Source organism: Prionailurus viverrinus, chromosome A2 (assembly GCF_022837055.1).
Source record: "Prionailurus viverrinus isolate Anna chromosome A2, UM_Priviv_1.0, whole genome shotgun sequence".
Lineage (NCBI taxonomy): Eukaryota > Metazoa > Chordata > Mammalia > Carnivora > Felidae > Prionailurus > Prionailurus viverrinus.
Window position 1 is genome coordinate 88,183,480 of NC_062562.1, and position 1,153,433 is coordinate 89,336,912.

A 1,153,433-nucleotide genomic window follows, 5' to 3' on the forward strand; every position below is an offset into this window, starting at 1 on the left:
TTCTGTGTCTCCCTCTCTCTCTGCCCCTCCCCCGTTCATGCTCTGTCTCTCTCTGTCCCAAAAATAAATAAACGTTGAAAAAAAAAATTTAAAAGGAACTTACCTTTAATAAGTTGATAATGACCTAGGTAGACTATTAGAGGATAAAGTCAAGGCAGTTGGTGCTTCAGTTGACACCAGCCTCTGTGACCGAACTCACCGGATGAAACTCTCCCCCTGAGGTTGTCGCAGATGGCACAGCGCACTCTGTTCCTTCTGCTTCCAGTGTCCAGCTGCACAAATGTATTCAGTTTTTAGTTGTCTAGATCTAACTCTTGTAGGCTTTTAGCTTTGTCTTCTTACCTTGGTAATTAGGCACACCCTGGAGCTAAATAATATAGCGGGCAGAATTATTGAAGACTAAATCTGCAAGGGAACTAAGCAAATAGCTTTTATTCCTAATAATATTCTTTATTCTATATTGAAAAGTATAATAATTGTGTAATAGGTATTTAAAAAAAATTGTCAGGTAATAATAGTTATTCTTATTTCTGGAAATATGTATGCATGTATGTGCACACACACATATTTTTAGTTACAATTCCAGGAGAACAACATTTCCAACAAGGTATTTAAGGGTAATAAATCACTTACAAATAGTTACTGATGTTTATATGATTTCGCCCAAAAGAGTCCAACATTTTCAAACGACATTACCACTAATGTACCTAAAACAAAGGCAATGCTTTATACTCAGTCCTGTTAAGAAATGGACTCAGCATGAAACCAATAATAAGTGTCATAAACTACAGTAAAGAAGTTAACCCTCCACTGGCATCTGTAATCTCATTCTAGAATTTAAGACCATTTTATATTTTTAAGACCATTTATTTGTCTTCCAGGCAAGAAGTGATCTAATTTTTTCAAGGTCAGTTCCTGGATTATTTACTTTTTTTAAAAAAGGAGGGAAGGAAAGAAAGAAGGGAAGAAAGTGATAATAACAGTAATTCAATGGAATTGAATTGATAATTCAGTATAATTTTAAAACATATTTTCTTAGTTTCAATTCTTAAGTCCTCTTTCGTTTTCTCTGTGCTCTGCATTGTTTTTTAACTACCACTGCTAAAGCCAGATCCAAACCAGTTGGCATGAAGTAATTTACTCAATAAATATTTAAATGGGTGAAATAAATGATAAAAGGCATGTTATATGGCTTAATATGGAGACCCAAAATCAGTTTCTTTCTGTTAATTATTTGAATAATTTCTTTAATTGTCCACTTTCTCTTGACTGAATGACTGATATATAAGCGTGAGTGAAGAAAACAGTTGGGTCCCATTATGAAAGAAGAAGAGGAAGGAATTAGATAAAGCCAGTGCAATTATGCCTTAGTCAGCTGGCAAGAACCTGAACAAAAAGGCCAAATGTTTTATAATATTTTATAGTATCTTCAATTGTCATACAGTTGGCAAGTGGATAAAAAACTTTATGCCATCAACTCAATGTATATACCTGTTTCACATTAAAATAAATGGAAACAAAACACTAACTTTAAAGTTGTGAAGAATCTGACAGAAAATCAAAATATTCAAAATAAATCAGATTTTGGCTATGAAAGTGACTTTTAGAGTTCAAAGGAATCACAATGACGAAAGAACAAACCTGGCAGAAATCCTACAAAATCTCTTTTCCAAGGATCTCCTTTCCTTAACACCATTCCAAGTAGCCATCTACGGAAGAGAGAAAACAATACATAGATAAAAAGAAAAAGTGATGTTGAGCCCATTCGTGAGATCCCCGAAGATGAAACAAGAATCTCTAAACTTATCATTTCATGTCATTTTTATTTAGCTTCACTATAATTTCCACAAGTGACTTGGCAAAATTATTATTGTGCACAAGCCAGCTTTTACATAAGGCAAAATTTCAGGTATAGCGCCTTTTTATTTGAATCAGTTGTTTCATTACTGTGATTAGTTTTGATGGGCAGTAGGAGTGGTTATTTTGCATTACCAGGTAGTTTGGGCCGAGATCTCCCAGGACATAACACCAGCACCATGTGGAGGCCAAGACTGGTACTACATGTTTTCATTTGTAAATGAAACTACTTTACAAACCTGCTCCTGCTCGCAGTTGGTTCCCTCTAACAAAATAAAAGAATGTGCTTTATCCAGTGATAATGTGACACTTTATATTCTGAGCATAGCCACTTTCCATGACTGATAAAAATGGGTCTTGCCAGTTAAGGGAAAATAATCTAAGTTTTCTTGGAGAACATTTAAGAAATATTAAGACTTCTGTTCAGAAAATATTTACGAAAAGGCTTTGAATTTTGAAGAGATGACCATAAATGTGTCAGAAAAAAGGTAATAAATAGGAAAATATGTCTTGTGAAGACATATCGGTTAGAATTTAGCAAACTCAGTAGAAAATTTCATAGTTTGTAGAACTCTAAATTTAATCATTTCTATTTTACGACTATGGTGCCTCATACCTAAAGCATCTCTAACATTACAATTACTATGGGATAATATTATAATTGCATATAACTATCTTTTCTTTATATACTCTCATGTGTGTAATAGGTAATAAATTATGCAAAAATATGAACAGGAAAATATCAATGGCTCTACACTCCAACCTCACTCTGCTTGCTGACCAAAACAAGCAAACCCTCCTTCCCCCAGAGATCTGAACAGAAAGAATATTTCAAGCTAGGATTTCACTTTGTATTAGATAAGACTAAGAAATTAGCACTTTTCCAAGGATAAATTAGAGTATGTGCATAGAGCTATGCCTAAAATCAATTACAGGGGAATTTTAATAAGTTGCCTAATGACAATGGATCACTTACCATTATAAGGAAAAGTATAAAAGTGGAATTTTAATAAAAACTGTACACTTTGAATAAAATTTTATTTATTTTACTTTCTTAATGTTTATTTTTGAGAGAAAGAGGGGCAGAGAGAGAGACGGACAGAAGATCCAAAGCGGGCACTCCGCTGACAGCAGCAAGCCTAACAAGGGGCTCAAACTCACGAACTGCGAGATGACAACCTGAGCCGAAGTCAGATGCTTAACCAATTGAGCCACCCAGGCATCCTTGAATGAAATTTTAATAGCTAAACATTAAAGCTAATTGGTGCAACGTATTCTTACAGTAAGTCTGATAAACTGTATCTTGGACTAAAATAAAAGAAACAACAATGTGTGTTAAAAATAAAGGTGAAAATTGAATTAGAGATTCACTGAGTGATGTAAGTTTTCAAATCAAAAGTCCGCCTTACCAATTATTTTCAATGAAGTAATTTTTACAGCATTAAGAACATGACATACCAACTATTTCTTTCTGATTACCTGATTAGGGTGCCTGGGTGCCTCAGTTGGTTGTGTCCAACTTCGGCTCAGGTCATGATCTCATGGTTCATGAGTTGTGAGCCCCGCATTGGGCTCTGTGCTGACAGCTCAGAGCCTGAAACCTGCTTTGGATTCTGTGTCTCCTTCTCTCTCTGCCCCTCCCTCGCTCGTGCTCAGTCTCTCTCTCTTTCTCTCTCTCTCAAAAATAAAAACATTAAAAAAAATTTTTTAAATTATGCGAATTTGCTTCAATTCCCAGAATATTGTTTTTAACTACAGCAATATTAGTATCTGTATGAGAATAATGCAAATATAATTTCCCTAGTTTTGATAAGCAATCAAGTAAACTAAATGTTTTTCCTAGAATTTTCTGTTATTTCTATTATTCAGTTCATAATTCCTTGCATCAATTTAATTATTTTCTATAGGACAAAATAATTTCTCTCTATTGCATAATCCCCAATCTCATAAAAAATGTAGTAACATTTCCCACCATAAAAATAAATCTGCCCCTACCCTTACATATCCTCCAGCTGGAGATCCATTGCTGAGTTTGAAGTTACAGTTAAATTCTGTCAAAATAGTATCTATACTTTGTCTTTATTTGTTCACCTCTCATTTTCTCTTGAATGTATCCTATGAGTTTGAATTAGGTTTTGTTGCAGGCAGCAGAAAAAAACCCAAATGACAGTGGTTTAAATATGACAAATCTGACTTCTCTTTTAAACACGGTCCAGGGGTATGTCTAGGGCTGGTGTTTCAGAACAATGAACATGATCTTATTGTTTATCCATCCTCAATAGGTGGTCTCCATCTTAGAGTTTAAGATCTGGAACTCACACCTCTTTGCAGCCAAAACTAAGTAGGAATTAATGAAGGACATGCCCTTTGCATTTAAGGATACTTCCTGGAAACCCTTATATTCCTGACCTCTAAATTTTTAAGTCCTATAGGATTTAGACCTACTACCTCATCTCTTCTGTACCTATATTCACCTTGTGTGGTGCATTTGCCACATGTGGATTTGGCTAAGCTGAACTACCTCTCCCAGAATTCCCTTTTTGTCTATTTCCAGTTAGGCTGGGCCATGCAGGAAACTCTTAGGAAATTTGCAGGGTGGAAAAAACAAACAAAAAAAACCAAAACAACAACAAAAAACAACTAACCAACCAAATAAAAAAACCAGCAATCATTTTGTAACACACATATTGCCTTTTACTTGCAACTACTCCACCTTCCCAAGAAACTCCTTCAGGTTTTCTGTCTCCAAGGTCAAGGGTGTATTTTTATCACCATAACTAAGAGGCTTGGCTTCTTCCGGACACCCACATCATGAAGGTCAGAAGCAACAAGTGTGGACACTGAGTTCAGCCCATCTTCGCTGGATTCAAGTTCTTATTTGGTTCCAGCTTGTTATTTGCCTCTACTTCTCTTCGGCCTGCCCACTGTACTTCAAATTCTAGCCTCAGCTATGAAGACACCAGCCTTACAAAGACCTATTAACAAGCTTCGGCAAACATGTAGGGTTAAATCCCTGTAACAAATCCATACATACCTCCTAAAAGGTCCTACTTTTTCCACTGAACACTTACTGGTACATCCTCTAGTAATCTCATCCAAGACCATGGCTTTTCACAAAATCTGTTCACTGAGGATGCTAAATTCACATAAAAACAGAAACAAAAACAAAACAAAAACCCTGAACCCCTTCAGTACACTCAAATAGATGTGTATATCTAATTACCTTCTAGATATTTCCACTTGGATGTTTAATAAACATGCTCAAAGCAGAATTTTTGGTTTCTGACTTGCTCTTTGCCCCTTCAGTCTGCAAACCTACTACCCCCATCTCAGTAATTGGAAAGGTCTAGGTATCCTCCCACCAATGTTTTTCCAATCCATATCAACAAGAATAAGGAACCTCTGTGAGGTTCTTCCGGGTCTGGCCCCTGCTACGTCTTCTACCTTATCTATCATTCCTCTCTCTCACCCCCCTGCAATCACACTGACTTTTTATTTGACAGTTCTCAGCCTGGCTAAGCACACTCCATCTCATAGCCTTTGTACTTGCAATTTCCTCTGTGTATAAAGCTTTTCCCTCAAAAATCCAAGTCATTTACCATACTAACTCTACATTTGTATTACAAGCCAAAAAGTTAAAAAGTTGTAATTACTAAGAAATAAATGTTAAGCATAATTAAGATTTATAATGTTAAACAACTAATTTCTTATATTTCAACCGTCTATAAATATCTAGCGTGATATGACAGAAGAATTTTTTTCAGACCAGTATTTAGGGTAAAAAGGCATATTTTGAACCCTGCTTTAATCCTGTGTGGCTGGCTGCCCTTATTACTTTTTACTGAGCATTATTTTCTAGGATCTGTAATAGAGACAAAATGAATAAGTGTTTGAAACCGATATAATTATATTTAAAGCTTTAACACAAAAAATGCTATAATTTTCGATATTGTTTTTGTATTAACATTAGCACTTAAAATATTTAAATAAGTTCCATTTCAATTTTGGGGGTATGAAAAGATCTGCATAAAGGTCTATAAATACGTTTTTTTTTTTTCAACGTTTATTTATTTTTGGGACAGAGAGAGACAGAGCATGAACAGGGGAGGGTCAGAGAAAGAGGGAGACACAGAATCTGAAACAGGCTCCAGGCTCTGAGCCAACAGCCCAGCGGGGTTCGAACAGCGGGGCTCGAACTCACGGACCGCGGGATCGTGACCTGGCTGAAGACGGACGCTTAACCGACTGCGCCACCCAGGCGCCCCAATATGTTTTGTTTTAATTATTGCTAGCATTTGAACAGTGGGTTAAAATATTTTTTTTTTATTAAGAACTATCTCTTATTAGGTACTTCTGGAAATAACATTACAAAAAGGATGATTGATTTTTCAAGATTTAAATAACTTGGCTCTTGTGTCATTTCTAATGTTCTATATATTCAGAGACACTACTGTAGATATGGAATGCCTCCTGTGTATTGTTGAAGAGATGTAGGTATGAGGCAACCCAATACCTCTCCATTCCCATTAATGAAATGAATGACCTTTGCAGAAAGACAATCTAGTCTCTCAGAATAAAAAGGAGCTCAAATCCTACAATCAATATTGGAATAGTCGTCTTTAACACATTTTCAACAAGGTCAGAATCTAAAGGAGTATAAAATGCTTTTGAAAACTATGCTGAATAATTAAATCTTCAGAGCAAAATATTGTATAAAATCTACACCATAGAGTAATTTCATTTATTTGAGGGATTTGTTTCTTTATAAAAAATACACTAATCAGGAGATTTTTTATTTAAAAATTTTTTTAAAAAATGTTTATTTAATTTTGAAAGAGATAGGGGCAGAGGGTAAGCAGGGGAGGGGCAGAGAGAGGGAGACACAGATCCAAAGCAGGCTCCAGGCTCTGAGTTGTCAGCACACAGCCCAACGTGGGTCTGGAACTCACAAACCATGAGATCATGACCTGAGTCAAAGTCAGACACTTAACTGACTGAGCCACCCAGGCACCCACGGAGATTTTTTAAAAAATATATATTACTTACACTTTGGAAAAATGGAATATTTGTTTTTGATATATGTATATTCTTAGATTATCTGGCATTATATAAGCCATTATGTATACACCATATTATATATACCATTAGAAGCCTGGGCATAAAAACTCATCTCAATGTATTCATGTCAATTTACTCATTACTGAAGAGTGAAAGAACAAATGAATGAAATATACCATATACTTTAAAATTGGGTAAAGTGTTTTTTTAAAATTTTTTTAACATTTATTTATTTTTGAAGAGGAGGGCAGAAAGAGGAATACAGAGGATTGGGAACAAGCTCCTCACTGTGAGCACAGAACCCCATGCGGGGCTCGAACTCACAAACCAACCGTGAGATCATGACCTGAGCTGAAATCAAGAGTCGGCCACTTAACCAACTGAGCCACCCAGGCCCAGGCACATCATAGGGAAAGTTTTATTATTCGCAGAAATAGATGATTAGACACAAAGACTTTTGGGGGCAATGGATATCACTATTTTGATTTATAGTGATGGTTTCATGACTATATGTGTCCATGTGTCAAAACTTATCAAACTGGACATATTAAATATGTGTATTTTATTGCCTGTCAATTATACCTTAATATAACAGTTTAACCATTGATAATTAAAACGTTTGTATAAATTTTTGACTTATAATTTTTTTAGAATATACTCATTGAAGATAACCCTAATAATACAGAAGAAATTTTGAAAAGACAAACATCTTAAATCATCATGCTGTATTCTGGATATAAAGTGAAACGGTCATTTAAAACTATTTTTGCCACGAACATGCACTCCTCATATAAAGAATATTTTGTCCAAAAATAAACTTTTGTACCTTTCAGCACTGAGTGACCAAGACCTTGCTGTGTTGAGAACAGAGCTTTAAAGTTCACCTCTGCCTCCCTACAACAGGACAATGAGGGTTTCCCACCGCTCTGGTCTACAGTCTCAGAGTACATCATGTTCAATACCCATCCTTCTCAAAGGCAAGTACTCACTCACCTATGAAAGAACTCTGTAATTTTGGAGCTTATTCTTTTTTTGAACTAACCACTCTCTGCCTGCCACCTCCTAATACCTCCAATCTTTCAACAATGACTATGACACCTAGCTCATGCATCCTAAATGATTTCAGTACTTAAATAATAGACTTGTCCAAAAACACTTTAAATCCCTTGACCTTCTAATCACCAATGATTAGCCTCTCTCTAGGTTTCAATCTCATGGTTACAATCTGGACATTTGTACTATAAAATTGCTCTGTTTCCAAAAGCATTAATTCTATAACCATCCCCTGGACAAAACTCTGCCACAATTTTAGTTTCTCAGTCCTTTGATTTCTAATCCTTCTAATCCTGCATTTTCTATCTCAGGAACCAGACAGCAAGTATTTCAGGTTTTGTATGCACAGGCTCTTTGTCACAACCACTCAACCCTGCCATTGTAAGTGCAAAATCAGCCACAGACAATATGTAAACAAATGGGTAATGGCAGTGTTCACAACAAAAAGCTTTTTTTATAGACACTGCAGCTTGAGTTTCTTACAATTTTTACATGTCTTAAAATATTACACACCTTTGATATCTTTTCAACTATTTAAAAATGGAAACATTTTTTAGCTGCAGGCTGTACAAAGACAGGAGGTCTACATCCCCTGCTATCTATCTCAAGAGGACTTTTAGATTACACCTCTTTTTTATTCTTCAGCCATTTGGCAAAACCCCAACTTTAGGTTAACCCGATTACCTGTTTTCTCCATGACTAAACTCAAAGTAGCTAGGCACTACCACAGAAAGTTATGGCAGGGAGGAAAGATGTTACATTGAAGATGCAAACACTGGGGACCTGGGTGACTCAGTCAGTTAAGCGTCCAACTCTTGATATCAGCGCAGGTCATGATCTCACGGTTTGTGAGTTCGAGCGTCCTGTAGGGCTCTGCACTGACCGTGTGAGGTCTGCTTGGGATTCTCTGTATCCCTCTCTCTCTGCCCCTCCCCTGCTCTCTCGCTCTCTCTCTTTCAAAGTATATAAACAAAAAAAGATGCAAACACTAACTCAGCTGGACTTTTCATACTCCCTGGCGATCTCAGCAAGTTTTACTAGTAAACTCATGGTTCCACTCTTCTCAGCACTTTTTTGGAAAGAATTTCTTCTCAAATGTGTAATCCATCCCACCCTCCTCCAATCTCCCTCAGTCATAGCAGATATCTGGATGACTATTTCATAGAAAAAACTAGAAACTTGCCTCATATACTTTATCTTTCTTCTGTCTGGTTAAATTACATGTGGTGTCCTTCAGCTGCCATTAGCATCTCCAACTGTACATTGGACTCTCTTTCCTTCAGCCTTTTATGAGCTTTACCTGTCAATCATTTCTCTTTCTCTTTCAATTGCTCTGAAAGTAAATGTTTAAATATCCTCAATTCTCTCCATCTTAAAACAGCAACAACAACAACAACAACCATCTTCCTTCTAAAACCACATCCCCAGTACTATCTCCACATTATCCTCTTTCCTATGGTAACACTTTTCTTTAATCCCCTTTAATCTTTTTTATTCTTCATCTTTCTTTTCAATTTGCCTATAGTCAGGCCACCCCTCCTACCATATCACCAAAATAGGTGAGTAATGTTCTCCATGTCACTAAATCCCTACTCCTTTTGCAGTTCTCATTTAATAAATAAATAAATAAATAAATAAATAAATAAATAAGAAAGAACAAAAATGAAGAAACCAAGAACATATAACTCTTACATCAAGATTCAACATGTTCTATAACCATTTCCTTCTGTCCATTTAAAGACCTACTTTTTGGGGGTGCCTGGGTGGCTCAGTTGGTTAGGCCTTTGACTCTTGCTTTCAGCTCAGGCCATGATCTAATGGTTTGTGGGGTTGAGTCCCGCATAGGGCTCTGGGCCAACAGCACAGAGTCTGCTTGGGGTTCTCTCTCTCTCCCACTCTCTCTCTTTGCCCCTCCCCATCTCAAAATAAATACATAAACTTAAAAAAGAGACTGACTTCTTTTCAACTGCCTACTTTACAAACATTTAATTCTCAATAAAAGAATGCTTTGAGCATATATTTAAAAAAATCATTATCAATATTCTTTTCACAACAACCTTAGAAATAATGATACATTAACCATTTTTTTTCCAGATAAGTATATTATCTATTGCTGAGGAATAATATCACAAACTCAAGGTTCGAGAACACATTTGTTATCTCATAGTTTCTGTGGGAGGAGTCAGGCATGGCTTACCTGTTTTCTCCACTTAAATTCTGCCAAGGTTGCCATCCTAGTTTCTGTCAGAGCTGAGGTCTCATCCTAGACTAAGGGAAGGATTGACTTCCAAATTAACTCAGGTTGTTGGTAGAATTCAGCTTCTTTTGACATTGGAATAAGGGCTTCAGTCTCTTACAGGTTGTCCCTGAAGGCTGTCCTCAAGTCCTATAAATTGTCATCATGTGGGATTCTTCAACATCATCACTAGCATCCTCAAAGTGAGTGAAGGAGAAAGACACTCCAACAAAATGGCCAGTACAATCTCATATAAGATAGTCACACAATCAATACGTATAGACATGTACGTCCCTTCACCTTCGCCACACTCTATTGCCATATTCCACAGTAACATCACGTATAAGATAGAAATGCACCCTGAGTCAAGAGAGGCACATTGTACTTAAAGGGAAATTATAAATGTCCATTTCAAATTATGTGAGTTATCTCTTATTTGACATTCATCCTATTCTTCAAGCAGCTGTTTTGCAATAATTTATCATTTGAGAGGCACTTTCCATTTTAAAGGGCTTCCAATCAGTTATCATTAATCTTTTGGAAAAAAGAGGTATAATAAAAAGGTAATTTTAAGATCTATACATGCAAAAAAAATAGTTTGGTCATATTCACTTTGGCTATTTTTATAATTTTTTTGAGACTGCCTCTATTCAAGACTGTCTGTATTTCAGGGAGGGTGGTTTGCTGTTGTCTTCTGTTAGCAGACTCCAATCAAGTTGTGACCAAAGTTACATCTGACATAACAATGTACTGTTTTCATAAATACAATGACACTTTGAGGCCACTTTTTTATAAAAGTATTCATAATTGTACCTTAAGCATGATTGTAGAGTGTCAGCTTACCCAGTGTTTACATAAGGCAATTCTCACAGAATACCAAGAATAGCTTTACGTTAAGTAGCAAACGGTATTACACATATGTATGCACACAAACATGCTCTCTCAATAAATTTGGGAAATTTAAAACAAGCTTTGGAGAAATGCTTATGCCTAGTTAGATGAAAACAAATGTTTACAATTTGTTAATTCTATAAAAAATTACATTTTTGGAATTTAAAATTTTTAAATGATTACATTTTAACTAAGATTCCATTCTGATCTTTTTCATCTCTATATTGGAAGACAATAAGTTACTTTTCTAATAATAAGAAATGTTGGTGTGATATGTTTTTACTCCTAACAATAAGTAGGGGACAGTCGCAAATTGTAGATAGTACGATTTTCCTGCAAGAGGTCAACACAACTACAGAATTCATTTCAGTGTTTTTGTATTTGACATACGATCTTTGTTATAACATGGCTATAAAGTTTTTTGTTATTTTCAAGCAGGAGGAACCATCGTATTCACTTTATCTATCTATCTATCATCTATCCATCCATCCATCCATCCATCCATCCATCCATCCATGTAGGCAATGTACAACGAGTATATTAACCACAGTTCAGGAACTCCTCGTCATCTTAAATTATAATTACAGCAGTTTTGAACATGCTCTCTTTTGTCTAGGTATGTAGAACCTCCATTTCTTTTTCAGGAATGTATCCAGAAGAATTAACACTTTTCAAACACCTTATGGCTATTTTTTAAAAAATACTTTTCTAAATAATCATTAAGTTTACGATGCAAAATACACCCAGGTGTCTCCCCTTCGTATGTAAAAGTACCCGCCCTCTCCCTTGAGGTGCTTCTTCAGATGATGCCCTTAGTCATCTTCTGAAATCTATAATTAGGTATGCCTGCAGCCACTCTTTTTTTAGGTTTAACGTGTTAAACTGAGTAATCATTACTCATTCTCTGAACTTTCACTTATCCTTTCTTTTTTTTCCCCACTGTTCTGTCAAGGTAACGAGGTCTAATAAAATGTGACACAGCTTTATGTTAGAATTTTACGTAGATGTTTAAAATCCTGTTTTTGGAAGCCCGTTTAATAACACGTACCAACAAATAACACAAAGGAAAGTTTATGAAATAACACTGGGTGAGAAAATTAGAATGTAACATTGTATATAAAGTAATATTTGTACACGTGCAAAAATATCCTGCTAAATAGAGTTTAACAGTGTCTCTCTCTGAAAGAAATCATCTCCATAATTTTAAATTTCTCCTTTTCAATTTTCAATATATTCTACTAGTATGTCTTACATCATAATAAAGGACATTTCCTTCTCTTTTCATGATGGTCTTATTTTATTGTCTTCTATTATTGTCTTCACTGTGATTTCCAGGTGTTTGAGACCAGATCCATTCTGTTAGCAATTCTACATTTCACTTCTGAAATCTTCTATTACTCCTGCATTAAAACACACACAGACACACACACACACACACACACACACACACACACACACACCTTATAGAAGATTACTGTGCTGTAGAATAGAGGTCATGAAATTATAGCCCACAGGCTAAAGCAGCCTGTGATTTTTAAAATAGTTTAAAATAGCTCTAGAGAATTATTGTAAGTATCGGCCATACACCATAGGAGTAGCTCTAAGCCTCTCTTTCTCAGTATTGATAGAGGGACAAAGTGGACCATTGTGCTGGAAGAGCATTTCCAGGGAAGAACTAAGGGGTTACAAGCTCTGTGGTGTGGAGTGCTCTCTGTTTGGATTCTCCTCTCTTTCTAAATTGCTTCCTTTTCCCTTAGGCTGGTATGGGGAGGATGAGTTTGCGATTACTTCTTCTTGGGAGGTCCCTTTGTCCTTTTAGGTTTAACAAAACCAGAGAAAGGTTGCCTGGGGTGGCCGCTTTACAGCAGCTCTTCTATAAACCTTAGGGAGAAAAATTCTTTAACTCAGGTCAATATTCCTCACCTCCTAACAGGGAAGGAGGCTCTAAGGAACAAAATTAGGAAGAAGGCCACTAGGACTAATTCCAGTCTAGACCTTGACTAAAAAGATAGTGAAATTCCCAGCATATTTTGGTATTACAGCCCTGGTAATAAATGCAAATAAATAAACAAACAAACAAACTGAAACTTCCATTTACACTGCAGTTGTATTCCTAGAAAATCTAGTATATTTAAAAACATGCCCCCGATACTTTTGTCTTTACTTATAAACAACAGTGGGATTCTAGGTTCCGATAATTATAAATAGGCATTTCAATTCTATGAATGTGAAGTAGCTATTTCAAAGTTATGAGAAATTCGTCTTTGTGCCAAATGGTTCTTGTATTGCAGTATGGCTATCACCCTTGGCTGTCAGCTGCCAAATGCTGGTAGTGTCCCTCAATCACTGTGAAAATCACTGTCCGTGTCCCCTGGTGGTACAAAATTTAAGAACCTACGCTATAGAGCAAAGAAACAGTAATAGTAATAGCAGCAACAAAACACGTTTCCAGGGTACATCACCTTAATTCTTCTAGCAATGAGTTCATCTCTATGTATCTTTCACAGAAAACTTCAAAGCACAAGAACGTAAATTCCTGTACATCCAAGCGCCTCCAGATGGCTTTTGGCGCGATGGTGGCAGACAGCGACCCCGCACTCCCTCAGACTATTCTGGAAATATCCGAAGCCGCAGAAGCCGACAAGGAGATGTCACAGGAGCCGAAAAGCCCTGAGCGAACCCCACTTTCAGAGGAAACACTAGGCCCAGGCCGAACGCCTCGAAACCGAAGGAAGAAATGAGCAGATGAAAACAGAAAACTTGAAGCTGCTGGCACCTCTGTGAGCGCGGCGCTGTGCTCTGCAGACAAGCACAACACGGCCCCTGCTTACTGCAAGAGGGCCCGTGAGCTGGATCCTGACATCAGTCGTGCAAGAAAGTCGAAGACAGCGAAGGAGGCTGAGACAGGTGCCGAACCCCCGGGAGGTGTCGGCAGCTTGGATTTCGCAGCGTGCTACGCAACCCGAGCTCAATGAGCAAGGCGTCAAACCTCATGAGCAATCTCCACGTTCAACAGTTGGTGTCCGAGATGGCTTCCGGTGGCCCTAACCCCTCGCAGACTCGCAGAAGGACCTGGCCAGTCTCATCCAGACCAGCCAGCAGTTACTTCCCTCACTGGATGAAGCAGCAGGATCCGGAGCTGAAAGAATAGCGCCAAAGACGGGTACACAGTGGTGCCCTATGCCTGTCACAAGTGGCAGGAATGACTGCCACCTATTCCAGCTCCGTCGCGCCCTACCCCAGCTGGAGGCCTTCCTGCCTCTTGTGGTTTTCTCCCATTGGACTCCCAAAGAGAGAAAAAGGAAAATAAATTGGACCTGGATGTCAAGAAAGAAAGAAAGGAAAAGAAAGGAAGGAAGAGAAAGAAAGAAAGAAAGAAAGAAAGAAAGAAAGAAAGAAAGAAAGAAAGAAAGAATTTAAATGTATAAATCATTTGACTATCCTTAACATGGGCCTAACTGCACGTTCGATTCCTTTCAGGCATTTTTCTTAGTTCTCAATCTTCTTTGCCTACCTCATTATCAGCTTGGTTTACAGCCGAGGTTCTTCATTCATTCCTTTAACATCTACCAAGCACAAGTCAGCGCCTAGCACAGTGATTAGCATTTTCTTAATCTGGTGTAGCCTTTAAATCAGAACAGGATTATCTAATTATGTTATCTATGAAAGTGAAATTGAAACTTTTTTTCCTTTAATAAGTATGTACTAATTTTGTAAATTTATCAATATTGTGTTACTGTATACAATATTTCTACTAATTCTTTGCAAGTTATAAATTTCATGCATCTAAAGTTCTTATACATACAGAGAAAAACCATTCACCTACTATTGGTATCTGGTCTTATTCCTTTACATTTTAAGTAGGTTTCTCTTTGAAGATCTGGTTTAAATTTCAGTTCAACGGGAGACACCTGAATGAGTAGCATAAGAAACTGATTATGATGCTTTCCTTTATAGAATATTGTATTTTCTGGGAAATAAGCCAGAATCTGATCTAACTCATCTCTAGCACTTTTAACTTTAAATACTTTACCACATACTACCTTGCAAAGTCTTCTGCAAACAGTAATAAAATGTCTTTCCAAAATAAATTTATTTCCATGTATTTACTAACAATCTTAAACAACTCGTTAGACGAGTTTTAGCTCCTTTTCCCCCTAAAGTCGTAAATTGTAACCAATGACTTTTGAAGTTGCCATTCTTATAATGTTTAATATTTTTCCTCTTTTCTTTTCCTCCATGTTAAAATGTGCTGTTAAATCAAAAGAGTCCATTGCAAGAGTGGTTTCTAAATGAAGAGTTGGAGTAACTTTTTCCTTTTTATAATTTAGGATTGGGCTCCCAGGTTGGTGCACAGTCTAACAATAGGGCGGAATTTATTTTTTGCCTTCTAAAGCAGAAGTCACTTCAATAGTTTTAAAAGCACTGCAAATGACTGCCTTTGACAACCTGGAGGCCAAGGAAGGTCTCTCAGCTCTGAAAATGGAAACAGCTGGACTAGTTATGTGGTAGTGATTCAGCCTGAGCCACAGGCCCACACCCAGGTGGAAAGGGCAAACCCTGGGGGCTTTAGGGATCCCTAGAGCCTGGAACGTCCTATAGGACTTGTCCTTGTATCTGGATTGACGGGAGTTTCAGAGACTATTTCTTGTTCTTTTTCATTTTTCTTATGGTTCCCCCTATCTTTTCATCATTACGTATAAGATTCTTTATTTACATTTCTGATAAGTACTGGTGAGTATGAGTCATTGCAGAATTAAGGTATGCCTAGTATATATACACCTGACATGAGGCAACTCCAGAGAAAACACTAACAACCCCATAGCTTCCTTTAGTCTGAAGTCTGGAGGAGTCCAAATATTTCTGGAATTCCCAGAGGCAATAGCGCTTCAAGTCTAACACAATAGCAAACAGATTTAATGAGATACAGCATACAGGATATAGAGTAGTACTTAACCTGCCCACCTAACCCATTTTAATAAAAGCATTGGATAACAGTGACCAGTATTTATTCCGGGCAGGAACTCTGCAAAAACACTGATCTCCATTAATATATTCCAACTACTCTGTGAAGTGGATATTGATATTATCTCTGTGGTCATGCAGCTGGTAATAAGTGAAGCCAAAAAGGAGACACAAGATTCCAGAGCCTAAACCCTTTACTAAATTATGATGGTTAAAAACTATTTTTTTCTGAATAAATAACTTAAATTTTAAGAAGAAGCATAATCACTATAGAAGAGTAATCATCTACGTTACAGGCGTATGTTAAGCAAAACCTACATTTAAGCACTGTTCTAGTTACCAAAAAAATCAACAGTGAATAAAATGGACAAATGACCTAAAGGAGCTTTCCGAGAGGAAAAAGATAATCAATAGAATAAATAAATAAACAGATTGCATTGTGGTAGACAGTAAATGCAATAGAGGGAAAAAAATTTAAAAAGGACAGTAGGTTATGGAGATGTTAAAATGTAAATCCTGTGGTCACTAGTGATCTCCAGAGAAGGTGATAATTAAAGATAATTAAAGACCTGAAGGAGGCGAAGAAACAAGCCCTTCTCCATCCTCAGTTCAATCCAATCTCCACGGCAAATAGCATTCTAGCCCAAAAGGACGGAGTTCAAAGGCCCTGAGGCACTGGGGAACATTGCTAGGACGATCTGGGAACAGCAAGGAAGGAGACCGGATCAGGAAGAGGTTGGCTCTGGTGGAGCATGGGAGCACACAGAAGGGGAGATGGGACCTGAGAGATAATGAGGCAAGGAAGGGAAAGCTACTCCAAGAATAAGAAGAGAAGCTATAGTGTGTGAAGCAGGAGAGGGACATAATCCACATTATGTTTTTAAAAGGATTACTCTGGCTTTTGTATAGAGAATTGACTTGGGGCATGAGATGGAGGAGTGATCAACTAGAAATTGCTGTTAGGAGATCCCAGGAATAAGACGAAATTGTCTTGGCCCAGAGAAACAGTATTGAAGGTGTGGGGAAATGATTTGCATTCTGGACATATTTTGTAGGTGGAACTGACAGGATTTGCTTATTAACTGAATATGGTATTGTAAGTAAATAAGCTGCGTCAGACTTGAACATCTGGAAGAGTTGAGATTTATCAGCCAAGATATAGAAAGTGGTGGATATTGCAGGGTTAGGTGTATTTCTAAGCAAATATGATGAAGAAAGACAATCAAGTTGAAAGAACAGGCAGAATGCCAGGATGATTGACCACAGGATATGATTAGGCTAAGGAAGATAAAACAAAGGTGGGCTGGGAGGGACAGTGTGGAGATGACAGGGTCAAGGACTGGAGACCCTTCCGAGGCTGTAGGGTGTGGCATCCATATTGGAGACTAATGTATTCATTCAACATAAACTATGACTCGCTCGAGTCGAAAATTGGTTAGAACATGCCCTAGCCAGAGTCCCAACTGGAGGCCAGTTCCTCGGACTCCCATATATTCTATTCCCATATTAGCCTAAATTCCTTGGAATGATTTAGGACTGAATGGTTTTCCAAATATCTAAAAATTAAAGTTTCTAACAATTAACACTTGAGTGCTTGTAAGATAAGATTTGGCTATTTGAGGTGTACTTGAGAATTCCTGGACTAAAATAGATTGTCCCACGTTAGCAGTCAAAGCACGTATTACAGAACAGAAGTTAATGCCTGATAAAAGAATTAAAAATGAAATAAAATGTGTTAGTACAGAGACTTAAAGTCTCATTATTAATTCCTCTCACTACTTTTGAAATGGATGGAACACACCTTCAAATTTTAAAATCTTAATGTTAATCTAATTATTGGCAAACTCTTATGAAACCATTTTACAAATTCCTAAACCATAGATTATGATAAAAGTTACATTTTCTTAATGAATTTTATTAAAATAGAAGGATATCATTGGTTACATTTTTGGTCATACAAATAATTATATTATGTTTAAGAAAATGGGGCATTGCTAATGCACATAAAAACTCTGTATGATAGATTACCCACATTTTGAGATTTTCCATGATTGCTTGGAAAGTTGAGAAAATACATGGTCCTGCCATCCTCCAGGAAAATGACTTCATTTTCTGTAAACATCTGCTTGTTCCATTCCCAAGCTCTTTAAAAAATATAAGTAGGCTTTCATTACAAAAAGTGTGGGTGACCCCAAAAACGTTTTTTTTTTACAATGTTAATTAATCATAAAACAACTTGTATGACCAGGAGGCATTTTTTAAAATCCTCATTTATATTTGAGAGAGAGACAGAGAGAGAGAGAGAGAGAGAGACAGAGAGAGAGAACGGAGGAGGGGCAGAGAAAGACACACACACACACAGAATTCAAAGCAGACTCCAGGCTCCAAGCTGTCAGCACAGAGCCCGAAGGGAGGCTCAAACTCAACAAACGGTGAGATCTTGACCTGAGCAGAAGTCAGACGCTTAACTGAGTCACCCAGGCGCCCGACCAGGAGGCATTTAAAGACAATCACTGATATTTATTATTGGCTAATATTTTACTCCTTTATTATTCTTTTACTTTCCAAATTATTTCATTTCTCATTACCCTACCACGTTAACAATGATGGAAGCATGCTTGGATAATAGTATGTATTCTCTATGTTGTGGCCATCCATCTGATTACATAGTTTCTAGAAATATTTCTCTATAAAATTAGAGGTTACTCATAAATTAGTTGTAGTACTTTAATTTTTTTTTACTAAGATGTGGAAGAATTTAAATCTTTTTTTTTATTATTATAAAGAAAAACACAGCATTTTGTGTTAACAAAAGTAATGTCATATGGGGGAATGAGGGAGTTGGATTGCTACCTCTAGATATATTCACATTTGAAATGCCTTTCCAAATATGACCTTCCAACCCATTGGAATACTTGCCATTATGTCGTTTCTGTGTTCAAAAACCTGCACCTTAAAACCTATATGTTACTTTTGAGGTTTAATATACTGATTCAGAAGTTATTTGACATTGTCATCATCTAATCAAAATGAGCAAAGTCATGGAGAGAATAAGCATTGATCAAGTATGCCTGCTGAACAATATGGGAAGGAAAAGATCTTGAGGAAAGGGATTGGCCTAAGGGAGACAGGTCCAGGTTAGGTGACAAAGGGACAAAGGGACAACGTCCTGGCACTTTGTCTCTATTAGTTGAAATACTCATTTAGAGAAAGAAAAGCAAGACACTTTTTCCACTTTAACAATCATCCATGCACTGACACTTGGTAGTATGCTTTTGATGAAAATGCAGCAGATATCCTTTTCATTATGTAATTAAGATTTTGTTTTTGATTTTTGATTTTTTGAGAAAAGCTGAATAATTATATAAAAGCTACAACTGGAAAAATGTAAGTAGAGATCCAATGATTTGTATTTCTGGGACAACATAAATCCTTTTTTTTCTTTAAGGAAAAATAATACTTTTCTTAGCAGGAAGAACAACATACAGGTTTAATTTTATGAATCAGGAATGCAGTGTAAAGGCCAAGAAACTTGATATTAAGTATCAAAATGTTATTTCAGAGTTGTTATTATATTATCTTCAAAAACAAAGTGATTTAAGATGGGCAAGAAAATACATATTTTAAATGGGAGGATTTCCTTGTGCCTAAATAAGATATTGGGAAAATATAATATATTTATCTGTATTATTGTATTATTTTCCAAAACTATTATACTGCCATTCTTTAGAAGACATCCTAACTTAATAAGTGAAAAATTTATATCTGGATTTCAAACAAATGCACTATGTCTCCGTTAGGGTCAACTGTTCAGGCAAAGACTTATTTATTGCGTACAGGCAAACTTGCATAGTTACACAGACACATTTACTATGTACATCAACTCTTAATAATAACAGTAATAATGATGACAGACTACCAAATGTTCTAAGCAGTTTCCACGTGTTTACACATTACACAAACGTTGAGATAGATTACATTATTATACTCACTTTACAGATAAGAAATATAAGACAGAAAGATCCCAAATAACTTGCTGAAGATTGCATCATGAGTGAGAAACTAAACTGGTGTTCACGTGCAACATTGATACACTGGGAAGGTGACAACACGGTCAGAGCCTCAGAGAGTCCATTTTCAAAAAGTCTCAAAATTACTGACTGTCTTTTCCTACTAGCTTCAGAGGAATGGAGTAGTCACAGTGAGATCTCAGTAGGCATGAACTGAAAGTGAAGGCATTTATTTTAATGAGGAAGTAGTAAATGGTCAATTTTATTGATTGCTAAGCCTATCAATCCCTGCTGGGAAAGAAGTGGGCAATGCATCAAAAGTTGCCAAAAGTAAGTATGACCTTTCTTGAACTTAAAAGACAAGTAGGAGCTTTCTAAAAGATGAAAGGCTGGGGGCAGGGATGAGGAAATGGGATGAGCAAAGAAGGCAGGCAAGGGGTTCAGAGTCAAAGGGGATGTGGGGAGGGATGGGTCCAGGGATCTAGGAAAAGGTAAGATTAGGGAAGCCTTGGACGAACTGCCAAAAAGCTTTAACTTTATCCATTATGTAATAGGAGGCTTTTCATGAGTTGAAGCAGAGATACAACATGTTTGTATTTACGTTTTGTATCAATTTTTAAAAATTTTTTTAATGTTTATTTATTTTTGAGACAGAGAGAGCATGAACTGGGGAGAGGCAGAGAGAGAGGGAGACACAGAATCTGAAGCAGGCTCCAAGCTCTGAGCTATCGGCACAGAACCAGACGTGGGGCTCGAACTCAGACTATGAGATCATGACCTGAGCTGAGTCGGACGCTCAACCGACTGAGCCACCCAGGCGCCCCTAAATTTTTTTAATCTTTATTTATTTCTGAGAGAGAGAAATAGAGCATGAGCAGAGTAGGGGCAGAGGGAGAGGGAGACACAGAATCCGAAGCAGGCTCCAGGTTCTGAGCTGTCAGCACAGAGCCCGAAGCTGGGCTCAAACTCACAAAGGGTGAGATCATGACCTGAGCCAAAGTTGGATGCTTAACTGACTGAGCCACTCAACCACCCCTATTTACGTTTTATATAAATCACTTTGACGGCTTTGAGGAGGATGTACTTGAGAGGGGAAATTTAGTACTAGAAATGTTGCTGCAATGATCCAGGGAAAAGAATATATGATTTTAAGGAGAGTGGCTAGAGTGATTGGGAAAAGGAAGCGTGTGTATAAACATGTAAGAGGTAAAATGAGCAGGTATTGTCATTATTTGGAGATTACTAAACAAGGAGGAGTCATCTCCTGGTTTTCTTGCCTTGGTGGCGGGCTGCTTGTTGTAGCCAAAACATAAGATAGAAATCACAACAGTAAATACAAAATGTTGCATTAAATTCTGGACAAGTTGAATATGAAGTTCCTATAGAAGATACCATGGGGACATAAGGCAGAAAATGGGAAGAAAGGTCAGGAAGTTATGGTCTAACAGGTGTCATTTGGCAGTAACCAGACTATGGATTCCAGTTAAAACCTCAGATTGGAGCTGTGAGAATGGATGTGAATATTCGGCAAGAGAACATTCAAGAACAGAAGTTGGCTGAGGAAAAAACTCAAGAGAACAGTAACATTTAACTGTCTGACGGTGGGAAAAAGCAACCAGAAGGAATCAAGAAACTATAAACTAAAGGTAAAGCACGCAAGATCCAAGGGAGGAGAGAGAATTTCAAGAAGGGAGTCCTGTCTCCCTTTAAATACAAACTGTAAGTACAACTAGACCCTTTGGTTTGGCAATCAGGGGAGTCATTGGTTTGCTTCCTGGCGCAGTCACTCTCAGTGGACACAGAGCCAGATCATGGCTGCTGTGATGAGGGAGTAAAGAGCTGAGCCTCCCATGAACTCCAGATTTCCCCTAATGAGTCTCACCTTGATCTTGCTCTGTTGTAGAAGGCTCTCTGGTTTCTGCGCTGGGAGGCTCATGACCCCTCTCCTCTCACTGTTCTTCTTCTTCTTCTTCTTTTTAATGTTTATTTATTTTTGAGAGAGAGGCACTGTGTGAGCAGGGGAGGGGCAGAGACAGAGAATCTGAAGTGGGATCTGCATTGACATCAGAGAGCCCCGATGTGGGGCTCGAACTTACAAACTGTGAGATCATATTCTCAACAGTTTCACAGCCAAAGCTCTTGAACTTAATATGCAAACTAATTTCTTTCTCTTTCTTTCTTTCTTTATTTCTTTCTTTCTTTCTTTCTTCTTTCTTTCTCTTTTTCCTTCTCTCTCCCTCTCTCCTTCTGTCCCTCCCTTCTTCCTCCCTTCCTCCTCTCCTCCCTTACTCTCTTTTGCTTTCTTTCTAGAGAGGACATGAGAGAAAGAGCCTGCTGAGAGTCTGCTGAGCACAGAGCCTGATGTAAGGCTTGATCCCACGACCCTGGAGCCAAACTCCAGAGTCAGACCCTCAACCAACTGAGCCACCCAGGGGCACTTGTAAACTAACTTTAGGTTGTATATGTAATATGGTGATTCCTTATCACTTTGAAGTAAACTACAACATTCTCAGGAGTAGCATTTAATAGAACGTTATGGGGGCACCTGGGTGGCTCACTCAGTTAAGCACCAGACTTCGGCTCAGGTCATGATCTCATGGTTAGTGGGTTCGGGCCCCGTGACGGGCTCAGTGCTGACAGCTCAGAGCCTGGAGCCTGCTTTGGATTCTGTGTCTCCCGCTCTCTCTGCCCCTTCTTCACTGTCTCTCTCTCTCTCTCTCTCTCTCTCTCTCTCTGAAAAATAAACATTAAAAAAAAATTAAACAAAAAGAAAGTTATGTATAGAACCACCCTCTGTAATTTCCACCACTAGGAAAGAAAAATATTAGTGTATGTTCTTAATTGTTAGTTTGGTTGTTAATATGCAATATATATATATATATATATATATATATGTGTGTGTGTGTATATATATGTATATATATATATACATATATATATACACACACACACATATATATATATACACATACACACACGGAGATTACAAAATAATCTCCACATTTATTTATGACAGGCAGGCTTGTGACTTTGTTTCTACTCCTTTAAAATGATGATTATGTCAGGTTCTACAATTTTTATTATCTTAGAAATATCAAGTCTGTGCAGTTCCCATTACTTCACTCAATAATTGTACAACTTTATTTTATAATCTGAGGATGTGATTATTATTTACACACTGACTAACACCTAAAACACAGAAACCAAAATCTTTCAAACATGATTAATCTTTATGGTTCCTATTAGGAAAACATCCATCTTTAAACTCAGCCTTCTTGGGTCCTTAAACCAGCAGTGGAGACTGAGAGAAGGCCCAAGAGTATGCAAGTCTTGGAACTTGTTAGTTAGTAAGAACTATGCATTATGTATCATTAATTTCCTCTTTAAGGCTCTCAAGAACATACAGCTCCTATCATCATTTTTAATAATTTGCAAACCCAAGACAAGTACATATATCTTCAAGGAAAAATATAACACCAAGGTGGTTATTTTAGCCCAGATTTCTTTAAAAACTTTTTTTTTTAATGTTTATTCATTTTGAGAGGGGAAGGTGCAGAGAGAGAAGACACAGAATCTGAAGCAGGCTCTAGGTTCTGAGCTATCCGCACAGAGCCCAATGCTGGGCTTGAACCCACAAACTGGGAGATCATGACCTGAGCCAAAGTCAGACACCTAACCAAATGAGCCGCCCAGGTGCCCCTAACCCAGATTTCGTCATAGTGGGTAGAAGATTTAGAAACTATACATAATTATTTCACAGCTATTTTATACTTTTACAAACATCTTTGGGTCATCGTTAAGAACAGGGGCCTACTTACTTACACTATCCATCTCTGTGTGCCCAAACCCTATTCTGTTAATGTAAAATTATTTAATATTACAATAACATAAGTCATTGAACTAAAGAAACATATTTCTTCAAAAAAGGTTTCTATTTTTTTTCATAGAAAGTGGAATGTTGTGATGTACTCATCTGTGCATTTTTTTTTAATTTTTTTTCAATGTTTTTATTTATTTTTGGGACAGAGAGAGACAGAGCATGAACGGGGGGAGGGGCAGAGAGAGAGGGAGACACAGAATCGGAAACAGGCTCCAGGCTCTGAGCCATCAGCCTAGAGCCCGACGCGGGGCTCGAACTCACGGATCCCTAGATCGTGACCTGGCCAACGTCGGACGCTTAACCGACTGCGCCACCCAGGCGCCCCTCATCTGTGCATTTTAAATAGATTTGGTGGGAATATTTCCCTGTTTGTATACCTTCTCAAGGAAAAATTAAATTGACCTTAGCTACCAGGTTATTTACAATTCTATCTGTTTCCATCATAGTGTGTGTCAGGGGCTATATTTATCAAATCTCAAGGAATTCTTTAAGAGTTACAGGAAATCACTTTTTTTTTTTTTTTTTTTTGCACAATACTGACTCTTTTGCTATTTGCTGGATTTCAAGTTTCTGGAAGTTGGACACAACTGAAATAATGAGAAATGGGGTGGAGAGTAATGGTTTGCTTAAGTAACTGTGAGAGATAAGGTCACAAAGTACCCAGAGTTTCCATCTGATTCACAGAAGGGAAGGAAGCTGGGAGGAGCCGGTGTGGAGGTGGGATCCTGGGGTGGAATCCTGGTGGAGGTTTCTGGACTGATAAGGTCCAGGACTGTGGGAACCTTCTCCCTGGTTTCAGCAGCTGTGCTCTGTAAAGAAGGCTTGACAAGCTCCCTCCTTGGGAGGAATGGATGGAATGTGGATGCTCCACTTTACCTTGGGCTCTGAAACCACAGGGAGCTCTAGACCATTCTGAAGCCACAGCCAGCAGAAGGCATTCAGGCTCCGGAGTGAGGGTCCAGGGTTTCCCCATAAATCAAAGACTGCCCTATTGCAACCTCAGTGATCACATGATCTTGGCATTATTTCAACGTAGTTTTAAAAATAAAACCAAATAAACGACAAATTAAGGAGTAGGGGAGGAGGTAAACGAACGCACTATCTAAAAGCCTATTACAGTTTTGGCCAGATCTTTGACTCAGAACATGGTGTTGCACAAAATTGTGGTGTAATCTTAAATGCCATAAACAGTTAAGCATGTGTAACGTCTACCTAATTGTTTGGAATGAAGAAAACAAACAAAAGCATTACAGAAACACAGGATTGGCACACACAGGGTACTTGACAATAATATGCTGCGTAACTTGGGAGGTAATTTTACCTCCCTGGGTTTCAGTTTCTTTAGCTAAAAAATAAAGAATTTGGACTAGGTATTTAAAATCCTATTATCTCAAGTTTTTGATTTTTTTTTTAAATTATAACTGTTGGTCTCTTTTAAATATTATAAGCATCGTATGATTTACAAGTAGTCATTTTATATTGGCTTTTATTTACCAAGTATAAAGTCATGTATGCTCAATGAAAAAAACAAAAACAAAAACAAAACAAAACAAAAAACAGAGAACTATTGAAAACTTAAGAAAGCCTATAAACTCATTATCCTGAGAAATCTACAATAAACTTGTTTGTGTTAGTAAGTACAAACTTCATATATATAAATGGTATAGATATATAGCAAGTTAGGATTATACTACTTATGCTGTTTCATTATCCACTTTTTATCTTAAAATACAGTGTGTATATTTTTAATGGCTGTATTTATTAGCTTTCCTTATTTTTAACGGCTGTGAATTTTACTGCAGGTATACTGGGTGTATTTGTATCGTCATTTAAGAAATCATCTTGATGCTTATCAGCTTTATATATTAACAATTTCAACAACATATTCTGTCGAACATTTAAATTGCTTCTTTCCACTATTGTTTACAATGTTTCAGTAGACATATCTGTACACTTCTCTGAATATTCCCCAAAGATAAATTCCAGGAAGTAGAATTGTTAGATCAGAGGCAATGTGAGTGAATGTTTTAATCTGACAGATATTTTTTAATCAAAAATACTGTAAACATTTTGTTAAATGTATAAAAATCATGATTCATCCTAATTTCAGCAAACATTTTATTGAACTTTCATTGAGTGATATTTTTTCTATGAATATTGCCTTTAACAGTGCTGAGATTAAATACATTTTCAAGAATATATTCTGAAAGTAACAATGTTTCCCACTCTATAGATGGGTTTTGAGAATGAAGTAAGTGCTAAAACCTAAATGGTAATTCCTGGGCCCTGGGCTTGCTTCTCACAGGACAATTAGCCGGGAGGCAGGCACTGAGCAGGCCCCATACTCTGGAAACAGGCAGGGTGACAGTGAAGGGTCATGGGTTACTGTCCTTCTGAGCCCATATGAATTTGGTTCTCCCTCTTTTTCACATGGTGTGAGTGAATGACCCTGGCGAATTTTAATACTCTAAAGCTATATGGGGCACTTGGGTGGCTCAGTCTGTTAAGCATCTGACTCTTGGTTTTGGCTCAGGTCATGATCTCACGGTTCATGAGTTCAAAACCACACTGGGCTCTGAGCTGGCGGCACAGAGCCTGCTTGGGATCCTCTCTCTCCCTCTCTCTCTCTGCCCCTTCCCTGCTCATTCACTCTCTGTCTCTCTCAAAATAGATAAATAAACTTAAAAAAAAATAAAGCTATAGAATCAATCTAATTATTTTACAATTTTAACTGGCATCAACTTGAAAATGTCTACTTAGCTACAAATGAGTACAAACTACTACAGTTGATCCTTGACACTCGGTGAGTCAGGGTGCCTACCCACCTTGCAGTCGAAAATCTGCGTATAACTTTTGACTACTAGAAACTTAACTACTTAAGAGCCTACTGTTGACTGTTACTGATCACGTAAACAGTCATTTAACACATATTTTGTATATGTATCGTATGATGGATTATATACTATATTCTTTACCATATACTCTATTGACTGGAAAAAATCCATATGGAAGTGGGCCCACACAGTTCAAACCGATGTTGTTCAAGAGTCAACCACATTTTAAAGTGACCTCATATGAGACACCATGCTTTGTGCCTTAAATGCATTTCCATTCATCCACAAGAAGAAAGAAAACGCGACATAGCAACTTAGGTTCTATGATGCCTATGTAAAGATGAAGAAAATGAAGGGACGATGAAGGCACCCACGGTAAAAAAGCTAGCAAATCGAGGACAAAAATCAGGTCTGAGGGAGTTCTGTTCATTTGTACACTAGTTCTCTTAAATCACTGTGCGTTAGCAAGTTTACAGAGCATGGTAAATTCATCACAATACAAAGATCAGGGAAGCTCCCCACTGCATAGAGCATGAGTGAAGATGGTTACATTCTCATACTTCTCCTAATACTTGTCCATCCTCAAAACAGAAGGTTTGGGGTAAATTCTGTTCCTTACCTTTTCTCCTACAAAACCTGGGATGGGGGAGTTGCTCTAACTTGCTACTTTTTTCTCCCATTCCAGCTCACTGGTTTTTAAAATAAAGTAACACTTCGTATCCCACTCATTTATTCTCATAAGTGGGAGGGTCGGTTTGTTTGTTTGTGTTAATAATTGTTTAACAGATGAGCCGTTTCCCCTAAGAGCCCAAAGCATATATCAGGATTACGGACGATCGGTAAGATACAGTTTTGTTTTTTGTTTTTTCTTAAATTTGATGGGAGATTTAAGGGATTGCTAAATAAGTATCCTGTGCTTTTTGAAAGTCTGCATTACACCATTTTATTTTCAGGAAATACCTACATTAGTACCTGTTTTCATTAGCTGAAAGAAATGTGAAGAGGATTTGCAGTTTTACGAAAAAAGAAGAAAAGCAAAAATAGTGTTGTGTTTGTTTTGCGGCCACATTGGAGAGGTAGCTCGCTCCCCAAACAGTGAGAGTGGCGCCGCCAAGCGCCTTTCTCGGGAACTACAGTCAGCGTCTCAGCGTCAAGCTACTATGGCTGTGAACAGGGTTTGTGAGCGTTTGAACTTTATTTCTATATATTCTGTGCATCTATTAGCAAGATGTGTCCTGAGGTATCAGAAAAGCCTAAGAGAGGTTATTTTTGGGGTCTAGGAATACTAAAAGAAATCCTATTTAAATTAAAGGTAATAGCTTCTTTGCTCTGTGCCATTTCAGCTTACAAAAGATTTCATAGAAGCCCTCTACTTTTGGATAGCGAGGGAAACCTGTACTTTTGTTTTATAAAAGATGCACATATATTAAATTTCTTCTATCATGTAAATCTTAACATTTTATAGAGCCAGTATATTCTCTCTGAGACACATAGGTTATTTTTCCCTCTTTAAATAGTTGAAAGAAATGGAATCACAGAAGTATATTACGTGACCTCCCCAAGGTTATTTAGCAGACCAACTGCAGAAATGCAGAGTTTAGTTAAAACCAGCTAAAAGTAAAACAAGGGAGTACTTTTCAAATATAAAACTATAGAGGCTTTAGGATAATCAGCAGAGTAGACTAAAACTACTTGGTATATGCTAAACAATCAAAGAGGTTGTTTTATTTTTAATCAAAGGCAGATATTCTAAAAGCATGTAGAGTTTTTAATCAGAAAATATCCTCAGATAAATAAGATTCACACAGGGATTAAATCTATTCAGTCCGGTTCAAAGTTATAGAGCAAGCATAATAGAGAAAGGCTTTTAGAAATCTACTTGAGTAAGCCATTTTGATCTTTTTATCTTGATTGCTCTTTATCTCCTGATAGTTTACTTCTCAGCTTTAGTGTTGAGTTAAAAAAAAAAAAAAAAAAAAAAAGTTGGTCAGCCTTTACTTTGTGCTTGCCTGCTTATTGTATTAAGGATTCTATGTCTATAATATTCATTCCAAAGTGGATTGTGCATACTCTTTGTTTAAATGGTTAGTTCCAGAAATATTTAAGAAGCTTTCTCTACCTAAAATAAACATTTTGAAGAACCATTCAGGAGTGTGAGAGATGATGAGTGGAATGTTTTATGTTACGCGTAACTGTGGCTCAAAGGATGAAATCTTTGCTGTGTTGTAAAAATAGTCTCAATTCCTCTTCATTAAAGCAAATAATTTGGTTGCCTGAAAGTCTAAGTTACCCATATCATCCAAACAGAAATCCAAGGACTGAAATATGTGTGGCATTTGTTATTTGAATTCCTCCACCTTTCCATGCTACAGTGCTAACTAGATGGTAAATTGTGAAATGCAATCAAATGCAAAGCTTACAATAAAATCAGGTCATCAGCTGAGATATTTACAAGTTCATATGATATTAACAAAATCTTACTGAAATTTTTATGACATTTATTTAGTGTAGAAGAAAAATCAATCTTACTATGAATACCTAACTCATGGAATGGATTCTTCTGTAAGAACCTGATCCCTTAATATGATACCTTAATATTGGAAGTATTTGAGAAAAGAAAAAAAGAAATAAATAGAAATATGCTTTATATTAAAATACTTGAGATCAAGAATGAATTAATCTAAATCATGCTTAAAAAAAGAAAACACCTCTCTCTCTCTCTCTCTCTCTCAGTTGATATAATTGCCTTAAATAAGTACTAATTCATTTCAGAGCAATCTAGCCTAAAACTCAAATTTTCTTTACTCTTACTCTGTGGCATTTTTACTATGGAATTTTGGAAACATAACTAACTTATTGAAAGCCTGTAAATGGACTTTCTCAAGAAAACTGGTAAATTCTATGCCTCTAGAGATATCCAAATTTATATAATATATATTTACATGTGTGTATATAGTGTGTTCTAAAGAGAACTCAGTTGTACATTTAGTTTATTTATGAATACTTCCAGAGTTCATGATTGGATTTGGTAACTTTAGGGTCCATTTAATCTAAAAGAAAATCTGCTTAGAAAAAAAAAAAAAAAAGAAAAAGTCCATAGTATGTAGAATGGATATGGCACTGACATTAAATAAAATTGTAAATATGGGGGAGCCTCGGTGGCTTAGTTGGTTAATACCCGACTTCGGCTCAGGTCATGATCTCAGGATTCATGGGTTCAAGCCCCACAACAGGCTTTCTGCTCTCAGAGCCCTCTGCAGTCAGCACGGAGCCTGCTTTGGATTCTCTGTCTCCCTCTCTCTCTGCCCCTCCCCTCTTGTGCATGCTCTTTCTCTCAAATAAGTAAGCATTAAAAACTTTTTAAAGTTCGGGTGCCTGGGTGGCTTAGTCAGTTGAGCGGCCGACTTTGCTCAGGTCATGATCTCGCGGTCCGTGAGTTCGAGCCCCGCGTCGGGCTCCGTGCTGACAGCTCAGAGCCTGGAGCCTGTTGCAGATTCTGTGTCTCCCTCTCTCTGACCCTCCCCCGTTCATGCTCTGTCTCTCTCTGTCTCAAAAATAAATAAACATTAAAAAAAAAGTGTTTAAAAAAACTTTTTAAAATTATAAATATGTAGTTAGGATCATAACACATTAAATTGAAAATCAATGTTATGCTTTATTAAAGTCAGGTAAAAGGAGGTTGTGCTTTACATTACTATTATTTACTAAAGCAACAACCTTTAACATATTCTTTTCCAAAGGAAATAAAGACAAATATCTGATTACTATGAAAAAGTAACTGTAGGTAGTATAAAAAGAATAATTCTATTATACTACAAAAATTCCTAAACTCATTAACTGTAAGCTAAAATTACATATGGCAAAAAATCACATAGCTGGCAATAACAGCATAATTTCCAACTACCGCATAAAATTACCAATTTCCAGGGAGCTGCAAAATTTCACACCATCACAGGTTATAGACATACATTTTTTTCAAGTGAGCATAATGATTTGGGTACTTATTGTCACACTTCTGACAGCATTAAGGTAGAAACGTATACGAAATTCTTAAAGCCCAGATTCTTGACTCAGAAAATAAATGTAAATAAAAATTACTCCTCAAATTATCTTCATGTCAAAGAAAGATAAATTATGTATCAGGTCTGATTTTTTTCTTAGGAGATCAAATCGTTTCTTGAAAATTTATATTATCCTGATTATAGAAAGAAAGTCAATTTAATTCTCTCATGAGTTTAGTAATATAGTCATCAAACATTTTTAGACATCTATTAATTGTAATCCTCTACAGAAATGAATGCTACTAAGCATCACAAGGTATGGGACTCAGTCTCAGTTCTGCCACTAAGTTACTGTGCTGTTTTTTTTTCCTACTTCACTGACCTCATTTGTGAAAACCATGGTTCAGAGTAAATAATCTCTGAAGTCCCTACCATCTTTTAACCTCTCAATGTGTAACTGAGATGTGGTTCCTGCTCTCAGAGAGTTTACAGTGTTTTAGGAGAGAATAGTAGAGAATGTTACAAGAGTTGTAATTGTAAGGGAGGAAAAATAATTTTTCTGCTACCCTTTCTGGTTCTTGGCTGAGACACCCCAGCCCTGCAGTAAAAAGACAGATTAACCAGAGAAAAATAAACAAGTTAAATAGCATGTATCCCTCCTGCATATGGAGACACCCAGGAAAATTGAGTAACTCCCTGAGATGGCCAAAGTCACCACTTTAAAGACCTTTTCCACCTAAAGACAAAAGAGAAATGTTGGGGGTCAGGGGAGGCCAGTTATAGGACACTGCTAGAAAAAGCACAGTAAACAAACGTAAGGTTGTTGTGCAGATTTAAGACTGTACCTTCTCCACTGATAAGAGTTTCTACAGATTTAGTCATTTTCCTCTCCTGGTACAGAGAGGAAGACAAGGGCACAAATGATGTTTCTTTTATAAATGTAAGTGTCTGTTACAAAAGGGTAACCTACTTACTTTTCAGAGCTTCTCCTGTGTCCTGTTTCCTAAAAATAGGCAGCCTAAAATAATTTTATGTCAAAGAGGAACATTCTGGGGTGGCACATTCTGCTCCCCTTCAAAATAGACCAAAAACGTTCAGACGATGGTGGCAGGGAGGTCAGTAGGTATAAAGGAAGTCCTCCTAGAGGAGGTAGCCTTTGAAATTGAATATGAAAATTAATACAGAATAATTTTTCAAATAAAAGTGGGGGGATAAATTATTTTAGATGAAATGAAAGCAGTGAGAGAAGGCGTGGAATTTGGAAAGCTTATAGAACTTTCCGGTTCATGACACTTAGTATCTCAGTATTTTTTTCACATTGACAAAAACAAAAACACAAAAGCAAAAACAAAAAAACTTGACAGTGTGAAAATAAAGGAAACCTCATTTAAAATGGAGTCGGGGGGGGCTCCTGGGTGGCTCAGTTGGTTAAGCGTCCGACTTTGGCTCAAGTTGTGATCTCACAGTTTGTGAATTCCAGCCCCGTGTTGGGGTCTGTGCTGATGGCTCAGAGGCTGGAGCCTGCTTCGGATTCTGTGTCTCCTTTTCTCTCTGCCCCTCCCCCACTTGTGCTCTGTCTCTCTCTGTCTCTCAAAAATAAATAAATGTAAATAAATAAATAAAATAAAATAAAATAAAATAAAATAAAATAAAATAAAATGGAGTCAGAAATCCCTGAAGGGCAAGGTCTGATGAACCACTCAATGCAGCCTGCACAACCAGCAGAAAGAAAGAAGGTAAGAATTACCTTGAAAATGGAAGACATTTTTCACACAGGAATTTCATTCCCTGCTTTTAAGAAAAAGAAGGAAGATCCTTCCCTGGCCCAGCAACAACACACCAAGCACCGCTCACAGTCAATGAGAAACCATCACAACCTCAAACACTTGTTCCTCTCCAATAAACTTTTGTTCAAAACAACCCTCCCGAATTTCCTCTTTTCCTGTATAAAAGAAGACCCTCTCCTTTGTTATTCATGTTTGCCTAGTGTTCACTCAGAGTTTGCTTGCCCCAAATTGCAATTCCTCTGCCATTTGGTAGTAAAATAACTGGCTATTTTGTTTTTAATACTGACAACAGATACATTTATTAAGTAGTTTAAATCCAAACAAATTATAGTAGTAGTTCATATGTACGGTATGCAACAAATACCAATGTATTTTCCTTGCATATTTAAAAGACCTGACAGTGCCTCTAAGTGTTTATTGCTGTGCCTCATGGTTCAAAGTTTGGGAACCAAGATTATAGTATATTTGGTTATAGTGTATTCCAGAAATGGCAAAGAAGTTTTCTTACATTGTGAGCTACATGCAAGACTAAAATTTTAATAAAAGCAGAGCTTACATCGTCCAGCCTGTCTATGGGCTAGCGTGGGAATGTGGGAATAAATCCAGAAATAAGAGGAAATAAAAAATTTTTGGATATCTAATTCAAAATCCTAAACAAAGATGAAGAGATTCAGTTCATTACATAGAGCTTCTGTACTCCCCATCCCCTCTTTTTTCTCTTAATCTTTCATGGTAAATCTTCCCCACTCTCTCTGAACTCCAGTCTGCCTCCAACACTCTCCACATTCTGAACTGCAGAAAATCCTGGAATTGGTTGGCAAAGCCATAGAAGAGAGAAGAGGTATAGCAGAATAATTATAAATAAAAATTATAGTCTTTTACTGCAGAAGTGGATAAAATAGGATTATTGTGTACATGTTAATAAATTTTGTCTCAGTCACACAGCCCCCATCTCATGAGTTCCATTTTTAATGACCCCATCTGGACATTCTATATATGGTCTAATCCCATCCCTTTTTCCATACTTAATGGGGTGCTTCTGGAGGTTCTTACTTGCTCTAAAATATTTCCTTATTACAAATCTAATTGCAGAGGAATGTGGGAGGAAGGGGAGCAGAATTTAACACCCCAAAATATGACTCTTTGGTATAAGGATTATTTTAGGTTCACTGTTTCTTTCTTAAATTAAAAAATATATATATATTTGAGAGAGAGAGAGAGAGCATGCATGTAAGTGGGGGGAGGGGGCACAGGGACAAAGAGAGAGAGAGGGGGCAGGGGGAGAAAGAGAATCCAAAACAAGCTCCACAGTCAGTGTGGAGCCTGAGATGGGGCTCAATTCCATGGCTGTGAGATCATGACCTGAGCAAAAATCAAGAGTCAGAGGATCAACCAACCGAGCCATCCAGGTGCACCTTAGGCTTGTTATTATTATTTTTTTTAAAGTTTATTTATTTATTTTGAGGGAGGGTGGGGGGGGCATGGAGGAGGAGAAGAGAGAGATGAAGAGAGATTTCCAAGCAGACTCTGTCCTATGAGTGGCGAGCCTGACTTGGGCCTCAAACTCATGACCCATGAGAACAACCTGAGCTGAAACCAAGACTCAGCCACTTAACCAACTGGGGCTGCCCTAGAACCCCTAGGCTCATTATTTTTACAAAACCATAGACAGGAGAAGCTCTGAAAATCCTGAAATACCAATTAAGAAGAGTAAAAGTTACCCTTTTGCTAAAGACATTTACATTTATAAGGGAAATTTCCATTTCTAAGAGTGTCTCCCACACTGTATACAGAAGAGGAGGATGATCAAATCTGTAGAAACTCTTATCAATGCAGAAGGCACAGTCTTAATTCTACATAAGAACCATACCCGTATTTATTGTGCTTTTCCTAGTAATCTCCTTTAACTGGCCTTTGCCTACTCCCAATGCCTTTCTTCTATCTTTAGCTAGAGATGGTATTTAAGATCATGGCTTGGACCATTTTAGGGAGTTACTTAATTGTGTATACAGGAATATACATGTTATTAAACTTGTTTGTTTTTCTCTGGTTAATCTGTGTTTTACTATGGCTGGTGGGTGGGGGGGTGGATCTCAGCCAAGAACCTAGAAGGGTAGAGGTAAAATTATTCTTCTTCCCTCTAGGGGCATTCTGAAAGACATATTCCTCAATGTTAGAGTTCAAAAGCATTTTCTCTACTGTCTATCTTCTTAGCTGAGTGAGAAGAATTGTGTATATTCTGAGTTCTTTTCCTCATAAGGGCAGATTTCCATAAGATACTCCTTGAGGTCACAAGTAAGGAAATGCTAAGTCCTCTTAAAGTTTTCAGCTATCTAGGGAAACACATTGGATTTGGCCAACACTAGCAATTGTTTTTTAAGGACCAGAACACAAGAGCACAATGGTTAAGAGGAGCCCATTACCCCTCTTTGTCACACTGGAACCAAATGAGTGAGAAAAGCCTCTTACTTTAGCTCTTGATTTGCTTGGGAAGGGTGGGAAAAGGGAGGAGGGGAGTTCTCTTGAACGGTAAGGGAAAATATACTTAATCCTAGTCACCAGGACTTTTCTTGTTGGACTATAATTGAAACATATATTGTCACTTTCAACTACCCAAACTATCAGTGAGGTGAACCTCAGCTCCAATATTTACCTTGTTCGTGGAGCAGCATCATGATAGTCATTCTCTATTCTTTTGTCCTTTTTAACTTCAACAATGGCAGGAATTCAGAGTTGACTGAGGGTATATAGTAATGCCAAGGCTGACACTAAGTGACTCATGAACTAGTCTGGTTCAGTTATTTTTATTAGCTAAACCATGCTTCTTTATCTCTGGGAGGGAAATATACTGCTGTAGAGGTCATTTTTCATTTTTTATCACAGATATGTCAATTACATGGTTATTATTTAAACATAATAACTTCATCTCCTGACCAATTGTCATATGCTTTTGGTAGGGCAGTGAAACACTCCTCCAAAAAAAGGATTATCTTACTGGAGTTACAGCAGATTTTCTCACATGCCTAGTCTCTGTAACTCTCTTACAAAAACCTATTCATTGTCTCCTCACCCTATAAAAGCGACCTCTGGCCCACCAGTGGTAAGAATCTCCCACTATTTTTCTAGTACAATTCTTCAAAATTTGAATCACGAAAGATCCCAAAAGCCAATGGCAAAGATGAACCCCCCAGAAGGCAATGGGAAGTTTAAAAACAGGGAGTTCAAATTCTTTTTAGGTGTGAAGGTGAGGAAGGAGAATGGGAATGTTCTGTAACTCACAATGGGAAGTAAAGCTCATATGCTACTCAGGCTGGTGGCTGGAAGGAAGACCTTGGATACTAGGCCCAAGAGCTTTCTGCAAATAATAACACATTAATTATCATTACTCTTTTTGAGTTTGAGAAAACAAATGAATCAGATGGAGATTTGCTTCAGGATGAAATGTCGAAGATGGAACAAAACATTTGTCAGGCTTGAGTTAAAGTCAACAACTAGGCTAATAACACACCGCCAGGCCTAGAGTGATAAAGGCTTGAACTTGGCTGGTGGCAGTGAGAATTAAAACAAAGGGGGAAAATAAAAATAATAAAAGTCTGTACAGAGATAAACTCAAGAGAACATGGTGACTTGGATATAGCAACTGGAAAGTCGGAGAAAGGAGTTAATTCAGTTTTAAGATTTTATGTATCCGTGGCCAACAATATATATCTTACTAAAATATAGAGGGGAATCTGGAAGATAGACTAGTCCTCGCCTGAAGACATTGCTTCCCCTAATGCTCACAAGTACTACTCATATTGCTGGGCCCTTAATGATTGATCCTAATTGATCTTTATTGTCACTTCCAGACCATATCACCTCCCCCCCTTCCTACAGTCCTCAGTTTTGAATCTCAGGTCAGCACACCGTGTCACCTACGTCTTCTCCTTGTTACGGAGAAGAAATTTATGAAGATGTTATCTTTTGGTTTACCAGGGCTCTCTCTAACATTCCTCATGCCATAATTCCAGATGACTTTCATAGATTTAATGGTATTTAACACTGATACAAAGTTTATTACTACATGCCAGGCAATGTTTTATGTGCTCTACGTATATTAACTCATTTAAATCTTAACAACAATCCCATAAAGTAGATAACTACAATCATCACCTCGATTATACAGACAGGAAACTGAGGCACAGGAAAATTAAGTAAATTATACAGGTAGAAGTCTAGTTGATTTGAGTTCTGGCATTAAAGCTCTGAAGCTCATGCTCTTTTTTACTCTGATGTATTAGCGGGTAGATGATTTGTCAGATCTTGACCTTCTCTCCTCCAACAATCTACTTTTGACCCAACTACAGCTGTTCACTACTCTGGTCACAACTTAGACACTCTCCATAATTTTAAATATCCTTAATTTCATTTTCAAATATTTCACTCCAATTGTCACCTCCCAACATGCTAGCTCCAAATTAGAACCAAATAAAACAATTCTTTGACCCTGCTCTGACATAGCATTCATTAATCCTACCAGCTTTTTATTATTCCTTACTCCACCATGCCTTACTTTTCTCATTTTACAACTTAAGATTTAGACTCAATCCTTAATCCCTCTTTCGCATGCATACTCAATTCTTTTGACCCTTATATTTGTTCAGCCAAACTATAGTTCTGGTTTAATTCAACCCTCAATCTAAACATCTAAGTTTATTTTATTTATTTTGAGGGATAGAGAGAGCACAGGCAGGGTTGAAGCAGAGAGAGGGAAGGAGACAGAATCCCAAGCAGGCTCTGCACTGTCAGCGCAGAGCCCAATGCAGGGCTCGAACATGCAAACCGTGAGATCGTGACCTGAGCTGAAATCGAGAGTAGTATGCTTAACCTACTGAGCCACTCAGGTGCTCCAACCGCTAATCTAATCCTAGCCAACATCCACATGGTTGGAACAAGGCTAAGAAAAGAACATACAACCAGACTCCCAGTTTTCATGTTAAACTCATGCCAAGAACCTGAATGTTATTTGACGGCCATGTTATATCTTCCCAGAACATTTGCTCTGCTAGCCTCCCAAACCAGTGGCTTGCAAAGTTTGGTCCGCAGTCTCCTATAAATCCCCATGATCCTTTCAGGGGGCGTCTGTGAAATCAAAGCTATTTTCATAATAGCACTTACATGTCATTTGCCTATTTCACTGTGTTGACATTAGCTCCAAAGGTGCAAAAGCAACAGAGGGTAAAATTTGTTGGTGTCTTAGCACAGTCAAGGTACTGGCACAGACCTACAGTAGAAGCCACAAGCTAGCACTTGAGGTTAAAAAAATGTCAGTTCCATTTAAGAATGTCCTAGAGGAAGCAGTAAAAATATTAATATCAAATTTCAACCCCTCCATGTATGTCTTTTGAATGACACATAAGGAATTTCTGCTGCCTACTAATGTACAAAAGTTGCTTCTAGAAAAACTACTTGTGCTTTTTTTCTTGAAATACCATTTTTATTTGAAAGAAAAACTGACAGACAGATTATTGCAATGCCTAACTGGGTATCTGGCAGACAGTTTCCTACAAATGAAGAAAGTGAGTCATTTCAAGGAAAACAACTAACCCAATTTGTTGCCAGTGATCAATTTTGAGCTTTCAAATGAAAATTTTGATTATGGACACTTTGTGTTTGCCACTTTGTGCTTTCTAATACTTAAGTATTATTGTTGTTTTTTAATTAAACGAGCATGATATAAATGAAAATATTTTAAAATATTGTATAATAAAATATGTGAACATGTGGAATATTTACATAACTCAGTGAGCCAATATTTTCCAAATGACCAAAACATGATGCTATAAAATCATGCATGAATAAAAAACCCAAACAAAGCTCAAGACAGACCAATGAATTTCACTGCAACAGTGCAGAATGTTTATTGATATGGCTTATTGCAGCTAACCTTTAAAAGACTGCAGTTCATTGAGCTATATAGTGACAAAGCTATATACAGTTTGTTGTGGTAGAGTGACAAAGAAGATCTATTATCATCTAAAAAGTGATTTCTCCCTTTCCCAATCACATATCTGTGGGAGGCCAAACAAATACAACTGCTTATGACCCCTTCATCTCTGTGACATACAGAGCAAAACATACAGTTCAGCAAATCGTACTCTACCATTGTTTTTTGCAGGGAGTTCTCTCCCCCCTCCCCAATCTATTTTATGTTCCCACTGGGTTGTTTGTTTGTTTGTTTGTTTGTTTTTTAAAGTTTGTACTTGCTGGTGCAGATGTCTCTTCTCCCTTTACATAGCCATAGTCTCCCTGCTTTCTCTTCTTAGTCTCAACAGAGGGACTAGAGTGATCTTGTAAAATACACAAATCAGATTATGTCATGCTTCCACTTTAATCTTTCAGTGTTTCCCAACTCATTTGTTCTAAAAGTTCTAGTCTTTAGCATGACTTAGATGTCACAAACACAGAGTCTGATTCCCTGTTAACTTTCTGACTTCTGATTTCCCCTTTGTTCGCCAGACAGCCGGTGCACTGACGTCCTTATTTATTTATTTATTTATTTATTTATTTATTAACACATTAGGCAGGCTTCAGGATTTTGCATTTGCTCGACCCTCTGCCTTCAGTGCTCCTCCTCCATATTTCCACATGGCTGCTTATCTCACACTTTCAGGACTTTACTCAGATACAACCTCAGCAAGGAAGGACATGACTACCCCTTCTGAAATTGTAACTCCATCTATCCTATTGTTTACTATTCTCATTCACAGATCTATTTCTTTCCTATAACATTTACTAACATCTAGTGTACTATAGAGCCTCTATTTTTACTTTCTATTATAACTTTCACTATTCTAGGATGCAAACCCTGTGAAGGTAGAGATTTTTCATTATTTTGTACACTGCTCTAACCCATTACCTAGAACAGAGCCTGGCAAGGAATGGGACTCAATAACTTTGTATTAATTGGATGAACTGAATAAATGAGTGTCTATAGTATAAAGGCACTGTGCCAGACTCTAGAGACCAAAGGATGAACAAGACATAAGTTCTAACTAAAGAGTTTAAACAGAGTGAGGAAAGAGAGCGTATGGAGCATGTAGTAGGGAAATAATCAGATAATATTGGTTTCCTCCATGTAACTTTATTTGTTGGTGTTTCCCTTTAACACTTCAAATGGTTAACGCCCTCCTAAATAAAATCCAGTTCAACATCATATTGGGTTTTTTTTGTTTTGTTTTCATTTTTGTTTTTTGTTTTGTTTTGTTTTGTTTTAGGGGGCAGTGAATTTTAAGCAGGCTCCACGCTCAGTGTGGAACCCAGTATGGGTTCAATCCCATGACCCTGGGATCGTGACCTGAGCCGAAATCAAGAACTGGACACTCAACCATCTAAGCCACCCAAGTGTTCCTCAGCATAACGTTTTTTATGGTAAAGAACTCCATAACTATATTACCAAGAACACTTTAATCATGTCTGATATATAGAATCATGTTGCTATAGAGAATATGGAAATTATTTTCAATAGAGTTATTTAAAGGGGAGTGAACTGACATTAGCATTATTTCAAGTAGACCTATAATGATATAAAGCAGCTATTTGAGGCAGAAAATGAAGAACAAAACCTTCAGTATCCACCAGCCTGGCCCAAATCAATGAAATGTTCCTATTTGGAAACATAACTTGGTTGACACATTTAATCTTTCTAACACATTACTCAAAATTATGTGTGAATTATATATGTAAAGCATAAATGATTTGGCTTAAGAATTTAAAATGCCATCCTCCTTTTTTTAAATGCAAAATGCTAACTGTGGGAACTAAACTAGTTATAATGGCATAGTACATGCTAAAGTGAGGCTGCCTTATATATAATAAGGGTCTGGGGGAACTATGTCTGCATGTCATAGTGAAAAAAAATCATGTATTTTACTAAACTCTTCTGTACGATAATAAAAGAGATTGCTAAATACCGAAATGCATACGGATCAATCCAGGCAAATAGATGCTAGAGAAAGTGTCAGAGGAACAAAATAAACTGGCATATTTTCATTCTTGGCTAAATGTCTGCAGAGAATGATAAACAAATTGTAAGAAAGTTATTAGTGATTTAGGGGCACCTGGGTGGCTCAGTTGTTTGAGCATCTCACTGTTGATTTCTGCCAAGGTCATGATCCCAGGGTCATGGGATTGAGCCCCACATAGGGAGCCACGCTGAGCATGGAGCCTGCTTAAGATTCTCTCTCTCTCTCTCTCTCTCTCTCTCTCTCTCTTTCACTCTGTCCCTCCCCGACTCTCACACGCTCTCTCTCTCTCTCAAATAAAAAAATAATAATAATAAAAAAGAAAGCTATTAGTGACTTTTTATTTCCTTTTATTCACATTACCTAATTCAGGATGGGAAAATTCTTATAACTTTTATATTTTTAATCCTTGTTTTACTTCAATATTTTAATTGGACTGTTTCTTTATCAGTTCTCACTTCTGAATCCTTTTAAATTTAAATTTCTAATATATGTAAGTGAGTTAAGTATTAAGTTTATTATTTGGTTTCGCCTTTGGAAAAACCATTCTGAGTCTTAAATTTAGATGTGTTTGACGTGTTTTGGTTTACATTTCTAATCAAGAAGGTTGAAGTTCTGCTGTTCATAATCTTTTACTTCTTTCCAATTACAAAAATATCTCCTGTGACAGAACTATTCCAGGAAAAAAAAAAAAAGAGAAGAAAGTATCTCCTATTCCATGAAATAGTTTGATTTTTAGGGAAGGGATAGAAATAAGAATTACCAGGGGGACCGGACATCTCTTCCAATTGACAGTTCCCATCGTGCCCATTGATATTTGGAGGTTGCTGTATTGTTATTATGAATGGAGTGATTTTGACAGATTTTCTCTCATAAGAATATATGTTTGATAGTTATATATGACTTCAGTGCTATAGTAAATAAATATTGTAATATAAAAAGCACACATTTATATTCAAATAAATCGACTACTGCCCAAATCTCACATTTTGGTGTCCTTGTACATGCCAGCAGCTCTGATAGGACCTCTACTCCTACTTCCCTCACACCCTGTCTATCCCTTGTTTTTATTTTTTTTTTCCCATTGAAGCCACAAGGGTGGCTTTGTTAGTAAAGTACTGGAGTCCCTTACAGAATGTAGGGCTGCTAGGCCTGGAAGCAAGAATGAGAAAGTCTTCAGTAAGCCAGTCGTACTTCCTCTTTATTTCTTATCTCTGCTTCTCTCTGGGTCTTTTATCGACCTTCCCAGCCTGGCTTTTTTGGCTTCCACATATAGATAACGGACTACAGCAGACCTGAATTTACATCCCTCGGTTCAAGTTACACCCTTATAGACTGATGAAGTCCAAATTCCTAATTCCTAGGAGAGAACATCTGGAGCAGTTTGGGTCAGGGGGTTATTTATGGTCTAGTCAATTGTGGCCAGCAGAGAGGATCTAATAATAACAATATGCCTGTCAAGGGCAAATCCCTGGTGGAAGGTGTGGTGAAGGGAAGGGCAATTCTCAGAATATATGGTAACCTTTTACTTGGCTAACATCCTATGAAACCATCAAGGCCTAATTTTGGTGTCATCTTTTCTGGTTAAATCTTTCCATCCTTATCACTATTCCCATATCTGGGGATAAATTCCCAGAATTTAGTGCCACTAATCCAGCACCCATCTTGTCTCCTTCACCCACCGTACAGATACTTTGCCTTTTGACTTTATTATCTCTAATCCTGTTTTGTATGGTTCTATGGCAAGCCCTTTGGAAATGTTTGTTGAATAAATATACCAACGAATGAAAAAAGATTCATACCTGACCAGCAGTTATTTCCTTGTTTCCCCAGTACCCACAGCAGGCTTTCCTAACAACAACAAAATAAATGACTTGGAAATATATAGATTGTAAGATTTTTAAAAACAGTGGAATCTATCCTCTTTCTTTAAAAAAAATATTGAGATACAACTCATATACGATACAATCTGCCCACTTACAGTGTACAGTTCAATGTGCAGAGCTGTGTCAGTTACCACAAATTTAGAACACTGTCATCAGTCCCTGAAGAAACCCTCTCCTCACCAGCAGTAACTCTCCATTTGCCCTCCTTCTCTCAGCCCTACATAATCACCAATCTACTTTCAGCCTCTACTGACTTGTTTATTTTTGAACTTTCCTACAAGCAGAATCATACCTCACATAATCTTTTGTGACCGCTTTTCATGTTATGCAATGTTTTCAAAGTTCATCCATGTCTGTATCATGTATCAGAAATTCATTCCTTTTTATGACTTAACACTTTACTATTATATGGATATACCATCTTTTATTTATCCATGCATCATTTGATGGACCTTTGGGTGGTCTCCACCTTCGGCTATTGTGAATAATGCTGTTATGAATGTCCTTGTGTTTTATTTCTCTTTGGTACTGACATAGCTAGAGGTGGAATTGCTGGATCATATGGAAACTTCATGCTTAACATTTTGAAAACTACCAGCCTGCCTAAAGGCTACCCCAGTTTATGAAAAGAGCTGAAGAGACATACGTCCAAAGAAGGAAGATAAATCTCCAATAAGCACATGAAAAATACTCAGTGTCATCCTTAGAGAAATACAAATAAAAACCACAATGAAATATCCCTTCATGTGCACTAGGGTGGTAGCATAATATTCAGTCTATACTGTACCATGCTTTTTAGTTTTTACACACACACATACAAATATTTATTTTCAAGTGTGGAGAACACACTTGCTATACTTAAAAAGTAACTGCAAGCAAGATAGCAGATTTGACTACATTAAAAATTATATATGACGGGAAACGGTGCAGACATTTTAGAAATCAACAAAACATTTGTGGCAAATATGTTTTGCTTTTATCATTTAATAATTTATCTTGAGAATTATTCTTTATTATTTTTGCTCTATTCTTTGTAATGGCTATAGGATATTCTCTTTTAAGGGCGCCCCATAAAATAGTTCACTGGAATTTCAATACCATTTTATGACTCGTTTAGTTGGTCCAGATGTTCTACAAATATTTTAAGATGGTTTCTATACATTCATCTTCTATTCAGTCCTGTCGAGATATTTTGTTTTTTTACCTTGCATTTTTTTAATTAAATTAGTTATTATCCGAAAGCACTAGTATTCAATAATGCAAACACAAAATGTTAATTGAGGTATTACCACAGGTTGTTTCTACTTTGGCTCAATGAGAACAGACTGACATATCCCTTACAATAGTAGGGGGAAAAAAAATTTTTTTCTTTGATTTTCCAAAACCAAAGAATATAGGTCACTTTTTTGGGGGAGGGGGAGATTTTTTAAAAAGTTCCTGAAAATAATAAGTTCACATATATAATTTAGAAGTTTGGACTCTGTGTGTGTGCGTGTTTGAAAATTTGTTCTTTTCCATTTATTTAGAAATGCATTCACTTATTTATTTAGGAAATACATATTCTAACTCAAGTTATTGATTTATGAAACACCTTCCCAGTCACCTATGGACTCATCGACTCATTAGGTGGATCTTACTGAACAGGCAACATTTTTGACTTAATCAGTATCTAGGACTCATAGCCTATCTTCATGACCATAGAGATTTGCGCTTTTAAAAGGTTAAGATATACCGACCGTTTGCTTGTTTCTATATCCTTCTATAAACTCAACACACAAGAACAATTGGCCATCTATCACAAACAGAACACTATAGACATTACTCAAAGAGATTACTTAAGAGGGAGAACTGGAGAAGACGGTGGGTAGAATCCTAAGAAACAATGAATGACTATGAATGATTGTGTTTATGAAAAGCTGTGTAAGAGATTGAAAAGCACAGGAAACTCAGAGAGGATTGTTTCAAGCAATTCCATCTGGCCCAGTCTCCAGGTCATTGGAAATCACTGCCTTTCCCCCTAAATACCTGCCACATTGCCTCTCACATGCCTAATCCTTCCAGTCAATACGCACCTCTCCACATTCTTTCCAGTCCCCCAGTAATGTAAAATCAACCCATCTTGAGTTTCATTACCTCTGTGCACTGCTGGGAGACTGGATAATTAATGTTTTCAAGAAATTTGAACTACTGGGTTAACGATATGCCAGATAATACTTTTATTGTAACAACTGCACACTCTCAAAGGAGCATTAGTGTCAGAATTCAGGTCCCTCAGCAGGATCCCTTGGCAGGGGGGCATATCTTGACCTCTTTCAAATTGGACTGAGTGATAAGTTACTTTGCCATAGTCTGCTCAAATTTTACATAATCTCTAGCTGTCTTCACATTGAAGATCTTTCTCATAAATTTATGTTGAGTTAAGGTCTCTGCTAATACAAAGATGTTACAATCTGACATTTATAGTTTGCAGATTTCCCCATGTTTACTATCTCAATGCAGTGATTCGTAGTTGCAAATCCCTTTTTTATTCTTTAAATGGGATCTCAAATACATGAAAGAGCTTTTTAATTTACGGTTAGGGCAGAAGAATTGTTGCATTCTTCAGACGAGGCCGTGTTGCCTTGACGTTTACATTATTTTTTCATTTCTTAACGCTAAAATATAATTATATCAATGTTATAGTTCATGTATCTCATATTAAATGACTAATTTCTCTTGTAGATTTTCTGTTTTAAGAAAAAATTAAAAATTATTCATCATTAAGATGAGATTATCAAGTATAATTCTAAGATATGACCAGGGAATTATTCAGTCTTCTCTTAATCTGATTATCTCTTCAGAGTCCTCCCAAATTACTTGCAGGTTCTGGCAAATTTTGTCACTTTATATATATTTCCCGTTTCAGAGATTTCTTCTTGAAAATTATATTTAATCTCAAATAGCTTTAATCTCAAATAAGCAGCATAAAAATAGACTGTGAATCTCGTAGAATATATTCATCTAATAGGCAGTGGTGAAACATTCTCATGAGCTAATGTAAATATTTTGTCTCTTTAGAGCTACCCCTCAAGCTGAAGTTGGAGACGGATAAGGCTGTTTCATGAAATTTTGTCTTGGCTTTTAGTCAAATCTGATTGACTTTTTCCCTAACATCATATTTTTCCACTAATTTCCATAGCCTTGAAAATTCACTGGTCAAAGTATAAATATATTACAACAAGTATTTTGGTACTACACAGATAGTTTCAGAATGCTACAAAGATGTTAATATAAATTTCTAAGAGTAGAGTGGAAAGTAAATCTCTCTCTCTCACTCCCTTTCTGAATTTGCCTTTAGAATGGTTACAATGATTTTTTCTATGAGAAATTGAGTACATACTTTTTTTTTTATTTTCACAACAATCCTATTTATCACTAAATCACAGATATTTTTATTATAGTTAAAATTTCTTAGTATTTTAAATGACATAATAATGTACTTTGTGATATAAGCAAAATAATACACTAAAAGAATGCATGTATGTGTCATTTGTAAATATATTCTCCCATTCCATCTGATGCCTTTTAGTTTTGCTGATGGCTTCCTTCACTGTGCAGAAGATTTTATCTTGATGAAGTCCCAAAAGTTCATTTTTGGTTTTGTTTCCCTGGCCTCTGGAGACATGTCAAGTAAGAAGTTACTGTGACCGAGGTCAAAGAGGTTGTTGCTGGTTTTCTCCTCTAGGATTTTGATGGCTTCCTGTCTTACATTTAGGTATTTCATCCATTTTGAGTTTATTTTTGTGTATGGTGTAAGAAAGTGGTCCAGGCTCATTCTTCTGCATGTTGCTGTCCAGTTTTCCCAACACCGCTTGCTGAAAAGACCGTCTTTATTCCACTGGATATTCTTTCCTGTTTTGTCAAAGATTAGTTGGTGATACCTTTGAGGGTCCATTTCTGGGTTCTCTGTTCTGTTCCATTGATCTATGTGCCTGTTTTTGTGCCAGTACCTTACTGTCTTGATGATTACAGCTTTGTAATACAGCTTAAAGTCCAGAGTTGTGATGTGTCCAGATAGAGGGTTAGTATCCAAAATCTATAAAGACTTCTCAAAATCAACATCCAAAAAAACAAATATTCCAGTGAAGAATTGGGCAAAATAAGGGATAGACATTTTTCCATAGAAGACATCTAGATGGCTAATAGGCACATGAAAAATGCTCAACATCACTCATTATCAGGGAAATACAAATCAAACCTATAATGAGATACCACCTCACACCTGTCAGAATGGCTAAAACGAACAACTCAGGCAACAACAGATGTTGGTGAAGATGCAGAGAAAGAGGAACCCTTTTGCACTGCTGGTAGGAATGCAAACTGGTGCAGCCACACTGGAAATCAGTATGGAGGTTCCTCAAAAAAATAAAAAAATAGAACTACCCTATGACCCAGCAATTGCGCTAGTAGATATTTACCCAAAGGATAAAGGATATAGGAGTGCTGTTTCAAAGGAGCACGTGCATCCCAATGTTTAGAGCACCACTATCAACAATAGCCAATGTATGGAAAGAACCCAAGTGTCCACTGATGGATGAATGCATAAAGAATATGTAATATATATATATATAATACATTATATATTATACAATATATATAATGTATAATTATAATGATGTATAATGTAATAATGTATATATAATATATAATGTATACATTATATATATTGTATAATATATAATGTATACATTATATACATATATATTATATACATATACATATATACATATATACATGTATACCTATATATACATGTATACATGTATACATATACATATATGTATACATGTATACATGTATATATATTATATACAAATACATACATACATATACATATATACATATATACATATATACATATATACATATACATATATACATATACATATATACATGTATACTAGTATACATATACATATATACATATATACATGTATACATATACATATATACATATACATATATATGTACATACATATATATACATATATATACATTATATATATTGTATATTATACATTATATATTATACAATATATATAATGTATAATTATAATGATGTATAATGTAATAATGTATATATGATATTTATAATGTATAATATATATACATTATATATTATACATTATATATACATTATATATTGTATATATATTATACATTATATATTATACAATATATATAATGTATAATTATAATGATGTATAATGTAATAACGTATATATAATATTTGTAATGTATAATATATATACATTATATATTATACAACATATATACATTATATATAGTATAATATATTATACAATATATATACATTATATATTGTATAATATATTATACATTATATATTATACAATATATATAATGTATATATATTACACGTATATATGTATATATATTATATACTATAAGAAGATGTATATATATATATATATATATACATAAAATGGAGTATTACTCAGTGATCGAAAAGAATGTAATCTTGTCATTTGCAACAACGTGGATGGAACTAGAGTGTATTACGCTAAGCAAAATAAGTCAGTCAGAGAAAGACAAATATCATATGATTCCACTCATATGTGGAATTTAAGATACAAAACAGATGAACATATGGGAAGGGAAGCACAAATAAGATAAAAACAGAGAGGGAGACAAACCATAAGAGACCCCTAAATACAGAGAACAAATTGAGGGTTGCTGGCAGGGTGTTGGGTGGGGGATGGGCTAAAGGGGCCAGGGGCATTAAGTAAGACACTTGCTGGGATGAGCACTGGGTGTTATAAGTAAGGGATGAATCAGTAAATTCTAATCCTGAAATCATTATTACACCATGTGTTAACTGACTTGGATTTAAATTTAAAACAAAAAAAGAATGCATGTATGTGCAATGAACATCCCTCCCACATCCCCATCTCCTCTCATACCCAGGTGTAACGCATGTGGAAAACCCACTGTGACAGTCTTCCAACACCTTTCTCCTTATTGACTAAATGTAGGTAGGCATAAATACATATCTAGACAGGTATTTTATTACCTGGGTTTTAAAACTAATACATAATTATACTACATATTTTACTCTGCACTTGCTTAGTTTTAATTAACAATATGTCATGGATATTCCTACAGTTCCATATAAGCATCTACTATATTACACAAAGGCTCAAGGAACTCAGAAGGATAAGGGGCAAAGACTATGAATAGAAAATACAAAGAAAAAAAACAAGTGAATATCTGAAGTGCTGATTAACATGAAAAATTTCAAACTTGCTGGTAATAAGGGAAATGAGAAAATATCGGCAAATTAAGTTAGGACGCTTGTCACAGATGAAGATGTAGAAAAAAAGAGTAAAGAGTTACATTCCTTTAAAGATGATGTGGCGATATCCATTGAATAAATCTACTTGCAAAATAATCTATTAGTTATCTACCTATCAATCTACCTATCATCTATCTATCATCTATTCATCTTTTTTTTTTTTTTTTTTACCTTTTAACCCAGCAATCCTACTCATTGCCTAACTTCTATACGGAATAGAATAGTCTATTTTATGGAATAGTCCATAAAAATGAAAGCACTAGTATTCAAAAGATAGGCACAAGATATTCGTGGGAGGTGTTACCATAGGTCATAGGAGTCATGTTGGTTGAGAGGGATGGAGAAGGGAAAAGATACAGTCAACTGACAGAAAAATAAAAGACTACTACAAAGAGGAAATGTGTTATGATCCTATTTATGTCAGGTTATTTTATATGTACATGTTCATCTTCATTAGTACCCTAGGACAAAAGTTAAGTTCCATATCAACCTGTTATTTCATATTATCCAGGATAACACTATCTTAGATATTTTGGTAAAATGTCATATTTTAACTATTTGAAAACAATTACAGTAAAAATGATTCCCTGACTGTGTCTCTTTGCACATAACACCAGGTACGCAAGTTTTCCAAGGTTCACAATCGGTGTATTTCCAGAGTATTTTCATTTGAGGTAATGAGGCCTATCTTTTAGAGCTATTAAATGAGGAATTGAAATAAGTCCATAGTTTACAGGCATATCTAGTGTTATTGCACTTTGCACATACTATGTTTTTTATATATTGAAAGTTCGCAGTAACCCCGTGTAGAGCAAGTCTATCTGCACCTTTCTCCAACAGCATTTGCTTCCTTTGTGTCTCTGTGTCACATTTGGGTATTTCTCACAATATGTCAAAATTTTTCATTTTTATTATGTTTGTTATGGTGATCTGGGATCAGTGATCTTTGATGTTATTACTGTGATTGTTTGAGGGCGCCATGAACCGTACCCATATGATGGCGTACCTAATCAATAAACATTGTGCATATTCTGACTACTCCACCGACTGGCCATTCCCCCATCTCTCTCGCTCGCCTTGGGCCTCCCTCTTCCCTGAGATACAACAATATTGAAATTAGGCCAGTTAACAACCTTAAATGGCCTCTGAGTATTCAAGCGAAAGGAAGAGTCGCATGTCCCTCACTGTAAATCAAAAGCTAGAAATGATTAAGCTCAACGAGGAAGCCATGTCAAAAAACACAGGCTAAAAGCTAGGCCTCTTGCACCAGACAGTGAACTGCTTTGTGAATGCAAACGTAAGGTTCTTGAAAGAAATTCAAAGTGCACCTCTGGTGAACACACAAATAATAAGAAAGTGAAACAGACTTAGTGCTGATATAGAGGCAATCTTAGTGGTATGGGAAGATCAAACCAGCCACCACATTCCCTTAGGCCAAAGCCTAATCCAGAGGAAGTCTCTAACTCTCTGGAACTCTATGAAGGCTGAGGGAGGTAAGGAAGCCATGGAGCAAAAGTTTGAAGCTGGCAGAGGTTCATGAGGTTTAAGGAAAGAAGTCGTCTCCACAACATAAAAGTGTACGGGGAAGCAGCATGTGTTAATGTAGAAGCTGCGGCAAAGTCACCCAGGAGATCTAGCTAAGATCATTAATGAAGGTGGCTATGCTAAACAAGAGGTTTTTAATGTAGAAGAAACGATCTTCCATCGGAAGCAGATGCCATCTAGTTCTTTCCTAGCTGGAGAGAAGTCACTTGTTTTCAAAACTTCAAAGGACAGGTTCACTTTCTTTTTTTTTAGGAGCTAACATAGCTGGTGACTTTAAGTTAAAGGCACCGCTCATTTAGCATTCAAAAAATCCTAGAGCCCTTAAGAATTAGGTGAAATCTATTTTGCCTGTGCTCTATAAATGGGAAAGCAAAGCCCAGATGACAGCACATCTTTTACAACATAGTTTACTATCTATTTGAAGCTCACTGTTGGGATCTACTGCTAAGAAAAAAAGATTCCTTTCAAAATGTTACTTCTCATGCATGTGAAGCATGCATGTCACCCAAAAGCTCTGATGAGATGTACAAGATTAATGTTTTCATGCCTGCTAACACAACAACCATTTTGAAGCCCATGGATCAAGGAGTCATTCTGACATTTGAGTAGTATCATTGAAGAAATACATTTCATAAGGTTATAGCTACCATAGGTAGTGGTTCCTCTGATGGACCCAGGCAAAATCCATTGAAAACCTTCTGGAAGGGATTTACCATTCTAGATGCCATTAAGAACACACGTGATTCATGGGGAAGATGTCAAAATATCAACATAAACAGGAGTTTGGAAGAAGGTGATTCCCATCCATACAGATGACTTGAGGGATTCAAGACTTCAGTGGAGGAAGTAACTTCAGATGGGGTAGAAATAGCAAGAGAACTAGAATTAGAAGTGGAGCCTGAAGATGGGACTGAATTGTTGCAACCTCATGATAAAACCTGAGCAGATGATGAGTTGCTTCTGTGAATGAGGAAAGGAAGTAGTTTCTTGAGATGGAATCTATTCCTGGTGAAGATACCTTGAAGAATGTTGAAATGACAACAAAGGAGTTAGAAGATTACAGACATTTAGCGGATAAAGTAACAGCAGGATTTGTCAATTAATATGGCAAACCTCATTGTTGCCTTATTTTAAGAAATTGCCACAGTCACCCCAACTTTTAGCCACCACAACCCTGATCAGTCAGAAGCCATCAACATCAAGGCAAGAGCCTCCACCAGCAAAACAGATTATGACTCCCTGAAAAGTCAGATGATGAATAGCATTTTTTAGCAAGAGTATTTTTTAAGGTATGTACATTGCTTTTTTAGACACAATGCTATTACAGACTTAATAAACTATAGTATAATGTAAACATAACTTTTATATTCACTGGGAAACCAAAAAATCATTTAACTTGCTTAATTGCAGTATTCACTATATTGTGGTGGTCTGGAACTGAAACTTTGGTATCTCTGAGATATGCCTTACATTGTGTTGTTGCATACCATAAGTAACAAACACATTTTCTCCATATTTCTACCCTGTCCATTTCCAGAAACCTCTGGTCCCTTAAGATTTCTTCCATTCTTTTTCTAATGTCCTTGCGGGGTATTTTATGCATCCGCATTTAGTGTTGGCCTTTTAGCCTGGGTGGCTCAGTCAGTTAAGTATCCAACTTTGGATCAGGTCATGATCTCACTGCTCCTGAGTTCAAGCCCCGCAATGGGCTCTATGCTGACAGCTCAGAGCCTGGAACCTGCTTCAGATTCTGTCTCCACCTCTCTGCTAAATCAATAAATCAATAAATCAATAAATCAATAAATCAAGTTGGCCTTTTATAGGGCACCTGGGTGGCTCAGTCGGCTCAGGTCATGACCTCACGGTTCATGGGTTCAAGCCCCACATCAGGCTTGCTGCCTTCAGCGTGTCAGTGCAGAGTCTAGTTCAAATCCTCTGTCCCCCTCTGTCTGACCCCTGCACTCTCCCAAAACTAAGTATCAAAAAAAATGGATAAACACTCAAGAAAATTTTAAAGTTGGCCTTTATCAACTGTGCCACGAACACCCACTCATTGCGGATGAGGGGCTAGTGTTTGTGCTTGTGGTTACCACTGCATTTCCAGCCTCCCACTGCTTTGGATTCAGCTGCCTAACCGCCACGCCTCTGCTATCATTTCAGATTGGGTGTGAATTAAGAGACAAGTTACCCAAGAGAGGCTGAGGAAACACGCTGCTGTGTTCGCTCTAATAATGCTGTGCTGTGATACACGTATGCCAAAGCCACACTGCGTTATTCATCACATCAGGATGCTAATACTCTCACTGCCTTTATGTTAAGCTTTGTAAGAGTGGAAACATTTTTCCCTTTCTAGGTTTTTTGGGTAGTCTGATGATTGAATTTACATAAAACAAGATTCACAGAAAACAAACCAATTTCTTACATACAGGGCCTCATACAAATATGAAACCCAAAGAGCAGCCGTGTAACTGAGGCTTATATAACATCCTGAGCTAAAGAAAGGGTTGGGGATCTGGGGATCTAAATGGGAAGAAGGCCATCCACGGGAAGGCAGAGGAGAAGTTTGGAAAACAAAGGTTGCCCTGTTAAGCAGATAAGTTTTTCAGGTAAAAAGGTATCTCTGGTAATGGCTCCTTTCCCGGTATGGATCCCTTTCCAAAGTAAACTTAGGCAGTTAAGGGGGAAGGAAAGAACTTTCTCTGAATCTCCTGGGTTTTGATTGCCTTTAGCTCAAAATAATTTTTTTAAGTTTATTTATTTATTTTGAGAGAGAGAGAGAGAGAGAGAGAGAGAGAGAGAGAGAGAGAGGCAGGGAGGGGCAGAGGGAGAGACAGAATCCCAAGCAGGCTCTGCACCCTCAGCACAGAGTCCAACATGGGGCTTGAACTCACAAACTGTGAGATCATGACCTGAGCTGAAAGCAAGAGTCAGAAGTTTGACTGAGCCATGCAGGCGCCCCTCAGCTCAAAATAATTCTTACGCTAAAGAAATATTGTGCAGTAGCAAAATCTGCTCCCTTTCGGTTTCCAGATATCTCACATTGATTTTTATTTGAAAATAATTCTTGACACTTTTATTTGTACCTCTGCCCTTAAGATGCATAGGCAAATCTATAAGGGGCTTGAAATAAGACCCAAATTCTCGTGAATATTAGTGTGGTTTATTTACAATTTCCGTTGTTTCCTGGGATGAAGACTCCCTCACCCAAAGGCTCTATCTCTGGTAAAAGTTAAAGTCACGAAGCCAACTTGCATAGTTAAGTTTATGCCCCAACTAATAGGAAAAGGTAGCAATGTTTCTCTAGAAGAAGCTGCCACCTGTAAAATACACTAAGCTACACAGGAGGGTTTATAGCTCTAAACAGAGACATTCTTATTACCTTGGAGTAACTCTGGGATTTATTGCCATCGTGATTGCCTAATATTTTGCAAAAAGTAGATCCTGATTAAATTGTTCTAAGTTATATGTGCATTTTAATAGATGTTTTCACTGATGTCATAAATTTTAATATGATTTGGCTTTATTTCTAGGGCAAGAAAATAGTTAATTTCCGACTGAAATGAGTTTTTAAATTGGTTATTACTGAACGTTAAGTGAAATATTAAACTTTTTCTGAATATCTTATAATTTACAAATTTTGATATGGGAGTTGGAAATGGGTCATTTAAGAAACAAATGATATACAGATTAGGTTACAGAACATCTTGAGGTAATACAAGTCTTTCACTTTTCCTATCAGGATTTTTAAAAATTCTGTTTTTCAGCCTTTTGGTTTATAGCATTACAGATACTTTCAATGAAATTAGAGCCTTGTAATTCTACACAGGGTGCAGTTTTTCACAGCACAATAAATATAAAACTGTACCTGTATCTTGGGTCTTCTTGTAGCTCCTTGGGAGGAATAATTGTCCAAACAAAAACTTTTAACTGCTTCAAGTTATTGAACTGTTTAGATTACTTTCTTTTTGTAGAAGTAATAAAACTAATCGCGAAACTAAGCCAGTGAAACTTGTCACATACTCAGAGTTACAAATAATTTTGTTTAAGGCTGATGTAAAGCTAAGCATTTGTTACCATGAAAAGCGTATTTGTTGAACAGCCAATAAAGTTCAAAGACCTGGAGTTTTGCAGCCGGGCACTTTCTCGATGGAGAGAGGTGTTTACTGCAAACTGCCTTCTCTTTTGCCAATTAGCACCTGCCCATGATTTGGTCAGAAGACCCCTGCCAAGCAAAGTGTTTGCAGAGAATTTCTCTTTCACTGATAAAATGGAAAAGGTTATATAAATTTTGTATTGTGTTTTTATTGAAAATGATCCAGGGTAGCATTTTTAGTAATAACATTTACTATGGAATACATAATGGTTAAAAAGAAAGGAATTTCTCTAACTTTTTCCATTCATTTTTTAAAAATACTGATAAACTAAAAGGTCAGTGAGCACTTAGAAACACTTGTGATTTTTTTTACACGACATTTTTATGAATGCATTGATTTTCTATGTTGGTATCCGTAAAAATGTTAGAGCAGTGTGTTAAAGTGTACCTAATTATCATATTAAAGTCAAGCAATTCATTTTCCAAGTGACGGGGAAGCAGTTGTTTACTTACATGAGTCTTTTAAAATATTACAGTTGATCTCTAACAAAATAAATTTTTCTTTCATTACATTGTGACTCTTTTGAGGGCCCGAGTGCTTCGACAGGATCATAATATAATAGGCAATGTGTAAAATTCTATAGTTAGAGAAGGGTAATGGTATATGACAGTGAATCAAAAATCATTATCATGGAAGAATAGATTTTAGTGCATATAACCATACTTGTACCAATTTTGAATTATGGAGTAATAGAAACTGCTTAATAGTGAGTTATTATATAACTGGTTTCCACTCCTTTGCAACTACTTTGCACTTGGTTTCAGTTCCCACTACTTATTTAAGGGGTGGTTAGATTTTAACTGGAAGAGAGTGGCATTTCAGTGACTTTCCGAAAAAAGATATATAAATCTACCAGATGAAATCAATAAGTTTTGGAAATTTCTGACATTGCAGTAGTCCAAAGCAATGATTTTCCAAAAGGACTAAATTGAAAATTCAATGCATCTTCTTTCAAAAGCACTTTTTAAGTTTACCAATTACACTGGTATGTTTCAGTGAAACCTATTGTCATGAACATAACTTTTTGACAGCATATCAAATATCCCATAATATACAGAACATTTTGCATATTAAATATTTAATATGTCACATTATAAAGGGAGTTTTTATTTAACTGTTATTCTATTAACAAGATAGTTGCCCAATAATATTACTTTATAGCTTCACTTTTTTTACTTTGATTTGGACTTTTAGGTATGTTACTGCTTGTCTAACAATTCTGCAAAAATTTGAGTGATGATACTGGGAAATTACTGATATCATCATGAAGAGTTTTGCATAAAAGAAACCAAAAGTAAGTTAACAGGGCCCTGAATGTAACATTAATTGCTATAATTTTTTTCCAGATTTTCCTCCCAGCAAGAACAGGCATTCCACAGAAAACTGATCTGGCATATTTTAGAGTAAGGCTGGGGAGAGAAGTATGTTAAAATTTTGAATCATGTTTCTCTAGAATTTGTAGGTTTATATCCATGTAACTTGAAGCCTACCCATATATTCAACATTTGGTATCTTTTTGATAGTATACGTAATAACTTTGTATTTCCATTTTTAGAGTTATCAAATAAAAATTTCTATTTTCTGCTCTTATTACCCCACTAAGAGTTAATTTGTTCAACATTTATTTTTATGTATTATTTACCATGTTAAGCATAAAGAAATAAAAATAAACCACAAGTTCTACTGCCAAATGATCACATACACGTTTAGTAAGGAAAATAAATGTTAAACAGTTGTTTATACAAAATCTATACGGCCATTCAAACAGAGATATGTACAAAGCGGGGTCCCTAAGTGAGAGAGAATCAACAAAGCCATAGCTATGAGAAATAACAAGGAGGAGAAACACAATTTGTTATGAAAGGTCAGATATAAAAAAATGTTTAGATAATTTTTTTGAGATGTAATTCACACACCTTATAACTTACCCATTTAAATTATCAAACTGAATGGTTTTCAGTATATAGACAGAGTTTATGAACATCACCTGAATCTAATTTTGTAACACTGAAAGATGTATTTATTGAAAGACATTACAACACATATTACAAATATTTGAAGTTCAAATAATTTGCAATTTAGAAGAAATATTGAAACACATTTTGGGCTGATTGCCTAAAAACTGTTATGAATTACTTGGCATATTTCAAAAACAGTTGCAAATGACACATAACTTGAAATTCATTCTCCCTTGAATTAATGCTGACTACTAGATGGATGGACTTAGAAGAAATAGTTTTCCAACCTTAGTAACATTCAATGTCCCTTTTGATAAGAATGGAATAGAGCAAGGTAAGAATAATTCAAATATAATACATTTCATTCAGGCCTACATTTTGTGTGTTCACTTTTAGAAGAAATGAATTATTTATTATGAGATATACAAAACAATACTAACTTCACTTGAGAACTAAGAGCATGGCTTACTACTTAATGATCAGGGTTACCTATTGATTCATTAAAATATTCACAACATACTCATATTCAAATTCAAAATTCCGGAGTTTCAGGCTGTTCTGACTCAATGTAGATGTTTCCATGTTTAAATAAGTGGTAACTTTACATTTCACTGGCCTAAAACACAAGTTTCATACACACATATACACACAATATTCCATGGATTTATTTTGATTAACCAGGACCCATTTGATGTAAAAAGTAAGTAATTTAAGTGCACTGTAGATACATTTTATTTCTATAGTCCAATGCAAACTTGGAGCATTATACCTAGGTTACTTTAAACCCAACACGTTAACATAAATCTTTTATGATCTCCCCCCTCCTTTTTGTTTGAGAAGTGAAGCAGAGGATACAAGTCTGGAGGAAGACAGAAACTGAACTGTGCTTTAGTTAAAAGTGGTACATTGGCAAAATTCAAAACTAATGTGGATTTGATAATGAAAATTTGAAATGTGAAGTTTTTGAGATTTGAATTCTTTTAGTGTTTCATTCTCATACATCGCACGCCATTCAAATCACATTTTCTTGAATGAGAAAATTCAGATATAACTTGTACAGGTGTCCAGTGACTCATCTAATGATTCATAAAAATTCCACTGCTGGACTCTCAAAATGATTTTATAAGGCTTTTGTTGTCGAACACCTGGCTTTTCAGAAAGAATGGATTAACTAAAAAAGTATGTAGTGTTAATAAATGTGTTGATCTAATGCACTTTACTCGAAAATTTATATTTAGAATATGAAAAAGAAACCCAAACATTTATATATAGTTGATGCTTGAACAACACGGATTTGAACTGTACAGGTCTACCTATACGGGTTTTTTTTTAAACAAATATGTTGGAAAGTATTTTGGACGTTTGCAACAATTCGGAACAACTTGCAGTTGCAATAGCCTAACGTATTGAAAACATTAAGAAAAATTTAGGTATGTCATTAGTGCATAAAATACATGTAGATGTGAGTCTATCTTGTCATTGACATAAAGTATGTACAAATTTATTATAAAATGGTAAGATTTATCAAAACTTTCACACACAAACACTCGTAGACCATACACAGTGCCATTTGCAGTGGAGAGAAATATAAACAAATGTGACGATGCACTATTAAATCATAACTGCATAAATTAATTGTAGTACATACTGTACTACTATAATAATTTGGTAGCCCCCTCCTATTGCTATTACGGTGAGCTGAAGTGCTTTTTGATTATCTGCTTAAAACGCAGTGTGATGCTAATGATCTTTGTGTGAGTAGTCTCTCCAGTAAATTGCACATCACGGTAAAAAGTGATCTTTCCTGGTTCTTGCAGATTTTTCTTTGTGTTTAGTGCAATACCCTAAACTTTGAGTAACACAATAGGACCCATATGAAAGGCCACTAATGATGCTTGGGAGTGCTCTAAAGAAGTAGAAAAAAGTCATGACATTACTAGAAAAAGTTGAATTGGTTGAGATGTACTGTAGACTGACATCGGCAGCTGTAGTTGTCTGCCATTTTAATTTCAAGTTAACGATTCCAGCATAAAGACCGTTGTAAAAAAAGAAAAAGAAATTCATGAAGCCATAGTTGCAACTATCCTACCAGAGGCAAAAACCTTGAACTTTTTGCAAAATTCCTTTTTTATCTCATATTGAAAATGCAGCTTTTATGTGGGTGGCTGGTTGCTATAAGAAAGATATATGCACAAGACTCTAATAAGATTCAAGACGTCATTTATGATAACTCAAAACAAACGCAAGGTAAAAGATCTAAAGCTGGAGAATTTAATGCCAGCAAAGGATGGTTTGATAATTTTAGACAGAAATTTGGCTTAAAAAATGTCAAGATAAAAGGAGAAGCATCTTCTGTCAAACAAGAGGCAATTTTATTAAGAAAATAATTGAAAAGAAAGGCTATCTTCCTGAACAGATTTTTAATGGAGATGAAAATACCCTATTCTGGAAAAAAAAAAGCCACAGAGGACATTTGTTAGTAGGGAATGGAAATGAGCACCAGAATTTAAGACAGGCAAGGCTAGACTAACTCTACTGTTTTGTGCAAATGCAGTCCAGTTTATGATCACGACTACCCTTAACTTTAAAGCCACTCACCCCTGAGCCTTCAAAGGGATAAGATGAATACCACCTGCTAGTTTTTTGGTTGTATAACAACAATGCCTAGATAACGAAAACCCTTTTTCTGGATTAGTTCCATCAATGTTTTTTTGTCCCTGATGTCAGGAAGTACTTTGTCAGTATGGCACTGCCTTTTAAACATCTTTTGATATTGGACAGCATCCCTGGCCACCCAACATCCCATGAGCTCAACATCAAGGGTGTCAAAGTGGTCTACTTGCACCCAAACATAATGTCTGTAATTCAGCCATTAGATCACGGGGTCTTAAGGTTCTTTAAGGTTCATTACACATGGTACTGTATGGGAAGGATTGTCAACATTATGGAAGAAAACCCCGACAGATAGAACATCATGAAAATCTGGAAGGATTACATCATTGAAGATGCCATCATTGTTGTAGAAAAATCCATGAAAGCCATCAAGCCCAAAATAATAAATTCCCGCTGGAGAAAACTATATCCAGATGTTGCGCATGACTTCACAGGATTTATGACAAAGCCAGTCAAAGAAATCATGAAAGAGATTGTAGATACGGCAAAAAAAAAAAAAAAAAAGGAAAAGGGATGAAGAATTTCAGTCTATGGCTCATGGAGAAATTCAAGAGCTCACAGACACTACACCAAAAAATTAACAGAAGACGATTTGTTGGAGATGTGTGACCACACACGGTGCCAGATGATGAGGAAGATGACACAGAAGAAACAGTGTAAGAAAACAAATTGACATTACACACCAGCAGAAAGAGTTCCAGTTGGTCAAGACTACTTTCGATTTCTTTTATGACATGGACCCTTTTATGATATTGGCACTGATAGTGAAGCAGATGGTAGAAGGATTGGTACCATATAGAAGCATTTTCAGGGAAGTGAAAAAGCAAAAAGACAGAAGTTATGTCTTTCTGTGAAGTTACACCCAGTGTGCCTGCCTCTCCCCATCTCTTCCATCTCCTCCACCTCTTCTGCCTCTGCCACCTTGAGACAGCAAGACCAACACCCCCTACCTCCTCCCCCTCAGCTACTAAATGTAAGGATGATGAGGATAAAGACCTTTATTATAATCCACTTCTACTTAAGGAAGAGTAAATAACCATCATGGCGTACGGTAAAATGTATCTGTTGTGTGTGTATATGAGTGTCTTTCTGTGAATATCTAATAACTGTACAGCAAGAACTGTTTGAGACGTTTTTGTGTCATCGCCATTATTGTCGCCTAAGTGTTCGCCATGTAGAACATCGTGCGCAAGACTTGGATGGAAGTGGATAGCCTATCCTTACATAGGCACGAGGTAAGTGATATTTCATTAAAAATTAACAATGGGTTCATTTTCTTACTGTTTTATAACTTTGCATTCAAAAACTTACATTACCATATGTATTAGATTCATTCATTAGTACGCAGGCTAGGCTACTGTGAAGTAATCATTGTCAATTATACTAGGCTACCATAAAGCAATCCTATTACAGCTTCTTCATTACCAATGCATGAATCATTATACCTGTAAATAAATATGAATTTCTTTTTCACATTATCTTTTCATTTTTGATGTCTCGTGTTCTTAATATATACAACATCGACAGTGTTTTGTGTCATATAAGACACTATTAATGTAGGGACCAATACACAAATGATTCCTCTTGTAAGCAGATGACATAAGTTGATGATATTGGTAAGTACAGTATAGTGTTATAAATGTATTTTTATTTTTTATGATTTTAACATCATTTTCTTTTCTCTAGTTTACCTTATTGTAAGGGCCCAGTATATAAGAAGGGGTCAACTGTCTTTGAAAATTATACTTTAGGAAATTATTATAATTATGTTATTATTAAATTCATAAGGAAGAACCACAATAAATTCCTGGAATTTCTTTACTATGATATATATCAAACAATGGCTTTTAATTATGACTATAATAAAAATCACAGATAGATAAAGGACTAAAGCAATAGGATTATAAAGAATATAAATCTTACAAGGGATCCTAGAACTTACATACCAGGGCTTGGAGCCCATGCACAACTCTTTGTCAACTATTCATTCCACCCTCATTTGAGTACCTTTAGTTTTGGGAAAATATATGGCCCTGAACTGGTCTAAATTTTCTTATTTTGATTAGAAACATTCTCCAGTTTATCTATGATGCTTTAAAAATATGCTGCTAAGAACAAAACTAACTACTCCACATTCCCTCCATTACCATGAATTTGTCATAAATATCCACTATTATTAGAACAATTTTTCTTGCAAAGTACCACCAGAGAAAGGAAAATAGTTACTCTTGATCTTAATTCCCAACAACCGTGAAAATTTCAATGAGTGTTTTTTTCAAAACACAACATAATGTCTACTAAAGGTGTTATTTAATGTGATCTTAATTTATAGAATAACTACTTTCTGTTAGTGGTCATGTTTATTAGAAAACAATAATGGATGCTGCTTATTTGTGATTTCATAAACATTACTGTTTAGGAGAAGATCAATGTGGGATTTGATGTTAAGACAGGAGTCAACTTATAAAAAAAATACTGTGTTTAGTACGGTTGATCCTCATAAGATGGTATTATGACTAAGTGAAATTTGGCACGATGGTTCTCTGCTTTTAATGGTAATGTATACGTGAGGTTGAAATATGTTATCCTTCTTTCAAAGCAGTGAAAAATTGGAGCAGAAAATTTTTTAATTTCCTAAAGAGGAACATCGTTTTAGGTTTATTGAACTTTTTACACAGATCTCTTTCCAATAAGTTTTGCTGCTTCGGAAATCACAACACATCATGAAAGCAAATTCTTTAGCATGGAACAAATCTGGACTAATGAGAAATCCTTTCTCTATGGCCAAATCACAGTAGAACCTCTCTGTAAAACACAAATTGGCAGTAAGCACCGCAGAAGAAGGCATTTGTGGAAAAGTTTTACAGGATAGAGGAAAGTATTCTCAAAGAAGCAACACTCTCTTCATTTGTTTAATGATTCTTAAGGCAGCAATTTACTTTATCTTATTTCTGTTTAATATAGTTTCTTATCGGCAGCAAAAAGTGGGGGTTTCAGACTGTACATGATTCACTGGTGAGTATTTCTCCTTCATTAACAAGGTGGTGTTTTGAATGGATTATTATGTTTATCCAAAAAAATTATCTCAACTCATCAACTCACATTAACTATGAAGACTTCTTTGCCTTCTCCCTTCCACCAAGTGGAGAGAATTTGAAAGCTGTTAAAATGGAAAGGAATTAGGCATTTGGTAAAGTATCAGTTTTATATAAAACATGTAATTCTCCTGGCATGCATGTCTGAGAAACCAGCCCAGACCAGAAGAACTGCACAGCTCAGGCAATCCAAAATACCCAACTGCAGAATCATGAGTTAAATAAAAGGTTGTTGTTTTAAACTACTAATTGGTAGAGTGGTTTGGTACTCAATAAAAGCTAATTGCTACAAGATTTAACCTTACCTGGCTGATTTCAGACTCTGAAAGCCCAAATATGCATCTGATCAGCTCAGTTCATGGAAACAAGTAAAAGCTCTTAAAATATCTTCAATTATACAAATAAGAAACAAATGAGAGAAAATATATAACATCAAAAGAATAGTGATACAGCATCTGGATTTTTGGTTTACAACTCATTGGAGTTAGAAATAAGGGTTGACTATTTATAAAACTAAAGGACTATGACAGTGAATCTGTATAGAAACAGAACTAAGCCAAGTCTTATTTTTACATTGCATCTAATTTAGGAAAATAGAACTATAATCATGGAAACCAGCAGTCATTAAAAAAGGTTAGAAACATTGTAAAGCAATAACCCAATGGAGAAAGAATAAGTTAGAATGGAACAGAAGAGAATAAGTTAATGGAAATTATAATGAGGGAGCGTACACAATTTTCTTAAGGAAGAACTTTGACAGTTAATAAAGACAAACTTGTTTTTAGTAAGAAAAAGAATAGCGCATATTCTTGCATTCTGCATTCTGATTTCAAGTAGTACCGCTGTTCTAATAATGTGTCCCAGAAATGGAGAAATAGCATTCCCAAAAGCAGAGCAATTATTAATAGTAATACCATAAAGAAAACTATAATTTTTCCACTGTTGGAAAATAATATGTCAGCATCTACCTCCAATATGTTTTCAATATTACATTGAATTTATTTGAGGCTATATGGCAATACTGTTAAGCACCAAGAGAAAACAGTCTGAATATTTCATGTTCACATACATTGTGAATGCTAATTTTATCATATACTATCTATTCGCATGCTGTGTAACAATCTCAAACAGTGGCTTGAAAGAATAACAACGATTTATTTAGTTTGCAAGTCTGGGTTCAGGTAGGCAGTTCTGGCCTAAGGTCTGTTACCAGATTGCAGTCAGCGAGTGAGGGGGGTCATCTCAAGGGTTCTTCATGCACTTATCTGTTACCTGATCTGGGAAGATGCAAAGAGCTGGACTTCTGTGGGCATCTCTCTCCCTGCCTTGATGGGATCTGCCTATGTTGTCTTTCCATATGGTGGAACCCAGAATAAGCTACCTGACCTTTTTTAACCAGCTTCAGAAGTCAAGGCATTACCATGTCACTTGTGTTACATTCTATTGGTCAAGGCAGTTATAAAGCTGTACAGGTTTGAGGGGAGGGAACTGAAGCCCCACTTCATGATGGAAGGACTGTCAAAGAATTTGGGGGAAATGTTTTCAAACCACTATACATTTATATTTGTGTTTACCTTTATAAATACTTTTCCTTTCTGTCTCCAATATGCACACCACGGGTACACTCTAGGAACAGCCCATCTGGTTGTGTAGATCAAAGGTGAATAGGTTCATTTAAATTTGTTGCTTTAATTGTATACAAAAGTTTTTGGTTTTGTTCTTCTGTGACGACTTTCAAAAGTTACTTAACACAGGGGTGCCTGGGTGACTCAGTGGGTTAAGCGAGCATCTGACTCTTGATTTCAGCTCAGGTTGTGATCTCACAGGTAGGGCTCTGTGTTGACAGCGTGGAGCCTGCTTGGGATTCTGTCTCCCTCCTTCTTTGCCTCTCCCACATCTCAAAATAAATAAATATATAAACTTAAAAAAATGTTACTTAACACACCTTCGTAGAATGGCTCCTTGGATATATATGTCTACATTTTCAGCAACATTTGTACAAGTAATTTTCTGCTTTTGTCTACCAACTGTGTAAAATCTAAGGAAAGCTACCTAGAAAAAGTTTAAGATGGAATATTTCCTCTTATAAATGTAGGGACGACTACAAGAGGCAAAGGAAAATTAACAGGTTCTGTCTTGGTAAAAAAGCCAGACATGCAATATGTGTCATTCATAGGACAAAATCCATACCTTTGTATTGAATAAAGTTTGTCTGGTATGAAAATAAAAATGCAGCTATTGCCTTAAGTACAGGATTATGTTGACTAATTAGATCACCAATTTCAAAGCTTTTTGAAGTGCTGTTTTAATGTTTTGGTATATTTATGTAGTCGCTGACATAACTAAAATTTTGGAGATCCCAAGTAAATATTTTAGAAAATGAGCATTTTTCTTTGGTTAATTGCCATCCCTGTGTTTCTTAATATAACGGCTATAAATGCAAAGGCTACAAATTATTAATAACAAGAATGAAGGAGGAAAAAGGTGGATGAGGACATTTTTTACACTTTCCCCATCCAGTCTACAACAATGTGAGCAATTAATTATCAATATGTGAGTAAGGTATTTTTAATGAGAAAAAGAGCCTGTAAATTTAAAGAATTGAGCTAAGAAATGACCTAGTACAAATGGAATATTTAGGCTGCTGAGGAAGAGGAAGTCACACCACACCTGTGAATGAAGCCCTTGAACAGTGAAGTCCTGGGAACTTGAGTTTACTCTACTTGGAGCTTCCTGAGAGAACATTACTTACCTAGCTTTTGGGCCAGGAGCTTCTGGGTGAAAACAGAAAACTAAAACTAAACTGTTCCATGTCTAGCAATGTTTTTCACTCTCTGTGTTTCTGCAGAGAGCATCTTCTTTATTACCAACCTGTGTTCTTTATAAGTAGTATACATGGCGAGCATCACTGGGGTTTCATGTGGGGTTTTTTTTGTCTTGCTTTTAATCTTTATAAGGGACAGATTTATAGTCCACCATTTCTTTGATGGAAAGATCTGTGCTAACTTCAAGATTTCCTGTTTTGTAGGTAATAGAAAGTGATGATCTATGTGGTGTTATCATCCCTTACCTAACCTTCTTCCAAATTCTGCCCAGCATTCAATTCAACTTTTCCTACAAAAGGAAATCCTAGAGAAAGTCCACCTTGATGAGGTAACTTGTGGTAAAAATATCTAAAGCAAAGAATATTCATGCTTAGGCATGCCCTGATAAAATTTCCTTATAATATTCCTGCTCATGTCAGAGAGGCCCAATATGGAAAGAGACTAGAGACTCTTTCAATACACACATGCGTGTGCACACACACACACATGCACACACACACATATGCATACACATAAAGGCCTGAAGGACTGTTGACTTGCCTGGCTTCCTCACTTTGCACCTCAGTCTTGCAAACAACTACTACTATGCCTCAGCAACTTGCTGACCTGCATACACACACAGGAAAGCCAACACAAATACCCAACTACAATATCCCCTTAGTAAAATGCAGGCTGGTGGGGGTAACCTTTATTGATAAGCACCAAGACCCGAACAGATGAAGACATGTAGGCCATATTCTTGATGGGATATTCAGTGTAATAAATATATAAATTCTCTGAATATTGATCTATGAAAATATGGAATTCCTATCAAAACCTAATGATATTTTTTAGAGAAATTAATGTCATTCTTAAATCCATGTGAAATATTAAAGGTCCAAATTTAACTAAGCTGTATTTAATAAAAGGAATAATTGTAGAAGACACCATCCCAGATAACAAGTTTATTATAGTATTATAATAATCAAAAGCCATAGATCAATGAAAAATAATAGAAAATTCGAAATAGAACCAAGATGAAGAAAAATTGCATGTGGCAAAGATGGCTTCCCAAATCAGCAGAGAAGCATGGATCGGTGTTTCACTCTCATATGAAAAAAAATTTAGATCATTACCTCAAACTATCCATTTAAATATGTGAAAGTAAAATTATATCAAATGCAGAGCTTTATAATTTTCAGACAAAATATGGAAAAAAAATGTTTTATGATAATAAGTTAGGGGAGAATTTCTTAAAGAATATTCACAAATAAAAAAAAGAATATTCACAATACAAACCACTAGAAAATGCATTAAATGTGTAAAAACAACCTTGTTAATGTAATATTTGATTTCTTGAACTTGATGGTGGATAGTTGGGTGTGTTCACTTTAAGATAATTTATTTATACTTAAGATTTGCACATTTTTTTCTGTACATATAGCTAGTTAAAAAGTTTAAAAATACATGTAACAAAATATACTTTTTAAAAAATTCAAAGGAAAGCCATACCTCTCAAGAAACTATTCAATACATGCAATTAAAAACCTAATGGGGGGGATAAAAGTCGTATCCAGTAACTATGAAAAATAAAAAAAAATTACCTCTGGCAAATTACTGAATAGCCAATAAATCTATGAAAAGATACTCATCTTCTATAATAATTGGGATAATACAAAATAGCAAAATAATATTATTTCACATTCATCATATCGGGGCAAAATTTGAGTTGTTTACTATTAGTTATTAGTGAGAATAAGGAAAAATATAAAGACATAAAACTGCTATTAAGAGCAACAACCATATGGCTCAGTCAGTTCAGTGTCTGACTTTGGCTTGGGTCATGATCTCACAGTTCATGGGTTTGAACCCCGCATTGGGCCCCAGGCTGACAGCTAGGAACCTGGAGCCTGCTTTGGATTCTGTGTCTCCGTCTCTCTCTGCCCCCACCCCCCTGCTTGCGCTCTGTCTCTCTCTCTCTCTCTCCAAAAATAAATAAACATTTAAAAAAACTAAACAACAACAACAACAAAAAACGAACAACAACCATAGAGGATTTAGCACTGTGTTGCTGGACTGTTGGAATGAAGAATTTCTGTTTGAATAAGTCTCAGAGGAGCTCAATAATGTACATTTCTAACAAGTTCCTTGATATTGATACTGCTGATTTGGCATCACACTCAGAATCACTGGTGTAGGTTATAGGTGACATTGCTAAGAGCCTTTTCAAGAATAAGTTTAAGAGAGAATATATGAGTATTGCTTTGTAATTTAATAAGCACTTTTTTTTAAAAGTAATCTCTATGTCCAAAGTGGGGCTTGAACTCACGAGCCTGAGATCAAGAGCCGCACGCTCCACCAACTGAGCCAGCCAGGCTCCCCTGAACACTTTTTTTTTATGGTACCACTGTCAAAAACTAACTTAAATGAGAGTAAAAATCTATGTAGCCATTGCCTTAAATATTGTATATTTTGAATATTAGAAACAGAATTCACTTATTAAACAGTATTGATACCTACAAATTATAATAATTGCTTACTTTTTTTAATTAAAAAAATTTTAATGTTTACTATTTGTGAGAGAGACAGAGAGACAGAGAGACAGAGAGTGAGTGGGGAAGGAACGTGGGTGGGGGGGCACAGAATCTGAAGCAGGCTCCAGGCTCTGAGCTGTCAGCACAGAGCCCAATGTGAGACTTGAATCCACAAACTGTGAGATCATGACCTGAGCCGAAGTCGGATGCTTAACTGACAGAGTCACACACACAGGCACTGCTTACTTCTTGACTTGAAATATCACTAAACTAGATTTTATGCATTTAATGTCCTGATAGTTTATCCAAAAGGCGTTTTGAAATACAGGGTAGCATATATGTATATACTAATATATGCATACATTTATACACACATACACATTAATATTTAGAAATATGTATTGGCCTTCATTGGTATCTGACATTTAGGAAACGAACAGCAAATGGATATTTGATAAGCAATTTAAACAAGTCCTTTAAATTAAGATCCAAATTTCAATATCACATCAGTTTCAAGTACTAAAAGTATTTCAGGATTACTTGCATTTAACTTGATAACTCTCTGGGCTATCTGTGTCTTTGGGAATTAAATATGAATTAGAATTGCTCTATGGCTTTGCACTAAAATCCATTAAGGGAAATGTAGCCCAGAGAGATTCTGTTACATCTGACATTGCTTAATGTGCTTATAGTATTAAAAGGATACTCTACAACTAAAGAATAATAATGTTATAAAGAAGTCACTTATGTTGATTTTTCTTTTCTTGATATTATTTTCATGCCTAAAACTCTTTCTAATGAGGTTATATATGTATTGATTCATTTTAATTGGAAGAGTTTTAATTGGGACTTCAAAGTAAATTTTTAAAGTGATTTTTAATTTAACCTTTTTTTTCCCTCTAAAATTTTAGGTTAATTAATTACTGTCACTTTCTGGCTGTCCTTCACATTTATATCTTTTTAGTGTATCAGGGAGGCAGTAATGGACTACAGAGTATGAATTTGGAACTATGGCTACATTTGGCAACACATCAAAATTACCTGTGAGAACTTTAAAAAAACAAACAGATTTCCAGATCACATACCTATTTCCTAACAGTTCTTATTCACTACGTCTAAGGAAGGACTCAAAGTGTGATTTGTATTCCAATGTTGCCTGGAATTGATCTGGCTGCAGAGGAACCATGGAGAGTGTAGGGGACCTTGGGGAACATGACAAATGTTTCACGGAGGCCCTCACCTACACCAAGCGCTCACCTCATCATTTCCAATTGCTGAGGCCATGTAAAATTCTCAGTTTTCCTGACTCTGGGCCACAATAAATGCCCGGCCACTTCAGCACAAGAAATGCCTGAGAAGCAAGTCGGGCCTGAAAATCCATAACCTGAAGGAAAACACCATCTACCTTCAAAAAAAGTAATCTTGCTTCTCTATGTTCCTGCTGTTACTCTTGCAGTAAAAGAGCTAAATACGCCTCCTCCTTTGCCAACAGCAATACACCTGCATGAGTTTTCGTTACCAAAGCCTTGTACTTCTCATGCTTGTAATCTCTTGACAGTTTCACAACCACCATTACCTCTTCATGTTTCTTAGGACACAGCTAATACCGTGCTTCCCACATGAACTCTAGCTGCTTTACCAGTGTGGGCTTTTCAGGACACAAATGCAGAAAGATGTAAGACTGATCATGTAGTTCAATGAATGGACTCTTCACTGACTTCTTTTCTTAAACAAGTAAGTCCAGAGCAAGCCAAATGTACAATTACATTTGTTTGGGGCTTTTCTAATGCCCTGTGCACATCTCAGTTCCTTGTATTGTGTCACGGTTTTAAAATGATCTGTGGGTTGTGTTTGTATTCTACGCTAGACAAAGACTCCTTAAAAGTCTGCTATCATTGTTATGTCATCCTTGTATTATGTCACCATTTTTAAATGACCTGGGTATTGTGTCTGTACTCTATGCTATACAAAGACTCCTTAAAAGTATGTCATCAGCATTAGGAACAACATCAGTGGTTGTAGCATCATAAGATTATTAGGCAACATTTGTTGACTGCTGACTGTTATTTTATTTATTAAAAATGTACATAGCACACATTACAGGCACTTTACAAATAGTCTGTCATTTCAGTCCTCAAAAGAGTCCTTCTTATGAGATAGATACCATGCTGCTTTATGTAGGCCCAGTTATTTCTCTCAGCAACTAAGTTGAATATAGGTTCATATTCTTCCCATTTTGCAGATGTAGAAAAGGAAGCCTGTATTACTGATTTTAAAATACCTTCGCTTCTGACCTGTGCTAATTTTATATCCATATAAATGCTGGAGATCCCAACATAAATGAGTAACTGAGCTTCATTGGTCCTCGCACTGTACTAGACGCTGACGATAAATATAAAGTCAAGATGTTTGTTGGGAGAATATTTAGTGTGTTAGGGGTGAAGTAATGACTTGGACTGTTGAGCAACAATTTGGCAGGTCTACACCAGTGCTACCCTTTACTCTGCCTTGAAAATAATTCTGTCCCTCTTTTAACCATGACGTTGCCCTTTGATCTAGGGAGGAAGCCTGAGGGAGGAAGGGTGGAATTTAGAACCTTCCGTGGCTGTGTTTAGGTAAACAAACATGAGAAAGATACACCACCAACCAAGAAAACAGCCCCAGAGAAATACGTACTCTAAGGAATATTTGATCTGTTTTGGATTGATTAATATGTTTGTTCTGCCTCCACAGATCTGAGATATGACAAAGCCCAGAGCTCTTCATCTGTTCACCCCCAACGGTGTTGCTATTGTTCTCTGATGTCGCTGATATTTCTAAGTGAGTTTTAGGCGGATTACTTGTCTTCATACTTTGAGATCTTACTGTTAAGTTCTGAGGGCCTTTGTCCAAAGCTTAAAAATAAATTAACAAATAACGATTCTGCAATAACCGTGCTAGAAATGAGGAACTATCCTAAGGAAACAGTAAGATAACCTTTGTTCTTGAACTGTTTGCTCTCTTTCTCTCCCCCATCCCCCTTTTTAAATTGTTCCCCACTGTTTTTAGAACATTATACTATTTTTTCTAAAGCAGGATTATAGAACAACATTGTAGCCATTCTCATGTGGCATTTTCCACTCAACTTTCAAGATAAATGATGGAAATAACCATATGCCTGTATATTAATGCAGTATTCTACAGTTTAGTAGAGTATAAAAGTAAATAGCTAAACTTCCCTTTAGTAACTGTATTTTCAGTATCCTTTCCTATGGGCACAATTTTAAAAGTGACTACTCATTCTCTCTACTATCCATAACACCCATGAGCAGAGCACTAGGACATGTAAACTATAGGAATCACTCATCCCCAGCTTCCAGTGTTTTATTCATAACTTCTTGAGTCATCTTATTCAATTTAAGCTCTACAGTCAAGGGATCAGGAGAAAAAAATTGGAAAAAAACGAAGTTATTCAGATTGCCAAGGACTATGGAAATATACATTTAGTAATGATTTTCAAGCACACAGAGATGGTGATCCCTATCTGCCTTGAGGCTGAAAAACAAAGGAGCCTTATGCCACAGATTAAGAAGACTGTGTTATATATATTATTATTAGCATATAATATATAACTGACATTACATATTATATATGGTTATAGGAGGTCAGAGTGAAAAAGACATAAAATCATCTGGTACAATCTATACTCTTTCAGACAGGAGAAAACTCAAGCCCATTGTAGGAGCCCCTGTGTGGAAGGTTGTATCATAGGTGGTGGACTGGAGCCTGTGGCTTTTGTTCCAAGGTCTCCACTTCTGAAGGCAGCTAGATATGGGACTAGATTTCCAGAAGATGATGGACTTGCCTTCTCAGAGTGACAAGATTTCATGAAAACTCTAAAGGATAAGCTATCGTTTCATTTTTTGCACTAATCACTACAGAGAACTTTAAATTATTTTCACATGATGCAAGTAAAGAAAAAGAGATAACATGTTTTCTATTTATTATTTTTCTCTGTGGTTGTGAAAACTTGTTTGGATGAGTCCAGTAAATATACCCTGAGCACAGTGTCAGATGCTGTGCTTGGGAGAATTGAGTGGGCTTTCCCAAAGAAACTACAGCTTGGTGCAATGATTTCCCAAAACTGATATGCGGATGGGTGCATGCTTATTTATGAAACAGTTTTAAGCAGTCTGGGAAGACAATGTTGCAAATGTTTATAAATCCAAATTCACCTTTCTTTCTTTCTTTCTTTTTTAAATATCATCATTCCTACCTGTTTGGTGCTAAAGTACCTTTCATTTCATTTATGAAATGATACTTTGATTTGGTATTAGGATTTTTAATTATCTAATTTGTTAAAGAAAACAATAGTTCTCCATGAAATTAAATAATCTGATATAGGGACGCCTGGGTGGATCAGTCAGTTAAGTGTCCAACTTTGGCTCAGGTCATGATCTCGTGGTCCATAAATTCGAGCCCCGGGAATTCGAGCCCCGTGTTGAGCTCAGTGCTGACAGCTCAGAGCCCAGAGCCTCCTTCAGATTCTGTGTCTCCCTCTCTCTCTGCCCCTCCCCCATCCACGCGCTCTCTCCCTCTCTCTCTCTCTCTCTCAAAAATAAATACACAGAAAAAAAGTCTTATCTAGTGACATTAATTGGCAATTTTTCTACTGAAAAATATGCAGTGATAAACGTACAGGAATCGTGGAAGAGCCCAGGAACACTGTATTAGCATCAGATTTAGCCACATTTTATAGCAAACAACATACTATTATATAAAATATATGTCTTACATAAAAAAGTCTAGAATTAGGCAGTACAGGGCTAAGGCTGACTTCTTCGCTCCTTCCAGCTCACTGCTCTATTTCCTTAGAGTATGGTTCAAAAGAGCTGTTGGACGCTATCCAGTTCATTCAAAGGGACAGAGAGGAAAAAAAAACAACAAAAACAAACAAGCAGACTTTTAAACTTTTTGCCATAAACTTACAGAAGAGACTTCTCCCAGAACTCCCTCCTGGGGCACGTGGGTCGTTCAGCTGGTCAAGCGGCCAATTCTTGATTTTGGTTCAGGTTGTGATCCTTTCATTGTGGGACTGAGAGCCACGTCAGGCTCTGCACTGAGCATGGAGCCTACCTGAGATTCTCTCTCTCCCTCTGCCCCTCTCCCACTCATGCATGTGTGCTCGCACATTCTTTCTCTCTCAAAATGAATAAACTTGCAAAAAAAGTCCCCCTCCAAAGATTTCTTATAAAACTTAACAGAAGACCATGGGGGAGGGAAAGAGAAAAAAAAAGTTAGAAGAGAGCCAAAGCATAAGAGACTCTTAAAAACTGAGAACAACCTGAGGGTTGATGGGGTGTGCGAGGGAGGGGAGGGTGGGTGATGGGCATTGAGGAGGGCACCTGTTGGGATGAGCACCGGGTGTTGTATGGAAACCAATGTGATGATAAATTTCATATTAAAAAAAAAAGATTTCGTATCTCTCAAGGGCCAGACTAGGTCATACGCTGACTGCTGGATACAAGAGAGTTTAGGGAACTGGCCATTTTAACATGGGCTCAGGGTTGCCACGAATAAGACTGGGGTCTGCTGAATTGCAGCAACAAGCAGTTAAGAGGGTCTTTTCAGTTATTCAGTGTTTAAGTACAGTAGTGTGAACAGAGAAAGGAGAAAGAAAGGATTGGGGGATGACAGCAGTTAGCAAAGAACACATACGTTATTATTTTCAAAAACTATGAAGTAACTTCTTTTTCTTCAGGAATGATTTTCTTTGTGTTTTTCCAGAAAAAAAAATCTGATTTTTCCAAGTAAGGACACTTGATATTCTACACACAGAAGGAGCTTAGAAATGCAGTTCTATGTGCTCTTGACTGAAGTAAATGTTAGCTTTGGTAGAATTAATAGGTTCTTCTTCCTGCTGATGCCTCTTAAAAACAAATAAACTGTTAGAATGACATCAGTTAATGGTAACTTGTCCAAAGATTATTCTATTTTTGCATATACTTAAGCAGAGTTCAATCTTTGCCTTTGTAATTAAAGAGCAAAGTTTTAGTAAACCCCTTTATTGTTAATAATTAAATTTGGTATTTTAGTTAAAAAGAATGAACTCTCCTTCTTTTATTAAGTATGTAGTATATAGAGATCTATTAGAATTATTTTATCTCACCAACGTATGTTCTATTTTGAAGTAATACTTTAAACTTGAAATTTCATTAATTTCCTTCCATTTTTGTTTTGCTTTGTTTTGTTTTTGTTTTATTTTTAAAAAAATGTTTATTCATTTGTTTTGAGAGAGAAAGAGAGAATGTGCATGAGAGGGAGAGGGGCAGAAAAAGAGAGAAAGAGAGAACCTTAAGTAGGGTCCATGTTCAGTGCAGAGCCCAATCTGGGGCTAGATCTCACAACCCTGAGATCATAACCATGCCATCATGACCTGAGCCCAAATCAACAGTCAGATGCTTAACCAACTGAGCCACCCAGGTGTCCCTGTTTAATTGTTTTTAAATCACAATCCCATATAATCAATGTCAGGTTATCTAAACTCATTCTTGTGGGATCTCCATATCAAAGTGGCTTAATATAGATGTTTATGTTCCATTATAGCAATAACTGTAAATATTGTATTTCGTTCCAATTCAAGGTAAGTGTGTATAAGATCAGTATCATCACTGTATGGTGTGTGTTTGTGTGTGTGTGTGTGTGTGTGTGTGTGTGTGTGTGTGTGTGAGTCAGGGATGGACTTCCCCACTTATTTTTTGATTCATAGTCCCAGTATAGTAAATTGACAATACTGTGTGGTAAGCCTCCAAAATCCAACTGTGATCTCATTTGGTGAGCCATCCAAATTACTCAAAAGGACAAAAACAACAGAAAAGAATGAGTCATTTTATTTAAAGTAAACTCTGCCTTTCTGTTTTTAGAAAGTGGTACACCTTGCCTTTCCTGCTTAGAAAACAACTTGGAGCTTGTAATTCAGATCTGTGTTCTGGTTTTCCTATTCAACCTAAAATTTCAGAAATTAATGTCACATGGAAAAATCCATCTTACAGTAAAGTTACAGGCAGTGCATTAATCATGCAGTGAATAAAATGAGTTTCTTCCTAGGGTATTTGGGGTAGAAGAAAAAAGATCAAAATATAAAGTTTATGACAAGTGCCCTGTATAATTAAATATTCTCTTTAAGGATGAGGTTTCTATAATTGTGATATCTGGCAAAATGTTTGCCTTTGAAAATGTAGGCTTTTTACAAATTTTTTTAAATTTTATTTTAGAGAGAGAGAGAGCAAGCGGGGGAGAGAAAGAGCGAGCGGGGGAGGGGGGAGAGTGAGAGAAAATCCACGCTCAGTGTGGGGCTTGATGATGTCGGGCTCAATCCCAAGACCCTGGGATCATCACCTGAGCTGAAATCAAGAGTTGGACGTTCAACCGACTGAGCCACCCAGGCGCCCCCAAAAAGAAAAAACAATTTTGACTAGGTAATATACTCCCAGGGTTCCAAAACAAAAACAAAAACAAAAACAAAAACAAAAACAGACTTCTAGACATTATCCACTCCACTCCTACCCTTAAGTGCTCTTAATTAATTTCTTAGGTAAAATTCTGAAGTCTTCTGCCTTCCTGAGTTTTTTTAAGCATACATGAAGAACCATAAACATATATCTTATCTCTCTTTTTTATACAAAATGTAGTCTGCATATTGCTTTAAACACTGATTTTGTTGTTGTTAAGGGACAACATATCTTGGAGTTTTTCAGTATTAGTGTATTTGTGGGCTTTTTAAAAAAAATTGAGGTATAATGAGAAAATGGTTGCTAAAGTAAATACTTTGCTTTAAAAAAGTCAGCGTTAATTTTTAGCAACTTCTTAAAATTTTTTTTATAATTTATTTACTCAATTCGTGTAGCTTCCTAACTATATAATGGCAAGGTTTTGTGTGTATTAGATCAGTGGGTAGGGGCACCTGAGTGGCTCAGTCAGTTAAGCATCCGACTTTGGCTCAGATCATGATCTCATGGTCCATGAGTTCAAGCCCCACGTCGGGCTCTGTGCTGACAGCTCAGAGCCTGGAACTTGTGTCAGATTCTGTTTCTCCCTCTCTCTGACCCTCCCCCGTTCATGCTGTCTCTCCCTGTCTCAAAAACAAATAAACATTAAAAAAAAAAGATCAGTGGGCATATTGTTCTAATTTATATACTATGCATGATTTTTATATACACCTACCTGATCATCTTATGAATTCTTATGAAAACAGTACACATTGTAGAAGTCATTTTATTAAAATAAGACTATTAGTTTCTCTTAGAATACCAGAAAATTCTGTTTCCAACAAAAAATCCCTATTATTTACTCATCAATGCTTAAATATTGACTAGCTTTTATTGGCTACAAAATGCCATTCTAAAATTTGTTAATCAACATTGATTAACTCCTTTTAAGGAGCTCAATTTTATTTCAAGATAAAATTCTAGTAATACTTAGATAATGACTTCTACAGGTTATTATCTCTTAAGTGCAAATGAAAAAGAGAGTGGGGTGGGGGAGGGAGGGAGGAAGAAAAAGTTGTAAGTATAATCAGCACACACTTCCCCCACCTTTGTATGCTTTCTACTCCCATATTACAGTGTTGATTTTCCAGCAGACGCTTATAACCACCACACTGAAACCAAGTTTTCATGTGTATAATTAAGTCCTGCCTTCTTTAAATGACTCTTGTTTTGTGGGACTTGACCTGGTCAATGGGGTTAGGCCTTCATTCCAGAAGTAAATCTATTTTCCAAAACCATCCAGCAGTCTGGCCAAGTCATGGAAGTCACCTTGCTCTTTTTGAGGAAAACAAAACAAAAGAAACCCCAAAACCTGACAAATAAGAACAACCCAATATAGGCTGCCCTCCTAAAGCAATTAGTGGGAGGAACTAGAGGACTTATGTTCAGGGGAGGAAATCCTGAACACCGTCATCTAATATTGAATATGAAAGTAAAGTGAAGACTTTGACAAAAAGTCTCTATCTACTCTTGTATTCAGTTTTCACAAAGATGTAATGAAAATTGTGAACAGAACATTTCATTTCATTGTGCTACGTAATCGGCATATGTAATTCATATCTATTTAAAATATGTTTTGTTCTTTGCTATGAGCTAATTGCAATCTCCTACTATAGACCAATATATTGCTCATGTGTTCCTTGTACATTTTTACTTATTACCACCTATTGTTGCTAAAACTAGAAGTAAACTAGCATTGCAGATCCCCAATTCCTATTCAACTTCTTACGTAGGAACTTTCTTTGATATCTTTCCTAGATGTCCTTAAAAATTAGCACATTATTGGAAAAGATTTTATAATTTTTACTTCTTTTAAACTTACGTTAAATGTTTTGTTCACTCAACACTCTTTTTGAGATATGTTTGAGGTTGTCGAGTATTTTGTTGCTTACTTTTATTATAGTGTTGTATTGCATAGTACGCATCTCTTATATTTTACTTTTCCATTTCCCCAGCGATGCCTCCTAGGTACTTCTGACAACCACAAACATTGCCAGAATGAACTTCTTATAAAGTGCCCATGTGAAACCATGTGAGACTTTCGCTATCATTTTGAGAAGAGTACATTGGCTCCTCCTGTGTTTACCATGTATATTCCAGAATTGCAATGCACTAATGACTGCTACTTATGTTTCATTCCTCCATCTTTGTGATACCAACACTTGGTATAGCTGTCCTCGTTCCATCAGGCATATTGTCAGGGTTGGGGGATGGTCTTTCATGTGTCTCAATCCAGAAGAGACCCATCTGAACCTGAGGTTGAGACTATCAGCACCCAGAGATACTAGACTTGGACCATGGTGCCTATAACCTTATGAGATTTCTCAACAGAGTATAGTTTTCTGGTGCAAGAGAGGGTGAGCCAAATGACCTGAAGGGCAAACCATGGTTACCATTAATACTGCTCATGAAGTATTTCTGGCTCTCTGCCTTTTGGGTAAATGATAGTGTGGGACAATGTGATAGAGGTGACATCTGTCAATTCTAATCCAAACATTGAAATTTTGATGTAAGACCTCCTCCGAAACATTCTTCTTATCTATCACACTGACCAGCAATATTACAGATGATATTTTTCTGTCAGTCTGTGCTCAGACATGAAGACAATGCCTAGAAAACTCTCTGCAAGATCCATGATGGACATGTGATGTAAGAATAAATCTGTGTTGGTTTAAGAAACTCATATTTGGAGAACGTTTGTTAGCAGAGGATGATCTAGTCGATAACTGACAGAGGCATATATACTGAAAGAGTAGGAGCCTTGGATCATTGGGTATCCACACATAATTTTGCTAAATACTTCCAAGTGTCCTTCATAAATCCTTGCTAACACTTGGTATTATCACTTCTCTAAAAAGTTTGCCCTTCTTTAATGTGTAGGGCATAATGATTTTCTGCATTTTCTATTAGCGGATTCCTAAATACTTAAAAGCTTTGCATTGTCATTGTGAATGTACCTTTGCTATTATTATACTATCATGTATGTTGTTGCTATTATAGAAGTTATGAATTTTTTTTAATTTTTTTTTCAATGTTTATTTATTTTTGGGACAGAGAGAGACAGAGCATGAACGGGGGAGGGGCAGAGAGAGAGGGAGACACAGAATTGGAACCAGGCTCCAGGCTCTGAGCCATCAGCCCAGAGCCTGACGCAGGGAAGTTATGAATTTTTATAAGTTGGTCTGGTACTGGTCATAATTTCTGGATATGCTTATTAATTATTTACGGTAAGGTATTTCTGTGTATGTGAATATACAATAATAATGACAGTATTATCCCTCCCTTCCAATCCATAAACCTGCCATTCTCTTGTCTTGTAATATTAATGAGAAATTCTAGTATCATACTAAGTGCTAACATAGTTGTTCAATTCCTCAATATAATGAGAATGACTCTAAAGTTTCATTTAATGCAATGTTTTGTAGAAGTTAAGGCAGTTGCCTTATATTCAAATCCTCCTAATGTTTTTTAACATAAATAGGAATTGAAGCTTACCAACTGTTCTTTGTCCTTCATTTAGTCTATTAACATGATAGATTAGGTCGAAGCTTTAAAAAATAGTGTTAAAAATATTTTTGTTTACGGGAAAACCTATACTTGGATATAATGCATTGTTTTAACCTATTATTGGATTCAGCCATTAAATGTTTTATTTAGGATTTCCATACTCATATTCACAAATAAAAATATTTTAAATCTTAAAAAAGTCTTTTTATAGTGTAATCAGAATCAAATTAGATGCATAAAAGGTGCTAATGAACTTCCTTTTAACTTTCTATTTTTATTAATATCATGAACATGCTATTATTAACATTATTATGTTAACATCTTTATTATCTTTATTATTAGATTATCTTTCCATTAAGTGTTTGGTACTATTCAACTATAAAACTATTTAGAGGGCTTGGGAGGCTTTTTAGATAGATCTTTGATTTAAATTTCAATTTCTTTAAAGGATATAATTCTACTCAGTTTTCCTATTTTTTTGGTGCCAATACTGGCATTTTATATTTCCTAAGATTTTGTCTTTGCCATCTAGATGATTGAACTTATAAGTTTATATTGCTTTTATATTCTTTGAGCATTTTAATCTCCACTATTTAAAGTAATACACATGACCATTATAAAGTTTGTAGCTTTGATCATTATTGCCATATGTTTATATATTTTATATATATATATTTTTTAATTTTTTTTCAACGTTTATTTATTTTTTGGGGGGGGACAGAGAGAGACAGAGCATGAACGGGGGAGGGGCAGAGAGAGAGGGAGACACAGAATCGGAAACAGGCTCCAGGCTCTGAGCCATCAGCCCAGAGCCCGACGCGGGGCTCGAACTCCTGGCTGAAGTCGGACGCTTAACCGACTGCGCCACCCAGGCGCCCCAATATATTTTATATTTTTTAAAGACTTTTGTAATCTTGTGTGGTCTCCTTATTTCATATTTTTGCTCTCTTTCTTTCTTTTTTTTTTTTTTTTTACCATTTCCTGCTTTCTTCTTCTGTGACTCTATTCTGTTACTTCCTCCCAACCCCAGCTTCTTGATTTGAATGCATAAGAGGTTTAATGTGTTTATTTTGAATTTTCTGTTTTCTCATATAATTTTATAAAATTAAAAATTTTACTTTGAGTATCAATTTAGTGTGTTTCACAGATGGGGTATAGTGTTTTCTTGGCCATTGTTTAATGAGTATTTTGAAATTTATAATTTCCTTTTTATAGCTTCTTCTTTAAGTAAAAGTTAAATTTCTTGGAAGTACTTTATTTCTACACGGAACCTTAAAAACAACATTTTTACCTATTTAACAAATACGTTTTGAGTATTTATTATGTTGTAATACTGGAATACTTGCTGCACAAAGCAAACAAATAAACCCCAGTCTTTGTGACACATCCACATGGGGAAGACAGAGAAGGAAAATAAATATCACAATTAAGTAAATAAGTGTGTTATGAGGTGAGGAGTACTATGGAGAAATATAGAGTTCAGGAAGAGAGATTGAAAATCAAAGATGGGGAACTTGCCGTTTTAGGGAAAGTAGTAAAAGTTTAGCTTCATTGAGGAAATAAGATCTGAGTGGATTCAGTTTCAAGGGGTGAAACAGAAAGGAGGCTAGTGGGATGGGAGGGCAGTAAGGAATAGAGAGAGCCTCTTTTACTCTGATGGTAGTTGAAATCAACTGACAAGATGAAATAAGGGAAGTACTGAGGGGGGCATGGCTTTAGGAAAACTATGAAGGTTCAAGATAGTTACTGCAGGCAATGGAAGAAGGAGCTAATTCCTGTTGTATGTCAACACAAGGTCAAAGACTCACCTTGTGTCGGAGTCCATGGACTTCTACAAAATCACTCCACATATGTGCTGTTTTCTCCAAACATTCAGTAGCTCAAAAAGCCTACAATTGGATGGATCTAAAATTGGAAATTTTCCAGATGTCTGAGGCTAAGGGATAAAGAAGCAATGGTGTTAAGAGTTGGCAAGAGATTGAGTGAGGTGTTCTAATTTAGTTTCACAGAGACAAGGAGTCTTGGGTAGGGAAGCAGGGACTTAGATAATGAAGAGTACCCCCCACCCTCTGCCAAGAAATCAAAATATGATGCAAATACATGCATGTAGGCACACACATGGCTTTTTCCTGCTAGAGTAGGCCTTTTTGCCTATACTTGTGATGGAGGAGGACTGTAGAGCAAGGGTGACATAGCAAATACGTTGCTTAAAAGGGATAAAGTCTCTCTTCTCCAGGGAAGAGAGGCTGACCATTTTCTTATTAACGAATGGTATTCCTGATCTTCAAGGGAGGGCAAACAGTTCTTTTTGGTTGTTGTTAAGAATAGGATCTAATATAGCTTTTCTAATGAATCATCCAATCTCATTTTAGAGCAGAATCAGAAGGAGCCCTTAACTCTTCATAACCTAAGTAAGTAGAGAGAGAGAAATCAGAAAAGTTACAGGTTAAGGTGAGGAAAAGAAGAAACGATACTGGATCTTAGATGAAGGACTACTGAGCCTCTTTCCTGAGAGTAGCGTTGTAGGTGGAGGCAGAGACTAAACCCCAGGAATTGTGTTGGATCAGAAGACTGACCTCAGGTGTGCTGACAGGTCTCAGGTGTTTATCATGTAAGCGGGAATACTGGCCTATCTCTGATTTGCCTGCCTGCTTAAATGTCCAGTCATCATAGGAGTGTTTCAACATCTTGTTTTCACTTTGAGATTTCACATGCCACGTTGTAACCACAATAGAGCACCGACCTGAAATCTTTCAGGACACTAATTCTCTCTACAAGATGATTAGATACTATTAATTTCCACTCCTGTATAGTATGTTGATTGAAAAGATCACATAAAAATCATTTAAGGATTGTATTCAGATTTTAGAACAGCAGAATAAAACATCTTAAAGTTTAAAATGATAAAGCAACTAACTCGGGGGAATATTAATTATTAACTTTTCATATCTAATGCGAAGAAATGTACCTCTCTTCAAATGTGCATGCAGGATTCTTCTGCTATATTGTACTAAAATGTACTAAGTATTAGACTGTGGGAAATGTATGTACAGTCTTAATTTAAAGGCATTAGACACAACTGTCTCAGAAAAAAAAATTAATATACACATTTTCTTATATAATTTACTAGTAATTGAACTACAGATAAGTTAGTTATTTATAGCTGTTACAGGTATTAATTCCACTTCTAATTCAATGGATATTATATTTAAGTTCAACATACAGACTCATAACTTGAGGAGTATTCTTAGAGCTTATGATACAAATCAGGCATACACTCCAACCCTTTGGTGAATTCATTAGTCCATATTCACAATTTATTAATGTTATGATATTCAAAGTAGCGTCTTAGAGGTATGGTTTTTCACCCTTGCAAGGAGAATATAATAGTTCTTTAATGAAGTCTGTATTTCTTTCACAAAGTCTATTTGTGTGTGTGTCTCTAGAATCATCCAAGACAACTTACATCTTATTCTCTTAGGTGTTCAAAAGGACCTCTTAATGAGTTGTGCTCCTTTGGTAAATGATCCATGATTTCTAGTTTATCTGTTTAATTGGAACTTTCTACATTGTGATGGCTCATGCATGCAAATGATTCAATCTAGAATTAGATGATAAAAGATCACTATTTATTTAAGCCAGGTTTTATTTTCATTTCATTTATTTTCCTTAAAGTTTTGATAGGGCACTATTTTATGTTTTAGGGCTTATTTATGACACTGTTTGTTTAATTAGCAGAAGACGGTTTCTCACATAGTTCATTTCACTGTTAGTCACCTATATTTAGGAATGATTTGTATATAAACAAATGTTCTGAAATACAGTGGTGATGATGAGTCAGAGTCTCATGCCAGTTATTGATGACAGTTACTAGCGTTATAATTTCAAGTATTTTTATTTTATACTGTTACTGAAGAATATTGCAGAATGCACCCAATTTGTTTTGTCAAATTAGCAACAAATGTAATCTTTGATCAGATATAATGTAAACAAAGACATCAAATGAACTCTAAAAGAAACCCAAATTCCTATTATTAAGATACAGCTGTCATCAAATGATTTTTGAATTTCTTTCTCTAGCCATGCTATAATTGGGATGAAAACTAATTGATATAATTTTAACATGCCCCAATTCTACAACACTAATTTCCCATTAAATGTACTAACCACTCAGAAATCTAGGCAATTAATTCTGCCTACTTTAAGATGGAGTTTCAGACTTTTTATTCTTGCAAAGTCTGATGTAGTATTTAGAATATAATGTGTGTTAAAAATGTAATCGTAAAAGCATTTGTGAATTCCTCAGCTTTTAACTGGCAAAATATTTAAAGTAATACAAGATTGCATATCCGGCTTGTGTGTCCAAAATCACTTTTAGAGTTTAATTTATAAATGGGATGCTCAGCCTGCTCCTGGATGTTGATTTAAGTGAAGATCTTTCTACCCTCTAAGGGACATGTAAAAATACCTTTGATGTGCTAGTCTCAAGCACAAAATACTATTGTACAGAGTCAGCGTACTGATTACTTTCTTATTTGATGCTTATCACATGTGCTTTGAGAAAATGTCTTATTAAAATGTTCCGCTTACTTACAATCTTGTGAAAAGCTCAGTTGGTTGGGCACTGACTTGTGTTCAGGTCATGATCTCACAGCTTGCTGGTTCGAGACCCACATTGAACTCTGTGCTGACAGCTCAGAGCCTGGGACCTGCTTCAGATTCTGTGTCTCCCTGTCCCTCCCCTGCTTGTGCTCTCTCTCTCTCAACAATACATAAACATTTAAAAAAGAAAAAAAAAAAAGAATCCATCCCATGCCTCTCTCCTAGCTTCTGGCAGTTGCCAGTATTGCTTGACTGGTGGCTGTGTCACTCCAGTTCCTAGATCTATGTTCTTATCACCAGCTCTTTATTTCTGTGTATCCCTTTGTGTCTTTTATAAGGACCCTTTCATTGGCTTTAGGGTGCACCCAAATCCAGTATGATCTCATCTTGATCCTTAATTTAAGAATATCAGCAAAGAACCTATTTCCAAATCATATCACATTCTGAGGTTCTGAGTAGACATGAATTTGCAGGGGGGCGGGGGAGAGACCCTCTTCAAACTACTACAGGTATGGAAAAATACTAACACTAGTAAACGTGAATAGAAAATCACAACACCCGTTTCTAGGTATTAAGACTACCTAAAAATTTGGAATCATTACTATGGAACAGGCATTACTTCAGGTATTAAAACTTTTTTAATAGTCAGGAAAACTCTATGAAGAAAATGCTGATGATAGCATCCCCAATTTACAGATGAAGAACCTGAAGCAAAGAGAGGTTGAGTATCGTTCTGCAGTTATTATAGTTGATAAATGACAGGGCTATGGTTACGTCCAAATATTCTAAGACAGAGATTATACTCTTAATCACCATATATTACCAAGCCTCCTTGGTTAAAATGAGAGGAAAAAAATGGGAAAAAAAAGCAAATAAACCAACAATTTTGAAGGACTAATATGCCCAGGTGCATGTGTTAGGTGGTTTAACCTTAATAAACCTTACTCTGCTAAGTTTTATCGTTATCCTCCATTTTCTTGGTAAAAGAATGACAGTTAAGAGACAGGAAATTGTCCAAGCTTCTGTAGCTGCTTTCAAAGCTCACTATTTTTCTTGTATGTTGCCTTTCATGTTCTAGGGGTAATGGATTTCAACAACCTTCTTAGTATGTATAGTATAGTATAGTAAATAGTATATATATTCCTAGATGAATTCATTTCCAAATCCTGAAAGTAATGTGTTGTGCAATTATGAAAGTAATAGACTTCATTTCTTCTCAATTCATAAATGTTTAACTATATTTCTCAAATGTGTTTATCATGAAATATTTTACAGAAAATATTATGGTTGTAATAGCAATACTCATAAGTGAGAAACAATAGCTAATATTTTATAAATAGTGAATAAATAGAAAATTAATAGAATAAATGCGTTTGGAAAAAATATATAAATAAAATTTGAATACATTACTGTATATACCATATATAGACACACACATATGTATGTATATATATATATATGTATAATATTCCTAAGGCATTAACATATATATGCCTAAATTATAAATTTTTAAAGTAATTTAAAATGATTTAATTTTGCAGCAGTACAAAAGCGAATACACTTTTGGGCCAATTTTTAGTTACATTTCCAAAAACTTAAAATAGGAATAAGTGCTCACTGATATTTCCAGATTGAGTATTTTAGAAACCAAATGGAAATCGTGAAAAGTAATTTTCTGACCTTTATAATGACATTTTTTTCAGGCAACACTAGCAAATAAATATTCAGCAATATTTTTCTTTTAAATTGTCTTATAAACAAAATTTTATAAATAAAAGCCCTATTTTTTAGATCACTCTGACAGTTTTTTGTCCTCCATATATCTATATCCAACTGGCATTTTTACCATATAGCATATTATCTTATCTTTGCATTCTTGGCATTGAAATGCTTGCATACATTTTGTGGAGAACAGTATGTTAATAGAAGCCATCAATTAATTTGAAAAAAAAATAGCCATTAATTTTGGTTGGCAAATTCCTAAAGAATCATGCCAATCACTATAAAAAAGAATAAATGAAAATAATTCTATGGGAGTTGAAAGAAAGCAAAGTCAAATTGCATATTTATAGTATCTACATTAATTTCAACATTTGTTAAAGACAGCAAGTTATGTCATATTCACCCAAACAAAAAATATACTTTATCATATATTTGCTTTGGGAGTCCAGCGAAATGCTAACGGTACATTCAATATCATGGTCACTTACAGAAATAATAAAACCACTTACTGGCTTCAGGAGAAATTTCTATATACACAAGAGGTTGTTCACTAAGAAGACTTAATATAATTATAAGTCTTCCTTGTCATGTGTCATTTAAACCTGTCATTCACCATCTCTGAAGTATTGCATTAGCAACCTTTCCCAATAGGGTCTATCAGCAAATATGTAGTGGGGAATAGACATGGAAAATTTTCTCAGTTACATCAAATGATCATTTATGAGTTAATTCAGTAAATATTTACCAAGCACTGACTCGTGATAGCTATTTTTGCTGCGCAATAGAGACTCATTGTTTAGGGGGTTAAAAAACACAGGCTATGCTTCTCAGTGGGCACATGCTCACACAAGGTTGAAAACATGTGGGAGTGATACTCAAAACTTTTGTGTTGAATAAGGAGAGCACAAACAAAAAGTCAGATTAATAATTCATGAATATGCCAACGATACTACTTTGGCATTTGACTAGACACATTCCAGCCACGCAGGGTTGTTTTGTGGGGAACGTTTTTATTTTTCCCCCCTTAGAGAAAGGCAGAATGAGTATGTGCACATCAAGGCACAGGTACTGAATACAGCGTTTTCCTTTCCTTAGTGAACACGATTAGTGATGATTATAGAAGGAACAGATGTCCTTCCAATGAATATTTAAATATAGATGTGCATCCTTATACCAGGCTTTAATCCAAATGTATTTATGATAACCTAAAAAGGAAAATCAGAGGTGGGATGAGTAAGTATATGACACTTTCCATACCTATTCAAGAGGGGAAAGGGGACAAGTAAAGTGTTCAACTCTAAAAGGCAAGTAAATGTTGCTTTTGGTTGCCAAATTTGTGATATATTAATATTGATACTGTTTTTGTTCATGTATTTTTCAGGAAGGATTATATGTTTTTAATTAATTATGGATGTTAAAATAAATCAATAATTTAGGGGACATTGTTTGCTTTCCATTATTTCATCTCCATGGCCTTGTTCACTCTTCTACTGTCTGCAAACATACAATTTACAAACACACACACAGAAACACGCAAACATGCACATGCACGCACATAGAGCTTTGTGGGTTTTTTTTAAGTTTATTTATTTTGAGAGAGAGGCAAACATGCAAGGGAGGTGCAGAAAGAGAGGGAGAGAGAGAATCCTAAGCATGCTCTGTGATGTCAGTGAGGAGCCTGACATAGGGCTCCATTCCACAAACCATAAAACCATGACCTGAGCCAAAATCAAGAGTTGGACGCTTAACCAACTGAGCAAGCCACACATAGAGTTTTGAATACTCTCCATGACATCCCCCCTTATTTCAAATTCATATCAGTACTTTAAAGACAGGTCAAATCCTTAATCCATCCTGCTATCTTCCCCATATCATCTCATGCCTGAATTTCCATAACAATTATTTTCTGTATAAACTATTTAGTTTAAAGGTGGGGTTATATGTACTGTGCAGTGATGACCATAGTGGACCCTTCAGATTTAGACTGCTTGGGCTCAAAGCTTAGTCTTATTTTGCAACCTTGAGCAAATGAATTAAATCGTGGTATCTTGGAAGAACTAGATGAGGTAAGTATACAGACCAATGCCTAGAACATTCAGACATTTTCTATTTTTATCTAATGATTTCATACAATGATTTTAAAAAATCAATAGTGCTAAAAGATATAAAACAACACCAGAACAAAACTAGTTCTCCCTCGCCCTCTTTCCAACTCACCCACCTCATTCCTCTCCCCAGATGCAATCACTTGACCATATATATAATATTGTGATCAATGGCACAGATTTGGGAGATCTGGCCAATACTACAATGAAGTATTTGCCCACAGAACAATTCAGGGATCACACATTAATGGCAAACTTAGTCACAAAATACAGGCACTATACAAGGATAAGTAATATATTGTAATTAAGTGAAATACGTAATACATATATGAAAAATACAATCAAGGTAATCAATAGACAAGGTTAAAAGTATTTATTCTACCATAGTACTTTAAGATTGTTTCTTTCTCTTTCATTCTCTTAAAAAATGTTTTAATTTTTAAATCTGATTAGAATTTTTATTGTGTGAATGTTGAATTCTAGATATTTGAAATTTCTGGGTTTTCTTTTCTCCCTACCTCATGTGCTATGACAACAAAGGAATAAAAGGATATTCCAAGACTGACTCAGGTTGGGTTCTCTTTATGGCAGACTCTGAAATGAAGTTTAGTCGCTTGAAAGCTTATCAGGGAGTTTCTTTGTGATCAATTATGTTGGAAGGAAGAAGGGTGAGGGAAGGAGTTGAACTGAAGGGAGGGAGATGTACATCTATCCATGTGCCATGGCTCATCCCACAAAGAGCTCTGGAGCTAACACATAAGAGTTGTTTCAAGTTGCGTCAAGACTGCGAGTTTATTATATCCCTACATCTAGGCTGAATGGTGTATCTCCAGATCAATCAGCCATTGGATATAGGCAGCTAGCTATGCAGAGTATAACCATGGGCAAATTGGTCTACTGCAGCTGAGGCAATCCTGAAGGTGCTGTCAGCTGAATGTAGTCCACTGATAGCACTCCCTGAAGCTTTGACAAGAAGTTTTTCTTTGAAAAGGGATATAAGTGGGCCATCTCTTTCCCATCATAGTGGCTTCTGTAATCTTTGAAATAACTGTGTTGGTTCAAGAACCATTTACAGACAATGAAAAATACCTTGAGGGGCGCCTGGGTGGCGCAGTCGGTTAAGCGTCCGACTTCAGCCAGGTCACGATCTCGCGGTCCGTGAGTTCGAGCCCCGCGTCGGGCTCTGGGCTGATGGCTCAGAGCCTGGAGCCTGTTTCCGATTCTGTGTCTCCCTCTCTCTCTGCCCCTCCCCCGTTCATGTTCTGTCTCTCTCTGTCCCAAAAATAAATAAACATTGGAAAAAAAAATTTAAAAAAAAAAAAAGAAAAATACCTTGATAAGTTATAATGAAGAACAAGAAATGCTGAGTGACAGGTGATAAATTAATAAAATTTATTTCATTGAAATGGGCTTATTTTTGAAGGCCATTATTTGATTAGGAAAAAGTATTTGAAAATTAGCATATCTGGTCTACCTAACAATTAGAAAAAAATACACTATAGAAGCCTAGTTACTTGACATTTTAAATAAGTTTAGGAAATTTGTAGGGTAAAAAATGATACCGTGTGTTTGTCTTCACTTTCAGGAAAGAATTTTAATTCTAGTTTTTGTAAATAATTACTCAATATTGATGGTTCAAATATTCTTCCAGAGGGTACCAAAGGCTATTGTGGAGTTCTGACTCTTCTGTTTTCCAAGGGATATCGGAAGATTTATGGCTTCAATTCACTGAATCAACTGCATTTTTTGGTTCAGTGAATTGGAGACTATCCATCCTATGGTTTTAGAGCTAGGAATTTAGAACTAAGGAGTATGAAATAAAGTTTGCAGGATGGTGGCCCACAAGCGAAACCTGGCCTGCTGACAAGGATTGTCTGTCCTACTTTGTATTCATATATATTATGAATTAGTTGCTATAGACTGAATTAGTTGCTATTCTCTGCCCCATTTTGGGGAATTAGACTTCCCATCCTCCTGGCCATTAGTTTTGGCCATTTGACTGTTTTGGCATGTGGAAGTTTATTGACTAATTTTAGCTTTAAGAACTACGGAATGACTAAGCACCTTCCTTCCACCCTCCACACGAACTCAGCCATTCTGGCATGAATATGATCTGTAGCAGACAAGAGGCACAGCTGGGGCCAACCTGGGGTTCCATTTAGAATGGACAGGAAGTAAATTTTGTTGCCGTAAGCCATTGGGATTCTAAAATTGTTCATTACTACAGTATAATCTTGCCTACATTTAAAGATTTGTCAATCAGTATATTTATATCATAAAAACCTGTTTTGAAAATTTAATCAGAAAATCAACAGTTTCAGTACTGAATCGTGGCAGCTTCTTTAGGTAAATAGCGCATGACCCAGTTTATCAAGGTGCCCACATGATTTTTGTCTAGAGATCTGTCCCCTGTAGAAATTATGTTTACAACTCCACCCTGAGACCTTCCCTGTCAACCCAAGCATCTTATGGACCATGTGAATTGAAGCTGTTTGTGAATATTGTCAGAGTAATAAGGAAGCCATTAGATCGAGGAGTTTCATGCCTTGGTGGGCCATGTAAGTGAACTGAAATCTAAGCCAGAGTCAATTCCTGCAAATACCTCAAGGTGAAGAAGAACAGCCAATTACAAATAGCCAACCAGACTTTCCCAAACAATGCAAGTGTTTAAGCAATAGCCAATCAAATAATTTCCTTGCTTTGCTTCCATGTCATCCCTAGGCATAAACACCTTGCCTTTAGCTCCTATTCATAGTGTTCCTAACAACCTCCTATTTGACACTGCTGAATTAAAATCAATGTGTGCTCAAATAAACTCTTAAAAGTTGTAATATGCCTCAATTTATCCTTTGAAAATATATACAAACACATGCATACACACACATTCACACTCATCATGTTACTAGAAACTTTTGAAGTATTTTCATTAATGTCAGAAATAAAATAATATGCCCACTACCAGTAATATGTAACATACTATTAGAAATATGAGGCAATTCACAAATTCACAAAGGGGAGCAAAGTTAGGAATACTGGAAAGGATGAGAAAAGATTGTTAAGCTTTACAAAAATGCAACTCTACCAATTAATACCAAAAGATTTAAATAATTATCAAAACTAATATGAGATGACTATTATTATGTCTTATAAGAAGATATTCCATAAGTCATAGTTTCTAGTATATTCACAAGACACAGTAATACAATATAATGGAAAAAATAACTTTACAATAGGAAAAACTATACAGTTGCTTGGGGAAAAAAACACTAAAAGAAAATGTTCAGGACCTTTTTGTTAAATGCTGGAAAATATCACTGAGGATATTTCAATAACAGATGAGATATGCTATATTTTTTAATGGTGAAGTTTAGCACTGTAAAAGTAGAAATCATCATTGATTAAGTTATATATTAGCATAACTGTAATCAAAAATCCAAATATTAGGGAGCATGGTAAGATGATTCTAATATTCTACCAGGCAATAAAAATGCAAGAGCAGCAAGGAAAATTGTGCAGGGATATAAAATGACATTACAATGTGTCAAAAAATAAAATAATCAAAATTAGTGTGGTAACATCTTTAAAGACAGAGAAAGCAATGAAACATCAACAAAAAGAGACTCCTAAAAATGAGAATTTAGTATATATTGCAGATGAGAATTTTTTTTTTAAATGGGTGAAATTTGGGGCATGTGGGTGGCTCAGTGGGTTAAGCATCTGACTTTGGCTCAGGTCATGATCCCACGGTTCATGGGTTCGAGCCCTGCATCAGTCTCTGTGCTGACAGCTCAGAGCCTGGAGTCTGCTTCAGATTCTGTGTGTCCCTTCTCTCTCTGCCCCTCCTACACTTGCACTCTGTCTCTCTCTCTTTCAAAAATAAATAGACATTAAAAAAATTTTTTAAGGGGTGAAATGACTATATATAGTATGATTTTATAAGCATGTTGTTACCTGAGGAAGAAACTGCAAAGGTTTTACTCAATTGCATAAAAATGTGAAAAATGTAAAATCATCAAAACTCTATGACAAAAATGTCATACACACAATTAAAAGTAAAGAGAATTAAAAAAAAAGTAAAGAGCATTATTATAAATCAATGAAAAAATGTATACTCCAAAGAAAAAAGGGACAGAAAACATGAATTTTTGTAGCAGTCAAGAATCTTTCAGTATTGATAAAAAAAAAAAAAAAAAGGACAAACCAGCTTGACTATAAAAGGATATATCTGGGGTGCCTGGGTGGCTCAGCCCCTTAAGCGTCCAACTTCAGCTGGGGTCATGATCTCTCAGTTTGTGAGTTCGAGCCCTGTGTCAGGTTCTGTGCCCACAATTCAGAGCCTGAAGCTGCTTCGGATTCTGTGTCTCCCCTCTCTCTCTGCCCCTCCCCTTCTCACACTTTATCTCTCTCTCTCTCAAAAATACATAAACATTAATTAAAAAAAGGATGTATTCATTCACTGAGCTGGAAAACCGAGGCACACAGGCACCCCGTTTTAATTTTCATTCTGAGTATTTCACATTTTGATCACTGATATTTAAAGTTCATTTTGAAGAATGAGTATTTACCCCCAATTATATTTAGATTTTTTTTCCAAAAACATGTTCTAAAAGAACCTTGATTTTCTTAGACTCAAAAATGTGCATGTCATTAGTTGATTACTCTCAATATACTTTGAGAAAGTCCACATCATCAATATTTAAAAGATATATACTAAAATAAGTGTATTGTTAGTGGGTTTCTACATTCTGAAAAGGAGAGCATCTGGGTAATAAAACATGTTCTAGTTTATAAATTTATGAGGTGATATCAAAAATATAATTCATGTTCTGGATTTGGCCCATGAAATAGTTTAACCACATATATTTTAATGAAACACATTTATTATGTAATGTAGTCCATATATATTATTTGGTTACCTGCATAGGAAGCCCAAATCACCAAATAGTTTTTCAGTATATGAAAAGGTAAATATAAATTACATTAATAGCTGTTGTGGAAATAATAAAACTCATAAGCTCATCAAATTATATAAATACTACTGTTACAGCTCATTTTGCGTTAAAAAAATTGACAATTAAATACAAATGACAGTGTAACCACAAGGTAATCAATTAAATGAGACAAATAAAAAACTGAAAAACTGGGGCACCTGGGTGGGTCAGTCAGTTAGGTGTCATTCTTGGTTTCAGCTCAGTTCATGACCTCATGGTTCCTGGGATCGAGCCCCCCATCAGGCTCTAGATGGACAGTACAAGGCCTGCTTGGGATTCTCTCCTTCTCTTTCTGCCCCTACCCTGTTCATGCTCTCTCTGTCTCTCAAAATAAATATACATTTAAAAAATAAAGTAAAATAAATTACAAATCTGAGATCCACAATTTTCTTTAAGTTGTCTGTCAAATATTTCCTTCTATTCATCTTTCTATGAAAATGAATGACTAAGAATCCTGTGACATAAATTTTTCCTGAACCAGAAAAAAATTTCCTTTCATTTCTAGGAGTTTGAGTCATTTTCACATCAATTTTAGGCTAAAGTGAAATAAACCACTAAAAAAAAAAAATCAATTTCTAAAGCCTTTGTTTTGGAGATCAGGTTATCATTAACCTGGAACAAAAAGTAGTTTTGAGATTTTTTTTCTCTTCTGCACAATTACTGAAATGACAGTCTTTAGACTGAGGTGTGATTGTAGGGCATACTATTACTTTTTGAACAGCCAGGAGGAAATAGTTAGGTTGAGTTATTTTTCTAGACATGACTTCTAAATAGCAGTCTGGTTGATCTGGTTAATGACCCAGACATTACCGTGAATGTTTCCAAACACTACCACCCATGCAGAGCAAATATGCTGCTCCAAATATTGCTCTCCATGTTTGAAAGCCCACATTCCATTCATTGTTCATTATACCCTTACACAGTGATGTCATTATTTCATTGCCAACTGAAACCATTTCCTTATTAGCCAAATAGTTTCTTTCTCAACAAACAAGCAACAACAACAAAAGAATGGAAGAAACGATTAAAACTAGCATATAATCTAGTTTTGAATGAGACACTGGGGTGATATCTAACTTCAGACTTTCAATTCAAGTCTACAAAATAGTTTGAGAAATACAAAATATTTTTGCTTTATGCAAAAATTTATAGTCACTAATGAAGGTACAATAAGTCATCTAGTATTTGTAGCATTTGTCAAACGCTTATAATTCCCTGGTATTTTGTTAAGCATTTTATTAAAAAATGTGTCAATACATAAGTATAACACACACAACATAATCTCTGAATTTAGGTACTAATGTGAAACTGGCTTCCCAGCCAACTGAATCTTAACAAAGTTAATAAATCTCCCAAATTCAAAGTTAGTACATGGTTGGGTTATGATTTATACTTGCGTCTGCCTGTCTCCAGAGCCACCATTTTTACCCACTATATTATACTTCTCTTTGATAATAACAATATTCTGTGTTCCTCATATATCCAGTGCTATGGAAGAATAGGGGAATCCTTAATATTTTCTGAAGCAAGGTCAAATTATATATTAAAAAAGAAAATACTCTTCGTTGTGTCATTCATACACCAATTGTTTCATAACAGCAGTGACATTGAAATAGAATCTTAGAAATTGAATGTATGGGAAACAAGTCAGAGCATTTCAAATAAACGTGTATCATGCAGAAAGATGCAGGACTGTTTGGTGAAGAGCAGTCACTGAAGGTAGAAAATTAATTGTGTTTTGCAGTGAGCCATTGCTGCTCACGGTTTTTGCTTGCTTTGACTTTAAGAACTTCAGCAATTAATGGGGTAGAAGTATTCACCAAATTTCTTCAATGCAATTAGATAACGATAGAATAAGTGTGCCTAAATGACAAACACGTTTATTGAGGAAAGAGACATCATGAACTCTTCCTGTTAGAACAAGGTGGAAATTTGTAGATGTGAACACACTGGAATTTTTCCACTCAGGAAAGAGGGAAAAGGTCATTCCAAGTAGTGGAAACATGAGCAAAGGTTTAATGGTTTAGAGTAACATTTTGAATTGTGAGAATACTTGAAATGTTTGTTGTGTGTTTAGACTATCCTGGGAAGCACAGGATGATGAGAGATAAGGGTTGTCAGGTAGAAAGAATTTTAAGCTAAGGATCCTGGAAATAACATCAAATTTTTGTCTTGGGAAGTGTGGCAATGTGGAATTGTGAAGTAGAAGAGTTGTGGGGCAGAGATACAAATTAACGGATGGTTAATACAGCCTACAGATTTGAGACAGTGAATCCTAGCATTAAGGAAGTGGGATTGGAAATAAGAGATGCAAAGCTGAGCTGGGAAACATGGACAGGAGTGGGTCATAGGGAGCGGTAGGCACAATCTAGGATGAGGCAAAGGACCAGGTACACAGGAACAGAGTAATCATCTAAGGTCCACTTGAGAGGACATGCCCGTAGCTGGCACTAGGGAGTCTAATCAGGGCTGTGGTAGCACGAGTGAGCACTCTGTCTCCCTCATGCCAGAGCCCCCACCATTGCTCTTCCCTCAGGTGTTGAGAGAGCGCGTCCCATCACCTGTACCCGGCATGTTACCTGGAGACTATTCAGCATACATGACTCCAGTTACATTTCCCAGTATTTTGCTCAGTCCTCCTAAACTCACCCTCATTTAGACAATCCTTCTCTAATTTCCTGACAGTCATAAGCCCCAGAGAATCAGAAAGCGGATCTTGGAACCCCAAGCATATGAAAAGAAAAGCCTATCTTCAACCTCCCCACTCAAGTATTTCTGAATAAGTCAGTTTGTTATTTCTTCAGAGCCAAGGAGATCTAAAAGCATTCACTCTTGTATTGAACTCAAAGAGAAATGGATTGGTAAAAAGGGAGGAAGGTGTAATAACTCTTCCTACCTTGTATAGTTTTAATAAAAATTAAATGATATATATGAAAACAGAGATACTTTAAGTTCCAGAATGGTAGTTGGTTTATGAATTATGCCGCATTATAGCATGACTTTTTGGGAGCCTTTAGCATAGTGCCTTATGTTGTAGATTCACAGTTTGTATTTGTTGACTAAGGAAACCCTTACAAGCTTTTAGAGGCAAAATATCCTAGAAGGTAAATAAATTAGGAGAAATGTGAAGGAAAATTTTGACTTCAGCTGTCACTATGAATACTAAGTCATATTATAAAATGTTCAAGGCAAGTCTCTTTGACATTGCCAAGGAAATAAATACAGCATTAGCATAAAATAATTTCTTGTTTATGTAGAATGACACCTCATTATAAAATCCAGTTCTAAGTTAGAAAGTGACCTTGTTTTGAGTTTCTTTCCTAATAGGGTCTAAGAGGCATCACTTGCTGGCAAAGCAGGAATTTATAAATGAGTTTATCTCCTTTAAATGCATTAATGACAAGGAGACAGAAATTAATTTTTATAGTTTAATCCAAAACATTTAAAAAATTAATCAGAAGTCAGTTTTCAATTTTCAGCAATTGTAAGACAGAAATTGACACGGGCTTATAACTTCAAGCCCAGTGTCTTCTATAAAATTAGGGATGTGGTTTTATTTTGAATGCAGATTGGACTACCAAGAGTTTTACACTAACAATTAGTCTACATTAAAAACACATTTTAGTTGCATCTGGGAGGAGAAGATGATATAACTATTTTTCTCTCTCATAGTGAGGACCTCTCAGACTGTAATAAACGTATCTAAAAAAACTATCATGAATGAAGTATAAGAACATAATAAAATATCGTACAGAAGCCTTATGCTAAATATGTTTTTAGGTGTAAAAGGCAACAATAATGAATAAAGAGATAATAAAAATATAAGATACGAAAATATATGATAAAAGGAATTTCTAAGTACGTCCTTCAACCAAAATCTATTTGTGTCAATTAACTGGCTACATAGATTGGCCTATATGAGTGACATTTCTATTGGCACTTTTTTACTTGGTATATTTATTATGTAAGATGGGGTCAATATGTACTATAAACTATGCCAGAAAATGGCAATATAAAGATAAATTAGACTTTTTCAAAGGGAGTACCTATAAATATAGGCATAAGGAAATATTTATAACAAAATAACAGAAATATGTAATATCTGCTATGAGAGAATGGAGAAAAAACTAAGCAAGCACATCTCCTTGTCACCTTACTCCCACCCTGTCCCTGAAGAGGACTGGAAAACCACACACAAGAAGGCTTGGGAAATGAACAGGAAATTTATAAGCAGAGAAATAAGAATAAGGAGTGATTCAAAGACACTAGAAAAATATTAAGGACAATAAAAGGCAGCTTGAATCTTTGCATTCTATATTAATAATCTCAAGATGACACCACGGTCAGTGAACATTTGTGGAATATTTATAGACAAGCAACAAGATCACACCTGTGACGTTACTCTGATCTGTGTAGAGAAAGTTTTAGAATAAAGAGAGAGTGTGGACTGAATGGAAATAGTGGCAGGGGAGGAAATAAACCAGTTATCTATTTCATAGAATACTGTTGTCCTAACACACACCTTCAATGATGTTTTCCCCCTGTGGCCCTTCCTAGTAGTGGGGATCTGGAGATAGAGGATGCTTCCATATTGTGCTACCACTATCTTGAATGCACAATCTTGGATCACAGCCAAAAGGTAAGAGAGAGAGCTACCTAATATTCCCAGAAGAGACCTTAACAGCCAGGTGGAAGTGGTTTTCATCATTTTCTCCCACTTTCCATTAGATAGAACTGTTCATGTGATCCCAAGTTAACTGCAAAGGCTTTCAAATATAATCTTTCTGTGTGCCAAGGAAAAGGAAACAGGTTTGATGAATATCTAACCATTTTCTAATACAGTCTACCCTTTGATCATTAAATATCATTTTGACTTACCCTTTATTACATATAATATACTCATTTCCTCCCCAAAGAGGAAAAATCGAAGTTCTTTGCAGAGACTGCATCAAGTTCAATGTACTATACATTTTGGTAAGGTGCAGTCCTCTCTGACAGTTGAGCTATGATTTCTTTTATAATAGCAACCTATCAACTAAATGAATAAGATCTTTAACTACCTCCCCCCACCAACCCCCTGAAGACTATGCCCAATGATAGAACATAGAAAGAATAAAATTTCCCATTCAAAAATGGAAAGAAAAGAAGACATACAGTGGACACTGTCTCATTACAATTCTGAAATCTCACTGGGAAGACTTTTGAAGGTCCATTACCTTGATCATGGGGTTGGAGAGAGGATGTTACCTTGATTACACACTAATTCATCCCCCTAGAAGGAAATGTGTTTTGTTTTGTTTTTCTCTTTTCTCTATGGCTCTTGATTTACTCATCTGGATACTCCTTTTAGTACAACATTCTCCAGGACTACATCTGAAGTGAGTGTTAGAGAGAATACCTTCACTGGGGCTGTAATGCCTCCAAAGTCTCACCCATCCTGGTGGAAAATTGGGAGCTCAAGGTTTTACTATTACTATTCATTTTTGTTTGTTTGTTTTAAGTATGAAACAAAGGCTTTCATTCAAATCTGTGATTTCTTTCAATAAAATTGTATTAAACCAATAGACTGCTGATTTGTTTTACTCCTGACTTGTACAGTTGTTCCCTTATCCGTGGGTGTGCGAGCCAGACTAACACCATCTTGGATATATCCTCCCTCCATGATGACCACTCTGTAACCTAAAGTCTTCTTGAATACAGTTCCCCACCCTTACACACACATTCTTTCTTTTTGTCTAATCACTCCCTTAAGTACATTGCTGGGACATAATGTCTTTGATCTGCTCTAGAGATATGACTATAGCACACAACTATTCTCAAATATTTCCTCCCAGGGCATCTACAAGCACTGTCTTCTCAGCCTCTAGTACTATAAAAGCAGGCCTTACCCATAGGAATATTTGTGGACAACTACTCATCCTGTGGCCACCCAAGATATGCTTCTGTCTGTGAGTCCCTTTAACAAACTATTTCCTGTCAGGCTGGACTTGACAGCCTTTTTGCTCTGTCTTACGGCTCCTTCAACCTCTGGAGGTCATTGTGCAGATACTTGCCTTTCACAGAACACTGCGGGGGGGATATATTTTAAGACCCCCAATGGATGCCTGAAACTACAGATAGTACCAAACCCTATATATACACTATGTTTTTTCCTATACCTACATACCTATGGTAAAGTTTAATGTATAAATTAGGCACAGTAAGAGGTTAACAATAATAATAGTAAAAAGAACAAGTATAACAATCTACTGTATAAAAGTTATGTAAATGTGGTCTTTCTCATTCTCTCTCAAAATATCCTATTGTACTGTATTTACCCTTCTTGTGTTGGTAGGAGATGATAAAATGCCTGCAGGAAGAGACGTACTGAGGTGACTGATGCAGGCTTTGCGACACAGTATTAGGCTGCTATTGATCTCCTGACAATAGGTCGGAAGGAGGAACATCCATTTTTTGAATGAGGTTGACCCCAGGTAACTGAAATCTCAGAAAGCACAACTACAGCCAAGGGGGGCCTACTGTACCGGTAATCACAACACCAAATTTCTTTTCCAGCTGTAATTCTTAAATATCTTTATTTCACTGCTTTTTACTGACTTGTTTCTTTCTTAATAGTGACCACCTATCTAGGACAATGGGTGGGAAGATTATACATATACTTACGGATTTTAGCTTTGATTTATTCACCTAAGGCAGCTTAGTAGATCTTTGCTGTTCAAACCTTTTAAAATACTGTCACCAACTGCTTGGAGTCTGTAAGCAGTTAATTTTCTTTTTCAACTTTCCAAAGGCACAGAATTTCAGGACTCTATTCTCTTTGATTTTTGCTTGCAAAATGGCCAAATTATTCCCAAGTTCCTCTCTTGAAAACATACTAATTCTTTTATTTTTTTTCTCAGCTATATCCCCTACATTTTCTAGTTGAATAGACTCAGAGTGTGTCTTTCAAGTTATGACATGCATCAGTTTTACCAAATGTTTGCCTCTTCACAATATGGATCATCATTTTTCTAAATTTTTTTTTCATTTAAAAAAACTGTTTTAATGTTTATTCATTTTTGAGAGAGAGAAAGAGAGAGAGACAGAGCACGAGTGGGGGAGGGGCAGAGAAAGAGAGACACAGAACACGAAGCAGGCTCCAGGCTCTGAGCTGTCAGCCCAGAGCCTGCCGCGGAGCTCAAACTAACAAACCATGAGATCACGACCTGAGCTAAAGTTGGAGGGTCAACCAACAGAGCCACCCAGGCACCCCTTTTCTAAATTTTTAAAAAAAAATTTTTTTTTAACATTTATTTATTTTTGAGACAGAGAGACAGAGCATGAACGGGGGAGGGGCAGAGAGAGAGGGAGACACAGAATCGGAAGCAGGCTCCAGGCTCCCAGCCATCAGCCCAGAGCCCGATGCAGGGCTCGAACTCACGGACTGCGAGTTTGTGACCTGAGCCGAAGTCAGACGCTCAACCGACTGAGCCACCCAGGCGCCCCCCCTTTTCTAAATTTCAATGTCAGTTTTCTTGCTGTCCATCCCCTGATCTCCAAACCTAAACCACATATTTTAGGTCTTTATTATGGAGTTGTGTTCACATAATACCAATTTATGAATTAGAGTAGAGTAAGGTATGCTCTGGTTAAAATTAAAGCATGAAATCTTAGTAGCTTCGTAACAACAAAGGATTTATTTCTTCCTTTTGTCACAGTTCAATGTTCATTGGGATTGATTCTCTTTGGCAGTTTACCTTCAAGCAAGTACCCAGGGATTCAGGCTCTTTTCATCTTGTGACGCAGATAATTTAAATTCATGATCCCTAAAGAACATCCAAAAGAGGTCCTGGAAATAGCTCAGGAAGTACATATATTATTTCCACCCACTACCATTGGCCAGAAGTAATAGACCTGGACTCAACCCAGACACAAGAATATGAAGTCATACTGTGTTTTCAGGAAGAATAACTTGATGAGCATCTAGACAGTATGTGCAACATATCTCCTACTGTTATTTTTTCAAAAATTATAGAAAGGACCAAAGTATGTAGTCTGGAAAATGCTTATTAAAAATAATTTAAAAGACAAGATATCTTTCCCCCTAATACATCGTCATTAAAATAATGTCATTCTGTTCCATTTTCCTTAAAATGAAACTTCTTTCTTATTTTTCCCAGTGACATCAATTGTCATTTCTTTCTACTTTTCTCTTTCAGAATATCACTTGGCCTTATTGTTTAATTCATTCACTTTCATTTGGCAAAAGAGGATTCCACTTTTCTCCCATCTGTAAAACTTCACAGTTTACCAGTGGGAAGCTTCCTAAGGAGAAAACACACTTGTCTAACAGTTGATTCGTTAACCTCCTTGGTCTTTTTTCTTCATAACAGGGAACACATGATTTTATGATAGCAGTAATCGCTGGTCCTATCTGCCAAAACCAAAGAAATGCTGGGCCATATTCAGGCCCCAGGATTTTGTGGAATATGAGAGGACTACCCTTTGGGGATGGTTGTTGGGTTTATCTCATCCACACTAAACTTTGATAACGGGGAAACGCCAGGGGGAGGAGTTGCCAAATCAATCATAATTAAGATTTTGAGACCTGAATCCCTGCCATTCCATAAGATAACAACAGTGACTGTAAAGAGTGTGATTTTTCAAAATTGCAAGTCTATAAATAACTTTTAGTGCAAGGTCTTAGCGATGTTCACAGAAATGGAGGCATCATGGGGCACCTGGGTGGCTCAGTCAATTAAGCATCTGACTTTGGCTCAGGTCACGATCTCGGGGTTGGTGAGTTCGAGCCCCGTGTCAGGCTCTGTGCTGACGGCTCAGAGCCTGGAGCCTGCTTCGGACTCTGTCTCCCTCTCTCTCTGCCCCTCCACCACTTATGGTATGTCTCTCTCAAAAATAAATGAAGGTTAAAAAAATTAAGAAAAAAAAAAGAAATGGCGCATCATTCTGGCTTTAAATCTGCTCAGCTTTTCTGGTTTCTACTGTATATCCTAACCACCTTTCAAAGTTCTAGAATTGGCTCCTGGACTCAAGTCCCATGCATTTTTGCATTCTGAAGTTCTCAATTTTCTGGTAATGATTACACTAGCAGTCCCAAATCTTGCTCACTTGCAAGATGGTAGATACCCCAGGACCAGGTCTCCACCAGTGACAAAGGGCAGAGAATCTGAATTTAGGCCAATGGCAGTTGTACTGAGCTCTTCTCTTGGCCCCAAATTACTCTGATTTTATTTATTTATTTATTTATTTATTTATTTATTTATTTATTTATTTATTTATTTATTTTTGGGACAGAGAGAGACAGAGCATGAACGGGTGAGGGGCAAAGAGAGAGGGAGACACAGAATCGGAAACAGGCTCCAGGCTCTGAGCCATCAGCCCAGAGCCTGACGCGGGGCTCGAACTCACGGACCATGAGATCGTGACCTGGCTGAAGTCGGATGCTTAACCGACTGCGCCACCCAGGCGCCCCTACTCTGATTTTATAAAGAAGTGAATTTCTGGAGATTGGTTTAAAAAATAATTTAGTTCGATTTTACAAGGGCATTTTTAGATGCCTTCAGTCTAATAGACTCACAGTTTTGAAGTGCTTTGGTATAATCTGTTCTGAAACATTACATTTTCACCTTAGCGACTTCAATTTATATGTTATCAATGCAATTTCTCTTTGGCTTTCTATTGTTGTTCCAAGAGTCATGATGACTTCTTACTATTTGTTAATGGCATTTACATTTTTCCAACATTTTCTCCCCCAACAGTTTGGAAATCATAGAAGTGTACTTTCATCTGAGGTCTAAAATTATGATTTTAATCTTAGGACCCCTAAAACCCAGAAAATGGTTCCCAAAATATAACAGTTATAAACCAAAAAAGCACTGAGATTGAATTTTTAATTTGACAAAGAAACATTCTAACAAATAATTTCATGTTTTTTAAAGTTTATTTATTTATCTTGAGAGAGAGCATGCGTGTGTGTCCACGCACATGTGTGAATGGGGGAGGGGCAGAGAGAAGGAGAGAGAGAATCCCAAGCATGTTCAGCACTGTCATTGTGGAGCCCAACATGGGGCTCGAACTCATGAACCACAAGATCATGACCTGAACCAAAATCAAGAGTCAGACACTTACCGACTAAGCCATCCAGGCGCCCCTAAATAATTTCAAATAATACAATTCTTTACCAATTTTAAAAATAAATAAAGGAATAAAGGAAAAGGCCATACTAACCTGGGTCTAAGAGAACACACTGATTTTTTGGATGCATGATTAGATGTCCATCAAAGATGAAAAGTCTTAGGGTTTTTATTTTTCTATTTCAAAGTAGGTTTTATTTTTTTTAATGTTTCTACTTCTAACTTTTATAACTCAACTCGTGACATATTTCATTACATCATTTTATAGTGTAAGTAACTGAGAAGTGTATTCTGAGACTATGAAAACTTTTAAACAAAGTTTTATTGTAATAGAGATCATAATTTACTTAATGCTCTACAATTTCTCAGAATGATCTGTATTCTTTTATACTAGCCAAGTGAAGAGTAATTTTGCAAATTCAATTGCATGTATCAATGTGTCTGCTAAGAATGGATTGAAAAGGATAGTAAGAAATCCCTTCCCTTTTTAATACCTACTTTGCCAGATTAAAAACAATAGTGCTGGAATAGCACCTTAGTTACATACTTGGGAAGCTTAGGCGTCCATGAATTGAATGACCGATATCAACAGCACTGGGGTAAACAAGACCTTCTTCTGTAGAAATGAACTTAACACTGGCTTCTTTTTATTACTATTAAATCAAAAGATTTAATCAAGTGAATTTATTCACTTTGAATAAAGTGGTTTTTAATGGTCACATCTGCTGCATATTTAGAAGAATACTGATGTCGAAAGTAGCATATTTCCTAGAGAAATACCTTTCACTGGGCAAGTGGAGGCATGGCCCAAAAGTCAATGTTAATATTATTCTTTCAAGTGTTTTTAACGTATATAAACATGACCTTTTATTGACTCATTTAAGACTCTTAGTGGAAATCTTACAGTTCATGCTACAATAACTGATCTTTAGGGATTCAAGTGGGCAATTTCTCAACTAAATAAAGGGATTGCTTTTCTAATCTGCTCTTGTAATATTTAGTTAACTTGTTCAAAACCAAGCACAGGGAGACATTATTTCTTGTTTCCTTTTTCTTAGGAGTCATATGGGACCATCGATGAGCTCCTGAGCAGCACCATTATAAACTGGATTTTAGAAATGCATTATAAGTTTTGTGCACATCTCGGAAATGTGAAGCAGAGAAACGCTTTCTTAATATTCCAGTTGGCAGAGCAAATTTTTCAAGACTGTGAGAAGGAACATATTTCCCCCATTATTTTAAGTTTATAATTAAAAAAAGCTAGGCTTCCTCTGTTCAACCAAGGAAGCATAAAATACTCAATTTGAGAACAAAACTATTACAGATATTCTTGATGCGTATCTAAGAGACACATTCTTGAGATTTCAGGTGTACTGAACATGAATATTTCTAACAAATATCTGGAAATATATCATCACTGTCACTGAAGATCCAGTATCAAATTAGACATGTGAGTTGGGTGAGAGGTTACAAAGTTTTGGATTATACAGCTACAGTATAACCCAATGCAGGGCTTCATGAACACTTTCTAACACCTGTTAAAAGGCACATACAATAAAATAAAGTTCCCTCTGGTAAACTCCACACAGATGGTGACTGAGATGAAACAATAACATAGTAAGGGCACATGTTTATAAACAACTTGATTCCTGAGACAGGGATATTTCACTCAGGGTAACTCTGGCAAATCTGTAAGGTGACTATGAGTATATTATCTCTCAGTAGTACAGGCTCAGGAAACCTACCTCTCATGGAGTTTTCTCTGGAAGTCTCTACACAGTCACTTAAGTGGAGATCCTAGAAATAATTCAATGGGGAAAAAAGTCCATGGACTGGACAATTTTCTTAAAGTGATTTTTTTTGGTAAATAATCAGGATATATTACAGTTATGCAAGGTGTTCAAAACATGTGGACAGAGCAAAGATTCTATGATAATATACAGATTGACAAATATTAAATGAATGCACTTTAATCCCCATGCAAAACCTGCTCTTGCAAATCTTCACCCTTTTTCCAACTCTGATGTTTGCCTCCCCAGGGCAAGGGCTGATGGGCACTTGACCTTTCTGATTTACAAAAAGCCTTTAAGCCAGACTTCTGTCTTCAGAGAGGATTTTCTAAATCCTTTTCTTTTTTTTTAGCATTTCAAGAACCAAGCCTAAGGGCTCAGCTGAAAACATTCTTCCATATTATAGAAAAGAAACAATGGAGTCTAAGGCTTTCTGTTCTAGGTTAGAAAATGGTCACAGGGATTGGGAAGAAAACAGAACATAGAGAGAGATAGGGCCTTCCATATACAGTGTTCAGAGCTCAATATTCAGAGACTCAACGTCCACACCTATGCAGACAAATTTTCTTCTCTGGGGTTTCATGAGCATGTACTATAAGGCCCAAGATTAAGCCTCACTATTATGTGTGCCTTGATTTATGGGAAAATGGAGAGGGACTTGAATGGCCTAACGGCATCTTCCCCTCACCACTCTGCTCCTGTGGATAAAGTCCTGCAGCCAAACAATTGGTGCATCACAAGGACCTGGTGCATGTCCTACTTATTATCTCTGACTATTGGGCTTCAGTTTCCAAATCACCTCCTGGCATTATTCAAACAAGCCAATCCTGGAATATGCAGAGTACTTCAGTCTCCTGATAACGCAAAGCCTGCTTCCCGGAGGTTCCCGTGCAGCCCCCATGTGGCCCTGTGTGATAGGTGGTATTCTCGTTTCCCAAACTATGAGGATATGGGATTAATAAACTATTGTCAATTGCATCTGCCCAGAATTCAGCCACCCCCATAACCCTAGGAAGAGAATCCCTCCTTCCTCAACAGGATAAAGAGCTGGCAATTAAAACAGGGAGGCTTATTATTCCTATACCAGGCTCTCCCAATGCTTCCAAAACTATTTGTTATACATGCATATCTGATCATATTTCTCCCCAGCTTAAAACACTGGGATGGTTGCTTGCTGACTGATGCCTTTCAGATGGGTTCTTAGCAAAGCTTACAATGTCTTCCATTTCCTGCTTCCATCTCTCTCTTTACTTATTTCACGATATCATTTTGCTTCCTCTCTTTCCTTCAGCCACTCTGAGTTGTTGTTTAATTTGTTGAGCAGACTATTTATCTCCCCTTCCAAGCCTTTGGCTACAACCTTCCCTCTGCTTCCCCAACATGAGTAAATTAAAATGTACTTCTCATTCAGAAATCAGATTAATTATTAATGGCTTAGGAAAGTCTTACTCTGAAGCATCAAACTGCTCTGTTAAGTATTACCAAAACTTCTAAACATTCTTTGTAAGGCATTTATCACATTTGATGCTGTTTGTTTGAGGGACATTGTTCTCCTCTCCAGTCTCCAATTGTAAGAGCACAAAACCCAGGGCAGAGACTATGTCTGTCTTGTTCACTGTTACGTGGTCAATGTTTTGTCTACAGTAAGTTTTTAATATTTAATATGCATTGAATGGTAACTGCAAGAATGTAAGATAAGCTCTAACTAGGAGGGAAATGAAATAACTCAGGCTGTAAATTTAAGAGCTTAGAGAAATAACCATCATGGACTATTTGATGACCAATGCAAAAAAACACTAGGAAGCTGGCATCACAGGATTCAGAGCCGGGGCCAGACTGAAAAGTACTTCTCTACCCGTCTTGGCAAACCCAAATAGTTTTACCTAATACTTTTTCTGCAATCTCAGTTTCTTTTGTCTTCTTGGTATTTTCATTGGGAACATACGTTTTGTAGGAGGAAAGGATGCCAGATACACCCGTTAACACGTCTCTGTGGTTTTCTTTACCTTCAAGCTCTCCCCTTTCCACTTTCCATTTGCTTCCCCCTCCAGCCATGTGAAGCCATACAGTTAAGTATCTCTGTAGCCTCTGTTTATGTAGTCACTCAGTCTTTATTGCAAACTTCCTCTTTTGGGGGGGGGGATGCCAATTATAGGTTATCATGTATAAGTTATTATTTGTTAACCACTTGAAATGCAATTAGCTAAAATATATGTATTCACACTGAAAAGCAGAGATTTAAAAACTTCAACCCCTCCTCCCCACTGCCTTTGGTGACTTTTTAATGTACTATCAGTTTTAGAGTAGCATTGCTATATAAGATAACTAATAACATACTGTGGTTGTTTATCAAAATTTTGAGCATTATAATTTACATGTGTAGTTCTTTTGTTTTCACATACATTAAAAATCAACTCTTCATAAACATTGGGAGGGATAAATAGGGCAAGAACTTTATAGAAATATTTTCACAACCCAGGCTATATAACTTTCCAAACTGCACATGTTAGTGAAAAGGTGTTTGTATTTCTAATTTTGATATAGAGGAAAAACCCTGAAAGTGCAATACAAACCCACACATACACAAACACACCACAGCATAAAACACACAAAAACACCAAGGCTCTCCTGCTTATTAAATAGATACTAATTCTCTATCTTATACCAAATTCCCAAATTGAGATCAATATTATATATCCAAATCTTGCTAAAGAATCTTATGCTTAATGGAAATCTGGAGTGATACTCATATTTTTGCATGTATTATGAGGGAATTTAACTGATATCATCTGTTTTTTCATCAAGAACTGCCAAAATTATCTTTTTTCTTTGAGTAAAGTGAAAAACGATTAGAACTCTCATGCTATAACCACGCAAGACTCTTTTTTTTGTGCATGTTGTGTTTATCCCTTAGGATTCATAAGTTTCTACAAACTGTGTCCCTCATGCATAAATGCTTTTTGAAAGGAAGGGGCATTTTTAAAATCCGTAGAGTATCTACATGCATTCCATGCTGAACAATCACTGTTAGTATAGCTTGTGTGTGTGTGTGTGTGTGTGTGTGTGTGTGTGTGTGTGTGTGTATTAAAGCACAAGAACACTTAAAAAAGTGTTAGCTTTTAAGATAATTACTGTATGTGGAGCCATTTCCATCTAGGGTTGAAAGTGTGAAACAATCACCATTGTCTTTTTAACTTGTTAATAACACATTATTCAGAAAATAAAGAACACAATGTATCATACATACCACAATAATAGATCCAAGTTCCAATTCTTCTTTATAGCCCTTTAAAGACCTTGCCAAACCTTTTTATCAGTTGAAATGACAACAAGACATTGTATTTTTAAATTATTTGAAAAAAAGAATGAGAACAAAATGGAAGTAAAGAGGGAAAAGGAACACATTCAACTGAGGAGTCAAAATTTTTTTTTTTCTTTTTGGACACAAAGGTCTTTTAATTGGGAACTTTGAATATAAAGACTTTTTTTTTTAATCATAAGTGTACTCTTTGATCTCCATCCCGTTTCCCCCATCCTCCCACCCACCTCCCCTCTGTTAACTATCAGTTTGTCCTCTGTAGTTAAGAGTCTGTTTCTTGGTTTGTCCCTCTCACTCTGTTTCTTGAAATCCACATATGAGTGAGGTACCTGTCTTTCTCTGGCTGAGTTATTTTGCTTAGCATTACACAGTGTTGCAAATGGCAAGATTTCATTCTTTTTTATGGCTGAATAATATTCCATTATATATAAACACACACACATAGTAAAATCTTGAATTGTGAGTAACTTGTTCTGTGAGTGTTCCACAAGATGAGCAAATATTTCTAATAAATTTTAACCTGATAAATGAACAATGCCTTGTAATATGAGTAGTACATGATGCAGAATGTCACATGATCACAACTAAGCCAATGGTTTTCTCTCTCTCTCTCTCTCTCTCTCTCTCTCTCTCTTTTGCATGATTGTGGGTGATCATCAATGCAATGGCACATTTCTGTGAAGTCCCCAAAAGGGGGAAAAAGCAAGTGTCATTGGATAGGTTCCTCATTAAAGTTGCATGAAAAGAAAAAGATTCCATTGAACCAATAGATAGCAGTGATTCTGTTAGTGATAGTGAAGGTCATCCTATACAATAGCCCTCTCTAATCTCCCACACATCAGCCATGAAGGTTTTCTAAGGTAAGTGCAGGTTAATTTATTTTTCTTTATATTTTGTATTTTCTTTATTATTTTATATTATATTACAGTATTGTAATCATTTGTCTATGAATGTTTTGGGGTTGTGGAACAAATCATCTGAGTTTCCATTATTTCTTATGGGGAAGTTTGCTTTGATAAACAAATGCTTTGGAATACTAGCACTAGCATGTTTCCAGAACGAATTATGCTCACAAACCAAGGTTTTATTGCATATATTATATATGGGTGTGTATATATATATATATATATATATATATATATATACACACACATACACACCACATCTTCTTCATCCATTCATCTATTTATGGACATTTGGCCTGCAAAAAACTCATTAATGAAAGAGGAGAAATAACAACCAATACCACAGAAATACAAATAATTATACAGAATATTATGAAAACCTATATGCCAACAAATTGAACAGCTCAGAAGAAATGGATAGATTCCTAGACACATATAACCTATGAAAAATAAAGCAGGAAGGAACACAAAATTTGAACCAGGAATGAAATTGAATCAGTAATCAAAAAATTGCCAAGAAACAAAAGTCCAGGACCAGACTGCTTCACAGGTGAATTTTACTGAACGTTTAAAGAAAAGCTAATTCCCATTCCTCTCAAGCTATTCCAAAAAAAATACAAGAAGAAAAACTTCCAAATTCATTCTATGAGGCTAATATCACCTGATACCCAAACCAGATAAGGACACCACACAAAAAAGAGAACTATAGGCCAATATCTCTCATGAATACAGATTCAAAACTCCTCAAGAGAATATTAGCAAACTGAATCCAACAATATATTAAAAAAAAAATCATACACCACAAACAAGTGGGATTTATTCCCAGGGTTGAAGGGTGGTTTAATATTCACAAAACAATCACTATGATAGATAACAAAAATAAGAAACAAGATGAGAACCATATGATCATTGCAATAGATGCAGAAAAGCATTTGAGAAAGTACAAAATGCATTCATGAAAAAAGCCCTCTGAAAAGTAGGTCTAGAGGGAACATATCTCAACATAGTAGAGGCTTTCTATCAAAAAAACTCCCAGCCAATATCATACTCAATGGCAGAAAACAGAGAGCTTTTCCCCTAAGGTCAGGAACAAGGCAAGGATATCCACTCTCACCACTTATATTCACATAGTACTAGAAGTCCTAGCCATAGCAATTAGATGATATAAAGAAACAAAAGGCATCCAAATTGGTAAGGAAGAAGTAAAACTTGCTATTTGCAGATGATACGATACTACATACAGAAAATCCTAAAGATTCCAGCAAAAAACTACTAGAACTGATAAATGAATTCACTAAAGTTGCAGGATACAAAAATCAATGTACAGAAATCTTTTGCATTCCTATATACTAATAATTAAGTAGCATAAAGTGAAATTAATAAAACAATCCCATTTACAGTTGCATCAAAAACAATAAAATTTCTAGGAATAAACTTGAATAAAGAGGTGAAAGATCTGTATTCTGAAAAGCATAAAATACCAATGAAAGAAATTCAAGACAATGCAAAGACTGGAAAGGCATTCCATGTTTATGGCTTGAAAGAAAAAAATGTTCTTAAAAATGTCTCTACTACCCAAAGCAATGTACAGATTTAATGCAATCCCTATCAAAATAACAGCATTTTTCAAAGACCTAGAATAAATACTCCTAAAATTCATAGGGAACCACAAAAGACCTCAAATATCCAAAGTAATCTTGTAAAAGAAGAGCAAAACAAAAATAAAACAAAAATCACAATCCCAGAGTTCAAACTATATCACAAAGTAGTAGAAATTAAAACAGTATGGTACTGGTATAAAAACAGATCAATGGAGTAGAGTCGAAAAATCCAGAAATGAACTCACAATTACATAATCAATTAATCTTTGACAAGGGAGGAATGAATATAAAATGGGAAAAAGACAGTCTCTTGAACAAATGGTGTTGGGAAAACTGGACAGCCACATGCAAAGGAATGACACCAGACACTTTATTTCACCATACACAAAAATAAGTTCAAAATGAATTAAAGACCTAAATGTGAGACCCGAAACCATAGATATCCTAGAAGAGAACACAGGTAGTAATCTCTCTGACATTGGCTGTAGCAACATTTTTCTAGATATGTCTCCCGAGGCAAGGAAAATAAAAGCAAAAATAAGATACTGGGACTACCTCAAAATGAAAAACTTCTGCAAAGAGAAGGAAACAATCAACCAAACTAAAAGGCAACCTATGGAATGGGAGAATAAATTTGCAAATGACAGATCCAATAAAGAGTTAGTATTCAAAATATAGAGAGAATTAATAAAGCCAATATCCAAAAAGCAAATAATCCAATTAAAAATGGGTAGAAGACATGAACAGCCATTTTTCCAAAGAAGGCATTTAGATGGCCAACATCACTCATCACTAGGGAAATGCAAATCAGAACTACAATGAGATATCACTTCATACCTGTCAGAATGACTAAAATCAAATACACAAGAAACAACAGGGGTTGGTGAGGATGTGGAGATAAAGGAACCCTCTTGCACTTTGGGTGGGAATACAGCAAACTGGTACAGCCACTGTGGAAAAGAGCATGGAAGTTCCTCAAAAAATTAAAAATAGAACTACCCTATGATCTAGGAATCTCACTTCTGGGTATTTACCCCCCAAATTAAAAAAAACACTCATTCAAAGGCACCCCTTTGTTTATCGTGGCATTATTTACTATAGCCAAATTATGAAGAGTCAAATTCAAAATGAACGGAAATGTACTTATACTCAGAGCTCTTGCCCTGACTTTGGTAGTTCTGTTATGACCTTTGTCCAGTTATTCCTAGTATGTAGTTATTTTAGTACCTGTCTGAATCTTTTTAGCAAGCAGGGTGTTTATTATAGTCACATTTATATTTCTATATTATATAATACTGTCCTCAGCACACAGAAGCTTCTCTGTAATTATTTGTATTGAACTTGGTGTATGGATGTTCCAAGTTTGAGGTTGTGGAATTCCTAATTTTCTGGAACTTCTCGTATTGTGAAATAGAAAGAGACTCTCCCATTTGTCCCTTTATTTAAGGGAATAATCAGCTCTTATTGCCAAAAGAGAATACCTGCTCCACAAAGTGGTAATCTGGGGTTAACTTAAAAATGGGAACCAAATATTTTTGAGGATTTTACCTTATTTTTAACAAAGAGACATAAGTAAAAGGCTGTTCACTAGCATACTGCCTAGACAGTATATATGGTACAATGTCCTCTTTGGATGATTAATATTAAAATATATTATGAACTATGTCATTTTATAAATTGAAATGACAGGTTAGTCAGACTCTTGAAATTATTTTATGTGGTGCATTTTAATATTATTAGAAAAAATAGAGTTTTAATGAAGACTACACATTTGTATTTAAAGAGCTTTCATTTATTGCTAAAAGTTTAACTTATCCATTTTATACATGTTTTTAACTTGTTATAAAAAATTTTAAACTTTTTTTTAAATCTGAAAGCTCACACTGTTATCATTTACAGGAAACCAGTTTTTAGCCTTTAAATTTTATATCTAGTGCTTTTAAAAAATAAATTATTCTTACTACTACTCCTAAGTTCTAATTTTTACCAAATACAATATATTTAATTGTCTTCAAATTGAGCCATTAAGTACATCAAGATGTCAATGGATGAAACCATTAGATTTTAGGATACTAAATCAGTGGCATATTTAGTTGTGACAACAAATATTTGTAATATTATTGCTAAGGCATAAAGAATGTCATGAGAGCCCTCCTTCAAAGTAGGCAAGAATGATTCATGACTCTCATAGGAAAATGCTCCTGAAAATAGTAATTCACTTCTGGAAAGGAAAAAAAAAGGTTTTTTTCCTGTGTTTTTTTCATTTCTTTCTTTTTTCCCTTTTTAAGAAGTAGTTATAAAATAGTAAGCTTAAGAGAACAAGCTAATTCAGGGGAAAAACACACACATTTAGGCTGAAATATTTTAAATTGCCATTGAAAGTTTTCTAATTTACATTCTTTCTCCTTATTTGGTGACCCTCAGATTTAACTTTTAGAGCAAGATCTTGCAACGATGGAAAAGTAGTAATAGGAAATTACTACTAAAATCCTTTAAAAGTTACCAGAATTTATCTCTTTTTATAAGTAGCAATATTGTTTGATCCTCACATAGCATTTTCTGTTGGTTCTATGGAGTGCTTTCTTTTTTTCTTCTTCCTTTCTATCCTGTCTCCCTCTCTTTCTCTTTCTCCTATGTAACTAAGCAATCTAACATATGACAATTTCCACGCCACCTGTCTGGCGGCCTGTGGCGACACCGGCCCGGGAGGCTGCAGTTGTCCCCACCAACCGTGCAGAAACTGTGGAGACTCCACTTAGAGCTGTCAGGGCCACATTCCATCACTCTTGAAAACACCAGAGATTTATTCTACCATCTTGTGCCATAAGATGCATTCAGAGAGTTAAGTGAAACAAACAAACAAAAGTTTGAAGTGTGTTTTTTTTCCCCTTTTATTTCACTTATGTGTAGCCATCAATCAAGAATACACCAGGAAGACTGGACCAGACGAAATTCTGAGCAGCAGATACGATTCTACCCACACCAGTCCATGCCTGTGGCTTTTTGTTGGGGGGTGTGGGCAGAAGCTTCTTTCCTGTACTTCATGGGAAGTCCCACATTCCTTTATGCAAACTGAATCCCAGTGGACCCGAAGATAATCCTTTTGAGGAAGGCTGTGGTCTCAGACACCTGTGATGGTTAGTTTTGTCTGCCAAGCTGAGACCCCCCGCCTGCTACAAGTAATTGACCCTCCGTAGCTGCAGGAACAGGGTGTTTGAATCTGATGTGAATTACCAGAGATTGAACGAGAGTCAGCCTCAATTTTGATTCAATTTGCCTACCACTGTCTCCTTACAAGATGATATCCTCATCTTACCTCTAGCTCATATTTCAGCAAATACACAAACAGAACAAACCTTCAGAAAGAGAAAATGCAAGATAGCTTCATACAGCTTCACATGGAAACATGTTGGTCCTAGGAATTGCTAACTAGCACAGGCATCTTTCATATTGTATTGGAAGCAGAAAACCTCAGATCTGTACAAGTAAATGCAAAGATTACTAGATCAATAAAAATCCAGGTGATGGGAGCCCACAAATTGTGAACTGAGAATGCGTGTGTAGCTGCTTGGGAGGGTGTGGGGAGTGGAGGGGTGTGGGTGGCAGGGAATAACTGAGGAGATTTTACAGTTGGTTTTAAATGCCCCAGTAGGAAACAAGTGGCCATTCCATTCAAACCAAAAAAAAAAAAAAAAGAGTGAAAGGAACAATGAAAAAATCCATACTGAAGACAACTATTTGCTTTACATTCATCTAGCTGAGTATACTGAATTTTCACTATTTCCTCAATGGGAAAGCATTGAAAGATTACAAGAGAATGACTATATGCTTTTTTTCTATTTTGCCTTACCTATCCCTCTCCATGCAAATACTACCAATGCTACTCCATAAGCAAATTTATACTAATATATATACACATATAATCTTTACTATTTGTAAGTCCTGATTAGAGAACACCTGTTCATATATTTTTTACCTATTGATAGGCTTTAATCATGATTCTTATGCATTTAGTAGCCTGAACAGGTAAATAGGACCATTTCCATGTTCTACATTAAATTACTACACTGGGGCACCTGGATGGCTCAGTTGGTTAAATGGCTGACTCTTGATTCCAGCTCACATCAGACTCTCACAGTTCATGGGTTTGAGCCCAGGGTAGGGATCTGTGTTGACTGTGCAGAGCCTGCTTGGGATTCTCTATCTCTCCCTCTCTCTCTCTGCCCCTCTCCCACTCATGGGTGCGTGCTCCGGCATGCTCCCGCTCTCTCTCAAAAAAAAAAAAAAAAAAAACCTAAAAAAATTACTACACTAAACAAGATTCATTTTATTCATATATACTCATATGGTGTATGATTTTTTTTCTTTTAATGGTGCCAAGTTACTAGATGGTATAGGATACTTATGAAAATAAAGCGTACGTCACACTTATGGTAATAAGTGTTACCTCTATTACAAAAAAAAAACCCAAAAAACAAACAAACAAAACAAACGTTATTTATAATTCCCTACCCACTACTGTAGAATGCTAGATACTGGTTCAGAGAAGATCTTCTGTCTGCTAAGAGGAAACAAATTCAGTATCTATGCTAAATATATTTTCCTGTGTATCAGATTAAGGGTGAGAGGATTCAAGTTTGAAGAAGCTGAAACAGAAGTTGTTCTGTGTGAGAAAGGGAGTGATACACAGAGGTGATCAGTGAGGGATGCGATTCTGGACCCCGAAGGCTAGTGCCAGGAGTCTGGGGAGGACGGAGGGCAAAAGATTGGTGGAGGCATTCAGAGAATGGCTGCAAGTGAAGAACCCAGAAAGAGAGGTAAAAGGAGATGTTTGAAGGCCATGAAATAACACGCATGTGTGTACATGACTCGACGATGTGCATGGTGGACATTTTTCTGTCAAGTCAGATACACTGAGAATAACAGTAGCTGATGCTTATGCAGCACTAAGATTTCACATACATTTAGCCATTTTAGACATTAGTCATTAATCACATTAAGCCTATGAAACGAGTAAATGATTTTCATTCTACAAATGACAAAACTGAGGACTAAGAGGTGAAATGATTTGTCCAATGTCACTCAACAAGTAAGTTGCACAGCCAGGATCCCAACCCAGGCTCTGGAATGGGTGGTTCTGACCTCAATGGCATAATGCGTAAAAGAAGAAAACTGCTCTGGCCTGCTACGAGGTTGGCACATGATGGAATTAGAGGCCGTTCTCCTCGCCCAAGCATATCTTGGCCCTAAGCACGTAATAATACAGTGGAAAGATTTATAGATGAGCTCTTGTGTTTTACTTAAGAAGTTTCATTCTGTGCCAAATGGCTTGATGTAACCTTAAAAACAATCAGAGCATTGTTTCTTCTTAACATCTCTAAACTTGCTTTTGGTTTCATTATGCTGTCTTTGAAAAACTCATGGGATTTCTACAACATGCATGTTTCTAGGCAGACACAATTTTTAGAGACAATTATCTTTAAAGTAAAGTTAGTGACTGGTCTTTCTTATTGTGTTCCTTTTTGTTATTTAATAAGTTCAAAGTCGATCATAAATGTATTAGGAACTAACCGCTTTTATTACAGAATAGTTGCTACAATTCTTATTTATAATCTGTGGCTTTATTAACTTTAATACTCATGATAGGTAGAAATCTGAGTTTTTTTCTTTTATTGAACCATAATTAACTCACTGAGTTTAGCCCACAAATGTATGCTGACATATACTTTCTTACATTTCCTGGAGGTAATAAAAATTATTTTTTTTCAGATCCCTGTAATCATCTCTGTCACAAATAAATGTCAAGGACTTTAAGGTTAAGCTCACAGATACTTATGCTGGAAGAGTGCTCTCTTAAAAAATTAAAAGTCCACTGTAGGATTTTCTAAGTTGATATGAAATCCTAAGGGTTGAGATTCCTGCAACTCTTTTTTGTAGGGTTTTGTTTCTTTTTATCACCCTTTCTTCAACTCCCCCTTTTTCTATTAACTACCTGGCTAAATGTGATCTGATTCATAAATGTGAACTTATTCATTATAATTCTCTTGGGAGAGAGACTCTTTCAGGACCAGTCTGAGGGTCAGTGTCAATCAATACTGACCTGCACAAGAGATGGAAATCAGGGGGAACATCATTTTACAAGAAGCTGACCTCTGAATGGAGCCTATGTAGTCAGAGGCAGATGTTGTGAGTAAATCACTGGGATGTCTACCCTCAGCCACCTGAGTATTTTTCAGTTCCCACGGAATAGCCATAAATTAGTAGGAGTGCTGAAAAGTCTGTCGACAATGTCGCATGCCTGGAGTGACCAGGCTTTCATCTTTTCTTAGATAAACAGAGTAAGGATCAATCTTAATATGATTAATAGGTTAAAGGGACCACTTTATTTCTTAACTTGGAAGATAAATGGAGACTACCTTTATTAAAACTTTATAACCAAAAGCTCCTATGTCCCATAACAATTTGCTAAGTATCCATCGCTTTATTCAAAGTAGTAGTTAAATAACTAAGATCTCAAGAATGAAATATTTCTTTAAAAGTTGAACTAATTGCTCAAAGGAAATACATGTGATTTAGACAACAATAAATATCCACAAAATTGAAGCTCTACTTATAAATAAAATGACAGACCAACTTACTGATGTCATCTAATTCCTATTCAACACTCTAAGGGTTTCCAGACTTTAGGTGAATTTCCATTATTTCATAAGAAAAAAAAATGGCATTCCTCCCACCTTCTTCTGACTATGAGGAAGTTATTTTCAATTTTTATAGTTCAAAACACACCTGTGCTGCTACCCATATAAATAAATTTAATATATTGCAGTTGTAAAATACCGCTGATGGTTGGAATGTGGTTCCCAAGAGATTACCTAAATGCTAAGTTTCAGAATTTGTTTACCAGAAGTTGTTGCTGCTGCTTCAACCCCACTGTACGTGTCCTCTTCCCACAGCCCCTAAGACTTGTTCTACTGGGATTAGCCTCAAAGGCCCAATAACGACTTTAAATTATAGGCCCAGGAGCAGAAAACTGTTTCAGCCATCAAATTCACTTAATATTGGCCTTGCTTCTGTTCAACGTTATGCTGCTCTCGAAGGCTGCCCTACCACTGAGCAATTCCCCCAGAGCCAAAAAGAAATGTTTGCTCTTAGGTTAACAAAATTCTATATAATTTTGTCATTCTAGTTTCTGCGCTGTGATTTGCTTGGCAATGACCTTCCTTTCAACTCCCCATAGCACTTTACATGTGTCTCTCTTACAGTACTTTTCTTATTTCACCTTGTACTGTAGTTACATTTTTACTTATTTTATTGAATAATTAAGTGTTATAATCATAGAGGGAGAGCAGTATCCTTCTATCTTTCTCTATACCAATTCCATAACATGAATTAAATATTTGTGACTATCAATTAGCTTTTGCTTTGGTGGTGAGCCCAATTTTAGGGATTTCAGTTTTGGTAATTCTTTTTTTTTTTTTTTGAGGGGATATTCTAAATAGATAGTTTTTCTTTCTTTTTTTTTTTTCTTACTGCATATAATTATCTGATTCTCGGATTTTGAGTCTAACATTTTGAAAAAACAGCCTGATTCAAATCCATCCCAAGGTTTATACTCTATTACATTCTGTTCCTAAACACAGTGGTGTTCTCATATCACATTGTTCCTATTTTAAGGTTGTTCTAATGTTCATCCCAACAGTTTTGCAATAACCATGGTTATGTGTCACTGCACAAAGCAAGGAAAATACTGTAGGCTCAAGAGGGCAGCAGAATCCTGACGCCTCACAGATCAGGAATGAGTAGCTCCTCAGTCATGAAAGAGAAGAACAGGTGCAGAATTAGCCCCAGAGAGAGAGGCATCTTGGTCTTACAGAAAGTGTAGAGAGTTCTTGGGGTCTAATTTGTCTTCCACTTACTAAATAAAGTACAGCACGATTAAACATGCCCTCTTTACCATCTACAAAAATGCAGACAGTAATACATACCTCACAAAGTTGCTGTGAAGGATTAAATCAGGAAACATTCATTCAACCCATTTACTAAGTTTCTACCATATGGCATTCTCTGGTCAGAACACGTCTGGACCACTGTGATAAGCTATGGGTTAAATCTGGAGCCAACGGGCACAGGTCCAGAGGGGATAGTGGAGGAAGGTAACCATTATAGAGGTGGTATAAATTAGACAACTGGAAATGTTAATCTTATTAAACTAAATTACTTAAAGAGGATGCAATAGCTATCATTTAGCTAGCTTCCAATTATGGTTGAGATGTGCTCATCCTGAAAAATAACTTTATAATAGTGGGGATTTCCAAATAAAGCTTTAGGAGTAGGACTGGATACCTATCTATTGTCGATAGAGCAGAAAGAGGATGCTGAAAGATGAGTTCTAAAATGTCCCACAAGATTTCCTGTGATAGTACTTTACTACTCTGCAGTGCTTTCTAACACTGAACTCCCAATTCTCCAGACCACAACTGAGTATCTAACAATTCAATTCAATTCTGACACTAACTACCCGGACTTAGTGCAGAGCCCAAGGTTAAGGGCTCAGTCCCACACAACTGCCTCCACGTCACACAAAGGAAGCAAGTCCAGGGCCTCTTGTACTACTACTACTACTTCTTCTTCTTCTTCTTCTTCTTCTTCTTCTTCTTCTTCTTCTTCTTTCTTTTTAAATTACTTTTTAATGTTTATTTTTATTTTTGAGAGAGAGAGAGAGAGAGAGAGAGAGAGCAGGGGAGGGGCAGAGAGAGAGGGAGACACAGAATCCGAAGCAGGCTCCAGGCTCTGAGCTGTCAGCACAGAGATTGACATGTGTGTGAATCATGTGTGATTCATGTGTGATCATGACCTGAGCCAAAGTTGGATGCCCAACCAACTGAGCCACCCTGGCACCCCAAGGGCTCCTGTACGTCTGATCAACTAGCTATAAATTGACACTTCCATGACCCCTCATCAGGATCAATAATTTGCTAGACAGGCCACAAAACCCGGGAAGTCACTTTGTAATAACTCAGGAAGAGCCAAGTGGAGGGGATGCGTAGAACTTCCATGCTCTCTGTCAGCACCTCTATGTGTTCACCAACCCAGAAGCTTGCCAAGTCCTTTTGTTGAGGGATTTTAATGGATGTTTCCTCATGTAGGCATGATTGATTATTAACTCAGTCTTCAGCTCTCTTCCCTTCCCAGAAGTTGGGAGAATGGGGCTGAAAGTTCCAGGCTTCTAATCCAAATTGTATCTTTATGAAGATTAGTCCCCATCCTGAAGCAGTCTAGGGGCCTGCCAAGAGCCATCCCATTAGAATAAAACATGTTTCTATCACTCAGGAAATTTCATGGTATTAAGGAGCTCTGTGTCAGGAAGTGCCATATTTGGGCATACACATCCGCGTGTGCGCACACACACACAATACACACACATACATACATACATACTGTTATATAGTATACGTGTTCTTAGAACAGGCCTAATGTTACAAGTGTGACTGACTCTCACTCTGAATTATAGAAATAAGAATGCTTATTTGGACAGATCAGCAAAAAGGCAAAGAGCCAGGAAATTCTTGACCATATCTACAAAGTCAAATGTGGATGACTGCATTTTTTTAAATGACTCCAACAGTGTTTTTCATCTCATCTGATCATCTGATCTTCTTAAAGCTCTGATACTCCTTGGGGCGCCTGGGTGGCTCAGTCGGTTAAGCAGCCAGCTTCGGCTCAGGTCATGATCTCGCGGTCCGTGAGTTCGAGCCCCGTGTCGGGCTCTGTGCTGACAGCTCAGAGCCAGGAGCCTGTTTTGGATTCTGTGTCTCCCTCTCTCTGACCCTCCTCCATTCATGCTCTGTGTCTCTCTGTCTCAAAAATAAATAAACGTTAAAAAAAAAAAGCTATGACACTCCTTCCTTGAAGAGGTGGGTCCATGTTCCCATCTTTTAAACTGGTGGGAGTTTTATGATTGTTGTAACCAATAGTTATTGGCAGTGATACTATGTGACTTTTGAGGGTAGGTCATAAAAAGAATCCAGCTTCTATCTGATAGGCTCTTTTTTGTATGCTTACTGTTGACAAGCTAGCCACCACACTGTAAGGAAGCTCAAACTAGCTATTGTGGGGAGATCAAAATAGAGAGGACCTGAGGCTCTCAGTCGACAGCTAGCATCTACAAATTTGCAGATAATTCTAGTTCCTAGACTCCAGGATTTCCATTTTAGGTTTTACACATTTCTGAGTATAGATAATTCATCCCTTTTGTGCCTTGTCTGAATCCTGGATCCAAAAAAGTCAGTGGGTATAATAAATGGCTATTCGAAACCACTAAGTTTTGGAACAATTTGTTATGTAACCATATGTATTAGGGGTCTCAAGAGAAACAGACCAATAGAACTAAGATATATAGATGATAGATAGATAGATAGGTAGGTAGATAGATAGATAGATAGATAGATAGATAGACAGATGATAGAGGTAGAGATATGAGCAGATTTACTGCAGGAATTAACTCACGTGCTTATGGAGGCTAAAAAGTCCCACAATCTACCATATGCAAGCTAGAGACATGCTAGTGATCAAATTCAGTCTAAGTCTGAAGACCTAACTGATGATTTCTAATTTCCTTGAGCAATTAGAAGTACGGAAAGGCTACTAATAAGATGAGGAAGACACAGGAGAAACGGGTTTTTGAAGAAAAATATTAAGAGTTTATTTCTATACAAATTCAGGATACTAATTAGACATTCAAATGGGGAGTTGAACAGACAGTTGGGTGTAAGAATTTGGGATCAAGGGAAAGGTCTAAGGTGAAGATAAAATTTGAGACCCCAGAATATGTAGATGGCATTTAAAACTATGAGGCTTTTTGAGACCAGAAAAAATAAATAAATACAGAGAATTCAAGATTCACGGACTGAGGCTTGAGGCATTCCAAGCTCTAAAGAGGAACAGGAACAGTGAAGCTGAAAGATGAAACAACACAGTTTGTCACAAGGGATTTGAAGAAATTGGTTCAAGCAAAAGGAGTAATCAAGTTTGTAATCAAACAAAACAAAAGAAACACTGCTTCTCTGATAGGAGAAGTAAACTGAAATGGGTCGTAGGATTTACTAACATAGAATTTGTTGGTGACTTCCACAAAACCAGCTTGGTTCTGTCGTGGGGGCTCCAAACAAATGGGCATGTGTTATTGAGAGAACATAATAAGTGATATTAGAGACAGTGACTCTAGAAGATCTGCCCTGAAAGAGGGATAAAAAATTAGTCTGTGGTCGGTGGTTAAACCAGGATAAACAGAAAGATTTGTTTGCTTTTTGAGAAGGGGGAAATAATAGCTTGTCTGTATATTGAAATATTTATGATGATCTAGTAGATTCAGCATAAAGGGAAATATTGAACATGTTGCAAATAGAGAACTGTATAGCCATGTCCTTGTAGATGGAAGGAAAAAGGTTTAGTGTACAATGAAGGGACTTTGTCCTCAGGTAGGGACATAGACATTTCATCTATGGTGATGGTAGAAAGTCAGAATATAAGGAAACAAATATAGAAAGGGGGTAAATTTAGGGGTAAAAATCTATGGAACTTATCTCCTGACAGTTCAACTATCTTACTGACAGAAGCAAGATAAATCAGTTGAAAATGGAAATGGAAAGGAAGCATAACAAGTTATAATAATAAGTGGATGGTGTAATGAAGTTTTAAAAAAAAAGTAGAATTACCAGGCAGGAAAAGGGCCCTCTCCAGGTTAATGGTCACAAATTTAAAGTAAGATGATTCAGCACTGATTGTGTGTTTTTCTACAGCCATATTCACCTGTGTGGGTATAGGCATGGAGAAAGAAAAGAGTTACATTTCCAGGCTTGTGATTGATTGATTGATTGATTCATTCATTCATTCATTGTACCAAATAAGGATGGTAGAACATCAGATGTGAGGGAGTTAGGATTTTTGCAAGAGAAGGATTAAAATGAGTGTCATAGAATATAAGATGGATTAGAACATTAGAAATGTATGAAGGATCCTGAGGGAAACCAAAATGGTAGTAGTATCATGAGTTGAAGATTTCATTATTTTTCCAGTCAGGATTTTAGGAGAGAAATGGAAAGAGGTGGTGGTCAGAAACTGGAAATGCTTGGACTTAAAACTACAGAAAGGTTACAGCTACTGGTAGTAACAGGTCTAGTTTATGACAACTGAAGTAAGTGGCTGGGGTTGAATGAAGGAAGGTAACTGGGAAAGAAGATATGCAAGGGGCTCATAAACCAGAGAAATGAGCAGCATAATCTCTATTAATACTGAACTCACTAGGAAATGTAACAGGAGTCATATTGGTCAACATTTTCCAGAGAAATGGAACCGAGAGGATATATATGGAGAGAGAGACAGAAAGAGATTTATCATAGGCTATTGGCTGATGGGATCGTGGAAGGAAAGAAGTCCCAGAATTTTCTCTTTGCAAGCTGGTGACTCAGGAAAGCTGGTGGTATAGTTCCAGTCCAAACTACAATGTCTGAGAACCAGAAGAACTAAGAGTATAAATACCAGTCTGAGCCCAAAAGCCTGAGAAACAGGAGCACTGATGTCCATGGGTAGGAGAAGATGGATGTCTTCAGATGCTAATATCTTCCTGAAATACCCTTATAGACCCATCCAGAAATAATGTTTTACCAAGTATCTGGGCATCCCTTAGTTCAGCAAATTTGACACAGAGAACGAACCATCACAGATGATAAGCCAGGAGTTAAAATCTTCAAAGAATTAGGGATGTAGCCAAGAGATCGTTTGTTTCTAATCTTCCAGAGAACAGGTCTGAGTGTTTTTATGTGAAAGGAAGGTGTGTGTGTGTGTGTGTGTGTGTGTGTGTGTGTGTGTGTGTGTGGCAGGGGAGAAGGTGGGAGGTAGGGTTCAGCATGTAAGAGATAAAAGGAGAAAAAAGTGAAGAGACTACAGATTTAGTGCTGTGTGATGGAAAGGCCAGAGAGGAACTAGGTTGGCAATGGGTTGGCCAATAGGGATTTTGAGGAACATAAATGTCTTATTTGTACTGTAATGTGGCTTGTTGTCTATTGAACCCTACAGCCTATCTCTTACACCCAGCTCCACAGTAAAATCTACCAGACTCACACATGCTCTGTGTATACAGTAAAAGTTTGGAATGCAAGTAACTTCTTCTACAAGTGTTCTGCAAGAAGAGCAAACATTTCTAATAAATTTTAACTTGAACAATGATGTCTTGCAATATTAGTATGTGATGCCAAATGTCACATGATCACAACTAAGCCAAAGGTTCTTCTCTCTCTCTCTCTCTCTCTCTGTCTCGCTCTCATTGTGGGATTGTGGGCAATCATCTCTCATGCTCAAATGCTCCGTCTCAGGCCACGGTGTTTGGCAGAAGTCAGTGATTTTTCAGAACATTGGAAGGTGCCCCAACTGACAGTAATCTATTATTTGTCCTTTCAAAGCACCTATAGACAGTCCTTTGCTTCTCCATACAAGAATAAGCTTAGGAATGTTTTGCTTCATTCTAGGTCAGACTGCCTGCAGATATAGACCTTTTCCTCTGCTGTCTTATTGCCAGTTACAGTAAATACAGTATATGACAAGAGTTTATTAATACTATATTGTAGTCAACTTCTATGCAAGCATATACAATGGCCCCCATGCAGAAAAAGATTCCATGGAGCCAATAGATAGCAGTGATTGTGTTAGTGATAGTGAAAGTTGTCCTACATGATAACCCTCCTCTCTCTTGTCCCCTTCCCACCAGCCATGAAGGTTTGCAAAGGTAAGCACAAGTTAATTTATTTTTCTTTATATTTTGTATTTTATTGTTTGGTATTATGTTACAGTATTGTAATCATTTTTATATGAATATTTTGGGGTTGTGGAACGATTCGTCTGAGTTTCCATTATTTCTTATGGGGAAATTCGCTTTGATATACAAATGCTTGGGATTATAAGCACGGTTGTGGAACAAATTATGCTCCCAAACCAAAATTTTACTGTATATAGTTTTAACGTTAATATTACTTTGTAAACTTATAAAGTGGCTCTGTTCTGCATTTTGGTTGATAGAAGCTTGAAAAGAGACTAACAGAGAGAAGAAATCAAAATGTGGAGAAGACCAAGAGAATATCAATTCAGAACAAATTTGAGGAGTATTTGGAGATCCCTATATTGGGAATTTGGAGGACTCTGAGTGTATGGTGTTTTAGCCAAGTTCCTTATCAGGAGACTGGGAGCAGATACGTCCAGCTATCTTTTGGTCTATATCTTTTATCTACCCATGTTGCAGTTTACCTTCAGCAGTGTTTCTTAACTTTTTTTTTTTTTTAATAATCAGTTCCCTAAGGAACCTTTGTACACAATTTTTTTCCTAAATGTCCCTCCCACCTTCATCCCATAAAATTGTAACAACACAAATATATTGAATATCTGTTTATGTACTGTGGTCCTTTGGAGGTCCACAAACCACTTGTAGTGTCTAATTTTTTTTCATTGTCCCCAAGAACCAATTTTTACCCCCTTGGGGGTGATATCAGCCTTATTGAGCTTCTATGTTCTAGAGATACACAGTTCCATATGCTGAATTTCTTAATCTAGTTTCTTCTTTTTACTGTAATCGTGTTCTCCTGCTCAAGGCAAACTTACTGCTTTCTAGAAAGATTTCTTTAGGAAAAATAATTTGTCATGTATCCCTATTACAAAATCTATCCTGCCATGTGTTTTTTCTTCATAACTATCTCCAATGAGGATTTCCCAGTAGATTTTCCGAAGCAATTTAATTCCTTATTAGTGTGGTTGATTCATGAACACTTAAGCAAGTTTCCACTTTCCTTAGGGGCCCAGGGACATGTTAAATGGTTTTGTATCATCATAGTCTAATCCTAAGTAATAAAATATGATCCAGGAACAGCTGGTTAAATGACTTGGCCCCCCAGTACACATTTCAATTTTTCTAGGGCCATAAATCTTCAATCATTTGTAGCAAACATTCTCTCCATTCACACCAGATGTGGATAGAAGAATAGGAGGAGGATGAAGGAAGGTAAGGAAAATAATTGTATATTAGCCTCATTCAAAACTTGAATTTCCAAATTCTATGTAAATGTATCTTACCTAAATTCCTTTGGTGTCACAGTTAGGATAAGAATTTCCACCTAGTGTATTTTTTATTTTAACAAATATAGTGAGATTATTTCACCTTGTCTTACATATTTCTAAGTTTTTGTCACATATATAACATATATTACCGTGATCTTGGACTTGCCAGTCTTCAGAACTGCAAGAAAAAGATTTTCCCTTATGTAAGCCAACCAATCTGTTGTATTTTATTATGGCAACTCTAGTGTGCATGCACACCCACACACACATGCATATATGTTGTATATATTGTGTAACAATTGTGTATCCTATGAGATATATATAACATGTATATATATATTTATGTATAAAAACACTATATATAAATTTTATATATTCTATAATAAGTGTATATTGTATAACAGTATATGTAATACGCCACATAACTAGACTAGTCAACTTGGGCTGTCATAACCAAATACCACATACTAAATGGCTTAAACTACAGAAATTTATTTTCTCACCGTTCTGGAGGCTAAAAGTCCAAGTCCAAGATCAAGGTACTGGCACGTTTGGTTTCTCGAGAGGCCTGATGAGGGCCATCTGAACAGTGTGTCTGGCCTTTCATTTTGGGCACACATCCCAGATGTAGCTCTCTCTTCTTATAAGGATAACAGTCACACTGTGTTAGGGACATACCCTTATGATCTCATTTAGCTTTAATTGCTGCTTTAAAAGTCCTATCTCCGAATACAGTTACATCAGGGGTTAGGACTTTAAAATATGAATTTTAAGGAGGACACAATTCAGTCTAAGCCATTTTAAAATTAATTAATTAATGAAAAAGAATAGCAAGTACAGTTACTATGAGTTCGGCTACAGATGTATCATATTTAGTGACTCTAAAAATGGTAAAATAATAACTTTATATACAAGAGTCATAGTATCATTTTGTATCTAGAATGTACATCAAATACACATTAGAATATATCTTATATTAGGACTATTAGAAAAATGCAGTGGTACATACTTACTAGTTGTCACATAATTATTCTTTCTACGATGAAGGATGGTTTTTCCTAAGGTGAGCAGGAATCAGGAATGTAAGAGAAAATCAAGAATTTGTGATACAAGTTGAACAGTTTTGCATCTTCCCTCTTACTCCACTGTTGACCTCCTGGTCAGAGACATTGCTGAAGAGAAGTATACAGCTTTTGTGGATATTGGCAGGAGAATTGAGTTTTAGGAAGTACTTGTATCACCTATTACCTATTTTAGCACTTGAACTTTCCTTTTGAAAATCAGTGTACCCAAAGTGAATAATTTACTTCTGTTTCTCCTGCCTAAAACAGTAAGTACTTAAACAAAATATCTGCGTGACAGCAATATAGAGTGTTAAACCAATCCAGATGTTTAGATCTTTTTACATTTGATTTGACTTAAAATAAAACTTAGGTAGCATAAACCCGGCCTTAAGTATAGCTCTACATTCCATCACATACTGCTCTCCCAACTTACTTTCTTTTTTATTTAAACTTTTCCTTTTAAATTTATTTATTTATTTTGAGAGGGAGAGAGTGAGAGAGAGAGAGCGCGCACATGCACAAGCAGGAGAGGGGTGGAGAGAGCAAGAGTGAGAGAAAGAGAGAGAGAAGGGGAATCCTAAGCATCGACAGTGCAGAGCCCAACGTGGGGCTTGAACTCATGAACCATAAGATCATGACCTGAGCCAAAACCAAGCAGTCGGATGCTCAACCAACTGAGCTACCCACGGGCCCCCTCATCCCCCATGTACTTCTTACAGAATGGTATCATACTACATACTTTTAACAGTATTTTTTTTCCTATCTAAACAACATCTTGTAGCTACTGGCTTTTGGGCCAATATCTAAAGGTCTAAATAATTAATATAATTAATTATATCAATTATAATATGGATGTTCAATTATTTGTTCAGTTTTTCAAATAGCAGTCACTATTGTTTCCAGTTTTTGTCACTCCAAATAATGATGCAATGAATATTAGTGTAATATATTCTTATTTACTGCTTCGTTAATTTCAGAAGGGCAAAGTCTTAGAGGTGAGACAGCATGTTAAAGTATATGCATATTTTACATTTTCTTAGAGCTGCCAAATGCCCTTCGACAAACATGTCAGCAAACTATACCAGTAGCTTTTAAGATTATCAGTCTCTTCTACCAACATTTGATATTATTGTTTTATTTTATATTTTTAATGTAACTTTAAAAAAATTTATTGTGAAACATATCATACATAAAATATATGATAAAAGTACATTTTATTTATTTATTTATTTTTTTAATTTTTTTTTCAACGTTTATTTATTTTTGGGACAGAGAGAGACAGAGCATGAATGGGGGAGGGGCAGAGAGAGAGGGAGACACAGAATCGGAAACAGGCTCCAGGCTCCGAGCCATCAGCCCAGAGCCCGACGCGGGGCTCGAACTCACGGACCGTGAGATCGTGACCTGGCTGAAGTCGGACGCTTAACCGACTGCGCCACCCAGGCACCCTAAAAGTACATTTTAAAGGCTAATAATATGGTGAACATCATGTTCACCAAAACAAAGCAATAGAGCATTGTCATGGACTTAATCTCCTGTGTTTCCCCTCCTCTCTGTCTCTAACAGATGAGAACTTTACTTTAAATTTTTAGTTAATCATTCTTGTTTTATTTTTTTTTAATGGTTGTTTTGGTCAGTGTTCTCTAGAAAAACACAAATAATAGAGCATACATAAATACAGAAAAAGGTTTATTATAAAGCATTGGCTCATGTGATTATGGATGATGGCAAGCTCCCTAATCTGAAGGGTGTTTCCAAGTTGCTGACCCAGGAAAGTCAATGGTATAGTTCAAAGGTAGGAAAAAAGCTAAAGTCCCAGCTCATAGGTCATCAGACGGGAAGAATTCCCTCTTGAGGATGGTCAGCCTTTTTGTTCTATTTAGGTCTTCATCTGATCTGATGAGCTCTTCCCATATTAAGGAGGACAATCTGTTGTATGCATTGTTACCTCATTTTTTTTCATCTTTATTGAGATACAATGGACATAAATCATTGTGTAAGTTTAAGGCATACAACATATTAATTTGACACACTTATATATTGCAAAATGATTACCACCATAGTGTTAGCTAATACCTCCATCATGTCACTTAATTATCATTTCTTTTTCCGTGGTGAGAACATTTAAGATATACTCTTTCAGCAACTTTCAAGTATGCAATAGAGTCCCGTAAACTATAGTTACTGCACTATATGTTAGATCCCCAGAACTCATTTGTCTTATAATTGGAATTTGTGTCTTTTGACCAACACCACCCAATTTGGCCGGCCCTCTTGTCCATTCTACACTCTGTATATATGATTTCAGCTTTCTTAGATTTCACATATAAGTGATATTATAAAGTATTTGTTTTTCTCTGACTTATTTCATTTAGCATAATGCCCTCAAGGTCATCCATGTTGTCATAAATGGCAGAAATTCCTTCTTTCTCTGGGCTGCATAATATTCCATTATCTATCTATCTATCTATCTATCTATCTATCTATCTATCTATCTCTATGTATCTATATATGTATATGGAATATTATATATCTATATATCTATACCTATAAAGATATATAGGTATATATGTATCTCACATCTTCTTTATCCATTCATCTGTGGGCAGACACTTAGGTTGTTTCCATATGTTGACTACTGTGAATAATGCTGCAACAATCAATTGTCCGTATAATGGGTAAAATAGCATCTGGTCATATTGGCATTTTCATGTCCAAGTTGCATATTATTTCATGGACTTATTATCCCTTTTATTTTCATCTTCTCCTAAAATCATTAGTTATAAACCTATTTTCCCTTTGAAATAAATGTAGCATTTTATTATGTGGGAAATGCATAAATATATACATATTGCGATATGTTTATTATATACAGATTTAGATACGTTTACGTCCTTCACTTTATTCTACCAATTTATTTGTGGTGCTGTAGATATGTATGTACACATGTCTGTCCAACATTGCTTAATTACTATCTCTATAGCAAGTTTTAATGTTTATGATTTAATGCCTTATAATAAAATAGGTTTCCACTACCAAAATGAAGTGAAAAAAGTAATTATCTAACTGCATTATTTATTAAAAATATGCTCATTTTCTATGTAATGAATTAGACATTCTAGATCTTCAATGGTAGTGATATATTCAGGATAAATGGGGAACTTCTTTCCTTCAACATGTAATAAGATGGCATTGTGCAAACTACTACAATTAGTTTTGCAAATATAGGCTTATACAATGCAACTTGAAATAGGTTCATTTAGGCTTAAAAAATCCTTCTGTCATGACACAGTACAAATTTCTATTTTAAAATTGAACTAAATTTGTGTAATACAAATATGTGCATGACAAAATAAACTTTGAAAACCCAAGATCCATTTCAGCACGACACAAAAAGGAACTCTTTTCCTTTTCTATAACAAGCAGCTGTCATGTTAGAGGCACCTTGTTTTGGTGGGAAATTTGATGATGGCTTAAAAAACCTTGAAGTTTCCAAAGCAATTTAAATATGATCTTTAATGACTTCGGAGTGGATTAGCCCTTGACCTTTCTGTTCCCATGGTATTTTTCCCATCTAGCTTTGACATATGTAACAGAAAATTGTGCTCTTCAGATCACTTTGAAACTTCCAATTATGTCAAGAGGCTTAACTTGATTTTTGATTGAGTTATAATGGCAAGCACTGATCTCTGGAGGGGGTAACAAATGCAAATCAGTGCTGTTTGGGATCCTATGTTATTAGCTGTCATTTTGCTAATACTAAAAGGAGATATTTAAAAATAATCAAGTTGTGATAGGATTTATGTGTACATCATTTTGAAAAGAAATTTCCAAAAATGTCTAAATTAGATTATTTTATATGACTGCTACTCCTTTAATATCACTTCTCATCATGGTCCATTTACTTTTCAAATCCATACAAAAAGTCTGAAAAGTAGAATACCATAACATCCAGAGATAAAAAAAATTTCATACAACTTAGTTTGAGAAAAAATAATTATAAAATTAAAAAGAATTCCAAAATGAGTAACAGGAAAAATCATATTAAACTTGAGTGACTAACAAATGAAGCTCTTATAAATCAGTTTCAAATGCAAATAAAAAGAAAGGAAGCAAATGTAGAAAGTAAGCTGAGACAAGGAAGAAGAAATATTGAAAATCTCCAGATGGTAAATAGAAACAACAAAATGATCACTAAAGTACTCTGTGCTTTAAAGAGGATATTAGCTTTACGTGAATAATGCTGAAGGGGGGAAAGAAATATATTTTGTAATTGAATTATTTATGTAGGAATACATAGAGAGTATAGACTATGAAAAATGGATAATTAATATTTTGAAAGTGGAATTTGAAGATATTGATGATGAAAAGAAATTTTCATTTGTTTATAACTCTTAAATGCAATTTTAATGTTTATTTTTGAGAGAAAGAGAGACAAATTGAGAGCAGGGGAGGTGCACAGAGAGAGGGAGGCACAGAATCCGAAGCAGGCTCCAGGCTCTGAGCTGTCAACACAGAGCCTAAGTGAGATCATGACCTGAGCCAAAGTCGGATGCTTAACTGACTGAGCCACCCAGGTGCTCCTTAAAGGCAATTTTAAAGGAAGCACAAGTCAGAAGGAAGATTTGTTGTCTTTCCTGTGAATGAGGAAATTAGATTTTAAAAATCTGCTTTTCACTAAGTTAAGTCATGATATTATTTTGATTTTAATTCTTGTGTCCTAGTAACATAGGCCTTATACCACTTACAGGATATACAATGAAGGTGTTAGATTAATGCATGAGAATTTCTTCTAGTTAAATTTATGTTTGTTTAATTTCTATATAAATTCTTCTATTCAAAGATACAAAGTGACATGGGTTGAATTCTATCCTGCAAAAATTCATACCCTGAAGTCCTAACACTAGCACCTCACTTAGTACTTGACCTTATTTGGAAATAGGGTTTTTGCAGATGTAATTATTTACGCTAAAGTGAGGTATATTGGAGTAGGGTGGGTCCCTATTCCAGTATGACTGGTGTGCTTATAAAAGTATACCCTGTGGAGAGACAACTATACACAGGGAGAATGTCAGGGGAGGATGAAAGCAGATGTTACGATGATGTTTCTAAAAGCCAAGTAACACCAAAGATGACCAGGAAACCACCAAAAGCTAGAGAGAGAGAGGCTTGGAACGTACTCTTTCTCACAGCCTTCCAAAGGAACCAACCCAGTTGACAGCTTGATCCTGGACTTCTAGCTTCCAAAACTGCGAGACAATACATTTCTCTTGTTTAAGCTATTCTATTTGTGGTACTTATTTGCAGCCGCCCTAGCAACAAATACAATAAGCATCCATTAATCCTTCTATTTTTTCTATGATGCAGTTAAAACCAATGAAATAGAGATAAATAAAGACTATACTGGGGGTACCTGAGTAACTCAGTCAGTTAAGTGTCTGACTTTTGATTTCAGCTCAGGTCACGATCTCACTGTTTGATTCCTGAGATCCAACCCTGCCCTCAGCGTGGAACCCACTTGGGATTCTCTCCCTATCTCTCTCTGCCCCTCCCCCCTCCTCAAAATAAACATTTTAAAAAAGAGAGTATACTAGTAAGCTTGTAACAAAGAAAGCATGAGTTATAGTGCCAGCATCAGATAAAAAGGCAAGCACAATTTAAGCAATTCAAGTGAATCCTTACCAAGAGATTTACAAACAAAAGGAAAATTAGCTAACTGCTTATAATAACTAAGAGTAAATGTTGTGATCACAATTCCTTTGTCCCCGGGCTAATAATTAAAATTTAAATGATTCAATAACAAATATGTACCATTTCTTATTCTACTAATATATAGTTTTTCTGTACATTCATTATCATCTATCTATCTATCTATCTATCATCTATTGTCTATCTATCCATCTCTCTAAACTTAGATACATCATTCATTTATGTAGCTGTCCATAATAAATTCTGCTAAAAATTAGTGCATTGAATATGTCAGAGATATATTACTCTAGTTTAAGAGTTTAGGCCTACAAATAACTCAAGCACTTTAGATGCAGGGTCTTTCACCCTGTTCCTTCTTTCTGCTGTACCTCATTACTGGAAGTGCTTTTAAGTAAGAGGAAAATAGAGGAGACTAATGACATCATGACCTATTAAAATTTCAATGAAAGCCACTATAATTTACCTCACCTAAACCATTCACAAAATTGATTGACATACTCTACAAAGTCCATTTATTCATTGAGATCTACAATATGCAGATTTATCTAGGATACTAAGCTGTTCATTAAAATACATGAACATTCCTGCTTACCCACAGAACTGTATTCTAATTAAGAGTCAGGTGTTTGTTCCCTAAGCCAGTTTATTCAAATTTTAATTAGAGATTTCAGTCATTATTCTATAAACCAATGAAATATGAGTCCAAAAAGAAAAAAAATAAAAGATGTGTTGTCCACTAATAGAATGCTTTGGGGCGCCTAGGTGGCTTTTCCGGTTAAGTGTCAGACTTCAGCTCAGGTCATGATCTCACAGTTCATGAGTTCAAGCCCTGCATCAGGCTCTCGGCTGTCAGTGCAGAGCTCATTTCATATCCTCTGTCCCCCTCTTTCTGCCCCTCTCTCACTTGCATGTGTGCTCTCTCTCTCCCTCTCAAAATAAACAATAAAAAACATTAAATAGGGGTGCCTGGGTGGCTCAGTCAGTTGAGCGTCAGACTTCTGATTTTGGCTAAGGTCATGATCTCATGGTTTGTGAGTTTGAGCCCAGGGGCAGACTGCTCACAGTACTCTCACTGCCAAGCCTGCTTGGGATCTTCTCTCTCTGCCCTTCCCCTGCTTGCACATGCATTCTGCCTCTCTCATTCTCTCTCTCAAAATAAATAAATAAACTTTAAAAAAACACATTAAATTAAAAAAAAGAACGCTTTGGAAAATCTTGGTAAGGACAAGCCAAGCAAAAAAGTGCTGTCAAACTTAGTCTGGTTGAAACAGCTATTAAAAATTGGAAGAAAAACTTCTAGAATTACTATTCACTCAGAGAGCTTTGTAAGTATCTTTAAGTTCTTTTTAACATGTTTCAAAGTGAAAATCATAGCTCATCATAGGCATGCTGTATGCAAAATGCCATGATAAACCTCAGTTAATGGACCCTTACACAAGGAAGAGGTCAGACTCTCCATCACAGAAGTGGAAAGTTCACACATATGTTAATACTTTGCATTAAAACAAGATGTATAGGGGCGCCTAGGTGGCACAGTCGGTTAAGCGTCCGACTTCAGCCAGGTCACGATCTCGCGGTTCATGAGTTCGAGCCCCGCGTCGGGCTCTGGGCTGATGGCTCAGAGCCTGGAGCCTGTTTCCGATTCTGTGTCTCCCTCTCTCTCTGCCCCTCCCCCGTTCATGCTCTGTCTCTCTCTGTCCCAAAAATAAATAAACGTTGAAAAAAAAATTTATAAAACAAGACGTATAAATTTTATATGAATTTGTCTAAAAATTCCCCACCTAAAGAAAATATTTTAATTAACCAACTAGCCTACTAATTCTGATCTATTCAGCTGGGAGGACGTCAAAAATTTGGTCTTCACTCTAAAATGATCTGCACTGACAGAAAAGTGAGTAAGGTCAAATGGCTGAGACTCTGGATCTTGCTGCAAAGGTTGAGATAAAAAATACGGCAATAAACATGAGTATAGGAATAAGAGGGAGGGAATCATGCAAAAGAAAATCCCTGCATTATTTCTTATTGACTAAAACTATCCACTTAAAGTTAAAGGTTAGGGCATAATTAAGCTGTTACAAAGTAAAATTAATCATATTTGACAGGGACCAAAACGGAGAGACTTCTGAGATGAAATACAGAACAACAGTATGGTTCTGAATAAGGACAGGATCTGGTTCAGACCTCACACTCAACCATTCTGCCATGCTGCCTCGTTAACAAATATCATTAGGAAGATGACACAATATTTATATCAGCAAAGAGGTTGCATAGGTATTCATAAAATGTTTGTTTGTTTTATGTCCTATCCACTGTGTTGTGTCAATTCTTTGCTTTCCTTTCAGGGGCTACAAAAGGAATGAATTAGAGTACTCCATTCTTAATAAGGAAGGGAGAGAGGATCAAAAAAGAATCAAGATCTTCTGAAAAAGAGCTACACTTTGATTTGAAACCTTTTGAGAAAAGAATTAAAAAAAACACATTCCCCAAACACCCTTAATTTTAAACAGAGCTGGATTTTAAAGACCTTATTGGATTTTGCTAGGTATGCTTGGATATCAAAGAATAGATCTAAACATTTACCTCAAGTTTTCTAGAGTAGAGGAGACAGAAATACAAGTCTGGAGAGATGAAGGTTGATGCAATTTAAGTTCATTTAGTTTACATTTTTACATCATTAATAATACCAGAAAAATGGGATTTCTCCTATAGGACACATAATGCAATTTAGGATTTTCACAGATCAGCTAATATTCTGGAATATTAAACTTGTATCTTGTTGAAACATGACCTATCCTTGAAGCTTCCTAGATACTCAGGAAGATATGTTACTATATAACAAATAAGTATGTCACTGAAAATTACTATAATTATATTTTTAACAATACATTTTCAAAATTTCCCAGAATAAGGACAAAGGACCATACAAATAGGATAAGAATATTGTGGCATAATTATACCTAAATAGGAATAGGCTATACTACATTGACCTTGAAACTTTGATTCCATCAGGCATATGAATTGAAGGCAAAGCTCCATTTATGTGGCAATAATTTTTACTTTTTAAGAGAGATTGTGTTGGATTTATATTGGTTGCTCAGTGAGGAAGCTAACCAATGATGGTGTTACAGTAATCCAGGGGAGAGAAAATGGTGATCTGGAACTGAGTTTGTTTGGATATTAGATATACTTTGAAAGATTTCTTAAGTAATTACCTGTGGAATATGAGACAAATAGAATCAAGAAAACTATGATTTTTGAGTAACCAGATGTATAAAGATGTATATTAGATATATTAGATATACTTTGAAAGATTTTTTAAGTAATTACTTGTGGAATATGAGACAAATAGAATCAAGAAAACTGTGATTTTTGAGCAACCAGATGTATAAAGATGTATAAAGAAATATAATGTATTTGGTTTTGGACATGATCTTTAACAATGAAATTAAATATCCAAATAAAGATGTCAAATAGACACCTGAATATATGAATCTGGAGTGAGAGCGAGAGCGAGAGAGAGAGAGGTGGTTGGGAATATATATTAGAAAATTATTGGCATAAATATTTGCTAATATCACCAAAGGAATGACTATACATTGAAAAGAAAAGAGGATCGAGACTGAGACTACACACCCCAACATTAAGAGGTTCAGAATGAGAAGGGGAAGTGACAAGTTGTTCAGGGAGATAGAAAAGAAAATCCAGAGGGTTGTGCAGCTAGCCAAATGAAGAAAGTGTTTAAAAAGGAGACACTGAGACACTGTATCAACTACTTTTCATAGGTCAAGTATGAGGAGTAGTAAGAATTGACTATTGAACTGTGTAAAATGGAGGTCTTTGGTGATTTTGACTAGTTTCCGTGAACCGGTGAGGGCAAAGCCCACACTGGAGTGCATTTAACAGAGAATGGGAGGAAGTAACTGGACTACTCTCTGTAAGACCAAAGAAATTGAGTGGTAAGTGGTCAAAAAAGTGGAATCATAAGAAGATCTTTTATTTTGTTTTGGTTTGGTTTTATATGGTAGCAATCATAGTAAATTTGAATGGTGATGGAAAGTATCGAGTAGGTTCGAAAGCATGGATGATTTAGGAAATCCTGGATTGCTGCTCTTAAGCAGATAAGAGGTGATGAGACCTAAGGTACACATGGAAGGATTAGCTTTAGAAAGGAGCAAGAGTAATTAATTTATGGTCATATACACTAATCTCAACATCTTTGATTTCTGAAGTACAAATTAATGCAAATCCATTGGCTCCTTACAGGCTTCTTCTGTGCATATTTGAGTTTCTTTTCTGGTAGGTTGAGGATTTTCACTTCATGATTTGTTTTTCACCTTACAAATTTTTGTTTATATCTTTTATCTCTCATCATCACTCTATTCAATTTTCCTTTTCCTCATCATTTTTTTAATTTACTACCATTTTTTGAGATTTACAGAGAGATTAGACATATAAAACATTCATATCAGTGGATCTTTTTATTTACCCTTTTGGACTGCCATTAGATTGTTTTCATTTTAAATGATAGAAGGTAAAAGATTTCATATTCCATTTTTTAAAGGTTGTGATATTTTAGGCACTGCATGGATAGATATTTTCAATTTTAATACTTATAATAGTCATTACCTTATTTTAGTGGATATTAATCTTTACTACTTATGGCAAGTGACACTGGTTTCCATTTACCATTGTGATGCACAATTTATTTTCTAAATAAATTTATTAGAGTCAAATAGTGAGTTGATTTAAAATTTTAAAATTAACTATGTAATAGTATATGAGGCATGCTAATATGGCAAAACTCATAAAGGTAGACTGCAAATGATGCTAGTTTCAGAGACTCATGTATGTGCTGGTTAATTTTATGTGTCAACTTGACTGGGCAAAGGGATGCCCAGGTAGCTGGTAAAACATTATTTCTGGGTATATCTGTGAGGGTATTTCTGGGAGAGTTTAACATTGAATCAGTAGACCTGAGGAGACTAAAGGAGAACTGCCCTCACCAATGTGGGAAGTTATCATCCAATCTGTTGAGGGTCCCAAAAGAACAAAAAGATGGAGGAAGCATTAACTCACTCTTCCTAAACTGGATGGCCACTGTCTCCTGTCCTCAGACGTCAGAGCCCCTGGCTTTTGGATTTGTTATGAATTACACCACTAGCTTTCCTGGTTGTCCAGCTTGCAGAGAGCAGATAATTGGACTTTTTGGCCCCCAAAGCCTCATAAACCAATTCCTATAATAAACATCTCTCCCTCTCTCTCTCCTTCTCCTGCTCTCCACCACCCCCTCCCCACCCCATCACTCCCTCTCCCTTTCTTTCTTCCCCTCTCTCATTATATATATACTTTTGCTTAGGGTTCACTGGCAATGCTGACTAAAACAAGCTCACTTAGGCTACAAAGAATGTCCCTTCTCTGAAAGTAGTAACTATTCCACAGACATAACTCTGTTCCCTAGATACGAATAATAAGGTATATACAAAATGAAAGACACTAGCATTTGCTTCTCATATTTATAGCATGATCATCTATCCACATGCTACAATATAGAGTGGTGAAAACTGATGTTAGCTATTAAGAAATAATCACCAAGCTACAAACACCTTGATGTAAATAAGATTATCAATCTTTTTCAATATGATTATCAACTAAAGGGCGCATGCTAAAAAAATCCAACAGACTACTGGACATTTTCCAGTAGTAGACTACTGGGCATTTTCCATGGAGGGATGTGCAACAGATCCACAGGAATATTCAGAACAGATGAGCTGGAAGGAATGTAGAAGGACTTTGTGGTAGCAGCAAGGATTGGAAGTAGGAAAAGGCTGATGAACAGGGAGTAAATGTGACAAGAACAATTGAAAAAGGCATGAACAATCTTGGTTTAGTTCACCGTTTGTGCCAAGACCCGTATTGCCAGTAAATAATAATGATAAGTCATAAATCTTTCAAATATGGCTCCTGTGTGCTATTTTCTAATCTAATTCTCTTGCATAGGTGAATGAAAATGGCAATCAGTAGATGTTATTTGTGCTGGTTTAGCAACTCTGTGTAGCTCTGAGAATTTTTTTTTAAGATACACATATTTCTTCATCTGAAAATCTTTCGTTTAATGCAAGTATTTAAAGGATTCTTTTCAATCAATTGTATGACTTCCTTGTAGACTCCCCTGTAATATTTCACTACTTGCTTGGCAGTGAATGAATTGCCCAACTGCCTTTAAACCCAATTGATAACATAACTTAACCAATACACATTGTAATGGCTTGAAGACATAAATTATTTAAGTAAAAGTAACAAAATCAAAGAGCTACAACAAATACTCATCAGGGAAAATGGATGCCTGCAATTAAAGATGAGCTTTCTATCTCCATCATCTAAATTAATTACAATGCCTAAAATTTATGGAAGATACTTCTCTGGCCCTTAGAAACACCTTCTTTAGTTATCATGTATCACTTAGATTATATAGCACACCAAAATTACCTTATACATTTAAATATTTATAACAAATAACCTCCCAAATTAAAATGCTGTCTTTTCAATTCAAATGTACCAGCCTTGCAATGCTATCATTGAGATGTTAACTGATTAAATATTCATACTTAGTATTAAACATTTATTGTACAAAATTTGAAAAGTATTAGGTGAACAGAATGCTGCAGTTTGTTTTTCATTGAAACATTTGATCAAACAACATTTGAACAAAGCAAATGTTAGATTTAAAACATGGCTGTGAAGTCATGTATCTTTACTCCCAAATGGCTTATTCAACACTCGTGTTTCTCTTCAGATCATACAAATCTTTTGCCTTTCAGAAAATGGCTTATTTATTACCGCTTTTCTCTGCTCAGTTCCCAGATTTTTTCCCTGTATTTCTTGACAACTTGTATTATCTCAAAACTGTAAATTCAGTAGCAAAAGCTGTAATTTTAAAATTATAAAATTAATATAAATTATAATAAAACAATATATAAAGTACTTATGTTTTAGCTGGACTAGAAAAGGGTGGTTTGTGTCTTTATTTTTTTTGTTTTTGTTTTTGGGATTTTTTGTTTGTTTGTTTTTTTAATTTTACTCCTCAAAGTCTGGTTTGAGCCAGATGATGCTGAGGATGTGAAAGAATACACAAAGTCTATGATTAAAGTGTGAAAATGTTTTTGCTATTTCATTATTGTAGGATATAGTTCCAGCATTTCCACTTCAATGATAAAGCTAAAAGGGACTGAAAAACACTAAATGCTTAAAGAAACATATTTGGATTCCAAGATCAATATTTACTATTCTGAAAGACCTAATTTTCTTGCATTAGAAAAGTATTAAGAGTGATTTAAGCTGCGATATTATTTTGAGAATTGCTCAATTTTATCATCAAGGGTCAAAGGAGAACATATCTAAGGTGTCTTTCTCTCTTATTCTGTTTTAAAGCCACTCTAATCAAGCTTTCATCACCAGCATGACATGGAAACTTCTCTTATAAAGGATACCAATGACTTTCATGTCATTAAATCCAATTGTCAATTCCCAATCCTCATGTTTGGCTGTTGGTCATAATTGATATTTAGTCTTCCTACAGTAGATTAAAAATGAACATGGATATTTTTATACTTCTCTCAGCTAGAGTTGAGGTCTATGTTCCTTCCCTCTCCTATATGGTGCAGGTCACACTGTCCCATTTTCTGGACTCGGACCTTAAGGCATAGGCAGCTTCAATCTTTTGTCTAAAAGAACATATTCCTGAGGTGCCTGGGTGGCTCAGTTGGTTAAGAGTCCAACTTAGGCTCAGGTCATGATCATGCGGTTCATGAGTTCAAGTCCCACATTGGGCTCTGTGCTGACAGCTCAGAGCTTGAAGCCTGTTCTGGATTGTATTTCTTCCTCTCTCTTTGCCCCTCCCCTGCTCATGCTCTCTCTCTCTCTTTCTCTTCCTCTCTCTCTCTCTCTCTCTCTTTCTCTCTTTCAAAAATAAATGAACATTGAAAAAATTTAAAAGAACACATTCCATCCATCACATCATCATGAAGTAGGTCTGACTATACTGAGACGGTCATGGTGTAAATGCCATTTGTAGGTGCTCTGATAGACCATCCCAGCTGAACTCAGCCTTCAAGACATCCCTGGGAAGAAGCTACAATGTGACGGGAAAATGTACTGGACCCTTCAGATCAGCTCTCCACCGACTGATACCACTGGGGACCTTAGGTAATACTATGAAGAGCAAAATAATCAGCCACGTGAGCCCAGCCCAAATTCCTGACCCACAAACTGTGATTTAGAATAAAATAGCTGCTGTTTTAACTAGCTAAGTATCAAAGTGGCTTCTTTTTATTATAATTTATCGATTTTTCTTCCAAGACAGAAACACTTTCCTGGTTTTCCTCTCACCTCATGACAGCTTATTCTTTTTTTATTGGTCATTCCTTGGCTGGTTCATTCACTCTTCATTGTTTGTGTCCCTGACTTAGTCCTTGGCCTCCTTCCTTTTCTATTTGTATTTCACCTTTTTTGATAATTTAATAGAGTCTCATAGCTTTAAGTCAACCATGTATTAATGAGCCCAAAATGAGATGACATGAGATATAAGACTCATATCTGGGGCACCTGGGTGGCTCAGCTGGTTGAAAGTCTGACTCATGATTTCTGCTCAGGTCCTGATCCCAGGCTTGTGGGACTGAGCTTCGTGTCAGGCTCCACACTTAGACGATTCTCTCCTTCTGCCCCTCTCTCCCTCTCATGTTCTCTCTCTTTCTCTGTCCCCTCCTCCCCCCAAAAAGACTCTTATCTAACTGCCTGCTTGAACTTCCACCTACATTTTCTACAGACAAATCAAACGAAACACGTCAACTAAACACTACTTCCCCCTGACCTCCTGACTGTATCTCTCAGTGACCATAGGAAAACCATATAACTTATCTTTCCAACTAGGGACTTTCAAAGTAAAAGATGGAGTATACTGGATTACAGGCATAAGTTGAGATATATAACTGGGATATAGCATCACCCTAGAAATCCATCTTTCAATGCTAAGATTAAAAGAAACACACACACACATACACACAAAACCTTGTAGTCACCTATGTCTGATTCCTTTCTTTCCCTTTATAATCACCACCTAATCCTTCTCCAACTATCTATTCTCTTCTTGGTGCAAAAGGTCTCCCAATTTCCTTCAGAGTCAAAACAAAAGTTCTTAACAAGTTGTAATGAGTTGTGATGGTTCCCAGCCCATCCCTACTATGTTACCTATACTGTCCTCCTTGTCTTAGAATCTTTGTAGTGTTTCTTCTTTTGTGTAGCATACCTTTTAGACAGCACCTTGGTTTGCTCTTTCAACTTCCTTCTTGCTTTTCCACTGTCACTTTCTCAATCATCTTTTTAAAATTGTATGTGGTCCCCCGACATCCTTCCTGGCATTTCTGATCACCTTTTAACATGCTAAATAATTTACTCATGTTAGTTTTATTGTATATATTCAGTTACCCATTGATAAATACAAGCTCTATATGTTCACCAACACATCTCAAGTGCTTAATGTAATGTTTCACACAGAATAGATGCAAAATACTTATAAATAAGAGAATAAAATGTATAGTATTTACAGACTGTAGAAAAGGCTATAGGAAATGCATTGATCAAATCTAAGTATAGTGATAAAGAACATTTAAATTGTGTTATGATTCTTTCATTTTTGAGTCCATATTTGGGTGTTTTTGTCATGTAGGTAATGTTTTGGTATGTGTAAATGTTATTTACATTTTAAGCAACATTTGTATTTTCTTTCAGATAGCTATTTTATGTTTGTTTTTGTCACGTACTTGTTCTCTGTGCCTGAAATTATTAGTAATGCTTAGGAGAAGTGAGAGATATATGCAATCTGTCACATTATGCTTCCAGCTAACAATTTTGTCAGCTCTGTGATTTGCAGTCCTGTATATGTTTTGATTTGTATAAATCACACATTCAACCATTTTGCCTTTACCATGTGATACAAAAATGTAAAAATAGTTGTTTCAAATATGTTATTTTTAAAAACATAAAATGATTATATCTTAAAAACAAAACCATATCTCTCATTTTGATGTGAGTGTGAATAAGTATTGTCCCGATTTCACCCAACCTCATGAGGCTGTGATATGCTCTTATCAGAGCAACTGCTATCACTTACTAACAGATTGACTACCATGTAAACTGATTAATTTCTTAGTCATCATTTTAAATATAATCTTTTCCGAAGATATTTTTTGGCTCTGATTAAAATGTGCTTGAGTCAGGTGAAAGGAGTCAGGTAAAATGTGAAATGAGTCAGTCACACATTTATTGTGTGGAAGGAAAACTGGTTATTGGTTTTATAAAAGAGGTTTATGAAGGCTTCATAATTGCTTCCTTTTAATCCTTTTTTTAGGGGCGCCTGGGTGGTGCAGTCGGTTAAGCGTCTGACTTCAGCCAGGTCACGATCTCGCGGTCCGTGAGTTCGAGCCCCGCGTCGGGCTCTGGGCTGATGGCTCAGAGCCTGAAGCCTGTTTCCGATTCTGTGTCTCCCTCTCTCTGCCCCTCCCCCATTCATGCTCTGTCTCTCTCTGTCCCAAAAATAAATACACATTGAAAAAAAAAATTTTTTTTTAAATCCTTTTTGGGGCACCTGGGTGGCGCAGTCGGTTAAGCGTCCGACTTCAGCCAGGTCACGATCTCGCGGTCCATGAGTTCGAGCCCTGCGTCAGGCTCTGGGCTGATGGCTCAGAGCCTGGAGCCTGTTTCCGATTCTGTGTCTCCCTCTCTCTCTGCCCCTCCCCCATTCATGCTCTGTCTCTCTCTGTCCCCAAAATAAATAAACGTTGAAAAAAAAAATTAAAAAAAAAATCCTTTTTTTATTTAAAAATAATATTCATAAAAAACTTTAGTAAGTTGTGGTTTTAATAGATTAGTGAGGAAGTTGTTAAAATATTAAATATTAAGAATGAAAAAACAATGCGTTTATTTCACTTTTTATGTGTATATTTTTTCTTGTTATGCTACAATTGGTTATTTATTGTACATATTTTGTTAAAAAATAAAGCAACTCATTATTCTTATTTTACAATATGGGTGGCCAACTATGATCCTTTAATTTAGGTTAATTTTATATTTTGTGACTCTGATAGTAGTTTTTAAAAAAACTATTAGTCATTTTATGTCTTTTTATAAAAACCAGTCTATGTTTATCCACTAAGTGAAAAGACTCACTATACTTACTATCATCTGAATCCTGACTTGGATATAAGTCAGGATTCATTTTAAGAGTGAACCAAGGATATACCCATAATAGTAAAACAACAACCAAAAATCCTCCCAAGTAACATAATATATAATAAACATACACAAGCATTATTAATAGAATCTAAAATATGTGATACTGTAAATTCCATATTAGCTTTGGTTATTTATTTCTTTGTGTCATAATTCCTATTTTTTTTAAGTATAATTAACATACAGTGTTAGAGTGGTTGCAAGTATACAATATGATTCCATTCTATATGTTATTTAGTGTTTGTATTTAAGAGTCTATTTTTTGTTTGTCTTTTTTACTCTGTCCATTTGTTTTGTTTCTTAAATTCTACATATGAGTGAAATCATATGGTTTTCGTCTTTGATATATTTCACTTAGCGTTACACCCTCTAGGTCCATCCATACTGTTGCAAATGGCAAGATCTCATTATTTTTTATGGCAGAGTCATATTTCATTATATGTATTATATACATAAAATATATACACTAAATACACACACACACACACACACACACACACACACACACACATTTTCTTTACCCATTCATCTATGGGTAGACATTTGAATTGTTTCCATACCTTGGCTACTGTAAATAATGCTGCAGTAAATGTACAGGTACATACAGGAATCAGTGTTTTCATTTTCTTTGGGTAAACATCCAGTAGTGGAATTACTGAATTATATGGAAATTTTATTCTTAGTTTTTTGAGGAAGCTCCATACTATTTTCCACAGTGGCTGCACCAATTTGCATTCCAATTAACACAGCACAAGAGTTCCTTTATCTCCATATCATTGCCAACACCTGTTATTTCTCATCTTTTTTTTTTTTTTTTTTTTTTTTTTTTTAGCCATTTTGGCAGCTGTAAGGTAATATCTCATTGAGGGTTTTACTTGCATTTCCTTCATGATTACTGATGTTGAGTACCTTTTCATGTGTTTGTTGGCCAGCAGTATGTCTTCTTTGGAAATACATCTATTCAGGTCCCCTGCCCATTTTTAAATCAGATCATTTGGTTTTTGTTTTTGTTTGCTTTTTTCTTTTGACACTGAATTGCATAAGTTCTTTATATTTTGGATATTAACCCCTTATTGGCTATATCATTTGCAAATATTTACTCTCACTTAGTAGTATGCTTTGTTTCCTTCAATGTGCAAAAAAGCTTTTTATTCTGGTGTAGTCCAATACTTTATTTTTGCTTGTGTTTCCTTTCTCTGAGGAGACATATCCAGAAAAATGTTTCTATGACCAATCTCAAGGAAATCACTGCCTACGTTTTCTTTAGGAGTTTATGGTTTCAGATCTTAATTTATGTCTTTTTTAAAAATGTTCATTTATTTATTTTGAGAGAGAGAGAGCACAGGGGAGGGGCAGAAAGAGAATCCCAGCAGGCTCTGAGCTGTCAGCGCAGAGCCCAACACAGGGCTCAGTTTCACGAACCAGGAGATCACAACTTGAGCAGAAATCAAGAGTTGGACACTTAACTGACTGAGTCACCAGGTTTTCATTCTTTTGACCCCTACTTTCATTCTTTTACGTAGCTGTCTGTGGCTTTGATAGTCGTTTGTGCCTAACTTTAACAAATAGAATGGTATTTCTGACTTACTCATGTTTCTCCAATTAAACTGTAAATTCCCAAATATACAGCCATTGAATAAATTTAAAAAGGAAATACATTGGCCTATCTACTATAGGTGCTCACAAGTATTAGATAAATTATATGTAGTATTTTTCTAATGCGTGTGTTAATGAATCATGAAAATAAATTTGCCAAAATGCCAAAACCTAGTATTAGATACATTATATGTAGTATTTCTCTAATGGGTGTGTTCTGAATCATGAAAATACACTTGCCAAAATGCCAAAACTTAAAAGAAAGCACATACATACACATTAATATATTTATAGTCACAAATTTGTCAAGATATGCTGAATGACAGAAGTCTTACACAAAGAACACACGAACTGTATGATTCTAATTATGTATAATTCTATAATAGGCAAAAGGAGTCTATGGTAAAGAAAAAGTCAGAACAGTGATTAACTACTAAAGGCTGGGAGTGAAGACTGAGTGGCAAGGAGCAAGAGGGAACTTTTGGATGAATGGCAATGTTTAATAGCTATTTGTATACACACTCCTATGCATTTGTCAAAATTTATAGGATTGTATGGTTAATATTTGTGCATTTAATTGTGTATAAATTTTACATGAAAAGGAAATGTAAACAAATATTGAAAATTTTAATGATACATGCTAAAATGTTTATGATTGTTTTCAACTTATATAAATGTTTATAAATTTTCATAATAAAAAATTCCTCAAATTTGTATATTAGCTTTTCAAATTCTCTTTTTAAATTTAGTTATTTTGAGAGAGAGAGTGAGCATGAGCAGAGAGTGGCAGGGAGAGAGGGAGAGAGAATCCTAAGCAGGCTCCACAATGTCAACATAGTCAACACAGGGTTCAAACTCAGGAACTGTGAGAAAATGACCTGAGCTGAAATCAAGGGTTGGATGCTGAACTGACTGAGCCACTCAGATCCCCTCAAATTCTGTTCTTAAAGATTTTTTTGGTGAAAATAAACTTTCCTTCTTTTACATATGTGCATAATCATGAGATATCAATATTATCAAAGACTTGATAAAATTCTATGCAGAACAGAATCTAATTATATAATTTCAGGTTAGTTACATTTTACATTAAGCTTTCTTGATCTCTATTTGTTAAGAAAATTTATTTGGGTCCTCAAATAGAATAAAAGCAAATTATAATTTTTTTGCCATGAATTAGTACATAAGAAAAAGAAATCTATTTCCTGTTAAAAAATGGTATTTTTAGCTTCTCTATCAAAGAAAACTACTGTTGTATACATTCCTAAAATTATAATATCCTGACAAAGTGTTTTATATAATCAATGATTCTCATGGCTTAGAAATAGAATTCTCTTGCATCTCAGATAAATATTGGCATAACATTTATGTAAATAGAAAATACTAAGTATAAATTGGTTCTGATGGGTCTCACTTGATGCACTAGCCTCTAATCAGAAAGAATGTAGTGTACTAAGTTAATCACTTTTTTACTGACATATTAAAAACGCATAGGAAGCATAAAATGATGTATAAGTAACTAATTATTTGCCTTCAGAGTGAAAGGCACATCAATGTCAGGAAACAAATGGGTGGGCCCAGAAGAATGACGAGACAGTTAATTTTAAGTGTCAACTTGGCTAGACTATGCTGCCCTCTTGTCTGCTCAAATACCAGTGTAAATGTTGTAAAGGTTCTTTTTACATGTTATTAACATTTAAATTAGTAGACATTGAGTAAAGTAGATTATATTCCATAACATGGTGGGCTTCATCCACTCAGTTGAAGGCTTTAAGAAAAAATACTGAAACCCTGAAAAGAAAGAAATTCTGTCTCTAGACTACCTTTACACTTAAGACTGCAGCATCAACTCTTATTGGAATTTTGAACTTCTAGTTTCTACAATCATAAGAGTTCCTGAAGTACATCTCTTTCCATATATATATATATATATATATATATATATATATATATATATGGATATATATATATATCCATCCTATTGATTCTATTTCTCTGGAGAACTCTAGTACAAATTATTAGAGTTATAAAGATCTAAAGAAAATCTTTAGAAGATCTAAAGAAAATGTGGCATAGGTAGCAGGCAATAAACTTTCTCAATCTCTACTTTTTTCACAAACCTTAACTATCTCTGTAATGATTCAAATGTGTAAATACTCACCATAGGAAAAGGCTCTCAAAAATGTATATTTAATGCAAGAAGTAATAGAGACTAGTCTTTCAAAACTTCCCCTGAAATGGAAATGTGCTCACTGATCACAGGGAGTTTAAAAGGAATACTTTTCACATGCAACATTGAGTGTGTCGGCAATGTAAAAAAAAGAAGACTCTTAGTTATTTTGGACTGCTATAACCATAAACAGGGTGGCTTAAAATAGTGCCAACCAGAATGGTCAGGTACTGGTGAGAACACTGTTCTGGGGTGTAGACTGGCTACTTCTTGTTTCCTCACCTGGTGAAGAGTAGAGAGAGAAAGCAAGCTCTCTGTGACCCTTATAAGGGCACTAATTCCATTTATGAGGGCTTCACCCTCATTTTCTCATCTATCCCTAATTACTTCCCAAAGACCTCACCTCCTCCTACCATAATACTGGGAAGCAGGATCTCAACATGAATTGTGGGGACTTAAATATTTAGTCCATAACACAGATTCAACGGTAATAAGATGAGAAGCTTTAAGAAAGCATTGGATCTTTTTGTAGGTACATAAACTTCCCTCCCTATGGGATTTACATGAAAATTCTATTTCAGGGTGTTTACATGGGTAAGGATGGTTAGATTTAAGTAAAAGTTTCAATAAATCAAAATAATATGAGACTTACTGTCAAACCCTGCCTCATCCAATATCCAAATTTGTTCCATACAAAGTTCCACAAATTTTATCTCCTAAATATTTCTTGAATACTTTCCCTCATCACTTTTTCTATCATCACATCTCTGCTTTCAAATCCCATCATTCTTCACTTTGGTTATTTCAATAGTCATTCTTTTTCTGCCTTTATTCCAGGCTTATGTCTAGCTTCACAGAGCAGTGTTGTTTCCTTCTCATTATTCTGATCTTGGCCTCTTTTCTTTCCTCAAAAGTATTCAATTTCTTTTTCCTAAGAAGTAGACATTTTTAGGATGTAATTTCCAATTGAATGAGAACATAATTTTACCAAATGTATTTGAAGGGGCAGCCTGGCACAGAACCGAAGCCCGTGGGCTCCAGAATAAGCAATGTATCTCACTGCTGACTCTTTCACTTCATTGCTGATCTGAATGAACTGTCCCACTAAGTTCCAGTTTCCGCAACTCTGAAATACAAATAACTAAGGTGCCTACTTTATGCTACTGAGAGGAAGACAAAAGGTAATGAGATAATGAATAAAAGATGCTGGTTTGCTACAGTTCCTGACACAAATAAGCACTCAATAAATGCCAGTTATTGTTATTTGATTGAGAATATAAAGGTTTGTTCTTACCTTATTTTAATTTTTAAAATTTTAGTTTGACCAACTTAAATTGATGCTATAAGAAAATACTTCTTTAAGCAGGACATTCACCTTAACTAATTTACTAAAATGTAACATATTCATTTTTGCAAATGTTTGATCATGGCTCTGTGTTCTTCCAATACTTGTTTTCTTCTAGTTATTTCTTTGTATCATATTTAGATAAACATATCTCTAAAAACTTTTCCCTAGAAATTGATTTTTAAATGGCTTTATCTCACTTCTAAAATTCTTACTAGTAACAGTAAAACTTAAAAAGTGAAAATATGTAGTGAACAACTCTACCCTACTTCTAGTTGAATTATCCAGCAAAATACCAGGTAATTTCATTTCATTGTGATAACTTAATAATCATAAAATATGCCTTCAGACTTCTGGTTATTGTTATATTTATTGAGTATGAACTTGTAAGTAGTTGTTTGAGTATACCATTTATATTTATAAAAGGTGATCTGGGGCATTTTTCTCATGTGAAGTTCATCTGGCTGTACAATATGTATATAGTTATATGGTTAAAAAGAGCTCTAAAGAACAATTTTGAAAGCAATAATGACAAAATTTCCTTCTGCTTTATTTATTCAGTGACATCAAAATTAAATGTAACACCAGGTATTATTTTTGGTTAAGAAAAAGAGTTATGTTAAAAATAGGGGTGGTGACTCAAAATGGTAGTATAAGAAGACCCTGAACTCACTTTCCTTCATGGACACACCAAATCAATAGCTATACATAAAACAATTCTGTTGGAAAAATTCCTGAAAACGAGCTGAACAAATCCTCTCCAACAAAGGAGAAAAACGACACACCAAAACAGGTAGAAAAGGTAGTGATGCCTTCTCACAAAAAAACTCACCCCTGGCACAACAAATTATAACAACTCACAAATAAGATATGCGGAGCATATCTCCGAGGAGTTAGAAACTTGAGCCCCACAACAGGCACCCCAGCTCTTGGGACCTGTACTAGAGAAATAAGCCCCCCAAACATCTAACCAATGGAACTTATTTTCAGGAGAAACAAAGGGATATAAAAAAACCCTGAGAATTACCCTTTGAGTTCTCATGCACAGACTTATCTACTCTAGGGCATAATACAGAAAGAGCAGGTTGAAAAGTGCCTACACAATATGTGAAAAAGATTCACTGGTTAATCTTAAAGCATTTGCTGGAGGGGGAGGGGTCTGTTGGAACTATCTAAGGACAGAGGCACTGGCAGGCACCAATTTTGTACTCTTCTCCTATCTTGCTAGCACTGCTTGCCCAGACCTGTTGCTTTCCTGTGGCTCCACCCTGATACACCTGGTGAACCCATGATGAAGCAGGCCTCCCCTGTCTCCCCTGATATGCTAAACCCAATGGGAAGGTGCACTCCAGCCTGGTGTTCCCATGGCCCTGTCCCACTAAATTTAGTTGGCATGCATGCTCCACACAGGGGATATCCTTTGAATGCCTGGCTCTGGTGACCAGGGACGCTTTCATTTCTTTGCCACATACGACCAATTGGAAACAACCGAAGAGACTGTTCTTGGCAGGCTACCACCCCAGGGCACTGCACACACTGAACGGAATAACACACACTCCACATTCTTGGGACCATTCCTTCAAGAATGGGAATGAGTCCTTTCACCTAATATATAAAAACAGTCAAGTGAAATGAGGAAATAGAAGAATGTGTTCGAAAAAAAAGAACAAGATAAACACTCCTCTCAAAAAAAAACTTAATGAAATGGAGGGAAGCAATTTGCTTGATAAAAAGTTCAAATTAATGGCCATTAAATATGCTCACTGATTTCAGGAGAAGAATAGGTAAACATAGTAAGAACTTCAACAAAAGATGTAAACTGTAAGAAAGTACCAAACGGAAGTCACAAAGTTGAAGAATACAATAACTGAACTGAAAAATACACTAAAAGAATTCAAAGGCAGACCAGATGAAGTGGAAGAATGGATCAGTGACCTGGAAGACAGGGTACTGGAATTCACCCAAACAGAGCAAGAGAAAGAAAAGAGAGAGAGAGAAAAAAAAAAAAAGAAAAGAAAAGTGAATACAGCTTAAGTGAATTATGGAACAATATCAAGCAGAACAGCATTTGCATAATAGGGTTCCCAGAAGGAGAAGAGAAAGAGAAAGGTACAGAAAGAAATTATTTGAAGAAATAATTGCTGAAAAGTTCTCTAACCTGGGAAAGGAAATAGACATCCAGATACAGGAAGCCTAGAGATTATTAAAAGAGATGAACTTAAAGAGAATCATACCAAAGCACATTATAATTAAAAATTGAAAAGTTAGAGATAAAGAGAGAATCTTAAAAGTAGCAAGAATGACATATCTGATAAAGGATTGGTATCTAAAATCTATAAAGAACTTATCAACTCAACACCCAGAAAACAAATAATCCAGTGAAGAAATGGGCAGAAGACATGGACACACAGTTTTCCAAAGAAGACATCCAGATGGCCAACTGACACATGAAAGATGCTCAACATCACTCATTATCAGGGAAATATGAATCAAAACCACAATGAGATACCCCCTCACACCTGTCAGAGTAGCTAAAATGAACAACACAGAAAACAACAGATGTTGGTGAGGATGCAGAGAAATGGGAATCCTCTTACAATGTTGGTGGGAATGCAAACTAGTGTGGAGGTTCCTCAAAATGTTAAAAACAGAACTACCCTATGATCCAGCAACTGCACTACTAGGTATTTACCCAAAGGTTACAAAAATATAGATTTGAAGGGGTACATGCACCTCAATGTTTACAGCAGCATTATCAACAAGAGCCAAACTAAATGAAAGAATCTAAGTATCCATTGACCAGTGAATGGAGATATATATATATATATATATATATATATATATATATATATATATAATATTACTCAGCCATCAAAAAGAATGAAATCTTGCCATTTGCATCTGCAATGATGTGCATGGGGCTAGAGTATATCATGTTAAGTGAAATAAATCAGTCAGAGAAAGACAAATACCATATGATTTCACTCATATGTGGAATAAAAAAAAACAGATGAACATATGAGAAGGGGAAAAAAGAAGAGAGACAGAAGCAAAGCATAAGAGATTCTTAATGATAAAGAACAAACAGGGTTGATGCAGGGGAGGAGGTGGGAGCTGGATATTAAGGAGGGCACTTGTGATGAGCACTGGGTGTTAATATAAATAACTAAATGTAATATAACTTAAATATAATATAAATATAATAAAATAACTAAATTATACTCCTGAAACCAATGTTATACTGTATGTTAACTGACTATAATTTAAATAAAAACCTGGAGAAAGAGAGAGAGAAAGAGAGAGAGAGAGAGAGAGAAAGAAAGAAAGAAAGAAAGAAAGAAAGAAAGAAAAACAGCAAGAGATACACAGCTTGTTATGTACAGGGGAACGAACCCCTGTAATACTGAAAGCAGATTTTTCCACATAAACTGCAAGCCAGATGGGAGCGGCATGATATATGCAAAGTGCTAAAAGCCAAACAAAAACAAACAAACAAAAAACTTCTAACCAAATTACCCAGCAAAGTTATTCAGAATTGAAGCAGAGATAAAGACTTCTCCAGGTAAGCAAAAACTAAAGGAATTCACCACCACTGAAACATTTATGTAAGAAAATAAAGAAACTTTTTTTTAATGTTTATTTATTTATTGAGAGAGATAGGGAGACAGAGAGAGAGAGAGGGAGAGAGAGAATCCCAAGCAGACTCTATGTGGTCAGCGCAGAGCCTGATGTGAGGCTTGAACTCACGAACTGTGAGATCATGACCTGAGCCAAAATCAAGAGTCAGAGGCTTAAGTGACTGAGCCGCCAGACTCCCCACTAAAGAAACATCTTAAGCAGATAAGTAAAGGTACTAATTAGTAATGAGAAAGCACATGAAAGTGAAGAAATCACTGATAAATACACAGTAAAGGTCATGGACTAATCACTTACAAAGTTAACAGGAAGGTTAAAGAAAAAAGTGGTAAAAGTAAGTCTAACTACAAGAATTAGTTAAGGGATACACAAAATAAAAATGTGAAATGTGGTGTGAAAAATTAAATGTGGGAAGAAAGGAGTAAAAATGTAGAGTTGTAGAATGTGTTCAAACTTAACTTGCTACTAACTTGAAATAGGCTGGTATATATACAGCCTGATATACATAAAGATAATGGTAAACACAAAACAAAAACCTATAGTAGATACACAAAAGAAAATGAAACTAGAATCTAAACATAAAGCTAAAGAAAGTCATCAAATCACAAAGAAAGAGAGCAAGAGAAGAAGAAAAAAAGAGAAAAGAACTACAAAACAGCAAGAAACAATTAACAAAATGGCAATAAGTACATACCTATCTATAATTACTTCAAACATAAATGGAGTATTTTCTCCAATGAAAAGACACAGAGTGACTGAATGAATAAAACAAGATCCTCTATATGCTGTATATAAGAGATTCACTTCAGATTTCAGACATAAGCAAATGCACAGAATGAAAGTGAAGGGATTAAAAAAGATATTTCATGCAAACAGAAACAAAAATAAAAATGGTGGGGTAGCTATACTTATAGAAAAAACTGACTTTAAAACAAAGACTGGAATAAAAGACAAAAATGCACATTACATAATGATAAAGCGTTCAAGCCAGCAAGAAGAGAAGCCTTTGTAAATATTGATGTACCTAACATAGGAGAATCTAATTATATAAAGCAAATATTAACAGACCTAAATGGAGAAACTGACAGCAATACATTAATACTAGGAGACTTTAATACCTCTCTTGGGTCGATGGATAGATAATCCAGACAGAAAATCAGTAACGAAACATCACCCTTAAAGGACACGTTAGAGTAGATGGACTTAATAAAGACATACAGAACATTCCATCTAAAAGCAGAAGAATACACATTTTTCTCAAGTGCACATGGAACATTCTCCAGGATAGATCATATATTAGGAGACAAAACAAGTCTCAATAAATTTAAGATTAAAATCATATCAAGCATCGTTCAGACCACAGTCGTAGAAAACTAGAAGTCAATCACAAAAAATAAAACTGAAAAAGTCAGAAATATGTTAAGATTAAACAACATGCTATTCAACAACCGAAGGGTCAATGAAGAAATCAAAAGAGAAATAAAAATATAAAATATTGTATGAAAATATAATATCCCAAACTCTACAGGGTGCAGCAAAAGCAGTTCCAAGAGAGAAGCTCATAGGAATACAGGCCTACCTCAAAAAACAAAAAAATATGGAGGACCTGGGTGGCTCAGTTGGTTGAGCATTTGACTCCTGATTTTGGCTCAGGTCATGACCTCATGGTTCATGACTTCAAGTCCCTCATCAGGCTCTGCACTGACAGAGAGGAGCCTGCTTAGGATTCTCTGTCTTTCTCTTTCTCCTCTCCCACGCATGCCAGCACACAGACACACACACACACACACACACACACACACACACACACACACACTCTCTCTCTCTCTCTCTCTCTCTCTTTCTCTCTCAAAATAAATAGTTTTAAAACAATCTTTAAAAAAAAAAACAAGAAAAATTTCAAATAAACAACCTAACTTTACACCTAAAGGAGCTAGTAAAAGAGGAACAAGTGAAGCCCAAAGTTGGTAGAAGAAAGGAAATAATAAAAATCAGAGCATAAATAAATAATATAGATTCTAAAAAGACAGTAAAGATCAGTGAAGCTAAGAGCTTGTTCTTTCAAAAGGTAAACAAAATTGATAAAACTTTGGCTATACTCAGTAAGAAAATACAGAGGACACAGATACATAAAATCAGAAAGGAAAGGGGGGAAGTCGCCACAGATAGCTAAAGAAATACAAAGGACCATAAGAAACTACTATGAATAATGATACACCGCAAACTGGACAACCTAGAAGAAGTGGATACATTTTTAGAAATATACACAATTTTCTAAGATTGAATCATGGAAAAGTAAAAACCTGATGAGACCCATTTCTAGCAAGGAAATTGAGTCAATAATTAAAAATCTCTAACAAACAAAAGTCCAGGGCCAGACAGCTTCACCTGGGAATTCTACAAAACAAAGAAAATTTAACAGCTATTCTTTTCAAAAGCTTTCAAAAAATTGAAAAGGAGAGAATTCTGCTTCCAAACTCATTCTACAAGCCAAGTATTACCCCTTATATCAAAACCAGACAAAAACAGCACAATAAAAGAAAATTATAGGCCAATATCCCTGATAAACATAGATGTAAAAATCCTCAACAAGAATTTAGTAATGCATTAAAAAGATCATACACCATGATCAAGTGGCATAATTTCCAGTGGTGCAAGGACGATTCAACCCCTGACAAACAAGGGCCATGTTATACCACATTAATAAAATGAAAGATAAAAATCAAATGATCATCTCAATAGAGGCAGAAAAAGCATTTGACAAAATTCACTACCCATTTGTGATAAAACATCTCAATAAAGTGGGTTTAGAGGAAATGAGCTTCAACATAATAAAAGCCATACATGACAAGCCCATACCTAATATCATAAGTGATGTCAAAAAACTGAAAATTTCTCCTCCATGATAAGGAACAAAACAAGGATGCCCACTCTCACCATTTTCATTTAACATAGTATTGGAAGTCCAAACTGGAGCAAATAGGCAGGGAAAAAAAAATAAATAAAGTCATCCATATTGGAAAAAAAAAGAAGTAAAACTGATACTCTTTGTAGACAACAAGATTTTATACACAGAATAGCCTTTCAAAGACTCCACCAAAAAACCCTTTTAGAATTAATAGATAAATTGAGTAAAGATGTAGGCTACAAAATCAATATATAACAATGTGTTGCATTTTTACACATTAACAATGAACTATGAGAAAGAGACAACTGCAGCAAAAATAATAAAATACCTAGGAATAAACTAAAGCAAAGAGGTGAAAGACCTGTACCTGTACTAAAAACTATAAGACACTAATAGAAGAAATTGAAGACACAGAAAAGAAAAGCTATTCCTTGCTTATGGGTTGGAAGAATTAATATTGTTGAAATGTCCAATATTACCCAAAGCAATATATGGATTCAATGTAATCACTATAAAGCTCACAATAGTATTTTTCACAGAATTAGACCAAACAGTTATAAAATTTATAGAGAACCTCAGAAGATCCTGAAAAGCCAAGGAAATTTTAAGAAAAAAGAACAAAGCTGGAGGCATCATGCTCCTTGTTTTCAAACTACATGACGAAGCTCTATTAATAATACAATGTAGTACTGGAAAACACACACACACACACACACACACACACACACACACACACACACACATCAATGGATCAGGAAAAAGAGCACAGAAATAACCCACATATATATGGTCAATTAATTTATGACAAAAGAGGGGATAATATACAATGGAAAAAGAGCAATCTCTTCAATAAATGGTGATGGGAAAAATGGACAGGCACATACAAAGGAATAAAAATGGACCACTCTGTTACACCATATACAAAAGTTAACTCAAAATGGGTTAAAGACTTGAATATAAGACCAGAAACCACAAAATTCCTAGTAGAAAACACAGGCAGTGAGTTCCTCAACATTACCTTTGGAGATATTTTTTTGGCTTTCACTCCAAAAGCAATGGTAACAAAAGCAAAAATAAACAAATGGGACTACATCAAAATAAAGAACTTCTGAACAGCAAAAGAAATAATCAACGAAACAAAAAAGTGACCTACTGAATGGGAGAAGATATTTGCAAATCATATATCCAGTAAGGGGTTAATATCCAAAACATATAAAGAACCCCTACAACTCAATGATAAACAATCTGATTCACAAATGAGCAGAAGAGGTGAATAGATATTTTTCCAAAGAAAACAAACTGATGGGCAACAGGTACACAAAAGACGTTCATCACTAATCATCAGAAAAATGCAAACCAGAACTACAGTGAGATATCATCTCATACCTGCCAGAATAGCTATTACCACACAGATAAGAAATAACAAGTATTGACAAAGGTATGGAGAAAAAGGAACTCTTACACTGTTGGTAGGAATGTAAATTGGCGCAGTCACTATGGAAAATAGAATGCAGGTTTCTCAAAAGACTAAAAATAGAATTCTCATATGATCCAACAATTCCACTTGTGGGTATTTATGTGAAGAAAATGGAATCATTAATTTGGAAAGATATATGTACCCCTATGTTCACCTCAACATTATTCACAATAGCCAAGATTGGAAACAACCAAAGTGTTCACTGATTGATGAATGCATAAAGAAGATGTGGTATGCACACACACACACACACACACACACACACACACACACACACAATGGAGTACTACTCAGGCATAAAAAAATATCCTGCCATTTGTGACAAATGGATGGACCTTGTGGGTATTATGCTAAGTGAAATAAGTCAGAGAAAAACAAATACTGTATGATTTAAATTATATGTGAAATCTAAAAACAAAACAAACAAAACAAAACAAGACCCATAGGTACAGAAAACAGACTGGTGGTTGCCAGAGGGGAGGGGCCTGGGGGTTAGGTAAAATGGGAGAAGGGTGTCAAGAGGTACAAACTCCAGTCATGTAATAAATGAGTCATGGGGATGTAATGTACATTATGGTGACCATAGTTAATAATGTTGTATTGTATATTATGTAATTTAGCATGATGAAAGAGAAATAAGACTTATTGTGGTCATTTTTCAGTGTATACAAATGTCAAGTCACTATGTTATACACCTGAAACTAATATATATGTCAAGCAGACATCAGTAAAAGAAAAAAAAAAGGGTTAAAATCTGTATAATTAAGTCTGGGACACTTTCATTTGGCAGGTGAAAATGCATGTATATTTTGAATTTTGCTACTTGGTTTTAATATCTTTTTAATTTGATAATGGTGTGAAAAATAGTGTATTTGATGAAGTTTTAATAAAGTGATATATGCCTTATTCTATAATTAATAATTTGGATTTTATAATTTGTATATTTAAGAAAATTATATTTTCAAGTGTCTTCAAGTATGGTTGTTAAAAGCAATGTGTGACTAATTTTTTAAGCTATACAATATTTTCAGTTGTATATAAAGAAAATCAATTCTAATTCATGAGCAAACTTTAATTTCTAACTATTTATAATAAAATACATTTTAACATATAGGTAATATAGTTCTATAATTCATGCAAATGAAGTTGTTAATACATGTGATCTACATCTGATCTCTCAATTATCCCAGGTAATTTCATCCAGTTACCAATTTTGACCTTATATAAGCTTTTCAACTGTAAATTTACTGGATGACTTATTCTATTACTTGGCTGTCAGTATGGTCTTTCAGAAGTAATGATTCTGTGTCTCTAGAGTATCTAAATTTCAACAAGTTAATTATATACACCCCAGGAGAATAGATTCCACAATTTGATGAAGAATATCTTTCACTTGGGAAAAATATCAATGAGCAGTGTATATACCAATGTTAGTCCAGAACCAGATGGTAAGAGGATTTTTTGTTAAATTTTATATTTAGAATAGAGAAGGACCTCTCCCTCTATTTCACAGTGATCTGTCAAAGCTCACAGCGGCCAACCTATTTCTAATGTTTATTATATTTATACAACACCAGATGTTTTACTAGAAGAAAGATCATTTGGTTGATTAATCATTTTTATTTCCTTGAAGAATAGGAACACTCCACCTCTGCATATAAATCTTTATTGTGGAAAACTGCCAAGCTTATGAGTAATGAATTTCTATGCCATGAAAATCTGTGACCTTAAAAAAAATATTCAAATATATTCTTTAGTTTTCCATAGTGATAAAGTTATGAATAACTATTGTTATTTTAAAAGATATTTAATTCTTTTGCAATGTTTTACAGAACACCATAAAATGATATATTTTAAATTCATTTTCTTAATGATAAATACTCAGACACTGAGGTGGCTTCTTTTGATGATCACCAACATATTTTCAAACAGTCAGGAATGCAGAAGGGTGAGTGGATTAAAAACATAGGATTTGGAGTCAGACCAATCTGGCTTCCTTGTTACTTTGTAACCTCAGGCAAATTTCTTAATATCTCAGAGCCTAATCTTCCTTATTTGTAATAAAAAGGCATAGCTCATCATAATATTTGCATCATAATATTTGAACAAGATATGTCAAAAGCCAGACACAGAAAATTAACTCATTAAAATTGAGTTTCTTCTCCCCATCATTTGATTAGAAAGAAAAGGGGAGGGGTAGTAATAGAAAAACAGATCTCTGAGATTAAACATTTTTAGATTATTTTATCATCCAGCAATACTCCAAACTGGGCCTTTTTTTCCCCTCTCATACACTCAAATTTTAATTGTGTGCTCTTCCTGGAACAAGAAAATTGCATTCACTTTGAACAATGCATTTGTTCAAAACCAATTCAAACAAGTGCTTAAGCTAATTATTTTGCATCCAGGCTCAGACCTCCAGGGTATGACTGGCATCTCTCATTATGCAGTTTGTGTTTATAGTTCTCCCTTTCTAGAAACCATAACCTCACCAAACTTGGATGTGGGGTTCGTATTCACTACATTCAATACATTGATTGGTGTATTCTCTGCAATTTCTGTAACACTTATCATACAAAATGGGAAGAAGAGCTCATATCTACCATTATCAATTAGCATTTATATCCGTGGTGTTTGGGAAATAAAAGTACCATTGAGCACTGGGATTCTATTACATACAAAATTCCTTTGTTTATACTGTTCTGATTTGTGTTGTTGAGCAATTTTAACAATACCTTTTTAAGTTAAAATACGGCTTCACAAAGGCCCAACTGCAGGCTCACTGCTCCATAAATCAGAAGCTTAACTACATACAATTCTGATAGTCACAAAAGCATGCAGACTACTAGTAATCCCACCTCTACATCGAGTGGAGGTTGAAACCAGTCCTTTGTCCTAAATAATGAAACGCCTAGAGTAAATCCTTCATTTACTTGATCACTTGCTTTGGAGCCAAGTGAAAGAAAAGCCCTACTATGGTAGGGTCCCCGCCCTAAGGGAAAAACAAACAAACAAAACAAAACAAAACAAAAAACCTCAAGGCAACCTGGTTACACTCACGTGACAACATCCCTCACAACCTTGTAACAGGAGATCACTTAATCAGACTACATGTTTGTGTGTTACCATATATGAGAGACAAAAAAGTAAAAATGTATAAAAAACTATGCCACGTGGTGTTCGGGGCTCAGTTCTTTGAGTATGAACCCCAATGAGCAGTGCCAGCAGGAAATAAAGTTGCTTCCTGGAAAGAAAAGCGTCAGTGTCAAGACTGTGGGAGAATCCCGCTACACTACAACATATTGGAGCTTTTGTTTGTCCAGTTGATAGGAGTGTTGACATGATATCTAGCAAAATACAAAATGCCCTCACAAGTTGGACGTGGCTTTAAAAAAAAAAAACTTTAAAATAGGGGCACCTGGGTGGGTCAGTCTGTTAAGCATCCAACTTCTGCTCAGGTCATGATCTCACAATTCGTAAGTTCAAGCCCTGCATTGGCTCTGTGCTGACAGCTCAGAGCCTGGAGCCTGCTTCCAATTCTGTGTCTCCTTCCCTCTCTGCCCCTCCCCTGCTCACACTCTGTCTCTGTCTCTCTCTAGTTTCTCTCTCAAAAATAAATAAGAATATTAAAAAGTCCTTAAAATAAATCATTGGGTGATAATGCAAAATTAGATAATGCAAAAATTAGAATAAGAACATGTCCAATATTGGCTTATAGAAAGGCTATTATGAAATAATTGCAACAATTCAATATTTTTGTTCTTATTTTCACTTCACAATAGCAAAATAAAGAAGCTTATGTAACTACAAACTTTTCTAAAGAGCTGAATTTCTTATTTAATATTATATAACTCAAAAGTGAAGGAAATTATTATTTATTGAATACCAATAATGGCAGATACTGTGATAAGCATTTTAACATATTACTTCAGCATACACGTTGGATTCCCAAATATGAAGATAACTTTTTCTACTTGAGCATTCTCAGTACTTTTTTGAGGATGCACCAAAAACTATCCAGCCTCCCACACAGTCTCCAATAACTTTGCCCCCTGGAATGCATACCCTATGTAATACCATTTCACATTGAACCAGAGTTGGTCTCATGATCAGTATGCTATGGAGAAGTAATGGTATGTCACTTCATAGTTTAGGTTATAAAAGATTATGGTTTCTATCTTGGACATTCTCTCTCTTGCTCTCTTTTTCTTGCTCGCTCTCATATCACTTGCTCTGGGAGAAGCCACTTTCTACATAATGAGCTGCCCTATGGAGAGGTCCATTGGCAAGGAACTGAGGAAGGTCTGTAGACAACAGCTAGAAACTGAGACCGTTGGTCCAACAGCCCATAAAAACCAGGCCTTCCCACACCCATGTGAATGAGCTTGGATGCTGATTCTTCAGCCACTGGTGAGCCTTGAGATGATTGTGCCACTCAAGATGCTAGGAAGCTTGACTGCCACCTCTTGAGGGACTCTGAGGTATGCATTAACATAGTTCCTTGTTTTTATCTTTTCAAGAAATAAAGTGAAAATGTATCATTCATTTCCTCAAAGAACAGCTTTGTATCTCTCAATCTGTCTCTCCTTTTGTTTAACAAAATTGGATGTGAGATGATTCGGGACTTACTTCCTTGGGCAATCACCTTATTTAATATTCCTTCTTCCTCATTTTAAAAATGGGACTTATCATGATTGCCATTTACTGAGTACCAACTATTTATTAACCACTTACCATCTCCTTTATCCACAAAACAATCCTGTTGGATAGCTATTATTATTCCACTTTTCAATGAAAGATCTGAGGTTTGGTGATTATTCATGGTATGTGGTTAGTAAATTGAGATTTAAACTCATTCAAGTCTAGCTCCAAATTTCTGTTACAACTTTCTTTGTTATGCATTTTATTACTGAGATCCAGGAGTTTGATTAAACAAACTGATATATCAAACCAAATCTCACATTTTTCAAAAACAGAATGTATACCCTCCAGAAGAGCAGAGTGCATAATCGGAAAAGCAGATGTCAGATTTCTCAGGGTTCGAATCCAAAGCTGACTACGGTCAAAAAACATCCTGTGCTTTTTCACAATTACAAAATTTATACAAATCTAACACCTTTTTTCCCCCCTAATAATTTCTAAATGTGGGAAGAGGTTTAAATGTTTTCTTCCTTCAGCTTGAAAAAATGTCTTTTCCATCCACATTATTCCTTCACTTTGCTTTTCTGATGTAGGACAGCTTAGCAGAAAGATAATATGGCTGAGTCAGTCAAATGGGGCTTTGAATCCACAAATCTGTTCCACTTTCTCGAATTTCAATGTCCTTATCTACAAAGTGGAATAAGTGGCATTCAGGACTGTTTTGAGGATTAAACAGGGAATAAACAAACGGTGTATAAAATGATAAATATTACTGATCCATAATTCTGAGATTCAAAATACTTTGAAAATAATAGACTTTCTGCAATTCACATAGTGACAATATCTAACCTGAATTGATATCAAGACTACTCATAGGGGGAGTAATATATTTTTCACTGCAGGCATTCTGAGGAGTTTCATTAGGAATTGTAGTTCTAGATTGTAGAGAAAATATGACATAACATATGGCAAATACACCATTTAACATTTTCAAATCTGCAAATCCTGAATTCTCCCCCCCCCCCCGCAAAAAAAAACATCTGGCCCCAAAGTCTTAGAGTATATGGCAATATTATTAAAAATATTAAATATAGTTAAATTCTAGATTAAAACTTCTATGTAAAAAAAGAAACTGTTATAGGTAGTGATACTATTCATTAAGTTTTGTACTGAATTCTTAAGATTTATATGAACACACTTCTGACTTGAAGTGATAACGTTATTTTTGTAAGTGGCAATTGGTAAAATTAATATGACCTTTTCAAAGCTGAAGAAATTAAATTATAGAAAGATATATTTAATTTAAGGAAAATTAAGTTAAAAATTAAGATCACAGTTGGGATTAAGAATCCTTAATTTACTTCCTTTGTGTTTAGCTCCTTGATTAGGTATCTCACATTTTCAGCTCAAGTACTTTTGTAAATGAGCAATTTTGCAAAGGGATCTCATTTTCTCAACAAGAAATTAGCAGCTCATCTTTTCTTTTTTGCCTTTTTAACTTCAAATTAAGGCATATAAACTAAAACTGTGGAGGGGGATGTCTATACATGAACCTTCTATTTGCCATTGGTTTATACAAATTTGCTCTAATAGTTCAAAAAATGCATCATAAGAATACATACGACATCTAACAAAATACACATATGCAAATCTACATAACTGCTTGTTAATCTAGTGTTTTGTTGTTGTTGCTGTTGCTGTTGTTTTGAAAATATTTATTTATTTTGAGAGAGAGTGTGTGAGCAGGGGAGGGGCAGAAAGAGAGAGAGAGAGAGAGAGAGAGAGAGAGAGAGAGAGAGAGAGGATCCCAAGCAGGCTCCACACTGTCAGAGCAGAGTTCTACATGGGAGTTGATATCACGAACCACGAGATAAAGATGTAAGCTGTAATGAAGAGTCAGATGCTTAACTGCCTGAGCCACACAGGTGCCTCAGTCATCTAGTGGTTTTGAAATAAAATTCACGGCCAAAGTAGAAATTACTATGTAACCACAACTATGGAATCTTTACTGTTTAAATTACCTAGCATGTTTTCAATACTTGAACATTATAATTTAGCCACATAATGAGGTCATGTTTTGCTTAGCAAATCCTGATTTCAATTTTTTAGGAATCTTGTCCACTCACTTCTCCCTCTTAATATACAAAAAAAAAAAAATCTGAACTACTTGCTATTTCGTTGTTGTTTTAATGTTATTTTTGAGAGAGAGCAAGTGTGCACACACACATGCAAGCAGGGGAGGGGCAGAAAGAGGGAAAGAAAGAATCTGAAGCGGGCTTCTCACTGTCAGTGCGGAGCCTGATGAGAAGACTGAACTCGGGAACCATGAGATCATGATCTGAGCTGTAATCAAGAGTCGGATGCTTAACCGAATGAGCCCCATGGGGCATTCGTGAACTACTCACTATTTTAACTTAGTTTGACTCCATACTGAAATCCATCAGTGGTACACAAAAGTTTTGCAGCTTTTCCTTATGTTAGAAGATTGACCTTTCCTAACACATGATTGCTTTAGAGTAAAAGGAGAATGAAAGGGCTGTGTTTTCTAATAGTAGAGACAACAGTAAAAAGGAATCATAACCTCGTATTTACATACTCTCCCATTATCAGACTTCTTATCTTTGTGTAGAGTATACTATACGCAGTTTCACATATTTTATAACATCAATCAGCCAAAGATATATTAAAATATCAAATATAAAGGGGATTTGGATTATTTTATGTTTTAGAGCCCTTACTCTATTTGTGAGTCCTTGGCCTTACCTAACGAAGATCTGTTTAGTCTTGTTTATCCCTTAAGGTTTGCCATTCTTTTTTAAAAAAAAATTTGGGGGGCACCTGGGTGGCTCAATCGTTTGAGCGACCGACTTCGGCTCAGGTCATGACCTCATGGTTTGTGAGTTCAAGCCCCGCGTCGGGCTCTGTGCTGCCAGCTCAGAGCCTGGAGCCTGCTTCGGATTCTGGGTCTCCCTCTCTGTCTCTGCCCCTCCCCCACTTGTGCTCTGTCTCTCTGCCTCAGAAATAAATAAACATTAAAAAAATTTTTTTTTAATTTTTTTAACGTTTACTCATTTTTGAGAGACAGAGAGAAACAGAGCATGAGCAGGGGAAGGGGAAGAGAGAGAGGGAGACACAGAACCTGAAGCAGGCTCCAGTCTCCGAGCTGTCAGCACGGAGCCTGACGCAGGGCTCAGCTCACGAACTGCAAGATCATGACGTTAGCCGAAGTTGGACGCTCAACCAACTGAGCCACCCAAGTGCCCCAAGGTTTGCCATTCTTTACTCTTATGGAGTAGCTATATTAACACATCTATGAAAATTATGTGTATGGATATTGACTCCTGATTAACTGATGAAACCAATTCACCTGTAAAGTTAAATTTAAAATCTCTTGTCAAATCTTTATGCTTACTAACAAAAGCCAACGTAACAAAAGTTGTTTTATTCTTCACTAACTTTATAAGCCATAACTACAAAAGTGTTGATTTTTAAGCTTTTATTTCCCAGCCATTTTCTTTGCAGATTCCTAAGGACTATATGCATGTCCAAAGTGGAGATTGAAAACAGTTGTCTCATCTCATGGAGGCCTTTGGGTCATATATCTTTAGGGCCATGCTGGTGTGACCAACTCTGTTTGGTCAATGTCACTGAAATCCTTTATCTTAAAAAGGTAACACAGGATAGTGCCCATTGCAGAAATTTGGACTCTAGATAAAAAGAAACCAAAGAATTCCCTACCTTTTGTTCTACCAATTACTGTACTTAAAGTGAATGGCTATTTTATTAGTAATCTTATACATTACTATCTTTAACCACTGACACTTGAGCCTGCCTCAGATGGAAAGTCTTATTAAATAAGATTATAAACAGAACTATATATTTGCTATAGCAACTTTAAAGTTTTCAGGTGAACTGATAAGTGCTATATTCTTACAAGTTTTTTAAAATTTGAATTAATCTATGTAAAGGTTTTCTTTATGCTTTAGGAATTTTGAGTTAAAATACATCCATTTTCTTGGGTGACAACTTATCATAAAAGGATATTCATTGATGATTCTTTTCAGAATGGAAAGATATTATGTCTGACATCTTGGTGGTTTTTTTCCTTCCTATTGTTCTGGGATGTCATTAAATTATAAATACTAATTGAAAAACAGATGTTTCATTATTACAAGTTAAATGAACAGGTGTCTTTCAACAGTAAAATAAAAGTCTTTAGTGTCCTTACAGATATGATTCTTACTGGTTTTTTTTAATGCATAATGGGGATTTTAATCTTCATATCTCAGTTTAAATTCAATTTAAATACACAATACTTTTAAAAGTTGGAAAGTCTTAACTATCTATTTTAGAGTTTTTACACTTAAATTACTTAATCCTTTTCACAAAGAACTGACATGTCATTTCTTGAAAGAATATTGCCTGGGAGATAATTACTTGAATTAGATATTTATACTCCTGGTTTCTTGGCATTCAATGGAATATTTGGCTGGAATTATTCTGAGGTTTTAGAAAAAAGGTACACAGGAAATAAATTTAAAATATAATGCTTCTATTCAGATAGAGCAGAACATGGCAAGCCTCTACTTTTGGAGATGAACAAAAGGATTTAGGGAACCAGAACCCTATCTAGGAAAAATAGACACACATTTAGGAAAAGATCATCTTGGAAGGTTTCCCCTGTTTCGTGTCAAAAAGTAACGCTCTTCATCTAATTACAGGAATGGAAAAGAACAAAGGGAGACAGTGCTACACATCCAGAACACTGTAGCAAAATAAGCATGCACACACACACACACACACACACACACACACACACACAATTCCTGTCCCTTCGAAAAGCACTGAAATAATTTGGGACATAATTTACTAATTGCAGCCAGTTAATATTACTGGTGACATACTGATTGGCAGAAGGCACAGTTACAAGGTGTTCAGTGATGTGTACTCCCACTGAGCTAATTAGTGCACCTCCAAGCTTTAGCTATGGGCCCCCTTATGAACAGAAGACTGTATCCAGGCCTCTGTCCCCTTTGATGTCCCAGGGCTCAAACATCAGAGTGCAAAGCCGAGCAGGTAGCTTTAAGACTGGACAGAGTTGGCAATACCTGTTACACATTTCCCACACCCTCTTCCATTAAATATAATAGTTTCAGAAACTCCCAGTGTTAGAATGACATTTGGTAACAGACCGTCAGTGCTGTCATTTGGGCATTAAAATAATCGAATGATTTTTCTACTTTAATTAGCTTGCTTTTCCTACTCTAATATCAACTGAAATTTGGAATTTAAGAAAAATGATGATGATGAGCCATATTAGCATCCGTCTGTTTTTCTCCTTGGTGAAGGGAGCTGTTGGAAGCAGTTTCGCTATTCCAAATATAGCGTAACATATAATGTATAAAAAGTATTCACGTGTCATCTAAAATAATTATAATTATTCTGGTGATGCTGTGAGATAAGAGCTTTTGTGTGTTAGGTGACGCACTGGGTGATTTCACTTGGGAGTCTAAATACACTCTTTTAAAAATGCAGATTTGTGCACTGGTGTTTCTTAGAAGGACGAAATGTATGAGTTGGTAAGACAGAGATGTGTCCACTGAAGTCATTTTAAAATTAAACATACTTTGATTTGAATTCCAGCTCTTCCACTCATTGAGCAAACAATTTAATCTGACTCAATTTCCTTCTCTGTAAAATGGGAATAATACATCAGAAGTTCTTTTGAGGATTATATTAGGAACTATATACTGCTTAACCCAGTAGCTACCACATAATGAGTACTCAACACAGCTTTTATTATGTATTTTTTAAAACAGTATATTTTTAGGTATTTTCTACACCCAATGTGGGGCTTGAATTTACAATCCCAAGATCAAATGTCACATGCTCTATTGACTGAGCTAGCCAGGCACCCTTCAATTGAGCTTTTAAAGCGGTAATATTAATGTGATATTACATATAGGCTCAATAAATAATTCACTCACAATTAATTATACTTAATACAATTATAAAACAAAATAATATATTTTATTAGTCAATGTTTTATAATGGATGGTATATAACATTCTTCTAAAATATATTAGCTATAACATACACTTTATAGTACATCATAATATACTATCAACATACTATAATCACAAAATAAAAATTATATAAAGTATATTTCATATTATATTAAAATTGGATTATTAAAATTTAATAGTATATCCCCTATTATTATTGAAATTAAATAAATAAGGGAAGAATGGAAAATAATGTCATTTATTTGATTTGTTTTTTCTCAATAAAGTATATAAGCTTGTTACATACCAAACATTTCATTAGTACTTGAGTGAAATGTCAATTGCATAACTGCTAATCTCTGACCTTCATGAAACTACAGGGGAATTAGAATATCTAAATTATAAAGGAACAAAATAACTCATCTTTTGGAACATCCCATTCTTTCTTCAACCTGAAAGTCTCTTAAGCCCCAAAAGAGAATCAGTCTTCAATGGACTCTGTGAGCACAGACCAAAATGTAGAATCACAGCTTGCTCTGAGAATTCTAACGATAATTGTGAATTTAGCTACTCAGGAGAACTGGGACACAAAAATACAACCACAGTATGAACAAATATTGCTTGAAGTGGCTTCCGTGAAGTCAGGAATTTCCCTCTTATAAGTTATTCTTGGGGCGCCTGCGTGGCTCAGTCAGTTGGGCATCCAACTCTTGATTTCAGCTCAGGTCATGATCTCACGGTAGTAAGATTGAGCCTTGCATTGGGCTCTGGGCTGGGCATGGAGTCTACTTGGGATTCTCTCTCCTTTTCCCTCTGCCCCTCCCCAACTTGCACTTGCTCTTGCTCTTAAAAACAAAAGCAAAAACAAAAACAAAAACAAAAACCAGTAGAAAGTTATTCTCTCCATTTACATGAACTTTCCGAAAGAGAACTTTGTATTCTGAGTTTATTGATTTCTTTGACTTTCTTCTGAACTCACAAACTACACTTAAATTGCTTCCAAAGAGTCTAATATTAAGCAGTCTGAAATAAGATGCTTTGGCATTAATACACCAAAGTTCTTGTTGATCTGACTTGGCACTGTCCTGGGTTTGTGGTAGCTCATTAGGTGACATCACCACAGATCTCGGCATTTTGGCACAATCATTTGACCTATACTGAGAACACTTATATTAGACAAAGAAAAAATGGAATACTTTATCCAGAATTTCTTTTAGTAAACTATGTAATTTCTTTGTAGATTTTACTATAAAGATAACTTTCTTAGAAGTCTTTTTTAAAAAAGAAGAAAGAGTGATCAAATATGTATCTAATGTTTTGGTCTGTTATCTGGTTAACAACTCTTCTACGCTGCTACTTGGTATCTAAGACATAGTTTATTATATGATTACAGTTTCTTACCCACAGGAAAATAATAAAATATTAAAAGCCTATTCCCAGAACACTATCCTATTTGGCAGGTACAAGTACCCTCCAAATTCAGGGTCGGTCTGCGAACTGTATACAGGTAGTTGAAACCACGTGGCTAGCTGAGATCTCTTGATGGATTAGGCTTGGAAAGACAAAATTTGATTCAGGAAAGGGTAGTATGAAATCACTGAAGATGAAGAATCTCTGCATATGAGAGTCATTTCTGGGAGAAATTCCCTTGGATGCTCAGCTCAGCTCTGATCTGGTCAGGAATAAGCCTCTGGCACTTTAGCCAGTCCACTGTGTCGTGCCACTCTCAGCCAAAGGGAAGTTGATCAGCATAAGGAATCAATAAAGAAGTCACACCTGGGTGGCTCAGTCGGTTGGGCATCCGACTTCAGCTCAGGTCGTGATCTCACAATTCGTAAGTTCAAGCCCTGAATCAGGATTTGTGCTGACAGCTCAGGGCCTGGAGCCTGCTTCGGATTCTGTGTCTCCCTCTGCCTCTGCCCCACCCCCACTAACACTCTGTCTTTCTCTCTCTCAAAAATGAATAAATGTTAAAAAAAAAAGAATCAATAAAGAAGGTAAATAAACCTCATAATCCCCCAAAAAGATGTAATAAGAGTAATGTCAACCACTGTATGTGCCAAGAGCTGTCCTAAACAGTCCATGATTTTTGTCATTCGATAAGAAAAAGTTTCTCTAATTTGGTTACTGTTAAAATTTATAATCTATAGGCTCTGTCTTATAAAAGTCCCAATCTCCCTCTATCCTCAAATTCCTCAAAAGTGTGAGTTGCTCATCAAAGAATAAAACTCTTCAAAGTAATGGCAGCAGTAATATGAGTATAACACAACAATACAAATTATCAGTGTAAGGTTAAAAGGCACTAAATGGTTAAATCTCTGTTTCTGTGCGTGCACGTGCACATGTGTGTTTCAAGTTTATTTATTTTGAGAGAGAGAGCGTGAGCAGGGGAGGGGCGGGGAAAGAATGAGAGAGAGAGAGAGAGAGAGAGAGAGAGAGAGAGAGAGAGAGAGAGGGAGGGAGGGAGAGGGAGAATCCCAAGCAGACTCTGCATTGTCAGTGCAGAGCCTGACTCAGGCTTGATCTCACAAACTGTGAGATCACGACTTGACCTGAGATAAAGAGTCATATGCTCAACCCAGTGAGCCACCTAGGCACCCCATGTGTGTGTTTTGAATGTTGCGTGTTTGCGAAGTGTTAAAAGTTAAGTGTATATACACCTTGTCTATAAAAATAATAATAAATTGTCTAATACAAGTATACAGAAATTTAGAGACTCAGTATATGCTGCATATGGAAAATCCCCAAATATATAGGAAATAAGCTATCTTACTATTGCAGAGAAATGCTTTGAGATGAAGATAATGTTTTTCTTTTACTGCTAGGGAATAAAGAGCTCAATAAACCAAATCCTACAAGAGACAAAATATACAAAAGCTTAACACACAAAAGGATAGACTTAGCTCATGTTTTTTTTTCTTTTAAAAATAACTCACCTTACTTATGATTTTAAAGAGATCATTAATTTGTAGTTCTCCTTTATTTTATTTTTTGAATGTTTGTTTATTTTTTCTAGAGACAGTGAGCAGGGTGGGTGCAGAGACAGGAGGGGACAGAGGATCTGAAGCTGGCTCTTTGCTGACAGCACAGAACCTAATTCAGGGCTCAAACTCACCAACCAGGAGATCATGACTTGAACTGAAGTCAGACACTCAACTGACTGAGTCACCCAAGTGCCCCTTAGCTCTCTTTTAATAATAGGATTCAATTGTCATAAAATAAAACTAAGGTAAAATATACTGTAACTTTAAAAATTCTAGGGGTGCCTGGGTGGCTCAGTCGGTTAAGCGGCTGACTTCGGCTCAGGTCATGATCTCACGGTCCATGAGTTCGAGCCCTGCGTCGGGCTCTGTGCTGACAGCTCAGAGCCTGGAGCCTGCTTCGGATTCTGTGTCTCTCTCTCTCTCTGACCCTCTGCTGTTAATGCTCTGTCTCTCTCTGTCTCAAAAATAAGTAAAACATTAAAAAAAATTTAAAAATTCTAACACATTCATGAAAATACTAAAAGGTGAGAATCTTCTTGTATTTTAGGTCATGCGGAAATGTTGCTCACCCAGAATCTTTACTTTCTGTTCTTGAATGTGATATGATGCTGAGTTTGCCAATACAAACATTTAGATCAGTTAGGAAGTTGTATTCTTAAATGGAAAAGGGGGAATGGCATCATAACTTAAAAATATTATGTCTAAGGCCATTTTATTTTGACCTACTATTACAAAATAGTTTGTTACTGTCCCACATAAGCTTTCTTATAGAGAACAATTCAGGTGATCAGACAACATGAAGATTTTAGGCTGAACGGCAATCTAAATTAAAAAATAAATACTATCACAACAAAACTCTCTCTTCAGAGTTTGACTATCACAAGCACTGATTACCCATACAATAAACAAGGGCACACAGACACATTATGCAGAAACTTCCAAATAGGAAGGCAAAAAGTAGATAACCAAAGGAAACCATTCTAATTTTCATAATGGAGTTCTACAACAATAATGAACTAAAGCAAAGAATAAGCTAAGTATGTATCAAGAAATATCCACAACAAAATGCACTTAAAGAGAATATAATTGATAGATCTAAGACTTAGAACAAACAAAACAGCCAGTCATCTAACTATAAAAATCAATAATAAAGTATATTTTATTTTATGATGTTCATTAATTTTATTGCAATTGTATTTATCACACTACATGATATGACTATGTTATACACTTTGCTTCATTTTTCTTGCTTCTTCAATTAAATGTTTAAGTGCTGTGTCACAAAAATCATTTGTATATGCCCATATACACTCCACATCAATTTAATTTTAGCTGTACATGCCACTACCAAATGTGTTTGTTGAGTGCAACATGGACATAATGGTTCATCAACCTACACATTATGAAAGAAATTCAACAAGCATATTGCCCTGATAAAGAAGCAAAATAATCTATCATTTGTTTGGGTAACCAGAGGAGTTTCATATGAACTAGTCAGACAACGTAAATAACTCGAGATGTTTATATAACAACTGGTTAGAATGTTTATTTGTAAATAAATACCACGGCTAGAAATAGCTGCTTGAATAACAGATAATGATATCTGTTCTGTATGTTGATATTCATATTAAATGTGCTATAGCAATAAAATTTTGCCTAACTTGTAGCAGCATCAGACTGTGATGGTAATAACAGTAGTAAAGTTTATTTCCAAAACTCTTTGAAGTGTGAGCATGGTTCATGATGCTTTTGAGAGTTGTTAACTGCTATCACTCATTGTGATAACCTGACAGATGGAAAAATAAAAGGCACAAAGGGGTATAATAACTCCCGACATCATATTAGAGTCACTGAATAGACAGAGAAAAATATCAGGGCTTTAAAGATTGTTTGCCAGTGTATACAAATCTCACATTTCCTTTGACAAATTTCTCCTAGAAACTACTCTCATTTTTTTTCAAGTGACATCTGTAAGATTTTTATTTATATTCGTAACTATTCTTCACTATCAAATATTTCAGTCTGCCTAGAAGGTTGAATATTTCGGGTTCTCTTTAACTTTCTAACACTATGCCTTTTAACTTGAAAGCAGAGACAATGTCTTTGTTGTTCACCTGTAGATCTCCATTGAGTAGGACGGTGTCCAAGGTACTACATTCAACCAGCAGTTATGGAATTCCTGTATGTTAGTCCCGGTTACTGACTTTATAGTATGCTACTTTCCAATTATAGTACCACTTTTTGCAGTAATAATTCCTATCTACATGGTTGTTAAATTGTTTATAGCTTGAATCCATTAGGACAGCCCCTGTTTTAAGTGCTGGCACTCTCCAAGTCTTCTTCCTCTCTGATTTAGTAACTACTTTAGATGTTAAATACTTGACAAAACATAGGAATAAAAATTAAGGAAATGAAATACTTCCTTCAAAGCAATTAATATTTCTAATGTTTTCTTAGTTTAACACTTTAATAAAAAGGAGTTTAAGTCCTCTTTGTACTATGTTATCATTTTATTCTGTTTTCGGGATTCTTTAAAGATTGTCTATAATTTACCATTAATCCAAATGTGTTCATAGCAAAATGTAAATCTATCATCTGGTATTGATAAGGACTTGGTAAAATTAATGTTGCATTGTCTCATGGCCTGACAAAGGAACACCACTCCTGCCTGGAGACATTTAAATGTACCCTGAGAAAGAGTCTATGCAGTGTTTCCATGTTATCATCACAAATACCTACCAGTGTTTATAGTTATCAGCACTACTAAAATAGCCAGGAGGGCTAATTAGCTCAATTGGAAAATGTGACTTCAGTGAGGTCGATACCCTCCCTTGGAAATGGAATTTAAGCCACCAATACACCTCAGGGTGAGGTTCAAAAATGCACTGAGCATTTTCCAGGCCACACCTGTAAATTGTTTGTATGGTATATTTTCTTTTGGTGAAGTCTTGCCTGAAGTGCTTCTTAAGTGCTTCCCCTTAAGTAGGATTCTGCCTTAATGACTAGCAAAGACAACCTCAAATAAGAAAGGCAGTTTAATGTACAGTCTAAAAGAATGGATTCTAACATCAGAGTAGCTGGGTTTAAATCTGCCTCAACTTCCCTGTATGTCACCGTGCATGCATGATACATTACCTAACAGGCACATGTCTGTTTCCTCATCTGTAAAACAGACATAGGGTACTTAAATCTCAGAACTACTGTAATGAGTAAATGAATAAATACGTGTGAAGGTATCAGCTGGGTACATACTAAGTGCTCTGTGAAAATTAGTCTTTGATTATTAATATATTAATGCTTGATGATTCCAATGTACAAAATACATTCAGAGCTGATCCTTCCAACCCTCTGGCCTCTGTTTGCTGGATTCTTCTCCAACAGTTTTGTCCTCTAACCTATTTCAGCCATTCAGTCTCATACTGCACTGCCCAATATGGTAGATATATGTGACTATATTTAAATTTATTACATTAAATTTTCATTTTTCAGTTTCATGATCTACATTTCAAGTGCTCAATAGCCACATGTGGTTAGTGACCATTATATACACAGCCCAGAAATAGAGCATTTCTATCATCACAGAAAATTTTATTGGATACTATTGCTATAGACCTTGCATTGAATAACTTTAATCTTTTCCAAACCTTAGTATCATGCATTCTACTCTTTTATCAATACCTCTTATCTTTCCAGACCACTCCATATTTTACTATGATTTCAACCATATTTTTAACTTACCAGTTATTCTAATTTAGCAATTCAAAAGATTTTTAGTCTTAGGAACACTTTACAGTCTTAAAAATTACTGAAGATGCCAAAAAGCTATCATTATGTGGGTGATATTTATTGTTTTTTTTTTTTTTTGGTTGCTGTTGTTGCATTATAAATTAAAATGAAAAACTACAAAATAATTTAAAAGTTTATTAAAATAGCAATAAAAAACTGATCACACATAAACATAAATACCCATTTTAGTAACAATTCCCGCATTTGGGAAATGACTACATTTTTCAAACAAAAAATGGAGAAAAGTGGACTGTTTGTTTGCATTTTGAAAATCTCTCATGTCTAGCTAAAAGAAGGCAGATGGATTCTCATATCTGTTTCTGTATTAAATCTGTTTGGTATCACACATAATGAGTTCTGCAAAACTCCACTGTAGATTCATGAGAGAATGAAAGTGAAAAAGGCAAGTAACCTCTTACTAGTGTTATGAAAATAGTTTGGATTTCTGGCAAGAATGTCAGAGAATCTTCAGAAATGCCCAGACCACACACAGAGAACCAGTGCTCTAGATGCTACCATCTTATCATTTGTTGTTCCTCACTCCATGCTTTACACAGCTTAAGTAACTCCCTTGTCTATGAGATTAATTTCCTTGCCTATACGTCTCTATCATACCAGTTTGGCAAAGCCACAACCATGTTAAATGCTTTTCTGCCCTATTTCACACCTGTATCTGCACAAATGAAAGCTGGGGTAAACTCACACAATCCTGTGGACTTATCTTACTTTGTATCTTGGACCTCAAAAGGACTCTCGGTATTGCCAAGCAATGCCGCTATGTATCATAAACTCTTAGTGTTTATAGTCCACTTTCTTCTTTAACCCCTAATCCCCCAAATCTCTTCCCTTATGCCCACTCTCAGTGATCTACCTTACTGAAGAAAGCAAGCATTCAGAAGAGAAATTCCACAAATTTCTACCACCTCATGTACACCCTCTAGCATCTATTTGTTCATGTATGATCTCTGTTACTATCCACTGCTAATGGAAGAGTGCCCCATTCCAACAATTCAATTCTCTTTTCCCTTTATGTCACCAGTATTCCTTCCCTGTTGGATCATTCCCTTCACCATACAAACAAGCTGTTTCCTGAGTGAAAAAGTTCTTTCTCTTGACTCCATTTACTCTGCTAGCTACCATCTGATTTGTAGCAAAAATCTTCAAAAAGTCACCTATAAACCCTGTTTCTAAACTCCCTCTCCAATACATTCCTAAACACCCTCTAATCAAGCTTTCACTCTTATTTTCCTCAGAAATTGCTCTGTCAGTTGCATCTAGGTTGCTAAATCCAATGCTTAATTTCCAGTTCTCATCATAGATGACTTATCAAAGTACTCGACAAAATTGATTACTTTTGCCCCTTTGTTACATACCCTTCACTTGGCTTCTAGGACATCGCTCTCCTACCTACACCCTTTCCTCAGGTTCTTACCTGATATTTCTTTTTGGTGTGTCTCAGTTTATCTTCTCTTCTCTGTCTACACTTGCAGTTTCAGTCATCTCATCCGGGCTTTACTATCCTCTGTATGCTGTTAACTTCCAAATTAAAAATTTCAAACAAACCTCCCTCTTGAATACCTGACTTGTATAGCCAAATGCCCACTTCTTCTCACTCCCTGCCCCCAATTTCTCCACCTAGAGGTCAAATAGATATCCTTAGTTTAACATGTACAAATATAATTACTAATCTCCGTGCACAGTCTTTTTCATCTCAGTTGTTAGAAAATCCATCCATCCATCCAATCCATCATAAAATTCTGTTGGCTCTGCTAAAATGTGGCTAGTGAAACTGAGGAACTGAATTTTAAACTAAATTTTAAGTTAAATTTAACAGTCGCCTATGCCTAGTGGTCACCCTATTAGATACAGCACAGGTCTAGATTAATGACTCAAACAATAAAAACTGTACAACCACTGGTAAAAAGAAGCTGAGAATAAAAGTAAATATATGCAAAAGAAAGTAAGATAGAAAAGAAGAAAGAATATAAACCAGGCAGGACAAAAAGAAGGCAAACGGGATCTATAAGTTTTAGGTTCAGTTACATATTACAAGTGCCTAAAGTAGTACGTACCACAGAGTAATGCTAAGTAAATAGTGAATGGATGTTAGCACTAATGATTTTACATGTTATGCATCCAATGAGTAAACCAAAGGACAGATTAATATTTTGTGGGTTTTTCTTTCATTTCGTGATTTCTCTTTTATTTCTAATATTTCCAAATTCCAACCATTAATGTTTGTGTCGCAACTCAGAAAAATACCATCATCTTTAGCTCTTGTCCATAAAATGTTAGTTTTAAATGGCTTAAGGTCCCACATAAGTGGTTTCTTAACATACAGTCCTTTGCATAGAAATTAAAATGCTGCCGATCAAGTTTTTTGCTGCTGACTTTTAAGGATTGGAATTATCTATAATCAGACACAGAATATAATCTCAAAAGTTAGAGAAAGACTAAGTTTCTTCATATTCTGTTTGGAAGACTTTAGACTCTGGATAGATTATAGATAAAAATGTTTTCTCCAATAACAATATTTTTGTCAATCGGACTTCTACTTCCTATAGTTTTGTCAATAAACTTGTTTCTACTAATTAGAAGGACCGATATTTCCTAAAGTTTGCCATGGGTTGAACATGATGAAGTTTACTTTATTTTAAGGGGTTCATGCAAAGAAAAAAAAATATATCAAAAAGTACATGTGTTACCTTTAAAACTTTACATTGTCTGACCATCTAAAAGAATAATAAATACTTAAGGAAGATTCTGTTATTTCATTCATTGATAAAATAAAGTCAGAGAAACACTTTTTCTTTGTGCGGTAGCATTAAAAACAAACTTATATAGTTACATTTACAAATGTCAGGACTATTGGGTGGCAAAACGTGTGTTTTTTACCAAGATAAAAATTCTTCAATAATGATCCATAATGATCCATTCTATAAAGTAATATATTTTAGTTATTATAGTGTAGTTCTTCTTCCTTATCACTTTACATCAAGTTTAGTCTCCCCCTACATTCCCTGCTTAAATTTGAGTATTTTTTTTTTTAATTTTTTTCTACGTTTATTTATTTTTGGGACAGAGAGAGACAGAGCATGAACGGGGGAGGGGCAGAGAGAGAGGGAGACACAGAATCGGAAACAGGCTCCAGGCTCTGAGCCACCAGCCAGAGCCTGACGCGGGGCTCGAACTCACGGACCTCGAGATCATGACCTGGCTGAAGTCGGACGCTTAACCGACTGCGCCACCCAGGCGCCCCAAATTTGAGTATTTTAAATTCAGCATTGCCAAACCATAAGACTCTCAAATACAGAAAAAAAACTGAGGGTTGCTAGAGGGTATAGGGTGGGGATAATGGGCTAAATGGGTGATGGGCCTTAAGGAAGGCACTTGGGGTGAGCACTGGGTGTTATTTGTAAGTGATGAGTCACTTACTCCTGAAACTATTATTACACTATATGTTAACTAAATTGTATTTAATTAAAATTAAAAAAATTAAGGGGCGTCTGGGTGGCTGAGTTAAGTGTCTGACTTTGTCTGAGATCATGATCTCATGGTCCATGGGTTCAAGCCCCACATCAGGCTCTGTAGTAACAGCTCACAGCCTGGAGCCTGCTTTAGATTCTGTCTGTCTCTCTCTCTGCCCCTCTCCCGCTCACACTCTGTCTCTCTCTCTCTCTCTCAAAAAAAAAATAAACTTAAAAATAAATTAAAAATAAATAACTAAATAATAAAATTACTAGACCCCCCCAAAATAATTAAAATAAATAATAAAGTAAATAAATAATAAAAATTAAATAAAATTTAGCATTGTCTTGGTAATAATCTTAAATATAATTTTAAAATTCAGCAAATTCTTGGAAAAATTCAGTCTATATTTTCATTTTGTATTATCCTTAGTCAGACTTTCCCTCTTGGTCTCTGGAAGAATGAGCATTTTGCCTTTTACATTAATGATTAGACACAAAAACATAATCTCCTAAATGTCTGTCTTTCTATCTATCTACTTACCTATCTCCTGCAAAATGCACTTACCAAAGTTAAAAAAAATCAATCCACATCTACTCTTTAACTATATTCAATATCATATCCATAACAATGGAAATAAAATGTGGATTATTCTCCATTGCAATATAAACAGAAACCACTTTTCTTAACATAAATATATTTAAAATATTTTAAAAGTCTCAATGTGGGATATAAATTTTACTTTTAAGAGTTTATTTTTAAGTAATCTCTATACCTGCTCGAACCCAGAGTCCACCCCAAGATCAAGAGTTGCACACTCCATTGACTGAGCCAGCCAGGTGCCTCAAATTACCCTGAATAAAATAAAGTTAACTGATATAGAGATCAAACCATATTTTACTTTACAACATGCTTTATCATATCTCCCATGAGACAGTAATGTATTCTCTCTTCCTCCTTGCTCCTTTATGCCTTTTTAAAAATTACTTTTAAAGTTCTGATATGTTCAGGCTCACAGGTAAATTTCACCTTTTCATTCCTATCATGTTTAATTTTGAAAGTTTTTTGATGCTAGTCTATAACCCACAATAAATTACTTAACTATGTCTCTAGAAAAAAATTGTAACAAAAATAATAGATCCTTTAATCATAATTAGTATTAATTTCTCTAATTTAAATTGATATGATGGTGTTGCTAGGCTGACATAACATTTACAAAGCTAAGAGCTCTTTTGTGCCTTGGAGTATTATCTATGCAAGTATAACACAGCTCACACCCATATGTATTCATCTACTCATTCTTGGAAAATATAGTCACTTTGGCCCTGTTTAGATTTATTTGCCTAAGATTTTAAATAAATTGAAGAGCCTGTCGATAAATCTATTGATTATAGAAACAATAAACATGGTGTTGCAATAGGTTTTAATTTTTAAAAATGTGCTTATACACAAAATGAGGAGACAGAGGAATGAAACCCAAATGAAAGAACAGAACAAAACTACAGCAAAAGGGCTAAATAAATGGAGATAATGAATATTCCTGATAGTGAATTTAAAGTAATAGTCTTAAAGATACTCACTGGACTTAAGAGTGGAGGGTATCATTGAGACTCCCAACAAACAGATATAAAATATAAAAAAAAAACAATCAAAGATGAAGAACTCAATAAATGAAATAAAAAATACATTAGAAGAAGTTAATAGTAGATTAGAGGAGACAGAAGAACAGATCAGTGAGCTGGAAGACAAAGTGATAGAAAGCAACCAAGCTGAACAGCAAAAAGAAAAAAGAATAAAAAAAAATGAGAATAGGTTAAGAGAACTCAGTGACATCATCAAGTGTAATAACATTCACATTATAGGGCTCTCAGAAGGAGAACAGAGAGAGAAAGAGGCAGAAATTTATTTGAAAAAAACTTCCCTGAGGAGGAAACATATGTTCAGATCAAGGAGGAACAGAGAGCACTCCCAACAAATGCAACAAAGGAGGTACACAAGACACACAATAATTAAGGTAAAAAGTAGTAATAAAGAGAATTTTTAAAGCGGCAAGAGACAAGAAAACAGTTACATACAAGGGAAACCCCATAAGGGTATAAGCTGATTTTTCAGTAGAAACTTTGGAGGCCAGAAGAGAATGACGTGATAAATTCGAAGTACTACAAGGAAAATAACCTACAACCAAGAATACTCTCTTAAGAGTATCATTCAGAAAAGAAGGGTAGATAAAGACTTTCTGAGACAAAGTTAAAAGAATTCATCACCATTAAACCATCCCAACAAGAAATGTTAAAGGAAGTTCTTTGAGTGGAAAGAAAAGGCCATAATAAGGAGTAAGAAAATTATGAAAGGAAAAAATTTCACAGGTAAATACAAACATAATGAAAGCAGTATATCAATCACTTATAAAACCAATATGGAAGTTAAAGCACAAAAGCAATAAAATCAATTATATCTATAAAAATCAGTCAGTATATTTACAGAATAAAAGAATGTGAACTATGACATCACATACATAAAACATGGGATGGGAAATAAAACTTTAGTGCTTTTAGAATGGGTTCAAACTTAAGTGATTATCAAGTTAATATAGATTGCTATATGCAGAAGATGTTATACATGAACCTAATGGTCACCAAAAATCAAACACTTGTAAGAGATACACAAAAAAATAAAGAGAAAGGAATCCAAGCATGTCACTAAAGAAAGCCATCAAACCACAAAGGTAGAGAGTTAGAGAAGAATTATTTAAAAATAAAAAAAACACTCTTAAATACAGAGAACAAACTTGTGGTTGCCAGAGGGGAGGTTGGGTGGGCGATGGGTGAAACAGATAAAGGGGATTAAGAGTACACTTATGATGAACACTGAAAAATGTACAGAATTGCTGAACTGTTATACTGTACCCCTGAAACTAATATAACAGATGTTAATTATACTTCCATAAAAAATAAATAATAAAACAAAAAGCAAAACAATAAAATGCTTATCTAAACAGGAATTTACTAAATATATCCTTATAATTTTTATAAAATACTCGAATCTCATAAAAAATGAGCTAAGAGAGGGGCGCCTGGGTGGCGCAGTCGGTTAAGCCTCCGACTTCAGCCAGGTCACGATCTCGCGGTCCGTGAGTTCGAGCCCCGCGTCAGGCTCTGGGCTGATGGCTCAGAGCCTGGAGCCTGTTTCCGATTCTGTGTCTCCCTCTCTCTCTGCCCCTCCCCCGTTCATGCTCTGTCTCTCTCTGTCCCAAAAATAAATAAACGTTGAAAAAAAAATGAGCTAAGAGAACTTAGACACAAACGACATGATATCTTCTTACCAAAGTAGATCAAAGCAAATGGGAATAAGGCTAAGAGTGTGGTTAGAGTACATGTGGAATTTCACAGTTAGTTCTGGATACTACTTTTCAAATTGTGTTCACATGCTATAATGCATTAGAAGACAGTAACAGAAAGGGGCGCCTGGGTGGCTCCGTTGGCTAAGCATCTGACTCTTGATATCCGCTCAAGTCATGATCTCACACTTCATGAATTCAAACCCCACATCAGGCTCTGTGCTGACAGTGAGGAGCCTGCTTGGGATTCTCTGTCTCCCTCTCTCTCTGCCCCTCCCCTGCTCATACTTTCTCTCTCACTCTCTCTCTCTAAAATAAATAAATTAAAAGTTTTTTTTTAACAAAAAGACTGTGACAGGGAAAATGAGGTAACTCCAAATCAAAATAATTTATGGGTTGATTGACTGATTGATTGATTGATCTTCCCTGTTTCATCCCACAACTGTTTTCAGGTAGCTTATATAAATATATATAAGAGATTGAAATTTAGTAGAATAAAATGTCAAGAGCAAGTAGAGTATTAAAGGAGCTAATGGTTATAGAGAAATGCAACTTTTAATGACTGTGTGGGTTGTTGTGGATACATGGTCTTTACAATTCTAGAGTTTCCTGGCATCCATTTAGAAAATTTGGTTATTAATCTGAGTCATATCCTAAAAAAAAAAAAAAAACAAAAAACAAAACAGTACATGCAAATTACTTAGGCTCTTCATGGCAGTAGTCCTGAGAACAATGACTCATATGGCTCTTCATGTGGCAAATATGGAGTAGTAATGAAAACAACGTCCTCAAAAACACCTCTCCAAAAAATAGAGTAACAGATTCCATATGCCACCTACATTGTCGCACAGTGAAAGCCCAGGACAAATAGTGTGAAAAGAATTCCTCCAATGATCCAAGATCATATTATATAGCACAGAATTTTCTGCACTTTAACTTGATTCAGAGGTAAAACCTATCAAATCATGGATTACTTGAGACCAAGCCACTGGGCATGTTCAGGACATTTTGGCAGCAGGGAAAGTGGGGGCAGTTACTGTGTGAGCTGTACCGCACAGTGGTTAACTGGACAAGCCTGGGGCCAGGCAGCCTGCATTTAATTCCATCTATGCCACTTACTGACTGTGTAACTTGACCAAATACTGGAACTTCTCTGTTTTTGTTGGCTTCTTTTAAAAATAGAGATGATGTGGGCACTTAGGTGGCTCGGTCGGTTAAGCATCTGACTTCAGCTCAGGTCACAATCTCACAGCTTCTGGGTTCGAGCCCCAGGCTCTGTGCTGACAGCCTAGAGCCTGGAGCCTGCTTTGGATTCTGTGTCTCCCTCTCTCTCTGACTCTCCCTGGCTCACACTCTGTTTCTCTCTCTCAAAAATAAATAAACATTAAAAAAACAAAAATAAAAATAAAAATAGAGATGATCTTGATATTTCTACTTCATACAACTGTTATAAGGAAACAATGGGTAAATATAAGTCCTGTGAAAAGGGGGTTGACACCTGTCAAATGCTAAACAAATATTAACTATTACTTTATCTTCACACATGGGGTGGGCTAATATGCAAGGAGGATTTAGGTTTGTACTGTTTGACTCCAAGAATGGAATTAGAATAAATACAATCATCAGTATTCAAGGACACCAGTTTGCAAATTTACCTACTTATCACAATTTATTTATATATCACCCCACATTAATACTAGGGGTGTGCCTTTGCAGTCATTTGCAGACTTCAAATGTGAGTAGCCCAATGTGCATTTTCCCCACTGGGGTGGAAATAGGCCACGCTCTTTTTCGGTTCACATTCTTTAAACAAGTATCCTTTTCATGGTCTAGTTATTTCCACTCCCCCACCCCTGCATTTTTGTGCTTTTTGTTGGTGGTTTAGCTGTTTAAAGTGGCCCCCAGACATAATTCGGAAGTCCTATCTGGTGTTCTTAATGCAAGAAGTTGTTGTTGTTGCTGTTGTTGTTTTTCTTTGGCTAGAGGACTTTAATGTGCCTTTGGGAAGAAGGGGAAAAAAAGGAAAAAAAGGAGGTGGCAAGAGTCTGTAGTCTAACCTGCTGTAACAGTTAGTGTGTCCTTAGTTGTGATGCTGAAACATACACTGAATGCCACTTACCCTTGATCATACAGAGAGGAAGCAAATGACATTCACATTTCAGACATGAATCTAATAGCTGTGTGAAATATTAAGACAATAGAGAAAATACATTTCTTTGGGAATCAGATTATATTTCAGAATTCTGCATCTTTTTTTTTCATTTTAGTTTGGACAAAATTATTACCGATTTGTTTTTTGTTTCATTTTTAGTGCTTAACTGATTTTTCAAATGTTGCACTTATAACTGTGTCAGGACAAGATGAGTTTGCCTGATTTTATACACAATGTTTCTGATGTGCCAAGCTCTAAACTGACGAGATTTTAACCCTTGAGTTTGTATTTTACTCACTAAACCTGTTGTATTTGGTGTGGTCTTATTAACACTTCTTTGTATACCTAACACTTGCCCTGTTGAGAAGGAAGAATTGCCTGAACATGCACACTCAGTTATTTGCCTATTTCCAGGTCTACTGCTTATATGATGTGTACTGACACGCCCACAGATGAGGAGGGAGGGTAGCTCAATCTATTTTAATGACATTTTCTACACTCCCGTCAGGTGGCTTTTGCAGAAAACGCTTAAGTATTTTTATAACTCACAGTTCTTGTGCAGTTGCAAGATTGCTTCACACTGGCCAGCAAGGCCTTCTGCTGGAATGAAATGTTATAAAAGGAGTACCTTACGGTCAGGGTAAGAGAGACACCTTTTGCCTCGGTATGCGAGGAGGACATTTCCCTATAAATCAGAGGAAGTATAGGCTTCTTATTTTCAGCTATTTCTCAAATTTCATTGATTCATTGATTCATTCATTGATTCATTCATTCTGCTGGTTTGTAAACATAAATATTACAGATACTCTGGTGGAACACAGATCAGCTCAGCTCTAAATCAAGTTCAACTACTTTTTAATGATGGTAAAAGAATACTCCAGTGTCTTGGCAAAATGTCCTGGAGTAGTGATATACTAATATACATATAATGTATTTACGAAAGCCCATACTTCAGTTAACTTAGCTCACGTTGTCTTTGTTTTAATTCCTAGCACACTGAAGAGCCTCCTATTAGCCTAGCTCTTTTCTAATCTATAGTATTCTCCTGGAAGAGCTAGCCAGGGTAGAGATGACCTGGGAATAACTACTGTTTTATAAAGTCTATTTTTCCCATTAGGTATGTAAACTGTAGTTTAATCCTCCAGCTTTTAGCATACCTGGGCCAAGGGAAGTAAGACACTGCAAGGTCATCCACCCACAAAAGAGGAGACAAGAGTCTGTGATAAGATGAACTGGAATGACATGTGGTACCCAATTTAGCACGGACTCTCACCACTGGAGTAAAATGGTTCAAAGTTCAAATTTAGGCCTTGAATGCTTTGTTGTAGTTCTGAACAAAAGTTTCTCCTGATCACTATTATATTTTTTCCTAGAAAGTCTAAAGTTGAGAGAAGAAAATGTACTGATTCTTTTATTCCTATATTGATATGCAGGATGTTTTAGGGTTGAATGCTACTTAGCTTGGATTTAATATTTTGATAAATAAATTCCTTGATTAGTCAACTGATTATAAGCCTCTGTTATCTAGAGGAGGTAAAACCGCAAAGCAACTAGCATGTTCTATGAACCTGCCATCCCCCCACATTTTATAAATATTGGTATGTTTTACTGATAATTGATTGCTGCAAAGAATGGATGCTGTAAAATGCTTCCATACTAAACAGAGTTCCTTAAGAAAGAGAAAATACGTATAGTCACAGAAGCTAGGAAACTGATAATAAAGTGTATCTTTTGATCTAGAACATTCCCAGTCCCTTACATTCACCTGTGTGAACTTCCTCGCTCCATTTAATTGCTTCACCTTCAGATTCCACCACTATTCTGAATTTTGGGCTAATCATTTCTTTCCTTTTTGTTTGTTGAAATGATCTTATCACTCTATTTATGTAGGGACAACCTGCATATTGTTAGATTTTGTTTACTTTTGAGATCAAGAAAAAGGTTATCTGACTGCTAGTATTCATATCTTTTGTCAAGTGTTGTTAATATTACTCTATGTTGTTCCATATAGTTGTATTTCATTTATTTCCATTTAATAATTTCAAAAATGTCTGCATAATATTCCATTGTTTATATACCACAGTTTGCTTATAAATTGCCTTTTCCAAGAACATGTGAGTTGTTTTAACTATTATAAATAGCATCTAAGTAACTGTATCCTGGCACATCTGTAAAAGAGTAAAATACTGGAAAATACACATGTTCATTTTTACAAGGCCATGCCCAATTATCCTTCAAAGTGTTTTACAATAAACATACTTACCAGCTGTGTAAAACAGTTCTATTGACTCACATGCACGCCAGCACTTGGCATCATCAGCTATAATTTTTGCCAATCTACTGGGTATAAATGGAAATGGTGGCTAATTGCAGTCTGAATTTATACATTTATAATCATTATCAAAAGTAAGCAATTTTCCTACATTGAAGGTCCTTGTTGTTTCCTCCTCAGTGAAATGCTTGTTCATGATTTTTTTAATAGCCTTTATTTTTTAGAGCATATTTAGGTTCACGGCAAAATTGAGAATACACCAAGATTTTCCATGTACTCTTTGCCTCTGTACAATGTCCCCCAGTATCAACATTCTGCCTATTCATGAATTTTGTACCCCTGTCTAGTGATTGGTATGAATTCTTTAAGGACAGTCATCCATTTGCTAGTCTGGCTTGCCATTACAGTTTTAGGGTGCCTTTTGAGAAATGGAAATTCTTTTTATTTTATTTTATTTTATTTTATTATTTATTTTTATTAATATGAAATATATTGTCAAATTGGTTTCCATACAACACCCAGTGCTCATCCCAACAGGTGCCTTACTCAATACCCATCACCCCCTCCCTCTCGCCCCCCATCAACCCTCAGATTGTTCTCAGTTTTTAAGAATCTTTTATGGTTTGGCTCCCTCCCTCTCTAACTTTTTTTTTTCTTTCCCCTCCCCCATGGTCTTAAATTTCTCAGGATCCACATAAGAGTGGAAACATATGGTAACTGTCTTTCTCTGTATGACTTATTTCACTTAGCATCACACTCTCCAGTACCATCCATGTTGCCACAAAAGGCCATATTTCATTCTTTCTCATTGCCATGTAGTACTCCATTGTGTATATAAACCACAATTTCTTTATCCATTCATCAGTTGATGGACATTTAGGCTCTTTCCATAATTTGGCTATTGTTGAAAGTGCTGCTATAAACATTGGGGTACAAGTGCCCCTATGCATCAGCACTTCTGTATCCCTTGGGTAAATTCCTAGAAATGCTAATGCTGGGTCATAGGGTAGATCTATTTTTAATTTTTGAGGAGCCTCCACACTGTTTTCCAGAGTGGGTGCACCAGTTTGCATTCCCACCAAGAGTGCAAGAGGGTTCCCATTTCTCTACATCCTCGCCAGCATCTATAGTCTCCTGATTTGTTCATTTTAGCCACTCTGACTAGCGCGAGGTGATATCTGAGTGTGGTTTTGATTTGTATTTCCCTGATGAGGAGCGACATTGAGCATCTTTTCATGTGCCTGTTGGTCATCCGGATGTCTTCTTTAGAGAAGTGTCTATTCATGTTTTCTGCCCATTTCTTCACTGCATTATTTGTTTTTTGGGTGTGGAGTTTGGTGAGCTCTTTATAGATTTTGGATACTAGCTCTTTGTCGGATATGTCATTTGCAAATATCTTTTCCCAATCCATTGGTTGCCTTTTAGTTTTGTTGATTGTTTCCTTTGTAGTGACAAAGCTTTTTATCTTCATGAGGCTCCAACAGTTCATTTTTGCTTTTAATTCCCTTGGAGAATTAATCTGCCTTTGGAGATGTGTCAAGTAAGAAATTGCTGCAGCTGAGGTCAGAGAGGTTTTTTTCCTGCTTCTCCACTAGGGTTTTGATGGTTTCCTGTCTCACATTCAGGTCCTTTATCCATTTTGAGTTTATTTGTGTGAATGGTGTAATAAAGTGGTCTAGTTTCATTCTTCTGCATGTTGCTGTCCAATTCTCCCAGCACCATTTGTTAAAGAGACTGTCTTTTTTCCATTGGATATTCTTTCCTGCTTTGTCAAAGATTAGTTGGCCATACTTTTATGGGTCCAATTCTGGAGTCTCTATCCTATTCCATTGGTCTATGTGCCTGTTTTTGTGCCAATAACATGCTTGATGATTACAGCTTTGTAGTAGAGGCTAAAGTCTGGGATTCTGATGCCTCCCGCTTTGGTCGTTTTCTTCAAAATTACTTTGGTTATTCGGAGTCTTTTGTGGTTCCATATAAATTTTAGGATTGCTTGTTTTAGCTATGAGAAGAATGCTGGTGCAATTTTGATTGGGATTGCATTGAATGTGTAGATAGCTTTGGGTAATATTGACATTTTAACAATATTTATCCTTCCAATCCATGAGCACATAATGTTTTTCCATTTCTTTATATCTTCTTCAATTTCCTTCATAAGCTTTCTATAGTTTTCAGCATACAGATCTTTTACATCTTTGGTTAGGTTTATCCCTAGGTATTTTATGATTCTTGGTGCAATTGTGAATGGAATCAGTTTCTTTATTTGTCTTTCTGTTGCTTCATTATTAGTGTAAAAGAATGCAACTGATTTCTGTACATTGATTTTGTATCCTGCGACTTTGCTGAATTCATTTATCAGTTCTAGTAGACTTTTGGTGGAGTCTATCGGATTTTCCATGTATAGTATCATGTCATCTGCAAAAAGTGAAAGCTTGACTTCATCTTTGCCAATTTTGATGCCTTTGATTTCCTTTTGTTGTCTGATTGCTAATGCTAGAACTTCCAACACTATGTTAAACAACAGTGGTGAGAGTGGACATCTCTGTCGTGTTCCTGATTTCAGGGGGAAAGCTCTCAGTTTTTCCCCATTGAGGATTATATTAACTGTGGGCTTTTCATACATGGCTTTTATGATGTTTAAGTATGTTCCTTCTATCCCGACTTTCTTGAGGGTTTTTATTAAGAAAGATGCTGAATTTTGTTAAATGCTTTTTCTGCATCAATTGACAGGATCATATGGTTCTTTTCTTTTATTAATGTGATGTATCACATTGATTGATTTGTGAATGTTGAAGCAGTCCTGCAGCCCAGGATCATGGTGAATAATTGATCATGGTGAATAATTCTTTTTATATGCTGTTGAATTCGATTTGCTAGTATCTTATTGAGAATTTTTGCAACCATATTCATCAGGGATATTGGCTTGTAGTTCTTTTTTTTTTTTTTTTTTTTTTTTTCTGGGTCTCTCTTTGGTTAAGGAATCAAAGTAATGCTGGCTTCATAGGATGAGTCTGGAAGTTTTCCTTCCCTTTCTATTTTTTGGAACAGCTTGAGAAGGATAGGTATTATCTCTGCTTTAAATGTCTGGTAGAATTCCCCTGGGAAGCCATCTGGTCCTGGACTCTTATTTGTTGGGAGATTTTTGATAACTGATACAGTTTCTTTGCTGGTTATGGATCTGTTCAAGTTTTCCAGCTCTTCCTGTTTGAGTTTTGTAAGTGTGTGGGTGCTTAGGAATTTGTCCAGTTTTTCCAGGTTGTCCAGTTTGTTCGCATATTATTTTTCATAGTATTCCCTGAGAGCTGCTTGTATTTGTGAGCGATTGGTTGTAATAATTCCATTTTCATTCATGAGTTTCTCTTTGGGTCCTCTCCCTTTTTTTTTTTTTTGAGAAGCCTGGCTAGGGGTATCATATTTGTTTATTTTTTCAAAAAAAAAAACTCTTGGTTTCATTGATCTACTCTACAGTTTTTTTAGATTCTATATTGTATATTTCTGCTCTGATCTTTATTATTTCTCTTCTTCTGCTGGGTTTGGGGTGTCTTTGCTGTTCTGCTTCTATTTCCTTTAGGTGTGCTGTTAGATTTTGTATTTGGGATTTTTCTTGTTTCTTGAGATAGGCCTGGATTGCAATGTATTTTCCTCTCAGGATTGCCTTCCCTGCATCCCAAAGCGTTTGGATTGTTGTATTTTCATATTCATTTAGTAGGGTGTTCTTTAACCTTCATGCTTTTGGAGGTTTTCCAGACTTTTTCCTGTGGTTGATTTCAAGCTTCATAGCATTGTGGTCTGAAAGTGTGCATGGTATGATCTCAATTCTTTTATACTTATGAAGGGCTGTTTTGTGACCCAGTATGTGATCTATCTTGGAGAATGTTCCATGTGCACTTGAGAAGAAAATATATTCTGTTGCTTGGGATGCAAAGTTCTAAATATATCTGTCAAGTCCATCTGATCCAATGTATCATTCAGGGCCCTTGTTTCTTTATTCATCCTGTGTCTAGATGATCTATTCATTGTTGTAAGTGGAGTATTAAAGTCCCCTGCAATTACCACATTCTTATCAATAAGGTTGCTTATGTTTGTGATTGTTTTATATATTTGAGGGATCCTGTATTTGGCACATAGACATTTATAATTGTTAGCTCTTCCTGATTTATAGACCCTGTGATTATTATGTGATGCCCTTCTTCATCTCTTGTTACAGCCTTTAATTTAAAGTCTAGTTTGTCTGATATAAGTATGGCTACTCCAGCTTTCTTTTGACTTCCAGTAACATGACAGATAGTTCTCCATCCACTCACTTTCAATCTGAAGGTGTCCTCAGGTCTAAAATAAGTCTCTTGTAGACAGCAAATAGATGGGTCTTGTTTTTTTAATTCATTCTGATACCCTATGCCTTTTGGTTGGCGCATTTAGTCCATTTACATTCAGTGTTATTATAGAAAGATATGGGTTTAGAGTCATTGTGATGTCTGTAGGTTTCATGCTTGTACTGATGTCTCTGGTACTTTCTGGTGCTTGCAACATTTCACTCACAGAATTCCCCCTAGGATCTCTTGTAGGGCTGGTTTAGTGGTGATGAATTCCTTCAGTTTTTGTTTGGGAAGACCTTTATCTCTCCTTTTATTCTGAATGACAGACTTGCTGGATAAAGGATTCTCAGCTGCATATTTTTTCTGTTCATCACATTGAAGATTTCCTGACATTCCTTTCTGGCCTGCCAAGTTTCAGTAGATAGGTCTGCCACTAGTTTTATAGGTCTCCCTTTATAAGTTAAAGCCTGTTTATCCCTAGCTGCTTTCAGAATTTTCTCTTTATCCTTGTATTTTGCCAGTTTCACTATGATATGTTGTGCAGAAGATCGATTCAAGTTACGTCTGAAGGGAGTTCTCTGTGCCTCTTAGATTTCAATGCCTTTTTCCTTCCCCAGATCAGGGAAGTTCTCAGCTATGATTTGTTCAAGTACATCGTCAGCCCCCTTCTCTCTTCCTCTTCTGGAATTCCTATTATACGGATATTGTTCCATTTGATAGCATCACTTAGTTCTCTAATTCTCCCCTCATACTCCTGGATTTTTTTCTATTTTTCTCAGCTTCCTCTTTTTCCATAATTTTATCTTCTAATTCACCTATTCTCTCCTCTGCCTCTTCAATCCGTGCTATGGCCACCTCCATTTTATTTTGCACCTCCTTTATAGCATTTTTTGCTCTTTATTACTATTTCCTAGTCCCTTTATTTCTGTAGCAAACGATTCTCTGCTGTCCTCCATGCTTTTTTCAAGCCCAGTGATTAGTTTTATGACTACTATTCTAAATTCTTGTTCCATTATATTTCTTAAATCATTTTTGATCAATTCGTTAGCTGTCGCTACTTCCTGGAGTTTCTTTTGAGGAGAGTTCTTTCGTTTCATCATTTTGTGTAGTCCCTAGGATGACTCCAAACCTTAGTCCCTGTGCTGTCTGGAGTAACTAGTGTTGGTGGGTGGGGCCGCATTCAGACCCGATGTCTGTCCCCAGCCCACCCCTGGGGCCATAGTCAGACTGGTGTGTACCTTCTCTTCCTCCCCCCCAGGGGCAGGACTCACTGTGGAGTGTGTGGCCCCTGTCTGGGCTACTTGCACACTGCCAGGCTTGTGGTGCTGCTTCGACGGGATCTGGCGTATTAGCCGGGTGGATCCACAAGGTGCACAGGGGCGGGAAGGGCAGGCTCAGCTCACTTTGCTGTCGGTGGTCCCCTGCAGGAGTGGCCCTGCAGCGACTGGGAGGGAGGCAGACCCCTTGGAGGGATGGATCCACAGAAGCAGTGTTGGGTGTTTGGGTGGTGCAAGCAAGTTCGGTGAGGTGGGAACTGGTTCCCTTTGGGATTTTGGCTGGGGGATGGGAGAGGGAGATGGTGATTTCCAGGTTCTTTGTTCCGAGCTGAGCTCTGTCCCCTGGGGCTCAACAACTCTCCCTCCCTGTGTCCTCTCACCTTCCCTGCTCTTTGAGAGCCGAGCTGTTGACTTTTAACATTCCAGATATTAAGTTCCCTTGGCTGTCAGAACTCACGCAGTCTGGCCCCTCCCCTTTTGCAAGCCAGACTCCGGGGCTTTGCCTTGCCAGGCGGGCTGCCCCTCCACTGACCGGCTCCCTCCCACCAGTCCGTGTAGTGCACACTGCCTCTCCACCGTTCCCACCCTCTTCCTCTTCTTGTCTATGCTTGGCTCTGGAGAGTCCATTCTACTAGTCTTCTGGCAGTTTTATGGGTTATTTACGCAGATGTGGGTGGAATCTAAGTGATCAGCAGGACATGGAGAGCCCATCCTCCTCCTATGCCGCCATCTGCTCCCCAAGAAATGGAAATTCTTAATTTAAATGGATATTTCACCCATATTTTCTTTTTTGGTTATTATTTTTCTGTTTTGTTTGCAGAACCTTATTCTAGCCCAAACCCTGAAAATATCTTCCTATAGGTTCTTATAAACATTTTTTGCCTTTTATATGTGAGGTTTTAATCCACCTGAATGAATTATTATAGACAACAATAACAGTGTAGCATAATTATTATTATTATAAACTTAATATAAAGTTCTATTGTAACGCTGTTTGACAGCAATAACATAGTCCAGGTTTGATCTGTATCCTAACTCCTCCCACCCAAAATAGAAGGGCTTTAATAGACTATAATTCTGATCATTCCTTCCTCAACATTCTATCGTGTCCATTATTTGAGTTATGTTCTAGTTTTAAACTCTAATAAATCAGGCATTATTGTTTTATATAGTTAATGTTTATATATAATGTTTCATTAGGCATTACACTTTTATATACATAATTAATATAATTTTTATATCAACATTATATATATATATATGTAATGTTTTATATAGATAATGTTTCATTGATTTACACACAGGCTTTTTAATTTCTTTGTTTTCCATTCTTGCATCTCAAAGCACCCTTTTATAATTATTTTCCTTTTTCTGGAAGATCATATAGGATATTGTAGGTCATTCCAAAGTATTTGTTCTCACTCAGTGAAATGGGGAGCTCTTGGTGGTTGCCAGGAGAGAAATGCATGATCTGACCTATGTTTAATAGGATCGTGCTGGCTGCTCAGTCATAACAGGGGTGCAGACAGAGCTAAGTAGGCAATCGGGTAGGAGGCCACTGCATCATCCATGAGGGAGATGATGGGGGATTAAATAAGGGCAGTAAGAGCTGAGGTAAGAAGGAGTGGACTTATTTGAAGGTGAAAGCTATAGTATTAAAATATAATTATGCTACTTTTCTCAAACACCTTTACCTAATAAGATATAAAAAATAATGCTTGAAATTTGAGAAAAATGTAATATTCAAGAAACACATAATAGGCTTTCTTTTGACAGAAACTAAGTAGTCAAAGTGACAGAAATCTTTTCTCTTTTGTCTCAGCCGCTGGAAACAGCAATAATTGCATCATACCATATGCCCAACCTAGTATGTTGGCTTTCCAGTAATACTTGTTTCATTTAAACATATGTCCAATTTTGTGTTATGCTTAATCACAACATCTCCCTTGAATCATTTGGCCATGTCTCATTTGTTACACAGGTTTGCATGCTCTGTGTCCTGAATATTTTATATTTTAAGGTGCGACTCCTATTTTCACCAAGACTTAGGGTTTCATCAGTAACTTTAGTTACTGGGGAAAACCATCAGCTTTCTTGAATAGGGACAGAGACAACAAGTGTGTTTCTGGAATTAATGTGTAAAAATCCAGTTCTGGAAAATAGGGAGTTTCCAGAGGCAGGTGATCGGAAGAGTACATGGAAAGAACAAAGAAAAGCCTAAGACTAGATCAGCAGGAAGGAGAACAACGTTATGACCCAAGTTAAGGTATTTAAACAAAGACATTCCAGTTCTTAAGCTAAGAGAGATGAAAAAAAAATACTCCACTTCTGCTGCACATGAGAATGTGCTGGGAGACATGTGACTGTGTTCACAAGGGAAGATTGAATTAAAAGAAGAAATTGGAATACAGCATTAACTTTTCCACTCGTTGTCTAGGATTCTTGATGGTTGGGTTATTTTCATTAATACTAAGGTAGCACATTGTGAACTTTGTGAGCTCAGTTTTCAAATGGGGGGATCTCACACCTTCAAAATGAATGTGATACTGGAGAAGCCTCAGTCACTTCCTGATTAAAAACTAGATAAAACCATTTGCCAAGATTGTGTGGGATGGATAACCAGCCAGCAATTCATAAATAGCTGCTGAGTGAGGACCCATAATGGCACAAACAGTGTCCTGGGGTAAAAACCACAGGCTTAATCAAGAACGAATGAACACAAGTGTAAGGTGAATCTGGTAGTTAATACCAGAAAAAGCAGTAGTAGGATCTGAAAAGATAAATGCCACATCATAAATGGGGTTTATAGTGAGAATCAAGCAATCAAAAGAAGGAAGATTTGGAAACATAAACATGTTCACAGAAATATTAAAAATAAGGGCCCACATTACTGAACCAAGTGGATACAATGGAAAGAATGAGGGTCTGTACATACAAGGCCCACATCAACTTCTGCCTAACAGATAAATAGTGTGCCTTGGCTGCCTTTTATCCTTAATTTAAGACATTTGAAACGCTGGCCTTCAAAATTCTAAGACTTTTGGCCTTTCCAAGAGGTTATCTTAAAAGTGGTACATTTCCAGACGCCTGCCTGGCTCAGTCAGTAGTACACGAGTCTTGATCTCGGGATCATGAGTTCAAGCCCCATGCTGGGCCTAGAGCTAACTTTTTAAAAAGTGGCAAATTCCCTATACATAATAAGTACTCAATAAATGTCTATTTAATTCAACTGAATTGCATGTTATAACAAAATGTCGGATAGATATTATAGGTCAATGGATGATTGACAGGAAGGAAGGGGAAAAAAGTGAGAAAAGAAGGAAGAAAAGAAGGAATTAAGAAAGTTTTATTTTCAAAGTCATATTATTCAAAAAAACTTTTGATTTTTCTTCTACATTTGAGGAAGAAGGCTTTTGTGGAAGAGTAGATAGAAGAATCACATGTTAAGAATTATTTGCAAACTCCAACTAGAATGCATTTGTAGAATGAAGGGTCACTGGGGTGCCTGGGTAGCTCAGTTGGCTAAGCGACTGACTCTTGATTTCGGCTCAGATCATGATCTCAGGGATTGTGAGATCAAGCCCCACACAGGGCTCTGTACTGACAATCTCTGTCCCTCCCCCTGCTCTCTCTTGCTCTCAAAAATAAATAAACATAAAAAAAAATGGTTAGGGTATAGCAGAGGCAGTGGAACCTAAACACAAGAGAGGTAAGGGCATATCTCATGAGACATTGTAGACTATACTTTTTTTTCTCCCCCTCCCCCCCCCCCCCCCCCAGGAAAGCAGTCTTAACTCCTAATAGCTTTGGTGCTCTTTCCCTCTGGTGCTCCTACAGGTTGTGAGATATCATGCTCTGGTGACTTGTCTACGATTACACGTAATGGCTTTTTAAAGGCCTTTTTCTACTTCCAGGAAATGGGAATGGCCTGACAATGAATATTCCATGACTACTAATGAGTTCCTTCCCTCTTAGTACTGAAAGAAAATTACTCGGAAAAGGAAACGCACTTATCCTAAGCAATTTTGTCATAAAATGATACTCATTTGAACTACTTACCCATACAAAGATGCATGTACCACTCAAATGCATTAGGTAGGGCTAGTGATGGAAAAGACCTAAAAATAATTATAATCATTAGCAATATTATAGAATCTTTGTGACACAAACACCATAATTAGATGTGTCTCTTCACAAATTCACTGACAAAATTTTTAGTCAAGTAGTTTCACTGGTGTGTAAATAAAAGACATTTCTTTCTGGTTCTTCCATGCACTAATACAAGCTTTAAAAATCATTCAGAAATTTAGAGCTCAAGGACAGTGAATATCATACTTTCCTGATGTTTCTAGTTGGAGTAGATGAGTGATATTTTAAAAAAGGACAACACCTGTTGAAATTGAGGAACCTATTGTTCCTGTTGGTTAAAGGAAACAAAGCTTTATTCTATTGAGGTTTCTCTGCCAGACACTACTGCTTTGTATATGGAAGTGAAAAAACATCCCATGAAGATCCACTCCTTAGAGATTTCTGAAGGTATTTCAGAAAGAATGAAAACTTTCGTTAAGTGTCCATGAATACAAATAATGTTTTAAATTAAAAACAGGGAATAGGGCACCTGGGTGGCTCAGTTGGTAGGGTGTCCAACTTCTGCTCAGGTCATGATCTTGCAGTCTGAGTTTCAGCCCTGGGTCAGGTTCTTTGCTGACATCTCAGATTCTGCTTCAGATTCTGTGTCTCCCTCTCTCTCTGCCCTCCCCTACTCATGCTTTTTCTCTCCGTCTCTCTCTCAAAAATAAATAAACATTATTATTATTTTTTAAATACAGGGGTATCTGGGTGGCTCAGTCAGTTAAGTGTCTGACTTTGGCTCAGGTCATGATCTCAGGGTTCTTGAGTTAGAGTCCCACGTTAGGCTGTGCTGACAGCTCAGAGCCTGGAACCTGCTCCGGATTTTGTGTGTGTCTTTCTCTCTCTTCCTCTCCCCTACTCCATTCTATCTCTCAAAAATAAACATTACTTTTTTTACATATATTAAATACATTTGGGAAAGTTCTATGTTGATTCTTATTTTTAAAATACAGATAAAATAAAATAAAATAAAATAAAATAAAATAAAATACAGATAAAATTGAAAGCAAAGGCAATACATCACAATGCAGTAATACACTGAAGAATAATTAGTTATTTCTTAGCTGTGGTATGCTTTTAAAATGACAAGGAGGGTTTGGGATAAAATCAAGTAGAATGGAGAAAATGAATCTATGATGTCCTTCAGATAAAGGAAAAATTATGGAAATATGACCAATTATTCTTTATTCTTACTAAGAACAGGACAAGGAGGAATGTTACATTCCAGTGGGGGCAGTGGCATGGGGGATAATTGAAACAGAATGGGAAGAATCTAGGGCAACTAAGCTTAACTGTTTCCTCCACTGGGACTTGTCTCCATAAATGAAGGTTGAACTGTTCAGGCAAGTCAACTAAAATGACAGCAAAGATGTGCAGCCTGGAGCTCTTGTCAAGCAGAACAGATATGACACTGTGCTCATCATGAAACATGAACAAAGAACTTAATAAAATGGTGAGTAGCTGACAATGAGGCTGGGGGCTTACTTGTTTTGTATATTATTGAAATACATTCCTCTGGAATTATATACCTTTCCATACAAATCTTTTTGTGAGGTTTATCATGAGGTGACCATTGTGGGGTCCAGAAAATGGAAACAAAACCAGAGAAAGCAAAGAGTAACCGTGAGTGTGTCAGGTGTAAGATCAATGAAATTACTAAAAATCTTACCAAATGTTCGTTAGAGGGAAGTGAAACCACATAAGAAAATCTGGGTTGGAGTAAGAGCCTTAATGTAAAAAAAAAAAGTTGTACTATATTATATGAAACAGGAAATTATGTAATATATATTTTATATATATATATAGTGTGTATTTTTGTGTGTAGATGTGTACATTTATGTATATACATATATGTGTATGTTTTAGTGAATCCCCATTGGTGAGCACTAGGTACATAGGACAGAAGGAACAAATTTATTGTCACGGACCTTTATATGATATAAAGCAGGAAGAAGTGAGACTCTACCCCACACCCCAACAAATGCATACTCCTCCAAGAGCCATGGTAAAGGAAAATCACTATCTAAACACAGGGCTCATGGCTGAGACACTTTTTGCTTGGCAGGACAGAAAAGTAGAAGGAAAAACTGGAGGTGGGGGAAATAAACGGGAGTATGACAGGAGGGGTGTGTGAAGAAAGAAGTGTGGGCAGAAGGAAAGAATGATCACAAGATGGGTATCATTTGCTTTAGGGAATAAAACTTGTATCAAGCAAGATATGCTCAAGGTGGGTTTTGAGGAAGTTCTGGCTATAATATGTAATGATAACTCCCTCCCCAAACCCCATATGCCCAGGAATCATTCAGAGAAATCTCCATCACTCATTAATGCTTTTGGTGTTAAACCTGTGGTATTTTTTCCTCAGTCACAGCCACGGCTTGTTGAAAAGATCACTCTTTGTTGCTCTCACTTTGCCCTCTCTCCCTGTCAGCAGTTCTTTCATCCTTGGGTGCCCCCTTGAAACAACACACAATTTAAGTGTCCTTACAGCACAGGGAATCAACCAAATTTGTACACTACTCCATTCCTCCTGAAGACACAATAAAGATTTCACACTAATCAATATATCGTTTTGCTTATACTTGGATATTTATCATTATAAACAACAAATAAAGTATTTTAAATGTCCCACATACAATTTGATGCTTAATAAAGAATTTACTTGTGGGGCGCCTGGGTGGCTCAGTTGGTTAAGTGTCCAACTCTTGATTTCAGCTCAGGTCACGATCTCATGGTTTCTGAGTTTGAGCCCCATGTCAGGCTCTGCACTGGCATGGAGCCTGCTTGGGATTCTCTCTCTCCCTCTCTCTCTCTGCTCCTCCCCTGCTTGCACGTTCTCTTTCTCTCAAAAATAAATCAATAAACATTAAAAAAAATAAGGAATTCAATTATTTAATTAAATTCTATGTTAAATATTGCATGTTAATTCTGGAAATGAAACACTGAATATTTGTGAAACTGCATAATTTCTGAGATGCCATTTCTTTGGCAAATAAAGCAGCTACAATTTAATCTAGATTTTACAAGGTTTTAAAAAGTTACCTCAAACTTCATAAATAGTAAGTATGATGGTAAATGTATACAAGAAGTATGATTTAGCCATAGATGTAATTACAAAATAAAGAAGTAACTACTCTCTATTGCTCATAAATTTTAAAAATTACATATTTTTGATACTAGTTTACATAGAATTTCCCACATTCAGAACCAACCTATTGATTTCATTGAAATGAATATTAACTGTGCAGAAAATTAGAACTAGAAAAATGATTCATAGTTCAGTAAATTAATCATTTTAACCAGATTTTTGTTTGGGTATTAGATTAGAACAGATTTAGTCAATTCTAACAGAAACCTTCACTTATATCCCCCTTTGTAAAGTATACAATTAATTTATGTTACATACAAATACCTTAACAACTTATCAGTTGGTTATATGACCTAATTTAGAGAAAAAAAATTAAATTGTTTGAATTATTTCAGACTACAGAATTTAAAGTCTAAAAATGAATGTTGCCTGGAAGATAAGCATATTGAGTTTATAAGACAGTAGGAATTCTACAGGGGTTCCGTACAATCATAGGTGACTTGGATTTTTACAAGTCAAGTGCTGGTTACTGGATAGTTTAGGAGAGACCGATACTGTGTCTGTTCTGCATGATCACTATGTTTAGGGGTCCAAATAACAAAGAGGTGTTGACATCTGAAATAGGTAAAATCAACAAAGATGTAAAAGACCCTAAAACTCAGTGTTATCATTGTTCATTGAGAAGCTATTTTCTTGAATTCCACATTCATTCAGCAAATTATATTAGCATTTGTTATGCAAAGAAAGTGTATTTGATTGTATGATTAAAGCCATATGTTCTTAAACCACACAAGTAAGGAACTCTGTTGCTCAAGCACGGCAACACACACCTATAGAAAATGACAATGTTCCCTTCCTTCGGCTCTCTCCTTCCCTTATGCCCCTCGACACTTCCACTTTTCATCTGTAAGAAGCACTTACAAGCTTAACTGGAAGTTGCTTTGTTTCTAATATTTGATCCATTTTCTGATAAACTTTATGAATCAGAATGCTTCCAAGCCGCAAATAAGACAACCCAACTAAAAGTTGCTGAAAACATTGACATATCCTCTTCACAGAACACAAGATCTGAATGCCAAGTCATTTTTAGCTTGTCCCCTATGGTCTAAGATGGCATCACAGTCAAAAACATCATATGGAAGTGGAGAATATTCTTCTTCTGTGTGTTCCTTTCTACTAGAAAGGAAAAAAAAACCCCAAATACCAGACATCTTCTCAGGTTCTGTCTGTACTAGGCCCATGTCCTCACTACGAGTTGCTAAGAAAACAAGTAGCTGATATGTTCAGCTATTAGAGTGGGAGACCAGCTTTGGCAGGAAAAAAAGAAATAGGTGGGGATAATGCTGCAGAATTAGTAGACAACTCACACCTCTACTGGCTATGTCCAACACTGCGTATATTCTGAGAGCCAGTATATGTAGAGTAAAATAAATACATACAATCAATGGATTTCTCTATGTGAAATCAAATTTTATTATTGTATATAACAGGTTTTCCATTGGTATAACCATTTTTATGCATCAAAAAAGATAAACATATTGAGTTGTATTTGATGCATACTGAAGTCACAGAAGCATAGACTTCATGGAAAATTCTTGTACAACACAAAAGAAACACCAGTTTAGATGAGTTTAATATTATATGAATGTTATTTCATGGATATTTTGTATCATTGAGCAATTCTGTTTGATGTTACTCTTGCAATTTACATAATTACTTCCCCCTGCTTTCAAATTAACTGAGTCAATTTGTTAATATTTTATATCAAGACATAGCTTTTTCTAAAGATCAATATTGAATCTAAAGATTAATATATCCTACAGGTAATATAATAAATGTCACATGTATCAATAGATTATTAGTGCAGTCAACTTTTATTGAATATGTTTTTATGTGTCAGGTACTATAAGCACTTTGTATTTCTTAACTCTTACAACAATGGTCTGGAACAGGAAATATTATTATCTCTACTTCACAGCTGAAGAAATAAGACACAGGGAGAGATTCTATATCTCACAAGTACACTGCAAGCAAATGAAGGAACTGGGACTTGAACTCATGCAGGCCTGGTTCTAGATTCCAAGCTTTTAACCACTACAAAATTCTATACCAATTTGAGAGTACTTTTCTGATTTCTGGTAACTTTCCAGCAGGCATTTCTTATCCTAGGACGGGCCCAGCTGTGCATTTTTCCTTTGGGTTTCAAGAGATATCCCTGTGAACTTACAGTCAATAGTTACTTGCTATCAAAAATGCTCCGATAAAGATGGTAAGAAAGACTGTACCAAAGTCTGCTTGTATCCTTTGCTGTGCCCTTTTTAAACCTTAGTGCAATAAATAGGTATTCATACTGAGTTGGGGGTTTCCTCCAGGAAGAATATATTTAACTCAGAACTAGAGAGAACAAATAACTCTTCCATTTCCAGAAACCAGCGTAGAGTCAATCAAGAGTGATGCCTTCTGGGAAACAATATAAATCAACTGAGATTTCTTTTCTCAAAACTTCACGTTGTTTAGTTGCTGAGAACTGTGAGAGACCCATAGGGTTTGACAACAAAACACTGCCACTGCTGTTTAGAATAGAAGCTTTGTGCAAGGGTCTAAATTGGACATGTCAGTCCTTTTTCAATGAGAGATCAGAATCTGGGTAAAGTTTCAAACCTTAGAGATCAGTCAGGTTTTGGCCCTGGCAACAAGTTTGTTTGATGTGCTTGAAAAAAGAACTGTAATTGTTTGCCTATACTTTTCTCAGAAAAAAAAAAAAAGACAAAGTTGATGGATGCCAGTTATCTCTGGGCTCCTAGAAGACAGATTCGGGGAACCCAATGCATTCATGATTGTAACTATGGACTCATTATATTTAAATGCCTAATCCTGGGTATAGTATCGCTTTTAGATAAATGATAGAGGAGAAATGGGAACCTGGTTGTATTCAGACTGACAATGTAAAGCATAAATATGATTTCTCAATTTAATTGATAGCGGGTTGCACCTATAGCTATAGTAAAAAATTCCATCTGATACCTACAAAAACTTAGAGATTATATTTTGAATTAAGGCATTAAATGCCAATCAGAGAAGTTCTAAAGAATTAATAAAGTAGCTATAAAAATGCCTCCCATAGAAGGCACTATGGCATCACAACTTAGAATACATTTGTGAACAGGATTCCTAATGAGAGAAAAAGTAGAGTCAATAGGAACAGTCCTAGAAACCTGCATCAGTAACGCAGAGGAAAACAGTGACTGGGAAATATGGCCAAACATGAACATAATAAATGCAGATGACCACATTTACATTGGAGCCTGCCAGAACGTGGTTCCTGCCATTTTAGAAACTTCTTCATATTTTCTGTCTCCCATCTCAATTTGGAGGACATAAAGTTATTTGAGTCAAAAAAGAATACAACTGATTCTCCATTTCTTTCCAAGATTCAGTGCTCCATGAAGATGCCTCTTGAAAACAGAGTTCCCAGCAATTATCACCATCCATCATTGGAAATGTTTACTAATAGCATAACACAACAGCCAGGACTTAATAAACGTGTCCTCACTTGGTCGGATTAGCAGCAACAGTTACAAAGTCTCTTCAAACTGTAGCTTGACAAGCTACACAATCATCATTGAAAAATAAATTTCACATAAGATTTTATTTCTTTCCCAGATGTGAGAGAGAGTAAGAGCTCTAAACTCCCCCATCATATCTTTCTCTCTCAGACTTCGACTTGGCCAAGTCTATAGTTCCTCAGTCACATACACAGTCTTGAAAAGTACTTTGATGCATTTTGTAAATTATCCTGTAAATACTTTATTATTAATTTTCTTTTGTGGGGTGAATAAATTAACTCATCTCACAATGTCTGTGAATTACTGTAAGCTCTCAGAGAGCAGAGACTGGGTCTAACTTAGTAGCATTTTATAGCACACTGTCGTGTATGGTCAGAAGATTACTAGCAAATTCTGGGTGACATTTAGGATTTGTATCATGGTTTATAAAGCTTTTTTTTTATTCTAATCTAGTGATTAAGCATTTTTCTCCTTCACAGTTTTTAATTTTTAAGCTCATTATAGACATGACCACCCAATGTAGAGTCTAATGAAAACTGAGAATTTACTTTTTGTGTCTATTTTTCCTTAATTTTTAAGTGCATGTAAAATTTAAAGGAAAGGCAAGCCACATGGTTTCATTCATTTGTATTTAACTCATGAAATATTCCTTTCCAGGGCTCTTTGAAGTTCAAGGAGATTTTTAATAGCCCATTTAAGCCTTTTTATCTCTGAACTAGGATTGCATTTTGCCAAGAATAAACAAAGACAAACGCCTAAAGGTTAGGGTTCAGCTAGAAATTTCAAACCCTCATATTTTCCTCCATGTATTTAAAAATTCAAAGCAAAACTTTTCTTTAGGACCAACTGGACAATGAGCAATTGGAGTGTCCTCTTTCCTAGATGCTATTCCCTTACATCTGTAGGTGTGATTTTCTTTTTATCAACAGTATTTTATAGGTGATATTGCTTCACAATATACTACTGGAAAAAGAAGAAAGCTGTTTTGTTTTGGATACTCCATTAACTGAAGAGAATATATAATTTTATTTAGTACATAGTTTAAAACTATTATTTCTACAGGGCACCAGGGTGGCTCAGTCGGTTGAGCATCACACTCTTGATTTTGGCTCAGGTCCTGATCTTACAGTTTCTTGAGGCCAAGCCTTGCAGTGGGCAGTGCACTGACTGAGCTGAACCTGCATGGGATTCTCCCTCTCTCTCTGCCCCTCCCCAGTTTGTGCTCTCTCCGTCTCTCTCAAAATAAATAAATAAACATTAAAAAATACTATTATTGTTATACTGTAAATGTGTTATTTCCATAAATAGGTGCTAAGGATAAAGAGAAAACAATCCACATCAGCAGGGAAGATGGTCAATAAACAAAACAGTAAAGATCTAACAGAGGTAAAGCACCTTGTGCAGGACATGTTAAATTCAAAGATCCTTGACTAATTGCAAAGTATTAATCAAGATTTGCTGTAAGATATTCATTCAACTTTCCTTTGCTCTTGCTTAATCTATCACTTATATTTCCATCCTTATACCTCACCAAGTTATCATTTTTCTATCTATATTAGTCCAAAAAAGATTAATGGCAGCACCAAACTTTGCATGAGTGTGGCTCTTCATTAGTAGAAATAACACCACATGTTTATACGCATTGGTGGATAGGAGGAGTTATGGCCTCCATGTGTCAAAATGTCAGTGGTATGAATGGCTACCTCAGCCATACAGTATGAAGTCTTATTGGAAATAAAATGATCTGGTTAAGTTGCATTGTCTTATTGATGTACACGGTCATGACAAGTAATTAAATGATAAAAACATACTCAAAGTAAGTGCATCTGATACAAAAAAGAAATGAGAAATGAATTGGAAAAATCATTACTTTGTAAGTAATAGTAGGTTTGCAACATTCCATAATAACCATGCAATTATGTAATGGATGGAAAATATCAATCACCTGTATATACCATATCTAAAATTGAGTCAGCAATAAATTTTTATTCTTATCAATACAGTATCTCTGAGGCTTATAAGGAAATTTAGCATAATTAAACTATGAGTATTGTTGAGAAATGTAAGTAGATATGGAAGAACTCTTCTGTGACATGTTATAATCTGCATTTTTTTAATGATTTAGAGACACTATACAAACATTGAAGTTCTGTAACTTTTGGAATGATACTATAGCAGCACTGCCTCTAGTTTTTCTCCCTTATAAGAGTATCAAAAATGGTGTGTTCTCAAATATAAGACTGATTTTCCAACATGTAAAATACTTTCACACATAAAATATAAATTATTATATAATTCCATATATATGTTCATTTCTATTATCAGATAAATGGTAAATTATAATGCAATGTATATTGGACTCTGCTACTAAGAAAAAACAGTTGAAAAATCCTTGAGTGTATAAGCTCTCTTTCCTTCCTGATTATAAAATATAATATCCATATTTTTATTCATTATTTTATCTTTATTTTCCTCTTCAATATTTTCAGTTTTTTATAGTTTACTTTTCAGGATATCTTTTTCTCTAGTATAACATACCAAGTCCTGGCTCTCCCAGAGAAAGCAGGTGTGCACATACTTTAGGAAGTACAGTCTTTTATAGGCTTAACCACGTGACCAAAGTGGTTCTGTCAGGTGCAGAACAGTCATCTTTTTTTTTCTTTCTTATTTTTTCATCTTTATGTTTTATTGTACTTGCATGAAGAGACTTGGAGTAAAGCAAACATGCTGTTGTCTGTGTACCTATATTTGAGCTCTTCTGTTAAGAAGAGAAAATGTGGCCGCACTTTCTCAACTACTAACTTCCTAGCAATTTCATGACACAGAATAAATTTTGAACTCAGAGTCCCCAAAGTGGACCGATTTTCTGTTCTAAATGAAAAAATGTGATTCATCTCAAGATACATAGGTATATAAAAGTGATATCAAAATGATTTCTCATCTCAGTTTATGTGAGCCATTAACATCAGAGAGTGTACATTCCAAAGGCAGACAACTAGGCAGAAATGTCAAATATAGGGGGCTAAAAACCTGTCAGACAACTCTGGAACCTGTACTCCTCTCTAGAGCATCAAAGCTTCAGGAGTTGAAGAGTAAAGGAGGGGCATTAAAAAGGATTCAAGAAAATTGTTGGTATGTTCTGAGCACCAACAATCTCTTCATCTCACTACAAGACTTGTGACAATGGCTTCAGTGAAACCACTTAGAGATTTTTGTATGTATTCAATAAAGTTAGGAATATACAGGTGGACTCGTGTCTGAGATCTGACTGAGAAATTTAAAGAGATGCAGAGTTATTAAATGCTACTGCATCAGCTGCAACATGCCTGATGAAGGTCCCGGATCACTTTGCCAAAGCGGGTTTAGTGTAGCATGGGGGAAAAATCCTGATAGAATTATGTTAAGATGTATCTGTTAAAATAGATTGGCACGGAAGTATAGACTGTGAGTATAGACAAATTCTGGGATGAGATACTCTGTACAGGGTGCAGAAAAATGGGGCAGGGAAGATGGGCTGGTGAAAAATGGCCTTTTAGTTTGTAAGGAGTGTTTTATAGGAATAATCCAGTATGAAAAAATGACTTAGGAGAGAGAGCACATATGTGATTGTAGGAACAAAGTCTTTGGTATGCTAAAAGAGATGGGATACAGTGCATAAGAAGAGTGAATGACTTTTGATAGATTCAGGGAGAATCCATCCTTTGTAGGAGGAAGGAAAATAAAACTTTAGGAACAAGTCCAAAATGCTGATGTCAGCTATAAGACTTAAGATTATTTTGAACTTATCTCCAGCCTTATGTATTTCTTTGTTTTCTCTGCAAAAATGCTGACTTCTTTTATTTGCTTCTACAGTCCCTCATTGTTTTGTCATCACAAAGTCTGCACACGCATTCCCGCTACCTGGACATGTGTGCTCCACATAGGCAATGACTGTGACGTCCTTCCTTCTTCCTTTCTCTCCTTTACTTTTTTTTTTTTTTAACCGGAACATTTATTGTGCAATTCATCAACTAATCATCGAAATCCTTAAGATGAACTGGATGCTGCAACAAGGTTCTCTTGCGTTTAGGTGTTGTTCCTTCATGAAATCCACGCCTGAATCTGCGGTATACAATTTTCAGGTGCCTCATTTGACCAGTCGAGCAGCATTTTGTCTTTTAGCCTTGGCACTCCGGTTATATTTTCTCTCCAGTTGGCAGTATAGTCACATTTGCCACAGATGGACTTATGCAGGTGGTATGCCTTAGAGCCACGGCAGTGGCACAATGTGTGATTCTTACTTCTCTGCTTTCCAAGTGATGATGCCCCCTTCTCCAACTAGTTTCTATGGATGAGACCAAGTTATGCCTTTCTTATGACAATGCTGCATCCTATAGTGGTTGACATATATTCTATACTTAATGAATTTGCTGACTGATCAACCTGTTGCATGGTGAGTCTAAGGGAAATTCAACCCTTAGTTTATCTTTAATCAAGTCTCTAAATCTATAAAGCTCTTCAAAATACACATTTAATACAAGGAGAGCAATTACACTGGTGTTCATTAACACAAAATTTAAGGTGAGTGAGCAACCACTTAGGGGCAGAGAAAGGCAGGCACAAAACAGAGGATAAATAAACTCAATGAGAGAAGAGGTACCAATAAAGATCTGAGTCATTGGCTCATGTTTGGCACAAAACTGGCTTAATGGAAGGAATAAAGTCACCCTGCTCTCTAAGGAAAAAATACAAGTTTCCCCACACTCTGTTTTCAATTGAGGCAAAATAACACTGGTCTTTTCTTTTTTGTTAACCTGATCATGCTTCAGACTTATGCTCAATTTAGAGAACTTGATTACTCTTAAATATGGTTTGGCAATAACATTTTCCATCTTGCTCCCATTAACTGAGTATCTGCTTTATATTATTTTCCAAATTTGTTTTTAGAAGTTGAATGCCAACCAATTTCCAATGTAAATATTAATTTTTTGTTTTCCTTCTGTATTTCTGACATAGCTACCTTTTTCAAATTGTTCCTGAAGAATCATTAAGTGTTCAATCCATATTTTTTGCGTATGTTATTTTTTGAGAACTTACAACATAACAGGCATTTCTTTTCTGGTGTAGACAAGGACACAGGGCATTTACTTCCTGCATAGTGACACAAATAGATATATAACTAATTATTATAAAATACAGTGGAGGGTGATCAGAACTACTGGAAGACTATAAGTGGTGTACCTTTCGAGCACAGTTAAAAGAATAATAAATTGTCTCCAACGAACTGAATAGCGCCATAGAGAACTTCTGGTGGGGCCTGTGCTCAACACGGTATTCAAGTAGAAAGAAAGGCATGAGTACCAGCACCGAGGTACAAAACTGTGCTTGGATAAGTGACTTCTCTGGTGTGACAGCAACACAGTGCATATAAACGAGGAAGATTAAGAACACGAAGCAGGAAAAAGAAGCTAGAGTCAAAGTGCACGAGACACTGAATGGCTTTCTAAAATTTAAAATTTTACTCTGTATGTGATAGAGTGTAATCCAAATTTGGATTTTGAAATAAGACTAATTTGCAAAAATGGGTTGAAAATTTGGGAGCGAAAGAGCCCAGTTAGATAGCCATGGTCAAGGAAAGAGACATAGAAAGATCTGAACTTGGGAGAATAGAAACACATTCGTCGCTGAGCTCCTACTAGGCACCTGGCAATGAGGGAGATGCTTTTAAGAACTATAGAAGGTTTGAATTAAAACTTGCAACACTCTTCTGACTTAAGTACTTCTAATGAGAGAAATAATAAAAAGAGCAATATTGACCTGCTCATTATGTAAGTGCTCTTCATTTAATTCGTTTAATCCTCCCAGCAATTCAAATAGAGGCCCAGAAAGGTTAAATAACTTGCAAAGTGACATGGTTTCTAAGTGGCAGAACCAGGATGCAAACTCAAAGAGCACAGTTCCAAGACTCTTTCTTTTAAATCTTTGCTGCCTGATAAAGAGAAAGTCAATATACTAGGCCTAAGACTGTACGATATTATGGGTTGGCAGTGAACATGCTGGAATCACTGAGGATAATGTAGGATAGGGAGTGGAGACAGAAATTGCAAATGAGATACAGAGTTCCTTTAAACTGATTTTTATTCTTGCTATTTTGTTATAAATTTGAAAAATAAAACTATTTAATAAGTTTTAGCTTTATAATTTATCTTTCTACTATCCAGCATAGTGTAATGGTTAGGAGTATGAACTCAAGAGACTTGAATGCCTAGGTTGAGTTCTGTCTTTGCCAGTTACCAGCTGTGTGACCTTCAGGAAATTATTAACTGCTCTGTGCCTGTTTCATGTCTGTAAAATAGGGATATCAAAGATTGTCCATCTCAGTGTGCAAAAGATTCAATGAGTTAATATTAATAAAGCACTTATAACAGTGCTTTGATTACACTATAATTAGCACTACAAGTGTTTTTCTAAATAAAATTAAAATACCAACTAAAATCTCAACTATAGCATTCACTACCATTAAATAAAATTTTCATTTAGTGCAAGAGAATAAAAATTCTCTATATGTATTGACTTCATTAATATATAATCTCAGGGGAGGGGGGTTATATCTTAGTTAAAAACAAAAAAAAACAAAAAAAACAAAAAAACAAAAAAGGAAAATCCAAACAGATAATTTCTGTTTTTTGATTCTGTACTGACTTTTTCTATTCCTGGGAGGACCTAGGAATATCTTACTGGTGCCTAAGAAGTTTAACAAAAGTAAACCTTGTATACAAATACCTAATATGCTAAACATTAACAGGGATCTGATGAATTTCTCCAAATATCCTTCAGAGAATAAGCTTGAATTATTCATTGCTACTGGATTGAACTTTGACATTTTATGATACATAAGTAAGCACATTATTTTTCTTCAACTATTAACTGCACAGAGTCATATTTTGCTTTGCTAAAAATGAAAAATTGAATAATTTTCATCTTAAGAAATTCTTAAGCATATCCCAATCTCAGCATGTTTGGGGAAATAACCATATACATAAAATAACCTGACAGAATTTGAGTGGAATTTTTGTTCCAGAATGTTTATCCTTAGACTTTGATTCAAACCAATAGGCATCATAATCTCTAAGGTTTTTAGAGTGAAACAATCAGGTTTTGTGGTGAATTCTTGCCTGTTTAAGAGGTATATTTTTAGAATCTATTGTCAAATTTAGGACAAATGCAGTAGATCAAGGGTGAAACAATCGTTGTGTGGAGAATGATGGTGTAAGTCAAAAAAGCAAAGTCCTCATTCTTTTCAAATTATTTAGAATGGTCCTAGATATTATAGATTTATTTTTTTTCCCTCCTCAATGCATTTCCCTTGCAAAAAGAAGCTGGCTTTGAATTGGTAAGTAATTCAGAAAAGAAAACCTTGGATGAGTTCAATGAAGTGCTAACGTAGCTTACCTGTGGCCCTGAAAGGATGAAAAAAGGGGTATTAAAAATCAGCTGAGACCACTGACAAGGTGCCTATGCTTATGCTACAAAGAACTGCTTACCTACCCAGTTGATTATTTTCTCCCATAAGTTTCCAGTAACATGAGTCCATCCAGCACTTTCCAATTTTCTCTCCTAGCATAAAAAAATAATCTACTTGAGCTCACCTACAGGTTAATAAATATTCCTACCAGTTTTCTTTAGTAAACAGATAGGCAGAAATCTGATGATAGTTTCAACATCCAAAAGATGAGATAGCACTCTCACGTGCAATCACCTTTTAAACCAAGTCTCAGTGTGTGTCATTGCATCATCCACCATTTGATTGAAATGTATATATTTGCAGTGAAGTCACTAGTTTTTTCTAAACAAAGTTTTGCTAGAAATATTCATTTTTGAAACACATTTGTTTAAAATATTCTACTGTGAGAAATGCAGCATCTTCCAAGGGATAGATTCTGAACTTGTCCTGCCCAGTCTAGTTTTAAAAGTTGCAGCCTTCGGTTAAGCTGATACTGGTGTATGCTGATTTTTAGTCTTTAAACAATAGAGGCTATTGGTCATCTTGAGTTAAAGATTAAAAGATTTTATTTTCACTGATAGGGAATGCTTGAGGGCTATAATTAACATATAGGTAGACATGAGAGGAGAAAATATTAAATACAAAGAATTATAATCTCCAATCTTTAGCCTTCAAAGGTGGATGGATCCCAAAGAAGATCCCTGACTAGTAAGGTAGATCACTGAATGGATATTTTGCTGCAAACAGCAAAAGCTTAGAGAGTCAAATTATCCCATGTGAAAAAGAAATAGGGAAACTAGGGATGTAGATAGAAACCCCAGAGGATGTTCTTAGCCAAGAAGGGCTAAGTCTGCAACCAGAATAAGAGGATACAAAAGATGTACCAAGGGCTTTTAAAGAATCAGATGTTGGGCAAAAAGAGAGTTTTAAAAGGGTTTTTAAGTTTGTTTGTTTTTTTTTTCTATATGTCCTCTAACCCTCTCCTCCATTCTCTTGCATATTCAGAAAAATCTTGACTCCCTGTAATAATGTTATTTTAAAATTTTATTTTGTTACAAGGGTGTAATGTTTTTTCTCCTCTTATTGACTAAGTTATTATTTATAGACAATAAAACTAATTTTAAGTGTTGGGGAAGTGGTGGTGAATAAATGCTTTACACTTCTTTGCTTCCACCTGGGATGAGTCCAAAGAGCCACATTGGCTCTGGAGCTCCCCATGGATCAACCCAAGCACTGTGACTGAATTGCAGTTCAACTTTTTTTCCCTGCCTAATCCCGCTTCCTTTATAGCCATGCAGGTGTGGCCCAGTGTGTGCTCTCAATAAACTTCCCGTACAGAAATCTCTACTGCATTTTGTTCCCAGGAATCCTGGCCTGAGGAGTTGGCATTAGCAAAGGTTCTAGGGAGCCGACTCTAAAGTGAGAATTAGAGGCTTGCCTCACCTGCCAGCCAGATAATAATGAAGATCCCATCTCTGATGGTGAACAGAACACCGGTAGCCCTTGATATTCTCTAGTAAGGTGAGTGTGAAACCCTCTGGTGGTAAACGGGCATGGATGCCTGCAGGAGGAATGTAATGGATATCCCAAGCATTTGGAAGATGCAGCAGAAAGTAGTATTTTTAAGAATGATGGAATTAGATGGTTGTTGTTAGGAGCTATCAGATGCACTAGGGGAAGAAATGGAAGGCTGAAGGTGAATAATCACCAACTTAAGATGAAAGATGAAAGTCAGAGAGTTGTTTCTTTGGCTGCCTATAAAGAGATCCCCATCACCTACAACTAAAGGGCAGGAAAAAAAGGAAGATCAGGCCCAGAACTTAATCATAAGGCCAGAAACCTCTAGAGAGGTTTGCCTTCTCAACTCTGGCAAGCTTGCTCCACCACGATTAGGCACTGGTAGGTAAATAATGGAGTCTTGAGATCTAAGATAGGGACATCTTAGTTTATGACTTTGAAATCTCTAAAACTTCAGATCTCCCTGAGCTCTCTGAACCTACAGGAAGCATCTCAGTCTCTTGCTTAAATGTTAGTATGCCCTCTTGACCCTTGCTTGTAGGACATGCAGAGGTCTCTGCCTTGAAAGACATGATGCTCTGCCCTATAGAATGCACCCTTATTTCCCTACCTGGCCACTGGACCCACAGTTTGAGTCAAATATCAGCATAACCCAGTTGAGGCAATGTTGGGCTTGCTAAAGAAGGAAAAGGAACACACTCCAAAGAAGCTTTGGCATCTAGGCAACATATACCAGAGAAAGAGGAGAGAACATTTTGGGTGGGGGATTAAGGAGACAGGCATAAAGTCGGATAACAAAGAGTTCTCCCATAATAGGAGACTGAATATTTTGGCAGAGACCTCATGACACAGTGTTAATAAGCTACCAGGATGGTCTTGGATGTCGGGAGAAAGTGATCACCTAAGCTACATGCTGGAGGAAGAGCTAAGTCTTAGTTTTCTCAGGCTACACAGACTGCTGGAACAAAAGAAATTTATCTCTCACAGTTCTGGAAGCTGGAAAGTCTAAAATTAAGGTGTGTACAGATTCATTTCTTGGTGAGGACCCTCTTCCTGGCTTGTGGACAGCTATCTTCTTGCCTTACCCTCACATGGCCCCAAATCCTAATAACATCACATTGAGAGTTAAAGGCATCAACATATGAATTTGGGGGGGGGCATGCATTCAATTCATAACAGTAACCAAATGCTCAAATGGGGTGGAGGGAATGCTGTAACTTCTATTACTAGGAAAGGCTGAAAAACCCACAAACCAACTATGTTCAGTGGGAGTGCCCAAAGGACACTCCATTTATCAAAGCAAAAAGGAACATGTTAGTGAGAGTTAGCAGGTGTCACTGAGAAGCTCTGTGGCGGTTGTCCACCATTGGCTAGGATCATTGTAGAAAACGCTGATTTGGAACAGAGGTCCCTGAAAGGAATAAGGATCGTGAGGTAATAGAGTCCAGCTGGTAGACCTTAACCATCAGAACTCAGGTGGGAACAATTACCATAATGCATAGCAAGGTCTGAGGAGCAGCCTGTGATCCTGACCCATAGAGAACTATTGAAAAAATAGAACACAATGTTCTGAAACACACAAAAAAGTGTAGAAGCCAATAGGAATGTTGCTTAATATATACAATAAAAAAAGTTGGAAGATGGACAATGAAGAGGTTAACCACAGCCTCCCCAGTAAAATGTCACATTCTCAGATCCAGTTTCCAGACATGATCAAACTCTATGACTGAAATCCACTGACTGAAGAAGAGGCATGGAGTCCCCATGAGGAAGGATTCTACAACATGAACAGAGGTGTAGATGTTAGTGATACCCCCAGTGCTTTTCTAAAGAATCTCACGACTGTCTGCCTGTCAACTATGTGTTGGGAGAGAAGAATAGGGATTTTAGCTCTAGAATAAAGGGACTGAATCAAATACCAATAATCCAGGTCTCCAAATGTCATCATGGTGCCTCTGTTAAACAGGAGTAATTGGACTTGGTAATAAATTAAGTCCTGGCCAACGTCTAGCTCACATTGTGCCTACTAGGTCCACAGACTCACTAAGTATTTTTTCCCCCTGTCCTCCACCCCCACCATGTCCCTGAGGCTCTGGACAAATAGAGTTAAGGGTGGTCTTTTGAAAGGGCAACTACAGGTCAGCTTAGACAAGATACCCTGTGCCATTCTCCATGAGGACACGGTACATACCCCACACCAGTGAAAACTATTCTGTTCCCAAATGGTAGGATGCATGGGTAATGGAACCAAAGGATAGTGGCACTGTCACTCCCAGTGAGACAGTTGGGGAATATGTGCTTCTCATTCCCTAAAATTTCATCTCTGTGGGCCTAGGCCAATTGGAGATGATTTTGCCTTTCCTCCTGGGAGGAATGAGGGGCAGTTGACAATGTCTACAGACATTTTTAGTTGTCACAACTGGAAGACACTACTGGTAAGTAGTGATTAGAGGCCAGGGATGCTGCTAAACCTCCTGCAATGTACCAAAAGTTTCTTAAAACAAAGAATAATCTGGCTCAAAATGTCAGTGGAGGCAAGGTTGAGGAACTCTGATCTGCACATCCTGGTTCCCAAAGAAGAAATTGCTCCCACCATGGGAGAGAGTTAGAGTTCCACTGAACTTCAAGCTATGGTTGCCACACAATCACATCAGGATCCCATGCCCAAAGTACAACATGCAAAGGAAAAAATGTCGTCTGGTGTAACTGACCCTGATCAGCTGGAAAAGTCTACTGTTCTGTCTCAGGACAAAGAGGTCTATGTTTGGTCTAGGTTTATCTTTGATCTCTTGGTGGTATCTTTGGTACTACCCTGACCAATTTTGATGACAAATGAAAAAATGCAGTAGCCATGGCCTGATAAGGACGTGGTGACCAGGGCCTTAGAGGTCTGGATCACTTCACCAGGTATGCCACACGGAACAGCAGAGGTACCATCCATTGGCATGGGGAATCTAAAGGAAGGAGATGATGAGTTTCTAAATCAGCTGGAGCAGCAGGGAATTGAATCTCTTCCACTAACCTTCAACTTTTAAGCTTCCCCAGAAGATGAGACAAACCAGAATCCTGAGAAAGTTGTTTCCAGACAGCTTGAAATTACCAGAAGTATTAAATGGATCTGAGAGGAGAGTAGTGACCCTTTGATGTGCTATCCATAAAGATACCATAAAGGTATCTAATCTCCCAACTGATAGCACATCAGCTACTGAGGTCTCAACGCTGCATCCACCCCAGAACTGTCTTTTCACATTAATGTAGGGATGGGTATACGACACCTGGAATGCTTACCTCCTTAGCAGACTGCTCTCAGGGTAAACTATGGTGCAGCTGAGGTCGTTTTCAACTGCTTTGCAATTCAACTTCTCTGCTTGATCCCGCTTTCCTTACATCTTAGAAATGGTATTCCAAAGGGCACTCCTTAGTAAACCTCTGCTGAAAATTTCCAACTCAGTCCATCTGTATGTACACAATCTAAAATCTAAGTCAGAACTAATGACATGATTCTGCAAATTAGGATGAGGAAACATTGCCCTGAAAATGTACATGAAGGAGGTACATCTAGAAATAATGTACTAGATGAAATGAAAGAGTTTTAAAATCATTTTCATTGTCAATAAAAGAAAACAGAGACTCAACATCACATGTCACAATACACTGGACAAAGGATGACTGAAATAAAAAAATGAAAATAGCAACAGCAAAATCAGCACTACCATTCACAGTATAAATTCAAATACTTCATACTTACTTGGTGATAGCAATAAAGTCAAAAGCGTTGGAAGAAAACAAAGGTAAAAGAAGAGATAAAAGTTGTATGAGACAAGGTTAAAGATTCATGGACAAAATATGGACGCTGAACTCCAAAAAAGAGAAACCATAAGTTAAAAAATATATATTTCTGAAAAACTGGGATTAGAGGTTAACGAAAGAAGTTTCAAAAGAGGAGAAAATGTGACCCCAGAGATGAAAAGCATGTCACAGGAGGTCCAAGTAAATTAACTTAGAAAACCTTAGAGAATAAAGGAGGACCTAGTTCAAGGTGAAGCTGAATAAGCACATGAAAGCTGCAATCTATGTGGTCGTAGGAGTTCAGTTAACTTTTTTGAAGTTTGAGAACAATGGAAGCTACCAGGGTTTATGAGGAAGGGACAGATAGGAGCAGATTTTCCTTTAGGAAGATCTGTCTGGCTTTACAGTTACAGTGTGATCTGACTTTTTTTCTTTTTAGATTTTATGGAGGAAAATTTTAAACATGTACAAAAATAAGTACAATAGAATAATGAGACCTCACATATCCTTCATTCAGCTTCATTAGTTATCAATGCATGGCCAATCTTGTCTCCCTTCTACTTTTACTGCTCAAACTCCCATATTATTTTTAGGTAAGTTCCACCCAACATTTGCAAAGATGAAGTAAAAGATACATTTCTATAGGTTCTTGTTAAAATGAAATTCATAACATTTCTTTAATTGTTTCACTACGCAATGATAGCCTTAAAAGAATTATGTTTAAATATTTCATCTGTTAGGGGCGCCTGGGTGGCTCAGTTGGTGAAGTGTCCGACTTCGGGTCAGGTCATGATCTTGCAGTTCATGAGTTCCATCCCCGAGTCCAGCTCGATATGGACAGCTCAGAGCCTGGAGCCTGCTTAGGATTCTGGGACTCCCTCTCCACGTCCCTCCCCCGCACGCGCTCTCTCTCCCTCTCTCAAAACTAAATAAACATTAAATAAAATTGAAATATTTATCTGTTAGATTTTAAGGAAGTATAAAATTTGAAAATGATGCATAAAGGTGTTCCTATGGTATGGATATTCTAGGATACTTGAAAAATATCATCACTTAAAATGTCAACATTAGGGATACCAATAAGCAAACTGGAGGCCTGTCATATGATAGACTATTAAAAGTTTCCCTTTACATTAAGCAACATTGGGCACGGTGGGATCAGCTGCCCTGGGAACACTGCCTCAGACCCGAGCCTGCTCTCAAACACTCTGAGAACAAAGCAATGCTTAGGGAGTGATAACGTGGTTTTCAGTCTTCAGGCCTCACAGCTGCCATGCATCAGAAACCTTGCCCTGAGGGGACAGGTGAGAGAAAGGTGTTTCCTAATGGAGCACTGAAATTCCAAGCAGGCTTCTACTTTAAAAACCTAATCTTGAGGAGTGCTGAATTTGATGAACTTCCTCCAAGATTTAAGAGTCACGAGATGAATTCATTTGAAATCAGACACTGACTTACCCTGTTGAGTTCTTCATATTGTGTCTCCGAGTTTGTGGTTTTTATAACTTTGCTTTTCATCGGAATTCATAGAGAAATTAAAAAATAATCATATTTCTGTGGCGATTCCAATTTCGTCCAGTTTAGCAAGTGAGGTACAGAGCCTAAGAATCTACATTTTAAGCCGTTTCCCTAGTTCTTTTGTATTCAAGGAGTGGTCCTTGGACAAACAGCCTGTTATCACTGGGCACCTTTGGTAACCGAGAATCTCAGGTTCCACCCTGAACTTTCTGAATGAGAATCTGCATTTTGGTAAAATCCCCAGGTATTTTGTACACACATTAAAACTGACAGGTGCTGATCTATGGAGTCCACTAGATACCCAAGTTTGTTCACCAGATGATGGAAGTTCAAGGAATGATGGGCAATAAGACAACACTTTCTGTTATGATTTGGTTACATGTGCCTCCAACGTATTTGGTCTGTTAACCGATACATAATTAACCCATTTGGTCTGATAACCCATGCATAATTAAATTTTGGGAATTGTTTATCAATAAAAAAGAAGTCTTAGCCCTAGAATGAACCCATGTCTTAACCACAGAAGCAGCAACTATTGTGTGAAGTTCTTCTCTATAGGATATTTATCACCATGTACAGTATGGAACGCATCAAGATTTCCACAGAACCACTCAAGTGAACTGAAGTGGAGAAGCTCAGTCAGAGAACTGACAAAACCTACCAGGACATAACTCAAAGCAACATGTCTTAGCTTTGCTGTATCTGGCAGTAGTAGCAGCAACAAAATAAAACTAGTCACAGGCTCTTTATTCCACGCAAATGTAAAAAAGATCAAGAAGCCAAGAGCAACAGACTTTGAATTTTCAGCAATAAACCCTTGTATGGTCTATTCATGTTTATACACTGTTAAAAGGACTATTTGTCATGCATCCCAAAAACAATAGCAATACAATAAGCCCCATTGTTTATTACCAAAAAAACCCACAAAGAACAAAAACACACAATAAAAACCAAGAAGCGATACAGAGAGTGTGATGGAATCAACTTTTTGACATTAAAAGAGGAACAAAGTATTCTAAGAGGCGCAAAATACTGTAACTGCATGATGAAATCCTGGCATCTTTTGAAAGAATAGTGAGCACACTCAGTCTAGATCTGATTGTAATATCATAGCATTTGACAAATCACAGCTGGGACCATACTAGAAGGATGACGAGAGAGGCTGAGAATCAAACTGCTTAAAGGTTTTGGTGGTACCATGAAAGGATTTGAAGATGCATGTCAGTTGATCTGGAAGTAAATCTTAATCTTTTCATATACGAGGCCATGTTTTTATGTCCACATCTCTTAATTACTGATGTCACATAATTTATTCATGCAGAGGTGATTTAATGTTGGTTTGGTGTCTACCCCACACTAAGGAATATGTATTCCCTAAAGGCAGAGGCCATCAGCAGTCCATTCCCTTGCTGTTTTAGGAGACCAAATTCACTTTAAGCTGGTGAATAAGATGCTTTCCTCTGTGTGGCTGGGTTTATAGCAGTTACTGAGAGAGACCGGAGAGACTAGAAGGACAGATAGAGGTACAGCAGGGCTGGTCGGGGGATCGTGAGTGCCATCCCCAGTGTGCATCACCTATTTTCACACATCTATTAATCATGAGCAAGAAGAGGCTTTCGATAAGTCAGTACTGCAGGAAACATGTTTGCTCGATGACAAATGGAACATCAACATCTAATAGTAGAATGAGAGTTATAATACCAAAAGTTTCATGTTATTTAAAGACAAAGTCTGGGGCACCTGGGTGTCTGACTCTTGGTTTCAGCTCAGGTCATGATCTCTTGGTTTGTGAGTTTGAGCCCCGTGACAGGCTCCACGCTGACAGTGCAGAGCCTGCTTGGGATTCTCTCACTCTTCCTCTCTCTCTCTGCCCCTCCTCTACTCACACTCTCTCTTTCAAAAGAAATAAACTGTAGGGGCGCCTGGGTGGCTGAGTCGGTTAAGCGCCCGACTTCAGCTCAGGTCATGATCTCACAGTCTGTGAGTTCAAGCCCCGCATGGGGTTCTGTGCTGACAGCTCAGAGCCCAGAGCCTGCTTCGGATTCTGTGTCTCCCTCTCTCTCTCTGCCCCTCCCCTGCTCATGCTCTGTCTCTATCTCAAAAATAAATAAAAACATTAAAAAAAATTTTAAAAAAGAAATAGACTGTAAAAAAAAGATAAAGTTTAACTTGTGACAAGTTTGCTGTTTCTTTTTAATAGGAAAATAAATTAGAGCAGTACACACGATCATGGATTTAATGCAGTTTTCAGTCAGAAACTAATGCTGGATTTATTATTATTAGTTATTATTATTATTACAGTATTAATAATAGCTTCAGGTAGATTACTGTCTGCAGTGCTATCAGACATGATGTGTTATGATACCAAATTGCCACAGCTTATAGAAGAGCTTGGATGTATTTAGTAAAACAAAGTCCCCCAAATACATTTCTTGTCAGCTAATCCTGCTTCACATAATAACTGCACCATATAAAGAGAAATACACACACACAGGGACATGCATGCATACAAATATGCATGCATACATATGTTCTGGAGTATATATTTGCCCAAGAAAATACCCAGGAGGACAAAAGTCAAACGTGAAGCTACCACAGTGGTTTTCCAATCTGGATGCACATCCAAATCACCCAGGGAGCTTTAAAAATTACTGATGCCTGGCCCCACTGCCATCCTAGAGAGCTGATTTCATTGGTCTAGAGTACAATCTAGGCTTTGGGATTTTTTTTCAAAGCTTCCCAGGGATTGAAAAATACACCTAAAACTTAGCAGCTATGGAGCTAATATCACAAAGTGTTTTGATTTTTCTTCCTTTGAGCAAATACAGCTGCCAGCCTTCTGTTTCTCAGAAATTATATCCCTTTTTTCATGAAAGCTTTTTCCCCTTTAGGATTGATTTGAGTGGATAAGGGGGGATGAAAATCACCATACAATGCAGGTGCATGAGTGATAGTGACTCTGTCCAGGTCATCACTGCACCCACAGTATCTCCAGATGCCTATACATATTAGCCACTTAATAAATATTTAATGAATGAATCAATGTTGCTGTTACAGTTACTTTGGCTAAAATCTCGTCTCCCAAGATTCTCTATTTTTCACTGATTCTCCGCTTTCTATTCTTACTGTGTCTCTTGCTATGTGTCCCAGGCTCTGTCATTGTAACTGGAAAAGAGATTTTTGATGTGAGTATCTTCCTGCAAATTTTCTCCCACATCACTGGGATAAGGTCCTAATGCAGAGGACTGGACCTTGTTCCATGGCTCCCTGTGTGAGAATGAAACAAATGGTCCAGAGGAGTCAATTTCAGTCCTCTAGTTTTGTATTTATATTTATATGGTAGTGGAAATTGCATTTGGCAGTAATGTCTCTTCAACAGGGAGAGTGCCTGGTTTTCAGTTTTTAAATCCCTATGAGAGACTGAAGAAAGTTGCCTGTGAAAATGTCACTGCATTATGCCATGTGAATGATTCAGATAGAGCTGCCAAATTGCTAAGAGCCTAAGCAGTCGCTACTAACCAACGTCTTGGCTATGAGGTCACCAAACCCTTCTGAATTCCACAATACTCAGATCCAGAGTCACCAGCATTTAAAAACAGACAATAACAATTAACAAACTGTCTTTGTATGTTGAGGCTAATCATTAAGATTCAAAGTCCTAGTATATGATTTAATGACATATATGACTTTTTGAAAAAGAGCCCATATCCTTAATGTTTTAAACACCTAATGACGTAAAATCATGTTTTATCATTGCAGTGATTCTGATAGTCTATTTTAACCATTATGTGCATTGCATAAGTCAGATCATAATCTCAAATGGCTCCAACCTTTCATTGGTGTATCATAATCAGAATATAATTTACAATGCTTTATGTGTCTTGCAAGATCCTATAATCAGACACCTGACCACCTCGGCCACACTTCTCCTTGCTCAGATACTGTTAACTCTATCGGGTCCTCATAGAGGGCACAACACTCATTGTGCCAACCAAGATCTGTTCTTAAGGTTTTTGTCCTTGTTGCTTACACTCCTAGAAGTCTGTTCTCTTGAATAGCCAAATTGTTTACTTCATTTAAGTCTCTTCTCAAATGTAACCTCATCATAGAGTCCTTCTCTACCCATGTGTGTAAATTAGTACCCATATCTGTTACTCTCTACCCCTACTTACCCTTTTCTTTGTTTATTTATAAACAACTTGATATCTGACATATTCACTATCAACTCTCACTCCAACACATATGCACGCACACTCACAAAAATGTCAACTCTAATTTTTTTTTTCCACTGTGGAATCCTGTGTACTTATAAAATTACTTACTGCGTGTACTCAATAAATATTGGTTAAATGCACGCGCAAAATGACAGATCACTAGAGATGATTTTTTAAGATGTGAAGTTGAGGAGCTGTTGGTATCCATGTTTCTTGACATTCGAAATTCATTAGATTTACAGTTTAAGAACTTGACAATTAGATCAATGAATATACAGCAGGCAGACTGAATGTCAAGTTGGTTTCCAGATAGTTTTTTATCCAGGTGATAAATCATTTTTGATGTAAATGCAATGAACTTATTTGGAAAAATCTACATACAGATGCATAAATAAGTGACTTTCATCTCTAGTGTTTGTAGTATCTGATTTAGAATTATGGTTTAAGGTCATAAAATATGGGAATTTTCAATTGCATTCAGTATTTTACTTGCATTATCAGAATGTGTCACAAGTTAAAATACAGAGTGAGATATTTATTTCAGAAAAATCATGTTATGTCCTGAGGAAATTCATGCTGTAAAATTTTAGCAAGAGTTAATGAATGGTGATCATTTCATAACATATATAAAGATTGAATCACTACAGTGTATATCCAAAACTAATACAATATTCTATGTCAACTATCATTCAATACTAAAAATAAAAAGTAAATGAATGAAAGACTTGAAGAATTGGGGGATAGAAAGAGATTTCAGATAAATGCCTTTCAGGTAGGTTAAAATCTGTTTGTGGATGTAATACATGCATAGGCACAAGATATTACAATTCAAGGTAGAAAGTGACAAGTCAATGGTAGAGAAAGCAAGTTAAACTTTGAGCAGAGAAGACATTCTGCAGTCATAAAAAACTTTATGGAGGAGTTAGGGTAGTGTCTACACTAGCAATGAAATATCAACACTGTTCTAAATTACCCAAAATGAATGCTGAGAAATTAACAGCATGATAACTGCCCAAAGCTAAAATAGTTAGAAAAAAAAGAATGAATAATATGAATAAAGCTTTCTAACCCAGCCAGGATCATATGTAAAACTCCAGGTGATTAATTGACTACCACAAAAGACAATAATTCCTATTTACTCTAGACATAAAAAGTTACTGCTCACACAGCTTCTTCCCTTTTGAAGGGGAACACATTCCTTTAATGTTTTAAATGCCTGCTGAGTTGACTATAACTCACAGGTATCAACCATGTTTCCCTTTCTAATGAACCTGGAAAAGTGATGACATATCAGAATAATGTGAACAAACTGCCCTTTTAATGCTTACAATAGTGAATGGCCCTGAGTAAATTTGCATTCCGGATCAAACTGAAAAGAAAACTATTTAAAAATTGCTTGGGTCAGTGACAGGACTCGAACTTCAGATTCCATCCTTGTTATTCAAAGAATCTGAAAGTCTGTTAGTCTCAGGCTGTGTTACGTTGCTATCGTTTTATTAAAACCCCTAATGATTATATTAATAGGACAGTTTTCTTTAGGCAATGATTTAATATCTATATACACACCCCAATCTATCTGATGCACTATTTCTACACGATTTTGTTGTTTTCACCTAATTTAGAAGTATTTCTTTCCTTGTGGCCACTCCAACCCTTCAGCTCCAATCACTGCCTCACACATGCACCTGTACATCACAGCAACAGATGAGCAAATACAAGTGTTTTATTTTCTTTATAAAGGGAATTAGCATGAGGTTAAGTCTCAGGTACTCATTACCAGAGGGACAATTATGTTAGACACTCAACGTAACGCTTCTCATGGAAATGGGAAAAAACATGAAATTGTTAGAAGTGGTCTATGTGTACTTCCCTTCAAGCTGCAAAAAGTATTTGTCTACAATAAACTCCAAATCAATGATTTTTACCTTAAAGCCATGTAATCGTATTCTCTTGTCTTCCGCTTACTGTCTCACACAGAACTTTGTAACAATCCTGATATTCCAAGCCACAGAAAATTAGAGACAATAAACAAAACAATCAAGAGAAGGTAAAAGTCTACCAAAGAAACATTAAATCAAATGGAAAAATTCTCAATTAAAAGAGAAAGGGGGGTTCTGGTTCAAGATTGGCGAAGTAGGAAGATCTTTTCCCACAGACATGCTGAGTCTACAGCTATGTATGAAACAGTGGAAAAAAACAAAAACAAACAAAAAAACAAAGCAAAAACATAAAACAAAAAACAAAACAAAACAAAAAAAAAACAAAACAACTAAAGGCCAGCTGAGCATAGACTACAAATTGAGCAAAGAAGAAAAAAATAACAACAAACACATCCACTGAGTAGGAAAGGCTGGGACATAATCTTGCCATAAACCCAGCCTCTGGTGACCCACAATCAGGAGGGATCTCAGAACTCAGAGCTTCTCCTTGAGTGAAGTGTTTGAACCCCACAACGGGAGCCCACAATTTTAAGACTGGCGTGTGACACACGATCTCCCCAAATACCTAGCTTTGAAAACCAACTTCAAGAGTCCCCCAAGGTTGCGAGGAGCTGAGAAACACCTCTCAAAAAGCTCACACCTGTGGACTTACCTGGACCGGGGCCCAGCGCAGAGGCAGCTGATTGTGAGGGAAGGAGGCTCTTTTGCTTATATTATATTGTTGGCCTGATGGGCATAATTAAACACTCACATCCAGGAACCCGCACAGCCAGGCGGGGATATAGCCTGGTAAACCACAGTCTCCTGGAAGGGAGCGCTTACCTGCTCTGGTGCCGCCTGGGGGGATACCTCTTGATGGCTTCGCTCTGAAGGCCTGGGGAGCTTGTGTCTGGGGTCCCATTGCACTGAAACAATTGGAGAAAAAGTTCTGATAGGCTACAGCCCCCTGGGGCATTGCACCACAGCTGACTGAAATACTCCCCAGTCTTTCTGTGAAAGAGGCCTATTTGCTTATCCAGAGGCCTCGGCCTGAGGGCCAGGCTTCTGGCTCAGTATCCATCTAGAAGCTGCTTTGAGGGAACAGAGGCTGGTGGATGACATCTTTGTTCTCTCCCTCTGCCTAGCTCCAGGTTGCCCGTGGCTCCTAAAGACGAGTTTAAACCTTGCCTGGTGCCCCAAGTTTTGTGGCTGCTGCTAGGGACACTTCTACTGTGGCTTGGCTGTAGGGGTAACATTTCAAGTGCAAACTTGGCAATGGTTGCCAGGGCACAGCAGATGGAGCCCTTGATCAATTATTCTCCCAGCTGTTGGAGGTCTGGGAAGTACATTCTCATGGCGGCCACATGGGTGCACTTCAGACCATGTTGTTGTTCTGATACCAGTGAAGAAAGAGGGGGAAGGGGAAAGGATCAGGTGGTAACAGCCTCAAACTACCGTGCAACTCTGAGAAACTCCCACTAACCTGATTGAGACATTCTGAGGAAAGATCACCTGATGGAGGAACGAAATGACCCTCATGAGGCACAAATGACACAGTTCTTGTCCTCCCACTGTTCTTAGTCATTGAAAGTAGCCCAGGAAGAAAGCAGCTTTGGCATAAACACCATATCAGATTCTAAAGGTGCAGCACCTGGGGGCCATCAGCTACTTACATTCTTTGGAAAAAGTTCTCTCGAAGAAAATCTGAGTGGTGCACTTTCATGGTTGCCTCAAAATTTCATGGGCAAAAATCATGTGAAAATAATGTGTCTAGCAAATCTTTGATTTTACAAATTACACAATATAATAACGAAATGAAATGACTTTGCAAGGTCACATCGTTAGTTGTGTCACAGTCAAGGCTAAAACCAAAATGCGTTTATCCTCTACACAGGATTATTCAGTTCCATGACGTAGCAAATTACGTTTCTTTCTTTACTCCCACCACTAAAGTCTCCAAATGATTACAGGATGGAGAAAAATCCAAATATGACAATATGACTTGCATCCTAACTTAATCTTTCTTTCCTTTCTTTATAAATTTTGAAACTGTTAAATTCTCAGGACCTAAAGATCAATACGTGAAGATGTTTTTTTTTCCACTAATTTATTTTGATCTGAAAATGAACAGATAAAGCCAGAGGTGGAATTAACTTTTCTGACCTGGTCTGAATAGTGAGTGATTATACAGGATAGCCCAACTCGTCTATCAAGAGAGCATCAAAAGAAGCCACTTACTTCTTTGGATGCACTTCTTTTCATAACAGAAGATGCTTCTGTTGACAAGATTACTTGTTATCTGTTAACAAAAGAGAGTAATAAAAATCACTCATGTATAGGCCATTAACCAGTACATAATCTTCAGGCCCCACTTATGGAATGTGAAATCGCGATTTTGTGAAAATACTTTGCAGCATTTTATTATTTTTTCTTTTTAACATGGAAGACAACTAACTACAAAGAATGTTGAACCTTGCATAAAGAAAATTCGAGAATACAATTAAAAAAGGTGGATGTGGGTGCTGTTATTTCTGATATTAGGTGTTCTTAAGAAGTTATAAAACTAGGCTCTTTGTCCATATTTTCATCTTTTCCCTCTATTTGTTCAGTTGCTAACAGTGTGAATGCTGTTTATGAAATTGGCTTTATAATGTGTATTCTAGGGTAGTGTTTATAACTTATCACCAAAACATGAAATATCCTACCTCTTCTATGAAGTCTTTTATGACTGCATGCTCAGTCATGTCTTCTCCTTATTGCTTTAAGAAGAAAACAAGTCGGCATTGTAAACTAAAACTGAGTATCTATATTAGGGCACGTGGGTGGCTCAGTCGGTTAGGCGTCCGACTTTGGCTCAGGTCATGATCTCATGGTTTGTGAGTTCAAGCCCCACATAGGGCTCTCTGCTGTCAGCACAGAGCCTGCTTGGGATCTTCTGTCTCCCTCTCTCTCTGCTCCTCCCCAGCTCCTGTGTGTGTGTGTGTGCACTCTCTTTCAAAACTAAATAAATTTGTTTTTAATTTTTTTCAACGTTTTTTATTTATTTTTGGGACAGAGAGAGACAGAGCATGAACAGGGGAGGGGCAGAGAGAGAGGGAGACACAGAATCGGAAACAGGCTCCAGGCTCCGAGCCATCAGCCCAGAGCCCGACGCGGGGCTCGAACTCACGGACCGCGAGATCGTGACCTGGCTGAAGTCGGACGCTTAACCGACTGCGCCACCCAGGCACCCCGTATAATCTATATCATTAGACAGTAAGTATTAATTAAATTATTGGGACCTGTGCTACATATAATGGTTTTACTGAAGAAATTTAAGACTTTCTTTGGATTTACTAAGGGCTTTATCACCAGAATCTCAGATGTAAAGTGGGCCTGGAGACTATCCAATCCAACTTCTTCCCTGTGCATCCTGCTAGAAAATAGCCAATAAATTAGCAATGACTTGAGTCAGGAACAACTCTAACTGTTAGAGAGTGTCTTCCTTGTATAGGCTATGCTCATCTCCTCTGATGCCTCTTGTCCCCATGCCCTAGCCACCTATGCTACTGTGGCTTTAAATTCTGGATTTCATTAAAGAGCCTTGTCTAAAGGAAGCACATTTGGGACAGTAGGTAGAAGTTTTTATTTCCTTGACTGCTTTAAAAAACAAGTTTCTTGATGAGCATCAAAGGACAGGAAGAAATTTAGCATCTTCAAATCCTGTGGACTCCAGAATTAAATCTCTGGGGAAATTATGGGAGAAAGGATAGAAAGGGATGAGTTTTAAAAAGAATAGAATCTGATAATTAGATTTAATTGGGTCACCTCCTTACTATCATAATAATCTCATCTCTCACTTAGTGTTATTACACATAGCAGGTGAAATCATGAGAACACTTTTGTAGTGAACAAACTGAAAGTAAAAAAAAGTGATAAATTTTAAAGAAAGTAAAAGATCATTGTAGCCAGTTTGAAAATTACTTTATATTTTTGCATATATGCATCCTAGCTTCCATTATGTAAAAATTAGAATTATATAGATCCTTGATGAATGTGAATGGGACTTTGCAATTCTAAGCAGAAGATAAAACTAAAACTGTGATTTACCCTTTTAAATATGAATGTTTAAATTATTTTAAATAAGAGTCATGTCCAAGTTCTACAGAAATTAAATTTACACTAGCATACAGGTAATCTAAGATTCACTGTCAGCCATGGTCTAATAATATCCCTTTAAAATTTGACCATTTAAAATTCTATGAAGTTGAATATATGTGGTTCCAATTACATAGAAACCTATGGTGAAGTTAGAAACATCATCTGCAGATGTCTTTATGCACAAAGGGACAATACAGTAATTTACCAAGGGTATGCTATACATGCAGTTCTAGATTTTTATTTTTTTATTGTATTACCTTTTGGTAATGGTATTTTAAACCAGTTTTTGTGATTTTATTATTATTTAGCACTTAAACTTAATTAACTCTTAAAATTCATTAAGGTCCACAACAAAAGGGAAAGATGTTCTTCTAGAGGTATTATGATTGTATATAAGTTTCTCAAATCTCACCAGAACAGCAAAAAAAAAAAAAAGAATAAATACTCAGATGAAGCAAAAATTATTGCCTATATTATTATTCTAGCTTTCTACTCCATATATGCTAGGTTATTCCATTAAAATAGTATAATTTGTGCAAAATAAAGTAAAAAGCTTATTAGGCTGGAGATTGAAAATTTCTAATACATTCAGTCCTATAGTTGTGTATAACATTTCCTATTTTTATTTTGCTAGATTTCTCCTTCATTTGTTTTGGAAGTAATATCCAGATTTATTTTAGGAATCTGGCTTCCTCATTCATGTGGCTTTAACAGGGGTCCCAATTACCGAACTCTGTTCTCAATTTTAAGAGTGAGAATTTAATTCAGGCTTGGCCAATAAAGTACCTTATCCTTCAAGTACATTATTGGCAGAGATCTGATAAAATCTTGAGCTTTTATATGCAAACACTGGGAAAGAGAAAATATTTCTCTTCTCTAGGATAGCTGCCTGGACTGAAGTAAGCTTGGATTTGTCAGAGGTCATGACTCCCAGGTAAGTTCCAAGTAAGTTCATCTGGAGAAGCAAGATCAAGAGGCCAACTTACAAGAAGAAGTCCAGGAGAGAGAGAGAGAGAGAGAGAGAGAGAGAGAGAGAGACCAACGAGTACCTGAGGACACTGCCTAAGAATGAGATTCCTTGATAAAAGCACCAATAAATCCCCTTTGTCTTGATTTCTCTATTTAGCAACTACAGAATCCTCACAAATACAAAGTGCAATAAAGTAATAGCCTGCAAAAGAAGAACAAAGAACAGTAACTTATTCTACAGGAAAATATATATGGTAAGATTACAATGAATAAAACAGTGAAATGTAAAACTTTGTTAAAGAATCCACAAGTTAAACCAATGAGAAAATACTGTGTGGGAAGGATGTGTGTGTGTGTGTGTGTGTGTGTGTGTGTTTGTGTATGTGTCAGGTGCATGAGACTGGGAGAGAGAAGGAGAGAGAGGGAGAGAGAGAGGGAGAGGTGAGTGGGAATTGATACATACCAACAGACAATCAGTTGAATATTCACCAAATAGAGCTAAAGTGTCTGTCCACTTGGGGGATAAATCAAGCTCCACACTCCACAATATACTGTGTGTGTGTGTGTGTGTGTGTGTGTGTGTGTGTGTGGTGTAGTTACATGTCATATGTACTCACATGCTAAAATTTCAGGCTAAAAAGTTACAATAAAAAGTGAAAATGGATAAAATATATAGGTGAATGTTTAATGGCTGTAGAGATGGCAAGGACATATTATTCTAAAAAGCAATGGAATTTTTTTAAAAAGCCAAAGCATTTCTACACACAAATATTGGAATATCCTATAAATCAGAAATCTGAAATCAAAAATAATAAATGCTGGGGCACTGGGGTGGCTTAGGTGGTTAAGCGTCCCAACCCTTGATTTTGGCTTAGGTCATGATCTCGCTGTTTGAGAGTTCAAGCCCCATGTCGGAATCCGTTTGACAGTGCGGAGCTTGCTTGGGATTCTCTCTTTCCGTCTCTTTCTTCTTCTCCTGCATTCTCTCCCTCTCTCTCAAAAGTAAATAAACTTTAAAACAACAACATGAACAATAATGATAAATGTTACAAAGCAAGAGATAAGACAATTAACTAAAGAAACACAAATCACCAATAACTGTACATGAATGTTCATTATCACCAATACTCAAAGAATGCCAATAAAATTACAAAAAAATTAAAGATAGAAATAGATATCATGATGAGAGTATGGCAAGTTGGGAATTGTAATACATTTCTAGTAGAAATTTAATCTGATGCATCTTTTCTGGAAGAAAATCTGCCTGTTTCAGTAAAACTTCTTAGCCTTCATGGTCTTTTAATGACCTTTATAGGAAGCCTCTCAAAGCAGACTTTTCAGTTGTGTTTCTGCATATTTAAAAAAATAAAGCACGGTAACAATATTAATTCTAAGATAGTCATTCAATTATGGTACATTCACAGAAAGGAAGATATGGAAGCTAATTAATTTTTAAAGCATAGATAAATGTAATAGGCAAAATAAAGAAAACACAGGACAGGGAAGAGAACGATATGTTATTACTTTTATTTCATATTAGAAAGAAAAAAAAAGAAAGGAAAAGGGGGAAAAAAGGAGTCAGAGAAGGAAGGGAGGGTGGGAGGGCTTTCCGGAAGAAAAAAAATGAAAAATCACCAATTTTGGATATGTGAGATCATTATAAGAGATTCACTATACAGTTAGAACGCCTTGGAAAAATTTCCTCAGGAAAGTTATACTAATTTTATTATAACCTTTTTTTAAATATCAGGGATATAAATATAACTTCTGATTTGTCTAAGGATCTGTAGCATACTCAAGTATTCTCAGGCATTATTGGGAACGTAGATTTTAAAACGTTTATAATCATTATTTTCATTTCAATTTCAGTTTTCCTTACATAAAAATGTCATTGAAATTAGGACTTTAAAATGGTGACTAACAGCGGTTGTGAGTTGCCTGGTTATGTTAGAGTCTATTTATAAAAGAGAAAAGGATGAAAGAAAGTTCTCCAACCCAAACCACCAAGAAGGCAAGTTTTCAAGGCTTTCAAGAAATAGTGAAGAGGAACAAATGTCTGAACAATTTAGTCATATTCTTCCATACTTTAAAATGAATTCATTTAATGTCCATTACATTTCCAGAGAGTATGGTTTGGCAAAAAAATAAGAAAGGGGCTTTCTTGCCTTCCAGATTTCTTGGATGTGAGTAGAAGCTACAAGCAGCTTTCTTGCTGCTGTTTTCACAGGATACTTTTCCTTCCTAAATATATAGTTTTTTTCTCCCAACCTTTATATTGTGAAACAGCTTGAATTAAACCAATATGAGCATCCAGATGAAATTTAAAATCACAAAACAAGTTATCTGCTAAAAGTATTTAAAATCTTTTTGCTGAGCACAAAATAAAGCCTGGCAAATTAAAGACAAATTCAACAAACTGTATTGTACTAGGCAGCCTTGAAGATAGCCCTTAATGATCCAGATCTCCTGGTATTCACAGCTTTGTGTAATACTTTCCCCTTGAGTAACTTGCTTCCAACCAATAAACTATGGTGATGTTGAGAGGAGGATATGGCTTCTGTGATTAGGTTACTTACAAAAGGTTGTGACCTCCATCTTGATAGATGACTGTTGCTTTTGTGGCTTGTATACTATAACGATGCAAGTTGCTGTGTTGGAGAAATGAGGACAGAATCCAGCCAGTGGACACGGAGGAAAGGAGGTCCTCAGTCCAGCACCCTGAGAGGACTTGAATGTTCCTGGCATCCACAGAGGAGCCTAAAAATTGTGGCTTCAGATAAGACAGCATACTCTGAGTCCTTGATGTCAGTCTTGTGATAAACAATGAAATAGAGGACCCAGCTGAACCATCTCCAGATTACTGACCCACAGAAATTGTGAAATAATGTGTGTTGTTTTAGTGTGCTAATTTGGGGCGTGTTTTGTTAAGCAATAATAAATAATACACAAAATTCAACTTCATCATGATGAGTTTAAATACACAATTAGTGTAGTTAATACATTTATAGGGTTACCAAAGATGACAAGTTCCAGAAATACTGAATTCGATTGCTTCTATATACTTTATAAACACAGATTCTTTATTTTGTAAAAGTAAATTTTTTTAGCTTCATCTGTTACTGGTGAATTTGAAGAGGTAGAGAAAAGAAATTAAAGTTGAGTTTGAAGTTAGATTAGAAGTATTTCCTCCAGAATAAACATACTGCACTGTACATATCTAATGGAAATACTGTATTTGTCTAACCATAGTTAAGATGATAACCAAAATGTCCCACGGCCATACAGAACACCCTCATGCATAGAGTACATTGATTGATTGATTGATTCATTCATTCATTCATTCATTTTTCCCATAAATATTTATTAAGTAAATTTTTTTATCAGAAATTCGTATAGATACATGAATCACAGTGGTAAGCAATATGCATTATTCTACTTCCCCCCAATTACAACCATTGAGGTTGACGGTCATTGCCAAAGTTGAACACTGGTTCCTGAAGTTGACATTCACTTCCATGCCACTGACGATTTGGACTGTGAGATTTGGTACTTAATGGTCTAGATTTTTACTTCTTAATAAAACTGAAGTTAGACATTCTTACATAATCCATTTTTCACATTGTTTTTTTAAAATAATATATCTATCATGAAAGATTTAGAAGTTAAGATATATCATTCTTTAATTGCGGGGAACATATATGCACATTTTTTATCACAGTAAGTTATACATAAAAATGTTGTGTTTTTTCATGCAAAGTAAAATTCAAATATGTTATCAAGTGTAAATAATCAGAGAAAGACTATAAGGTTTGCATGTTTAAGTAAAGTCTAGACTGTGAATTTTGAGTGAGTTCTAGAATTAATTTTGTGGATAAAACACAAAGTTTAGTCTTTTTCTAGATTTCCTCTAGATAATAATCATTCCAAGTTTTCTGACTATTGTCAATACTTATAGAAACTCCTTCTTTCTCCATTTAGTACATGGAATAAGTATACATATGCAAAAAGACAGATTTTGCATTTAGCCATCACTTTTTGGTAGGTATCCGGGCTACTAGAGGTAATATAAGTTAATCTAACTCCTATTTTTCTATATCATGCTACACGTAGGTGAGTTTCTTCAATATATCAACCTTATCCAATCCCCACAAGGAAATTATCCGAAGAAAGTATGTTTTTTTTATTATTGATTCTAACATCACACTCTTGGTTTCATTATGCAATTATTGGTAGGGCCATTTGGTAAGGCACACTTATGCAGACATCAAATTCTTCCATTTGTTTCTTAAAGGGAATGTTGTTCTACATGCAAAACATTCCAAGGGTAAAACATTGTTTCTTTTTTACACAGGAGGTAATATTTTATTATAATTCCATGCAAACTGAGGAATTTTATATCAAATTCTTCATTTGCCTTAAAAATGTCTCACTAATAAATATACCAGAGGTAGTACTATATAACTCTTAAGTCTCCGTTTTAAAGCTTTCCTCAATTAATATTGTTTCAGTAAGGAATCATTTCAACATGTGCTATGTTCACAACTGGTGGTTCGGAGAGTGTTTTGTGGTATTACTGTGATGCACTGACAGAGCATGTGGTAATTTCAGAGAGCCTTTCCTCAATATTACTAACTCAATAGAAACTATTTCAGGGTAGGAAGGAGACAACAAGCCAGACCTAGACTACTGAACTCTATGGTTCCCTGGAGAGTGCATTGCTTTTAAAATTTGAATATGGCTTTGAAAAATGAGATCATGGGTGATCATTTCTAACAACACAGTTAAAACCAAATATGTTGGACATGATTTCCCATGTAAACATACAGGCTCTCTCTCCCTTTTCTAAAATTTCTTGTTTAAAATTTCTTGTTGCTTCCTTTTTATTATCTCCAGAATCTGTATCACTATTGCTGCTGTTATTACTATTTCTACCAACAGCTAATATTTATTGGATGTTTGTGCATTCTAAATCTTGTATGTACTAAGTCTTTGATTTCTTAGAACAATCCCACCAAGGTAGTACAATCATTATCACCCCCATTTTCCAGTTAAGGAAACAGGGATAAATAACTTATTCCATGTGACACACATCAGCTAAATATTGGAGCTAAGATTTAGTGAAGCTAGTCATGCTGTTAATAAATAACCACTACTTTATCCGAGGAAGCACTAAAAGCACCTAAACCTTCAGGTGAGTTTCAGGAGCAGTGATTCAGGAGTTTCACATTGTGGTTGTTGCCAAACATACCAACACTTTCAGAGTGATCACTTGCCTCTTTTTACAATGTACATGCATCATACAGTTTCTCTTCTGGTAAAATGTCTGTAATTTCTTGATTATTGCTTCTCAATTGTGTTAACCTTTATGAGCACAAGGAGCATTTAATACAATAATTCATTCCAAGGCTAAGCATTTTATAAGGCTTATACAACCAAATGTATATGTATGAATATACTTCAATTTGGCATAGACAAGTACTCTACTAAATAAGTGTGTGTTAAGGCAAAAGAAAGATTTAAGTATGTGGCCAGCTCCCATATATTTTATTCAAATATGACAAATTGGTAATGAGTGCCATTGTCTTCGTCATGACTATTAGTTTTGGCGACTCGTGTTTCTGTAGCTAGAGCCGACCATGCCATCTGCTGTACAGAATGGTTTGCTGCCATCAACAGTGAGACAACAAATTCAGGAACCCAGAAACCCACAGTCTCTGAATTCAATGGATTTTACTCCTTAGATTTACTTGATGAGACTGGAAATCATAAAAGGATATTAAGAACTTCTTTCAGATAAAGAACGGAGGGTTACAGCCGTCCTTAACAATAAAACTACAGGCAACTACCTGTTGCCATGATCTTAGGCATTAATTCCCCTTCTCCTTCTTCCCTCGTCCCTACCTCACACGGATCAAACACCTCTATGGTATCATCTCAAAACCATGCCCACTGCTGAAGCACTGCAAGTATTTGCTCAGGGTGTCTTTCAGAAACACACCAAATGAAATGCTAAAAACAGTAGGAGTAAACTGAACAAAAAGAACATTTGGTCTTTCTAAGAGGAAAATCACAAAGGTAACTAAGCGCTAAGGAAAACTCTTGTAAGCAGGTTGAGGAAACACAAATACAAATACTTAGTGACACTGTCATTAGTATGTGTAAAAAATAAAACATTAAGGAATATTAAAAGCATATTCAACAAAATTACATGAACAGCCTCAGCTTGGATTCAAATCCATGTGTCTCCCCTAGCTACCCTCCTCAAAGCTGAATTTCACTCTGTTGTTCACATGGAGGTAATTGTGGTGCTCATCTCGGAGGATCATTGTGGGGGTTAAACTAGAAAGTACACATAAAACAAAAAGGACAATTCTTAACACATAGTAAAGACTCACATGTTTGGCAATGAAAAAGCTATCTACCAGAAGGGAATACGATGGGTTGGAATGACAGCTCCACCAAGTTCTGTCTGACACAGTCCTCCACCATTGTAGGGTCTAATTCATTAGCTACAATTTAGTCCCGTAGCCACACCAAGCTTCAAGGAAAGCTGTGCTTTGTGATCAAGGTTTTGTTAGAAAAAGAAGAGAGGAACATATATTGGGATATAAAACTATTAGTCTCTGACTTAAAAGTGTTGCTATTTCGGTCTAAATTTGAACTGAGCCTGTTGCTCATTCATAATGACATACTGAATATTCACCTGTATTTGGGCTCTTGATAATGACCAACTGCTGTACCATGAAATATACTCCTAAACTTTGCAACTCCTAATTCGTCTCTTCTACATAAATTACATATATAGCATGATTCAATTTTTTTATCATGTAGACACAGTGTGTGTGTATGCACTAAAGTTACCCATATAAATGTAACAAGTATTTACAACAGTCTATTCGGATATGCAAGGGATATCACTTTGTACATTCTAAATTTCCCATATTCTCTATATTGTGGTGTTAAAACAGAGTTCATTTATTAGAGTGAATGGTTTCTATAATGCACGACGAAACCTGAAATTTGTCGCTCTGAACTGTGGGGTTTATTTTAAACCACACACATTTAAGAAAAATACACATTAATCCTAATGAATAAATCAAATGCAGATGCCTATAGCTAGATGGTGAAATAGTTTGATTGCTAAGAATGGAGGGCTTTTTTCTTGTTATTTGTTTTATACATTGTTGCACATATCAGTGGCTTGCAAAGTGTACTTTTTGGTATCCTATGTTCACTTACCTACCACAAGGTCATGAAGTTGTTCTATGTTTCTTGCAAAAAAATTACTTTTTATAAAAAATAAATGTATTTTTATAAAAAAAATACTTTTATTTACATTTTTAACTTTCACATTTGGAACATGGTATGAGGTAGAGATCCAAGGGTCTTTTTATTTTTTTTAATAGGTATCCGATTGTTTTAGGACCACTTATGGAAAAGACCATCCTTTCCCCTCTAAACTACAATAGTGCTGTTGTCATACATCAAGAGCCTCGTCTGGACTAGTGCCCAACTATCTTTATTATTGTAGCTTCAGTATAAGTATGAAATCTCGTTATGTATGCTTTTCAAATTTGCTTTTCTTTTTAAAATTTTCTATTGCCTAATCTAAGTCACTTGTATTTCCACATGGTTTTTAGAGGTTTCTGTACTACCACAAAAAGAAAGCATTCTGAAATATAAATCATTATTGCATTGAAGCTATCGATCAATTTGGGAGAAGAACACTGAGTTTCCCAATCCATGAGCAAGAAAATCTCATTCTTTAGTTAGGCCTTTTAAAAGAGTTTTAGCAAAAACCTAACACATTTCTCCGAGAAAAGATCTAACACACTTGATCTTAATAAGATTGTAAATGGTACTTAATAATTGTTTCCAGTTGTTTGTTCCTAGTACATAGAAACATTGATGATGCACTGAATGACTTTTCTAAATTCATTTATTAACACTTTTATACATTCTTTTAAATTTCTAGACATACTTATATCACCTGTGATAAATATAATGTTACTTCTTTCTGTCTAGTGTATTTATAAGCTTAATTACCTTCTCTTGTACTGCACTCACTAGGATCTTCCATACAAAATTGAAAAGTGATGAGAGTGGATAGCCTTATCTTTTCTCTAATCTTAAAGATAAAGCATTACATATTTCGCCTTTTAGTATGATAGCTGTAGACTTTTTGGTAGATAATCCTTTATGACATCAAGGGAGATCACTCTAATTCCTAGTTTTTTTTAGCATGTCTATCATAAATGGTTGCTGAACTTAATCAAATGCAGTTAGTGACTCTCGAGATGGTTATATGGTACTTGTCCCTTATTTAATGTGATAAATTACATTGGTTGCCTGGGGAACAATAATTAATTTCAAATTCCTGGAATAACTCCAACTTGGACATGGTGATATAGATATAGATATAGATATAGATATAGATATATAGATATAGATATAGATATAGATATAGATATAGATATAGATATAGAGATAATATAGATATAGCTATAGCTATAGATATAGCTATAGCTATATCTATAGCTATAGATATAGATATAGATATACAGATGATATAGATATAGATATGTGTATGTGGTGTGTATTTATATACATACATATATATGACACTGATATAATTATGAATATTTTGTTCATAGTTTTTATATCTAGGTATATGAGACATGTAATAATTTTCCATTCTTGTAATGCTCATAGCATATATTCATATGATGATTATGCTGGTTTCAACAAAAGACTTAAGAAGTATTTCTTCCTTTTCTATTCTCTAGAATAATTTGTATAAATGTTGTATCATTTATTCCTTTAATATTTGGAGAAATATATCATAAAGACAATCTTTAACTGCAATTTTCTTTTTGGGGATGTTTTCAAGTATGATTTCTATTTCTTTCATTTTCTAGATTGCAATTTTTATATTTAATCCTCAAGTCTAACTAAGGTAAAGAACAAGAGTATACAGTGAGTGTTGACAAGTGAAACTCAGGTAAATATAAGAACTCAGAACATGTAGAAGGGTATCACTTCATACAGAAGTTCAAGTTACTGATGTTAGAAAATATGGAAGGTTGATAAAGGGGATATCATGTCCCGTTTGTAATAAACAGGAATTATATGTATAATTTTAAAACCTATATTATTGTTAAGAAACAGAAAACTTTATGAAATGTCAATGGATTTCAGAAGTTTGAAGAAATTGTTGATTTATTCTATCAGATTATTTTTGTATCTAAATATAATTATCTGAATTCACTTGTACTCAAAACTGTCAGTTATCTGGCTCCTTTCACCCCAAACATAAACAACCTACAACCTTTAGGAAGGCTGAATGAATTTCTTTGCATTTGGTTTTAATTATGTCCTCTGATCAGCTCATCCATGTTTAAACAGCAAGAATTTCTCTTTTGAGGGGCACCTGGGTTGCTCAGTTGGTTAAGCGTCCGTCTTCAGCTGTTAGTGAGATTGAGCCTCACATCAGGCTCTGCACGCTGACAGCATGGAGCCTGTTTGGGATTCTCTCTGTGCCCCTGCCCAGCTCATGCTTATGCTCTCTCTCAAAATAAGTAAATAAACATTAAAAAAATTCTCTTTTTAAACAATTCTAACTTGATATAAGGAATTTTTACTTGATATAAGGAATATTTACCACAAGTATACTTTATTTTTCTTTCAAAGTACTAATGCCTTTCTAATTTGAACTGACCTCAGAGAGGGAAAAAAGCATATGCATTCTCTGTTTGAGTCCATAATTTTTACCAGAGTCATCCATGAAATAGTTCCTCATGCCACTGCACAAAATGATACATTTATATTAAATAACACAGTTTCCTTGTAGTTGGTGATATTATTTTAACTATGACTTTCCTAAAGCAAAGTGAGAAAGCAAACAGTAAAAAAAAATAGAGTATTTATATTGGTATCACTTTCCTAAATATATAATTAGCCCTTAGGAAAGTTATTTTTTTCACTTTGAGAATTGCTTCGCATAGAAAATAGATTCTAAAATGTCTACGCTTGAGTTACTCATTTTTTCAACAATTTTTATTAAGCACCTACTATATATTATCACTGAGTTTAGTAGTGATGAGGTGAGGATTGGTAAATGTCTAAGGAATTACTCTCTCATGCTAAAGTAACAATTTACACAATATGATTTAACATGCAATTCATCAGTTTCTAGAAAGAGTTTTAAATTATGTACTTGACAAGCCAACCCATAAGAAGCCATAGGAGAATAATGTGTTAAAAATTACTTTTGCCTGATAGAATTTCTATGACATAATTGAAACATAATTATTTCATTAAGCATTTGATTAAATCATTAGGCAGACTTGTTTTTAATCTAATGTTCATCAGTAGTGTATTTCACAGATAAGTTTTAATAAAGATAAATTCATCATCAGTTAAGCAAATAACATATTGCACTTAAATTAGAACTCTTAATTTTTGGAAAATGTTAATAAGTCATTATTAGCTTTTAAAACATCGTTTAAAAGTTTAATATGTTTTTTTGTACTTCAAAATCAGTATTCTGTCCTCTAAATTGGAACCTATTTTATAGTAGGGATCTATCTTATTTCCTTTGAAACTCTGGCACCAGGCCAGAGGTTAGACACTTCAATAAATGTTAGTTGAATGAATCAAAAAATTTAATATAATTTCTTTTCTTTGTGGAACTGAATAACAAAAGTATCATTATTTTTGTGATGTCACCAATTTAACCCTAATGGTGAAAAAAACCCCATGTTCATGGAATATATTTATTTTTTTAACGTTTATTTATTATTGAAAGACAGAGAGAGACAGAGTGTGAGCAGGGGAGGGGTAGAGGGAGAGGGAGAGGGAGGCACAGAATCCGAAGCAGGCCCCAGGCTCTCAGCTGTCAGCACAGAGCCCAACGTGGGGCTCAAACTCACGAACCACGGGATCATGACATGAGCCAAAGTTGGGAAGTTGGACGCTTAACCAACTGAGCCATCCAGGCGCTGCAGAATATATTTTAAATAAACCAAATAACTTGGATACATTTGCACTGAATTTCAATGTAACTTTTTCCTATTGTGAAACCTGGAATTTCTCAATTCCTTCATCTTCTCCTTTCTGGTTATTCTTTTGATCAGAAGCTGAGGTTCCTTCCCGTTTTAGCTACTGAACAAGGGGGCCTGGTTTAGGAAATATCTCATTGGAGTTAGCTCCAGGAAGCCAATTCTCTTCTGTTTGTCCAGTCATAAAACAAACAAGAAACAAAAACAAAAAACAAACAGTTTCACATAAAGCCAGACTTTACCATTTCTCACATGCCCTTCATTCATTCGAAACCAAGTTAATATCTTCAAATAAGAAAGTGGGAATGGGTATACTACTCTTATTTTGTTCCAGTCAAGGTCATTTTAATTTCAAGGATTCATGAGTCACTTAAACAAAGATCATGTAAGGAAGTGTTGTGAAATAAACCCAGACTCAGAGACTTTGAGAAATGAACATAAGGAGAGTCTGCTCTCACAGAACCTGGAAAGCTGGAAGTAACTGAACTTTATCTCTGTCTCTCAGAGCTTACACGTCTCCTGTTTCTGCCTCTCTGCTTATGTGCTATCTACTTGCCCATTTTGGTCAGTAAAATGGCTTCCTCTGCTTACTTGTTACCCTTAAATAACTCAAAGCTTGTAGCTTTAACTGCAAAATATGTCATTTGGCTAGCATCCAATGTTGGTTGACTATAATCTATGTTCTTGAAGTTCTTAAAGGAAAACATCTGATTGGTTCAGTTCACCATATGAATCCCTCCTCTACCTATGGGTTGTGTGCCTATCCCAATGCAAGCAGCAATGTTCAGGGCTCTGGACTCATGTCACACCAGGGCAGCCAATTCCAGAAAGTCTGCATGGGGTAAATGCTCTGTAACAGGCCCTGAGTGAGGCAGGCATGTGCACTAACATGACTGGTACAACACTGCCATCAATTTAAAGAGAGCATTTGCCCTTGTTCACTGCATAATGGAATACGAGTCTATTTTCTTTCTTTTCTGGTTTTCTTTTATTGCTCTCCTTTTGGAAGCTTTTCAGGTTAGGCTAATTTAGTGCAACATTTAAATGGTTTTAAAATTGCTATCTTTGTTTCTATTGCTTGCCTAGACCACTTATTTTTCCTTAACTCATCTTTTTCTCCACTTGAAAATATCAATAACCTACATAATGGTAACTTAAAAGTAGTTAAAAATAATTATAAAGCATAATTTTAAATGTATTATTTCTAAAGACTTAGTTTATACCTTCTCTGTGCTTTCATCCCCCATGTGGTGATATGGTGATACAGATGGAGGCGCAGAGCATACTAGGCAATAACGCAGGCTCAGGAGTTAGCTCCGTTAGTTTCTCAGTCTAGCTCCACCTCATCTGAGCATTAAGGTCTTGGGTCATGTGCTTAGTTCACGCAAATTTCTTAACACATATAGGTTGCTGTATATATTAGGCATAATAGGTGCTTAGTAAAGATCAACTATTACTATTATTACTATAGTACAATTACCATGATAGCTATCATTAAAACTACTATTACTACGAATCAATTATCTTGAAAGTATATTAGTTCCTTGGAGTTTGAAAATTAATTAAACATATTCAATCACATTTTTTGGCTTTTCTACAAAGAAGAATATATAACATCTAACATGAGCCTCATCAATAAACTTCTGTCACCTTTACTGAATATCGGTCCATTGGAAAAATTCTATCTGCTAAATCAAGATTCATCCAAAACCTTTGCTCTGTTTATCCTATGAAATGTGTCACTCGCAGGGCTACGTCACTGCATTTACCATCTACATCTTTGCTCCTAACGTTCTATTCTCATCTTGATTGGCAGTTCAGAACACATCTAGGTTTTTAAGGGATGGGATTAAATTATCTAGCATTTACTTTTTTATAAATTTATTTTCAATTAAATTATATTATTTTCAACTATCTTACATAAGAAGAATAAGAAATAATTGAATATATGACACTCCATTTAAATGAAAATTGTATGTTTTTATCAGTTAAATATTTTACTGTAGTCAGGGAAATGAAGCTTTTTGATGAGCCGATTTTCAGTATGAATTTTGCTATCATAGATCCGCATGTATCATAGGTTTTACATTTCTGCGTGTACCTAACATATTCTTAGGTGGAAAGAAAATACAGATGAAGGGAGGACACTGGACAATATTTAAAAAGAAAGCGCACCTCATTTTCTTTATAAAACCTTAGCTGTCTATTTTACAAAAACAGTATACATGAGTAAAATATGTGTCAAATATGCATATAAATTATGAATGCAGAATAATCTTTTCCATTGGGATAATTCACATCATGGCAACCCTTGATTTCCTTCAAATCTTGGTTTTATATAAATGTTTATATCACAAGTACAAATCAAGAGGAAGGTCTTTTTTGGATTAGTGTTGAATTTGAGGATACACGACAGCTAAATTGCTGGAAAAAAACACTCTTTGGTGCCTCCAATCTTATTTCCAAGAAGGGCATTCTTCATGCCTGTTCACTAAACTCTTTCCAGGAAGGGCTCTTTAAGCATGGCAGCTGGTTTGGAGCCATCATGACATTTAAATTCTTTAGCTAGTCATCCTTGGGAGGAGGATCATGAAACAGATGTACGGGAAACCTTATATTTACAAGTGATGATAGTAACTCAAGTAGAGATAATAGAGATGAGACTTCTCTTTCACTTTTGTAAAAGCCTAATCTTATTAAGTGAAACATCATATTTTGCTCTACATAGATAAAATAAAATCACATCAACTATAAATATTTGAAACCAAACAGATGGTTTCTAAACTCCAGCTAAATTATCTTGTCATATGAGGATTTTGTTTGTTTTTTGGTTTTTGGTTGTTTTTTGTTTTTGTTGTTTTGTTTGTTTTGTTTTGTTTTTATTGGCTTCTTTTTTGGCTTCTCCAGTCAATGATAAATTGCATTCTGATAAACAGTAGTAGGTTTATATAATGCTGTTCCAAGGTCACTGAATTAAGTGTTTTTGACCAAAACTGCCCCCTCAAAATCCAGTTGTGTTGTTTTTGTTGCTGTTTCTAATTTCATAGTAGAAATAATGTTTTTTTTTGTAGTAAGTGAGTTATTTTAGGAACTAATTAATTGTCTTGATGTCTCTAGGTTACTGTACATTTTATACTTCTGGAAGGAGTGTGATCTTTAGAATTTAAAGAGAGTAATAGTTACATCTATTATACTTTATGAAAGTAGAATTCAACAAAATGCAATGCATCTGCATTTACATTGCACTCAACTTATTTACAAAGAGAAGAACATTATATTTGTATTTGCAAACATACTGCCATACCCAATAGCTAGCACATTTCAGACACTAAGCTTTCAGTAGGTAAGTGCTAGAGCCTATGCTGTCACTTAAAGTGTAACTCAGAGGACAAGAAACAGAGCTAAAAGAAAGGGGTAGATGGGGTATTTCCAGAGAGGAGGAATCAAGTTATTAATTGGCTAATTCATTCAGTGTGCCTTTGCAAAACACCCTGCTCAATCCTATTGGATACTGAAGTGACACAGGCAAGTAAAATGATGTACCTTCCTTTAAGTCATTTGAATGATAGGAGAGAGACTACTCATTTGCATGATTGGTATAAAGGAGTCTATAGAGATGAGTTATGAGGAACATTTTGAGTAATGAGCTATGCCGAAAATTGGCAGCCTCAGAGTCCCATGTTGTTGTTACAGTATGAGCTTCTCTGAAACCTCATCTCAGGAACAAGGTTAAAAAGAATGCCAGATGGTGGGGTGACTTTTAAATTCCATCCTTGGGTCAAAGTTGATGACCAGATGTAATGGATCTGGAATAAGGAGTCTAAACCAGATGGAAAAGGATTTTTTTTACTGTTTCTTTATTTATTTTGAGATGAGTATGTGAATGTGCGGGCTGGAGGCACAGAGAAAGGGAGAGAGGGAGAATCCCAAGCAGGTTCTGGGGCTGTCAGCACAGAGTCCAATGCAGGACTAGATCTCACATCCCTAACATCATGAGCTAAGCCGAAATCCAGAGTTGGCCACTTAACCAACTGAGCCATCCAGGTGCCCTGGAAAGGGACTTTTAAACACATACATACAAACATATTTTTATTCTACATATTACAGGAAGGCTACAGTCCTGTTTTATCTTTAATAAGTTACTATTTTGTGTCTATTTTCCAAATAGAGAATTTATAAGTTAAAGGTATTAACAGTGAGAGAGCTACCAGTTGTAGACTTATGTTGACAAAAAATATGGAACTCCATTTGTTTTTAAAACATTATATTAGCGGGATTATTAATCAAGTGGTAATAATAGTAACTCTTAATGTGTCAATATCAGTGACCTTGATTCAAAATCCTTATTATAGTATAAAAACATTCATACGGTTTTTCTTCCAAGTCCCCACCCCCTTTTGAGACACTTAGTCCTTGAATTGCTCTCAGTCTCCTATGTAGATTTCCCTTCCTTAGGTCTTACTTATTTTTCTCCCATTTCCTGTACAGTCTTCCAAATCAAAACCCTCTGTGATATCTATTGCTCTGAAGCACGTGGTCTGGATATCTGAATAGACCTCTGGAAATAAAATAATGAGATACTGAATCATTGAAAATACAAATACTTTTAATTCATTACCAGGATAATAAAAAAAGAAATTTGGGGGATGAATAAGAATAAGAAATAACAACAACAATAAAAACATTGAGGCAAAATGCAAATAAAAACCAAAATGAATAAATGTTAAAATTAGAATTTACATTATCAGATCTGCAATAAAAGAATTTCTACCAGATATACGTAAGGAAGAGGAAAAGAGACATAACACGCAGAAAGGAATAATGAGCAAAGAAATAAGTAAATATGTGAGTAAATTGCAATATGTGTTCTCTCTATATAGTAAAATATATAGGCTAACTGTATATTTAACAAAAACATAAGTAAAATTTTATATAATAATGGCATATAAATCAGGAAAGAGGAGATCAGAATTTATATGTTCTAAGTGCCTTGTATCATTTGGGAGAGGATTGAGATACAGAATAATTTTATAAATTGTTAATTATATCTAATAAAATTTCAAAATACTTCTATCCAGTGGGGAAAAATTAAAAGGAAAAGGCAATCTTCATGTCAAAAAAGTAAAATATAAGAAAAACAGAAACAGAAAAGTGACACATTAAAAGTATAAAATAAAAATGGTAGAAATGAGTCCAAATGTGTCAGCTATCACAATAGATGTGATAGGCCAAGTTTGTCAGAAGGCAGGTTGTCCAATAAGAGAATGAAATAAAATCCACTGAAGTGTTTACTACTTGTATAAGAATAATATGGAAGTGCAGAAACGTCTTCACTGGCAAAACTAGGAAGTGGTTAGTCAACATTCTGAGGACAAGTGTCCACAAGTCAATGCCATGAAAATAATAGAAGATGGAGTGGAAGAGATCAGTATGAATGAGTAAAATCAGTGTGTGTATGCACTGTGAAACAAAAAACCAAATTCAATGACTATATCTTGTTCCAATACTGATTTAGATAAGCCAATTATAGATAAGCCAATTCTAAAAAGGCATATTTTAGTCAATAAGGGGAAATCTGAACAGGAGAATAGTGATGAAGTCAGTTTGAATTGGACAAGGTAAATTTGGAGGCCTGTTACCAACGGTTCAGGGCTTGGTTCAGAAATGAAGATTACACATGTAGGGTGCCAGTCCTGCAAAATCACGGTCTGTATCTTCAGCGATAACCCAAGAAGTCAACTATTTCACGTAAACGGTGTGTACCTCTGGAACATTTTGTACATTTCTTTGGCTATGCTGGTTTGCCATATCTCAATGAGATTATAAGCAGGTTATATATTTTTTTCTAAACTATATTATGAGCCTCCCTATAGTAGGAGCTCTAAAGCTACACCTGACAACTTTTATTGACCTTGAATACCAATAATTCATTTAAATTATGAAGGTTTAATTCTATATGGGTTCTCAATTGATATCATAAAGTTAATTCTACTAATATGAAAATGAGAGAGTATTATATAATTTACTGCTACATAAAAATTGAGTATCCCAATGTGTTTCCTCCAGGATAGACCTATGCTAATGTCACACAGAATGGCTTGATTTTTCTTTTTTTTCTTTTTTCTTTTTAACGTTTATTTATTTTTGGGACAGAGAGAGACAGAGAATGAACGGGCGAGGGGCAGAGAGAGAGGGAGACACAGAATCGGAAACAGGCTCCAGGCTCTGAGCCATCAGCCCAGAGCCCGACGCGGGGCTCGAACTCACGGACCGCGAGATCGCGACCTGGCTGAAGTCGGACGCTTAACCGACTGCACCACCCAGGCGCCCCTGGCTTGATTTTTCTAAGTGAACACTCCACCATTCACACATTGAGTCCTGAAGTGCTCCCTCCTTACCCACAGATTAAGTCAACAAGGTTCACGACATCTTTCCTCCCCAGTCCTTGTTCAGGGTGTATTTCTAGGCTGCATTCCAGGAGTTAACCTACTCACCCTAAGTGTCACTAAACCTTGAATTTGGTCCCTGACTTTTCCTTGGGTTTAACATTTAACATTTTGAGAACTCATTTATGTCTCTGCCTAAGGCTACAACTTCATCTTACCCCTTGCCTTTGCTTCACTCCTGTCATGCAAAGCTCCATCCCAGTTATAGCCACTGTAAAGCTCAGGTCTAAGGGGAGGGTCCAAATGTCCAGTTGTCCAAGAGAAGAGTATGCATTCATTTCAAAAGAATGGGATTCTAAGCCTATTCCTTATTATGATAAGTCCTTCTGGCCATGTAATCATCACGCTTATATATCATGTCCAGACAGTCAAATATGTGCAATTGGGATTCAACAGCACTGATGTTGACCTGCAAGGGAAAATACAAATGAATACTAAGTGTGGAAGGTATGCTAGGCTGTTTGCTAATATCTTGCTTCTGTGTCTTTTTTCATAATGCATCCTATGTCTGCAAGCTTTCTGTGAGCGTCTGGACTGTGAAAGTGACACCTACATTCGTGTTCCAACAGTACCTTCTGTTATGACTCTCCTACATTTTTGACATTATCGTTGTTTTGTCTGTCACTGAACTAGATAGAAGCCTCTTATTCCCCTTTCTTTTCTCAGTGTCTATCATGGGATCAACACATAATGTGTGTTCATTAAATATATATCACAAATATAAATACTAAATTGCTGAATAAATTATAAATAATATTTTATAGTCTGGATCCGTATCATTATGTAATACAGTTTTCTTTTTTACTTGTGCTGTGTTGACCCGGTTTTGAGTCCCTGACTAGAGTTCAATAAGTTCCTTTTCTTGAGAAGCTAATTAAGTACATACCCGACTACTTCCCTTGGTGAGCCCTCCCACTCTAAGCCCCTATGAATCAGCCCTAATCATCCCAGCTCCAGGAAGACACAACTGAGACAGCCCCTGCGCCTTAGAGCCCGCCCAAGGATTCAGTTTAACCAATCTGCAGGAAACTTGAAAAACCTTGCTGTTCCCACCCTGCTTGCCGTACAAAAACTGCCTTTTAGAGTTCCAGCTTGCTGTTGCTCTTTCCCTGGGGGCAACTCCCTTTCAGCCTTGCCTGGCAGCCTTCTCTAGTTTGGCGCTGTAAGTAACAAATGGTCCTGCTTTTCATCTATCTGGATGTTAGGGTGTTATGTTCTACCATCAAAAGAGTCTTCGAATCTTTTGCAACGCATGACAACCCCTACCTAAAGCTCTGTGCATCATATAAAACTAATTTAACATTTGTATTCAGGACTCAAAATAAGGGTTCCTTGGAATTTGGGAACAAAAAAATATTTGTAATCAAAAACCTTGAAATAACTGTCCTGGTGTGGACAAAGAAAATGTTGCCAGCCATCATTTGTAACTAGCTTTTAAACTCCTAAAAAAGAAGCAATTATGCCTTCTTCCCCACCTATGTGACTCATATAAATCTAGGTGCATAAGTGGAACTTAAAGACAATTGTCAACTGACTGTGTTCAGGATTTACAGTAGTTCCCCTTATCCACAGTTTCAGTTACCCATTCAACCATGATCTGGAAACAGATGCTTCTCAATAGGAGCCTAACACAAAACCGACACCATTCACCTCACTTCATCTCATCACGTAAGCTTTTCACATCATCTCACATCATTACAAGGAGAGGAAGAGTAAGTATTGTACAATAAGATATTTGAGAGAGACACACACACACATTCACATAACTTTTATTAGAGTTTATTGTTATAAGTGTTCTATTTTATCGTTGTCATTAATCTCTTATTGTGTTTAATTTATAAATTAAACATGATCATAAGTATGTACTTATAAGAAAAAATACTATATATACATACACTATAAAAATACTATATATATACTATAAAATGCTATATATATACTATAAAAATACCATATATATACTATAAAATACTATATATGTACTATAAAAATACTATATATAATAAAAATACTATATATATACTATAAAATACTATATATACTATAAAATACTATATACTATATAAAAATACTATATATATACTACAAAAATACTATATATGTACTATATAAAAATACTATATATACATACTATATAAAAATACTATATATATATATATATATATATATATACAGGGCTTATCACTATCCATAGATTGAGATATCCATTAGGGGGCTTGGGACATATCTCCTATGGAAAAGGGAGATTACTGTATTATAGATCTTTTAAAAAAATTTTAATGTTTATTTTTTTTTTTTAATTTTTTTTTCAACGTTTATTTATTTTTGGGACAGAGAGAGACAGAGCATGAACGGGGGAGGGGCAGAGAGAGAGGGAGACACAGAATCGGAAACAGGCTCCAGGCTCTGAGCCATCAGCCCAGAGCCCGACGCGGGGCTCGAACTCACGGACCGCGAGATCGTGACCTGGCTGAAGTCGGACGCTTAACCGACTGCGCCACCCAGGCGCCCCTTAATGTTTATTTTTGAGAGAGAGAGAGACAGAGAGACAGAATGTGAGCAGGGGAAGGGCAGAGAGAGAGGGGGACACAGAATCTGAAGCAGGCTCCAGGGTCTGAGCTGTCAGCACAGAGCCCTATGCAGAGCTCGAACCCACGAAACGCGAGATCATGACCAGAGCCGAAGTTGGACGCTTAACAGCTAAGCCACCCAGGTGCCCCTCAGATTGGCCTTTCTCAGGAAATAATTCTCAGTGTTTCATTTTTTCTGTGTGAACAATTTGGTGCAAGCTAATTATATTAATTTAAGGTGGACTTAAGACACCAAATAAGTAAAATAGATCAATTAGCATCAAATATAATTGCATTAGAATACGACATAAATAGTATGTTATTTTAAACAAAGCTAGCTGCAGCTAGTGTTCCTTTTTGCAATTTCCAGCATCTGCTGAATTTATTCTATAGGTTGTATTGTCCTCACATTTTGGCAGAAACATAAGAGAGAACATATTTTCCTTACTGCCCCTCACACCCTTTGATTGGAAGGTTCCACTACTTTATTTGGACATTTTCCATTATACCTCTTATAGTATCCATATGCTAGCTTTTTATGCCTATTAATGTTTTCTTTACTCTGGGCACCCTTCCAAACATACTACTTTGAAATATGGAACTCCTTATTCAGTTATATAGCCAATATCTAAAAACCTCAACTAAGAAAAGATTTCCACCAGAATTTTCGAAGGTGCTGTTAAGATCAATCAAGGCAGCCACTCAATGAGTGTGGAAAAGACTCTTATAACAGCTCAGGAAACCACCTCATAAAGCCTCCACCAAGGGGAACATATCAGAAGACAGAGACTACAAACCACCATAAGGGGAAACCAGCCAAACTCAGCAGCAACAGATGGAGAAGAAAGCACTTATTGACTAACTTCCTTGTAATGCTGTATTTATGTTTCTACTTATTGGGTGCAGATTATATTTTCCTTCCAACAGTAAATGGTATTGATTTAATACATGTGACAGCTCTACACCACTGAAATGGAGGCATGGAATACAAATTTAAACCTCTTTTTCTAAGATACCAAAGACAACCCCTGGACTATTCAGACACTTTTTCTCAAGAAAGGCTCATGGCTAAGAGGAACTTGTATATTGTCTTTTGAAAAAAGTATAGACATGAAGCAAAAATACAGCTTGGACGGCAATAAGCAATGCTGCTTCTTTTCCAGATGTCTGCCTAATTTCCTTGCCAGAAATTTCAAAGGTTTGTATAAAATTTTTCTTAAAAAATGCTTACCAATACTCTGAAAGAAAAAAGCAAGGCACATAATGACTTCATCATCTCAGAGTGAATCATAATGAACAAGATACTACACCATTACTGAGAAAATACGAGTCCGGGGAAACCAGAGATCCAGGGCTCTCTGGCCATTGGCAAAACCATGCTGGCTAACATGAGCACAAGCTTTTGATACCATTGTGAATATGCTCTGTTGTGATGATGACATTCCATGTCTAGCATTCAAGAGGTAAACATTTTAAAGTAACTAGTTATGCCACTTGAAAATCAAATCCCAGCGATACTGGCTCCAAGCCAAGGAGTTACTCCCAGATGCATAAGAAAGTGGTTGCAGCATATAATTAGGTTAATGCTGGACTAGACCCTCTTTTGATGAGTTGGCAACTCCCATGACTGCTTTGCTGTAAGTGGGCTGGTGCCTGAGAGGGAAATATACCTATGGGACTTAACAGGAGACAAGCACCAGAAAGCAATCTAAGGGCTGGGATTTCAACAAACCTTTCAAATAATGGAATCATAGAACAGAAAGGTCGTCTGTTCGGTTCCTGACACTACACGCGTTTTAAGTCTGAAAGATAAATTCTGGTCTACTTTTTCATTTAGAATTCCACAAAGGAGACTCCATCTTCCTTCGGGAAGGCTTTAAGGTCTAATATATCAAAAACTTCTTCCATATGACTCTTCAAAATCTCTTTGTTGTAGTTAAGTTCCAGTAAATTTCTTTCTCATATATCCTTTTGTATACATGTGTGATTCCTTTGTATTAATGCTTATAATGTCTGTACTTTTTTTCATTAGAGCCACTTTTTACGCTCTGAAATGTTCACTTTTTGGTGGTTCAAAATTGATCATAATTCCATCAATTCCTAATTCTGATAACATAGGAAGTATTACACTCTGGTTCTTGGATTTCCTGCTAAAGTTCTTGTCTTTTTCAATAAAAAGCATATTCTGGCTTATTTGACACTTCGGCTAATTGAAAGTATCATGAGGGGAACTAAATACACATGTTACTCAATAGTAAAGGGTTAGGTTACTAAAATCAAATATGGCTAGAAGTGTGAATTATAAAAAAAAATCAACATATAGAATGAGTTTCTGGTATTCAAGAAGAAATGCTGATTTTTATGTAAAATAATACAACATTATTATTCAATTATTAAACAGAAATGTATTTCCTAAAGACTTAATTTTTCATTGAAAACTATAAATTTTTCAAAAATTTTAACTGCTATAATATGCCTGAGTTATACACTAATACTAAAATATGAAATATGAAGTTACTTTCAGGTGCCTGAATGGCTCAGTGGTTTAAGCGTCTGACTCTTGATCTTGGCTCAGGTCATGATGTCACAGTTTGTGAGTTCGAGCTCTGCATCCTGCTCTGTGCTGATGGCGACCAGCCTGCTTGGGATTCTGTCTCTCCTCCTGTCTGCCCCTGTCTCTCCTCCTCTCTGCCCCTCCCCTGCTTGTTCTCTCTCTCTCTCTCAAAATAAAAATAAATAAAAAATATGCAGTTACTTTGAAACAGCACATTTAATAACATCCTTAAGATTTTTTTGTGCACTGTGGTATATAATTCAGGGAAATGTTTTTCAACAGCATGTTTTCCAGAAGGAATTTTAAACCAAGGAGTCATACGTGAGAAAATCTCAAGACTATATTGACTTGTAATGTTTAAAATGGTTGGCAGACTATAGCAATCATTTTGACCAGCTTTTTATTTAAAATGCTAGCCTTCACAGACAGAAAATTATGAGGAACTGTCCTCTTGAATCATCCTGTAACTTTATTATTCTGAACTTTTGATGAGAAAAACAAAATGTGCTATAGGTGCATACTTTTCTCTTGTACTTTCTTTGTTTCTTCAAACATTGTGTTCTTTATCATGTCAGTATCAAAACTGATTTATCAAAGATTAAATGTATATGACCTTGGGTTTTTTTCATCCTACTGAATATTTATGTTTATGTTGACACTATGTTTTTAATTTATCATTATGAGAAGAATAACCAAATAGGTTTAGCGTTTTTTCTTGAAATCACACGACCTAAATTACATGAAATAACTAAAAATTAAATACTATCATTAAAGAATTAAACCCTGCTTGTTAATGTTAAAATGTTAAAATACACACAATTCTATAAAGATTAAAACTATTATACAACTCTTATAATTACATTACAAAACTATCATACAATTACTTTTTACAATTTTGTCTTTTATATTGTCATGAAAATGTATTACCTTAAAAAGGATAGAATATTGTTCCTAAAATGACCTAGTTAATGCATTAGGTCTTATAATATTTCTTTTTTTTTTAAGTTTATTTATTTATTATTGAGAGAGAGTGAGCAAGCCAGGGAGGGGCAGAGAGAGGGGGGAGAGAGAGAATACCAAGTAGGCTCTTTTCTGACAACACAGAGCCCCATGTGGGGCTCAAATTCAAATGGTGAGATGATGACCTAAGCCAAAATCAAGAGTTGGACACTTAACCAACTGAGTCACCCAGGGGTCCTTGGCCTTTTAATATTTCTAGGATTTCTTATCTATTAAAAACCTACTATTTCGGTTTATATATGTCAATATCTTTCACAATCATGATTAATTATTGTAGCATTTCACTCTTGACAAAAATAATGAATGCTTATGTGTGTGTGTTCAGAAAAATATTGGTATCCTGAAAAGATATTCTCAAATTCTAGCTACATTTTAATAGGCCAATCAGGGGGCACCTGGGTGGCTCAGTTCATTAAATGTTTGACTCCTGATCTCAGTTCAGATCTTCATCTCTGGGTTGGGAGTTCAAGCCTTGTGTTGGGCTCCACACCTAGAGGGGAGCCTTTTTTTTTTTTTAAGTGAAAACACACACACACACACACACACACACACACACAAATAGGCCAATCAGAGGCTACATGTTTGGTCTGTACCAGATTTAATTTGTTTAATACAGTGGTCTAAGCCCTTCCTTCCTTCCTTCCTTCCTTTCCTTTTCTTTCTTTCTTTCTTTTCTCATTCTTCTCTTTCCTTTTCTTATTTTCTTCTCTTTCCTTTTCTTTCTCTTTCTTTCTTCTTTCCTTTCTCCCATTCCTTTCCTTCCTTTTCTTTCCTTCCTTTTCTTTTCTTCCTTCCTTCCTTCTTTTCTTCCTTCCTTTCTTCCTTCCTCCCTTCCATATCTCTCCTGCCTCCCTCCCTCCATTCTTTCCTTCTTTCCTTCTCTACATCCCTGTCCCAGAAGAGAGGAAAGAAGAGTTAAAAATTCTCAAGCAATTCTAAGATTTGAGCCAGTTTTCAGACCCAAAATACCTTGAATGAATGGGAGACTAGGTCCTCTTGAATAAGGATTTGGCTATACTGCCAAAAAATATATGTTGTTATTTTTCACTCATTCTTCCAAGAAGGGAGCTTTGGAATTTTCAAGAGTGACTGGCATTGGTGAAAAGGAAATAATCAAATTTGGGGGGGATTTCTGGACACTGGCTCTGAACTAACACTAATTTGAGGAAACCCAAAATGTCACAATATTCCACAAATAAATAGGAGTAGGGGCTTATGGATGTCAGGTGATCAGTGGAGTTTTAGCTCAGGTCTGTCTCAAAGTAGTTTCAGTGGGTCTGCAAACCCATCTTCTGGTCATTTCTCCAGTTCTGGAATGCATCATTAGAAAAGGCATACTCAGCAACTAGCAGAATCCCTATATTGGTTTCCTGACCTGGAGAACCAATATGGAGTAAGAGCTATTATAATAGGAAAGGCAAAGTGGAAGCCACTAGAATTGTCCTACCTATGAAAATTGTAAACTAAAAGCCATATCACATTCATGGAGGGATTGCACAATTTAGGGTCATCATCATGGGCTTGGTGGGTGCAAGGATTGTGATTTCTACCACATCCCCGTTCAACTCACCTAGTTGGCCAATGAAGAAAACAGATCTTGGAGAATGACAGTAGATTATCAAAAGCTTAACCACATGTTGACTTCTAATGCAGTTCTGTACCAAACATTACCATTGCTTGAGCAAATTAACACATCCTCTGGTGTCTGCTATGTAGCCATGATTGAACAAATGCTTTTTTTTTCTCAGTATCTGCTGGTATAGACCACTATAACAGTTTGCTTTCAGCTGACTAGGCTAGCAAAACACCTTCACGTCCTACTTCAGGGGTGTATCAACTCTCCAGCTCTTGTTTATAATTTAGTTCGCAGGGGATCTTGATTGCCTCTCCCTTCCACAAGATGTCACACTAATTACATAGATGTTATATTGATTGGACTTAGCAAGAAGTAGCAACTACTCTGGACTTATTGGCTGAACATTTGCATGTCAAAGAGTGGGAAATAAATTAAAATTTCATTGACTTCTACCTAAGTGAAATTCCTAAGGTTCAGTGGTATAGGGCATATCAAGATATCCCTCGTAAAATAAAAGGTAAATTATTGTAACTGGCTTCTCCTATAAACAAAAAAGAGGCACAATGCCTAGTGGGCCTCTTTGCATTTGGGGTAACATATTACTCAGTTAGATGTGCTACTCTGGCTCATTGACTGAGTAACCCAAAAGCTGCTAGTTTGTAGTAGAGCAGAGTACAAGACAAGGCTCTGCAGCAGGTCCAGGCTGTTGTGCAAGCTGATGTGCCATTTGGACCAGATCCAGTGATACTTGAAGTGTTAGTGGCAGACAGAGATAATGTCTGGAATCCTTAACAGGGCCCATAGATGAATAATAGCATAGATCCTCCAGATTTTGGAACAATGCCCTGCCATTCCTGGGGATAACTAATCTTTTCAGAAACAACTTTTGGCTTTCTATTGAGTTTTAGAAGAGATCAGGTTGCCATGTAGCCTGAGCTGCCCATCATAAACTGGGTGTTGTCTGATCCACCAAGTGACAAAGTTGGGTGTGCACAGCAGCAACACTCCATCATCAAATGGAGGTGACATGTATGAGACTGGTCTCAAGCACGTCATGATGGCGCAACTAAGTTACATGATAAAGCAGTTTAAGTGCCCATGGTTCCCACTCTTGTTATATTATTTTTCTCTCCCGGCCTGCATCCATGGCATCATGGAGAGTCTCCCACAATCATTTGACTAAGGAAGAAAAGCCTCAGTCCTACTTTGTGTAGGACTACTTTGTGTATCGTTCTATGAAATATATAGACATCTCCCAAGAGTGGACATTTGTAGCACTACAGTCCCTTCTGAGACATCCTTGAAGGACAACAATGAAGGGAAATTCATTCAGTGAGTAGAACTTTAAACAGTGTACTTGGTTATTTTTTTTTATTAGATGGAGAAAGGGCCAGATGTGTGATTTTATACCAATTCAGGGACTATGGCCAATGATTAGCCTGAATGGTCAGGGACTTGGAAAATTGGTGATAAGGAAGTCCAGGAAAAAAGGCCTATGGACAGATTCTCTGAATAGACAGAAAATGTATAGTTATTTGAGTCTCACGTGAGTATGATTTTAATAATAAAGTGGATATGATGTCCCATTTTGTTGCTATGATCCTCTTTCCCCAGGCACTCCTGTCACTTCCCAATGGATTCATGAACAAAGTGATCATGGTAGCAATGACAGAGGTTATGCATGGATCCAATAACATGGGCTTCTATTCACTGAGTCCAATATGGCTATAGTCACTGCTAAGTGTGCAGTCTTCCAGCAACAGAGGCCAATACTGAGCCCCTCTAGCACCATACTGCAGGGTCATCAGACTGCTATTTGGTGATAAGTTGGTAACATTTGACTGCTAATCATCATTTCTTATTAGAAAAGACACTTCTTTGGATATAGATTTGACATGCTTGCATGCAATGCTTCTAAAACTACCACCCATGGGCTTACAGAATTCCTTATCCACTGTTACAGTATTTCCACACAGTGTTGCTTCTGACCAAGGAACACACTTCACAACAACAAAGTGCATCAGAGGATCCATCTCATGGGATCCATTGATCATGTTCCCCATCATCCTGCTCTAAATCAGCTACCAATATATTGTACCGTTTTTCCCATAGCCAGGATCCACGGGTCCAAAATTCAAGGGGTAGAAATGGAGGCGACACCACCCATCATTACATCTGACGTTTCAGTAGCAAAAAAAAAAATGTTTTATTTCTGAAATCTTTTTTAAGTTTATTTATTTACTTTGAGAAAGAGGGAGAGAGCAATCTGGGGAGGGCAAGAAGGGTGAGAGAGAGAGAACACGAACTAGGCTCCACCCTACCAGTTTGGAGCCCAATGTGGGGCTTGAACTCATGAACCATGAGATCATGACCCAAGCTGAAATCTAGAGTCTGACATGAAACCGACTGAGCCACACAGACGCCCCTCTGTTTCTGAAATCTTATGTTCTGCTGTTGTAGCAGACTTAGAACCAAAGGAAGGAATGCTTCCACTAGGAGAGGCAACAATGATTCTACTGGACTGGAAGTTAAGACTGCCTCCCAGTCCCTAGACTCCTCATGCCTCTGAAACTACAGTCAAAGAAGAGAGTTAGTGTACTTATTGAGGTTATTGATTCTAAGGGGAAATTGGACCGCTGCTCCACAGTGGCAATAAAGAAGACCATGGCTGATACACAGATCCCTTAGGTGTTTCTTAGCAGTACCATGCTCATTAAAAATCCATGCACAGCTACAAGTATCCAATTCATGAAGGACTACTAATGGCTCTGAATCTTCAGGGATGAAGGTTTGGATCACCTTATGAGGCAAAGAAACATAACCAGTTTAGGTGTTTGCTTGGAGTAAAGAGAATAAAGAATGGGTAGTGAAAGAATGTAGTTATAAATACCAGCTACAACTATGTGATTAGTTGCAGCAATGAGTTGTAAATGTTCTGAGTATTTATTCCTGATTGTGTTGTGAATGTTTGCATATATATTATATATATTTGGAGACCCCTGACTCATACAAAAGTATAGACAAGAAAGATGATAACAAAAAGTTATGAGAGTTAGGACACACACAAAATAATAAATGAAAAAAAAAAGAAAGATGAAATTAATCATTTGAAACCCCTTCAATGAGTACAATGAGCCAAATGAGTCAATCATCTGAAACCCCTTCAATGAGCATTCAAAAAGGTGAATGAAGCAGCATCTTCATACTGATAAAGACACTGACTGACAAATATCATCATCTTTATGTAGATTCTTATGCTGATAAAAACCTTAATCAAAACTACATAATTAAATAGGGCTTTTTATTATTATGATCCAATTAATGATTTTAGAGAATCATTTAAAACATAGAATTCACAAAAATATCACATCTCACACAAAATACTTTGAAATGACATTTTAAAATTATCACACTTTTATGAGATCTTAGTCTTACTGAGAACCAAAGGTTGCCTATTTGTTTTCTGTAAACAACTCTTTACAAAAAGACTGTGTGTGTGTGTGTGTGTGTGTGTGTGTGTGTGACTTATACCAAAACATTCGATTGTGAAGCCTCTGTTGATCTCATGTTTGCTTCATTAGCATGTAACTTAAATAAAAATGCAGTGTACCAACTACCTGAAGAAAAGGCAAGAAAGAGCATTCAACTTTATTTTATTTATTTTTTATTGACACTTTATCTTTTCAGAGCAGTTTTTGATGCACAGCAAAACTGAGGGAATCAGACAGAACTTTCCCATATACCTCCTCGCTCCACACAAGTAAAACCTCCCCCATTATCAACATTCCCCATCAAAGTGGTACATTTGTTATAGCTGATGAGTCTACATAGACATATGACAATCACCCCAAATCCATAGTTCACATTAGGGTTCATCTGATGTTGTATATTCTATGGTTTAGACAAATATATAATGACATGTATCCATTATTATGGTATCATACAGAATATTTTCACTGACCTAAAAATCCTCTGTGCCCTGCTTATTCATAACCTCTTCTCCCCCCACCACCAACCCTGACAACCACGGTTCTTTTTACTGCCTCCATGGTTTTGCCTTTTTCAGAATGTCATGCAGTTGGAATCATGCCATATATAGCCTTTTTAAATTGGCTTCTTTCAACTTAGGAATATGTATTTATCATTCCTCCATGTCTTTCCATGGCTTGGTAGTTCACTTCTTATCATGAATAATATTCCATTGTCTGGATGCACCACAATTTGTTTATTTATCTGTCACCTTCTGAAGGACATCTTGGTTGCTTCCAAGTTTTGGGAAGTGTGAATAAAGCTGCTATAAACATTCATGAGTAGGGCTTCGTGTGAATATAAGTTTTTAATTCCTTTCGATAAATACCAAGGAACATGACTGCTGGACTTACAGTATACGAGACCTAACTCCAGGTAAATATTGTGGGGGCTCCCCTATGACTGGGCCCCTCTGGAGATTTTTAACTCTCAGACTTGTCCACACTTGAGTCTCCAGCAATCCATCACTTACAGTTCAGGTTTTCCTACCGCAGAGCTGGTTTCTACTTCACTGGTTTCCACTTGTGAGTCTCTGCTCCAGGAAAAAACAGTTCCCCGTATTTGCCTGTTTTTCTCTCTCCTCTTGGAAGCAGCATTTTGCCCTGTGTCCTCCCCTCTTCTGGATGCAAGAAGAGTTGTTGATGTTTTAATCTATTCAGATTGTTACTTTCTGTTAGGATGGAGTGGCAACTTCCAAGCTCCTTACAAGCAGAAGAGAACTTCAACTTTATTTTGAAATATAGACAAAGAGAGTTTTAGTTACACATTTTTGGGCAAAATCTGCTTGCCTTCAGCATTCAAGGTGAAAAGTAACGTTCTTCAAAAAAATGTAAACTGCATATGAAATATTAAATTAATCGCTAAAATAATCCGTTTTGCATCAGCATTTGAAAAACCTAAAAATGAAAAAAAATGCCTAACCTTAAACATTTCACTTTAACATCTGCTTTTGTTGCATCCCATAGGTTTTGGAATACTGTGTTTTCTTTTTCTTTTGTTTGGAGACATATTTTGATTTGCTGTTTGATTTCTTGTTTGGCCCAGTGCTTTTGCAGTAGTATGTTGTTTAATATTTACATATTAAATATTCAATATTTACATTGTAGGTTTCTCCAGCTTTATTGTTGATCTTCAGTTTTCTACCACTGTGGTTGGAAAATATACTTGGTATGTTTTCAGTCTTCTTAAGTTTGTAATATTTGTTACGTCCCTTTTTATGTGATTTAACCAGGGGATTCTTCTCTTCTGTATGTACTGGAAGAAAATGTGCATTCTATTTTTCTTGGATGGAATGTTTTACATATATCTTTTAGAACAATGTATTCTGAAGTATGCTTCCAGTAAAAAATGTTCTTGTTGAAAAACAAATAACTTTAACCTGAGGGTACTTGTTTAATGTTTATTTATTTTTTGAGAGAGAGACAAAGACAGAGCATGAGTGGGGGAAGGGCAGAGAGAGAGGGAGATACAGAATCTGGAGCAGGCTCCAGGTTCCAAGTTGTCAGCACAGAGCTGGACACAAGTCTCAAGCCCAGGAACCAAGAGATTATGACCTAGGCAGAAGTCAGATGCTTAACCAGTTGAGCCACCCAGGCACCCCTGATGGTACTTGTTTAAAAAAAGCATATCAGAGTGGAGGTGAATGGGGGGATGGGTGAAACGGGTGAAGGGGATTAAGAGTACACTTATCATGATGAGCACTGACTAATACAGAATTGTTGGATCACCATATTGAACACCTGAAACTAATATAACACTATGTCAACTATACTGAAATTAAAATTAAAAATCTTTATAAAAAGGGGGGAGAATTAACTAAAAACATATTCTCATATGAAAAAAATACAAATTCTTAGGATTAATTTAAATTATGAGATCGTGTGTATAAGATAATGACCTAAATAAATAAACGAGAAATTTATTGTTACTCATAGCTGTAAATTTTATGTCATTTGATAAATGTCAACCATTGTCAATTACTGTGCCTTACTATTATGAAGGAAAACCCCCCAAGTTATTTTTTTGACTGTTCGATCACTGGAAAATCAGTAATTGTAATATACCTTTGAATAACATTCATAGGCTGCTATATGACAATGTAACTTTTAAGAGCTGCAAGCATTCCATAAAAACATGAGTAAATATATCGATTATGTGCCATGGGCACCTCCTAACCTTGATGTCATTTAAAAAAAAAAGCTACTGCCATGGTTCCAGAAATACTGCTTTCGTATTTTGCTACAATTACCAGTTTTCTCTTTGGTTTATCTTAAATATAGTTGACAACTTGGGTTTTTCTCTAAAGAGAAAGTCTGCTCCTTATTATAAACTTGTGAATATATTTTTGAAGCTTGAAAGTAAAACCAGAACATGAGCAAAATGTGAAAATGTATTTAAAAGTTGATAAAGGTTAAGTGTGCTATTTTGATTACAATTTGGAATGCTTAGCAAAACAAAAGAGAAATGACAGATTCTTGACTTAGGCATATTTGAAGGTATCTTCTTTTATCAGTTTAAAATGTATTTATTAAAAATGAGAGAAAATTCAAATAAAAATGAAAGCCAGTAGCAGTCATGCTTATAATCTAGAAGTGAATTGTGACAAATATTTTTAGATCAATATTAAAAGTAGCAAATGAAAAGGAAGAGTGTAAATAGTTGATAGGTCTTTGATTAGATGATGATCAGTTACTGAAGAGAAATGAATCATATGAATTCATTTGAGAAACTGATAATAAAAATAATGTAAAACTTATAGTGTGCTACTATAATCAGAGTATGGAATATTTAAGAAACAACCATATGACTTACAAGATTATGCCTTATATAGGAAGAAACTTGATAGATGTTTTCCCAATTTGACAGTGATCATAAAAACTTACATAACATTAACTAACAACAAGTTGTGAGATTGAAATATTTCTAACAGAAGTATTTTTCTATTATCTTTATAATAAATGCTATTAAAATTATTGCTCTTTAAACTTTTTTTTTAATGTTTTATTTATTTTTGTGAGAGAGAGAGACAGAGAATGAGTGGGGGAAGACACAGAATCTGAAACAGGCTCCAGGCTCTGAGCTGTCACCACAAAGCCTGACGTGGACCTTGAACTCGGGAACAATGAGATCGTGACCTAGGCTGACATTGGACGCATAACCAGCTAAGCCACTCAGGTGCCCTTAAAAACTATTGTTACATTAAGAGGCAATCAAAGTATACGCAACCAAAAATGTAAGAAAAAAAAGTGTTATTAAAAGACTGTCAGAACACTAAGTCTTGCACAACATAAGTTCCTAGACACTCTTGGTAAAGTGGATTTAGATAATAGAGTTGCTTTAGATTACTCATTGGCTAAACAAAGAAGAGTCTGTGCCATGGCAAATACCTCTTACTCTACCATGACGGATGTGTCTGGTATTAAAGCAAACATAAGAAATTTACAAATAAGCCACTGGGCTAAAATACATTAATGCTCCTTCAGGTACATCCTTTGATTTATTTGATACCAACTGGCTTGGTTCATGGGAGCCTTGGCCAAAGAGTATACTTCGATCTCTCAGTCTTATCACCCTAATGGTCATAGCTGTAGTCTCCGGGTGCACTATTTTCTCTCAAAGGTCTTTGGGGAATTCTATTGTGAGTAAACAGGAATTTACTATAAACGATACTCCTAGTTTATATTTAGCCTTTGCACAAGATGGATTCCATGTCATCTTTTCCTTCATTAAAAAAGAAAATGATCCTTTTTAAACCTTACTTTTTAAAATATTTTGTCTCTATGTTCAATATTTAGTTGTTCTCATATGGAACTTGTGTTTATTTATAAAGGAATATTTTTCTAATTTATCGATATAAGCAGGAATCCTTTTCTGCTTTTCATGATGTTACCTCTATGTAATATTAAAATACGCAAAATCTTTTTAACCAAAGATTCTAGAATAATGTTGGTTTTCTTCAGTCAGTGTTTTCCAATCTGTTCAGCAATGTTACTGGGATACTGATCAGAATATTTATTAAATCAGTAAACACATGCCTCATATGACCCTTTAAAACTGATTTTATCCTACCATAGGCAAAGAGCATTACTTTTACATTTCCTATGCCATAAAATGTATTTACACAACACTAATCTATATAATTGCACATATTATATAAAAAAATATATGCTTTCTCTACCTAGGTACTAAAAAAAGTTTACTTCCAAATGTTTCACTACTAGTCTTTTATGAACATTTGTTGACTATATATTTTTTATAGAGAAAGATACAGGAATAGTTATCTTCTGTAGTAGTTTCCTGTTGACACAACAACAAATTACCAAAAATTTGGTGAAATCTTTAAAATTGCATCCACATATTATCTTTAAGTTTCAATGGTTTGAAAGTCCAGGGAACGTGTGGCTCAGCTGGTTCTTTGTACTGGGTTTCACAAGGCAATATCAACGGTTGGAAGACTGTGTTCCTTCATGGAAGGTTAAGTAATGAATGCACTTCCAAACTCACTCAGGTTTGGCAGATTCTGTTCCACTGGCGATGTTTTACTTTTCGTCAAAATTCCATAATGTCTGACATTAGAAAATGGCTGGATTCTCCTACCTGCTTGTGAAAAACTCTACTATACACTTATGAACTAACTAGCAAGAAAAGGCAAATAACACATTGAAATTATTATTAATATACTTTTGATCTTATGGATCCCCTGAATGGGGCTCCGGGTTCCCTAAGAGTCTGAATAAAATACTTTGAAAAGCATTATTCTAGAGGACCAATAGAAAAAAAAAGATTATTTAATAGAGTGACAAGTAAGGAGGAGGATCATACAAAGTGTACATTTTTAACTAAGTAACCAGATTATCATGTTATGGAGGGCGTCATTCTCAACATAAAATGGTCCTTCCCAATTCTGGGCAAGAGAAGAAAGGACAATAATAAACTGAAGCATGTATTTTAATTTATGTTAGAGTAAACCTAGTGAATTCTAATTTCATAACAAGTATTTGTGTGTGGAAATGTATCGAGGTCTTATTTCCTTGATTTTTACCAACCTATTCTTAGGTGTCTGACCTGTAGTTTGGAGATGGTGATGATCTTAGGCTTTCAAACTTGTTTAAAACTACTCTCTCTGACTAAAATTCATTATGGCAGGAGTCAGATTTTCCATTAGTGGCTGGTGTAAGCTGCCACCTACCTTCTATTTGAAATAAGTTGTCCATGATTTTCTTTGATGAAGCTTAAGAACATTTCTTTGCAAAAACAGAGGAAAATTATTGAGCGTCTGGACATGATATTTTTAGTGGATGTGTCCTTCAAATAATTTTCTTCATGATTACTGATAAACTGTTCTCTGCCTTCAGCTCAATTAGTTAAAGTTCTGTTAGAGTATTTAGTTCCTAAATATGATTACCTAAATCCTAAGCGAGGGAAAAGGAATAAAGAATACAATGCCTATATACATTTCATTTCAATGTTTTTCCACTCAGATCACTAGTGTTTCACAATTTATTTTATTTTTACCTATAATAGAGTGTCTTGTGAATTTTTTATTTACCTAACCTCAGAATTCTGTGCTTTCCTGAATGCTTTATAAACTAGAAAATTAGGAATTGCCTAGCATCTTTTGTGAATTATTAAAAAAAATTGTTGCTCTCATTCAGAGCAGATGGGAAAAGAGCAACTCATTAGGAAATGTGCACAGAAATAGCACATGATGTTGGACAAAATATGTTCCAGAAAGTAAAGACAATCAATTACTCTTTTGATGTTACATTTAACTCTTTCTCCATTCATTTTCATTGATTCGTCAGTCATTTACTTATTTTTAATAGCTCTTATATACTAACAGCTCCAGGTCAGGCACTAGTCTGGGCACTGAGATTATATCTGTGAGGAGACATACCATTAGGTCTTGCTAACTTTACTCTGAAGAGAGAATTCCAAGCTGGTTGTGTGCAACTTAAATCTAGTCTAAAGACATTCTAAAACAGAGTATTTTATTTTTATTACCTTTTTGAAAGCTTTTTTAAGAGCAGTTTTAGTTTTAGTTTTATAGCAATATTGAGAGAAAGGTAGAGATTTCCCCTGCCACAGAACATGCATGGCCTCCACCATTATTACATTTCCCACCACAGTGACACATTTGTTACAGATGATGAATCTACACTGACACATCATTGTACCCAAAGTCCATAGTTTACATTACCATTAAATCTTAAAGTGGTACATTCTATGGGTTTGGACAACTGTATAATTTCATATATCCACTCTTATAGTATCATAGGGAGTAGTTTCACTACCCTAAAGATCCTCTGTGCTCTGCCTATTCATCCCTCCCCCTCTCCCCACCCTAATCCCTGGTGAGCACTGTTCTTTTTACTGTCTTTTCCAGAATATCATACAGTCGGAATCACATAGTATGTAGTCTTTTCAGATTGGCTTCTTTACTTACTAACATACACTGAGACTTCTTCCATGTTCTTTCAGGGCTTGATTGCTCATTTCTATTTAGCACTGAATAATACTTCATTGTTTAAATATACCATAGTTTATTTATTTATTCACCTACTGAGAGACATCTTGGTTGCTCCAAGTTTTAGCAGTGATGAATAAAGTTACTATCAACATCTATGTACAGGCTTTTGTGTGGACATAAGTCTTCAACTCCTTTAAATAAATATCAAGTAACACGACTGCTGAATTGTATGGTATGAGTATCTTAAAAAACCACCAAACTGTCTTCCAAAGTGGTTGTGCCATTTTACACTCCCACCAACAGTGAATAAGAGTTCCTGTTATTCCACATCCATGCCATCATTTGGTGTTGTCAATATTCTAGATTTTCGCCATTTTAATAGGAGTGTAGTGATTTTTCATTATACTTTGAATTTGCATTTTCCTGATGATACATGATGTAGAGCATCTTTTGATATTTATATGCATATGAATATCTCCTTTGCTGAGGTGTCTGTTAAGGTCTTTGGCATATTATTTAATTAGGTTTCTGTTTTCTGATTGTTGACATTTAAGAGTTCTTTGTATATTTTGGAGAACAGTCCTCTATCAGATAGATGTCTTTTGCAAATACATTCTTCCAGTAGGTGGCTTGTCTTTTTGTTCTCTTGACATTGTCTTTCAAAAAGCAGAAGTCTTTAATTTTAAGGAATTCTAGCTTACCAATTTTTCTTTCAAGGATTGTACTTTTGCCATTGTATCAAAAGTCATCATGAAGCCCAAAGTCAAGCAGATATTCTCTTACAGTTTTGCATTTTACATTTAGGTCTGTGATCCATTTTAAGTTACTTTTTGTGAAGGGTGTAAGGTTTATATCCAGACAGATTTTTTCTTTCTTTTCTTTCTTTTGTTTTTAAATGTGAATTCCATTTGTGTCAGAACCATTTATCAAAAATACTTACCTTTGCTCCATTATACTGCATTTGCTTCTTTGTCAAAGATAAGCTGATTATATTTAGATAGGACTACTTTGGGGTCTCACTCAATTCCATTGATCCATTTGTCTATTTTTTTCACCAAAACCACACAGTCTTGATTACTATAACTTCATAGTAATCTTGAAGTAGGGTAGTTTCAGTCTTACAACTTCATTCTTCTTCAAACTTATGTTGGCTGTTCTGGGTCTTTTGCCTCTCCATATAAAATTTAGAATCAGTTTGTTGGTATCCAAAAAAGTTGCTTGCTAGGATTTTGGATTTTGATTGGGAATGCATTGAATCTATAGATCGAATAGGTCAAAGAAAGAACTAACATCTTGACAATACTGAGAATTCACTACGCAGAGTTTTTTTGTTTGTTTTGAATAAGTATTTGTCGATGGGCATACACATTTCCTTTCACTTAAAGTGTCTTCTCTGGGGTCACCTGGGTGGTTCAGTTGGTTAAGTCTCCAACTCTTGATTTCAGCTCAGGTCATGATCTCACAGTTCGTGAGTTTGAGCCCCACATCGGACTCCGTACTGACAACATGGAGCCTGCTTGGGATTCTCTCTCTCTCTCTCTCTCTCTCTCTCTCTCTCTCTCTGCCTCTCTTATAAATAAATAAATAAATAAATAAATAAATAAAGTGTGTTCTCTGGATCAGCAGCATTGGCATCATCCAGGAGCTTGTTAGAAATGCATAATCTCCTACCCCACAACAGATCTATTGAATTAGAATCTGAATTTCAAAAAATTCCCCCAAATCATTTGTATGTTAAATTTGAGAAGCACTAGGTTAGGTCAGCATGAGTTTATGACCCTTTTGTCACTGGCCCAGACATGTATCTGACCCCCAATTCACACAGTACTTTAGTTGGTGAAGTAAATACATTATAGAAAGGTGTCTTTAGCTGTTTGCATTGTACGGGGGCAGGTGTGCAAACAAAAAATGCAAAGGGAAAGACACAAATTTTGTGGGGGCATTGTCTAGGGAGACACACATTCTTCGGTGAGAGAAACAGTTGGAAAAGATTTCATAGATGTGGCATTTGAGCTAGAACTATAAGAATAGAAAGAAGCATGAAAGCATTTCCTGGGCAAGGGCAGAGAAACATGACAGATCATGGAGTATTTGGAGAATACCAATCATTATAATAAAAGTGGGTCTTAGCCTGAACAGCAGGCTGAATAGGATGAAGTAGCCAGAAATAAAAGTGAGAGATACAGCTTAGGATCCTATCAGTGTATGCTAGGCTAACAAGAAAGTTATAGGAAAAAGTTTGTAAACAGACCAGTGGCATCATATTGGAACTCTGAATCAAATGAATAGAAGGAGGAATGTTAACTTCGTGGATAATTAATATTATGCAGTGTATAAAGCAATATACTGAATACTTTGACAACACTGAAAACTCTTTTACATAGAGAAGATACACAGCAAGGTTTAGAGCTTAGTTTAGATTATACGATGTGTTAGTTTACAGCTTCAACTCCCCAGTTGCCAACTCCCTGTTGCCAAGCATGAAATATTAGGAAGGACCTAGGACTGTCCACATCCAGTTTCAATACTATAACATAATTGATCATTTCACTTCATGTTCCCTTCTTCTTGAGAAAGCCACACTCCTATTTATTTATTTATTTTATTTTTTTTTTTCAACATTTATTTATTTTTTGGGACAGAGAGAGAGACAAAGCATGAGCGGGGGAGGGGCAGAGAGAGAGGGAGACACAGAATCGGAAGCAGGTTCCAGGCTCTGAGCCATCAGCCCAGAGCCCGACGCGGGGCTCGAACTCACAGACCGCGAGATCGTGACCTGGCTGAAGTCGGACGCTTAACCGACTGCGCCACCCAGGCGCCCCCACACTCCTATTTAGATGCAGTATTTAAAATACTATCCCATTTTGGCTTGACCTTACTTGTGGAATTCTCAAATTCAGAGTCAGTACTCTGCATTACGCTATGTGTGTAAAATCTACTAATAATAGAAATATGATATGACAGAGGGATGATGCATTGATCTTATTAGATAATATTCCCAAGAATCAGTTATATAGTCATTTAGGAAGGTTTTCAGGGTTTATGATATTCTGGGAATACATACATTTTTAAAAACTCAAAACTTAGGGCACCTGGGTGGCTCAGTCATTTGAGCGTCCGACTTTGGCTCAGTTCATGATTTCATGGTTCGTGAGTTCGCACCCCATACCGGGCTTGAGGCTGTCAGCCAGTCACAGCAAAGCCTGCTTTGGATCCTCTGTCCTCCTCTGCTTGCCCCTCCTCCACTTGTGCCCTTCCCGCCCCCAAAAATATTCCAAGTGCGCATCTATTGGAGGCCTGACACTGAGTTAGTCCTTTTTACATAAATCGTTTTTATGAACCTTAAGATTCTACTGCACAAAGCAAAACTAAAGTGAGGCATCACATTATACCTGTCAGAATGGCAAAAGTAAAAACGATAAGAAATAACAGTGTTGATGAGGACATAAAGAAAAGGGAATCTTCATGCACTGCTGGTATGAACGTAAATTGGTCCAGACACTGTGAAAAACAGTATGAAGGTCCATCAAAAAGGTAAAAATAGAAATATCATATGACTTAATAATTTCACTATTGTATATTTACACCCTCTCCCCAAGAAGAACACTATTTTAAAAAGATATGTGCACTCCTATGTTTATTGCAGCATTATTTACAATAGCCAAGATATGGAAACAATATGTGTCCAAGGATGGATGAATGGAAGATATGGTATGGACACACACACACACACACACACACACGCAAAGGAATATTATGCAGTCATAAAAAAGGATGAGACTGTGTCACTTGTGACAACATGGATGGACCTAGAGGGTATTACGCTAAAGGAAATATGTCTGACTGAGAAAGACAAATATCGTATGATTTCACTCATACGTTGAATCTAAGACCAAAACAAACAAATGAATACACAAACAAAAAGCAGAATCAGACCTATAGTATTAACACAGAAACTGATCGTTGCCAGAGGGGTGGGAAATAAAGGGATGGGCAAAATGAGTAAACAGGAGTAGAAGTTACAGGCTTCCAATTATGGAATGAATAAACCATGAGGATAAAAGGCACAGCACAGGGAAACGTAGTCAATGAGATTGGAATGGCACTGTGTGTTGACAGACAGTAGCTACACCTGTGGGGAACATGGCATAATTATTGAGGAGTTGAGTCACTATGTTGTACCCCTGCAACTAGTGTAACATTGTGTGTCGACTATATTCCAATAAAAGTTTGGAAGGAAAAAAAGACTTTGCTGTAAAGAAGATTTTGTCAAATCCATTTTCATGTTTCAGGAAAACAAGACTCAAAGATATCTCGATTCTGCTCAAAAAAAAATAAAGTTCACGGCTGATATGTCTGAAATGTTATGACAATGATGTATAGCTAACCTTCAGTCCTATTTCTCTCTCCCACTGGAAATAATATCGAACTCCATTGCTTAGACTCTATTGCAGTAAGGGGTGGCATATGAATGGCTTCTCATCGCTGAATGCCAGTGGAAATGACACACAGAACCTCTAAAGGCAGCTTGTAAATTCTGGAATCTCCATTCATATTTCCCTTCCACTAGGTGATTTTTGACTCCCAAGCTGACTTTAGAAGGCATTAGTTGAAGGTGATAACACCTTCCATAACCTGCAACCTTATAGGACTTGCATGGAAATACACTCTCTCACCCCTTTCTTGGTCAGCAACATCAGATTGGATTTTATAGCAACAAAAGTAAACAAACACACTTTCATAATAGAAAGTCACTGAGATTCCAAGAGTTCTGCCTTATGTCAACAATCATCACCCTGCCTTGAACTGCTCATAAGAAGGCCTGAACCGTGGAGGTGTGGTTGGGAGACTGAAGTTGTCAGGGAACAATCTGTGAGCAACATGTTGGGTCTAATGCTGGAGCAAAATTTGAAAGAGGCCAATGAACATCAATGATGAAGGCAACGAGATCTTGTAGGATCCTGAAATTGGTTTTCCTTTTGCCCAGGGCTCATCTAATTGATAGGGTTATGAGGATTTACACAAGTTATTGTATCTTTATACCAATAAGATTATGTTCTTAGAGTGAGAAGAAGGTTCTGAATTACTACAAATTAGTGAATCCCTCCTACTGGTAATATAATGAGTTTCTGTGTACTTTGTTATTTTGCAAAACGTGCAAAATCGCTCTATGAAATTTTAGATGCTGTGTATGTGAATTAGTATTCCAAGACGTCTCAAGACAGTTGATTCAGCTCTGAATCCTCTGCCAGATTTAAGATTCTAGTTTCATACACTCATGTGCCTAAAATGTTTAAAGCAAAGCAACAGCAAAATGAAAGAAAGCAGCCATCTTTAGTCTACAAAATATAAATGAGGAGATTGAAGTTTCCTTGAAAGAAAGATGTGAGTAACATTCAATAATAAAGCAAGATCCTCTTTGCCTGTTCTCATTCTCAGAATCCTGTTTGTTCCCCCTCACCTTCTTCACTACATATATGCTCTTGTATTAAGTTTAAGGCTTCAAAAAACCCTGCTTATTTTAATAATATTTACCACTAGAGGGCATTTTCCTCCCATCTTAAACTCTTCGTCCCTGTATTTTTTTTTTTTAAACTGGAGGTACTGAGTATACTTTATTAACTTGCAAAGATAAAATATTTCAGATCAATAAATTAACTCAAATTATTAAGAACATATATTCTTTATGGCACATAGTTTAAGCATCCAGATTCTATAGTTAAACTAGCTGGAATTTAAAACATTGATCCAACAAACTGTTTTCCAGTTTAGATTATGTATCAATATATCAATACACTCACATACATACATATATAGGGCTTTGTAAACCATTTAAATGATACAAAATAAACATAGTGGCCACAAACCATGCCTCTTATTGTATTTTAGTTATCTAAATGTGTATTTGAAAAGATTTGTTAAAAGAAAGATGATTTTTAGTTAGGTTAAAAAATGAAGTCTTTTTCCATCGAAGAGGACAAAGTAAATGGTCACAGCAAAGCTGTCTCATGGCTTGAGTTGCTGTTTGCATTCTCCTGGAAGCCCACTCCACGGTGGAGTCACCCTGCAAGATGTTCACGAGGGAACACCATTGTGTTCGTCACCCGCGGAAGGTAAGGTGAGGAAGCAGGATTGGGCAAAGACTCAATTCAAATCCTTCACAGGATGGCAGAAGTCAGTCCTGTCCGATGCTGTGGAGCTAAGAATGGTCCATTAGATTTGTCCAGAGTTAGGCTGAAATGGCCCGTCTTTGTATTCCTTATCCACCAATTGTTGGATGTGGACCATGGAGGGGACTAGAGCAGTTAGAGTCAGTATGTGCAGCTGAGGAATTCCTAAAGAGGTTAAAGGTCAAATACGGGCTAAGTCCTTCCGGGAAGGGAGATCTGGGAAGTGCTTGGCTATGTCTATCACAGCTTAGTTCTATGGAAAATTTATACGAACTTCTGATTAAGTGGGGGCTCTGGAATCGGTAAGTGTAGCCGGGAACAAAAATGCATTTTGTAGACCAAGTAGTATTTTTTCAATGTAGTGATTAAAAAAATAGTAATAACATATCAGTGTTTAGCGCATACTGTTAAAATTACAGGTCAGAAATTGAGAGAAAAATGTGAAGTTCCTTTGCATACGTGAGTGGTGTTTTACTTGGAACAAAGAATTTATTTAAGTAATTCAACATGAGGAACGTCTGGGTGGCTCAGTTGGTTAGGCGTCTGACTTCGGCTCAGGTCGTGATCTCATGGGTTTGTGTGTTCGAGCCTATGAGCCCACGTTGGGGCTTGGGATTCTCTCTCTCCTTCCATCTCTGCCCCTCCCCCGCTTGCACTCTCTTTCTCAAAATAAGTAAGCTTAAAAAAACGAAAAAAATTCAACACTAATAAAGCTATTACACTTGTTCTAATTGAAAATATTGATATTAATGTCCTTGAGTAGAGAAAATTATGTTTGACTTGCCAAGAATTTCCAGATTATTGAATAGATAACTTACCAGAAGGCATTTACAAGAACATATAAATAACAAGTTAGGAAAAGAAAACTTAACTGTAAAATTAGAACTTTTCTGTCAAAAGACATCTCTTTGTCCTTTTTCCCCCTTATACACACTTTACTTTTTAGAGTGCATTTTTCCTTTATTTTATGAAATTGAGAGTGGAATGAAATACTGAGAAATAAATGATATTTTCAACAATTTCTGTAAGTCAGCTTCAAATAACTGAATTCTCTTTGTTGACTTTGTTCACCAGGAAAGCCTTCTGTACGTTCGTGATCTCAGCTACCAGAAGATGGCACTCTTGTTCCTCAGCAGTGAACCTGGAGGCTTTGAAGCTGTCAGGAGTATCAGTCACCTATCTCTCCATGAAAGAAATATAATAAAGAAGGCGCCTTCACCCTGTTTATCTGAACCGATTGAGATTCTTTATGTGCAGGTGCAACTAATCCTTTCAAGATGTAATGAAGCTCAATAAATCCTCCTTCTGCAATATCTTCACTAGTCTTTGGAACTGATTTTGCTTTTTGTGAGAGGCCAAGTGCAGAATGGCTTCGCACAATGCCGTGTGTTTAAGCAATAAGGAGACTGCCCCATTGTCTTGTGTCAAGCTGCCTGGGATGCAATTTCCTTTTTCCTGTTCTCAAAATTAGCTGATGAGAGCAAGTTCCCCAGGTGAGCATAAGTTCTCCAGGTTTCTTTTTTTTTCCCCCTGAAAAGTAGGTGACCAAAGAATCATGCCTTCACTAGCTGTTATTCTCAACTTTATGTGCTAGCAAATTCACATGGTCACAATATATGATCCTATATCTCCATCACTGCCTCTTATTAGTAGAACAAAGTACTTCCCTCCTATTCATTTTCCTTTTAGTGATTTGTAAATAATGAAGTTATACATTGGAAATGTTCAGAATTATCATAAACATTAAGATCACTAGCATGCAAATGTATATATATGTGTATGTATATGTATACTTACATTTTATATATATGCCTCTGTGTGTGTGTGTGTGTGTAATTAATTTCTTTGTTTACTTATGTAATACACAACACCTTGCCTTTTGGACTTGATAGCCAGTAACCATCGTTTCAAGCTAGCATTTTTTTTGTCATTTTGTAAGAAATTTCAAATAAGGTGTGGTTAATAAGAAATACTACTGCTATTTAGCTATGTGCTTCTGTGAGAAGTTGTGTAGATAACAAACAGGACTTTTCTGACTTATTCATAGCTTGGGAGAATTACAGTAATATCGACGGAAAAGCTATGGGTCTCACCCCTTCACTCTCGGTTTTGAAAACCAGTAGCTGGCAATGAGAGTGAATAAAAAGCCAATGCAGAGGAGGCCTGCTACTCAGGACAATTATTTCGTGCTGATATTTCCTTCTTTCTGTATTCTTCAGCTTTTCCACTGCCGTTTCATTGGTACTAAAACACGCTACTGTGACCCAGCTGAGTGAGACGTCAGAATGACATGGTGTTCCTACCCCAAGTTTTCCCCTCTGTGACCATATGCCAGTTGTTGAAGGACTAAGCAAACAAAATACATTTCTCCAAAAAAACAAACAGGTCTTTTAAAATCCTCAGTCAGATTGAGTCCATTTCCAGCTTCTTTTAAGATCTTTCAACATTTTCAAGTTGCGTATAAAATTAAAATCCACATAAATCCTTATGTCAAATGCATTTTGATTTTCTCTTTAATAGGTCTCCTACCCTTCTACCCACAGCCCATTGAACTCCAGGGGCACCAGCCTAACTTTGTTTCCTGGAATACAGCATGCTTGTTACAGCCTTAGTATCTTTACTGCAGCCATTTCTTCTATCTGAGCATTCTTAGTGCTCATTTTTTGTTTTGTTTGTTTTGTGGCTAGCTCTTTATTTTCATTCAGATCCCAGAATCAATGTCATTCATTGACTTTCTATCATTCCATTTTCTTTTTAATTCTTGATCACTGCTGTATTAGTTTCCTAGGACCACCATTTTAAACAAATTATCGCAAACTAGATATTCTGTTCTGGAGACCAGAAGTCCGAAGCCGAGCTGCTACAGGGGCTGTTTTCTACAGATGTTCCGGTGGGAGCCTCCTGCCTTTCGTCTTCTAGCGTCTAGTGCCTTCTCACATTCTTTGTCTTGTGGAAGCACCACTCAATCTTGGCCTCTTTCCATCTTCATAGAGAGACTTTGTGTCTCTGTGTATCTCCTCCTCTTCTTATAGGGATGATAGTCATTTGATTCAGGGCCACTGCAATCCAGTATGACCTCTGCAAAAGTCCAATCCAAACAAGTTCTCATTTCTGAGGTTCTGGTTATACATGGATTTGGAGGGACATTGTTAAACCCACTGTACTCACTATTTGATATTTTTCTTGATTATGTATTGATTTCTTTATTGTTCTCTTCATCCCATCCACCAGTAGAATGCCAGCTCCCTGACACAAGAAACATTGTCTATCTATCTATATATACAATGGGAATTTACTAAATTTTTAACAAGTAAATGAAGAAGCGATGATTGCAATCTTTGTAGCTGAGGCTCTCAAACACATGCCATTTGAGGCATATCACTAATTCCTCTTGTTCTGATTCCAGGCAAAATGAAAATCTCCCTCTGCATGCTTTCTCTGTCATTCACAGTTTCTGATTGTAAATTAATAAGTTGTCCATCTGCTTTCCATATTGTATTTTGCAGTCTGGAGTCAGTATCCCCGAGTATATCGGTTCTTGAAATGTGGCAGATCACGTTTCTGAGTATGTAAGGACCAGACATTGGAACTTGCTGAATACAAGAAGGGAATTCTATTTTATGTGGCCTTTGTTTGGTTAATTTTTAGGATATCCCTGGAGATCCTCTAACACAACACAGCCTGTCTTTATTCAAACCTCTCTCTCTCTCAATAAAAGTCAGTGGTAATAGAGGAAAACTGGCAGAAGATAAAGATAATATCGGAAATTCTATAAAAACCTTTGAATATCAAAATAGGCACCAAAGATGCAATCCTTCCTTTGGCTGTATGAGAGTATATAGGTGTTTTAAATTCCTATCACAGAAGATTTCATGTTTAGCTGCACATTAATAACACGTGGGAGCTTTTAAAAATTCTGATCCCCAGGTAGGACCCTGGACCAAATACATGATAATATCTGACACTCAAATACTGAGGTCTCAACATTCTTTGAAGAGATTCCAGTGCAACAGTGGTTGAGAATCACTGCTCTCTTTGATCTGGTTTCTTTGATTGCTGTTTCTCTTTCATGGGGGTGATTCTCCAAAGATGCCCTGTGGTCTATCAAAGAGTTCTTATCTGTAGTTCAGCTTCTCTTTCAGGTGTTTAGCTCTTTTAGATTCTGAAGTCTATCTGAGGGCAGAATGCTCAAACTACAACTGGCCTTTCTACTACTCACAGTTTTCAATGATTCTGGCAGAGAGGCAAGACTAACCTCAGAAAGAAATGTTTCTGCTCTTCTGTTCTGGACTTTCTGCCTCCCCACCCCCACCTCCCGCTGCTTTTCTCCAGCATTGCCAGCCACCTAGAACATCATCTTTTTTTCCAACCCCGGAAGACAAACACCAATACTATAACTTGTCTTGGTGAAGAGAGATGTGTCATGTGGGATGGGGCAGAGGGGTGGCAAATGGGCTTATTAGGCTAGCAGATAGACTATTCCTTTTGTGGGACCTCAATTAATCCTACTAATGTTACTTTAGCTCCCTCTCACTCCAGGAACCCCTCATGGAATTTCTCAGGCTTCAGTCCTAACATGTTTTAAAAACCCTACTCCGCCAAAGTTTGATAAGCTGACATTCTTCTACTTGATCAAAGTTTGTCTCTTTGCAGTCTATCAGAAATAGCTGATCTTGGGGTACCTGGGTGGCTCAGTCAGCTATGTGTCCAACTCCTAATTTGGCTCAGGTCATGATCTCACGTTTCGTGAGTTCAAGCCCCGTATCCAACTCTGTGCTGACGTTGTGCTGTCTGCTTGGGATTCTCTCTCTCTCTCTCTCTCTCTGCCCCTCTGCTACTCTATTTCTCTCAAAATAAAAAAAATAACTTGGGGCACCTGGGTGGCTCAGTCAGTTGAGCATCTGATTCTAGATTTCAGCTCCAGTCATGATCTCACAGTTTGTGAGTTTGAGCACCACATTGGGCTCTACACTGACAGCATGGAGCCTGCCTAGGATTCTCTATATTTCTCTCTCTCCCTCTCTCTCTGCCCCTCTCCCATGCTCTCTCACTCCATCAAAAATAAATGAACATTTAAAAAAAATAACTGACCTTCTGGAACTTTGCTTCCCATTTCTGCACATGCTCTTCATTTATTCAATTAAAAAAAAATGTGTGTGTGTGTGTGTGTGTGTGTGTGTGTGTGTGTGTGTGTGTTTGCAGTTCTAGGGTATAATGTTAGGGAAGAAAAATATAACTGTGTTCAATATGCCTTTCTGTCCAATGCTATAGTATAATATCAAGTTATTTACACTTGCTACTATGCCATATATATACAAACACATACATACACACACATTTTTCATTCATACTCAAAGATGGCGCTATTGATTCTAATATACTTGTTAAGAAAATTTAACATGTGTCTGGTAGTACTTTAACTTTAAATAAATCAATTAAACATGTGTTGAGTACTTACTACTATGTGTCTAGAACCAAACTAGGAGCTACAGATATAAAGATAAATAGGACACGCTTGTTTTCCTCTCAAAAAGCTCACCATCTGGTTAAGATGCCAGTCTGATAAAAATATAGAGTATATCTCTGTATAGATATATAATATAACGAGTACTAGAATAGGAGCATATTTGGGAAGTTTGTCTGAGGATAAGCAAAGATAAAATAAATAAAATGACCTATGCCTTTGAAGGATCAAGATTTTATATCTGTCATTGTTTTTTTGGTTTTCACTCATTGTCAGTTTTCCTCGGTGTTCTTCACTGGAGATCAGGGCCTTACTGGGAGGACAGTGGTGCTTTGGTTAAGGCTTCACAGTTTGAGTCACGTGGCTTCTTATGGTCATGGCTTTCTGAGCACACAATCCTTTCTGTTGGTTTTTAATTTTTTATACAACCTGACATTGACTCTGCCTCTTTGTCTTTTGAGCTGTATGAAATCGTTCCTTCAAATATGTCACTGTATCTTAACCAAGTGTCAGACTGAACTAGTTGTTGCCATTGTTTTGCTGGAGACAAATCTAGGTGGCAGGTGCATTTCCTCAACACCTTTATTGTATTATTTTCTGCCTGGGGTCACAATATTTGATTTTAGAAATCATCTTGTTACTGCTTTTCTTCATATACACCTGGCCCAAAATGGCTTGAATAGAGTCCCAATTATATAGAACTAGAATGGGTTTTCCTCAGCCAGATCTTAGAGGCTCATACTTGCGTTTTCTCATGTGTGGCATAGACATTTCATGCTTCTGTTTTTTAAGAAGAGAAATACATGTTAAAAGATGATTAAAATTTAATTATATGGAAGTATTAAGTTGCAGTTTCCTTTTTTACCTATTAGAGAATTTGGGATATTAACTAGCTGGTAGCTTTCAGAAAAGTGGAAATCATTCTGTATAAAATTGTTTTAGGTTGATATGTTTTCCTGACATTTCACATATCTTTATAAAAGTTTTATTTGATATTCTACAATACTTCTGAGATTATTTTCTGCATATTTTTGCATAAATATTTAATATAACTCTCTTTTCCTATTATCTCACTGCATTTAATTTGTTATAAATGTGATCAAGGTAATAAAACTATTTAATTAATATAAGGTAGTAATAAAAATTGAGAGGTGGTTGAAATAGTGTGATTTGAAATATTTATCCAGATAGTTTATTCCAGATCAAGCCTTTGCCCCAGTATACCAGAGAGTATATTTTTCATTATATAGCTAACTGAAATGTGTACCTGGTTAATTATCAGAGTTGGTTTAGTTAGCAATGAATAAGAAGCACAGAATCTTTAAAGGAAACAAGTGTTAAATGCTTTGGAGAAAAAAAATTCACCACATTTAAAACAGAATTTTGTTATATCCTAATGGGAAAGTCTTTTTTTTTTAAGTTTGATTTTACTTTTAAAATATTAGGTGCTCTAATAATATATAATTAAGATTAATAGTCTTCTCATTTCAAAAGTAGAGGAATTAAAGTTCTTTTATAAATGTACCTCTCATTTGAAACCACAGTCATTTGGAGAATTTATATAATATCAGTTTTCTCAATTAACGAAGAATTTGGGAAATCAATTCAAATAAGAAAATATAAATATCCAACTCTACTGGGTTTTCAGAGTTAAGAGATAGTGGCAGAAAAGAGTTGCTGTTAAGAAAACATTCCTGAGTAAGTAGATTGTCCACATTTTCCCATGTTAAGCTATCCCATTTATTCATTGGATTTTATATGACTTCCTTTCCCCTATCCAACCAGGTTTTATTCTCTAATAGCTCATAAGGAAAGTTAGAAAAAAAAGCATACTTTTTCATACTATGTATTCTAACAAGTAAGACCTTAAAGGCTAAAGAAATAAACGTTGGGCACTGGTTTAATTAATCAGTATTTGCAAGTATACTTATTCACCTGCTTATTTTGGTTCTCCAACAGTTTATTTGGTTCTCCTCTACAGTGAAGGATTTTAATTTTGTGATTTATGACACCTACTATCTTTTAATAAAACAGGCAAATTTAGTAAATGAACTAAATTCATGTATGGAATCTACACATGTCAAACACTTTGACTCCATGTAATTACAACTTCAAATAGCATTAGTTAAGTTCTACCAACTGACACTGATTGAAACTATCACAGATTTACAATGCGTCATTTTCCCCCCTGGAGGTTCTTAATTCAGAGAAGGACACATGTTGAGATTCAAACTGAATGGGGCCAGTTCTCCATTAAATGGTTTCCACTTGATTCTGTGGTCATGGAACAAAATTTGTGAGTGAAAGCTCTCATATGGTTGGACAACAGGAATCAATTTAAACAGAAGGATGTGAAGGGTCGGTTAGCTGAGAATTTATATTATGATAGCATATGGTAGAGTTTGTCCCATATTAAAGGATTTCTGTGTGATATTTCAGTTTTAAGTAAACACACATTAGAGGTGCTCAAAAGTTGCTGAATTAATGACTTAAGGTGTATATTGTAATCAAAGCTTAATTGTTAATGATAATAGAAGGGAAGGGATATAGTACAAGAGTGGAGCTATCAAGTAACGTAACTACCAGTTTTCATATGTGTAATGCATTTTATTCCCCCACTTGGTACATCTGCCATTCCCAGTACTTTCACCACCTTAGTTTGTATATTAAAGCCACATGGAAGAGACTAATTTTCATCCACAGCTGGTGAAGTGCCTGGTTAGCCATTATGGCCTTCATACCAGTACTGACCCATGTTCTATTTTATGAAGTTATCACTGTCTCTTGTCAGGCTGATCCAAAGCATTAGCTGAAATCGCTCTTGCTCCTCTGTATATCTTTGTTTTAAGTTATAAATTGTCTTGTACCATCCTTGAAGATGAAGAATGAGTAACAAGTTTTTATTTCATTCTTCACGTGCACTTAGGGCCACCCAATCCCACTTAGCTGTATCTAACCACTAACTTCTTGCCTTCAATTTCCATAACATTTACAATGTGTAACACGTAATTTTGTGCTGACATAAATGAGCATTTTTCATCATTTACTATAGGCAAGGCACTGTGACTTACATATGAAGTACATAACATTTGTAAATCTTTATAAAAACCCACTAGACACCTCCTGTTATTTTCAGTTATCAAAGATGACAAGTAGTTTGCTAGTAAATAGCAAAGCCAGGCTTTATCTTTCATTCAGCAAATAGTTAATAAACACTATGTACAAAACACTGCTTGGTACTAAAGAAAATTGTGGGCTACTCGATACTAGTTATGTACTTATTTAATGTTTTATTGTCTGTTTCACACATTGAAATGGAAAAACGCTTACTGTAGGAATTGTGTCTTCTTTTTTTTATCCACTAAATATTCAGCAGCTAGAACCATGCTTGGTTTGATGAGTAGTGCCCATCAAACATTTACTGAATGAACGAATGAGTAAATGAAACATGGTCTCTTGGAGTGATGATATATGGATCAGAGGTACAGAAAGAGATATCATCTGCAGAAAGAATTCCTTGTCCAGCAATACAAGCCCAATCTAAAAAGGGGAACTAATAATTACTTCACAATCTCCTTTTATGCTCATTATATAATTTCACCACAGTTTTTTTTAAAATATTAGATTAAATTAAAATTCCTTCAAAATTTTCCAAAATGCTAGAGGCGGAGAACAAAAATCAAACAACGAAAGGGTTTCACAACTCCCTAACAGTTGGGAATTACTGTAGGATGATCTGTAAAAAGATTTTACTTCATGTAAAGAAATCACACAGGAGTGGGTCTCCAGGGAAGAAGGCAGGTGCAGGTTGGCTAAAATTATGGAGTTTTTGTTACTCATGTGGATTCATGTAATGTTACATTCTTCAAGATAATGACACATTGAGATGTCTTTGATTTGAAAAATAAAATGTCAAAAACAAAAGTTGCCAAGAAATTCAGACTGAGACATTTTATGATGTGAAAATAGCCTTTGCAAAATCCCTGGATACTCATATCCTGAGAGGTCTTTACTTGCAAAGTTGACAGACTGTTGATGCTTTCCACCAGTACAAACCCATTCTCAAGATTGAACTCTTCCTGAAATACAGTTTTAAAAGCTGAACACATGTAGCTAAATATAAATTGTGCATAGCATCAGTTATGTGAAGGATGTGAGTAATCTAAACTGCTAGGATCTTTCCACATAAAAACAAAACAAGTATTAAGGAGGGATTAATAGGTATGAAATCATAAAAGTTACTAGTAGGCACACTGAAAAACAGAAAGTTACCAAGCTGAAATGTTTATGCCTGAAATTTCAAAAATATTTACACAAAGCATTCTATATGAGTGAATTTGTATAAATATTTCAGTTACCATGGAGAAATATTTATGTTAACTTACACATTATAGAGACAGTGATAATTGATATGAAAAGCACCCTATAATCAATGCCTTCCACTACTTGTCCATTTTTTTGTGTAATGGGGCTAAGAATACTGAATCTCCCTGAGAGAAGGGAGTTTTTCCAGAATTACTTCTGAGATTCTTTCTAGACAATGTGATCTATCAATTGCTATAGTACGTACACCTCATGTTCTCTGAAAATGTTCATCACTTTCTATCACATGTTTCAGTTTCAACTCCTATCTCTACTTAAAGGTTTTAATCTCCTAGAAGTCAGATTTAACCTCTTGTGTGCAGAACAAAGTAAGGACTTAATAAATAATTTCTGAATGAATTAATGAGATGTATCGATCTCTACTGGTCTTCCTGAACCTAGGGTCAATTCCACAACACGTGTTTCATTGTTAATTTTTACATATTCTAAGATAGATGATTGTCTGTCATAATGCATTTGTTTCTGATTGATAAAGCCTAAGTTAACAAAGAGTATGGTGATGGTATGAATGCGTTATAGTATATAGGATGATTTTTTTTAAGTGGGTTCAGATTGTAACCATAGTACAAGAGCCTAAGTATCCACAATTGTAGGCAGAGATGAAAAGGTTTCTCAGGGAGAGAGTGAAGGTAAAATGAGGTTCATAGGCAGGCATAAGAGGCAGTAATCTGGATGATACAATTTGAGGCAGACACTTTCAGCCTCCCAGATACTTCTCATTTAATATTTGATGATACTATCACTTAGATTTTTAAAATTCTCTCAGTTATAGCAATTATTTTCTTTATGTTCATATGTACAAACTGGGAGGTCATTAGAGACACATTTTTTAATCTTTTTGGAACAGTCCTATAATATTTGTAGTAGATCCTAAGGGACTTACTTGGTTTACTTTCTTTCCTTTGGCATGCATGGGACGAGTTTGAAGAAAGACTCAGAGGCCTATTTTCATCTCCTCCTTTAAAAATGCACTCTAAGAAGTAAATGAGAATAATGCATTTGAATACTCTCACATTAGACAGAAGAAATACTCTGGCACAAACCTTCCCCTTGTCTGAAGTCTGTCAGGGTTTATATTAACTCTTAAAAGGGATTAAGGGAATCTAAAAAAGCAGTGTAGACATATTGCTTCTGTTGTTCAATTATAATGGGACATGCCAGGAACTAGACTGTGTCAGGAATAGAAAGGCAGGGGCACTGGAGGAATTGGGAGGGCACCAACAGTGGTACCAGGGACACTGTGATTTCCTAGAGCACATATCTAGTGTTGGGGATGTAAGTGTCGGCAGAGATGGACTCAAAAGAGTACACACAACAGTGTCACAGTCAGCTTGAGATGGGTACAGGTCTGTAGTCATAGAGGCTTGGAGTTGGGTTGGATGTAGAAGAGCAGCAGGACCTGAAAATTGGTTGCAGCAGGGTCTCTGGACAGAACTTGGAGGGCCAGGCTTTCCAGGAAGAATCGACAACCGTGAGGTGCCATATTGCATTTTATTTTTCCAAATGAGTTGCCTGTGACTTTTGTGACAAAGGTAGAGTTATTGGGTTTCTTCCCACTGGACTGTATATTCCTAGTGAAAGAAGAAGGGCTATATTCCATTCTATTGGCAAACGATGTATGAAATGCAAAGATGAGGAAGGTGGGTAGGTGCTTGAGACGTAAAGACTGTAGATTCTCCACAAGTAATTTTAGCTTTGAATTTAAGGTTTCTAAATGGTAGCTGCTTTCAAATTTGAATAAATGGAGAGAGGGCCCTCATGTTTGAATTAGTTAAAAGACACACACACACATACACACACACACACACAAGCACATGCACACAGCTCTTTAAGAACACAGATAAAACAAACCAAGATTTGAAAACCTGTATTTCCAGCTAAATAAGAAGCTTCCTGAACCAATCCCCTCATTTTTGAGATTAAGCCCAACAAAAATTCTCTTCCTTCTAGCATCAGTGTAACTCTCCTTTTGAAAATTCAGACTTCCTAAGGGAAGGAAGGAAAAGTTGGTTACCCTTCCACTTTCTTTCCTACTTCTCTCCCTACTTCCACTTTCTGGTATGTCCTCTGACCTCTCAAGCACACACAGCTGTTTTGCTTTGCCCTGGAGAGACACCCTTCCTCTCTGAAAGTGGTCAGAGTTCTCCTGCCCCTGTCCTCTGCCCTTGTCCTACATGGTCATCTCTTCAGCCGCAGAATGGAAAGTGTCATTCTTCCACCATGATGAACAATTTTTTTTTTCATGATGAACAATTTTCTAACACTTCTGACGACTTAAAGCCTTGGCCATTTTACATAACGAATATAAGTTATAAGCCACTGGCCACTACTCTGGGGGTCAGCACAGGAACTGATCAGGAAAGGAATATGGATTCTCCAGTGTACCCGGTCACCAAAATAGCTCTCAAAGGCTAACTGGTCCTTAAAGAAACTGTCACAAATATACGTCAAGACAACACATTGGTACTGGAGACCCAAGAATGGAGTGGATTACCTACTATCAATAGAGTTTGGGATTTTTAATATCTCTAGCATTGGGTTTGGGTTAATGACATAGCTGTTAATGCTATATGAGATTTTATCCTAGGGTTGCCCTTTTACGTTAAAAATATAAAAATATAACTTGATATTAAGTCATATGAAGAAACTGATACTCAATGGTACAAAAGTAATTATTTCGTGACTCAAGGACAGTAAACTAGCACCTCTTTGGTAGTGACTCTACTCTGTCCTTACAACTTCTCAATTAGTGTAGTCTGTCTGCTAAGGAAACATTCTCGTACCTCAAACTGCCCCAGACTCTCATTCCCAGTGCTCCCAATTTATCCTTTTTCCCCAAGAAAAATTTAGGAGTCTGTGTTACACATTAGCAAATCAGCAGTATTTTAAAATGATTTACAGAGAGCTTAAGAGAAAACTCACTTTTCAAATTCCATGGCTGGAAACTCCCTTGAGCTTTAATTTAAAGTCCTCACTTCCTGAAATCTCATTGACAGAAAACATCCAGTACTTCAGTTATAAATGTTTTTTTTGGAAGTGACTTTTAATAGGCCCACATTTTGCTGCTAATCAATCAACTATTTGCATAGAGACAATAGCATAGACACTTTTTCTTTTCTCAAGGACACATATTCTGGTTGATAACAACGTACAGATCTGTGACAATGGTGAGTCTAACAAGAAGTTCATGTGCTGCTTCACACAGATAGTATCTGTTGCTTTGACATGCAACAGTGAGCGCAACATAAATAACTCCTCTACAGTCATACTTGAATTTGCCAGGAAAGATTCTTGGGGTGAATTTAACATTATAAAAACATTTGTATTGTACAACTAATGGTAGACACTGGTAATTTTTGCTGGCAGTGAACTGGTAAAGCTGCTGAAACCTTTGTAAATATCATCTGCTACTTAAACAATGCACACATGGATTTTATTTATGATGCTTTTCAATAACCCTGAACTTAGGGATCAGTTGGTTGTAGTGTAAAAAGCAGTAGTAGACCACCCAGGATGAAGTAAAAAATAAATCTTAGAAATATATGGCATGTACACATGAATGCATTGTTAATGGTGGTCGTGCTTTTAAGCGTTGGCTCTACACATTATTAGGATTTAATGGCACCGAAATATTGCAAGGAAATAGCATTTGATGACTGTTTTTGCTAAATTGCAGGTTTAATTTAAAAAAGTCTTTCTGTTGGTAATCTGAGTTGTTCTACTTATACGACATATTTAAATGACCACATTCTCTTCATAGAATTGAAATACTATAAAATTACTGGAAAACAAATGGCTGAGAAACTTAAGCAGTCAATCTCATACTCCTGCCACACTTCAGGAAGCCTACTATTGGAATATTCCAGGAAAATTAGTATTTTCGTTGTCCTAGGAAACTTAGAGGAAACGGGATGATGATGATAATACCTAAAAAGTATACTCTGTCATTGCACTGCACTCCCTCTATTAAGAATGTTATTTAAAAACTAGATAAGGGGCGCCTGGGTGGCGCAGTCGGTTAAGCGTCCGACTTCAGCCAGGTCACGATCTCGCGGTCTGTGAGTTCGAGCCCCGCGTCGGGCTCTGGGCTGATGGCTCAGAGCCTGGAGCCTGTTTCCGATTCTGTGTCTCCCTCTCTCTCTGCCCCTCCCCCGTTCATGCTCTGTCTCTCTCTGTCCCAAAAATAAATAAACGTTGAAAAAAAAAATTAAAAAAAAAAAAAAAAACTAGATAAAACTACTTATACAGCTGATATTTTCCATATTATTTTTTATCCAAGAACAAACACAGGAAGCACCACTTTTTAAAAATCTGAATAATAGAAGTATCTTCTAAGTGAAATTCTCCCTCCTTCAATCCAGCCAGTATCACTTTGGGTAAGTTACTTAAAACTCTACTTTCTTTTTTTTTTTTTTTTTTTTTAATTTTTTTTCCAACGTTTTTTATTTATTTTTGGGACAGAGAGAGACAGAGCATGAACGGGGGGGAGGGGCAGAGAGAGAGGGAGACACAGAATTGGAAACAGGCTCCAGGCTCCGAGCCATCAGCCCAGAGCCTGACGCGGGGCTCGAACTCACGGACCGCAAGATCGTGACCTGGCTGAAGTCGGACGCTTAACCGACTGCGCCACCCAGGCACCCCTAAAACTCTACTTTCAATCAAATATGTAATAGTTGGTCTTCATCAATGGGCTAAGTAATTTTTATCTGATATTCCAGGGCCCACGTGTCTTAGTGTCTCATCTCCACCCCTTGTGCCAACAGACCCTGGAAATAAGTAAGCCTTCTTAGGATTTGGACAGGAGAAAGCATATGGGGGTGAGTGAAGTCTTGAGAAATTAGCTATGAAATACAGTAAGGCTGATCTAAAGTTGTGCCCTTAATGAAAATGAGATGCAATTCTATAGGAATGAGTCACTTAGAGCACTGCTGTGCAGACATTAATGTAGGCCCGAATCATCTGGAGACTGTTCCAATTCCATAAGTCTGTGATAGGTCCTAGGGATCTGTAGTTCTGTTAAGCTCCCAGGTGCTGCTGCTGTCAGCAGTCTATACTTCAACCACATGTTTTGAGTAGCATGGACTTAGTGCACGGTTGACCAAAATAGAGAAGACAAACAGAGATCAATAGCACACAAAGTTGGGATCTCCAGAAGCATAAAAAGAGGAAGAAGACAGGAACACAAGCATTTGCACTGTTAATAAAAGATGATCACTGTGTTCTTTTACACCTTGCCTTCCTTTGAAGATCAAAGCACTTTCTTCCCTTGCCCATCCCAGCCACTATTGTCTCTTTCTTCATATTCTCATAGCATTTGAGGTTCTTCTGCTCCTGTGTTCTCAAAATGTCTAATTTTTAAGCACTCTCTTCCAATCCCTTAATATTATGTTCAATATGTTATGTCATCAGGTGGCCAATAAATGAAAGTTGTGTACAAGTTGAGTTGTGTTGTATTCGGTGAAAGATATTTAAACATAGCAGGACTGATCAGGAGCACTGAGAAATCTAGAGCCTAGAAGACACCCAGAGAGCTGACTTAGACTTAAGCCATAAAAGAAAGTCCAGTTCAATTTTCTCTGAAAGTTCTTCTCAGGGCTCCCATGAATACGTATACTGCCCATTGGCTTTGACCTTCCTGCTCTTTTCAGTTTATGGACAGTATAAAATACTTTTGCATAGTTCTTATTCTTTTTCTTCCTTCCAGCTTGTCTGATATTTACAGTAGTCTTTCCTGGGGACCCAGCCCAAATGGTCTCTTAAAATTCCTATGAACAGAATAATTCAACTTCAAAGCTGCATTGTTATTTCATCTCTTTATGCTGCTTTTTATCAATTTCCAAGATAGTTAAAGCTGAAAGACAATACTTCAAACAAAAAGCAATTATTTAAGAAGAATTACCAAATAATTGAAGCCAATCAGTGTTCACACTTTTGGAACTTTTATTCTTTCCTACTAGACCTTGAAGCCCGTCAGATTCTGCTGAGACCTTCGTATTAGTGAACATCTGGATCATGTCATAGTTTGGTCTAATTTTTGCCTAACAGTTTCTTTGTGGATTTGCCTCCCACAACACATATGGTTTATTTCTTATGTTTATCCTTAGCTTGGCAGGGTTTTGAGGTGGCATGTCTCTTTTCATCTCTACTTTTTAAAGGGAGTGATTTTGCATAAATTATTATCTTTCTAGGTGTGAATTATGGTAGTGCTCTTTTTCATGTGTTCTTTACAGACTATGAATACATTCCTGTTCTTACAGTTTCTTCCTCTAAGTTATATCTTATTTCAAGAAATGCACTGTCTTTCTACACTATTTTTAATTTTGATCCTATTTTGGAAAGTTCTTCATCAACACTTGCAATTGCTTAGACTATGTCTTGAGATTTTGCATATATAGAAGCACACTTAATGTAATATACTTTATTTGAGACTATATGAAAAGAAATATTTTGTTTTCTAGAAGACTGTTTATGAAATAACATAGAAATGTCTCATTTTCTTTTTTTACATTTTTTAATGTTTATTTATTTTAAGAGAGGGAGACAGAGCGCAAGTGGGGCAGGGGCAGAGAGAGAGAGGGAGACATAGAATCTGAAGCAGGCTCTAGGCTCTGAGCTGCCAGCACAGAGCCTGACACCGGGCTTGAACTCACAAGCTGTGAGATCATGACCTAAGCTGAAATCGGATGCTTAACTGACTGAGCCACCCAGGTGCCCCAAGAAATGTCTTATTTTCAAGCTTGGAAAAGCTAACTTTGAAAACTGTATCTCACACACACACACACACACACACACACACACACACACACACGATTGTACAGAACAGTTGGCTAATTCACCTTTAGGATATATCCTGTGGGGTGTTGATGGCAAATAGTAGTTCTAAAAAAGTAGAAAGTAAAAGTTGACCTAGTTGGAAATTAAGATAAATGTGTTGACATCTTAATTTAATGACTTTTTATGAGAGGATAAAATTCAAGCACATAAGTTCTTTATCTTTAATTGGGAGTCCCTTAGCATTTCTTTTGAGACTTTTTAGGGGAAAAGCCAAGTAGAAAAGTCCTCAAGTTAATGATGTGACTGAGGGAAATTACTGTTATGGTTACAATTGTTATTGTAGAATGTAAAAAGGGAGGAATTATAGATATAAGAAACCAAGACAACAAGTGGAGGGATAAATGTCTTGAGAGGGTGGCAGTACATATACTCAAGAGCATTTTTTAAACATGAAAGAACATCTTTTTTCTCATTATCAAGACAGAACTGAATAAAAGTGAATATATATATCAGTAGTGTTGTATATCAATGTTAATTATTACCCCACCTCTATGAAAAAGTTTTCTATCATCTCTCCTACACAGATGAAAGAACCAAGGTAGTATCTATTCTACAGATGGGACTGAAGCCCGGTGGTTAGGGGCATAAGCTCACCAAGTAAAGGAATAGAAATGACAGGTTTGCTTGTCTCTAAGGCCATTGATTATTTATTTTGCCTTATGAAAGAGGTGTTCTCTGCCTCTGAATCAACCCATATTCCATTTGCTCCTTCATCTTCTGAGACTTAAATCATATTTATAATAACGACTTATCTTTATTCCTTGAAACTGTGTTCTATTTTATCTTTCCAGAGCTGATGTCACTTACCCTTGAACTTTTATTTCTATGTGCCATTAAAATCTCCCTGGTCTCGGGTTGATGACTGAAGATGAATTGGAGAAATAGGTCAATTAACTGTGGAATCAAGGTGCTAGCTGGGTCACAGGAGAGGCCATTTAATTTTGCAAGATGGACCGTTAACTGGAAGGAGAGATGTGCCAGATACTGTAGAAGGTGGAAGAGAATTGTGGAAATTATTTGTAACAGTAATTAATTTTAAATTATATCATCTTGATATATGCACCAAGTAAAAACATAATTTAGAAGATTATATATATTTAAGTTGAATACATATATACATGGGATGATTATAATTACTACTGTTGAAAACTGAGAATCTATATAGGATTTCTTCTGGCACTTATTGACATAGGTATTGATAAATGTTATATACCAAGAAGTAGCAAGTCAATGAAAAAGTATTTATAAAGTTGATCTAGGTATATATTTTTATTAAAATGCCCCAAATTTTTAAAGTTTGTTTGTGGGATATTATCCTTGACATGTTAAATTATTGTGTAAGGGTACTGTTTCTCACAAAAGTATTTAAAATCGTTATTTAAAAATTGAAGTATTTGCTAACAAATATTTTTCATTTATAAAAGCAGACTTTATAAATGCCTATGCGATTCCAAAATTATTTTTTTCTTCTTTTGGTCACATAGTTAAATATGTGAAGAAAGCTCATCTTGTATCAATTAGAATATTCTCCTTTTTTTGCCTCATTTCAAATATTTAAGAAAGATGCATGAAGAAATCAGTATTTTTTCTTTGAAGTCTTTTTGTTAGAGAAAGTGAATTACAGACATCTATTCCATTGTTTTATAACTGAACATTTGACCAACTTTTCATTGGTACTTTCATTTTCCCTGTTTATATCTTACATTACCAAGTACCCAAGTCAATACATTTTTTTCTTGGATGTACCTTGTTTTTGGATGATCTAAACTAATGCTTATTGTAGGGGCAATTCATTAAAAGTTTAAGAGATTATTTTCACTATGTGATTCAATAAATCATAAAAAGGTGATAAAAAGGTTCTGTTCCAATTGGATCAAATAACAAGATTGTAATCAGGGGTTTACAGTTGGCTGAGAGTTAGATCTAAGACAAGCCACTCGTGATTCTTCTCTCCTACAAAGTTGGGATAATAAAGTTGCCCTACTTCATATAAGGAGAATTGAATGAGAACACAACAATACCTTGAACGTTATACAGTGATATAAAAAATGTAATATTACTATCACTAAGCAGTAAGTAGCTTTAGTAAGGCTTTATAATGCTCTATACTTCTGCTTACATACATTTCATTAAATATTACAATATTAAATTATAAAACAATTCAATATTTTATAGTTTGTACTTAGATTTAATATGTACTGCTACAAATCAGTTAACTTCATGAAAATGTATAAACATTTCCTTTACACAAGTTCAAGAATGTTACTTCTTAGTAATGAATACAGAGCTACCTGATATGACATAATTTTAACAAATTTTGTCTGGTGACAAAGGGGAGCTTAGGAAGAAACCAGTATGGAAACAATTACAAATTATATTCCATTCTCCAATGAGGGGAGTAGGGTATGTTACATTTTGAATAATTAGAGATTTTGTAATCTAGGGAATTTGTTGTTGTTTGTTTTGTAAATTCTAGAGAGGCTAACAATAACATAAAAGAGAAACCTTAATCAATCATGGCACGTATCTCAAGTAAGTGACTAGACTATTATCTTGGTCAAAATATAATAATCTTGGATATTTACTCAAACTCTTCTGAATAAATATTATTTTATAACTTTAAGAATTCAATATACTCTTTGACAGTACACTTTTTCATATGGATGCCAGTTTTTATTTCTGATACTGTATTAATATTCACTAAGTAATAATTTAACCTATTTCCTCGGCCAAATAAAATACAACTAATTTCAATAACCAACCATTAGGGTCAAAAGTAACGTAAAAAGAAAATGAGCAATATTTCTGAAATTGGTAGATGACAATATGCACATTTGATAAGTTAAGATTTTTTTTTACCACTTTTATCCGGTGTATAAATTCAAGTAAAATTTATGGAATGGTACAGAGAGACCCATATTAATTTGTTGAAATTTATCAGCAATTTAAAAACACTGAAAGAAAAAAAATATTTCAGGACTAATGAAAGTGTCATTCTTTTACTGAAATTCAAGGATGGAAACCTCCTAAAAATTGAGGTGTAATAAAAAATACCCTAAAATGGAAATGATGCTTGATTTTAGACACACAACTTAGTCTAAAAGAGTGCAAGCCTTTCTGGAATTAGTCATCAACAAAACGATTGAAACATTAAGAACCGAGATACACAAATGACAGGGACTTTTTTTTTTTTTTAATGTATTTACTTGAGGCCTAATGCTTTAGTGAGATTTACAAAGTGAAGATGAAGTTGAGACTTCAAATTACCCAAATTGGAAGGACTTAAAAACATTTATGAAAACTTGTGCTTAGGTACTGTATAAAATACAGTGTGTCTGTAAGTATAATGTTTAGATTAAGAGAAATAAAATACCTTCTTGTGTTATGTGAGAAAAGACTTGACAGTTTAATATAATGGTGGTGTTCTGTTGACAATTTCAAGAGGCAGCTAAGCCTCCTCATTTTCTTGACTTTTTCTTTTTTGTTTTCTATTATTATTATTATTATTGTTGTTGTTATTATTATTATTTTTACACAGGAGTCTCTGCCTGTCAACTATGTGCACTAACCTCACCTGTATCATTGTTTATCCCTGAAGCCCTCCATCTAGGGTATCCATTGAATAAACGAAGGCTTCATATTTTAATGCCATCTTTGATGATGTCTTGTTTGTGGGCCACCTTGTTAATTAGCAATGTTGGAACCTGCGTCCGAGTGGACTAACGCTAGATAAGTTGGGCGATGCTGAAAGCAGGTGACGTATAAGGGAAGATTTCATTTGAACTGTGTTAGACCAGCATGAGGAAGCTGTCTTCTCCCAGCCACTCACGTGTGGAATTCCGAATTCTGCAAAAGCAAGATTGGTTGAACTAGAAAGGAGATTATGGCATAAAGATTAGTTCAAAAATACTGTGGGAATACTGCCCATTGCTATGACTCCAGCTAAGTAAAGACAAAAGAGGTCAACATCAAGAGGGAAGATAGGGAGGGTGAACAAAATGGGGAGGGGGTAGAGAGAAGCGGAGTGAATGACACCATGTGCCAGTGATGAGAATGTAGGGTGCAAACAGAGGGCAATAAACCAAAATCAGGGAAAAAATAAACAAACCCAACAATTTCTTGGTAGTGGGACATTTTATTTTTGCTTATGAACTCTATAATTTATTTGGAATACCTGTTCCCATAATAAAAGCATTTATTTTCACACCTCTCTTTCATTCTTTTTTCTGCTCTTCTTTTGCTTTATCTGGGCACATTTCTCATGTATGTCAATTCCCAGACTGCATGTCACTTATCTATCTTCTGAAGCTCTCCGTGCTCTCTTGAAATTCATCCTTTCCCCTGTGATCTCACAGCACTTTTATCCTCTGTTTGCATTTGGCACTCATCACATTGTGACCTGGTTCTTTCCAACAGTGATTTATTGAGCTTCTTCCCCATGCCAGCCATCATGATAGGAACTGGGGGTAGAGATAAATTAGATACAGACCCTGTGCTCAAGTAGCTTACAGTCTAGAAAGGGATGGGGGTGTAAACAAAGAAACTACACCTTTGTGATAACTGTGGCAACAAAAAGTATAGACAAGGCACAGATTTAGTGCAGAGAAGGTGGTTCATTTCATCTAGAGATGGAAGGATCAAGAAAGACTTGCCAAATAGCATCAATGAGTATGTGTGGTAAGGTGTAAAATATCCTCATCGCCTACCAGTGCCTAGCACACAGTAGGCAGAAAAGATCTACCAACATAAATTAATTGCACAGGTAGGAGTCTGGGTCTAAAGTTCAAAGGGTCTAGAAGCCTAATTTCTTTATATTCGAAATCATCTTTTTGTTTGGTTGGGTCCCATTTGGTGCCTCTCCTTTTGCTTGTGTGTGCTTGCATGTTTGAAATTAAAACCAAGCTGTTTTCTTTGGGCTGGCTGACTGTGAAAATGGCCATACCATTCCTGTGGCTTCAAAGATTCATCATAGGTCCTCTTAGTATATTAACTTTATTTTTTTATGTTTGTTTCTTTTTGAGAAAGAGAGAGAGAGAGAGACATAGTGCAAGTGGGGCGGGGGCAGGGGCAGAGAGAGAGGGAGACGCAGACTACGAGGCAGGCTCCAGGCTCTGAGCTGTCCTTACAGAGCCCGATGCAGGGCTCAAACTCATGAACCGCAGAATCATGATCTGATCTGAAGTCAGACCTTTAAACCGACTGAGCCACGCAGACGCCCCAGTATATTAACTTTAAAAAAGTATGTGTCTTTAATTAACTAGTGCAAGAAAATTGTTAGAAAGCAGATAAACTAATAGGCTTTTGCAGACTTTGTGAAAAACAATGTTTTCCTTTTTATGGAAACACGTATTTTGCAAACATTAACAATGAATTTGGATAATTATTACAGCTTTAAAATAAAAAGCATGGATGCCTTTGGCATTAGGCCAGTTTATATCTAACACATGATAACACAATAAGATGATGTTGAATCTTGTTAAGTTTGTCTTTGAAGACACCACAATGGATAATTTCCATTAAAGTTTGAATGCAAATTGTGTTTTAAAAATGAACTCATAAAACAAAGCTTTTAAAATGTTATACTAATCACTTCATATTGATGAAATGCTTGCTTATGACCTTAAGGATAGGCAATTTCAGTAACAACTGTTGGCCATCCTTGTCGATCCTGAATGAAACCAAACTGAGCATGATAATGACACATTATAGAATTTCATCCCTATATTTCCTCTTTTAGGCATGACATAAAAAATAACAATATTTAACTTAAAGGGCATAAAAATGAACATCATCACCATAAATATAGAACTCAGTTTACAGATGACTAGAACGGAGAAATCTGCTAGCTGATTATGTAGCAACCTGACTCTGGTTCTCAGCATTTTCTAAACTTATGTTCCTTGACACCATATGCTACAGGGAACAGTAAAGACATCTGAATTCAAATATTTTGAAGAAATGTGTATTTAGCAACTGAATACATGCTAAAAGGAATAATTTACAGCAGCAGTTTCATTACATTTTTCTCTCCAGTTTTCTAGTTCCCATCTGAAATGCAGTGATAAATACAGATATGGAACATATTTACTACCTGGCAAAAAACATGCTTATTGAATGGGCACACACCCTCCGTCCTTAAATAGCACATAAACCACCTTGTCACCTGTGTGGGGAAATCTTGCATTTTAGGGTGATATTGAACACACTGAAATGGAGTCCCTATAAAAAGTTGAAGTTTACTGTCCTTCCTCTTCTTTTCAAAATTATTTACATCTCTTCTGCCTAATGTGTAGGTAGCAAAAATATTAAACACATACCATTGAAAATCACTAAATAATACATAAAGTAGCATTAAGTGTGCATTTACATGCATTTACATTATACATTTGATTTCAACTGGGCCATCATTTCTCTGCTGCGATGTACCTTTTTCCAATCTTAAGAGTGCTGTCATAACTTGCTTATGTTCACATGAGTGTCTTAACAAAGTTTCAACTCTGATGATACATGCATATGCCAAAGTCTATTAAAATTAAATTAAGTGGGACGTTGATTATTTTTCGTGCAAACTGTCCCCTCTTAATACACACTGGCAGATTATGACTGTAATAAGAGCTATCCACCTGCAAGTTATATCAATAATTTTCTTCGAAAACTTAGACCTGATAGTTTATAAAGACATGCAAGTAGATTTCCTTGTTTTGTTTCTTTTCTTTGAAGTCTAGACTTACTTTCTCTGGGTATTTCATAATGCTTAACAAAATGCGTTCGGATATTGGAAGGCATCCCCTCCATCCCTTCAAGTCCATTATTTTTGAGGACTACTATGAAATAAGATACTTCTGTTATTGCAAATCTGTTTCAGTTGAAAATTTAGAAGGAAATGCAACACCAAATTTTAGCACAGTTAAGATACTCCATGAAAATAGAAAAAAAATACCTATTTTTGGAGCCCTCTTTGTTCTTTGATTTGTATTTCAAACGTTGCTTTTTCTCTACAGAAATATGTCCTTCAAATAATTTAAAATTCAAATACCGTTTAAGGATGTACTTCTGTAAGTAACACCGGATTAATCAATGGAGCCTAAAATTGAATGTAGAATATTTTTAGACTTTCATTTGAAATAGGCATTAACAAATTGTTTATTCAGACAACTAAATTGAAACATGAGCTCCCATCTGTGAAATATTTCAGCTGAGAATTTTTTTAAAAAAATTCACTGTAGTCTGAGGTGAGAAATTAATGCTGAGTTAATTAGAATCCCAAGACAGCTAGAGTTAGAATTTCAATGCCGCTTTCATTAATTAGCAAGAAGATGTTTCCTTTGCAGTTTTGTGCATGATGAAGAATCTAGGGAGGGATTCCTGGAAAGGTGAGTGCAGTGCAAAAGAAACTATCATAATGCAGAAGGCCTTATAAACCTTGAAGTCAATGATTCTCAAGGAATCATGTTCGGACAAGGGACAAGGCAAGTCCTTTATTGAACATCTTTTACCTTATTTTATAAGTTGTTGGAGGAAACAAAAAGCTTTACATGACTTAAGTGTGAGTTGTGTCCCAGAAAACAGTTTGTATAAAAGTCACTCCCATCAACATGAAATGAATCAAGATGATCTGTTTTAAAACAGATCATTGCTTTAAACAAGGTGAGGTAAGAGACAGCTGATACAGATGTAAACAGAGTTGGAAAATTTGCTTTTAAGATGTTGTTCTGAATATTACTGATCTCTTTCAAGAAAATTAAGTGACACAAATGTAATTCCTAAAGGAATAGTGAGAGTTTTTTATGTTTCAAATATCATGCAGGTTTTCAAGCACAAAATTAAGAGATTTTCTGTTAATGCTATATTAAAACAATGCTTATTATTTTCATGAAATACGCAGTTCCTTTTCTCCTTATTGAACGATTAGGTGCAACACAATGCATTGAACAAATCAAAATTGTTTCTCCTTTTTCTTCTGGTTAAATGTTCTGTTTTTTCTAAGAACATTATGCAAGTTAAAATTAATTTTGATCATGCTTAAAGAAGGGGGGTGTTATCTGTTTGAATTCCTCAGAGAAATAAAGCATAATTTATGTCCAGGTTTTAGGAATCAACTGTTAATGATGTTTATGTGTTTCTTGAACAATATTGGCTATCCCTCTTGCAGAACTAAAAACACAATGTCAGGGGGAAAAAAGCAGCACACAATTGGAATTTGTAAAACAAAAACTATAGAGCACAATAACTATAAGACAAAAACCTACTCTAGCTTAGAAAAGAGCTAATTTTTACTGCATATTTGTCATGGTACATTTAAATTATAGTTTTAATAAAATACATCTTTAGATCAAAGCTGAAAGAAGACATCAGTAGTAGATCAGTGTATTCCATTTTTCCTCTGGATGATGGATGGTTTATGTTTTTTTATATTTCCACAGACCATTTCATTCAGTCTCATTTTACTCCTCCAGTACATATAAACACAAGTGCTGGTAGACAAAAAATATCCTTGAATCCAACTATATTTTGGAATATTCATCAGCTTCATAAATCCATGCAGTTTATTTTAGACTTTTAGTTCAATAAAATGGCTTTGCTGATGCAGTTTTTCTTCTTTAGATGGCAATATGGCAAATGACATTTTTATTTCTCAGGCAAAGAAGAAAGGGAAACCTGTACAATGAAATCTCATAGGAAACATTAAGTCTGCTAAAGTGAACCTCTGCGTTCACCTGACCTCTATTAAGTGTTGGTATTAGGAGGAAAGCCTGTTAGGAAAGTTACTCATGGACTTAATTTATAATTGGTAGAACTCAGTTGCATTTCCCACCATTGTAAACATCCACATAATGCCATGAAAAAAGTTCATGTATATTGCATTTTTTCCAGTTATTGTCTAGGCAAGTTTCTACTTGTTTGAGGTTTCTAGAGGTAATGCAGCTCAGACACTCCTGGGTGCCCTCTCAAATTCGTGGGTCCGCCTGTTTCTACCTTTCTTGTTTTCCTGCAAGTGCTTCCATTTGTTATTGTTCCCCTGGGCATGTCCTGGCCTTTGCCGACGTTGTTTTCGGTCCCTTTTCCACACTTGTTCACAGAACTCATCCATTGTGTTCAGATTGGGGTGGTTGATGAGCTGCATGAAGTCTCTGTACCAGACCTTCTGGCTAGGTGTCATGCTGTTGGACATTTCTTTGGTCTTAGAGCCATCTGCATCATCATCTTTATGAAGAAGCTCTTCCAAATGCTCTGTGTCGATGACTTCCAGGGTCACTTTCAGAAGAGTTTGCATGAAACCATGTTCCACAGCATGGCAGAGGTAATTGCCTGAATCCTTCCGCTGTAGGCTACGCAGTAGAAGGCCTTGTTCTGTCCTGATGATGTGATCATCCACTCTGATCTGGCAGAAGAAAACGGTAGTAAAAATATACATATTTAAAAGAAACAGAAGTTCTAACATGTGGTCTCAGTAAAAACTTAGATTATGTGTTGAGGCACATTTTAAAGTTGATAAAATTTCTAGCTGAAGAGAGATGATACCATTTCCCCATCAGAAAAAGAGTTAGAAATTTCTGTAAATTGTTTTTAAGATACAATGGAAAATATTGGTTATCTACTATCTTAATAGAAGTTTTCATTATAATAATTTAAGATATTCAAGATAATGAAAGGACACAGATATACTTTATTTTATAAACTTGAAAGAAGGTATATAAATATAGGAGAAAGTTAACATTAAATCTTGGAAATACAGAGCCATGATATTAGAAAACAGGACAGCATTAGAATGAACTCAGAAGATTTGAAAAAATTTAAGAATCAGCAGTTGAGCAAGAAGAAAAAATGCATAGGAGTACATGCTTAATAATTATTTATTCAGTTTTCTAAGTCTTAGGTGTGTCATAAATATAAAGATATGCTCTTGAATGTACCTAACCTTACTTTTATTTTGAATACGGTTTACAACAGACATCTCGGAAAGGCCTAAGCTGATAGTGTATAAAATTGTATAAAATCAACTTCGACGTTTGTAGGGTGTGATTACATATTCAACGATGCTTCAAATGTCAAAAAAGGGAGGGTTTTATATTCAGATTATGTTTGTAAAATTATCTGCACAGAATACATTCACAAATACCTACACAGTCCGATTAGTTACCCTTATTTAATATTTTTTAAAAGCTTAAAAGGCTCAGAGTATGGAGATTTTCTCTGTACGATTCTTTAATTTCACACAGGAATAAATGAATCAATCCATTGATGAGGAAGATCTCTCTGATGCTTCACGTATAGTTCATACTTCATGTATAGTTCATACTCTTTATCCTAAAACTCCTAGCCCCGTTCCAAAACCTCTCCTCCTCATTTGAGAAGAAAGTCAGTAGAGAAAATAAAACATGTTTGGATAACAGAATTAATTGAACAAAAGTTAAAATTAGTAGAGGATTTCTTTCTTTCTTTTCTTTTTTTTTTTTTGGTACAAAAATATAGATAACATACTTTCTTTGTAGATAACTACAAGGAAAAAGAAGACTCTCAAATATATCTCCAAATGGATTCTGGGACAAATTCTTATCAGCTCACCTTTGTTTCTCCGGTTCCTAGCACAAAGCCTGTCATATGATCAGCCTTCAGTGAATGCTTGTTTAATGAATGGACTATTGATGGGTTAAGAAAAGGATAAAGATTCACAGTATTTTTTTCACCCTCAAGTCAACCATGTTGGGGTCACTTAACAGTATATGTTAGATAGAAATAATCCAGTCAATTTCATTCCTATACCTCTTCTTTTCGCTCTTCATTTCTCCTCTGGAATTGCCAATAGACCAGAGCTCGCTGTGATTTTGGACTGCATTCCAGGAACGTGCTACTATTTTCTACTCCATAGATGATTCTTTCTTCAAGGCTGTGGCCATGGTGATTATCTGGCCAGTGATGAGGAAATGAAATGAGGAAATGTTAGAGAAGTAAACTCAACCTTCCAAAGTATTTATTTGGAAATTCAGAAGATAAATTTGTTGCCAAGTTGGAAGTCTTTTCCAAATTGATTTAGGAGGCAGAAATGTCATGGACGTAAGGTTTCAGAACCCAAGTGGCTGCTTAAACAGACTCATTATTTTGGTATAGCTTATACAAAGCACATGCAGAGATTTGCCTACCAGAAAGTAGCATTACGTTAACAAAACCAGTCATGTGTGCAGTATAACCATACATCTTTATATGCCATGGTAATACTTTCCAAGAAATTATTTTAACTATAAAACTCTATGCTCTGACTAATGGGGCCAGTTCATAGTGTACTATTCTCTAGCAGAAGTTATTTGACTGAGATTTTGGAAACAAGAATCTGTTGCTGAGAAATTATTTTGCCTCTTTGTGTTTGTTTTTCATCTGTAAAATTAACTTCACCAGCCATTGATATTTACCTAGTATTTTACAGAAGGTAGAGTTCAGGAAGTTTATACTCCCTACCACTAACCCTTAAGTAATCAACATGGTTTTTCTGAAGATCAATGGGTGTGAAATGTTTGGGATGGCTCAGAAGAAAGATGCACAATTATAAAGCAATGTGGTTTCAATTGTCCTTATTTTAAAATGATACATCTTTTATTATTTTCAAGAATTAGGCTAAAGAATATGGCAAGAGTATATAATAAAATGTAGCAGTAAGAAAACCTGTTTCCTGACTAAGTTTCTATTATTTTACCCTTTATGTAACCTCCTTCAATGTGGTAAATGAAACACAGTTAAGATCAAAAGTGGGACACAGGGAGTCTAGGTAAAACTCATTTAGAGAGAGAAAAAAAAACCCTCCTTATTATCTTATATAATCCTGTTTCCATTATGACATCCTGTACAATCTGGAACTCATTAAATTAATACAGAAAATAATAAATATATTTTCACATGCATGGAGGGTTGACAGCATAGACAGATGAAAAATTTTTGCTCTTTACTTCAAACTCAACTAGGTTTTTAATTAAAAAAAATGTTTCCCCCTTTTTCTGGCATCACTTTGTTCTAATTAACTGAGTACTTTGGTCTGTCACAGACAATATGATTTGCTCTCACTAGGTTTAGAGCTTTCCAAAATCCTGCTTCCACCCGATCCCTGTACACAGCTTGTGTCCTCCACCCCCTATTCTCACCCTGCCACAGTTGACATTCTACCTCCGTTTGCTCTCTCCAGGGAGGTCAATATTAGCGCTTGCTTTTCTATCACTCTGAATTGTGAAATGAGGCTCTTCTAAACTTGGGAAGTATCTGTCCCTTCTTATTTAACAGATCAATACCCTGGAAAAAGGAAATGAAAAGGAACAACAATATTTAACTGATTCTAAGTCACAGTATTTTTTATATTGGAGCTATATCTTTGTATGTCAATATCTATATGGAATCTGGTCGTGTTTTTATTCCCCCCCTCGGAATTATTAGTACATTGTTGAATGAATAGATATGTCACATGTTGCTATGCTAATCTGCAGGGTATGTGCTTCCCTGGACAGAGGTGAATTGAATCTCTCTGCCTAACAGGGGCTGGACAATCTCCTGTGATACCATATTTAGAAAACCTTGTCACAGAGGTCAATACAGTTTACAATGGACACATTTTTTTTTTCCTGATAACTGCCATGCAGTTTAACCTTTGATTTAGAAATCCTTTTATTTGGAATATTACTCAGCCTTTAAAAAAAGAAGGTCTGCAATCAGTAACAACATGGATGAACCTTAGGGAATGCTAAGTGAAATAAGCTAGTCACAGAAGAACAAGTACTATGTGATGATCCCACCTATACCAAAGATCTAAAAGAGTCAAACTCCTAAAAGCAGATGGTAGAGTGGTGGGGGCCAGGGGCCAGGGCCAAAGGGAAATGGGTAGGTGTCAATCAATGGGTATAAAGTTTCAGTTATGCAAGAGGAGTACGATCTTGAGATCTGCTGTACAACAGTGTGCCTATAGTGAAAAATATTGTACTGCGCACTTAAAAACTTCAAAGGGTGGGTCGCATGTTTAGCATTCTTACTCCAATAAAATAAAATTTAAAAAGCCTTAATTAAAAAAAATCCATTTAGGCAGAGACTTTTTATTTAATCTCTACATATTAATGAATCATAAAATATATGCCAGCTTGATAACAGTAAAAAGTCCACTGTATTGGGGTGCACAGGTGGCTCAGTCAATTAAGCATCCTACTCTTGGTTTTGGGTCAGGTCATGATCTCACAGTCCGTGGGTTCAAACTCCTTGTCGGGCTGTGAGTTGGCTGCATGGAGTCTACGTGGCATTTTCTCTCCCGCTCTCTCTGTCTCTCTCTCTTTGAACCTCCCCCACTCATGCTGTCTCTGTTTATCTCAAAATAAATAAAGTTGATTTTTTTTAATCCACTAAATTTAGAAACAAACAACATAGTGATCCACTAGTATCTCTTGCCTTACCCAGGCCCACTTTACTTGTAGAACTTTATGAAATAACTGACTTGTCTCTCACCTAATCTAAGTTACCATCAAGAGCTGTAGAAGTCTTATGGTGTACATAAGTTCTTGCTTACAAACATAAAACTCCCTTTAAATCTTTAACACATTAGTTGACACACAGTTAAGAGAATGTAACTTGTATAATAAGAAATGAGAGCTTACTATAAATGTAACATCAATTAGGTATATTTTCAAAAATTCACAAAGTTGTCTTCTTCCCAATTAACTTAATCATTCTATCTGTTCCATACAGAATAACATTTCTTCTAATCTTGGGAAACCTACTCAGTTTTTAGTTTCTCTTCAAGGTCTTCTCTGGTGACAGCAAAAGTTTCCCAATGAATAAAAATGAAATGGAATGAAATGAAATGAAATGAAATGAAATGTTCTCTTAAGAGTATATGTTTCCTTCTATTGAAAAAAAAAACATTTCATTTCACCTGCTACTTACATATAGTAGCATCTAATATAAGATGACATTTGATTTAATCAAGAACTTATACCAAGTTGTTTTGAGTTTAACATAGCAGTAGTTCCTGGCCTTCTCTTCAAGAAACACGGAACTTTTCCATCTGAATAACTGACAGACCACAACTGGTAAATCTGGTTCACTGACTAGGTATCTTTAGTTTGCCCTGATAACCACTTGTGCCAATACCTGTAGGACTCATTCCTCCTTTAAATTGGCCTTTCTTTCTTTCCTTTGCCCAAATAAAAAAGCAGAAGGAAGTATTCTAGTTAGTAAGCACTGAGGTTACAAGTTCTGCCACATCAACCACCCATCATCGTCAGTATGTAGAGGTACCACCATGTTTCTTTGGGTTGACATTCTCGTAGGTTTTGTTAGGTTCTACTGCCATTAGGAACAGTTGGAAAAACTCAATTTCCACTGAGTACAGTTGTTTCTATTAATTCCTCTGCAGCAGAATATTTCTATCATCAGCAGCTTTGAACTTAGGGCCAGAACTTTTAGCTAAAGTGGCCTCAGGGGGTTCCTGGGTGGCTCAGTCAGCTGACGAGCTCTTGATTTTGGTACAGCTGACGAGCTCATGATCTCACTGTTTGTGGGATCAAGTCCCACATGGGGCTCTGCACTGACAACACGGAGACTGCTTAGGCTTGCTTTCTCGCTTTCTTCCTCCTCACCCACCCCATGAATAAACTTTAAATAAATAAATAAATAAATAAATAAATAAATAAATAAATAAATAAAGTGGTCATAGGCAAGCATTCATATATTTGGGTGCTCAGATATAACAACCTGTAAACATCTTTTTCTGTTCATTTCCTCACACCTGATACCTTATAAACAGATACCCAAAAAGTATTTAAAAATGATTAGAAGGCACCCAATAACTGTCCATTCCCTTTCCTGATCCTTCTACCCCAACTGCTTGAGTCAATGTTGTACAACATAGAAAACATTAGAATTCCAATAATAATGTGATTCTCTCTTTCCTTTCTCCTTCCCTCTGCCCCTAATCTCTCTTTGTTTCTGTCTCTTTCTATTAAAAAATATAAACAGGAACAGTATTTTGATTCTTGTTTTTAGCAGATCTGCAACAATTTTCTTAGGATGTCAAGTATACTATCATTTTGGCTTTATTAAAGTAAAGAGCTCTGCACTGAAATGGTAGCATAGTATAGCTATACTCTTAAGTATTTTTCATAGCATATACTATTGACCTTAAAATTCCCCAATACAAATCAAAAGCTCAGCTGAGAAAACATTGTGGATTAAAGATTTCCTTAAGGATACGAAATCTTGCATATTCAGGGTTAAGCATCATCTGAAATCTCCCTCTGCATGAAACTAGTTGATCTGAGAGCAGTTTACATGGAACACATATAATAATATAATTGATTTTATTGAATTGTGTTGGGTGAGGTCCTTCTGACCTATGTTGAGGAAGCCCATAAGCAATACTCTATGGATTTGTTCACTGTGCTTAGGTCACAATGTTGTCCAGTATGGTGTCCACTGCCTTGTACTATTTTTTTGAGGTTCATCTTGGGAGAAATTTTTTTTTCTGGTGTTAATTTTCAGGAATTATTGAGATTCTCTTGAAAAAGTGATTTTTTTAAAGTAGGCTCCACACCTAACATGGTGCTTGAATGCACAACCCTGAAATCAAGAGTCACATGCTCTAGTGACTTAGCCAGCCAGGCACCCCCCAAAACTGATTTTTTTCTTCAGAGAATTAACTTTGTGACTCATCTGTTGATTACATTTCTCCCTCACCACTGAAAAAATGTGTTAGACAAATTTGTTTTATCCTTACAATGTCATGGTAAATATGTTCTTCCTACATGCCTGGTTTTGTTGTCAGTATACATGGTTTGTCCGTGTGACGTTATTGCCATCTTTATCTATCTTTGTTTTCAATAAAAAATGACAAATTGTCTGAAATATATTAGGTCATCTAACAATTTTGGACAATGTGAAATTTTTATAACCCTTCTTAGTACCTTTTTTGTTGTTTACATGTATCTACATAAAATTAATCGTGTAACGCCCCGACACAGAAATAGTCTTAAATATGTGAGCTTCATTATTGTTACTGCTATTCTTGTGATAGTTTCAACTGTTAATTCAAAACTTAAATTCCTTTATTGAGAATCCATAGTCAGCAAATTATGAACTGCTTCCCAACATCAATCCTACTTCCTGACCACCATCAAAAAAAGTATTCTCTCTTCTAGACTTCCTAAAATCTTTTTACATATATTTTCAGGGCACAAGTAGTCTTATTTGTTATGATTATTTATTAATCTTTTTTGTTGTGATTATGTATTAATCTAGTTGTCTTCTTTCATACCATATGTTTTATAATCCTGGCACTAGGCAGTCATAAACCCTTAGCTAATGTTTGTGAGAGGAAAATCCAGATAACTATTTAGTCTACATTTAAAAGCTGAAACCTCATGTAACTTTGATATCCTTATATCAAGGGGATATCATAATTACATAAAAGAAATGATTAAGGGACACCTGGGTGACTCAATTGGTTAGGCTTCCAGCTTCAGCTCATGTCATGATCTAATGGTTTGTGGGTTCCAGCCCTGTGGCGAGCTCTGTGCTAACAGTGCCGAGCCTGCTTGGGATGCTCTCTCACTCTCCCTCTCTGCCCTTCCCCCGCTCTGCCCCCCTACTTTCTCTCTCAAAATAAATAAATACATAAATACATAAAAACTGAAAAAAATAGAAGTGATAAAAGTTTAATCAGTTAAGAAGGGCACAGGGTTTAACCCTGAGTTTGACAGAATATGCTACTGGGTCATGGCAAATGAAAACATTTTAAATCTTCTCAATTTTGTTACATTTTATAATGTTAACAAGAGTTGATTTGAGATCTGGTAGGAGAAGATGACCATGAACGAAGTATACTCCAAAATAAACAATTCCCAATATGCAATAAGAAGAAGAGAAAGAGATCTGAGAAATCCTATGAATATATGCTTGCACCTCAAGGGGCAGCTATAAGTCTAAAGGATGTCTGTGCCGATAGGAATCCTATGGATCTCCAGAAAGAAAGCAATCTCATTTAATCTATTTTAAAATACAATTTGCCCTTAGAAAGCAACTGTTTTGAACATAAACTTTTGTCATGAAAATTACCAGTAGACAAGAGGGTAGAGCTAGTTGTTGAATTGGCATAATGAATTCTCATGAGTTGAACTGAATAGTTAGAGCAAAATAATTGAGAGCCACAAACATTAAAATTATTTTAAAAGCATCACGAAGTGTTTGAATAATACAATGTTACAATATGTCGCATTTGTTAATGACAAGAAATAATGTTTTTAAGGAAGCAATCTTCAATTAATCATTTCCTCCTTTAGTAGGATAATTTATGGAAATGAAATGAGGCTAATAAACCAGAAAGAATGGGAGGAAAGAAAGAAGTTAAATAAATTGCTTCCTTTTGTAACAACAAAAAGTCATGATATCCATCATTTGGCCAGAAATATCACATTGCTAAAGGCCTTATTTAGTATTTGATTCTCTTCCAATATAGCAGAAACAGAAGGCATCGCATTTCAGCTTTCCATTTATTTCACTCTCCATTTTAACCCCATAAATGTCTCCCAGGATTGAAATGTTAATAATGTAAGAATCTTAGAAAATCTGATGTCATGTAGAAAAGAAAGAGATGAGTGGGGTAGTAAACCATATATTTATCAGCTAATTAATCTCTGTTATCATTTTTGATGTTCTCCCCCTTAAGGTTATTTAAAAGTTGAATTTCATAGATAATGAATATAAAAGTAAAAGTTAATTTAGGGGAGGGGTAATGGTTACAAGTTATTTTAAATATTTAACAAAATAGTGTTAGTAGGTGAACTATATAAAAAGAGACCTAACTCTAGTTGTTTTCATCACATTTCATCACATCACATCACATTGTTTTCATCACAATTTTAATATTTTACATCATAATTTTTTTCTCAATAATATTCAGTGGTAAAGGCCAAACGAAGGAAGAAAGGAAATACTGACTACAAGCTCTCAATGTCTTAAGAAACTGCAAATTCACATTTCTTAACTAAAAACATCATTTCTTAGATTTTCCTTAGTGGATTCTAGAGGATTTTCTCCAGAAATATGAAAGGTAATTCATCAATAGAAAAGAATCTAAATTTACTTCAAATGGAGGAATAATCTCTCCTTAAGTAGCAATAGCTAAAAAGGCATTTTATGAGTGAATCACTAAGCCTTGGGAAGACATAAAATACCTAAATAAAACAAAAAAAAATCATTCATCCCTAACATTCATGTATATTTTCACACCTATTAAGACGCCTAACAATGGATTTAATAATTTCAATTTCATATGGGGTACCTGGGAAGCTCAAGTGGTTAAGTGTCCGACTTGGGCTCAGGTCAGGATTTCACAGTTTGTGGGTTTAAGTCCTGCATCAGGGTCTGTGCTCACAGCTAGGGGCCTGGAGCCTGCTTCTGATCCCGTGTCTCCCTCTCTCGCTGCCCCTCCCCCACTTGTGCTCTGTCTCTCTGCCTCTCAAAAATGAATAAATGTTAATTTTTTTAATTAAAAAAATCTCATGTATTATAGTAAAATGGAAACAAATTCTACAGTATATACTAAGCTACAGAATAGGGGTCCTGTTTATCGATGTAATGCTTACCACAATATTTCTCTAATGATTTGTATGATGCTTATACAAACTAGTTACCAACTAGTTGAATGTGTGTTTGCATGCATGCACCTACAAATACATGCATATGTATGTATTAAAATCATGTGCTTAATGCATTTGTCAAAAGTACAAAAAAGACCCAAATCACGAAACCTTAGAGAAAATTTAAACTTACAGTTTATCAACTTGTTAAAATATTAGATTTTAAACTACTTTGTTTTATTTCTTAAAATAAGATCTGCGTCTGGTGCTAGGAAATAACTACCAACCAGAATATAGGATTTAAAAGTTTACAATTCAGGTAGTTTTGTATCTTTCTTGAAACCACAGATTCCTGTGGATGTGTCTTTAAAATGTTCTTTTGGTATATAGATAGGTAGAGGGATAAACAAATAAATAGCTATGACCAGGGTATTTTCATGTTACTGTTCATAGGTGATTATCACATTATAGGTGGTCACTGGTATTTTAATTTTTATAGGTTTATTAACTTAAAATATGAAAGTGAAACTGATGTTATGAAAGTAACAATGAAGCCATTTGAATAGCTGTATTTAACACTATTCTTGGTATCTTTGTGTGTGGGAAGCTACAATACTTCTCAGTACAAGGCAGACTGAAATTCAATTACATACAAAGCAACACCAATATGAAGATATCTACTACAATATTTATTTAGTTTATGTTGAACATGATATGTTTCATTTTCATGATTTTATGGCAAATGTTTTACCAAGAAAGCACATATAATCTATATGCCAGAGAAAAATTACCATAGGACTTTTTACATTTAAATATCAGGAAACATGGACTTCAATATTTACTTTACTTCTTCCCAAGAGATATGATACGGAGATGATGGAAAACACCCATTTACTGAAGCAGAAACCTTCCATAAACAATAATGAATATACCATCTTGTATTTTAATATGTTTCCCTTATTTTTGGACTTTAAAAAATACAGCATGCCTTAAAAACTTCACATTTACAATGGTTAAATTATGGGTGCACAAGTCGGGTGATCTCTCAATGCCATATTTGAAAACTTTAATAAGGAACAATAATAGCGCAAAGTATCTCAAACCTCTTCTTATTCAGGTGCGTGTGTTTGTGCGTGCATTGTACACATGTACTATGAATAACTGGATTTGCACAATCATAGAGAATAACACTGCAATAATGTCATTCTAGAATGCATACTTGGTATATTTTAATATCTCTGATAATAGAATATGTCTTACAGTTGTTCTTGACCGGAGTTGAAGCTGCTTTCTTCTAGAAAGAGTTTATTTTTACTTTTTGCCAGACACATGCAACTCTCCTAACCTGACACCTCTTTAAATTAAAGTCTTGTCTGAGGTTTTTCTTCCACACTGCTGGTGGGACTCAGAAAGTAAACCTTCATGAGTACCGTAGTGGGGTTCAAGAAGTGGTTTTGCCCCTTTTCCACTACCCGTGATTACAGCTGAAACAGGCAAATGTCCTTGCGTCTTCTGCATGGGAGTTTATTTCTCTTTCACTAATACTGAAACACTGCCAACTGGCTTGATGCTGGCAACACTATCACATTCTCCATTTTGGGCAGTTTTTCTTTCTTAGCAGTCCTCAAAAAATGGTGCCTCAACATTCACTGACATCGTAGACTTGATATAATTTGGTAATTCATTAAAGTTTTTTTTTGTTTTGTTTTTTGTTTTGTTTAGGGCTGACGTCATACTCATCTATCAAAATCTGAGGCCTCTCTTGGGCCTAAATGCTCAGATTCAGTTGGACTTTCTATGTGTATAAAAGAAGCTACAACACAGACCAGATTAGCTTTGGTACAAAACACTAAATTTACAGCATTGTGGACCATAAAGATGACACTGCCAAAGGTATTTTATGAAATTTTAGAACAATGCTGATGCCAACCAAGACACAAGCTGACTTGAACCAGTTGCAAATATAATGAAGAAGACTGAATTCTGTGGATGTTTTACCACGGGAAGCTAGAAGGGAAATGCACATATGTAGAACAGCCAAGAGAACTATCACAAAGTGAAATTCAACAGTGGCACTGGACTAAAGTTAGGGCGTAAAGTATTTCAAAGATTCAAAAATCTAAGATGATGTTAATTTTTAATTTTTAAAAATGTTACTTATGGTTTGTTCCTTTCTGGCCATGTAGATCACAATATGGCTTATTCTTGTTTAGTAAAGAAGGTAGAATGGTAAATTGACTCAGCCACTCATGCTCTTGGATGGCAAAGTCAGGCAAGCTCCAATTTTGTGCACAAGTTATTTTAGGGAAGGGGGCATACTGGTAACAACCTGAAGTTTTTCTTCAGCATTCTGTACGAGGTATGAGTGAGAAGGCAAGAAGATCTGCCAGCACATATACATTTAGGGTTTTATACTAAAAGTTCCCTAGATGAACAGCCACCAGCGATGGAATAGAGTATGCTAGGTTAAGGGGAAATGGAGCTGGATTTTTCTATGTTACACCTAGGCCAGCTCACCACTGGTGCTGACTTTACACAAGAGAGAGCAAAGAGCTAAGTGAGTGTTAAAGGTTTCATTGAGAGTGAAGTTTCTTCCACCTTAATGCTGAGTTATTTTATATAGTTTCTCTATTAAAACCTCAGGATATGTAAAATATAGAGTGTTACAGAATGTTTACCATTACAGCTGGAACTGATTGTTCTGAAGTGTGTAATTCGGCTTCAAGTTGCTTAGCAGCTTTCCGGGAAAACATCTCGTATCTTTATATATTTCCATATGAGCATATATATTTTATTCAATGTGAGATGTGACACTAGCAAGACAATATACATGATTTAATAGGGCTGGGCTATGGGTTTTTCCCCATTTTACTTTCAAATATTGACATCACCTATTCTAAGATAATGCACTGGTTCCGAATGGCCAGACTCAGCTTGGCCATGTAAGAATGCCTGACTTAGTCTTCAAACATTTGAAATTTACTGTAATCTATGGTGTATAATTTTTATGTTTGGTTAATGAGAAATACTAGCAGACAAGAAATAAAGAGGCCTTCAAAAAGGGAATGTTTTATTTCTGCAGGGCTGCTTGAGCTTCTTGGACTATTTTACCATATATCACAAACATCTACATAGCATTGCTTTTACACACACACACACCCACACCCACACACACACCCACTCACCCACCCACACACACACACACACACACACACACACCCAGTGACACTGAACCACAGCAATTCCCTTTCTTCCCTATGGTACCTATTTTGAATGAAGTATCAAAAGCAAAAATGATTCACATTAACTTTACTTTCTATAGCTAAGCAATTCTATATTCCCAATTTTTATAAGCTCATCACTCTCTCTCTCTATATATATATATATGTATATATATACACATACATAAGCTCGTGACTCCAACATATATGTTATTTTGAAGAAATATCAACTGGGTCTATGAAGGAATTAGATTATTAAACAAGTGGATTTATCAGTAATTCTCCAGCAAACTTCAAAACATATTATCCTACATGTAGTAGTGTATAATGATTATTTATTAATTGACTGGTTGATAATGGTTTCTTAAGAGAGGTCTATTTTTAAATATGATGGTGTTAACATTAACGTATGTTAATAGCAATGTATTGTTAAATCATATTAATGATAAATAATAGATGCTATTTAGTTAAAATCTCCACTGAAAACCAAAAACAGTAAGGTAAGTAGCTTTGCTATAGCTTCAAATATTTAGTTTATTCATTCAACAAAAGTTTATTAAACATCTACAATATTCATGATATTGCATTTTGTTATAACCCCAGAAATATGAGTGAGCAAAATAACAAAGTCCATATTGATGTGGAGATTAAAGTCTGATTAGAAATAAGCTCTAGTTACATCGTCTTGTTTCCTTTACTTGTAGTTATCATTAGCTTTTCCATATCTAAGCAAAAAGATTCTTTAATGTAATGCATACTTTATAATACCTCATTGCTTGAATGGTGATGATTATAATACAATATTTTTACATGAAATAGATTAATGGAAAACTAGTGAATGTTTTGTTGCCCAACTGAAAAATGCTGTTTGAAAAATTTAAGAAGAGTATGTCAGTAATGTACTCTAGCTGTATAAAGACATATAAAAAATCACATTTTGTCCAATGTAGTGGTGACTTTTTTTTCTTTATAATGAGAAAAATAACAGATAGTAATGCCCTTGGCAAGAAATTGTGCAAGCAAAATGGACCTTAAATATAGGCTCATTTTGTGGCTACCTGTCTCCTGGTATTGGCATCCCCACAAAACCCTGTGAGCATTCCCGAATAAGATACAAGCACATACAGGGTACACAAAAGGGGGATCTGACTTTCAGAAGGTAGCTAGGTCTTAGAATGCCTGCTGGGGTTATTTGTGCAGTGTGTTTTCTTTCTTAACATTCATGAAACATGAATCTTGTATACACAGAATTAGTGGATCAAATCTAAGTTAATTGATAAAAATATGAGACCTTCCTTTAAGATTAATGTAAAAAGGCACCAAAAATGTGAATAGGGTAATTATATTCAATTCCATGCAAAATATTTACATTTTACATTTCGGCTATTTTTAACTATTTTTGCTAGTAGTGATGTTATTGATAAATTTTCCCAGCAGAGGGAAGCACAGCCTCATTATTGTTTTTGTAAAGGGTTGAAGTGGGGGGAATGAGATATACTACAATTTTGTTGCATTTTAAAGGAAGTTTGGTTCATATCCCAGCATTAAATAAGCTACTTAACATTAAATGGGACTTGACATCTTTTAGGAAGCATAAAATGAAACAATCCAAAATCCCCAGTTCAAAGAAATATCCTACTGGTAAATGAGTGGGAAGGTAGCTGAATTACCTTCTACTCAGCTAGGGTACCCAGTAACAATATAGTGGGTCTATGTCATCACCATATTAATGAATGATTTCCATGGCTTATTTTAAGACTGTACTTTCTTCTTCAATATACTTAAATGAATATTTCTGTTGCCTATTGCTCTCGTGTTGCTATTATTATCAAAGCATGTACTTAACTTGGCTTCTTTTTGTTAATATGAGAAAATTGATATTTAAGTCTTGTAAGGGTCTCAAACTTGAATCTGTCATAACTGCAATAATAAAATATAATTCACTACTTAGCATTCTTTAGAATTTTCTTTCTTCTAGATTTCCTTTCTCTTCAGTTGCATTTCCTTAAGTATGCTGGCACAGGTGTGTGCCCTGCATGCCCACGTGTGGGTATGCACTATTGCTTACAATTTTAGCCTAAAGTTAGCAGGTTGAAAAATGAAAGTGTTGTAACTTACCATGGTGTTGTAAGTCTGAACAATGAGTCAATGGGTCTCCATTTCTTATATCTTGTCGTCTTGTGCGTCTAAAACAATTACATTTAAAAGGTATTATGGCATCCTCATTCCTTCTTGGGAATTTGTCACAGGGATTAAGAAGAATAAAAAATCAAAGAACTTCCGGAGCTTAATGGAAGAGACAAATCTACATCTGACTAAAGAATTTTTTAAAAGCAGCTCATTACACCTGTGGGAGCATGTCTCCAGGTGATCAAAATGTGAAACAGTACACAAATGTACTAACAAAGGAGTGAAGTCTTTCAAAGTAATAACAGAAGATTCATGGTTTTGTGCTACTGTGTGTCAGTCAATAAGATACTAACATCTGGAAACTCTAAAATTCTTAGCACCTTAAATTCTGAGGAAAAAGCACAAAATATAGAATAGTAACCCATTTCTTCAATAACCTGGATTAAACTTCTTGTTTCTAATCACTAGAGAGTAAGCCTAAAAATTCAAATTTCCATGATTATGTTCTTTCTCTTAATACTTACACATAATTCCTTAAACAGACTTTTGTTAAATTTGAAAGCATCAACTCTACGAATTCTACTTTTAAGTTAGTTTTTAACTTTCCTTTTTGGTCGCTGTATCGATCATTTTTTTATAAAACATTTCTTTTATGATCATAGGGCTATGATTTCAAGCCAATTTACCCGTGAGATGAATAAAAGGAGGAGTGCAATAACAAATATTGTGGAGGAAGGTGAGAGAGAAGATGGCCTCCCTCTAAAATAAAAGCCAAATTTGTTATATAAGTAAATTTCTCCTAAATGCTGCTGCTCAGATCACATTAGTTGCTACACATTCTGGGGGTCCTCTTTATCGTTTGCTAGTGGTTGATGACTGTGAAAAAGGAGGTTGTCTCCAGCCATCATGGTGCAAGCAGTATGTGTAGTTTGGGAAAGAGGCTAAACGTGGAGATGGGCTACGCATAGCAGAATGAGAAAGACCGGGGACACTTGCTCAACTGTTTTCTGTGTCGATTTTAATGATTATTGTCCTGTTGCAAAGTTAGTTACCATCACTGAAGAGAGTTCTCACAAAGGCCAATGAGAACTGCAAACATGGAAATTGTTACTGTATTCATAAATTTAGAAGACTAAAGTATTTATAGATTTCTATTTGTAGAATTGGTGAGACTATCAAACAGATGTTGCACATTTCAAAATTGAGCCAACAAGGGAACTTGTGAAACACGAACCACAAAGCATTTGGAAAGGCATTTTTTACTGCCATTTAAGCTTTTGAAAAATGCCATCACAAAGAATATATAAATTGTAAGGCCTCTAAACATCCTTTTCAAAGACACATGAAATTGGATTAAGTAAAATCTTCAAGGCACAACAAAAAACGTGTTAATGATAATTCCTTCAATCTGGATTTGTAGGTATGCAGTAAACATATTTCAAATATATAATAATATACAGATTTGTAACTTATTATAGATGTAGTTTTCTTATTTTTCTTCTTTCTTATTAAAAAAGCTTAAAATTTGAATGAATTATTACTAAATTAGGTAATGTTATATACACTTCCACATGGAAAGGAAATGACACTCATTTTTAACTGAAATCTGAATTTTTATGTTTTTCAACACTAAAAGCACTAGATCTTACTGATTTTAAGAACCACAAAAGTTCAACCTTAAGCAATTTAATTTTAGTGCTATAAAAACTGCAAATTGCTACTTATTAAACTATCGATGGTTTCTTCATTCTATAACACATTACCTCCACACTACACGTTTGTTTTAGATTTAAACTTCTAACAAAATCAGTTGGTATATGAAAGAATACAAACACGTTCTCTTAATTCTGAATGTTGAAGGCTTGAGAAAATTCTATTTATTAAATGGAATAAGCTAATACGATATTTACATATAATATTAACAACTTTTAATCTATATGGACTGATTATAGGATAGATTTAAGTTATAGATGATTTAATACTAAAGCCAATGTTATCTGAAGTATGTAATCAAAACATTTAAGTAGGGGCACCTGGGTGGCTCAGTCAGTTAAATGTCCAACTCTTGATTTTAGCTCACGTCATGATGTCACAGTTTGTGAGTTCAAGCCCTGGGATGGTCTCCACTCTGACAGCGTGGAGCCTGTCTGGGATTCTGTCTCTGCCTCTCCCCTGTTTTCACTCTCTCTCTCTCAAAATAAATCAATAAATTTAAAAAAAAAAGATTTAGGTAGGCAGTAGGCATTAGGGCTATTCCTTTCCCCTAAAATTTTTTCAAAACACTATAAATGATGCATATGTTGAAGAACACAGCTGACTAGCAGTGAAAAAAATCCACATCACAGCTTCTTGTAAAACATTAACTATAGCAAAAAAATAAAATAAAATAAAATAAAATAAAATAAAATAAAATAAAACAAATTGTATTGCTCCTAAAATGCAGTGGCTTGATAACTCTGATTTCTATTTTATGTTTCAATAGGTTGATGTACATACTGCTAAGCTTTGGGCTTATATTAGCAAGATATGGTATACGACTCTCACCTTTCATTGCTTGTTTCTTAAATACTGGTAAATAATTAACAGAGAAAGGGATCCCTATGTGAGTAGTAGAGAATATGTTGAGATAAATATTTTGTCAAATTAAGGAAGTGTTCTTATTTTTTCAAACAGAAGTAAACTAACTTTGCGTACAACGTTTAGGATGTGTCTAAGAGTTCCCTGAAGGTTAACAGTGCTCCTGTAATAGTACTCCTACATCACATACCCTTAATGTCCCAGACAACAACTTACAGCTATTTTTTTTCTAGGCATATTGTTTTAGGTAACTTCTAGGCATATCTTAGCAACTTTGAATTAAGCAAAAATAATGCTTTTAAGTATTAAGAGCGTGTTTAAAATATTTGTGTAATACAAACACAAATATTAATAAATAGCCATTTTATTATATGGTTTTATATTTCAACAAATACAAATACAAGATGATACTAGGATAATACAGTGGCCTTTAAATTTGGGGGGAGTCAAATAAATATACATTTGGGGCTAAAGAAAGATATAATTTGATGCTAATTAATCATTATACAAAAATGTGTTATCTTTAAAACTAGGAAAATTTTTTGACTTTAAAGTTGAGTCCCTGTGTACTAGGAGGCTAAAAGTAAATAAATTATTTTTGTTGCAAATTTTCCATTCATCCAAACAGAAACTGCCTTATTAAAATCTAAAACCAGGATAGAATGTTGCTAGATAGAAAAAGAAGAGCATTTTTGGAGCAGAGCATTTTGGCCAAAGGGCACAAGGTCCAGTGTAGATTCTGATTGACTTCCTCTGTGGTTTTGGCCCTCCCTTTTCCGCCTGTATAAAATGAAGTTGCAAAACTTTCTAATTTCCAAGTGTCAACATTCAAGGATAGTATTGTAATGTTTTAGATTTCCCTCAGTAATTTATTAAAACCATACGTTCCCTTATATTTAGAACCCAGCTATAATTATACACATTCTTCTGACTGTTTTAACTATGTAAGGGGAAGAAACCCCAAAACTCCTCTAATTCATCAGAATTATGTGACACTCTTCATTCATCAGAAAACTGTGATGTACTTATACGCAGAAAGCTGTTAAAAATGGAATCAGGTAAGAAAAGTGTATTTATCTCTAATACTTCTCCTACCTCTTTGCAGTGGGAAAATAGCGAGAGCATGAAGAGCCATCCCAGGCACAGTAAGGGTCTCGGGCAAGGCAGCACTCCGCGCACGCTTTCCCATAAATATCACATCGGTGTAGAGGGAGCTGGGCAACCCCCGTGGTGGAACCAATATAGAGTTGTTGCTGTGGAGAGAGTTTACTGTGATGACAAAACGATCCTGTTTTTTAAAATCTTTTTTCTTAAAAAAAAAAAAAGTTTACCCATATACATCAAGAAGACATTTTTACTAGTGGGTTTAAAAAAAAAATCCCATTATTGGCAATTTTGTCATTATTGGCCTGGCAGATAATATGACCATTTAAAAAAATTTTTTTTTCAACGTTTATTTATTTTTGGGACAGAGAGAGACAGAGCATGAACGGGGGAGGGCAGAGAGAGAGGGAAACACAGAATCGGAAACAAATATGACCATTTTAAAAAGATCAAGATCAAAATCTCCATACTTGACTCAAACAGGTGTATTTTAAAGTATAAAACCAAGGGAAGACAGTAATGGTTATATATCAATTATATTTCAATAAAAATAAAAATTTAAATAAGACACTGAATACTATAAGTTTCAAACGTCCAGGGTTTTGTCCTTAGAAAGTTTGTTTTTACTTTTACTGTTTCTAATTTTGATTAATCAGTATATCTACAATGCCATGTATTCTGGTTGGTGTTGATCCAGGGATCATTTGACTCTTCTGACTCTTGGGTGCTGCTATTACATTGCTTGTGATGTAGTCTGCCCTTCTATAAGAAGGGGTATGGCAAGGTTTGTGTGCTTGCATTTGTGAGAATTTTCATTGGTCAGCTGTCTTGCCCTTGCACAATCTCCAGGACGATTACTTTAAACAAAACCACTAAATTGCTTCTCATTGGAAAGATCATCAAATGGGCAATATCAAGTGCACTCTGGCTGGTGCAGTGAACTTCAACAGAAAGCTCAGGGGCTACGGCAAAAGTGCCATACTGGGCATCAAGGTGGCTGGATTCTAGATCTTGCTTATAATAATTCTCTGGGTAATCCTGAGCCATTCCTCTCATTTTTCTAAGACTTAACTTCCTTACTCACAAAATTGGCATATTTAACTAGATCTTTAAAGTATACGTCCAGATCAGACATTCTACAATGTCATTGTGCTCAGTGAATTTACAATTACCAAATGAAGTAAAATACACAGAAAAACTTTCTGGTAGCAACTAATTCAGGATTTCAGCACAACTTTTAAAGTGCCTTTAACAAAGTTTACCCAATGTAGCATTTAAAAAATGTTGCAAATGTATGTACATACAAAATAAAATACAAATAAGATTGTTTTGTGATTTCTCCACATTTTACTGTAATCAGTATTATAGCTCACTTTTATTGCACTAAAGGACTGAATGATTATCGTAAGCCTTAAATAAAAGTTGTATAAATACTGATTCATGTAACAGTATACATGGAAAAGACCTCAAAAGTGTATTTTAATTTCCCCACTACATAAAGGAAAAAAGATGTTATAGAAAAGCTGGTCTCTGAAACATGGTGAGCTCTTTTAATATTACACATTTCCTGGGGCGCCTGGGTGGCTCAGTCGGTTGAGCGACTGACTTCGGCTCAGGTCATGATTTCACAGTTTGTGAGTTCGAGCCCCATGTCAGTCTCTGTGCTGACAGTTGGGACCCTGGAGCCTGCTTCAGATTCTGTGTCTCCCTCTCTCTCTGCTCCTCCCCCACTCATGCTCTGTCTCTGTTTCAGAAATAAACATTACAAAATTTTTTAAATATTACAATTTTCCTGATAGCAATGGATATAATTAAAATTGCATTTACAAAAGACATTCAAAGATGAACCACACATATAAATAAACATAAACTGAATGAAGATTGATATATCTACTAGAATCTATGAAGTGACTAGGGTTATAAAAAGTGCTTACATAGAAAATAATTCTGTGCTTAAAGCTAACCAACTAACTTATATCTTAACAAAAGATAGGGGAGTAAGAGGGAGAATATAATACAATAAAAACTAAACCATTATTAAAACCGTTATGCTGATGCATATTGCTTCTTCCCTTCCAGTAGTGAAGACAATTTGTATCAATATTCTAGTACAGGATAGCATATAGAATACAGTATATACTGTGGATGCTCAACTTTTTTTTTTTAATGTTTGTTTTATTTCTGACAGAAAGAGAGACAGAGCATGAGCAAGGGAGGGGCAGAGACAGAGGGAGACACATGTCTGAAGCAGGCTCCAGGCTCTGAGCTGTCAGCACAGAGCTGGACGCAGGGCTCAAACCCACAGACGGGATGAGATCATGACCTGAGCCAAAGTAGAATGCTCAACCGACTGAGCCACCCAGGTGTCCCTGGATGCTCAACTTCTTATTATATTCATCTTTTATTATTACACTGAAAGATCCTACAAACCATGGCTAATTAAGAAGCAGTAGTTGAAGTCCTTGGGAGGAAAAGATGAAGTATTGTTAAGTTTTTTGTTGAGAAAATTAGATTGATTTGTACTTCTCTTAAAGCATCTACAGAGACAGCATGTGACAACAGTTGACCATGATTTGAAAAATATGAACAAAGAACTTAACTAACGGAAGGAACTTCTTTTCCCTTCCTGTCCTTTATATCTCTCTTCCAAAATCATTGAAAAACAAAACAAAAAACCAAACAGACTTAGATTGTATTGAAGGCAAGCAATCTCAAATCAATTAAAAAAATGAATAAACCTGTAACATTTCAGCAATTAAATTAGTTAAAATGGAGCAGCAATATCCACAAGCATGATTGGCACTGGTGAATGTGGACTTGCTGACCCCTGTACTGTGGTCGGAACTATTTAAAAAGCTACTGATTAAGTTGGGCATATCAAATCAAAAGGTCTCTATGTTTGGTCAATAGCTCTTAAGGAGCATAAGCAAATTCATACTTGCAAAATTTTAAGATTATGACATTTGATTTGGAAAGGAGTTATTATGTAAATAACAGTATCTAAATCTGTCATATCCCTTTAGGAGAAAACCAGAGAAAGAACACATGGGAAGAAGAGAAAACCAAAAATGACTGTAATGAAAACTTCAAGTGTGGTAAAATGCCCAAAATTAAATACAACTTGAGTCTCATTTTCATTTTACAAGTATTCTGCTGTACTATTAAAGAACTGCAAAATTAATCACGCTATCTAAGCGAAATATAGAGGAGGCCTGCAGGCCCCAGTGAGCATAATCCAGTCACTAGCAAGTACCCTGATGTGCTTTTTCTGCCCAATTTAACATCACCACAGGCTTCCTCACTGTCCTCCTTAACAAGTTTCGGATCATAAGCAGGCGATGAATCTATTTATCCAGAAAATTGGTTGCAACACTGCTTGCCCCTCTTGAAACTACTGGCTCACTTTTAAAGTTTCTGTGAGCATGAGTAAAACTGATTCACATCTGAATGCAATCAAGCTTCCAATAATCGAAGCTTCCAATAATCGAGTAGGAATACTCTTCTTGTATCATGGTATTTTAAACACAGTATTTTTGGTGTTTTAGGTGTGTGTGTGTGTGTGTGTGTGTGTGTGTGTGTGTGAAATGTGTTGCATTTAATAGGCAATTCTTAAAGTACTTAAAAAATACTTAAATAAAAAGAAATATTTTATAAAATTATAGGCAGTGTAATTAAGATCAGCTATGAAGCCAAGTAGAGAACAAATAAATAATTGAAAAAATCATTAAATTAAGAATATCCCAATCTAGCTGCCATTCTGGAAATCCCCGGATTTCCTTGCCAACATTTGACAGTTTTGAGATTGCAAGAACAGGTGAACACATACTTGTGAAGTGTAAGATAACAGTATCAGGTCAATAATATCTGCACTCTGAGTTTCTCTAAATATCTCAGAGATTATCAATCTATTTTGATATGTAAGTGTGGAAAGGATATACGCTGAGTTTTAATGGCACAGTATTTTAGTGTCTTGTAAAAGGGATAATGCACAGTCAGAGATAAAACATGTAAATGATTCAGGACTAAGATTAGCTGAATGATTCTCATATTTAACAATTTTGTATACAGGTTTTCAGAACAGCCAGTGAAGGACTTCCTACTCCATTCTAGCTTTTTCTGCTAGGTTATTTAATAATTAATTTCAACCCAGTATCCAAGTCTTTTTTGTTTTTCTGTTTGTGTGTGTATGTGTGTGTTTTGTTTGTTTTTGTTTTTTTGAAGTTACCAATGATACACTGAATAGAAAGGCTATGCGACATCTATGGGGGAAAGATAATTTATTAGAAGTTAAAATTATATTTGTTTTTGTACATATAATTTAGCATTAGAAGCCATTTGTGTTTCTTAAGTGTCTTGCCAAAGCATTCATTCAATGTGAATGCAAAGACTATTAACATGCTACCCTTAACTTCTGAATTCATGGAGTTTAATAACATCATTTGGCAGTGACTGTTTTGGTGTTTTCCTTTTATATGTAGCCAAACTAAATGTTTTTTCTAGCACACAATACTGCTGAAAAAATAAAATGAACTTTTGAGTTAAGATCCTGCAAACATATACAGTCCAGTGCATCAACTTATTAGTTTGTAAAATGTATTTGTTTATACATGCAGATTAAATTAAATTATAAACTTATTTATAGCCTGAAATATCCACCAATGCCATTTTTAAGGATATTAAAATAATTATTAAGCAAACTATATTATAATCCCCCAAAAGTAAATGCTATAAATGAAAATTTACGACAAATAATGATCTAAAGAAATATATTTATAGGAATGTGAGAAGGGTCAAAATCATGGGACAGTGAAAATTATCTTTCATTTTCATTCTACTAGCTTATTGTAAGCTTTCTTTCTTTTCTCTTTTTTGCAACTATTGTTAATAAATCTGTAAAATGTGCTGAATCATAAATGTTTATCTATTTGAAACACAAAAATAACAAAATATAGAATATTGACTGTAATACATAACAATAGTACCTGCTTAGTGGAAAGCTCCATTGCTGAAATAGTAGTTGGCTCCTGAAGAAGAGAAAGAAAATGTGAACTGCTTGGTCAGTTGGAAAAGTCATTTATTAATATTAATTAACACAGAACACCAACATTAGCTCTCAGAGAGTTCACTCCAGTGCCTACAAGAAGCAATATAATTGGGAAATAAGATACATGAAGGAAACGGCAAAGATGAACATTAAATGTGTGGAGCAGACAACATGGGCATGTTACTATCCTCCAGTCTAAGATTATCAGTAACATACTCGTAGTTGATCCAGTTGGGTTACTGCTCACTGCAGTAAGGGAAACTACAGGACTGCCCAGCAAGAGAGTATTAGAAAGGACGCCTATGTCTTGGGCACTTGTTAGTTGATTTGAGGGACAACTCAAGGAAGTGGGGTTTGCTCTGCATGGGATGCTGCAGAGAGCACAGGTAACAGTATGATTAGGTCTCTTTGTACATCTTATTTAGGAGGAAGGAAAAACAGAATGAAGCTAGAGCAGTACTTCAAGCAGTACTTGAAGAAGTAGCAATTACTCACATAAGCAGGATAGGGGGATATTTGATCATTTTTTGTGGTTTGGGAAATGGTTATACTCTGATCTATTTTCAGACGTGATTACAGAATAGTCTTGCTTTTTTCTTGATTCATCACGGTTTCAGAGTAGCCCTGTAGGATGCTGGTGTTCTGTGAGAATGTATATGCTCACATGGAGAACACTGGCCTGTGAGTGCCAGGCCAGCTGATAGTATTAGGCATTTCCAGCTGTCAACGACTGTGAGAGCTCAGGTAGAATAAGATTATTTTATTATTATCAAAATGACTGCTTATTTCAAAAAAAACTTTTTTTAACATTTATTTTTTCAAACTGACTGCTTATTGTATGAAGGCCTACACTGTACATTTTTGTCAGAGCACAAGATCTCTTCAATTTCTATCAACAGGCTAATCTAGAAAAATGATAACTAGGGAAGTATTGACCACCAATATATTTGTTAAGTGTTCTACTGAAGCCTATCATGAACACAGATAATTGCTATAAAAAATAACTTTCTTTGGTTAACTTAGACCACCAACAACCTATTCACCTGAACATAATTGCTTATATTCTCTCTGATTTACTTTCATTGAACTGTACTCCATCGTATCTTTCATCAATGACAAACTAAACACTAAGAACGCTATTGCTTAGGGGTTTCAGAGGTGGCTGATGAGAAAGAAAAAAGAGGCACAGGTGGGAGAATAATCTTAAAAGGCCTCACTAAGTAGGACCCTGAACAAAGTGTAAAGAGTTGGATTCTGCAACTGCATATGCAAACCTGGCCTAAAGTTTGATGGCAGGGGATGCATGTAACCTCTTTGTAATTCAGTTTTCGCCTCTGAAAAATGAGTATGAGGGTATCTTCCTTGTAGGATTGAAGAAAAGGTTAAATGAGTTAATAAATATAAAGTACTTTACAAATGTGCTTGGCGCACAGTGTTTATTCAAATTTCTCCCTCATTCCTTCTGTCTCTCTTTTATACACACACACAGGCACACACACGCTGCTCATATTCTTTATTTGCTTTGGTTTTTTCCCTTGTGCTTATCACAATCTGGAAATATATATATACATACAACATTTATGTGTATATAAATATATGTATATAACATATACACGATATAAATATAACATTTATCTTGTGTCTTATGAATTTCCTGTCACACCTGAAAGTAGTGTTGAGGTAAATTCTTATCTGTAGGTAGGGGGTAGGAGTGAAGAGTTAAGGTTTAAGAAGAAGGAGAAAAAGTCAAAAAAAGATGTGTTATGGAAGTCACCACTGAGAGAAAATCTGAGGACAATAGACAATTACTCTCAAGATTGTCCACTGAGATTTATACCAAGAAAACAACGGATTCATTCCATTACTCATTAGATGCCCACGGGGGTGTTAAATCTCCCATACTTCCAGTTGTGACTCCTGTCCTTTTGCCTGGTGTCAGAGAAGTCCTGGGGCACACAGTGAGGCTGTGTTGGAGGTAGGGATAGCAGGATAGAAGGAGGGACAGAGGAGGCATCTCTTATTTCTCTTTCCAGTTTGTCTCCACAACTCACCCCTCACTACCCCCTGCCCCTCACTGGAATTTAGGACAGGGGTTTTGGTTGTTTCATTCACTGCCACATTCCTAGCACCTGGGATTGTTTCTGGTATTTGTAGGTTCTCAATAAAATCTGTTAAATGAATGAATTAATGAGTTAGTGAATGAATAAATGAATTAATGCTCTACTAAATTCTCTAGTTCCTTTCTATCTCTTCCACTTTCCCCAGTACATTCTGTTCCTTCCACTTAATTTGTCTGAAATAAAGACAGGCATCTTTTAAAAAGGTCTTTCCTTAATCTTTTAAGTTAAGCGGAAAAATCTTTCAAAATATGTATTGTGTTGTTCATGTCCCATTCAGTGTTACTGATTTCTCAGCACACTGAGGCTATCCCCTCCCCTGGGGAGGTGGCCTATGATTCTTAGAAGCAGAAATCACTAATGAGCTGTATTAGTGAATGAACACTTTCAGTCTATATTATTATTACTGGACTTTTTTTGTTTGACATGGCACTATTGACTGCTCATTTCTTTTTGACTGCTTCCTCTATTAAATTTCATTATGCCTTGGAACTCTCTCTCTCTTTTTTTTTTTTTTAAGAGCGAGAGAGCATGAGCAAAGTGGCAGCAAAGTGGGAAGACGGGCAGAGGGAACGGAGGGAAAGAGAGAGAATCTTAAGCAGATTCCAGGCTCAGCTCAGAGCTGGATGGATGTGGGGCTTGATCCCACAAACCTGGGATCATGGCCTGAGATGAAATGCAGAGTTGACACCCAACCCACTGAGCCACCCAGGAGCCCAATGCGTTACAGCTCCACTATTTATTCTTAGCCTTTTTCACAGTCTTCTCATCCTTCAGCCATTCCTCATCTGTTTGCCTTCCTTTGCCTGCTCCTTTCCACTCTCCTTTGGATGCTACATTCTTTTCCTGGTAGCTCATCCACTCTTGTGGTTTTAATTACCCCCTCTATGCTACAGAATTGCAGATTTTCACTTCAAACTCAGATATCTAAACTGATCACAGGATATTCCTACCAAATTTAAGACAACTTGCCAGAGACACAAATGAAACAAATGACTTAGAATGTAAATTAACAATTTAGAGATTTCCCATTATTTCCCATTTCCATAGCATAAATTAGTGAAATTAAAAATAAGACCTTTCTATAGGATTATCAGTCAGAAAGACAGCTATGATGTCTTGGCATACCCACCAATTTTTTCTCTGTGGAGATATCTTTAAAATTTGGTACCATCAAATCACAAAAATCAAGGGGACAATTCATCACAGATTTTCAGCTTTAAAAGACAAAATTGCCTACTGTATTTAGGTCTGTATAGTATTGGAATCAATGAACCCAAACAGACAATTTGAAGGAGTTAGGAAAATTTTCCACAGCAATTTCTTCCATTCCAACAGTTTCACATGATAAATAGTTATGTACTTATGTAAGCAGCTAACTTCACGTAGACTTTCATGAAATAAATTTTACAGCCAAAGTGCAAGGAAAGTGCTTTTGGGATAGAGAATTAATGCTAGTATAATTGAAGTGAAAGTTAGCTATGTCTAGTTTCTTGTAAAAACCTAAGTGCAACTATGTAATGGTGAACCTGATTAATATTTAGGCATTTCATGATCACTGACAAAAAAAAAATTAAACATCTATAAGTAGATGAAAATAAATTATTTGATACACAAATTGTAAAACAAAACAAACCCTAATACACAACCAAACTCTATTGTACCATATTATGATTTCAAAATTCTTAAATTAAGATGCTAGGATCTCTTAATTAAAATAATTTTATTTATTTTTTAGGCCAGGAAATTAATAACAGTTTGGAATAGAATGTGCTATTTGCTGTACGCTGTTGAATTTTAATAGACAATATATTAAGATGACATCCATTTAAATAAGCTATATTTCTTTTTCTGAGAAAGAACTGGTGGTGAATATGACTTCCATTTAAAACAGATGTAGCTTCATAAGCATTTTTTCATGAAACTGGTTTCGATTGCAAAGTTAATTAGTGTTCAAGTAAAAATGAAATTAAAAACTTAGCATCTTTTCAAGATTTTCTATGACTCTAATTTACTCTATTTTATTTTTTTTTATTTTTTATTTTGCAGATATTTTAATCCAGTCCTTATTAAACTTTCTCACTTGCAGAGCTTTTCAACCTGCTGATCCCAGGAGAATCTGACATGACTCCCTGGATGCTAAAGCATGCGGATGCTCCTTCAGAATGAGTTAACAGACTAGGTTTTGGAAAGCATCAATTATGTTTTACATTTGAATGAAAATTAAACTCTTTCATTTGTTAGCTCAGCTGTTCATGGAACATTGCATAAATTGAGTTTAAAATGCATGCGTTATCAGTGTAACTACCTTGCAATCCTTTGCAGTCAATAGGACTATAAATAAAACCCGTGGTGCTAAATGCACTGCCTCTTGATGTAACACTCCTCTGTCAAAAAGTAAAACCTTCCTTGCAGGAAAGAAGATTCCATACTGAGTAAAGTGAAAATCAGCAAATGTCTAGGTTTACAACTTTTGAATATTTTTAAGTAAGTTATAGACGTGAGCTTTTTCAAGAATTTTATTTATTTATTTTTTTAATTTTTTTTAACATTTTATTTATTTTTGAGACAGGGAGAGACAGAGCATGAACGGGGGAGGGGCAGAGAGAGAGGGAGACACAGACTGAAACAGGCTCCAGGCTCTGAGCTGTCAGCACAGAGCCTGTCACGGGGCTTGAACCCACGAAGTGTGACATCATGGCCTGAGCCGAAGTCGGACGCTTAACTGACTGAGCCACCCAGGCGCCCCTTTCAAGAATTTTAAAGAGATTTTCATTTGTATAATTAGTTAACAATAGCTATTGTTAATACCTTACTAGTAATATTAATTTACTAGTAAAATTAATTTTTAAAAAACTTTAAAAATTTGAGATTGAGGCTTGCTTGACTTTAATCAAGTTGTTCAGAATCACATAGTAAATATGGTCCAAATACACATTTATGATTCCAAGTAATATTTGGAATTAAGTTTGCATCTTAGTACTTCTATACCATTTTGAATATGTAACGGCAATTTAAAATCATTTCTCGAGTCTTATACCAATGCCAATTTTATTTCACCTCTTATTACCTATTAAAATTTTATTCCAAAATGGAAATTTTTATTACTGAGGGATATTTTTCTTTCTATACTTTGATTGGGATTTTATTTCACCCAGAATAAAAAAAAAAGTATCTTGGATATCACTGAAACCACTGAAATGTTCTGTGATTAGCCAGGGTGTTTTCCTAAAACCAATCTCAAGATGGCAAAGGATACAGTACTGGCTTTAATTCAGGCTTTTATATGAAGTTTGGTTATTCAGCATAGCAAGGACACATAATGAATATGGTCTCCTAGGGATGATATTTTGGTAAAATTAACTTGTTGGTTGACATTAAAATCCAAGAGTATCAGATACTAACATGAGTCTAAATTTGTTCCTTGTCTATTTACTTTGCCAAAATACTGTTATGCTCAGCTTAACACTTTTTAATTTTATTTTATATTAAATGGAATGACATGTAAGGCTTAAATAGAAATATAGAAACTGTAACATATCTCTGCTTGTTTCACTGTATATAGCAATTGCTTTAATGTGTTGTGTTTTTTTTCCTCCCACTACAAAATTAAACAAAGTTTGACAGTGAAATATTCCAATTGCTAGACCATAATATATGTATGAACTCTGCCTGATAGAATAGAATGTTAAAAGTAAACATTTCTCTAAACTCTGCCCAAATATGTTTTGTCTACTTGAGTGCCAAAGAAATAATAATGACAATAATGCATAGCATAGAATATGGGAGAGAACTGGGACATTTATCTATGGAAGGAGATGTGTCCCAGGTTGCAATCTTTTTACAAAATCGTAAACTCACAAAAAAATCACTTCCATACCAGCATATTACCTACTTATATCTGTTACAGAATGATTAGTAACCTTTCTGATGATATCTTAAAAACCACAAAAATGTCACTCAGTAGTGATCATAGGTTTAATTCAGTTACATATTTCCCTGGAAACTGCAAGATATTAAAATCTAATAGATATTAAATATTTGTGAGTGTAAGACTGTTGGCTTTCAACCTTTTAAGATTTTGTTACATCATTTAACAGATTAGCTTACATGAACACCTTTTTAAACTAGAATTTTAGTAACGTACTAAAGAACATAGCTGAGATGTGAAATGCAGACTTAAAATCCTAGAGGCACAGGTAATAAAATATACAACAACTAAAGGAAAACTCACAAAGGAACCATGGCAAATACAAAAGTAAGAGTTTCTGGAATTAATAAAGATATTTTTAAGCTAACATAGTATTTCAGTATCTCCTATAACTTCATTTGTGATATAAATTTCTAAATAGAGAGAGTTGGTAAAAATTTTTTCTTTCCGCTAGAGATTCTATGGGATATAATCAATGGGATAACTTGCTGCTATTTCCGGTCTGTTTTCCACATATTCTGGCACCTCACTTTAAGTATGGGCTCCCTGAGGAATACCACAAATCTTTAATTTCTCATAGTTCATTTTCTCACCCATACTGATTAATGGAGTATTACTCAGTGATCAAAAAGAATGAAATTTTGTCATTTGCAACAACATGGATGGAACTAGAGGGTATTATGCTAAGCACAATAAGTCAGTCAGAGAAAGATAAGTATTGTATGATTTCGTTTACATGTGGAATTTAAGCAACAAGACAGAGGAACATAGGGGAAGGGAAGGAAAAATAAGATAAAAACAGCGAGGGAGGCAAACCATAAGAGACTCTTAAATACAGAGAACAAACTCAGGGTTGCTGGTGGGGTGTCGGGGGGGATGGGCTAAATGGGTGATGGGCTTTAAGGAGGACACTTGTTGGGGTGAGCACTGGGTGTTATATGTAAGTGATGAGTCATTCAATTCTACTCTTGAAACCATTATTACACTATATGTTAACTAACTTGGATTTTAATAAAAAAAAATACTGATTCCTTCATTCATTTAATAGATACTGGTCGAAAACATATTTTAGGCTCCAGAGACACAACAATTGTGTGCTATTGAACACAAGACAGCACGCTGCTTATTCACCTCTTAGTGCTTGTAATTTGGTAAACATAGATGGACTCTATATTGTTAATACAGTCCATTTGGATAAATGTATTTTTGAATTCATAGGCTAGTGTATCAATGTATAAATACTGAAACTGAAACAGGAACAAGTTTGTGATTAGTGAACAAGAGTGATTAGTTATTACTCTATAATAGACATAAAATAAGGCCAAAATATATGATTTTAAAAGTCAGAATAGGATTGTGATGATATTTATTATTTTCAAGACTTAACCCAAAAATTAATAGAAAAGTCTACTGGAAATGTGGCTTACTTTCAATGTAAAACAATAAGCATGAATAATACTCTAAAACAATAAACATGTATTAATAAAATTTTGAGCATGGTACCTGGCACTACCCTGGATGCTTTATGTAAGGGTCTCTAATTCTTCTAGCTTCTTTGTTTTATTTTGTTTTTTGACAAAGAGAGAGGGCACAAGTGAGTGAGGGGTGGGGGGGGGCAGAGAGAGAGAGAGAGAGAGAGAGAGACAATCCCACAAGGGACAGAGAGAGAGAGAAGTGGGCTCACCCAAAGCGGGCATGAGCTCACCTGAAAGAGGGCATGACCTCACCCGAAGCGGGGCTCATGTGCAGATGAAGCGAGGCTCGAGCTCACCCTATGCAGGTCTCAAACTTACAAACTGTGACATCATGACCTGAGCCAAAATCAGATTCCTAGCTTCCTTGTGAAGTAGGTATTAAATCAGCCATTTCACTGATGGGGAAGCTCAAAGAGACCATACATGTGTTTCCAAAAAATGCTATGTAGATGTGACTGAAGAGCCTAAAGTCCTTCCACCAGAACACTGTTTTGTTATTATAGGATACCTATGTCTTGATTCACCAGTGATTTGTTTCAATGCTAATCATAATTTTAATTATGTGAATATATATTAAGAACTTGCCATATTCTACTTTCTCTTCAAAATGTTACTGAATAGTGAGCAAGAGCCCTACCGGGTTAAACAAAATGGTCTAGAAATACGGGGCTACGAAAAGTCTTAGGAAGTCTTTGCTCGCAATTAAAATATTTAAGACAAGTGACAAATTTAAAGTATCTGGAACACCTGGAGACTAAATGAGATAATTTTAAGTTGTGAGACTAGATCCAATGTTTTCTCATTTTTTGTCATCTAATTCCACTTTATTTTGCCATTATAAATGTCTCAATGTTTGCATTATTCTTTTATAAAAAATTGAAATAACACTTCTTATAGGCATCTATTTCCCTGTCAAAATTCATAAATAATTCATATCAAGGTGTGCTTAGATTTACACTCTCCCCTATTAGCACGTTATCTAAAAGAAACAACAGGCATTATGGTGTATGTTATATTACTTCAGTTCTCTGTTCTCACTTCAACCCATATTCTGCTGCCTCTACCCCCAGTCCTATATAAATTTACCCGGGCCGTCCATGATCCTGGACAAAGGAACAGGTATCTATACATTCCTTAAGTGCGTAGACTAGGAACCCATAACAAATTTGTCACCGGTGATCTAAACACCTCAAACTTTTTTTGCTAACAAATTATTTCTTTAAGAAAATATGATAAAACAATTCATGAATAAGCAAAAAAAAATGACTGCAATGTCTTCATTCCCCTATCATTCTGAGTGTATTTTTCTCTTAATACACTCATGGAAGTTACCTATCATTCCAGTTATATCCTAAAGCATGAAAGAGGAGATTGGGGGGTGGGGGGCAGGGAGCAACATGAGTTTATTCAGTGAGGTAACCTACATAAATAGTGTAAAATGTAAATCACATATTTTATTATTGAGAAAACAAAATATGAGCCAAGAATATATTTCTTTACATTTTTAGATTTAATTAGCATTGAAAGTTTCAAGGTTTATTTTGACTAGTGTCTGGCTTTCTAATTGACAAGCTAATTAGAAGGGTATGCTAGACTACTTGTCCATACCAAGTTCAGTGTGCAGCTGTCCTGGGGGAAAGACATACAAGTGAACTTGTTGACACTTGAAATTAAGCAGCACTCACCCGAAAAACTGTCATTTCTTCCAGCAGAACTTCTTCTAAATCATGCCAAGTCTCCTTAGGAATTGAAACTACTTTAAGAACGGTCCCAACATCTTTGAAAGAAAGTGGAGGAGGAGAACACAGTTTAAATAGATCTGAACAAAGGTTAATGTTCATGAATGGAAATAGTATTTGACCAGGAAGTACATTTTGACCTCAGTCTTTCCTTTTTTTTTTTTTTTTTGTTACAGCACTGGTAAAATATATATTCAAATGCATTACATGCAACTAGATAAAGTGTGAACATAGCTGTGCAATGAAAATAGCTGAATTTTCAGAAATATATGAAGCTTTGAAGATGGTTTTATCCTGAAATTGCAAAATTAAATGTATATATATATACACACATATATATACACACATACACACATACTAATCACTAGGTTGAATTATATTTTTTAAAATTTTTAATCTCTATTGTCAGGTGTCTCAGGAAAAAAAAAACTAAAAAAAAATAATGCCAGTTGATATAGCAAGTTTTTCCACTTTTGTTGTGAAATCTGGGACTACCTGTGAAGATTTAATATAGATGCAAAATGCAAGGAATGTTGTCCAGCAACAGAAGTAGTGAAGCCTCAGAACCTGCTGCTCATTCCCCAGGCACCTGGAAGCCTGTAGTACTTATAGGCCCCTAAAGACAGCTCAATGACCATTAAGTGATGAATGACAATAACTTGATTTCACAAAATAAACACCTTGGATTACTTGTTCTGGTAGTTGCTCAATATTGATTAATCAACTTTGGTTAACAAACTGGTCTGATTAATGTCTTGAATAATCAGTTTTAGAGTATTAAAGAAATTTAAATTCCAGAGCATATATCATAAAAACTATTAAACTGAATACATTGTATAGAGATTTAAAGGATTGTTTATTCTAATTTTCATTGTGAAAAGACAAGTTGTTTCAAGGAAAAGAGCTGTCGCTTTTACCCTAAATTGTGTTTAGAAGATATTATTTTTCCGGTATGGACTCTTCAACATTCCAGTTCTGATCAGCTGATCAATTATTTTTAGCTTCAACTGGCTCATTTTAATCAAGTTCAACTGACTCATTATTTGAAAAGAAGAATCATACCAGTAAAGAATAAGCCACACCAGAAAAATCATTTACTGTATTCAGTGAATAACCATTGATAGCCATTTTCGGGGCATCAATATGATGTGCTATGTGAGATAAGAAAAGTTGCTAGTGAGGCAAAAAAAAGAAGAAGAAAGAAAGAAAAATTGCTGTGTATCCCTTGTAAAGTGAAAAAAGTGCCCTCTGTTAAGAGGTTACTTTTATGTTTATAGGACTTTAGACTACTCATAACACCAAAGATTAAAGGTAAATTAGGTTAATCTACTCAGTGCCTCTGATGGGTTTCCAGTATCCAAACATAACTTTATCTGTGTTCCAGATCTAGTTTTACTGAGTAGTATTTCAAACAATTTCACACAAATTGAATCAGATTACTCAACTAGGATCAATACACTGTGATGTGCAACCCAGTTAAAAGATAAAATTACTATAATCAATTTACTTTGTTGACAGATGACCCTGGTCTGTACTGACCAATAGCCATCCGCATCTTCAGACATTCAATATTCTCATGAAATTGGTCCCTTTAAAGATAGCCTGTGTCCAAAAGGAATTAAAAACTCATGATTGGATTTCTTTGGTCAAATAGCCAGAAGCAAGCTTTTGCTTCATTGACAGTGAGTGAGGGACTTCTCAACATGTTTAGGCCAGAGGTGAAAAAAAAGGTAAGTGTGACATTATTGAATAAACTTAATTACTCTGTAGATAGATCTGATTATACTTTGACATTAAATGGTAAACTAATATTTACTGAAGACAAATCCTACCAACTTACAGTTTCTAAAGATTTATATAACCAGAAGTTGATACTTGGAATTCACTGCCTTTTATCAAACTTGGAGTCTCTTTGGGATTCTACAATTTGGTAAATGTTCTCACTCATAAAAGTAGACTGCACTCTATTGCTCAGAACCTGACACTGTTACACCTGAAAATATAAGTATTTCACAATTTCATTATAAGACTTTAAGTCTTTAAGGCACTTACCACACAGTTGCCATTCCCCTGTAGTTAATTAATTTTTTTTTCTGTTTCTCACCAAGGGAATATACATGCTATTATACAAGGTTTCAGTGGAGCAGTCACTCTGCTTCCCACTGATTTATGTCAGTTAACAATGCTAATGGAGACTAGGAATTTATTGCCTTGGAATCTGACCCTAAATAGCAAGTTTCAGGTTTGTAACTGGTGCTTTCAAAATAGTATTAATAAAGAGAGTAGGGGGAAAATATGTCATAATACAATGGGATTCATTCTGAAAATATATATGCAAAAAGTTTGTTTCTAATCATGGAGTTAGTAAAAATGTATTGTTAAATTTCTGTAGAAATGAACCTAAAATTTATCTGATGATTCTTATGGTCCATTTTGTTCTTCAACTGATGAAATTTTTATTTTGTTTTGTTTTCTCCCATTGTATGGCAAAAACACTAAACAAATTTTATTGCCAAAATTTATTTTGTACAAGATTTCCATCCTATACTTTTTTTTCTAATGTTTGTTTATTTTTGAGACAGAGAGAGAGCATGAATGGGGGAGGGTCAGAGAGAGAGAGACACACAAAATCCGAAGCAGGCTCCAGGCTCTGATCTGTCAGCACAGAGCCCGATGCAGGGCTCGAACTCACGGACCGTGAGATCATGACCTGAGCCGAAGTCAGACGCTTAATGGACTGAGCCACCCAGGCGTCCCATGATAATTTTAAAGTTAGGTAATTTTGCATCAATATAGCCCAGAAACATTATCGAATGTCTTGGGAGTTTTATGCATGGTTTGAAAATACATCATTGTTCTAAAAAGTCAATGGACAGAAAAGAGTTATGATTCACTTCTAGACATTGTTTACCTAATCATTAGCCTTACTTGATTGCATTAATCAACTTTTGATTGAAAAGGAGATTTTGTTTAAATTAATATACCTCAAATTATTACTTTTTAATAACGCATTGTCATGGTGGATGTTCAGGTTTTTTAGTCATTTATTAGAGATTAACTCTATCTTGACAGCAACTCTAAAAACTTCCCTCAGTTCCTAGTTTACTCAGTAAGTTAACGGTCTACAAGGAAATTCGGGGCTAAAATTAAAAACATTTACCTGTTCCAATAAACATAACATCATACTGGCCATCTTCTGCATCCACTCGATCTACCACAATTTGTGTAAACTGATAACTGACATCTGTTTTGATCATTATTGGGCGGTTATTAATAGGAAACACTGGATTGTACATAGCTGGATGACTTCTTGCAAATGTTATAACATCATCAGGAAGGTCTTTTGTAGAGTCAAATCCACCAAATGTTTTACTGGGACACTATTAAGATAAAGAGAAGAATAGTTTTTGATTAAAATATAGTGAATATAATTACAAATTATATAATAATTTGTAACCTCAATAGTCATAAACTAAATCTAACCTGTCATTATTTCTTTAAAATTAAGTAACTGATAAACTAAAAAACAATATTACTTAAATTAATAGATGTAATATAGAGTATTTTTTTCCTAAATGTAATTTAAGTCTCAATGGGATTTAGTTGTGTCACCATTTTTTACCTAAAACTACAAATGCATCTAATGAATTCAGTGTATGGGAGTCTGATGCTCTTTTAGTGGCAACTAATATATTCTACTGATAGGATAAAGTATTTGGAATAAGAAATGGAATATGTTACAACTAAATCCAATTAATAATCAGATTAGAGAATCTCAGAAAAATTTTCTTGGATAAATTTTCCCCCCAGGGCATCATGCTAAAATGCAAAGGCTCTTGTTAAGCTAAGAGACAACATAAACTATTCTTTTCTTCTGTAAGTTTATTTATTTTGAGAAAGAGAGAGGGGGAGCACATGCGTGCGTTGGGGAGGAGCAGAGAGAAAGGGAGAGAGAGAATCCCAAACAGGCTTCACACTGTCAGCACAGAGCCCAAGGCGGGACTCAAACCCATGAGTCGTGAGATCATGACCTGAGCTGAAATCAAGAGTTTGACGCTTAACCGACTGACCCACCCAGTCACCCCTCTAACATAACCCTGAAAAAGCAACACAAAAAGTACCAACAGTACTCTCTCATTAAAAATTAATTATAGGGGTAAGGAAAGGTGTTATTCAAAGCGTTTGATAATCTGGGGGTGCCTGGGTGGCTCAGACGGTTAAGTGTCCAACTCTTGGTTTCGGCTCCAATCGTGCTTTCATGTTTCTTGAGTTCGAGCCCCACACTGGGCTCTGTGCTGACAGTGTGGAGCCTGCTTGGGTTCCTCCCTCTTGTCCTTTCTCTCTGCCTCCCATGTTCATGCTCAATCTCTCACAAAATAAATAAATAAACTTAAAAACGAAAAGTGTTTAATGATCTGCATGGCAATGAAACTGACCAATTCAAGTGGACAAGTTGAACAGATGATGGCTACAGAGAGTCAGAAATGAAGCACTGTGGTACACTGGCATAATATCGCCTCTGAATTATAAACACGCCATATAAGGCAATAAAACAAAAATGAGAAAATTCAGATTCCATTGTGTCTCTTTTCACTGCATTTAATTATGTGATAAAAGCATTCAAAGTAAAACATCTCCAGCCTCTTGCTTTTTGTCTTATGCCTAAGTAATTTTTGTCATTTAATGTAAAAGCTTGGGAGCTGAACTATAATTAATAGAAGTTCTTGATCTTATAAGAGGCTTAGGAGAAATCAATGGTCTTTGCCATTACCTTGATACAGATCATAAATAATTCATGAGAAATGAAATAAATAAATTTGCTATGAAACGGGAAGAGCATCTATCTTGGAATATATATGCATGTATATATATGTGTGTGTGTATATACAGACACACACAATTATACACTAATACAACAAAGGATTTAAAGGATTACTTTTTAAGTAAATTATAAAGCTACTTATGTAACATAATATGTTTCACTTAGTATGTTTTTCTCCAGTAGTGTTGACAAAATGGCCATTCTCAGCCGCCACTTGATAGAATTAATGAACTCATTCAAATGAATTTTAGTCATGGAGTTAGGTGTTTTGCCCTTCTGCTGGCCACTCCCTGATTCCTAGATTAGGCAATGCTTTCTGCTTCTGTCTTTAACAGTTGGTGCATACTGCTGACTTTTTATGCCATGTTTTAACAATTCTGAATAATGAGTGAGAACACCAGCTCTTGAACCAAACTGCCTCAACTGAGTCCTGCTTCCTCTCTTTGCCTCAGAGTCCTCATCTGTGAAATGGGAGCAATAGCTGTGCTACTGAATACAATATATAAATATAAATTTCTTAGAACAGGGTGTGGCACACAATAATTTCCAATGGCTATCCTTAATTGCAAATATACTGAGTACAAATTCAGATCAAAACCTTTGTATCTCCAAATGGCAGTACACCATCTAGCATGTTGAAGGAACTGCACCAAAGCTGTCGAAGTGAAACCTAGAGGCAGGTCCTACTTAGAATACACTGGCCTTAACGAGCCATAGGGTTAGAAAACTCATCACCAACAAAGTAGAAGCAGTCTGCCATTAAGAGATGGAGTAAATATCTTGCGCTTTTTCATAAAACCCATTTTACTTCATATAATCAATATTTCGTCTTATTGGTTCATTCTTCTGGAAGCCTACACAGGTTTTGTATCCACAAGAACCACCGGCTAGAATTAATATTTATAAAATGCAAAATTTTCAATTTTCCCATAAAGAGCTTCATAAGAGAAAAGTAAGATTAAAATCCCCATATTGAATAAAATGTATAAAACATAACTTACTTGAATTTAACAGAATAAACCAAACTGAAGTAAAATTACAGCAATGGCTAAACTTCAAACCCAAGTTTTTGCATCCCGGGAAATTATTTCCTTAAAGATTCTTAGGATTAGAGCAGTTGCACTTGGGTGCAGGTATTGTACAACCTCTGCCATCACTGCTAACTTCACTCGCTTCCTACCATATTTTTTTTTTCACCCTACTTTAAATTGCAGATTCAAAGCTGGTTTTATTTTGAGTTCTCTCCAATTTTTTTTCAAGCCTGAATGTGCCCCAGGGTTGCTGGAGGGAAAAAGGAGCGGTCAGCGAGAGTAGACAGTGTCTGTTAAAATATCTAGGCCCTGTTCTATGAGATTTTCCTGCACATCTCCCTTACCTACTTGAGGGGTGTGTCCCATTCCCATGGGAAAATAGTATTGATTTAAAACTTTTCGTCCTCCTATTTAATGGGCAATCCTTGAAGCCTTCATTCTAGCTAGGGAGAACAAGTTCAGATGAATCCTAATTGTTTCAATTCTCTATGAAAGCCACTTTTGGAAAAGAAAACAAATAAGTCTACCCATTTAGTTTCTATTTCTCAAAAATTATGGTTATTAATAACTGGTAAGCACTGAGCTTAACCGCTTAACCACTAATGTCTCTAAAGAACATGCTTTTAAATGCAGAATTCCACGATATCACAGAAAATCCCTGCTTTGTTTTGTTTATAGTCAAGGTACCTTTGTTTTACATTATCTATAGTTAACACCTGCTTGTAGCAGCTTTTTATAAACCTTCAGGAGAAATTTATTCATCTGGTATTTTAAAAACCTAGACCACTTACAGTTCCTGGTCGTGGGTAGGGGACTCTTCCTTGGTAAGGCACCCACTGATAGTTGGGACCATCCCTGTGAGCGTATGGACCAAGGAACACCCTTCTCACATCACTCATGCTATACATGCACACAGCTGACCCCTTGAAGATGTTACTAAAAAAGAGAGACAGAAAAAAAAAAAAAGATTTTCATCTTCATACAGTGGAAAGACAACTGTTCTTAAGTTGTTCCAGGTTATTAATGTTATTAGATGTCAATTATCAAAACTTGAACATAAATTCAACCTCAAATAGTGCTTGTGATATTTTTTAGTCATGTGTATATATTTTGGCAATACACAAGAGAACATATTATGATTGCTCAAAATAGAAGCATAGCTGAAACCATCATTAATACTCATAGTATATATATTTATATCACATATACACAACATATGATATGAAGTACACACATTAATATACATAAACTTCAGTGGGAAAACATCTACGTGATCTTCTAAAAAGCAATATTTAATTTTGATATCAATAGAAATAAAAACATAAACTTTGGTACTATGTTAAGCCTCCATCATGAATACTGAAACCAGAGAACTTTTAAGCAAGCAAAAATGTTTAAGAAGTCATTTTAGGAGCTGAAACTGGTGCAGAAAATGAATAGTTAATGTCAAATGATATGTCACATTATATTATTTTTAACTCCCAAATGACCAAAAGCATTAGAGCAAGTAACTGAGTGTGATTTGTGTGAAGGCATTTAAAATAATCTCTTCCTAACTCAGAAAATTGTTTTAAGTTAGTAGCTGTTACATCCTACTCAAAGTGTAATATTATAGCAATTATCCCCATCATTTTGCTTGACAAAAATCAGGTCCTTGAAATAAACTGGAAGTTTGCCATGAGTTGCCACAATTTTCCATTTTATTGTACTTATATAAATACGGCTTGAGAGATGAATTTATACAAAGATATAAAACAGTCATGCACACTTAAAATATGGAATGCTTATCTTTTAACCAATCTTTCACCATAGAAAATTACATATACAACATATCAAATGAAAAACATGTGTTTATAAGAGTCTATTACTAGAACCTGCTCCACATAGACAATGTCTGGTAGAATGCAAGCTTCGTGAGGGAAGAAAGAGGCCCAGTTGCTTTTCTGTAACATCAGTTGCGTATTTCATGGTACCTAACACATAATAAGTCTCAGTAAATATTTACAGAATTTAATAATGGTATTTTCATAATAGAAGAAAAAGTAGTCTCCATCCTAATCTTACTGATTCGGAAACTCTGGAGGCGGGGCATGGTGGTTCACGTGGATGCTCAGATGGATGTCTGAGAACCACTGCCCTAAGTAATGAGGAAGTCAGAAGAAATGGATTAATGTCTGTTTAATTTTAACAACTCCAGGTAATATAAATTTTATACCGAATGTGATAGTCAAGAGATAATTGCTGCTTGATTGACAGCAAGTGTCTTGGGAAGATGGGGAATGGAGGGTGAGGAGAAGAGGAAGAAGGACACAAAGAGGGGAGGGAGAGAATGAAGGAGGAAGAAGGAAAAGAGAAAGGAAAGAGTGTTGCCACTGTAGTTTATAGCACTACAAAGTCTGATCAAAGCTCAGATTTCAGCTTTTCAGAATATTCTACATTTCATTTAAATTTTAAGTCAGAGCTATACTGAGGTTATGATACATTTTTCATCATTCAATTTACAGTGATGACATTTCTGCTAAAATTTATTTTTAACTATTTACGTCATAACATCAGCCACCCAAGAATCTACAACAGCTCAAAGGTTAAGCCAAGCCAATGTTCTTTCAAAAATGTATTTTCCAAATTATGGATTCCTGAAAAGCACCTAAAGGACATGAAGTTTCTTTGATAGTAAGTTAGTAAAAAGTTGTTTACCTGGAAGTTGTAAACACTCCATAGACAATTGGATTTTTAGGATCTTTAGAACTCATAAGGAATACATCCTCTGTTTGAAAACAAAATTAGGAAAAGTTGCATTTTGGTGGTTATGACAAATTCTGAACAAATATTCTCTATCCAGTATCATGAGTTACTTACGCAATTCATCAAAATGAGTGTCAATGCCATTTGGACCTGGCACAGAGCAAATGAGTCGAGCTTTCAGGAATGTTGTCCACTTATTCACCAGACTTCTGTGACCCCCGAAGTCATTCTGAAAGGAGAGAACATTGATTTTAGGAAATGTGCATGTGAATGATAATTTCAAATATTTCTCTTGAAACAGAGAAACAATTTCCTCATTTTTCAAAATGCAAGTAATTATACCACAGATACAAGTAACTATGCTTTTTTTTTATTGTTGGTCAAATCTATTCACTCAAACTTTATTCACAGAATGACTTACAACATACAAAGAACACACTGGCACATAATAGGCACTTAACGAATATTTATTGAAGGAAGAATAAATGCACAGCTTATAACACATACTGAAAATAGATCCTAGAGAAAAGCAAACCAGCATCAAATATTTTATAAGCTTAAACAGTTGAAACAATTTCAATTTTACAAACAGTATATTGAAAAAAATATTTGCACCAGCCTTAATAAAGAAAATCATTCTAGAGAAAACATTTTGAAAACGTATCTCCTCACTGAAAATGAAACTAAATTTTAACTTAAGCATAAGTTCTGTTATGATTGTATGTATTTGCTGGTAATTTAGGCTCTTTTAAAATAATATTTAGGTGTATGTGTTTGAAGGAACATCCGTGTTCCTTCAAACACATAACAATGATTTATATTTTGTTGATATAATTCTACATGCTATAAAGATTTTTCTAAACCTGTAAGTAGTGCTTTTAAATATGATTTATATTTTTTGGAGAACAGATTCTCACATATTTCACATATTTTTGTATGTTTCCAGATTGTTAAAACCTTTAATTTTCCAGTAACTTAATATACTAGCAATAAATAATTACATCATGATTGAGGTAGAAAAGATGCTAACCAATCCCCCCAGGAGAGATTTTCAAAAATTTCATATCTTCTTTGAAAAAGACAATTCCATTGAAGATAATTACTGGATCTAGCTTTGTGATTTTTCTTGAGATGAAAGGTGCTTGAATACATAATAGCAGTTAGCTTGATTCATACTGCATATACACTGCACTATATACAGTGTAGTGGGAAAGAATGGTACTGTTATCATATCTTTACACTGATACTAATTAATCCACAAACATTTATTGGGTAATTTTTAATCTATGTATCTGACACTATAATGCAATATCATATCCAGTTTTGTGTTACACTGTAAATGAATTACCTCAAAGTTCAGATGCTCAAAACTATATGTATGTGTTCATATATATGTACATAGGATGTTATAATCAATTTATAAAATCAAGCTTGAACGATTTTCTCTTTTATATCAATAATTTAGCTATCCCAACAACAAATATCCATTCACTCTTACATATTTTAGGAAACTGTTGTGTGAAAATACAAAAAAAAATGTGTTCTCCCAGGTAACATGAAAAAACTGTATTTCTTGGGGCACCTGGGTGGCTCAGTCAGTTAAGCATCTGACTTCTGCTCCAGTCATGATCTCTTGGTTCACGAGTTCAAGCCCTGTGTCAGGCTATGTGCTGACAGCTCAAAGCCTGGAGCCTGTTTGAGATTCTGTGTCTTCTTCTATCTTTCTGCCCCTCCCCCACTTGAGCTCTGTCTTTCTCTTTCTCTCTCTCAAAGATAAATATTTTAAAAAAATGTATTTCTTTAAAATTTCAAAGGAAGATCATTTAATGTAAACATGAAATAGTGTCACAATTTCTACCCGCATGTTTACCTACGAAGAGCTACCAATAAACAAGTATGTTTTCAAATCATTCTTTACCATTTAAATATTTATAATGATCAGTCAAGATTTTTAGCCATAGTTTTCATTATACTTGCATATAGGTGAAGAAGAAAAAGAAAACCGTCATTGGACAATAATATCCTCCTCAATTGTTTTTTTCTTTACCTCACCTTGCATATCTGACCTATTCTAGCATGAGTGGCTTTTCCGGTGTGTTCTCCATCAATCGCATTTTCGCGGAAGAAAAAATATACTTTGTCATCTTCAGGGTTGTCACTTTCTGGGATGAGGTGGGCACTAATGAACCTTGGATCTGAGAGACAAATTACAGCACATATATTAATTCACAGTTAGATAGATAATACCATTCATTACAGTCCACTTTCACTTTCTCCTCACTTGCACTTGATATATTTCAAGAACTAATCTTTCCTTAGTTCACAGTTTTCAGAATATGTGAACTGTTCTTTATGTATTTTAAAGTAAGTTACAAATCACCTTATACCTCAAAACAATTCTTTATTTTTCTCTTTTTTTGGAAAGCTAGGAGTAGGTGCAGAAATCCTCAGTGTGACCACATAGTGCAAATGCATTACAGGATATTAAAATACTTTGCAAACTGGAAATGCTTTCAAATATTGCTTATTGCCATCATCACTATCATTCTTCCTTCCAAGCATAAGATAGTTTTAAGTCAAAGTACCAAATGGTCTGTTCTAGTTTCCAGCAAAGACTGGATGGGAGGGGAGAAATGAGATCCAGATTCAACAACAACAAAACAGCAAATCCTCTCATGTTCTTATCCATGTCAGTAAATAACAACATTATTTACTGGGTACTCAAGTCACCTCGGTATTCTGGAGCCACCCTTGAGTCATCTCTTTCTCTCCAGCCCACATTCTATCAGCACATCCATCACCTTTTCTTACCACATCCTCCACGACCGGCCTCTCCCAGATCACCATGACCAGCGATGAATTGCTAACAGTCTCCCTGTTTCTACCTTACCACCACCAGTTGTGTTCTGTTTCTCCACACTAGTCGGAGTGATCCTATGGCAGGTCACTTCCCTCTCTAACCCCTCATCCATCTTTCCAAATTATTCACAATAAAATATAAAATCTTTCCCGTGACCAGATACTATTTATGATCTGGTCCCTGCTACCTCACAAGCCTTTTCTTCTACCTACTCTCCTGACCTAACTTACTCCTAGCCCGCCATACCATCCCCATAGTAGCCCCTTCCTGGTTTTCAAACAAGTAACTCTCATTCCTGCCTCAGATCTTCCTCTCTGTGTACTTTCTCACCTCATATATTATAATGAATGACTGGATTCCTACTTTTACTCAGGTCTTTGTTCAAATATTGCATTATCAGAAAGATCTTTGTTGACTACCCTATTTAAAGCACTTGAAATCCTTTTAGTTCTTAATTTTCATGTGTTATTTTTCTTCCTAACATTATTAAACACCTGTGATCTCTCAGTCTTTCTTTCTCTGTTTCTAATATTCATTTGTTTATTGTCTGTTTCTCTCCCCACCCCAAAGGAATATGAGTTCCCAGGACCTGGCATGTTTTGTTTGGTGCTGTGATCCTAAAGGTTAAAACACAGTTGACATTCAATGAGTATTTGTGCAAGAAGGGAAAGAGAGAAGAAAGAAAAAACAAAAAGAGAGAGAGACTGCCTAGATTATGCAGAATGTATATTAGCAATGATTAGAACCTCATTTAAAAAAAATAATTTTTGTAAATGCCTGGGTTGACGCAGTTGTGACTCATACAGACATATAAAAGTATGTAGTAGCTTCATTGATTTTAAGATGTAATATACTAAGAAGCTGAGTTTATCTTACTGAAAGCATTTAGGACATTGCAGGTATTTAAATTCTCACAATAAGCTACCTTTACTCCCATGACATATCGTGTTATCAAGTCAGCAATGAAATACGTGCACATAGATCAGTACCAAACCTGAGATATCAGGGAAGAGGTCAGAACCCTGAAACTAGCTTTATCCATGTTATTTAGTCCTAATCTTTATACCTGTGCATAATCACCATTATCATGTGTTCTATGCTTGTAACCTTCTTTTAACATTTGCTCTCAGACCATGCACAACTCAGGGCTACACTCCACTATCCTTCTCAGGCAAATTATACAGACTCTGTCAGTAATGTTAAAAGTGCAATTCATTACCTATTCATATTTCAAGTCCAGTGTGCCAGTGGAATAAGAGTAGGGAAATAACTTTTAAAAGTTGGACTCACTCAGTACCAGAGCTTTATAAGATACATAAAATAATACATTACTTTCCTATAATTGTTACAAAGCTGGTTTTTCTTCATCAATTTCTACCTGTTCATATACATAGATATGTTTGTATATTTCTGTTTGCGTCTCATGAGTATCAGTGAGCAGAATAAATAATGTGACATGTTAGGAATTGGTATGTTACAAATCAAACAATTACTATCCCAATGATGAATTCCTGGAACTGCAGTGTTCCTGGATATGCAGTGTTGTAAGCGTGTTTGTGTGTGCACACACAGTTATATATAGTTTCTATGTACACACAAACCTACATGTCAATGTCAAACCTACATGTCAAACCTACATGTATGTTACAAATCAAACAATTACTATCCCAATGATGAATTCCTGGAATTGCAGATTCCTGGAAATGCAGTGTTGTAAGCGTGTTTCTGTGTGCGCACACAGTTATAATATATATAGTTTGTGTGTGCACACAAACCTACATGTCTAAGAGTTCAGTTCAGTCACTTGCAATTTTTGTGACTTTTTGGTAAGTCTCAGATCTCAGATGACTAATTTTCACACTGGGTTTATTTCAAATTGGATTCTATTCACCTTTTCCATCATAAATAGTTCATATAAAAACAAATATTTTCAACTTGAATAATGCATTGAAACAACTTAGCAAAATGTTAGTAAATGCATTATATTATTATCATTAAGACAGTGAATGGAAGCCTCAATCACATACTAAATTTGGAGATCTCATTATAACCCAGCTACAGAATTAGAATAAAAAAAAACACACATTCTTTTGCTTTAAAACTAGAGCAATGGAGGAGAAGTTGGTCTAGTATTACCTTCCCAATTAGAGTAATTGTTCACAGAAACACTTGCATAACTTAAAGAATTTCAGGTAATTAAATCTAGCTACTGTATTTGCTCACAAATACATGTAAGACATGACGTAGAAAACAAAATGAGTAATATTATGTCTCTTGTTCTCAGAAAGCTATAATTAGGCAAAAGTCACGTTAGAAGCACAAAAATGACAATAAAGCAAACGGTATTTTACATGTACAGATATTCTCTTAGCTTGGTGTTTGGGCATGACAGAAGGCTCTATCAAGCACGTGTTTCCCTCTCTAAAATATGTCAAGAAAATTATCATTTTATCAATGTGGACTCTAGTGGGAAATCATTCAAACAAGTTATCATGCACATTGTTGAAAGAGCCTTCGATCCTAGTCTCTCTTTCAATATCTGGTATTACAGCATGGAGGACTTTGTAGGTGAATAACAGTCTGACACAGCTTCAGAAACAGACAAAAAATAAACTACGCATGGGAAAAAAAGTACACATTTATTAAACTAAAAAGGAATATCAAAGAAAAACAATGTCAGTCAAATGTAACTTGTCTTTAAGACATTTAGGATACAATCAACTTGGAAAAACATTCTTTCCTATCTCAAAATAAAATAGGTCTCTAGTTAAACTCTTTCAAAAAATTAAAAGGAGGGGCGCCTGGGTGGCGCAGTCGGTTAAGCGTCCAACTTCAGCCAGGTCACGATCTCGCGGTCCGTGAGTTCGAGCCCCGCGTCGGGCTCTGGGCTGATGGCTCAGAGCCTGTAGCCTGTTTCCGATTCTGTGTCTCCCTCTCTCTCTGCCCCTCCCCCGTTCATGCTCTGTCTCTCTCTGTCCCAAAAATAAATAAACGTTGAAAAAAAAAATTAAAAGGAGTTCTACTTCTTCTACTATTTTAAATTTAGCAAATCTTGTCTGCGGTCAAAACCTTTTCTCACTATGCATTTTCTACTTCTTCAATCCTTCAAATGTTGCTTTCCCCTTCCTTACTACATTTGGTCCTCTTACTCCTCCTCTTCTTTTCTCAATCTATTCCTCTCTTCCCTGGTGAATTCTCCTCTTCTTCCAAACCAAACATTCTAATCAATCATTCTAATTGTCTGCCCTGCTACCCTACAACCTCTTGGCCTCCCGAACCTCCATTGCACCTGCCTTATATAATCCCAGAACTTTTTTTCCTATGCCCCTGTATCTAAGCAAGGATGATGAAAACTATATAATTTAGTAAATGGATGTGCTACTTGTTAACTCAGGCTATGTATCCTAAAAAAGAATCACTGTTGTTACAGATTTATTAACAGAAACTCTTTAAAATCATTCTGATTGTCTTCAAATCAACTAATGTAGCATCTCATTTTATTCTTCAAAGATGGAATTATTTGCTATACTGATACAACCAAAACCATTTAAAGAGAAGGTCCTCCTTTTTCTCCTCTCAATTTTTCTTTTCTTTCTTTCTGTGGAAAAATGATCTCTCTTTATTTGTAAGTCTAAAGCCTCTATTTGCTCTCAATCCAATAATCTACAAAATATTTCTCCAGTAAAAATCTCTATTCTTCATGCAATCACTCACCATCTATCTATATTTCATTCATCATATTTTTCCTAGACATGTACTCTGTGCTCTAGATGGTGGAAAACAAGGGGATGTTATGATGAAATGTATTCTGTCTGTGAGGGAATACCAACAATTAAACAGAACAATTACTACACCACACAAAAAAAGGACAAGAGTAAGAGTCTGGAAAAAAATGCAGTTGGAAATAGAAGAGAAAATTCAGTTTTCCTTAAAGAAATTAGGGAAAGCTTTTCTCAGAAGATATGACCTATAACTCAAGGCCTAAAGAATAACCAGGAATGTCCCAGGTGGAAGTAACACGTGCAAGTTAAGAGAAATGACAATACTATGCACTCAGAGAGTAGTCAATGAAGAGATGGGTGGTCAAAGATGATGACAAGAAAGTTAAGCAGAGGCCAGAATAAGAAGGAAGTGTTGTCCAGGAGCATATTGTCCTAATGGCGATGAGGGAAACCAATGAAGTATTTTAAACCTAGTAATGACATTATCAGATTACTACGTTAAGATCACTATAATTGCTACAGGAAAAAAAAAAATTATAATGAGGCAAGAATGAAGGCAGGAAGACCACTCTAGAGGCTAGTGAGAAGGGTTGGTGATTTGGACCAGTATGATAGAGAAGGTGGCATATGCAAGGATTATGTGAAAACAGAACTGCTGGATTATGTTCACTGATGAGATGTTGAAGGTAGGGAGTAGTAAGAAAAATCATGGAAATACTAAGGAAATGTCTGATTTAAATATTGGTTGGATAGGAATCATTTACTGAAATAGGAACACTTGAGGAAACATAGATATGGAAGTCGGGGGAGGAAGATAAGCTCAGTTTCCTGCAGCTTTACAGTGAGATGCTTGGGAATTTGTCCCACAGGTCAGGGAATACAGAAGCTCAGGAAAGAAATGGGGACTAGAGCTGAAGTTATTTGAGATTGACAGCAGGGTATAGAGTACGAAGAGAAAAGAAGACAGAATCTAATACAAGGAGAAAAGTGATGAAAAACAGGAAGAAATCCAGCAACTGGGGAGTTGCAAAAATGAAGAAAGAAGTCAATTCTTCTTTGGGTTCTCAATCTTTCCCTTATAATGACTCCGTGTCAAATATTTATTTTTTAAATATTTTTTTAAATTTTTTTTTATTTTTAATTTTTTTTTTCAACGTTTATTTATTTTTGGGACAGCGAGAGACAGAGCATGAACGGGGGAGGGGCAGAGAGAGAGGGAGACACAGAATCCGAAACAGGCTCCAGGCTCTGAGCCATCAGCCCAGAGCCTGACGCGGGGCTCGAACTCACGGACCGCGAGATCGTGACCTGGCTGAAGTCGGACGCTTAACCGACTGCGCCACCCAGGTGCCCCTATTTTTTAAATATTTTTATTCTACCAAAGAAAACAAAAAGAATTCCACTTACACTCTATACTCTAGAATCCACTGTTTCTTGCACCCATTTAGCCATAGGACTTTTTGAAAGAGTGGGAGGGGACTCAGACTCAGACTCAGACTTCCTGCCCTATTTACCAGTCGCTTTCCAACTCCATTACTAGGTAGCTTTTGGTGTTTCACCTTTGAGAGTGTAATCAACAGAAACCATCAAATCTACACACAGATTTTGATGCTCACGCTTTTTCGGTTGTCTGCTTGTCTGCTGCCATTGGCACAATAAAATCTTCATGTCCTTCATATAATTTTCATTGTTTCTCTGGCATGTGCCTTCTGTGACTCTGAACCTGAATTGTTAAGTATAGAGCCTTCACTATTTCCTTTACCACTTTCTTTTCCTACATCTGTAAATATAGATGCTTCCTAAATTATTTTCTTTTTGAGCACTTTTATTCCCCCCACTCCTATAAATGAAGGCATCTCCTAACATTTCTTCTACTATTTCAATATTCTAAATTTTGTTATATTTTTAGAATTTCTTTCTTTTGGAATTGATTCACTTTTAGACCCTCAGGTATCTCCAAACTACATCACCTTTATTTTCCTCCTAGATCCAACCTTGCATTTCAAACTTTTGGCTCAAATTTTCTACCTAAGTATCTCATTGCAGTTTTAATTCATCATGACTAGCAAGGAACTCATCCACTTTTCTTTTAAAACTGCTTCTGCTCCTATCTTTCCGCTTTGGCTAATGCCAATATCCACACCTACGTATAAAATGGTATTTTACCTTAAACTGCTTCCATTTCCTGCAGGACTGCCATCATTTCACTTCTTTCCCTGTTTTCTAGTCTTAATGTTGCTTGTACAATTCATGTTTTGCTTGTTTTTTTTTTCTTTTTTACTTTAGAGTTATATTTTCAAGTCATCTAATTAGTCTTCTGTATATATATTATCTATTTCTTCCAAGCTATCCATACAGTGCTACGGAAAGAAGCACTAATGCATTTATACCATATAATTTCCAGACCAGATTTCAGGTGTCATAAGATATGATAAAGTAGCATAAACTAAGATTGGCATGCAGAAAGGACAGGAAGGCTGATGTTACTCTGAGCCAGTAACAACTCTAAAAGTAGATACTGCATTCATCAACACATATAGTTGAGATGAGCTATAGTTTTGACTCAAAGCTCTCTAGCACTAGAGGAAAATGGGAAGTGTTGTCAGTTACACTATTTACAGTGTCCCTAATACCAAAAATAAATTAAGAGCAGTAAGTGTCGTCCACAAACTTTGACTTACATTTCCGGCAGAACTGACCACTGTTCCTCTTCTTTAATCCCTTAGTAAATCAAGAAAACACCCCATTCTACTATCTTCAAACACATTTAGTTCACATAACACGAAAGAAAGTTTGCTTTTATCGCTTTTGTGACATTTAATCCTTTTCCTATTATCTTCATTTTCCTATTTGTTATGACAGGCATTTGTCCTGTATCTCTCCCTCTCTTGCCTTCAGCTTCTACATATAACAAAGTATTTCCCTAAGCATATTTTGAATCTGTCTCACTGCAACTACGCAAATGTAGACCCTTATCTCTTCTCTCTTGGCAGCCACATTCAATCTGTTTTCCCTGCCTCTGGCCTCACCTTTTCCAAACCATCTTGTACTGTCTATCGCCTTTTTAACACACAAACCATTCCCTGGCACCTAGTGCATATTTCTCAATTAGAATCCAGAAAACTCTACTTTTAATCACTTGTTTTCTTTCCCCTCTCTTCTGGTAAGCTGATTTCCCTATTTTTTCCCAATTATTTCTTCTGGGCTAAGCACAATTTCTGAAACAGAGCATGGTTCCTAAATGAGTGAATAGATTAATAAATGAATGAATTTCCTAAACTAAAATATGTAAGTTTGTGGGTTTCTTTTTTTTTTTTTTAGAATAAAGAGTCACATTTTCCTGCTTTTTGGCAGTTCATTAGAGTTATTGGGATGAACAGAACTCATCATAGCCCTAACAGTGTTTACGTTCCCAGTTAAAGAAATGCTTAGACATGCTCCTTTAAATTGCAACTATTTCTAAGAGTTATTACAAAATAATAGGTTCTCAAAATGTTCTCCTGAAATTTCATGAATATTATTTTAATATGGAAAACTTTTCTGCTTTTGATCACATCCTTTTGTGCTAGATAATTAATACAGTAAAATTAATGATCTGTTTATAATTTTTCAAAATTAGATTCTATCAATACGATTAAAATAACAGAAAACATGTCTCTCTACTTTATGAAGCTAAAAACAATGCATATGTTGGAGGTCAGAGATTACCACTGTCCTGAAAAACTACAAGCAATTCAATAACTTGCCTTGTCATCAGAAACTCCCCGTGGAAAACCTTTACCCAAATTCATTCATATTGACCTATTTTATTAGGTCTCCTGGAGAACCAAAGAAAGATCATGGTTTTCACAAAGGAAGGCTTTCTACTTCCAGTTACTACCATCAAATGAGAAGCAGAAATGAAAAACTGAAACCCACTAGTTACTTTTGCTCCTCCAACTTGTGTTCTGTAACCCATTAAAGTAGAGAATGTCTATTTCCAGTCTCCAGATATAAGTTCCTGATTTCAATGTGGCCAAGTCCATTGAACTAATAGACACACATATACAGATCTTTTACTAATGTCAACAGTTACAATGTCCCTAGATACCTTTCCACATTGCAATGTTCTCTACTCTGTAAAGTTCACAAAATCCCAACTGACCGTGATCTAACAAAATCTTTGAGCTTGTACTATTGAAAATATTTCATACAATATGAAGCAGGAAATGGATGTGAATGTGTATTAAAAGCTGAACATCAAAAGAAAGTGGCAAGATCCATTTAAGCAGGATCAAAGTGCGTTAGTCTTGCCAGCACAGAACTGCAATGTAAACACTATGAAAGGTAAATACACTTGGAAAGGATTCTCTCATCTGGATGGTTTAAATGGTATGCCTCTGGGAAAGAAACTTTGTCTTTACAGGTACTGTGGCACTTTTGCAATGCCCTGTGCACATGGTAGAAGCTGAACAAATAATCATATTTAATAATCTTGGGCCAATGCTATCATGTGAAGCATGGCATCTTTAGTCATGATAACAGCAATAAACACTGAGTAAATACACCTCTTTTCTTCCCCCCTTTATCTCCTTTACCACCCCCTTGACATTCTTCCACACCTCATCCCACAGATGGCATTTCTTGCAAAATTCACGTTTGGGCACCACCTGCCACTTGTAACAGTATCACTCTGTCGAAATATTTTTAGCAGCTGCAAATTAAACTGTCCTTCAGGTGCAATCTCACACTTAATGAAAATGACACCTTGGCACAGGACACCCAGCTGCCTTTATGATTCATTTGGCAGCCTGAGCTTATTTAAATAATGAACACATTTTGCCGCTCTCAGCATTAGGATCCATCTAAATCTCTAGTACAGAAACATTTTGACCAGCCTTTGGCTGGACCTATCCTCTCTACCAATAAGCTCTCAAGGAATGAGAACATACAACTAAAATTGTAGAAATACATGTTTTTTGAAAAGGAATTAAATTAACAGGATGATAAATTAAGATTCTGGGTTTTCTATAAATCTAAAAGTTATAACACATATCGGCTTTTTAGGACATAAATTTTACGTAGTTCATTTGGACAGAGGGCGGAATGAAAGACTACAAGCTTTCACACCATGAAACAGTCAGTCCTCTTGTAAAGCATGATAGAAAGTTCCAGAGCAGAACAGGAGCATAAACCCACTGGAGGCAAACAACCCATATTACTGCTCTCTCTCTCTCTCTCTCTGAATCTACTGTGACACCATCTATGAGAGGAAAAGGAAGTCTTAAAAATTTACATATCTCACAAAATGTACATACACAGTCTTATTTTCTTCATGCTTGGAAGATAGTTCCACTGACATTCTGACTATTAATGAAGGAAAATCCTGGCTAATTACCAACATAAGAAGAAACAAAATCTCCCTTTACTGCACATATAAAAATTATTCTGTGATAGGGGTGAAAAAAGAAAACTGGGTAGATGCCTGACTTCTCCCACTCACTAGATTTGTAATTTCAAAATATTAATTAATGTCAACTAGCCTCAGTTTCCTTATCTGTTAAAAAGCACCAATCTCTGAGGTGCTACCGACCTACCTACCTACATTAGCATATCATAGGCCTTGAAAACTGGTAGCTGTTATTGTTTTATAACACCATTTATAAAACTTTGTGAAATATCCTATAAAAATATATGTTTAAAAGGTAATGGTGGGGCGCCTGCGTGGCTCAGTCAGCCAAGCGTCCAACTTCAGCTCAGGTCACGTTCAAGCCCCGCGTCGGGCTCTGTGCTGATGGCTCAGAGCCTGGAGTCTGCTTCGGATTCTGTGTCTCCTTCTCTCTGTCCCTCCCCTGCTTGTGCTCTGTCTCAAAAGTAAATAAACATTAAAAAAATAAAAAAATAAAAAGCTAATGGTAGCATAAACTTAGAGTGCTAATGAAAGCAAGTTCAATCAGAAGTCAGCTGATAAACAACCTATAAACCTGTTAAAGACCCCTGAGAAGAACAAAGACAAACTGGAAATTATGTAAACTTTAAAACCGTATTTTTACAATTTAAAAAATATTTCCAATGTCATAGCCTCAGGCTTCAAAATACTTACAAGCTAACTAGCAGGGCAATTGGTGATAGGGGAAAATCATCACCAGATGATAGCCAACACACCTGGGTGACAGTCACAGTGACTGGTTTCTTCCCATCTCAGCTTTGCTGCAACATAAAGGGGAAAAACAGCCCCAAAGAATCAAAAGACTGTGAATGGGAACTTCCAGCACATTGGGAATGCAGGGAATGCGGCCTCAGGTCATCTCACATTCTTCGCTAACAACCTAAACAGAATGGATGTATCATTTTTGGCCATGGAAGAGAAAAACCTCTAGCTGCCAAGGAATAGGCCTGGAAAAACTTTGATGCTTAGCTGGCTGGGAAACTATGAACAACCCTGGGGAGAGTCTACCCCGAAGAAAGGTTCAAGAGGAGTCACGTGAAAATGGAGAGAAGGGCTGATGAGGAGAGGGAAGATGAGCGCGGGTGAGGGAAAATATGAATACTAATCACTGTGCCTTTTCTTGTGCTTTTTATGTATTATTCTGAGCCACACCCATCCCAGAAAGAAACCCTGACATTAAGACCCAGCAACTGCCCAAAGTGCATACTAGTAACTGGGAAAGCCAGGGCAGGAACAAGAACTGAGTTCTTCCTAGTGCATCATGTGGCCACAAATATTTACACCTATGTATTTTGTAGTGTGTGTCTAGGTTGAATATGCCTATACACTACTTATTTTGTTTACTATTTTAATAAAGAGATCAGCATTTAACTGATAAAAAAAAAAAAAAAACCACACACAAAACTCGTGGAAAAGCATCCTGTTCTTTACCACTGTAAAAGAAGGCTAGTTAAAACTAAATGGTCATAACCAAACAAACTACACAATTTTTTTTTTAACTGAAACCAAATTAATGAAAAGGAAGTAGAAAGAATTTGGAATACTGGACTTAGAAGAAACCCACAAGGGAACACAATCATCACTGTGGAGTGTGGTGCCTCTACTCTGTGTATCAATAACCAAGTTAATTACTTTACAGTTTCCCTTATTCAGTCCTGCAAAGAGAAAATATTTTTCCTTTCATCTTTTCAGCTTCATCTCCTGTGTTTACTATGGTGGCATTTCTTTGCTTTTTTTTTCTTTTTTTTCTTTTTAATTTTAGGGAGGAGGGAGGGAGGGAGAAAGGGTAGAGGGGCAGAGGGAGAAAGAATCTTAAGCAGACTCCACGCTTAGTACAGAGACTGGCACGGGGCTTAATCCCACACTGATGGGATCATGACCTGAGCTGAAATCAAGAATCAGTCATTCAACCGACTGAGCCACCACGGTGCCCCATAAATTGGCATTTCTGATCAGTTCTATCCCCAATCCATTTTTGAGTGTATATTTTCCCTTACTTCTTTTGTCCTAATTCAAGCTCTCTCATCTCTCCCCTAAAGTATTTCTCTGTCTTCTTAAAAGATCCTCCCGCTTCAAATCATTCTTCACAATCAACAGTTCAGCTGCTCAATTTTATTGATGGTTTTCCATTAGCTAAACAATTAAATTCAGAATCCTTTAAAAGGCATTCAAGGTCTTTGCTACCTATCCCCCATATATAATTCTAGGCTCCCCACCCCCATCCCAATGCATTTCCCCTTGTACCTTTCTCTCTCACTACTCTGGATTTCCAGAACTTACATTCGTTTTTTTTTTGTTTTTTTTTTTGTTTTTGTTTACTTTTGAGAGAGAAAGAGAGAGAGAGAGCACAAGCAGGGGAGGGGCAGAAAGGGGGGAGGGCACCTGGGTGGTTCAGTCGATGCGTGTCTGACTTCAGCTCAGGCCATGATCCCATGGTTTGTGAGTTTGAGCCCCACATTGAGCTCTGTGCTGACAGCTCAGAGCCTGGAGTCTACTTCGGAATCTCTGCCTCCTTTTCTCTCTTTGCCCCTCCCCCACTTGTGCTCTTTCTCTCTCTCTCTCTCTCTCAAAAATAAATCAATAAACTTAAAAAAAAAAAAAAAAGGAAAAGACAGAGGGACAGAGAGAATCCCAAGCTGTCAGCACAGAGCCTGACATGGGGCTCAAACCCATGAACCTGGACATCACAACCTGAGCAAAAATCAAGAGTCAGACACTTAACCTACTGAGCCACCCAGGCACCCCAATCCAGAACTTTCATTATTAAATGACTTCACCTATGTGAGTTCTCTATGATGAATTATGCTAATTTTTCAAGACTGTTTTCAAATACCTTCTAAAGGTACTTTAATGTTTCAGGGGGATATTTGTCTTCTGGGTTTCCATAATTTTTTGTTTAAATTTCAGTTAGAGTAGTTACACCATCCCACCTGCTCTGGGTCACTCCTCAGAGTGATACACCATGTTTCTCCAATAAGTTATTTTTAGACAGGATTTTGTCATTCATCTTCAAATCCCCTCATAGGGTAGTCTATTACACTTTAAGATAGTTGATAACTTGAATTCAACTGAACACTATTCTATTTCTATAACTGTTTTACAGTTTGTAAACTGCCTTCAAGTGGAAGATGGCTGTGAAACTGCAGAGGAGTCAAAGGGGTGTCACAGTATTCAACTTAGCTCTCCTACTTACTAACTATATGACTGTAAGCAAATTCTTTGGCATATCTGTGTCTCAAGTTCTCATCATAAGGAAAGAATACAGAGATGTTACAAAGACCAATGACCTCACAGAGTTAAGACACACATAGGTAGAACAAAATGCTATTGTGGACTATGAACTATCCTTATTGTTATCTCAAGGTTGGTTGCCTTTGCTTCACTGGTTAGCCATGTGCTGTTCCCCAGGAAGCATATCACTGAAGTCAACAAAGAACAAGTAGCTTTTTTAATATTTTTTAATGTTTGTTTATTTTTGACAGAGAGAGAGAGAGAGAGAGACACAGACAGACAGAGCACCAGCAGGGGAGGGGCAGAGAGAGAGGGAGACACAGAATCCGTAGCAGGCTCCAAGCTCTGAGCTGTGAGGACAGAGCCTGACGCGGGGCTCAATCCCACGAGCTGTGAGATCATGACCTGAAGTCAGACGCTCAACCGACTGAGCCACCCAGGTGTCCCAGAACAAGTAGCTTAAAAAAAAAAAATGGAAGCTGCAGGGCAGAAACAAGGAGTAAATCAAGAGTTCCCTTTTTTCACATTATAGCCATAATGAAAGAGAAGATCAAAATGAGTCAAAAACTAAAAAGAGCAGCAGTAACATTCTTGTCTAAATTGACGTAAAGACATATGGTTTAAAAGATTCAAAAGGAAGCTTTACTCTCAATGCTGGGATTTGAAGAGCTACACTTGAAACTACACAAAGTTTGGTGTGCTATGGTATTTACAGGTATCAGTGTACTCTGTGTCACAAATCAGTTTATACCATGAAGTATACTCACCATCTCTGCAATAGTTAAATGATGACTGGTTTTAATTACATTAAGTATAAGTAAGGATAAATGGCTGTGTATAACCATTATGGGAACATTAAACATGATTTTGGCTGTCAAATGAAATAATATAAAAAGGTAAAAAAAAATAAATATTCAAAAATATACCACTCAATGGTTATTGTCGCTTACCCTTTCCCATAATTTTTTTGGTTATCTTAATCGATTTGACTCCCCAAATCACAGATATTCTTTTGTGCCTGAGCAACATTTTTTAGCTGACTTTTGATCAACCTTATATAGCATTGCATACTTAGCTCTTCAAAATAACTCACTCTCTCCAACACTTCCACATTTGGTCCTCCTAGAAACTAACCTTCCTCAATGCTACCTTATTTGTTAGAGTCACTCAACACAGAAGCTTGGGATCAGTCTTGACTTCTCCTACATTGACATTTATCAGTCATCAAATTTTATTTCCATCTCTCTTTCAAATTTCTTTAATATCTATCTTTATCCTTCATGTCTTCATTGACATCTTTAATTTATTTGCACCCTTTAAATAGTTTTTTTTTGAGTTTCTTGTTATTAGTCTTTCTTTCCTATAATTGTTTCTTTCACATAATGCCAAGAATGCCTTCACCAATATTCAACTTGTTTACACCAATCCACTGGTTAACATCCTCATTTATACAGTTTTTGGTGGGAGTGTAAAATGATCTGTAAAATGGCTACGTACCATTTAGCCATTTCATCGCATTCCTAGTTATTTAACTGAGAGAAATGAAAGCATATGTTCACAACAAAATTTGAACAAGAATGTTTACAGCAGCCGCATTAAGTCCAAGTGTCTACCACTAGGAAAACAAATAACACAATGTGGTACATCCATACAATTAAATACTACTCAGAAACAAAAAAGAACAAATTACTGATACATGTAGCGATGTGAATGGATTTCAAAAACATTACAATAAAAGAATGCATATTGTATACTTTCATTTATAGGAGTTTATATTCTACTTTTTTCTGGGCTGTGCTGTGGAAAATTCACAACGGTAGTACCTCTTGGGGAAAAGGTATGGGACTCACTGGAAAAGTACATCAGAAAACCTTCTGGAGTGTTCCATACTTTGATAGGCCTTTGAGTTACAGACATTTATCATTTCTCAAATTGTCACTGAATAGTATACTTAAGATTATAAATTTGTGTGTATATTTATACATTGTGTGTAAATTTATCATGTATATCTTATAATTATTTCTCAATCTGGTGAATTTCTCAAATTATAGGAACATAGTGCTGAGTATAAAGTAGGTTTAAAAAGTGATTAATATGAATCTAAATTTCCTTATGGATAAATATCCATTCATAATGGATATATCACAAGGCCATATGACTATTTTCTTATTATTTAACCAAAATATGGTCTATGTTTCCACCCTCCTATTTTGTAAGTATGTGGTCTTTTTATTGATTGGTTATAAAATAAGTAATTGTTTAATATTTCAATGTGGGATTAATATAATCATGCACCTTACTCACTATATATTATAGTTACTTTGTCCTATTATTTACAAATACACTATATACAATGATTTAGCGGTTTGTGTTTTATCATGGTAAATATGGATTCGAAATATTTTGATGACTCTAAGATATAATCTAGTTATTTACCGCAACCATAATGTTTTTAGGTATTTCTATAATTTTTGACTACTTAGTCCCTTTTAACTGCAGGAAGATACAATATTTAGAGATGCTTTCTTCTATCAGATCCTAAGTAAATACATTCATACTATGAATATACTCATCTATCATCATAAAATGTCCTTTGAACATTTACATTTATTATGTTTTTGAATTATGTTAACTATAAACTATCATATGATTAGATCACTTGTTATTTGAGAAGATCAGATGGAATTTCATGAAGGAAATAATCTTCAGAAATTTTTTTTATTACCTCATAATGGCTATACACACACATATACACACACACAAACACACACACAATACATGTTCTTGCATATACACTGTACATGTTCCTGCAGGTAAATAGTCGGATATTAATTTTCACTACATTTAAAGACAGCAGACTTAATACAGATTTTTTCCTAATACATTTCTATAAAAATGAAAAGGTTTGGAAAAAAGACAATTATCCTTAAATATTTTTTCATTACAGGAGATATCAGCATGAAGTGAAATGAAACGGAATATGCATTATATAAACTCTGCTGTCTAAAAACAAAAAAGTTATCAAAGAAGTCCATGTTCATAAAGTAATTACAATATTTTGCATACACTACAAATTAAAAATAAGCTTTGAACTCTGTTGAGAAAAACCAAGGCAGCAAACTTTCATTTTTCTACATCCAAAGAAAATATAACTTTCTATTTAGAGAAGTCATTGCTCCACGATAACAAGTAATTTATATGATCTTACTTAATAATGACTTCACACTAAAACTCTCTCTTAAAGAGAAAATTGGGAGCTGTTCAGGAAACGGTATTCCTGACTCACCTCATTCTAAATTAGAACACGTTTCTCTTCTCTTTGCCAGAAAGTTCATCAAATTTTTCAGACAGTGTGCTTACTCTGCTTTATTAAATGAGATGAGACAAGTGCATTTATGTGTGTATGATTTATTTTTTTAAAGTTTCAGTGCTTAAGCAAGAAACTAAAAAATATCACCACACCAAAGTGATATAGTACAGGCATTATTTAAATCTCTCTGAGAAAGAGAGAATAAATACATAACAGCATCTCCTTTCAACTCCTTCTCCAATCCAGTCATATCTCACTCACTGGTAACATTAAAATAAGATAAACCATATACATTTAAGATGCATTTTATAGAAATAAATAACATCTTTTGAAAAACAATTCTAGACAGGATGAGAACACAGTCTCAGCCTATGAAAAAAATATTTGCGGAAGATATATCTCATAAAGGACTGCTACCCAGAATACATAAAACACTCTTAATACTAAGCAAACCAACAACTCAATTTAAACTCCACATCATGTCACTAGGAAAGTATAAATTAAAACAACAAGATACCAGTATATCCCTATTAGAATGTCCAAAATACAGAATGCTGACAACACTAAATTCTGGCAAGGATATGAAGCAACAGAACTCTCATTCCTCAGTGGTAGGAATTCCAAATGGTACAGCCACCTTGGAAGATACTTTGGTATTTTTTACTTCATTTTTTTTTTTTTATAAAACCAAACATACTATTACCATATGGCCTAGCAATCTTGCTCTTTCATATTTACTCAAAGGAGCTGAAAAGTTACATCTACACTGAAGCCTCCATACAGATGTTTATAGCAGCTTTATTCAAAATTGCCATACTCGGTAGCCACCAAGATATACTTCAGTAGATGAGTGGATAAATAAACTGTGTTGCCTTCAGACAATGTACTATTATTCAAAGTTGTAGAGAAATAAGCTGTGAAACTATTTCAAGACATTTGAAGACAACTATTTCGTGTATCAGTAAGCCAAAGAAGCAAACCTGAAATGCTTACATGGTATATGATTCCAACTACTTGACATGTTGGAAAGGACAAACATAGGAGGACAGTAAGATCAGTGGCTGCCAGGAGGTAAGGAGTAGGGAGGACACACAGGTTGAGGACAGAGGATTTTCACGTCAGTGAAACTGCTCTGTAGGACACTACAAGGATGGATGCGTGTCATTATATATTTCTCCAAATGCAGATAGTGTACAACACCAAGAGTGAACCCTAATGTAAACTGTGGGCTTTGGGTGATAATGATGTGTCAGTGTAGGCTTACCAAGTGTAACAAATGTACCACTCTGGTAGGGGGATGTAGGCAACAAGGGAGGCTATGCATGTATGGGAGTAGGGTTGTATGGAAATCTCTGTACCTCCCACTCAATTTTGCTGGGAACCTAACTAAAACTGCTCCGAAAAATAAAATCTATTATAAAAAATTATTATGATAACATATTATCTAAATTCACAGTGTTTCTGTGCACTAAGAACTTTAACTGGGGTCCAACTCTTTCTTATTTATTATGTTCTTTATTAATTTAAAGCAATTTTTTTAATGTTGATTTATTTTTGAAAGAGAGAGACAGAGCATGAGCAGGGGAGGGGCAGAGAGAGAGGGAGACACAGAATCCGAAACAGGCTCCAGGCTCCGAGATGTCAGCACAGAGCCCGACACAGGGCCCGAACTCATGAATCACAAGATCATGACCTGAGCCAAAGTCCAATGCCCAACCGACTGAGCCACCCAGGCACCCCTCTTATTTATTATGTTAAGAACATTTTCTTTTATTCCTACCTTTTACTCCTACCAATGTATTTTAATTAATCAGAAAATATTTGATTTACCTTATTTTTCAACATTAAACAAGATAAGGCATATATTTTATTATTAAAATATTAAGGTGGGGGCACCTGGGTGGGTCACTTGGCTAAGTGTCCAACTCCTGATTTCGGCTCAGGTCATGATCTCACAGTCACGGGATTGAGTCCCGGGTCAGGATCCACACTGACAGCCTGAAGTCTGCTTGAGATTCTCTCTCCCTGACCCTTCCGGCTTGTTCTCTCTTTTCAAAATAAATAAATAAACTTCAAAAAAAATTAAGGTAATGAATTAAGAGAGGTTCCTATTAATAAATCATCCTGGTAATACTAGAATACTAGAATAAATGGAAGAATTGATTTCTTCCATTTATTTGGGATATTTGGATACTCATAAATGTATTTATTCCTAGTTCTCCTTTTTGTTCAATATTGCTATTAGCAATACTATAGGCACCATATGACTTAAATGCCTTGAATATCTTTGTCTACATTCTGAGAGATCTTAAAGGTTTCATACTTTTCCACCCACATATTTTATACATGATTCAAAAGACATATTGAAATTTAGGTCCGAAACAAATACACAAAACCACTAAGCAATATAAAAAAAACCCACAAATATATAATACCAATTTAATTTTTTCTAGTAAATTATCTTAAATATGAGTATACTCAAATTCTGCCTTTTTCCCCTGAAAAGTACCTCAAAAGCTACCGATGATAAAACTGGAATTTGTGAATTCTAGTAATATTTCATTCAGAAAAAAGCCAATTTTCATATAATCATAAAATTTACTTTGTCAAAAAGTTTCTCAGTGTGTGATCTCACAAAAACATTTTTTTACTCTTTGAAATAAAAAATCCATTTTATCAGTGAAATGTAAAAATGTCTTTTGATAACTGCCCTTTTCTTGGGACATGGTAATAATTCAAGCTCTCATTCAAGGATTGCATTGACAAGGGACTTTTCCTGGGAGTTGCCTCTGATTAGACCCATGGGGTCTAGGGGAAAAAAAAAATTCTATAAGAATGTGGCCTGATTCTTAAAATAAAATAATGATTTAGGGACCAGGGAAGATTTAGGTCAATTTTTATTTGACACAGACCTTGGCAACTTTTTAATAACATGAATATTATTATAGATAGAAAGTAATTATCCTGATTCCAACACTAGCAGACCTTCACATTTCTATCATCCTCTGGTCAGAAAGTGTTCTCAAAAATGCCAGAAATTCAGGGTCTCTTCAAAGAAGAAAAACATGTTCAAGTGTGATATAATTAGCAGTTTCTATGGCTTTTGTTCTTAAGAGACAATAATAGTTTTGATTCTTGAAAATGTCTAATTATATGGGAAAGGAAATTCAAGGCAGAAAAGAAGATAATTTATAGCATAATTTCAAAGTAATTAGAATTGGGAGAGAACAATTCTTACTTCACACCCTGTTTAATCTGCAAGATCTTATCCCTTAAGAAATAACAATTCAAATTTTACATTAGCTATTATTTTTTTGTACTTTCCTAATCACACTCTACTGAAAACAAACAAATATTGTTATTTTAACAAAACAACTTCCCTTATTTTTAGTTTTACTTTTGCTTTTAGGATTGCATGTAGGTGAACTAGAACAGTGAGAGAGTTGTTAGTTATATTTACGTGAAATTTAGAAAGTTGTTTTTTAATCAGAAACGTCCTAGATGTTTAAAATAATATATTTTATGATAAAATCATACATCATATAATAATATCACAACCCTATAATTTAAAATTTAAGATTATAATACAAAATTTAAAGTTGTAATTTTTAAAATATGTAATTTTTGGTTTTACATTTGGGTTTTATTCTGTTTCTTTGTATAAAAATCTACCTAGTGTGGTTTTTTTTTTTTTAATCAGCTGGATGCTTTTGACAAAAAGATATTTAGAAGAAAATTGCAGATCATGTATTTTAAATTCGATGTTGCTATTTTGCATCAAATTTATTATTTAAAATATTGTCAGTACTAGCCTAGCTGTAGTGAAAGACAGTTAATTTATAATAATGTGCTTTGAAAACTTTTTTTTAAGTGCTTGAAGCTTCTTTGAACCCCAGAAGTCACTGCCTGCACCACAGGTTTTTTTTTGTAATTCTTAACCTTTAGCAAGAATGTAGTGGTGGGAGATTTTATGGGCTATCATAAATGTGCTAGTAATTGTATTAATTTGACACTGTCTCAGCAGAATGGATTCAATCAAGCAGGGTAAGGTAGGTTCTACGAGCTTGACACAGAGGTCTTATCAATGACCATTGCTTGAAATTCCAACCAAGCTGTTCACGGGACACACCTGGCTAGTGCTTATATCTCCCCAGCTTAAATGGAAGCAAAAGCCACTAATTTAAAAAGGCTGATTAGAAGAATTGGAGAGTTTGGATTAGACCACATCAGGAGCAGTAATTTAACGTAACTAATGAACACGCACACATTCACTCACACACACACACACACACACACACACACACACACACACACACACATTCTTGTGTGCTATAAATTTCAGCTGAGACGTAAGATAATCTACTCAGGGAGACTGGCACAAAACTATTATGTCTCTATGTCTCTTTAACAATCAAAGATATAATATATTTTGTAACATATTTCAGTCTAGTCCTCAAATTTTAATGTAGGATCTCAAGAGAGTGCAGATTCTGGTTTAGTAGGTCTGGGTAGCCTCTGAGATTTTACATTTCTAACAAGTTCCCAGAGATGCACATGCTGTTCATCCAAAGGCCAAACTCTTAGCAGGAAAAGTTTATACCAACTAAGTTTTCAGTTATTTAAACTATGCATACACAGCACAATTCATTCTGTGAACCATTACAGGATAAAATCCTTTAACTCTGGCAAATCTTTGTTGTTGTTGTTGTTGTTGTTGTTTTTAAACAAATGTACCTGTATTTTCCAAGTCTCTATCTAACTTGATAAACATTTCCTATGTGTGAAATCTTTAGCAAAGTACAGAAATACACAAATCTAAAAAATGGTAAATACTATAATGAATATGTTAGAGAACAAAACTGAAGAGTTTGGAAGACATGGGTTTACTCTGTTTTCACTCAACAACAGGTAGCGACTATCCTCTTGTAAGTTGCTCAAATGTTATTACTGCAGTTTTCTATTTTACAGTGGTTTTGCAAGGATGAAGTGGTCTTACAGGAAGCACTCTGAACAGTATAAAATCCTATACGAGTACAGGATTTCAATTGTTCATGATAATTTCAATTATTTCCTTAGGTAAGGACATCAATTTTCCAAATCATTGCTTTAATTATTATTAAACCTTCCAATATTCAGTATAATAACAATGTCACAGCATTTACAGTACGGTGGATCCAATTTAAAATGACTTCTGATGTTTAAATCAATTTTCAATATTTGTTCAGTGCAGGCAGTCCACTGAAACCGTTATCTTGTTTTTCTTTGTCAACTCTGTCCAATTGTCTCTGCTTTAAGAATGATTACGTATTTTGAATGCTAATATAAAGTTGTTTCCAGAGATACCTAATCAAGACTATTAAAGGTATTTTCTAAACCAATTTGATACTCCCAACCTAGTTTTTAAAAGTACAGGGTTGGGGCGCCTGGGTGGCGCAGTTGGTTGAGCGTCCGACTTCAGCCAGGTCACAATCTCGCGGTCCGTGAGTTCAAGCCCCACATCAGGCTCTGGGCTGATGGCTCAGAGCCTGGAGCCTGTTTCCAATTCTGTGTCTCCCTCTCTCTCTGCCCCTCCCCCGTTCATGCTCTGTGTCTCTCTGTTCCAAAAATAAATAAACGTTGAAAAAAAAAATAAAAAATAAAAGTACAGGGTTTGTTATTTGATTTTAATAACACTAAGAAATGGTTTCAATGTCTTTAATATGGATTAAATTTAAGTTAGTTCTACTTTCTAGTAGGTCTACTATTTCCACATTCTACATTTCTACATGAAATAACTATTAAAATATACATAGAACCACACTCAGCATGGAGCCTGATGCTGGCTTGATCCCATGACCCTGGGATCACGACCTGAGCCCAAATCAAGAGTCAGACGCTTGACCCACTGAGCCACCCAGGCACACCCCTATTTTTAACCTTTTGAGGAACCTCCATACTGTTTTCCAGAGAAGCTGCACCAGTTTGCATTCCCATTAGCAGTGCAAGAGGGTTCCCGTTTCTCCACATCCTCACCAATACCTATTGTTTTTTGTGTTGTTGATTTTAGCCATTCTGACAGGTGTAGATGATATCTCATTGTAGTCTTGATTTGTATTTCCCAAATGATCAGTGACGTTGAGCATCTTTTCATGTATCTTTGGGCCATCTGGATGTCTTTATAATTAGAAATATGACATTATGAATTTCTATTAGCACTCAAAATACATAATCATTCTTAATGAAGAAACAACTTCACAAGAAATAGTTCACAAGAAAAAAAACCAGTAATAGTGTTAATGGACTGTCTGCATTATATATGTCATTATAATAACAGGTTATAAAAACCTATGTTGTACTATCTACTTTTCTGATTCCAACAGATTTGCATTTTTTTTCCCTTAAAACTTAAAAGGGTTTCCGATTTCTCATTTTTTTTTAACTCTCTCACACACACATTCTCTAAGAAAAGACTGTAGATGTAGAGACAAAAGATAGTCTCCTTCATAATTGTTCCACCTTGCTGTCATTTCATAGTAAAAGCCTCAGTCAGTGGTTCTGATACTGAATCAAAGTGTGAAAATCAACTGAATAAAAAAATTTCATGTTTCATTAAAAGAAAAATAGAGAGTATGTCCTCCGCTTAAACAATGGTTTTACGATATTAGGACATCTTGTAAATACATGCATATGATCCTGTAGATATGCTACAACTTTTAGGGTTTTCATTTATAAAAAGTTCTGTAAGTATTAGCCTGAGGGCAGGGATTGCTCTTACTCAGCTATTTCTTATAATAGTTCTTGGTACCCAGAGAGTGCTTAATGCGTGTAGAAAATGGAAGTTGCCCAGAGAAATATGTTGGTAGCTAGCAATTCACTGTAATCTAGGAGGACTTACAATAGAACTGCAGGGGAAAAGGAGAGAATGGCATTCTATGTTAGTAACTGGGGTGAGTGATAAACTTATGTACAGAGAAAGAGAAATATTGTTGAATGAGATGAAAAAGGGCTAGACTTGGGGAAACTAAACATACTCTTTAAAAAACAAAATAAATACACTGAGAAACAGCAATGAAATCAGTTTAATCTCTGCCTAAACATGATCTATTTTTAATTTCCCATTAAAATGTAGCTATTTTAACCCTATCATATCATATTACATAGATCTTAATTGTTTTGCTAACAATCATATATTAATATATAAAATGGTAATCTGAGTATTTTCACGAATATATGTTCCGATAACATTATGTACTTCTTTAAACTGTAAAAAAATTCCTTAATATGGATCACATCTAATTTACCCTAAAAACTTCAGGGTTAGACCTTGGTTAGATAGAAGACTTTATGGTGTCATTTGGAGATTTTTATTTTGGTGTGTGCATTACAAAATTTATTATGATAGACGTGTTTATTATGGTTGAGGGATGAAAACACAATCTAATTAGGAAGTTATTATTTACCATAGGAATTACTCTTTTCTTTTCTCCCTTTATTCCCCCTTCCGTTTTAGCTTTCTTTGCAGACTCTAACCAATGGACAGATCTCTGTTTAAAAAATGTATTTTTCTTCTTTATTATGAACTGTTTTCTTACCCAAGAAAACATGCAATAGTTCTAAGTAAGCAATTATAACAGCAATTGCTGGCTCAGCTTCCTCAGTTATATTAAAGTATATTAGAGGGGCGCCTGGATGGCTCAGTGGGTTAAGCCTCCGACATCGGCTCAGGTCATGATCTCACAGTTCGTGAGTTCGAGCCCTGCATGGAGCTCTGTGCTGACAGCTTAGAGCCTGGAGCCTGCTTCGAATTCTGTGCCTCCCTCTCTGCTCCTCCCCGGCTCATGTTCTGTCTCTCTCTCTCTCTCTCCTTCAAAAATAAATAAAACCATTTAAAAAAAAAGTATGTTAGAGGAAGTTTTACTTTGCTATTATCCCTGGAACATTCTATACTAAAATACTAGTAACATCTATTGATAACCATGATCCTTGTGAGAATGAAGAGTTTGGGAATTTGTGAGTGGATTAAGGCAGTATTGCTAAGTGGGGCTACAGTACATTTTTACAAAATCAAAATGGCAAAATTAATCAAAATGATAATAATTTTAGTAAAGATTCTACAAATCTTCATGACATGGCTACATTCTTCTTACATTCTACAGTCTCTGCTGTATCACTACGAAATGACTGCTGCATTGCACAACAACAAGTTGGACCTGTTAACTGTTTGCCATTGTTTTTCTACATCATGCTACCATGTTCCTAGCTCCAGCCAGTCTTTTCAATTGCTTTCTACAAGTTGCTCTCATTCAGGAATTAGAAATGAAGAAGGAAGCAAGTAAAAATAGTTTCAGCTTGGAAAAAACATGGAAAATAAGTTCACAGTTTAAGATTCATTAGCACACAATTATCTCAAGGTCTTTCAAAGGCAATTTCACTAGAATTTGGGCACTGATTGGCTGATCAGAGTTATAACTATAAAGGGATGTGATTTTTCTCCCTGTTTTTATTTATAGGAAATCGATAGCAATAACATCACAGGAAGGGCAGTCATCAGTTTTCTTATGGCAAGCGGCATTATCCCACTACTTTAATAATTTCTCTTCAATCAAAATATTTAATATGACTACTATAAACACAAGAAGGCGATTGATCAAAGGTATCCTACGCCTTGTTGGTTCCACTGAGCCCTACAAGCCCAAATTCTCTAATGTGAATTGTTAGTATAACTAGATTTCTTTCCCTTTAATTCACCCCGAAATGTAATGTTTTATGGTAATCCATGTGTCGTTATTCTTTCCTGCCTTCAGAACTCATTATTTTCATTTGACTTACAAGATTGCTTTCTCATCTTGCAAAACATTGGTATAATTTTTTCATTTATTCTTGAATGTGTTTAGAAAACATATTTTATAAAACAGCCATTCTAGGATACTAAGCAATTTAAGTGGCAGTCAGCCCTTTGATATCAGCCTTGGCATTGACTAGCTTTTACAGTCACTAGGCATATTAAAGTTCACTAAATTATAAGTGGGTCATAAGACAACGTATAAACTGAAAACACAATTCTGTACTGGCTAGAACTTAAATTCCATTGTATGCTAACAGAAAAAGCAGTGTGGATGCCAAAGGGACAGTTCTATCTGCTGTCACCTATTTCCATACATATTCATGTTAGGATTTTATAAATGTATAAATGGGTTAGCTCTCTTTGATACTGAAACCCTGGCATCTTATTTATTAGCAATTAAATGAGCAAAAGAGATTATTTGGACTTACAGGAATTTAGACACATTCATAAACATATTGAAGAGACACATTTTTGATGGGTCTCTTATGCTCTCAGCTTATATTAAATCCAAAACCAGTTTTAATTTAGTAAATCATCAAGCAAATTACTAAAAACTACACTTCTAATAAATAAACATTTATATTATACTTACATCAATATATAAATTAGTATTACTAATGAATTGCAATTAGTTTTAAACTATGTATCTTTATTTTAATTTTAATTAATTAACTTGTTTATTTTTTTTTTACTGTTTATTTATTTTTGAGAGAGAGAGAGAGCACGCAAGCGGGGCAGGGGCAGAGAAAGGGGGGGTGGAAGATCCAAAGTGCGCTCTGCGCTGACAGCAGTAAGCCCGATGTGGGGCTTGAACTCTTGAACTGCGAAATGATGACCTGAGCCCAAGTCAGGTGCTCAACTGCCTGAGACACCCAGGTGCCCCTGCATGTTTATTTTTGAATCAAAATTTATACAGTACCACATGTAGAGTGGTATACAGTTAAAAGTGCATAACTTATGTGATGACCCAAAGTGCTACAGGAAATTGAAAGATTGGGGGCGCCTGGGTGGCTCAGCTGGTTGAGCATCCAACTTCTGCTCAAGTCATGATCTCACGGTTCGTGGGTTCGAGCCCCGCATTGGGCTCTGTGCTGACAGCTCGGAGCCTGGAGCCTGTTTCAAATTCTGTGTCTCCCTCTCTCTCTCTGCCCCTCCCCCACTCGCGCTCTGTCTCCCTCTGTTTCAAAACTAAACAAACATTTTAAAAAAATTAAAAAAAAAAGGAAACTGAAAGATTGATTAGAGCAGGGTGTGGGAGGTAGAGGCGGGAGCAAGGTGAAGGAGCTTTGATTTTCACTTGCCTCATTTCTTAAATCATATAGTGACATAAACAATTCTAACCCGAAAATGGTCTCTTAAAGGGTAAAAAACATACTTAAATCTTCTTACTAATATTATTGGGAAAACATTTTAAAGACCCTCTTCCTAGATAACATTTTGTAATTTATATTTAGTTGATATGTGAAATATAGAACATTTTAATGACTCTTCGTCATATGTAAGCAACTTAGTGTGATGAAGCTTAAAAACTGCTTTTTTTTTTCATGGAAGCAAAGGAGTGGTAGATGTAATTTCATCAAAATGTACAGACATCACTAGGTAAGAAATCGTGCACGTACAGACTCCGGCTAAGGAAAGGGCATATGTCATCCTCACTTTACCTCATCAGTTCATTCTCGTCTTTCAGCCACTTTCACTGCTTTCCTAGAAAAATATTGGCTGCTCACTTAAGTGAGATTGTGCATTCTACTACATTATTAGTGATGTGGCATATCTAGGTATTTTATGGTTCCATTCCTTAAAATTCTCGCATAACATTATAAAGCCAGCTAACATCAACTAAACTGTTTTGTTTTGGTAAGAGCCATCACTTTTGCAAATGCTTTATATGAATTCACTCATACATAATCCTCATAACTATCTGACAAGGGAGGAAATATCATTATTTACATTAGAAAAAGGGGACATGAAGCACAGAAATCTTTTTATCTGCCATCTACAGTTGCTCAGCTCTTGACCAACTCAAGGAGTCAGGCTCCACAGACTCTGCCCTTTTAACCACTATCCCAAAGGTCACCAATGATATTCACACGTGAAAAAAAAAAAAAAAAACAAAGCTGAGCTGTGATAGAGCAGGATAAACGATTTTCCTAGCATTCTCAAAAGCAATCAATGTCTTCTTAATTAATTCTGGAAAAATTGTTAATAAAGAATTAACCTAATGATTTCTTTCCATAAATGACGAATATTGCACTTACTAGAGCTAAGTTAACACTTGGAAAAACTTGGTTCATCATTTCATTACTTCTTCTGCTAATTTCGTTAAGCTTAATTTGATTAAAATGTTATTTGCTATTTTAATACTAAAGCTAAATTTTATTTATTCTTGATGTACTAAATGCTCCATGACAATAATCAACTAAAACAAAATAACCTGAGAACAGATTAAAAAAAGGCAAACATCACCTTCAGACAGGTTCACTGTATTAATCTGCTAAATGTGCATTATGTGCTATGTTGGGAGCCTGTAAGCAAATGACAGCAGAAGCAACCAAAGCTGTCATGAGCATTTACTGTATTATCAGATACTATTCTTATTAACCTACATGGACTGTCTCATTCATTCTCGGTACAACGGTATAGTAATATTAACCATGTTTTACAAATCGTAACTGGGTGATGAAAATAAGTAAATTGCCTCCTATGTCATACAGGTAGCAGATGGAGTACCTGGGATACAAACACAGTCAGTTTAACTCCAGAGCCTGCAAAGCAGATTGTTCAAGAATTTCTTACTCGGTATTTCCCAGAGTGTAAGGCAAAGTGGTAGTTCCCATGATAAATACAAGTGAGTACCTATGTGCTCTTGAGATTCAAAGCTGAAAAGATTAAAATCAATCAGTAGAGTGGTATGGTTAAATGAAAAAGAGAGTAAATCTGAGGACAACCAACTATTCGATTAGAGTATGCTAGTGTTTAACACTGGAGAAGTCATTTAGGATCAGAAGATAAAGGACTTGACAGGCAGCAAAATCTGGATTCAATTCACTTGTAAATTGAGAGATATAAATGATTTTTGAACAGGAAACTATTGTGATACCCGTAGAGCTGTTATTAGGGAGCCATCTGACAATGGTATCTAACAAGGAAGAGTATATATGGCTTAATGTTGTTAGGTAATCTAACAAAATTAAGTGTAAACAATAATTTATTGAGTGAAACAATTTTTAATCATCAAAAACTACATGCAGATTTTTTTTTGTCCTAAGTTTAAGGATTTCCATTCTTGGCATGTTTATGTGATTTGGTATTTGTAAAAATAAACAGCACACCTATTCTCATGAGTCAACATTTCTCCTTAATTCAGGATTCATTTTATTGGGCATGTGAAGATGACACCTCACGAGACCGAGTATATAAATGAGCAAACACTTCACCTACATGAAAAGACAGTTACTTTATAACTTTTTACTGTTTTGATATTTTTTGAGACATTATAAATTAAAACCTTCCAGTCTGAAAGCTCCTGAAATCTACCACTATGGAAGTATTTGTGTCAAGCAGACATCTAATAATATGGCAACTTACTCTTCCCACTAAGAGTGATTAGAAGGTAACAAGTGTTTTGTGTTTTTTTTTTCCCCAAAACTATCCATGCCATTAAAATTCAATGGCATCACTTGCTGTCATTCGGCTTTATCTGGCTAAAATCCTTTAATTCGCTAGCCCCTGCTGTTGGGGAGCTCTAGGCTCATCACACTTAACCTCTGCCTAGGCTTCTCAGAAAAGAATTTGTTTCAGTCCATTCATAGTTTCAATAGTTGAGCAAGCCACACGCAACTGCACACTGGTCTTTTACCCTGAGCACACTAATCTGATTGTTTTTCCACTCTACAAACTCTGGGTCAACAATCAAGCTGCCGCCAGAAACTAATTAATTTGCAAACAGGCTTCTGTTTTCACAGAGGGAAAGCTTTTGAGAGCCATGTCAGAGAGGCCGGTCACACCATGGTTACACGCATTGTCATGGCATCCACTTCTTTGGGTAAATCTCTTGCTTGATGTCACTGCACACATGAACCCAGATTACCCAGTCAGCAGTAAATCCCTATTGAGGCCCACTGAGCTCTGAATGTAGTGAGGCTAGAAGAGGAAATTGGTATAGACAGGCTCTGTATTCATTAAACTGATGGTAAGACTAGAGAGAATAATGTTAAAAACCAAGAAGGAAAAAGGGGGCGGCTTCAATTTAAAGAATTTTCCAAGATATTGTCTCATTTTTCTACATTTCCATCGATTTTAATTTAAAAAGTGGGATTCCCTTAAATAAATGTAATGATATTTTGAAATGTTACTTTTCTACTCTCATAATTCACTGACAAATTTTGAAATAAGTGGTTCAAAGTGTGTGTCTAATACGCCATACTGGAGAGTTGTACCAGTTAAAAGTGATTATGTTCTTTACACAAAATGTGAAATAGAAAATAGGTCCTCAGAAAGGGAGACCAAGTAAAATTATATTTTGGTAACTTTTTGCTCTTTATGAAAAGAGAAATCATATTTAGTGAGTTTCTTAAATTTATCATCATTTGCACAGTAGAACAATTTCATGCTGTGTATGTATTTTTTAAAAAGATTATACTTCTGGGGGGGAATGCATTATTTATCAGGCTTAACATTTTTCTAGGTAATAGATTCAGGAGACAAAACCTCAGGTGACCACTATGTTGTGTTTAGGTACAGACTGTTTTTAAATATTATGTACCTTTGCTTCAGCATAATTTCAGCAGAAATAATAAAAAATACTATAATTTTTATTTGTGACTCTTTACATTGATACCTCAGAATGTTTAATGAATAAGAATATAATTCGTGGGAGATGTAATTCAAAAGTTAAAAAAAGACCGTATCCCTGTTGCTTTTTTATAGGCTATGAAAACAAAGAGGACATTTGTGGTTGCTGTTGTTGTTTTAACTGAACGGTCACTCAACTTCTATGATACTCATCTGTCCATATAACCATTAAATAAGGCATCCAGAGGGCTTTTTCCTCCAAGGTCAGCAAAATAATACTGACTTATGTAAGCCAGGAAATAATTCAGAATGGCATCGTTAAGAAGTCTGACATTATACAGAGCCAGATAATTCATTTTATTATTAAAAAAAATCCAGTTGGATACTCTGACAGTTTATGCCTTTGAAGATGGCAGAATTAAAACAGAGCATGGAAAGAGTTGTACAAGCGATTTGAGATTAGGTATCTGGTAATATGTAATATTAATTTGTGCTCTCATGGTTTATTTGCGGTCACATTTCTTGGTTCTATTTTCAGAAAAACGTCTAGTGGAGAAACTTGAATGTTCAGAGAACATGGAAACTCCTAGTGCACAACCGCAGAGGACAGCCACCCCGGTAGCAGTGGCACAAGTGAAAGGAGGTGGAACGATGACCTGCACACCGTTTCAATCACAGAAAAGAGCAAGGGGGCTGGTCTAGCCACGGGCACGATCCTGTGAAGAAATTCCACTACAAGAAAACAGGTCTTCCTGACATGAGTGGGAAGGCCTCACACTCCGGGCACTGTAAATAGGCCAGTTTGTGCTCACCGGGCCTTCGCTCTCTCAGGGAGGCATGTGGTTTCGTATATTAAACCTGACTTGGACTGCCCTTTCACCCTGACTCAAATATAATCACTCATAGAATGGGTCTGAGGAAGCTTTCTAAGCGTGCTCCAGCCAATGGAAGTGAAGTACAGGATACTGAGAAAAATCACATTTATTAAGTGCTTACTATATGTCGATTGTTTGCCTAGAACTTTTTTACACATTATCACGTTGCCAGTTTTTCACTACTGTAAGAGGTAATCCCATTAAAAGTAAAGGCAAGGCGAAGCTTACTGTAAAGACTGTAGTCTTTCCCCCATTTCATATTACGTCCCACCATCAGTCCTAGACATAAACAATACTGGAAACAATGTCCATCAAAAAGAAAAATAAGAGTGGGTTAGCGACTATCTGCTCTAATGAATGGTTAACACATATAAGTAGGTAGCAGTATTTACATACCGAATGGTTAAGAAATCATGACTGCAACAGCACCATAGACTTAGTTTTCTGACTATGAATATATAGAGAACTGTCTCTAATTTTCACACTCATTAGTAAGTTGAAATTGGAAGTGAAGTTTAAATGAAGTTAAAATGACATAAGATGGGGAGAATTTATAATGTACAAGAAACAAAACGGTGAATTTGGGCACATCGTGTCAAACTCAAACCAGTACATTTTTTGAAATCACAAGTTGTTCTAATACCTAGTAACCTTAAACTAGGGGCTAATTAAAAAAATCATATTTAAAGCACAGTTATGTAAAAATCAACAGATTCCTCCTCTTATGTTTCTTCATCAAAAATTGTTACTCATTCCGGGGCACCTGAGTGGCTCAGTCGGTTAAGCGTCTGGCTTTGGCTCAGGTCACCGTCTCACGGTTCGTGAGTTCGAGCCCGATGTCAGGCTCTGTGCTGACAGCTCCGAACCTGGAGCTTGCTTCAGATTCTGTGTCTCCTCTGTCTGCCCCTCGGCCGCTTGCACTCTATCTCTTGCAGGTCTCAAATATAAACATTAATAAAAATTTTTTTAAATAAAATTGTTACTCATTCCTAATTTTTCCTATTAAAAGGAAACTAAATTTAAACCTTGATTGATACTATAAAAAAAGGTAAATTTTAGTTGTTATCAAAATACTGGAATTCTATTTAAAAAATATCAAGATATTTTAAGATCTAATTCTAGGCAACCATTTTCGTTTATTATTTGACTTCAGCAGGAATAAAAATTAAAAGTCACCTAAAATAGGGCAACTGGTGCATCCGAAATAACTGAATAGGTCTGAATTGATTTGAGAAAAGAAAAGTAAATCTTTTTCTTTGAGTAAAAGAAAAACAAAATTAATTTTAATAGGCCCAAAGACATTCCAAAAAGTACCTTGCTAGTATTTTTTACTTCTGTCAGCACAAATGATTGTGTAGTCTATGCTGATGCCTTAGACTCATTTATTTTATGCATGAATATGTAAACATTATGTTTCCAATTTTATTCTGGAATGGCATTTAATTTCATGAGGCCTGTGATTCACACAATCCCTTGGTTCTATCTCAAATGTGTCCGTACCCTCCATCTTGCAGCAGTTCTGGTTTCTGCACCCTGTCAAATGTAACCTTTGTGCTAATTTGGTAAAATCAGTTCTCACGTTTAGTGCTGAGAGACTGATAACCGAATTCTCAAATGAACTACACATTTGCAAGATGAAGTACAGAGCTGTGGACAATGACTGCTTTCCCACAGTGTAAATTCTTCAGACTCAGCTGTCAACATGTAAGTGTGCAACACAAAAGCAGCTTTAACTTGATGACTTTTTTCCTCCAAGGCCATAAAAATGAAATGGATACTATAGTCTCCCTTATGTTATTCCATCTTCTTGGATTTTCTTTCGCATTGACAGTGAAAGCCTGTATGCCCTTTAGAGTTCTTAGAAGATCAAAGTCTCCTTGCTGAACAAAAAAACAAACATTTTTCCCTCCTACGTAACTATTTCGGTTTGAGAAAAGAGCAGATAGCAATGTTGAAAGAGGTTTTTTTCCCACCATTTTGCCTCCATACAAAGACTAGGCTTAATAATTGACAGTGGATATTTCAAAATTACTCCTGAGATTTTTAGAGTTTGGTTCTTTTATAGTTTTATACAGATAGTATTATGGTGATTTCAGCATCTTTTCCTTTCCTTGGTGAGGCCGCTAATTTCTCATAAGGTCACCCACTATTCCTCCTATGACCCCCCCCCCGAATGGATATTTGACTATATGTCCAAACCCTTTTGAACACCACAGTGTCTGCGCTCAATTATGAATGATTTGAGGCATCATCTGCATTGAAGAGAACAAACAACGGGGAAGTGCTGTCAAACTTACTAAAAACTTGAGAGAGCAGGGAACAAGGGAAACTAAGAGAAGTGACTCTTTAAAGAGAAAGGGCTACTTAACAATAAGAAATGCTGCAAGAGATATTGTCCATATGGAGAGATTGATTTAAATAAAGTGTACAGAAAGTTACCAGTTATCACCAACTGCTTTTGGAGAAGCAGTTTCATGGACTCAAACTCAGGTTTAAAGTTGGCTAAAGGCAGCATAAACTTCCCTAAATGGACTTAGATGCATAGGGACTTCATATCACACCATGATTAAAGGAAGGGTTTGGAAAGAACAGACAAACAAGTCTTCCATTGAGGGGAGAAAATCACGGAAGGAGAGATAAAGACCGCAAAAGAAATGTACATTGGGTAAAACTATGAAAACAATATCAATACAATTAAGTGGAAAGGCAGCGTGGTCAAACATGGAAGAGGCACACCACTCATTAATACATAAAAAAAAAAATAGGATGATCAGAAATGTTGTTGCAGGAGGGCAGAGATGCTGAGCTAATGGGAGGTGTGTTTTATGTTTTCAGTAGTCACTTTAAAATAAGAGACATTTCAGGACAAAGATTATTATACACAACTCACAGTCTCTGGAAGTTTCAATGAAGCTCAACAGCAGAACTGTGATCTTTCTCTAACAAACCAATGAAAGAGAGAGGTGATGAAAGGAATTTTGGGTTCCAGGAAGGGCAGGAAAAACAAGTGTGGTAGAAGTTTGAAGAATGAGAATATTCAAGCATCTTAATGAGAACTTAGACGGTAACCCATGAGCTCCATTCTTGTTAATGAGGCAAAATAAAACGAGGAAAATTGTATTTATTTATTTTAGGCATATAAATTTCTTACATTTTCTCCTACACTAAATTTATTTACATACTAAAAAGAGAAAGAGAGTAAAAAAAAGTATCTACTTGATCAAGTTGAAGCCAGTGCCTGAAGTTCAGGAAACTGGGTTCTTGTTACAAATCTTCTACTACTAGATTAGATAGAATCTTAGATAAAATATTAGTCTTAATTTCTTCACCTATAAAAACTGAGAGAGAATTTAAGGAAGATGAAAAGAGAATAAAATGAAATAATATAAAGTCCTGGGGTGCCTGGGTGGTTAAGTTGGTTGGGTGGCTGACTTCAGCTCAGGTCACGATCTTGCAGTCTGTGAGTTCAAGCCCCGCATCGGGCTCCATGCTGACAGCTTGGAGCCTGGAGCCTGCTTCAAATTCTGTGTCTCCCTCTCTCTCTGCCCCTTCCCCATTTGTACTCTGTCTCTCTCTTTCAAAAATGAATAAATATTACAAAAAAATTTTTACAAACAATAAAGTCCTTTGAAATTTTGAAAATATTAATGGAATACTACTTGGCAATGAGAAAGAATGAAATATGGCCTTTTGTAGCAACGTGGATGGAACTGGAGAGTGTTATGCTAAGTGAAATAAGTCATACAGAGAAAGACAGATACCATATGTTTTCATTCCTATGTGGATCCTGAGAAATTTAACAGAAGACCATGGGGGAGGGGAAGGGAAAAAAAAAAGAAAGAGGGAAGGAGGCAAACCATAAAAGATTCTTAAAAACTGAGAATAAACTGACGGTTGATGGCAGGGAGGGAGGGAAAAGTGGGTGATGGGCATTGACGAGGGCACCTGTTGGGACAAGCACTGGGTGTTGTATGGAAACCAATTTGACAAGAAATTTCATATTAAAAAAAAGAAAATATTTTCAACATAATGTTATTAGAATTACAATTTTTTTTAAATGTTCAGTAACGTATGATGCTCTCAGGGCACTATGAGAGACGTGGAGAAAAAATGTACTACACGTTGACATCTGTCGTGTTGTCCATGTAAGACTGGTAAGCCCTCTTATCTTTTTCCATTGCCTCCCTTCCGCAGCTCCAACCCAGATCTATTTCTTTCCACAGTTAACTGCTGAGAAACTTCAGTTTTGGCATGAAGCAAATATTTTCCTCAATTTTTAATCTCATCTTGCTCTGTTTTCCCTATTTTCTCACACCCACAGTCATGAAGTCACTAGCGCGAGTTTAAGCGCATACTAAATCTCAAGTCACACTGTTGGTACCATACAGGGAAAGTTCTCCACTGACTACGCCAGTTAAACGTGTTACGTAACATGCTTGTGCTCTTGCACACACCACCTACCGTTGAGCCACCTGGAATCATGCTGCTCTGTTCTGATTGGGTGATGGTGCCCGAGAGTTCTGAAGATCGCAAAATCTCGTCCCATAAAATCAGCTGCGGTCCCGGAGTATAATTCTCCATCTACGTTGTGACAGAATAAAACCACATACATATACTTTAATTCAATTAAGGAAAGAAAAACAAAATGAATCAAAAGAAGGAAAGTCTCAAGTTATGACCCCGCTAGAAAGAACACAGATATGCTATCTGCATCATTCTGCAATTACTCATTTTTATTCTATGTCTTTGTTGAAGAGTATTTTATTATGAGATCACTCACTGATTAAGCATCTACTCCGTAAGTCCTGACTTCAAATAACTGAGTAAAATATGGTTCAGTAGACATTACTAAGACCTAACATTTATTCTTTTCTACTATGATGCGAGACAAAGTGCAGAATACAGAGGTGTAAAGCTACTGCTGTTCTAATATCCTTATTTATTAGGGTAGGATATCACTGTAAAATCTTCTATGGCTTTTAATTTAATGGAAATTAAATTGTCAATGTATTTCCTTTTCAGTGGTACCTGAGTTAGTAAGATTTTACAATACTTTAGAAAGAACTAGTATTTTCCTCAACAATAATTTTTTCTTGCTTTTATTTTTGAATGTATCAGGTGGGAGAAGGGTTCTTAGTAAAAGTTATCACATAGTCTAAAAACATGTCCATCACGTAGTTTCATATATTAAAGAAATGTATCTGAAGAGGAGGAAATTTTGATAAATATAGGTCATAATCTCCATAGTTCAAGATTCTACTATGTTTTTTACTCATTTTTACTGAAATTAAATCAACTCTAGGTCAGAGTTTAATAAATGAGGACTCATAATCACAAGATTAAAAAAAAGGAAAAGAAAAAAGGGAGGAGAAAAAGAAGTTAATATTTACTGAACACCATTCTGTGTTTGCTGGGGAGTCATGCACTGGCTGGACACTTTCCAATTATCTCATTTAGTTCTGTCAACCACCGTGTGATGTAAATGGTATCCCTACTTAACAGTTCAAGAAACCCAAGGTTGCTCAACTGATGACTAGGATAGTAAGGGTAAAAGTTCAAACTCAGGCTTGTTTAATCTCAAGCCTCTTACACTAAACCATACCAGCTTTTAATAAACTGAAGGTTGTATAAAAATTATATTTTCTTTCCTTTAAACAGAAAATACCTCATATTATTTCATCTAGGAAACACAGTATTGCCTACTTACTTATAATGAATTATCAGCAAAATGAAACAAAAAAATATGAAATCATCTTTAAATAAAATTACCAGTAAATTTAATACTATCTTGCTGATCATTTGGATAAGTTAATGTTTCTGAATTCAGTGCCTTGAAAATTAATCAGAAAATAAAATAGGCATAGATAAATTATAACTTAAACATTTGTATAACACTATTATTTCCAAAGATTTTCATATTTATAATGAATTTCATATGTATATTGAATATATGAATCAGATTTCTCATGTGATATTCTTTGTTCACACCCTCAATTCTCACTTCCACATGAAGGTTTTATAATGAAAACAGGCATTCTCAGTGGTCCAACTCAAATCAGTTCCTTTGGTACAGCTTGTGGTTCTCTGAAGTGTCTCGATGCACCAACCTTTGGACGACGTCCAAGGCAGTGGAGAAGAGTGACGCAGAGAGAATCAGTGCATAACCCCAGGTTATAACTTGAAATATTACTAAATGACACCTTATCTTATGCACTTTTAGGATAGTGATCATTTACTTTGGGTTGTTGTGAATCAAGACAAATAAAAAATGATGATGTGACAATATATTAATGAATGGTACTCATATAACATTCTAAGCTGTCATAATATGGTATCTTTGGGATTTAAAGGCATCTTGTATTCTCTTCACTTAATTAAAATATCAAGTTCAAATCTGACCTCTTCTCCCCATAATAGTTGCAATAATATTTTATCTGCCCACAAGGTAAAAAATAAAGCTTTTTTTTCTTTCTTGTTTGTTTATTTATCTTTACTTATTTATTTTGAGAGAGAGAGAGAGAAAGAGAGAGAGAGAGAGAGAGAGAGAGAGAGAGAGAGAGCGCACAGGGGAGGGAGAGAGGGAGAAGGAGATGCCCAAGCAGGCTCCATGCTGTCAGCACAGAGCCCGAAATGGGGCTCAATCCCATAAACTGTGCGATCATGACCTGAGCCAAAATCAAGAGTTGGATGCTTAACTGACTGAGTCACCCATGTGCCCCCCAAACAAACCTTCTCAAGCAAACATTCTATGAATGAGCTACCTATGAGTTTCAAAGGTAAATGTTTATTGTCTCCTTAACTTTTACTTATATTTAATCACTATAATACTTTTATTAAGGTTACTTTTTTATCTTTTTACAAATAATTAATAGATGTAACAGAGTTTTAAACTTCAGGTAAATTATTTTTCTTGAGATGTGTGAAGAAGGTGGTACTAATTAAAAATGTGTTGTAATAGCAGCCTAAAATGTTCATGTTAATTTCAAATATTTTCATGTTGTAACAGCTCTAATAGGATGCCTTGTGTCTTTACCTTGAAAAATCAAAAGTATTAAATTATTCATTGAACCTCACTGCCCTCTCAAACATGTGTTAGGTGATAAAAATCAGGAAAGGTGAAAAGAGAATCACCAAAAGTGAAAACTGAACAATTTCATATCAGAGTGTAGTCAGACAGAACATGTCCAATAGCAGGTTTAATCAGAAATGGAAGAGTAAAGAATGTCATTAATGATTCTTTTCTGGGGGGTATGCCTGGGTGGTTCAGGTCATGATCTCATGGCTCATTAGTTCGAGCCCTGCATCGGGCTCTGTGCTGACAGCTCAGAGCCTGGAGCCTGCTTCGGATTCTGTGTCTCCCTCTCTCTCTTCCCTTCCCCCATTCACATTCTCTCTCTCTCTCTCTCAAAAATAATATATTAACATTAAAAAAAATTTAATATATTTTTATGTCTCTTTGACTTATTTTATTACATAATTGGAAATTAGGAGATTTAAACCCTTTCCCTCAATCTTTTTTTTTTTTTTTTGCTTGTTCAGTGTGACTAAAATCCATAATTATGGTTGCTATTATGTGTAAACTCTATTCACAGGAGAGCTGAAATAACAAAAACACCACCAAAAGAAAGTGTTACTTAGATATATAGAGGTATTTGCTTCTCTTACTAATATATGTACTTGTTTTATAACTTACACTTTTTATCCACTCCCACATAAGGAAAGCAAAAATCAATACAAATGAAGGCAAAGGCAGAAAGACTGATTTTGTTTCCTTTTTTGACAATAGATAAGTAGGCCATTTAGAGAAAGCAGAGAATTCTTCAGCAGGAGAGCTACTGATCAATTTAGTACTAAAAACAGAATTAAAGAACGGACTCAGAAACCAAAGGAAGTTTGCAGTTTAGGCACCAGTTGCCTCCAGTCATAGGAAATTCCCTCCCACCTGAATATTATTTTTAGCAAGAGTCATCTGTGAGCTGTAGGGCACCAGACGATTAAGAGGCCGTGAAGGATACATTCTCATATTACCAATGTTCAATATCAGTAACTTTTTAAAGTAATATATATTTTAATAACTTTTTTTTTTATTTTTAGAGAGAGAGAGAGAGAGAGAGAGTGCATGAGTGGGGAAGAGGGACAGAGGGAAAGAGAGAGAGAGAAAATTCTACGGACCCCAATGCAGGGCTCGATCCTATGACCCTGGGATAACAACCTGAGCCAGTATCAAGAGTCAGATGCTTAACCAACTCAACAACCCAGGCACCACAATATCAGTAACTGTTTTTTATACCAGGCCTTAAATCAGAATTTCTGCTTAGATGTCAACTCTTAGCAGGGATGAATGCTCCACAGAAATTGTATCACACATTTATTAAGCTGGCCCAAATGTACAGGTGTTAAAATACTCTACTCTTGCATTTTTATAAGCAAATAAATAATAATCAACTTAGAATATATACTATTTAATAAACTTGTGTATTTCCACTATGGATTAAAGACCTAGTACCTTTTGTGGCTATATAAAATGATCTAATGAAAACTGAGTATAAGAAATTTACTATACCTCAGTTGGCTTATTTTTGAACAAGCATGTTTAACAAAAAAAAGTCACCTCGCCAACTTCTTTTGCAGTTTCTAGGTCATTAATGAAGTTATCAAATTGTATGTTGATTCTTGGGCATAGTGCTAATTTTCCAGTTTTCTGACCCTTAATATAAGTCTTCTTGAAAATCTGAAGTAGTAGATAGGTAAATGTTATCCTACAATGATTCAAATAGCATTATGGTTAGGATACATATTTTTTCCGTATATACTAAGCTACTAGTGAAATAAAACATGAAATTTATCCAATTTTATTAAATTGCTGGTACAACAGTGTACTCAATGAGTTGTTATATATATCAAAGTGGTTGTAGATGCTCTAATAGTTTTTAGTCTCTACAAAAAACACCCTATAGCAAGTCTGATGTCTCAAAAAGAACACATCAGACTAAGAAAAACTAGTGCTGACAGATGTAACTAAGAACCTAAAAACTGTCAACTATGAAAGTTGCTAGTTGAGTATACTGCCATTCTTCCTTAACTGTAAGCCTTCTAAACTGTCTCTAAGGAAAGCATTCTTTACTGAGATGAACAAAAAGTTGAGTGAACTGCATTTCCACCATGGCAGAGTTACCTGAGAAGCATGTGTTGAAAACAAAAGTTCATATGTACTCTGGACTTTATGTTCACAGCTCAATATGAAGTAAAAATGTGGCTTAGATCAGTTAATGTATTGGATTACAATTCCTAAGAAGGGTGTGGTGAGAAGTAGAAGGTAAAAAAAAAAACATTTCCTGATGAAACTGCAGCATTACTAACGCAGGTGTAATGTGGGACATGGATGTTGAACAAAAATCAAACAAACCTAAAGACAAGCCATTATGTTGTTAACACCTTAAGTAAATTCCACTCACAGAACAGCACAGTAATTAGAAACAGAGGAAAAATAAATTTATGTGTCTCTCTCTATTACATGGATACACACACACAGACACAGATACACACACACACGCACACACATACACACAGTGCATGGATGTAATCCATTTCTTCAGAGTAAAAAGGTGTGGGAATAATTTTACATTTTTACATTTACTGAACATCTTCTCTGTATGAATAAGTATAATGTGCTGGCTTTGTTACTTATATCGTACTTTTAAAACTAACATTTTTAAGTAGTTAATATGTGCATATGGCACAAAATGAAAAATATAAAATTTATAAGGTATCAAATCTGTCTCTCAGACTCTCAGACTCCTTTACAGCAACCACTATTACTTTTTTTTTTTCTTGGTTTCCACTTCTACATATATTCCAGAAATATGTAGGCATTCAAATGTGATATGCTATTATATTGTCTTATTTAGTTCTCACAACTAGCGGAATTAGAATGTCCATGCCATTTTACATATAAAGAAATTGAGGCTCAGAGAGGTTCAAATAATATTTTCAATTACAGTTAATTAACTTAGGGAGTACCTCTTTGATCTAATACCAAGTGAGAGCATATTCTAATGTCAAATTACATTCTTTCCTGGGGCAAGGCAGAATTCTAGCTTGGGGAAACAGATCATAACTAAAAGTCCTAGACCCTTGCCATAGATTTCAATAATATGATTTAGTGATGGATTATTTCTAAATTATTAGGACTATAATGCCTGGAGAAGACTTCAATAAGGAAATAAAACTGCTTTTCAAATTGACTATTGCTTTTATGTCATGAAAACGTGAGATGACACTTAATTAGTGAGGAACATACAAGATTTTATTCTTGCAGCCACACCTGGCATTTCTTCTGAGCAGGGGAGAAACTGCTATTCTTAATAAAAAATAAATAAAGTCATTAAAATATTTACAGGTAGATGAAATAAAAAATACTTAAAAATAAATACTGGAACTATTTCATATTGACAAAATGATTTTTATTAAAGGAGATTTGAAAAATTAACTTTACTAAGGTCATTTAAAAACTTAGGACCTGTTACAGGATTTGGAGACTTAATTTAGTAGCTATGCATGGCTAAGGAAAGAATCCATATGTTTTGTGGTCATCGGCTTAAAAACCATTTTGAAAAGAAGTTATACTAAACCTTGAAAAATTTCATGAACTAATTTTTTAAGCTGTCATCTGGCTTTAAAGCTTATTACTGGTTGAAACTGCTTACTAGGGGGACTAGTGACATAAAAAGTATCTGCTGTCAGGATTCAGCTAACCAGTTTATAGGTGGTTTGAGCCAAACATGAAACTTTATTTCCTAGTATTGGGAACAGAAACAGCCCGGGACAACCTTGAAAATTTCTCTTATGTGCTGAAATAAGGAGAATATATTCAGTCTTTCGGGCAGACAGGCTTTCCCAACAGGCAATCTCTGACACACAATGTACTACCTGTATATTTCAGAGACAGTTCTTACTGTTATACGTAAAAGTTTGGGAAAATATTCATGTTGAAAAACTCCATTAAATCATCAAGCACTCTTTTTAAAAAATCACAAGAGAAAATGCCAAAAAAACCCACCAAGGGGAATTAAGTGTACTATGAGAAGAAGAATTTATAGTACAGTTATAAGGAAAGCAAGTAACAAAGTCACAGCTCTTGAATGAAAATGATGTTCCAGAGATTTTGAGGGATTTTCATTTTTCTGTACCTTGCTATTCAGCTGATTCAGAAATTAATTTATGTGGGCTTGAATAGTTTTCCTTGTCAATAAGCACTAAATACCTCTAAATGTTACTCAACTATTTGACCATATCAGAGAGGTGAGGTCTGGATTTCCATTTGAAACCTGCTTCTTTTTTAGCCACACATCCTTTCCTTGATTCATGAAACTTCCATCATTCTCTTTTCCTTTTCACAACCCTAAACAGCTTTTTCAAAGAAATTCTAATATAAAACCAAAACTATGGAGTTTCATATTCTTTGTGGACTTGTGTGGTTGCATACCATATGAACTATGTAATACTTACTTGTCATCATCCTTTCTCGATGGAATATTAAAATAAATAATCAAGCAAATCCCCACTGAGAAACATACCACAAATTAAAGCTGCTTTAGGCACGAGTTAACATACTGCTTTTTGAACAATATCTATCTTTTTTTCTTCAGTATGCAATTTAAATAAGTACAGGCTGCAAGTTTGCCCAAGGTAGAACTCCTCCCCTTTGTTTAAGACAACTTTCAAATTTCTGTGTGTGCACTTAAGGAAGTTATCTACATGTAATCACTAGGCCAGCTGTGAAGAGGAAAATTATAAGTGTGCTACGTTTGCTGCATTCCTCCAGGTCTTAAACTTTTGTTAAAATGCTTCATGAATGTATCAAATGGACTGCAATTGTCTACATTTGAAAAGCAATAGAGGAGATAATTCATGTTGAACTGTTCTCACTCTTAATAGAAAAGAGATCAGAGATCAGCGGAACATACTAGTAAACACTAGAGAATAGTGGTAAAAATAGATCTCCATAGTTAATGCTGTAGTCAATATGACTAGAGTTTATTTTGTTAAGTAGAAAAAAAAGTTATTTTTTAGAAGCAAAAGACTGGCAAAATTGAACCTTATGACATATCAAATAATAACCTAAATTTACTTTTTAAAAATCTAGATTTATTATGCAAAATTCAATTAGAAATGTTATGCTTGATAAGTTTCACTACCATTTTTGTTATGTTATGAAATAATTACCTCCTACATTTTCTAGAAAAGGAAACAAAAAAAGGAAAGAAAATGAAAGTTATATAATTTCTACATGATCATATAGAAAAATGTATTCAGGGGGCGCCTGGGTGGCGCAGTCGGTTAAGTGTCCGACTTCAGCCAGGTCACGATCTCGCGGTCCGTGAGTTCGAGCCCCGCGTCGGGCTCTGGGCTGATGGCTCGGAGCCTGGAGCCTGTTTCCGATTCTGTGTCTCCCTCTCTCTCTGCCCCTCCCCCGTTCGTGCTCTGTCTCTCTCTGTCCCAAAAATAAATAAACGTTGAAAAAAAAAATTAAAAAAAAAAAAAGAAAAGAGAAAAATGTATTCAGGAACAGACTAATGACCCAGAATCTTTTGTGTTTTTGTTTGTTAGCACGCCTAAAAGTCCAAAAAAAGAAAAAGAGAAAAAAAGAAAAATTGTTTAATGATGTATCACCTTTTTTTCACGTGTTTATTTAGTGGTAGTCTAAAGGTGATTAAAAGTATGTGGAAAGAATTCTTTATTTTTCAACACAGACTAAAGTTTTCTCCCTCTTTAGCTTATTCCAATCTTTCTATCTCCATCCTTTGAAGTATGACTAAGGATTCCCCACCCATCTGCACTGCTGAAGGAAAAGAAGAAAGAAGACAACCAGAAAATGATGGTTAGAGGCAAGTGTAGAGGAAATACATTAAATGTTTTGTTAGATTAAAAAAATGGCGTAAAGCAAAAAACAAAAAAAAAGATGAATAGTGAAGTCCTTCCTTCATTTATTCGACGTGACACAATAGGTTCTCTGAGAATTGTATGACCATTAAAACTGTACTGATTAAGTTATCCAAATGTTGAGAGTGTGACAAATCTTGTAATTACAATGAACAAAGATAGACAATCTCATTCTTTCCTTCTGACTTGTCAAAATTCTCCCTTGAAACTCCTCTCTTATAAAAAGAAAACCAAAACGACTTACTCACAGATAAGAATTTTAAAGTCTTAGTGGAAATGTATGGTGACAGCGCAGGCAATTTTAAGGACACGTATTAAACCATTTTGATTAAAAAGAATCACAGACCAAACAGTACAATAATCAAAGCAGCATTTAGTATTTTTTTCTTCATTTTCAAAATATTTTAAAATATCTCAACTGGCATCCTCCTAAAATAGTTTGTGATTAGTAATGGAAAATGTTGGTATATAAAAAGGAACAATCTGGTTATTATCTATAGAAAATTCACTGTTTAACTGTTGACCACGCACCTATTAAAAGAGATGCCGTCAGCAGTTTAGGGTCATATGGACTCTTCCCACGGCCATTTTCAAAATGGGAGTCCTCCAGCTTAAAAATGTTATCCTGTAGAAAAGAGAAAGAAGGGGTGAATTTATTTAAAACAAGAACTATGTTAACATACCTGTTAATCAGAGAGAGGTTGAGCATTTGTGTCTACCATCAAGAAGTATTATTTGTGTAAACTTTAGAGATGGCAAAATAATTTAAGTGGATTAAAACCAACTATTAGTGGCCAAGCATTTACTTGCTCAGTGATTATTAGTACCAATTAGCATGTTTCAGGTAATAATGTACAAATGAATTCTAAAGAATGAGACCAGTCGTGATAAGAATAGAGTGATCATTTTATCACATAGGTATGCCAACCATGACCCTAATGGCTCTTGAAGGAAAGAATTTTAAATTTAAATGATTCTTTTTCTTCCTTCACATAGAGGAAAATATAGCAATTCACTACATCAGATATCTAGAATAAGACAGATTATCTTACTTTTCTGTATGTACTTTCCAGAAGGAAATGCTAATTAGCCATAGCAGTCACTTGACCCACTCCATCGTTCCCTCAACTTTTCTGTTTATGTTTCTCGAGCATTTTTAAATTACTCACACTAGAAGGTGGAAGATACCTGAAACTATCTTTCTCAATTTCTGTAAGTGTGAAATATCACACTGTATGTTATGGAAGGTGTTGCCTGAAGGTAGTGTCATCAGAACAATAGCACAGAGGTGACATATGTTTATCACAGGAAAATCTGCTCAGCTGAGGCTCAGGTACCCAGAAACTGGAACATTTGACTACATACAGAAATAATCACAAGTACCACGGTAGAAAATATCCAGAAAGCACTGCAACAAAAGCCTTAATAAGGAAGTAAGTAACTCATGACTGAGACCCCATCTCAGCTACAAGTGTCTAGCTACTGAAATGTCTATGTGACCATGCAGTAAACCGGGGAGAGGGGTCATTTCTAAACCCTCTTTTTAGAACCAAATGCTCTGGGAATTAATTAGGTCAGAATATACATGCTTTTGCCAGTAGCACATTAACTTGTCCACAGGCTGAAATAAAATAGCTTTTTTGGCAATTTCTCTACAATTCACATAAAGTATTTTCTATCTCCTTAGAATAATAAAGGGTATTCATTTTATGGCCAATAAAGATCACTTTATTTAACATTTAATATTTCTGATGGAGCTAATGGCAGGGTTTCAAATCATGACTCTTAAAATTCATTTGAGCTAGAAAAGAAGAGAGAAAAAGGAAGCCAACCAACAGTGTTTTCCATCTTTATTACTGTGAGTGAGAATTACTGATTTTAGCCTTTTTTGCAGTGATTCTGTATTTTGTAATCAGCTATTCCCTAGTTATGATGGTTGTTTAGCTGAGTTCTGAAATACACAGAGCACAAAAATTTATGGGGTTTCTCAGAATTGTGCTAAGGTGCAGTGGGAAGGGCAGTGAGTCAGAAGTCAGGCCCACCTGGCTCAATGATTAGCTCTGTTATTGTTTTGTCACCTATTAATGTCTCTGAGCCCTAGGTCTCTAAAAGTCAATGGCAATAGGATATGTAACCTCATGTTTAAGGATTGAAGAACTGAAACAAAGCATTTTTGAGGCAGCAAAATAAAAAAAAAAACACAAATTATTTTTACTTTAATACTGTTCATATAACCACTATAACCAAAGATTATTCAAATTTAGCACATATCATTATCATTATTATAAACTTTCCTAGTATAATTTGAAAGAAATATTACTTTAAGACAGTTATGTGAGTTAGAAAATTATAAACCTATTTACAGATACAAATTTATCATAGGCACATATGAAAATTATAATATGAAACTTGACATACGCCAAGAAAAAGTACAGAAGAATCTCTTGAGTATTACTTAGATTATTTTGATAAAAATTAGGTAATAAACCAAAATTTTCTCAGGAAAAGATACACACTCTGTTGCCACAAATCACAGAAAATGTTATTAAAATTTGTATGATTATTTCTTACAATAAGGAAGCAGTAAGGAGAAGTGATGGTGTGGCTGAAAATACTGTTATAAATATTATTATAAATTTCTTGTCCTCATAAGACATTTTATGACACTGACAAAGATAGAGGAGCCATCCATCAAAGTAGGAGTCACTGAATGTCTGGGATCATGTGTCCAAGTTAATAAGACAATGCCAAGGTAGATAAGAAGTACTTCCAACCTCATGTTTAATATTTGATTTACAAGGTAAAGGATTAAACTTCATAGAAGAGAGTTTAAGCATGTCAGTTATGGTTCGAGAGAAGATGAAAAATTACCTTTTGCCACGGTGTCCGATAATGTGCTCAAAGCTGGCCTTCTCCTTTCCCCTTTTTCCTTTAAATGTAACTCTTACCCAAATTTCTGGGTATCCATCATGTAATTCTATATTCTTACACAGCTTTACTAAAGAGTAAAACATTGAATTTCCTTTCCAGCCTACAGACAAGGGAGCCTGGAATAAGTATAATTCAATTTCTGAATAGGAAGGTAAAAGACTTTTCTTACACACAACTGTTTATAGTGTAAAATTCATACCCATTACATATAATAATGGGGTGCAAAGGTATTGGTATCAGACAGAACCAAGTATTATCCCGGATCTTTCTTTTATTAATTCTGGGCCTCAGGCAACTCCTACACCCTTCTGAAATTCCAATTAGTATGCACTCAAAAAATATTCATTAACTTAATTTTTCCATTGTCTATAGTTGCCACAATAAAAACATTCTTTCCTATATTGATTGATATCTCTTGCGCCACATTGGGAATGCATGCCTATATTTTCACTCGTAGAAATTAGGATAGCTATTGAAAATATATGTAAATGCCTTGGACTCCCAAGATGCACTGAAAATCTTTCTTATGTACAACTAGATCACAGTCTAGTTCAAAAGCTTACTTGAAAAAAATATCATGAATTATAGTATGTATAACATTTCTCAACTAAAATACACTATCCTTTTAATATGTCTGATGTGATTCATAAGAAACAACTATAATGCTGTTTTTTGTCTTGTAAGCAAGACCTATTAGATGTGTGAAGATATTAACCCGTTGTAAAAGAAAGAAAGAGAGAGAGAGAGAGAGAGAGAGAGAAAGAAAGAAAGAAAGAAAGAAAAAGAAAAAGGCTCTGTGTGTTAATATAACTGAAGAATAACACCCTATGTTGTCATATGTAACATATCACATAGACAACCGTCTGGCTGGGCTTAGAAGGGCTTTTGAAATCTGATTGCTATTCAATGATTTTCTGTTTTAAAAGTATTATATAGATCACACATGTAAGTAATAAGACCAGAAATCCTAAGACCAAGGTATACAATTAAACTTCATAGCTTCTATGTCTTATTTGGGCTGAAGTGATTTTCATTTTTAGAAATCCATGAACAAAAATCTAGCTGCATGGATTCTAATTGCTTTAGCAGATACTATGAGCATATCATATAAGTTATTGGGCTATATTTTATTACATGATTGCATCAGTTTTCAGCAACTATTTTTAGCTTTCAAGACCACTCATTCCCCTTTGTCTTTTGGATTTCCTGAATGTTATTAGACTGTGGTGAGGTAAGGCATTAGAGGAAATAATAACTGTGCTAATGTCTAATCCAAAGTCTTATAAATTATAAACCATTGGTGACATCATGGCAATAAATTTCCGAAATCTCAATCTTCCCCAAGTAATAAATTTGGGGCACAAAGTTGTAATTTTAGTTGTTTTATTTAATGATTAAAACATAAATGATGTTTGTAAAAAAGAAAAAAAAAGGAAAAGAAAATCCTACATATATGTGACAGAATGACCATTTTGGGTGGGAAACTAAATAAAATTAAGTCAAACCAATACTTGGAAAGTATTTAAAAACATATACTATTCTATTTTCTTTCAAATTGCTCTTTCTCCCCTCTTGCTCCTTGTAAAGGACACCTTGTTTGCCAGTTATACTGAATTATCAAAATTTCCCTGGTCACACTATTCTTTTTCTTATCCCTGCCTGAGACCTCTTTCTTCTCTACTCACTTACTCTCAGCCCTCAACCCCAGGGTGAACTTCCTTTCCTTTAAGAGTAAATTAAAAAGTCTCTTCCTAGGAGAAGTCTTCAGAGATTCTTGCAGATATAATTTATTAGCTTCCTTTGTGCATATCCTAATTAACAATACTACGCAGGCAATGACTATATTGGCTTCAGCAAAGACGGGATGTAATAGGATCTCACAGGAAATATTGTGGCATGGTGTATTTTGCCCAAAGGAGATGCTTTTGTGGATCAAATTCATCTGGAATTTACTTTTCCTAAAAAGGTGACTAGATCTATGTTGTGCAATATTATAGCCATAAGCCACATGCGGCTGTTTAATTAATTAAAATTAAAAAGTCAATTCCTCAGTTATACTAGCTACATTTCAAGTGCTGAATAGTCACATGAGGTCTGTGAATACAGTACTGAATAGATGCAAACATTTCCACTGTCAGAGAAGTTCTATTGGACAAGGTAGCTGTGGATCCAGAATTCCATTCCCTTAAAAATCCATGAAATCTACAAGGAGGAATCATACTGGAAAGACAGTATAGTTTTTGCTAACCAGGGTCATACTAAGTAACATTTAATGGCAGTAGAGATGAATATCAGTCCTGAATATTCTTGTGTGTCATTCTTCCATTTGAATCGCTTTTGTCTAATCTATGCAGTTACACATTTTACCCATTATTTAAAGTTTAGGTCATGATACACAATCCATTAAATGTTTATTGATTTTACACAGCAGAAAAAATATTTTCTCCCTGAAACTTGTATAGCAATCTAGTCATACCCTCTCAGTGTCATTTGTTACTTTCAGCGTTGATATTCCATGGTGCACATTTTTTTTTCCTATTAAATTGTTTTGAGTAGAGGAAAAGATATCATTTGCCAAATACTAAAATAGAACTTTGCACTGAGTTAAAGCTCAGTGAAAAAATGAGTGAATAAATGAGTAACTGACTTGAGTTAAAGAGGCTCTGTAGAAAGATTATATCCCAGGGATAGAAAGGACATAAGCCCTGGCTCTAGGGGCTGATAATTTAAGGATATGACCAGACAAACACAAATGTGTGGTAGAGGAAGACTACAAAATTCAAATATTAAGGCAAGTTTCAGAGTGAGTTTTAGGGGAAATATGATACAAGTTAACTTTTTCATGTTATGTTACTGTTAATATATTATTGACACTTATCATACACTTCCAATATGAGTTTACTCTTACTATAAATGATAAAAATAAAACCTAGTGACAAAGAGTATAACCTTAGAGTCCTTTTTGTTTTTACATCCCTATTCCTCTTTAATTTTCATTGGGCCTTATTAATAAATATTACCCCTCTTAATAGAGAAATCTTCATCGAGGGTAAAATGACCAGAATGTTCCTCTGCAAAACTTTAAAAAATTTTTTTAAACATTTATTCATTTTTGAAAGACAGAGACAGAGTGCAAGCCAGAAAGGGATAGAGAGAAAGGGAGACAGAACTTGAAGCAGACTCCAGGCTCTGAGCTGTCAGCACAGAGCCTAACATCGGCTGGAACTCACCAGCTGTGAGATCATGACCTGAGCTGAAGTCGGACACTTAACCAAATGAGCCACCCAGGCGCCCCCTACTCTGAAAAACTTTAAAAACCTTTTCGCCAATGTTCTATTTCTCCTGTGTATCCTATCATTCTGGTATAACCTCACCATTTTGTACTCAACAGAAATTACTTCAAGTAATCTCTTAGATATATGCAAGGGGAATAAATAGCATATGAGAGGAGTTGTGTGCACTTGCTAAATGTAATTTTCTATTTATAAAAATACATAATTTCTTACTGGCATATTCATCTTTGGATCTATTTTGGAAACTTCCTAATTCATATAAATTTTATGAAACACTAATATAAATAATAATTAATATGCTAAATACATATTGAGCTGTGACTAAGAATTATGTTTGAAATGTGAAAGTAAAATGTCTATTTAATTCAATGGGGCATACGAGAAATTACAACAAAAATTATATAGCAATAGCATATTATACACACACACACACACACACACACACACACTATTACAATGCTTATAAAGCTATTTGGTGGCTATTTCACTTAACAATAAACATAGCAAATGTTAATGGTGCCCTAGTATTTCAAGTATATTATTTCGGTTTAATCTTCGAATAAGCCAATTATTGTTATACCAGCTTTATAGCTGAGAAGCTGAGACATTTTACATATAATAATCAAAACCACAAAGCTAATAAGTGACCAAATAAGAATTTGATAACAGAACTCCTTCAAATCCATGTTTTTAACCACTACATTAAAAATGGATTTACCATATATATTATTTGAGACATACCCGAAAATAGTAGCAAGTGGAAACCACAGGAGTTCAAAATGGAGCTAATTTTCTGAAGAAAGGCTTTACTTGATTTCATCCTTAAAAGATGTATTTTGGGGAGAGATGAGTGTATCTGTGAGCATGCATGTGTGTGTATATGTGTGCATTAGCTGTGGGTGCAGAGGGTCAGAGGAGCTCATAGAGGGAGGGCAGACGAAGCAGATTATTCTATCTAGGGGAAACAGCATGAATAAAATTCCCTCAAAAATAAGTTCCTATTAGATAAATAACAAAGCCGAGTTTAGACAATGAGGAATATATACATACATTAAGAGATAAGGCTGAAAAATACATTTGGAGTCCAACTGTGGAAAGTTTTCTGTGCCAAAATAAGCACATTAGTGTGTATTCAGAAGGTGTCAGTGACACAGCGATAATTTTAGCTGGAGAACAATAGCATCAAAGAGGTGTAATATTATGATGAATCTGACAGTGATGTGCAGGATGATTTAGAGACATACGTGCCTGGTGGCAGGAAAAGAACCACCGCCATAGTCTGGGGAGAGGAGAATTAGGTCTTGTTACACATTGCAGCAATCTAAAGGGATTTTGTATGCTGTAGGTTGTGTCTTGGTCAAGTGGTTTGGTCTAGCTCCTATGTAGCTCAATGTTTGTTTTTGTTTTTTGTTTTTTGTTTTTTAACTTGTTACATCAGAATCATCTTTCCCCAAGAAAAATGAAGCTAAGCATATACATGTTTTATAAGTAGTCTTTAGGGTTTATTGACTTTATGTAAAGAGTTTCCAAATTAGTTATTCTATAAAGACTTTTCTGTTTCTAACATGGTGTGATTCTTTATCCTATCACTCTGAACTTGGACATTAGCTTCTAGTTCTTTGTCCCCTCTCTCCTTGAGCATAAGGCAGAGCATTATCTAGATTTTTAAAACCCATTTCCTTTGCATTCTCTATACACTGTTACTTAGAATTCATTTATTTTTATGAATTCAGCTTCTGAACTTCAATCTCAATCCTTCTGCTATTCTAATAATTCAAACTTAGTTTCCTGGCCTGTTTGAATCACCTTATTCTCCATAGTTATTTCAAAGCTGAGAACTTTTATTTTTTTTTTTAAATGTTTTTTTTTTAATTTTTTTTCAACGTTTATTTATTTTTGGGACAGAGAGAGACAGAGCATGAACGGGGGAGAGGCAGAGAGAGAGGGAGACACAGAATCAGAAACAGGCTCCAGGCTCCGAGCCATCAGCCCAGAGCCTGACGCAGGGCTCGAACTCACGGACCGCGAGATCGTGACCTGGCTGAAGTTGGACGCTTAACCGACTGCGCCACCCAGGCGCCCCCAAAGCTGAGAACTTTTAAAAGTCCTTGGCTCTTCAAGAAAATATAAGACCAATTACAAATAATAAACTTCATAAAAACTAGTCTGTCAGAAAGTTATTGGATTTAAACATTGTAGGAAGATACAAAAGAAATGTAACTGTGGTCTCTGTTACTGTATGCTATATAAATAAAGCAAACATAATGTGCTGCACCGATTATAATGTATGAATCTGCCTTATATTTAACTATGACTTTAGCCATTTCATATCATATTAGAATTTTATCTTTCTCTGCAATAAAAGAAACAAAACATCGCTGCAATTACATGACTGCCAATTATAAATAAAAAACCCAGACAAACCTCAGTGAAAGACTGAAAGAGAGATTAAAAAAAGGATTAATACCTGTAAGGATTTTTAGGTCTGAATATACTAACAATACCTTCTTTTCATGTTGATAGTTTCGAGTAGTTTTAGATATATAATAACTATACTATTTGGTTTTAAATCCAAAATGTAGTACTTTGACGCTAAAATACCATTATTAATCTTATTCAATAATTGCCAATATGTTTTTAAATACAAATGCCTTGGAAAGGGAATTTTCCTAAGTACAGCTACAAAACCAGCTATATAACTGTTGTAAAAAAAATGAATTTTATCTATTAAAAATAAAAATGTGCCAGTTATATAAAATATAGTCTAGTTTAATATTCATGATCTATGATCACTCACTAGATACATTCAGGCAGACTTTATTGAATATAATTTCTGTTTCCAATAAGTTCCTAGGATCCAAAATAGAGGAAGGATAACATCATCAGGGTAGACAACATTCTCATTAAGTTCATCTGCAGGTTAAACCTAAGCAGGGATCGTTGGCCCCTGGCCTCACTGATTTTAATGTCTATCATTTGTCCAAGCACTGTTTTAGTATGGCAGAAATCAATCTTACCTCTGAAATTGGTCTCCAGAGGTTCTATGGCTTTTCAGTGGTCCAGAATATACCTGTTGTTTGTAGTTTGGTAGATGTGACACAATATTACTGTTCATGGATTATGAAATACAGATTTTATGACTCATTGTGCTAATTACTGATTATTTTGGAAGTGCCAATATTTGTATCTATGAAATTGGAAATAATCCACAGATTTACCTCAAGGATTAAATGAAATATATTGTATATTAGTATAGAGAAGCATATTTAAACCATATAGATATCTAGTTAATTATTATTCTGATGATTATAAATAGACAACAAATGCTACATCTTTGCTATGACAGCATGTCGATAACCCATTTTCAATGATAATAATAGCTAATACCTGTTAAGCAACTCTTGGCAAACACAGTCTCCTAAGTGCTTTGTAGGTATTACATTTCAACCTCACTATACCCCTTAAAACACATAGTGTGATTATCCTAGTTTTGTAGATTAAGTAACAAAGACACAAAATGACTTGTCTAAGGTCACACACATAGCTAGTAGGTAACACAGCCAGGTAACCAATTTCTAAAATCAGTAATAACTGGAGAAATTAAAAAAACCTATTTTTTTTGTGCTTGCTTTGCACAACCATGTTATTTAATCAAACATAAATGCTGAATACACATCAAACATAAAATTCTGTTATAATATTATCTCTTAACTGCATCTTACTTCATGAATACACATCACACATTAAAACATTTGTTATAATATCTCTTAACTCAATTTTGCATTCCCTGTAGTTCAAGCATATGTTAGGCCTTGAATGAATCTTAACTAAATTGATCATGACAGATAACACTATATTTAATATAGTTCTTGCATTATACTATTAATATAGCAAAAACAAGTAAAATCAATTAACATAGTTCTAACCTTGTTTGAAGAAAAAATACATGAAACTACTTTGTTTCCAAGTCTGTGAAAAATTAGTCTGTGAAAAATTATTCATTGTCTTCCTAGTAACAATATACAGTCCTTACAGCTGGATTAAATAGGATTTGCCCTCTAAATTTAAGGAACCTGAATTTATCTGGGTTCCTCAAACAAACAGTGACATAATTCATCTGCTTTTTGTCATCATTAAAATTAATGGTATAAACCAAGGAAAACGGAAAGCATATGTGTTCATACTTCACGTAGATTATGCTTTTAATAGGAGCTTAATTTGAGTTTATGCAGATATCACATACCTGTCATAATTATTCAGCTATGAATGCCTGTTAACTCCCAAGGTATATAACAATGAAAGGAAAAATTCTATATTAGCTAGAATGAAAAATTACAGAACATGAACAATTTACTCTACAGTGTTTTGCCCTAGTGAGACATGGTAAAGTTAAGTTCAACCACAGAGCAAATCAATGGCTCACCAAAAATAAAATAGTGGAACAATTCACTTGATCGTTCTTTCCATGTGCTTTTTAAGTCTTCTATGTTGAAAGCACAGTTACTTTTTCACTAGCCATCTTATCATTTCATAAAGCATCAGAGATTTTTTTTATCCTAAACTGTGAAACTACAGCGCTTTTTGCTAGTTCTTTTTATAAATGTGTTTATCACATCCATGATTAGACACCACTGGGAATTTTTATCAACTTAAATGTAGATATGTCAATAGAAATAAGCATATGTACTGTAGGAAGTATTAAAATCTACTCATATGGATTCTTTACATTTCAAGATTTTTTAATAGATACTATCTGGGAAATGATGAGGCCAATAGAATTAACATTTTATTTATACCAAGGTATGCTTAAGTGAAGCCTGGTCACTCAAGTACTATCATAATCATCTGTAAATATATGATTTTCTTTTAGCAAATTAGAAAATATTGAAATACTAATTGTTTTGGCAGAGGTATTGTAGGAGAGAATCCTATAAATTCTTTGTGAGAATATAAATTTTAGAGAATTATTTGGGAAATATTTTAGTTTTGGAAATAGATACAAATGGAAAAAAAGGAAAAAAAATTAAAACAAGATAGAATTCACCATGAAATTTAGAATACTGAAAAAAAATAAATACCAATAACAAGAGGGTGATAAATTATGTCATATCTACATAATTGATTATAATGCAGGCATAGAATAGATACATCTATTAAATATTTTATTTACATATTAAATATGTTATTAATACCTATTAACATATAGCCAAAGCACTAATGCCACAACTGTGTTAAGATGCATGAAAAAAAATGGAAGGAAATTCATTATGATATTAAGTCTCTAGCTTACATTATTTGGGTATTTTTTTCTGTTTGTATCATTTTGATTTCTCTTAATATTTTATACAATAATCATGCAGCTCATACATTAAAAAACAACAGGGTCTCTATATCCTACTATCTAAGTAAATCTTCAAACTGGCAGTGCATGGACTGAATCTGACCTGGCGACATGCTTTATTTGTTGGGCTCAGATTTTGAAATCTTGAAACTGAATATCTTTTCATGAGACTTAGGACTTTTCATGGGGTAACCCATTTCCACTGTTCCCCACTGTTTTGAGTTTCTTTCTCCATCTTTTTATGTCACCTGCATGATCACCATAGGCATTTGAGTTTGCAACCCCTATAAAGCATTGTAGCTTAACTTAATCACCAACAAATACACTGCATTTATATCTAATAGTCTCCATTTTTTAGATTTACTTCATATAACAAAGTCCTCACAAGGAATGTGGTCATGCTCATATATCTCATGTTAGAAGTACTATAAGGTTTAGCAATTAATCATGGTTAAACACAGAAGTTAATGGGGACTTCAAAGGGATTCGAAACTCTAATTGTCACAGTATCATAAATCTCCATAGCTTTTTGCTCATTCTTTCCATATAATTAAGTTGATCTATATACATACTGTTAACAATATCTATTTTATTAAAAAATGGGTGGTTCCAAATATGTACATCTAAATTAATTACTCAGAATCTTTAAGAGTTGAGCTTTAAATGTGTATAGTTAACTATTGAAAAATACAGGCAAAGCAGTCCTTATGGAAGTACCCAGATGTTGACTGGCTTCTTTTGCTTTCAAATTAATGACCATGGAGACATTCTATATCATACAGTGAGTTGACTTTTGGGTCATTATTTCTAATCTATTACAGTAAAAACATGAATTATTTATAAATGAATCTCTCTCACTGGAATTAGTTTCTGGCTATAAAGCAAGATTTCTTTGTTATCAAATAAACATTTATAAATAAATAATCTAGGATAAATCAAGTATTTTTATTTGGTTTATTAAGAGGAATGTCTGATGCTGAAAATTAAACTGTACATCTAAAATTACCATTCACGTGGTTTGGAAATTTATAGAATTTTTTTTTTTAATTTTTTTTTTTTCAACGTTTATTTATTTTTGGGACAGAGAGAGACAAAGCATGAACGGGGGAGGGGCAGAGAGAGAGGGAGACACAGAATCGGAAGCAGGCTCCAGGCTCTGAGCCATCAGCCCAGAGCCCGAAGCGGGGCTCGAACTCACAGACCGCGAGATCGTGACCTGGCTGAAGTTGGACGCTTAACCGACTGCGCCACCCAGGCGCCCCGGAAATTTATAGAATTTTAAGAGACATTTTCGATTAGAGAAAACAGTGAAACTTTATTATAGATTATTTTAATAGTAGTTGAAAGCTCAATTAGTATCTTTCTCAGCTTATTCATGGCCATTTACTCTTCTTAAAAATATACTTTAATCCCTGTCTTTAAGAAATTTAAAGTTTTAGATGTAGGGAGAATGTTACATAAAAATTGAGTGTAGTAAAAATTACTGTGAGTAATAACATATATTCTACCTACTTTGTGTTATACAAATTCAAAGTGAAGAGATAGTTTAAATGAGTTGAATCAAGAATGCACATGATGTATTTGTGGTACACTTAAAAGAATGCTTCAACTTGAACAATAGACAATGTAGGAATAAAAGAGAAGAAAAATTTAGCAAAATTATGTTCTGTCTAGGCACTGTTAAGTAAAAAAAAAAAAAAAAGAAAAAACTGTCAATATTTGCCCAAGTCTATGTTTGATCAGTGTTGATGGGTAATACACATAATTACAATCAGAAAGCCCATAAATAAAAATTATGCTAATGGAAAATCTGGAAGAAAATATGCAAATATTTAAAAAGTTATGTTTGACTACTGATTATGTCTATGTATGCATTATAGTTATGAGTATGCATATACACATGTACGTATACACACATATGCATGTATTCTATATGTTTGACCTAATATGTTACATATAAACATATAAACAACTTGAACATAACATAACTTAATATTATATATTTTAAAATCTTAAGTATGATAGTGGATTTACAAGTATTTTAACATACACATACGAACAGACTATAATGTATAAAGTTTAAGAAAACAGACTCTTTTCAAAAATTATATTGACTAAACATTCCCTATTTTCTTCTGCCCTTTTCCTTGTTTTTTTTTTTTCTTTTTATTTGTCTCAAACAAGATTGAGGATGGCTTGCCTCATGGTGGAAGAAGAAAAAAATACTTGAAGACTCTACCTTTGGGGTAGCTTTTTGGTTTGGCTTGTAGTTTTGCTTTAATTCTGTTCCCTTTACTACTATGTTACATCAGCTTCCTTATCCATGATACTGGTGTGTGCTAGCACAAACGAGGAAGAAGTACACGTTCTGGAAAGGGTAGAATATATTATATATGTTTCATTCATTTTCAAATAGTGAATTATTTCTTTGAGCGGCATTCTAGCTACAAAGCTAAATAACAGTGAAAAGAGACAGGAAGTGGGAAGTGCAAGAGTCCAAGACGATAACAAAAGAATGGGAATAATAATAAAAAGGCAGTGAGTATATTGTGGAGTAGTAATTCCTGAGGAATTTAGGTAATTTCTAATGTTGTTATCGTTACTGATGAATCCTATAACGCTAAATAAAGCAAAGACTATTTACAAAAGAAATATGTCTTCTTTTAGTCATTTAATTTATGATCTTGGATAAAAATGGTATTCTTTAATTTAAGAGGAAAAGGTAATATGACATTACCTTGAAAAAATTTAGGCCTGATGTCCTTTTCAAAGGATGGCCAAAGAAAACCTAAAAGGCATCTTGAACATAGAAAATCTAGGCAAGTATTTATAATGCTCAGTTTTTGAGCTCAAGGAATCCCTGTATGAATCAGTTACTAATTCTAACTCACAAAAAATTCAAGCCATCTAAAATCTGCACTAGGATAGAAAAACTAAATTTTGATTTTGTGGCATTATTAAAACACTGCAGGGGTCATACTGTGAGAGGAGTATTCTGTATCTACAAAGTACACAGTTAAATCTTACCCAAATTTTACAGAATCATTTAGACAACATATAATGCCAATTACTAGTATTATTCATTACTGTGCCATCATAGTTATAATAAAAAATTCAGTTTTCATGATCAAAATTTAATATTAGAATTGAACAGGTGGATATTTATCTTCAAAGAAATACAAAAAAAAACATTTTAAAGCATAGATTATCAGAATGTAAAGGAGGCCCAAATTTGATTGAAAACTGATCACTTATATTATTTTGGCAAATAAACCAATTTCTGATACATAATATTTTCTATCTTTAAATTTATATTAAAGGGCATTAAATTATGAGTAACTTACAAGAAATTATTTACAATATATATTTACTAATATAATTAAATACAAATACAATTAACTAAAGAATAATGTGAAATCATCTTTAAAAATGTGAATTTTTTAAATTGCATATAATAAATGTAAATAAAACCAACACAATAACTGATTCAAATAAAGGATAACCATGGCTTCCAGGAAGTTTAGATTTATTAATATTACCATTTCACAGAGTCCATCAAAATCTATAAAAACAGTAAAATTCAGAGAGGATAAGTAACTATTCGGTATCTCAGCTTTAGAATCTTTTCCAGCAAAAAATCCTGCCTCCTTCCACAGTAACCTTTGTGGATTATGGTTACAACATTTATTCCTAAATGCACAGTTAATTCGGTAAAGGCATTATTCTATAAACAATATAAGCTACATCTCAAGTACCATTATAACTATGTTTAGTTTTGCTGACCTGCTTCAAGTCCAGATTTCTGCTTGGCTGAACATCAGTGATCATACAAGTGGTGACTGTGTGGTAGCTTTGGAAGCACCAACCATTTCAGTGAAATTGCAGCTGTTGTATGTTCAATATCTTGGTTTTTTGAGTCCAGTTTAATTTTATAAAAGCACTTACAGTTTTGTTATAGTTCTCTATTTCTTTATCTCTTTCAAGTCTCTAAGTGTTATTTATTTATTTATTTATTTATTTATTTATTTATTTATTTATTTATTTTCATAATAATACTTTAAAAAACCTGATTGTGAAAACCAGAAAAATGACTACCTGACTACTGCTTCCAGATAGACTTTGAAATGACTGCTCATTTTGAATAAATGACCAAGGAGTTATCAGCTGAAATGATACATGTATACACTTGATTTGAAAGCAATTTTAAATTAAGATAATAAAATGACAGAGCAGGAAAATCAGGTCTAACTAATGAGCTGTAGTTCTGTACGTGTTGCTTTATAAATTTTCACGCAGAAGCATTTGAAAACCAGATCAATCAGCTCTATGGATAGCTGGTTTTAGGGAGTTGAGAACAAACGTATAAAGATGACATGACATGATCCGGTCATTCCAATTTTCCATAAATCATAAAATAATGCCCAAACCCATTTTGTTTAGAATGCCTCAAAACTACTTTCAAAGAGTAAGGACTGGGGGGCAAAATTCATTTAGATTATTAAATGGTTAGCAATAAAAACACTGCTTCTCTATGTGGTATTATAAAAAGTCCTCCCAAAAGAGGCATAATACTTTCTTTGGTGAGCTACTTAATGCTGTGGTCTTTACAAATTAAAAAAAAAAAAAAATCAGGAATTCAAGCTTAGTCTCCTATACTTTAAATTTATGCTCCCAGATATGGTATGTATTAGAAATCTAGCTCTCTTTACTTGGAAACACATAGTTTTGCTAAAGTCAAGGTAGTACACATAAGGAAAAATGAAAAATCAAGCAGCTCTCCAGTTGATTAACAAAAAGCTATAATATCCATTTACCTCAAATATCCTTTTTATTTATTTTGAGATAGAGAAAGAGAAAGACAGCACAGGTGGGAGAGGGAGGGAGGGAGAGGGGGAGACAGACACAGAGAGAGAGAGAGAGAGAGAGAGAGAGAGAGAGAGAGAGAGAGAGAATGAATATCCCAAGCCGGCTCCATACTGTCAGAGCCTGATGCAGAGCTCGAACTCACTAACTGCGAGATGATGACCTGCGTCGAAATCAAGAGTCGGATGCTTAACTGACTGAGCTACCCAGGCAGCCTTACTTCAAATATCCTAATGTTTAAATCCAAATTTCTGAACATGAACAAAATAAGGCAGGGATCTGTTCTCAACAGTAAGTGAATGACTTTTGTCTTTATGATATTCTGTCCAATATTCTGCAAAGCTACCTGTAAGCTGTTACTCACAACCATCAAACTGTCAAAGATAATTCCATCAGGAAAAGTAAAGTTACAGTATGATGAAACCTGAAAATTCCTATGTAATGTGATACCTAAGAATGTGGGTTTCTCAAGGCATATTAAGAATAGAGGATAAGGATATGCTTATATTAGTAGGGGAGGATGCGACATTTGGAATGAGATAATTTTTGGCTAACTGAATCAATGGACTGTATTTGAAGTTTAGGAGGAGCAAAGGGAGGATGAGAGGGGGTGTTGTAGGAAATGAGAACATGGATGTAGGAGGAGATCATATTACATGGAGCTTTGAACCTGACCATAAAATCTTAGATGCTGTTCTGAGGGGAAAGAGTAACTGGTGGGCTGGGGTGAGGACATTGAGCAAACACAGATGGAGATTAAAAATGGTCGCAAAATCAAGAAAGGAGAAAATACGGTGGGAAGGAAGTTGAGGGATATCCTGAATTATGTGGTAAAGTTTTGACGTTTTGTAATTCTGAAATCTTCCTACAGATAATGTTAAGGAATATTTAACAAAGGACAATTATGAAACATGGAACATATTTGTTGAACTATTCATTTCATCTTAAGCACCCTGCTCTATTACTAATTTTCTTACATCTTTTTACCCTATGAAAATGAATGAAATTATCATTCTCCTCCAGTATTTTGTATCCCCTCACCCCTTGCAGTCTGGAAAACAAATGGGACAAAATGGAAAATAACGCGTATGAATGGGTTACCAGGAAGGCATGGCTGGTCATTAGAAGGTTTGACAAGTCCAGTGTTTTGGAATAGAGAAGTGTAACTAAACCTCAAATGTATGGTTAACCTAGACTGCTTGTCTTCTACATAATTTTTGCTTTTGTCTGGCAGTTGTAAGCACTTGAATTTCCAAAGACAGGTGCCAGGCAAGATCAGGGAAGAGGACAGAGCAATGCTGTCTTTCCTGTTTTCCTACCCCTACGGCTAAATTCCCCATAGGTGACCTGTGTGATCACTTCACAGGACCAGAGGGTCAGCAGCGATGGCATAAAGGCTGCAGCTGTTGCTGTGGTGCTAGGGCCACACTCTTCTCTTTTCCAGCCCTCTCTCTGGTCCTAGCATTAATCACAGCAGCACCAGCTGAGAAGAGAAGAAGATGCTAGGTCTTGTGCTGGGCACTTCTGCAGTCTGTGGAATTTGAACACCTGGGTTTGAGTCCAGGCTCTCCTGCTTCAGAGTTGTGTGACTCTGACTTTCACCTCCCTAAGGCTGTTTTCTCCTATGTGACAGTAACATAGAAACTGTGCTATTATTTTTATTGTCATTTTCATATTGTATTTATATTCCTCACAACCGTGCTATGTGGTAGATATCATTTTATTCACTTGAAGGTCAAGGACATTGCTTATGCTCCAAGGGGTACAAATGATAATTAACAGAACTGGAATTTACAGTAATTATATCCATGGCCAAGGTATTACAGTGGAAGATAGTAGGTTTAGCTGTTCAAGCTGTTGTTACATGAAATGTTATGATTTTAAAAATCCACAGCACAAAAGATGTGGTTTGTGTACTGAGAAAATACTCTGGAAACAAGGAACCATTACTTCTAATCATGCCCTACCACAGGCTGTCTTAACTTGTTTCTTCATATGCTCAAAATGATTACCAGGGCCCTGTGCAGCAAATGACAGACCTGAGAAACAAAGATAAGTCTTGGGTTTTTTTCAAAGGATTAATTGGGAAATATATTTTAAACACATCAAGATAAATTTAGCCAGTTGCATAACTCTCTTTTCCTGCTGACCTACACTCCCTTGAATTGGATTCCTTTCACAGCCAAATTTCACATATAACTTGTTTTATTATCCCTTTTCCTCAATTATTTCTTCTACATAAACACTTTTCCTGAATTCCATTTCCCACTCTTCCACTGGAAGGGTCATATTAGAAGACATCAATGACTTTCTTGTTCTAACTTCCCTGGAGTTAGAACAAAGCTTTTTTCAATTTTTTTTTCATTTTATTATTTTTTTAATCTTTGCGGCCTATCTGGTGTTCCTTGGTATTTTCATTGAACATGGAGATCCTGAGTGCCTATTTCAAGGTATGATTTTTTGTTTTGACTTGATTCTGTGTTTGTGCTACCCCTATCTGTTTCCTGGTCTTTCATTACTTCTCCCCAGATTTCACCACAAGTGCCTTTGCTAAGGCTAAGAAGCTAAGGCTTTCTTATATCTCATTTCACCTTAATTATTACTCAAAACTTCTAAGTCATGATCTCCTTGTCTACACTTCTTTCTTCCTTCAGCTCAGTACTTGCCTCAGTGACACACTGCTTGGATGACTCTTCCAAACCCTAACCTCGACACAGTGGAAACCAAGCACTGCACTTTCTTTAACACCACGATCTTATGATCAAGTCAATTCTAAATGATGCTTCAAATCTTATGAATGAACTCAACGGGATTTGTCACACATGTTCAAAGCCCAGAACATACCCTTGGCTTATTAGTCTCATTTATTCTTTATTATCTGTCAGTTAGTAAACCTTTTTTAACCTTCTACCAAAGAACCTCTTCTATATTTTTTTTCTTCTGCCTTCGTTGTTTAAGTACTGGCTGTGATTACATCAATACCAGACTTCTGCTTAGCTTCCAAGACTCCTTTGATGCTCTATACTGTTTTACCAGTCACTTCAGCATATACTTCACTAGCTGTTTAAAATTCTGTAAAAGCTGCTTTCATTATATTAACTTTCAATGCAACAATCCTCAGTAGCTTTATATATATATATATATATATATATATATATATATATATATATACACACACACATATATATATGTATATATGTATATATATGTATATGTATATATATATGTATATGTGTATATATATATATATATAAAATAGAACTTTCTCTCAAGATTCCTCATAATTTGGCCTAATGCTAATGCGCAACCTCATTGTTATTCTACTTTCTAATTTATGCAAAATGGTCTATTGAGCATATTCTCTTCACTATCCAATGAAAATAGTAACTTTGGCATTAATTTCATGTCTTTGTTTTTCTTTGTTTTTTTTTTCTTTAGTGAAAATATTTACTTCGTTCCATTGATTTATCAAAACGCTTTCAGATCATTATCAGAATTTACTTTCAAGTAGCTTAATATAATTACTGTATTAAGACGTTAGTAGTTATAGAGATCTGAGTTCAAATTGTGACTCTGGGATTCCCTAGGTGTGTGATTTTGCATTGGTTATTTAACCTAATTCCAAGTTTTCTCATCTGGGATACACACACACACAAACAAAGAAAACAATCTGCCTATTTAGACTACTGTAGCAATGAAATAAGATAACTACTTGGCATAGTGTTTGAAAATGTAGTCATTAATTTTTACAATATTCTTAGTGATCCTACCTCATGCTAGGGGTGGAAGCTGCAGAACTGAGTAAGATACAGACACTATCAGTCCTCTGTCACTTAGAGTTTTGTAGGGAAGACAGACATTAAACAAATACATATACAATGTTCATGTAATTTTCATGTATATTGCTGAAGAATACAATTGTACAAGAAAAATGATGGTGATTTAGCTTGAGTGGGTAGTGGGAATGAGGTGGACAGACAAGGTTTTCCTGAGAGGACATCTAAGTGGAGTTCTGAAGTATAAACAGAAGTTATACAGAAAAGTGTTCAGAAATAACTCAAAAATAGCTTATTGTTGTCACTGTATTGTTAACTGCTTTTACTACTATCTTCTTGAAACCTTTCCCAAACAGTTCATTCCCACTGATTTCTGTTCTCTGAAAACCTATGGCATTATTACATTATTTGACTGTCGTTGGACTTTATGTTTTTGCATCATGTTTCACTTATATTACTCTGTGTTTCTCCCATTTGTGGAAATGATCCTATACTTGTCTTGACCTGCTTTGGAACCAGCTTAAATACTCTTAGGAAAACTGGATATTCCAAAATTGAGACTTCTGTGGTACTTTCTACATAACTATGATAACTGACCATTGCTTTATGTCAAGTATGATTTTTTTTTCTCCAAAAAATGCCCATGTAGGGTTTGAGAGCAGAAAACAGGTCAAATTTATCTTTCAAATATAAATCCATAATGTTGATATCATAAAGTGAACACAAAAACAAGTATTTGTTGAAAATATGTTTGCTGACTTTGGCAGATTTGTGTCTCTAAGTAATTTCTACATTACTCAAGGTAAGACTCCTTAGTTCAGTTTTATTAACCACTAACATGATATAGCACAAATGATACTCTGTGTGTACTATATGTTGACTGATCACAGAGACACATTTCATATTTTAAAGATAATATAATATTTTATTATTCTTTGACTATAAAATTTGACATATTTTTAAAAATGGTATGAGATGCATGATCCTATTTATTTTTCTCAACTTCCTGTCCAACAAGATGAAAACAACTTTAATATGAAACAGTAGTTTGCGAATTCAAAAATAAATAAGACATAATCATCCCTTTGTTAGTGAGAAGTCTCTGAATGTTGTTCTGAGTGCTCTTTCATGGTATATTTTTCTGAATTTGAAACAATGGAACAGGGGTTTTAAAGTTATCTGCTTAACTCTTTTGAGCTTATACTAAGAGTACAATTGTCATTGAAGTAATAGTTCTCCTAAGACCCAATGATGAGTCAATTTAGAGCTATTAGGGAAAAAAGGCCATTTGGTGAAAAATTATATGTAAACACTCATCTCAAGCACTACTTTGCAGCATATTTGGAGAATAGTGTTAAACACTTCCCCTTAAATAGCAACAAAATGTCAAGATCTCAGTACAGCTCAGTTGGGTGCTCCTCTTGTGGAAGAAAATGTGTTACATATACTGCTATTGGTATAACTGGTACAAATTTTGCCATTTTAAAGTAAATAAATCTTCATGGATAGTAAATTCTTCAATAAGAGTATTTTTAACTTTTTAGGTACAAATCTACAAAAACTTGTCAACTATTAATATTGGAACAAATACCATACTGCAAATATTGTTTCAGAGATAAAAAGAACATGTTAAAAAGTTACTGATTTTAGTTCAAGTGCAGTTATGAAGACAGGCATTTAACAGTCTGTTTCCTTCAGTTACTTGACTGAAATGATGTGTATTTAAATCACGTATGGTGATGCTATAATTTCAAATTACCAAAACATCTAATGAAAACATAGCCATGCTTTCAAAGTAATTATTGGCATTTTTTTAGGGTAAATTCACTGCAAGGCTCATTTTAGAAATGACATGCTTCTTTTATAATTATGCAGCTCTAAAGATGGTATGTATATAATATATATATTTATATATAAATTATATATATTTCATATATATGTAAAACTATCATATATATATTTATATAGAGAAACAATTAATGGTTTAAGTATACTGTATATTGCTTTAAGCAGCTACATTTATTACCTAGAAAGGAAGCCTTTCGTGCTCTGAAACTCAGTTTTAAAAGTTATGAAATACATAATTCAAAAATGATTTTTAAATTTAAAATATCTAACATGTAGACACTAAATACGTAAGACAGTTAAAACATTCGAAGGACAATATATTTGAAAATCTCAATATTATTATTATATTATAAAAGATGTGAAGTTAGGTCTGTCCTATTATAGAAAATAAACTAAAGAAACTGTGTTTGTGAATATTTGAAAGATTTGAAGTTTGATTCCATACTATCTGAATAATAAAATAATACAAATATTATAAAAGATCCTTTTTATTTTTTAAGTTCCAATGGAGGTGTAGGTGCCTATAGTTCTTGCTAAGAACTTTGTAAATAAAACTATGGAAGTTCAGAGTATCGCAGGGAAAAATCAACACGCGTGTTTAATAAAAATCTAGGAATTTGACAGAGTGCTAATGGCTGCTGTATCATGAGATGTCCTCCTTTTCATTTCTGAAAATATATTATTTAATGTTTGCTCCTTAAACAACAGGCAGGTAACACAATGTCTGTAGATAATATGCCTAAATACGTGCATGAAGAGCTTACCACACAGCAACAGCATCTTTTCTCTGCAAGGAGAAAAGATTCAACCCAAATGCAATGAAAAGGAAGCATATGACAGAATTGAACCAACAAATGTAAAATGGCATTTACATTTTTTGGAAGCAAGGAAAATGAAGCAAAGTGGGACAAAATGATGATTAACTGTTTTTTTTTCTATTAAAAACAAGAATATTTAAAATTGGTACTTTTAAAGTCATAATAACTATGATGACACTGGTGGTTATTCATTTACTCAAATTAACAAATATTATTAAGTGTCCAACGCGTCAGAAGGCTTGCGGTAGAAAACTGTGTAGACTGATAAAAAGAATATACTCTTACACAAAAGTGTAGGTTTCACATCTCATAAGAGAAAATCTCCAAACTAAAAGCATTTACATTATCATCCAGAGCACTAGAATCAGAATGAGAAGTACTTGGCATCACAATTCAGCATCTATTCAGCAGAGTGTTTTACTAGGTTAAACATATTTGATCACAATATCTCTCTGTGGTAAAGTGAGAGAATTAAATCCTTTTCTAGCTAACATTGTGGTTAATACAAAATGGTTTCTAAACACCAGGTGAGACTGAAGGAAAACTGCTTTACTTTGACTCCATGTTTCAGGCAATATTTATACTTTCCTCACAATGAATAGCTAGAAATTTATTAACTTATTAATTAGTCATAAGTAAAGAGCTAACTTCAGTCATTTTCAGTCAAAAACATGCAGTGATTTTGATTATGATGCTCTTTTCCTAACCTGCCAACCATTACAGAAAATGAGATGCTTTATCTAGAATCAAAATCAGTATGTTATGAACAAAATTAAATGCCATATTACAATGTCTTTTTTTTTTCAATCACAGACATGAAGGTTGTATTTTTACACAACTCTGTATATTCTGCCAAATTCCAAAGTCTGAATTCTAGTTAATCCATGGTCTACTCTCTGAGAGTATTACTGAATTAATGTTTTATGCATGCCAAATTCATGGTGTTCACAGAGAGGGGGGGAAAAAGGCATTTAAGGAGAGCTGAGGGAAACCTGCTCCCTGTCAAACTGCTCAACCCCTGAAATACCTGATTGTTAAGCAAGCTGTGTCATCTCCTGCCAATTAAATCCTGATGGGGGAAGATGAAAGGCAATTCTTTTACCAAAATAAAATTTGCCTTTATCCTCAGAGAGCTTTAATTCGAAACTCAAACAATGGCGCATAGTTTTCTTGTAATGCTACCTTCAGTTATTATCTTTTGAATGTTAGTGTGTACATATTTCTGCCTTTGCCTTCTACTTGTCTCCTTGCCCTCTCACCTTAAAACTCCCACTTTCTTACACTGTCAGGAAAAAAAGCTGCTGTTGAACATCACATTGCTTATTATATTTATTGCTTCCTGTGTGTTAGTCTCCAGGAGTGAAAGGTAGACTTTAACACGGACATCATGTTACAAGTGAGAGCACCCAAAGAATTTCTGTCATACTCAGAGTACTGAAGAACATAGAATTTCTATTCTATTTTGAACAAAGGGCCCAAAATATACATTAATATGGTAGTTGTTGCTGTTATTATTATTGTGCAATAAATTCCATTGTTAGCCCTACCTGTTATATCAAAGTGGATTTTGAGGTATATTTATTCCTTCCTTCCTTCTTTTCTTCCTGCCTTGTTTCCCTTTTTGACTCCTCCTTCCTTCCTTCTTTTCATCTTTCCTTTAAGTTTGGACATGTATATTCTCCAACTACTTCTTTCCTGACTTGCTGCATAAAGGCTCTAACGGCCAAATAAGTTTCAATTGCAGATCTGTGTAAATGTTACTGTGAAAATTTTATTTACTCTGTTCTCTATTAAGGCCTTATGCCTTAATAGGCATAAAACAATTATACCAACAAAAAATCAAAAGTGTAAAATTTCAGCATAGTTGTATGTTAATGACTATGGGTTATTCCTGACATAAAGGTGGCAATATATGTCAAATGTATATAATGACTCATAATGAAATATGGAGTACCCAAGATTTTTTTTTTTTTAAGAGACTATTTGGTGCTATTCAAAGGTTCAAACTAGCTGAGGATTTGTATTTCTCATTCTAATATGTATGCTGTGACTTTTTATCCAGGAAAAATATGAGAAAAATTAACCCTTAAAAGACAAAGAAATGATCCCTAACAGTTCAGAGTTTATGATGTGAATCCTACCTGCAATATATATATCCTATTTCAAACAAATTTCCTAATCCCTTTTACAGAACTTATCACAAGTTGCTTGTGCTGCTATGAGAGTATATATTAGTCTAACTATAATACAAGAGAAATGAGGGAAACTAAGGAAGTAATGCATCAGTTGGTATCAGGAAGATCAGACGGATTTATTCAAGTAAGTATCAGGGGGAAGATCCATCCAGGAAATAGAAAAAAAAATAAAAACAAAGACTCAAAGGAAGAGAGACTGGGAATGTAAAAGAACTGAAAGAAGAAAAAAAAACTCCAGAGTTTCAGGAGAGGATAAGGGAAGAGTACCCAAAAAAGGATGCAGAGGTTGGAAGGACTAAGACCAAAAAGCAGATTTCCCTAACTGCTAGGATTAAAAGAAAGCAAGAGAATGTCCTTAAACCAAGATAATAGGCCACCAACTGCTTTCTAAGAAGCGTGCTCTGGCTTCAGTGTAGAAACCTGACCGGACAGGCCAACTGGTAGAAGAGAAGAGGCAGCGAGGGAAGAGTCTTACTTTATCAAATGGAACCATACGTCAATGGTGACTTTTACATCTCTGGTCTACAGTCTGGCAGAAAAGTTGACCTAGTCTATTACATACGGCATAATCTGTAAGAGGCAGTTATCTTTTTGTATTTCCTAAATCCTTTCTCATTACATTTAAGATCACGGTTTCTTGCCATTTTTTTTTTTTATGCTCTTGATCCACTTTCTCTGACCTCAAATATGGCTTGCTTCTATGAACTTAAATTATGTACATTTTCAATAGTTTCTATTTTGTTACTATATTTTAAGAATTTATGTCCAATTAAGGCTAAGGTTCTTTTTTTTTTTTTCCAACGTTTATTTATTTATTTGGGACAGAGAGAGACAGAGCATGAACGGGGGAGGGGCAGAGAGAGAGGGAGACACAGAATCCGAAACAGGCTCCAGGCTCTGAGCCATCAGCCCAGAGCCTGACGCGGGGCTCGAACTCACGGACCGCGAGATCGTGACCTGGCTGAAGTCAGACGCTTAACCGACTGCGCCACCCAGGCGCCCCAAGGCTAAGGTTCTAATGTCATTATTTATCCACTTGTATTCCAGAATATTCTTATGCATATATGAGAAAATATCACATATGTGCATGACATCCACCAGATAGAAGACTGGGAACAGCTGTTGTAACAGCCAGAATCCCTGAAAATACCAAATAACAGGACAGTGGAATCTATACTTATAACAGCATAATATGATACCAATTCTAACAAGAAAAACCACCAGGAACAACACCCTTTGGGATACAAAAATTCATAAACCTGAAAAGTCCCACAACCTCATAAAGCACTGACAAAATGCCTTTGCTGTGGATATTTGCAATGATAGTTGAATGACAATGCCCAGGCAAATTTCACCTGTATATAAAATTGATCTGTTTTAAAACAATCACTTTTCCCACAACAGACATTTATTTCCTTAAGTTAAATGGAAAATAAACTAAAGCCTATATTTATAAATACATGTTCAGGCAGTCTAAGTTGACTTATATTCCTCATACTACACTTTCACAATTTTGTCTAAGACACTGCCATCACTATGGATATAAATATACACATACATACAATATATATTATATATAGGTTTATGTACAAACGTTATATAGATATACAACATTACACATATATTTCCTATTGATAACAACTGTAGAAAAAAACAATTATATATAGAGAACTCACAATAGGAATTATGCTTGTTTTAAATATAAATCAAACTGCATTTACTTTAATACTTTTTTCTAAATCTGACTTATCTCTTTGGGCCTATTGAGGTCTGTGACCATAAATAATTTTGTTTCTGAATTTTTCTTTTCTCATGTTTTATGTCAACACTCAACTAGTCTCCACCCTGTTCATTAAACTTTTTTTTTTTCTAACAGATGTTGCTTTTTCCCTTTTTCTCTTTCATGTTATCCAGGAAAGATCAAAGCGTTTAGTCATTCTTGTCCACTGTATGCAGAGGTGTGTGGGTGAAATTTTGCATGATTCTTGTGCTCTGGTTGCTTTCCTAATGTTTTCAATTATTTCCTTTGATAATATTTGATATGTGTTGACTGCTTCAACTAACAGAAATCATCTTAAATCTAGCTACTTTTTGAGAATAAAGGGCAATAGCGTAAAGTACTGAAACAATGTTCAAATTTTATCTGTTTTAAAAGGCAAATGACTCATTTTCAATAAAGAAATAGTACTTTTGTGAAAGAAACCATACAATTCTTCTCTGAAATTACTTGCTAATGTTTATAATCAGACCATGAGCCCCTAGAGAAAGTAAAAGGTAACTGTATTTTTAAAAATAAATATCTAAGGTTATTCAATTTATTTTAATTTTGGAAACAAAAACTTGATACAAAGCTTGGAATCCATGGAAAATTTTTTCATGGCTTTTTTTTTTTTTTTACATGTTTGGCAATGAAAGTGAAGACAACATAGTAAACTAGAAAAGAATCTGAATTAGCTGTCAGGAGAACTGAGTTTAAGTTCAGCTTTTGCCGCTAAGTAGCCATCATATTTTAGAAGCAATCTGAGCTTCAATTTCCTATATTAAATATGAAGGATAGAAATTAGATGAGCTACATGCTAATGGTAAGCTTTGGTATTTCATAAACATGTATTTTTGAATAAGAATTTCACGGAAATGTGGTCACAGTTTAACTCGATATAATTTTTTTTCATAAAATTTTTTTAAGTGAGACATCAGATAGTGTTCAGCTCTGTGTTCAGCATAGTACTAGCCTGAAGTAGTTACGTAGACATCAAATTTTCCAACTTAATTTCTGGTACTAAAATCTTCCGAGATCATATCTTTTTCTCAGCAGCATAGTTGAAATATACTTCTTATTTCTGTCTTAGGAAATTAATAAAGTTTTGGACTTGTTAAGTGCAAAGTAGAAAAGTAAATGTGACTAATTTTTTTTTTATTCATGCATTCATACAGCAAACACTTCATTTCATTTTTTTTTTATCTGAAGTTGATTTTAATCAAGACATTGGAAACTACTGATTGCCTCTGATGTACTTTATAAACAAGGGTATGTCAGTTCACTTCTAGTTTTCTAGATGTTCGCATTGTAAAAATGGTTATATTTTGCTTACCATTTACATCATCTTTTCCTATTCATCTGTCAGGTGAGTTATTACACCTCATTCTAGGGGAAAAAAAGATTTTTACTTACGTCTAAGAGACTATGGAATTTTAGCATGAATTTTAAAAAATTCCATAATGCTGTTGGCAAAAATTTGATGTAGTGTCAAGGTATTAGCTAGAATTGCTATCTAGCATAAGATAATACAAAGAAAAGGTATTCCTTATGGCAAATCTTACATTTGCCTCCAAGATTTAGGCCAGCAAAGGGCAAGAAATGTGGGGCACTAAATATTCATCCTTTCCAGGTTAAGTAATTTAAATATGAGGTAAGACAGCTATTAAATGCCAACAAAATGTAAATCAAAAGAAAAAAAAGTTTGCCAGGACAGAAGCACTTAAAAGGAGCTTGAACCCTGGCATGTATACAGAACCCCATTTGCAACATTAGAAAGATTCAGACTTTTAGCCTCTGTGTAAAGCTTTGTGATCATCACAAGTGAGGTAACTTGCTGAAATAGAAGCTAGTCCTGTATTTAATCACTAACCTATTTTCTTAAGTGAATATGTATAATGCATTCAAGGTAACTATTTTTTTTATCACGTGAGAAATCTTGAGGTGTGAAAATTTTGAAGAGACCAATTTAATGTCATTTCGGTGGCAGCAAAAGTCACACAATGAATCAGTGACAGACCTGTGAATTGATTTTAGATCCCATTAGACTCCCTTTTTAACCACTCAGCAATTCTTGAGATTGCTTTCAGTGACCAAAGATGCAAAATTGAATTAAAATGTCAGACTGGAAAATAAAAATAAAATAAAAATGGAAAGTAGTCATTCTATACAGTTTGATTTCTGACAATTTGAAACTATATTGCCTGCATGTAAATGTACAAATCTCAAAACTGTGCACAGACCCTGATACCAAATTTTCTATCACTTATAAAGGAATATATTTAAATTACTAAAGTGTAAGGGCGAAATATGCAAAGACAGAAGCAATTGTGTTAAATAAAATTTCAAGGCTTATGCTGGCCAAGTTTTTAGACAGTGATTAAAGGATGTCCTTTCATGTAAATTTACATTTCTCTAAATGCATTTGTTTTGGCCAGAATTTCTAAAGACTCTTAAGTACAAAATTAAATTTGAGTAAAAAAGATAGTTTTTTCAAATACATTAATATTCAATATCTTCATAGGCATAAGTAGATTGAAAAGAGCCATTTATATTAAGAAACAGAATAGTAACTGCCAATTTTCTGTTTTTTGATAACTTTCCATATAAATTACATATTTTTGGTTTATTAGAGAATTTAGAATTTTATATAGATCAGCATCGAGATTTCTCTATATTGAGACAGTATATAATCAAAATATTAAGAAAAAGAGGACATGTTTCACTGCTAACTTTAAATGAGAGAAAACCAATTTTTATATTTTTATATTTTAAGTATTCTATTTAAAATATATTGCTATTAATGCTACAGATTCTGCATTTCCCTTTGGGATGAAAAAGAACTACAATTCTCCTTGATTATAAAACATACTACCACTCTCCTGTGTGTTTGAGTAGAAGCACAAGCAGGTATGCTTTGTTTATCTTGGCTCAATATTAAGATTACACAGAGACAGAATTAGTAGAATCAGAAAGTATGTTTCTGTGAGGTATCCTAGCACTTCTTTTACTGAAACATGACTCCCTGATTATTACCATATCTTTTAAAAGATTCCATGAATTTATCACTGCCATGAAATTTCACCAAGATGACAGGCACTGTCACATTTTTAAAACAAAGAACTTAATGTTTCTTTCAAGAGGCTTCCAATAATGCAAGCTGTAATTCATTTCACTTGCAATTCATTGTTTTGAGAGGTTTTAGACCTGAGTATTAATGAACACACAGTATATGTTGTTGAATAGCAGGCTTTCTTTCTTTTTTAAGACTTAATAATATTCCATTTTATGTATCTACCACATTTTATTTATCCATCCATCTGTTTTTTTTTTTTTAATTTTTTTTTCAACGTTTATTTATTTTTCGGACCGAGAGAGACAGAGCATGAACAGGGGAGGGGCAGAGAGAGAGGGAGACACAGAATCGGAAACAGGCTCCAGGCTCCGAGCCATCAGCCCAGAGCCTGATGCGGGGCTCGAACTCACGGACCGCAAGATCGTGACCTGGCTGAAGTCGGACGCTTAACCGACTGCGCCACCCAGGCGCCCCTTATCCATCCATCTGTTGATGGATATTTGGGTTGTTTCTATATCTTAGCTACTGCAAATAATACTGGAATGAATCTGAAGGGTATTATGCTAAATAAAATAAGCCATCACAGAAGGACAAATGCTCTATGATTCCACTTAAAGGAGGAACCTAAAATAGCCAAAGCCTCAGAAATAGAGAGTAGAATGGTGGTTGTCAGGGACTGTGGGTAGGGGACATGGGGATTTGCTGCTCAACAAGTATAAAGTTTCAGTTATGCAAAATGACTAAATTCTAGAGGTCGTCTGTACAGCGTTACGCCTATAGTTAATAATAATGAACCATGCACTTAAAAGGTATTAAGACAGTAGATCTTGTGTTAATTATTCTTACCACAATTTAAAAAAAACCATTAAAGAAAACATGATGTATAGCATCATTCCAATAAAGTATAAGTGGTACAATATCAGACATAAGATTTACGTTACCGAAAAGCAATATGCTAGGATGGTTATGGCAACAGACTAACTAGTTGTGTGATAGAAGTATGATGAACCGCGCTAAAATTCAGTTTCCCAAACTAAAAAATGGAGACAACACTTTCATCACGGAGTTGTGAAAATAAACTGCTATAAAATACTGATAAAGCCATCAAGTATCCCAACAATGACAGGCATTAATATTAATAAACATAATGAAAAAATCATGGGGAATAGCTGTAGCAGGAGAGAAACTGAACAGAATAACAAAGAATAAATCAGATGTATCATTTTAATAAAAATTTCACAGAATAAGTTATAACGTAAAAATGTAATTAAAAATAAAGCTCAGATTTTTCAATAAAATCACTGTTTCTAAGTACTGTATATTTTATTTCTTTCTATTTAGTTGTTTTTTGTTTGTTTTTTATTTTTATTTTTTAAACAATGTGTCTGAATTGCTTTCACATATGCATTACACAAAATAGCATTCTTTGGATTTACAAGCTTGGAGAAATCATGCTTTTGTGAGATACACTATGGGTGAGAAATTCACATAACTTTGCATATGATAGCTTAATGTTTTATGCACAACATAAATTCAGCTTATTTGTAGACTCAGAAGTGAAAATTGAGTGTGCATGAACCACAATATGCTACAAAACGTGTTTCTCTAATTATCCCAAAGGAATTGGGAAAGCATTTTTTATTGGAGAATTTAAACAGTGTCCTCTTCTCAACTGTATTTCACCTAGTAGCTTAGGAGATTTGGATATTATTTTTATTTTTACTTTCCTGTAAGGATTTTAAATATATTTAATATCTTTCACTCAATATTAGTTTAGGCTCTCATCATGTCACCATTCAAATGTTTGCCACACTCCCAAAATGGACACAGCTATATGTCCATTCATCACTCCGTACCCCCTCCCAATTACATTTATGGCAAAAATGTGTTTACATGAAAATATGTTTTAAAGCCAATCATGGGGCGCCTGGGTGGCGCAGTCGGTTAAGCGTCCGACTTCAGCCAGGTCACGATCTCACGGTCTGTGAGTTCGAGCCCCGCGTCGGGCTCTGGGCTGATGGCTCAGAGCCTGGAGCCTGTTTCCGACTCTGTGTCTCCCTCTCTCTCTGCCCCTCCCCCATTCATGCTCTGTCTCTCTCTGTCCCAAAAATAAATAAACGTTGAAAAAAAAAATTAAAAAAAAAAATAAAGCCAATCATAGCGATAATAGTAGTCTCTTCAAAAAATTTATATTGCTCTTGACTGGCTTCCCCAAATTCAAGTTGATCCTAATTTTCCAGCCTTCTTTTTTGAAATCACTATACTCTCTGCACACTGGGATATTTGCCATTTCCTCATTTATGACTCTGTCCTTTTATTCTGCCCTTCTAGTCTCGACTATCTTTCACAACTATCAATACTTCACTCATTTTTCTAAATCCAACTGAAATGTGAATGCCTTTGTTCACTTCATGAATTCCCCTTATTTACAGTCATCACCTGTTCAAACTAGGCAATGAATCTGAAGTATTGTTGAGTATTTTCAAAATATAAAATAAATACAACACAAGAATCCTTAACTTAGTCCTCTAAATTAGAATGAATGACTTCATCACTCCTCTTCCACTACATGCTGTTAGTAACTTCCTTTGAAAGGAGCATGTTGTGGTCTCAGACACAAACCACTGAACAGGATGCTTGCCTCAGGTACATTTACAAAATAGCCATGAAAACCTTACCTTTCTCAAGCGTACAATGAGAATATAAGGGTACCTAGCTCATCAGATTTTGTGAAGAATGAATGAGGTAACAAATTCAAAGCACTTATTCCTCAATAAGTGTTAGTTGTTGGGAATATAACTGTTATTATTACTGATGTTTCACCTATGTTTAAGTTAGAGATTCACATGTATGTTAGCTCTTTGGGGCAGACATTTTTATTTATATTCCTCACTATTATTATGAGGACGTGGCTTAGGAAAAATGTTTCCTATATTTTTAGTAAAGTCAGTTTTATCTCTATTGAATTAGTCATCTGAATACAAATTGCTTCCAAGGTCATTTGGGCATTGATTGTAGCAAGTGAGCAGAAATGTAGCTACAAATCTAAAGAACTTAAGATATAAATGTTATGCTTCTATTATGCCTAGTATCTACTCAAATCTATTTAATAAATAAAACTTCTATTGCAAAAGTACTGGTTTTCTCATTATGTCTTTCCTTTTCACCTCAGTGCTGTTCTCATCACCTCACGCTGATTCTCATCACCAGCCTTTGTTATTTCTACTTCCCCAGCTCTCATCCTGTCCAAATTAACCACATGTGTTAAGTCTGGAGCAGCTGAGTGCCATGAGGAGCCCATGACCAGGGGACATCACACTAGGGCAAGGAGAGCGTCCTCAGATGTGAACACAGAGAAGAGGGGACACTATCTGCTTAAAAACTACCACAAGGTATCTTCTTACTGTACTGTCAGGTTTACCTTCTATCATATATTTCCTAAAATTAAGTAAATTTGTGGAATTATATGTTCTTCATGATTAAAATTAAGTACCAACAAAACTAGGGAACAAAATTAAAATTTGCAATAGTAATGCAAAGTGATAATGATACCCCTGTGTATTCTAAAAAGTAAATACCTTCTTACAATATGAACATGGTTCTAGTGTCCAGAAGCTACAGTCTTTGGGTCTGGTAGACCAACCCTCCTCTGTGCTCTGGAGTGACTGCACTTTCTAACCACTTTTCTCTCTTTCAACCACAGCAAAACCTTCCTTCACACAGTCCACTCTGACCTTACTTTGGCTTATTCTTGGCAGGAATACATCATTTGCATATCAAGTCAACCTTTGTTTCTTTCTCATTAGCCCAAGAAAATTAAAGGAGTATTCTTGACACTCACATGATCATAATCCCCAAGCAAAGAAACAAATATCTTAAATGATTATGAGGTAGTTATCCAAATAATTTAGTATGCAATTATATTATTTTTTCAGATTATCATCAAAGTGAACCATATGCAACAAATCTGCAAGATAACTTGCTGATACCTATTTGAAACACTGCAAGAGAAGGCAAATATATTCTGATCTGTGGAAATTCAGTCTAAGCCTACTCTGCTATTTTCCTTAAGGCAACAGGGTTTAGTACTACTCTTCATGTTTACTGTAAAATGTAATATTGGTAACAAATTAAAAGTTTTTATGGGTACATAATTTTCTTAAAATAGATCATATGAGGAATGAGTGCAGAAGAATCAATCAAAAAGACATAGATAGGAGAAAGAGCAATTTGGGTAGTCTATACCTCCAGTGACTGGCTATATCGAATAAATGGAAGGTCTTCGATCCATACTAGCTCTTGAGGGTTCAGGAGAAGAAAAAATATTTTGATTAACATGCTGTATATGAGTCAGTCCTTATACCTATGTTGATTATGAATGAAGATGTGATTCAAAAACTGAGTACATTAAAGACTTTTAAGAAGTAATTGACAATGACGTCATTGAACCAATATGGATGGCCTTTAGAAAACTATTTAATTTGGTCCAAATTATTTTTCTTGCAGTAGGTAAACCAGATATGATAAAACATGAGACTAAATACCCTAAGAATTGAATGCTAACATTTCCATTTTTATCTGACATTGTTCTTAGGAATAAAACACAGTGAAATACTTTGAGGAAAAAAATCTTTTTTTCAAATGAACCAAATATGTGGTAGAAGGTAAAATATTAATGTCATTACTATGGTGTTTTCATATCACATATTTAGAGCAAACAAGTCAAAAAACAAAACGGTGATTTGTAACATTTTAAACAGGGTGAGGGGGATTTCTGGTTCTCTCTCACTTTTTTTTTTTTAATCATTTGTGAACTTTTTTCTTTTCTAACCTTGTTTCTAATCATGACTTAGGTCCCCCTACTACCTCATTTAACTACTGGTTCTATTAATTTTGAGAAACTGTCTTATTGATAATATTTAGAAATTAGAATGTTAATAGCTCATGAAAAATATATTGCTGAGCTGTTAAGTTTACTCAGAATTTATGAACTATGATTCTGTTCCTCAAATACAAATATAAGAGTGTTTTAAAATTTAAGTTCCAAGAGGTCACCTGGGTGGCCTAGTTGGTTAAGTGTCTGACTTCAGCTTAGGTCATGATCTCATGGCAAGTGAGTTCTAGCTCTACATCAGGCTCTGTGCTGACAGCGCAGAGCCAGGAGCCTGCCTCAGATTCTGGGTCTCCCTCTCTCTCTGTGCCTCTCCAGCTCCCACTCTGTCTTTCTCTCTCTCTCAAAAATAAACATTAAAAAAATTATTAAATAAAAAAATAATAAATTTAATTTGCAATATAAATGGTGGTACTATTTATTCAGCATGGTAACTTATAAAGGTCCACCTTCCAACATGATTCAAGTATTGAAATATTAGGAAAGAGAGACCTAGAAATCATAATGGACTTGCTCTAACAACATGTTACTCAGTCAGTGGTGCAAATGAGGAACACACTGCCTCTGGTGGAAATAATGAGTAGCCAAGAAGAAATCTCCAAGGAATCCTGACTTTTCCCACCTAAGTTAGTCCACTAAAAAGTAAATTCAGACTCCACTGTATAATCTAAGAAAGACAGAAAGAGTTACCCAAAAGTAACTCCTCACTGTTTTACCAAGACATCTAAATTTCTCAGCTTTAGTACATTTCCTCCTAGAAATAAACCTGTGCTCTACTGGGATAAACAGCATCATGCATTGAGAGAGAGAACACAATAAGAAGAGGTTAGATAGATGTATAAATTAGTCACCAGAGCACTAACTACCACTTAAATAGCATTTTGGCCTTGAAGACTCTTACTAAGAGCATTTGATTCAAAGTTTTGCATAAAAGCAAAGTCTTATTCTTCATGGAAGGGAAGAACCAGACAAAACATTTTATTTTATATCTAGATATATGGGTTGTCATTACAGAAATGACCTTGGAGATAGCCATTAAGCTTCACTGCATTTCTTAATGTCCCCTTGGTTCAATCATAAATTGAGATCATGACATTATGAGAGTATTTATAGAGTTAATATTTTCCAGCTCTCATCTGGGTCCATCTTTCTTCAGATTTCCTGCCCGGTATATAGAAAAGGCCCATTTGGAATTTGAGAAAGCATCCAGAGACTTTTTTGAAAAGCTATACTCGTCCGAAACTCATACATTTTTGTTATTAGCAGATGTAAATTTGAAGGGGAAATACCATATACTAAGAGCCATTTGGGAATATTCTGTCTTGTAAGGATGACTTACATTTTTCGTTTGAATGGCATGGATACTGAGAGTTTAAACTCAAAACTCATCTGTACTCTAGCTCTGAATCACTTTCTGTGAACTGTGCATTTTTATGATAAACACACACATGTGCATAAAGTATGTGACCTCATTGGCAGTTATCTGCAGTGTCAAAAACCACTGGCAGATACCCAAGAATTGATTGACATATATCTTATAGAACTGGAGTTAATTAGTAGGTCTACCAATTCCCAACTGTACTACAGGAAACAGAAAATCTGTTTAATACAGTAATCAATGACATTCTGTGTGTGGTCAGAAGACATTCACTATAGGGCAAGAGTAGATTTTGGAATACAGTATTCAGGAGTGTAAATATTGCTATTAAAATGCTAGGAGTGTAAAATAAGGCCTATTTTTCTAACTGGAAGACTAAGCAAGGCTTTTCTCTTTTTTTTCCCTCAAACTATTTGTCATTACTTAAAGCAACTGCTAATTTCCTCCTGCAAGATCTGAGGCTGTTAAATCACAAAGGGAGTCTTGATTTGCTTCCAAAGTGATGTCTTTACTTCTGTGACATCAGTTATCTGAAAAGCTAAGTCCACTGTATCATTTCCTAACAGTGAGTTTCAACAATTTGGGGAACTCAGTGTAAGATAATGAGTTATTTTAAAGAAAGAACACAGCAAAGAAAAAAACTGAATGTTAAAATGTCCACAAAGGCCACAATAAAAGCGAAAAGCAAAATGTTTCTTTTTTTTTTTTTTTTGTATGATGAAATAATCTTCATTATGTAAAGGCAGAACAGAGGTTTAAAGAGGATACTAGTTCATTATTTTATGTAGTATGGGACAGGTAATAGCAAAGCATTCATTCTATTTATAAACTAAAATATAAGACAACGATATGTCCTGGTTCTATATGAAAAGCCATCCTTGCAAACAAAAGTTACTAAATTCAAACTTCACGAGAGCTAATCCAACAATTGTAGCCTCAGTTCTGATCACTGTACCTTCTTCTTCCAATCTTTCCATCATTGTTATTCTTTTCCTAAGGGCATGAAGCACACATTGTCTCTTCAACTTCACAAACGGCATAACTGTCTAAATTCAAGGGTAGGATTTTAAGTACCAGTATAGATCAACTTAAAGCAGATTCTCTCTTAAGGCAGTTTAAGCATTTGAAAATTAAATCTTATACTGTCTAGACAAGCTATCTTGATAATATCTTTTCCAGAATTTCCTAGATTGTCTGTCTAGACCGCCCCAAATTCCCCCAGATGACTGCATAATCATCTTTCCTCTGACCACTTAAAAGACTCTGGAACAATACTTCCCAATATATTTGCCATGTAAATCAAGGTCATTGAGCTTCTGAAGGAGGACCTCTCTCCAAAGCTCTGAGATTCAGAATCTCAGGAAAATACCTGCATCCCAATATTCTACCTCAAAGGAGATTAGAAGGGAAGCTTTATTTATTTCGGTGGTGGAAATGGCTTCCTCCACTTTCCTGGATAAGTGGCTTGGCTCCAGAACCTGTCCCTTTCATTTCCCCTGCCCACCCATAAGAGAACAATGAATAGTTAATGAGTTATAAAGGAAATATGTTGTGAACTCTCCTAAATAGCAATTTCAAGGAAAAAAATCAGTATTTTTGGGAAAATGATAAAAACATGGGAACAATAAATGGTATTTTAATTTAAATGGCCATCAAGATCATCTAAGTTTAAAATTTTTAAATGGAAGAATTTAAGATAAAGTGCAGAATCACCTAGTAACAATGGGAGCTCAGTGCGGTAATTTACAGTATCTGATCAAGTGAGGTACAAGATGACAATTACTTACACGAAAGACGGTAACAGCGAGATGCAGATTTTTATTTTAAAAATGATAACATTCTTTCAGTACCTACTACCCATTGGACAATGTTAAACCCTCACAACAGCCATACATAAAACAGACACACAAAGAAAATAAGTAGCTTATTCCGGATCAAGCATCTAGTACCAAGTGAGGTCAGACAAAAGTCCTCCACTCTAGGACAGGGGACACTTGTTTAACAATGATGGGATTAGAACTCATTGAGTTTCTATAACAAAAAAAGTCAGTGGGTCATGCCCTTACTAGGAGGGTTGGAAGGCAGTTGGAGATAACAAGTCAACCTCTCATTTACAATATATGGACACTGAGGATAACAGGGGTTTTGTTCAGTTTTGTTTTACATAGTATGAGACAGAGTCTGAGATGTTAAATAATTTTCCCAGGGCTCCAAAGCTAGTGAGTTGTAGAACAAGATCAGAAGCCAGATGTGACTTCACAGCCCATGTCTTTTCTATTAATCTGTGCTAGGAGCTCAGCTCTCCTGATTCCATTGCTCTGTCTGGACAGCATGATCCCTGACAGACCGAAAAAGTGTAATACGATGTGGAAGGAGTTCTCTAGAGCTTTCTCCAGAGTACAGAATAGTGGGGCAATTACCCCAGGCCTAACTGATGGGGTGCCTGACTACAGGAACAGATGAGAAGAAAGCAAAGAGGGAGAGATTTCTCCAGGAGGTGCTGGAAGTCAAGCATACAAAGTCTCCTAGATCACGTGCAAGGAATTATTCCTAATTTCATCAACACAAAACAAGTAATTTAAGTAGAACGGCCTTTCCTTAAAGTTAGTTTTTACTTAAAACTCTTGGGTACGTCAGCAAGTATACTATACGTGCTTGTACGGGAAAGAAGGAGGAAGGATGGACCGGGGGGGAACCGGCTGATGAGGAGCAAATACTTACACTGGTGAGGCCTTGGGAAAGTGTTTTCATCTTTCCAGGATCATCAGTTAAGTAATAATAATTGTGTTTGGTCTAGAAACCACATAGTCTCTAAGGTGTCTACAAAGATGTTATAGCACAGACTGTTTTGATTTCTAAACCTTTGGGTTGAAAGAACGTTTTTGTATCACTTTAGGACACCTTAAGAAAAGTTAGGGAGAGAATCTATAGCTACAGAGAAGTGGCTCACGTGTGAATTATATTTTATCTTCGGGATTTCAAAAATATTGGAGAAATAAATCCTTTATTTGTTGAGTATCTCTGAATTCCAATTTGGAAGAAAATTCTGTCACAAATGATGCTCTCACCATTTGTTCTTTTTGGCATTTAGTGCCAAAAAATTATAAAAGGGCTTATAGTTGAAGGCTTACTGGTAAGCCCAATTCATGGAACCACTTTCAATATCCGTAACTTTTCCTTTCAGTATTTCCCTAATCTCTAGTGTTACTTAAGCTTACCTAACTTTAATTACCTAACTAAAACATCTCTTATATTAAACCAATTAAAGAAACATTTCTTTTTCTTTTCCATACTGCCAACATTATAGCTCAAAATAGAGAAAGAAAGCTTAGTTGAGTAAGAACACAAATGTGAATAATTTAGGTCAAACATGAGATCAGACCATTGTGCACATGTATGGCATCCTTCCTTAATCCCTAGGCAGAAGAAAACAACTGGGGTGGCAGACACTTCTGGCGGAGGATGGAAATGGAGGGGAAAGCTGGCAATATACAAATGAAGGAGAAAACAGTACACATTCAGCCTGCTGACATCTGCTGCACATGCAAAATGGATTGGACTCTGTAATCCAGGGCGAAAGCAAATGCTTTCTTCCTTCCTTCCTCCTGTTCCATAGTTATCGTTGAGTGATGGTCTCATTCTTTTTGCATTCACAGATTAAAATTAATAACAGCATTTGAATTTGAAGTAGATCCCACTGAATAGCAAACCAGAAGCTAAATGAGCTGAAGAAATTAGTAATGAAGCATTTGAATAGGAAGGGGTCATGGACAAATACCAGTTTTTAAAAGCCAGCTTTAGTTTACCTCAGGATGATGTCCAATTTCAATGTAGGTGCAAATTGGATGAAAAGCCCCCGTTCCACAGGCGTACAAGTGAGTCTGATTATAAGCCTTAAGCACCTTGATGAAATTAGCACATTCTTTCTGTAAAACAAAAGGAAAACCAGTGAGTTCTAGCAGTCAGCATGGCTGAGGTATCCTCTAGGGTGCTAGGCATGCTTGAACAGATTTCTTTTCTTTTGTGTCTTTTTCACAACATTTTTAGGGCTTATTATCCTATTATTTGTTCATATTATCTAATGAAATAAACTATAAAAGCTCTTATCATTTGGGGGGTAATAAAAGATTGTCTTCCATGACAGTTCATTAAAACTATTTGTAATTTATTTATATAAAAGTGGAATAAAGGTATAGATAATTGTTAATCACAAGTGACTTTTCTAGAGATGAGGGGAACAGGAAATGATATGATTAATTAAAGATTACTTAAAGCACACACTGATGAAATTTCTTTGCAAAAATAAGCTTTAAGTTTAGAATAAAACAAAAATAAAAGATAATAAAGCTTTTTATTAAACATGAATTTTAAACATTAGTAGTAGCCAATAATGATGGGTGCCTGCCTTTAAACTTCAGTTCTGCTCATTAGTAACCTCTATAGAGTCTAAGAAAGTAAAGCTGCCTCCTCTCCAAAACATCATTTCAGCCTCAAAGACAATGCAGAGTATATTTCTACTAAATAGGGAAGATTAGTTAGAGTACTGAATGTCTGTAGGTGGAAAGATCTTTTATGGAGTGGCTATAATTAACAAATATTTTCAGGAGGTTCATGGACATCCTGAACCCATGAACCCATACATGCATTCCCTGCGCAATGAGCCACAAATCCCACAGGTAAGAATGTTTAGTTCTTAGGAGATATTCTAGTCATATCTTATTATTTATAGTTTAGATATACTTGCCATTGTATCTTCTGAAATAAAAGATCACTTGAAAAATAAAATGGAGAAAGGGGCACCTGGGTGGCTCAGTCAGTTGAGCATCCGACTTCAGCTCAGGTCATGATCTCACAAACAGTTCGTTGGTTCCCGCTACACATCAGGCTCTGTGCTGACAGCTCAGAGCCTGGAGCCTGCTTCAGATTCTGTGTCTCCCTCTTTCTCTGCCCTTCTCCTGCTCATGCTCTGTGTCTGTCTCTCTCTCTCTCTCTCAAAAATAAATGAACATTAAAAAAAAATTTTAATAACAAATAAAATGGACAGAGCCATTTATATCCTTTCTATATATTCTACCTGCAGGTGCTGTGAAAGAAACTGTTTTTCTATAAACAAATAGGAATCTCAGACTTTGTCCCTGTTGATGAAAGATTTGGGAGAAAAATCAGATAATCAGAATATAAACTGATAATTTTATTACCCAAAAAATCCAGAGCAGAAAAGACTTAGTTTTTGCAAAATATTTCATTATTTTTTTAATGTTTATTTATTTATTTGAGAGCATGTGTGCACACACAAATGGGGGAGGGGCAGAGAGAGAGGGAGAGGGAGAATACCCAGCAGGTTCCACACTGTCACCGCAGAGCCCAGTGCAGGGCTTATCTCAGGAACCAAGAAATCATGACCTGAGCCAAAATCAAGAGCTGGGCCCTTACCTGACTGAGCCAGCCAGGCACCTCACAAAATTATTTTTAAATAGGTGAATCTATATCAATATTAAAAAGAAAAAAAAAAAAGAAAAGAAAACCCAAACTGTCAAAATAGTTTCAAATAAAATGTTATGGTCTGTTAACCATATAAGGAATCTTAAAAATTACATACATATAAGTAGAAAGTATGAGTTCATCATGGAATACATAATATCCACTTTGAAAGTAGCCAAATGAATATTCATATGCTAAATAATAAAAACTTCATCGAAAACTATTTTATGATTGATCATAGATTATCCTAAGTTTGTGTTTTACCTATAAACATTTGGAAATAAGAACCAAATACGTAACTAGAAATGCAGATAAAGATGAAAAGCAGACTCTAATGTGAGCAAGGCTGGCAAATATAATAGAAGATAGTGTTGATCCCAGCACCTCAAAGCATGGAACACTTCCAAATTCACTCTGTGTAACATGTGACTTTTCAAGTGAAAGCTCAGAATGCATTTGGACTTATGTGGTCAGTTGGCGTTTATAACTGAGGTGTTACAATGATGTAAGTAAATTTCCACATGATGTTTGTATTCTGTGTTTGCAGCTGATAATTTTGGTCTTAATTGTATTGCCCCCATAATAAGGAGCAGACAACCAAACTTAAGCAGAATAATTGTTATTTAAATTCAAATAACTGCTTTCCATTACCACTGATTTTTCTGGGATGAAACCTAAGGGTGTCCTGTTAATATACTGCCCCAAAGATGAATGAGACCTATTTAAGGTAAAATATGTAACTTTCAAGTTATGACTCCTCATACTTTCTTAACATATGCTGAGTAGTTTAGGGAAGTAACTAAAATAAACATCTAATTTCTCCTACTGTTTTGCCACTTAAATCCTGACTCTGTCTGGTAAAGCAGTACAGCATATAAAATTAAGCTCTCAAATCAATTAATTTTAGAAGTTGCAATGAAGAAAAATTTCCTAACTTAAAGAGTATATGGATCTTACCCACATTTAATGGTACATCTTAGACAAAACAGATAGAGCCTAACTTCCAAGACTCTCAGCAACAAACTGCCCATTCTGCAACAGTTTCTCTCCTCCCAAGAGGCTAGGGCATGAATGTCTAGGCAGGGGAAAGAGGTTGTGCAGAGGGAAACATCTGATAAACTCATTTACAAATGAGGCCATTCATAAGTCTTACCCAAAGGATTTATTTGTACTTTAAAGAATATTCAGTCATTTGCAAAGAAGGCATTTTCAGGAAAATGTTTCACAGCACCCCATTTTTTGAAACATGTAGGTGGCCACATACTCTTCTTTTACATAAAGACAGCCATCCCTAATTGTGGACTCAGTATTACAGCATTCATGATTATAAATAACCAGTTCCGGCACCGTATGTTGAAACCAAGTAAATGGCTAGGTATATATTGGTAAGCAAACGAATATTCTAATAAATAATAGTGGCAGAACCAGATGGACATCTTGTTCATTTTAGAAAAGAACAGGCTTCCAGTTTGCCTGCCATGCCTTAAAAGACACACATGCAATTCTGAATACAAATCCAAATTCTCTAATCCCATTAGTAACACCTAAGTGCATCCTAGAAATCTGAGAAGAGACCCTAGTTCTCTGGGACAACAATAAAAGGAAACATTTTATGAGCATGGATACTTGTAAAGACAAATGGAGACTCATGCCATCTCTGTAACTGTTTTCAGTCCTAAAATCAATAGGCTGGTGAGTTTATATCTTTTATAGACTGGGTAATTGATTAGCAATAATTAGTGGTTGAAAAACTCAGGGTTCTTAAAACTACAGAAGTGAGCCACACTGAATATCATAATTTTAGTTTGTTGTCTATTAACTATCAAATAAGTATTACTATAGTACGACAGCTAGCCCTCTACAGAGCTGCTGGAAAAAAATCAGTCACAAGACTATAGCTGTGAAACCTGGCAAAGGGTTCTACTGAGAATGCTGATAACAGACTCTATCTGTGCTACAAAGGGACTAGACCCACCCAATTGGCCTAAGGCCTGGAATGATCCCCTTCATTTCCCCAGTGAACTCTCCTAGTTGGCAGCAGGCTGTAATGTTGCCATGCCCCAGGGCTAGCTCAGCATTATTTTCAAAGGAAGGTTGATGCAAATAGAATGGAGAGAAATTTCTTAGGTTTACAGAATAGGTTAAGACATTTGAAATGAAACAAAGACAGTGAATGAAGTACTTTCAAAATTGGCTAAAAATAGCTGCATGGAAGCAGTGAATTAAAAGTACTGGACAGAGAAGAACCAAAAATTTGAAGAAGACATTGTTAGCAAGGATTGTTCTTTAAACAGAAAACCTACATAAAAGAGTATCAATTCTGTCATTCATTTGCCTTCACTCTCTAGCTTGTTGCTGCCAAGGTTTTTTTTGTTTTTGTTTTTGTTTTTTGAATGTTCCAAAACAGGATACTCATTTTATTTGGAAGCAGCCTGGACATTCCTCTAAAAAAGAAGGAAGCGTGGCAGAAAAAGGAAACACACTTCACACATTTCTGGTCTAGGGAGACAGAAGAAGAGTGATTCTGACCTTTTTTTGAACCATGACGATTCTTAAAACTTCGAATGTAATGTACTTTTTGGCATTAAACTACTGCACTGCTTTGCTCAGCACCGGCGGATTTACAACGTAATAAAGAAAATGTAATCAGTTCAAAATGAATTCATTTTTCAAACCTTGATCCTTTTTGGAATTTAAGTTGATATACACAGACAAGTTTAGCAACAAGTTGCCTTCCCAAGAGTCAGGTAACCATACTGACCTCTTATTTTACTGAAATGTACTCCAGACCAACAGCATTATGAATTGTTAACTTTCCTAGAAGTAAAAGTAAGGGCAATAATAAACCAGTAAACCCCAAGGCTGCACCTGAAGAACAATGATTCATCATCCTAGTGACAAACCGTTCACACTTATTTTTTCAATGTTTCTAGTGCTTTCAGATTAAATTGAAAGAGGAATTAAACAAAAGAGATATTAGCCTGGAAAAATAAATTAGAAAGAAAATGTCTACCCCCAGAAAAAAGATATAGGAGCCAAATGCACTGTGATTCAAAAACAAACATTACAAATATGTAGCACTGATTAGACTATGTTACGCAGACTTTTCCCGGACGGTTACAAAAATAAAGTCCATCCATCTGTCAAAACAACTGCTCCATGCATGAAAATTAAAACAGAATTGAGGTGTTTTTAACTAACTTCCGATAATTATACTTTCTACAAAAGAATGTAATTTACCTCCAATTCCAATTACCTCCTTGCATGTTCTTAAATTATGGATGGAGCAGTGAAATGTTACTCTAAATAAGAGAAAAAAGGAGAGAAGGCTGTGAAGATGAACAATTTCTATTCAAATATATTCAGTTCATGATTAAATCTAACAACTTGTTCTGGTTCAAATAAAAATCCGCCCAAAATGAATGGGTATAGTGTAGTATTGCCTCAGGTCAGCGAACATTCATTTAGAAGAGAAAGTCTCTATGTAGTTTATGTAGAAATATTTTAATGTTTAATCTACCATCTGGGAAAGCAAAGGAATCCTTTTCCTATCATGATGGGTGGATACATTTCTGCATGAAAATCCATTAATAAGCTTAATTCCTGAAGTTAATCTGTTGACTTTCTTTTTCTCTGGTCAATTTATTTGGCAAGCTGGCTGAATACTAGAATCTTCGTGCCAAAGCAGTAATCCGTGAGATTGTTCCTGTCACTCACTTCATCCCTCTATGTAAGCTGTTTCATACTTATCTAGCAATAATATTTTCTCTTTTTTTTTTCTTTTAACACTATGCTATTACAGCTGTGACCTAATCATCCATAATCATGTCTTTCTAATACCTCGGCATTCATTAAAGGATGTTATATATCTCTTCTTCAAAGAGGCATAGGTAATAAAACTAAGACTTAACTGTGTTCTAATTATAATATTAACCATCTAATGTTGAATTTGTGACCTGGAATTGCTAAACATGCACCTTGTGATATGGTGAGTAGGCTGTTCTATCCATTTTGGGAGACATTTTCACCTTCATTATCAAGAAAAATGATGGACTAATAAAACCAACTGACCTGTTCACCTCAAAGCTTTGTTTTGTTGTGTTTTGATTTCAGAAATTTTTTCAAAACAATGATTCAACTAGGACAACAAAATTGGTGTCATTTCATGGCTAGTTATTTAAGAATGTAAGCCTATTCACATTAACTGACCTATAACATCTTTAAACCTGTAACAGATGAAAATTAAATTTTAAAGTGGCTCGAGTTATGTGACAGACTAAATGAAGACTCCTACACAAAGCTACCAAATCATTTTATGTAAATACTCATTTCTGTTAAGATGCCCCATTTGACTGACTTTTCACCTCAGGATTGACTGCTGTGAAGCTCTAGAAGTTATTTATGGACCAGAGAAACTGATAATATCTACAGTTTAGCTTATATTTTCTTTCATATTGTGCTATCAATCTAATTATCACATTTGTATCATTCACTTGAGTTGTTTGATTGTAGGTGGTCCATAAAAAAATAAACCTTCTTTATCTTATATTCAAATGAAAGCATACAATTATAAAGTATTATGTGAAACCAACTTAAAAATTTTCCTGCCAAGCCAGAAGAACTATTTAAGTAGTCAAAAATCCCTACTCTGATTTCAACCATACTATGTGGTTTCCAATTTTATGCAACATGTTGAATACTTGGTGCTCATGCCTTACAGCAACTAAGTCCATAATTTACACCAAGTAGGTAGAGTTACAATCTAAAAAGGCTTCCTGTGGCACCAGGTTGGCTCTGTTGGTTAAGCTTCTGGCTTTGGCTCAGGTCATGATCTCGCAGTTCACAAGTTCGAGCCCTGCATCGCATCGGGCTCTGTGCTGACAGCTCAGAGCCTAGAGCCTGCTTCGGATTCTGTGTCTCCCACTCTCTCTGCCCTTTGCCCACTCATGCTCTGTCTCTCTCCCTCTCTTTCTCAAAAATAAAAAAATTTTAAAGAGGCTTACTGTGGATAGAATTAGTTGGCATATTTATTCCTAACATATATGCTTTCTCATAACAGAATCTAATACTCAAATAAGGGAGAAAAACTGCATCTTTAATTATGTATGATATATAGCCATGAGGAAGGAGAAATAAAAATGAAATCCACATTTTAAAGGAATGCTTGATTTCATTCACATATACCTCTCTTTTACCTTCTACCTTGTCTAACATGAAAAGTGAAAACATTTTTGGTTGGAGTCTTAATATCAAAAGTATTAAATGCTGTTAATTAATTAATAATATAAAATGTTCTCTTAATATATTTTCTAATATATGGAGACTCCTTAGCCATTTATAATACTACATACATACTATATAATCTGTATATACTATAATGTACATACACACATATACAGATATATGTGTGCATATATATTACATACATTAATTTTAGAAATAATTTCTGAATACAATGAAAATTTGGACCTTTAGAATTTTAAATTTTGATTATATGAATATTTAATAAAGATGTCAGTTTTTTTAAAATAGATATTCAAGCTTGAAAAGGTATTCTCAGAGAATTTAAGGAAAACATATAGGGGCATCTGGCTGGCTCAGTAAGAAGAGTATGTGACTCTTGATCTTGGGGTCATAAGCTTGAGCCCCATGTTGGGCACAGACAACATTTAAAAAAATAAATAAATTTAAAAAAAACATACAGAGCAAAAGTAATGAATTAATAATAACAAAACAGAAATGGCATGGGGGTTTTAACATGATATTTTAAAAGTCAGTCAGACATGGGTTAGAATTATTCAGGCAACATTTTTCATTTGTTGTGTGGCTATCAGAAAGTTACTTAGGATCTCTGAGTCACAGTCTCCTCAACTAAAAATTAGAATAGTGATATAGTAAAGTACTTACCATGATAACTTAGTACTTACTAAATAATCAGCTGGTTATAGTATTCTTTTTTTAAAAAAAAAAATTAATGTTTATTTTTGAGAGAAAGAGAAAAACAGTGTGAGTGGAGGAGGGGCAGAGAGAGAGGGAGGGTGACAAAGAATCCAAAGCAGGCTCCAGGCTCCTAGCTGTTAGCACCAGACACAGGGCTTGAACCCATGAGTGGTGAGATCATGATCTGAGCCAAAGTCAGACGCTTAATTGACTGAGCCACCCAGGTGCCCCTAACTTATTCTTAATATAGGGAATCATCTGTTTATTTGATTTGAATATTTCCACCTATGCTCACCTCTCACGCCATTCACTGTAGTGTGCAATACCTTGGGCAAGAACTCCATTATGAACTGTTCCTTCCTTTTAAGGACAGATAAGGGAGTTTAAGCCCATACTTGATGATAAGGTGAGATGGATTTAGTAAAATTGGTATTGAATATTAAAAATATGTGCCCATTTTTGTTACAAAGGGAAATTACATGTTGTTCATTAGAATTTTCATAAAATTCCAGTCTTCCACGAGTGGAGGACTATAAGTTATAGTCACTCTTTTCATCAAAGTGGTAGATGGCATGAATTACTGTCAGTCAAACAGCAAATGCAGCAATTATTAAAAAGTTGTGGCAGAATTGTACTACGTCACTTGAGATAAGCTGGAACTACAGTGTAGAATTCCCTTTTCCATAAACTGGTTAAGATTGGCCATAAAGTATTTTGCATGAGATGTGCAAGGCAGAAGTTGAACTGCAACCATGAAAGTCCCAAAGTTGTTCTGATCTGCTGGCCACCATGTTAGCATTGGGCCTGCCCCTCCTGCACCCTCTACCAGATCTTATTTGCTAGCTTCTATAAGACCTGGTCCTGGTACTTGTGCAGCTCCATAGCAAAAAGCATCAGCTTCTTCTGTAGGTCACCCAAGTCATCAAAGTTGGAAGTGGTGAAAGAGACACCAACTCTAGTTTGTCCTTGTGGGTCACAGTTTATCCTTGCGAGTTTCAGCTGGTCCTTGCTCTTCCCCACTAAATGTCAGCTTTTCTTCCCTAGTGCCAATCCTGGTGACCCACAACAATGTCAGGCCCATTACCTGACTCAGAGGCAATTGATTCCAGAAATCCATGGATTTCTCCACCATCTTCCACAACTGTATAAGGTCAAGTCCCTGTTACAAAATCCTTTTTAACATCGCTCATACAAGTTCTGGCCTCTGATCAAACCCTAACGTATAAAAGGCTATATATATAACTTACTACCATAAAACAGCTCATTGTGATACATTATAAGGGGAACATGGATCTGATCCATTTAAAAAGAAAAACACAACTTATTGGTTGATCATTCTGTTTCCAAATGCAAATGGTTATTCTTTTTAAAACGCATATTAAGACTTAGAATCAATAAGTTATACTAATTTTGGTATCTCTTTAAACACAATACCAAAAAAATATTTTGATTCACACACATGTACACACGTACATATATACACACAGGCAGTCTATATTTAATATGTTGTATAGCATATAGGATAGAGAGTATAATATATTTAGTGTGCTTAGCACTCAATTTGAATGTGATTATGACAATCTCCAAGAGTGTTCTGTTCTAAATGCATAAAAGCTAAAAACAAAGTTTAAGATTCTCAGTTTCCTGAAATAGTGTCAATTTTTTAGATACTATAATTTTGCATCCTGTTTTCCTTACCACCCTTAAAAATGTGGTAAAGAAAACTATATAAAAATTAAATGATATAAAAAGAACTTTAGGAAAGTTTTGTGATGTTCGATAGACATAATGGCAATTTTTATTGCAACATGAACGAATCAAAGAAAAACAGTCAAAAGTTGACCATAACCTATTTGCCTTGAGACAGAACATATCCAAGAAAAATATTTCCAGAGTTCATGTTAGATCTATGACACGATGGTCAGCATACGCATTGAAAATGAACAGAAATCTAAACCTTAAGATTAAGTGCATAGAGAAACAATGCCAAAGATGACCATGAGAAGCTACGTGTCAGTATGACCTGGAACACCTGCTAACTATGTAGTTAGAAAACCCCAGAGGAACTGTCCAAATCATTCTAATAAACCTTAGAAAGCATAAAATGCTAACTACACTCTAAAAGTATGTATACTGATACCTGCATGAAATACAGTGTCCAATCAAATCTAGATAACAGTTTGTCAACCAATGCCAAATATATGAATTTCACTTCAACCACTGAGGGAGGGATCCAATTTAAAAAATATAATCTAAAATCTGTAAACTCTCTTCAAGTTTTATATACTGTTCCTATTTTAAGTGCTAGCCTTACTTTGTAAGTGCATTTAAAATTTAATCCCGAACTCAAAAGATTACCAGAAAAACAAACCAAGAAACAAACCCTAAGTTTATATATATGAGACTCGGTCCATAGCAATTCAAACACAATAATTACTGTCTTATTTTGCCATATTATAAAACACATTAATTCAAAATATGAATAAAATCTAGTTTCTAAAATATCTTTAATGCCAAAGCTTCATTTTTGAAGCATCTTCTACCTAAGATACAAAACTGATTCTTCCAGTTGCTTTGAAAGGAAATGTGTATCTTTTTTTAAGCCTATTTATTTATTTTGGGAGAGAAAATGTGTGTGCATGTGCACACAAGCAAGGGAGGAAGAGAGAGAGAGAGGGTAAGAAAGTTCCAAGCAGGCTCCATGCTGTCAGTACAGAGCCTGACAAGGGCTCAAACCCATGAACCATGAGATCACGACCTGAGCCGGTATCAAGGCGCTTAACCAACTGAGCTACCCAGGTGCACCAGGAAAATATGTATCCTATAACCAAATACGAGTTACAAAAATTAGTTAATAAAAGCAGTGCATTTAGAGCAGGGGGTATATACACTAAGCTCCCATTAAGTGTTAGTTTAGTCCACTTGTGTGGATATTTTTTTTCTTTTTTTATTGAAGCATAGAAGACACACAATGTTACATTAGTTTCAGGTATGTAACATGGTAATTCCAGAATTCTATATGTTATACTAAGCTCACCTCAAGTGATCATTATTATTATTATTACTTCTGAATGCTAAATTTAAACTGTAATCACTTTGCTCAGTTTACCTGATATTGACCCCCAAGCAGAAGAACACACACATATGTGCATGTGCATAAAAATCTATGTTCATTTCTGTGGCTTTTATAAGACAAGATTTTCACTGTCTTTCACGAAAAATGAGTGGTCTGGGGATGCCTGGGTGCCTCAGTCGGTCGAGCACCCGACTTTGGCTCAGGTCATGATCTCGCTGTCCGTGAGTTCGAGCCCCAGGTCGGGCTCTGTGCTGACAGCTCAGAGCCTGGAGACTGTTTCAGATACTGTGTCTCCCTCTCTCTCTGCCCCTCCTCCACTCACGCTCTGTCTCTCTCTCTCTCTCCGCAAAAATACATAAACTTAAAAAAAATGAATACAGTGAACATAATCTTTCATCATCTAAAATGCCTGCAGAAAATTATAACCAATATTGTCAAGAATTGTAAAGGGTCTATGATTTTTTTCTAACTTAGAAGATAACAAGTTATTCAAATACAGTTTCATTCATACTGGCAGAATATACGTGGCTCTTGAATCAGAGACAAAGGACATTATTACCCACAAAAATATTAGTCATTGTACCAGCATTCTCATGCTGGTTCCCCAAGCTCCAATTCCTAGTGCACAGTATGAAGAGGATCTGGTGACAACCTGTACGTGCAGTGAGTTGCATTACAGCAGAGAAGCCTTGGGTTAAGGGAACCTGAATATTTTATTATAGTCACAAGCATGCTTGCCATTATATATTGAGGGAGATGTTAGTTTATTGTACTGGATGGTAAGCATACCTGCCCTGTGCCCTGAGGGAGACACTACCTCCAACTGCTCAAGGCTTGCAAACCAGCCTTTTGTTTAAGAGGGAGACACTATGTTCCAAGTCTCTTCCCTATACAAATATCCTTCAAATATCCTTTAAATTCTGTAAAATGGCAGTTAGGGCCTCTATTCATCAGATATGCAGAATTATATGAAAGACCCATGAAAAAATATCTCCCAATGATTATACATCAAGGTTTTGAGATTTAATGAAGCCTTATGATTTCTGTAGAATTAGGAGGTAATTCAACCATCCATTTAAAAAAAAATAAAATGCCTTGAATTCCTTAGAAGAAAATGTTTAAAAAATTAAAGTTGATGCCAACTTTGACCTTTAAAAAAAGGTCATATGTATCCTTAAAAAATGAAATTCACTCTGGAAAAGCAAATGAATTTCAATGACTAATGTGCATTTTGGACTGTACTGAAACTTAAGATTCATGTGTGGCTTCAAATTCTCCATTGCATTCACTTGGCAAAAAATAGTGTTGCTAAAGCCCTGTAATTTGAGCCATGATAAATTTGATAGACATGTTATAATACATCATAGCATTAAAAATGAATAACAACTAAGGACAAAAATATAAAAATAAATCCCTCAAGAATTGCAAAAATGTCCCAAAATTCAGGTGCATGACAATACGCTTTGAAATGTTTCCAACAATAGCGATGTTATGAGAATCTGCTTTTTTTTGTTCATCTCAGATGGTTGAAATTTTGATTTCCAATGATGTTCAAAATATTTCTAACAGTCATACGGTTGCCATTTGGTTTTATTGAAACTTAGTGCAAAGAGAGATGGTTTAGTAGGATAAACAAAGAAGATACAGAGAGCTATTGATTCGAAACAGATTCTTTTACCAGCTTAGCATGTATTCAGTTTTCATTTGCAAAACAGGGTCAAGGAAGTTAATCCCTCAATAGAAATGTTATTGTGAATAACAAAGTGGATTTTAAGCACCAGGAAAAATATCAAAAATGAAAGTAAAGGTGAATAATAGCAGTCAGAATAGAGATATCTGGATTGCATTTATCTTCTTATTCAGGGACTCTGTCCAATAATATTCTATGTATTTTTTTTTTCAAATTACAACTCTCAAGTTACAACAATGGAAAAGTTCATGAGCATTTCACTCCCCTAATATAGAAATGCCCCAACAACATAAAAGTGTAGATAGAGCCTGCTACACTAAGAAAGCATATTAGGAATATAGCCGGTATATTCACTTCCACAAAAGGAAAACAAAAATAAATTTAGAGTAATGTTGTTGTCAGAAATGTCATTACCAGCAGTCTAAGACCCATTCATATTCTCTTTCTCCCTTGATCTACATATATATGTAGAAAGAAAGGAAATATAAATGTCTCTCAGGATGCAGATTCCTTCTTTACCACAAAGTCCATCTTTGTGGATAGCTGGCTTGAATTCCAGCTGCTGATTTAACATATGTGTTTGATACAAAACTGAACCATGAGAAACGATGGTGTGTATCTTTTCAGCTGCCTGGCAGGATGGGAAAGGGTTCAATTTTCTGTATGATGCTACACTCAGTGAACTATGTAGGTTCAGGAACTATGGATGTACAGGAACTATGAATGTTCAATCTAGTGGCATATCCTGACTACCCAGGTGGCTGTGTTGTCTTAACCATCTTAACCAGAATTAAGAATGACCCACTTTCAAGGTATATATATATCTGAAATATATATTATATATCATAACATGATATATAATATGCATCAGTCAGTGTCTTTGCCTTACTTTTCCTAACGTACTCTTACATCTAAATCCACTACTGAGAAGACAGCACTTCCTCCAGGAAGGTTTGTTTAAAGGAGCTTTATTTCTAGAGGACTTCTTAAGAAAACACTAAAACCAGAGGGAAACAGTAAACTCAGATCCTAGAAACCATGGAGAGCATTCAAGCAGGTCATTAGTTTACTTTTCTATAAATGTTCAGGTCAGTTCCTATTTTGGTTACAATTCTATCTTGGAGTCCCAATGGCTGCAAAAACTACTAAGCCTCATTCCTGTGGCTTTCAGCATCACAAGAATTCTTTGAAAGGAATTATTGTCCATATGTCACAGCTGACTATTATTTACTCAAGATACAGTGCAGAATTTCTATCAAACCATCCATGTCACTTCAAAAATCAGGTACTGGATGTAAATTCTTAAAAACTCTTTACTCTTAGTATTTCTTGCTAAGTGATTAAGAAATTATTGGTAAAAATACCAAAGCTATTTTTTTATGTTTATCAGGGAAAAATGTTAAAAATCCAGGAAGCCTACTAATTGCTATTTTTCTAAAATCATGTATTAGGGAAGAAATGGAAAAATGCATTTATATATTAAAGTTCAAAAATAATGAATAAATGGCACATATTTTATTTAAATGAAATATATATGTAAATTAAGTTACATAAATGAGGTTATCTGAAAAGAAATTTTAATAAAATGCATTTGAAATGCACAAAATATATTTTGAATAATAGGTCAATGAAAAGCATTATTAAAGGAATAAGATGGGTTACCAGAAAAATAGTAAGAAATCTATTTTTCTATTGAATATATTGTTGACAACTAGAGGAAAAATACATTTTTAACCAAAATATATGAAAACTGTTACATTTTTATTTTATCAAATAAGTGCTAAGAAAGAGAAAACAAAATATGCTGGAATTGAACTGCTATAATTTAACAGAAGATAAAGGAATAACCAAAACACAAACACTTTATCATGTTACATTAATTAGTTGACTTTGAAAAAAGATTAGTATGGGTAATATTACCATATCACTAAACCTTCAAAAATTTAAATATCTCGATGCACACATAATTACCTATCTCTACCATAATTTATGGAGTATGACTTATAAGTCTTCAGAATGTTTATTACAAAGTGCTATGAAATGATCACGTGCAATTAATACCTTGTATCCGACTTAGCAAACTCTATATGTCTTAGTTCCTTTCAATTTAGTTCTATGAAAACCACAGCATTTTCAATAAGCCTGGAAAATAAAATAAAGTTGCCTTTCTTAGAGAGGAAACCTCTGAGGTCATAATTAGGGTTACCCTTATTGGCACTATGCAGATCACGACTTTATTGCACCTGCTGAACTAACTGCATCTGTGTTAACACCAGAATCCCTTGGTGTTTAGTACTTATGCCAAAGTGGGAGGGGAGGGAAGGAAGAAGAGGAGGGAAGGGCAGATGAGAGGAGAGCCATAAAAGATAAGGGAAATACAGTGAGGTGAATTTTGGAAACCACAAACACTAAAGATTATGTGCTATCTTAGTAAATGAGTAAGCTGATTCAATCACTATATCAAATACACTCAGTACTTGCCTATAGTGCTTATTATAAATGCTTATTATAAAATCCAGATAATTTGCCAGATAAGTATCATATTATCTTCAATTTCAAAATTGAATTGAATTCAGAATAGTGCAACACTACAGTGATCATGATCTTTAAAGAGGATCAAATTAATTTCATGAATGATGTTTTTGCTAAGAAATTGCCTAAGCAACTCTATTACATGTACCACAAACACTAATAATAGTTAATATAAATTTTGTACAATGCATTATACCCTATGCAATAATTTCACTTGTGATTGAGTCTTACAGGAATGCTGTGAGCTGGTTGTTATTACGTCCACACCCTTGATGCGACCAGAATAGGTAAAGTATTTATTAGTCCTTTACTGTTTCTGTGTGTTAACAGGCAAATTCAAATCCATATATGCCACAGGACACCAAAAACTTCATCAGAAGCACAGACATTCTGATCTCAACTTCTAGCATAGTACTCAAAATGTTCTAAAATTATGGATGAAAAGGCTTTGAATGAATATTCTGAATCACTGTATTTTCTGATCAAGAAAATGGAAGTAGTGATATCCACCTCATAAAGTTGTCATTAAAATTACATTTACAAAATAGCATTTAAATCATCATAGTACTTGACACAGGAAAGATTCTCAATAATTATACGTATTCATGTCTTCACTTGTTAAACTTCAACAGAAATGGAAAGAGTCTGTTTTTAAAAGTCACAGGTGCATACTGGTAAAATCTCTACTTCTATCCATCCTTAGTTAATATCACATTGAAATCTTTCAAAATAATCTGTTAACATTAAGCATGGCATTTTAACATTAATAATTTTTTGTGTATTCAGTTATGGGTTTTTTGCCTTAGACTTACGAAGTATTTTCTTCTTTTAAATAATTTTCACAAAAACTCTTAAACTTGTTTCTCCCAATTGTAAAATATGTAATGTCTCATTTAATGGATAAAATAATAAAGCACTCCAGAAATCAGAATACTTGCATAAGTACAGTCAATGAGTCATTGGGGGTTTCAACATAACATTCCTGACTTCTCTGGACTCCTATACCATTGTTTTTTCCTCTTTACTCCTTTCCAATAGTCCTAACATAAGTATCAACTTGGGACAGTTTAATATTTGACAGAACACACTTTTTTTTTTAATGTTCATTTATTTTTGAGAAAGAGAGACAGAGCATGAGCAGGGGAGGGGCAGAGAGAGAGGGAGACACAGAATGTGAAGCAGATTCCAGGCTCTGAGCTGTCAGCAAAGAGACCGACGTGGGGCTCAAATTCACAAATGATGAGATCATAACCTGAGCCAAAGTCAGGCATTTAACCTACTGAGCCACCCAGGCATCCCTTGACAGAACGTTTTTGTGGTCCACTTTTACATAGCCAAAAAAAATGTTTACTATGAAGGTGCAATGTAACTTATCATCACTATATTTAAAGTGAAATTTTCAAGGATGAAATTTGCCATGTTTGGTAATATGTAATTAATCAAAGCCTGTGCTTTGTCCTCTTTTATCTATCTTCCTTCACCAGTAGCCAACACTGTTACCAGATTGAGATATTCTTTCCCCATGAATTCAGACTCCACCTCTACATCATTCTAAACATATGCGTCATCTTGTGGGCAGCTGCTACCAATCAATCAGGTTGTCTCCTGAAAATATCTACATATCTATCCATCTACAAATATATATATATACATACACACACACACACACACACACACACACACACACACACACAAGCAGGTTAATGTGTGTCTTTAAGCACCTAAGATAAATTTCTTTTAAATGCCAATATGTATACAAAATACATAGGATTTTTCTTGTGTTTTTAGACATCCAAAAATAAGACACAAAATAAAATACATTATATCTGTTTTTTTTAATTCAAAAAAATTTAATGGTTTATTTTTTAGAGAGAGACAGAGTGTGAGCAGGGGAGGGGCAAAGAGAGAGGGAGACACAGAATCTGAGCTGTCAGCACACAGCCTGACGCGGGGCTCGAACTCATAAACAGTGAGATCATGACCTGAGCCGAAGTAGCACACTTAACCAACAGAGCCACCCAGGCACCCCTAAATTATATATGTTTTAAATCCTGAAATTCATTTTACTTTATTGATTTAAATGACTATAACTGCCTTTTATGATCTGTGCAAATACTTGGCTATACCTCAAAACAGTGACCCACTTAATTTTACTAACAAAGTTTGCCTCAGAAAAAAATGAATGTACCTTTTGATAAAGGTAAAACCATTGTTGGATTGCTTACCATTCTTCTTTTGTTCAATGCCTATTACCTAGTCAAGACAATGCCTATTACCTAGTCATTACTCAATCCATATTTAAGAAATCAGAGGAAGGATGGATGGATGGATGGATGGAAGGAAGGAAGGAAGGAAGGTGAAAGGAAAGGAAAACAGAAAAAGAACAGAATGCAAAGAAGGAAGAAGGGATAATTTAATCATGACTCTGAGGCAGAAAAATTTCATATCACCCAAAAGGAATTCAAGAAGAATTAACATATGAAAACAAATTTGTACAAAGAAGTTGACTTGCTGAATATAAGTATATATGCTACAAAATTGCATTTTGTTAATTATCTTTTGTATACATGTAAATCTTTAGGCATGTTTTACCTTTACCCACTTCTTTATATAAAAATACCACTATCCAAAATTAAATACTTTTTTGTTTCTAAAAAGTGATTAGGTTCACAAGTATAGTGTTTACTTAATACAACACTAAACAAAAATGATGACAGAATAATAAATTATGTAATTACTAAGATAATTTAGTTGATTGATACTTACCAGGATATCTTTTCCAGCCCATTTGCATTCATCCCTTCTGGTAAAAGATACTGGCCATACAATCTAAGGGCAGAGAAAAAACATAATTTTACGCCAATTAAGTTCTCTAAGTGATCCAACATTATAGTCTGTTAGACTAAGGTGGGGCAACTTAAAGAAAGTTCCACAAAGCATTATGTGGTAGGATGGTTTCAGCTTAAACTCTGCAGTAGCATCTATTAATTGGTATGAATGTAAATCCTTCAATCTCTGCCTACCCATTAGACTTTGCTGTTTATGAAAGTTGAGCAACACAGAATTTATGTAGTCAGTAGATTTAAGCAGCGTGCAGAGAAGAGAACTGTCAGGTTGGGAGAGGAAGATCATTTTGAGAAGATGTGAAAATCTCGTGAAGGGAGATAGAAATAAACATAAAAAAGTGTCTAACATTTTTCTAAAAGAATCTGTCTTTATTATAAAATAGTCATATTGAATTTAAACATGAGGTGCTCTGGGTCCTTTTCCCTAATTCAAATTTCAGCATGACACTCTAGAATGAGCAATTGATAGGGTTAAGAAAACCTCATTTTAGAAAGGAATTTTTTTTTTTTTTTTTTTTTTTTGGTGGGGGGAAGCACAGTAAGTAGGTAAGAGTAACATTATATACTTTCTGGAGATAAAGAAGGAAATGAATTTCCAAATAGATAGCTCTAAAAACTTTGCCACTGTGGGAAAAACTTAAACTAATTGAAAAACAATTGTTTTCATCCCTAATATTTCCCCTTCATTCTTTGACAACATTTATGCTAAATTCCAAAGGTTTCTATACTGTATAATTACAATGACAGTGGTAAGCAGGCCAAGATATTATTGGTGGTTTAGGGGATGGTGGATGTATTTTTCTTTATAATATTAATACAAACATCCTCATCTAAATTTTAATATAAAATTGTTCAGTTCCTCAGGGCAATTCGAATGAGTCCTATCTGTATTGGGGCAACACAATTGAATTTTTTTCTTTAATTCATCTTTCTCATCTGGTAACAGTTAATTTCAGGAAAAAAAAATGTCATATGTAAAAAAAAAAAAAAAATCCAGACATGGTGCAGTCACTCATTCATGTCTGTGTTAGTCTCAAAATGACTGATCATCTTTTTTGGGATCCTCAAGATAATTCAGTATAAATGGTCATAAACAAGCCTCAAGATAATTCAGTATAAATGGTTATAAACAAGCCTCAAGATAATTCAGTATAAACGGTCATAAACAAGCCCCTAGATAATTCAGTATGAATGGTCATAAACTTGTGCAAGGGCTATGATATTCAATCTAGGGAATCAAAACAAAATATAACACATTCATAAGCAAGAACTTAGGACATATTGAAATAACCTATGATGGCATAACAAATGCATTTCAGCTCTGTGTCACAATTATAAAAGCCCTAAAAATTTTTGGTTATACATTCATTTTTACCATCTAAAGCTTTTAATTTATGTATTCTTTTTCATGTGCTTTTCTTTTCATGTTTATCTGTATATGTAAATTAGAACTGTCATTTGATTTGTTCCACAAGGATCTTACAAAGTAATCTCATAATAAAAAAAAAATCTAAGCACAATAAATGCACGTCCTTAAAATTCACATTACCCTGACTTCTGAATTACTAGAGCGGGTGCTGGGTAGTCTGTTCCATACATTCCACAGCTCTGTCTTCACTGTGGCTATGGAAAGCCCAAGCGATCTATTCTTATTTAAAGTTTATACCGGTAGATAAAATATAAATTTCATTTAAAACACGACAATAATATAGAGTATAGGGCTAAGATTTACTGACTTTCACATTAAGCTTGCCAGTTACATTTCACAAAACTCACAGATTATTAAAACATGATTTTTAACTGAAAAAGGCAAGTCATTTTCTCATACTTTCCTAGCTCTTGACTGCTGGTGGTGAGATAGCATGGGTCTCATTTTGTCATTTTTCTCTTATGTCAAATGTTGATAAAAAATAATGTTGATAACATTTATGCTCAATTCTCTCATACTTAGAGTGTGTACTCTCAACTTTCTAGAGTTCCCAGAGTTAAATAAATAAGTATAGCTTAAAAATCTGGCATGAATAAAATAAATTTTGGTATATAATATGCTATTCTGGAAAGCAACTTGTGGGCATAACTATAAGTCAGTGAAATAAATATATATATTTACTTTATATAAAAAATATAAACAGGGGCGCCTGGGTGGCGCAGTCAGTTAAGCATCCGACTTCAGCTCAGGTCACGATCTCTCAGTCCATGAGTTCGAGCCCCGCGTCGGGCTCTGGGCTGATGGCTCAGAGCCTGGAGCCTGCTTCCGATTCTGTGTCTCCCTCTCTCTCTGCCCCTCCCCCGTTCATGCTCTGTCTCTCTCTGTCTCAAAAGTAAATAAACGTGAAAAAAAAATTAAAAAAAAAAATAAACATATTTAATTGTCATTTCCAACAGTATCCTCTTCCATAAAGAAAAATTCCTGACTATTTGGTTATATTTGTTTACCTGTAGATATTTTTGTCTTCTTTGTTCAAAAAGTCTCAATTAACAATGCCTAAATTTCTTATGCTCATATTCAAAGTGTTTCATGATGTGTATTACACTTTCCTTTCTTCATGCGTCTATAGTTCTATTCATGACAGCCCCTCTCACTCATAATTTTATAAATAAGCATTTGTGCCTTAAAGAAACAGCATGCTTTTATGAAGGTCTAGAATCTTTTCATGGTTCTTCCAAATCTGAGGATGTGTTATCTCTAATAAGGATTGGCCTAATATATACCTTTATGCTCATAATCTTATCTTTAATATTATGTTGTAAGTCCCTCAAGAATTATTTATGATATCCTATAGTGATCTTTATAAAGTTTATTACAAGAGTAGATGCTTCAGAAAATGCTAAATAACATCATACAGAGATTATAAAGAACATTAATAGACAAATGCATGTGAATTCTTAAGTAAACTAGATTTACTCCTATGGACAGTGTGGTATAATTAAATAATATGTTTGGAATGAATGTTTTAGACTTAGAAATATGTCTCCCATTAGAATAATGATTTTAAATGCAAGAGCAGGAGCTATAACAACACTATGAAACTGGGCAAGTCACCTAACTTGAATTAATTCATTACTTCAGTATCTATTTATTGTAAGTCTAGTTGGTAGAAGATACTGTGATTATATCAAGGGCATACAAATGGCTCTGGGATTTTCCTCATCTATAAAACAGCAGGTTGTCTCATACAATAATTAAGCCTTTTCAATTTTAGAACAAACTGAGTATATAAACTAAGAATCTTTATTATTTCATTATTCAGAGAAAAATGCCAAATACATTAAATACATATTCTGAGGTGTGATGTTACTCATATATTGTTTATGGGTAAAAAATATATGTATATGTATTTATGTTATATATATGAGTTTTACAAAATGATAAAACTATTATGAACACTGAAAACTTGAACTTATATAATTTCCTACTATTAAAATACCAAATATTTCTTAAACTTAGATTTTTCACTCATTATATAAAAAGGATGACTTATTTTCACTAAACAAAACAAAGCTGCTTATTTTATGACCTTTAGAAAAGACTCCAAGGTAAATATTTTTGTTATTTCAGAAAAACAAACGGATAACTAGTTTTCTTAGACAACAGTTAACCTTAGGAATACTGCAATCATCTGAGAAGTCTTAGAAATCAAATAGATTGAAAAAATCAGAAAAAGAAATATCAAAGGTGACATTTAAATGCCGTATATTAATCTCTAAGTATATCGCTGCTGTTTTGTATGATATACATAATGAATCAAATCTTTATGTACAGTCAGAATTTCAGAGTTTGGGTAGTAGGAAAGTAAAAGTCTTAGGTCCAGTGGTATACTCTATTAGAGATATGAATTAGCTTTGAATTTAATCTTCATTTGATCTTCAAAGCAATATTCTCCAACCAGGACAAAAGCTTTTAATACAATTCATTACTTTTCAAAACTTATTGTCCAATGTGTTAAAGTTTATCAGAAGTTTAGGAAACACCACTCTCTAAAGTCCTATAAGAAGCAAAATTAACATACATAAAAACTGATGTATATGTACTCTAAAAAAATATGTTATACTAGTACTCCTACAAAAGCCGCTACATAAAAGATTTTTGTTCCTCAGAGAATTATGACTGGAAATACTGACTATGAAAAAATAATTGACTTTGAGTGCAGCATATGGACTCAGTAGCATAATTTGCACTGATTTTTCAATCCATGTTTATTTTCCAAACTGTATAGCTTATTAATTAAAGAAGCCAAAAACATGGTAAAGAGTAAGGACAAAACTGATAGACTGCAAGTGTCTAAATGACCACATTTGTAAAGATCTGACACTGAAAACTGATCTTCTAGATGAGGGTTTGGCAAACTTTTTGTTTGAAAGGCCAGATAGTAAATATTTTAGGCTCTGTGAGCCAGATGATCTCTATCACAACTATTCAATTCTGCCATTGTTGAATGAAAGCAAGCATAGGCAATATGTAAATGTATGAGTGTCTGTGTTCCAATAACCATTATTTACAAAAACAGGTGACACACCAGATTAGGCATGTGTAAAATGATTGATGAACTCTGCATTTGCTGACAATATAGCGATATATACATACACATACATATACACACACACGGTAAATGACATCAATTATGTTATAAATATAATGGTTCAGATGTTTAGTTTTACACAGGAAAAATGATATAACTATGGAAGGATAAGCTTAAGTCAGTATTTCTTAAAATGATCATTTAGCATACTAGGGTTTTGTCCTTGATGATTTTTATGGTTTACTGCATCCATTGATTTGTGATAATCAAATCAATGCATTATTTTTATTTGCATCTGAAAAAATAAAATTATTAATTTAAACAGTTTTTTTTTCAGTTGTAACACTATCAAATAGCTAGAGAATTCACTGTTAAATAGCTTGAGATGTTTTAAAGAAACTACAGTGTATACATTAGAATAAAGATACCTTTTGAAAATCCTTGATATTAACCAGGTTGAATGAAAATATGTGATCCTTCGCTCCAACATACAGCCTACTCCGTTCCTCATCCAAAAGGAAGGTATGATAACTGGAGCTGTTGGCCAAGCCATTGAAAGTGATCACATTGTTGGATTCCAACATTTCTGTAAGGTAACAAAGCAAGACATTGGGTGTTAATGTGAGGTCCTACATGAGCATGGACTATTGGTACATGGCAACCTACGGCCTGCTGTAGCTACAAATCAGTGGTTGTTCTTAATGGTACTAAGAAATATACAGGAGCCATTTTTGTTTGTTTACATTTCATGGAAATGGAAGTCACATTCATTAGCTTGCTGATTTCATACTCAATACCATATACTTCTTCAGAAGAAAGGAACAGAAATACCTCCTCTGCACAACTGATCCAATGAAATCTCTGTGCATGTAATGATAAAATGAAATGCTCAGTATTGTATATAAAATGTCTTTAATTTTACAAAGGTTTTTTTAAATGGTTTCATTTGTTCCAAATCATTATCTAAAAGGAAAAGCGAAGCAGGCCAACAGAGGAGAGGCAGTATGAGGGAAACACTGTTGAACCTCCTAGGTTGTTTGAGGCTTCTTTTTACTAAGGAATTTTTACATGTCTTTTTGACCATTAAATCATTAACTCCACCATCTAAATCTTTTGTAATATTTTGTGACTGACATATACACAGAAGCCAAGTTACGCTTTCATAGAAACATAAGTTATATGAATTTTACTATCTGACTTCAATTTTTCAGTTTATTATCATTCTTCTTTTTGCTTTTGCTAAGGGGCAAATCCTGACTTTTAGACCTATACCTAAGTGAAGAAATATTTTCAAATAAAAACATTAATTGTAAGTCCACCTTTGCATTACAAAGGCAATTGTTGATAATCAACAAAGAGGGGTTTTTTTGTTTTTTTTTTACATATCAGCCTCAGTCAAAATTATGTACATATACCACCACAACCCCCTCCCAGGGGATGGAAACGTTGAAGATTCTCCAAAATTGTGTGCTGAATCGATGATTCAGATTTGTCCAGGGCACACATAGTTGAACCCTTTCATCAACACCCACAAAATGCAGAATGTGTTTTCCAAGGAGAGAAAGCAGCAATATAGACCCTTCCTCTATCCCAGTCCTGTCCCCCATACATTAGCTTTACGGTAAGTTTCCTTGCTGTATCTATTTCTCCTACCGCCTTCTCCATATAACCAAAAATATTATTTCAGTGGGGGATAAAGTTCAAACTCCTTAATTTAGCATTAAAGACCTTCTGAGTTTACACCCCAACCCAGTACTCCTCCCTCATGTCCTCTATCCTGCAGGAAAAGGTATCTGCAGTTGTCCACTTTTTAGCCTTTGCTGCCGTTGTTCTTGACATCTACATCTATATACCACCTTGACAAGGGTATCCATTCTTTTTTTTTAATGTTTATCTATTTTTGATAGAGCACAAGCAGGGGAGGGGCAGAGAGAGAGGGAGACACAGCGAAGCAGACACCACTCTCTGAGCCGTCAGCGCAGAGGCCAACGTGGGGCTTGAACCCACAATCTGTGAGATCATGACTTGAGCCGAAAGCAGACACTTAACCAACTGAGTCACCCAGGCACCACAAAGAGCATCCATCCGTAAGAGCTAGTTCAAGTGCAAGCCCCAAGAAATTCTTATAATTTCTTTGTAAATTACTCCTATAACTTGTATCACACTGTCAATCATTCATGTAAATGACTTATCTACCAGAATTAACATCCCCTCAAGTCAGGAAATCTATAATTAATAGCTCACTACCCACAACTCACATGGTTTCTTTTCCACATTACCAGGTCATTAAATATTAAATCAAATGTATATTTTTTCTATGGATTTATCTATCCATCCATCTACCACACAAAATTATAAGAATTGTTAAAATTATTAAAATGTGATTTTCTAATTAATTCATGAAAAAACAGTATAATACTGGGCTAGCCTTTTCCCACCCTCCACACCCATTAAAAAAAAAATAAAGGAAGAAAGGAAAGAAAAGGAAGGCAGGAAGGGAGGAAGGAAGGAGGGAGGGAAGGAAGGAATCAATTTGAAAATTTCATTCACATGAGTGACGTCTAAAATAAATGAGAGCTATTAGTTTCCAGAGAGAAAAAAACCATAATTCACTACATGGTATCTGAATTTAAATGTCATCCTGTCACCACTTTCCGAATTATTGCAAATACTCAATGCTACAGAGAATGAATATAAGACTGAAATTTCCGGCATCCTGAGCTGTGTGAGGACGGCTACTGTAAAAGGCAAGGGTACATTACTGGACATGTTCAATGACTGACTTAATGGTTGTTCAAAGAGATAATAATTATCAAATAGAGAACGTGCCCTTCAGTATTCCTTCCAATTATAAAATCTATAATAATCCCCCCCCCCAATACAAGAGAAACAAAACTACAGGGAGCTAGACAAACTGAAAAGTCAGGTAAGTCTAAGCCAAGACAATTACATAAATATTAACCAATAGGAGGGTCCTTCAAGAGACACAAAGGTGAATTTTAATTGGAAACACACAGAACTATGTAAGGGAGGTCTAAGCATCAAGTGGAAAAAGTTATGGGAAGACAACTACTATACCTAGAGAACGCAGAGTCATCCAGTTACAGGTAAGAACACAAGTATCATCATAGTACTTACTAGCTGTGCAAACTAGGATGAATTCTTTATGCTACCCCGGACCTCAGATTTTGGAAGATGGGGTTAATAATATATCTTCTAAGAGCTATTGTGAAGGTGAAATTAGGTAATTCATGTTAAATACTTAGAACAATAATTTGCATAGTAAAGAACACAATCACCTATGTGTATAAGTAGAGGTGAAATAGTAGTATGTTCAATCTTTTTGACCAGAAGTAGGAAATTAAGGTCCAGATGTAGCAGACTGAAAAAAAATATTTTTCTACCTATCTTACCAAATATGCTAACTCATTAGCATTATAATTTTGTAAAGGGATAAAGAAAACCAATATACTTTTGATTTACATTAGTATGAAATATAAAGGTCCTTTTAAAAACAGTGAAATATGTTTTTGGTTTGCCAATTTCTATAACCTAAATTTTAAATAATAAATGTAGTGCCTATCTATATTATATTCCAAACAATGAAAATATTCACCCAATTAAAAAATACATTACAGGTTGAATTTTGTAAATTCGTTCAGGGAGAATCATTGGTTACCCAGTACAGACAACTTAGAGAAAAGTCTTTAGTGGTTTATGTATGACATCACTACGGAAACAAACTACACTTTAAAAATATGTTAGTGCTAGATCATTTCATTAAACAAAGAGACAATATTTTCCTGGAGTATGGGTTAGCAGCTGTGTTTTCCATCACTTTCAAATATACTTGATTTTGCCTAATCATTCCTTTTTGCTCCAATTTCTTTAGATGTTCCTCTCTATCAAGGACTTTTTATATTTCATTACAACCAAGAAAAGAGTCTTTTTGAGACTCTCATGACACTGAGTCACAGCAAATTCTAGATTGCTTAGATTATCTCAACACTTTCCAGGGAAAAAAATGCCTAGGTTAAAATCAGAGACGTTTTCTCTAAATCTAGATAGATCTCATATTCTTTAATATTCTGTTTTCCTTTTTTAAATTTGTTATTTTTTTTCCTATATGTAGATACATTCAGCTATACCTGATATTAAATAACTTCAACTTTGACTCTACTCCTTCAGAATTTTAGGACTTTCTTTTCAGCTTCTATTTTATAATTCTTAGTGTGACATAAATTAGAATCGGAACTAAAATAAGTATTCAGAAATGTGAAATGTTTAATATTCCACTACCTTTTCATATCTTGCCTATGTTCACTCCAGGAAAATAGCAACAAACATTAGAGAACAATCTAAATTTCTACAGAATCAATTTGACTATAACGAATTTGGTAGACCAAAGCATGTAAAGACACTAATTCTTTCTGGTGTAATTCAGCTTTTTCCAGGTTGAGACATTGCTTCAACCTCTACACGTTGTGGCAACCATAAAGAGAAGTCAATGTACAATTGTAATCAAAAGTGCCATTTCAAACAAGCACTCTTTAATGAACTTTTTATTCTGAAATACGAAAGGTGATTAAATAAGCATTCTATTTATTTCAGCTTCCAAAAATGATTTAGCGTCCACAATTTGTTTAATGACAAAATGGAAGTTACACCAATCAAAGAGTAAATAGTTTTTGCTCAATAGTGCTAACTATTATCACCATTATAAGATAATGGAGACGGTAAGCATTTAGTGTATATAGATGTTCTGGATGGGAATCATTTCATACGATTTCAAGCAGCAGAGTGTTCAATTACATAGATTACATTCTCTTGTGATATAATTCCAAAAAACAGTCTTATGAAATTCAGGACACATATATATAAAGTCCATATATCTATTTTTAATGTAATAACATGAGCAAAAGAAGAAATGAAACTATATTTGATGTATTTTAATTAGAGGATCCCACCAACTAATTATGGGAGAAGAACCATGATCTTTTCTAACGCATCTTTATTTCTTTGAAAGTTTATTTATTTTTGAGAGAGAGCACACAAGTGACTGGGGAGGGGCAGAGAGAGGGAGGCAGGTAATCCTAGGCAGGCTTGGGGCTGTCAGTGCAGAGCCCAACACAGGGCTCCATCTCACAAACTGTGAGATCATGGCCTGAAACCAAGAGTCAGTCAGTCAACTTACTAAGCCACACACAGGCAGCCCTCATGTCAATTCTAATTTTCATTCTACTTATTTATTTATAAATTTTGAGATCTGCCTTTTTTCCTGAATTCATCATAATCTATGTAGCTTTATTTGAATAAAGAAAAAAGACATTGTTAGTAATTATTATCAGTAGATTAAGATACTGAAAAATTATTTTACGAGCTGATGTTCTTCTCATGTTTATTTTAATGTATGAAACGAAAAAAAAATGATGGGAAAATTTATATCAAAATCATACATGACTACTGACCTCTACATAGTAAAGCTGGATAGTTCCTGTGGTGTTCTGATTATCGTTAGGACAAAAATAGATTTCTACAGATTATTGTATTGCAATAACCAGGTCAGATTCTCAAAAGGCAATGAAATGAATACAAATTTCTAGAATGTAAGACCGCCCAGAACTAGGCATTTTTATAATAGGATGAAGAACTGTCTGACCTTCAAAATCAAACAATAGCCACTCTGTTCTTTATATTTCTGACTTTCATTATTGTTTCTCATTCTCTTGCTCTTCCTTCCTCTTTTTCTCTCTTCTTTCCTTACCCCTTCCTCTAAGTTTTATAGCATGAAAGGTAATAGGATGCCATCAGTTACTGGATTCAAATTAATTGCCTGTATTCATTCATGGCTTTAGCCTCATGTCCTTTTTCTATGACTTGAACTTTGTCCTTTCACAGAACAAAGATCCCATTTAAAGTAGTCAAAGGCTGGATCTATAGGAAGCCAAATATTTTGACTAAATGATGACTATATCCAGATATTTGTAAATACTGGAAGGTTCACTGAGGTCCAAAGTTTTAGATGCTGTATTTCAGTGCTTCCTAGATTATTTTTTAAATTTCAAAAACTAAATTATTTCTAAAGCAAAATAGGAGCTAAAATAAAAGTTGGCAACTTTTTGTTGCATTATAAAAATAACAGAAACAAGTACTATTGACAGTCATATCATTTCATACAAAAAAGAAGCATTTTATAATAAAAAGAGCAAGAAGCAGCACACAGAAAGGATAATCCTTGGATACGGATAAATTTATATTGTAGAAAAATTCACCTTATTTTTACTACTTTATTTCACCAAGGACTTATTTTTAAAGACTATTACACAGAAGGGAAGTACCTTTCCACAGACATGTTTGGCAACTGCTTCTCTAAGATAAATTGTGTGAATGGTGAACTCTACTCAAAGCATTTCTAGCCAGTGTATTTTGTCATTACATAGATACAGCTAATGTTAGTGGGTATCTACATGCTTTTATTTATTTGGTGATGCTGAGTATATGCTCTCAGTTCACAAACTTTGGTATGTATTGTTCAAATATACTTAGAAAAATCTATCTTCTAATTTCATTACTAGTAAATACTTGAAATGTGCATCCAATTTTTACATCCTGGTCCGATGGTAACTTTTACATTAACTAATTTCTCCAGTCTATGCCAGACGCCACAACACTCTGTAAAACACAATCCCCCCACCTCTGCCTAGAACATTTCTCCAAGTTCTTCCAACTTATTTATTTATATTTGCCAAGGGTCTGATCTCTAACGTCTCCTAACACATTGAATTTATGGCAGGACGCTCCCTTCTCTTCTCAGGTGCTTCTTATTTGTAGTTGACTTGGAGAGACTCCCTAATCAAAGTACAAGGTGCCCACATTTGAGTTTTAGACAAGCAAAGGTCCGTTACCAGCGCAAACCCAGTTTCTAAGCTTCTAGATGCCACACAATGAACTATATTGTCAGTGAGAGACAATGTATTTTTCCTCAAATATGCTTGTAAAACTCAAGAGCAGGCCTATCTGTGATATTAATCTGTTTTTCACTTTTTACAATGTAAAACATATGTATGGAGAGTTACTTCCTACAGACTAAATAATCTAATTCAACAAGCACATACCCAGTCTTTACTGTGTATAATACACAGGCATTGGCTAAGAAGTATGTGGAATATAAAGAGTAATAAAATCTTGATGGAAAGACAAATGCCCTCAAAGAAGCAAAAACTAAATGAACAGCATGAAGAATAATAAGAGCTAAGAAAGTTAACAGGAGGGAGAAATTAATGCCTCATGGAAAAGTGGATACTCATTGGAGAAAGAGCTTGGCGATTAATCCTGGCCTTAAAAAAATGTGTAATGTATGACTTTGACCAGCAGGATGAGGTGTGGCAGAGCATTCCATGCACAGGACATGATAATGATCAGGAGACAGAAATAAGGTAAAATATAAGGTACAGTTTTAATTGCCTACTATTGCCAAAAACTGCTAAATGACTTATAGGTATATTCATTAAAAGTTTCATAACAAGATTATGAGGTGACAGTTCTCAGTCTCATTTTTTTCTCAGACAGATATTGGAAATATCCTAGGTCACAGAGACTATGTGGTAGAAAGTCAAGATATCCACCCCCATCTGACACCTGGGGCCGGTTCTTTTGGTCTATTCTATCTCTAAGAAGGTAGAATCTTTGAGAATGCTAAGAACACATTATTGAGAAAAAAAATGTAAGAAGTTCGGTTATTTCTTACTATTACATAACTCACCTTAGTTGGGAGTCTCTTAAATCATTATCTTATTTTCTCTGTACTTCATCTTTTTTTACACAGTAATAACTCCATGGGTAATCTTTTCTACAGGTATTTCTCGGTCACTAGCAGGATTCTGACATGTCTTAAATGTCTATCTTCCAAGACAGATTTCCCTCTGAAGACCAAAGAAGGGCTTACCAAATACTTCTATGTAGATACTGTACAAACATGTCAGAGTTTGCAGGACTTGAACAGAACTCACTCCCTTTTCTTCATTCCATTACTGACATCATCACCTTTCTGTATGTTTAAAACTAGATGCAGGTATCACTCAATCATGTAACCCAGAGCCTCTTCATCATCCATCGGTCCAATCCATCACTCCACTTTGTTAAACGCTACAATAATTTCTTGTGTATTTTCCTTTGCTTACATCCTCATTGTCAGTGTCATAATTCATTTCCTCATAATTTCTTCCTTTGATTCTTATAATTATATTCTAACAGAACTTCCTCCGTAGGTTTACACTAACAAACCATACTAGTGCTACCTCCAGAATAATTTTCTACAAAACAAGCTGAGAAAAGGGCACTTTTACTCTATCACTTTCCTTTGAATCTCACATGGAAAAAAAGAAAAGAATAAGAAAACAGAGAAGAATATCGGTCTTAAATGAAGAGAGGAAGTAACCCCAAAGAAATATCAAACCACAAATTACTAAGAAAACATGTCCAATATAGCAAAAGCATGAAATGTTTCGAGACGGAATGCTGAAATCTGGCACATACCTTCATATACTCCAGGTAGGATCGAATTAGTAATCAAAAGGTTAACAAATCATAAAAGTTGTTTCCTCAAAAGCTTAATTACAGAAACAAACTCTAGGAATCCATATGGCTATTATAGGAAAATGTCCATAAAAACTGAAATTACACCTAAAGTACAAAGGTGGCATTACCACCACCACCACCACCACCACCACCACCACCACCACCACCACCATCATCACAAGTAACACTTGAATGCAAGGTACTGTTCTAACCACATACATACAGAGGATTATTATATATAAAGTGATCACAGTGCTATATGAGTCTAATTATCTGTAGAAGAAAGGCTAACCATCTACTTAATTATTGAATTTGAGATCTAAAAAAACCTTTAGACTATAAAGTCTGATTACTTTCATTTACAAAAAAGCATAAATGACTTTACAATGAATAGTTGCAGAGGCCAGGTTTATATTAAATTCTCCTGGCTCTTAGTTTAATTTTCTTTCTAAATAAGTCTCTAGAAAACTCAAGACGTTAATTTTCTCCTAATTTTTTTCTGCCTGATCTTTGATAAGTTTTTGTACAAGTATCTGCTCAAAAAATAAAAGCTGCTAACAATTTAGAGGGAAAATAAAACCTAATATAAGATACTAATTTTTACTTCTTGGAAAAAAATGAATTTAAATATCATTATTACATAAAGCAACTAAATGTTTTAATGTGACTAAAAGTGATTAATACCACCCTGTATTACAATTGATCACTTATTTCTGTGCAAGATGATTAGTCAGTAAAAGTCTCCAATTAAAGTATAGATCTTTCTTTTATAATAATTCACACTGGTTTAATTTAGTGCATTGAGTGATAGGCTAGTAATCCAGAGATCGAAACTCTGTTTTTGATTCTGTCTTTATGTCTTAATTATTTATGAGGCTCCTCTACAGGCAGGTTTCTATTACCAGTAAATGTTCATTAAATGCCTACGAGGAGCAAGAATTGTATTATCAATAGCAAAGTTAAAGAAAACAAAAAAGAAGCCTATCTAAAGAATACACCTGAAAGTCTGATTTGTCAGGCAGTTCTGGTCAATCATTTACACATACCATAGCATATATTTCAGTGTGTTCTTGAAATAGCTGTCATATTCCAAATGGCTATAAGAAAGCAAATGTTTTCTAATATTTATACACTATATACTTTAATTTTCCAGTAACAAAACTGTGGACAATATTCACATATGGAGAATTAAATAGCTATAAACCACTTATTACATGTTATCTTTTATATATACCCACTGTAAGAATTTTTTAAAAACTGCTTAAGAATTTCTCTGAATTTTTCTAATGTTGAGAAAATGAGCTTTTACTTAAGAAAGAAAATGAGTATTTCATCCGTATTTTTCCATCATTTCCACTCCATGATATGCTTATGGGAGGAAAGAAACCTTCCTTATTCACTGACAAGAACTGATACATTGAAGTGAACATATTTACTTTAGTGTTCCAGAGAACATATTTACTTTAGTGTTCATGAGTGTCCCTTTTTGACTGAGGTAAGAATCTATTTCTTAGAGTTGGAAGAGAGAGAAGGTCACAAGAAAGTCCAGGAGATCATATGGACACTCTCAAGGATCAATCCAGTAACCAAATCAGAGGAGCATGTCTGTGTGGATGGGGATAGGAATTACCTAAAACTTAGATTCTGTGGACAAAAGATATTTACTACATGTTTATCAAATGAATGAGTAGATGAATTTCTGATTAGGTGGATAAAATGAACGTGTTTATGAGTGTACAACAGGGTATGTGGGTTAGATTACCCATATCTTATCCTGCTCCCCTTATTCCTCTAGTCTTTTCATTCTCTAAATTGCATGGTGTCTGGGTGTCACAAACAAACGCAATTCGAGTTTGTCAGTTAAAGTAGAAGTTGGTTCACCTGAGAGCTTATTTTATTGTCTTTTGAGGGGGATATGGGGAATAGGGAGAGCATTCATATGGCATAGCTAGGCATGTCCCACTGCTTTAACCAGAATAGATACATTTTGATTATGAAGGCTTCTGGCTTGCCCATAAAAGGATTCTGTTTGAATCAGATTTCCTGCAGAGGGGTGGAAGAGAGATGGAAGAGGAGGGTGTTTGTTGAAAACCAATGAACTCAAAAGAGCTCTAGATGAAACCACACAGTATGTTCTGAGTCTATTCTGATCTTAGTGACAATAATAATCCTATTAATGATGACACACTATGTTTCCCCTAATAATGTGTTCAATTTTGGAGTGGGCACATTTCAGAAATTATTAATCAAAAGAAGTCAGATGCTTTAATGAAGTAGGTTTATAAGATTTCACTGACATTCTATAATTTTTCTATATACATAAATAAAAGGGGGGATTGATTATTACATAGATAATTTGGGCAAATTAAGTTTTCCTATATTCTACACTGCCCAAATATTTTCTTTTTTTTACAAAAATTATCTCACGGTATTAGTTCTAAAATTTACTTTGTACAGAAAGAAATAATAATTTAAAATTTTTATCTTGGGGCGCCTGGGTGGCGCAGTCGGTTAAGCATCCGACTTCAGCCAGGTCACGATCTCGCGGTCCGTGAGTTCGAGCCCCGCATCGGGCTCTGGGCTGATGGCTCAGAGCCTGGAGCCTGTTTCCGATTGTGTGTCTCCCTCTCTCTCTGCCCTTCCCCGTTCATGCTCTGTCTCTCTCTGTCCCAAAAATAAATAAACATTGAAAAAAAAATTGAAAAAAAAATTTTATCTTATATAGAAAATGAGACAAGTTAAAATTGTTCAATTTTATTGTCTAAACACATTCTGCTATAAGTGTATTCTAAGACTGGGACATGTTTTGGAATATTTGGAGATTACAATTAAAGATAATGTGAGCCAGGATTGATTTAAGAGCCCTGAGGACAAATCAGTGATTCCCTAGAATGAAACTAAGAATGCAGCATGTTTATTGAAAATCCTTGCTTTCCCAGGGCTCATTAAAATCAAGCATATCTCTGGGCTGAACAGGAGGACAACATTCAACATTCCCGGGACCAATGCAGGGCACACAGACATTTATCCCCCCAAGAACAAAAGTCTAATTCAGAACCCGATTTATCTCTTTTAGAATGGGCAAAAAAAAGCAGCATAAGTCAATTTCTTATTAAACTTGCTTCTACACTTCATCAAAAACATTACCATTTCCCTTTCATAAAACAACAAAAACCAAACCAAAACACTAATAAAAATTTTAAAATGAATGATAAATAACAAACGTTGTTTAAAGTGACATATGATCTCCTTTTAATCCCTGCCTTAACACACATTCAAAATGAGACTCCTCCATTAGTTTGAATACAGAGAATAATGGGAAAATTTGCCTCAAGACAGAGGGAGAGAAAGTGTTATTAGTGCTATTAAGTTCTAATGAAACCCTCACAGCAGTTCTATGTGAGCATGAAAGAGTCATATAACATTATCTAAGGTCCCCAATTTCTGAATTCTTACCTTTTCCTGTTACTTGTTTCTTTTGCATGTAAATAGTTAAAAGATTATCTCTGCCAATCATTTCTTTATAATATTACTATTACTAAGTTTTGGATTAAATAATTGAGAATTATTTTCTATCTTTAAAATTAGAATATTTCTTCAAATACAGGTATTTATTTTTTTAATTTCTCTTCAAATCAATAAATTGTTATAAAAATAGGAACCTATGTACTCCCACCTCAGAAAACTTGCTTTAGAAGCTAAGGTCTTATTTTTTGCTGTGTTCCAAAGTGGCAAAACATTTTTCATAACATTTCCAAGATTTTAAATATTTCTTTTAATTTTTATTTCCTTGTAAGGCAATTATCTAAAACAGGCATTTGTTTCTTGTTAGGCTAAATGCCACTCCTGGTAAGACTCAAAAAGTGGTAAAAACCAGAATTACAGAATCAAGGAAAAAATTTCTAGTTTTCTCAATTATAACTGTTGTTTTATCATTTCTAAGTACTCAAAGGGAAGAAATTCTACTTTAAAAACTCAAGAAAGTAGTTTAAAAGTTCATAGCTGAGTTTGTTTGATGAACTTAATGACTTCCACCTCATTTAGGAAATCAGAATCTAAAAAATGTTACACTCAACTCTCTTGATAGGCTCTGGAGTTTATCAGCCCTGCTTTGCCACTTCATTAGCTGTCAAGAACCAGTAAGTGATATTGCTATGAAAGTCTTGATTCAGGTAGTTGAGAATGCTCTTATTGCAAAAGTACCAATTATCAACAGAAGCAAAATCAAAAGACGGTCTATCAGGAAAGACACATCATCCACATACATACAGTTGGTTATCATCTTTGTAGACATCAAAGAAAAGGAGAGCTTTTGAACTATCAGTAGTTGATTTGTAACATTCAGAAAAAATACACACATTGATTTAATATACACTGCAGCAGAGTTATCACTGACCTTGGAACTCTTACCTTATAATCATGTGAGGGCAACAAAATAGGAATACAAATGCATATTTTCTTACCGAAGGATAAATGCATAAAAGATAAAAATATGCACTTTTTAATTTCTATGCTTAAATGGATGCTTATACTTGGTTTTACACTATTTTTGTGGCCAATCTTTTAATAAATATATTTGTGTTTTGTTAAGTAAGCAATTCCACAATGAGCTTTCCCTTTAATGCACATATACTATTTGGGGTTCAAAATACTACCTTAGTGAAATTTAATTTTAATTATAGAGAATTTTATTTCCTCCCTACCTTCTACAGTTGACAAACTGGAAAAGCATAAACAATCTTGAATATTCCAAACAAAAGTTAGAACATATTTTCTGTGGCATTTACATGCCATTAGTTATACATCAAGAACTGTTGAAGCTATCTCTTTGCCCAATGAAAGCAAACATACATATTAATGAATGAAGGATCCTATACTGGTGTGTTCCATAAAACACTAATTTCCTCTGATGCTCCATGGAATAAAGTATTCCATGAGAAGCTGGAATGTGGGAGAATACTGCATATATTATATTATACTTCAAATTAAGACCTTAAAAGACTTTTGGAGGTCTACCTGTAGGTAAATTTACATAAGGAAACTACTAAACCTGTTTCCCAACCTTGTATGATATATTTTTTTAATGTAAAAGCACTCCTACTTTCAAGAAATATTCAGGGAGATACTACCATATTAACAGAAGACTCTGATTACTAAAAATGCTACTTATTGATAAATACTAGGATATTAAACAGAGAAAATAGTTTGGTTGGAATTATTTTTAAATGATAGACATTTTCCAGGCTAATTGTTCTGAAAAGTGAATGCAGACCAATTCCTTTCTTTGTGCTGTCATCTTGCCTTCAATTCCTGTATATTTTTGGAGGGTAACAGTATTGTAATAATAACATCCCATGTTTTTGGTAGACTCCTTAATCTGACTTTAACTTATTTTTAATATAAGGTAAACAGAAACCAAAAAAGGTTAGGAAATTGGTGTAACAAATATTTAATATCTAATTCAGCTAATGATTATTAGGCATTGTCTGAATAAAAAAATAGGACAGTTTCCTAGAACTGCAATCATATGTCTAGAAATGAAAAGTAAAACAAAAGTCACTTTATGTTTTGTATGAGTTTCAAAAGAGTGCTTGGTTTTTGTTTTTTTCTCTTTTTGGTTTTAAAATGTATCTGTATCTGTACAGTTTTGACCAAGACTTTCTTGTAAAATGGCATATAGTTTAACTATTGTATATACTGTAACATATATCAGATATATGCACATAGCTATATCATTACTCTGATATATATATACAGGCCTGAGGACTGACAGGTGTCCGTCTGTCCTGGTGAGAGTGGGGGGCCTTCCAAGAGCTGGCCCAGCGAAGGAGGGCACCCGGTCCTGTGTGTTGAGCCTGGCTGGGGCTTTATGGCAGTTGACAACACTGTAGCACAGTCCTGTGTGCTGGCCATCAGCTTGTGTCCCTGTCACATGATGTTTTGCTAAGCAAGCAGAACCAGTCTTGACTAAGCATTCAGATGGGAGAGGACAACTTCTTAGCACACTTGCGGCCATTCCTCCCTCCTGCACCCTTGGCTAACGTGGCTAATTAATCACTGCATTCAGAATCCTCCCGCCAGCCAAGCTGGCAGGCCCTTCTCAAGGATGAGGAGCCTTGCTGCCAGCCTAGTGGGGAAAGTAAGCCTTGTGAACAATGATCAGAAAGACAGGCCCCAATACTAAGAGAACACCTAGGTCTCAAAGTCAAGCAGTGGCCCAGTGAGGCCTAGAACTCACATCTAGGGCGCTATTCACTGCCCCGCTCTTGGTACCGCCCCTTTCACACCTGCACCAAATTCTGGAACTCCTCTACTCCCTAATCATGCATCTGGGAGTGCTGGCTGGCTACCTTGAAATACTCCTTAAACACAGCGTTGTCCCTGGCACGGGAAGGAGTTGGTGTAGAAAAACCTCCAGCAAAGCCTGCTCAGGGAGCAGCTTCCAAATCCCAAGCGGCTTTTTGAGCACCTGCTGTATGTCCCATGCTGGTTTATCTACAGCTGGGCCTACGGGCAACCTGATTCCCTCTGCTGTGCAATAGCTTTCTTGTTCCTGTGACTCCTGAGTCCACCAGGCCAGCTCCCAGAACGGCGGGTGCAGGGAAACCGGGCACGAGCACCCGCACCCCTCCCCCCACGGGCCCCGGGCGGGGAGCATGAATTACCTACCCGCGTGTACAGCCTGGCTCTCTCTGGCGCTGTAGGAAACATCCATTACGGAGCTAATACTGGGGGATGGGCGGTATTTTGGGTTTTAAAAAGTATCCCTTTTTAAAATGATAAATAATATACCCTTGTAAACATATTAAAATAATATGACAGACCAGCATTTAACGGAAGCGCTGGAGGGCAGGGCGAGCCAGGCGAGATGTAAGCGGACTCACAAAAGTCTCCGGGAACAACTCCGCCAGGGAGTCGGAAAATTCTGCCCAGAAAAAGCCAGATCTCGCGAGATCTCTGCAGTTCTACGCGGGCTGACAGGGGCAAAAAAAACCTGAATGTTTACTTTTTTTTAAGTGAACATAACGGTCGGAAATGTTTAGTCGCCTAAGGAAAAGGCCTCAAAGTACATAAGTAAAAATCGATGGAACTACACAGAGAGGCAAATCTACCGTTATATTCAGAGATCTCAACAATCGTCTTCAAATAATTGGCAGACCACCCTTCCAAGTATATATGTATATAGTAAAGGTACAGAAAGGATACAGATTATCAACGTTCTTGACTTCGTTGACATTTGTAAAATACCTGCAATAAACAAGAATACAATATACAGCCATTTCAAGTAAACATGAAACGCAGATAGCTCATATTCTAGGCCAGAAAGTAAGTCTCAATAAATGTAAATAATTCAAGTCATAAAGTATGTACTCCGACTGCAATGTATTTTTTTTCCGTTATTGATTTATGTCAAGGAAAATTATATTTTCATGCTGAAATAGCATGTCTGAAATGCTTGAGTCCAAATGTCCACCTCTCTTTGAGACTTGTGGAATCCTTAAAAATGACAGTAGCTAGTTTAATTCCATTTGTGTGCAAGACATTACATTTTACTAAAGCAGCTGTTTTTCATGGACTATGTCCAGGTTTCTCCTCAGGATATAAACTAGTGACCTCATACTTCCAACTCAAGACCTATCTATCAACACTCTTTCCCATGCAAGATTTTCATTATGCAGGATTCCTCCTATAGTTGGATCAGCATATCCAGGACTACATAAAATAGTGTCTCTTTTAATTAGACTCAAATGTGCTCAAGTCCCATTAGGTTTTCATAGATTTTTTTTAAGTTACTCCAAAGTTTCTGGGAGAATTTGAATGTATTTTAGCTTTCATCAACTCTATACCTTCCTAGTCTATAGCTTCTATATTTTAAGAAGTTGATGTGCTTTGGGCAGGTGTGCCTCGTTCTTTCCAAATAACTTGACAAAAACACTTGACCTCAAATAGGCCATCTTTTCCACTTGGGGAATTTCTCTTGGGTAGATGAGAAATTGTGTCAACTTGTATCAAATATGCCCTTAAGAAGTTACCAAATGCAGTTCTCAGCTTTAACACTTCCTTCTTCTGTATGCTCATTAGCTTATTTTAATTATGTAGGGGAGAATGAAAATGATTGAAGTCAAAATGTTTTAAATATATTTCTACTCTAAAATACCCAAGAAAAGTTTTAAAAGTGTGCATTCTATTTGATGATGAGATCTGAGATTTAAAGTTACATTGGTAACATTTGCCTTACATTTAAACAGCAAAATATAATTACTTTCAAATATATCCAGTTTAACTGTAGGGTTAAGGAAGATTCTGAAAGCTCAGTGTTTGTTCTGCATATCATATTAAATCTACATCTGATTTATGATGGAGCTACTGGCAAGAGTCTATGACTTTTTTTTGCCTCTGTAACTCTACATGTAAAATACCTGCTCCTAAATATTTCTTAGGCTAACTTAAAAAGAAAAAGAATGATGTAACGTCTAAATATCTTTAACGTCTTTTCTTTCTGAAGATGTTATAATGATTCCAACTTTTTAAGGCTTCTAGACAATTTCTTTCCAACTGGAATTTTATAAATTACAACAAGACCTTTTATTGTGGGTTTTTTTTTTTCACTTTTTTCATATCATCCTCTGGAATCAATGGTTACCAGTATTTATAGGATACATCAGGGGGAAAAGAAAAGAAATAATGGGGTTTATACTTCTTTACGTGACCAAAGTATCATGACTCTTGAATTATTTGGATTCAATTTAGTTTTAAAGTCTCCATCTGTAAGCCTTATAGCAGAAAAGTGCTCTTTCCAAACGTTCTCTCCTACAGGTAATCACAAACGCCGTAAAGTGTGACCTTTAAATGCTATTGTTAAAAAAATAATAAAAATACAAGAAATGCTATTGTTAGAGCTATGATAGCATCCTTGGGTCATTCTATGCCTTAAAAGTATTTACAAAATAATTTCTTAAAAAAACACTATTTAGATCAATGTTGCATAACTGAGCGAGCCACAGGAAAGGATAGTTTTATTACTTCTCTTAGTATTTATTGCCTGAATTGTCTGTGAAGGGATTATTTGTAAAATACACATTCCAATTCTACGTATGTGGCATGTTTCTGTGGGAAAGTTTGTGTGCATGTAAGTCTGTATACAGTGAAGATACACATGTCAAAAAGACATGAAATGTATGTGGGAATATTATGTTTTTCACCAGCTGTGTGTTACAGCCATAGGATTTCTTCCTTATATATTTATTTGAATGAAAGTCATAGTCCTCCATCCTGACCCATAAAATGTTAATCCTTTCAAGAACGTCTCAATTTCTTTTGTTAAAGGACTCTGTATAACAATATCAAGACCAAATCCTTACTTGGAGCTAACCTTTTCACCTAAAGGTGGATAACCAGACTTGAAATGTTCAATCTGTATGCCAGCACTGACTTAAAGTACACGTATAGAATCCTTTGTTTAAATTCTCCCCAAATTAGCAATCAGCATTGTAATTTTCAAGCTTGGTATATACTGAGTAAGTGAGTGAATGTTCTATGCAATTTTAACATTATCTGGAATATTTGCATAGGCAAAAATGCACTCTTTTGAATGGCATGAGAAGGGCTGCTAATCAAAATTCCTTTGAGTATGAAAATCTATTTTTCCTCCAGACTGGTATTGCTACTTCTCCAAAATCCTTATAATGAAATTTTATAATTTGTATGTTTACTTTCAAAAATGAAGGTAAAACCAATAGCTATTAACTTTTTTTCCATACTGGAAAATGTCTACATCCCATGAAATATCATACTTTATCATTGAAAGATGAATAACATCTGTAGGGATCTCAAAAGGTCTTGAGTTCAGAACCTGTTGAATGCTAAGTTGAGACTTTGTGTACAAAGTTTGCTGATGACCACACACTGACTAATACCCAGCAAGGTTAAGGGGACTCTGTAGAGTGGATCTGCTAGCAAAAAGTCAAAAGGTACATTTTGCATGCTGACTTACTTTAATGGAGTTTGTGCGTGTGTGTGTGTGTGTGTGTGTGTGTGTGTAAAAGTAGCATTAGCCGTCTTTTCTGAAGAACCAGAGCACATAGTTAGTTCAAGCAAGTTTAATATTCTGCCTGAGGGAATCTTTGAGACTTTAACTATAGAAAAATTGAGAGAAAAGTGCACAGTTGTTGCAATTACCCAAATTTAGTAAGTCACAGTCAATGCTACCCTTAAAGTTCATCTCAAACTCACAGACACCTTTCAATTGCTACCACTAACAATCCAGTTCAAGACACTATCCTCTTACTTGGACTCATGCAACATAACTAAATAAATTCAACTACACCATTCGATGCCCTGGACACAGAATAATCAGGGGGATCTTCTTAAAATATTACCATATGATGGAACTCCTCTTCTTGAGTCCAGATGATAGGGCCAGTATCTTATTAATTCTCATCATCTTCAGCCTACTTAGATCTATAGTTCTGTTATGTCTAAGGTCACTCAAAAATTTTATGGTCTAATTCTTAAAGCTGGCCTCTGTAAGAGTTTGTAATTTCATAAGCAAGCCTCATTTGACTTGCTGGATCTGGTAAGCAATGATTTTTTGCATTATTATTAACTCAAAATATTTTGCTTTTTTATTTTTTTCCCCAAAGGACAGGAAGTTTTGCCCAATTTCCCCTTTTTACAAAAACTCACTGAAACAATCTGCCACTGAGCATAGTGAATAGCCACTTGAAATTGTTTACCGAGGTTTTAAAGGTCCAAGAGTCAGAGAATTCTAACTGATCTTTTCGTGCTTGATACAGTTGTGGTGATGTTAAAGAATTGTTTCTACACCCATGGAAGTACCCAGTCCTTTCAAAATTGCTAAACCTTACAAGGACAACAACAACCACAAATGATAATAATAATAAATAACAAATAAAAAACAAAGAACTCACCTCTTTCAGACTACTTTTTTTCATTTTATGGTAATTTAAAAGAAATAGGGTGGGGTTTTTTTTGAGGGGGGGAAGCACTCATCTTTACAAATGTATTTTTCCCTAGGAAATATTACACATAAATCCTATTAAATAGTGAAACATTTTGGATGCACAACTCCTACATAAAGCTCTATCAGTCTCTCCTTGCTGTATTTCCAAGGGAGCTGACATAGTAATTGTGGGGGAAATAAAATTAGAACACCACCTCCTCACACCAGTTAGAGAAAAGCATTCAACATTAAGGCAATTTGCAGTTGGAGAAGTGTGTTACTTAGTGATACTATAATTCAATGACAGAATAAACTGTCAAAAAATACAGTTAGGCTTTTTTAGCTCTTGATGCACTCTAAGCATTAATGGTTCTAGTAACGTGAGGACTGAAAATACCCAGGTTTAACCACTAGCTTCAGGTAATTACTTATATACAAGCTGGGTGTGGACAACTGTGTTCCAATGGGCTCAGTATTTTGAGTTTCATAGTTTGGACATTTTGCGGTTAGAAAGCCAGAAAAGAAACATTGAAACGGAGGGAACAAAAGTCCCACAGTAGAAAGCATCAATTTTCACACTAGAAGGAATAAAAAGAGGAATAAAGATCCTAAGTTGATCCTCAAGATATGACTGATTCTTGACCTATATTTATTTCTGAAATAATTTATGGCTTTTGAAACCACAAAAGATAGGTGCGAGATCTTAATAAAATCTGAGGTACTGTAACCTTACAGTAAAAGTATATTCTTAAGGATTATAGTGATGCCACATTTATTCCCGCTAACAAAACTGCACCAAATATTGGTATTGAAGTATTTTTACCGTAGACCATTTTGTGGAGTAAAAGAAAAATGAGTATTTATTTAGTTCTACCTTACACCAGGTGCCCTCACACCTTTTATATATGTTATCCTTATAAGGACTTTATGAGGTAGGTAGAGTTATTCCAATTTACAGATCAGAGGAACAGCAGTCAAAGAGGTAAAGAAACATGAGTAGGACCTCAGAGCTAGCAAGTGTCAAAGCTATCTGAGTTTAAAGTCAGCACAGGCCCCATTCTGCTTGCTCCAACAGAACTATTCACCAGAATTGAGACAAAGGGTTGTCCTTTGGCATGAGTAGAAGAGAATGCTTTTTATAGATGTACTTTCAAAATCAATTCAGAGATTAACATGTGAACACACAACCTTTACACTACAAACACTGCCTATAGCACAAATCACCCCAAGCACACTCATGGGACACCAGGAGTTCTGGCTCCTCTACGTTAGGAAAACCAATGTGAGAAGGTTTTTACTCTGCTAAACTATAAAAGTAGCTGGCAAGTGCAGGAAATAGGTGGTTTGAAGCGATGAATGAAATGATTTCATTGTATACTGTGTATTTTTTTTCTGCTTTGGAGGGCGTAGAAATATCTTGATTTATGGGAAGAACGGCTAGATCTCTATGCTTTGACTTTGGAACTAGTACAGAAAAACTGGAGGACAAGTGTGCTCATTCATATGTAAAATACTTTTGCATATTGACTTCAGATCAAAAGCAAATAGATATTTAAAATTCCGACAAACCAATTGTCAGGGGAGAGGATATGAATGTATTCTGTTTCTTAAATATCCGGGAAGAATTAATATTTAAATTTACTTGATGCTGTTGATACTTCATTTTCGAGCACATTGATAGAAGCTTATCATTAAAAATAGCAACAATATATTCAAAAACGGCTTGGCTCTGTAGTAATTTTCATCCTGACCCCAATTCCATCTGAAGAGTGTAGCCTGCTTAAGTATACAGTATTTAACATAGGGTCTTATTGGATTTACTCGGAATAAAATATTTATATTTTGAGTTTCAGGTTACTGAAAGAGCAAGAATATTCAGCTTCATGTAATTCCTACTAAATACTATACACATAATATTTTAGTGACTTTTGTCTATGTTATGGTGCAGAAGCTCCTGTGTATACAAAGTTTGCTCTAAAATGTCATTTATTAAGTCCATTTTTTCTAGTAAAAAGAGTCAACATAGAAACAATTAGATGCTTACTATACATGAGTGACCAGTAGAGTTAATTTCACATGTACACATTAGTACAGTTCTCCAAATGTAGATGTGGGGAGGAAAATAAAGCTGAGTACCCAGCTGGAGCCAAATAGGAGATCCAGACTTGGCTCAATTTCAGGAACTGGGGACTCCTCATTTGTTTTAGGAACTGAGAAGAGGGGGACAAGAAAGAAATTTCTTAACAAATTCAGGGATAAAAATTGGGGGATAGCAAGTTGTCATTCTCTTTGTCTTTTGGCCAAAATTACAGGTAGAAGCTTTACTCCTTCCATAGCAGACTGTTAGACTGGGAGGGAACCATTACTTGCAATTCACCAACAAACAACCAAAGCGCTTGGTACACCTCAAGATCTTAGAGGTAATGCCCTGCTGAAGACTTCCAGAAAAGGTCTCACTACTTGGTGGCTTAGCAAAGCTGTGGCTGTGTTACCTAGTGCTCTAAGGCCCAAGGAGAATGGAGGTGTAGAGCTAAGTAATAGCATCATTTGGTTGATAGCTCCTGCTAGCTGAATTAGATTTGCTATTGAAAACGCAATGAGACAGCCTCTGGGAACTCCCATAAATACTTAGGAAGATAGTTGCTACACGGAGTCTGAGACCTTGCATTAGGACTTGTATACCAAAGAAAATACAAGTATACCAAGAAAAATACAAGTGATTCATTCATGTAATTGCTGGTAATTCCTTTAGGAACTCAAGTTCCAAGTACTCTGCAAGGACCATTAAAATTTATTTTCTAGGTAAGAAAAGAAGGAATATTAGTGACAAAGTAACTCGTCAAAGACCACACAAGTTATTGGAGCTGTATTTTAATCCCAAATTGTTGATTCCAAAATCCAAGCTTTTTTTCCAGGATTCATATGCTTTGTACATAATTATCTTCATCCTATAAATTATACTTACTTACAGGAATAAAGTTAAAGTTTCAAGTTTTATATGTACGTGTGTGTTCTATATGTTATATATATATATATATATATATATGTAATATATACATATTATATATATGTATTTATGTTATATATATGTTACTTATATTTGTTATATATGTATACCTTTTTTGTAAGGCTCCGTTAAAGAACCAATACAGGGAGTAGATGGTGAGAGCAAATATATAACAAAGCCCCAAAAATCTAACTGTCCTTATTCTATATAAGTGAGTATTTGGGGAAATTTTTTCAGAAATGGCAAAGTTAAAATGATAAACATTGGTGACACCAACTTCAGTTTAATAATGTTGAACATTCGAGTATCAAAGATGCTCGAATTTGAAGAAAATATTTTCATATTTTCATATTTTCATAAAGACGGGAAAACATCATCATCCCTCAATTAACGTATTATTTTAGATGTAATTTTAAATAAGCAATTCATTAAATTAATAATATAAATAGATATTTTTCTACATCCTAAATTTTATGAATTCATGTTGGTCGATGTTTGGGAGAAATCTTATTTGTAAATTATTGATCACTTTCTAAAGAATCATCTTTTTCTGGGGGCCTATATTTATGCTTTTGAGGGAATTACATTTCTATAGGAAAAATGACAATTAATTTCATATAGTACTATTTGAATAGAGATGTAAATCATAAAACCAAAGGTAAATACTTGTAAAAGATACTTGAATGAAGTTTAGGAACCATTTCTTGTAATTCTGTTTATGCCCTAACTCACTGATAAATTCATTTCCATGATTTATTCCGAATTATTAGTAAAATAGAAAGATTTTTTTGTGACAAAATTCCTGGAATAAATCTGATAATTTTACCTCCAGAACTTCTTATACAATTATGAAAATTAGGATTGTATTTAGATAACACTCTTATGGATGAATAAACATTTCTCTTTTGTGTTTGGGCTTCTACCTATACCTAAGAAAGGATGCTCTTGTCGATTTGCTGATAACAAATCTAAATTACTTTTGCGGTATTTGTTTATTCAGAAAATGGTTATTGACTGTGCACTATATGATAAGCATTGTTCTCTGCATTGGGGAGAATGCATATGAATCCTGGAAAAAAGCTTGGATTTTGGAATCAGTAGTTTAGGATTAAAATGCAGCTCTAACAACTTGTGTGGTCTTTGAAAAGTTACTTTATCACTAATGAAATACAGAATGCCTGATAACTATGACTGCTTCAACCTATGTCATTTTTATCTTAGACCAAACACTTTTATATCAGCACAGCTGGTCCTAGTAATAACCCTAAGAGGTATATTCTATTATTACTATTCCTAATTTATGGTGAGAAAATTTATTAAGAAACCTATACATGGTAAATAGCTCAAGAACATAATATGGGCAGCTTGGCTTAACAATCTTTGCTCATGGTTATTATGCAGCACTTCCCTTCATGCTTTGAAACAATAAATCCAGTAAACAGCTCTTAATATTTAAAACATTTCTTATGCCCATGATATTAGGCCCAGGTGGACACAGAATCTTCATTTTAATATATGTTCAACACATAATTGTATCAAGTCTCCGATTTAGACTTTACTTATTTATTTAAGACTATATAGTAAACATGAGCATATGTGATACTGGATTGTATAAAATATGGAAAGTAAAAAGGGGTAAGACAAGATACATAAGTAACAGCAAAGTTGAGTTAATCATGGACAATGTATTGTGTGATCTTTTTCCTCTCTATTTTGTTTATTGCTGCTTCCCCAATGCAGAGAACAATGCTTATCACATAGTGCATACTCAATAACTATTTGCCGAATAAACAAATACTGCAACAGTAATTTAGAGTTTCTGGATTGTGGCTGTGACTGGCAGAGCAGAATGATGGGATAATCAAAGACAGGCAGAGTTAAAAATGTAAGACATCTTCTAAGATGTGGTAGGAAGATGAAGGGAAATTACTGACTAGGGGAAAAAAATAGAAGGGGAGGAAACCTCTTCAGGATTCTGCCCCAACAAGGACATATATGGTCCTCAAGATACCTATGGGCCATGTGGCCAGGGTCTCCAGGTGGCAGCTGAATATGGATTGAAGCCATCAAAACTCTGAGTGTGCACCACATCCATGGCATCCCTCTGAATAAAAGATAGTAGTTTGCTTCCATGCTTTATATCATGCAACCACAATTCAATGGATGAGAGATGTCTGCCTGAGCCAAAGTCTACGCTCTGTATGTCTCTGACATGGTCTGGCATAATAACTCTTTCCAGTAGAAATATTTTGTTGTTGAATCCTAACTGAAAAGATTAAATTTACTCTCACAGGGATTTTTAATTCCAGAGACATGGAGAATTGAATATGGCAAGCAACCAGACACAGAGGGAAGGTTGTAAGAAGAACCCAAGACAATAAAAGTCATTAAAAGGCAGAAACATTAAAAGGTGGAGAGTAGAATACATACAATTTGTAGGCGGTGTTAATAGAATAAGACAGGGAGAAATGATAATCTTCTGGCACAAATTTTTCTACATCATTTAGATGCCGAATGTTTGAGAATTCCCAGTGTCTCCATTTCCTAGTTCAAGCTTCACCTCACTCCAAGAGATTAAAAGAAAAGTTACTATAATATCCATTTCTAAATGCACACGCAAGAAACAAACCAAATAGAACTATCAATACTGAGACTATTTGTTGAAATGGCTTCCTTTTGAAAAACATTTCAACAATGATTGTAATTTTGAAGCAGAAAATGAAATAGAAAAGTGGGCCGCAAGATAAGTCAACAAATGATTGCTATAAATTACTAGAAAAAATAGGTGACAGGGTCCAGCTGTTTTTGTTTGACCATATTTACTGTCTTAATACCCATAGATGATACAGCCATATCTCATTCAATAAGTGAAATACTACCTAATAGAAATAAAGGCAACATGGTTTAAAGTCAAGGATAATTCTATGTAAGCTTAAAAAAAATTCTGGAATTCTATGTTCCAGGCTGATGTTTAATTAGAAAACATTGCTTCTGAAAAAGAAAAGGAAAGATAAACAAAGAAGTAGTAAGTCAAAATAATGTGTCTCCTGGATTGTTTTTCCTTACATTCAAATGACTCTTACAAAAATTCAAACTAAATTAATGTGCATATCCCCTCTCTTTTGACTAATTTAGTGCATGGTGTATTTACAAACTCACTTGTTCTGTTTGCAGCCCCCATGCTGGCACAGAGATCTATGTTCTATTGCTTTGATTTCTAACGCTTAAAACAGCAAAGCTTTTGTGGTGTCAGCTGCTTTCATTAATAAAGACAATGACAATATTACAAATACACCAAAGATTAAAAGGAAGAAACTTTCTACAAATGTATCTGGCAGAAGAAATAAATGTATGCTTCAAAGAAGAGCATCACATTTTTCCAAACTTGGAAGAAAATGAATGATGGCTATCTAATTATGGAAATGATGTCAATTTATATCATTTCATATACAAGTTAGATGGTTAATAAAATAGAATCTTATTTCATAATTTGGTGGAGCCGATGCTAACATAATACCTACAAGTTCACAACACATGAGTCTTTCTGCCATTTGAGTTAATCTTTTAATATACATTTTCACGATTACTTCATTATCTAACTTTATCAGATAATGATTTAAACTTATTTTCTATTTGGTTATAATATATAACTTTATTTTCCTGAGGGTTCAAGCTTGTATCGAACTATGTACTACCTGAACAGTGATCTCAAACCTGACAAGCTTTAAAAAAAGTTGATGCTAATATAATTAATCCTGAGTAGAAAACAGGTGTCACTATTTTATTTTTTCCTCCATCTCACCAGCTGATTTTAATATATACTCAGTGTTGAGAACTCTACATTGTCCCCCAATTCATTAAGTATTATGATAAAAATAATGTCTATTATAAATTGTAAGGAACATTCCTAATATATAAAAACACTTCTCAGTGTAGAGAAGAAAATAGGGGCATTAAGTTTCTTCATCACTTACGTTATCTGTAAAAACGACGGAGCATTGTAAAATATTCAAACAACTTTATGTGGATGCAAGCCCTGGGCCCTATCTCTGCCACAAATCCTCAAGAATAAAAACAACAAATTATCTAGGGCCTCAATTTTATAATGAATAAAATTAGTGAGTGGGCCTACAGGACCTGTAATATCACTGGTTGATCATTTTAAAATTTGGGCATCATAGGGGCACCTGGGTGGCTCAGTTAAGCATCCAACTCTTGATTTCGGCTCAGGTCATGATCTCACGGTTCGTGGGTTTGAGACCTGCATTGGACTCCGCGCGGACAGTGTGGGACTTGTTTAGGATTCCCTCTCTCTCCCTCTCTCGGCCCCTCTCCCACTTGTTCTCTATCTCTCCAACACAAATAAACATGAAAAGCATTTTTAAGTTTGGGCATTAGAGATAATCATTATATTTATGTATCTATATAAATGCTCTTTATTATAAACCTTGCTTACTGAATAAAAAGTAAGTGGTAGTGAAGAATTTTAAAATTAATTTTAATGAGTTTATTATTTTCTTTAAATAGAAATTATTATAATTGTATTCTTTAGATATTAGAACTAAAATTCATAAATAAAAAGATACTTTTTTCAGATTTTTCTTCTTTGCTCTAAAAAAAAACAAAATTCTGCCTTTTTACTGTTAGGTCACAATGAACAGCCTATAATTAATCAGTCACAGAAAAAATGACACTTTCTTGGGTAGAATATAAAATAATGTGATCACAGAGTGCAATGTTGTTATTAATGCATGTAATAAAGATGAAATCGATTTTAAAAATAGGATGCTATTTGTTAAAACTGACCATAACTGGTAACAATTCCTTTGTATGAATCTTCAAAGCTTTTTAGTAGAGAAGATATCACTTGTCTTATTAAAGAGCTTCATAGTTAACAGATATTAAGACCTAAAGGTGTTTATTTTTCAGGCTATTTTTATTTAAAAATGAAACGCCTTCTCGTAATGAGAGTTCCAGCCAGAAAAGTAAACAACTGTTTTAAAAAGAAAAAATGAAAAGAAAGAAAATGACAAATATAAGTGTCAGCAAGCACATTGCAATTTCAGTCTTCAAGTTGCAAAGATGAATGAGACATCAGGTGCAAACAGCTTTGTTAGCGTAGCCCGGACATAAGTTATGGAAGGCGAACACGTCTTGGTACTCTAAGTTACAATGACTCACTCCCTTGTGATGATAAAGCATGTTTTATATGCGTTGTTTTACATTTTGCCCATCCTCCCAATTATAAAAGCCGAACATTTCATTTAAAAAATGAAAGTGACATTCTGTAACATAGGAAGTACACAAAATTAAAGTGCAACTACTATTATTTCTTAAGGTGCCTAACACTGCAGTGAATTTTTAAATGGAAGTTACAGGGTTTTGCAGTGGGGATTTTTATGCTAATAAGGCTGCACAATAGCAAACACTGTGACAATTTTGGGTTATAAGAAAATGCCATTACACTTTTTTTTTTGCCATTTGCTGTGTTTATACTTGTGACAGTCATATGAGATACATTTGATATGTGTGCAAAAAACTTTATACGGAGTTTTCAAGTGGAACAGAGCAACTGAAAATTATTCTAAGATTTTGTGAATATTGTGATAGACTTGTCTTTAGAACATACATATATGTAAAATCTCTGATAATATTTTCAGACTTCCTTGCATTTAAAAATTTAATTATTGAATCTCCTTGGATGTGTACAATCGATTCTCATGAAAAGCTCTTGATGCATAAAGAGATTTCCAAGCTGAAAACAGACAGTGTGTGGCTTAATGTTTGCCAAGTGTTGCCATCTTAAAATCTTGACTGTTGAAACAATAACATTTTGGCTGCTTTTATAACACTCATTTAATGTTTACAGTTTAGTAAATGCATTTTTACCAACAGAGGGCTTACCTAATTAAACTGGACCAGTGTAAGAACTAGGTCAATGTATTGTGAACAAAATAATCCCAATATGGTTGGGTTACAGAACAGCTCAATTTTGCTCATTGAGTTCTATCGATTTTTGGCAGAGAGGAAAGAAAGTAAGAACAGATGGTAGGAGAAAGAAATTGAGCTGTCGGGTGATGGAATACACTATCACACTGAATTATAAAGAATGGTGCTCCAATCTCCTGAATACTTATTTCAATTAGGGTACAAAATCAACACATACCACTTATTCTGAAACAACACAAATTTTTCAACAAAAATGAGCAGAGAGTTCAGTTTCACGTTGTGACCATCCAGTATTAACATAAGACATTGCATGAAAGGGAAAGGTTGTTTTTTGCTGTTGGTTTAGTGAAACATAAACTGTATTTCTCGTTTGGGTTGGAGACTAGAAAGAGTTTGGCACTTACTCCTTGACAATGTGAGTGTTCAGACCTGAGGGTTTTATACTACCTTGAAGCTTTAAGTTTTAAGCTTTTACTTTAAGCTTTTATATATATATAAGCTGAATGTAAATATATAAATTAACACTTTTGCCCTGACAAAGAGGAGAGTGTTCTACATTCAAAGAGGCAAAAATGACTAGAAAACTTCATTCTTCTCAAAAGATTAACAGATCTATCAATCTACCATAATACGGCAAATTAATTTCATGTTGATATCGGCATTTCTTTCAAATGCCTTTTATTCTTTTATAATGTATGTCTAGATAAGTAACATCTTGACCAGCAAAATAGTAGTTACATGTAAGATTTGTAACAAATAAAATGGAACAAAAATAAGTAAAACTATTAATGATGAACACAGAATTCTTATAGTTTAAATGAACTATTATGATACAAAAAAATATCCTATTAAGAGAGGACAAAATTATATTAATGCTAAATATTTTAAAAGATTTTTTTACTAAACATTATATTATGTTCTGCTTATATGGGAACATAATCATCTTGAGTTTTTTGCATTTGCTATACTTCAGGGTGCTTCAAACAGTCAAAGAGACAAAGAGCAGCTGTTACCTTATAAGTTCAGTCATAGAGGAAGGAAGCTCGAGGATCAAAAGCAAGATTTTGCTATGCTTTTAAATTTCAAATCTCAAATATACTCTTTTTAAGTTTTGTATCAGGGGCACCTGGGTGGGTTGGTTAAGCATTGGATTTTGGCTCAGTTCGTGATCTCACAGTTCATGGGTTTGTCAGGCTCTGTGCTGATTGATAGCACAGAGCCTGGAGCCTGCTTCACATTCTCCCTCTCTCTCAACCTCTCCATTGCTCTGTGTCTCCTTCTCTCTCTCTTGGCCCCTCCCCTGCTCACACTCTGTGTGTGTGTGTATGTGTGTGTGTGTGTCTCAAAAATAAACATTTAAAAAATTTAACTTTTGCATCAAAATGTGTCTGTATTTTATGAGTTAACCAACAAACATATTAATTTTGTACATTTCCATACCGTCAGTTATTGGGATCAAATTGACTTTGGACCTCTACAAGGCAAAAATAAATAGCTTGGACAGGGTCATACAGCAAATATCTTTGGCATTGCAGACCAAGAAGCAACACTGAGGATGCTGTGTAGGTACTTCTGGAACAAGAGAGAACAACAAGTTTCCACCAATTTTTCATCGATAAAAACTCCAAACTCGATTTATGGAATTGAACTTTGAACTTTATATAATTTTCACATTACAAATATAATCTTGTTTTGACTTTGCTTCCAACCATTTAAATATACAAACTCTTCCTACAAGATACACAGAAACCAGCAGCTGGCTGGATTTAGCCCACAGATGGTAATTTCCTGACCTCGGATTCAACCTATCGTTTTATTTGTGTTTTGGAAAATATCTAAATTAGAGAAAGAAACATAAGTTTATTTACCTGAAACAGTATGTCTCTTAACCTGAGATACACGTTTCTGATGTGTGTACCTAGAAGGCTTTGAGGAAAATATTAATTTAATGACTAAATTCTGAATTCTGATCCCTATCACAAAGGAAAGAATAAGGCTTTGTTTTTCCCAACACTATTTATGGCTATAGTTCAGCGACAAAGTATGGTGACAATTATTCTTTGAAGTATAGTTATTATTTAATATCTTAGTTATAATTCACATCCTGAGTTTCGCTCTGTTTCATGCATTTTACTATTTTTGTCATATAATCTTTTAAGGTATCAATGCTAACTACAAAAAAAGTAAGAGTCTTCCATTGAACCATCTGAATTATTTTTTTTAATCTTTTTTAAACGTTTATTTATTTTTTGAGACAGAGAGAGACAGAGCATGAATGGGGGAGGGGCAGAGATAGAGGGAGACACAGAATCTGAAGCAGGCTCCAGGCTCTGAGCCATCAGCCCAGAGCCCGACGTGGGACTCGAACTCACGGGACCGCGAGATCGTGACCTGAGCTGAAGTTGGACACTTAACGACTGACCCACCCAGGCGCCCCCCATCTGAATTATTTTTAAAAACACTTATAGGGGCGCCTGGGTGGCGCAGTCGGTTAAGCGTCCGACTTCAGCCAGGTCACGATCTTGCGGTCCGGGAGTTCGAGCCCCGCGTCGGGCTCTGGGCTGATGGCTCAGAGCCTGGAGCCTGTTTCCGATTCTGTGTCTCCCTCTCTCTCTGCCCCTCCCCCGTTCATGCTCTGTCTCTCTCTGTCCCAAAAATAAATAAACATTGAAAAAAAAAAAAACACTTATAAAAATGCTATTTATTTGCCAGGAAGATGGGATCAAATACATTTAATACAAAGGAGAAACCGAGAATGGACAAGTTCTCTACTAAGCTGCATAGATGATGGTACCATACACTGAATGGTAGAGGTCAAGAGAAGTCTGAGAGGAGAAGCTGATGAACTCAGGCTGACATGAATTCAAGTTACATATGAATTGAAATTGGTACATCCAATGGGAGAGACCTGGCCTGCAAAGAAAAACATGAATCTAAAATTCACAAGCAGAAATATAAACCGTAAATCAAATCCTAGGGTCTAGAAATACGAGATAATGCACAGTTTGTGACTATCAAGGCAAGTGCTTTACTGTTTATAATTGAGTATTCCAATTGTTCATCTGGGTACTTCTCAAAACATGTTTTAAGTGAATGAGCTGAATTAAAAACTAAAATATAACCTGTGATGTCCATAGTTGCCAAATTGTTCTTATCCCTGAACAGAATAACTCATCACTTACTGTAAAACTAGAGCAGCCACATTATCTAAACACAGTTTTTCTCTTTCTTCTTGAAAGATTGATGAGCCTCTTAACATTTCATAAAGACTGCCCATTTCATTTATGCTGAGAAGTAATGCCTCCAATAAAGCATCTGCAATAGAATGTGACAATCGGCTCTAGTCTCTGATTTCATTCATTTGTCAAAAAGTTTGCCAGAACTTAGAAACCTTTATATGAACCAGGACCAATTTGCCACTGATGCTGGGGTAGTATTTGGATGTTAGGAAGGGATTTATGGTTTAGAGAGTAAATCCTGTGGAACACAGAGGTTTTGCATTATTTCAGCCTCAACCAGCCATATTATAGAAGTTTCACTTGAGTGTTGCATAAAATTTTCTTCAAGTCTATAATAATGGTTTGTATGCTAAAATATCTTAAGCATCAACTAAAAAACAGGCTAAAATAGTTTGCTTTTGTAAAATTACTTTGATACATTAGTTTTTTTTTACTTCAGTAAACTTAATTATGTAATGGCATATGATTAGCTATGCATTGCTGGGAAACCACACATAATGATTCACTTCAAAAAAACAGTGAAAGATTTTATGAAAAGCTGTACCATTTTCTAAATAAAAATATAGAATAAATAAAAATCTAAAATTAGAATTAACGCTATAATCCTAATTGTTCATTTTCTTATGTGGCCCATCTACTTAAACAGAATTTTTTTCCCCAAAGATTTTAGATATTACTATGGGTCTTGAGTTAGGAAAAGATCAACAATTTGTGTTTCACTTCTTGGAAACGCAATAGGCTCTGAATTTTTGCATCTCAAACCCCATTGTAAGACTTACATCAGGAATTTTAGAACTCTGGGATTTTGTAATTAATTTTTAAAGCCATCTTTTTCTCCTGTAATGAGTGTGTAGAATTGCACAGTTGCAGCCTTTAAACAGTGATTTCTTCCAATCACTTGGAATTGGATCTTTTTCAATGGAGAGGAGTGATTACAAGTGACGATTTCACTTGTATGAGGTATCTAAAATACATAAGCTCATAGAATCAAGCGTGTGGAATGGTGGTTACTGGGGGCGAGGGGTGGGGGTAGGGAATTCGGAGCTTACTAATCATCAGGCATAATGTTTCAGTTAAGCAAGATGAATAAGCTGTAGACATCTAATGTACAACAATGCATCTATAGCCAATAGTAATGTATTGTACATTTAAAAATCAAGAGGATAGATATCATGTTAAGTGTTCTTACAATTAAAAAATCATAAATGTTTAGTGTTAAGCAGACATGAAAATTCTAAAACCTCTTTTTCCTTACAACTTGTTCGACTTGTTCTACTTTGGCCTTTAGCTTCTTCATCCATAAAAGGATGGGAAATGTCTACTGCCTAGAATGGTCGTAATGATTACGCGAGACAGCGTACACAGAAATCTTAGCACTATTTCTATTCACATTATTGTCTATCATCCCCATTATTAACTGTAACAGAAATATGGGAGTTTTTTCGTGTAACTTTAAAAACAATTGTTTTACTGCTAACCTTATTCAAACATCAGCATGCATCAACATCGGGGAATATCAACCATTCTCATAAAAAGGAAATAGCAAGCTAGCACCTCCCTGTTTAACCTATGTCAGATGATTATCCCGAGTGACCTCTTTCCCTGGCTTTTGAGTCTTGAGGGCTCACCACTCAGAGGAGGTATATAGGCAAGGTTAGTAATCAGCATTCGGTGTTATTTGGGATGCTGGATCTAGGGTTGAAAACAGGAATTTTCTAGAGAACAAATTCTATTCCCTTCCTTTGGGGCCATCTGGATGACTTAAGGACAGAGCAGAAAATAAAGAGATAAATGATTTGGGTTATTTAAATGATACCAGCAAATGTTTTGATTGGAAATCTACAGCAGTCTTTTTACTTTTCTTCTATTACTATTGTTTTGAATGAACCTATCAGATAAACATTTTATCAGGTGGATGCATGTACTATTGAAAGCTTGATATATGAATCTTACATGTCTGGAAGTAGGCAAAGGAACAGACTCTATGTGAACCTTGCTTGCCCCACTAAAGAATGCTCTGAAGTTTTATAGGAGTTTTTATTTATGGTCACAGTGATTCACCAACACTAACAAGCATTAAATTTTCACAGCACTCCTATCACTTTATTTGGCATGGGAAATGGTAAATCTGTGACAGCCTAAATATGGGATTCTGATTAAAACTCCCAGTATTTTTTTTTCCTAAGGATAATTCTTTCTATTTAGTTGCTCCATTTTAATATATGCAATATCTTATTTCCTGTAATTTATAAATTATTTAGGATGCAGTTCTTAAATTTCAGCAGATACAAATCTTACTACAAAGTGCAGATTTAGAGGTTATTCTGTGGTATGTTGTAAATTGCTGAAGCAATTTAAATAAAGGTCCCAATTAGTGTGACTGGTAAGAACTTTGAAAAAAGGAGCAGCCAAGTCAAAAAATTATTATCCAGACTGGCATAGAGATCAGAGGGGTGTAAATATGTTTTCTATTGGGATTTCTACCACAAATGGTTCTCTCTTCCTGTATTTAATGGAAACCATGCCATGAGTTTGATGTATACCTATCAAAAAGAAAAAAAAACCAATTCTATTATCTTCTAAGATGTATAAGGTTATTTATTTATGAAAGATGGCATGGCAAACCACTAGGGTGCCAGATTCATGCCCGTAAGAGTCTGGAACAGTGGCTTAAAAATGAGCACATTTCCCCAAGGACAATAGTAGAAAAATCAGGATTTGTAAACCAACTGAAGAGCTGATCTTCCTATGCTTAATCTCTAAAACTCAAGAGTAGTGTTTCAGAATGTTAAAGTATTTCTTTATGTGTTTAACAGAATTTTCAAATCTTACAGAGAGCATTCTAGTGTGCCACAATCACTCCCATTTCCTAGCCACTATGACAACTTTAATTTGTGAACTGAAAGTGATGCCTGATTGACTTTAGTAAAGAATTCAGACAATTCAGTCTGGAACCATCTTTCCAAGTACATCACATCAATTTTAGAGTATGTAACGCTCAATTACAATGGTGAAGATAAGTAACTCGGGAATTTTTTTTTTTAAATGACACCATCTAAGCCTTCTTTCACTGTTGCATAATAATGTCTAGGCTTGAGGCATAAAATTGGACCACTTCAGGGGTGCTATCAAGTTTCTTGAAAATATTCTTGGAATAGTTTTCTATGATTAGGAATACCCAGGGAAGAAGTTAGGAAAATGCTACTTCAAAAAGTTTAAAGGACATGATAAAGCATGTTCATTCAAATAAAGCTTATTGTTCTGTATGAGTCATTCAAGAAAAAAGAGTTAAAAGAATATAGCTATAATCCAGTGGAATGCCTTTAGAATTGTGATATAAGATGAGAGAACTATAGGGCATACAAAACAGGGACTTTATTGTATGTAGCTGTTATGCTTCACAAAGCATATTTTGACCCATGATGTATCAGAAGGCAGGTTATAATAAACAACCTACATATAGATTACCTGTGTTTGGGTATCCTTGAGAGACCATGTATTTTTACTTCTAAATGACGATGATATCATATTGTAGGCCTTTCCTTATAGGATCTGCCCATAATTGCCACATAAGGTAAAAATCTCTTTCCGTTCTTTTCCTGAGCTAAAATGAACTACATATTGGTAGGTACAATTTCAATTTAATAACAAGTGAAATATAATGAGATTATGGAAACATGTCATTACTTGGCAATAACAATTTTTATGCACTCCGTGCATGATTTCTATTATGTTCACTTTTTATAAAGGGCATTCAGAAAATACCCCCATTTAGTTACTATTGTTATACAACTCAGTATCATTTTTAAGCTTAAATATTTTATAAGTTTGAGTTGTTTCCTATCTCAAATGAATGAGAGATATAATAAAAAGTGTGAACCAGTATATTTTAACGTTGTTACTCTCCCCCAATCCTGCCTTACAGCATTTGTATCCTCTGCTAGATTCTAATTTTCTGAACTGATTCACTCCTATACCTTTAATTGTCTTGAAAAACTTTTTGGTAGATCATATCAACAACTCTATTGTTAGCTATACCTACTGGAATATCTAATGATCTTGGCTCTTTTAATTCTCTCTCGCTTTATACATCTTGGCCTAATCACTGCTTATCAACTTTCTCAGAAGAGAGGGAGAATACTAGAAAGTCAAACACAATAATTACTATATCTACACCACCAAGTGGAGCCACCTTGACTGAAATGATTTATTCAACCTCATGGGTAACACAACAGAGGGAAAGGCAGTCAAACAAACTTGTCTTTTTTCCTCAAAATATAGCTTATGTACTTACTTAATTGATCCCACCATTATCTCAACTCTTGACTTATCTCACTTGTACCCTTCCTTCAATCCTCATTTCTTATCTTATTCCTTTGTGAAGAATACCTCTTTTCTTTCCATTACACTAATTACCTAGTCTAAACTTTTACCACTTGGTAAACTTTTACCACTGATACCTAAGTGTGAGCCATTCTTATATTTTCTATTAATGTCTAATACTTACTAGACATTCACCATGCCAACCACTTTGCTTAGTGTTCCAGATGTATCATGCAAGATACATTTTTTTTTTAATTTTAGAGAGGGAGAGAGAGTGTGAGTGAGGGAGAGGGGCAGAAGGAGAGGGAGAAAATCTTCAGGAGTCTCCATGCCCAGTGCAAAGCCTGATGCGGGGCTCGATTCCACGATGCTGCTGGAATCATGACCTGAGCTGATATCAAGAATTGGAAGCTCAACTGACTGAGCCACCCTGGTGCTGCGCCCTCCCCCCCACCACCACAGTACATTTTAGAATGGTAACTTCCAAGCCTCTGGTAATCTTCACAACCATCTAAAGGGGCAGATTTTTTATTATCTCCATCTTACAAATAATCACTGAGTTTTAGTGAGGTATATTTCCAAGATCACAAACAATATGTCAGATGTGAGCTCAAATCTGATTTTTAAAACCATGCTCTTAAGTACAATGGTCTACTGATTCCTCTTGCCAATTTAATTGTCCATAGTCATTCAGTTAGTACCTGAACATATCTTATATGATTTTCTCAAATGTTTTTTCTCACATAAAGATTCTTCTCATCCCTTGCATCTCTGTGATATTTTAAATTTCTGAATTCTTCTTTGTTGGGATACACTCTTTGCACACTTGCCCCATATGTGTTTTGACATACTTGCTTACCTTCTTCACTAAATACGAGAGCTCCTTGGGGGCAGTATGCATACCATCTTTATGTGTACATATCCCATAAATTACAGTGTATATCATTGCGCATTATGTTAGTAGTTATTATAGTAAGGATCAAATAGTATAGAGAGTCATTGATCACTGACAGATTTTCTGAATTGGCTCTCATTGCCTCATGATCTGCCATTCCTTTCCATATAAGATTAATTAATTACTTTTGCTGTTTCATAAATAAGCTTTACACATTAATGTCTCATGTCTCCAGACTGTGTTTCTACTAGAAAGGCCTTCTCTGTTCTTCCTTGCAAAATTTCACATACTCTTATCATCCAGTTTAATTCTTACTCCTTGTAAAACGTAGCTTCCTCATTCTCAATAGCATACCATAGCATAATTAACAAACCATTGTGCCCTCTAAACGTCATAGCATTTGTTTTATATCTAAATGATGGACCAAGCTCCCTTATCATTGGGTAGTATAATTTCTCAAACACTGTGTTGTGATGTACTTAAGAGAGTAATCCTACGTGTTTTTCTATTCTTAGTAACCATTACAGTGGTTAATGTATAGTTACCCTTTTTAACTGTCTGTTCATCTGAAGTGAATTTAAAAGTTTTAAAAGAATAATTCCTGGATGAGAAAGAGAATAATATTTAAAGAAGCAGGAACATAATAATATGGAAGTGTTTACCAAGAGAAATCAGAGTTGTAGTTGAACCCTGACCCAAACCACAGCAACAACAACACACACACACACACACACACACACACACACATAATGGAAAGATTTTTTCCCAATGCTTTTCACATTCAACACACTTAGGGCTTCTCTGCTTAGTTTCCCCATTTGGGGTCATTCTTTCTCTCCTAAGACTCCCCTACTATTGCTGTATGCAATTAATTCCAAATGGCAACTGGCATTTGTGTAGCACCATGTAGAATTAATTCTATTTGTGAAATTTTTATTAAAAAGAAAATAGCCCAATGGCATGCTATACCCTAATTAGCCTGGATTGATAAGGGAGGGTAAGATCTTTCTGCACAGGGATTGTCTTTATCTCTGCCCTAGTTTCTCATAGGGCTTGGCCCAGAACATGACAATCGAATGAAGGATAGCATGTTGAGCCAAGGTGGGGAGACTTTCTTTGTTCTGAAGATGGCTGTATTTTACTCAGATACTTAGTGTAATGATGTAATGATTTGCTTCTTGGTGTCCTCAAGTAAATATCTTAAAATGAGTGGAATTTTGTTTGTTTATTTCTTTGTTTAATTATGAACAAATTGGGAGTATAAAAGAGGTGATTTCAGTCTAACAAAATATGATGCTGTACTTTTTTTTCTATTACAAAGATAAGAAGATGCTTCAGTATGGTTTGTTTCATATTGCCTCATTTTCTTTCCCACCACCAGTTTGTGTGTGTGCGTATGTGTATCTAGTAACATGACTTTGAGTTTGTGTTGTTTTAATATGTGGCTTTATAGACAGCAAATGATAGAAAGATTTTAAAAGAGGCACAGCACTATCATATTGAGACTAAGAGTCTTGTTTTTAATTTACAGAAAAGTAAATATTTATTTTATTATATCTATTTCTTTGTCAAAGACATTTGATTCAGGTTTAATGTTCAAAATATATGAAATGTTTTGAAGCACATATATATGTATATACATAGACATATATATGTATAAAGAATAATTACAGGCAAAGACCAAATCGGTATCACACTCATTGAATAAAATGGGGGAGACATTTATTTTAATAAACAATAACTATAGTCAACTGTAATGGACTCATGGCAACTACAGTTAATAAACCCATGTTGTACATCTGAAAGTTGCTGAGAGTAGATCTTAAAAGTTCTCCTCACAAGAAAAAAAGGTTCTGTACTTATGCACGGTGGCAAATGCTTACTAGACTTATTGGTGATCATCTTGCAATCTGTACTGAATCATTATTTTGTACACCTAAAACTAATATAATGTTGTAGGTGGATTACACCTCAATAAAAAAGTAAAAAATGAATAAATGAAATGCAAGCCTTGGCAAAAGTTTCTCAGAGACAGACTGACATAATTATGTCTTACTACAGCTACTTACATACTAACAATTACTTAAGGTAAAAAATATTTGCCTTTGAATACTGTGTTCCTAGAAATAATGTAACAGCACAAAGTAGTGCTGTATTTTACATTTACCATACTTTACTAAAAGAACACTGGCAGTTTTAAGAATTCATCACGGATTATTTTTACATTTAAGTTACTATTAAAAGGCAAGCTACTCTTTGTGATGTGGTTATAATTTATAACCACAGACAGTCTAAGTTTTTAAGCTAAGACTATACCTCACCTTCACATATCATTTACATATACTGATTGCTTCCACATGTCTGGCATAAGGTAAAATAGTTTATGAGCATTGTAATATGGTTAAAGCCACAATGAAATAAAATTCATCTTTGTCTAGAGTACCACAGAAATTTATTCATGCTGGTGTATAAAGTGTTTTCCAAAGGAATTCTGCCTTCCAGAAAAATCCTTTAAAAGCTGACTATGGTGAGTGTCACCTCCCTTCTTAAGGACGTCTAGCTTTCCTAGTCTGGCTTCCAAGTGTCTTCTGTTAGACAAAAGCTCCTTTAAGTTACCTTCGACATGTTCTTCATTCTATTTACTAGCTTCAGACTGCAAGTTTATTTTCTTGATGACCAAATATCCTCTTTCCTGCAAATGGGTTATTTGCAATCACAGGTGGTTCATAGAACTGGTCAGAAAGCCCCAGACTTTATATCTACAGTGTTTCATTCAGACTCAGGGACATATTAAATACAAATATTGTGTTAATTCCTATGTGAATTCAATACTCTTTAAGTTGTCATGAAGAATGTTGTGTCTTCATGGACTAAGTCATAACAAAATCATATTCAAGGCAACCATTACACTTAAGAGGATATGCTGTAAGTACAGGAGCAAATAAAACTAGTCATTTCCTGGTTATTTTTACTGAATATTAAATGACTGACTTTGGTTCATGCTGAAAACACAAATTGGAACTTATAGTCTGTGAGATGCAGGCAACCCTTTCCTCAAGAAACAGGTGCTTCCTGGGGTGCCTGGGTGGTTCAGTCGGTTGAGCATCCGACTTCAGCTCAGGTCATGATCTCACAGTTTGTGAGTTCGAGCCCCGCGTCGGGCTCTGTGCTGACAGCTCCGAGCCTGGAGACTGCTTTGGATTCTGTCTCTCTCTCCTTCTCTCTCTCTGCCCCTAACCCACTCACATTCTGTCTCTGTCTCTCTCAAAAATAAAAATTAAGAAAGAAAGAAAGAAAGAAAGAAAGAAAGAAAGAAACAGGTGTTACCTTTCTCAGGCTGGCTCAGCAAGTATTCATGGCCAAGGACCTAAAAATCAGGCCTGCCTTCATCCCTACCTTGCTTTATGGATATATTCATACAGATTCCATTGAAATTACACTTAAAACTTCGTCAAGCAGGTTCAAATCAAGACGTTCAGCTTACCTATGCAGGACTGAAAGGTCTGTTAGGTATTTGTTCATCAATTGTTTACTTTCAACACCAGCTTTTTACCAAGCCTCCTCATAGGTTCACTGACTAGCTGATATTGACAAACTTCATGTTTTTTTTAGCATTCCCACTATCATTTTATGAGTCTTTGAAATAAGTGCACTACAAATATAACAAGTGTGATTTTCTTTGTATTATTATTATTAATCTAATTCACAAAGTAAGTAACAGAGAATATGTGCATTCATACCCACACCAAATAAACAAAACAGGGATCTAGGACCTTCTATGTACCAAGCAGTGATTGGGCTTCTTACAATGTATTGTTATTATCCTGATAAGACCTACCAGCTACCATGAAGTAGCTATCCTCCCACATTGGAGAAGAGCACCTGAGGCTAGTAAAGTTAATAACACATCCACATCCTAACACACACACAAAAAATGCCAAAGTCAATTCAATGCTTTCTTTACTAGCTAAGATTCCTCTTGTCCTTGTGAAATTTTTGTTCTAGCAGCTAAATTAGAAAAAGACACTAATTTTCAATAGGCCAACAAGCAAAGGACTGAACACTATAAGCACAGCAAGACTTCCTATTCAATAAACTAAATAAAGATTGTATATAGTATTGGATATATTTATTTTGCACATTCCAAGAATGGAATGTAGGAATTCATTTTGCATATTCCAAGAATGTGTCATTTTATTCTTTTGAAAATATGAAAAAGCAATAAATCTGGCTGTTTGGTGGAGGGGGCACACTAGAGACATTTACCTATTATCTCTATCTTTAGTTTCTCTAAGTAAACTGAGTTGTATGAAAAAGATGGTATAATACGTACAATAGAGAAACCATTTGGGAGAATGAAGTCCATAGTTCATAGTCACATCTGGTACAACTCAGTATTAGAGACTGAGATCTGTACTAAAGAAACAAATCACTATAGCATCACTAATTTCACTTCCTTATATGGCATCTGCTTAAAATAGTCTAAACATATTCTTTCAAAACGAATGTGCTAATGTTTATAAAGCTGTGGACAGAAGTACTGTCACAGAGTAGACAGTTTTCTCTAATTTGACAGCTAAAGAGCAATGCCAATGAGACAAGTATTAATCTTATTTCTGATGATACATTAGACAAAACAGACACTGACTCTATTCTACCTTGCTAAGTGATTTGAGGCATGCAAGAAAAACTTTTTTCTAGTCACTTGGTCCCACCTTGCTATTATGCTAGAAATCTTTCTCAAGACGCTGTCTGGATTAGGAGGTTGAATGATGGAGATAGGATGTGTGTTCTGCTAGTATGTGCCAAGGGAACCTTAATTCTGTTCTGAATAGGCACCTTGGGAAGCAAAAGAAGGCTGAGAGCCTATTGAACACGAAGAACACACAGTGAAAGTAGGAAACTCCATGGCTCTGGGCCAGTGTGTAAGAGCCTAACAGGGAATTGGAGTCTTAGGAGTAGTTGCTTTGTTTGAGTATCGCTTCCAATTCTATCTAGTTAGAATCAAGTGCAAAGGACTGAATCCCTGCACACCAGCCCAGGAGAAAAGAAAAAACCTACTAAAGAAGGAAGATCTCACATAATGCAGTAACTTGAAAACAAAAAAGGTTACACTTGACATCTTGCTGTTGGCCAAATAGTGACATTGTGACAGACTGAGATATGTGTCTGATACCTCATCAGAAGTCCTAAAGGTGTGTCCTGCCATAAATCTAAGAACATTTAAAGGAATTAATATGTAATTGAATATTTTAGATGGACAGCTATGCCCTAAATATGCTAGATTGTTGGATTTTAATAAATAGCTGCAGTTTTTCTTAGGTATAACTTGCATTTTTCTGGATGTGTGAAATCGGATTGCTCTATGTAGCTAAAGAAGAGCTACGCGTCTCCATCTGGAGTCTCTGTAACCCAAGAGAACAGGGTTGAACTGTGAGGCCCAATCTGAACTACAGCCTATAACCTGTTTCAAAATTTTCTACCACTTATCCTGATTTAAACTGCTTCTGCAGCCATCGATGATTTTTCTCCCAGAGATTTCACTTCCCAGAATGGACTGTGTTTTGTACTCAGATCTGTTTTATATAAGGTCTCATCTCTGCTCCTTAGGGCTCTCACGGGGAGTGATTATCTGTCACCTCCTCACTTATTCCTTCAACCACTTCTTCAATTTAATGAGGCACTATCATGTGTAAGACTCTACTTGACTGAGAATAGAAAATGGATAGGTGCACCTGGCTCGCTCAGTAGGTAGAATTTGCAACTCCTGCTCTCGGGGATGTTAAGTTTGAGCCCCTCGTTGGGTATAAAGATTATTTAAAAAAATAAAGTCTTAAAAAATAATAAAATGGATAAGGAACAGCATAATATTAAAAAGAAAAAAACCTAAAAATGTGGGTCTTCTCCCCTTCCGAGTCATACGTTTCTTTAGGATAGATGCCGCATGATGTTTTATACTCCTCTGTCTTTTCAAAAGCCTTATCAAAGGACATACTCAAGTCAATGTTGGAGAGAACAGCATCAGTAAACCACTAAGGCTGGGCAGATGTGGATCCAGGAAGGAAAGCTCACAAGTGTGACATGGAAAGGGAGGTACTGGGTGAGGGTGTGGTTGGGGCTGCAAGGTGAAGAGAGTTTCACTTTCTAGTTACTACCAATTGTTGTATCATACTCCTAGTTGCAGAAATTTAAAAACTTACTGTTCTTGAATTCTCCAGATTCTCCCATACGTACACAAGCATTTACTGAATCTAACGTTTCTATACATATGTCTCATCTTCAGCCTTCCTCTCTCATTTCCATTATCATGACCCTTATTCAGGGATTAATTTCTTCATATCTTAACAACTCCAAGACCTCCAATTAGTTCCCTCTATGCCCTAGACTCCTTTAAGTTAATCATTCTTTTAGGTCAAGCTAAGGAGTTTGGACTTTAATCAGTAAAACTTTAAAATGAAGGAAAGGCATAATTAGATTTGGATTTCACAAAGAATTGTAGCCACTAATGAAGCAAAAAAAGAGACCGTAATTAAAGATGGCTGTTGCCATAGCAGGGCAAGTAATGATACGGATCTCACTTAGCCTGGAAGAGAGAACAGGACAGATTTGAGTGACTCAAGAGATAGAATCCACAGGACATGTAGGTAGATATGGGGTGGGTCAGCGAGGGAAGAGGCAAAGACTCTACTGGGACTCTACTGGCCTGGACCACTGGGACAAAAAGATAATATCCTCCACAACTGGAAATAAGGAGGACAAATATGCTTGCAGAGAGGTCAGTGGGCATAGTTTTGAACAAAACTGGAGTTCTGTGTGAGAGACCAAGTGTAGATATTCTGTAGCCTTTCACATGTGGAAGAGACAAATAAAAAAGACCCTAGCTGGCTCAGCGACTCCCCAGAATTTGTAATGTCTGGGAAGTAGTCAGGGGTATGGGTAGATGGGGAAGAGATCCCTGGGTGACACTGGCACAAAATTTCAGGTTGTATGAGCTTTCTGCTTCTGAGTCATCACTTGGGCAACATGTCCACATCTCAAGGGTCAAGGAGGCTACTTTGTCCTTTAATCACGGTATTTTATGTGTGTAAAGATGACCCAACTGAACTAAAATTATGGGAACCACACTCTCTGTACTAGGCACAATGTCTAGTTGAGATCATCAGGTTTATGCAGGTAGAACGGGGAAATTTAAAGTGGCAAGATGACCTAATTAAGAAATTGCCATTTTGTTTGTTTTTCTGTAGATCTGGCTGATAAAAATGCAGTTCTACACTTCTTTTTGAGAGAGACATAAGGGCTTTTAATTTCTGAGGATTTTGTTTTCAAAGGAGGGTCTTGAATTAGATTTATTTGGATAGGACAAGAAGGTACAAGATGAAGACTATTTCTAGGTCAAAGAGGGTGGAGGATGGGGGAGGAGGGTGGCCAGTATCAGTATAATATATATATATATATATATATATATATATTATTAAAATGTCAAGTCTGGAAAGATGGAGGGCTCTTGTATTGAGGGGGGTCAGGGGAATCTGTGTCCTGCTCACACCCTTCACTCTGGAGGTGGAAGGACTTGAGAGTGGAAACACTGTGTGCATTCCAGTGGAAGCAAGACACTAAACACTATGTCCTGGAGCCAACATGCTGAGAAGGCTCAATGGAAGGGCCGCTGAAAGAGGCAGGTTAGCAACTTGCTAGAGTAGTGATGCCTTAGGGAGAACAGAGAACTCCTCCAGACGACAACATTGTACTGTAGAAGATGCTCTGGGAAGGTCAAACATTAAAGGACTGAAGATGACAGCCAATCCTGAAGGGCCCAAGACCTGACCTCAAGCAAAGGGTGATATCCTCTCCCTACTATTTCTCAGCATTCCACTTTCCACAATTACCAATTAAATGTGAGATGATTTGGAAAAATAATGACTGGAATGTAACTTTTCTTATATTTGCTATAAGCACATTGATTTATGTAGTCCTTCATCTCCATATAATTCTGCAAGTATGATTACACTGCCCTTTTTTGAGAGGGGGGGTAGGAGGGGCAGAGGGACAGGGAGAGAATCTTTGAGCATGGAGCCCAATGCAGAGCTCAGTCTCACAACTGTGAGATCATGACCTGAGCCAAAATCAAGAGTTGGATACTTAACTGACTGAGCCACCCACTCATCCCTAAACTAATTCTAAAGGATTATCACAGTAGAGCAGAGTTTATTCTCTTGAAACTTCAAATTTGAATATAAAAAATTAAAATTTCTAACACATCTGATGAAGAGTCACAAGTCCTTGTCTCCTTTGGAATTGACCTCAGGTATATACAACTTTGTTCTGGCTTTCCCCAAATATATTCCTTAAGGGCTGGGATTAGACCTTAATTAGTTTTTTAATGTCACTTAATAGCTATGATTTGGCACTCTTGGTAGTTGTCCACCTGTCCTTTCCTGTTAATACTTCTACTTTGTCACAAGACTAAAATATTTTATAAGAGTTTAACATCAAGCACTGTAAACGAATTTATATTCTAAACATCAATGCCATATTTATATTCTAAGCATCAAGTCCACCTCTAAGTGGACTAAGAAAATTAGTGGAGTCAAATATAAGAGGAAACAAGAAAGCCTGCTCAATAATAATCTTAGCAAGTTGTCCGATAGCAAAGCCAGCATTCTCTCAAAAGTATGGACAATAGAATACAGTCAAATTTAAATTTTTAAGTGGTTGTGCTTTCAGCTTTGTTTGGTAGAACTGATTTGTTCTACAAAGAGCTCAGATACAATAAGACTGATGATGAGATCTTTTATCTTTAGCCATTATGTGGTTTTAGAGTAGCCTCACTTACTTTCTTTTCTGGCTATGTGTAATGCGACACAGTTATGAGAAAAATCAGGGTGTTCCTCCAAAGGAATGACACAAGTCTTCAACCTGGTTCCTAGGATCTTATAAGATGTGTGTATTATTATTATCCATTCTTCATGTCTTACTTGCAGGCGAGTTAAGTTGACCAGAAACTTTGTGATTCAGTCCTGAAATATGCTTGGTTCAGAGAAGATACTGTCTGTGGAGGCAACAATGTTGACATACGCTTAGTGCTTTTATTTTATTTTACTATTTTATTTTATTTTATTTTATTTTACTGAGAGTGAGTATAAGTATGGAGGGACAGAGAGAAAGAGAGAGAGAGGAAGAAGAGAACCCCAAGCAGGCTCTATGCTCAGTGAGGAGCCCCACACATGGGGCTCTATCTCACGACCCTGGGACCATGACCTGAGGCGAAATCAAGAGTTGGATGCTCACCTGACTGAGCCACCCAGGCAACCCTCTTGGTGCATTTCTAAGTCCCTCAACTGATATCCTCCTTCCCTAGTGTCCAGCACTAAGCTTACTTTCTCTACATTACAATGCACGGTTCACTTATAATGAATTGATAATTACACCTGTGCATTCTTTTTGTACTCATTAATAAATAGGCATATTGCTTTTAAAAACCAGTGTTTCAAAGGGAGCACAGAATCGCTCAACAAGTGACTGTGCCAGCTGTTGAGCATCTAAGGATGAAAAAGAAGAGATCTGGCCTTGAGGACCTCACAGTCTGGCACAACAGAGAGGATCCACTTAAGTAATTTTACAGACTAGAGAAGCCATTCAACATATTCAACAGCACTAAGCCCCATTTACTTTGCTGATCAAGACTCAAGCGGGTGAAGCTATGTTTTATCAAAAGACACATTTACGATTTCGGCAACAAAATACGTTACTGTGAGATTTGGTCAACACTGTTTCTCCCACATCATATCTTTCCAAGCAAAGGAAACCTGGAAATGCAGGTTTAATGACTCGTTTAGGAGCCGACAAGATTCCCTAAAGTTGTGGTCTCTTTAAGTTTTACCCTAAGCTTCTAGAAAATACTAAGATTGAATTATTCTTCCTATTTATCAACAGAATTTTATTTTTGCTTATCTTCATTCCCTAATTTAAGTGTAAATTGTATATTTTCTTATCCTGGGTTTGACAGAGTCCAGCTTTGTTACTGTTTGGAAATAGTGTGTGAATTCCCTATTTATACTGATGTTTATGTCTTGGCAATAGAAGAAGATAGTAACTGGAGACATTCAGACTTACTTGTGTCAGATAAAATTTATTGATTCTTCCATATGTTTAATTATGATAATAATTTAAAACAACCTACAAATCACAAGGAGTCACTTTTAAAAATATTCCGAATGTGATTTATTAAACTTTATTTTACCGCCTCAATTAGCTACTCTCCAATTATGAACGATGGCAGTAATGTGCCAGAGGAAGTCTGCATCATTTCCATTACGAACTTTTTATGATTCAGACTGAAAAAATATATATGGATGCATCTATATGAATGTATATAAAATACTTGATATGCATGGAGACACATGAAGCTATCCTTTCCTCATTCTGATTGTTTGGTACTTCTGTGTAGCACAGGCCATCTTCATATGTTAAGTCGTAAGTTAAAAATATATATACTTACTTATAACCATTTACTTTTCAAGGGTCAAAATACACCCATAAATGCATGCAAAGAGCACCTCAAAATCTTTAGCAAAACGCATTTCAACTAACGCTTCTGTTTTGTGCATGTTACATCTCCTGACTCTAATGCCAGTTTTTCCAAGCTTGGCCTCCACACATCACTCTGTGTATATTTATCCTAGCAGCCTGCCCATTTCCAAACTAATGAAAGAGCTGTCACAAATTGCTAGTGCCACCTATTAGTGGAAGCACAGAACTGCAAATCATGATAATTCCTTTAAATAGCACCTTAGAAGTCATGAGGGGTAAAATCCATCCCAAGACTCACACTTGTTCTAATTTATGTTTACAGCTGCTGGTCTTTTTAAAATAAGCTATCACTGCATGCACTAAACTTAGATACTGTCACGAGTTCTAGAGATTTTACCTACAGTTTTGTACTGATACATCATTTTATCAGAGATTGTTTTCATAAAGGTTTGATAAGTGCAATGTCTTAATCAATTAATATGTAACTCTCCATGATATAATATCATGACTTTGTAAATGAATGCTGTTACATAATGATTGATTAAAAATGTATTTGAGTACTGGTTTCTCTGGATGGTTTTAGGACAATGGAAATATAAATTCTATTTAGCATAGTCCTGACTTTAGATTTAAAATACTCCAAGCATGTGAAGGTACGATATTTTGACCTTTGACTAGTGACATGTAGGTGTGCCACTGACGTTTAAATGAGAAAAATTAGGATAAGAAGTTAAACCACACAATTTCTTACTGTTGATAACACTGTAAGTTATTTAAAGTACATATCTCAACTACAATTAGATATTCACACTAAACATAAGTAGATTATGCTCTGCAAGCAACAGTTTTATTTCCTTACTAGGAACATATGAGATCATATTAATTAATTTTAATTCAATTTATTCTTGAAAGATCTTTCATTTGCATGGATGTTTGAATGTAAATTTAAATATAACTGGCCAAAAATTCCAGCATATTTGTTAATTAAGTTGTTTGATTTATAGATGAATGAAAAGTAAGAAAACAAGGAAATTCGTTATGACAGATTTATACATCTATTTGGTTGCCTAAATATCCTGGCAATTGACATCACTGTCTGCAGTGGAGTCTTGTAAATAATGTATATGAAGAGAAATAACAACATAAAAAAGTTAGAATTGGAAACATTATCTCTTCAGTATTCAACTTTATTTGAGCTAATAATGATTGAATATTATTATCAAAATTTGGTGGGCTAGAATTTTACATGGCATGGTTTTGGGGGTCTCAGTTATTTTTTCTACTAGCTGAGCTCTACACTGTATAACTTATTACTTCCAAGGCCAATCTGGTTGGCAGCTTTAAACAGAGAACCCCTGAACTGGAGACTTTCACTAGCCCTCATGTGATCTGACCAGCACTGGATCACAAGATGTGTGACTGAGCATCTTGTTTTATTTTATTTTTCATTATTTTGCCAGAATACATTTTTTCGAGTAGGTGAATAAAAATTTCTAGTTTTCAGCAGGCTGAAATTGAAGATTCCTGAATCAAAATATGATTTTTAAAGTGAATAGAAATTTGAGCAGAAAAGGCCATGTTAAATAAGAATCAGCAAGTCAGAGACCTGATGTTAAATATGCAGTGACTATAGGAGAAAAGATACTGCAAAGAATTTATAACTTCTTTGCACCGTGTGTGTGTGTGTGGGGGGGGGTGTAAGAATATATCTCTTAAACATATAATATATAAATATATAATATTATATAATACATATACTATATGTATACTTATATATAATACATAAATATACTATATATATATATATATATATATATACACTTCTCTACCTTTCATAGATACTTATCTTTTAGCTGTGAGGAAATTATCAGTATAAGACATATTACATCCTATACCAACATGTGAGTACTTGACATATCCATGGGGACTTTTCATGCCCATTCTAAAATAAATAAATAAATACATAACATAAAATACGAATGTCATTGTATAGCAGTAACAATTTTATTATAGGTTGCCAAGATCACCTTTCTCAGCTATAAGATACTAATGTAAAGTTTTGTCATTCATAGATATACATATATTTATACGTATACACATACGTATATATATATATAGATGTGTATCTGTACTCTGGTAAAAGTGAAGAAAAATCTCTGAAAAGTCAACAAGTTTAATTAGTAAATCATCATTCATATTAACTAAATCTGAAGCGATCATAGTGCATTGAGCAATGGCAAATAAAAAGTCTTTTGCAAATTGTATTTCATAAAGTTTTAATTAAATATTACTTCCAATATCAGAAAGATGTGTGTGAGGATTTTGATTTACCTGATAATCTCATTGTTGCAATAATTAAACTACTCTGGGGGCAAAACTCTTTACAAAGTATGAAAAGAAAGTCTTTCAAACATTTATTTAAGTGCTATTTACTAAGTCCTCCCTATGAAAGTAAAGTTAAAGGCATTGATTTAACCTTTGGATTCACATGATAACCATCACATTCAGACTTGCATGTGCCTTTCATTTTTACTAAAACTGGAGCACACAATGTCCTGGAAATGCTCATTACATTGAGTGATGGAACATTTGTCATTTGTTTAAAACCCCAAACCTAACTTATTTCCTCGTCATTTCCATAGGTTTTTCTGAAGTCTTCATTGTACCACACATTCCAAAAGGAAGATTATATGATAGTCTGGTATTTCATGAGAAAAGTGAAATTTGACTAGTTTTGTAGGAGAAATAAACAGTTCCACATCAATTTGAAAAAGAAGCATTTCAACATTTAGCTATATTACATACATTTCAGGAAAGCAAAAGTATCTCTGAGTGAATGTTTCTTGAGGATAATTTGTATGTGACTGCTGAGATTTACAGAGTTCTCACATTTGCTTCCCCCACAAGGATTCTAAATCAGATTGGTTCAGAGGAAAAGCCAGCATACCCCATTTTTCTAATATTATCACTTCTCCAGATGGTCCTGAACACATCCATTCAATCCCTTTTTCCTAGAAAGTAAAGAGGTACCTTATTAGATATATATATATGTGCATCCACTACCAAGGCTGCCTTCTTGCTTTTCTTTTTCTTTCTCATTTAACACATCAAATCTCTTTCATTTCCTACTAGGCAAGATGACAAGTAGGAAGTGAGCACAGTGATTGCCTGAAACTTTGTCTTGGCAACCTGAGCAATGAGAGAGTTAATGGTGGATCTTTGAAAACAAGTGACCATGGGAAATTAGGGTTGGCAGGGATTTAACTCTTCATGAATCATGCTGGAATATTTTTAAGGGCAAAGCAGTGGATGTTTTAACTGTGTTTGACATCTAATTAAGGAGGAAAAAGAAGGAGCTAAAAAAAAATCTCTATTATAGTTTAGAAACAAAGTACTGACAATTGGCTACTAGGCATTTGCTTTGGCAAAACAAGTGTACATGTAGGGACAAAAAGGTAATGACAGACCAATAAAATGACAGAAGAAAAATTGCTTGGGCCATTCCTTTTATTCTTCTTCTTGTTGTTCATTTCACAGTTTATACTACCAAATTGCCAAGCCCTAGGCATATCAATAGAATTGTTATGTAGGTGTAGAGCAGTTTTTTTGATGAAAAGAAAAGCAGAATAATTCTAATGGATGCCATGATAAAAAGAGTTTATAAAGACTGTGTCAAATAGATTCATACTGTCAATATATACAACTTACTTCATCAGACAAGTTTAAAGCCTGCACACATATCAAAGGACTATTCTAATTAAGTGCTATCTGTTTGTATATAGAAAGAATAGGTACCTGTTCTATAATGGAGAGTAAACAATCACCATGGAAATAAAATTCTTGCAAAATATATGTAATTCCCAATCTTTATTTATTTTACAACTTATTTAGCATTTAGACCAGTATCTCCAAATATAGTAGATTTTTAAAGTGTGTTTCATGTTTCATTTGTTACTCTACAATTATAGCATACAGCCATTCACATCTTCAAGAAGTAAAGTTGCATGCGAAACTGACTCATAGGCACATAAACTTGGATAAAATCAGCCACCAATCTAAGAATTATTTGATGTTATCCTCCCAAAGAATGAAAACAGAAAGCAAAAACTGAGGAAAATACACATGCCATAATACCATATTCTATAAAAACAATTTAAAGACAGATGCTAGAGATGTAATAGAGATTTAATTAAATCTTTAATGGCTATATGATAATGTTTTAAAATCTTGCACGATAAGTACAATTGCAATTCTGTTTGCTAATGTTTTAAATCCATTCACATTTTAGTAACTAAGAAATTGTTATGCCAAAAATAAATGTATCTTTCAATCCAATGTATTTTACCTAGCAAGTATTAATTCCAAATAAACACATTTAATAGGTGTTGAATTTTCTAATCCAAAGTGTGAAAATTACATCTCTCTTTCCTATTTGTGATCCTCATTCACACTAGAGCATTCAGAAAGAGACGTTCCCCATCATGTGAAAATTAAAGAATATGTTTCTGGCATAAGAACAATGTGCAGCAGACAGACATCTCTACAGATAGATTCAATGATTTTCTTTCACATTATAGGCTAAAAACAGAGTATAATTGAAGCTTCCTACTGCCCCACCCCCAATTCCCGAAATCTGAGAATCATAAGAAAGCAACACCTTAGGGAGTAAAAGTACTTGAGTTAAAACATTTTAATCACCAACTCCATTTTACTAATACCTCAGTTAGAGAAACATTCTTTTTCATTAAAAGTTTTTCAAAAATACTCTTTTCAACCATGTTAGCATTATTTTATACAACTATCTACAAAATCTATCTAAACAAATGGAGAACAAATATTTCCTTAAAATCCTCATTAAAAGCCAGGCATATGCATTAAGCTGTAACCAAATAAAGTACTAGCAATCATGTACTGAAGCTTTTTTTCTTTCTTAAATTTAAACTCTTTTTGAAAGTAAGTTCACACAACTAGCTGTACAACCAGAAAGTAATGTTCCTTCAGTTCTCACTGAAGTACATATGGAATTAAATAACATTATATTTCAAAGGCTTTCGCTTTACACCAATTAGCCAAATACACAGTCTTTGGTACAATCATAACACACTGTGGAAAAACTAGTCTGTTCCCTCCAGTTTATATTCTCTTGGCAAACCATGATCTACTGCTTATGTTAAGCATCTGATTGTCAGATTTGAACAAACTGAATATTCATGATGACGATTAACCATTTAGTGCCTCAAACTAAGAAAACACAATTTATCACAACAATTGCTATAGGTGAGGCGTTCTACAAAGAGACTATTTTTGCCACGGCGCTTTTTAAAGATATTTTAATAGAAGTAGAGTCAGAAAAATTAACAGCACATATGATCACACACACAGATCAGCATTTACCCAGGCATTCAGCTCTTCTCTGCAAATGTGATTAAATGTTCTTTGTTTGCATTTAAATTGTCATATATCAAACAGGAGACATGCTTTTATAAAAAAGTGTTTAAATCATCTCAGAAAGACACACAGGATCACATAGGTTTCCCAGGTTAAACTAAAGGTTTCATGGTTTGGCTTGGGAGGGAGTTCAAGGAATGAAAAGGCAGAGGTGGTGGGGTGGGGGGGGGGGGGCAGGGACATTACAGAGCTAGCCGAAAAAGAAGAAAAATAAAGATTTACCTTTGTAGGATAATTTCAGTCTTGGCACATTGTTCTTCCCATTTTGATAGTTTGCTGTGGCTGTGAGTAATACTCCCCAGAAAAGACAGACAATCCTAGTGAACCAGCCCATGCTGCAGACGCTGGAGGTGCCTGTGCTGCTCTGCCTTCCCTCCTGTATTGTGCGGCCAGAGAAGTTCAAACAATCTGGAAACTGGAGGTAACAGGTGATTTAGGTCAGTTTCATTCATAAATGCAGACAATCAAGACCTCACGGCAACACTAACACCTCTTCTTCTGTAACAGTCACTGGAGCACAGAAACTTCAAACCCTCCAAAAAAAAAAAAAAAAAAAAATCGAGCCAGGCACCGGATAATGAGGCACAACTGTTGTGTAGAAAGAAAAAAAAAAAAATGAACAAGGGCTGCTGCAGTGGTGCTTAAGAAGCAGTTCCTTTTATCTAGGCTCTTCTGATAGCCAGTGGCGGACTCTAATCCTGCTCTCTGCTTCATTCGGCTCCGGGGAAGCAGAATGAAAGGGAAACAGAGAAAGAGAGAGAGAGAAAGAGAGAGAGAGAGAAAGAGGAGCCCTGAGCAGCGCGGACTTTTCCTGTACACATGTAGGGAGAGATGACACAAGATCCCACAGACAGGTTTTCCCAACACTCACTAGACTGGCTGACAATGGGAGAACAGGCGAGCTCAACCCACTCCCCTTCCCTCCTGTCACACAACACATGCAAAAAACATCTCCTAGAGATTAGAGCTGGGAGCAGAACCCTCCAGCGTGCCTGTGAAAGGCATGTAGCTATAAATTTACTTCCCAAGGCACGCGTTGTTTTATAGCCATTTTTAGGTGCAATTTTGATTAAAAAAAATCTGAATTCTGCTACCTACATAATTTATAACTCATTATATAATTCCTTTGAACTTGTGCATTATATGTGTATGTATGCGTGTGTGTGTATTTACATATATATACACACACACGCATACATACACATATGCATATGTACATATATGTATATCTTTTCACCATTATAACTTTAACCACTGAAGCTTTTAAAGCCTTGTTAGAGATCATTCCCTCTCCCCAACAAACCCCCTTGGCTCAACTACCCCCTTCCCCCGACCCGCAGCAATTTCACTGAAGAAATTCCTAGTAAAGCCCATTTCAGCAATCAGTTCAAGACAAATATAGGTCCACTGAGAATTATAAATTACAACTCAAAAGGATACTCAGAATTTAAAAACATCTATGGTTTTCCAGCTTCTGGAATGCTCTGGCTAACATTGTTAATGCATCACACATCTCATTAATTAAAACCACTTCCCTAGTTTTGGTTTAAAGGGCAGAGGAAGATGACAAAGTTCACAAAAGTCCCTGCTGAGTGTCATGGACCAACATAAAGAGGATATCTCTGTGTCTTCATGAGCTGGTGAAGGGTTACTAAACGTTCTGTGCACACGAATGCATATGTTTAGGCAGCCACACAGACACAACCAGTTCTTTCCTAAATAGACATTTTGTCTGAGGTGTTTCAATTTCCTCTTCTATTTTTCTTTCAATTTTCCCCAAAGCTGATATCCTTATAGGATATTGGGGGTTGGTGTATATAAAAGTTAGTAGGACTGAACTTTCCCTTCTCTACTCAACTCTCTCTGCTCTACCCGTGTCCCCCCCCACCCCCTACAACACTCACAATTGAAATACAGAATAGAGAACCTACTTCAAGTATGGAAATTTTTCCACTGAAAGAAGAGGGTGAGTCTCACAATTACAAACATAAACACTTAAAGTGGCTTAGTATTCTTGCGAAAAATGATCCAAGCATTGCCGCTACAGCTTTCATGACTTAATGTCTACAGGCCAATAGGGGAAAAGCATCTCTCTCTTTCCCTCTTTCCTTCTGTCTGTCTCTCTGCCTCAACAACTATGTGTGTGTTCGTGGTGGGCGGAGTAGGGGTGGGTGGGTGGCTGGGTGGAGGAGCAGGAAGAGGATGAAGAGGATTTAAAGGAGGGAGAATGGGGGAAGGGGTGGATGGATTCTCTCTACTTCACTAGATTGATTCATCAAACAGACCTTATTGTATTTGTCAGTTTCCTCAGGCCTATTGATCAGTCAGTATTGTTAAGAAAATAAAATCTAAAAATAATGTTGATTTTACTGATTCCCGCACTTGTTATCCTGAGCACTTTTCACGCCCTAGGCAATGGATTAAGGCTACAAACGACGAGAGGCTTGTCTGTCTTCCATGGATTACTCTCTATAGACATTTATTCTACAGAGGAATTCATGTTACTTTGGGATTATTTAGAAGATTGGATCAATGAATTATCCTTTTGAAATATCACATACAATTAGTTTAAATACTTTAAATAGTTGTGCCATTTTCATTAATATATTTTAAATGTCTTTAAATATTTATTTTTCCTCTAGCTCTTGTTACCTAGAGTAGGGGAACAAGTTTATATTTGTCAAAACTAAACAGGATAAGCAAATTTAGAAATGTATCCATTTCACTTTCGTAATGTCTAATTCTGAAACATTTTGATGTGTTCCAGGAAAAATGAAAGGTTGTAGGTAAAATTCAGATAAAAGAGGATCAGAATTGACTCCATGGGGAAGAAAGACATTCAATCTGGATTTTGAACCACAAAATCAGGACAGAGTTATTTAATTTTGTAAAACAAGTAATTTAAATTAATGTTGAAGTCTGGAATTTGGTAGCACAGATACCCATGTTTAGATACACACACATAATTTTAAAAAACACTTTCTTACCCTCTAAATTTTGTATGATCTTTGTGTGTCTTCAAATGTTTGAAAGCTTAATAAATTCACATTTACATTTGCTTATCTCTAGATTTTTTAAATTTAAAATGTGTGAACACAGTAAATTCTGTGGGTAAGCATAACTGTGCTAGACTGACTATAAAAGAATAGAAAAGTGTAGCCATGCATAGATATTTTAACTGTAATTTTGTAAACAAGAAAAGAGAAAGAAACTACATGCCTGAAAAATACAAAAGCATTTGGAGTTTTCTATTTCTACCTCTTTCAAAGTCTTTGACTTAAGTCAGGGTGAAAGTTGTTTTCAACTTTTTTCTTTTACTCCCAAACACGTGAAGGATAATCAAAGTTAAATGTATTTCTCAGATGACGTAGAAAGAAGGTAAAGGGTCGACCTAGATGGGTGTTTTTCAGAAATTTTCAAAATCTGACCGTACGTATGAAACATAGATTTTGATTCACCCCACACCCCCAAAGAACATGACTCCCTACTCTTACATTCAGTGGCCTAAGCCCTGCATGATTAAGCCTGCTGCATTTGTCTCCGTGGCCATTGATGTTAGTTCATCACTTACTACTCTTTAAAAGTCAGAAATATTACACTGATCTTTTAACATCAAATTTTATTTAAAGCTTCAGTGAAAAACCTTATTTTGCTATTTTCTCAAAGTTGTCTTTATGATGATTTTCTAACCTGCAATCTATATCATGCACCATAATTCACTTCACTTGCAACTGAATCTCTACTACCTTTTTAAATTTCAAGTGTTCAGAAGTGATGAACTCCTACTACAGAGTCAGATTTGAGCAGGGGCTTAATATGATGATCATGCTCTTGTATAGATTTGTCAAATCAATCAGTAGTTTTTTAACCCCACTCCATATTGAGATGGATCACAAAGACTTTCCAGGAAGAGCGATAGGTTCATGGGTGGTGTGCTTGATTTTCTAGAGAAACAATACTTCCAACTTTACAACAGGTCGGTTAAGTTTTGTTTTTCACTAAAGACCTGTATAGTCATAGAAGATCCAAATGAAAGCATTTCTCCATTGAAAAAAATATTTTTGATCTTGTCACGTATTAGATAAAACCAATGCAGTATTTTTTAAATGCCCACTCTCTGTATTTTATTTATGATGAAATAAATTGGAATAACAACAAACATTGTAATTCAAGGGCAGAAATGATTGTCCTTATTTGTGAGATGGCATTCCAGTACTTCCCCAGGTTATAGATACCCTGGGTCTTTTTGTGAGTGGTAGGTGAAAACTCTTCCTGTATTTGTGCATAAAAGAAGAGAAGGAGAAATATAATTCTGATGTATTTAAAAATTTAGTGGATTAAATGTACTTGAAGTTATGGTACACTCTAGTAAACACACTTGCCTCTCCCTGTAATCCCACTCTACCCCTGTTTTATTGTGGTGTGATAGAGTACTGCCCCCAAGTTGGCACTAATGACAAAATAGAAGACCTCTTTAAGAGAAATAACTGAGTTAAGAATTTTAGAATGAGTTGGTTAACCAGTTCCCCAAAGAAACAACACCAAGAAGGAGACCAATACTAAAAACAAATTTTCAGTACTCTTACCAAGGTGTTATTCAACTGAGTCATGTAAAAAAAAAATGATACTAGTTTCCATCTAACATCTGCTATTTCTCATTTTTTTTTCTTCAAGGGATGCTTCTTCGCTATATGAGAAAGGCCTGTGATCAACAGAATTATAGCAAATGTCAGAGTCGAACATTTGTCCTTGCTCTGACATCTCATGTTGGAAATTCATTTTTAATGAGGGTTTTTCTGGTACAGGGAATTTGAAACCTTTTCTTTTTCTAAAAAAGAATTGTGTGGGTGAAAACATTCTTTAGAAGATCAGAAGACATCTTATTAATTGGGCAAACTAGATAGCTGATGCATTATTTGTTCTAGCCAAAAATGATAGTTCTTTAGAACTACTGCAGTAGTCACTGGGAGCTGGGGGTGGCAGGTTGAAAGCAATATTTAAGAAATCAAGTTAAACTTTTCATAATCTGACCCTTGTGAACGCTCTTAGTATAAGCAAAATGTGAAAGGAGGAGTTGAGTGGAGGAATTGGTAAAAGGCAAAGGGAATCCACTCTCTAGGGAAGCATTAACTCTTCCCTTGCTTTCTAGCCCCCTTTCCCCCTCCCACCCGCCATGAATGGAGATTTCAGGAAAATAAGCTCATCCCTCTTCTGGAATGATTTTGTAACAATTTGAGGGGAAAAAAAATCAGTTTTGTGTTTTCTCTTGTGACATCAATGGTCATGATACTTGGAGGTAAATAGGGACTCAAAACAAAAAACTCCTTGTTTTTCAAATGAATTGAAGCGATAAATGTTAGATCAATGCAGGAGACCAGAAACCGGCCAGTCACGTTATTTGTGGCTGCAGATTTCAGGAAAAGTTCAGGCAATGAAGGGTATCAGAAATTACAGAGGAAATTCTTTAATGGTAAGGTGAGGTGGTGGTTTCCCTTTCTTGGAGAATCTGATTTTGTGCGGCTGGCAGGTGAGTTTTATTGGGTTATCAAGTTTGAGTGGGGGATGGAAAAGAGTGTCAAAAAAAGGGATGCATAAAATTTCATTTATGGTTATCATCAGAGTTGCCAAAAGTGGCTAAACTCCAGTTATTAGGAACAGGAAGTATCATTTTTCCAATCCCTTTCCTTTTGATTTCTTAAATCCATCATGTTTGTCAACATTTTAAAATATTTTAAACAGGGGAGTTTTCCTTTTCCATCTATTTGAGAAGCTTGTCATCACTTACAGCTTCTTTATCAGATTATCTGAGAGGCAAATGCAGTGTCCCTGAATATTAACGTATTGAAATAACAAAACAATGACAATATCAAAATACCTGCTTTTTTTTCTTTCTTTCTTTCCTTTTTTTTTTTTTTTAAAGTGAGAGTGTCTCCACCTCAACTCAAATGAAACAAGAAAGTTTTCAAGTGAGACAAAAATCCCATTGTTAATACTGATCAGTACAGGCTAGGCAGTGAGGAGGAAAAAATGAGGCATCCATGGAATACAAATGAAATGAGCAGGTTGGCTGTTGAGTGTTTCAGAACATGAAGTTATTAGTTATTTGCTTTCAGTAAAGGCATATCACACACCTTCCCGCCAAATAAATAAATAAGCAGATCTATATTCAATAAACAAGATGAAGAAACTAGGCCATAGCGTTTCAAAGATTACTTTACATCTGACTCAGACAAAGCTGATGCATATGGTCTCCCTTTGTTACCCACTGAAAAGACTGTTTCACCTCAGATGTTAAGTTTCCTAAAATCTCTCTATTCTAGGAACAGGCCTTTTCCTTCAAAAAAAATGTTTTTAAAGAGTTTGTAACTGATAACAATAGAGAACAGAAATGTTGTAACCTGGAATTAAAGTTCTTTAAAAGGGTTTATTATAATGGCAAACCCAACTGTTTGGCGGATGGTGACTCAAAATCTACAGCACATGCTGGTTTTTCAAGGGCACAGATTTGTCTAAATTGCAAACGTTAAGAAAAGAAGACTTCGATGATTTTCTTCCCTATTCTGCATTATTTCCAGAGTTAAATGCCATTTGTCCAGTCTATGCACCCCCATTTTCTCTTTTGTGGCATGGGGGTGGGGTTAGGATGATATGCCAGGTTTCATTTCACTGTGTTGGCTATAGGAGCAGCTGTCACCTTAAGGAAGAGATTAGGAAATTTCTTGTTTATTAGCTAACGATTTATTATTATTATTATTATTATTATTAATACATGATTTATGAAGAAAATTCAAATCTCCCCCCATTTTTCCTCAGGGCACATCCATACGATATATCTCACATAAACCAATCAACATAGATTCATTTTCTCATGCCTGCTATATCAATGAGAAGAGAAACAGCATCCAATATGCCCAGCCTTGACTCTTCTTAAATTACAGATCCAAGTTGAAAATGGTTTGACTGGAGGACTTAAATGACAATGTGATTATTCCCTTACTTGTTTTTCAAAAGTGCTTTCTTTGAAGCACTTTAAAGACCCCTAAACATCTAACAGAGTCAATTTTATACAACTCCTTTTGAAGCATAAAAATAATGTCCACTGTATAAAATTGTGTTCTCACACAGTTTTTAACTATTATCTCAACTAAAGCTTTAGCAACTCACTGTAATAATGTGCTGATTATACAGAAGAAAAAAACACTCACTTTTCGAACTTAATAATCAAGTGAGTGTATTTCTCATTATGTCACGTTGTAGAGATGGCATTTGATTTTTCTTTTTTTGATAGAATCAGTCTGGTGATCTCATTTTGACATATTAAATAATTACTACAGATTTAATTATGTTGTGAAACCTACTTCAATTCTGGTAAGCCAAAATAAAAATGCTTCGAGACATAAGAAAACTGAATTTGCGTGAATCAGTGTAAACGTCTCTATTTCTCTATTTCTCAGGCCGTCAGCCTGAGTTGATGCGTGACTGCCCCTGTGTAACCTGGCCAACTAACTCCGCCCCGGAAATGCGATCTGAAATACACTCCTCCTCCACACTCAACTCCAGTCACCTTTGAAAACATTTTACTTATCGTATTTCTTGCACTCTTTTATTTTGTATCTATCCATCCATTCACCAAAATTTTGAGAAACACACAGGCGTCCATCCTTGTGACTTAAAAACAAATTACAAGCTTTTTGAGACTAGTGATATATGTTCCAAGGAACTGACGACAATTTTTCTTTTATTTTTTTGGTAACTTTCTACCACCAAGCTTAAAAACTGTCTGCAAAGCTTTCTGTACCTTTTTGGCGTAGAGTGTTTTTATTTATTTATTTATTTATTTATTTATTTATTTATTATTTAAAATGCAGTTCTACTGCTATTTTCTTTTTGTCAAATCCTGTATCTGGTTTTAGTCCTTGTACACTATCTTCCTTGTTATTGTGGAAGACTCTGGCTGATGACAGACTGTCTACATATTTTGTTGGATTACTTATGATTATAGGCTATTGTATTCCCCTAAAGTTAATCTGCCTATATCAGGGTTTTGCATTTGGGACTCAGGATATAAGATTGCTTAAAAAGAAGAAACAAAGGAAAGGCCTTGCATGATTTTTCACAATGTTTTATGAGTATTCTGGGAGCTCTCTCTCCTACGAATGTGTGGTGTGTACGTATATCTATTATAGCTCTTCCTGTCTTATATTCTAATAAGTTTCTTCAGTACACTCTCATCTCAAAAAGAACAGAAACTTTAAACTTATATTTTCAGTGCTCAGCATAACATTTGGCACAAAGTGTAACCTATTTATTAATGGATTAATTCATTAATTAAAACGCCAGGGGAAATATATTCTAGATAGTTAAAATATCATGGCCCAGAAATCTCACAACTTTAATAGTTGGGTAGAAATAACTTATTTGACTAGTTTTCCATGCTTTGATATTAAGAATGTATCAGAGTGTAGACAGTAGCATTACAGAGAGTTCTAATTTGCTCATTTAAAATACTGCTAATGTAACTAATATTGCATTATATGTTAACTAACTGAAATTTAAATAAACATTTGAAAGAAAAAAATAAAAATAAAATGCTGCTAAAGTAATATTATAGTTCATGAAATAGAGTATCTTTGGCTTTTCTTTCAAAGCGTAGAAAATATCAGTTTTGTTGTTATTATTACTATTATTTTTATACAAGTATGTGTTTCTTTTCAGATTAAAGACCTCTCTTCAGATTCCCTTAGCCTGCAAGCCATTACAGTATGTTGCTAATTGAAATGAGCATTCTAATAGGGTTTCCAAATGTATAGTGTTTCCAAATGGCAGGCAGTAAGTACTCATTTTTTTTTTTAATTAAGAATGGTGATTATAAAACTCTCAGAAAGTCACTACAGTTGTGAAAATGTGTGTATTACACAAGACACGATAGGTGGGTTTAAAGCCCAAGACCACAGTTGGTAGCAATAAAATTGAAATTTTAGTTTCTTTGTCTGGAAGTGAAGTTGATCATCCCCCCCTTCCCAATGCCTGTTAGGATCGAATCAGATATCACATCTGGCTTTGCCCCAGATAAGAACATCCAGGAAGCCAGGGTTCCTAGGCCAAGTTTCTGCATCGGCATCCCACGGAGTCAGACTCTGCACTCACAAGAGTTTGGCCAAACGTCTGGGCGTCAGAATTGAAAATGGGGAGCAGCCCGACCACCAGGTCAATATTGTTGAGAAAAATACCAGGGATTCTAAAATGCCATCTTGAAGAAAGAAAAGACAACCCCTTGAGAATCTCTGCAGCAGACACTACAAATGTCAGATGATAAAGAAGAAAGGAGGATCTAGGCTGCTATTAATTTTATGGGTTGAAAAGTTGTCCTTTAAGAATCATAGGTTAGATTTTAAATTCACCAAATTTACATATCAAGAGCCCAGGTTAGATGGGAGGGAAAAAGATATCTAAATGACAATAGGAAGCACAGAAAAGATGCTAGGAAGAAACCTTGACTTAGAGTAACAGGCATGAGGTTGCCTTTCCTAATCAGCCCTGCAACTGTGGGCAGCTGCAGACTGAAGGAGAACAGCATTTCACTTCTTAACAAGTTGCTGCTACCTCACTTGGCCAGATGCTTATTTGAGATCCTGCACCTTTCACAGTTTGCACAACACAGAAAGAATTGTATCTTTTATAGTAAATTGAGCCTTAAATTAAAAAAAGGACCCTTTACCAGCAATAATCCTCAATATGCAAGTGAGTTTTAATAACCTAAGTTGCAAGCTTCAAGCATTAGGGAGTAACGCTTATGTTTCAGAGCAAATTATTTTCCCAGATAAGTGTCATACTTAACTTTGGGAAGCAGAGAAGTTTAGGTCAACAGGTGAAACACCTGTATAACTATTATGGGAATATCTCCTGCTACTATTTATATTTTAAGTCATTATGTCTCATAGGTCAACAGTGGGTCTTTGGTATTTTAACTGTTCAAGAGTTTCTTTCACACTGTTTTTGGAACACAAGGGAATCTTGATTGGCTGGTAAATAAATTAATTTTCCACTCTAATGGAATGTTCTACTATAATAGTTTCAACAGGAACATTTCCCCTTTACCTTTATTATCACTGTTAAAATACATTGACAAAGACATGACAATGATTCATATTACACAGCTATCTTTGAATGGTTTCTCAAATCTACAAATGGATACCCACCACATATCATTTAGATTCAGAGATAAATTATGGGCATCTTAATTTACAAAATAAGTACATTTTCATATTTAGTTTTTCACAATAATTGCCAGAAGTTAAAACATAACGAAATATAAAAATTTAATCATCACAATCTGAATAGAATTACATTTTCTATTTTTGCATAAGTTTCAATCCAAGGCAAACCTTTCTAGATGTATTTAGTCATCAGCAGTGGGATAGGTTAAGCAGATTTTAAAGACAGAATCATGTTTTATAAACCTATGCTGAAATCTAAAAGTCCATCCTGTGGTGCTCCCTCAAAAATACTGTGTTTCAAATGTTTTAAGCAACATTTTCAAATGTGAATTCAATAAATGTGGAAAGCCGCTTAGTCTCCCGCTAAATTGAGTCTATCAGAAAGTGGTTCAAATGTCACTAATTATTTTATAGGAATAATCATGTTGTAGCTTTAAACAAACTTAAGCTTTAGTCTACTTTAAGACTGGAGTGCCAGGATGAAAATAAAGACCCTTCTGCTGAAATAGACTGGATTGAGTTACATTTAACAAGATCCAGGATGTGGCACTTGAGCTATCTAACAGCGGCGGGCTGTTTGCCACCCCAGCAGCTAGATCACGTTTCCTTTGCCTCAGACAATTTCAGAATAATTTCATAAAAATTACATGATTGACACGATAGCTTTCTTCCCATTCTGATTCACTGAAACGTGTATATCTCCACAATGCATTTCTGCTTCTAAAGTATTAGAAAAGGAAAATAAGCCAGCAATTTTGCATTGTGAATTTTAAAAACTTACTTTATTGTGCAAACTAAGATGACTTCTTATTTAATCTTTGGTTTTCCTCGATTGCTATTGTTCTTCTGTTTTTGTTTTTGTTTTGTATTCACCAAATGGGCTTTGCGATACTTTCTACAGTCCTTTCTCTCCACCGTGAAAATGAGTGACTGAATACTGTAAAAAATGGGTAAGATGTCTTTTTCCATGTATACTATTAGAGTAAACATAGTATTATAGTAAGTACTCCCTTCCTTAGTTTATTCTATCTGTAATTTGGTTAGTGCCCTCTTTATAGCGAATTCTTTTACAAAGTCTTGCAAAATAATTTAACTGTAGTCACCACAACATCCATTGCGCCACATTCATTATAAACTAAATCTTTAGATGCACGTGTTGTGTTTGGGGGCATATTTATATGTATTATTCTGTCGGTAAAGTTACATGTATCACATATATCATGAATATATTTGTCTTTAATACCACTTTAATTACAGGACATTTCAATGGCGAGGCTCATCTAGATCGTTTCCTGTTAAGTTCTTAGTGCAATTCCTTTCACACAATGGGTCCTCCATAAATGTAAGTGAATGACTTCCTGACTATTGTCATGGAGATGCAGGATGGGGTTGGTAGCAGAGACAAAGCTGGCTGTCAAAACCGTTATTTTCAGATGAACAGCAAAAATAGGCATTGAAAGAAATCTGAAGGTCTTCAGAACAACTCTGCCCATTCTGTAAAAAAGGATCCAAAGAATTTCATGTACTCCTGAGCCCACAAAGATTGACTTAAAAACAAATCCCAGAATTAAGGAAAAAAAAAACTGGTCAATGACCATTTGCTTATTTAAAAAAGAAAAAAAAAAGCAAAAGTTACTATGTTTCAAAACTATATTTAACTGAAGAAATTACTGTGTTCTCATTTGGGATATACAGAAAAGTATTTTGTAGGAAGGTGATGAAATATCCTTAAATAATAGAATTTCATTAGGTTTAGGTTTGACAGAAATGGCTTTCGTTTTGCCCAGTTCTCTGACCTATAAGCTAAATATCAGGTGTTATAACATTTAAGAGGTAAGTCTTCTTCCTGTGTAAGGAGGTGTGGGAAAAATGTGTCACCCTTTTCCCAGGAGGGTGGTGGGGCTGTTGGTGAGGGAGGGAGATTTCCCTTCAAATGCTCTACGATGAAGGAATGTTGCTACGAGAGAGTAAGACTGTGTAAGCAACAAGGACTTGAAAACAGTGAGATAGTGTGGGGTTTGAATGAAGGGAATATCTTTTCTCTGCAGATTACAAAACATTTTAGTCTTATGTATTTTTTATATGTATGCATGTATAGATGTACCTCTGTATATATGTATCTACATATATACATATAGATTCATGTGTACATGGACACAGATACGTGTGTGTGTGTGTGTGTGTGTGTGTGTGTGTGTGTATACACACACGGAATGTAATTCAGTGAACATTTACTGAACTTCTGTGCCAGGCACTGTGCAAAGACTGTAGGAATTCAAACCAAATGAACACAGTTCCTACCACAAAGATCTGCAGTTGAGTTGAAACAGCAGTGTTAAGGCTAGCCTTATAGAAATATACACCAACATTCTCCTAGATGCCATTTAATCATAAACTTTAAAACATAGGTAAAAGATAGTTACTCTTGCTATTTAAAAGTATTTAGCTAGTCTGAGGTAGTTTTCAAAGGTAAGTAATAAAATATTTTTCTTCTTTCTTGAATAATACAAACTCATGTGTGATTTCTGGCATCTAAAAACAAGGGGAACAGTTGGCTTTGACCCACTTCCTTATTCGGAAGAATTACTCTCAGATTTCAGCCTTGGAAAAAGTGATAAAGGCTATTTTCAGAAATCAGACTCTTAGGATACAGAAAACTGTAGGTTTCTGATAAGTGCATTGTAAATGGATCTAAAGGTAAATACTATCACCTGAGTCTCATTGCAAGAAATGGATACTGTATACAGTCAACTCTCTAAAAATAATGTTCAACATCTAAATAGTATGTTGTTTTACAAAAGATGGGCTAGTGACCTACATACCTTGATTAAATTTTAAATATCAAGAAAATTATTTTCTTTGTTACTAATATTTGCACTTTAAATTTCTTTCTCTTCTGAGTGTTTTATTTCATGTTTCCTGGAAATGAAATGCCACATTTTAGACTCCATTTTGTTACATATAGCTGGGGAAAAAAATCTGTAATACAATGGTGAAGCAGAGATGAACGTTCTGTGACAACTCATTAATTCTATTAATTTCAGAGATAAGCCTTTCACGTTCCTCACTGGTCCAAGTAAGAGTGAAAACAACAAAAATATTCCAATATTTAGGGGCACCTAGGTAGCTCATTCGGTTAAGCGACAACTTGGGCTCAGGTCATGATCTTACCATCAGTGAATTTGAGCCCTGGGTGGGGCTCTGTGAGCCTGGAGCCTGCTTCGGATTCTGGGTCTCCCTCTCTCTCTCTGCCTCTTCCCTGCTTCTGCTCTCTCTCTCAAAAATAAATAAAGAAACATTAAGAAAAAAAGATTCCATTATTTAACCACTCCACATATAAGGTGTATATGTTGGAAGCATGGGGTCGGTGCAGGCTCAGGTATGATCCAAATACATGGACTATATTTCTAAATAGCAACTAAGGAGGCGGGCAGTACATTGGTGAGAGAAACTCAACATGAGTCCTATATCCAGCTTGGGCACTAACCAGTAATGTGTTATTAGATAATGAATTTCTTGGGGTTTCAATACCCTTCTCCATATATGAGTTAGCTGGACTAGAAATACTCCATCTTTGGTTCCCTCTAATGGTTCCCTTTGGTTCCTTGCCTAAAATACTACGTTCTAAGGGTATTTCCAAACCATCGTATAAAATTTATCAGTTCAAATACTAACAACATTTAATTATTTTAGTTAGAAGTAAGGATTTAATGATTCATATTGCTCCATTTAAAACTGTGATTTCATTTGGGGATTAGAATGTAAAATCTATTATATACTACTGTTGTTAAAATATTTGAAATATTTATAATAGCCCCAATATCAAAATATTAATTTATTAAATAAAACATGTTTATAATATACCCCCCATACTAGTCTCTGAAGTAGAAATTTGGGGTGAAGGTCAATTACATGGTGCTGATGTTAAATATAGTTAGCATGATGCAGAAAAATTTGGCTTAAGTTAAAGTTTCGAGAGAGTGTTTATTATTCCTATCATTTTGGGGGGGAGAAAGTTAAATTTCATCCTCTGCAAGGGTTAATAGAGACCAAAATACACATGTTCAATTTACCTTCCTCTCATTTGGTTACACTGAGATATGCATTTGATATGAAGGAACAACAACACTATTGATGATCATTTTTATTCACCGTGGTTCAATTCACATTTATCAACCATTTCCGGATCCTGAACTCGTTGCTACGGGAAAGACAAAAATTGTGATTTCTGCCCTCAAAGAGGTCTCATTCTAGTAAAGGAAAATGACAGGAAAAGAAAATACACGCTAATTGTTCATATAGCACAGATGACAGGCATTTAGCCCAACTGGGATTTTCCAGAGGCTTTCTCTGGGAGATGGTGCCTGAGCTGGGACTTAAATGATGAGTGAGAGCAGGTGAAGAAAGATGAGGAGGTCGTGCCAGGGCTTCCACTAAAGTACAAAGTCACATAATAGGAGAGAGCATGTGTGAGTACAGGAAATGGGAGCAATTTTGCCATTAACCGGGTGTAAATTGCAAAGAGGAGAGGAAGGAGACATCAGCAGGCGCCAAATCAAAGGTGTCCATATAGTCATGCTTACAATTCTAATAAAGGTGATGAAAAGACATAGAAGGACTTTAAAGAGGAGAAAGCCATAGATGGATTTGCTGGTTAGATGAATGAGTGACGTTGCAGTATGAGGATGCAATTACTAGCAACAAGCAGTAGGGTAGAAAGGCCAGGTAGTTTCTATTTTAAGAGTCTAGACCAGAGGTGACAAGGCCCCAAATCCTGGTAGTAGATTATGAATAGAAGAGAGAAGTCAGTCAGGTAAATATAACGGAGGCATTCTAGTCCTGGGGGAAGGTTTGATAAAGAGAAGAATTGAGACGTGGGTTTCATGGCATTCTCTATGCTGTTATTACAATATTATAAATAATATACCTATCACAATAGTTGCCATGACCATGGCATAGATGGACAGAGCCATTAACTGTGCATACAAAAAGAGAAGAGGAACAGATATGCCTGAGGAAAGACAAGGGAGCTCAACAGGGAACTTGTCGGTTTTAAGATTGTTTTAGGTACACACACGTAGTGGGGTAAATTAGTATAAAACTCAAATGTGAGACAAGATAGGAATATATGTGGCAGTCGGAATCAAGGTAGAGAGAAAAAGGAGTCTGAGGACAAAACTTGCATAGCAGTAAGGAACAGGCAAAAAAGGGGAACCCCAAATAGGAGGATGAGACAAAGAACCAGGGAAGGACATCCAGGTATAAACCTTTAAGAAGGTCCACTAGATGTGGCAGAAGGATGTGGAAAGTGGGTAATGAAAGTCGTATGTGAAGTGGTGGGATGAAAATCGGCCCTACCCCGTGCAAGAACCGAGCTGATGGTAGGAACAGAATCCAAAGTGCAGCGGGTTTGGGGAAGACCAAGTACAAGAGAAATAATTAACTAGCAATAGCTGATTTGGGCTAACCAGCTCTCTCCCTTTCTCAAAGATGAAATGAGATTTAAAAATTCTTTACCATCCTAGAATTTTGAATTCACAACAAAAATTGAAACATCTACTATGAGGAGGAAAACAATTTAGAACACACAATTTTCATTTACCGTCATCACATTAGGGGCATTAAATCTCTTTTCTTCAGAAATGATGGAATTTATTTCTGCATTTTTTCCCCCAAGTGCAAAAACAGGCTTCAAAGGCAGATTTCTCCTAGAAATTGACTCACTGGTCCACCATGTAATATTATGCCTATAGCTTTTAGGTAGGCAGATAAAACAAATGATCTTATAAACAATGCTCTTCCAGCATCTGCAAAGCCACTATTCATTATACTAGTCAACATCTCAAATAATAATACACGTGATAAATACCTCCCAGAATTCAGTGCCAGAAAAAGATTTTGCCTAATAAGGAAGTGATACACCTTTTTTTTTTTTTTTGGTCAGTAGAAACATATTTCCCTTTAACCTTTGCTGTTGGGAAGTTTAACATGACATTTAAAGCTTACAGGAAGAAATTAGCTTTTTCTACTTTCTAGTTTCTAGTTTCTAGAGAGTACCTTTGCCTTTCTTTTTTGCATATTCTCATTCTGTACTATCATCAACATGCATGTATGTCCATGGGTAAATGTTTGTGAAAGTCCTCTTTAAATGCTTTTAAATTAAAAGTGCAATCGACTATGTAAATAGTAGGAATAAAGTATGTGGTCAGCATTTTATTTCACTTTTTCTTCACATACTCATAAATTTGGTGTGGTATTATTTTAGTCAAAGATATATTCTCTATGAGTTTTTCTGTTATTAATTATTATTTCCTTTTTCCCCATGCACTTAATTCTAAGGAAAGAGATATAATGAAATTTAATTCTGGTTGGAAAAGCATTATTATTATGCTTAACTTTATTTTTTCATTATATAATCCTGAGCCTGCTACAATTAATACAAATATCAGTGGTGATTTTCTTACAGGACATTTAGCTGCACTTAGAACCACTTGAGATTATGTAACCTAATTCGAACTGATTTTATGGCATTCTCTTCTCATATTCCAATAGCATACTTTTTGTGTGTGCTGTCCTTATGCCTGCTTTTCCCTATACAGAATATCCTAAGAATAGTGTTAAGAGTGGCAGGTGCAATTAAAAAAATACAAATTATATCCAAAGTTATGGAAAGCTTACGGTTTGAGTACAGGCATGAGAATTGTAGGGGGAGGGGGTTGATTTAACAACTAGCAAAACCTGCTTCTTTTTGTAAGAAATCCTAAGACATTCTAGTGATTAAATCCCTTCCCACCATTCACAGCCCATCTCAAATGTCATCTTGTTTTTGAACCCTTCTCTAAAACTTTACACAGTTGTGTGTGCCCATTTCTGGATTTCTGACACTCTCTGCTCTTAGTGATCATCGTGGAATCTCAAAAGCTATTATGATTTATGTAAGGGTCCTCTTCTTTCCTTTCTTTTAGGGAAAAATTATACCTACTGTGCCTTATAAACTAAGCAGGAAGCATACGGTAGGTACTCAACAAAGCCTTTTTTTGAAAGCTGAAACGTATGAATGAAGGATGGGATGAGTCAGACATTTTGGCGAAAACTGCAGAATAATCGGGATAATGAGGAATCACTCTGATTTTAAATATTTCACTTTCTGGATATTCAGGGTACTTATGAAATTGGTGCTAATAATTTTTACTGATGGCAGGTGACAGGAGTAAGGATTCCAGCAGGAACTTTGAAAAGTTGGGAAATGAAATGGAGTCTTAGGAAGCCAACATTAAATTAACACAGTGCTCTGGAGTCGTGATGCAAAATCCCCTATAAGTATCACATAATTCCCAGAACACAAGAAGATTGAACTGAATTTTCCTGAATGTATTAGCATGAGCAGAAAAATGTGCAAATCACCAGGAGCTAGAACACCCACGGAGGCACGACGAAGAAAGATCCAAAGCCCACTTGTGGCAGTGCACAGGACGTAAATCTCCCCTGCAGTCTAATCTTCTGAAAAGGGAAGGTGTTCCCAAAACATAAAAATCATGAAAATAGATGCATTAGGCTATGCCCCGAACACGATGCCCTTCAAGGTTGAAGTATGCTACTATCTGTTCCTCTTTTGGCTCCTAGCATTCTATTTATAAGGAATGTGACTGTCATGAAAATATGAACAATACATGTTTTGTGACAGTTAAGCTTTTTTAATAATATTTTTAATATTTATTTTTTAAAGAGAGAGACACACAGAGCAGAGAGAGAGGGAGACACAGAATCTAAAGCAGGCTCCAGGCTCCCAGCTGTCAGCACAGAGCCCGATTCAGGGCTCCAACCCACGAACTTTGAGATCATGACCTGAGCCGAGTCGGTGCTTAACCGACTGAGCCACCCAGGAGCCCCAGTGACAGTTAAGTATCTTATTGTACTTTAGTAATAAATATTCTGCTTTATTCCACAGTAAAACAAGCATCAATTTTTGACTGCCGGCAAAAAGGGAGAGACTAAACTAGACATACTTGCTTATGATAACTTGAATCCTCTGTGAGACAAAAGTTTCTCCCATTTTGCTGATGAGCCCTGGGCAAATTAAATAATTTGCTATGTGGCAAAGAACTCACATTGCACTTTATGTAGCTACATTTCAACTGGACTTTATATTGGTATATCCAGTCAGATAACAAAATAGTGACATTAGATATACAAAAGACTTAAAAAAAATGCAACGGCATTGTGAAACTGGACAAACTTGCTACCAGGACTGACGTTCCTTCAAATACATTTATTAAAATGATAGAATCTTACACTCACAAAACTGGAATGGTAATGAGAGAATATTTTGCTCCAGCATTATGCACACAAGGGAACTGCTGAGTTATACAGAATGCAGCTTCGCATTTCATAGGAGTTCCTCTAAGCTCTGCATCCTTGAACGTCGATAACCAAAAGCCAAGAGTTGCTCTTTCACCGGATAGTTCACTGCTTCTCTCAGCTTCTTCAGGGATCCATTGCCAGGTTACGTTCTCATTGAGGTAACATTTGTCCTGAGCACCCTATTTATTTATTTATTTATTTATTTATTTATTTTAATTAATTAATTTATCTATTTAAAGTTCATTTATTTTTTTTGAAAGAGAGAAAGAGCATGAGCAGGGGAGGGGCAGAGAGAGCAAGAGACAGAGAATTCCAAACCAAGGCTCCATGCTGTCAGCACTGGGACCTGCTTTGGATTCTGTGTCTCCTTCTCTCTCTGCCGCTCCCCTGCTCATGCTCTGTCCCTGTCTCTTAAAAAACGAAATAAAATGTTTAAAAAAATTAATATATACCAAAAAGATCTGTAGCCCTTATTTCTGTTCCTTAACTCTGATCTATGTAAATTTACAGCCCTTAGTTCCGTCTGATAAATTATACTTCTATAGATTCTGTCTGTCTGTCCCCTTGAGACAGCATTCCCCATGACCAGTCTGTTTTGTTCTCTATCCTCAGCACCTGAGATAGTACGTGGTACACGGTAGGTACAACTAAATATGTCCTGAATGAATACATTCTTAACACATCCAGGAGTATAGCTGTGGAAAACAAATGATTTATTTTTCATTCATTCTGAAACAAATATGCTTTTCTATGCCATATAGAAAACATGCAGTCCTTTACAAAAGGGCTGAGAGAAGACTGTAGTGCCAGTTGTTAAAATATGTGATTACTGCTACCTTAAACCTGCAGATGAAGTACCCAATACTAATACACGTTCCGCCAACAAGTACTGATGACGATCTTTTATTCTTTATTTAAAAGAGACTCCTCTGGTAGTAGAAAACAATCTTCCTTTCAGATTTTCTTATAAGATAAAAAAGGAGTTTGGGAAAGTAGCTGTGTGTACTCAGATATTAAGAATCTATGGTAAATATATTTTTAAAATATTTTTTCCAAACCTGGACCCTTCTCAAGTTTAAATCACACTGACTTTTTTGGTCCGATTCAAACAGCACAACAGAAGGCTAAATTCAAGTTATGCCACTGAGAATAAGAAAGAAATTGTGTAACAGTCATTGCCTCTGAGTCATGTTAGGCAGAATGACAAATGGACGATAATATACATAATGACATGGCAGTCTGTGGCTTTGCGCAGAGGTCCATAAATATTTTGCACATGCTTGGAATACATGGACGTCCAGTTGACAGGCTCTCCAAGAAAACTCTAAAATTAGATACCACATCTAATTTGGTATCAGGAATTTAATAAAAAGGGATGTCCTCAGTGGCTTTTCGGTCATCACACAAGTGGTCCTCATTGTGTTTTGTTTAGCATTGTCTTGCAAGCCATTTTTAGAAAAACAGAATACAAAGAAATGAACATTAAGGCAGTGATTCTCTCTCCCCCCATACTGCAATCAGTTTGAATAGCAGCGGATATGCGACTCACGTTAATTGTGCCAAAACAGCAGCAGCATGAATGCTAAATTATTCACCATGTTCACAAACTGTCAAATGGGGCAAATAGCCAACTATTCAAAATAATTGCAAAAAGATTGGCACAGCTGTAATGTGTTTTCGGTGTCTATTCCATATTCTCCTGAAACCAATATTCAATTCAATAAAACGAATGTCTCTATTTGATACACGAGAATTTAGATCTCATTCATAAGTATTTCAAGCAAAAATTAATTAACTCATTTGTACTATAATTTCCTCCTCTCTAATGATTTAAAAATACCAAAATATTTCCAGATTAGGAGAAATTAGCAATAAAAACTGAATTCTCCAATATATGTTGTTGATGCATTGAGATGTGCTTTGTCTCCTATCATTAAAAGGGAACAAAGTTATTATTTCTAAATTGCAGGCCTGTCAATTTTTATGGTAATGAACATTCTTGTAAAAATTCAAGTGTGTTAAAAATTCAGCTTCCATTCTAAATTTTATAAATATTGCTTGCTAGCTGTACCATGTGCTATGGTGTTTAAACGGGATACATTTTAAAAAGAAGAGGGAGAGAGGGAGAAGACGAAGAGGGAGGCAGAGAAAGGGAGGGTGGAGGGAATAAGGAAGAAGTCAAACAACCCAAGGTTTAAAAATCTCTTTTTAAAAATATCTTCCTCTCCTGCCCCGACCCAGCCACCCCAAGAGCTTAGATTCATCCTTTATCCTTTTTAGGAACTCATTCCTCTTGCAAGAAAGAATAAAGATATGAATAAATTCACACCCAGCTTTGCAATTTTGAATGGAGCTTCCAACTTCCATATCTACCAAAAAACCAGTTCCTCCTACAGAAATGACTTCAGGGGCGCCTGGGTGGCTCAGTTGGTTGAGCGTCCCACTTCACCTCAAGTCATGATCTCACGGTTCGTGGGTTCCGGCCCTGTATCGGGCTCTGTGCTGACAGCTCAAAGCCTGGAGCCTGCTTTGGATTCTCTGTCTCCCTCTCTCTCTGCCTCTCCCCTGTTCGTGCTCTGTCTCTCTCGCTCTTGAAAATGAAATAAAAATGTAAAAAACTGACTTTGAAATATGTCCCATTAATATGTGCTGTACAAATAACTTAAAATTAAAAACAATAACGATATTTTAAAAGGTATTTTCATAAAGGACTTTTGAAATTTCCTGAGGATTTTACAAAGAACCCTGTAGTGGTTAATACTAAAGGAATATTTAAATGATGATAAATACGTTTTTTTTCTTTAAAATTTTTTAAATGTTTATTTATTTTTGACCCAGAGAGAGACAGCATGAGCAGGGGAGGAACAGAGAGATAGGAGGACACAGAATCTGAAGCAGGCTCCAGGCTCTGAGCTGTCAGCACAGAGCCCGACACAGGGCTCAAACTCAGACTGCCAGATCGTGACCTGAGCCAAAGTCGCTCAACAGACTGAGCCACCCAGACGCCCCTATGAAAATGAATATGTTATTTAATGATGATGGAAATGAAGTAAATATGATTTTGATATAGTAAATTTTCTTGCTGGAAAGATCTCAAAAAGGAATTTAAATTTAGTCTTAGAGAAATGTGAATGATGAAAAATACAATGCTTTTCTATAAAGTGATATGATACAATTTTGGTTTTATCTATAAAACAGGAAAATGATGTTTATATGCATATTTATGCTAATCCCAAATCTTAACTATTTATATATTTTTAATTGAAATTATTTCCTCCATTTATGTATGTTGCCATTATTGTTGTTGTTAAGGATATTTGTGCCATGCTATAATCATAAGCACACATTTTAGAAGAGCAATATGTCAGATTTCTGCTTTCATTCTAGAGTGTTAATAAATTGAGATAAAAGTGGGTCATCATTAAAATCAGTTCAGATAGGTGTCTGAAATATATATATATATATAATATATATATAATATATATATGTATATAATATATACATATTTGTGAAGTTGTGAAATACAACAAAGCTTTTTTTTCCTGCATCTGATTAGGCAAAAAAACACATTTTTCTCACACAATGTTAATTAAGTGATATATATATATATATGTTTTTATTTATTTATTTTGAGAGAGAGAGGGAGGGGCAGAGAGAGAGGGAGAGAGAGAACACCAAGCAGGCTCCACACTAGTAGGGTAGAGTCTGATGTGGAGCTCAATCTCACAAACTGTGATATCATGACCTGAGCCAAAATCAAGAGTCAGACGCTTAACAGACTGGGCCACCCAGGCATCCCAGGGACCTTTATATTTATATAAAAATGTCCAGGTGTCATTTTATGTACAATTTAATATGATTTTTATTTGGAAATACTTTTTCCTTAAATGTTGCCTTTTTATGACAGACTTTTAGATAAACTATGTATTTCATTCAGGACACCATCCGGAAAAAAATATTTTCAGAAAGTCAACTGAAGTCTGGTTCCTCACAATTTGCTACTTTTTCCTATGGGAAGATCATAATTCACTACCCATTGAAATTTGGCTTAGTTCTGTGATTTGTTTTGGCCAATGAAGAATGAGCAAAACTACTGCAACGTCTGAAGAGAAGCTGTGCCTCTGGTTCCACCACCTTCCCCCAACCATGTCTCAGATGAAGTTACTCCTTCAAGTTGCAATCCCAGTGAAGAAGACTTGGAACAGAGAGACACAGTATGAAGAGGTATGAAGTGAACAAGAAAGAAATCTTTTGAGATTTTGCATTTTTTATCACAGCATCATTCGTAAGCCTAAAATGAGTGATATACTATTACTGGCCCATCTTAGCCTACATGTGGACCATTTTATAGTTCTTTTTTTTTTTTTTTTTTTTTTTTTTTAGTTAGGGCACTTAACTCTAAGTTTATTTCTTTATTTGGAGAGAGAGAGAGAAAGTGCGAGCAGGGGAGGGGCAGAGAGAGAGAGAGAGGGAGAGAGAGAATCCCAAGCAGACTCCATGCTGTCAGCTTAGAGTCCGACATAGGGATCCATCCCAGGAACTGTGAGATCATGATCTGAGTGGAAATTAAGAGTCGATCGCTTAACTGACTGAGCTACCCAGGTGCCCCTCATTGTATAGTTCTTAAGTAAAACCTATTTTTAAATAATTTTTACCCAAAACCCACATAATCTGGAACATTCCTAGATGTGCATTTGAAGAAATGAGTAGAAAATTAAAGCAAAAGAGTTGTGTCCCAACAACTAAGTTGTGTCGACTATTTCAATCTAGAGAGCTAAGTAAAGACAATTAGAATTCTTACACCTGGCAAAATCCATGACAGGATATATGATCATGGCTTCTGCATTCAGATAGGTTCAGGGTCATTAGCAAGTAATCACTAGTTCTCTTGTTTTCACATACAAGATGATGTATACCAGAGATAAAATAGTCTAGGAAAAACTGCTTAGCTTCAAGGAGAAAGTCATTGAACAATTTGAGACAATACTTTTTAGCTTCTAGATATTTTTAGAAGTATCAAATTGAGTAGTAAAAACTCCAAAACTGCTAATTATTTTGTGGCCTCCACGAAGTCACTGAATTTGAGTTTACACTGTTTGGTTGGCTTCGTGTCTTCGGATCCCAACAACAAATTGGTGACGCATGCAAGATAATATATTTTGAATAGGGTTTACTTACAAAGGAACTATTTGTAAAAATATTGGTATAGAGGATGCAGAAAGCACTCAATATTCTGCTCAAAGATGCTGAATGTACATAATTCTTTCCCCGTGGGTTCTAATAATGGCTCCACATCACTAAAAGAAGGCTGATAAACCAGTGAGGGTGATACCTGATTAAGATTATCCTCAATGAAAAGTAAAAGCACTTTCGGTAAATATATTAAGATATTTTTTGTTGCCTCTAAGAATTCTATATTTGCACCTCACTTCCTAATAAAATTAATTGATTATGTAGGGCCTAGCAAGGGAATAGGAAGTAAAGATATCTAGCAGAAAGTCCTGAAAACTAGTCCTCGGTACAGTACAGAGTATGAACTTTCCTGAATGGATGTTGAAACGTATAGAGATTCTATGAAAGTTCTCAGCATGACAACCATAGTTCTCCCAAAAGTACTTGTGGAACTAGCCATGGCCCTTCCTCAGGAAGTTTCACGTATATCAATACCATTAGGCTCTGCCATGATGACATGAGTCTCTATAGTATTATTTACTATACAATCCAGTCATCCCTGTCAAAATTCAAGATAACAAGATTTATATTTTAAACAACCTAAGTTGTCATTGATTCTGATATTTAGGTTCCATACTCTTCAATGATAAGATGATCAAACAGAAATTAAACAGAGATATGTAAAGGGAGTTTGATTTTAAGTTTTATACCTGAGACACTAGCCACAGCCTCTAAACTATCAGTATCACATAATATTTCTACCATCTTACACTTATAGATAAAGTAGAAGAGCATATCACCAATGACAAATGCTTAGGTACAAACCAGGTCACCAAGGCTTTTCTTACACACAACACAATAAAATATAGAGGACTGGACACATACGACTAGATCCAAGCAAGACAATCCATCAGTTGTAATATAATGAGCAGATAAGATAGGATGGCAGAACAAAAACAAAAACAATTTAAAATCTCATATTGCCTGTAGCGATTTGGCACAACGGAGATGCTTGGAAATGACAGCTGCTGACAAAACAATCTATAAGGAATTAGTTTTTATTTTTGTTTCAAAACTTAATATTAACTGCGAGCATAGATTTTCCCAAAGAAAATATGTACACAAATTTCACATAGTCATCAGTTATTTTTTACAAATGCATTATATTTAGTTTCAGTATAGAAAGGTTTATTGGTTCTAAATTAATATTTTTCGGCCTTATTCATTTACCCATTAAATCATTCTTTAAGCACCTAATACCTACCATGTATGACACCTGTGGTAGGGCTGTGGTTCTCACAACTGGCTGTGCATTGGCGTGTCTGGGGAAGCTGTTCAACATACGAATATATACAAGTCACTCACTCCACACTTTCTGATCCAGGGTCCAGAGGTGTGAGGCATAATCATCCTTTTTCCCCAATAAATTTCTCAGGTGGCTCTTATGCCAGAGACACACATTAAATTAGTTGAAAATGGTTCTGAATATAACGTCTTATCCTAACAGAATCTTGACACATCTTGCAACAAATATTTCATAGTAGACTCCCTCAGCCTGACAACCTAGGAAGCAGGTGCAGACTAATTAGAGATTTGCACCTTCATTGAAAGGTGGAAAACTGAGGATGGGGAAGAGGAGAAGGAATACAGACAGTAAGAAAACTGCCATGATCACAGCAAGCTTCACTGAATGTTTTCAGAAGTGGGATAGGAAGGAAAACCAAGATTATTAACACTGATTTGTCACCTTTCTATGTTTAGAAATATGTGTGTCTGGGTGTGTACATGTCCGACGTGGTCCATAAACTGTCCTTTTGTGATTAATACAGAGGTTAACCCTGATGGAGCTCAAATCTTACCAGTTATGTTTCCAAATATCATGACTCCTATTTTAGAGGAAAGTGAACTTAGTTGATGGTATTACGTAGAATTGCATCACCAACACGATAAAATTTAAGTTACTTGGGTTTCAAAATTCAACACAAAATACAGTGTGCTTCGATACGCAAGGGTTAGCCAGTAGAATGGGGACTTTAAAAAGCACAGTACATGGGCGCTGACAGGGAATACTTTATATCTATGTGAAAAGCTAAGGCTTCAACATATGAAACCAATATGGGGAATAAAGATAATAAAATTAACATGACATCTAGAGAATTTCAGATATCATGAACTTTGGGAAAGATAAGATGATATCATAGTTTAGAAATAAAATAGAAATCTTAGCTTAACTGAACCCAGTTGCTGGGTTCACCAGTAAGAAACCTTGAGACTTGTATTACATACTCCTATTGAAATAAATATCCAGGTATATATAAGGTTAATTACAGAATGAAGTCTTGCCAAAAATGAGAACCAACATGTGAATAAAAGTGCATGGCCAAGCAATATCTTAAAAGGCTTCTATAGATACATGTCAAAAATTAAAAGGGGGGTAATAGAATAGTTTACCACAACTAAATTTTTCAAATGTTAAACATAAACAAAATACATTATAATTTTCTCTTGCATTTCCCCCCATCTTTAACCCAATCATTCATTTGAAGACAAATTTCACTTTTGTTCTTCATGTTCTATTCAACATTAATTTGAAGGTGACTAATTTAGACTAAGGGATGGACCTATGTGGTAGGTGATTCCCCTAAATCAGTTATTCATGTTTTTTTTTCTAGCTGGAGGTTTAACTCAAAAGACATGAGTTCTATATACAATCAAAGATTGCCACTTTGTAAATTACAGAAAAATTAAGAAAAAAAATTCAAGTATTGCCAAACTAATTGTGTGTTCTGTCTGACACAAAGGAATTTTAGGTGTTTTTTACAACTCCTCAAATTCTCCAGATTTAATTATTTATAAGAAATCATATGGTAAATATCCTAGAGAGTAAAAGGTCACTTAATCTTTTTCTCTATTTAGGTTTTAAAAAACAAACAACATCATGATGAATGAGCATTGACACAAAGCTAAAACATTCCCATGAAAATATATGTTATGAACCATACACAATCCATTAAATAAGACAGAGTCCATTCCATTCTAGTTTTTTTTTAGCCTGTGTGAGTACTGAGAAAGGGAGAAAGAGAAAGAGATTTAGGACACCTTGAGCACTCTTTCAAGTACCACTAATGAAATAAATAATATTTGTTGTCACATCACTCACTGGGAGGTGGATGTGACTTCATGCTTATTCATTTGTCACTCTCCAATTGAATGATGCCTCCCTTAGTACACAAACCTTTTCCCAACAGCTGGTAACTACTCAAGTAGAAGTTAATTGAGTCATTGGTTTCCCCTTGAATCTGTGAATGTTTGGGGATTATGAGCCATCAATACTGCATGTAATAAGGTAATAGTCCAATTCCTATTATGAAAATAAGTTGAGCCTGCTTTATATTCTACTCAGGTATATGTACTGAAGTATAAGTCATTAGAAGGAAGAAAACTGGAGAGGAAAAGAATCAGGAAGTATAGAATGAGAACAAAATTCCTGTAGGACAGATAGGAAATATTTAAAAGTAGTATTTATTTTGCCTAAAAATTCTAATTTATTTTCCTGATTTAATCAACAACTCATACATCTTGTCATTCTCAGTTTCAGACTGAATATAATTCTAGAAAAGCATCATGCATACTCTGAAGAGATATGAACTATGATCAGGAGATCTGGTTGTGGTCACAGCTCTGTACAATTAAGAACAGCACGTAATTAAACATTTTAGCATATTTCACACATTATGCTTCATCTTGATACGCCACAGAGTTTTCTTCTGGGAAACAAGAATAACACATCAGAGTTGTGGTAAGAAATTAAAAATTCTTTTTTTTTAATGTTTATTTTTGAGAGAGAGAGAGAGAGACTGAGGTGGGGGTGGGGGCTGGCAGAGAGGGAGACAGAGGATTCCAAGCAGGCTCGGTGCTGACAGGAGAGAGCCAGATGCGGGGCTCAAACTCATGACCCATGAGATCGTGACCTAAGCCGAAGTCAGACGCTTATCGGACTGTGTCACCCAGGAGCCTCAAGAAATGAAAAATTCTTAAACAAACTTATCTATTTGGAAATGCAAGTTTATTCTTTTTGAGCCCCGTAAGTCAGTAACGAAGCAGATTCTAGAGGTCTGTTCTACCATTAGTGGAATATCCCCTTTACAATCAGCAAAGAATGAATACAGAAGAGGTGCCAGGGCTTCCATTAGGAGAAGTGAGGCCCTGTTTATAAACCAGAGAGACCAGTTTCAATGACTCAGCTCATGCAAATACTCAGTGCCTTTGCCTGCACCAATCACGTGTTTCACCATTGAAACAGAATTCTGAGGGTTGGTATGAACTCCCTGAGTCCTCTCACGAAAGGGAGCACAGAGACACTCAAGCCCTGTGTGTTATACTCTTCAGAGAAACACATGAGAAACCTGCCTATCAGGACATGGGCATAAGAGTCCAGAATTCTAAGCCAATGGATAGAAGAGAGTGGGAAGAATAAGATAACTTACTGTCTTCTTTATAAGCAGCCGCATGAAGATTAATGAGCTAATTTCTGAGAAGCACTTAAACAGTCGTGGATGCCAAGTTTAAACATTATTATTTATTAGTTGGCTATGTGGTAAATTTCCCCTGAGAGCATGACTGAAAGCCATACAGAAATGTATCTTCTTATTCAATTTCAATATACATACTGTGTATAAGGTAGATTTTAATTGCGCGAGAGCATTTAGAAAGATAGTAAATCACCATGAAGTGAGTCTAAGGGTGAAATGATAGTTCTCCAAATATGTGAGAGTGTTCAGTATTCAAGGGGTGGCAAATCAGAAATTAACCATTAAATGAGACAGTCTGTTGTCTCTATCCCTAGAGAACAGGATTTAGGACAGGGAACATAAATTCAGAATGGTGCTGTTGGGAACAGGAAAGGTGTCAGAAATCACACATTTTGCCATGGACTTCCCTATAAGAAAGTCTTTAAAGGAAATGTCTTTAAATGTACAAGCTGAGCCCATAAAGCTTTACAAAAAAACAGGGGCTGGGAGGACCCAGACTTACAAATCTTCTATAGAATTTTCAAAGCACGTCAAAAATTTGTGTGTAATAAAGTTACAGGGCATATCTCACAAGGATAAGTATTTGTGCAGTAAAAACCACATCAATAACTTTTTCAGGGGAACTTGTTGCCTACCAGAGTAACCCAGATTTTTTGAAATATTATTATTATTTAAAATAAGTATAAGTTTTAAAATGCCACCCAATCTGGCAAAGATTTACAGCCAGTATCATGGTGGTAATATCATATTCCAATTAGAAAGTAAAGAGCAAAACATTTGAAATAATTCTGCATAGTATTTCATAGCTCTATTCTATAATAGACAACTGATTCCCACTCCACCAAAACCAATATTTCAGCTAAAAGAAAGCAAGATGATTTTGGCATAAGGTTCAGAAAAACATCCAGTACAAATTCTCATTCTATTCCTAATAACTGTGGCATTTGGGAAAGGAAGATTTAGAGCCAGGTTTTAATACCTATAATTATAGAGATGCCATTAAAAATCCTCTTTGCATTAAATATGCCTCCCAGATTCAACTCTTGGTATTTGTCTAATGCTTGAGTTTTATTCTTCATAGGACAGAAAGGCAATGGAAATGAGAGAAGCTCTCCTGTACAAGGTTAATTCATGGATGATAAATGAGTGCTTTAAAATGAACTGCATAGGTTACAATTTGGACAAGTTTTGGCAGAAAACCAGTTTTCTCTGTTTAGTTGGGGGACATATAGAAGATTTGACAGAACAGGCAAATAGACAAGTGGTTACTCTATGAAGTCCTTCTCAAGCTAGTTGGAAGAGTTCATTAGAATATTTTCAAATGTAAAGCAGGCAAGAGTTGTGATCCTAACTTGGATACAACAAGCATTTTTTGGTATCTTCTTTCTTGAGGCAACAGCAAAACGTAAGAAATATATGTATTCTTAAATAAGTGTGTCTGTGGGAAAGTTGAAACAATAAAATGAATGTAAATGAAATAGCCGACTGGGAAAGTCATTCAATCCATCTTCTCAATTTATGTGATTGAACTCTGTTAAATCAAAGCCACTTTATTATTAGATTAATCTTACTCTTGAAAACAGGACTCCTATAGTCATGAATGTTTTTCCAATAACTCTTGAGTAAGCATCCTCATATGCATTCTATTTAAAAGTATTAGTCCTGATGCCTAGGGGAGTGGATTATTTCTTTACTGACTAGGACCACCTGTGTGATATGAAATGCATGGAATCAAAAAAACCCTGCTTAGGCAAAGTAATTCCACTACCAGACTGTAGGAATTTGCTCTTCTGCCCAGCTTATCATTGAGTAATTTCCTCTTTCTTAGCTACTGGAGGCTGACAGGTGATGTGTATGTGTTTGCGTGTGGGGGTGGGGTGGGGTAGGTGAAAGCTTGCACGAGATTGGTATGAAAAGCGAACAATGAAACAGAGAAAAACTCAATTAAAACATAAAAATGCCACTATAATTGTAATGCATTGGTTAGAACTGCTCTACTTGGGGGCATCAGGTGGCTCGGTCCGTTAAGCATCTGACTTCAGCTTTGGTCATGATCTTGCGGTTTGTGAGGTAGAGCCCTGCATTGGGCTTGCTGCTGTCAGTGCAGGGCCTTCTTCAGATACTATGTACCCCTCTCTCTCTGCCCTCCCCGGCTTGCTCTCTCAAAAATAAATGAACATTTAAAAAAAAAAAGAAGTGCTCTACTTGTATGGAAAGCAAGATACAGCTGGCATTGGTGGAATGCAGATACATGGCAGCATAGACATACCCTAAAACAAGGTGATGGAGAAGCCAGGGTACAATGGGTTAGTATGAGTTAGTTAAGCAAAGAGTATGGAGGTCTGAGTCATGTGGTTTGGGAACTGTGAAATACAGTGAACGTCTCACTAAGAGAAAACAAATAATTTTAACCAATGCTAGACTGATATTTGGGGACCTTAGAAAGGCTGCAAGGATACCCCATTGACCTGATATTCTTTCTTTATTTATTTAGCATTAATCAAGGTTAATAAGAAAGTTTCTTTTAATAAAATGCTACCATCGGGGGTGCCTGGGAGGCTCAGTAGGTTGAGCATCTGACCTCGGCTCGGGTCATGATCTCATGGTTTGTGGGTTTGAGCCCCGCGTCAGGTTCTGTGCCACCAGCTCAGAGCCTGGAGCATGTTTCGGACTCTGTGTCTCCCTCTCTCTCTGCCCCTTCCTCACTTGTGCTCTGTCTCTCTCTGTCCCAAAAAGTAAATAAACATTAAAAAAAATTTTTTTAAATAAAATGCTACCATCATTGTTCATGTTAAAAATAAACTATATATGTGCTAGATATTTTCTATTTGCCCCTCTGAATCCTCTATCTTATCCTCTAGTTTTTTTTTGTGTGCCCAGGGACTTTAACAGTCCAGGTACAAACTCAGCTTTTGTATCTTCCGGTTCTTATTTGGGATTTGCCAACAGAGATTGTCAGCATGAGAACAGAATGAATGAAGAAAGGGTTAGAGAGGAAGGTCCCGTGTTTATTTCCCTTGCTTTCTCCTTCAAGGATTTCATGAGCTGGCCACATGTTTACTATCTCTTTTTCCATGTTCTACAAACACTTTCTCCTCTCCCACCCTTAGTCCTTTGGTTGGTAATACCATGTTCTGTACACGCACTATCTTTTGTGATTTCCCTATACCACCCCACCACACCTTTGTAAGTTGTCCCTTTATTAAGCTTTTCTCAAGTTACTCATTTTGAGCATGCCGCTGTGCCTTCCAGACTCTGACTTTTACAATATACTACATGTATTCTATGTAACTTACTTTTGTACTCAGCATTGTGTTTCATGAAAATAACTTTTTTGGGGGGTTGTTTTTAATCAGCAGCATAGGGACTCATACTAAAACATGGCTAGGTGAAACATGGAGATTGTTATAAATTTGCTTTAAAATTGTGTATTAAATTTGGCCAAAAAAGTTTTATATTTCTCAAGTTTCCTTGGGAGCGGTAGCATTTTCTTTTTCTCTCTCTTTGTTGTAGAGTTCATTTATTTATTTTAAGAGAGGCAGAAAGAGAGCAGGGGAGGGTCAGAGAGAGAAAGAGTAAGAGAGAATCCCAAGCAGGGTCTGCATGGACAGTGCATGGACAGTGCAGAGTCCAACATGAGGCTCAAACTCACAAACTGTGAGATCATGACCTGAGCCGAAATCAAGAGTAGGATGCTTAACTGACTGAGCCACCCAGGCACTCTGTAAGCAGTAGCATTTTCAGTGGATAACAAAGCCAAATAATTCAGATATTTCTTGGTCGTGGAAATTGTAAAGGATTTTTTAAATATTACTCATTACAAGTTGAACTCATTAAAGTACTCCCCATGAATAGTTCTCCTTTTGTACAATGAGTTAGTGAAATTGCAGTTACTAGAATCACATAATCATACTATTTTCTTCTTCCAATTTCTTTATCAATCCAATTTAATCTTGGTTTGCTGATTAAATACAGTATGTCAATCAGCAGAATTTGGTTTCCCAGATGAATTTTCTTTAAAATATTTCTCACTTTCTGCTGACTATCATAATGGAGACTTGTGGCTTCTATAATTTTTTGATGTTTTCAAGTTCTACATTTCTAGGATTGTATCAATGATAGTACTTCATTAAAGGTTTCCCATACCATGGAGACAAAATAATAAAATTTTACCTTGAGTTTCGCAATATAAAACTCTTGGTCTCTGGCCCCTAAAGTATACCCATAAAATGAATTCACACCACCTGTGTATTATACATACACACACACACACACACACACACACATTATCATCATCATCATCATCATCATCATCTTTTCTTTAACCCTGACACTCTTAATCAATTGGAATTCCTACGTGAAATTTCCCCTCCTTTGTTTTCCACCTTAGAGCTCTCATTGAACCCTTATTTCAGAGGTGTGTGACCTGCCCTCCCCTCCCCCATCATCTGCTGACTAAATCACCTCTTTGTATCCTCACTTCTCACCAAAGTTCTATCCCTGGGTCTCTTCTCTTTTCAGGGTGACCATTTATTAAAAAATAATATTTCACCTCATTATCATAGCTTCAACTATTATGTATATTCTTTTATTTTCCAAATAAGTATCTCTGACCAATAACTCTCTTCTAAGCTGCAAAATTCATATTTCTATCTGCTTTGGAGAAACATTCACATAGATATCCTCTATGGAACTAAACTTCAACAGGGGCAAATATAAATTTATTATTATCTCAAATAAAGCACTTCTCTTTCATTTATACTTTTCTCCAATACACATAATAATCTTGAAATGCCAAAGTCAATCGTATCCCTTCACTTGTCTTAGCTCTTGCCTCTCCCAGTATTTTTACCTAATCAGTCACCATTTTTTTTCTGGTTTTACTGTCTAACCATGTCTTGTCTGGTTCTGCTCCTATCCCTACTGTCATTGGCTTGGTTTGGTGTCTCAACTTCTCTTAATTACATTTTTACAGTAACCTCAAAGTTATTGTAATCATGATTACACTAATTTAAAAGCAAACTATTAATATTATTATCTTACATAAAGTCTTTCATTGCTTTCTCTATTCCTACTGTTTTATAGAAGACTTTTAATAATTTGGCTCTTGTCAGTATTTCTAATTTTATCTTCTGATGTCTCTGCAGCAGCCTGTTGCAGTTATTCCAATGTACTCACAATTTATCCATAATCTTAGCAAATCTCAGTGAAGTATATATGCATAATCAAATCATTGTGGCCAGACTGTTTTGCTGCTCTAACTGGAAAGCCCTAACTGTACTTTAAAAATCTCTTCACTTGGGGTGCCTGGGTGGCTCACTTGGTTAAGTGTCCGACTCATGATTTCAGCTCAGGTCATGAACTCTTCTTGGTTCATGAGTTTGAGCCCCACATTGGGCTCTGCACTATCCATGAAGAGCCTGCCTGGGAGTTACTCTCCTTCTCTCTCTGCCCCTCCCCGACTCAAGTTCTATCTCTCTGTCAAATAAATAAATAAAAATTAAAAAATACATTATCTTCACCTGATACTTCTTCCCTTCCTGAGTCTCAAAGACAGTGAATCACACCAACCTGGGTGCATCCGCATATATTTACTGGCATCTATCTTACTGTACTGGAATGGTTCATTTTTCACATATTATTCCCCCAAAATATCCTTTTGCCTTGGCTACAGGAAATATGTCTTAGTTACCTTAGTACCTCAATTCTAAGCACAGTGCCTGCATCATAGTAAATAGCTAATAACTATGTGTCTACCTATTGAGTATGAATACAGGAAAGAGAAGGAAGGGGATGGCAACCTCGTAAGAGTACATAGCACAGACAAGGAATAAGAATCCAGGAGATCACATAGACAGGGACTGTGAGTTGCCATCAAATGGAGGATAAGCAAAAAGAAGAGAAACTCTTAGATGAGAACTTTTCTGGGAGTAGAAATAAGGTGGTAATAGCATCCTAAAACTCTAAAATAGGATGAGATTGTATATTCACCATTTAATTTTTAAAAAAATGTTTGAAATTTATTTATTGAGAGAGAGAGCGAGCAAGCACATAAGCGGGGGAAGGGGCACAGAGGAGAAACAGAGTCCCAAGCAGGCTCTGTACCATCAATGCAGAGCCTGACGGAGGGCTCCAACTCAGGAACTGCGAGATCATGACCTGAGCTGAGATGAAGAGTTACTTAACTGACTGTGCCACCCTGACACCCCTTCCCCATTTAATTTTTAAGGAGATCCTTATTTTACTATTTAAATGCTAATTAAAATGGCATACTAGATATCTGTAGGAAAGCTTCCAATGTGGCACAGCTACGCAAAAAAACAAAAACAAAAACAAAAACAAAAACAAAAAACCCCAAAAAACAAAAAAGCAAACAAACAAACAAAAAACACCAGACAAACAAAAACAAAAACAAAAACAAAAAAACCTGTCGTGGGAAAAATGACAAACTTTTGAGGCCAGAAAGGACTGGAAAGTTAGAGTCCTGTGAAATGAATTAGCACCCTAGGGATATCAGCCTATCCTTGCTAAGCAGAAACATATATTTTAAATGGGCTGGGTGTAGGGGACAAGAGATAAAGCCAAGGCTAAGGTGGGTAGGAAAATACTCCCCTACAGTGGGTATAATGAAATTCTTCACCTTGGTTTTTAGCCTTGGTTCTTAGTAGAGAAGAAAAACAGTAACAGTGGGAGGGAGACAGACAGAAGAGTGTTGAAAACAAAAGGATGTAAAGATATACATATATATATATATACACATATATATACATATATATATGTGCATGTGTGTGTATAATAAGAGGATCATTAAGTTAAATACTAAATTAAAAGAAAGCTGATATGCTTTTATTAATATCTGACAAAAAATCAAAAGCATCACTTAAATAAAGAGGTTCACCAAATATGAGAAAATATTCAGTTCAATAGAGAGAATATTTTAAAATTCACCTGCAACTACCATAGTTTCAAAATATGGATAGCAAAATATCCCATTTTCCAGTGAGAAATGTAAAAGTCCATGTCCAGAGGAACAGATTTGAACACATCTCTCAGTGACCTACTGTTCATTCAGACACACAAACCCACCAGTCAGGAAGGGTACAGAAGATGGGAACAACAAAAGTAGCAGCTTGTGCCCAACAACCATCCCCTGTTAAGTATGGGCAATGCTAGCCCTTTCTTAACTGGACTTCTCTGATGTATTATTTTCTTCATTTTAATCCCAGCATCTAAGACAACACTGTATTCAATCTCCCAGAGCTTGTCTGAGACAAGTTTTCCTTCCAGTTTCTTTCTTTTAAATTTCTCACAAAACTCACTTGTTTGTATTTTCATTCATTTTCTTGAAATGCCTCCAAGTTTTGTTTAAATGCAAAAGAATGCTTTCTGCAAACACAGACATTTAATCGTCTTTGCTGTTCTAGGTGCTTTCCCGTCTCAGCACCACCTCAGATTATTTCCAGGAGTCTGAGCCAAGGGTCAACTCTTTCCTTAGAACTGCTTCTGTGGCTTTTGATTTTATCAAGTCCCTTCTCAGTTTGTACTGAGTAGCCAAGAATTAATTAAATGAAGAAAATTGTTTTAGACAGGAAAATGACAAGTGATTCAGATGGAACTGCTTTTGGAGATATTCTACTCTTTTTTCAAGTGATTTCAGTAACTTCGTGGAAATTCCATATCCTGTTTGCTGACGTATAGACTTGGTCTGACCAAAAGATAAAATTCAGGTTAACATGGGATTTCTAAAACATACAATATTTTTTTCAGTTTAATCTATTCTCTTTCAGGTTAATACATTTAATGGTCAAGAATAGAACTTTTCTTGCAAACACGTACTCTCTTGGGTAAAAATTAGGTTGCTGGTGAATACTGCAGCCAAGCAGAAATGCTTTTAAACATGTTTTAAACCTCAAACCTATGTCTGTGATGGGTATGACATTTTTGCTACTTATTTGAAACCTCTTTTTTTCCCCTTCATTAAAAAAAAAAACCTCAAGGAAGATAGTATTTATTTCATCAAGTTTGTTGTGGGGGTGAACTGTGTATAGACTACCTAATACAGGTTATTCTGTGTGGTAAAATTTCAAAGACAAATTCACAAGTATGAAATTATTGCACATATCAAAAATGAAAACTTTTTTGTCAATGAATGTGATTTAAATTAATGGGGAAATATGCATCTAAATGATAAGGAAACAGTGAGCCCAAAACATCTACAAACCTTGAGAAGACTTCAAGCCCACAGTGATATACTCAGTAATATCATAATGCTGTCTCATCCTCTAAACCCTGGTCATAAGTAGATTCTTCTTTCTATTTTCTTTTAGAATTACTTATACTGAATCAAGAAGTTACATATTTTACAAATATGCTGTATTTAAAAATCTGCTGTATTTTCCACATGACCTGATATTTTGTCTGGCAAATTCTGCCATGCAAAGACACAATAGTGCAATTAATGAAGTTCAGAGCCTTGGTAGGAACTCTGCATTTAGTGTCTGTTCAATAAGACATATTTAATTCATAATACATTTTAAATATTATGGGTATCATGTGAATCTGTTAGATGCTCTGTACTAAAATTAAACAACTATCTCATTTTTATAAAGTATTACAGACCCATAGTTATTAGTCTTCCTTGTTCATTTGTTTATTTTAATGGTGACCTCATAGCCATAACGCAGCACAGTAAATCAATAAAAAGCCAGACAAAAGTAAATACATTGATTTGGGGGGGAGGGTTGTTGCGGTGGCAATCAGACCACAGTGTTTTCATTCTCTGGACATTTCCAAATCGTATTTGCTTCTGCCCACATTCTAGATCACTTAGAAAACTAAAAAAATAAAAATAAATACAAAAAAAAATCCTACTACCTCTTTTTTTTTTCTAAAATACTGTCTCCATTTCCTCACTCTAACCAAAACCTGACCTAAATTTCATAATTCTCCCTATCCTGAGATCCTACCCCCACTCATACTCATGAATGAAGAAAGAGATGCCAGTGTTTTCTTTACTCCTTTCTGTACTGAAACCATCGCCCTGTTATTTACCAATAAGCATCCCACTTTTGATGTGCATGCCATTCAACTGTGATGTTTTCTTTCCATTTGTCTTTATGTCTCCAACTTCATTGGCTCTTTTCTTTTCTCTGTTGACTAAGGCTACTTGGATCACAACATTCTTTGAAAACCCTTCTCTAGTCGGGTTCTTGATATTCAAATTAATATGCCTTTAAGCATCCCCTCCTAGGACCTACACCTTTTCAATTCCAAAGACCTCCATTTTTATCATACACAGGCATTTCCTTATGCAAACATTTCCTATTCTTATGAGCTGTGTCCCCTCCAGCTCCCCTCTGCTCTCACCGCATTCCTACCCCTTTTAGATTGGATAGCTGGCAGTTTCATCATTATTTCACATACCTATAGATGTACTTCTTACTCTGACGTTCTGCCTGCCATGCGTGCCATTTCACTTTTCAAATCTAGGATAATCTTTTGCATTTTTGTTCTTTATTTTTTAAATTTTATTTATCTTTGAGAGAGGTAAGAGAGAAAGAGAAGCAGAGAAAGACAGAATCCAAAAGCAGGCTCTGTGGCCATCAGCATGGAGCCTGACGTGGGGCTTGAACTCACAGAAGTCAAGAGGTGAACACTCAACCGACTGAGCCACCCAGGCACCCTGAGTTTTGCATTTTTGTTCTTAAGTGCTAAGCACTTAAGAAAAGGGCAAGTAACCAGGGTAATTGTATCTATTAGGAGCAAATGCTAATTAATATCAGTTAATATCCTAATGTTGTTTTGCTCTCCTTTTAGTCTATACTTGGGATAAGGAAATTTTTTTATTCAATTTGCCTAGATTGCAACTTGATGGAAACATTTTGGAGGGGCATTTGGTAATATATATGAAAGTGATTTAAAAATTATATTCATAAAACATTATTAGCATTTATCCAAAGACAATTATCAGATGAGTGAACAAATATATATATTTTATTTGCATATAATGGATTTAATAAATTATTTTATATAACTATAGTAGAATACATGCAGCCATGAAATACATTTATATTAATTAATATAGCAAGATCTTTACAATATTACTGAGTGAAATGGAATATTATGAACTGGAATATTACATGCAATTACATATATGTGAGTATATGGCTAATACTGTATGCAATCATACATATGTGTGTCTTGTGTTGAATGTAGGAAAATGTTTGCTAAATAATTAATGATTCATTTGTTGAAATTTTGCATGATTTTGATACTTTTTTATCTTTATGAATTTCCTTCTTTATGCTTTACAGTATTACTTAAAATTCCTGCATGAATATATATTATTGTAATTAGAAAAATAACACAATTAAACTACAATTTGAGAAAAATAGATGTAACTTTTAATTCCTCATTTCCCTTTTGTTTCTAAACAAAATGGAATTTTATTTGCTGACTCCAACTATTCTACTACAAGGGTTCTTGTAAAGCTCAATTACCGATGAATCATCAAACCCACCGATGCTTTATTCTTGGACATCTCTCAGGGGAGTCTGACAAGGCTGAGTATGTTGCCCTTTTATAAGCATCCGACTTCGGCTCAGGTCATGATCTCCTGGTTCATTAGTACAAGCCCCAAGTTGGGCTCTGTGCCCACAGCTCAGAGCCTAGAGTCTGCCCGGGATTCTGCGTCTCTCTCCCTGCCCCTCCCCCACTCACACACTCTTTCTTTCTCTCTCTTTCTTTTTCTCTCAAAGATAAAAAACAATAAAATTTTTTTTTGAAAAGAAGAGTTGAACGCTTAACCGACTGAGCAACCCAGGCTCAGTATGCTCAATCCCAAATACACTGCCTTTATTAACAGCATGGCCACTTTTTCCTTCTTTTCTTCTTTCTTTCTTTTTTTTTTAATTTTTTTTAACGTTTATTTATTTTTGAGACAGAGAGAGACAGAGAATGAACGGGGGAGGGGCAGAGAGAGAGGGAGACACAGAATCAGAAGCAGGCTCCAGGCTCTGAGCCATCAGCCCAGAGCCCGACGCGGGGCTCGAACTCATGGACGGCGAGATCGTGACCTGAGCTGAAGTCGGACGCTCAACCAACTGAGCCACGCAGGTGCCCCTCTTCTTTTTTTTTTTTTTAAGATTTTATTTTTATGTAATCTCTACACCTAACATGTAATCTCTACACCTGTGAGTTCAGGGCTTGAACTCACAACCCTGAGATCAAGAGGTCACATGCTCTTCCTACTGAGCCAGCTGGGTTCAGATAACTATGAGTATTTGTTTGCTTGTTTGTTTGTTTTGCAGCATGGCTACTTTAAACCTCAGGGGATATCACTGCATCTATAGACTCTTTTACCAGCTTATTTTATGTGTTCCCTAAGTAAAACATTTTCTAGTGCCCATGTTCAAAGCGCATTTCTTTCAGCGTACATACTCTTTGCTAATCTACTTTCCTCCCACAACAAATATCATCCTTATTCAAATGATTATCCCAAATTGATGATTCTCAAATTGGTGATTCTCAAATTATTACCTAAATATCAAAGTTACACACCTAACAGCCTGCTGTTCACTCCGTAAAATAAGGCTGAAGTTATCTCCAACTCCTCAGGGGTAGATGAGAACTCATTAATTTCCCTTCCAAAATTTTATTCTTCCATGCCTTTGATTTTAAATGTATTACACCTTCTCCTTTGCTTGGATTTAAAACTCTAGACTTGAACTTCCTTTCCCTGGTGCCTCATAGCCAGTCACCGTATCGCATTGATTACATGCCTATCACATATTTGTTAATGGGTGAATGAAGTAAGGTTTTAGATGAGGTGCTATTTCCTTTGCACTCCCAGTTATACTGGCCCATTTTGGACATTAATCACTTCTCTCCTAGATATCCAAAATAGCCTCCAAGAGAGATTGCTAATTCTCTTTTCCTTTAGTCATACAGACATCAGTGTTAAGTTGCTAACATTCTGATTACGATGGTCTCCCTTTGGAAGAGAGAAAGGATATTACCATTATATTAGTTTGACATTCCAGGCCCTTCCTCCAGGATATCATTTCAAACTTCCCTTGAAACTTCACTTCTCATTCACAGTTACATCCATCTTTCCAATACTCTATTAGCCATAAATGAATAGCCACATTCTAAAATGCCTGTATTTTTTGTTGTTGTTGTTTGTTCGTTTTTTTTTCCTCTAAAATTAATTTAACTAAGACAAGGAGTTTGGCATTCACCTAGAACACAGGTGGTTATTAGTTTTGCACTATTCCCTGGATTGTCATGCTGTGAAGTCTATGCCTTTAGTCACTATGGTGTGTTATAGCTAAACTGCAAGGAGACCCACATACAATCAATTTATAGGAACATGCTTCAAGAATGCTTTTTTAAAAAGTTCTTTGACAATGCATAGGAGAGTGGGAATCACTGTTAACTGAAGAGCTATCAGAAAACACATCCATAAAAAGAAGACAGTAGTCACGGGTCTCTAGATGGACAAATAGCAAGATTGTATGGGGAGTACTGAGGAAGCCAGATTTTCTGGAGCATGGGTTACTTTTCAGGTATAGTAGATGAGAATCCCTCAGAGGGATGTTGACTGCATTTTCAATTGAACTTCAGTTAGGACAGTGGTTAACCTATAGTATCCACAGTAAAGGTCTAAACCATTGGTGACAGATAACAGTGTGAACTAGACCTCTTGAAGAAATGAGAAGGAAATGAACCACCAGATATCCATTTCTCTGAAAGCCGATTATAGAGAAAAGGGATACCATTTTACGGACAACTACATTATCTAAATTATTTTAATTATTACTCATAAGTATTAAGTTATCAATTTATATGCTGTTTATATGACTATGGTGTGGTTAAAGAAAATGAAATACTGACTAAAAAAAAATACAGGCCAAATTGGGGTCTTGTGTCAAAATTTGCGTATTTGAATGTGTTTCAACTAACTTTAAAAATACCCCTCTGGATTAAGGAGACCTGGAAGCTCTCTGCCTTCTGGCAACCAAAGTTCCAACAAATTCTAATAAAAAGAATGTATCAGAGACAAAACTGATTTTCAAGCCAAGTATTATGAGTTTTAAAACTGGCCTACTACTTGCTAATTGTGTGACCCATAAGGCAAGAAATGAGGGCTGCAGCTTTCTATCACCTGTAAATGGCGATATGATAAAAGACAAGTCAATTATTATCATTCCATCTTGGTTTTCTCATCAGTTTAACAGGTATAAACTGAACAACTCAACTCTGGGGAAGAATAAGCATCATTTTCCTCTTTAGTGACATTACACTGGAGAAACTTAACAAATGTAAAACAAATTATTCTTGGTTAAAAATACCCTATTGGATTAGATAATAGCAGTAAGTGTACTTTCTATTTTGGCTTATAAATCAGCAGTTATTGATATACATCAGTGTATCGGTTTCTAGATATATAGATCTATATCTTTCTATGTACCATTTATCTATTTGCCGACCTATAAATGTACATCAGTACTTGTTAATATTCCAATTAATCTTAACATCTTGTGATTTTTAGACTGGTTGGCTCTGTAATAATTCCTCCATTTGTTAAATTGTCAATTTCAGTATACTATTTGAAGCAAACAACTGTGGAACCAAATACATATTACTAACCACTTCAATCTTAAATATTTTTATCCCTCTCTCCATTTAATTTATATTATGTATTTTAATCAGCTGCCTCAAATCCTTTGGCTTAAAGAAAAAGGGGAATTGTAGCTTATGAATAGATTACTTGTAAACACTCATACATAATATTAAATAATTTACTTAATTTTTTTTATGAGTAAAAATAGAGATGTGAAGTTTTTCTATGTTGGTTCTGTTTTCCAAAAGAATGTTAAATATTTCCCTCCATATATAAACTTATTTGGAAAAGTGCATTTATGAACATCTTAACTCTTTAACTGTATCTGTGAAAACTACAGTGATTTAAAGCCATGTTTCAAATCCAAAAAATTTAAGAATATAGACCAAGAAAACTACATTATAATGGTAACACTAAAATAAGACTTTTCATTTTAAAGATAGTTTAAATTTGAGAGTGGTCTGCAAGATTCCACGATTGTGCAACTATGCATATTTTCTTCAGGTAAAACAACAACAAAATGTTAATGGCTTATAAGGCATCTACTTTATCAATAATTTAATTCTCAGAAAATTCATTTCAAATTAAGAAACTTAAGATATTTATCTTGAAAAACGGAGTAAAGGTTCTTTTTATTTTTTTTATTTAAAAAAATTTTTTTTTCAACATTTATTTATTTTTGGGACAGAGAGAGACAGAGCATGAACGGGGGAGGGGCAGAGAGGGAGGGAGACACAGAATCGGAAACAGGCTCCAGGCTCTGAGCCATCAGCCCAGAGCCCGACGCGGGGCTCGAACTCACGGAGCGCGAGATCGTGACCTGGCTGAAGTCGGACGCTCAACCGACTGCGCCACCCAGGCGCCCCAATGATACACTTTTTAAGTAACCCATTTTGTGTGGCCATTTGTGTACTCATTTTACACTCAAATATCAAAGAAAAATGAAAGACATGGGTAATAAATTATATTTTAAAAATATTAGCATTGTTGTTTGATGAAATAAGTTTCTAGAATCTTGTTTAATGAATTCATGTTGTTAAAGCATCTGGTTATCTTTCTGACCAAAAATGCAATACCAATTATATTTTATAGGTAGCAATTTCTTTTTATAGTTTAAGAATTGGATCATAAAAGAAAATAAATGTGGTTAGAATTTTTTTTTTTATGTATTTTGGGAAATATAATGCAAACTGAGGTACTAAATCTGAGGAGTCAGAATTAAAGACAATGTCACGTTACTGACTTCAATCATCTTTGGAAGCCATCTTTCGATAAAGTTGCTTCTATGCATGATAGAGGTTCTCACATAATCACTACTTCTATCATTGGGAGTCTAGGTAAAGATAATTCTGAATAAAAAAAAGGGGGGCTCTAAAAAATGTACCATCTCCAAGTAAATACTTTTTTCAAATTTTTAAAAATTTATTTATTTTTTTTTAAACTTTTTTTTTTCAACGTTTATTTATTTTTGGGACAGAGAGAGACAGAGCATGAACGGGCGAGGGGCAGAGAGAGAGGGAGACACAGATTCGGAAACAGGCTCCAGGCTCTGAGCCATCTGCCCAGAGCCGGACGCGGGGCTCGAACTCACGGACCGCGAGATCGTGACCTGGCTGAAGTCGGACGCTTAACCGACTGCGCCATCCAGGCGCCCCAAAAATGTATTTATTTTTTAAAGAGAGACAGAGTGAGCAGGGGAGGGGCAGAGAGGGAGGGACAGAGAGAGACTCCTAAGCAGGCTCTGCACTGTCAGCACAGAGCCCAATGCAGGGCTTGAACTCAGCTGTGAGATTATGAGCTGAGCTGAAACAAAGAGCTGGATGCTTAACCGACTGAGCCACCCAGACACCCCTTCAAGTAAATGTTAAGGTTTGAAACAATATGGGTAGAAAAGTTAATTTTCTATAACTTACAAGAGAGAAGCAGAAGGAAATTAGATACACACTCAGAAGGTAGAAGGTCCTGTGAAGATGGAAACAGAGAAATTTGACAATGCTACACCATTGCCTTTGAAGAAGGCCATGGGCCAAAGAAGATAGCTCCAAAATTGGAAGAGGAAAGGAATGGATCCTCTCCAAGAGCCTCTAGAAGGACAGTTGGCCTGTTGATCTCGATTTTGACCCAGTGATACAGATGTGGTACTTCTGGCTTCCAGAACTGTGACAGAATAAATTGTTATTATTTTAAGATACCAAGTCTGGGGTACTTAATGGATTACTCCAATCCTAGGAAACTATTAGGACTTTCAAAAAAGTCAAAAAGTCAGTCAGAGAAAGACAGATATCATATGTTTTCACTTATGTGTGGAACTTGAAAAACTTAACAGAAGACCATGGAGGAAAGGAAGGGAAAAATAATAGCTACAAACAGAGAGGGAGGGAGGAAAACCATAAGAGACTCTTAAATACAGAGAACAAACTGAGAGTTGGTGGGGGGTGGCGAAGAGGGGAAAATGGGTGATGGGCATGAGGAGGGCACTTGTTGGGATGAGCACTGGGTGTTGTATGTAAGCAATGAATCACAGGAATCCACCCCAAAATCCAGGAGCACACTGTAAGCACTGTATGTCAGCCAACTTGACAGTAAATTATATCAAATAAATAAATAAATAAAATAAAATAAAATAAAATAAAATAAAAATGTTTACAGTTGATAAAAAAATGCAATGGAAAATGGCAAAAAAACACAAGCAAACAAAACACTTGACTACATAAAATCTTAAACTTATTTATGCCAAACATAAAATACAAACTAGTAACATTATTTCATTCCAAATATAACACATGATTGATAATTCCAATATATATGTATAAAAAATCAAATTACTAAACCTGATTATAACAAGTCCATTTCTAAAATAAGCAGTTCAGGGAACCATATAATACACACATATATTTAATGTTCAACCTAAAAAGCAATCAAGTAAATGCAAATAAAAGTGAACTAATATTTTCTTGCCCCTGAATGACAAAAATCCCAAACCCTATTTTTTTTCTCACTTTAGAGGAGGGTGTCAAAACTTAAGTGCTAATCTCATCTCGGAAGAGAAATTACACCTTCCTAGAAAACAGCTTGATGTGTATATATGTGTAAGTGCTATAAGTGTGTTTTATATTTGATCCTGTAATTTAACTTCTTTTTTTAATTTTTTTAATGTTTATTTATTTTGCAAGAAAGAGAGAGAGAGATTGAGCAGGGAAGGGGCAAAGAGAGAGGGAGACACAGAATCCAAAGCAGGCTTAGGCTCTGAGTTGTCAGCACAGAGCCTGATACGGGGCTCAAACTCGTGAACTGGGAGATCATGCCCTGAGCCAAAGTTGGATGCTCAACCGCCTGAGCCACCCAGGCACTGCTGTAATTTAAGTTTTAAAAATTAGTCTTAAGGAAGTCATCAAAATGATTTACACAAGGTTTTTTAATCACAGTGCTATTTTCAGCAGAAAATGATTAAAAACAATAAAAATATCTACTGATAGAAGAACAGCTCTAAAATTATTGCAGAATGACCCAATGCAATATGATATGATTATAAATCATGGTTTTAAATATAATTAATGATATCAGAAATTCTGTGGGTGGAAAATTTGGTAAATATGAATGCTTAAGAAACCTAAAATGTCAAACTGCACACTGTTTGAAAAAAACTTGTAGAAGGTAAAATAAACAAGGGGTGCCTGGGCGCCTTAGTTGTTGAGTGCCGACTTCAGCTCGGGTCATGATCTCACAGTTTGTGAGATCGAGCCCTGCATCAGGCTCTGTGCTGACAGCTTGGAACCTGGAACCTGTTTAGGATTCTGTATCTCCCTCTCTCTCTCTCTTTGCTCCTTCCCCATCTGCCCTCTCTCTCTCTCTCTGAAAAATAAAATAAACATTAAAAATTTTTTAAAAAGTAAAATGAACCAAAATTTATGAGAATGTATATTAAAAAAAAGTAAGCCTAAAAAGACTTATTCCCAAATTTTTAAAGTAAGTAATTCTGAGTAACAGCTATGCAGTTGAATTAGCTTTCTTATTTTTAATCTCTGGTGGTTCCACAGAGAAGTATTTTAGCTTTTAAAAAAAAATTTAGTTATCTTAACTACAGAATAAAATATACATAACATGCACTCAGATGTCACTATCAAGATTAAACCAACATTGACATCTTGACATATTTGTTTCTGAGCTATCATTTCAAATTTTAGAAAAGTGGGAAAAAATAATAATATAAAAAAGTAGCAATCCTTTGTCTCTCTTTCTGATTCCAGAATTTATGGGTATCTCAAGGTTGGTATGTAACATTTGCAATTGGGAAAGAAGTTATCCAATTATAAACAAAGTAAGTGTCAAAAACAAGAATTTTTTGCTTAAGAAGATCTAAGTCAATAAAGAATGCTATAAATTACTAATCTATAACAAACATTTTTACTAGCCAGTTAACAGAGGCATAGGACAAGGGAAATACCTGCAAGACATCAAATAAATGGCTGTTTTGCCTCAAAAATTCTTTGGGGGTTGCCTGGGTGGCTCAGTTTGTTAGGCATCCAACTTGGGCTCAGGTCATAGTCTCATGGTTTGTGGGTTCAAGCTCCACGTCGGGCTCTGTGCTGACAGCTCAGAGCCTGAAACCTGCTTTGGATTCTGTGTCCCCCCCCTTCTCTTTGCCCCTCCCCTGCTCATGCTCTGTCTCTGTCTCAAAAATAAATAAAACATTAAAAAAAATTTTTTTTTAATTCTTTGAATAAACTCGATGAGCTACCAAATTGAGGACCCCAGCATCAACCAACTCCACTACTACCACGAGGGAGCTGTCTAGAGGAAAATATGGCTGCTCAGAAAGTGTGAATCTTAGAAGAACTTAAAAACGCCAGATACTGATCCACTCAGTGTTTAGAAGTCAAGTATGTGTTGAGTTTCAATTATTTCTTCACAATCCTTTAGGCCCGATTTAACTTCTGTATGACATCTACACAAATTGGCTAAGTCAGCATTTTGTATCTAGAAAAAGAGATTCATTAAACTACTATATTCTTTGTGTTGGATAGTATAAAGTAGGCATTCTCTTCTCACGGTCCTGTAAGCAAATAAATAACCATACATTCTATCCACGTTATCACCTGAAAGTGGAAACTGGAATTTGTAGCCCCATTTCCAGTGAAAGCAGACATAACTAGCACTGAATAAATACAATTAATCCTAGTTTTCTCCTGTCCATTTAAAAAAAAATTCTAATACTTTGTTTTCTCTTCAAATAATTGCTAGCCTATTCTTCAAGAGAGTGGTTAGTAATTTCCGAGGGAAAATTATTGATATGGAATTCAAAACTACTTCACATTGTTGACCACACCATGCTGGCAAATTAAGTATCTGTATCCCTCGTGTTTCTGGGTTGCATGCTCCAGCGAGCAAATACTTCACAACAACAAAAGGGATCCATGAGATGTGTCACCTTTTGCTGGCAGATTGTGGCATGTGGTTAAACAACCATTTTACCATAAACTGAGTACTCATGTGTCTTTTCTTCAGAGTCAGCAGATACACATTTAGGTTCCTCTAGAATTTGTCTCTCCATATTCTGCTTGAAGATAAAAACTGTATTCTTTAGCCCAGTTATCTGTGAAGTTAACATTTTTTCAGACACATGTTTCAATAAACAGCATGTCAAGGAAGTTCATAAGGCTAAAAGGTTTTCTTGAAGTATACTACCTAAAAAAAAACCCACTGTTTGATGTCTTTCTTTTTTTTTTTTTTAAATAACACAGTGTATGCTGGGACAATCTCTACCTAGAAGACACTAAAAAAGGGTTCCTTAAGACCTTTAATAGTCCAGTGTCCCCCTATGAGGGACTGTAGGGCTTCAAAGAACAAAAAAAGAACTGCTCCTTAGAGTTTCTTCCCTCGTGACATGATCCGGGTCAGAGCAAGGCCACCTTTGGCTGGACATCTGTGATCCAAGTTCTAACCTCATGTGGAATAGGAAACCCGGGTGTGTCTATACTTGGCAAGTGATGTGTGATATTTTATGCCACTCAGTTTTTCCCTTCCCTGTTTCAGAGGAATAAAGTGCTTCTCTCTATCTGGTTGGATGTCAGTCCTCTGTTTCCTCAAGGGAGCCCCGTCCCCTTCAGCTACTGGATCTGCAGCTTGTGCAGTATCTAGAGGATCTCTGAAGGGCCATTCTTCACATCTACCCTTCCACTTTTATTAACCCCTTCAGCTGAAACTCTTTCAGATTAATTTAAGGTAGGGGAGTAATTGTTCTTAGACTAGCAATTAAGACCAAGCTGGAAAAGGAATTTAGTAAGAACACTTACATTGGTCACAGTCCAATTTTTTTTAACTTCTTTTTGCCAACATATGCAGATACAATCGACACATCTAGGTCTCCCATTCTTCATTGTCGTGAGTTAAGATATTTTTGCAGACACACAAGATTCAGTGAATAATATGTTAACTATTGCTTATAGTGCTAAAAACTTATTCTTTAACAATACCATCAAACAACATTTAAAATTTTTTTAACATTTATTTTTGAGAGACAGAGCGAGACAGCGAGACAGAGCATGAGTGGGGGAAAGCGCACAGAGGGGCGGAGGGGAGACACAGAATCTGAAGCAGCCTCCAGGCTCTGAACTGTCAGCACAGAGCCCGATGTGGGGCTTGAACTCACGGACTGTGAGATAATGACTTGAGTCAAAGCTGGACGTCCAATCGACTGGGACACCCAGGCCCCCCCCAAAATATAATTTTTTAAATTAGAGATAACACCAAATACTCCATGATACTTGAAGAGAAGTGATACTTAAGAGGTCTGATGTAGTGTAATGCATTAAATCAGCAGTGAACTAGAGTCTGGCTCCAACTCTTACTAATATGTGGTTTTGTGCAAATCATGTAATTTTTTTTTTTCATTTGTCAACTGCTCCTCTACCTTAAAAAGTTATGTTTGAAGTCAGGTGAGATAATGAATGTGAAGATGTTTTGTATAAAATAAAAATAAGGTAGATTATACTTGCATAATATTCTAAGGGCAAATAGCAACATCCACATCTCTTGCCTCTATGAACAGTTTTCTTTCTAAACGACCAATTTCAAACAAATAAAAGTAATGTTAATATCCCATTTCAATACAGCTGATTTTTTTTTCCTGCCTAATTGAAAATTAGACTTCAAAAGACCTTAGACATCCTGTTGTGAAGAGGGAAATCTTATTATCAGTTCCTGGTTGGAGATATATATATATATCTCCCTATCTACACATATATGTATATATATGTATGTATGTGTGTATGTATGTATATATATGTATATGTGTATGGATATATATATACACACACATATATATACACACACATATATGTATATAAACACATATATATATATATATCCACATATATATCTGATATATATATATATTCTTCTGGTATTACTTTTAGTGAAAGAAAATAGTGTGAAAAACATAATTAAGCACAAAGGGCATGTCTTATGTATCACTTAAGTCTACAAAAATTTACATTTTGATTGTATTAATATTTTTTTTGGACTCTGGATTGAAAACAAACAAAAATAAAGTAACATTATTTAACTGTTTAATTGCTTCCATTTTGTCTGGGAAATTTAACCTCAATTTAACCTTTGTGGCTACTGTGCAGGTCAAAATCAAATGACTTTGACGATCGCAGGCCCAGAATAATAAACTCTTTAGGGCCTTTAAGCCTCTTTACCTTTAACAGGGGAAACTGAGCAGTCTTCAATTTGTTTGTGTTCGTTGATTGATAATGAGCAGTTTCTCTGTCTACATCTGTGTGGGACTCTGTGAGTCTGCTTTAGCCTGCTGGGAGTTGAGAGGAGGAGTAGACAATCACAGAGGGTTTCAAACATTTTCTAAAGATGACATTTGGGAGGCAAATATTTTGGCCACAGGCCAATGTGATTTTTTTAACTCTAAAACAAGCTTGGCACTTCCCATTTTCATTTTAATCTGTTTTCACAATTCAATATAAGTTGACAGTTCACGATTTTCTAAGTAATGGAAACTTTCTCCAAATGGCTACCTGCAACAATAGGTTTTTAAAAAAGTAAGTAATAAAGGAAAAACTTCAGAGTTATAGTACTTTATTCTGATTTCATCACTTCCTACAAAATTTATTAGGAATCAACTCTGAATTGTCAATTAGGGAATATTTGATTCTTACTTATGTTTCTGTTCAATTTGACAAAATACACGCATGTCCAGAATGGAGATAATCCCCTGAAGAGTTAAATATTTCTTGTTAAATGTATATGAGATTGTAGTTATAACTTCATAGAGCTTACACTTTCTATAGGGTTTTCCTTATAAGAATTTCACAATATAAATAAAGTTCAAATATGATCATGGCTTTTAAGCCACTTATACAACAAGGGCAATGTTGGTCAAATTGCAACATATTATATGTTTAATAACACTCTTCCTTCCTTTATACTATGCAACTGGCTATCTTGAATTCTAGCAATGTCATGGTGCCTCGGGTTTTCAGGAGCATTGGTTAAAATGAAAACGATCATTTCCTGATCCAAGGTGCTATGTTTTGGTAAGTCATCAGGAGAGCAGCTGGGTTGGAATTTCTGACTGAGAAACAGCAGGTTAGAAGCCAGGAGGACTGATTTACATGATCCAAAGCCAAGAGTCTGCTTCCAAGTGGACAGGAGGACTTGAAGCTGATACACATGGTCAGAAGAACTGACTCCAGGATAAGCATTGTGCTCTCATTTATCCTAAAGTGAGGACATCTATGCCTAAGTGAAGACAGGGAGACTGTTTTTGAGCCAGAAGGCTGACTCAAGAAAACTATATTTCTTTGTATCTTGAAAGGCTATCCATGGAGCAGAGGTCCCGCAGAAACCATGCTACACATCGAGTGACCGCCCCAGTGCTCTTTACACAAAACTTATTATTACATGACTCATCTAGCCTCACCACATACTGAGCTCCCTCGAGCAGCAAAAGCAGTTTGTTTTATCCTGAGACCAACTAGTATGAACCCTGGGGTGACTGAATCTACAGAATTTACAAGGATTAGGAGCTCTCCTCTGATTAACCTGGAACAAGAGAACCTAGACTTTCTTGTCTTGCTCTGAGCTGCTACTTAGACAATGAAGGTTAATATAGTCAAGAATGTGATTCAAGGCCCACACAATAAAATAAATCAATTGCAGAGAGTATACCATGTATTTATTCCTGGTACTGAGACGGAGAAATTAATTCTTAGGGTCCTGAGAAATTTGATGCCACGAATTCTTATAAAATAATATGGCTTTTAAAAATAATATGCTATAATTCAAGAGTAATTCTTTTAGGAGTCACAGTGATATACAACTGTTTGAATATTCAAATCAATCCAAGAATAAACTCTTCTTGAGTGCCTGTTAGAGTGGATGAAAAGCAAAAGCTCCATCCCTGAATGTCATTGCTCTTTGGAGAAATTTTGGTATGTATTGAGCAGGAGTAAGATCGACATTAGAACACTTGACTGTTACCTGGTAGACGATGATTCTTTGGTGCTGCTAAAATAGAGTATCACATAATTTAATAGTCAGCCATGGGGAGTTAGGACTGGTAATCAGTTATGAAAGATAAAAGATGGGAGAACCATTCACACACGAATAGGAAAATACTGCCCTCTATATGGAGGCAAACACAGAATTATCATGGGAGGAATGAGGGCATTTTTCTCCCAGATGTAATATTGAGTCTGTGGTAGCATATACAACAAAATGGCCTTCACACATAAGACTCATTGTTGAAAAGTCTCATCATAAGTGATGAACCCTCAGAAAACTATTGCTTACCTATGATATTTCCTTTTCTTAAGAATATTTATCTTTTGGGGCACCTGGGTGGCTCAGTTGGTTAAGCAACTGACTTTCGCTTAGGTCATGATCTCACAGCTTGTGGGTTTGAGCCCCACGTCAGGCTCTGTACTGACAGCTCAGAGCCTGGAGCCTGCTTTGGATTCTGTATTTCCCTCTCTCTCTGCTCCTCCCCTGCTAGGACTCTCTCTCTATTTCAAAAGTAAGTAAACATTAAATAATTTAAAAAAAAAGAATATCTTTTATGAAAACAAATTTCCCATACATATAAATTAGTAAAACAAATTTGCACCTATAGAGTAATTCAGGATGATATAGAAACACTAAAACTCTCTGTTATACAATGAAGAATCAAGTTATATTGGAAGATTATTTTACTCTCCTACCCATGTAGACAAATTGCATCATATAAATGCACCAATTTATTTTAAAATACTGAAAGTATGAATTTAAATAAAGTTGAATGAGCTTGGCTCTGAAAGCTTTAGTAAATATTTCCTTCATGCTTAAGTAATAGATGCTTTCTACAAAGGCTAATAATTTTCTAAATGCAAGGTCTGGTAAAGAGTATTATATGACTCTTAATATCATTAATTAAACTATGCAGTAAATATTTACTGAACATCTACTATGTGGGATTTGGAGACTCAAAAGTAGCAAGATAAATCTAGCTCCAGCCCTCACAGAATTTCTAGTTTAGCAGAGAGAAAGTTCAAAAAAGCCCAAATCTATGATAAGCGTTGCAAAATGTCTCGTAGATTAAGTGACCTAGATATATCACTTACTGCAACTTTGATGAGGTCAGTTTTGTAGAGACAAAAAGTATGCAAAGTAAGTATAGGTATACAATCTATGTATTATATATGTGTGTATGTATATTACACATTATAGTTAGATATAGATATATAATGCATGTATTGCACACATAGGTATCATACGTGTTTTATATAAACCCGCATATATAGATATCTACATACAGGAACATATTTAGTTGTGAAAGGAAGAAGAGAGTGGTAACTAGTGGGAAGTGTGGAGCAGAAGGAAGCTTTAGATGGAAGACCAATTGTAAAATCATGGTAAGACTTGTCTGGTATAGAATTAAGGGTCAAGGCTAAAGGACTGAAGGGATAGAAGGTAGAATGAGAGCTCCAAGAAGGAAACAGAGAATGAGGTCCAGGTCACAAGTAGAAAGAGGAGAAAGAACCCATTTGCTGCTGTGCCGAGAGGGAATTAAAAAAAAAATTACAAGTGATGAGATTCTTACATTTACCCATCAAGTGGCAGAAAGTTGGGTAGTTCTGATTTGATGGCTATCACTTTCTCCACTGCAGTAAGTAGTTAAATGATCTCTGAGAGGCAGGGATGAGGAAAGGGAAAGGCTGCAAGTAAGAAAGGTAGATACGTTGATATGACTGCTGAGGAGAAGTGGAGAAAGACTTGATGAGGGAAATGAAGAACCACAGGGCAGAATCAGGGCTGACTGGGTGCTGGTCATCTCGAGAGTGTACTGTTGCCATCTTACACTGATTGTTTTGTGGTTTTCTCCAGCAGTTCTGGTGGAAGCGTGGAGATGACAGGAGGTTCAAACGTTCCAAGACTGGGTTTTGGCAGAAAGATGCAGGGGAGTTCAATTGGCCTGGAGAAATGAGGTGTTATCCTGATAGTGGATTGTAAGCTAAACAAGGAAGATTGTAAAGAAATGAAAAAAAAATATGGCTGTGTCTCAACTATTGAGAAAATAGAACCATAAGGTTATTCAGATGTGTGAATGAGACAAAGAACTGAACTGCTCAACTGGGAATCGCTGAAGGAGAGTGCCCAAAGGAAGGAGGCTGTGATAGATTTAGTTGTCTCAATCTTTTATTCCAAGCCCCTCATGGTGATGACAAGGCCCATATGTGGCTATCGGACTTAGTCACTGAGGTCGAGACAAATGGAGATGAGCCCAAGGAACTGAGAGGGCAGGTTGTCAGCTGAGCAAAAACAAAGACATTGAATTTGCATAAGATAGCAGTAGGATTTGGATGGGGAAAAAAACAACTTGAGTCGGGTGCTAAAATTTTCAGTAAATAACAGGAAATGATTTAAAAGTCATTGAAACTAACTAGGAAAAAGAATGAAGGGAGATGGAACTGAATGCATGTCCTAAAATGATAAGGACTTGCTCCTACGAGTTAAGGTACGCTGGCTTAGGGACTTTCCTAAAGCAGAGGACAAGGACCCTTAATATTCCAATGAGATTTTTAAACAGTATGTATTTCATGAAAATCCTTACTTTTTTCTAGATACCTTTTCTTTAAACATTTTGTAATAATTCTATTTTAGTTTAACAATTGTAAAGTGTACCTATTTTAAGTGCCAGTCGACAAATCATTATAAAATGGACATAACAAGTAATCATTACCCGATCAAGATATAAAAGATTACCAGTACCCCAGCAGCTTGCCTTGTGCTGTCTGCCAGACATTACCCACCCATCTAGAGAGGTAAAAATTACTAAATCTGGCTTTTATCATCATGTGTTAGTTTTGCCTATTTTTGCATGCCACCATGACTACGTGTTTGACCTACACACATGCACCAAAAGACATTGATAAAAGGTTCATGACAGCATTATTTCTAATGGCCTTCTTCACATTTTAATGAAGTAAAATTTGACAAGTACTTCTTCTATGAAGCATGTGTGTCTTGCTGAGTGCTATTTTTGTCTGCCAGAGATAAAGTCAAGGTGAAAAGTAGATAGAATTAAGATGAGGCTCCAAAGCTTTCACTTGAAAGTAGATCATCATGGAAAGTAGACCTAGGAATTTTAAGGACCTAGAGTGAGCAGGCCATGGCTCAAAGGTGAATAATAATATAGCAAATAGAAATAACAATTAATATTTCTGAATATTTATCATAATATAGCCATTCCTTTAAATCTGCATATATACTACCTCCACCACCTTCACAACCAGTCTTTAAGGCTACTATTCTTTTACTTCCACACTATACCTGACTAAACTGAGGCATAAAGAAGAGAGATTTTGGGGGTGTGTCTGGGCATCTCAGTTGGTTATGTGTCTGACTCTTGGTTTTGGCTCAGGTCATGATCCCATGGTTCATGAGTTTGAGCCCCAAATAGGGCTCTGTGCTGACAGCATGGAGCCTGCTTGGGATTCTCTCTCCTGCTCTCTCTCAGCCCTTTCCCTGCTCACTCTCTCTCTCTCAAAATAAATAAATAAACTTTTTTTTAAAAAGTGAGATTTTGGAAAGCTTAGTCCTGTGTCCACCTAAGGTTTCCATGGCTACCTTCATTCAAAGGCAATACTCATTCATGGCCAGGTTCCACTTCAACGGTGAACCTTGACCCTCTCAAAAGATTGTGGAATTTTAGCCAGAAATGCACAGAAACACATCTGCTACATCACAAGAACCCTGTTGAAACTTGAAACCTAAAGAAGTATTCAAATTTACAGTCTTTGGTGAATAACTCTGGTGTCTATTCTGTCCCTTCTCTCTGGTGTAACCTAGAAAACTTCAGATATCCCATGAAGAAAGATCTCCCTTATGTCCTTGTTGTATTATTTCCGTTGATTGTAAAACTCCCATAATTTTATTCTGAGGTCGCAGTCATCATCAGTCTTATAATGAGAACCGATAATAATGCATAGAGTTTGTACCAAATAACTTCCAGAAATAAAACCAGAAACATTCTGCAATGTTCTGATGTCTTCTGATCCTTTAAACAATTGTCAACTGGTAAAATAGGCAAGACTTCTAAAACTGACGTCCTTCTTGCTGTGATGGCAGATGAAACAATCTTGCTTCTATCACTCTTTATTCAGCTTTACTGAGTATGTAGAGATTTAGAATCCTTTCCCAAAGCACAGGAATAAAGTACAACATGCATTTAGCATATGGAGCTCTGAGAACATGGTGTGGGTGACAGAGGTGACAATGGTGATGTGATGTCACCAGCATCACGTCCCAACTTAATTCTTTGTATGGTTGGTTGGTTTTGCACATTTGCAGTCCCTTTTTTTCTTAAGTACATGCAAAGTGTAGAGAAAAATCTATGAATGTGACTCTCTTCCTTTTACAAGAAATGACATGTTAAGGTAGCTTGAAGAATGTTGTTTTACCATATTTAGAACTCTATAAATGGTACGTGAATTTATGAAATGAAGGCAGTAAATGTTGCTACTTTATATGTCTTGTAATACTAAAAACTATCTTCTTACCTGAAAGTAATGATTTATCTTTAACTTGTCTATTTTTACTGATGAAATATATTCTTAAAACCCCATTAAAATTCTTTATAATCGATCACTGCTCTGAGACCTAAGGATCCTTTTGCACATTTTTTAACCTCTGATTTTTCAATCATGATTTTATCTAAAAGATTTTTTTTTAAGGGCAAATAAGGAAAACAAAAGCCTGGTGAATATAAGCATCTGTTTGAAGTATTCTGACTAGCTACAGAAATAAAAATGATGTGTTACAGTGAGTTTGCTGGACAAAGGGAGCCTACCACCCACTCTAGAATAGCAATGAAGGGGTTACTGTTTATCATATTGTACAATGGAATGGAAAATGCACACTGGCTCTCAAGTTCAAAGGGCTTGAGGGAACTTTGGTAACTTTATCCCCTTTAGTCACAAACTGTGAGATGGCATATGGTTAACATCCTTTTTTGGTGTTATTTTTAAACTTGTTTATGAGACATAAATAAAAAGTATTCTGAACCCTATAATGACTTTTTTCCCTGGATAAAAGCTCAGTTGTGCTGGGCCAGGCAGGACCTCTCCCAGTTTGACTATTTGACAACTTTTCTCATTGCTGGTGAAGAAGTAGATGCTGGAAAAAAAAATGAAATCTAATGGTAATAGATTATATTTTTGCTTTTCTTTTTTCCCCTCTGAGTTTTCCCATGGCATAGGTATTCCAGACCTAGACGGCTCAGATAGTTGAAAGGGGGATTTAGAAAACTGTCAAAAATCATTTGGGGAAAGACAGTGTCTCCATGATTTTCCATGAATCAAATGGTGACAAGGGAATATCATTTTCTAACTTAATTTCTGACTCCATAGCAAGCAAGGGTTTGGTCCTTCTAAATCACACAACATTTTTTAAAGGAAAAATAAGCCAAAGGAAGTAATAAATGTCAAACACTCATCAAAAACAGGCTGGGCACTTTAATTTTTTTTATTTTATTTTAGTCTCTACTGGAGTTCTTTGAACTTGTAACAAGTAACCCATCTGCAGTTCAAATCTACTGTAAAGCTAGTTTACCATGCTACCTGTTTTAAAACTTACATATTTCCCCCAGGACATTAGGGAACTGGGGCCATAATGCATTCTGAAACATAGACTTCTATTACCTTTAATTTTCCTTGGTATATAATTAGGATTTCATACAATGTAATCAGGTAACATTTAAAGTATTAAGATGCATAAACATACAGGCATTGGCATAATGCTCAGGTCCCTTGTTTTGGAACAAGAATGTGTACCTGCTCTGTAACAGTAATCCTAAACAATGCCTGCTGTGATTTTCCCTAATCTGATTCATCAGTGCTGCGTGCATTGGCTCTCCATAAATGAAACTGAAAAGCAACAAAGACCCAGAACAAAATTTTATAAAAGACACTAATTTTTGCTAGTGGTTAAATGGAGCAAAAATTGGTGTGTTTATATTCATAAAAGTAAAGAAAATGGTTTAAACAGGCTGAATGTCATGACCCAAATAACTTAATAAACCTATGAAAGAAAAACATGTGGATAAAAATCAGATAAAATACGATAAAGATTTCTGGTCCAATTTAAAAAAAATTTTTTTTTTCAACATTTATTTATTTTGGGACAGAGAGAGACAGAGCATGAAGCAGGGAGGGGCAGAGAGAGAGGGAGACACAGAATCGGAAACAGGCTCCAGGCTCCGAGCCATCAGCCCAGAGCCTGACGCGGGGCTCAAACTCACCGGCCGCGAGATCGTGACCTGGCTGAAGTCGGACGCTTAACCGACTGCGCCACCCAGGCGCCCCTCTGGTCCGATTTTAAATGTATTAATAGAATGGCATTTCAGTTCTCACGTTTGTACCTTTTCTGTGATAACTCCAAAGCAAGCGCAGATATTCAGGATTTATCTGATAGGAGAGAGAACAACCTCTCCCTTTAAGCTCTGAGGTCAAGTCTTTGTCTTCCAAGACAAATCTTTCTCTCCCCTTCTTCTGCCAGCACTTTCTTACACAGCATCAGATGGTGACTGGTTCCCCCTCTTTCACCTTCTAGATTCACATCCAGCACTTCATTTACTTAGGTTGTTCCTTCTTGGGGGTCAGTGGGCTCATGAGAACTTCAGGTTCTCAAACTAGTGTTCTGATTTCCAAAAACTTCTATTTCCACAGGTCAGAGGCTGCCCTTGCTTAGTTGTGACTATTTTATCAAACTCACCTCACTTCCTGTGGACAACGGGTATTCATAGATGGGTGTTTTGCAAAGTGATGTTTCTGCTGAACTCCTGAGGAATTCTTCCCCACCATGTAAAAGTTGAAGGGAAAGAGAAACTGTGACATACTAATCCAAAGAAAGATTTATATACTGTATTTTGAGAAGATAATTCTACCCTTTTCAATACCGTTCTCTCAACCTTGTGGAAAAAAAACAATCTGAGACAATCACTCTTAGTTTCTGCATGATTTTCCATATATTCAGACTGGTAGAAAGAAGTCTCTCCTATGTTTCATTTATTTTGCCATCTGATATTGGAATTCTAATATGTTAAATATTTCTGGTGACAATGAATATTTGCTTCGTGTGCTTTTCACAGAGTCCTAGAAACAGTCTGCCAATATTTATTTATTAATCAGTGCTACTTTACCACTGTAAGAGACAATGAATAAATGATGTAACCAAAATTACAACCTAGTATTCCTCACTTCTAGTCATAAATTCCAACCACAAAACCTCACTCTTCTTTTTAAGGTATTGCTGTAGGAAACTAGTCTTATTCTAAAAGCAAAACTCCAGGGATTATCTAAACCAGAAGGGATGATTTTTTTTTTCTTTTCTGAGCTGTGGCTTTGCCATCTGTTATATTTCCCTTGTTGCACAAAACTGGTTTCTGTGACCAAGAAACTAAAGTTTTGGCAAAGAAAAGGAATAACTTAGGATGATTTTGTATTTTAGAGACCAGGATGTTTGAACAACTTCAATACTGAGATACCTGTATGTTACTCATTTTCATATGAATTAGTTTTCCCAAGCACACTAAAATAAAGCATCTATACATTCAAAAGCCACATTGTATTCTTAACCAATCAATGATGATTAACAACTTTTTCACTCAGTTTATACTACAGATGAGAGGTTATGTAGAATACTGCCTTTGCATAGATCCTGTGTAAATGTGTAGTTTTTAAATGGAGTTTGTTTCTTATGGCCTCAATTTGGCTATCACCTTTAGGACAAATTGCCACCAAAGATATGAGAACAATTCTCCAAATTTTATACCCCACCCCATCATTCTGGAAACAGAAACCGGTTCTCTAAAGCTGTGCAAGACTGACCTCTCAAAAGTATGTAAGATATATATATATATATACATTTGTACATGCGTGTGTTAGTGCGAGGGGTGGGAAAGATCTGCTGAGGGGATTGGGGAAAGTGTGATGTGGATATGCTACTGAAAAAAAAAAGAAGAGCATAAAAATAATCACGTATTATTTAATTTTTCTGCAATAAACCCTAGGTATTTATTTTAGAAAAGAAAACAGGAATATTTACAGTGCTGGGAAAGAAGTGCTATCTTTCCCTGGTCAAATGTTGCTCAGGAGGAGATACAGATGTCATAAAGGAGGACGTTTAGTTAGGAGAAGGCATTAAAGTAAGGTGTAAGTGAAGAAGTGGGAGATGAGCCCAGTCAAAAGGAAGCGGAGCACTTGGAAGTATAACAAACCATAAAAGCACAGCAAGGCACCCCGCTATTTCTGGGGTGAGGAAGGGGTCTAGAGCAAAGCCCACTGAGGATACAACACATAGCAAGAGTTCTTGATGCTCTACGTGATCATCTGCCTAAATTCTTTTCAGACATTTCCTATACTTCATTACACCTACAACAGATAGAATGGTGACTAACATTTAGTTGGTAGTCAATAAATACATATTTGGTGAACAAATGAATGGATAAATGAATAGAATGCAATATGAGAATGACTGAAACTTTTAAGCCTTGCATAGTTTTTTTTTTAAATCTTTTACGTTTTGTTTTATATTTGAGAGAGAGAGAGAGAGAGAGAGAGCGAGCATGAGCAGGGGATGGGGGAGGGGTGGGGTGTGTGCACAGAGATGCGGAGACAGAATCTGAAGCAGGCACCAGGCTCTGAGCTGTCAGCAGAGAGCTCACTCAAAGTCGCTAGCAGTGAGATCATGACCTGAGTCGAAGCTGGACGCTTAACCAACTGAGCCACCCAGGTGCCCGTAGCCTAGCGTACCTTTAAGAGTTTCATGGATAAACAAGATAAATAAAATATAACTTTCTCAATAATAATAGTAACCCAATATTATTTATAATTATAATCCTCACATTCATTAAAGTCAATAATGTTATCTTCTTTTGACAGAGAAGATCTTCTTTTAACAGATATGCAAGATCCTTTGAACCAAGAGCATCTATGAAAGCAAAGTTATGTATGTTTGACCCTCCTTGGAGAATTTTGTACACTTTCACTAGAGTAATTTTAATGCTACTAAATTGAATGCTACTTGATCACATTATTGTTTTATGTCAATTGAGAAATCATATCAAGTATAGCTTTAACATAATTACACTTTTCAGGATTACTATATTTTCAATATATAATCATACTACTGTATATATTCAGTGAAACATATGCAACTTTTAAAATGATGGTAGTGTGGATTTTTTTTTCATTAAATTACTTTTCATTACAGGAAGAGCTAGGGAAATCTATATCCATATCCATAACTATAGCTGTATCTATAAATTTAACTATCTATATGGGTGATAAGACAACTTTTTTACAAATACAATCAGGAGAAACATTTCAACCTAAATCAATTTTTAATTCACCAATCCTGGGTAGATGGCAAACATCTAAATAATTTTTTTTCTACTCATGTTCCATCAGCACTACAGGTCAGATGACTATTTCACAAAGTACAGACTAAGAGCTTATAGAAACTGCTGGGGCTTATTCAGATTCAAACTTACAGGCAGAATAGACATTTCATAGATGATCTGTGGAAAGGATAAAATGCAGTTTATTTGTGGAGAAAACTGAAGGAGTTGCCTTTAAGAAGCTTTAATATTGAGGGGCGCCTGGGTGGCACAGTCGGTTAAGCGTCTGACTTCAGCCAGGTCACGATCTCACGGTCCGTGAGTTTGAGCCCCGCGTCAGGCTCTGGGCTGATGGCTCAGAGCCTGGAGCCTGTTTCCGATTCTGTGTCTCCCTCTCTCTCTGCCCCTCCCCCGTTCATGCTCTGTCTCTCTCTGTCCCAAAAATAAATAAACATTGAAAAAAAAAAATTTAAAAAAAAAAAAAAAAAAAAAAAAAAAGAAGCTTTAATATTGGGTATAAATCGTATATTTATAGGTCTTTTAAAATTTGGCATAATTAGGGCCACCTGGGTGGCTTAGTCGGTTAAGCATCTGACTTTGGCTCAGGTCATGATCTCATGGCTCATGAGCCGGAGCCCCACCTGGGGCTCTGCGCTGACAGCTCAGAGCCTGTAGCCTGCTTCGGATTCTTTGTCTCCCTCTCTCTCTGCCCCTCCCCGACTTGCACTCTGTCTCTCTTTCTCTCAAAAATAAACATTAAAAATGTTTTTTTTTAATTTTGCATAGTTAAAAATAAATAATGGCAATCACATACTTTAGCAAATGGAACTTTTTCATTTACGTACAGTATCTTCCCTTTTTATTAGCTGTTGTATAATATATTTTTTCACTGACTCAATTGCTTTAGGATATCCCCCAATTCTAAAATATATTTCATTATATGGATATGTGATAGACTCTGTATTCTTATGTAATCTTGTGGACCTCAACCGTGTACATGCAGGCAGGAGAATTCACAGTCTGGCTGTCCCAATCACTCCCACTTGGTAATATGGTAGGTAGCACAGAACACAAGGTCAGGAGTGCTTGCCTCAGAACTACAACAAATCAGTCTTGTAGGGCCTATAATTTTAATGTTGGCAATAGGACATGCAGTGTCTTTTTCTTAGCCAGACTTTGCATTTCCTTTATTGGAACATCTTATATTATATGTCCCTGTGTGTCTATGAAATGCGTTCAATAAAAGTATCTAACACATAGCTTGTAAGCTTAAATTAGTTTATATGTTTAAAGCATTTATAACATCTGGCACATTGTCAATGCTGTATAAGCATTTGCTATTAATGCTTGCTCTTTACACACACACACACACACACACACACACACACACACACTGCCTTTAATACTTATCTCTACAAATGATGGTCAAACTCATTATTTCCTGCATCAGGTTTTACAGTATTTGAAAGCAGGATATTTATCCTACATCCTTCCAGTACTCATTAAAAAGAGAGTGCATATTAGATACATATGATAGTCATAATAATGACTCTTGCCCTAAAAGGAAAAATGCATCCCAATATAAATTGTTCCAACCATTAGCGAACTTCTTCTTTAGAGTGTTAGTGCTGACATTTGAAAATGGAAATAAAAATCTATTCTGGCATACCTGAAACTGTCAAAAGTAAAACATAGCATGAGTTAATTTCCCTTTCAATTAAAGTTGTAAACAAATTATAAATGAGTCAGCATCACAAAATGAGTCTTTCCACAAAAGATAGACATGGATGATGGATTCTCCACTACTGTTTATGACATTATGTTATTCTTCCTTTTTCTTGTATTAATTCAGTCTGTATTTTTATTTTAACCAGATAATGAATATTTTACATCTTCATTAGTCTGTATTCCTGCCAATACAAGTTTATAAATATCTTCTCAGCTCTTCACAAAGATGAAACATTTTATACAATATAACATGATGATTCCAGAATGTGTTATGAGAGAATGTAAATATTTGAGAAAAAATAAATAGTAACCTGAAGCAAACTACTTGGGGGGCCTACAACAATGTAGATAACTTTTTCCCCTGTTCTTTTTAATTCTCCTGAATACTCAGGCATTGTGCTTCTGGCTAAGGATAGCAGTAGAAGAGCCAAAATTCTATAAGAAAAATTACTCCTGTGGTTTTGTTCTGGCTCCTGTAACAGCAATAAATTCAGGGATACCAGATATATTAAGATAACCTATTTTCATTAGGTTTCTACCCCAATTGTGGATCCATGTGGTTCAGATAAAATGCATTCATGTACACAGATCTGAGATGCTCCTCATAACCATGCAGGATTCTAGTACCCCAGAGCACTATTCATCATGAGAATGAGCCACAATCATGCCTAAAAAACCAAAATCCAGTTTTTAATTTGGAGGGGAGAGGGTTTGGGAGCTCCCCTTTAGACTGCTTGAGGCTGCCTTGGGCCAGGGCACACTCAGTCTTCTGGATCAATGTCTTGATCTTCAGTGGAAATTTAGATACCAAGTCACTGTCTCTGGTAAGTTGTCCTGGGTCATACTATGGTAATGTTGGCTAGTTTGCTTCTAGATTCTTATGAGTTGAAATTGTCCAATCATCTGTCTCAATTTTCATGTGGCCTCTATTTTGAGTTCCTACCCTAGTCATCAGCCTACTTGCCCATTTTCGTAGCAACTGAAGGTTCTGCTGATGCCTGAACCCATTTCCAAGCCCAGAGAACTCTATGTTGTAGTTCAAGATTTCTACTTGAGTTTTGTCTTGAAGTTTTCAAAAGTTATTTATTTATTTATTTATTTATTTATTTATTTATTTATACATGTATTTATTTATTAATTTTTAAAAAGTATTTATTTTAAAGTAGGCTCCACACCCAATGTGGGGTTTGAACTCACAAGCCTGAGAGCAAGAGTCACATTTTCTACCCACTGAGGCAGCCAGGTGCCCCTGAAATTTTCAAAACTTTAGGGCTTAAAAAATTAAAGAACTACCCCAGGTGTCAAGGCTAGCAAACAACAAAGCTAAGTTTATAATCACATCTAATAATTTTTATTTGTTTCCGAAGGTCCTGTACGTATTCTCTGAGCTACTGCTTTTACTCTAGCTTATGGATTCTTGTACTGTGAATACAAGAGAAAGATCTCTGAACCAAATCTCAGAATTCTAACTATGTTCTGCTCTTTTCTTTGGGTATTCAGAGGGCTATACTATTTTGTTAATAAATATTTTGAATGAACCAGAACTAAATATTTATGTTCCACCATGTCACCACACCTGCCCAACTATCTGAAAATCTCCCTTCACATAGCTCTGTCTGCACTACTCAGCGTACCATAGTAGACTAAGCCAGTGACAATCTCATCCCTGCCATCTCTCTGATTTCCTCTCTGCCCCAAACTCCAGCCATTTTGCTTCCTTGTGAGCAAGCAATCTTGCCTGGATGAAGCTCAGGGTACATTTTAATGCTCAGGAGATATAACTGGCTATATACAGGCTATATATAAACAATAAAAATATTGCTAGAAAATTATTAGGATCTCAGCAGGAATGCTTGTTCTTGAATGTTAGAACAGGAATTATAACATAATTTGGTAAGAAATGAGGGCCCCCACTGAACATTTTTGAATTGGTCAAAGTCATGTTTTTAGAAAACTTTCTAGTAGTACTGCAGTAACAGGGAAAGCAAGAGACCATTTCGGCATTACACAGTGTAGGTGAAAATGTATACGAGAAAGTGACTTTAAAATTAACTTTGGTGTGAGCGTGTAACTATGGAATATGAAATCATTATCCTTTGGCAAATTTGGGGAATTCACATTTTTGAGTTAAGAAGAAAGAAATGAAAAAAAAATGACTTATGAGTCACGGAGTGAGAAAGAGGTACTACCTAAAATTGGAATGATATGGGAAGCCAAACACAACTCAGAAAAATTAAAAACATAATTGAAAAGAAACTTGAAGGGCCAACTGGCACACAAATGGAAGGAAATTGCTTTAGCTGGTGAGTGAGAAAATAGGAATGATGAATTAGCTGAAGTTTGGTCACCACAGGACTTGCTAGAATGGTTCAGAAAGGATGTGAATATTCTATATAAGAGCTTATTGAGAATATTTACAACCTTAAATATAAGCATTACCTAATCACTGATGTGTCTATCAAATCACAGTTGCAGGTTGTTTATCATACACATAGAAATAACAAAGATTATAAGTGAAATATAGTCAAATCTATGAAAGTCATTTCATACTCCTTAATTTAATTTTCAGTATATTGGGTAAAAATGCCTGTCAAGTGAATTTCACCAATTTTGGCAAAGGTATGATGGCAAGTTTTAAAATACTTACACATTATTGCATATAATATTTTAAAATATCTTTTCACACTCTGTAGTCTTTATTCAACTTTCCTACATATGCGCACACGCACACACAACTGTGAGAGTATCAACTTCTTAAGGGTAAGGATCACTATACAGATTTTTAAAATTCTCAGGACCTAGTATTTTATCTAACACTGAGTAAATTTGTCAGAAGATGGCAATAAACAATCCTGTACCTATGCCAAAAAATTGTATATATTATTATTTTAATTTTTAATGTTTATTTATTTTTGAGAGAGAGAGAGCGTGAGCGAGCGCGAGTGGGTGTGGTGCAGAGAGAGAGGGAGACACAAAATCTGAAGCAGGCTCCAGGCTCCGAGCTATCAGCACAGAGCCTGATGTGGGGCTGGAACCCATGGACCGCGAGATCATGACCTGAGCCGAAGTTGGATGCTTTAACCATCTAAGCTATCCAGATGCCCCTTGTATATATTATTTTAAGCAATAGTTCCTGAGTCTTTAAAAATGGAATTTTCTTCTAGGTCTTTCCACATAGGTAGACCTATGTTTAAAAACACATATACTGTTATTTGTTATTCCTAATAAAAATAAAGACATTATAATGTCACCATTAACAAGATGATCTTTAGCTTCAGGACTAGGTCTGTACAAAACAGCATGGAAGTAAAAGCTAAAATAAAAGTGACTCAGTGGTCATTTAAATGTCTAAAATATTTAATAAAATCACCAAATATTCCTTAACACACAGTCAATTACACGAAGACTAATTAACCAAATTAAATCAGTCTTGTTTTTTAGTCACAGCTATGAAATGCCAAGTTGTAATTTTAGGACAGAAAACCCTTTTCCACTTTTAAATCATATTAAGTGCTTGTTTATATGTCTCACAGTTAACAGCCTGATTGATGTATTAATTTCTATTTTTTGTTTATAACCTGTTTGATTCTTTTACAGCAATAAATAAGCAAACTGTATGTAAATTGAACGAGGCCAACACCTTTAAAAATGGAAATGGTGGCTCTGTAACTCTATTCCTCTGTTTCTGTTTTCCAAATATTTTTGAAGGGAATAATCAAGTTAATTAGCTGTAAAAACTTTTATTCCTGCAACTCAGCAGAGAACCACTGCTTTTACACACTCCTTCCATATTAACATCCAGTGTATTCTGGAGAAGCTGTATGTCATTGTACTTTAGTCCTCTGGATATGGCATCAGTTCCTGATGGCCGTGATGATTTATCGTTAAGGTGGAAGTACCAAAATACCATACTATCTGAGTGAAACACAGTCCTTCCCCAGGAGTACATATATATATATATATATATATATATATATATACACACACACACACACACACACACACACACATAAATACATATGCATACACATATATGTAAATATGTATACATATATAAATACATAAACGCATATGCACACATATTAATACAACATATAATACATTTTAATATGTATATGGCACATACTCTATGTAATATATGTAAAGAAAAGACTCAGCACATGTACACATATACATATATAGCATGCATGTGTACGTGTACGTGTATTGTGACATTTGCCCTCTCATCTCCAGTTTGAAATGGAATGGTCCTGTGACACAAGGTCTGCAGTAAGTAAATGAAGCACGGAAAGGTTTCAGGTACAAATGAGAGAGGAAGGCTCAGTGGAATAACTGAGTACCTGCTTCAGTAAAATTTGAAAGCAAGGGGCGCCTGGGTGGCTCAGTCGGTTGAGTGGCCGACTTCGGCTCAGGTCACGATCTCGCAGTCCGTGAGTTCGAGCCCCGCGTCGGGCTCTGTGCTGACAGCTCAGAGCCTGGAGCCTGTTTTGGATTCTGTGTCTCCCTCTCTCTGACCCTCCCCTGTTTATGCTCTGTCTCTCTCTGTCTCAAAAATAAATAAGCATTAAAAAAAAATTAAAAAATTTGAAAGCAAACCTTTATCCTTGCCCTGCCCAGTATTTTACCTTTTTCCTTAGGCTAACTTGAGTTCAGTTTATGCAATTTTCATCCAAAGGGTTTCCTTGACTTTCTCAGCTAGACAGGCACGCACTATCAGAGTTGTGAACAATTTACAGCCCTCTATTACTCTACTTTTTCTTTCTGCTCAAGACAGAATGTCAGAATAGAAGCAAAAGGGTTATTATTATAGGCTTAACCTAAATGTGTTCTGATTTACTTTAAAGAAAATCATTTGCAAAGTTTGCTCCTTTAACAAATATCAAATTACTTGAAATTCACCTCCAACTAATTATGACCCATCAGTGTATCCACACTACTCCCGAGAATTGCAGTGCCACCTCAAGGAAAACGAATGGTTCTAATTTGCTACTCACACATATGGCTGATCATTGAGCGACCTCAGAGTGACTCCTCCTGTGAATGAAATGAACCTTTCTGCACAACTAGTAGAAGGCTTTTCTTACTCTCACTGTTCTTTGCTCCTTCCCTTCCCTTCCCTTCCCTTCCCTTCCCTTCCCTTCCTTTCCTTTCCTTTCCTTTTTCCTTTCCTTTCCTTTCCTTTCCCTTTCTTTCCCTTCCCTTCCCTTCCCTTCCCTTCCCTCCCTTTCCCTTCCCCTTACTCTTCCTCTTCCTCTTCCCCTTCCCTCTCCTCTCCTCCCCTCCCCTTTCCTCCCTCCCCCTCCCCTTCCCTTCTCTTTCCTCCCCTCCACACCCATTCTCTCTCTCTTTGGAAATTCTCCCTCCTTCTGGCATCCTGGATCAATAAATAGCCTAAAATTGTCAACTGGCAAAAAAAAAAAATATATATATATATATACACACACACACACACACACAAACACACAAATATACATACATACATATATGTCTATACACACACACACACACACACACACATGCCAGATTATTTAGCAATCTTTATTATCCCATAGAACTAGAACCACTCTGTTCCTAGTATATCTGATTTGGTTTAATTGTTGGAGTTAAAATACTAATTATTTGATACATAACTTTAAAAATGTATGTTAATAAAAACCTAAGAAATGAAATATAGATTTGAAGTAGTTTATCATGGACACGATATTCATGTCATTAGTTCATATAAACCCTGATCAAAACTGGGCCAGATAGAAACATCTGTACTGATGGAGATGGGAATTATGTGAGGTTGGCCTTTTAGCATCAAAGAGATTTTACAGCTTCTAGGGACCTAGGAGATAATATAGTCAAACTCTCCAATTTTAAGGATAATTGAATTTAAATCAAGAGAGGTTAAGGGAATTACATTAAAAAAAACCCAGCTAATTGATGGCAGAGCACAGATTAAAATCGGGGTCACCTATCTTGCAAGTCAAACATTTGCCTCAGTAACATGTTCCATGTTAGCCTAAAATAAAGGTAATGAAATAAACATTATATTATTATTATTATTTACTATGATTATTTAAGTTTGCATAAGCAACTATCCATGTAGTATATTACTTCCTTTCAAAAAAGTTGGTCGTTTGATATTTCATTGCGGTTTGACTCTGTGGCAGAAATTACTTTTGGCTAAAATACTGACGTTAGTGTCTTTAGAAATATGCACGATTCTGTGCATATTCCACAGAATATATGAACAGATTATAGTAATTATTTTATAATAGAAAGTAACTTTTTGAAAGAAGCTTCATTTAACTGCTGAAAATAAGGATAAAGCATTTTCTTTACGATGAGTTCACATTGGTTCAAGGCAAAAAATATTTTTCTCTCCTACAAAACTTGTTGAGCAAGCATAGCTTAAAGCGGGGACATTTAGATGGAGAATATGATTTGGTATCCCCCTGAGGTTAAGATCAATTTTCAAAGGATTAAGCTTGGAAATCTTCTCAAATGATTTACCTGCTTGTCTGGTCGGTCACAACAGTTGAGGTGGCACTGAGCCTTGTTTTCCTTTTCAACCTGGGTGGGCTTAATTCTGTGAACCAGGTACAGAAAATTTTGTGAATTATTTTCCATTCAAAATCTGCTCTTGGCAGGATGGAAAATAAAGACTGAAACACCTGTGTACCAAATACAAACAGCTGTGTGCCTTACAGACCCTCTGCGGGGTATACCACATCCAGACCTTTATTTGACCTGCTTTAAGAGTGGAAGCAAGGGGAGAGTGAACTAAGGGAAGATGACAAAACTGAGAACTAAATCCCGCACCCCCACCCCCCTCCAGTTAGTCCCAGCAAGTTTGAAGGGCTCTGTTCTTTAGGATCTAGTTTGCTATTCATTGGCTCAGGTCACAATCCTTTTTAAAACTTTTAAATTTAAATTTTTATTTTTTTATTCTTATGTACCTCCATCTTTTATTGATTTGATTTGCTTTCCTGATTGGTAAATCTCAGGGACACATGAGGATTGCGGTTTTTGTTTGTTTGTTTGTTTGTTTGGCTTTTTTTTTTTTTTTGAGAAGAAAGGAATAAAAGGAAAACAGCTACAAATTTTAAAGTTTTTAAACAATTAATTAAAAAGAAGCACAATTTAGTCCCACCTGGGTGGCTCATTTGGTTAAGCGTATAACTCGATTTTGGCTCAGGTCATGATCTCACGGTTCATGGGATTGAGCCCCAAGTCAAGCTCTGCACTGACAGCATGGAGCTTGCTTGGGATTCTCTCTCTCTCTCTCTCTCTCTCTCTCTCTCTCTCTCTCTCTTTCTCTTTCTCTCTCTGCTCCTCCCCCACTTGTGTGCACTCTCTCTCTCAAAATAAACAAATATTAAAACATTTTTAAAACATAAGCACAATCTATAGACAGAAATTGTGTGTCATGAGCTCTAGCAACACACCCATTTCTACAAAATGGAACTTTCAGGTACGTTAGTTCTCTTAATCCCTGAGGTAGGCTGCTTCACTTGGTGAATAGGCTGCTTTTGTCATATTACTAGGACCGAATTTCTCTGATTCTATCACTCACACTTCTGAGGCAATTTGCTATAATGGGATAAACTGAAGAATCATTAAGACATAATCTTTTATAAGACACACATACGGACTACATGTTGTAGACAATACCATCTTTCTTCCTAATCTCATTCTGGTTTCTTCTCTCCTTTTTCTCTTTCTCTCTCTGTTTACTTTTTAGTTACCTCCTTTGAAGTGCAGTGATTTCAAAGACACAGATGCACACCCATTTGAAGCCACTAAAATAATGGACCCACAAAGCAAAAGTGGTTCAGCAGTTTCAACCCTGGTCAGAATTAAAACTTGTGGATGATCACATTCAGTAAAGAAACATTAATGTGAATAAAGGAAAAAGCAGATCGTCCACCTCCTAAAGGCATTTTATCCGGTTTTTGAGTATTATTAGAAACTCATTTTGCCAAATGACCAGGTAATTCTGGTACTTGGGCAAATACTTCCAACATAATCATAAACAAACTTACACAAGCCACTGACTGTCCTTTATTTTACAAACATGACCCTCACCTTTAACCTTAATCATGGAAGATACAGGAGGGCCTGGTGGAGTGGGCTTAAAACTGTCAACACTCTTCAAAGGTTATGTCACACTGAAATCCAGCCAGAAAGATCATCCTTAGAAATTCAGGAACATACACCACCAAAGATGCAAATATTATGATTATAATAACATGCTTCTCATAGTGCAACCTTTGTCCTCGATGTGAGGTAATAATATGTTATACCTCAGTACTCCCTTTAATTACTAAATGTGATTACTTTGTTTGTTTGTCATTGTCTTTCTCACCAATTTATAACCTTCTTTAAGGCAGGTACTACGTCTGTCCTGTTGAAAGATAAACCCAGAGTTCTCGGCACCTTGGCTGTCACAGCGTGGATAATTGATGGAATTTATGGATAAAATAACTAAAACAAAAGAAAATTTAATTAGCTTGGTGAAGCGATAGCATAGTTTATGTCGATAGGGCCATTGCAACTGGTCACACAAAAAACCAACAGCCAAAGAAAAATTAGAACTTATGAAAAGAAACAAGACATAGGCATGATAATTTCACACGCACCTGTTGTTGATTTTATGGAATCCAAAATATTTTTGGGGGAGACAATTAAAGACATAATTCTTTTAGATGTTTGTCACTTTACTAGTTTGTTAACCCAACTATTTGTAATCACTTATTATTATCACATATAATGGGCTCTTTGTATCCATCATTATCAGTAATTAATACTAGAGTCACCTGAGAAATAAAAGTAATGGATTAACTATATTTATTATTCAATTCAAATAGGTTAAGTGACTTTGGCTAAAATCACTTGGTTTGAGGAAGTAGGCAAGACAATAAAATCGTATTGGTAATAACATCTTGGGACATTTTTAAATATCATTTTCCTTCACCAATACTACTTACTGGCTTTATTTTATTCTTCAAGCTGTATCACTCATATTGATTGTAAATGAGACTAGATTACAAAGTCCAGTGCTGAAAGATATTTTCCCACACTTCCACCAAGTTAACCATAGTACAGGCAGGTCAGATTACACCATTATCTCTGAGCATCTGGAAAACTTACACTATTTGGTCCCTAGGCACCAACAAGAAATTCTTTAGGGAATTTTCTGTTTTTCTAGCTCAGCTTTTTTTTTTCACCTTAAGAAATAAATAATAATCCTGAGCTGAGATGTAAATGCAGTTATTTTCCAACAGTGTATTATATCATCCAAATGGCAACAATGTTGGTTTTCAACACTATACTTCTGAGGGTATGTCTGTCTATTTCATAAATACTCACTATGGCTAAAATTCATATATATATGTAGATATATATGCATATATAGAGAGAAAGATAGATAGATAGATAGATAGATAGATAGATATGTATCTATATCCATGTATCCATCCTAGCCTTGATAAAATCACAGGTTTCATATCTGAGAATATCACAATATTATTTGTCAGGTTTTTTGTTAACCAGGCTTTTGCCAATGCATTGATATAGGAATGAAAACAACACTGCTATTTTAGACAGAGGAAGGCTCAATTAACTGAGCAAGGGAAATTGGAATTCAACTAAAATTAAAGAAAATGCTTTTCTAATACTACCTAATATGTATCTTTTCTTTAAACTTAGGTATTCATATCAAGGCCAACAGCATCCTAAAAATAGTGGTATGCCAGCAATATTCCTCCATCCTGGTAATTTCCAAATATTTTCTGTGGTATACTAGTTTCCTGGAATACTAATCAGATGTTACTCACAGTAAAGTTTCTGAAATTTAATCTGCTTCAGTAATGATGAAATAAAGAAAGTTAAGCAACCAATTTGGCTACTGCAAGAAGTTCTAAGACCATTAAGTATGTGAATGTGCAGTGTGAATTTTAGGACAGTAATAAAGCGTGAAGGTTTTCTTCCATTTACTTGAAAGTGGTATCTTTTCTCCCCAGCATATTGGAAAAATGAGTATTCCAAAGAACACACTTTGAGAAAACTTGCCCCATAATTATGTGAAAAATACCAAGATCTGGTGCTAAGGGAGCAATTGCATAGGACTGGACTTCCCTAAGTAGAAAAGACACACCTGCAATTTAAAGTTTCGATGGCATTCCCTGCCAAACGCCTGCTATATTTGATAGGCAATGTGTCCTGCCTCACACCTTTTTCTCTGCCATGGAGAGTCATGTGTGACAGAGAAGCTTCCGTTTCTTTGGTTTCCACATATGAGGGGCATTCAATTGCTGGTTCAGTTGACCCCTCCCAAGTGCCTTACCTGTCTCATTCTATGGGTCACACCCATTTCATCACTCATTCCCCAAAGTCTGTTAATCCTAGTTCTCTTTCATTTAAGTAAAAAGTAACAGTATATATGTATACATGAAATGGAAAAGTACAACTGTATAAGTTTTATTTCCTTAATACAGACGCTTAGAACTCAAAAAGGATTTCAGAGATTCTATGAACATCTCTTAATTTAGAGGGGGGGGGCCCATTTTTAACCATTTCAATGTTAATTTTTCGCCTTAATTTTAATTTTTCGGCTTACAACCTAAGTATTTCCATTTCCAGAGTACCTTTAACTTCTCCCAGGTGAACGGAAGTGGATGATCTACTTTACAGTTGGCAAATTTGCCTTCAAGGCTTTACAGGACACTCTTACTCAGCTCGGTTAAGTGGCTTCCTCTCGTTGATTCTGCTTTTACTTCGGTCAGTAAACAACGTGCTGTGCAGGAAAGGCCTCAGAAATTCCTAACAATTATTTCCCCCTCTTCCCACAATTAGGGAGCAGAGAGAGGAGAGAGAGGAGAGAAAAATACACAGTTCTGCTTAGACTGTCACTTTGCATCAGTCTGAGAGGGAACACATATTCCTGGCCTGAAAGGGGCTGCCGGGAATAATTAAGCACGGGGCTAAGAGTGAACCTGGGAAACATTCCAGTTTTTCACAAGTCAGGTCTTCACTGTGCAATCTCTAACATAACAAAAAAAAACTTTTTTACAAGAATATATGGTCATTCATTTTAAAATCATGTACATGTACTGTACTTATACATTACATATACTATAAAACACCCAAAAGACAAATGTTAAGTTCACATGATAAACAGGGTGACCAAATGATTTCTTTTCCAAACAGTGTCTCTTTTTAGAAGAAAAGGGGCTGCTATCAATAATTATGTTGAGACAACTGTTGCAAATTGGAACTCCCCAAGGCAAAGCTGAATGGAGGAAATGTCTAACAAGGAAGATTAAATTAAAAATATTTCAAAAGTCTTACTAATCATACAGGCTTTATACTATTATCAGGTAATATCTCAAAGCACAATATACACTAGGGGCTAAATTCACCATTAACTATAAGAATATTAATCTATATTTCAAGTAGATATTTTGATCTTACAGGTTTCACCTTACTGTTTAGTAAGTCTGATTATATCATCATCATTTTTCTTTTGCTTATAATTGAGACTAAAGAAGATTTTCTGTAAGAATTAAAATGGTTATCTCTGCTACTTTTTATTTTGCTTTGTGTTCTTGTATTTGCAAAAAAAATATTTTATAGTCTCCACTTTGTTAGTTTAATTATTGCTAGGAAACATAATAAATAATAAAATCCATAAACCTACTTACCAGGGACATTTACTGTATGTTTGTTCCCCTTTGTGGAACTTTAATTCTTACCTCAAGGTACCAGATATTAATAACATGAGACAATCTGACATTTGGACAAAATAAAAATGCCAGTGTGAACATAATTTAACATATATGTAAAGTTTTATTTACTTTATAGGGGTTTTTTGTTTATTTATTTATTTTTGAGACACAGAGAGACAGAGACAGAGAGAGAGAGAGTGAGAGGGAGAGGGAACACCTGAGCAGGCATAAGTGGGGGGAGGGAGAGAGAAAGGAAGAGAGAATCCCAAGCAGGCTCCACACTGTCAGTGCAGAGCCCAATGCAGTGATCAGTCTCATGACAGTGAGATCATGACCTGAGCTGAAATCATGAGTCAGATGCTTAACTGACCGAGCCATCCAGGTGCTCCTACTTTGTAGTTTTAGGAGAAAACTACTATGAATAACAGTTCCAATCTTTCTGAATTCCAATAGCATGTACCTTCTGTACTGCTTGGGATGCACATACCTACATTAAAGCTGGTAATCTAGAACAGTGCTTCATCAACTGTCATGTGCATACAAGTATCTGAAGTTCTTGGGAAAATACAGATTTTGATTTAGTTAATCTGGACTGTGGCCGAGGATTCTATATTTCTACCAACTTCCCAAGTGTTGCTGGTCTAAGGACCACACTTTAAGTAGCAAGACCCCTAGACCTAGACTCTGTTTAATACAGTATCCACTAGGCACATGTGACTATTGAGCATTTGAAATGGAGCTACTCTAAGTTGAGAATGACTATGTAATTCTGAAATGTAAAATAAATACCAGATTTCAAAGGCAGTATAAAAAAGAATGTAAAATAATTAACAGTGTTTTTAATGTTTATTTATTTTCTGAGAGAGAGAGAGAGAGAGAGAGAAAGAGAGAGAGAACAGAGTGTGAGTCAGAGAGAGGCAGGGAGAGAGGGAGACACAGAATTTCAAGCAGGCTCCAGGCTCTGACCTGTCAGCATACAGCCCGACATGGGGCTGGAACTCACAAACCATGAGATCATGACCTGAACTGAAGTCAGATGCTTAACCAACTGAGCCACCCAGGTGCCCAAGTTCATTAATAATTTTAACACTGATGATAAGAAATAACAATTTTGGCCCTAATTGTGTATCAGTGGGTTTTTAAAAAATTTTTTTAATGTTTATTTATTTTTGAGACAGAGAGTGACAGAGCATGAACGGGGGAGGGGCAGAGAGAGAGGGAGACACAGAATCCGAAGCAGGCTCCAGGCTCTGCGTTGTCCTCAAATAGCCCGACGTGGGGCTCGAACCCACGAACCAAGAGACCATGACCTGAGCTGAAGTCGGACGCTCAACTGACTGAGCCACCCAGACGCCCCATGTATCAGTGGTTTTTAATGTAGAGTATACATATATTCATGATTTTTAATATGAACACTAGAAAATTTTAAATTATTTGTGTAGTTCACATCATATTTCCATTGGATACTGTAGCTCAAGAGCACAAAACTAAGTCCTGATCATGTAAAGTAATAATGAAAACCTTCAAAGCTTCATTAATATTTCCAGATTTGTCTTTTGCCACTCCCCATTACATGCCCAAAGTCTCAGCTATATGATGTGATTTAGCATTCACTCACAACCTCTTCTTTCATTTACTTGTTTATTCAGTATTGGATGTCTGCAGTGAACCGGGCAACACTAGTAAGTAATGAGAGAAAATAATAGATATGGCCTGGCTTCACTGAACATATTATCTCTAACTTTTCTTATTTCAAAGAATAAAATTCCCCTAATCTCTTACATCACTCTCTCTCTCTCTTTTTAAAAAAAATTTTTTTAACATTTATTTATTTTTGAGACAGAGAGAGAGAATGAGAGAGAGCACATGAACAGGGGAGGGTCAGAGGAAGAGGGAGACATAGAATCTGAAATAGGCTCCAGGCTCTGAGCTGTCAGCACTGAGCCTGACACGGGGCTCAAACCCACAGACCGCGAGATCATGACCCGAGCCGAAGTTGTACGCCTAACTGACTGAGCCACCCAGGCGCCCTGACTTTCTCTCTCTCTCTCTCTTTATTTTCTGAAAGTACTTGCTGGCTCATTAAAGCTATATTTCTATAGTGTTTTCCATGTATTTCACATAAAGCATTCCCTAATGTTATGTTTAATATATACTGTATTAACTGTATTTTTTTCCAAATACAGATTATTAATTGTTTGATGGTATGATTTAATAATCTTATTTTCCGTTGAAAGCACAATTTCCAGTATACAATAGGTAATTAGGAAACAAATTTTTGAGTGGATTCATTATTTCACAAGTAAGATGGTAAACATCAGTCACTTCCACAATCTAATGTAATTTAATTTTTTTAGATTTATTTATTTTTGATAGAGACAGACCACAAGTGGGGGAGGCGCAGAGAGAGAAGGAGGCACAGAATCAGAAGCAGACTCCAGGCTCTGAGCTGTCAGCCCAGAGCCTGACAGGGGGTGGGGGGGGGACGTGCTTGAACTCACAAACTGCGAGATCATGACCTGAGCCGAAGTCAGATGCTTAACCGACTGAGCCACCCAGGTGCCCCAATCTAATTTTAAAAATCAATGATTATTTTAATTTCACTGCCGTTTGGCATGGTTCACTCTAGCCCTCCTTCTGTTATAAATATCTTATGTAGCAATGTACTGTCAAGCTCAGCAGATTTAAAATCAATTCAGCAAAATTTGAGCCGTACTTGATGATCGTATTAGACTTTCAGCCATTAATTTAATCTTCTTGAAAACTGATCTTCTCATTAGTGACATGGTTTTTAATTACTACTGCATGTTTTTGTTGAAAAGATTGAAAGATTCAAATCATGAAATAGTGCCCAGTTTGTAGTAATGCTTCAATAAATATGAAATCTAACTGGTTAAGTCTTAGTCATTTTATTTCCTTTTTAGTAACTAAATGTAAAATAATGTTTGGTAGGCGAAGCCTTAGACTGCCTTCACGTTGTGGGTAAAATGTATAGATTTACCTTCACATAAGCATGCTGCTTTTTCAGGTAGTATCATTGCCTTCTACCTCAATTATTTCATGTGTAAAATGAGGGGATTGGAAAAATCACGTCTTTCTACAGTTAAAAGTCAATGAATGTTTGGAGATGATGATCAAGTCTTGAAAGAAATTAGCAAAACAAAACTCTTTAATTATTTTATTTCTTTTTTTTCCTTCCCCTTTTCTCATTTCAGTCCAAAAGTCATTGCACAGCCACAACTAATAATAGACTAAAATCGAATCTATTCTATAGATCTTACGGACAGAGAGAGACAGAGCATGAATGGGGGAGGGGCAGAGAGAGAGGGAGACACAGAATCGGAAACAGGCTCCAGGCTCCGAGCCATCAGCCCAGAGCCCGACGCGGGGCTCGAACTCACGGACCGCGAGATCGTGACCTGGCTGAAGTCGGACGCTTAACCGACTGCGCCACCCAGGCACCCCAGCAAAAAGCTTTCAGTAAATTAGGAAGAGTGGGGAACTTCTTCAATGTAATAAAGAATTTGTAGAAAAAAATTACAGTGAACATCATACTTAGTGGTGAGAAATTCAAAGTTTTACCTATATAGCAAATCCAAAAAAATCAACAAGAAAACTCCTGGAACTAAAAAGTTATAGCAAAGTTGCAGGATACAAGATTAAGAAACAAAAGTCAATCTTTTTCCTTTATACCAATGAGCAAGTGGAATTTCAAATTAAACACAATATCATTTAGCACCAAGTGAAATGAAATACTTAGATATAAATCTAATGAAGTTCGTACAATATCTGAGAAAAACTACAAAACTCTGATGAATGAAATCAAAGAAGAACTAAATAAGTGAAGAGATATTCTATATTCATGGAGAGGTAGACTCAATATTGTCAGGATGTCAGTGGATCTACAAATTCAATGGAATCCCAATCAAAATCCCAGCAACTTATTTTGCAGATATAAAACTGATTCTAAAGTTTATATAGGGAGGCAAAAGACCCAGAAAAGCTAACACAATATTGAAGGAGAAGAACTAAGATGGAGGCCTGACACTACCTGATTTTAAGTCTTACTATAAAACTATAGTAACCAAGGGGCTCCTGGGTGACTCAGTTGGTTAAGTGTTCAACTCTTGACTTTGGCTCAGGTCATGATCTCACAGTTCATGAGATCGAGGTCCTTGTTTGGCTCTGTGCTGACAGAACAGAGCCTGCTTGGGATTCTTCCTATCACTCTCTCTTTCTCTCTGCTCCTCCCCAGCTTGCGCGCTCTCTCTCTCTCTCTCTCTCTCTCTCTCTCTCTCTCAAAGTAAACAAAAATAAACTTGAAAAAAAAGCTACAATAATCAAGACAGTGTGATATTGGTAAAATAATAGACAAACAGATGGATGAAATAGAACAGATAGCCCTCCTTACATATGGTCCACTGACTTTTGACAAAGGACGCAAAGCAATACAATGAAGAAAAGATTATCTTTTCAATAAGCGGGGCTGGATCAACCTGACTTTCACATGCACAAAGATGAATTCAGACCAGAATTTACCTGCTTTACAAAAATTAACTGAAAATGGGTCAGAGCCTTAAGTGTAAAAGGCAATGTATAATCCCCTAGAAAATAACACAGGAGCAAACCTAGATGACCTTGGGTATGGCGATTACTTTTTAGACAAAACACCAAAGGTATGATCTTGGTGACTCAGTTATGAACTTTGTAACTTATGTTCCACTATGGTGGGGGATGCTGATAATGGGAGAGGCTTTCAATGTATGTGGGGGGTGGGAGGTACATGAGAGATCTCTGTACCTTCCCTTCAGTTTCACTGTGAATCTAAAACTTTCCCGAAAAAACAAATTCTTAAAATATTTGACTCTATCAGTATGAAGTCATGTAATACAGAGACATAAATCTAGTTATAGTATGGATCTAAAGCTGTGTATGTGCATGCATGTGTGTGAATATATCTATTTCTTAGTTCTTTCTGTCCACATAGAGGGACTATGAGTAGCAAAACTCCAATAACAGGAATTACACCTATCACTCAGATCTTGATTTCTACAGGGAAAGGAACCAGGGCTCCTTGAAGAAAGAGCTAATTTCTGGGCTGCAGCAGAGAAAGTCCTAGAACATTGTGTTGTTCCATTAAGTAACAAAATACTTAAAGAGTGATTTGGACATGTCAAAATGATAAAGGATCTAGCTAAAAGAACTCTCACTGGCCAATTCCAGACAATTATAGAAATTATAATAATGCACTGAATAAAATTGAATCCATTAGTTCACACTGATATAAACAAATGAATAAATGAATTGGGAGAAGATAACTAATCTTTTGTACAGTAGAATGTCAAGTAATAGATTCATTGGTATAAATAAAATTAGGAAATAGTCATCAATTATCAAAGTAACAATATAGGCAAGAAATAACAATGGTTTCTAAAATTAACAAGCAAAGTGGGATAAGAAAAAGAATATTCATTTAGTCTCAAAGTATCTTTCTGCAAAATACTATTGACCACAAAGAACAAAAGAAATGTAACTTTTTAAAAATATTTCTTTAAAGTTTTTATTTATTTTTGAGACAGAGAGAGACAGAGCATGAGCAGGGGAGGGGAAGAGAGAGAGGGAGACACAGAATCTGAAGCAAGCTCCAGGCTCTGAGCTGTCAGCACAGAGCCTGACACAGGGCTTGAACTCACAGACTGTGAGATCATGATCTGAGCTGAAGTCAGATGCTTAACTGACTGAGCCACCCAGGTGCCCCAAGAAATGTAACTTTGTAGTGGAGAAACCTGGCAGAGACCACCCTAATCAAGTATTTACCTATAATGGGACATGTCAATAGCATATACTAAGTGATAAGATGAAAAAAGGGAGGCATCATGCCTGTGGATTCCCATCCAAAATACATAACTTAGGGATTGTCTTGAATAAACACTGGACAATCTTGCATTAAGGGACATTCTACAAAATGAATGCCTTGCATATCTTCAAAAATGTCAAGGTTGTGAACGTAAAGGAAAGACTGAGGAACTGCTCGCATTGGAGGAGTTAAGAGTGATGTGACCACTGAGTGCAAGGGATCATGCTGGACAGACTCGGGTGTGATAAGTGCCTTCACTATTGGCAAAAGTGAATAGTGGGTGAAGGGCACATGGCTATTCTTTGTAATATTTTTGCCATTTTTGGTAAGTTTGCATTTATTTTCAAATAAAAGTAATTTTAATAAAAAGAGGGAAAGCAGGGGCACCTGGGTGGCTCATTCAGTTAGGTGTCTGACTCTTGGTTTTGATTTTGGCCCAGTTATGAGCTCACGGTTCTGGGATTAAGCCCTGTGTTGGGCTCCTCATGGAGCATACAGCTGGTTGGGATTCTCTCTCTCTCTCTCTCTCTCTCTCTCTCTCTCTCTCTCTCTGACACACACACACACACACACACACACACACACACACACACACTAAACTTAAAAAAAAGATGAAAGCAAAACAAAGCAAAGTGGGTTTTTTGGACACAGTAAATGTTAATAAACATTTTTTGCACATAGTCAAATGTATCAGAATTTGAAGCCAGTGTGCTCACAGTGAATGTGTGATACTGACCTGCTGCATAACACTCTTAATGCTCATATTTTTCTCTTTCTTGTGCTGACGAGTAACCTTAAATTTATGTAGCTTATTCCTAATAAAGATCATGTCAGTATTGTCTGACCTTCTAATCTATGTAGATAATCTTTGCTACATATATTCGAGAACATTGTGTGTATAGTCCATCAGCACAAATCACACTGTCTTGAGCTCAGATACAAGCTCCTTGGGGGAAGGAAGCTTATTGTAAAAGATCACTATATCACTGCAATGAATATTGGAGATAAAGTTAGAGTACGTCCAGATTATGAGCTATGTATTTTTATCAATGTAAAAGTAACACTTGTCCTACTTGATCTTTTTCATTAAAATGTGTATACAGAAATACTAAAATTGTACTCATTTTCTTCTCATTTTAATGACCAGGTAGAGTTTCACCCATAATTTGGCTTCTAATTTTTCTGTTAAAATTTACAAATTTCCATAATATCATGTTTTAGGCATTTCCTCTTTCAAGCAGCCTATCACTGAGTTTAGTTTTTTTTTTTTACCCCAAATAAGAGAATGTATCTTTAAGATGGATTTTTCCCATTTTAAAACTATAACTGATATACTTCTTTCTCCTTTTCTTTAACCCGATGACTCCTTGACATCCCTTTTATTCCTGTATGTGGATTATGTTGAATTTGATCTTAAATTCATTGCAATGTAAGAAAACACGTTATGTTTAAAATTTGCCAGTGAATGTTCCTAAATGTTTCAAAAGCACTTTTTAACCACTGTCATTGTCTCTAATTGTTTAAAGTTTTGTTTCTTGGATAATTCAATTCTTATACAAGGACTATATTCTATTTCCCTCCTGACTTCTCCATTAATATAAGATTCCGACTGGAAGGGTGAGATGGGTATAATGATCATCCATAGAAGTCTGTGGTGCTAAATGGGAAGGCTAGCCCTTGGGTGACCACATAGAGAAAATGGGGAAGTCTGGAGACAATGCTAAGCATGGTGCATTGCTACTCCCGGAGAGTCACAGGGCAGTTGTGTGGAAGTCAGTTAAGATCTGGAGTTAGTGTGTGACTAACTAATTGGGCATCACACATGAGCTATTCTTGGGTAGGACTGGATAAGAACAGCCTATTCCTTGCTCCAAGAAAACAGGGGAAGACAATTTAGTTCATGAACAAAAGCCTGGGTTTCTCACATTAAAAAGACATTTTTATCCACTTGTTCCAACTTGCCATAGACTTTATTATTAAACAATATAATGTAGGTTTTAATTTTTTTTTTCAACGTTTATTTATTTTTGGGACAGAGAGAGACAGAGCATGAACGGGGGAGGGGCAGAGAGGGAGACACAGAATCGGAAACAGGCTCCAGGCTCTGAGCCATCATCAGCCCAGAGCCCGACGCGGGGCTCGAACTCCCAGACCGCGAGATCGTGACCTGGCTGAAGTCGGACGCCAAACCAACTGCGCCACCCAGGCGCCCCTATAATGTAGGTTTTAAAAGAACAGACTTAGTTGCCACATTTAGTAGGTTTGAATCCCAAGTCTAGTTGACTAGCTATAAAACCTTCAGTACTTTACATAACTTCCGACCTCAATTTCTTCAGATGAAAATGAGGATAATTTATGGATCACAATAAAATATTTTCAAACATCAACTGAGTCACTACATATGACTATGTTTGACTGACATAATAAGAACTAAGAAATGTTCACTGTTGTTATTACAGTTCTCTTTGATATTATTGTGACATTTTCTTTTGTATCTCCATGGATTATTAAAAGAACAGAGAGGTTGCCATTAGGCTGCTCCCCAGGAGACATATTAAGGTGTAATTTCTTGACTATTCATTTCTTTTTTTTTTTTTTAGTTTTTTTTTTTTATTTTGAGGGAGGAAGGGGGAAGAGAGAGAGAGAGAGAGAGAGAGAGAGAGAGAGAGAGAGAGAGAATGAGCAGGGAATAGGCAGAGAGAGAGGAAGAGAAAGAATACCAAGCAGGCTCTGTGCTGACAGCACAGAGCCCAATGCAAGACTTGATCTCTTGAATCATGAGATCATGACCTGAGCCGAAATCAAGAGTTGGACACTTAACCAACTGAGCCACCCAGGTGCTGCTTAACCATCCATTTCAAATGATCTCTTCCATAACGTTCAAAATCATCTGGGTTCTTGACTGCCCCAACTCTGCATTACCAAAGGTGACAAGTATCAACACCCCCATACATATCTACTCATAATCTTTTTCTGGAATAAATTCACCATTTTCACTTGGCTTCAAAGTAAATTCACATTTTAAAACCACTGCTGGACTCTTCAAAGCTGGTTTACAATCCTCTAATTTACCCTTCATCTTCTAGAAGACTCCTTGTTGCACTTCTTTCTGTGGCTGTAGTAAAGCAATTCCACTCTCCTTAAAATTGCCACATTATTTCTCAAACCTCAAGAAAAGCTCACTTCCCCAAAATTTTTAAGCAAACTCTTTTTATGTTAGTGATTACACTGATATTATTTATCATAATCATCTCTATGATCTTTCTTCTCATCCTCATAATTTCTTGACATCTCATGCTATCTCTATTGACTTTTCTTCATGTATTAATAAGCACAATTAAGACTTTCTAATTCTAAAATATCTTCTGTCATCTTCCCTCCTTAAATCTGGAAATCTCTTCTCTCATCATTTTGTGCTGTCTTCTTTACTCATGAGATAACAGTGACCGAGGGTTTCCTAAAGGAAAAATATTTGTCTTTTATATAGTAGCAGTTCGTGTTCTCTCTCTTTTGAAAAATAAAGTATTATAATCAAATAAATTTTGGAAAAAAGTGAATAACATTATGTAAACCAAATAGTAAAATTATATAAATTATTCAAAAGTTTAATATGGATTGCTAACCTTCAAAAATTATGTGTGTGTGCACATGCGCATGAGTTTGTATGTGTTTGAGACTGTACAGGTCATGGATTGTATTGGGTAGTTTGGATTCCAAACCTACTTGAACACTGAAATATTTATACTCAGAATATCCAAGACAATACCATTCTAGAATCAGTATGACAATGAACACATGCTGACCTTTGACATAATACATGCAAACATAGATACCTGCATGTGTTAAACTGTATGTTGGCATTTCAAATGAGTATCAGGTTGAATCTGGTCAGTACTACACTCATCTTTCTCATTAATTTTTCTGTTGTAACTATTAACTTTTAAAATCATATATCATCTTTCCAGGGTTAAAATTCCAGGAAATTCTCAAAATAATTCTTAATTTCTTTCTAGTGCTCCAATTTACTAAGCAAAAGATAAAGAGGGCCCAAAGAAAGGTGATATCAATAAAAATATAATTACAGGCAAAAGATAACATTTTAAAGAATGTAGAAAATTCGTCAACTGATCGTATGTGGCAGAAAACTAGTGCTATTACAGTTTTGGAGAGAAAATGCATGCTAAAGTACATACAAAATATGTTTGTGAAACTGCGATGATTCACATCACTTCTGAAAATGAGCATCATTTTCCTTTCTAAAACCCAAATAGTTACATTATATAAAGAAATCAGATAATTGATTTATAGTAAAGTCTAAATTGAAGTGAAATTTCAGCACCTACTTCTCTTGTAAAGTAAATGCTATGTGTATCTGTCTTTGAGTGTTTGCTTTAACTCCTGACTGGTTAGTAGGAACAGCAAAGGGACCACGCATAAACACATATTTAACCCGATTCTCCTGATTGCTAAAGACTGACTTCTCTTACCATTCCCTAAGTACCACATTTTCCTTTTTTCCCAAGTATTAGGATTCAGGAACAATCTGAAAAGTAGGCTTTTAAATACTGAAACACAGACAAAAAAAATCAGATACAGCCCTAAATGTATCCTAGTTGACAATATCAGCAATTAAGATCATTGGACTTGACATACAAAATTTTGGGGTGAGAGCAGACAAGGCGAGGTAGATGGTCATCCTTATGATGGTAAAATGCTTCATTTCCTCACACTCATCAAAACTTAAAAACACTCTTGGCCTTCAACTTGATTGTCCTATTTTGTAGAGTATTAAGCAATTCAAACGGAATGCTGTTTAATCCCCTTTAATTATTGTGTCCTATGAAGGGAATGACTTTTTCAAAGTTATAAATAACAAAGGTCATGAGGTAAGAGAATGTGCTTATTGTTTAATCTCATTATCAAAACTTTTTCCAATTGTCTAGATGATGTTTCTTTTCTGATTGATGGAACTATCAAGTTTCTGGGAATAAAAGCCAAACAAACATATATAAAAGTTTTCTTTAGGCACTCACATTCAAGTCCTATTTAACACAGCGGGGTCACCAAACATCCAGTAAAGTTTTGCCAATGTTTGTGTTTTCTTGAAATTAGATGAAAATCAAAGCCATGTGACACCAACAGGAAAAACAGCAGGTCTCAATGTGTGCTTGGTGGGGCATATTCCGCTATTCTCTTGTACTCTTTTTAGTTTTGACAACGTAACCAAAACTTCATTATGTGTGTGGTTGTGGTGTTCTAAAATGTTTTTCCCATTTTATTTATACTGTTCATCTACACTTCCCAGGTGGTTTCAGAGAAGAAAATCAAACTTCCTTTACTGTTTAAAGAGCAAAGACAAAATAGCAGGTGTGAAAAACTATGGGAAGACCTTAAAGAAAAGGCATCAATAATTCTGACTTTATGCTCTACTAAGGGCTTTTCCAGGAACTGAGGGCAATACAAGTATAACAAAGGTATATAAGAGAAAAAAAAATATGTGTATACACACACACACACTAACATTCACACCCACGGTTGAATTCCTAAAATATGCAGTTATGGCAAAAAGAAGTAATAAATGCAATTCATTTAACAGGAAAGTTACTCTATTTCTTTTCAACTAAATATTAAGATGTAAAGGCTGGTGATGCCAACAAAAATAAACCACTAATAGAAATGTTAGCATAAAAATATTTTTTCTCATGATTTTATTGAATATTTTATTATTATTATTATTATTATTATTATTATTATTATTTTTCTTTTAACTGACAATATGGTCCTCACAAAAGAAGTTGCATACAAAAGAATGTTTTTCTTTGGGAACAGACAACTTCTTGGAAGAGAGAAAAGATAGCTGTTCACATTAGCAAAAGCATAGCCTTCAATAAATATGCATACATTATAATGATTTGAATGCTGTTGAAGTTTTGGAATGTTAAATTTAGTTAAAAACATTTAATTCACTTCCTCCCCCCCACCCACCTCAGCTAAAAAGATGAAGAATGGTGGATTTTTTACTCGAAGGGAGGAAGGAGGAAATAAATATGGGGCACGTCAATGTAGCAGGGGTGGCTTTGGTTTGACATGCATCCCAAACAACTCTTTCATTCACATCTTGAAGCCTCATTGAATTCAGTGCCAGACAGAGAAGGAATGTAAAACAGATAGAAAGTGGTGCAGATAAAGAATGGAGCAGGCTTAACATTCCATCTTGATATACAATACCTTCTGTTTAAAAAAAGTATTCAAGAATTGCTGAGTTTTATCTAAAATAATAGACCCTGATTAAACAATAAATAACAAGTATGAGTTCCTAGGAAAGAAAAAAAGACAACAGTGTTCAAAGCACTCCAATTCACCACTGTTAGTTTGATAGGATCCTTATTATTAGATAATGATAACTAACATTTCTCGAAAAAAAAACCTGTTAATAATTTATTTCATTTATCCTTAGAATAGCTCTGTGATATAGGAACTATTGTTTCTTCCCATTGTATAGAAATAGTCCTTAGAGAATTTGAGCAATTTTATCAAAATAAAAGGCAGAATTCAAGGAAATTGCCAGAATTCAGAGAGAGGCAACGTTTGAAATCCTCTTCCACCCTCCCCTGCCCCAGAACCCACATTCTTTAATGCTGTGCTCCACTGTCTTAGGATCCTGTTTTGTATACAACTTTTTAAATTTTTTTTTATTATTTTTTTAATGCTTGTTTTTGAGAGAAAGTGTGCAAGTGGCAGGGGCACAGAGAGAGGGAGACACAGAATCCAAAGCAGGCTCCAGGCTCTGAGTTGTCAGCCCAGAGTCCTATGGACGCTTGAACCCATGATCCATGAGATCATGACCTGAGCTGAAGTCAGCCGCTTAACCGACTGAGCTACCCAGGAGCCCCAGTATACAACTTTTTAAATGCAAGGAACTACATTTGCACCATTTCAGAATGCACTAATAATGTATTTCCAAGGATATTAGTATATGATGCCATTCATACAATCAGTAATATATATCCAATGTCTAAACAAATATATGACATTTTGTATGTATATATATAAGGTTTTTAGAAAATATATTTATTTTCTATAACACAGTCATTCACAGAGCAAAGAAGTTCCTTAAGTGCTTAACTCAGTACATACTGCAATTAATGGGATAATTCAGCTTAAAAAATGAGTGGCCTTGATTACATACCAGGTACCATCCTAGGTGCTACTCCATCTCAGTTCTCACGATTCATTATTTTTTAATCTTTCAGTGAAAAGAAAAACTCAGTAAAGTTTTTACTACTCTACTTTATTTATTTATTTATGTATTTATTTTTTCAACGTTTATTTATTTTTGGGACAGAGAGAGACAGAGCATGAACGGGGGAGGGGCAGAGAGAGAGGGAGACACAGAATCGGCAACAGGCTCCAGGCTCCGAGCCATCAGCCCAGAGCCCGACGCGGGGCTCGAACTCCGGGACCGCGAGATCGTGACCTGGCTGAAGTCGGACGCTTAACCGACTGTGCCACCCAGGCGCCCCAACTCTACTTTAGTATACATAACTACACTTTCCATGGTCTCTTAATATTTCATTCCAAATCATCTAGAGCCCTAGAATCATAATGTCCTTAAAGCTTAAAAAATCATCTATTTTGGTTTCCCAATATACCATTATATCTCTTTTCCTTAACTGTTCTCTTATCATTCTAAAATTCATTCTACCAAAGAGATCACTGCAAAAGTGCTCCTCTTCCATCAGGCCTGAGTTCTTAATGCCCTTCACTGCTTTTTCCCAGCCTATCTGGTTTCTGAAAATCCATCACCTACTCTATATGCTGTTGTTATTGACGACATAGGGAAGCTGTGTGGTGTCATTTTAGATGGGCTTCGTTTCTGCTGTTTTTCTGCTAGGCTTTACTTACCTGTGTTCTATATTTTACCTTGCATCTGAGTAAAAACCAAAAAAGTTATGTTTCCACCCCAAAGTGGAAGCATGGAAGTTCAAAGTTCATCATTCTCTGCGTTTTGTCCTAGGACCTCAAACCCCTGACAACATTTAAGAAGAGCCAGATTCCAAATATGTTCTAGGATATTGGTTTCAAACAAACCCCTGCTGATTCGGGCATCAATACCCCTACCTTCCGTGGCTTATAAAATAACATCTACTGGGGTGCCTGGGTGGCTCAGTCGGTTGGGCGTCCAACTTCGGCTCAGGTCAGGATCTCACCGTCCACGAGTTGGAGTCCCATGTTGGGCTCTGTGCTGACAGCTCGGAGCCTGGAGCCTGCTTCAGATTCTGTTTCTCCCTCTCTTTCTCTGTCCCTCCCCCGTTCATGCTCTGTCTCTGTCTCAAAATAAATAAACATTTAAAAAAACTAAAAGAAATAAATAAATAACATCTACTACTCACCTACCACTCACCTTTGATTGGACCCTACCCTGGATTCCTGAAGGAAGATGTATACTGGACCCTTTTCCAATATAAAACCTGAATCCCAAGAGATGGTGAGACTCATTTTCCTTTCCTTTGTGAGTCTCCCAGAAACTCCATCTGCTACACTCTGTCACTCATGCTATTCAATAAACTTTGCTTTCACGTTCTCTGGCTAGCTTTTGATTTCTGCCCTGCTTCAAATTTCTTGGCTGGTGCTGTGGGACCCCCCTCTGGGTCCTTGGACCTGGCATGTCTGTATTACTAAGGTCATTTTTTTAGGAACAGTCCATTTGATTCAAATGTGAATTTTTTCTTTTTCATTTTTCGATAATTTCAAAACAGCCTATTTTTGAGAAGGCTTTCTGATTAGAAGATTATGAGAAACCGTCATCCCAGTTACCTTTCCAACAGAAGCTTTTGTCAAATAATGCAAATCTTAACCTTACTTAATTTTTACAATTTCTTCAGTTTGTTTATTTTAGTCCTCATTTATGCATCCATATACCTTTAAAAGCAGGCCCAACACAATTGTTTTTCAGATTTATGGTTATGCATATTAAGTGGAAGCAAGTTTAGAAAAACTTGCACCTTCAGTATTCTGTCCAATGTGACATTGTGTAAACTCCTAGACTGAGTACTTCAGATGTTCTTCTTTTGGAACAGATTTGCCATAATACCTGCAGTCAGCTTGTGCCTTTCGGTTTGTTATGCATGGAGAGTTCTTATAAGACGGTGACGGTGAGGATTGAACTTGATTATTTCGATTAATCTTATTACTCATGACAATACACGGAAATGATAATGATGATCAGTGTGGGGTTTAGAAAAATTGGAATGGAAGAAAAACTTCCCTTCCATATTCCAGTATCTTCTTTGAGAATCATCACTTCCTCCATACAAAAACACAATGTAAAGTTTTAGTTTCCTATACTTCAGGCAACAGATGCTTCCATCTTTATCATTTTTAAAATTTACTGTCAAAATTTGTATTTTGATATACATTAGAGTGTATATGTCAAATGTATATGTAATGCATTATAAATTAATACATAATAGTATATATTAATATGCATATAGAATAATAAAATAATATTAATATACAAGCTCAAGTAACCTCAGAGAAGAGTTATCCTTTGTAATAACTTCAAGAGAGCTCACTCTATTGTTGGAGGTTTCTATAAGCTAAAAAGTTATTCTTTATCTTTCTTTAGATTGTTTCTAAGGAACATAGAGCCTTCTGATTACTCTCTGGTGGATTCACTCAGCCAACTTAGTCTTCCTTTATATGATAGCCTCGAATTGCCTCTTTTTCCCAATTCTCTCAGTGACTTTTTTTTTCCAAAAGGCATGACGAGTCCCCTCACCATGGAAACAGTTCTCTTCTGAATTAAGTCCTTTTTAAAAACGTAATTATTCATATGAAGACTGAACATAATTCTCTGCAAGTATTAAATGGAACTTATACATGAACTAAACTTCTTCAAGGTAATAGGCTTCCTCCACTAGTAATATTTCATTTGGAGATTAACACTCAAATGCAGTTGAGGTAAAATGTCCTTTCTTGAAAGGATATTGCATGAGCAAATTGAAGAATAATTTAGAAAAAGAAGCCCCTTACTTTGCCCCTAAAATCTTAAAACAGTTTGTTTTTCCAATCATTTTATTGTATTCTTTTTCTCCAGAATAGATCAAGCAGCTGACTGAAATGCAATGCTGCTGATAAATTTGTTATTAACTATAAACACATCATCTGTCTTAGATAAAAACAAAAGACTTCAAAGGTTTTAGACCAGATACCAGGTACTGTTCAGACTAGTGCCAAAGAATTAATCATAAATTATTCTTGATAAATTCCTTTCCTTGTGTTGCATTACCCTGGAGTATTGTTCCTACCACCACATTACATACCGTGTATTTAAAAAAAACACACAATAAATATATTCAGATAAATAAAATTATTTACATATTAAATATTATTTGTTTAAAGTATAAAGTGTTATTTATTTGTTTATACTATGCAGATTTGCAATTCGAATTATTTTACCTTCCCTTAATAATATACTTATTGCTCCTATACATAATATTTGCAAACAACCAGTGAAGAAATCCAGAGAGGATAAGAATCTAAGGATTATTGGCAGAGTCCCTAAAATTCAAATTTTGTTGTAAATTCATTTGACTGAATTTCTTTTCATTCTTCTTTGCCAACTAATTTGCATGGCCTATGACAAAAGCTAAAAGACGTAAACAAATAGTTAACGCTAGCTCGCACATTTTAAGGTGAAATACTTAATCTTTAAAACATCGAACATGTCCAACTTAGAATTTGTATAACCATATCCTTTCAAGCTACGAAGGCAGGTAGCCTTATGCTATAAAATTTTAAATGTAAGAATGTGCCATCCAGACATATAATAGAGGATCGTTTCCTTCTCATAAGTTGTTTAGTCTTTATTTGTTACTGGGCTGGCATTAGTGACTTGTGACACTGGTCATTCCTTCCTTTGAAAAGTGCAAAGCTTCTTAGAGAGAAAAGCCTCTCGTCCATTCTAATTCCCTAAAGAGTTTAGTCCTGGGCAAAATAATCGTGTGGAGCACCTGTGGTGTGAGTGCTAAAGAAATATCAGGCAGAATCCAGCCACAGCTGTGCTGTAATCACTGAAGTGTGCCCAGTGCATAATGGCACATTAGGTAGGCATTGATCTCTGCCAGTTTATGAGGTCTCTTACAGAATTAGGCAGACTTTTTCACTAAAACCCATGGAGCAGAAATTGCTACTTCTAAGCTAATCCATTTTCAAATTACTATCCAATTGTGACTGATGACCTCACTACAAATCCGCTTATCTACCTCTAACCACTCAACGAGCAAAGGAAAATCAATCGTTATTTCCCTTTATTTTAAACTCATTGCAAAAAACTCTTCTTGCCATTCTTAGTCACCTTTCGTGCCACTGCAGCTGTGAAGATAAGCATGATAAATGTTAAATGCTGCCTAATTGTCAGTGCTTATTTGGAAGGTAAAATGGGAAAGGAAAATATGCTTGGTATGATACACAGCTTAAAATATGATTTAAAAATTGCTGCAATAAATTATGGCTAATTTCATGAATTTATTTAAGATAATTTAGTCAGATGGTGACATACTGATGCCTTATTAAAAAAAATCCATCACTACAACATGCAACTATTTCTTATTGAAAACCCTGGGTCTAGTTTAATCACCGAGTAGATAAAATTTCAAACATTTATGAGAAGACCTGCTATTCTGAAAATGAAAGCAATGCTCAATAGTTTACTTAATTGAAGGCATTATAATGTAAAAATATGTAGGAGGCAGAAAACACACAAATTAGAATCAACCAAATCTATTCCTAATTTCTCGTCAGCAAACTTTATCACAGAAGGTAACATTAGTGACTTTATGATCCACAAAATGAGATAGTTACAAGAACGTGTAAATGAAAAACAGTACAAAAGTGATAATGACTTGTATCTCTTTATATTAGAAAACTAGAATTAGCCATAACATTCAAAGTCCTTTAGACGTATTTTGAAAGTCAGTGTTTAGTGTATATTTTGTGTTATTTATACTGTGAAAAATATCCTGCCTAGTTCTCTGAAAGTATTTCATGTGGACCAACCAGTAGAGCCCTAATTGGTGACTACACTAATGTATGTACGGGAATGTTGATTTACATATTTCTTGAAGCAAATTATATACAAGTAGTAATTTGAAAACAGTTCTAGCGAAATTGTGGAACTGTCTGTTTACGAATGCTTTGGACAAAGCAGTCGTTACAAAAATCTTAGCCTTGGCGGGGTGATGGATGAGGCAGAGAAATAATTATTTCCATGTCTATAATTAAAGCACATATTTTTGAATGTTTCCATCTCAAACATAATCAGAATTCAAACATCTGGACCAGTCACTGCTGTGAAGCCTCATCCTAGCCGTATTATCCGTAGTGTCGCATGCCATGGGTTGACATGATTCAGAGCTAAGTTAGCAGCACTTGGGCTTCTTCAAAGAATATCTTCTCAAAGGGGCTGGAGCTGCTTTCTCACAGTTGCATGTTGATTTAGGTAAGCATGTCAGGGCTCCGTTCTGAACATCGATCAATGGTGTTTCTTATATTTGGCATATGGACCAGGGTAAGTCATTTGTAAAATAAGAAAATACTACCTATTCCAATCTACCAACTAGTAGGAGAGATAAAATATAGTAAATTAATTCACAAATTAAGGGAAAAAGAAAACTAACAATTCTATTTTGGCTTAAAATACCTTTTTTTAAAGTATATTTATTTATTATGAGAGAGAAAGAAAGAGTGTGAGTGGGGGAGGGGCAAAGAGAGTGGGAGAAAGAGAATATGAAGCAAGCTCTGCACTGTCATCACAGAACCCATCGCGGGGGCTCAATACCACAAAATGTTAGGTCATGATCTGAGCTGACATCCAGGCTTAACCGAATAAGCCATTAGGCGCCTATGGCTTAAAATATCTTAATTTCAAGAGTAAGTAATATTATCAGTTTTACTTGTATAAATGCATGAGGAAAAGCTACAGGTCTACAACCTACAAACAACCAATAACCCAAAAAACATTTCAAGTGCATTCATCTCATTATTTTCCAGAATATCTCTATTTTTATGATAATTAATATTTGTAAAACAAAATGGATGTGTGTTCACTTCAACTAGTAGAAATATAAGAAGCTATGTAAGGGGAAAAATTAAAATCGAATTCCTTGTATTAACTCTCTTCCTCATGCCCCAGGTTTCTGAGGTCAAGAGTAGCTTCTTCCGTATCTGTATTCACATTGACGAAAACATATATACCTAAATATCATACACACTGAGTTTTATGCTATGTTTTTAAAACAAAACAAAACAAAACAAACACTATCACAATATAAGCATTGCCTCGCAAAACAAAGTGTCTTTTCATGAAACAAACATTATGAATAGCCTCCAGCCAAATGCAAAGATCTAACCCGTGCTGTTAAATGTGTAATATTTAATAGTAAGGATTAGAGCCACATTATGTTTCCCCAATGGTGAACATTTAGATATTCCTGGAAGGGTTTTTACTCTTGTCCTTTTTAATTTGTCTTATTTTTTTAGTTAGTTGTTATTTTATTAAAATACAGTTGACCCTTAAACAACACAGATTTGAAGTATGTGGGCCCACTCATACACAAATTTTATTTCAATAAATATAGGATGACAAATGTATTTTCTTCTCCTTATGATTTTCTTAACATTTTCCTTTCTCTGGTCTATTTTACTGTAAAAGTACATTATACAATATATAAAACATACAAAATATTTGTTAACTGACTATGTTATTGGCTTGTAGGTTAACAGTAGGCTATTAAAAGTTATTTTGGAGAGAGTCAAAAATTATATGTGAATATTTAACTTCTGCATTGTTCAAAGGTCAACTGTATATGTGTGTATCTTTTAGTAGATATTTTTTGATTAGTTTTCATAAACTCATGGCCATTTGGATTCCCTCCAGCAATGAGTGTGTGTTCCTGGCACCCTAGCAAACATTGATTAGGTTTCCTCTTTTTGATTTTCACCAACCTGATGGAAGAAAACTGTTATCTCATTACTGATGTGGTTGGCAGTTCCCTAATAGTAAGCTTCGCCATCCTTTCATATGTTTGCTCTCTGTTATAGCTTGGTCTGTTGTAATTTCCTACTTATGTGTTTTGGCCAGTTTTATATTAGGTTATTTGTCTATATTTATCACCATAATTAAATAAATTAAATTCCTATATTCTTCTCGTGGGAATTATGGGAAGGCTAAGTGAAGACTGAGAAGTGGGCCCTATGCCATCTTAGCACTTACCATACTTTATTGAACATTTTACTATATTGCTCCCATGATGACATTCCTGTGATTGCAGGGCATTTATTTTTATTCCTTTTTTCCAATAATTTATCATAATACCTGGAATACTCTAAATATTCAGGAAATGAATGTCAAACCGGTAAAATAGTGACAAAAGTACAACTTCAATTAAACTGGATACTTTAGGGAAGGAATCACATCTTTTATTCATGTGTTTCTAACACAAAGCTGTTTAGAGAATTCCTCTGAATTAATTGGCTGCACAATCTGTTTTTTCCTAGCTTTTGTGAGATATAATTGACATATGACATTGTGTAAGTTTAAGGTGTATACCGTGATGGTTTGATACGTGTGTGTATTACTAAACGATTACCACAATAAGGTGAGTTAACACATCTATCACCATATATAATTAACATTTGTGTGTGTGTGTGTGTGTGTGTGTGTGTGTGTTGAACATTTGAGATCTACTTTCTTAGCAACTTTTAAGTATAGAATACAGTACTGTTAACTCTGGTCACCCTGCTATACATTAGATCCCTAGAACTTATTTATCTTATAACTAGAACTTCGTATTCTTTAACCAAAATCTCCCCATTTCCCCACCCTCAAGGTCATTCTACTGTGTTTCAGCTTTTTTTGATTCCACATATAAGTGAGATCATACAGTACTTGTCTTTCCCTGACTTATCTCACTTTTGGTTGCTCACTCTTGTAACCCTTTTCCCTACCTTCACAATTCCTCCCTGGGGCTAAGAACACTTCATCTTCAAAGTTTACGTCTGTGAGTGAAGAATGCTAGAGGCCCTTCTCTTCTCACTGCTGCCTGTAGGACCTATGTATAATATACATTTTGTGATGTTAAGTTTTCTTAGCTTCCTTACTTTTAGTATTATGTTCATTCTATCCAAACTTGGCAACTGAGGATTGTGTGGAATTTCAACTAACACATCTCAGATGTGCATGATCTCAGCCTGTGGGATATGAAAGGATTTAATTTACAAGGCACCTCCATCTAGCTTCAGAGTCTAGACTAGCAATTGGTCTAGAATACTTCTACAAGACAATGGTCTCTTGATCCAAAATAGACATTAATAAAAATGCTGACAGTATCATTTTGTTGTTAAATGAGTGACATTAGGTTTGTTGTTTTAGTTGGATATTCTTGTACTAAGTCGCCAGGCTATAGAGGTAAAGATATACTTCATTCACAAAACATGGAAGCTATAATTTATTTTTTGCTTAAGGCAAAACTTTAAAATAAAATACAAACTTTAAGGCGGGAAATAACTGAAATGAAGCCCATATGTATGCAGTAGAAAAAGTGTCTCTATAGCTTTCAAAAGTTTGATTTCTATACCTATGCTTTCTATTGACTCTGTTTACTTAGGACAAATCATTTTGCCTTTTCTCATTTCTTTCATTCTTATACCTAAATGAATTGTGCAGAATGATCTTTAAAATATCTTCCTGATCTAACTTTGCTCCCTTTGGTAAAACAAAACAACTAGTAAGTAAGTAAATTTTAATTATGTCCTCTGATATGCAATCCAAAGTTGTAAACTATACATATAATTATATAACTATATAACTATAAATACATATAGCTTACATATACATACATATGTGTATATACACACATACGTATATATATTGTTTACAACATCTTGGTTGTACTTAACTCTCAGTTATATTCAAGGATTTTCATTATGATTTTGACAATAAGTCAAACAACACATTGAGGATAATTTTGCAAAAGGTTGTGATATGATAACCATTACCCATGGTTAGATTTGATAACTCAAACTTGTCCATAAATGCACAACTCAAAGTTACTTTGATAGTTAATATTCTCATATCTCATTGGAAGTGGCAAGAAGTAATGAAAACAATTAAACAAAATATGTATTATTTAAATGTAAGCTCAACTAATCAAATGAACAGTAATGATAACTGTGACAAGTACTATAAAATATGAAAGCTTTTTTTGTGAAAGTAATACTGAGCTGAGACATGAAGGTTTATACAGACTTAGCGAGATGAACAATGAGAGTGAATTTAGGCATTTTGGCAGACCAACTGATACAACCATTTTATGTAGTTTCTTCAAAATGGCCACCTCAACATGTGTACCCTCTTTTTAGATTATGAATTCAAGCAACACACTGATCTCCTAGTTTGGAAATTGGTTAAGATTCATAATTGAGGATGGATATGTTTTGCGTATTATCTAGTAATAAAAAATCTCTGTCCATTTGGTCTCATTGTTTCCTTACCAGCCGAATCTATGGCAGACTAGCAGTCAATATAGTGAGTTATAGTAGCCATTGTTCAGAAAGACTTCCTGATTGCTTAATGGAAATTTGGGGTAGTTTCAAACAACTATAGAACTGTAATAGATTTTTCTACTGATGTGAGCAAGTACATTCTACGTATCCCTGGAATCCTTAATTATTATATATCCTTTCATTTTATTCATCTTTGAATCTCCACACCTCTCTTGATAGCTTTTTAATCAATATCCAAGGAGAATGTAGCATTGTGAGAAGAACTCTGTAAGATGTTAGGTGAAAAGTTGTTTAAATGCTATTTTTTTACATACTTACACTAAATCCCCCATCCCCTGCAAATAAATCAAATCATGGCAATATGACAACACACTGACAGCATTAACATAACTTTAAGTCATATCAGTTTTGATGCACTATTCAATAAGATGGCTCTCTGAATACCATTTGGTACTCTTTCTTGTGATTTTTAAAAAATACATTGGAAAGTACTTCTTAAAATGTAGACTGTTAGGAAATTTTATCAGAATTCATGCTCTTCTTATTAAAAAATAATTCTATGATTTGGTCTCATTTTTTTTTAACTTCACCTTTTTAGAAACAAAAGAAAATTGTGTTTATCAAAGAAAGCCCCAACAAACTTGTAACCACATATTTAGAATGATATGGGATAAATTTTTGTAGTGTAGATTACAATATCTTGTTCCAGAAATTCCATTTATAATCAGTAATCTACATGGATCTATGTACAACAGTCTACAAGTGCAGTTAAACTCTGCTTCTTTTTGCTTATTTCTTCACCTTTTGTTATTTTCAGTCCTGGTTAATTGCTATTGGTTATAGTTTCACTGAAGAAGAGTGGAATGAGACGGATTCCACAGCAACTGTCTCAGACCTCAGGCAAATCCCTGATGACTATGGGTAGCACTTCCAGACATAAGTTATTTCAAAGTCCAGTTGTGGCCCAATAGGGATATAATTTTGATGAAACCCAGATGAGCTGCAACTATATTTCAGTCTATACTGCCACTTAAATTATAGTCAATTATCTATGGTAATAGGAGAACAAAAATAACATGAGTAATGAAATCCACATATAATCTCAAAGCATCATTTTAGCCAATAATTTCCAATTCTTCCTTTATAAGACCACTTAGTAAAAATTGTTACCATGTATTTGAATGGATAGATGTGTGTTTTCTTCTCTTCCTATGGTAAAGGTGCCAATAAGTCATAAACTGATCCACAAAATATGGCCACAAAGGAGGGAAGACTGATTAATCACTAGTCTAGAAATCTGTTCCTGAGAAACTCAGGAGATTTTTTTTTTTTTGCTTATCAAACCTCTGAAAACACATGACCATCATCCATAATAATATTTAAGTTAAGTAAATCTATTTTTAAATATCTGATTATTTGTTAAAAATGTAATGTGAATTCCAATTAAATGAGAAAGATTAAATATACAAATTCACCTCTTCTCTGTACCTTAACCGCAGTAAAGATAAAACAAACAAATTGTAACAACCAAACAAAAATATATTAATCCACTAGGGCCATAAGAATGATAAAAGACTTCAAGAATTTTGGAGATAAGGAATCCACATAAGCTTATTTAACATGGCAGAGGAGAGTCAGAGAACCTCTCAGGACAAGCAAGCCCACTGATCCTGAGGAAACTGAGAGATCAGCACTGAATAGAAAGCACCTTACTAGAAATAAAGTGGGAAGCCAGCTTTCCCCCATCCTGCACCCAAATATCAGCAATCATCAGGCACTTCCTCTCTGTCAACGATTGCAGAAACTACACAGAACTCAAGAAAGTACCCATGTCTTCCATATGTTGTTTGGTGGCCCACTGTAAAAAGACTGATTTGCTTACTGGTCAATACAAAGTGCAGTCTAATGGTCCACAAAACGTCCTCTAATCCTTTCCACTCTAATATGAGCTCATCAAGTGCTTCCAAAAATGGTTAGATACCTCACACATACACCAAGTTTCAGTCAGAATTATCTGCCTCATGAAGAAAGCTGTAAGCACGAAGAACAACCACCACCACCATCACTACAACTACAAAACCCTAAAATCACCAATGAAAGAACTTGGAGAAAACAAGGACAATGAAGGATATGAACAACATGCCAAAGCTATAATGAATATTCTTCACAAATAAGAAAAGAGGTTTATTCTGTTAAAAAACAACAACAACAAGCAAACAGAAAATCAACAAGTAAAAGGTGGCTCTGAATGGTACATTAGACCAGATGAATCTAACACATATATTCACAATAAGCCATCCCCAAACAGCGGAATACACATTATTTCAAGTATACCTGGAAGATTCTACAAAAGAAATCACATTTTAGGCCACAAAACAAGTCTCAACAAATTAAAAAAGACTGAAATCATAGCATGGTATCTTTTCTGGCCACAATGGTATAAAACTAGAACTCAATCACAAAAAAAAAAAAAAAATCTGGAGAGAACACAAATACATGGAGGTTAAATAACATGCTACTAAACAGTAAATGGGCTAACCAAAAAATCAAAGAGGAAATAACAAATACATAGGGACAAATTAAAAGAAAACACAATGCTACAAAATCTTTGGGATGCTGCAAAAGCTGTTTTAAGAGTAAACACTGTAGCAATACAGGCCTACCTCAAGAAGCAAGAACAATGTCAAACAAACAACTTAACCTTATACCTAAAGGAGCTAGAAGAAAAAGAATAACAAAGCCCAAAGTCAGCAGAATGAAGGAAATAATGAATATTAGAGGAGAAATAAGTGAAATAGAGACTAAAAAATAAAACCAAACAAACAATAGAAGAGATCAATGAAATCAGTAGCTGGTTCTTTCAAAAGATATGAGAGAGAGAGAGAGCTCAAAAAATAAAATCAGAAAATAAAGAGGAGAAGTAATCACTGACACCACAGAAATACAAAAGATTTTAAGAGAATTTTATGAAAAAAACGTATGCCAACAAATTGGAAACCTAGAAGAAATGAATAAATTCCTAGAGACATATAGCCTTCCAAAGTTGAATCAGGAAAGAACAGAAAATTTGAACAGACTGATTAGTAGCAATGAAATGGAGTCAGTAATTTTAAAACTCCCAAAAAACAAAAATCCAAAACCAGATGGCTTCACAGATGAATTCTACCAAACTTTTGAAGAACAGTTAATACTTACTCTTCTCCAACTATTCCAAAAAACAGAAGAGAAGGGAAAGCTTCAAAATTATATGAAGCCACCATTACCCTGATACCAAAACCAGATAAAAACATAACAAAAAGAAGAAGAAGAAGAAGAAGAAGAAGAAGAAGAAGAAGAAGAAAGGAAAGGAAAGAAAAAACTATAGGCCAGTGTCTCTGATGAATAAAATGCAAAAATTCTCAACAAAATATTACCAAACCAAATCCAATAATATGTTAAAACAATCATTTGCCATGAGATCAAGTGGGATTAATCCAGGGTTGCAAGGGTGACTCAACATTTGCAAACCCATCAACGTGATACATCTTATCAACAAGAGAAAGGACAAAAAATAATCACTTCAATAGATGCAGAAAAACATTTGAGAAAATACAAAATCCATTCATGATAAAAACCCTCAACAAAGTAGGTTTAGAGAGAACATACCTTATCATAATAAAGGTTACATATGAAAAACCCACAGCTCAATGGTGAAAACCTGAGCACTTTACCTTTAAGATAAGGAACAAAAAACAAGGCTATGCACTCTCATCACTTTTATTCAACATAGTACTGGAAGTCCTAGTCATGGCAACCAGGCAAAAACAAAGCAAAACAAAACAAAAACAAAACAAAACACAACAAAACAAAAAAAATGAAATAAAAGGCATCCAAATTGGTGACAAAGTAAAACTTAACACTATTTGCAGATGACATAATACTATATACAGAAAACCCTAAACACTACCAAAAAAACTACAAGAACTGATGAGTGAATTCAGTCAAGTCTCAAGCTAGCAAACTAATTACGAAACCTAGCGTATTTATATACTCTAATAATGAAGTAGCAAGAGGGGAAATTCAGAAAACAATCCCATTTACAGTTACACCAAAACAATAAAATGCTTAGGAATAAACTTAACCAAGAAGGTAAAAGAGCTGTATTCCAAAAACTATAAAGCACTGATGAAAGAAGTAAAGATGACACACACAAATAGAAAAATTCTCCATGCTCATGGACTGGGAGAATCAATATTGTTAAAATGTCCACTACCCAAAGCAATCTACAGATTTAATGTAATCTCTATCACAATACATTTTGTGCATTTTTCACAGAACTGGAATAAATAATCCTAAAATTTGTATGGAACCACAAATAACCCTGAATAACCAAAACAATCTTGAGAAAGAACAAATCTGTAGCTATCACAATCCCAGATTTCAAGGTATACTACAAATCTGTAGTAATCAAAACAGTATGGTACTGGCACAAAAAATAGACACATAGTTCAATAGAAGAGAACAGAGAATCCAGAAATAAAACCATGCTATTATGGTTAATGAATCTACAACAAAGGAGGCAAGAATATACAATGGTGAAAGACAGTCTCTTCAACAAATGATACTGGGGAGAACTGCAGAGCTGCAAGCAAAAGAATGTGACCGGACCCCTTTCTCATACTATACACAAAAATAAACTCAAAATGGATTAAAGACCTAAATGTTAGATTTGAAACCATAAAGTTCCTAGAAGAAAAAAGGAAGTAATCTCTTTGACATCAGCTGCAGAAACATTTTTCTAGATATGTCTCCTTTGACAAAGGAAACAAAAGCAAAATTTAACCATTGGGACTACGCCAAAACAAAAAAGCTTTTGGACACTGAAGAAAACCATCAACAAAACAAAAAGATAACCTACTGAATGGGAGTAGATACTTGCAAATGATGCATCCATTAAGGGGTTAATATCCAAAATTCATAGAGAACTTATACAAGTCAACACGGAAAATCAAATATTTCAATTAAAAAATGGGCAGAGGACATATATAGACATTTTTCCAAAGAAGATGTGCAGGTGGCCAACAGACAGATGAAAAGATGATCAACATCAATCATCACCAAGGGAATGCAAGTCAAAACAACAATGATATATCACTTCATACCTCACAGAATGGCTAAAATAAAAACACAAGAAATAGCAAGCTTTGGTGAAGACGTGGAGAAATCAGAACACTGGTGCAATGCTGGTGGGAATATATATTGGTACAGCCATTGTGGAAAATGGCATTGTGGAAAATAAATATTGACATAAATTTCATATGTATAGATATATCTTCATCTAACTACATTTAGATCAAACATGTAGATATATCTATATCTTTATCTATATCAAGAATATTTCCCGTAAGTGAAACGGCAAACGTCTTCAGATTAAAAGGGTCTGTTTAGTGTCTATTGCAATGATGACAAAATAAAACAAGTCATAAAAGGCATAACATAACACTATTTCAGAGTATCAGGGATAAAAGTAGGATCCTAAAAGCTTTTCTTTTCTTGGTGGGATCGGGGCAGGGGATACGTATTACAAAGGAACAGAAATCAGAATGCATTAAGCGCTCAACTGCAGCTTTAACAGATGACTTGAGAATGAATAGATACAAACATTAACCATAAAATTGCTGCAGTGACTATTTTGATATCAGCTAAAATAGACATTAAGGCAATAGCACTATCAAAGATAAAAAGAAATGGTACCTAATGGTAAGAAGTCCAATTCATTATGAAAACATACTAGGCATAAATGTCTATGCACCTACCAAAAAACCACAAAGTCCAAGAACCAATCCGTGACAGCATTAAAGAAGAACACTAAAATTATATAACCATAACAACTAGACAAAAATAAATCAGTAAACACATAATGGATCTAAAGAACACAGTGAAGCACATATGGTGGACCTTAAAATAACACTCATGAGATTTTAAATGATTGATATCAGAGAATGTTCTCTGAACAAAGTAGGATAAAATTAAAAATCAATAATAATAAGATAGCTAAAGAAACATGTACTGATTTACAGAGTCAACAAAATTCCAATACAACTTTAGGAGGCTTTTTGTATGTGTGAGGGGGAGGGCAGAGGAATGATATAGTAGAGAAAACAATCTAGCAATACCAAATAAATTTTAAAATACAGCTGAATTGATCATCTTATACAAGTCATTGATTTTAAGACTTAGTGTAAATCTACAAAAATCAAGGCAATGTGTTATTGGCAAATGTAGTCATAGTCCAATGGAGACAATTAGCCCAGAGTAGTCCATTGATCTCTGAAAAAGCTTCTAACATAAGACAATGAAAAAAATGACTTTTCAACAAATAATGCTAGAACAATTAGACAACGGCATAGAAAAAAAAGGTTTAATCTCGACATATCTTATACTATGTATAAAAAGTGATCATAGTCAAAGTAGATCATAGTCTTTCAAAAACTAAAATAATAAAACTCTTAGAAGAAAATATTGGAGGAGTGCCTAGGTGGCTCAGTTGGTTAATCATCTAACTCAATTTTGGCTCAGGTCATGATCTCATGGTTTCATGAGTTTGAGCCCCACGTTGGGCTCTGCACTGACAATGCAGAGACTGCTTGGGATTCTCTCCTGCTCTCTCTCTATCTCTGCCCTTCCCCTGCTCACATTCCCTCTCTCCTTCTCTTTTTTAAAATAAATAAATAAACATTAAAAAAGAAAATATTGGAAAAATATTGGAGAAAAACCTTACATTGGGTTAAGCAAAGGTTTCTTAGTATCCAATAGTACAAATGATTTAAAAAAAAGATATATAGCACTTCATCAATATTAACATGTTTGCTATTCAAAAGAAACTTAAGTGTATGAAAATGAAAGGCATTTTGGGGCGCCTGGGTGGCTCAGTCGGTTGAGCGTCCGACTTCGGCTCAGGTCATGATCTCATGGTTCGTGAGTTCGAGCCCTGAGTCCAGCTCTGTGCTGACAGCTCAGAGCCTGGAGCCTGCATCGGATTCTGTGTCTCGCTCTCTCTCTGTCCCTCCCCTGCTCATGCTCTGTGTCTCTCTGTCTCAAAAATAAGTAAAACATTAAAAAATTTTAAAAAAAATGAAAGCCATTGAATGGGAGAAAATATTCATGAAACATATATATCTACCAAAGGATTTGTATCCAGAATATATAAAGTGCTCTTACAACTGAAAAAAATAGTAAGAGAATAAGCCAGTTAAAAAAATAGAGCAAAATAGTTCAATGCATAATTCAGAGAAGAAGATATATAGATGGCAAAAACGGAAATTAAAAGATTCTCAATATCATTGGTCATCAGGGAAATGCAAATTAAATCCCACTGAAATACCATCCCATATACATTAAAATGGCTAAAATTAAGAATGACTGACAATAAGAAATTTTGCAAGAATGCAGAGCAGGGATCAGCAAACTTCTTGTTTAAAGGGACAGAAAGTAAATATTTTAAGCTTTGAAGGCCATATGGTTTCTGTTCAAATTACCTAATTCTGCTTTTGTAGCATAAAAGCATCTCATTTGTAACAAATGAGTGCGGCTGTGTTCCAATACAACTTTATTTACAAATAAAGCTGATTTGGCTCAAGAACTATGGTTTGAAGACCTTTGATGCTGAGCAACAGGAAATTTCATATAATACTCAGGTGAATGCCAAATGGTAAAAACACTTGAAAAACTGTTTATCATTTCTTAAAAAGTTAAGTATACACTTACCAAAGACCCTGATATTCCAATTCTACATGTGTATCCGAGAGAAATGAAAACACATGTTGACACAATGACTTATACAAATGCTCATAGAAAATTAAGTCACAATAGTCACAAGAAACAACTAACTATCCATCAACAAGTAAATGAATAAGCAAATGTAGTATACCCTCAATGGAATACTATTCAACAATAAAAAGAATTACTGATACGAACAAACATATAAATGTCTAAGTCATTATATAAAGTGAAAAAAATACACAAAAATACATACTTATATGATTCCATTTATATAAAATGCAAACTAATGCATGCTATGAAAAAAGTAAAAGGTGGTAAAGAATCTTTTCAGGGTGATAGAAATATTCTGTATATTTCTTCTGGTGGTGGTTTCATGGGTATACACCACTGTCAAAACTCACAGAATTGAGCCTTTAAAAAAGATGAGGTTTATAATCCCTAAATTATCCATCAATAAAGTTAGTAAGGAAAAATAAATATATAGAGAATTTTTACCCAAAGAAACTACACATCGTACAGAGTTTAATAAAGACAAGAGTCCTGCGCAGTGTTTTTGCATTTCATATATATATCAACATATATGTAGCCAGCCATAAAATGTCATTCCCTAAATAGGTCTGTTCCCTGAGGTAGAACACTATATATGCTTTTCTCTTATTACCCAATCTTTCTTGCTCAATTATTTTTACGCACTGACAAGCTTTTCTTTGTGGAAGAAGAGGATGTCACCTCTTTATTTTGTCTGTACGAGTATAAATTTCAGTTGAAGACAATGCTGATAAATAATGGAAACTGTCAACAGATAATCCTAAAATGAGTAAGAAAGAATGTCCAGCAAAAAGAATATCTTGCTCCCAAGATATTATGATATAAAAGAAAGAACTCTAAAATTAGAGTTTGGAGCTTGGGTTCCTGGTGTCTGTAACTTGTATTAGGTTTATCTTGGCCTTAGTTTCCTTATGTAAACAATGAAATGTTCTCTTAAATCCCTTCTGGCTCAGAAATTCTGTGGGCCTAAAACCATTTAGCATAAATTATCAAAGATGCAGAAGGAGAAGGAGAAGAAGGAAGAGAAGGAAGCGGAGAAAGAGGGGAGAGGGAGGGAGGAAGAACAGTATGATGAAGGAATTATTAGCCAGAAAAATAAATAAATGATTCAGTCTGAATCTGAGATAAAATTTGTACAAACATACAGACAATGAAATTTTTCAAAGAGGTAAGTAACATTTCCTTGCTACCCATGGCCATGCTAATTCCACTCTCACTAGATGCAGAGGAGGCTAAGCATGTGCTGGATTTTCTCAGGAGTATAGCCACACCTCAAAGCACTCCTTCTGACCCTGTGCACACTAACATCTGAGCCAAAGTGAGGAAGTGAGGGCTTGCTATGTATACAGATCACGATGGTTTCTTGTTATTAGAATTGAATGGGAGATCAGTTCTAGCATGATTCTTATATACCTGAACAACCTAATTTTTTCTCTTTGTTTTAAAAATGGCTAGGGAGTGGCACCTGGGTGGCTCAGTCAGTGACTCTTGCTATCAGCTTAGCTCCTGATCCCAGGGTCCTGGGATTGAACCTCACATGTGGCTTTACAATGAGTGTGGAGCTTGCTCAAGACTCTCTCTCTCTCTCTCTCTCTCTCTCTCTCTCTCTCTCTCTGCTCCTCTCCCCAGCTTGTGCACTCTCTTTCTTTCTCTCTCTAAAAAATAAAAGAATAAATGGCTAGGGAATTCTATGATAAGGAAAATATATTCTAATGCCTTAGAGACTGTTAGTGGTTAAAACAGAATGAAACATCAGTATGTTGTAAGCTAAGAGACACTACTTAGAAATCAAAATTAAACAAGTTTAATTAATAGATGGATATATAAGTCAAAACTGTCTTTCATTTGAAAAAAATGTCTATCTCTTAAATAGTGACATTTTTTAGACAACTTAAATGTTTTAAAGGGCTTCAGCTTAATTCAATTCAGCAGCAACATGCCTATATAAAAGGGTTCTTTTCTTTCTTTCAGTCACTCACTAAATAAATATTATCTATCCCTTAAACTGCTGGGAAGGGGCAGGCACACTAAGAAAAAATATTTTTAATCCTGAAAAGCTCATAATCTAGAATATAAAAATAAGACTTAAACAACAAAGCAGAACACTTTTGAAAAATAAAATAAAAATAGTTTGAAAAGTATTCAAAGGGAAAACTATACTGTACACATCAACATATAATTAAAAACTATAAAATATTGCAAAATATATGAAAACTATAAGCAAGTAAAATTAGATATTGCTAGTCCCAATATATAAATGAGACAATTAAATAAGGCAAAGCAATTTTCTCAAGGTCACAAAGTGATTCAGCTTGGAAATCCAGAACTACATGAGTCTGGAGTCTAATTTCATTCTATTGTCTGCGACACCTCCTTAAAAACATATCAAAGTTAGTCAATAGCCATAAAGAATGAATCTCAAGTAGAATAATAAATTATATATAATACTCTTGACATTTTTATCATTTTTTACTTCCTTTTCATCCACACATTTTCAATTTTCCTTTTTAGTTAATGTGGAATTTTATCTCATTTTCCCTTGTCCAAATTAGTACATCCTTTTCTTAACTACAGTTTCCTGTAATTGCCTCCTATTTTTTTTAAATACTTGAAATCTTTGTTATGAGCTTTAAATTAAATATTTCACAATACATTTGACATGCCAATAATTCTCATTAAGTGTACTTCTGTTAAATAAAGGGAGAAGGGTGCCTGAGTGGCTCAGTGGACTGAGCATCGCACTCCTAATTTACACTCAGGTCATGATCCCAGGGTCCTGAAATCGAGCCCCATGTGGCACTCCGTGCTGAGCATGGAGCCTTCTTAACTACTCTCTCCCTCTGCACCTCTCCTGCTTGCATTCTCTTTAAAAAATAATAATAATAAAATTAAAATTAAATTTAAAAAGGGAGAAACTAAGGGATAGAATGACCTTGTCACTGAAATGGACATCAATTAAAAAAAAAAAAAGGAAAAGGTATCAAGTTTTCCAATTTGGGATAGGCTGATCACATTTTTCAACAAACTAATAGTTAACAGCCACTGTTTACATTTGTATTACTCAAAGCCTACAATTATAAGTTCAATTCTTCAAATATTTCCCTTACCTGCAGTATCTGGAAGTAAATTTCATCAGATTTCAGTCCAATTTGCTACTTTGACTTTAATAAATACTCATTAGTTGAGTATTAGTACAATTAGTACATCATTGATTGTATTCAGTCATTTAAGACTCATCCATGTAGATTGTTCACGTGTTTATAAATTAATTTCAAAAAACTGGCTTGATCTTCAAGTATACATTAAAAGGCAATAACAGGGGCACCTGGGTGGCGCAGTCGGTTAAGCGTCCGACTTCAGCCAGGTCACGATCTCACGGTCCATGAGTTCAAGCCCCGCGTCAGGCTCAGGGCTGATGGCTCAGAGCCTGGAGCCTGTTTCGGAATCTGTGTCTCCCTCTCTCTCTGCCCCTCCCCCGTTCATGCTCTGTCTCTCTCTGTCCCAAAAATAAATAAACGTTGAAAAAAAAATTTTTTTTAAAATAAAAAAATAAAAGGCAATAACAACAATCACATTGATGCTGTGTCTATGTATGACTTTGGCCTTCATAAATTTGGAACAGATTTTAATTAGTATCCAAGAAATTTATCTTGTGAACTTTCCCTCCTTTATTGGTGCCCTATAAGGCAATTGTAATTGGCAAAGTAGAAGGTTCTTATTTACTGAAAAATAATGTTTGATGTTTGTGCACAGGATGCACTAATAAAAAATAGCACCCAGGAAATTAGTACTGTGGAAGGCTAAAAATTAATCTAGCCCAATAATGGATATTTTTATATATGTATAGATATGTTTATATGTATGTATATATGTATATATGTGTAGAGAATTGGGAATACAAAAGTCATATTTTGGAATCTTTACTGACCTACCAGATCTAAAGATATACAATGTGTCATTTATAAAACATTAAAAATCCATATGGACTTGATACTAACTTTATCAGCTTCAACGTACATCTCAAATCACCAAATTTTTATCTTATGTAATTAAAGGTTTGCATATGTAAGTGATGCTTCCATATAGCAATTATAATTTCCTTAAAATTCTTAAAAATCTTACTTTTCTTGATACTAATGACAAAGCAAGGAAAAAAGCATTTTTGTACATTAAGTAGAAATGATCATCTAATTAAATCCCAAGGGACCAAATAAAATTGTGAGCTCCTTAGTTTTACTGAAATAAAAATAAAATTAATAAATGAATGTTATTCTGCTCAAAAACCTATAAAGGAATTAATATATAGATTCTGGGTTTTTTTATTACCATTCCTATACAGTAGTCACAGATCTTAAAGTATATGTTTTAATTCCTTTATTATTACTTGTAATGGCAATTCCTGCCAGTAGCAATATATAAAATACAATGGGATGGTTAACCTCATGCTGCTAAATTTTCCTTGTACTTACAATGAAATGAAGCTTGAGGAACATTTATAGTTAGAGGGTTAAAAAAAAAAGTAGTATGTATACATTCATATTTCTAAGTGTATTTTATTTTAAGGGTAATATTTCAGTCTCACATCTTAGGTCAAAATTAAGATAGTGTAACACATTAAAAACTGACTCCTCCCTCTGTGCTTGGCATTCAAGCCTTTGAATGGATTCTAGTTGATAGTAACCATATGTGGTCCAGGAAATATAGAAGGGCTAGGCTAGCCAAAGGATCTTTCTGGATGGCAATCTGCCCACATGTCAACTATCTCTGTGCTGTGGCTCTTGTGGAACATGGCAAACGCAGTCTAATTCCTGCATTATAAAGATAAAAAAAATAGTAGCGACCCATATCTTGACATTTTGAAGCAGTAATGTGGCTTCCCTACAAACCTTTTTAGTTTTTGAAATGTTAGAGCAATCTCATGTATTCACATCATTTCACAGCATAAAAAATTACTTAAGTAAAAACAGAAAGTACCCTTAATTTTTAAAAATTATCCTCTAAATTATATGTCAAATAAATGTACTACTATACCTATATTTTCACTAGAACTTATTAGCATGCAATTATGTGCATATTTTAAAATCTCTTACCTCCTTCTGGAAAAATTCTTAAGTCCTGAGGTACATCTGCTCAGTCCAATTGATTATTTTAAGTACCCGGACACTTCAAGTACCCTATAAAAATAAACAAATTCATTCTTAGAATTTCAATATAATTCAAATAATTCGTAATCAATCAATAGGTGCTCCACTAAATTAAAAGTCAGTATCTTCAAAGATAGTCAGTCTTCAAACAACCTCAATACGTTGCATAGGAAAATATAACGTAGGAAGGAAAAAGGCATGATGGGAGGCAGACATTGAATTTGACAAACATTTCACTCAGGCTCCTCCAACCAAATTAAAATTTGTAAATGCTAATTGGATTTGAGGTACCTTGAAATTATTCATTATTTAGGCTCTGACTCTGATAAAGAACAACTGATATATTTTGAGAATTCGTTGAAATTCTAACACGCTGTATTGATTTATCCATAATGTTATGATGTCATTAACATTGTTCACTACTGACGATGAAAGGCTTACAGTGACAACCCAGCTAAGCAGTAATTTCATGGCACTGCTAGCAAGTAACTGGATTTTACTTTAACAAAAGCTTTTTTTCCCCCTGAATAAAGAAAACATACCATACATGAAAAGTAAATAGAAATATTAAATAACTGAATCTTTTAAAATCTGAAATAAAAACATGCTTTGAATGATTTTATGTTACTAAAACAAATTCTTTGTCAGTATTCATACACTATTTAACATTTGAATAAATTATGAAAATAATTTAGAAAACAAAATAAAGACAATTCATATCTGGGCCAGAGACTTAAAAATATCCCAACGGAGAAAAAATATACAATTTGGTGAAAACAAGACAGAATATGTAGTAGAGATTCATTGGTGAAGTACTAATGTTATTAAACAATTTGAATCTTATTTAAGTCAACAGAAACTACAGTAATACTCTGAAGTAGCATTTCTCTCATTATGTCCAATCCTGTTTTTTTTTACTGTGCCTTTTTTGAGAAATATAGAATATTTCTAGATTGCTATATTTATGAGAAACATTAGACTACATTATCCTATATGTATTCATACATGTTTTTATTGGATCCCTTACAACCTGATAAAATTAGAGAAAACTTCTAGAGTTGATTTAAGCAAAGAATTTATGCTAGGTATACAAGTAAATAAACAGATAATCTATTACCCCAAGTGTATATGCAAAAACTGAAACTCAAGTGTCAATGCCATGTTCCACATTCCTTGGATACATGTATCACATGATAGTGAAAGTATTTCAAGACAGTGATAGAGTGGAAAACAAGATCTTTGGGGGAGAGAAGTCAAGTAACTGAGAGACTAGTGTTTTTGAAGTCTACAAGCATATTGAAATTGCCATATTGTAAGACAAGAAAGGCGTTGGAAAGAGAGACAGTAAATTAAAGCTAAAATCTTAACAGAAGAGAGGAAGTGATCAGAGATTGGTAAAAGACTTCTTAAAGAGGAGTAGCAGCTAGTATCTGTTAATGTCATGACATCACAGGCAGTTTTAGGGAGGAGGGAAGAGACAGTTTTGGAAGTGACACTGAAGAGCAAGAGAACATTACTTCACCTCCAATCTCAGTGATTTAAGTGGTGTGGTAGGGAAATAGCCATCTCTTGGAGGCTGGCACGAGAAGCAGGGTCATCAAAGAAGAACCAGGTTTCATTTAGAAAGAAGATAAGGGGAAATTACATAAAAGTAGTGAAGATAAAGGGGCTTGTTGGTGAGTTCCAGAGAGCATGGTGAAAGGGTATCAGGAGACAGAGAGGAAACGTGATGAAGATTAGTGACTTGAGAACCAGGAATGCCTGGCAAGTTCTGGGTTCCTTTTAGCCACGGACATAAAATGAGAGAGCAGGCATGAGAAATCAAATCCTGATTTTTCCCGAGAGAGCATAGAGATGAGGCTGCGAGTGTCAAAAGGGGCAGGGGGATGATTGTGAGGTCTTGTCAGGAGTGTTCTGGGCTTCAGGGTAACTATTTGACACTTGAGGAGAGTGCTCTCTGACCCAGCTAAGGATGTGTGAATTCTTCTTGACTTCTGATGGACATCTTTAGACCAGCACAGGGACTTTGTCCCTTGACTCGCAACAGTGATGGCCTGTAGAGGAGGAACATACACCACGTGTGGGCTTCCTTTTGACTTACATAGGAGGCATCCTATGGCTAGTCTAGATGTCAACTTACTCTAAACATATTGACAATCTCTCATGCCCTTCTGGTGATGGCCTCATTTCTATCATGTGGTTGAATCTCCTGTATATGAAGACCTAAAGACCTACGGAGGGACAAGCAGAATACTTCAGCATTCTGATCTCCTTCTGACTTCTGCTGTTGGAAGCCTAAAGAAAGAGAAGTTTTATTCCAAATATAAGGGCTTCCATTTTTTTACATTTGAATTTTCTTTAACTTGATGTTATGAATGTTCTATTTCGTGAACAGCTTCATAGACTTTAACTGATCTAATTGTTCATAACCCACATAGATATGTAAGATTAATTCATTAAATGTTTTATTATTTACTAGATGTCAGGCACAATTTTCGGCAGCATTAACTACTAACTGATGTGCCTGGCCTCAAGACACTTAAATTTTATACAATCCATAAATCATATAATATACAAATTCATTATATAATGTAAGGCAATGGTAGGTGCTATAAAATAAGAGGATTGAAGGTGGCTGAGTATTAATTCACTTGGGAAAGTCAGGGAAGTCCTCTCTGAGTTGGTGACATTCTACCTTAAGTCTGAGGGAAGAAAGTATGTGGATATCTCAGGAAAGCATATTCGAGACCAAAGGAACAATAGACACAAAGGCTTAGGCAAGCAATACTGCACATAGATGGTTCCAGAAATAGCAATAAGGTCAGTGAGTAATAAGTAAGGAAGAAATGATAAGAGGAAGGTGGAGAAGCAAAATATAATATGGTTATAACTTTAAACAAATTTGAACTGATAAGAAAATATACTACAAACATCGATAAAATGTAGGCCATGAATATAGTTCTCTAGTTAACAATAAAACTGATCGAAACAAAATACTGCAAAAAAAAAAAATGCTGTGGATAATTGAATTAAAAAAGCTTACTTACACAATGGAAGTTTTACTACTTCATTTATCTTTAACAAAAATTGATCAAATGGAACCATCAAGTTGGAAAAACAAATTAACACTTGGAATACTGGTTAATTCAATAATTATAACTATGATTAAAATATACTTGTTGGACAGAATGAGAATATGCACCTTCTTTGATAATGTAGAGAACATTCTGGCACAGATGAGTTTTTCCATCTATCGTTGGGAACACTATATGAGCCAAGTAGCCACCTGCAGATACAAAATGTCTGATCCAACCTGACAGTTCTTTTCTCCAATTTACACCACATAATTTTCAACAGAAAAATCTGTCAAAAGAGGTTCCATTAGTGTCAGGTAAAGATTCCTAACCGGCATACTTTTAACTTGTTCTAAAATGATAGTAACAAGTGAATCTTAAATGGGAAACTCCTATTGCAAATAAAATGTAAGTATTTATCTTATCTATTTAATTTCTTTGATCCTGGTGTTCTCCTGGAAACTCTTAAGGAGTTGTGACTTTGACAAATGTGATGTCTGCCAGTTCCTACAGGGATATGCTAAGAACAAATGCAACATTCTACTTTCTGCTCTACTTGTTTTCATTAAACAATGATTTACTAGGAGTTAGCTGAATTGAAACTTACATTGGTCATTTTCTTTATAAATAACATTGCAAATTTATTGGAAAGACTTAAATTGTCATTAATATTTCTAGAAAAGTTCATTCCAAATTTAATCTCATTCTCTTTTCTTGCTCTTTCTCCGTCCTCCTCCTTTCCTCCCTTCATCTCTCCTCTTTGTCTCTCATGAAAAGATGGGTCTATGAGTTCCTTTGGGAGAAAGATTATGAATAAATGAAAAACTAATCAACTGAGGTTTAATTTCATTTACAATTCCAATTGATTTTGATTAGAATTAGTAGTTGTATTATGTTTCAAATAACGTGAAGATATGTGTTGTCCTGCATATTTAAATTGTACTAAAGTATCTAAATTTAAGTAACTCCAAACATTCTTATGTTTCATTATACAATTTTTTTATTTGTGCACTTAAAAATACTTGTTAACTATATTCAGTATGTCCAGGCAATGTTTTAGGTGCAAAATTAATTAGGTGTGCAACTAAAATATAACCTTTGGGGAGTCGGGACTTGCTTTTTATTTGCCCCTATATCACTAGTGCATAGAACGATGCGGTATAGAGCATCATTTAAATATATGTAATGAATATGAAGATATATATTTGAATGGCTGTATATATTTGAGTTAATGAATGAATATATTCTCATTTCCTTTCTTTTATGTTACTGAGAATCAGACAACTAAATTATTGATTGCAGTTCAATGTGATGAATATAATGATGGTGATAAGTACTGAATGCTTAGGATTCACAGAGGTAAGAATCCAAATCAGTCTATAGGGGTGTTTCAGGCTCCAAGTCTGGAAACAGAGGATTAAAGATGTATAGTCAAGATTGCAAGTACATACATCTGGGGCTGATATCTCATTAAGCACTACAGAAAATTGCTCAGGGATAAAATATACACTTTTCAAGGTCCTGGAAAAATATTTAAATTGTAAAAAATTAAATGGCTTCTAGAATATAAAAAAAAAGATGCAAATCAGATATTAAGGGATACTTAACTAAATGCCTGTTGAATGTAACCTCTCAACCTTATTATGCTAAGTTGAAATTTCTTATAATTAAGATTATCTTACCCTGCACTTATCCCTCAAGATGCATAATAATTATTGAAGAAAAAAGCCAGAAGATAATAATGAAAGGGCAAATTTATAAAATCCTTTCAAATTTTTTACCATAAACAAACAAAAGTGTTTACTGTGGGACAAAGGTAGATTTAATATATTTGAAACACTATGGAGTAAGCCCTCTGAAACAAAGAAATGATACCTAAAATAGGTGAGTGTCATCCAGTCTTAGACTGGTTCTGACATAGGCTGAAAATAAATGTAAATTAATTAAAATATTGCATCATATATATCCTTTAAGTAATTTCTAAACCCTAAATTGTCACTATTGCTCCAAATTCATAATAGATACATAAAACTAAAAACATCATTTTCATTTTTCAAGGAAATCACAAAGTACATACAAATAAAAAATTTAGCTTAAGACCCTTAAGGACAATTGTTGTCTTAAATAAACTTTCAGTGTCTTTCTCAAACTTAAATCATCCTGGACAAATTTCTTGGGACAGTTTTTGGTCATTAAAACATCATGAAGAGAACTCCAACAGTAAAAGTTAATTTCAAAAGGCTTGAAAAAAATTAAACTGAAAATAATTTCCCCTTTAAAAATAAACAAAGGGGCGCCTGGGTGGCGCAGTCGGTTGAGCGTCCCACTTCAGCCAGGTCACGATCTCGCGGTCTGTGAGTTTGAGCCCCCTGTCGGGCTCTGGGCTGATGGCTCAGAGCCTGGAGCCTGCTTCCGATTCTGTGTCTCCCTCTCTCTCTCTGCCCCTCCCCCGTTCATGCTCTCTCTCTCTCTGTCCCAAAAATAAATAAAAGTTGAAAAAAAAAATTAAAAAAAAATAAAATAAACAAAAACTTTATGAACTATTCGCCTCTAGCTTAAATGTTTGAAAGTACACACTAGTTACCAATGCCATCCTATATCTCATAATATATACACATTATTTACATTTATATGAAACCTATAAAATATGTGCTATTATATATTACATACACACAACACATATGCACACACATAAAAACACATACATATATACACACATACACACATCTTGGAGAATCCTTAACTGATTTGTACATACTTTGTTATGTCTTAATTAAACTTGAAGCTTAAATCACCCAAGTGATTAGTACCTTCACATATTTTGGAATCTCTATTTCCTTCTGAATATATGTGATTGCTTATTCTCAATATATAGAACCTCTTATCCTGAATATCTATGATTTGTTAGAAGACTTTGAATCTACTATTTCTTAATTATAGTTATAAACATTATTGGTACAAGCATGTTTTGAAGCTTCCTGATGTCTGTAACATTTCTTACTCTAAAGTTATCTGGAATGTAGATTTAGCAATGCTTCTTTTTGAAACACTGCAAACAAAATATCAGATTTTTTTTAACCACAGTGGCTACGTGACTCTAATGAAATCATGCACTGTTATTTATAATTGGGTTTTTTTGAGTATCACCTGTGATATACTGCTAAATCCTTATTTTTCCCCCTGAAATTCCTTTGTCCTCAATATCAAAAGAATCTAATTTTGAGAATAAAACCATAGTCATTATAAGAAGAATGAAACCATACATTACAAATCTTACTTAAGCTATTTATTATCCAAGCCTATAAAAACAAAAATATAGATCCATAGTTATTTGAGAATAAATCAAATTAATTCATTATTGTCCTTTTCTGTTGTCTCAAACATTTTTCAATAGGCTTTCTTCCCTTAAATTACCTGTCAAGAAACTGTTTTGTTTTCTTTCCTCTTAAGTTGAATGGTCTCATATTTAGTTTTACAATTATTAGGTAAAACTGTACTTGCTGAGTAGGTAGAAAGGTCTAGAAGAGTATGCTGTGTTCATAGATGAATGGTTATGATGAATGAAGAGACATAATTTTTTTTTACAAATATAACATCCATCTTTTCTTTTTTTTCAGTTTATTTATGTATTTATTTATTTTTAATATGAAATTTATTGTTAAATTGGTTTCCATACAACACCCAGTGCTCATCCCAACAAGTGCCCTCCTCAATACCCGACACCCACCCCCCTCCCTCCCACCGCCATCAACCCTCAGTTTGTTCTCAGTTTTTTTTGTATTATATGAAACTTATTGTCAAATTAATTTCCATACAACACCCAGTGCTCATCTCAAAAGATGCCCTCTTCAATACCCATCACCTACCCTCCCCTCCCTTCCACCCCCCATCAACCCTCAGTTTGTTCTCAGTTTTTAAGAGTCTCTTACGCTTTGGCTCTCTCTCCCACTCTAACCTCTTTTTTTTTTCTTTTTTTTTCCTTCCCCTCCCCCATGGGTTTCTGTTAAGTTTCTCAGGATCCACATAAAAGTGAAAACATATGGTAACTGTCTTTCTCTGTATGACTTATTTCACTTAGCATAACACTCTCCAGTTCCATCCACGTTGCTACAAAAGGCCGTGTTTCATTCTTTCTCATTGCCACATAGTATTCCATTGTGCATATAAACCACAATTTCTTTATCCATTCATCAGTTGATGGACATTTAGGCTCTTTCCATAATTTGGCTATTGTTGAAAGTGCTGCTATAAACATTGGGCTACAAGTGCCCCTATGCATCAGTACTCCTGTATCCCTTGGGTAAATTCCTAGCAGTGCTATTGCTGGGCCATAGGGTAGATCTATTTTTAATTTATTTTAATGTTTTCCAGAGTGGCTGCACCAGTTTGTATTCCCACCAACAGTGCAAGAGGGTTCCCATTTCTCCACATCCTCGCCACCATCTATAGTCTCCTGATTTGTTCATTTTGGCCACTCTGAATGGCGTGAGGTGATATCTGAGTGTGGTTTTGATTTGTATTTCCCTGATGAGGAGCAATGTTGAGCATCTTTTCATGTGCCTGTTGGCCATCTGGATGTCTTCTTTAGAGAAGTGTCTATTCAACATCCATCTTTTCTACCCTTCAAGTGTCTGTCCCATAGCTTCTATGTTCATTCTAGACCTGGTCCATGTCATATTTTTATAGTCTAATGTCTATAAAAACCCCTCAGGTCTCACTCAGGGAATATATCTAGTTTTGTAATTAGATGAAGGGGTGAAATTCTATTTAACACAGAGATTGATGTAAATCTATGGTTTAATTTCTTGGAAAAATTAGGGAAATAAAAATCATAGACATTTATTTATATACTATATATATGTATATATATAGCAAATATATATATATATATATATTATTTATATATAAACTCTGTTACAAAGCATCTATTTTTCCCCAATGACTATCTACTATTATATGAGTGAAGCAAATTTCTATATTATACTAATCTTAGTAATATCAACAAGTCAAGTATTTATAAGCAGCATCAGAATAATCAGCCCCATTGGAAAATAACAACACTTACCAAAAATGTCAAGCAACTGGCATGTTAGTATACCCATTAATTAGCAAGTGTTAGTCAAGTAACTCCAGATACTATGTACTTTGAAGCTACGTCTCTTCTAAGACAAATGTATAAGATTGCATTATTGTGAAAATATTTACATGCTTGCCCTACTCCGTCCTTCCATATCTGAAAGATTATACTTCCCACTCCTTTTACTTAAGAGTAAGCAACATAACTTGCTTTGACAAATATAGTGTCAGTAAAAGTGACATGGTCTATTTCTGAGCAGAAGCTATAGGGGCCACAACATGGTTCTGTCATCACCTTTCTTCCTGGGGACATAACTAATTCTTAAGCCTGAGTACAAAATAATGAAACAGAACTGAAACCATCACACAAATAACTATCAGTGAGTGATACAGAAAAATCTTTATTCTTCTTGTGAAGTCATTAATTACCTCAGCATAAACTAATACTATGCTATACTAATTAATATACTATTAGTTTTGTACTATTTTGTACTATTTTTGTATTATTTTGTACTATTAGTATATGCTAATAGATATACTATTGGCAGCCCATACTAATTGATACGAAATTTGGTGCTTAGAAGTAAAGAATTACAATAATAATCAATTATATATCAGACCTGGGGCCAAGCAGTAAGTAATAAGAACATTTTTATTGGAGATTGGAAAGATGGTGGCCCATGTAATGCATTGGAGAAACATTCAGTAAAACTGGAAACTTTTATAGATTGGGAAGCAAATAATGCTCTAAATTAGCTGTGGCTTCAAGTTATGGCCAATTTGTAAACAGAATCAACAGGAAGAGAGAGAATCTAGAAATTACAGGCCTTGCAGCATTGAAAGATGAAACTGTTTCTTATCTCCAATTAGTAAAAGAGAAAAATGTGGAATGCTTTAAGTTACAAAAGCTAATTACAACTCGGCTTCTTAGCAAAGAGCAATCAAGGGTATCTCTGCACTGATTAAGGGAGAAGCCAGTAAACACGTTCCTTTGGATGAAATGGCTCAGAGAAAATAGAATAAAAAAGGGTACAAGTCTTCTAGAAGCCAAATAATTTCAAGATACCTGAGTTTAGAGAAAAAAAAATCATGGGTGAGGCGACTGGTGCATGGTTGTGAATAACCTAAAATAGTATAAATAAGAAGCCTACAATGTTTTGAGAAACTTGTGCGGCCAAGGGAACTGTCAGCCTGGAATAAAAGAGAATATGAGTGTTCAAGATTTAAAGCAAACTTTAGAATTCCCAAATTTCCACTGGCAGCAAAATCAGGCTTAGAAAGCTCCTTAGCCTCTTGGGTGGGGATTTTCTACAATTCCCCCTTCAGATAATGTCAAGGAGGATGAATAATGTATAAGATCTGCCAGAGGAAAGAGCTAAGAACCATAGAGAATAATAGGCTAGGCAGTTGTTGGCAGGCATTAGAACAGGGGACCAATCAGGGAACATTCCTCATAACCAGGAAAGGATCATGCTCACTATCATTTCAGATTTGCTCTGATCTACTTGCTGACTGTATTTAACTTCTACTCCTTTCTGATTAAAAGTATGTCACTGTTCTACCATAATGTATTACAAATGTGCGTGTGTGTGTGTATGTGTGTGTGTGTGTATGTGCGTGGTTGGGTGGGGCGATAAAGTAGATAAATGATTTACTTACTTCCTAGTTCTCCAGATGAAGACCTTCATTTGGTTCTAGATTTTGAGTCTGACACTGTAATAGATGGGATTTTATATAACAGAGGGAAGTGAATATTTATGATCAGACTTTGGTAAACTGTATCATTGTTAAGATAAGTGCTATTGGGTCAGACCCTGCAGGAACATTAGACTTCCAGCACCACTGACTTTATTATATGTAGTCATGTGACTTGCTTTGGGCAGTGACATGTGACTGCAAGTAAATGTGCCACATCTGAAGAGAGGCTTCAAAATAGAGCCCTTGGTTCTTTCCTTGCTCTTTTCCTTCTTCACCGAGATTCGCAAGTTTCAGATAGGTAGGCTTCTTCATTTAAGAATGATGGAGCACAGCCTGAACTGTCCCGTGATGGACATACAACATATGAAATATATAAACTTGAGTATTATAAAGACACTGAGATGTTGAGGTCATCCGTTACCATGGCACAACTTAGTGTAGCCTCAATGATTGAACAATACAATAGAAAGTGCACAGAAGCAAAAGGTGCAGAGAAAACAGCATGTCAGAGACGATAGTCACTTTGGCTCAGATGAGTAATGCTTGCTTTAGAAAGGACTCATTTTATGCCACCTTAGTATAGCAGGAATTCCAGGGAAATGGCATGCAAGATATAATCAGAATGCCATTTTTCTGACTAAATTCTGGTTTTCTCTGAATATAAAAAGGAGAAAGGAATAGTGCCACACTAATGGAAAGTAGTTTGTTTTGTTTTAATCTCATAATAAATCTTTCAAAGCACTGTAGAATTGTGAGGAATAAATAAATACCTGAACAAATTATTATCCAGAGAAGTTCTCTGTTGTGAATAATTTTCTACTAACTGTTCTGGCTGGGAAGGATTGTCTCAGCACGCCATCCATTTCCAAATGGTAATTAACCTTACCAAAATCATTCCGCAAAAGATTCTACAGCATCGTATCAAGTTGAGATTTAAAGATATATAATGTCATTGGTAAATGTGTCAGCGCACTGCACAGGTAAAATATGCAAATGTAAACCTTTAGGCTGGAGAGAACACGAACTACTCTCCTTCAGAGAACAGCTGTTAACTTTTGAAGACCTTGGTTTCATTGATGGCATTACTGCTAGAGATGCAAGCACTGGGGAGGAAAGACTCTAAGATATGGAAAGGAATACTTTCTATTCTTCTTGGATGACTGGCACAAAAATAATAGATACAATTATCTAAAAAAACTCTGTTTTTTAAAGTATCAGCTATAGTTATGAAGTCACAAAATCATAGGATATAAACAAAAAAATAGAAATTATCTAAATTGTCTCTGTTAAAACCAGTCTTGTAGTAGTTCATTGCCTTCCTCAACAATTAGTGAGCGATTTTTAGCAAAGTTTCTCTCCATTGTATCATTAATGTGATGCAATAATACAAAATGCAGCCCCAAAACGCTGATAAAAGCAATCAACTACATATTCCTGTCGTAAATAACTAAATGTAGCAAATGTTTCAGGTTTATGGTTAAGAATTTTTCAAAAATGTTACACAAAAACTTACTGTTTTAAATTATATTCAAATAGCTTCTTCTGATACCTATACCTTGATGTGAGATATTTTGATGCTATTATTTTTCATTATAAATTTGACCAATAATCTAACTATTTAATTTAAATACATGCATTAAAATTAATATATGCATTGGCTAAAATCATAGAGATTACTTCCTCTTAGTTATTTTCGTATTACTAATTACTTTTTTTTCTTTTCATTTTTGTAAGCATGGGTCCTTTTCCTCTAACTTCAATTCCTTTTGGCTTTTCTTGTTTATGTTAAAAAGCACTCCCTGTTTTCAAACTAATCATTCATTTTACCATGTTCTCATGTTTTTCTTTCATTTCCATTTGAGAGAAATTATCTGAGATAAAATTGTTTTAGTGAGAAAGACCACTGCCTTAGGTTATATGTACCATTTTTAACTTTCAGTGTCATCGTAACCAAATTAAAACCAAAATAAGTGCTGATATGAAGGACTATTTGGAGGCAAATCAGTTAATATTTTCAAATAATAATAATTTAAAATTCTTATGCTGAGAAAATGACCTTTCACAACACACAGAACGCAGATGCACAAACTAAAAATCCACTACGTTACTAACATAACCGAAACTTCTTTGCTTTGGCATCGTAGAGAATACACCGCCACTGTATCCTATCAGTCATTACAGATAAAAGAGGTGTTCTAAGTCTGTATATTAAAAGTACACTACGTGGAAACATCGAGAAACAGAGAGAGAGCATGAGTTACCATTTCAGAGCTCCTGTGAGTCTTCTTTTCTATGACTTGCTGATAATTTTGTATGAAGCAGATTTTTAATCTTCCCCAACCACATTCTTTTACTTTCTTTGAAAACTATAATCCAATAGCAGAATTCCACCCCCTCCCCAAACTGCTAGTGGTCAAATAAAATAAGAGACAAGGAGAGCGGCGGGGTGCCCACCATCAAGCTGATTAAACTCAGCAGGATCTCTGCAGTTTGTCAAAACCCTTTTTGCTGCCTCACATTTTCTAAAAATGGAAAAGGTGAAGCTTTCACAAGTAGCAGGCTCCAAATAAACCAGTACACCCAGGACAAAGCTCATGATACCAGCAAAAAAAAAAAAAAAAAAAAAAAAAAAAAAATTGCACACACTAGGAAGTTCTACTATTAGCTCATAGCCATCATGCTAATAGGACACTTCTCCATATTAATGTAAGATTCAGCTTTTGGACTCTACAAAACTCTTTCCATCCCTCGGGCTACATTTGTCCCAAAGAAGCATTAGTTGCATGTAGCCTTGAGGGACTTTTATATAAAACTTGTGGAAATGATGTATAGATTCTTTCCTTGGAAGGAAAAAAGACAAAACAAAACTGGGTCACTGATAGTGACTGTGAAAACAGTAAACCGAAGAATGCACTTTGACTTCTTCCATTTCATTTAATTTCCTAAGTTTTACCCTGATTTTGCAGAGATTAAGTGTGCTGTGTATAGAGAATTAGATACGGGCTATATGATAGTTACCCATGATATTATGGGCTCAGTGGCATCTCTTCCTAGGTAGGTGTTAAAGGTAATAGGCTATTTTTTTTTTTTTTGGCATAGAACTTTGTCATAGCATAGTGTAACTCTTAGTTTTAATTTATATTTTAACACAATTGTTCTTTCTCTAAATATCACTATTTTTTCAGCTCAAAAATAGGAATAACGAATATAATCATTGCTTTGTAGGCATTATTCTTCATGTTTCCTGGTATATGCTCTTCCTATTCTAAAATTCACAGTACATTTCACACTCACTATACTTGACTACTCCTTGTCTCAACATATTTCATCAGTTATTATGGTTGCTGAGTTGCCAATAAATTATTTAACTGAAATAACTGTTCTCTGGTGGACAGCATTTCTTAGGACAAACTCCATGAAAATTCAACTACTTCAGCAAGTCCTGGAACTGCAAAGTTGTATTAAAAATGCCCCCTTTCTAAATAAGCTTTGAAATAAATATCATTTGAAAAGATACATTTGTTTCTGAAAAACCAATTGGTCTAGAGATAGGGGCTATGTTTTTATTTTTAAAAGAAACAAAATATGAATTATCAGATAAGCAAAATGAATTGTTCATCAAATGACTTTTTAGGTCAGATCTGAGCCTCCTTTGCCTCATCCATTAAAATGAGTGATACAAAATTCTTAGGCATTTAATATGAATAAATATGGTTTTTAAATATTGGTAGCATTTAAAAAATAGAAATATGGCTTTTTCATATTTAGTCCCATGCTTTCTTTAGCTTTTAAATGTTAATACCAAATTGGTAAGCATGAATAAATTGTGAATAAAAATTATATGTTACCAGAATTTTGGAACATAGTTTAAGTAAGGAAATCATTAAAAGCTCTATCTTTATCACTTATTGTGTGAATCAATTATTTCTTTTTGTGTCCAGTAACATGTACAGATTAGAACAAATGGGTCAGTTGGCATAAAACGACATTCATGTACCTCTACATTGCTCAATAACATTTGTTTATATAGCCACCTTTATCACACCTGGATGTGAGGTACATGGTAGGATACAATACCACGAGACCCAGGTATCAACTTAACCAACTTGCCTGAAATCTAACTACTCAGAAATCCTCCCTATTATACATAGGTATGGTCTTGAGAATGTTTTGCTTAACTATATTCATGTAAAAGATTATTATGAATGTTACACGCTCACAAGATAATACAAACACATAAGGCTGCACAAAACATTAATTCTTATTTTGGGGCATCTGGGTGGCTCAGCTGGTTAGGCACCCGACTCTTGAGGTCATGATCTCAAGTTCATGAGATTTGAGCCCTGCATACGGCTCTGCACTGAAGGCGTGAAGCCAGCTTGGGATTCTCTCTTTCTCACTCTCTTTCTCTCTGCCCCCGCTCATGCTTTCTCTTGTCTCTCAAAATAAACAAACAAACAAACAAACAAACAACAGATTAACTCTCATTTCAAGGGATTTCAAGTCTCCTTATCTACCACATGATGCTGGTTAATATAGCAATTTATCACGCATCAGCCACCAAATCCCAGAAGTCAAGATAGCAATAACTGCTATTACTGGGCATTTATTATAATTCAAAACCTGTTTAAAACACTCTATACCATTAAACTTTTTTTTTTAATTCTGACAACATTTCAGGGAGTTAGGTATGTTTAATTCACTTTATAGGTAAGAAAGTTGAGAGAGAGAAAAGTCAATGAACATGGATAATCAGTGACAGAATTGGTGTTAGAAGATTATTCATCCTGATACTAAGACTTAGTTCTCAGGCTCTGTGACCTCTTAGCATCAATATTTTGACTGGGGACATTTAGGGGGAGAAGGGAAACTGGAAGGGTAGATAAGCCACAGAGTGCTTAGCTTACTCACGCCAAACCCTGATGAAGTGCTCAATCATTTTTGTAAAAAATACAAACATAATTGGCTTTTCTGAGGTACAGTAATTAGAAGGGCAACTAGCTGGAAGGGAGCAGCAGGTGAAGAAGCAGATGATGTCAAAGACACTGACACTGACATAACCACTTTCTTAATTTCATGAAAAGATTCCTAAGGTCCTGAAAATTCTTAACCAGGTTAAACAGTATGCCAAGAATATGGTATAAAGTTCAGGTGATCAATGAACTTGGGTTAGAAATAAAATTTATTTTCACTAAATTTCAAGTGACATGTAGAAAATCCTTCATAAGTGAAGTAAAAAATACAGTCATTATAGAAATACCTGTAACTGTATCACCAAAAGAAATCAGATATTTTCACATCACATTATGATTCTTTCAGAAATCTCAGAATGCCATTTATAACTGACCATTTCTTTAAAGTTATGATATTACTAGATCTTCCACTGGATCCCCTTATCTAATGCTTTAATTTTAAAAGGCTTACATTACTAAATCACAAATGTGTTCTTTTTAGGGTTCTTATAACTTTAATATAACTGTTCTCCTTGAAATACTATATTTTTAATTTCTGCATTTAAAAACATCATCCTAAGAAGCAGTTCATAGACTCCACCAGATTATCAAATACATGAAAATACTAAAACTCCCTAGTAGGTCAACCCACATCCAGAGCGGAGCTGGCAGGAAGGGACCCACCTCTCTGTTGCCACATTTGACATCATGCCCACCTCTGTTCTCTTTGTTGTTTCCCAGACCCACACTATTACTATGATTATGGAATATTTATGTTGACCACATACCAAGGCCACATGATAATGGGTATTTTACCTTTAATCCCGATGATACTTAACAGGAGCTATACATATAAATCTTCTTGCTCTCATAAGAAAACGATTTCTTGTCTTTGGGTATTATAACATATTACTACTTGTATCTCCTACCTATAGATTTTGGCCTTATTCTGCCTCTACACAGTAAAAATGACAGGCTCCTTCTAGTACATTAAAAAAGTTGCTAAGTTTTAGTAGGGATTTGTCCTAAGTCCAATTTCTAAAAGTATATTAATGAAAGAAATTGTTTCTCATTGCTAGCAAAATTGTAAATTTCATTCATATTGCTAGCATCAACTACTTATATTACTAAATGCATGTGGTTGGTCATATAGCATTATGTATAAAAAGTAAAAAGGGAATACATCTCCATTTGCAAACATGAACAGTATTGGAATCTTTATTCATTAATTTTCTTCATGAAAAGGAAGTCTATTTTAGAAGCATGTTAGTCATTATTATCATTATATTTTATTTATTGTATTATATTTATTTATATATAATAGATTTAATGTATATTAAATTTATATTTATACTGAGTATATATTTAATTTTCTATATCTTATGATGTTTTGGCATCTCTTGGGGACCTTACTGTCCTGGGGAAAGGCTGACCTTCTTAGGGTAGCTAATTCTTAGGGGTAATATAGAACTTATCAGGAGCATTTTTTTAAGTTTATTTATTTATTTCCAGAGAGAGAGAGAGAGAGAGAGAGAGAGAGAAGCAGAGAGAGAAAGGGAGAGAGAGAGAATCCAAAGCAGGCCCTGCAACATCAGTGTGGAGCCCCATGCAGGGCTCAAACTCATGAAATCATGAGATTATGACCTGAGCCAAAACCATGAGTTGGATGCTTAACTGACTGATCCAACCAGGCATCCCTGGAACATAATCTTTATGCGCAGAACTATAGATCTCAAACTGCACCACCACTTATCTTCCTATCTAAGTCACGGATAAAACCATTATTTCTCCTATCCTAAATGAACCCAGGGCCCGGTACCAGATAACTAGGGTCTACTCCTGTAGCACAAAGCCTACTGAAATTGTATAAACTAGCTAATCCTAAATTGCATCTCTGCCTTATGCTGCCTTTCCTGAAGAAACCCCATTAAAGGCTCTGTGCTAAGATTCTCCCCTTGGACTTGCTTCTCTTCCTGACCAAAACATGGTTTCTCACATGGCACTGCATGGTGTATCATGCCTCTCATTCTATGGGAGCTGTTTTTTCTTTAATGGCATTGAGTGTTCCTTTTGTCACTCAGTTACCTGTATAAATTATGACCTTGGCACAGAGCAGTTATAGTTCAAAGTAAAAAAGATAAATTATGTATAATTATTTAATTATGTTATACAGGATGAAATATTGTAATGTAGTAAGAAGGTAGAGATCTGAAATCACATGGAGTTTTCCAATTTACTTGCTGTGTTACGCCAGTGCAGGTTATGTACCCTCCCTGTGTCTCTGTTTTTTCTTCTACAAATTGATTAGAATTATGATTGCCATTCAGTATTTATTATAAAGACTAAGTGATAAGACATATGAAAAGGTCTGTATCAGAGGTATACTAAATACATAGTGGCCGTTAATACTGGTGAATTACCTAACATTAGCCAAATATGGAATTAGCTGAATTCAATTCTTCATTATTGACTTTAGGAACTAGGGTTCTTATTTGACAATAACAATTTGATTACAATTACATTTTCCTAAATTTCAGTTTACCTAGATAAAACCAAGATGTTTGGATGCAATCTATGGAAGAGAACAGATAGTTTATAAGTCCGGTTCTAATTTGGTAATTCCAATGTTATCTCACAATCTTTATTTTTATATTATGGTTATATTAGGGTTACATATTTAATTTAACATATATTTATTTATAAATAAAAGTACCTTTTCTTGTATGGTTTTCCTAAGTTTTTTTTCTCCTAAGTTACATCTACATGTTTTCTGACACACTATGGGAGATAACTCGGTAAAATTAAAATGTTAGGGTCCTACTTTATAAAAGTAGTAAAGCACCATCTTCCTCCACTGTACAATCCAGCAATAAGATAAAACAATAACTTTTAAGACGCATTATCTGGGATCTGACAGTCTGAGTTCCAATCATTGCTCTGTAATTAATTAGTTGTGTGACTTTGGTTTAATCACATGTAAAATGTGAATAGTAATAGCACCTCCTTCATAGTGATATTATGACACTAAGTGAGCCCATACTTGTGACACAAATAATTCTCAAAAGTAAACCCTCAGTAAAAGATTGTTGTTCTCACATCACTATCATCATCATCATCATCGTATTTTAACTGTATTCAAGGAAAATATGCATACTTTAAGAAAGATATAAAATAAAGTCTTTGAGGATTTAAAGACATGGGAAATCATATCAGTCACCTTTAAACTCATTATGGGCTTCCTGAAGAAGGCTGCATTTGAGAAGAGAGGCTCCACCACCCATAGGCAAGAGGCTCCGCAGTTATGAGCATAGTCACACTGCCTAGATTGGAAATTTGATCCTACCACCTTACTTGCTGGGCAACCTTCGGCAAATGACTACAACTCTAGCCTGTTCCCTAACTTGTAAGTGAAGGAAATAATAATACACTGCTTGCCAGCTTGTAGTACAGATTAAACAAATCTTTACATGAATGTCATCCACTGCTGAATGTAATTTAATGCATAACAAGTGCTTAACAAGTAACTACAAGGAGAAGATTCTTTTTTAAATGATCTCCGAAGATTAGCTACCAATACACTGACTTTAAACTAATTGTGCATTTTCTCTATACTGTAATGTTTATGCCAATCAAAGATATCAAATACTCAAGAGAGTTTCATTCCCTCCTCTGAAGATACAATTCACTGTGGTATGGTTGCTAAAGTTTACTAATATTCATTTTAGCAAGGCTTTGAATCTACATGTTCTTTTGGCATTAATCATTACATAATCAAGCATGCCAAGTATCACAGACCACCTTCAGCTAAAGCAGAATATAAGTGCTTTTCACCTCTTAAAAAGAAAACATTTCTCTGATGAGAAGAAATCATGTCATTTCCTGAGTGGAAGTTCACAAGGGGTATGTGTAGCATGCAATGAGTAAAAAAGAGTAAATTTGGAGAGAAAAGTGGAAAGAGCTCCACAGAAAGAGTATAAATGAAAAATATTTCCATGCTTCTACATAAACATGACTGCTTCTTACAATGAACTATAGTTCTTTAAAAAATGGAGAGCTTATTCTCTGATTATATTCTGTCATAAATCATATGGACAGATGTGTGCCTTAGTCACGCATCATGGTTGATTACCATCATTCAGGGTTTATGCAACACAGACTAAGGATTTTACTTTTTAATTTAACATTTAATTTCTTTGGTATTATAACAAACAAAAAGTAATATCCTATGAATTTTTCTTTGTTATAGCACATCTGCACAATAAAAATATTTATGTCAAATATTTTTATTTTAAATATGACTTTAAAATCATGCATGCCTGTTTATTCTCTTCAAGAGAGTAGTGCATTTTAGCTTTTAAGTATAATTTAAAATAAATGTTTTAAAAAGTTTTTAATTATGTATTACCTTTCCTAACTATTTTGAAAAATGGTAAATCAAGGGAATGTCAAAGTGTGTAAATAAATAAAAATGATTTGGAGAACTAGTATTCACCAGCATAAAAGTGGAACCCATTTACATTCCTGGCACCATGAGTCAAGGATTTCTTTAATTACAGGGTGTATGAAAGACTTTTCAAATATTGTTGAGCCACAGCAGCCTGACTTAGGTGGGTGGGATAAATCCATGGAGGGGTTTCTTACAAAATCAAATTCCATTGGACGATAGTAATCTACTGGGGTTTCCAATCAAACCTTGTTCATTAGTGCTAGTCAGAGCTAGTACACGGAGCAGATTAACATGGGATTACTCAATAGTTCTTAGACAGAGTTCAGATTTGACATTGGTCATGGATATAAAGTTAATGCTGAATTGGCTTCGGAATTCAAACCCTTATAGTTATTTGCCAGGTCCAATGAATGAACAAAAACAAGATTGTTATAGAGCAAAAAGAAAAGAACATATGGTTGAAACAAAACAAATGTTGTTTTTGGCTGATAGATGAATAGCAAAATGATGATCATTTATACACTGACAATCATATTTTACCAAATCAGAATTCCAGATAACAAAAATAGGTAACTTTTAAAAATATCTAACAGGAAATTTCAAAACTTATCTTGAATTTCTTTTTGTCAAAAAAGAATGAAATCTATCATAAAGTGTGAGGTCTTAAAACCATTCTCTATTCTTATGAAAAATGAAGTACATATCAAAATATGTCTAGTATTATAGACTACAACTATCAGTGAAGATGGTAAGAAGATTCACAATATCATATCCCTGCCTACATTATAACTACCAATGGCAAAGGTAATGTCAAAAATAATGTACTTTCAACATTCAATATGCACTTATTGTTTGATATAATGTATAAGGCATGTACTCGATATTGTAGCAATGACTAAAATTAAGCAGATATAACCAATCCCTTCCCTCAAAGACCTTATATTTGAGCAGAAAGAAAAAAGACATTCACTGCATATTAAAAAGTATGAACAGGAATGGCAAGGCTAATATGATAAATGCTTTCTATGTAATAATTTATACTTATCTTTATTTTTTATAATAGGCCTATAGACCATAACTAAGAAGAATATGTGTGTATATACATATATATAAACGTGTGTGTGTGTGTGTGTATATATATATATATATATATATATATATATATATAGTGTACATATAACAGGAAATATATATCTATATCTATATCTATATATAGATATATATATATACACCTCACATATATATATATATATATAACAGTTGTAGACTTTGGAGTTGAGGTCATGGACAATCAAAGTGCTTGCCCTTATGAAACTTCTATTCTAGGGAGAGGTGACAGACAATAAGTAAATGAAGAAGTAAATTATAATATGATATTAAAAACACAAGCTATCAAAGTGGGGCAAAGGAGAGAAAGAGTAGTGAGAGGTGTTATTGGAAATTAGAAGGCAATGGAGAGCCATGGTCTCCTTTGCAGAGATCTGAATTAAGGGAGGAAGCCAGCCAGAGGACATCTGTGAGGAAAGTCTGAGGCAGCAGAGACTCAAAGTATACAAGTGGAAGTATTTTAGGAACAGTAAGGAGGCACGTGTGACTCTGGTGGCCTGAGCAAGGGGTGTGGTGAGAGATGAAATCAGAGGGAGGAGGGAAACTTAGCTTAAAGAGCCTTGTGAGCTTCGAAGGGCTTGACAGGCATGGGCAGCCTTGTAACTGGAAAGTTTGGAATGGAAGAGTGATATGGTCCAGAGTATTCTAAAAGAACATTCTGCAACCTGGCAGAGCAGGGCCTGTTGAAGGGGCCTGTGTTAGCATGGAGGTTATTCAAACAGCTTGTACAGTTGTTCAGAGGAAAAACATGGGTTGTCTCTGCAGGACCTTTCATAGCAGTAATGGCTAAATGAAGGTTGGCAGCCCAATTCTAAATTGGCCATTTCTATAATTAAAGGAAAAATCTTATAAACTAAATGTGTTTCATGAACCACAAACATATATTCTTGAATTATTTGCTTTTGACTTATTTTAGCTTGGGATTTATAAGTAAAGCCCGTGGGCAAATCCTAGTCACTCTATAGCTAGTGAAAAAACATAGAGTAATTCATTTTATTCTGTAAAAATTTCCCTGTGAAAATGGGATATATGAATGGTATGTGTCTATTAAATGTTTTCACGTATCCTTACTTGATTCTTTGTCATTTCATTTTGGAAAAATGTCTGTGACATAAACTTTTAATCTTTGTTTTAAAAAAGGTTTTAGAGGCTGTTATAGGCACAGTATTATAGACCCATTTTAAAAGTGATAGCCAGTCTAATGTGCAAAATCTGCTTATGACTTGATCTCTACCCTCAACAGATATGCATTATTTCCAAGAAGGTAAATATTTTACATACGAGAAAATGCCACAGGATTTTTCAAAATAAAATTCATAACATAAACTTAATTTAAGACCATTAGGTGTGTTCAGTGGCAAGTGATCAGTTTTGGCTGGAATAATTACACAAGACAGCACTTAATTGTAGTAGTCCTTATGCGAAGAGGGAGAAAAGGAAAGAGAAAAATAATGAGGGAGAAAGAAAAAAAGCAAAGGAAGTGAGGAAATACTATGACAGAGAAATATAGGATAAAATAGGCAGAGAGGGAAAGATTAGGAACTAAGGTCCCTGGTTGGGGGAAAACACATATTTTGGAACAATGCTGGGAGCCTCTGACCATAGCAAAGCCCATCGGGGTAAGGTTCCTCTTTAATTAATTATTTATTGGTTGATTTAATTTTTAAAAAATGTTTATTTACTTTTGAGAGAGGGAGGGAGGGAGGGGCAGAGAGAGAAGGAGACAGATCTGAAGCAAGCTCCAGGCTCTGAGCTGTCAGCACAGAGCCCAATGTGGAGCTCGAACTCACGAACCAAGAGATCATCACCTGAGCTGAAGTTGGATACTTAACCAACTGAACCACCCAGGCACGCACGCCTAGGTTCCTCTTAAGAATGTAACAGAAACCACCTACTCCTCTTCAGGTTCCCCTTGGGAATTTGACAAAAGACCTTACTAAAAATAAGAAGTAGACCATAAAATGTATGACCCATAAGGAACGGTATGGTCATAGATCACCCGTCATAGAATGGAAATGAGCCAATGAAAAAGGAATGACTACGCACTTAGAGTTACCTAGCCAGCAAGGATAGAATCTAAGAAGCAATGAGGGAGAAGGAAGGGGCGGAGGTGGGGGAGTGATCAAAACCTTATAAAACAGGGACCCTTGCCTATAGTTGCAAGCATTCACTTTCAAATGCCCCCTCTCTGTAAAGAGAGTTTTCATACTATTCTCATTTTCTGATCTTACACTCTAATAAACTTTGCCTGCTGCTCATTTTATTTTGTGCCTAGCTCTTCATTCTTCAAAGCAGCAAGACATGAATCCTGGGTATTGAGGCAAAAAAAAAAAAAAAAAAAAAGGCCTGCAACAATACTGAGCCTTCAATGTGTGCCAAGAATTATACCAGGATCATTCACAGATAGTCAAGGTAGCACCAAAGAGCATGCATAATTGCTAACAGAGAAAGTGTGAGTGTGTAAAATATTCTTGAATCCTATAAGATCTATTAGAATAATTCTATGTAGGAGATCTTTATAAAATCTGTATAATAACCATTTATATATTATAACTGCCACTTAGGAGTTTACTTTGTCAAAGTAGCATTGTTCTGAACTAGACCCAGTTTCCTGACTTTCACCATCACTAGCTAAGGTAAAGAATGTAGCATTTAATCACAGATTTCAAGCTTAAATACATGCAAATGGAGCAAACTTCAATACAGAAAAGCAGCTTGGTATGAGGTCTTTTTGATGAATGGACAACCCTCAAAGTTGTTTTCCTTTTTGCGAGGCCTTTTTGCCTGTGATGAAATTCAAAATTGGGTTAATGGCAAAAACATAATTTTTGCTTGCATTTACAACAAAATAAAGAGAACGCAAAGATAATTTGTAGCATGTTCTAATTTGTTGGGATGATGGTGATGGAGTATGGTTTTGAGTTTTATGAATTAAATCTTTAATGTATGGGTGGCCCCGTATTTTTTCTATAGTCTGTTTTTATTGGATTTCAAATAATTCCCTTTTCACAAATAAGTGTTTTTGTAAATTATAAAGAAATAAAAGAGCCAGTATAATCTTTAGGAACATTACTCAGAGAACCAGAAATGAGTCAAGTGATCAAGGACTGGAAATAATAGAGGCCAGTTACTTTTTATGGCAGTCCATGTGGAAGAAAATATTTTAGTGTCCCCATCTTTACACTTCAAAAACTCATTTGCACTGTCACAAGAGAGTTGGGTAACCATAAATAAACATTAATGACCCCTTTAACACCATGTCCTGGAGAAGTTTCTGGCATATAGTAAATGTGTAGTTCTTAGAAGGAAGAGAGAAAAGAGAAAGCAAAGGGGGGAAAGAGGGAGAAAGAGAGAGGAAATCAATGGTAATTTTCAGGATAAGAAGCTTTAACATGTGATAAACACAACATTACTTGCTACACATAATATTTGCCGGTTTCTTTTCTGATGAGACAGACCCTCATACACAGTGAATTAATTGATTATACCTCATTTATTTTAACAACATTTGACAAGTTTATAGAAAATAAAAATATTCTTTATCGTACTTTTATTCATTTTGGTCCACTCACTTCTTTCCTTTGTTCATTCAACAAGTATTTGCTAAGCGTGTATGCACTCTGCTAGACACAGAAAATGCATGTGTAAATAACATGATGTGGGTCCAGCCTTGAAGAAATTCAAAAGCCCAAATGAGGGATCTTCATTTCGGAGAAAAGACCAAAAATGTAACTAAACTGAAGACACAGAGGTAGTACAGGGTGAGTAACTCTAACTCAGATTCACAAAAGATTTCCCTACGGAAATAATTTTAACCTGGGATTTTGATCCGATTGCGCCAAGCTCATGGGGATATAGCAAAGCAAGTTTAGATAAAATAATAAAGGCATTCCAGGCAGAGTGAACAGTATTATAAAGTCATGGAGACAGTAAAACATTGAATGTTCAAAGATTATGTGCAGTTTTGTGTTTCCAAACATACGTTTTAATGAAACAAGCAGGCAAAAGATGAGGTTTGAGAGGTTGTCATGGCAAAAGATTTCAGGAAGATTTTAATCAGAGGAGGAAACATTGCAGGAAAGAGCACGTTCCCAGAAACCTGCAAGAGGGGCTGAAATCAGATCAGGTGACTATTTTAATAATCCAAGTGAACAACAATGAGAACCTGAAATAAGATGAGGGCAATGGTTTTTCTACCAAAACCCTATAAAATACACCATTTCCCTATATTTCTCTAAACAAGTTATTAAAATCTATAGTATATAGCATGTTTTCATGAAAAAGAAGAGATAATATAGTGAACGATGCCAGAAGTTATGTTATTTTATAGTACATGTTCGCACTTCTCTGTGTTTTCACAGGGGGCCTTTGGAGTCTTTAATCAGTTATGTCCTAGCCTATAAGTAATTTATGATATTATTTTTCTGGCAAATTTAAGGCTTGCACTTGCTGGTTTAATTGATGTATCCCCAATATGTGATGTATTCAATTACAGGGATTTGGGGCCAAACATAATGATTAATATCAGATGCCCCGCATTTTTACCAAATGGACAAGAATAAAGGTATGGTATAGAAAACACAAATTCTTGTAAGAAGTTAATTCAGTTAAAAGTAACACAAAACTGGCGTGCCTGGGTGGCTCAGCTCATTGAGCGTTCGACTTTGGCCCAGGTCATGATTTCACTATTTGTGAGTTTGAGTCACGCTTCGGGCTCTGTGTTGGCAGCTCTGAGCCTGGAGCCTGCTTCGGATTCTGTGTCTCCCCCTCTCTCTGTTCCTCCCCTTCTTGAGCTCTGTCTCCCTCTCTCTCAAAAATAACTTTGAAACAAAAAAAAAAACTAGTGAACAAAATATTTAACAACACACTGTACACATTTAAGTAAGATCTTCTAATTTTTAAACATTCGTAATGAAGATTTTCTGTTTAGGTGAACATCGTAAGTGCACATTATACAGACAGTGATAGTTTGTGAGCAGGTGAATGCAAAAACATATGTACCCTTTCACGTGTTTTACCACCAAAGGGATATTACCTAATTTCTTTTTCCTTAACTACCCAAAATAGTTATCTGCCATAGATTGAACCACCACTTTCTACTCCCCCTCCCCCATGGCATATGGGGGCATGAAAGGTAATTAGATTTTCTTTTGCACACTTAAATGGTTATTTTTGAATTCGACAAGGACAGTTTTCTACCCAAATCTTCCATGAACTCATATTAGCAATTACAGTGGTCCTTCCTTTATACTTTGACATAATAATATTTTGTATTGTACTAAATCAAAGAGAATCACAAGTATATGGATGGATTTTGTCCTATCTCTCTCTTTGATATTCATATCTGAAGGTAGTTAACCATGGCATTTAAACACAAACTGAGGAGTCCAGGTCACGAAAAGAAGGACCAGAATCATATGCTCTTAGGTTTTGTAGATCAGACTCTATTGTGGGTTTTATATTTGAACACCATGACCTATGTAGAATGGAGTTTCAAGCAGTCAATACCTGCGACAGACATGGTTTTCTTTTTGTAACTATTGGTTGCTTTTCTGAGTAATCTCTAAATCCCACTTTGCAGTCATTCAGTTAGGAGTTCAAAAAGACATCAAGACTTTGAGATATCAGAAAAACCAAAAGTATCTAAGATGATTAAGAAATTTGCCAAGGGTATTTGGAAGAAGTTTTTGGCTTTCCTCCAAAACTCTTTTACCTTAAAACGAAGGTTTAATATTTTATGACAAGAGCCCTCCCCTTTAGACAAAAGGGCTATTTCAGCTTTTAATACAGCCCACAATTTTATAATAAAGTTTGAAACTAAAAGATTCAGGTGAGTCTAGTTTTCATTAACTGTTTTAAATTCACTTAATTTTTAAGTTTTCATTGCCTCTTATCTACAATGCATGGAACTTGTTCTTTATTACTCCTAGTTTGTGGTTTTATATGCTTCTAACTAATCATTGTTCATTATACCAAAAGAATCAGATTTCCAACTATGGTTTGATGTCATTGTGTATGTGCAGGACGTCCACAGGTGCCTGGAAGGCCAAAAAGGAAAGAAGGAAACCAGCCAAGATTAAAGTTGCATAGATCCAGATGTTACTGCTGCTGCTGTTTGGGAATACACACACACACACACACACACACACACACACACACATTTTAGAGCTTGGCATTTTAGCCTTACAGCTGGCAAGTAATAAGAGAGAATGAAGTCTGTGTGCGTGCATGCATGCTCCTTTAGTGGCAGAAAAAGGAGAATGGAAGGAAGGGAGGTTCAATCCGCTGAAATAAAATAGGAATGTGGATGAGAGCCTGTTCAACCCCACTGGCAATGAGGTATTTCCTTGTTATTAATGAAACATTCTGGCATACCGGGAACATTATAATTTGCATGAATGAACATATAGAAACCCCCAAAAAGTAAATAAATTAAAACTCTGACTTCTAGTATTATCTTTTAGTTTATTCACAAAATTATCACAAGCAGGATTTTGTTGTGTTCCCTTTTCATTGAGCAGCTTGTTTCTACCATTACTCATTACTCCTTCCCCAGTACTCCATCAGAGTTCCAGCAAAGGATTCAAACACTCCATAGGTCAGTGAGTTGTGCAATTTGCTAATATGAGGATTGGTGTCGCCTTATGAGTTTTACTAGTGGCTCACAGCAGATGTTTTATCAGGATATTACAAATAAGCTCCAAATTCTAAGACCTCATGACTCATTTCCAGAAAAAAAATAACACTGTCGCTGCACGTTAAAATGTAATCAATATGATTGTAAAAAATGACGAATACTTATTCAGGGCAATGTAATCTACATCTTTTTTTTTTTTCATAAAACCTGTATTAGATGCATTTCCAATGACAAGACATGTTCTTAATTCTAGCCCAGGTTGTCCTAGACAGTCTTTAGATATGTAAATGTCTAGATAAGTTAAAGTCTTACTGATTCCTAAATTAAGCGTATTAGATCCTAGGCGAAACTGGAACCCAACATGAAACTAAAGGCTAAAATTAAAAAGAGATCAAGTAAAATTGTCAACATGAAGAAATTAATCTTTTGTGCCTGGGTGGCTCAGTCCATTGAGTCTCAGACTTTTGATTTCTGCTTAGGTCATGATCCCGGGGTTGTAGGATCAAGCCCCACATCAGGCTCCCCACTGATCTTGGAGCCAGCTTAAGATTCTCTTTCCCTCTCCTCTCTTCCCCGCTTGTTCTTTCTCTCTTGTTCATTATCTCTCTAAAATTAAAAACAAAGAAAAATAAACTAATCTTCATTTGGTTTTCAGCAGAAATTCAGGATAGTTAAAAGAACATAACATTAACACCTGGCTGTGACAATCAAAGGCACTGATAAGTTGAAATATATGTCTATTTTCATACATCTAATGAAATAGGTGTCAGTATGCCTTGAGATATAGAGATAGACAGATCCATGTTTCATAGAAAGTAATTGCAGAAGAAAAAATACATAAAATGATCACTGCATATTAGCTCTTAATCCAGAGTAAACATTTATACTTCTTTAGTATACTTAAAGATCGAGTAAAATTATTAAGTTTGATACACCCAAATAGGTTACATTTAAATGTATTTACTCACTGCAGGCATGTTATCAATGCAATGACTTAACATAATAGGATTATGAATCATTGTATCATTTCAGATAAGAAAGAAATAATACAATCTCACTTTTTAAAAAAGTCATGATTCGATCTAAGACTGCTTCTTTGAATACTGTTTGGGGCCTTGATTTAGAGAGTTAGTTCCTTAGTCCTTTAGTTACCTTCATTAATGCTGTTTCTGAGAAAAAATATAGTTTTGATGGAGCGTTTCTTATATGAAATTAGAAAAACAACAAGCGTTCCATCTTACTGCACATGTCAATTTGAGAAATATGTCACAAAATTAAAATCCTCCAAAATTTTCCTTTGAAGCTACAGTTAAGGTCTTCATCATAAACATGTTTATAACCTTCCTTGATTACCACTAATTTGGTGTTCACACTTGCATCAGATTGTAAAAATGCAACATAAGGACACAACTCTCTATTGGCCAATATTCAACTCCAGTAACACTCCTACTTTACAATGATGCTGTTCAACATTTTCCACAACACTGACTCTATACACCCTATACTCCTCATTTGCCTCTTTATAAAAATCCTCAGCACTCATAGAAGAAATTAAAACAAAACAAAACAAATAAAACAATGAAGATAGTTGCCTGTAATGAATAGAAAGTTACAAAAGAATGTTCATTACTATTTCAAAATTTCAAACTCTTCCTGCCTGCCATGATATATATTTTTCTGAAGAAAAATCCAGATGAAGAAAGCATAGCTCCGAGGCCAGAGAGTCAGAGGAAAGTTTGGTAAGTGTGCTTATTTGAAATGTTTCAGACAGAGGAAATTTTCAAAGTCATAATGCCTGTGAGCAGTGACGCTTTTCTCTTTTGTTTTCAGTTTGCAACTTTTATCCAAAACATATGCTTATATACACAGAGACTAAGTATCTGTTATAATTTAAATGAACTCTAAGCCTTGGGGCATCAAGGAAGTTATTTTTAAACCTTAAAGTGAAATAACTTTCAAATTTCCCACATTACACTAGGTCCCATGTCCAGAAATTTAAACTTAATATACTGAAAAGATGTAATTTTTAGGTTCTGGACTGTGTTATCTCCTCTATTTAACAGATTGAGTATATACCTAAAGTCTACCAAGTGTACTTTAAAAAAAAAAAAAAGCAACTACCCATGCCTATCTTTTCTTATTTTTCACTAAATGCCAAAAGCAACAGTTTCCTCTTAAAAGTTAATTAACTACAAGGCAGCAATCAAAAACTAAACTTAAATCACTGCTACTTTAATTCCTTTCTACATGATCCCAAATGTCTGGATCAATTTTCCTGAAGAGTGAATATTTTGGAACTGCAAATTTGTTTGCTATTTATACATATATTTACTATTCTATAAGTTTTATTTTATAAATGGAGTAATATATTTTATGTGATATAAATTTCAGGGTAATATTGGAAATACTTGATTTTATTTTTTGAAATCATTCCTTTTATTTCTTTTCTCTTTTCTCTTCATGATGAGTGTACTCTTTAATCCCCACCCTGTATTCCCCAACCCTCCACCCAGCTCCCCTCCTGTAACTGTCAGTTTGTTCTCTATACTTAAGAACCTGTTTCTTGTTGTTTCTCTCTCTTTTTCCTTGGCTTGTTTGTTTCTTAGATTCCACATATGAATAAAATCATATGGTATTTTTTTGTCTCTAACTGACTTCTTTTGCTCAGAATTATACTCGTTAGCTCTCCATCCATGTAGTTGCAAATGGCAAGATTTCATTCTTTTTTGTGGTTGAATAATATTCCATTATCTATATCTAGCTATCTATCATCTATTTATGCTATATGCATATATATATGCATCTATCATCTATCATCTATCTATGCTATATGCATATATATATGCATATATATATATAGCATATATGCTATATATATATATAGCATATATACTATATATATATATATATATATATGTAGTGTGTGTGTGTGTGTGTGTGTGTGTGTGTGTGTGTATCACACCTCCTGTAACCACTCAACTATCAATGGACACTGGGGCTATTTTAGTTTGGCTATTGTAAATAATGCTGCAATAAATGTAGGGGTGTGTATATCCCTTTGAATTAGTATTTTTGCATTCTTTGTGTAAATACCCAGTAGTATGATTCCTGGATCATAGGGTAGTTCTATTTTTGACTTTTGAGGAAACTTCATACTATTTTCCACAATGGCTGCACCAATTTGCATTCCCACCAATGGTGCAAGAGAGTTCCTTTTTCTCCACATCCTCACCAGCATTTGTTGTCTCTTGTGTTTTTGACTTTAGCCATTCTGACAGGTAGGAGGTGATATCGCATTATAGTTTTGATTTGCATTTTCCTGGTGATGAGTGATGTTGAGCATCTTTTCATGTATGTGTTCGTCATCTGTAGGTTTTCTTTGGAGAAATGTCTGTTCATGTCTTCTGCCCATTTTTTTTTTTTTTTAAATTTTTTTTTCAACGTTTATTTATTTTTGGGACAGAGAGAGACAGAGCATGAACGGGGGAGGGGCAGAGAGAGAGGGAGACACAGAATCGGAAACAGGCTCCAGGCTCCGAGCCATCAGCCCAGAGCCCGACGCGGGGCTCAAACTCGCCGACCGCGAGATCGTGACCTGGCTGAAGCCGGACGCTTAACCGACTGCGCCACCCAGGCGCCCCTCTTCTGCCCATTTTTAATTGGATTTTTAATTTGCTTTTTGGGTGGTGAGTTGTATCAGTTCTTTATATATTCTGGATACTAATCTTTTCTCAGATATGTCATTTGCAAACATCTTTTCCTGTTCAAGTAGGTACAGTAGGTTGCCTTTTAGTTTTGCTGACTGTTTCCTTTACTGAACAGAATTTTTTTTATTTTAATGTAGTCCCAATAGTTTATTTTTGCTTTAATTTCCCTTGCCTCAGGAGACACATCTAGAAAAAAAAAAATGTTGCTACAGCTGATGTCAGAGAGATTACTGCCTGTGCCTTCTTCAAGGATTTACATGGTTTCAGGTCTCACATTTAGGTCTGTTGTTAATTTTGAGTTTACTCTTGTGTATGGTGAAACAAAGTGGTCCAGTTTTATTCTTTTGTACATGGCTCTCCAGTCTTGCCAACACCATTTGTTGGAGAGACTGTCTTTTTCTCATTGTATATCCACTCGTCCTTTGTCAAAGATTAATTGACAATAAAATTGTTGGTTTATTTCTGGGTTTTCTGTTCTATTCTATTGATATATGTGTCTATTTTAAAGCTAGTACCAGGCTGTTTTAATTACAGCTTTGTAATATAACTTGAAATCTGAAATTGTGAAACCTCCAGTTTTCTTTTTTTTCTTTTTTTCTTTTTCAAGGTTGCTTTGGCTTTTCGAGGTCTTTTGTTGTTCCATACAAATTTTAGGATTGTTCTAGTCCTGGAAATATTTTAATGTAGAGGAAATGCAATATATTTTTCATCTGAAATGATGTTTTGTGGGTAAGAAAAATTTCGAGAAAACTAATGTGTATTTATAACTTATAATAATACAATTAAAATTAAATAAGATAAAAATTAAAATAAATGGTTTGTAATCAAGATGATACTTTGAATATTTTTGATGAAAATTTTTCTAAAATGTGTTACCAATTTCTGATATTGGGTATATAATTTCTGATATAAATACTTTGTAATGTGCTCACTCATTCAAACATACCCTTAGAAACTTCAATTATCTGGAATGTTTTGGGTCTGTTCCACAGATATATAATTAATATGTGGAGAAGAAATTCCGTAAAGTCTTAGGATTCCTAGTAATATTTTCTTCTCCCAGTGTAAACTTGTTATTAATATTGAGTGCATGTAGAATCTAGGGTAACAGGCTTATAAAATAGATACACTTACATTTGAATATAATTGTTTTCATATGATGATGACCCACTAACCTTTCATAAAAAAACGCATGAGCTTTATGTCTTTATTTGTCAGATCTTTTGCATGTATATTTTGACAGTGAAGGTTGATGTCCTGCTAAAAACAAAGTTTTTACATTAGCAAATATGGGTTACAGTTGAGAAGGATAATAATTTATTAGCTCAACCAAAAAACTACATGAATATATAATTCTACCAGATTATTTATATAGTATATATAATGTATCTATATTAACTGTAACTTAGCACACACACACTGTTTAGTCCTTGCTGGAAGGTAAAGATTATGTGATTTACATTTCTTAGGTAATTCAAACATATTAACTTTAAATGACAGGCATTTATGGACTATGGAGACATGCATTTAACCAAGAAATTATTATGGCTGACAATAAGAATACAAATATGGCCCAAATAGTGAATATACTAATTACTATTTTTTGTTTATTTATTGATATTATCTCAACTTTCATAAATGGCCTAAGCAGAAAAATCTAATTAAAATACAATGTGAGCCACTTATTTTATTTAAATTTCCTAGCACTCACACTTTAAAAAGTTATAAAAAAGTAGATTATTTTAATAATATATGTCATTTTACTTATAACAAAATATTACATGTAATCAATAAAATTTGTTAAGATATTTTAAATTCCCTTTTTTTTTTTACTACATCTTCAAAATCTGCAAAACTCAACTCAGAGTAGCACAGTTCAGTAACTCAATTGCCACATAAGGCTATTGGCTATCTATCCTGTTGGACAGCATGGGTCTACAGTGTGGTTAAAATCTACTAACAGCATGATCTTCCTCAAGAAATATCAGAGCTTTTACTTCTTAGATACCATATTTAGAAGAATATAAGCAAGCAACTGTCACAGTTAAATATCACAATAACTATAGAAACAAACCCTATATGAGTGCAATTAAGGGGAAACTTTTCAAAACAGAGGGAGTAATTAAGTAGAAAATGTGTAGTTAAATCCACACAAAAAAGTTGGATGGAAAGATCCTTGCCAAACAGAAGAACACCAAACATAAAAGGAAAGGGGAGGGAAGGAAACTTAGCATAGGCAGAAATTACCATATTTACTGAATAGAAGGCCAGTTTGGCTCTGGAAAACTTTTTCTTTTCTCTTCCCAAAGAGAATGGCCACACGCCAATAGATACAGGCCTAAAATAGAGTATATACCATGGTAACCATAGTAATGAGTAGATGGAACTAAAAAAAGCTGGTCTTGGGTGAGCAGATGTTCAGTCAAAGCAAGAATGAAAACATGAACTGCATTTCACAACCTCCATTTTATCTACATACAGTAGGACAGTGTTCTATGAGTCTGTGGGAGAAATGTGCCTGAGGAGGAACCAGAATGCCAAGGAGGCCTTGTCATCTATACAGGCACACAAACCAGGGGTCCACTAGGAGAATGCATTAGACAGAAACATCCCCAAGTAGGCCTATGCAAGGATGATAAATGTTACCATTATATATGTACACATACACACACACACACACACACACACACACACACAAATTTACTAAGTAGTGTGTCTTACAGCCTTGTAAAATAGTCTGCCCACATTAAAATATGAAAAAATTATATAGTATCACAGTTTCCTTCTTTACCTTCTAAATCTAACTTAGGTCAGGAAAGCCTAACCTAAATACAACAGCACATTCTACAAATAACACATTTGTTACCTATATCATGCTAACACTTTCTCTAGGCATAAAGTTATCTTTGTTATAGAGGTGGCTCAGTGCTGTGATTAGAAACAAGGAAGGTGATGCAGATTTTCTGAGTTTTAATTCTGCTCACTAGGTAACTTAGAACAAGTAACTTAACAACTTCTGAAGTCAGTTAACCCATCTGCAAAATCATGCCACTTCCAAGCAATGACTTGCAGGTTAACCTAAAGGAAGTGAAGGTGACTAGTACATAGTTAGCATTAAAAAATTTTAGTTATTTTTATTGGTATCCAATTCAATGCCTTATTTTTATGCCATATGTAATTAAATTCCAAAATGGCTGTTGAGAAAAATACTGAAATTAAGTTTTATTGTACACAGCACATTTTTACTAATACATGTGTGCACAAACACACAAAAAATGCACAGACCCATGCCCACATCTATATTTCCCCTTAAAACACGCATTTTAAGAGAAAACAAAGAGGTCATACTCAAAGAACACAGGTAGCTTTCATCTTCTCTCCCATAATACTATTTGGGCAATGCTGCATTGTGTACCATAATGTGCTGCACTCAGCTGGCATTGTTTCAAAACCATATCCTAAGCCACAGAAGACTAGTGAGGCTGAGGAACATTGAGTCATAATTAACTCAAGATGAAAGTTCACTGAGGAATGGATTCAAATTCAATTTAATATAAAAAGGCTTTGGAGGGAGGGATCATTGTGTTGAGATCTGAATGAAGAGAACTTACAATCTCAATCACTGGAAACTCCTTGATAAACAATCTCCCTAGATCTTTAAATGCCTTGTGCAGCTGGGGGTTGAGGTCATACTTCTCACTACATTTAGTGCGGGAAAGGAGCACTGGCACACGTTCATCCTGATCTACATGTAGCACCCAAAGCACTTTCAAAGGAAAAACAAAAAGAAAAGCATACAAAACTGCCAAGCAATTGATGTTCCCCATCAAAGAATTTCAGGAAGCAGTGACACCTCTGGAGAATGTTGAATGATGAGCCCCACTCTTCAGGGATATGGAATCTTACCCGAGGTCTAACAAAAGCTTTATTTACAAAGATGCTCATTACAAGGATATATATATATATATATATATAGGCACACACACACACATATATATATACATATATATGTATATATATATATACATACAGTGGAAAATATTCTACATATCTCAATGTTGGGTAAGTGATAAAGTAAAGATGATATAAATGAAAATTAAGTGTCGCATAGAGTAGGACAGAGTAAAAGACATCCATAAAGAAAACTACAGTGACACAATTCTGCTCATTTTAATTATAAGTAAAGATTAGTTGGATGAGGAAGTTAAACCATAAATTAAATAATTATTTAGAATTATGTTGCCCTCCAAAATTTAACATTGTGCCTCTTTTGTACTAGAACAGGTAGTAAGAGCTGATCGTTAAAATGCTAATTCTCTTTATATTTTATACACTGACACTTATGATGCCCAAGAGTTTAAATACAATATAACCTCACCTCACATTGAAGTTACTCTTAGGCTTCACTTATTTCTAACTCCAGGATTATTCCTTTGCTTCTAATGATGGATGTTTGAAGAAGGAGGAAGTTTCAGCACAGATTGGGCATAAATGAATAGAATGGCACTAAAATGGCAGAGATGGGAATTCACTTGCCCACATCCACACTAAAAGATCTTCAAATGCCAGTTTCTGTCTTCACATGGTCCTTCCTGATAGTGTTCCTACAACTAAAAAAAATTAGTTAGAAGCTAAAAGCTTGTGAGAGCAATCCAAAAATGTCCAATTTTCTAACAGTCTTAAAAAGAAAAGGAAAAAAAGATTAAAGTATTACACATACTTATTTTAATATTTAAGAATAAGAAAAAAGACTGCAGGGTAAATCTAGTTTTTAAAAATTGGGAGAAAATATGTTTTAAGTTATTTCTATCAGATGAATTCGCTCTTTGTTTTTTATACGGTATACCTCAGATTTCTGTGGTAGGCTCCATTTTCCATGTTAGTATATATAGCACATATATTGGGTCTCTAGGAGTAATCTGGTGCCAGGGATTGCCTTAGACTTTTCAGGAATTATCTCTTCAAATGGCATTCCCTCGGAAAATTACAAATCAGAGGGCAGGCATGAACCGAACCAATGTCAATGCACTCTATTTGTGTGGGTTCGTGTGTTGAAAGAATACATAATCCTAACAAAAGTAGATGATTTGGCCACTGATGGAAGCACAATCAGGGAGATCAGACTCTCTCTGCAAGGTCAATTAGAGAGTGCTGGTGTAATTTCCCTCCTGTCTAATGTTCTTAATATAACCACATATACTTACTATTGCTCTAAAGTTATTGAACATATGTAATCTGTGTATCTGCCTTTGTGGGTCCTTTCAATAGTTCTACTTAGGGCAGCTGCACTTGAAGCTTAAGGGTTTGCAGCTGTTAGAGGCTATATGCGGAACGTGAGGGTTTGGCACGCGTTTTCATAGTTCCTACTGTGTAGAATTTTGGCAAGAACTGTGGAAAGGGTATGGCGACTTAGAGAAGGTATGAAAAACTTTTCTCCATAGTTGTGGCTCTGAGCACATGAGGTATGGAGTTGAAGATTATTAGGGTGGTTATTTTGATTGGAGCATTTGGGTCCATTCATACAGCTAACATGGCTTAATATTCTGTGACTCTGCTTTAATTTTGGTCTTTCTTTGATAAGTACAACAAAGAGAAGAACGTTGTGAAGTAGGTCTGAAGAGTGTTTTGTTTTCTCAATTTAAACACCAGTTTTAAAATTTTAACAAGACTATTTTCACTGACAGCATCTTTTAAGAGCCTATTAACGTTAGTATTCCTGAACAGTTTCAATTTCCATAGAAGAACCCTTTTGCCCACATGCATTAAATTGAGGAAACAAGTAATTCTAATACTCAAATAATTACTTAGGATACTTAAATTATTTCTGAGAGGGGGAAAAATACCAGGGAGGATTAAAAAAAATCATTTCATCTTGGGGCACCTGAGTGGCTCAGTCGGTTAAGTGTCAGACTTTGGCTCAGGTCATGATCTCACAGTTTGTGAATTTGAGCCTCGCGTAGGGCTCGGTGCTGACAGCTCAGAGCCTGGAGCCTGCTTCAGATTCTGGGTCTCCTCTCTCTCTGCCCCTGTCCTGCTCACATTTTGTCTCTCTCTTTCTCAAAAATAAAGAAATATTAAAAAATTTAAAAAAATAATTTCATCTATCTATGTATCTACCTACCTATCTTAGATTTTATTTTTAAGTAATCTCTACACACAATGTGGGGCTCGAACCCACAATCCCGAGATCAGGAGTTGCATGCTCCACCAACTGAGCCAGTCAGGTGCCCGCCACCAAATCATGTTAGAAAGACAATTCAGATCATTCGGCAAGATGGCGGCTTAGGAGGATGCTGGGCTCACCGCACGTCCTGCTGATCACTTAGATTCCATCTACACCTGCCTAAATAACCCAGAAAACCGCCAGAGGATTAGCAGAACGGAGTCGCCGGAGCCAAACGCAGACGAGAGGCCCACGGAAGAGGGTAGGAAGGGCGGCGAGGCGGTGCGCGCTCCGCGGACTGGCGGGAGGGAGCCGGGGCGGAGGGGCGGCTCGCCAGCCAAGCAGAGCCCCCGAGTCTGGCTTGCAAAAGCGGAGGGGCCTGACTGTGTTCCCACAACAAGCGCGTCTTAGCGTCTGGGAGGTCATAAGTTAACAGCTCTGCTCGGAAAGCGGGAAGGCTGGAGGACAAAGGGAGGGAGAGCTGCTGAGCCCCCTGACAACAGAGCTCAGTTTGGTGGGGAACAAAGGCGCTTGCCAGCGCCATCTCCCCCGCCCATCCCCCAGCCAAAATCCCAAAGAGAACCAGTTCCTGCCAGGGAACTTGCTCGCTCCGCACAAACACCCAACTCTGCGCTTCTGCGGAGCCAAACCTCCGGCAGCGGATCTGACTCCCTCCCGCTGCCTCAGGGCCCCTCCTGAAGTGGATCACCTAAGGAGAAGCTATCTAAGCCTGCCCCTCCTGCCCCCGTGCACCTTGCCTACCCACCCCAGCTAATACGCCAGATCCCCAGCATCACAAGCCTGGCAGGGTGCAAGTAGCCCAGACAAGCCACACCACCCCACAGTGAATCCCGCCCCTAGGAGAGGGGAAGAGAAGGCACACACCAGTCTGACTGTGGCCCCAGCGGTGGGCTGGGGGCAGATATCAGGTCCGACTGCAGCCCCGCCCACCAACTCCAGTTATACACCACAGCACAGGGGAAGTGCCCTGCAGGTCCTCACCATGCCAGGGATTATCCAAAATGACCAAGCGGAAGAATTCCCCTCAGAAGAATCTCCAGGAAATAACAACAGCTAATGAGCTGATCAAAAAGGATTTAAATAATATAACAGAAAGTGAATTTAGAATAATAGTCATAAAATTAATCGCTGGGCTTGAAAACAGTATAGAGGACAGCAGAGAATCTCTTGCTACAGAGATCAAGGGACTAAGGAACAGTCACAAGGAGCTGAAAAACGCTTTAAACGAAATGCATAACAAAATGGAAACAACCACAGCTCGGCTTGAAGAGGCAGAGGAGAGAATAGGTGAACTAGAAGATAAAGTTATAGAAAAAGAGGAAGCTGAGAAAAAGAGAGATAAAAAAATCCAGGAGTATGAGGGGAAAATTAGAGAACTAAGTGATACACTAAAAAGAAATAATATACGCATAATTGGTATCCCAGAGGAGGAAGAGAGAGGGAAAGGTGCTGAAGGGGTACTTGAAGAAATAATAGCTGAGAACTTCCCTGAACTGAGGAAGGAAAAAGGCATTGAAATCCAAGAGGCACAGAGAACTCCCTTCAGACGTAACTTGAATCGATCTTCTGCACGACATATCATAGTGAAACTGGCAAAATACAAGGATAAAGAGAAAATTCTGAAAGCAGCAAGGGGTAAACGTGCCCTCACATATAAAGGGAGACCTATAAGACTCGTGACTGATCTCTCTTTTGAAACTTGGCAGGCCAGAAAGAATTGGCACGAGATTTTCAGGGTGCTAGACAGAAAAAATATGCAGCCGAGAATCCTTTATCCAGCAAGTCTGTCATTTAGAATAGAAGGAGAGATAAAGGTCTTCCCAAACAAACAAAAACTGAAGGAATTTGTCACCACTAAACCAGCCCTACAAGAGATCCTAAGGGGGACCTTGTGAGACAAAGTCCCAGAGACGTCACTACAAGCATAAAACATACAGACATCACAATGACTCTAAACCCGTATCTTTCTATAATCACACTGAATGTAAATGGATTAAATGCGCCAACCAAAAGACATAGGGTATCAGAATGGATAAAAAAACAAGACCCATCTATTTGCTGTCTACAAGAGACTCATTTTAGACCTGAGGACACCTTTAGATTGAGAGTGAGGGGATGGAGAACTATTTATCATGCGACTGGAAGCCAAAAGAAAGCTGGAGTAGCCATACTTATATCAGACAAACTAGACTTTAAATTAAAGGCTGTAACAAGAGATGAAGAAGGACATTATATAATAGTTACAGGGTCTATCCATCAGGAAGAGCTAACAATTATAAATGTCTATGCGCCGAACACCGGAGGCCCCAAATATATAAAACAATTACTCATAAACATATGCAACCTTATTGATAAGAATGTGGTAATTGCAGGGGACTTTAACACCCCACTTGCAGAAATGGATAGATCATCTAGACACACGGTCAATAAAGAAACAAGGGCCCTGAATGAGACATTGGATCAGATGGACTTGACAGATATATTTAGAACTCTGCATCCCAAAGCAACAGAATATACTTTCTTCTCAAGTGCACATGGAACATTCTCCAAGATAGATCATATACTGGGTCACAAAACAGCCCTTCATAAGTTTACAAGAATTGAAATTATACCATGCTTACTTTCAGACCACAATGCTATGAAGCTTGAAATCAACCACAGAAAAAAGTCTGGAAAACCTCCAAAAGCATGGAGGTTAAAGAACACCCTAATAACGAATGAGTGGGTCAACCAGGCAATTAGGAAGAAATTAAAAAATATATGGAAACAAACGAAAATGAAAATACAACAATGCAAACGCTTTGGGACGCAGCAAAGGCAGTCCTGAGAGGAAAATACATTGCAATCCAGGCCTATCTCAAGAAACAAGAAAAATCCCAAATACAAACTCTAACAGCACACCTAAAGGAACTAGAAGCAGAACAGCAAAGGCAGCCTAAACCCAGCAGAAGAGAAATAATAAAGATCAGAGCAGAAATAAACAATATAGAATCTAAAAAAACTGTAGAGCAGATCAACGAAACCAAGAGTTGGTTTTTTGAAAAAATAAACAAAATTGACAAACCTCTAGCCAGGCTTCTCAAAAAGAAAAGGGAGATGACCCAAATAGATAAAATCATGAATTAAAATGGAATTATTACAACCAATCCCTCAGAGATACAAACAATTATCAGGGAATACTATGAAAAATTATATGCCAACAAATTGGACAACCTGGAAGAAATGGACAAATTCCTGAACACCCACACTCTTCCAAAACTCAATCAGGAGGAAATAGAAAGCTTGAACAGACCCATAACCAGCGAAGAAATTGAATCGGTTATCAAAAATCTCCCAACAAATAAGAGTCCAGGACCAGATGGCTTCCCAGGGGAGTTCTACCAGACGTTTAAAGCAGAGATAATACCTATCCTTCTCAAGCTATTCCAAGAAATAGAAAGGGAAGGAAAACTTCCAGACTCATTCTATGAAGCCAGTATTACTTTGATTCCTAAACCAGACAGAGACCCAGTAAAAAAAGAGAACTACAGGCCAATATCCCTGATGAATATGGATGCAAAAATTCTCAATAAGATACTAGCAAATCGAATTCAACGGCATATAAAAAGAATTATTCACCATGATCAAGTGGGATTCATTCCTGGGATGCAGGGCTGGTTCAACATTCGCAAATCAATCAACGTGATACATCACATTAACAAAAAAAAAGAGAAGAACCATCTGATCCTGTCAATCGATGCAGAAAAGGCCTTCGACAAAATCCAGCACCCTTTCTTAATAAAAACCCTTGAGAAAGTTGGGATAGAAGGAACATACTTAAGGATCATAAAAGCCATTTATGAAAAGCCCACAGCTAACATCATCCTCAACGGGGAAAAACTGAGAGCTTTTTCCCTGAGATCAGGAACACGACAAGGATGCCCACTCTCACCGCTGCTGTTTAACATAGTGCTGGAAGTTCTAGCATCAGCAATCAGACAACAAAAGGAAATCAAAGGCATCAAAATTGGCAAAGATGAAGTCAAGCTTTCGCTTTTTGCAGATGACATGATATTATACATGGAAAATCCGACAGACTCCACCAAAAGTCTGCTAGAACTGATACATGAATTCAGCAAAGTTGCAGGATACAAAATCAATGTACAGAAATCAGTTGCATTCTTATACACTAACAATGAAGCAACAGAAAGACAAATAAAGAAACTGATCCCATTCACAATTGCACCAAGAAGCATGAAATACCTAGGAATAAATCTAACCAAAGATGTAAAGGATCTGTATGCTGAAAACTATAGAAAGCTTATGAAGGAAATTGAAGAAGAATTAAAGAAATGGAAAGACATTTCCTGCTCATGGATTGGAAAAATAAATATTGTCAAAATGTCAATACTACCCAAAGCTATCTACACATTCAATGCAATCCCAATCAAAATTGCACCAGCATTCTTCTCGAAACTAGAACAAGCAATCCTAAAATTCATATGGAACCACAAAAGGCCCCGAATAGCCAAAGGAATTTTGAAGAAGAAGACCAAAGCAGGAGGCATCACAATCCCAGACTTTAGCCTCTACTACAAAGCTGTCATCATCAAGACAGCATGGTATTGGCACAAAAACAGACACATAGACCAATGGAATAGAATAGAAACCCCAGAACTAGACCCACAAACGTATGGCCAACTCATCTTTGACAAAGCAGGAAAGAACATCCAATGGAAAAAAGACAGCCTCTTTAACAAATGGTGCTGGGAGAACTGGACAGCAACATGCAGAAGGTTGAAACTAGACCACTTTGTCACACCATTCACAAAAATAAACTCAAAATGGATAAAGGACCTAAATGTGAGACAGGAAACCATCAAAACCTTAGAGGAGAAAGCAGGAAAAGACCTCTCTGACCTCAGCCGTAGCAATCTTTTACTCGACACATCCCCAAAGGCAAGGGAATTAAAAGCAAAAGTGAATTACTGGGACCTTATGAAGATAAAAAGCTTCTGCACAGCAAAGGAAACAACCAACAAAACTAAAAGGCAACCAATGGAATGGGAAAAGATATTCGCAAATGACCTATCGGACAAAGGGCTAGTATCCAAAATCTATAAAGAGCTCACCAAACTCCACACCCGAAAAACAAATAACCCCGTGAAGAAATGGGCAGAAAACATGAATAGACACTTCTCTAAAGAAGACATCCGGATGGCCAACAGGCACATGAAAAGATGTTCAGCGTCGCTCCTTATCAGGGAAATACAAATCAAAACCACACTCAGGTATCACCTCATGCCAGTCAGAGTGGCCAAAATGAACAAATCAGGAGACTATAGATGCTGGAGAGGATGTGGAGAAACGGGAACCCTCTTGCACTGTTGGTGGGAATGCAAATTGGTGCAGCCGCTCTGGAAAGCAGTGTGGAGGTTCCTCAGAAAATTAAAAATAGACCTACCCAATGACCCAGCAATAGCACTGCTAGGAATTTATCCAAGGGATACAGGGGTACTGATGCATAGGGCCACTTGTACCCCAATGTTCATAGCAGCACTCTCAACAATAGCCAAATTATGGAAAGAGCCTAAATGTCCATCAACTGATGAATGGATAAGGAAATTGTGGTTTATATACACAATGGAATATTACGTGGCAATGAGAAAAAATGAAATATGGCCTTTTGTAGCAACGTGGATGGAACTGGAGAGTGTGATGCTAAGTGAAATAAGCCATACAGAGAAAGACAGATACCATATGGTTTCACTCTTATGTGGATCCTGAAAAACTTAACAGGAACCCATGGGGGAGGGGAAGGAAAAAAAAAAAGAGGTTAGAATGGGAGAGAGCCAAAGCATAAGAGACTGTTAAAAACTGAGAACAAACTGAGGGTTGATGGGGGGTGGGAGGGAGGAGAGGGTGGGTGATGGGTATTGAGGAGGGCACCTTTTGGGATGAGCACTGGGTGTTGTATGGAAACCAATTTGTCAATAAATTTCATAAAAAAAAAAGAAAAAAAAAGGAAGACAATTCAACAGCTATGAATTCACAGTGCACTTAAGAGAAAATTTTAGAAAGTGACATTTTCCTTGGTAAAGTCCTAAAAGAAAAAAAAGATGTTAAAATATATTAACAATCCAGTGAGATCTCTATTCCTTGACTGAGAATAACATTTGTCATTGAAGATTTTTTTTTTGACTTTAGAAGGGACATTTCACTCTAGCAAGGATTTTTGTTAGACATTCCATTTGTAAACCATAAAATTATATTAAATGCAATATGGACTTATCTAGATGGATTTAGAAGGACACACATAACATATATTAAGAATATTTGCATCAAGTCAACCAGATATCAATAAATTTATACTTGTCTCAGTATTTCTGATGAAAATGTATCAGAATCATTAGTATATATTGATTATATATACATATATAGTAAAGATTTCAATCTTGTATCAGAATCATTAGTATATTGATTATATATATACATATATAGTAAAGATTTCAATCTTGTATCAGAATCATTAATATATATTGATTATATATATATATATACATATATAGTAAAGATTTCAATCTTTTACATACAGCTGAATGATGTATAAAAACTAGTCAAATTTGTTTTCAAAATATCTTCTATAAAATATTTTGTAATACAAGAGGGAAATTAGAACACTTGTGAGAGTGTAAATTTCTTCACTTAACCTTTGTGATGGTTACAGCTCCATGTACAAAGGAAAACAGAGGAGTGAAGCAATTTCAAAAGAATAAAAGGATACTGAACAAACAGGCCTTTGCACCTAATTTTGGATAATCTGGTAAGTAAAGCCTCCATTTCACTCCATGCAGACATGAACTACCACAATATTAACCATGTGATAAGCACATACATTCCATGCTCCCTGCCATTAATATGATCTTGTGTCTAACTAATATATTCTTCTAGCATCCATTTATCAAGCAATTCCGAAGTATGCAATATTAGAGATTTAAATATTGCTTTCAAATATGTTTATCAATTTCATAAACTACTTCAAGGCAAAATTAGGTATTTTGCTTTCTTCTGAATCAAAAAGTATAAATCATGAGCAAGTTAAGTTGCCAACATTATGGTGTAAATTTTCCACATCTCTTAAATGAACACACAATCTAGTAGATTGGTAAATATGGTAATAAATAATGAGTTTCTAACAAAATTCTTACAGTTGAGGAATGAGCACTTTATGAGGATGCAAAAGTTTCCTCCAGACAATGAGAAACACTGGAAAGTCTGAAGGCAGGGGGATTACATGATCCACTGTAATTTTTTAGGAAGACTTCTATGGCAGACAATATGGAAAATTAACGAAGTTAGATTGATTAAATTGCCTATGATGCATAAAATTGCCTATAAATGAGCTAGGCCACTAGGATACTTAAAAGTAATTTAATTCAGCCTTATTCAAACTAAATACTCTAGAGTGATTATTGAACACTACCTCATCCTCTGCCAAATACTGATTCTCTAAGGAAACACTTGTCTGGTAAGGATAATCTGGCATTGAGAGGTAGTTGATGTGCTTATAAGAACAGCCAAGTGGAGACGTCAGTAAAAAATAACAATATGAATCATGAGAGGAGGAGTGACTTGAGATATAAATAGGAAATTTAGGATCTTCACACTGAAATTATTTATAGAAGGAAGCAATCTATAAATTCATTAATAGCAAAGGATTCCTTAGAATATATTAGAATATGGATATTCTTGACATTACATTTTCTTAAATGGAAATATTTGTCAATCCACTCGACATGGATTTTTTTAAACAATGTTTCCAATATTATGTAAGATAAAGATCAATGTTTTTGGCTAATGTGGAATAACAGGGAATAGATTTACTCTTCTGCCTTAAACAATTAGAATACACACACACACACACACACACACACAAATACATAGAATACTGATTTGAAGGAACTGGACAACAGACAGTATAGGACTGTGGTCCCTCAGAGAAAGGAAATTATCAAGGTAAGCCCTGCATTTACATCAACTTATTGCTTAGCAGTATATGGACTCTAGTGTGGAGACAGGGAAAAGACCCATGCACAGAACTAGATTCTTACTGATTTGAAACAGAGAGCCAAGTTCTGAAATGCCAAGGCAGTTACAGTTTGCTGGCCAGAGTCCTGAAGAGGGGAGATCTATAGAAAGAAAAAGACCTAGGTATATCTGCAGAGGACTCTCCAAGCCTTTGGCTGACTACTGACCTACTCATGTGTGAGAGTAGACTACCCCAGGAAAGGGAAAGAACCACTTTAAAAAGTGATAGGAAGACAAATATCTGGAGCTAAAAGATCATAGTTCATGCTTCCATCACACAGAGTGGAAAGCCCTACTAGGACATGAAGCATCAAGTAGAGTCATTAGACTGACTCAAAATTAAAAAGTTCTGCTATTTGAAAGATACTATTAAGAAAACTACAAGGCAAAGATTACAAGAGAGAATATATTTTCAAAATATTTATCTCAAAAAGAACTTGCAACCAGAATACATAAAGAACTGCAAGTTAATAAGACAAACAACTCTAAGTAACATGGGCAATATGTGCATATAGATTTTACCAAAGAATAAATACCAATGGCAAATAAGCACAAGAAAAGAAACTCGGTGTCATAAGTCATTAAGGAAAAGCATCACATGTGCGCGCGCACACACACACACACACACACACACACACACACACACACAGACACACACACTCATCTCAATACAATGAGCTACCAGTACATACTCTACTTAATGGCTACCATTAAAAAGACTGATAACATCAACTGTAGATGAGGATGCAGAATTCACATAAGTCATTTATAAGAATGCAGAATTGTATGGCTACTTTAGAAAATATGTTGGTAGTTTCTCATAAAGCTAAACATCACTTACCAGACAACCTAGCAGTCTAAGTGCTAGGTATTTACCCCAAAGAAACCCCAAAGAAACTGACAACACACAATTACTTTCTTTTGGAATACATAACTTACTTAAAATCTACACTGTGAATGCCTTGAGCATAAGGACCTTGTCTGTTTGAATAAGTTCAATGGAAAATTAAGAAAATTTTTATAAAATAAGAAAAGATACAAGCCTTCAAATTCTATTTTTCAACTAGATAAATATTTCAGGGAAAATAAGATACATTCAAATATTTTATATATATATATATATTTACTTATATATATATCCAAGAGACTATATATATATATATAGTCCAAGACTATATATATATATACATATATATATATGTATATATATATGTATATATATATATAGTCCAAGAGACTCTTGGACACCTATATGTATGTATATATCATGTGTGTGTGTATACACACACAATTTAAGGCAATTTATGGTCATTCTTACACCATTTCTTGAATCTAGCTGTCTTAAAACCTGGGAGTCATTATTTCTGCTTCCTCATCCCACATTCATTACATTAGCAGGTCCTGCAAATTACACTTTGTGATTCGTTTCTAATTGTATCTCCTTCTCTCCCTCTCTACTGACAACATCCATCCACATGCCTAACATCTCAAACTTGGATGACTGGAATAGCTTCCTTATTCTCCCATTAGCTCTAGCTCCCCTTTATTGTGGTCTCCATAAGGCTTGCCACTGAAGTGATGTTTAAAATTACAATTCTGATCATGTTACCTACACACTTCAGCTCACCTATCCCTTTAAGTATTTTAATATAGAAATATAACTACAGAATTTTATGACCCTCACACCTTAGGATCTTAGGATCTTTGGTAATGCATTTCCTGCCTTCCACAAATAAACATTAACATGGCTTTGCTAAAGTCTGAGCACTTTAGTGTTAGGAAAGAAGTAAATAAAATGTGCAGAATTTTTAAATAAGAGGATGTGTTTCATGGGACTATTATACATGAGAGAAAACAGTATTTGTCAACATGTATTCAAAGTTAAGATTAGTTTTTCCACATAGAACAAAAGGTATAATCACTCAACAACAGCTGGGATTTCTGTTTTCCTCTTTGGCTAAAAAAGGCATTTCTGATGGTATATTTTGATTATTTTCTTCATAAAATAAATAATTATCAAAACATCAAAGCACAGTTATAATGCTAAGTAAAAGCCAGACTCCAAAAATACATATTGTATATTTCCATTTTCAAGAAAAGAGGAAAAATTGTCTCTAGTGATAAAAAAAAATAGTGGTTTTCCCTGGTAGATCATTGTCTGTAAACTGGTATGAAGGAACCCTATATACTTATCTTAGTGGTGATTCTGTGTGTGTGTGTATGTTTGTGTGTGTGTGTATCACATTGTAGATATAATTCATCAAGTTATATAGTTAAGAGTTGTTCATTTAGTCCATGTGTTTTGAACTTAAATTTTGAGGCAATTTTTTCCATTTCAGATTTATATACTTCATATTTTTCTGGAAGCCTATTCATTCCCCCTGGATTCTTCATTTATTCCCCTATCACTTCCACTCTTCCTTTTTTCCTTTCCCTACCACTTTCATCTTTCCTTCATATTTACCCTCTTTTTCCCAACAAATATGCTAGGTACTGTGGATCCAAATGAACTGCAAAAATATGTATGGTCCTACTTTCAAGAAGATTAAATTTGAAGAAAGGCAACCAATATTAGTTTAAAAAAAACCACTCAAATAAATTGAAGAATGATAAATACCTCTACATGCATACAATGCAGAGATCTTAAACATCCAGTAAGGTCAAAAAGGTTTTCCTGAAGAAGTGAACAGATGAGATGAAAAGGGAGGAAGACATGGCTGCAGAGTGTACTTCATCTGGACAGACATTGTGGCTAGAGGGAAATTGTTTCTCTGTCCCTCTTCTGGATCCACCAGAGCAATAGCTTCTATGTGTGCCCATAGTTCCTGTATTATAATCTCAATAATATATTTCCATAACTTACCTTACCTGGTTTCATAATAGCATTAGGCTTCATTGATTTTTTTTCCCTAGAATTTGTCCCAGGTCCTTTTTTTTTTTCACTGTAATCTCTAGGCATTCTCAGATGTATCTATGACTTGAATGAATAACTGTTCAAAGATTTCTTAACCATGCTAACTCCAGTCCAGATTGTTCCTCTGAGCTCCAGACTTATATCTCTGTCTGCCTTCTTGACATCTCCAGGGTGTATCAATATATCCTAATTGGAAATAACACTCTTGTTGCCCGGAGTCTTCCCAAATTGACCTAACTCTTAACGTTCCCTATTTCAGGGTTACATCTGTTCTGTCACACAAGCCAGAAATTTAGAAGTTAACCTTGACATCTTTTTGTTCTTTATCTTCCACATCAGTTTAATCCCATGACCTTTCAGTGAATCTATCTCAATCTCTACTGCATTGACCACTAAACTGTTCCTCATATCAATCCCTATTTTCCCTTTTCATCCACATGGTCCTTGTTCATACCACATCATCTCCCTATGCCCAATAGTACTTGCAATATCCTCTTATAGTACCTGATATATAATAGGGTCCAATCAAGAATTTTGCAGGGAGTAGGGAATGAGGTAGTATTTTCCTTTTGAAAATTCGTAGGGCAGTAAATTTCCACTGAAAGCAATCAATACACTTATAATGCACTTTTAATCCAACAAAAGTTTTATGTGTTTGGTAACTTCATTTTTTTGAAACTGGGAAAAATATGCTATTTGTGATTGGACACGCACACTGTGAAAATCATAAACTAATGACCCCAATACACTTGCCCAGCCCCAGTTACTGGGGTCTTTGCATTCTGTATTTCCCCCATATTAAAGATGTAACTATGGATATATTCACCTTTATTTTTCATTTATCTTGTTTTAAAATACAGGGTCTGCTATATCATATTAAAGTCTAAATTTAGAGTTCTTAGAAAGCATCAATAATAATGCTGCTTGGTAACCAAAGAGGGATTCAGAGCACAACTGTGCCATCAAGCACCTAAATCCATAATTACCATGGTTATTTTATTTTTATAACTTGAATTTTCCAGTTGTCTTTATCTCTCATTTATTGTTTCCAAATACACTCCAGTAACTTGAAATTTAGTCAACTTCATCTGTCATGACACTTGGTGTCCTTAAAGAATTGTTAGTGATTGAAAAGAGACTGAAGATAAGGTGGGTTGTGTATGTGTTGTGATCCTCCTTGGAAGACAGATTATTTTCAAGAGAGAAGATTAGTCGTATAAAGGCAAAGTTATATAAACTTAGGAAAGCGTGTATGCAATCATATGTGTACACACAAACTCTCTGTCACACACATGTACCTTAAAGAAACACATTAGAAAGTATTTTTTTAGATAGCCAGGATTAGAAGCCTGTATAAGGCGAGCATTTATTCACAGCACTTGTATAAAGACGAGTCAACATTTCTAATATTTAGATGGCCTTTCAAAACTCTTTCCTATCCTTCCCACAGATAATGCTTATTTCTCCATTCACACAGGGACCACCTGTTTGGCTTCCTGTGGTAATACCGCATCTTGGATAGGCCTCTAAAAATAGCTCTCCAAATTCTCAATTGATTTTCTCAAATACTACATTAGAAATTGAGAGTTTTCTGATCTTTAATATACCTTTGCCTCCCATTCCAGAAGTTATAAATAGAACTTCAAAAATTCAACTACATTCTTAAAGTAAACCCCTTTCTATAATAAGGCAAGAAGCTGCTTGCTCATGCTGACAGCATTCTAAGAGCCAAGACTAAACAAATGTGGCTATCTCAAGGACATGGTTATGTAATACGACTATAGTTTCAGGGCAGGGGAGGATGATACATTTCTGTAACAGTATGCTGTTGCATACCGAAAAACATCTGAGACTACCAGAAAATAAACAGGTTAGGGTCAGAGTGTGACATCATTCATTTATATTCATTATATCCACAAATATTCATTGAGATCAAATAAGCGAGACTGATGGGTCACTTACGGGAAGATAGTGGGTAAGAATATTTGGGTTGGTAAGGACAAGTATCAAATTAATCTGTACCAAATACGTACTACACACACACACACACACACACACACACACACACACACACGCACACACACATCTTTCTTTCTCTTCTAACATAATAGATGTGTTGTAGAAGTTTGGTCATCAATTGTACCAGTTCTCAGAGTCTCCTGAAATAAAGTAGAGTGACCTAGAAACAACAACTTTTAACATAAGAAACTCTTCTCTATGAGATAAATTATTTCTTCATATACTTTCCAGATACCTAATATATTTCTGTGATCCTGCATAACATATATTATATAGTGGATATAAAGATTCAGATGGGTAAAACATAGTTCAACATAGATGAGTGAATTAATATAAAATATGGGGAGAAAGTGTTTCATTTTCTTTGTCCTATTAGAATAGAAACTGACATGATATGCTATTCATAGAATGGACATCAAATTCTGAAAGGTTGCTTTTTTCCATAGCATACTTTTGGGAGAGAATAAGAAAGCTTCACTGATCACAACATTAAAATGTCATAAAACATGGAATCTAACCTAAGAAGTAGTTCTGTCTGTGAGCTTTCAGGTCCACATTGTTTATTGATTTTATCCTCTTCTCAAACCATATGTTAAGTTACAAATTCTGAAATTGCTTCATTAAATCACATTTTTCTTCTTTTATGTGTCAGTTACCTATTGAGAACATATGTTATCTCAACACACTAACACTTACTCGCAAGTCATATACTATAAGTTTAATGCTCTGAAAAAATAGAGAAATAAAAATGTCACCATGTTCTAGCTGAAAATAAAATTTCAACAAAATGATATTATAAATATTTAAAATTTAAAGCAAAACTTATAATGACGTAACAAATCCAGAGAGTTCTTGGACATAAAAGGTTATACAAAACGCACTGGCAACATATTTCCCTCTGTATGAAGTAATTGCTTACTCTCTATATGATCTACACAGCTAAGAAAAGTTAGGCCAACGATTTGTGTTCAACTCAATTAATGGTAGTTCCTTAAGTGGTGAGATAGTTCTGAACTTACTCTTCTATTAAACAAACAATTCCTTATTGCCTCTTTTATATGAGAGATACAGCATTTTAAAATAGATTTTACTATTAACTATAAGAAGCCAAGTATTTGTACCATTATCCCACCCATTGATTTTCCACTTTCCTCCCCTTTCTATTCCTTTTCTTATATACTACCCAAATACCACCCCCCCGCCATTAAATTGCCAGAATTTTGAATAGAGTTTCTTTTCTTTTTTTTTTTTTTTTTAACATTTATTTATTTTTGAGATAGAGAGAGACAGAGCATGAACAGGGGAGGGGCAGAGAGAGAGGGAGACACAGAATCTGAAACAAGCTCCAGGCTCTGAGCGGTCAGCACAGAGCCCGACGCGGGGCTAGAACTCACAGACCGAGAGATCATGACCTGAGCCAAAGTCGGACGTTCAACCGACCGAGCCACCCAGGCGCCCCGAATAGAGTTTCTTTTAATAAATTTTCCTATACAACAACAAAATGTACAGTGAAGAAACAGTATTTGATGCTGGCCCTTTTAGATGTGATTTTTTACAAATGGCGTATTTTCTGAGTCTCTATGTTATGTATGCACCACCACAAGAAACACATAGATGCATAGTTGATACTTGCTAAGGAAACAGAGGAGATAAAAATAACTTAGAATCACTAATAAATTCAGGTCATTCTTCTAAAAATGATATGAAAATTATTATTCTTTTTATCATTTATCTTTTCATTCAAGTCATGAAATCAATTTATCTACCACTGTAACCTCATCAGAATAAAATACAGCATCTGCATACCAGACCTTCATGACTGGCTGAGGACAACACAGACCATTTCCAGTTAAGATTCTCAGGGAAATTAAGTATACAGAATGGAATTCCCTAAATTAGAATGTCTATAATGTGAGAGCAGAAACAACTGTTTTGACCAGAAAACAAGTCTCCAGTGTTTCACAACTCTGGAATAACAAAAAGAAAGCTTCTTTTGAAGTCTTGGACTCTGTTCAATTTCTCATCTATTTTGTAGGATGAAATGATTTCATTCACTCAATTAACTAGAAGTTTAACCTATATTCAGGTAGAGATACATACCATATTTATATAGGTTGATTTTATAATATTTAGATAAGCAGAAGCTACATAAATGTCTTCTAGAAAGCCTTAATTTACCAAGTCAATGACTAACTTTTAAATTATTCTCACCACAATTTCACAGGGTCATCAAGCTATCATATATATATATATATATACATATATATATATATGTATATTTTTTTAATTAAAAAAATCTGATCAAAGGCTCGTTACATGGTTTCCACTTGGAAAAATTTCTGTCTGCTAAATCTAGACAAAACTGAGGAGGAAATTCAAGAAAGTTCAAAAAATATGTAAGTCCAAGTTAAAATGTTTTAAACAAAAAGACTAAGAATATAAGACCAATTTGTAAGTGCTTGAGAATGTAACTTCTTAATGTATATTCCTTGGTCAATAAAATGTGAATGAAAAATCTGGTTGGTCTGAAGTATTCATGGCCTGTGTAATGAGTGCTATAAATGGAAGTAAATGGAAATATCCTGGAATGAAAGGAAATAGCTTAAAATCTCCAGAAATGGTTTTAACAAGAAATGACAATGCTACACAAATCTTTGCAACATTTCTGATCCATGCCTTGTGTTTTACAGATCTTCTTTATCCATTATACACAATAAATAACATAGATATTTAATATTAAAAATGTATATATTTTTTGCAATTTATTTTAGTGTTTTAAATTGGGTAGTGATTTGGGTCATATTGATGGTGCAGTTCATGCAATATAATGAGTTGAACTTGCCATTTAAAAAGATAATTTAGTGGTAAGAGACCTATTTATTGTACCTCAATGCTAACTCATTTTACTTTTTCCAATGTATATGTTATAACTTATTTCAAAAGCAGACCTTATTTGTTTGAGTTTACTGTAATTCCAAGAGAATAGACAGAACTCTATTTTTAACCTAGTCCATTTATAAGAAAATAGCCTGGACTCTACAGGTTAATCATAAATACATGTTTAAACATAAAAGTTTCTGAAATGTGTTATTTAATTATAACTGGTGATTTAGTAGAAGCCTATTAAATGCATGTAAATTGAATTCCATAAAGTAAAACTAAATCATTGTGAAATCAAGACCTTTAAATATGCATTTTAATGAGAAAAATATGCAGTTTGAAAAGTCTGTGATTTTTTTCATATAAAATAACTTTTGCACCTGCGAAAAAGTCTAACTATAAGAGGATTTCATTTGGGTCATTGAGTCTAATTGCTTTACTTATTTTGGTTTTTGAAATATCCTCAGTTTAAGTGTATACAAATAATAGAATTATTTCATTATGAAATACAGTTTTAAAACAATAAAACATTTATTTCTGATAAAAGCTGCACAATGATATTTAAGTTTTTTATGATGTTGCAAAACTGATAGGTTCTGAAATTCCAAGTTTTTAAAAAAAATTCATTTTGCAATCTTTAAAGATCATACAAAGCAGGTCAGCTTTGATTACGACTATCTGAGAACCACAGAGGGTAAATTATATGACACCTTTTTCCTATTTCATCTTGACAAATTAGTTCCTAAATAGACTAACGACTTAAGAATCCTTGCTAAGCTAGATTTGGGAAGTGTTACAATGAAAGAGACTGTAACTGCAAAAGTATTAACATATTTCACCCTTACCCAAATTTACTTGGAGTATATCAGGATGAGTCTAGAATATATACTTTATTATGCAGGTTCCCCTTCAATTTCAAAGGGGAATGGAATAAGCCACACTTTTTGGTTGACTATCCTTACCTATAGCAATTTTTAAACAATCTACAAGTTTAAATAATCCTTTAAAGATTCTGAGATCAAGGACAAAAATGGACTTTGAATTTTAAAAATGTACAGCTATAAATATCCTTTGAAAATTTTGTTATCAGGAACTAGAAGTTTAATATATGTTTTTTTCCATATTTTGTCTTTTAACTTGAATACTTGAAAATGCTTTATAACTTCATATACTTAGTACAAATTTTACTGTGAGAGATGTTTTCAACAGGCCTTCGTAGCATATACAAGTATACTTAACTTTTGCCATAAAACTATAATAAGTCAGAAAGGAACAATACAGGAATGAGACAAAACAGGGTATTCTAGTTTGGTTGTCATATACTCAACAGTAATGGAATGAAATTCAGTTGTTCAAAACAAAATCAGGACTGGGTTACCTTCATTCTTTCCCACTTCAAATACAATTGACAGTAAATTTTGTGACAGGAGGACAGGAGGTAAACAAACGTACCATCTATCAAAGGACTGAAGGAAAGAAGTAAGAAAGGGAGGGTAAACAAAAGAGGTATCACTGTACATAATAATGTCAAGAAAGGCAAAAGGGATTTTTGTGATACTATTTCAGTGCATATACTGTTGGCCAGAAACAAAGATGTAAGGACATGTAACTTTAGGAAACTTTTCCACAACCGGTATAAGAAATTAACCAGGAAGTTAATTAGTAAGAAATGTATTTAATCATCACAGAGAGCAAGGGTTGGTTTTACAAAGAGAAAAACAATGTAATTTCCTGTCTTGGCAGGGTGGTCAAACCACAGAGGCAGAAAGAAAATGTAATATCTTAAATCTCCTACAAAAAACTTACTAGATTTGGCCAATTTCTTTTTTCCATAGAAGGTGGGCTTAATTAATTTTGTACAATTCTTAGAGACCTTGTGCTCTAAATTTTGGGTGGTATAAAACTAATTGACTTTCAAAGGCTAGTGTTAATTAGTGTTAATTGGTTCCTGGTGGATATCAGAAACTAGTTAAAAATAAACACCCTAAAATATAAGCTGGGGCTTTTGGAGTTTGGAATGACTAGATCTTGGAAAGAAATACACTGTTTTTCACAATTTCTGAAGTAGCCACCGAAGAGAGAACCACAGGGGCCATGAGTTCTACTGGAGATCATGATCCAAAGGAGAGATGACTAATTAGGAGCATGCTCTCATGATGTGCCGAGTTTGTCTCACAAGAGTTGAGCTCAATGGACTTGAGAAACTTTAACAACTTGGAAGAAAAAATATCTATAGTGATTGGGAGAAATGATGTAACATAGAAATCGGTGATTATAACATTCCTCTATGATACACAGGAACCAATAAAAATAACAAAACAGAAAAAAATTTAAAAATATGAAGAGCTAGGACACAGTGGAGGAAATTCTACTACTGGGGCAAGGGAGATAGCCATGTATGCAAATAAATACATCTATCTTTACTAAGCATGGGGATTAGGGCTTGTAAATATGAAGCAATCGTCCATATTCAAAGAAAAAGAATAAACAGGCATCGTTAGGGAGAAGGGTTCATATAAAGGAGGAGAGTCACTAAATAACAAAGCCCCCCAAATGATGAATCTCATGACATAGAGTAGGAAACAAAGCCTTCCAGAAAAGTGCATTGAGCAAGGAGAATCCCCAGAAAAATTCCTATTGCTAAATCATGTGGATACAAATGAAATCATCAAAAGAGTCAAAGAAGCATCTTCAGGGTTAGGCCTGGGACATTAACCCAAGGACTTGGGGGAGGAGGCTGTATTTTTCAATCTTCCTATGCAAAAAAATTCACAGGAGAGAAATGGAAGACAAGCGTGGTTCTAGGTTCTCCCTTCTTTTTTTACATTTTTATTTATTTTTGAGAGACAGAGTACAAGTGGGGGAGGGGTAGAGAGAGAAGAGACACAGAATCCGGAGCAGGCAGGCCGCAGGCTCCGGGCTGCGAGCTGTCAGCACGGAGACCAACGCGGGACTCAAACTCACAAACCGTGAGATCATGACCTGAGCTGAAATCAGATGCTTAACTGACTGAGCCACCCAGGAGCACCTTCCTTCTTTCACTACTGTGCTAGTTTTATACAGTCTTGAAAATCATTTAACTCTTATTTGTTTAGGTTTGCTTTGTTTGTTTTTTTGTTGTTTTAGTAATGCCTGTGTAGTTTTATATGGTATATTTAATGGTTAAGGTGGGTGTTCTGAAGATAAGCTCTGAGATATTCTTCCTTCACCAATAAAGACCTGAATGGCCTTGAACAAGTTATTTAATTCCTCCAAGACTCAGTTATCATATTCATAAAATGGCAATAATAAATCCCTATCTCACAGTGATGTTGAGAGAATTAGAGAGTTCTCAATTCCAAGCACATAATAAACACTCAACAAATGCTTTCTTATTATTTCAGGCTTTTGTAGGTGCTTCAGTAATATTGGGAAGCATATTTGAACACTTGTTATGAATATATCAGGAAGATCCAGGATGTTATTTGACAGAGTTGCAGAACAATGAATATCATGGTGACCAAGAGCAAATCCATCACTGTGAGATCATCCTTCCCGCACTTCCTAATCTCACCTTTCAGTTGTAGCTTCTCATAAAAATGCACACTCTTGAGGTTTCACGTGCCCAGCATATATGGAATCCCCTTTTAAATTTATAATAGAATTCTATTAATGATTAGTATTTATACGCTTCCATGGAACTGTAGTGTTTTCATAGGTAATTTTACATTTCCATCAACTGTATTTGATATGCTTAGCCATTTTTTTGATATTAGGGATGCACATAAAAATGTGAGACAAGAGAGACAAAAATGCAGTTCACAAAGCAAACATAAATTGTCCAAATACATGAAAATGGGTTAATGGAAACAAGCTGTAGCATAAACGAACGCTAGCTGAGACAAGCAAACCAACTCATTAGTACTTGAATACACTTTAGGAATATAACAATTAAGAATATGAGACTTCTGTGAGAAATCAAATTAATTCTTATATTCAAACTTCATATATATGCGCAAATTTGCTGCATGTGTGTTTCTTCAGAGGCAATCAGTTTGTTTGCAGACCCTGCTATGGAAACCTACCAAATGTCAGAGAATCACTCTTCGAAACCCCAGTCCTGGACCATGGTCTGCTGGAGGGACTGAGCAGGCAGAGAGAGCCCTGCACTGTGCTTGCTCCAAAGAAATGTTCATTCATTAATCTAGGTAGGGAAACATGCTGTACTCAAGTAGATGAGGAAGAAATGGAAACATTACAAACCAAACAGCAGTGTGGGAGTGAGCAACAGCCGGAGGAAGGAAATGGATGACGTGACCTGACACAGATCACTGAGCTGCCTCAGAAGCCAAACAAAGTAGCAATGGGAGAGTCAGTCTATAGACATCTGCTGAAATTCTCTTTCAGCAAAGTCACATCATCTGACAAGTTCCTGACACACCTTATTGAAAATTCCATCCATCAAAAGATAAAGGAAATGAATTATTTGGGAAATGACTACTCTGGACCTAATTCTAACCAACAAAGAATTGATTCATTAAGTGAGAGAAACAGGAACCCTGAGAGAAAACAGTTCAGTGCCCTAAAATTCCATTATAGCCCAGGAGATGGAGACTGGATTCTCACTCTTTGCATTATTAGACATTTGGAAACACACATCCATGTCCCAAAGGCAATCACTGATAATTCTGAGGAGGATTTTTTTCTAGATTTTACCCAGTTAAAAATAAAAAAAAGTATTAACAGCATTATTTAGATCAAACTTCCAGTAATTCTTTAAAAAGTGTCTATAAATATAGTTTTGTATCTTTTTATACTTAATTTTAAAAAGTAAGTATGCTTCCATATGATTGATGGGATTAACCTAATTTGAATGGCTACATAACAGTTCATTTTTAGTTTGGAGAACTCTGCGACTGTTACTTTCATACCCATTCCAGTTCTACTTAAGCATACAGCCACCATGCTGCTTTTGTGACATTGTTATGACTCCCAACTCCTGGTCTGGCCCTGATTGGTTGAGGACAATGGTTCTCAGTGTGTGATCTACAGACTACAGATCCACAGAGTATGATCCTATAAAACTTTTAAGAGGTTCTGCAAGGTCAAAACTACTTTGAAAATAATAAGATGGTATAATCTGCCTCTTTCACCCTCATCTTCTGGTGAGCATACAATGTTGGCTTCAAGAGACCACAGATGGGTGCTTTCACACAGACTGCATAAAGACGCACAATGAGGGGCACCTGGGTGGCTCAGTCGGTTAAGGGTCCGACCTCGCTCAGGTCATGATCTTGCCGTTTGTGAGTCTGAGCCCCCCCTTCGGGCTCTGTGCTGACAGCTCAGAGCCTGGAGCCTGCTTTGGATTCTGTGTCTCGCTCTCTCTCTGTCCCTCCCCTGCTCACGCTCTGTCTCTCTCTGTCTCAAAAATAAATAAAACATTAAAAAAAAAGACACAGAATGAGAACCCGAATACAAAGCCAGATATTAAGGGAATGTATAAAAATACAAAACAATGCTACATTCTCACTAATTTGTTTTAGAAATATTTTTTTCATTAAAGTAAGTATTTGTGTTATGTGATTAATTTGTTACAATTTTAAATGAGGTAAGGGATATATATTTTTCAGTGTCTGTGTTTTATTTTCTATTATAGTACATACTGATAGGTAAAAACAAAACCTTTTAAGGTCCTCAATAACTTTTGAAAAATATAATGAGGTTCTGAAATCAGTAAGTTTTATATGTTAACATAATCCTTTGTCAGATTCCCCCAAAACACTGCTAAATTTATGGTTTGCACATAAATGTTGGCTAAGTAGAGAGAATATACAAATATATTAAATAATATATTTATAATATATTAAATGATGTATTAAATATACAAATATATTAATATATTAATAATATATTAAAACAATTCTTTTTCAAATGAAAATGTTTAAGTTTGTTTTTTTCAAGTATTAATTCTTTCTTTACAATATATTCTTGTCATTTTAGCTTAGAAATCTGATACATTTTAGATTTTAGCTACATTTACTTATTCATTTTCAAATATTTTACTCATTTGACTTTTTATTTACACTTAAGTGTTTCAGCCACCGATTGTAAAAGTGTATTGTTTTATGGCACAAAAAATCCTAAGTGTCTTATCACCCAAGATGTGTTCTGTTATATGACATAAGAACCTAAATATTTATTATCTTTCCAAATAACAAAAACCAATTTTCTATTAACTTTACTATGTCATTGTTTTTTGTTTTGTTTTTGACTAACATTTATGGATCAGAGGCAAAATTTATTACATAATAAAAAGGAAAAATGAATCAAAAGTAATTTCTGGAACTGAAAGAAGTAAATTCCAAATAAAATATTGAGGTCAAACAGGCCCTGAGGACACAGAGGACACTTTGGAGGGAGGGGAAAAAAAAAACACATCAGAACAAGGAGAAAAAAAGAGTTGGAATTGTGGAATTGTTTGCATTCTTTTAACCACAAGAATGAGGGCAGTTAAAAACACAGAAGGCCTTGGACCAAGTAGAGTTACAATTCTTGATCAAAGCTGTGCTATGCTCTAACTCTACACCCACTGGCCAGCTGTAGAATCAATCCTGCCTTACCATTATCTCCTGGTTATGACATTACATAGGGAATTATACACACATACACACATATAATTATGGCAATTATATAATAACAATCAGGAGGAAAAACAGAGGTGAAAGAGTGGGTTCGACCCATCAGGAAGAACTGAGGGGCGTTCGGGTGGAGTTTGTGCCACAGGAAAATAAATGATGTGACAAAGAAGAATAATACTATGTGCCAGAGTCCCCTTTAGCCCACGTGCTGGAGACATGATTGTTTTACCCAGTGTCTTGAAACACTTGTGCTTGGAAGGGAATCCCACACATACTTAGAGTCTGGAACCAGGAAAGATTATTCTCGTGATGACTTCACGGCTCAGAATAGTCCAAGTTTGAGAACACTGGGTTTGTGCTCTCTGCACTTACTACAGTTATGCCAGTTTTATACTTGGGAAAGAGAGGGGAAGAATTTAAATAATTTGTCCAAGTCCCAGAACTCTTAAGTGGGCTTCAAAGCTTTATCTCTTAATCTCCAAAAAGTATTTCCTACACAAGTCCCTTACTTTTGGAAAGACTCTTCTTTCCGACCTAGATTTGACTACGCCTCATGCATAGTTATTGTGGTTTGTTCCACTGATATGCTTATTCATATTGGTAACCACAGTTACAGGTGACTTCTAGCTACCGCTTATAAATGATGTATTCACACTTTGTATATTTTTCCCTTTGGGAACAACTTCAGAATCATTCTGAAGTTTTTCCAAATGAATTATATATTTAACATTTTTTTTGATAATCAGAACCAGATACTACTCTGACAGTGGGATCCATATACACATAGTACGATAATACTTCTCTAAGTGTATAATAAGTGATTCTAAGAGATTGTGAATAGATAACACATCTCTGATCAGTATCATTAATTTAGCTCATACTTGAAATGTTTTATCTTGGATAAGATAAAATTATAACATTTAAATTATAATTTACATTTGATAATCATAACATGGTTATAAAAAATTAAGCTAGCAATTAGGGATGCCAATGTTCAACTAATTTATTTGAATATTATATTTACTAGGGAAAAAACTAAAGGCTTTTCCACTGCTTTTTTGAAAGCTTTCATTGAAACCATCACAAATCTTTGTTTCAAAAAATCAATTCTTTTTTCCCTTATTATGTATCAGAGATCTACTTGTCCCTTAATTATTGATTTCACTGCACCCTATGAGCAAATCTAACAATCAGCGAGAGTAGTACATTGTAGTGCTCCAATAATGAAAATTTGCTTCATCATATAATTACTAAGAACCTCACAGATACCACAGACCTGAAGTAGGCCTGTGGAACACAGGTTTGAACAAAGCAAAAATATATATCATCCTTTTATAAATCTGACAGTCTAGTGGAGAAAAACAGGTTCTAAACAAACAATTACAGGAATAATAAGTGGTATAAAAGTGTGATATGAAAACAGTAAATTATGTGAAAACTACCATAGTGGAAAATGTATCCTTCCATACAATTCTCACTTCACCTTGCATGACTTTGTAGGTTACATCCCTGCTTTACGCCCAATCAAGCAAGAACAGAGAACACACATCCTTTCTGCCTCGATGGATGAGCACTCCAAGGCAGAATTACTTCAGGCTCCCTCAAGAGATTCACTCAGTTCATCCATAAACAGCAAGTGAGGAAGGGCCTTTCTGTTCAGTGAAAAAGGTACTTCATTTTCTAGATATTTAGATAACAGGCATACCAGCAGATAAATTGATATTATTACAAAACAAGCCATATGAAAATAATGATTAAAAATCATTTATTTGGTTATGTATGATTTTTCATTACAAACTCATTTAATGATGATAGAAACTTACATTTCTTAAGCAGACTGATACTCTAAACAATTTATGTGTAAATCATTTAACCTTCAAAAAAAAAAGCAAAAAAAGTCACAAAACTTATAAAATAGGCTTATCTCATTGTGACTTTAGTTTCTGAGCAAATTGAGGTCTTGAGAGCTAAAGTAGTGTGTCCAAATCTTGACGATAACTCTATGAAATACTTCCATTAACCCTGGTCCCAATACTTCCTACTAACCCTGGTCCCAGTAATTCATATCCTCTCTACACAGGACAGATAAGCAATTGACAGGAAAACCTTTCTAGGAATGAGAAGGGGACTGTGGGTAATAGGTGTTTTCTAATAATAAGTCAATATATAGGTTATGTGTGGAATTATCAGTTATGGTTATATCTCTATAATTCAGTCTAATTATTGAATTTTCCATTTAAGAAAACAGGCCAATAAATGCTTGATGTTTTATTTTAGGTTATGTAGAGTGGTCTTTAAAAAGAAGTGTTCTTAAACTAAACCTGTAAACTTTCCAAAATAATGTACACAATATGTGTTTGTGTTTTTGAGAATTCTAAAATACATCTAAAGAGCTAAGTTATGTGCATAAATCAAACACACCTTCTTATAATATAACTGTGAAACAATAGTTTTGCTAAAAATTTCTGTGGGCATCCAAGAGACAGATTTGCTACAGATGTTCCAAAAAGATGGCGATCTTGTCTAGCTATCTTCAGCTATTCCAGTTATTTCAGAGAGAGAAGGATGGATGTGAATCAAGGTTTCATAAGAGTCTAAGCTTTTTGATACAACTTGTGGATGAGAGGGGTGCCTAGTTGGCTGGGTCAGAAAAGCAATGCAACTGTTGATCTTGGGGTCGTGAGTTTGTGTTCTGCATAGGGTGTAGAGATTATTTAAATTAAAAAAAAATAAGACAAAACACCTGTGAAGATAAATAGCATCCCAGACAGGAAAAGTGGAATGGAAACAGACAGGTGGGACAGCAAGAGAGACATTTGGAATAACGGGCAGTCAACCTACATGTAAAGAGGTAGATGAAGTCAATGTTGGAAATGCAGGCTGAAATCCAAGTATGAAAGAAAAGATTAGGCTGAAGAGATTGGATTTAATTCTTTGGGAGCCATTCAATTTCCCATAGTTGAATCTACAATCTTGTTTATTTAAAGTGACCTCCAAGAAATCTTAGGTTTATAAAATGATGGACCTTCATAGTAACATATTTAGTAAATATGTAGTAATTTCCCATAGAGTATGGAAAGTACTGAAAATAAAAACATAACTAAGGCAGAATTAATGCTCTCACAGACATTATGGTTTAGTAGAGTAAATAAGGAAGCATGATGTAATGCCAAAGGTGCTATGAAAAATTAAACACATAACAAAATATTTAAGCTTACTTATAGATAATAATCCAAAATATTTTTAAATGGGGTATAAACCTCAAAAAGTCTATTTTTCTTTACAGCTTCTTTACAACTTGCATTTTTAGTGAATCTTGCTCACCAAAAGAGTGAGGTTCTGACTAGAACCCAGTATTTTTTCATTATATGTAATCTTTTTTTTTCCACCCAATAGAAGGTGACTTATATGTCAAATTTACTTATGGAATTAAATCATTGTCCCTGTAGTTGAATTGTGATAAAAAAGCATGTTTATTTATCTTTGTGATAGGGTTAGTTGGAGAGGACAAAAATCATTTTAAAACCAAGTCATTTATTTTATAGATCACTTAAATATCACATCCATAGTAGGTCAGAATTTGTATTTGGATCGATGACTTATGGGCTTTTTTGTTTGCTTTGAAAGCATCTCAAAGCTACATAATACTTTCACAATCTTGTAAAAAATAGGAATCTACAGATTTTATATTGGGAGATTTTTTTTATTCCTCAAAACATTGAATCCAATCTTTTCGCAGAGATATGGCCAAATGATTATGACAAAAGTACTTGCTACTGAATATATGTGTTAAGGTCAGCTGGGTGGCTCGGTTAAGTGTCTGACTTCAGTTCAGGTCATGATCTTGTGGTTCATGAGTTGAAGCCCTGTGTCGGGCTCTCTGCTGACAGCTAGGAGCCTGGAGCCTGCTTTGGATTCTGTGTCTCCCTCTTTTCCTGCCCCTCCCTGACGTGAACTCTGTCTTTCTTTCAACAATAAACATTAAATAAAATTAAAAAAGAAAATATATGTTAATTATGGTATTTTTTCGACATCATTAAATATCTAGGTAAAGTGTTCTTTTTTTTGGTTTACTTTTTTGTTGTTGTTGTATTCTGATCTGACCTCAGTTATTATATAGTCAGTGTGTGTGTGTGTGTGTGTGTGTGTGTGTGTACTTACTCTTTTTCTTTCTGTATTTGTGTCTACACAGTGACTGGATTTTATCTCAATGATCTTTAGATTTTCCTTCAAGCATGTGTCCAGTCCTGAAACTGAGGTTATCATCAGAACACACTGTTAATTTGTCAAATTTAGAATTATAGTATTGTTGTTCTCACTGAAAACAATAAATTCACTTTGCCAAAATTGCATCCCAATGGAAATCAATAATTACAGAGATGGACATATAAAATACACAAGCCTATATCTGGAGTCCGAGCAAAACCTCAAACCAGCTCAGAGCCAGACATTTTACAAGTTTAGTATGTCTGGGAACTTTTTTAAGAAGAATGCAATTTTAATATCCTGTGTTCCATATAGACTTATTTTGAGGGGATTTTTACCAAATGTACATTATTATCTTTCTTTGGAATCAAATAGAAGAATCACTTTTAGTCAGGCCCAGAAATTAATAATGTGCTGTTGAAAATGACTTTTGATATTTAAAGTACTTTGTTCATCAGCTTCATGATACCAAATGGTAAGGACAAAGGCAAGTAATATTTGTCACTGTTGCATGAAGACACACTGAGATGCACAGTGTTTCTGAGAGTTACCAAGAAGTTACAGACCCGGGACAAAAGAAAAGCCACATCTCTGGAAGCTTAGAACAGTCAGTCTCTTCAAGAAATATCATATTTAACACCCTAATTCTGCAAACTAAGAAGGACATGTGTGTATTTCTAATCTAGGTATTTGAAAATATTAATTCATTTATTCAAAATAGATTAATTGAACATATAGTATATGGCAGATGGTAATTTAGATGGTGTGAATCAAATGGCAAATAAAACAAAGACTCTACATGCACAAATATGCCATTCTTTTAAGTGGTAACAGATGATAAACAAATGACCAAATAAATACAATGTTAGGTACTGATAAGTTCATAATGGCAAAGAAGTGTGAGTAGATATTGAATGATGGAGATTATTTCCTTTAGGCTGATCAGGGAAGGCTTCTCTGAGGATGTGGTGACGTGAGATGAGAGCAAGGAATGAGAAATGCTGATATCTGTGATGGAACCTTCCTCAACATGTTCAAGGAGAGTGAGAGGCTATCTTGCTCATTCAGGTGGAATGAACAGCAGGAGGGCTAAGCAGTAGTCTGAGGCAACATGAAGGTCATAATAAGTAAGGAGTGGAGATCTCACTTTAAATTCTCTTTTTAAATATTTATTTTTGAGAGAGAGGGTGAGAAAGACAGTGTGCAAGCTGGGGAGGGGCAGAGAGAAAGGGAGACACAGATTCCGAATCAGGCTCCAGTCTCCGAGGTGTCAGCACAGAGCCCAGTGTGGGTCTTGAACTCATAAACGACAAGATCATGACTTGAGCCTAAGTTCGACGCTTAACCGACTGAGCCAAACAGGCATCCTGAGATCTCATTTTTTTAAAATTTTTTAACGTTTATTTATTTTTGAGACAGAGGGAGACGGAGCATGAACAGAAGAGGGTCAGACAGAGGGAGACACAGAATCCGAAACAGGCTCCAGGCTCTGAGCTGTCAGCACAGAGCCCGATGCGGGGCTCGAACTCACAGACCGCGAAATCATGACCTGAGCCGAAGTCGGCTGCTTAACCGACTGAGCCACCCAGGCGCCCCCTGAGATCTCATTTTAAACGATGCAAGAGGTCCCCTGGTGTGTCTGGACAACAAAATTAAATTTCATACTGAGTGGAGGTAAGAGATGGAAGATACTAGATAGAAGAATGAGAGGTAGCCATATTGAACAATGGTACATTACAGAAAAGCTATAGGTCAGTACCAAGTGTAAGTCATTCAATAGAAAAAAGCTTTTTTTTTTTTTTTTTTTGAGTTCCTGCTATTCAGAGGATGAAATGTGGCACTTGTGGTTGTAAAAAATTATAATACTACATTCCTTAAGTAATAATATGGTATTTTACTAGTCGCCTGACATTGTTTTTCATTTTCCATAAGCTGTGAATACATACATATGTGGAAAAAGAGTTAACAATATAACACAGAAAATACTTCATTCCTTTATAAAAATGTATCATTTACCAACCTAATAGTACTTTATTACAACAATCATTATATTAGCCAATTCATTCTATCTTTACTAACAAAACAACATAAAATTTTATTACTAATTAGTAAATTAGTAATTGTCTACTAGCAAAAATTATTAATACAGATTTTACTCTTTCAGATGATGGTTAGACAATCATGGGCTAGAATGATCCCGAAATGCCACCAGGGAGACCTGTTATTTAAAGGATGTAGGATGTATAATTTTTGCTCAAGGTGTAGGAAGTCATCCCAGGTGGGGGGAAAAAACCTGCAAAAATAAAAGGGAAGATGCTGACTATCTGCGGAATTGTGGGTGGCATGAATAGGCCAGTGGCACTGACGCACAGAATCTTATTGGACAGAAGTGGGAGATGACATCAGAAAGGGTGGGTTGTGGACAGACTCTCGAGGACTTGTAATGGCAATCTAAGGAACTGGGCAAAGGAAGACACTGCAGGATTTGAATATAAGCATGAAATGTAGACAGTTGTGTTTAGGAACATATGAAGATTAAGTGTGGTAACATATGTGAACTACAATCCATATACTTCATCCCCACACTGTGGTATGCATGCCCCACAGCTCCAGAGGCTCATTGGAGAATTGGGAATGTGCTTACACATATTCTACTACCTTATGTTATTAATACATAGGCTTCCTTCCATATTTCCACAGTTAACAGTTATCTCCTTGAGTAAAATATGAAATATTTACAGAAATCGTAGATGAGTTATAATTTCCAGCAAATTTAGAATAGCTAGGCTTTAAATAAATTAAAAAAAAATTAAAACCTAGCAATAAATTTAGTTGCTCTGTTCAACTCCTATTTTAGCCATAGCTCAACCTTAGTTCCTTTATTTTCTCTCTTTTCCATTTCAATTTGTAATTTTAAACACTGGCATCTGCATCTGACTTTTGGTTTTGGCTCAGGTCATGATCCACGGTTCATGGGTTTGAGACCAGCATTGGACTCTGCCCTGACAGCGGGAACCTGCCTCTTTCTTTCTCTCTCTCTCTCTCTGCTCCACCCCCACTTGGGCACTTTCTCTCTCTCTCAAAAAAAAAAAAAACTTTTAAAGTTATATTAATAATATCCAAAATTTGTAATTATCTTTAGCTTCTACCCTTCAAAAAAAAAACTTTTAAAGTTATATTAATAATATCCAAAATTTGTAATTATCTTTAGCTTCTACCCTGATGCAGAATAATTTGATTTTTTTTAAAGTAATTCTATGAAACAAAAGTTTACATGTTCACATGAAACTGGATAAGTTATTTAGGTCTCAATTGTTGAGATCATAGTGTAAAAATTATAATACATAAAAAAATAAATATTAAAACATACACCCATTAATTATAGATACTGAATTACTTATTTCAAAAACAGCCCTATTTCTCAAAGAAATCAAGAAACGACATTCTGTATATTTCTATTTGGAAAAATGAGTAGACAGTTGATTGTATTTTTTTACTTAGCTTTGAGACGTTATTATTTTGAAGACTTTGGCTATGAGGATGTAAAGATGTTAATAATTTCCTTAAAACTATTTTAGGTTCTACTTAGACTGAAACACAACGCAGAGTCAAAGCCCTTGTAGAAACAGTGTTTCCTCCCATTTATTTACATGCTACCTCTTCTTGATGAATAGTCTCTTTGTTACTTCAATTATTGTCCCATTGATTGTTTATTTATTTATTTATTTTTAAACATATGCTGTTTTTATTTTTTATGTATTAATTTTTTTTAATAATCTCTATGCCCAGCATGGGGCTTGAACTCATGACCCTAAGATCAAGAGCCACACAGTCTACTGACTGAGCCAGCCAGGCACCCCAATTCTGTTTTAAAATAGTCTAAAAAAAGCAAAACAAGCAAGCAAGCAAGCAAGCAAAAATATTTTATGTTTCAACCTTGACCCAAACCGGAACGTTCTTGGCAAACTGGTATTAAAAAAACCCAAAAAGAACACTTCTGTCCTATGGCCAAGGAATTCTTCTAAGACACCTTAGAAGCATTACTGATCTCTCTCTGAGGAATCACGTGCCTCTTTGTTCTCTCATCACGAGCCACTCTTAGCACTATTAACTCCCTCACTTTTTCCCAAATTGGATACTCAGAGATTATTTCCACTATTGGTGTGTGTAAATTTGGCTCATGTCTTCTCGCACTGTTCAGCTGACTTATCTTTTTAGACAAACTATGTTCACCTCCTCAGCTGCTTTAGACATTTCCGGCTTTCTATCTTCAGTCATACTCCTGGGCTATGATTCCCTCCTCCAATTTCCGCTTAACTCACTGTGAGTGAGTAATAGTCACCTTCGGATCAGGTTCCCCAGCAATCAAGCTATTTTTCTTACAGACAATTACTCTCAAATGTTCCTCTTAAATTTTAAGTCTTGATTTTTTGGCACCAGTTGAATAAGAATTCTGGATTCTACTGTTTTCATGCTTACGTGACACAGCAGCCGCAGATTTGGAGGCTGTGGCATGAGGTTGAGTGGGTGGATATGGTGGTGACTAGTTGAATGAGTCACTCACGGAGAGGTTTTAGTGCTGAAAACTGAACCCAGAGAGATGCACAAGAGATTCTTAAAGAACATGAGCAGTATCACTGCATGGGAAGAAAACACCTGACCAAAACCAAGAAGTCTAGCATCTGCTCCCTCTTTCAGGAAATTGGAAAGTCATTCTATCCCATGATCAAATGATTACAAATATAGGTTATTATTTCAGTTTGGAACCAGACTACATTTGCAAATTAAGTGCAACTGTTTTGGTGGCAGTTTGCATTACTGCCCCCCCACCCCCGCCGCCCCATGCCTGCTCCCTTCTTATCTTCATGCCTTTTTCCCCCATATGACTTTTCAGTCATTCCCACAAAGGGGACTAATTTATTTCTAGCCTTTGGCTATGAGTTTGGTCATAAGATTGGCTCTGGCCAATAGACTGAGGCAGAGGTAAGTAACAGTGCACCAATTTCAAGCACAGGAAATGTTACGTGTTTTCATCTTCTCTCTGGTGCTTCTGACATTGCCGTAAGAAGGACATGCTGGGGCTGATGCTCTAGTCTCAGAAGGATAATGAGAAGAATGTGGAACAGCGATGCCCTGGATAAGCTGCCCAAACTGAGTCCAGACTCAGTTAATAACCCCAACCAACCTGCAAAAGAAGCTTACTTCAGATAAACCCCAGCTGACTAAGTTGATGGTTGTTTTAAGACACTGAATGTATAATACTTTATTATGCCATAATAGCTATTTAATGCTCACTGAATAGAAGAGTCTGTCAAATAAGTACAGAAATTAGTTTTTTACAAGCGTGACTAAATTCTGATTTTATCATAATTATGTGAATATATTTTACACTAGTATCTCTCAGAGAATGTCTGCAATCTTCTTAAGGAAAGAATGTGAACAATAACCTTTTATTATGGAATTCAGTAACAGATATTTGCTCAAAAATAATATAAGATCAAAATGCAGACAGTATATCATGGTGGTTAAGAGAGTAGAACTGCTCATAAAATCAAATGCAGGAATGGTGGTTACCAGGGGTGAGGGGAGGGGGAAATGGGGAGTTATTAATCAATAGGTATACAGTTTCCATTAAGTAAGATAAATATCTCTATAGATCTGCTTTACAACATTGCACATGTAGTCAACAATAACGTATTATATACTTAAAATTTGCTAGGAGGATAGATATCATGGTAAGTGCTCTTACCACAATAAAAAAAAAAAAGAAAGAAAAAGGAGAGAGCAGAATTGTAATCATACAATTGTGGATATAAGTTCAAATGTGCTATCCATTGGTTATTTATCCTTGGAAAGTAGTTAAGGTTTTCTGAGCTTCGTTTTTTTATTGCAAAGTAAAATATTAATAATAGTGTTTAATAGTTTATGTAATACATATACAGCACTTACTCTACTATGTGGCAAGTAAAAATGAGCATTATTTGCAAAGAAAGTTTAAATGACATTCATTGATGTTGTGATGTTCATCCTTATTTTCTATACTATCTCTTAAAAAGAAATTATTATAAATATACCATAAGATGAGACTGGCTTAAGCAATCAAGAAGTTCAGCAAAGTGGTCCTGTAACTTGGAAGAAATTGCCCAGCTAAGAGTTACTAAGAAAGCATGGTCAAGACAGCATGGTGTGACATCACCAGGAGTAATGGATCTCAGGCATCATCTCATGAGCAGAATCCAGGAGGAGGAAAAAAGTGGGAACAGAGAATGAAACTCATACAAACTGTAAAATTTGACATTGCTAGTGGTGACAAAAATCAGTAACAGATTTGTGAAAGGCAATATGTACCCCAAATCCTAATGTGTATGTTCTTTGCCCAACCATTCCATTTCAAGAATTTATCCAAAGAGGAATAAATATGTGTACAAAGACATTTACATGAGAATGTGCATTGCAGCACTGCTAATAACTATGGAAACGGAAAGCACACATTTATCAAAAAAGGAATATTAAGTAAATTATAGAATATGAACACTATACACCTATTAAGATGCATATATATTAACCACTTACATATTTAATGCATATATATTTATGAATGATGTATATATATATGTTTGTCCATATATACATAGTATATGTGTGTGTGTGTGTGTGTGTATGTTCATATTAATTGCCAACATGTGTATTTCCATTGATACATTGTTCAAGGAAAGTTACAAAATAGCATTTAATAAGGTCCTAACTGTGGAACATGGTGTGTGTGTGTGTGTGTGTGTGTGTGTGTGTGTGTGTGTATGTGCATATACACCCATACAAGAGAATGTTTAAAACTGTCTCTGATTTATAGGCATTTAGCTTATTTTTAGCTTATTTTATCATTTTATATTTATCTGATTTTATTTATAATTAGGCTAAAATAATCTTCAGAATTGTCATTATCAGAAAAAAATCACAATAAACCATTTTAAATATATTTAGGAGTATTAGACTTTAAAATAAAAATTGCAACAAAAGCAAGCCCCAAATAACATCATTCATCTATGAATCGGTAACAGGTATTTTTCCAGCCATGTGACACTAGGTATATTTGGTGGGAGCAGTTGTTTTCAGAGTACATGACTGCCAGGGTACGGAGGGTCAGAGAGGTTAACTTGTGTTTGTGAGGTAGATGCAGCACAGAACCATGTGCACTATGGCTTATTGTCTGCAATCCTGAGGAGAGAGGTAAAGTTTGAAACACGGACTGGTACTTTAAAAAGGCAGTTTCACGGGGTGCTTGGGTGGCTCAGTCGGTTGAGCGTCTGACTTTGGCTCAGGTCATGATCTCATGGTTTGTGAGTTCGAGCCCCACATCGGGCTCTGTGCTGACAGCTGAGAGCCTGGAGCCTGCTTCAGATTCTGTGTCTCCCTCTCTCTCTGCCCCATCCCCACTCATGCCCTGTCTCTCTCTGTCTTAAACAAACAAACAAAAAACATTAAAAAAATTTAAAAAGAAATAAAAAGGTAGTTTCAGGGGTGCCTGGGTGGCCGAGTTGGCTGAGCATCCAACTTTGGCTCAGGGCATGATCTCATGGTTCGTGGGGTAGAGCCCTGTGTTGAGTTTTGTGTTGGCCGCGTAGAGCCTGCTTTGGATTCTCTGTCTCCCACTCTCTGCCCCTCCCCCACTCATGTGTGCTCTCTCTCAAAAGTAAATAAACATTAATAAAATAAAATAGGCGATTTCAGAAGAAAAGTAACAGTATTAGGAATATTAAGTATGACAATTGTTACATTTTTTACTATGCCAACCTGCTCATCCTTCTAATAATCATATGCAATGAAAACTTCCTCATTATCAGGGCTACTATACAGAGCACTTTGGGGCACGACTTCACTTAATCCACCTCCCAGCCCAGTATGGTATTTTTAGCCCTGGTTTCTGCTATTCATCCACAGAGACAGAACTTTGTGACATGTGAAGACATCTCAGGGCAATAGGAAAAGTTTCCATCCAAAGTGAGGAACTAATTGAACTTCAGCTGTGACTTGCCAAATGTTCTTGTCCCATTTGGAGGAGCCTTGCGTTTTTAGTGATGAATCTCTTCCAGGTACCACTTCTCAAAAGGCATTTACCTGAACACAACCAAGTTGTCAGTAATAAGGAATGACTGCTTAGGGAATCACCCACCCCAAAGTCCTCCATGATCAAAAGAGGGTTCCTCTCCTTAGGAACTTCCCACTGATGATAATTTCAATCTGATACAGTGATGAGAGCGGATGATATACTTCATCATAGGCAATGCCAAATAAAATCTATATTTCCAATATTTCTGGGTAAATGGAGTTGTTTATAATATCTTCAATCTAACTTTATTGATATTCAAAAACAATCCACGGGCGCCTGGGTGGCTCAGTCAGTTAAGCATCCGATGTCAGATCAGGTCATGATCTCACAACACATGGGTTCAAGCCCCACGTTGACTCTGTGCTGACAGCTCAGAGCCAGAAGTGTGTATCTCCCTCTCTCTCTGTTCCTTCTCCACTCAAAATAAATAAAAGCTCAAAAATAAATCTCTCTAAAAAATAAATAAACATTATTATTTTTCAAAAGCAATCTTAAGTTTCTTTATTTTGTAAAGAAACTAAAAATGTATATGCAGTTAATTTAGACATAAATACATTTTATATGACTTACAGTATACTTATTTTAAAACTCAAAATGTATGGGGCATCTGGATGCCTTTGGCTCAGTTCACAATCTCACAGTTCATGAGTTCAAGCCCCGCATTAGGCTCTGCTCTGACAGTGTGTAGCCTGCTTGCCTCTTTCTCTCTATCTCTCTCTCAAATAAATAAAACTAAGCTAAAAAATAAATAAATAAACCCTCAAAATTTAAATTGCAAAGATTATATATGGACCTATATTTGTTTAATTTCTTAATCCTTATGAATATGAAAATTAAATCCATTACTATGTTTTCAAGCATTTGTATTAAATCCTGATAAATTGGAAAAAACCTAAATTTTTATAATAGTTAAGAGTTCAGTTATAATTCATGGAGGTAATTTATCACTCTATGGTGAACATCTCCAAAGCTCATCTAACACAATTAAGTAGGTGCATGCAAATGAAGTGTGTTTATGGGAAAATAATTGTCATCATGAAAAATTATTTTTCAGATTGAATTGTCTCCATTGATCAAATTCAAGAGTGGAATTCCACAGAATTAAGGAAACTACTCACGAGAGATTCCGTTCAACATGCACACCGCTGGATTCATCTACCAAACATATGAATATAATTTTATCTATTTATAAGAACAAAGCTTCCACTTGAGGAAGTGGTCTGGTTTTGAAAAAATCCCCCAAATCACCAACTTCTTCCATAACTAGAATGAGGTGATGAAACTGAAGCAGAGGGGGAAAAAAAGCAACTAAGCTTCATGCTCACCAAAATTAATATGAGAAAACCCATCCAATATTCGTAACCAATAAACTTCAAAGTACGGGTGGCTTTTCTCTTCATATTTTACTGCTGACAGTACTTTCCAATTAGAAACAATTTGTAACAAGTAAGGCAAAAACACTGGCTACATGACTCACACACAATTGCTAAAAACATAAATTAGATTTGTTTGGCAACTAATCTGTGGTTATTTTGATTCAAATGTTAAAAATGTAAATAAAATTTATGGTTTCAGAAGGAGAGTAAGTTTAGCATATTAGACTTTGGAAAAATTGTTTCAATGAACTATAAGGCAATTTGAGAAATTCCATGACAGGTTTGAGGGAATTTGGAATATTGAGGCCAGCATATATTCCCAAAGAAATGGACTGACCTTCTGCAATGTATTTCAATTGTTTGCTTTATCACAAAAAAGCATAAAAATGGCAGAGTAAACATAAATGAAAGGATTGAAAAAAAGTAATTTTATTGTCTCACATGACTCTCAGCAATGAAAATGAACACGGATCCAGGTGCACTGGAAAACACTAAAGAAGGGTAAGTTTAAACCATATCTGTGGTATGTTTACAGTCGAGGCTGGTGGCAAAAGTGAAAGGGACAAAATCTTCAGATGGCAATGCAGGGTTCTATTGGACGGTAATGGGCTACAGATACTGCAGCTCAGTAGTGGAAGTTAGAAAGAGTAACAGGCTGTTCAGAGAAGGTGAACATTTTCCCAGGCTCTGAATTTATGATTGCACTTTGGATGGGCAGTGGAAGGCTGAGACTACTTTGAAGGCTGAGACCACTAGGAACAAACTCAAGAAAATGGGACCGATTTGACATGGGTATTAGTTTCCTACGTGCTGCCATGATGAATTAACAAAAATTTAGTAGCTGAAAACAACACAAATTTATTATCTTACAGTTCTATAGGTCAGAAGCCTGATACCCTGGGTCAACAGGGTTGAGTTCCTTACTGGATGCCCTCACAGAGAGTCGGTTACCTTGACTTTTCAGGTTTCTAAAGGCCTCTCTCTAGTTCTTGCGTAAAGAACTCACATTTCAGAATGATTAACAGGGAAATGAATCCTTCTCTTGTGGCCATCTCTCTCTGACTATAGGAAAGGTCCTCTGCTTTTAAGAACTCAGGTAATTAGACTGGTTTAGATCCAGAATGATCTCCCCATCTCAAGACCCTTAACCTTAGTAAAATCAGGAAAATCTCTTTTGCCAAGTAAGATAACGTATTCACAGGTTCTAGGGATTAGGATGTGGACATTTTGGGAACCATTATTTTCCTGCCATTTCATAGACATATGATGGGATAATCTCTTTCACTTTGTTAAAGTTTTCTAATGTTAAAGTATTGCTCCTAAGCTTTACATTGAAGTAAGCTCTTGTCAAGAAACAGAGACTGATTCTAATTTTAGTGTAAAAGTTGGCTGAATGGAAAGAAAAAAATCTTAATTTTAATCATTCTCTGGTTTTCTTCAAGTCAGTCATGATACTAAACGACAGAACTTAAACCCATTTTCATAAGAATATTCCATCATGGAATCCCTCCTTCATCCAAGTAATAATACACAATTACCTTGGTAGTAGTTTTCACAGGTGAGGCAATAGGTAGACTGCTCTTGGGTTGTCTCTAGTCACAAATATTCCCTTAAGAAGGGGCATGAGTAACTTCTGAAAAATTCTAATTCAGATAGCTCCCTGTGACATTCATTGAGACCTCATAACACACAAAAACTTAAATATTCAATAAATTATGAAAAATATTCAATTTCTGTCTACAATCCTCTCCTATTCTCCTGGTCACACCTGCTTGACACAATTCCACTCTTTGATCTTCTACTAACCTATATTTGGGCTCAATTTCCCATAGTCTGGGGTCTAAAAAACCAGCCCTATGTAGGATAGCCCCTCTTTTTCTTGTCCAAGCCCAAATTCTGACAGCAAAGAGGAAGAAGATACCCCTAACAAGCCAAAACTAAAGTTTGAAAACCAGTTGAAAATACAGTTGGATTGGAAATTTTGAGGTTATTCTATGCAGGCCTTAAATGTTTGTTAGGGAATTTGCCTTAAAGGGGTAACTCACTATGAATAAGGAAGTTCAGAGTCTATGTACAGAAACCAATTTGACAATAAATTTTATATTAAAAATAAAAATAAAAAATAAGTAAAAAAAAAGAAAGTTCAAGACTCAATTGACATTTTAGGAAAATTATTTAGGTATATGCTAAACAAACAAGAATTAGGGAGATGCAAATAAAAGGCCAGGTATGAGGTATATAGTATGTAAATAAATCAAGAGTATGTCACTTTAGATAAATACATGTATAAAGAAGTTGTGGTATACACGTATACACACACACATATACACACACATATAAAAGAATATTATTCAGCCATAAAATAGGAGGAAATCCTACCATTTGCAACAATAAGGATGGATACTGAAGGGATATATGCTAAGTGAAGTAAGTCAGACAGAGAAGACAAACACTGTATGATCTTGCTTATATGTGGTATCACACACACACACGCACACACACACACACACAATACCTCATAGAAAAAGAGATCAGACTTGTGGTTACCAGATGTGGGGAGTAGGAGTAACAGGGATTGGAGGAAAGTGGTCAAAAGGTACATATGTCCAGTTATAAGATAAATAAATACTAGGGATGTAATGTGCAATGTGATGAATGTAGTTAACACTGTTGCATGATACATAGTAAAGTTGTTGATAGAGTAAATTGTAAGCATTATCATCACAAGGAGAAATGTCTTTCTCTTTTCTTCTTTTCTTTCTTTTTTTTTCAAATTTGTATTTATACAGTAAGACGGATGTTAGCTGAACCTTATGTGGTAATCAATTTTACAATATATGTAAGTTGAACCATCATTCTGTATGCCTTAAATTTACAGAGTGATGTATGTTAATTATTTCTGGAAAATACACCTTGTTCTAAAAAGAAAACTATTAATTTGAATATGAACTGGAAAAATTCAAGTTATTTAAGAAACTGAAAAAAACAGGAACAATCCAAGTTAGGTTAGGTCAATGCACTTCTCTGATAGAAAATATTAAATAACTGGGATGAATTATAATTGAATATTCCCACTGCATAACTAGTTTTTATATGAGATGAAAAATCCAAAAGGAGAGTATTGATTATAAAGATAAAATGTAAGAACTGTTATCTTTACCTACAAAAAACTTCCAAAGTACAGTAAATCTGAAAGAAAATATAGTTCACTTGAAATAATATGCTGTTATATGACTATCTTCTCAAATTAGCTTTTAACACTTTAATATTACAGCTATAACAAAGTTACACTAATGAAAGGGAGGATTTAATCATTGATGCAGATAATTCTTAGGACCTACCACTTAACCTAATAAGAGGACTGATTATAATTTATTCAAATGAGCCATACACTGTGATCAAACTCAAGAGACTGCCATTCTACATTTTATGGTATAGATAAGGTTATAGTTAAGACTAGTCCATAGAACAAAACCCTGGGCAAATATCTAATAAGGCAATTCTTCTGTGCTAATCAGCACATTTGTGGAATGCTACTACTACGAGTGAGATTAAAAGAGTTTTATATCTAAACCTGCTTTAAACAATTAATTAATTTAGAGAGAAGACCATGATAAATTTACCTCCTTATTGACTTAGTTTATTGAGCTTTTTAAACTTTAGGGAAAAAAAACAGTTATATTTTTAATATGTTTGTGTTAGACACTACCATGAATTATTTAAAAGAGAAGTCTCCCCTTTTGCCTGGACCTCACAGAAGTTTGCCTAAAGAAGGGGATCATTCCCTTCTATGTCAGTCAATTTAGAATGTTTGGAAACTTCATTAATCATTTCTTGGAGGGTACTTATAGGACACAAATGTCTCAATTACAAATAGGGTCATATGAAAGTTAATGAGTCCTTTAAATAACTCACTGGTTCCTTGTTCTATTTATTTTTGCTAAGATGTCAGGGCAGAGATCACTTTTCTGTGACATTGGGAAATGAAAGATAATTGTCATCTGTAGGTTTCACACTATTTTTGAATTGTTATTAAGTGTTACATTTTATTTTAGGTCTGTATTATAGAATTCTACTCATAGAAAATAATTCTAGCTTTGTGACTTCAGAAGAATAGAACAGAGATCAATTTCATAATTATAATATGTAAGAATAAAAATGAACAAATATAAACCTGTTAAAAAAATTAATCCACCTTTTTTTTTCAGCCTGAGACCAGAAAGTAGTATGTCTCTTTATAATTTACATTAAATGTGGTAATAGTGGTGTTTAGTTGAGAAAGGTCAGGTTAGATAGCAATAAAATATGTATACACACACACACACACACACATACATACGTATCAGAGGCCTAACACAATATGAGTTCCTTTCTCACTCTTATAAGTACACTAGGGCTCCCCATAACTTCCCAAGGCCATTATCCTTTGCAGAGCAACTCAGTGATCCAGTCTGCTTCAATCATGTGACTCTCATGTCAACACAAGTTTTTGTTATTACCACATTAGGGAAAGAAAGAGATTAGAAAATCTAAGCCAAAGTATCCTAGCTTGAAAAATACGCTTGTCACTTCTATTCACCTTTCATTGATAAAGACTAGTTCTTGGATTAACCTAACCTCTGGAGCAAGAAAATATAGAATAATGCAGTATGTGAGGAGTATTATACAAGGACTGTCTCTGTCAGCCAGTATCATTTGTTCCCACTAATCTAGAAAGAAACACACTCAACTGCTTTCCAAATGAGATAACTCGCAGTTCCAATCCAGTGTCTGCTTTCAACTTACCCAGACCTCTGGCTGAAATGTGAGAGTCTCTCTCTATCAGGTTCAGATGTCACTGCTTTTGACTGAAACTTATAAACTAAAAAAGACAACTTAAGGGAGCCTCTTCACACATGCACATATACATACATGAACACTTAATGATAAATAATAATAAATAATAATAATGATAGGGGTAGAACAGAAACAGAATAGACACCATTAAGAAAGGACAAGACACACAGCAGTCACTAGTCCATAGATACTTGCATCCTGTCAGCTGGCATTGTTAGGGGTGCTAAACTGGGGCTGGGGATTGAGGAATGTTCCTCCATGGAGTTTAGATTCTTTCTGGGAGCCTCCAGAGAGTCAACTGTTCTATCTCCTAGCTTCATCTTTAAAATGCTTTTTCCTTTCCCCTTATACGTGTTCCCATCAGAGGTGGGTTGGGGGAATATTCTGTGGTTTTCAGTCTGAGGCGCTTTCCCAGCTGTCTTCCTGTTTATAAAAAGTTTGGGAACTTAGAGACATTTCAAAGGTCTTTTTTTTTTTTTTGGACCAAACTCATAATTTCTTTACCAAGAGAACTTATACATACCCAGTAGATTTTAATTCCAATCTTCTCCATGTACCTAGAACAAATCAACTCTTTTCTATCTTGTATATTTCTACTCTCGCATTCCATTATTCACTCTCTGTATATAATGGGGCTACATATAAGCTATTTGAATATCGGAGCAAAGCCACACTCTTAATCTGTTCTTTGTCTTGAGTCGTTTTACCAAATTATTGAGTGCCATATTCTTAACTTATTCTTTGTTTCGAGGCAATTTAAACAGTTGGACATATGTTACCAGACATGTATCTATAAATACTTTTGCACTCATCACTTATTAGGGTCATGAAGTAATTATTTTACCAATACTGAGGGGCTCTTGATACCTCTTTCACTTCTGCTTGCAAAGTATCCAGTTCTAGTCTGAGCCCCCCTTTTTTTTTCTTACTATGCCTTGGCAAATAGAGTTAATAGCAAATCATACACATTATATTAGCATCCTGCTTTCAAAACAGAGTCACAAATTTGTTAGGTACATGATCTATTGCTCACATTATCCCAACGTTTTGCTATTGCATGGAATGAATTTCCATCTTTCAAAATCATCTATCAGCTCTCCCACTGTTCACCCATCACTGAGTCACTGGGTTGATAATTAGGTTTTCTTAGATAGTAATTTGCTTTTGGTACCAATTTCTACAATAGCCAACATAGGCTAAATTAGATAGAAATGAACAATGCCTACATTTCAGTGTTCAATACAACAATGGCTTATTTATTATTTATTCTGAATCCAATGCATATTTGAGCAATTCTTTGGGTACCACTCTCCTTGCAGCAACTCAGTAATACACGCTGTTTTTATGTTTTGGGTCCACAATACAAGGCCTACAAGATACTCAACAGAGGGAGAGAGAGACTGGAGAAAGATACCTAAAATTCTCAAAGTTTTAGCCCAGAAATGAGATGCATGATATGTCTTCTCACATATTATTCTCCACAAGAGTCCCATGGTTTAAAATAAGTATAAGAGTATACATGAATGTAGCAGAGAAAATGGAATCTTGGCAAATTCGTGCTCAGTCACAGCAAAGGAAACTACCCTTACCCTTCACCCTATTTCCGCTAAGTCTTTGTAGAAATAACATTGTATTTACCTATTTTAAAAGAGAAGTTTCTGTAGCTAACCCTTACCTGAAAAGGAAAAAGAAACAAACAAACAAACAAAAAAAACAACAAGAGGCCATATATTCTAATGGTTAAGAGTGTTAGTTCTTTTGTTTGTGTTTTAGACAATCCTGACTTATTAGCTCTGTGATATTAGGCCCAGAGAGATTAAATGAGAAAATTATTTTAAAATACCAGATGCACTTCATGCATCTATGACATATTTGATGTTATCAGCTTTAATTGGAAAACACATTCTATTGGAAGTTTTTCCACTTCCATACAAACAATAAAGTTATTTAATCCACAAGTTTCTGCTAATATTAAGAAATGATATCAGTGTGGGGCACCTGGGTCGCTCAGTTCGTTAAGCATCCGACTTCGGCTCAGGTCATGGTCTTGCGGTTTATGGGTTTGAGCCCTGCACGGGGTTCGGTGCTGACAGCTCAGAGCCTGGAGCCTCTTCAGATTCTGTGTCTCCTTCTCTCTCTACCCCTCCCCGACTTGTGCTCTTTGTCTCTCTCTCAAAAAATGAATAAACATTTAAAAAAAAAGAAAGAAATCATATTAGTGGAACTTGCCAGAGATATCTAATTCTTTCGCTGCTAGAAAAAACCAAAGCCAAGTTTTGGCTTGAGAACTCCAAACTTAAATAGCTTTCCTAGAATTGATTTTACATGGTCTGAAAATTAGAACACGTGATGTGACACTATTCTAAGTAAACTAATAACTTGGAGAAGGTTGGTCTGAGAAGCGAAAGGGTTAGGAGAAGGACAAGGTAAATTTAATGACCAAAAATATTTAATTTTGTCTTGGACAAAGCCTAAGTGCCGTTAATTAAACGACACACTTGCCTCCACCATTTTATTTTAATACCTGCAATATTATTCTGCTTGATCTCTTTTCATTGGAAACTGTTGACCAAATGATACGGCGACAGAGAATTCTGCTCTAATCAGAGAAAATGAGTTTCGACTTTGAATCTGATCTGAGTCTGGCTCTTTTATAGCTGTCTTGACTTCTAAAGAAACAGATCTCTTTAAAAACAGAACCTGCTAGAATGTAGACACGTCTGACATATTAAAACTCTACGTTTGTTTGATCTTACCAAACAATTTGAATGTGTATCAACAGAAAAAAAGCTCACATCTGCCGCCACAGGCATGTTTACAATCATTTTAATGATACCATTAGATGTTGCTCTTCAGGGCTTGCTATTTCTGGCTGTTATATAAAAACCATGTGAGATAAGTTTACCACCTGTGCACAGTGGAAATAACCTCATTACAGGAATCATGGTAAATACAGATAGAGGCTAGAACTCAATTCGTTTCCTAGGGTAAAATATGACCTTAAAACAAAGGATTTTCTTAGGCTGGAGTATACCTTTCCTTGAAACCAAAACAACAACCACCACCACCACACCACACCAAAAAGTGAAGCAACAACAACAACAAAAAGAACAGTGAACAGACTTTTCCTGATCGCAAAACATTTGAATTTCAGAGTCTCTGGAAAAAGCCTCTTAGTGGACAGGTGGGTTTTTAGCTCATGTAAGAAACCTGAGCTTAAAACACTTTTCTAAAACATTTACCTGGTTCTTAAGCTGTCTTGGATTTAGATGTTTTCAGGGAAGTTGATAGTTAAGTAACCGTAACGTTACTGCTTCTATACCTCTCTTTAAAAAGGGATGGAAACTGTAGTGTGCCTTTTGAAGATGAAAAGAATTAAAGGATAATTCCTCCTGAATCTGTACTGTTTCCAAGCACGTTCTCCTTCACGTTTTTAGGCCAAAGATTATTTGAGTGTACTGATGATTATGCTGAAAACCATCAATGAATGGATTCTAGAAGGTTTTTGGTTTAATTTTCACTTTCTTAACTGCATACACCTACCTGTATCTCTGACCTGTATTTTTATATAACAAATTGAAATGCAAAATAAAACTGAATATACTTTCATTTCTTTTCTATGGGCTGAAACTATACTAAGCCCTAGGAATGGAAGCACACATAATAAAACATAAATAAGTTTCTAGTAGCTAGGAGGTTATCAGAGGGAGACAGTATCTGAGGCACATTTAGTTTCTGTTAAGAGGCCCAGTACTTTTCCTAAGGTTTCATTGTATGAGCCTCACAAAACTTCCTGATTTTTTAACTTTTCCCAAGGTTTACATAGAAACAAAGCTTCATTAAATACGATTAAGAAAATAAAAGTGTGAAAGTTAATTGACATACTTCCGTACTGTTATGATCACAGGTAGCAACCTGGGTACCAAAATCAAAATTGCTCTTTATAATTACAAAGGAATGAATGACAAGGAACACTTTACAAAAAGGAGATACTAGGAGGAGAAAGAGGGAAGGCAAAGGGCTCCACGTCTATGTTTCATGATGTGGGGATTGGACAGATTGGTGACGAAGTTCTCTGCAAAGAAAGCTACTTTCTGTCTGTCAGACTCCAAATCAAGTGAAGAAAAACAAATACATTGTATAAGTTTTCTTGATTAGATAAAATGGGATCAAAGCGTATTTTGGCTTTGACTTTCCAGTTATGTTGGAAGTGCTCTCCTAAGGTAGAAAATTGCTGAAGTGAATCTAATCTGTGTCTATCCCATGTGTCAATGTGATGTAGTCTCCCATCTCTCTATCCACTGTTTACAGAATGAGGGCCTATTTTGCTAGTCTGAAGTATGTAATGATGCGCCCTGAGAGTGCATTTGGCTTTCCTGTCTATGCAGCTTTTATGGTTTCATTTCCCCCTTTTGATTTTCAAGTATGTAATTGTGTAACTCAACGGTGCACACCTGGCTTCTGAGTAGTCTAGCCTGGGCTGGTAAGAAAACAATTCACAAATCTCCAAAGTCTTGGCAACATTAATATGTCAAATTTAATAAAACTGTACAGAGATCCTAAACATACCTGCTGAATACAGATTGGAGATACCCTTCCTTTGTACAATCTAAGAGCCATTGTTGAGCCAAGTAATTCTACTTAGAAACTTTAAAGTAGTCATCATGATAAAGAAAAAAACTGTACTTGAATGAAACTGTACTTCACCTATTTTTCTGTTGCCGTATGCCAACAGCAATATTTTTAAAAATATTAATACACTTGTATGGGATCAAGATGAAGTGTTTATGCTTTAAACGGAACTGATATAATTGTAGGCATATCAAGCCTTTTAAACCAAAAGAGAGAGATGGAAAGAGACAAAGAGAGAAAATATTTTAAATACATTCAAGGACACTCAATAATTCCTATCATTGGACATTTCCTATGCAAGGTGAAATTTAAAAAGATACAGGTGATTTCCTTATCCTTTGTTCATCCTATTCTGTATGTCCATATATTAAACTCAGGTTATCATGATTTTTTTTGTACCAAAGTAACAGCCACAAATATTAGCTGCATAAATTAAAATATAAAATAAATATAATGACATGTACTATAGTATTTCTGAGACACTTTACAAGGCAAGCACAGCCACTGATTGTCTTGAAGTAATACTGAGACTTGTACAGCTCCTTGGAAGGAGTCCCAATGCCATTGTGGTAGGAACCCTCCTACACATCAGAGGCTACAGGGCATTTTTATTGATACTTATCATATATGGAGCTACCTGAAAAAAAAAGGCTGGTGGTATTCAAGAATTATTATCATTGTAGCAGCAGCGAACCAATTCCTAGTTCAATTTCAGCGATGTTTATGGTATTAACTCCTTTACTACTAGAAGTAAAAAATGATCCCTCTGGTCACAAATAAAGTTTGTAAGAATGTGATCCAGTTTTCCTGTTGTTTTCCCTCTCTTCTCCCCAAGGAGCTACTTGACTCAGCATATTGAGCAATTAAGGTAACAGTTAAGAATACATTCAAATGCAGAGCCCTTGAGCCATCAGGAAGGCTTCTAAACCACCAGTGAGGGCCAATACTTCTCTTCAACAGAAAGACAGAATTGGGTTGATGCCTGAGCCTCTAAAAGTAGTATTGCTTGTGGGGGGACGAAGAAAAGCCACAAACCAAAGTTTCCTGACTTTTAGACACTCTTGTTAAGATATGGCGAAACTTTTTCTCAAGCTTGAACTTCTTCAGGACGTAGACAATGTGCTAGCAGAGGCTGAACTGCTGGCAGATGAGTAATTAATACTCAGAACATTGGCCTGTGTTGAGTTACTCTTTGGAGCCAGGCACTCTCCACCTGTGGCTTGCAATCAGGCCTGAGAGTTCACCCTCATAACCTGAAGCCTGATAGGATTAGAAAAGCCAACTTCCATTTTCCTACTTGAAGTTAGTATAAGTGCCAGCATGCACACATCGACCTTATTAGAAGATGCAGTAAGGAGGTCTCCCACACTCTTCCCAGTATCTTTTGTCAAGGAGACAAACCCTCTAGTAAAAAGCCAATTGCAATTTATCCCTCCTCTATTGTAGTTTAAGGATTATGTTTAAGCATTTAATTTTGGCCATAGCTACAGAGGCATGGAATTGATTAAAAGCAAATAGATGAGAACTAAAATCTGAGGGAAATGTGGCACTAATAAAATAATAGATCTGGCTTGGAAACATCTGTAGAAATCTCTGGGCCTCCAAACTATTATCAATGGGAAGGAACATGCTAACACAGTGGCTCCTCGAGAAGGAACAGCTTCCCCAGCATTCAATTCAGATGTGGATGGAAAGGAAAACAAGAAGCAAAGTTCCTCTCTAAGTAACAGAAGTAAAGATTTTGGAAGAGAAATGAGGACAGAGTGATTGGCTAATCAAGAAACTTACTTCACTTGCAGGATAGGATTTCCTGCCTTTACTACCCAACTGGGTAAGATACATGACCTCAATAGCAATTGATGTGTGTTTCCAGTTGCTTGCATTTAATAATTTTTAAAGTAATCTCTATGCCCAACATGGGGCTCGAATTTACAACCCCGAGATCAGAGTCGCATGTGCTACTGACTGAGCCAGCCCGGCACACTCCAACTGTTCACAATTAACATGAAAAATTAAGTGATAACCTTCCTTCTCCATGATTGTCTGTTAGGTGTGTTAAAGACAAAGCCCTTCTGTTTTAACTCAGAATCTCTTGATCATGAGTAGTCACATCTAACCTGTCAGAAAGTAATGCATATCACCTACGTATTGTAGAAAAGGAGCCATTTGCAATAAATGGATGAGGCTTTGGGAAGATTTCCCTCATGAGAGAGGTGAATATCTTCCATGTAAAATGGGCATGGGTGTTGACTAGCCAATGGTGGAATCTTACCAATGTGGAATCTACCTTCTTGGCAAATTTTTAAGCGCACAATACCATACTCACTTTAGGCACTGTGTTGTCCAGCAGATTTCTAGAATTTACTCATGTAGCACTTTGTTAATCATTTGCTAATTTTCAATGAGTACTTCAGGTACAACTGGGATCCTATTTCTGTGATATAATTCATAGGAACCCAGCTTTCTACAGAATTCTAGAAGTTGACTTCATGAATGTGTTACATCAACATTAATTTGTCTTTTGCATCAGTTCTAACAAAGGGCTCACTATCAGTACAAAAGCTGATGGGTGACTGAAACAACAAATTAAAAAAATTAAAAACCAAAACATATACCTTCAATACATAGATAAACAACATTCACATATAATAAAAGAAGACATATGTAATCGGAATTTGCAGTAATTAAAAGACTAAACTGAAGATAGATCTCTCAGTGAAAACAAATGAAAGCTATATAAAATGTCACATGTAACTTTTTACATGATTTCCGTGAAGAAATGTAAAAATCTATAGATTCTCAAAAAAAAAACCAATAAAAGTGGAGCACTAGGAATTAGGTGTGCTTAAAAGCCATTTTTTTAACCCTACAATGATGCATACACCAAACCCAGGGGGATTTGTAAGTATCTATTCTGATAGCTGTTCAGGGTACACAAGATATAAGACAAAGCCCCGGGTATGCTTAAATTAGAGGATATGGTGGGAGATTGCTCTATAAACCTAGGTTCCCAAAGGATTGTACCTGCAATAAAGCAATAGCAGAAGGGACAGTAAATAAACTTCCTTATGTCACTGGTATTATGTGTAAGGGGGCAAACCATCCTTTGAGAAATCATAACTATAATCCAATCTTCATGTAGATTTTCTCCTCACCTTTACACAAGTTGTGTGGTGTGGCCCCCTAAGCAAGTGACAGAAGTAAATGACAAATCTACACTTTAGAAACTTAACTTCAATTCGGAACTCTTATACCCAGATAAAAACCAAGGGGAGAAATGTACCACAAGTGAAAACTAGCACAAGTTCACTTGCAGAGCTATGGTGTATTAGATGTTTAAGACTGTAATTTAAATAAACACATTTTATACATTTCAGAAAATAAAAATAAGTTTGAAAATTTGAGTGAGGATCAAGAGACTTTATAATGTCTGTGGAGATTAAAAAAAAGAATCTAATCAGAGTTTCAGAGGTGAAAAAAGTAAAGTGAGAAATTCAGTGCATCCAGGTGGAAGGAAAAACTAGAAATAACACTGAAGAAAATATCCATGAGGCAATCACAGAGAGGAGTTAAAATATCAAATACTTGGGGCGCCTGGGTGGCGCAGTCGGTTAAGCGTCCGACTTCAGCCAGGTCACGATCTCGCGGTCCGGGAGTTCGAGCCCCGCGTCAGGCTCTGGGCTGATGGCTCAGAGCCTGGAGCCTGTTTCCGATTCTGTGTCTCCCTCTCTCTCTGTCCCTCCCCCGTTCATGCTCTGTCTCTCTCTGTCCCAAAAATAAATAAACGTTGAAAAAAAAATTTAAAAAAAATTAAAAAAAATTAAAAAAAATATCAAATACTTGTATGAGACACAGAAGATGACTGGAATAAGCGTGATATACATCTTATTGAAATTCCAGAGTAAAAGAAAAATAGGTAAGAGGCAATATTTGAAAAAAAAATAATGTAATTATGAATTTTTAGATGTAATTATGAAGTTATAAGTATAAATTTATAAAAATAAATGAAAGACTTCAAACATCTTATTCTGGGAGAGTAAGAAATTAGGAACAGGGTAAATGAAAAAAAGTTCTGAGCAAAGTATAGCAATATAATGTATAGTGGTACTAGAATAGTAATTATAATCATGTAAAATAGTAAAGAACCTCAGGGACAAAAAAAATTCAGAAATGGCAAGAAAGAAAAGATAGACCCTTTGTAAAGGAATGGTGATAGACTGGCATCTCAAAAGCAACAATGGAAGTTAGAGGCACTGTAATAATGTTTTCAATACATTGAAAGAAAATAACTCCCGTACCTTATAATTCCATACCTAGAACTACTTTCTTATAAGAAGCAAGTGATAAAAAATTGTTTTCAGGAGAACAAAACATGAAGAAATTTACCTACCAACTGACTGTCATTAAACAAACACCCAAAGGCTAAAACCTATGTAGCTGGAAAACATTCCTGGTTGAAGATTTGACATGTAAGAAGAAATCATAAGAAAAACAATAAGTTTTATTTCTCTCTTTTCTTTCTGCATGTTCTTTATTTTATTTTCTTGCCTTAGGGAAATAATCTGGGACCCATAATTTATTCCTCTATTTCCTTATTAAAGCATTATGTACCTCATCAGGTGTGAAATAAAGATAAATTCTTAGCAGGATAACTAACTAGTAGTTAATAAAAAAGTAGCATGTGAAAATTTTTTTGATCATGCCTTTGTTGATGATTTTGATGATGTCTTTATATCATTGTCCAACATAAGGTAACAAAAGGTATGGGATTTCTTGTTCTTTGTTCAGTTAGTTATATAAATGACAATATGACATATATATTCTTTTGCAAAAAAAAACCCCACAAAAATATGATGGTTATCATTTGAGATTTCAAAATCTTGATGATTTACATCTCTAAGTTTGTAAAGAAAACTTTTAAAGGCAACTAAACACCATGCCAGAAATTCAAAATTATAGAAAGCCACAGCATTTCTATATGCTTTTAAAACCAACGGGGCGCCTGGGTGGCGCAGTCAGTTAAGCGTCCGACTTCAGCCAGGTCACGATCTCGCGGTCCGGGAGTTCGAGCCCCGCGTCAGGCTCTGGGCTGATGGCTCAGAGCCTGGAGCCTGTTTCCGATTCTGTGTCTCCCTCTCTCTCTGCCCCTCCCCCGTTCATGCTCTGTCTCTCTCTGTCCCAAAAATAAATAAACATTGAAAAAAAAAATTAAAAAAAAAACAAGTAATAATCTAACTTTATCTTGTTACTTCAATTGTCTAGTTCTAAGTTAAGTGTGTGAGAAGTATTAATCAGCTGCTCAATAAGCATTTATTGAGAGTTTATCTCGCATTGAAACTTCTAGCATTTTTCTGAAATAACTCTAACTTTGCCAAAGTACTCTCCATGAATGTCTTCCCTTTTTTTTTAAATTTATTTTTATTTTTTATGTACCGTGGGCACAGGGTGCCTCTAACACACAATGTAACATTGCAGAGAGGAGTCAGACAAAACCCTCCAGGTGAGTAGCTTTGAGAAAGGCCTTATGGAGTTTCATTTCCTTATATGGAAATCTACATATTGGAATGATATGCCATTTCTGGTAGAGTGGCACCCAGCCCATGCGATTTTGTGGTAATAAAGTGAGATAAATTAGGCAAAGCTTATGAAACTGGCATGACATGTGGTAAACAAAAAGACTGCTTCCTCTTTGCATGTTCATGCCAGGCACTGTGCTAGGTGATTCACGTCTCATTCAATTTACGTTTTCAAATGACTAGGGCAGTTTTTTGGGAAGCAAAAACGAGCAAACTAACCAAACAACCAAAAGACATGTTGACTGAGAATTCATTTTCAGTTCCTGTCTCCCAACTTTCAGACATGTTTAATCAAGCTACTTCCTCACTTTCCTATCCAACTGGTCTTTTAAGACTGTAAAGTTGACTTTCATCCCATCCCTCCTATTGAAAGTAATAGTAGCTACCATTTATGATGTGCCTGCAATTTCCCAGAACCTATAACAAGAGCTTTATGCTGTTGCATTTAACATAAATAAATCTGATACCTTTTTACCACTTTTTGTCCTGATTAAAATCCCTGTGGCATATGACATTTCTGACGATTCACTTCTTAGAAAAGTGTTTTCTCTAGATTTCAGAGGTTTCACACATTTCAACCACATTGCCCTCCTTTCTCAATTCCTCATTGAATCCTTTAAAATCACAGTTGCATGGCAGTCCAATGAACTCTTTTTTTACCTGCGTCCTCTAAATTCTGTCATCCTACATCTACCATATTGCACAAATCCAGAACAATGGCACCTTTCTCATCAGACCCTGTTGTGTTACTTCCTTGGCATTTTACAACTGCCCAAATGTTTTTAAATCAAAACTTGAGGGGGTATAAATTTGGTATTATTAATATTTAACTTAGCATTTACTTTTAATTCATGATAGAAGATTGTTCTCTTCCCTGAAACTCATTTACTTATCCTTGGATAGAAAACATCTATTGTTGGGGCACCTGGGGGGCTCAGTGGGTTGAGTTGGACTTAGGCCTAGGTCATGATCTCTTGGTTTGTGAGTTCAAGCCCTACATCCGGGTTCACTGCTGGAGCTCGCTTGGGATCCTCTGGTCCCTCTCTCTCTGCCCCCACCCCACTCACTCTCTTTCAAAAACAAAATAACATTAAAAAAAAAAAACTATTATTTAAATTCTTCTTGAATTAAAAGAAAAAAAATCTATTTGTGTATATGTATTTGAGTTCATTGTTCCCAAATGAGAAGGAAATGTGTTTTCTGAATCACTGACATTCTGAGACCAAGTAAATTAGATGAGAAAAACTACACAATGGAATACGATTGGTGGAAACAGGTATCTTTGAAACAAATTAATTTAGATAGAAACCACTAAAGTTATGTAAGAATTTTATCTCTCAAAGAATCATGAACTGGATCCTCAGGTTCTTTGGTTATGAGATATAAAATAGGATGAGTTGTAATATCATGTAAGAAATATAAATATTATGCTTTTCTCTCAATTTTTCTTTCTTTTTTATGTTTGGAAAAAATTATACAGATTGAATTAGGGAGTAACATAGTTATATAATAATTGATTTTAAAGACAATTTTCCCACTGGGAAAGCCAAAATAAATGAATACTATGAGCCTGTTAAATATTTCTTTAGTCTTTCCAAGAATCAATAACAAAAATAATGTTATCTTTTTATAATTGTTCACTTTTTAAAGAAAACACAAATTCATATGAATCATTATATTTTTACACTAATAAACATGCATATTATACACTATATACACATAACTATACACACCATATTTATTCTTTTATAAGTAGTGATTGTGGTTATTCATCACAGGGCATTTTCTTTTATAATTTTCAAGATAAAAGGCATTCTTTTAATGTCAACCAGTGCCTATATGCTTATGTATTATACAATTAAGCAAACAACCTGGATTTAATTCCCAGCCCAGATTGCACACTCCCCAGGCTACTTTGTTCAACACCTGTAAAGAAGAAAATTACTAATGCTACATGAAAGCACCTATTTTAGTTTTAAGGAGGGGTGCTAGTTTCCAATAAAGGAATAAAGTGTTATTTTGCTTTGTTTTCTGTTGGAAATGTAGTAGTTGTGGCATTTACGCAGGAGATATAAAGCCACCCTACAAAAGGTTCCCTTCCCAGTGTATCCATTGCCCTGTGCACTAGCACATGTTTTTCTCATAAAGAAAAGAAAAATGCAGGTATTAGAGTTTCTAATTATATGTTTCTACAAACTGAATTAACACGGAAATGGCAAATTGCTTGGGGGAGCATTTAACCCTGTGCCTTTAAAGCATTCAAAAGTATTTGTTTCTTCACACTTGGTCTCTTAAAAGCTATTTGATTATTTTCCCAGGATACCTGCACCTAAAAAAAATTAGTTTTATATTGACACAGTGGCAACTATTAGATAGAATTTCTTCCAGCTTTTCTTGAGGGGGTGGAACTTTTCACTGCCCCTAAATCTTAAGATTTAAAATAGAACGATATGGACTTGCAGTAAGTAGATGTATTAAAAAATGTTTCCATGCATGTGCATTTGTGTGTCTGAGTGTAGGTGTGTATTTAAAAGAGAAGCTAGCCAGATCTCAGAATCATCAACAGAGTTGTAGAAACAGCTTTCTTCCTTATGTGATTCTTGATCTCTCGAATAGGAGAGAGAAATGGTAGCAGCCTACTTGGGAGTTTTCTTTCATAATATTGTAAGATGATTGGGGTTATGCACTTCTATTTTAACAACTCAACATATTTAAGGGACAAAGGAGAAGCACTGTTACTGGAGCATAAACTTGCATGGGATATAATCAGACATTTTATTGTCAGAAATAATTTATTGTGCAGGATGCTAGAAGGCTAGCCACTTCTCCCTTGCTCCCTAATTACTATGACTCATTGACTCTGTGTTCTGTTACTTCCATTATGGTATTTCCAAAGTATCAGCCAAATCAGTCTTTTACATTAAACCCATTGGAAAAGTAAACTATTAACATAACAGTACGTATTTCTTAAAATATCGACATGTGTATGATGATATATTCTTGATTGTGCTGTCTTAACAAAACAAGTAGGAAAAGTCAATGGGCTAAATTTATTAAACTTTTTTTTTTATTTTAAAGGGTATGTAAAAAAATTCCATTGAAAAATCCTAAGTTTTTTTTTGTATAGATGTTGAGATTTTTTTTTTTTTACCTTCTCTCATGCAAACGAGAAAGAGCTGGATTAAGAAAGACACTATTTTAGATTCATGTTTGTTTTCTTCTTTCTCTCAACAAAAGGTCATGGACCACCTGTAGGCTGGATCTTGATGGATTCCATAAAACTTGTAAAATTGAATCCTAGTAATATAATAGATTCTATAAAATAGACATCTTGTATCTTGCTCTCTATTTCTCCATTCTCTTCAGGTTCTTCCTTAATTCAAATGTGTACTTATTTTAAAATGTGTGATTTCTATAAAGTTCTACAACATTTCTCACCTTCTTTAAGATACCCATTGTGACTTTTCTTACTGAGCTAGGCAAACTGTGAACTCCTAGATACTATTTATGATCACTCAAAACATATGCCTCAATAAGGCTACAAAGCAATGACCTGAAAAGCCTATTGATGAAAAGGTTGGTGGAGAGGCAGTACTAACCACATACATGGATCATGGAAAAGGCTATGGGAAGTCACAAGTTTTCAAGGAGCAAGGATCAAGCAGGGTCAGATTGCTTACAGCCAATTGCACAACCACATTCTCCGCCATTCATCCCCAGTTGAATCTGTAATTATGACCTACACAATCAGTGACAAAGCACTAAAGAGTGCAACTGTATTGTTCCATGGTGAGTGCTTAGCAAAAAAGCTGGAATTTGATACTTAGTCACAGTTTGCAAACAATGTGGTTGAACCACCTGAGGGGTCACATTTTTACATTCTGAGGCAATTTATTAGTAATGGTACCTGTCAGTCAGAAATCCCCCCAAAGCTCTTTCATTACTAGACATGACTTTGATATAGAAATGGTTCAAAGTAAGAGGCAAATAAAACAAGATCTAGATCATTTACAAAGAACCATCAGCATATTCCCTTTATCCTTTCCTGATGAGCAATCTTTGTAGTTGTGCTCTAAGTGATGTAAAGATTAGACTGGATGAGTTATTTTAAAAGCAAGCCTTTTTGTTTGTCTGTGAGGGATTTTTAAAGTTAAACTATTTCCACGACTTCTTCCATTTTAACTCAAAATATAAACAGAAGCAAACCCTATGGTTGAGATACTTTATGCAATGATACTTCCCCAGGCTATAGTACTCCAAATAGAAATGATTAAAAGTTTAGGAAGCTTGTCTAAAGTGTTCTTCCTAAAGATGTTACACAGGTTTCTCCCAACACACACACACACACACACACACACACACACGTGCACACGCATATGTAATTGCACAGATATTTCCAGTACACAAAGCACACTTCCTTTTCTGATTATGAAGCACTTATCTCAAGACAAATATAAAGAATTAATTAAAAATTACTTTTCTAATGTCTGAAGGAAATATCACTTTTTACAAACAGATGAAATAATGTTAATAGTTCTCACTTATTTAATTTTCTATCCATGCTCCTGAAATCATTTCTATTTCTTTCTCACTACTGCTGACCTTCCATTTAGGAACTTACTGATTATAACTACCACATTTATGACATCACAGAACATATAACCATATATGTACAGTAATGTTGCTGCTGCCAGGTCTTTTCTAAATGAAATTTTTAAGAATGAAAGTCACATTCTCTAAAGATTTTACCTGGGCCATTTTAAAAAATGAACAGAGAATTTAAGATAAGAAATAGAAAATACAGAAGAAAGCAAATTCATCAAATGAAATAGTGTATGTAAGGAAGAAAGATCTGAAAGCAATCTAGATTTTAAGGCATCTATTCCTTTGTTTTATATTAGTTATTTAAAAAAAATTAAATAAAATATGAAATCCTATGATGAGTAGGACAATATAGTGCAGTGAAAACAACTAACATTTAAAAATCATTGTTACATGCTAGGAAATATGATCCATGATTTACATGTAACATTTTTATTCTCAAAACAGTCTTATGAAGTATTTTTATTCCAATTTTAGCAGATAGGGATAATTAGACTCAAGTTCACACACACTGCTTCATTATAAACTCTTGATAGCTTTATCAATTGATACTTTATTGAGCCTTATAATGGTACTTATGGCTTAATCCCTGCATTATTCACCAGTATAATTTATTTGACACCACTTTTGAAAGTTATGATATTTACTTGTTTTATGTTTTTAAAAATAGCATCAAGTATTCATCATTCTTGGAAATCTGATGGTATGCACATGCATATGTGCAATTAATTCTTATCTCCAACCCTGAACTCCCTTAACCATTTCTATCACCCATAAGCACTGATGTTTTAAAATAAAATAATTGGTTATGCAAATACCAGTGTAATAGTTGTTCCAAGCAAGAATCATCAGAGCATGCTAAGTCCTTGGCTAAAATATTGTTGTGAAATAGGATCTTTACATAGTCTGAAAATAACACTCCATAGATAGCTTGAAAACCATGTGCAAAAAAATGTAACTTTATAATGGAGAAATCACATTAACCAAGTTAATACTCATCTATCAACCGTGGTTACCAAGTGAAGTCCCAGAAATCACCTTAACCACATTATTAAACTTAGCATCTTCAAAAAAAAAAAAAAAAGACCAAATGTCATTATTTGAGTCTGATACAATAGGAGTGTATACCACCTGTAGCATTCTTCTCCAAACTGCTTACCCTGAATTTAATCATGACTAAACATTCAGCTAAATCTTAATTCTAGAACAAAATTAGCCTGCATACTTAAAGAAAAAAAAAAGGTCAATATCATGAAAAACCAAAAAGAGGTGACATGGAGGGACTATCCTTCAACATTAAAGAAAATTAGAGGGAAATGTAAAATAATTGCATATGGGATACTTGACCGAAACCTGGATCAACATAATCAAACAAATAAAGAACTACAAAGAATATTTTGAAGCACTTGGGGAGATTTGAATAAGGACTTACATTAGATAAGATTACTATTAAAGAATAATTTTCAGGAAGTTAAAAACATGACATGAATATAAAATAAAATATATCTCAAACATTTTATCTGGTTCATCAATTAATGAGTAATCAGTGAGCTGTTAAAGTTAGACCAAAGATTATATAAAGAGTTAGGTTTTTATAGGCAAATTAATAAGACATTATAGGATCACATGCTGGGTTAGATACAAAATTAAGTCAATAAACAGTAGGTGCCATGGTTATCATTTCCAATAAATAGAAATCATTTGTCTCTGTGCAGACAAAAATCTGTAAGTTAACCTATTCTATCTTATAAATCATAGCTATAATAAAATGGATCAGCTGATAGAAAATTTACCAATTTGTACTAAGTGTCCCAAAGGAAACATATAATTTAAATCTTTTGTCTATTAACAAGTTTCAGAATTTTTTGACATTGTGAAATCAAAATTAAAGTTCCTGCATATGATAAAAAATTGCTATTTAAGTAAGAGAATATCCTGCCTTTGAGAATATACATGCTGAGGTATTTTAGGATTGTGTTTCATAATGTCGAGAAAAATACCACTTGGCAATGGCAGAAAGCAAATGTGGCAAAATGTTTTCCACTTGATAAATCTAGTTGATGTGCTATATAGGTGCTAATTTTGCTAATTTTCCAATCTCTCTGTAGCTTGGAGTTTTTAAACATAAATGTTTGCAGACACAAACAATGAAATACCTGGCTTGTTTGGGCATTTTCCTTATTTAAATTTTAAGATGGGATCAGTTTGCTTGTATATATGTCTTGGTTTTCTACTCATTGAAGGCAGTGCAATTTGGAGCATAGACTCTCAAATTCTCAAGTGAGAGGTTTTTTTGTTTGTCTGTTTTTAGCAGGTTTTAAACATCAAAATTGGTACTATAATCTGGGTATCATTAGACAATTTAAATATATACTGTGCTTACTTTTCTTACTGTATGATAGGAATATAGCATTGAAATTACCTAGCATATATTTAATACTCAATAAATGCTATTTCATTTTATTTTTTATATTTTACATTTTCTATCTTCATTAATTAGACCAGTAGTCTCCATTTGGTTAACTAAACTCCTAGGATTTCTTCAAAGCATAATGTGGGCCTAATTTCCACAAGCCCTCAGAAGTATATCCATGTAGTCAAGACTTGCTTGTACCGATTTACAAAAATGTTTGGCATCTTTTGTAATTGGTGGGGCATTTATGAGTTCTTTTTGTTGTTGGTTATCGTTTCCCAATCAGCATCTCTAAAAGGAGGTTATAGTCACATGCATTTACCCTGTAAATGCGAAGAGTTGAAGATAAAAAAAAAAAAATCTTTCAAACATGAAACTTTGGGTTAGCTCCATGGACAGGAGCTATCTCAATTAGACTAGTAATCTTCAGTGAGATACCAGATTGGAAAAATTACAGCAACTGAGATTCAGAAAAATGAAAATGTTCTCAAAGTTTTTTTTTCCTTCTCTTTGAAAATAGACAAGTATAATTTAAAACAATATTTGGAGAAATGGCTTCAGAGTAAAGACCAACTTTCACAGGGGAACATGATGCAGAGGCTGTTAATCTAGTTTTAATTTACATGGAGCCACAGATCTAATATAGCAGATTAATTAGAAGAAAGATTCTGTTCCAAGGAGAAATAAAATACAGTTCCTGGCTTGTTCATTAAGAATTCCAGCGTACCTGTAATTTTTAAGGCGCAATCCTTTGAAAACCCTAGTTTGCTTGATGACTGTAACTGGCTAAAGTATTTTCAAATTTAGGCTCTGAGCTAAATTTCTTTTAAATTTGACTATATTATAAATAGATAATTAATTTTCGTTCAGAGAAACTTCAGTGTGAATAAAAAGTATTTTTCCTATTTGTATTATGATTCAGCAGTGCTCTGCTTTATTGCAAATAAACAGTTCAAACCTATTTCAGATACTCTGGACTTATTTTAAGACTCACAACTCTCCATAAATTTATCATAAATATAGATAACTCTAATGCTATTTGGTCTAGAATTCTTAAGTTGATGAAAACCTTCTTTGGGATTTTTAAATTGATGAATATTATTGAATAAAATGTTTACTCGCATAACAGAAGACAGGAATATTCACTTTAAAGTTCCTGAAAAAATTAAATGATACAGATGGGTTATAAATTTATTTCTTTACATAAAAAATCCTATGACTAGTTTATATTACAAACAACATTACAAAATGTTGTTTTATTTCAACTCTCATAAAAGTTTCTGTTGAAATTTTTTAATTGTATAGTAATTTAACTTAATGGCCTGGAAAATATTTTTATTGTTTATATTTAAACAATTCCAATTATAATAACAAGTTGATAATTTAAAAGCATATTGTTTCAATTTTTATTGGATATTGTTATTAAGAATTAGTTATTCCCAGGCATCAACTTATATGTGAGGAATATAATAACCTAATCCAAATTTCTCTATGGGTTAAAACATTGTAGTAGTTACTGAAATTTTCACTTGTAACTCCACTTTTTATTTTCTATGATTTAAAATACAAATGCATAATATAATTATAAATTCATTATTGGGCATACAATATATAAAATTAGAGTTGTTGCCAACAACATAATAGGAAAAAACAGAATCATACAGGAGCAGAGTTCTGTATGCTATTGAAACTAACTTGGTATCAATGAAAATTATAATGTTATAAATTTAAGACACTAATTGTAATTCTGACAGTTTGAAAAGAAATACAACTCTAGAGAGACTGAATTCAAACCCAGTCAGTCTAAACCTCAGTCTGTACTCTTAACCATGTTATATTATCTCTCGTAAGAAGAGACTGGAAATATTCACTCATTCATTGAGAATATATGCGTGCTGACTAATGAAAACTATTTTCATAGATTCTGACATTATAATTCTGAATAAAATATTAAACCTGCCTTCAAGTAGATTATAGCAATCATTGTGACATTTTAATTCATTATAACATAATGCACAAAGTTGTAAAAAATAAAACACTTTCCATTAAGTCCAGCATGAAAAGAGCCATATCTGTGGTCTTGGTGCTATAAGAGTACTGTGGAAAGACTTGAAGTTATTTGCCTTGAAGATGAATTTGTCACTATGTGGCCTCTGACGTGTCCATAACCGTATCTCCTAGTTCTCTTCCTCCACAGCCACACTGATTTCTTTGCTGTTTCTTGAAAACACCAAGCACATTTCTTTTTTGAGGTCTTTGGTATTCTTTCAGCACAAACACAATCCCTGTACATAACCATGAGTTTCCTTACCTCATGTATGCCTGTTCACCAAAGACTGGTTCTTTAGCCACACTGTAAAAGAGAATTGAATTCCTCTCCAGAGGGGCACCTACGTGGCTCAGTCAGTTAAGCATATGACTCTTTATTTTGGCTCAGGTCATGGTCCCACAGTTCTTGGGTCTGAGCCCCACATTGGGGTCTGCACTGATAGTGCAGAGCCTGCTTGGGATTCTCTCTCTCTCCTTCTTTCTCTGCCCTCCCCCTGCTTGTTTGTTCTCTGTCTCTCTCTGTCTCTCTCTCTGTCTCTCTCTCTCTCTCTCCCTCAAAATAAATAAAATAAACTCACAAAAACTTTCTCCCCAGAGATGTCCTACTTCAATTTCTTTCTTATACCCTTATTTTTTATAACAGTTTAAATATTTATTTCTCTATCATCTATCTATCTATCTATCTATCTATCTATCTATCTATCTATGAATCATCTATCTGGGTTCAATACCTTTGTTTCCTCAAGTGAATATAAGCTCTGTGACAGCAAATATTTGTTTACTAGTGTATATTTAGGTCCTAGAAAAATATCAAGTTCATAGTTGGCCTTCACTAAATATTTTTGATTGATCTGGTCAATGGACCACAATCAATAATTTATATATATGTATTAGATATATATTTAATATATAAATATATATCCAATACATATATATGTAAATATATAGATATTACATCTAATAAATTAGCAAATTAACCTAGCAATGCACTAATAATGTAGTTACAAGATTAAGACAGACTTAAATATTCAATCTGCTATTCTGCCTTTTTATAAAGCACATTTGTGTGTGTGTGTGTGTGTGTATGTGTGCGTGTGCATGCTCTTTTTACAATTTAAAAGAAAATGTTAACAACAATACTATTCTCATTACAAATGTTAACTTACAAAATCATAGGATTCTTACAAATCTAACTTAAATAGCTTCTACTGAGCTCTGAAGTTACTACCCTTGACTATTAGTAGAGAGAAATTTAATCATTATACTTTTTTAGATAAACACATCCACTTTGATGTCGAGATTTCATATTCAAGCCTTTAGTTTCTTTCTTAATCTCCTCTGGAAGGCTACAACTTGAGTGTTTATACTGGTTACTGTCCATTTAAAAATATTTTTAACATGATAAAATAAAATATTTGCTAGCCAACAAATCACCATATTTTATGTGCCTCCCCCCTGAGCACAAGTGAGGAGACTGACCCTGGAAGGATATGGAGACAAGCAGTGCCAAAGGAGGGGGCTTTTAAAGTCAGGATTATACCTCTGGTAAAGAAGGAAACCATGTCAGAGGGATTCTGGGGCATTAAGTTATTCAACCAGTGCAAAGAATGTCATTCAATTTCTCTACTTTTCTTGAGGCAGTTGAACAGAAGCTAGAATAATTCTCCATGAGTTGTTTTTTGCCTATACCACCATTTCAAAATAAAAAAACAAACAAACAAAAAACAAAGAATGGCTACGATTAAGAATTCTAATGATTTAAAACAAAGTCTATGTGATTAAAAATTTCATTCAGGGTGGCTAGGAACATAGAACATGATCTTTCATTCAAAAAAATGTCCCATGTAGTAAGATGCGCCAAAAAAAACCCACAACAAAACAAAACAAAACAAAACAACAACAACAACAACAAAACAACATGATAAAAAATGGCAAGTCAAAATAACTGCATCATTTTAATTTGATCTGCTGATGGGAATAAATGGTAGAAGGAGGAAGACGAGGCAGGGAAATGGACATGGACTCTTTCTTTCTGAACATATCTTTGACAAGAATACCAATAAAAGCCAACCATTATAGAAATACCTTAGGCACCATAATATGCTACCAGGAGCTTATGCTATTATAAATGTTACTTGTGAGCTATGGAGACAAAATGTTAAAGTACATATTAAATTTCACCTTAACTATCTACCTCTCTCAATATACTGAGAAGCTGAATCTGTTACTCTGTCAACCTAAATGTAACATAAACCCAATAGGGAGGCTTCATCTTTGACAATTCTTTCATTTCATTGACATACAGCTTTCTTTGACATCATTGACATCATTCTTTCATTTATCTCCCATTTTTAAATAATTTTCTTACTCCAGAGGGCTAGAAGTATGACATAGCATGTTCAGAAGAAGATATGCATATTTCAACTGCTTTCAGTTATTATGAGATTAAAATATACTTAATTTTAGGCAAGCAAAAATAATTAATATTATGACATATATATTATCCAAACAACATAGTTAACTAAATAACATACTTTCCAAACAAGGAGACATTTTGTATAAGAACTACTAAATTCCTATATAATGCTAAGAGAACAGACAGTACATTCTTCTAGGCAAACATGATTTTTTAAGAATAAAGACAGCTAAAATTTCATAGAATGAATAAACTTTATCGTTATAAAGATATAAAAGTGATCAGTTTAGGTACATGTTTTTCAAATTATGTAGATTATAATTATTCAATCAGATTGATGTGAAAAATAAGAACTTCTAACCTTTTGTATGTAATCTGGCCCTGTATTTGATGATTTATTAAAGAACTAGGGTTCATGGGAAGGATACATCAGAAACAGATTGGCTGGGAGGACCAGGTGTTGGAGGATGATGCAGGTTCAAGGTAGAAATCATTTGTCTCAAAAGCCTTTCATCCTTTTTTCCATATCCATTCATACACAGAAGGGTAGGTCTGTGTGTGTGTGTGTGTGTGTGTGTGTGTGTGTGTGTGTGTTACTGTGTTCAAGTCAACACTTAGTTTTGGCATAGAAATAAACAACTAAGTTGTATAATGTTTTTGAGATCGTTATGCTTGTAAAGCTTTAATTATTTACAATATGATTCACTATCCTTTTCCTTGAGTAAAATGATATAACGGAATTTAACATTAATAGCACTAGGCACAGCTACTTAGAGAAATAATTTCTCGTAACAATCTAGCTGCCCTAAATATTTTACACAAAGGGCAGCCCTAATTAGAGGACATTTTGGGAAATACATGTTTTTTAATGATCTAAGTTTGTGTTTAGAGGAAAACTAAGTGTATTTAAACTTGCCAATTCTGCCCATGACCACTTGAGGGGAAATCTAGTTTCCATAATTATGATTCACCGACACCTGAGTCATCAAATGATGTTTTATGTCCTGTTTGATGTTGATGGAATCTTAGGAGTCTATTAGTCTTTTAAAGATTTTCTTTAAAAGGAGTCATAGTTTGCCAAATTTAAAATCTAACTAGTTTTTAAAACCTTATGCTCATTTTAGAGTCAGAATTCACTGAATTCAAACGGAATTCAATGAAGAAAGCATTTTACTCTCATTTACTTAGGCTAATAAGTGGAAGAAAATGGAATATGTTTCAAAGAAGTTACAGAAATTAAAAAGCAGAGCTTGAATAGCAAGGCAACCTACATTTGATTATAGAAAAATAATTAATAAACCCATCCTAACAATTGAATCTACAGTATAGAATAAGAGATGAAGCCATTTTTGGTAATCAGTAACCTAAGGGAATGTGGTAAAGATCAATTTAATAAGCATTCATTGATATTTTTATAATAAAGGTTCAAAGACTTGAGTACTCTGCCTTCAAAGGGCTTCCAGTTGAGAAGAATATATATAAGCAAATACTTATAATATAACATAATAAATGAACTGATAGAACCACATGCGGAGGAGAAAGTGATGGCCTTTCTCTGGAGGAGTCGAGTAGATTATATATGAGGAGGTACAGCATAATTGCACACTGAACAGTGAGTAGTTTTCCAAAGAGACAAAGGAACCAGATCCCTAGATGCCATGTAAATAAGTTTGGCCAAAGCTTAATAATGATGGGAGCCATTCAAAATTTTAATGTAGAAGTGACAAGATATGTGTTTAGTAGTCACTCAGACTGTAAATTGTTTTATAATGCTTCTCTTATGCAAATGGGGAAAAAATTAATACATTCATATTGTGACTGAGCTTAAGGCATAGTTTCCTTTATCTACTTATCTTATGTCCTATGAAGAGCCAAATACTAAATTGTTTGTATGTGGAAACAGTGTAAAAATTACTCATTCTGAAAGAGAAATTGTTTACTTGTCCCCAGATCTTTTCATTTGGCTTCCCCAAACAGTTTTAAACGGTCATTTATGTTGAGTTAAGTACCAGTAATTCAATTCCATGACAGGAACACAGACAAAGCAGAATCCCAGTGACTGTCTTCTCAAACAGCTTCTCAGCTCTATGTGCTTTTATATATCATCCTTCAGTATAAAAGATCACAAGAAGTTTTACAATAGTCTCTCTGGATGATTAAGGTGATTCCCAAAGGGGCCAAACAAAGAATGATAAATGGTAAATCAAAGGAAAGTAAGCTTTACTGGCTAATCCTTCCTGGAAGACCAGCTGCAATAAAAAGGGAATAACAGGATGAACTGAAGTAGACAGAAATGGTAGGTGGGATTTCGTGTCATTTGAGCTAGTAATTAGATTTTATTGCTAGCATTCAAGTAACTCCCCTGCTTTGGCCATTCTCCTTTGCACATTTCTTTCTAGTTAGTGGTCTATTACTTAAACTGATATTGTAATTAAGATAGTCTTATGTAGTACGCTCATAAGATTGGATACTATTTTTCCTTTTCATTTTAGTAGAACATATTTCATTGATAAACATTATAAATTTAATTTCAAAATTGGTCTGATGCTTTTACAGGATTATCTTTCTATTTCTAGCTTTGATTTTTTTTAATAAAAGAAGAAAATTCCTTTAAAGTAAAACAAACATTAAAGGAGAGTTTTTTTCTTTACACTAATATTCTATCATGACACATGAGAACAGAGCATTCCAGATAGACAGTATTTTCAAACAGGGAATGTCAATAAAAGGTATCTTGAAATGCTCAGTAATCAGATTTATAGAATAAAAGCAAATAGAACATTGAAGGATTGAAATACATGAATCTACCACAATATTTACCATGACCAGCAGTTCTCATATGCCACTTTTCAAAATTAATTTCTCTATAATTATATTTCAGTCTACTATTGGTGTTTCCTTAGGCCAATGTGACATTAACTGCTCCCCTACTAAACTTTGCTTATTTTTAAAAGGCTAATTATAAGAAATTGAAGGAAATAAAAGTTGATGCCTACAAAGATGAATAATGAAAGTAAGTTGTTGTGAATCAAACAAGCCATATTGAAAAGAGCTGGATAAAATATATAAGCATTATATGGTTTCAGGGACTTCCAAAGACCACAGACTGTGGAGCATGCTTTGCTAATCAAAAGGAGGTTAAGCGCTATCCTTCCAGCAGTCAACAAATATGTATTGACTGTGTGTCTATTGTGAACATAAAATAGAATGATGAAAATGGAGTAGATATAAATGTTGCACTCAAGAAGTTTATAGTGTGTTCTGTAAGTATCTGTGTGAATGAAATGAAATAAAAAATAGAATAAGATGGCCCTGCCACATTGTCTACTAGGTTCAAACAACTCAATTGGTTTTTTCCACAATTTCAAGGCATCATACTGATGTGTTGTGATGGAATCCATAGTAGAGCGGGCCTATTATTATAATGGGTGTGCCATAATAATTATGATCATCATATAGTTAAAATTGCATTGGTGCATGTAGCTGTAATTAGTCAAATGACTTCTCCTGAAGCAAGATGTTGGAACTAACTTGAAGTGTGAGCTACTTCATTATGTATATAATCACAGATGGGCGGCAAACCATTGGAAGGTCATGCCTTTCAAACCAATAACTGTGTAGTAAGAACATTTCCCACCCATCCCTCCCCTCATCTGAGCAAAGACATAGAATATATTCCCTGAATACTGCTTTGGTGTAGTAGGTAATAAGATGGCATCCACCACGTACAAACAGTCAAGAATTTGAGAGCTCACGGTATGTAAGCAAGGTAATGACCTATACTTCAGGTTTTTCAGGCTTTGAAAACCCATAATCTCTATAATGTAATAAAGCATTTTGTTAAGGTTTCCTTTTTATTTCAGCTTATAACAGATTTAATTAATATTTTTTCATTATTGTTTTTTATTCTTTCTAAATACAATAAAGCAACATATATATATATATATATATATATATATATATATATATATAACAAAGCAACATTCTTAAAGTATCAATATATGTCAACTGTACAAAAGAAACTAAAGGAAAGGGGATTTCCATCAGAAACTGTTGTGCTAGACAGACCTAAGCAAGGTGACAAAGTGGTAACAAAATAAAAGAGTTTCAATGAAAAAGTGAACACTAGGAAGGCAGGATGTGAACCCACTTGTTCACTGGTGATTTTCTTTGTCTATAGTCCCATTAAAAAGCTTTAGAGAAAAGAGTAAAAAAAGATGCTTATTTTTAATAGAGGTGAGGAAACTCATTAGAGCCAGAAAGTTAAATACTTTCTACATTCAGCGACTTCTCTGCTGGATCTAACATAAATTTAGAGTAAGCAACGTTAACCACCCGTACCTGTCTTGGTCTGTTGTGACTTAAAGACCTAAAAGTAAGACGATGACAAATGGCTTTTCTCTTTCTTGTTTGTAGCCCTTAGAACACAGCTCAGAAATTATACAGGGAGAATGCACACGTAACCTCTCCCTCTCCCTCCCCCCTTTCATACTAAACGATTTGCAGTGAACAGAGTACAGGAGGTATGAGGAAGCACGGAAGGCCTAGGACAAGGGACAGTTCATGTGCCCACTTGCATAAATTTTACGTGACTTTCACTCCTGCCTTAACTCTTGAGTATAGCTTGAGAAGGAAAACTATTGTGTTATTTTAGATTACTGACTACAGTGCTGGTTTTATTTACAGTGTTTCGACTGAGCAGAAGCAAGGCAGCAGTCGCAATTACTTTATTTTGACAGAACAAATATGTGTGCTATGAAAATTTCTGGATCATGTCTGATATTAAAACAGAGCCATGAAAATAGATACTTCTGATGAGACTTTTCAAACAGTGACTGTCAAAGGTTAGCCACCCACAAAGAAGATTTAGATTAAAGCTATAAAAAGCTTGCTGGTGGAATTACTAACTGTTGGAAAGTGGAAAAGGAATTAAATCTATAAACACAAAAAACAGGGGCAAGATGACAGTGCATGCGAAGATTTCTGACAATGCTAACCATGCTCTAATCAAAAAATAAAAAATAAAAAATAAAGCAAATGAATTCGTGCTCGATTCATAGTGGGCCAAAAGTATATTTACCTTTAAAAATTGAAAATTTTAAGTATTTCCAGGTAAGAAAATTGCAATTAGTAAATCCATGAGATAGGAGACAGAATCAGTGCGTTTATTTGTTTATTCAAATATTTATGAGTACCGACCATGTGCTAAGCACTACTTAATAAAAGAATAAAGAAGTAAACAAATATTCATAACAATTCCATTTGGAGCAGCGGAGGGAAACTAGTAAGTAAAAATGTTATTTTGTTAAAAAGTAATACACACCCATAGGCCAAAGATGATAGACTAGGTTATATTCTCCCAACATAGCCACAGTATCTCCCATCTGGCATTCTCTTAAAATGTAGGAAGAGATGTAAATGCCACTCATTCTGTAATCAAAAGGTGACATCTATTGTCCTATCCCTGCACCTTGGCAGACTTGTGACTCTGCTGGAGTAATATTGTGTGACATTTAAAGCTAGGTCATTGAAACTTCTATAGCTTCCACCTGGAATTCCTGGGACACTTGAATTTGGAGTCCTGAGCTACCAGTAAGCAGACTGAATGTCTTCAGGTCATCAAGCCACAAGCAACTCTAAACTAACTCATATGGAGAAACCATACAAAAAGGCTCTGGGACTACAGAAAGAAGGGGATGAGGGTGGGTCCGGCTAATTTCCAGTAGCTTCAGCACTCCAATGTGTTAGCTTCAGCCATTATCTGACTGCATGAAAGATGTGACACAGAATGGCACAGCAAAACAATTCCCAAACTCCTGATCTGCACAATCAAGATATCTATATCAAGAAGATGTGTGTTGGAGTATAGTTAAAGCAGAGCTTTGAATGACATGCACAGATATAAAGAAAGATGAGCCATCACTTTGCTACATGAAAACACTTTTCCTAAGCTGTCATCTTAGGAAGGTATAGAAAAAAGAGTAAGTTAAATCTAAATTAAGTAGAAAAAATAAAGTGACAAAAATAAGAGGAAAAATAAATGAAGTGAAAACTAACAAATCGACAATGTTTAAAGTTAATAAAATTAATAAAATAATGAAGTTAATAAAAATGTTAAATCTCCAACTAGATTGATCAAAAAAAAGGGAGAAAAAAATCACAAGTTATGAACAACAGGACTGAAAGAAAAGGCATCACTATAGATCATACAGACATTAAAAAGTTTATAAGGTGATTTGGTAAACATAATTACACAAATACATTTGACAAATTAGATGAAATATGTGAATTCCTTATAAAGCATTACTTACCAAAACTGACAAAAGAAGAAAGAGAAAAATCCGAATAGCCTCATCTAAGTAAAGTAATTGAACTCATTGTAAAATCCCTCCCACAAAGACAACTCTAGGTCCAGATGGATATACCACTAAATGTTGTCAAACACTGAAGGAAGTAACAATAATAATCTTACACAAAAGTCTTTCATAAAATAGAGGACAGACCACAGTCAAATTCATTTTATGAGACCAGCATACATACCTGATAATTAAACGTCATAAAGACAAAGTGAAAGAATATTGCCTCTAGACAGATCTTGTGAATCTAGAAAACATCCTAAAAAAGCCAGTAGAAAATCTAATATAGCAACATATAAAAAAGGTATATGCATGGGGTACCTAGGTGGCTCAGTCAGTTGGGTGTCTGATTCTTGATGTTGGCTCAGGTCATGATCTCACAGTTTCTGGGATGAGCCCCGCATCAGTCTCTGTGCTGACAACATGGAGCCTGCTTGGAATTCTCTCTCTCCCTCTCTCTCTTTCTCTCTCTGCCCCTAATTGGGTTCTCTAAGTATATAAATAAACTTAAAATAACAACAGCAAAAAGGTATATGCATCCTAGCCAACTCTATACAAAACTGTTACACAGTTCTTATGCAAAATTGTTCAACATTAAAAACAAAAACAACAACAACAACAATTGGTACAATTCATCACATTAATAGAATAAAATAAAATGTTTTGAGCATCTCAATAGAGAATGAAAAACTTTTGATAAAATACAATTCTAACTATATTTTTATAATTTTTTAAATGTTTTTTTTTTACTTATTTTTGAGAGAAGAAAGAGAAAATTAACAGGAGAGGGGCAGAGAGAGAGAGAGAGAATCTTAAGCAGGCTTCATGCTCTGAGCTGTTGGCACAGAGGCTGACGCGGGCTCAAATTCATGAACTGCAAGATTGTAACCTGAGCTGAAGTCAGACTCAACCCATTGAGCCACCCAGGTGCCCCAATTCTCACTATTGATCAAAACTTTCAACAAATTATGATGAGAAGTAATGTTCCTTAACCTTATAAAGACCATCAATGAAAATCCTATAATTAACACCAAAATATGGAGAAGCATTTAATATTTTTCCTTTATGATTAGGAACAAGGAAAAGAGGTCTAATGATTCCATGGATCTTTTCAATATCTTCATCATCATCAACTATTTCATTACCAACCATTCACTATCAATGTTATACTTGAACTTTTAGCTAAATATAAAGGTAAGAAAGAAATAATAAAAGCAGAAAAAAATAGAAAAGAAGTAAAACATTTACAAAAAACATGATTTATCAGTAGAAAACTCTAAGAAAGCTACTAAAAAGTACTAGTAGACTTCTACATAGACTTCTACATAAGGTTAGCACAGTTATGGATTCAACTCCCATATACAGATATCAACTCTAATTGTATATACTAGCAAGAACTAATTTAAAAACATTTTTTAAGTTTCTTTTGAGAGAGTGGGAGACTGCGAGTGGGAGAAGGACAGAAAGAGAGGAAGAGAGAGAACCCCAAGCAGGTGCTACACTGTCAGCGTGAGCCTGACATCAGTCTCCATCTCACAAACCATGAGATCATGACATGGGCCGAAATCAAAAATCAGATGTTTAACTGACTGAGCCACCCAGATGCCCCAAAACAACTTTTTAAACTATCACAATAATATCAATGACATAAAAATATTTAACAATTAACTAAAGTTGTCAAAGCTTCACTGAAATACCAACTAGACCTGAAAAGATTAATAAGTCCTAGATAAACTGAATTTCAATATTGTTAAAATATTCATTCTCAACAAATTGAGCTATAGAGTCAATGCAAACTCATTTAAAATTTCAGCAATGATATTTGAAGAAACAGCAAGGTAAGTGTAAAATTTATATAGAAATGGAAAGACAACTTGGAATCTAAAAAAAAAGGAGAACTTTTGAAATACTTAAACTGTCTGATTTAAAGACTTAAATTTATGTTCATCAAAACAGTATGATAATGGTACAAGGATTTAGATCTGTATCAATGGAATAGAAAAGAGAGGACTACCATAAGGCTCACATGTAAATTTTTTAATGTTTATTTAATTTAGAGAGAGATAGAGCATGAACGGGGGAGGTGCAGAAAGAGAGGGAAACACAAATCCAAAGCAGGCTCCAGGCTCTGAGCTGTCAGCACAGAGCCTGACACAGGGCTTGAACTCACAAACAAGGAGACCATGACCTGAGCCAAAGTTGGACACCTAACCAACTGAGCCACTCAGTTGCCCCAAGGCTCACATGGATATGTTCGATTGATTGTCAACCTAGGCACCAGGGGAGTTCAGTGGCAAAAATCTATTTAAGAAATCATGCTAGAACAAGTAGATAATGAAAATAAAAACAAAAAATGAACTATGACCTTAGCTTCGAGTACAAAGAACAGTCAAAAGCTAATATAAAACTAAATATAAGCTACAACCATAAAATTAAATATGAAAATATAGGGATTTACAGTTGCAAATTTGAGATAGGCAAATACTTTTAGATAGAACACAAAATACATGAAACATAAAATAGAGAAAATTCATAACCTGAACTTGATTAAAATTGGAAATTTATGTTCATCCAAAAAATCATATACAAATAAAGGAAAAGGGAAGCCACACAATGGGAGAAAAGACAGATATAAAACAATGTATTTTGTAGGATTCCATTTATGTAATGCCTAAGACCTGATAGACCTACTCTATGCTAATTGCAAATCACAAAGTGGATTCCTCTGTCAGGGTGATGAGGTGGGGAAAAGTAACAGGAGCGAGGGCTGGGTGATGGAAATGTACAATATATTTTTAAGAATAATTATTACACATGCATACTCAAGTACCAAAATTGTCAAAATCCACTGAACTGAACACTTAATATGTGCTGTTTGGGGTTTTAAAAATATGTATTTTGATCTAAGAGACATGTTAAAGCAAGGGATTGAAAAATATACCACACAAACATTAAGCATAAGAGGGATAGAATTGATAGATCAATATTAAGCCAAGATTTCAAGAAAAGTAGTATTACCAAAGAGGAATATTTTATGATTATAAACACTCATAAGAAGACTCAACAGCCCTATGTGTATATACACCTAATAATAAAACTTCAAAACATATTAAGAAAAAATTAGAGGAACTATATCCATAAGTTGGAAACATACTTAATAACACAACAGGAACAAACTATTGATACATGCAAGAACATGGATGAATTTCAAATGTACTGCAGAATCAAAATGATACATGCTTTATGATTCTATTTATAGGGATATTCTGGGAAAGACAAAATCTTAAGGACAGAAAATAGATCAGTGGTTGCCAGAGACTAAGAGTGGAGAAAGGGTTTGACTACAAAGAGGCATGGGAGAATTTAGGAAATGATAGCCTGTCAGAATGGCTAAAATTAAAAAGACAAATAACCAAAGTTAGTAAAGCTGTGGAGAAAAAGGAACGCTCCTGCAATGTTGGTAGGAATGTAAATTGGTACAGATACCGTGAATAGCAATGTAAAGTTTCCTCAAAAAAAATTAAAATGTAATACTATATGATCCAGTAATCCCACTACTGGGTATTTGCTCAAAGATAAAAAAAATGGTAATGTAAATACATACATATATATATATATATATATATATATATATATCTCCTTATTTTATTGCAGAATTATTTACAATAGCCAATTTACAATTATTTACAATAGCCAAGATATGGAAGCAATTAAGTGAATGGATAAAGAAGATGTAATATACACATACATATGTATCATACATATCTTGGAATATTACTCAGAAACAAAAAGGATGAGTTGAGATTGTGCCATTTGTGATAACATTGATGGACTTAAGAGGGTATTACACTAAGTGAAATGAGTCAGACTGAGAAAGACAAATACCACATGATTTCACTCATATATGGAATTTACAAAAGAAAACAAATGAATAAACAGAAAGCAGAATCAGATCTACAGATGCAAAGAACAGTTGAGAGTTGCCAGAGAGAAGGGGGATTGGGGGATGGGCAAAATGGGTGAAGGGAAGTGGGAGAGACAGACTTCCAGTTATGGAATAAGTAAGTCATAGGAATAAAAGGTATAGTATAGGAAATCGACTGTGGCCAATGATATTATAAAAGTGTAAGGTGACAAATGGTAGCTACACTTGTGTCAAGCGCAGTATAATGTACTGAGAAGTTGAATCACTATGTTTTACATCTGAAACTAATGTAACACTTCGTGTCAATGATATTGGAATAAAACTATTTAAAAAAGACTTGGTGAGCTGTACATTAACCAAAACTATATGGAGAAGTGAATTCTGAGTAATGGAGTGCCCAGCTTGACCATGTTGACAACAAAAAGTATCCAGCACACCAAGTAAGACTAGGGCTGGAAGAGGTTTCTGCCCATCATGTAGCCATGGCAGGGATAGCCAGGCCCTCACACCTGCCATCTGCCCAGGAGGGGACCCTGGTTGGAAGCATAGAGCAAGCTGGAGGGAAACCTGTGCACTTACTGTATGCAGTTATAACAAAGTTAAAATAAACACAGAGAACAGGGTAAGGAAATGGACAAACAATTATTGACCACTTTTTAAAGAATTTTACTGTACAGGAATAGAAACACAGAGCAGTAGCTGCAAGAAGAAAATATATCTTGCGTGTTTTTTTTTCTTTCTTTTTAAAAACAGAGAAACAACATATACCGTATTCTGAAAGAGAATCCAATTAAGAGAAAAATGAAGAAGAAGAAGAAGAAGAAGAAGAAGAAGAAGAAGAAGAAGGGGGATAATAATAATAAAAATATAGGGAAGAGAGAACAATTACTTTGAGTGGATGGGAACAGACCTCACTGGAAAGTTGGGTCTTTGCCAACAGCACTGACAATTTTATCTCCAGTTGCATTCAAGAAGTTGGAGGAGATAAACACAACACAGGTGGGTGGGTAGACAGGGTGTGAAAGCTTTTGGAAATCATCTTTTCATTGCTTTCATCTTCTCAGTGAATAAATGCAAGGTCATCAACTGCCAGTGAAGATGAGGGAGGAATTATCACAAGTTTAATGTAGAGAAGGGGGGGAGGGAGGCAGGGTAGTGAAGGACTCCTGCAACTTAATGTAATTTCTAGGCAGCATGAGCTCACTTGAGGTTCGTGACCACCAGTTTAAAGACAGACCAGTCAGCATGGGTGGTGTTCAGCTCTATGGGTTCAGGGATGAAGTGGAGAATTGGTTTTAATTATAGTTGCCAGGTACTTAAAAGTGAAAGTTTGGTAACAGAGGCTAGAGTTTATAAAAGATAGGGATTTTAATGATTGACCATGAAATTTAATCTAGAAATAACCTTTAATGCATTGTGGGGCTCATTTTACATGTCATGACAAAGAAGCAATGATTAATTTTTTCAACCATTCTGGCTTCAGTTATATTTAAAAGACTATGTCTGGGTTGTTATTTAAATATTTCCTATTCAACAATGTAAAAAATGCAACAAAAATATTTTGAATCAGTGAAGTGCATATGAGGGATCATCAGAAAAAGTAAGTCTTAATATTATATTTCCTGAATCAGGTAAAACTTTGTTTACCACTTGACATTTTCCAACACAGTTTCATAAATATTAGCTCATCATTTTTCAACTGTGAAGGAGATACACCACCTATTATCATGTCCACTTTATAAGTGAGAAAGCTGATCGTCTACCTACGTACTTACAACGATTTGAATGGCTTGCTCATCATAATTTAGCTTATAACTTCTTACAATTATTCCATTATAATGGATAGAAAGGATGGAATACCTTTCAGCTAATTATTCACATTTAAACAAATTTTTCTTAATGTTTATTTTTGAGAGAAAAAGAGACAGAGATAAGACACAAGTGGGGGAGGGGCAGAGAGAGACAGAAATACAGAATCAAAAGCAGGCTCCAGGCCCTGAGCTGTCCTCACTGAGCCCAATGCGGGGCTCAAACCCGTGAACTGTGAGATCATGACCTGAGCTGAAGTTGGAAGCTTAACTGACTTAGCCACCCAGGTGCCCCATAATTATTCACATTTTTAATGTTATACTCTCAGAGAATATCTTAATATTCATTTTAAGGGGCCCATTAAAGAGTTATTGGGAATCATTATTCCCAATCAAAACTCAGGCTTTCAGAGTTGGACCAGGGTTCACATTTCAGTTCACCTACTTAATTGCCAGGAGGCCTTAGACAAGTTATTTAACTAAGGAACGATTTCCTTTTGTGTAAAATGGGTATTGACAAAATTTACCCCCGAGTTTTGTGCTGTTTAAATATGATACTGTATGAAAAGCTTACATGATTTTTAGCCTATTGTTGCCATTCTATAAATAGTAGTTATAATTTTATAATAGTTTATGCATGCTTATTTATAAATGTTTATATGTATACACATAAATTATTTATCAACATATTCATAAATAATCCCCAAATAAACTTTTTAGTCCTAAGTTTCTTGGTTATATAAATACTTGTTCAGTTATAAAAATGTAATTAATACTTGCTTACCTTCATAGTAAATACACACACACACACACACACACACACACACACACACAGGTATAAAATAGTTTCTTCTGCAAATATTTTCTCACTTCCCTGAGGTGAACACTTTGAAAGGATTCTTGTCTAACTTTGTTCCTTTACATTTATAGCAATGTGGTCATATTTGCATGCTTTCTTCAAAATGGATTCTTTTTAAAGGGCACCCGGGTGGCTCAGCCAGTTGAATGTCTGATTTCAGCTCAGGTCAAGATCTCGGATTTGTGATTTCAAGCCCCACACTGGTTCACTGTTGTCAGTTAAGGGCCCACTTTGGATCCTCTGACCCCCTTCTCTCTGCCCCTCCCCTGTTTGTGCTCTCTCAAAAAAAGAATCAACATTAAAAAAATTAAAAGTGGATTCCTTTTAAACAAACAACCTATCATGGAGAGCTCTGTTTTCTAAATCCAATCACATTCCTTTTTAAAAAGTTTAAAGAACTCCATTACATGAGACTACTCTCATTTTTCTAACTGTTCTGTTTTGACCAGCATTTGCTTTGTTTGTAGCTTTTCAATATTCCAAACAATATTTTCAAGAATACCCTGGTACATATCTTTTTGCTGATTGATCAGAGTGTACACTTAAAATAAATCCTCAGAATGAAAATTGCTGGTTTAAAAACAAATTGTTAAGCATACATACATCTCTCCTAGACCAACGCAGAAACTTTTTTGCTTCCCTTTTGGGAAGCAAAATATCCCCTTTGGGTGATATGTAAAGTCAGGTCCATGGGTAATGAAAGTCCCAAGGAAAATCCCCTGTTGTCAATTTTGAATCATTCTGGAACAAATTTGCCCAGCTATCACAAATAACTCTTAAATTTATTACAGATGTTTATAGACCTAAACTATTGTTGACTAAGTGAAACTAAATCATTAACCTTAAGATTCAGATTAGTCTTAGGGTGATAGTAGTGATTTTTACAGAGCATGACAATAGATAGAAATTGGCTTTCTATATGGTGAGTACTTCATGCAGAAGGAGCTAAGGTCTTCTTGTCTGGGAAGTCTCAAAAACTCCTGACATCCAGTACTGATTTATGAGGTTGTATGGTTTGAAAATGTAAAGCAAATTTATCATAGCAAATTTGCCCTGGCAAAACTCAGTGATTTGAAAATCACTGATGACCCAGTTGTACGCTGAGTTCATGCTGACTGAACACTTTACTGGAAATAGGAACATGGTTTCATCTTTTAATGCATTATCTCTCTAATTTTCCTTCTCCCAAGTTAGGTTGATGAAGAAGTTAAAAGTCTTCCTTTTAACTTTATTCAGTATTGAGATATTTTCCTCAAGTAAAGGAACAGTTACATGACTGAAATTTGTAATCTCTGTTCTCCTCCTCATACTCCTAATCTCAAATTAATTTAATAGTATTTAACATGTCATTTTTCAAACCTATTTAAAATTTTTAAATGTTTATATTTACTATTTAAAATCTACCTTTAACATTCTTTTTTACTAATCAGAGTGGAGTACAGATAAAAAGATTCATGTAAGGATCACGCTTTTGTTATTTCACTCGATAAAGCTCGTAAGTTCATTTGGCAAGACACAACAAGCACGTACCAAGTAGACTCAAGATTGTTATTTTAAATCAGGATATAAAGAAAACAGAGAGTGGTTAAAATAATTAAGTTTCTAACACAAACCACTTCCATGTTACCCCGGATGAGTGATCTGCCCTAAGACCTGTTTTATGAACAATAAGGTGATGGAACCATAATGGAGGATTGGATCCCGCCATTCAAGTGTCGATAATGCCAACACCTTGTTAGTATGCTGTGACCAACTGAAAGCATTTGTATGTTTTTCCCAGAAACGCTCATAAAATAGTAGGTAGTAGCACAAGTGATAATATAAATCTGGTGTTTCTGTGGCCCAGGTTAAGTGTCATGATGATTTCTATCTCATTACTTTACATCTTTTCTAAACCTAGTAATTCCGTTTTAATTGACCCTCAGTATGAAATATGATGTCATGTTACTATTGAGTAAGGAGAATTAGTTAGGTTTAAGAATTAGGGTAAAAAACCTTTAAAAGCCAAAATATGTAGAAGGACATTCCACAGACTTTTGCCAAAGGCAGTGCTCCATGGGGTGCTGCCCATAAAAGACCTGCCAGCAGCAGCAACAATTCACCTGCCTCTTTTCCCTGCAGCAGCATGATGGGTGCAAAGTTCATCTGTCCCTGACCACAGGTGTTATTTTTCTTTTTCATTCACAACTTGCCTGAACTTGGTGCGCTGGGTCACTTGTCACTCTCTGTGACCATTTGTGCAAGTAAACCAGGGTCTGTTTTCCAGAAGTATATCTTTCTAAACTGTCGGGTCTTTCCTCTTCTTGTTAATATTGGAAGTTTACAGGTAACATCCTCATAGATTTGTAGGTCATTTTACCGGTGGTAGCTTAAAATTTTATATGTTAATCTAGTCCATAACTCCCTGTTTGTTTGATTCATCTTTATCAAAGACAAAGGAATGTAGAGAGAAAATAAGAGTTGTATCTTTACACAAATTGAATACCTGTTGTCGTGCAAATTAAACAATAACAAGTGTGGAAAGAGACATCCTCTGAGTCTAGTTTCAGAGGAAATTATGGTTGATAAGACTTTATTTCACATTTTGAATGAAAAGTAGACCTCATCCTAATTCACACAGTGCAATGCTACATTTGTCTGTGCCATGATCTCAAGAAGGAGTAATCTGTAATTTATCAAGAATAGCTCTTTGCCTTTCTTGGCAAAAAAAAAAAAAAAAAAAAGTTTAAAAGTTCATTTGTTAATAAAGCCAAAGAAAGTTGTGAAAAGATCACATCAGTGAATCAAACTTAACTTGATTACATGATTTAATTCTAGTTACAGGTGTTCTTTTAGAAGACGAAGAAAACAGGGGCGCCTGGGTGGCTCAGTCTGTTAAGCGTCCGACTTTGGCTCAGGTCATGATGTCACAGTTTGTGAGTTCGAGCCCCACATCCAGGCCCTGTGCTGACAGCTCGGAGCCTGGAGCCTGCCTCGGATCCTGTGTCTCATTCTCTCTCTGGCCCTCCCACACTTGTGCTCTGTCTCTCAAAAATAAATAAAAATGTAAAAAAAAAATTTAGGAGATGAAGAAAACAATGCCTGTCCTTCTTGATATTCTAGTATAATCAAGGAAAAGCAAACTGCTCTATCAAAAAATGAAGCATATGCATTGAAGCAATCATTACAGCAAAGAAAAATGAATCTATAATATACATGCATCAATCATTTATTTTTTTAAAGCTTGCCTCAATTCTCTCCTTTGTATAATTCAAAGGGTTAACGGTTCTGAACTCTTCCTAAAAAAATGAAGGAAAAAAGCATACATGTAGAAGATTTAAAAACTGTAGAATTTTAGTGCAGTTTGGGAATATTTTCTCTTTCTGCCTTTATTCTACGTTACAATTAAGTTGGATTTTATTTATGGAAGATGTCAAGTGGCATTACACTAAGACTTTAAAATATATACACTGTGAATTAGTAAAACATTTATCAGCCATAGATAAGTCCCTGCTTGGCCTTGACCATAAAAGAACTAAGGTGAGAGTATGTTCTTTTGGGTTTTTTTTCCCATTGTCTCTTTGCTGAGTACTCATTGATCATACAGTTCATGGTCAGGCCATTATTTTAAGTAAAGACCTGTGCCATTAGAAGGAAAGTGACTAGTTGTTTTACGCAGAGAAGTTCAGGGATTGACAGCTCTAATCATGCCAGCAAGCTATACATTCCAAAAACAATAACTTTAATTATAATTTTCAAACTCATGATATCAATAATAGCATGAATATATTAAAAGTTATTTATAGGATGACTACACTATAAAAATAGAAAACATTTACCAATAATTAGCAGGTATTGTCTATTCACATTATATTTATGATGTCTTGGGCTTTGTGCAAAGCATCAGCAATAGAAAAACACCCAAAATGAAAACAAAATCCTTATTCATGCTGCTTACCACAACTATTTGACTCTGATTTTTCCTGCCATCTGGTGGCAAGATCAAAACTCAGAAAACATATGTCCAACCATATAAACAATGCACTGTGACTTTAAATCTATGCCACTATACAACAAAGTACACTCAAATTAATTGTATATGATCCCAGTAGTAGATAGAAGTCTGGTAATTATATGTGTAATCCAAATAAAAACAGTTCTTTCAGTTATATTAACAAACAGCACCTTGAAAATTTAGCATGGTTTTTAAAACTATCATTGAGATACCTTGCTACTCTAAAAATAAGACCTCAAATAATAATGAACAATTTAGCTGGTATCACATTTGTATGTCAATAGTACTTCTCATTTTACCACACTAAATACTTATGACAAATTTAGTGGATAGTGCTGTACCATATTAATTCCACTCAATGGAAAGTTGAATTTGATTAAAATATGGAACATAGTTTTGCAGCAAGAGTATGCTAAAAATAAAAAATTCTTAATTTTTTAAATAAATTTGATGGGTGGGGATGAATACCTCTTTCTCAAGATGTTTACAAATTCAAACACGAAGTTTAAGACAAAAATAAATACAATTTTATATAATCACTGTACGTTAAATAGCTTAAATACATTCCTTTCAGTGAGAGTACAAAATTTACGTTATAACATTATTTTCTTTACCTTAATAGCTTTACTTTTTAAAATATTTCACATAGTATTGAACAAAAAATATTTGAGAGTTAATAATTTAATACTGCTAAATGTTGAAAACAATACTGCTAAATGTTCCCAGAAGCTTGATTAATAAAATATTTTTATAATCTCTACAATAACCGAAAAGGTATAAGAGATTCTGTTAAGTTTAGTTAAGCAATCTGAGTCGGTGACAGCAACAGTTAGCAAACTTATCAATGACTTCCCCACCCCCCTGCCCTGGGGAGATAAATCTCTGAAATTTCAGTATGAGCAATTTCTCCTTACAATTTGGTCTGAAGTCTTGTATCAATACATGTGCATATAGATAAAGAGAATGATATTAAGTTTATTATATAAAACTTAGAAGTAAATGATGAGAATTTCCTCAAATTAATAATTAGAAACAACTTTTAAAAGTTATGAGTTGTATTTTTCTAAATTTCAATAGCAAAAGCCTGCTCTGATAGAGCAGGAAGAGATAGAAAAAGATTTAACCAATGCAGTAACAAAAAAATACCTTAACTTTCATGCTAATGAAATTTCTTTCTTACCTAGTAGGCAGTAGGCAATAGCTAAAATAGCTTGTGAGACAGCTGAATGGCTGATTCATGCAGGTCATATGGATGCATGTTCTGTCTACACAGCATAAACTGAGATGGAAATTTGGCAGCTACCCAATTTATGTGATCCTTAACAATTCAGGCCTTAAAGTAGATTTAACACTTGTGAACAAGATGCCTAAATATAAGGATGTTTTGGATGATATTCTAAAATTATTTTATGCACTTCACAACTTGTTAAATTGTCCTATGGGAAAAGAAAATATTTAAAAAGCAGAAAATAGCTCCCTTTCTTATTTCTAATCCCCTATGCTTATAAAGATATGCCTATAAAAATAAATTAGATCCTCAGACATCTAGGCTCTTTGATTCAAGTCAATTTAGGGGCTGGAAGATAAATGAACTCTTAATATGGTACAATCTATTATTCCACTTTGAAGGTCCAAAGAAAACTCTAGGCTGTAGAACTCTTGGGGTCCTAAATTAATACAGGAGTCATTCATCAAAATTGTTGAGTACTTATGTGTCAGATAATATAATGAAGCCAATGGCTAAGGAGGCACCATCATCTCTTAACCATTTAAGAATGAGCTAGATATCAAATGATAAAAATCCTACGGTGTAAAACTAAGACTCTAATATCAAGCAAGTGGAAAGATTTAAATTTTACAAATAGTGAGAGTTTAATAAACATGGGTATATTCGTTTTGTAACCACATAGTTATGTATACTACAGTTAAACCTTTTAAAAATCACTGCATTAAATACATTTGTCTATTAAAAAACAAAAGCCTAATTTTCTTTTCATACGACGTCTACATATAATCATAGTGCATTTTGCTTTATTTATAGTTAATTTACAGTTTATTTACAGTACATTAGTACTTTGTAGGGGTGCACAAACAGATCTCCATTTGTACATTAAAGACTCTAATCCCTGAGCGATTTTGTAATTTAAATCTTCTATCCATTATGACCACGAAGACCTGAGGCTAATAGACCCAAAGTGACTTGGTTTAAGTCAGCTATTAAGTGATAAAGCCACAACACTCAAACTCGGACCTCATGCCGATTTCTGTGTCTCACTAAATACACCTGAATTTTGGTATCAAAGGTAAATGAACCCCAATCTCGGATGCACCACTGAACACCTAGTACATTGAACAAATCTGATGATAATGCTATCTCTAGTGTGGAATGGAGTGTCAGGAAGGGTGGAGAACAGAAAAGTGGCAAATTTCTAGCATCTCCTGAGTCAGTTATTCCTCAAGTACAGAATAGACTCTTGTTCAATTACATACAAATGAATTCCATATCTATGTAGCTACACACGAACATTTGTTAAATTTCAGTTCTGCCGTTACTCTGCTCTACCATGGATAATGGAGATCTGAGTGCAGAGCAAACTCGAAGGAAATCGCTGATTCTAGTTAATGGATTAGAAAGTAGAGAAAGATTTATTATTTAGAGGAGGAAGGGTTGTCTTTTTTTTCTTTGTTAGTAACCGAAAAAACAAAAATTGTATCTATTTCATAAAGATTCAAGTAATTTGAATACATAGGAAATCTGAATTGAAATTACTTTTTGTGGAGCACCTGGGTGGCTCAGTTGGTTAAGTGTCCCACTTTAGGTCAGGTCATGATCACGTGGTTCATGGGTTCAAGCCCCCACATGGTGCTCCTCACTGACAGTGTGGAGGCTCCTTGGGATTCTCTCTCTCTCTCTTTCTCTCTGCCTTCCCCATTCTCTTTCTGTCTTTCTCAAAATACATAAACTAAAAAAATAAATGATTTTTTGCAATAATCCTTAAAAATAAGCCAAGAAAATTATTTTGTTTAAGTGAGGTATTTCTGCTAAAGAAATAATCTCAAATGTTTCTATTTAAACAACTAATTAATATATTTTAAATTGAAGTTAAAAAAAAACCCTGAATCTATTTGAAGTGTTCTGACTTGAGAATATAAATATATTTGATATATTTGATATAATATATTTGAGATATATATATATATATATATATATATATATATATATATGGGGAAACATGTTTCTAATTCTTAATCTCTTCAAATATATCAGCCAATCAATCCTTGGGGGAAAACAATTACTGGGCAAAAGAAAGTACACTTATATGTTACACAGTTATAGGAAACAATCAGATGGATAAATATATACATACTTATGTACAGTATCCCCCCAGCCCCCCATTCATGGCAGATATTTTCCAGGACACCCAGTGGATCCTAAAACTGTGGATAATACTGAAACCTATATGTACTATGTTTTTCCCATATAGACACACCTATGATAAAGTTTAATTTCTAAGTTTGGCATAATAAGAGATTAACAATAATAACTAATAATAAATGAGAAGAGTTATAATAATATACTACAATTAAAGTTAAATGAGCATCATATCTCTCTCTTAAAAACTATCTTAGGGTACTGTGCTGCCTCTTCTAATGACTTGAAGTGATAAAATGCCTCTATCAGTAGAGGAAGGTGAATGACACAAGTATGGTGATGAAGCATTGGACTACTACTGACCTTCTGATGATTCATCAGGAAAAGGATCATCTCCTTCCAGACCAAGGATGTCTGGGGGTAAGTGAAACCAGGGAAAGTGATACCACCAGTCAGGGGGGCTACTGTATGTAAATGAAATGAGGGGTATTGTCTTGGCATGCGACCAGGTCCTAAGTGTACTTGGCTTCTAGTCCTGGTACTTCTGTGCACTGATAATGTTGCCTTACGAAAGATTTTATGTTTACCACCTATCTCTTCAATTGTGTGGATGCTACATTACATTCTACTGAAAGGCGGTCATTTATATGAATCGTTATTCATCTTCTCAACACAGAAGCGTTACAAGCACAGGAAATGCTTGTTTGTGAAATGAGAAAGAAATACCTCATGTTTATACCAAGGGAGTGATTTTCCTTCTGCCGCCTTTTGGTAAAAAGAACATGTTTAACTGCTCATTTGACGTGGGCCACAGCTTTTATTAGTGTCCCTCTTTAAAGAGAATAAATGGGTATTTAAAAAAATTATTTAACTTCATTATTTAACATATTGATGTCATTAATTCAGAGAAAAAAGTTACTAGTCAGGGTAGCTCTTTGTTTCTATGCAGATGATAGAAACAAATCAATGAAATTGACATTTTACTTTATAATTTTGATTGCTTTTTCTAAAAGATTCCAGCAATTACTTTTCTTTGTCTTATCTTTCCTTGAGGAAAGGACCTCTAGGCTGTCAGCTCTGTGGTTATAGGGGTCCTCCCACCTCTCTTCCAGGTCCAACCTCTAGATTTTACACAACTACTTGACACCTCCCATTCTTATTAAATTATCTTGAGTGTGTATTGTATACCGTCACCCTCCAGGTTCCTGCCTTTACACTTGATATATACATATATAATTTTGTGCTTGCTCTCTACAAAAATCCTCCAAGGACTCATTACATTCCAACATGTAACTCAGTGTCATGTTGCATAAAGTTGTTGTGGTATCAGTAAGAAAAGGTCATGTAAGATGTGAAATGAGTTTCAGTTAAAAACACATATTCATATTTCTAAATACTCTAGCTTCAAGTACTGAAAAAGTTTATCTACGGAACTGTTAAGAACAAGAAAGATTCACACTGTATCTGTTGATACAAAGCAAATTCTCCATGGAATGCTGATCGGTAGATTTTATTTATGCTTTGTTTCTTTATAATAAAACAAAAATAGTAATGATGAGCTGCAATGTTTTAACATTCTCTCTAAAGGACTCAAGTTGTTTTCCAAAGAAGAAGCAAGCAAACAAACAAAAAACAAAACTAACTTCAATAAACTTTGTAGCAGGTTATTAACAATAAATATTATCAACCCTGATAGAGATGAAAGAAAGTAGATATGACTCAAGTCAATGGTGTGAGGAAAATCAATCAAAAATATGTACGGTCTCAATTATGGATTTCTCGAAGATTTCCTTGACAGTCTAAACAATTTTTGCATTTAATAAAGTTTTTTTTAACTTTCTCAGAACACTTTAATAATCTTAAGGAAATACAACTTTCTTCATATTATGATTTACTTCATAAAATATAAATATTTGTTACATATAAGCTTTCAGAGGCATTAGAGAAGGTTTCATGAACTCTATTCAAAAATGCTAATAGCTGTAATGTTCAAAATGTTAAGGATTCTCGACTGAGAGTTTTTAAAACTAATTTAAAGGCGTGTGTTGTAATTGCAGATGTTCTCTTCCACTAGACTTTACAATCCTGAAGACTGAATGGCAAATAAAGCAAGGGGACAGAAGTTTGGCTTTGTTTCCTTGACTCAACATACTCAGTAACTAGTAATACGGTACTATCTTTGTGTCATAAATTATGTTTTCGGGAACTTTTCCAAAAATGTTATGAAGTATGGGGAGGTATAATTTACTAATCAATCCTGAGGGGAAAAAATGACAAGTAATAATAATAATAATAATAATAATAATAATAATAATTTGGGAAGAATATTATGCAATTTGCAGGCTATTCTGCATCAATTTTTCTACCATCTAGCTGTAAAGCAAAGAATATAAACTCATTTACCCTTTCAAATTTCATCATTTGGTAAAATTGAGGTAAATTATTCGCCACTTAGGTCTCCAAGACTTTTCAATGATGCCAGTATACATGTGGACTTGGATAGCAGCAGTTTGAATTATATAACATTCTGTCCCATTTGATCAGTATTTTAAAGTTTACCTGTAGCTTTACTATATGCTAAGTTAAGACACACAAAGCTCTGAAGACACAGGATTTTTCCCCCTTTCAAGAATAAGGAAGCCAAGGCTCTAAAAGGAAGTCTGCGTAGGAAGTAGAAGAGCCAGAATTCAACGTGTTGGTTTCAGGTGTTATTTGTGACTCCCTGAAACTGACACCGCGGTGTACCAAAATATAAAATTGAATCATATCAGCTTCACTGAAATGCCTACACTCATACGCAAAGATGGACTTAGATTTCAAATCAGGAGAATCCCCAAGCTATGCAGTTGGAAAGTGGGTTTATTTATCCCTATACTTTTAAAATACATCTCTTTGTATAAAATTATTTTAGCATCCTAAATATAACCTCAAAATTCATAGAGTATATATCATTTTTCTTATTTAAGAAAGTGTAATGTACTTCAAATATACTCCATTCGAAATGCCATCTAATACACACGACGCTCTATACATGGGATGTGAAATGAATTGCAGATTAAACATGTTGATAAATGTTCCTAGTGAGCAGTCTGTAGCTGCCTTATGTTTCAGTCACTTATATTCTCAAAATTTGGTTCTTACATTCGATATGTTTAAACATTCAAGAAGAGAAAATTTCAAGGATCTCCACTGACTATCCCACTGTGTCCTACCCAGAGTAACATAGTAACAGAGTAAGAAGAAGACAAGATTTAACTTTTGCAAAATTATAATGTTGCCCCTTGCAAAGAGCACATTTTTGGTGGGTAATTTTCCATCATGAATATGTATTTTTTGATGCACAAATACTTGGAAAGCTCTTTTTTACAGCTGTCTTCACTTCTTTTGAATAAGACAAACTTTGGATGCATAATTCAGAACACTTATGCTTGAAGAGATAATATTTTGTGCATTATAATCAGCATAGGCCATGAACAAATAATGGAGATTTGTGCCTTCTCCACCTTCCTTTAAATTACGCATAGACCTTTTATGACCAAAATCAACAAAGGCTTTCTGAGAAGGTTAAACTACTTTAGAATATATAACTACTAATGCTTAGCTAATCTGAATACCATTAAGGTGGAGTGAGTTCAAATGAAAGAAAATTAAACCACACAGAAGAAGTGAATTCATCTCACGTTTATAAAAAACAAACATAATTCATTTTGTTCTTTGATTCTAATTTCTCATTTAATCCTGGGTTGTTCAGTTCTCTCACAATTTTTAAGTTTACCATGTTGGCCACAAAGACCAGTGTTTCAATAGCAGGACTTAGAGGTTTAGAGTCTATTGCCTCAGGAATACTGTTAAAATTTTGTGATATTCAGTGTCTTGGACATTTTTTTGATGCTAAGCTATCTTTTGAGTTTCTTTTTATACTTTTCAAGTGCTGGTGATAGCCAATATATCTTAATCATTCCCCTCTCTCTCTGTGGATATATAGTGCCTCATATATGACTATACCTTACAATTTATAAAGCATTTTCCCATCTGGTATTACGTATTGACATGTTACATACTGAATATTTTTCCCCCTCACAAAAGTGTACCTTACTATCAAAGCAGTCTGAGGAATTAACGAAAGATATATGGCCTGATTTTTAGTTTATATTACATTTTTAGGATATTGCTCCTGTAATATTTTACAGTGCAGCATATAATTCAGGGGTTGATATTAATCAAGCAAGAAAAAAAATGACAAAATTTTACATATAGCAACTGTGACTTCTGGAGTCTTCCCAAGGAATTTTATGTAAACAAGCCAAAGTACCCCTGAAAGAATGTGAGGAGCTAATTTTTCCTGATCACTGATACTGACATTAGCTTAACAGGATCATTAAAGACTCTTGTTTTTTGAAATTAGAATAGCTGTGGTCTGTTCTTTTGTCTGGCTGGTTTCCTTTAAGTCACATTTATTCTTCCTCACAGTCTGGCATTCTTAATTAGTCATGTTCCTCAAACCTTTGAGTGGGTCTGTAATAATAAAGACTTTTCTAAAAGCAGAAGCAAGTTACCACATATGGATGCCTACTCCATCTAGAGTTCACAGCCAGGATGGATCCCAAGTTAAAAGGACAAGAGAGCTTTAGTGAAAAATGGTTAAGAGTCTGCTTTATAAGCTATATTGCATATGTTCAATCCACAACTTCTCAAATTGTAACTGACATCGTCATCTCTCTCCAGGCAGAAAAGAAGCATCTCTGAGTCCTCCACCTACGTTATTGACCTCACTTCCCATATTTTCAAATGCCCTCTCTCTACTCCTTTTTCTTCTCCTCTTACTGATTGAAGTTTCCTCCATTAAATACACTTCCCCTCAATATTTTAGTTTTTATAATTTCACTCAGTATTTCTCCTATAAATAGGCATTGAACTTTTTGAAACTGTAGTCTCACTCTCTATTCTCCATGTTTTCACTCCATTCCTCAACACAGTGAATGTACATTCTGCCTGCACCACTTTAAGGCAACACTTCTTGATAAACTTACCAGTGACACCTCATATGCAAATCTTATAACCACTCAAAAAATCTAAACCATTTCACCTCAGAAGCATTAGACTCCATTGAACTTTGTTCTTTAAAACTTTACAATCTGAACGTTCACACTACAGTCTCCTCAGTGTTAGAATTTGTTAAAGTTCCATCCATAATTTTACTCTTAGAATGACTTGTACTTTATTCTTTGTTGAACACTTGTTCAATTGAGAATCAAATCAAACTGGCCTATATAAAGCTTTCTCTTCCTTCATGTTCCCATAAAATATTGTACTTACTATATTAATAGCTTGTATTGCAATATAATTATATGCCTATTTCCTCTATAGATTACATGTATCCATGTTATTCTGCCAGGGACTAAGATCACTACCCAATATAGATTAGACATTGATGAATAAATAGTTAATGCATTAGTTAAATAATAAGTCCTGCGCATGGCTAATGATCAAGAAACTTTTATCTCCATTAACTATCATTTTCTCTTCAGATACATTCCTAGTTTTCCTTTCTTTTTTCATTCCTAGATTTCTTGATCTTCAAATTCTAACTAAAGAAATGCAACTTAATTTTTTTGAACTAAGGATAAATTAACACATGTAACAGTTTCTACTTACTGAATTCTTACAACAACCCTGACAATAAAGTAATGTTATCCTGATTTTTCAACCTAAAAAAAAGATCTATAAAAGTCATAGGCCTTTTAATTCCCTTGTCTTTGGAGATGTGCATAGGGGCACTTGTACCCCAATGTTTTTAGCAGCTCTCTCAACAATAGCCAAATTATGGAAAGAGCCTAAATGTCCATCAACTGATGAATGGATAAAGTTGTGGTTTATATATACAATGGAATACTACTTGGCAATGAGAAAGAATGAAATATGGCCCTTTGTAGCAATGTGGATGGAACTGGAGAGTGTTATGCTAAGCGAAATAAGTCATACAGAGAAAGACAGATACCATATATTTTCACTCTTATGTGGATCCTGAGAAACTTAACAGAAGACCATGGGAGATGGGAAAGGGAAAAAAAGGTACAAAGAAGGAAAGAGCCAAACCATAAGACACCCTTAAAAACTGAGAATAAACTGAGGGTTGATGGGGGGGTGGGAGGGGGCGAAAGTGGGTGATGGGCATTTAGGAGGGCACCTGTTGGGATGAGCACTGGGTGTAGTATGGAAACCAATTTGACAATAAATTTCATATTAAAAAAAGTCACAGGCCTGAGGTTATACAGCAAGTGAGGGCAGAGTACAGAGAAGAACTCAAATCTTTCTCTTCAAAATTGTGTACTGAAGTTAATAGAGGAAAGAAAGAAAAGAAGTTTACTCTGAGGAGCTGATGTTTTCGCTGATTGCTGAAGGATAAGGAGTCTGCCATGGGAAGATACGGAAAGAACATTCTAGAAAGAACATTCTTCTAGAAAGAAACATTCTAGAACATTCTAGAAAGAAAGGAGGACCAGTACAATGGACGAAGTCATCAGCATGCTTGATTAGCTTAAGAGCAAAGGTAGTGAATGAAGGGTCTCATGGAGTGTGATAATGCCCAAGTGGTAGGCAAGGCGTACATCATTTGGACCTTAAAATCTACAGTAAAAACTCTGCATTTTCCCCTAATTGTCATAAGAACATATAAAAACATAATTAGTGGAGTAGTGATATGATCTGTTTTCCATTTAATAAAGTTCATCATAATAAATGCATGGAGATTAGACTATCAACAACAGGTATCAGAGATGGAGAATATTACATAAAAGAGATACATGAGAAAGTCCTATTCAGTTGCTTCTGGAGCATAGAGGTACAAGGAAGACTTTTTACTATGTAACCTATACATTTTAAAAATTTTTTGAAGCTGGAGCATGTACTCCTTCTAACAACATAAAGAAAAAGAGAGGATTGAAGCAGGAAGAGTTGTTTCAAGTCTATCTGATTATACAGGCTTTTTCTTCATTCTTATCAGGGACTGGAGTTATATGAGGAGTAAACATAGAGACCTGAGGTTGTGTCATATAAATATATAAATATATATATGTGTGTGTGTGTGTGTATATATGTGTGTGTGTGTGTGTGTGTGTGTATACACACACACACACACACACACACACACATACACACACACACTGGGTCGCTCTAAGAATAAAGAGGCTTAAGGGTAATAAACACATAAGTTTTGATACTACCACTGTTGATATCTATAATCACAAATAAATGTATCTAAACTGTGTGCACATTTAAACAAATCACCTACATTTTCCCATTATCATTTACTTGTATATTAAATGAGATTATGGGGTAAGAGAATGGGAATGGGGGATTGTTGTTCAATGGGTATAAAGTTTAAGTTATGCCAGATTTTCTATAAATCTGCTGTATAACACACTGCCCATAGTTAACAATTCAGTAATACATACTCAACAGTTTGTTAAAAGGGTAGATTTCATGTTAAGTGCTCTTAACCACAAAACAAAAGAACACAGGAGGAATCTTTTGGAGATGATGAATATGCTTGTTACCTTGACTGTGATGATTGTTTCATGGGTGTATGCATACTACAAACTAATCAAATTATGTCCATTGTTTTTGTATATAGATTATACCTTAGTAAAACACAAATAAAATATGGCAAGATTAATCGGAGATCTGCAATTTTCAAATTATTCCTAGAAGTCTTAAGTGTTCTGTATAAGTAAATATAATTTTCAATTTTTAAAAATTTCTAATACAAGTTTGACTACTGAGCATGGGTGACTATTTCCAACTGTATATATTTCACAGGAACTCTCAGAAAGATCCCAAATTCAACATACTATCAATAAAATATTTGATTCTTTTTCATTTATTTCTTATTGCTCAAACAAGAAAACTAGAAAAGACATTTTGCATTTTTTATTTCAGTCTGTTGGTCCTACATTCTACCCCTAAATATCTACCAAATCTACACTCAATTTGGTTACTGATTTCATTACAAACACTAACATTTCTTTTGGAGGATATTAAGTAGCTTCCTAAACAGCCTCCTCTCATTTCTTCCTCTTCCCCAACACATCTGACTGAACCTTAGCTCCAAACTATCTTCTGGTATGTAAATCTGATCATTTACCTCTCCTTCTAATGGCTTTTCAATTTATCCAGGATCTACTTCATAGCTTGGCATGGCTTCTAACGCTGCAAAAAATAACCAGTGACTATTTACCAACTATTCCTTTTGGTGCTTCAATGTTCAACTGGGGTATGTGGAGTGAGTTGGACTCTGACACAATCAAACTAAAACTTCATTTTTTTCTCTCACCATTTTTCAAAAACATTTGTCATAAAGTTTACCTTTCCCTGCCCATGGAAGAAAACTCTGACAAGCCTATAGATTTTCTGTGCTTTCTTAGGTAAAAGATCACTCAAGCCACAAAACACAGCCTCAATTTAGAATTAAAAAAAAATCTATACATACATGAATGCATCATACATACATATATGCATATTCAAGATGAACCTGACTTAGCAACAAATCTTCCACCTCAGGTAAGCTCAGACTGGAGGCTAAGATAGTACCTTGGACATTGAAGATGGGAGAAACCATCTTCACTGGAACACATTTATGAGTGATCCAGATGTCCCCAGCTGAGACCCTCTTCTCTGGAGTTCTCTCTAGGCTTGAGGTGATTGAGATAACACCACTTTACCCCGTTCTCCCATGAAAATGGATGCCCACCAGGTGGCAACCACTCTTTTAAATAAAATTTCTTCATACATCCTCCCTCCTCTACTTCACTCTTAGCCTACAAACAAGATGGATTACCAGTGTTCAGAAATTTCCTTCAAAAATCTACATGTGGTGATTCAGCACCTCTATGTGCAATTTTGCATTTTTCAGTTTTCGGTGTCTTGTTGAAGTTTCACTTTTAGTTTGCATTATTTAATTTACTCCTTAGCATAATATAAAGGAGCAATCTAATTGTCTTTGTGGACACTGAGGTTAAGAGGAGTTAAATTTTTTGAGTTGTAGACCACATAAATGACTAAGTCAAAAATCAATTCCAGGCATTGGACTTTGGGTCCATGACCTTAAGCACTGAACTGTTATGATCTGGCCTCTACCTACTTTTTAAGCCACTTTTCCATTTTCCATGCATTCCAACATCAGTGACCTTCTTTTCCTTAACCAACTGTTTTTTCACCTTTTACCTTCATACAGACCATTTTCTCCACCAGAAATGTGCCTCCCCATTTTCCTTCTTTGATAGTCATTATCTACCTAACTCATTCAAGATAATGGCTTTCTTGACCCCACCAGAAGGCTAAAGCACTTCCTTCAACACATCTGGAAGCAACAGTAGCATTATAGCAATTTCTTTCTTACTTCTTATTCTAATTATCTGCTTACATTTCTGTCTATCCTGCTAAAACTCTGAGCCTAAGGCAGGTAGAGACTATATTTTGTTCATGAAAACCTGGGGTGATGTTTGCTGAATGAGTAAATGATAGACTCTATGTAGGCTACCACTGGGAAGATGAAATAGTTGTTGTGACTTCTGGAGAGAAGAGTAAATTCTTGGAAATGATCTAGTCCAATAAATTCATCAGAGAATCAGGAAAATTTAGAGTAGCAGAGGGAAAGTTGCTTATTGGAGGTACTCACTATTGTATTTTAATTTGGAACTTTCTCTTTCTCCATATCTTGGGAGTTTTTGCAACCCTTATTGGTACAAAACTTTCAGCAAGGTCATGTGGCACAATGCCAGCATGCAGAACATTCACTCCCACTTTTCTAAGACCTAGCAGATGTGACCAGGCTGTGCCAGGACCACCTGGGAGTCATTCCTAAGTGGCAAGACTTGTCTCACTTATGGAAAGGTTATAACTACAATCCACAGCAGGTGCTTAGTTTACAGCATTTAAGGTCATTTACAAAGGCACTTTGCTTGGTTCTTAGATGCCATGAAGCTCATATCACAGTAACCGTGTTAGCTTATATTGTTCCCACTCTTTGCTTTTATCAACTATTTAAGTCAATGGTTTTCAGTTATCCATAACTTTAATGTTAAGTCCTTTTCAGAGATTAAGTATAAATTATGAATGAGTGAATGAATGAACAAAAGTGTGTTATCGGTTAAGAATAATTTAAAGGTAAAAATTAGTGAGAGAGGCAGAGAGATTTCTTACCTTCATGTTCAACAAAGACTGGCGCTAGATTAAACAATCTGGTCCCAAGGTTTTTCTAATAAAAGACTTATGAATATTGGATTCATATCAAGAGTAGCTTTTGTTTTCTTTTTTTAAAACTATCTCTTTGCAGTAAAATACAACTATTTCTGAAAAAGCTAGGTCAGTCTTAGTGTCAAATTGTGCATACTTTTCGGGTTTTGTTTGTGATAATATTGATATGTAACAAAAGCACAGGCAATTTTCTCTTTTTTACAGTTCATTTCAGGAAAAATAAATAAAATGGTCAACATTTAAGGAACTTTTATGAAAAATTTTTGACCTGGCAAGGTCAGAGAAGTGATTACATCTTTAAAAAAAAAATAGAAATAGGCTGACCTGAAAGGCATCCACATGTGTTTTAAAAGTAATGCCCATGTTTTATGTGTTGATATTTTTGAATCATAAACTCTCTATCCTTCTCTAGAAAAGGGAACGTGTAGTTATGTATATGAATGATGTAATATTACTTCCTGTCTTTGGGAGACCTTCGATCTTGTTAGTGCTGCTATCCTGTTTGACTAGAACCCTGTAATCTTTAAAGAATGTTTTTGGTCATGGGCCTTCACCTTCGAGTGATTTCATCCAGATACAGTTTCCATAGGCTTTACTGGTTTAAACAGAAGAAAAGAGCAGACCATCTGAACAAAATAAAATGTCACCATTAAATTGGTTTTTGTAGCTTAAGGTACAGTGTAATGATATTTTTCCAGCAGCTGCTTTCAGTTGGATTTAAAGTTTAGAAAAAGGTTTGCATCTGATACAAAATAATAAACTGCAGGTTGTGTTACTTCCTTCTTTTGTGTCCCAAAACATAAGGAAAGTCTTTGTGCTTTTACATGGTAACTGATGATCATTAAGAATTTCTTTTTTTTTTTTGTTCACCTAAATAATTGCCCATATGTGCTAAATGGGGTATATGTGAAAAGTGCTTTTGAAAAAGTGAAAGCATTCTTCTAATAAATATGACTGTAGCTTGGGTCAATTTGTGTAATTCCTCACATATAGTTGGTTCCCTCTATAAAATGGTTTAATTACTTATGTAAAATGAGGTGTCTTGGTGATAAATCTGCTGTTACCACCAGGCAGTAAGGAGTTCTTTCACATAATCACGATAATTAATTTTATTTCCCAACCATTCTGATAGTTTGTTCTATTCACGAAGAATACAGACTTCAGAAAAATACAAACTCAAACGTAATCTGAAATAATGGTTATCTGCGCTATTAGTTTCTTTAAAAATTGTTAATGAAATAAATGTAAAACAAAAACATGAACTATTCTAAACAAAAATTAAATCAGAGATTTTATTACTTCTGAGATTAGCAGAGTCAATAAATATTCACCAATTACTAAATTTACAGCTAGATAATCTAATGAAGAATGGGAAGGACAGAAAAAATCATTGTAAGATTCCTTAAGTTCTTGTTACACTTCATAAAAAGTTTATAAATCCTCTATTGTTTCCATTATCAGAAGTTGCAAGGCCAAAATTAAATAAGCAAAAGTGTTTTCCTTGTTAATAATGTCCTTGAAAAACCTTGTTTTTATTTTTCTTTAATTTGGCCAAACTTGTGTTCCTCATCAAAAATACATTTTATTTTAGATTAGAAGTAGGCTGTGTGATACAGCATTTGAACAGACACAAATGAGCCTGTGGAGAGCAGAAGACAGTTAACAGTTGTGAAATATCATTTGTTTGTTTCAGTTGTGAAATACTGTTTGAAAATAAATTTTAAAAACTCCTCTGGAAGGTGAGAACATGGTAAAACACAGTGTAGGCCTTGGTGGGTGAGTCTTACCATGCTGAGAGCCAGTGACCTAACTTAATGTGTGATGCATTTAAGAAAAAGACTCTCAGTTAATGCTAAAAGCCTGAGGCTTATACATAAGACAACAGCTGGTACTTAGAGATAGTATATAGCAAAGTTTATACACAGAAATCCCACCACTCTTTCACCAATTATCTTTTAATTTCTTAATACTTCTTATTTAGTATCATTCCTTAGTGTGAGCTCTAAAAAGACTACCATAGGAATAAAAGTAGGCCTGTCTCTCAACCTTGTTCCCATTCACCCATCTGGCTGCCTGAGGTATGAATTCTTTTCCCTTCAAGACCACACTTGACACTCCTTTTTTTTTCATAATTGGATTTTACAGGTAAAATTACCGGGGTCAGAGGCAAAAATAGGTTATGATTCTCTACTGGCTAGCAAACAATACAGACGAAATTGCTGAGAGCAGACAGAGGAACAAAAAAGAGAGATGGTCCTCCTTTAGTAGGTCTTCCAATAAGCAAGTAAAAGACTGAAATGGGAAATGATGGTATTTTAATCATGGATGACAACAAAAATTCTCAAGTTCAGAACCAGTAATACACTTGAAAGAAGCCATTTTTTTTAAGCCAGATAAACACTGGAATTCAATCATTTTTCCTATCTTTTGGGATGTTTCTTTTTGTCCTGAGCCACAAACTATTAATACTTATGAGTGGGCTTGTAGGGGAACTGATATTACACTATGTTTTCCCACCCCACCCCCCAACAGTATTTGTTTTCAGCAGAGTGACTGCTCGATATGATGTTCCAGAAGACTAACATTTTGGGACTCATCGGATTTATGTCTTCCTTATTAAACAGATTAGAAATCTTTAAAGGGATCCAAGAAAATCCCTAAAGGTGATCTTTAGGTATCTTTTTAAGTATAATATTTTTATTAAAATGTCAGAAGTGTTGGTTAATGTCAACATATCTCATTTTTCCAAGGCACAAAGAAAGAAATACATGCAGGAAGCATCAAAAGACCTTGACATCCACAGTGTTGTTAAAAAAGCAAAGCTCAGATTTGTAGGACAATAACTCCAGTCTTTTAAGGGATAAAAATAGAAATTGTGTTAGCAACCTATCCCAATGGCTTTCTAGCCTCATGGGAGGGAGAAGGAACGAACGCGTTATGAAATCTAGACCTGGAATTGCCAGAGTGCAACAAAACCCCTAATTCCCCCAGCCGAAAAAGACCGTCTCAACCATCCAAACTTCTATGCATGTTTTCCCCCCTGGTTTCTAGGGAAACATGCTTTTATACCTAAGGCTGACTTGGGAAATCCATTTTTAGACTCCAGTAAAAATTTGCTGCTTATAATTGTGAGCAACACACTAGGAATAGTGGACCTCCAAATCACATCTCAGATTTTTTTTTCCCCTTAGTAGCTTAGGTGAATGCTCAGGATTATTATTAAGTGCACTGACTTGACACTGATTGCTAACTAAATTTAATAGAGTTTTAAAGAGACTAACTCAATGAACAGCGGTAGATAGCTCTAGGGGTTACTTAACCTCAAATTGAGTGCCCAATCTAACAAAATATTAATATATATGAATGCAATAAAAAGGAAAACATACACACACACACATATGTGTGCTTTTATGTCCATATAAATAAAATCAAGAGAATATTAATAAATATGAATATTAATATATATGAATATAATAGAAAGAAAAACACATATTAATATATATGTGTGTGTGTGTTCATATCCATATAAATAAAATAAAGAGAAATGGCAAAATTATTTCATGAATTGAGGGAAAGTTGGCTTAAAGTCAAAGGCTACAAAAAAAAAAATGAGTTGCATTGTCTGATTTCCCCATTCCAACACGTTTCAGGAATTATGTAAATGTTGAAGAAGGCTTTAGACTTTGAAGGAATATGGATTTTGGGGTATGGAGGTGGTAAAGTAAACTCTTAGAACTTAAGAAAGCAAGAAGAGCTTACTCAATAGTTTAATTATTCAAGAAATAGGTTAAAATTTATTAGTGCTTTGCATTTATATTGGTCAAGAAGGTGCTGATATTTGCTCTATCTTTTAATCCGTATTTCAGTTGTCTTTTTTCCCATCAAACTCTCCAGACTTTTTCAGATAAAACATGACCCCCCCATTTATATTAGATAATACATCCAGTGGTTCTCAAATTATAAAATACTTTTAAATACGTTAGAGGTATCATATGCCAGAAGAAGTAAACTCAGTCACAAATCAGTATTCTGCTTTTAAACTTTCACTAACACACACTTCACTGTACTATTTCAGAGGAATACAGGTCCACTCAACTAAACTATCATCAAGTTATGTCAGTAGACTTTAACAATGGAGGAAGGAAAATCTGAAACATCATGAAACCCTGACATTCAAAAAGTAGAATACTATCTCCGCAAAATGGCAAATAGTGTGATTAACAACAGCTTTTACTATTGAGAGATGTAGTCACCATTGGTAACATTTCCAATAATGGTGAGAATGGCAGTAACAAGGATACCTGGTGTTACAAAACTGGAGTCAGACTGCTCTGGGTCTGAATCACTGCTCTTCCCAATGCTAGATATGAACCTCAGCAACTCAATCTCTTTGAGCCACCATCTATGCTTTCCTCATACAGATATGTTTGATGGGGAAAAAAAGGAACCACACACACACACACACACACACACACACACACACTCACAGATAGAAACATGGTTAGGCAAAATACTTGATACCTAAGTAGTTATTAAATATTAGTTTCCTTCTTCTTATTAACCTCTGAAGTTTTTCACATAAAACTTTATGCTTAATCTCTTTATCTCCCATGATTTTAACTTAAAAATGATTATGATTACAAGAATAAAAGAAATGGCAAAGATTTAAATGCTATCCATGGATACATCTTCGTATTCTACATTTAGTTCTAATATAATGCGTGTTTTAATTACCATGAGAATAGCTGAATAAACATATCTGATCATTTAGACGGTTTAGAAACTAAGAAGAGAATTTCCAGTCATAAATAAGAATCCCCAAACTGTAAGAATTACCTTAAACATCAGATTCAAAGAGGATACTTTTCCATGAAAAGAAAAGCTTAAAAAGAAAAATATAATGGATCACACTACCCTGAGGCAGGAGTGAGTTACAGTTCTATTTTCCATACCTTTAGTGCAAGAAAGCCCAGATACCTGAGACACACATGGGTCCAGATCTTTGAGATCTGGATGAATTCAATACACTGGCTGTGTATGTTCCATCATGGTGACAACGAGGGCTCTGGGTCTCTACTGCTAGAAGTGAGAGAATCCTAACTCTGTCACTTTCCTTATCTTTACTTATCTTTTGGCCTTGGGAAAAAAAAAACAAAACAGAAAAATGACAGTTTCTGTTGGATCTCTCTGACTCTAACGTAATGTTTCTGTCGGATCTCTCTGACTCTAACATAATATTAAAAATAATATGATTAGAGAATATAAATGAACTAAACCTGAAATTTCCTCACTAGAGGAACCCGTTTTCTATATTTTAAATAAAAAGAAAGAAAAATGGATGAGAGACACAATTGTGTGCAAGCCAAAAACAGCACCACACAGAAACTTCACCTAGAGCAGGACCTTCCTGTGTGGTGAAGGTGGTCTTCGAGACAAGTGAACCCACAGTTTGCTCTTCTCAAAAAGACAGGTTGTTCTCTAGTGAAAGAACTACAGGAAGCACAGGTGAGAAATCCTGCTCCCTATTTATATTGTACAGAATTCCAGGGGAGTGGGTTTTCTCATCCAATAGTTAAGCTGAGGAGTGTTCCCTTTTTCATTTTTTTTTTCTTTTCAGAGAAATATTTTGAAATTGGTACAAAGTGTTCCTCCTTGTAGGAGCTTTTACATTTGACATTTTATCCTCTAGGTAGGTATAATATGGAGTCTAACATTGCCCCCCCCCCTTAGGAGGGTGAGAGCTGGTGCATCCAGAACCCAAAGGAGAGGAGAACTGAACTATTACTATTTGGCGTTAAGACAGTGTATTTCCTCTGAAGGGTGTGAAGGGCATCATAAAATGTTAATTAATAGCCAGTAGTCTCCAGGGCCTCCCTAGAGATGGCAAACTCAGGGGAGGATCCTCACACCCTCACTTCTACCCTGGGAAAAAAAAAGCAGCTCCATCCGCAGTCAAAATTAAGAGAAAATGCAAAGGGCCAGTGGGAATGAATGTTTATATTTGGTCAGAAAAATTGTCCCTCTAGCTAAGGGACGTGAGAGCTTTGGAAAAATGGCAGAGGTTGGAAAAAGTGAAGACAAACTGGAAATAGGAAAACGCCTTTAAAGGTATAAGTAAAGAAGGAAATAGAGGAGATGAGGAAGAAACAGTGAAACATCTGTGACATCATTTTTCTTCCAGCAGGCCTCAGATGGGCTACAGGCGCCAGAGTTCTCACCCCCGCCCCCAGGAGTGCTGGGTCCCAGGAGTGCTGGGGCTGAGGCCAGGAGGGGTAGGGACAGCCCCCCTCGCATTCCCTGGTGAAAGTATATTTTACTATACACATTCAACCTGAAATTTCCTTGCAATGATGAAATGTTAGAGAGGCAGACTCTGTTTTCGTAGTTGGTTTGTTTTTTATGTCTGCTTATGTGTTTGTTCATTTGGTGTAAGGGTGTGGGTGAATGGGATGAGTGGTTAGCTGTTTCTTTTGTTGGTTTTGGGGTAGCAGTGGTGCACTGACTTGCTGTTTTAAGGGTAAAAACACATATGAAACAGATATCATTTTCTTAAATTCCTTTCTACTTAACGTTTGAAAAAAAAATCTCAAGTGAGAAAATGCAGTCATACAGATGTTGGAGCTGACTTTACTGGGTTGGGTTGGACACTCTGACCTCAATCTTTTACAGATAAAATGAGATCGAAATGAATTTCAAGAAAAGTCTTTTAAGAAGGAAATTCACAGAATACGCAACCGGGTGATTTTGCTGGGAAGTAGGAGGCATCCCTATGTTCTTTCTTTTTCCCCTAATCTTTTGTACGTAATTAATTCTGAACAAATATTTTGTTAACCGATAGGTGATGTGGATGGGATTTACTTATAAAACTCCTAATTAATCCGTGGCACCCATTCCTGCTTTCACTTGAAACAGTATTCATGCAGGCAATTTCTGATTCCCATGAAAGTCTTTTTTTTTTCATTCTTTCTTTAGAACCTAGGGATAAAGGGGAAGTTGGTTTAAGAATCTTTTAAATATGTCTCAGCTGTCCAAATGTAGAGCCACCAACCAGGTGGGGGTGTGCAAAACAATGCAACAGATTGGCAGAATCTGAAGTTACTTTTATGAAACTAGACTAACAGTGCTTAATTTGAAGAATTAAATAATTTTATTCAGGGGTTCCTAGGTGGCTCAGTCAGTTAAGCGTCCAACTCTTGATATCAGCTCAGGTTGTGATCTCATAGTTGGTGAGATCAAGTCTGGCTTATGATTCTTTCTGCCTCTCTCTTCTGCCCCTCCCCTACATGTACACATATGTGCTCTCTCTCTCTCTCTCTCTCTCTGTCTCTCTCTCTCAAAATAAATAAATAGATAAAAATTGCTATAAAGAAAAAAGATTCAATAAATAACATGAATATCTAATATATGCTAGGCATTCAGGTGACCAAGTGAAATGATAAAAATACTAAACAAATTTAAAAATTTGCTTTTACTGAGTATATTGTTTTACTATGTAAGTATTTAATAAAGTACATTTTTAGAATCTTGTGTTTCTCATGTATGAACATCCAAACTGGTAAGTAACAAAAAGGTGATAGAGTAAACGTAGAAAAGACAGAGGTTAGAAAATAATATACATTTTATGTAGTCCAAACTCTCTAAGTAGTCCCTAGAACTTGATGTAAGACATTGGCTTGTACAATATCAACATGGTTTAATTTGTTTTTAATTGTGTTATCATTAAATTAACCATGTCTTGCAACTTGGAGACATGGCTACAATTACTTATTATTCCTAACCAAGTTCTGTAAAAAAAAAAAAATTAAGATGACATTTTAATCAGTTTTCTATTATCTGATCTCATGTATTATAGCACTTGATAATCATATTTAGGGAAAGAAATTTGTCTTATTCCTAGTTGTTCCTTTGTGAGTAAAAAAGCATGATAGAAGAGTACCTGTTACGTGTTTTTAGAAGAAAATAATAATTCAAAATATACCCTTAACATGTTTACATCACGGTTTCAACAAGTGCAATGACCTATTCTTAAAGTGACATGGTTCCTTAAGCAACATTACTCAAATGAACAAATGTATATATTTCAACAGTCTGCAAAGATGAAGGACAGAAATTTACTTCCACTTACTTGTTCAAATTTGGAGCTAAATCTGCATTTATTTTTCCTCACCTTGTATGAAAAGAATGTCAGTGTGTATGGTTATGTCTATTTATCCATATACATAGTGATGTGAAGGTATGGAATCTACTAAACAATAAGTGAAACTGTTCATTTATGGTCTTAGTGTCTGTGTACCTTCAAGAGCCTCCTCGGGGGCCAAGAATGAATGAATGACAGAAGTGCTTAGAGAGGCAACTAAGCATGTGGAGAGTAACTGCTGTGAAAGCTATTGATTAATTCTCAAAATAGGAGGTCAGTTTTGGATTGGATGCCTTTGTGGAGCTCCTTCTGCCTGAACTCTCTTTTCTCGAGTCCCTCTCTCATTATCACCTTCTTCCTCAGTTAGGTAACTGAAAATTCCAAGGGAACAGCTAACCAGCCAATGTTGAAGTAACATCTTTGTGGAGTTGAAGTCATCGTGTTACACTGGTTTGTTTTTCCAGTGAGATTTCACATTTGTTAAAATATACCTTGAAATGCAGTTGTAAGGGAGACCCTCCCCTGCCCTCAGTTGCTCACACCTTCTAGTGTCAGTTCCTTCTGGGATTTGGAGCAACACTGAGCACTTTGGCAAATCTAAAAATAATCAGCCCATTAGTATCAAATTGCTTTCCTGAATACAGCAAGGTGCTCTCTCTCTGCCTCCCCAAACGCCAGCCATCCTCCCACATTCTAGTCCACCTCACCCGAAGATGTATCACGTTCAAAACACAATGGGAACTTCACTGATTTACTGCTTTCCCTCCAAAGATTGAGGCTGTAAAACATCATTATGTATAAAATTCCACACAAAACTTTTTGCAACTTTGTCATGTCATTTTACTACAACTATAGGTTGTGAATATACATCTTGGTAAAACAAAACTAGGATATGAAACAAACACAATAAATTGGAATGCATTAACTGACAGGTGACATTTTGCATCTTTCCATTACCATTATTATATAGTTTTTGTGAAACACCCAAAATAGAAAACATAAATTTTATAGACTATAAAGGATTATGATTATTCTCCTTATCATTTCATTAAAATTATTTCAATAATAGGGGTTATTTCTATTGATGAGTATACTTAAAGAGTAAATCTAAAGTGTTATGTTTAAAAAAGGAAATGCCTTTATTCTTCTGTCTTTGTTATTTTCTGACATTAGATATAAAGTATTTCAGGAAGCCACTATTCTTAAAGTAAGTGATTGTGCCTACATATCTGAAGTTCATTTTAAATATGATTTTAGTAGCAGCTATAGAAAAAGTTTATTTTTCATGTTTCCAGGCTTAATTAGAAAGTGGTATGTAATGCACTTGTGATTATCAACCTTAGAAATGGCACTTTAAAAAAAAACATTGTTTAGTTTTTTCCTTACCAAATATATCCCAACATGCTCTTCAAAATAATTTTTCCAATATTGTATCTTTCTATGAACACCTGGAAAATTAATTAGCATCTACATAAAGAAATAGTCAAGTGTTCCCTTTCAAAATACATTTTTTATAGCCACTCATAGAACAATAAGAAAAACATTCTAAAAGATTCTTTTGCGTGCTAAAGAATGCATTCAGTGGGGTCTGCTTTGGGGGATTGTAAGGGGAGAAACCTGGGGTGCTTTAAGGTTAATGGACAGTGATTAAGGTTAATGGCTGAGTGCTTAAGGTTAAGTGCTGTATTTACATAGCTGCCAATTCTTTTTTTTTAAAAAAAGTGTTCATGTCTATCAATCAGTTCCAGCTAATAGCCAATTAAACAGCAAATGGGGTATAGAGACAGAAGGTAAAGACCCCTCAATCTGCATATACAGGGTGGAAACTATCAATCCTCAATCAAGAAGTGTTTATTGAACACCTACTTTGTCACGGCTGTGTTGCACACAAAGAAGTAGAAGCCCTGGTCTCTGTGTCCAAGAAGCTTAGCATTTAGCAGGGAATGGAAATGCCTCTGCACAGGCAGCTATCAAAGAAATGACACAGTAATACATGGTACAGAATTCAGAGCAGGAAAAGATACTACCTAGCTCAAGGCTTCATAGAATTGGGAAGGATGTTTAAATTGTGCCATAAAATAACGGTTTTCAAACAGCTGTATTTCATTCTTTCAAAAACTGTACAACCTCAAGTGTGTCAGGGACAGCATGTGCTGTATACATACTTGCTCTGGCCAAGTTTAACCATTGAACTACATCCACAGTTTATCAGTAATATCACTAAGAAATTCACTGGCGAGGAATATTTAATTGCTCTTCTTTTTCTCATGTAAAATCTCAAGATCAACTTAAAACAAGGACAAGGATAACAAAAAAAAAATAGCTAGAGCAAAACGACATTAGCACACTAACTTTGAGTTCAGTGTGAAGGTATTTAGACTAGGGAAATCAGAAAAGTTTAGGCTAGCGTAAAGGTCTGCAGTATCCGGCAGTTATCCAAGGCAAACTGAATCACTAACCCCCAAATGACAACATGATTAATTATATAAATGTAGTTTACTAAAACAAGATTAATGTTCATCTCGGCAGCAGCCACTGGGAACAATACTTCATACATGGAGCAGCCTCACTTTCCCTCAATTAGCAACATTGAGTCAGGGCCTTTTCTATTTCTCTTTTCCTTTTTTCACTCCCTCTGAATTTCCAACTGATTTCAGAAGGAAGGTATGCTAGGAGGATGTAGGGGTTAGGGGCTAAGCAGGAACACCTGGAATGGAAGAGAAGGTGAAAAATGGACTTGTAACACATAAGCGTGAAAAGTGAATTTTAAAACTTCTCTTAAATACGATTTGCATTCCGTAAGGTTCTTCTATTGGCTGGTTTCAAAATGTTTAGAGCATGAGAATAGAACAGGCAAAAGTGAGTGGACAGCAAAAATTGACACCAAGTTGTCATAGATCCTCCTCTCCGGACTAAGAGTGCTAGCCAGGGAGCAGCTTCCTGGGTCAGAGCTGGCCAGAGACCGATCACAACTTAGAGGTGGAAAGGAACGGAGCTCAGCACTTGCGGGGAAACTCATCTCTTTCAAATTTTTGCTGAAGCTTCAAAAATTAGAAACACGCTTTGAATCAGAAGAATGCTCTTACTAAAATGTAAACACCCAAAGTGTTAAAGGCTTATTAATTAAAAGATACCCATCAAACTGTTGAATGATACTCATTCAGCATTCTGTGTCTTTGCTTAATTGACTTCCAATCCTGGACCTAGCAGTAATTACTACACCCAAGGAATGAGTGTTTTGATTTAGGAATTACTGGGGAAGAGGGTGACAATGTCAAAAAGTAAAGACTATTTAAGAGCATGGAGCTTTCTGAACTGAAAAAAAAAAACTGCTGCTGTTGGCAGAAGTTCAAGTTTTGGGGTAATCGGAAGTCAGTATGAAGTCTATGAGCAAGGGGGTGACTCAACTGCTGAGAGAAGGGAAGAGAAATTGCTCCCTGAATTGAAAAAAGTTGTGAAGTGAAGGGAAGATTATCAAAGATAAAGTTCCTAACACTCAAAATTTGCTAAAAGTCAATCCCATTCTTTGTATTTCCTAGTTCTCTATGCTTCTCAGTAAAGTCCACCCTAACTGTAGGGGTGATCAATGAAAACATGCTACAGTAAATTTAAGTCTGCACTGATCCATGAGCCATAAATCTCTTCTTTTGCATAAATCTCAATTAATAATGGCTTGTGCTGCACAGGTTGGGATCAAATCTAATTAAGGATACACACTATTTCAAAGATCTTCTAACTTTGAGATATCTTGTTAAAAGAAATCAAAAGAGGCTTTAAGCATAGTATTCAAATTAAGAGAACCAGCCACAGCTGATGTTAAAACTCATTATCTATTAAGTAACAAATGTGGTACATAACAAACCAACAAACAAAAAAGATCTAATAGAAACTTCATATATCTCTGACAAATTTTCCAAAGACTTATAGCTCTAATTTCAAAAGGAACATGAACTAATTGCAATACGTTTTTTTTTATTTTTTAAGTAACATCATTCTTAATGTGGTTTCATATTTTTTCTCTTATTACACATAATTTAAGATAAATTAAGTTCACTATTTGTAGCTAATTACACTGTACCATCTCCATTTCATTATGGGGTCTACAGTTTGACAGAATAAAAAATTATCTCGAATAGAAAAAAAGGCAAATTATTATCTATTTATTTATTTATTTTTTAATTTTTTTTTTCAACGTTTATTTATTTTTGGGACAGAGAGAGACAGAGCATGAACGGGGGAGGGGCAGAGAGAGAGGGAGACACAGAATCGGAAACTGGCTCCAGGCTCCGAGCCATCAGCCCAGAGCCTGACGTGGGGCTCGAACTCCCGGACCGCGAGATCGTGACCTGGCTGAAGTCGGACGCTTAACCGACTGCGCCACCCGGGCGCCCCAATTATTATCTCTTTAAAGGGTAAGAAATGGTTTTTAATTCCTTAATTCATGATCAGCACTTAACAGAAACCAGAAAAATTAACTGAAATAATCAATGTCCTATTTTTCAATATTCAAATAACTTGAGGATATTTAATTACTCAGGAGTTTATTAATTCAGTCAAGACTGACTTTAAGTCATCAAATGTATTATAAAAAATAATTTTTTTAAATATCAGCACACATCTCTGTAAGAGTAATATATCCTTGTTATCTTACTCAAAGTTTTTAAATTAAGTTTTAAACAGTGCTGTTCATTATTACAAATGAAATAATGTGTGTATACATATTTTAAATTAGAAACCAAAGAAACTAGGTGCATTATCTATTTAAAACTTCTCATTTTACAAGTAAAAATGTAGCTGTTATTAAATGATATATGTTTTTAAATGATCTGTCCATGCTAATTTTAACTTGTATAAAGTATAATCTCTGAAATTTGGTAAGTTGTCTAGTCATTATCTAAGACTATGTATATAAATGCACACACATTTTATAATTACTGTATAGCTAATATCTATTCCTAGACAGTAAACTAGTAGATACAACCTGAATAGCATATTGTTTCTTAGTGTTCACTTGTTTAAATATCACTAAAATAAATTCCATTTTTAAAATATTATTTATTTTGAGAGAGACAGTGTGTGAGCATGAGTCGGGGAGGGGCAAAGAGACAGGGAGAGAGAGAATCCCGGGCAGGCTCCACACTGTCAGTGCAGAGCCCCATGTGGGGCTCGAACTCACAAACCATGAGATCATGACCTGAGACGAAATCCAGAGCCAGACGCTTAACAGACTGAGCCGCTCAGGTGCCCCAATATAAATTCTTAGCAGTGCTTTGAGAAGTAATTAGGATTGGGAACCACAATAGTAAATGCACTCAAAATGTTTTTAACGTGCCCAGCCCTTAGTCCTTTCAGAAAAAAATAGCTTGAGTCAATCCTTAAACTTTAATGGTCACAGTTGCAGTTGCAGGAACTTGCCAAGTTATCATCTGCCCATGATACTGCTTCTCTCCAGAAAAGCCAGAGTTCCTGCCAAATGCACTTTCTTCCCCTAAGACATGCTGACATATAACATTATTGCTGCAGCCACAAGTGACGTACCATGGATGGGTGCTATTAGCCTGTTCCCATATCAAAGGTGGTCCTCCAGAACTAGGATCCTGAGCTTTGGAAGCAATTCCAGGCGTATCTTATGTGAAGCCTTAAGTATTTAAAGCAGTTACATAATTGATTCTGAGCTTTAGTCTTAGAAAATGTAGTCTTCACCTTCCTCAGTCTAATCTCATATGAAGGATAGAAATTTCCCTTGGATCTAGATCTTTTTCAGCCCTTCAAAATGTTGGTGTGTAGGTATATATAGTTTTTAAAGTTTACAGAGGGGCAGAGATGCTTAAAATATTTTGGAAGCAAAATCAAAACGACAAATGACAGCAGGTCTCTGTGCAATAAGTATAACTGCAAATGAGGTTTTTAGTTTTTGTAGACAGAATGGAAATATGCCATGGCAGTCCTTCAAACGAATCTTCTCGAACTTCATGTTAACTATCTGTGGATAGAGAATACAACGCACTTTCCCCTTTGTCATGCCAATTTCATCTTTTATGAGCTGTCTAGTTCTATTTCCCTGTAAACATGATAAAAATTAAAAGGTTAATGGTATTACTAGGAAAAGTTACCTATGGCACAAAGGACCTTGACTGCTATGCTGTATACAGACTGGGAAAATTGTAAATATCTGATAGTAAGACTCCTGACAGGTTTCCCTGAGTATGGTGACTATTTTCACCGGGCAGACCACCTGCAGGAACTTAGCTGTACCCCTGTTGTAACAGAAGATATCGGTTTCCACAGGGAACAGGGTTTCTAATCCTGTGTTTCCCCTACCCCCCGCCCCCATTTTGATCTTCTCTGTTGTCACAAGGGGAGGTGCTGATGCTGTCCTGCTGGCAGTCTGTTGTCATCTCTTATCCTACCTCCTTCTCAGTCGGCTAGTGTCAGCAATAGCCAATGGCAGTTTTGTGAGTCTAGTTGTTTTGGAGAGTCTAAAAAGATTCCACGTGGGCAATATACAACCCAAGTCATACTAATAAAATAAATGTTTGGGTCTTGTCATAATAAAAAAGCAAAGTTCACAATTTCCAAAATGAACAAATTAAAAAAAAAGGTTAATAACATTATTTTAAAAACTAGTAGTCAACCTACAAGATCTCTATGTAATGCTGTCCATAGCCATAGTCATTGTTTAAAGTAACACATTAAATATAAAAATACAGTGTTTCTATAGCAGCAGAGAATAGCAAGTGATTACTATAAATATTCAAAACTCTAAAGCAGCCCAAGTAAGCCAGGAAACAATTATTTTAAATTCATAGATTTTTTTTCCTGTTGGGGCACACAAAAGTTTGTGATAAAACTTGTTTTTTAAATTATGAACTATAGTTCTTTAAATAAAAGAAAAATCATTTTTATTTAAGAGAGCTATTACTGTGGAATGGATAATAGAAATCATTCATACACGCACGTATTTGCTTTGACACATAAACTACACACACAAGGAGCAAGTTATTTATTACATTATTGTAACAGAAATTAATGAATATGCCTAAAAACATGATATAAACACAAGGTCTGATATAAAATATGCATCTTTTTCTACATGATAAAATCATCTATAACATTTGTATTCTCCTAAAGGTACCAAAGTAAAATGCCTTCTTGAAACACATGGCATTGATATCACACCCATGTCTTATATTTTCTTGAATCAAAATATGATGGCAATACTAAGACTTTTGTCAGGTAGGAGTCTTACTACATATACGGTGTATACGTGCATCCTTAAGGTCCATAATGTATTGAAATAGTTTGAGTCTCTAAATTCCAGTCCAAAGGACTGGAACTATAAAAAAAAAAATAGCCTCTGTCCCAAGCTACCCTGCATGTGGGCATCCGAGCATGTTTGTGCACATTTGCTGCTTTCACATAGTATATCAGCCACTTGAAAATACTTTCATTAGTTTAATGTTATTCATAAAATTGAGAAGGTAAAACACATTGTTTATCTGTAAACTGCAAAGGACAAACCTCTTTTGCTATCAATGTGAAGATTAAATGAGATAATATAAATGACAGGACACCCTGTAGTTCCTTTCCATTTCTATATTCACCCACGTATATTTGCTTTTGTATCTTCAACGTAATTCAATGAGTGCACATAAGCTTTTCTTGCTCAAATTTTCATTTTGTATAAATTAAATACTTGGTCACAAAATCAGCCTTGTTAAAATATACTTCTAACATTATTTAAGAAGTGAAAAAAATGAATGTATTAGTGTTATACTATCTCATAGGGTAGCTAAGAGCAAAGATGCCAATATATGTCAATGTTTTATGTGAATATGAAGATATTTTTGTTAGTACAGCATTCCTGTTCTTCACCATGTGTCAGGCAACTGTTGGCTAGGACTATAGGGTAAACCAAGCTGAATTCCAGGATTCAGTTTTAGAGGCTCACTTTTACATGGTAAAGGTTTTTGGATTCCTTTGTTAATTTTCTTTCATTTCTTAAATCCTTCAGAACAGGACTGAAAAGAGACCCACCAAGAAATGGAAAAATCAAATATGAATCCTTCATTAAGCTCACAAATTAAGGAAATTGAGAAGTGTTTGTTCATGCCAAGACATAATTTTTCATGGAAACTCATATTTTGTTAAATGAAACTCAGGCTGAGATAAAAGTTTTCTGATTAAACATCACTGAAATATATTTTAATACAGGGGAGAAAATATGTGTGATGGTTTATACAACATAACTTATATCAAACATAGAGTCCTCCACACATACAAAACCCTTTAAAAGCCAGGCAAGTCCTGAATGAGACATCAGATGCTGAGCTTATGCACTCTCATGGCCTTCTATGTCTCATAAAAACTTCTCATTTTTCCTGGTCACTTTACAAAGAGCTTTTCACAATTCTTTCGTGTGCAAATAAATCAAAAAATGTTGCATGGCCGATATTCTATACATTTTAAAAACGAGCGAATAATTGTCTAAAAGAGGACCTGAACCCCAGTGTTCTACTTCATGTTCAGTATTCCACTTATAAGGATTTTAGTTTTGTAATTCAGTCAAACCCAAGTTTAAATACTAACATGGGTATGCGTACTTAATAGCAAATGGTTATCTAGGGAAAATAAATTCTAGAATGACTGAAAATACAGTTTATCAGGAAAGTTATGATGTAGCATGTGTAATTTGTACAATATTAAGGAATAAAACAAAATGAAGTTGACTGCTAATGAAATGCCTCTTTGAAACCCTGAGTTTGTCGCACCTGCAACTTTAACTCTGAATACACAGCAATGATAAAATGTACTTCATAACAAAATTAAAAATTCATGCCACTCTCTAAACAGGATATAGGTGTCAATGAGCCTAAAATGAAGAGAATATTTAATATTAAGCAGGGATAGAAAAGAAGAATTTTTGGATATTGATTGCAGAAGTAAACCCATGGTAGCTAGGAGTCTGAAACCCTAGGTAGCTAGGGAAACTGGGACCAAGAGCCTTCCTTCCACACAAAGCAAGGACCATGCATGAATCGAGTTGTGGTTGACTGCTGGTTTTGGCTTCAGGATGTATGAGACTATAGAAATTGTGACCACCAGATATGAACGGAACTGTCCGTCAGCACAATGCCTAAACCTACAGTGTTCTCAGTATTTCCCTGGAACATAAGCCAGTAGTAAATAAGCCAGTATGAGACAATATCAGAATTAATTGTAGACTGGACCCCTGGTAAAAGGCTTGGGATGAGTCAGGCCAAAAAAGGAGGGGGATGGGATTAGGAGACCCTCCCACTGAAGATGACCCTACAAATGAAAATGAAGTGTTGTCTGGATAATCCAAAAAGGATTTATGAGGGTAAGATTAACTTCAAGAAGCTAGCCTGTTGATCTCTTTGAGTTATGACAGTGATAGGGAAGTCTCTGATCAAAGTTTTTCAAGTAATCATCAATCCTCAAGGTTTTTAGGGCTTTCAGATCTTGTCACTATAGATTAATTCTCTTAGGATCTTAAGATTAGTTTGAAAAAAATTACTTGTTTTCTTCTCTGTCTTCTTTTGTATAAAAACAGTCTATGGTTTTATAAATGCCAAACATATTTAAATATCTTCATCCCATACCTTGTTTTTCATCAGATATCTTTTATCAACACAAAAGAATATATGAGAATTAAAGTAACATTTTTACATATCCAGTTTTTTGAAAAGTGGGTTGGGTTCGCTAAAAATTTGAAGTAATTTCCTCATTTTCATTAAATTTGCCAGGCATAAAACTGCTTGTGTATATAAAAGTGGATCTCTCACCTTAACAATTATGATAAGATAGGCTTTTAGAAATAAAAAAACTCCCTTTAAAATGAATATTCTGTCTTTATCTGGGAGAAGATACACAAGCCCATAATGACAAAAGTTATATTATGAAATAGAAGGGTTTTTTTTTATCATAAATATTTTGTTTTTGAGTTCTCTACAAAGAATATTCTCAATCATATTGATAAAGGTCTGTCTGGGGGAGAAAGTGTTCCAGCAGAGGGTCATATGACAGATATAGTTCCTTGGAAAATCTGTATCTGAAATAAAATATTTCAAATAGGTTTTTCTAGGCTATGCTTACATGACAGAAGTATTCACAGATAAAGAGACATTCAATGATCATTCTATAAAAAAAAATCCAGATGGTCCTACTAAGTAACTAAGGCCTGAAAATCTTTAAGAGTGATTAACTGCTCACTTTTTTTTCACTGCCGTAGTGGTTGGTGGGGATGTGTTTAGGTGACTCTCATTCAGAGACCATTGTGATTAGCATCACCCCTGTTAAGTTCAACAGTGGATTGGTTGGAAATACCCGGAGTTGACAATCTTCTCAGAGACCTAACACGAATGGAAAATTAACAACTGAGTGAGGGTAGAAGGACCAGTTCTTCTCCCAATAGCTGAGATATAGCTTTAACTCCCATACTTGTCGTAAAACCTCTGAAAAGTAGTAGGGTCTACACATACTGAATGATGATGTAAACTGAAGTGTGGTCTTACTCACTGGCATTTAACGATTTACATTTTGTTTGATTGGGTCGTCTATTTCTATTTATGAATCTCTTTCAGAATTCAAGTCGTCCTGATCAGGTGATCAGAGATAAAGTCAACTTGGCATTGATAATGAAGTCACCTGTTAGGGAAGCAGTGCAGTCTAGTGTTTAGAAGATTTATCTGTCCTCATGCAAAGTTAATTTGAATCCAAGTTCCACTGCTTACCAACTACATGGCACCAGTCAACTTCTTCAACCCCTCTGGTTTTACTTTTATAAATGGGAATAGAAACAGTACCTACTTCATTGGGCTATCAGGACTAAATAAATCATGGGTACCAAATGCTCAGGGCAGTGTTTGGTTCCTTGCAAGTGCCCAATTCATGTTATTCATAGCACCCTATCTGGAAATGGTTGGCCTCTGATTCATAACAAAAATGGAGGCCTGGATAGAAGAGTGCCCGGAAGACACTGTGGGCACTGATAAGGTGGGAGCACAATTAGGAAGCATTGTACCCGTTGTACAGTTGGCCACACTGTCTCTTCCTTGAGTGACCACTGAAATTTCACTGTCTTTTTCCCCATACTCTCTATCTTGATATGTAACATAGTTCCTTTGTTTTAAGTGAAAATGGAGTTATTAAATCCTGTGTTGATTTATGGTTAAAAATTAAAATTCTTCAAGGAAGGAGATCTCTTAGAATAAGTTGATATATCCTGTGATTTCTAAAAATTTTCCTCCAAGTATTTTAGAATTTGTGTGAATAAATATAGCATATATATTTTCCACTTACTTCCATCATTTGTATTGTCGAATTATTCCTACTGCAATCTTATTTGAAAACATGTACAGATAAAGCCACAGCGACACAGAACACTTACATAAATGAAAAGACAAGGGTATTTATTTAAAATGTAATTTGTCAATTGCTTAAATTTCAACAGGATATTTATTAGTAAAATGTAATTACTGTAAAAAATGTATTTGTTTTACTTTTAAGTTAGACTTAACCTTAATGCTTTCCAGTTAAGATTTAACTGGGATGGTTATAACAAAGCCACTGTTGTAAATTATAGATGACTCAATTGCTTCTTTGAGGATATCAATAGATTTAATTACTGTCTTATCACCACTTAGCTACATATCCTTAAATGAATTTCACCATTGGTGAAAAATCATTATTTGCATGAGTTCTTTGTGTATATTTACTTGCTGGCATATAGCTACCATTTAAGCATAATAAATCTTGTGTAAAATATCAAACCCTTCCTGTCACTCCATCTTTATTCCCACAGTGACTCTTCAAATTTATTAAATTAACTGCAACTTAAGCAAAGGCGATATATTCTAACTCTTTGGATAAAGTGTAAAGTTCTCATTCATCATTCTATGCCTTCAATAATAGGCTTGAATGATTTTTTTCACTTATTTTTTTACCGAACTAAATACTCTAACCAAAGTGTTATCATCATATAAAATTAACCACAGAGTATGTAAAAAGTGCAGCATAGTACCACTTGATTTTTATTATACTTTGAAAGGCAAATGAAGTAAATCAAGGAGAAACAAATCTAAAGGCAGTGCTGAAGTGAAGTCCAGCCTTTGAAAAAGGCTTCCTATTAATCACAGACCTGACCTTTTCATTAAGGGGCACTTGTTGGAGTCATTGACACGGTTACAGCATTCATATGTGTGAACTGTACTCCATGGTATTCATGTACTGGGGAAGGCATAGTGAAATTAGATTCTCTCCCTGTAGGGGGTAGACATTGACCGCTATTCAATGCCAACAATTGTCGGTTTAAGTATTTCATGAAGAATGACTTTTAAACTGCATTTACTCTACCATCAGTAATGTCAAATGCAATTCTTAAAGAAATATATTTAACAAGCAATAATTAATTAAACCTCTCATAGCAGCAACTTTATCCGAGATAAATCATTTCTGAATATACACAAAGGAGTCATCAGGATTCTACCGTCATGGCTTTTAAACCATCAATTTCAATGATGTCCATCTGTAATAGTTAGAAAACAAAAACAAAACGCTGGCCGGTAGGGAATTATTTAAACAATGCAACAGTGTTTTATCCAGTTTCACCTGTCTATGCACCCTATATATGTACATTGTCTTTTGAGACAACAATGCCTTCCAGACTAATTTTTTTTAAAAAGCCTAAGTTAAAAAAAATCCTTGAATGATTGCAAAGAGCTATTATGATGTGCTGACAGTTTTTAACTGCATCCTTTTTAATATTATTATCTTTGGGCAATATGTGATGCATTGAATTTAGAATCCTAACTGGAATCTTTGTCAGAGCATATGTCCCATGCGTTTATTTCTTACATGGAACATCATACATTTGAACAGCAAACACATTCTTTCACATTGGCTGACATTCCACCTGAAAAAGTCCACCACAGTTAGCTTGTTAACACAATTCAGGATATATGGTATAGTAGTAAAAAGATTCCCCATAGCCAAGTAAAAATCAGAGTAGGGGGTTCAAGGAACAGGGCTGCATTTAGATCAAATCTGAACTTGAAGTTCAAATATAGTTTAATAGTGAATCTCAAGTTGTAAATGCAAAGTAAACGCAAAGTGAAGGCTGCTTTAAACCAAGCATGAAAGACCAAAAAGTCAAAGTTGAGATTTCCTACATCTGGCTTTAATATCTCTTGCTATGCTATCAGACAAATGACCTTTGTTTTGTTTTGTTTGTTTAAAAATTCATTATCATTGTCATTGCTGCTACAACTTAATACTGCGTTTAGTTTTTAGCATCTTTTCTTTGGTAAGAGATTGAGCTGTAGAATGGATTTGTTGAGCAAAAATTTCAGGCAAATGCCACACATTAACGAACAGTGACATAACAATACAGCTATGCAGAAAAGTTGAAAACTATTTTCGAGAAAAGTATGTGCTTCTTACATATTTTTTTTATTGTCAGAACTGTGACAAAACACTTGCTACCATCATTCCTGACAGCAATAAAGGACATTTCACCCAGAAATAGTGAGTAATATGCCAGGCTACAGGATTGAATTAGCAATATTATTAGCACCACATTTTAGTTCCGAGACCTTCTGAATGAGGAAGTCACTTGCAGAGTATTTAAGCTTCAGTGACAGTGCCAAGGCACTGTGCAAAACGAAACCGGAGGAAATCCACAGGGTTATGAACGCAGGCTTTTTGCTAGTTCACTTTTGCAGTCTTTAGAGGATTCCCTGAGAGTAAACATCCTTAATTAATTCCCAAGTAAAAGAAGAATAAATTTTCCACTTACTGCATTTGCTGTCCTTTGTCCACACGTTGAAGTCAAAGAGCTGTTCTGCTGTTCTTACCTAGCTCCAGGTTGCCCTCCGGATTAGGCATAAACGTGAGCGGCAAGAAGCGTGTTGACTCTGTAACTGTACAAGGAGCAGCCCATCTCACTGCTGCTAGCGAGCCGGTCAGGACAGAGTGCTAAACTTCAGCATGAGAGCACAGCATCTATTACCCCTGAGGCTCTACCATTTCACCTACACCTGGGCGGATCTATCAAGCTTCATCTCTATTAGAGCTATTTGACTCTGTGGTTTAAGAGGGAGGAGGAAAAAAAAAAAAAAGAGGCTTGCCGTTGTCACACTTGTTTCCTATTAAAGGGCCTTACGGTGGATTGAGTAATTGTGTACGAAGGTAGTCTGGCTGGCAGATGTGTGCAGCCCCAGCGGAGCCCTAGATTCAAGGCAGATGGGTTGTACCAGGGCGCAAACAACATTGAGAGAGAGAGAGGCGTGATTAAAACAGCAGGCCTCTGTTTTATAGTGCTGGAAGTGGGGTAGCATTAAAGCTCCTGGGAATCAGAGTTCCCCAAATGGCACTACTCTATAGAAAGAAAAACAATAAATTCAATAAAAAAGAAAGATGTTCAAGCTACAGAAGTTATAGAGGTATTTATAATATTCACTTTAACTATTAATGAAGGATTAAATGAAGCACCTTTCCCCCAATACTCCAACTGAACTTAATTAAAACTACTCAATCATGGGTCATCATGGGTTATTGATAGTGTTAATGTGATGGATTTGAAACAGATCCCTCATTCTGCCGCATAAGCCATGGTTATCTTTTTAATCTGAATTAAATTGCTTTAAGGAGATTTACACTGTCAGGCAGATTGACATCCTGCAATAGGACTTTTTTTTTTTTTTTTTAATGTGGTTGAGGCCAATGGTTAAAAAAAAAAATCCGCTTGTAGGTATTTCTGCCTGCATACCACACATTATCTCAAGCACCTTAACCCACGGAAACTTTAGGGCTTTCTGTGTCACCTCTCTGACAATCAAAACTAATCAGAATGTATATAATAATAATAATCAGAATGAATATAATTCACTTTCCCAAATCAGAATTGTTTGATCTATTTTCCTATGTTGTTGAGAGCTACTTCCCTTTGTTAAATAGCGCACAACTACTATTATTAATAATGATGATGGTAATTGAACAGTTGCTACATGCATTATCTCTTTTGAGTCCTACAATGACACCTTAAGGTCAATATTGCTATTATTTTCTCTCTTTTTTTCACCTGAGGGAAAGAGTTGGAGTTGGTCACATAGTATGATTTGGAAGCACAATACCATTGGATCTGACTCTAGAATCTTCACTCTTCACTATGTCATACAGTCTCTGTACAAAATAAATTTTCTCCTGCACAAAATAAATGATTCTCATTGCTTTCTTTTATAGAAAACTTGGAATGGATTTTTTCTTTTATTTCTCTTGGTAGTTATAATTTAGAATTAAATACTCAAGCTTTGTGTGTCCAAATAGAAATATTGTCCAGCCCACAGAGAAGTTGCACTAATGGTTCTAAGGATCGATGAGGGGAAGAATTGCTTAAGAACATGTAATTTAAAAATAATTCATTGACACAGTTTCTTATAGTTAAAACATTTGAGCCAATGTTTCTTTAATTTTTTTAAGTGTTTTATTAATTTTTGAGAGAGTGCAAGTGGGGGAGGGTGAGAGAGAGGGGGGACAGAGGATCCGTAGCGCGCTCTATGCTAAAAGCAGCTAGCCGGATGTGGGGCTTGAACTCACCAACTTCGAGATTATCACCTAAGCCAAAGCTGGACGCTCAACCAACTGAGCCACCCAGGTGCCCCAGCAAATGTTTCTTAATATTTCTAACTGGTACACTGCAAGTTAGTGGAAGAAGGAAGAACTAAGAATTTCAATAAATAAATAAATTCTTAATTTTATATTCATTTTACATATTTCCCTAAATCAATCCAAATCTATTTTTTGAGTAATAATTTCTTATTCTCCCTCTAATGTTTTACCATTTTCCAGTGAATTAATGCTATATTTGCTCTAATAGAAGCTTATTTTACTCAGGGGTAAAATTATATTACGGAGTATATGAAAAAATTTTGTTAAAAACCCCCTCTCACTTTATTTCTAGAGACAAAAAGAAAATAAGTCTGAAAATAAATTTATACTTCCATGAAAATTTTATTTAAGTAATGAAACTTAGGGGTGCCTGGGTGGCTCAATACGTTAAACGTCCGACTTCAGCTCAGATCATGATCTCACACTCCGTGAGTTCAAGCCCTACATCGGGCTCTGTGCTGACAGCTCAGAGCCTGGAGCCCGCTTCAGATTCTGTATCTCCCCCTCTCTCTGCCCCTCCCCTGCTCATGCTCTGTCTCTCTCTGTCTCAAAAATAAATAAAAACATTTAAAAATTTTTAAATAATGAAACTTAGATTTATTTAAAAGTTTTGTCAAAGATAAACAAAATAAAAATCTGGTCATGAATAACAGCATGGTCTTATGCTATATGCCACATTATACTGACATCCATATTTATAGTCCTCTGACTTTGGATGTTTATAATAATCTGCTAAATATTAGCAAAAATGTATTCCTTATATTTCTACCCAAGATATGAGAATAAGAATAAATATGCTTTAAAATGCAAAAAAAATTAAGTATTAAAAGATGATGAAGGAGAAATATAAGGTATCATAAAAGTGGGTATTGAGTACCAAGAAAAAGGAGCAGAGATAAAAACAAGGAGTAGAGATAAAAATACTGGAGACAAAGCAGACTGTGACTTACATGTAACCCAAGGGGCCAATGCAACTTGAAGAGACCTAAATGGTTAACTACTGTTTGTACATAGTCACCATTAAGGAGAGGGCCTTTTAAACAATGTCTGGTTATTTTACAGTGTGTGTTTCTATGTGCAAAGATTTGGATGTCCTAAAGACATTATAAGCAAACATTGATATTCAAGTTACAAAAAATATGCTACTGAAAGAATACAGATGTACCTATAGAAATACTGAACAGGAGAGCAATTAATCTTAATTTTCTTTAGTTGCATTTAAGTAAATTAGGTTAAAGTTTATCTGTGACTATTTGAAATCTGTTTGATGAACATCAGCCAAACTTTAGCATTTTCAGAGTTCAAAAATTTTCATTGGAAAAACAAACAAAACTACATCATGGTTTTATATAAAATGCCATGAATACCTTCATTGTGATTTTTTTTTTTTTTTTTTTTTTTTTTGTATCTTGGCTGAAAATGGGACATATTGGAAACATCCCAAGAAACAATGTCCTGGGGAGTTTCCAGTCTAACTTATATACCAAAGTTTGGGTAAGAATTGGAGAAGCATACAGACTTTACTGTGATTTATTTCTAGGTTTATTCACAACCAATCATATAAGCCTATTCTCAAGAGAGTCTTTTATACCAAATGTTGTCTAATTTATGAACTAATGATCTAATGCTTGCTGTTCCCCACCCGCCTTAGGAAGGTAAAAATCAGAATTTTCCCAACAACAAACCCCTTGTCACTGATTTTCACTCCTTTGCATTGAGTTTGTCACCATTCCATCTACACACGGTACCCTCATTAGTTGTCCTGATAGTGACTATGGGCACTGTGGCGATCATATGTGGATGCGATGTTTGATTCATAAGATTGTTTCAATAAATTCCAAATGTGATCTGCCATTTCCAATTCATTATCAAAACATTTTGTTAAAAATAATGTACAAATATTTCTGTTTTATATGTTTATTCAAATATTTAAGATATTATGTAACTGAAACCAAAATTCATGGTATTTTTAAATTATCTGGTTCAAGATTTTATTTAAAAAAAAAACATGTGTGTCACTTGGGCCAAGATTTAAAGCCCAAATGGTGAATAATTTGCGTTCCAAACTGCTTACTTTCGAGTTTAAGGCAATAAAAAAAAAAAAATGCTTGTGCTGATCCCTGGTAGCAAGTCAGTATTTCTGAATAAAATTGCTTCAACTCTTAAATGTAAATACCCTTTATATGAATTATCTTCAACAATATTCCATATCCTTCCATCTTTCTAACCCATGGTTTCAATACTTGGCCTTGTTAACAAAAGAAATGAAACACACAGAGCCGCATTAAAGCGTGGGATCAATTGTGTCTTCTACATAGAAGTGTTTTTATCTAGTGTGGTTTAGGTGGTTGCAATTGTATGTAAGGTGAAGATGGGGCAGAAAGTTGTATTCCTTCTGGTTCTAGAACAGGGGAAATTGTTATTTTTTTGGTTGTTGTTGACTCTACAGCTCTAAAGTACATCATGCATTGGCAGAAAAAAAAAGTGTATAACCCAAACGTTAAGTATTCTATTAACTTGATGATATGATTTTAATAGTACAGGATAAAATATCAGTAAGACAGGGTTCACAGGATTACAGCAGAGGAAATATCTCTATCAGTAGTTCTGAAAAAAAGTATACCTAGGTTTGTCAGTTAGGTGTGAATAATCAAGAATTTCACAAATACTTAGGAGAATTTTTTTTATGAGACCAGGCATGATATAATTCTATGACAAAAATACTTCCAACCCTAGTCATCTTCTTACTCTATTAGATCTTAAATTCTTTCTTTAAAATGCCCTCTGTCCAAGGTCAAGAGCATTCTTAACAAATTTTTACTGTGGTAAAATGTTAATGATCTAGGAGGAGGAGGAGAACAGTTCCTCCCCTAGAATATTTTCTTAAATTGTTCTTTATCCTCTGGATTAGTTTAAGACATTAGCTAGTGGTCACTGGAAGGCTAGTACAGTACACCTTTCAAAGGACCAGTTGTATCACAGAAGAGTTTTCCTGGGAAATATGAACAGTTTGGGGCATCAAAAATGGAACACAGAACATCAAAAAGGCTCCAAGTTGGTTGAAAGTCTTAATTCCATAAACCCACATGAGGAGGTGAAGCCAAGGAAGGTTTATGTGTGGAAAAAGATAGACCAGGGTGATGGAAAAATTGGGCAAAGGCTGGAGGTAGGGGACACAGGGGAATTTAAATGAAAGGAAAGAGATCTAAAAAATAGTTGTACCAAGTTTAGAATTTTACTTAGGCCAATACGAGAAAATATATAAATTAATTGGAGAATGTTTGTGACTCAATTAATCCAAATGCTAAAACTATAAAATAAAATTATTATTTTCACCATTCTTCAAGATATGTCAGGCAATTTTTAATTCAGCTCAACTAATAACAGCCACTTCTTATTAGCTATTACTGATGTAGACATCATAAAGAAGCAAAGCAAGGCATAGTGTCTGACCCCAAGACATTTTACAAACTACCTGAGATGAAAATATATACACACAATAAATTAAATGAGATTTTATGATCAGAAAGAATGATACAGACAATAAATTTAATAAGAGTTCAGAAAAATGAGAAATCAGTGTGGGTTGCATGAATTCAGAGGTACAGAAGGACATCATGTGGTTCAGAAATGATGACAAAAACAGACTATATCAAATAAATGGTTTGAATGGGGGAATCATGGAGAAAGTCTGGGAGGGGCAAGATTATGTAGAACAAAGAAACATTGTTGGAAGTTTTCTGGTAAGTGTCTGGCATGATAAATATATTTTAGAAAGATTAATTGGAAGGGATTAGAAAAAGGCAAGACAGCCTTTGAGTCTGCTGCAATAACTCAGGCACTGACCTACATTTCTCATTTGATTATCACTTTTCACTCTGCTTGAGACTATCCCCACAGACATATATACTCTAGTCCTCCTCACATTCCACTCCCATTTCTACCCCTATGTTCATGACATGCACTTGTGGTTCAGTGGAAAGTGAGATTTAACAAGTCTTTGATTTAAATCCCTATTCCATCACTTAATAGTAATTTAACTTCCCCAAACCTCAATTATAAAAAAAAAATGGGATTTTAATCTGTGTATGTGAAGTTTACTTGTGATGAGATCATTGAACTGGAACTTTATACAATGGAATGAATATAAGCCTGTGGTTGGATAATCAACGTCGTTCTCTGTATCCCTGATACCTGACCTCATGTTCGTATCCTAGTACAGATGTCATAAATATTTTGAAATGTTTGTATATCTTAATATTTATCAAAGCATTTATCAGAAACACAGAAAACTTACTGAACTTCATTCTTTAGGATGACTAGATGGATTTAACTTATGATAATAATACTAAAAACAAATGAACAAAAATTTGGATTCAAAAGAAATTCCAAAGCTAGAAGCAGCAAGACTTCATAACTAATTAGAGATGAATGAAGAGGTTGAGTGAAAATCAACCCTACAAGTAACTGGGGGAAAAAAAAGCACACTAGTGGATTAAACAAGAGCAATATTTATTCAATACTTCTTCTTTGTTCAACTAAGAGCAATGTAGAAGTAGCCTTCCAAGTGTTGTATGGAATAATTTTTCAAACAGTAAGATATCTACCATCTTTGCTTCTGCTGTGGCATTTTTGGCTAATAATAGATGTCACTTTAAGGTTCAAAATTGCTGTTGAAATTTTGGTCATTGTTTTTGTGATGATCAGAAGGAAGATTGGCAGGGTAAAGAAGCCCATAAGTGTTGCTCAGTTTCCTTAAAGGGAAAATCCAAAAGGTTTTACCCAGCAACCTTTGCTTATATACTAGCTTCACAAACGTAACCAAAGTTGATGGAGTCATCTTAATTTCCTGGAATATAAATAAGGAGTTTATTCCTGGAAAAGACAAGTGGATGCTTTGGATAGGAAACCAAAAATCTCTTTCTTACCAAATGAATTGAATAATGATATTTTGGAGACACACATATACTTGGGTGTCAAAAATATTTTTCAGGTGGATTTTGTAAAGCATTAACTTTAAGGATGAATGAGCAGATGAATGATGAATTACAAGATGTTATGTCCATGAAATGGCTGAAAAAGAGATGCTAATTATATAGTAAGCAAGTAATAAAGCAAATTAGGAGCATCTAATTAATGAAACTAGGCCAGTCAAGTCAATAAACTTCCAAACTCCATTTAGACCTATTTTTTTAAAGTAATACTCTCCAGAACTTATATAATGAGATCTTTTTAATAATTAGATATGTATTAATATATATACACATAAATAAACATGTACATATAGATACATATATGTGTCTGCCTATCATAACCCAAATAAGGATCAGATTAAATTTTTTTTAAAAATTTAGAATTATGTCAAAAGTCATCTATATGATACTCATTTGACTGTATTGATCAATTCCACCAAAAGGCCAAATTAAAAAAATTGTACTATACAATACAATTGTATTTACAATTGTATTATACAATTGTATTTTTGGAGAATACAATATTTACCAAGATACTTTATTAAGATGCTTCCCTCAAGTATTTTTGTAACACAGGAGAGAACTGAATGGTTATATTATATGACTTGTGAATACTTCCCCCTTCTATTCTGTAGGACTTTTCCTTCTAATGATTGTGAACTTCGATGCATAAAAGTTTTACAATTTGATTTAATTTAATTTCTCTCTCTTTTTTTTTTTATCTTCTTGCCTGTGCTTTTGGTGTCATAGCTAAGAAATCAACACCAAATTCAATGTCATTAAGTTTTTCTCCCATGTTTCCTTCTAGGGGTTTTATATATTTAGCTCTTACTCTAGGTTTTTGATCCATTTTGGATTAACTTTTGGATATGTCATTGGGTAAAGGTCCAACTTCATTCCTTTACAGGTAGATAATAAGTTTTCCCAATATCGTTTGCTAAAACACTGCACTTTCCCCATTATATAGAGATTTTGGCACTCTTCTTTAAAATCTTTGATGATATATATGAGGGTTTATTTCTGGACTCTCTATTGGTCTATATGCCTGTAATTATGCCAGTATATACTGTTTTGATTACTGCAGCTTTGTAGTAATTTTGAAAGCAGAAGCTGTGAGACCACCAACTTTGTTCTTTTGCAAGATTGTTTTGGTTATCTGGAGCCCCTTGAGAGTCCATATGAAGATTAGAATTGATTTTTCCAGCTCTTCAAAAGACATCATCAGGATTTTGACAGAGATTACATTAGATCTATGGATTTCTTTGAGCTGTTTTTACATATTAACAATATTAAATTTTCCAATCCATAAACATGAGATACCTTTCCATGTATTGGTGTCTAGTTTCTTTCAGCAATGTGTTGTGTTTTTCCGTCTTGCTTAATTGTATTCTCTTCTGCCTTCTTGCTTAATTGTATTCCCAAGTATTTTATTATTTTGATGCTATTTTAAATTAAATCAAAAAATATATGTTTAAGAGTAATTATGACAAAAGTTGTTGAAGACCCTGATATTCTCTCTTTTCCCGAGTCCTATACTCCTTTCCTCTCATAAAAATTAATGCTTATCAAGAATTTGGTATCTATAGCCTTAAATGCAATGATATTCATTTACCCTAATAATATGCCTTGAGCTTTGAAGATTACTTATTAAAACTCAACATTATACTTTCCAGATTTATTTACATTAGTACAAATAGATTGAGTTCATCATTTAATGAGTTATAAAGGTTAGCATGTGACTTACATAATTGATATATTCATTTTCTTACTGGCTTTTATTTAACTTAATCCAATTTTTCACTCTTATAAACTGACAGAGGACTTATTCTGTGCCGACCTGTTCTTAGTACTTGTGATGGGTTGAATAGGGTCTCCCTAAACTTTATGCTCACCAGGAACCTCAGAATGTGAATTTACTTGGATGTAGGGCCTTCGCAGGTGTAATTAAGCCAAGGATCTTGAAATGAGATCATCTGCATTTAGGGTCACCCCTAAATCTAATAACTGGTATTCTTATACGAAGAAAAACACGAGACAGAGACCCAGAGGAGAATGTAAAGACATGTAAAGACAGAGGTAAAGATCGGTGATGTTTTTACATGCCAGAGAGGATCAATGATTGCTGGAAACCACCGGAACCTAGAAGAAAGGTGTGGAAGAGATTCTCCTTCAGAGCCTCCAGAAGGAACCAATCCTACTGACACCTTAATTTCAGACTTCTGGCCTCCAAATCCACGATTTCTCAAAATTGTGAGAAAATTTCTGTTTTGTCAGCTACCAAGATTATCATAACTTGTTACAGCAGCCCCAGGAAATTAATACATTACTTTGAAGGTATTAACTCATTTATTCTTTAGAAGTGATCTTATAAGTGAGGAAAGTCAGGCTACAAGATACTAAATAATTTACCAAAAGTCAGAGTTGGTAGGTGACAGGAATAGATGGTCAAACTCCCAGTCATTAGAAACATGTTGCATTGCCTCCTAATCTGGGCTAATTTAGTAATTATACACATTTAAATGTATCCTAGCTTACTTGCTAGCACTGACTCCCAAGAATGACTGCTAAGGCTTTACTTTCTACCTTATTCATATTAGAAAAAAGATGGCTAACTGTACTTCCATACTTCAGAAATATTTCCACAAGCTGGTGGAAAAGAAACTGTTTTTCTCTCACCAAGATTTAAAACTTGTCACACAAGTGCGTGGAGGGTTACTACAGCACATTTTGATTATACATATTTAGACATTGCTTTTTAAAGAACACTAAAGGAATCTGAGAAAAACCTAAAGCAAATGCTAAAAATCCTTTAGGCAGGAAGTACCAGAAGAGTGAAAGCTGGTTTTCATTGTTCAAATAATCATTCTACAATACTTGAAGATTTCACAGTGGCATGTTACATGTGTCGTTTTATTTATGTGATGGAAAAGTACAGGCAGTACAACCTATTTAGTAAATCCAGATTTGTGTAGAGCAGTAATCAAGAACACAATCTCTATTATAATATGTATTTTAATCCAATCATAAATTAGTTTCTAAAAAGATTTTTAGGAAACTCATCTGTTTCCTCATGTCTTTATTTTACCAGTAACACGTTCAATAACAAAGCAATTGTTTGTTAATACCTTAGGTTACCTATAAATATGAGGGTTTTTTTTTCTTTTTTGTCTTTTTCATTTTCTTTTGCAGAATGTCTTCCCTGATAATTCCATTTCTTATAATTTTCAGCACTTTTAAAGTTCATTTCTTTATTTTTGAGAGAGAGAGAGAGAGAGAGAGAGAGAGAAAGAGGAAGAGGGGCAGAGAGAGAGGGAGACACAGAATCCGAAACAGGCTCCAGGCTCTGAGCGGTCAGCACAGAGCCCGACGCGGGGCTCGAACTCACAGAACGCAAGATCATGACCTGGGCCGAAGTCGGACGCTCAACCCACTGAGCCACCCAAACACCCCTATAATATTCAGCACTTGTAGACATTGGTTGAATGTTGAGTATATGCTAAATATTTTAGCATCAATGTCCATGTAAATTTTATCTTGTATTCTGTTGTTGCTTAGAAAATGAAAGTAACTTTTTCCAACAAAGTGGTTCTTTCTATTTAGAAATCACTGTGAAAAACTTTTATGTACCCTACTTTCCCTCATTAATGAATCTTGCTGCTAACAATTACTATTATTTTTTAAGGTTTATTATTTTTATTTTGAGAGAGAGAGAGAGAGAGAGAGAGAGAGAGAGAGAGGAGCGGAGGGGCAGAGAGAGAAGGGAAGAGAGTCCCTGACAGGCTCTGAACTGTCAGCACAGAGTCTGATGCATGGCTTCATCTAGGACCATGAGATCATGACCTGAGCTGAAATCAAGAGTCAAGAGTTGGTCACTTAACTTACTGGGACACCCAGGCGCCCTGCAATTATTTTTTTAAGTTTGTTTGTTTGTTTGTTTGTTTAGAGAGAGCGTGCTCCCACGCCCCGTGAGAGTGAGTGGAGGGGCAGAGAGAGAGGGAGAGAGACCCAGAGAGGGACAGACAGGTAGAGCCCAACGCTTCACCAACTGAGCCACCCATTTGCCCCGATACTAAAATTATTGACTAAACTCACAAGGACCACTGTGCTGCCAAAGTTCAGTATTTAATGGGTGCTATGCTGTAAGTATCTCTTGTTGGCTCTCCTCATTTCCCTGCACATGAATGTAATATAACAAAGTGAGTTAGAAATGTAAATCTTTATATACCTATACTGACAAATAAATTTAATAGATTTTTATTGAGTACCCACTATATGCAAGTCTGGTATGGGCAGTGGTGTAAAGATAAGTTGAAACATTATTAATGCTATTCTTAAAAGACAAGTAAATTGTACTTAAGTTATTGGTAGTGTATTTAAAAATTGTTCTTTAGTTAGTTTTTCTGAATTCCTAACTATATTAGGTAATACTTTTAAGTCTCCCATTTTTTACTTTTAGTGGTGTTGATTATTAACTATGCTAATAATAATATATTTTTTTAAATTTTTAGTTAGCAAAGCCCACATATAATTATATGTTGTAGTCAAGGTTCTATTTTTGGATTGAGTTGTGCCAAAGGATCCAAAGAGGTTAAAAAGATATCACAGTTAAATGCACAGTTCACCGGTATTAAGATCAAAACATGATTATGATATTATAAAGAATGTAGGGACACCTGAGTGGCTCAGTCAGGTAAGTGTTTGACTCGTGATTTCAGCTCAGGTAATGATCTCATCGTTGTGAGATCAAGCCCTGCATCATCAGCTCCACACTGGGCATGGAGCCTGCTTGAGATTCTCTCTCTCTCTCCCTTTGTTCCTTCCCAGGTCACACACTTTCTCTCTATCTCTCTCCAAAAAAATAAAAAAAATAAAAAATTATATAGCTAGTTACAAGTGCTAATAAGGTTGCTCTTCATATAAATACTTTAAAAAGGTAGTAACTATGAATATTACATTGGTAAAGAAGAACAGATTTGTAAAATAAAAATGCTGCTAATAAAAGCATATTATGTTATCAGCAAACGTTATTATAAAATAATGTTGGTGATCATGTTGCTTGCTTATCAGGATACAAAGCATGAATTGAGCTTTAAACGGTAGAAAGCCAGAGCTAACAAGGAGAAAGAGGTTTATTTGATTTAGGGGGACAATTAAAACCACTTACAATTCCTTAGAATCATAAGAAATCACAAAACAACATAATATTTGACAAGATATTTCCCTCTTAGAGCATAACAAGAGTTTAGAGTTAAGATTAATATCAGTTAAGAATTTTTTCCCTCAGTAATTTGGTTAGGGGTAGTGATAGCTTGAACTGAGGCTCTAATCGTGACAGAGCAAGGGAAAATACCAAGAAACAATATAATGAACAGGACTTACTCAAACACAGAAGACAGAGAATACAGATAGAAAGGAGACTTGAGAAAAAAAAAAAAGACTTCCGTAACAAAACAACTGTATGTCTAATCACAGTGTTTATGAAAGGCCACGCTGCAGAGTTAACTATAAAAACAACAACAACAAAAACATAATTCTCCATGTACACAAGAGATTCCACTTCTAAACAGCACCATCCACTTGTCTGCATTATTTTAGGGAAACCTATAGCAAAATACTTTCCTGAACACTTTTTGCTACTCTGTTACTTTGTGCCAACAATAGACTGAACGGCCATCCATACCCAGAGAAAGATTATTGATGAATAAGTGTCAGGTTGGGGAGACATAACAAGTGGTGTTTTGAAGGGGTCACCTTTGGTTCCAGGGATGCTTAAGTGTTTTTTCAATGACCTGGAAAATGGAATCGAGAATAGGCTCATCAAATTTGTAGATGAGTTCAATCTCCTGAAGAGAATAAAGACAGGGCTACTTGTGGAAGATAGATTCAGTATTCAAAATGAACTTGGCAAATTAGAAAAGCAATGAGAAATGAACTGAGCCGAGCTCGAATGGGTCACATTCAAGGTAGGACAACAGAAGACACAGATCTAATCTCAAAGGACACACAATACTATATCTGTAATAATGAGAGGAAAGGTGATTTGGAATAGTATTGGAAATACTCTCAACAGCAGTCCTGGGGCAAAAAAGAGTGAGGAGTTATACCTGTATATCAGCAGGACGCAAGAGAACTAAACTCACCACGTTCCAGGATTTTCTGTGAATTTAATCGAGGGGCCCAAAAAACACAAAACCTTTTTTTTTATTTGTTACTTCAACAATAGAGGTTTAATAGGTAGAATTCTCTGTGTTGTTTTAATGTTACATAACAAATAGAAATAATGGGAAATAAATCTAGTTCAAATAATATAAAAAGTTTTTTTTAATGTTTATTTATTTTTGACAGAGAGAGAGAGAGAGAGAGAGACAGAGCATGAGTGGGGGTGGGGCAGACCGAGAGGGAGACAATAGAATCCAAAGCAGGCTCCAGGCTCTGAGCTGTCAGCACAGAGACCGATGTGGGGCTCAAACTCACAGAACGCGAGATCATGACCTGAACCGAAGTCGGACATTCAACTGCCTGAGCCACCCAGGCACCCCAAGTTCAAATAATTTAAATCAAGCAATTTAGAGTACAGCAAAAAAAACAACTACACTCACAAAAAATACTTTATTTTTTAATATGAAAAAAAAGGTTTAATCACATTATATCCAATACTAAATCAACATTCTAATACTAATTCAACATTCATTCAAGAGATAATAGTTAATGCATGCATGCATACCTACTATGTTAGGTATTTGGAATGCAGTGATGTCTAAAAGAGAATTACTGACCTCAAGAAGCCTGTAAGGTATGGCAGGGGTCAGCAAATTTTCTATAAAGGGCCAGATACTAAATATCATAGGCTTGAAATATTATATGGTTTCTACTGAAATGACTCAACTCTGCCATTGTTGCACAAGGGCAGCCATACTTAACACTTAAACAAACAGGTGTAGCTATGTTCCCATGGAGGTTTATTATTGATAAGAACAGACACCAGGCTGAATTTTGTCCATGTGCCATAATTGCTCACCCCTAAGCTAGTGAATAAGATACATGTTAAACAAGTAAAATTATAATTTAAATACAAAGATGCCAAGCAACACAACACCTAGAGGCAAGCAAAAAGACTTCTTTCTTTCTCTTTCTCTTTCTTTCTTTCTTTCTTTCTTTCTTTCTTTCTTTCTTTCTTTCTTTCTTTCATTTCTTTCTTTCTTTCTTTTCAGTTTTTATTTAAGTCCTAGTTAGTTAACATATAGTGTAATATTGGTTTCAGGAGTAGCATTTAGTGATTCATCACTTACATATATCAACCCATGCCAATTACAAGTGCCCTCCTTAATGCCCATCACCCATCTAGCCCATCCCCTGCCCATCTCCCTTCCAGCAAGTCTGAGTTTGTTCTCTATATTTAAGAATGTCTTATGGTTTGCCTTTCTCTCTTTCTCTCTCTATCTTCTTTTCCCTTCCACAAGAAGACTACTTTGTTTTTAAGTTTATTTGTTTATTTTGAGGGGGTTAGGAGCAGAGAGAGAAAGAGAGAGAGACAGAGAGAGATTGAGAGAGAGAGAGACAGAGAGAGAGACAGAGAGAGAGAGAATCTCTTGCAGGCTCCATGCTCAGCATGGAGCTTACTGCAGGGCTCAATCTCAAAACCCCACGATCACAATGCAAGCAGATATCAAGTGTCTGATGCTTAACCGATTGAGCCACCCAAGCACTCAGAAGACTATTTTGGAATGGATTGTTTGAGAAGGTTCCACTGAGAACATAAAATTTTCAGATGAGCTCTGAAGAATGGATCATAGTTGGCCCATCCACACTAGCAACAAGTGATAGCAATGGCCCAGGGGCAGAAAAGTGTTTATGTGGGAAATGCCTTAGACCAGGCAGCAACACACATCAGAGCGTCTAATGTGGACTGCCTGTTCTAAGTGGCAGAAATGAGATGGTAAAGGAGAAAAAAGCCACTGCCCACCAGGATAATATATTCCATTGCAATGAGGCAGTTTAAATATATATATATATATATATATATATATATATATATATGAATGTACATATGTGAGAAGTGAGAAGTGCTATGAAGAAAATGAACCAGGTTGATATGATGGAATGACCTGGAGGGAAGGGTAGTCATGGAAGGGCTCAGTGAATATGTGGCATTCCCTCAGACTGTAAAGAAGGAGACAACCTTGAAAACACTGGAAAGAAGAGAGTTCCATCCCAGGGACAAAACAAATGCCATGTCTCAGAGGTAGAGAAGGCTGGCATTCTGGTATAGCCAGAAAGATGGCTGAGGTGGCCAGAGCCCCTCATGGATAGTGGAGACATTCACTCTGATGAGGGAGGAGCAGAACCGGGAGGAAGCGTTATGAGTGCTGTGGTTGTGTTAGGTTGAAGTTTCTCCTTAGGCATCTGAACCAAGCTTTCCAATATGGAGTCAGATACATCAATTTGTGGCTCAGAATCAAGGGAGAAACTAGACGTGGAAGGTTAGGTTTGAGAGGGAGTCATCAATATAGTAAAAATCAGGGTGCTTGGGTGTAGTGAGCGAGAATAAATTAAAAAGGCAGACAAAGGGACATGATGCAGGCAGGATCTTGCAGCCCATGTTAAGGAAGCAGTATTATTCCAAATGTACTCTAAAGCCATGACAAGATTTTTTAAGCATGGGAGTGCCATAACTCAAATTACAATCAAGCCTCATCACTTGTTGTTTCTGTATTATTGGCAGATTCTGTATTTGCAAATCTGTCTACTCTGTATAAGGTATTTGTAACTGCCAGTCAATATTATGGAACTTTCATGGTCATTTGCAGATATGTACAAAATGGTAAAAATTTGAACCTCAAATGTTCATGTTCCCAGCTGAGGTTGAACAAGGTATCACTTTATCTTCTTGTTTCAGTTCTCTTACCGTAAGTGTTGCTTTTGTGGTCTATTCAGTGCCACATTTTTCACATTTTTATCCATTTGACTGCAGGTTTTGTTGTTTAAATGGCCACCAAGTATAATGCCAAAGTGTTGCCTAGTGTTTCTAAGTTCATAAAGGCTGTGGTGTGCCTTATGGAGAAAATACGTGTGCTGGTTAAGCTCTGTTCAGGAAGTTAGAGTGCTGTTTGCTGTGAGTTCAATGTTAATGAATCAATAAAATATACTACATAATGTGTCTTTAACAGAAATGCACCTAAAACAAGATTACGTATTGATCAGTTGATGACAATTTTGTGACCAGAGGTTCATAGGCACCTAACCCTGTATTTCCCCTAGGTTCAGTATTCATTAATTCAGTATTTGCAGTGACTTTACAGAACATAACTACCATGGATAACGAGAATTGATTGTATGTCTCAAAAAAGCTACACTGAATTATGTTATGAGACGGTTTGGTTTATTATAAGGAAGCTTTTCCTGTAGTTGTATAAAACATTGGCAGAGCTTTTTAGGGAAAAAAAGCAACTTCTTTTTCAAATGGTATATATATAATATTATGTGTGTGTGTGTGTGTGTGTGTGTGTATTTCAGCCTGTAATTGAGAAACTTTTGCTTATAGATTATATATAGCAATTGGCTTATTTTATTTGTCATTAAATAAAATGTATTTCAGTTGGCTTTCTCTACCATGGCCTTGAAATCAACAAATAGAATTATGTGCATGTGTGAGACTAAAGACAAGGGTTTAGCGCAGCATGTGACAAATAATCCTTGTTCCAGTAAGTGTTAGCCACTGTACTGCTGACTTTGCTACTGTTCTTTCAAGTGCCCTGTTTAGAAATGCCCTATTTCCACTCTGAGATGATATTCTCAAAGGACAGAGATAACAACAGCGAACAGATTAACCAGGATATGTTCCCTAAAAGTAAGTGTGACCCAGGACAGTCTCTGCCCATGCCTGTTGTTCCAGTCAGTGTCCCATTCTGTTGGTGGATTTTGGTTAGTATAACAAATTATCATGATACCAAGAGATATGTTGTTAATAAAAATATAAAACATGGAGTTAGTAATTAAGTAGCTGCCACTTAGTTTTAGAATCAAAGTTAGTCAAAGGGGCGAGGGACTGGGGAATGTTCTAGGCTAGTGTATTCGAAAAAGGAACCACGTAGTTGGTGGCTAGCATCAGGGTCAAAGAGAGACATTGGAGTTAAAAGTTGAGGAGAGCTAGAAGTTGTTAGAACTGTCAGAGAGGGGTGTTGGGAGTGATGGGCAGGGGACCTGTGTTTATGATGGTATCATGAGGGAAGAAAGTAAGAGAAACACTGCACCAAGTGTTTCATCACTGGAAAAAGTTAGCAATTGCATCATGTGAAAAGCAGTTAAAAAAAGAAAAAAAAAGTGAAAAAACACAAAATCATAGTGATAGAATGGAAACAGAAGGGATTAAGTAAATGTAAGTACAGAATGTTGATTTATTCTTTCTACATTTCTTTCATTCTTTTCATTTCCTGCCACCCCCTCCTTTTCCTTCATGATCTCCATTATTTTAGGTACTATAGCCTTCAAAGCTTGAGCTCACAAGTGTTTATTTCCATCTCCTTTCCTCTCACTTCCCACCTCCCCCTGCCCCACTTGCTCTTTCTTTGCTTCAGTTGGCTAAAATATTATTTTTCATTATTTTTCTTTTTTCCAAACTTTAAGTTAGTTACTTGCTTTCTTAAAAAAGTAAATAAAAAGAAAGAGACAGAGAGACAGAGAGAGAAGAAAGAAAGAAATAAAGAAAGAAAGAAAGAAAGAAAGAAAGAAAGAAAGAAATGGAAGGAAGAAGGGAAGGAGGAAGGAAGGAAGGGAGGAAGGAAGGGAGGAAGGGAGGGAGGGAGGAAGGAAGGAAAGGAAAGAAATTCTGTACGAAATGGAAGATACATGTGCGAGCTGGCTGTTTTCTGTCTCTCTTGCTGCATTTAAGGCCACTTTCCCCTAATCAAATCTGTCTTTCGGTTCTTCCCTAGACCCAGATTCTGTAGGCTTCAAAAGTTGTCCCTTCCCAATGCCCTCCTCTTTGAACACCTGCCCCTAGTCTTTGTTACTCCCAGTCCTTTATTTATTTCTTAGCTAAACATCACTTCCTCAGGCAGGTCTTCCTCGATTATACCAAGGTCAAGAAATATTATGGATTGCTTACTATGCCACAGACCTTGTCTTGGGCAATGGGACTATAGCAGTGAGCAAAACAAACAAAAACCTCTGCCTTCATGGAGTTTACAAATAGGTGGGAAGACAGATGGTAAAGTAAAAAGCAAATTCATGTTATCTTAGATTATCAGAGCCGGAGAGAAAAATCAGATAGGAAAGGAGGATAAGGAGGACAGGTGGGTTTGGGCTTGGGGTGGTTGCAAATTTTAAAATGTTTAGGAAAGGCCTCTCTGGAAAAATAGTATCTGAGTAAAGATCTAAAGAATGTGAAAGAATGAGCCATGTGAAAAATCTAAAGTACAACAGGCTGAGGGAGTGTTAAATTCAAGGCCCATGAGGCAGAAACAGCAGGGAGGTTCAAACAGCTGGAACCTACAGTGCAAGGTCAAGCATTGGTGCTATCAGGCAGGCAACGTGCCAGCAGACCTCAGCTGACCATTGGTTCTGACTCTGATGCTCTGACTTACACTTAAACCATACTGCCACAGCGGCTGTGTCTGGACTGTACTAGGGGGGAACAGAGGTGGCGTCTAAAGGGGCATCCTTGATCCCCATTCCATTCTTCTGCCATTTTTTTCTTTCAGGAAATCTACTTGTCTCTATTTCAAATGCAGTTATGGAAAATAAGTGCATCAATTTATTTAGCACTATCTCTCTTATTCTCTGGAATAATGTTCTGTAAGTCCCTAACGACAACATCTCTACTTTGTTTTTCAGTCAAATGGTGTTGAGGCTAGCTGAGTGCCAGGGCCCATGGTAGGTGTTCAGGAAATAACTGTTGCTGAAAGTTTAAACAACCTTATAATACATCATCTCTGCAATATAAATGAGTTAATTGAATTGCTGGGAAGTGAAATAACTTCCCCCAGTAAAACAGGATAGTAGAAATTGAACTGAGGTAGTTATTTTGTTTGTTTTTGTTGGATTTTCCCCCTGCTTCAAAAGCCAAATGTTTTTAATCAATGTGTATTCTGTAAATATTATATATACTTTTCTCTAAAACTATGAATCAATACTTGAGTTATGAAGTATGATAGAACACATTTAATTCAAGCAACTCCTTTAGATTTTTCATGTTAAGTAGAAAGATTCATATTGCATATAGTACCTTAACACTACATTTACCAATATTATCCAAAGAATGTTACTCCATTACGTGGAATATGTGTGTGTGTGTGTGTGTGTGTGTGTGTGTGTGTTTGCGTGTATTACATTACCTGGACTATATATGTGTGTAATATATATGTGTGTATATATATATATATATATATATATATATTCCATGTGATATATATACAACATGTGTATGTATATGTACTCCATTACCTGGAATATACATATATATATGTACGTACACACATACACATACACACATGGAATATATATATATATATATTTATATATACACACACACAGAATATATTCCATATAAACATGTGTATATATATATATATATATATATATATATATATATGGGGGTATATATACAGGGGGTAAAAAATCTTTCCTCTTCCTTCAATAATAAGGGAACAAGTTTCAAAAAACAATTGTGGTTTTTGTTTATGGCAGCAAACGAATCTCCAGGGACTTGAATCTTTGCAGTATATCTTAGACTCAGTGAAGGTAGAATAGAATCACATTTCCAGGAGGTTACCTAATATTATAAAAGGCTCTTGCTAAATCTCAAGTGATCTCCAGTAACATTTTACTGCCCTGTTGCTATAGCTTTCCACATGTGAGTATATACAAGCTATCTGAAACTCCTCAAAAGTGAACTGCAACTGACAATACATCATTGGTACATCTTTCCCATTAAAAGAAAAAAAAAACATTTTGCCAATGTATCTTCAAAATTCTAATCTAGATTTTTTTTTCTATTTTGAAAATGAAAAGGCATTGCAAACCAGGTTAAATTAATCTAAGGTTTTTAAAAGTTATTTTTAAATATTAAATCTTGCAATAATAGGTCTACCTGCTTCAATAAACAAAATTTCAATTAAGCAGTTTTTAAATGGAAAAATGGGGAGGGGATGTGACATTAGGAATTCTAGTTGATCGACTCTTAGAATCTAGAAATTATATAATCTGATCTAGAATAGTCACATGTTTCTCTATTTGACACATGTGATAAGGAGAAAATTAAGTAACAGAAATGGGGGGATGCTTCCTAGCGATATTAAAGACGGCTTATTCAGAATCTTGAAAATACAACTACAAATACCAGCTGACCTCAAGTGAAGAAATTAGCCTGTGTGATATAACCTGTCCTGTGAGTAATGATATAGCAGTTTATTGTGTCCTTCCTCTCACTTAGAACATATTAGTCAGTGGTCAAACACAGGTTGCAGGGGAATAATATATACAGTGTTGAAGGATTGTTTTTAATTTCTTCTTTCGGTTTCCTGCTCAAGAATATATTAGACATTGTAAATAAGACCCAGATAAATTCCTCTCCTCATTCCTTACAGCACATTGAATCTCTATAGCATACTAGCTAATTAATTCTGACAATTCAATCATCAATTGCACTAAGAACTAAACTAATCCAGATGCTTTTCATTATATGATGAGCCAGACTGATAGCTAATTGTATCTTAATTAAATTTATATTTTCTGTGAACAGACTTCTAAATTCATTTTTTAAAGTTTATGAGGTGGTCATTTTAGAATTTTATACTTTATCTCTTTTCCCTGTCCAAAAATAGAACCAATGAAGTAGGAAGTAGGAAGTCACCTAGAATCATATTACGCAGAGAAATTTCATAAGACACAGTTGTGTGGCTTACAGAGCCTTTCCCCGGTGCCTATAAAGTTTTCCCCAATTAAATATTGCCTTAGTGCTGTGGGCACACTAGCATTTTTATAGCTTCTGATATCTGGGATTTGGTATCTGCTTCTGTCACAGCTCCATTTATTTCTTCCCTGTGTCTTGCCACTTAGGAAGAAAATCTATTTTGTGAAAAAATACTTGTTCTACCGTTGGGAGTCTCAGAGAAAGAAGCAAGAGATTGAGATGGCCTGGAGCATATTGTTTATGGCAGTATCCAACGAGCGAGATTTTGTAGGTCTACATATGGTGCAAGTCTTGTTTTAATTCAGCCCTTGGGACATCAATCCAATAATGCTGCCAAAATACACTCTGTGAAGTTCAGTGATAATAGAGTCTGAGGATAGAATGAATGCTTCCAATATTTTCAACTTATCGGTGGCTTAATTTTTCTCCACATTTTATACATATGCCAATTTAAATATATGTTGTAGCATTTGTGACTTTAATGATTAAGCCTGAAATCTCAGGCAATAGTAAATGTCTGTTTACTTTTTAGTGGTAATATTAAATTATGTCTTTACTATGTTGGGGTATTTTCCTTTGTTTATAGTACAACAAAAACACATGACATCTGTTCTTCTGTTAGGTGTTTGAACTTTTACAAACACAGGTACGCTTTTTTTTTTTTTTTGGTAGGCTGAATGCTTTTTATACACAGAGAAATATAAAATGTCAAACATATTGTAATCTCCCATCAGAACTGTTGCTTTCTCTGGATCTGTTTCAGGGATTTTTGGCCCAAGCATAGAGAGGTGTCCGCTGATTTTACAAGCCAAGCCCTGACATATGTTTTTTTCAGAACTCTAGAATGAAGTAAGTAAAGTTGTTCATATTTAGGTCAAATCAATGCTCAGGGGAAGAGCAAGTGTGTTCACAAAATCTGTATTACATCTGATGCTCTAGGCTTATATTAAGGTTTCGTGTGTGTGTGTGTTTTTCTTGATCAGGGTGTTATTACATCAGTCAATCTCATAGTTGTCTTTATCTTTTTATATGAATAACTGTGAATGGCAGCCTAGGTCAATGTAATCTTCATTAAAAGGCAAATGCTTGTACACATTTTGTTTGTTGGTTTTGTTATGTTTCTTTTTTCACTGTTACGCAATCAGAAGGAACTGACAGGAAGACAAGGATAGATCTCTTTTATAGAAAGCTACTATAGATTGCTTTTTATCTATTGTAGATAGATAATGTCCTTAGTTTATCTCTAAGCTTGAAACAGGTAAATAATCACTTCAGGAAATTATATTTCCCAAATTTGTCACTTATGAAAAACCTAAAGAAACTAGATACAAATATTTTTCTCATATTGATAACACAAATAGCTTCTCAATCCAAATCTAATAGAAACAAGTACTTTTAATTGAAATATATTGGATGTCATTTCATCAGAAGCATACCAGAAGTCATTCATATTCATGCATTCTATTCATATAGATCAAATTTAAACAAAGATATATCTGTAGACTGAGCAATGGCAAATTCAATATTCTTTGCCTCACTCACAGTCATAGCCTAAAATATGTTATTTAGACACTCTATATTAATGTCACCAATTTATTTCTGCACATCAGAAGTTCTGTGTGAAATGATTACTGGAAGCCCATTTCCTATTCTTTCAATGGGATACATTATGATGTTTTGCACAGTGACCTAAAATCTTCCACAAATTTTCTAAAATGACTATGTATAAGTAACAAAGTGACTGTATACAAATAACAAAACACCATGTCAGGAATGTGATATGTTTTAAAACATTAGTTTCTGATAAACAAAAGAATGATATGGGTTGTTTAAAAATTAGGCAGTAAAGGCTGTATACTATATTGTTTTCACACCTTACAATAAGGATTTAGTTATGATTCAGCCTATCAAATGTACTAAATATATTTTGGAAAAAAATGAAAATGTTAATAAACAATTAAAAAGAAACTACATTACACACTCTATGTTATCCACCTTGAGAATAAATTATATTAAAAAATAAAAAAAGAAACTACATGCCAAAGGAGGCAAGACTATACAATGGAGAAAAGACAATCTTTTCAATAAATGGTGCTAGGAAAACTGGATAGCTATATGCAAAACAATAAAACTGGACCACTTTATTACTCCAAATACAGAAATAAACTCAAAATGGGTTAAAGACTTCAATGTGAAACCATATTTTATGAAACCATAAAAATCCTAGAAGAAAATGTAGGTAGTAATCTCTTTGACATGGGACTTAACATTTTTCTAGATATATCTCCTCAGGCAAGGGAAACAAAGGCAAAAATAAACCATTGGAACAACATCAAAATAAAAAGCTTTGGCAAAGTGAAGGAAAACATGAATAAAATGAAAAAGCAACCTACCAATTGGGAGAAGATATCTGAAAATGATATCGGATAAGGGGTTAATATCTAAAATATATTAAGAACTTCTATAGCTTTGCACGAAAACCCCAAAATGGGCAAAGGATTTGAGTAGACTTTTTTTTTCAAAGAAGACATACATATGGTTAACAGACACATGAAAAGATGCTCAACATCACTGATCAACAGGGAAATGCAAATCAAAACCACAATGAGACATCACTTGACACCTGTTAGAATAGGTAGTATCAAAAAGTCAAGAGATAGACTTCCAGAGAAAAGGGTGGAATAGGAGATTTCTAGGTTCACCTTGTCCCACAGATACACCTAAGTAACACTTACATGAGTGTATATAATGTAGAAAACAACACTAAGACTGGCAGAACAGACTCTTCACAGCTAAATGTAGAAAAGAGGCCACATCCAAGAGGGTAGGGGGGTGGAGATGTAGTCAGAAGCCAATCTGACCCATGATAGTATCCACAGGAGGGAGGGATGCCTTGGGCACAAAGAGGGGAGAGGAGCAGACCCCATACCAGTCACCCTAGGCATGGGAGAAGGAAAATCCCCATAACATTTGGCTTTGAAAACCAGACAGGCCTAACCATGAGTCCTTACAATCAGTGGGGCTTAACACCCAGAACTTAAAAAATCAGTGGGCTCCGCACTAAGAGAGCTAGAGGGTAATAAGAAATGGGTCCTTGCCCTTAAAGAGACAGCAAAACAATCCTGCCACTGAGATATAGCATAGAAGCGGCAGTTTGAAAAATGCTTCAGGTATACAAGAAGGAGTTTATTTACTAATCTCAGAGTGTGTGCTAGAGGGGCAGCAATCCTTGGGAGACTTCTCTAAGAACAAAAGAGCTGGCAGGCACCATTTCTCTCCTTTCCCTGCTGCCTAAATACAAGCGCATCAGTGGGCAACAACACAGTGTGAACATGCTTCGCCTAGGTTACTAACAGCACACCCTGCCCCTGCTCCTTTCTTTGGATTCACCCCCTCCAACACACTCTCAGAAGGAGTTTTCCCTGGTAGCTGCAGGTCCCCTCCCCCAGTGAGCAAGCAGAGGCTTTGCAGGTACCACTTGCCTTACTCCCGCATTCTCCTTCAAACTCCCACACTCCAACATGTCCTTGGCAGGAGTCCATCCAAAGCAGTGCCACAAGCCTGGCAGTGCATAAGAAACCTCAATAGGGGCCAGCACCGCTCCAAAGTGACTCCTTTTCTGGGGACAGGGAAAAATAACCATACACACCAGTCCAACTTCAGAAGGCTGGGGGCAGACATCTGATCTGATTGCAGGGCCCACCCACCAAGAAAAACCTCTCAGGGGACAATCCAGGGAGAGCACCCTGCAGTTCAGTGCTACCACAGCTCTAGCAAGTACCTGGCCTGATTCAACTCAAACCCAAGGTCGTCCCAGATTGGCCTGCTAACAACATAGGGACCAAACCCTGCCCACAACAAGCAAAGAGAGCCATTGCAAAGATGGACTGAAGGCAAAAGTGGCTCAGGCACAAGTGTAGGGTACACCCAACACACACAGGAGACACCCCTGAAGCACCAGGTTCTGGTGAACAGGGGACATTGCACTGCAGGGCACTATAAGACCTTTCTTCATAAGGCCACTGCTTTCAAGAGTAGGAGATATAGCTGACCTTCCTAACATACAGAAACAGACAAAGAGTCAAACAAAATGAGGAGACAAAGGAATATGTCCCAAATGAAAGAACAGGACAAAATCACAGCAAGAGAGCTAAACAAATGGAGCTAAGTACTATGCCTGATAGAGAATTTAAAGTAATGGTCATAAATATAATTACTGGGCATGAGAAAAGAGAGGAGGACTTCAAAGATCCTCAACAAAGAGATAAAAAACATTAAAAAAGAACCAATTAGAGATGAAGAACTCAAAAACTGAAACTAAAAATGCAATAGAGGGAATAAATAGACTAGAGGAAGCAAAAGGAAAGATTAGTGACCTGGAGAGCAGTGTAATGGAAAGTAATAAAGCTGAAAAGGACAGAGACAAAATAATATAATAAATGAAAATAGACTTAGGGAACTCAGCAATACCATCAAGCATAATAACATTCACACTATAGGGATCCCAAAAAAAGGAGAGAGAGAAAAGGTGCAGAAAGTTTGAAGAAATTATTTGAAGAAATAATTTAAAGAAATAATAGCTAAAAACTTCCCAAATCTGGGGAAGGAGACAGAAATCCAGATCCAAGAGGCACAGAGTGCCCCCAACAAGACCAACCAAGGAGGTCCACACCAAAACACACAATAATTAAAATGGCAAAAAGTAGTGATATAGAGAATTTTAAAGCAGCAAGAGAAAATAAAAGTTACATACAAGGGAAACCCCATAAGACTAGCAGCTTATTTATCAACAGAAACTTTGCAGACCGCAGAGGAGTGGCATGATCTATTCAAAGTGCTGACAGGAAGAAAAAAACCCAAAAAACAAACCTGGTTCCAAGAATACTCTAAGAAGCAAGGCTATCATTCAGAATAGATGGAGAGATAAAGACTTTCCCAGACAAACAAAAATTGAAGGAATTAATTACCACTAAACCAGCCTTATAAGAAATATTAAAGGTAATTTTTGAGTGGAAAAGAAAGATCATAAGTAGGGATAAGAAAACTAGGAAGTACAAAAGCAATAAAATTAAAGATATATATAAAAATCAGTCAAGGAATTCACACAATAAAAAGATATAAAATATGACATCATGTATCTTAAACGTGGTGGGGGAGGGGAGTAAAGAATGGGTTAAAACTTAATCAACCATCAACTTAATATAGATTGCTATATGCACACGATGCTATATATAAACCTAATGGTAACCAGAAATCAAAAACTGGTAATAGATATGCAAAGAATAAAGAGAAAAAATCTTTATTGTATCTCACTAACAAAAGACAGCAAACCGTGAGAGATGAGAGCAAGAGTGAAAGGAGCAGAGGACTACAAAAACGACCACCAAACAAATAACAAAATTGCAATAAATACATACTTATCACTAATTACTTTGAATATAAGTGGAGTAAACAATCCAACCAAAAGACATAGGATAACAGAATGGATAAAAAAAAAAGTAAGATCCATTGATATACTGCCTAGCAGAGACTCATTTCAGACCTAAAATACATGCAGATTGAAAGTGAAAGGATGGAAAACCATTTATCATACAAATGGAAGTGAAAAGCAAGCATGGGTAACAATTCTTATTTCGGACTTTAAAACAAAGACTGTAACAAGGAACAAAGAAGGGCACTATATAGTCATAAAGGGAACAATCCAACAGGAAGGTCTAACAATTGTAAACATTTATGCACCCAACATGTAGGACTCAAATACATGAAGCAACTACTTACAAACATAAAGGAAGTAATTGATAATAATGAAATAATAGTAGGGGACTTTAACACCCCACTTACATCAATAGACAGGTCCATCCTGTTTACATCCAAACAGGAAATCAAGGAAACAGTGACTTTGAATGACACACTGAATCAGATGGTTTTAACAGATATATTCAGGACATTCCATTCTAAAACAGCAGAATACACATTCTTTCAAGTGCAAACGGAATAGTCTCCAGAACAGATCACATATTAGGCTATAAAATAAGTCTCAACAGATTCAAAATATTGAAGTCATACCATGATCTTTTCTGACCACAACACTATGAAACTATGAAACTAGAAATCAACCACAACAAAATATCTGGAAGGAACACAAATCCATTTATCCCCTTTTCCAGGCTTATCCAAAGCTTTTCCAACATAAAATGGTGTGTATTTTGTCCCGCTATACATACTACTATCAAATGCTTTATGACTTTCTGCTTATTTTTGTCATTACTTATTATAGTACGCAAAGTGCTGACTGACGTGCACAGTATACACATGAAGTCTTTAGTGGCTCTGTGTTATCAAACAGTATTATTTGTATTTTATCTGCTATTGTAAGTACTCTTCTCATATGTTTTACTTACTTCCACACTTCTCTTTAAGGCTTTCTCAGATTTTTTAAAGACATTTTATAACATGAGGCGAAAACAAAGGCTAAGTAGAAGATAGACATTAATGAAACAAGTTCAGAATATCTATACAAGGAAAGACAATAAGGACACTAAGTGTGATCCTGTGATAGCTTCATGATGCTAGACACATTTGATAGCTAGATCTGCTGTACTGGCACTCAAGTACTTTGCCAAAATCTACCAGTGATTTTGCTAATCAACAATTGTATTTGGAACGTAAAATGAAACTTTTCTTCCATATAATTTTATAAAAATCTTTAAGTTTGGAAATGTATATATGATATACATGTGACATATATGATACATGCACTATATAAACATCATATATATAAAGTATACATATAACTTTTTTCTCAATAAATATCAATAGAAAAGTATGTCATTGAGATATAGTTATGTTTTAAGGAATTTTGATATTAAAAACTAGGTAGTGTTCTATCAAAAAAAGGGTTAACTAGAGAGAGGATTTATAGTAAGCTTATATATAATTTTCATTAACAAAGTTTATGAAAAAATAACTCAAAAACTAACTTATGGAATATATATAAAACCATCTGTATTCCTGATTAAATACATAATTTGTATTATGTATTTGCTTGCTACACTCACTAAAATGATCTTGAAAAGAAGTGTAGACTTCATTGTAGACCAAATGCAAAGAATATACAAATTATACCTAATTATGCCAGTAATATTAGAGACTAAAGTCAAGAAAATCAGAGTTCATTTCTTGTTTTTATCAATCAGCCATTTTAATGAGAGCTGAAATTAGTAGTCCACGAAATTCCATTGTTCCCCTCCATCAAAGAAGAATTAGAGCCAGGCATATGACTAGACTACCTTTCCCAGTCTCTCTCAAGGTAGATGTGCCCACATTATTAAGTTCTTCCAATAATACAGAAGTCTAAATTTCTTTTTTTTTTTAAGTTTATTTATTTTGACAGAGAGAGAGAGAGAGAGAGAGAGAGAGATTGGGGGAGGGGAAGAAAGAGAGGAAGAAAGGGAGAATCCCAAGCAGGCTTCACACTGTCAGCACAGAGACTAATGTGGGGCTCGAACTCACAAACTGTGAGACCATGACATGAGCTGAAATCAAGAGTTGGATGCTTAAACTACTGAACCACCCAGACACCCCCAAAAGTCAAGGTTTCTAATGAGGGCAGATGTGCTTCCTTCACTTTGATTTTCACCTTTGATTGGTTGGAGATGGCAGATGACAAGGTCCTGAGAAAAGGCAGAGCCTGAGTCACGAATTACCATGTGAAAGACAGCCTTTCAGCCAGAAAGTCTATTTGGTATCTTTATGTGAACAAGAATTAATCATTTGAGAAACTGATTGTTATTGCAATAAAGCCTATTCTAATTATTACAGAAGCAAGTTAATACATTGGAAATTGTGCAAAATTTCAGCTTGTAAATAGTTTGCTTTTTCACTGAGAAGCAAGAATTAAGCAAATACAATCTTTTAAAGAATTAGGAATGTAGAAATTTTAATTTGTGTATAACCTCTACATATGCTGACTGCTTTTATATTTTTATTTTGGCTACTGAAAATCTTAAACATATGGTATGGTGGCTAAACTTTCTGTCATTACTTTTTATTTTATTTTATACTTGTTTTGGGTGAAGTTCTCCCTCACACAGAGAACATATAACTAAAAACAGGGTCATGTCGTATATGTTTTATACTGGTTCATTCTGCTTGATATATTCTAGGCACATGGAAAGGTTCATAACAGGTGACTATTAGGTGGGGTTGAGAACTTTGATCTTTTCTGCCATGATCCCCTGCTAGCATATTTCCAGATTTTTGCCCATAAAGTTATCATAGGGGAAAAGATAATCACAGGGTGCCTGGTTGGTTCAGGCGGTTAAGCAGCTGACTCTTGATTTCGGCTCAGGTCATAATCACACAGTCCATGACATTGAGCTCACATGGGGCTCTACACTGACAGCGTGGAGCCTGCTTTGGATCCTCTCTCTCTCCTCTCTCTGCCCCTAACCCTTGTTTCAAAATAATTGAATGTTAAAAAAAAAAGATAATCACAATCATCTCAGGCATTAAAGTAAAAATGCAAAATTTTAATGTTTTTCCTTTTTTTCCTCTTAGAAATGAAGATACTAATAATTTTTAAGAACTCATCAGGATACTAATTTATCTTGGAGTCACTTTGAGGTATTTAACATTTTTTTCCCTTTGTAGTTAAAGCGAGAGGTACAAAAGTACTAAGTATGAGCCCCAATCATCACCACACATTGTGTTATTTTAAATTACTTTATAATGGTTCATCATCAAAGAATTGAAACAAAATTTATTGTGAGCCATATTATATCAGTACAATAAGTAATTAAATTCTTATTTTTCTCAACACAGTATTTTAAAAAGAAGCTATCTTAGTTCCCAATGAAATGAATAGGCATCAAGTAATTTCTACTTAGGAAAGAGTTTTTATTCTGAACATAAATGGTCTAATAGGCAAGCGCAAGCTTTAAGGCATATATAATGGAATGAAAAGTGTATTTATAAACAAACTAGCCTAACAACATCATTAAAAACAATGACATTTTATCAACCATTGAAAGTGCAGTGAAAAAAATTCCAGTACTGTTCTTGGTTTCTTTGTTATTATTATTTTTTTATAAAGTAGTTCTCCATTGGTATTAGTAATTACTACGTGGGCAGAACAGGACCATGTTTGTTGCTACTTTTTATGTGGTTAAATCACTATAAACTATAGAAACACATTTTGAAAAATAGCCTGAATAATGTGTATTTGTCCCCAAAATACTGCCTTTATTAAAGGGTTACATCTTTCTTTTTTTACTGGTTTTAAGGCCACAAACAGAAACATCCTTATATAATCAAACACTGCCTAGCATATTGTATAACTAGAAATAAACAAAACTAATTCTTAGGAGTTCTTTTGCTATGTCACTATGCATTACATTTGAGGTTATTAATAATATTAATGACTTATATGAACACAGTAGTTTAGAACAAACTTGCTATTTTGCTGAGTCATTTTTCAATGTCTGTTTTGGCATCCTGTTGAAATCAAATGGAAGAATACACCTAGTGATGTCTTAAAAAACAAATCAACAAAATTAGAAAAGAAACAGACTAGAAAGAACCAGACAGTTTGCCAAACATTCAGAGGCCAAGAATTCTTTCCAGCAATCCATCTCCCTCCTTTTCTAGGAAAAAAAAATATCCAGGAGAAGGGACATTAGTTTTATTTTGAAGTACTTTTTGGCACCTGAAGTTATGCTAGCAATTCTTGCTAAAGTTAATGGAAAATCTATACAATGCCTAGCACATCTTAGATATTCTGTCCTTGGATCCCTGGTCTCATGTCACTTAACTGAAGTCAATAAGGCTACAGTAATGGATGGCACTCTCTTTGGGGAAAGTTTGTGTGGAATTTGAGATGATAATTCCTCATTTACACATAGGTGATGAAAAGCAATGCCTGTGTTACCTGAAAATCAGGAACAATGGTATTCTTGTCATCAATCCTACTTATTATATAACATTCTTATTTCCTGTTTCTCTCTATAACCCATGAATAACATTATGTACCTTAAGTAGCATGCTTTGTATATTGCTTCACTACTATTTGTGTTCTGTTACTATTTAATTTCCACAGCCATAGGAAAACACCCTAGTAGAATGGTTGACATCATTGTTCTATTGAATGTTTATCATTATTGTTAGGGTATTCATTGTACAGATTCTTTCCCATTCACAGGGAAAGTGTATTCAGCAATATATACAGCTCTTGGATGTATTCCAACACAACTTGCAAGAATGATTTTTGGGGGGCAGGGAGACATACATTTCCACTTTAAATCTACTCACTTTTTAAAATGTTTGTTTTACACACAATGGCTGCAAAGGAAAAACGTAGACTGACATGACAATCTCCCTTTTTCTTTCTATAAAGTAGTTTGCTATAAAAACAGATTAGAATTCTTTTGCATTACTTTTGAGGTATTGTCTTACATTAGAAGTATTAAGTTTTCAGGAGTTAATCTTATATGTTGTATATTAGCTCTGGAAGAGACATATCACAGTTTTGGAAGGATCCATAATGAGGGTAGGCTTTGTAGTCTTTGTAGAGGGTAAGGTGTGGAAATTCAGTCTGAGCGGTTAGAGACACTGAGGTGCCACTTTCATACACATGGCTGAATATAGGGCAATCTCTTCTCACAGGATTGTATCTCTACCGTGTTTAATGTGCTTCTATACTCTGAAGTTATCTCATACTTTTCTAAATGTAAAAGCTTATGATCGAAGTCGGAAGAAGATTGAGAAAGAATATCTAGACAGAAAGCCATATTTAAATGTCTTTTAATATATAAAAAGTAATTGTAGATTTAATTCAATATGAGCAGCTATTATAACTTTTAATTTATCATAATAAAATTTTAAATTCTCTTCTTACCTTTTTCAACATTATGAACACCCCCACAGCCCTAAAAACATTGAATCATACTGCTTATATGCACACAACTTGGCATGCTATTTACAAGGAACATTGGCAAAATATATATTTCCCTTTGACTCAGAATTTTCACACCTAAGAATGAATACAAATAAACTATGTGCATGAAGTGAGTGATAGAGATTAAAAAAAAACAGCTATAAGGATTTCATCATAGTATTATTCATGACAGGAATAAGTTGGACACAGCCTAAATGTGAATAACTATTAAACAATCAGTAAAGTATTATTTGGTCAATAAAATGATGACTTATTTATTTACATGCACAGGTGTTCTTATGATATCAAGAGTATAAAACATTATGAAATAGTATGTGGGGTTTAATGTACTTTTTATAAAATATAAACATGAATATAAGAATTTCTGGAAAGATATGTGATCTGCTACTTAAAGAAGTAATAATCAGATATCTCTACTAGAGATAACACCTCAGTTATAAAACATAAATATGGGATATTGTATAAGTGCTTCACCTCTTGTCTAAATTCTTTTTTGGAGAAGGAATGAAGGTAGTTAAAAGCAAACTGTTTTAACTTCTTTTGAGTGTTAGGGTTGAATTAACAAAATATTTATACGCATTCACAAGCCACAGCCTTTATCACCACTAACAGAGAAGATTGCATGACGCCAGTAGAAAGATTGCAGATAAATGTACCTTTAAGTAAGCAGTTCTTGGCATGTAAAGAGCAATAAATAAAATCAGAAACTCAGCAAAGAGGTCATGCACAGCATTGAAAACTTCTTCGGAATAAACATCTACTCATATGGGCCTTTTTACTTCACTCTGGATTTGTTCATTTGATTAGGAAACTCTTTGCCAAGATCTACTTAAAAAAATAAAACAACTACGAAAAGAATGCTGAAGCTATATTTAGCTCAAAGAAGACCTCTTTCTCAGTTTTGCACCATTAACCATGGTTTCCTTTTTAAACATAGGAAGTTGTGTTTGGAGTTGCCTTCAATTTTGTCATGCCAATCAAATTTAGTTTGGGGAGAAAATGTTTTTGAAAGATTAAAAAAACTGGAAATGAACCCTTGAAGATTCTCTTCTATTGTGTAGAGTGAGAAGTGTCTGAACCCCAAGTCCTGAAGAGGCTGGCAGATTAGGCGGGTCCTATGCAAGGTGGTTGGACCAAACCCTCCAACACTGTGTCCTGGTGGAGACAGCACTGATCTGCCCTGACCCCTAAGTCCCCTCTCCTGAGGTGCCTTTTGTACCCTTTCATTATAACAATCATTCCCCTCCTAACCTCTTTTGTTTCGTCCTCCAGCCCTTCTTGGCACTCAGCCACCTGCCCAGGGTGCCGCCTCCTCTCTCACCTCCCCTCACCCTTGTGGCTAGCCAGCTGGCTGGTTTTGTACAATACTGGGTTGGTGCACGGTGCTTTTTTTTTTTTTTTTTCTGTTTTCCCTTGTATTTTAAACAGGCAGCATTGTTGGTTCTATTTAATAGACATGAGATAATGTCAGTGGATTTAAAGTGACTTAAAAGAGTAATAAATAAATAAAGTGATTAAACATGCAGACTATGAAAAAAAAAGGAAAACAAAGACGGAAATCTGCCGTTTGTGACAACACGGATGGCCCTTGAGGGCATTTTGCTAAATGAAATAACTTAGAGAAAAACAAAGACCGTATGATCTCACATATATGTGGAATCTAAAAAACAAACAAGGAAAAACCAAAATCAAAGATACTGAGAATGGACTGGTGGTTGCCAAAGGCAAGGCGGGTGGTGGCAGCATGCAATGGGTGAAGATGATCAAAAGGTACAAACTTCTGGTTGTAAAACAAGTAAATCATGGCATGTAACATACAGCATGGTGACTATAGTTGATAATACTGTATATTTGAAAGTTACTAAGAGAATAATCTTAAAAGTTCTTATCACAAGAAAAATATTTGTGTCTAATTGTGGTGATGGGTGTTAAACTAGATTTACTGTTGTTATCATTTTGCAATATATACAAATATTTAATCATTACATCATACACCCGAAACAAATACCATGTTAAATGTCAATGACATCTCAATAAAAATTTTTTTTTCAATAAAAACTTTTAAAAAGGAGGCTGGAGACAGGACTGTTGGGCTCATCATGAGACCACAGAACTTATGCCAAACCTTGAATTTCTATTCTAGAGATACTCACAGCCTATAGAGGATGAACACTGAATCCTCAATATTAGAGTTTGAACAGATAGGTGAACTTTGGAAGTTAAATGAATCAGTTTAGCCCAAGTGGAAATACCAGTAGCTAAAATCTAAGTAAAAAAGTAAAATGGTCTGAAGTACTAAACTCACATGAAAAATCGTTTCTACCTTAAACATTCTTTTGGCCTTGTGTATATCAAATGCAGGTCATAACTCTTCCCTATATGCTCTTGGGTAGAAAAAAAAAAATAACCTAGGAGATCAGTAAGGGAAATAATTGCGACCAACAAATATGAGGGGCATGGCTGCTTCTTCCATTTGAGCCATTGCCATTTTTTTGAAGCTCTGGGTTAAGTATTTCCTTGGAATAAGAAATATGGAGAGAACATTAAAAATCACTATGAAGCTGACAATTTTGGTGGTGGAAACACCTTAAATACAAAGAATGAAAAAGAAATGAGCAAAATTTGTATGCGGGCCTGATGGATATCATTTTCATTTGACTTCACCCTCACACCTGTATAAAACATTGTTTGAATTCAAGGTATTGGTGTGAATATTCAAGTCTCAGTCAAGCCACCCGGGAATGTGAAGATTAATAATGCACGTCAAATAAGAGAAGCAAACAGTATGGAGCCAGGTGTGAATATCTTTGCCTTGTTTCTAGCTTTAGTTCAGTATTTTTCTTTTGTCAATTAATTTCTTTTTTACAGGAAGCAATCTTTTATTCCATTGGAGATGCAAGTTTTTAAGTTTTGACTCCAAGCAAAATAGCACCATTAAGAAATCTCCATTTTTTGTGTTTTGGTGGGGTTTTTGTTTTTGAGAAATAGATTTTCAAAAACAAAAAACAAAAAATACAGAAAATCCTCATGTTTAATGTGCTACCCTTGACCCGAGATCAAAATCTTGGATTTGTCTTTAAAGGAGGGATTTTTCTCTGCCCCACAGTGTTTATGGCCAAAGAATATATTTCCTTCCTTCATCACTGCTGTGGGGTTATCACATGCAACGGGCTTAAGCAAACGGAAAGTGCATTACTGTTACACACCCATCTCTGACCCAGATGAGAAACAAAACAATTGAACCATAAATGTCATCATTAGCTTGATTTTATATATATGCACATATATTAAAAGTGTGTTTAGTGTACATATTTGGCAATAAGTCAAAAAATAATCTCCTAGCATTTTTAATAACTCTTAGTTAAGCAAAATATGGCATGAAGAAGTAATGCGATCCAGAAATCTGAGTAATCCCAGCCACAGTGTGCTAGGATTTTCAGTAGTTATTAAGCCTATGAATGTTTCTAGCTTTTCTTTGAGTCCCTCTGAAAACAGGTCTGTCCTTGAGGTGTCAGATTAACACTGCACTCAGAAGACAAATTGTTCGTGGGCACACTGGACATATGAGAGCCATTAGATAGTGTGCTCAGCATTCTTGAAAAATGAAAAATTCTAGGCAACATTACATTTTATAAATGCAAGATGTTTATTATTACAGTACCAGCAATAAATGTTTAGAAACTGGAGAGGTTTCACAATGGTTCTGACTAGGAACATATGCCTATCGAGTTCATTGGAAGCGGAGCCATTGATTTTTGGCATTAAACAAAGGGTCTGGAAGCTATTATGCATTTAGGCTTCTATGAGTATTTAATTATATCAATAGGAGAACACAATTTCTGTTGTGTGCATAGTGATGAATGTCTCCATTGATTCATGTTACTATGCAGGGTAGATGAGTTTAAAACAGATGCTGTAACCTTTTTGCAATATGATCAAATTATTTAAATCATATTCTTTGAAAATATCAAGGATACCCTCATGAACATCACTGAGGAAACCTTGCCTATGGAATGTCTTTACAGATTTCCCTCAGGACAATATACAAATTAAAAAACAAAACAAAACAACTGTATATAAACATTTCACATCTCTTAATGTGAACTGATAAATGCTATTATATTATTACCCTTATGCCTTTTCCTAGGTCTCTCATATTTCTACCTTGCAATTGCTTAGATAAGCAATTTCTACTGTGTATTTTACTATATTCACCACTGCATAATCCAACATTAGCCAACGATAACAACCCAAAGCCTGTTGTCTGGCAGCTTTTGTCCCATGTTACTATATTTGACTACGCACTCAAGCCCTCTTCTTCTGTTGGATTGAGGTGATTTTACATATAGAGGAAAACACCTTAAGAAATATATTCCTTGTGTAAATAAGAGAATTTATATTTAACACTTTGTCAGCACCTAGAACATTAGTACAATGAATGATTTGTATGTCATAAAGACACAATAAACATGGATATCTAATGAATGAGTGAGCTTATGAAAAGCTCCAAACAAATGTAGAAAAATAGTTGAAAATAGCAGAGTTGAAAAGCAAAATGAAATTCTGCTTCTCAGTACAGCAGTTTGGAAACACAGTTTTTGGATCACCACGTAGTATTATTGACTCATAATAACCAAACACATTCAAGTCCAATTCATTCAATAAATGCTGAAGTTGAAACTTCAAGGAACTGATGCTCTGAATCTTTCTCAGGAGGGGGGAATATTGATAGCATGTGCAAAAAAGATGATGTTTGAAATATTCAGGGATAACCTGAGTTTCAGTGATAACCAATCATGGGTGTGTGTTTGTGTGTGTGTGTGTGTGTGTGTGTGTGTGTGTGTGTGTGTGTGTATGCTTTGAATCCTTTTGAGATTTTTAACAAAATTTAGACCTCCCAGTTTGCCTGGTTTTTTAGGCTTATAATGTGATGTTTTTATAAATAAGACTGAAAATTTGTATAAATAAATAAAACATATAACTCCTTCTTTTATTATCTGAAATAAGTAACATATTTGTCCTTGGCACTGTTTTAGTTAGACATGGCAGGGATATTGGTGGGATTTAGCATTCCATTTAATTTATATTTTATTCAAATTTCTGGAACATTACCACTCAATTACAATACCAGTCATTATCTAGTAGGTATTTGGCTATACCACGTATTTCTAATTTTTTGGCTTTTGACAGATGATCTATTTGATCTATTTGCACTTCTTTATTTGTCACTGCATGGTAGGGAATATCTCGGTAAGATGAAACCAACATAGACTCTAAATTCAGATTTAGCAGTAGCAATGAAATTACTTATTTCTAAAATAAGCATAGTTATATAATTTAGAGAATTACTTTGAAAATGAAAATAATGTATATAAAGTCCCTCACAATATGAGTACTACAAATTAGATCCCTTTATTGGGTAGGCCACCCGAAAATCTCTTCCAGAAAGCTATTATTATCTGTTCTCTCCAGGCTCTGAGTGGCACAATTTGGTTGGGTTACACATTTAATATTACCTATCACTAGGAACCTGGTAAAAGGAAAAAAGAAGTCTGGGTCATTTTAAGTGTCAAATAGTCAGTACAAATGAAATTCAAAATCAAATTGATTCTTAAGAGTTATGACAATATAAGAAATCATATCACATCTGTGGATTCATTCTAGGTGGGTTTTTTTTTGATGTTTATTTATTTACTTAGTTTTGAGAGAGATCGCATGTGAAGTGCAGAGAGAGGACAGAGAATCTCAAGCAGGTTCCATGTGCTGTCAGCACAGAGCCCAAAATAGTGTGCAAACTCACAAACCATGAGATCGTGACCTGAGCCAAAATCAAGAATCAGACACTTAGCCACCTGAGACACCTGGGCAGCCCAGTCTTTTTTTTTTTTTCTTTTTTTACCTATTCCAATGATTTAGGTGAAATATTAAAATTCTGAAACTACTGTGATGAAATCAGTGACACATGTGCAAGTCAGAAGCATTTGTGGGAGCTCAGAAAAGTTTCAGAAGATTAGCTAAAAAGAGAAAAAAGAAAGTAAGAAGAAATCTTTAAAAAAATTAAATGGTGAGGCTTTGTACTTAATGTCAAAACACGGCAAAAACCAGTGTCCAAATTCAGATAATTTTTCCATACAGGTAGCGTGAAAATTATGAAAAGAAGCTACTTTGCCAATATTGAAAGAATAAGCCCATGTGAGAAAAAAATGAATGAAACAGAAGGGCAAGAGGGAGTAACCAAATTAGGTCATTACTAATGGGTTAGAAACCAGATGATGAATTATCTCAAATACTGCATAATTATTAATTGAAACTATTAAATGGTCTAATTACTTTAATAATTTTTACATCTATTTTCTCCCTTGACACATTTCTTTCTGCCTTGCATAACAGTACCAAAACATAGATTAAAGATATTTTCTAAAAGTCAAACAACAAAGGACATAATCCATTTCTTTCATTAATAATCATTCTTTCTGTGGTATTCTACAAATTTACAGTTAGCAATTGTTTATTGTGCCTCAGGCAAGAGAAGTGCTTTCTTTATAAGTGTTTATGGTAGGAGAAAAACAAGTATGGTTTTCAATAGACTTCTTAAAATTACTAGTTGTTTATGCACCAGTAGAGGTGCCTCCAAAGCATGAATTATTTGGTAGCTCCATTATAATCTAAATTTCATGTTAAGCATTTTGCCATTAATTGTGTATGGTATATTGGGCCGCCTGGCTCTCTCAGTCATTAGAGCACACAACTCTTGATCTCTGGGTTCTGAGTTCGAGCCCATGTTGGGCATGGAGCCTACTTAAAATTCAAAAAAAAAAAAAAAACCAAGAAACTGTTTATGTTATAATGAAGTCCATTTTTAAATAGCTCTGACGCCTTATTTCTGATAGGATAAATACGCTTTAACTGCTTGGCTTAAGTAGATTTCATTCTTCAAATTTCCATTATTTCAAGAAAATACTAAATACCATGGGAATATAAAATAATATTTGCTATAGCAGTAGGAGGAGGAGGAGAAGTATAGCAGCAGTGACTAACATTCTTTGTTTGCAATATTCTAGATTCTGTTCTATGTACTTCATGTGTTTCATCTAATCCTATGACTGAAAGCCCATTTCAAAGATAAAACAACTGAAGCTTAGAAAGATTACAGAACTTGCCCAACATCATGTAGAAAATGACTGGTAATGTAAATTTGTATATTCATATTATTACTCGTTAAGATTTATAATTTTTTTTCTTTTTGATTCTATGATTTAATTAGTGGAATCATTCACTCAAGTGGCAAAAGCATCTTCTTTTTGGAAACTATTACTAAATATATTTCTTCCTGTTAGTGTATAATCCATATCTGTATGCTGGCCTTCACTAGACTATGACCATGAAACAAAATCATCTTTTCTCTTCTTTTTAACCTATAGTATTTCAAAGTAGTATTCTGTCTGACCTGAGGAGAGGCTACCTCTACTCTCCTGTCATTCAAAATATCAGCCTTGGCTTCCTGTGCTGCTTCCTAATGAAGATGGAACTCAGAAGGGTTCCCTTGATGATGGAATGTTCTACAGCTGCCACATCGCACGCTGACATCCCAGGAAGAGGCTGCCTTGTACTACTGCCTTGCGGTCGTGCTGATGCTACTCAGAATACATGCTAATGGTGATTGTCTTGTCATGTCCTTGGGGAAAACCATACCATAATGTGGGGGATTGTGATTTGCCTATTGTCTATTATCCTTGGGGAGAGGTTCATTACAGTCAGGAATGGCATAGGTCTCTGATTTGAGGTGAGGCATATACTCTGTCTGGATCCAGTAAGAGGCTGGGCTCACACTTTGAGGTAGGAAAGTCCTGGATCTCTTCCAACCATGGGGGTTGCAAGCATAATTAGCCAAAAAACAAATAGAGCAGGAGTGGTGACAGGAATGAGTGGTAATACCCAAAGTCAATATTTAATCAGAGTAGGCAGCACAATAAATCAATACTGCTTGAGACTATTTACTAAGGAGATTACTGAGTATTCTTTCCATCAAGTGCTGGGTGGTGTCTAATTGACCTTCCAGAGATTATCTTATCCTACAGGGGTGTGCCTTTCTATTGATTAGACTATTTTACAGCTCTGTGGGGGTAAGGTTAACTGGTAGAATAATGACAGCACTTGTAAAGGACTCTTACCTGAAAGCAACGCAAATGAATCCTATCCATAGCAACACAAATTAATTTTATTTGAGAGACATCTGATCTTTACCAGGTAGAAAAAATAACTTCACCTGTAGCCAAGAGTTCTGTGAGTTATCCCCAGAGTGACGGGAGCCACTAGCAGACGTTACATGTGGACAGGCCAAAACCAGATGGGAGTCAGTTGAGTTTCAGAACTACTCCAAACCAGCAAGAGCCTAGAGGACCCAGGTCAGCCATGAGCTGAGGGGGGAAACACTGAGATTCAAATAACATTTCTGACATGCATTCATTCTGTATTTATAAGAGAATCACGTTTTTAACTTTTTGAAAACTATACTGTACCTCTACATTTCAGCAAAATGGGACTATTCTTTGTCACCAATGCTTTGGTTATTACAAAACATGATCAATAATATAGGTGCTTTATTATTGTCAAGGCATAGGTAATTTGTTTACTAGATTTCTTTCAGAACAGCCTAAAATTTGACTTTCAATATACAACATCCTCTGCCTCCAGCCAGGCCGTTTGAGGCAGTAGATAATGATAATGGGATGGGAGCAGGGGCAGAAGCCTGGAGAAATGCTGGATCAAAAGTCTGACCAAGTGGTCACAAAAGGAGAGAGAAGCGTGTCAGTTCACTTTTGGATGTGGGGTAAGCAGTTGTGGTTAATGTTGGTCACAATAGAGGATATATAAAAAGTGTGTATGTGTCAGAAGTAGGCTCTCATCCAAGAAACTTGGAAATACACACATCACATCATGTACTAAACATCAGAAATCCATTTCTGAAAATTCAGAGATTCTTTATAAAAATGCTGACTGGGGACCTGTATTAGTTTCCTGTGGCTGCTATAACAAATTACCACCAAGTGGGTGGCTGAAAACAACAGAATTTGTTCTTTCACGGTTCTGGAGGCCAGAAGCCTAAAATCAGTATTTCCGGGCCAAAATCAAGGTGTTGGCAGAGTCTGGCTCTCTCCAGAAGCTCTAGGGGAGAACCTGTTTCTTGCCTCTTCCGGCTTCTGGTGGCTGTCAGCATTCATAACCTTTTCCTCTCTGGTGTGTCTAACTTCCTTCTATCTCCTTTTTATAAGCACACATGTGATTTCATTCAGGATCCACCCAGATAATCCAGAGTAATCTCCTCATCTCAAAACCATTAACTTAATCACATAAGCAAGCATCCTTTTTACAAACAAGGTAGCATTTCCAGGTTCCAGCTATTAGAACCTATACATTTGGGGGATATTGTTCTGCCTATTAGATGATCCATTTTCTATTATTTAAATTGGAAAAACTATAATGAACTACATGACACACTGAAATACCCAATATCTTTTAATTGCAGCATAGTAAAACACTTTTGTTTAAAAAGTATACTACTGGGGCGTCTGAGTGGCTCAGTCGGTTAAGCGTCCGACTTTGGCTCAGGTCATGATCTCGCGGTCCGTGGGTTCGAGCCCCGCGTCGGGCTCTGTGCTGAGCTCAGAGCCTGGAGCCTGTTTCAGATTCTATGTCTCCCTCTTTCTCTGACCCTCCCCTGTTCATGCTCTCTCTCTCTCTGTCTCAAAAATAAATAAATGTTAAAAAAATAAACAAAAAGTATACTACCATGTTAAGATACAAAATACCTAAGACATTACTTTCTGATCACTAAGCAACTAATATAGTTATTAAAAAAAATAGTTGTTTTATATTCCCATTAACATGGTCGCTCTTGGTTCCAGTAGCATTCCCTTTACTGACATCTACAGTGTTCTTTAAGACATCCACCCACATGAGATTCTGAGTTCTACCTATTCTATCTGAAAAGTAACTCAAGGGTTTTTCTGAGTATTTTTTGTTGTTGTTAATGCTGTTGCTTATCATGTATTATTGGGGGCATGAAAACTACTTTTCTAGTTTTTATTTTCAGGTGAAAATATTAAATGAGAGATGGATGTTTGTTAAAAACAAGGAGCTTTCTACTGGGATATATTAACCAGGGGTATGTTCTATGTGGCATATCTCTAATGAAAATATTACATTTTAAAAGTTAAGCTCTAAATAGGGCATTATGACTCATATCATAAATGGGTCAGAGAAAAACCTGTTCTCCAGGAGAGAAAGAATGATTCACAAATGAACAGATCATCACTGTGACCAGATTGTATATTTTACACCCACCAAAATGGACTTGTGAGCCTTTAAAACATTAAAAAAAAAAAAAATTGAAGGTCAACATTGGCAAAGCCTACATAACACTAATCTGCTTTCCACTCAAGTGAAGTAAGAATCCGTTAAAGTTTCTGAAAGGAATCTGTCCCTTTTTTTTCAACTCATACACCAAAAATGGGTTTTAGATTATTCAAATATTCATTGTTTGAGTCTGGGAGCTGTCGGATGCGGCCCCTAGATGTTTAAGAAGGGTGTTTACCATTCTTCTATTTATCCCAGTTGCAGTACAAACAACAGACATTATTTTCTATGTGTCATTATAATTAAAGAATGTCAAGAAGCACCGAATAGTCTCTACCATGTTCCCACTTTTCTTCGTTCCTGGCACAGATGACATGCTCCAGTGTTCCTCTGACCCCTCAAAGCTCTCGCCTTTCTCAGGCTGAATCAACACTTCTTTGGCGCTAATCCAAAATTGATCTCAATCAGAACATTTTCCCTGATATACCACATAGATTCTCCTTCCACTTGGTGATTTTCTTCCTTTATACATTTAGGTAATTCCTTGATTAATTTATACGCTCACAAAATTCCTGTACTTAAGTCTTGTTCGTCATTAGTAAAGTATAAGGTCTCACCTTATCTGAGCTGGACTGAGCTGGTCACATTTAAGATTATTTTCTTAAGAAAAAAAAAAGGAAACCGCTATGTGGCCTTCAGCCTCTGTACCTTGAAAGAAGTCTTGAATTTAGACACAGATAAGAAAAAGCATCTAGGGAAGGTGGCAGGGAAAGGTCTGGCCACCAAATATGGCTTGAGGGCCTAGAGCTAGAGAGGAAGAAGATACCAAGAATACAAAAGGACCAGAGAGATGCCTCGATTAAAACTTAACACTGTGTTACTTTACCTTCCAGTAATAAAGATTTTGGCAAAAAAATATTTTATTGGGATGCAAATTCTCTATAACAGGAAGCAATTTCTGTAGATGTTTCTTCTATTTCCATACCTTGGGGAAACTTTCTAAACAGTGAGAACACATTCTCTTAGGAATCCAACAGTCAGTTCTTAAAGTAATAACTTTTTTCCAGTCTCTCTCTCTCTCTCTCTCTCTCTCTCTCTCTCTCTCTCTCTGTCTCTGTCTCTCTTTCTCTCTCTCTCCCTCTCATTGTAAAAATTATTTACTATATTTGATAGGAGCTCTTTTAAGAACTAGGATGCTACTTGAATCTTCATAATACAAAATGAGTGCATTTTTTTTTCATTATCCTAAGTCAGTAGGAAAAAAGCATTAGGTCAGAATTTAGTAATCTGACCCTAGTTCACCTTCTGAACTTGGAGTCCTTGCTTCTATCCTGGCAGATGAGCCAAGCAAAAAGAGCCCAGAATTACTACATGGGACCAGCTTTTTTTTCCAAATGAGATGAGACACAGGAAAAACCTATGGTAATTGTAATCAAAAGCCAAATAAGCAGAATAAGTAAGATAAACCTAGTCTAGCTCAGCTAACATTTGAGTTGATAAATGTCCATTTTGAGCCAGGCAGTTTTTAAAGAGCATGTGCTCCCTATGAAGACATTCTGGTGGAAGAGAGACGTAGATCTTAGCCTAAAAGGGGGCAGCCCAGAAGACTTAACAAAGGAGACAATTATTGAATTAGGAAGGCACTCCTTCAAAAGTGTGGGAATTTATAAAATAGAGGCTTCTGGGCTGAGGGAAGGGTACCCTTAAATGCATTTCCTTTACTGTTCTCGAGTTTCTCAATGCTAAGTTCTTCAATTATTCATGCCTTATATTTCATATCTTAGTCTACTTCCTCAACCAGGTATGTTGGAGAGCCAGGACACCATCTCATGTTGGGTAAAACATTTTAAATTGGGTAAAGCAATTTATGTGAGTAAATTGGACGAACTGTGTGGTTCTCTGTTCCATTTTACTTGTCGGTACAATTTCAAAACTGATTATTAACCTGTACAGAGTTACTAATTTATGTATTGTAGATAAATGAGCATTAAAAAGAAAGCTAGAAACAACAGCAATATGACTTCTAAGTATAATCATTTCACAAAAGAAAGGGCGTTTTAACAACAAAAAATCATAGAAAGGTTTCTTAAGCAAAGAATAAAGTCAGTAAGTGAAGCAATTTAGCTTTGGACGTTTTTTCTATCATCTCTTAGTTTTAATTTGGCCCAGACTCAAGAATATTTCTTCACAGACTGACTCCAGAGGACAAAGAGATTGGGAATATTGGAGTAGTCTTTCTCAAACTTCCCAGCTTTATCCTAGCCATTTTTCTCGCTAGAGTTACCTGGTAGAAACCTGTGTCTTCAAGCACGTAGGTTCACATAACTTCCAAGTCTCCTTCTGGTTTTCATTTGCTTATAACCTTAAACCACTACTGACTTTTAAGTGTTCAGCATAAAACCCAATTTGTGCCTTTATTCATTTACAACAGATGGGGCCAGAGTGAAAAAGGGGAGCAGGTTATAGCTTCCCTTTTTTGTAGCCTCTTTATTAAAATCACTTGCCTCATTTTTATAAGGATCACACTTTTTTCTAAGATGTGATTCTTATAAAGGATACACACTTCATTTTAGAACAGTTTAGTAAGTAGTAAACCTGGACTCTCAAAGTCTCCATAAAAAAGTTATGGCCAAACGGACCTTCATCTTAATCAAAATACCCAAACCTAATAGTTTTCCAAACATGCAGAAGCCCTGAGCAGGATGAAATTCCAATAAGTTTCAACTGTTGTCACTGAATGTTGCCAGTCCTAAAGGAACCAAGAGTTGTTGTTTACCAGGATGAGAAATGGGATAAGAAAGAATTATTACTCTTTGACTAAAAATACGTTGTCAGTCTGCCAAAGGGCTGGTAGTTAAAATTCTTCTACACATTATACTTCTGATATGAGTAACCATCACCTATACTAAATACATCTTTTTTTTTTTTTTTTTAACAGTAACAGATTGTGCTGGTCTAGTAAGGTAATGCATGGTCTGGATTACTAAATATGTCTTCCTAGTAACAATTGCATAAAAATACTTGAAAAAATCAATTAGCAGTGATGGAGGTCTTTTCAGTAATGACATAAAAGATTAAAAAAAAATGTATTTTCTATTTTGAAAAGAAAAGTACAGGCGGAAATAAAATCCCATTTTCATCACTAGTTTTTCTGCCTTAAGAAAAACTACGTGACTAAAATCAAATATAGCTTTTAAGTGGCAAGTTGTAGAAGAAAAACTAAGCTTCGGGAAAACCAGTCTTTGAATGAGGAGTGGTTTGAGAAATTTTAGATATTTAAATTTGTAAAGGAATAAGTGATAAAGACTTCAGTTTTAATTCACTTAGATTTACATTGTTCCTTTTAAATGATTCTTTTAAAACATACAAAGTATTAACATTTCAAATATAACAAAGAGAAATGGGGAATAATTTAAAAAATTATAGTCATGTTTTACATTCAGATTTAATAAGGGAAATATCATTGGCTCGAGGGTAGAAAAAATGAATTTATGTTTTATTTCTGAAATAAGATAACCTATTCTTATTGAGACAGTAAATATCCCATGTAGAAAATGAGAAAATAAAGGCAGCAACAACAATAGGAACATTCTCCCAACCTCAAACATACTAGTCTATTGATTTCTAGATCTTTTTCTAAGTATAAATACCTTTTATTTTCTGAAGTGTGGTTTTACTGTACATACTCTTTTGTAATCTATTTTTATCAGTGTTTACCTTTACTTCTCCATTTATGTATTGTACCTTTATCTCCATTTCTTCTGTTTCCATTGTACTTTTTGACTCTTTGATACACAGATTATATTTAAATTATCTTCAGTAAACCTAAAATTATTCTAATCAGTAACTAATCCCAGATAAAGCATGGCTTTCGGTATCGACGCCTCTAAAATCTTTTCATTTTTATCTGATGTTCTTTAGACCTCTTCATCGATCACATTGGCCTCCATCTCTAAAACCTTTTATGACCAAAAATGTCTAAAACTTATGGAGTATGGAAATAGGATAACTGTGTCTATTTGTGTATCAGACTAACAGTAATATTAGTTACTAACAAAATCTATACTGAAAACAGCTCTATTTTTAAAACTGTTTCTGCCCTTGCTTTATATGCACTGGGGTGTCCAGTTAAATTAATGTGTTTTAAAGGCACTTGGACTAATTCCACTCTGTGTGTTTATATCATCAATTCAATACATAGTTTCATTTGTTTCAATTTGCTTTCAGGTTTTGCTAATGCTGTTTTTCCCCTTTTAAATACATTTTCTTTTACAATTATGCAGAATATTTAAATGGTTCTAAAATAAAACCTATGAAACAGCATATTCGAAGAAGGCTAGCTGGTATTTCTGTCCTCTTCATCCTCTTCTCTCCCATTTCAAAGTATACACGTGTTTTCTAATTTTAAAATTATTTTTAGGAGTGCTCAGTCGGTTAAGTGTCCGACTCTTGGTTTTGATTCAGGTCATGATCTCACGGTTTTGTGTATTCGAGCCCCGCGTTGGACTCTGCTATGATGGTATGCAGCGTGCTTGGGATTCCGTCTCTCTCCCTCTCTCTCTGCCCCTCCCCTGCTCATGCTGTCTCTGTCCCTCTCAAAATAAATACATAAACTTAAAAAATAAATAAATAAAATTGTTTTTCTAGCTCTTACAATAAGCTATATATATATATATATAAACACTTAGTGTGTTTGCTTATATGTAACATATTCCTATCTATACTTAACATGTTGCATATACTGTACCATTCTTAGGTACACAATAGCATATTATACCCACTTTCTGCATCTAGCTTTCTTTATTTAATAATATATACTGGAAAAAAAATCCTTAGTAGTTTAGAGACCTATTCCTTTTGTCATGTTAGTATTAGTATTACCTAGAACTCTATTGTGTTCCTTTATTGTGTGTATTCAATTAACCCAAGTCCCTTATTGATGTACATTTGGCTTTCCCCCAGGCTTTATTTTTCAGGTATTGCTACCATAAATACACTTTACATGTCATTTTATTTTTCATATTTTTCTCAGTGTATCTTTGGGAGATGTTCTTAGAAGTAGTATTACTGGGTCACAAACCAAATGCAAAAATATTGCTGGTAATTACTAAATTTCCTTCCAAAGTGGTTTTAACATTTCGCATTTCCATTACCAATATAGGAGAATGTTTTATTCATTTTCTTCCACAGAGGGTATTGCCAAACTTTTGGATGTTAGCCAATACAATATGTGAGAAATGGGATCTCAGGGTGGTTTTAATTTGCAATTTCTTATTATGAGCAAAGCAGAACATCTTTCCATATTTTAGAGCATTTATATTTCTGTTCTCTTTGAGCTACCTGAATACTTTGTTCATTTTTCTATAGCACTAGGGTTTTTCTTTGTTTTTAGATCTTAATATATTTAGTGGACTGCCCTTTTCTGCATACAAATCACTTTTTTTGGTTCTTCACTTGTCTTTTCCATTTTTCAGTGGTGAGTACTGTGCACTGATATTTTCCATTATTTCGTTTATAAATTTAGTCCTAGTATGGACAATTTTCTCCATTCTAGATTTATAGTGAAACCTACCACCTATGTTTCCTTGTAGTAGTTATAAGATTTAAAAACAATCTCTAAGCCATTTAGAAGTTATCCTGTCATATGATGGAGGACTGGACCCAAATTTATTTTCTCTACATAACTCTCATTACACAATCTTACTTATTACAAAGTTGTATCTTTTCCTCCCTGATTTGAGATGCCATTTTTATCTCCTAGTAACGTTGCATTCTCACTTTGGGCTACTTCCAGACTTTCATTAATAAGACACGTTTTTAATTAACACTGATGTTGACCTGAATGGGACAGTTGTCCAAAAGGACATCCCTTTCTGATTCTGTCTGCTTGCTTCCTCTGTATGTCTTTTAGCTTATTGCTCCTTCTGCCATATTTTCAGTGAACTGTAAGCTAAATGCAAAAGCTTGATGCAGTCAAATGAGGACATTTTTTACTAGAATAATCATTGGTGAAATTATATACCTCATACCACATCGTAGCAGAAGTGACATAATATCAGGTTGGCCTGCCCTTAATAATGCTAAAATTATCCACCACATTTGTTAACATAAATGACCTCTCTGTTGTACATTTTTCCCTTGAGATATTTCTAATAGCAAAAATCAGGATTAGGTTTCTTGAAAATAGATTGATATATTTTGTAAAAACAATATGCAGACTAGAGGACAAAAAGAATTGAAAACGTATTTGTCAAGTTTGCTAGGATTGTAGGTATTTTCTTTTCAACATTATTCTTAACTTTGTACTTTCATACACTTCTGCTTTTAAAAACTTACTATCATTATTAAAGCAAAGGTCTAAACTATCTCACCCAAATCATATCACTGATAGATATTTTAAAGACATATGTATCATTCAAATGATTTCTCTTTTAGCTTATTCCTGTATTCCAGACAAGCAAAGGAAATAGAAGAATAGAACCATATTCAACAACAATTTAAAAAATTTTATTGTAAATTCTGAATTAAAAATTTTTGTATTTATTGTTTACTTTTAGGGTTTTTTTGTTTGTTTGTTTGTTTATGGCACACTTCATGAATTTGGAAGTCTTCCTTGCAGAGTCCATGATAATCTTCTCTATCATTTTAATTTTAGTATATGTGCTGCTGAAGCAAGCACTATTTATTTTCAGTTTTATAGAATTATTACTAATACACAATTAATCAATATAATCAAGATTTGATAATTATTAAGCAAATTTTATTCATTTTAATGAGAAGAATGGATATTTACTTTATTTTATGCAGACATGGATTGGTATGACTTGTTTCAACAATCATCCAGGATTCAGCCTCAAATTTACTCCTCTATTTCATCGTTATAAATGTCAGCAGTAAGCAACATATCTCATATTTTAAAAAATAAATAAATGGGAATGAAAATTATTCTAGCAGAGATATATCACCCAATTATTTAAATTCTTTCTATGTTGTATGCCAAAATAATATCGTGATCTTTTAACCAAATTACTTTTAATGATTTATTAGCTGACAACTCAATTAGGTCCTCCTTTAATTTTGTTGAAAGCAAACAATGGAAACCACTTGAATTGTAAAAGCATTTGTTACCCAATCATCAAAGTCATGTACATCTTCAACTTTGGGGAAGTTTAAAAATAGGCTACCCCAAGAGCTATCAAGTTTCCTAGTTTTCATTCAAGTGTCTGAAGTTAAAGGAAGTTTCTTAGGCAACGGTTTGTTTCATGGTTTCTTTGTTTGGTGCACTGGGGATTTTTACATATAATGTCAAACGCACCACAGCAAAAGTCAAAACGTGTGAGCATAAGTGGAAGACAATGATGGGGAAAAGAGAACTGGCATAACACCTCCTTTGGAAAATATCTATTCTGGTCTTCTGTCCACATCAAATTGGATTATTTGTTTTTTTGTTGCAGTTGTTGAGTTGTACGAGTTCTTTACATATTTTAGGTATTAACTCTTTATCAAAAATGTCATTTGCAAATACCTTCTCCCATTCGGTAGGTTGCCTTTTATTTGGTTGATGGTTTCCTTCACTGTGTAAAAGCTTTTAGTTATCAAAATAGTAGTAGTCTCAATTGTTTATTTTCCCCTTTGTTACACTGACTTGAGACAGATCCAAAAAACTGTTGCTAAGGTTGATGTCCAAGAGTTTTCTTTTAGGAGTTTTAAGGTTTCAGAGCTTACTTTTAGGTCTTTAATCCACTTTGAATTTACTTTTGTGTATTGTGTAAGAAAGTGATCCAATCTCTTTTTTGCATATAAGCTGTCCAGTTTTTCTAGCAACATTTATTAAGGAGAATATCTTTTCTACATTGTATATCTTTGCCTTTTTGGTCAGAGATTAATTGATCATAGAGGCATGGGTTAATTTCTGGGATCCCTATTCTATTGATCTATGTGCCTATTTTTGTGCCAGTACCATGCTGTTTTGATTACCATAGCTTTGTAATATAGTTTGAAATCTGAGATTGTGATATCTCAAGAGTTGTTCTATCTCAAGATTGCTTTGACTATTTGGAATCTTTTCTAGTTCCAAAGAAATTTACAGATGGTCAACAGACACATGGAAAGAAGATCAACATCACTAATCACTAGTGAAATGCAAATCAATACTACTGTGAGATATCAACTCATACCAATCAAAATGGCTAGTATTAAAAAGACAAGGCACAACACAGGCTGATGAGGATGTAGAGAAAAGAGAACCTTCATGCATTGTTGGTATGAATGTAAATTGGTGCAGCCACTATGAAAAGGGTATGGAAGCTCCTCAAAAAATTAAAAATAGGAATACCATATGATCCAATAATACCACTACTGGATATTTACCAAAAAGAAAAAAAAAAGAAAAATGGAAACACTAACTTGAAAAGATATATGCAACTCTATTATTTATTGCAGCATTATTTACAATAGCCAAGATATGGAAGCAACATAAGTGTTCATCAATATGTGAATGGAAAAAGAAGGCAATGTCATTTAAAACACTGTAATTTCAAGGAAGGAAGCACACCATTTTCCCTAATGCTTAAGCACATAATTTAAAATTAATTTTATTATTTATTATAATGAAAGGAAGATGTTATTTGAGGGTTGTTCTAAGCATAATGTAGTTGCATGGATGAAAGCACATGGCTTTCCCAAGTGTTTATACACATATGTTCAAATCACTTGTAAATTGATGAAAGGAAGATGTTTCCTGACACCCATACCATGCAAACACTACATAAATAACAGATCTGTACCTCTGAACAACACGAATACACCACACATAACACACACACACACACACACACACACACACACACATATACCTCACACCAAACCATATACTATACATACACCACTAACACAGAACATATATACTACATACCCCATCCATACATCACACACAGAAGACACACAACACATAATCACACAGGCCACACATAGAAATACTACATACATACACAAGACATAAACCACATAACAGCACACAGAGTACGGAATATTATTCAGCCATAAAAAATAATGAGACCTTACCATTTCCAACAACAGTGATAGACCTAGAGGATATTGTGCTAAATGAATTAAGTGAGACAGAAAAAGACAAATACCATATGATTTATCTTATATGTGGAATCTAAAAAAACAAAACAAATGAACAAACAAACAAAACCAGAAACAGACTCAGAAAACAAACTGGGAACTGCTAGAGGGGAGAGGGTCGGGGATGGGCAAAATCAGTGAGGAGGATTAAGAAGTACAAACTTCCAGTTATAAAATAAATTAATCATAGGAATGTAAAGTACCACACAGGGAATTTATAGCCAATAAAATTTCAGTGACTTTAGTGATGGATGGTAACTACATTTATGATGAGCATTTCATAATGTATACAATTATTAGTTCATTATGTTGTACACCTAAAACTAATACAATATTGCATATCAACTATGCTTCAATTAAAATAAAAGGGGGGGGGGATGGCATAGCATCTTACCTGCAAGTGTGTTCTCAGACACACACATTTCAGCCAAGACTACTTATGAAAGTTCAGAAATGGAGCTAGAAAGTGACTTCCTTAACACTGTCCATACCTGGACACTGTCCATATCTTGGGATTCATGAAAGTATGCTTTCCATGGGAAAATATCTCTGAGTTTAAAGAGCATTGTCATAGGTCATAAAAAAGTCATGTACAGTGCTTCTCAAAGTGAAACAAAACAAAAACTTTTATAGAGAGATGCTGAAAAGTGTCAAGAAACTAATTAGCCGCTAACATGTCAACATCATCTCTCTTCACTTCTCTCCCTGATCTTCTGGAAGCCTGTACGTTGTCCTCCCTGAAAAGAGTCTAAACTGCATCGGTTGAAATCTGTTGTTCCTTAGATGAGCTTAGTTTGATCCAAATAGCAGCCCTTCCACATGAAAAAGATTCTCAAGTTTAAAGGGTTAGAAACTTCAGAGATCTGGCATTTAGCTTGCTAGAGTAGTGGCAAGTAGCCCTCATGAAGCACGAGAAAGATGATATAAAGTTTCGTAAATATTGTCTTCAGTATTATTACAGTAGGGACTAGTGCCTTAATATTCTAAATATTAATGCCTTCTCACTATGTTCAAAATACAATAGTATGCTGACGCATACTTACACACTGTCATGCAGTGTATTTAATCTATTACTTAACATGTTATACATTAGTGCTTGGGGGAAGATAGCATACAATTCCACGTAATTTTTGGTATTATTTTTAGCAAGCTGAATTATGGCCTTCTCTGTGAATAAAAACTATGACCAACAACTTAACTTACTTAAAACAAAAGGCAATCTGGGGGCACCTGGTGGCTCAGTCAGTTAAGCATGCAACTCTTGGTTTTGGTTTAGGTCATGAACTCCTGGGTTTGTAAGATTGAGCCCCACATCCAGCTCTGTGCTTACAGTGCAGAGCCTGCTTGGGGATTCTCTCTCTCCCTCTCTCTGTGCCTCTTCCTCTCACTCTCTTTCTCTCTCTCAAAAATAAATAAATAACTTTTTTTTTGAAGGCAATCTGGAAAGCATTGGTAATAAGTTGACATATACATGTCAAAGTATTTAAATGTTTTGGTGTCAGGTAAGATATGATAAATTAAACAGAGGTGGAAAAATGAACAGAAAATTGCATACATGCTATGCATGGCAAGAATGTGTTTTATTCAGCTCTAGATTTAATAATATTTTGATTTAAGGCTTAGACAAAACTCAAATCTCTTAAATTGGGGGCTCACTGGCAAATGTGAATTCTTTTTCATTCTTCCCTTAAAAATTAGTTGTGATTTATCATAGTGTATTCAAGGGGCCATTTGTACATTTAATAGCTCTTATTAAATCAGAAACACCCAGACCATTTCCTTGAAAATGCATATGGGTGTAAATACTATTGGAAAATGTTCTTGGCAAGTTAATTTCGGAGCTTGCCAAACCCCAGACATCTTAGACATGCTTGAAGATGTTATAATGAACAAAACATACTACCAGTTCACTGAACCTTGGAGTTATGTGTCAGGAAAGCAGACAAAATACCAAATATGTTGTCATGCTTTCACTAAACCAAAGCCGTTCTCATGTGGTTGAATTCCAACCGAAGGCTTCTTCCATTTTTTAGCTCAGCTATGGGATGTATTAGAGTGACAAAACCAATGGCAGGTTCCCATAGGACTTGCCATCAGTTGTTCATAATGATCTCTGAAGTAGGAATGTGCATGCATTTTTTGGAGACTTCCATAAAAGGACAAGGTAACTCTTAACGGGTCTTCTAAAATTTACGTTGGGGGGTGAATTTCCTACCAGTGATTCTTGGAAATTTTTTCATTAGAAAGAAATTAGTAAAAACACATGTTATATATATTTGGGGGGGCAGGAACTTTTAGAGTCTTATCATTATATTCCTCATGACGGACCCCACAGGGTTGTGCAACGCTCCTACTTTTACATAGCACCCTGTGGTTCATGATGCTAAATGTGAACACATGAGTAATAGTTCTTCTTCTACCTGGCCAGAGACTATTTTCTCCTTCAAGTCATTACCTAAAGCCTATACATAGATAGTCATTCTTTGAGATGAATTAAGATTAGACATATATTTCCAATACTACATCAAGTCCTGGATAGCTTATGTGTATATGAGGAATTTCACTTTTACTTGAGAACAATCCACACTCCATCATACATAATTCATTATACAAAACTGGTTGGGAGAGAGGGGACTCTAGAACATATGGAAATTACTTGATGAATGTTTTGTTTTTAGTGTGCTTACATTTGGATGCCTCTAAACTGAGATAATAGAAACTCTTTCTTAGGGTTCTTTGGAGCAATTACTAACAGAATTCTGGCAGTCCAAGCTAAGGAAGACAGAAGGGATAAAGAGGCAAGTAAAGCTAGCAACATGCAATGCATTCTGATTTAGAAATATCCAAAAGGCTGGGCCACAAGTGGAGAAATCATTGGAACACCATGAGGGCAAATGTTTTAAGAAGACAAGAATTCTAATTAGCCTGGATGGGAAACTCAGCATGAGGCTAAATAGTTGGTTTGATGTTTAGAGTCATTATACTGGATGGTGTCAGTAAGATTACACAATACCATTATGATAACACAAATGTTAAACAAATCACCCATCTCAGAATTTCCTAAACAGCATTTTACAGCTTTTGGAGAGAATTTTTTTTTTAAAAAATATTGTAGTGTTTTTCTTTGTTGGATTCCCTAATGAATTTAGCAGTCTTTATACTTAGCAGGAAATCTGGACTGATCATTTGAGGCCTGTTTTCTTTATCCATTGTGGAGTACGGGTTTACTTTTGGACACCTAATAAATCATGATCTAACATCTAAGAAACAGACTTATTGCCACATTGCTAAATCAAAGTGGAAAAAAAACCCAGAATAAATAACTGGTTTATCTTTCACCTATAGGATAGTAATGAACCAGAAGTGATATTCTCTAGTAATGATATTCTAGACTCTATTATTGATGTTAGGACCCTGATCTTACTATGTAGAGTTAGTAATGGTTTTGTATTTGAAAATGTTAAGCCCTGCCTTGTTTGTAGCTCACCAAGGAATACGACCATATGCGATGCTTTTCTATTTCAGGCAATGCCCCCACTGCTGGATAGATTGCTGTTGACAGCTTTTGACCAGAGGGAGCCATTAGATTTTGCTGGCTAGCAAACAATTACAGCTTTGATATGAGCTACAAGGTAAAGATGAAAAGGAATACCAATGCAGAAAAATATGCTAGCTCTGTGTGGTCTCTAGACCCTTCTTGTGCAAATGAAAAATTATTTAGATGTAAAAACTAACAAAAGAAAACCAAAGAGAAAAAAATAAATCCCAAACTTTTCAGGATTCTAACAGGTAGATGGAACACTTGAAAGAGACTTGTAAGAAATAGGATAGAAACTTCATACCACTAAAAAGGAATTCAAAGGATTTGTTTGAAGATAACCAAATGTTTTGATTCATGCTATTGGTGGGAGAGTTTTAAAAATAATTTCGACATTTGGAAATACACTGATTTTGTTCCTAGTACTGTAGTCTTAACGACAGCAGTTGTATCTTATACACAGTGATGCAACAATATGTTTAAGCTGATCAAGCTTGTGGATATTGTCAAACAACAAGGTAACAAGAAATATTTGTATTATTTAGACATTGCTAAACCTAAACATAAGATAAATCAGTAGTTTCTTAGTTTAAAAATGCAGCTTATACTTAAAAAAAGGCAAGAACTATGACAAATTTAGGACTCCATGGATCTTGTAGTTATGAGAAAATCAAATTAAATGTTTATATGGATAAGCACACCTTCAACAGAATAAAAAATTATACTTAGATTCTGAAGTGAATCTTAGAAAAGATAAAAAAGCTGACTTCTCTATGTGCAGTGCTCTTCGTACTGAGACTTTTATGCATTGGAAGTAAATAATCAATGATCCATGAGTTAAATTTTGAAATATAAAGGTTGTGATATCTAAGGAAAATGAAACCTTGTACTCTTTTACTATGATAAAGGAAGTGCAATATTCTTTTATAAATGATCCAAGGAAATAGATTTGCTAATTTGCCAAGGTGCTAATACACCATTTAATTTTTCTTTTGTTTTTAACTATCCAGATTAGAATCACCACTTTTTTTCCTCTGGATGTTTTTGTCAATATCTATCTAACACGAATGGAGTAGAAACTGACTTCTTCAACAGAACATATGTAGTTTGGGTTTAGTGTATTAGCTAAAAATGTATAGTTTTGCAATATTATACTGCTTTCAAAAGTGGGCACCTTCTATAAATACAAGCCAACCTCCTTTTGGAACAAATGCATGCTAAATATTTTGCCCCTACATTTTCTCTTGCAAGATTTCTGAAATGATGTTAAATTGTTTTAACATGGTTAGTGCCCTCTTCAGTTAAGACCAGTAGTATAGGTTTTAGAAGTAAAAACATGATTATGTTACAACCGACATGATGACACCTAAAATAGACATTCTTCCCTGAATTGAAAGGCACTATTCAATACACGTAAGTGACAAAATGTAACTTCCTTTATAATAATGTGGTGACAGATAGTAATGATTCTCTCACTCAGGTCTGGAAGCCTCCTTCAGTTGACACTCTTCCTTCAAATTTGAGGTTCATGAAGGTCTGGCTGTCTGGCATGTAGAACTACTAAGCAGATAATTTCATTCTAATAGGGATATATAGTTTTTATTTTCCAAGTATATTATTTTTTTCAACTTGGTTTCTACTGCCCTATCTGTTAAAAGAGAATAATAATAATTAATAAATCTATTATTGGGAGGGTTATAAATCACTTTGTACAATATCTGGCACATGGTAAGTCCTCAAGAAATGTTAGCTACTTTTAAGATGGTTATTGTTTTCACCCATTGTTTTAGGGCTCAGAGTCCTTGTCATAACATTAAATGAACAAATTATTGAATTTAAAATCGGTCAATCATCAAGCGAAAATGTTGTGAAAAACATGATTAAATCTCTTTAAACATCATGATATTTTCCCCCTTTGCTGCCATGTATCTAATTGCAAATCTTTTTTTTTTCTTTTCTCTATACAAAAACATCTTAAAAATTTCAAAGCCCTAAGATGTATACTATCACAAGTAACAAATTATTAATATTCTCCAAAATAATTGAATTCACAATAGCATATAGGATATCCAATAAGTAACATACATATTGATAGAATTCCTACAAGTGGATTTAAGAAATTACAACTAAATAAGAATCAAAATTATTTGAAATTCAATACATAAAAGCACTCATATTTTAAGAGGATGATTTGGAAAAAGGAAGAGACGATTTTGAAATGTTAAGAGTAAACAGTCCCATTTTAAAGAATACTAAAAAAGAAAGTCAGCAGGGCACTATATTGGACTAACAAATATTATGTTGATCATTGCTTGGTTTTATATCTGGGCATTTAAAAACCTCTCTCCACTTTGATGTCTGAATTCTTGATCTCTCTTCATCCACCCTTTTCTCTAACCTGTTCCTTCTCTATTTTTTTCTCTTTTTGTAGTCTAAATAGTATTGGCCCATATTAGTCTGAGAAACATACTTCAAAAATTTCCTCCCCTCCACCCCCCACATGCTGTCTATCACAAAGTCCTGATGATGCTACTTAAAACTATTTCTGAAATTGTTCTACTTCTCTTGGTCTATACTACCTTCCTTTCTTGCCTAGATATTTATCTACTTATTACACTTTTAAAAAGCTTATTGGTTTATGCAAGTTATATTTTTCACCATGAGACAATTTTTGTAGTAAATATATATTTTGGAACATTGTCTGTCTGATTCAAGTTTTTAAATTTATTGTATTTGTTAATTATATTTTATATTATATTGTTATATATATATAATGTTCATATCATATTTTAGTTGTTCTGTATCTTTTACATCAAGTCTTTTAGTCGTTTTATTCAAATCTTCTATTTCCTTATCTAAACTTTTTTTTATTTTTTAAAAGTTTTTTTAGTATTTATTCATTTTTGAAAGAGAGAGACAGAGCATGAGCAGGCAGAGAGGGAGACACAGAATTCGAAGCAGGCTCCTCTGAGCTGTCAGCACAGAGCTCGATGTGGGGCTCAAACTCATGAACTTGTGACATCATGACCTGAGCCAAAGCCGGATGCTCAATCAACTGAGCCACACAGGCACCCCAAACATTTTTTTTTAGTTTTATACATCAATTTCTATTTACATAATATATTACCTACCCATAATTTAAATACCCAACTATATTGGTGGCTTTGTTCATTTGTTTTTAGATTTCTATCAAATTTTCATTGTATATTTCAAGGTTATTTATTTAAAGCATGGGCAGTCATAAATTTTATATTATGTTGGCACATTCTTCCTTTTATTGTTGTACAATTCTTATCTCTATTCCAATTAATGCTTTTGATTATTTTGAATTTTTTCTGTGAATAAGATTAATATAACATGTTTTCATGTATTTTGTGTTTGCCTGATTTATCTTTTACATGAAAATTCATTTCAAACTTTCTAGATAGCTTATCATATGTATGTCTCTTTATATTTATATAGCCTTTACATGGATACAATTTTATACAATTTGGCATTCTCTTGGCTCTTAATTGATTAATTTAAAGGAGGAATTTAATTCCTCCTATTGTTGATATAATTAGTTGACTTGTTAGATTTTATTTGGTGCTCTTGTATTTTTTTTATTTTTTTTTTCCTTTGGCTTAAATTACCCTGTCTTGACATTTGTTAAATTGATAAGGACATCTATGCTCTCTCTTCTTCTTCTTTTTTTAACTCTATTTATCAGCTATAAATTGTATGTCTATTATTTTAATGGTTATCCTTAATGGTTTTAGCCATACATTTTTAGCTTTTGGGAAAATAAATAAAAATGATGCAAATGACAACAAAGGGAGGCTATTTATTCAGAGCATGTTTTAGCAAGGAAGTTGCCACCATCATTTGCTTTTGGCCAAGAAACTGGAGAGTAAAAACTTAAAATCAAAACTGGGAAAGCTTCAGGTGTGCTCTGATTACAGGTTGCTGTCATGAGGAAGCTAGAAAAAGTCTGACTAGAAATGAGTTATGTAAGTGGTTTGAAATACATATTTGGCTTTTGCTGGTGGATTCCTGAGTTGGTGGGCAAAATACAGGAAACTTATATTCATTGATTAATTCACAACAATTCTGGGCCAGTTCCTGCACAGCTTGTAAATTGTTTTTTGTTTTTTGTTTTTTTTGGTGGAATGCTGCAGACATTTAGGCCTGGGCTCTTTTATCATACATGTCCTGGTCACTGAATACATTGGCTGATATATTCAATCTCTCACTGCAAGTCTTTCTTACAATGTGTTAAAACCATACAATATCTCTATCAAACTCACCATATAAAAATAAAGCTCAGTTCCTTCTTAATCATCCAGCACACTAAATTTCTTCCATTGTCCTTTACAATTATCTCTAGCATTTAGGTCTATATTCTTAAAAATAAAATTTTGTATTATTTTATACACAGAAACCGTTAATGAAATGGGTGAATACACGTTAAAATTGGGCTTACCACTGCTTTTGCATTCTATTGATTGATTCACATCTTACTTTCCGTTCTGACTTACATATTATGATTTGAGGATGGTACAATTTCCTATTCCTTGATTGTCTAGAAAATCCCTTGCATTTGGATAATTGTTCAGCTGCATACAAAAAATTTTCATTGGCAATTATCTTTCTCTTAGGATGTTTAATATATTACTCCATTGTGTCTGGCCATTATTGTGGATAAGAAATCTGCTATATAAGGCCACTAAGGAAAAATTGTCTTTTATTTATGGTGCAACTGAAGATTTCATATTTATCCTTTATCCTTGATGTTATTTTTGTTTTTGAACCGTGTATTTGTTTTTATTTATCCTGAACAATACTTGGTGTTTATTTTTAATCGAATAGGTTCATATTATGTTCAGTTTTGGAAAATTCTCAGCCATTGTCTTATTAAATATTTGTTCCATATTATTTCCCATATTTGTTTCTTTTAAATTGCTCTTAAATTTATGTTGGTCATCTTAATCTATCTCTGTATTTATGACTCTTTAATATTTTTACATCTGTTTTATGCTTCATTTTGTGTTAATTCCTCAGCACAGTGTACTTACAGTTTGCTATACCATTCAGGAGTCACTATAGACTTTATACATTATGATATTTTTCTTTCAACAACTCATTTTATTTCCAAGATTTCTAAATTGTTTACATGCATCTACATTTTTTTTAATTTTGCTTCATTTTGTTTCAAATATGCTTCTAAAATATTTTTCCTCGAGTTATACTTTGTGAGGGTTCCAAGAGTGTTAAACAAGTTTAGATTATTATGTTATTTTAATTTCTTCTGAAATCTTGTGATTATTGTTGTTCTTAGATTTGTTTGATAGGATTATATTTATTCGTGTGTTTTGCTATTTTGAGTTCCAGGTGCATGCTCTTTATATCTCTTTGTTCTCCATCTTTCTCATTCTTTAGTGGTATTGGGATTGCTTCTACCTGGTCCCTGGGACCCCAGTTTATAATCAGGTCTTATTTTAGAAGTTTGAGGAATTTACACCATGGGGATAGTTCCAAGATCCAGGAATCCAAGCATGGAGCGTTTGTCTCAGGTTCTGGTTGGGAGGTTGGCTCTGTATCCTCCTACGTCCCCAAGCAAACTGCTTCATGCTAGGCAGAGCCCCAGTACCAGAAATTTTTTCTCTCCTTTATGTTCACGGTGGAAAGCCCCACTCTGGCAACTGGTTTCCAGCAGCGAATTTGGCTTTTTTCCCAGTATTTACTCCAAATACATTCAGTCTTTTCTGTTGCACAGAAGTTGGACTCCTAGCAGCTTCTGACTGCTTCCAGATCTACAATCCAACAGGCCATCAGCTTCAATTCTGAGTATTTTATTTGATTCTTTTCAACTTCTTGAACTTGGAGATATTTATCTTTTTTCCATCATTTTTGGGTAATGGATTTCTTCAGTATTTGCTTTTTATATTTTATCTGTCATGGTTATATATTTGAAGTGGGATAGAGTGAGCTTCAAAGCATATATTTGCAATATCATTTCCCCAAAGCTGCATCTTAGTTTTGTTTTGAACATAGGTCACTTTGACTAAATTAAAAACTCAGTGAAGGCAGTGGCCTTATCTGTTTTGGTCATACTACTAATGCTTAGAATTGGACTTTAATAAACATGTACTATATCATGCATTATTTAATTCATTACCAGGTGACCTAGGAACAATCTGACAATAATAGCATAATGCCTTGGGAAGTTTTAGCAGGCTAAATAGAGGAAAGTAATGCAACTTAGCATCATTAATACATACTTCATATAGGGAGGCTGATCATGGAATTTTACTGCAATTGAGCAAACACCAAAATCAATATCTCAAAAAGTAAGTCCTCTTTCTTTCTAACCATACAAAAAAAAAGTGTCTTCATTTCAGTGGCATGCAGTAAAATGAAAATGAAAAATTCAATAATGAGATAAATAAGGAAAAGGATAAATAATAGATACCAATTCACAGACTTTACATTGGACATCAAGAACTAAGCAGAATCTAAGAAAGCCCTATCATTTGATGATAGACATTAAATGAGGGTACAAAAGTAAAGGCATCTTACTTATAAGTAATCATTTAAATCTCAAAGTAAATTTTTGACATGGGTTATCATTCTAAGTATAAAGATGAGTAAAATGAAATTTTGAGGGTTTGAGTGATCTATGCCCAATGACTTCAGTCCTAAACTGTTTGTGAATCTACATTTGTCTTCAAAAATCATGCTTCTAATCACTAAGAGGAAAAACTCTGAAATGCAGAATTCTTTGTATAACAAATTTTCCACATCTAGGAAAATTCAGGACAATGTTCTCACAATTCACTTATTTATTCTTTAATTCAACAGATATCTGTTGACTTCTTTCCTACTCTGTGTTATATAGTGTGTTGGACACAGGAACCAAAGAGTGAGCCAGAAAGATGTATTTTACTTCACACATACGTGGACAAAAGCAATTCAATAATTATGAGAATAACCTTTTAAGAATTAAGAAGAGCTTGTTGTTTCATGTAGGTTATCCTTAACATAAGACAATGTAAATAAGATAGACCTTGAGAAGTTATCTGGACAGGCTCTAAAATTTATTATTTTACCTAAAGTATATAGCTTTCATTTGAACTAGCTTATATTTATTAGTTTTTCCAAACCAAGAGGGGCTAATGTTACCTCTTTCAGTATGTTGAAAATCATATTGAAGGAACTGCTTTATTTTTCTGGGACACTGATCAAAACTCTGTTGAAATAAGCATAGTGTGATCATACTAATAAAAATGAATCATTTTTAGAGGCATCTAAAAATTGAATTTACTAATTTAGCATCAAGTGTCTATAACCCTCTCTTTCTTTTCAAGGTTCAATTTCTCCCAAGGTATTGTTGGGAGTGGTTGATTTCATGTCTTTCCTGTATGATCCACAGAAAGCCCCTATAGGTGCTTACCTCTGGTGCTCAAGTTCTAGCAGGCACCCCTCACTATTCGCCTTTGCTGGTTTCTACTGCACCCCTTCATGTGTTTTCTTGACTCCCACAGTGAGAGGTTGGTATCATGATGGGTCAGGCCACATTTGTCCTTATTGCCCTGCCCATTTATTCCCCTATAATTCAGGTGGGAATTAACCTAGTAATTAAAGTCACAAAGAGAAACCTGTTTTCTTACGATTATACCCCATTTTCTTTTTGTAAATTTTTTTTTCAACATTTATTTATTTTTGGGACAGGGAGAGACAGAGCATGAACGGGGAGGGGCAGAGAGAGAGGGAGACACAGAATCGGAAACAGGCTCCAGGCTCTGAGCCATCAGCCCAGAGCCTGATGCGGGGCTCGAACTCACGGACCGCGAGATCGTGACCTGGCTGAAGTCGGACGCTTAACCGACTGCGCCACCCAGGCGCCCCTATACCCCATTTTCTAATCTAGCTTCCCTTATCTCACATTTGGGCACCCCACTGTAAAAGAGGCCTTTCTTCATATTTCCATGTTTTAGATCTCTACCCACCATTTAATTATTTAATCTTTTTTAATAGAAACTGATCTTGACTAAGGACCTTTCCCCTTCCTCTAGTGGTGTGTTTCTCTATATTTGAATTATTAAGTCTAGACCAGAGGTCAGAAAATGTAAGCCTATGATTAGAAACAACGTTGAAGCTACTTTGGGAGCAAACACAGTGGTCAGAAATGTCTTTTTGTTTATTGCCAAATAATTCATATCTTAAAGATTTTATGTTAGAATTTAGATTCTTGACTTCTCCTAATAAATTGAAAATTTTAGAAACCCAGGCTTTGTATTCCTACACGGAAGCAAGTAGATGTTGTGGAGTGGCTGAGCCCGCCAGAAGAAAAGAAGCCTGCAGTATCTAGGTTGTCATGGAACTGCTTTGCTCCATTAGTTACATCCTACCTATTTTATTTGTTTTCACTACCTGCTGCACCCAGGAAGCATTGGAGTTTTTTGTTCTTTTGTTAGAGAAAGCTCCAGGTGCCATTACATGGTTAATTGAGATCCGAGCCAGTCCAGAACTGTGATGGACTCTTCAAGTCTAATCCACATTAAAGTCTACCCACCAGCCAAAGTAATTTTTCTTGTTTATTTTCCTTATTTCCAAAATGACAGTTATCAAATGTTAGTAAAATATGTACTATCTTTACCATTTCTGATACGTCCAAGTAGAATTTGTACATTTTTTTTACTTAAGGAAGGATTCAATCAGGGTTATTTACTTATTTATTTATTTACTTGTTTCAGGAACATCAAGTGCATTTTAGGCATTTTGAGAAGAAGAAGCCTTATGGATTCAAAACTGAGACTTATACAGTGGGAAGGACTAGAGAAATGGAAGTCAGGAAGATGCTCTCCAAGAAATCAGAGGGTACAAGAGTCACAAGAAAGCTAGAACCAATGGCTGGTCTGCCTATGGTTGGGGATTCCTAAAAAACATTTGGCAAATCCTCAGGCAGCTGTAAACCTATTACTATGACCCAGTCTGCAAATGCTGACAGAGGACAATGTCTTCTCCTTCTCCACCTTCTAAATTTTATATGAGTGTTTCTCATTCTTGGAGCTGAACCAGAAACCTGCAGACAAAGGAGGCTGGGAAATGTAGCTCCAATCTTTCCTTCTCTGTGGTACAGGAAGAGCTTAGAAGGTCAGAATATGACTCAACGTCAATGAACATGTTACACAAAGAAGATTGCTTTTAAAATAAATCTGATGGTCAAGGGAGACAAAGGAAAATGGAAGATCCTAAGATGAAAAGTATCAGAGCCATTATTAGCCAGGGAAGACTAGAAGTTTCATAGCAGGTCTGGGCCTGGTACCCTAGGTTCCTGGAGTCTGACAACAACAATTGTGGAGGGACCTGGGATGTCCATCATCTTGTGTGAAAAGGAGACTAAATCATTGATGAAAAGTTGGACCACAAGCCATCAAAGACTGAACTAGGAGGGATTATGCAAGGTGGGGCTGCAACACAGGAAGGATTTGTGTGGTGAGAGGAAAGAGGAACTCTAAAAGGAAAGAGAAAGAGTGGGTGGGGGGCAGGGCAGCTAGGGCAGTCACCAGCTGGGGTTTTCCTGAGGCTGCAGTGATGTAGGAAAAGCATACAAAAACAAGGTAAGGTGAGCATTGACATCTACAGTAGACTGCAGGAACGGTTACGTGAGGATTGTGAAGGGCTGACACAGAGCTGGGAACTGGAGTAGGTTAGAAGGATGGTCTTGTAATGTGAGCTCAAAGTCTCCAAAAGTGTACAAACAAAGGGGTAAATGGGCAGATGCAAGTGTGTTTTTGTGGCATGAGTTTCCACAAGACCATTTTGTGCATGCTGTTTCCTGAGATTAGATGGTCAATATCATGTGTTCATTCAGTGTTTGGTGAGTTGACCCAGATGTTAAGTCCCTGTCACAACTCAGTTCTTTTGTACACTGTAGGTAATACATTCCATGCACCCAGAGAAACACTTGCCTAGGAGTATTGGTACAACCAAGACAGACAGACAGACAGGCGCGCGCACACACACACACACACACACACACCCTCCCCAAAGACAATCATTCATTCTCAGAGATGGTATAGTTTGAACCCAGAAGAGTAAGAAATATGTCTAACTGCTCCTTTCTCTGGGACAATACTTCATTGTGGCAGATCAAAAGAGTGTCCATACCTTTCCTTTACCAATGATTTCAGAGTGAACGTCTCAGGTCTGTCCAGAATAAGAAAGAAGCTGAAAACTGAGAGGTTGTTTGTCTACTCTTTCAGCTAAAAAAGATGAGGTCAGAATTTTGATATTACTCTTCACACAGGTTAAAGTGAAATCATGGCTCTGGATTCTCATTTTCCTCACTTCCTGGTCAATGGGCAGAGGATAAGGGAGGGAAAGGGGATATTTTTAATCTACTTAACTTTTTGGTTACGTTAGATTAGAGCAATAATTCAAAGACCAGTTACATTACTAGGATAGCTTAAACAAATATATGTGGCATACCTAATAGCTGGTTTCTAGTTTGCACTCATCTAGCAATTGCTAGAGTTCTATATGTGCTGCACATAAATTACCTCACATAGTCCATTAATTTTTTTCAACGAGCAGTGATTGAATGCACTATGTTTCAGGAATTTGCTAGGGGCTGAGGTTACAAAAACATGTCAGAGGTAGTATTTGCCCTCAAGGAATATTCTAATAAGGGATATAGGCATGTAACTAATGATTATAGTGTCATAAGTGTTGAGATTAGAGTATGATGTGGAAGATATTGAATTACAGAGAAGAAATATCTACATAAGAGATTTAAGAAAGTTTTCCTGAAGAGATGAAAGATTTCAGTTTACACAATAAGCACAGAGAATAAGGGGGAAGGCATAATACAAAAGTTCACAAGTTTATTAAATAACTAGAGGAATTAATGACTGTTGAGGAAACTAAGCACTGCTTTTGTTGATTGTTAAACCATGAAGTATTTTATTTTAAAATTATTTTATTTTTTATTTAGTTAAATGTTGGCTATTAAAAGTAATCTACTTAGGGTTTTGTGTGTGTGTGTGTGTGTGTGTGTGTGTGTGTGTGTGTGTGTGTATGGGGAAAACACTGAGTTGTTTCCAAATATACATTGCCTTTTTGCTTAGTAATGGAACCCCAATTTTTAGATTGGGGCACCTCGCATAAAAGTTGCAGCTAAGACTGGCCTGTGATTAGGTCTGGCCCATAGGATAGAAGCAGGAGAAATGTCCTCGAAGAACAAGATATCCTTCTGTATTCTTTCCTCCTTTTATATGCCAGGAATACAGATAGAGTAGTCAGAGCTAGAGCAGCCTCCTTGGACAATGCAGTAAAAACTGCAAACTGAAAACACTAGAGAGAAACACAAAAGGAGCCCAGCTTCCTGACCCCACAGAAGATCACACTACCCCTGGATTAGTTCTTTTGGAGTTTCTTTATTGGAGAGATAAGTAAATATGTATATTGGAGTTTTCTTATTACTTGGAGGCAAAAAATTGGAGTGAATATTGTTTTAGTCTCACACCCCTCTTTTTAAAAATACTTTTTGTAAATAAACAACAACAAAAAAAATCAAGTAGAACGCCAGTTAACATTTAACACTATCATTATCTGCTCCAATTTACAAGGGAGAAGGCTCAAGATTACAGAATTAGTGAGGACACAGTCAGGATTTGAACTAGGTAGCTTAAATCAATGTGTGGCTCTTCCTGTCCAGGAAGAGACCTGTCTCCTTAACTAGATAAAAATTTAAAGGACATTCATTTTTGCCCAAAAGGCATAAAGATTAAATTATAAAATTTGACAAATTTACTTAGTTTTTAAGATGTATTTTCTATGTTTTCTAATAGGCATGTAAAAGGTAACATTTCAAAAACCAATGCATACAAAAATAAGTTATATATAAACACACACACACACATGCACACACACATACGGTAGTAACTAGTACATGAAATATAAAGGGACAATATCCAATAGCAGACATAAACAGAGACAGATATAAACTTGGGAAAATATACAATTAACAATGATTTAAAAATTTTTCTTTTTAAATGTACAAATGCCCAGTTTCACATAATTCTACAATTTCTGTATTTTTCTCTACTGATAGGAGAGTTCTGTTATTGAGTAGTCAATAAGAGTAAGAAATTTTTCCTGCAAAATATAGGTAGGCATATAATTTCCTTAGAAATAGACCTCAGAGAAAACCTAATCCAATTTCTTTAATTTATTGATAAACTATTGCTCAGACAATTAAGAAAACTATACATTCTAGCAATTAGTTAGAACTGGGGTTAGATTCACTTTTCCTAGCGATCAATATAATAATAGTTCTAGTACATCTCATGCATGAAGAATATCTTCTAATTCCATTTGATGAAAATGTAAGCAACATGTTTAAATATGGATAGGTAACATCGTGAAACAAACAGGAGGATTATAGGTCATTGTGTAAGTAGTAGTTTACTGTACTCAGTGTATCAACCAGTCCAATGTCCTTAATCTGAACGTGGCATTGCAGGTTTATGAGCCACTGGAAATTGCGTCACCAAATTTTTACCATACACATTTTTTCTGATTTTTTTATTAGACTCTCAAAGTGGTCAGTGGTCTGAAAAGATCCAATGCTCACTTCAAATTCCTGAGTATCCTCTGAACCAATGCTCCTTTCCACCACCTAATGCAAAAGTCTGTCTTTAGAAAGTTATCTTTTCTTTTGCAGGACAGATGTGTATTTTAATGAATCATGCTATAATTTGGAAAGTGAGATAATCCTGGTTTATATTGGCAATTCCAAGAATGGGGCAGTAAGGCGAGTGTGTCTTGAATCTCTTCCTTCATTTTAGCAAACAAAATGAGCTGACTTTTAAATATCACATCCTTTATGAAGATCCATTAAGAAGCTCATTTGATTTCATAGGTATTTCACTTGAGCATATTCTTTAGGTATGGTGATAGCTTTGGAGTTGTTCCCGAGACTGTCAAAAACGCCAGTCACGCCACACATCTCACACTCTTAACTAAGAACAATTCTGCACAGTTAGGAGCCTTTATCTAAAAAGAGTTTCAGTATAAAGTAAACATGGCGAATGAATTCCCCTCCTTCCCTTGGAGAGGTCACGTTCGAGGTTCACTGGCGATGCAAGATGGGAAGGCCTGGCCTGTGCCCACCTGCTAAGAATTAAACAGAGAGCTGTAGTCTCTTGTGCAATCAATGGCTGGTCTTTAAAGGGAGGCCCTGAATTTGTCACCAGAAACTCTGACATGCTCATAAGCCATTTATTAATTTGAGTTAATTTGGCCATTACAGAATCGCCCTAACTTAAACATAACAATTCTCCCAATATGTGAGAAAATTCTCAAGCAAAATAGATGCATGCATTGCTTTCGGTAATCAAGTTTACCAAGCAGGTTTTATTGTATTCTTCTCAGCATGGTGCTTAGGACCTAAAACCCCACCACATGTTGTAACAATAAAGTTATTGCTTATCAACCAGACCAAGTTGGCAACCAGCAAATGTTGCCATGAGTTATTTCAAGCTGGATTACAATCCTCTCCTTGGAAACCAATCACTGTGTATCTAGTAAGTAATATCAATAATGTTCAAGGTCGCAAACTTGTACACAAACACACTCAGAACTAAACGGCAGCTACCAGTGCAAAACTAAACAAAAACGGAGAAGAAAGCCTATTGTGGAGAAACACCTCCCAGAAACAATAAACTAATTGTGAAAGTATATATTTTCCACTGGGGGAAAATAAACTCTTTTTTTAAGGCATGAATAATTCTAGACAACACCATGTTTTTTATTAAAACCTAACCTTACAAGTAACACTGGACTATTCTTAGGGATGGATGGGCATTCATCACCCTCCTCTTTGATGGAAGGTGTTGATACATTTTTGGTGGTAGCTTAGCTACATCCTTCTTTAACTTCTTCAGAAGTTTTAGATGAAGACCATTTGAACTTAGTGATTTATGGCCACTTAATTTCTCATATTTTTTCAATCAGTTCTTTGTTTTGATTTGTCTGACAGTTGTTCACCTTCCTTGTCTGTACAGAGTAGCTCTGGGGTAGACACTTCTTTATCATCCTGGAGGAAAGGCCTGGCACAAAGCACCCATTCAATCCCTTTGCATTCTTTGCAGCCTCTTTAGATTGTTTCATTCCCAACAAAGGGTTCTAATAGATCAAATCAATCTCCAATGGATTTTGCATTTCTGATATGCTGATCTCAAGGGGATTGTTGTATTATGCATTTGGGGATCACTTTGATTTTTTTTTTTTTGGTTTCAAACATTATCCCTAAAAGTCATTTTTGTAAGCTTTTATCACTTGTCTTTCACCCTTCCCAAACCCTAACATCTTACTTGCGTTTCACTTTACTTTCCTCAAAGCTCATGAATCCCTAATTGTGTGTCCTTCGCAGATTCTATGCTGTTTCTCTGGATTTTAATTCCCTACATCTTTTCTCTTTGGAACCTTCCTGGCTAATTTTTTTTTTCTAAAACTTTTCTTTAAAAAATTTGAGTATCCACAGGTGTTCCTTTGATGTAATGTTCTCTATGAAAATGTCAAATTTGATTATGTCATCGCTACTGCTAGTTTTACATTTCGCATCTTTTATGCTCAGACCAATGAGTCAGAAAAGAGACAGAAATGACAGAGGCTATCTCAACCCTAAGTACCCAAATACTGTTCTTATAAACAAAAACAACAACAGACTTCATTATCCAAAAGTAAGACAAACTTCATGACTGAAATTTTTTTAACATCCTAATCTCAGTGTTGGTTATGCCACCTCTTAAAATGCATCACTTGTGTCAAAGTGGTGAGAATTACAAGTTTCCTGTCTATCAACCCTGACCCCTCCCATGCTCTGTATAACAGGCCTCTGCTGTAATGCAAAGCTTATGTCCTATATTTCAATATGATAAATCAATCACAATGAAACATAGGTTTCTTATTAACATATGCCAATCACTCTTTGGTAATCTACCAACACTTATGTAGAGTAAGCATAGTTTACCCTTCTTTATATAAATAAAACAATCTGTCTCTCTCACTTTTCTAACCATTTCAATATAACGCCTAGTGGCAGACAAACCAAACTGAGCTGTGGTGAACCTATCCTTACTGCTTCCAGATTGGACACATCTAACCAAATAGTTTTGTATTACCACAAGTTCTTTTTTGCAAGAAAACCATGGAAGAACTGCTGAATTCCTAGTATAACTGAAAAGCATACAAATCTTTCAGCAAAACCTAAAAGCAGCTTTGTAAAAAAAAAAAAAATATATATATATATATATATATATATATATATATATATAAATCCAATACATACTTAGCTGTTACTAAGGAAATTTTTTCTAAACTTAGATCTTAAAACACCTTGTAATCATCTATTTCTCTTACACAACTAATTCAAATCACCAGATCACTTGCAGACCTTATTATCAATGTTTCCCAAGTGCCCACAGTGTACAGAAAGCACACCTGCATCTGTATGCATCTGGTAATGTTCTTATCTAAGTTCAGATTCAGAGAATCTAGCCTCGGAGGGAACTCAGGCCCTTTATCAAATAAACAGGGTTTAGATAAATGTTTTGGGTGGAATTGAACTCTCCCAAATTCCCAACTTCTAATGCCTAGGACTTCAAAAATGTAGCTTTATTTGGAAACAAGACTGTTGCAGATACAATTAGTAAAGATGAGGTCATACTGGATTTGGTGGATCCCTAATCCAACATGGCTGGTATATAAAGGAAAAATTTGGACACAGACTCATGCATACAGGGAGAGCACCACACAAAAACTTCAGAAACTTGAAGAAACAAACGCTTCAGAAAATGATGAAACTAGATTTACCACAGTATTTTAGAATGTTAACCAGATTGTTCTGTTAAATAAAAGTTTTCATTGAAAGTAGTTAGTTGTTGGTCCTTAACCAAGACACATGAAATAGTTCAACAGACTGGACTCCAACCATAGCTTTTCTCAGTGCCATAACTAAAACCAAGAGATGTGTTGTCTGTTTAAAAGGGCCCTTGGAGATCAAATATACTGATGATAAAGTGGACTGAACAGTAAGAGTGAAAAGATAGAAAACAGTGCCTGGTCTCTGAATTCGATTGCTATTTGTCGATTTGTTGTCTGTTTTTCAGAACCTAGCATTAAGAGAAGGTATAAAAATATCGCCATGTGCTCACCTCTATTCTAGATCCAGATTGTCCTGCCTGGCAAAGAATGGAAGTGTACAAGCTGAAACACACATCTTAATGTGAACCAGACCTGGTGGGGGATTCACCACTATATCCTGCCAGGTATTCAAGCCTTCCAGATACTCTGGTGTCTTTTGATGATCTGCCTATAAATTCTTTCAGTCTCTGAGCCTGGGCCCAAGTTTCTCCTGCCCCCCACCCCGACCTCCACTGTATCTCATCTGCCTTGTGCAATCTGACACAAGCTACTATGGTCCAGTCTCACTTTCATTTTGCTGCGTCTGTTTCACAATATAACCCTGCTTTCTATGTTTCCAAACACAGCCTTGTATCTTAACTCCTGTTTCTGACAGATAATTCAGTTTTATTTTTCTGTCTCCAGATCTTAACCTACCTCCAGTTTTCCAAGACATAGCAGTTCACACTATTAGTGATGGAAGCACAAATTCCTGATCTCAGTGCCCAGACCCTGCATTTCATCCAATAAAATGTGTTGCCCCAGGTAGCTGTGCAATCGACATGAACTACTATTGGCATGTTCCTGTATATCAACCAAATGGAAAGAAATAAAGCATTGATAAATACAATATTCCTCAATCCCATGAGTTTATAACATATACTGGGTATATTCATACAGTAGACCTGAATATAAGGAAGCTTATATGGAAACTATTTCTTGGAGATTCTTAGTGTTTTTTCTTCACAATTTTCCATAGGATTTAAGTTATTGAGAAAAAAATCTGCATATTTTGCTTTCACTGTCATTACCTTCAATCATCTCAAAAATATTTGGTATACCTAAAATGGAGATAGAAAATTAAAGAACTCTGTGGATTAAATTTAATTTAGAATTGTATTTTGTTGGGCTGAAAAAGTATATTTGTTGTTAGTCTGTAAAGCCAGTATATTTTCTACCCCACCTCCCTCCACCTAAAAACAAAACCAAAAAACATGAATTTCCAACTGATCTTGAAAGAAAACCAAATGGCCTGGCAACATTATGTTTACATTCCCACATGGCTGGAATTTAGCTGTGATGTCGTTCCTTTAGTTGGCCACAGTCCTCACCACTCCCTGTTACCTCCCAAGCTCATGTCACTCATCTGAGATAGCTGTTGGCTCCTGTGTGCATTTAAATAACCTATAATAAGCATGATATTTTGATGTGTTATGCAAATTATTTTAAGCTCTCAATCCTACATTTTACTGAAAAAAAATTTCTTCCATAGTGGAATCCTGCTTATTGTCAAGTATAACTTCCACATGAACTGACCTGCTCAGTAGTTACATATGTCCCTGGTTGTAGGCTTTCCTAAAGTACAGAACTTTGACCCTATGGATACAGGCTTTTTGTTCAATAAAGAAAACCATCAATTACATTATGTTGTTTGGTACCAAAAATGCTTTGATCTTTTTAAGGGTATTTATTACAAAGGAAAGCAGGGTGAGAGTCCTCTGACAGACATGAGGTTTTATATGAAAACCTCAAGCATCTGCGGTCTGTGACTTACTGGCAGAAAACCATTGGTATAAAATGTTTCAGATCTGATCCACTTTACCTTTATGAATTTCATTTCTAGAGTTTCCATTTAGTAACTATTTTGTGTGGATGAATCAATCTCTGTGGACTTCAACTTCTTAAATTTTTACATTTTTGTAAAGTTCCACAGTTGATCTCTAAAGATCCACTAAGGTCTTTAAAAAACTTGAGTCTCCACAATTAGGACATTAGCAATTCTTGGCCACAACTCAAATATTTACAATAGAACGATTTTGTGAAAGAATTGAAAATCGTTGAGTCCACTGTTGTTTCATAGGTGGAATACTAAATTATTTTTAAATAATTACATATTCACCATAATATGTTTAGTTTCACTTGAAATTGCAATCTTAGAACCTTTATTCCAATGATCTAAAATTTTAAATTATTAAATAAATAAAATATTACAATTTGTTAAGTGTATTAAAATATATTAAAATAGTCTAGGTGTCTGATACCTCACTTACGTGTGAATCCAAAAAAAGAAAAAGTCAGACTCAGAAACAGAGTGGAAGAGTGGTTGGCAGGGGCTGGGGGAAAATAAGGAGAGGTTGGTAAAAGGGTACAAACTTTCAGTTATAAGATGCATAAGGTCTTAGAATCTAATGTATAACCTGATAACTGTAATTTAAAACACTGTATTATAAAACTGAAACTTGAAAAAAGAGTAGAACAAATATGTTCTCACCAAAAAAGAAGAAGGAAGAGAAGGAGGAGGAGAAGGAGGAAAAAAGGGAAGGGATAAATATGTAAGTTGATGGATGAGTTAATGAATTCAATGAGGGGAATTCTTTCATAGTGTATATATATATATCAATTATCACTTTGTACTCTCTAAATGTCTTACAATTTTCTTGGTTAGTTACACCTAAATAAAGCTGGAAAAAAAAAAGTCTTCCCTTCCCCAATCTTAAGTAATGGAAGCCTAAAAGGAAAACTTATCTCCACTGAGATGGGCAATATGTACTTCCTCTTGGGACCCTAATCTGGCTGATTGTGCCACATCTTCCTAATACAATAAACTAGAATTTTGGAGTTTGTTTAATTTCCTCTCCCTCATAGACCCTAAGATACCCAACCAGTCATGCAATTTGTATATTACACATACCTGGTCCTGACCAACATATTTCAGGTTTGTAACTAGACATCTGTCCAAGCCTTGTCCCCTTTAAACTTTATCAAATGTCTTCAGAGCGGTATTTATGCAACATGTGTCTAATTATTTCTTTTGCATTCATGAAATATTGCTCTCTTTCTCATCAGCAGTGTGATGGCAGTGTGTCATCATGGTTGAAAGCATAGGACTTTTTGAAGTTGACAAGGTTTCTATTGCTACTTTAGCAGTTGTTAGCTCTGTCATCTTAGGCAGTAACTGATTGTGCCTTAAAGGTAGGATCTATTTGAAATACCATGGTCAGGAAAAGACTACATACTTTTTAGATGTCACCAGAGAAGCAAAATTAGGACCTACTGATGGATATGATTGGGATATACATTTTCAATGCAATCCATTTAGCAATATTCACTCAAGCAACCTCAAAATGGAATATAATGTTTTATGAAAAAATAATTTAACTATCCCTAAAAGTATATAAGTAGAGGAAAAAAAAGACCACAAATTAAAAAAGGAAACTCAGATGTCAAATGGAAAAAAGGAAAGTTGCATGAGAAAACAGTGAAGGATGTTTCCAGTTCAAGATTTTCAGCCTCTGCGGTTTGAGTTTAGCTGAATTGACTTAAAGTAAATTCTAGTTCAAGTGCATTTTATATTGAATTTCAGGACTATTTTAATTTATAGAAACAAAGTTCAGTTAACTGAATGTCAAAATTTTTTTATCACATGGATGCACATTATAATATAGTTTCCTTGAACTTAAAATTATTACAGTTAAGAGATGTATGACTACGTTTAACTCTATGTTGGGTATTTTGAGAAAATTTAAATACATTTTATGAGAATTGATTCATTCTCAGACACACATACACACATGCAGATTTTGTGTTAATTCTGCTCAAATATCTTTTGCTCTGTTTTCCCTCATTGTCTCCTACTACTGATAAATTCAAAGGATCATTTTCTACTTTGAAATGTATAGATTTTTATCAAAATAATTTTACTATTAATCTAAGAGTTTCTATGGTTCTGATGTAAAAAAAAAAAGTTTTATTTTGAGAATTTTTTTTTCTAAATCTATTTTAACCGATCACTTTTTTACCTCTGAGAGATATTTTACAAGTAATACATTTGTTTTTTTTAAGCCTGCAGGTAAAGAGATAAATTACTGCAAACTCTGATGGCCTTTTTAATGATGTGAGTGCCTGTCCATGGGATTAAGTTGAGACCGCCAACCCATTTGCTATAAGCCATCACATCGCATCATATGTTAACAATTTTCAGTCTCTTTTTATCTGGTTTGGATTCAAAATGGTAACCTAGAGGTGAAAGGTCTGATTTTTAAAAATCAATTCCCCTGGGCCAACAAACCTTTTTAATTTTCTGAATTTAAGTTAATTATGTCATTTGAGTTTAATGGGATTATCAACATGTTCACTTTTATTTCAAAATAACACTTCCCTGCTCAGATTAGAATCAATCTTTTAATGTGTACCTAGGTTATAAAGAGAACTACAGAGGATGCTCAGTTATGTTTAATGTACTTCACTACTCAATTTGGGAATTAGGGTATATTTTACGATTTAATGAGGATAATCCTTTTTTTTTCCAAGGTAAGAAACCATTTTGTTATGTTTTTCTGGAGTTTCCATGTGAAATTTACTCACTGGTTAGATATTTATTTCACTGTGTCATTACTTTTTGATCTGAAATTTATTATGTTTTTATTTCGGTAACACTTATAAAATGAAGGAATGTTTAGTATGAAATAGTTCAGTATGCTGAATATTGTATGTTCTAACACCTATAAATATACAATTAGTCAAAAGTAAACTGTTCTTGATTCTAAACCTTCATGAATAGCTGTTAAACTTAGATTCTAAATGAAGGTCAGTTTCAGACCATATTATTGATTTAATTGTTCATATATCATTAGTGTTTTTGTGAAAGCTCCAGTTTAATTTTAAGACATAAGTCACTTTTGTGTCACATTTTTTTTTGTAGTTTGTCTTAAACTGAGAAAAATTTAGATGAAATATTAATGAGATACAAAATAAAAATAGTAAAGATGAACGATAAAAGTACTTTTTTAAAGATAATACTAGATGTAGTAATTCATTATAAAGCAAGTAATAGACTATTTGATTTTTGATAATCAAATAATGAAGAGGATTAAAATATATGGAAAATCTGAAAAATATTTTTATTGGAAATTAGATATAAAATGCATTGGTGAATATACTATTAAACTCATAAAACACCTCTAAATAAGGACAGTCATGACCATCTCATCATTGAATAAAAATCCTGTGAACTTAAATAATCATCCATATTTTAATGATAAAAATTTATAATTGACTATGATCAATTCTATTGATGATGAATGTAATCCTTATAGACTTGAAACTTTTAAGTATTTATCTTTTGTTGAATTTTGTTCTCTTCAAGAAATCCTTTAACACTCAATATTGTATTTATAATTTTGTCCTCTCCCCCCCCCCCCCTTAATGAAGAATCCCAAAGTTGTTTAGGCTTCAGGCTCTACAAAACTTGGATCCTTTCCTTTGCTCAAAGTAATACTATTGAAGGAAATATTTAAAATCTACCCAGGTTTGCCAGGCATTTCTACAGTCAAGATATCTTCCATTGTGTCTCTAGGGCAAACCTCATTTGAGACTCAGGTTTATTTTTTAATGTTCACTAGATATTTGTTATAGATGTATCCAATTAAATTAGGCACTAAGTTAAAGATATGTATTCAAGAGAGGTAATATTTCAGAGTACCCTAAGATATTAAATATTAAAGATATTTCTAAAATATGATTTCAGTATTTTAATAAAAACAATTTTAAGGGGTGCCTGGGTTGCTCAGTCAGTTAAGCGTCCAACTCTTGATTTTGGCTCAGCGTGAACCCTGCTTAGGATTCTCTCCCTTCCTCTCTCTCTATCCCTCCCCTGCTTGTGCTCTCTCTTTCAAAAAAATAAATTTAAATTTAGTTTCAGTTGCTAAGTATTATTATCAATATTTGATTTAACAAATTAACATTAAACAAGAAATTTCCTCCCATATCAAAACCAAATATTACTTGGCATTTATTTACGAGATAGGGAGTCACTAATCTCCCTTAAAGAGTCAAGTTACTTGGGATCCTTTGTCTTACTTGATCAGATTTTTAAAATTTGGTATATTTGCCATTACTCCAGACATTCCAAATTGCAAAGAAATAGGAATATGGGAATATATAGATATTAATTATGTTGTTTCCTATGGAATAATGATTTTAAACTATATGGGATATTTTAGATGCTGTGAATTGCATAAAAATGCATATTCCATAAGTAGGTCTAAAATTCTGTAACTCATTTTGGCTTCCAACTGGTATAAATTTATTTATTTATTTATTTATTTATTTATTTACTTACTTACTTATTCATTTTTTCCAACTGGTATAAATTTAAAAACTTACTTATCTATCCATTTATTAACTATATCAAATAGGTGATTTAATTTTATTTTATGCATGCTTTTATTTGTTTTTATTTTTTTCCTAAATAACACCTATATTACATTTCTCTAATTCAAATCCAAAAATTAATTATAATACCAATACTTACATTGCACTTAACATGCCATTCCTTACTCTCAGATCTTAACATATTTAAATTCTTCAACAGCATTATTATTTAAATACCAATAAGATAACCATTTTATAATTGAAAAGATTGAGGCAGTATAGCTTGAACGAAGGTAAGCAACAGAGCAAAAAAAGGAGTTTTACATAGGCAATATACTTCTGGAATTCATGCCCTTACTCAAAAATACTTCACAGACTCAAAAATACTTATTTTTCAAGAGAGTTTCATTCTAAATCCAAAGAGAGAAAGAGAGTTAAGTGTGAGTCAAATTAGAATCAAATTTCAATTTGGAAAATATCCTTTCCAAATACCATCAGCACCTTCATTCTTTTTCCTCCTAAAATGCTAAAATGGGTATATGTATTCTTCTACTAGTAGGAAAATAGATGAACTCAATGACAAAAAATAATAGTTCAAGAAAGATTCAATAGTTGGCAGATTTTAGAATTTACTTTTGTATACTGACATGAATCAAAGTACACAAGTGTGACAAATACCAAGAACTACAGTAGATGAGGTTTTCTGAGTTTGCTTGTTGTTTTTCCAACACCTATACCTCAAGGTCCCCTGAGGTTTGGAAAATGGGAGCATGACAAGAGTCATAAAGAGTGACTGATGCCTGCAATGTCCACTCGGTATAAATGGGGGTATACTGGTGACTGCCTTTTTACAGTTCATCACCTTTAATGTGGTTAACCAATAATTTCAGAGTACCCTGCTCAATTCTAGTCACTATACAGAGTTTGCTTTTGTTGGGGAATGAATGGGCTGTAGGTGTCATTCCACAGCCATTACACAAATCCTTTGCTGTATTTTCACTTGTCATTCTTAAACAGTGTAATTTAAGACTGTGAACTGATGGTTCATCTTTTTTCCTTTTTGCCCATAAGACTAAATTTAGGAGATGCAACCAGGAGAGCAGTTTTCCCAAATACAAATGGACTCTTACAACTAATGGGGAAATAATTTTTTTACATTCTCTGCAATTTAGCCAAGAAATAAAATAAGAAATGAGATAATTTAATAAAGAAATGTAAAAATTAAATGCATCAAAAATAAGATGAATAAGTAAAGGAAGAATAATTAGTTAATGTACTGGGAGAGAAAGATATCAACAAAGATGCTCAGTGTCAGGAAAAAAAGCAAGGAAAACAAAATGATAAGGCAAAAGGCCAAATTATTATGTTTATATTATGTTTATGTTAAATGGAGAAATGATAACCTCATTAATACAGTTGAAATTGGGAAGGAGACAAATAACTTTAGTGATTAATAATATAAACAAAAGTAACCAATACCTTAATGAACAATATAAAGGGGAAAATGAAATTAACATAACTTTATGCTCCAGTTGTTCTTTATTTAAAAAAAAAAAGTCATGGTAGCTCTACTATATTCCACACTGTGGTCTAGATTCTGGAAATAAAATGGAGAATAAAATAAAGTTTGTGAAAACAGTAGCTTCTATTTTAATAGTAAGAAAGTCAATGAGCAAATAAAAGAGAAAATCAAACTATGTCAGTTAATGATTAGTACTTTGATGAACATGCAATAAGGTAAGAAAAAGACACAATGATTTTCAGAAGATTTTCAGTGCAGAGAACATTGGCAGCTATTTTGTAATTACAACCTAGGAATGCCTTCCTGAAAATGTGGTATTTGAGCCGAGAGTGAAACGTAAAGAAGATGAACTTGGAAAGGAAACTTCCATCAGATGGAATGTCTCAACTTGTAATCAGTTTCTAAAATTTGAAATTAAATAAAGTTGTAAAGAAATTTCATTTAGGTTTATTACAGATCTCATAATCTAGGGGATTAAAAATGACCTTCAGCATGTTACAAAGTAACATAATCTAAGGAATACCATCACATAACCATCAGCTGAAGAGTATGTGTATAAAAGTCTGAGGATCATGAAGCAAATTATTTAGCCTAGATATAATGCAGAAATGCACAACAAAATTAATAACTTAGATAAATTCCCCAGATTTTTCATTTTCCAGGCAGTGATACCTTTAAATAAAAATTGAAATAAAACCTGGTAAATGCAATTTCCTATATTTTGAAAGGACTCAAGATCCCTCACCTCTTCCATGTTGAAAATAATAATAATAATAATAATAATAATAATAATAATAATAGAAAGTGCTCCTCACCCACAGGAATAGACAAACACATAAAATAAAAGTACACTGATATGTGCTAAATGCAATGATAACAAATATACAGGCAATTAGGAAAGTACATAGTAGGGGCTCCTAACCTACTCCACAAGGGTTCAGTGATAGCATCAGAGAAAAGTATTACTTATTCTATGTGAGGTTGCTATAGTTTTTAGACAAAATATGAGAAGGACAGGAGAATCCAGGCTGAAGAACAGAGAAATGACTAGAGAACCACTGAAGTAGAAAATTTTTTGATTAGATCTCAGGACTTGGGGAAAGGGACCAATAAATAACCACTCTCAGAATTTAAGTGTGGTGGCCATTAATTTAGATGGCCCTTACAGGATAAAACAACATTGAGAAGAGAATGTGGGAAATGAGTTGGGCATGCGACCCAAGGCCTGTTCCATTAATGTTAGATTTAATTATCCAGCATAAGTTGATCAGCAAGGGACCCAGGTGAGAAGGAGTTAATGCACATGCCCAGACTCTTCTGACTTGCTATTTAGTGATATCATTTTCTATACTAATAGATTTTTAAGCTGTTACTTCCTCACATATCCACTCTCTTGATATTTACACTGTAACATTAATTATGATTTCACATGAGACTAAGAAATAACAGGGAAAAATTATACCTTTTTTTTTGTAAGAAAGGATATCCAGCAACAGTTGAATACAGAAACTTGAAAATCAAGCAGAAGATACAAATTTGGGAGTCAGCATATTGGTCAGGGGTGAAATCATACAGGTGGAAGAAATAACACACAGATAGTTTAAAGAGTAATAAAAGCAATTAACTGAGAGAAAGGGACATAGAAAAAAGACCAAGAAGCAACAGTGACAGAAGAATAAAGAAAATATCATGCATTCAATAATACAGTCACTTAATATAATGCTGCAGTTTTTAGTAAGTCAGCGGTTTCAGAATTATATTTAGGTTATGCATTATTAATTGGTTTTTTGGAAACAATTTGATATATAGTCATTTCAAGTAAAACTCAAATGCTCTAAATGCTTATATTTTCTGTTTCTAGTGATAGTTGAGTATTTTGAAAAATGACTTTAATCCGTTTTAATTACAAATTTTTGAAAACAATTACATAAATATTTATATAGAAACCCTATCTTTACTTGTGTTTGTGAGGAAACTTTTGGTTACAAGTGACACAATCCAATAAATTCCAGAATATATTGGCACAGAAACATCAAAATTCAAGGATCATTTCGGTAGAACTAGGTCCAGGAATGCACAAATATTGTAAAATATGCCGCTTTTTTGTGCCCTCTCTATGCTCAATTCTACTCTTTGATGGTTTCATGCTCCAGTAGTTTGTCTCCTTGCCATCATCAGATACAGTTTGGATTATCCATATACTTAGCAATGCCAGAGGAAAGTGCATAGTGTCCTTTTCCCAAGATTTATATCAATATTTAAAAGGAAATTGGACCTTTTTCTTTCATATGCACAATGCAATTGAGAAAGTGAAGCTAGGTGACTATAGACTCCACCCAGAGGAAGAATGAACAGCCCTTCTTAGAGAAACAGAGGCAAAGAAAAGATGCCAGCAAGAGAAAAATAACAGATATTCACTACACTACAGAAGCATATTTTAGGTAAAAGGCTCAAACATCAACATTTTATTTTGTGATCCATCAAAGTATGTGTTTTTTTTTTTTTGCATATAACAGAGTATAGAATGTCCTTTCATTCTCACTATTGCCTAGAATAGTTGATAGTCCAAATCAGGATAATGAACTATTACTGTATGTTTCATCACCAGAAGTCAAAAGTTCTAATGAAGAATTGGAATTGCTCTGTTTTGAATTTGTGAACTATTTGTTTAACCTATGCTGTCAGAAGTACTATAAATCCATCTTGGATAATTGTGTGTGCCTTTTTCTTTTGCTAGATACCCAGGAATGTCACCAGGGACTATCTTTTCTACACAAATGGCTGATTTTTCTTAAATTATATATTTAGATTGAAAGATGTGGAAATAGCATAAAATATCCGGAAATCCACCCAGGAAGGAAAGCCAAAAACAACACACCTGAAAAAGTAGAGAATGTAACCATTATGCCAGTGGAATATCAATTTAAAACATAAATAATCACAATCTCAATTGACTATTTCTAGAGCATTTTTTAATAAAAGCATATAAAAGCAATGCTAAATCTCATTCCTTTTGTTCTGAAAGCTAACTATGGTTTAAGAAAAGATTTACATATTTCACATAAAAACCATTTCATTGCTGCTTTTACTCCTCATTCAACAGATACTTGACGAGTACCTATCGCGTGACAACTGCTGTTCTTGCTTTTGCAGCAGATAAAATTTCTACCTCATCGTACATAATAAAGAGTTTTAAAAACTAGGATATAGGATATGAAGAAAAGAGAAATTCATTATGACTTCCAGGCCTTTGATGTAACACACTGAGAGAATGGTGATACCATTCACTGAGATGGGAAGAAAAAGCAGATTGGATGTAAAAGGTCTACTTTTTTTTTAAATTCAAGTATAACTAACATACAGTGTTATGTTAGTTTCAGTGCACAATATAATTCAATAATTCTATCCATTATTCAGGAGTCATCACAAGCAAGAAAGAAGTTAAGGCTGGATATATACATTTGGAAGTTAAAAACAGATGGTATCTAAAGTCATGAGACTGGATAAAGTTTTTTTTTTAATGTTTATTTTTTATTTTTGAGAGAGAGAGAGAGACAGAATGTGAGTTGGTGAGGGGCAGAGAGAGAAGGAGACACAGAATCCAAAGCAGGCTCCAGGCCCTGAGCTGTCAGCACAGAGCCCGACGCGCAGCTTGAACTTACAGACCGTGAGATCATAACCTGAGCTGAAGTCGACGCTCAACCCACTGAGCCACCAGGCACCCCAAGACTGAATAAGGTTTTGTAGGGAGTGTCTGAAATTACAAGAGACAGGGCCAAGGGTAAGCTCTGAGGAACATGACAATTTAGAAATTTGGGAGAGAAGGAGTCAGCTACAAAGATGAAGAGAGAGTAGCTAATGAAGTAGGAATAAAATTTAGGGGCCAATTGGAGAAAGAGTTTCAAAGTGGATGCAAAAAAATAATAGTGACTGAAAAATTAAGTCAGGTGAGGACTGAAGACTTGGAAATTTGGTGATTATCAGTGCAATTATGAAGATAAAAAAATGAAAGCTGACGAAACAAACAGCATTGATCATTTCTTCTAAGAGTGTGCTGTAGAGAAGTACAATAATAGGGTGGTAACTAGAAAATGTGGGTTCCAGGAAAAGCTTTTTAAAACATGCCTATATGCTGCGGGAAGTAATTCAGGAAAGAGTGAAAATTTGATTATGTAGCAGAAACAAAGTGGATACTTTAGAAACATAACCCTGAGGAGTTTAATGACGACAACCAGCAAAGCTGTGGAGGGATTAGTCTTCAATAGCAGCAGTGATGTTATATGCATAGGAATAGGAAAAAAAAAAAAAAACAGACCTAATTTCTAAGTATAGAATCGAGTGGTTTTGTAGATTTCTTTCTCTTTTTATCAGTTGTATTATAAGGAAAGTCATTACTGAGACTGCAGCCTGGAAAAAGGTGTTGACAATTTGGAGAGGAGAATGCGTGAGGAAGTTTAGGAGACCGGAAGGTTAATGCTAAGGCCCAGGAAAGGCTACAACATCGAAAAAAGTGCTGAGAAGATGAGTGTTGATTCCTGATATGTTCAAACAACACTTTTAAGGCATAACCCTGATCCTATCTAAAAAACAGCTGAGATCTAGCTGCAGTGCATTCTATGTCCTAGAGTGAGATGCAGGTTCTTGATTCAATCATGACTTTGGACTAGAAAGTTTTGCAAGTTGGGGAACCTGGGTGGCTCAGTCGGTTAAGTGTCCAACTAAGGCTTGGGTCATGATCTTGTAGTTCGTGATTTTGATCCCCGCATTGGGTTCTATGCTGACAGCTCAGAGCCTGGAGCCTGCTTCGGATTTGTGTCTCCCTCTCTGTCTCTGTCCTTCCCCCACTCACACTCTGTCTCTCTCAAGAATAAATAAACATTAAAAAATTTTTTTTAAAGTTTTGCAAGTTATAGCAAATAGTTGGATAGTCAGAGTACAGATAACAAGACATCCCTGTATTTTCACTAGAGCAGTGTTTGTAACAATGCAATATTGAAAGGAGAATAAATGTTATCAGTAAGTATATAGATTTTGTTTTAATGTAGCAAAGTGATAGGATGAAAGAACTAGGGCTATACAGATGGGAAGACATTGGATTCCACTGATAAATTTTTAAAAATGTAAACGACAACACTAAGAATTTCATACCTTGAAATTTGTTTAAAAAAATACCACATTATCCACCTTTGTGAGGGTTTGGGAAAAATTCTCATCCACTGCTAGCGGAAAAGTAAATAGGTACAGTCTTTTTGTCTGTTTTGTTTTGTTTTTGTTTTTTTAATATGAAATTAATTGTCAAATTGGTTTCTATACAACACCCAGTGCTCACCCAGTGCACAGGTGCCTGCCTCAATGCCCATCACCCACTTTCTTTTTGAAGACCACTTAGGCAATATCAAGTAAACTGAAAGGGGTCTAAATCCTGATAAAGAAATCTCACTTTTAGGAATGTACCTTAGACAAAGTCTTGTCAGCTTAACTAAATGTACACACCTCAGTACAAAAAAAAAATCAAATGCATATTAGTAGTAAAATGGATAAACTGTGTATTGTTATAAGAGTGCTCTGGGGAGATTAAAACAAATGAACAAGCCATGTGAACCCATATAGAGTGTAACAGGAAGGAATGCAAAAATTTGAATGCAGAAGGAAGATTTGTTTTGTAAATATGATAGTGGAAGATGGTGATGCTTCCATTCTTTATTCTATTTTCTCAGTGAATTAAAAGGTAAGATTAGAAGCTGAGATACGGTGAAGGAAAGAACAGGAATTTGAAGGTTTGAGTAAAGAGAAAGGTATAAATTAGTCTTCAGGAAAGAAAATAAAGAAAATTAACTAGAGTGGCACCTGGGTAGCTCAGTTGGTTAAACATCCAACTAAAGCTCAGGTCATGATCTCATGGTCCTTGAGTTCAAGCCCCGTGTTAGGCTCTGCGCTGACAGCTCAGAGCCTGGAGCCTGCTTCAGATTCTGTGTCTCTTTCTCTCTCTGCCTCTCCCCCACCAGCGCTCTCTCTCTCTCTCTCTCTCTCTCTCTCTCTCTCAAAAGTAAATAAACATTAAAAAAAATTAAAAAAACAAGAAAATTAACTAGAGAAAGCTTATATTAACAAGTAGAGTTATAATCATTACGTGCTTTCCATCTCAGTACCAATACTCATTTCAGTAATATAGCTGAAAGTTACTTATATGCACAGGTTTGCACTGGTAGAAATTTCACAAAGTCACTAGACTTGATTAGCCAAAATAAAATGTGGGCATTAAACATGTTTAAAAAAAATAAGCTCCTAAATCACTATAGCCATATTTGCTCAATAAGAACATGAGGCTAGTAGCTACTTTTTTGAAAACCACAGATACAACATTTCTATTATCACAGAACATTCTATTGAGCAGACCAGATCTAGATCAGGAATTGGCAAACTTTGTAATGGAGCAGAAAGCAAATATTTTAGTCTTTGCTGACTAGTCTCTGGTTCAACCACGTGGCTCTGCTGTTATATAGTAGGAAAGCAGCTATAGCCATTTCATAAATGAATGGGGATGACTGTATCCCAATAAGACTTTATTTACAGAATCAGGCAGCAGCTAGATTTGGCATGAGTGGTTTAGTTTGCTTACTTCTGGTCTAGATCATTTTTATATAAATAAGATCCATTTACCCAAAGGTACATGTTCCTGGAAAATGTCTGGCATATGCAGCAAACGAAGGAAAAGAGATTTTCTAAGAGAAAGACTAATAAGATACTGATATAATAAATTTTATTGACACCAAGGAAACTGTTTTGCACAGAATGAGAACACTTTACATCAACATACGGATGCAATAGTTGATGCTTTCTTTCTGTTTACTTCTCTTAAATTTTTTCCTCTAAAGTTTCCAACTTTATTTTTAAACATATTCTGTAAGGATCAGATATGTTTTTTTAGTTTCCTGTAAGAAAGTAACATTGTACACGTTAAAATCTACATCTTTGTATTTCAGTTTTGGCTTATTACTGTCAAATTTAAACAAAAAGGCATTTGCTTAACTCTGAAAGACAGGAGTTTACAAATAAAATGTTACTGGAAGTGGAGGGCTTTTTAGCCACCATTCCAATGGAATTGTCATTCTGCCAGAATGCCTCACTGGTGTCTATTAAAACCCTACTACACAGAATACAGGGCCTCTCTAAAGCTCTATAATTTTCAGGGCTTTGCATTGGTTTTGTGGTGTGTATTTACAGGGTGAGACTTTCTCCTTGGGTTTAAGCTGTTTTCTGTCATCCCTCTGCCTCTCTAAAACTGGAAGTAAACTCTACTTAAGTGTTAACTTAAAAAAATAAAATAAAAAGTTGAATTTACTTGATTATTTAAGACAGTGAAATGAAAGATGACATAATTCTATAGTTTCACATTTTGGGTTTCATATATTCTTTCCCTCTTGCTCATTCTACTAGTTCTCATAGGGAACCATATATTATACATATAGATATATTATTTTTGTTAACAATTTTGCCTAATTTGTAAACAACTGAGAAATTTTTCAGTGCCGAATTTGATTTATTTTGCTAACATTTGTCAGTTAACTTTTGATCTGTAGACTCCCATAAACTTTTATAATTAAAGATATATTGTTAATTAGGTAGCAATTTCAGATAGATAATTATTTTTAGGCTATATATAATAGCCTAAAATATAACATATATATATAAATATATATATATATAAATATATATATATATATTTATATATATATATATATAGAATCCTTGACACCAAAGGAAAAAAAAAATATTCAGTGTCTTAGGAGAGGCAGCGTTTAAGCTTTGCTGAGACAGAGATCTCAGTGTCCAGGGTGAAGTCCTCTCCTGTAGTGAGCGCCTGATCAGGGAGCTATCATCTAGACTATAGAATGAGGGTTTCCTTCCCAAGTGGATACCCACTTGAGCGATGTGGGCCATGTTATTGGGGCTCTATTGTGTAACTACACTGAGCTACTTATATAAATAGAGATAGTGCTTCTTAAAAATATCCTCTCCCTGATACCAGGTTTTTAAATTCCCTTTTGGGTGACACTGGCTATATCTGAGGTGGGATGGTGGCTCTTTCTACACTGTCATATTTATAAACTTCTTCCTCTAGAGTTTTCAATCAGTACTGTCACAGTTAGGGATCTGCTCCCAGACAACTGTTGTATGTTTTAAGGACTCCAGGTCTAGCTTAAGTTGGGTTTGAATTAGCCCCTTTGTTGCTCCATGGGGGTACCAAGGGCGCTTTCCCCTATATCCCTGAGGATCAGGCTTTTGTTGCAACAGAGCCATTAGTAACAGAGGGGTGCAGCAGAAGAGCACCCATCTCACCGCCCAGAGATGCTCACATCAATTGCCTTCTGACATGACTTTGCTTTTCCCTCCAAGCTCTTCTCTTCCCTCCAAGCTGGTCTCCTCCTAACAATCTTTTTTCCTTTCTTGTTTTGGGATTCTAGCCACTATTCTCACTTTCTCACAACGGACCACTGGTCTCCACGGATACAATCCATGATACTCTTGGGGGTCTAGAAAGTATCAAGTTTTCTGGTGACAGCAGCACGACATGCAGCAGCAAAGAAGACTAATGACTCATACACATCAGTATGAGTAATGCTGATACCAATATAGAGGTGTCATTTTACTACTACTATTATTGCTACTACTACTACTACAAAGAGGAAGAATTATTTATTATTATAATCAGCATACCATCTATCCAATAATAATATCTATATTAATATAAGAATTATTATATATCATGACCTTGATTGGTTATGGTGATGGTTATATACTCTATAAGAAAAACTATTACATCGTACATTTTTAAGAAAAGTAAAAGCAGCATATTAATTTCTGATTAAAGAGACTTAAGAGTGAAGAAAATTACCACAGATAATGAGAGACATTACATAATCGGATAAAGGACACTATACACAGAGAAGTCATGGTAATGCCTCAAACAACAAAGGTGTAAAATATGTGAAACAAAACTGATAGGACTTGGAGGAGAAATAGACAAATCCACAAATATAATTTGAGATGTCAACACTCTCCCTTCAATAACCTATAGAAAACTAAACAGAAGATCAGCAAGGATATAGAACTCAGCAATACCATTAATCAACAGGATCTAACTGACTTCTGTACAGAAATTCATCCAACAACAGCAGAAAACCCATTTTCTTAGGCACCCACAGAACACATACCAATATAGACTATATCCTGGATATAAAACACATCTCAATAACTTAAAAGAGCTAAAATTGTACAGTGGGTTTTCTGACCACAATGGCATCAAGCAAAAAATCAATATAAGTTCATTCCCACTAACAGGAAAGTATTCACAAAGGAGCTAATTTTTTGGACATGAATGGAAATCTTGATATTTTAACTACCCAAATCCCATAATTAGTTTTATATAATTATAGTATAGAAAGTAGAAATAACAACTAAAAACAACAAAAGCCTTTGAATTCTGTTAATAGATGTTTCTCTTCAAAATGTGTAACATCATTGTCTAGATAAGACAATGGTACAGTGAACATCACAGACTTGGAGATGTCACTTGGGATTCTTAGAAGCTGTATAATATTGAATAATAATGTCTCTCACACTCAGGTTCTTCTAGTATAAAATTGAAGATAACTACATTGCAGTTGTGCAAAATGAATGAATTAGTACAAGTAAATTCATAGTTTTTAGATCCTATCAAGCAACAAAACAAACATTGTTCCTTCCTCATTCTACAGTTATGGATTCTTGGAAATTGAAAGCACAATATCAAGAAATGATGTTTTCAGCAAAAATATTACCTGAGAAAATATTTTGTAGGTTTTATGTACTGTTTCCTATTAAATTTATGATGTACAATATAAAAAATCCATATGGAAAAATTGCCCAAGGTCATAAACTAACTACTTAGTTTCATAATACTGGAATAAATAAGTTAAGATGTTTTGGGTACTGAATTTATTTAAAATAAACTGCGTGAGCATTACATGAAATAGAATTTTGAAATTTGCAGAAACTGTAGTACAGTTATCAGACACTTCTCGTCAGTTTAATCTGCATCTCTCTCTCCCATTCACCTCTTTAGAGATAATAATAAAAAAAATACAAAGCCAAGTAAGATTTTACAGTGGTAATTACATCATTTATTTTAATAACCATACAGACAGTCGTGGAATAAAATTTAATTCCATTGCACAAAGTAAAAAATAAATTTAAAAATGATTTTGGGGGTGCCTGGTTGATTCAGACAGTTAAGTGTCTGACTCTTGAGTTCAGCTCAGGTCATGATTTTGCAGTTCCTGAGATCAAGCCCCACGTGGGACACTGGGCTAACAGCATGGAGCCTGCTTGGGAATCTCTCTCCCCCTCTCGCTCTGCCCCGCCCTCCCCCCCATGCATGCTCTCTGTCTCTCCCTCTCTCAAAATAAATATAGCATTAAAAAAATTATTTTGTGTAAATTCTCTTGAGGTTCAAGGAGAGAATTAGCTTATATCTAAATAGGTGGAGTTAAAAAAAAGGGGGGGCTCCATAATGTAAGTGCCAATTTAAATCATTTTAAACTAATGGATGGTATTTTAAAAGACCAAGATAAAGAAAACATTCTAGATGATATCAATATTATAAACAAAAACAAATTTAACAGTGTATGTCCTGACATGATAAATAGGCCAGTTTGATAGATTAGACATTATTGGTGTGTGAGTAGTGAATGATATTCTAAAGATTTTGGTATTATTCAAATTTTTTGGCTATCATGGGCAAATACTCATTCTTCCTCTCTGTTTTCAATGGGCTATACTGTGTGCTTAATAATATTGACCTGAGATACTGGCAGTCTTACTTGAATAGATAAAAAGTGTAAAAATGGACAGAGGGGTTGGCAAGGAACTGGAAACATGTAGGTGGCAGTCATTAAAACTTTAATAAATTAGGGGCACCTGAGTTGCTCAGTTGGTTCTATGTCTGACTCTTGACTTTGGCTCAGGTCATGATCTCATGGCTGGTGAGTTGGAGCCCTAGGCTCAGTTTGAGCCATCAGGCCCTACACTGACAGGGTAGAGCCTGCTTGTGATTCTCTCTCTCTCTCTGTCCCTCCCCTGCTGGCGCTCTCTCTCTCTCTCTCTCTCTCTCTCTCGCAAAATAAATAAATAAAAACTTTAAAAAAAACTTAAAAATAACTGTAATAAATTGGTACACATATTAGTGGGAGAGATGGAACAAACACAAACTTTAGTAAACCATAATTATAGAAACTAGCAAATGATTATTAGGAGGTAAAGCTACAAGAGAATTTAAAATATAGGTGTTCAAAACATGATAATTTAACTAATGGAACCTTCAGCGAGCTGAAGTAGCAATTAAAAGGCAGAGTACAGAATTTAGTACCAAACTCCAGCCTAGAGAGAAAGATTATATGGTCATCTAAATAGAACTGAAGACCAATGAGACACTTTGATGGAGGCAAGAAAGAGATTGAGAATCGTTTTTTAGGAGAAGTATCCATGGAAAAAAAGAAAAGCAAAATAGGGAGGAAAGGAGAATCATCAACTAAATATTAAGAGTGAGGAAAGTGATAACAGTATGTATGGGGAGGAGTGGCCAAAGAAGAAAGCCTCACCTTCTGGAGGTGGAAGAGGAAAAGGACAGTAGAGAAAAATAAGATATTAATGAATTACTGCTATAAATGATGCTGATTTTGCTGCCATGTCTTTCAAGTGTCCTAAAAAAGTATGGAATTATTTTGTATTTCTTTTAGGCCACCGAATAGTGAGTCTGGAATGTGTACTATTCTATGGCTAAGCTCTTTTTGTATCTTTTGATCTAGCAATGTAAAAGGAGAATATTTTAACAAGAAAGTAATCTTGGAGTGCAGAAAACTTGGCATCAAGAAACTAGAGCATTGGTAATATGTATTATTTTTTTTTTTTGAGAGAGAGTGAGAGAGAGAGGGCACAGTGAGTGAAGGGCAGAGAGAGGGAATCCCACAAGGGGCAGAGAAAGAGAGAGAGAGAGAGAGAGAGAGAGAGAGAGAAAGTGGAACTCACCCAGGGCTCACGTTTTTGCCCAAAGCAGGGCTCGTGCTCACCTGATGTGAGACTCAAACTCACCAACTGCGATCATGACTTGAGCCGAAGTCAGACGCTTAATGACTGAACCACCCAAGAGCCCAAGATGTATTTTGATGAGAAGACTATGTTAGAGATGATGTGTCAACTGCAGGACATTTATCAGAAAGTCCTCTATGTGTATTCTAGGAAATACTCTGACATCAGAGGGAAGGAAGAACAAACAACAAGTATTTTGACTATTGTGAGACAAATGTAACTTGTTTTGCAAACTTGCTTATCACAATGCTTGTCTATGGGCAGTTTTAGTGTTATGCTAAATAACATTTTTAATATGAAATTTAACTACAATTTTTATTATTATTATTAACTAGTTCTTTGCTTTTCACACAGTTGGAACATACCCAGTGGTAATTCCCCTGGACAGTTTCTGGGAGTCCCTTTGGAAAAGAAAAATGTGGAAAAGCAGAAGTATTTGTTTATATTGTATTCTTATCATCTAGGAGTAGGTTTCTAAGTGGTGAGAAAAAATAGAGAGGGGTTTCAACAATATGAAATGCTTAGATAGACATTTATGTTATATATATATGATATTTAGTGATTAAAAATAATAACTGATTTTAGCAAACAAGAAAGCTACTATATATAACAAATACGTATGTATAAGTATATATATCCACACAAACTTCATTCACTTAAAAACTAATGTTTGAGCCACTTCTCTGAAAATCTGTAATCATTTTTGAAGCCAGATGACCTTCAGTATTATTAACTAGGTTTTGATCATTAAATTTTCTTTTAGGAATGGTATATGGAACAAGAAATATGTAATGGGAGATCAGATTTTCCAACACACTAAGAATCTTTTGAATTAAGCTATTTGTTTGTAAAATCAAAATGGAATGGCATTCATTTCCTGTAGTGAAGTTTTGTTCCCCCAGAGAAGCTGCCAATCACTTTTTTCCTATTCCACTGCTGCTATTCAGATTTTTTCCTTGCCAATACACTAATAATTAAGACCTGGTTTGACTTATAGTTGGTGAAAAGCGTGACTGAGAATCAGGACTAAAAAACTATTTATGTGTATATTTAAAGATTCTTTCTTCTGGTTATTATTCTACTCATTCTTCAGACAATTGTAAAATTAAGTACCTCAAATTGCAACAAAATGTGTTCAGTTATAAGAGCCTGATAAATAAAGCTTTCCAAATTAATACTGGTCACAATGCATGGATTGCTTCAAAATTAAATGAAATTTATAAAATCTTAGAAAAATAAAATTTCTGAAATATTTAGAAAAATGCGTAAAATGAAACACTCTCCTAGAAATTTGAATCTGGGTAAGAGAAAGAAATAGACATGCTTTGAGGACTATCTAAAAATTACTTCTAAGATTAATTACATATAAAAAATAAATGTAATTCTCATTCTCATAATTCTTTGGATAACTGAGAACAATTAATGGGACTACTATTGGTTTTCTATATATTTCTGTTGGCATATTCTTTTTAAGATTTTAATTTTAAGTAATCTCTACACCCAACGTGGAGCTCAAACTCACAACCCTGAGATCAGAGTCACATGCTCTACCAACTGAGCCAGCCAGGCACCCCTTCTGCTGGAATATTCTATCTTTTCCTTTACGGCCCTGTCATTCTCTATTAACTTACAACTTCATTCTTGATTGTTTTTTTTTTTGTCTTCCTCACAAGCCACACCTATTTTTTTTAATTAAAGTCACTTAAATATGTAAGAATAGTTCAGTGTATCAATAACATAAACCCTAGAATGTTACTTTAACAAAATTTGCTAGGGAATAAAATTCAGCACAAAGCAAATACTTGATTCCCCCCAAAAAACATTTATTGAATATCTCCTATAGGCCAAGACGGTGCTTAATGTTAGAAATAAAAGGTAAACAAGAGATATCTCACAAAGACCAGGTGCACAAGTATATACAAGGAGTGTTTTTAAAAGAAGCCAATGGTTTTGTTTTTGTTTAGAGAACTTACTCACCTGAAAACCAGATAAGTGGAATAGGGGTAGACCTTTGACATATTAGATTAGATTTCATCTCCCACAAACATGGAGTGAGTAGATAGGGATATATAGATTTGGGATCCTAGACCACTATTTTGGAGTAGCACTATGTTCATGTCATGTGTCATGTGTGAAAGGATTAATAAAGCATACAAAAAAAAAAGAGAGAGAGAGTAGCATAGGTCAAAATCATTATAATAGCAGAAAGGAAAAAAAACACATGGGTTGCTGCTTTCTTGTTCTAATATGACCCATCTTTTCTAGTTATAAGTTTCTGTGAGATTCAAGACTAGTTTTAATTAACAGCAAAAAAGGGAGAGGGAAGGGAGGCAGGGGGTGGGGGAGTGGGGAAAAGGGGAGGAAGAAAGAGAAGGAGATGAGAAGGAAATAATAATGGCAAGAAAAAGTCTGTATAACCATAAAGATTTCCAAGGAGGGTAAACAGCCACAGTGATTACATTGATTAACACTGAATAAGCACATAATTGCTGGCATTTGATTTAGCCTACATGTATTAAGTAATTTAATTATTATTATTATCCCTATTATACAGATAAGGAAACCAAAATACAGAGAGCTTAAGTGAGTTGTCTAAGTTTACTCTCTATATCATGAAGGAGTTAGGAACTGATCTTTTGCAAAGCACATAAAACAGCTTCTTGGGTTTGGGAGTGCAAGGTTAAAAATGCAAGCTGAATTGAACTGACTTGTTCTGGTTAACAGAAAAGGAGAAACTTGGAGTTCCTGAGAAAACCCAATGAGAAAGACGTAGTTAAGAGAGAAGTAAGAAGAAGTTAATAACTGCAGCAAAGCAAAAAGGACCAAAAAAGATATTCCCAGTGGAGAAGAGATTTAAAGAGATTTTCAATACAGTAACCCCCTTGCTGATCCAAGAGGGCTACATTCTAACACCCCCAGTGGATGCCTGAGACTGTGGATAGTACAGAACCCCACATATAATATGTTTTTTTTCCTGTACACACATACTTACAATAAAGCTTAATTTATAAATTAGGCACAATAAGAGATGAACAATAACCAATAATAAAATAAAATGAGAGTAACAATATACTGTAATAACCATTATTTGAATGTAGTCTCTCAAAATATCTTATTTGTACTCACTCTTCTTGTGATGATGTGAGATGATAAAATGCCTACGTGATGAGATGAAGTGAGATAAATGATGCAGGCACTGGGATGTAGCGTTAAGCAACTACTGACTCTCTAATGACACGTCAGAGAAGGATCATCTCCTTCTGGACCACAGCTGACTTCAAGTAAGTGAAACTACAGAAAGTGAAACTATGGACAAGGGTGGACTGCTGTAATAGAAATTTTAAGCAGAGATTGTAAATTTATTTCATATGAAATATAGCCTCTCCCCTGGTACTTCAATACTATTCAATACACTTGTGAAATTTTGTGTCACAGAGATATGTTTCTATTTGTGTGTGTGTCCAGTGAGGGGGCAATTGGGAAGAGGCAGGATTTGAAGTTCACATCAGTATGGTAATTTCCTTCAAGGAATCAGTATCAGCTGAGGCCATGAGAATTATCAGGTCTCTTCCCTATTTCTCCACTCCAAGGAATGCTCTGAATCCCTGGGGGAGAGCTTAAACTTCCTCTGGTCTTGAAAGTGAGGAGATTGATATGTTTTCCAGGATTTGAAGAGTTAAGATTCCTGAGACTATATATGGGTTTCATTAATATCAAACTTCCTTTGTTGGTTTTATTTCTGTGAATGAGTTCTGTTCTTTTATACCAGACAAGCCCACTTCATTGGAGAATGTGAACAGTCACTTAGAGTAGTAATAAAGTTCTGATTTTAACCAAATGCTCATTAGTGCAGAAGATACATTAATTCAAAGTAATGATTTAGATCGAGAGTGATAAATGCCTTAGCAGGTAGACACATACAATCCTATGACAGTAAAGAGGAGACACAAAGTCATCTTGAAATATGATAGCCAGGAAATGGTTTTATGGGAAAGGTGACCCATAATTGAGTCCGGATCAGTAATTTTTAGATTAGCCTACCGACTGCAAAAATAATGTGTAAAAGGTACAGAGATATGAACGGACTTAAAATATTTAAGAGATAAGATATTTAATCAAAGTTTGTTTGTGACTATCTAGAAATTAAGTTGAAAAGTATTTTATGTAGCTTAAGTGGGGAAGATTCTGAACACAAGAGGAAACACCTGAAATATTTAAATCCTATGAGAGGCAAATTTATGATCAGAAAACCCACTTCAGTGGCAGTGTGTAGAATTGCTTATCATGGGCAATACTATGAGGTAAAGAAGAGACAAGTTAGGGCTGTTATAGAAGGGAGGACACATTTTAGGATAACATAGAAGGCAAAATTAATATAACTTAATGAATATTGGTGATGGAATATGTGAATGTAGGCATAACTAGCAAATGGTGAATGGAGTGAGACCAATAGATGAAACTTCTTAGTTTCTGGCTTGGATCACTGGCCTCTTGGTTTTGGAAAAGAGAATGAGGTTGTTGAAGAGGGTGGGGAACGCTGAGTTCCATTAAAAAATACTCAAAAAAAGATAGTAAATTGACAAAACAGAGAATGATTCTGATGGTCAGAAGTACTAAAGACAAATATTGGTGAGCCCTCAGCACATGAGCAGTAGTTAAAACCATAAACAAGAATCAGATCTGTCAAAGTACATAGTTTGAGAAGAAACTAAGTATTGCCACAACACTAATGTTTTGTGATAAAGAGGAAAAGCAAAAGAAATTAGAATCAGAATAACAATAGAAGGCAGGACAGATTATTGATACAGAATCCAAAGAAGAACAGGGTAGATGAAGAAATGCTGCACACAGATTAAGGAAAAAGAAAGTGTCAAATTTAACATTAACTACTGAGCTGACAAATGGCTTTCAGAGTTTGCCATATGCCTGGCTTGAGGCAAACCTCTGTGTTTAGGACGGTAGATCAGAAGCATGGTCCTTGTATTTGTGGATTTCACTGTCCAGTGGAAGAGATAAATAATGAATGAATCAAGAGATAAATAAAGTTTATAATTAAGGTGGTAGGAGTTGGTCTCTCTGGGGTAATATTTTTGCTTAAAAATGAAAGCTGAGAAGGAGCTAACCCACGGGAAAAACAAGCCCGGAAGAGTAAAAAGTAGGGCCAAACACTTCAGACAAGAAAGAAGCCAGTATGTTGTCAGAAACAAGAAAAAGGATCCACAAGAGCTGTAGAGATGAGGTTGGAGGAGGAAGCAGGACCAAGTTATTGTTATTTTAAGACTGAAGAGAGTCTATCTTATGACATTTCAGTAAAAACTAAAACAAGGATACTTAATCTAAGATATAAGGCTGTTAAAAGTCAAAGATTCTGGAAGAAATTAAGGAAAATGGATACATTCTATTAAAAATATTGACAATGAGGAGGACACTTGTTGGGATGAGCACTGGGTGTTGTATGTAAGCAAATACATGGGAATCAACCCCCAAAACCAAGAGCACACTGTACACACTGTATATTAGCCAATTTGACAATAAATTATATTTAAAAAATATTGACAATGAAATGATGAATGATTTACACTTAGGGGCATGCGTTATTCTGATGTTGACTGCAATATTTTCTCCTACTTCTTCCCCTGTGAAATGCTTCTTCTAAGAAGGTGATTCTTGTATGACCTGCATTGGAAACTGCCTACTTGCTAAAAGATAAGTGAATCACATAAGGCGAACCATTTGAAGGGTTCCCCTGATATTTTTCAAACTGGGTCTGTACACAAGTCTATTAAGAATACCACATCTTGGGGCGCCAGGCTGGCTCAGTCGGTTAAGTGTCCGATTTCAGCTCAGGTCACGATCTCGAGGTCCGTGAGTTCCAGTCCCGCGTCCGACTCTGGGCTGATGGCTCAGAGCCTGGAGCCTGCTTCCAATTCTGTGTCTCCCTCTCTCTCTGCCCCTCCCCCGTTCATGCTCTGTCTCTCTCTGTCTCAAAAATAAATAAACCTAAAAAAAAAAAAAAGAATACCACATCTTCGTAGCTAACCACGGCAAAGGTTGCTTACCTTATGGAGAAATTTTCAGAATGAAATCAATATACCAATAGTAGCACAGACAAGAGATGAAGGGGTCCTTAAGCTTCTCAAGTGCTTCATGCCAGCAATCAGTGAGACCTCTGCCCTACTCAGCATTTGCCCACATGACCTGATAAATTCACCTTTTTGTTTGTTTAAATCCTTTTGAGTTTGGGTCTCACAAAACCATATCATACTAATTCATAGGATGGCCATTTTTTCCAGCATGGTTTGAGAAAAAAAAAGTAAAAAACTTAGTTGGCAATGACTGAATAAAGCTTAGAGTGATCAAGTATGATGAGGTTAATATAGTTTTGGTTACATAATTTGCCTTGGGGAGCACTGTTGTTATTACAGCAGAAATGGAAAGAGAATAATAGGGTACATGGTCAGCTTTGATATTTAGAGTCAGACTACATAGCAGAGATGAGGATAGAACCAATTAGAGATGAGCCTTTGTTTTCCCTAAGAACTGTAAAACTTCCCTTCACAGCTAGGCATCTTGGAAGGAGAAAGGAAGGAGAGAAACAGTCCCTTAGGAACTGGAACCTTACATTGACTGACAGCTTTACTGGGAATGACTAAGATAATCTTATTGACAAGTTTATGGTTCTCCATTAACTAAAAAGTAGGTGGTTTGTGAGAAAGATTACAACAATTAGAGAAAAAAATTAAAAACGACATCTGTTTTGTCCATGTGAGTACAAATGTGTGACCCTTCCGCACTAGCAATAAAAGAAAAAAAAAACAGATAGCTTTATTAAAGAATCACCAATGAGATGCTCAAGTTCATATATATTTAATAATGTCCAGCTGTTAGCCACATGCCCCAGCACTATTGCCCACCTGCTGGCAGAAAGTTTTTATTATTTTTAATTAAAAATATTATCTTTTCATCCATACTTCTGAAATAAACATGCCATCACATGACAACTTGTTTTATCAAAAGTTTATAACATTCATAAATGGATATCCTTTGATCCGATAAGTCCCCTATCTCTAGTAAAATCCCACATTCATTTTATTAAGTCCCCTTGCGACATAGTTTTCTATTAATGCTATGAGATAAAAATCTGAGCATCTTTCAGCTTCAATGTCAATGCTGAAAGAGAAGCCAAGTGCAGGACTTGACAAGTTTATAAAAATTATAAGGAATTAACAGCATCAGGGGATCGTGAAGGCTTCTATGATTGTGCAAAGACTACAAAGTTCTCGTGGCTAATAGTTTGGGATTACTTCAGTTTCTTTATTTTTTTTCCTCCTAAAAATATGCTTTAAAAGAAGACCATTTAGAATATCAGTTGTGTATATCCCCACTGAAGACACACTACTTCTTTAATGTGAATTTTCTGTATTTGGAAACAAAGTTTAATCAAAAATTATTCTTCAGGTAAAATCAAATCCGTCATCCAATGGAAGCATTTTATGGACATTGGTTTTCTGAGGTAATTTTCATGTTCCAGACAATGTGAGTTTATTAAGATTCACATTCGTGTGCATTTAAAGTTTATACTGCTAAGCATTTCTTGGTACTTCTGGAAGACTCTTCAGGCTCTTTGCTCCAGAGAATAGAAGTGGAATAAAACACATAAATCAAAATATGTAAACCAGAGAATGGCATGCTAACGGGAAATGTTTATAACCTACCTTTCATATATGACTAACATTAAATAACACTGTAAAAGAGAACGCTGGACATCACAAAAGCATAACATTGGCATGTTTTGACATGGTCTGAAAATTCTTTTTTGCTACATGATATACAAAATATAAAATCATTGCAGCAATGCAGTGTTAAATTTGAGTTCACAGTTTAAAACGTACCTAGAGATCACCCAAGATATAAAATAACTTGCAAATTGTGTGCTAACAACTACAGCTTTCTTGTTATATTTGCTATGTTCATAAATTATGACACCAGAGAAGCAACTCAGGACAGCTAAATATTCATTGTATTTACAAAAGACAGTTCCAAAGACAAGTAACACTCATCTTTGTTTATTCTCCTTTACCTACCTATGGATGAACAAGCCTAAGTATAAGCCTAAACAACATTTTCAGGTAAAGGTGTCCAAAAGATGAAAAAAATAATGTCATTTTAAATGCTAAAATTTATTAGGACTGCAATCTTGTCTAGAGTCTGTATGGTGGTACTGAAACTCCTTATCGGGAAAGATTTAGTTATGATTTTTATGGAAATACAGTATTTTACACATTTTTGAATGCACTTTAAAATTATTTTCAGAACGTTAAGAATCACTTGAGAGGCTTTTAAATTATTAACTCTTTTTAGTATTAAAAAAGAAAACACACAAAAGTCTCCCCCTTCTCAGGAAATGAATTTCTGGAGCCCCAAATTAAGTTAATAATATAAAGTAAAAATAAACTGAAAATCCATTCTCTGTAAATCTATCTGCCTTTATGATTACTGCTCATATGTGGATAGGAATGTTCCCAAAGATCAGAGAGTAATGGCCTGAGTGTAATCCACGGATGCAATGCCATGACTTGCAAAGAGTTTAATTAGCCAACTCGCAGTTCTAATATTTAGAGCTCTTTACAGAACATGTTCTACATATGAAACACATTACAAATGGAGCTGCTGTCAGTCCTCCTTCCGGATTGGCTGGTTCCACTAATGCAGTCCATCAACTCACCAGCAGACCATTACTTTCTCAGCAGCATTCCCTGTGGACCTGCATTGCTCACTTTGAACATATTGCTTTAATAAGAGAATTATTTCTGAAAGCTTGAGTTATCTCAGGCCTCGGAAGAAGTGCTTCGGAACCTGACAAAGTGCTTTCTATAGTAAATGGTTTTGGAGATCACAGAGGAAAATGTATATTTGGCCTCATTTGCATAAAAACATCCAGCACAGCTTTTCACAAATTAACACAAATTTGATAGAATATTGAATGATATATGACTAAATTCTTCCATTTCTAGGATTCCAGATGTTTTCTATGTTGGTTGATTTACTTTTTGATTAGTTGTTAGAACTTAAGACATCTGTTGCCATTGTGTAGTGCAGAGTATGTTAATGGTATTACTAAATGCCATGTGTCTATCAGTGTCTAATCATGTGTCTAATGCTAAAGCAACTCCCTGGGTAGGCTTTTCTACACAGATGTGGAACACGAGACTGCTGATCATGAAATTTTGCAAAAACAGCATTTATGAAAAGCAACTGAATGTTTGAATTTAGGTAGAAAACAAAGTGCTAAAACTGTACAGAAAATAATTCAGAAAGTTTCATGATTTGATTTGCTCCTTTATTATAGCAGCTGTAATTATACATGTTTTCTGTAACTGCACTGTATGTTTTAGAAACTTAATTTCACTATTATTGATTATACCAGATCCCTCAGTTTCCTCTGAGGTTCAGGAAAGTCAGTTATAGTATGCCCAGTGTCTCAAAACATAGCAAGGTGGAACTAATGTAAATCAGACTCTGATTAGAAAGATAATCATGTAGCTATCCCCAAATAAACTGAATTTATTCTTCCTTATTATTACATTATTATCCAATTTTTATGAAATGAATGTCTGTTGAGGGAATTTACAGTATTTGCTGCCAATCCAGACTCAAGATTCTTTATTGATAAGAAAGGCTATAAAGAGGTGAGGTGCTGACAGTATGAATAACCAGCGACCTGGTAAATTTCAGAAACTGAAAGATCACAGTTCAAATGATATGCTACAAAACAATTTTATTGTACATATGTAGAAGTCACATTGCCCCTAGTCCCCTGTGCCTCTTTTGGCCCTAAATACTATCACTGGACACCGTATATGAAGAGGAAGAACGCAAATATTCTCTCTTGGTTATGATCTTCAATTAGACCCAGAGTAATGATGATTCTTTAGTGGTCAAAATGCTATGCGAATGACTCAAAGTTAAGATTCCCTTTGTTTTAAATTATGCACAGGCGTGCCGGGGTGGTTCAGTTGGTTAAATGGCCAACTCTTGATTTCAGCTCAGGTCATGATACCAGGGTTGTGATATCAATCCCTGAATCAAGCTCTGTGTTGACCATGGACCCTGCTTAAGATTCTCTGTCTCTCTCTGTCTCTCTCTCTCTCTCTATCTCTCAAGGCATCTGAATGGCTCAATTCATTAAGTGTCCAACTTCAGCTCAGGTCATGATCTCACAGTTTGTGAGTTCAAGCCCCATATCGGGCTCTGTGCTGACAGCTCAGAGACTGGAGCCTGCTTCTGATTGTGTGTCTCCTTCTCTCTTTGCCCCTCCCCAATTTGTGCTCTGTCTCTCTCTGTCTCTCAAAAATAAATAAATGTAAAAAAAAATTAAGATTCTCTCTCTCTTTCTCTCTCTCTCCCTCTGCCCCCTCCCCTACTCTCTCTCTTTAAAGTAAAAACTGAAAACAAAACTCAAAAAAATAAATTACATGAAGATAATTTGACACCATTTTAGATGAACTGGAAGAATATATCTTCTGATCAAAGAAAATGGAAACATGGTTGGAGAATAGCCTAGGAATCCATACCTTAGCAAATCTTTGAGGTTCAGATAGAACTTGGGACAAATTCTGGCTTCACCATTTCCTAGTTGTGTGACCTTTGGCAAGTCCCTTAGGATACGAGGATAATAGAGTCACCCTATGCATGTGCCTCTGTTTCTCAATGAAATGCAGAAATCAAAATGACCACGTGGTAGTAGTTGGTATAAAAATTTAAAAACATAATGGACTTAATGTGTCCAACTTAGAGTATTCAAGTACTCAATAAACTATAGTTATTATTACTGTTGTTATCATCCTTTCTTACAATTATGTAGTTACCATTATGAATCAAACTATCCTGATGAAGGAACCAAAGCAGACTCTTAATTCATACCCAAAAGAACATCTCAACATCAACTATGCCCAAGTAAAATCCCTGCTGTTGTCCACCTGTAGTTTTAATGTAAAGGATAAAAATTCCATCTAAGTGTTCAATTTGTTCCATCACATGGAGTATAGTTTGTGATTAATTAATCCTGGGGTATCCAACAGGAGGCAGGTGATTATGGCCTAGTAGAAGTATAATCTCTAGAAGAATCATTAAGTTGAGTTAGAATGTATAATGAAAATAGATTAAGCCCTAAGAGTAACTTTCAAAGTACACAAAAGAAGATGCTTTTGTGTCACCAGCCGACATGTTTGAATTTCACAGTGAAATAAAAAGAAAACACAAAGGCATAATTTAGGACAGGTGCCTGCTGAGTCTAAACCTTCTTTAAGTAGCTTATGACAAGTTACTACCAACTGCTCCCACACATAGCATATGGACTAGACAGTACACACATGCTTCTCTTCGAGTGAGGTATGGGTATATAGAGTTTTGTTGTTTTGTTTCATTTTTTGTTTGGTTTTTACTGGGTGCTGTACCACTATAAAATCAAAGTTCTTTTTTTAAGGAAGAAGGACAGAATGGATATTAGACAGACAACAAACAGTCCTAGTTATAGTGGGGAAAATAATAATTAGCAAAACGCAATTAATGCAAAAATTAGTTCTATAAAGTGAGGTAATACAGGAAGAGAAGAGACAAGAGGTATAACTCTATGACATGACAATACCACTTAGGAATAAAGGAACGAGAAGCAGCACAGAAAGTCATCAATAATTGAATTATATAGTTCAACAGTTCCTAAATTATTATGGACAGAATGAAGTCCTTATTTTAAAGTCCTTTAAAAAATGGTTAAAATAATACATGGTCAGATCATTAGAAAACCCAAGAAAGCCCCAAAACAAATGAAAACATATATTTATAACCTCACTACAAGGAGATAACCAAAGTTAGAAATTTTGTGTATACTTTTTTTGCCTATTCTTTTACGTTTACACACATGTACACACACTGTTTATAAATATAATATTTATTTAATCTTTTTTTCATAAAAATGTAGAAAATTTTCCACATTATCACTTTTTTTTCTACATGATTTTAATTATACATACAATGTACACAACTTGAAAGGGATAGAAGAGATCAGATCATTTATAGGAGGATGGAATTTCTTATTAAAATGCTTTATTGTAAGTAAGATGATGACAATGAACCATGTGAGTTAGTTGCTCTGTAGTAAAAGAATTTCAATGGGGATTTTTATTTAAAAATTCTTAGCTTCTGTACAAAATTCGTTTTTCAAACATGATTTATGAGCACTGAGCTTACAAAATAAAAACAGACACACACATAGACACGTTAAAGGCTATCCAAACTCAGTTTCTCTTATTCCGTCTCAAATGAAATTTCCTCATACTGTGCACCCTATTTATTTCAACAAAACCACAATATTTCTAGTAATTAAGGTTTAAGTCACAGTTTGTGTAGAGGACTCAGAGTGGGTTCCAGATGTTAGATTCCAACAAAACTCACTATGCTATGTTGGAGATAGGACACTTGGATTATCTCCTGTGCTATTTTCTAATCTATAAATGAGGATAATAGCTCTTACCTCATTCAATGCTTTGGAGAATTGAATGAGATAACAGGTAAAAAAATTAGACGATTGTCGATTATTATTTGGTATCTTTTGGTCTTATATAAGTAATAACAAATTTTATTAAGTCTACCTTGGCAAATCAGTTGTATCTATGTCACACTCTTTGTTCTCACTACAACTAATCAAGTTCACATCTTCATAATCTTGCATTCCAACTAGCCTTACAACTTCCAATTTCTCCTTTCTTAGGGCAATCAGATTAATTTTATTAAAGCATATCTCTGATAAACTTACTCTGCTGCCAAAAGTTAATGGATCAAAGTATGCACACAAGATAATAAGGGAAACTAACAACTCTGGTGAACAAAATTTAAAAAAACTAAATAAATGTAGATAGATTCTATGTTCATGAATAGGAAAATTAAATATTGTCAAAATGTCAGTTCTTTCCAAGTTGATCTATAGATTCATTGCAATAGCAATAAAAATCCCATCAAGTTATTTTATAGATATCAACCAACTGATTCTAAAGTTTACATGAAAAGGAAAAAGATTCAAAATAGCCAACACAATATTGAAGGAGAAGAAGAAAGCTGAGAACTGACACTACCTAACTTCAAACTATAGTAATTAAGGGAATGTGGTATTCATGAAAGAATAGACAAATAGATCAATGTGAAAAAATAGGGAGACCAGAAATAGTCTCCCATATATACAGTCAACTGATGTTTGACAGAGGAGTAAAGGCAATATAATGGAGCAAAGATAGTTTCTTCAACAAAAGGTGCTTAAGAATTGGATATCCACATGCAAAAAAAAATGCATCTAGATATAGAACTTACACCTGCACAAAAAGTAACTCAAATGGATCACAGATCCCTATGTAAAATACAAAACTATAACACACTCAGAAGACAACATAAAAGAAAATTTAGATAAACCTGGGTATGGCAATGACTTACTAAATACAACACCAAAGTAACAATTCATGAGAAAAGTCAACGTTAAACTGGACTTCAGTAAAATTAAAAACTCCTGCTCTGTGAAAGTCAATGTCAAGACAATTAGAAGACAGCCCATATACTGGAAGAAAATATTTGGAAGAGACACATCTGACAAAGGAGTGTTTTCCAAAATGTACAAAGAACTCTTCAAACTCAATAGCAAGAAAACACCCAATTAAAAAATGGTCCAAGGATCTTAACAGGCATTTCACCATGAAGAAATAGAGATGGCAAACAAGCATATGGAAAGATGCTCTACATGATATGTCATCAGGGAAATGCAAATCAAAACAACAATTAGATACTACTATACACCTATTAGAATGGCTGGAATCTGGAATACTACAACAAGTGCTGGTGAAGATGTGGAACAACAGGAACTCTCATTGCTCGCGAGAATGCAAAATGGTATAGTCACTTTGGAAGACAGTGGTGGTTTCTTACAAAATTAAACATAATCTTGTTTAAGATCAAGTGGCAAGATATATTCAGTGTGCTGAATCAGAAAAATATGCAGCCAGGAATTCTTTATCTAGCAAGACTGTCATTCAAAGTAGAAGGACAGATAAAAAGTTTCCCAGATGAATAAAAATTAAAGGAGTTTGTGACCACTAAACCAGCGCTGCCAAAAATTTTAAGGGGGACACTCTGAGGGGAGAAAAGATGAATAAACAAACAAACAAACAAATAAATACCAAAAGCAACACAGATTAGAAAGAACCAGAGAACACCACCAGAAACTCCAACTCTACAAGAAACATAATGGCAATAAATTCATATCTTTCAGTACTCACTCTAAACGTCAATGGACTAAATGCTCCAATCAAAAGACATAGGGTAACAGAATGGATAAGAAAACAAGATCCATCTATATGCTGTTTACAAGAGATCCACTTTAGACTTAAAGACACCTTCAGTTTGAAATTAAGGGGATGGAGAACCATCTATCATGCTAATGGTCAACAAAAGAAAGCCGGAGTAGCCATACTTATATCAGACAATCTAGACTGATATAGAATAAAGACTGTATCAAGAGATGACAAAGGGCATTATATCATAATTAAGGGGTCTATCCACCAAGAAGACCTAACAATTGTAAACATTTACGTGCCAAATGTGGAAGCACCAAAATATATAAATCAATTAGTCACAAAGATAAAGAAACTCACTGATAGTAATACCATAATAGTAGAAGACTTCAACACCCCACTCACAGCAATGACCAGATCATCTAATCAAAAAATCAACAAGGAAACAATGACTTTGAATGACACACTGGACCAGATGGACTTAACAGATGTATTCAGAACATTTCATCCTAAAGCAGTGGAATATACATTCCTCTCCAGTGCACATGGAACATTCTCCAGAATAGACCACATACTGGGACACAAGTCAGCCCTCAGCAAGTACAAAATGATAGAGATCATACCATGCATATTTTCAGACCACAAAGCTATGAAACTCAAAATCAACCACAAGAAAAAATTTGGAAAGGTAACAAATACTTGGAGACTAAAGAACATCTTACTAAACAATGAATGGGCCAACGAAGAAGTTAAAGAGGAAATTAAAAAATATATGGAAGCCAATGAAAATGATAACACCACAACCCAAAACCTCTGGGACACAGCAAAGGCAGTCACAGAGGAAAGTATATAGCAATCCAGGCCTTCCTAAAGAAGGAAGATCTCAGATACACAACCTAACCTTATGCCATAAAAAGCTGGAAAAAGAACAGCAAATAAAACCCAAAACCAGCAGAAGACGGGAAATAATAACGATTAGAGAAGAAATTAATGCTATCAAAGCCAAAAAAAACAGAACAGGTCAGTGAAACCAGAAGCTGGTTCTTTGAAAGAATTAACAAAATTGATAAATCACTAGCCAGTTTGATCAAAAAGAAAAAGGAAAGGACCCAAATAAATAAAATCAAGAATGAAAGAGGAGAGATCACAACCAACACAGCAGAAATAAAAACAATAATAAGAGAATATTATGAGCAATTATATGCCAACAAAGTGGGCAATCTGGAAGAAATGGACAAATTCCTAGAAACATATACACTACCAAAACTGAAACAGGAAGAAAGAGAAAATTTGAACACACCCATAACCAATACGGAAATCAAATTAGTAATCAAAAATCTCCCAAGAAACAAGAGTCCAGGGCCAGATGGCTTTACAGGGGAATTCTACCAAACATTTAAGGAAGAATTAACACCTATTCTCTTGAAGGTGTTCCAAAAAATAGAAATGGAAGGAAAACTTCCAAACTCTTTCTATGAAGCCAGCATTACCTTGATTCCAAACCAGACAGAGACCCCACTAAAAAGGAGAACTATAGACCAATTTCCCTGATGAACATGGATGCAGAAATCCTTAACAAGATATTAGCCGACCAGATCCAACAATACATTAAAAAAATTATTCACCATGACCAAGTAGGATTTATACCTGGGATGCAGGACTGGTTCAATATCTGCAAAACAATTAACGTGATTCATCATATCAATAAAAGAAGGGACAAAAGCCATATGATCCTCTCAATAGATGCAGAGAAAGCATTTGACAAAATACAGTATGCTTTCTGGATAAAAGCCCTCAAGAAAGTAGGGATAGAAGGAGCATACCTCGAGACCATAAAAGCCATATATGAACAACCCAATGCTAATATCATTCTCAATGGGGAAAAACTGAGAGCTTTCTCCCTAAGGTCAGGAACAAGGCAAGGATGTCCACTGTCACCACTGTTATTCAACATAGCATTGCAAGTCTTAGCCTGTGCAATCAGACAACACAAATAAATAAAAAGGCATCCAAACCGGCCAGGAGGAGGTCAAATTTTCACTCTTTGCAAATGACATGATACTCTATATGGAAAACCCAAAAGATTCCACCAAAAAAACTGCTAGAACTGGTTCATGAATTCAGTAAAGTTGCAGGATATAAAATCAATGCATAGAAATCAGTTGCATTCCTATTCACCAACAATGAAGCAACAGAAAGAGAAATCAAGGAATTGATCCCATTTAAAGTTGCACCAAAAATCATAAAATATCTAGGAATAAATATAACCAAAGAGGTGAAAAACCTATACACTGAAAATTATAGAAAGCTTATGAAAGAAATTGAAGAAGAGAAAAAAAAAATGGACAAAGATTCCATGCTCCTGGATAGGAAGAACAAATATTGTTAAAATGTTGATACTACCCAAAGCAATCTACATATTCAATGTAATCCCTATCAAAATAACAGCAGCATTCTTCACAGAGCTAGAACTAATAACCTTAAAATTTGTATGGAGCTAGAAAAGACCCCGAATAGCCAAAGCTATCTTGAAAAAGAAAACCAAAGCAGGAGGCATCACAATCCCAGACTTCAAGTTATACTGCAAAGCTGTAATCATCAAGATAGTATGGTACTGGAACAAGAACAGACACTCAGATCAATGGAACAGAATAGAGAACTCAGAAATGGACCCCCTAAAAGTAAGACAGGAAGCCATCAAAATTGTTGAGGAGAGAGGAACCTGGGTGGCTGAGTCGGTTAAGTGTCCGACTTCAGCTCAGGTCATGATCTCACAGTTTGTGAGTTTGAGCCCCGCATTGGGCTCTGTGCTGACAGCTCAGAGCCTGGAGCCTGCTTCAGATTCCGTGTCTCCCTCTCTCTCTGTTCCTTCCCCACTTGCACTCTATCTCTCTCTCAAAAATAAATAAAGATTAAAAAAATTAAAAAAAAATCATCGAGAAGAAAGTAGGCAAAAACCTCTTCAACCTTGGCTGCAGAAACTTCTTACTCAACACATCTCCAGAGGCAAGGGAAACACAAAAACGAACCACTGGGAACTCATCAAAATAAAAAGCTTCTGCACAGCAAAGGAAATGATCAGCAAAACTAAAAGTCAACCGACAGAATGGGGGAAGATATTTGCAAATGACATATGACAAAGGGTTAGTATCCAAAATCTGTAGAGAATCTATCAAACTCAACACCCAAAGAACAAATAATCCAGTGAAGAAATGGGCAAAAAACATGAATAGACCTTCTCCAAAGAAAACAACCAGATGGCCAACCGACACATGAAAAAATGCTCAACATAACTCATCATCAGGGAAATACAAATTAAAACCACAAAAGATACCACCTTACACCTGTCAGAATGGCTAACATTAACAACTCAGGCAAAAAAAGATGTTGGCGAGGATGCAGAGAAAGAGGATCTCTTTTGCATTGTTGCTGGGAATGCAAGTTGGTGCAGCCACTCTGGAAAACAGTATGGAGGTTCCTCAAAAAATTAAAAAATAGAAATACCCCATGACCCAGCAATTGCACTACTAGGTATTTATCCAAGGGATACAGGTGTGCTGTTTCAAAGGGACATATGCACCCCAATGTTTATAGCAGCACTATCAATAATAGCCAAAGTATGGAAAGAGCCCAAATGTCCATCGAGGGATCAATGGATAAAGATGTGGTATATATACTATATATATATATATATATATATATATATATATATACACACACACACACACACACCATATATATATGTATATATGTATATGTATATGTATATATGTATATATGGTATATATATATGGTGTATATATATGGTGTATATATATATATATACACCATATATATATATATATCTCACATCTTCTTTATCCGTACACACACACACACACTGGAGTATTACTCGCCAATCAAAAAGAATGAAATCTTGCCATTTGCAACTACGTGGATGGAACTGGAGGGTATTATGCTACGTGAAATTAGTCAGTCAGAGAAAGACAAAAATCATATGACTTCACTCATATAAGGACTTTAAGAGACAAAACAGATGAATATAAGGGAAGGGAAACAAAAATAATATAAAAACAGGGAACAGAGAGGGGGACAAAACATAAGAGACTCAAATATGAAGAGCAAACAGGGGGTTGTTGGAAGGGTTGTGAGGGTGGGATGGGCTAAATGGGTAAGGGGCATTAAGGAATATATTCCTGAAATCATTGTTGCACTATATGCTAATTAATTTGGATGTAAATTAAAAAAAATAAATTAAAAAAAAGATAGGAACTATCAAGTCATGAAAAGACACTGAGGAAACTTAAATGCATATAACTAAGTGAAAGAAGCCAATCTGAAAGGCTACCTACTGTATGGTTTTAACTACATAACATTTTGGAAAAGTCTAAACTATGTAGACAGTAAAAAGATCATTGGTTGCCAGGGTTGAAGAGAGACAGAGATAAATAAGTGAAGCACAGAGGATTTTTAGGACATTGAAAACATTCTGTATGTTACCGTAACAATGGAAATGTGTCATTAGACATTTGTCTAAATGCACACAATATACAACACAAAGAGTAAACCCTAATGTAAATCATAGACTTTCATTGATTGGGATATATCAATGTAGGTTCATCCTTGGTGAAAAAAAAATAGTATTCTGCTAAGTGAGGTTGACAATGAGGGGAGTCTATGTGTGTGCATGCATCCCTCAATTTTGCTACAAAATTTAAACTGTTCTAAAAATGTAAAGTCTTTTTTAAAAGTGTATTTATTTATTTTGAGAGAGAGGGAGAGCATGCGTGTGAGCGGAAGAGAAGCAGAAAGAGAGGAAGAGAGAGAATCCCAAGTAGGCTCTGCACTGTCAGATCAGAGCCTCAGGCAGGGCTTGATCCCACAAACCATGAGATCATGACCTGAGCACAAACCAATATTTCATTGGGTATTTAACCAACTGAGCCACCAGGTGCCCCAAAATATAAAGTCTTAATTAAAAAAAAAAAGTTGGTGAGAATTACCCATCAAGAATCAATGGAAGGCCACCTGACATTCAAAATCTTCTATAATCTGGGTCAAATTTAATATCTAACTTTATATCTCTTTACTTCTCTTTTTCATTCCTATACAGACAAATTGTAATATTTTCTCTGAATTTTCCTATATTTACTCATGTAAGTTTTAGAAATGGATATAATTTCTTCACATTTTCATATAAATGAATCTTATCTATTTTTCAAGGTTCAGCTCAAATTACATTTCCTCCACAAAGGCTTTTCTTATCATCCAGTTTTAAGCAATCTTTTCTGGCCCCGAAATAATTCTGTTTTATTATACCTCTCATATGTGCCATTATTTCTAACATTCTTCTGCAAGTTATATCATCTTTTATGGCATCTACTTTGAGAATGAATGATTCTTTTGAGATCAGATTATATATTTCATTTTTTTCCATATCATTCATGGTTTACACATACAGTGGGTACTCAATAAAATTGGGTTGGTCAATGAATTAGAAATTACACATCCATGTACATATTAAAACACAAAAGTGCCAAAGAAAGAAAATTCGTGAAGGTATGGTAAATATTATATCCTAGTTTAACACTCCATCCTATGATTTTATGGATGCTTCCCATAATGTTTTAAGAAACAGACTCATGGAATTTTATAGGTAATTAGGGATTTTGGAATCACCTATCCCAACTTACTCTTATAATGAAGGCACTAAGGCTCAGAAATGTTAAGGTACTTGCAAACACAACATTTTTATTGGCAAGAAGAAGCTGGCAGCAGGACTCTCACATTTTGACATCCAGTCTAGAGAACTTTCCACTAGTTGTCAGTCTTATTTTTCTGTGTGGTCCAACTCAGAGTTGGGTGCTTAATAAAATGGCTTTGTTTCATTTGTATTGTTTTTTTTAACTTTGAGGCATATTTTTCTTATATTTTCAAGAATACAATTTAGTTATTGTTTAGCAAATTTGCTGTTATGCAAGCATCACCATAATTGCGTTTTTCATTCATATAAATCGAATCATATAGTAACTGGTCTCTTAACACTAACATTTCACTGAGCATAATGCTTCTGAATTCCATCTATGTTGTAGCATTTATTAACAATTTGTTCCTTTTTATTGTAACTCGTATTCTGCCGTATGTATATACAACATCTTGTCTAGGTTATCATTAGTTGATGGACATTTGACTAGTAGGAATAATGGTTTTATGAACATTTGTGTGCAAGTCTTTTCTGTGGTTATGTTTTTATTTCTCTTGGATAGATACCTAGGAGTGGAATACACTGGGTTGTATGGTAAATACATGTGTAACTTTAAAAAAAAAACAACTAGCAAACTGCTTTTCAGGATGGCTGTGCAATTTTACCTTCCCATCCACAAAATATGAGAGTTCCTGTTTCTCTGATCCTCAACACATTGCTACTACCTGTTTTTTTTTCTTTTTACTTTAGCCATAATAGTGGGTAGGACATGATATCTAATTGTGATTTTAATTTTAATTTCTCTAATAAATAATGATATTGAATATATGTTTGTATGCTTACTGGACAGTTATATATTTTCTTTGGTGACTATTCAAATCTGTTGCCTATTTTTTCATTGGAGTTTTTTTTTATCTTATTACTGAGTGGTTTATTCTAAACTTTTAAAAACTTTAGTTTTCAAATATTTTCTTTCATCTTATTTCTTGTTAGTATATTTTCATACTGCTTTCTTTTAAAGTACTAACATTTTGAATCTTGATGAGGTCCTATTTATTTATTTATTTTTTGTACAAAGGTTTTGGTGTTGTAACTTAAGAAATCTTTGCCTAATCCAAAGTCTTAGGTTTCTGTCCTGTGTTTTCTTCTAAAAAATTTATTGTTTTAGTCCTTACATGTAAATTTTAATACATTTTGAGTTGTTTTGTTTGTGGTATGAGGCAAGGGTCAAAGTTAATCTTTTTGCCTGTGGAATGCAATTGTTGAAAAAACTTTCCTTTTTGTATTGAATTGCCTTGGCACCTTTGTTGAAAAGTTAAAATTTTCTTGGCCATGAATGTTAGGATTTATTTCTGGACTTCAATTCCATACCTTATGCCAGAGGTATGTATATCTATCTATCTATCTATCTATCTATCTATCTATCTATCTACCTACCTATATCTATATATATCTTACACTTTATACTATACGCTATACACACATACACACGCACTATAGTAAATAGTATACATAAAATACATAACATTATAAAAAATTTAAAATACTATATATGTATATATATACACACACACACACTACACACACACACACACACACACACACACACACATATATATATATATATATATATATAACTTTATATAAGCTTTAAAATCAGAAAATAAAAGCACTCTTTGTTCTTCTTCTTTGAAATTGTCTTGATGATTTTAGGTCTTTTGAGTTTTTTTAAAGTTTTAATATCAGTTATCAACTTCTGCAAAGAAAAAAAAAGCTTATTGTAACTTTAGTAAGGATTAAATTAAATCTATTGACTAATGGAGAGAATTACCATCTTAATAATATTAAATCTTCTAATGCATGAACAGAGAATGTTTCTACTTATTTAAGCCTTCTGTAATTGCTTTCAGTGCTGTTTTGTAACTTCCAGTGAACTGGTTTTGCAATTCTTTTGTTAAATTTATTCCTAGGCATTGTATTACTTTTGAAAGCAGTGTGAATGGAACTAAATTCTTGTTTTTATTATCGGATTGTTCACCACTTTTATATTGAAATGCAGCTGATTTTTGTATATATTGATCTTGCATCCTGTAAATTTTCTGAACTACTTATTAGTTCTAGATAGATTGGGGGAAGAATTCTGTAGGAATGTTATATATAGAACCATAGCATCATGAATAAAGAAATCTTACTTCTTCCTTTCCAACAGAAATGCTTATATTTCTTGTTCTTGCCTGATTCCTCTCTCTAGAACCTCCAGAACAGTGTTGAAAAGAAGTGGTGCTAGTGGGCATCCTTGCCTTTTCCCTGACCTTACAGGGAAAGCATCCCGCCTTTCATAATTAAGTATGATGTTAACTGTCTTTTATATGTGAACTTCACCAGATTGTGTTTGTTGAGATTTTTTGTCCTAAATGAGCATTATTTTTTTTTGTCAAATACTTTTTTCTTCATCTATTGCTATGATTACATGATTTTTGTCCTTTATTAATATGATGTATTATATTAATTGATTCTTGCATATTAAACCAACCTTACATTCCTGGAATAAATCCTCCATGGTCATCATGTCTAAATTTTGTATGTTGGTAGATGGGGTTTGCTAACATTTTTTTGTACTATATCATTTCTTAAAAAATTATTCAAATGTTCTTTGAATATTGGTGTGCATGTTACTAATCTAAATCCTAGACTAGATTTGCTACTCCAACAATTTGTTGTTATACTCCAATCATAAGGTGGTATAATGAATATGAAGTGAGACAAACTTCTGCCATCAATTTAAATCTCACAGTATACTCATTATTAGTCCAAGATTGCTGCTATCAGAAAACTGGTAAGACAAGGAGGTGAATTTTCTATCATGCAACTCAATCTCAAACACCAAACCCTTGCTTGTGAACTCTCTCCAACTCTTGCAGGTATAGTAAACTTCATCCTTAACAGACCATATATGTGTGTGGGGGGGGGTGTATACACACATTTTTCTTTTTTTTTGTCATTTACCATCTCATTCATTCTACTAACTGCCTTCTGGCTACATTATGGCTCCTTTGTTGCCAGTGTCAGTGTCCCCACATCTATACTTAAGAACTTATTCTTGGGGCGCTTGGGTGGCTTAGTCGGTTAAGCGTCCAACTTCAGCTCAGGTCACGATCTCACGGTCCATGAGTTCGAGCCCCGCGTCCGACTCTGGGCTGATGGCTCAGAGCCTGGAGCCTGCTTCCGATTCTGTGTCTCCCTCTCTCTCTGCCCCTCCCCCGTTCATGCTCTGTTTCAAAAATAAACTTTAAAAACAAAAAATTTAAAAAAAGAAACATTTAAAAAGAACGTATTCTTTTCTTACTTTCATATACTATACTATACTATACTATACTGATGGTTTATCCTTTCTAACTTAAAATTCTGACCTATTGGAGAAAGTTTCTATATAATGTTGACCTAAATCATTGTAAAACCACATTTCTCATTTGTCTACTTTTCTTGCTTCCTGAATTGAAGCTGGATTTGTGATTTGTTTTGTCCCATAGGTTGTAGAAGAATTAGCATACCCTAGTACTTGAAAGGCATTACAGGGGCACCTGGCTGGCATAGTTGGTACAGCCTGTGACTCTTGATCTTGGGGTTGTAAGTTTGAGCCCCACATTTGGTGTAGAAATTCCTTTAAAAAATAAAATCTTAAAAAAATGTGGTGTTACATATTTCATTCTTTTCCCTCTGGAACCATGAGACTCTCGTGATGTGGAAAAGCTCAGCCTGCTAAAGGGTAAGAGTCCATGTGGATGAGAACTGGGGCACCCCATCTGACAGCCAATACCATCTGCTAGCACTGATGTCATGTTAAACCCTCCAACCCAATAAAGTTTTCAGATAATCACAGATGTGTGAGTGTTGCTAAGTGGCATTAGCAAAAATAAGTCCTGGACTTCCAATTGATAGCTTTACGAACAATGATAAGTGTACAGTTATTTTAAGTCACTAGGGGTTGGCATAGTTTGTTATGTAACAATTTATAACTAATACACTATCAAGCTTCTCTATCTACCATTGTTCTGTGACCCATGATAGCCATTTTCATTGGTATCTTCATTTATTTTTTTTAAACCAGCACAATCTTCTTTTTCTGTGATCTTCTCTTTAACTTTATTAATACCATTTTAAGAATTCTTTCTCCTATTAGATAGTATGTCCTACTATGTTTTACGGATTTGTAAATACCTCGACATACATGTTTGTTCTAGCAATGCAGAACCATACATGTCCTTTCCGGGCCCATCCAACAGAGTTAATAGTCCTTTGTTTTCTTCTATTTCTCTATTTCTGTATATGATTCTATGGTTGTATGGTTCACTCTCTACTGCAGCTTTAGGAGTTTGCTTGCTATCTCTCTTTTTTGACTATGTACTTCTTATGGTCAGAGATTGTGTCTTGTCAGCTAGGTATCCTAAGTAACCACATTCTGCCTGGCATGAATCCAAGATTCAGTAAATATTTAATGAATTAATGAATGTATAAGTGATGTATTGATGCAGACAGTGAGAGTGAAGGGATGACTGAATCCCTCATTTTAAAGTAACTCTAATTTGTTAGTTATCTGCCATTTGTATTCATATCTCTACAGACATATACCAAGAGATGTGTCATCTATTAATATACGTTTTCTTGTGTATTTCATTTGCTTCCCCAAATAGATTTTAAACTCCTGAGTTGTGGAAACATAATTAATTCTGTGATATATATTTCCTGGATATAAATGATTTCTACCATGACTCCCTGGTTCCATGTATTTGATTGTTTTTTTTCCTTAATTTTTCTACCTAATACTCATAAAGCTATGTGAAATTTGTAATCCACATAGTTTAATATTATTGGTTTTGAAAACTTCCTGATACCTGGAATTACTGGAAATACCACAGCTTATTACAGAAATAGGCTGAAAATCATAAGAATAAGTACTAATAACATTTTTGTTGGCTAGACACCTAAATTTAAATCTTGATTGCAATAAGTTCCCCATCCCATCCATCAATGTTAGTGAAGCTTTAACTTTTAAGTAAAAAATTTGGTAAATGCCAAAATTGTACATGTTTTCTTTCTGCTATTGTTAATTCAGTTGTTGAAAACATGGCAGCTATTTCTGGTCCAAGAATACCTTATTCTGGCCAGGAAAATATGTTTCTTTTGCAAAGGGATTTATCACTTCTATTAAAACAAAATGAAACAAAACAATTTAGAGCATGTCCTCATGGTCATGGGTGACCAGCATCAATGTCACACAAAAATAGTAGCACACTATTCTTGTTTAGGTATTTCTACATTCATAGACTAACATATACATATATATGTTTTCAAACTAAGCTGTCTGTACTACTAAGTTTCCACTGTCTGGTAAAGAGGACTATATATATGTAGAACACTTACACATATTTATTTATATTTTTCTAGGAAGTGCGTTGTCCCTGAATGTTTGCTGTACAAAAGTAACGAAGTCCTACAAGACCTTCCATATTTTAATTTAATCACTTAATATTACATATTTTTCTAGATTATGGAAGTGCACTTGTGAGATTAGTTCCATACTTAACAATCCCATTTACTGTACTTGTGGCTGCTGTTTTATCGCTCTTAGAGACAAATAGCAGTTAGAATAATTACTGCATTTATTTCATTCAATATCAAGATTTATAATCTATTCTTCAAAATTTTTTTAAGTTTATTTACTTATTTTGAGAGAGACAGAGAGCAGGGAAGGGGCAGAGAAAGAGGAAGACAGAATCCCAAGCAGGCTCTGAGCTGTCAGCACAGAGCTCAATGCAGAGCCCAGCCCCACAAACTATGAGATCATGACCTGAGCCGATACCAAGAGTCAGAGCCCAACCGACTGAGCCACCCAGGCACCCCTATTTTTCAAAATTTTAATAAGAAAAGAAAAAAAAATTGCTCTTTCTATAATTGCAAGACATTTTCCTGTTAAGGAATTTTTATTATTTTTAGAAATTCTCTATGCAACTATTTGATAAACAAGTAGATTTGTCAAAGTGTATAATTCATTGAATATTGCCTGAAATGTTACTGATTATAAAATATTTTAAAAGATCTTTTAAGAGATGTAAAAAATAATGCTATGTAATCATCTGACTCCTATGTAAAAGTGTAAGTATGTATGTGTTGAAGAATAGATGCAGGTTGTTAAGAAAAGTGGATGATAACCAAAAAAATCATAGCTCTCCCAAGACAATCTAGTTCAACCAATTGCCTTTTGTCATCTTTCCATAATCATTGATTGTCCCTTTGGGTTAGAAACATTTGGGTAGGTTTACAAAAGCTTTAATGAGTCAGAAAGAAGTCAGAAAACATTTGCAACTTATAAAAGTCTTCTCCTGATTCAAAGCAACGGCATCTTTGTACCCGATTTACAAACCGGATCACATTGAACACACTGCAAGGGTATTTATTTAAACAGATTATCTGTAATGGAATTCAGTATTCAAGCAAAAATAAAGAGTACTCACAAAGGAATCTGTCTGAATAAGGAGACTTAAATAAATAAACAAATAAATAGTCACGGTGTTTAGCCAGCAAAGTATATATTAAACAAATGGCAAGTCTTCTGGAATCCTCTGGAATCTCTTCAGTGGAGAAAATGCTGACTCATAATAAAGATATGCAAATTAACTGAACACTCAAATAATTATTTGAAATTGCCCAGCTAAAAAATTATAAAATTACAGAATTTCTTACATTGTACACGGCAATTAGCCTGTGGGAAACTCTGTACTATACTAACATGTCTTCTAATAATTATTAAAAAAAATTATATACTCTTCCTTGCAGTGAATTTTGCCATAAATCAAATCACTATGAAAACTGGTAGCCACAACTTCCGATTCTTAGTTTACTAAGCCAGGCTGCTTTCCCTGAACAGATATTCAATCCCCTGAAATCCTTTTCTGTATAGGTCAGACCTATTAAATCCAAATAAACAGAAACACCAGGAGAATTTTACAGATTTCAAGGAATACAAATTTACACTGAAGTCCGTTGTTAGAATCACTGTAAAATGCAATTCTACATGTAGAGCCCCTGCTACAGATATATGTGTGTATCTGCAGCTTAGGAAGCAGAAATTAATTATGGTGGTTAAGATGTCTTAAGTTAGTCCCAGGGAGAAAAAGAGTTAGCAGATTCACTTGAATTTATAACTTCTGTTCTAATGCTCCATTCTCTCCCTAGATGTTAAGCACAGATTTTTCTTATTAAAGATGTTTTGGGAGGGTAGGTCATCGTTTTCCTGTCAAGATCACCCCTTGTCATGAGTCAGACTCATCCAGCTAATCTCTAGTGATTTCCTTCAAGCACAGTTTCACTAGAAAAGATCTTTACATTAAATTTTAACCCCACTGTTTCTTCTCCAAGCAGAAAATTTTGAGAAACATTAAAAATGAATATGTTCTGGTGATGTGGAATGAATTAGAAATTAAAGACAAGAGGTTTCTTATGATACGTGTTTTCTTCAATACAGAAGTGGCATTCAAAATATTCATATTTCACTGCCAACTTTAATATTAAATGCTAAAGCCATGAAATTTTCAGTGAACTTAACCTGATCTTGTGGCTGTGTAGACATAAAGCAGGTTAGAGGGCTATTAGTCATTAGCAATTTACCACGATCATTAGATTCTTGTAGCATAAATTCAGAGGAAAATCATCCTGCTTACTTCATACCTTGTTTCCCAGAAAAGGAAGTTAAAGAGCGCATATACACACACTGTAACCCAATATGTGAAACATTAGGGAGTTTTGAGAAATTCCTTTTTTCCCCAAGTGTGTTCTCTTATTTTATATGTCTGAAAAGGGTTGCAAGACCAAAAATTGTGATGAAAGCATCCAAGATTTCTCAGGAAAAAAAAAATCAATGTAAGACAGAGGAAAATAATATATAGTGTTCTATATAAAGCACCAACTTTCCTGAAAATTAATATTTAAAAACTCAATGCCTCATATATTTTAAGTTGCTATGGTATGTTTTTATTAGGAATTTAAAAAAAAAGTTATAACAACTAATAGAATAAAAATGAAAGATTTTAGGTATTTTCACTGCAAAATTTTACACTACTTTCAGTATCATATATTATTCTTAAATTGGAATAATATTAATTAGATTTTTTGTAAAATGATTTTGCTTTACTTATGGTCATAACATTTTAACATTTGCATCAACTATTGGATCCAAATCAAATCAAAGTCTTGTAAAATTGTTCTTCATAGGTGGTTATTATGAAATGTTTTCAGAAAAAGTTCCCTTTAACACAAATGTATTAAATTCTCTGATAGCTTTCCAAATAAGATGTATCACATAAGTGATTCTTTGGTTCCTCAACATGGTATTCTCAGCGCCTAACAGCGTACCTGCCACATACTGTGGTTTCCAAGGTATTTGATGAAGGAATGTATGATTACCGACTTTAAACTCAGCTACATGTATCTTTTAAACATTCAAACTCTGATGCAAATAAATATTTAGTCTCACTTCAAACACTTTATTATATTGGAATCTAAGGAAAAGCAACACTACAGAAATTGTAGGTCAGAAGAAAAACAGTAGTGAACTTTTTTTGCAGGGGTTAGGAGCACACAATTATTCATTCAATGCAAAAGGCATAGATATATATGGTTTACAGAAAGACATACAAATTGGATAATGAATTATATAAGTGATGTCAGGATCTCAAGAAACAAAACAAGTGAACCAACATGCCATAGTAAATCTAAAGGGGGTCATAAAATAGAGTCTAATTATTCTCAGGTATCAGGCAGATTCATTCTAGCATGTCTTTACTTTTCCCAGTTTCCTTGATCTTTGACACTCATTTTTGTTATGACAGTTCTCTTTTATTTTCTAACAACTCTTTACATCTTAGTAATGTATTTTCATGCATATAACTCCATGATTTTTAAAGAGATATTCCATTTTATAAATAATGCAACTAAATATTGTTAATGTTATAGAATTATAAAAGAAAAGAAAATATTTTGTTCCTATCTTACGTTTAGGTAGGATTGGATTACTAGAAAAATAATTTAAAAGGATGTTTATGGGAAATAAATAATACACATAAAAGTCATTGTAAAGCAAGTACATAGATGAAACACTTAAAAGTGTATTAACTGTGCATCCTTAATTAAGTCATAACACTATATTTTTACTGTTTTTATCAGCAGCAGATTATTATTTATTGATCAACCTCTCATGTATTGAGTTAAATAATAATCAACTTCGGGATGTCTGAATAGCTCAATGGGTTAGAGTCCGACTCTTGGTCTCAGGATTGTGAAATCGAGTCCCACATCTGGCTCTACACTGAGATTAGAGCCTGCTTGAGATTGGCTATCTCCTTTTCTTTCTCTGCCCCTCCCCTGCTTGTGCTCTCTCTCTCAAAATAAATAAATAAACTTAAAAAACTAATCAACCTCACAATATATACTTATCTCTTACAAATCTGTATTTTATGAAAAAGTTAGTAAATACATGAAGAGCCCTAAATATTTTAATCTCATTGAATAAATAAAAATCAACCATTTCATATAAAAGAGAATTTAGAAAAACCTTCTAAGAAATAATTTAAAAATTATATATTCTTTCATAAGTTGGCTGATTTAGTAGTATAAGACGTCAAAAATTCCTCAGAATTATAAGATTTTTCCTTCCATTAAATAAAAAGCATTCTTCTGGTTTTCCTTTGAAAATTTAAGTACCGATAATATATAATCATGTCAAAATAAATCTAATTTATTTATATTTCTAGAGTATAATTTTTAATTTTAATAAATCATCACTTTAAATAATAAATTTATATTCCATATTTATTCAATACTCAATAACCTCAAAATAGCATGAAAGTATAGAGAAGAAAGCTTGCTTGTCAATTGTAAAATCCAATGAATGTCTGAAGCAAATGTATATAAATACAGGGTTATCCAAACTTAAACATCTATTCAAGTAGTGTCATCAGAGAATTATCTGTCTAGTTTTTCCCTCAACATGGGTAAAATTAGTATTTCTTAAAGGACTGTGGACAAATTAAACATGCAGAAAAACAGCAAAATGGATCACAGGAATTTCAACATTCCATTGTACACATTTCTTTGTATGTGTATTAGGCACATTAGAGGCTGCATCACTCTGAGCCAGTCAGAATATATCAAGTCATTTACTTGTATTAAATTCACAATAGCATATCAATTATATATAATTACATACTATTATTATATAGGCTTGATTTTTCTGGGCAGGCTCTTTGATTACGGTTACTACAGTTTCCTTGTATCCTACAACTATAGCTTCCTAGAAGACAGTGTTATTGACCTCTGTGGCAAACTCCGCTGTGACTGGGCAAGCTTTCCCTCTTTCATCACAGCCATGTTCTTTTTTGTGCACAAAAGTAATTTGCAGCTCTATCAATCTGCTGAGAGGGTCTCCCTAGGATGTCTCAGATATTTCCCTTGAACAATATTAAGTGTCTCAAAATGCATACAAGTATACCCTAGAGTATAGTCAAATTGTATCCAACCATGAATTTGAGGTGCTGAATTCACAATAAATTTGTTGGAAGGTAGTTGAGGGATAAGTCTATTTCCTTCCAAAGTATGAGCTACCATATATTGAACTGTATACCATATATACCGGTCATTACGTGATGTATTTTACATGCAATGTTTCATTTTCTCCTCTCCTTATCCTAAGAGTAGGGTCGACCTTCACATCTGCCTTACAAATGAAGAAAAATGACAGGGCACCTGGGTGGCTCAGTCAGTTGAGCGTCGGACTTCAGCTCAGGTCATGATCTCACGGTTCTTGAGTTTGAACCCCGTGTGGGGCTCTGTGCTGACAGCTCAGGGCATGGAGCCTGCTTCAGATTCTGTGGCTCCCTCTCTCTCTGCTCCTCCCCTGCTCACACTCTGTCTCTCTCTCTCAAAAATAAATAAAGATTAAAAACAAAATGAAGAAAAATTAAATCCAGAGAGAATAACTAACTTGTGTGAAGTTAATGGCAGAGCTGAGATTCCAACTCTGATTGTAGGATTCCAGAGTTTTAGCTGAGGTCGTTATAAAAATGTCTTTGTGTTTTAGGAAAACATTTTAAAGGTATAATCTACATACAAATAAAGACACCTATTAAAGTACCTTTTGATGTGTTTTGACAAATGCATACACATATGCAACCACCATGATAAATCAAGATATAACATTTCCATCATTGCAAGTTTTCTTGTAACTTTTCAATTGGCCCCCTATACTCAGCCCCAAACTACCAACAACCTACTTTCTATCATTATAGTTTTGTATTTTATGATTTAATTTACATAGAACCACCCTTATGGAATTTTTTTGTGTCTTTTTTCTATACCTCACAATATTTTTTTTTAATATTCATCCATGCTGTTGTGTTTATTGGTGTATGCTGTCTATATTGTTTATATCGGCTGTTGTATAAATCCCTATAATTTATTTTAATTGTTAAATACTTCTCTGCTGGTATATTGTAAATATACAAATATTTGTTTAGTCATTCATCTGTCGATGAATCTTTTGGTTGTTTCCAGGTTTGGGCTATTCTGAATAAAACTGCTATGAATATTTGTGTCAAGTCTTTGTGTGGATAAATATAAATCTATTTTTTCTTAGATATGTGCTCAGAAGTAAAATTACTTAGCCATATGATAATTGTATTTTTAACTTTATAAGAGACACAAGGGGTGCCTGGGTGGCTCAGTTGGTTAGGCGTCCAACTTCAGCTCAGGTCATGATCTCATTGTTCTTGAGTTCAAACCCCGTGTGGGGCTCTGTGCTGACAGCTCACAGCCTTGGAGCCTATTTCGGATTCTGTGTCTCCCTCTCTGTCCTTTCCCCGCTCTCTCTCTCAAAAATAAATAAACATTAAAAACATTTAAAAAAAAACTTTATAAGACACAATGAGTGTTTATATAAACTAAGTTTTAAATCTTATTTCCCTAACGACCAATGATTTTGAGCATCTTTTCATGTACCTATTGATCATTTGTATTGTATTTCTTCCTCATGGAAATGTGTGTTCAAAAAATTTTTACCAAAATTTAATTTGGTAGTTTATCTTGTATTAAATTGCAGATGTTCTGTATAGTTTGGATATAAGCATATATGTGTGTGTGTGTGTGTGTGTGTGTATAAAATTCTATCAATATTTTTTACCAGTTTGTGTATTCATCATACCTCCCAAAAAACATAATTTAAAAATATTGATGAGGTGTGTGTTTTTTTCTCCTATGGTTTGTCCTTTCTGGTTTGTGTTCAGTTTAAGATACTTTTGCCTACTTCATTTTTGCTAAGATTTTTGTCTTATATTTTTTATTTTAGAACTTTTATAAATTTAGACATACATTTAAGCCTATCAAACATTTCAAGTTAATTTTTATATAACGTAAGGTAAGTATAAAGTGTGTGTGTATATGTATGTATGTATATATAATTACACATTTGGTCTTATGAATATTCCTTTTTTCAGCACTGTTGAAATTCTCCTGTTCCCACTGGCTCACCTAGGCATCTTTGCTGAAAAATCAACTGGCTATATATATATATATCTGGCTTTTTTCTAGGCTTTCTATTCTATTTCTTTCTAACTTTATAATAAATATTAAAATTAGGTATTGAAAGTCGTACAGTTTATTCTAAAATAAAAGTTTTAGCTATCCCAAGTCCTTTGCATTTCCATACAGATTTTGGTATCAGTTTTCCAACTTAAAAAAAAAAAGCCAACTGAAATTTTTATTGGAACTAAGTTTAATATACAGAACAATTTTGGAAAGAATTAAAACATCTTAACAATGTAAGTCTTCTCACCTAGAAATTTAAATTTCCCTGAACAATACTTTTCAGTTCTCATTAAATATTTTGTAAAATGTATCCCTAAGTATTTCCTGCTTTATGATGCTGTAGTAGATGACACTGTTTTCTTAATTTCAATTGGAAACTGTTCACATAGCATATAGAAATGTCATTATATATTTTTTATATACTTACATTATAAGTGATTTTGCTAAATTTGTTTTAGATACAGCAGTTAGTTTATTTTTGTTTTCTTTTGTTTATTACTAATCCTTAGGATTTTCTATAGACTTGAATATTTTTTTACTGTAAATATAGTTTTCCTTCTTTGTGTGTATTTTATCTCCATTTGGTTTATTTTCATTGCCTCTACAAAGGGCTACAAACTCTAGAATAATGTTACACAGAAATGTTGATAGTGGCCAGACTTGGCTTATTGCCCATATTAGTTGTTAAGCATCCAGTCTTTCACCACTAAGCATGATGTTAGCTGTAGATTTTTGAAGATGATTTTTATGACGTTGAAGAAAATTTCTTCAATTCCTTTTTTTGCTGAATTTCTGTTACGAGTGGTGTCGAATTTATCACATTCTTTTACTGAAGCTCTTAAGATAATTGTATTATTTTTTTCTCGCTAAGTCTGTTGATATGGTGAATTACACTGATTGATTTTGGAATATTAAATAAAGCTTATTCAGATAGAATCTGGGTGGAATCACTCTTTTTTATATATTGCTGGATACCATTTGCTTATATTTTGGTAAAGATTTTAGCTCTAATGTTTATAAGACAATCAACTGTAGTTTTATCTTCTGAAATATCTTTATTTCAGTTGGGTAACTCTGGCTTTGTAATAGGAGTTGAGAAGATTTCCTTATTCTTTATTTTTGAAAAACAAGTTTAGAATATTGTTATTATTTATTTCTTAAATGTATAATAAACTTTACCAGTGAAGTCATTTGGCCCTGGAATTTTCTTCGTGTGAAGTTTTTCAATTAAGTTCTGCAATAGCATAGCTCTAGTCAGATTTTTATTTTCTCTTTATTCAGCTTTGTTATTTTTTTTCTTTCAATGAATTTCTCTATTTTACCTAAGTTGAATATATTGGTGTAACTTTATTCATACTATTTCCTTTTGATTCTTTTAATGACTACAAGATCTCTAATATTGTTCTTTGGGGGGGGGGGTTGTTTCCTGATGTCAGTAATTTGTATTTTCTCTTTTTAATTTTCTTGATTATTCTTGTTAGAAGTTTTTAAATTTTATTAATTTTTTAAAATATCAATCTGGTGGGGTGCCTGGGTGGCGCAGTCGGTTAAGCGTCCGACTTCAGCCAGGTCACGATCTCGCGGTCTGTGAGTTCGAGCCCCGCGTCAGGCTCTGGGCTGATGGCTCAGAGCCTGGAGCCTGTTTCCGATTCTGTGTCTCCTTCTCTCTCTACCCCTCCCCCGTTCATGCTCTGTCTCTCTCTGTCCCAAAAATAAATAAATAAACGTTGAAAAAAAATTTTTTTTTAAATATCAATCTGGTGACTTGTTTATTTTCTCTATTGTTTATCATTTCCCTATTTCATTTATTTCTGCTATTTATTATATCCTTTCTTCTATTTACTTCTGGCTTAATTTGCATTTTGTTTTATCTTTAAAAGTAGAAGCTTTGTTTTTCAGTTTTACATTGTTCTTTTTTAAATGTTTATTTATTTATTTATTTTGAGAGAGGGAGAGAAAGAGAGATAGAGCATGTGTGAATTGGGGAGGGGCAGAGAGAGAGAGGGAGAGAAAGAGTCCCAAGCAGTCTCTGCATGTCAGCACAGAGCTGGGAATGGGGCTCAGTCTCATGAATGCTTGAGATCATTACCTGAGCTGAAATCAAGAGTAGAATGTTTAACTGACTGAGCCACCCAGGTGCCAGTACAGTGTTCTTTATAAGAATTTAACACTACAAAATTTTCCTCTAGTACAGCCTTAGCTCTATTTCATGAATTTTCATATGGTGTGTCAGGACTCTGCAGAGAAAACAAAATCATTAGGATGTACACACACACACACACACACACACTCACACACACACACACATCACAGATGTGAGAAAGAGAGAGATTTAAGAGATTGAGTCATGCAATTGTAGAGGCTGGACAAGTCTAACTCTTCAGTGTAGGCCAGAAGGCTGGAGTCCCAGGAAAGAGCTAATGTTGCAGTGTGAGTCCTGAGTCAGTCTCCTGGTAGAGTTCCCTCTTCAAAAGGGAGGTCAGTCTTCTTCCATTAAGGCTTTCAATTAATTGAATGGTCCTACCCACAATATGGAGGGTCATTGAATTTACTCAAAGTCTACCTATCTAAATATTAATCCCAACAAACAAAACTTTCACATAAACATCTAGAATAATGCTTGACCAAATATCTGGCCTAGCCAAGTTAACATGTAAAATAAACCATCACAGTATAATAATAATCTTTTTATTTAAAACATTTTCTAGTGGACTTTGGGTCAGCTAGAAATGTTTGTGTGGGGGGGGGTGTTTAATTTTTCAACTATTATGGCATTTTTGAGATTCCCTCTTATTGAATTATAATTAAATTCTTTGTTGTCAGAGAATATAACTATGATTCCAATGTTGTCAAATTTGTTGAGCTTTTTTTATGGCTCATAAGATAGTCTATCTGGGTTAAAGTTACATGCATACTTTCAAATTATGTCTTTTCTTCTGTTCTTGGGAGCAGTTCTGTAACTATCAAGTACATCGCTGTAGTGGACAATATTTTTGATGTCTTCCATATCCTTTCTGGTTTTCTATCTTATTTTTCTATTCATTATTCAGAGAACAGTGTAGAAGCCCCCAAATATAGGTTAATTCATGTTTTTTTTCTCCTTTTTATTCTATCAATTTTTAACTCATGTATTCATTTTGTTATTGGCTTGCTATGTTTGGGATTACTATGTTTTCCTGATGAATGGATCCCTTGCCATTATGAATTATCCTTCATTATCATTGATAGTATCACTTGTTCTTAAATTTTCCTTTTCTGATATTAGTTTAATCAGTCCAAGGTTTTGTGTAGTTGTGTATTGTGTAGTTGTTTTTTTTTGTTGTTTGTTTGTTTTGCTTACTGTCTTTTCCATCTTTTTCTTTTAACCTATTTGTGTGTGTGCATTTAAAGCGAATTTCTTATAAACAGCATATAAATGTGTGCTGAGTTTTCTTTTTTAGACTAGTTATATAGAAAATAATTATTGGTACAATGAAATTTAATTCTATCATATTGCTATTTGTTTTCTATTTATAGAATCTGCTCTTTGTTCATGTTTTTTATTTCCCTGACTTTACTTGGATTGAATATTTTTATTTATTTTTTTAAATGTTTTTTTACTTATTTTTGAGAGATAGAGCTCAAGCACAGTAGGGGCAGAGAGAGAGAGGGAGAGAGAGAATCCCAAGCAGAGTTCCATTCAAGAGTTGGCTGCTTAACCAACTGAGCCACTCAGTCATCCCTGGATTGAATATTTTTAAAGTATTACATCATATCTCCTAATTATTTTATATAGAGGTTGTTTGGGTTTTTAAAGATGCATCTTTAATCTATCACTTCTATATTTCAGTATTATTATATCACTTCACTTAAATATAAGACTTTTTAAACATGTTCTCATTTCTCTGCTCCCATTCCTTGTGCTATTATTGTTACATATTTCTCTTTTATACTCATTATAAGACTTATAATAGTCTAAGAGAACAAACTGAGGGTTGCTGGAGGGGAGGCTGGTGGGGGATGGACTAAATGGATAATGGGCATTAAGGAGGGCACTTGCTGGGATGTGCACTAGATGTTATACATAAGTGATGAATCACTAGGTTCTACTCCTAAAATTAATACTACACTGTATGTCAACTAACTTGAATTTAAATAAATAATTTTTTAAAAAGTTATTTTTGCTTTCATGATAAAACTAACTTTTGCATAAAGTAAAAATAGAAAAAATAATCATCCATTTATCCATATATTTGCCATTTCTGGTGTTCTTCATTCCTTTGTACACAGACAAGTTTCCACCTGATATCACTTTTTTTCCCACCTAAAACTTCAACTTCTCATATGCCATAGGTATTCCACAAAATAATTCATTCAGCATTTGTTAGTTTAAAAAGGGCTTTATATGATTTAATTTTTAATATTTTTAATGTTTTATTTATTTTGGGGGGGAGGGGCAGTGAGGGAGGGGGACACAGAATCCAAAGCAGGCTCCAGGCTCTGAGTTTTCAGCACAGGGCCCTACGCGGGTACGCAGGGCTCCAACTCAGGAACTGCGAGATCATGACCTGAACAGAAGTCGGACGCTCAACCGACTGAGCCACCGAGGCGCCGCTACATACTTTAATTTTTAAATAACTTCCCTGGATACAGAATTCTACGTTGATCTTTTTGATTTGTCTTTTATCACTTTAACGATGTTGTTTTATAGCCTTTTTGGCTTGCATAACTTCTTACAAAAATCAGCTAAAATTCATGTCTTTATTCTATTGTTCATAAAGTGTGCTTTGTCTTGTGCTGTTTTTCTTCTTTATACTGGTTTTCAGCAATTTGATTATGATGCATCTTGCTGTGTTTGTGTTTGCATATGTTTGTACTGTTTGGAATTCATTGAGATTCTTGGATCTTAAATTTATAATTGTCCTCAAATTTTAAAAAATAGCCCGATCAGAGGCAAGATGGCGGCGTAGGAGGACGCTGGGCTCACCGCGCGTCCTGCTGATCACTTAGATTCCACCTACACCTGCCGAAATAACCCAGAAAAACGCCAGAGGATTAGCAGAACGGAGTCGCCGGAGCCAAGCGCAGACGAGAGGCCCAAGGAAGAGGGTAGGAAGGGCGGCGAGGCGGTGCGCGCTCCACGGACTGGCGGGAGGGAGCTGGGGCGGAGGGGCGGCTCACCGGCCAAGCAGAGCCCCCGAGTCTGGCTTGCAAAAGCAGAGGGGCCGGGTGGACTGTGTTCCGACAGCAAGTGCGACTTAGCGTCTGGGAGGACATAAGTTAGCAGCTCTGCTCGGAAAGCGGGAAGGCTGGAGGACAAAGGGAGGGAGAGCTGCTGAGCCCCCAGAGGACAGAGCTCAATTTGGCAGGGAACAAAGGCGCTCGCCAGCGCCATCTCCCCCGCCCATCCCCCAGCCAAAATCCCAAAGGGAACCGGTTCCTGCCAAGGAACTTGCTCGCTCCGCGCAAACACCCAACTCTGTGCTTCTGCGGAGCCAAACTTCCGGCAGCAGATCTGACTCCCTCCCGCTGCCACAGGGCCCCTCCTGAAGTGGATCACCTAAGGAGAAGCAAGCTAAGCCTGCCCCTCCTGCCCCCGTGCACCTTGCCTACCCACCCCAGCTAATACGCCAGATCCCCAGCATCACAAGCCTGGCAGTGTGCAAGTAGCCCAGACGGGCCACGCCACCCCACAGTGAATCCCGCCCCTAGGAGAGGGGAAGAGAAGGCACACACCAGTCTGACTGTGGCCCCAGCGGTGGGCTGGGGGCAGACATCAGGTCTGACTGCGGCCCCGCCCACCAACTCCAGTTATACACCACAGCACAGGGGAAGTGCCCTGCAGGTCCTCACCACACCAGGGACTATCCAAAATGACCAAGCGGAAGAATTCCCCTCAGAAGAATCTCCAGGAAATAACAACAGCTAATGAGCTGGTCAAAAAGGATTTAAATAATATAACAGAAAGTGAATTTAGAATAATAGTCATAAAATTAATCGCTGGGCTTGAGAACAGTATACAGGACAGCAGAGAATCTCTTGCTACAGAGATCAAGGGCCTAAGGAACAGTCACGAGGAGCTGAAAAACGCTTTAAATGAAATGCAAAACAAAATGGAAACCACCACAGCTCGGCTTGAAGAGGCAGAGGAGAGAATAGGTGAACTAGAAGATAAAGTTATGGAAAAAGAGGAAGCTGAGAAAAAGAGAGATAAAAAAATCCAGGAGTATGAGGGGAAAATTAGAGAACTAAGTGATACACTAAAAAGAAATAATATACGCATAATTGGTATCCCAGAGGAGGAAGAGAGAGGGAAAGGTGCTGAAGGGGTACTTGAAGAAATCATAGCTGAGAACTTCCCTGAACTGGGGAAGGAAAAAGGCATTGAAATCCAAGAGGCACAGAGAACTCCCTTCAGACGTAACTTGAATCGATCTTCTGCACGACATATCATAGTGAAACTGGCAAAATACAAGGATAAAGAGAAAATTCTGAAGGCAGCAAGGGATAAACGTGCCCTCACATATAAAGGGAGACCTATAAGACTCGTGACTGATCTCTCTTTTGAAACTTGGCAGGCCAGAAAGAAATGGCATGAGATTTTCAGGGTGCTAGACAGAAAAAATATGCAGCCGAGAATCCTTTATCCAGCAAGTCTGTCATTTAGAATAGAAGGAGAGATAAAGGTCTTCCCAAACAAACAAAAACTGAAGGAATTTGTCACCACTAAACCAGCCCTACAAGAGATCCTAAGGGGGACCCTGTGAGACAAAGTCCCAGAGACGTCACTACAAGCATAAAACATACAGACATCACAATGACTCTAAACCCATATCTTTCTATAATAACACTGAATGTAAATGGATTAAATGCGCCAACCAAAAGACATAGGGTACCAGAATGGATAAAAAAACAAGACCCATCTATTTGCTGTCTACAAGAGACTCATTTTAGACCTGAGGACACCTTTAGATTGAGAGTGAGGGGATGGAGAACTATTTATCATGCGACTGGAAGCCAAAAGAAAGCTGGAGTAGCCATACTTATATCAGACAAACTAGACTTTAAATTAAAGGCTGTAACAAGAGATGAAGAAGGACATTATATAATAGTTACAGGGTCTATCCATCAGGAAGAGCTAACAATTATAAATGTCTACGTGCCGAATACCAGAGCCCCCAAATATATAAAACAATTACTCATAAACATAAGCAACCTTATTGATAAGAATGTGGTAATTGCAGGGGACTTTAACACCCCACTTACAGAAATGGATAGATCATCTAGACACATGGTCAATAAAGAAACAAGGGCCCTGAACGAGACATTGGATCAGATGGACTTGACAGATATATTTAGAACTCTGCATCCCAAAGCAACAGAATATACTCTCTTCTCGAGTGCACATGGAACATTCTCCAAGATAGATCATATACTGGGTCACAAAACAGCCCTTCATAAGTTTACAAGAATTGAAATTATACCATGCTTACTTTCAGACCACAATGCTATGAAGCTTGAAATCAACCACAGAAAAAAGTCTGGAAAACCTCCAAAAGCATGGAGGTTAAAGAACACCCTACTAACGAATGAGTGGGTCAACCAGGCAATTAGAGAAGAAATTAAAAAATATATGGAAACAAACGAAAATGAAAATACAACAATCCAAACGCTTTGGGACGCAGCAAAGGCAGTCCTGAGAGGAAAATACATTGCAATCCAGGCCTATCTCAAGAAACAAGAAAAATCCCAAATACAAAATCTAACAGCACACCTAAAGGAACTAGAAGCAGAACAGCAAAGGCAGCCTAAACCCAGCAGAAGAAGAGAAATAATAAAGATCAGAGCAGAAATAAACAATATAGAATCTAAAAAAACTGTAGAGCAGATCAACGAAACCAAGAGTTGGTTTTTTGAAAAAATAAACAAAATTGACAAGCCTCTAGCCAGGCTTCTCAAAAAGAAAAGGGAGATGACCCAAATAGATAAAATCATGAATGAAAATGGAATTATTACAACCAATCCCTCAGAGATACAAACGATTATCAGGGAATACTATGAAAAATTATATGCCAACAAATTGGACAACCTGGAAGAAATGGACAAACTCCTGAACACCCACACTCTTCCAAAACTCAATCAGGAGGAAATAGAAAGCTATTCCAAAAAATAGAAAGAGAAGGAAAACTTCCAGACTCATTCTATGAAGCCAGCATTACTTTGACTCCTAAACCAGACAGAGACCCAGTAAAAAAAGAGAACTACAGGCCAATATCCCTGATGAGTATGGATGCAAAAATTCTCAATAAGATACTAGCAAATCGAATTCAACAGCATATAAAAAGAATTATTCACCATGATCAAGTGGGATTCATTCCTGGGATGCAGGGCTGGTTCAACATTTGCAAATCAAGCAACGTGATACATCACATTAACAAAAAAAAAAAGAGAAGAACCATATGATCCTGTCAATCGATGCAGAAAAGGCCTTTGACAAAATCCAGCACCCTTTCTTAATAAAAACCCTTGAGAAAGTTGGGATAGAAGGAACATACTTAAAGATCATAAAAGCCATTTATGAAAAGCCCACAGCCAACATCATCCTCAACGGGGAAAAACTGAGAGCTTTTTCCCTGAGATCAGGAACACGACAGGGATGCCCACTCTCACCGCTGTTGTTTAACATAGTGCTGGAAGTTCTAGCATCAGCAATCAGACAACAAAAGGAAATCAAAGGCATCAAAATTGGCAAAGATGAAGTCAAGCTTTCGCTTTTTGCAGATGACATGATATTATACATAGAAAATCCGATAGACTCCACCAAAAGTCTGCTAGAACTGATACAGGAATTCAGCAAAGTTGCAGGATACAAAATCAATGTACAGAATTCAGTTGCATTCTTATACACTAACAATGAAGCAACAGAAAGACAAATAAAGAAACTGATCCCATTCACAATTGCACCAAGAAGCATAAAATACCTAGGAATAAATCTAACCAAAGATGTAAAGGATCTGTATGCTGAAAACTATAGAAAGCTTATGAAGGTAACTGAAGAAGATTTAAAGAAATGGAAAGACATTCCCTGCTCATGGATTGGAAAAATAAATATTGTCAAAATGTCAATACTACCCAAAGCTATCTACACATTCAATGCAATCCCAATCAAAATTGCACCAGCATTCTTCTCGAAACTAGAACAAGTAATCCTAAAATTCATATGGAACCACAAAAGGCCCCGAATAGCCAAAGGAATTTTGAAGAAGAAGACCAAAGCAGGAGGCATCACAATCCCAGACTTTAGCCTCTACTACAAGCTGTCATCATCAAGACAGCATGGTATTGGCACAAAAACAGACACATAGACCAATGGAATAGAATAGAAACCCCAGAACTAGACCCACAAACGTATGGCCAACTCATCTTTGACAAAGCAGGAAAGAATATCCAATGGAAAAAAGACAGTCTCTTTAACAAATGGTGCTGGGAGAACTGGACAGCAACATGCAGAAGGTTGAAACTAGACCACTTTCTCACACCATTCACAAAAATAAACTCAAAATGGATAAAGGACCTGAATGTGAGACAGGAAACCATCAAAACCTTAGAGGAGAAAGCAGGAAAAGACCTCTCTGACCTCAGCCGTAGCAATCTCTTACTCGACACATCCCCAAAGGCAAGGGAATTAAAAGCAAAAGTGAATTACTGGGACCTTATGAAGATAAAAAGCTTCTGCACAGCAAAGGAAACAACCAACAAAACTAAAAGGCAACCAATGGAACGGGAAAAGATATTTGCAAATGACCTATCGGACAAAGGGCTAGTATCCAAAATCTATAAAGAGCTCACCAAACTCCACACCCAAAAAACAAATAACCCAGTGAAGAAATGGGCAGAAAACATGAATAGACACTTCTCTAAAGAAGACATCCGGATGGCCAACAGGCACATGAAAAGATGTTCAGCGTCGCTCCTTATCAGGGAAATACAAATCAAAACCACACTCAGGTATCACCTCACGCCAGTCAGAGTGGCCAAAATGAACAAATCAGGAGACTATAGATGCTGGAGAGGATGTGGAGAAACGGGAACCCTCTTGCACTGTTGGTGGGAATGCAAATTGGTGCAGCCGCTCTGGAAAGCAGTGTGGAGGTTCCTCAGAAAATTAAAAATAGACCTACCCTATGACCCAGCAATAGCACTGCTAGGAATTTATCCAAGGGATACAGGAGTACTGATGCATAGGGCCACTTGTACCCCAATGTTCATAGCAGCACTCTCAACAATAGCCAAATTATGGAAAGAGCCTAAATGTCCATCAACTGATGAATGGATAAAGAAATTGTGGTTTATATACACAATGGAGTACTATGTGGCAATGAGAAAAAATGAAATATGGCCTTTTGTAGCAACGTGGATGGAACTGGAGAGTGTGATGCTAAGTGAAATAAGCCATACAGAGAAAGACAGATACCATATGGTTTCACTCTTATGTGGATCCTGAGAAACTCAACAGAAACCCATGGAGTAGGGGAAGGAAAAAAAAGAAAAAGAGGTTAGAGTGGGAGACAGCCAAAGCATAAGAAACTGTTAAAAACTGAGAACTGAGGGTTGATGGGGGGTGGGAGGGAGGGGAGGGTGGGTGATGGGTATTGAGGAGGGCACCTTTTGGGATGAGCACTGGGTGTTGTATGGAAACCAATTTGTCAATAAATTTCATATAAAAAAATAATAAAATAAAATAAAATAAAATAAAATAAAATAAATAAAATAAAATTAAAAAATAGCCCTATTTTTACAAATATTTTATACTGTCATGATTTCTGAACTTTGTGTGCTGCAATTATAAATTTGTTGGGTAGTCTAATATTATCTCATTTGTCGTTAGAGTGTCTTTTTTCCTCTCTGTTTCATTTTAGAGAATTCCCAGTCCTATGTCTTCAAGACTATTGATATTTTTTCTTCTACAGCATCTAACATATTATTCTTAAGCAATATTTTTTACTTTAGAATTATTTTTCATAACTAAACATCCTGTTTACTTCTTGTTTATATCTTTAATTCTCTCATTTTTTTCACGTTTTCCTTCAAATACTTGTGCATATTTATAATGGCAGTTTTACTCTTCTAATTATTCTATCACTGTTTTTGTGTTTTGTTATTATAAATCAAATGTTCCTACTTTTAAGAAAGTCTAGTAATTTGTGGGTGAATGGTAGAAACTGCTTTATAATTACTTGGATTTTGTTGCCTTCTTTTTAGAGCAATGATTTCTCTTTTGGCTGAGATGTAAGATATTTTCCAGTCAGTCTGATCATCTGAAGATGTATTTTTAAGCTTTCTTAGAGAAATTTTAGCATAATCTTCATTCCATCTCAATTGATAATATGCAATTCACCTCAACTATTAAGGTATTACTTCTTAGGGCTTCCATTAAACACTCTGAGTAGTCTTTGAGATTTTTTTCCACATTAGCTTGTCAGAGCTCAAATATATCCCCAAACTCTGTGAGCGCTGGAAATTTTTCTGATACAAATCCTCTGTCATTTTTTACCTGGCTTATGGAATTTAAGTCTCCAAGTAAATACGGTAATAGTCAGCCAATGCTCAAGTGGTCCAACAGCAGATTTCAAACCACCCCCCCCCCCGGTTATTTTTGTTTGTTTCTGCTTATATTCTTTCTTTCTGAAAATCTACTTTGCAGTTTACACCCATATCAAAATCTACCTTGCAATTTACACCCATGTCAAACTCTCTCTAAACTCCAATCTTTATTTCCTCAACTCAGTGATACTGCTGGGCTCTTTTTAACCCACCACCCTCCCCACTCTACACCTATATTTCAGAAATTGGTTCTAGGAGGAAAGATAGGAAGGTTGTAGGGCTCACCTACTTTGTTTCCTTATAGAGATCAGATTTGTGCTGTCTCTTATTCAAAGTCTTAAGGGAGTTATCTCATACATTTTGCCACATGTTCCAGTTTATAACAGAAAGTTATGTGTAGTCCTTTTTACTCCATCATGGCTGAAGGGAGAAGTTTAAGTAAGACTTAACTCACTTTATTCTAGGGCCCAGATTTTTAACCACTCTCTTTGCTGATTTCTTGCCACTTGATTTACTTGTAGGTGCACCATGAACCTATGGCAAATTAAAATCAGCAAATTTTTTTTATATGTGAAGTGATCTCAAAACAAAATATTTAACCTATATTTGCATACAACAGAATACATTTGTAATTCAACTCAAATATGGATCTTTTCATTTCCTGTTACTGAATGTACATTTGGTGCATCTTGATTTTGTTACCCATTTTATAAACTATCATTATCATTGTTTTTCATTGGCAAATGCAATTAAATTGCCTTCTATTTTTTTTTTCCTTCTGTTACTGGTAAAAATGTTGAGTCAAAGAAAACTAAATATAAATTAATTTCATTTAAAAACCTCATCCTCTTTGGAATCCACACATATACATTCTCCCACGTTCTTCATCCACTTCAGTCTTCTATAATCCAGATACATTTGTTTCCCTTATTCATTAGCATATCATGAGAGATTTCTGACAACTACCATGGCCTATGTCTTCAGGAATCATTTGATCTAAGACCCTAATAACACAGTCAAAAAAGGAAATGAGGCTTATTTGACATGATTTTTTCCTAGTGAATTCATGCTGGTTTCTTCTAGCATTTCCTACATTCCTAACAGCACATAAACCATATGCTTGGGAACCTAGTAAAGACTTCCATAGTGGCTTAGGTATTTTTCAACTTGAATCATTTCCTTAGTTTTAAAATTGACATACTTACTACTTCTGCTTAGTTTCCATTTATTTAAATTCTGGAAAAAATGCCATTTTACTCATTAGATTTTACTACTTACATTTATTGGTTACATTTTTACTCATGTAACTACAATTAATGTTGGCCTAAAATATAATTTGCTTGGATTTAGAAGACTGAATACTTTCAATTAAAGAGACCATGATAGCTCCTCTTTGTTGATTATTGAAGATCTGAGCTTCCAAAAACTTATAAATGTTAACTGAAAGATCTCTTGCCTTAGAAATCAGAAAGCAATGATTGTCATTACACCCATGGAACTCACAGGAAGGAAGGTATACATCAATAAAAAATTCACATGAAAATATATAATGTAGCAAGTATTAAGTCTTAAGAAAGATAGTCACATAGTGTTGGGAGAGCAGGAGAATCTCACTAAATTTGGCAAGTTAGAAAAGGTTTCCCTGAGAGGGACTTTAAAAATGAGTACAATAAATAAGCAAGGCAGCCAATGATGATTAAAAGGCCACCGTTTTAAGCATAGGGAACAGCATAAACAAAGGAACTAGAAAAAGGCCAGGTTTATTTGCTTGGCTTTAAATCCTTAATGTTGTACATGAAGCAACATTTCTCACTAGCTGCCATTTTCTTTCTAATCCTCATTTACACTAAAATGGGAGTTTGTTTCTCCTGATGAGTAACTAGCACTTAGAAGAGTCCTTTGTGTGGGAGTCACTCAATAAATACTTGTTAAGTAAATGAATAAAAGAATGGGAAAAAAGGGGGAACCTGGATGGCTCAGTCAGTTAAGTGTCCGACTTCAGCTCAGGTCATGATCTCACAGTTTGTGGGTTCAAGCCCAGCATTGGGTTCTGTGCTGACAGCTCAGAGCCTGGAGCCTGCTTCCGATTCTGTGTCTCCCTCTCTTTCTGCCCCTCCCCTGCTCATGCTCTGTCTCTCTCTGTCTCAAAAATAAATAAAAACATTAAAAAAAAAAGAATGGGAAAAAGAAAGAAAGGATAAAATAATCATCTACTTTTCATGAATTGATCATATATATTATAACTTTAATTTTCTTGTTCAAGTTTCTTCCCCTCTGGAATAACAAGTTTCACCTTTTCTACACAGCCAGCATTTTACTTTTACTCTCCAAGTCAAGTATTTATCTGTAAGTCTCTTTATTTTGCTCTACTTTGGGTTAGTCCTTCTCTGAACTCCTGTGGCACCATAGAATGTGCCATGTTATTTACATATTTTGTCATTAAAGGTGGACTTTATATTATCTAATTGCTTTGATTTCTGTTCAACTATCCACATATCTTTATCCTTTACAGTGCTTATCCTGCAGCCTCACTTAAAATGTGTTTAGTTTCTCTTTATTTTTTATTTTTTTTAATGTTTATTTTTGAAAGAGAGAGTGAGAGACAGAGCACAAGCAGGGGAGGGGCAGAGAGAGTGGGAGACACAGAATCCAAAGCAGACTCTGGGCTCCAACCTGTCAGCACAGAGCCCAACACCAGGCTTGACCTCACAAACTGCAAGATCATGACCTGAGCAGAAACAGAGAGTCAGATGCTCAACTGACTGAGCCACCCAGGTGCCCCACAATGCTCTGATTCTTGAAACAATGGGTGCTACATCTGTGTCTCTATCTTCTCTCAGGTATTATTTAGCCAAGTGCTCAGTACATTGATATATTTTTTAAAAAAATATATTCCTGGTTGGCATCACAATTCCAGACTTCAAGATGTATTGCAAAGTTGTATTCATCAAGACAGGATGGTACACATAGATCGATGGAACAGAATAGAGAATCCAGAAATGGACCCACAAACCCATGGCCAACTAATCTGACAAAGCAGGAAAGAATATCCAAGGAAATAAAGACAGTCTCTTCAGCAAATGGTGTCAGGAAAACTGGACAACAATATGCAGAAGAATGAACCTCGACCACTTTCTTTCACCATGCACAAGAATAAACTCAAAATGGATGAAAGACCTAAACATAGACAGGAAGCCATCAAAGTCCTAGAGGAGAAAGCAGGCAAAAACCTCTTTGACCTTGGTTGCAGCATCTTCTTACTCAACATGTCTCCAGACGCAAGGGAAACAAAAGCAAAACTGAACTATTGGGACCTCATCAAGAAAAAAAGCTCTCGTATAGCAAAGGAAACAATCAGCAAAACAAAAAGGCAACCCACAGAATGGGAGAAGATATTTGCAAATGACATATCAGATAAAGGGTTAGTATCCAAACTCTATAAAGAACTTACCAAACTCAGGGCGCCTGGGTGGCACAGTCCGTAAAGCATCTGACTTCAGCTCAGGTCGTGATCACACAGTCTGGGAGTTTGAGCCCCACATCAGATCCTGTGCTGACAGCTTGGAGCCTGCTTTGGATTCTGTGTCTCCCTCTCTCTCTCTGCCCCTCCCCGGCTCACACTCTGTCTCACTCTCTATCTCTCCCAAACTAATAAATGAACATTAAAAATAAAATAAAATAAAATAAAATAAAATAAAATAAAATAAAATAAAAAGAACTTATCAAACCCAACACCCAAAACACAAATAATTGAGTGAAGAAATGGGCAGAAGGCATGGATAGACAGTTTTCCAAAGAAGACATCCAGATGGCTAACAGTCACATGAAAAGATGCTCAGCATCACTTATCATCAGAGAAATACAAATCTAAGCCACAATGAGATACCACTACACACCTGTAGGAATAGCTAAAATTAACAACTCAGGCAATGACAAATGTGGGTAAGGATGTGGAGAAACAGGCACCCTTTTGCACTGCTGATGGGAATGCAAACTGGTGCAGTCACTCTGGAAAACAGTATGGAGATTCCTCAAAAAATTAAAAATAAAGCTACCCTATAACCCAGCAATTGCACTACTAGATATTTATCCAAAGGAGACAGATGTGCTGTTTCAAAGGGGCACGTGCACCCCAATGTATATAGCAACACTGTCAACAAAGGACATTTGTTGGGATGAGCACTGGGTGTTATATGTAGGGGATGAATCACTGGATTCTACTCTTAAAATCATTATCGCACTATATGGTAACTTGGATGTAAATTTTAAAAATAATAATTAATTAGGTAAAATTGAAAAGAATAAAAATTAAAATAAAATACCATGATGATACACAATGAAAAAACATATATATATATATTTTTTTCCTGGTTAATTCACTGAAGTTTTACTATCATTCACATGAAAAAGGGATGTATTAAGAAACTGGGTTCAACATGAAATCAGAGCAGTGAAGATTAAGGAAATCCACAGATACCAGAAATCAAAGCATATGCACTAGCAAGTACAAAGGAGCCATATTGCAAGGTAAGCCAGTGGGGCAGAGACTATATAAGAACTCATAACAGTAGACAGAACTGGAAAAGATATTTGGCTTCAGAGGCCACATCTTATGAGACATGCTCAGTGGAATCTAGATGATTAGTTGGCAAGGGGTTAGGAATATACCTTAATTCAGTACATACCAAATGTTCGTTATTTTACATAATGAATCTCATTCAATTCTTACAAACCCAATGAAGTAAATGTCATCAACTCAGTGTTGTAAATAAATGCCCTTACAGACTTTTGGTATATTGTTCAAAAGAAAGTATTTAAATACAATTAGCCAAGCATGGTATAAGTTTTCAACATCATTTATATCCAACAATCCAACGTAGTAGGTAAATTTTGCTGTTCTGATTTTGTTGTTTTGTTTTCATTATCTGGTGGTACATGATGAAATTAGTTTGTCTTACAAGTTGAATTGTTAATATTAGACATTAGACATCCTATGTATGTGATGCATTTTTTATGTTTGTTGATGTATTGATAATAAATACTCTGAAAAATGTCCCACAATAAATTCCTAAAAACACAGAACCTACCAAGACTAAGTCATGAAGAAATAGAAAATCTGAACAGCCCACTAAGTAAAGAGACTTAATCAGTAACCTAAAACCTCCCAACAAAGAAAAGGCCAGGATAGGATGGGTTCATCCTATGGAGTTTTAACAAATAATTAAAGAAAAATTAATGCCAATCCTTCTTGAACTCGTCCAAAAGATAGAAGAGAAGAGTAAACTTCTAAGCACAATTTACAAAGCCAGCATTACTCTTGTAACAAAGCCAGATAAGGACACTGTAAGAAAAGAAAATTACAGGTCAATATCCTTATGAACAGGGATGCAAACATTCTCAACAAAATATTAGAAAACTTAACTCCATCGCATTAAAAAATATCATCACTATGACCAAGTAGGATTTATTCCAGGAATATAAGGATGGTTCAATAACCACAAATCAATCAATGTGATACAGCACATTAACATAATGAAGGATACAAATCATATGATCCTCTCAGTCTATGCAGAAAAGGCATTTGACAAAATTCAACTTCCTTTCATGATAACTCTCAGCAAATTAGGTATAAAATGAATATATCTCAACATAATAAAGGTTATATAAGCCTACAGCTAACATAATACTCAATGGTGAAAAGCCAAAAGCTTTTCCTCTAAGGAACATAACAAGGGTACTCACTATATCACTCTTCAACATAATACTGTAAGTCATAGCCAGAGCAATTAGGCAAGAAAAATATGTAAAAAGCAGCCAAATCAGAAAAGAGGTAGTAAAATTTTCACTATTTGCACATAACATGATACTATACATAGAAGATTCTAAAGACTTCAACTAACAACTTTTAGAACTAATAAACAAAATCAGGAAAACTGTAGGACACAAAACCAATGTATAAAAATCAGCTGTGTTTCTATACACTAACAAAAATCTGAAAAAGAAATGATGAAAACAATTCCACTTCCAATAGCATAAAAACAATAAAGTACTTGGGAATAAATTCAAGCAAGGAAGTCAAAGATTCATATACTGAAAAACATATTATACTGATGATAGAAATTAAAGAAGATACCAAAAAAAGGAAAGATATCCATATTCTTGGGTTGGATGAACAAATATTTTTGGAATGTCCATACTATCCAAAGCAATCTACAAATTCAATGCTATCCCTACCAAAATTCTAAAGGCATTTTTCACATAAATGGGAAAAAAAATTCCTAAAATTTTTATGCAACAACAAAAGACCTGAATAGCTAAAAGTATCCTGAGAAAAGAAGAACAAAGCAGAGGCATCACATTTGCTGATTTCAAACTATGGTACAAAGATACAGTAATGAAATACTATGATACTGGCATAAAAACAAACACATAGACCATGGAACAGAATGGAGAGCCCGGAAATAACCCCACACATATACAGTCAACTCATCTACAACAAGGGTGTGAAGAATACACGATGGGGGAATGCACAGGCTCTTAAATAAGTGGTTTTGGGAAAACCAGACATGCAAGAGAATAAAACTGGACCCTTACCTTATATCATATACAAAAAAAAAGTCTTCAAAATGCATTAAAAACTTAAACATAAGACCTGAAACCATAAAACCAAAAAACAAAAAAAAAAAGAAAAACATTGTTTGACATTGGTCTTCTTAGTGAATTTTTGGATATGGCACGAAAAGCACAGAGAACAAAAAAAGCAAAAACAAACAGGTGGCAATATATCACACTTAAAAGTGTCTGCACAGCAAAGCACACAGTCAAGAAAATGAATAAGCAGCCTACTGAATGGGAGAAAATCTTTGCAAACCATTTATCTGATAAGGGGTTAATACTCAAAATATGTAAGGAACTCATACAACTCAACAATGAAAAACTAAACAAAATAAAAATAACAACAAAAACAAGTAGCACCATTAAAAGATGGGCAAAAGACCTGAAGAGACATTTTTTTCCAAAGAAAATATACAAATGGTCATCAAGTACATTGAAAGGTACTCAAGATGACTAATCACCACAGAAATACAAATCAAAACCATGGCATACCAAATCACAACTGTTAGATGGTTAATATCAAAAAGACAAAAAGTAAGTACTGGTAAGGGTGTGGAGTAAAGAGAACTCTTAGACACTATTAGTAGGTATGTAAACTGTTATACCCATCACGAAAAACAGTATGGAGGTTCCTCAAAAAATTAAAAGTAGAGCTATCAACACAATCCAACAATCCAACTACTGGGTATATATCCAAAGGAAATGAAATCAGCAACTTGAAGAGTTATCTATACTCCCATTTTCAGCATTATTCACAATAGTCAAGATAAAGAAACACTCTATGTCTGCAGATGTATAAATGGAGAAATAAAGTGTGATATGTACATACACACACACACACACACACACACACACACACACACACAGGATTATTCAACCACAGAAAAGAAAGAAACTACCATCTGCAAAAATATGGATGAATCTGGAGTATACTGTGGTAAGCAAAATGAGCTAGACAGAGAAAAACAAATACTGTATGATCTCAATTATATGTGGAATCTAAGAAGTTGAACTCATAGTACCAGAGTGTATATCAGTAGTTACCAAGAACCAGGGGGTGGAGAAAATGGGAAAAGATTGGTCAATGGGTACAAACTTTCAGTTATAGAATAAGTAACTTCTGGGGATCTGATGTCTAGAATGGTGACTACAGTTAATACTGTATGATATACTTGTAATTTGCTAAGACAGTACATTTTATGTATACTCACCACATTAAAAGGAAAAAAAGGTAACTATGGAGATGATAGATATGTCAATTAACTTGATTGAGGTAATCATTTCACATTGTACACATATATAAAATTATGTCTCACTAAGATATTGTACACCTTAAATATATACAATTGTTATTTGTAAGTTATGGCTCACTAACAAATTGTACCCCTTAAATGTATACAATTGTTATTTGTAAGTTGTGCCTCAACAAAGCTGTAAAAGATAGAAACAAAATAAGTATGTAAACAATAATAAGATCTACATTATAAGAGGGTTTTAAAAAGTGAATACATGTAAATAAGTGAACAAAATGCTGAACGCATAGTTAGGACTCAATAGATATTAGTAATTATTTTTATAATTAGCATTAGAAAAAATTAACAAAGCTGAAATAAAGCCAAAATATGAGCTTTATGTTTTTTCAATGATAGTGTTGAATCCACCAAAGAATTTTCTAAGAATATATTTACATAAATATTTGTTTAAAATACATTCAAGATTGTATATTTAGTAAAATTTGCAGATTTTTATCCAGGTGAGATATAAATTATTTCTCTCTGATGGCACAGAGAAGTCAAAAGTTTAATGCCTTGCCCACAAGACATGGGCCAGTTTTGCTTCTAACCCAGAAGTCTTATAACATTTAAATATTTACATAATTATCTGAATATTTATAACATGTTATAAAATACACATATTTATAGTATATATTCACCCATACACACTTCTCAAATGCCCATGGCTCTTTGAATTTAATATCTTACTGATTTCTTCTTTTAGTGAGTTCAATAAAATCTTTGACACATGTTCATTTTATATTTGCATTATCAAATTTTCTTTAATGCCAATAATACTCTTCTTGGTTTTGTCACCTAGGGAGTTTGATACCAAACTGATGATTCACCATATATACCTCTCGATTCCTGGCTTCAATGTATTATTCTGCCTTATTTCCCCATAATTAAACCCGTTTACTTATAACATCAAGTAGCACTATATATTTGCACTAGCCACCTTAACTACATGTTAATGAGGAAGACTATACATTGCACTATAATCAATCCAATAAAAGAATATTTTGCACTTTGTTACATCCTACCCACATTTAATTTTGTTATCTTCTCTGTTATGATTGTTTTGAGAATTAGAATCCTATCTTATTTTTGTTCCTCATTTTCTTATCTTCTTAGTAAATGGAATAGCAAATATTTTAATTTTGACTGTAATATTTAAGAAACACTTCAAGTAATGAAAATGAGAGTCTATATACTTAAAAGCTGTGTTTAAGGCAGCACTAAGAAAATATCTCACCAATGATGGAAGCCTACATTTCCTGGAGGAAGTATTTTTTTTAATATAGCAATATACCTTTTCATGTAACAAATCAATTGAATAATATTTTACACAGATGTATCACATTTCCCAGAGAACAAATCAATACCAATGACTATTTTATAGCACTAGATCCTGAAACATAAAGAAGTTTTGTGACACACCCTAACTCACCCAGCAGGCATGTTGCAAATCTGGCAACCTAATTCACTTTGAAATTAAAATGTTAAACATTTGTCTATATCTAAACAATCAGATTGGATGCTTCTCAAGGATTAGAGTACTACCCATCTGTGGGGAATACTGAAGAAGATAATGGTGATGAAAACTTGACAACAGCATGACACATGAAAGGAAATTCCTGCTATGATGGGAAAGGTGAAAGCCACATCTGTTATTAACATTAAACAGAAATAAGGCCACATAATAAAAAGTGGTCCAAGGAAATGCAAACTGAATTGTTCTTTTGATATTTCTTTTTAAATTTATCAGCACTTTATATCAATAAATGAATAATTAATGAACACAGATATAATATGCATAAGAATATTAATGAGCTCTATATAAAACAGTTGGTAAAAGTTAATGTATTTTAGTTCTTCATAACTAAAAAAGATAACCTTTATATGTGATGATATATTCCATACTAATTTTAGAATTATAAAGGGATTAGATGCTTAAGAAATGCAATTTTTATAGTTAATCTATCAAAATCTATCAAAACCATTTTTGTGGTTATCATAGGTTCACAAAACAATGGTATATGGACATAATATACTGGATTTGTCAGTTTGCTGTGGTTGTAGTTTCAATAGTCAATAATAGACGACTCACCCCAGAAAAAAAAATCCCCCAGAATGCACCTTTGTCTTTGGAAAATAACTGTTAAATTCTAATTTAGTCTTGGGCAGTTTAGTGGCTGTTAAAAGTTTGTAATGTATTGGAAATATTTGTTATTGAGGGCACATAGATATACATTTGAAATTGCCTATCAAGTTGCAACTTCTCTAGACAATTTTTATACCATTTACTCCTCTGTTTTATCTTTTTAAACAATATATAAATGTTGATACTGAACATGTCCAATGTATCATGTAAATAGAATCATTTCCTTTATCTGTGCTAGGGAGGCATGTGATTTTACATTTAAAAATCTGGTGACTTCAGTTGGCATGAAGATTGAGTCCAACTACCATTCATTTAAATCACTAACCACACACAGATTCAGATTGATTATGAGGATGTCATCTTAAAAACCAGATTATGTATTGCTTAACAACACAGAGATTATTAACAAATGTTAATCAAATAATCAACTGGAAAAGTCACTAATTTTGTTTAGAAAATGAGAAGTCTGGAGTTTATGATGAAAGGTTTTTTTCTATCATATGTGGCCATCATTCATACCCTACAACATTCTAGTGATTTGATTGCATGCATTTCTTTATTCCTTGATTGAGCTGTGGCTTTTCTGAAATAGGATGGACGTGAAAGATGGGGGCAATGGCTTTCTTCTGCAGCTTTTTAGTAGATATGATCTTCTTCATAGTGAGCAGGCTTAGCCAAAATTAAAAGGGGACTTGGATTTCTCTTTTAGAATTTAGAAGTGATTACCACAGTTAAACTTCAAAAAGTGAAGAAACCTTGATCTGTGAGTACCTGAGATGCTCAATGAAGGTTAGAATTTCTGCTGGAGAATATGGGAACTCTTAAATGACAAAAAAAATACTCAACGGAAGAAAACTTAGTCTATAAGGCAAAAGTAAAGAAATGAGGGATGAAATATAAAAATCTTAAATTCTAACTTTTAGTTTTACCTTAAAATGGACTATCACAATATCATCTCACCCATGTATTTGTCTTTTTGGTCATTCACTGTGGGGTGAAAAGAGGTATGTGGATTGTGACAATAGTAAATGTTTAGGTCATCCCTTAATGAAATTCATAACACTTAAAATGGAATTGAGCTAGTGAAAATAGTGGAATGAGAATGGTTTGGCACCACATAGATCTTAAAGTTTTTCTTTCTTTCTTTCTTTCTTTCTCTCTCTCTCTCTCTCTCTCTCTCTCTCTCTCTCTCTCTCTTTCTTTTTTTTTAATGTAGGCTTCATGCCCAGCACAGAGTCCAGTGCAGGGCTTGAACTCAAGACCCTAAGATCTAGACCAGAGCTGAGATCAAGAGTCAGTCACTTAACCAACTGAGCCAACCAGCCTCCCTGTAGAACTTTATTTAAATTGCTGCTGCTTTGCCAAATTCTCACTGGGTGAATAAGTGGAAAAATAAATCAATATTTCTAATTCCTAATTTTCTTTCATCTCTAAAATAAAAATAACAATCCCTATATCACTGAGTCCCTGGGGAAATTTAATGATATAAGATATGTAAAGCTCCTAGAGCATAGCAGACATTTAGTAAAAAGTAGGTATTAGCAGTGATAGTTACAGTAATATCTTTAGGTGAGAAATAACACCAGGCATATGTGACAGAAAAATTATGTGAACATTAATTCCAGGTGATTATATATGAACTCAGAAAACTATGACTGGGATTAAAATAAGAAAAAATTCAAGAAAAGATTCAAGAAAAAATTGATTAACTGACAGAAGTTGATTAGCCCATTATCTGTATTGCAGTTCTACAAACAAAAGCTCTAAAACATACATACATACATACATACATTAAAAAAAAAAACAAAACTCTAAAAGAGAGGACACATTGACCCATGAACCTAATTATACTGTCTTGTAGAAATATTTCTATAGTGTTGACAAATACATGTCTATCATAACATATAACATCCACATAAATATTATTTTTTGCAGCCATAGGCATAGTCTAATCAGCATGTCTTGATTCCATATTCATTAAGAAGTCTTTCAAATTATAATTTGCTATTCTATGTATTTTGCCTAAACAGATAGAACATGCTTTTCAGAAGGATTACATCTGTCCTGGTCAATAGTTGTTAAATAATGAACTAGCTTGGTTTATGAATCACCTATGATAAATTTGGTTATTATGACCCAGATTTCTTGAGTCTGACCATTCTGAATCACTGAGACATACAAGACTCTGGAGTCACAAATCTCAGTACTACACTTGCACCACAATTTCTAAACTGAGATCATGATTTTCTGTTGGACACATTGGAGCACTTATTATTTATGCTTGTAAAGAACACTTATGTCTCACTAACACCTACCTATCTTTCTGAAAGAAAAAAAAAAGAATATTTTGAAGATTATCTTGCTAATGCTCACATAATAATAGTTATATATTTAGATCCCGCTGATTTAAAAAACAACAATGAGGGGCACCTGGGTGGCTCAGTCAGTTGAGCTTCGTACTCTTGGTTTCAGCTCAGGTCATGGTTTCATGGTTCATGAGATAGAGCTCCAAGTCAGGCTCTGCGTTGGCAGCACAACACCTGCTTGGGATTCCTTCTCTCCTCTCTCTCTGTCCCTCCCCAGCTTTCTCTCTCTCTCTCTCTCAAAATAAATAAATGAACATTAAAAAAATGAAAAAAAGTAATTAATTCAAATGCTAGTGGTGGCTATTAGGGCTCTTAAGATATATTTTGTTTCTCTTCCCTTTTAACATCTGGTGGGGCATTTCTCCATTCCTTCTAACAATGTGACTTACTTTATCCAATAGAGCATGACTATAAGCCACCCGTTTTGTTTGGAGGCAGAAACTTTAAGGACATGTGAATGAAGATAATGGAAGCACATGTCAAGATGGGGAATCCCTCCCTGTAGGTTCCAGAGAGCCTCTAGACTCTTTCTCCTGATGTCACTCATTGGTCATATAACCTAAGCAAGCAGTTTGAATTAAACCACTGATCTTTGGGGTTACTTGTTACTATAACATAACCTAATCCATCTTTGAGTTATGTGACAACTAACTGCATAGTTTGAGAAATAATATTTCATAAGTTAAAATATATTGTTCTACCTAGAAATATTAAACAATTTATCACCATATCAATTCTTAGGTCCTTTGCTATTATTCTTCTGAAATACCAGGAGTCCATACATGATATGATAAAGTACTGCTTTTTCTCACTGAATAACTGAAACTATAAATGTTAATACTGTGAATTCTCAAATAATGAAAATATACATTCCTATACCTAATACTCAAGTATTTTGAAGGATGGGTTATTTTTTTACATAGAGGAAGATAAGATCTTACTCTTTAGAAATATTTTCAACAAATAACATATTTTTAGGCATATCACTAGTTCTTGTTCATCTAAGGGTAAAGCCAATTGTCTGGGTTTGCTCACATCCATTCAACACTTATTACATTCTTTGCATTACACTTAATGTTTTTGTGCAATTATTCCAGTTAGTCATCACCACAATCCTATGAGGTATTGATATTCAATTGTACAGGAAAGAAACCGAGGCATACAAAAGTTCAAAATGTGCCCCTGGGTATACAAATAAAAGATGACTGAGCAGCTGTGTCTTAGCTGTCCTGTATTGTTAAAAACTATTTGTTCAGCTCATTTTACTTAATATCTCTTCAAAATCATTAATTGATCATTTGTCCACTACATTTTAACATGTGATTTGCTCAAAATGCTATGTTATAAATCAGCAACTAAAAATATCACACACCTCAAAGTGGTAAAGCTTATTGCAACTTTCTATGTTCAAATGTTATTAACTGTGTTTGAATGAAGACATTATGCTTAAATGCGCACACATGTACCACCAGGATAAAAAGTATAGGAGAGAGAGAGCAATATGCTTATTGCTTCTGTGTGTGTGTCTTAACAGGATTCCAACACTGAGGTTGACAGCACGACCTAGTTAGTCAGCTTAGTAGCTTCTAGGAGAGAAACATCAGCTCGTTAACTGTCCCCCAGTGTAGAACATTGCAGCAAAGCTGCTGATATGATGATTTAGTAAGCAGCTTGCTGCCTTTCACTAAACACCATACCTGTAGATACAAAGGGGGTGAGGAACGTTATCCATTTCCAAGTTAGTACTCAGCATAAAGCACATTTGCCTGTTGCTATGTTTTTTAACAGGAGAATTGAAAAAAGTTGAAAAGAACTACCAGAAAACAAGCAGAACAAAATGTTAACTATTTTCTTCATGTTAGTTAATTTTCATATTAACTAACTATGCAAATAGATTAGCACATTCATAAGTAATAATCACACAATAAAATTTTTAATACTGGCCTAAGAGAATAAGCGAAGAGTTTTCATGGGCAGTAAACCACAAATTTCTCTTTTAGGTTGTCCAACGACCAACAATATATGCTTTAATATAAAATTTAATTTTACTGTAATTTGAAAGAAGTTGTAGTGATTTCTTTAACCATTTCATTATTTGTCTCTGCTTTTGTATTTTCAGAAAACATATGTAATCAGCTACTGGCTAAATGATACTGTGTAATAGATTATTCGCCATTGTCTCTGACACGAATCTATATGAGGAATTGTTTATACACTTGTATATCTAAATTAAAGCAATTTCAATTTAACTCAGAGAGTGAGAATAAAAAAAATAATTGAACCTTGTTAGGTTTGGTAGTCATAAATTTGAAAAAACTTAAATGCATGTAAGACATTTCCTTTTCAAAGAAATATTTGAATGTGTTAATGTAATATATCTTATAAGGAAAGTTTTCTTTTTTTTAATTTTTAAAATTTAATTGTTATTAATTTTTTTCTTTTTTTAATACGAAATTTATTGTCAAATTAGTTTCCATAAAACACCCAGTGCTCATCCCAACAGGTGCCCTCCTCAATGCCCATAGGAAGGTTTTCTTAAAAATCAATGAAAACATAGCAGGCCATTGGAGCCACAATATGAAACCTCTTAATTTAAATTATCCAGGATACAAGAAGTAAAAATTAGAGAACCACATGAGTGAAATATAAGATCTGAACTTCCTGAATGATTCACTTAGGGCAATAACAGACTATCAATAAAAAGCTATGAACTCTCTCAACCATATGTAAAAAATAAATAAAATGCTGCACACACTGCTAAATCTCATGTTGCAAATTCTTTTTATATCCATGTTTAAATATTAAGTTCTAAAAAGAATACCCAAGAGAACTGTGGACAAAAGCTGGTGAACTAGGGAAAAAGAAATGCATGGAATGCCTGGAAAAAGCTTATTTTATTAAGCTCTGAAATAACTAAAAATGGCAAGAGAATGGTTAGAGTACTCTAATTTCTGGGTCCAAAGACTGTTCTGCAGGAGTAATCTGTGTGCATTTGTTTATTATAAAATGCTAAAATTCCTGACTCAAAGCTTATAAAATGAATCTCATTCTGGAAATTGTTCAGGCAACTGCAAGAATCAAGTGTTGTGAAGAGAAAACTAAGATGAATGGGAAATTATATCCAAAGCATCTGCTCTCAGTGTTGCTCTGATTGGTCACAAAGGCATGAGCGAGCCATGCAAGCATTCTCAACTGTCATGGAAAATCACGCAAGTAGGGTGCATTTTTGCCAAAAAAAAGTAATGCACCAAATTTTTAAATGGCTAATAAATTAAAGAGAATGTTATAGATGACATGATGCAAAAACATCTGTTCACTCTGGGTTTTATGTCTTGTGCACAATTTTAAACAGGATGGTCATAGAAGGTGCATCAGTTAGCTATTGACACAGGGTAATAAGTAAAAACAACCAGAAAAGTCTCAGTGACATACAATCATAAATACACTTTAGCTCACAAATCTGGGAGCCAGCTACAGCATGGTGCTCTAGTCTAGGCAGGGCTTGGCTCTGGCTCCACGTGTTTCTTATTCACTTCCTGGGGCCAGTGGACCAGCCTGATGATTTCTAAGCAGGAAAAATCTGTAATATTCCACCAGTAATCTGTATGACAAAAGCCCAAAGTTAAGGAGGAGGGATATAAAGCTACACGTCTTTATGTGGAAGTGGGATGAGGAAAGGGAGTAAATATTTCTAAACTATAATCTGCCATAGAAAGCCTCCCCCCAAAAAATCCCATTTAAACAATGATCTGATGGAGTTAAGGGAGCAAGCAATATTGGAAGAAGAGAATTTTCTGGCACTGGGAACCCTGAAGACCAAAGGTAAAGAACTGGGGGCACAGCACAAAAGTAGGCAAGAGCCAGAACATGGTGATTGCAAAGGAGCTAGAACATGGTGATTGCAAAGCAGCATATAGGAGAAGAGGTCAGAGAGGCAACAAGAGACTAGAATGTATACCACACTCTGTTGATTGTATGGAGTTTGGCATCTACTCTGAAATGAGAAGTTCCTGGAGGCTTCTAGATAGAAGAATGACAGGATCCAATCACATTTCCAAAGAAAAACTATGGCTACTGTTTTGAGAATAGAATTTAGAGGGGATATCAGGAAGCAGTGAGACAGGTAGGAAGCCAATGCAGTAACATGACCAAAAGGGTAATAGTGGAGATGACTAGAGTTGTATTTGGTATATTCAGCCACTCATCCTGTCTATAAATACTTACTGATCACCTACTATGTGACAGGCGCTTCACGTAACTTATTTCTATCTATCTAGTAGATGTGTCTTGAAGGTTGAGCCTGTAGAATTTGCTACTGAATCTATAAAAAGTCAGTTTCAGTAAAACAAAATACAGAACCCTCAAGATTCAGGAGAAAGAAAGGAACCTCCAGATTTGGTGAAGCAACAGATCAAGTATTTAGCTGCTGGATCAGCTACTCACCAAATCTGAAGTTTCCTGTCTCTCTTAAATCTTGCAGATTCTGTGTTTTGTTTTCATAAGCAAAGACATTCTCCCCCTAATAAAGGAAAAATAAGACCAGTAATAAAATAGGGAATGTTGTATTGAGTCTATATTTCTTAAGCTAAAAATAAAATTTAAGTATTGAGTAAAAGAAGAGAAATATGAGAATGATATAAAACTACATTTAGTATTCTATGTACTTAATTCAAGTTTAAAGCTCCACTTGCTTCCTATTGTGTCTAAGACAGCAGGAAGAGGATTGAAGTGCTGACAGCTAGCCAACCAAAGAACACAAGGCATATACCACAATACAACACATCCCTCCAAATGACCCGTGAGAAACGGAAATGGACCATGCACTGAGTATGTTAAGGCAATAGCCTCAGAGAAAGTTTAATGAAGAGATGTGGCCGAAAAAGTTGAGTAGAAATTGAAACCAGCTCTTTGAGATGGTAGCTTTTGAGTGTCTCCAATACATTCCTCTCTTATGTTACATGGTACACATGAGGAGGTCATTTCATACAGTTGACAAGTCTAGTGATAATAAGTGGAGATGAGCTGGAACTGAAATCTGTGACATGTCTTCTGGCACAGAGTGCCAAAACACACATGGGGAATCCAACCTGAGTAGCTGAAAAGAACAGATCTCAATTATAGAATGATCCTTGCTCTTCAAGCTCTCCAAATCCCATTAACAACACTTAAATTGTAGAGGATTACTCTATTTATTAACAACACTTCTTCCTTCATCTGATAATTTCCATTGAACATGCTAAAGATACATATGTTAATATTTAATTGTCACTCAAAAGTATTAGCAGTATCACCTTTGATGAAATTGTTCAAACTGACCACCAGGGACATTATTTTCTTCCTATGTACTGTATCAGGCATTAATTCTATTATTGTTTGATATCATCTAGAAACACATAAAAATACATGTATATTTGTATTATGAAAATAGATTAGGTGGTTTTTTGAGAGAGAGAGAGAGAGAGAGCACAAGTGGGGGAGAAGGGAAGAGGGAGGGAGACAGAGAGAGAGAAAGAGAGAGAGAGAGAGAGAGAGAGAGAGAGAGAGAGAGACAGAGAGAGAGAGAGAGAGAGAGAGAGAGAGAGAGAGAGAGAGAATGTTAAGCAGGTTCCATGCTCAATGTAGAGCCCATTCAGTATCACGACTCTGGGATTATGACCTGAGTCTAGGATGCTCAACCCACTCAGCCACTCAGGCACCCCAGAAATAGGTCTGGCTTTAAGTAAACTTTAAGACAGGAGAAATTTTAAAGAACACATATTTGAATATGATTATTTTGAAGTAGAGTAATTTTACATCTTACTTCTCTTTAAAATTCTAAACTTGATCTTCCATATGGATGGTCCAGAAGTAGTTTTGTTCTTAATCAACTACTCAAATAATTAGTTACAGGAAGTAGCTCAGAAATATGAAATCTGCATATTACTGAGGATACTAAAAATAACTTTCTCGAGGAATCAAATTCATAGTTGGTGAATTTTAGCTAAAGTTTCTCATATTGCTATTGATGTTTATATATATATATATATTTTTTTAATTTGGTACTTCTACAATTAATGTCTTAAATTTATTACCTTATTCCACTCCTCTTATAAGAGAACTAAAAATATTTCTCTTATATTGAAGAAAATAAAGAAATTAAAAGTTTAAGTAACTTGTCTAAAACCACCCAGAGGTATGGCAGGAGTTTTGGCTATTTCTACAGTGTCTGAAAAAATTAGATCAGAGATTTAATTTTGCTTGATATGGCTGAAAATAAGTCCAATAATCCCTTAAATATCTTCTGATACTGGAACTTCAATTTTTCTAACATGGTTTGAGCCCTGGAACTCTCCAATGTTAACATACAAATGAAGAAGATCAGAACCTGTTCAGTGTGAGATATTTTAAATTGTAAACTAATTTGTTTCTTGCAACATAAATGATGATATGGTAAGTGAAATCAGTCCATATACAGCATACTTAACACACCAGATTTTAGCTCAATTTCGAAAACAAAAGTTGTCATCCATAAACAAAAGCATGTGATGTGTCCCCAAACAGCTCATTCAATGGTCTAATTACAATTCTACTCACTTAGCTTATATTCAGTTCAATAAACATTTGAGTGACTATTTTATGCCAGGCATCAGAAACACTTTCAATGAACTTAGAGTCTAGTGGGGGAGACTGACAACAAAATAGAAAATTTCAATCATGTAAAGTGCTAAATTAGAGGTTTGCATAGGTAGCTAGCTCTACTTTAGAGCTCAGAGGATGGGCAATTAGTCTCTGATTTATTCAGAGGGTAAATGCCTTTCTGAATCAGTAGCCTCTGGAATCTGGACTACCCGTGAGAAGAAAAGCAAGCTAATTTATATTCAATTATCCATTTCCAGGATCAATAGAATGTTGGAAAGAAATCTGAATTTTGCTCACATAAGGGTGACAATTTTTTAAACACATGAACCGAGTTAAATAATTTTGTATCAGTCTATATTTTTGTGGATAAATATACTGAAGATGAATATGTTTTGTAATAATTTCTCACAAAAGGTTGCTTTGAAAATAAAAATAAGTAATATTTACATACGATTAAAGAGGAGACAGTACAGAAATAGGACATTTCTTTTTTACAGTTTGAATCATTCATATTAATTTCAACTAGAAATTCTGATGGTTTTCTCAAGGAGTGAAAAAGCATAAGCTAATATAAGTGCCAAACGGGCACTTGTTTTTAATACATAAAGATGGCATATAAATGACATTATTTAGATTCTTTCAAGCATTTCTACATAAAGTAGAATATATTGCATTAAATGCAATTCAAGACAAAAAAGGTATTTTATTAAGAACACAGAAGAAAAAAGTTCTAAACATTAATAAAAATGTATTTCTTTTGTCATTGTTGCAAGAATTAAAACTGTGGGGAATTTCCAGAGGAAATATGATCCATAATATTTGAAATTAGAGTAAAAATTACCAATATCTCAGCTAGACTATTATCTCTCTACTCCATTAAATATACCTCTTTCCTCATCATAATATTCTCATCAAAATACTCTATTTAGATTTTTAAGAATTATTTTTCAAAATTGATTAGATTTTGGTGAACATAAAAATCAAAAGCTAAAGTGGAAATGGTCTAAAATGTATTATTACTTTGTACTTGTAGCAACTTACTTCCTTGCTGTTTTGGAGTCTTCCAAAATATGCAACTAATATGGTTATATTTTAAGTTTCTTGGGATTGACTCCATTTTATAACAAGACCCTCTGTAAGATATATTAGTTAATATCTCCCTTCCAATCATATTGTTGTTTGCTTTTTAATAGGCCGTACAATTATTTTTGTCAAGAAATGTACGGCAATCATGGGGTGCCTGGGTGGCTCAGTCGGTTAAGCGGCCGACTTCAGCTGAGATGATGATCTCGGCGTTCACAGGTCTGAGCCCCATGTTGGGCTCTCTGGTGACAGCTCAGCACCTGGAATCTGTTTCAGATTCAGTGTCTCCATCTCTCTTTGCCCCTCCCCTGTTCACGCGACTGTCTGTCTCTCTTTCTCTCAAAAACAAACAAACAAACAAATAAATAAAACTGTAGGGAAACCAAATATATATTTTTAAATGTAGCACTTTTATATATCTATTTCACAGCATCATTCTTTACAATTACTCAGTATTTTATTTTCCTATTTCAACTTTTAGTGGATTAATATACGGCTTGTTAGCATTTATTGTTAATGATCAAACCCTCTGAGAAATAATAGAAAAAGTGTAAACAATCACTATGTATCACTTAGTGTAATTAAAATGTTTAAGTTATCACATTTAATAACACCTTGGTATTTATCAAATATTTGTCGCCGCTACTTAAAAACTTAATGTTTCTTGGGAAATAAATTTCTGAGATATTACAATATTTTATAGAAAAATTTCATGTTATCAATTTTAAAATGCATTATACTTCGTACTATTAAGAAAAAAAAAGTGCCAATTAAGCCATAATGAGAGTCTATAACATCAATATTAGGATGTATTTTGATTCCAAAGTTGGCAAAAATGCAAATTCTGTATTTGATGAAATACAGTAATGATCAAAGTAATAGTAACTCCTTAAATATTGTGGCAAAGATTGGATGACTTCTTCCTGGGTTACACTTCCTGGTCTTCACTGCAATTACTCATGGTCATGTGACTGAGTTCCTGTCTACAGAAGCAGTGACATATTATATTTAAGGGCCTAGCTCCAAAGACCTCACCTGCATAGTCACCCCCGTTCTTCCTTTTCTGCCTGTGGCACATGGACACCCAGGCAAGCTTGAAAGTCATGTGTGGAAGATGGTCAAACTGGAGCTCAGGATGACAGCATACCTCACCAAAACAGGAAGACTAGGATTGGATTTGTGCGTGAGATATAACACAATTCTTTCTGGGTTAAGCCATCAGATAGGGGGGTCCATTTGTTACAACAGCTATCATACCAATTATTGCAATTATTCCATTTATTTATGCCCTAACGTCTTAAGGAACCTTAACACCATATTTCTTTATTTGAAAGCGCAGGATCCAATCTTAAGAGTCTGAAAAGCAGAAATTATCCAACTTCCCTAAAAGTGCTAATAAACAGTGGAACTGGAGAAATTTCCTAGGCCTTACCTAGTAACGCCTATTACGTGCAAAACAAGTCACTGGGTGTTATAAGAGGCAACTGTCTCCAGGAAAATGGAAAGTTCAATTGCAGTCATAATGTAGCCTACTTACACATGTGCATAAAATGTTTTAAAATACAACAGCAATAAAGAAATAAAAAACTCTTGTCAGTTAAAGCAAGAGAGAATATATGATAAAGTGTTACACTTATAATTAGAGAGAAATGCTTATGAAAGCCCATAATTTTAGGGAGGGAAGGAAGGCAAGGGAAAAGCAGAGAAAGAAAGGCAAAGGAAGGCCTGGGATTGAATTTTCCATCTGACCCTTTGGAGATATAGACCACATTATCAAAGGATTAGCATTTATGCATTAAAAATATGCTAACTCAATATGACATGTCCATGAAACTTCTTTTGTGGAGTATAATGTTAATATCATATATGGCACCTAAGATATAATAACCAGTTTGCTACCATAGAGGAAAATAATTAAAATCCCGTTTAAATAATAGGGGTAGCATTTAAAATCTATTACAACTACCATCCTCCCATTATAACAGAGCTTTCCCAAATAATTTAGTAGTCAGTTTGGGATAGTTTAAAATGCAAGCATGACGCTATTGAAGTTCTTTCACTATAAGTACTTGTGAGGTTGTGATAAGAATAAAAAGGTTCATCAGTGAACCTTAAACACTTAAACTGGGAACACTGCAGGAAGAAATTGAGAATTTCCCACAATTAATTTAAATATCTGAGGTGACCTGGCATTCATCTATTTAATATAGAATGATATTACTCAGTACATTCTGAGCTCCACTACAATGACACACAATGCCTAAATTTCAAAGTCTCAAAACAACACTGACATGGTTCATACCACCTCCCTCTCCCATGACTGGTAGGAGATTCATTTCTAGATCATCATTGTCCTCCCCAAAAGAAAACACACACACACACACACACACACACACACACACACACTCACAACAATAACTTTCTGGGATAATGTTAGAAGGAGAGTATGTCAAAATGAGCATGGCAAAACAAGCACTTAAAGCTTCACTTGAAAGTAATACACATCATTTTTATTCATATTTCATCAACCAGAACCAGTTACAGACCCCTACCCAACCACAGGGTACCAAGATCCCACTGAATGTCGGAAAGGCAGAGAGATGGAAGTATTTACTTTGCAGCATTAATAACTACCACATGGACCAACACAGATCACAAAATGGGACGAATGGATAATGCCAAAGTAGACTACATCCAAGGATCTAGACAGGAATGGGGACAGAGATATTTTCTTTACCTTAAATTACTAGGGTTTTCACCAATTACTTCATGATGAGTATAAAGCTATTAGAGTGATAGCAAAAATCAAGTGGCTAAGGGTATATATGAATGATCGATAATACAAAAGACATAGACACAAACACAAACACATACACATTCCACTTGTAAAGGGCATGGTTTTAGTTACTTCCAACTAAACTTCTCCTTATTTGTTTTTATTAAGAAATCTCCCAGAAAAAAATTACTTCTATCAAGTATTACTGACTTGATTTACCTAGATGTTTGCAGCTGCTGGACAGTTGCAGCCACAGTTCTGGATTCCAAAGTGAGTCAATTAGAATAACTGAATAATACATGAACAATATTTGTTATGATTTTGTGTGAATTTCATTTACAAAGTGTAAAATACATTAGTGTCAAATGATTGCAAATTACATTCAAACACTGATTATAGTGTGATGTTTAAGAAAATTAATTTTGGAGTAAGTCTGCCTAAGGTCAAATTTAAGTTCCATTACTTATTAACTACATGATCTACAAAGTGGCTTAACCCCTCTGATGTTAAGATTTATAGTAGTATACACCTCACAGCGTTGTTGTAACGATTCAATGAACTAAACCACGTAAAGTGCTTAGCACAGTACTTGCCATGGCATATCGTAAAAATGTGATGATATCAACAAGAGCAACAAAAATAACAAAAGTCTGGTATATGGTATTACCTCCCTAGATTTTACACAACTTTATTCATCTGCGATTACACCTTGTTGAACAGAGCCCTCATTTTCCAAATAGAAGCAAAGCAGAGGGTGTTCAAGGTTGGTAAAAAGGCAGGGAAAACCATACCTCATTTGCTGAGACTCTTTTGAAGAACTACCTACAGAAGCCTCATGCTGCTTACTTCTACATGGCATGTCTTTTCTTGACAGCTCTTTCCTCTCTTTGAATAAAGTTCCCTAAGCTCACTTGCAAACTCAGCAATCACCCTCAAACTGATCCATGTAGACATTTTTTTCTTCCCTGTAGCAACCATGTTTTCCCAGAATGTATCCCATTCTTCAATGTGTCTAGGCTGACTGGTTAACAGCTTGGTTTTGATGAACTATCCTACGTTTTCTCAAATGCATCTTCTTTTCTTCTATGCTTACTGGTTTACTCCCCTCCCAGCCCCATTCCAGAGGGCAGAAAACCACACACACACACACACACACACACACACACACACACACACACAAGAAAGGCTTGTGCTATGATAGCAGAATTATCTCTGAAGTCTCATCTTTTATCACATGAATTCATTTCGGACAAGCAAAGACATCAGTGATTAACATTAGTATCACAGTGCTTAAAAAAAAAATAGGGCACTTCTCTATCCCCATCAGGTACTCATCCTGAATTCCATTTGTTCCTCAGCTCCGAAGAAAGCAAGAGTTAAATGGATATTTTTGGTAATCTGAAACTCCTTCATCCCCCACTGCCTCCTGCCACATCCTCTTAATCTCCAGCACTCGTTGGCTCACTAAAAGTTTGAACTTCTTTACTTTAAAGAGAGTCACTTCTTGTAACCTTTGCTGATTCACACCTCCACCTCTAGCTGCTTCAGAACTTCCTACTTAAATCTCCAGTTCTCCATACCCTCTCCCCCCTCCTCACATCAGATGCCCGTCTTTCACTTCTCTGGGAATGTTTCAACTTGCCCATTGAGATCATATCTAGATGAGAAAAGTGATTTTCAGACTATAATCTGGTACGTGCCTACTTGTTGCTACTATTTATTAATAGCATTCACCCTAAATTATGATAAAACTTTCATGTATTTTGTTTCATTTTCATTCTGTAAGGGAATCTAGAAGTTCAGATATTTCTGTGTCAGAAAGAAAGACATATAATGATCACATGTTCTTCAGAAGACAAAATTATTTGAGTTGAAAGAGGAAAAGAATCCAAGAAATCCACCCATAAACCAGATTCTCAGAAAACACACATATGCATACATATCACATTAAAGCATCATCTTTACAGATGATATAGGAATAAAGTCAAATTACATAAAAATTATCTCATGCTATACATTACACCTTCAGATTTTCTTTCAGAAATGTCTAATAAGAAGCCCTTAGAATGATGTGTCTGTATGGGAAACATTCCAATTTAATTTAGTGTACTTTGTATAATCTCTGAATTTGAGCAGTTGTACTTAAAAATTAGAGTAAAATTACATGAGTGGGCTGACAGTGGTGATTTGAGATACTGCAGATTAGATTTACTTGCCGTGACTGCTTGTGATAGATGTGCCTCAATATCCCTTTCAGTAAAATTTTGTTTAAAAGATATTTTTTGATCCTCTGTTTCAATGTTTAAATTAAATTCATTAGCAGCTGTCAACCCCCAAGGAAAAATGTCAACACTAATCAAGACAACATCTGAAGGTGTCAGTTTTCCTTCATTTATCTCCTGTCCCCAGAAGGTATAGAGCCATCAAGTGAAAAACTCCAGGTAATGGCTGCTTTTGTCATTTGTTAAATGTGATTAGAATGCAGTTGCACAGGCATGAATGTTGTTTCAAGCTGCCAGTGACACCTGTCTTAATTTTTTAAGAAATAAAATAATAAATATTACAAGCCTTAGCTTTATTTTAGGTCTGTACATGACACCTTCACGTAGTTGCTTCCTCATGCAGGTGATACTGTAATTATTTGATTCATTGCATTTGTCACACGGGACACATTCCATTGTTACCTATAACTTCTCTGCAGCCTTCCTCACTCCCAGACTCGGGCATTTAAGTAATCAATAATTTTTATTCCACTTTCTTCAGCTTATAAAGTAAGGAAAAAATAGTGAAGGTAATAAATATCTTTGTATATAAATTTGATCATCTGTGAGAATGAGACTTTTGCTCAAATGTGAAGCTTTATTAAAGAAAGTTTTTAATGTTGACACCACAATGAGACCTTTAAGAATGGAGACTTTAGGAATTTTTTTCTTTTGAATTATTCATGTTACCAGAATGTCAGGTGACATATTGTAATGAGGTCATATATTTGCTTTTCTCAGATACTTTCAACAGAAAGGCAAATTAACCAAAAGCCAAGAAATAATTTTAAGTACATATCCTAGATTCATATTTTCTTCCTTTTTTTGAAGCAGAGAATAGCACAATGTGTATATATGTATGTGTATAGGTGTATGTGCATGTGTACGTATATATGTACATAATGAAATGAAATTGGCAATAATGAAAAACATGAGAGAAAGCTCAGATTAGGATGCAATTAATATTCATTTACTAAATTCCTGTAACAATAACATATCCTTTGAGTTTCAGAGCAAGAAGGAATATTTGAGATCCTTTTGTTTATTATCCTCATCTTATATGATTATACTCAGTCCTGAAAGTTTGAAGCATCTGCTTCAAATTCATCAACTTATTTTGACAGAGCCTACATTCTCCCATGTAGTTCAATATTATTCCCAATCAACTATTTTATTACAATTTTTATTTCTATTATCATTCCTTTAGTAACAGTAGGTAATGCTTATTGAGTGCTAGCAATGTGCTAGATAGACATTCTGTTGAGCTCTTTACATGGCTCAGACTCGGGGGTGATGTCTATTATTATTCTCATAATTATATTCTCATGTTCAGATTAGGAAACAGAGGCACAGAGTTATTAAATAACTTGTCTGAAATCATCTGGATAATAAATGGCAGAGTATTCTTAAAACTTTTGCAATTGCTTCCCCATGGTGTCTAATTTTATTCTTATAGCAATCCTATTGCATACACAGAGCTGCAATGGCCATATCAAACTACAAATAAGGAAGCCAAGTTTCCAAGAAGCTAACTTTCTTATCTAAGGTCATAAATCTAGTAAGAAGCAAATATATGTCTTGAGCCAAAGGCTCCAGCATTGCTCTGTGTATTATATCACATCAGAGTGTTTTGGGTATGTTAGATGTTATGAGATAAAAATAAATGAAGTCATGTTCTTCTTGTTAATTTCCTAATGTTAGGGCATGGAACTAAATTTAAGTTTTAGATTTCGATTACGTGCTAATTTTTTTCAAGTTAATATAAGAAGCAATTAAAGGTAATCCTCATTCAAAATACAAACAAAGTACAATTGGAACAATTAAACCATCTATAAAGTGAAAATACAGGTAAAAAATGTTTTAACATTTCAATTCTTTGATCATGAACAGATCAAAGCTGCTGCAGCTGCTGTTACTTCTCCTTTCTCCCACTCATCTTTCACCTTCTTCTCTTTATTTATCTCAAGGGATGTATTTTCTTCAAGTCTGAAACAAATAATTCCTACCACAGAAAATGCAGCAAAGCTGTCAATAAAATGCTGATTTGTCTAGTTATGCGAAAAAAATAAAAAGATAGCAATTGGCACAATGTGGGTTATGATGTTCTTAAATAACACTCAAAAGAAGTTACAGGACAGTTCTGAATAAAAATTAATATGATATTATTTTCTCATAAAGTATTAATGGCTTGTTTTAAATGATAAAACTAAGGCCCAGAAAAATTAATTGTCTTAGCTTAAGTTGCAGAAGAGTAGCAGAATCAAGGTGAATATATAAATCAGATCAGTGTTCTTTGAATGACATTGTGTTCTATTTCCCATATAAAGGTAGTTAGGTAATACTTGAAATTGTAAAGTCTTAAAAATCAAAAGGATAAAACCACTGAGCATTTTTTAATTGGATTACTCATAATTATGGATTTTTTAGATTTGCAAGATAAATTTTCATTTTCAATAGAATATGTTTAAAAATAAAGTAATGAAATGTAAAATGTGTTCATGAGTTTATACTCCTTTCCAAAGATCAGTACACCATAGGTTCCATATAATACTATCAACATGCAAGCAAGTCTTTTTTCCTATTTTTTTGGTAGATATGGGCAAACTGATCTTAAAATATATATATATATATATATATATATATATATATATATATATATCACTATCACATTTCAAAACTTACTATAAAAATATAACAATCAAGGAGTACCTAGGTGGCTTAGTCTGTTGAATGCCTGACTTCATTCATTCAGCTCAGGTCATGACCTCAGGGTTCCTATGTTCCAGTCCCACACTGGGCTTTGTACTGGCAGCATGGAGCCTGCTTTGGATCTTCTTTCTCCCTCTCTCTTTTCTCTTTCCCCACTTGTGCTCGCTCTCTCAAAAATAAACTTTATATATATATATATATATATATATATATATATATATATATATTTACACACAAACACACACACACACACACACACACACACACATCAAAATAATGGGTTATTGAGACCTTAGCCAAGTGTTTGGTACATAACAGTTACTCATTAGATACTTGTCAAATATGTAAATAGATAAAAACAAATGAATGTCAGTGATTACATTCTAGTTAACTAACCAAAACCAAACATGACTGGTTTATTCCTGATTGCTAGATTATGACTGAAATCCTCTACAGGACATCTATATAATTACTTAATATTTCTCTTATCTTGTAGTTTAGAATTAAAATGTAGTAAGAGAATATACAGATGTTTTCTGTCTGTGATGCATTTCTTTCTCTTCAAAATAAAATATAGCTTGCACTTAAAAAAGATGGAGTTTAGGCCTAATGATAGGCATACAGATCAATAAAGCAAAATTGAGAATTCCGAAATAAATGCTTACATTTAGAGTTGATTATTTTTCGACGAAGATGCCAAGAGTATTCAATGGGCAAAAGGGTTGATTTTTATGTCAAATGATGCTTGGACAGTTGGCAAAAAATAAACTCAGATCTTTAATTGATATAATCTCCAAATGTGGTCAAAATGGATCACAGAGTTAAATTTAAGAATTAAAATTATAAAATTTCTAGAAGAAAAGATAGGAAGAAATATTTGCGTCTTTAAGTGCATAATTCTTAGATAACGCCAATAAAGGCACAATCCACAGAAAAAATAAGTAAGATTTAATCAAGTATAAAAATTTCTGTGTAAAAGACTCCATTAAGATAAATGAAAAGACTAGTTACAAACAGGGAGAAAATATTTTGAAGTTATATTTGCTATAACACTTTTGTATAGAATGTACATACTAAAAAACAAAAGCAACTCTTACAACCCATATTAAGAAGACAACTAAATTTCTTAGAGATTGGTAGAAAAATAGCCATTTCACCAAAGAAGACATATTAATGGCTAACAAGCACATGAAAAGGTGTACAAGATCATTAATCTAGTAAAGTGAAAATTAAAACCACTACACAGCAACTTGAATGACAATAATTTAAAGGCAGATGATGATAAGTATTGATGAGGATGTAGATACGTAGAGCTAATTAGAAGAAACAATTTGGTAGTTCCTTCTACAGTTAAATATAAGCTTATATATGACCTATGTAAACCACTCCTAGGAATATACCAAGAAAAATAGGATGTCCTCTAAGAATGGAGATGGGAAAAGGATTGACAGCAAAAAGGCTTCAAGGAATTTTTGGAGTGATGTTGTTTTCTAAAATGGGATGTAGTGATGCATAATTCCATAAATTAACTAAAAATTATTGAATTGTCATTTATAAGGAAGAGGTAGATTTTCTGATATGTAAATTAGACTTCAATAAATTTGCTGAATACCAGTATAATTTTTTTTAATTTTATTTTTTATTTTTTAAAATTTACATGCAAATTAGCATGTAGTGAAACAATAATTTCAGGAGTAGATTCCTTAATGCTCCTTACCCATTTAGCCCATCCCCCCACCCACAACCCCTCCAGCAACCCTCAGTTTGTTCCCCTTATTTATGAGTCAGGGAGGGGGACAAAACAAAAACCAGTAAAATTTTTAATTGCAATGGCATAAAGGAAAGAATATCATGCAAATAAGAATTGCATTTATTCTGAAGTAGATAATTTATATCAGATGATTTTGGGGAAAAAGAGAAGGGAAATGATGTTTTTATGGGGGGAATGATGGGAAGGGGATATTATTAGGTGATGGCACTGAGATTATGATGAATTGTAAAATGCTTTACTATCCTTCCCTGCCTCTGGTTTCCTCTCCTTTCTCTGTTGCCATCTTTCACACATTCTTGTTATGCAAGAAGCCAAGTGCAGGTCAAGGGATGTCACTTTATATTTTTAAACAGAGGGGCCCAACAGATTAACCTCTGCATTGGCATTTGAACTTGTTCCTGACAAATAAGTCAATCAAGATGAGAACATTATTTGAACAGAAGTGTATCAGCATTTTTTAAAGGAAAGAAAAATCCCACTGTTATGCCATACTGATGATGAATATTTTTTAAAAGCTACTGACATATGAAGGTTTATGCTTATTTGACCCTCCTGTTATTGTGCCATGACTGACTTAATATACATGTTATTAACTCTGTAAATTATATAAAAGATGACTTTCCATTTCTTAGATAAAAGGCCTACTAAACCTTGAAATATTTATCATTCCATAGAAAACATAAAAATTCTAACTGTTTTGCCTCTAAATACTTTAATAAATTTTCTTCAAGTTTCACTGTTAAAAACTAGGAAAGGGAGTTTAAAAATATAATTAATGAGACAAAAATGGAAACAGTAATAAAATTAAAAAGCTTGTTCTTCAAAAACACCAGTAACACAAATGCAGTTAATCTTGACTTCAAGGTCTAATAAAAGCAAAAGAGAGAGAAAATGTATCCAGAATAAAAAATACCTGAACATAAAACAAGAAGAAACTTTAAAAAGTTAGAACACTATATACTACCAAGATAAGGAACCTGAAACAAGAGTTTTGAAAACATGACTTTGTAGCAAAGTAGAAATGACCATTATTGCCCCAAGAGGAAATAAAATAAACTACAATTTGGCAATTACCAAAGAAGATATGGAGAATCAGTCAAAGTGCTATCATTAAAAAGAAAAAAAAAGAGGCATTTAAATTTTAAAAAAACAGATAATTCCGATGTTATTGAAACCTTCCCAGGCCTAGAAAATGTACCTCATTTTATTTCATAACATCAGCATGATTTTATAACCAAACAGGACATTGAAGCTGCTTGTATATCAATCTAATGAATATGTACATAAAATTCTGAGATGCTTGTTCACCAGTGCAAAGTTGTAAAGCAACAGAAATATTTTCACATCGAAGTAAGTGCTAGATAAAGACAGAGAAAACTTATTATCAAATCCATTCTTAGATAAGCCCTAAAACAGGCTATACAGCAATGACTTAATTTGTACTTTTTCCAGTGAAAGGAAAACAAATGTTGCATAACAATGAGATAAAATATGGTTAGAAAAAAATTAAGGTAAAAATCTAAAATCTAACAATGTGATACATCTGAAACATCGTTCTCTAGACCTCAGAACTATGGTACTGAAAACTACTGAAAACTCAGAAGTATCTCTAACCATAGCATATATTTGTCTTTCCTCAATTAAGATTAAACATGATTGGACAAAAGTGTCTCTGAACTACCCTAACAGCTTCTTTATGGAAATATTTCTTCCTTTAACCACCCAGAATCTACTTTAACCCCATCTTCTCCCTCAGATCTAGAACTCATAGACTACCAGTCAAGTGAACATTGAGAGGAAGTGCTGTAACCAATCCCTGGATTTTTATCCAAAGCCATTTGAATTTTAATCTTTTGTATCTTGAACATCTCTTTAATGGTATGAAATCAACAACTATATCTACTGCTACAAGAATATTTTCAAATACCAAGAAACCAGCAGGGAGAGATCACCTGAGGGAAGTTTCTCATTTTTTTCTTAAAAAAAAAAAATATTGAAATTACACTCCCCAGTTACGGTCAGACTTGTAGTTACAATTCTTTAGTCCTTCTTATGTGGTTTAGTGTTGGTGTATTAAAGAAGACAAGGGAAGGCAATAAAAATGAAGACTGATTTTCATTTCCCCCCTTCTTCTGTAAGGAGGAGAAACCAGGTAAACCTGTTTGGGAGCATACAGGCCTTTCTCAGTAAAGACCAGAGAAAAGCTACAGCCTTCAATTTGCAGAGTAACGCTGTCCATATGACAGCAAACATAAGGTAGTGGCTCTGCCCTGGTGGAACTTTATAGTCTACTGAAGGAGATAGACATCGAATAGAGGTGATAGATATTTCCATAGAAGCATACACCCAAAGGGCTATGAGAAGATCAAAAAAAAAGTGCGTAGAGCCATGTTAAAAGGGGCAGAAAGGGAAGGTTTTCTGAGGTAGAGTACAACTGAGGGGAACTGAAGGAAGGGGAACACTTAAGCCGATGGAGAGCATGCATTACAACATGGACAAAATCCAAAGAGGAAGTCCGATAGCATCCGCCTGTTTACAGGCTAGGTCTGCCTTCTTGTTCTTTGCTTTGTGTTGCTTAATGTTAAATACATAGAATCCGTTCTTTAAAAGAATGTGGTTCTGCACTGTGTGGTTTTCATCCATTAGTATAAAATTCAGGCCAGGGTAGGGGTGGCGTGTGTGCGGGTGTCTGTTCACATAAAGATGCCTTCTGCTTCAGAGAGTATGTGCTTTTAAAAGGATTTGGAAATAGTCCAATCCTTTTTTGCTGACTCTGTTGTCTGCATAGCGAATTAGGAAAGACAGTGTTGGTCCTGCTAGATTTTATCTTAATCTTCACATGGATCCTTTTATTACTTAAGTTCTTCAGGAATGGGCCAGAAAGGGATGCCAGAGTGTGTATTTTTTTCTCTCTTTCCTTTTTTTGGATTGCTCATATGTACAATACACTTACACACAGCAGGTTTTAATCTATCGCTTTGAAAGACTGGCTTTAGAAACAAACTGTGCTTTTAAATTAGAGATACTACTTGTTAAAGGGAACTAATGTGTGCGTGTGTGTGTGTGTGTGTGTGTGTGTGTGTGTGTGTAATCTCCAAACCTCTGTAGGTGAGATCTCAAAAGCCTCTTTTTATTTCTCAGTTTTGAAAGATTTCTGGCATAGTAAAAGTGATCACCCCAGTAGAGAGGTAGGTAAAGGTAGTATATACCAGGCTAATGTACATAAAACATGAACCTGATTTGCAGGTGGAGAGCTGCAGAAGGGTTCTACAGGGCTAAAGTTTAGGCTTTAAATACTAATAAAAAATGAAGCTCTATTCCAGAGATTTTAAAGAAAACTGCAGTTGCAAATATCAGTCAATAAATCATTGCAGCTAGAAACTGAACCACCAAATTTAATTTCAAATAGACTTCTGATGATTTTCACGAGCAATTTACCTGTGTAGAATGATGATAATATACCAAAATTTTCCTACAATTACAGGTAAATGTTTGCACCTGGTTGTCTTTTTTCCCCAAATGGGTTGTATATTCTTACAATTTTTTTCCCCTGATTTTAAAGTGTCTGCACATATCCAAAGGATAGATTGTGGTCTTTAGTAACATAATGAGTTCTTTAGGGTTTACTTCATATAATCTCTTCTTTTCCCTTTTGTGTTCTGCATACTTAACACTCACATGCTAATATTAGCACTAATGCCTTAGGCCTAAATAGCAATAATTACTGGATGACATACTGGCTTCTATTTAAGTTGACAACTCAATAACTTGACATATGCATTACATCTCTATTACACTGGAATCTAAATGGCACTTTATAAAGCATTCCTTTTATATTTAGTTCACTGACTGATCAGACTGGAGCTTGTGCTCATCATGTGTCTATTAAAGACTAGTGAATGTGTCATTATTTCTAAGACCTTGCCAGTGGTAGATAATGGAATCATGGAAAGCTGTATTTACAGAGAAATGTTGGGGTTTTGATAATATGTGTTTCTGGGACAAGTAGGAGTCAAAAGTAGTTGTACAATTTTTAATACATAGTATAAAAAAGTTCTTCTAAATATAAAACACCATACTTAAATTCAGCCTGAGATATAAGGTATATCTTTTGAAAGTCCACTTTGTTCTTTTCAAAGATGTTCACTAAACAAATCCACTTTAGAAAGAACTTTTTATATTTTAGGCAATTTTGTTATGGCAGTGTTTCAATCAGCAAAACATAGAGCACAATAATTATGAAATAACTCTCTTCTTGTTACTGAAAACCCACAGAGTCTAAAATGTTTCAATCCATTCTACAATATAGTGATTAAATATGAACATTGCTTCTCGTCTCCTCTCCTTCCCTGTCTTCTCTTCCCTCTTTTCTCCTCCAAAAGACATTGGACAGTGGTAGTAATGATGGCAGCCATAGGGTTTACATGGAGTGAGTCAGTGAGTATGGCCAAAGGGTAGCCAGTAATAGTAGCCCAGGCAAAGATGGTGTGTCAGAGCCAACTGGTGAGGACAGCCTGGCAGTCTTGAGAGATAGCCATATATAGTGGATTTAGCAAATATGTCAATATATTAAGGCTAATGGGATCCACATTTCTCACTGACAGAGAATGAAGGCACAAATATCAAAAGATTTGGGCATTGGAACACCTCACCAATCATGAACACACTTACTGTTCATTTGACCTTTCAACTTCCACATATCATTCTCCATAAATAGGTCCAGAGATGATTAGAGAAATAAGTGATGGTGGGGCAGAAAAAGTACAATATGAGCTAGAAAATCATGTTGGAATAGTAAAGAAGGACTCAAGGAAAATTGGAGTATAACAGAAGGATCCAGAAGGCAGTTTGAAGAGGTTCCCACTCACTAAATAAAAGACAATCTAATCATTTATTTAGATTGTACCCTATTGAATGAAAGAGGAATCAACGAATGCACACTAATATAAATAAGCAAATTAATACATAAATGGAAAGGAATACAAGTAAAAGTAAACAAAAAGCACAATGAGATGTTACCCTAGTCAAAATACATCCAAGCAATAAACATCAACAACTGCTAAAACTAGGGAGTGACAGTGGGTTGAAGAACTGGATATTTACATAGTTTCATATTACCTCCATACAAAATTCTTATTAACTACAAAGGAAAAAGAGTGGGAAATCTGGCCGACATGATTTGTTCTAATTATGTGAACAAAGTTAACAAAAGGACTGGGACAAAAACAATCTTGTTTGTGTGCAATGATAGGAAACAAAAACAAAACAAAACAAAAAAACACAGTATCATTTCTGTCATATATCTGCCAAAAAATATATAACTGAACTTTCTTCATGAGACAACATTAGACAAACCCAAATTAAGAAATATTCTACAATCTTGAAAAAATGAAGATCATGAAATCAGAAAAAAGATTGGGGAAAGTTCTTGAATGAAACTGGCTAGAAAGATAGGACAACTGGTACATTACGATCCTGGAGTGAATGCTTTTCTTATAAAGGACATATTTTAAATGAAACTCTAAAAGGTTCTATGGGTGAATGTTCCTTGTTTCCTTACATTCTCTTGCTACTTTTCAGCAATTTTGAAATTATTTAAAAATAAAATCAGAGCTTTAAAAATGAAAAAGTATGTTCTATATTTCTAAATGTTTCAAAATAACTTTATTGAAGTATAATCAACAAAAAAAGCTGCACATATTTAATATATATTATTTGATGAATTTGGGTGTATACATACGCCCATAAAACGATTATCACAACAAAGGTAGTAAACATATTCATTGCCTCCACCAATTTCATCCTCCCTGCCCCCACTTGTGTGTGTGTGTGTGTGTGTGTGTGTGTGTGTGTGTGTAAAGAACGCTTAACATGAGACCTATCCACTTAACACATTTCATTTTCGAGAAATGTATTTATTTTTTTAACTTGTTTCATTTGTGTGACATGCAGTTTAGATTTTGTCTGATTTTCAGCATATGCTCACACAGAAACTTCCCATGACATAGTAATAGAGATATAAGATCAGCAACTATGGGAGGAGTGCTTTTGAACTTCCCTTTTATTTCCTTTGACCTGGACACCTGCATCCGGGATGGTTATCTCCCTAAGTTCGTCATGACACTGCAATAGGAAATGGCAATCTTATCAAATTTCCTGGAAATCCTTCATTCCCAAGGAAAACAAGGACTAGGCAAAGATTCCCTTCACAGTGCTTCACTCAGTGTCCTCCAAAAGTGAATTTGTTAACAGATACCCTGAAGGGATGGTAGTTTTGTGGCAGAAAACCACACTATATCCATATTTATTAACTCCCCTTCAACAGAGTAGCAATTTCCCTGGGGATTGTGCCCTCCAAACAATATAATATAATGTCCAATGCTTCACATAAGACATGTCATTAACTATACAACTATCTATCATGTGGTCTGCCTCATTGTGTTCAATTTCTTTTTTTTTTTCTGCTGATGCCAAATGAACACAGATTTCCCAGCAGCAAACAAATGCAACACGATGAGGAATGAGTACAGAAGGCAGCTCATGTACTTCATAGGAAGGAAGAAGGAAACAGGATGAGGTCAAGGAGAAAAACAGGGCTGAAGGGCACAGAGGGGTGGAATGTTGCAAGAGGACTGACGGGCATTTGGAAGTGACTATGAATCAATCAAAGCAGACCAGATACCAGCTTTATCTGTTCTGAAAGTCTGAAACTGACCAGTAAAGCAACCAAGGAATAGTTTGAAAATTATCAAAATGTATACAAATGACAGATGCCAAAAGATCATCCATTTCTTCTCAAAGCTGTGTGGGAATATTGTTTCATTATTTTAAATTTGTATTAGTTCCACATATATCTATTTGAGTGTCTGCTATTCCCAAGCACTGTTAGAGATAATGCAGGATATACAAGGATAAACATGGTACAATATCTGACATCAGAAAACTGAAAATCTGTGAGATGGCATTACTCTACTACAGGGAAGAATATGATACATTCCCGTGGGTTCTGGGTTTTGGTCTTTAGAGTCAAGGGTCTCTAAAAGATAACACAGAAAGTCTTGTAAAGCTTGATTAAACCTGTACATGTTTGCCCGAGAAGGGGTAACTAAAAAGGTACTGAAAGCATAACAGATCAGTTTGGGTGGGACTACAGAGGATCCTCATCTTAAAATCAAAAATGTCTCTTTCTACAGGAAACCATCAAAATCCTAGAGGAAACAGGCACCAACCTTTTTGACTTAGCCTGCAGCAACTTCTTACTAGACATGTCTGGAGGTAAGGAAAATAAAAACAAAAAATGAACTTCATCAAGATAAAAAGTTTCACATAGCAAAGGAAACAATCAAGAAAACTAAAAGGCAATATTTGACTTGAAAACAAACAAACAAACAAACAAACAAATAAAAGGCAGCCTATGGAATGGGAGAAGGTATTTGCGAATGACATATCACATAAGGGGTTAGTATCCAAAATCTGTTAAGAACTTACCAAACTCAATACCCAAAAACCAAATAATCCAGTGAAGAAATGAGCAAATGACGTGAATAGACACTTTTGCAAAGAAGACATCCAGATGGCCAACAGACACATGAAAAGATGTTCAACATCACTCATCATCAGGGAACTACAAATCAAAACCACAATGAGATACCACCTGACACCTGCCAGAATGGCTAAAATTAACAACTCAGGCAACAACAGATGTTGGTGAGGATGCGGAGAAAGGGAATCCTTTTGCACTTTTAGTGGGAATGCAAACTGGTGCAGCCACTCTGGAAATCAGTAAGAAAGTTCCTCAAAACATTAAAAATAGAATTACCCTATAACCCAGCAATTGCATTACTCAGTATTTTTTCAAAGGATACAAAAATGCTGATTTGAAAGGTCACATGCACCCCAATGTTTATAGCAGTGGTATCGACAATAGCCAAACTGTGGAGAGAGCCCAAATGTCCATCGAGTGATGAATGGATAAAGAAGGAGTGGTATACATATACCATGGAATACTACTCGGAGATCAAAAAGAATGAAATCTTGCCATGCACAAAAACGTAGATAGAAGCACAGTGTATTATGCTAAGTAAGATCGGTCAAAGACAAATATCCTATGATTTCACTCATATGTGTAATTTAAGAAACAAAACAGATGAACACAGGGGAAAGGAAGAAATAATAAGTTAAAAACAGAGAGGGAGAAAACCATAAGAAACTCTTAAAAACAGAGAACAAACTGAGGGTTGCTGAAGGAGAGGTGGGTGGGGAGATGGACTAAACAGGGGATGGGCATTAAAGAGGACACTTGTTGGGATGAGCACTAGGTGCCATATATAAATGATCAATCACTGGGGTTCTACTCCGGAAACCAATACTACACTGTATGTTAACTAACTTGAATTGAAATAAATTGATTAATTTTTTTTTAAATGTCTCTTTTTATGTTAGGCTGTGAAAGATTATCAAGGGTCCAGCCTCAGAATCAGAGGGTCCTTGAGAATTCCAAAAGCAATGGTGGGATCACAGTTTCCAAAGAGAGAAACAGCACATGGAGAAGAAAGTGGGTAGAATCAAGGAGGAAGAACAACTGAGCTACCTCAATATTTGCCTGAGTCCAGCCTTGAGAGTCCATCTGTCTCGTTAAACCTTGCAGACCCAATAAGGAAAACACAGGTCTCCTCACATTCCCCTCACACCCCTTGATCACACAGCCCCACAGCACCAGTGCCTTAACAAGATCCACTGTTCATGCCAATATTTTCTGTCCCTCTATATGTATGTACATATGTATTTTGTTTTTCATGTATTATTTGCTATATTAAACAATGTAAATAGGTATTTGGATTTCAGCTGTTTTAGAGAGCACTTGCTCAGCACAAAGGAAAGGGAGAAGAAAAGCTGTTATATATTTTCTGCCAAATGCCTCCCTGCTCAAAGTTCAGATTCACCTTGAAAAAGACCTGCTTGCAAAAAATATATGGAATTTCCAATGTCATGATTCACATGGTCTGTGTTTGAATTGAAAAATAACAACCTAGAGCAGGAAATATATTTTTTCTTGATACTTGCAGTGATTTTTTTTATGGCTTGCTCTGGGCATTTGGTTTATTAACTGTAAGTCTTAAAAGTAAAGATAATTTTTGGAAAAAATGAACCATGGATAGAAATGTAATGAAAAAATTAAGTAAGCCTTTCAAGTGCCAAAAATATTGCAAACCCAACAGAGGTTGTCTGTAAAAATATAACTGTAATATCCTGAATTTGTTCATAACTTCAAATCTACACAACCCTCCTTTTGAGTGAGCTAGGACAAATTTAACTATAGGAAATCACTGGAAAAAATAAATTGTTCATTAAAGGAGCACTTAGGTGAATGTTTATTTCTTATCCTTTATTTGTCCAAAAGTCACCCATTTTTAAATTGGTTTGAAGCAGTTTACAAGTTATTAACAGTAATATCTACCATTATTGAGCAAAAATTTTTTTGTCTGGCATCATGTAAAGGATTTCATTACATGTGAATTACTATGATATATCTTCAAGGAGCCTCAAATTGCATATGCATATCATCTGTGAGAAATAGTGTGTTCAACTACAGAAGGGGGTAAAACAGTTTGAGGAAGAGTTGTTTTTTTGTTTTGTTTTGTTTTGTTTTGTTTTTTCAACGGTTATTTATTTTTGGGACAGAGAGAGACAGAGCATGAACGGGGGAGGGGCAGAGAGAGAGGGAGACACAGAATCGGAAACAGGCTCCAGGCTCTGAGCCATCAGCCCAGAGCCTGACGCGGGGCTCGAACTCACGGACCGCGAGATCGTGACCTGGCTGAAGTCGGACGCTTAACTGACTGCGCCAGAGGAAGAGTTGTTTTAAAAAACTATTTTAAGGAATTTGAGTAAATTATTTCTGTTTTCATCAATGCTTCTTTTAACCACTTTTCCAGATTTCTTTCCTTTATCAATATTTTGGGACAACTACAGGGTTTTAAGACTATTAGAAGAAAGTAGTATAATCTTTTTCCATAAAGAAGATATAGAATGTATAATGATTTTCCTAGAAAATATCAGCTTCCACTGTATTTTCTATATTGTGCTCACATGTTCCACACATTGTCATTTTATTTGAAAATGACATCAATGCAAAATAAGAATATATAGGATTTTGGAGCTTGGTTAATTGTTTGGACAGTTCTTTAAAGGGCTCTATGTTGGATATTTCATTAAATATATACTTATGCACTTACATACCATATAAATATATAAAGTTATATATCTATGTAATATTACACACACACACACACACACACATACACACACACACAATTTCCTTTCATATTACTCCATAGCCTATTAGCTTCTAATGTTGCTGAGAAGTCAGAAGCCATGCTGATGCCTAATTCTTTGTAGATGTGTCAATTTTTCCCTCTTTGGAGGTATGTAGAAAGTTCTCTTTGTTCCCTGCTTTTCCAAAATTTTGCCATGATCTACATTGGTGAAGTCTATTTTCATTTACTGTTTTGGTATTTGGTAAGCTCTTTAAATACGAAAACACATCCTTTAGTCACTGGAATTTTTTTTCCTTTTCTATTTTAATTGAAGTATAGTTAACATACACTGTTACATTAGTTTCAGGTACACAACAAAGTGATTTGACAAGTAGAAATACTATATGATCTGGTATTCCACTACTGAATATTTACCAAAAGAAAATGGAATTTTCTTAAAAGACTTATTTGATAATTTCTTTTCCTCTCTTATCAATCACCTATTACTTGGATATTGGAATTTTTAGAATGCTCATCTTATTCTCTTTCCATATCTGAATGCTTATTTATTTATTTATTATTTGTTTATATTTTTTAAGTTTCTATTTTTTTAATGTTTGTTAATTCTTTATTTTTTAATATGAAATTTATGGTCAAATTGGTTTCCATACAACACCCAGTGCTCATCCCAACAAGCGCCCTCCTCAATGCCCATCACCCACTTTCTCCTCCCTCCCAGCCCCCCATCAACCCTCAGTTTATTCTCAGTTTTTAAGAGTCTCTTATGGTTTGGTTCCTTCCCTCTCTAACTTTTTTTTTCCTTCCCCTACTCCATGGTCTTCTGTTAAGTTTCTCAGGATCCACATAGGAGTGAAACATATGGTATCTGTCTTTCTCTGCCTGACTTATTTCACTTAGCGTGACACTCTCCAGTTCCATCCACGTTGCTACAAAAGGCCGTATTTCATTCTTTCTCATTGTCACGTAGTATTCCATTGTGTATACAAACCACAATTTCTTTATCCATTCATCAGTTGATGGGCATTTGGGCTCTTTCCATATTTGGCTATTGTTGAAAGTACTGCTATAAACATTGGAATACAAGTGCCCCTATGCATCAGCACTCCTGTATTCCCTGGGTAAATTCTTAGCAGTGCTATTGCTGTGTCATAGGGTAGACCTATTTTTAATTTTTTGAGGAACCTCCACACTGTTTTCCAGAGCGGCTACACCAGTTTGCATTCCCACCAAGAGTGCAAGAGGGTTCCCGTTTCTCCACATCCTTGCCAGCATCTATAGTCTCCTGATTTGTTCATTTTAGCCACTCTGACTGGCGTGAGGTGGTATCTCAATGTCGTTTTGATTTGTATTTCCCTGATGAGGAGCGACATTGAGCATCTTTTCATGTGCCTGTTGGCCATCTGGATGTCTTCTTTAGAGAAGTGTCTATTCATGCTTTCTGCCCATTTCTTCAATGGATTATTTGTTTTTCAGGTGTGGAGTTTCATGAGCTCTTTATAGATTTTGGATACTAGCCCTTTGTCTGATATGTCATTGGCAAATATCTTTTCCCATTCTGTTGGTTACCTTTTAGTTTCGTTGATTGTTTCCTTCACAGTGCAGAAACTTTTTATCTTCATGAGGTCCCAATAGTTCATTTTTGCTTTTAATTCCCTTGCCTTTGGACATGTGTCAAGTAAGAAATTGCTGCGGCTGAGGTCAGAGAGGTTTTTTCCTGCTTTCTCCTCTAGGGTTTTGATGGTTTCCTGTCTCACATTCAGGTCCTTTATCCACTTTGAGTTTATTTTTGTGAATGCTGTAAGAAAGTGGTCTAATTTCATTCTTCTGCATGTTGCTGTCAGCTCTCCCAGCACCATTTGTTAAAGAGACTGTCTTTTTTTCATTGGATATTCTTTCCTGCTTTGCCAAAGATTAGTTGGCCATACTTTTGTGGGTCTAATTCTGGGGTTTCTATTTTATTCCATTGGTCTATGTGTCTGTTTTTGTGCCAATACCATGCTGTCTTGATGATTACAGCTTTGTAGTAGAGGCTAAAGTCTGGGATTGTGATGCCTCTCGCTTTGGTCTTCTTCTTCAAATTATTTATTTATTTATTTATTTATTTATTTATTTATTTATTATTTGTTTATATTTTTAAGTTTCTATTATTTTTTAAGTTTATTTATTTTTTTAATTTGATTTATTTATTTTGAGAGAGAGAGAGAGAGAGAGAGCAGGGGAAGGGCAGACAGAGGAGGATGGAGAGAAAGACTCCCAAGCAGGATTTGCACTGGCAGCACAGAGCCTGTCCTGGGTTCAATCTCATGAACCGTGAGATCATGACCTGAGTCAAGATCAAGAGTCAGTGCTTAACAGACTGCCATCCAGGTGCCCTTGAATGTTCTTCTTAAATACTACTCTGTTTTTAATTTATAGTCTTTTATACCTGTTGGGGAAGGCAATCTTGAGCATGCAGTTTTTTGACCTCCACTTGGCCACAGAAGAATGGGCATTGGGCCTGGAACGCTTCCTTACCAAGACGGGAATTGGCCTCACAGCCTCCAGTGGGCTTACTGCCTTATACAGAAATTTCTTTCCCTGTCTCAGACTTAATGTGTACTCCTTCCTTCTGCTTAAGCACATGTGACCATGGCCCTCACAAACGTCCTGGCTTTCTGTATTTCAGACATTATGGAGGAGGGGTTCAAGTCCTTCTGCTGTAACACAAAGTGGGTTGTGCATGGCTCTGTCATCCATTTGGCCTGCATAGTAGACATGCTGGCCATGGAGCACTGATACACTGCAAACAGCCTAGATCTCATGCACTTTCTCTGTACCACTTGTGCCTAGCGTGCATGTCGTCTGTTCTCAGTGAATTCAAACCATGCACTGGTCTCTTCCCTGTATGACGCTTATCTGCCTATTAAACTTGGCCAGAGTTTGGCCATTCAGTGAATGATGAGACAAAATCTCTTTAAAAATACTAATGGCTGAATTTTTGAAGTTTACTTTTTCCCATTGTACTTTGTTTCCTTTGTTCACAAAATTCCATATTGAAGAAATTTTTCAGATATCTGTTCGTCATTGGTTAGAGTAGGGGATTAAGAAGCTGCTTGGAGCATGTGGGTGTGGAAGGCCAACTATGGGTTTCACTGAAAAGTGATCCTGGGCCATTTTCATTGGAAAATCCCTGTGTCACGATCTTTATTGTTTTACTTTTTTATGTAGTCAGATTCTGCAGACTCTTCAGTCTTCTGCCTGGAGCAATGTTCTGAGAGCTAAGGGAAGGAAGATGCCTGGGTGGAGGTGATTTTTCAGCCTTTTCTATAAATATACATACACTTAGTTAATACTTCCCACTCAACTGTACCTGGTATACATGAGTTCAGAGATCGTCTGCTTTAGTCTCTCCAGAAAATGCCTCCATTCTTTGTCATTATAGAACTACAGTGTGGCTACATATACTAGGATAAAATATTTGGGGAACTAAATGCTTTATAAATAGACTTTTAACCAATCTTTTCTCTACTAACAGCATCACTCTACTCAACTAACTTCCAGAGATACCTAGGGACAGTGACTCCTGAGCTTTGGGAATTATTTTTGCAATACAAATTGGGTTTGACCTCTTGCTGGTCACTGCTGCTTTAAGATTCACCTTTCTGGAGTCTATTATATCAGTTTTTAAAAAAACTTTTCTGTCATATGCTCATTCTGTCCTTCTGGATTTAGAACTTCATGCCACGTTAGTGAGATTTTATGAGAGAATGACATTAATATGCATATTCAACCCATCACTATCTGAGATTTTACAGCTATCCATGTTGTGGTGAACATTTCAGAGTCAAAATCATAGTAATCATGTCAATACACTTACTAATATCTGAAGGAGAATATTTTGTTCATCTTTGGTTGGATATTTATTAGGTTGGATACGTCCACTCTAGGACTTACATATCGTACTAGCAACACACACGTGATGCAGTGAACTATGTAGAGGGAATTGAATAAATTAGGGTAGAATGATAACTCTATCTGAAAACAAAGTGGGAATGCAGTGGGCATTGTATTAATCTGGATTCAGTCAGGAAAACAAAGCCACTTGAAGGATTTGGAGAACAGAAAATATAACCTAGAAATGAGGGCTCAAAGAAATTTTAGAAGAACTGGGCAAGCAAAAGTTCAGGAAAAGCTGCTGAAAAGTCAGAGAAGGAGACACTGAAGATCACAGTTTGAAGCAAAAAGTGGATGGTTTTTAAGCTCTTACAGGAAAAAAAACATGCAATTCTCAAGAATATCTTCAAAGAACCCACTAATTCTCTCATCATGCAGCAGTGAAGTGGTGTTCTTAAGCACATTCTGAGAACCTTCTGGGAATGTGCAGCCACCTTCAGAGTGTAACTCTCTGAGCATAATTCTCCACTGCTTTACACTTGTGTGTCTTTGATTGGCAAACTCCAAGGAAGGACCACAGAGGGGAAGAGATTCTTATCTAAATGCAAAGGGAAACCTAGAAAGCATGTTCTCAACTGAGTTAGCCAACAGACAATCCATGTATGCCAGAAGATAGTTGTATCTATTCAATTAGGTCCTGTGGCTATGGACTTATTTTCAATGGTATTGGTGGGAAACCACAATGACAGGATGCACCTAGAGGGCAGTGATAGACTAAGTAAAGCAAAGTGAAGGTCAGGCTATAAATACATCCATGATGTATCAGATTCCACATAACATACCAAGTGTTCCTACTTTTAAATGTCAATTTTGATAAAACAGCAAAACCAAACCAAACCAAACCAAAAACAGCTTCTCCTAACAACCTGAAGTAAGTAGAAAGTCAAATTACTGTTCAGAAAAAAAAAAAAAAAAAGCAGAGCCATCTTACCTCTAGAATCTGGCCTAATACTCACCACTAAACCCTGCCATTCTCCTATTGAACAAAAATAATCTCACAGAATACCAATCTCAGACAAGGTTACTCTGAGTCCATAATAAAGTGAGACAAAACAAGGCCATTTCATTATTGTGCCTCAGCTCAGACAAAAACAAGGTCATCGTGCCAAGTGCAAAATACCGAATGAGTGACTAAAATGGCTAAATGAGTGACTTCTGGCTAAAATGAGGGACTATGTACTCTTCTTTATCAATCATAGCTTTATCCTCATTCTAGACTCTTCTTCCTACCAATAAAAGGATTAAATGACCAATAATAAAATTGTCCAACTCTTTTCCAGGATCCAGTTTACAGCACACCCCTTGATACTCCTACTTCCTTAAACCCTCCCCCCAAGTCACCCAAAAAAGCCCCCAAATTTCTATAATAGGTTCTAACTCCCTCTTACTGAGACACCCATGATTACCCATTTTGATGGTTAATTTTGTATGTCAACTTGTCTAGGTGCCCACTTGTTCGGCCAAACACCAGTCTATAAGAGGTTACAAGGAAGGTATTTTTAAAAGATATTATCAATACTTAAATCAGTAGACTTTGAATAAAGCAGGGACCTTCATAATGTGTGTGGGCTTTGTCCCGTGGTGTTCTTCCAGCTTCAATGAGTCACAAACTCAATATGTTTAATTATATAGGTGTGTTCCTGGTGGTCTTTCACTGAAGAAAGCTGACACTGTCCTGTCCTATTTGAGTTCTTTCATGTAACCAAAAAGAAGGGAAGGATATCCTGGATCTCTATTTAAGAAAATAAACTGGAAAATTAGGATGCTTTTCCTTTTAGCTTTTAATTTACTCTTTCATAAAAAGAGACTGCTGAATATTGAAAACTATACACAGTTTGTACATTTTACACAATAATTGAAGTCTTCAAACTTGAGTCAATAAAATCATATTTCAAATCAATTTAAACATATCTTTCTAAAGAAGGTTGTATGCCAAATGTTGATTAATTTCACTTAATAAAATACACATAAGCCTCTTTATCTTGTTAAGCCTAATGAAAATATTGACAAGCAGATAAATGGTTAAAAACACACAAGCAATGTTAAAAGTACCTTCCATAAAATTACACGTTTGTCTCCAAGATCTGTGCTTTTTCCTCTCAAAACATCAGCAATATTACAGGAATAGCACAACTTACGGAATTCTGTTTAATGTACTTCCTATGTCTTAGACATCATTTTTTTCCTTTACTTGAACTTCCTGTACACAGAATTTGGGCAATTTATAAATTTTCCACTTTTTCACAGAACATTTAAAAAAATAATTTATGAGGATCTTGAGTGTTAAGGCTTGTGACGAAAATCAATCCTAATGGGAAATTGGTGAGTTCATTTACAACCAGGAAACCATTAAGGAAACTCTGTGTTTCAAGAAATCCCATTTGGTCATATGTTAGTGACCAGTCTGGTGATTAAATCACTCTTTATGTAATTATCAGAAAAAATAACAACATGCTTTTATATATTCATGGCCCTCTGCCACTGCACCTCCAGCTATGATCTTATCAGCCACTACAAACAGATCAGGGTGAGATATGATCTACATTTGGATGGAAGCATTCCAAGAAAAACCCAGGTGCTACAGGAAGTGATATGGGTGATACAGTAGGTGGTGATCCTTCCTCTGAGTCAGTTCTGGACCAATTACCCAGCATGGGGTAAGGGACCAGTGCTGTGTGATGAGCTGTCACAAAACTAAGTTCTCTATGGTGCACAATTTCTTATAGAAAAATGAAACATTTTTAAATGTCAATTTATTTTGTCTCCCAGGCAAGTTTTTATGTAAAATATCCTACATCTTTGCTTAGTCTCTCCATATCTAATAAGAATTATAAAACTTGTCAATTTAAGGAATTTTAGTTCTGAGGCTCTCAAAGAATCTTTAGGGGTCGTGGGACCCAAGGCTTAATTTAAAAATTAAAAAGGAGTTCATTCACACAAGTTGCGGAATTAAGACTTGGGCTAGGTTTTCCAACATCTAACTCTGCTAATCTTGTTCTCACTGCTTCTCTTCTATCTCACATTCGATCCTGTGATCTTAATCATCTATTTGTTTTTAATTCATAACAAATTTTTGACAGTAAATGAATGACTAAATAACACACTACTAGAATTTTTTTTTCTTTCTTGTCTTTTTGGTGAACTTCAGATTCCAATAGTATAACCAATGATTTCCAAACATTTATTAATTTCATAGGAAAAAAACATAACTTTTTTCATGTACTTTAGTAGCCTTATTTATTGAATCTTTAGAATCTTCTTTGTAGGGAATATCTATAGGAAGGCAGTTCTAACGCTGATATTTCTATTAAGGAACAATAAAGATGTCCAGATAATAGATAAATAATTAAGCATGTGTCGGTTTTATATACAAAATTGTGATATTGTAATAAATACTAGGACAAGTTGAAAAATAATGACACTGATTAGTTGAGCAAAAAACAAAAACAAAAAACACAAAAAAGCACTTCATCGTTTAAACTATGAAGAGATTCTATATTTAGCCAAAATTAAAAATCAATTCAGCCATTATGTATAAAACTGTCAGGAAAGAAGACAGAAGCAATGGAACACCTTATCATTGAAAAACAAAGACCTGCTGTTATTCTCACATGATGGAAATAAGTGAACAGTGGACTGACTCTAGTTGAAGTCATTTTCATCCACCCCAAACCTGAAGCCAGTCTGACACACCCACATACCTGATCCACTAAGGCAATCAGTCAAAAAGTAAACATACAGCCCGTGCTGTCCCATATTGTCTGTTCTTGTGAAGATGACATACAATTAGTAACATTGTCAGAAGTTCTGTGATAGTCATATGTTTTAGTCTACCTACTGTGTTGACTTTAGACTCAGCACCAAAGATGCAACAACCACATGTAAACTCTTTAAGCAGTCCATACAATTGTCTAAGAACAAATCCTTATAATAAATTTTGTATTCTGTATCTTCCCCATTCTGGAAGGGGATTCATTTCAGGATTCTGTGAAAGAACACTGATAGATATATGTTGAATCTATAAGGTGACTGCAAACTCCCAAATGATATTAAATGATGAAGAAACACAATCAGATGTGCAATGTTAAGAACGATTCTAACAGTTCTGTGGATGATGGACTGGATAGGGGCAAGACAAGATCAAAAGAAGACAAGTAAGGTAGCTTTGGCTATGATCTACTGTCTAGGTATTAGAATCTGTACAAAAGTGCAAGTAAAGTCATGACAGAAGGGGAATATAGATAAAATATTCAAGAAATTAAGTTGTCAAAATTGGTAATTGGGTATGATGAGTGAAGGGAAACAAGTTACTGGCTTTTACTGAACTGTTGTATTCAGGAATGGTGGTCTGAAAACAAATCTGAAAACTTCAGTTGTTGTTGTTGTGTTTTGTTTTCTTCTGTTTTGTTTTTTTTAAGTACGCTTCATGCCCAGTGCAGAGCTCAGTGTGGGGCTTGAACTGATAACCCTGAGATCAAGACCTGAGCTGAGATCAAGAGTCAGACATTTAACCAAATGTGTCAAAAAATTCAGTTTTAAACGTGAGATATTGAATGTGGGACCATCACACTTGAAAATCAAGCGAAGACTTTCAGGACTCATCTGGCTATATGGGTCTGAAGCTCACAAGTGAGAACTGGCTTAAAGTGTAACAATGGATGAGGAATGTAAGAGAGAGATGTATTCAAAAGTTGGTAATACTAAAACCTGTAAGGAAGGTCACTGCAAACATAATGAAAGATGGTAAAAGAGAATGAATGGGTGAAGACCTTAAAAAGGCATAATTCTGAAGCTCTGCATTGTTTATCTTACAGATATGGAGAGAGAGATTACCATAGTGGTTACATTCATAGTCTTTGGACTTAATTCATGGCTTTGGCACATGTTAGTTATGGGATCATGAGTTCTCATAATGTTAGCTTCCTTAAATGTTAGTTGGGTAAAAGCAGTATTGAAATCATAGTGATGATATGAATATTAATAAATAAATAAATAAATAAATAAATATAGAATAAGCATTCAATACGCATTAATAGCCATTACAACGGTTATTGTCAATGGTTAGTAACAACAAATGATAATATTATTGCACAATAATATATTTGACACTGAAGACTTTGCCATACTTTCTTTGTCCATACGTCTGTAAATAAACCATGTACATAGGTCTCAAAGCTAGAGAAAGTAGTAGATTCTCCACATCTCAGTATAGAAAGAAACTTATAGGTGGCAGTCTATAAATCTAAGTAAGCACAATCATTTTATTGTATATAAACTTATGACATAAAACTATCATTAACATTTCAAAATGTCCCATATATTATTATTTATAAAAGTTAAGTGTATTAATTATAATGAAAAACAAATGTCTATATAGTTTGTATAACTGCCTCTATTTTAAGGGTCTGAAATCATTTGTTTTTTTACAATTAGTATAAGATGATTGAAATTTAAATATTTTATATCTAATATTTTTATGAAAATGGGTCATAATACAAAAATAATAGGTGATTAAGCTACTAATAAATATTTAGCCTTGACTAAATAACAGTAGGATCTTTTGCCATGACCCAATGGAGTTTGGAAAAATTTTTTACAACTGCATCTGTATCAAATCAAGAATAAATATTACAGAGACATTTGCTCTCTGGATGAGCAGTTATACCTCCCATTAAAAGAAATGGGAAATGCATTTGTAAATCCTTTCTACTTACCAGATCCCAGTGCAGAACAGCTAGATGTGCTCTGGTGATAAAGTTCCACACAGAAGGAAAAAGAAACCCAGTACTTGGAAATTGTTTGGTTAGAAAAAGATTCAGTTGCTTTATATTTTTATAAATATATGCAGGGGCGTCTGAGTGGCTCAGTCGGTTAAGCGTCTGACTTCCGTTCAGGTCATGATCTCACAGCTTGCGGCTTCAAGCTCCATGTGGGGCTCTGTGCTGACAGCTCAGAGTCTGGAGCCTGCTTCAGATTCTATCTCCCTCTCTCTGCCCTTCCCCTGCTCATGCTGTCTCTCTCTCATTGTCAAAAATAAATAAACATTAAAAAATGTGTAAGTTGAAGGGTGCCTGGGTGTCTCATTAGGTTAAGCATCTGACTTAATCTTGGCTCAGGTCATGCTATTGTGATTTGTAGGATCAAGCCCCACATTGGGCTCTGCACTGGCAATGTGGGGCCTTCTTGGGATTCTTGTTCTCTCCCTCTCATGCTCACTCTCTCAAAATAAATAAATATTTAAAAAAAAAAAGTAAAGGCTGAGACTGAGTTAACAATATTTTTTTCCTTCTACAGCATATCAAGATAGGTGTTTCTATGAAATAGGACTTATTGTAGCCATTTTTTTTCTAACCTAAAATTCCAAATAGCATCATAACTAGAAGCAGCACACTTGAGGAGCTGAAATGTTAATCCTAAACCTCATTTGTTATAAGCAACAACACAACAACTCTCCTCTGGAATATTTCATATATTATTAAGCTGTTGCATTTTTTATTCAATTATAGTTTTATCTGAGTTTAAAGAGTTAGATTATATATATGAGTTATATAGATAATTAGTTATATTTATATAAATATTATATATAGCTATATATGGTTACTTAGAAGAAATTTTACACACATTAAGCTACTAAGATTCAAAAAGTTTAAGTGACTTGGACAAGGTGACAAAATGGCAGACTCAAGAATAGGATCCATTTTGGGGCACCTGGGTGGCTCAGTCGGTTAAGTGTCCAACGTCAGCTCAGGTCATAATCTTGCAGTCCTGTGAGTTCGAGCCCCGTGTCAGGCTCTGTGCTGACAGCTCAGAGCCTGGAGCCTGCTTCAGATTCTGTGTCTCCCTGTCTCTCTCTGCCCCTCCCCAGCTTGCACTCTGTCTCTCTCAAAAATAAACACTAGAGGGGCGCCTGGGTGGCGCAGTCGGTTAAGTGTCCGACTTCAGCCAGGTCACGATCTCGTGGTCCATGAGTTCGAGCCCCGCGTCGGGCTCTGGGCTGATGGCTCAGAGCCTGGAGCCTGTTTCCGATTCTGTGTCTCCCTCTCTCGCTGCCCCTCCCCCGTTCATGCTCTGTCTCTCTCTGTCCCCAAAATAAATAAAAAACGTTGAAAAAAAATTTAAAAAAAACCACTAGAAAACATTAAAAAAAAGATACTATTCTTTTTTTTTTAGTGTAGTTTGACACACAATGCTACATTAGTTTCAGTTGTACAACCAAGTAATTTGACAAGTATATACATTATGCTATGCTCACCACAAAGGTACCTATTATCTGTCACCATACAAGGCTATTACAGTATCATTGACTATATTCCCTATGCTGTATCTTTCATCCCTGTAACTGATTTTTTTAAGTTTATTTATTTATTTTGAGAGAGAGAGAGACCACAAGTGGGAGAGGGGCAGAGAGAGAAGGAGAGAGAGAATCCCAAGCAGTCTCTGTGCTGTCAGTGCAGAACCCAATGTGGAGCTTTGAACCCTTGAACCATGAGATCATAACCTAATTAAAATCAAGAGTCAGATGCTCAACCACTGAGCCACCCAGGAGCCTCTCCACTCCCACAACTTATTTATTCAATAACTGGAAGTCTGTATTTCCCACTCCCCTTCACCTATTTTGCCCATCCCCCCACCTTTGTTCCTTCTGGCAACAGCCAGGTTCCTCTCTGTATTTAGAGGTCAGAATCAGCATTTTGTTTGTTTATTCATTCATTTTGTTTTTTAGGTTCCACATATAAGTGAAATCAATGGTATTTGTTTTTCCCTGCCTGACTTGATTCACTTAGCATAATACCTCTCAGTCCATTCATATTGTCATGTCGGGCAAGACCTCAAGAATTCAGTTTCAAACTTTCACAGTTACTTGTTAACAAAAGAACTATGAGACCCAACTCAACAGTAGAACGTCCTCTGATGTTTCCCTATCGCAGTAGAATAAGCTTGAATGCTATTTCCTACAACAATTTCCAAAAGTAGCAATCAAGTAGGGAGTCTCAGCTGGGTCTCTGATATTGCTCTGCCATGTTTCTGTGTTTCATTAATCAGCATGTTTCTCACACGTTCAGTTTCCTTTTCAAATAATCTCAGATACTTCTATCCTAAAAGCAGCTAATCAATCAACAAACCAAATAACCAAAACAACTCAGGTTAAAACATGAAAAAAAAGACTGGACCTTTTCCAGCTCCACGTTCTCCCTCAGCCATTGCCTTCTCTTGCCAGCTTTTCATAATCAGCCTTCACATCTGTGTCTTCATTTCCTCATGTCCCATTCACTTGCCATCTTCAAAACAAAAGTTCTCTCTGCCTCCACTATTCTAGTCAATGGTTTTTAACAAGATTGATATTGCTATACCAATCAGATTTCTAAAAATATTCTTATTTTACTTGAGCTCATAACATTTGACATGTTTGACCATCTCCCGACTCTCTTATTTGACTTCTATTATAGTGCAGTACTAATTTTCCTGCAGCTACTCATGTTCCTTTTTTTTTTTATCTCTTTTAAAGGTTAGTACACATCAATGTTCCTTTGAACCCTTCTTTCTTTCCTACACTGTATGCACTGTTGAGCAATCTCACATATTTTATATTATTTTTCACCTATACTCAAAAGGATATTCTAAGCCCAATACATCCAAAAATTTAACATACTTTGCTTAGGTGTTTCACAAATTATCATCTCCAAATCTGGATGTATTGTCCTCATTCAAAAATGAGTCCTCCTCTTATTTGTTCTTTCTATGATACTCTCCACTCATTCCAAATGTTAGCCCAACCTCTCCATTCTTTATCAGTCACTAAATATACATCCTGCCTCCTTACCTCCACCTGCATTGCCACTACTCTATTTCATACATTGTCTTCCACCTCAATCATTTCTAAATCCTTCACACTTTTTGTATTTTATTATTTCCTCAAAATAATCTGCACACTGAAATAAAAATTATTTTTTTACAAATTCAAATTTAATTATAGTATTCCTCTTCATAAAATACTCCATTGGCTTCCCATTACTCAGTACATAAAATCCAAATTCTTCAGTAGGAGATGCTTGACATTGCTAATCTGACTCCTCATAATCTCTCTAGCTTCATCATCTTTTTTTTTTCTTTTTTAAATATTTCATTTTTTTTTTCTCAACGTTTATTTATTTTTGGGACAGAGAGAGACAGAGCATGAACAGGGGAGGGACAGAGAGAGAGGGAGACACAGAATCAGAAACAGGCTCCAGGCTCTGAGCCATCAGCCCAGAGCCTGACGCGGGGCTCGAACTCACGGACCGCGAGATCGTGACCTGGCTGAAGTCGGACGCTTAACCGACTGTGCCACCCAGGTGCCCCTCTAGCTTCATCTTCTTCACCATCCTTTAATCCAACCTCCTGCTCTTAAATTTTAACCACATTATATAACTATCACTAACCTAGGCTACGTTACTGTTCATCTTCTCACACTAAGCCTTCTAACCTAGAACAGTTTCTCCACTGCCATCCCCTCTCCCCTCCCACCCATCTTACATGGATAAACTCCTACTCATTTTAATCACATGGATAGCTCCTACTTATTTTAATCATTCTCCTAGTTTCAGCTTATACATTTCTTTCTTCTGGAAGCTTCCTTCATCAATCCCCCAGTCTACAATTATAAACTTGAAAATTCTCTCATGGATTCCCACAGTACCCTTTGCTTCCCATGACTGGATCTCAACACACAGTATAATAATTACTTGTCTTTATTTCTCACTATACCATAAGCTCCAAGAGGGTAGATATTTTCTGTTATCTTTCACTGGTGTATCCTCAATGTGTAGCAAAGAGCCTAGGGCATAGAAGCCATCTGATAAATGTTTGTTGTATGAATCCATGCAAATAACAGTGCATACAACCATGCTTCACTGACTATAAAATCAGTTCCCCCCTTACCACAATCCTGATGAAAGTTTGAATTACGTATTCCATTTAAATATTATTTCATGTCTATAAGTTAAAAGTTGTGTCACTATGGAAGAAGGAATTAAACTAAGGGTTAAACTAAGTAAAAAGAAACATTTGGGGACATTCTCTTAATTTATCTATAGTTGGTATAATCTGAGAAGCAAGGTCATTCCAGAATCTAAGTTCAGTTACCAACCAAGTAGCAAAAGTATAATTCATAAATAATTTTAAAATGCTTACAAACAACTTTTATTGCTGATTCTCTAATTTTATAGTTTAGATATGGCAAGTTTTTAGGACATTATTTGAATTTTCTTTTCTCACTTTTTTCAAAGAGAGAGACAGAGAGGAAGAGAAAGATGGGGGGAGGGCAAAGGGAGAGTAAGAGAAACAATCTCAAGCAGGCTCCACATTCAATAGTGCAGAAGCCAACACAGGGCTTGATCTCAGAACCACGAGCTCATGATCTGAGCCAAAATCAAAAATAGGATGCTTAGGGGCACCTGGGCGGCTCAGTCCATTAAGCATCCAACTTTAGCTCAGGTCATGATCTTGTGATTCATGAGTTTGAGCCCCGTGTTGAGCTCTGTGATGACAGCCCAGAGCCTGGAGCCTGCTTTGGATTCTATGTCTCCATCTTTCTCTCTCTGCCCTTCCCCCACTCATTCTCTCTCCCTCTCTCTCCTTTTGTCTCTCTCTCTCCCTCTCTCTCTCTCTCTCTGAAAAATGAATAAACCTTAAAAATAAAATAAAATAAAAAACTAAACTAAACTAAAATAAACTAAAATAAAATAAATTAGTATGCTTAACTGACTGAGCCACCCAGGTGCCCCTATTCTTACTTATTTGACCATGTACCTGTACTTGATAACTTCACCAGCTGGAATCTGAAACAGTCAATACATTGTCAAATATTGAATTTACAATTTGTTTTGCATATCATTTAATGTGTTCTTGAGTAACTCAATCCAGGATAAACATTAATCATTCAAATTTTAAAGATTTAAGATTCTTATTTCTAAAAACAAGACCCAAAGTCAGGAAGGGATTTTGCCCTTAGACATTACATCACCTATTATATATTATTTACATTGTATTGCATATTATAAGTATTATAGTGAACATTCATTCCACAGTTACCAAGATAATAAAAGTGTTTGGAATGCAGAAATGAATGTCACCTTAAAGTGAATGAATTATTGCTGAGAGAAATGAAGACCAAATAATGTGAAGAGATTAAACAGTATCAGAATTCAAAAACAGATATGCTTCTTTTAATCAACAGCAGTGATTACCAAAAATTTCATTCAGAAAATGATACCATCACAATCTGATATGTTAAATTTAAGAATTTAAATTTGCTATGGTTGCTATAAAAGAATTTTGCTATAAAATTTTAAAATGTGTTTAAAACTACAAACTATGTTTAAAATTGTAAGAGGAAGCAAAGGCTTGGTTGGGGAGTAAAAACAACAGTATTTTCTTACATTTTATTTACTGATTCCACAAGTATTATTTAGCACCCACAAATCAAAATATGCTTCTCAGAGTAGAAGATACTAAGTCAAATAAGAAAGACCCCTTGTCTTCAAGAAACTGAAAGCCCTGTTGGAAGGAGGAGATACCAGACAGGTAAGACAGCAAACATGAATACATGTCTCTTTTTTGGTTTATTTGTTTAATTGATATATTTAGAATGTGAACAGGTTTGAGCAAAAATCCTCAAAAAGTGACATTTCTTACCTTTTTCTTCTTCTAAAAGTAAAAACCTATACAAGACCTTATTGTGTGATTCATTCTGAGACAAACCATTAAAACATTAAACAAATTTCCAGATACCTGAGTTTTGTATGTGGTACAATTAGAAAGCTGGAACAAGATTATCAATTCTATACCCGTTCCTATCTGTCTCCTATTTAGAAAATAAACCCACTTCAAAGTGGTGGTATAGACCTAAAATTAATTTGATTTGGTATTTAAGGTTGAAAAGCATAGGAAACTCACCTGGTCTATCTAAGAGAGTTTTACTTACAGTTCGTGTGAATCAGAAGAGAATCATTATCCTTAACTGTTCTCATGTCAAACTCTCAATATAAATCAGATTTGGTGGTAAGAATGGAACTACACATCAGAAGTACAGATTATTGATTTAAGAAAGAGTGATAAGTGGGGGATGCCTGGGTGGCTCAGTTAAGCGTCTGACTCTTGATTTTGACTCAGGTCATGATCTCACCATTCATGGGTTCCAGCTCCTCATAAGGCTCTGCACTGACAGCATGGAGCCTGCTTGGGATTCTCTCTCTCTCTGCCCCTGTCCCTGCTCGCTCTCTCTCTCTCCCTCAAAAATAATAAATAAACCTTAAGAAACAAGAATGATAAATGGTTGTTACTGCTATGAAAGTTTAATTTCAAGTAAAATAAAAAATTGTTAAGAACGTGTGTTGTTTATACACTTCAGTTTACACAGGCATTACTTACTTTATCAAATACTCCATTATTTCTCTAAGGTAGAGATCCATGCTTTTGCCTCCTTTCCTTTATTTTACAGATGGAGGAACACACCCAGAGGTTTGAGAAATTTGATCAAGATCATAATAAATCTTTTGATTAATACTTTGTAATTCAGGCACAGAATTTTGTTTTGGATAATTTGTGTGTCTGAATCACACCTTCACATTCAATTAGTGAATGGCCTTATAGATCAAAATTACTTTTCCTAAGAATTTTGATGGTAGTTCTTCATTGTTTTCTGGCTTTGAAACAGTCTGGGAATCATGATCCCAATCATCTTTCCTCCACTTGTCTGTTTTTTTCTTTTTTGATTTTTTTTAATTGTTCCTAGGGTTGGGAATTTCACTATGATACCTTAAAGCTTTTTATTATTGTTGTTTTATTTTCATTTTTGTGTTAGAAATTCATTGGGACTCTTCAGCTTAAGTCATGGCATTCATTAGTGGGAACTTTTTCCTTATCTCTTTCTCCAGCCTCTCTCTTCTTTATAGATGTCATATTAATACAATAGTGAAACACTTGTTTCTTTCTTTTCTTTTTTTCTGAAATATTTGTTAAATTCTCTCCATTTTATATATTTTAAATTTCCAAGGACTCTTTGTTCTCTGGATACTCCACCACTGTACTATTCTTGGTTAATGTCTTTGGAAAATAATTTTGAAGATTTCTTCCTCCTTGCAATCTTTTTTTGTTCTCTCTCTCTCTCTCTCTCTCTCTCTCTCTATTGGTTTATTATATTTTATCTCTGATTTTCATCTGTAAAATTTTCTCTTATCCATACTTGTCTTTAGTGAGGCAGTGCAAAATTAGTTGACCATCTCTTTGCCTGGAAAGCACTTGCTGACCAGAGGCTTTCCTATAGGAGAGTACCTAGTATTTTGTTGCAATCTCTTAAATATCCTTATCTCTTATTTTTTTTAACTAGTGAGTTTCCCCCAGAAAATTCCCCAGAGATATCCTGTTGGCATTTGCTTGCCCTAACATTCTAAGAGCAAATTGGTAAAACAGAGTTTTATCTTTACTGTACAGACAATCTGTCCATTTTCACTTCAGCATCTCAGGCTTGCTCTCACCATTGCTTGTTGCTTCTGATTAGATGCCCCTAAATGAAGATCTCCAGACCACTGGGGAAGGACCGTTGTGTGGCTGATCTTGGCAGCAGGTGAGATTTGGGCAACTAAATCCTCATTGTGGAAACGTTCAACCAATCTTTCCTTCTGAGATTTATAGCAATCCGTCTTCAAAAGCCCCTTTGCTTTTAATTCCTGAGCTATCCAGAGTCTTCAAACAAAATCAAAGAGCTTTTATTTTCTTGAGAGAGAGAGAGAGAGAGAGAGAGAGAGAGAGCGCTCATCTGTGCAAGTAGAGGAGGGGCAGAGAAAGAGGGAAAGAGAATCTTAAGCAGTCTCCATGCCCAGCACAGAGCCCTACTTGGGGCTTGATCTCATGAAATTGTGAGATCACGACCTGAGCTGGAAATCAAGAGTGGAATGCTTAACCAAGGGAGCCACCTAGGTGTCCCAATCAAAGAGCTTTTAAATGCCAACTTGTCCCTCTATCAACTAAAGGAGGGACTCAACACATCACCAGAACATTTTGGTCATTCATGGAAATTTTATCAGCAATGGAAATGAAAATGGCAACAACGCTTCTAAAACCTAGAAGGCATTTTCCCCATCTCTACCTCAAGACCTACCTCAATAGCTTCTCATTATTATGTTTAATGATATTTCTTAAGTAGGATTCACACGTCAACTAGAACATTTCAAAAAAGTAAGACAATAGATTCAGTTTATCATAAGTTACCCTCTATTAAAGTGATTGTCTCTGGAGTGCCACCCTTTTGATAAATGTAAAAACTGTATCATCATCAAGATCATTTATTAAACTTTTATTTGCCATGAGAAGAGAAAACCATGTAAAGTACACAAACATAAAGCAAATTAAGTGCACATTGTTTCTGTTTTCCAGAAACTAAACTCAAGATATACCTTATATTTTTATTAACACGTACATACTTTTTAAAGCCCCAGAAAGGTAAAAATTTACATTTTAAAAAAAACTCTAGCTGTATTTGTAGTGGGTACTGAGTACTTTCAGGAAAGTGAACACATAAATTATAATAGTGATTGTCTGAGTCAGCATGATGTAGCTTGATGCAGCTTTGGAATCTGACAGACCCCAATAAAGACTGAAATTATGCCATTCACTCTTTTGTGAATCTGTAAAATGATGATGATAATAAAAGTATCCATAATTGCAGGGATTATGAAAACTTAAGTTCTGTGCTTAATGTTTTCTAGACATATAGCAAGTGCTGTGTTAATGTAGGGTGGTATTATTTTATTGATTCAACAAATATCTCTTATGCAACTATTATGTTAGGAATAAAATGGGACATGAGTAAAATACTGTGTGTGTCTAGTGGTATTTGTAGCAGAATTAATGTAATTTATTATTTACCATTTTATTTTAGGTTTTTCTGGGAATATGGTAGTAAACAAGAGAAAAAGAATTCTTTTTTCTCATGAAGAGATATTAAACACCAAATGATCACAGTCTAATAGGAAATTCAAATATAAACCTGGATTATAAAGTGGGGAATTTGCTATCATGGTTTAGGAAAGAATTTCAGGAAAAATAACACTTACAGAGGGAGGTGTAGGGCAAAATAAATAGGCATTACCTAAGTGAAAAAAATGGCAGAAACAATTCTAGAAGCACAATACAAAAGATACAAATGAAAGTTCGCCTGAGAGAAGCATGGTGCTTCCAGGGAAAGAATGGCAGTGTCCCTGCAGTAGGGAAGGACGAAGGCATGAGATGGAGAGCAAAGGGTCTGCCCGGGAAGGAAAATGTAGGCCTTGTTAAGCACGTAGGATTTTGTTCTAAAAATAATGCATAGTTCTTGAAAGATGTTCTCAGAGGACCGACAAGATAAGATTTGAATTTTAAGATTACTCTGTCTGCTAAGAGAACGATAAATTGGAAGAAACAAAACATGAATGGAGGGAGGCATGTTAAGAGGTAATTGCAATGCTCCAGGCCAAACAGGTAACCCAGAGTGGGTACTGGTACTTAGAACAGAATAGGACAAGCTAGCAAGTAAATTCTGTCTAGGTACAAACGAAAGGTGCTTCACCTTACTTAGGACAGTGAAGCATTCTGACGAAATTCGGGTTTGAAAGAACTACTTTTAATAGTGGGTGTTATCTGGGCTCCATGTATTACATGAGGTTGATAGTAGTTTGGATGCTTTCCCCCTTTCCTTTTACGACCATCCCCTCCATATACTTTAGGGAAATTGCCTAGCTCTAATTTTACAAAATCATTACTGGACTTCAATCAAGATGCTATGCCTTTGCTAACCAGGGGGTGGGACAATTGGACTATCTCCTTGAATTTTGAATCTTTAGAATATTCCACCAAGGAGTAGAAAATTTGGCTGCTGGTTATTTTCATCAGTTACTGCCTGATCAAACTACCAGTTTGCTTCCTCCTCTTGGAGACTTGACTCTACCCCAGTTCCAGCTTCTTCCAAATTTGGTTTCTCATTATTCTTTTCAGCTTTTTGAGCTGTATCACCTATTTACAATAAACTTTCATTTTGCTAAAGCCAGCAAGATACTGTTGCTATTGATTGTTTCCAAAGTAATTTAGCAGATGTGTATTAAGTGCTGAATATCATGTAGACTAAACTTGAGGACCTCCGGAAAGAAATGTTGAAGATCTTACCTACAGTGTAGAGGTTCTTAACTTTTTGTGGATGTATGATGGCCATGGATCTTCTTTCTATAAAAACTTATATATGCACAATCACATGATACCCTGTGTATAATTTCAGGGAGTTCATGAACCCCCTGAATCCCTTCCCCAGAACCCCAAGGTGTCAATGGAGCCCAAATTAAGAACACCTGTCCAAATATACAGTTCTCTCCTCAAAGTAGTAAAAGACTAAGATATGCTTCACATTTATTTTAATCTTGAACACTCTTCATAAAGAGGGTGATGTAGAATCTGAAGGAAATCATAAAACAACAATTGACCTAAAAGTACAAAAATTTTAGGAGCATTTCACATCTCAAAGGAGAATGTTTTAAGAAGAATTGATAGTAACTTATTTTTCTACCTCCTTAGGAAACATTTTAGGTATTTGTCTTTATTTTACATGAATGTAAATTTCACCTGAAAGAGAAATTACGCAGGCTACTTATGATTACATCAAGGCCTTAACAACAAAAAGTTGAATTCTACTTAGAAAGCACATGAAAAATACTGAATGTTTGTAGTAATCTGTATAAACATTCTCTTATCTTCCATATTGATAATTTTAAGTAAAAATGTATCTTTAATGTCACTGTATCAAAGAAAATAAATATCAAAGAAGAAAAATTTTCGTTTTAGTTTTTCTAAACAGTCTGATTTCTGCTCAAAATTGGCACTCAGGAATTGATCAGTCATCAAACAAAACAATTTCTAACTTCTTAGTGTAATAATACTATTATTGTTGCTATAATTTCAAAACATCACATGTTGCATTAAAGTATTTTAAAAATTGATGTTTTATGAAATAAAATAAATGGCATTAAATTAGGGAATTAGGGGGAAATAAGAGTTGAATTTTCAACCTGGAAGAAAATTGGAGAAAACTTTGAGCATAGCAAAAACTAGGTAGGAATTATTGTGTTACTGACTTAATTTAGAGAAAGCTTTCTCAACCAGGCTGCCCGCCAGAAAAATTCAAATTGATAACCAACTGTGATCTTACCTGCAGAATTTCAGTGACATTTTATCATTGTATTTATAAAATTGCTATGAGCAAAATATCAAAAATCCAAGTATCTGAAAACTATGTTTGTTTGTTAAATATCAAATATACTTGATATTTATATAAATATACAGATATACAAATAAAATGTATTTAATTCTGTGTATTTATATTTACAGAACTAAGTACTCTTTATTTAAGTATTTCTATGACAGAGATAGGCATCACCATATGTTTAAAATGCATCACATTTTTTGAAGATCATGAAAGTTGTCAATGTTGTAATTCTATCACATACTTAAAACAAATATGTGAAATGCATTTCATTAGACATGCAACATATGCATCCAATGGAAAATAAAGATTGTTTCCGTATGGAGCTCCATATTCTGACTCCCTTCAAAAAGATAACTCAAACGAAATAGATTAGGATCATTTTACAGCCTGGATGGTAGCATTTGTATTTGGAACAGAAAAGAAAGAAAGAGAAAGAAAGAAAGAAAGAAAGAAAGAAAGAAAGAAAGAAAACAAGAAAGAAAGAAAGAGAGAGAGAAAGAAAGAAAGAAAGAAAGAAAGAAAGAAAGAAAAGGAGAGGAAAGAAAAGAAAAGAAAAGAGAAAAAACAAAAAAGGCACTGCCTGGTATAGTGACTACATTACTGCCACCAAAATTTGCATAAGCGACCCTAAAGCTTTGATGCCCCAGATTCGATATTTACTGTTTGAAAAAGCTAAATGAAAATCACATTGATTGTCTCTTAGCCTGTGTAATTCAGATGTGTCTGGTCTTTCTACAAAAAAGATGTGCTGATGGGGGTGGTGATCTGTAGGTTATCAGAAAACATCTAGGATTCAATTTCTTTTTATAGTTAAATCAAACTGTTTTCCAGAGATTCGAGATCTTGCAAATTAGCCCCTCCAGACTATGGGAAAAGCTTGTAAAGATTTTTTTTCTCTTCACCTGTTTGAATTGAGAATGAGAAACAAGTGTGAAAGTGCTTTAATATTTCAAATGTGAAAATCAAGACTTTGATCAAAAAGAAAATCTAATCAAGATACATAGAACTGAAACACAGTTAAAGGTATAATATTTTATTTGGAGGAGATCTTGGACAGAATATAAAGTCTTATATACTACCCAAGCACATGAAAAACTATGAAAAATAAGAGATTTAATCTCTAGGCAACAGGCAGACATTCTTAAATTTAATAGTTCTTCTCTAAGAATTCTTTATTCTGTTCAAAAAGCCCTATCATTTTTGCAATAGATGTATTCCATATTTCACAAAGCTCTGTATTTCTATTGTGCTGTCTTTAATCATGGGCATGGTCTCAGCTCTGGTCTGGGGTTTCAGGAAATTGCACAAGTAATTGTCATCACAGACATAGCTTAATTTCTAGTGTAGTGATGACACAACAATTTGCCCAAGGCCAAACTGAAACAGCGAAGTATTTTACAAAATGATGGGTGGTTTAGTCCATAGTTTGATAATTCACTGTAATAGGGAATATTTTAAAAAATAGAAATTTAAGTTTAAGTTGCATTTCAAACCTCAATGCAATTGATTGCTTGGAAATTATTCAACATTATGATAAAATAAGTCTATATTACACCCTCCTTTACACACAGCAACTTTATTTTTTGAAGAAAGTGGATATTAAATATCTAAAAATATGGGGGGGGGAGTATAAGTGAAAGTAAAAAAAAATAAAATTTAAATGTCTGGGAACTTGCATACCACTTTGTTCACATTTGGAAGTCAGGAACATGTGTTTCAAGTACTGTTCTGCCAGTCTTTAGTTGTAAAATCTTGATAAATGTATTAACTTTGGTTTCTCACAACATCCGTCTTGCAAGATTATCATGATTAAAAAATGAGATTAAAAGAAAAGAAAACAAGTTTGTAAGCCATTTGGTATGATATCGACCACCTATTTATTATAAGCACAATTAATGATGGCTATCTAATGTTTTTCTAGAACTGTGTCAAGCAGGTCTTTGAGTCATGCTTATATTTGGTAGAATTGAGAGCCCTAAAACCATTAAAATTTGAAGTAAGTAAGACCTAAAATGCAATTTCTCAGAAAGAAATACTTATAATGTATAATCAACAACCTAATGTGTTTTAGGGGTAATGAGAAAATTGTGCTCTTTGAACAGGAACTAATTCTGCTTTTTATTATATGACTCTATCCCTTACTTTTCTCTTCAGGGTCCTACTCTTGAATTTCATTTGAATGCACACTTTGGAAACATCAATAATGTTCATCAACTTATTTTAAACCAATTTGCATAGCATAAAACAAATATGCACACAAATAAAAAATAACTGGAGAGAACATTCATCAAAATTCTATTAGTAAGAAAGTAGAAAGCATAGAAAAAATATACAGGAGAGAAGGTTGTTGAAAGTTGCAGCTTGCAAAAAGAAACATCCATTAAAAGGTTCTTGAAATCTGAAAAATTATGGCCTTCAGAAGGAGGTTGGGAGACAATTTATTTTACTTTCCTGCCTCAAAGTAGAACCTCTCATAAACAAATTTAGATAAATGGCAAGCTACCTTATTTTAAAAGAGTTCCAAGTGGAGAAATTCCACCATCTCACTAAGTAATTAATTATAGCATATGATAAATTTTAATCTGTTAATTAAATGCCTTTAAGGGACATTACTGTTTCTTCCTAACTGTTCTGGTAATCTGGTAAAATGGTGAAGCTTACAAAATTCTATTGCTTTGCTCTATGTTTGCATTGAAATTAATAAGCACTTAGTAAGTCAGTTATGAAAAATTATATTCTGCTTATTTAGTAAGTACTTGTGGTTGACTGCACATGGGGGTAAGGTAGAAGGAGGTGCAACATAAGATGTTAAGGTGTCTGATAAAACTTTGGAGGTGGAGCCAGTTAGAATGGTTATATCATGAATTCATTTTGAACATATTAATTGTGAGATACCATCCACATAGAGATATTTCCTAACCAGTTGTATATACAGTCTGAAATTCAGAAAACTGGGCTGATGATAGAAACGTGGGAGTGATGAATATGCAGATGACAACTTAAGCCAATGAAGTGAGTTAAAACACGCAAAGAGGGGCGCCTGGGTGGCGCAGTCGGTTAAACGTCCGACTTCAGCCAGGTCACGATCTCGCGGTCCGTGAGTTCGAGCCCCGCGTCAGGCTCTGGGCTGATGGCTCGGAGCCTGGAGCCTGTTTCCGATTCTGTGTCTCCCTCTCTCTCTGCCCCTCCCCCGTTCATGCTCTGTCTCTCTCTGTCCCAAAAAAATAAATAAACGTTGAAAAAAAAATTTTTTTTAAAAATAAAACATGCAATGAAAGAGTGAAAGTGATTAAAAGGCGGTGTAAGCTTAAACCCTGAGATACCAGACTCCTGAAAGCAAAGGAGAATGAGAAGAAACTTCAAGAAAGGTAGAAATAAAACTATCAGAGTTTAGTATATGAGAGGGCAAGGAGGACAATGTTCCAAGACAGAGAGAACAGTCAAGTGTGTTGGAGGCAGTTGAGAGTCAGATAAGGTAATAAGTAAGATTCCATTAAAAATTCTTGGTAAATATATCAAGATCATTTTTAAAGGAAAGGTTGGGGTTTGGGGCAGGAGACACTTGGAAGGGATTGAGAAGTGAATAGAAGGCGAAATAAGAGTGAATCTAATGCTATAGGAAAGATTACAGTGGAGAGGAAGAAATAGAAAATTCAGTAGAAAAAAGGATATTACAGAGTGAGAAACTGGAAGGGATATGTTGCCTAGGGAACTTGGAAAAAGGATCTTTGATAAGAAGAGCAATATTTCCACCATGATTTGAGATTTCAGCTGAGAACAAGAGAGGCCGATGGGCCATCTCGGAAATTGGAAGACAGAAGTGACTATTAAGATATTAAGATGTCTTGTAAGTGTTGAGGACCCTGTAGGCCTAAGATTGATAATAAAGTGCTTATATTGATGTATTCTGATGGTTATTCAGTGTTCCCCAGCTGTGTTCTGATGGCATGGAGAAAACAAATGTTTTGATTTAAAATTTAGGGCATTGGGATTTAGTTATGCCTCAGTAGGTATTTGAATAAAATGAATCCAAGCTTGCAGTGCAGTGACTATAGCAAAAACCTGATGGAGGGGAGAAACTGGACAGGTCAGGGCATCACAAGTATCAGTAAGGCAGAAGATTATTAGCAGGAGAAGAAGTAGATCAAGCAAGCTGAAGTTTGTGGTGGGAGAGTGGGTTTATGTGTACACATATATTCACATAATTGGGATCATGCCCACTATATCGTTTGTAACTTATCACTAAAAAATTCTTTGGACATATTTTCATGGCTGAAAGATTCCACCATGTGGATGTATTTAACCATTTCCCCTTTATGACTATTCCCCATTTTTGTAATTCTAAATAATGCTGTGATAGACATTCCTGTACATAAATTTAAGAACCACTAAAAAACAAAAAAAAAATTTTTTTTCAGTAACCCAATGATTTACTTTCAAATACACAAACCCCTAGGCTAAGGAAGGTAAGGAGAATCCAAAGCAATCAACATCAAATCCCAGTAGACTTCCACCTTAAATATGTTTCCAATACGGACACTTTTGGTGTGGTAGTGCCTTAGGTTTAAGTACAGATTTTTCTTAACTATACAATATATTTGGTCTGGTCACTGAATTTTCCTTGATTATTTTTATGTATGTTGCAAGAACATTCACTTACCATATAGCTCTCCTGCAGTTTGCTTTGCAAATCTAGAAATATACAGTATTGGATAAGTACAGAGGTAACAGGATTAATACCATCTAGATAAGTTATGATGAAAACGTTCAGATTGGATTTTAAAAAGCGTCTCTTAATTATTGCACAGATGATAGGAAAGTAAGCCCCACAGTCTCTCCAAATAGATTTTGCCTGTAGGGACACAGTAAGTCTGACAACAGACCAATTTTCCTGAGAGGGCTGTGTAGGTGTTGACTTTGTGAGCAAAGCCACATTTTGTTCTATAAAAGCAGTATACCATACATTTTTAAATGAGCATTGTTCTCACATGAGAAAGTCTCATCAATTTGCTGAAAAACATCCTGGTATAAAGGAAAACAGATTCTTATTAACCTATGCAAATGACTATATTGTCATGAAAAGGGAATTAGTAAGATTTTCTGAATTCGGGGGAAATCAGTCAGAATCTGGTATTAGTTTAAAATTTTTTATTTCATTCCATGAAAGCAGAGTGAAACTGCTTCTAGATAAAAAGGGCCCTGGAAATCCTGGCTCAGTCCACTTTTGGACTCTGAAACTTGTCTAAGAGTTGCAAGCTCAGAAACCTGTATCCCCAAAGTCTCAGTGAAGCCTGTGTCCAAGAGTAGATTCTTTGAAGTGGCAATAGTTTAAAAGATCTTGTATGGTTATTTTCCACGAGGCTCTGAGAATGTCATCGTGTGTGTGTGTGTGTGTGTGTGTGTGTGTGCGTGTGCATGTAAGACAGAAATTTGGTCATGTTGCAAATAACAGAACTTTCAGTTAAGTATCAGAATAAAACTAAAACTATCTGCAGATGATAAAACTACATGGCTGTGGTTTATATATTACTGATTATTTTCCAGTATGTCTAATGAGGGATCATAACAAGAATAATGCAACAAAGAATTTTTGTTTCTGTGGCACATGTAACAAAGATTATATAAAGTTATTTAAAAATGGAATATCTCTAAGGATAATGATCAACTACGATTTCAAAGACATCACTATACTTTGTATTTGGATGGGTATAATTTTGATGGAGGCAAATATATTGAGATATATAATAGTCTTGAAACATTTTTTTAATACCAAGTATATCAGAAAGAGACTCAGCAAGACTAAAGTGTCCCTAGATATTTGTACTTTTATAAAACTTCATGGTAAATCTGATGTGCTTCCACAGTTGAAAGCCAGTGGCCTAGAAGATACTACATTCAAATTAAAACAGTCAGGATGTGTCCAAGTAAATATTTTATATAATAACTGAAATTATCACTGAGAACACTATACTATTGTGTCTAATATTATCTAAGAAATGGCAAGACTCATAAATACAATATAAAAACAGACTATTTCTTGGGGCACCTGGGTGGCTCAGTCAGTGAAATATCTGACTTCAACTCTTGTCACGATCTCGTGGTTCGTGAGTTCGAGCCCTGCGTCTGGCTCTGTGCTGACAGAGCGGAGCCTGGAGCCTGCTTTGAGTTCTGTGTCTCCCTCTCTCTACCCCTCCCCTGCTCACACTCACTCTCAAAAATAAATAAACATTTAAAAAAAGCCCATTTCTTAAACTTGGGTTACAGTCAATGTATTCTCTGCAGGTAAAAACACATAATGCACAATGGTAGATATTTACATATATCTACAGATTTCATATAAGACATACAACTTCTGAAATATACATATTAGCAAAATTTTACCTATACATATTTACACAGAGCAGGCTATATTCAGATTTATAAATTCTTTCCATGCAGCTCTTACGATGGTAATATATCAAACAAATCTAATTATTTATAGCAACTCTTTCTATAAGATGAAAGAATTGTAATTTTCCTGTTTTAGTCAGAAGATATTGTGAAATTTTTACATTATTTTCTCATTATTTACGATCTAATTTGGGCGGGACACAATTAAAAAGTTGTCAGATATCTGGACTCTTGATGAAGACAAGATCACAAATATCTGAGAAGCAGTGCTAGGTTATCTACTTAATCAAAGTGACAATAAAACATCTAAAAAGAAATATAAACGCTAATAGGATTGAAAAGAGATTTAGCTATTTCAAAAATGAGGAACATTTGTCCTTTAAAAAAAAAATAATAAAGGGGGCACCTGGGTGGCTCAGTCAGTTAAGCGTCTGACTCTTGATTTTGGTTCAGGTCATGATCTCACGGTTTGTGAGACTGAGCCCCTCTGTCAGCACCAAGCCTGCTTGGGAGTCTCTCTCTCACTCTCTCTCTGCCTCTCTCCTGCTCTTGGTCTCTCAAAATAAATAAACAAACAATAAAAAATCAAATAATATAATGAAATCAACATAAATCACCCAAAATTTTTCTGGTAAAATATAAGATCTTTGCTATCTAGCCAAAATTACAATGGACATATGTAATAACCTTTCATATTACAGGCAGTCATTAATTAGTAAACCAAGGATACAGGCTCATCAAAATCAAACAAACTTTCCTAAGACTAACCCATTTTATAGATTATTTTCACACCCATGTCTTATAAGAAGCTGAATAAAATGTACCCTACTAAATAAATCATTTAAAATAAGTATTTTAGGGGCGCCTGGGTGGCGCAGTCGGTTAAGCGTCTGACTTCAGCCAGGTCACGATCTCGCGGTCCGTGAGTTCGAGCCCCGTGTCGGGCTCTGGGCTGATGGCTCGGAGCCTGGAGCCTGTTTCCGATTCTGTGTCTCCCTCTCTCTCTGCCCCTCCCCCATTCATGCTCTGTCTCTCTCTGTCCCAAAAATAAATAAACGTTGAAAAAAAATTTTTTAAATAAGTATTTTATTTATTATTTAATAGCAGAGACCTGATCCTGATAAGTAGTACGTTCTTTACGCTTTTAGAACCTCTATTTTTCTTGCAACAACCTGGAAATTATGTTTACCCTGGAGATCAGAAACTATATCTGAGAATTTATTATGGTGAGCTCTGTAAATTGTTGAAAGAATACATAATCATCATTATTATAACTAGCAGTGTGAAGTAATTCAACAGCATGACAATTTTGTGAGCTGTCAATAATTTTTATTTATGTACACACATATTTATTTATTGAAAAATAGTTTACGTTTAAGTCAAAGAATAGAAGAAATCTAAGACGTGATTTCTGGTATTGTGTCATTTAGCACACCTCTTCCTGAGGTTGCCACCACCATAAGGTCTTAACTACCATGACAGCTAAGACCATGTCCCACGTAGTACAGTCTTCTAAAAGGTACATTAAAATTCTGATGGTTGTAAGAGATCAATTCACTAAAGAAAAAAGGATATAGTTTTACCTTATCTTTAGTCAACAAACCCAACATAATAACTTAGATCTCAAGCACTGAAACATGTCCTATATTCTTAAAATCAATAGATGAGCAAAGATACAGAAGATTATACTTCATTTTCATTGGTCACTTAACTTCTAACTGGTCCAAGATAACATTATGTAATTTTAGTTTATTTATTTTTTGAGAGAGAGAGCAAGCAGGGAAGGAGCAGAGAGAGAGGGTGAGAGAGAATCCCAAGCCGACTTCGCAACTGAGCCTGACGCAGGGCTTGGACTCACAAACCGTGAGATTATGACATGAGCTGAAATCAACAGACACTTAACGGACTAAGTCACCCAGATGCCCCCATAACATTGTGATTTTTAAATTTAATTTTAATAAACATTTTAATTTTTTAGCGCACTTTTAGGATCACAGCAAAATTGAGGAGAAACTGCAGAGATTTCCATGATATCCCCTATGCTATACATGGATTTTTAGCACGGGTAAATACATTGATATATCACCCTAAGTCCATAGTTTGTGTTTTCTATGAGTTTGGAAAAATGCATAATAACATATACCCATTATTATAATATCATAGAGTATTTTTATTGCCTTAAAAATGATCTGTGGACTGTCGATTCATTTCTTCACTCTTTAGCCCCCACACACCTCTGGCAACCACTAATCTTTTTAATGTCTCCATAGTTTTGCCTTTTCCAAAATGTCACATAGTTGGAATCATACAATATGTGGTCTTTTCAGACTGGCTTCTTTCACTTAGTAATATGCATTTAAGTTTCCTCCATATCTTTTCATGGCTTGATGATTTGTTTCTCTTTAGCATTGAATAATATTTCACCATCTGGATGTACCAGTTTACTAATTCATTCACCTATTGAAGGACATCTTGCTTGCTTCATACTTTGCCAATTATCAATAAAATTGCAGTAAACATCCATACATTTGTATTTGTGCGAACATAACTTTTCAACTGCTTGGGTTATATGCCAAGTAATCTAATTGCTGGATCATAATGTTAAGAGTATGTTTAGTTTTATAAGAAATTGTCAGATTGCCTTCCAAAGCAGCTGCACCATTTTGCATTACCACCAGCAAGGAATGAGAGCTCTTATTGATCTACATCCTCAGCAGCATTTGGTATTGTGTTCAGGACTTTGGCCATTCTAATAGATGTGTACCGGTATCTTATTATTCTAACTTGCATTTTCTTCATGACATGGGGTATAGATCATCTTTTCATATGCTTATTTTCCATTTGTATATCTTCTTTGGTGAAATGTTTGCTCAGGTCTTCAGCCTTTTTTTTTTTTTTTTAGCAAACAAAGTTGGATTTATTTCTCATTGCAATGAGAGAATCAGGGGCTATCTCAATGAGAAAGAGTTAGGAATGACTTATTGTAGGATCTGATCTTCTATTAGGAGGTTTGAGGAAGGATTCAAGGAAGAGAAAGTTCACAGTGGACTGAGTGCTGTCAGGAAATGGAGTTAATTCTATAGCTGAATATCTTTTTTTTTTCTAATTTAATTTTTTATTTTTTTAAATTTACTTCCAAATTAGTTAGCATATAGTGCAACACTGATTTCAGGAATGGATTCCTTAGTGCCCCTTACCCATTTAGCCTACCCCACTCCCACAACCCCTCCAGTAACCCTCAGTTTGTTCTCCATATTTATGAGTCTCTTCTGCTTTGTCCCCCTCCCTGTTTTTATATTAGTTTTATTTCCTTTCCCTTATGTTCATCTGTTTTGTCTCTTAGTGTCCTCATAGGAGTGAAGTCATATGATTTTTGTCTTTCTATGACTAATTTCACTTAGCATAATACCCTCCAGTTCCATCCATGTAGTTGCAAATGGCAAGATTTCATTCTTTTTGATTGCCGAGTAATAACTCCATTGTATATATATATATATACCACATCTTCTTTATCCATTCATCCATCAATGGACATTTGGGCTCTTTCCATACTTTGGCTATTGTTGATAGTGCTGCTATAAACAAGGGGGTGCATGTCTCCCTTCGAAACAACACACCTGTATCCCTTGGATAAATGCCTAGTAGTGCAATGACTGGGTCAAAGGGTACTTCTATTTTTAGTTTTTTAGGAACCTCCATACTGTTTTCCAGAGTGGCTGCACCAGCTTGCATTCCCAATTCAGCCTATTTTTTAATCGAGTTTTTTTTTTTTTTATGACTGGGTTTTAAAAGTTCTTTGTTTATTTTGGGTAACAGTCCTTTATCAGATGTGCACTTATTTGATTTTAAAGTTACTAAAGTATATTAACTTTCATTTCTTTTTGGCTTTCACATTTCTTTTATTTACCAGGAAAAGATTCAAATGATAAATAAATGGATTATACTTTAAACAGAATCAATTCATATAGTTATTTGGAAAATTCTGTAAAAATACAAATAGCTATTGAAATCAACAGAAGCAGAAAAAAATCAGAATTTAAAAAGACCTTAATACTACTAGATCACTAACTTTCAGTCACCCCTGGAAGATGGACAATTAGATAGGGCTCAACCATTTCACAGCAAAATTTTAATTTAGCACAATTCCAAGAATGTATAGATAAGCCATCCTACTAAAAGAGATTAGTTTTTCTGGAAACATCTATGGAATTATTGCTTTTTGAACATGTTGAAATTATAGGGTAGAGGTACTGAGATGTGACTCCCTGCTCTTACTCTCTTTCTAAATAAATAAATAAATAAATAAATAAATAAATAAATATTTTTATTGTTAAATTTTTTTTTTCAACGTTTATTTATTTTTGGGACAGAGAGAGACAGAGCATGAACGGGGGAGGGGCAGAGAGAGAGGGAGACACAGAATCGGAAACAGGCTCCAGGCTCTGAGCCATCAGCCCAGAGTCTGACGCGGGGCTCAAACTCACGGACAGCGAGATCGTGACCTGGCTGAAGTTGGACGCTTAACCGGCTGCGCCACCCAGGCGCCCCAATAAATATTTTTAAAAAGGAGAATGAGATAAAGTCATGTGGGCAGATTTCAAAATTCATATCTACCACTATAGATGTAGGTTCTGTAAGTATACTTCTTTCTGTTTGGGAAATGGAAATACATTCAAAACAAAAGGAAACATTTTTTTAGCACACAATGCTTCTTATAGAAAAGGGAGAAAAATAAAATAGCACTCCTGTCCTTAAGGAATACATAGTCTACTGTTTTTGTTTTTGTTTTTGTTGTTTTAATGAGCTGGGTCTGGCCAGCCTCACATGGTTCTTACGAAGATCAAATGAAAATGTATATCAAAATGCTTCAAAATCTGTGAAGCACCATGTAAATAGGAAGAATAAAGATACTAAGGTAATACAAAGTTCAAATCATTTCAGTTCATTTCATTTAGATTCTTAATAGTCACTAAGTTTATTACCCTGCAGTAGTATACTTGTGATGACCATGAACAGAAGCAAGCTCATGGCCCACCCACCTTACATTGTCTCTAAGGACAAGGAGGGCAGCTATGACTGGTGAAGGAAATAATACTAGTTAGGCAGGTTCCACAGATAGTGAGCCTTTATGGGGCCAACTTTGTGGCTTTTAAACTTTCACACTTGATTCTCAATGCATTAGTCTTTATAAACTATCAGAGTATGTTCTAGTTTCCCAGTGCTGCCATTACAAATAACCACAGTCTCGTGGTTTACAGCAACAGACTTTATTCTCTCAAATTCTGGAGGCTAGAAGTCCAAAACCAATGTATTGGCAGGGTTTGCACTCCTTGAAAGCTCTAGAGAAGAATCTTTCCTTGCTCCTTCTAGCTTCGGGGGTTAGCAATTTTTGACATTCCTTGGTATGCAGCCCTCTAACTCAAATCTCCACCTTCCTCTTCACATAGCTACCTTCCTTTTGTGTATCTGGTTTGCTGTGTCCAAACTACTTTCATTTTATAAGGATACCAGGTATTGGAATTAGGGCACATTCTAATCCACAGGACCTCATCTTGATTTGATTACATTTGCAAAAAAACTCTTCCCAAATAAGGTCACATTCACAGGCACTATGTTTTAGGATTTTAACATATCTTTTCGGGAGGCACAATTCAACGTGTAAGGGAGTCATAAGATCCAAAATTTGAATGCTTTTGTTTTTATTTTTTAATTTTTTAAGTTTATTTATTTATTTATTTATTTATTTATTTATTTATTTTTGAGGGGGATGGAGGAGGGAGGGAAAGAGGTAGAGGGAGAGAGAATCAAGCAGAGTCCATGTGCTATCAGCATAGAGGGCGATGAAGGGTTTGAACCCACAAACACTGATCATGACCTGAGTCTAAATCAAGAGTCAGACACTTAACGAACTGAACCCCCAGGTGCCCCTGAATGTGTTTTTAGATGGAAGCAGCAATGTAGACAATTTGATGACTATGATCCTAGAATTGCACTTGAAATGCATTTACTATGGATGATAAATTTAATTTTATACTTAATTTAATTTCAATTAAAATAGCCACATATGGCTAGTGGTTACCAAAGAGGACACAGTTCTATCAGCTTTGCATAAAGTTACAGAGATATGACCATGCTGTGAAATATTTTACTGCTTAGATTTCCAGATGTGCTCAGTGCAGTAATGTTTACAAATTGAAGAGAGAGTGAGAGAAAAGAACAAGAAATTTAGAAAAAAAAAACAACAATCTATTCACATGCATGTTAAGCTTCTTTCTTGAACTAACAAAGTCTTAAATTGAGGGGAATAAGAAGAGAAATGATGAATAATTTTACTATATAAAAAGTCATTAAAGAAGAAAATTTGTTCTGGCACAATTACTATGTACTTTATAGCTCATTTAACTAACTGCTCATTATCCCATGAAATGGAAAAGCATCTTGGCGCTCAATTCCATCTGGTTAACTAAAGGTCACTGAAGACGCCTTAGAAAGCCAAGTGAAACTGATTATTTCTTAACAGATAAATGCTTACACCTAAAATTCTATTCATATATAAAGTATCAATTGCCACCATTTTTGGCAAATTCAGCAGAGAAATATTTAAAAGAAAATTAGTCCTTTGAATGAAAACTGCTCCACTCAACTACATGGGATTATTTTAGTAGTCCTATTTTTTATATATAGTCGAGTATAAAAAATTGGAAATTTCTTGTTTTTATTCCTGCCAGACCCTATTTTCCTTAAAGACCGGGCCTGGATCATATTCATTTTTAGTAAGTATGTGTTTATAATTTAATTAGGATTTCATGCATTTAAAGAATATATGAATGAGTGAATAAGGTTATAATATTTTTTGTTTCACATATCACAACACAGTAATAACTGTTTTGTACATTTGTCTAGAAAACTTTTAAATGCTTATCTCTCCATTTTATAAAATCTGCTTAATTCAGCAGTTTGCATGCTGAGTGTTATTAAATGTCTTTTTTCCTATTGTATTTGCCTCTTGGAGTGACTCCTTTAACCTTCTTTGCAGATAGTTCTCATAATTCCTCATTTTTTAGCATCACAAGATGTAGAGCAAAAAAGGTCAGATTGACCCATGATTGAGGCCATGAATCCAAATGTTTATTTACATTGCAAAATACCTTTTCTACGTAAATAAAAAAAATGAGAGGTTACTTAAAACTAGAAAGAGAAAAGGTAGTATGTTCTCAATTCCCTCATGCAGTTTGATACTTTTATTTCTAAATTTACACCTACTTTAGGATAGGGCTAAATCCTTCCAGATTTAAGATTTCTCATAAAAAATAGTAGTTCTTCAGAGGGAACTCAGTAGGACAGCTTTCAGGAAGAGAGGGAAAGCAAAGTATCTAAGTACTGAAAATTCCAAGGATGGAAAATGTCTTATGCCAAGTCTAAAATATTTAAATTGTTCTCAAATTAATTTATAGCTGAGAAAATATGGCTTTCTCGTTCTCAAAAATAAACTAAAAGACTTAAAAAGCCTACGTGATTAGTATGCTTCTTTAAAACAACATTTTGATGAGTTAAGTGTAAATGAATCAGAAACATATGGGTTAAGTCTCCTTGAAGTACATATAGCCATAAATAGAAGAGAAAACCAAATAGTTGGAAAAAATGTACTCTGGGTTTTCAAATAATCATTTGAAAATTACTTGAGTTATTCACCATCAATGAACAGGTCTGCCTTATCCCTCCAGAATTACTTTGAATGTGGTGAAAATGTCTGTGGAAACTAGTGGACCCCATTGAAAGAAATTCTTCGTTCCCTCTGCTGGATAGCTAAAATTTCAAATGGCCACAAAGATTTAATCATAAATGAATATAATGGTTACTGGGAAGGAAATTATATTACTTTCTCTTGATTATGTGGAACATTTGTTTTAGTAATCATTGAATTTTGTCTATAATAATGTTGCTCAATAACATTTGCAATATAGAAAATTAGCTCAACAAGATTGAGGGTATATGTTGGTACTTCTTTAATATAGCATAAATAAATAATTATAGTTTGGGAAGTAATAAAAACTCATGACTTTCCACTGTTAAATATTTCATCCAATTGCATAACAACAATTTGCATTTTATTAATCTACAGTATATTTATATTATAGTAAATAATTTTTTTTATTTTGTGTTTGAAGAATACAACACAGCACAGAATTACAGAGTGGTAGATGCTTAAATTTAAAAAAAAATATTAGTATTTGTTAATTACTTGAACATATTTCATCTGACACTGGAAAAAAATTTTGGGGGATTAGTCTGCTTTATAAGCCATGCCAATTAGTATGAGTAGTGCTTTTCACCAAGCATTTCAGTGTGAAAAGAGATATCCAAAGTCAACACAGAACTGCTGTCAGGGTGAGTTTCCCATCCTTTTCATCAGTCTATATAGGATACAAATAACCAGGCATTTCTAGGACATTAACTGGAAGGAGGAATAATAATAATACCACTACCAAACACCTGCTTTTGATCAGGCACTGTGTGGTACGCTTTATGCTTTGTTTGTTTGGTTTTGGTAGTAATTACATTTTCTAATTTCTTACTTCATTAAACCATTCTAGTATTCTTTTGTACTGGGAAGATGGGTTGCCACCAAATCATAAACATTGCTGGATTAAAATTTTATTCAAGGGGCGCCTGGGAGGCTCAGTCAGCTCAGCATCTGACTTTGGCTCAGGTCATGATCTCACTGTTCATGAGTTCGAGCCCCGCAATGGACTCGCTGCTGCCAGCACAGAGCCCCTTCAGATCCTCTGTCCCCCTCTCTCTCCGTCCCTCCCCTGCTCATGCTTGCTGTCTCTCTCTCTCTCAGAAATAAACATTGAACAATATTGTTTTTAATTTTATTTAAAACTTAAAGTGTTTCTTATTCTGTGGGTTCTGTTGAAATCTTTTCATGATCAAATCCTGTAATTCAGTGTTTTTCCTGTGTAATCTGGTACTAGGTCTTGTGTGTCACTCTTCGCACAGCTGTACTTGAATTCCGGTAGCCTGAATCATGAAGTTTTTGCAGAATTTACTTTTCTGAATTATAAAATTTAGAAAAGAACAGGAAAATTACTGAATAAAAAGGTATGAATTCCTGAACATCAGAAACACAGAATGTTCCTGAAATCAAGAGTCAGATGCCACACAAGCTCCCCTATCTTACTCTTTTCATGGTCATCTTCCCACACTGCATTTAGGAGTAAAAGTGGTAATCTTTCATCACGAATAAGCCATTTCTGCCATGAGTTCACCACTACCAAATACACCTTCGCTTCTGCCTCAGCAATTTAAAAAATTTCTTTTAAATTTACTGATTCAATGTAAGGTAACTGTCCACCAATTTAAATACATTAAGAAACATGTAGCGGTGTTTGAGTAACAAGAAAAGTTTTTAAAAGTGCAACAATTTACCCAAGAGCAGCAAAAATTACTATTGTGGGTATCTCCACCACCCAGTGTTCATCAGGATATGACCAAATAATCCGTATCATTATTTATTTGCCTGAAAGAGCTTTCCCACCCTAACAGCAATCTCATAAAGGGCCTAAGTGCCTATTCTATGCAATATAACTTCACACAAAACTGAAGCAGGGTGATCTTATTACAACATTAGATGGCAAATGGTGGACTTTCTTTAGACATAAAATAAATAGATACAGAAATAGATGAAAAACAGCTGGAGTTCAGGGTTATACGAAGTCTATATTTCCATGCACCTTTAGGTGTGACGTTATTTCAACTAGATGTTAGTATCCTCCAGGAACTTTCAGGTGCTTTGGCTAATAAGTAGCTCCAGAACCATCATAAAACAATGCACCAAGAAAGAATGTGCTCAGATTCAAAACTAAGTGCCCCAAATTCAAACAGTTTATTATGCCCAGGATGACTTACAAATAAAACATAAGTTCACTTTTATAAGGCAACATAAAAGATGGTTACTTAAGAGGCAAACTGGTCTAGAGAGCTTTATTGCCCTCATAATTTATTATGGAATTAATCCATTGCGTGTTTGCACCAGGTCAGCTCGCTGAAGGGAACCTGCATGTTATCCAAATCAGATTGAGAAGTACAAATCAAGACTCCCAAATGGAGTACTAAGCGCACTTCAAAAAGCCAAGCATATGGAGTGTGTTAAAGTTTCTGAATCATTTCACTTAAGTCATAAGATTAACCAAAAAACAACAACAAAAACAACCAGGACGTTTTTCCCTACCAGACTACAAATAATCTAGAAAAGAAAAAACAGATACATTTTTTTTTAAATACAAAAATAAGTTCCTTTGTTTCAAAATAAAGGCGCTTCAGGAAGAGTTCTCTCACTCTTTAGGTTTCTCACGAGATTGCACAAAATATATTTGGATAAAAATATCATCAGAGAAAACAACTAACACATAGAGTCTTATATATTGGAAAGATACGAGTTAGTTCTTAAGATTTTACAGCTTTATTGATCAAGACCTACTGACTACAAATCCAAGACAACATTCTCTATATGATTGAACATGTGAAAGTTGCTTTTGGTTTTGTTTTTGGTAAATAAATGTGCAATATAATGTAGAAAAAGATCAGGGTAGAAAGTCTGAGGAACTGAATTTTGATAACTTTCTCTACCACTTACTAATCATTGGAGCTACCATATAATTCATTATCTTTAACTCTAAATTAGAGAAAATGATAATCATAAGTCATCTGAAGGTTAAATGTTAGTGAGAGGATCAAATTAGATGATATTTGTGAATACATTTGAATGTTTATATTAATATAACAAATGTAATAATATTTTATTAATGGATCTACTTAATTTTAAATGGTTTACGTGTCAAAGTTCAATACCACTTTTAGCTTTCTCGAAAAATATAAATATCTAGGTAATAACGGTATCCTTGTGATTTAGTAATACCTAAAATATGTCATGAATACATTAATCATATATAATGCACTAAAAATTATTAATCATAAATTTAAATTAATAGTATACAATAAATTACTATGATACCGAGATTGTATAATCAGTACATTAAAATGTGTGCATTACATACATGAAAATAAATATTATTCCTTTCCATATATATAAGTATATATAAAAGATATATATATTTATACATCCATATATAACTTTGCATAAACACATCTCTATATATACATGTTCATTTTAAATTAACAGACATAAATAGTACCAAGAAACCACATCTATATGATAAAAAAATGCTTTTAAATAAGAAATGTATATACATGATTACCAGATCTTTCCTATAAAATTTCATCCTAAAATTTAGTTTCAAATAGTTTCTTTTCCTAAATATTTTATTTTCTTTTGAATAACTTTAACATACCATGAATAAGAAGCTGGGATGACAAAGTTAAGTCATCATCCTCCAAGGCATTAGATAAGGAAAGGCAGAGGGGGGTTGTATTTCCCTCAGGTTCACTACCTTCTTTATCTTTGATACACCTTAGATACACACCTCTCCATTATTTCCCTTTGCCAATGTTTTACTGACAATGAATTTTAAGAGTTTTAACTTTCCTTTAACAATATTTCTCACTTATGTTAACTTAAAAATTAGCGCTCAGCTTTCGATCATATCGTGAGGTATTTTATGTCTACATATACTTGAAAGCCCCATAATTTATTTTTCTCTGTCTGCTATGTGCTACTGCAAGCCTGGAATTTGACCCATAACTTCAACTAAAGACCCCACTCACCTATCACTTTTCAAAATGTTTAACCAAACACTCAACTAGTCAAAAGTCAGTGATAGGAGAGCCTCCTACTGGGCATCTCCAGCGCTGCGTGCCTCATTGACAGCTGGAGAGAAGGCTCTTGTTAAGCATATCTGATTTGCCCTGCTTTATGTCTCCTCTGTTTTACTGGAAAAGCCGTCAGCAGGTCACTGGCCCGGCCTTCACAGCTAAGCACTAAAGATGTGAAGTGTAAACGATGATTAAGTGCCTGCACGATTCTCAGATTTCCAGAGTTCCAGCCTCACAGGTGTTCATATTGCAGCTGGAACTAAGGTCTCATTTTCGCACAAGTTAGGTATCTATTTTAATTGCGGAGAGAGTAAGGCAGTGACTAAAGGACAGTGGTTTTGTTGATGTGCGCTAATGTAGAGAAAGCTGGTGAACTGATCAAAATGCTTTATAGATCATCTTCTAGACCTAGGATAAATGGAAAAGAAGTGATGGCATATTGTCTTAAACCCGTCTTAAACAGATGGGTAACACTAATTCATCTATAGCATGCTGAGCAGTATAAGGAATGCACCGAGATGGTGAAGGATATGAGCACTTCGTTCAAACAAGGATGCTTCACTTGGAATATACTCGTGAGGGCTATTCTCAAGCACTCTGAAAGGGCTGCCTCTGAGAGAGTCACAGGATTTTTTCTGTGCGCAATTCCAGAAGGCAGAGTCACACCGAGAAAGTGCTGGTTACGGGGCAGATTTCAACTGAAAATAAGGACAAACTTCCCAGCCACGGGATCTTAGAAAGATTTAAGTTAGAATTGGTAAAGTCTCCGTTACTGAAAGTGTTCTGGCAGAAGTGGCCATTTTCTACAGTGCTTACATGGCAATTCCTACGCTGATGGCAATTCCTACGCTGAATGGAATTTGGGTTAAATGAGAGTTGTGATTTCTTTTAATGCTAAGATTAAATATTTCTAATCAAATGAGGTTTGGGGATACAAAGGTAATGTGTTTTAGGCCAAATACCTGTATCTTTGGCTTGGTAACCTGCAAAGTGAAGGTTTAGTAGATCAAAAATCATGAGTTAAATGCTAGTATCTATTTACTGGTCACTTCAGCAAATCACTTTAACTCTCTCATATCTAAATGGGAATTATGTGATATCAAACTGTTGTTGCGAGGATGAGAGTAATGAAAACTCCCAAGGACAGTGTCTGGCATGTTACAAATATTCATGTTACAAATAAAGCTTACTAGCATTATTACTATCTTCACATATGTTTAGATATTTGATATGATCTTCAATGCACCTCTGCACATGAAATGTAACTCATGCAGCTGTGTTTGAGTGTGTGTGTACAATATTAACTGGATCTGCCTATCCGTCCCTTACCTCTACCACTAAATCTAAGCTCTGGTCATGCTATCCTGGCAATACTGTAACAACCGAAACTCCCAGACTGTTCTCTTTTCTCCCCCAACACTTGTTTTGAATCTTTTTACCCACATTGCTTATTGGGTTCCATAATGCAATTTCCTATTCAAATCTTCATAGCTAATTCATAGTTTGAATATGGAAAAATTGCCAAATTTATATGAAATAATTATGTCTCCCTGAAGATTAAACACAATTGGTTAATCACAGACTTATGGTTCCTTCTCATGTTTGCTCTTAAAGAAGGAATGTCTGTGTTGTAGCTACACTGACTGGCTGAGCATGCATGTTTGTTTTCCATCCATCAGTCCTCTGCAGTCCTGAAGTTCTTGCCTACACCAATCAGTTACTATGAGGACTATTTCATTTTCCCACCCTAATCCTCTGGTTTCATTAATGTTTTCCTCAAAACACAAGTTTTCCGAGGAGCCCTTCCGAACACCAAACCCGCAGACCACCCTGCTTATGAGTTGATGCATATCTTGTTTTATTGAATTTATGTCTGCTGCTTGGGTATCTGCCTATTTTCCCCCAGCAACTTTTTATGTATACACTCTATTCCCTGTAATTTCTATTATTAGGGTATGTGTGCAATAAACACTGAACACATAGCTGAGCCCAAGTCTTTTAAATATTCACTAACCTTTTATTTCTGAGACACACTGAGTTTTACAATTCACTAAAGGATTAGACAATTTGAATCTACAGAAACAAAGCAAGTATGAAAAAATGAGGTCGGTAGGGAAAAGGTTTGGGAAGGTAACAAAATGTGAACTTACATGTGTGTATATGTCTGTAATGAGATTGATTGTTCATATTGTACACACAAAAAATATATGCTTCATAAACATTAGCTTTTAGATTTTTTTCCAAATAAGAGGCAAAAGCTATTTCTTATATCTCACAGATGGTGTTCAATGATAAAATGATACTCCTGCCTAAAGAAAGCAATGACATGTCTTTCTCATTTTAAACCAAATTTTGGTATAACTCTTAGCATCCTCTTTCTAAATGTACAGGGCAGGGCAAAATAATTATTTAGGTGATTTTGAAGTCAGGAAGTTTTGAGAGGAATATACAACACTGGCCATAAAAGTATTGTAATTATCAGCAAGTATGTGTACAAGAAGAAATGCCATGATAGGTAGATTAATAGCCCCCCAAAGATGTACACAATTCTAATCTTTCGGACCTGTGCATATGTTACTTTATAGGACAAGGAGGACTTTGCAGATATGACTAAGTTAAGGATGGGGAAATGGGTATACTAGCCTGTATTATCTAGGTGGCCCAGTCGAATCACAGGGTTCTTGAAAGGGGTAGAGAATGGTATGTGATGATGAAAACAGAGTGCCAGAGTTATGTGACTGATGTAAAGGTGAAGATACGCTATGATGCTGGCTCGGAAGATACAGAAAGGGCTCATGAGGCGATGAACACAGGCAGCCCCTAGAAGCTGGGAAAGGCAAAGAAAGATTTTTCCTCAAAGCCCTAGTGACAGCTGTATTCCTAGTAAGAATCATTTCAAATTTCTGATCTCTAGAATAATAACACATTTGTGCTGTCTTAAATCACTAAGTTTGTGGTAGTTTATTACCCAAGCAATAGAAACCAGTACAAATATTAATGATCCCGATCATTAGCTCCTGTACATAGAAATGAAGTGACCTACACTTATGTTTCCAAGATGAAGTTTGCCAAAGAAAAAACTGTCAGAAATTCAGAAGAAAAAAGTTGAAGCAGGAAATGTGTTTCTCTCTCTGCAAGTTGTAGCAGGGGTTGGTTCATAAAGCATGTGACTGGTCATATACTTAGAAAGGCTCCATGCTTGTTTTAATGCTCTGCTGTCACATCTTAAAATCCTCAACAATTTTTTAATAAGGTGTCTTGTAGTTTCATTTTGCACCAACCCCTACAAATTATATAGTCGATCCTGGCTGTAGCCTTTATTGTTTACAGTTCCTTAAATACTCTATTCACTTACAGAGACAAGAACAATAACATGTTACAACAACAAACAAGTAGAGAAAAGAGGAGAAGGAGAGGGCAGAGGCATGAGGGAGAAGAAAAGCAAAGCTGTCCAGTACATTCAGAAAATCTTCTGTATATGTAATCTCCTCCTCCCCTCCAAAATCTTTATAGCAGAATTTATGTAACCAATAATCATGATAGCTCAGTCATGGTCACTTTCTATCAAGTGGGCTTAAGAAAGTGAAATGTGTTTTTGAACATTTAACTTACATGTTTATCAGACTTTAGAATCATAGAATGCTGTTAAATGCTCCTAAAAACCTGAAGAACTATTGGATAGCAAGTAGAATTATGCATTTAAGGCTATGAAATGCCATCCTAGGAAAATAATTAGAAAATTTAAATCAATGAAATATCTATATAAATTAATCAATCACAATTCAATAAAATCAGTAGGGAGGGGCGCCTGGGTGGCTCAGTCGGTTAAGCGGCCGACTTCAGCTCAGGTCACGATCTCGCGGTCCGTGAGTTCGAGCCCCGCATCGGGCTCTGGGCAGATGGCTCGGAGCCTGGAGCCTGCTTCCGATTCTGTGTCTCCCTCTCTCTCTGCCCCTCCCCCGTTTATGCTCTGTCTCTCTCTGTCTCAAAAATAAATAAAACGTTAAAAAAAATTAAAAAAAAATATATCAGTAGGGAGAATTAAACCTGATGGTATGTGTGTAACTATACATCACAGAACCACATATCATCAAACAGCTTCACAGCCAACTCCACCTTGCTAATTTCATAAAACATTCTTGATTTCTGTTATCCTAAATCAGACTGAAATCTGATTTCAATTAACAATGAAGCAAAGGAATGAATAATACCTCATTAGCCTTTGTTTGATGAAATCCCTAATTTAAATGGAATATTAAAATTAACTAGACAAGACAAAGTTTTAAATACGGCATATCATATCTTACATTTTAAAAATGAGTAATTCATCAGTAGAAGTTTAAGTAATAAATAAAAATACATTTTTAGAATACCTTCTTGGAAATGGCATAAATAATTGCCATTTTATTTTAGAGGAGAATGTGTATGTTAGAAATCACAAAAGTACATGTTGATAATATTTGTAACATTATTAATAAAGACAGTATTCAAAACAATCAAGAATTAAAGGAAAATACTGTGCTCGATTTAATCTAATACAAAGCTGATACTTCAGCATATTGTCTAAAATATCCTTTGTAAACATGTTATAATTGAAAAACCACAGAACTGAGAGACAAAAAATATTTAGGTTTGATGGTCAGGACTTTTTTCTGTATAGCTTTGGGCATTTCATTTTGTATCTCTGGCTCTTAAATTGTTTCATGTACAAAAAAAAAAAAAGTCTGGGCCAAAATAATTTTTTAAAGAGATTTTATTTTATTTTAAAGTTTATTTATTTATTTTCAGGGGGGAGGAGCAGAAAGAGAGAGAGAGACAGAATCCCAAGCAGGGTCTGTGCTCTCTGTACAGAGCCAGATGTGGGGCTCTAACCCATGAATCATGAGGTCATGACCTGAGCAGAATGCTCAAGAAGCTTAACCTACTGAGCCACCCAGGAGCCCATAAAGTTTGTTTTATTTAGTTTGAGAGAGAGAGAGACAAAGCGAGCTGGGAAGGGGGCAGAGAGAGAGGGAGAGAGAGCACAGAGCTATCAGCACAAAGATCAACTCGGGGCTCAAACTCACAAACCATGAGATCTTGATGTGAGCCGAAATCAAGAGTTGGATGCTTAACCACTGAGCCACCCAGGCACCCCTGGGCCAAATCCTTTATGAAGTGATTTCCAATTCATTTCAATACTGTTTCCGAAGGACCTTCCCAAGAGAAAGTTGTTTCTACTATGACTGTTTTAAGAATACATAATGAATCATGGAAGTGAGACCCTTGCTTTTTAAATTCTATTACCTCTTGAATGAGAATAAATGTTACAATTTCACAACTTCAGGAATGATCTAAAATTTAAGATCCATGGAGACACCTGAGGTGGCCAAAATTTAGACTGAAATTTGCACAAATCTAACTGTTGTCTTGCAAATATAGTAATGAGTCAGTGTTAAGTTAAAAATAATTTTCTATTGAACTCTGAGAAAATAGTTTAATTATGTATCTTTTCATACTAATGTGGCCTCAGCCTGAAAATCATCATCACTGTGTTGTCAGAGATCTAGTATCAAATTGACTGTCTATTTATTTTTCTAACCACGGGCAAGGAAAACATTTCTAAATGAATTACATATAACCTCATCTTGAATAAAATGTCTTCTTTTCTGACTATTTAAAACAACTCTTATAAAATGTTTATTTGACTTTAAGAAATAGCTTACACTCTCCCACTAAATAAAGCCCACATATTTTAACCTGTCATTCAAGAGCTACACAACTTGGCGCCAACCTATCTTTGGAGCTTTATCTCCTACTACTCAGTTTGACACATCCCAAACTCCTAAGCCATTTACTTTCCTAATATGCTTGGTGTTTTTCTGCTTACCTATCTTGCATGAATGTCTTCCAAGCTGTCTATGCATTTCCGGTCTAACCCGCTTCAAGGCTCGAATCTGGTGCTAGGTCATTGATAAAAACATCTCAGATCCTGTGCTCTCCTACGACCCCATCTTCCTTTAGCACATCAGTGTCAGAAACCATCTCACCTTCTTCTACAATCCTAAAATAAGTTCTATCTCATATCCTGAAGATTATTTAGCAAATCCAAATATATAATAAGGACATTTGTATACATTTAGTTCCCTTATAAGGCTGAAAGCTTCTTAAGGCTAGAAATCTTTTTTTTTTTTTTTAGCAGTTTCCTTTTTTCCCCCGTATCATCAAGCATGTCTTAGTTTGAGAATGTGCACACATGCAAAATAATACGTGAATGAGCATGTAACTAGGAAAAGTGTTGGGGGAGTGTCCTATTGCTTTCATTTTATCAATACTTTGGCCAAAAAAAAAAAAAGACAGTTTTTGTTTTGTTTTGTTCTTTTAACATCCAGGTTCAATCATAACTGCTTATGTAGTCTTAAATTACCCAACATAACTGTTTTTAGGCAGTCCGGACAAGATTTTATAACAACATAAGAAATAGCTAGTTAAAAAACGCCACTCTTTGAAACCTTTACAATCCTAGAGGACAAGTCATTACTCTTTAACCCCTCTCGGACTTATCCCCAGGCTGTAATAATGTTTTATTATTTATATAGAGATTTATATTTTCAAAGCACTTTAGAGCCATTAATTTGTTAAGCCAGACAACATACAGTAGAACACGGTGAGTGTGATTAAATGTGTTTGACAGATAAGAAAACAGCAGTAATGCCAAAGTGGTTTTTTCATAGCCGACAGCACTGTGAAGTCGCTTTGAGTGCTAGAACTGTAATTTTACTGCGGTAAAAACAACCAGACAATAGACCTGTCGCTATTTATTCCATTTTCAATTATTCTTCATTTCCATAGTCAGAGTTAGGAGCAAATCTTATGATAATGATCTTTATTTCAAACATAAGACTAACTGTAAAGTGAAGTTTTGAATTTTTACTGTTATACTTAGTTAGAAAAAGTAATGTTCTCTTTTAGATTAAATGTGTGGAGATGTAAATCAACAACCAAGTATGATCATTCCTTGAGTCCCACTGAAAAAAGTGGTGGTCAGGACCTAGATAAATACAAGGAGATCTCTACCTGTACTAATGGCATTCATCATTTGTGCTGCATTGAAGAACAATCTTTCTAAAAGACTTCTGACTTCTATTTTCTTAACTTTGAAATTATGAGCAAATGCCTATGCATATGATAAAAATATCACTCCTAAAATGTACTATGCATTTGTCTTCAGAGATACGAACCTTACCAAAGGTAACTTTTCCCATCAAAGATTTAGTTCCCCACTTGTCAATGCAAAATTGATTTGAAAGTAGATTTTCTCCCTTTATGTTCAAGGTTGTGATTTGGGGCGATGCGATAATAAATTATTAAAAGTTATTTTCTCTCTACTCTTGGACCAAACAAATCTCCAAAGAAATTGTCTGTCCCTACTCAGTATCTCAGGAATGTAATGTTATTTTATCCCAGTGGGGATGAGGGTTTTTCACCTTTATTTATGGCTGGCATTTTTATGCTTTTGACTCACACAACCGCCCTCTCACAGTGAAGCCATTCGTATTTCCTGAGAGAAGTTAAGATAATTTACTATTGTGGAATATATTTTTCGTTCATGCTGATGCAAAGAATTAGACACATGACTCCTGTTAGTGTCAATCCTAGTGATCCATAATGTGAAAATCAGGACTTTGCATAAAAAGCATCTGCTTCCTTTGATTCAAAACCTTAAAAGTGTTAGCATATGCCCATATACTCAGGCTCTAGTTCACAGACACATGCAAGTGGGGATTCAGAAGTTTAGCCCAAAGACAGAACCAATCTATGCACTTTGATACCAAGGGATCACCTGCATGAAGGGGGATATGGATGGGCTGTTGAACCCATACATTTTGAACATTCTGTTAATTTTTCCTTTTGAATTTGATCTATCAAAAATACTGAGCGTTTGTAGCAAATCAGGAACTGGAAAATATAGATTTGACCTAAATGGCTCATACCATTTAAACCATCTTCTTTGCAATTCCACCCATCAGTTTCTTGTCAGTATCACTTTACTTATATTACTTATATTTGTAGTCATATGTTGTTAGTATTCACATATTCACAAAACAAAGTTACCAACACTTGGAATACTATCAATGACCGGAGGTGTCTAAGAAAACAACTTCCTCTAAAAAGACCGATACAAGCAGCTCTGGATTAAAAAAAAAAAAAAAAAAAAAAAAGGTGCATCCTCCACAGCAACCAACACAGGTTAAACCTTTAGATGTCTTTAATCCACTCTCCTTTCAAGTATCTTGAGAGAAGTAAGAGTGCAAGGGTCGAACCTACATCTGAGTTTAATTACAGGACACTGTGTAAGGATACCTCTTGAGACCGTTTTTTCCTTCAGCTTACAGCATATGTTATGCTTAAAGGTGGAAAGACTATTTTCTCCCTCCACGTCACTGGAAATCCAGGCCTCTCGCCTCATTTAGAGGCTTTGATGTTTTCACTGGGGTTGGGGCTACTAGAGGAATTGATTTAGGATAGACTTCTGTTTTAGCATCATTTTTTTAATGGCAAATGACTGGCTCCAGGAATCTTTTAAAAGGGACATAAAACAATGCAAATTTCTCCAATCTTTACAATGGTAGTAGAATTCTTCATGATCCTGTGTCTAAAATATTAAGAAAGTAAAATTAAATTAATGAAAACATAGGCCAATTAACTTTATGTACAGCATATGGATGCATATATATGTATATATAGTATAGAGTATCTTGAAACTATGTTTCACTTAGTGACTTTAGTGTTGATTTAACAGCTGCTTTCATTACATAGTAAAATCACTAATCACTAAAGATTATCTCTAGGGAAAATAGTAATAGCACTCTGACTTACACAGTTAGCCTCTTCACTTGCTTATACCATAGAGTTTCTTTTTCTTTATTTCCTTTTATTTTTTTTAATACAAGGTGGAAATGAAAGTGAGCATCTGGAGATCATTCCTGCCCCATCCTGATTAATCTCTCCTTTTTAACTCCCAAGTACCAAAGCACATTGTGTTGAGATTTAAATATACCAACTCATCCCTTATCCTTACCCGTCTCTAGTCTGGAAGTATAAACCACTGATTTCTTTAAAAATAAATTCTAAAGTAAAAGGTAATTTGCTCCAAATAAAATAAGCTACTAAAAAGAAACTCTCTTTTATCTTCTCCCTGCAATCGCTAATAAGTTCCAACACTTAGTCTCCAAAAGAGAAGGATTCACACAAACATATTCAAATGTATGGAAGCATGTATGTAAGTAGAATATGATCTAATGTGCTGGAATTTTTTTTTCTTTTCTATTTTTCTTCCTTTTATTTTTAATAAATTTTTATTTTAGAATTATTTTAGATTTACAGAAAAAAATTACAAAGATGGCAGGGAATTCCTTTGTACAGCATGTGCCATCTTTCTGCTATTTAATCTCAAATTGGCACAGAATATCTGTTATAATTAATGAGCCAAAATTAATACATTATTATTAGCTGAAGCTCATACATCTCTTAGTTTTGTTTTGTTTTGTTTTTTAATGTTTATTTACTTTTGAGAGACACACACACACAGAGACAAACAGGGGAGGGGCAGAGAGGGGGACACAGAGAATCTAAAGCAAGCTCCAGGCTCTGAGCTGTCAGCACAGAGCCTGAAGTGGGGCTCAAACACACGAACCATGAGATCACCACTTGAGCCGAAGCTGGACGCTTAAACGACTGAGCCAACCAGGCGCCCCTCAGATCTCTTAGTTTTTAACCTAATGTCTTTTTTTCTGTTCCAGGATCTCATCAAGAATACCATATTGGGTTTAGTTATCATGTCTCCTTAGACTCCTCTTACCTGTAACATTTTCTCAGACTTTCTTGATTTTGATGACTCTGGTATTTGTGAGGGATACTGGTTAGGTATTTTTTAGAATGAACCTCAACTGGGATTTGTCTAAAGGTCTCTTCATGATTAGACTGGATTTAAAGGTTTGTAGAGGAAAACTACAGGGGTAAATCACCATTCTCAGCAAATCATATTAAGGGTACTACCATCCACATGACTTGTCACTGACTTTGACCTTGATCACCTGGATGAGGTAGTGTTTGTCAGGTTTTTGTTCTGGAAAATACCCTTTTTTCCCCTATTTCCATAATGTACTCTTTGGAAGTAAGTCACTATGAGCAGTCCACACTTAAGAAATAAGAAGTGATACTCTAGCAACTTGAAGGCAGAGTATCTACTCAAATTATTTGGAATTCTTTTACATGAGAGATTTTTAATTCTCCTCCATTTATTCAATCAATTATTTATATCAGTATGGAGATGTGGCTATTAATTTATAAGCTAATACCACTTTATTGTGTTGCTAAAATTATTTCAGCTTTGGTCATCAGGAATTTTTTAAGATAGTTTCTGTGTCCTTTTGTCATACGTAATGTGAATGTATATGTGTATATATCTATATAGATCAACAGATTGATTGATAGATCGATACCCATCAAGCTCATCTTGTATTCTTCCTTCCCCGACAATAGAAATTCATTCAAGAAGCCCTGGTTTCTTTAATGGGGTGTGTCACTAGAAAACAAGACTAGATGCCAGATGAGGGTTTGTTTGTGGCCAGGAAATTCACATACATATATATATATCATGAAATCTTGAGGAAGTGACATGTTACCTGCTTTTACGTTACTTATATTGAAAGAATGTATTCCAGTTTACTCCCAGTTTAAAAGTGATACGGCCATTCCCCAACATCACAAAGTATAAATGATACTCTTTGCTGCAGTAAACATATTTGATATTTGCAAGGTAAAGGTGGAGAAATTCATCTAAACTCACATCTATGCACATTTGTGAGTTCTTATGACCATTTTAATCTTTCATCAGGACTTTTTTTCTTGGTTTCTTTCATTGTGAAAATGAAACTCCTTGATGGAACTTCCTGATCTATGCCAGGAAAAGCAAAAATTAATTTAAAGAATGAGTGATGATCCTAAATAGAAAATACTTGGAATTTTGAATACTCAGGTGATCATCAGGAAATGCAAATCACTTTCAAGTATGTTATGAATATTTAATAATTTAAAGTTGCTATTTCTATGTCTATATTTTTTAGGGAGATAAGTTGCCATCAGCATTTCCATCATTATCAATTCTACAGAGAAAGTGAACTAATTTGAAAAACAGCTCATCCAACTATTGTACACAATCATAAGACAGAGAAAGAATTACACACAGAGAAGAAATCATGCTTTTCAACAAGACCTACTCCAGTGGCATCCTGTTTGCCTAATTTACCTCCTCTAACCTCTGTTTTACTTACAGTAATCCAATTCCCATTTCTCACATAACTGCAAGAGGTATCCAACATAATCCTGCTTCAGTTGGATACAAAGTGCCATTTGCATTAAAGTAGAAAGTCTTTGAAGCAGCAGTGTATATATATATTTTTCCCCCAGCCCTAATTTTGTTATTATTTAGTTAGCCAGCATCTTAAAATAACTCAACCACTTATATTTTGTTTGGATCTTCTCTATTATTTTCATTATTTGATTCTAATATCTTTGAGTTATTTAAAAATTTTTATAGAGTCCTTTCTTCTTTGTTTCTCTTTTTCTTTCTTTCCTTTCTTTTTTCTAAGTGGCTTTTTTTTTCCATATGAAGGATCAAAGCTCAGAGTTACAAAATAATTCTTTTTAGGACTTTAACTAGGATTAGCAATAATTTTAAAAGTGAGTTTGCCTTTTGGGTGGGGCTGGGAACAGGAAAGTGGCATACCTAGGAGTGGAAATAGAGCACACTTGGGGAATGAGGAACATGGAAAAACATCCCTGCTCCCAGAGTTGAGCCAGGGAGATAGAAGATGTGGTTAATTATCGGTGAGCATGAATATGAGATTAGAAGATACTCAAGATTGGCCAGACTAGTTGTGGGAAGAAAGGTACCAGCATAAGGCAATGAGGCAGGGAGGAGTGGGTATGCCTTGGAGAAAATGGGTGTGCACAGAAACTGAAAGTTTTGCTTTACTGAAGTAGCTTTTATAAGTCTAGGGCACTGATGAATGAAGTCCTGGCATAATACATATTTACCCTCCATGTGGAGAATTCACAGACTAATCAGTGACTGCAGTGGTATATTAGGTTACCAAAATATGATTGTTCTACACATAAGGCCACTCAAGTTCCAGATCACCAGCCATCAGTGATGGCTCTGATGGTCCAGATTACAGTGATGTGGCAAGAACCAGACAAGCAAAACTGGATCACCTGTGTTACAGCAGTTATATGTGCCATATGGAGATAATAGACAATTTCATATGTTTAAGGAATGCCTTCGAAAGAAAATCAATAGGTCAAATTATGTCTCAGAAGTGCAATAAAATTCTCTGGATAGATATCTATATTAAGCTGAAACTTTTTCCTTCAGGACACTATTATTTAAAGGGGCAATAAAGCAGAAATTTGAGAATGAAAACCTCATTTACCAAGAGTGGACCGTAGTCTGTGCAAAAAGAAATATATTTGTTGATGCAGTCTGAAATCAATACCACCTTTTTGACTCAATGAAATATTATTTTTCTTCACTATTTCTCTGTGTTTTAATCCCAGCAAGAGTTGTACATTTCCAGGTACAGCAATTCCAGTTTAATAGAAAACTGTCAGAGTTATGTAAATAACTATTCTGAGGTCCCTGTCTCTACTATTATTATTCATTCTATCAAAAGGGTAACATCAATATAAGATTAACACTAGAGAATGTCACTTGTCTTTTTTTAAAGACAATCATTAGCTTTTCCTCTTATTAGCTAATATATGAAAACCGTTCTCTGTGGTAGCAGTGTCATTTTCATCGGCAATTTATAAGTGGACCTCTTAAAATATCTAGCCTTTATTTGCAATATCTCTTTCATGTTCTTTCAACAACAAAAAAACTGAACAAAATATACATATATTGAGTACTATCAATGGCAAGAACACAGAGATGAATAAGGCATTACAATTACAACGAAATGCTAGACTAATGGGATGGATAATACAAATAACTCAATCACAGGAGTGAATGCAGATGTTATAAGAGGACTGAAAGAAAAGCTAGGGATTTGGAACCAAACCACTGCAAAGCCCAAGCCCTACCAATCCATAGCCTTGTGATCAGGCAATCACCCAGGGTCTGTGAATTTTAGTTTACTCAATTATAAAATGGGGCTTTTTAGGTGAAATCAAGGGAGTACTTTTTGCATACCAATGTAAACTTAAAAATGCTGCAAAAAATGAAAGCTGATGGACTTTCAAAGGATAAAGGGGATGACTCTACTCATTATGATTAGGAATCTATCTTCATAGGTTTGCACAGGTTTCCTAAGGAAGTGGTGCTGTAGGTATGGTGGATTACACCTGTAGAAAAGTAGAAAGAAGGCATTTCCAGAGAAGAAAACAGCATGGGGACAGGCGTGGAGATTGTAAAATTCACACTGTGTTTGGAAAACATGGAACGATTATATTTGGTTACAGAATATAAAGCACAAATACATGATTAGTGAGAAATAATGTTGAAAGATAGGGCAGTTCTTGATGCCAGAAGTTGAACGATGTGGCTCTGTGAATGTAATTTTTAATACAATAGGTAACAGTAAATGATTTATGAAGTAATGACACAATTGGTTCTGAATGAAAGGAAGACATCGAAGCACACAGGATGAACTGGAGTTTAGAGCAGAAGTGGACTGCAAATTTCTGGGTGAGTCTGACCTAGAATAGGAACAGTGTGACCGGTCACCGGTCTGTCACAGAAAGACCCCGATGACTCTGAAATCCAACTTGTTAGACGAAGTCTCAACTCGAGACCTCTAGACCTCTTTACATAGCCACCAAATAGAATTTTCACCTGTGATCCTAAAAGCATCTCAAATTCAGAAGACTTTTTATTATCTCCTTTTAATTGTCTTCTCTTCCTCACAGCCATTAACAGTGTCATCTCTCAACTTATTCATTGCCTTGTCTCAACACATTCTGAGGCTAGTATCTCCTACTTGACAAAAGGCATCTACAATCTACCCAGCTTCCTGAATCAGAAACCAGGAAGTCTTGTACAATGACTTCTCCTTTATTTCTTACATAGTAATTTGCCAATCTAGTCAATCCCTCCTTGCCTTTGCCATCTGAAACCTTCCCTTCCTTTTAAGCCACCACCTTAAATTTAGAGGTTCATTATCTCTCTTTTATGTTATTGCAAGCTTTTTATTGCCATCACATCTTCTTAAAAAAGTCTTCTTTAACTCATTGCCTTTAAAATTTCTGTACTTACATTAGGGGCTTGTGGTGGCTCAGTCAGTGAAGCATCCGACTCTCGATTTCGGCTCAGGTCATGATCTCACAGTTTGTGAATTCAAGCCCCACACTGGCTTCGTGCAGACAGTGTGGAGCCTGATTGGGATTCTCTCTCTCTCTGACCTTTTCCTGCCTGTGGTCGTACTCTTTCTCCCTCAAAATAAATAAATAAATAAATAAATAAATAAATAAATAAACAAACAAACGAACGAACAAACTTTAAAATAAATAAATACATTTTAAACTCTCTCAAAAATAAATAAACTTTAAAAAAAATATATGTACTTACTTTAGAGTTTGCTTGTTCATTTGTGCAAAAATATCCTGCTGAGCTTTTTACTGGAATTATACTGTAACTATAGAATAATTTGGAAAGGGTTAATATCTATATAATATTCAGTCTTCCAATCTATTAAAATAGATTTTCATTATTTAGGTGTTCTTTAAAAATTCTCTTAATAATGTTTCATAGTTCCTATTACAGAGGTTTTTCACATATTTTGTTAGATTTATTCCTAAATGAATTGTTTTTGATGCCATTTTGATTTTTATGGTTTATTCCCTTCATTTTCTATTTTGTATATGGATATGGATATGGAATCTAGTGACTTTATAACTGCATAAATAATACATAGTGGAAAGAAGGACGGATTATCTATATCTACATGTGATGATATAGATGAAGCTCACAATGCATTATTGAATAAAAGATAGTAGACAAAACAGTGCAAACGGTATGAGCCCATTGGTTTAAAGTACAAAAATAGGTGAACTAAATCTCTGTATGTGAATGTCAGCATAGTGGCTACTTTTGGGTGTAATCACCAAAAGAGACTACAAAGGAGCTTACTGATGGCTAATGGTGTTCTGTTTCTTCATCTGGATGCTGGTTACATGGGTGTATTCAGTAATGAAAAGTCAGAAAGCTATACATTTATGATACTTTTTTATATATTACATTTTGGTGAATAGTTAAAATTAAAAGGAGAGAGATGAGCCTTAATTCCAGTTTACTTTTACTATTTATCATACTTAATGTTTTAAGATTTACATGCTAGGGGTGCCTGGGTGGCTCAGTCAGTTAAGCATCCAACTCTTGGTTTCAGTTCAGGTCATGATCTTACACTTGGTGGGATTGAGCCCCACATTGGGCTCCTTGCTGACAGCACTGACCTGCTTGGGATTCTCTCTCTGCCCTCCCCCACTCATTCTTCTTCCCTCCCTCTCTCTTTCTCAAAATAAATAAACTAAAAAAAAAAAAAACCATTTACATGCTATCTAAAGAATACAAAGTGACAGGAATCAGTGATGGGGATGGAGAGAGGTAGAAATCCTTGGGGGGGGGGGATTTTGCACAATGAATATATATTATATATTCCTCAGAAAACCCAACCTATAACATCTTTTCATGTTTCATTGTTTAACAGCTTGGCTGTGGTTGAGTTCCTTCTAAATTCTGAATACTTTTTGACCACTCAGGCTCTGGAGAGAAGCTAGGATGGAGCTATACTGAAAACTTATTTGCTTTAACAGTGACGGTCATACAAAGCCAGAGTGGGAGGTGAGAGACGAGGCAGAGCTTGTTGGTGATGACAGCTGCTAGGCAGAGGTAACACCGTAAGGAAACAGGGCAAACTTTATGGGAAAATGTTAAATACATGATTTCAATTTAACTTAAGCACTGAGGTGCTTGTAACCTGAAAGGCATGGTATCTACTTCCCAGTAACTGCCATCAAAAGCATGCTGAATAGCCATGGAATATCCATTAGATAACTTCATGTTCTGAAATTGCACTTTTTCTTACCTAAAAGAATATCCAACTGTACTTTTGTTCTATATATTTATTTATTGTTTTCCCTTCGTAAAATACCAAATGTATTGCATTATGACAAGCTCACGTGTTTAATAATGAAAAAGCCTTCCAGCACTCTCCCAAGGATTTCAATCTGATTATTACGAGAATGGTTTTCAGCATCTTTAGTTTTAGACACATGTTTTCCGTGAATCTGTAGATTCATCTAAATAACATCACAGTACATGCCTACATCAATTTTAGTTCTGTTTTTAATGGACTGCCAGACTTGTTAACAGATCTTAAGAAAATTATGCCCAAACAAAATAAATACACTTTCCCTCTTCAATTATAGCCTTAAGAGCTTATGTTAACTCTAAATAAAAATTTACTGATGTCTAACTTGGACTGTTCTGAATTAAAAAGAAATTCGTAGCAGAAAACAAACATCCAAAATAAACCAACTTTATCCAACCCCTGTGATAAAGACAGCAATATATATTGTAGACATGCATATTTTTAGGAATTTGGATTTGAAATTTTAAAATATAGATTAAATGCAAAGAAACATTCAAGCAAATTTGAAAGTTGTCCTTGAACTGAGTATAATTGTTTTACACCTTATGTAAGCCTTTATGCTTAGAAGGATCTTTAGAAATGTTAAGGATGTTTAACTTATTTTCAGGTTTATTTTTTACAACTTCATAAAAAAATAAAGTGGATATGAAATAATTAATGATTAAATAATACTGTGATAAAAAATTTTAAATGTGAAATCTATTTATTTAAAAATAATGGGGTGCCTGGGTGGCTCAGTCGGTTGGGCGTCTGACTTCAGCTCAGGTCATGATCTTACAGTCTGTGAGTTCGAGCCCCACGTCGGGCTCTGTGCTGACGGCTCGGAGCCTGAAGCCTGCTTCGGATTCTGTGTCTCCCTCTCTCTCTGCCCCTCCCCTGCTCGTGTTCTGTCTCTCTCTGTCTCAAAAATAAATAAAAACATTTAAAAAAAATTTTTTAAATAAGGAAACTATAGGGGCACCTGGGTGGCTCAGTTGGTTAAGCACCTTACTTCGGCTCAGGTCACGATCTCACAGCTTATGAATTTGAGCCCCACACAGGACTCTGTGTGGAAAACTCAGAGTCTGAAGCCTGCTTCAGATTCTGTGCCTCCCTCTCTCTCTGACCATCCCCCACTCAAACTGACTCTCTCTCCTTCAAAAGTAAATAAACAGTAAAACATTTTTAAATAAAAAAAAATAATGAAAGCATATAAAAATAAAATGGTAAATCAATATAAATACTAGTGAGCATTTTCTAGAGACACATACAAACATAAATAACAAGACAGACAACTGGCTTTCCCTTTTTGTCTTCTTTGCTATTACAAATAAAAATTATCTAATCAGTTTGGGCAAGCAGTAATGACAATAAAGGCTAAGGTGTCTATTCAAATAATGAGCAATTTTTCCAGATGTAGCATTTTGTATAAAGTCATAATACTTTAATAATTGTGAAATGTCAGTGCTGAAAAATAATCTGGAATACCTGCTCAACAAACAATTTTTAAAGCAAGTCAAATCAATTAGAACAGAGTGAATCAAATTGTTACTGTGTTTAGGTTTAAAGAGAAATGAACTGTATGAACGTATATTTTCTTTAATATGACTTGTCTTTAGTTACATAAAAAGTTTAAGCTCTCAAAACTTATTTTAAATTAAAAAAAAAACATTTTTTTAACGTTCATTATTGAGAGACAGAGAAAGACAGAGCATGAGCATGGGAGGAGCAGAGTGAGAAGGAGACACAAAATCCAAAGCAGACTCCAGGCTCAGAGCTGTCACACAGAGCCTGATGTGGGGCTCGAACTCACCAACCATGAGATCATGACCTGAGCTGAAGTCGGATGTTTAACCAACTGAGCCGCCCAGGCACCCCTCAAAAATTATTTTAAATAAAACTCTGGACACACTGTCAAAATTATAATCTTCTTAATGGAAGGTCAAGCCTTTTACTTTTATTGATTGTTACTATGTAGGAATGACTTCACATCTTCTCTATCAATCAATCACTCAGAAAAGGGAGCTACCATCAGAGTCCAATCCATCCGATCTCAAGGAAGACAACTCACAAAAGTACATGCCAGCTCAGACAATGGCAGAAGTACAAAGTAGAACTCTGGGTTTGAAAGAAGTAACTTGTCCTCTGGCTGAGTAGTCAGTAAGTTTTCTTTTGAGAAATATGCTAACTCCTATTTGATGGATTAATTAAAGCAGAGGCCAAAAATTCAAACTAGTGCTTCCATAAAAGGCATGAATGTCCTTATCCTCTCCTATCTCATCCTTCTCCCACATCCTTTTATCCCCCATTTCTATTCTCCCATCGAGAGAAAATGACTTAATCTCACTGGGACACATAGATTGTTCATAGATCAGCACAAAACCATTAAAAGCATAAAATATTTTATTTTATACTAATATTTATACTAATAAAGAGAGAGCATGCACGAGCTGGGGAGGGCAGAGAGAGACAGGGAGAGAGAGAATCCCAAGCAGGCTCCATGTCGTCAGCGAGGAGCCTGAGGTGAGGCTTTAAATCATAAACCTTGAAATCATGACCTGGGCCAATATCAAGAGTTGGACCTTTAACCGATTCAGGCACCCTGAGAAGAAAACATTTTAAATTTACTACGCCTTATAAGTAGCACAGGTTTTTTTTTAAAAAAAAAAAAAAGTAGAAACAGAAAGAATGTAGAAATACCTCAACACCATTCATTCATTGCCCTTAACATATTTTGATAAATTTTCCTCTTAAATCTAAGTCATCCAGGAACACATTGATAGTTTCCACATAAATAATATTTTGATCAACTTTTTCCAGTATTTGAATTTCATTAGAGGATACAGTCTCTGATTTTTAAATGTAATAAACATTTTATAAAATTCAAGTTTTATTTATAATCAGATGCATTATTATTTCTTGCAAATATCTATAGATGTAAAGTCTACATTTCTATTTAATCGAGTTTGATAGTTTTTCAATGTCAATGTCACAAAATAATGTTTGAGAGTCAAAGTTCTAAAAGTATGAGCCAGTATACAACATAACAAATACATCATGTTGCCTTAGAGGTCCATGTTTTTTATTCAAAAACTTGTACATTCCCAAGTAATGAGTTACTCACAGGAGCCAAATTAAATAAGGTCCTTTAAAAACATATTCCACTCACCAGTACACCTGAGCTAAGTCTCAATTAAATAAAAAGTGAGTACAATTTTGGATTAAATTGCTATGTGTCCACCTCCAAATCTCTATAAAATCTAATTGTACTAACATTTTTATTCCAATATTAATTGAAATACCTGTTTAATAGATGTGATCATCTAATTCAGAGCCTGATTTTGGTAATCTTCATATGCTGCATTTGACTGAGCTATAGGACTATTATTCAGTATAGGACTATTATTCTAGAGTGGTATATGAACAAAACTATATCTTCACATGTTTCTAGAGAGTAATACACATTTGTAAATATTTCAGTAATTGATTATCATCGAAATGCCTATAGTGATCTGTCCAAGAAATATAGAGAAGAGCATGAAAAGAACAAGGAACTAATTTTGAGGGCAAACCAATGTCAAGATTCCTTCACAGCTAGAACTCTTTGATGGAACTCACTGACTTAGAAAGTGATCTATTGGGGTGCCTGGGTGGCTCAGTGACTGAGTGTCCAACTCTTGATTTTGACTCAGGTCATGATCCCAGGGTCATAGGATCAAGCCCCATGTTGGGCTCCACACCGAGTGTGGAGCCTACTTGGGATTCTCTCTCCTTCTCTCCCTCTGCCCCTAACCGCCACTGGCACTTATTCTCTGAATGAATGAATGAATGAATGAAAAAAATTAATTAATTAATTAATTACTTAGAAGGTGATCTGTGTTATCTGGTGGATAGTCATTTCTTATGGCTACTGAGCTCCCTTAGAGTTTCTTGTTGAAAAGAGTTGCTTGTTGAGTCTAATTCTGGTTTCAGAATTCCATTACCTTGAATGTTGGAAGATAAGAGTCTTTGTTCCAAAGGATAATGGTATAGCAGCAGGGATGCCACCAGTCCCCTGCAGAGACTCCAGGAAATCTTTGGCTCCTTATATCATTACCCTTTTCTAATTCTCGGAAGTAGAGATGAGTCACCCACCATTGAGGTCCTTTTTATCTTCTTGGATACCAGGGAGAACACTACTACTTACAGGAGACATATATAGACCTTTCCCATGAGCAACCATGAACACTACATTCTGATTCCATTTCAGGACTGTGCACTGCTGTCTAAAGTCCTGACCAGCCCATCAGGATCCCAAGAAAGCCAAAGGCTTTATTCCCACTCAACTGCCTGCCAGCTCCAGCAGAAGCTTGGCTCTAGAGGAGCAGATAGGCTGACTTAGGTAAGAGTCGAGGGACAGCAAAAATGTGTCCCAAAAAACATCTTCCCAGAAACGTCCCTTCATTAATTTTAGAACAGTTTTTCTGACACAATTGATGTAAAATAAATCTATATTCTGTGGTCCATAATGCTTCCAGAGGTATTGCAAACCAATTTCAGGCCATAAATCAAAATCACTCAAAGATAGGTTTTCTAATTTTCTGTTTAGTCATCTTGCTATCCAAAAGATGAGTGTAAAGCAGTTATTATAAAAGCAATTTAAAATTCCTAAATGAAAAATATAAACAACTGAAAGGAAGCAGTTTTCCTTGGTACAAAACAAGGTTTTATTAGGGTATTTATTTCCAAGTAAAACCATTCCTACAGGGGTGTGGAGCAGGAAGAAATTTAAAAAAGATCATCTTGTTTAACCCTTACACATGATTTTAGCAGGTGCAGGCAAGCTCAGAGTGCAGAATACCACACCTTGACCTTGAACAATACTTATAACATGTGTGTGCCAGCAATAGGTCAGGACACATCCTGAAAACCCACAAGCAGATGCAGCTGCTGCAAGAATTCAATTATATGGAAAATGCGGTCTATTTGTAAAGGCCTTTTAGGTATTATCAAGAGAAACATTCTTTGCTGCTTTTAAATTTGTAAGACAAGTGAATTCAGTATCCGCTTCAGAGCACTATGGAGGGTCTGTGTTTAAATTTTTCATGACAAAGGGGAAATGGTGATTAAGATATTTAAAAATTTTGGAGATAAAGAAAGAAACCAAGACTGTGGCTACCACGACTGTAAATTCCTAAACTGTGCAAGAAAACAACAAATGCTATTCCCTGACAGCAGAAGATTTACGATTTATGTATGCATAAATGGCTATTTTCACCAGATACAGTAATTGAATAGTGCCAAGTTTTTTGCAACTCAACATTAGTATTCTGTGGATTCTGGACAACCTTCATAAACAACCCCACATCCTGGTAAGCCTAAACACAAAAATATCTTCTGTATCTGCACTTCTTCATTCAGAGATCATATAACTCTTCTAAGGTGTTTGGTAACCCCTCTGGAAGCAGAAAATAATTATATGGTAGGTATAACTGCTCTTGAGAGCAGGACTGGTTTCTTTTCTAAACTTAGTGGCAGTAGGGCCAGTGCCATGATAATCTTGTACCTGCTATAAGATCTGTGACCCTTTAAAAATAAGGCTCAACATAGATTTGAGCTTAGCATTAAGTTCTGAGTTCCTGAAGGCACTGCACTTAGCTGAGTTAAAGACAGCCCAGATTGCTGCTGAAGGAATTCTGAGGTAGGTGAAATAAGACCCTGACTAGTGGGTTATAGCCAGTTATGGGATGAATTGTGCCCCTCACCTCCAAGTTCATATATTGAAGGCCTAACTCCCAGTACCTCAGAATGAGACTGCACTGGTTCTTTGCAGAGGTGATTAAGTTAATATACGCTGGGATTAACCCAATATTAACTGTTGTCCTTATAAGAAGAGGAAATTTGGACACAGACACGTAAAGAGAGAAAACAACATGAAGACACGAGGACAAAACCACCATCTACAAGCCAAACAGAGAGGTTTAGAACAGATTCTTCTCCCAGGGCCCTTAGAAAGAACCAATTCTACCAATGCCTTAATCTTTGGACATCTAGCCTCTAGAACTGTGGGGGAAAAAAATTTGTTGGTTAAGCCACCAGTCTGCAGTATCTTTTTTACCACAGCATTAGCAACCCGATATACTTGACCTAGTTTCCTTTTACTGGAAAGCATATATACAAAATTCTGTGCAAAGTGTATCTGCTCTCTTGTGCCTTTCCTTTTTACCTGACCACTTAGAGGCCAAGATTAATTTTTCCTATCAACAGATTGAAAGTTTCTTTCAAATGAGTTGTTTCATGGCACCAACTGGAAAATGGAGTGTGGAAAACCCCTTCTTCTCTCATGTCCAGATATATTTTCCCAGCAATATTAGTGCCAATTTAGTTTTCTACCTCTTGATCCTTTTTTTTTTAAGTTTCTTAATTGCTTCAGAAATTAGGTGGGGAAGAGAGGTGCTATTTATTGGCCCCCTTGAGAGCTCCAAGAAACCAGTTAATTATGGACTGGATTGATGAAAAGGGGACTATGCTCTGACTTGATAATAATGAATGTTTATGTGATGATCACAAATTATTTTCATTTTATTTTTTCAAACTGCCAGAACCAATTATTCCTCTGCCTTGTGCACTTCCCTGAGACACTGCCCTATTATTGTTGAGGAGGCCTTGATAAACATCAGATTTAGAGATAGCACCCTGATTAACCATGCCCTAGAGTTATTATTGTTTCCAAGACTTTCCTTTGATGTGCATTGTACCAGGAACAGATGAACAAACCACATTTGGAATTGTTAAACTATTTCTCAAAATATTTTTCAAATTTTTAAAAACCAAAGTGCATTCTCATAAACACTCTTCCCATTAAAGCAGTGTGTGTTGTAAGAAAAAGTCTTTCCATATGGTTCTGATTCATTTACACTTAACTCATCAAAAAGTTGTTTGGGGAAAAAAAAATACTTGATTGCCCAGTAAATTGTTTTGATCTTTTTATTTTAAAAACAGGATATAGTATCCAAAGTAAACAAAATCCAAAGTGGACAGTTAGTTGTCTGAATTCTTTTCTGTTGTTCTAGGCTTCAGTGTTCTATATTCAAGCATTTATGTTGACATCTATAAGCTAAACAATTACCAAAATCTTTATATATGTTCATTGCTCTCTAGAAAAATGTGAAGATGTTCTTCTTTATAACTCTGATATATAACTCCATGCTGAAAGTTTAGGTCAATCAATAAGCTAAATAGTTCAATTTATGAGGATGAACAAAGCCCTGGATCAGATAAATCCATTGCTAAAACATATGTTTTGATCAATAAGCCATTGATGCATAGATTCTATAGAGTTTTACAGATGGAAACATAGTAATTTAGTCCAAAATTGCACTTATTTTGTCCTTAAGACTGAACTCAGGTTAACTAGTGAGTAGAATATCCCATGAGGACTTTATTTAACTTCCTTGAATAACTCATAACTTGGGAATGTAAATGTTATTGAGTCAGAAACATATTTTGCAAACTTGGAAAGATAACCAAAACTGTGATATTAAACTACACATCCAGAATTAATGATGACTTTAATACATTTCTGAAGTTTGATGTCTTCCAACTAAATAGGTCTCATTTCAGCTTTGCTATCTCGTGAGTTATCACAAAGAGATGTACTTTGTCATTACTGTAATATTCCATGTATGGATCAAATTACAATGAGTTATAAGCTTTAATATTTAGTAATAATTTAATAAGCATATGAGTATATTACTATTAACTTTTAAATATATAATGAATATATGAATTGATTCAATTTATAAGGTAAAATAATCTGTAATATCCAAGTGATTACCATGATACAGGCATATTACTAGTGGGCTATTAAAATTTCTTATATTCAGGTTATTAAACATTATATTTCTCCAGATTACTTCTATCTTTAAAGAACACTCAGAAAAATGATATAGAAGTTGATAATAAAAATTATTTTCTCACCTAACTATAGATCAGTAATTTCCATGAAACAGGTCTGTAAAAATTTGCCTTCTAACAGATTTTTACTATAATTTAAAAATAATTGTTATGATAGCTATGAACTATTGAATGACTCTACATTTTTTTTAAATTCTCACAGTTACCTTACATTTTAGAAATACTGTCTTCATATTTTAGATGACAAAACAGAGGATCAGAGAGGTGGCATAACTTTCAAAGCTAGTAAGAAACCAGGTTCACATTTAAACCGAGTGACTTTTTCTAATGACCGAGTTTTTTCCATTGTAATATTCTCTCAAATTTCTTAAAATGAATCTGCAATAATGTTTTCTCTTGCAGAAACTACTACCTATTTTTACAAGTTACTCATGGCTAAAATTGAGTAACACAAAAATCTTTATAAATATTGAATCAAAAATTTGATTTCTTTCTTCAAAGATTTAGTTTCAGATTACTTATTATTAAAATATAATTATATTACGGAAGTACCTCAGATTTTCTATAGAATGCCTTGCACTCACATAAAAAGAGCAGTAGAAAAGAAAACTACTGTTAAAAGGATTTAAAATGTGTGACATGATTTAGCTTTTTCAGATAAAATTATATGTAGGAAAATAAACAGAAATCAAATATGTGAAATTAATGGGAAAAATATAAAAGAACTACATTAGTTAGAAAATATTCCAGTTAGAAAATAAACACTATAGCCTCATGTTGCTCTTCTAGTATAAAATATGAGTTATGGCAGTAGGTCATCTTGCAAAAATAAAAATCACTTATTTTAATAGAAATTTTCTTTGGTCAGAACAGAATGCACAGCTCCTTTTGATTACAATGATATACTACCGTAGAAATAATGGATACCATATAATACTTGGCACGAAACTGTCAACTTTCATCCTCTAACTTTTATTTGGAAACCACAAACATTTAGAGTCAAAATGTATGAACTGATAGAAAATTTGCTGTTGTGATTTATCAAAAAGTCTAGAATAAGGCAAACTTACAAAGCTAATGGTATCAATGGAGCATCTTAACTGTATTTCCTAGGGCTACCTGTGTATCTGACAGGAATCTACAAAAAGAGGAATCATGTGTGTACTGTCACCTTCACATTCACCTGATTCCAATGTTTGTCAGTCACCTGTTTCAATAGGAGGCTAATGATTCTTTTCATCCTCTTTTTTTTTAAAAGGCTTATGAGCATTTATACCAACTGAACCATAGGCAAATAGGATTGTGATTGTATTGGATAAAAAAAAAAAAGTGGTCAAGATAAACTACGATATCACATCTATACAATCAAGCTGTACAGAGAGAAATCTAAAACTATTATTTTAAATTAAAATAAATAAAAATACATTGTTAGTACCAATGAGTGTATTCCATAATTTATTGTATTTGCCTATGTGTAGAACATGCCACAGTACTAGAGAATCCCATTTTGCATACAAATTTGGCAGGGGGGAGGGAGATTATCTCATCACCGAATTACTGAAAGCAATTTTGAGGTTTTTTTGCGTTTTTTTCAATGTGTACCATTTTTTTTGTGTTAATTCATTCTATGCTATACCTCTGCAAGAAATAATTTCCAGATATGTGATATCATCTAATAATCCTAAGCAAAAGTATAACATCATATGCATAAAAGCAAACATTGTTAATGCATATATATAACAAATACCAGAAAAAGCATGCTGACAATGGAATTCTCCTCGTACCTATAGTATTCAAAACAATTATTGGCATTATTTACAGTAAATACATGCAGCAAAAAACAAACTATAAAGCAACTAAATATGAAAACTAAAGAAGAATAGAAAGAAACAGTGAATATATCAGTAAAAGTGGTCAAAAGCAATAAAATAAATTAAACTTGAATGGACTTCTTTATAGAACATAAACAACATATATAGACAAATATATCGGTAAAATAAGTACACACCGTATAAAGTAATAATTGTGAACATTTTCAAATAACATGGTGATGCATAAAGTAAAAATGAATATTTCATTAAATGCCCACAGCAAGAAAGGATAAAAAATTAATTATAATAGAAACTAATTTAAGCCTAATGTTAGCTCATTGCTGCCATTATTTCACACAATGGATTATAATTATAGTCAATTTAATTCTAAATCAGATGGGTCAGGTAAACAGCATAGAATCTACCTCTCATCAGCTGTATGGCTCTTGGCTTGGTATTTTGTTAAACTAATCAGGACATAAAATTCATGTCTTTACTGTGATTTTTTTATTTCTTTTTTTTTTTTTTTTTACCATCTTCATCCTAAAAACATATGACCACTCTGTTCATTCAGGCCACACAAACGGTCACTCTTAAAACTTGCTATTCATTCTTAATATGGGTATACTATACGAATGACAATTTATGAAATAGTGTGAGAACAGCAGAGGAAAATGTAGAGAGGAAAATGTGTTTAATATGGCAGCAAATATAGATGTAGACACAGAATTAAATACTCAAATCTATGTAAAGAGTGTAACATCACAGCTGAATAATATTCCATGGTATGGCTATACAGCTGAGCCTTGAACAACATGCGAGTTAGGGATGCCAACCTTTACACAGTTAAAAATTCATGTTCAAATTTTGACTGCCCAAAAACTTAACTAACAGCCTGCTGTTGACCAAAAGCCTTATCAGTAACATACATAGTCGATGAACACATATTTTGTATGTGATATGTATTATGTACTGTATTCTTACAATAAAGTAAGCTAGACAACAGAAAATGTTTTTAAGAAATTCATAAAGAGAAAATACACTTATAACACTGTACTGTGTTTTTAAAAATCTGCATGTAAGTAGACCCATAGAGTTCAAACTTGTGCTGTTCAAGATCCAACTGAACACCTTTTTTCAGTTTCAACTTTTTATGTAAATTCTAGTTAGTTAACATACAATGTAGTATTAGTTTCAGGTGTAGAACTTAGTGACTCATCACTTACATATGACACCCAGTGCTCATCACAACCAGTGCCCTCCTTAATACCCTCATCCAGTTAGCCCATCCCCCTGCCCACCTCTCCTGCAGCAATACGTAGTTTGTTCTCTACAGTTAAGAGTCTATTTTGTGCGGGTGCCTGGGTTTCTCAGTCAGTTAAGTGTCTGACTTTGGTTCAGGTTATGATCTCATGGGTTTGTGAGTTCAAGCCCCACACTGGGCTCTGTGCTGACAACTCAGAGCCTAGAGTCTACTTCTGATTCTGTATCTCCCCCTCTGTCTGCCCCTCCCCTACTCTCACTCTGTCTCTCTCTCTTAAAAATAATTTAAAAAAAAAGTCGATTTTGTGGTTTGCCTCTCTCTCTTTTCTTCCACTATGTTCATTTGTTTTTAAACACTCTTTTTATCTATTAACTTATTGAAGGACATCTTAGTTACTTCTAGTTTTTTGGTGATTATGAATAATGCTGCCATAAACATTCTTGTACTGGTTTTGGTATGGATGTAAGTTTTCAATCTATTTGGGTAAATATCAAGGAATGCTGGAACTGCTGGATTATATGGTAAAAGTAGGTTTAGCTATTTAAGTCTTTCAAAGTGACTCTGTCATTTTGCATTCCCACCAGCAATGAGCATTATTATTGCTCTGCATCTTCTCCAGCATTTGTATTGTTAGCTTTTTAGAATTCAGTCATTCTCATAAGTATGGAGTGGAATTCTTCTCATTAGTTTAGTTTGATATGAAGTTGGTTTTATCTGAAATTAACATAACTACTCCAGCTTTCTTTAGAGTTATCATGCTATATCTTTCTCCATCTTTTTAACTTATCTGAGACTTTATTTAAAGTGGGTTTCTTATAGAAAATAAACAGTTGCAACTTGTTTGCTTTTCTAAAATTCACTCTGACAAACCTGCCAATGAATTTATGTATTAACATTAATTCACATGTAAAGTATTGATACACTGAATTAATATATTTTATGTTTGCAACAATTTTCTATTCATTTCTAATTTTTATTTTTCTTTTTTTGTTTGCTTTCTTTTTCTGGCATTGTAATTTTAATTGATAAATTTATGTGATTCCATTTTACCCCTCCTCTTAAAATGGCAATTACGCTTCTTTTAAAAAAATTCTGTAGTATCCCTAGAAAAGGTAATCGATATTTTTAACTAATCTAACTAATTAAACTAATTTTTAACTAATCTAAGTCCTCTTTCAATAAACATTATGTCACTTCAAGTGTGGTACATGTACTTTTTAACAAAGTATTGCCAGGTTTTTCCTCTTCTCCCTTATTATCCTCACTTATCCATATTCTGTAATAATGTAATGACATATTACTTTAACTGTTATATTTTAGATTAATAACAAAATCAAAGATTTTATCGTCAATCATTACTTATTTGAGATTATTCCTTTCATTATGTAGATGTGACCTATAATTCTCAGTTTTCGTTTGTCTGAGAAAGTCTTCTTCTCCTTTACTTTTAAAAGGATACTTTTGCTGGGTATAGAATTCTAGGTTTCTGATGTTTTTTTTTCTTTCAACACTGAGTTAAAGGGGAAATATTTCACTCTTGTTTGCATGGCTTCTGAAAAGAAGTTCACTGTAATTCTTATTATTTTTCTCTTATATGTAAGGTGTGTTATTCCTCAGACTTCTTTAAAAATTTTCCCTTCAGTTTTGGTTTTCTGCAGTTTGGATATGATGTGCTGAGGTATAGATTCCTTTGTTACTTATCTGCTTTGTGCTCTCTTAAATTTCAGGGTCTGGAATTTGGTGTATTTCATCAAGTTTGGAAATTTTCTGCTATTATTTTTTCAAATATTTATTCTGTTTCTTTATTTCCTCTGCTGATATCCCAATTATCCATGTTTCATCTTTGGAAATTGTCACACAGTTTTTTGATGTTCTGTTCTGTTTTTATATTTCATTTTTTTCCTCTTTACATTTCATTTTGGAAAATTCCTATTGACCTAACTTTAAGTTCAGTGATTCAATTAATCAGAACTTTGTTGAGTCTCTGTTCACTTGTCTCTTCAGATTTGAGGGTGGCAGTTTGCCCTGCAAACAGTTCTCTGACAGGTCCAAGAAAAGTCATTTATGTTTAGTTTGTTTAGCTTTTTCTTATTCTAAGAAAGGAAGTGTTTTTTCTAAGCTTTTTACATTATGAAGCTGAAAGCAGAACTGATCTATTTTTTTTAATTTTTTTAAATTTTATTTATTTTTGAAAGAGATAGAGACAGAGTGCAAACAGGGGAGGGGCAGAGACAGAGGGAGACAGAGAATCCAAAGCAGGCTCCAGGCTCTGAGCTGTCAGCACAGAGCCCAACACAGGGCTTGAACTCATGAAAGCAAGTTCATGACCTAAGCCAAAGTCCAACACTTAACCGACTGAGCCACCCAGGTGCCCCAGAAATGATTTATTTTTAAAGACAAGTAGATTGACCAAGTTGTCCATAATTGACCCTATCTACTCAGTCTTCCTAGATTCAAGAAATTCTTTGTTCTCCCAAAGGTAAACATTTTTAGAATATAAAAATCAGGATCATTTCCTAACTGCCACTAATAGAGTTTTAAGTTTCAAAACAGGAGTCTTTTCTTGCCCTTTCAAATACATAAAATTATTTTGAGAAATGTTTATGTAATCTGGATAAATGACCTATATAGCCTTCATAAGTAGAAAGAATTACAATAAAGTATGCCTGAAGTAAAAAAGTCTTTGCATTTATTTCACTCTAGTAGCCAAGAGCAAATTAATAGTATTTTAAAAACAGTATTTTAAATTTCAACTGGAGCCACTTGATGAATATCAACAGAGATACAAGTAACATAGCAAAGCAAAAGTCCATAAATCCAGCTTTTATCCATCAATTCATTTTTTTTTAATTTTTTTAACGTATGTTTATTTTTGAAGGAGAGAGAGACAGAGTGTGAGCAAGGGAGAGGCAGATGGAAAGGGAGACACAGAATCCAAAATGGGTTCCAAGGTCTGAGCTGTCAGCACAGAGCTCAACAGGGGGCTCAAACTCACAAACTGAGAGATCCACGACCTGAGCTAAAGTCGGTCGCTTAACCGACCGAGCCACCCAGGTGTCCCTCATCCATCAATTTCTTATTCTTCTGTATTTCTTAAATCTACCCCCAAAGATTTTTACCTTAAAAAAAAATCCTTGTTCTTTCCAGTCATAGAGAAGCTTCTTTTTCCTCCTCCCCATCCCATCCTTTGACTTATGTTTCTTTTACACCTTAGCCTCATCCAGTAATTATTTTCCAATAAAAAATAATACTACTTTCCCATTTTTATTTCTTCCAATTCTTGGGGTAGGAAGGAGCAGAAAGGAAAAAATAATACGCTGTGTATTTTTTTACTCCATTGCATATTTATAATGTTTTTCCCTCTAAAAACAATGTTTTATTTTTTCAACTTATTACATTCTTCAAGGAAGTCAATTATCTCCCTTAAATAACTAGAACATAATTTTGCTATCATGAATCAGTATATAATATTCCAATGATAACATCAGCAGTTCATCCTAAAAATCAGTTTGACCTTACAATACTAAATTGTACCTTGCAGTAAGTCAATTCATCTAGTTACCTGGGAGTACATTTCAAGGACCTCACCATGATAGACCTGTCAAGAAGAATGTAGGTCAGATCAGATAATCCACAGAAACTACAAGGTGTTCTCTTGTAGTCCAATGGGACAACAGGGAACTCTTTCTTCCATTTTCAATATAAAATTGACAATGTATTTTTTGTTTATCTTATATCTTTGCCTCTGGCTTCTTAGACCTACATTCTTCAGTGCCCCCAAGGGCTCAGGCTCTCCAAATTTCTCCTACAGTCTCTGACAGAAACAAATGTATGGCAATTGTCTCTGCCTTGTTGGGATCCATCAACCCCTGCCACAATTTCTATAATGGTGCCACACAATTCTCCTCAGGACTGAATAAGCCTTAGATGACTGCATAGTCCTTAAATGGCCCTTGAATACATTTTACATTTTTGTCCAAAACCCAGAGTTGAGTTTCTGTTTACATTTTTTTGTCCATAGTATCACAGAGGTTCTCTTCTACCTGTATACCTAAAATCCTTTCCTCAGATCCCACCAATATTTGAATCCTTGGCGCCCCTTGTATGGCCTACTTGACTTGGCCAATTCTTTTTCCTGGAAATAGAACTGGTTCTGAGGCAAGAGACATCTTACCAACTTTTTGCATATCTACTTTGATCCATTCCCCAATTCATGAGTATAAGTTCTGGAGGCTCCATCATGCTTTGAACTATGATAGAAATCATTTCTACAATGTTCATTTTGTTGTACTCTATGGCCTTAGGCAAAGTTCTTTTAGTGTTAGAGGTTAATGTGAAGTCCTTTTATAAATATAATATTGATTTTACTCAAAAACACTGTAATCATTTCACTGCCTTCTTTACTTTTCTTCATAAACACTTAGTTTTGTTTTCACTTTCTCATATTCAAAGCATATGGATTATCTTAAGAATTATAACTAATAATATGCACTTGATGTTTTCATCACCAACATTAACTTGGCACAGCTTGCTGTCAGGACTCTTTTAAACTCCAATTTAGAGATTAACATCTAAAAAAATATACATTATCTAAGAACATTCTATCATCTCATTTGTCTAGGTATGCTAAATTCTATTTTGCAAGCAGTTTATATGACCAGAAAGCTGTACACCTGGAACTCATTAACTTTCCTTGAGATATAAAACACCTTCAACAATCCAGATTTCAGTGTTATATTCTCAGGTTTTATTGAAAGTCAATATAGAAAATAGTCCCCAAAATAATGTTTTGTATCTGCTTTAAAAGCATTCCTGATTAGGGGCGCCTGGGTGGCTCAGTCGGTTGGGTGTCCGACTTCAGCTCAGGTCATGATCTCGTGGTCTGTGAGTTTAAGCCCTGCGTCAGGCTCTGTGCTGACAGCTCAGAGCTCAGAGCCTGGAGCCTGTTTCGGATTCTGTGTCTCCCTCTCTCTCTGACCCTCCCCTGTTCATGCTCTGTCTCTCTCTGTCTCAAAAATAAATAAACATTAAAAAAAAGCATTCCTGATTTATTTAAATTAACAATTACTAGACATCTAGCAGGAACCAGATACTATTTAGGCATCAGTGATACAAAATAGTTAAAGTTAATTATTTACCTGTAAGGCATTAACAGCCAGAAAAGTAGTAGGGAGAGGGTGGGTGGGATAAAGGAGAAGAGAAAAGGTATTTAAACAAATAGGTATATTATACAATCTCCCTTCAATGATAGTTTATATGCTAAATAAGCTTTATTAATAATTTACTACATCAAATAAATTTGTTAAATTAATGAATATTCTCCCTTTCATTTAATAATGAGAAACTTATGCTCTCTGCCAGAAATCAGTTATCAGAGAATAGAATTTAATCACAAATCCAATGTATTTATTAGCCTCAGGATAATGAGTTTAAATTCCTCTTCATATACATTTCCCACATATTTTATATAGCCTTATTATATATATGATTAATCATATCATTTCTTAACCATAAAAAATAAAAATAAATGGATTTTTTTAGGCTTTCATTTAAATTCCAGTTAGTTAACATACACTATAATAGCAGTTACAGTTGTACCATGTAGTGATTCAACACTTCTATACAACACCCAGTACTCACCACAAGTGAAAATAAATGGATGCCTAAAATTTATTCACAACTTTGATTTTAAATGTTATAAATTGCTCATTCTAACACACATGTAAATTGAAATGAGGGGTTCTAATTAATTACAAATGAAACAAGACACAATTTGCATATCAGTTAAAAATTTTTTTAGGTTCTGTTTTAAACAAACTCTTCATTTGATATTAGCTCAAAATGGTACCTTCAACCTTGTCTTATAGTTTTTACTGATGTAGGACATCTTTCATTTAAAAGAACTTTGTAAACTAACTTCAGATAAATGTGCCAGATATTAAGGATAGCTTATTATCACAGATCAGATTCACATATCAATGTAATCATTATACTGTTTCCAATTTCACACAGTCAACCAGCCTCCAGAAAAAACAAAACCAAAAACATATTGGAGCAAATTTTAAGCAGTCCCCCCCCTTTTTTTTATTTTTTTTTATTTTTTTAACTTTTTATTTATTTTTGAGACAGAGAGAGACAGAGCATGAACGGGGGAGGGGCAGAGAGAGAGGGAGACACAGAATCGGAAGCAGGCTCCAGGCTCTGAGCCATCAGCCCAGAGCCAGACGCGGGGCTCGAACTCACGGACCGTGAGATCGTGACCTGAGCCGAAGTCGGCCGCTCAACCGACTGAGCCACCCAGGCGCCCCAGTCCCCCTTTTTTAAAAGAATTCTACTGTCTGAGAAAATGTCAATTATATAATACAGTATAATCAACTGCAGCCACCATATTATACATTAGATCCTCACACCTTAGTCATCTTATAATGGAAAATATGTGTATCCTTTTACCAACCTTTCCCCATTCCCCACACTCCCAGTCCCTAGCAACCACCATTCTACTATTTCTGTATTTGACATTTCTTTCTAGATCTCACATAAAAGCCATACCATGAGGTACTGGTCTTTCTCTGTCTTATTTATTTCACTTAGCCTAATACCTCTGGATTCATCCATGTTGTCACAAATAGTAGGATTCTCTTTTTTAACGCTTAATAATTTCCAGACGTGAAGTGATATCTCATTGAGGTTTTGATTTGCATTTGAATTTGCCTGATGGCTTTTTCACATATCTGATGAGGAAGCCTAGGGCAAGCTGAGGGCAGAATACAGGCTAACAGCACCACCACCACCCCAGCCCCACCCCCCAGAGGTGGATATATTCCTGGGACACTCCTGCCTACCCAAGAACAAAGGAAAGGGGTTTAAGTGCTTGCCATGGTAATGTGGTAAACTAAGGCAAATGAAAAATTAAATTCCCTTACTGCCTACAGCCCACTGACAAGTCCTTGAAACAGTCAGAGTGACCTCCCACTAGGAGCTCAGATGCCTGGATGATGAAACTTTGCTAGAGGCAAAAGATAATCTTAGTTTAACATTATCCCAATCTCAAGGATCCTGTAAATCTACTTCCTTTATCTCAATTGCCCCAAGATATATCCTGGCAATTATACTGCAAGCTTATGGCCCCCCAATATATATCTGAAGGGTCTCATGACTGAGGTTTTATTAAATGGTAATAAATGGTGTTTCCCTAGTAACAGCTAGCCCTTCAAGGTCCTGGAAACCTTGCTTCCAAAATACCTTAGAGACTTACTCTATCCCTGACCCCCTCCCAACCTGAGAGTACATAATGAGTTACCCATTATGACCCCAGTGTAGCTCTTCCTGCCCAAGGGTTCTGTCCCTGTGCTTTAATAAAATCACCTTTTTGCATCAAAGACATCTTCAAGAATTCTTTCTTGGCCATCAACTCCAGACCACCCCACCAACACCCCAAAAATTCATCATATCTGTTGGCCATTTGTATGTCTTCTTTGGAAAAAAAAAAAAGTTATTCAGGTCCTTTGCTCATTTTTCAATTAAGTTTGTCTCTGTGTTGTTTTGTTTTGGTTTGTTTGCCATGAGCTATACGAGTTATATGTCATGAGTTATATGAGTACCCTGTATGGTTTGGATATTAACTCCTCACTGAACCTATGGTTTGCAAATATTTTCTCCTATTCTATAGGTTGACTCTTCCATATGTTGATGGTTTCCTTTGCTATACAGAAGTAAACCAGTGACTCATGAAAATTTCAACTATGTCAATTATCCATTATCTATGTTCTGTTCATTCGTTTTTAAAGTGGGCATTATATAGATATCATATAGGTATTTTATAAAGTTAAAAAAAGTAAGGTAGGCATAATATTGGGAAAGAAAAATGATGGGCAAAAAGTTCACTTTTCCTCTTGACCTTCAAATCCGTTCACTTTTACTAATGAAATGTAAAGAATGCTGTTCCTTTAGTCCATCTAAATAACAAAAGGAGGAAGTAAAGAAACAATGTACAGCTGTCTTTAAGGAGTGTAATGAAGCCAAGGTACATTTACCATTTAATGTACTCCCTCCCTTTCCTTCAAAGATATTTAAAAACCACAAAAAGTTATTTTGCTTATTTTATACTGAACAAATTCAATTACTATGTTTATTTACACAAAATGCATAAATGAATGCATAGAGTAACAGTGCATTCAGAAACAAGTCCACAGAATCACCTGCCACAACTCTTATTCAAAATGTAGCCCTGAATCCTGACCCGTACTTGCTAAATAATTATCTCTGGGCTGAAGCCCACCAACTTTCATTTTAACAAGTTTTCTGTATTTTATACTCACTATAATTTGAAAGCCACTGATTTAGACAATGAAGATCATAGATTTGTAGACAGTATATATATATTTCTTATTAAATATATGTGTGATAGCAACAATACTGAGGACACGAATGTTTTAGTCAATTTTAAAAATTTAGGTAAGATTTTTTTGAAATTATATTTTTAAGAAGTCCACAGATGAAAAGTGAATTTTAAAAAACTGGCAAATACACAAATTCGTTAACCTGCATTAGAAACCAATCTAACAAATATTTGTATCAACTCAGTCTTCTTTTTAACTCAAAAATATATATAAATATATATTTTTGTACAGGCTACATTTTAGCTACCAATCACACACACAAATGCACACAACACATGATCATACAAACTTATTTTTACTCTTAGTTGTATATATATCATTGTCAATTTTACATTAAGACCAATAGCTTTATAATAGCTCCCTTGCCCATATGAAATCAGTGAATTAAGCAAAGGTTTTTAATTGTAAAAAACTATTAAATCATAATTTAATAGCCATTTCCCCTAACAAATATTAATTACCTCCTAGCTTAATGAAAATTAATTGCTATTCTGTCTTGACAATTACATTGTGATCAATCAAGTTTAAAGAACCTACAAGGGTCATTTGCTGTAATTCTATTGCAATTCATTAAATCGGCAACAGATGATAACCTTTAACTTATTCACATATTAGGGAATTCTAATGGTTGCTCTAGATGTCATTGTTTATACAAAAAATGATATATCAAATTGCCTCTTTTTCTTAGCTCAATTAAATTGCTTTGTCTTTACCAATATATTTCCAATTCTACTACTGTGCCTTGATACCTAAATCATTTACATTACATTTTTTATGCAAAAATAAGCATCAGTGATTAAGGGGAAGTAATGCAGGTAATTGTCAAGCAGTAGAAAATAATAAATAGTTTAATGTGATAAAGTTTTTTTACAATAAACATTATATATCTCTTCAGAAATTTTTACTTCAAACAAGGAGAGACGAATTTACGTCCATTAGAAAAACAAAATAAAAAAGGTGGATAATACAACTGTTAGAAAGAATGAGAAAATATGGGGACCATAGTAACTATGGGTAGGATTTTAAACCATAGGTCAATCTGGAAAATGCTCTATTTCCAGAAGCTCTGGGTGAAATTAAATATATGATATGACCAGTGATCTTACATGTGAATACTTACCCCAGAAAATTTGTACAAGATTCCTACAGTAGTGAGTACAAAAATGGTTGCTGAGCTACTATTTGTATCAACAGAAAGTTTGGGGGCAACATCGGTGCTTAACACTAAAATGGATAAGTCAAGAATTAAAGAAAAAGAATAAAATATGACACTTTGGACTATCAAGTATAGAACTCTATTTATAGTACTATATAGGCATAATAGTGTTCTATCAATTCACTTATTACAAAATATATTATACATTTTGTTTTTCCTTATGTTTGGGTAAATGCAGTTTCCTATCAAATTGAGAAAAATTGCCAAATGAGTTATTTTCACATTGCATTTTGTTTTATTCACTTTGAAACTTACTGTATCACAAAATAACCTATGCTTTCTCATCTGAAAGAATTTGCTGATTTTTTTTCTTTTAATTGGTATATGTTCTTTTTCCCCATTCTCTAAATAAGCAAATTTATCTATCCAGTAAAGTCAAGGTCAAGCCCAATCTCCTCCATGACTTCCATGACCCTGGTTTTTAATGACATTTCTTTACCTTAAACTTGTATGACACTAATAGACTATATACCACCTAATTTGAGTGTTAATACAATTGTTTTTTTGTTTTTTTGTTTTTTTTTTATCATTACCTCTTTTGTCCTCTACAAGACCTCTGATGAGTGGGACTGAAAGAGCGGACCTAGGCTGGCCGACTCCATTTAGTTCTGTGTCTTCCATCATGAGTGACTATTTCCCTGACATGGCCCCCTTTCCAGGAAAACTGCAGAAAGAAATTCCCGCTCAAACCTCAGACCACGCCTCCTCCCATTGAGTAACTTCCTGCTTACCCTTTCAAACTTCCCGTTCAAACCACGCCCGGCAACCTGTGCAACGGAACTCAGACCTTTCCCCAGCCAATCGGCTAAGGCCACGACCATCACCCCCCACCCCCCCCACAAAGTGCCCCTAGATCCCTATAAAACCTTTGTGCTTTTGAAACTCGCTCTCTGGCATCTCACCGCTGCATCGGTGCAGGTAAGGGATTGAGCTCGAGCTAGCTCGAATAAAGGCTCTTTGCTTTTGCATCAGACTTGGCTCCCTGGTGGTCTTTGGGCATCACGAATTCTGGGCATAACAGGACCAGATCTTTTGTTTCCTCTGTCCCTTACATTTAGTAGTGTAAGACTGGACATATTATAAAAATTTTAAATGCCTCTTTACTCACCAATAAATATGTTTTGTTGTTCTAAATACTGTGGATATTTCAGTTAATAAAACAAAATTTCTATTATCTTGAACTTCTGGAGGTAACAAGAGAGAAAATAGGTTCCAATAATGTATTCTATTAAAAATTCCTTTATGGATCTAAAGAGTAGCACATGACAAGTATAATCTATTCCTGGCCAGGGAAGTGATAGAGCAGATAAAGACAAGATATTAAAAGGAAGATTTAGCTTTGAAATTATATCAAGAACAGAAAATGAAAAAGGGGCACGAGCTTCCCTTTTCCCCTGACAGCTCTAAGAAGCTTGCCCCTGGAAAACTAAGAAGAACATTCCTTAAGAAGCCTTATACACTACCTATTTCCTTATGGATGCCTAGAATTCCTTTATCACAGAGATTAAGTCTTATTTCACAGAGGTAAAATCTTAAATAGAACAACTTGGATGATGTTTTTCACTGAAATGAATGCACATTAACTACAAAGCAACAACCATTCAATTATCAATAGTAAAAAATAAGAATGAACTTTAATATTTCTTTTAAATAAGAACACTTTTGGGCAAATGAGAATACTACTAATAATCATGGTACATCAACATGTATAAACCATGATTCTTCCAGGCAAACTGGGATAAAGTATTTACAAAAATAACTTAATTTTCTGCTTTGTTAGCGGTAAGGGAAAAAAAAACACACACCTGTATCTATACATTTAAGACATACATTTGAGATAGCTCTTCAACTTTTGGGAAACAGAGAAGTTACGTACTAAGTTATACAGTAAGATTTTGGCAATGTGTGATTAAAATACATACAGATTGACTTCACATGATTTTATAAAGTGAATTTCATTCTCAAGGATTTGTTATTCGGCAAGCCAAAATTAAATAATATAAGCTTGAGTTGTACTAGTCAAATGAGTAAGCTTAACTCATTCATTGAAAACAATAATAAAGCAAAAGCATGGATGAAGATCATATTAGACAAAGCATAATTCACACCCCAAAAGACTAACTACAACAACAAAACTTCAAATGCTGAAGGTTAGGATTCAGAATGAAGATGTTGTATCCATCAAATAATGCATCCAACACTTTTGTAGACTAGAAACTACAGGAAATGTGTGAAGAAATGGCAGCACAGGAAACAGGTATTTAACACTTCATTTACAGCCCAATTCAAGTCAAGTGGTTAATAGCTGAATAAGAAGATAGAAGTCCTAAATGGCACAATTAATAAAACCTATTTTAACTATAATAATAAAAGATAAGCTTTATTCTCCACTTCACAGGAAATATTAAAACTCTGAAGACTCAGAAAATTCTGTGAAGTAAAACTCATAAAAGCAAGATTACCTGATCAAAGTATAGTAAAATAAAAATAATATTCAAATATAAAAATAAAAGAAGCTTTGTCTACCTGGAAATGTTATGACTCTATTGTATACTTTTTGAGTAAAACCCACTCTGTAACAAAATATCAGTAAACTGAATCCAGTCCTCTATTTATCTTGACCAAGTATGTAAATTGACCAAGTATGTTAATCCCAAGTATGTAAATTGACCAAGTATGTTAATCCCAAGAATGTAAATTTATGATCAGTCCATTGAAAACAGGAATAGAGGGGACTTTCTTAACCTGATAAAAAGCATCTTTGTGAAAGACCTAGATCTACTATAATTAATGGTGAATGAATCACTAAATGCTTTTTGCCTAAGATCTGAAAAAAGGTAAGGATGCCACTCTTATCACATATATTCAACATTGTCCTGGATTCCTAGGAGCTGCAATAATGCCTAGGGAAAAAATAATTAAAACTGTATTTTTGAAGATGATATGATTAATTACATAGTAAAATCTAAGTGACCAACAAAAAGCTACTAAAAATAATAAATTAATTTAGCATGTTCCCAAGATAATGTGAGAATGAACAATTAAATGAAATTTAAAAGCAATTATATTTATAATACTATTAAAATCATGAAAAGCAATATTAAATACAACAAAATATACCTAATATCTATGCTGTGAAAACTACAAAACACTTCAGGGAACATTAAACACAGCTTAATTATTTGAAGATATACATAACTGTTCAAAGATTGGAAGACTAAATACTATTAGGGTATCAATTCTCTCTAAATTAACTTAACAGATTATGCATGATTCCAAACATAATCTCCATGTGTTTAAGGAAATTGACAAAATAAATCTAAAATTTATGTGGAGGGGTGCCTGGGTGGCTCAGTTGGTTAAGTGTCTGACTCTTGATTTGGCTCAGGTTATGATCTCAGGGTATTTGAGATCAAGTCCCAAGTTGGGTTCTGCACTGACAGTGCAGACCCTCCTTGGGATTCTCTCTCTCCCTTTCTCTCTGTCCCTCCCTTGAGAATGCATGTCACATTCTCTCTCTCTCTGAAAATAAACTTAAAAATATATATATAATATAAATGTTAAAATAAAGAATATAGAATAACCAAAACAACTTTGAAAAAGAATAGAGAACTATCACTATCTGATTTGAAGATTTACTCTAACTACAGTAATCAAGACAGCATGGTATGAACATAAAAATAAACATATAGATAAAAGTAACAAAATGGAAAATCCAGAAATGAACCTACACATATGTGGCCAGTTTGCTTTTGACAAGAGTATAAAGGTAATTCAATTGGGTACAAAATTTTTTTCCCTAGCAAATGGTATTAAAACAAGTGGACAGCCATATGGAAGAATTAACATGTCCCTTTCTTAATGTCACCACAAAAATTAACCTGTAAAATGAGATGAAACAAATATATCAAAATGTTCAAATTAGTGAATCCAGGTGAAGGTATAAGAATTAGTCATTGCTTCCTTTTTTCAACTTCTCTGTAGCTTTAAAGTTTTCAAAATAAAAATCTGGAGAAAATTTTCTGAGATAAATATGAAACATATTAACTTGTGTTCAATTTAGTTGCTTGGGAAAGGATGATCTATCAATTACTCTATTCAATATTTATGTGAAAGACTTCAATATTAAAAATAAAATGATTAATAGAAATATTTAATAATATAGCTAAGTTTGTTAAGTAACCTTAACAATTAAATGCTGTGTTCATGGAGAGACTGATTATTTTACCAGTCCTTGGTATTTGAGTTGTTGCTTAAGTTAATTTGTTCTTTGCCATGAGGATATATAACTTGTTTATATACAACATTATAAATAGGTCACATTTTCTAAACTTCAAAGAGGCCTAAGTGGCTGTAACTTCTTATCTTATCATAACCATGAAAGTGCTAAGAAAACTTCAATAGGTTTGAAATTAAGTCAGTCCTTCATCCCTATTCAGATTGTGAGATTATTGAACCACAGTAAATCCCATGACATTCTAAAACACTCTATTGCAGTCTTGCCAGAGATAAAGCCATTCACTATTCAGTAAAAATTTATCTGTTTTCATTTAAATCACAAAGCAATACCTTTCTTCTTTACTGTTAAAATCTTTCATCTCAGAAACTTAAAATGTTTTAAGAAAGACATGGTAGTATTATCCATCATAAAGAAAAGAGAAAGGAGGCTGAGATGGGCTTTCTCTATTTCAGAGTGTCTCCCTCAAGGCCTGATGCAGAGGCTAAACAACTCTGCAATCTCAACTGCTCAGAAGTGGTGCAAAGTTACACCCACTCCAATGCAATGTCTGTTGTGGGTTAGTATTCAGGTTTCAGTAAAGTTTCTCTTAAGTTTACTTTTCTAGAAAGCCAAAAACAAACCAGTCTTTAATAAAAGGCACCATGGTTTTCAAACGTGGACTCTTAAACAGCGATATGAGAACGGTGGTAACGATGGTAAGGTACACGTTAAGGGAAAAGATGTGTGGGAAAAACACATGCGAAAAAATAAATAGGTAACAGTGTGCCCAGTTATCGCCAAATCAAAGTCGTTCACCAAGAAATGATCATTATGTTTCATGAAATAAAAATGAACAGAAACTCCGAAGAGGTTGTAAATGGTATGCTGAGCCATTTGAAACTTTGGAAATATAGGTCATCTGTAATGGTAAAGGGGTTTGTTTCTAAAATTTCTTTGTAAATCATTTGTTTAGAACTCAGAAGGCATTTCCCCACAGAAGCTGTATTATCCATGATGTCTTGAAGGTTAGGTTTCAGAACATGACCACACAAACCTGCTATGTCCCAAATGGATCTAAAATGTGATGCAACCTACAACCTTCTCCTTTGCCACTACAGCTCAACACACAGTTCTCTGAGGTTTCTTACACTGTCACTGTAGGAAATAGTGGAAAGTCACACCTGAAAAAAGAATACCATACCCTATAAACTTGTTGCTGGCATCAGAATGGGACTTTATGTCAGAAATATCTATTGTGAAGGCCAATGCTTACTGGGAAGGTCATTGTCTCAGGCCCAGTTCCCACACACACCTGTTTTCTGGGTAATGGCTCTCACCCAAAATGAAAGAAAGTTAAACTCAGGAAAGTCCGAGCCTGTACCAGGAAAAAGTCATCCACATGATAACGGTATCTGCATTCCCTCTACCTCCCAAATCTTTACAGTACTGTATGACTCATTGGAGTTCTTTTTCCTATGTGGCCTTATCTTGGATGATATATTAAGTATTAATAATAATTACAAATTATCAATAAAATATCAGTGATTAACATCGATAACTAATATCCTTAATTATTCAATTTAATTATTAATAATGTACAAACTTTTATTAACAAACTGGCTACATTTTGTTGGGCACCTACACATACCAAACACTTAACTTGCCTTACTTTTCATCCTACGAAATCTGAAAAGGAAAATTTATTATCCCAGAAGTACAGAGGAGGAAACTGATGTTCAGAGAGATTAAAACTATAACTTTAGTCATTCTTCTCTAAACTGAATGAGATAGGATTTCTAGGTGAGTGAATGGTAACTACCTGCATGCCCTCTGTCCCCATCCCAACCATTGTTCACTGACATTTCTAACATAAAATTTATATATGTATAGGCTGTTATGATTCAAGAGAGTTCATAACATCCATTTCTCCCTGTCTGGGATTTAAATCAAATAATCAAATAAGGTAGAAGAGAGAGACAGAGAGAGAGAGAGAGAGAGAGAGTATATATATACATACATATATATATATATATATATATATATATATATATATATATAAAGCTAGCTTTATTACTGATACAGATCATAGCTTCTGGTGCAGCATCCCAAGGCTTAAGTATTGATCTTGTCTGCACCCCAGTATTAGACAGACTCACCCACAATGTCCCAGGCAGAGCTGCACAACCACAGGTTCTGCCCTGTAGGCTTTTATTTCCAAGCTTACCACATGGCCAGGAGCAGACCTGAGCACCTGCTCTATACTGACAGGTGGGTCCCAAAATGTGCCAAGAAAGGGGCTGGCAAAACAAGCCCAGTTCCAACTTCCAAAGTCACCAGGAAGGCATAAATGAGGGTAGAGGGACATGAGGAGGGTTAACCTACTGGGTATTTCTCCAAAGGGAAGAAAATACCAGGACTAGGAATTAGTAACTCCTCAAACTAAAGCCACATGAATAGTAGTGAATCACAGACATAGTGATGGATCAAAGCATGAAAAATGCTAATCATTCTACTTATGAAGAAACCATTTACTGAATATCTACTTTATGGCAAGGACTAAGTTCACATCTGAAATGCAAAGCATAAGAAACATAGCATCTCACTTCTTATAGTTTACATTCTATAACTATGCAATGTATTAAAAAGAGAATTTAAAAAATAATTTGCTGTATTCAGCACAAATTAAAGATTGGCATTAGATTATTAGACTCTCTGAATAAAAGATTATTAGAATCTTTGAATTTGATTTAAATTATCATCAAGATAACCTCTATATCATTTTATACACAAACTATAATTTTGAGAAACAATAGACTACTTTAACTTCAATCAACTTCAATAATTCAATTCTTATCAGATGTCTTATATTCTTAATTCTTTCAAGACCAAAACTTTATTGTCTTTATAATAGTCTGGATTTTTTTTTTTGCCTTCTAAACATGTTGATACGTCTCTATCAATGTCTAAACTCCACTTATTTAACATAAATACTTAAAGAGTTCTATAAAAGTGAAGAATTGTATTTTGTTCCATTATTCTCTCCAAGATGGACTTCATTAGAACATGATTCTTTGGATCTTAGCCAAGCAACTGAGATAGAGATAAAATAGTATAACAAGAACCTTCTGGTTCTTTTAGTAACAAGCACCAATCAATAGGATTATGCTAAATTTCAAGCTGTAGCAGGTCATATTTTATCAAGGTTTTACTACATTTACCATGAACAATAGCCCACTATGTAGGTATTTTTATTAGATCTCATAGTAGTGCTGTAAGCCTGGAAACTTTCCACCACAACACTCTTAACATAAATGTTGAAAATATTAATATGTTAGAAAAGCAAAATAAGATTATTTTCATAAAACTTCAAAAATATGCTGAAAGCATATATTCTTTAAAAATGTTTACTGTTTTATAAATGGATATTTGTACATATAACAGAAATAAATACAGTTGCTATCTGTTTGGTGCTAATAGTGACTGAATTTAGGGCCTTCCATGTATTATCTCATGTATTAACTTCATGATAGCCCTGTGAAATAGATACTATCTGTTTCATACATGAAGAAATGAACATAAAGGAAACAAAATGTAGCCAAAACTGAAATGTTTAAGTAATTGTTCAAAATCTGGAGCACTCTCAGTAGAGAACTCAGGGCTCACACTCTTAAAATATCCTGCCTCTAAAACTCCAACTGAATGAGAGTGCATATCCATATAAAGTTTCTCACATGCTGTTCACTGCCAATAAAAATAAATATAATATGTAATATGTTTGTATAACATACATTATATTATCTATTCCCATATAAAAATAAGCATATATAAATTATAGACACTCATACCTTATTTATAGACACGCTTATAGATGGATTTGAAACCATGAATTTCTCTATAGATTTTTAGATATTCAGATTATACTAGATGCCTACTTATTTCATATAAATCTAAGCAGTCACTGCTACAAAATAAAAGCTTAATACCTCAAATACTTACACCAGAAAAACCAAAGCAGACTTAAAAGAAATTATATCATAATACATATATGCACACATACATACACAAATATATGTCTCCCATATAGCTCCTCTATTAATATTACTGATGAATTAAATAAAAGGATCAAAACTTACCATGAAATTAAGTCTACAGGAACTGGTGTGTACTGTGAAGACATAAATTATATATTCCTTTGAAATATGAATTATAAAATGAATATACAATATAGTTTCCTTTTGTATTACTTTTAACTCCCAAGTGAAAAGCAGGCAAAGGGTATAAATCCCAAATGGGTTCTTTTGGCTTAATAGCTCTCAAACTGCAGCATCCATCAGAACCACCTGGATATCCTGTTAAACTACAGATTGCAGACCCTACCCTTTGAGTTTCTGATTCATAGATCTGGATTGGGTCTGAGAATTTGCATGTCTAATCTGTTTCTCCATGATGCTCATGGTGCTGGCTAAGGGGCCATAATTTGAGAAATACTCTTCAGGAACTTAAAGGTATAATATCCGTCCTTACCCTCTCCCTTTACCTTCATCAGGTAGACCAAACCTCTAGGTATCCAATGCTCTGGAAGGATGTGAATAAGTGAGGATTATCATCAGCAGCAAGTAGTTTAAACAAAGTTGTTTTCTAAGAATCCCAATACGTGACCTGGTTTCTAATAAAGCCAGGCATTGCTCAGGCCCCATCCAATACCAATTAAAACAACACCTCTGGGTATGGAACTCAGGCACTAGTAATTCTAAAGCACCCCAAGTGATTCCAGGGTGCAGCAAAGTTTGAAAATAATCGATAGTGAGAAAATCCAGCAATGTCCACACCAAGTGGTGGCAAGCCTACATATTGCAGAGCTTAAGGGCATGAAGATTGTCAGTCTCAGGTCAGTTCACTATATATTGTTTTTTCTAATAAATATATAAAATTTTATAGTTATTTATAACTGTAAAATCAATACCAAAGTGTTTTAACTTTTATAAATATATTTATAATAAAATTATGATTTCTCTCTTGATCTGTCTCTCCCTGTCTCTCAACTTTTAAATGTTTCTTAGATCTCCAAATATAACCTAGAACTACAGATTGTGTTCTACAAGCCCGTTTGGTACCATGACTAAGTTGGAAAGTGGTATATAATTTTTGAACATATAGAATCTAGGTCTGGCATAGGAGTTCAAATTTGTTTTTAAAATTTTTTTTTTCAACGTTTATTTATTTTTGGGACAGAGAGAGACAGAGCATGAACGGGGGAGGGGCAAAGAGAGAGGGAGACACAGAATCAGAAACAGGCTCCAGGCTCTGAGCCATCAGCCCAGAGCCTGACGCGGGGCTCGAACTCACGGACCGCGAGATCGTGACCTGGCTGAAGTCGGACGCTTAACCGACTGCGCCACCCAGGTGCCCCAGGAGTTCAAATTTGGATTCAGACTCGTTAGTTGTGTAACCTTGAGTAAGGTCTTCCAACTTTTGTTCTGTAAAAAGAACGTAATGACAGCACTTGCTTACTACGATCACTGTGTACATTAAATGAAATGTCTGGAGGTAATTAATATATAGGAAGGACTTGAACATAAGCTGTTCTATTATATTTTCTCTTTTCAAACTGGTTTGCCATTTACCTTAGTTAAAAAAGAAACAACTGGGGCACCTGGGTGGCGCAGTCGGTTGAGCGTCCGACTCCAGGTCACGATCTCGCGGTCCGTGAGTTCGAGCCCCGCGTCAGGCTCTGGGCTGATGGCTCAGAGCCTGAAGCCTGTTTCTGATTCTGTGTCTCCCTCTCTCTCTGCCCCTCGCCCGTTCATGCTCTGTCTCTCTCTGTCCCAAAAATAAATAAACGTTGAAAAAAAAATTAAAAAAAAAAAAAGAAACAACCTTTTCCACAGTATTATCTGAAATCTATGACTAGATTATTTCTGTTGCATCTGCATTGAGTTTTGTTTAACGATTACAGACAAAAACTCATGCTGCTGCCTTTAACAGAAATTAAATGAATATGGTAATTAAAATGGGGATGACTTTGGCTAAGGGAGACTAGAGTCAGTTTATAAAGTAAATCCAGTCATAGAGACATAAAGTGAAGTTTCCTGAAGAGTACGTAAGAAATTTTATAAAATTAAGTTCTCAGACTTCTTTTGGCTCTCATTAATAAACATATTTCAACATAGTAATTGTTTATATCTTATATCTCTATTCGTTAAGCTAGATGTCACTAAATTCAAACATGCAACTTTTGATACACTCTTCACTCTGTAATTTTTTAAATTTATATTTATTAGTTCTATGTGCAGCTTTCTAATTAACTGAACATTTTTGCATATCACACATATATTAGTTATGTCATAATAAAATAATTTGGTTGATCATACTGAGAAACTTCTACATCATCAAGTAATTTATTCACAAAACCTTCCTAGTTGTGTTATTCAATTGTTCACTCAGAGTTGAGAATGTATTTTAAAAATGTTCAAATGAAGGGGTGCCTCAGTGACTCTGTCAGTTGAGCGTCTCACTGTGGCTCACGTCATGATCTCGTGGTTCACGAGTTTGAGCTCCACATCGGGCTCCGGGCTGACAGCTCAGAGCCTGGAGCCTGCTTCAGATTCTTTGTCTCTCTCTCTCTCTCTCTCTACTCCCTCCCCTGCTCATGCTCTGTCTCTCTCTGTCTCTCACAGGTAAGTAAATGTTAAAAAAAAATTTTTTTTAAATGTTCAAGTGTCATCTGTTACAAATAATTTCCTTACTTGGGATAATATTAATGATAATTTCCTTTATTTTTAAGCAAGCAATTCATACATATAAGTGTTATTGCTCCAACAATATTTATTGATTGCCCGTTTATAGTAGTGTTATATTTTTGTGTTAGAAACTTATAAAATAAAAATTTAGAAAACACTAAAATGAATAACATTAATATTCAATATATTTTGTTGAATTGCTACTATAAACAAGGTACTATAAAAGTAGTGAATAATTATGGTGATATAACCTAAAAACTGGTTATCAGACTTTTACTGTAAAGGGCCAGATACTACACTTTTTAGGCTTTGTAAGGCATTTATAGTCTCTGTCATATTCTTTTTCTTCTTCAACAAAGATTTACAAACATTAAAAACCTTTCTTGGCTTGGAAGCCATGCTGGATTTTGGCTCATGAACTATAGCTGGTTGACCTGTGACCTAAAATGCTTTTAGAGTATATTACCATTAATACCACTGTGGTTTTTGAACTAAGATTTGAGTAATACCATCTGCAAATCTTCAACCACATTCAGAGAACATTCTTGAAAGTGACCAAGAATTGAAAATGGTTACAAGTCTGCATAATTAGTCCAGAATTGTGGAAACCCAACAATTCACTAACATTGTATAATACTGTATAACACAATAGTAACACTGCCAGAATAAGCATATAGAACACCTAAAATAGAGACAGCTGTGCATGATTTACTTTAGTTTTAGCCATAAAATTCAATATTATGTGCTAGAAATCTGAATTATGAGGCAAGGAATAAAAAGGCACAGACTTCTAGTAATGAAGTGTCACCCACAGAAGAGAAAAATAAATGCAAATATTACATATACTTGAATGAAGACAATATTCAGTAACATACTATGCAATTATTTGTTCATGAATCCATACCCAAAAACATGCATAGTTTTAGTTGTAAAAAACATGCATAATGACTTCTATTTTTATGTTGGAAACATTCCTCATACCTCAAAATATGTATCTTTTAAAATACAAGCCTCCATTATTTGGGATAGATTAAATTACACTATACTGATACAATATAAACATAATATATGTGGTTGATAATATTCCATTTATAATGTTCTGGCTAGGCCAGTTAAAAATTGCTTAGCGATCTTTTTTTTATGTTGCTTTTTGTTATTATTCTTTGAAAGATTTTTGAGAAAGTGATCATATGATATTTGTGTGTGTATGTCTGTCTGTGTGTGTATGGTATCCATTCATATATTTTAAGAATCACTGAGCTTGAAATAGGATATTTTTTTCCTAAAAGACTGTCTTTACTTTTGCCTGGAAGCTTTAGTAGTGATTATCAATCTTCTATCCTAGGGAAGTGGGGGGGAGGGGAGGCGGGGAAGAATGTACTAGAACCATTTCAAGACCAATTGACTTTATTGCCTACGTACCAATTCTGCAGAATTGTTTGGGTAATGAAGCAGAAGGAAGCTGCTGAGAAAGCACAGTAGGAATCCATCTAGAAAAAAAAAATTAATATGAACTAAATCACGTCATCCTGGTATATTAAAGACTGCCATGAAGAAGTATGAAAAAGTGACCATGTCTTAACTGAAATTTTAAAAAAGCCAAGAAGTTACATGTCTGCAATTATGAGAGTCAATTTATAGAACACAAAAATAAATAATGTATGATATGTAATATATCACATTTATTACAGTAAATCATATTAAGTATTTTGATGTATACATATGTAAATGTAAACTGCATATTAAAATACATATAGGAAATTTGCTATTTTTGCCTTTGAAACATTTTCTAATCATTGAACTCTGTCTTTAGGTCTATCAGTTGGAGACATCAATCTTATTGCTAGTTTAAAAATGACCAGTTAAGCAGTTTAGTGTTTGGAACTACTGGTTTAGCGTTCTACTGAAACCCCAGGAGGTAGCTACCGTGGATCAGTTAGAGCATTACTAACGGAAACAGGAAATAATCTGAGGGGATTTCTGTGCCTGCAAACTATTCTGCAATTAGAGCAGTTCTTTTACAGAGGAATTAAAAAGGAGGATGTTGAGGCACTAAAGAAGTACTGGTGATAAAGGGGGGAAAATTGTAGTCGTGCACTTAAGTACTGCATAGCAGTGCTTAGCAGATGCACTTAAGTACATCCCTAGCTCCTACTACACAAGATCTGTCAGTCTATGCTCCCCATAGGCTTACTTACACAAAACATCTATCTAAATAATAAAATAAACACATTTTACATTTTATCATGAATTGTTCTCTTTGCTATTGTCAAATATATATTACCTAGCAGCCTCATTATGGAGATATTAAGTCAATTTTCATATCTCCACATCAGTGGGTTCATAGAAGCTCAACATGGCCCCTGTCTGATGAAGAAGCTGCCTTGACTAATCATTCCCATGTACTTGTGCTGTCATTTGTTAATTATTTGAACAGTACCTGCTATTTTGTTTGCTAGGATCTGTAGAGAAATATTTAAATATCCTACTTTCCAGGAATGGGGAGAAAGGCATGTAAAGCACAAGAATAAGGCTTACTTTAATAGAAGTATGCAAGAAAGACATTGTAGGCATAAGGAATGTTATTGGTAAATTTACCTACACAGCAAATACAAACTTTAGAGAGAAAAGGATGCTTTAGAATAATCTTTAAAAATTGTAAGATATTTTCCTACATAAAAACAGGAGGAATGAAAGAAAAATTGAAGTTTAGAAGTATCAGAGGATCAATATATTTGACTATTAACAAACCTTATATTGCCTGGATAATTTTTTTTAGCTGTTCTGATATTTTGCTTTTCTAGTAATGAAAAGGTGAAAGGCTTTTCCAGTAAATATAATTAGTATTAAGAAAAGAGCACAGGGGCACCAGGATGGCTCAGCCAGTTAAGTGACCCATTGGGCGCCTGGGTGGCTCAGTCCATTTAGCGTCCAACTGTTGGTTTATGATTAGGTGATGATCTCATGGGCTGTGAGACTGAATCCCATGTTGGGCTCCACGCCAAGTGTGAAGACTGGGATTCTCTCTCTCCCTCTCTCTCTGCCCCTCTCATGCTTGTGTGCGGGTTCTCTCTCTCTCTCTTTTGCAAAATAAATTAAAAACAAACAAACAAAAAACTTGTTAAAGTTCACTTTTCAATGAAGACTTATATAAAGACATTAAATTAGGTATTTTTAGTTTGAATCTCCTGTAACAAAATTCATTTTGATATAGGACATTAACATGTAGAGAGTCTAAGAGATTTATTCCACCAACACTGAAATGCAGCAAAACTCAAGAGGTTGATTATATAATGTATTTGCACACTAACATATTTCTATCAGTATTACATAAATTGTTTCAGAAAAGAATGAGAGAATAATTTATCCAGTTTATAGTAAGGAACATATAAATTAATTTAATGAAAAAAAGTTATGATGCTCTTAAGGAAAAAACCCTCTTAACCTACAAAAAGTAAGACAGTTGTTGGGGATAAATCAGATATCTGATTAAAAAAACACCTTACAGGGGCGCCTGGGTGGCGCAGTTGGTTAAGCGTCCGACTTCAGCCAGGTCACGATCTCGCAGTCCGTGAGTTCGAGCCCCGCGTTGGACTCTGGGCTGATGGCTCAGAGCCTGGAGCCTGTTTCCGATTGTGTCTCCCTCTCTCTCTGCCCCTCCCCCGTTCATGCTCTGTCTCTCTCTGTCCCAAAAATTAATAAACGTTGAAAGAAAAAAAAAACACCTTACATTTTCTGATACAAGCTATTTTTTCACTGCTTATTCTTCACTTGGGTGTAGTGAGTGACTGAAACTTAGCTGGCAGCGGGAGGGAAGTCTAACACGTGTTTTTTATGTGTCTATCATATAAATAATTTCTATTATGGAAATTGACTTCTCACTCATGCCTCTACTTGCAGAAAAAAAAAAAAAAGGAAAAATTGGCCTTAATGTATATGTACTATTCCACATAGCACATACCCACCAATGAATGGAATTCTATAAGTATGACCTTGAACTAGTACTCCCAAACACTAAGCTCTCAAAGTTTGCTTTATTTGAAACAGAACAAATTTGTTCTGTTCAATATTGCCATCTCAGACTTAACCAAAATGGCAGGCTTCCAGAAACATCGCACTGTGTCTCCTATTAGTCTGCACTGAGATACAGGGATGGCTGTGATTAGCAAGGGTGGGGATTGATAGTAAAACATGTTTCAAGAATTATATCAGATGCAATGGTTAATATTGGCTTTATCTTTAAATTTCCTCTTTTAATTTGCTGAAAATCCAGGACCTAGTTTTATGCACTTCATCAAAATATTTTTCTTCTCTATGAAAAGCTCTGCCTAGAATCTTCCCAAGAAACCAACAAATCCTTTAGTTAGATACAAAAGTGTTTTTAAGTTTTGTAAGAGAGAGACACATTAAGAAACATTACTACATATTAGATAAAGTATTTCTACATCTTCATGTCCAATGCCAGGGTTTGTTTTTCAAATTTGTAAGGCTTTTTAAAAAAAATTATGCCTTTAAATGCACAAACTATGATACTTCTATGAAGTAGAAGAAGATACTTCTTCATTTGTGTTTCAATAGAATCTCTTTTGTGTTTTTATAAAATTGATTTCAAAAATCTGGTATTGAAAAACTATGACTTTATTTCTGACTCAATTCCTAATAAAAGTGTTTTTTTTGTTTGTTTTTTTGTTTTTTTTCAGATTGGAGAACTGCTATATACAAATGGAAACAATATGTTTGAAATGAGATGATTCACTTCACTGTGTCCTCCATGTATTTTTGGAATGTGGACAATGATGTGATAAACTACTTTTTATGCTAATTCTCAGAATTCATATCCTCTTATATTTTCCACTGAAATGTCATCATTTTGTGATTTTTGTATAAAGTATGCAATAACTTTTTTATCTCAGAAATAATATTAAGCTAAGTTAAAAATGTCACCTTCTTAGTGATGCAACAAAAAGTGAACAACTTATGAAACACATTTGCAATTTGAGCATTCTCTTCCAAACCATAAATTACAACTTTGTGACACTTATTTATAATAATTATCATGATTACAATTCGTTTTCTAAAACTCTCCAACTCAACAATTACTATTCAAACTAAAAAGCGTATGAGATAATTTAAATTAAGCATCTTACTGCTTTGTGAAAAATTATGGTTTTATATTTGGAAACATAAAAAACTGAATACACTCAAAAGTATTGGTGAGTAATTATCAGTGAAAAATCCTAGAATAAAAGCCCCAAAACTGTTATTTCCTTTACAAAATTATGCAATCATCAGGCTTGTTTTTAGTTGCCTTTTTTCCGTATTTTCTGTATCTTTCAACATAGAAATACCAATAGAAAAAACACTGATCTCGGTGTCTCTCCTCCAAATCAAGTATTTGCTCTAAAGGAATATTGTAGATATTATTTAAGCCAAACGTTCCCCAAAGAATAGTCATTTTGTTTTACCTTAAGTGTGTAATTAAATATTGCTGCTTCTTATAACCGAAATAAAAGATGAGTTTGGGAAAGATTTGCTCGGCAGCCTAAATTTATAGCTATTGCCATAATAATTCTGTATAACAACCCCCCTACAAATATCGATGACTCATTGATCATTTAGTCTCTCAGATCTGAGAGTCTATCAGCTGGGGTTTGCCCAATCCTCAGCAGAGAATCTCTGCTTCAGGCTCCAGTAATGAGGCAGTTCTTGTCACTGTGAATCTGTCTCTTGTCCTCTTGCTCATACCTGCTACTCCTCAAGGTAACAGGAGTACAAGAAAGAACATGGCCTATTGTACAAGGTGTTTTTTTGTTGTTTTTTGTGTTTTGTTTTGTTTTGTTTTGTTTTGAGAGACAGACAGAGACACAGTGTGACAGGGGGAGGGGCAGAAGGGAGACACAGATTAGGAAGGAGGAGGCTCCAGGCTCTGAGTTGTGAGCACAGAGCCAGAACTCCAACCCACACGCCTTGAGTTCAGGACCTGAGCCAGAGTTGGTCGCTTAACCGACTGACCCACCAGGTGCCCCTGTACAAGGGCTTTTAAAGGCCCCAGTTGCATAACTACTCATATCCCATTGGCTAAAGCAAAACAGGTGGCTGAGCCTAAAGTGAAAGAGCAGAAAAGTACACTCCACTTTTACTAAGACAAATGGGAGGTTATACAACAAAGAGCATAGATACACAATAATGCAATTTACCAACGTAATAATGGAGCATGCTGACTAAACTTACATTTAAATTAAGTTATAACTTTGAGGATATCTCTTCTTGATCATAAAGACACAGACATTATGAACAGATTTATCAAAATATAAAGGTTCTCTGTATTAAAAATATTCCCTGAAATTTGAAAGTAAAGCCATTATAAAAGATGAAAGATTGGAGCATATTTGGTATGATAGAGTATTACAAAATAAAAAGAATAAAGATGTATGTCTCATTTTAATCATCTTTCACATACAGCTTTTCAGGAGTCTATCTTAGAAATTATTGCCTCAATAAAAGCTAAGCATTTATCACTTGACTAGGTAAAAATTATAATTTATGGTTTCTTAACTCCCCTTCTATTAAAATAAAACTAACTCATATTTCCTTTATCCCTTCTCAGTTTTGAAACAGTAATGTCTTGCTTCCAATTCTTTTTTTTTCCTGGATTTACAGACCCATAATTTCTACTGAAATCAGTGCTTCTGAATCCCCGTTACATATTAGATTTACCCGAGGAGCTTTTAATGTTTGTTTTTGTTTTTTTTTTTTTAAGTTTACTTATTTTGAGAGAGAGAGGGAGTCAGAGTATAAGTGGGGGAGGGGCAGAGAGAGAGGGAGACACAGAATGTGAAGCAGGCTCCAGGCTCTGAGCTGTCAGCACAGAGCCCAACACAGGGATTTAATTCACCAACTGTGAGATCATGACCTGAACCGAAGTCGGCAGCTTAACTGACTGAGCCACCCAGGTGCCCCCAGAAGGAGCCTTTAAAAAACAAACGAAACAAAATACAAAACATTCATGCCCAAAACATAACCCCAAGAATTCTGGTTTAATTTGATTGAGTGGGACTTGAGCATGATTATTGTTTAAAAAGCTCATAGGTGATTTTAATGAACTGCCAGGATGGAGAACCAGTGAATCCGGTGTGTTCAATCCAGTGTGTAATTTTATAAATCTTTTGGTTGTAAATATACAATGACACCAAGAGTTGTCAAATTAAAAAAGAAAGGGAATGTGACATCTTATGCATCTGAATAATTCAGATTTGGGTTCAACTTGACCAAGAACTCAAATGATGTGTCCAAGCCTCACCTCTCTGATCTCTTAGCTCAGTGTGGGTGCCATTCTCAACGTAACCCCATGATCACAAAATGACTCCAAGCCACTCTGTGGGTGGAGCCACATTCCTCTCCATTCATATTCAATAAAAAAAGGAAATCTTTTCTCCCCAGGTATTGAAGAAAATACTGTTTTTCATTTAAGTCATATTGCCTTCCCTAAGTCAATCACTGTGGTCAAAACCATGAAATTATGCTGCTTGATTCAGGCCTAAATCCTATGCTTTACGCAAGAGCTAGGAGTAAAGACAGCCTCCCTTAAATGCAGGTGAACAAAGTTTGGCATGCTGGTACCATGAAAGTAGACTGCAGTGCCTTTATAGAGTATGCACAGTTGTATTTTAAAAAAAAATTGTTTTATGTTTATTCATTTTTGAAAGACAGAGAGAGACAGAGCACAAGCAGGGGTGGGGCAGAGAGAGAGGGGGACACAGAATCTGAAGCAGGCTCCAGGCTCTGTGCTGACAGCTCACGCGGGTCTCGAACTGACGAACCATGAGATCATGACCCGAGCGGAAGTCGGACGCTCAACCGACTGAGCCACCCAGGCGCCCAGCACAGTTGTATTTAATAGAAGTTCACATTCATCTGTTATATATTGTGATATATAATTTATATTATGTAGTTACATCGTTCTAAATACAGAAATAGAATAACATTAGAATATGCAAAAATTATGAACTGTTGCAATATCAAAGTGTTAACACTAAATACTCAATAACATAAAAGGAAGTTCAATAAAATTAATTTGCCTTTCTGGCTACCAGTAAAATATATTCAGAAAATCCATAAAAAAGAAAAAAAGCCCTGTGGAACTATTTTATGATTCTTTCCAAATACTAATTATAGCTGATACCATATGCAGTTTAAAATAGACCCCGAATGACTGATGATTGACTGTTATAATGGAATTCCCAAAGTAGAAATAATCAGGAAAATAAAAAATCAGAGTTTGACACACATGCTGTTTAATAATGTGCAAAATTGGCAGCTTTCAAACTGTTTTAGTACATGAGTCTAAATAATAAAATTACAGATAATTTTGACAGTTATAAATTCCACAAACATGGTTTAAAGATGATGTAAATGTACGAATCATCAGGATACAGTGTCCACTAAACTGGTAGATTCCATGCTCCCAACATAAAGACATCATACAATCATTTCAGTTGATTTAATCTAGGCTTCACACAGGTCTAGAAAAATTATAGTTATTGTTTTGATGTAAGTTTAATTATATACCACACAAGGAGATCTTCCCATATGTTAATATGTCTAGGTATATATTTCCAGTGATAATCTTAAATTAAAATTATCTCTTGAGTTAGGAAAAGAAAAAAAAACTTTTTAATTTTAAATGTTGGCTCTGGTAATTGATAGGTCGATGATATAAGAATCCCATAAACTTAACGTTTTAAAATTAATTACCTTAAATTATACTATCTATTCTATAATTTTTAAAACTTCAAACATAATTCATCTATTTTGAACTTAATAAGAACACAATATATTCATAAGTTATATCCCTGAATATTCAATTAAAAACAGACTTCTACTCCGTGTTCTTAATCAAAGGTTCAAAATGTTAACAAGTGTTAAGGTGACTAAACAGTGTGTAAGGACTCTATAATAGAGTAGAAAATGATAATTAAATACAATAAGAAAAATAAAATGTATTATAAGATGAAAATGAAACTCTAAAGTGATGAAGCTGAAGACAAAAAAAAAAGAGAAAACTAGTCAGGGCAGCAGAGTATGGTAGAAATAGATTCTCATACATTCTAGAATTTCATAGAAAGAGTTTTCAGAAACATTATAATTTTTAAAATCTAAATTCAACTACTTATCAACTTTGTACTATTCCAAAATTTTATAATTAGGCTCATTAAGTGATGAATCTGGAAATATGTTTATTAATGGTGTTCATTTATTTAACACATTTTTAACATTTATTTTTTTAAATGTTTATTTATTTATTTTTGAAAGAGAGAGAACAAGAGGGAGAGGGGCAGAAAGAGAGGAAGACAGAGAATTCCGAGTAGGCCCCACGCTGTCAGCACAGAGTCTGATGTGGGGCTCAAATTCACAAACCACGACATCATGACCTGAGCCAAAGTCGGACGCTTAGGTGCCCCCTATTTGTTTAACACATTTTTTAAAAGTTTATTTATTTATTTTGAGAATGAGCTAGCAAGAGCAGGGGAGGAGGGAGAGAATCCCAAGCAGGCTCAAACCCATGAACCGTGAGATCATAACCTGAGCCAAAATCAAGAGTTGGCTGCCTGACAGACCCACCCAGATGCCCCTATTTAACACATTTTTATTGAGTGCCTACTATATGCCAGTGGCTCTTCTAGGCAGTGAGGATAAGTATATAAGGTGTGACAAGTATAAAAGAAAAAGTTAATCATACGAGGGAAATATAAAGTGTTCAGAGAGGGGTGGGTACTGAAAAATTATGTGGCAAGGCCTGAGAAGGTGACATTTGAGTCAAGACCTAAACGTGAAGAAATAATTATATGGATATGATTATGGACTGAAATTTTGACCCCACAAATTCAACTGCTGAAGTCCAAAACCCCAATGTAACAGTGTTTGCAAATGAGGCCTTTGAGAGTAAATTAGACAGAGTTATGAGTGTGAGGCTCTGGTCCCATTAAATCAGCGCCTATATATGAAGATAGAACAGAAAGTTTACTTGTTCTCTCTCTGCAGTGTAGGGCACAGAGAGGAGGTGGTCATCTGTAAGCCAGGAACAGAGCTCTTACCAAAAACCACGTCAACTGGCACCTTGATTGTGGACTCCCCAGCCTCCAAACTGAGAAATAAATTTGTTTCTTAAGCCCCCCCTTCTGTGACATTTTGTTATGCCAGCCCGGACTGACTACTATTGATATGAACCATAGCACGCGGTGTAGTACATCATCCCTCGCGCTGAGAGTGGCTTTTGTGTGCCTGTGCTTGTAGAACAAGGAGGCCAAATCGATTAGATGTGTACTTAGATGTGCAGGAACAAAAAGGAGAGTGGTAGGGGGTGAGTTCACAGAGGTAATGGGGCCTTATCGTGTGGACCCTTGAGGGTCACTGAAAGAATGTGGCTATTACTCTGAGTGAAATGGGACATCAAGGAGGGTTTTGACCAGAATGGTGTGTTGTTAAAATATTAAGTAGAATTCTCATGGAACTACCTGGGCATGAAGATTTATATTTTGGCTGATTTTCACATGTAAATTCAATTTTTTCAATAATTACAGGGCTATTCAAACTACTCGTTTCATAGTAGATGAGTTGTGGTAGTTTATACTTTTTGAGGAATTGGTTCATTTAATCTAAGTTATCCAATTTATGCAGGTAGAGTTATTCAGAGTATTCATTTATCCTTTATTGTCTGCAGTGTGTCCATAATGATACCCCCTATTTCATTCCTGAGATGAGTAATTATGCATTCTTTTTCCTCTATTCATCTTCATAGTATTCTATCAATGGTAGCACTCTTTTCAATGAGCCAGCTTTTTGATTGATTGATTTTCTCTCTCTCTCTTTTCTTTTTTGATTTCAATTTCATTAATTTCTGTTCTTCATTCTTCCTTCTGCTGGTGTTGACTTTATTTTGCTCTTCTTTTCTAGTTTCTGGGGAGGTAAAATTATTGTTTGGGACTTTGTCTCTTTTTCTATTGTTAGCATTTAATGCTACAAATTTCCCTCTCGGCACTATTTTAGCGGCATCCCACAGATTTTGATATATTGTATTTTTATTTTTATTCTGTTCAATATATTCTTTAAAGACTTTATTGGGGGGAGGCAGTTTCAGGTTTACAACAAAATTGAAAGGAAGGTACAAAGATTTCCCATATATCTCAAGCCCACAAACTTGTATAACCTCCGCCATTATCAACATGACACACAAACATGGTGCTAATTTTACCATGAATGAAGCTGCATTGACACATCCCAGTCACCCCCAAGTCCGTAATTTACCTTAGGGTTCACTCTTGATGTTATACATTAGATGAGTTTGGACAAATGTATGTTCAATATATTAAGTTTCCCTTGAGACTTCCTTTTTGATCCATGGATTAACTAGAAGTGTTTAATTTCAAGGGTTTAGAAAATTTCCTCATCTTCTGTTATCAATTTTTAGATTGATTACATGGTGGTCAGATCACATACTCTGTATGATTTATTTCCAAGTTTGTTTTATGGCTCCTTTTTGAAGTTTGTTTTATGGCCCAGGATACGGTATATCTCAATATGTACTCCATGGACAATTGAAAGGAATGTGTGTGTTCTGCTGTTCTTGGTTGGAGTCCTCTATAAATATTGATTACATCATGTTGGTTAATGGTGGTGTTAGGTTCTTCTATATTCTTTCAGGGTCCAACGATAATTGTGAATTTGTGCATTTTTTTCAGTTCTATCAGTTTGTGCTTCACATTATTTTTCAGCTGTGTTGTCTGGTGCATACACTTTAGGATTGTTATAGACTTCTGTTGGATTGATCCTTTTATCATCATGTAATTTTCCCCTCTGTCCCTAGTGCCTCTGTTTGCTCTAACATTAACTTTATATGACATTAATATAGCTACTCTTGCTTCCTTTTCATTGAGGTTTTAATGGTTTACTTTTTCCAGCCTTTTACTTTCAACTATGCATATATTTGAAGTGAATTTCTTGTAGACAGCATCTAGTTTCATCAGGATTTTTTAATTCACTCTACAAATCTGTCTTTCACTTAGTATATTTAGGCCATTTAATTCAAAGTAATGCTCAATTCTGTCTTTTTATTTTCTTTGGTTTTGTATTTTGTTCCGTTTTTCATTTATCTGTTTTTCTTTCCTTACTGTAGGTTACATGAACACATTTTAGAAGTCCATTTTGATGTGTATACAGTGGTTTGGAGTGTATCTCCTCATAATCTTTTTAAGTGGTTGCTCTACTATACTATATGTACATAACTTATCAAAGTCTATTAGTGACACGTTTCACTAGTTCAAGTATAGAATTCTTGCCTCCCTGTATACACCTCCCTGTTTTTGTTTGTCATAAATATTTTCTCTGTACACATTGAGAAACACATTAGATGGTTATAATTACTGTTTCAGCCATCAAACGTAAATGGGGAAGCTCAAGATGAGTTATTTATTCATTACATTAAGTCATATTTTTGCTCTGTATGTATTTTTCCTTCTTTCCCGATCTTCCCAGATTTCTTTTGTCATTTTAATTGTCTGGAGAACACCTTTTAGTTTTACTTTTAGAGTAGCTCTGCTAGAAATAAATTCTCTTTATTTTATTTTATATGATAATGTCTTGATTTCCCCTTCATTCCTGAGGAATATTTTCACTAGATACAGAATTTTGGGTTAAACATTTTCTTTCACCACTTAAAAAAATATAGTATCGCTGCTTTCTATCTTCTATGGTTTCTGATGAGATATCTACAGTCATTTTAAGTATTTTTCTACTACAGGTGGGATTTAGCTTCTCTCTGGCTGCTTTGTTGTTCTTGATAAGTCTTCAAAGATTTACTATAATGTTTCTTGACATGCATTCCATTTGGCTTATCTTGTTTGGGATTTGCCTAACTTCTTGAATCTGAAGTTCTATGATTTTTGCCAAATTTTGGAAATTTCAGCTGTTATTTTTTTAAATACTTTATCATCCTGATATGTTATATCCTTTATTTCTAAAAGTGACACAAATGTTAGATATTTGGTCATAATGTTACATGTCCCTGAGGTTCTGTTCATTTCTTTCTCTATTGTTCAAATCAAGGTATTTCTATTGTTCTACTTTCAAGCTCACTGATTCCCTTTTCCTTTCTATCCATTCCTCTTGTGAGCCCATCCATTGAGGTTTTTATTGCTTGTTTGTTTGTTTGTTTGTTTGTTTGTTTTGGCTGGAACTTGCTTACTTTATTTTCAATTACTTCAAGACTGCTATCAATGGCTCATTTAACCATTTGTATGATGAGTGCTTTAAAATCTTTGTCAGATGACTCTAACATCTGTCCTATCTCAGTGGCATCTGTTAGCTGTCTTTTCTCATTCAGTTTGAGATTTTCCTGGTTCTTGGTATAGCAACTGATTTTCTATTGAAACCTAGGCATTTTAGGTATTATAAGACTCTGGATATTACTTAAATCTGTGTGTTAGTACTCTCTGAAGCCAGTATGGTATGTGAAGGAGGCCCCTGCTTCATTACTGCCAGATGGAGTGGAAGTCCAGCTTCCAAATTCAGCCTCCATTGACCTTTGAGGTGGGAGAGGATCCTCATTGCTGCTGGATAAGGGTTGGAGTTTTGACTTTCTGAGAGTTCTCCATCGACACTGTGTGTGTATGTGTATTGGGAAAGGGGGGGTGATTTTATTACTGCTGAATTGAATGCCCTGATTCTCCATTAGGCCTCTTCTGACAGCATTCCAGTGAGAAATGGGGAGGATGCTTTATTACCACTGGATGGTGATAAAAGTCCACAGTCCCCATATAGTTCTCACTGATATCATGGAATGTGTGTGGGGATGGTGATGTGGAAGGTGGGTGTAGAGGGCTCATTACTTATGGCAGGGATAAAAGTCCTGGCTTTTTACTTAGCCTTCTGATGCCTCTGGTATCCCCGCTTGCCTTCTCTCTCTGATACCACCTTGGTATCCCCATGTGACCTTGGCTGGCATGGGTATGGTTGGGTCCACAGATTTTTAATTTTGATGTTTGGCTGGAGTAGATTCAATGTTGTCTGCCCCTTCCCTGGTCTAATGGCCTGAAAAAGTAGGTTTAACTTGGCTGTTTGTTTTTATGTTCCTGTTGGTGTTTCTGGGTTTCTTACTTCCAAAGATGCAGTCTCAAATATATGGGGCAGAAAGAAAACAAGGAAGTTACCACTATATTGTTTCTTGGGTCCTGCAAGATCTCTAGGTAGTTTCCCTTCTTCTCTCCACTTTTAAGAGTCTCCTTACATTTGTTTTACATAAAATATCCAAAAATTTTAGTTGTACTTAGTGGGAGCAATAGGAAAAACTAAGTCTTCTCTATTTTCCCAGAAGCGGAAATCCTCACAGAGGTTAACCATTATTCTGACAGCTGGGGACAAATAAGAGGCAAGTATAGAATCAGGGCAAGTAGTCAGGAGGCTATTGCCATAATTTAGGGGGCTTAAATGAGCACAGTAACTTTGAAGATGATGAGATAGATATATTTTTAAAATAAAGGAACCGGAAGCCAGAAGTCTGAAATAAAATAGGGATGCACTCCCTTCGGAGATTCTAGGGGAGAGCCCATACCTCACCTCTTCTGCTGAGGAGCTGGCAGGGATGTATGCTAGCTATCTTTGGCTTATGGCCTTGTAACTCCAATATTTGCCTCCATTTTAACCTAGCCTGCTCCTCGGTGTATAATCTCTCTTCCTCTCTCTTACAAAGACACAGGTGATGGCATTTCTGTCCCAACTGCATAATGCAAAATATTTTCCTCTTCTCAATATCCTTAAATTAGTTCATATGTCTATAAACTTTACCGCATAAAGTAACATTGACAGTGTCCAGGGTTTAGGACATTGGGCTGATCTTTGCAAGCTATTATCAGCCTACTACAACAGATGAAACACATAGATAAAATATGTTAGATTGTTATTAATTTATCAAGATATTAAGTGAGACAATAAATGTTTTCTCAGAATTAGGGTGAAAGGGCAATGCTGAGAAAAATGATGACAAGTACCCATTGCCAGGCTTGAAACAAGGACACGAAACCAGCCTCATCCTGTTTACATCACATCTCCCTGCTGGCCGGCATGGCATGATTGATGCTTAGAGGCCTGTAGAGAATCTTTAGACATCATTTGGAGGAAAATCTCTTTGACATATTTTTGCTCCCGTGGCCAGATGAAGTAAGTGGAATGAAAACAATCAAAGAAGTGGGAAAGGTAACTGCCAAAAAGGAAAACTTACCTCAGCTGAACGTACCCAGAACTACAAAAATCAAAAGGCCCAGAGCTGCTGAGAGGCTGCAGCAGAGTAGCAAAGAACAACATGTCCCTTTAGCTTGGATAGCCTTTCCTAGAGAACACTGAAGCTTGTCAGTGTGACAAGGTTAGAAAGGAAAGGATAGGCAAACATGTGCAACATTTCTTGTGGCCCAGTTAGGAACCGCCGACCATGGCCTGGTAGAAAGCATCTTGAATGAATATAATCTGAGAGGAATGGCTGCATCCTGGACTGCATGGGCAGCCCCAACAGAATATGTGTAAAGACCTGGAGGCAGGAGAAAGCAGGGGGGAGGCTAGAAGAGGCAAGACAGGGAGTGTATGTAACATGCACCAGGGAGAAGGAAGCAACAGTCAGAATCCAAGAACACAAGGAGGTGGAGCTGTCTCTCCCTCCAATCCTTCTCACCCTGCCCATCTCAGCACCCTTGGGAAACCAAGATCAGAAGAATGAGTTGTGAGAAATGAGACAGTGGGTAAAGAAGAGCAAAAGTACATTCAAGGTGTACCATCCCCTATAACTGAGATGGGAAGGAGTTGGGCCTGAGCTACTCCAAATTTGATGTAAAATGGAAGTTTTTATTTAAGATGGCACTAGAATTTTTCATAAATAAAAATTAATGCTGTGAAAGGCTGTTAATACATGAAAGTATATGAAAACCTGGGAGATCTAATAGATGAGAAGAGATTCTAGAGGTTTTTTTTTTTTCCTGTGGGAATTCACTGAAAAGAATAAAAACAGTGTTTCCTAATTGTACTCTTTCAAGTTCAGATCTTTTTATAATGGATATATTAGTAACATATGGGCCATATTATAGGTGAATGAATATACTGTTTCCTCATCAAATCAATCAATGAGTTGATTTAGAGCATCATGTTGAGTATAAACTACCTTAGCAATTTTGGATCAACTCCTGTCATGACCATATTCTCTCTCCATCCCTTCCTGCCTTGTGCTGATACTAAAAAGGCAATTCTCTCATCTCACAGAAGAAAGTTCATTTATGGAGGATCTTCCTCCATAGCAAAGGAAACACACAATCCCCTACGCCCAAACTGTCCCAAACTCATCCTATATAATTTCAGCATTTGCTGAAATGTATGCTGAAATGCCAAAACTACTGTAGGGGCAACTATGAATGCAACTAAAACTGGAAGATACAAAGGATTTTCTCCCTTTCAAATGTGACCACAAATCTGAGAGTAATTTTTTCCAGAGTTGGGAAAGGCTTGAATCTTTACAGTAGAGAGGACCCGTAGCCCAAACATTTTGCTGGATGAAGCAGTGGATGGAAAGAAGCTACTGCAACACAGAGAAAAAAGTTTTGAAGTAAGTATCTTGAGGTAGCAGAAGTTAGCAATCAAAATAAGCTTTGCTGGTGATTTGTGTGATTTGGGGACTGCAGCTGCCCATCCTGCCAGCTAGCCCAGGAAAGGTAGCCCAGCTGTTTCCAGTGAAGATCTGCAACAATGGGAATTCTGTTCTCTCAGAGACAGGAGGATTAGCTGCCAATGGTCCCAGTTGTGTGCAGGACCACACACAACTCAATTCAAACAAAAACCCAAAGTACAGCATTTGTGTGCCATGATGTTTGTAAAATTCTGAGCTAATCCCCTAAAGGAATATACCATTCGTGAAATAGTTACAAATAGAGCAGTACCACTAAAGAGTCTTTTTGGAAAAATGACTTCAAAAATGTTCTCTGGTCTCTAAGTTGTTTAAATAGCTGCCCATTTTATTATCTAAATTGCTCATAAAATATTTTGACTTTTTCCCCTCTGAAAATATGTTTAGAAGTAAAATTATAGGAACAATGACTGTTTCAGTTGATGGCAGTCCATGGGTGTGCCTGACCCATTCTCCATTATATGGTTAGCCTTTCCTTTGAACATTCATTTTTTCCTCCTCCGTTACTATTTAGGAATATAAAATTTGGCTCTATTTTAATTAATAAAATGTCTTTTTAAAGAAGACTTGTCTCTCTTTGGAAAGAACCACATGCCTCAATATAAAAATGGAAAATGAACAATGCCGAAAAGAGAAGGTCGGATCTTTGGTTTGTTATATACTTGCTTAAAGGGTTTCCATGGTTCTCCATGACCCACAGGAGAAAGCTCAAACCTTTTCAGTGCTTAAAAGCCCTCATTCCCACATCTCATCTTCAGTCACATCTCCACTGCTCCCTGCTTTTCCCTCTATAATTTGAAAAAGTAACTTTTCAGTTTTTCATAATTGTCGTTTTTTTATTCCTCTGTGGTTCATCAGATGCAATGTTCTCTGCCGGTAAAAAATGACTCTGCAAACTTCAATCCACCTAGCAAATGTCTGCTCATTTTTAAAGATCCAGCTCAAATTTCACTGTAAGTAAGCTTTTCTTGAGCAATTTCATGCAGAAATTCTGTATCATCCCTTAATGTTTTACATACTTTTATACTAGTCCTATCTTTTTACATACTTTTATAATAGTCCTATCACAGAGTATTCAAATGGATTGTTTATGAGTGTATCTCTCTTCAGTGAATTTTAAGTTCTTTGAAGACAAGTGTTCCTGAAAATCTATTTCCTAGGATCTCATATTGATCGCTTGCTATACAGTAGACATTAAGTAAAGATTTCTTATATTTATGAAAAAAAATGTCTCAATGACTAATTTTTTACGACTTGGTACCAACCATCCATAGGTGCTGTCTCTCAGCCTACAGCCTGCCCCAATCCTGCACTTTGATCGGGGCTTGAAGCAGAAGATGGTCATGCATTTTGGTTGACTTAGCTCCTAAGCAAAATTGGAAAGTTCAGCTAAGAACTGCTTCAAAGCATCTCCTCGTTCCACTGTCCACATCCCTCTGTAACACCATCCTAATGACAACAACAACCAAGCAAACAGCAACAAAAAAAGTAAGCTATTACCAAAAACCAGAAACCTACATTAAAGGACAAAAAGAGAGGGGGCTTTCTTTTTGAGACTGTTGTAAGCTGTGGGTAAATAATGACAAAGTATGTTATTACTGGTCCTTTTCATCAGGGCCTTATTCTTCTTATGCAAACGTTACAGTTTTATTGGCAATCAAAATAGTTCAGAGATATGTACAGAAACATGTCTCCTATACATATTTAATTCTACCTTCTAAAGTAACCAATTATCAATTTGGCATCTATCCCCACATATTTGCTTTTAATGTGTTAGGAGTGTATTTGGAATGCACTGCTTTTTTTTTTTTTTGATATTGAGATTCCAACATGATTATGCAGCCCTTCTTTTTTAGATTTTGCTTTTCTCTTCCTTTTCCAATTATGAACTAAAGTCTGAAACATGTCAGAACTAGCATTCCTAGAGGGTAGCTAATATTTGATGACTTTCTCCCTCCTTAACTAAACACTGAATGTGACGTATTTTGCCCCACTTTGCAGCTCTTCATCAAGCAGGAGATCAAATAGGATTATAATTTCTTCACTTCAAAGAATGCCATTTTACACAATAACAACTTGCAAAACTGAAACAAGTCTAATTAGGTTCTCTCCCACTCCTCCCATAACCCTGTTTCTCTTTCTTTCTTTTTCTATTTCTCACGTATATGCAAACACATGTTTACCTAGAGGCAGAAGCAATGTCTCTACTCTGAAGTTCACTCTTTGTCCATCTTCAATTTTTTTCAAAGGTGGTTCTACTTAAGGAATACTTTATTTAGTGAAGCACAGCTTACTAACTCATTCACCACAGGAAGGGACAATGCTTTACCATGTTCCCCTTAATAAATGACATGTTGTACACTGTAAGTACCAAAGAAATATTTGTTGAAATGAATGACTGAATTTCACACCACATCCATCCTGCCTTAGCTTCCTTTACAGATTATGAAGTCCATGGTATTTTGATATTTATTTTCCTCCTTTGATGACGGTCATTGCTTAAAATATTTCTAATGAAGCCATGTTAGTTCCATTTAAAGCCATATAATTTATAATCAATGTTTGAATTTTACTTGGAAATTATGTCAGGAAGAACTTTATAAATATTTATATTTGACACAAAGTTTAAAATAACAAGTGGGAAGAAGAAACAGCAAGTAGAAACTGCAGATCAATGGTGGTAGTGGTGGTCATACAACACAAGACACATTTTCTCACGCAAGCAGAAATACACAGGCTTGAAAGATATTTATTTTCAGTTTATGTTCAGTCTTCCCATTTTTCCCTATGATTATACTCTCATATTTAGATTCCTTTTCTTTAAATCTATGTTGTCTTTTACCATTATTTATATTCTACAGTGCTCCATTCTGCTTTCCACCCATTTTGCTTTCTACTTTTTTTAAATTCCTCCCCAAATATGTGCAAGATTTTTAAAAGTGACAGAAATACTGTCATATCAAAAATAAGTTAAACAATTACCTAATACTCATGTTTCATAAAATAACAGACATGTCTATCATTTCCTCTTTCTTTTTATATGTATTTGTGCCTTTGTAATGCAACTAAAGGTGGCAATAGAGGGTTTTTTTTTTAATGCTTATTTATTTATTTTTGAGAGACAGAAAGAGAGAGAGTGCAATTGGGGAAGGGGCAGAGAGAAGGAGACAGAGAATCCTAAGCAGGCTCTGTGCTGTCAAGGCAGAGCTCAGTGAGGGGCTCAAACTCACTCACAAACTGTGAGATCACGACCTGAGCCAAAATCAAGAGTCCGATATTTAACTGACTGAGCCACCCAGGTGCCCCAGAACATAAAGAGATTTAATTATTTTTTTCCCTAAAATTTCATTTTATAACTGAGGAAATTGAGACCCCAAAATGCCAAATATCTTATCGACAGTTATATAGTTAGTTTGAGCAGATCCTGAACTACAGACATGTCTACTGACATTCAGTCTGTGTTTTATCCACTACACTTCATTATCTTTCAAATAAATCCAGTATTTTTCCACATTCACTTAATTTGGTACCAGGGTTTAAGTTGATATTAATATTAGATGTTTGTTATAAAAATAATACATTTTATTAAAAGGTAATAGTTTGGCTGTATGTGTCTCTAATAAGAAAAAACACAATCTATGATATTCATAACTTTATATTTTGTAAAATAATAACCCGATATTTAATAACTTCAATACTGCCAGGCAAATACTAGTTTATCATAGTTTCTAAATTATGCCAATAAAATAATAATAGTTCTTATTAAACATGAAGGAAAGTAATAAGATATTTTTGACACATCCCTCATAGGCTGCAATGGAAAGAACCACACACACACACACACACACACACACACACACACACACACACACACTGTTTTAAATTAATGCTCAGAGGTGCACTAGAAGTATTTTTATTATATAAAGCTCCAAACATTGGGACAAAAGAGAAGTCAACTATAAAAATAGATGATGTTTGTTACAGTTACCACTGGCATTTTTGAAATTATCTAAATTTTCTACACAATCTAAAGGAAGTGATTTACTTTATCATTTACTGACGAGTATGTCAAAGATCTTATTCTAAATATTTTTCCCAATAGCATGACATAAATACACTTATTTCCATGCGTGACCTCTACTGTTAAATTATCTAAGTTTACTAGAATATTTAACACAGCTCTTGGCTTCTTAGGAAGAAGGGGATGTTATAGCATCTGTTTAGAACTGTTTAGAACTATAAAAGTTAATAACAAATTAGTTGTAAAATTTCAGTAAGAACTTGATTCTAACTTTAAAATCTTAAAAATGGTTGCTTCTCCTTCCAAAATTTTAAAGTAGGCACCAAGTTCTTATTGAAATTTTACACATACACCTACATATTTATATGCACATGTGTATATGTGTGTATATGTATATCATTAGTGGTAGCAGACCTAGACAGTAGACTTATAGCTTAGCAAAACCACCGTTTCCTTCTGCTAGGCTGTTTTGTCCTTTCCTGTTAACATCCTCAGTGCTTTATACTTTCTCAGCAATGGTTTTGACCTTGCCCTTTACGTTTTAAATCACAGCATGCACATGAGTACTAGTAAGGGCCACTAAAAACCAGAATTTGGTTTTTTTGAATGCTTTAAAAAATTAAAATGACTTAAATTACACATTAGCAAAGTATAGGTTTTGAGTTCACAGAAAACTGTACTAAGAAATATTTTCCAGAAAAAGAAAATATGGAAGAAGATAAAATATATACTGTAACCTCATGCAGACACTCAGGTATCGTTTTCTGATTTAATAGTAATAAAATCTATGCCACTAGCCCACAAAATATTTCGATAGAGACTTATTGCAATTTACAAAACTATGTGATTTTGTATATAGATTCAAGAAAGTTTCATTGCTGTATACATTTATTTGAGCATTTTACAATGTGGAGTACAAGATACTTATCATGGATATTCAATAACCCCTTGCCTTAATAAAATAACATAATAGTTTCTTTTATCAGCACAGTGTAGGGTTAATTCTACATGTAAAAACCAAATGTTTGTGAAAACATTTTTTAAAGAAGAAAGCGCTAATTCCAAGCAATTAAGTTTCTTCATTTGGTTATTCAGCAGATGTATCTTAACAATTAAACTGACTGGAAAAAGACTGGAAAAAGTTCAGTGCTCTTCAAATTGATGTTTACATCCTTTGAGAATGGGACAGGGTACTTGCTTGCTAGGAAGCTGCTTAAGTTTGGATTTGAGGTGAAAGTAGAAGAAATGTTCATGTATTTGAGGGCATTCTATGAAAACTGTCTACATATGTCTCAATTCGTAATACTACTTACTGGTAATACCTACCACTTGTCTTTTTTACCTGCTGATCACCATGTTAATTGCTCATTAGGATCATCTCATTTAATGCATACAACTCCTAATAAGCATGTTTTACATGAGAAAACTCTATTTCACATATAAGAAAACTGAGATTCAGAGAGGGTATGTATGGCAAGATCATATGTTGAGTGACAACAAAGGAATTTGATCACAGATCTCATGAACCCCCAACAGTAGTGTTTAATAGGAGAAAAATATAGGGGGAAGCATTAAAGCCACTAAAATACACAAATAATAGAAAAATAAGGCTAAAATTTGTGATTATTTTAGAGCATGTGAAGAGGATAAAATTAATTCAATTACTTCAAGTAATTAATTCCAGCACTAATAAGGGACAATTCTATTAGAAGAGGGATAGTAAAGTCACCTTTCCAAGTGTCCTGTCTAGCCTACATTACGCTCAAAGATTCTATATGTATTTTAGAAAATAGAGATAAGAACCTGAAAATGTACACCATTTCATTTCTTTGTTATTACTGTCTTTCCCATAGAAAAACTAATACAATTTCTTAATGCTGGGGTCTTGTAAGGAACCAATCACTCTTTGAAGGAGGTAGACCAGCTTGTTTTCTCACCAATTCTAAATGGCAGAACTCATTAAACCATTATGCAGAAACCATTATGTGCAAATGCTACACAATGGTAAGTACACATGTATCCTTAATTACTTATCTATAACAAATTTACATTGCCCTATTAGGGATCACTTTCTAGAATTCTCCAGCCATGAAAAGAATCCCACATATATTTCACTCAGCAATGGTTTGCCAACAGACTAGCTGGTATGTGTTATGCTTGGTTAAGCATTCCCTTCTGTTTCTATTCTTCATAGTTTGGCAACTAAGCTTTACTGGTTGACATATGGAATTTACAATCAAAACTACCTCAAATGAGCTCTTTCAGTAAACCTTAATGAAGAATGATGCAATCCAAGAAGTACAAAAACATCTTGGACTCATTTTTTTTTTTTAGAAAACTATCAAAATACCAGCATTTAATGTGATTATAATTCTTCTACTTCCATAATTGAAATTAATTAACAGACAATAACAATTTCCAGACAGAAACATCAGGGCTGAAAGATATACTAAAACTGATACACAAGGTTTTCCATACTGGGTAGTAAGACAGTTAAAAATCACTTTTACCATGTTAGTGCTGACATTCCATTTTGATGCAACAAAGACTATGTTACTCATTTTGGACTTTAATGGTGATTCATTTGTTTTTCTTGAATATCCACAATAGAAAGGCTAATGAATTGGCTGACTTTTATCATGGCAACTGAACTCATTCACAATACAGGTAATATACACAAGTACACACAAACATGCACTTACACACATGATGGAAACTGTTGAGTTGAAAGAGACAGAGAGAGAGAGACAAAAAGAGAGCACAAGCCATGAGTATAACTGCTTATAGTTTTAAGCACTATACCTTAGAATAGAATAAGACCTCAGTTGTACGCATTTCAAACACATTCCTTCGTTTGATTTGAAAAATTTAGGCAGTGATAAAAAAAACTAATTTCTTCACATATGGAATCCACACAGAAACAAGCCCCATATTGAGAAAAAATATTTGGGAGACACATTTCTGATAAAGGACTCGTATCCAAAATACGCAAACAACTCTTAAAATTCAACAATACGAAAGCTGATAACCCGACTAAAATATTTTCAAGATATCTGAGTACCAACAAAGATACACAGATAACAAATGAACACACGAAAAGATTATCAATATGATTTGTCATAGGGAATTGTAAATTAAAAAAAAAAAACAGTGAGATACCACTACACGCTAATTAAAAAGGCTAAAAGCTAGGAAACTGGCAATTTCAAATGCTAACAAGGACATGGAGCAACAGGAACTCTCATTCGGTGCTAGTGAGAATGAAAAATGACACAGCCGCTCTCAAAAATAGTTTGGCAGTTTCCTACAAAGCTATACAGAGTCTTACCATAAGATTCAGTAATGGTACTCCTGGGTATGTAATCAAATGACACAAAAATTGGTGCATGAATGTTTATAACAGCTTATTTACAATTTCCCAAAACGGAAAGTAACCAAGATGCCCTTCAACAGAAGAATGGACAAGCAAACTGTGCTACATCTCTATAGTGGAATATTCTTTAAAAATAAAAAATAATCATCAAGTAATGAACATATATTAGATGAATCTTAAATGCCTATTGTTAATTGAAAGAAGTCAGACTCAAAAAGATTATATATCCTATGGTTCCCTTTATGAAAATTTCTGAGAAGGCATACTAGAAAGGCACTAAAAACATTAGGGTAGGCCAGAGGTTCTGGATAAGAGGTAGCACTAACAAGGTGAAACACAATGAATTTTTTTTAAAGATGATGAAACTATTCTCTATAATACTGTAATTGTGGAGGTATGACATTATGCATTTGTCAAAATCAATTGAACTTTGCAGCACAAAGAGTGAACCTTAATATAAGCAAGTAAAAACAATTAGGAGGCTGGGTGTCTCTCAAAATGGATGCAGAGAATGACAAAACCATCTGTCTTATGAAAAACCTCACTGAAGAAATGTAGTAGACAGGTACTGACCTAAGTAACTCTGGAAAGGAATGGAGTCTTTATGACTAAAAGGAAAAAAAAAAAAAGCACTGCATTCTAATTGATACGGGTGTTTCCCACAGCAATATGCACTAGAAATTATTTTTCTGTCATACACACGCATGCACACACACACTGCAATTGAACAATTAAGTAAAGCTAGGAAAATGGTATTAGCTCCTCATGGATAGAAAAAGGGGAGAAGGGAGAGGATACTCATTAAATAAAGGGCTCTGTCTCTTGAAAGAGAGGAAGAAAAGAGCAAGGGAAGGAGAGCAAGGGTGCCTCTTTCTCTCTACTTTGGAATGAGATGAGACTTCATAGCATGTGACTACATATCTACTACATGTGTCTAGGGAAATGGACTGGTGAAAGATTAAGGTACACATGTGACAGAAGGAACCAGAAACTCAAACCATGGCTGAGCTGACTATGCTATGGAAATTTCTCTAGAACAAGCCACTGTCTGCCCCAAGAGGCAGAACCATAAGGTTAGAAGTTAGGCCTAACACCTGTTAGAGTAAAGCAAGATGCTAGGGATCCCGGAGATGGTGGCAATGAAGGAACAACAGGAAACATGGAAAATATAGGCCTTGTACTACATGCTTCTATTAAAAACCACAGTGGTGGCAACAATTTAACAAAATAGAGTAGTTAAGATAATTTCTACATTATTTTTTGTCTAAATTTATTGTATCCTTAATAGATTCCTCAGGTTCTGAGTGGCACTATAATATTTTGAATATATTTGGACTTTGTATCCAAACAACTGTGTTCAAAAACTTGCTCCATTCTAAGTTTCATCATCTGTGAATGGAAAAAAAGGCAAAAATATTGATAAATCTATCATAGATTCCTTGTGAGAATTAAAAATGCATATACTAATAACAGTTCAGCCATCCTAGGATTATTATAAGAATTACATGTGTTGATACATATAAAACACTTAGAACTTGGACTTGCACATTTAAGGACTATATTCTATTTACTATTGTTTTTATCCTTTTCATCATCATCATCACCATCATCATCATCATCATCTTAATTATCTTCTGAGATACCGTTTTACTACCTGCAGTCTTCATTTTATGCTGCCAGGCTTTCCTTCATACTGACACCAAAGTAATCATTTAGAAAGGCGATGTGAGTCGCACTATGTGCCACTTTATGATTATCTGGGAAAAGTTAACTGACTTCAGCAAAAGAAAAGCGTGTTTATGTGGTTTCTTAGGCTATTCATGATTTATCTTCTGAGCATCTCTTCAGATTCATATCCTACCTCTCCCGCAACATGCATCTTCAAAGCTAGCCATAGCGAGCCTGTTGCTGCCCCCTAAACCCACTACATTTCATCTTCCCTTTGTGTCCAGGGCAATGCTGCACTCTGCCTAGAAAGATATCCTTTAGCTGCTGGACCCTCGTTCTCATCCAGGACTCTCCCGAGACAGCACTTCTCAGGAAGCCTTCTTACTCCTTTTCTATGTGGGCATATGTTTGTGTACCCCAGTATCATCTGCACATGCTTCTGATTCAGTTTTTATAACACTATATTGCTCTTTTGGGTTGTCTGTGCCTAGAGGTTTATTGTATATTTAGGTATAAAACAAAGAAAGAGAGGGTCATGGTCTGAGGCCAGGATAATGGGGAATTAAAAATTACTACCATATAACTATGAAGCACTCAAGTTTTATAGAGCTTCAAAATGTCTTTTAAATCCTCCAAATTCAGTATGCAAAAAAAGAGCACAATTATGTAATTTTTTTATATTAACCTAGTTGTTTTTTTTTTTTTTTTAAGTAAATGGGCAGCATTTGGTGGGACCTAGATTTTCCACCATTGGGGTTGGGAGGTTATATACAAACAATAGGCTAGAATGTTCTGTGTGGTAATAGATTAGAATTGGAAACATCAATATTAGCTCATGTTTAGCTTAATATGGATCCAGATGATTACATACAGAAATATTTATAGATATATGTTAGTATACACATATGTAATTCCTTATTCTTGCATATGAGAGGGCCTAGAAGTAATATCATCTCAGGAGCAGTGAGTACACTTAGCACCTGTCTCTTGTTTTGTAATTCATTCTCCAATAAAAGGAACAAGGGATCCTTAAAGAAATGGCTAATTCTAGGGGTGCCTGGATGGCTCAGTCAGTTAAGCATCTGACACTTTATTTCAGTTCAGGTCATGATCTCGCAGTTCATGAGTTCATGCCCTTAGTCAGGCTCTGTGCTTACAGTGTGGAGCCTGCTTGGGATTATCTCTCTCCCTTTCTCTGTCCCTCCCTTGTACGTGCCATCTCTCCCTCAAAATAAATAAAAACTAAAACAGAAAAAAAGAAAGAAAGAAATGGCTAATTCTAGGAGTGGGACAGGAAATATACAAGATGAACCACCGTGAACTGCCAGAAAGAAAATGCTACAAACAAAAACATATACACTATGATGGAATATCTCAAAGGGACACAGGAGCCATCTAAAAGATATGCTAGTTGATTTTTGACATGTATATGCATACATACATGTGTGTATTTGTGATACAACATAAAAAACTGGAAATCATTAAATATGAAGCTTCTTATAAAAAGCTTAATTTCCTAAAAAACGGTTTCAAATCTCTATGTTCTTTGAATACAGCTTGAGCTTCAGTATTTCTATCTCAGAAGGAAGTATCACATCAGATTGTATTAAAAAATAAAATTTTATAAGAAAGTCTCCTATACATAATTCCAAGTTTTACCCAACTTCCATTCTTCACAGCTCCCAGCCCCACATGAAAATCATACAATTATTTAAAACAAATTTCAATTCGAGAGGTATAAATTATTGAAAAGAATATATTTAAAGCAATTTTCTAGAAATCTGTGGAGTAAGATTAGCTAGACAAATTGTATATCTGTATTTAGCTTAGTTTACATTTAAACATTTTTTTCCTAACAATAGCTGTTACAGAATTTACAGAAAAAAAAAGCACCTCATGGTATTGCAGGCAAAGGTAACTTAGTTGTTGTGTCTGAACTGTGCTTTGGGGGTCCTATTTAACATTTACAAATAAGCAAGATTTATCACCCTTGGTCTAACTCTCATTCTCAGGACAAATCCCCTGTAGCTATTTAGGCATTTCTAAGTGGTTTCAATTTGCATCTAACCATTTTCCCATTTAGAAATAGAAGTACGAGAGCGATTATTTTGTTCACAGTATAAAGTCTAATTATATGATTAAATGATTATACCCTACAAAAATGTTAAAGCCCCAAATATGAAAAACCCGTACTCTTAGAGCTTCAATTTCAGTAAGATTTCTGTTGCGGGTACACAATGCTTTTTTAAGAAATACAATAGCATAACTCCGAATGCAATTAGAATTTTATTACCATCTGTAAGGTAAAATAGTGACTTAAAAGTCAGATCAGATTTCTATAATACCTAATTCTACAAAAATACTAGTCTGGAAGGATTGGCTCTATTCTTCAACTCATACATGAGATCATATTTCTGCAAAAACAAAAAGTCATATTGCCATAAGCTTATAACTTCTGAATTTTTGAAATGTATTTTAAAGGACTGTTGAAGGGCAAAAAGGACGTTTTCTGGTTCTGCTACAAAAATGGAGGAGGGATCACTCACTGCTTTTCCAATCAAACGAAATGGCACAGCAGGGAAGATATTTCAGGCAAGAGAGTTTATCTGAAGAAACAGCTCCCTGATTAGAACAGTAGTGATAAATCAGCCACACAATGTTCTCTAGTGCAGAGCCCTGCTTTAGTCCCTCAAACAAACGGAAACTCCATTAGTCTTGAAGTAGTAGCTGATGGTACAATGAAAGGGAATTTGGTAATCCATAGAGTTTAAGGTATATGTGAATATTTTATTTCTTCTAAAGCTTTTTAAAAATAGTTTCTTCCCAGAAGTTTTCAACAAAAGACTTAAAGTTCATTCAAACACACCATAATATTTGAGTCTAAATATTTATAAATTTATTGTTTTTAATATAAGTGATTGACAGCATAAATCCTTGTTCTTTGAAGAGGTTTCCCAACAGAACCCAAATGATCTTCTAACAGAAAATGTAAAGTGTACCACAGAAAAACTTTTGGCTAGGCTAAAGATGTCAGGGCATGTCTCCATATACAAAGAGAAATTAAAATTCAGGAAATTATCCAGTTAGTTCATATATCATCCTCGGGGAGAAATATTTTTTAATTGCCTAACAAATTATTTATTTTACTTTGTTTATACCTGTGCAAGGAAGAAAAATGAGAAAAAAAGATGTGTTCTTCTTACCAGTTTGAGATATTTTTGTAAGAAATAAGGAGATACAGCTAAATTTATAGCTATTTCTCATTATAAAATATAAACAAAACTTACGTGTTCACTTAATGTTGCTATTATAATAAAATGTTTGATACTGGAGATTGAGAGTTATGATTTTTCCCTGGTTTTATTTTAACTTCTCACTGGTTTATAGTCATCCATTAACAAGTCTGAGATTGTTCCTCCATGGAAGGATCAAGCAAACAAATGGAGTGTTGCAGAAGACCCTCCTCTACCACAGGGAATGGCTAAACCTTCCTCACTCAATCATCTGTCTGCCTAACACAGGACCTGCAATGTATACACCATCAGCCTCTCTCCTGACCCTATTGTTGAGACGTGTCCCATTTAACTGATAAAGAGTTAAGTTTTCCAAGTGAAATAAAATCTCGATAGAAATTTTGTCACAGTATTTATATATTAGAAAGTAAAGCTTTAAAAACTGGAGAAGTAAGCTACGATGGGGAAAGAGAGAAACAAAGGGAAGGATGAGCTCACAGGAAGCTTTTGGCCCTTTAAAGACAGAATAAGAAAACTGGGCACTGAAGGTGACAGAAAGGAGAAAATTCACACTAATGTGTGAAAAAAAAGATAAAATGCACCTCCAGTGGTAAACTTCTCCTCCTTTATAATGGCTTTAGTTTGCATTTTACTGTATGAGGTAACAGTGAATTTATAACTGATAGGGATGCCTGATGTCTGAGATTCTATTACTGGAGGGAAATAATGGCTACTTAGTACAGACTATGTGTCCCCATGCTGGATTGGTTTCAGCCTGTGCAATGTAAAGGAAGTAGCTTAAGTAACTTATGTAAGTCTTGAACTGTATATAAAAAGTTATCATTCCTAATTATTTGTTTTCCATTTCCCTGTGAGAGTTTCATTCATTTCCACAAAATCCATGTACTTGTACTGCCTTATCTTAGAAGGAGTATTCTTTCAGATACCGTGGAAAGGCTCTGCATTTCACCTCGGTCAGTGAAATTTGAACATAACTGACATGTGTCTGGGTTGAGTAGAGGTTCTAAAAACCAATGACTGGTGTTTCTACCAGACTACTTGTTTTTGTTGTTGTTGTTTTCCTTCTGTTATGAGAATATTATGTCCCCAAAAGAAGCTAATCTCTTAGCGTGGATTCTGAAATGAAGGCACAAGAAACAGAACCTCACATAACACCTCCAAGTTAAATGATCAAATATAACATGAGTAGGCCTCTAAAATTTTAGGACTGATTGTTACCGCCATATAACCTAACAAAAACTTCCAAAGCAGAGTAGATTCCTCTGTTGGGTTAGGGGTTGGTTTGACTGACCTCAGTGATTTTGCTTCCACAAATCTACTACTGTAATGTATTCACAAGGAAATAAACAACTTAGAGAACTTTCACAAATAATAGGTTATTTTTCTTAGCAAAAATGCTGATGGTAACTTATGTATAGGAATAAAACAACTATTTACAATAAAGTGAAAAATGGACCTCAGTTCATTTTGGCACTAGTGTGTATATAAATCATAAGCTAATAAGCAAGTGAAATATATGAGTGGATCTCTTAGATTTCAAATAATAATTTTTTACAGCCAGTCACAATCTTGTGAAAGCCTCAAAAGAGTCAGTATAAATTGTGTTTCATTTTTCATACAGATGAATGGACTTTCTTTTCCCATGTTCCTCATGGATGGAATTTTGGGAAATTGGTAGGGTTTAGGAGGCATAGGAGTATCAGTTTTGGTGCAAGTTTTATTACTGTGGGTATTATGTCACTATAATGATGTCACCAATTAAGAACAAATAAAGGCACATTAATTGGATGTATCTACATAAGACACTGGTCTGTTTTTGACAAAGATTTTTAAAGTATTTCAATGAACTTCCTGAAGTTCTTTTTCTAGGTCTTAGAGGCAAGGTCATCTTAAACTTTTGTGAGATCAACAGACTACACTTTTACTATCAAGGTTACAGGTAAGAGATTAGAAAAGGCATGCTAATTCAGTTAAAATCCACATTAGCTACAGAAATAAGTCACCCAACTATAGCTTACAAAGGAATCAAAGAAATAGACTATGTAAGATAGAAAATAGAAACAAAAATTGTAAAATTTCCCTTCTTTAATTCAAAAACATAGTGTTTCTACAAAATTTAACATGTCCATTTAAAGATAAATCCCAGAACTCTATTTAAATGTCTTATATCTTTAAATAAATTTTTAAAAAACTCTGTTTTCCAGAAAGGTATAGAATTAAAAATTATTTAACAAAATCCACATGAATAGTGGCTCCATTTATTTTCTCTTAATTGCACTTTGGTACTATAACATGAAAAATGAAATAGATGTTATGGACAAGTCATGTCAAAATTAAAACTAAATAAATTCCTTTCTCCCCCTCAACGATCTGGATATTTTAGATAAAATTCTGTTTATGGCTCAAATCATTCAGGTAATTCCTTACACTGTATTCAATAGTTCCCTATTAACTACTAAAAACTAACTGGTAAGCCATGCTTTCAACACTGCTTTGATTTGTTCATCCTAGACTTCCAGTAGAAATTGGGTGACCACGGAGCAAATGAAGCCTGGTTTCAGGGCCCCTCGCATGTGACTCACTTCTATGGCTGAAGGGAGAAGCTGTAGTTTTGTCCCCACATGGTCACGTGCTATTTAACAATGTGCAAAATTAAGATATTTTAATGACAGTTAGTTAAGACAGTGTGTCTTTCCACTCAGACTTTTTCCATCCCATTTCTCATCACATTCGTTGGTTGTTGAGTGGCCAAAGGGATTTTCTTGTGAGTGATATTACATTCTTTTAAAAAGGGCTTCCAAAACTGCCTAAGACTATGGCTCTACAAAATCTGGATTTCACTTCTGGTTTCCAGTCATTGCTACAATTATCTCTGTATTCCAGCCAAACTGAGATACTGCTCTGTGACGGGAACCTGTTTACTTTTACACGGATAAATTCCAGTGTCATCTGAGATCCAAATTAAAAATTACATTCTGCTTGAAGTCTGCTCCTCATGCCTCAAATTTAAATGAACTTGTATTCTCAGAATAACCTCCATAGTAGTTTATTTATAGATTTTATCCAACCTACAATATTATGTATCCTCTGTAGAAAAAAAACTCACTGTAATTAATAATTTCATTTTTACAGCACCTAGAAGAGTAACTGACCCATTGTTAGATACTTGATGAATATTTTCTTAAAAGACTAAAAAAAACCCACAAATGTGTTTTTATACTTTTGATTCTGCCTGAGTTAACTTGGAAGATTGGAATGGAGCCTCCAAATGAGAGAGCAGCCAGCTGGCACCTTGATTTGGGCCTTGCGAGATCCTGAGTAGAGAACCCAGTTAAAACATTCTAGACTCTTGTATGAACTTTTAACAAATTATCTCACAACTAAGTTTATGGTATTTGGTTATGTGGCAATATAAAATAGAAAAAGGAATCTTATTTCACAAAGCAGCCCAATTTGACACAGTTGATTATTCCCTTACAATAAACTTTGTTTTCTTTTTTCATTTTTTGTTTTTTGTTTTTTGTTTTTTTTTTTAATTTTAACTTGGCTTGTGTGTCACCAAATTCACTTGGCTTTCTTCCACCTCTCCTTGGCTATTTCTTCTCAATCTACTGACTGAATCTTTCCTTTCTTTTATGACATTTAATATTGGCATATCCTAGGCTTAGTATCTATTTCTCTTCACTATATCAACCCATTCTGAGTGATTACACCCAGCCTCATTTGAAAAGCAGCAGCAAAAAACCTCTATACATTTCATCTCCAGTCTTATGTCTAAGCACCTCCTAAAAGATATCTCAAACAACATAAGCAAACACACTCAGCATCTTTTTGCCATAATCTGCTCTACCCATAATCATGCCTACCTTACGGTAGGTTCATTTTTCCAGGTGCTCAAGTAGGAAGCTTCAGAGTCATCTTTGATTCCTATCTGCTCCAAATCTAGCACATCGGCAAACCTTATTAGCTCCACACTGAAAATATATCCAGACTCTATTTCTCATCATCTCCACTGTGACCCCATTAATGACTGTATCAGCTTCCTAATTGGGTTCCTGCTCTGCCCTGGTCCACGCCACAGTCTATTTTTGAAACAACATCTGGAGTAATCCTTTCAAAAAGGAATTAAATTGCACCACTCCTATTCTCAAATTTTCAACAGTTCCAAATTTTTCCAAAACCCAAAGTTCTTACAATGGCTCATAATATTCTCCAAGATCTGTTCCCATGGTAGCTCTATGACCCCATCCTCCTATACTCTTCCACTTGCTTACTCTACCTTGCCACAATACCTTCTTGATGTTCCTCATACAAGTCAGGTGTGCAATTTATCATAGGGTCTTGACCCTGATCGTCTACTCAGAAGATCAAAAGACCCTTGTAGTAGGGAGCCACATGGCAAATTACCCCGTGTCCTTCAAGTCTTGCTCAAAGATAATTTTCATACACCTGGACAACCATTTTTAAAACAACAGGTCTCCTTGCACCCTCTGGCACTGCTCAGTCTCCTTTAACCTTTTCTGTTTTGTTACCTCATACCAGTTATTACATATGGGCATGCATATTTATTTATTACATTTAATATTTATTGCCTGTTCTTCTCATTTGAATACAAACACTATACAGCACAGATTTATATACATATGTTTACAAAGCTGTAAGTCTCTGGAATGTTTCTAGGCACAAAATAGGTAGCTCATAAATAAATGTGGAATAATCATCAATTACCAATTTTTTTCTTTGAAAGAGAGAGAGAGAGAGAGACAGAGAGAGAAAGAGAATCTTAAGCAGGCTCCATGCTCAGCACAGAGCCTGACACAGGGCTTGATCCCACAAAACTGGGATCATGACTTGAGCTGAAATCAAGAATCAGATGCCCAACCGACTGAGCCACCCAGGTGCCCCATCGATAACCAAATCTTTAAGGTTAAGTAGGCTTCATCAAAGTAGAAAAGAAGAAAAGAATTCCAGGTAAAATAAACAATTTGTGCAGATAGAAACATACAGAGATAAGAACATTATATTAAGCAAATCCCAAGTTGTTTTGTCAGACCAGAATGTCAGGATGTGAGACTAGAAAATTAGACTGAGGGGCCAGACTCTCAAAGTATTATTTGAAGGATCCTAAGGAGTTTGGACTCCATCTTACTGAGATAATTGATAGAAAAACCAAAGGGATATAGTCTATTGGACAATAGAGCAATTTTGCCTGGAATTGCTGGCCCCCTTTCCTTCAGTGGGAGGAGCTGCCCTTTTTTTTAACTTCCTTTAAAATCTATAGATCCAATCAATGTAGACTTACGGCAATAAGGTGTTCTAAATCTCCTGAAAAGTTGCCACTCAAAATGAGATGATTTTATTCCTTTGGTTGTATGACCTTGCTCACACCAAGTCAGAGTTTGAGGGAGTAGACAATGTTCAATTTTGAATTTCTGACACATTTGGATATCTGATAAATAAGACATACCCAATCAATATAAATCTAATTCATTCCATGAGGTACTATTAGAACATACTGTTGGAAACATCTAGTAAACAAATGGGTACACACTTCTGGAGTTCTGGAGTATAAACTTAGCATCTTTTTTGATTCCATGGATATGAAACGCCTTTTGTTTCCAGCTTTACTGAGGTATGAGTAACAAACAAAAATTGTATATAGTTATGTTATACATGATAAGTTAATGTGTGTGTGTGTGTGTGTGTGTATATATATATATATATATATATATATATATATATATAAAATGTGAAATGATTATCACGGTCCTGTTAATGCACACATCCATTACCTCTTAGTACTTTTCTTTTATGATGAAAACACTTAAGTTCTACTCAGCAAATTTCAAGCACACAATAAAGTATTATTACCTAGTCATTATAAATAAGTTCTGAAGATGAACTGTAAAGCATGATGCAAGGCATTTTTTTAAATTTTTTTTCAATGTTTATTTATTTTTGAGACAGAGAGAGAGCATGAATGGGGGAGGGTCAGAGAGAGAGGGAGACACAGAATCTGAAGCAGGCTCCAGGCTCTGAGCTGTCAGCACAGAGCCCAATGCGGGGCTCGAACTCACGGACTGTGAGATCATGACCTGAGCCGAAGTCGGACGCTTAACCGACTGAGCCACCCAGGCGCCCCAGTGCAAGGCATTTTTAAGGGAAAGTTAGATGGAAAGACAAGAAGGAACAGAATAATACAAAATTGAAGGAAGGAATGGAGTGGAAGAATTATCAAAAGAATACCGACAAGGTAAAATCATGAGATTAGAGATAATCCAGGAAAGAATGATGTTCAGGTTATTTACATATATATACACACAGCTAATAGAGACTTCAAAGCAAGAATGGTAGTCATATAAGAAAAATATTATAGCAGCTAAATGAGATATATATTGAATGTTTTATTATATCTGGCACTGAAGATGTCACTGGTAATTTTAGTAGTGCCAATTCCCTAGAAACAGAAATCAAAAGTCTGAGATTTGCAGGCAAAAGGATTATTAAAGAGTATTACAGGAAAAAAATACCTGTTAGGTGTCAGGGATTAAACAGAAAGAGATGTTGAATCACAATGTGACTGCAGCCAGTATTTTCAGGAATCCTAAAACTGGGATGTCTTTTCATAGTGGCCTTGCTTTTTGAAGCAAGAAGACTGGTCTTTATATCAGCCTCTCCATCTATAGTTCATGGGAGACAGGATGACTCTGGAGAGAAAGTATGATGTTGAGGTCAAATAGCTCTTAGCTCTCTTTGAATGAAGGCAATTTCCTTTGGTGAGAGGGACCTACCTAAGGGTTCTCTGCTGCCAACTCTCCCAGAAGCTGGGAAAATGAGTACCTCAGATCTGAACAGGAGATCTGGATCATGCCCCAGTGTATCCTACCACAGCAATGTTTTTGCAAATTTTGCCATCCATCAGAATCACCTAGAGGGATTTTTAAAACAAAAATTCCTGGGCCTATTCTGATTCAGAATCAGAATTAAGATCAGACCTGAGAATTTTAATTTTCACCATGACACAGGTGATGCTGATGCTGATATTGCTGTTCCAGGAACCACACATTGAGAACAAATGTGCTGCACTAATAACTCCAAGCATATGAGTGTATTAGTGGAATTACAGGCCAAAACCGGAAACAGACTTCTAGGTTGTTTTAATATTGAAAAGGACTGAGCACTTAATATGAGGAAGCCATCTCATTTCTCAAGCCATTGATATTTCTCAATAAGCTCTCCAGTCCTCACTCTGATCTCAAACCTGTTGTTACTCTAGCTCCCACACTCAGTAAATGTTACCACGCAGCTGCCCAAGTGAAAAGTAGAGGTCATCTTTGATTACCCTCTTTCCATTTCCTTCCATAGCTATCCCATGGTTGAATTTTGCAGGACAAACCTCAAAACTCTATCTCAAATCAAATGACTTCTCTTCATATCTCCTACTAACACCAGCCTGATGCAGTAACTGCTCTTTCTCGCCTAAATTTTTCCAATAGCTTCTTAAAGATTCCTCAGCTTCTACTGACGCCCTTACAACACATTCTCCGACTGCAATCAGAATGATGTTTTTAAAATATAAGTCAATTTGTGCAAGTCCCTTGCTTGAAATGTTTCGTTGTCTTCTCTTAGTAATTAAAGTTTAAACTCCTTATCACAGCTTTCATGGCTATACTGCCTTTGATCTTTCCATCAACTATAATTATTTCCTTCCTAACTCAAAGCTTCCCTTTCTGCCTAGAATTTCTTTGTGTTTATATCAAATTTTGTGCCACTGGGAACTTACTAGTGGGAGGTTATGACTCAGCTATAGGATCTATCTGCTAACTTCACAAAAAAAGCAAATATTAAATTGAAACTTGGCAAGTGGTAACAATTTATGAATTCATAAAATGAAACATATGCTAAACAGGACACTAATGTGTGTGTGTGTGTGTGTGTGTGTGTGTGTGTGTTGCTTTTTGCAGACTTAAATATTTTTCTTGGCTCACAGGATGAGTTGAGCATCCAAATTTAAGTGGATGGAAAGACAGGAATATGGGAGCAAAACAAAAAGTGTAGGCAGAGGTAACCAGGGTTTGAAGGAGCAATGACAGTTCAATGTCCAGTGGTTGGTATAGCACTGCTCATAAGGGAATTTAAGTGGGACCATCTGGAGTTGTGAGAAGGGTTATGAGATGGTATTTTTATATATACAGATCAGAGTCTAGGATAACATGATTATATTACAAAATGTGTCTTTTCAAGGCTGGACTTGGTTCTGAAAAAAGAAAACTTGTGTGTTCTGAAAAGAAATATTCTTGTGGAATATTTCTAAACAGCCTGACCACCAGCACATCTGTCCCCTTGCTGCCTTTTAGATCAGTAGACCAGAATGTAGTAAATCCTTCAAGACTAAAGTATGCTGGGTTAATCTATGGCAATGCAGTGTGTCACCATAGAACACAAGTTCCCTAACATATTATAGGGCCTCTTCTGAGGTTAAAAAACCCTGGATTCCTTCAAGTCATCATCCAGAGGAAGATTTATTCTTGTGAAACAGTGAAACTTATGTGACTGCACTTTTCTTAGCCACAATCATGAACATTCAAGCTTAGTTCCATAATATAGTTTTGTATCTCCAAATTTTGGAGTTCTCACATGATGATGGGTCAGCAAATTTAATTCTTTATCTTTTATTACACATGGGGAAAAAGTACCCTTCTAAAGTAACTTCTTCAAAAGCACAGCATTTTATTTCAGACTAGAAATAAATAATAAAAGTCAGTGACCCTTGCTTCAAAAGTATGTGGTAATGATAAATTTTGATATTGTTAATGAGCCCCTGTTAAAATCTAATAGTTTTAGTCAGAAATTTATTTTCCTTCCAGACTTGGATTTGATACAGTCTATATATGTTAGACATTTTGATGATGTTGGTTATTAAAAACATAAAGCTGGTAATAAATTAACTACACAATAATAAGAATATTTTATTTTGCTAGGACCATGCTGTTAAGAACTTTTCTGTACTATGTTAGAGGAAGATAAAAAATTTCAGTATAGGTCATTTGACATGCATTGAATATAAATTAAAAATTAAATTTACTGTACTTTCTTTTATTGTTTAGATTTCCAAAGTAGCCTGGAAAATGGTTCCCTGAGAGCATTAAGAGGGAAAATACTTACAGTCTTTTCCAATGGTATATATGCAAAATATTACTTATCCTGTCTTAATCAGAAATCATATGAAGGGTTTAATCAAACTATGAGCAGTACTTTAGCATTCACTGAACAAGTGGACTTTGATTTTCAACAATCTGATCAGCAAATTTTAATTTATTTTTTTTAAAAAAAGGAACACATAGCTTCCAAATTTAGACAGTATTTCCCAGAGAAACTTGCAGCACTCAGAGTAGCTTCCCTAGTGCTTAACTCTTTCATGGCAGTTTACAATCACTCTTTTCCTTCTCAGTTTTTTTTGAAATATATCTCTATAAAAAAGATGCATGCATAGTGTTTACATAACAATAATGAAACGCTCACCCATGTTTCCATCAGAGAGTTTAAGAAATAAAATTGCTATGATTGAAAGCCGCAGATATTCCTTCCTAAGTATGTCTTTCACCCCCTCCCAATCTCTACACTGACACTGCATTCTTCATCATTCCCTCTTTTCTTTATACACAATAGCCTTAGCAATTTTTAATGTAGTATGTACCATGTCACATATATGTGTATAGGTATGTGTGTATAATTTTAAATAATATCTACTTGCTATTTACATAAATACAAAATAATACATATACACATACAGTAACAATTATTTACAAACATTGATATTATTTAAAAATAAGGAAATAAACTCAGAGAGGTTAAACAAATTAAACTTAACTTTATGTATCTAAAATTAAAAGAGAACTCAACCCAGACCTTTATTTCTAAATCTATGGCCCTTTCCAATGATTCCATGAAGGGATAGGAGTTATTTTTAGTAAATAAATACTTGACAAAACGTTGCTATAAATTCAGTTGTGTTCTAAAATAAGTCTTTACATTATTAAACACAAAATAGTAAGATATATATATATATATGTGTGTGTGTGTGTGTGCATGTATATGTGCTAAATATTTTATTTTGTTCAGAATATGAGCGATGTTTGCCATGTATCTGAATTTAATCATCTCTTCCCATAAATGCAAAGCTCCCCCCCCCAAAGTTCTTGACCCTCATTTTGGAAATATGACTCTAAAGTCTAATCCCTTAGTTTTAAGTTATTGTGACAATATAATGCAGCAATCCTTTGAGAAGACAGTCTCTTTATAGTAAAGTCCAAACTGGGATATCAAATTCTACTTCATATAGGAGATGCATCTTTCCAAAACACTGTATGTATTCATAAATCAGAAAATTCCAGGGACATCTGGGTGGCTCAGTTGGCTAAGCATCCAAAGCCTGATTTTGGCCCAGGTCATGATCCCAAGAGTTCATGGGATCCAGCCCCCTGTTGGGCTCCATGAGGACAGCGCAGCAGAACCTGCTTGGGATTCTCTCCCTCCCCCCTCCCTGTGCTCACTCAGGGTGCTCTCCCTCTTTCTCAAAATAGGTAAATAACCAGTAAGAGAGAGAGAGAGAGAGAGAGAGAGAGAGAGAGAGAGAGAGAATACAATTTAAAAAAAAAGAAAAATCTACAATAACCAAAACAGATTACAATGTTGTACCTAGTGCTCTCAGAGTCTCATTTTGCCTTTGGAAAAATAACACTAAACAACTTGACCCACCTAGTCCACCTTTAGTTGCTATACATGATTTCCAGGAGGCCGAAAGCTTCTCCCTTAAGTATCTTTGTGTCTTTTCTCTACCTGAGGGCTTTCCTCAGCACCAGGAAACCTTAAAAACACTTCCAAAAGCAACCTTAAGCCAACAGGGCTGTGGTGTTAGTGAACAAATGCCCAGACTTCTTCCTTCTCCCCTTCCCTCCCTACTTTCATACCTCAGTGGGAAGATTCTTTTTTTTTCTTCAATTTTTAATGTTTATTTATTTTTGACAGAGAAAGAGAGAGACAGAGTGTGAATGGGGGAGGGGCAGAGAGAGAGAGGGAGACACAGAATCCAAAGGAGGCTCCAGGCTCTGAACTGTCAGGACAGAGCCCAACCCATTGTCATCATCATCATCTGTGTAAGTAACACTGATTAAGCACTTCATATGTGCCAAACATGATTCTAAACATTTGACACTTATTTATATATTGAGTCCTCTCTAAAAACTTTTGACACAGCTAGTTTCATCATTCTTAGTGAAAATGTGACACCAGATTTTGCATTAAGCCAATATGATATATCAGCTTAAGCTCTGCTTCCTTTGTGAGTATACATGTGTAGTTTTTAGGAGACTTAAAACCATGCCTTTTCCTTAGATAAACCTGGTGCATACATTTTCTTTCATCTTCGCACCTAGCCCTACTCTGGTATTCACTCAAAGGAACCCAAACATTTCTGGGCCATACATTTGCAACACTCCAAGTTCATGTATGCACAAGTTCTAGAGTATTTTCGAGATGACAGGTATTTCCTGAAATAACCAGTCACATTGTATATATTGGTCTAATAAGCAGATCGTTCAAGAGAGGAAAACACAACTGAATGTATTTGTAAGATCCTAGATTTCAAGACTTCATAATAAAACACCAGGTAGATCTTGATAGGTCACATATGATTCTCATTTTGGTAAATTTATTAAAGAAGTCTCTTTGATAAAATAATGCCATGGGAGAAATGGGTTATTTGCTATACTTGGCTAAACTTTTAACTTACTGAACAGGATTAAGAATGAAACACACAATCAATAAATAATATATAGTTCAACAATGACTGTATCCATGTATTTACTGTTATTAAAATTTTATATGAATGTATCATTATACAAAACCTATCTCTCTACATATGGGCAGGCATACTTACTAAAATCATAAGAACGTATTTTAAATTATTAACCCAAAATGTTATTGCTGGTTTTTTTCCTCCCGTTCCTCCCTTCAAAGGTTGCTTTGTTGTATTTAAAAAAAAACACTAAAGGGGCACCTGGGTGGCTCAGTCCATTAAGTGTCCCACTCTTGATTTAGACTCAGGTCATGATCTTACAGTTCATGAGCTTGAGCCCTTCATCAGATGCTGCAGAGCCTGCTTGGGATTCTCTCTCTCTCCCTCTCTCTCTGCCCCTCCCCTACTCTCTCTCTCTCTCTCTCTCTCTCTCTCTCTGCCTCTCAAAATTAATAAATAAACTTTAAGAAAAGAAAAACCACTAAAAACAACTACATTTTTAAAAATGTATTTATTGTTAATTTCCAGTATGATTAACATATAGTGTTATATTAGTTTCAGATATACAATATAGTGATTCAACAATTCTATACATTACTCAGTGCTCATCATAAGTGAACTCTAAATGCCATTCACCTATTTCATCCATCCCCCACCCACGTCCCCTCTGAGAACCACAACGTTTTTCTCTATATTTAAGACTATTTTTTTGTCTCTTTATTCATTTGTTTCTTAAATTCCACCTGAGTGAAATCATATGGTATCTTTCTCTGACTTATTTCACTTAGTATTATACTCTATAGATCTATCCATGTTGTTGCAAATGGCAAGATTTTATTTATTATGGCTGACTAATATTCCATTGTATATATGTATCACATCTTTATCCATTCACCTATCAGTGGACACTTGGGTTGCTACCATACTTTGGCTATTGTAAATAATGCTGCAATAAACACCAGGGGTGTATATATCTTTTCAAATTAGTATTTCCACTCAGTAGTGGATTGTATGATAATTCTATTTTAAAATTTTGAGGAATCTCCATACTGTTTTTACGGTGACTGCACCAGTTTGCATTCCCACCATCAGCACATGAGGGCTCCTTTTTCTCCACATCCTCACCAACACTTGCTGTTTCTTGTGTTTTTGATTTTAGCCATTCTAACAGGTATAAGGTGATATCTCGTTTTACTTTTGATATGAATTTCCCAAAATATGAGTGATGTTGAGCATTTTTCATATGTCTGTTGGCTATCTGTATTTCTTCTTTGGAAAAATGTCTGTTCACGTCTTCAGTCCATTCTTCAATTGGATTATTTGGGTTATTAATGTTGAGTTTATGTATTTTGGATACTAACCCCTTATTGGATATGTCATTTGCAAATATTTCTCCCATTCAGTAGGTTGTCTTTTTGATTTGTTGATTGTTTCTTTTGCCATGCAGAAGCTTTTTATTTTGATGCAGTCCCAATAGTTTATTTTTGCTGTTGTTTCCTTTGCCTCAAGAGACATACATAGAAAAAATATTGCTACGGCAATGACAGAGAAATTACTGCTTTTGTTGTCTTCTAGGATTGTTACAGTTTCAGGTCTCATATCTATATTTTTAATCCATTTTGAGTTTCTTTTAGTGTATGGTAGAAGTTGTCCAGTTTCATCCTTTCACACACAGCTGTCCAGTTTTCCCAACATCATTTGTTGAAGAGAATTTTCCCATTGCATATTCTTGACTCCTTTGTCAAAGATTAATTGACCTTATACTCATGGGTTTATTCCTGGACTATTTTGTTCTATTGATCTATGTGTGCCCATACCATAGTTTTTTGATATCCAAGCTTTGTAGTATATCTTAAAATCTAGGATTGTAATGCCTCTAACTTTGTTCTTTTTCAAGCTTGCTTTGGCTATTCAGTGTTTTGTGGTTCCACACAAATTTTAGGATTATTTGTTCTAGTTATGTGAAAAATGCTGTTGGTATTTTGATAGGGATTGCATTAAATCTGTAGATTGCTTTGGGTAGTATGACCATCTTAACAATATTTGTTCTCCCAATCAATGGGCATGGAATATCTTTCCAATTGTTTGTGGCAACTTAAATTTATTTCAGCAATGCTTTACAGTTTTCAGAGTACAGATCTTTCACTTCTTTGGTCAAGTGCATTTCCTCTGTGTTTTATTGTTTTTGGTAAAATTATAAATGAAATTGTTTTCTTAATTTATCTTCCTGCTACTTATTAGTGTATAGAAATGCAACAGATTTCTGTATATTGATTTTGTATCCTGAAGCCTTATTAAATTCATTTATCAGTTCTAGTAGTTTTTTTGGTGGAGTCTTTAGGGTTTTCTATATATAGTATCATGTTACCTGCAAATAGTGCAAGTTTTACTTCTTCATTACCAATTTGGATTCTGTTTATTTTTCTTGTCTGCTTGCTGTGGGTAGGACTCCAATACTATGTTGAATAAAAACGGTGAGAGTGGACAACCTTGTCTTCTTCTTGACCTTAGGAGGTAAGTTCTCAATTTTTCATCATTAAGTATGATGCTAGCTGTGGGCTTTTCATATATGGCCTTTATTATGTTAAGGTATGTATGTTCCCTCTAAACCTACTTTGTTGAGGGTTTTTATCATGAATGGATGTTGTACTTTGTCAAATGCTTTTTCTGCATCTATTGAAATTATCATATGCTTTTATCCTTTTCCTTGTTGATGTGATATATCGCAATAATTGATTTGCAAACACTGTACCATCCCTGCACCCAAGGAATAAATCCTAATTGATAATAGTGAATGACTTTTTAATGTACTGTTAGATTTGTTAGCTAATACTTTGCTGAGAATTTTTGCATTTATGTTCCTTAGAGATACTGGCCTATAGCTCCCTTTTTTATAATGTCTTTGTCTGGTTTGGTATCAGAGTGACACTGGCCCCATAGAATGAATTTGGAAGTTTTCCTTCCTCTTCATTCTATTCTGACATAGTTTGAGAAGAATTAGTATCAACTCTTCTTTAAATATTTGGAAGAAATCACCTGTGAAGCCATCTGGTCCCAGATTTTTATTTGTTGAGAGTTGTTTTGATTACTGCTTCAATCTCATTGCTGGTAATCTGTTCAAATTTTCTATTTTTTTCTGATTCAGTTATGGGAGATTATGTTTCTAGGAATTTGTCCATTTATTCTACGTTATCCAATTAGTTGACATATTATTTTTCATATTCTTTTATAATCCTTTCCATTTCTGCGATGTTAGTGGTTATTTCATTCCTGATTAAAAAAATTTTTTTTAATGTTTATTTCTGAGAGAGAGAGAGACAGAGCATGAGTGGGGGAGGTGTAGACAGAGAGGGAGACACAGAATCCGAAGCAGGCTCCAGGCTCTGAGCTATCAGCACTGACGGGGCTCGAACTCACAGACTGTAAGATCATGACCTGAACTGAAGTCGGACACTCAACCAACTGAGCCACCCAGGTGCCCCTAATTTCTGATTTTATTCGAGTCTCGCTCTTTCTCTCTCTTTTTGGTGAATCTAGCTAAAGGTTTATCGATTTTGTTGATCTTTTCAAAGAACCAGCTCCTGGTTTCACTGACCTGTTCTATTGTTTTTTAAGGTTCTAATTTGTTTATTTCAGCTCTAATATTTATTATTTCTTTGCTTCTACTAGTTTGGGGCTTTGTTCTTTCTCTAGCTCCTTCAGGAGTAAGGTTAGGTCATTTGAGACTTTTCTTGCTTCCTGAAGTAGGCCTGTATTGTATAAATTTCCCTCTTAGAACAGCTTTTGCTGCATCTCAATGATTTTGGACACTTGTGTTTTCATTTTCATTTATCTCCATGTATTTTTTTTTTTAATTATCTCTTTGGTTTCTTGGTTGACTCATTCATTGAACCATGTTATTACACAACCATGTTTTGTGTTTTTTCCACAATTGTTTCCTGGGGTTGATTTCTAGTCTCATAGTGTTTAGTCCATTTACATTCAAAGTAAATATCAATAGGTATGTATTTATTGCCATTTTATTACTTGTTTTATGTGTTTTTGTTTGTTTCTTTGTTTTTAGTCCTTCTCTATTCCTTTCTTGCTCTCTTCTGTCACAGTGATATACTTCTTTCTTTAGTGATATACTTGGATTCCTTTCTATTTATTTTTTGCATATATGTTATGTATTTATTTTGTGGTTACCATTAAGTTTATATATAACAACTAATGCATATAGCAGTCTATATTAAGTTGATGGTTGCTTAAGTTTGAACCTATTTTAAAAGCACTAAACTTTACTCCTCTCCCCACCACATTTTAGAAATATGGTATCATACTTTACATCTTTTTATTTTGTGAACCCTTTGACTGATTTTTTATAGATCTACTTAATTTCACTCCTTTGGTGCTTTTCTTTCTCCTTTTTATGGTCTTTCTTTTCCACTCAGAGTCCCCTTTAACAGTCAAACAAATACATTTTTAAAATGTTAAAATTGAGAACTAGATCCGTTGACAGAGTACAGATTCTGATATAGCTTAAAGTACATATAATGATGTTTTGAAATTAAGGCAAAACTAAAGTAGTAAAAAATTCGTCATGGTTTGAGATATTAAGACATGATGTTCACATGTATATTTGGTGGTTTATATGATGCCAAAATGGATATTCACGTCTGGAGATTCTTCAAGTAATATATAAACTTTGGCTTACATTGTTGCTCTGTGAAAATTATAACTGTCCCAGATGGAAAAATGTGTTAAAGTATATATTTCCACATCTCTAAATCTGTATATTTTTCTTCAAATGCCAAATATTTTAAGAACTTACATGTCTCACAAAGATAGAAGGTGACTTAGGGGTGCTAAAGAAATAGCTAATTTATTCCATATATTCTGAATCTTCTAACAGATGAAATATTTTCAGCAGATAACACTGAAATTATTATCTCCCAGATGATCAACACCTGATAATAAGTGGCTAGACACATTTCTATTTAAAACATGTAAGTTCTACATTTAGATAAGGTAATATTTTTAAACTTTCATGAATTTTCCTTTTCATAGTGTATATTTATAACAATGAATTTATGTAAACATATTAAATATCCCTATGACTGGGACTATCTTCATTTGTATATTATAATGAAATTAATATCTAAACAAAATATTTTCCATTAGTCTTTTTAAATGCCTATTTTGCTTTACTTAAATGGTAAACATGATACAGATTAAGTTTATTTAAATTACTTAATAAACAGTTTAAGTTAAATTAAACTTATTGAATACTTATATGTAATCTCTAATTGATGGACACTGAACATTGTTGTATTTTGGATTTCTTCCCAAATGTGTTATATAACAAGGTTTTTATTTTCTGACACAGTGATCTATATCTTAAACTTGTTATAATGTAAAATGAATATTTAAAATAAGTTATGTTCTACAAAAATGCATAATATAACCAAAGACTTATAGTATGTAGAATATCATGTTACCTAATATCAAAATTAAACCTGACATTGGAATTACAGAACTATCTAGTTCATCTCACTGCCAGTAAGAAGGATTAGGTCCAAATCAATATAAGCAATTAAGAAATTAATTTTAAAGCAAAGATATTAGATAAGATACCTTGGCAATAGTAGCAATCTTTATATTTATTCTTTTTACTTCTTTCACACTGAACTTGTTTGTGATATTTAAAGATGTACATTTTTGGAATGTGTGCATGTAGTTTTTTTATTATAGCTAAAATTAGAGCTTTGCATTTGAAACTAAAAGAAACATTTTAGGTTATTTTTTTAAAAGGCAAATGAGATTAGATAACTAACATTAATTTGAAAAGTGATTATTATTTTCTGAAATGTGTTTAACCATAACGTATAAGTTCATTGTATGTCTCTGTACTGATAATCTACTTACATAACTCCCTCAATTTCTCTGTAGCTACCAATCCATCAATCTCTAGTAATTGAAGTGGTAGAGCTAGTTTACCATCCTCTGTCTCTTATTTATTTTTTTCTACTTGTTTTTCTTAACGTTTTATTTATTTTTGAGAGAGAGAGACATAGAGTGTGAGCAGGGGAGGAGCAGAGAGAGAGACACATACAGAATCTGAAGCACGCTCCAGGCTCTGAGCTGTCAGCACAGAGTCCTAAGAGGGGCTCGAACACACACTGCGAGATCATGATCTAGGCCAAAGTCTGACACTCAACCAACCGAGCTTCCCACCCGCCCCTGTGCCTGTCTGATTTAAACCTTTGTCAAATTTGTATACTCAAGTAGAGCATAACGTCAGTAAATATCAAAACCAGTTATTTTCTAACATTAAAAGTTATGCAATGTAAAACTCCGACCATATACATATATATATATATGTATATACATATACATACGTATATATACATGCATATATATACATACATATATACATATACACATACATATATACATATACATATATATGTACATACACACACATATACATATACACACATATACATATATGTATACATATACATACATACACATGCACACATACATGTATACATGTATATGTGTACATATATGTATATACATGTGTGTATGCATATATACACATGTGTATATGTATATACGTGTGTATATATGTACATATGTATGTATGTATATATATGTACATATACATATACATGTATATGTATATATGTGTATATATATATATATATATATATATATATAAAGTTGATATTTGCTTATATTTTATGTTTGGAATATAAAGAGAGAAATTTTGCTTAAATTTGTTATCGATGACATTCTCAGTATTCCTTTTTTTTATATACAGGGAAACATTATACAAGCTTAGCCTAACAGAAATAGTAGAGTTGATAGCTTAGTTGTAAGCCTATTTGCCCCTGGCACTATATATTTTGGATATACATCCAATATTGAATACTTTGAGACAATGTTGAAAACTAATACTCAAAACTGATGAATGTCTAATCTAATATTTCTATTCATTTGTTTATTGTTTGTTTTGTTCATCTTTATAAACTTTAAAGCAGACTTTATAAATAGTTTGTGTTGGACTATTTCATCTACTCATTTATTTTTTCAAAAAATATAGTTATTTGCAATATGAACTATTTAGACTGAAAGGATATAGTGATGACCTAGTATCTTTATTCAAATAGAAGTCATTTCATGGAAGAAATTAATGTTTAACAACTTATAACACAGTGTGAAAAATGCTGTAACACAAATGACAAATACCTAAATTTAATAAAATGGGTCTTAAACTTATTGAAACCCATAAAAGTATGTACGACAAGAAATGTAGAGAAACTTCTGAAATACAGAACTTCTGAATACGTTATATAAAATAATGTATGTAATTTATACAAAGCAATTATTTGTATAGTCGACACATTTTTAGTTAGTGTACACATTTGTTACTTAGAAAACTCTCCAGAAATATTTCTTTGTCATCCATATTATTTCTAAAGGCAATTTCCAAATTTAAGATGAGTCTTGTTAGGTCGTTTTTTGCAATCCCCCACGCAAGGATCTTACCATCTTTCAGGCAGAATGTACATATATAATTTTTTTAATTTAAATTTCTGTTTTTGAAGAACTTAAAAAGTTTTGCTTCAGGGCGCCTGAGTGGCTCAGTCGATTAAGCATCTGACTTCAGCTCAGGTCATGATCTCACAGTTTGTGAGTTCAAGCCCCACATCTGGCTCTGTGCTGACAGCTTGGAACCTGAAGCCTGCTTCAGATTCTGTGTCTCCCTCTCTCTCTGTCACTTCCCTGCTTATCCTCTCTCTCTCTCTCTCTCTCTCTCTCTCTCTCAAGAATAAATAAATCTTAAAAAAATATTTTTTAAAGTTTTGCTCTGAAGAAGTCATCTGTTTCTGTTGTTTGTCATAGAATTCCAATCTTTGATATTATAAGGATTGTTTGCATTTGTCATACTTAGGATCTACCAAATGCAGAGTTGGAAGATGGTAAAACCTGACAGTGTTCTGACTGCCACAAAACGCCTCAAGTTATTTCCAAATGCTTTGCATACAGGTATATTTGAATACAACTTGCCAACAATTTTTCTCTAAACTGTGTCCACTATGATAGGTAGAGAGAAAGAGGTCTAGTAAATATGAACATGAAATAGGAAATATAAACCAAAAAATCTGGATTGGAAATATAGTGCCAGTAACAAGGTCTGCAATTCCATAGCTGTCTATGAACTCACTACATAGATTATCGTGCAGGTTATGTTTGCATACCTGGTTATTCAACTCTCTGTGGCTACTAAGCACCTTTTTAAAAAATTTTTTTAACGTTTATTTATTTTTGAGAGAGAGAGAGATAGAGCATGAACAGGGGAGGGGCAGAGACAGAGGGAGACACAGAATCCGAAACAGGCTCCAGGCTCTGAGCTGTCAGCACAGAGCCCGACGCGGGGCTCGAACTCATGGACCGTGAGATCATGACTTGAGCCGAAGTCAGAAGTTTAACCGACTGAGCCACCCAGGCGCCCCCTGAGCACCTTAGTAAGAAGTTCACAGGCTGAAAACACTTAGTTTAGGCAGCATTTTCTACTGCCTATATTTTACCTATCCTTAATTAAACACAGGCTCAATTTTAGTTTCCCAAGTTCCATTCTACTGTCTACTTATATTCTACTTTTAAGATAATTTCAAAACATTAGTCTATAAAAGGTGGTTAAAGGTGAAAGAGGAGGTTACAAAGAGAGAAGAAACTTCCAAAATATGAGACCTTCACCATATACAAAAAAAAAAAAAAAGTGGTCATATTTTCCTCTTGTACAGCTTTTAAGAGACTGAGTTATATGTAGTTTATAAAAGGAAAATAAATGAAAAATAATTCATGAAAGTCAAAAAACTTAATCTGTATCATGTTTTTTACTTACAAGTATCCAGAAATACTATGAAAGCTATCTCTTTGAAGTAGGAATCATATTTCTACGGCAATACATCAAAATTAAATGTAAGTGTTACGTTCACTTAAATACTTACACCTTACAGACCTAAGTTTCCATATTATAAATAAAATTTGAATTGCATAATATTAAGTAGAAACATTTAATTTCAAATGCTATATTTATGAACATAAATTAGGGAACATAAAGCCCATAAACATTATTTAGGTGTCTCTTACCTAGGCAGCAGATATTAATAGGTAGTATAACATAGATAGGGCAAAAGTAAATATTCAAGCTAATTCTTTTAAAAAAAATTTAGCATTTCATGGAACAACTGTGTCACCCCAGAGTTTGGAATTGCCTGACATAAATACGGTGATAGCCAATCAGTTACTAAGTAATGCTGTAGGAGGAAAAGTATAATATAAAGATATAAATTAATTAATCCAAATATTACTTATTATTAGTTCTTTCTCATTCTTTCAATGCCATTGACTTAATTCTCTTTGTATGAGTTTCTTTCTACCAACTTATCTGATCCAATTTCATAGTTGATGCAAAATTTTTAACACATCTTCCTCAGTCCAATTCAACCAGCATTTACAGAACATTATGGCATTAAGATTTCTGAGGATTTGAAAGCATAAGAATGTCACCTCCATTACTGAATCAATTGTAGTATAGCTGTGGAAAGAGGCAATCTAGAAGTTCAATTTTTTTGCAGTCATTACTATAATAAAGATGTATTGAAAATGATGAGAAAATAGTTCGGAGGAAGTTAATGAGTTGAATATTGAAGCATAAGTAAAAACTATCAGGATAAGAGAGGACTGTAGATGAGTTTTTTGACCAGAGGGAACATTTGTGAAGGCACAGAGCTATGAAACACCTCTGATAAAACAAATACATGATATTTGAGGCAGAGTCTCAGAGGATAAGCTTAGGGAGATAGGCATTTCTTGTTGATTTGGGTTATATCTATATGAGGGGGGAACACAATGGCTATTTTAAGTAGGCCAGTGACAGGACATAGTTTGCATTTTAAACGAATCCTGCCCCAGTATATGTGATAGGTTTGATTTAAGTAAGACTTCAGGCAAGGTGACAAGTTAGGGAGTTACTGAAAGGGATAGAGAGGTATGAAACGATGAGAGCTTAAATTTGGTCCCTAGATAAACACATGGAGGCAAAGAGGCTTCCTGGAGATATAACAAGAATCTAGCATTGTTAGAGGTGCATGTTAGAAAAAGAAATTTTGAAATAAGAGCTCAAGTTTTGAGATTATGTTAGTGAAAATGAGATCAACTGAGATAAGAAATATTGATAGGGAAGACTGTAAAGCAAGATGGGTATTTTGAGTTTCTCCAGCTTATGGGATATCCAATTAGAGGTACTCAAGACAATACAATATACAACAATACAGTATATGATTCAGAAACTTTGTGGTCATGTTTATGTGGAATCATGCATACATATGAGATAGAGGACTGGAAGAATAACAGAAATATTACCTACATAAAAGAAGAGAGTGCAAAGAGCCATGGGTAGTTCCACCTTTGTATGTCTGAAAAAGAGAACAGGACAGAATTGTTCCCCTGGTTCTAGAGTAGTAAGTTTCAAAAAGGAGGAAGAGGGGCACCTGGGTGGCTCAGTCAGTTGAGCACCCGAATCTTGATTTCGGCTCAAGTCAAGATCCCAGGGTCATCAGGATCCTTCCTGAACGTGGAGTCTGCTTAAGATTCTCTTTCCCTCCCCCTCTCCCTCTTTCTCTCTGCCTCTCTCTCTCTCTTTCTCAAAATTAAAAAAAAAAAAAAAGGAGGAAGATGTCAACAGTGTACAATGCAGCTGTGATATCTAGTAAGGTAAGAACTGAAAAATGTCAGTAGGTTATGAGTGATGAACTCAGGTAGTTTCCAACTTTGAGAGCATTTCAGAGAAAAGGAGAAGCCAGGCAAAAGTGAGCTGAGGTATGGGTACAAGATAGTGAGGGAAAGATAGTAAGTATGTACTAAAATAGAGTTTGGCTGGAAAGGAAGAGTAACAAGAAGAAGTAGTTCAAAACTGAGAAAGAAATTCCCCTGTTGTGTTTTTGTTGTTTATTCTGTTTTGGTCTGCCTGTTTCTCCTTCTTCCTATCTTGTGACAAATGTTCTGAGACTCTGCTCTGTTGATCATAACCAATTAGTGTTGAACATGAAACATTTTTTTCTAATGTTTATTTTTGAGAGAGAGAGAGAGCGAGCAGGGGTAGGGCAGAGAGAGAGAAAAACACAGAATCCAAAGCAGGCTCCAGGCTCTGAGCTGTCAGCACAGAGCCGGACGCAGGACTTGAACCCACAAACTGCGAGATCATGACCTGAACTTAACCAAATGAGCCAGCCAGGTGCCCCTGAACATGAAACATTCTCAAAATTATTCGGTGTTGAAGTCTTCTAGGAAAAAGTTATCCATTTGGAATTTAAGGGAACTTTTAGCCAGTGAACAAACAAAAAGAAAGAACCACTTTTCCTAACACTGAAGTTTTGTTATCTAGAGGACTTCAAAATATTTAAGAAGTGGTTCCAAATATTCCACTTTCAAAAGCTTCCCTCATACTTCCATTATTTTCAGGTTAAAGCCTTTTTGAGAGTTACCGCGCGCGCGCGCGCGCGCACACACACACACACACACACACACACACACACACACAATAACACCAGAGAATACGCAAATATAGAAAGAACAATACAAAATTGAATGCAAAATGGAAAGGGAATATTTGGGAAGCATTTTAATACATTCAAGACAATGGTATTTGGAATTCCATGGAAGTATAAATATAAGAAAATATTTATGGTATAATAACTTATCCAGTTGCATCATTTCCAGACATGTACTCTCTGCCACCTGTATACATATAATTTTGTAGTTTGAGCCCTTTTTTATTTAGACCAACTTTTCAAGAGGAATTCTACTTTGTTTGATTCATTCTACATCTATGATTTCAAATATGAGCACATTTAATCCTTAAAGGAATCATATGAGGACAATAGTTTAAGAAACTATATTGTACTTTCATATTTACTATATTTTATAAAAACCAGTAAAAGTATGCCAAAACAAAACCACTATGGAAAGAATTTGGTTACAAACAGAAAAAAAATGTATATGTATCTGAGCTTTGATCTGAGCTTTTGACTTCCTATTTTCATATTTTCTGCTGGAATAATCATGGACTGATCTATGACAAGTTTATTCATTTCAGCATTAATTGTGAAAGTTTATTTAAAAACAAGAGAGAAAAAAGAAACCTGAAGGTAGCTGCTAATATAAACTATGAAACATTCATACTACAGAGTATATTAAGCTGTAAGCAGAATGAAAAAAATCTCTATATACTGCCAAGGAGTGATCTCCAGAATATATTGAGTGAAGATAACACTGTAGTGAAACGTGTATGTTTTCACTGCTTATCAAAGAAAAGGGGTGGAGGGCTGATTTGAATATATATATATATATAGATAGATAGATAGATATACACACGTATATATATACATGCACAGGCACACACATACACACTAATGCACACACACACATACTATGAATATATGTATAAATATATTTTCTTATATTTAAGCATGGAAGGAAAACCTACACATTTTAAAATATTTACCAATGGGTGTGGGAGGGAGAGGGAGGAAACCAGGTGTACCATATTGGGATGACACCCAGATTTCGCTGCATATATTTTGTTTTGTAACTGACTTTAGAACCATATAAATACTTTTGCATAATTATAAAATAAGATAAAATTTTAGAAAAGGCAATTCTTTAAAAAAGGCAATTCTTGAAATTTTAACGTCCTCTCTCAACCAGATACCATAGATGGAAAAGACTTTGAAAGGAAGTCTCACCCTTTGCTGTTTTCCGCCAGTTTCCCAGGACCCTGTGCGCAGGCTCTGGAGTGCTGCGGTGTCCCAGCAGGCCTCTTCCGGGTCACCAGAAACTGTGGAAAAGATAAAATAATTTTTCCTCTGTAATGGATGCTTGGCTGACACCCCTTTTAAGGCGTCTTGTAAATGGAAAATAGTATCTAGGTTCAAAGTTCACCACTGTGGCCACTATAATTCAAGATTGTCTTTCCTAAGTTTGACCTATTTTTTCAGACGAAAAACAAATTTTATTTACCTGAGGCCTCACACTGGACCCAGTCCAGATTAGTCAGACCCAGTCGCTTCCCCAACTCAGTCCAGGCTCCAACTTGGACCCATTCAATCCCCAGAGGCAGTCTGGGTTTTAAGCCAGACCCAGTCCCTTCTCTGAACCGGTTAAGTTCCAAGTTGGACCCAGTCCGTCCCCGGATCCACTCCGGGCTCTAAGGAGGACCCAGTCCGTTCCCGGACGCAGTCCGGAATCTAAGCGGGAACCACTTGGTCCTCGGACCCAGTCCGTCCCTGGAACCAGTCCGGGTTCTAATTGGGAACCACTCCATTCCCGGACGTAGTCCGGGATCTAAGCAGAAAGCGCTCTGTCCTCAGAACCAGTCTGGCGTCCGAGTCAGACCCAGTCGGACCCCAGACCCAGTCCGACTTCGGACGCAGTCCTGGACCCAGACCAGGCTCCGAGTCGTAACCAGTCTGTTCCCTGAGCCAGTCTGGATTCTCATTTGGAACAATTACAACTCCAGCAGGTTTCCAGAACCGGTCTGGAAAAAGAAAGTCTGAAAGTTCATAGCAAAAGCTGTGGAGCCAGGATCTGGAAAGGACTTTTCCACCACGTTCAGAGGCCGCAAGAAAGTGGTGAGGCCCAGATCGACAGGTACCTACACCTGGTTGCTCATCGCTCCTGGGAGCTATCAGAGGTCTCCTTCCGTTCCCTTTTCTGACACCAGGACTGTGGAATGGTAAATTGAGGCATAGTAAAGGGCTTAACAGTTTATCTGTGCAAAAATCTATTTGACTCAGGAGGCAGCCAATCCAGCAGATAGAAGAGAGTTCCAAGGAGCAGTACAAAATAAAAGAATTTAATAGGCGGGACGGAGCGGGAACAAGAAAGTTAAGGAAGGCAAAAAAAAGCAGGTTGATTATTGCAAGGCTACTTTTGTTTAGAGGATGGCAGTCCTCAGGCAGATCACCTATTTAATGCTGATCAGTTTATGACTGGATTAAGATTCCATTCTGGGTATTAAACTTTGGTCTTCCGCTCAGGTCATGACCTCAGGGTTGGTGAGCCCCTCATAGGACTCTGCTGTCAGCATCGAACCTGCTTCAGATCCTCTGTCCTCTTCTCTTTCTGCCCCTCCCCCGCTTGCTCTCTCGCTCGTGCTCGCTCACGCTCTCTCTCTCAAAAAAAAAAAAAAAAAAAAAAAAAAAAGATTCCATTTCTGGGAGAGCTGAAACTGTAATTAAGTCTTCATTGGGTAATGTGGGACTTAACATGTGACTCCATTTAGGGCCTGTTGTCTTGTTTTTAAGAGGGGATATTAATTGTATTCTGACTCATGCAAACTATAAAAAGTAATTAGAAATCCAGGAAAAGTTGGTGGATATTTAGTGATATTTATGGAATACTGATACTCTTATTTTGGGTATGATAACAGTATTATGATTTTATTTTGGAAAAATAAGAGTATCTTTTCAGATATTTCTTGAAATGAAGTAAAATGATATAATGTCTGAAATTTATCAAAATCAAGAACAAGGAGGAGTAGGGAAGGATATATTTGAAATGACATTGGTCATGAGTTGCTATTTGTGATAACGTGTGAATGAGGTAATTAAGGGTTCGTTACACTGTATTTTTTATTTTAACCTGCTTTTGAATTTTTTCAAAATAAAAAGGTTAAATTTTTTAAATTAAGAACAACTTTTGAATTCTCAAATGCAATTTCAACTTTGAATGAACTTCAATTAAATGGAACTTACCCAAATTAGAATCAATTAATCTATGAGTAAACTCTATAGAAATATGTTGGAAGAAGCATTTAACTTTTTTGACAGCATTTGAGAAAAAATACAAAGAAAATCTCACTGTTTTATAAATAGCCTGAATTAATTTATCTCTCAATTTTACTTCTAAATAAATTTAAGTGATTTAATTCAAATAATGGGTTATTGATTGCATTTTTCTAAACTTGCATCAACTTAGCAGAAGCAATTCCTATTTAGGTATAATTTGAATGGTGAATCTTAATTAACAACAGGGTAGAATGTGTTTTATTCTTTTAATTAATAAAGAAGTAATATCCTTCTGAGTAGTTTCAATTATTTTAAAATTGTTTTAAATAGATATTAAATAGAAAATTTTTACAAATTCAGAAAAACAGTACATCTTCTCTGTACCAAAACTTATGATGTGTTTTGTGTATATGCATGTGCGTTATTTTGAAGATTATAACTTAACTATAAATACATTTATATTATTTGGAGATTTTATATTTCAGTCTCCAAAAGGTAAAAATGTTAATTTTTGCCAAATACAATATATGTAATTAAAAACATATTTAGGCATTTTATCATAATAAGTTTTCAAATAGTTACAGAAGAGAGATGATGCTTTAGGCTAACATGAAAGTATAATATTGTCATGATTACAAATAATGTGTTGTATATCTGTAGCTAAACATAGAATTTTTTGTTTTAATTATTATTTTAAAAGTTCTGGTTTTCTTTCCTTGATAAGAGGTGAACTAGTTCACTGCTTTTGATTAATAGGTAAAAAGCTGGTAAGAAAAAAAAATTACTGATATTTGCCTTTCTGCAAAATGACCTTATATTGCAGTTGAAGGGTTGAAAGTAAACTGATGCCCAAAGAAAATGCAAAGTTGTCCTGGGGGGGTGGGAATTGTTATGTTCCTTGGAAAGTGCATTACTCAAGATGTGATTTCCAAGTACGGGGTCCCAATAATTTCTCTTGAATTGAGACATAGAACCCCCAGTTTTTTAAAGATGTGGAAGGCATCTGAATAAATAAAGATAAAAAGTGGATACATTATTTAGTACTGCTTTGAAATAAATATGGTCCTGTAAAATATCAGTTTACTAATATGGCTCATTATAAACTTACCATCTACACATATTCTATATCTTTATACCTCTGTATGAAGATTTTCTAATCATTTCACATTAAGTAACAGGTTTTTTTTAAATAAACAAGCACTTCATATTAGGCACTAATTTTCTAAAGATTAATATCTAACTGGTTATTATGTAATTTAATGTTATCTATGAGGTTAAAAAAATCATCTTGAGAAATTTGTTTGCCTCTACCAGAAAAGTGAACTTTTACTGCCTTAATTACTGTATTTTAATTTAAATCACTGGTGTTTTTTATTTGCATTCTGAAGTCTACCAAATATTTCTCTAAATACAAACATCCATCGCTCACTTGTATCCAACCTACTTTATATAAACTTATTAAAAACAGGAACTAAGAAATACAGTCCTCCCTCCTTGAGTTACCATTTCAAAAATAAAAGCTTAGATCTCATACATAAGAAGTATTTATTGACTGTTCATTATGTGCCAGACATAGTTAAGGCCTTGTTATAAAAAAAACAAATGAACCAGAATGTGTTCTCAAGGAGCATACTCTCTGGTTAGCAAGTTAACAGACAAGGAACTACAACATTAAAATAGACTATAATCTGTGCTGAGAAAGCATGAATCAGAGAAAGTCATGGGAATGAAATTTAGGTGAAGTTTCCTGAAAGAAATAAATACCTTGCCTGAGACTTGGATTAGCGGGTAATGAATCCTTCAAAACTGTTGTGCTGGGTGGAGGCCTAGGAAACTAGGCTTATTTGGAATATAGAAGTGGAGGGAAAGCGAAAGAAAAGGCCATGATAAGCGCATATGCAAGAGGGGTTCTGTTAAGGAAACACAAATTGTACATGAGGGCTGAAAAATGAAGTTCAAGAGGGAAAGCATAGCATGTAAACTTGGAGGGGAAGAAAGCTTCTACACCAAGCTCACGATTATACCAAGCTCACCAAGTTCTCTTAAAGACCATGAAGAATCACTGGGTTGTTTCAAGAAAGGGAATTATGTGTGAAGACTGCACTGTTTATTTGTTGAAACCACATCCAACTCAGTAAGGTTTTTTTAAAGAATGTATTTTGATCCATAGAGTGAAAACTTGGCCACAGTATAGAAGTTTAAGGATTTCAAGTCCTAGTGACCCACATTCGGTTGGTTTAAGAATCCTGCAACGTTTTTAGCACTTCAGCTCTGCACACGACAGTGGGACATGGGAAGCACAGGGCAAATCATCTATAGGCCAGGAACTCGTGAACAGGATACCTGGGAAAAGAATTACAAGAACAATCGTTTAACTTACAATCAGTATACGTTTCTGAAGGGATCCTTTCTCTTTCTCATTCCATGGCTCTGAACTAGAAGTTTTTAACCTCATTTCCCAGGATGAGCTTCCCACCCGTGGTCCCACAGTTGGTCTCATCTTCTTCCCTAATTTAACCTTTTTGCAATGTAGCATTTTCATGCCCTCTTCTTTCTTTAATTTTTAAAAAAATTTTTAAGATTATTTTCAGAGCGAGAGAGAGAGTGAGCAAATGCAGGGGAGGGGCAGACAGAGAGAATCCCAAGCAGACTCCGTGCTATCAGCACGGAAACTGTGAAATCACAGCCTGAGCTGAAAGCAAGAGTCAGACACTTAATCAACTGAGCCACCCAGGCACCCCCATACCCTCTGATTCTTATACTATCCCATTAACAAATAAACCCCTTATGTCATGAATAACAAAATGATTGTGTCTGCATGTGCACACACATGTATGCAAATAAATAAAATCCAAAAATATTTCTTTCCACTTAGTGCCAAATTTCCCATAGTCATTCTTTACAGTTTTAATCTCTTACAATCTGACTTTTACCACCATTATTCATTACAGAGGAAAGAGTGAAAACCTGTAGCTAAAAAAGGAGTAATCCTTCTTTACCTTTCTGTCATATATGATACTCATATTTGCACATGTGAAATCACCTGTGACTTTTTCATTTGCCTTTCTTGCAATTGATTACATAGGGAATATACCTTCCGAGCTAGTCTCTTATGATAGACTCTGATTGCTGTTGTAAGGAATTTATCAAAGTCACCCCTATAATTTCTCAGGGTGTCAGAGAGGGACCTTGGTGAGAATAGGATGTTCCAGAAGAAATGGGTTACCTAAGTGATTACCTAAGGAAAACTTGAGTGAGTACTCCGTCTCCTGTGCATTTTGGCTAAAGAAAAGGAATAGGAGCAGAATTTTCAGAGATAAAATTACTTGCTAGATAGATAATCATTGAAATTGATTTGTTAGAAATAATTGAATGTGATCATATGCCTTTCTCTGGAATACAGAAGGGGGTGTGTGTTTGTGTATGCGTGTATAGTCTCTATTCACATTAAACATCTTTTCTCCTTCTCTTCTGCTCCCACTCATTCATATATTATAGTTTCTGAATTTTCTGAAGGTCCTTTCTTTGTCCTTGAAGTCAATCAATTTCCTTAGTCCATTATGTTTTCTTATTGTTTCATTAAGATTTTCTTAGAGATTACAGGAAAGGTTTTGGAGCTATAATAATAAGATTTTATCCAGTTCCCCAAGCTTCCTAAATCTTGCCCTTCAAGTCATCTAAACTTCCCAAGGGAATTAAGGAATACAAATACAGAGAAAACTTGGAATCAAGGTACTTCTTTATTAAAATGAAAGCCAGCGGGGGTCTGGGTGGCTCATTCGGTTAAGCTGCAGACTCTTGATTTCAGCTTAGGTCATATCTCTGGGTTCGTGGGATCGAGCCCCATGTTGGGCTCTGCGCTTACAGTCCAGAGCCTGCTTGGGATTCTCTCTCCCTCTCTCTTTGCCCCTCCTTCATTCTATCTCTTTTTCTTTCTCCCTCTCTCAAAATAAATAAACTTTAAAAATAAAAATCATAAAATAATAAAATGAAAGCTAGCATGTGATTATCTGCAATGCAATGTTCTTTGATAACACATGAATTGCTGGTTCATTTGTTTTGGCTTACAGCTTAAATAGAGTCCTAAACTGCCTCCCTTCCCTATCCAACCATCACAGTCCAAATTTCATATCAAAAGATTAAATTTGCCTTTGCTAATTTTTCCAAAAACTCAAGATGTTCTTAGCCCCATGCTACTGCTAATGTTAACCTGTCCTATGTTTCTGTCTTAAAGATTCAATGAGAATACATGACCTCTGCCATATAAATTCCTTCCTAAATCTTGCTGGTTTTTGTTTTTAGTTTTTGTTTTTTAATTCACTAAACCTTGGTTAACCACCAGTATGGTTGTTTTATCAGGAATTAAATTCAAGTCTCTGGGTGAAAACCAGTAACAGACATGTGTGAAGAGAGAAGATTTTATCCTAAATTATCCTTCCCAGTAGATGGTTTAAAGAAATAGGCTAATATGGGCAGAGGCCTGGTTACCAGGTCCAACTAGCAGTGCACATCCTCTTGTGCTTGCTTACTGCAAAAGAGCCAGCAGCACACAGCTGTTATTTTTGAGCTATGGCGAGATTGCTGGTTACAGAAGAGTCTAACCACTCTATGGTTACCACTATAATCAATCAGTTCACCAAGTCCTATTTGACTGAAGAAGGGTAGGGACGAGTATAGATGCATGGGGAGATGAGGAATGAAGCCTGCTCCCTCTAGATGCTTCACGTGCTGTGTGTTATATAAGAAGGTATATATATAATCAGGTTGATGAAATTGCCATTTTGGTAAATCAAGTAATATGAATATTGGCATTTTCATGTGATGCAGTCTCAAGTGATCGCAAGTTGGTTCTGTTTGTAAGAATGATTAATGAAATGTAAAAACAGGAAGTGGGGAAACTCCCCAGAAAGACTCCATCTGGTTGAAAGATGTAACCTAGTGTGCTTAGAAGCTAGGGATTCGTCCTGTTTTCTTGATAGGGACTAGGGAGTGATCTACTGGCTATGTGTTTTATAACATTTAAAAATTGTTCTCATGGAAATACACAATGCAGTGACACTCAGATAGATGAAAGGCAGAAGTCTCTGTTACTTACAGCTCTGAAAGAAGGCTGCAGCATGGAGTCACGATGGGGGTTGCTCCTGGGGACTGGATAACAGCAAGCTGAAGCCACGGGGACCAGTATATGTATGGCAATAAGGGTGGGGTTAACTGTGTTTCCTGGGCTTTCTGTGGAGTGGCTAATTTGAATTATCTTGCATATTCAAGGGGGGGAGGGGGGAGAGACAGGGGATTGCCTCTAGTTTTCTGGTACTAGCCCTGAATCAATGAGGGCCTGTGCATAGTGGCCTGAAGTGTGAAAGCCACATTAGAGAAGGGTTCATTGCTCATTTAGCTGCTCAAGAAGGCCCAAAACTGAATCAAAACAGCATTAAAACACCCTATATGTTCCACATAATGGAAGTAGACAAACACTCCACTCTACCCTCCACACTTCACTCCATGAAGGCCTAACTGGCTAAATCTCTGTAACTTTAGAAGACAGGAAGTTGGAGAGGGCTTGCTTTGGCATTTTTTAGTAGGCTACAGGTACTTATTGAGTTCACGTAGGCTATAGCACAGAAGAAGATTCCATAAAGGTGGGAAATATCAGGACAATATCTTTCTTGACAGATTTTTAAGACCTACAAACCATGTTTGGTGAAGGATTAGCAGTTGGTCAACCATCATTTTTTCACCCTATTGATAGTTCTATTTTCTCATGCATCTCAATTGTTCAAGCAAAAATAACAGTCTCTTAATAATAAGTAAAAGAATTTACACCAAGCCCTAGGCTGGTTTATACTCCTTTTAATGTTTTATAATACTATATAAGGATACTCTTGTGTCCTTATATAGCATTACCACCTTCCCACATCCAGGTTGGCATTCTCTTCAAATATACCACTTAGAATTGGCATAACTAATACTAGATATGTTACATGCATGTTCCTTAAGTGATAGGACAATGAGACTGGATTCTACATTCTCTTGCATTTTAGCACTAAAAGGTTTTTCCCCCAAAATTTTCTGAGTCATTTATTTTTAGATTGCATCACAATCTGAGATCTTCGATATGTAGAATAATGTAGTTATGGCCAGACTTAAAGGTCTTTATAAAAAGCTCAAGTGTAGGTGGTCTTAGAGTCTTACTCTTGTAATTACCTCTATCTGAGACACACCGCTGTCAGTTTTTCAGGACAGAGGATACCTCTCTTACTTCATTTATGTTCTGCCCCAATGCCAGGCTGCCCTCATAATTATATCTAAAATAGCATCTTATCTCTCTCCTCAACCACCTTTTACTTTTTACTGTTTTACCTTGCTTGATTTGTATTCAGAAATGTGCTTCAAAATTATTAAACTGCTTATCAATTCATTCAAATACAAGGTAATCCAATACAATTTATTTTTTAATTCACATAAAATCTTCACTTTAAAATTTTCTTTAATCTTTCATTAAAGATTAAAAAGTTATTTTTAATCAACCCCATAACTGCCACATACAGAATCAGCTTATAAATGTCACTGAGTACTTTTGTTATGTAGGCAGTAGCAGTTTGAATGTTATGCAACCCTCAGATAATATACAGATTTTCCACATCTCCATATAAATGTCGCTATTTAAAACAGGTACTGGGGATATTTTTGAAATGCTATCTCATTAATCATCATTGTTCTATAAACAATGGTAGTAAAAATAGTTTACAATAGTGGGAATGTGCAAAATGACTTTAATGAGAAGAAAATATTATGTGTGTTTCTGTAAATCTAATTTTATGCTTTCACTGGGTATTTTAGCCAGTGTGTGGAAGGGCAAGAAAAGGCCCACCAAGAAATAGGAAATAAGAAAAAAGATTTCAACTCTAAATTCGACACACTATAGTAAGGCCAGAGATCTTATTATATGAACATAGAATCACTTGCAAGCAAGAAGAATCTGATGGCAAAGAGATTAAAAAATTAACATGGCTGAAGAAAAAATGTGCCCCATGAAATGGATTTTGTCAGAAATGTAAAAAAAAAAAAAAAAAAAAAAAAAAAGATGAGTTTTGGCAGCAGCCATTCATCATTATACAAGGAAGAGATTGCCCTGAATCAAAAGTTTAGCCCCTCTTTGGAATGAGCACGTGAATCTATTGAGAAAATGGATACATCTGTCTATTTTAGCCTGTGGGCATAGAATATTCAAATCATATAACTACCCCTCTGTTCTATTCCCACCTCTCAGACACTAGTTCCTTTTCTATTGTCAACCAGCAATCTTCTGACAATGGTCTCCTCATGTAGTTTGCCTAAAGGAAATGTGCTATGACAGTTATATTTCTATCATAAGAAAATATATTGGCGTTGTAGTTTATATATGTCGCTTTTGATTTTAATCAACATGAAGTAGCCTTCTCAAGTTTGATCAACTTGGTATTATTGAACTGTGCCAAGAATTTGTCCTAATGATGCAGAAGACCAGGTCATCATATCCTACACCAGGACTGAATAAGCATTGTAAATGCCCCTTTGCAAACAATGTCTGTCTTTGACAGATTAGGAACTTGTTTACAACATCTTCAAGATCACATCTATAAACCACATGGTACTATACTATTAATAATTGTAAACTTCCAAGAAAGTATGTTTTCTAATTTTGCAAAATCTTGATAAATTTCATAGGTCTCATTGCATTATAGACTGTTATAGACTCAAAATATTCTATATCTTTTGCCTTTCTAGAGAGTCAGCTTTTTATTTTATGACTAAAGGAGGATTTTTAAAGTACGTACAGATGTAAAGAAATTTACACATTTTCTAATTCCTTCTTAATAGAATTCTGTCCTTTATGATTGAGGTATCTTATGAGAATTGTATTTCTATTATTTCTTTCAAGATTTTGCTTCAAGCACCTGCATCCCAGGAGGACATACACATGAGAAATCTCCAGGTCTTACATAATTATCTCTGAATAACCCTTGAATTAGTTCTTAATCAAAACCAGGAATTTTTCCATGTAAAGGGTCAACCCTATTAAATAAAGACTGAATTTTATAGTATCTTGACTCTAGTCCTAGTTCACATGGTAATGACTATTTCTGCTCTTCCCTGGTAATTTTAAATCCTTCAATCAAGAAATAGTAGGACAAATGTTTAAATAAGCCTTTAATGCATTTAGGCTTGTATCCCTGGATTCTTGTTTCCTACTCCACCTCCAGCTAATCTAATAATTAAACATGGAAAGAGAAAAAATAATTGAGTAATAAAATTAACACTTTATACAATGGAAGTGATGTGAGTCATTTGCTTTTATATTTATTCTATAGGGACTATGTCTAACTACTGGATACTGATAAATCAGATTACAAACTGGAAGAGGTAAAATATTTACATATCGAACAAGGCACATAGAAATAGGAGTTTGCCTTAAGAGAATAATTTGATTTAAAATCACTTGAAATGATATTTAATTGAATATTTCTTTCATGCTAAAACATGCTAGATTAAAAACTGTCTAGGGGCACCTGGGTGACTGTCGGTTAAGCGTCCGACTTCAGCTCAGGTCATGATCTTGCGGTCCATGAGTTCAAGCCCCGCATCGGGATCTGTGCTGACAGCTCAAAGCCGGAAGCCTGTTTCAGATTCTGTGTCTCCCTCCCTCCCTCTCTCTCTCTCTCTCTCTCTCTCTCTCTCTGCCCCTCCCCCACTCACTCTCTGTCTCTCTGTCTCTGAGAAATGAATAAACCTTAAAAAAAAAAAACTATGTAAAGTACTAGGATAAAAGATTGAAGATTACACACCTAAATAGAGAACTGATATATGCTATTATAAAAACATAAATGTGTCCTGATGACAATTCCAATGTTTTAGGGAACATTTTTCCCCCACACAACCAAGCAATGCTGTGACAGCAGTTGGGCGTCTTAGTATTCAACACAATTCTGACACTATCTACCTGGCATCAGATCCCACAGGTTAAGGGTTCAGTCCTACGAGATGCCCCCCACCCTAACTTCAGGTGCCAGTCATAGTCCAAGTTGTCACCTGTACTTCTAACCAGCTGGCTATAAATCATAGGCTTGCACAGTCTCCTCTTCAGGCTCCATTAATTTGCTAAAGACGCTCACAGAACTCAGGGAAATACTTTACTTACTAGTAATTGCCTCACTGGTTTATTATGAAAGGATTTAACTCAAGAACAGCCAGATAGAGATGCTTAGGGCAAGATATGGGGAAAGGGCATGGAGCTTCCCTGCTCTCTTCAAGTACACCATAATCCCTGCATTTCACCTGTTCACCAACCCAGAAGCTCTCTGAACCCTGGCATTTGGAGCTTTTATGGAGGCTTTATTAAATGAGCATAATTGATTAACTTATTGGTCATTGGTAATTGTTTCAAACCTTTAGCCTCTCTCCCCTCCCTGGAAATCAGGGGTGAGACAAAAATTCTAACCATCTATTCATGCTTGGTTTCCCTGGAAACCAGCCCCCACCTTCTGTGCTTTCAAAAAGTCACCTTATTAACATAAACCTAGTTGTGGTGGCTTGGGGCTTGTTAGGAATAACAGGACATCCATTTTACCTTTATGGCTCCAAAGCTGTTTTAGGAACTGAAGACAAGAGACCAAATATTATAACAAAAGATGCTCCCATTGCTCTCATCACTCAGGAAATTCCAAAGGTTTGGCAACCCATGGATGAAGGCTAAATATATATGAGAGATATATTTTGGTATTTTGAATGGCCAAATATATATTTCTTATTTTTAAATCACAATATTGAAAACATATCCCAACTTTAATGATGGAATGAATTGAAAAGAATCTTTTATTTCCCTAGCAAGGGGTGGTGGTGAAAGGAAATGGAGTTTTGGGGGGGACTCCCCAGAAATAATTTTGATTTTCTGAATCTGTTTAAATTTCTGGCATGGAAATGCAAGGTATCCATAGGTAACACCTTACATGCAAAGAAGACACAAAGTTGAAAAAAGTTGATTTTTTTAAAATTCTTTTTGAAGTTTATTCGTTTGTCAGAGAGAGACAGAGTGTGCGTGGGGGAGGGTCAGAGAGCAAGGAAGACACAGAATCTGAAGCAGTCTCCAGGCTCTGAGGTGTCAGCAAAGAGCTCGATGCAAGGCTCAAACCCACGAACTGAGAGATCATGACCTGAGCTGCAGTCGAACGCTTAACTGACTGAGCTGCCCAGCTGCCCCAAGAAAGAGTGGTTTTAAAAAGTGTTAGGATGAGTTAGAGCAAAAAAGGAGAGGCTGGAGTCCCATAAACCATGGAAGACCAGAGTTTCAAGAAGTTTGGCCACCCTTATCAAATACTCAAAAAGGTAGCAGAGTAAATGGACGTTAAAAGGTCAGCAAGGTTTTGGTTTTCAAAGATGAAAACTGTTTCTGATGATAGGTTAGGGCTCTCTTTGTCTTATGGTCCCGTCTTCTGTTAACTACATTATCAGGCAAGTAGAAAGCAAAGATAGTACTAGGAGTCCCAACGACATAACAACATCCAGAGAAAAGGCCGTTTTCTCTTTTTTTTTTTTTTTAATTTTTTTTTCAACATTTTTATTTATTTTTTTGGGACAGAGAGAGACAGAGCATGAACAGGGGAGGGGCAGAGAGAGAGGGAGACACAGAATCGGAAACAGGCTCCAGGTTCCGAGCCATCAGCCCAGAGCCTGACGCGGGGCTCGAACTCACGGACCGCGAGATCGTGACCTGGCTGAAGTCGGACGCTTAACCGATCGCGCCACCCAGGCGCCCCGCTCTTTTTGAACTAAATAACACTTTGCCCAGAAGTACTCTCCCCAGGAAATTATTCCTCCCAACTCTGGCCTGTGGATAAACAAATCACTTGCAAAGAGAATCAGGCCACCACTAGGTTAGATAAATATAGCTTCTCCCCTGATGCTGAAGATGCTACTAGCTTTCTCTGAATCAAATGGCCATGAGGCAGAGAAGACTACCTGATTACAACTAGGGTTATTTTAGGAAGGAGGATGTAGAAAGAATGAACACTCAATAGACAAGTCTTCTGGATCACTGCATCTCACACTTTAGTGTGCACGTGCACCACAAAGAGATCTTGAGAAGTGTGGGTTTGGAATCAGTAGTCGGTAGGGGACCTTAAATCCTGCAGTTGTAACAAGTTCCCAGGTGATGCCAATAATGCTGGCCTTGACAACAATAGGAGTAAGAAGGTCTGAGAACAGGCATTGTGCACTGCCTCTGAATTTGGCCTTCATTGGTACTTGAAATACAAAATGATCATAGTCTCCTCAAGGGGATCTAGACTAATGAGGGATTTATAGTCGAATGATAGTCTAGATTTCTAGTATGAAAATAAAAACATGTCTTCACATTAAAACCCTGATTTAGAATTAGAAGTACATATAAAGCCTCATTAATAAAGTAAGCTAATATTTAACCCTTATGGATTACATGCAGATTCCAATCACTCTGCAAGAATATCTTTTAAAGCATTAATTCATTTATTGCTATTGTTAATTCATGTGATAAGAAAGTAAGCCCTGTATTTTTTTTTTTTTGCTATATCTTTAGATATGGAAGTGTAGAAAGCACTTCTTTTGGCTTGTAATTTGTAGCTTATCTACTCACCACATTATTTGAATTTGCTTGTGAAATTATTTCTGATTTCCTTGGATGTTTTGTAGCAAGCTTGCACTCAATTATAATAGCAAATTAACAGATCTACATGTTCATGGAGAGAATTCTTTGAGACTTCACAGTGTAAGATTGGTTTTCGTGTTGACCCAGGTCTTCTGAAGAGCAGACACCAAATCAGGATGACATGAGAAAGAAATCTCCAACGGCAAAAGCCTGTGAGAGAAAATAGAGAAGGCAGTAGGGGAAACGTGCAGAGTCACTAGGCCATGATAAAAGTCTGGCTGCTGGAAAAAGTGTGGAAAATTTGGAAGGAAGGAAGGTTTGAGTAAGTGAGGGAGGGAGGGAGTTACTGTGGTGGCATCTCAGACTGCTGTGCAGTTCTCAGAAAAGTTAGGTAAGGCAGCCTGTGAATCCTTAAGCCAAAATTACTCATCAGAGGAGCCCTGCATCTTCCAGGAACATGCTCACTTCAGGACCCCTGCCTTGCTCAGTCATGGCCAGAGAGCAGCAGAAGGGAAGCCCATTGGCATAAGCAGCAATATGAATTTCAGAGTGCTACTTCCAGGCCCTTGGACACTTAAGCTCCCTTAAGTGTCTTAAGCAGCTGGAGATTGGAAAGGCACATTCTCATGGCCACTGTGGTTACATCAACCAGCCAGTGTCCTTTGCAAAGCTAGTAGAGTGAAGCCAAATTCCATACATTTAAATTTGTTCCATTCAACCATAAGCATGAAATGACAATTGATCTACAGATGCTGGTTTGCATATGCTTCCTGACATCTTGAATACAGTCCCAATTCATCTTATTACAGGCATAAGCCAAAATATTAGAATTAAAATCCCAGTGTGCATGACCCTTCTGGAGGCTTTGCAGAATTCACAGTGTTTTGAATTGTAACACTGGACATACTGAGGAACACATTTCAGTACATTCCAGGAAAGCCCTGCCATGCAAATTTATCACTACAGCTACTTACTACTGAACTTTGTTACTTACATAGCACATGAAGAAGAGCTAGAGAAAAGCCAACATGATGAACATCACATCTAGAAGACTCTCAAAGTGTTGCGTGGCACACAGCCCAGATCAAGTACTGGGGACTATAAAAATTATAGATGAACTCTTACAATTTAAACATAACCGAGACATATTGTATGGCTTCGATATCAGTTTCTTTACAACTTTCCTTTTTTAAGAATTTTTCTATTAAAATGTAAATTCAGGATCACCAAAAGTTTTACAGCCTTTTGAACTTTCAGTCACTATCGCAATTCCACTGGCGTGCTCCTGCAAGAAGAGAGTGAGCTAGATGCTCAATTGTTTTAAAACAGCAGTGACTATACATGGGAGAAGGGGAAAACTAATTTAGCGAAGCATCAAGACTTGGCTTTAAACTACAGCAACTGTCAGGTTCTGAGAAAAAACAACAGCTGCCTGGTGCCCTACGTTCAGGAATGGGGTTGTTCTGCAATCAAGACTTCTGGCCAACCACAAGTCAGAAACAATTTCTCAAATAGTGACTAGTTTTGGAAATGCATTCTGCAGTAGCAAATCAAAGAATAAATTTTATTTGTGCATTAATGCGGAACAAACTTATGGTTTGTCATCATGCAAGTATTACAAAACTAATCAGTTCCACAAAAATGGGGTACACACTGGTATGGTCAATTTCTTTGCATGGTATTTCAGCTGCATAGTATTTCCAGAAATGTATGGTATGATGAATCTGAATAAGTAGACAAAATGTCATTATTCTTACTTGAAATAAAGACTTGTAATTCTATAAGAAAAGACCTTAAGATTATTTTTATCTGCTTGTAAAATGTCTACACAATGCTTTCTGATGATTAATAGATTTAATAAAGAACTTATTATATCAAATCACAGTTGAATAAAGTCAACTAAAAAAGTGAATGGAAATGATACCAAATCTTGGAGAGATTTAAAGAAAACCTAGTTTAAAAATTGAGTTTAATTTGTTAAAATTTCACAAACAAGACATATAACCAAGCTTTGAGAAAAATAATATCTCAGGATTTAGTAGAATAAGTTTATGCTTCAGAAATTGCTAAATGCTATAGAAATATAAGCTAATAACTGGTGTATTTCCAAAATTATTAACACAAATATAATATACCAGAACATTGGGGTAAATTCAAATATTGCTCTTAGGAACTTGAAAATCCCTCACAATGAAAAGGAAAATTGATGTGCTATAGAATATAATATTTTAGAAAAATGCTTATAAATATTAAAGAAGCATGTGCAGTTGCTTTCTTTGTCATAAATTAAAAGAGGCAATCTCATATGCTTTTCAGTTTACCTTATTGTTCCTACTTAAATTCAGAGCAATTTTTAGAAAAAAAATTTAAAAGGGATGCTTAGTGATTGATAACTCTCTATGACAAAGGCAATTGAATTTTAAAACTTCAGATAAAAGTGACATAAGAGATTACTCTTTTTAAAAACCTTTTGTTGAAGGTCTCTAAGACAAGGACCAATTTGAACTTTTGTGTACAAATTCTTGAAAAAGACGCTGAGCAGAGGCAGTGCTCAGGCAGAAGCCTGACTGAGAGTTCATCCTTTCCCCCCTCACTTCTAAGGAAAATAAGAAACAGGTTTGCAGAAGAAAATAGCAGACAGCTCCCTTGAAGGCCAATTTTCATTCCAATTTTACTAGATCTTAGCTACAGTCTGCAAAATCTACTTCTGATATTTTATGCTAAGCACATCTGTTGTTAGTAGCTGGAAGACAAGCATGCTCATTTTTTAGAAATCTTTATAAATGGAGAAGAGTGACATTATGCAAAGGCTTTTATAAGTATCACTTAGAATCAAATCAATGCTGTTAGTCCACGTAAGCATATTCAAGAGGAGTTTTTCTCTGATCCTCAAAACAGATTTCTACAAATTATTTCACTTTAAGAGATGTGAATCCCTCTTGTGGATTAAAAACAGAACACTCCACAGAAGGTCACTTTCCAATAATCAGGTACTTATACACTGTAATAAATAGGTAAATAATTAGATCCACCAAAATAATTAAGGAAGCTGGTTTCAATTCTTAGATTTCATTATTTGTGACTGTGTTTAACAGAGATACTGAAATATACCTCAAAAAAGGGACATTACATGCTATACATATTATATAGAACCAGCTCAGAAAAGTACCAACTTTAATAGTAAATTCAAATAAAATTGTGTGTGTGTGTGTGTGTGTGTGTGTGTGTGTGTGTGTGTGTGTGACAGAGGGGGAGGGAGAGAGAGAGACAGAGACAGAGACAGAGATGGGGGCAGAGAAAGGTGGAGAGGTGGGGTAGTGGAGAAAGCTAGAGACAGAGTTACCATTCATATTAGTTTGCCCCAGATCATTAGAGAAAGGCCAGGCAGGCTCTCCATATCCAACAGATGCCACTGCTATAAGCCTCTTTATGAAGCGCCACCTAGGTTTAGAACCAAAGAATGACAAGAAGCCAGATACATAAAAGGAATAAGGTATTGTGAAGATAATTATACTAGGCACAGGAAGCAGCACTTGCAAAGGCCATGAGGCAGGAAAGTGGTTGCACTTTCAGGTTTGAGGAAATGAATGAATGGCAATGTGGCTAGGAAGTGGCTTTCAAAATACTTGACTCTGACCCATAGTGAAACTAATTTTATATGGCCATCTAGTACACAGCCAGACAGGGACAAACATGCATACGTATGTAACTTAAGAGTTTTGTGCAGCATTTTCACTTACTGATCTCTGTTTCAGTCACAGTAGTCTCCCCCCGCCACACACACACACACTTATCCTGGGGGGATATATTCCAAGGCCCGCAGTGGATGTCTGAAGAGCCAGACAGTACCGAACCTTAACGTATACTATGTGTGTGTGTGTGTGTATATATATATGTGTATACATATATATATATACATATATAATTATATATATATACACATATAATTATGTGTGTATATATTAATCTTATTTATAAATTAGGCACAGTAGGAAACTAACAACTAATAATAAAATAGGACAATTATAACAATATACTGAAACAAAACTTATGTGAAACTGGTCTTTCTCAAAATATTTTACTGGACTGTACTCACCCTTCTTGGGATGACATCAGCTGATAAGACACCTATGCAATGAGATAACGTGAGGTAAATGACATAGTCATGGTGATGTAGACTTTGGCTATTGCTGACCTTCTGACCATATGACAGAGAGATTATCTGCTTCTGGATAGTGACTAACCGCTGGTAACCGAAACCTCAGGTAACTAAAACTGCAAAAATCAAAACTGCCAATAACGGGAAGACTACTGTACTTTCTCTTTTCTGTCTTTAATGCAGGTAGAGACCATAAGTTGGTATTTCACAATCTTCCAATGGGTCACCCTGCAGTTTGTGAAACAAGGGGTAGAGAAGAGTGTGGTAGTGACTGATAGAGGATGATGATGGCAACCAAGGTAGGCAGGGCCCAGAGTGACCAAGGTTTGTAGTTCAGTCAAAAAGGATTTGCTTTATGAGTTAAACTAAGGTGACAGAGGTAGCAAATCTGTCAGATACAGATATATTACAAGTAAATATGCAGATTGGAATTTCAGGTCAGCAACAAATAACTTTTATTGTAAAATATCTCACCAAGTACAAGTACTACGATAATAAAATACTTCTACTTACCATGTAGCACTTATCCTATATTTTATCTGGCAACCCCAAATTGAGGATGATGGGAAACCATTAAAAGGTTTTAAACCAGAATGATAAATGGACAGATAAATGACCTGACTTCCTTTAAATGTTGAGTTGACTTGGGAAGAATTTGTTAGAGGCTAAAAGAACAGCTCAGGTAGGAGGCTCCTGTGGGAGAGGCTATTGTGAGCTGTATAGAGGGGAAGCAGGGAGAGGATATTGGTTTCATGTCATTTAGGACAGTGAATATCAGCAATATGACAGGTCTTAGAGCAAAAGATGATTAATTGAACTAAGCCCATCTATCATATACTAATATATTTATTATACATACATTATGTTGCAATTTTATTTCTCAAAATAACATCAGTCAAAATGTTATCCAGATAATAAACACAAATTGTTGCAACTCTTCTATGTGAAGAACATATTTTTTTTATTTTTGTACTATTCTTAATTTCTCCTGGCCCCACTGAGTGGGGAGCCTCAGTGTGCATCCAAGTCCCTGGGTCCAACAGTTTGGAGGTTTGGATGTGGTTTCAATACCGGAGAGGAAAATGGACTCAGCTGCTCGTCACCACAGACCTTCATAGCATACACTGTGCTGTTGCTTCAGTGGATAACTCTCAAGGCTTAGGAGGAAATTTTAGAGTGGAATTTCTCATGTGGTTACGTGTTTTCACAGGGAAATCATGTAATGGTATCTTGATTTAAGTGCCTTTGTTTAAATATTTTTTTAAAAATATTCACAAAAGCTTATTTGATGGCTTCTTAGAGGATAGTAAGTCTAATTATAGTTTTGTAATTACTCCAGTAAGTCCAATTGCCATATAAAATTTTATTTTACCTTTGCATTTTTTAATAACCATATTTAAAACTTTTCTCAAAATCATGTTCCTAGAGCAGTGACAGCCTTATATCTTTAATGACTAACCATATTAATTTAAAAATGTAATGTTGTTTCAATATCCCTTCAACTAAATTTTGGAAAACTAACTCATTCTAATTTAGTAAGACTTAGTCACACGGCATAATTGTCCATGAAATTACTAGGATTCTCGGTATCCCTTAAAAGGATGTAGGTAAATCACTTAAGCCCTGTGAGATAAATTAAAGAAAATCTATTGTTCTTTAAAAGTTGACTAACATCAGCTGAAATAGCATAAGATAATCCCTGTGGCCAACAAAAAGGTAGGTGGAGGATAGCTTATTTGGATATCAAAATTAATTCTAATATAAGCCACTCTGAATAAATTGTAATCCTAAATGATAATGCCTACATACATTGAGCATAACAAAAGAGTCCCCAAGTTATGTAGTAGATGACTGCTTTTGGTCTTGGCATTTTACAGGAACACCATAAATATATTATATATAGAAGTTCAGTTGAATCACAAGCTATTTCCATATGTCTATTATGCATTAATAGACATAGTTATAATAGGATTTTTCCATATTAAATTGAAGCCACCTTTCATTTTACTAAGCATTTGGAAGAATTTAGATTTCTTTAGAATTAGAGCAATTACAATCTACGTACCTCCCAGCTCCTTGCAATTTTCTTTTTAAAGTGAATCCAATTATACCTTTTTCTTTCCCTAATGTTAACAAACCCTCATGCTAATCAATAACAAGAGCGTTCCTCATTATTCAAAGCTGTAGGAAGTTGTTGTAACTTGTGGTTAAGATTGTATTTCCAATTGTTTAAACCAATTCCTCATTATAAGTCAATTCAAAGAACTCCAAAATCATGTCAGATAAACTAATCTAAAAATGCAAATGTCTCATTCATCAAAGAACTGCCCACAGTGTGACAGAATTCAGTTTATTCCAGTATAAATGATCTTATTTTCATAATCTGAAGATACCAGAATTCTTTTTTTTGTTCAATTATTGTTGTATTATAAATTTGTTTTTAGATCTGAATCTTTTAAACCAATTCACAATCAGCATATGATTTTAGTTTCTGATGTATAGCTATAACAATAATGAGACTAATGAGAATGCTTTAGTACCCCCACAAAAGTTAAAAAATATATACTAAAAGATTAAATTTCAGAGGATCATAGATTAACACAACAACTGCTTACCCATTCATTCACTGTGTTTTAATTCCTACAGCACATTTGGGAAGGAGCTTTATTGTTAACCTACTACTTTAAAAACCCAGCAGCCTCCGTTAAGATTGTAGAAAACTGACCTGTTGCTTTGACTATTTCTTTTCCATTCACTTTTCTACAATATGAGAAAGAATATTTAAATATCAGTAAAAATTTTCCTTAATTTTTCTTCAGACATCTGCATGTGAAAAATATGGTAAGCCATCTTAGTTATTTGAGTAAAATGAACCTCATGTGTCACCTTCAGAATAGTTTTTTTGTGTGAAATAGTGTATATGATGCTTCCCTGACATATATGCCATTATGCCTTATATGATATAATTCAATATATGATGCCTTTCATTAATATGTTATCCTTACTAAGTTAATATATTAATAGATTAATGGAGGAAAGCCTCCCAGTTAAGCATCCCAGGGATTCTCAAATACTGACACTTTAGACTCTAGCGTTTCACCTCTTGAAATCTACTAACAATAGCAATACTATAAAGCCTATAGAGATATATTAGCAACCTTGACAACTATAACTATAGCACAGTTGATAAAGATTTAGCTACAGGGTGTTCTTGTCAATATTTATTTATTTGTTATACGTATTTATTTGGGGAAGAACACAAGTTAGGGAGGGGCAGAGAGAGGGGGACAGAGGATTGGAAGCTGGCTTTGCGCTGACAGGCTGACAGCAGTGAGCCCGACGTGGGGCTCGAACTCATGAACTGTGAGATCATGACCTGAGCTGAAGTCCAGTGCTCAACCAGCTGAGCCACTCAGGTGCCCCCTTCATGTCAATATTTATAATGTGAGACAATTGAAAGAATAATCTAAATGGTCTACAAATAGAAACTACAGCACAGATGAAATAATACATGAAAAGAAGTTTAAAACACAGCTACAAAGCAGCAATAGTATGAAATGAACCTATTTAGGGGACAAAAAGCATGTATGTCTTTGTCTAAAAAGATGAACACAATAATGTTAAAAACTGATGATCCCTGAGTAAATTATGAGCTTTTTTTAAATTTTATATTTCTTAGTTATATTCTATGATGGTTATATATTAGTAAAGTTTTTTTTTTTAAGTCAATATAAGGGATTTTTACAAAAAGTGCTTTTGTAGATATGAAATACTGCCTGGGCCAATAAAATATTGCCAAAGTATATTAAATACCATGCCTTCACAAACCTTGCACCTGAACATATATGCTCCTTTCTCTCCTCTAGGAAAATAGAAATTAATGTTTCTATACGTTAATCCCACCTTCTGCCTAGAATATCATATTCACTAATACAAGTTCTAAACATTCAGTGTTGTCATTTGCCTACCTTATTCACCACAATGTGATGAATGTATAAGGCAGCCTTTCCTCAAATCTCAATTTTAATGAAAAAGTGAAAACAATACTATATTAATCATGTTGGGCTAAAATAAAGAAATCAAGCTGATTTTAGAAAGACTAAATATAAATTTTCCCATCAAAAAACTATTATATAATTTGTTATTTGTGCATAAGTTTTCTCATGACACTATTAACTATTAGCACTATTAATAGGCAGTACATTCAAATCAGAAAGTACGTTTTAGGAAAAAATATTTTAAACTAATATTGAGATTTGAGTTACAATCCTTACTTTGAAATAAGAAGATGGATCTTCTATATATACATACATATATATTATCAGTCGCTTTAGAATACCTTAGGTTCTCTAGGACTCAGAAATATTATATCATATACATTGTTACAGAGAACTAGGAAATGTAGATATTCATGAATTACTTTAACAATAAAGATTTAAGCACTGCCTGTGTCTACAATTTGCCTCCAGAACAATATTTATTTTCTCAGAACAACTAAAAGGAATCAATACTGAAAACATAAAAGTTAATTTCACGATTTGTACTATTTGTTTTCCAAAAAAAAAAAACATGTAATAGAATTTAATTTTACTTATATCCCATATTTTTACTTTGTAATACATTTGCTAATTTTTAGTAATAGAACCAAATTCTCTAATAAAAACAGACAAAATAGGTGAGCATAATTTATTTTCCACTGCACATTTCCTAACTTTTAAAAGTATTATTTGTAGGCTGAAAAATATGTAGACATTTTTGTTTGAGGACAAAATCAATTTATATGTTTTTTAAGATACTAAATTTTCAAGTTAACCTGTTGAGTATGTATCTTAAGAACACCAAAATGGAGTTTATATGACTTAAAACATGGCTTAGCCTCATTTTAAAATAAAGCTGTCTTTAAAAAATTAATAAAAAAATAAAATAAAGATGTCTTTCAAAAAAGAAGAAGAAACACAGAGGGGAGTTAACATAGGTAATGATGGAAGGTCTTGCTTCAAACATACAATAAATTAAAAGCAAATGGCAATGATATGTTAGGACAAAGCAAGCATGAAAAAGAAAGAAGACAGCAGGAAATGAAGAAATTAAGACATTTTATAAAGGTATGCTAGCCCATTGGAAAGAGGAGGAAGTATTAATGTCAGGTTATATATATGTACACGCTTTCCAAATTACAGGTTTGGGAGTAATAAAACATAAAAAAGACATTAGTCCTTTTGAAAGGAATGATTCTTACATGAAGAAAACTCTAACACAGTCTTGAAGGGCACAAAAGTAGACTTGGATATAAAGATTTGTCATACTGTTTGATAGAAGAAAACAAAATCTTATCGATTATCTTTAACAACATGAATTCAAAATGAATCACAAAATACAAACAGGTATTTTATGGAAGTAGACAAATAGATTCTGATGTTCATTTAGAAAAAACACACATAAATAAGAGTAGCAGAAAGTCTGAAAAATAAGAGTTAGGACTAACATTACCAGATAACATACTATTATCATAAAGTCTCAAAAATTAATAGTATTGACATATGAAAGGACAGGAAATGAAACAAAAAAGCCAGAAATATAACCATGCACATTTGAAACTTTAATATACATTAAAGGCAGCCTTTCAAATCACTAAGCTAAAAAGAGACTTTTTAGTAAATTATTTTGGGCCAAATGGGTACAACCTAAAAAAAGATCAGGTTAGACTTCTGTCTGACCTGCCTAAATACAAAAGGAACAAAGATCTAAATACTCTAAAAGTGTTTTAAACTATAAAGTTATTATTAATGTTGTAGTAGAGGTGGCCTCTGTAAATAATTGAAATCCAAAAACTGTAAGAAAGATGGGTAAGTTTGATTGTATCAAAACCAAAAAGATCTAGATTGGAAAATAGTATCAGCAAGGTCAAAAGACCAAAGGCAATGCTAAAACCATTAGGTAGACAGTAGATGAGGAATTGAACATTTATGTAGTACCCAAGTATAATCGCATGTGTTACTTTCAAGTTATACAAGAAAGCACCAAACAGTGCTAGGGGACATCAATCACCACTATAATTTAGTGGTTAGACTCAGCATCCATTATGGTGTTTCAGGTATATATTCTGAGCCTCCTGGTGATGAAATATGAAGTCCACAATATCATCTAGAATGGAGGAAAAAACCTTGAATCCATCTATCTAGCTTTCAGATTCACATTCGCATTTGCAGAATATATAGGGGATAGAGAAATAAGTCATAAGGTACTTCGAGGAAACAAACAGACAAATCATAAAGACAGATCATTCATCAGGAAAACCAGGCTTTGAACTGATAACCAACCCAAAACAACAACAACAATAAACTTCTAGGTAAGAGACATAACAAATAAATTCAACAAATGAGCCTGGATTTAATCCCGGCCTGGCCAAACCACTATTAAAGATAGTTTGGGTAATATTGGAGAAATCTAAATCTCCTCAGAAGGTGAATACCTATGAACATGCATAAGTAGTGACTGTTAACAAAAAGTAACAGTTGCAAAGTAACAGGCAGTCTGATCTCATTTTATGCATATACATTTATGCATATACATATGTAAATTATATATAGATAAAATTCATTGAGTATATACATAAGGTTTTGCAAGTGAAAATATCTGTGTGGTCATCATACAGTTTACTTTTCTACTTTTGCTTATTTTCTATCTTTCTGCAATAAATATGCACAAATGTTATAGTAATAAAAGGCTCTTTTTAATCTTTGAAAAATGATTGGTTCTGAAGCATGAAAAACACCTCTTCTAAACATACTGCTATCTCTCTTGGTCAGCTACCTCAAGATATAGATGAGCATCTTTCACATGTGATTATCCAAATTCTGTTCCACATACTGTACTTGAATGTGTTATTATAAGTTTTCGAAATCTTAAGCAGCGATAAAAGTAGATTCAAGGGGCACCTGGGTGGCTCAGTTGGTTGGGAGTCTGACTTTGGCTCAGGTCATGATCTCACAGCCTGTGGGTTCGAGCCCTGCATTGGGCTCCGTGCTGACAGCTCAGAGCCTGGAGCCTGTTTTGGATTCTGTGTCTCCCTCTCTGTCTCTACCCCTCCCTGACTCGTGCTCTGTCTCTCTCTCAAAAATAAATAAAAAATTTTTAAAAAAGTAGACTCAAAACATTATGCACATTTTATGGAATCTGCATAATGACATCAATTTCAACAGAGCTGCTCAAGCTTTTTTTTTTTTTTTTTATTCTATTCTTCAGATTGATTATTCTCCTAGGTTTTCTCTTAGACTTTAATATTTTGCAGTAAGGAAATAAATCGTAACACCTTTGAGGTACTTTTGTTCTGCCCAGGGCCTCCCGATTTTGTCAGCAATTTTATCTTCCTCCAGGACTTGGGGCATATAGTTTGCTCTCATAAATATTTAAATAGGTATTATCAGTATTATTCACATATATTTAATAACAACCCTTCATAAAAGCGGAGCTGCTGCCACCTATAAAACCTAATTGACACCTTTTGATGGATATTGTTTTGAGAGGAGCTGTAAAGAACAAAGTAGCTGGCTGACAGCTGCAGTGGAGCGAACATAACTCCATCCCCGGGAAGGCCAGTGATTGCCACTGGAGCGACAGGCTCCAGGTGGTTTCATTTATCTCCCTGATACCTTTCAAATACCTTCCTAGCAAAAAGCCTTGAGCAAAACACGCAGATTTCCAGGTGTGGTCTTATGAGAAGAATACTGTAGAGGTGTGTAGAACTTTTGCAGGAAATAGTTCCAAAAATTCATATTTGTAGGAGCATAGTTTAATCATTTCTCTTCTAAAAGTTTACTTCCGACAACTCCAGCTAATCTTGTGTGGTCCTGACCAGTCACTATCTGTCAAACATCAAGGATCAAAAGGAAATTCTCTTTAATCATGCCTTCTGCTCTAAGAATAGAGAGATTACAGGATGTGATTTTAAGCTTCAATCCTAATGAAATAAAACTTACAGAACAGAATTATTAGGATTATTTTTATTTGTTAAATGTAACTTCGGTCTAAATAGAACTTTCCCTGAGAAAACATTTATGGGTGATTTCCCATACCTCCCAGAAATGTGCCCCGTTGGTAACCAAGAATAAAAAATTAACTGACCAATAAAAAGATGGAAGGGAAGGGAAGGGAAGGGAAGGGAAGGGAAGGGAAGGGGAGGGGAGGGGAGGGGAGGGGAGGGGAGGGGAGGGGAGGGAAGGGAAGGGAAGGGAAGGGAAGGGAAGGGAAGGGAAGGGAAGGGGTTTTGCCCGTATTAAAATAAAAGGATTCACAGTCAGACATGATAATTGTCCACTTCTCTCTCTTTCTCCCTATGCATATGCCCTGTTCAGTGTGTTTTGCAGCTGTAGCTGCAACAATCTGGAGAAACCTGGAAGAAGATATTAAAGAACCCAAAGAAGAAAAGGAGAAGGTGGATGGAGAAGGATTGTTTCTGTTTTGAATTATAGAAACACTAGCTGAGGACCATTTCCCCCACCTGTATCTATATCAGTGCCATTTATTCCAATATGGAAATAATTTGAACTGATGTACACAGAGGGAAAAAAGGAAAGGAAAACAAACCATGACCAGGCTATTAAAATACTCTATCCTAGTTTACTCACTTAAAAATGTGAAAAACAAACCCATGTAACTGGAGCATCACTGCCACCCTCTTTCCCCTTATCTCATACTTCATTTGCCATCTGTGCTTTGTGTTTTGCCTCCTTTTTTCCCCTCTTAATTCATTATCTTATCTTCTTTTTTCCGGTTCCCTGACCCTATGAACGGGTGGTCTGTTTCATGTTCCTAGACACAATATTCGTGCTCAGATTTGATGGGTGACATAAGGTTTGTGTATTCAAATACCATTTTATGCACTGTTCCACACTTCTTATCCTTGGGATCATTAGTCACAGTATGTGTTCCATGCTGTGCCCAGAATGTCTCAGCTGATAATGACATACTCAAAGAGCATTTCGAGTCTCTATTTTACTAACAGAGTATCAGTATCCCACACAATTTGTCCCTTGTGATTCCACTCTTTCCAAAGCGTAAGTTTTAGCATACAGAAAACATTTATCTCTTTAGAATTCCCATTGGTCAATGACAGTTTTTCAGAGTCAACAAAGAGAAAAGTCAATTTTTTTTAAAGCTTGAGGTTAACAATAAAAAAAAAAATTAAATAGGCTAGAATATTCAAATACATTTCAAACCAATTCAGTTTTAATCATATATGTCATCCATGGAATAACATGGTATAAAAAATTGTGGGAAGGAAGAAGTTATCATAATTAAGTCTTGGGATTGAATGAAAATTCTTTTCATGTTACAAATCATTATTTTTTTGGAACAACAATAGGAAAAAAATTGTAAGTCAGCCTCAGTGGGAAAAAAATCTAACATTTCTTAACTTGATATCTACAAAATATATATAAAATTGCCATAGATCTTTATTAAACCTTCACAAAAATCCAAATAGAATGAATATTGGTATGTTGTCATCTGGAGGAGAGAATATGAATGTTACACAATGGTGGAAATAAATTAAGATTTATAAATTCTACTCTAATTTGAAATTGCAACTTACAAGAAATGCTCTTATAATTTCTGTGGTCTGCTTGGCCTATGGCCGCTTATTTTACTTGGGAAATAGGCATATGATAATTAAGTTTCTACATAGCCCCCTAATGAACCATGCCTCCTCATATTTGCATCCTTGTATCGTGTCCTCCAACAATGAATCTGCTCTGACCCTATGGAACCAAAAGATTATGGCAACAATGATGCATGAATTCTAGGCTAGCTTTTAAGCCCCAAAACTTTTATACTAGACTCTTGAAATGCTCACTTATCACAATAGCCATGTAAAAAAAAAATCTAACAAACTGAGACCACCATGCTATGAGAATACTCAGGCTGACCAGGTAAGGAGGCCATTTGGAAAATAGCCATCCCAGTCCAGCTGCCAGACATGTGAGTAGAGGAATCATCTTGGATAGTCCAACCCCAACATATCTCAAAGTGGGGCGGGTGGGGGGAGCTGTAAACTTACCACCCTATTTATACTGTCCTAGCCATCTCCAGCCATTGACCTACTCTAGTTAAGGCCCCACAGATGAGCCATCCCTGCTGTGGCCTGCCTGAACTCCTAACCCACAGAATTTTTATCAAAATTTAATGGTTGTCATTGTATGCTATTAAATGTTGGAGCAATTTATGATGCAGCAATAAATACTGGAACAGAATTTGGTTTCTAGATGTGGAGTAGTTGCATGAAAAAAATAAAATATGTGACATTAGCTTTCATACCAGGCCATGGGCAAAATCTGGAAGGACATTGAAGGAATGGTTATTATAAACTGAAAGGGACTCAAGGAAATGGTTGATGAGGATTTGAGGGACCGTGAAGAAAAGACACCTATTATATCCTGACAGAAGTGTTGCAGAAACTTATCTGTGGGAATGTGAAAAACAGAAAGGGGTTTTAATGATTTTGTGGATAATTAAGGAGACTGCAGCACTTAATATTGAAAGTTCTACCTTGTTTTTTCTAGGCATTCATATTACGAAAGAGAAAGATGCATTCAAGAAAAGGTAGTCCCATTTTAAACATCAATTAGAGCATACACACACACACACACACAAGGGTTGCTAGGTTCAGAAAAAATCTTTCTTATCTCCAGTAAAATATTCTCAAAGTAAGAGATCAGCAAAGATAAAAAATCCTAAATGAGGCACTTAAGTCCTTCACTAAGATTAAAGGTGTGGGGGTTCCTCAGTGGCTCAGTTGGTTTAAGCGTCTGGCTCCAGCTCAGGTCATGACCTCACAGTCATGAGTTTGTGCCCCACATTGGGCTCTCTGCTGTCAGCACAGAGCCTGCTTTGGATCCTCTGTCCCCTTTTCTCTCTCTCCACCCCTTCCCCACTCATGTGCTTTCTCTCTTCCTCTCAAAAACAAGAATAATATTTTTTTTAGAAAAAGATCAAAGGTGTGGCCTCATAGAAATATTCTGCTGTTCATAAGACCTTGAAGGTCTTAAGGACATATCTTACTGAATTTTTTTGTTGTTGTTAAATAATAGGGGTTCTAATGATTTTAAGGGAAATACTCCACCAGAGCCTAACATAAGGCCCAAGATAGAGTAACCTTTCTGAAGGTACTGTTTGGTTGTGACTTTTGTTTCATGTAGTAAACTCCAATATTATTTATAGGAAGCTCAAAGATTTAATGGAATGATACTGGAAAAGACATTGCCTGTTTGATTAAAAGTCAGAGCCAGGGGCTGCTGGGTGGCTCCGTCAGTTAAGCAGCCAACTTCAGCTCAGGTCATGATCTCACGATCTGTGCTGACAGCTCAGAGCCTGGAGCCTGCTTCAGATTCTGTGTCCCCCTCTCTCTCTACACGCCTGCCCCCCCAACTCACACTTTGTGTCTCTCAAAAATAAACATTAAAAATTATTTTTAAAAAAAAAGTCACAGAGCCAGCACAAAATACATGTTACTTCCTCTAGAGAGAGACCCCGGGAATTGCAGCCATGCCAGCTCAGGTTCCACAGAGGTGAGATCACTAGCCTCAGTCTCCATCTAACTACTACTTAATGGTATGACAAATCCAAAGTGGGAATCACCCAGCTGAGCCTGTCATCCTCAGAAACCAAACTTCAATACATAGTGTCTGCCTGACTCCTATCTCTTGAAGGCATTAAATAGGCTTTTCCAGGTTGACTGATATGGTTCAGTAATGTTTAACTTGACTGTGTTTTCCCTGTTTTTGATTCTCTACAAAGTAACTTTTCATACCTTTAAGTAATTTACATAATTCCAAAAATCATAGCTACTCATATCAAATGAGCTAATCCAAAAGAGTATCAGCCATATGATCTCTAAAGTTGGAACATCAAAAAAATTTTTTTTTTGAAATTTTTTGAAATTTATTTTTGAGAGAGAAAGGGCAATCAGGGTTATGGGATGGAAGAGAGAGAGAGGAGGACAGAGGATACAAAGTGGGCTCTGTGCTGACAGTAGCCAGCCCTATGCAGGGCTCGAACTCACAAATAGTGAGATCATGACCTGAGCTGAAGTTGGACGCTTAATTGACTGAGCCATGCAGGTGCCCCAGAACCCCAAAATTTCTAATTTTGCCACATACATTTCAACTCCCTTTTCTCTATATACAATCTACTTTAATTTCATCTTAAGTTGAAAAGTCTTCGGAATTTGAGTTGAGAATTTTAGCCTGTTTATTTTCTTCATCTAGTTCTAAAATTCACCTTAAAACCCAGAGAAAAAAATAAAGGCAAAACTGCCAGTACATATATTAGAAAACTAAAAAAAGTCCGTATAGAACTTAAGTGTTAACAGAATAAAAGTCATGTTAGCTGGCTACATGTGAAATTTTAAGTGCAAAATATATAGAATGTTTTATAAATTTTTATACAGTAAATTTATTTCTCAAATGAAACCAATCTCAGAGCCCAATATATCCTAACACAGATTAAAAATTTCTCTGGAGTACATTATAAGATTTTATTTTCCTAGTCTTAAAGGTTCTTTCCAGACTCTTTCAAAAATACTTTCTTTTTTTTTTTTCAGTCATGCTTATTTTGCAGATACTCATAAACAATTTGATAGATTGTAAATACCTAAAATACATTTGATAGTTCAGTTTGGAAGCCAAACTGCTAGTTTTATAACCAGAAGAACTTTATTATTTAGCATTAGCTAGTTCTCTTTAAATATTTATTGAGCATTTGGGGTTATGAACTTCATGATGAAAACCTCTGAACTGTTTTTTGAAGTGGAAAAAGACAGTAAATTATATAAAATGCGAAACAAAAATTAAGTTTATCTTTAATAATTATCTAAATCAAACTTAGTAACTTCTGATATCCCTTTCCTCTGACCCGAGATTGAATTAGGAAGAGTAGCAACATCTTGAATATAGTTATATTTGTTATAAAATGCTGTATTCAGTGCATATTTATTTTGAATCCAAGTAAATGTTTTCTGTTTATTTTTATTTGTTTTCTGCCCATTCCAAACCAAATAGCTCATTTAGAAATTCCCAAATTGTCACAAAATCTTAAGAGTTGGAAGAGGCTTTGAGGCACTGTTAGGTAAACTTGTACTCAGTGATGTCTTACCAGTTGCATTGTACCTGAATCCCATCATTTGGGGGGCTCCTGCTAGGCTCTAGACCTTGTCCCCACCATACCTCCCTGCTCTACTCAAAACAATTTGAGTTAAACAGCTTCATATATGAAAGTAGTAACCTACTCTATATAAATTAACCTCACAAAGATCAGGGATCCCTGATTAAGAATATTTACCCTTCCTGGGGCGCCTGGGTGGCTTAGTCAGTTAAGCATCCAACTCAGGTCGACTCAGGTCATGATCTCATGGTTCATGAGTTCAAGCCCCGTGTCGGGCTCTGTGCTAACTGCTTAGAGCCTGGAGCCTGCTTCGGAGTCTATGTGTGTGTCTCTCTCTCTGTGCCCCTCCCCTGCTCACACTCTGTCTCTCTTTCTCTCAAAAATGAATAAACATGAAAAAAAATTTTTTTTTAAATTTTACCCTTCCCATTTTAAAACCAGGAAGTTTGGGAGCTTTGATAAAATTCAGATTGTATTTTTGTAGTGCCTAAAGTTGAAAAGATGGATTAGAAGTTGCTTTAAAGGTATAAAAATGTTATAATGCTAAAATTATAGTCTAGAAGATCCAGCTACCATATGAATAATATGGAGAGGGGCACCTGGGTTGCTCAGTTCATTAAGCATCCAACTTCAGCTCAGGTGATGAGTTCATGGTTTGTGAGTTTTAGCCCCGCATGGGGCTGTCTACTGTCATCACAGAGACTGCTTTGTCAGATCCTTTGTCCCCTTCTCTCTCTGCCCCTCCCCTGCTCATGTGTACACATGTGCTCTCTCGCTCTCTCTCTAAAAAATAAATACACTTTAAAAAATGGATGGGGAAAAAATAGCTGCATTATACCTCTTCCCTTCACTTTTACTCACTCTGTTTTACCTGTACTCGTATCTTTATTCATTTCTCATTTTTTACGTTATCTCCTCCAACTACTACCTAAGTCAATCTATTCTCATTCCACATCTCCCATGCATATCAGACACATGACTTTATATCATTCACATGAGAAAACAACTCATCAAGTGCAAGTCAATAAACTGTCAGTAAAGTTCTTAATCACAAAAGTGTTGAAAAGTGTCTAGATTATAATTGTATTTCCCACCCTCTCATTTACTTTGTGACAGAACTTAAAGAACAAAGGAAAGAAGAATGTTCAAATATCACTTTGTTTTCTTATGTAACTCTTTTTAATGACTATAACATTGTAATGCCTTGAAGACAATTATTTTTTATTACTCTACAGAATTATTTGTTATAAGATAGAGAAAAGCAAGGGTGTCCAAAATATAGATAGTTTCACAAAATCAGGTACCACAAAGTGACAATGATTGTGAATATTAAGTTTACACATTACCTTGCCCTTAAGAAAACTCCCAGTTGAAATAAACATTAATTATAGGAAATTAAATTGTATTAATCCAGATTAGTATTCTAATAAGGTTATGTCCACAAGAAAAGGTATATTAAGAACAACATTTACATATTTGAGAGACTGAGTAAAATAACCCATGCACATGAACTAAATTTTAAACCAACCAAATTGCTTCTTTCTAATTGATTATGGCTCATTTTTGAAGCTCCAGAAACATTAAGTGTCCAGAAATATTAGTGTGATTCTCAAAATCTTTGACAAGGTACTAAGGGTTTAGCATGACCAAATATTTGTCATTTCCAACTCTATCACATGTCAGTAGACATAGCAAATGTGCTATTAATTTCAGTTTAACACGTTATATAAAAAGTAAGACAAAAGTGCTTCATTAGATCATGTTTAGTTTACCATTTCTAAGAATTTATTCTTGAGCTGGCCAAATAATTTCACTTCTTTACCAGTACTGTGTTCTTAATATTCATATAGGCAGTTAATGTTGTTTACTCAATCTCTCCATATTCTCTTGTGATATTGTCATGCATTGAATGGTCAGCCTCTCAGTCATTCCCATGGCTCTTGGACACATTCCTCACAATTTGTTGACACTAATAAGAATAGGCATCAGCATTTTACACATGGCCCTATCCAGCTTTCATCAGTAGATTTTCATCCACCTTCAATGATCTCATCAACCAAAGAGTAAACGTGACATCAAACAGGCCGAACTGCTTTTTCTCTTCATATATAAACTATTTGCTACCATTGTATTTTCAAAATCAGACTTTGATCATTACCACTCGTTTTAGCATACAGGAATCAAACTATGTGTATTTTAGAAGCTAATTATATTCTGTTTTCTGTTACTCCATATTAGCCAATTTGCTTCTCCTGATAATATAAAAAGAAAAACATTGCAGAAAAGTAGAAATTTAATATTAAATAAAATTGTGAAAGACTTCTAATAAATGTCAAATATACTAGGAAAAAAAGCTAATTTTGAGCATTCAAGCTTCTCCAATATCTTTTTATAAAACAAAGAATGACACCAGGCTGTTCAATAATAGATGATATGTGAAATTAATTTTAAACCAAAACTATCTTAATTATCATATTAGAGTATTACTTTATTAAGTGACAAACTATCAAATTTTAGTTTTTAATCCATAAAGATAAATTATGGTATATATCACTCAAAAAAATATAACAAAGTGTTGCCACAATTTCAAATTCATGCAGATAGCTAGCTCATTCTGCTGTATCTCATGGATTTTTCTTGTACTTTTTCTTCTTCTCAGAATGTTTTCCCCCATTTGCCACCCACCACCATCTATCAAATTCTATTGATTCTCCAAGGTCACCTCAAATGTCACTTTCTCTGTGAAGTTCTCTGCAATCCTAATTAAAATAAATTACTCCTGACTCTATGGTTTGATAGAACTTTGTTATATTTACTCAGAACACAACATTCTCCTCTATTAAAATGGAAATTCTGTCAATACCAAGATTCTATTCATTTGTTTTATAGTCCCGTAACAGCCAGCACAAATATTTAGTCATCCCATTCTCTGTATATTGCTAGCACAACAGATTCTGGCAGAACACTATGAATTTAAATATCCAGTTTAAGAATAAAGAAGTACAAGTCCATTCAGAGCACTAGTGGGTTTGTTGACCAAGTGCCCTCAAATTTCTCCTATAGCAATAGCTACTCTAGAATAAGAATTTGAGATACTAATATGCAGTAATTTCTGGGGTTTATGTTTGTCCCTAACAACCATAGCCCCTTAAAACATGAGTTTTAACCGCATTTTCCCCTATAATAAGACTTATGGTTAAATAATTTGCTGATGCTAGGAAAATGCCATTTTGTGGCCAAAATGGAGGAAAGACACTTGACTTCCTGCCTCCAGAGCATTGCCCACAGGTACAACTTGATCTTTCAAAGACTATGTGTAGTTGTCCTTTTAGGCAGAAATAATATTCTCATATAACAACACTGTATCTTTTAAATTTAACATACAGTGGGTTTTAAGCAAACTCTTTTTTTTTTTAAATAAGAATCACTCGGGGTGCCTGGGTGGCTCTGTCAGTTAGGCATCCAACTCCAGCTCAGGTCATGATCTCACAGTTTGTAGGTTGGAGCCCCACATTGGGCTCTGTACTGACATCTCAGAGCCTTGAGCCTGCTTCAGATTCTGTCTCCCTCTCTCTCTGCCCCTCCCCAGCTCACACTGTCTCTCTCTCTCTCTCTCTCTCTCTCTCTCAAAACTAAATAAACATTAAAAAAACATGTTTTAATAAAAAAATAAAAATAAGAATCACAGCGATAATTCGAGTGCTTCAGATAAATGAAAGCTTTATAGTTCATCATTTAGTGTCACCATTCATTCGACAGAACGGCCACAAATGTCTTTGTGAGCTGTGATGTCTTTGACAAAGAGATTACTGAACTGAATATAGTTACAATAATTTCTATTAGTTATTTTTTTATACTACCCCAAGAGTGAGCAGATTATTACTAGAAGAAAAAATAGACTCACTTCAATTACAGGGCATTGACCCCACAATTAGAAATATTACCTCAAAGACTTCTCCTTAGCCCATTTTATCAAGTCACTACATAGTCATCCAGTGACAGTCATACAGTCATATTTAAAAGGATACTCCCGAGTCTACCTCAATGATCTCTTCTCTTTCCTGGAAACAGAGCACAGATATCTTCTTTAGTTTCTATGGGAAATATGTTTAAACTATCTATAATGAGGGGCACCTGGGTGGCTTAGTTGGTTAAGAGGCCAACTTTGGCTCAGGTCATGATCTCGCGGTCTGTGAGTTTGAGCCCCGCATCGGGCTCTGTGCTGACAGCTCAGAGCCTGGAGCCTGTTTCAGATTCTGTGTCTCCCTCTCTCTGACCCTCTCCCATTCATGCTCTGTCCCTCTCTGTCTCAAAAATAAATAAACGTTAAAAATAAAATAAACTATCTATATATAATGAATTTTTTAGCCATTATGAACTCAAAATATCCAATAAGATGTATAAATATGTAAACCACACTTTGACTTACATTATCTTTCTAACGGATCATCACAAATGTGTGAGGAAAAGAGAATGTAACACAAGTAATCTTTTGGCTTCCTGAATTGTGGTCAAATAACATTAACCCCCAAATTATTTTACTCTAATTGTTTCATTTTAAAGTGGTTACCGGTACTAGTAAAAAAAAAAAAGATACCAATAATGTATTTTCTTAACTGTGACCCCTACTGTTTTGGTAAAAAATGATTGATTAAAATGTTCACAATGCGCATAGACATTATGTTTTCAGTTATAGTCCAATGGTATGCTTTAATAATAAAGTCAAGGGCTGTGCAGCAGACCTCATATCTAAATCTTGGAGGCCAATAATATATGTACTGCTTTGTATATAAAATGTGTTTATTCTATTTTAAGATGTTCAATCAAATTAAGATGAAGTTCTATATCCGAATTTCAAACCTACCCATAATACTGTACTTTAGCTCTTAAATGTGTGGTAACCTGAGCATGTGACTTTTTTCATACATGGGAAATTATCAGAATATCAAAGGATTTATTACACAGATATTTTTCTTCTTACTTTTCATCTTTTCCTCTAAATGAACCAATGTTCAACAATATGAACATATTGGATCCAAGAAGAACCGACACTACATTTCTCAAAAGCATGCAAATGATAGCTAGGGAGAAATAAGTGTGTTTAGAAATGTTTGGAGAGGGCATTCAGGGATGGACTGGAAGTGACTTAATGATTTATAAGATTAAAGTGATCTGAAGAGTTTAATAATATGAATTAAGGGTGGAATTCAATAATAATATGCCTGATCTTGCTCAGATGTTCTGTCTTGCAGTTCTTGACATTAAACAATCTGTAGCTTCTCCATTTAAAATCGTAAATGTTTGGTTACCAAAATGATTTTTCCAAATTCCCCAGGCTCTCTGCTCGCCAACTATATTATAACACAGGGTCTTGAATATCTTAATGGCATAACTGGCACAGAATCTTTTCTATATTAACACTGGATCTTCAAACACTTTCAACACTACGACAAGCCTAGTGAGACGTTTAAAGTAAATATTTTTTAAAGATGTTTGAAGTAAAATAACTTTGCGTTATTCTTTATATAAACTGATCTATTTATGGCTTCCTAATGAATAGTAGGAATGTGCACTGAATAGAGCAAAGCGAGCTACTGTCAGGAACAAAAATGTGCTTATACAAGTGTCCTATTTTTAGCAAACCTTCAGATAAAAATGATGTATTCCTCCTTATTGAAACACATGAGCATCTCTACCCCCTATGCACAAGTGTGTGTACACACACACACACACACACACACACACACACACATCACTAATAAAAAGCAAACATTATCTGTCACTGTAGAACACTCCAATGGTGATTGCTCATTTTGACTACCCAACCCTGGTGTCTTGGGTTGTCACTCACATGGACGTTCCTCTATTTTCTTGGCTAGAAACCATATTTTTGACTTCCACAAAAGTTCTGGTTATCTTCCTCTTGTCAACCAGTGTATACTGGGAAGAATGCTCAGCACCTGGACCTCTGATGAAGCTGGAGGCAGAGTCAGGCAAAGCTGTGATTCCTGTAACAGATTTGAGGTTCAAAACTGCTTTACTGTGGCAAATCATGTTCAAGAACAGGCTTTCTATGTGTTCCACAAAAGTGAGTGACTAGACACCATACTCTCCTTATTTATAAAAACCTAGTCTTTTTACAATTGACAGTTAAAGATTAGTCTTATCCACTTTTAAAATTCCTATGCTTAGAAACTGAGAAACATCCTTCTGGCCTTAAGTTTCTAGAGAAGACTGATGCTTCTGGTATAAAAATAACGAATCATTTTACAAGTCCATGTTTCCTTGTCCTAGTTTTTTTTTCTTCTTCACTTCTATGGGTCACAAATTCAAAAGGCTATGTTTGTTTCTATTTTTCTTTGTTTTATGTGTCTTCTATGGCATAAATGGTCATCTTCCTTAGAGACTCATAAAATGATGTATCTAAGATCTTACATTAACTTTTTTAGATGTACCCTTTATTCAAATTTTCAAAATATATCTCTCTTACAGCTAAAATAGAATCCATATTTGATAAATTATAATTGACAAATTCAATTAAATATAAATCAAATACTTGATAATTCAACTAACCATATGTAAGTCAAAAACATACCTAAGCAAATGCACATGATAAACTAAGGAAAAATTTACTTGCGACACATCATAAAGAGGCAATTTCTTCCCTATATAAAGAATCTAAATACATACATTCATACATATATACCAAAAAAAAAAAGTGGAAAGTGGCTGTGAATTTCTATAGTTACTATCACATGGCTTAGCACAAAGTAAGATCTCAAACATTTTATGAAGAAATGGGTGAATAAACAACTATTTAGGCAAGTGTCCAAGGATTTCAATTAAAATCTTTGCTTTATCTGAAAGTGACCAGTAAATGATTGCATAAAGATTATGCATATATAATATATATTTTATTTACATACTAAAATATATATTACATATTATATAAATTTATTTTATTTCTATATTACATATTATATATGAAATATATGTATATGTTTATATAAAATATATGTATGTATATACATATTATCTTTTCCCTTTATATTGTCATGTAAATAGAAAGGTAGAGGTTACTTTCAGATATTACAAAAAAATTTATTTATTTGGAACTCTATTTTTTTACTTATTTATTTACTTATTTATATATATATATATATATATATATTTTTTTTTTTTTTTTTGAGAGAGAGAGAGAGTGGGAGAAAGGGGCATAGGGAGAGGGAGAGAGGAAATCCCAAGCAGTTTCCATGCCCAGGGTGAGGCCCTCAGGTCCTGATCTTACTAGATCTGACTAGCGTAAGGTCATGACCTGAACTGAAATCAAGAGTCAGATGCTTAACCGACTGAGTCACTCAGGCAACCCTGGAACTCTCTATGTTTAACATCATCTCCCACATAACTATAACTTTCAGTCCAATCTAAGCATAAAAAGAAAAAAATGTTATTTACTAAGTGGATAAGTGGAAAGTCTAAGTAAACCCTTATTACTAAGGGAGATAAAAGAATTCAATATCTAATGATTTTCTGGTAACTAAAGATATTATATTGTAGAGAGATTCTGACACTGTCATAAATGCACAAGAATATTACATATACTACTTTAAGAATTAACTTGGGTTTGCTGGCAAGATGGACTGTCTCAAATATTTATATGTGGCTTCAGAATAAAAAGTTAATAGATTTCATTTATAATTCTTTCTAAAAAGCTGTTGGTTAATTTATTAATTATTATAGAGACTTAAAATGTATTCAACAGAATGAATTGAATGTCTTTCTTTTGATGTTTTCTTACAAACTAATTTGTATCTCAATAGCTTTTTTCTTCTAGAATTTCTATAGTTGTTTTTGTTACACTAAATAGATTCAAATGATATTGTTTTTGCACCTACTTATCTCAAAAATAGTCTCACAATAGATATAAAAGTCAAAGAATTTTGCATAATAGGCCATAAGAGAAAGGGTGTTTTTATTTTAGCCCGGAGAAAATTGATTTGAATGAAGTCCAGTCTTTCTCAAACTGTATTCAACTAAATTGATTCTCTATACCTTAAATTAAATCTTATCTCTCCTTTCTCAGTGACCAAGACATTTACATAGACTGTTTTATAATTTTGATTAAATTCAAAGCTTGCTCAATACTGTGGGAATTAAAGTCCATGAAATCTTGTTTTAACTCTCATTTGTTTTTACTTTTTTTGGGGGGGGTGGTACTAAATGTCCTATTCTCAGCTTCTGGGGTGGGCAGCCTGGGTTGACTGAGGAGGCCCAATGCTTGGCACCTCCAGAAAAGAAAGGGAGGATGGAAATTTTTAAAAATATAAACAAACAAACAAACAAATATTCTATTCTGTGTCCTCCCCCTCCCCCCACCCCAGGCCAAGCACAACTCATATGAGTGGATGGTTGCTATTTTTTAAAAAAAGAAAGGAAAAGAAAAGAAAAGGCACTTATTTGGATAACTTAAAGATTCTTTCCTCGAATGCTTTCATCAGGCAAAGTGAAGTGAATTTCTACACTGGTAATAGAGTGCTAAGTACAAGGTACTTTTTGCTCCAAAGAAGGACACTACATTTGGGTCTGATTTCACTAAGTAGAGCACACATGTCAGTAATGGAAAAAAAAAAAAGAAGGAGAGAGAGAGAGAGAATATTTTCTATTACTGAGAAGCTACTTATATATTACTTTCTTGTTCTCCCCTGGGATATATTGAAATCTCAGGTAAGTAAGCTATCATAAAGGTCACTGAAATTTTGTGCTAAAAACCCATGTTACAGTAAGAAGACTTGGAAATCTGTAACTAGAGAAGAAATATATCAACAAAAGACAAAATGTTTATAGTATTATAGTTTCTTATTATTTAATGTATTTTTTATTTTCTGAAAAGTCATATGCTTTGAGATATTCTAAAATAGTTCACTGAAATATATTGAGAGATAAATCTGTTATCTGTAACATGTCATCAAATCCATATATTTTTTTTCTCATTGGAATATGTCTAGAGATGTATATTCCCTGTTAAACTGTTCTATTGGTCCTGGAATTTAAAACACACCATGTGCAAGATTTTCCTTAAAAATGATTGGAAGGATATTTTACTCTCAGTTTGCAAGTGTTCGTGCTTACCCAGCTATTGATGTCATTTTTATCCAGTGGTATTCAATACAGCCTTCACCAAATTGACACTGTGTACATGGCAATGAAACAACCAATGACGACTGTGATAACCCTTGAAACAAACTATCTTCTCTAGCTGTGTGGTCTCACATTTGTCAGTTGGATTTGCTAACAATGTTTATAGTCTATAATTACAAATCTTCCACTGGTTTGAGTTTTAAAATAGAAAATAGGTGGGAAAATACCCTCTCTCCTTTTAAGGAAGTTATTTTTATTTTCTTCCTGATTTGAATATAATTCCCATCCTCTCCCTGTATGTCTATGTAGAAAGAGAAATAATATATTATTAAGAATTTAAAATATCACTTAAGCTTCTATACTGAATTTGTCTATAAATTTAGAATTAAGCACACTGAGTTATGAAATCTACTTTTCAAGTTGTTGAGGGTGTGAAAGCAGATTGAATGGCCCGAAATATTTTATTACTGTATGGCAAAAATACGTACTACTAATAGTTAATATGCTTACATTTAAAAATATGTACTTAGGTAAAGTATTCTAATTTAGTTTATAGTTATTTCATTAGGCAATAAAATGGTGAAGGTACTGCTAAAAGGCAAAAATATAGCTGCCCTTTTATAACACTAGAGAGAAGTGAGAATATTCCCTCAATGTTATATTTGGGATTGAAGAGGAATGCTAGCATTCAAGACAGGTACTGGAAAGGCATAAATCATCTTCCTATAGTATAAGGCTGACATATTTTGAAGATTAATAGTTAAGTATTCCATTAGATATTTTTTATGCATGAAAATCTGCTCATAGAGGGAGGTTTGTGTTGGCTCAAGCTACCCTAACAAAGTAACATAGACTGGGTGGCTTAAACAACAGAAATTTATTTCTCACAATTTTGGAGGCTGGGAAGTCCAAGATCAAGGTGTTTGCCAATTCACATAGACTTATTCTCAATAGGCTCAAAATATGCTAGTTCTATTCCCGCTATTACAGGAACCAATCATTTTTTTTTAATGTTTATTTTTGAGAGAGGGGGAGAGAGAGAGAGAGAGAGAGAGAGAGAGAGAGAGAGAGAACGCACATGCACCGGAGAGGGAGAGGGGCAGAGAGAGAGGGGAGAGAGGATCCGAAGCAGGCTTCATGCTGACAGCAGAGAGCCTCTGATGCGGGGCTAGAACTCACAACCATGAGATCATGGCCTAAGCTGAAGTCTGACACATAACCGACTGAGCCACCCAGGTGCCCCGGGAAACAATCTTATAAAACATTGCCTTTGCATATGATGAATCTCCAGTTTTCCAATCTAGGACAGTTTTTAGTTTTGTGTGCCCTGTGTCACTGGACCACTAAGACTTTGCACCAGACATTAGATTTTTTATGGTTACACCTTCTTCGAGGTACCAATTTCCGTAAACATTAGGGTAGGACTACATGCCTAAAAAGATTCCTGGAACTTGTTACAAATGAATTTTAACTTAAGAACCAGGAACTTTCATCTCGGTCCTCAGTTCAAAGGATAAATCTACTGCTTTTTCTACATAGCATACATTATTATGCACTAGCATAGAACTATTCTAAATTTAGATGTGGTAACATGAACTTAAAATATCAGAAAACTGAAAAGCATGTGAAAAAAATGCCTCACTAATCATTAGGAAAACACAAATCAAAACCACAGTGGTATACCACTTCATACTATTAGTATAACTATAATTAAAAATCAGAAAGTACCAAGTATTGATGAGGATGTGGAGAAACTAGAAGCCTTGTCCATGGCTGGTAGGAAGGTAACATGGTACAACCACTCTAGAAAACACTATGCTATTTCCGCAAAGAGTTAAATATAACATTACAACCTGATCCAGCACCTTCACGTCTGGGTAGCTACCCAGAAGAATTGAAAGCAGGGACTTAAACAGATATTTGTATACCAGTGTTCAGAACAGCATTATTCACAAAATTGCCAAGTGGTGGAAACAACCCAAATGTCCACTGACAGATGAATGGATCAACAAAATGTGGTTATACATACAAGGAAATATGATACAGCATTAAAAAGGGATGAAATTCTGATATATGTAACAATATGGATGAACTTCGAAGACATTATGCTTAGTGAAATAGCCAGATCCAACAAGATAAACATAGCATGAATCTATTTATATGAGGTATCTAAAATAGTCAAATTCATAGAGACAGAAAGTAGGAGGGTGCTTTTCAGGGGTTGAGGGGCAGAAGGAACATGGAGTTATTGTTTAATGGGGACAGAGTATCAGCTTGGAATGTTGAAAAGTTTTAGAAATGGATGGTGGTAATGTTTGTGCAACACTATGAATGTATTTAATGTCACTGAACTGCACACCTAAACATGGTTGAAATGGTAGATTTTATGATACATTTAACACAATTAAAAATTTCACAATACGGCACCTGGGTGGCTGAGTCGGTTAAGCGTCTGACTTGGGCTCAGGTCATGATCTCACGGTTTGTGGGTGTGAGCCCCACATTGGGCTCTGTGCTGACAGCTCAGAGCCTGGAACCTACTTCAGATTCTGTGTCTCCCTCTCTCTCTCTCTCTCTCTTTGCCCCTCCCCCACTCTCTCTCTTTCTCTCTCTCTCTCAAAAAAAAAAATTTTAAAAATTAAAAACAATTTTTTTCCCAGTGTAGGAAACATGGGCTTGTATCTAGTTTCAGCAGGGGAGAAACACACTTAAAGTGCAACTATATCTCTTACGAAATCCCAAGGAATTATTCTCAGGAGTACTCTGAAACCCCTTCCTAACAGGAAATGCTTCAAATAGCTGGGAGGGATCTGAAGGAACCTGTAATTCTCACAGTTCTACACTTGGAGTTGAACTTTTTTTTTTTCATTATTATTGTGACACTATTGAATCCTCCGCTTAGTGTGGTCTGAGGAAATGCTAGTTACACAAGCTGTTCACATTCCAGCTTGTATAATAGTTGTCATCAGTAGGACAGTAGCTTCAAATTTCAAATGTAGGGGTAAACAAGAATGGAAATGAATCTTCCTGAGAGTGCTGATAACTGCAAAATTACCTGCTCCATTTGCTCCTGACACCAGTAATTTCAACCAGGAGCCCGTAAGTGGGTTCCTCTCTCCATCCATAAATTTGGCAGAAAGTTATAATTGTGATATTTTAACGACAACAACATGAAATGTTCCTCTCTGAATTACAAGTGCTCTTAAACCAATTGCTGGAGGCAAACGCACTCCTTGCCTCAACAAGTCAGTGAAAGTTGTCTGAAAGAGAAAAGCTAGAGATTCTCTCAGTGATTGATAACCACAAACACCTGTATTAAACGACTGGCCACCAAGAATTATGGAAGTAATGAAGCAGTAACAAATCTCATGTTCACTGCTGGTTCCTTGACAACATAATTGTCTTCCTTGCTGATATTTTAATCATAGTGCTAGAGAACACCCAGGTAAGCTGAAAAGAATCATGAAGAAATCTGTGTCCATATGTGTCCATATGTCTTTTACCTATAATGGAATATAGGTTAAATATATATTTATATATATATTTATATATAATTATATAATTATATATTATATTTATATATAATTATATATTTATATATTATATTTATATATTATATTTATATATATATTATATTTATATATTATATTTATATATTATAATATATTATATAATATATATTAAGGTATATATTATATATATCATTTTTTTTAAATTTTTTTTTTCAGCGTTTATTTATTTTTGGGACAGAGAGAGACAGAGCATGAACGGGGGAGGGGCGGAGAGAGAGGGAGACACAGAATCAGAAACAGGCTCCAGGCTCTGAGCCATCAGCCCAGAGTCTGACGCGGGGCTCAAACTCACGGACTGCGAGATCGTGACCTGGCTGAAGTCGGACGCTCAACCGACTGCGCCACCCAGGCGCCCCATATATATCATTTTTTTTAGAGAAAGATGTAAGAGCCAAAAAGGATGTACAGCAGCTTATATATTTTTTGCTTCCATCTTATTTTAAAACCGTTTACTAAGTTACTGTTCTCTTTAGTATCATCTTAAAAATAATGAAATAAAATTTAATCTGCCAAAGACATATGACATTCAATGTAAGAGAAATCGTATATTCTTTAGATACCTTTGGGCAATAAGTAGGTTATCTTTAGCTACAAATCTGATGTTAATTTTACTGTAAATATACACATTGTGATGAGTGTTAAATTGCTCGTGGCCAGTTTTCATAAGCATCAAATAGGTCCTGTGAAACAACTTCTTGATTTCTCTTGAATCATGGATAAAATAGAACACAAAAAAGCCCTGTAAATTAAAAATACGAAAAATGGTTTGTAGTGTGCTCATTGAACAAATACTTTCCTGGTTACTGCAGCCATACTCAAAATCTACTCAGATTCTTCAGACACTTGAAAACTAAGCATATATCATATATCATTGAAAACTAATAACAAATCTACTTTAGTAGAATTTCCATTGGCATTCTTTCTCCAAGTGAAAAAAATTTAAAAAAGGAAGAAATGGAAAGAGGTATTTCTCTATCAATCACAAAGTGCATTTCCAAATTAAATTTCTATCACTGATTATTAACATAGCATAAAACTAGAGGCAATGGCATGTCATGAAATTTGTATTTTTTTCTGATTGCTAAACTTCATAGCCTACAAAGAATACTGCCTGAAGAATGATCTATTAAGACCTGAATAAAAGAACATTTATAGTAACAATGGGCAGTGCCACTTCTATTTCTATTTCCCTTGCCCCTATTCAAAATGATTCCCTAATGCCTTTTTTTTTTGTCCCCCTTATAAGGTTGCCAAAAGATTAACAGAGGCTATTCAGACTACATCTTTCCCAACTACAATACAATCCCAAGCTTACCTTCTAGCTCTCGGTTCATATTTTCTGTAAGTATAACTCAATTCAGTTTCCTGGTGTGATTTAAATACTGTTTGTCTCTATTTTATAATAATGTGACTCATCAACTATATGATGAGTTTATATTCTTGCTTATAACTGTTTCTAAATCTAGTAGCTTGCCTTAGTGAAAAAAAAAATGTCTGGGGCGCCTGGGTGGCGCAGTCGGTTAAGCGTCCGACTTCAGCCAGGTCACGATCTCGCGGTCCGGGAGTTCGAGCCCCGCGTCAGGCTCTGGGCTGATGGCTCAGAGCCTGGAGCCTGTTTCTGATTCTGTGTCTCCCTCTCTCTCTGCCCATCCCCCGTTCATGCTCTGTCTCTCTCTGTCCCAAAAATAAATAAACGTTGAAAAAAAAATTAAAAAAAAAATGTCTCTAAGCTATAGCTTTATTTCTTATTTCGATGAACTATTTGATAGACATTCCCATTCTTTCTAGTTAAGGGTGAACTTCTGTTACCTCTGTTGTCTTCAATTCATCCCAGATTATTGAGTGAATTGTTTATTGTTAACATAACTTAAATTGTTGAGGTACAGTCTTTAAGAAAAAAATAGAAAATTTTAATGAAAAAATACTTAAATAACATGTCCAGCTTCTACTAATAAACTCCTTTTACACAAGACTTTGAAATAAATGGAACAAATTAAAGGTATTTTTAAATACTTTAACTTGCTTTTAGGGGCACCTTGGTGGCATACAACATCGACTCAGGTCACGATATCTACGTTCATCAGTTCAAGCACCCCCCGACGGGCTCTGTGCTGACAGCTCAGAGCCTGGAGCCTACTTCAGATTCTGTGTCTTCTTCTCTCTCTGCCCCTGCCCCACTCATACTCTGTCTCCCTCTGTCTCTCAAAAATTAATAAAAAGGTAAAAAATAATTAAAATAAATAAATCGCTTTTAACAATTAAAAAACATTTTTTTAATGGTTAGTTGTTTTTGAGACACAGAGTGTAAGTGAGGAGGGCAGAGAGAGAGGGAGACATGGAATCCGAAGGAGGATCCAGGCTCTGAGCTGTCAGCACGTAGCCAGACGTGGGGCTCAAACCAATGAACCATGAGATCATGCCCTGAGCCGAAGTCAGATGCCCAACCGACCGAGCCATGAAGGCGCCCCTGCTTTTAACAATTTTGATATTCTTCTATTCTAATATCATCTTGATCCAGAAAAGTTAATCCAAATTAAATTTCCACGTGGGCGCAAGTGTATTTTTACATGTTTGGTTATATTCCCAAGGTTAATTTTCACCCTCCTCCTATTAAAGGATGCAACATACTTTGAGCTCGAGATGTTATGCTTCACCTAAATCTAGAACCAACTAGCCACAGGTGTCTACCATGTGAGTTGCTGAAAACAGGGTCATGAGAATTGTGGTGCATAGAAAATATGTTCATCTCAACGTGAAGCCAGTCACTGTTTATACACTCCCGGTATTTTTATTGGTAGCCTTTGAAATAGTTAGACAGGTGGCTAGGTATGATTTTGGTGTGTTCAACAGATGTTTATCTATGCCTAACAGATCATAAAAACCTAAAGGTTAATAAAGGGATAAGAGGTGCAACCATGAGTAGAGCTTGGTTTGAGTCCACAGTATAATTTAACTATGAGGTTGACACAGTATATAGAGAAGTACATTAAAGATAGCATTTCTTTCCTGCCAAAGAGACACTTAAATGTTTCCATTGTAAGGTGTGACCTTGTGCTGGATTATTTTCAGGTGGTGGGGTTTTAGTGCATTGAGAGGCATCAGAGTGGAATTTGCAAGCTATTTGTTCTTTTGCTAGAAAAAATTAAAAACAAATCTAGTAAGAGAATTTGTTAAATATGTTATATCATCATTCCACAAAATATAGTGTTTCAAATGAAGTTCAGTGCCAAAGGCATTTGATATTACTCCTGAAAATTATAGTTTCCTTTTAAAATAAAAATATTTACAGGAAATTAAAACCCAGTATTAGAATGCTATAGTTGACATGTGAAATGCATAATCCTGAATTTGAATCGCTCTAGATTTATACTGATAAGTCACTAAAAACAATTTATGCAATTCAATTTATTGAGCTAAAAATGCAAAAGAAGGCACTTACAGCAGTACACAGCACTTATTTGGTGAGTCCTGGCTCTGAAATTCTTTTAAAGTAGGATAAACACTGTTATTGAAGCAAATGAATGATCTGAATATGCAAAAAGAGTCATGTAAAGAAGTCTCATATTTTTACTAAAATAATTAGTAATTAGCCTAGAGTAAGGAGATCTATTCTGAAATTATAGGTTGAGGATCAGGAAATTAAAATGATAAAAATAACACTCTTATAGTGGGAGCTTCTTTTCAGGACTGTGTGGAATAATTGAGGAAAATTTACTAAATATGAAGCACTCAGAGTCATAAATCCATGACCTATGTGAAGATAGTATACATTTTGATATTTTAGAAGTTATTTACAACTTTTGAAGAGCAGTTATTTGTTGCTCTTCTTTCAAATACTCAACAAAATATAAAGCAGGATTCTAGAAATATAACAGTAGTTAGAGTCTGGTTTGATCTCACATAGTTTGTTGGTTTGCTTCTCTTACCAACATAAAATGTTAGAATTGTGTGTACAATTTATGGGCATCTCTGTGTGCAAAGTGTGATGGTGGACAATCTATTAATGATATAAAGATTGTTGAAAAGGTGAACTTAAGCTCACACTCAATCTGATAGGCAGTGAGGAAAATGCTTTCCACATGGCATTCAACAAACCACAATCCAATCCTCTGCTTTCAAGATTATTTGCAGTGGCAGACAGAAAAAACACCGTGGGTGGAGTGATTCTAGGTTTACAGCTGTGGGTAGCTTTATTAGCCAAAATTGAAGGCTAACAAAAAAAATAGATATTGAAAATTCTTCATTCTTACCCTATTCCTAACCAATTGGTTCCCTGCCAAGAGATTATTCATGATCAATTCCTGTGTAGCTTTCCAGAAATATTTTGCATGTATGCAAACAAATTATTAAATATTATTCACTTTTATACATGGTGCCACATAGTATGCTTAACACATTTCTATACTTGGTTACTATTAGACTGTTGTTACTGGTTAAGTTCTCTCTAAATTTGATGTCCTTGGAACTGACCACTGGTTTACATAATAGTCAGTGCTTACTTGCTGTCTCTGAGTCAAATGAAGCATCTATCTTACTCTCCCTTTTGACATCCAACGATGGGAATTTTTTTTTGTAATTTAAATTTTAGTCAGCTAATATACAGCGCAATATTGGTTTCAGAAGTAGAATTCAGTGATTCATCACTTACGTCAACACCCAGTGATCATCACAAGTGCCCTTCTTACTACCCAGAACCCATCTAGCCCATATCCCACCTACCCCCTCCCTCCATCAAACCTAAGTTTTTCCCTATTGTTAAAGAGTCTCTTGTGTTTTGTTTCCCTTTCTTCTCTTCCCTCCCCTTCTCATATGTTCATCTGTTTTGCTTCTCAAATTCCACATATGAGTGAAATCATATATTTGTCTTTCTCTGACTGACTTATTTCACTTAGCATAATACATACTAGTTCTATCCACATCATTGCACATGTCAAGATTTTATTCTTTTTGATGGCTGAGTAATATTCCATTATATTATCCACTTCTTTATCCATTCATCAGTCAATAGACATTTGGGCTTTCTCTACAGTTTGGCTGTTGTTGATAATGATGCTGTAAACACTGGGGTGCATGTACCCCTTTGATTCTGTATTTTTGTATCCTTTGCATACATACCTAATAGTATGCTAGATTATAGGGTAGTTCTATTTTTCAGTTTTTGAGGAAACTTCATATGGTTCTCCAGAGGGGCTGCACCAGTTTGCACTTCCACCAGGAGTGCAAGAGTGTTCCCTTTTCTCTGTATCCTTGCTAACACCTATTGTTTCTTGTGTTGCTAATTTTAGCCATTCTGACAGGTGTGAGGTGGTATCTCATTGTGGTTCTGACTAGTATTTCCCTGATGATGAGCGAGGTTGAACATCTTTTCATGTGTCTGTTAGCCATCTGGATATCTTCTTTGGAAAAATGTTTATTCATGTCTTCTGCCCACTTCTTAACTGGGTTGTTTGTTTTTTGGGTGTTGAGGTTGACAAGTACACTATAGATTCTGGATACTAACCCTTTACTGGATATGTCATTTGCAAATATCTTCTCCCATCCATAGGCTTTTAGTTTTGTTGATTTTTTTCCTTCACTGTGCAGAAGCTTTTTATCTTGATGAGGTCCCAAGAGATGATGCTTGCTTTCATTTCAACAATGGGAATTTTTATTCCTGTCTTAAAATTTCCCACACTCTTCCCTTCTCTGGAATAAAAACCTAATCTAAGGACAAATTTAGAAATTAAATCATTCTATCATTTTTTATACTTAACAGTGAATATTCATTCACAACAAAATGAGCCTGTTCTAGTTTTATTTCTCTCTTCCCTGATACGTAATGATTTTGCAGGTTTTCAGAAAAAGAAAAGTAAATAAACATTTCAATCTGAGAATTAGGACTTCATAAAATATTTGGGAAGCATGTTGATAGGGCCCTGGAACATAGTGACTGTGAATCTTGATTCTTCTAAATGTCTGCCACCTAAGCCAGTCATCTTCCTCCTCTATGTGTCCACAACATTATCTCTAAAGTAACGCAGATGAGTTAGTTTCTATGTTCCTCAGCACTAATGTGATGTACCTATTTTATGTCTACACTGGACTTTTCGCTATCATTCCACAATGCAAATGTCAACAGAAACATGGAGAAATGATGAGAATTTGCATAAGTCTAGGGAACTTTAAAACCAACAGCTATCCGTTCCTCCCACATTTTCTAAAGAGTGAGGCTTCTGTTTGCAGTTGAAAGGTTGGCATCCCCAATTTTTACTAAAGGAATTGTTAGAAAGATGCTCTTAAACCATTACTGTGTTAACTTTTTAAGAGCAAAATCAAAGGAGAATTGTTTCTTTTATTTGAATTTCTTAAAATTATTGTAAAATAACAAATCACATGGAAATGTAACTCAAACATGGAAAGGGACAATATGAAAATTTAAAGGGAATCAAATGACAATGAAATTTAAGTAAAAATTTAAAATGTCAAAGTCCATTCCCCTCCCCAGCCTCACAGTGATATCGGCAGGAGTGGATGCTCTTGACATCTCTCCCAGGTCCCACTTACTGACCAGTACACCCATCCCTCATCCGTTGTGTTTTTTGTTTGCTGAAATGTCACAACATCCACCTATCCCATGGATCAAGGTACCCATGTGAGGATCCTGCCAGTTGCTATGCTAAGAATTGCAGATCTGGATTTGGAAAAAATAGGGTGAGTTTATGGACCCACTTGACCCACTCTGACATGGACTGGAGCCAAACCTCCATTGATCACCTAACTTCCATAAGCCCATACTCAATATACAGGCCAGAGTAGTGTTTGGTGTGTTTAGGAATTAGAGCTAGTACCCAGTAATCCATGAAAAGTTTCTTTATTCCCCTTCCCAAATTCATAGTCACTTTGAAAAATGGCCACAAGTTCTTTGAGGAAGGAAGATTTATAGTGTGTTTTTGGCAGAGTAGCAGAGTCCTTCCTCAAAGGGCCCTGGCCTCCCATACACTCCAGGAGTTCTGACTCTGTGAACTGAATCAAGTATGGGAATTGGTGAAGGGATTATAATTCTCTATTTTGGTAATTCAAGTCAGACTTCTGTTAACATTAACCAGATTTAGAACTCTTTTAAATACATAAATCAAATAAGATTTTTGTATACTGCCATCAATTTTAGATCAAGGGGGATCCTGATCAATTAGCCAATGGCAAAAAATCTCTGTGGGTCAAACAATTTTAATTACGGCATTGACTGTGATGCCCAGTGCAGTAACCACACTCACTTTTCTCTGGTGATTAAGTACAACTAGTTGGTTCCTGCCATCTCAGGTGTACATCATCTTCAATGCATTCAGAGTCCAATTCAATGGCACTCTGATTGTATTTTTAGCCTCTGGAGTACAGCATCCAGATATCTTCAAGGACTCCAGGACTCTCCTCAACAAGGCATTTCTGAAAGGCTTTGTAATGATAGTATCCTCTAGAATCTATCTCCCAGGGACAGGTTATGGGGATGGTTGAGTAGGTCTTAAATGAGAAATCTATTCTAGGATTCCAATCTTCATGAGCTTTTGCATACTTTCCTTTATAGTACACTAAGGAAGTTCTGCAATTTCAATTTAATCTGGTATAGACCAACCAAGCAAACTGTTAAAGCTATTCCCATGGTTTGAATTAACACACTGAATTCAGAATCTCTGCTTAATGCACTGAAATCAATACACTTAGGTTCCTCCAACATTATATTCCTTCCACCCTAACCTATACATGTCCCTTTAGTTTCTGACCATATATATTGACAAAAGGTTACAATGTTTTAAAACGTTTATAGCACCTCCTACTGAGTCATATTTTTACCTTACTTCTGTAACCTACTGGACCTGGGGCTCTTCATACCTCCTATGTAGTTAGTAATGTGACTGTCCAAATCTCTGTCTTGAAAAGCAGCATTCTGCCAAATGCCAAGCCTAAACCCTCAGCCTCCTCAGCCACTAGACATTGTCTGAATTCAGAAAGTATCTCAAGAAGAAAAGTGATTACACACACACAATGTCAATACACCATTCCCTCGAAGGCTTTTCAGTTTTTACTTCTCTTATTTTGAGTCCCTCTCCAGGAGGTTGCTTTCTGAATACAGTCTAAAGGAGATTTCACTCTGCCTATCACACCGTGCCTTTTGGTCTCTTTGGCCACATTAGACTTTTGCAAATTCTTCACAAACTCAGCCTTCTGTTGCAGCCCTTCAAATAGCCAGTTTTGTTACTTTCTCTCTGTGCAGCTGATCAAATCTTTGCTGGGTTTCTCTTTCCCCTTGTAGAGGCCATTTGCTTGGGTCAAACCTGGGTCTTAGGTCCATCCTCAGAATCACAAAACTCCCAAAGGAAGTGAGCTGCCTGTTGTTAGCTCATGTCTAAATGATGACCCTATTTGTGGAATTTTAGTCAGGTAGGACTTCTATCCCTCCATAGCTCTCTGATGCCATACAAATAAAAACTTTGTGATTTAACCACCTTTTGCTATTTGTGGTAATGGAAACTCTGGTCTTACCTAAAACTATTACATCTTACTAAGAAGCAGAATTCCCCATTAGGCTCTAACAGTTAGAAACTGTGTTTAGATGGAGCTCCTTGACTGGTGACATTTTACAGTAGGAGGGCAGAGAGCTGGTTATGTGCTACTGAAAATCTGGAAACCCAAAATAAAGGCATCTCTAGGATCTCTATTTGGAGGACATTAGATCCTATATTTCTTTTAGCAAAATTCATTTAATTTCTGTAGGGAAAAAAAAGTATCTGATTCTAAAACTCCTCACTAAACCTCTTTGTGATTCTTCAGAGGAAATAGGCTTCTTTTGTGCTATATACCAGGCTGTGGCCTCTTCCACATTGAACATCAGGTGACTTGCCTGTCTTTTAGAAATATATTGAGATATCCTCTTCACTAATACTCAGTTGCCATTCTCTTCACTGATAGAGGTTTATTTGAATGAGTGTCATTGAAAATAGATAATGCATGCAATCAGTATACAACTACACTTAGATGTCTTTTCAAAGATCATGGAATATTTTACATATTTTAAAAATTAGAATGAACTGTTCTGCTATGAAGTTTTAAACTGAATACTTAATGTACCTTGATATAGAAAAATATGTTGTGGAATAAGTGAAGACCACCAAATAAGACCACCAAATGAGAACAAACAGAGGCTATTTATTCAGAGCTTGCTATAACAAGGGAGTTGGCCGCCACCTCTTGGGTTTGGCAGACTCAAAAGCAGTCGTGAGAGCAGGAAGCTTTACTGTGGGAAAAGAAAAAAAGAGGGAAGGATGCATATAAACTTTAATTGAAGGTTGTTGGCATGGGGAAGCTAGAGGGAGGTTAACTAGAAGTGGAGCATCCTGTGTGATTGGTTTGAGGAGCACATTTGACATTCACTAGTTGGTGTCTGTTTAGTAACAATTTGGCCAAAATATTACTTTCCTCCATATCTTATAACAGGAGGCAAGTGAATTGTACAATACAAGATTGCATGAATTCCCACTTTCCACCTTTCCCTAATGCAATCTTATTAGAAAGTTGCTTTCTAAACTAAAGTAAATGAAGCTAATAAAAATTCCAATATTGACAGTTAAGGCTAAGTTCCCAGTAAGTTACTTCATTAAATTAAAAATCTTTAGCATTTTGGATTGGTAATTGATAGACGGCTTTATTTTGGAAATGTTTGATTGACAGAAAATCTCCCCAATCCCTTAAGCAGATAAAGAAGGTCAAATCATTGACTTTCATATTTCACACACTTCTTTTCACTATTCCTTGTTAATCCACCTTGCCAAAAGCTGCATGATGCCCCCTCATTTGCTATATATTACATCAATAATGTATTTATCATCCTGGCACAGACCCATTCAGGTTTATTACATTGTCACTGAATATTTTTTAAAAATACTGATTTACTTAATAGAATAACTGTCAATTAACGTCAAATCTGGCAATATGCCAAAATATGTAAAAAATAAAAATAAAGTATTACCAATTTATGAGAATCATCTCCTAAGTATGCCAAATGTATTAAATATAAATTAGTTTAAAAGTTTGGCTTTGGTGCACCTGGGTGGCTCATTTGGTTAAGTGTTCAACTTCAGCTTCAGTCATGATCACGCGTTCATGAGTTCAAGCCCTGCCTCAGGCTCTGTGCTGACAGCTCAGAGCCTGGAGCCTGCCTCAGATTCTGTGTGTCTCTTTCTCTCTACCCTCCCCCACTCATGTCTGTCTCCCTGTTTCTCAAAAACAAATAGACATTAAAAAAAAATTTAGCCTTAATCTAACTTGAAGAGTCTTATATGTTCTTTCAATAATAAAATATACAGATATAAATAAAAAATACTTTAAAAAGAATGGCTTTCTGATGGCTTATTGATTCTATTTTTGAAGTTGTTTTCTTTTGTGATTTGATATAAGCATTTAATGAATGCTAATGACATTTTGCATTTATCTTTTATTAAGTGAACAACTGCCTTTAGTTGGAGGAGGAACTATTAAATAAATCAAGTTAAAATACCAACAAAGAAGGTATATTAGAAGTAACAATTGTCCTCTGATGGCATATGATATGGACATGCCATATCCTTGATCACTGGATGTTTAAGCACAGTTTTACTCAATGGGCAATGATCTATCTACATTCATTTAGTTAACCTGTCTCCTCCCCTGAGTTGTACTTAGCTGGACCCACATTCACACCTGACACTGGACCGATTGGATTATCCCCCATGAGAATTATGGGTCAGAAGCTAGAAATTATAGTCAGTATCTGATACAGAATAAAGAAAAATAATATGTTCATTCAATAGATGTAGGAAAAAAAACTGGTCAAAATTCAATCTCTATTCCTGAAAAAAGCTTTCAGTAAACCAGGACTGGAAGTAAACTTTCCCATTCTGCTTAAAGACATAGAAAAGACATAGAAAAAGACATAGAAAAGACAACAAAAAAACTTAGAATAAACGTATTTAATGGTGAAATACTGAACACAATAAGATAAGAACAAGGCAGGAATAAATACTCTCTTATATTCTTCCTTGTTCTGGCGTCCTAGGAAGGAAATATGGGTGGAGTTTGGATGAAGGAGAAGAAGAAAATGCATTGAAAGGAAAGAGTAAAATTTATATCAAAGGTACAGAAGGGGCTTACATTATATCTGAGTGTTCTATTTCTTAAACTAGTTGGTGGGTACATGAGGTTGTTTTGATTATAGTTTAACATGTGAATGTAACATTACAAACTCTTTCAAAGTAATGTGTATTTTTGAGATAATGTATAATCCAAGGGGAATAACTTAACAGAGTACTTAATTTGGGAAAAGATAAGGGAATAACCTTAGGTCACTTAGGACAATGACTTTTTTAGTCAGGTGATAAGTGTGTCTCATTAAAATGACCACATGTGGAACGGTAGCTCCATACAGAAGGTGAGGGTCCCTTTCTCCTATATCATTCTTAGACTTCAAAATAGTTGGAAGAGCCCCCAGGCCTTTATGTTCAGTGAACTCCCATAAGATTTAATTTCAAATTTCTACATTTACATCTTTCTTCTACTCCATGATTTCAGAAGAGGCAGTTGGGAGAAGGCTTGAAGAGTTGGAAATATCAAGAGAGTATTAGTTAATGGACTAGCACCCCCATCAGTGTGTCATTAAATAGTATACCAATGAGATAACAGTAATACCTCCAGGCCTCAGACCTCACAATTTCCATTCTCACGTCTGAAAATAGATCATAGCTGTGCTAACAGTTCATGCTATTTTTCAAATTAGGCCAGCAGAGCCTTTAATAGCCAGCATTTTAGAGAGCATTACCACCAATGCTATTCTCACAAGCACTCAGGTAAAAGTGGGTGTGATTTAAGGGGCACAGAGGAAATCCCCCAAAACACAATATTCACTTATAAATAAACTTGGATTGCCCCCTGGTCCTACGAAGGTGATTCAACACTTCATCATCCTATCAAATTGCAAGGAAGATAAATCTAGAGTAATGCAAGTTTAAAGAGAGACAGAGAGGAAGAAACAGAGACCGAGGGAAAACTAGAGAGAGAGAGAGAGAGAGAGAGAGAGAGAGAGAGAGAGATTGCTGAAGAATGAGTGAGTGTGAGGGATAACAAGCATGAGAGACAGAAAAAGAGAAAGGCGGAGAGGATGAGAAACAGATGGAGGGAGGGAGAGAACAAGAAAATACAGAAGAGCGCTGGGAAAAGAACTTGCTCTGTGGCAGGAAGAGAATGGAAACTTTGTATCTTGTAAAACCCACACACAAGATGAAAGTCAGGCCTCAGAAGAATAGGAAAGTAATTAAGAGCTCATTGCACTTCCTATATTCACAAAAGAAACTCATCTTTAACTTCTTCAACCAACTTGCTTTATTTTCTTTTGCTTTTTACAGACTGACTTCCCTTTATTCATTCACCCGCAAAAGGACATCAAGAAATGTTGCCTTTAATACATGATTCCACTTGGCTTTTTTTTGTTGTTTCTTCAGTGTTGCTCCACAAGCTAATTAATTTCCTCTTTGATTCTCAAGTTTTAATTCCCTAAAGAGTTAATTTCATCTGCCACAGGTTAGGTGTCCATCAAGCAAAGCAAAGGTGGGGGGAGGAGCTTATCATATGCAAAGTCACAGATGAAGCTGGTTTTCTTAGAGGTGGGGGTGAGGCAGACAGCTACCTCCTTACTCACCTACCACTACTTTTAGTTCAAATAATTAAAAGACAGTATTAAAATGTGAATGTTACCTAGAAAACCGCCCCCTCACACACAAAGATTCAAATGATTGTTAAACTTTTTAGTCAACTTCCAACTCATTCAAATAATCACTGACACATGAGTGATGAGGCAGCGCTGACTTTTGTGCTACGATCCATGGCTGCTTTGGGTGGTTGGACAGGAGGCAGGATCCACCTGGTGGGACTTTGAGGGTTTAGGTAGGAAGGAGAATTTGTTGATTGGAGAAGGCAGCAGGAATGGAGGCCGCCGAAATGTGAAATTTATGTTGGAGTGCATAGGCGGAGTTTTCCTAATTTTTCCAGGAGGGATTGTCAATTCAAACAAATGTTTATCGACTACAAGCCCCTTTGGTAGTACAGAGGGGCAACAAAGGCAAGAGATTTTAAGCAGTCGGCTCACCGAATCTGTCTCTTAGCCTCCACCTTCTATAAAACTTCCTTTGAGCATCTGCTGACCCTTCCTGGACATCTCATTTACCACCACCTTCCTCCATGTTAAAATACATCCGGGACTCCAGCTCTGTTTATGATTCTGATATGAAATTGAGCCCCTGAATTAACATGATTAACATGCAGCACAGTAGAAATTACTGGAGCCACATTCTAAAGTCACGCCAAACACGCGCTCTGTAGACATGATAACCTTCAATAAAGATCCTAAATGAGTGTTTTCATTTTCAAGGGAGAACATTAACTCCAGGATTACCGCCCAGAGAGCTACATTCATGATGCTGGGGCATGATTAATTTTGAGTTATGAAAATGGAACTCCTTTCACTCGTGTCTGAAATTCCATTCAACCTGGTATGAAAGCAACTATAACACACAAAAATACTAAGAAGGGTGCAAATTAAACCCACACAAAGAGGGATGCAGGCCAGATTTCTGGAAGGATATTCGAGCTTAGCTCATGTCACTGTTGTGCAAACATAAATTAAAGGAGGGAGAGTGCCAGTATCCTGACCGAGTAACAGCATGAATCCAGCCTGAGGCCTAAAGTCTAAATTATCCATTAATAATATTTTCAGTCTTATTCAAACCGGGCATGATCCTTAGAGCAATTCAGAAGAGTTTGATGCGTGTTGAGCATTACCAGCCCACATATGTGAAGTAATATCCATCTCTTGTGGTAGGAAGGAACAGACGTAATTTACCAAATGTTACCCTACTGACCTGAAAGAACTGATTTACCTCATATGGAGGTTTCATTTTAGAGGGGATTTTATTTACTAGGCCTTATTGTAAGACTGACATATTGTATGCTGATTAAGAGTGCCTTGGCATATTTTTCTTCCCTATGGTCCTCTTCTGAAGTAAGAAGATTTGTGTATAGTTGCACGTTACGAGGTACTGAGATAGTATTCCACAACAAGAAATCAAAGTATGCTAAAGCTGACTCAGAATGAGATCTATTATGGAATTGTTAAAATGCAGACTGTTTGCAAACGCTGATTCACAAAGGAAATTCTTTTCTCCTTGAAGCAGTCAGCATATGTGATTATTTCTCATTCAGAATTTCTCCGTATTGTATATCCTATAGAAAAATTATATTTAAATGTGATATATTGAGGACTTCCCAGTCTGTAGTTTAGGATTGGATTACTAAAAATGAGACTGTTTCTGTCACTAAAGGAAGAACAAAACTCTGATGAGATTCAAAGTTACAGTGAAGCATTCACATTCAGAATATGCAGGAAAAAAAAAAGGTTATCACTTTGTAGTGCATTGTGTCACTGTAATTTCTGTTTCGAGAAATCACTTTGGGGATAATGTTGAGACCACTCAAAACTTCTACCACCATAAAAAACAAATTGCTTGTCAAGCCCACAAAGTGGAAAACCCAATTGACTTGGGGGAGCAAGAAGGAGAAATAATTATTGAAACACAATTCCAAATGCTTGAGAACTGCATATCATATTTTGTCCTGTGGGTCTCTGAAGGACTCAGCTGACAATAGCACTGTTGCTCGCCCCTGTGATACTCCCACAGCGTCGCTTAGTGTTCTCTCATCATTAAATAACAGACATTTTGTGGAATTGATAAATATAGTCTTCAACATTAACTAAATAATCCTCCCAATAGCCTGGTAAAACAGATGGAGAAAATAAAACAGAGAAGTTGTTAAGGGGCTTAACTCAGTCCACAGAGACAACCCTGTGACTTAGTTAGTATTAGACCTCCCTAGTTTCAGTTTATGACACCTTCTCTTCCATTTTCTACTTATAAATAGCAACCAAGTCTCCAAACCACAAACCACCCCACCCCCCACTCCCTCATGCTTGTCTTTAATTCTTTTCATGTGATCAAGAGCAGGACCCAGTGCTGCTGCAAAGGGAACTGTAGCTTTGTCACGTGTATATTTTTTAAATGTACATATTCATGAACATTAAAATGGCCTTTCACAAGACATTTGTAATGGATAATGTCTTCATTTTTAACTTTTTTTTTAAAGATCAAATTGGTTTGAAACACATTGTTTCTATCAGCCCTCTAAATTACTTCTACTTCTTGCTCCTTGATACAACCAACTTTTCCATAATTAAGTAGACTAAGCTCACATATTTAATGTTTTCTTGGTGCCAAACACTTTGCAAGCTACTAGAGGAACATGAATGGGTATGAGCTGCTGCCATATTGAAGGAAACCAGGATGGGGAAGGAACACAATGGCTAAGCAAATAATAATGGTCCTGGGAGTTGCATGCCTTACTTCATTTGATCCTTTGATACAGGAGCTATTTCTAGTCTCATTTTTTATAGACCGTGGAACTGAAGCTTGCCAGGTTAATGCCTTTATATCTGAACCCATGTAAATAACGAATACTCTATCCTCCCATTCAAGGCTCATGAAGCAATCTTTTATCACTTAAATTTTTCATACAATTTTTTCCACATTCAACCTGTCTGATAGTTATAGCTCCCATAATAATTAATACTTTTCATCCTGGTTTATATTTTTATGATTTTTCTTGGCTTGAGTTCCATCCCCAAGTCTAATCAATTCTGGGTCAGTGACAAACAGCATGTCAGAACCTGCAAAGTTGAGAACTATTTTGACAATTATTTTTAGGTCATGCTACCATGTCAGGTTTTGTGGTTTAGTGGGTTTTCTCTCAAATACCAGCTGATCTTTGGAAACGTTCCTGAGTTTTAGATGGATGTGAATGCTATTGCCTTTTAAAAATATCCTACATTGCTGTGTTTATTTTTATACCTTATTCATATGATATCCTTCATTTTCAAATGATAAATATCTTAAGACAGAAATTCAATCTTGCTAAATTTCAATCTCGCTAAATTTGGATTCTTCAGGGTACAAGTTCAGTGTCTGGTATATAATAAGTCTCAATGTTTGTGGCATTGAATTGAATTGTACTTTCTTGAGAAGGGGCCTTTATCTATGAGGTCTTTAACTTTCCTTTGCATTACCTAGTCAATATTTCTATCTCCTTACCTCTCCTTTATTTATTTCTTCTTATTTCAGAAGAATAAAGGTCTCTCCTAATTTTTGAATGTGGCCTTACCAATTTTGCACTGTGGTTGCTATTGTTCTGTTTTTGTCCTTGACCAGTAGTCACCAGTATCTATGCTCCCTCTCAGGAGCTTTCATGGCTATTTCTTCCCTCCAATTGATTATAAGTTGTTGTTGTTTTTTTGTTTTTGTTTTTTTTTTTATATAAATGTTTTATCTCTTTTTGAGAGAGAGAATGCTAATGGGGGAGGAGCAGAGAGCGAGGAGAACAGAGGATCCAAAGTAGGCTCTGCACTGACAGCAGGGAGCCCAATGCAGGGCTCAAACTCACAAACCGTAAGATCATGACCTGAGCCGAAACAGGACTCTCAACTGACTGAGACACCCAGGCACCCCAGTTGATTACCAGTTTTAAACAGGCTTGTCAAAATTCCTCCCAAAGGTTACAATATGGAGAAGGAGGTTGGGGGGAAAGAGTATCTTCATAGAGGAGAGACATTTTCTGACCTAGAGGTTCAAGGTCAAAACCAACAGTGATATCAACAAATCATGTTGAGAGCATGTACATTTGATGCACTATGAGAAAATGGCACTTCATCTCTGCAGTCTTCCTTCCAAGAATGCTAACTATGAGAAAAACACCAGATGAATTTTATAAGGGGCATGGGAGAAAATACCTGACCAGTACTATCACAACTGTCAAAGTCATTGTTTTCCAAATGTGTTGGGGGGGCTGTGCTCCCTTCAGAGGTTCTGGGAGAAATTCTGTCCCTTGACTCTTCCAGCTTCTGGTAGTTGTTGGCATTCCTGTGCTTGTGGATGCATCACTCCCACCTCTGTGATTGCATTGCTTCTTCCTCTTCTGTCTGTTTATCTCCACTTTATTCGTCTCTTGTAAGAACACTCATCATTGGGTTGAGAGTCCCCCCCCCCCCATAACCCAGGACAATCTCATCTGAAGGATCCTCAACTTACTTATATATTAATTACATATAAAAACAAAAACAACCTATTTCCAAATAAAGTCACATTCTCAGGCATTAGGGATTGGGACATGGGAATATATCCCAAGGGCCATTAATCAATCCACCTGAGTCATCAAAAACAAAGAATGTTTGAGAAACTGTGACAGCCAAGAAGAGTCTAAGAAGACAAAATGACTAAATGTAATATTGTATCCTGGATAAGATCCTAGAATAGATGAAGGCCATTATATGACAACTAAGGAAATCTGAATAAAGAATGGAACTTAGTTAATGATAATATATCAGTATTAATCTATTCATTGTAATAAATGAGCCACACTAATATAAAATGTTCATAGTAGAAACTGGGTGCAGGCTATATGGGATCTAAAACTCTTCTCAAAAGCAAAGTCTATTCTAAAACCAATTCTAGGTTTAACTCTTTATAACTATTCTGTCAAATAGAAATACAATGCCAAACACTTGTGTAATTTTAATTTTTCGAGAAGCCAAATTTCACACAGTACAAAGAGATAGGTGAGATTAATATTAATAATACATTTTATTTCATGTAGCCCAATATAAACAAAATATTATCATTTCAATAAGTAATTGATATACAATTGATAACATATAATTTTTTTTGGTAGTATGCTACCACACTGAACAGAACACCCACCTTTTCCTTATTGCCTCTTTCTGCTATCTATATATAAGAAACTTTCTTCTCCCAAATCAGTGCCTCAACATAACAACAGTTTACTTTATCTCATAATTCTTTGAGTTGCCCTTGTAGTCATTTCCTGGTCTTTCTTTATGTCTCTCATGCTGACAGTGTTAGAGAACCACTGAGGCTGGAACGTAAAACGTGGCCCCATCACAGGTCTGGCTCCCAGGCTGGGAGAGCTGAAAGGCAGGGCTGAGCTGGGATGCTGGGATGGCCAGCCAGGCCTCTCTCTCCTTTTGTATGGCCTCAGGGCTCTCCCTCCACATTTCCTCTCTATGTGGTCTCTCCAGATGGTCTCTCCAGCACAGTGGTCACATTTAGTGCATGATGGTTCAGGGCCCCCAAAGACTCAAAGGTAGAAACTTCCAGGCCTTTGCAAGGCTTAGATCTGAGACTTGTACAGTGTTATGTCTCCTGCATGCTGTTATTTAAAGTGAGTCTCAGAGCCAGCACAGATTCAAGGTGCAAGGGAAATACACAAGGGCATAAATACCAGGAGGCATGGAGACCAGTGTGCTTGAGGGTCGGTTAAGTTTTCAACAAGTATTTATTTTACAAAGATTGTCACCTGTCAGTTCTCATAATTGTGTACTGTTATTTCAAAGTAACAGAGATACAGGGATGCCTAGGTGGCTCAGTCGGTTAAGCGTGACTTAGGCTCAGTTCATGATCTCACGGTTCGTGGGTTCGAGCCCTGCATCAGGTTCTGTGCTGACATCTCAGAGCCTGGAGCTTGTTTCGGACTCTGTGTCTGCCTCTCTCTGCCCCTCCCCGGTTTACGCTCTGTCTCTGTCTCTCTCAAAAAGAAATAAACATCAAAAAAATTTTTTTTCAAAGTAACAGAGATACAAAGAGGTTAAGAAACATGCTTAAAAAGATTGGCACATTAAGTGGGGAACATGGGATTCACATGCAGACAGTTGTTCTGATTCCTGAGCTTCTGACCTTTCTAATTGTTTAAGTATTAAATTTGTTAACTTAAATGACTTCTAAGAACAAAAAGAGAAGGAGAGAGAAGGATAAGGAAATGGGCCTAGTAAGCAATGTTTTAAACTCCTGATATTAGGTTTGTTATGTTTAATGATGTCTTCACTAACTGAAACTTCTTAGAACAGTCAGCATTAATTGTGTTGTGAAAAGACCCTTTCTCTCTTTCTCTCTCTTTCTCTTTCTTGCTCTCAATCTCCTTCTTGCTCTCATTCTCTTTCTTTCTATGAATAAACTGTGTGAAAAATTCTGCCAGTTGTACACAACCTTTGCACTTACATGTCTCAGTAAAACACGTTTTTATCTAATCACCCAGTCATTCTGGGCTCTTTCTGCTGACCTTAAATTCTTTCTTCTTTATAATCACTGAAGATGCTTCAGTGACATTAGTAGTTTCATGTAATATAATAGTTTTGCGTTCCATACTTTGAGGCAAAGAGATCAACTCTGACAAAGTAATGACCCTAGGTAACTGTCATTCACAGAAAGGTTACAGTGTTCTCACCAGAATAACAGAGCTGGAATCACTCTACATCATGCTTTGTTCTGCACTCTTTAAACATAACAAATAATCATGCTTTATTAAGCACCTGCTCAATGAAGTTGGGAAATCAGACTATGGTGACATCAAATCCTGACCTTTGACCTTCGTCTGTCAGATGCCGGAATGATTATTTCTACTGGATCCTGGTTTGACATTAGGGAGCAATTGGCTAATCCTCATTTTTCAAACTTGCTCACTGGTCTCTTGCTAATGCTCATCTTGTTCTGTGTCTTAGATTTATTATGATTTATTCACCACGTGGGGTAACAGTATCTCCTTTTATCTCAAAGGGAACAGCATCTACATAATTTTGAGCCTTAGTTCTCAAGGGCACGCAGGGGGAAGGTTTGAAAACTTGGAAAGAGGCCTTTACCTCTGCGCCCTGTCTCCCTTCCTAATATAGAATTTGGACAAGTGGATAAATAAAGCGATGTGTGAGAGGAAAAGACACCAGGTCCAATTAATTGCGGCTTCTCACTTCAGGAGTAAATATTAGAACAGAACCACACTCAGAAAGAAGTATTATGGATTTGATAGTTTTTCAAAAAAAATTGGCCTAATATATTTGTTTTGAGTGACAGTCACTAGGCCTTTAGTATATTGAAAGTACAATTGAAGTTGACATAGTCTTTAATTTGCAAATATAATGGAGCCTAGAATTGTGAAAAATGTCAGCTCAGTTTATATACAGAATGATGTGTGGAGAAAAAAATTTTTGGTAGACTATATAGGAGAGAGAACACTTAAGAAAAGATGAACTCAAATAGAAACTGTGAGAAAAGTGAGAATTACATTAATTCAACATCCATGATGTGTCAAGCACTGTGCTGGGTATATTACGATAAACAGGAAAACTGAATAGCAGTCCACAAAAAGGAGCAGAACAAAGACAGCAGACTAGTAGGGAAAGAACACTAATGAAATAATGAGTTTATATTCAGGATTTGCTAAAAACATCTGAACATAACTTCTATTTAAAAAAATCCCAAAATAGGGCTAAGTGGAGCTCTACATTCACCTATGAAAATTTAAGTGGGGGGCAGTGCTTGGGTGGTTCAGTCGGTTAAGCGGCCAACTTCAGCTCAGGTCATGATCTCATGGTTCAAGAGTTCGAGCCCCACACCGGGCTCTGGGCTGACAGCTCAGAGCCTGGAGCCTGCTTTGGCCTCTGTCTCTCTCTGTCTCTACTCCTCCTCTGCTGGTTTCTGTCTGGAAACTTTCTAGAGATACTCAACACTCAAATTGTACTGACCTGAGCTACACTTTTGAGATGCATTATTTTTTTTTAGTATTAATCCTTATCTTACCCAACACACATATTCATAATGCATATTCACTCACACACATGCACTCACACTGCACAGTTAACGAATTAATTATCACTCCTCAGGTTAATGATGATGACATCTGGAACTTTGTGATCCTATGGATTAAGATGCTAGGGGTTATGAAGAAGAGCTACATGTTAGTAGGATGGAGAATAACATTAGGAACACGTTGCAAAAGATATTGTCATGTAGGGGAATAAAGAATGCATGGAGGGCTCTTAGCTCTTTTGTCCAGCTATTCTCCAGAACAAAGCACACCATGGGAAAATGATAATTAGAAGTTGATTGAATATGTAAATTGTTCATGGCCAGTGCTTTCACACCTTTTTCATGGCACAGCAGGCTTAGGAAATGCATGGCAAGCAGGGACAAACAGATATGGTTTCTTGAGCTGGAAAGGATTGACCCCTAGGGTTCCAGCCTACCCTAGGTCTTAAGGGATGCTGAAAGGATATGCAGTTGAGTTTCTGAGCATTTGCGTGTGCTGTGGCCCACTGCATGGGAAGCACCAATATTGTCTATGAAAACTTCACTTGAAATATGCTTTTCTTGAGGTCTGATATTAGCCTATCCTGACTTTTGTATGTTCTGGACAGATGGCAGTTTTGTGAGGTAAAAATGTTACCCTTCCTCTAGGTAGATGCAGCACCCACTTGGTAAGACCTACATCTTGGCACTAAGTATGTGGGCTGGATTCACCTCCTGCTCCCTCATCTACCAGGCACCCTTATAAAATATAGTTGACACTTAAACAAAACAGGGGTTAGGGATACCAATCTCTTGTACAGTTGAAAATCCATGTATAACTTCTGACTCCTCCCAAACTTAACAACTAATGGCCTACCACTGACTAGAAGCCTTACCAATAATAGGCAATTAATTATATATTTTGTATTATATAATATATTCTTACAATAAAGTAGACAAAAGGAAATGTTATTAAGAAAATCATAAGGAAGACAAAATATATTTACAGTACTCTACTGTAAAAAAAACCACATATAAGGGGACCCATACAATTCAAATCCATGTTGTTCATGGGGCAACTGTATATCTACTCTGTGTCTTATTGCCCTTTTATTCAACTAATTTTATTTACCCTCCAATCTAATGGTCACTGATGACTGTATACACCATGCAGATTTGCTCCTATGAAGCTCTCCTGTAGCATAAATGCATGTTGTAGGGATCTGCACTCTGCCTGGTTTGGCCACACAATTCACAGGATAACCCCCAAGTATCTCCTTTTTGGACTGATGATCCCATGAACTTTAACTTCCTCTTCACGGTTTCCATTTTGTCTCAGCGATATTACTGCCCTTTTGTGCCATTTATCTCCAAATACAATAATATAAGGGATAATCCCAAGCGTTTTTTCCACGCTATCCTTTAAACTTATCCCATCCGTCTAGATATAACAAAGACTCGTTTTCTAGTGGTCTTCAGTGATAGATTTTAATTAGTTTTCTGCACTGATGTAGCTTTTTCCTATTTGTATATCTTGTTCATAATTTCCATGGGAACAGCAGGGAGGGAAGGCCAGTTGGTTTAGAGAGTAGTCATTTCACGATCTTAGATGGAGAAACGTATGTGATTTCTAAAGACTCAAAGAGAAAAGGTACATTTTCCATAATGTGTATTTAATTTTTTTTACATGTAAATGGTTGTAATTTCTGCAAACTTTTATCAAGCCCAAACTCTCAGACATTCTCTTTCCAAATGAGAGGGAAACAGACTGTGTAGTAAGTAGACTTAAAGATATTGTCGCTACCCTTTGGTAAGGGAAAGCCTCAGGTGTCCTCCTGAAACAGAGCCCAGCATTTCAAACAGGCATGGCTAAGATATGACCATTTAGCCAACTTACAAGCCTGCTGACCTGTTCCTAAGGAAAGATTTCATCAGTAGATATTAATCTAATGTTATACTTCAAATTGCCTTCCTCCTCTCACCCAGAAAATCCTTATCACTGACCTTTGATCTCAATGAATGTGGAGTAAAGGAATGAAGGCATTGTAATGCTGTGCTCAGAAAAATACATTTTACCAGTGAAATAGAGAGTCCATACTTTCTGTATCCATGAATGTCTGGTAAAGACAAAATGCATCAAAATCTTTATTTCTGCCATTGCTCACTAGCTTAGATGAGATTGATAAAGACTTATTTCTTTTTATCTGGCATGTTACTTCAATGATTTCTGAGATATAATTATGGTTTTTAAAAAATGGAAAGACTTTAGAAGGTATCTAGCTTCTAAATGTGTATAAAGGTAACATAAAAATGTGATCCAAATTCAATTAACCTTGTTAAACAATTGTTCCCTCCAAAAAAGTAAATCACAGCCTTAATTTATTTAGAGTCTTTCATTTTCAAATATGCACTGTGAATTTTCAAGACAGGATATAAAAAACACTATTTCCCAAACATATGTGATCAATCAACCCCTTTTCAATGACCTATCTGTTAAAATTTCTAGAGGAATATTTCAAAAAGCACTATTTGGGCAACACATCTATACCGACATTAATCATGTTCATGAAAGAAATCTGGCAGAGATAATAGAAGTGATGTGTCCATGATCTGTTAGTGTCAATTCCCAGAATAGTATCAAGACTCTGCTTTCCATGGGTCTCCTGGGTGGCTCAGTCGGTTGGGCGTCCGACTTCAGCTCAGGTCATGATCTCACAGTCTGTGAGTTCGAGCCCCACGTCGGGCTCTGTGCTGACAGCTCAGAGCCCGGAGCCTGCTTCAGATTCTGTGTCTCCCTCTCTCTCTGCCCCTCCCCTGTTCATGCTCTGTCTCTCTCTGTCTCAAAAATAAATACAAACATTAAAAAAAAAACACAAAAAATCTCCTTTATAAATTAAAAAAAAAAAAAAAGAAAAAAGACTCTGATCTCCAGGGTCATTTTCCCGCTACATAACCTACTTCAAATATGTGTACATATCACCACTATATGATCATCATTAAACATACTTCTCTACATTAAATTGTCTTATCTCCTTATTATTTTAGAATATATTAAAGAGCTATTTTGTCTAACGAATTTATAATCAAGTATATTATCCTAAACTATCGAAGCTGCTGTGTTTTATTCTTTGTTTATATTTATCTCGCCAAATACACATGTATATTTTCAGTATAAATCAAATGATACAAGACTGATAGGAATTGATATAAGTTGGATGATTTTGTTTAAATCTTTGATTATTGCCACCAAATATAATCAAGCAGCTCAAGTTGACCCATCATGTTTCCCTTCATTGCCATGACTGCAAATTCAATCTGAGTCTGGTGTTTTTGTATCTACTGCATACTCCAAACAAAGAATTGATAGAAGCCCCTTTTATAAATATGGAGTTTTGTTATTAATCAAGTTAAATATTTCAATAATTGACAAAATTATTGTTTTCTTAGAGGAAGGTATCAGTGATAAAGCCTATTATGGGAGCACTTAGCTCAGTAAATAAAACTAGAGTGGAATTGTAACTTTTATGGATTGAGAGGGAGATAATAATGTTCTTATGTAAAGGATGTTTGGAACTTTCCTCTGGACATCTTATAAACTATGTGGTAAAGTGAATAGTAAGAATACTTTTACCAAACTGAAGATAACTGAGAAAGCAAAATCTGATTATTGCCATTAGTGAGAACTGTTATTTTTAAACCAAGATAAAATTTGGACTAATTTACCAATCTTGTACAAAAATTATGTTGTTATCATACTTTCACAGGGAATGAATTTATGACTGTTTATTATAAAAAAGAAGTTTTGATGATAGTATCACAGACACTTATTCTAGAAAAAATAGATCAAATTCCAGTGGAGGTTTAGCTGTACATGAAAGGAACCTATTTATTTTACTTCCTTGTGATTCAATAGTATGGGTTTCTGGGTCCTCAAAAAACCTAATAGTATGCAATATAAGGGAGCAGAAGCTTTTTTCTTCCATCTGTCTCCAGGGATGTTACTCCTCAGCGTGTGTTTTCCTCTCTACATTGTCAAGATCTGTCTTCAAATTCTTTTAACTGTCCCATATAACTTAAAAATAGTGCTAGCCTTTACATATTCCCTTTCTCTGGGATCATACTTTGGTTTTTCAGCCCCATAAAGAATCCAACAGTAGGATACTACTACATACCTATTAGAATGGTCAAAATCTGGAACACAGACACCACCAAATACTGATGAAGAAATGGAACAACAGGAACTCTCACTCATTCCTGCTGGGAATGCAAAATGGTACAGCCACACTGGAAAACAGTTTGATGGTTTCTTACAAAATTCAGCGTATTTTATCATATGATCCAGCAATTGCATCCCTTGGTACCTACCCAAAAGAGCTGAAAATTCACATCCACCCCAAAATCTGCACACCGATGTTTATAGGAGCTTTGTACATGATTGCCAAAATGTGGGAGCAAGCAAGATGTCCCTCAGTAGGTGAAGAGACAAATAAACCATGGTACATCCAGACAACAGAATATCATTCAGCTACTAAAAAGACAATAGCTATCAAGCCATGACATACATGGAAAAAACTGAAGTGCATGTTATAAAGTGAAAAAAGCCAATCTGAGAAGATTATATATTGTATAATTGCAACTAGATGACATTCTGGAAAAGGCAAAATACGGAGATGGTAATAAAATCAATGGTTGTCAGGGGTAGGGGGTGATGGGGAGAGAAGAATACGTAGAACACAGAAGATTTTAAGGCAGTGAAAAAGCTCTGTATAATGTACTGATGTATATGTCATTATATATTTGTTCAAACCCATAGACTGCACATCACCATGAGTGAACCCTAAAGTAAACTATGAACTTTGGGTAATTATGATGGAGGTTCATCCTTGGTGAAAAGTGCACCATTCTGATCGATGCTGATAATGGGAGAGGCTGTGCATACATATGGGAAGGGAGTACATGGGTGATCTTTATACCTTCCTCTCAATTTTATAATAAACCTATAGCTGCTCTAAAAAAATAAGGTCTTTAGTAAAAAAGAATCTACACCAGGAAGGTATATTGATGATAACAGTTGATACCAGATGTGGGATCAAAATGGAGAGAGGGAAAATTTTGGATGTTGCCATCCACCAAAATAAAAAATATGAGGTCATGTGTTTAGATTTACTTATGTTACTTTGAGATGAATGGTAAATCCAGAAAGTGGTAGCTAACAGAAATTTTAGCATAACATTCTGGAGCTGAGGAGAAGAATCCTCATACAAGATGCCTATTTGGGAATCTTTGGCATAGAAATGGCAGGCAGAGCCGAAGGCATAAAATAAATTGCCTGTGGGGAATAATAATCATAGCTAATACTTATATTGAACATATTATAACACTGGTGTTACCCTCAATACACAGGTGGACCACATAAAGGATAAATAACTTTCCTAAAGTCAAATAGCTCTCCTATAGTAGAGCGTGGATTTGAACCAAAGGGATATGGCTTCAGATAATTGAGTCTTCCCTGGGGTATGTCAGAATTTAAGAACTAGACAAGATAAGCAGAAGCTGAAAAAAAGACTAAAGACTTTACAGAGAATGGCATGACAGTAGGAAGACCCAAAAGAGACTCATGTAATAGAATCAAAGATGAAAGTAATTTGATGTCAATATCACACTGTTCTTGTATATAAATGAGTATGATGCACAACTAAGCATGTACTTGATACCCATTCTTCACTGTGTGTGTTCACATCTACCCAGGAAGGGTATATATTGAGTCAAATGAGTAGATGGTTGAACATTTGTGACTGTCTAAACTGTGGAGACATAGCCAGGAATCATATTGTACAAGTTTTCCTAGGATGTAAGAAATTATGGAAATCATGTGGGAGATGATGCCAGGAAGAGCAAGAGATAAATCTCTGGCAAATTCCTAGCATACTTAGATCCTTGTAAAAACAACAACAACAACAACAACAACATACTTTTTCATGCACTTTTTGCATCTTTTTCTCTAGCCAGATTAATTTTTCATGTCATGTATCTTCAAAGCAGAAAAAGAACAATGAGTAAATGTCTACACACACACGCACATGCACGCACACACACACACACACACACACACACACACACACACAGAATTTAGATCCTGCTTCTAAGGAGATTATTGTTCTAATGGAATATGTCTGATCCTATTGTGTTAGGGATCTCTGCACTTCAACAATGACATGGAAACTTCTACAAAGAGGTCTGAGGGGGAAGAAAAGATACAGTTTAATAAACCTATGTTGCTTCACTCTTATAATATCAGATGGTTATATACTCTATATTCATCCACTATGTGTTCATATAATAAATATTACTTAAATCAAATAAAATGGAATAGGACACAATTTGAAATAAAGAATAGAATATTCACGGAAAATTGCCAGGCTTCTACTCACCAGAAACTTATAAATTAGACTATTACTGATCACTACTCCCTTTACTTCAAAAAATATATATATATTTTTTTTATTTTTGCCCCTAGTCAACGTCTTAGGACAAGCTGTTCCTCTCTAGCTCATTATTTTTGTAAATGCACATGATAGCAACTGCCTACAACTTTCTTTTGGAATCCACTCTTCTGTGTGTAATCAGTCTTGCACCTTGGTCAGCAAAGAATATATCAATGCTGTTCTGGAGTGAAGCATAGCCTCCTCTACTTGATAGTGTTACCTGACTTATGTCCTCATTACAGACTTGGCTCCCTGGAGAGAAAGCAGTCTGCGCCAAAAGAAAAAAATGGAATTGAGTCCTCTCAGCCTCCAGCAGAGGCTTCCTGTCTAATATACCTTCCAAAATGGAGCCATCATTCACCTAAACTCTACAGACACTATCGCTCTTACTTCTAAGCAGAAGAGCAGTAACTTCCAACCACCAGACACTCTCAGACTTAGCAAAGAGCCTTAATTTGATATTTATATGATGCTCACTCTGAAAACCACAACTGTTTTAGTTGAAAGGCTCATGCTAAAACACAAAAGCAACTAAATATCCATGGAAGGGATGGCTTCAATTTTACAAATGTGAATGAATGACTAGAATGTTATTAACTGAAAATATGAACACAAATATACATTTTTTATTTTTTTATTTTATTTTTTTAATATATGAAATTTATTGTCAAATTGGTTTCCATACAACACCCAGTGCTCATCCCAAAAGATGCCCTTTTCAATATCCATCACCTCCCCTCCCCTTATATTTTTTAAATCTTAAGTTATTTTTGAGAGAGAGTTGGGGGGGGGAGGAGCAGAGAGAGGGGGAGACACAGAATCCGAAGCAGGCTCCAGGCTCTGAGCTGTCAGCACAGAGCCCCATGGGGGCCTCGAACTCATGAACTGTGAGTTCATGACCTGAGCTGAAGTCGGACATTTAACAAAATGAGCCACCCAGGCGCCCCTGAACGTAAATATTTTAACTTGGTGCCACAGCTATCACCCAGTCCCAGGCCATTCCACACCATCTCTGTGCTTGCATTTTCTAAATCCATGGGAATATATTAATTCAGAAAATCTTAAGAATGAGACATCATCTTGAAAGAAAGAGAACAAATCAAGTTAAAAATGTAATAATTATTTTTTTAAGTTTATTTATTTTTGAGAGAAAGAGAGGGGAGGAGGGGCAGAGAGAAAGGAAGAGAGAGAGGATCCTAAGCAGGCTGTGAGCAGGGAGCCGGATATGGGGCTCAATATCACGAATCATGAGATCACGCCCTGAGCCAAAATCAAGAGTCAGACACATAACCAACTGAGCCATGCAGGCGCTCCAATCCAGTTAATAATTCTTATGCAGTAACATAGAAACTTATACCATGACTATTCTATTTTTGTCCTTTAATAGTCATCCTAAGTATAATTTCTTGACTGTAATAATGTTGTATAGCTGTTCCTACAGCAGAGTTTAAGGGTTGGCCTTGAAAGTCAATGCTTGCTTTCATCAGTTTGCAGCATGAGACAGCACAGACTGATTCAGAGCCAACTAACTTGGGTTCAAATACAGTCTCTGCCCCCATGTGGCCTGAAGCAAGTTATTTACTCTTATGGTGCCTCAGTTTCCTCATTTGTAAAATCTGGATGAAAACAGTACTGGTTTCGCAGGAGGCTGTGGAATTAAATGAGTTTATATTTCTAAAGCATTTAGAACTGGCACAAAGCATGTCTATGTTAGTATGGCTAAAATAAAATGCCATTGGTAAATTCATTTAATCTCTGGAATTCTGAGTTTTTTCATGGGGAAATGTAAATTAAAGTAGTATTTACTTTACTAGGCTTTTAAAGGATTTAATAAAGATTATATTCCATGAAGTTTAACTGCCATAATGATTGGTAATTAATAAATAAAAACAAACCTAAGTCTCAATACAGCAGTAATGAGAATACTTATTATAGACATGTCCAATTTGCAAATGGGCCAAGAGTCAGTATTGTTATTGTGCACCACTTGGAATTTTGAATCAAACAGCCAGGATGCGAATCTCGGTTCTGCCACTTACCAGCTCTACGGTATCTGTAATGACTTTAAGTCACACATTTATTCCCTGCCCAGTCTTCGCTTCTTCTGAAAAACGTGGATAATAATTCTTATGTCTAAGTGTTGATGTGAGCGTAAACTGAGATCATGCCTGCAAAGCAGCTAACACATTGTATGCGTGCAGTAATTGGTAGGTTTTAGTAACTTTCATGTTTATTTTGTTCCAGAGTTTGAAACTCCAATCACATTTTCCCCCAAGAAGCTCTATTTCAGATTGTGGCCAATATCTTGGGAAAGTCCACATAAGGATATTTCACTCAAAAATTAACTAAAATAAAAGCAATATTACAGTGCAAATAAAGCAATCTAAAAGTACTCATTTAGGAAATCTGGGCTATGGCTCCTTCCAAGAAGGGAGCCCTTTTCCTGCAGGAACATCCATGGTAAGATGTTTGTCCACGAAGGGGCAGATTTTCCCACGAATGAGCAGTTCAGTAGCTACTGTGCCCTATTGGTGTGCTCAAACGCAACACTCTTTCTCTTTCCTCCTAATCTCAGCTACGGAGGCTTGAGCTGACTATAGTTCACCGTTCAAAACACATTGTTTTCATTGGTTCATGCAAGTCCACTCTCTTTGTGTATCTTATCCCCAAATCTAGGGTAGTCCATTATATTTGCAGAGCTGGAACAAGAGTGTAAATGGATGCATCAGGCATCAGTCCCATGAGTCACTCTATTTGCTTGCTGACCTTCAAGGGTCCCTAGCATAAACATGTGAAAACCCGAGGCTGCACATCTGTATTCCATCCTCTACCACTACCCCCCTTCTTGGGCCTTGGGATGTCAAACTGACAAAGACTCTCTCCTTCACCCAACTTTAGTTAGGCCCCTCTAAACCCTCTTCTCAACTAGACTTTGATCTTGGGCTTCAGAGTCCTTCCTGTAGGACCTGCATCGCCCAGTTTTAAAAGAATCTTGTCAAGTCAGTTTATCCAGGATCCCCCACCCTCAATGTCTGATTACCCTTGATATCTGATCATTTCCTCATCCTTCACCATCCCTAGATGTTATCTCATTACCCAGGGCTGACTTCCTCAAGAATCCTGTTAAGTTGGTTTAACCAGAATCCCTTCTTATCCATGATGTTTCCTCTTAGTAATTTTCTTTCGACTGGCCCTCACTCTATTTCTTAACTATAATCCCCTCTTGCCCATGTTAAATTTGGAATTGAGCCTAGTTTTTTTGTTTTGTTTTGTTTTAATTTCTATAGAGGTTTTCTTTAACTTAAGACATATAATCCTGCCAATTCACTGTTACTGATTCCTTACGCTTATCTTTATCTCCCCACCAGAAAGAGACGAGTAGAGCACACTCTTATTTCCCTTTGGTCCCCATCTCCCCTCACACCATTATATTGACATGAAGAAGGATAAACTGGAACCTTATCCAATTCACCATCTTGGCAAGAGGTACCACAAACCACTTACCCATGTTAGTAGCTCTCTCAGTAAGATACAGTGGAAAACAATGGACAGTTGTCTAAATGTGTGTGGTATGGAGTTCGTGTTTAGATTCCTCAGATATAAATCTATATCATATAAATCTCAGACAACAGAGTCTCTACATACTCAAAAATAATTGCTTTTATATTTTTGTTACTTAGATCATTTGAATGCTTGATTTATAAAATAAATACACTTACAAATAGCTTTAATTTGTATTATGTCCAAAAGAGAGGGCTGTAGTTCGTTGTTTTTGTTTTTATATAATCACAGAGAAAGGAAATAGTTCTTGCCAAAGCTAGGAATCCTTTCTTTTTTGGGGGGGGGGGGGTGTTTTAGTTTTTTTTTTTTTTTTCAGGCATGGGAAATTTAAGAGCTGTTTTTTGCAAATTACATACATCTTCCTGGATTCAAATTAAAATCAAAACTCTCGGGGCATCTGGGTGGCTCAGTTGATTAAGCGTCTGAGTTCTGCTCCAGTCATGATCTCACAGTTCGTGAGTTCCAGCCTCACACTGGGCTCTGCACTGACAGCTCAGAGCCTGGAGCCTGCTTCAGATTCTGTGTCTTCCTCTCTCTCTGACCCTCCCTCCTGGTTCTCTCTCTCTCTCTCTCTCAAAAATAAATAAAACATTAAAAAAATAAAATCAAAACTTTCATATGTCAGTATTTCACTTTTAAAAATTCATAATGCATCTTAAGTAATGCATCTTAATAGTGCTAAGTGACAGAAACTTACTTTGCTGTTTAAGAGATAGTGTAAATGTAGCCAGTATACCTAACTCAGTCACATTTTTAGACAATATAAACAGGGGCCAAAATGGATAAAGAAACAATGTTAAAACTTTGGTTTGCTTTCATTCAGCACTTGATATTAAAGGTCTAGTAGAATGTTTTCCCAAGAAGATTTCATTTAATGCTTAGATGCCCTTTCATGTAAATCAAACAGGAAAATACTATGGCAAAAATAAAATGCTATTTACCAAAGAATTTCTGTCAGAGAAATCTATATTCTTGACTACGCTATGAATTTAAACCTTTCAAGTTTTCTTTAAAGACCTCTTTAAAGTCCTTGCGCTTAAACAAACCATCCATCACAAATTATACGGACCTTCTTTCTATCAGTTTAAATCTCGTAGTTTGTGGCATTGAGTCCACCTGAATCAAAGAAAAAAACCCAACACCAGTTTGTAATTGCTGTTTAAAACAGAAGAACATTCAAAATGAAAATGGGCCTTCATCAATTTACCAATTTGATTTAAAAAGAAGCACATGGGGTAGGAATTTTTAAAAATGCTTCCATTTGGTGGAATTTTTTTCTTACCAGTTCCTTAAATAAAGAATCATAATAATTTTGAGGAAAACTCTTTTGTTGTTTCACAACACTTGTTTAACTCTTTTTCAGTTGCTAAAGGCTGCTAGATACTAAGAATACAGACTTTGTCCTCAAGCAGTTTAGTTTCTGGGGGGAGAAACAAGGAAAATCCATAATTCTGTAAGCTTTTTGATACCTGAGAGATATCTCATTAAGATACAGACAAATTAATGACAAGTTCACATCAGGGGACACACACTAATGTAGGCTCCAAGTTGACCACCCAGGTCTGCTTATGTTTACTGCATTCCCCAGTTGCCTTGCTTCCCTCCTCTACGACCATGACCACCAAATAATCCCAGCTTTCACTTTTCTGAGCACCAAGCCCATATTTCAAACTGCCTACCCGACACTCTTTCAAATCATCCCAAACTCGATGTTTAATGTCGAAACCATGACCTCCACCCTAACCTTTTCAGTGACCACCCCCCTTCTCCGTGAGGGACAGGTTCCAAGACCGCCGGTGGATGCCTGAACACACAGATAGTACTGAACGTCACGTACACTGTTCTTATTTTCTCTACATGCATCCCTATGATAAAGTTTAGTTTATAAATTGGGCGCAGTAAGAGATGAACGGCACAAATTAATAATAAAATAGAGCAACTGTAACGATCTGCTGTAACAAAAGTTATGTGAATGTGGTCTCGCTCTCAAAATATCTTATTGGATTGTACTTACCCTTCTTGTGACGACGGGAGACGGCAACACGCCCGCGGGAACAGGTGAAGTGAGGTGAAGGAGACATGCGTTGTGACGCAGCGTTTGGCTGCAAGTGACCTGCCGGTGGCTCAGAAGGAGGATCCTCTGCTTCTGAATAGCTGTTGAGCAGGGTAATTAAAACCAGGGAAAGTGGGGGTGCGGACTACTCTCTCTCGCTCTCTCTCTCTTTTTTTTTTAAACTGTCATCCACCCAGTTGCAACGCATGGAAATCAAGAGGTCATTTTCCACTTTACGTTGATTTCTCGTATGCAAATTTAATGGAGATACCATTCTGTCATTTCTCTGCTTAAAAATACCAAAGTGTCTCCCCCTGGCCACAGGATGAAATCTCGATCTCGTGTGAATCGTAAAGTTCCTAATAATCAGCCCTTTGCCTTCTTGTCCAGCTTTCTATGGTTTTCACACAGGAGTAAGTCACGGTAATTCTCACTCTTAACTTTGCCTGTGGCCCCTGAAGCCTAAGACCGCTTCCAAATATCAATTAAGACTAGAGCAACAACACAAATTACAACAGGTGACTCTAATTTTTTGTTTCCCGTAGTCAAAATGATCTGTATGAAAGGGCTACATTTATAACACAATTCAATTATTGAAGATAATTACACAATCGTACTTGTTTCAATATATTAAAAGCTTAGAGGGATAGGGCCCATGAAGCAGTCCTTTTCCTGATTCTAAATGATAACTTCCCATCTGGTAAATTGGTTTCATTCTCTTCTTATTCAGGTTGACGTACTTTAAATTAATACTCTCTGAATATAACCCCCAAATACTCCTGCGATTACATATTTAAATACACAAATCCCTCACTAACAGGACCCAATAAAATTGAGAATAGGTAAAGGGCAAAAATGTTGGGCTAAATTTTGGCCTATCACTACACATAAACAAAACATCCATAGTAAATTAAAAAGGCAAGTTGTATCAATATAAAATCTTTCTACAGAAAATAATGATTTGTGGGACCATTTAAAGACATTTTGCAAGATATAAATATTTCTCTTTCTTCTTCAGTTACCTAAAGGGTGTAAGCTGGTTTATAATTTTGATGTGCAAGCCAGAAAGAAGGAACTCTATATTTTAAATATCAACCTTGAACAGTGTCCAATCCAAGAAAGGCCAACTCAGCTGTTTGGAGTCTTTTTGGCATATTAAGCATATAGTTCCATATCCTAGATGCCTTAGGCATTTCCATAACAATAAGGTGTTGCTTTGAAAACTAGACATTATCCGAGGGTCCCTGAGGCCAACCAAGGTCCTAGCTGTCACGTTTTTTAAAAATAATCAGGGTGTCCAAGAAAGTCCGTAATGTGAGAGTAACTGGAGCTGGAAAGCTGCATCTATTATGATGGCTGAATATCTAATATTTCTATATCTGATTCTTTTCTCTCTTTCCCTCCGTCTTTAGAATCTATTATTGAATAATTTGTTCTGTGAGATTTAGATCCTTAATTTACTTTTTATTGTGAAATATTTCAAGCACACAGAATTGTATTGAGAGTAATATATTCAAACCACAATCCAATGCCCAACTTCGTCAATTATTAACATTTAAATATACTAGTTCCTACAAATATATGTAATGTAAATATAACATTGGGCTTAGACATGTTTTTTTAAGAAAGCAAAACATTATTGAAACAGTTGTAGCTCCCTGTATCCTCTTTCTCTTGTTTCTTGGAGGAAAATCTATTTAAATTTGGGGTTTAACTTTTCCAGAAGTGTTTTTTCATATGTTTACTACTTATATATGAATGCATGTATCCATAAGCAGTATCATTTGCTTCTTTAAACTTGATATCCAGTGTAATTCTGCTTGCATTCCTACACTCCTTGACTTTGCTCATTTAATGGTGTTTCTGAGATTTTTCTATGTTGATGCACACAGACATTTTTTAAAATTTCTGTATCCATTTAGTGACTATACTTCAATTTATCCATTCTCTTTTTGTAGAAAATAGATTGTTCTCCTTTTTTCTATTATAATTAATTCTAGAACAACTATTTTTAAAAATGTCTATTATTGCACATGTGGAAAAGGCTCTCAAGGGTACGTATGTAATTGTGAAAAGCTGGTTCTTGGAACATGTGCTTTTTAAACCTAATTGGGTATACCCAAACATTCTCCAAGATGTGTCTTTGTACCAATATATACACCAAGGAAAAGTGTATCAACTTCTGAAAGAAACAATAAAGTTATATGCAGCTCCATCTTCCTGGGCAAGACTTTTCCCTGGACTAGAAAAACTGTTAATGCAGGTAACAAGTTACATGGTTATAGATGCTTTTACTTCTCAACTTAAATGTTCAACTCTTGTTTCTCTTGTCTTGAGAATTACTCAAGCACTTTTCTTTTCTTTTTTTATTTTTTTAATGTTTTATTTATTTTTAAGACAGAGAGAGACAGAGCATGAGTGGAGATGGGGCAGAGAGAGAGGGAGACACAGAATCTGAAGCAGGTTCCAGGCTCTGAGCTGTCAGCACAGAGCCCGACGCAGGGCTCGAACTCACGAACTGTGAGGTCATGACCTGAGCCCAAGTCAGTCGCTCAACCCACAGAGCCACCCGGGCGCCCCACTCAAGCACTTTTCTATATTCAAACAAATACAACTGGAATTGTCTCAGTGACTGAGCTTGTATTATATTCTATT

At 35.3% G+C, this 1,153,433-nt stretch overlaps 1 protein-coding gene, 1 non-coding gene and 1 pseudogene across 3 annotated transcripts; 1 reads left to right on the forward strand and 2 right to left on the reverse strand.

Moving 5' to 3' along the window:
* Positions 1-13,587: 13,587 nt before the first annotated feature.
* Positions 13,588-14,246, forward strand: LOC125153548 (small glutamine-rich tetratricopeptide repeat-containing protein alpha-like; annotated as a pseudogene).
* Positions 14,247-290,372: 276,126 nt separating this feature from the next.
* SEMA3A (semaphorin 3A) lies at positions 290,373-758,884 on the reverse strand. Of its 2 annotated transcripts, XM_047850777.1 has the most exons (19): positions 758,646-758,884; positions 606,478-606,561; positions 497,135-497,327; positions 444,410-444,567; positions 439,382-439,444; positions 421,703-421,822; positions 382,262-382,355; positions 373,250-373,369; positions 337,797-337,939; positions 335,859-335,973; positions 335,697-335,766; positions 333,791-333,935; positions 330,307-330,526; positions 327,093-327,184; positions 317,823-317,864; positions 312,832-312,989; positions 309,148-309,215; positions 295,974-296,116; positions 290,373-294,591 (listed from the first exon to the last, which is right to left on the reverse strand). In XM_047850777.1, the coding sequence occupies exons 3-19, from the start codon at positions 497,244-497,246 to the stop codon at positions 294,136-294,138; spliced, it is 2,319 nt and encodes a 772-aa protein (XP_047706733.1). In that variant the 5' UTR covers positions 497,247-497,327; positions 606,478-606,561; positions 758,646-758,884; the 3' UTR covers positions 290,373-294,135. The 2 variants fall into 2 exon arrangements, with proteins under 2 accessions (XP_047706733.1, XP_047706732.1); XM_047850776.1 differs by lacking the exons at positions 606,478-606,561; positions 758,646-758,884 and having other exon boundaries at positions 497,135-497,695.
* Positions 758,885-807,284: 48,400 nt separating this feature from the next.
* On the reverse strand, positions 807,285-807,387 carry LOC125161372 (U6 spliceosomal RNA). The gene has a single exon (XR_007150584.1). It is a non-coding gene; the product is annotated as a U6 spliceosomal RNA (small nuclear RNA).
* Positions 807,388-1,153,433: the final 346,046 nt, after the last annotated feature.

Excerpts from the sequence above, each read along its gene's own strand:
- SEMA3A (XM_047850777.1), bottom strand. The coding sequence starts at position 497,246 with ATGGGCTGGTTCACTAGGATTGTCTGTCTTTTCTGGGGAGTATTACTC. Across the intron at positions 373,370-382,261 it reads GACGGCATCTCTTTTAATAG|ATGGAGAATTATACTCCGGG; the intron begins GTGCGTGGTCAA and ends GTCACAACGTAG. Across the intron at positions 294,592-295,973 it reads ATGAAGAGCGAAAAGAAGAG|ATCAGAGTGGATGATCACAT; the intron begins GTATAGGAATGA and ends TTCTTCTGCCAG.